The 1,153,433-nt window shown below is 45.8% G+C and overlaps 3 protein-coding genes, 2 long non-coding RNA genes and 1 other non-coding gene across 7 annotated transcripts; 4 read left to right on the top strand and 2 right to left on the bottom strand.

Moving 5' to 3' along the window:
- The first annotated feature begins 13,608 nt into the window (after nt 1-13,608).
- LOC146785248 (uncharacterized) lies at nt 13,609-14,460 on the top strand. The gene is made up of 3 exons (XR_014970347.1): nt 13,609-13,837; nt 14,126-14,213; nt 14,309-14,460. It is a non-coding gene; the product is annotated as an uncharacterized LOC146785248 (long non-coding RNA).
- Nucleotides 14,461-118,941: 104,481 nt separating this feature from the next.
- Nucleotides 118,942-195,339, bottom strand: SMCO1 (single-pass membrane protein with coiled-coil domains 1). Its single transcript, XM_085633011.1, has 3 exons — nt 195,182-195,339; nt 185,075-185,236; nt 118,942-119,434 (listed from the first exon to the last, which is right to left on the bottom strand). The coding sequence occupies exons 1-3, from the start codon at nt 195,337-195,339 to the stop codon at nt 118,942-118,944; spliced, it is 813 nt and encodes a 270-aa protein (XP_085489137.1).
- Nucleotides 195,340-380,263: 184,924 nt separating this feature from the next.
- D2HGDH (D-2-hydroxyglutarate dehydrogenase) lies at nt 380,264-975,294 on the bottom strand. The gene is made up of 10 exons (XM_085634178.1): nt 975,130-975,294; nt 875,575-875,981; nt 749,842-749,899; nt 704,002-704,141; nt 701,248-701,441; nt 645,693-645,861; nt 607,713-607,856; nt 511,794-511,936; nt 453,998-454,163; nt 380,264-380,826 (listed from the first exon to the last, which is right to left on the bottom strand). The coding sequence occupies exons 2-10, from the start codon at nt 875,972-875,974 to the stop codon at nt 380,564-380,566; spliced, it is 1,677 nt and encodes a 558-aa protein (XP_085490304.1). The 5' UTR covers nt 875,975-875,981; nt 975,130-975,294; the 3' UTR covers nt 380,264-380,563.
- LOC146785246 (uncharacterized) lies at nt 552,273-553,916 on the top strand. Of its 2 annotated transcripts, XR_014970944.1 has the most exons (5): nt 552,273-552,370; nt 552,481-552,614; nt 552,706-552,827; nt 553,232-553,300; nt 553,559-553,913. It is a non-coding gene; the product is annotated as an uncharacterized LOC146785246 (long non-coding RNA). The 2 variants fall into 2 exon arrangements; XR_014970943.1 differs by lacking the exon at nt 552,481-552,614 and having other exon boundaries at nt 552,310-552,370; nt 553,559-553,916.
- DTYMK (deoxythymidylate kinase) lies at nt 975,210-1,019,524 on the top strand. The gene is made up of 5 exons (XM_085634179.1): nt 975,210-975,511; nt 1,001,859-1,001,967; nt 1,017,101-1,017,191; nt 1,017,598-1,017,795; nt 1,018,502-1,019,524. The coding sequence occupies exons 1-5, from the start codon at nt 975,376-975,378 to the stop codon at nt 1,018,610-1,018,612; spliced, it is 645 nt and encodes a 214-aa protein (XP_085490305.1). The 5' UTR covers nt 975,210-975,375; the 3' UTR covers nt 1,018,613-1,019,524.
- On the top strand, nt 1,010,515-1,010,649 carry LOC146785244 (small nucleolar RNA SNORA57). The gene has a single exon (XR_014971324.1). It is a non-coding gene; the product is annotated as a small nucleolar RNA SNORA57 (small nucleolar RNA).
- Nucleotides 1,019,525-1,153,433: the final 133,909 nt, after the last annotated feature.

The following is a 1,153,433-nucleotide window of genomic DNA, read 5'->3' as shown; positions in this document are numbered from 1 at the left end:
CCCCGCCACCTGAAAATTACTTACCAGGGACCCATCTTTCCCCTGTTTTGATATTCCATTAGTTGTATCTTGCCTCCCAAGCCCTTCTACCCCCATCTTCGGTGGAAGGTCCGCTAGTAACTGAAACGTATTCATAGTTGAAACCACCTTCGAAATTTGGAAATGGTCAGTCTTTTCATCCATATTGTTGTCAGTGCCTACTTTAGACATACTGTCAACTGGTTTGAGAAACAATGTGGCGGGGACTGACTTGAAAAAATCTTTTAATGAAAGTGTTAAGTTTGTTGACTTTTTTTTTTCTTGCTTCAAGCCTTTAGTCTTGTTTTTTACCCTGGACTTGGATTTTACGACAGTATAATCAGCCAACTTTAGATCCTCTAAAGGCACCGAATAGGAGTCTCATTCTGAACTTCTTAAGGTATATCGTGGCGCTGTTTTACTAGTTAGTTCGCTCTTTTTCCCTACTAATCCCCTTTTAGCCCGAGCTCCCCCACCTTGTTCTGCCGATACCACACTTACTTTCGGTAGCTGATGTATATTAATGTCGGCATCAAGGCTCTCACCGGGGGATCCTCGCGTACCACTGCCACTGCCTCTTATGAAGTGGGGAATAGAGAGATCAGGCTTCCCTGCGATTCCACCTATGCCCCTGCCGCCATGAACAGGAAGCCTCGCAGTTGCCTTCCTACCACGATGAAGCTCCAGGGCAGCCCTAGACCAGAGACGAGTCTGCTCTGGAGACTCCCCTTCCTTCTCCAGTGATGAAGACACTGAATCCGGATCCCGGGCGATAACAGCACGCCCTGCCAACTCTGCCGCCTCTGCCACAATTCCGAAACTCGCGGACGGAAGGGGAGAAGGAACACTTCAAACAGATCTGCAGAGAACGCGCCCGTCAGCTCCCAGCTCAGTACGAACTACAAAGCGTTTCAGGCACAGTCACACCGCGACTAAGGTATTATACCATATTACAACAACTGTTTCGGATTTGAGATTTTCAGATACTTCACCATAGGCGAAAATCCATTACTTCTGCCTACATTAATCCGTTAGATAGCGCAGAAACCGCCCCGACCTTTGGAGCCTCCGCGACCCGCTAACTGCCGGCTGCCATGTTCTCCCCCTGAACGTAGGATTTTGTGGCCTCTTTCCTCTCATTATCCATGTAGTTTTACAAAAGTTCATAGCTGTAGCGCTGGGGGACCTCGTGGGGAAAGACCGCGGCAGCGCTTCAAATAAGTTACGCCATACACTTGGTTTTATATTGGCTAGAAGACCATGAGCGGACTTCAGCCGTTTATTTATCCCCGAGGGTCAAGTCTGCCCCGAGGGGTGTGTGGATGCATGTTGTGTGCAACATAGTAGGTAAGAGCCCGGGTGGCTCTCTACATCCCTCCTTTATTTTAGTGATGGAGCCTTAGGCACTTCAGGCTCAGGGAGAGATACACATAAAGTCCTTCAGTCTTCGGCTAGGTGCAGGGTTCGGCCGGAGACCATACCTCTGACTCCGGGAGCTGGAACTAACCACTGCGTCGGCCGCGGTGCTTTGTGTTGACTGAGTCGATCGGTCCCAGGGCTAGCCTCTTCCAGACCTACTTGCGAACTCCCCCTTGAAGAATTCAGCAAACCTGGCGAGCCAGGTGGGGTGAGACTTGGAGTGTCTTCGGGACCTTCAGTCTCTTCTTGCCCCGAACTTTGACTGTCGATCTTTTTGAAATTAGACACATTCCTCGTGACCGATTGCTGGCCACGTTGGGCAGTGACCATGGTTCCTTGGACGTTCACCACAGTCTACTCTTCCGGCTCATAGGGTGTCCTGAACTTCCAGCCGGGGTGCCTGTCTTTGACCACTACCCGATCTCCCACTCTCAGCTGCGGCTCTCTAGCTCGGCGGGCTTCGCTTGCCTTTTGGTTTGTCATGGCTCTTCTCACTTGGACAGCATCGTTGTCCCGTTCCGGGGGCACCCACGAGGGATCTGTCGGGATGCTATCCCGAGGTTGTCTCTTGAAGAGCAGATGCGAAGGAACGAGTGCGACTTCCGTATCTTCACCTTGGTCCACTGCGATGCGTAGGGCTCGATTAAGTGTCCGCATGAGGTGCTCCATTTCCCCATTGGCTTGAGGCCACAGCGGGGTGATGGATTGCTTTTTGGTCCAGGTACTCTTGGAATTCTCGACCATGGAATGGTGGCCCATTGTCCATCCGAACCTCGTCTGGTAATCCCATGAATGCAAATGTCTTGTTTAGGAATTTTTGGACATGTGCAAATGCCGTTGATGCCACTATTTCTACTATGGGAAACTTTGAGAAGGAGTCAACCATCACCAACATGGTGCGCCCATCTCGGAAGCTTCCAAAATCTAGACTGACCTTGGTCCACCGGGTGTTGCTGTGTTCTTCAGTGATCACCGGCGCCGGTGCCGGATCTCCTCCTGTGATGGTGCAGGCATGGCACTGACCTCACCATTTCCTCCACCATAGAATCCATTGCCGGAATCCAGACTTTGTTCCTCAACTGGGCCTTTGTCTTGGCCATTCCTTGCTGTCAAACATGCGCCAGCCAGAGTATCCGACTCTGCAGCTTTTCCGGGATCACGATCACAGGTCCTCTCAGGATGACTCCCTGTTCTCCTACACTGAGTTTATGACGCACTTGCCAGATTTGTTGACGAGCGTGGCTCACTTCCGTCCTGAGAGTTCGGGCTCCATCCATTAAATGCATCCAGCCTTTGTCCATCAGCGCCGTCTTTACTCGGGACAGTGTTTCATCTTCGGTGGTGGCACGGCTGATTTCTTCAAGAGTCATGGCGGTGAGGCATGCTCCTTGCGAGACCATCTTCACGAAAGCTTCAGACTGGGATGCATCCATTGACGATTCCTGAGCCAACATAGGTTCTGGGTGGCGGGAGAGGTAGTCTGCCGGGTTGTGGGCCCCAGGACGAAAAATGATTTTGAAGTTGTAGCGTTGCAGCTGCACCGCCCATCGCTCTATACACGGAAGTGCTAGCCTGGATGAACCGCAAAGATCGGAAGTAGTGGCTTATGGTCCGTTACCACTTGGAATTCCTGGCCACACAGATACAGTTGAAAATGTTGACACGCCCATTTTATCGCTAGGGCCTCCCTCTCGATTTGGGCATATCTTGTTTCCGTGTCTGTAAGGGCCTTACTGGCGTACGCTACCGGTCTCCAGGTTTCTGGGCTGTGCTCTTGAAGAAGGACCGCTCCAAGGCCGACTGGGCTGGCGTCAATGATCAGTTCAGTGCGCCGCCCCGGGTGGAAATAGGCCATTACCGTCTTGTCCAGCAGGGCCGCCTTGATGTTGTGAAATGCAGCATTGGCGGCTACGGTCCACTCCCACTTGTGGTCATTGCGTGTGAGAGCCAGGAGTGGTTCAGACAGGGCAGCGAGGTTCGGAATGAATCTTCCATAGTATGTGGCCATGCCAAGAAAACTTCTCACTTCCGTAGGGTTTTCCGGGATGCTGGCTCCCCGAATGGCTGCGACTTTCTTGGGGTCCACTTGTTGTCCTTCTCTTGTGAAAGTGTACCCGAAGAAATCAATTGATTCTTGGTAGAACAAACACTTCGCCTTGAGAAGAGTCAGCCCGCTGTCTTCCAGTCTCTTCAGGGTGGCCCGGAGGTGAGTGTGGTGATCTTCTAGGGTGTCTGAGAACACCAGGATGTCATCACTGAGGTTAATTACGCCCTGCAACCCCAACAGTGCTTCCCTGATGGCATTTTGGAAGACTTCGGCTGCTAATGACACCCCAAAGCTGAGTCTCTTGTACCTCCGGAGGACAAGATGTGTAGAGAATGTAGTGATGTATCTACTCTCAGGTTCAAGTTCCAGCTGGTGGTATCCTGCCTTTAGATCTAGTTTCGAGAACCACTTGGCTCCGTTCAGGTCTGCCACTATGTCGTCCATGGTGGGAGTAATGTGGCGCTCCATCTTGACTGCCGCATTTGGTAATCGCATATCCACACAGAGCCAGATGGCTCCAGGCTGCTTGAGTTTGGGAGCGATGACCAGCAGGGACACCCACAGGGTGGGGCCGGAGACTTTCTCAATCACGTCAATTTCCTCAAGCTTTCTCAGCTCCTCCTCCACCTGCGGGCAGAGATTGAACGGCACTCTCATATGCCTTAGGGCGACCGGTCTCACTGTGGGGTCAAAGTTTTCCCAGTCCAGTGAACAGTGCCGGGAACTCCTTCAGAATTGCTTCGGCATGGGAGTCATGGATTTGGTGGGCAAAGAAGACTAGCCCCAGGTCTTCAGCTGTGTGGCAGCTGAGCAGCGTGCCTTTCCTCCCTTCCGTGATGTGGAACCTGGTCTCTGTGGTGTGCTTTCCGCTGACAACTTTGGCGTGGATGACTCTTCGGAGGGGAAGTGGATCTGTCCCTCCGTACGTGTAGAACCGAGCCTTTGATGGTGTGAGCAGGGGCCGTGGTGACAGACGGTCATATTGCTCCCATTGACAGAGGCACCTATGTCGATGAGGGCCTGGACAGCCTTCCCTTCCACCGAAATAGAGCACATGGGTGGTGACCTTTGGCGATTGCCGGTCCTGCTGACGTACAACACAACAAACACCTCATAGTCGTCATCATCCTCGAGGGCAAGGCAGCGTTCCTGCTGTTGGGTCTCACTTGTCGATGGTGAGTCGTCGATGGAGACCTGGCGAAGGTGTTGCAACATGCCCCTCGGCCTTGACATGGCCTGCCTCGACCGACCACTGCGACACAACTTAGTAAAGTGATTGACCTTGCCGCAACGGGAGCACGTCTTCCCTTTTTCCCGGCAGACGGCCGTCACTGGGTGTTCCTCATCACAGTAGCCACATTGCCCTCCGAGCTGCATTATCGTTGCTTGGCGAGTCGTGTTGGGGCGCCGTTGGATTGCTTCGACCTTCTCTTCCTTGATGGACACGTGCCTGGGCGTATGCGGTGCAGCAACGGGTGTCTGTAGGGCAGTCTCCATTTCCGCAGCCTGAACATCTGACAATTCGTGTGACAGATTCCAGGTTGACGAAGAATCAGCTTCTGCAGGAGTTTGGAACGGCATCCCGGGATTATTTGGTCCTGTATCTCCTCCCTCGGATCCGGGAAGGTACACGTGCTGGCCAGCCGGCGCAGCCGTGCGTAAAACATGTCGACCGACTCCGTGTCTGACTGCGACGCCTGTCTGAACTTGAACTTTTTGAAGTCGGGGTTAAGTTGAGGGTCAAAATGCCTGTTGAGAGCGGTGACCGCCACTTCGTAGTCATCATCTTCACCCGTTTTGGGGAGCGTCTCGAAGAGGTCGTAGATTTCCGATCCCCTGTAGTAGATGAGAAGCGATCTCTTCACCGTGCCATCGGTCTCCCTGGTGCCCTTGAAATAATGATTAAGGTGACCGACCCATGCTTTCCATCTTGGGGCCGCTGTGGCGGGATCCGCTGTCTCACTGAACGGTGGCAGTGGGGCAACAGCCGTGTGGCTGTGTCCTGGGGGTGGTGCGTTAGCACCCCTGACTGGATTGTTCCCTCCAGCCTGCTGAGCTGCCGCGTGGTTTGGGGCCTGGTTGCTCATGGCGTCTGTACGCAGGAGTGGTTGCGCAGTCCTGGCTCAAGGGGGCTGTGAGGAGCATGCGCGCTGGTATGCGACCACGTGTAGTTAGCTGGTGCTGACTTGTAGGCCCGTCGATGTGTGGGCAAAGTGGCCTTGACTCCTTGTGCTGCTATGGGCGAGGTGGCTTTGTCCACGTGTGGAGCTATGACTATTGATGCCCCTTTGTGTGCTGATGGTGGAGGTCGAGATGATGGAGGTAGGGCCCGTGGCCTCTGCTATATTTGGCTGTCCTTCTTTTGTTGTTTTTTTTCTTCTACTTCCTCCCCCTTCATGCTAACTTGGCTAGTTTGTCTATTTTTTCTTTCAGGCAGCACGCAGGGCAGCCGTCGGTGCAGGGGGCCTGAGGCCAGACGTGTGTTTGGGCCTGTGCAGAGGCTCCAGGGCTTCTCGCGGGTGTAGTGCTGGCTGGTGGAGTCGGGCAGAGGCCTCGAGGGAGACGTCCAGGGCCAATCTCCGCTGATGCTCAGCTTTGCAGGGGGGAGGGGCCGCAGTACTGAGAGGCACCACAGCTGGGGGGGGCTTTGACAGGCCTTGCATTCACCATCAATGGCGTCAGTCGCAGCGCACACCGCCAGCTAAACACGCTCCCTTTTGCTCAGAGGAGACGTGTGGGCAGGTGCAGGTAACAATGGTCGGGACCGCAAGGCGTCTCTCGTCCCCTTCAGCAGGAGCAGTGGCAGGGCGTGGATGCATGCCCAGACCGTCCCCAGCGACGCAAGATGACCTGGGCAGAACCGCCGTTGGCAGCAGTGGAGCATCGCGGGTGGGCTCCGGTGGCGCTCTGCTGATTGGTGACCTGGAGGCGGGCACGCATGGAGCGCGGCTGGCCTCGTCGCCAATGTAGCGCAGCGGAACTTCGTGGGGGAAGGCCGCGGCAGCGCTTCGAATAAGTTACGCCACACACTTGATTATATATTGGCTAGAAGACCACGAGCAGTCTTTGGCCGTTTATTTATCCCCTCGGGTCGAGCCCGCCCGAGGGGTGTGTGGATGCATGTTGTGTGCAACATATTAGGGAAGAGCCCGGGTGGCTCTCTACAATAGCGTGCTTTCGAATTTGCATTTTTAAGTGCTGGCATGTTTCAATAAAAGAGCGTAGTTGTTTGCTTGCACAGTGACATGATGATACCCCATTCAGAATTTGGTTAGGGCCCGACAAATTCCATGCCTGACTGATTTTCCTAGGGCTTGGGGCTGGAGGTGGGAGGGGCCTGAAGGGTGGCTGCAGGGGCTGCAGGTGCCTTTGTTACTTCCCTGAGCCTCAAGGTGCTGAGATGTCTTTGACAGGTTACTTATGTTTTTTTACTTGTGTTTATGATTAAACTTCCCACTTTCACACCCTATGTTGATCAACTAGGCCCTCACAGCTGTGCCCTGCCTGTGGTCTATGCCCACAGAGCACGCTCTGATGCCAGCCTGGCAGGAATGGTCATCCTGCACTTGTGCTTGCTAGGTGAGAGCGTCTAGAGCGCATTCTGCTATTTGTTGCTTGCCATCCCGCGTACTACTGTTCTTTTAAAACGCCCGTTTTGTATTTTGGTTAAAAGTTGCTTTGCATTATGCCCTGCTTTTAATTGTGAGCCCTTCTATCTGCCCTCTTACCCGCACGATAAAAACGCTTATTCCACCGCTGTTGGGCGGGTCCCTTTCCCGGATCAGTTGGAGCCTGTCGGCCACATTGGGTGTACATTGGGACGCCTGGCGGCGCCATCTTGGACATCGGACGTTCTAGTCGTCACAAGGACGCTAGACGTCTTCATAAGGGGGGGAAATTAGGCGGAGAGCCTTGCTAGGTGAGAGCGTCTAGAGTGCATTCTGCTATTTGTTGCTTGCCATCCCGCGTACTACTGGTCTTTTAAAATGCCCGTTTTGTATTTTGGTTAAAAGTTGCTTTGCATTATCCCCTGCTTTTAATTGTGAGCCCTTCTATCTGCCCTCTTACCCGCACAATAAAAACGCTTATTCCACCGCTGTTGGGCGGGTCCCTTTCCCGGATCAGTTGGAGCCTGTCGGCCACATTGGGTGTACATTGGGACGCCTGGCGGCGCCATCTTGGACATCAGACGTTCTAGTCGTCACAAGGACGCTAGACGTCTTCATAAGGGGGGTAAATTAGGCGGAGAGCCTTGCTAGGTGAGAGCATCTAGAGCGCATTCTGCTATTTGTTGCTTGCTATCCCGCGTACTACTGGTCTTTTAAAACGCCCGTTTTGTATTTTGGTTCAAAGTTGCTTTGTATTATCCCCTGCTTTTAATTGTGAGCCCTTCTATCTGCCCTCTTACCCGCACGATAAAAACGCTTATTCCACCGCTGTTGGGCGGGTCCCTTTCCCGGATCAGTTGGAGCCTGTCGGCCACATTGGGTGTACATTGGGACGCCTGGCGGCGCCATCTTGGACATCGGATGTTCTAGTCGTCACAAGAACGCTAGACGTCTACATAAGGGGGTCATGCTGACGCGCAGCGGACTCGCGCAGTGGGGTCGCCGGATTTCCGCCGGAGTTACGCCTGAGTTCAGCCCGTCTGCGCCCGTCTGCGCCCGTCTGCGCCCGTCCGCGCTGAGGACGCGCTGCGGGACGGGCTGGGCATTGAGGATATGTATTCGTTGCCTCAGGTACTTTGTTCATATTCCTTTCAGGAGCTGATTGCTTTAAAGCCTTCCCCTTTAGTATGTCACCACAGGTTTTCGCCTGAGGGCCTCTTACGCTCTACTGTTTGTCATACTTGTAATGGCACTTTACTGCCCTCGCGCTCCAATAATGGGGTGATTCATGCTTCTATCATCCAAGGGAATGATATTCAACTCAGAAAGGGCTTCCTAGTCAATGCTAGGTCTCTTATCAAAAACAATGTTGCTTTTCATGAGTTTGTGACCGCGAGGAAACCTTCTTGGGTTTTTGTGACTGAAACCTGGGCATCGGACTCTGCTGGTCACGATTTACGGATGGCTATTCCTGATGGCTATGCGCTGCACAGACTTGATAGAACAAGATGTAGGGGAGGTGGGCTGGCAATTCTCTATGAAACTTCCCTTGTTTGTAGTATTAAAGCCTTGTCCGAGTCCTCAGACTCTTTTGAGGCCATGTATTTTTGTATCTCTTGCTCCCCCTCGGTATCTTTTACAGGTATTCTTATTTACAGACCACCTGGACCTAGATCTAATTTTAGCTGTGAGCTTCTTAGAATTTTGGAACCCTACTTTGGTAAGCCCCATTTGACCATTCTTGGAGATCTAAATTTTCATTTAGATGAATTGGGTTTCCAACGATACGCTCTCCCTGGTTGACTCGCTGGACGCGTGTGGCTTTAGCCAATTGGTAAACAGTCCAACCCATCGAGCGGGACATATCTTAGATGGGGTGTTTTCCAACGACGCGAGACTGTCAGTTGGTCCCCCCCTACGTTTGGTTTGGTCTGACCATCTGGCAGTGCCCTTAGAATTAGCATCTCCCCTTGTAGGGGCGCCTAAACTGAGTTCCATCAATAGAGTACCTAAAAGGAGCTACAAGAATATTACCAACGAATCTCTTGTTCCTTTCATAGGGGCTATCTCACATTCCTCTACCAAGGAAGCAGGTGAGGCTGCACAAGAGCTCGCTAATTCCATCTCTAGAGCGGTTGATGTGTTAGCCCCCACGTCCCTTCGGTATGCAGCAAGACGTAAACCTTCTGCTCCGTGGTTCTCTGAGCCATTAAGGCTTCTGAGGCAGGGTGTTAGGAGACAGGAAAGAAAATGGCGAAAATTCTGGGACCCCAGGGAAAGAGAGACATACAAACATCTGCTGCGAGACTATAAGGTCAGGGTGATAAAGGAAAAGCAGGAGTTTTTCTCTAATCTTACCTCATTCCTTTCGTCATCTAAGGAACTTTTTAAGATCGTGGACTCCCTCTGTTCCCTTCAAGTGCCTGATCCAGTGGTAGGGTCGCAGGAGCTGTGTAATAAAATCTCAGAGTTCTTCCACAATAAAATCGAGGACATCTATCTTGCTCTGGAATCACAGAGGAGTACCTTGGGAACTCATCCCTCCTCGGCCTTGGAAAAAATGGAGTCTTGGACTAGAGATCCTTCTAAGACCTTTACTCATTTCCCTCCGCTGTCCCTTGAGGAGCTTGATCTTTTGCTGAACAGGACAAAATCAGCCTCTCCTTTGGACCCTTGTCCCCTGAAAGTGTTGAAATCATGTCGGGACACGCTATTACCTCCTTTGTTGGAGGTGATGAATGGCGCCATGGCACAGGGGATCTTTCCAGTAGCCTGGAAAAAGGCGATAGTGAGGCCCTTGCTTAAGAAGCCCACCTTGGACCCAGAAATACTGAAAAACATCCGTCCGATATCTCTGCTGCCTGCTCCAGCCAAAATGCTCGAATCCCACCTGAATCTTCATCTGTCGGCCTTTCTGGACTCCTCTGGATACCTGGACAACTCCCAGCATGGTTTCAGAAAATTCCATAGTACGGAGTCGGCACTCACTATGGTGGTGAACAACATTCGATTGAAGGTGGACCAAGGTCAGACCACACTTCTGGTCCTATTGGATCTTACGGCAGCTTTCGATACCCTGTCTCCCTCAACTTTAACATCTCGCTTGAGGGAGTTAGGAGTAGCGGGCCCGGCCCTGAGCCTTCTGTCCTCTTTTTTAGAGCTAAGAGAGCAGAGGGTCAAGCTTGGAGAGTTCCTCTCCCCTGCCAAATCCATGCAATGTGGGGTTCCACAGGGGTCGGCCTTGAGTCCGACCCTGTTCAACATCTATGTGGCCCCGCTTGCTAGGCTTGTGAAATCTCAGGGGATGGAGGTTGTGTCATACGCCGATGACACCCAAATTATGGTGTCCCTAGCTCATTCGGCCTGTACCTCCGCGCTCAACTTTAGGAACTGCATGCAAGCAGACGCAGAATGGATGATTCAAAATTCCCTAAAGTTGAACGGCGATAAAACAGAGGTTCTGATTTTTGGTAATAATCAGGACATTTGGTCCAATGAGTGGTGGCCCCCATCTTTGGGAACCTGCCCTATGCCATCCCGCTCAGCCAGGAATCTCGGCGTTATATTTGACACCTCACTGAATATGACTCTCCAGGTAAACAGAACGGTGGCCACCTGTTGGGGGGTTATTAAGATTCTGAGGAGAATTGTTCACTATCTCTCCCCTCAGGCTCGTAAGCAGACGGTAGTTGCTCTAGTGGGCTCAAGATTGGACTACTGTAATGCATTGTATGCTGATATCAACAAGGGTCTCATCTCTCGCCTCCAGGCGGTACAGAATGCTGCAGCAAGATTTGTTATCGCTGCACCCATTTTGTCCTCGGCTACTTTAGCCAGAAAAAGTCTGCACTGGCTTCCAATCCAGCAGAGGATTTTGTTTAAACTTCTGTGCCTAGTGTTTGGAGCCCTATCTGCTGGATCCTCTAATGCATTAGGTTCTCTGCTAACCTACTATAGTCCTAGCAGGTGCCTTCGCTCCTCTGAGAAGAATCTTCTGGTAGTCCCCCATGTAAAGAAAGTTAGATGGGGCAGTAGAGCTTTCTCCAATGTGGCCCCCCGTTTATGGAATGCCCTTCCCACAGAGATTAAGGCCCAACCGTCACTAGTCCATTTTAAAAAAGCACTCAAAACATGGTGTTTTATTAAGGCCTACCAGTAAGCAAGTCTATTTTATCTATCTAGCTTTTTGGTTAGGCGCCTTGATGCCCATTGGGCTGAGTAGCGCTTTATAAATTTGATTTCATTCATTCATTCAATAATATAGGTGTGAGATACCTGGATGACAAGCGCTGCATTGGTACATTCTGCTTGCACAATCTGAGAAAGCAAAAGACACACAATTGATGGACGGAATGCCGAGCAAATCAAAACATTCACCCCCAGTCAAGAGATCTGGGTTAAATCCATCATTCTTTTGCTCACCATGCCATCCCCAGTTTGGACCTGGCCATATGCAAATCAGTCTTGACCCTGTGCCTCATGGGAACAGTCCAGCCCGAACTGCCAAGCCAGGTCCTCCCTGGACCAGAAACAAGCATCCTAGGACCGGTTTCGAGGTTTCACCCCTCTTCAGCCAGGATAGCTTGAATCCAGTGGCACAGTGAGCCCAGGACCCACGTCTGGGCATACCTGGCGCACTTAGCGCGAGAAAGCAAAAGACACACAATTGATGGACGGAATGCAGAGCAAATCAAAACATTCACACCCAGTCAAGAGATCTGGGTTAAATCCATCATTCTTTTGCTCACCATGCCACCCCAGTTTGGACCTGGCCATATGCAAATCAGTCTTGACCCTGTGCCTCATGGGAACAGTCCAGCCCGAACTGCCAAGCCAGGTCCTCCCTGGACCGGAAACAAGCATCCTAGGACCGGTTTCGGGGTTTCACCCCTCTTCAGCCAGGATAGCTTGAATCCAGTGGCACAGTGAGTCCAGGACCCACGTCTGGGCATACCTGGTGCACTTAGCGCGAGAAAGTAAAAGACAAGGCAAAAGTATTGATGTTTCTGGTGAAGGCGACAGATAGTCAGTCAAGAGTCTACCTAAGCTATTGCTCGACATCTTGTTTTAGAGGACAGTGGGGCCGCGATTTTTTTTTTTTAGCCGTGAGCCTGCCATTAGATTTAATTTTGGAATCTGGCCACCTCACCATAACTGGAAAGCTGTTCTTTTTAATTTGTCCATTTCTGAGGAAAGAGGACAAAAGCTCTGCAGCACGTCATATAAGGTGCGCTGCGTGACCCGCTCTCGGAGAAAGGAGGCCATTTCCTATCGTAAAAGCTGTTGTGTCGCCTCAGCCTGTGACAGAGTTGAGATAACGCATAGCACCTTTTAGGCTTCGGATGGACAGGATAGTTGAGAAAGGTAATACCATTTTCCATTACTGGTAGTGATTTTTATCAGTGAAAACTGGTTGGTTTCTAACGTGAAGGGGAGGGGGTGTGCTCGTAGCGCAGTGGATTTAATTAAATCATGTAAGACAGCAAAAGTACACCTGTGGGTCTATTTCTGAGGACACAGGAATGCATGCCCGTGGCATAGTCAGGGATTTACTAAAGTATTTCTTATAAAGGACATGGTGTTAACTCATCCTGCCTGGCTAGACACACAATATATTTCTATTCAACTTTAAGTGTCTTAAGCACGGGTGGAACTCCCCGGAATTCACAGAGTTTTTATGTAACTCCGCGGAATTCTACCACCCTTCTTGGCTTAATAAAAACCAGCATCTGCTAAATGATTGATTAAACATTGCAAATTAAAATAAAAAACAAAACATCAGAGAATTCTGAACTAAGTGAGCCAAACGCGATGGTACTAATAAATGATTGCGATATAGCTCAGGTAGATGCAAGACTCAGTATAAGTGGGTAAAAAACAGGGGAATGATTCAATTAAGGAGTTACAGAGGTGGGAATCCTAGTAAATACACAAACAACAGTTACCTCTGACACCATGAATCAACTTTTCTTTGTACCTCAGTTAGCTTTTTTAATTTGACAGCTGGCGAACAACTTCTAGCTCATACTTGTCACGTTGCAGAATTACAAAGGCACTGCCCTTATCTGCACTATTGACAACGGGCTCAATGAAATGAGTGAGATAAATCATTGGGTACGATAGTATATAAACTCAGTAAACAATGGATCCTCTTTCTTTCCCCCTTACTTCTGAGACTTGATGTGCAAGCATGTGGCTAAAATACCGAGATTGCTATGGAGGCTGGCAAATTAATTAACCTTAGATAGGCCATTCCTATTAAATCATAATTAAACTGAAAAAGAATCCCCCCCCCTTTTTTTCTAAAAATCCTGAACTATTTGAAAAAAATCGGCAGCATCACCGAGTCTCGAACCACAAGAGATAGAAAGATCTATATGGCCAGGCATGTTGCCATGACTACCGACAAGACCGGAAGTAAGTCAAGGCTAGGCAGAACCAGTAACGGAATGTAGAACGGAAGTCTGGCAACGTAAGCCCCCCACGGAGCTATATTCACGCTAGAACTATCGAATGCCGAGTTCCTAATGGTCGGAAAAGAATCAGATGCGACAAACTTGACCGGCAAAGTCAAAAAGAAGGTAGCTGTTTGACCTATCGAGCGGATTGAAGTAATTCCGATGCGGTACGGACTCTATTTGGAGAAACGCTGAAAAGGAAGGAAGCCTTGCGTAAGTCTGGTGCACTTTGGAAGCACGGACTGTCCAGGTTTATCGCCAAGCAGACAAAGATATAAAGACCTAAGGTACTTAAAACATGTCTAGTGGATCAAAATCAAGCACGAGAAATCACGGAGGTGCAAAGGGGTGTAAAAGTCTAACACAGAGCACAAAGTATACTTAATAACGGACACTTGACCAATAACACAACTAATGGGTACCACCAAGTAAGAAATGTTTTACCATACATATAGTTTTTTCCCCAGTCCTTTTAAAAAAAAGATAAATAAAAAAGATAAATAAAATTGACTGTATCACAAAGATTCAGTCTAATTTTGAGGCCATACAAATTTAGGATCTTGTATTTTTTCCAGCCAAAACAGCCCACAAAACGCCTATAAAAGTCCTTTTCCAGCCACATTGTGAGACTATATCTCCTCACAGTATGCGAATTTAAATACGGTATGGTATGCGTCAGATATAAATATTCACTTGATCATGTAAATAGTGCACTTTAAACCATCTTTTCACTAGTTTCTATTTTTTAATTCATACAGGCATTACAAGTCCTATTTGAAAAAGCCACACCCTGATGAAGACCTTCGTACGAAAACGTGCCCGATAGAAGGTCGAAACGCGTTGGTTCCAATTATTGAGAGGCTCTACTTAAAATCATTCACACGTTGGATCCTATAATATGGTCACAATAGAGCCCAATTTGTAGGGTTCCTTAATCGAGTTCTAAAAATTTGTTTGACCCCTCTGAGGCCAATAGATTATTGTACATTGAGGACAAACGACACAAAAGTCCCTGTACTCTTAACATTTTGAAAAATCGTAGGACTATTCTATGTTTGTGTAATTATTGTAATTTGTCTGCTATATAGATATATTTTTGCACAATATGTTTCGTGTCCACAATTTATACATTTGTATGTCCTGTTAATGCTGTATACACCTGGGTTTATAATTTTCACTAGTTTGATGAATAAAAATAACACGAAAGAGCTCAGTTCTAGCTTGCTTCGTGATAGGAATCTCTGTTTTGATAACTTAGTGTATAATGCAATATGTATATGATTACAATCCAGGGCTAATTAAAAAAGCTAACTGAGGTACAAAGAAAAGTTGATTCATGGTGTCAGAGGTAACTGTTGTTTGTGTGTAGACTCAGTATAAGTGAACATCACAAAGCAATATCAATGCAACATATAGATATCATGGAAACCTCCCATGCAGGTGCAGTCTGATGTTTAACATGTCTTAACATAGCCCTTCTCATTATGGTACTAACAGGTAGGAGTGTGTGGAAGGATGCATGTAAAATGCATACACTGCTGACCGACCTAATTACTTCAGAATAATTGCTGTTTTCTCCAATCAATCTCATAGATTATAGTCACATTTATGTCCTATATACCTGTAGCATATTTCAGTTGACCTAGGATCCTCACTTACAGTTACTGTAGATCATTTGTTACCCAATTTACCCATTGCTAAATAGCCCTGCCTGCCTATTGATTTTTTTTAAACTCGTTGAGACCATTGTTTACTCAAATTTTTTATCCTGATCACTGGGACAACAATACAATTTTAGATTACTAAGAGACAGTTTTAATCCAGTATCCTTCACCAGTTACCTCCTCTCTGTACTACTGATAGCTGTCACCCACACCACTTTCATAGGGACTTACCCTCGTGATACATCCTCCTAAGAGCTCCCCGTCTCGGAGAGTTTTAGCCCAGGCTGGCATTTTTCCAAATGCCAGTATGAAGAGTGGGGCCATATGATGAAGTGCACCACCTTTTTGTGGGTGAGGAGTTCCATACTACAAGATGGACTCCTTTCTTAGTGACTAAGTAATATGCATTGAATCTGCATACTTCATCCAGGAGGAGTATTCATCTTGTATATATGTCTAGAAGACATATTATGTGGCATAATTCTCCATTTTTGCTCTAGTGCCTATGGTAAAAAGACTTTGCACTTGCCGCTATATGCCCCATTGATATCACCTACGGGTCTATAAACAATCAATACATCTTCTGGCCTAATAGATTAGAGCCACCTGGACTAACCCAGACATAGCCACAGCAGGGAATTGCTTTCAAGGAGAAGAGCTGGTGTCCTAAGCCAATATGACAGAAGAATACAGCCTCATGGCTACCCAATTCCTGACTATGGACATGGGTAGGCAACCAATAATACTGAACTATATTATGTTAGAGCTGTTATTCATAATATGGAAAGGCTGCACACTGATGACCTGGTTTTATAAAACATTAATGGCTATGACCAAACAGGCTACTAAATGTAAAAGTGACATGAGAAGATAGGGAGGGAGTATAACAACAATGAATGTCACAGGGCCCTTAAGTATACACAGAACGTAGCTAGAAATGAAGTCTGAAATATAACCAATTTAACTAACTACATAAATCATAAATGACCCTCAAAAAGTTAAAAAATAAAATAATTGGAACAGACGCTCTAAAATGCAATAGGTGTGATCACTTGAACACAGGATTTTTCCATATGGTATGGAGGTGCTTGTGTCTTCTGGAGAGGGCTTACTGAGCATATAGACAGAATACTTTAAGGAGAAGACTTGCACACACCTGAATCCTTTTTACTGGGCCTAATTCCTGTAAGAAACTGGGTTCTTGTTGCAGTACGCACCCCCCACCCCCCCCCCCCACACTTTTTGCTGTTTTTTTATTCTACATTGACTGAGGTGAACTGGGTCCCTGCTAACCAGGTTCACAGTACCAGTGTTCTTTCCCTTAAACTGTACCACAATTGGCACCACTTCAGCCACCTCTGTAAGTCCCCAGTAAATGGTATCCCGGATACCTAGGGCATTGGTACTGGAGAGGGTCCACTGGGGCTGCATCACTAATTGTGCCACCCCAGAGACCCCTCACCAAGACCATGGAAACTGCCATTGTAGACAGCGTGTTTTGATGCAGAGAAAACTGAAAAGTCGACATGGCACACAGCCTGTGTGCCATACCCCCATACACTGCATGAGGTATAGGGAAGCCACTCCTCCTGCAGGCCTTACAGCCCTAAGGCAGGGTGCACTATATCCCATGTGTGGGTATATCTGCATGAGAAGATATGAATCTACAATATCAAGTCCATTCGTTGATATTGTAAGTGCACAGGGAAGCTGTAGGAAGCCAGCTCTGCATATGATATTACAACTAGGTGGTAGCACTGTGCACAGAGTCCAGGGGTTCCCCAAAAGTTTACAGGGCTGAAATGCAAAACCCAAAGTGCTCTATTAATGGTGGTGTGGGCAAGCAGCCTTAGGCCTAATGCAGAGGAGTGTAAGACATTTATTGCACACGCAGGATCCATAATAGACACACGACTCAAGAAGGAGATCCAGACCAATTTCATAAAATTATACTTTGTTGTATTTTTATTTTTAAGACCAAGACTTATTATTAAGGTAAGTACGTTTCAAGTCAAGCTTTTTTTCACATTCAAAAATCGACAGTGAAATATTTGAATAGTTCAAAACCCCTGAGAAGGGAATCAACTGAGGGGTGTACCAAGCGAGTATGTAACTTACAGTTCCAGTCCTCGGGTGGTCAGACCCACATGGGTGCGGGTCGGTCGTGGGGTCTAGGGTGCCAATACACTGCAGATTTCGATACATTCGCCGAGGCGGTCGATACTGGCAGTGTTCTTCTCCCTCACGGTCGGTGGAGGCAAGGTCCGGGATAGGTTTCAACAGGTGGCTAACACAGTTACTGTCGTAGTCGCTGGCAGTTGATGTAGTTCAGATGGGGGTCCGCCGTCCTCGGATCATCTTGGTGAGATTGCGGTCTGGTCAGCGGTGCAGGAGGTGACTGGCAGGGCCACTAGCATAATAGTACAGGCTTTTGGGCCCGAAGCTGTGGGCAACTCGGGTTGTGGGCATGAGGGGATTTCTCAAGGTTTTCCAATTACAGGGCGTTCTTTGGGCAGGGCAGAGTCGAATCAAGTGGCGGTCCTCTACCACAACGGTCTTTGGGAGATCTTTGGTCACAGTGAGTCGCGTCAACTCCAGTGTCGGTCCTCAACTGTGGCGGTTCTTGGAGTTCTTGTGCAGCAGAGAGTCGCGTTGACTAAGGTTGGTCCTCCCTATGGCGGTTCTTGGAGTTTGGTTCGTCTTGAATACGTCCACTGTCCTCGGGAGATTGGAGTCTTTATTGAAGGCAAAAGTCCTCCCAGGGGTTTTGGAGGTTGTGCTGCAAGACAGATCACAGGTTTAGTCGAAGTGGGAGACAGACCAGTAGGGCTGGAACCAAAGCAGTTGACTCCTAGCTTCGGCTGCAGGGTTTCTTCATGCGTCTTAGGTGGTCGCAGATCTAGGGTCCAGGTCTGGGGGAGCCACCTAAATACTACATTTAGGAGGCGTTTTAGGGGAGTAGCAGGTAGGGCCAATGAGTGCCTCACCTGGGGTGACTACACCCTCTATTATGCCACCCTCCTGTGGGAAGGGGAGTAGACCTAGGCCTGCTTGAAGGGGTCCCCCCATCCTCAAGATGGTGGGGACTGGAAAGTGTGTTTCACCTTGCTTCCCTTCGCCTTAGGGGTGGGGTTGGCAGAGGTGGGCACACCTCCTATCTTTTGTAATTTTCCGCCCAACGTGGGGGAGTAAACCAGGGGCTGCCATCTGCTGCTAGCAGCAGAGGCTAAAGGGTTGCATTGCAAAGGCAGCAGGCCTTTGAAGCTTCCCTCTTTGAGCACCGCCCCATCCAGGAGGAGGAGGCATGACTCCTCTGCCCAGGATGTGCATTGTTTTTGGTCCCAGAGAGCAGGGACTCTCTACTCAGGGGTCCAGAAACATGTCTGGTGGTTGCTGGTTGCCTACAGCCGGTCATAGACCACACCAGGGTTGGCAGGGATTCAGGGGGCACCTTTGAGGTGCCCTCTGGGTACATGGTAAAATAAATCCCACACTGGCATCAGTGTTAGTTTATTGAAAGGAGTAGTTTGGTACCAAACACTCCTGTATTCAGTGAAACCATCATGCTGCTGTGGAACTCGAGTTGTCGGGTTCTCAGCCCATGTACTCTCAATGGCTTCACTGGCACTTACAATATTAGGAAATGGTGCCCAATATTGTAGGGGCACATCTGTTCAAACAGATATGCCCTCAACTGTTGCATAGTGCACCCTGCCTTAGGGCTGTGAGGCTTACCAGAGGGGTGACTTACCTGTGCTGGCAGGCAGTGTTAGCTGGCATGGCACCTATATAGGGGTGCCATGTTGACTTTGTTGTTTTCTCCCTCACAGGGGCATGCGTGCCGCAAGGACAGAGACATGGTCCCCATGAGGGGGTTTCCAAGAGACCCTCTTTGGCTCTCAGGCCCTCTACTTCTAGGGTACCAGTTACTAGTGACTTACAGGGGGCAGAAGTACCAATTGGGAGTTTTGTTTTAGGGAAAGAGCACTGGCACAGGGCACCTGGTTGGCAGGGACCCCGCGCATTACATTCGAAATCACATCAAAACTAAGCAAAAAGTGTGGCTAACCATGCAAACGAGGCACTTTCCACATGACCCCCCCCCCCCCCATCAAATGAAAGAGGGTGAAACTAACATTCCTCTGGAGAGTCTTCATCTTTTAAGTGGAAGAATCTGGAAAGGCCATCTGCATTGGCATGGGCAGTCCCAGGTCTGTGTTCCACTGTGAAGGCCATTCCACCTTAGTAGTTTGGGAGTCTCACCGTTCATCTGTTGTAACCACTGTGGTAGGTCTAAACTAGGGAGTGAGTGCCAAACAGGTATGTCCTCAACCTCTTCAGGGCTCAGACCACAGCAAAGGCTTCCCTCTCTATGGGACTCCAACACTGTTCTTTAGGGAGTGGTCTTCTGCTTATAAAAGCAACAGGTTGGTCATGTCCTTCATCACTTATTTGAGCTAGGACTGCATTCTCAGAGGCACTTGTCTGCACAATGAACCGCTTTGTATAGTCTGGAGCTTTCAGGACTGGGGCAGGGCACATTGAATCCTTCAAAGTGTCCAAAGCCGTTTGACAGCCCATTGTCCAGTTTACTTTCTTGGGCATCCTTTTGGAGGTAGGTTCTGTGAGGAGTGTCACTATGGACCCATATTCCTTCACAAACCTCATATAGTACCCAGTCAAGCAAAGTAATGCCCTGACTTGAGTTTGGGTTGTTGGAGCTAACCAGTCCAATATTGTCTGGATCTTGGGTTGGAGTGGCTGAACTTGGCCCTCACCTACTAGGTGACCCAAGTACACAACCTTTCCCTGCCCTATCTGGCATTTGCTTGTCTTGATAGTGTGGCCTGCACTTCTCGGAGCCTCCAAGGACCTTGCCAAGGTAGATCAGGCGATCCTGCCAGGTGGAGCTGTAGAAGCAACATCGGCAAGATAAGCTGCACTAAAGGATTCCAACCCGGCAAGGACTTTGTTCACCAACCGTTGGAAGGTGGCAGCAGCATTTTTTAATCCAAAGGGCATCACATTAAACTGGAAGTGCCCATTTAGAGTGGAGAATGCTGATTTTTCATTTGCTCCAGGGGTCAGACCTATCTTTGAGATCAAAGGTACTGAGATATTTGGCTGCCCCAACTTGTCAATTAGCTCATCTGCCCTGGGAATCGGGTGAACATCCGTTTTTGTCACAGCATTGAGGCCCCTATAGTGCACACAAAATTTGATTTCTTTATTTTCCCCCTTGGAGTGAGGTTTGGCGACTAAGACAACTGGGCTCGCCCAGGGGCACTGTGAGGGTTCTATGACACCCAATTTCAGCATCTTGCTGAATTCAGCCTAGATGCTCTCTCTTACATTATCAGATTGCCTGTAAATTTAGGTTTTGACAGGTAGGCTGTCACTGGTGTCCACAACATGGGTACACCAGCTAGTCTAACCAGGGGGCAGAGAGAAGAACTCAGCCTACGGACTTAATACTAGCCTGCAGTCAGCTTGCTGTTGGTCAGTGAGGGTGTCTGAAAAGAACACTCCATCAACAGACCCATCTTGGGGATTGCTGGAGAGGAGATCAGGGAGAGGATCACTCTCCTTTTCCTGTACCTCATCTGTGACCATGAGCGTGGTCATGTCATCTCTGTCATAATAGGGCTTCAGGCGGTTAACATGTATTACCCTTTTGGGGAGTTTGCAACTGCCAAGGTAAACCAGATAGATGACCTCCCCTTTTCTTTCAAGAGCCGGTTATGATCCACTCCACTTGCCTTGGAGGGCCTGGGGGCCACAGGCTCCAATAAGCTACTCCAGAACGCATAAAGGATTAGTGGTGGATTAGTATAGTGATATATGAAATTAATTTGAGCGGCGGACATGTTAGTCTGTTATTTGGATTGAAAAGGATAGTGGAGGGATAGAAGAGGGAAGGATTTAGACATTTATGTTGGGTTTTTTTATTTGGAGAAGGAGGAGGCTTGGGATGAGTAAAAGGGATGTGGAGGTGAAGAGTCAGAGGGAAGGGTTTAGAAAGGCTTGTTTTGGGGGATCAGAATAGTAAAAGAGGTATGGGATGATGCAAGGAGGGGTTGAGTAGGGAAGAGTCTAGAAAAGGTTATTTTGGGGATCACAGTAGCGGTTTGGGGCTTGGGATGAATGAGAGAGTGGAGGTAGAGGATATATTGATAGAGGTATAGGATGAGAAATAGGGTAGTGCACTGGAAAGAGTAGTAGAAAGAGGTTTGAGATGAGTCGGAGTTGAGATGGAGGATATATTGAGAGAAGTATAGGGTGAGAAATAGAGTAGTGCATTGAATATGCTGAATTAAAAGAAAAGTAATACATATATAGATCCATAAGTACATGGAAGGTATATAGATGTATAAAGGAAGTAAGTATATGTAGGTTAGAGCTGCATTAAATAAACTCCAGCTTTCAGGTATTGTTGTACTTAAAATTAATTTTATTTATTTGGTTATATATATAATTTGTTTTTGTGGTAAGTTATAAGTGTTTATATAGTGTTTACAACGGCTGAAGTGCTGGTTCTATGAAATGGAGAAGGCCCTTGTAAAGGTGTTAGTGTGTCCAGATTCATAAGCATCTTAGCACCATACAAAAACAGTGAAAGTGTTCCATATAAATATGCTGAATGTAACATAAGTTGTCAGTAGACAGAAAAGTTCAGTAGGTAACAGCCTTTATTACAGTGATGCTTTAGGCTATGCCATGTGTTACTTTGGTTGCAATGGTTACAAAAGAACCAAAAAACCTCCTGATTGCTTGTTTAGTAGTAAAAAATAGCAATACATCTGTGGTCAGTGGGTTTCCTAGACATTTTGACCCATGTGCCACTCCCCCTGCTGCACTATTCAAATCATAGTCCTAGTGCCTGTAAAGAATTGCACTTGTGACTGCTTGGTTAGTAGTAATATATAGCAATAAAACTGTGTTCAGTGGGTTTCCTAGAGCTTTTGGCCCCTGAGCCACTGCACCTCCTGCACCATTCAAATCATGACCCTGGTGCCTGCATGGACAAATGAGGAAATCGTTTATTTCCAGTAATGTGTTCCGAAAAAGGCATAGCTGCAGACGGAATACATAATTATTGTGTAGCTACACATAAATACAAAAGCTTTCCTAAAAAGTGCCTTTAAACTTATCCAACTCTCCAAACCGAGTTGCTACAGTGACATAAATAAGGACGTGCTTTACACATCAAGGTGGAAACCAAGCATGTTAAATTGTGTTACAACATGGTTTGCTCTTTCCTTTGAAAAGATCATACCCTGTGCTTGACAGTGAATGGGCCATAAACAGTGTAAATGGTCCAGGATCACCATATGTTAGGCTGACGCTGAGAGTAAAATGCGGTTTTGTACCTTATTCCTAAAAGGGCAGTTTAACAAATTAAATGGACTCACTAAAGAACAGGAGTTTCGCACAAAATGTGCAAATGTTTTGTGCAGATGAAGAACGCGATACCTTCTGAGATGGCTATCTCTAAAATACAATTCTAAAAAAAGGCACAAGTAGGCTCCATGGAGAAAGCCCTCTTTTATATAAACACTTTCACTTTGAAGTCAGCCGAAAGCAGAATAAACACCAGGCGCCAACGAAAACACAGCTTGACATTTGGCCTCGGTCTTGAATGCTCAGCAAATGTGACAAGATAAAAACAAGATTTAAAGGCCTGTTTATTATTGGAAACAAGTTAGTGGAAAAATACTGTGACACAGCTTTAGCATGGGGAGGTACAAACTCAAGCTGCACAGCCTAAAGCAAATAAAGCCAGCAAATCGAAAGCCAGAAAACTTGAGGTACAAACCACAAAGCCAATAGCAAGCCACGAGCGGAATGCATTCCCAGGTCAACTTGCTGAAAGTCCCCAAAATGTCTTTCGCTTAGGCGGCTACCTAAAAAGAAGGGTTTAAAGGCGGTTGGACACCTGAAATGAGCTAAAGCACTATGGCCTGATGGCTTCTAGTCCCAATTTCAACTGGAATCTTTCAACTGGTTTAACACAACCCTGGGACTGACTCTGTCCATGGCGTAAGTGATGAATTTCTTAATCCTTTAGCTAAGCAAAGATCCCTTCCCCCGTGGCTCATTTCAGCCAATATTGCTTCTTAATTTTGACACAAATTTTTGTAAAGCCATTGTCAACAAGCAGGATGATGTGTTACCATCTGTGGTCCGCACAGACTTGACATATTTTACACGAGGGTACAATGTTAGCAACACCAAAAAGGCTCTTCAACTCACTGATATGGAGAGAAAGACATGTCCTCCTCTCACTTGCCGCTGAGAAGGCATTTGACCTGGTTGGTGTATAAAACTGTTTGTGTGATGCAGACATGACAACATGAGTGTCCACCCTGTGACAGTAGTGTGCATAATTTACATTGTGAAACAATGTGTGTAGGTGGTGTCTTACATAACATGCATTGCATGATCCTATTGTGGATACATTTGACCCATATGATTGTTCTCACAAACCTAAATCTAGGCGTATTTGTTTGTGAGTTGTGGAATATGTCATGCTTGCTTTACATGAACAATGATAGACACCAGTGAAGTTTACACTACTGCACTCTAATTGCTGTGACACCAAACCTTGGAAACATGTCTAACGAGGATATGAATGCTGTGATATGTAGCTGAGGTCAAGCTTATTCATTGTAACGTGTATATACACTGGCATGCACTTTTATGTGTGGTCTTTAATTCTTGGATGTTGGTATAAGTGCATGTTGCTTGGTACATTGTGAACTGACACCAACTATGTTTACACTTTACACTTAGGTATGGCAGACAGCCTCCTGTGTACAGGTCATTTCCAGACCTACAAACAATGGAAGAACGAGACATCATCAGGAAATACTGTTTCACAAGGGCAACAATTGATGAGTTGTGCCAGCAGTTGACACCTTATTTGTGGCCTGGTCGCACTTATCCAAAAGCACTAACCCCCAAGGTGAAGGTGATGGCAGCATTGCATTTCTTTGCCACAGGAACATTCCAATACACAGTGGCAACATTCGGTGGAATGTCTTAGCCCATGTTCAGCAATGTCCTTCAGGATGTGATGCAGGCACTGATCCGTTACCTGGACCACTACATAAAGTTTCCTAAACCAGGAGAGACACCAAGGGTGATTTCTATGCGTTAAGACGGATATCCCATGTAATTGGATCAATTGATGGCACACATGTTGCGTTGATCCCACCACAGGCCAATGAACAGGTCTATCGCAACCGCAAACATTACCACTCCATCAATGTCCAGGTGGGATGTTTGGCTGACATGTGCATCTCATGTGTCTGTGCCCGTTTCCCTGGCTCTGCACATGATGGATATATCGTGCGTAACAGTGTCATCACCCATTTGATGAGTCAACTGCAGCCTGACCGGGCCTGGCTTGTTGGTAGGTGATGTTGTGTGTGTATGTTTCAGTGTGTGTTGGTTGTATGTCAGATAGTGATATGTTGTCAGACAACTGAAGTATTTTCTGTGTTCAATGTGGGAGACTCTGGATACCCCAACCTGTCATGGTTACTGACACCACTGGGCAACTCAGTCACCCCAGCAGAAGTGTGCTTTAATGAGACCCATGGCAGGAGCACGCAGATAGTGGAGTGGACTTTTGGCCTCCTGAAGACAAGATTCCGCTGTCTAGATAAGACGGGAGGAGCCCTCCAACATGCCCCAGGAAAGGTGTGTCAGATCATCGTGGCTTGCTGCATGCTACACAGCGTAGCAATATGTAAGGGCATACCTCGGATAGTGGACGAAGGAGACCAGCAGGTGCCACCGATGGAGGATCCAGGACTGGGCCATGATGACAGTGGTGGTGATGATGATGATGGAGTTGATTTGAGACAACAGCTTATCCACAACATTTTCACATGACTGTAAGTATGCAATGAGAGGATGCGACTAACCCCAATTGTTTGTTGTTGTGTTGCTGGTGGACAATGTGTATGTATGCTTGTGAGTGTATGATAAGTGCCCAGAGGTTTTTTCTAAGAGTGGTCATTGACAAGGTCAGCTTTAAATATACAGTGTTTCAGTGAAGCCTAGCTAGTGTTAACAGTGACATTGTAGTGCTTTAGATGACATACTTCTCTGACTTGTGCTACCTTATTTCTGATTTCCAAACTCTGTTCTGTGTGTTTTTCTACTAGGGTACATTGCCATGTCATCTACAGAGTGGATTTGCAAGTTGTGATCTCACCAGACACATAATGCTGTGACAGACACCGACATGGAAATGTTGCAGAAGTTCCTGGCACACACTTCCTTTGGACTTGATGGTCTGGTGATTTTGTTTTTAGTGCCTTTCAGTACTGTGTGATGTGATTTGAGTTTGTGTTCAGGCATCAGGTTGTATCTGGAGAATAAACATGTATTCCACATTGAGGTGTGCCCTGTCTGATATCACACATCCAAAAAGATTTCTAATCAAAGTTTGACCATGATAAACTGGTTTACTAATAATAATTGTTGTTTGACAAATAGTGAGAGTTTTTTTGTTTTTTAGAGTTTTATACAGCGCGAACTAGACCCGAAGATACCAGGTATCAGAGCACTTTACATGAGCACCAGTTTCATTACACAAGGATACATTCATTTTTGTTAGGCACTGGGAGATTAAGTGATTGGCCCAGAATCACAGGACGTTGAGCGTCATTGCTGAGACTCGAACCTGGTTCCCCAGCTTCGAAGTTGGTCGCTCTAGCCGTAAGGCTACATCTTCTCCCCCATAGCTGTGTGGACAATTGATTTCCAGTGAATATGTACCGTTTACTATGGTGTGTGTGATATTTATCATGCTGTGCCAAAGTTAATTTACTCACAGGCACTTAGTTTACTACTTACAAGTAATTGGTTACCTATGTTGTCGACACTTTCGTCATTATGATCAGAGGGTGATTATATTTTGTGAATTTTGGATTCAAAGTCACAACATGAGCAAGCATTGCTGTGTAAAGTGGTTTATTTTGGTACAGACAGTGATAAAATGAAGCCACACAATGGTGGTGTGCTCACAACACAATAAATAAAGAACGTGCATATTGGAGTTGATAGTGTTTGTAGATGAAGTTCACAGATGACACACCAGTTATTTGAGCCCAAAGTCCAACTTTGATCCTCCATCCGATGTGGGATAGTTATTTATGACAGTCAACAAAGTGAACACTTGGCCCACACTGGATGATATATGGGGCACCTTTTCACTTCCTGGCGATGGTGCATTGCCATCCGACTCTCACTGATGCTTCCATGGACGCCCCTTTCCACGTTTGGGTGGACCCACAGCTGCAGGTTCATGGGGTACTGGGGACTCTCGCCAGAATACACGTCCCTCCCTGTGGCTTGCGCAGCTGTTGAGGCAACAGATGTTGTGGGCACATAGGGAGGTGTGGTCTGGTGGTTGGCAATCTGGTGGAAGCTGGTACCAATATCCCGCTGCACCCCAATCATGTAATCGATTTTGTTGTTGAATGTGTCCAGCCTTTGGTTTTGGCCTGCCTGCAGCTGCTCAATGTTTTGGGGGATTTCTATTACCTGGCCCATTTCTCCCTGGTAACTCTCATCGGCCTGCATCACCCGGGAGAGGTTTGGGTGATCATCATCGGCAGCACCAGCTGCTTGACGGCTTGGATCCATATGACCCCTGCCACCACCCCTACCCACACGAGCATGCACAGTTGGTGGTGGCACAGTCAATGCTGAACCTCCTTCCTCATTGACGGGGGTGTTGTTGTCAGTAAACTCCAGAGTGCTCTGTGTTGCTGTGCCGTTGGTGTGCCCGTCGTCAGGGTATGGGTCAGCTGGGTGTTGTGAGCTGAGGCGGGAGTGGTTGCAGTGGATCCTTCTGAAGCTGCTGGTGCTGGGTGCCGACCCAAACCTAATGGGCCAGGTTGATCCTCCTCAACCGAACATGTGTGAGAGTCTTCCAGGCCAGAAAACTCCTGTTCGGCTACAATCTGGGACTGGTTTTCACCAATTTGGCCGGCAGTTTTCCCAGCTTGCCCTTTGGGTATAGAAATGGCACAGTCATTAATGTGAATGTCCACTGCACCTCAAATGATACCCATTACGTATATGACTTGACCTAAAAATGAGTTTATGTAAACAGTTTTACCACCTTCATCCATGATGTTCACCTATGTTTTTGGAGAAAGATATTGATTGGTGATCATGTCCACCTATGTGCATAAATGGACATGTGTTTAGTTCTCATGACATGTCCAAAGACATTGACTGGTACCTGACACTCTGTAGATGACACTGGTGGCTTAGTGTGCTCCACATCTGTAGGATGACTGTGACCTACGTACTCTTTAGATCCTAATGTTAGAGTTTGTCAGGCCTGTGTACTGGTCTTAGTCCATGTCTCAGCAGTCACATAGGTGTGGCTGCCTACACACTCACAGTCTGTTGCTTTCCCAGGATTTTTGTTGTTATGGTGTGAGTGAGGTGCTTACTGTTCTCATCTCATGGTACTCAAGTGAATGCCTGTAGAGAGCCAAATGTGTGACTGCTTAGCTTTGTGCCTCGACAGATCATGTCTTTTGTAAATTGACTCCATATTTAGGTGAGATCTCACAGTCTTCTTTTTGCTAATGTGTGCCTAACTAATTTCATGAGCTGGGGTTTGGGTGTTGATGGTCTATTTGTGAAACTTAAACTACTCCCACTCAGCCCATAGAGCACCCCTGGAACTATGCTTTCCTGACAGTGAGTGGAAATGGACTAGCAAGATGGTTGTCACTGGTGCCTGGTGTTTGGAGCACAAGGGCCAAGTTGGTAGTTGTGATTTGGTCAGACAGCAGTCACCAGTGTCGGCAATCTTGCTAGTACACATCCACTCACTGCCAGGTAGCTATAGGTCCAGATGATCTTGTTGGGCAGTATGGAAGGAGGAGTGTTTGATATTACTGCAACTCACATCAGGCTCTGTCATACACACACTTTTACCACCCAGCCCAAACAGACCACCAGGAACTATGCTTACCTGACAGTGAGTGGGTAATGTACAGCCAAGATGGCTGACAATGTTGCCTGTTGTTTTAAGCAGAGGACCGGGATAGGAGTTGTGGTCAAGTCAGACACCAGGCACCAGTGACAGCCATCTTGCCAGTACACTTCACCTCATTGTCTAGACACCACTCCGCTCTTTCTGGCGGCCTGGTTGTGCTGGTTGGGAGGAGGAGTGTTTGCACCGACTTCATCTCCCATCAGGCCCTGTCATACACACACCTTCCCACCCAGCACCAAATGCCTACCTGGAACTCTGCTTTCCTGACAGTGGTTTTAATTGAGACACCAGCCCACAGTGTCAGCCATCTTTCCAGTACATTTCCACTCACTGTCAGGAAAGCAGAGTTCCTGGTGGATTGTTTGGGCTGGGTAGGAAGAGTGTATATAGGACAGAGCCTGATGGGAGTTGGAATAATAGCAAACACTCCACCTGCCGCCCATATCAACCAGGCCACCTGAAACTCTGCTTTCCTGAGAGTGAGTGGAAATGTACTGGCAAGATGGCTGACACTGGGGATTGGTGTGCGGAGCACAAGGCCATGATGAAAGTTGTGGCCAAGTGAGACACCAGTCCCTAGTGTCAGCCATCTTGTTAGTCCACTTCCCCTCACTGTCAGGTAGCCATAGGCCCAGTTGAGCTGGTTGTGCTGGGTGGCAGAAAGAGTGGTTGCAATTGCTACAACTCCCATCAGGCTCTCTCCTACACACACCTCTCCCCCAGAGAAACCTGACCACCTGGCTGAATGGTTTCCTGACAGTGAGTGGAAATGGATTAGCAGGATGGCTGACACTGGAGCCTGGTGTCTGATTTGACCACAAGCCTTGTGCTCCAAACACCAGTCCACAGTGTTAGTCATTTTGGCAGCACATTCCCACTCACCTCCAGGAAAGCAGAGTTCAAGGTGAGCTAGGTGTGATGGGTGGGAAGAGTGTGTGTATGGCAGAGTCTGATGGGAGTTGATATAAGGGCAACCACTCTGCCCCCCATCCAGCACAACCAGTTCAGATGGGCCTATGGCTACCTAGGAAGACGGCTGACACTGGGCCTGGTCTTTGGAGCACATGCCCATAATGGGAGTTGTGAGCGAGTCACACACCAGGCACCTGTGTCAGACATCTTGCCAGTTCACTTTCTCTCATTGCCAGGATACCACTGTTCCTGGTGGGCTGGTTGAGCTGGGTGGGAAGGTGTGTGTGGGCCCAGGCCCGATGGGAGTTGTGACAGCAAAGACTCCTCCTCCCACCCAGCCCAACCAGGCCACCAGGAAGAGTGGTGTTCAGACAATCAGGGGAAGTGTACTATCCAGATATCTGACTCTGGTGCCTGGTGTCTGAGTTGACCACAACTCCCATCATGGCCTTGTGCTTTGAACATCAGTCCCCAGTGTCAGCCATCTTGCCAGTGAACTTCCACTGGCTGTCAGGAAAGCATGGTTCTTGGTGGGCTTGTTGGGCTGGTCGGGAGGAGGAGTGTTTGTGCTGACAACATCTCCCATCAGGCTCTGTACTACACACACTCTTCCGACCCTGCTCAACAAGGTCACCAAGGAGAATGGTTTCCTGAATGTGACTGGAAATGTACTGGTAAGATGTCTGACACTGGTGCCTGGTGTCTGGTGTCTGAGTTGGCCGAAACTCCCATCATGGCCTTGTGATTTGAACAGCAGTTCCCAGTGTCAGCCATCCTGCCAGTACATTTTCACTCACTGTCAGGAAAGCATGGTTCGTGGTGGGCTTGTGGAGCTGGGTGGGAGGAGTGTTTGCACTGACTACATCTCCTACCAGCCCTGTCCGCCACACTCTTTCCCACCCATCCCAACCAGCCTACCTTGGACTTTGCTTTCCTGATAGTGAGTGAACATGTACTGGCAAGATGTCTGACACTGGGGACTGGTATTTTGGAGCACAAAGCCTTGGTGGGAGTCTGGAAGAAGTGTGTACATGGCAATAGTTTTAAGCCTTTTCATTTTCATTGCAGGTATGTGGTTTCTCTGTATTACATACACATCACATGCTCATTGACTATTGCATTTTTTTAATCCAAAAACAGTAATTTAGTTAACTGGGTCTATTACAGTGATGTCTGCAGAGGTGTAATTTCTAACTTTAGTGCAATGTGGCGTACCTACTTACCAGACTCAGTTCCTACTGTGAGTCCATACGCACTTTCTGGTAGAAGGATGGCATGCACCATCTCCTCCCAGGAAGTGAAGTGTACAGGTGGTGCAGGAGGGCCACCACCAGTCCGATGAGCATTCTGATGCTCTTCAGCACACAGTTTTTCCACCCTCCTTCTTACTTCATACCACCTTCTCCTGATACCGTCCAGTGAGCACAGCACAGGTGCTTCAGCGTTCACCTTGTTGACTATCCTGTTCCACATCATATTTTTCTGGGTGATGGGGGTCTGTTGGACTAGGCTCCCAAATAAATGTGGCTTTAATTTGATGATTTCATCTACAAGCACTATCAACTCCTTATCTTTAAAACGTGGCTGCTTCCTCTGGGGCATGGTGAGGGTGAAAAAAGGGATTTTTGACCAGTTCATAACAAGAGCAACGTCAGTGTTGGCGCATGAGATTGCATCAACCGAGCGCCGTCTCTCATTGGATCCGGTATTTTCCAAAAGGTCATCTTTGGGGGGACTAATGATGGCACATTCTCCGGGGCAGCCCACAACCACAGAAACTGACTTTGGGGATTTGGAGCAAAGTAGTAGCCTAATGCCTCGGGAACCTGTGAATACACCTACGGTTCAGGAGCTTGGCCCTTCTGTTTCATTTATGGATACACCCCCGTCATGCACTGATAGCGGCACTGCTACCCATACAACCAAAAGGCTCGCACCTAAAATTTTGCCCCAACCAACAGACCCCACATCGGGAACGGCCACTAAGAGGAAGCGAGTAGGGGGCGTACAGAGGGGAAAAAGCTCAAAGGCGCCTAAAAATATTAATAAGAACAGTGACCAGGCGACCATCGTCCCTATATGTTCTGAAGCGCTCCAGGGAACTTCTCTCGGACTAAACACTTCATCTCTGGCTTCTGTTGACTCTCTCTTGCCCTCATCTGAAGATGGATTTTGGTTAAAAGTAGGAGCCCTCATAACCTCATCCATGCAGCCTTTTTTCGATAAGTTGTTATCAATTGAAGATAAATTGTTAAAACTTGAACAGTCTACAGTAACTAATTTTGATTGTATCAAGAGTAGTCTGGGGAGGAGTGCCCAGGCTAACGAAGTGATGACGAATATAACTCGGGATTCTGTAGTCTCCAAACACCCATTGCCTACCTCAATTACATCTAACACAGCGGATGCTTTACTTAGTGGGAGGGTTGTAGCCGGATCTACCTCCTATAGCGGTGTAGTGGCCCAACGAAGAACAGATTGTCCCCGTGGTGAAAGAGCAGTACAGCAATCTTTGGGAGGGGGTCTGGCACAAACATCGCTTGGAGGACCAAAGGAAAGATCTAATCCTAGTGAGTTTAAGCATATTTTGCCATTTATTGATTTACCCCCTGATTCCTCACCATATGTCGTCGTACTGACCGGGGTGCCTGAACTAGACACAGATAGTGTAGAATCTTACAATGAACTAAAAAATAAATCTATTCATTAGCTGAATAACAATAGACCTCTCCCGCCGAATGTGCAAAGTCAAATCTTCTTTGCCCGTAGAGTAAGCTGAGTGGGTCAAAGAGTGAAGGACTTAGCGGGCGATTGTATTGTGGTCCAACATATATGCGAGTGGTCCTATCAAAGGACAAAAACTGGTATTCAGTCTTTTGACTTAAGTTATTTGTATCCTCCCCCAACCACCATGGTTAAATTTGGACATCCAGGCAAGAATTGGGAAGGGAGAGCCCAGTTAGATAATGCCTTCAATAGAGGAGTGAATGATGGTATTTGTTTTGCATCCAGTATCCCCCTCTGCAATAGATTTAGTGTCTTAGACCAGGTGGATTGACTGACCTCCACTGATTTTCGCCCACTTATCACGGATAAACAGCCGTGTAATAGTCCTTTGGGTAGGGGCGCTGAGGTAACAAACCAACAGGCCACCCTAAGCTATGAGAAGGTGAATGAAGAGACAAGCAAAACCACTAAAGTTAGCGACAGTGGGGAGGTGGGGAAATCCTTAGATGCACCCAAGAATAGTATTGCTACAACCAGTGAGGTGGCACTAAACTCCGAAACATTAGGGACTGCTGATAACAACTGTGAGCCCCCAGAAGTTATAAACAGGGGATCTTATGAGGCGACCTATGAGAGTGAGTTTGAAGCAAGATCACATGGCCCCAGGATCCTGTCGTGGAATATTGCGGGCCTAATGTCCAGATTGGATCTCCCCGACTGGGGCGATTTCATAGACTCCCACGAGATTTGCTTATTCCAAGAAACTTGGGCAGTAAGACCATTATATAGAGTAGGCTTTGTAGCATATTGTGAAGTGGCAGTAAAGGGCCCAAGGGGTAGACCGTTGGGGGGGGGTTTGTGTATTTGGGTAGGTACCCATTTGGGTTATATGGTGAAGAGAATAGAAACTCATTCACCTGACATTTTATGTATTCTTCTCACCCATAGAAACCTTCTAAAGCTGGCCATTATCAATGTCTATTATCGCCCAGTTAAGCATGGGCAAACTTCGCCAACGCTAGATTGTTTGGCTGTTCTTCTTAATTTACTGTCTGGGGAAGCGTATGTTTTAATTGGTGGGGATTTTAATTGTCACTTTGAACCCCTCAGCGGGTTGTTAACACCTATTACTAGTGACGAGGATTCATTATGGTCAATTCCTGCGTCTAATGTGTACCCGATAAAGGGGTGGACCCCACGATTTTGCAATTAACCTCTCTTACCCTCACCCATTCATTGAGGGCATGTAATGGTCGGTTCTCTGATGATAATCCTGGGCATCCCACCTTCGATAGAACTGGACAGGCAACAATAATTGATTAAATATTAATAAATGTTGAAATTTGGCATAAGGTTGTAAAGTTTTCTGTCCTGCCCCGTGATGGAAGCGACCACAATCCATTAGTCGATGTGAGAATTAGTAATACCCGCTCCCACTTGACAACTATTGTGACCCTAGTTTTGGCAAAAACCTAGCCTGTAAGCGTAGATACTTTATCAAACAACTGATATGAGGTCTATTAAGACCTGCTTTTAATTGGCTGCTATTGTGACCTAGGTTTTATATAAAAACATAGGCTGTGAATTTCCTTTTCACTTTTTTAGTTTAATTTATATTTTTAATGATTGGGTTGCACTGATTATATTTCCCATAGTGATGATTATCATTTTATTTCCCTGTTTCCCAATGAGTGATTATTACTGCTATCTATGCTTGTACTATTTTATAATAAGTGGTTCTTACGACATTGAATTCTTTCTCGATATTAATTTTAAGTGGTTGTGTATATATATGTACTTTTATGGCCGTAATAGCCGAAATAAAGTTTTATGAATGAATGAATGATAACCTTCCCAACCGACTTGGTCGGTTCAGACTTATTTCCAACCGACGCGGTCTGGTGGAATGGTTTCCCACCGACTCGGTCAGAGTTTTACCTGCTATGCATCATAATACGGCGGACGGAGAGCTCGCGTTCGAGTCAGTCGGAATGTTTCCGAGGACGAGTCGGTCAGACGGTCTTTCCGACCGTCATCGTAATGAGGCCCTTAGTTGTGCTGAGCACGCATGGGAAGATCTGCTTCAATTCTTGCGAGAGGCAAATATAAAAGTCATCGATCTAAAGACACCAGGAGAACTCTGCTCATTGGTCCCTGTAAATGTTTGCAGATATTTTAACCACTGATTTTAAGCCATGATGGCTTAAAACTAATACACCTCTTGGTAAAGTGACTGGTTTCTTTTGGCGTAAAGAATACCAAACCAGAGGGGATCCACATATTTACATGCTATTCTGGGTAAAAGATGCTCCAAAGTTTGGAACAGACACTGATGAGTCTGTGCTGCCTTTCATAGAGATGTATGTGACCTGCATCATCCCAAATGAGAGTGTTGACATAATGTTAAGACAAGTTCTACGTTTTCAAAATCAAAGGTTTAGGAAATACTGTTGTGGAAACTATAGATCGAAAGAAAACTTTTATATAAGATGTCGTTTTGGATTTCCATGACCTGTGATCTCAGAACGAAGAGTTAACAGCTTTTTGTCTGCGATCAGACACACTCTCACATGGAAATAACCAAAAAACACATGCAACTTCAGAAGAGCAGAAGCTTCCAAATACATCAATGACTACAATTCTGTCATTTTGAAGATGTGGAATATGAACATGGATCTACAGTTTGTTGCAGATAATTCAATTGCTGCTGCTCGGCAAGTCACCCCTTATATAACTAAGTCAGAGAACACCGAGATGAAGGAGATGTAAGAGGAGATTTCAGCAGTAAAAGAGTCTTACAAAGAAATTGTACAGTTTTAGTTTGAAAATGTTTGAGATAGGCTCTTATGAATGTGCAGACCGGTTAAGCTCAGCTAGTTTGTTTTCTAAATCTAGAGGAGTTCTATGGGTTAGTTTAGGGCTTGCTAATACTCATAACAGTGTACTGAAGTGTTTTCCTGAAATGCAATATCTTGTGGAATTTGAGCCACACAATACAGATATTTTGAAGACTAACATGGTGGATACGTACTATCCCGAATGAGTCCTCACCTAGTAAGGATGTGTCTGTATGAAATACTTCAACATTATACATACAGAAATAATGTCAGTGAAACCATAGAAGAGGCAAAATTAACTGTTGATGGTTGTGAAGGATGTTTAGTCAGACATAACAAAGGGAATTGAATCAACCATCGAAAGCTAAGTTGCCAAACTCCAGACAAAAGAGAGTTTTTCTATTTAGCCCTGTTGCAGTTGTTTAAGCCATGGCGAACTAAAAGTGAGCTACTTGGAGAATGTGACTGTTATGAAGACTCATTCAACACTGTGAAAGACACTATTGACTGCTCTGTGTTTCCAGTGTATCTTCAAATGTTGAGAGATGAGATTGAGCAAGAAGAAACAATTGTTGCTGAGATAGCAAGAGAGAGTTTTCAGAGAAGTCAATGTTCAGTACCAGGAAGCCAAGATCATCTTGGACAGCCAATCACTCAAAATAAAGCTGCAATAGCGATGAGTGAGGTGGAGAATGCAATGCAGCAAGCAAGACAGGAAACTGCGAACCTAGACCAACTAATACAGCATTTGAATACAGATCAGAAATACAATTTTGATTAAGCAAAAGGTAAAATAGAACATGGATTTCTGCATGAGAAAAAAGGGTGTGCATGTTCTACATATAAACCAGTTCTATTGTACATAAGTGGTCAAGCTGGTACTGGAAAAAGCTTCTTGATTAAACTACTGACAACAGATTCCAATTCGCGGTGTGTAGTTACTGCACCAACAGGCTTATCTGTACATAATATTCAAGGAGTTACTCTTCATCGATTATTAATGCTGCCTGTGGAACACGACTACAAATTAGAATACAACAAAGTTTCTAGTGATGCTTGTCATGAAGTGGCAAGAGAATTAAAGCTACCAATTATTCAGCATGGTATCTAACCTAATGCTAGCTTTTATACATTTAAGCATTTAAAAACTGTCTATGATGTGCTTTTTGGAGGGTCTTTGGAGACCTGCTACAACTAACTCCAGTCAAAGGACAACCTGTATTCAAGACACTACTAGATTCCCTGGTTCCATTACTTGAAATGCATGTTTTATGAGATTGGCCTATGTGACTATTTTGAAAATACCCAAAACATGACCACCAAAGCAAAAGACACTATTAAATCTGCGTTTTTCACTAGGGCCAATACACGCCATCTACCCCATCAGGGACATTCTTTCCCTCGCTTTAGGTAATCCATTGAGTACTTATTTACAATACTATTTAGTGTTTTGCTATAACTCAGAAAATATATTTTACCTAACAAGGTTTTGGCTCGGCACATTGCACTTTTTGTTAGCTTTCCCATGTCAATGAGGTTGGACAGCAAATCCCGCACATTGTCCCTGTGACAATAGGTCTAAACAAAGTACTCTGCACTTAGTATTATTTTGTGCACTTTATAAGTCATTGAGAGCAAGGTTTCTGTTTCCCTTACTGAGAAAGCAGCGTCCAGGTTCTTATAAAGAAGGTTTCAGTTATTTGCACTCATGTGCTTCCAGAGATACATGAATCGCGGCTCTGACTTTTAGCAAGGGTGCCGTTGCTATTAGAAAGCGTTATGGGTAAAAACATGCAATTTAGGGCCAGGCTTGGCAATTAGCAAGTTAAGTTACCTGAAATGTTTTATCACCTTCTGAATAAGGCATTTATTAAAATATATTTTTATGTGCTTACCTCCCCCATCCAAACTATGGAGTATTAAACCATGGGAGGTATAGTTGGGAGATATATAACAGCCCAATGATATTTATTTATGGTATTACAGTTTAAAATTTTGACATTTTTATAGGTTTATAAATATTAACTTTCTATTTATTCGAGTGAACTGATTGAGCTGCCCTTGTCTGTTAATTGCTACGCAAACAAATGATGGACAGAATGCTGAATAAATCATACATTCACCCCCAGTCAAGAGATCTGGGTTAAATCCATCTTTCTTTTGCTCACCATGCCACCCCAGTTTAGACCCAGCCATATGCAAATCAGTCTTGACCCTGTGCCTCATAGGAACAGTCCAGACCGAACTGCCAAGCCAGGTCCTCCCTGGACCGGAAACAAGCATCCTGGGACCGGTTTCTGGGTATTACCCTTCATCAGCCCGGCTAGCTTGAATCCAGTGGCACAGTGAGCAAGGGACTCACGTCTGGGCATACCCATTCTGCTTAGGGCGAAAAGTGCTATGCAAACAAATGATGGACGGAATTCTGAATAAATCATACATTCACCCCCAGTCAAGAGATCTGGCAGTTCGGGCTGGACTGTTCCCATTGGGCGCAGGGTCAAGACTGATTTGCAAATGACTGGGTCCAAACTGGAAGGGGATGGTGAGCAAAAAAACAATGGATTTAGGCCCAGATCTCTGTACTGGGGTGAATGTATGACATTGTTCTGCATTCTGTCCATCAATTGTTGTTTTTAGGTCTCGCCTGGCCCAGCGCATGCGCTGGTCTGGCGAGACTTATTGAGAGGGCTCCAAAAAAGTGCTACCAGGCCAGCCTAGAGCTACAGTGCATGTGCGCGGGCGCGCGCGCCGCACCGCTATTACTTTCACTTTCGCGGCCGTGCAGCTTTGATGTTAGATCGTGATCGCGATCACTTTCGCGGCCGCACGGCCGCTTTGCATAGCCAATAGGTCTCGCTTTTGGAACCTTAGAAGTATTTAGTTATGCAACTGTTGCTTGGCTAAACACTTATAAGGTCCCAAAGGCGAGACCTATTGGCTATGCCAATGCTTGTTTGCATTTGTCACCCCGAGTGGGACGGGTATGCCCAGACGTGGGTCCCGTGCTCTCCATGCCACTGGAGTCAAGCTATCCTGGCTGATGAGGGCTGAAAGCCTGAAACCGGTCCTAGGATGCTTGTTTCCAGTCCAGGGAGGACCTGGCATGGCAGTTCGGGTTGGACTGTTCCCATTGGGCGCAGGGTCAAGACTGATTTGCATATGGCTGGGTCCAAGCTGGAATGGCATGGTGAGCAAAAAAACGATGAATTTAGGCCCAGATCTCTGTACTGGGGTGAATGTATGACATTGTTCTGCATTCTGTCCATCAATTGTTGTTTTTGCACTTGTCTGTTAATTAACACAGACAACCCGGGTCACATGACGGTCCCTTAGGAGCTCACCCGCAAGGGGTCTCGCTTTGAGGTTTTTGTTTCCCTTGTATTTGACTGTAGGCATAGGGCCACATTTTATGAATTGATGTATTATGTTGGAAATTCATTATTATATGAACTCTCGTATGAAAGGTGATTGGATTGTTTAAGTTTTATGTATTTAAAAAATGTCTTTGCACTGTGCACTTTTATGGTTTCTTTATGAACCTAAAAAAGGTCAATCAAAGATGAAAGACAGTACTACATTATGAAACTAGGAATTCACTAGGAAGTATTGAAAATGTAAGCGTTTCGGGAAAACTTTGAAAATGAAGAGTTAATCAGAAATATGCACCAAGCATCAGATATGTAATACAGAGATATACTACAGGACATAAGAGTGGGAGTCCTCACAAAAGAAGGAAAGAGAATATAACAAACCCATCTCATCAAAAATCTGTTTCCAACTAATGTTTCAGCTGCAGAAGTAATGTATAATTTTGTTAAGGAAGAGAAGTCTAATGTTTGTTTTATGCCAACCCATGAGACGTCTAGTAAATTCAATAAACAAATACTGCAACTGGAAAAAGAGAGATCATTGAAATTAGAGCAAATTATAAAATAGAATATCAAGGAGTTACAGTTCTACTAACAGAAAAACTGCAATCTAAATTGGATAGTTTAGAAAAGTCTGCGTCGAAACTGCAGGATTAGAAAAACAGTTACGTATCTGTAAAAATTGTTGTGTAATCGTACGTCGCAATTTTAATTTTGAAGACGGGCTAGAGAATGGCATAATCGGTAACGTTATATAGTTTACTTGAAGAATTAAGAAGTGACAGAGCTATTTTAGATTCTGCTTCTGGAATAAGAAAATACTTAAAGGTGAGTGTACTGGATCAGTAGTGTTTTCTCAAAAACTTCAGCAGGATGCTGAAGAATGTTTAATGGTAATGCTAGACTATTAGAGGAAGAAGTTGTGAATATCAATGAATTATTTGGTTTAACTTATAAATGGAACCATCACTGTGAATATTGTGAATTCACTTTTAGTACTGAAAGATTCCTCTGCTTGACATTACCAGAATGTAAAGCGGTGCCCTTTGAAAATGGAACTAATAACGTCCATCAAGATATGATCTGTCCAAACTGCAGATCAGAACTTAGGTCTACGTTGTTACTACAAAGGTATGGAAAATATGTCATAGTCATGCTACAACATTGCAGAGTGGATGGTACTAAATTAGAAACTGGAATTACAAACTTTATAGCTGGACAAATTTCCATTTCAAAAATAACTTTCACAACTATAGCAATCATAGTTCATGAAAGAGTGAATATAACCTATGGACACTACACAATATATTTACGATGTCAAACAGGATGGGCAGCGTGCAATGACATACAAATGACATTCAAATCAAGACTACCTAAAAAATGACTAAACTCATGTCTGCTATTTCTACAACCGAAGCTTTAAGGACAATTTAGGATAACAAAATGTGGTATTGTGTTGACATGTATATGGATTATGTGTTTCTGGACTTTATTTCGGCCTATAAGGGGTATTGTCTACAGCAAGCTGTTAGAAATGAAAGACTCTTTTTAACTGCTGGAAAGTAATTTATAAAACATTACAGGACTATATTCTGTTACTACAGATAAATACTAAATGTAGGTACTATAATACCAGCAGCCTAAATTGCATTTAAGAAGTCTCTTCACCACTAAAAAAATGCCCCCTTTTGTTTCTGCTACAACAACTTCTACGTAGTACTGATTGTTATGTTTTTCGTACATGGACCAAGAACATTTTAGACATCATTTGGCCTAACAGGGATGATGTTTACAAACGGATATCCAAAAATGAAGACTGCTTCATAATTGTTGGACATTTTGTACCAGATATAAAAAAAATCAGAAACAGTTTTAACATATAGTTGCTTTCATTATGGTAGTAACCAATCAGCAAGCCACTAGTAACAAACATGTAGTGAGTGGAATGCGCAGTATCACATATTTGTAATGATGTACTGTGCAACTTTGTTTTTTTACAATCCATTGATGGTTCCCCCCCACTGTTTGTTTCATACAGACCACGGGTGAAAGTGAAGAAGTATGAAAGCTGAAAATAGCAAAAACCAGTAAAACATTTTACTATGTTGTATTAAAGTTTTGGAGAACAAATATTTTATCTTGTTTTGCTTACCTAATGTTGAAAATGAAATCCTAATACATTTTTTGTTGTATTTATTTTTCCACAGTGGTTGCAGATCAGGATATATTACGTGTGTCAAATCACTAAACTCATATACTCATCCTATCATTCAGAAACTACACTTGCACTCATGCATTGACCCAGATAGTACCCATATTCTAAACCAATCAACCACACACTACCTATGCACATATCCAATCACCCAGACGCTACAGATGTGTTCATACAATCACCCAGCACTACCCATGCCCTCATCCAGTCACCCAGGCACTACCAATGCACTCATCCAATCAGCTAGGCACTACACATGCACTCATCTAGACGCTACTCATGCACTCATCTTATCACATAGGCACTACCCATGCACTCATACAATCTCCCAGGCACTACCCATGGAGTCATACAATTACCCAAGCACTACCCATGCACTCATCCAAACACCCAGGTACTACCCATACATTAATACAATCACTTAGGCACTATCCATGCAGTAATACAATTACCCATACACACATCAAAGCACCCAGGTACTACTTTGACCCTCATCCAGTCATCCTGGAACTACCCATAGACTCATCCAATCACACAGGCACTATCCATGCACTCATCCAATCACCTAGGCACTGCCCAGACACTCATCCAATCAACCAGGCGCTACCCATGCAGTCATACAATTACCCAGGCTCTACCAATGCACACATCCAGTCACCCAGGTACTACTCAGGCACTACCAATGCACACATTCAGTCACCCAGGTACTACTCAGACAATCACCCTGGACCTACCCATAGACTCATTGAATCACCCAGGCACTACCCATGCACTAATTCAATACCGTGGCACTATCCATACATTCATCCAATCATCCAGGCACTACCTGGGCAATCAGGGTAACAACCAGGCACTACCAATCAGTCATACAATTTCCTAGGCTCTACCCATGCACTCATGCAATCACTTAGGCACTATTGATGTGCTCATGCAATCGCCCAGGCACTGTTCATACACACGTCCAATCACCCAGGCACTACCCATACCTTCATGAAATCATACAGGCACTACCCATACACTTATCCAATCAACTAGGCACTACCCATGCAGTTATACTATTACCCAGACACTACTAATGCACACATCCTATCACCCAGGCAAAACTCATGCACTCATACAATCACTCAAGCACTACCCATTAACTCATCCACTCACCCTGGCACTACTCATGCACTCATCCAGTCACCCAGGCACTACACATGCAGTCATGTTTCCACCCAGACACTACCCATGCTCTCATCTAATTACCCAGGCAGTTCCTATGCACTAATGCAATCATCATGGTATAACTCATGCTGTCATACAATTACTGAGGCACTACTCATGCATTCATAGAATCACCCAGGCACTACCTGTGCACTCATCCAATCACCCAGACACTACTCATGCAGTCATACAATTACCCAGACACTACCTATGCACACATCCAATCACCCAGATACTTCTCAGGCATTCATCTAATCACCCTGGCACTATCCATACATTGATGCAATCACCCAAGCACTACCCATGCACTCATTCAAATACCCAGGCACTACCAATGCACTCATCCAATCACCCAGTCGCTACTCATTCAATCACCCAGACACTACCCATGCACTCATCTAATTACCCTGGCAGTTCCTATGCAGTCATGCAATCATCCAGGTACAATCCATGCCGTCATACAATTACCCAATCACTACTGATTCATTCATAGAATCACCCAGACAGCACTCTTGCGCTCATTCTAACATTCACCCACAACTTATACATTCATTCAATCATCCGTCCATGCTCCGCTCATGTACTCATACTAATATCCATACGCCACTCATGCACTCATTCTTTCATTCAACGTGTTGTTTTCTTAACCAGAAAAGGCTGTTCGGAAATAACCTTTTTTTTTTTTTCTTCTTTCGGAACTGATTTTTTTTTGCTTTCATTTTTTACTTTTTTGTATGTTTAAAAAAATAAAATGGCAATGAAAACAACATAATTGTAAGCACTGACTAACAAATTGTGGTTGAAGTGCTGCAATAAAAAAGCAAAAAAATATTGACTATTATGGTTTTTCGCATTCTTCAAAATTACATCCAGTGACGGCTCCCCAGCTGCTACGATACAGTCCATGAAGAAGGTAGCAAAATGTTTTAGTTCTGGTGACATTTCATTGCATCTTCTCTCCTCTTCAGCTGGAACTTTGTCACCCGGGCTGGAGGTCTGGAGGCTGATGATCCCTCTCCTTCTCTCTTTCTCTCTCTGCAATTTTAAGTTGCTTCTTGTGGTATGTTTTTAAGTGGTAAAACATACTTGCTGTACCACATGATTTCTTTTTTGCTGTGCCTTGAGATAATGTCTTCTCACATATGCTGCACCTCATCAATTTAGCTGTGGGCTTCGATTCACCAGATGGAATAGTGAAAAAATCTCAAGCAAGCTCTGTTTCTTCAGTGGTGGTTCTTCATCAGAAGACTGTTCATGTGCAGCTGAGTCCTCCTGCTGTTCAACAACTTCAACCAGTTGTAGGTCTTCCTGTGGTTCTTCTGATGCCATTTTATTTTTGTAAAAAATAGCTACAAAAGCAACAAAAGAGCACTATATTGAAAATCGGTTTGGGACAGCTCCTATAATAAACTAACCAGTACCTGGAAAGTTTAGGATGGGAGAAATGGGTGTGTTCTTCCTTTCATAAAGGAAACTGTGTAAATCTATGACATTTCTTAATTTGGTAGTCACATGCTATTCGCGAGTACCAGCGTCGTCACAACTTCCGCATTGCCACGAAAACAGAAAATTATTTTGGGAAACTGCTCTTTTCGACAAATGAATAGAGAAAATAAGGTAAAACCAATATGTTACTAAACAGGTAGAGTCAAACTTTATGTAAATATGTCTATTCATGTGTTTTCATCATCATGTATAATTTTATTTAGATCACAAGGATCTTAAAAAGTACACATCACAAAACTAGATTAGAACAATTTAAAAGTAAGAGTATAAAAACCATATTAAAAAAGTGCAAGGCTGCCATAAAATACAGTGTAAAAATCAGAAACAGAGATAGACAATTCCTACAATACATTTATATCACTAAATCCATAGTGAATACCAATATTTGGCCAAGTTAAAAACTATTACCCTGCATGTGTCATTAAGAAAAGTTCTCATCACCTCGAGGTAGTGGCCAGGGCCAACCAATCTACACAATAGGATACCGGATGTCGCGACTACCAACGTCATCGCGACATCCGGTGTCACTGCAAACAAAGATAATGCATTTTGATGTTGCTTTTTCGACAAATTGAATAAAAAGGGAAAAGTTAAATGAATATCCTAATAAACAGCTAGAATCAAACTTTATGTAAAACACGTCTATATATGGATTTAACACTTTGTCAAACACGCGCTATTCGTAACTACCGACCTCCTCGTGACTTTCGATGTCACCACGAACAAGGAAAATGCATTTTAGATGTCGTTTTTTCGACAAATTAATACAAAGGGGAAGGTTAAATGAATATCTTACTAAACAGCTAGATTTAAACTTTATGTAAAACATGTCTATATATGTGTTTAACACTTTGTCAAAAAACACGTCATATTCGCGATTATCGACACCATTGCGAATTCCGGTGTCATCGCGATTAAGGGAAATGCATTTTGAATGTAATTCTTTCAACAAATGAATACGAAGGGGAAAGTTACATTAATATCTTACTAAACAGCTAGAGTCAAACTTTATGTAAAACATGTCTATATACGTGTTTAACACTTTGTCAAAAACACACAGTATTCCCAACTACCGACCTGATTGCAACTTCCGGTGTCGCCACGAAAAAAGGGAAATTTATTTTTTATGTAGTTTTTTTCGACAAATGAATACAAAGGGGAAAGTTAAATGAATATCTTACTAAACAGCTAGATTCATATTTTATGTAAAACATGGCTATATATATGTTTAACGTTTTGTCAAAAAACACACACCATCGCAAATTCCGGTGTACCGCAAACAACGGAAATACATTTCAAATGTAGTTTTTTCAACATATGAATACAAAGGGGAAAGTTAAATTCATATCTTACTAAACAACTAAACTCAAACTTTATGCAAAACATGTCTATATATGTGTTTAACACTTTGTAAAAAACACACAGTATTCGTGAAGAATGACATGATCGTGACCTCCGATGTTGCAGCGAATAAGGAAAATGCATTTATGATGTAGTTTTTTCGACAAATGAATACGAGGAGGAAAGTTAAATTAATATCTTACTAAACAGTTAAACTCAAACTTTATGTGAAATATGTGTTTAACACATGCAGTATTCGCTGTGTGTCCTCGGCAATCGCAATGTCGTCACGAAACCAAAAATATCTTGAAATGAGATGATTAATATATTTTTTAAATAAATAGATGACAAATACAACAATAAGTGGTGCACCATGCATATGTAATGTTCAATATCTAAATATAGAAAAAAAATACAAGGACGTTATAGTTATGAAATAACATTTTTAAAAACCGTAGGAATTCACTGAAAAAACCAAAGGTTACAGGGATGGTCTAGTAGGAAATAGGATTAAAAAAACCTTAGAAATTCACTGAGAAAAACAAGATTACAAACTATATCAATTGTGTACAATTATAGGTTTGGCCTTCATAAATACAATCAGTTTTCTGCAATTTCTCACTTAACATGCGCTAATCCATCTACGAGTAATACTTTTTTGTTTTTACCAGAGTTGCAATTTTATGGATACAGCTATGTTGAGTTTTGATATTCCAGCTCTGATGAAGTGGACAGAATATTCTCCCACCAGACGATACACATATTCGCTGGAATTCACAATTACTTCAGGACTAATGCAAACATGAAAAGGTTATAGTGGAGGACAAGCTTGAGAAAGTACACACTAGTGTGCACACTATCCTGACACAAAGTTACACTGGTTTGTCTGTTCTGTAGAATAATTAATATGTGGCATAATCTCCACCCCATGGCATGAGAACAACCAGTCTGGTAAACAAGACTTCGTAAAACAATAATGATTGAAAATCGTGTATTGTAACTACCATAATGGAGAAAAAACAAAAATGGTCAAAATAAATGCAGTGTGCCCACCTCAGAGATGTGTTTGCTGAGCAACGACTCCAAACGTTTGATGAGCTCCATCAGAACAGTGGCCTTCGTGAAGGACCGTTTTCGACCTATGATGCCATATCCTCAACAATATACGTTTTTTGGGAAATGAGGCAGTGCTGAAGAGGTAACGCATAAAATCACTTCAAATGGCGATGGCACATGTTAAAGGGCTAGAAGACTATTGCCATATTATACCAAACTATCACTGACCAAATGAAAATTAATCTTGCTATGCTAAGAGAGTAGAGGATAACAACATCAAACCGCAGTTATCTAATAAGGTATAGGTATCAATCCTCGAATCCCCCTCAAAAACCTCTTGAGATACAAGATTCAAGTTACTTCAATACAGTATATCTCACAGGGCACATCTAATGCCACCAGGGTTACACAGAATATACCCACAACTGAAATGTTCTGATGCTGTTGCAGCCATAATACACATGCTTTGAAGTTGTCGGGCACTGCATAAGTACTGTAAGGAAGTCAGAGACCTCATAACAGAACTTACCCGGAAAGTGAGTTTACTGAAGCCCAGAAATTTTCTTTTTTGGCTTCAGCAGAGATTGAAAATCAGAAAATTGGAATTCAGGTTTGTAGATCTAGTGATACTGATGTCCAAATGTCAAGTCACCATGGTCCCCACACACACCTCAATTAGGTTTATGGGTAAAAGAAATGACTAAATGGACAGAGGCCGAAAATGAAATGCAAATCACTACGCAAAAGCAAGTTCAGAAGCCATTTTCCACCACAGTGTGGGATGAGTTCTTGTCAAATTTGAAGAGCAAAAGCAACAAAAGACACCCTTAGTGAACAGGGAAACTGATGAATTACCACAAGCTTAATAGATACTATGCTGCATTTAGCAAGTCTGCTTCTTCAGTACACTCACAAAATCATAGTGCCAGGGCTTTAGGTGGGCCGGGTCTTGCTGGTGCTGAGCACCGGCAGTTTTTAAAAGGGGGCCTCGAAACGGGTCCCTATCGGGTTCTATTTTGTTCCCTGGCACATGCGGTCCATATTTTACCTGACTGCAGTGACAGCATGCACATCGACGTGCTCATTTTGCGGGGACGGAAAATCCTTTAAAGAGAGTCATTTTCTCTCTGGATTTCCCTTCTCTTTTTGCAAAGCAGGAGCAGCAACATCACTGTGGTGTCAGCCATTGAGGTGGCGGCGTAGTGAAAGGTCCTCATAATCCTTCTATGCTTTACAGGTCTTCAAACTGTGGGGCACACCCCCCTGGGGGTCCGATGGCTGCATTCCTAGGGGGGCGCAAATAGCTTTTGAAGTATTTGTAAATGAGGAAAGCTGGGAAGGGCCACTTTGTGCATTTGGCGCGTTTCCACGCCATCTTGATTTACATACAGCAGTTGAAGGGCTTCAAAACAGAGTATGAACTGTGATCCTGGATGCCCTGGGATGGAGATCAGTGAGTGGGGTCGCAGGGTCCAGGATGTGGCAAAAAAGAACAATGGGGCTTATTTATGAGCCCCTTGCGACACTTTTACGCCGCCAGGTTGTCACTTTGCTGATGCACTGGCGGTGTAAATAATGTGCCACGTTGCACCATATTGACAAAGTGATGCACCTAGATAGATGCTTCACATTGTAACCCCCAGCGCTACATTATGCCTGCGTCAGGTATAATGTATGCAGGGTGGGTGTTCCTTTGCTAGAAGCCTTGTAGAAGTGGCATCTATCAGATTTCACTGCGCCACTTCTAGGATGCCACTGCTTCAAACCCTTACGTCTGCCTCACAGCAGGCGTAAGTGTGACACAGACCCTTTCACATGGGGCTTGCCCCATGTGAAAGGACACATTGCTGGAGTTGTGTCTGTGTTCTGACATACCGAAGCAATGCGTCACTTTTGCGCCTACAGATACGTCAGGATTCCTGACGTATCTGTAAATCCTTGCGACATGGAACGCCGTACAGTATGCCGTTAAGTGGAAAGTTGACCTACTGAAATGGGCTGAGTGTGAGGGGGTGATTAGATTACAGATTGCAAATCGTACGGGGAGTGATAAGGCGATGGAAAGGGCTAGAGCTTGGGAACTGCTAGTAGTGGCGCTCAAAACCCCTGACAGCGCAGAAGATGAAGCGCCTGTGAACAGCCCGGAGGCAGCGGTAGATTAACCCGGGGTAGTCTGGGCGCCCACCGTGTTTGGCGCCTCGTGGTGGGTATTGGCGCCTGCCCCATGTATATCTGTTTCCTTTTAAATCACCCCTCATTTCAACGAGCTGCCCCTCTTGCGGTTATAGCTCCCTAGATCCTTGCGAAGCCAGTACTTAAGTGACACGCTTGGGAGGGTGGGGAGGGAGGGGGGGAGTTGGGGTTCACATTTCTCTATGACTGATCAAGGACATTTGTACAGGATTTACCCAGGGCTCTGCCCGGACTATAGGGGTAGGTAGCACATGGGTGTGCATTGTTTCTTCGATTAAGTATAAATGCCCAGGAATATTTTGGATTGCTAATAAGCCTGTTCGAAAGTTGGTATGAACCATCTTCTGATGCTATAAAGGTGCCTTAACTAATCTGCTTGATACTGGGTGGCCGACGAGTATCTGGGGCATGTAACCGAAACCCCTTGTTTCTTTACACGCTTCATGTTCTCTTTGAACGTACGGTAAATCAATAAAAATTTGTTTTTAAAAGAAAATGGATTGCCGTACAGTAAATACTACGCATCCAATGTGTCGCAAGGAGGGCACACTGAAAAGTGTTGCATCGCTGGTTTACCCCAGCGATGCAACACTTTTCATAAATGAGGCCCACTATATTCTGTAACAGGTTTGTTATTTTTTTAACTTTCAGGTAATTGCCTACAAAATGTGCACATGTTAAATGGAAAATAAATGCAAGTTAAACTAATCAATTTTACTATGAAACCTTAGTTACCTAATGCGAGGAAGGTAGATAACTGTGTGTAACCACAAAGCAGGACCACTAGAATTATGCTGCAGGAAAGGACCAAAGTTATGTGGCAGGGTTGAATAAATTCTGTTGCAAGAAAAGGCAGATAATACAGCTTAATTTGGCACATTTTATTATAGTATTTAATTATGTTTCCATTTTTACACGTGATTACTGTCTGAGCAAAGATTTCACTTCATCCAGGTTACCACCGAAACGCACCAACAAGGAATTGAAAGGTGACTATCACCCTTTGCAAAGGGCTGCCCACTGCACCCCAACACGTGTGACTAAATCTTTAATACCTTTTAATCCTTTTGAACTAGAAAATCATTCTTTTTTTAATCCACAGATTATGCAGCAGATGACTAAGTAGCAAATGCGGCAAATCTATAATTCTGCGGAAAGTGCTGCATAATCGCACAATTTTTGTTGTCCTGCCGGAAAATAACAAAACTGAATCTTGTTGGCGCAGTGGGGAATAGTGGCATGTGTAAATACTGTTAAACTCCACATCCTTACTGTGTGCATTGTTTATTACTGGCAGTGACATATTTTACCTTATTTGATTTGTTGTTATTTTAGTTGGTTGTAGTCGATGCAGAGATGAAAAAAGTCCTTCTGTTACCATGCGGTAAACAATACAGTGTTGAGGAAGGGAACCCGTAGCCTCCAGGACTAACCAAACTGTACGTCAACAATTGCACCATTATATTGAAGCGCACACAATGTTAGTTCTCATGATTTAGGCCACGCCCCTAATTGGATTGACCACGCTGCTTTAAGAGGTTTTCCATGCCCCTTTTAGCACACCCCCAGTTTTTTGTTTCCCACTTAAAGCCCTGTATAAGGTATACAAGGCCCAAGAGGAGCCCTAAAAACTCTGAGGCTTACATAGGTCTGCATTCGCTTGATGAATGTAAAATGACTAGGCCTTCATAATGCATCGTATAAATTAGCTTTCGCTGTGCCATTTTCTGTACAGGCGCCATTTTAGGCTGTTCGAAACTAATCTTGTGTAATTATGAGAAACCGTCCCTGCTAGGTTTCATTTCTTCAGATAGGTTTTGTTTTAGTAACAAGCACATTGTTCATGTCAGCACATAGCTTTCTCACAAGATAGAGGCCTTCTCCCACTTGTCTGATGGCAGGCTCCGAAGTGAAGGACCTTGAGTTGTGCAACTGTAGGCAAAGATATGAGCTCTGAATTGCTTTCCTTGTGTTCTATTAACTAACTGTACCTGCATGGAAAATTCCACTGTGGGCGTGCTTTTGCCCGGTTATGAAATATACATATACATAATGCTTGTGGATTTCAGTTCCCCTCTGTAGCACACCTGTAATTGGGCATACGGGGCTACGCTCTGAGTGTATTTGAATAAACAATTATTGGTTTGTATTCTCTATTGTCTGACCAATTCTTCATTTAGTACGGAAGGCTGAGAGGTGGTCTTAGTGACCCGGGTGGCCCGAATCGGGTCACTTCCTTCAGTTGGCACCTGTGATGAATTCGCCGAGTGCGGGGATTCCAAGATGGCGGCGGTCCTACGTCAACCAGGAATTGAGGGAGACATTCTAGCGTATCAGGGAGACAGTGATGGAGTATTGGCAATTGAGGAGGGTGGAAAATGAACGGTGGAGGAGAACACAGGTGTTTGGCGACCAGAGCACGAAGGTGATATAGAGCAACGGCATGAAAGGACCACGAGGAGTGACAGCGTACAGACCGGAGAAGGGGAGAAGAGGAACATTGACTTGCAGACGATGGCGGAGGAGCCACTGGGGCAGGAGGTGAACCGAGACCCCGACAGACGCTCTCAGAGCACTGTGCCCAAGACCGCTACTCCTGAGGGAAGTAAGAAGGCTGGTTCTCCCCTCACCATGGCCCAGGAGGGTCGTGGATACAGGCAAGTGTCAGCTGCATGTCCATTTTCAATAAAGGGTTTGTGGGCTGGGCTGCGAGGCACACCAAACTAGTCACTTGCTCCCCCCACTAAGAACTGCACTCTTAAGGCACTGGTGAAAGTGTGCACAAAACCCCAATCCCCTGTAATTTTCAAAAAGGCCAGTAGCCCGAACCTTGTTTTCTTGATTTTTTCCCCTATTTTTTTCCCTCGGCATCTCGTCTCTTTACTTGAGAACTGCAACCCCGGGTCAGACAAAAAGGAAACACTTGAGGAACTGGACAACACCAACTAACCACCTGTTATGTAGCTGACAAAAGCTTCTACCCTTAATTTTGGCATCATAAATAAAAATAAAGAGACAATGCGACCACATTAGTATACAGTTATCTATGCTTGAAGGGTTCAGGGAAACCTAGACGGGCTCAAACTAGGACAGCGCCCGAACAGGGACTCCTTCGGGTGTGACCAATCCCCTGTCCGTAATGAAGGGGAGGACAGGAGCATGTCAGGTCGGACTGAAGGCTCAGGGATCCCTGCACGAAGAGCTTAGTACTAACAGCTGCTGCCTCTGTCCCACCGGGGGTGCCCTGCCTAGTGGTCATCCCGACTGGAGTCCTGAACGGCGTAACCCTTGGATCTGACCTCTTGATCTGAAGAGTCTGCAGTGAGAACCAGTTTGTTTGTACTGATGATATCAGGTGAGTTTGTTAGTTTTTTGGGGGATATGGTACTGTTTGGATTTGAGTTTGGTATAGTCTGAGAACTACTTTGCTGAAAAATATTTGTAAATATTTTGTCAGGTAGAACTATTGATTGTGTTTCCCTTTTGCCAAGATGCCTGGCTTTAGTAGGTTCTTGAGTTTGTGTTGTCGCTGTTGCTTTGTGGATGCTCGATTGGAAGAAGCTCAGCCTGCGCCTCCGGAAGGCACTCCTAATTATGATATGTAGGTGAAGCACGGTCTTGGCCCTATTATGTTTAGTACGTTATGGCACAAATATACAAGGGACAACGCCGAACTGCAGTGGCATTTAACAGGCACTTTTGATGAACAGAAAATTGGGTTTTTACAGGAACAGTTATTTAAGAGGAGAAATAGGCAGTCTATGTTTGACTCCATCAGGACTTGGCAGAAGGAGGCCAGACAGAGGCGGTTGAAGATGGAGAGGGATGCATGAAAGGGGAAAATGCAGACATTAACACAGAAAGCTGTGGCATATGATAGAGAAAACCAGGAGACAGGAATTTAATATGAAGATGGGAGGTTTCGGTTGCACATTGATAAGTCTTATTTGGCCAAAGAAAAGAATGATACTTTTATTGAAGAATTGTTAAATGCTCGACCTTCGCCTCCTTATGCTCCACAAAGGATATATCCCCCTGTTCCCCGCAGTCACAACAGCCTGGTTTATCTGTGTCGGTTGTTCCTGTGACTACCATTTTTACACGTACAGCTTCGGACGCGGCGCCTCTGCTCCTTATTTGCCCTCACCATCTCTAACGACTGTGACTTTTAGTACCGCTTCTGTTTCAACACCTGTGCCCGCCACTCTTTCTCCGTCAGTACAACCATCAGCTACAGTTATACCTCTTGAGTCTGTTGTTTCTTCTTCTACAGTCCTTCATCCCCCGTTGTCTTTGGACGCTGCTACACCAGCTCGAGGGTTGGGGATAGAGATTAGGGGAAATTTAGGGAACGATTTGGTCCGTTGGTGCATTCCGGGGTAGGGGAGGAGGAGAAACGGGTAGTAGCTGAACAGGCTGTGCGGTGGGCTCATGAAGGGATTTATAGTGTTGAAGAGATTTGGGGGATCATGTGAGATTTTGAAACCTTTATACAGCAGCAAGCTCTTAAGCAAATGGCTGCTACTTTGATTAACCTTTGGCAAACACATATTAGGACAGACGCCCCCCAAATATTATTAGACATTAAAGATCAAGTATACGTTACTAATTTGGAGCCAGGTCAAGTATTTGGGAATATCACAACTCTAGTTGCTTATAGGGGTGGACTGCATGAGAATAGCCCTATCCCGATGACCCAATTCCCAATGCGAGATGTTCACCCTATTTATTATCCGGAGATACCTGAGATAACGGATCCGCGTGGTGTTGTTACTAGACCTGCTATGGCGGCCCGTTTTCAGGAGCAATGGGTCTATACTCCGTGGAAAGGAAGTGAGGTTCTGGCCCTTAAGGCTCATTAACCAGATCCTAGGAAAAATCCTACAGCTTATTACAAGGAGTTGACTGAGGCTACCTCTTCTACTGTGATGATTCTCGCTGATATTGAAATATTTTTTGGTCTTCTTGTTGCGGTCGATGTTTGGTGACAGGTTCATACTCAAGATCATGTCGCTGAGTTGGGTGGTACATGGGATGTAATAAAAGGATGGGATCGGGAAAGGAAGTCAAGTGATAAACCCTGGGCTGAGATACTTGCTTTGCGAGGGCGTATTATTACAGACATCCATTCATGTATTCTGCCTAAGAAGGTAGACTGGGACAAATTGCCAGCTTGTCGACAGAAAAAGGATGAGAGTGTGTCTGGTTTCTTCACTCGGTTTGAATACACGTTTTTGGATTATAGTGGGCAGGATATGTCTATTGAGGGGAGAGTTTGATTGTTCATTGGCAGGTTTGTTTCTGGTCTCCTTCCGGAAATAATGACTCGTTTGCAGGCAGCTGAGAGTACTTGGTCTACGTCATCTCCTTCCGTTATTTTGAACATGGCTTAATATTATGAGCATTGAGATCAGGAGGAAAAGACAGAATGGATAAGAAGCATAAGGATTGAAAAACGAAGGTGCTGTTGCAGCAAGCGTTCAGGGGTAATAGTAGGGACAAGGTGGTCCTTCGAGGCAGCTTCCAAGTACTAGTAGGCACCCTTCAACTACACCTTTAGGGCAGAACCAGTGTGCGTATTGTAAGGACGAGGTCCATTGGCGTAGTGAGTGTCCCGTACTTTTGCAAAAGGTTTCTTCCCCCGGGGCCGAGGTTCTGGTGGTGGAGGGCGTGGTACAGGCAGGGAGCAACACAATGCAGTTTCTGTGGGTCGTTCTGACAATTTCAAGGACGGGCAGTATTATCACCATGATTATGATTTGGATGATGTGACTGGGCTGTCTTACAGCTAGGATAGCCAAGGACAGGGTACGGGACCAGTACATATACCTATAGATCAGCGTGGCCCATATGTCAAGGTGGATTTGCAGGGTCGACTAAAGAATTTTTGGTGGCTACAGGTGCTACAAAGAGTTATGTGGCCCGTGAAATGGTCCCTGGGGTGGCTCTGTCAGGCCAGAATAATGTTTTGGTAGGCTTTTCAGGAATACTGGTTGTAAGCCCCATTTCAAGCATCCTTGCCCTGTTCTATTGGTCCTTTTACCGTGGATTCTCCATTTCTGCTTACTTTTGATTGTGATGAAAACTTGATGGGCTTGGATCTGTTGAAGAAATTGCATGTTATTATTTATTGTTCTCCTGCTGGTGTTTATCTTACTATGGGTCCGGGCGTGAGCGTTCGGCAGTGTTTGTCTCAGGATGAGCCCCTTCCCACTGAATTTGCATAGGTGCCACCCACATTGTGAGCTACAGGTGATACGGATGTGGGTCTGTTGCATATACCGCCAGTTTCTATTGTTGCGGGGATTCTGCTCATGCACAGAACTATGCGCAGGAAACCAGGACCTCAGTGAATTGTAGTGTACCAAAAAACTCACCTCAGTACCTAGAACCCCTATCCAACTAGCATCAGTGTCTCATTGGTTCTCCGTACTATATCGAAGCTACCAATGATTAGACAACCCAGAACAAGCAAATTAGAATACTCTCAGGAATAGTGGGAATCAAGAACACCTTTTCGTTGTTATTCTCATATCAGTCCACAACGTGAGTAATCAGAGACACGGAAAAGTTTAAAATGTTTATTTTTAACTACGTGCTCTAAGATGCAGTATTTTGGCTAACATAAGCAAACAAATGATCAGAAATAAAACCATCAGCATTGTTACAATTCCATAGAAAGCAAAGGGAGAAATCATATTATAATGATAGTGGAAACAGGTCCTATAATACCTTGTGTACCACCCTCCCCTGGCTAATAAGCTAGTTATATATAATAATAGAAGGTTTCTACGTTTGAATGGGGAACCCCATACCTCCAAGATCAGCTTAGGTGAATCACATCACAGGATCAGCACTGCTCTCTGTGTCTGGAAAGGTTTTCTCCAAGAGTGCCAGCATCATGCATGCAGTGCAATATTAAAGGCACCTGAGTTTCAGATATTTGCAGCTGTGTGCTTGTTGTGTCTAGAGCGTGGGCCGATCAACCTGAATTCAACAGCATACATTGTTATTTGACCTTGACGGTTTCTGCATACAGTGTTCAGACTAAGGTCGCGGTGCACGTCTAGGGATGTGAAAAATAGACCGTTCTCATGTGAAGAAAAAGCTAGCAAGCAGTTTTACTTATAATAACAGCTACCTGTAGTGTCGTGTGCAAAGGCAGCAAAGTGGCAAGATGGCGTTAACATCTAAACCGCTTATGCTAACATAGCAATGTGTGCAGGCAAAACCCTGTCTCCACTACACTATACAGGTTAAAGAGAATGCTGTTCTGCCTTGTATTCCTCAGTATAAGATACCACAGGCAAGGGAGAGGGCTCTTCTTCAGATTATTCAAGAGTTGATACAAAACGGGGTGGTTGAAGAGACATCTGCCAATATCTGTAATAGCCCTATTCTTCCTGTCCTTAAGAGGACACCTTCGGATTCTCCTGAAGTTCTAGATGATGTTTATCATTTTGTAATTGATTTGCGAGAAGTTAACTAGATTGTGGTTCCCCAGTTTCCAGTGGTTCCTGACATTACTACGCTCTTTACGATGATTCCCTCTGCTGCTAAGTTCTTTTCTGTTATTGATTTGAAGAATGCATTTTTTAGTATCCCTATTCATCCAGACAGTAGGTATTTGTTGTCGTTTACCCTGGCCGGCAGAAGCTTTAAATTTTGTTGAGCTCCTCAAGGCTATACGGAGAGTCCTAGTATTTATAGTCAAGCATTGGAAAGCCAATTGGATTCTTTATCGCTTCCTCCAGATAATATATTGGTTCAATATGTTGATGACCTGCTCATTGCTTCTGATACAGAGCAGGGTTGTTGGGATAGTACAGTTCTATTGTTGTTGCATCTGGCTCAGTATGGGCATAAAGTGTCTCTTCCTAAATTTCAGTATTGTCGACAGGAGGTTACCTATTTAGGTCACCTACTCTCAAAGGAGGGTAGGAGGTTGACCCCTGAGGGAAGTGGCACTATTGTAAAAATGCCCATTCCCCAAACTCAGAAAGATGAACAAGCTTTTATAGGTATTACTTCTTAATGTCGCCAGTGAATCTCAGGTTACTCGTTACTAATAAAACCTTTGCTTGCATTAACAATGAAAGCAGTGCATGAGCCTTTGTCCTGGATGTCCGAATGTCAGCAGTCTTTTGAGCAATTGAAAACGGCACTTTGTTTGGCTCCGGTGCTTGGCACACCCAATTATGTTAAACCGTTTGTGCTCTATGTCCATCAGATGGCTGGCTGCGCACTTTCTGGTTTAACACACAAATTTGGTGATAAACAGAGGCCTTGTGCTTATTTTTCTGCTGTGTTTGACCCCGTTGCTAGGGCCCTCCCAAGTTGCCTGAGAGCGGTCGCGGCTGTGCCCACTTCGATCAGACAATCAGCTGGACTCTTGCTTGAGACTGACCTCACAGTTATGGTACCCCATGCTGTGGATACACTTTTGGAAAAGACAAAGACACAGCACCTCACCAGTGCGCATCTTATCGGTTATGAATTGACATTGTTTGCTAAACAAATCACGATTAAGAGATGTGCCACTCTGAATCCAGCCACGTTACTACCCCTCCCTTCCAAGGATGATGCAAATGATAAACATGACTGCATCTTCCGGACGGAAGAGGAGACGAAGGGATGGGTAGAACTGACTGAGGTTCCCTTATCTGACACTCAAGGAGAACTATATGTCGATGGCTCTTGTTTCCAAGTTACCAGATGGCACAACCACTGCAGCTTATGCTATCACTACATTGTGAACATTGATAGAGACATAACTGGTTCCATATCAGTCGGCTCAAGCTGCTGAGCTTGTTGTCCTTATTTGAGCTTGTGAGTTGAGTGAAGGACTGGCTGTTAATATTTATACTGACAGCCGGTACGCGTTTGGTGTTGCCCATAACTTTGGGCGGCTGTGGGCGAAAAAAGGTTCCTTACTTCCCATGGTGCCAAGATTCAACATGGGCAATTTATATCACGACTGTTGTGTGCTTTTAACGCTCCCCAAGAAATTGGCCATTATCAAGTGTAGTACCTATAAGAGAGATACGGATGATGTGGGTAGGGAATATGCCTTTGTAGATCAACTAGCTAAGGAAATGGCAAGAAGCAAAATGAAACGCATGTTTGTTGCAGGCCCAGGCCGGCGAATGTTTGGGGCATCCCGTGACCTCATAGGTTCTCCGACATTAAATACCCTGTGTTGATCGATTATCTGGGCCAGTTAACTGAAAGTTTGCATTCTGTTCACCAACAGGTGCGGGAGTCTCTACCTGCCATACCAGAGGAACCCGGGCACAATATTCAGCCTGGGGATTATGCTCTTCTAAAGAACTTTCAACACAAAAAAAGTTTGGAGCCGCGCGGAAGGGACCGGAGCAGTTCCTGCTGGTGACACGAACGGCTGTGAAAGTTGCTGGTCGAAAGAACTGGGTGCACTCCACCCGTTGTAAGCGGATTCACCTGCCTCTTCCATATGATCAGTGGGTCAAAGACGAAGTTTCTGGCGAGGAAAGTGAATAGATCCCCAGGTTTGTCCCTTTTAGTGACGCCCAGCTAGTGTGGACCCGGACCGATGAGGAGAATAATAGGGTTTTGAATGAGGCTCGACCCCAGAATTTGTGCTATTCTGGAGCCCTTGTTCAGTGATCACACAGTGCCTGGGGCTGCCAGGTATAATTTGAACCCTTGACTGAGGGATACTGACTCCAAGGAGAAAAAAGATTAGGGATGGACTGCATAAGACAGGTAGTACTGAGTTCAGTACCAACGTGATTAGCAGAAATTAGCAGAGAGATTTGCATTTGTTTTGCCGTATTGATGGAACATTAGCTAGGGACAGTAGACGTATACCCTCCAGGTATACCACCTTTATTGACGTGGGATAGATCAAAAGAGCTTAGGACAGAGCAAGCTCCACCGGCGGTGCTCAAGAGCGACAACTTTGATGAATAATAGGAGCCTGTACTAGTGAGGCTCTGACGGACACTGAGAACTTGTGTGTTTTGTTTGCATTTTTGCCTATTTACAATTCATAATGCATCCTTTTGATAGGAAAATTACCAAGGAAGAGCAGCCAATGGTTCTTGTGGTCCAATATGATGTGATGTGGACCTGTAGACACACATTGATTTATGTTGTTTCTGCAGTTTTGCTGATGATAATATTATGTGGGGTATTGTGGGTCTTGGAAAATGCTTACAGTGTACCTTCACACAGTAAAGGTAAAGGCTTTTCCACAAAAATAAATATGAGAGTAGCTTGGAGTAATATATTCTCGGAAACACATAAGATATTCTTCGGTAATGGAACAGCATGCTACCCCATTCATTCTGTCACAAGTTTATGGACTGCATATCCATTGTTCTTGGTGAATTATACATACACCGAACCACCAGGTTTTGTAGAGATTAAATGAGTGTTTGGGTCTGGTTATTCAGGACCATGTCTATACCATCGAAACCCACTGGGGGAGGGTTATCCTGGTTGTGATAACCACACTTATTGTGATAATTTCTATATGGAGAAACAGAACGTAACATTAGGAGGTTGGCATCACAAACAATTGACGGTCCCCAGGCAAGCTGGTTATTATCCCGCTTGTTGTCTTATTATCAATAGTACTGACACCTCATTGTACATAAATTTTTCAGGATTGGTGATGTATAAAGAGACGATCCCTCTGGTAAGAGCAGACGATCCAAGTACAGCCGGAATAAATATTCGATATTCCGCAGTGGATTATGATAGGCCAATTTATGCACACCCAGGGTTTTTCTTTTTGTCTAATGGGACTTATTCCAAAGCTCATAACGGGACAAATGATGTGGCACTTGGGATGGTGTTGCCTCTGGGTGTGCCCTGTAAGCGTGCAAGCCCTAAAGTAAAATGGGTAAAAAGAACGTTGACGAAGGAGTTCTGTGAGGGGGTAACAGATATTGAGATAAACAATTATAGTAATGGAATTACCTTTGGATATGTTATGTCTTCAATTTTTACATTGGGTGGAACTGCCATGGTGAGAGGTGAAAAGGCTCAAGAGTATTTTGGATGTAAGTTGCAAATTTTATCCAACACGACTGTGGCAGCTCTGTGCGACATCACCACCCAGTTGGAAAGCATGCAGATTTATTCCGAACAGACTAGATATGCTGTGGACTTTTTCTTGGCTAAGAGTGGGGGTGTGTGCGCAGTAGTTGCCGATCAGTGTGTAGTCAGGATAACAAATATGGAAAAGATTATTACTAAGCATGTTCTAGATATTCTAGAAAATATCAAAGGCATGGAAAGCGGAAATTGGAGTTGGTCTGTCCTTGGTGGCTGGGGCTTGATCCTTGAGAAAGTGATTTACCTTATTGCTAAATTGGTGTTTTGTTGTGTTCTTGTTCAGTGCATGCCTGTGTGTTGTACTTATTGTACCAGTCTTCTTACTCCCAAAAGAAACATATCAATTCATGATAGTAATACTGCCATTATGTTGCAGAAGGATATAGACATATGATGGCCACCGATGAGGGGATTTTCGACAGTTCCTCTCTTCTCACTGTTTCACTTCCTGATGCTGATAATATGTAATGCCTATGGTTCTGTTTCTATGAGTTTAATATCTTCTATAGCTTTGCTTCTTAGTAAATGTCTTTAGCTCATGCTGAATGGAATGGAAAATGACTAGGCCTTCATAATGCATCGTATAAGTTAGCACTTGCTCTGCCATTTTCTGTACAGGCGCCACTTTAGGCTGTTCAAAACTAATCTTGTGTAGTTCTTAGAAACCGTCCCTGCTAGGTTTCATTCCTCCAGATAGGTTTTGTTTTAGTAACAAGCATATTATTCATATCAGCACATAGCCTTCTCACAAGATAGAGGCCTTCTCCCACTCAGGGAATGACCTTGAGTTGTGCAACTGTAGACAAAGATATGAGCTCTGAATTGCTTTCCTTTTGTTCTATTAACTAACTGTACCTGCCTGGAAAATTTCAATGGGGGCGTGCCTTCGCCCGGTTATGAAATGTACATAATGTATCTCTATGCTTGTTAATTTCAGTTCCCCTCTGTAGCACTCCTGTGACTGGGCAGATGGGGCTCCGCTCTGAGTGTATCTGAATAAACAATTATTGGTTTGTATTCTCTACTGTCTGACCGACTCTTCATTTAGTATGGAATGCTGAAATGTGGTCTTAGTGACCCGGTGGACCTAATTGGGTCCCTTCCTTCATGCTGAAAGCACATCTCGCACATCAAGAGAAGCTACTTTTGACACCACCTGCCTCACCTAGAGCAGCTTAGCACCACGGAAGAAAGAAATATCACCAGTGATGATCTCTTTGGACTGACAGTTGTCATGTTTGTTTCTTGTATGCATAAGTCATATTATCTAAATCTGTAACATTAGAAATATTAGAATGGGCATAAGTAAGAATGTATCGGAATAGTGACTATCATAAAGTCTATAAGAGAATGTAAAAAAAGAAATGTGATGTACAAACTGATAATGTTCTATTGATATACAAATAAATGAACATGTTTAAAAAAAGCAGTAATAATCATAATGTGGAGAAGTGAAGGGGTAAGCAGGACATACATTATTGTAATGGTGGAGGTGTGCTGTCATCGTCTTTTCTCAGGGTGTGTTGAATTTGTAGTGTACTGAAAGATGGTACCTAGAAAATTCATTCAGGGTATACGATAAGAAGCTTTAGTGGCTAAGGTAAAGACAAACGGAGACGTGTCCTAGGATGTACAATGAGGCCAGACCTTGCGAACGCTGGCAGACATAGGGTGTTTCTACCAAGGCAGGGAAATCTTGGAGAAACGTGTTTTGGGGGCTCCTGTTCGGAGCAGCTTTAAATGTATGATACAGTTTCAGCTCTTTCATGCCCTCTTTGGCCAGGTCACTGACAGTGCACAGGCACACTCATCCAAATTCTAAATATGTTTACATCTAATATTCATGGATAGTGACGTGTAGTTTCAATATTGTAACACAGCAGCAGCTCACTAATATTACTACGAATAATCTATATGACACCCTCCCATTTGTCATATAACCTCTTATTTTGATCTAAAAGAACCTTTTTTTAATGGACGTTGCATGAGACATAAACAACAACTCTTGGGCAAAATGTCTGTAATAAACACACACATCACCCACAGTCAAAATAAATTAAAGGAAAATGGTATTTTAAACTATCAGTTTAAGAAATATTCAAGGTCATCAGGGAAAGACTATCCAGAACAGAGCTGGCTCTGGCAGGAGCCCCCTGAAAAGCTGGGGCCCTGGGCCAGAGCCTACTTTGCTCATGCCTTAAAATGTCTCTGGGTTTTACCCCGTGGATGTCTGACCGGGAGGGATTCAGTGAAATGGGGCGGCAAGGCATTACTGTTTTAGTTTTTGGGATCACACAGCAAAACATAAAATCTTGTCCTAGCCTGTGTCGCACACTGTGGAAGTCTTCACGCTGTTCACGCTGTTAACCAGTGCACAGGATAGAGGAGCCGTGATCCCACCAGTATTTATCCAACCAATGGAATCAATCCATTGCACATGTGCCGATGGCGGTTCACACAGCAGGGCGAGCCTTACAGGTAGGGTGACCAACCGTCCGTAAATCTCACGGACCGTCCGTGATTTGGATCTCACGTCCGTTGTCCGCGATGATCTCTTTTACAGATGCCTTTTGTCTGTAATTTTGGGCATTTGGTGGGAGCAGCGCTGTTCCACTGCGAAAAGCCTTAACTCCCTGATGGGGCCACCTCGCACTCTTCCTTTGAGCACAAGAGCAGCCGCACCCCACCTATTGTCATTCAGAATACAGCTGATTGTCACATACAGAATGACAAAGGGCCAGTCTGGGCTGATAAAGCATGTGGTGGCCTCTTCCTGCCTCGGTCTAGGGCAGGGCATTCTGTTTTAACAGTACATAAAGAAAAATGTTGCACCTCAACGGATGAAAGGAATGTACAGAATCCAGTTCTTGAAAAGAAGCCAGCGAAAGAAGTTAAAAAGAAGGGGTTATAGTACTTTCAGTCTCATCATTTTAGAAATGAAGCATTTTCAATATTATATACTAGGAAGCCATAGTTGTTGCTTTTTTATTTTATCCAACTAACTACCATTGACAAAGCCAATAGTCCTGGCTTGTTGTAGGTGTAATGTATTATATATTTGTATGCAATAACAGAAATAGAATACCAGTCAGGCAGCACATTATGCTGAGCACAGATTTTTAGCTACCATGTTTCAAGCCATACCCTTAATTACATAGGACACGCCCTTTGGAGAGACCCCCAAGATTTTTCAACCCACTTAAAGCCCTGGAAACAACACCATGTCACAGTCACCTCAGGTTCTGGCACTGTGCATCATGCATGACTTATGACTTCCATGTTTTCAGATTGCTTATGTGCAGGAGCATAGTGAACCCTTCCCTGTCCCATCCCTTGCTTTACAAACTACAGCAGGGGTGAAGTTCTTGATGGGTTTCTTCTGTTTGCAACTCTGCAGACAAAGGCTCAGCTCATAATTAATGTGAAAAGGTGGGTGAGTAAGTAAGTGAAGGAATGGGTTGTTGTGTGTCACTTTAGATACCCGTATATAGGTCTATTGAATCATGTCCTTATAGAGGCACAATTCGTCTTGTCCTTATTTAGGCATAATATTCCAGTCCTTATTTAGACATTGGCCATGCCGATCCAAAGACAGGCATGGTCACCTACATCCGTCCATCCCACGTCACAACGAGTTCTTATAAACCAGACCCTTAAGCCGTTGGGATTTTCCCTGCTGGGATTATTGATTTCTCCAAGAACTCATCTATTATGCATGAACTACTATTGCTTAGGGGTTCATTCATGACATCTTCCTCTGCCCGACTTAACATCAATGCTAGCATTCCTACACACCTTCCAGGTATAAATATACCTTCACTTGCCCTAGCAATTCACGGCATGGCACAGCTCGGCTATACGGCTCACCATGGCAAGTCCTGAAGGAGTTCGAGTCCCCGCCTGATGCACTGAACAGACGCTGTCTTCCCTGCACGTAAGATTCTAGCTTCCAGTGTTCCAACTCCCATTGCGGGGTGTTAGAGTTCGCGGTTTATAAAGAGATTCCCACCTCTTTTATTCTAAGTTATGGAGCTGACTGGAACCTAAGGAAATTCTTGGCATCTCATATAAAATACTAAATTAAAGTCAGACCAACTATAGCTTAAATCAGCACCAACTTCCTACATCGCACTACATTCAAGTTAGGTACACTGGGATAGAATTATTTAGAAGCACCATATGAGTATTCACTTTTAGCCTGTGTATTTATGTGTATGTATATAGATATAGGTCATAGCTAAAAGACAATGCTGTTGCAGTTTTACTTCTTCTTACTGCTGACGCTGTGCATATTATATCTTGCTTACTGTCTAATGATCGTGACAGCTCATATCTCTTACACGAGAACTAAGACTGTCCAATAAATCCTTTTTTATTGAAAACGCCCGTCTTCCTATTTTCTGTGTAACTCTAAAGAAACTAAGCATACACGATTGACTGAGTGAAACTGTTAACTTTTGTATCCACGATTCTGAGACACGTTCCGATTCTGAAAGGAAACAAAGTTGTCATGTTTATGCGGTTGTCAGAAACTAATCCCTTCTTGTTCATTCGAGAAGTTTCTAGTGACCTCTGAGTTAGCAGGCACACAAGTAATTAAGTTTAATATACTCAATAGGAGCATACTGACCTCAGTCCTATGCACAGAACTATAGTGTATATTATTCCAATGCGCAGAGCCTATAAGGGAAATAGGAACTACACTACAGGGTGAATGGCTGGATGGATTAGTGAAGAGATGGATGGATGGGTGAAAGGGTGAATTGATGGATAATGAGAGAAAGGATGGATGGATGATTTAGTGAAAGGATGGATGAGAGAAAGGGTAAATAAATAGATGTATCGTTGGAATGGTGGATGTGTGGGTGAAATGGTGGATGTATGGGTAAAAGGGTGGATGAATGGGTAAAAGGGTAGCTGGATGGGTAAAAGGGTTAATGGATGAGTGAAAAGATGGATAGATGAGTAAAAGGATGGATGAAGGACGAGTGGATGGGTGAGTGAAATGATGGATGGATTGATGAATTGATAAGTGAAAAGGTGAATGGATGGAGGGATGAGTGAAAGGGTGGATGTAAGGATGGATGTGTGAGTGAAAGGGAGGGTAGATGGGCAAAAGGATGGATGGATGAGTAAAAGAGTAGATGGATGAATGAGAGAAAGGATGGATGGATGAGTGAAAGGATGGATAGATGAGCGAAAGGATAGATGATTGATAGGGTCAATGGATGGGTGGGTGGATGTGTGAATGGATGGCTAAGTGAAAGGAGGATGGAGAGAGAAAGGGAAGCTGGATGGATGAGTAAAAGTATGGATGGATGATTGACAGGACAGAGGGCAAATAGGTGTATGGGTGAGTGAAAAGAAGGATGTAAGGATGGATGAGTGAAAGAATGCATAGATGAGTAAAAGGGAGGGCGAAGAGCTGGAAGAAAGGATGGATGGATGAGCGAAATGGTGAATGGATGGACGAATGGACGGATAAGTGACGGTGAATGGATGGATGGATGGATGAGTAAGTGAAATTATGGCTGGATGGGTGAAAGGGTAAATGGTTGTATGAATGAGTGAATGGATGGATGGGTGGCAGTGTGAATGGATGAGTGAAAGGATGGATGGGGTGAAAAGGTGGATGGATGATGAATGGATGGATGAGTGAAGGGGTGGATGGAGAGATGGATGAGAGAAATAATGGATGGAAGGATAGATGATGGATAGGTTTGGAAATGGTTGAATAGGTTTTTGATATGGATGGGCACACAGATGAAAGGACAGAATGAATGATGAAAGACTGAATGATGGATGGAAGAATGAATGGATGCCACACCCCGGGTGACTCTACTCGCTATCCCAAACCGACATATGACGTCAGGCAGCAAGCGCGGAACTCAGGCTTGAAACGCTCCTTCTGCCTGCCAAAAACCAGAAACTAATTTCTTGTACGGCGCCATGGTACCACAAGAGACGTTCCGCTGTTGCTCTCATGCCACTGGTAAACAGCGCAAGCAGCCCTCCAACTGCCCCGAGGCCATGAGAGATGCATGAGGGCACTGCTCCGTGCAGCCCTTCTGCAGGGAAAGGCGTGCAAGACAACATAACCTGCACTTGCAGACAACAGCACCAATGTAACTCAAGCCCCTTCCACCAGATTTCTTTTTTCTTTTAAAATGTTGCACCCCTAAGAACATTGCGCCCGGGGCAACTGCCCAACTGGCTCCGCCCATGCTACAGCACTGCCTACCAATATCATGGATGACATCTGACTTTTACACCTTGTAGACCTCAATGTCTTAAGTAACATTTCCTATATATTGACTTTCATATTTATGAGTCATTGCTTCTATATAATATGTGTGTAATGTAACACACTCTGACACCCTGCCGTACATACTTTGGATGAGTAGCACTATGAAATAAATTAAATACACATGAGAGAGGATCTATTTGAAGATGAGGGGAGCCAGTGGAGGGTGGTAGCAAGGCCGGACTGGCCGTACCCGCATTGGGCGTTTTCCTGGGAGGCTGGAAGTGTGGATGGGGCGGTTTTGTTACTGGAGGCTGGCACTGCAAAGTTCCTTGTATATCCATCCGTTTTCAGGCAACAATAAAAGTGTCACAATAACTCTGGTGACTAATGTACCTGCTGGAGAGGGATGGGAGTTTTGTTTAGTGGCAGTTTTGAATCATCTAAGGTAGCACAGAGGGTTAATATGCAAAGAATGTGTACCATGCATATCAAAGAACACTATTTTATGTGCCGAGGTAAGTGGGTTACTGCTTTTGTCACTGAGATTCTTTTGATACTGTGCAGCTAATTTTTTTTTTTTAGTTCATAAGTTACATACGTAATCTAGCACAGTGAGCTATGAACTGCCTTCAAAGAGCTGTATTCAAGCTGCATGGTAAAGGTTACAAAGTTATATTTTCTTCCCAGTTTTTCATTATCCTGATGTTGCTAAAAAAAAGTTTGTTTGGGTAGGAATAAATTCTTATCATTAAAGTCAATGCTAACTACTGTGTTATGTTCTAAATTCTGAGTTTGAGCTTCTTAAGACCAAGCACTCTTACAAAATGCCTACCAGTATGAGTAACGTGCACCTTACACCTTGTAGTCCCCGTTACCTAATGTAACATTTTCCATAAACTGATTTACACACGTATGATTCATTGTCACTGTATGTGTGTGTGATGTAAAGTGCTCTGGCACCCTACAGTGGTATGAGAGGCGCTATAAAAAATGAAATACATGTGAGATAGAGGCATTGTTGGCAACAGTGAGGGAATCATTGAAGAGCCCCATCAAAGGTTGTCATATCCTGGTGCACAGTAAAGTCATCATTTACTATGCTTTAGAAGCTAATACAATTGATATGTAATGACAAATGTGTTGTAGAATGCACCATCTTTTCCCAAATTTTTTTGGGGGTGGGAAAACAAAGGCTGTAAGCTGTGAGTTTGCTTGTAACACACAACTTTTAAATATCTGCAAATGAACTGTGCAAATGTTTCAAAACATATCAGCAATCAGGAAACCACAAATGAACCACTTGTTTGTAATCCAGAAGTGTGCTGGAAACAGAGTTTTATTAGGATCTAAACAATCAAGACACTTTACTTGGTGATGTTCAAATGATACATATTTGCTTAACCCACATTTCCACACATTAGTATTTGTGCGCTATATAGTTTTATCAGTAAATCTGCATGATGGCATTTTGCTTCCATTCAATAGAAAATGTTCTGTATGTAAAAGACAGTGCCTCCTTCTGCCTTAACAGTGTAAATAGTTTTTAGTATGTATCATACTTCTGTGCAACAATGATAATCTGCAGTTTATAGCTCGCAGAAATGAAACAGCCCAAGCAGTATACTATTCCCAATATATAGGTAAAATAAGAAGGGCTGATATATGGCTAGCCACATCCAGGTCATTATATAGTAATGTCAACTCCTATCAAACCACTCTGACCCACAATAATATCATAACGTTCAGCAGTGTGCAGCCAATTACAGCTCATGCAGGCTGGTTAACAACTCCCTTTTCCTGCTTAAGGCTCATACCCTCACACAAGACCTGTCCGCTATGGGTCTTATTCATCACTCAGTACTGTACCAGGCCGTAAGCCAGTAATCACCAGCTGAACGGACATGGAATACCTGAAGCGATCTGACTCATAAAGCTGGCCACTCAGAGGACTGCACTCTAGTCCAGCACTGCAGGTTCCAATTAGCTACATCCTATGCGTGCCGCTTTACATCTCACAATGGCTCTGATGTGTCTGTAAAACGTACCTTTTATCCCAAGGTTTTGTCCTGAATTTTGACCCTTTGTCTTGAATTTTCACACTCACTGTCCTGAATTTGTACCCATGCCAGTTAGTCACCCTAACTTCAGAGCGCTCCCAAAATCAGTATGAAGTTAGCACCAATCTCAATAAAGACACTTTCATTTAATTTCAATGAATAAAATGTAGAAGAATCAGGAAAAGCAGTTAAATGGCGTACTTCAAACAAAGAAGGAATTTCAAGCATAGAATGTAAAGTACCTGAGGACTAAAAACAAATCGAAGTTGAAAAATCTTGTGCGCTTTCACATAGATGTGAGTAATTTATTAGTTGAAACACACAACAAGAAAGCACTAAGAAATCAAATGCATAATAGAAAGAACACTGAAAGAAAGAAAAACTAGAAACAACTCAATTTAGATTAATACTTGTACTGCAGCGCTTGAATATCAACAGACAATTACTTTCATAAAATAAAAAGAAATCACATATTCTATTTTTGTGAATTTCCAAAATGTTCTGAATTTGTGCAATGAGTGTGGATGCTTCTTGTTTATTTAAATTGAGTTAATAAGAAAATAAAAATATGATTCATGCTAAAATAGTCAACAGAGAACACAATGACACTGGAAACGATAAAATATGAGCACAATTCAATATGGTAAAAAAGAAAATAAGGAGTAGTCTATTATGTGGCTAGAACCGTTTGTCAACAGGTCATAACCAATTAACTACATTATAGCAACATAGGTCCAGTTAGAGAATGACCATATAAATAAGGAAGATTAAGAACCAGTCTTTTCCTAACTCGAATCACTACTCCTTTTCAGGGATCCATTCCCAATCCGCTCTTCAGCTACTGCAAAAAGATGAGAAACCTACGGTTTACGCATTTAAAGTTTGTGCGTTTTTTCATTCAGAACTTGGGGGCATATCAGCAAACTGGCGATGAAAAATGATCGCCGCTTTAGCATCCGTTTTCGGACGAAAAGCGGCGATAATTTTATCGCTTAATCAGCAAGGTCACGCTAACGCGTGATTCCTTGCTTTAGCTCCCTTTCCCAGAACGCCCACCTTTGCATCTCTAATGAGATGCAAAGTGGGCGTTCCATCCTAAAATAACTGGAGAAATGTCGCTAACCGACATTTCTCCAATTATCATGGGAATCGCTAACAGGCATAGCGATAAGAAAAGTAGCGCTAACCACAGTTAACGCTACTTTCCTTACGCCTGCTTTCACCCTGACTTAGCCATTATATCCAATGTAAGGTGGATTTAATGGCTAAGTATGCCCTGCCTTATCAGCAAGCTAACGCCAAAATGTATGAGATTATCGCTGGATTTCCAGCGATAATCTCACTTTTGGCTGTTAGCGTGAGGAATTTTATCGCTTTTGAGATAAGTGTTGCTGATAGCACGTTATCTCAGCGATAAAATTCCATGCTAGCCGGTGATAATTATCCTAGCGCTAAGTGCGCTTAGCGATAATTATCGCCGGCCCTTGCTGATATGCCCTATAGTAATACTTTTCCCATCTCACAATACACTTCATCACCGGGTTCCACTTGTCTAAGGTAGGGGGTCGGGTTCTTACCATTGTTTTGCAATTAATCTTTGAACTGTCACTGTCCCAACAATATTACATGATCAATCTTCGACTAATTCGTTTTGAGAGCTATTGGTAGCCCAATCAGAGTTCTTCTGGTGGGGATTAACTGGCCCAAATTGTGCCTATATCCCCTACGTTCTACTTGCCCAGAACACAGTATAGACATGGGTGGGTGCTTTATTTAAATTTGGAAAACACAACATTCCAGACCTTGACATACATATCATTGATTCGGATCAGGACCTCCTAGATTGTAATTTAACCAAAACGGATTCTGCTTTAATATAGCAAATTACTTTCTGGAAATCACTACCTATGTCCACAACTGGCTGAATTGCCCTAGCTAATGTGGTCAGTCTTCACTGAGGGCTTTACTATTTTTCAAATTTACCTATACCACTTCCTATAATATCTGGTGATTTGATTTGTAACAGGTGCAGAGTTGTTAGCTACAGACCATGGGGGGTTGGGTACCCTGATTTTGAACAATATTACTTGGCAATCCAGTTATAGTGAGATAGACGCAGGTAAGCGAGTCAATCTCTTTCAGGCTTTCATGATTGCTGCACTGTTCGGAACAAACTGCTCCACCACACCGAAAGATTATTTTAAAGAATATTCCTGGATTCAGAATGGGCCTCTGCAAGAAAGCTTTCAAATCCTGAGCAGCCCAGTACCTTTGTCACAGGAGAATTATTACAGAAAGGCACTTTAATCCCATTTAACATATTACTGGAACATTATTGACTGCACAAAGGTAATTTCTTGATTTATGGAAAACTAAGCCTCTTCGGGAAATAACAGTCAAGGTACCACAAACTCACTTACTGGTTCAAATGCTACATACTATTGTTAATGGTAAAAAGTTGACCTCATGGCTCTGAAAGGCGAACCAGGTTCACACCTATTTTACGTAGATCAGCCATAAGACAGGAGATAACTAGACATTGGCAGAGCACTCAGTGGAATGAAAAAAACAATTATCATATCCACCCAGTATTTCCTGTAACACTATATTCCAATGTATCCAATGTAATATCCTGCACCGGACATAAATTGACCCCCAAGCAACTAAATAGTCTTATTGAAGCAAGCTGGACTTCCCAAGATGCTGAGCAGCTGAGGCTAATTTCACACATGTTCTGGAACAGTCCACTCTTTGGCTATCTGCTAGAGGGAAGTCACTACAAAATTATCCATCACTTGTTGCAATGACCTGTCTTAGCCCCACTGAAAATCCATTTCAATCAATTGGAAAACATCTCCGCTCCCCAAGATATGCAATAGCACAGGGCAGTCTTAAGATGGGACAAACTTGAGGCTGTTGCTTTTTGTAAGGAAGATGCCAGGGATCTCAGGAAACATCTACAGCGAGCCAATGGGAGGATATCCTTTTTTCCAGTACAGAATATTCCACCTGCATTAATCACCAAAGTATACTGCACTGTATCCCTCCTCAATATTTTAGATCCCAGCATAGATGGTGTTTCCGTAGTCCAACTTGCTTGTGACAAGAGCATGCTTCTTGGTTTTTCAGATGCTGATTTGGAGCCATTGGAAAAACTTGATAAGCATCTCCAGAGTATGGATTCATAAGGGGTGCCACCTTTGACTCAGATTGTCATGTCAGGTTTGCTGTCGATTATTATCCCAAAGTTCTTGGCATGGGTGTCGGTGGCGGATGTCAGTCCTAGCTCTGTTGGTAACCAGTTCCACAGTGAAATGCACTTCCCAAAGATCACGATTTTGGTGTTCTTGGTATTCAGCTTTAGACAGTTGGTCTTCATCCAGTGGACGATTTCAATCATGCAGGTATTGAACTTGATCTGGTTATTGGGTGTCTTGTCAGTGAGGGAGAGAATGAATTACTCTCATTGTAGGAGAGGACATTGATATCATGAGAGCTAATGATGCTGGTTAGAGGGATTACGTACGCATTGAAGAGTGTCGGGATCAGTGAGGATCCTTGGGAAACTCCGCACATGAGCGCATGGGTGTCTGTGATGTCTGGTGCCAATCTGACTGACTGAGTCCTTCCAGTCGGAAGAAGCAGATCCATCAGAGTGTATCGTAATATTTAAAGTTCTCTACACTGGTTATTCGAGTTCATATCACATCAGTGTGCTCTGTGAGTTTTCACATAGCTTCCCAGTGTATAGGTCAGCGTAGCCATTCACTTCAATGAATGGTGCATGATGACGTGCTTATAGCCCTCCAGGATTAATGCATGGCATGCATTCACAAACACTCATGATGATCCATCTATTACTTTTTCAGGAATGTTTTTTCTGAGTCTTTCATCAGAGTCGCTTCAAGTCACAGTGAAGATCATTGATATTATGCATGCTGCACGCGCACTTCACATAGACCTCTACTAATTTAACGTTTGATGAGAGTAGTTTTTGTGCGATTAACCTACTAGAGATTCCTTTATTTATCACGGTACCCTTATGTTATTTGAACATTGTTGAGATAATTGGGGCAACACTGTCACTCAATGATGGATGCATTCTTACTATATAGGAAGCCTGTTTTTCACTCCATCTAATTTCTCTTTAGGATTTCCCCTGATGAAGGGCAACTCCAGCCAAAAATGCATTGGCATCATCCAAATTACAGGAGTTGTTTAATGAGCCAATTTATAGATCCCCATTAATATGGAATGCCGCAACTTCATTTTTGATCATAAAAGGAAATGAAGACATGCACAAATGAATACAATTTCAATCAGAATCAATTGGAGTTACATTGATTTTTAAAACAGGAATGTAAGAACTCAGTCCAGGACACTGGCCTGTGTAAGGGACTCTGGTAACGACTGGTGCCAGGGAAGACAACGTAGGCAGAATACTGGGTTCTGTCAGGGACTGTCTGGGACATAGTCAGGGACTTGGGCAAGGACTCGCAACTGGGTAGAAAACGTATGCAGAAAGAGGACTATAGCGCTGCCCAGGATCATACAGGAAGTCAGAGGAAAAAGGGATACAAAGGAGAAGCCTGCATGAAGGAACAAGATAGCTAAGACTCAGAAAGGACAGGCACTTGCTCCAGCGGAAAGGGTAAATTTACATGTCCTCCCAGCGTCACAGACCCGTCATCACACTCTCATTCACACACGCATCCATTGGTGGGACCCATAACACCAACACTCATACGCCTCACTCCGAATCTGCGCACAGGAGGAAAGAAGCGCTGGACATGTGGGGGTACCTTATTACCTATCGGAAGAAAATTCTTTACATTTTATATACACCATATACATCTGCACCTATAGAATCCTAACTTTAAACATCAAGGCACTCCACCACTTGGTCGATGAACCAATTAGTTGGACTGGTTGATGGTGATTTAGAACTAGCTAAAACACATTAAAGCTTCGGAACCTTTGAATAATCAATACCTTATTAAAAGAATCACAAACTCATTTTTTGTTAATCAATGTTTAGTTTATCTAATTAATTCTCTTTCGTTGGCATAATCAGCATTTAATCAAATCAGAGTTCAATGAATATTTTTTTTTTTGTAAAACATTTTTTATTAATGAAAACAAAGTAACAAGCATCAGTAATAGCATTACCATACTGTAGGAGCAGTACAATAGGCCTCGGTGGTACAGTAGGGAATATTATACTTGGTACATGTATATGTTGGAAGGTCTAGGGCGACGGGAGGTCATCACACACAGGGGCTAGGGGGGGCTGACATGACCCCGATAGGAATTCCACAATCCCCACACTCGAGACCATTTTTTGGGACATCAACGGGACATATACACCGATTTTTCCCTAAACATGGCCCAATCCATATCCTTCTCCCAGTCTTGTGCCGTGGGCGGACCCGCCGCCCCCCACTGCTGGGCAATGTTTCTCTTGGCTAGCATCAGTCCCAGTGTTACCCATTGCGTAAGGCAAACATTCAGGCCGGTCGGCTGCCATATGTTCAGGAGACACCTCCGGGCTTCCACCCTGAGTTGCACGGTCAACACTGCATTAATGATGTCATGTATTTCCCGCCAGTAGTGCTGGATAAGTGTGCATTCCCAAATTATGTGAAAGAAGGTCCCCAGCTGGCCACATCCCCGCCTGCAAGCACCCTCCTCTACACATCCCATTCGCACCAGCCGAGGCCCCGCCATGTATGTACGGTGGAGGATCTTTAACTGGACCAGGCGGAGACGCGCCGATATCGCTACCACTCTGGGAGAAGAGACCGCCTCCTGCCACTCCTCATCGTCCATTTCAATGCTGTCGCTGATCCATTTATCTCGGAGCACCCGAAGAGGATCCGAGATGTTATTGACCAGTTTTTTGTATATCAAGGAGATAGTGCTGTCTGGGAGATGGCCATCCAGCACCCTGTCCTCCAATGGGGAAGATTCCGGCAGCGTGATACCGGGTGGTAAGTACTTGCGCCGTGCATGCCGAACCTGCATATATCGGAAGCGCTCTGATTCGGCCAAGTTATACTGTTGCTGCAGCGCTGCGAAGGATTTGATATCTGATTTGTCCCACAGATCCCCAATACTTACAATACCTATGAGATCCCATTTGTCAAATCCCTTACATTTCCATAGTTCACCCAGTTGCTCAGAATCCCACAGCAGTGTTGCCAGCGTCAGCTTTCGGCTCCATCCCAGGCGGTTAGTGGCTGCATGCCAGATGTGCACTGCATGTTTAGTGGGGCCCGTTAGGGGATAACGTCGGATCTTAGAATAAAGGGCTCTTCCGTAAGTCCCTCAAGAGAGGAGCCACCTGTCCATATTATAGCCCGGATCGTAAGGCTGGGCATAAGTGCAATGGTTAATTGAGGATAGGTGAGCCGCCCAGTTGTACGTCAGGGAGGCTAATACCTCTGTCATACCAATTTAGGGTAAGCTTCCTGAAAGCGATACGGGGCCTACCGTTCCACAGGAGATCTCGCTGAAGACTCTCGACCTCCCGGAAATAGGACATCGGTATCGGGTCCATGGAATTCTGGAGGGCATAAAGGAAGCGGGGCAGAGACATCATCTTAAAAAGGGCGGCCTTACCCAGTAGGGAGAGAGGGAGCGACCTCCACCTGGCTATGTCCTTACGCAGCCGAATCAGAGGGGGCTGGAGGTTACGGGAATAACGAAGAGAGGGGTCTAGAGACAGAAAGACCCCCAAGTACTTGAACCCCTCCGTACATATTTGCAGTGGGCACCCGCGTGGTGTAATCGGGGGCTCACCCGCCACCACAAAAAGGAGGGACTTGCCCCAGTTTATAGAGGAGCCGGAATACCGACCGAAAACCGTGAAAATGTCCAGGCCCACTATCAGCGACCTCCTCGGGGAGGACAAGTATAAAAGGACATCATCTGCATAAAGAGAGATCTTGTCCCTCCCAGTCCGGGGACCAACGAATACCCCTGACCGTCCGGTCCTGGTGTATCCATGCCGCCAGCGGCTCCAGCGCCAGGGCAAACAGCAGAGGGGACATGGGGCATCCCTGACGGTTCCCTCTGCCCAACTCAAAGGCCGCCGACTTCTTATTATTGACCACCACTTGTGCCATAGGATGTGAATACAACAGCTGCACCCCTTGTATGTACTTAGGGCCAAATCCGAGTTTCTCCAATACCGCCCACAGGTATGGCCATTCGATGGTGTCGAAGGCCATAGCCGCATCTAAGGAGACTATAACCGCTGGTTCCTTAATCGAAGCCGCCCTACCCAGGACCCCGTGGACTCTACGCAGGTTCAGCGCCGTGTTACGGTGCGGTATGAACCCCGATTGGTCTGGGTGGATCAAAGTCCCGATCGCCTTCAATAGGCGAGTCGCAAGGAGCTTAGCCAAGATCTTGGGCTCAGCATTTAACAGGGATATCGGTCTGTAGGAGCCACAATCGGTCCTGGGCTTCCCTTCTTTGTGAATCGTAACTATTATGGCGGTACGTTGGTCTAGTGGCAAGAGTCCCACCCGCTTCGAATCCTTATACATGGTCCTCAAGTACGGGGCCAATTTATCTGGTTTGAGATTGTACAATTCGATCGGTAACCCGTTTGGACCAGTGGCTTTACCCGGCTTGAGCGATTGTATAGCAGCCGCTATTTCATCATCGGATATATCACTATCCATGAAGTCATGATCAGCCTCTGACAGAGTGGGCAGAGCAATATCGGCAAGCAATTGTCGAGAGTCTTCGGTAGAGTAGGGGGATACTGAGGTATATACTGCCTTGAAGTGGGCTGCAAAGCCATCCGCAATAGCTTGCGGGTCAGACATGGAGTTCCCCTCGCGTCCCGTGAGCTCAGGTACTAATCTGCTTGCCCATTCCTTCTTGTTCAATTAATATTTTGTCACAAATTTGCATAACAATTATATTTACCTAAATTCAGATACCAGTGACCATTTCCCGAAACCTGTCAGCCCTGCATAAATCAAATCCCTTCTGGTGAAATCGTCCAATCAAAGTGCAGGCCCAATAAGTCCGGGAAAAGTTCTTTCGCTCGGCACGACACAGTCCCAAAGGTATCAAAAGGACCAGGCAATCGTGCAAGCAAATCGACTCTCCTCACCAGCAATCACCAATGGAAACTCGGAACGCACTTCTACACTTCTACCCACCCTCTTCTAAAGTTCCCCATATATAGGAAATTCTAAGATAATCCGCAACATCTCTAGGAGTAGAAAACTCCTGATAGGCTAAACCCCTAAAATTTGAAATATTGAACTCGGTTCCCAGGTTTTCTTGGTTCTCATGGAATTGAATATGTCATCCTTTACTTTGCCCAGTTCTCATGCGAAAAGTTCCGAAGTAACAACATGTAGACCTCTGGATACAGGTCTCTATTGTCTTTTTCTATCATTCACATTAGCTGAGTTCTGGCCCACGTTCCTATCCTTGACAAGGAACACGGTGGCCACTTTGGAGGTCGCCTGGAGATCTTCAGAGCCATCCGAGTCTGCGCAGTAGGCATTGCTCAACGGTGGCCACTTCCGAACTCCATTTTCAATATCGCGGCCTAGTAGGCCCGAATGCAATCTTAAGCAAAACAAACATAAAGAAAAAATTAATATACGGAAATGTAGATTCTAATGTTTAAACCCACACTAATCCCAATATATATTAGTATTTTCCTAGCTTATAGCAACATTTAAAGCAATAATACTCACCATTCCGCAATACCAGGAGCACAAACCATCACAAAAGCAACATAAATCATGCAATTTTCTATACCACCACATTCTACAATTAATATGCGTACCACAATTAGTCATTAGAATTATTAGCCATGCAATTAGCATTTAGTCACCGTATATCTTGTGTTTATCAAGGTGTAAAGTTGATTAGTAGTAACACTCCAAACAATTAATACAGGCTAGTATTTAGAATGATTATGCAATTAGTATTTTCATGCAAAATAGAGAAGGTATACAACATTTCGTTTTATTTGCTCCACCACACTCATGAGGTGATTTAGCATTCAGAAAAACTACACCCAGGACGAATGTGCAAGACATATATGAAACAACATTAACAATAAAGGGGGAGTGTAGGGTAAACCACTTAGGAGCCCCACACGGTAAGACTGAAGCTCAGTAAATTCCTCACCCACAATTGCTGTTACAGATACTGACTGCAAATACCCACATATAGGATATGCATGCAAAGGCAGGGTCTGTGGAGCTTATACCTATGGTGATGTTATAAATGTAACTCAAAGACAATACTCACAGTGAACAAGAAACACCACTTAGGTAGTCAGCTGTGCCCACGGATCCTGGCGATCAAACAGTAACACGCAAGGCAGTAACAGCAAGGGACTAGAACTAAACACAAGCACAATAGATAAGGAGCTAGCAAGGAGGAGTGTTTACTAGGAAAGTAAGGAAATCACAGGGCAAACTTGGCTGAAAGCAAGTTGCAAACATACAAGGTGATAGAAGCAAGGCAGCAGGAAAGAAAGACAGCAAACTAGTAACTGGAACCAAGGAAATGGGAAGAAAGGCAGGGACTGGAAAAGGATATACAGAAGGGGAGGCTACAAGGGTATACTAGAATAGTGCAGGTTCAGGAATCAAGAAAACAAAGTAGCATTGAAGGCAGCACTGGGGCGGGAACAATAATTGAGCTAAGGCTCAGGAGTCAAGGTAGCACTGCAGACAGTGCTAGTTCAAGGAAACAGGAAATAGCTACAGCTCAGGAAACAAGGAGTCAAGAGAGCACTGGAATCAGGAACAAGAAATAGCTGCAGTCCGAAACAGGAACAAAGAATAAATATAGCACAGGAACTCAGGAAACAAGGTAGCACTGCAAGCAGTGCTAATTCAGGCCCAATGAATGACTATAGCTCAGGAATCAAGGAACAAGTATTAACTATAGCTCAGGAATCAATGAATATCAAAAGCTCAGGAAACAAGGACTGGTCTCCCTGGAATACAGCTACAATGACCAACACTGGACTAAAGGGAGCTGGGGCTTAAGAGTTCACAGTAATCACATGCATCAGGTGTGAGCAGACTAGCATCAGCCAGCCACAGGTGAGCTGAATTCCTACACACATCCTTGGCCTGCAGGGTGGGGACAAAGCAGTGAGCAGGGAATTCTAGGTAATGGAGTGTCAAGTATGAGCAGGCTGGCTTTCACAAAACCCGGCATGGATTGGGAATGGATGACAATTTGCAAGTAGAATCCAAATTACTGCAAGTCAGTATATGCATGAAGGGGAGGTCCTGGAAGCTTATTAGAACACTGGAGAGCCGCGCAATTCAGCTCCCTTGTGGTGGGCACGAGTATGCAGGGCGCGAATTGTGACAAGGATCAAGCATTTGAATACCTCCCTTGTGGGAATCCAGCAGTGCATTCAGGGGACGCTCCCCTAGGGGGAGAGCACTTCTGATTTTATGTTATTACTATCAGGCTGCAGGGCCTGATAATGAGCAGTGCTCAGTCAGATATATGACCCAGACTGGTGCATAGAGGTGAACAACTGAAGCACCATTGTATTTAATTCTTAAATAAAAGTCCTTGTCAACCCAATATAGGAGCAGTGAACAAAATTATGTTTCTGAATGTTTTTAATTGGGAGTAAATTAAAGTTAAAAGTTACCTTTATGCTTAAGTTAACTCTTCATTTCAATGTTCTCCCATTTCAAAGTGTCTCATTTACAAACAGAAAGCCCCTTACTCCCAGAGGCCAATCAACACTTTGCCATAAGTGTAACTGAAAACTACAGCCATTTTTTTTAAATGAGAGAAATTTGAAGTGCAGAAAAATGTTCCATATTATAAACATTTTTGCAGAACAACTTTCTGCACTTTAAATTTCTGCCATTTAAAAATAATTATTGTATGTTTGTGTTATACATGTGACAGTACCACAGAAAGGTATGTCCTGTGCTGCAAGTACATACGACACAGGTGCTCAGTCACCCATACAAATATATCCCATTCATACACACACATGTTCATACATCCCCAAAGATCACACTCTCACTAACACACAAGGCAGCTGTTTCATAGTGCCCTTAGTCAAAGTATTTTGTTCAAACCATAGCATCTGGCTCTATGGACACGAGGCTTAAAGTCAATGAAGCTGTGCGTGGGGGTGTCTGGTGACAAAGCGCAAGTTGTTTAGCCTTCAGTAGCTTACGATGATATTCACTGACCAGAAGTAGCTCTCACTACAGAAAAGGTTGGAAATCAATGGTCTGAACCCAAACAGACTTTCAAATGCATAACATGGAATATTAGAGGTCTTGCTAATCATTTCAAAACCAAACAGGTCCTGACCTGCCTGGACCGTCATAAGGCAGACATGGCTTTCCTCCAAGAAACACATTTTGCGTATAGAATCCCTTTACACAAATATACTCCACAGATGGACCGCATTAATGTGATAAAGAGGGTTTTGGACTCTCGACCAGCACCAATGTCTGTTCCTACAGAGTTCATTACAGACCTATTGAAAATTGCCATATCCATGAACTATTTTAGGTTTAATGCCAAATATTACCAACAGTGTTCAGGAACATCTGTGGGAGCTATTTTTGCGCCCAACCTAGCAAATCGATATGTAGGCGATCTGGAGAACAATTTTATTACCAATGTAACCAATCCCTTTTTCAATAATATCAAATGCTGGAAGCGCTACATTGACCATATCTGTCTAATATGAGCTGGTACTGAAAGTAGCCTGGAAATGTTCATCTCATACCTTCATGAGTGTCAGTCAGCACTGTCCTTTACCTACAGTGCAGACAGAGAAAAAGTACCATTCCTTGATTTACAAATACGATGTCGCAATAACCAACTGATTGTGAATCTTTATCGCAAACCAACGGAACGGAACACACTGCTGCAGTATAAAAGCTTTCACCCGAGAGCCCTGAAGGACGGTGTGAGGTTTTCACTAAAAATGGGACGCAGAGCATATAAGGATTCTTCGGATATGCTTTATTATTGTACTTAAACAATTCTTTAAATGCTTTGTCCTTGTGTTATCTCCATTCCCATAGGGTATTCTTTGGCAGTCCCTTCGAGGAGTCTTCCTGGCCACAGTCGTCACTCGGACAGAAGAAAGGCTCAGGTCAGTATTTTGTTTTACTATCTTATTTGTTTTTAGTTTGAGCAAGGGAGGGAGGGAGGGAGTGAGGATTCTATAAAAAAAAAATATAATTAGCACACCTGATACATTCGTACCAAAAATGTGAAGGGAGGGAGAGTCGAGAAAAAAAAGAAGAAAAATGGCAGTAGAATGAGCCCAGTAGTATATTACTCTTTCCGGTTTCTCCTTCTTTGGTTTTAGTTCCCTCCCAAACCTCCTTCCTCACCCCCCTCCGAATACTTTCTGTTTGTTTATCACTTAAGTATCCCCCATAATCGTTCATGCACCTGGGGGAGCCACATCCCTCTGGGGTCGTGGCGGGGTGCTTCTCATATGTTCAGCTGTACCGGGTCTCTGATTACTTCCGGTTTCTCGTACGGGGCAGGACCCACTGATCCTCTTCTGTTGAGGTTACTTCGCTCTCTGGGCTTATCTCAGTCTCCTCTTGCTGGCGTCGATGTCCGTCCACAGTCCTCCAGGGTCTTTCAACCCCGCTGCTGCTGCGCCGAACTCTTGTGGTCCCCTTCTAACATGCCGGCTGGTCTCCGTAAACTGCCCTCACAGACCACATGACATCTAACATCAGCGTCCTCAGTTTTATCTGCGCTCGTCTTAAAGGCGCCGCTCCTTTGTACCTCCTCCTCGGTCTCCAGCTGCGGTATGTTATGTCACATAACGGCGGGGGGCTGTGAATAGAGGAGGGGAGATGCATGAAGGGAATAGGTCAGCCCTCCCATCCTCTTCGACTCCCTCGGTTGGATCAAGCACATCCTGACACACCCCAACCCCAGTCTTTTGCCGTTCAGGGAAATGAGAAATGCCTGAAAGGAAATCTGCAGTTTTTGTTCTCAGAGCCTTTAAGGTGTTGTACATCAACACCTTAAAGGCAAGAACCATCGTAAGACACGGGGGTTGTTACTCCTATTGCGGCTCATCCACAATAGGGGAGCGTGATCTGTATAGAGAGTAAAGGGGGATCCTTCCACATAATATCGCAATTTGTCTATTGCCCACTTAATGGCAAGATATTCCTTTTCAACCACGGAATACTTTTTTTCTCTAAGAAACAGTTTACGGCTGATAAAGAGCACTGAAGCTCTACACCATCTTTTGTTCGTTAAGAGAGAACAGCTCACAGACCTGCTTCAGGAGCATCTGTTTGCAGAATGAATGGTTGCTTGAAGTTAGGTGAAATGAGTACAGGACTGATGGTTAAGGTTTGTTTAGGTTCGTAAAATTCCTTCTTGGCATCTTGTGATGGATTTAGTAGGGTTTTTATTTTTACCTCTTTCTTTAACAAATCAGTTAATGGAGATGCAATCTCAGAATAGTTAGGTACAAACCGGGAATAATAAGCCAGTAGGCCTAAGAAGGACCTAACACCCTTCTTGGTAGTGGGGAAGGGGGTGTCTAGGATCGCTTTGACGTTCTCCTATGGGTGCAATGACCCTATTCCCCAGAAGATAGCCCAGATATCTGACTTTATTGAACCCTACCTTGGACTTCTTAGCGTTGACATAGAGTCCTGCAGTTTTGAGGGCTTGAAACACCTCTCTACAATGGACTGGGTGTTGTTCCCAGCTAGACTGAATATTATGATATCATCTATATAGGCTGATGAATAGGCTTGATGGTGATAGAGTGCCTCATTCACAAGCCTCTGGAATATTGCTGGAGCTCCATGTAATGATCGGAAAGGAACTCAAGAGATCATGAATGGACGCTTTCTGTTCTTGTGTTAGTGTCTCATTTATGTTCAATTGACCTATAGAGGAAAGTGCAGGAAGTGATCCTGGAAGAGTTAAATGGGTATTTGTCACAATCCCACTCACCTGAACACCAGGAACCGCAGGAACGAAGAGAGCCACCCCTCTCACCTTCGGACCAATCCTCCACACTGGCTACCACAGTATGGGCGATTAATCCCAAGGGGAAAGGGACGTGAAATACACTACACCTAAGGTTCTAGGAATCGTGCACAAAGGAGGTAGGTGTGATGTTCAGAGGTAGCGTAGGCAGGATGAAGGGAACCACAGAGAGAGACTGTATGGGAGCAATGGAGAAGGACGGAGCAGCTCAAAGTCTGTAATACAGAAATGATAGAGAGATTTTAAAAACAAAAAGGAAACGGGGAGCACACTGAAATTAAAGTTGTTTCTTCAAGGGAGTGAGGAGACATGACTACATACAGTCACCATTGTTTTGATAGAGTAAATGTTTAAGTCCTTGAAACGATTCATCTTCTCCAGGGGGTAATTGCATTCCTAGTGGAGGAAGGCAACCAAAGTTACTGTTCCTTTTAATAACCTCAACACGAAGGGGTGCTGTAGGCTTCTGCCTTGTGGTAGAAACAAAACGATAACCAAGAGAAATTGTTTAATTGTTAAATAAATGCGAAGTAGATGGCTCCAACCGTGTGTGCAGCCCAGTAGAAATGCAAATAGATAACCACGCCCATGCTTATCAGAGGACCCAGAGCGAACGGCTCCTGCCGCGCGCTCACGATGGAAAAGAAACACAAGCGCTTCCAATGATAAGTAAAAGGCAATGGAGGCGATGCCGCCGGTTCCTGCCATGCGCCTGTGGGCAGGGTGGTCCTTAAATAGTGACCACCTTGACCACATGGTATGAAGCGTCCAGAAGAAAAGGGGAGGACAGTGACAGAGAGAGAAGGCAGGTGCATGGAAAAGCGAGTCCAGATAGACATAAAGTGGTAACAGTATTCTTGGGAGGGGCCCTAGCCATTTTTGTAAGCGATTTATGTGGTATATCTGAGGGTTTTTTAGGAAATCTGTAACCGATAAGTAGTAAGACCTATCTTGTTGATGATTTCATAGGGACCCTTCCATTCTGCTTGTTTGTGGGGTATGGAGGATGGTAGGAGAACGTGTGCCCAATCATGGACTTTTAAATGGCGCCACCTTTTCATTTTATCATAATACGTTTGTTGCTTCTGTTGAGCCTTTTACTAAATTAGCGTAAGCGAAGTCATACAACTTCTAGTTGTACGTTCTTAGTCCCTGTGTATATTCTAGAAGGCTCTGAGTGTCTTCTTGTTTTACTTGCTCCCATTCTTCCTTTGTCATTTCTAGTAAACTTCGGGGTTGTCTCTCATAAAGGAGTTCAAAGGGGGAACAACCCAAACTGCTCTGAACCTGCCTTCGGATGACAAAGAGAGCGAGGGGTAGTTTCAAGTCCCATTCCCTTCCTTCCGTTGACAACATTTTTTTTAGGGTAAGTTTGAGGGTGGCATTATACCTTTCACATAAGCCATCCATTTGAGGATGATACGCGGAAGTTCTTATTTGGGTGATGTTCAGGGTGTTACACACTTGCTCCATAAGGCGAGAGGCAAAGGGAGTTCCCTGATCTGTCAATATCTTTCGGGGAAAACCTACTCTAGAAAACAGCTCCAATAATTTCTCCCTAATATTCTAATTATTAGGTGTACGTAAAGGAAACGCTTCCAGGTATCTGGTTGCATAATCGACTATAACTGATATATATAAGTATCCCTTTTTTGACTTTGAGAGGGGTCCCACTAGGTCCATGATTATTCTCTCAAAGGGTTTGTGAATTTATTGCCAAAGGTTGTAGTGGTATGGGAGAAGGCTTGTAAGGGTTCTCTTTCTGACATATTTCACATTCCCCACAATACTTGTTTATATTGGCAAATATTCTGGGCCAATAAAAATATCTCAATACGTTCTGGGTTGTCTTTACAATACCACTATGGCCTGCCAAGAGGTGCGAATGAGCAAAGAATAGAATTTGTTCCCGAAACCTCTGAGAAACCACTAACTGTGGGGGATCGTCTTGTTTCCTCACTCGATATAACAGATTATCCTTGACTCGGAAGTAGGGATCAGAAAGCGGAGATGGGGGATCTTTTGCTTGTTGCCATGTGTTCTGCAGGGTGGGATCCTGACTCTGAGCATAACAAAATGACCTATCACTAGTGCACTTTGCACTGCGGATTGCCTACAACCTGAGTCTAATAAGGCCACAACCTCTTTCCCATTCAATCCAAGACTTACATAAAAGCAAGAGCCTAATTCTTCTGTATAAAGAATGAGTGTAGGTAGGCAGCTGATATTCATTGGTTCATCGTGGTTTTCTTTTGGGGGCAAAATCTGGCTATACGGCCCCACTCTCCGCACTCATAACATTGGGGTCCTTTGAAGGAGGTATGAACCCAGTAGTATATTACCCTTCCCGGTTTCTCCTTCTTTGGTTATAGTTCCCTCCCACACCTACTTCCTCCACCCCCGAATACTTTCTGTTCGTTTATCACTCAAGTATCCCCCGTAATCATCCACACACCTGAGAGAGCCACGTTCTTACGGGGTCATGGCGGGGTACTTCTTGTATGTTCTGCTGTACTGGGTCTCTGATTTCTTCCGGTTTCTTGTCCGGGGCAGGAACCGCTGTTCCTCTACTGTTGCGGTCCTTCACTCTCTGGGCTTGGCTCGATCTCCTCTTGCTGGCGTCAACTTCTGTCCCCAGTCCTCCAAAGGGTCTTCCAACCCTGCTGCCGCCGCCATCGAACTCTTGTGGTCCCCTTCTAATGCGCTGGCTGGTCTCCATAAACTGCCCTCACAGACCACGTGACGTCTGACATCAGTGTCCTCAGTTTTATCTGCGCTCGTCTTAAAGGGGCCGCTCCTTTGTACCTCCTCCTTGGTCTCCAGCTGCGGTATGTTATGCCACGTAACGGAGGGGGGCTATGAATAGAGGAGGGGAGTTATGCATGAAGGGAATAGATGATCCCTCCCATCCTCTTCTACTCCCTCGGTTTGATCAAGCACTTCCTAACAGACGGATTACCATATGGGCAGTTCCTAAGGCTTAGATGAAACTGTACAGAAAAAGAAGATTTCTTCAAAGAAACAAGCATCATAAGCAACAGACTACAGGAACAAAGAGACCCGAAGCGATTGGTGAAAACCTCTATTGAGAGGGCCTGGTTCAGCCCCGTGAAGAAATACTACAAAACAGACCCAAAACTCAAAACAACAGAAATGTATGTGTCACTGCTTTTTGCCCTTTGAGCACACAAGTAGTTAAATTCCTTAAGAAGCTTTGGCCTACACTCAACACCTGTCAAGAAGTACCCTTGTTCTCCTACAAAAAGGGTAAAAACATCAAGGACCATCTGGTGCATTCAAACACCAATATTTTGAAACCTGAGAATACCATCAATAAGATTTGGTCACTACCACCTGTTATAGGACACTTTAAATGTGGAGGCTGCATAGTTTGCGAACACACATTTAACACAAAAGAATTCACCCATGGTAACGTTAAATGAACACTACATGATCTGACGAACTGCTCAACCCCAGACGTCATCTACTGTATCTGAAGCCCATGTGATCTCATATACATAGGGCAAACCACCCGACCGGTAAAGACTAGGATTGGCCAGCACCGTAGCAGGATACGATGCCTGGTGGAGAATGCACCCCTAGTACAGCACTACTAAGATAAATCACACACTGCAGAAGAGTTACTCTAGCAAGTCATTGAGAAGCAAAAATACCTTCCTGGGGCAGTAACATCTCGCTCATTCTGCAGTCACTAGAGTGTAAATGGATTGAGAAATGTAACTCCATCAGAAAAGGATTGAATAGTCTTGAGGAGTGGCATAAATTCATTAGTTTACATTGAGGATATTACTAGGACTCTGCATGGTCACCCTTATTTGTAACACTTTGAAGAGTGTCTGACCGACCAGCTTCAAGAGAAGCAGGTCTCACATTTACTCCTACTCGGGGGCAGTTACCATCATCACACCCACTGGAGAGTAGGTCCCAAGGGAAGCACAGACCCGCATGGGTGGCCGTTCTTTTTCATATTTGGGCCTTATTCTATGGAATGCTCTTCCGCTGTCTCTTTGTACTCAGATGAACGTTAAACTCGCAAATCCTTAAAAACCTGTCTTTTTAATCAGTAAGCTCCACTCTCCTATTCTGCTGTTGCTTCCGCCGGGCGCCGGGAAACCCTTTTGGGTAGCTGTTGCGCCTAGACATAAATTTAAATAACATAACATAACATGTTATAGGGTCACAATAGACCACTGATACACGCACCAGGATGGAATTCAAATTGTTCTCACTGTATCTCATACGCCTGAATTCCATGTCATAATGTGTTATTGATAGCTACCAATGTTACCATTTATTGTCTTGTTATCACCTTTGCATGATGGTGCACGCCTGTATATATCCAAGACATACAGGTTGATGTATACAAGAAATACATGTATAGAAGAAATTACAGGGGCAATGCTCTTTTTGTTTTTTAATATCATATCATGCCTTAGAGAAGATTATCTGTTCAATTGTTATGGGACCAGAAAGTCTTAGAACTTGCCTTTATGCCTGCCACCATCTTTACATTATTGATATACAACAATCTAACAGAGGTTGAGATATACTATATATTATATGAGAATAATACAGTCCTTGTACTGACGACTTCATGTCCGAATTAGGATACCTGCTGGGGTGGAGAGGCACAACTTCGTACTAAGGTCTTCACCTATGAATAATGACACTCCACCGCAACTTATCATGTAATGATGGTCCAACAACAAATTATGTGCACAATGATATAATTAGGTTATGTTTCCAAAAATGTTTTAATAAATTACGATTTTAATCCCTCTTTTACGCAAAATACTACATATTAATTTTGGACAAGGAAGCTGACCTATTATCGTCTACACTCCTTACTATGTTCAGGCAAAAAAAGCTTTATCTGGGTGATTCCTAAAGGCCTTGCCATTGGAACCTTGTAGTGTTCCATATTCGGAAATGGATACTTAGCCCAGTCATTAAGGTTTTTAGCAATCGTCAGTAACTAATGGAATGGCCTCACAGTAATTAGCCACCCGTACCTCAGGACACAATTCATATGAACTGTACGGAAATAGCGAATAATTTTAGTCGTGCCTGGATTTTTGCTAAGTGTTGCCACACTGGACAGCACAAATTCCATTAATAACACCCGATTCATTCCACTAAAATAATGGCTACCGCCGGAGTTCCAAACAGTGCTTACACTGCGGCGATCGCACGGCGCATGCGCCGCTGGGCTGTGTTTCCTGCACACGCGTATCAGGAAGCAGATATAATGCCGCCCGCATCCCCGTTAAAGACTTGAATGAGAGTACCATGCCGTCAGAACTATAGGTAAGCCGCAGTTGCTGAGTGATTTAAATGATGATGTTACCATGATTGAGGGCCCAATTGTTATGTCGGAATGGGACGCGACCGGCCATGATACATAGAGGGGGTCAATTACTGGTAGGCCTCACGGTGCTTCTAATAATACTCGGGAGCCAAGTGGTGACTTTCCTGGCCTCGCCGTCGTAGCCCTTACTGGCGTACGTACGTGCGCGACCCCTTTATTAGGGTTAGGTCACATGACCTTGCGTGGTGCGCCTGTTGCGTCACAGGCGCAACATAACATTCCTCCCCAACAACAACAAAAACCCAACAGTAGGGAGGAGCCAAGATGGCGACCGGAGCAGACGCTTGAGCGCCCGGCTCCGTCGGTCCGTGGCCTCGGACTACTATCCTGATGCTCATCCTTGCCGATTCTCGAGGTGCACCGTGTGCGAAGACGCGCTGACCGCGCTGCTGCTTTCCCGGAGTCTCAACCCGCCCGGATGCCCGTGTTCTGGGTGCTTTTGTCCTCGGCACTGAACCCTGCGCCCTTACGGCCTTTGCCGGCCTCCTGGAAGCTCCGCAGTTACCGGACCAGCTAGCGCTAACCTGAGCCCCGCGGTCCCGATCTCGCCTTGCACCATGGATCGTTGCCGGATGAGCCCGAGGAGAGACGGCCGGACACCTTCTGCATCCTGTGCCTGACGGGCTGGAGCTGTGGGGTGGGCCCCGGTGCGGTGAGTCTCCTGCCCCGCTCTGAGGACCGAGCTGCGGGGGGCTGCTGCCCCCTTTGCCTATTGCCTAGCCAGCGGCGAGGGGGACCGGCGAGAAGATAAGCGACTGTCGGCCTTTCCTGTTGCGGCGTAGACCTGAGGGGAATTGACCCCTTGCCACGACCCCCCCCCCTGGCCAGTGCACCGTATAGCGGCAAAACATGGCGTTGAGTGCCTGCTCGCGGCTGGGGGGTGATACTCCGGTCTCGCCCGCTGCCCACTTCGCCCTCCCTCTTCCGGACACCAGCTCCACAGTGCCGTCCCGGATTGCTGCTGATGTTGGGGCCCAGCTTCCGCTGACATGCGGCTCCGTTCTGGCTGTCCTGCGGGACTTTCAACTACAGATGTGCGCTGGCCTGCAGGCGCTGAGTGAGAGGTTTGACCCCATACTGTCGGCTGCGGGCCGTGAGCGCACTGTCTGTCATCCACAGGGCGTAGGTCTCCCGGTGCTCTTGTCCTCTTGCGGGGACGCAGCGGCGGTGTATGATTGTGCTACACTGGTGCCTTCATCTAGCGCTCCCGGCGCCCAGGGTCCACCGCTCTCCACCTCAACTGCGGATACTTTGTCCCCCTGGTCATGGCAGCCTGCTTCATTGTTCCCTGCCTCACCGCGTCCGCGAGGCTATCCTGCTGAGCGATACCTAACGGCTTCGAGGGACCGTCCGCGGTGGCCCACTGCTGCCTTTTTCTGGAACTCCTGTACCTTACTTGCCAGGTTTGGATTTTATGTGGTGCAACGAGGGACCCCAATCGGTGGTCGGCGGCCATTTCGTGATCCTACTTCAGCATCCTCTCACAAGCGGCCATCTTGTCTTTGTCTGCTCGGGACATGGGGCCTTCACGCAGGAGCTGGTTTAATCCCAAGCCCGCGATCGGGCCAGGGCTAGACTGACTTCTATCGCTATGGTTATGGACGGGCTGGCCTGGGACTGGGACTGTATGTATGTTTTGCGCGCACTCGTCGCGACTTGTATCCCTTGCTTAAACTGTGGTGCCATGGTATCTTTGCATGCCGTTTTTTGGCGTAGAGGGCTTCCAGTGTGTGGGGGCCATAACTGGCTGATGGTTCGGGGCGCTCTGGTGTCCAGTGGGCTCCTCCCCACCTTCTTTTCTGCTTTCTTCCCTTCTTTACTCTGTTCCTACTTTCTCTCTTCTCTATATTTCGGGTTCATTGGGCGACAGGCACTATGCTGGGGGGGGGGTAGGCCGTAGCCTCCGCATTGGTGTAGGGTGGGGGGGTAATACTCTGTTCTCAATTAGTTCTATGGGCCTTTCTCTTTTATGTCTCTGTGCTCTACTTTCTTCGATTCGGGGTCCGGGTGTGGGGTGGATCGAGTGGGGGCGGCTCTGGAGGGGCGCGTACTTGCTTATGTGACTATCCTGATATATCTCTGCACCGCCTCACTGATTGAGATTTTACTCCCATTGTTGTTCTTACTGATGTTGCTGCTCGCCCGTGTGGTGAAGCTATCTTGCGGACTCGAATCTACTTTGCTCTTATCCTTCATTGACTTTTTTTTCTCTGATAAAATCATCAAAAAACTTAAAATTAACCTTCACCTCTCCTTCCCCGGGTTTCAAAGATATCTCCAGTATGTAACGTATAACCTGTTGTTAATCCTGACCGTTGATGCACGGGGGCTGTAATGTGGGTATCAGTGCTTTACTGTATCGTGGCCGGCCTGACGGTTGTAGGCCCGTATTTGTTCTTTTAAGATGCACGAATAAAGGTTTTAAAAAAAAAAACAAAAAAAAAAAAAAAAAAAACCCAACAGTAGCAGGTAACCTTCCTGCTTGGCTTATACTTTATCAAACTAATTCGTGCAAAGATTTAGTAAACACATATAGGAACAATCTTACGTGAAGTAGTCTTTTAATCGGCAGGAGGGCGTGGATTACCCCGCAGTTGATGTTGGGATGTTGGGTGCCCCGGGTTTCAATTTCAGGTGTGATGTCGCAGGACCGGGCCTCTGGATGATCGCATCGACTCTCCAGCGCTTCACTGGTGGGGACTCCTCGCTGCAACACAGGGCCTGGCGATACTCGACTATCTTCGGAGGCTGACGTGTCCGCCACCTCGCTTGGGTTGGCGTCTCCTGAGGGCGTACAGTCCAGACGGCTCTCGGACCAGGTGGACAAGGGTCCTATTCCTTCCGACTAGTATTTCTTGAAACGAGATGCATTTCGGGTTACCGTTTCCCGGCCTCGGATGGCCATAATCCGGGTCCCTTTAACACTGACCACAGTCCAAAGTCCCTTTTCGTATGGCAACCTAAACTTCCTACTGGTAATGCGATTCTTGAGCAATACCATGTCCCCTCGGACCAGCTGCGGACTTCTGGCTCTGCACCGGTGACTGACTTGGGCATAGGTTTTGCGACGTCGGGCATCAATGTGATTGTCATCAGGCGTCTCCGGCCGCCACTGAGGGTGGTGAGGAATCGAGTCTGTGACTACTCGTCCCATGAGAAGATGTACGGGGCTACACCCGTCGTGGTGTGGGGTGTTTGGCGGTAGCTCCGTAGGAACGTGAAGATAGCCAGCTCTGTTGGCTGTCCCTTGTCATGAGCAATTCTGATTACTTTATTTAAAGTCCGCATGAATCTCTCCACTTCGCTGTTCGCTTGCGGCCACCTGGGAGTGATTCTTCGATGACGGATACCAAGGGAGCTCAGGTAGTTGGCAAGGTCCTGCCCTTGGAAAGGAGGCCCATTGTCAGTCCTCAGTTCTTGTATCAGACCATGAGTGGCCATGATTGTCTCCTGTTTCGGGATCACTTCCGTAGCATTGGGAGCTGATATGATTTCCACTTCCGGGTATTTGGAATAGTCGTCAATGGCCACAAACGTGTGTCGACCATCAGGAAGACTCCCGAAGTCCAAGCTGACACAGGACCACGGAGTTTTCGGCCTTGGTTCCACCTGGATCGGTGCAGGCCGGGGTGTTTCCCCAGTCACTTGGCAGGCGAGGCATGACCTGACGGTGGCTTCCACGAGTTCGTCCATCAGTGGGAACCACACTTTGGTCCAGAGGCGTGTCTTAGTCTTGACCATGTCTTGATGGCTGATGTGTGCAAGCTGGATGACTTGGGCGGTCAACGATGTCGGAATCACCAGCCGGTTACCCCGTAGCAGACATCCCGTGGCATCCTCAGTGAGCTCATCTCTCAGATGATATAGACTGTCCATGATGCGCTGTGCATCCGTCGTTAAGATCTTCCATTCCTCCTTGGCCTTGTGCCAGTTGCCACTCAGTAGAGCCGCCATGGCCTGTTGGGTACAGTCGTCCCCGCTTGTGGCTTCTCTGAGCCTTTCCATGGAGAGGGGAAGGGGGCAGGAGCGAGCAGTGACGCACCGGACATACTCTTCGGTATCAGCTGCATCTTCCGGATCGTGGCTGCACAGGGATGTCAAGACAGGTAGTCAGCAGAGTTCCAGGATCCAGGCTGATACTCCACCTTGCAGTTGTAATTTTGGAGCTGCAGCATCCACTTCTCGATTCGAGGCGGTGGCTTGGTGGACGTTCCTGAGAACAAGGCTACAAGAGGTTTGTGATCGGTTGCAACAACGAAGGGCTTACCGTAGACGTACAGGTAAAAGTGGCGGCATCCTCAGTGAATGGCAATGGCTTATTTCTCGATTTGGGAGTACCATTGCTCCGTGTCCGTAAGAGATCGGCTGGCGAACGCCACCGGAGCCCAGTCTTCATCCTGGTGTCGCCTTTGCAATAGCACCGCTCCCAGACCCACGGGCCCGGCATCCACGGCCACTAGTGTTAGTTTCCTGGGGTCGAAGAAGGCAAGCGTAGTGGCTTCTGAAAGGGCTGCCTTGATTTCTTTGAATGCTTTGGCTTGATCGGGGCCCCATTTCCATGGGGTGGAGTCTTTGGTGAGCTCCCTCAGGGGTAAGGTCAGGTTGGCTAGATCTCGGATGAACCTCCCTCAATAGTTTACCATACCGAGGAAGCTGCGGACCTCGGTGACATTTGCAGGAGCAACGGCATCTTTTATGTCTTTGACCTTTTCCGGGTCTGGGTTTACTCCTTCTGTGGAGAAAGTGTAGCCGAAAAACTGTAGCTTCCTTTTTAGGAATTCACATTTCTTCCTGTGGAGGGTGAGTCCTGCATCCCGCAGCCGGCGGAGTACCTGAGTGAGGCGAGCGTTGTGTTCCGGGATGGTCTTTGCATGTATCATGATGTCGTCACTGACATTGATGACACCAGGGATATCGGTGATCAACTCCTGTATTACATTTTTGAAAGACTTCAGCCTTGCTGGACACCCCGAAACTCAGGCAGGTATATCTCCGGAGGCCGACGTGGGTTGAGAAGGTTGTGATGTTACGTGACTCTTCATCCAACACCAGCTGATGGTAGCCGGACCTCAGATCTTGCTTGGAAAACCAGCAGGCGCAGCCCATCTCCCCTATGAGGTCGTCTATGGTGTGTGTGATATGGCGCTCCCTCTTGATGGCGGCATTGGGTAGCCTCATATCTACACAGATCCTCACCGCGCCTGGCTATTTGGGCTTTCGGGTGACCACGATGGAAGAGACCCAGGGAGTGGGGGACCGGTCACTTTCTCGATTATGCCTGCGGATTCCAGCTTCTTGAGCTCTTCCTCTGCCAGGGGCCGCAGGTGAAACGCTATTCGTCGATGTCGCAGAGCCACCGGTTGGATTGTACGGTCGATGTGTAGGTGGACCTCTTTTCCTTTGAACCTTCCGATACCCTTGAAGACTTCTGCGAACTCGGTTAGGAGATGTTGGACTGACTCCTGGTGTACCCCGAAGGCAAACGTCACCACGCCTAAGTCTTCAGCCGCTCGGCCCCCAGCAACATACCTTGCCCGTCTTCCGTGACATAGACGGTGGTGGTTATGGACTGGGTCCCATGTGATATTGATGTTCGAAACCGGCCTTGTATTTTCAGGGGTGTGTCTTGGCCATAGGCGAACACGGTGATTGCCGAAGAGTGGAGAACCGGCATCGGATTCATGGTCCGGTGAAGTCAGAAGCCATGATGTTGATGGTGGCTCCGGTGTCAACTACTGCCATTACCTCTTGGGAGCCTACGCGAATGCTGCACTGTGGGAGACGTCGCGCTTTCCATTTCGTGGTGCGATCATGTGTACTTTGTGCTCTACCCGCTCTTCTTCCTCATCGTCATCCATGTCACTCGGTCCTCTCTCTCCTTCCGGCAGGGCATTCACTACTTGTCGGGGTTTTCGGTATCTCTTGGACCTGCAAACTTTCTCGAAGTGGTTAAAACATCCACAGCCTGAGCACCGCTTGCCTCTGGAGGGGCACTCAGTCGCCTGATGTGGTGGTCCTCCGCAGTAAATGTATCAAAAACGAAAGGGGGGGCGTAACGGGCTTTTTAAGGAGGTCCAGCTGAGTGTGCCCTAAAGTGTACAGAAAATTAATTACAAAGCTGTTCCTTTACAAAGGGGATGAGACAATCCATGTGCTGAACAAAGGATTTTAATTGTCGGATATTGTGGCCCTCACACAACCATCAGGATGTCGTGAATCACGTACCCTTCAGGATGTATCATGTCATCATCGGGCTGCTCCTGCGTCGAGTCGGCTGGTGCAATACCTGACGGGCTCTTTTTAGGGAGCTCTCTTTTGGAGATCTTTTTATCCGGTACAGCCGTTGGGCGAGGTGGGAGTGTGGGGCTAGTTTTTTGTATATATGATGTAGATAAAAGACAAAGATTAAAAATAGGGTTCGGAGTGCTTGTCTCAAACTATTTATTTAGGAAGCCTCCTTGCCTAATTAAAACTGTGAGGTGGAGTGTTGTTAACTTAGAATTATGAACTAGGTTATGTACACTGCCTCATTGGGGTCGACATGTTTCTCGCTCAAGTAGAGAAATTCTCTGGCGATTCTTCAGGACCAAGAATTGTTCTATCTACATGTGAATGTTAATCTTTGTCTTTTATCTACATCATATATACAAAAAACTAGCCCCACACTCCCACCTCACCCAACGGCTGTACCGGATAAAAAGATCTCCAAAAGAGAGCTCCCTAAAAAGAGCCCGTCGGGTATTGCACCAGCCGACTCGACGCAGGAGCAGCCCGATGATGACACGATATATCCTGAAGGGTACGTGATTCACGACATCCTGATGGTTGTGTGAGGGCCACAATATCCGACAATTAAAATCCTTTGTTCAGCACATGGATTGTCTCATCCCCTTTGTAAAGGAACAGCTTTGTAATTAATTTTCTGGTCCTCCGCAGTACCCACAAGTCTTGTTGGGTCCGGATGCCAATGTCCCTGGTCCTTTCTTGACCCACCTCGCCGCGGGTTTGGTCACCACCGCGTTCACTGGTTCCGACTTCACCGGTACCTGGAGGGCCGCTTCCATGTGCGCTGCCCGTGCCTTTGACAGCTCCTTCGTGCGCCCCAAGGTCAGAATGTCAGCAAGCGACTTTCCTGACTCCTCCAGTATCCGTTCCCGGAGCTTGGTGGACGCACAGCCCTGGATCATTTGCCCCCTAATTTCCTCTGTCTCGTCGGGGAATCCGCATGTGGACGCTAGGTTTTTGAGTCTGGCGTGATATGTGTCCAGTGATTCTTCAGGAAGTTGACGGGTTTGTCTAAATATAAACCTTTCGTAATCTCGATTGGCCATTGGCTCAAAATGTCCGTTGAGTGCGTTTATCAGGGTGTGGTGATTTTTTGGCGTGGCCTCTAAGAGCTTTTTGGCGATGTTGTGTATGTCCTTGCCCCCAAGGTTTAATAGCATGGCTCTTTTCTGGTCCTTGTGGACCTTGGTAACTTCAAAAAATATGAGTAGGCGGTCCACCCAATCTTTCCACTTGGGTGCCAGTGACGAGGGCGATCCCTCCACCACAAAGGGCTCTATGGAAGGTATGGTGGATGTGGTCGGTGCTTTGACTGGTGTGTGTGTGTGTGTGTCCTTCCGCCGGGTCCCCATGTGCTCACTGTCCGCCTTGGGTCGCAGCTGTGCTTTGGATGACTGTGTGCCTTTAGCAGTGCTTGTTGTCTTCACTTGCTGCTGAGAACTATGGCTTACAGACGGGCTGCTGAACAGAGCTGTACATTAGGTGAATGTGTGCCTTTTAGAAATGCTTGTTATTTCCACCCACGGCTGAAATCTGCAGCTTACCGACTGGCTGTTAACTAGGCCTTTCCCCTTTGTGTGTGAAGCAGTAGTCCTCCTCCTTTCAGGGGGATCCCCGTGTTGGTTTTCCTCCCCTAGGCCTGTAATGGGCCCTCTTATCCAGGCATTCAATGTGGGCCTTTCCACTACACCCCCCCAAGTGCTGTGCTGGAGCCTCTTCCGGCCTTGCAGGGGGCGCTCCCCGTCCGGGATTAGCCTTGTGGAGGGTGAACCACGATGGGGACGCTGCACAGAGGCCCCGCTGGCAGCCGAGGCATCAGAGCGCCTGCACGCGCTCAACGTAGGGTGGGGAACCACACGGCCGATGGGCCGAGGCTACACACGCACCCTGCAGCGTGCATGGGCGCCGCGTTGCACAGCCTCACCTGGCGGTCTTACGCCAACGTCGTCCAGCCGCATCTACAGACGCGCCGGGCTCCAGGCGAACCTCGCAGGTTGCCGAGCTCAGGGGCACGACCCTCCGCACACCGGAGCAAGAGCGCCGTGAGCCGATGACCGCACTCGCGGCCGCCTAACCGATGCACCGAGTGCAGCGAGGGCACGACCACCCTCGTCGCCAGATGTTATGTCGGAAGCTGGGCATGGGATGTGACCGGCGATGACACACAGAGGGGGTCAATTACTGGTAGGCCTCACGGTGCTGCAAATAATACTCGGGAGCCAAGTGGTGACTTTCCTGGCCTCGCCGTCGTAGCCCTTACCGGCGTACGTACGTGTGCGACCCCTTTATTAGGGTGAGGTCACATAACCTTGCGTGGTGCGCCTGTTGCGTCACAGGCACAATATAACACCAATAAGCCTTACAGTGACCCATTTTTGTCACCTTTAGAACTCCTGATGGCGATCAGTGATGCAATTAAATTACTCACTCACCACTGGTGAGTATGGTCTTTTACCCATGATTTCTTTACTGTAAGCCGTTACATCCAACTGGGTGGAATAATACCAATCCCCCCTCTTTCCCCTTAGAGAAATTGATGAAGGGCTGATCTTTATTGATTTACTCACCGCAACGACTTGGGACACCCTTGCAGAGCGGGCAGCATTGATGCTAAAGGGAGCACTCCTGTTACGGGGTGCATTGCTGCAGGCAGTTTCGGGGCCGTGAGGGAAACGGCTACACGGAACAGAAGAACATCGCCGCCGTGAGGGAAACGGCCAGGGGAAACTACATCCCCCAGAAGCACCGGGAGGTCGCCGAGGGTGACGCGCTACAAGCGCCAGCCGCTGCCTACTTCTGCCGCGGGGCCCCACGCACCGCGGGACACCCTTGCAGAGCGGGCAGCATTGATGCTAAAGGGAGCACTCCTGTTACGGGGTGCATTGCTGCAGGCAGTTTCGGGGCCGTGAGGGAAACGGCTACACGGAACAGAAGAACATCGCCGCCGTGAGGGAAACGGCCAGGGGAAACTACATCCCCCAGAAGCACCGGGAGGTCGCCGAGGGTGACGCGCTACAAGCGCCAGCCGCTGCCTACTTCTGCCGCGGGGCCCCACGCACCGCGGGACGCGCGCGGTCGGCGCCGGGAGAAGCCCGGGACAAGGGCGGGACAGTCTACGGCAGTCCACGGCAAGACTAGGCAGGGCTGGGCCACCTATCGTACATCTCCTGCAAATATGGGTAAGCGGAAAAGCGGTGCTACCATAGACGATGGTGGAAAAAAGGCTAAAGTGGCAAAACAATCTGACTCCATTTTGTCCTATCTTACTTCTGCGGTGGGGGCTTTAACTAAAGAAATTGCTACAGCACAGCAAGAACTGGGTTTAATAGCTAAGTCTCCCTCCTCAGTTATATCACCTGAAGCACAAGCCATCCCTTTAGAGCCTGACGTCATCATAACAAAACCCACAACTGCCACTGTTTCCACTCTACCTCAAGCTTGTGCATTCCAAACTTTGCTTCCCACTGTAAATCCGGACCCTTTGGGAACTTTAAAATCATCCTCGAAAAAACGTAATAAGAGGGAGGCCCCCCCTCGAGCTACTCATGGGATGGAGGAGTCTCTAAAGGACCTTATTGAGGCTCTTTTCGAGGAACGGATTGAACCCCTTTTAGTGGGAATTGCAAAGGACATAGTAGACACTATGAACACATGTCTCGATGGCTTGTTAAAAAAATGTGTCCTGATAGATGATATAGCAAAAAAAATTGATAGCTTGCATCTTGGTGATAAAAAGGTCGTAGATTGTCACAGAGCACAACACCTACCTCTACCACTACCTGAGGCCACCTCTGAGCCCATGGAATCAGATATAGTAGGTTTACAGGCTCCCCAACCACCCATACCTATTACCCAACAGGTGGTCCCCTTAACATCAGGGGAAACTAATTACTTGGGAAGCAAGATTCATTTAAATCTGCCCCCTGCGGTAGTACCCTACGTAGCTGTTTTCCTAGGGGTGACCCCGCTAAGGGAAGGCGAGGAGGAGTCAACTTCCGCACTTATTGGAAAAGCAAAAAAATGGTGTGATGATTTAAGCAGTGGTGACTCAAATACATCCTCTAGCATCATAGCCTCAAGAAGGGTAGGATGGGTGGGAAAACGGGCTAAAAATGTGAAAGGTGATTGTGTGGTGATAAACTTTAATAACGACCATTGCCCGAGTACTCTGTTCTGGGATGGATCAGATATTAAGGAAAGTGATAGCCTCAGGGCAGTCCCTTTAGGCTTCTTTTATCCCCCACAGCCCCATTTTAACTCACATAGGATGCCCCCCCCCAATTACGGTCCCACCAGTGAATGGGTGGCAAACTGTAATTAGGAAAGTGAGCCGAAACCCACCAACGTACGATAACACAGGTCCTATTATGGATTTGGTTAATCGTTTTAATCCTTTAAGTGATTTGAACACCAACGATTGACTACCTTTACGCCTAACATCACCTATAATAGCCATGCCTGAGAGGGTAAATTCCCTACCATGTACATTTATGACCTGGAACGTTGCAGGAATAAGAGCTAAAAGATCAGACCTTACTTGGACCCAATACATTTCTAAACATAAGGTCATAGCTCTGCAAGAAACGTGGGACACTTCACTTTCCTTTAACTTAGATGGTTTCCTAAGTTTTACAATACCCGCTAGTCCCAGTAACGCGGGGAGAGCAAAAGGGGGGCTTATTACATTTTTTTCCATTAGATCTAGTAGGAACTTTTAACCTACTGAATTCAGGTTCCCCAAACATTCTAGCTATAGAATGGACAGTCTCCCCAAGCTGTATCATACTAGTAATTAATTTTTACAATGCCTGGGGTGGACCAAATGAATTCGAACATGTGCATTGTTTGGCGAACTTGATAAATAAATACAGTCAAAATTCACATACTCCCTTCGAAATATTTTTAATGGGCGATTTTAACAGCCACAAATGTCAATTGCCTTGTCAATCATTAGATGCAGATTCTCCTGCCGGAGCCTGCATTCCTCACTTTGAACACACCAAAATGGGGGAGTCACTTGACTTATTGTGTGCCAATTTTAATTTATATGAATCATTTAAAACTGCTATTAATGAGAAGGTCCCCACGTACAAAGGTACAACTAAGGGGACGATAATTGATTACATATTTATGTCTGTAGGCTTAATTTCAAAGACAAGTGACTATAAAGTTACGGTCTCACACCATAGTGATCATAACCCTCTGTCAGCTGCAATACACTGGAGTGACTTATGGCGCAGGCAGGTGGATCAGCCCCGGGTTTGCGCCTTGACGGTGCCCAGTGATCAAGGCAGACGACTTAGATGGGGTATGGCCATGGAGGAACGGTTTATGGAAACCCTACTTCCCAAAATTGAGGGACCGATAGAAACTTGTCTAGATCACACTGCCTCGAACCTTCAGGTTGTCGCAGCTTTTAATTGTATCTGTGCACAAACCGTCAGGGATCTTACAAAACCTAAATCTAAGTACCCCCCAAAGCCCCACAAATGGTTTGATAGCAAATGCTCAAGGGCACATAGAGAACTGAAACTGGCTCTTAAGGCCAAGAAAAGGGATAAAGAACTAATCTCTCATCTAAGACGGGCCTATAAAGCCAATGCGAGGGCAAGGAAAAATGAAATTAAGAACAATGCTTGGACCGATCTTCTCAATGTAGATGTTTTAAAAAATAGTAAACAGTTCTGGGAAATCATTAACCACTCCTTTTTTACAGGGGAGAACAACCTGAATACAGATTGTGTAATTCCCGATGAGAGATGGGTACAGCATTTTAGCAAGATTTATGGGGGCGAACCATTAGTCTGCCCAAGTACCACTGAGGTGGCTTATGGTGCAGCCACAGTGGTATTTACGGAAGAGCAGGTCCTTAAAGCCATTAGGGATACCACAAAAAATAAGGCTCCAGGCCCGGACGGTGTCCCGGCAGATTTTTTTAAATATTGCCCAGTACTCTGGAGTAAAGTTTTGACCAGAGTATTCAGAGCAGCAGCCGAAGGATGCCTACCTCAAACTTGGGCAACATCCATAATAGTCCCCATTTTTAAGAAGGGAAATCGGGAGGACCCCGGGTGCTATCGCCCAATTTCCCTCATCGACTCTACTTTCAAAATCTTAGGTAGAGTCCTTTTGAATCAACTAAGGGAAAATATAGAACTGAATGGGGGACTCTCGAATATCCAATACGGCTTTCGTGAGAATAGGGGGACATTGGAACAATGTTCTAACCTCCACCTTCTAGTCTCCAGGTATACGGTGGCCGGGGAGGGGACAGTTTACCTGGCCTTCATGGACCTCTCCTCGGCCTTCGATCTGGTGAATAGAAGCAAGCTATGGACTATCCTACTAGAGCTAGGCATAGAGGAGCCCTTGGTGGCTTTTATGGCAAGGTTACATCAAGATCTCAAGGCAAAAATAAGAGTCACCAGGGACGGAAGGTGCACGGAAAGTTTTAAATCTGAAAAAGGGGTGCGCCAGGGTTGTATCCTGGCCCCCCCTTCTTTTTACTATTTATATAAATGGTCTGGGGAAACACCTAGAAACAGGATTGGCAGATGTTCCCCGTGTAGGCGGAGCTCAGATCCCAGCCCTCCTATACGCGGACGATGCCGTCCTGATAGCACGAACAGGGATTAGCCTACAGATTCTTCTGGACCGTTTTGGTTCCTTTATGGAGAATCTAGACTTGAAAATCAATGTCTCCAAGTCCCACACCATGATTATTGGTCGTAAAGTAAATATGTTGCAGAAAAAATCGTTTATTTGCAAAGGGGAGATCCTTTCTAGGGTCCCAGTCTTTCCATACCTGGGAGTCCTTTTTGACCAAAGAGGGTCCTGGGTCTCCCAGGTTAAAGCTAAAAGTCTTAGCCTAGCACGATCTTCATCAGCCTTGCTGGCCTTTACAAAAAGACTGGGAGCTAAACCAATGGAGGCTGTGATCAAAATATACAACAGTAAGTGCGTTCCAATCGCTATGTATGGATCTGCGATTTGGGGCTATGCAGAGACGGCAAAAATACAGAGGGTAGAAAACGGTATCATCAGGAATATTTTATCTGTCCCAGATTCCACACCCACCTTCTCTATCCATGAGGAAATAGGCTTAGCATACATCTCTGATAAATTAAAATTAGCTCCCCTCCTTTTTTGGGTCAAAACGTGGTTGAATCCCGAGCTGACGCTAAACCATGCCATCCTCAAGGACGTCATTGCAAGGGATAACGCCATGAGAATTCCCTGGCTAAAATGTATTAAATCTACTTTACTAATGCTAGGGAGACCGGAACTTTTTAATGACCCATCTAACATCAGGAGGGAGGATGTCAGATGGATTAAGCAGATGTTTCTGGAGAGGGTTCGTATGGATAGAGAAGATTTGGAATTGAGGAAACCCATGGTGAGGGCACATATCGTTTTAACTACTTCGCCCACCATGGAACTCTACCTAAAAACTGTGACTAACCCTCTTCATAGACTCCTACTGACTAAATTCAGGATGAATTTAATCCATTATTCTTTAGGAAATTTTCCGGTGTGGTCAAAACCTGATGATGGGCCGCCATGCGGATGTGATAATTTTTCAATTCAAGATACCCTCCATTTTATATTTTTTTGTGATTTTTACAGCAGTGAAAGGAGGAAATATCTATTCCCTGTCTTGAAAGCGGCGGGCTTTACTCAAATAAGGCCAGCCTTAATCTTCCTCCAAACGTTAGCAGATACTTACACCATGTTTAGTGTTGCTTGCTATCTAACCGCTGCATTTAGATCTAGGAAGAAAAGACTACCCCAGATTGACCTGTTTTAATTCAAACTGGTTTTTAAAGGAATACTTTTAATATTTGTAAATAGACTTGTACTTTCGCATGCAATAATCTGATGAAATGTAATCATTACGCAGAAAACCCTTTTTGTAATGAGATTAAGTGATGTTTTTAAATACTGTATTTGTGTTTGTTGTACGCCTTTTATGATTTTAACAAAAATCGAATAAAGAGTATTTTGACTGACTGACTGACTGACTTGGTGAGTAGACCTCATTATTAATATGCTGTTGGTATGAGTATAGTATCTGCCCTACATGTTTGGGCATACAAATTAAAATTCTATTATACCAATAGGACCTACGGTAACCGATTGGTTGCCGTGAACAACACCAGCAGCCTACTTGGCTAAGCGTGACACGGTAAGCCATTTCCCTAATTCCATATTCACTTCGCCTTACACAAATTGTATAGGCGTTAAATTCCCACTTACTATGGCCTTAATAGGACCTATCCTACCTGGACACCACCTGAAGACCCCTGATGTACTTAGGAAGATTGCTGCATTTCGGGCACTATTATGTGCTAATCGGTAAGCTAATTGTCCTCTCCTTCTAGGCCACAAATTGTACCCCTCCCTGCGCCAGCTAAAACTATATTATCCACTCAGTCCCCAGAATTCCTGTCCTGCAGAGACCCCGTATCACGAGAGGGTTGAAACGTCGTCGACTACTAGAAAACTAAGAATTTCTTGCAAAAATGTATTGTACTAAATTTTCAGAGAGCTCCTCTTCTAAAATACCAAAAACCACTGCTGCATCATCTTCTTTATTAGCACTACCTCTATCGCACTTTTTTTGGTTATGGTCACACCACTGGGGGTCACTAAAACACTGTGAAATGTGAAAATGTATATAGTGTAAATACTCAACTGAATATTCCCTTTATACTTTTCCTGTACTTTTGAATATCATAATGCAAAATAAATTACACTCACTTTGGCTGAAGTGAGTACAGTTGCAATAATTGACTTGTAGGCTTCTATAAAAATCGCTATATTAATAATAGACCTAATTGAATTGAGGTTCCATCCTATATGTTTTTCGGTCTCTGCTTCATTCATGCAAGGTATACTATTAATTGCAGAAATTGTAATAATTGAATTAATGAGTTCCTTGTGAACATTGTTCTTTGCTTATTATTTCCTCCAAGAAACACACTTGCCAAGACAAACCAGATAGAAATTTGCATTTAAATGAAGTGCATAAATATACTTTTCCACCTATTCCTCCTATGCCAGAGGCACAGCAATCCTCATCAGAAAAAAAGCTGCTCTTCTGCCTGCCTTACAACACCAAGGATGACTAGGTAGATATAATATTGTCCAAGGCAGATTGACATGTCACCTTTGTGAATGTTTATGCCCTAAACATAATGACTAGGTCTTCATGCAAAATGTCTGGAATTAGTTTATTGCCGTCTCTCCTCATTCCATGGTTTGAGGGGGGCTGAATAATTCACTTAATCGGCCCAACTTCCTGCCTGCATCATGCAGTGTTACAGCTACTGATGAACATAAATTTAGCTCTGAAACTATCAGCTACATGGCATAGCTGGCATGTGAAATGTGTAGCCACAGATCCTCTGGCATTCAGTTGAAAATGACATTGCAAGAAGGCAATGGTGACAAATAAAGCTCTTCACTTCTCTGCATCTGGAACTGCCTAGAGTCATTCTCCGATACAAACGCTGCATCTCTCTTATGTCTCATCTGCTGTGCATGTCCACAAATGTAGACACTTATTATGTCTATGGCCACATATTATGTGCCAGCCATCTAGTCCAGTAAAGCATGCAATTAATTGTCTGGTAACTTATATTGACAGTAATCTGCCACTTGAACCCCAGGTTGCAAAGTGTGTTAGCATTTATTTCTATCAACTGTAAACACCAAAATGAGTATTAACCTGTTTTTTACGCCCCACCTTCTTGTCACAGTTGTCAATGCCCTGGCCCAATTCAACAGGACTATGCAAACTCCTTCTATTGGGCGAGTACAGGGAAGCTACTTTATCACCTTCAACTGGTACAAAATGCTGCAACCGCTTGACTGCAGAACTATCAGGAAGAAATCATATCTCACCCGCACTGCGTATTTTATGTCATCCGCCCTTTGTATTTCTTCACATAGTTGCCCTGCTATGCCTATCCACTTGACTTGCTGCTTCTTGTCTCCACTTGGTCCTGCCACCCAACTGCTGAAGATGGTTGGCACATGCTTCCTGGTCATCTAGACTCTTGAGCGCAAAGGAGACCACTATACCTGCACCTGAAGCCACTGCTTGAAGTCGCAAGAGCGAAACTTCTGTCAACAGACTCATACGGAAGCGAATCATTAAGAGGACGAGATGCCAGCATCCTAGACTCCACAAACACCCAAATCTACAGAACATTTTCTCTTTGCCTAATTACACCTCACCGGCATGATAAGATTGGAATTAGAACTGTTAAAACAGTCGCTAGCCTGGCGGAGACCATACATAACATGTTGGGACAAGATTCGGAAGGCTGAACCAAACACCCTAAACCACATGCTATGGGAAGAACTACAATACTGTATGGGAAAACATCCTTTATTCCGCATGCGTTAAAACACATGCCATAACCCCAGATTTTTTACTCAGCAAAAACCTTTACAATGCAGGGCTTTACACCGCAAACCATTACAACGCATTCCCCATTACAACGACCCGTTGGAGTTATAATAGTAAATTGCGTTGTTATGGACAATGAGTTGTAATGGATTGTGTTGTAAAGCCCTGTGTTGTAAAAGTTTTTGCAGAGTAAAAAACTCTGGGTAATGGCACGCGTTGTAAATGCGTGTGGGGTAAAGTGTCCTATTCTACCGTAACATGTCACCGGCAAGAGTGTACTAATAATAGAGTCTCTCGACCTCCCAGGACCGACAGAACTTTGAGATACACCTACTAGAATCCAGATTTTCAAGCGTCTGGTTACAAAGTCACTCAAAATCCAGTCTCCCATGGAGGACAAGGCTACACTATCCAAAAGAGCACATGGATGGATGTAATTAGTAATTATACAACTCTTGCCCTCCAAAACTATTTTGTAACAGGCTACCCAGCCTTTATCAAGCTGCAGATTTTAAAATATAGGCTGGGGATACCACTAGTTAAAGATCATTTGGCACCCTGGTTGCGCAGAAATCTCCCCACCACTTGCCGCCTTTATGGGACTGGAAAGGAAGACCTGATTCATTTAGTCTGCTCCTGCAACACTAAAAGCAAAGAAAGATGCTATCTACTAACAAGGGTTTTCAATCAAAGGGGAATCCGACCAAGAAGGCAGGCAATCCTGGCCTGCTTTGACTAGGCCTGGGCTAAAATTCCGTTCCGCTCGCGGAAATTGCGATAATTTGAAACTTTCGCGTTCCGCGGAAAGCGCGAAAATGTCAAAATTTCCACAATCCGCATTTTACTGGAAATGTTTTGCTTGCTCGCGCTGTAAAATAATATATTCTCGCGTGCGCGTGATCGCCTTACCTGAATCCCCGCGTTCGCCGACAAGTTTTGCCGATCCGGTCGCGCTCTCCACGAGATGTTGGATTGTTGGTAGCCATTTGCGCTGTCTCGCGCCCGCAGTAACGTCATTTGTCGCGCGATCACGTCTTTCTTCACGCGATCATGCACCGCGAGACAAGTGAAAACAAGATGGCCGCGCCCGTGAGCAACCGCATGGGTAAGTTGGTGAGCTGCGACCACGCAGAAAATACCGCGAACGGGCGGGAAAAAAACTTCTGCATCTTCGCGATATTTCCGCGTGTTTGCAGAGATTTTTAGCTTTTCGCGATAATATGCGAAAGTGAATTTCGCAAATTCCGCCCACCCCTAGCCTTGACCCAGGGGATCCCCTGAATTGCTGCTTTGTTAAATATCTGTTAAAGGTTTAGCAAAGTCTGTACCACAACGCTGTTCGCCCAGCCCAACAGACTCAGACTGTAAAATAAAGGACACATGAATTCAAGAACAGTTTGATCCTCTACCTGATAACACTGCGGCGGTCCCTGGTCACTATACACCCTATTTCCCCTCTAGCAAACCGATAACTGTAAATATGCACGTGTGTAAAGACTCAAAATCTTAATTCTGGTATCCATTTTACATGAGCCTTCGAATTATTAAACTCAACAGACTATAGCGCGGCAGTCTCAGGTCATTAATACATTGGACTTTACTCTCTTCCTTTTTAAGCAATCATGTAATAAACCTAAACACAGTGACCACACTCCTGGAGAATCCTAATCATCTCCCCAAGCTAGTGCTTTCAGGCAGACAACATGACTCATTGCTCACATTAGAAGGAACCTGCCTGCCTGCTGGAGTCAAATTGGGTACATGTCTTCTTTGACATTGTCTGTCAAGTTCTTCCAGAGAGAGGACAGGGTTCAGGAAGAGGCCACGCACGCTGCCTAGGAGGGGCCCATCACACTTTCTAGCATAGGGGCGAGGAGTCAAAGGGCCTCAATCCGAGTTGCACAGTACTGGGGCACAATCAAATCGCTTGAGATTTCACCTTTACTCTGTGGTAAATCTGCCGCAATACCGTGCGATTAAATGTGTTTTAAACTTTATTTTCACATTTTCCAATTAATACAATATGCAGCTAGGCGAGAGAGAAATGATATTAAACTGCATGGTCACTGTGTGTCCATCACTCATCATCAAGTATTTATGTGCATGCCCCACGAAATCACCAACCTTAAACAAGGTTTCACTGCAGTTTGATTAATCAACGCTTTTGCTACCTTCTGCAAGTGAGGGCATGTCAGTGAAGGGGTGATCTAACTTTACTGGATAAAAAGGTGCGGAATGGATCCTGAGCACCCTTGGGCCTGGCAGGCGGGTGATGCAGGTTAGCATACAGCTCACTATTGGTGTTGCAGTAAATTAGGACCTTATCACAGTGAGTGGTGCGGGTGGAGAGCCTCTCCTCCATCTTAGGGTGACTCTGCATTTGGCCACCAAGTGTGCTGTTGCTGAGAACTTGCATGTTGAATAGGTATATCCAGTGCACAGCACAGCAGACCCATCAGAGAATTTGGTTACATGTCCATTTCTATCATGCTAGATGTGTGTCGGACACCTGTATCCAGTAGGAGGTGACTGTTGGGCAAAGCCATGCCTTAGGGGAGAGGAGTTGGCCTAATGGTTAGGGCGCTCGACCTCGGACCTGGGGAACTGGGTTTGAGTCTCGGTAACGACGCTGAACATCCTGTGATTCTGTCCTCATGTAACGTAACTGGTGCTATGTAAAGTGCTCTGATACCTGATTGGATTCGGGTCAAGTTCGCGCTATATAAAACTCTTTAAAAAAAAAAAAGCGTAGGCTTGAGTTGGAATAGTAATTCATACTATTCCTATAACCAGCGCAAGTCATTATAACAACTTGCGTTGTAATAACTGCGATATAACGTGCCGCGTTGTAACGTCACATATTTCATTAATACTGGTAGGCAGTATAGTTTAAGAGTGCTTGGTTTGGAGAAGCACAAACTCAGAGTCGAAAAAGAAACAGCATAGCTACGACTTTTCTTTAATAATAAGAAGATATTTCTAGTCAAATTTACCCTGTTTGCAACATTAATAAGTGTTCTAATGTATACTTTGTGTATATGCAGTTCTATGATGAAAGTTAATAGCTCACTGTTCTATATTTGGACTTAGTTATAAATTGCAAGAAAAGGATGTCTCTTTTAAAAGCAGAAACCTGCTGATCTGTTTACATTATATGCACTCTGTAATCTACTTGGTACACGTTCCTTGCAGGGTATATTAACCCTCTGCACTAACTTCACATAAGTCAAAACCTCGACTATACAAAACTCTGATCTCTCTCCAAGAAGAACATTAATCACAAAAGTTATCTTGACATTTTTGTGAGGCCTGGTAACTGCCGGTGGAAAGGAACGCTGCAGCAGGTGCTTTAAACACATAATAAACTTGCAAAAACGGCGCCCCCAGGAAGCCAGTACCCGATGCAGTGGCACCAGTCACACCGCCCTAGAGCCGGCCCTGCATGGAGGCTTTTTTTAACTATACTGAAAGACACTGTTTAAAAATAAATATTTCCAAAACAAAAATAGTACCATTCAGATGTAGGAAAAAAGCTATACCTTTTACCTGGAAACTAGGAGGAATAACAGTAGAAATAGCATCTACTTACATCTATTTAGTGAGAGTTTTCTCTCAGTCCACCAGTACTGCCTCGTACTTTCAGTGGGCTGAACTAAAGACAGTATCTCATGTACGTGCTATAAAAAAATGTGTCTCTCTACCGGGAGGCGGCATTTTTCAACTCTCCTTGAAGTTTATCGAACATAGATTACCCCGATTCTAATTTATGGTTTAGAATATATTCCAATCAACCATTGGGGTTTTCTAAATCTCAGGGAGGGAAAATTCTTGCGCATGCTTACGACTACAAGCCAAGCCACTCCCGTTCTGGCACTTCGACTGGAATTAGGGGTAGTGAGTGCGAGAGCTATGGCAAACCTTGTTTGATGGGCTTATAACATACTACATGCACCTGACGGTACATTAGGAGCAATTGTACGTCAGGAATCATTTAAGGCTAACCAAGGAGTAGTTCTTTTTGAAAAAATCAACCGCGAGGCTGAGCTTCGAAATGGATAAACTTTATTGTCAAGAGTTATCGCATTACAAGCTGGCAATAGCTAGTGTGGAGTATAACGAGTGCCCAAAATATTTGAATTTCACATTGGGCCACAAGGTTAGGTGTTGCATTTTGATGTTAAGGCTGAGGATACTCCCTCTAAAAGATGTAACAAAAAAGTGGGGCGGCAACGTTAATAAAACAGGCCAATGGGATTTGTGTTAAGGAGGAATCCAAGACTTGGCACATGTTTTATTTGTCTGTCCACATGGCAGTTTGATTGAGGCGCGTTCACGATTTTTAAAACCTATCTGTATAAAATATAATATTCTTAGTAATACCGATCTAATTGAGATCATAAGAACCCCTACTGATAAATTTGTATGCTACAACGTTTTTTACTTTTGAAAAGTGTTACTCCCGCTATTTTAGCGATATATAAGCTAAGGATAATAATCAATTTTGCTTATAATTAATTTTATGATATATTATAATACAATGGGGTTGGAAAATTGTATATATTATTTTAATATATTGTGGATCTCAGATGAGGTCTATATCTATCAATAAATTTCACTTCATTTCATAGTCTCAAGGCTGGCAAATGCATCCAGTATTAGGAAGGTTTTGTCTCTGAAGAGGTCTCCCAGATTGAGGAGGCCAGTGCATGGGGCTACCGCCCAGCCTTGGGCTCTTTCGTCATCTGGAGAGCCAGGTTGTCTAAAACTTGGACGCAAAGTGAGTGCAACTGCTCCAGGCCTGATTGTTTAGCTAAATGCTGCCAATCATGTACTAGGGTTATAACTGGGCTCAAGTTGATGGGTAAGTTAACAATGTGAATGTATACCGTCCAACCACAATATATGCTAGCGTTGTTGAAATTTGACACAATAATTTGGCAAAGTGGGCTTGTACGCTGTTCTAGTACATACAGTTCGAAATCTGGAACGTCCAAACCACCTCTCGGAATGGCCTAATCAGCATGGGCCACTTTATTTTGAGATGGTTCGTGGCCCCAATTAGTTTGAAGTGATGATTTCCGGGCATTAAAGTGGTCTGATGAGAAGATGGGTATATTTAGGAAACACATAGTAGATGGTAGTACCACCATCTTTATTAGACAAGCTTCTACCATTTGCACTTGTTATAGTACTATGTGTTTGGTCTCTTTAATTTTGCCTTTTAATTGGGCGGTTTTAGATATATCAATTGGCACAAAGGTGGACAACAGCACCCACCGAATTAGGTAAGACACACAATGTCACAAGAATATAGAAACCTTGCAATGCTACACATAGTGCCTGCGTATTTCTACCATTCATTTTATATGCACGACAACCAGTTATTAAGAAATGTGTATGAAATGTGACACCACTTATTTTTCCTGTTCGTCTATCATTATTTTCAGAAACGACGGTGGACCCCGAATTTACATGGGCCATCGCATGTCTGGCTATCCTGATTGGCCAGTATACAAATTAATTTGACCATATAGTTTTTTCATATATATACAGAGTGACTATGTAATAACAACTGTTTTGGTCCTAATGAATGCCAAGGATCCCAGTTTTGGAACCACTCAAGGCGGAAACATGTCGACCTTGGACCACTGAAAAGGGTTCTAGTTATTTTTTTCTACAACCCTGGTCCTTTTTTTAATCCTATCCCCAGTGGACCACAGAATAAAGTCTATCAGGTAACCTGGAGGTAGTTTTAATCCCTACTAAATGATTTTGGCAGTCTGTCCCCCAGTCACCTAAATATTATCACTCATCGTAAAACACCTCAGCTCCTCTCCGTTCGAAGAGTTGTAGCCCACACCATGTACCTTGCAGTCCGGGTGTGAGGAGAGAACCCATTGATGAAGCATGTCACCCTCGGGTGACTGAGGGTTCGCGTCCCAATAAGGATTCCTTTCTCAGTAGTTCTGTCACATTTCAATTTTTTTGATATACTTGTCCCCCTTTATGTAGAACATACCAGACTTATTTCTTTGTGAGTTTTTTCTGAATTAAGGGACTAGTACGTTTCTGGTTGGGCCCATCCCTCAAGATCCCCGGTGTGATACCTAGAAATAACTTTCCAAGCTGGTGTCGATACACATAAATCCAGCCGCCACAAGGAATTGTCCCCCGAATGGCAGAAAACATGCTGCTGCGAAGTCCACATGTGGGTTCCCCATTCAGAGGGCAGATATGCTTCCACTTACCACCTTCTCTGAGCAGGTGTGGGGTGAGTAGTGAGAAGCAGAGGGAGGGTGGGTGGACAGCTGGGACCCGCATAGTCTGTGGGCTGGCAATAGGAGTGTTCCATGCTTCTTCTGGTGCCATGGAAGTAAAGTGTGGGCCAGGGACCGAGTTGTGCTTGGAGCCCAGCCTGTGACTTTACTGCTTAGATTTTCCAGACAGAAAAAACAGACCTGATGTCCCCTCACCTGGGATATCCGGGTGTGGGATTACTAGACCAGTTATAATTGGGCAGAGCACTATCCCACCCAGAAATACCATTTTGCCCAACTTATAGCCGAGGCCTATGTAATACTGTATTGCAGGGTTGTCCACGATAAATAGATAAAGTAGTCTGTAACAAGACAACAGAAACAGCATGGCATAAACCATAAATGCAGATGCAGTAAGTGCAATATGGTATATACTACGATTATTGGGTGAGAGAAGGAGCATCCCAACCAACTCAAAGCTTCACTTCATATGAATCTGGCCCTTCCCACACTCAGCAGTGATAGTTACTCTCTATGCATCTGCATATTTGGATCTGGTGATGTAATCTTCACATTTTCTGCTTATGTACCCCTCCCCACTGGATTTCCTATATTCATTTATTTTGAGTGCACATTTCTCATTTATAAATGTTTATTGCATTGAGTGTTGTTTGCACATGTGTAACGTATAGCATTTGCTTTATTATAGTTTGATAGTGTATCAATTTTTCACATATATGTATTCACATGATTTGTAAAGTTTTATGGAATCAAGTGAAGGTGCAACAAATGCTCCTGAAACCACAGATTTCCTTCAAAAAGAGAACAAGTAACAGAGCCTTCTCGGGCATTGCCCCGCAGATTTGGAACTCTTCCTCCAGATGTCCGTCAAATCTCCTCCACCGCTTCTTTCAAAAAGGAAGTGAAAAAAATCCTATAGCTCAAGTTTTTGCCATAAAGGCCTCGGCCCTTAGGCTTCATTACTGCCCTCTATTCGGTTTTCTGGATTGACTTTTACATGGTTATATACCTGGCAATTAACATTGTTAGCATGCTTTGTACATATATGTGTCGAATGTTCTTCTCCCATTACTGGATCCGCCCAACCCTTATGTGAAGCGTTCTTATACCCACAAGGGTCATGCACGTGCCATGCATATATATGTAACAAATGTTTTCTTCCCAATATTGTATCCTACTTACCCAAAATTGTGACGCGCTCTGATACCCGCATGGGTCATGTTCTCGCTATACAAAACTTTAAAAATAAATAAATAAAACAAGATTAAGCTGTTACTTCATGCATTTGACATAATTCGCTGTGAGGCCTGTAGTTTTTTAAAAAATTGGAAAAGTGTATTTAAGTTGCAAATAGACAAGTACAAGGCAGAGATTAATCTTTGACTTCCTGGGAGACTGAGACTCTATACATCTTTTGTGACGGCCACAAGCGGACACCTCACAGCCAGCCTGGCCTTATCCGCTTGCTGAAATGTCATAGCTACTGAGAAAAGGGAAAGACAACAGCCTTTTTTTACAGAACAACATTTCTACTGTTCCACTAAGGTATGCAGGTGAGAGGCCACCTTATCAACTCACACAGTTTTGTTGATAAGAAAGCTCAGCTAGAGGCAAGAAAGGAGGAGTTGGAGAACAGAGACTGCTTCTATTGTTTTTGTGCAGGTTAATTATGAAAAAAAGATTAAAATGTTGTGATTTTTTATAATATTTTCTATTGTCAATTCAATTCAATAATAGCTTTATTTAAGCCAGTTTGACCATACAAGCACAGATAAAATAGTACACATTTCATTTACTTAAAAATAAATATAAAATAGCTAAATGCGTACAATTATAGAAAATTGAATAAAAACATGGCCAGTTAAGGCCTAAAACATTAAAATTACAGTACAGTTCATGGTAGCAGCTAAGTGGTGGGAGGTTCTCTTCATATGAGTCACTATAACGGTCGAAAATAGGGAATAATAAAAGAGATTATAAAGTGCATGTGCCAAATATACAAACAATTCACCAGGCAAGATTTAATAAATCAAAGTTTTAACTACTCTGGTATAAACGTTCAAATCTCAAAGGCATCAATCCTGTGTAGCGGTACATTCCCATTAATAACAAATAGATTAAGCCATAACAGTAATTCCAGATTAAACAGTTAATACCTTTGAAGTAGCAAAGGGTAGATCAACGACATTCAATTCATTTTTCTTCTTGTATTACTATTAATTTTACTGAGTTGGCTTTAGGAGTACTCTACGAGTACACCACATAGAGAATAGAAAGCCTGCTACTGAATACACTATGGGGAGGCTAGTGTCGTTTTTCAGTATCCAGTAGGCCTCAGAACAGCGCCTAGTTCCCAAGTTTCTGCAGATCTGGACCAGCCACCGTTTTCTTGCTTTAAGATACCCAGGGCAACAGAAAAACACATGATGGACTGATTCTGTGTTACAGTCACAAGCCGGACACCCCTGGGATTGAGAGCCCGCCCATTTATTTGTAAAGGAGCGGAGTGGCAGCACCCCATGTTTAAACTGGAGGTAAAGCTTCCTGGCTCATGCCGGCTTGATTTAGTTCAAAGCCGGCTCCAGGCTATACAGGTCCTTGGTTTCTAAAAAAGCTGCAGTTAACTTGCCTACCAGGGGATTACTCTGGAGTTGTGCCCGTTTGTGCTCCCAGTAACAGTCCTTTAGTTCTTTCCTAGACACTATGGCACATGCCTCTTCTGGGTTATCCCAGAGATTGCCCCGTCCCATAGTCATTAAGGTATGACGAACGTGGGCGAGCCAGGGTAGCCTCCTTGTCCCTGGTAAACTCATCACCTCTGTGAGTTTATCCCTGTAATCGGCAAGTTCTGGGGTAACCCATAGACGTCGCCAAAATAAAATCCGTCTAAGGTTGACTTCTTCAGCAATAGCCCTTACCCAAAGGTCCAAGTGGAGCGGCACAAGTGGGGAGCTCCTGGGGAGACCAAACAGTTGCCTGAGAAAGGGGTTTTCTATCTTCGTGAGGCTGTCAGGACAGCAATGACCCTACATCTCTGCACCATACAATGCCGCTTCCCTGGCTTGAACCTTCTATTGCTGGCCTCACAGGTTTGTGACTGGATTTACGAAAAACCTTTGCTAGGCCTCCTGCTGTTTGTGCTAATTTCAGAGTAGATTTTTTGATTTGGCCCCCCCCCCCCAATCCATTGTTTCTGTGATGGTTATGCCGAGATAGTCAAAAGCAGATACTCTCTCAAGGGGTTTGCCATTAAGGGATGGAATTGATCTGGAACTTTTGGCTGAGTTAAACACCATAAATGTAGTTTTTTGGAGGTTAATCTCAAGCCCTCTTTCTTTACAAAAGGCATCAAATCTATTAAGTACCCTCTGTATCCCCATGGGAGATTTTGATAGCAGTAAAGTGTCATTGGCGAACATCATAGCGGGAATTTTACGCGTTGCCAGCTTAGGGATGTCCAAATCTTTCTCAGTGAGTAAAAAATCAACTAACCCGTTGAACAAGCTAAAAAGGGTCAGGGCGAGGACACATTCCTGACGAACACCTCTTCCTATGTGAATGGGGGCAGTGAGTTTTCCTTCCTTGTCATACCTTATTTGGGCGTAATTACCTTCATGCAGCCGACTCAATATCTGGCATAGGTATACCGGAGCCCCCAACTCACAGAGAACCGCCCACAGCTTATCTCTTGGGACCAGATCGAATGCTGATTTTAGGTCTACAAATACTAGGTAGAGGCTGCCACCCTCCACGCACACGATCTTCCAATGTAGTACCTGTAGCCTGAGGGTCTGATCCAGTGTAGACATTTTTTCTCTGAACCCTGCCTGGAGGGTACTGAGTATCTTGTGCTCCTCCATCCAACTCTGCAGCCGAGACAACAACACTCATGCAAAAATCTTTTGGCTTATGGCTATGAGGCTTATGGGCCTATAGTTTGTAGGTAACAACGGACAACCCTTTTTATAGATTGGAATAATTCCAGCTACGGCCCAACTAGCGGGGATCTGCATACCTTGCATAATAGCATTAAATAAAACCCAAAGGTAGGGTGCCCAAATTGATGGTTCACTGCGGAATAGACTCCCAGGGATCTTATCCAGTCCTGGCGCCTTACCTGGTGCTATTTTGTCAAGGGCACTCATTATCTCTTTAAGTGTTATGGTCGGGACAACGTCGCTGGTCCTGGGGGTGGTCATGGGTGCAGTCTGGCAGTCAACCAGTACTGCGCCATCCACTGTCTCAGTCCTCGTGTAGAGGGACTCAAAGTGGACCCTCCACACTTCTGCCTCTAAGTTTGGTTCGATCAGTGATTTTACCTCAGAAATGCCTGAGTTGACCACCTTCCAAAAGGTCCTCATATCAAGGGAGCTCAGGGAACTTCTCAGAGTGTCCCACTTGTAATTTTCCCAGCCTTTTTTTGCTTCCCCAATGCTTAAATAATAGGCCGCTCTATTTGATTTAGTTAAAGGGTGGTCATTGGCCTTGATGGCTAAAATCAAGACTGATTTAGCCTTTCGGCATTGGGCATTGTACCAGGTGTGTGGCGTTTTCTTATTTGGCCTGATAGTTTTCAAGGGGAAGAAGTAATCGGCCAGAGTTGACGTTAGCCTACTATGGTTCAGGGCTACTATCTGTGGGTCAATTGTAATTCCATTAGCAGAGACATATTTGGTTGCAGTCAAGAGGGCAGGGATAATAGGTTCATACAGGGACCCTGGCCTTTCTTGTGTCTGGTATAAGTCAGCCCACCTGAAACTCCTCCTACAAGAGGTGAGAGATAGCCTAGCATCAGATGGGTCCTGTGACCCTGGGGCACTCAGTGGTTTTAGCTCGTGTAGCTCCAGTACAAGGGCATTATGGTCACTGTCAAGCCGCTTCTTGACCTTGAAATCAAGTACTCTATGCCAGGATTTTAAATCGACTAGGATGTAATCTAGTAGAGAGCCTCACCCGTTTCTGTTAAAGGTAAGATTGCTCGGGGAATCCGACTTTGTTCGTCCGTTACATGCCCTTAGTGAGTGATTTAGGACAAGGGAGTTCATCTGTATCACCAGAGGGGACCAGACATTAACTAAAGGGTTAGTGGACTCTGGGATGGCCCAATACTGATTTTCTTCACAGGGGCCATCCTTATAGATGCCTTCTAATGGCTCAAACTGACAGTTAAAATCCCCTCCTATAATCACCATATACTCTTCGGGCATGGTGGCTAGAAAGGAAGTTAATTCGTCAAGAGTTTTTGACTTCTGGCCACATCTAACTGGTCTTGAATACACATTGATGAGTGCAATAGTAATCTTTGGCAGAAAGTGGAGGAGGACACACAAGATGTCATTTGAAGGTGTTTCTGTCTTATTGGCTGTGCAGCTGAGGTGGACACCTACCCATGTGCATAATCCACCCGAGGGCCTCCCTTTGCCACATGATACTGCAGGAATGCCAAAAGTAGCAAAACCCAGTTTTGAGACTTCCTCTCTTGCCCACATCTCCTGGAACATACAGATTTCTAATTGGTCAATAAAGTGACCCCAATCTGGGATATCTATCTTAGAGTTTAGACCAGCTACGTTCCAGGATAGGACTTGCAGCTTTGGTGGCTCCGGGGTATTAATTTTAGCAACAACTTCAGTGGTGGGTGAAGGCGAAGTCCCGCAAAGCCGAAGAACAGCTTTCTTGACAGTTCCACTACAGACTAGCTGAGGGAGCTGAATGCTGATTTTGGCCGTGTTGCGTCCCTCTTTTTTTCCTGGGGAGCCGCTCATGCTCCCACTGGTTTTACCATCCCCTGTAGTCGCACATTTCCCTAGATCCACCTCGGATATAACAGTTCCCGCCTGGCTCTCGCCCTGTAGATCACCGGGTCCTGAGCCCTTGGGCTCGAGTCAATCGACTCCTAAGCAATAGAATCTGTTTGATGTAGGGATATTGTAAATTGGCTGCCTGGGTCGATAATGATCTAGGGAAGCTGTATGGTAACCTTGAATTTCTGGTCTCCAGCCCCAACCAATTTTCTTTCCTGCTCGGTGAGCTCTCTCTGGGGGATGAAAATAACCCAACGGCAAAACTCTAATCATACCCATCCGGCTCCCAACGTATCTTGGACAACACACGGATTTCTAAAGTTTAAAACTATACAATCACCCTGAATGTCCTTCAGTCTCCAACCAAGCCAGTCAACTCTACGTGTTGCTAAAATCTCTCCTCCATCATCATACATAAATTGCCTATGGTTAACTAGCCAGGACAAACTTTTGTTTTTTAATTCCGGTGTGATTCATGTTGGCCCCCTCTTTGTTCAGGGATACCTGCAAGAACAAGGACATAGGGAGTTGATGCGGGTGGTAAAGTTAAGACTGGGAGGGAAGGATTTTTGTTAGAGGCTTCAGTGCGCTTTTTGGATCCTACACCCTCCCACTGTTTCTTCGACTGACAATCCATGTTGGGTTGTTGATCTAAAGACGATGGATTAGGTCTGTTTAGGATTATGGTGTGTTGTCTCTCCAAAATGACTCTACTAGAGGTTGCGGGTTGCTGTCTCTCACGGTTTGGTGCAGCAAAAACCGAGGCGTCATTCTGTGAGAGGGACGGCGTTGCTCTTATAGTGTTGGTTTCAACTAATGCTATAGGTTAAATGCCAGTCCCGTCATTCCCATTTGCAACCCCTCTGTCAACTTCTCCCCTGTCACCTGTCAGTTCCTTGAGCAGGGTGGCCATCTTATCAACCCTATCTACAAGGAATTTGAGCTCATCCTGAACTATGGCCGTAACTTGTGTTTGCAAATCCACCACTAATTTGGTTACCCAGGCAGGTTGTTCAGTGACCGGCTCAGAGCTATTTACTAAACCTCCCAACCCAGTACCTCTATCATCTGGCTTCTCTCTCGTCACCTTCTTCCTTCTAGCCATTGGTTTAGCTTGTGGTTTAGATTTCCCTTTAGTAATGGGCAGTGTTTGTGGATCCTCCCTACTTTGCTCAATTATAATTGCTTCCACTGCAGGTGATTGGCCCCCAAGAATGTCGGTAAGGAGGGTTCCTGAAACTTGCAATGTATCTAAATCAACCAAAGGTAGTTCCAAGTTTGGGGTTAGAGATAGTCGTCTGTCTGTCTGCTCAATTTCTGTTGCTACCACTACTACAGCCTTCTCAAGCATCCTATCAATAGAGGTGGGTTGTACTTTAGTTTTTGACTTAGGGGGAGCCTGTTGTTTCTTTTCTACACAAACGTGCTTACCCATTGTCCCTCGTAATTATGGCTAGTTTTGCAAGAAGATGAAATGTTATTCGAGCACTGCTAATTCTCTCGGAGAATGGGGAACAAGGGAGGCAAAATAAAAAAGAGTACACAGGGCACAGAAAAAGACAAAAAAGTAAGTACAGGTATCGAAATGCAATTTGTAAAACTGGATTAGGATGTGGGTAGCAGTGTAACTATGACCATAAAGAGCATAATAGAAGACTCCAGACACTAACAGGTATCTGAACTCCTATAAAATCTTTAAAAGACCTATATAGCTAAGGTGAACAACAAACTAGGAGTGCAGGTAAACACTTGGCCGTTAGTTTTTAAAAGTAATTAGTAAAAAAACAACTTTTGACAGTTTCATTTGGGCTACCTCAAAACACCAACCACCACTTAACGGACAGTCTGTGGGGTTTTTTAACGGTAATGAGATGGTAGTAGTCACAATCCAGGTAAAAAGGAGGGATAGGGAAGTTTGATCACACTGCCAAGGCTTCCTGGTGCTTATCGATATTGTTCCAGGACCAGGAGTCATGTGTAGATATGCCCGCTGTACCAACCAAGGGGGCTGGCCCTGCCCTGCCTTGTACTGCCACTGATGGGCGCAGACGGGCCTGCCCAGGCGCGTCCCATGCTGCGGGAGGCAAGGGCTGCTAAAATCGCGCCTCTGGGCGCATGTCGCAGCATCACAGGTGGTGTCAGGTTGAGGGGATTCTGGGAGAGGTAGTTGACTGCGGCCGTTCCCCTCACGGCAGGCAGGTAAGGGCAGTTGCACACCGCGTTGGCCCTTTCCCTCATGGTGTGATGATATGCGCATCTCCACCACCCGCTCCATAGGTTCTTACATTGCCACTGCTTTGCTCATTTTTACAGTTATAACCATGCACATTGTATGCTCTAAGATAAGAAGTTGATTTTAATAAAATCATAAAACGTATTGTGTGTGAATTCTTGAGTATGTCTATTCTTGGTAAAAACAGATTTGGAACTCACTCACATCAAATAATACTGTGAGCCTCACAGGTCTGAATATTACCCAGAACGCACCACAGTGGTTCATGGCCTATAGTCCACCAGGTTTTTTGTCTCTATTTGGTAACAGTAGTGGCTGCTAACAATCGGGTGTGATGGTGGAATGAAGGAGGGAGGGGGTAATAATATAAAAATGACTTACCTTTTTACCGGCGACCACCGCCACTTCTTTCTCTGTCCTCCTCTCTGCACGGCAGGAAGCACACAGCCTCCCAGAATCCCCTAGCCAATCACAACGCTGCAACGTTGTGATTTGTCTGAGTGCTGTGGTTTGGCGCCCAGGCAGGGGCTGGCAGGCTGTGCAGCCTGCGTGGAGAACATGCAAAGTGCGCATGACTCTATGGCCAGCCCGAGACAGAGGACAAAGCGTCATGCATACTTTAGATGCTGCCACCACTCCTAGCCCTGTGACACGCGGGGAGCCCAGCCCCGCCAGCTTGGCTTCAGCTGCACGCTGAATGCAAAAAACAAAATGACAATAACAAATGTTATTATCATTTTATTTTTTGCATTCAGCTGGCAGCTGAAGCAGTGGGGCGACACTCCTCACCTCAGGGGAGGAGCCGCCGCTGGTTGGTAAATTGGCATCGAGCCTACACTTTCACCATAGGGTTTAGAAAACGTAGGGCCAGATTTATATTTCAGCAGACATAGGTTGTTCCACCAGGGGAATAGAGTAGATTTTTATGGAACTCTGTGATAAGGGAAAACCCAAATTTCACTCATTACACTATCCATATGTACCAAAGCCAGGTGAAGGGTATGGTGACCCATCCCCCAGCCCTTTGTCACTAACAACTGTGCTTACATAGGGACTGATTTATATTTCGGTGGACAGTATACTCCACCGCAAGCGCAACGGATATCCTGTCCATCAAATTACAAGTGGATTATATCCTATGGCACTTGTAAAATGGTGGACGGGATATCTGTCACGCTTGTGACGGAATATATTGTCCACCGAAGTATAAATGATGTCCTAAGTCTTCTCCTTTGAGACTCCGGATAGCATCTAGAGGTAATGCAACTGAATAACGATGCACAATACACTTATTTGCACCAGAACAAAACCTAAATACATATATCCATAAAGGCTCTTGATACTTTACTTTGTACAAGTGTGAGACTTTCTAGGTAGACGTGTCTCAGCTGGTAGCAGTTTAGGAAGTTAATGCGCATTACTGTTGAGAGAAATAGTGAGATATTGAGAGAGCCAGTGTATGTTTGTCTGTAGATGGATTATATGTTCACTTGTGTTCATGTGTGTGCTTAAGGAGTGAGATCTTTGCGAAGGCTTTGTCCAGTGCGTCAACTGTGTGCGTTAAAAGGACACCAGGTAGGGATTCGATGTCCCGTTCCGTTTTCCCGTTCTCCGCAATCTGGACAGCACACAGCAGGCTCTCTTGCAGCGCTCTGCTCTTTGTCGCCTCACGGATTACCATGTTCATTTCCTCGGAAAACTTTTCCCTCCTGCTGGGGTCCATGTACTTTGCCTCGTGGCAGTGCATCAGGAAGAAGCTGCAGAAAGCCTTGACATCTCTATCAAGCAGCTGCATTGCCTGCAACGTTGCCTGCCAGGCGAGCACGATGCGCCGGTCCGTGTTGCTCAGTCTCACGATGGACGCCAGGGTGGGAAGGTCACGTGAAAGGTCCGGCAGCTGCTCAACCACACATGCATGCAGGCTGGCAAGGGCTTCAATGACGTAGCTATAAATAAGGTTACGTTCAAGTGGGAGGAGCCTGCAGAGATGACAAAGGGGAGTAGAATTCATTTTTTTTTAAAACTTATTTATTTTACCAACATGAAAGAGAAAGGAAGATTAGTACATATTGCTCAATTAAATAGATTGTAAACACATAAATACAAGCATTGAAGCAGGCAAGTATATCAATTCCATAAATATCTTATTCTTCATATCTACATATATATGCCTATTAGCCCTCGTTGCAGAAATAGTAGAGTAAGTGGGCAGACAGCTCTGCTTTTTCCCTTTTTTTCCCCTTTTTTTCCCTTCCTCTCCTCCTCAGGAGAGAGAAGAAGAAAAAAAAAAAAACATTTATTTACATATTATACTTTGGACATTTCAGAATAGTACGCCCCATATCTTGTTTAGTTTACAGAGTGCCTTCGTCCCTCTCGTTTTTGCCAATGCTGATTCCATATCGTATGTTTCTTTAACCAATGCCCACCATTCTATGACCGATGGGGGTGTGGGTAAGATCCACGCACGAGCAATTGTTAATCGTGCACTAACCAATAATATTGAAATTAAATCCGCATAGCTGCTTGTAATACTCTGGCCGCCAACTAATACCTCTATTGCTGAGACCGTCACTACACTCCCTAATTTTTGAGAAATCAAGTCAGTTATCTTTGACCAGAAGCTCTCTAATAAAGGACATAAGAAAAACATATGTTTTAGATCAGCTGCCTGTAGCTTGCATTTTGGGCATTTTGTGCGCTCGCTAGAGTAACCATGGGAAGACCACTTTGATATCCTTTCCGGTGTATAATACAGTTGGCAGATTGTTCTAAATTGTTGTATCCCAAGGTTAGAAGAATATACAGAGTTGTTAAGCCTAGAGAAGGCACGTGATATAGTATTAGCTGTCACTAATACCCCTGCGCTATGTCCCAGGCGCTCGGCTAATCTATGACAGTCATCTGGCTTAAATGTGCATAAGATTTTATAGCCAGTGCTGATTATTGATTTTAAGTTATCCTTATACATATAATCCCATATGAGTGAGCCTGAGATATTCGTCAGTTGCATGCTACGGATAAAGTAGTCTCGAATTTGAAAATACTTAAATTGCATACCTGGCGTTATCTTATATATAGTCTTTATTTTCTCAAAGGTCATAAACCCGTTTTGATCATATATATCACCCAAGTATTTTATACCAAAACTAGCCCATCGTTTACCTTCCACATCCTGAAAAATTTCTGGCAAACCTGGATTGCCCCATATGGGTAATTTATCGTGATAAAATGATGTATTGCAGTTAGAAGTAATTGCAAGCCATATATTAGCAACATCTCGTGCAACCTTGAATCTAACCTGCTTGAAGTAGTTTGGATCGTTGATTCTATACAGGAACATTTCATGTTCCTTACCAAGCATAAACTTAAAGAAAAAATGTGCGTGGCATCCTGCGGGGTGTATTAAGCTTCGTAGCCGCCTAAAAAAAGCTGCCCAGAAGTATAATTTGAAATCCGGAAAATCCAGACCCCCTTGATTGTATGATAGCTTAAGCAGTCGAATAGCTCTACGAGCCTTTTTATAGCCCCATATGAAGCTGCCACAGATGCCATCTAATCGTTTGAAAAAGGACATATTTAATCTTAACGGAATAGAGCGAAATAAATAAATAAACTTAGGCAGTATTTTCATTTTAATTATGTTTATACGGCCCCCAATACCTATAGGAACCTTGTGCCATTTTTTGAGCAGTATTGCAGTCTCCTTAAAAAGAGTCTCATAATTTATTTCTATTATTTTATCTACTCTGGTAGTTAGCTTAACCCCTAGGTAAGTAGCCGTATTACATATCCCTGTTGTTATTTCATCATCTTTATAATTCATTAGTATTTGAGTTTTATTAATATTGAGTCTGTAGCCAGATACCAAGCCATATCTTTCTGCTTCATTGACCACCTCATATAATGCTGTTTTAACATCCGCTGCCGTAAGCCGTAATTTTTAATTCATTTAAGCTATGTACAAAAGGTATGATCCGAGGTTGCTTTTGTAGTGCTAATATAAATGGCTCTATTGATAATGCAAATAAAAGTGGTGAAAGAGGGCACCCCTGACGGGTACCCCGTGATATCGGAAACACGTCAGATTGTAGACCTGCATAGGCTAGTTTAGCTAAGGGATGGTGGTAAAGAGATTTAATCATGTGTAAAAATTTACCCTTGATGCCAAATGCAGATAATGCTCCCCAAAGGAAATCCCACCCCACTCGGTCAAATGCTTTCTCTGCATCTAGTAATATCATACCGAGTGGGGCAGTTTTTACCTTGGTGACATCAAACGCTGCTATAGCCGTGTTCACATGGGATGTATAATCCCGTCCTAAGATAAACCCATGTTGTTTTGATGAAACAATTTTCGGCATTATTGGTGCCAGGTGAGTTGATAAAATTTTAGCGTAGATTTTCGCATCCGTATTTATAAGTGATATTGGTCTATAAGACCCACATTCCTCTGGAGATTTTTTTTTTTTAGAAAAAAAATTATCCGAGTCATATTCCAAGAGTCCAGAGCATTCTCCCCTGCTTCGATATATTTAATGAGTTGAGTAAAAGTTGGAAGTAACTCATCTAAGCATATTTTATATAATTCTAGGGGGATTGAATCATCTCCAGATGCCTTTCCTGATGGCAAAGAAAAGATGGCTGCTCTAATCTCGTCATGCTGAATGTCATCCGACAATAAACCTGATATTTCATTAGCTACCGATGTTTTTTTAATATACATCTGAACATATTTTATAATGTCGAGCGTTTGTGGCTGAGCTTCTGGTGTATATAAATTTTGGTAGTATGTGGCAAACTGCGCTAGTATCTGGCTTGGTTGTTCATATATCTCGTTGTTTGAGCCTTTAATTTTTTTTATTTGTGTCTTGGCTTTTTCGTCGGCCACTTTAAAGGCTAGAAACTTCCCAATTTTTCCCCCACTTTCGTATTGAGTTAATTTATGTTTATTAATTTTAACCGCTATCTTCTCCCTAAATGTTTGTTTTAATGCTGATTTTAAATTTATTAGTTCGTATCCTATGATTTCTAAATTTTGAGAGCCGTTTAATAATGCTTCTGCATGTTGATTCTCTATAATCTTAATATCTTTAATGATCTCATCTATCTCTATCTTACGCTGCCTGGTCTGTCTCCAAATGTATTGCTGTGTGAATCCTCTGATGCTGGCCTTACATGAGTCCCAGACTATTATTGGTATTGCAGAGCCATTATTAATTTCTAGATATTCCCTCAAGTGTTGCTTAATGTTAGCTACATAGATTTCATCTGTTAAGAGGTATCTAGGGAATGAAAAACCCCTATTCTGTTTCCTCGCTAATGGTATCTTAACACTCAATAGAAAGATGACAAAGGGGAGTAGAATTCAGCATGAGAATCAGCCCTACTGCTCATTAACGCACACATTTAAGTAAATCATCCTTAGATCCAGTGACATGACTAAGTAGATATTACTAAACTACTGTTGCGAGACATTCTCAGAGTAGGCTTAGAGGCTCCAACTCTCACCCAGCCATCTCCCCTGCATAGATCGTCCCTGCTCAGGCCTAGACATTATGATGGAAGGCAGGGAGATCTGGGCCATGCACGCTCAATTGATTTTTATATCAATGTAAATGTTTTTGTGGCTGCAAACACGCCCACAAGGTTACCATAGAACTAGACATGTAAGACTTGGGGTCATTTACACATTCTCAGATGGCTTGTAGGCCTGCCAGGTCAGTGAATGCTATGGCCCCTGCTTCACTGGTGGAGTATTGCCCGTCATATTAAGAGATGCAACCAGGCAGGGGGGTGATGTTTGTATGTATCTTTAGCTAAGCTGTCACGAGGAATAGCACTCTTACCAATGCATGCGTTTACAACTCAAGTCGTTACAACGATGCGTGTGTTACATCACATGCCATTACAACACAAGTCGTTACAACAACTTGCTGTGGGGGGCGCTGGAGTTTGTAATAGTATAATTTACTATTCCTTTCCAGTGTGTGCAACAGTAGGGAAGGCGTTGGATTGAAAATCCAACAAATCCAACACCTTCTGCCCCCTACAGCAAGTTGTTGTAACGACTTGCGTTGTAATGGCATGAAATGTAACAACGGGTCGTTGTAATGACTTGCGTAGTAAAAGCATGCGTTGTAAACAATGCGTTGTAAATGCTGTTTACCGTCACGAGGCGGCTTCGCTGAATGCACTGTAGGTTTGCCAAGCAGGTGCCATGTTAGAGTACCAGCTTGGCAAATGTTTTTGTTTTCACAACACAAACTCTCAAAGCAGGAGCTTGTCTCTTGACAACAAGAAATGAATCCCCCCAAGGCGTGGGGAGTTTTTTCCCTGTGGATGGGAATCATGGATGAAGTTCCTTGCCTGGGAAAAATATTCTTGCGCATGGTGCTTTTAGCGATCGCAATCCCCTCTCGCTAGTGTTGAGTAAAATAGGGAGTGACCCTAGAAATGTGCATGTGACACAGCGTGTGTTTCCCACAAAGATCGGAGGAGGTGTTAGATGGTCCCAAGTTGAGCTCACTCAGTTTAAAAACCCACTTTTTTTCTCAGTGTAAACGTCACTTTCTCACTCGTCTGGATTTAACTGCCTCGAGTGGTTCAATCTTAAGTGCCTTTGAGGGCATCTACTAGAAGGTGTCCACATTACTGAGGGTCACCCTAAGGCACAACAGGCCCTGTGAGACCAAATGGTTTGATAGCAGTTGCACCAAGGCCTTATCGAAATTGAAGGAAGCTCTAAAGATGGTCCCTAGAGATAAGGACTTAGGGCCACATGTATCAATCAATCAGAGAATCGTAAAGTGCGCTACTCACCCGCGAGGGTCTCAAGGCGCTGAGGGGGGAGGCAGCTCCAGTCAGTCAAAGAGCCAGGTCTGATGGTCTGAGGGTCTTCCTGAAGATGTGCAGAGATGGGGCATGTCTGATGTCATGGCAAGGCCCGAGCTACCTCAACAGCCGGATCAACTTCTACGCTCCCAAACGCCACCTCCGATCAGCCAACCACGCCCTCGCCGCCGTCCCCCGCATCCGAAGAGCGACTACAGGAGGAAGGTCCTTCTCCTACCTGGCCGCCAAGACCTGGAACTCCCTCCCGACCGACCTGCGCCTGACCCAAGACCACCTCTCCTTCAGGAAGAAGCTGAAGACCTGGCTGTTCGAGCAGTAGCGGCTCCCCCCCCCCAGCGCCTTGAGACCCTACGGGTATGTAGCGCGCTTTATAAGTGTCACTGATTGATTGATTGATTGATGTCGATCGGGAGCTCATACCAGGTCCTGGCCGTGATGTAGGAGAAGGCTCTTCCGCCCGTTCTGGCTCTGCGGATGCCCAGGGTTTCAGCGAGGGCGAGGTCGGCGGATCGGAAGTTTCTATTGGGTACGTGGAAGGAATGTATCAACCCATTTTGCATTCCCTAAAATTCGCTATTTAGGGAATGTAAATTGGAACTTTGATACATGTGACCCATAGTTATACCTTGCTGCAGGGACTATAAAATGGAACTTGCCAACCGGAAAGGCGAGAGCCTGAGACAATTTAGCCGAAGTCTGTGAAGTGTGGAATAGCGCCCTGTTTTGGCAGGTAATAAAATGCCCTAGCCTGTCTAGTAATAATGATCCTGTTGTTTACCACCATATAACTGAGGGCCAGTGGGTGGGGCACTTTGAGGAGATCTATAATGGAGAGCTGGTTATGGGTGTGCTGCCCAGTGGAACACTGGAGTGACAGATGCAGCGATACAGTCAGCCAGAAAAAGCGAGGGAACTATTATGGCGAGAGAGGTAAAGTTCCTTAGTTGGAATGTTCGAGGGTTTGGTACCTGTACTACGAGACAGAGTGTTTTCATTTTTTAAACAACATACTGTAAAGATTGCATGCCTGCAGGAAACGCATTGGATGATGTGGGTGCCGCGAGATTGGCTAAGAAATGGAGGGGTCAAGTGCTTCATTCTTCATATTCCACATATGCTAGGGGAGCGCTGATCTGAGTGGCCCCGGGTATAACCTTCAAGCTCCAGTACATGGAAGTGGATGTTGGGGGTCGGTATGTGTTGCTACGGGGGAAACTTCACAGAAAAGAAATAACCATACTGAACACGTATGCCCCGAATATCGGCGATCTATCCGTCCTATTAACGATACAAGACTTGATCACTGAGGACCTGGATGCCCCACTTATTTGGTTGGGAGATTTTAATTGTGTGCTGGATCTAGACTTGGATAGGCATCCCCCTAGACGGGGCACCAAGCGGCGTATGACCAAGCAATTGCAAAAAGTTATGCAAGAACTGGGTCTGAGGGATATCTGGAGGATACAGCACCTGTCACAGAAGGTGTACACGTGCTATACACCAACACATAACACATACAGTAGATTAGATAGGGTGTTGGTGACTGAGTCACCTGCTCTACGGGCAGCAGACATAACCTACCTTGCGTGGTTTTTTTGGATCATGCACCGGTGTGCTGTGTGGTGCAATGGGGAATCAAAGATAAAGGCCCACGAGGATGGAGACTACCAACGGATCTCCTGGACGATCAGGTAGGCTGGGAGGCGATATCGGAGGCAATAACAGACTATATAACTCTTAATTGCAATACTACTGATAACAGGGCCACTGAGTGGGATGCCTTGAAGGCTGTGGTTCGAGGTGCAGGAATGGGATTAACATATGGGGTGAGGAGGCAATTTATTGGTGAGCTACGCGATAGGGAGGATTCACTGGCGGAAGTACAGACGGGCATACAGGGACAGGAGGAGAATCGGGAGCGTACACTGCAAGAACAAATCACAGATATATGGGGCAGGTTGGACAAATATACACTTACTAAATATAGGCAATTGCTGCACGCACAGGGAGACAAGTCTAGTCGGCTGTTAGCATGGATACTGCGTAGGGAGCAGGCGCCCCCTTTGATCACCTGTATAAGCATACAATCGGGTGAACTCGTACATTCTAGACTAGATATCCTGGAACAATTTCGGCAGCATATGCACAAGGTGTATATGGCTGACCCACTGGTCAAACCTGAATGCTAAGCACTGTTCCTGGAGGACCTCCATCTGACAAAGCTCATGGCGGAGAACAGTCAGGAACTGGAAGCGCAATTGACAGCCGATGAAATAGCGAAGGCCATTGCGAACATGCCTAGGGCTAAGGCGCCGGGGGGAGATGGATTCCCAAGTGAATTCTATCAGGCTTACTTTGCTACGTTAGTGCAACTCTTACTACAAACATTTAATGAGGTCTTCGAAAAAGGGGATCTTACCGACAACAATGCGAGAGGGAGAAATATGTATGTTTCCCAAGGCCAGGTGGAAATAGTCATGATCCCACTGCATACCTGCCGCTAACAATGATCAATACTGATGCGAAAATATTGTGTAAAGTGCTGGCTAAGAGGTTAGGACAGCACATGGCCCATTTGATCCATGAGAACCAGTGTGGCTTTATTCCGGGACGGAACAACGGCATGAACATTCAACGATTGGTCCACGTAATACATGAGATAAGCATAAGCGCTGAGGAATTGGCACTAGTATCAATTGATCTTGAAAAAGCTTTTGATACATTAGATTGTAGGTACCTACAAGAGGTATTGAAAGTGGCAGGATTCGGGCCCCGGTTCCGTAAGTGGGTTCAGATATTATACACTAAGCTGAGTGTCGGATAAGGCTGGGTCAGAATAGATCCACACAATGGTGCCTAGAACGAGGTACGTGACAGGGATTCCCCCATGTCCCCGTTACTATGTGCTTTGGCCATAGAGCCTATGGCGGTGTGGGCCAGGCACGATCTGGCAGGCTGGGGAATCCGACTGGGGAGCGTCGTACATCTGGTATCGCTATATGCTGATGATGCATTGTTCTATGTAAAATCCCCCCGGTCAGCGATACCGGTGCAATTGCAGTTGTTGGATCAATTTGTGGAATTTTCAGGCTTGCGACTTAACATGGCTAAGTCGTTGGTGTTCCCGATGACTGGGCTGCAGGGATATGGAGTTGAGGAGCTGTCAACCGTAGGTCTGCGGTGGGAAATAGGCCACTTCCGTTACCTGGGAATACAAGTTTCACATGAAGATGTGCAGATCCTTCTCTTAAAAATATATAAGGACATGGACTCTATGAGGGGCTCAGTAGCATTCTGGAATGCGGTACCGCTGTCCTTAATAGGAAGAATCGTGGTGGAAAAGATGGTGCTTTCGCCTCGATGCCTGTATACATTACACAACTCTATGTGTAATATACCCATGTCGGTATTTCGGCAATTGAGGTCGTTGTTGGTGTCTTTGTATTGGGTGGGTAAGCGTAGCAGGGTGTCATCGGTGGTCCTTTCCAGATGCAATGAGGAGGGGAGATTAGAGGCACCCGGATTAGATTTATTTTATTATGCAGTGCACCTTCAACATGCGCATGGTGGATGGACGAGGGAGACACCTGGGAGAAGTGCTTTCTGGATGGACTGATCCAGCCAGAGAGTCTTCCTGTCGTGCTGATGGAGGGAGCGGGTGTGGGCGTGGATCTCCCATATATAGTTAGGCAAACAGCATTTATATGGCAAAGGTTTGTGGAGCGCGTGGTGCGACATGCACCTTTTCATTGGGAGTTAAGCATCTGGCACCTGGCCTCTGTACGTCAAATGGCTGAGAATATGTCCTTCAGGGCGTGGAGGGAGGGCGGATGTCAGGTACTCGCTGATCTATATATCAATGATACCTTCCTTACGTTTGAACAGGCATGTGAGAGTTTTGAATTAGGATGTGGGCAGTATTTGCAGTACGCAGGGCTGATGAAGCTAGGCAGGGTCTCTTGGCCTTCTTACCAGACCATGCCCTGAGCAACCGACACGTTGGACGTGTTACTTTCTTGTGGTAGTGGACGTGGATGGGTCTCACTGCTATATAGGACTATGAGGTTGGATTTGGTGTCCTGGGTACACAGGGCAAGGGAAGCATGGAACGAGGACCTGCAAGCCCCGTTGACAGAAAATAATTGGGAAAACGCTTGTGCGTTGACACGAAAAGTATCCTGAAATGCGCGATTTAAATTAATACATTATAATTTCCTGCAAAGAGTATATATGACCCCAGTGAGACTTCACCCTATAGATTCAATCCGGCCACATGAATGCCCTAGATGACACGATGTGGGCGAGCAGGGTTCTTGCATTTGGCGTTGGAATGCCCGGGGGTGCTAAAATTCTGGCATGGTGTGGTGGCAAGGGTGTCGGGGGGTGGGTATCCGAGTGGAGGCTAGCCCTGTGCAGTGTCTTTTGGGACAGATACCAAAGCGTAGGAAAAGTAAGATGGTTTATAAACTGCTACAACTGGTATTGGTGCTTGCCAGACGGCGGGTAGCGATATACTGGATGAGCCCACAAGTGCCGACACTAGAAGGATGGATGAAGGATGCGGGTGAGTGGCCACTCGCTGAAGAGCTGCATATGAAAGCTTGTAGAAAGGATGAGAAATTGGAAGAGGACCTGGTACAGTGGAGAGAACTATGCAGGATATTGCTCCATATACCGATGCATAGAAGTGAGCAGGTAGACACGTCAGAAACTGATGGTGCAGAGTAATGTAATAATCTTATTGTTGTGTCGGAATGTGACATGTTGGTGGAGGTATCCGCCTTCGTTATCATGATTTGTATATAATTTATTTCCTCTTGCTATGTTTAATGTATCAGAACAATGTATCGCTGGAAATCTGCATGCTTCAAGTAAAAGATTATGGATGGGTGTATAGCAAACGTGTGTACAACTGACCAGTTGGGTAATAAAACCTAATAAATAAAGTTGTTAAAAAAACTAAAAAAAACTGTACACTCCATGGAACCATACCTACTTAGCTTGAGGAGTGATATGGACAGATTTTTAGTAACTAGATTCAGATTCAACAATGATACATAAACTTTTGGACTCGCCGAGGGGCTGGAGCCCGCCTGACGCCATGGGTCCCTGTGGCTGCAACCACGAGATACCCTTCACTTCGTCTTGTTCTGCAGTTACTTTACTGAACATAGAAAAGTGTTTATTAAGCCTTCACCGAAGTACCATGACTTTAGGCAAGCCTGACCGGCCTTGATGTTTCTCCATCTATTATCTGATGATCATAATATTTTTCAAGTGTGCTGCTTTTAAGAGCTACATTGAGAGTAGGAGATTCCGTCCTTGATTATTTGTTTTGCTGGCCTCGAGCTTTTTAAAAAAAAATCAAAAAAATCTGAGGGTTGTTTTTAGAGCATTTTATCTGAATATTTACTCATTAACTCTGTATTTTAACTTCTTTGTACGTGGTCTATTTATGAACTGTTTTATATTTGTATGTATGTGCTTTTATGGTTATAACACAAGCGAATACAGACTATTTGATTGATTGATTGTTATACCTTGCATGGCAGTCCCTAACGAGGTAGCCCTGCTCTAAAGTTGGTTGAGGCGTCCCTCGCTTAGTCCTGGTTATCCTAAGGTGCAAAGGCTGTCATGCCAATGGTTTACACTGCCAGTGCCACTGAAATCTCTGCCAGTAGAAACACAGCAGTTCGTATTTATGATTTATGAGGGTTCTCCCACTCTGTCAGCCTCTAAATGAGATCTTCAAATATTTTAGAAATGCTGTTGACTTGTATATCAACAGGTTTTAAGTATAAACTCAAGGATCCATTCTTTTTTTTTTTAAAGTGTTGGACTGCCTATGTCTCTCCTACATTCTCTTTTTCCAATCTGACTGTACAAAACAGAAAACATTTCTTAGCCAAGGGAAATGTTGGCTGTCCAATGTGTCTATATAATGTTCTCACTCCCATTGCAAGCAATAACAATGCTCCCTCGGGATTTGTTCAGATAGAGGCCAACAAGTCTCCCATGAGGGAAAAGTGGTCAACAAATTTTAAAAGAACTCAACTAACCTGTGATATATTATATTAGAACATTGGAATGTGGAGCACTCCATTGTAGACAATGGAGTGCTCCATGCTTCTACGGGCCGGTAAAGGCCCGCAGAGCAACATTCCAATGTTTTACAAAAGCCTCTCGAAGTTCGAGGGGATTTGAATCCCCTCGAGCTTCGAGAAGCCTTTGTTTAATTTTTTAGAACATTCTGCCCTCTAGTGGCAGAATGTTCTAATAGCCTTATAGCCCTTCGTAGCGGGCTATACCGCTATTAAAGTCCCGCTGCTTTTGTTAAAGTCCCTCACCTTCGGCTCGGGCCTTTAACGCTGCAGCGGGCCTTTAATAGCCGGTATAGCCCGCTACGGCGGGCTATAAGGCTATATTAAATATGGCACTGAGGTTTGGATTGTGCACTAATACGGTCTCTGTTTAATTTCCGTTTATATATTTATGCATTAAAGAGGCAGGAAAATAGACTATGTGCAATGTCCCACCTAGTAGGATACATTGAAAACCAGGTGTGTGAAAAATTAGAAAATATAATCAAACCCCCAATTTTGTGTCAGCACCGAGGACAAGGGTTACCGGCATACTTAGTGGAGTGGTGTAGCTTTGAGGTTTACCTGTGCCTCTATTTTAGGGCTTCAAATCCCACTACTTAGATTCTTCATCAGTGGATAATAGTAGAAGTAATCTTTACAATAAATTTCAAACATTTAGGGGATATTTGCAACAAAATGTCAGAGCGCTGTGTTACACCAAAATTGGTAATGCCGCGCTCTGATGTTTTTAAAATGCTGGGATGCGCCGTATTTACAAAAATACGATGCACCCACGTGTTTCCCCTAGCACTGGCACTAATAAAGCAGCCTAGCACCAGCGCAGGCACCCTTGAGCCATGTTGCAAGGGTGCTAGTGCTACAGGGGCAATTGTTTATGTGCAGGAAGGGACACCTTCCTGCACATAAACAATCCTCAAAGGCGATTTACTCTTTCTATGTGTCCTGCAGAATGCAGCTCACATGGAAAGAGCAAAAAATGAGAAATTAATAATTTCTCCTCGCATCGCCAGTCCAAGACCAGGTATTCCCTGGTCCTAGTTATTTGCACTGCCCCAGCCTTGTAAATATGGGGCAGCTTCAATAAGCAATGTGTGTTTCAGCGGAACGCCCACTACAACACCCATTGCATCGCTAAGTGAAGCATAAAAAGGACCCTTATTCACAAGGCGGTGTTAAGCCATGTAAAGTGGCTTAACGCCACTGTGCAAATAAGGAGAAGGGGATATTGCCACCAGAACATCGCTAAAAGTGACGTTCTGGTGGCGATAAACCCTCGTAATATTTCCCCTTTCATTTTTCTACCAATGCATCATTAAAAGTTGTCAGCACTGTTTTGACCTTAATTGTTTTCACTCCAATTGCAAAAAATGTATAGCGTCTTTCCCATGGACGTATTTACTTCCCAGTATGTCGCAGCCAATATTCTAAACATGAATTAAAACTAAAGGCCAACTTTGGTTAGCAAACATTTATCATTTTTCCAGGAAGAATACCTTGTAACTGACAACAGCAGGGGTGTTCAACCTTTTAAGTGGGGGAGGGGGGAAGGTTTTCGTCTGCAATCAGGCAGTCTAGAGCATCACGAAAATTGATGTCCCATCAGGAAGTAATGTGACATGACATTTCCTCTGCCCCTGAATGGGCCACGGTGCAGTGCAAATCATTTTTAATTGTAGTACAATTTTTTATGTTTCAATAATTTTCACTGAGGTTTTACATATGATGACACACACGTGGTACTTACAATAGCTCACAAAACACAAGGGAGTCACCCGAATTCAAAGAAAAGGGACAGGGTGTTCTATAAACAAATAACAAAAAAAGGAATTCCCTTTTCGCCTAAAGTATTAATTAACAATTGTTATCAAAAACCGGAAGTAAACAGGACCCACCTGTAAATCAAGGGCCACTAATCTGAAAGAACTTAAAGAAAAAAAAAATCCTCTCAATAGACATATATCATTTACAATCATGAATAAAAAACAAGTGAACATAAATTTAAAATCTTTCTCTTTCAAAACCCTGAAAAGCCATTAATCACAATGGACCACTTATGTTTATAAATATATATATATATGTGAATCTTTTATTTTTATTCACAGTTAAAAATAGGTAGCAACGTCTTACCGGCCCATCTCCCTTATTCATTTCGAGCCCAAATTGCTGGGGAAAGTCTTGGCTGACCGCCTCTGGACATGTGTTTCGGATTTAATACACCCAGACCAATCGGGCTTCATGCCCCATAGGGCCACTCGTCACAACATAAGGAGAGTGCATAATGCTATAGCGATGGCCCCTATATTGGGATGCCCTGCTGCCCTCCTCTTGGCAGATATAGATAAAGCGTTCGATTCTCTCAGCTGGATCTATAGGTTTCAATTACTGGAGGCAGTGAACTTCGGCCCTCGCTTTATAGCATATATTAAGCTACTCTACACTAATCTCACGCCCTCCGTTCGCATTGCCGGCCATCATTCTGATCCCTTTCGCATCCATAGAGGCACAAGACAGGAATGCCCGCTATACCCGCTGCTATTCGCCATAGCGGTGGAACCCCTAGCAGCATGGGTCCGTGGTGACCCAGTGCTCCTCGGGTTCGAATGGTCCCCATCGTACTCTGACTGCATCGCACTATATGCGGAGGATGTCCTCTTCTTCCTGACAGATCCGTGGTTCTCAGGACCACGTATCCTAGAAGTTCTCAGGGTATTCGGGGAAACTAGCGGTCTACACACTAACCCCTCCAAATCCGTGCTCTTCCCAGTTTGCGGTAATCAGTGCCGAGGTACCTGGGTGGCACAGCTGACACATGCGACAGAGGGTTTCAAATACTTGGGGATCTTCATATCGCTCTGCTCCAAGGTCTCATGGGCCAAAAATATTGTCCCGCTGATAACCAGTTTCACTAATGAAACGACCATATGGTCCTACCTCCCACTATCGCTGTATGGTAAGATTCCAAGATTCTGGTTCGGACAAGTGAATGCGATTCTTAATAAATTTCTTTGGAATGGGGGTGCAATCAGGGTAGCTCTCCGTACGTGCACTCAGTCCACTTATTGTGGCGGAATCGTGGCCGCGGACGTCTATGCCTATTATGTTGCCTCACACGTCCTAATAATTAATGAATGGTGGTACAATTATCCTGCGGACCCGACCTTTGCATTTGAACATGCCGCAATGGGTGGGACCCCTCTCCTTCAATTCCTTTATAGCTCTAATACTATGGATGCATTGTCCTCGGCGTGTAGGGTGGTGATTCAGCTCTGGCAGGCCACAGTCCGACAGATGGGATGGCACGGGACACTAACCCAAGCAACTCCCCTGTGGCATGGTACGTATCTCCGTCCTGTAGCGGCCTTGCAGGGTTTCCGCAGATGGGACTTGGTGGGGATCACGACCTTGGGTCCTGTTATGAGGAGCACCATATTAAAGTCGTTCCAGCAGCCTCAGGGTGACTTCCAACTGCACAAGGCCTAGTTCTACAAATATCTTCAACTTCGGCATGCTTTGACCCCTCTGATTCAGACTCTAGAATCCCTCCCTAAATTCCATCCCCTTGAGGTGCGCCTGTTGATGGGGGATTTCGGCCTACATAAAATTAGACAAATTTACCAAACACTGACAACCCATACCCAAACCACCCTTGACAAAACCAGGAGCGCATGGCAGGAGGACATTCCCGACCTGACGGACGATGACTGGGCGGAGGCCATCGCCAGCCCTCGAGGCGCGGCGATATCTACATGATTCCGAGGTAGCTGTTCGCGATCTACAAATGACAGTATTATTATTATTATACTATACCCGAACCAGACTCCGGGCAATGGGCGTTCTCAAATCCTCTAAATGCTTAAGATGCAATAGGGAGGAGGGAACTTTCTTTCATACGGTATGGGGGTGTTCCGCATTGCAGCCCTTCTGGCGGATAGCCTCCTCATGTCTTAGTAATATCCCATCATGGGAACTTCCATATGATCCACGACTCTTCCTCTTACACAGCTCTGATGAGATAGGGGGCAACAGATATAAGTAACATTTACTCTTTTTGGCCCTCACTATTGCTAAACGAGACATTGCAGAGCTCTGGAAGGGGACTTCCCCCCGACCCTGGGCAAATGGAAGTTGGAGCTGGATAGGTGTATGGGTGCGGAAATTGCAGTATTTATGGCACGGGGCTGTCCTCAAAAACACCGCAAGATATGGGCCCGCTTGGAGGTGTACCGTGGGATTGACCTTCCCCCGTTACCATCAATGGACCCCTAGTTGTGGTCGCTGTGTGGGTATTTCTCCTTGGTATATCACCTTTACGCATCGGGCTAGTCTGTATTTAAAGTTTGTATTTTGGGACTGGTAATTGGAATCTTGAAATGTTTTCATTTTGTTTTATTGTGTTTCCTGCATGTTGGCAGGATTGCGAAAAGGAAAATGTTTAAAACGCTGGTGTTCCTACGTATCCATGCTTTGTTACAGGTACATGTAGGGCCCGTGCCCAGACCTCATTGGAATAACCTAATAAAATCTGTTATTAAAAAAAAAATAGATAGCATAAAAAATGAATATACATCACAATTGCATTCAAAATAGGGAACAGATTACATAAAGTGCAGGTGCAAGTGAATTCAATTTTATACGCAGAATAAATATTAAAACTCCCCTAATCCACACATTATTCTACCATTCAGAACATAGTTAAAGCAAATAGCAGTCAGTAAACATAATTCACATATTAAAAAACAGAAAAAAGAAAGAAAAGAACTGTTATGTTTAAACAAGTTCCTTCGAGCTATCTATACCCAAAAGAATTTTTCGACGTGGCGTTTCAGTGCAAACACAAATTTTCATCACCTTCTTGAGGACAATTATTTAATCATTCAAACACAATCACTATAAAACAAAACAAAGAAAATATCGTTAATGATACAATGGCTTTTCATACTAAAAGATCATTTCTAAAACTAACTATATGTTCACTTGTTTACCTGAATAAAACCCAAATTTAAAAAGATTTTATTGGGAATAAAATTACTCATGGAGCCAGTACTACCAATTTATGAAAAGTATACTTTATCAATACCAGGACTACCTCCTGGGACCTACTTAAACTCTCTGTAATGTCACACCAAAAATGGAAGGTCTAACATTATTATGGTATCCCAAGTTACTAAGAAATATACCTTTGTTAGAACAAACTTACATGTCTTTAAGAGGGCAGGACTCTATATTTTATCAGTTTCTCTTCTGACAGATGGAGTGATATCTTATCCACCCCTGCCAAGAACTTCTTATCCAACTGATAAATCGCGGCTACGTAGTGGTCTAAAAAGAAAATTAAGTTCTATATATTTTTTTCTAGCCAATATGTACTAAGTATATTTACTTATATGTGTCAGACATCTTCCCTCTAGACTTACTTAAGAGATAAACGTCATAGGCCATTTAAATCGTCTGCAGGTCAGAGATATCCCAATATTATGGATAATAGCGTAATATTTAGTCGAGACGCTACCATACCGAAAGCCTCAAAATATATATTCCTGTCAAATAGAACAAAAGATCATGAGAACCCTATTAAATAACTCTAAGGTGCTTCATTATGTAATACACAGGCGGCTGCTTCTCACCTTATATAGAGGTGTTGTCTAGATAATACAGATTTGTTTCTTCTATTTTTCTTTTTGTTAAGTTGTCACCAATTTTTTTTAATAATTGGATTTGGATCTATTGTTGAGTGGTTACTCTGTAATTAAATAGGAGGGAAAGAGAACGTGCATCGGTATAAATTGCCTCTATAGACGTTCTTGATCAAATTTGTTAAAAGCAAGAATATTTACTAATAACTTGTTGGACAGTACGGTGGATCAAGAGCTCAAGTTCTCTACCTAAGTTTTCCGTTAAGGTGCTTAAAATGCATTCTATTGCTATTGCAATTAGTGTTTTAAATATTACTTAACTTCCCAGAATCCTGTTGAGCATATAGCATTACAAATTCAGAATACTCAAAATCTCTCTTTGCTTCTCCTTACCATGCATATTGCGCCCTTCCGCATACAGTCCGAGGACATTGAAAGCGCGTGTGTGAAAACAGCATCTGTTTATAGCGCAGTTAGATGACGACATTCTCTTGCGTCATCAAATGGCCCAAACTTTTACCAAGATGTGGCGGCCATCTTATACTACCTTGCACACTAGAACCACGCATATATAAAGCAGGCAACTGCAGATCTGTTGATCTTATTAAAATAAAACCCATATGTTTGCTGTGTCTTGTCTACAAGGACTAAGAACCAAGAGCTCATATTCATCTCACACATTTAATATTAAAGTAATCGAAACGCATATTATAACTGTAGCTATTTAAGTTTTTATTTTTTTAGGAATTCCGATTCTCATATTAGCATGACTAGAGAATCTGGATTTCATTAAAGACACTGAGGCTGACATTATGCATTATCCTTTAATGCAGTCTCCAGGCAGCCACATTACATCACAGTAATAAGTATCCCAAAATAGAATATAACAAATACATAAAGGGCATGAGCCAAGTATAATCTGCCTCTGTAAATGCGGATAAATAAGATAAAAAGAACATGAAATAAACATAAATATGAAATGTTCAAACAGCTTTAGAGTGATCTTCAGGTGTACTTCTGGAGAAGAGATAAAGAGAAGAAGAAGAATCCAAATGCTTCGAAGTTATGAAGAATTACCTGAAAGGAGAGAGAGAAGGTGAAAAGACTATTCCAAGAAAAAGGAAATACAAGAGATAATAAACAACATACATAGTGAATTAAAAATTAGCACATTAAAATATTATATGATAAATAAATATTTAACATATATCAAATCAGATTACTCATCCCAGGGAGGGATGGGAGGGATAATGTCAGCCTCCGTGTCTTTAATGAAATCCAGATTCTCTAGTCATGCTAATATGAGAATCGCAATTTAATTACAAGAACGGAGGCTACATTATGCATGTTGGTAACTTTGTAAGACTACATCAGACATATGCTCGATAGGCTTGCAGTAGTGTCGAGCAAAAGTGCTAGCGTTAGACCAGTCTGCTGCTTTGAGGATGTTGTCTAACTTACCACCAGACCAGAGAGATTTACTGGCCATAGCACCTCTAAGTGAATGAGCTTGATATTTTTTAAGATCTATACCAGCTAGACTCATGACGGTTTTAACCCATCTAGCAATGGAGGTCGAGGTTATAGCCTTATGGGGTTTGACAAACTAAATGAGTAGTTGCTTAACGTTAGGTGCACGAAGAGTAGACATTCTGTAATCATAATCTCTCATACAATCAACTACACAAAGTTTAGGACATGAATCGAAGCGTGGATAAAATATAGAATCAGACATGGTTTTAGTTCTTCTATAAATCTGAAAATTAACGCCAAACATGTTATAGGATTTATTAGAAATTTCTAATGCCTTGACATCAGAAACTCTTCTACAGGAAATTAGGCATAAGAGTGTAGCAAGTTTGATAGAGAGGTTTTTTCTGTTTAGGAAAGAATTCTCCGGCCAATTATTAAAAAGATCTAGTATTAAATTTACGTCCCATAGAGATTCGTATTTGGGTTTGGGGGGTCTTTTAAGATGGATGCTTTTCATTACCCTGCAGATAATAAAATTTTTACCAACTGTTTTGCCATTGATTAGTGTATGGCCAGCTGAGATAGCTGATCTATAGCAATTGATGGTTCTATAGCTGAGGCCTCTATCAAATTGTTGGGCGAGGAAGTTTACTATGTCTACAATAGGTGCTTCCAAGGAATCCAGGTTCCTTTCCATGCACCAACAACGATGTTGTTGTATCGATAGTGAGTCCCTGGCACCCATGAGTCTTTAAGGAGATTTGCAGCTGATGACGAAAGTCCTGAGATTTCGTTAGATCTCCTGACACTTTCCAAGCAAGAAGGTTCAAATTCCTTGTCTGAATTGGTGGGTGACTTCCACCATGTACGTCTGTTAGGAGATGGTCTTGAGAAGGGATTAGGAAGGGGATCCTGTGGAATAGTTCTAGAGCAGTGGGGAACCAAGCTTGAGATGTCCAAAATGGAGTTAACAGGACGATGGAGCATTGATCCTATCTCACTTTTTGTAAAACCCTTTGGATCATTGCGAAGGGAGGAAAGGCATAGGCTTTGAGTCCTTTCCAAGGTTGAAGGAAGGCGTTTACTGCTAGACCACCGGGATCGGGCATCCAGCTGAAATACTTGGGGAGTTGAAAAGTTAGTCTGCTCGCAAAAAGATCTATTTCCAAGTGTCCACAAATGTTGTTCAGCGAGTTGAAGACTAAGGGGTTGAGTTTCCAATCACTGCGGGCTAAGAGAAACCTTGAGTTCCAATCTGCGGAGATGTTTGACTTCCCGGGGAGGTATTCTGCTTTCAAAGAGATTTTGTGTTCTAGACAAAACAGCCAGAGTTTCTTGGCTAAATTGGATAGATCTGAGGATTTGGTACCGCCCATGCGGTTTATGAAGGCTACTGCGGAAATGTTGTCCATCTTTAAAATGACAGAGCTTCCCTGGAGAGAGTGTCTGAAACTCATCAGAGCGTAGAGACCTGCAGTCAGTTCCAAATAGTTTATATGATGAGAAGATTCATCTTGGGACCAAAGGCCGCCTGTGTTCTGACTGAGAAGGCAAGCTCCCCAGCCATGGAGACTCGCGTCTGATTCTAAGACAAATTCTGGTTCTGAACCAAGGATCGCTTTGCCATTCCAAGCGTCTAGGTTCTCGAGCCACCATTTCAGTTCCATTTGAGCTTCCTGATCTAAGCAAATTCGATCTTCGTACCATAGGCCAGATCTTAGGGCTTTTGCTTTTACCCTTTGGAGGGGTCGATAATTTAGAGGTCCCGGGAAAATTGCTTGAATCGAAGAAGAGAGGAGACCGAGTAATCTGGCTAGATCTCTTAGAGGAAGGTCTTTTTGTTTCAAGACATGACAAATTTCCTTACTGATTTTGGTAATCTTTTTGGAAGGGAGTAAGAGAAGACATTTGGAGGTATCTACTGTGAAACCTAGGAACTCCAGAGACCTGGAGGGAGTCAGGACCGATTTTTCTTTGTTGATGATGAAACCTAGACTTTCTAATAGGTCCAAATCCGTCTTGAGATCCTGATATATTTGAGAAAGCTCTCGAGACATTAAGAGGATATCGTCTAGGTAAATGATCATACGGATGCCTCTTTCTCTTAGAAAGGAAGTGATTGCCCTCATAACTTTTGTTGATGAAAGGCCAAAAGGAAGTACTTGGAATTGGTATAGTCGATTTTTCCAGAGGAACTGAAGGAAGGGTTGATGGATCTTGGCCATAGGAATTGTGAAATAGGCATCCTTTAGATCTAATTTTACCAACCAGTCTCCTTGTAAGAGAAGGTCTCTGAGAAGATGGATTCCTTCCATCTTGAAGTGTTTGTAAATAAAAAACTTGTTCAGTTTTCTTAGATTTATAACGAGTCTCCACCCCTTGTCATTTTTCTTTAAGATAAAGAGAGTGCTTATGAATCTGAGTTCTTCCAGGGGAACTTCTATTATTGCTCCTTTCTCTAGCATAGAGGAGATTTCTTCTTCTATTCCCTTTTGTTGTTCTAGAGAAAGTGGAATGACTGAGGGGGGAGAACTTTGTCTGGGTATCTCTGAGAAGTCTATTGTGAATCCCTTGACAGTATTTAAAACCCATGGATCTTGAGTGAATAGTTTCCAATTCTGAAAAAAGAATCTGAGAAGAAAGCCATTGGGGTTTTCAGAAGTCTCTTTGTCAGCCATATCGGAAAGTTTAGGGTTGATCTTGGTTAAGGCAACTCTCCGTCTTTCGGCATTGAGGCTGGCATTAGCATTGCCAAGAAGAATTACAGCCCTTTGGCTACAGCCTCTGATTAAGTCAAGGTCGAGGGGGGTGCCATTAACATGGCATTCCTCTGCTGCATCAATGATTCTAGATAGAGGGCCTAGAACGTCAAGAAGCTGGTCTTGGCAGCCTTTGAGGGATCTTTCCATTCCTTTTTTAGGATCCCGACCAAGCTTAAAGAGAAATGTTATGAGTTCTGGGTCTAGGTTTGGAGTTTGGCATGTTTTGTTTTCAATAGATGGCCTAGAGCACTCTGCTCTAAGGATATTGCGAGTATGAGGTTCAAGTGGGTACCTCAGCCATTTATTAATACATTTGGCCACGTGTTCTTGAGGGTACCATTCTGAACTTCTAGGGTGTTTAAGGTTTAGAGGTGAGAACATTTCTTCACCTAGTGGATTGATAATAGTATCCTTAGAAGATGATGTGGCATCTTCAGGGTTAAAAAGGTCTTAGTCATCTTCCTCATATAAGTCAAGAATGTATTCATCGGGGGTATCAGAGGCATTGTCATCATTTAAATCAGTAAATTCATTGTCTCCCATTAAGTCATGAGCACTCACATATGTTGTGCCGCTAGGGACACCCAGATATTTTGTGCCGCTTGGGACACCTGACTATGTTGTGCCGCGAGGGACACCTTGGGAGTTTGAGGTGCGTTGACCTCCGTTATAAAATGAGGTGCTAGGACCCCACAAATTAGTTGAGGTGCAAGGACCTCCCATTGTGCTCTTAGGGGTTAAGTTTTCTATGTTTTTGGCTTTCTTCAATCTTTTACCCCTGAAAGAATTAGTATCATCAGTAATGATCTCATGTATCTCTTGTGCCTCGGAGGGGAGAGACCTTTTTGAGGAGATGACCTTATTAATAGTGTCAAGCATACAGATTTTCATTTCTGAATGTAAAATCTGTTTGAAGGTTTCATGGTCAAAATTGGCAGTAGGGGCGGAGCCATCGTCTGAATCTGAATCCGACATGATTGAAAAAGGGGGGCAGTATTAATAAATGAAAGAGGAATCAAAGACTAGCCCCTTCTTATTTTTTTTTTTTTTTTGGTAAAGGTCTTATAAAATACCTTTAAGCTTGTAAAGTCTATATCCCCCTTTTTTTTTTATTGCTTTTTTTATGCTTTGCCTGACTTGCCTAAGAAGGAGCAGCCGATCGGAAGTCAAACGAGCAGTTAGCGTTGGAAAATAAACTCCCGATCAGCTGCTGCGAGGCGTTGCCATGAGAACGGCAACATGCGCTTCAAGTGCAGAGAACTGAATCTATTATGAGGAAAGTACCTTGGCAACGCGAGTGCGCGACGTCGCTGTTGCCAAGGATCTTTCCTCTAAGGCCTGAAAGCGCTTGTCGGCTCGAGTGAGGAGCCACAGAGCGAGCCTCGGCAACGGCAAGATTTTACGATTAAATTAGTGTATGCCTTAATGAAAGTAGATCACTTCCTTGAGTATTTCGCTTCTAGTGAGGCGAGGGGGACAAGAAAACCAGACAATGAAGTGAGTGGTGGTAAATAAAGTAGTCGAGTGACGCAAGCATACATTTCACAAAGGATCCTAAAATGAGGAATACTTACTGCCTGTTGAAAAAAGAGGTTAGCAAATATTTACATATAAATAGGAATCACAAGTAAATCGCTGATGAATTAAGGGGAGAAATTTCCATAAATTGGAAATCAGTGGAGGCATGAGGTAGAGAGGGGGGGGGGGGAATCGACCCATAGTAATATAACTATATCAAAATAAGTATATCTTATAATAGTTTCAGCATTAAAAGTAGACCACTTATCTGCTCAGAGCCGCATTTAAAAGAGGCAGATTATACTTGGCTCATGCCCTTTATGTATTTGTTATATTCTATTTTGGAATACTTGTTACTGTGATGTAATGCGGCTGCTTGGAGACTGCATTAAAGGATAATGCATAATGTAGCCTCCGTTCTTGTAATTAAATCTTCCAATACACAACTATCCTTATTAAGTGTGTTGCAAAACTGGTTCCAGAAATATTAAGGTAGTTTCTTGCTTATACTTACTATGTGTAATGGGCCCCTCTACATGCAGTCTCAGGATATTTAAAAAGAAATATTTTAAAATGGCGTCTCTTTATACCCCAATTAAATGACGAAATTCACTCTCATAACCAAGAGCCCCAACGTTTTTCCAAAGTCTAGTGGCCATCTTGTGCTTCCTCTTGTACTAAGTCCTGGTGTGTGTACAACAAGCAACTACAAATCCATAGCGAATAGTGGCAGTCTCAGTCTCTCACACATTATGATACTAATTATTAACAAACACCAGATCAATAAAGGGTTGCAGATGCTTGTGGCCCTTCGCCCTGGGCCACAGGAGGCAGGATTCAGAGGTGGGGGTGAGAGGGTGTGTGGATAATTCCGCTACTATCGCAGTGACCTCAGACCACCACTGCGCCAGTGGTGCACTCACCCACCCCATGTGGATGAAGTCAGCGTTTGGCAATTTCAGGGACATTCCAGTGATAGTGTTGGGATCATGTGCTGTATGCAAGCAGGGGAAAGATATGTGTAATGGATATGATTGAAATGGGTGAATTGAAACACCTCATGTTCTTTGATGTTCTGGGTGACAATTGTACCAAACATGCCACTTGTCTTCATGGTGTAAGGAGTGATGCTCCCTCACTACTGTGTCTCATGTGATGGTAATCCTATTAAATATGGCATGGGTATACAGAGCACTTTTTAGGTAGTCACTGGACAACACTTCCCATTGGTAAGTTGGAATTCTACAGTAACATGAGGAAACATTACTGGTGCCATCAGCATTAGTGCCTATATGTTGTCTAGTGTACCGTTCCCGGTTGTTATTTCATCTGCAATACAGTTTCAAGATTCATTCACTGACTGGTGACATGCATCAGGGAGTGAGATGCAGAAATGTGAAGATCATATGTCAGTGTGTACACTCAGTCTTACAAGGCAATTTGTGTTTACTATACCAAATAGATCAGTGATGTGCCATACCATTGGGACCATAGTGATCCCACCTCTGCATGTCATAGACATTCACTAACACGCAACAACCTTCAAAGGTGTATTGGCTTGTACGAATGCAATCTGAGAATGGTGTTGTCACTAGTATCAAGCAGGATTGGGGATGTCTATTGGACCATAAGGAATCTTATCCTGAGTTAATTTGGAGAATCCATCTCCGAAAATTTGGCCCTCAATGTCTCTAGGATACTTTTCTATGCTACATGTGATATGTAGCTAAACTACTTCAGTACAGCTTTGACCTTTCTGGTAGTGGAGATATGATGACGTTTCAAGTCAAAAGGGTCATCAGTGTTCATTGAGCATTTGCATGTGACATGATTTCTATTACAGCACATCTTGCTGGTTACATTGCTGTATAACTTGACCTTCATGACATCACGATGTTGTTTAAGGTAAATGAACATTTGGTGAATTCTGGGCCTCGTGTGAACAGTGTGAAAATGTATATTCAGTAGCCAAACTATTTGGTGCCATCAATTTACCATGGTATACTACAATGGCCAAACTATACAAGGTGAACAACTAGCCTAGTATGAACATTAGGATGGAGTGTAGACATATACATTGATTGCTTTGGAGCTGTCTTGGGTTGTGGCATCACTCTGATCAACTGTTTCCAAGTAATGTTGCATGCATGCACTCATGCTAATGTTGATGCCTATGTAGTGAACCATGCAACTGGTTTGTTCGGTGCACTTTGGAAATGTTTTGTGTTGATATCTGATGGTCAGGTGTGGTAAGGCAGTTGCAATAAACCAATTTTATATGTCATTTCAGATTCAGCCAGGGCAAGCGAAAGAGAAGGGGCCAACAGCTGGTCATGGTGGTTCCAGTCATGAGAGTACAGACATGTAGAGACTCCGTGATCTAGATGGTGTGGTGAGTGCCATGGAGGACAGAAGCTCGACTTCTTCATCATTGGAGTCATCCTCCAGTGGACACTCCCAAGTGGTGGCGACCCCACAAAAGTTGTTTCACCTTCATCCTTGTCCGCCACCCTCCCTGTTGTTCCCCAACCAATTGGCCGGGCTTCTACCCTAAGAGGGTTGCCATCTCCTTCACTCCAGGCACCTCAGGTCCTGCCCCTGTCCGCCCCGCTGCGCAGAGTGAGGAGGCTATTGACCTCCTGAGAAACATCTCCTTGGGTCAGAGTGCACTACTGAATGCCATCCAGGGGCAAGGCAGCCATCTGCAGCAGATGGTGGCCTACCTGGAAGGCATTCACAGTGCAATGTCTGACCTACAGAGATCTTTTCAGGCTCTGGTCGCCTCCCTCAGCTCAGCCTCCAATTCCCCTAACCTTGTGTCCCTTCCCCCGCTCTGTACCCATACCAATACCCTAATCCCAAACCTATCCAAAGCACATGCAAATGTTTGCACACACTCACTCATATAGACCCAAGGAGCATATCCAAACATAAGCAAAAATCTCACCAAAAAAACAAGGAAGCATCCAAACATTCAGACACCGCACCCACCACCACAAACACAGACAACCCACCCCATCTCATCAATAACCATCACACCCACATGCTCACACCACTCCGCCATCACAACTCCACACAGCACAGGAGACACCACACATGCATGCACACACCACACCCCAACACCACATCCCGACCCAGCACCGACACCTTCACAACCACATGGACCCCCAAAACCCATCACATCCATACAGACACCACAGACATCCACACCCACAGTCAATACCCACATCAGCAGTAACAACACACACCCCTAGCACTTCCACTGCACCAACATCAACAGACACACCGCTCACACTATGCACACCTAAGAAACTCGAACATACACCAGAGAAACAAGACACACCCATACTTGCAGCACCTAGACCTAACACACATGCACCTGCACTAGCAAAAGTCCCAACTACAGCAGACACTGACACTCCCTCTACCTCCAATACCTCACTTCCTCCCAAAGCCCCTCCCAAGTTCCCCACGGAGGATCCAAACTTTCACCTAGCCCTCTGCCCTCCCAAACCACCTACTGCCCTTTCCACAAAGGTTCCAACCCCTGCCACACCCAAGACCACCCTTTCCACCTCCAGAGCCACCCCTAGTGCAAACCCATCCACTCCTTTCACTTGCCAGGGTATCCATTCAAAATGTTGGTCCACCCCTTCCGACTTCCAAACCCCTTCCTATACATCAGCCCACGCCTTCTCTTCCAAACCCTCACCTTCCAAACCCAAGGACCCCCCTTCCGAAACCAAATGTCTTCCCCTCACAAGTAACATCTTCAAGATGCCTGCTATGCCCAATGGATGCCCCTTTGTGAGGAGGTTCCCTGGCAGTGTCATGAAGGGCAAGTTTAGTGGCACAGCAGTGTGTTGGACCACCCAATGTATAAATGGACTAGCCATTGGCTTACTAGATCTGCTCATTTTAGAATAATACAATAATTTGCTTGGTTTAGTACACATTACTACTGCCATTACTTGTCTAACTATTTGATGTTATTGGATACTTTGGAATGTGTGACTACAGTTGTGTTTACTTCACCCTTATTGATGAGCCATTTGAAGAGGTTAGTAAGATCTGACCTTGGAACCAGTGCTGGAGTAACACTGTACAAGGGGAAATGTTCAATAGATGGAAATGTAGGATGAATTCCTATTGGGGCTGTCATTGCATTGGGTGGTATTTCAGATGGTACATATTTCATCATTTCGCTTGCACGTCTCCCTATGATGTAGGTTGGATATGTGTTTGATGTGTGCAAGTCATGTTGGCCGGAAGGCACATCGTGATTGGGCCAGCAGTAACACTGGTGGTCCAATCTCCAACAGACGCATTGACTTATCCCACCACGGTCAAGATTTCCTGGCGGCGATACCTTGGCTGTCTTTTATCTATGAACTTGCATGCATCGTAATAGGGTGAGCTGACTACCAACTGGGCGGCAGTGAATCCAACACTGTTTCCACAGCAGTACCATGTCCACCAAACGTGTAAAGTTAGTTATTTGTTAATCCACACACAGAGAGTGTTAAATTGTCATACCTTTTTAGAAGGTTTTATGGCCATGCACCCATTTTTCGTGTGTGTACCTTACATCTACTTTACATAAATGTGAGACAAATGCTGTTACTGCTGTGTTTACTTTCATGACTTGCACTTACACATTTCCCACATATGTATGGCACTTGGTTATGCTATTTTTTTTTGTTTTTTTAGACTTTAATTTCACGCAAACACGAACCGAAGGAGCAGAGCGCTTTACATGAGCACCAGTTGCATTACAGACGGACATATTCATTTTGGTTATGCGCGGGGAGATTAAGTAATTTGCGTAGAATCGCAGGATTTTGATTGTCCCTGCCAAGACTTAAACCCGGTTCCCCAGCTTTGAGGTCGGCCACTCTAGCGGTTAGGCCACATCCTCACTTTGTCCCTGATATTCTTTAAGCCACAGGTCCTGCGCACATAGAGGTTTTGAGACATGTGCAAATTGGACTGTGGCCTGGGGCCCCAGCCTTTCAGGGGTCCCCCTGGTAGAGGTAAATCTATTCTAAGAGTCTTTACTTGTGACCTTTGTATGCTTCTCACACTGATTATTTGGAATTCCATTTACCTGAATTTACCTTTTAATGTGGGTGATGTGTAAGAGTCCATTACAGAGATTTAGCAGAGAAGGTGTGTTTCAGTTTCATGACACATCAATACAGATGTATCTTTGATATCCCAACAGGACCTAGCATGAGAGAAATGTGAGGGTGTCAGAGATTGATAGCTGTGATATTGAGGAGAGGGTGCTGTTGTCTTACACAATTTAATGCACACATCACTATCTATGAATATTAGATGTAAACACGTCAACTTTGGTACAGTGTGCCTGTGCATTGTCAGTGACCTGGCCAAAGAGGGCATCATAGTGTTGTAATTGGATCATACATTCAGAACTATTCCGAACATGGGCCCACAACATATGTTTGGCCCAGGGACCCCAAGCCCTTTGACAGGGCATCTTGTTGCTGAGGAGTCAATGGAAATGGGTAAGAGTGTGGCTTACCATTGGTTGCATCCACGACGGTGCCGGTTTTGGACGACATCAAGAAGGAACAGTAGCAGCAGGGCGTGTAGGAATGGCTCCATGGAGACAAAGGACGATTGAAGCTGATTACAGGTGACTTTCCCTCTAATATCCGTCCATTTCCGCCAGCTCAGGTGTGGCGATTGGACGGCCGCAGTCACATCAGCAAGAACGCACATCGTGTTTGGTCCAGCGGTAAGACTGGTGGTCCACTCTCCAACAGATGCATTGACCTATCCCACCATGGTCGATATTTCCTGGCGGCGGTACCTTGGCTGTCTTTCATCTATGAACACGCATGCATCGTAATAGGGTGAGCTGACTGCCAACTGGGCGGCAGTGAATCCAAAGCTGTTTCCACGGCGGTACCATGTCCGCCAAACGTGTAAAGTTAGTTATTTGTTAATCCACACACGGAGAGTGTTAAATTGTCATACCTTTTTAGAAGGTTTTATGGACATGTGCCCATTTTCCGTGTGTGTACCTTACACCTACTTTACCTAAATGTGAGACAAATGCTGTTACTGCTGTGTTTACTTTCATGACTTGCACTTACACATTTCCCACATATGCATGGCGCTTGGTTATACTACTGTTTTGTTTGTTTTTTGGGGAGTTTTATATAGCGCAAACTCGACCTGAAGGTATCAGAACACTTTACATGAGCACCAGTTGCATTACAGACAGACACATTCATTTTTATTATGCACAAGGAGATTAGCCCAGAATCACAGGATGTTGATCGTCCCTGCCAAGACTTGAACCCGGTTCCTCAGCTTTGAGGTCGACCGCTCTAGCCGTTTGGCCACATCCTCACCTTGTCCCTGATATACTTTAGCCACAGGTCCTGTGCACATAGAGGTTTTGAGGCATGTGCAAATTGGACTGTGGCCTGGGGCCCCAGCCTTTCAGGGGTCCCCCTGGAAGAGGAAAACCTATTCTGCAGTCTTTACTTGTGACGTTTGTATGCTTCTCACACAAATTATTTGGAATCCCATTTACCTAACATTATTTTTAATGTGGGTGATGTGTGAGAGTCCATTACAGAGATTTAGCAGAGAAGATGTGTTTCAGCTCCATGACGCTTCCATACACATACTTCTTTGATATCACAACAGGACCTAGCATGTGAGAAATGTGAGGGTGTCACAGAGATTAATAGCTGTGATATTGAGGAGGAGGTGCTGTTGTCTTACACAATTTAGTGCACACATTCACTATTCATGAATATTAGATGTAAACACATGTCGACTTTGGTACAGTGTGCCTGTGCACTGTCAGTGACCTGGCCAAAGAGGACATCATAGTGTTGTAATTGGATCATACATTCAAAACTATTCCAAACAGGGGCCCACAAAATATGTTTGGCCAAGGGACCCCAAGCCTCTTGACATGTCCATGGCAGGGCATCTTGTTGCTGAGGAGTCAATGGAAATGGGTAAAAGTGTGGCTTACCGTTGGTTACATCCACAACGGTGTCAGTTTTGGACGTCATCGAGCAGTAGCAGCAAGACGTGTAGGAATAGCTCCATGGCGGCACAGGAGACGTGTAGGAATAGCTCCATGGCGGCACAGGACGTGTGAAGCTGAGTACAGGTGAGTTTCACTCTTATATCCGTCCCTTTCAGCCAGCTCAGGTGCGGCGATTGGATGGCCACAGTCACATCAGCGAGAACGCACATTGAGATTGGTCTAGCGGTAACACTGGCGGTCCGTCTTCCAACAGACGTATTGGCCTAACCCACCGCAGTTGAGCTTTCCTGGTGGCGGCAGTGATACCGCGGCGGTCTTTTTATCCATGAAACCACATGCATCGTAATAGGACGGGTAGAGCGCCAACTGGATGACAGTGAATCTGACACTGCTTAGACAGCAGTACCATATCTGCCAAACTCGTAATCGGGCCCTTAGTGTCCAACACCTTTCTTGAAATGGTTTAGATTGGGGTGGAATAGTGAATGTAACCCCTTTAGACTCCAACACCTTTCTTGAAATGGTTTTGATTGGAGCTGACAGTGACGGAGTCACTGGTACAGTGGGTCAGGAGCATGCCCTGGAGGAGGAAGAAGCAACATCTTCATCTTCTGATTCAGCCTCCAGTGGCAGCACTGTGGTGGTGGCAAGCCCCCCCAGGACCTGTGTTCATATCAACCTTGTCCGCCACCTACCCTCTCTACACTCCCTGCTACTCTCCACAAATGTGGCCGGGTCCGCTCCTGTAGGTGTGGAACGTTTCCTTTGGCCCAGGCACCTCAAGCACCGCTTCCATCGCCCCAGCTGCCCTGAGTGAGGAGACTTTTGGCCTTCTGAGAAATATTTCTGTTGGGCAGAGTGCACTGCTGAGTACCATCTAGTGGCAGTCCAGCATAAAGGCACACACGCTGGAGTTCCTGGAGGGCATTCATAGTAGTATGTCTGCCTTACAGAGGTCGTTTCAGGCTCTGGCCTTCTCATTGACGGCAGCCTTCCCCCAGGCCAATCTTTCAACCCACCTCCTGCCTCTTCCCCATCCCAAATCCCTTTAACAATACCTGTCCTAAGCAGATGCAAACACACCCCAACATCCACATGCACCACAAGTCCCCCCCAAACAGAGCAATAAAAGCAAACAGGCACCCACCAAACTGACCCTCACCACTCTCACTAGCCCAAGCACACACATAACTACACAGAGCCTGCACCAATAGACACAGCCCAGACCCTCAGATACCAGCACCAACAAAAGTCACACCTATGCCAGAGACATACATTCCCTCTACCTCCCAAAGCCCACCCCTTGTCATCCAACCTGCCCAGGCTCCCATGGAAGTCCCTCAGGTCCCCTTTGACGTTCCCTCAGCCCCAACCAATGCCTCCCTTCCACTGTCCACCCAACGCTTCCCAATATTGAACCCAGCTCTCCCTAGTTTCTTTTTTGCGGGGCAAAGCCTGCCTAATAGATACCCCTTCCTGAGGAGGTTTCCCTGGCAGTGTCATGTTAGGCAAGTGTAGTGGTACAGCAATGTGGTTAGCCACATTTGGATTTTGGACTGCCCATTGGTCTTATTTCTTTACTTTGTGAATAAAATCTATTCTAATGTAATGGCACATTAGTCCATCCATTCATTTTCATGCTATTTGCTATATTGGCTTCCTTCAGTACGTGCTACTACATTTATGTAAGTTAGAGTCAGATTGTTTGTCCTTTTGAAGTGGTCATTGTGATCTGACCTTTGCACCTGTTCTGGAGGTCCAGTGGCTGAGGGAACATGTTCATTGATTTGATATGTGGGATGTAAACCAAATGTATGTGACATAGCATTGTATAGGTTAGCATGAGGTAAGTATTTGTTCTTGGCTGCTGTCTACCACATGCAGCTTGCCCTCCCAATGATGTATGTTGGATATGTGTAAGGTGAGTTGAAGTGTGATATTTGTGTATCCACACATGGAGGGAGTCAGCTTGTCATACCTTTGTGTGGTTCTGCATGGACATGTGTCCATTGAGCAGTGTGTACCTTTCAGCTACTTCCTGTAGATGTCTGCCAGATGCTGTGTGTCCTGTTTGCTTTCTAAGTTTCACCTAACCATTGCCTACACATTTGTGACACTTCTTTATACTATTGGTTATCCCTGACAACCATCAGTTCCCAGGTTCAGTGCTCATGTAGTTTGTCAGGCATGTGCTAGTTGTAGTGTGGCCCGCTGGCCCAGGCTTTCATAGTTGCCCCGATGGTGGCATTGGTATCCTGCAGGTGGTGTTTCGATTACTAACTTCAATATTCAGTAAAATGATATTTCTTACCTGCATGTCGATATTCATGTTGACAATATTCTTGCAGGTCGTATTCTGTCATATCGAGATTTAAACATTGATATTTTGGTATATCGATATTTAAAACTCGATATTATGACTGCATACCGTGTACATTGTGTCATATTGTCACATTGACTGAGGCATCTTGGGCTGAGTTAGAATGGCAAGGCCACATGGTAGTTGTAGTCATTTCAATGTGTCATTATCAAGACTTCGGAAATGGTGAGCTGCACGACTCGTGACGTTCAGTAGTGACCTGGCTGAGAAGTGAGTACGCTGAAAAATTGTGTGTATGTGACATTGATCAGTGTGGAGGAGGTGGTGTTGTAAATCACAGATTAATGCAGACATCACTTTCACTTTAAATGAAATACTGACACATGTCCATTTGTGTACAGTGTGCCTGTGTTATACCAATGGTTGAGGCTGGGAGACCACCCTTCGGCTTGGAATCAGAATACCGTTAATATACATTAACAAGCAAGGCCTTTGTATACGAATGACATACTTGGGGACCCCACCTCCTTGGCTGGTCCACGACGACGCATCGTTATGCAGGGGGTACAATAGGAGCATGAAGGTGTGTGACTTACCGGTGATGTCATCCACGATGGGGTCTGTTCTGGATGTGATGGAGAAGGTAAAGCAGCGGCATGACGAGTAGGATGGCCTCCATGGCAACACAGGACGTGTGGAGGTGAGTTACGTCCTTATATCCCTCCCTTCCCGCTGCAACTGGTGAGGTGGTTGGACCACCACACTTTCGCCAGCTGTGAAGCAACTCGTAATAGGGTGGGCAGTTTGACTGGCGGTCCAAGCCTCCCATAGCATCATTGGCCTGCTCTGCCACCACGGTGCTCTGAGACCACCAACAGTGTCAGTAGAGTGGAAGCAGTTCTCGCACAGCTAAAAAAACCAACTCGTAATAGGGTGCTAGGGACCACCAAGCTCACGCGGTCACCATGCCACCACTCAAACTCGTAATTTGGCCCACAGTATTATGGTCTTAGACTCCAAAGGGCTGTTAATGTTACTACTTTATATTGAAATTAGAACATGGCAAACATTTTGATTTTTGCAGACAGCCCATTAGTCTCCCAAGTCAGCAGAGACTCTGGCCACCATATCCACTAAAGAGGACTGCCTGCCATTGGTTGAGATGCCTTCGAAACAGATGCTGCTGTAGGCAGTTACTCTAAATGCAGATCAGTTATACTGAGTCGGTGTCATGTTGTATTGGCTCACCACTGTACGTCTCCTCTGCCTGCAGAGAAGAGCCTAACCAATGCAGGAGTGACGATCGGTACTACCAGTGCATTGCTGCTGGGGGAGCTACACTGGATGTCCTCTCCATAACATGTCGTCCAGTAAGTGCAATGATTGTGACTCTTGCCCACATACAAGGATAGACACGACCTGCCTCAAATAATGTAATTTGGACACATGGGCTGTACCATGCAATCTTCATTCTTCACTTCAATATTCGGTCAAAGTTGCATGTCAGCGTAAAGTGAGCCACCGCCTGCCCCATAGGCTGGGACTTAACTGTTGGACATTTTCTAGGCCTGTTCTGCTGTGCCACTACATTTACTTAGCCATACCTGCTAACTATTAAACACTTGATATCCTAGCACTGCACAATGGGCAAAACAGACGCTAAACAACAGCGCCTCTCATTTGAATCTCAGAGAGAATCAAGTCTAGCAGCACTGCCAGCTGATCAGTTGCCAGAGTGAGAAGGTGAGAGCGAGATGCTTCCTCTCCAGCTGGAAGACATTAAATTGATCCTACTTGAGATGCGAACCAGTCTCACCGCCATTGATTATAAGCTTGACTCCCTGATCAGACGCATGGCAACATGAAAGATTGCATGAATAGGCAAAACATGCGCTTAACAAATGCTGAACAGCGTATCTTGGATGTCGAGAATGTGCACATGCAACTGGCCAAAGTTTTGGAGGAGGTAAAAGCAAATTTCAACTAAAGACACGATGATTTGGAAGCCAGGTCTAGGAGAAACAACGTACGTATATTAGGTGGTCCTGTGACTCCCTGGCCACCTTCTTCCACCGCAAGATCACCGACATCCACGACAGCTTCAATTCCGACCCCCCCCGCACCCACCACCGAGTCCACCACCCCTGCGACTACCACTCGCACCAGTCGCCTGACCGTCTGGTCCAGCGTCAGCGACGAAGACACCATCAAAACCATGAACTCCATCCACTCCGGATCCCCATCGGACCCCTGCCCTCACCACGTCTTCAACAAAGCCAGCGCAACCATCGCGCCCCACCTCCGGAAAACAATCAACTGTTCCTTCGAGACAGCAACCTTCCCAGAAAGCTGGAAGCACGCCGAGATCAACGCCCTTCTGAAGAAGCCCAAGGCAGACCCCAAGGACCTCAATAACTTCCGGCCCATCTCCCTGCTCCCTTTCCCGGCAAAAGTGACCGAGAAGATTGTCAACAAACAGCTGACCCGCTACCTCGAAGTTAACAACATCCTGGACCCTTCCCAATCCGGTTTTCGCAGCAACCACAGCACCGAGACCGCCCTCATCGCCGCCACTGACGACATCCGGACCCTGATGGACAAAGGAGACACAGCCGCCCTCATCCTCCTGGACCTATCAGCAGCCTTTGACACGGTCTGCCACCGCACCCTATCAGCACGCCTCCATGACGCTGGTATCCAAGAGAAGGCCCTGGCCTGGACCACATCCTTCCTCTCCGGCAGAACCCAGAGCGTCCGCCTCCCACCCTTCCGCTCCAAAACCACCGAGATCATCTGCGGCATCCCACTGGGATCCTCCCTCAGCCCGACGCTGTTCAATATCTACATGGCCCCCCTCGCCCACGTCGCACGACAACACAACCTCAACATCATCTCCTACGCCGACAACACCCAGCTGATCATATCCCTCACCGAAGATCCCCACACCGCCAAAGCTAACCTCCACAGAGGAATGAAGGCCGTAGCCGACTGGCTGAAGGACAGCAGACTGAAGCTGAACTCAGACAAGACAGAGGTCCTCATTCTCGGACCCACCCCATCAGCCTGGGACGACTCTTGGTGGCCCACGTCACTAGGCACAGCCCCGGAACCCACGGACCACGCACGCAACCTGGGGGTTATCCTCGACTCCACTCTCTCCATGACCAGGCAAGTTAACGCCGTCTCCGTGTCCTGCTTCAACACCCTCCGTATGCTCCTCAGGATCTTCAAATGGATCCCAGGCACTCATCACCAACAGACTCGACTACGGGAACGCCCTCTACTCAGGAACTACAAACAAGCTCCTGAGACGACTCCAACGCATCCAGAACGCCTCGGCCCAACTCATCCTCGACGTCCCCCACCGCAGCCACATCACACTCCACCTGAGAGGCCTGCACTGGCTCCCCGTCAACAAAAGGATCACCTTCAAGCTCCTGATCCACGCACACAAACCACTGCACAACACCGGACCCACCTACCTCAACAACCGACTCAGCTTCCACACCCCCACCCGAAGCCTCCACTCAGCCAACCTCGCCCTCGCCACAGTCCCTTGCATCTGAAAAACCACCGCCGGCGGCAGATCCTTCTCCTACCTCGCCGGCAAGAACTGGAACACTCTCCCCACCATCCTACGACAGACCCAGGACCTGCTGGCCTTCAGAAGACTCCTCAAGACCTGGCTCTTTGACCAGTAGCACCCCCCCCCTCCCCAGCGCCTTGAGACCCTCTCGGTATGTAGCGCGCTTTACAAATGCAGTGATTGATTGATTGATTGAATCTACAGCGATGGGGCGCACTGAAGATTACATTGTAAATTACTTCTAAAGTTATTTTTAGCTGAGAAATTATCCCAATCATTTGTAATCGAGAGGGCACATAGATAGCTTGCACCTCGGCCGACTCCTGGCGGCCCTCCCAGTCCCATAACTGTATAGTTTCTCAATAATAGGGACAGAGACCAGGGGCTTTTTCTGGCCAGGAAGGCAAAGGAGGTTCATCATGAAGTGATGCACCTAACTTTCTTTCCTGACTTTACACAATCCGTGAAGGACGCACTTAGGAAGTTTCTTCTTGTCAGAAAGAACCTACAGGAGCGGGGCATAACAAACGCCATGCTCTATCTGGCATTACTGCATTTCTCCTGGAAGGGTAAACCGAAGATCTTTACAGATTCAGTTGCAGCACTCTCCTTAATGCAGAAGCACCCTCCTTCATAGTGCACCTCCCCAACTCATGGACATGCAAATGATACATCATCCCTAGATGAGGTAGAATGACTGCCCATCAGGTTTGTGTAAGTTCCTCAGGATATTTTAAGGCGGATGAGATGGTCACTTGAATAGCAATACTTACACTGTTGCAATATCATGTGTAATGGATCCCACTTGGGTTGTATGGTTCATATTTCAAGCTCTGCTGCATTGGCTCGCTCTCAATGTTAAATATTGTTACCCGCTGAGAGCCCTTTTTCAATACCTATGTTGTCATGACTCTTTTGCTGGTTGTTGCTACCTTCTCAGTATTCTGGCTGCCCCGGCCATGTTAACTAAAGAGTTATTTGATGCTCGAACTAGTTTGTTCTTATCTACCGATCAGTCTGTTTATATTGTTTTGGGGATTCGCAGGGAGATTGGGTCCTAGTGTGGGAGGGAAGGGTGGGGGTGGAAAACATGTTTTTACTTTTCATCAGTTGGTGAACTGCTGTGGCAAGTGGCTAGGAATTACTTTACATGATTACATAACATTGATATTTCCAGTTTTAGATGGTGCATATACCTGATCATGGCGGCCAAGCATAAACATTTATCACTTGGAATGTCAGAGGTCTGAACAACCCTTATAAATGTTGCCAGGTTCTCACCTATCTTTACCACCACAAAGTGGACAAACTTATTTGCAAGAAACACATATCATGCCAGGGAGAAGAACAAGATTGCCCACTTCATGGGTATCCTATCAATTCTTTGCTTCTTATTCCTCCTGCTCCAGGGCGGTAGATATCATTATCCGAAAGCAGGTGTCGTTCCAACATCTCCGCACAGTAGCAGATCCGGACGGACGGTATCTAATACTACAAGGCCTCATCAGATATACACAAGTTACACCACTTCAATCAAACACTTTATTTCGCATTTGAATAAAATGCATAAAAGTATATGGATAAAAACAATTCAGTGCATGCAGAAAGCAATCTTCAAAGCGATAGTTACAGAGCAAATACAAATTTAAAATAAGTGGAAGAATTCAACTTGAGATAGACATCGAATTATGCGAAAACATGAAAAGCCACCAAGATTATCAACATTTTGAGGAATAAGAGTTACAGATTTTAAAAAGCAGGATGCACCCTCATCATGCATGATAATGACCAATGTCACTGATTTACAAATACACAGAGATGAGCACTTCTGATTCTCCGCTTTTAAGATTAAAATAAAAAACAAATAAAAACAATTGTGTAACAAAATATGCTACATGAGATTAATGCTGAATACCATCGAACTAAGCGATGGTATACCAACCAACGTTAAGTACAAAAGCTGATTTGTTAGTGTAGGGATTTTAGTGTCGACAGGAAGATTGGCACTCAGGCTAGTTCACGTTGTGTCTATTATGATCAGAGTGTGCGCTTTTTTTTTTTGTATCCCTTGCGTAGTCACGATCTTCATACCACGTGACCTATCTCCATACTTAGTTGCTTTCTTTATTTGTCTGTTCACTGCTCTACATATGGTTTCCACGTATGGTTATTTTGACCTATTTCTTTTTTTCCCCCCTTCTTTTGTCGTGATCTGGGTTTGGCAACAACCTACTTTATGAATTTGCATTTGTTTATTTTATGTTTTGTATCCTCCCCAGCCCTGAAGAGTCACAGGTTACTGCCCTAGTGTGAAGAAACACGTGTCGGCTGGTTGTTTTTTCTTTGTTGCAATATTAAAGACTTGTGAATAACATTCTGGTGTGGACCATAGACATTCGTATAATACGAGACATTTCAACCAGTGTCATACCCTATTATGTGTGCCCAGGACTGTGCTTTAAGTACAAAAGCTGCTGGCTCAGTAGGGAGTAAGATGTGTTCATATAGTGGTTTCCCTAAGGTGGAACTAATGTCGCACCGACAGCCTTGCAGGTTTTTATGGCAGCTAGCAGAAAAGAGGCTAGTGCGTAACAAACAAATGAGGTTTCTAGTTGGTAAAATGTGGATAAAGCTAGTGCTGGAGAGGACAAGGTGAATTTTTTCAACAAAGGGATGATAAACTGTTTTCTCTCCTTTGTATAAAAAAGGAAGTAAAATAAGATGTGCGAGGTCGATTGGGTCGATTTATCGTCACAGGGACAGAAAGATAAGTGACATATTGAAAATAAGCTCATTGGATGCCCCAACATGAATGGAATATAACTTAAACAAAATCTGCTTAAGATGTATTGATGCTTTGTGTTCTCTACAATAGCGAGATAAGAGCAGGGGCCTTGGGGCAACTGAGGTATCCCTTGATACACTTTTACAGATATTTTCCCGCTGCATCTTCCCCATCTATATAAGGCCATTTTTTTGTTAAAAAGTTCTTTTAAGCTTGATTTGGGCAAATGTAAGCTGAAGGTCGGTGTGTCACATAAGTGTACTAACCCCAACAACATGAATGTTTGTCGAACATAGACTAACCATGGAATTTTGTGAACATGCTCTAAATTCATGACATCTTTTGAGATCTTTTGGGTCAGGTCAACAACACTTCGTTTCCACACTGACAACCACAGGAATAAAGGGGCCAGTTTAATAATGTCAGTAATAAAGGACAGGCATGCTTCCTTATGTACATTAAAATTGTTACATGCTGAGGGGATGGACAGTAGTCTTTTGATAAATTTGTCCTCTATGACTTGGAGTGCCTCCACGTCTGTTGTCCCACCGATTGCAGCCCCATTAGTAGCGATTGTTTACAATTTGGCCAGATAAAGTTCAATCATTTCCTGTATAGGCTTGCAGCCCAGTTTTGTTGAGAAAATAGAGCTTACAGCAAACTTTTGCCCATGTGATTCTCTCTAGTCTGTACCATCTCCTTCCAGTTTAGTTTAAAATAAAAAACCACACCTAAATAATAAAAAATATGGACTTGCACTATTTTTCCCCAGCTAGGTGGAATCTCCTCAAATTCTTTTTAACGCCACACATCACCATAATGAAAGGTTTCACTTTTGTTTACATAGAGGTCCAGTTCAGACATGAAGGCCGAATATTGATCAATGAGATTTTGGAGGGCCAGGGGGGGTCCTTGCCAATAAAACTGCATTGTCCGAATAAAGCAGGATTGGAATAGCAGTCGACTGTACCTTGGGAGTATCTTTCGAGTTGTGAATCAGTGCCTTGTTTAGTTTGTTGGTATAAAGGGCAAATAGGAACGGGGCAAGGACGCACCCTTGTCTGACGCCCCTCTCGATTTTAAATTATGTTGTACAATCGTCTTGCCCTCCCGTAACGGGCCATAGCTGTGGCGTTGGTATAAAGCTCTCTAATAATGTTGATAATCGATGCCTCCAATCTCATTTCCACCATAATGTTCCACAGTTTGCTGTGCACCACACAATCAAAGGCTTTGGACAAGTCCATGAAGGCCATATATAATTGGCCTTTTTTAACCAAAGAGTACTTTCCCTCTATTAGTGTCAGGTTGAGGCACTGTTCAATGGTACCCCTGCCCTGCCTGAACCCTTACTGTACTTCAGCAAGAATCTTCTTTACAGCTACCCAGGATTTAAGTTTGTTTAGGAGAAGCCTTCCCATTAGTTTAGCTGTGCTGTCAAGTAGTGAAATGGGATGATAATTAGCTGGATTAGAGGCGTCCCTTTTTTTGTAAATTGGGATGATCAGAGATTGTTTCCAATAGGGTAGGGGTCCTGATTTAGCTCTTGAGTTAAAAATAACCATCGGCATGGACGATCAGAGCGATTTGTTTGTGAGAAAAATATCCATGGGGATCCCATCTGGCACTACTGCTTTCAGAATTGGTGACTGTTAGACCTGGCACCTTGGCGTGAGTCTCCCTTCCACATTTTTTCGTTGTGCCTCATATGTTTTTGCTGGTGTTAGCTGCTCAGGGCACTGTGCCACTGTCGACCAGTGCCACAGTGCAAGTGCTCCCTATTTAAAATGTTATGTTGTTTGGATTCCATGATTGGTTCATTTGGTTTACTGTCAGCCCCTAGTAAAGTGCACCAGGAGTGCCAGGGCTTGTAAATACAAATGCTGCTGGTGGGCTTGCAGCACTGGTTGTGCCACCCACAGAAGCGGCCTAGTAAAATGTGTCTAGGGTCTGCCATTGCAGAACCTGCGTGCAGTCTGGTACTGTCATGCTGACGGGGTAAGTGCACCCACTTCCCAGTCCCTAAACCTTCCCTTAACTTCATATTAGTCACCCCTATGGTAGGCCCAAGGGCAGGGTGCATTGTAAGTATAAGGTAGGACAAGCCCTGATGTGTGTGGCATGTCCTAATAGTGAATTACTGCCATTTTCGTTTTTTCACTATTGTAAGGCTACCTGTTCTCCATAGGCCAGAATGGGCTGTCAGAATTGTTACATTCTATGATCCTAACAGACCCAGGGAACATGGTAGAAATTCGAGTTTAGTATGCCTGAACTCAGAATAATAAAATACATCTTGAACTAGACAGGGGTGCCCGTTGTCCCCGCTGCTCTTTGCTCTCGCCCTGGAGCCGCTCGCTGCCTGGCTCCGTTGGGAGCCCTCGATTGGAGGGCTCCGGTGGGCCCCGGGCTTCGAGGATCGGGTTTCATTGTACGCGGATGATATTCTCTTGTATCTCACCTCACCGCGGAAGTCGCTCAATGTTCTCTTTGATGTCCTTACTTCCTTCGGGAAAAACTCGGGTCTGATAATCAACTGGTCCAAATCTTGTGTGTATCCTATCTCTGGTGGTCTTCCTCTCTTGCCGCCTCGGCTTCCGCTCCAAATATCTCAGTCCGGCTTTCAATACCTGGGGGTGTACGTTTCGTTGGATCCGGCGGTCCGCTATGAGCAGAATCTCCTGTCTCCACTCCGGCGTTTGAGGGCAGACACGGCTCGGTGGTGTAAGCTGCCCTTGTCTCCGCTTGGTCGCGCGGCGCTGTTTAAAATGATGTCCCTTCCCAGATTCCTTTATGCACTCCAGAACTTCTTCGATGTCATTCCTGCGGCCTACTTTAGGGAGGTGGAGAGTTTGCAGAGGAGACTGGTTTGGGACGGGCGATCGCGTATCGCGTTGGCCAAGCTGACTCTTTCCTGGTATGACGGGGGCATCGCGCTTCCTGATATTAGACGGTACTATTGGGCCTCCCAGCTGTCTGCCATTAATCATAATCTACGTACGCTCCTGGTTCGATCCCGGCATATGAGATGGATAAATTCCTGCTCCCCGGCGGTAACTATAACAGAGCGCTTTACTCGCGGTCTGCTGGTGGGGCCCTTACGGGCCCTACCAGGATTGCGGTCCGTGTATGGAAGGCGGCTAACGTTGCGATGGGCTGGAGTGAGCGTTTAACGTGCGCCACTCCTCTATTCGACTCAGACCGCTGGGGAAGCCTCTGGACAACGAAAGGCTTCGAGCGCTGGGATACGATCGGCATCAGCAGAGTGGGGGACCTGTGGGTTAAAGGTGCGGTTAAATCCTTCGCGGCGCTTCAGCGCGAGTATGAGCTTAGTGACAGAGAGTTCTTCCGTTATGCACAGGTCCGGCACGCCCTGCTTTCGGTCTTTGGGGAGGGGACCACGGTCCCTTCTTCTTCGCCTCTCGAGGACCGCATACTCGACGGTCACGTCCCCGACAGTACTATCTCCCTGATTTACAAAAAACTGATAAACAATCGGGCTGACCTCTTGGTGCGTCTTCGGGAGGCATGGACGGGAGATGGGGTGGAGCTGGACGATGAGGACTGGCAGACTGCACTGTCATCCCCTAAGGAGGTGGCCATCCCGGCCCGTCTCCGCCTGGTCCAGCTTAAGATTCTCCATCGTGTATATGTGATGGGCCCCCGCCTGGTCTCGATGGGGTTTTCAGACGACGGACTCTGTAAGCGTGGCTGCGGGCTCAGTGCTACTTTTCTCCATATCCTATGGGAATGCCGCGAGGTGGCGGAATACTGGCGCCGGGTGCATGATATTATGAGACGAGTCACCGGGGTCGCTCTGCTGCCGGAGGTGCGTCGTTGTGTGCTGAATGTATGGGAGCCCAATGACTGCAATGCGGCTCAGGCTCGGTGGGCGGCCTTGGGGAACATGATTGCAAAGAGAGATATTGCGCAGCTTTGGGGTTCCCAGCGGCCTCCCACCGTGTCCGTCTGGAAGGAAAACATGGACTGGTGCATGTTCAGGGAGAAAACGGTGTATGTGGCCCGTGGTAAACCGGGGGCTTGGGGTAAAATTTGGGGGCAGTGGAACGCGTATCGTGGGTCTATCTGTGCTCCCCCTTTGGTAGATACGTCCGGGGTTGCCTCGTCCCCCTGATCCTTGAGGGTTCCTTGTGCATCTCGTACTTCGGAGTACAGATTTGGTTCTCTCGTTGCCCCCCCCTCCCTCTCAGGTCTTCTTTTATTGACCGCCCTCGGGTGGTTGGGTGTTGACTCCCCCGGCTGGTGTTCGCCGCCCTTCATAAGTCGTTTCGCCTTGTTTGTTGTATTTTTGTATTTTTCTTTTTTGTTGTTATTTATACTAAAAGTGTGTATTCTGATTTCCTTTATGTGCAGTCTGATTTACTGTGATAGTGCGGAGCCCCTGTGGGCCAGCCATTGTTTTCTGATATGCTGGAACACTTTGACTACTAGCGGCCGGCCCTGGTGGTTGTAGGCCCGTGTTTGTAACCCTTTTATGCACAATAAAATCTTTTCAAAAAAAAAAAAAATACATTTAGTAAAGTTTATTTTAATATTCTGTGTTTGCAAATACCACTTTTAGAAAGTTGGTATTTGCTTGCCTGACCATTTCAGCCCGCCTCTGCTATGATGTGTATCTGCCTGTCTGGTTGTATGAGTGACAGGGCTGGGGAAACCCAGAGGGGCAGGGCTAGGTAGCCTGGTGGTGAATAGGAAGATTGGCAGTCAGATGGGTGGGAGGAGTACACCTGGGCTCTGAATAGGGTTGTGCTCTGCTACCACAATGCTGGCGCCGCCTCCTGCGGAGCGGCTGATGTCTCTGCCCTGCACCCTGAATAGAAAGGCCGAGTCATGTCAACAGAGTGCTCAAGAACTGGTTTGGACTGGGCAAGGGCCCCTCTACCCCAGAGGAACAAAGAAATTAGGGGTATAAGTATTGGGACCCTGCTCCCAAGAAATTAGATCAGATCCTGCTGAAACAAGAAGAACCTCTGCCAGAAGAGAAGGAACTGGGAAAGCTGTAGGAGGAGTAACTGTCCCTGACCTGGGGGATTGGCCTGCAGTGGTTGCCTTGCTGCTGAAGGAGAGGAGAAAAGACTACAAAGACTTTTATTTCAACTTGTGCTTAAAGATCTCCAAGGGCTTGAACTGAGCTTGCCCCCTGAACGAAGTCCCAGGACCAGTGGACTTCATCCCCAGCTCCCCAAAGTCTTTTGGAAGTGCCTGCTGCTGTTGTTGGGCCTTCTGAGGGACTGCGTGTCGCAGGGAGCTGGAAGCGCGACGCAAGGGAGAGAAGCGTATCGCCGTCGGAGCTGTTGCCGTCGCATCTCGCAGAGAGTGTCGCCGCTGCAGCATCGCATCGAGCGGAAGCGTCTCGCATCGTCCAGAAGTGTCTCGCATCCACGGAGAAGCGTGCCGCCGTCGGAGCCGCGGTTGCCGCACCTCGCAGAAGGGGTGTCGCCGCTGCAGCATCGCATCGAGCGAAAGCGTCTCGCAACGTCGGAGAAGAGTGCCGCTGCCAAGGCCGCTGTCGTCGCATCTCGTCAAAGGTGACGCCGCGGTAGCTGACGCATCGAGTCGGGCCTTCTCGCAACCTCGGAGAAGCGTCACGCATCTGGAAGATCCCGTCTTTATTTCTTTTGCACCAAGAACTTCAACGCATCTGCATTGCTGCAACACTTTCGTTGCCCTGCGTGTCGCATCTAAGGTACATTGACTTAAAGTGTCGCATTTAAGAACTTAAGAGAAACTAAGCAACCTTTTACCAACTAAGCAACCATATTGTGTATTTTTAATCGTTTAATGGTCTTGTGATAATCCTATATAAAGAATCCTTATTTTTAATATACCTACCTGTGTGGTGTCCATTTGTAGTGTTGTCACTTGGTTACTGTATGTGTTCACAAATGCTTAACCTATAACGCTCTGAGATAAGCCTTGTCTGCTCGCGCCAAGCTACCTAGAGGGTGAGCAGGGGTTATTTTAGGAGTGTAACCCCTTACCCTGACTAGAGGAAAGGTTCCCTGCTTGTCACAAGTACCTACCTGTGCCAACCAGAGAACCCGGATTCTAACATTGGTGGTCAGCGGTGATGATTCTGTATTTGCATTGGTGACTCATGTACAGTGATTGGTGAACACTACTTAGTGAGTGCAGACCTTAAACGCAACCAATACTTGTTGGTAGTTTTCTTTTTTTTTTGGACTGTCTATTTTTGAGCACTGCCAAGCTTAACCATGGTGGACATCCATAGTCTCTGTGGATACTGAATTTAAATGGGAAGAAGAGAAACTAGACAGCTACACATTATCACAGCTGAAATTCTTTTGCAAAAAGTTTAATGTTGCTACAACTGGATGTAAAAACAAAACAGGGTTCTACACGGCGCTGAGGGCCTGGGTAGAAGCAAGGAATGCCAGTGATGATGAGAATGCAGAGGAGCCAGTGGGTTCAAGAGGAAGGAGAAGCCCTTCCCCTGCAGGTAGCAGTGTCTCTGACAAAAGTTTATCTCCAGAGGAGTTGGCAGACAGGAAAGACACCAGAGCTCATGAAATAGAGATGGCCAAACTAAATGGGCAGTTAGCCATGGAACAAAAAAGAATGGAAATGGAAGAGAGAAAAATGCTAATGGAAGAGAAAAAAATCCAAATGGAGCATGACAGAATAATGAGGGAGCTGGATTTGAAAGCCCAGGGCTTGGGAAGCACTCCCTCTGGTGGCAGCACACCCCCAGTGCAGGTAGAGTCTAGAGTGTACATATCCAAAGATGTAGTGAAGGAATTTTTTAAAAATGATGACATAGGGCAGTGGTTTAAGGCCTATGAGGTAGCCATGTCTTCCCACCGGATCCCTGAGAAAGATTGGGGAGCGGGGTTGTGGGGACGGTTCCTTAGTGAGGGGCGGGATACACTGCTGGATTTGCCTTCAGATGATTATAATTCCTATCCCCATATGAAGGCTGCTTTGATGTCTAGGTATGGGTTGACCCCTGAGTTGTATAGACAAAGGTTCAGGGGTTGCACTAAGATTCCAAACAGTACGTATGTTGAGTATGTGACTTTTTTTTGCAGAGCACTGGATGGTTGGGTGAAGGGTAGCAAAGTTAATGATTTTCAAGGGCTTCTTGATTTAATGGCATGGGAGCACTTGTCTAGTAATTGTTTTCCTGAGCTACGCCAGCACCTGATTGATAGTAGGCTGACTAACCCTAGGAAGCTTGCTGAGGAGGCGGACCGCTGGATCAGTACCAGTGTCCACAAGGGTCAAGTGGGAGATTCCGCCAAAGGTGGGCAGGGTCCCCAGCAGAAGAGTGGGGGGGACAAGGGTAAACAGAGGGAGTTCCAGAAAGGGCCCCAAAGTAATCCCCAAGGGAACCAAGGGAAAGGTTCTCAGCCTCCCCCACCCCAGAAGCAGACCGGGGCCCCGACAGCTACACCTGTTCAGAAGGGGCCCATCAGATGTTACAAGTGTGGTAACCTGGGGCATTTTGCCTCTGATGTGAAGTGTCCATTATTTGGTAAACCCGCACCCACTGGTGCTCCATCCCGGCAGGTGACTAGTGTAGCCCTGGGGGAGGAGGTGAATGTCCAAGGTGGGTGGGGTCCCTCAGAGATGTCCCTTGTCTCATTAGGAGACTGTGAAGTGGTCCCCCAAACCCAGCTGCCTGAGAACACTAAAAAATACAGGCAGTGGGTGACCATAAATGGCCATAGGATTGAAGCTCTCAGAGATACAGGAGCCAGTGTGACGGCTGTCAAGCGCCACCTGGTGTCTCAAGAGCAGGTTGTCCCAGGAGCATTCTATCCGGTTGTTGCCGCCGACAACACCGAGAGTCACTGCCCAGTGGCTCAGGTTCCCTTTCAGTGGGGGGGGGGGGTCTCTGGTACTCTTCAGGTAGCTGTGAGGCCCGCCATGCCTGTTGACTGTCTGTTAGGGAACGACTTGGAGAGCTCACCTTGGGCTAAGGTGGAGCGGAGTGCTCACCTGGAGATGTTGGGTATGCCGGATTGGGCGTGTGTCACCACACGGTCTATGGCAGCCAGTAGGGGTACTCAAGAGGTCCTGGAGCCTGAGAGGGAGGCCCAGGGACCGGCCTTAAAGAGAAGGAGCAGGGGGCGCGGGAAACCGGCTCCTGAAGTTCCCACGGTCCAGGAGGGAGCAGACCTTGAGGGGGATGCCCTGGAACCTACAGGGGAACAGATAGCTGAACTGGGGGACCTGCCTGAGCTGACCCATTGGCAGCAGGAAGAAGGACCCTCCAGGGAAGAATTCTGCAGGGAGCAGAAAGAATGCCCTTCTCTTGTGGGTATGCGGCAGCAGGCTGCAGACCAGGCCAACGGTGATCAGTCTGGAACACACTTCATTTACTGGGAGAACGACCTCCTGTATTCTGAGCCTAAGGTTGCTGAGCCTGGGTCAGCCCTTGTGCTGGTGGTACCCCAGCGCTTCAGAGCCTTCCTACTGGGGCTGGCTCACGATGTGCCATTAGCAGGACATTTGGGGCAGGACAAGACCTTTGAAAGGCTTGTCACCCACTTCTTTTGGCCCCAAATGCGCAAGAGTTCAGATACTCACTGCAGAACATGCCAAACTTGCCAGGCAAGTGGGAAGAGTGGAAGGAAGCAGAAGGCTCCACTCCAACCGTTCCCTGTGGTCGGTACCCCATTCCAGCGAGTGGGGATTGACATCGTAGGGCCACTGGACCCTAGGACAGCGATGGGCAATAGGTTCATCCTGGTCCTGGTGGACCATGCCACCCGGTACCCGGAAGCCATACCTCTGAGGACAGTGACGGCCCCCGTGGTGGGACGTGCGCTGATGGGAATTTTCTACCGAGTGGGATTCCCTCTAGAGGTGGTGTCTGACCGAGGTACCAACTTCATATCTAAATATATGAAGTCCCTTTGGCAAGAGTGTGGTGTAACCTACAAGTTCACCACACCTTACCACCCCCAAGGAAACGGGTTGGTTGAGAGATTCAACCGAACCCTAAAGGGCATGATAATGGGTCTTGAGGAACCCATGAGGCGTAAGTGGGACGTCCTCTTACCATGCCTTCTCTTTGCTTACAGAGAGGTGCCACAGAAGTCTCTGGGGTTCAGTCCCTTTGAGCTGCTGTACGGACACCCAGTGAGAGGACCTCTAAGTCTGGTAAAGGAAGGCTGGGAGCAATCTCCCAGGAAACCTCCCCAGAATGTATATAGTTACATGCTGGCCTTCAGAAACCAGACTAGGCGTTTCAGGGAACTTGCTGAGGCAAACCTGGAAGCCAGCCAGGAGGAGATGAAGCGGTGGTACGACCAGAATGCCACTCTGGTAGAGCTTCAGCCTGGACAGAAAGTATGGGTCTTGGCCCCCGTGGAGCCCTGTGCGCTCCAGGATAAGTGGACCGGTCCCTTTGAGGTTGTGGAGCGCAAGAGTCCTGTTACCTACTTGGTGGACCTGAAGTCTCCTAGGAACCCCTTAAGGGTCCTACATGTCAACCGCCTCAAGCCCCACTTGGAGAGGTCCCAAGTGGGCATGCTCTGAGCAACAGATGCTGGGATGGAGGAGGAGACCGAGCCTCTTCCTGACCTCCTGTCAGTCAAAGAGCAAGATGGGTCAGTGGATGGTGTCATCCTCTCTTCCACCCTGACCCCTGAGCAACAGAATGATTGTCGCCAGCTGCTGGGACAATTTTATGACCTGTTTTCCCTGGTTCCCGGTGTCACTGAGTGGTGCGTCCATGATGTGGACACTGGGGATAGTACACCTGTGAGGCACAAGGCCTACAGGGTGACTGACAGGGTAAGGGCCTGCATCAAGGAGGAGGTCTCCAAGATGTTTGCCCTTGGGGTAATTGAGTCTTCAAGCAGTCCTTGGGCCAGCCCAGTGGTCTTGGTCCCAAAGGCTGCCGCGCCGGGAGCCACACCCGAACTCCGGTTCTGTGTGGACTACAGAGGACTCAATTCGGTCACTAGGACTGACGCACACCCCATCCCCAGAGCTGATGAGCTCATAGATCGGCTAGGGGCTGCCAACTACCTCAGTACGTTTGATTTAACGTCTGGGTATTGGCAGATCGCCTTAACCGAGGGGGCCAAAGAGAGGTCAGCATTTTCCACCCCTGATGGGCATTACCAGTTCCGGGTTATGCCCTTTGGGATGAAAAATGCCCCTGCCACCTTCCAGAGGTTGGTCAACAGGGTGTTGGTTGGGCTGGATTCGTTCAGTGCAGCCTACCTGGATGACATCGCAGTGTTTAGCTCCACGTGGGAGGAACATCTGCACCACCTCTGGGAAGTGTTGATGGCGCTGCGGAAGGCAGGCCTCACGATCAAGGCGAGTAAGTGCCAGATCGGGCAGGGTTCAGTGGTGTACTTGGGACACCAAGTTGGGAGTGGCCAGGTGGCACCCCTTCAACCCAAGATAGAAACCATCCTGAATTGGGAGTCGCCCAAAACCCAGACAGAGGTGAGAGCCTTCCTAGGTCTCACCGGGTACTACAGGAGGTTTGTCAAGGGGTATGGCAACATCGTTGCCCCCTTGACAGCGCTGACTTCAAGGAAGCAGCCCAGGAAGGTGATCTGGACTGACACCTGTCAGAAATCTTTTGAGGCCCTGAAAGCTGCTATGTGCACGGCGCCCGTGCTTTTGGCTCCCAACTTCTCCAAAGAGTTTATCATCCAGACAGACGCTTCAGAGCATGGTGTGGGGGCTGTTCTTTCACAGATTAATGAGGAGGGCCTAGATCAACCTGTAGCCTTTATTAGCAGGAGGTTACTACCACGGGAACAGAGATGGAGTGCTATTGAGCGTGAGGCATTTGCTGTGGTCTGGGCGCTGAAGAAGCTAAGACCCTACCTGTTTGGGTCTCACTTCCGGGTTCAGACAGACCACAGGCCCCTCAGATGGTTGATGCATATGAGGGGTGAGAATCCAAAGCTGTTGAGGTGGTCCATTTCCCTACAGGGTATGGATTTCACGGTGGAACATCGCCCTGGTACAGATCACGCCAATACTGACGGTCTGTCCAGATTTTTCCGCCTTAGTGATGAGGAACTCCCTGGGGTAGGGTAGTTCTCCCCACTTTTCAGCTGGAGGGGACACGTGTTAGACCTGGCACCTTGGCGTGAGTCTCCCTTCCACATTTTTTCGTTGTGCCTCATATGTTTTTGCTGGTGTTAGCTGCTCAGGGCACTGTGCCACTGCCGACCAGTGCCACAGTGCAAGTGCTCCCTATTTAAAATGTTATGTTGTTTGGATTCCATGATTGGTTCATTTGGTTTACTGTCAGCCCCTAGTAAAGTGCACCAGGAGTGCCAGGGCTTGTAAATACAAATGCTGCTGGTGGGCTTGCAGCACTGGTTGTGCCACCCACAGAAGCGGCCTAGTAAAATGTGTCTAGGGTCTGCCATTGCAGAACCTGCGTGCAGTCTGGTACTGTCATGCTGACGGGGTAAGTGCACCCACTTCCCAGTCCCTAAACCTTCCCTTAACTTCATATTAGTCACCCCTATGGTAGGCCCAAGGGCAGGGTGCATTGTAAGTATAAGGTAGGACAAGCCCTGATGTGTGTGGCATGTCCTAATAGTGAATTACTGCCATTTTTGTTTTTTCACTATTGTAAGGCTACCTGTTCTCCATAGGCCAGAATGGGCTGTCAGAATTGTTACATTCTATGATCCTAACAGACCCAGGGAACATGGTAGAAATTCGAGTTTAGTATGCCTGAACTCAGAATAATAAAATACATCTTTTAGTAAAGTTTATTTTAATATTCTGTGTTTGCAAATACCACTTTTAGAAAGTTGGTATTTGCTTGCCTGACCATTTCAGCCCGCCTCTGCTATGATGTGTATCTGCCTGTCTGGTTGTGTGAGTGACAGGGCTGGGGAAACCCAGAGGGGCAGGGCTAGGTAGCCTGGTGGTGAATAGGAAGATTGGCAGTCAGATGGGTGGGAGGAGTACACCTGGGCTCTGAATAGGGTTGTGCTCTGCTACCACAATGCTGGCGCCGCCTCCTGTGGAGCGGCTGATGTCTCTGCCCTGCACCCTGAATAGAAAGGCCGAGTCATGTCAACAGAGTGCTCAAGAACTGGTTTGGACTGGGCAAGGGCCCCTCTACCCCAGAGGAACAAAGGAATTAGGGGTATAAGTATTGGGACCCTGCTCCCAAGAAATTAGATCAGATCCTGCTGAAACAAGAAGAACCTCTGCCAGAAGAGAAGGAACTGGGAAAGCTGTAGGAGGAGTAACTGTCCCTGACCTGGGGGATTGGCCTGCAGTGGTTGCCTTGCTGCTGAAGGAGAGGAGAAAAGACTACAAAGACTTTTATTTCAACTTGTGCTTAAAGATCTCCAAGGGCTTGAACTGAGCTTGCCCCCTGAACGAAGTCCCAGGACCAGTGGACTTCATCCCCAGCTCCCCAAAGTCTTTTGGAAGTGCCTGCTGCTGTTGTTGGGCCTTCTGAGGGACTGCGTGTCGCAGGGAGCTGGAAGCGCGACGCAAGGGAGAGAAGCGTATCGCCGTCGGAGCTGTTGCCGTCGCATCTCGCAGAGAGTGTCGCCGCTGCAGCATCGCATCGAGCGGAAGCGTCTCGCATCGTCCAGAAGTGTCTCGCATCCACGGAGAAGCGTGCCGCCGTCGGAGCCGCGGTTGCCGCACCTCGCAGAAGGGGTGTCGCCGCTGCAGCATCGCATCGAGCGGAAGCGTCTCGCAACGTCGGAGAAGAGTGCCGCTGCCAAGGCCGCTGTCGTCGCATCTCGTCAAAGGTGACGCCGCGGTAGCTGACGCATCGAGTCGGCCTTCTCGCAACCTCGGAGAAGCGTCACGCATCTGGAAGATCCCGTCTTTATTTCTTTTGCACCAAGAACTTCAACGCATCTGCATCGCTGCAACACTTTTGTTGCCCTGCGTGTCGCATCTAAGGTACATTGACTTAAAGTGTCGCATTTAAGAACTTAAGAGAAACTAAGCAACCTTTTACCAACTAAGCAACCATATTGTGTATTTTTAATTGTTTAATGGTCTTGTGATAATCCTATATAAAGAATCCTTATTTTTAATATACCTACCTGTGTGGTGTCCATTTGTAGTGTTGTCACTTGGTTACTGTATGTGTTCACAAATGCTTAACCTATAACGCTCTGAGATAAGCCTTGTCTGCTCGCGCCAAGCTACCTAGAGGGTGAGCAGGGGTTATTTTAGGAGTGTAACCCCTTACCCTGACTAGAGGAAAGGTTCCCTGCTTGTCACAAGTACCTACCTGTGCCAACCAGAGAACCCGGATTCTAACAGTGACTGAGACAAGACAAGCTTCATATCCACTAGATCAAAGGAAAGGTGGGTTTTATCCTTAATGTAAGGGCAGACTTCTAATATGTGTGGCTCTCCTGGTATGTGGAAAATATCCTAGAAGGGTCTTATCCAGGAGTCTTCATCAATGTAAACATCCAGCGAGGGCCCGCCATTATCTGTCAAAAAGGGCGAATTGATCACCAACCAAAAAGCTTTGCTGTCGTACTTGCTTTAAATGGTCCCATGCCATGGATTTAAGCTACCTCTGCCTATTTCCCCTTGCCAGTTTATAGAGGTGCCTCAGAGTGCGGATGTTGATGTTATTTTTTATCTCTAGGGCAAGTTTTTAAGGCTTTCCGTATATTCGATGATGCTAGCGAACAGTCCTTATCGAACCAGCGATGCTGTGGAGTGTCTCTTACAGGTATTGGGCGTGTTCACTGTAATATAATGTTAATTAAATTAAATGCGTCGAAACCTGCGTGTTGTTTAGCCGTGGGTCTAAACACAGTAGGATATCCTCGTATTTAGACATTATGAGATTTGTTAGGAGTTTGGTCTCATCTATTTTGTCCCATTTTAATACAAAGCCATTTTTCCTGGCTCGAATCGGCTTAGGCGCCACAGTGCCACTGCTTTTCCTATATATGTTCCAAAATAATGCGCACGATAGCATGGCATGATCGCTAAATTCGGTAAATGTAGTCTTTGTTTTAGTGATGCTAGCACCAGATGATTTGTACCGGGTTTTGGTGGTTCTCAACTAAGTCCTCTAAGTGTTACCTAAGTGCTCAACTGCTGCCTCAGGGTTGGAAAAGTTATTGTTATAATAGGTTATTAACAATACATCCCAGGTGTCGTAACCTCTGATTACAAGGATGTGAAAAAAGGATGAATCATTTACAAACTTTAGGATTTTAAGTGCAACTGTGTTAGATATCAATGTATGTAGCCCCCCTCCCCCTTAGCTCTACCCCCTTTAGGTGGTACTGCCGATGTTTGAAACAATCGATAACCGTTAACCAAAATTGGGGCGGCCTCCCAGGTTTCTTGGGCACAAATAATGTGGAATTCAGCCACGACTTTAAGCCACTCCTCATTACTTTGTTTGCTATTGTAGCCAGCTATATTCCAGGAGAGTAGGGAGTAGGTAGGGTTGTTTGCTCCGGTGGTGGGGACCCTATTGTCGTTATACAGGGATTCTAGAAATTGGATACCATTGCGCCTACCCAGTCCCGCCTCCCCCTGTGTCGTATTTGGGGGATTATTTTCCTCGCTTACAATAGCCTCTCGGCAAATTAACATCTGGGGGCCCTCACTGTTATTCTCCAGTCAATCACAAGAGTTTAAGTGTAATAATGGAGCAAATCAATTTAAGGAGAGGAGCCATGGTTTGGAACATCAGTGGCCTACTATTGCCTGTTGGGGGTTCTATGACGGTGTTTATTATCTTGTTACCTACGGGAGTGGATGGTTTGTAAAAGAACCCCAGCGGTGTCGGGAAGATCTGAGTCCCTGTCCTATGAGGAAGTGGGTGTTGAAATAGTAATTCTCCCACAAGACGTGGGCTATCGAAATTTATTACGATGCAATCACCCTTGTAAGCCTTTGTCGTTGGTCCTACCCATGGAATTCTCCTAGCCATAATGAGATGTTTCTGGGCTAGGTGCCCTGATCTAGTGTGATTAGTGAGCCAATGGGGTGATTTATCCATGAGCTGGATGGTAGATTCTTTTTGAGGTGGTCTAAGCATTGGGACATTTACCAGGATTATAACAAAAGGGCAGGGCCCAGGGGGGGTTTGAGGGTTAGATGGCTATATTCTTTATGATGCTGTATGGGATCACTCTGTGTTGAATTGGTGATAGTGTTGCAGGTGGACCCAGAAGGTCTGGATCTGGCCCTCTCATCCAGCGATCTGCTAAGAATTAGTCCGTCCTCCTTCAAACCCAGGGTAGAAGTACCTGTGGTTCTTACTACTGGTGGTCTTTCAGATTGATCGGAACCTCGCCTTTAAGTTGGGGCATGTTGGTAGTATGTAACTTTTGGAGGGCAGGCTCTGAGGTGTCGGTGTAGCTTCCCTTGCCAACCTGAAAATGTGGGAGTAGAGGCATAAGAGGGACATTTTGGAAGGGTATAGACTGAGTATTAGGAACGGTGATCTGTGTTAGAGAGGACCTAGTTTTTAACAGGTCTTGGATCTTGAGATCGATGGAGCCCAGCCGTGGAAAAATAGGTTGTAGCATGGAAGATATCTTATCTAAGACATTCTCCATGCTGGGGGAAGTCCGCGATAGTTCGGTAATGCCTTTTCCATGATCTGGCAAATTCTGTGATGGCATAAACTTTCTTGGTTTCTTAGATTTTGTAATGGCAAGGTTTTTGTAGTGCCTCGCTTCCTCGTGCCATTTGTGACTGAGGAAGGGGGAGACTTTGTTACGTTTGTTGAGTGTGGGGGACTGGGTGTATCAGCGGGGGGCGACTGAGTGGCTGATGACAGACTGATAGCTTCTGACAGACCCTGCGTCGATATAACATCAGTTACCCCGTTAGCGGGCAGAATCCCTCCACTGCAAGCAGGGCTGCCTTCCCCCAAAGAAAGTCTTCTTTCTGCCCGGACGATCTCCTTGGATTTGGCATTGGAGGCTTTAATTAGAAAGGTATCAAGCGTGGATATAGGTGCCCCTGTTGAATCTTAGGGTATTGTCATTTTCTTTCCCATGAGGAATTTGGATCAGCTAGGCCTGTAGAAGGGCAACCAAGAGCCAATTGTTAGAGGGGGGGGCCCAGCCCAGTCTCCTCTGGCCTCTGACGGGCGTGGACATGCCCACCCTTGGCCCGGGCGTGCCTACTCGCGTCCCGCACTGCGGGAAACCAACGTGGTTTTTGGCAGCGTGCAGGGCTCCACACTCTCGCAGAAGCACAGGTGACAGCTGGGGTACAGAATTCGACCCCAGCAGAAACAGCAAACAGTGGCCATAGCAGGCTCAGCAACGCCCGTGAGAGTCTCCCGCGCTGCAGGAAGTCGACGTGGTTTTTGGTAGCGAGCAGGGCTCCTCCCTCTCGCAGAAACACAGTGGCTGTAGCGGGCTCAGCAACGCCCGTGAGAGTCTCCCGCTTATACCTCTTAATACATATGGTCCTAACGTAAATTGTCCAGACTTTTTCCGCACTGTACTAAAAGAATGTCTTCCAGTTGACCCTGGCACCATCATCTGAGGGGAGAGCACAATCTAGTACTGGATATTGACTTGGAATGTTCAGATTGCGACGAGGGCCACCTGACAAGAGTTTGTGCTGCATTCTTGGACATAATGGCACAGTTTGATATGTTAGATGTTTGGCACGCATTGCATGGGTGGCCCGCGATCACACTTTTCACTCCTCGATGTGTTAGATGTTTGGCACGCATTGCACGGGTGGCCCGCGATTACACTTTTGACTCCTCGATGCATGATACCTTCTCATGGCTTGATTTCTGGGTGGGTACACAGGATGTGGTGGACTGGAAAGATGTGAAACACCCAGAACTCTGACCACTCCGCGGTGGTTTTACTGATCACCTTGCCTTCTACCTGGCTATAAGTACCGTTTTGGAGACTTCAACCTAGGGCACTGCTCGATGCGGTATTTAAGTAAGAAAAACGCTCTGCAATTACAGATTATATATCCTTAAATAAGAGCTCTGTCACCACGGTTGCCACTTTTTGTGAGGCTTTGAAGGCTGTTATCTGGGGTGAGTGTATTGCTATGGGGCATGGAATCATCAAATCAATTAAAGGGAGACTTACACAGCTGGAAATAGAGCTTTGTAACCTGGAACTCCACTATGAGGTCTCCAAAGACCAGAGCCTATTAGACCCAATGCAGGCACTACTGTTGGATTTTCAGGATGAAGCAAATAGAGAGGTGAGATTCCTAAGTAAATACTTGCAGGCAAGGAAATACGGAGAGGGAGACAGGTTGTGACACACACTGGCCATGCTCCCAATTTCCGGTGGACTGTCAATTTTGTCCATACTGTAGAAACTCCTGATGGACACCCACTGCATGACCCCGGGGAGATTCTGCTGGACTTTGTTGCCTTCTACCGAGGGCTATATACCTCTCACACACAGTCTACTCCTGTAGAAGTAGAAACTTATTTACAGTGGGTTGCCTTGGCATGGCTAGATCGGGAGCACCGTGAGATCCTTTGCTGACCCCTGACAGTCCTGGAGATTAAACAGGTTATTACACAACTAAATAATGGAAAGGCAACGATGGAAAACGTACGCTGAGGAGCTGGCTCCTATATTGCTCAATGAGTATGCTGAGGCATTTCAACAAGACACACTAACTCTGTCAATTAGGGAATGTATCATAATCACACTGAGAAAGGCCTGGTGCAACCCACCCCTCTTCTGGCGGTCCCTTACACTAAACTCCCCCAAGCCAACCCAGGAAATTCATACCGTTCACTGCATTGTTTGGACTTGGAATAGGCTGGCAACTCTGTGCCTTACCAAACTCCAAGCAAATACCCCTTAGGCATTATCATATGTTACAGCTACACAGCACTCCTGGGGTTTTGCAGTCTCTGCAGAAGAGACATTTCCTCACACTGGGAGATTTACTTGTCGCACACGAATTCAAAACATACAGGGAATATGTGGGAGACTCGAGGGCCATTATGGAAGATGTTCTTGCTTAACATAAATGTGCACACGAAGCACGATACCTTTTTTGTAAGTTCCCAAAGGAACCCCCGTAATGGTTATCTTGAACATCCTACTTGCTATGCCACAGCCCTATAAACTCATATCAAAATTGTATACCTCAGCAATGGAATACTCCTTAGGACTTGCCGGGCGTGGGAGGGTGACTTGGACAGGATATAACAGATGAGCAATGGGAATCCTGTTGTCAACAAACAAAGGAGTAGTCCTCCAATCGTAGGTATAGATTGATCCTTTGTAAGTATTTACATAGCATCTTATCTCTCCCCTGTAGATAGCGCACGCTATTGTTATGATGTTGATACTGAATGTAAATGTTGTGAAATGCCGGGTGCAGATTATTTTCATGTAGCATGGACCTGCGCAGTTGTGGCCTCATGTTGGTCCCAACTTATGACGGCATTACTTAACATGACAGATCATGTCTACCAACTGACCCCATAATGGTGCTGTTGGGATATGTTAAACAGATTCCAAAATCATTTAGTAAATTTACTGCCCATGCCTTGCTTCTGGGGAAGTGTAGAGTGGCGGTGAAATGGGGCAGTGGGCTTGCTCAGAAATTTCGGTACTGGTTGAAGGACATGTCTTTGTGTGAGGAATAGTCAGGGTTATATGCAGAAACTCTGACACCTGTGGCCCGTACGCAAGACTTCTGGGATCCACTGAGGTCCTACCTGATAAAATTGTATCCGGACTGAATGGACGGGTCACACCTGTAGTGGAGTATTGTTTTGATTCCTACAGCAGGTGCAGTACTGTTTAAATATTATATGCTAAAGTGGCGTCATGTACCTGTTTGCGAGATATGTTTTATTGTATGTTGGTAACTATTGCTGAATCTTTGTATTCACAATGTTACACTTGGTAAACTTGTTTACGGGAGATATCAGTTTCTTAGCTTATTTTTCCCAGTCGTTGTGCCACGCTTTGCCATATTGCCATGCTCATGGTCTTAATTTTGTTATCAAAATGTGAAAAAAATCTAAAATCTGTTTGCTTTATATAGAGCCGTTGATAATAAACATATAGAAATTTCATGCTATATATCCACCAGTTCTCAAAGGTTCTCACAGTAAGAGATATTCAGATGACATAGTGATATTTGTGAAGGCTGATACTGCAAACATCTCAGCAATCTATTCAAGGAATTATGACAATCAGTAGCTACAAAATGAATCCATTGGAAACAGAAGTATTTCAATTCAAATCTTCACTCATAATGTTGCCTGAATCTCTTGGGTCTGGCAAACATAGAAAACGAAAGAGATATTTAGGGATTTGGGTGGAAGATCCTGAAGCCATTTGCAAGGACAACTACATGCCTTTACTACATTACTAAATTGAAAAATCTGTTGTCAAAGTGGCTGCACTTACTACTTATTATTATGGGCAACATAGCAGTGATAAAGATGTGTGCTCTTCTTCTATATTTATATTAATTTACTAATATCACTTGTTATCTATAACCGAGATCAGTGTTTCCCAAACTGGGAGAAGCGGCCCAATTGTGGGTCGCAAGCCAATTTTTGGTGGGTTGTGAAAGTCCAAGCAATAAATAAAGATGTCTTTAAATTCTGAGTTTATCTTGTCACATTTGCCAGTACTTCAAAGACAGAGGTCAAAATTAGGCTATGACTCTTGACAAATTGCTGCTTATTCCTTTAACTTGGGGACTGGTGTTTACTTCTCTCTCTGACTGCAAAATAAGAGGAGTTTTTATAGAGAATTATATGACAATTTTGCTGGAGTCCCAAACTGTGGGCTGCACTTGCAAGCTGATTTTTGGTGGGTCGGGGAAAGTACAAACAATGAATAAAGATGTAGTTAAATTCTGTGTTTATTCTTTTAACATGGGGATTGGTGTTTTCTTTTCTTTCTCTTACATTAAAATGACAGGAGTTTTAAAAGTAAATTGTGTGACAACCTTGCTGGAGTACAGGAAGTGTGAAAGGAAAGGCTTTTGATGCACTTTTTTTGCAACACACAAAAAAATGTAAATACCTGTAAATAAATTGTATGCATTCAGCAGTTAGGAAAGCAAAAATTAAGCATGTGTTTTGTAATTTTGAAGTGTGCTGGAAACAGAGACTTTAATAGGATCAAAACAATTAAGACACTTTACTTGGTGATGCACAAATGATAAATATTCACAGACACCCGATTTCCACACATTATCATTTGTGTGCTATATAGGTTTAGCAGTAAAACTGTATCTCTGTGCAAATGTGGTTGCCATTTCAATAAAAAGTGTGCTCTTTGTAAATGACAATGCGCTACCACACGATACTGTAATTACATTCAAATATTGCCCCGCCTCATGTCACTTAAAGGTTGGTGGGTTGCAAATGTTTGTTGTTCTAAAACTTGGGCTGTGGTTCTAAACCACTTGGGAAGCACTGACCTACATTATTCCAAAAGCTCAAATATATGTTTCTCAGAGTATTTGGACAGGACCCCATACACAATTGAATCTTTCTTACAAATGCTCAAGGAAAGATGGTAGTATTACATTTTGATTTCTATGCATTCTCCACTCAATGACAAATTATTAATTGAACTTCTGGTTATATACGATAATATTTCCAAGCCCAGAACTTTATTCAAATGATTAGAAATAACTTAAATGATTACAGATGATTATTCATCCTTGATTTCGAACCAGAAAATTAGTCAAGCGGATGCATGATTCAATTGGTATTCCGAGTAATAAAACATTCATTATACAAAAATATCCCCACCAACACAATCATAATCCAGAAGCAGTTTAGTCCATACATTAGAAACAGGCCTCTTTTGTGTATCACATTCCCACAACTAAGGAGAGCTATAATCTTTACTCCTTAAATAGCCAACAAGAGTAGGCAGATTAAAAGCAACAACGGATGTGGCGGTGGGCCACCTTCATCAGGACCAACAGTTGCAAAGTATAAATATGATAATCTTCACTCAGAAACCCGAATCAAACAAAGATGGAGGAGGGGCTAACAAAAAAGAACAAATATGAATATATGGAAAATCTCAGAAGACACAGTATATCTGATTTTTTTGTCTAATTTACGATTACAAATATAAATCAGGGCAGATGTACATCTTAAAAATCTTTTTTTACACTTAATCAAAATACATTCCACCTACTAGAAGTTATCAATCATGATTGAATTTCAAACCCAGAAATCAGATATATACTTTCAGTCTCTGATATGAACACCTTACTCTCCTGACATGTACATTCATTCTAGAGCTTACTGACATGTGAACAATAGAATCAGCAGGTGTATATTCCATATGTAATGGCCCTTTCTAATAGACTAGGGAGTCGCTTAATAATGCTTGTAATGCATAAAAATATCAATGGAATCATGTTTCACTTTGACTAATTTTCTGGTTAAAAATCCATGATTTAATTTTGTTGAATAGATATGTTTTAATTGATTTAAGAATGTTTATTTAAAAAAAAATACTTGCAATCTTGAATTATTTGTAATCATTTGGATGAAGATGTGGACTTGGAAGAGTTCTTTGTTATGATGTATGGGTTTAGAAGGTATACTTAGGCCTTAAAAATTGATACACTCTTTTGTTGATTGTCTTGTCTACAGCAGATGCTATGCCAGACTTTCAGCAGCTTTTGCATAATACTAAAAGTTATTAAAGGATCATGTGAAAAGTCAGCAAGTTTTACCTTACAATTGGAGCACAGCAATTCAGCCGTAGGCACCAATAACATATTGTGAAATTCAGTTTTCTGATTTAACAGACAGCTCATCTGTTCAGATTGAAAAGAATGAGGATTTATTTTTGCTCTAGGATCTAGTAAGCAGCTGTTCACAACCTACAAGAAAGCACTTCTTTAGTTAACGAGTGCCAGGGTTAGGTATGTACAAAAGCACACTCTGGAATCCACTTAACCCATTGATATCTTTCAAAATTCTGACAAGATGGTCATTGTATTTATTTTCGGGTTATGCTAACATTAATCAATGGTATAATTCTAGGAGTGCGCTTTATCCTGAAATGATCTGTTCGGTCTTGAAAAAATGTAAAGACAAAGTAGACATAGAACCATCATCTAGTGAGAGGCAAGATCTGTGCCTGCCACGACAGAAAAGTGTCTGGGTACTAATTTGCATTGCAAGGCATATATCTGTAATGAATGTCCCGGATGCTTAGGTTCAGCTAAGAAGAGCTGAACATATTCATCAAAGACTGCCCACTTCTAGAGGATTGTTGGAGAGTGCTATTTTGATAAATGTCAATGTCCAATATCATCATCAGCTAAGATGGCTATTTTTGCTATATTATTGTAGATGAATTAAAATTTAGACTAATTTAGTACGTTTTTATTTTATTATGCCGTTTAAAAAATTAAATGTACATTTACTTTAAATTGAATAGGCAGACTACGAAGTAATGAATTTTGATCATAAAGTGCAAATTGGGGGCAAGATAATGCAGCATATTTTGTATTTCAACTGAGGAAACTTCACAATGATGCACTGGTATCACTCTTATTGACTGATAATAAATGTATCATGTCAATGGAATGCTTTACGTAACTGTATTTCATTACATTTTACATGTCTAGGTATATGAAAAGTAATATAAAATGGTGAACTGGTGAAGCTTGACACTGTTGTTAGTGAGGAGAACTCTAAGAGGTTTGACTCTGCTAATCAAATTTAGCCACTGAGATTCTGGGGTGCCTATAAGAATGAGGTAATACCAGCTAGCATGCTAAGATGATTACTAATGTAATACAGTGTTGTCTAATCCAAATCTTGCTGACTGGATGTTGAGTAGGAAATGTTGCCAGACAGCTTTGAGGGCTGCCAATACATATAGCAGGACCAGCAGGAGGAAATCACAATTGACTGTGATGTGCAGGAAATCATCCTTTACATCAATAGTCATCTCTATGCTACATTTAAATCTAAATTTGGTTTTCCTTCTGAAGTATGGTGGGTGATTGACGTGAAGGTTGTTACAAATGTATTTAAGGGTGAGGTTTGTTTTCTTCATTGGTGGACCCGTCTTGTTGTTAGTAAATCAGGGAAGATGCCTTATGCAAGTAAAGTAATGACTTGTTTGAGGGGGGTGAGGTATGAGTGTTTCTTCAGAGAAAGATTTCCTGATGGGGTGTGAAAGAATTTCATCTTCATATGTGGTGGCACTAAGGTAATAAAGGATCTTAGCAAGATCTGTGATTGAGGGTGGCTTGAATTTGATCAATTTGGGTATATTGTGTTGGAAGAATGGTGGCATCCTATCTGGTGCTCCAAGCACATCAGGGAGTGGCATTTGAGGTGCAGCACAGTGGTGAAGAACTGAGTCTCGGTGTTTAAATCTTTTGATTGAGGTTCAAGGTAACTTTAAGGTTAAAACACCTCCTTTCATTTCCAGTCAAAAACTCCTTTGGATTGATAGAATGCTCAGAGACAAATGCTGCCAATTGGAGTACTCTGTGTGTGTAGTGGTGATTAGGTCATTAATTAAACTCTTATTAGTTCCACATGGCAGAGGTTGAGTGTGTTTTTTTGAAGTTACGGAGTTTCAAGGTGTTGAGAGATGTGGATTCCTGGAGGATGTATAGACTGCCAGACCTCCTCAGGTGTTGTGTTGGTTGCTGTAGTGTGTGAGGATGGGAAATGTCTTTGTAATGAAGAGTATATTCAGATTGTGTTTTGAAATGTTGCCTGCGAAGTCTGCACATTGATGAACTGAGGCATGTCAATTAATAAGTATGACATGCAGTGTCTGCTGAATGAGTTGGTTTTGTTTGGTGATGAGTGGGAATGTATGAACATACTGGGAGTGGAGGTATGTAAATGCTGGCTTTGGATGGAGTGTACATGTGGGGCTATGGTGATCGTGCAGGGCTTGCACAAATGCTGGCACATAACGGCAATGTATTAGCAGTGCAGGAGCCAGGGAGTAAATCTGGGACCTTTGAAGCCCATGATTGCAAACCTTCCTACTCATCTGGTGCCACCGTGTGTCATACGCTATCAGCTCACTTCACATGGTCATCCAGTGGAGGAGCTGATGTCACAAGATGCACGCCCAATGAATTGGAAACCCCTACCGAGACAAGGTTTCCAGCTAATTGATTGGAGGCTCTGCACCATTGATGTGTGTTACATTGTGTGAAACCTCCCAGGACATCAGTGGCAACTTCAAAAGCTTTGTTGTTTTAGTGTTGGATGAGAAAGCAGTAAGTTAAAGTGCCTCAACTGGTGCGCGGTACAAAGTCCCAACCCCTCCAAACGCCCTTTCCCTTCTCACATGGTGAAAAGAATTCTAAGGTTGGCAGGTCTGCGGTTGAGTATGATAGTGTTGTAACTTCCCCTTAATGGGTGATGCATTGCTGAGAATGTTATGTACATCACAAGAGCGTTGGGGGACCTGGAAGGTCAGAATTACAGAGATCTAAACTGCTGTTGGTGGTGTCCTCTGGTGGGTGTAAATAAACATATACTTCAAGATGAAATACAAGGATTCTTCGTTTTATTACTGGCGATGAGGATTGGAGCATTAAAATGCCATTTGGTTTGGTGAACGCTGCTGATTGCTTCCAGAGGTTGATGAAAGAGGTTTTATCAGGTATAAATTCTGTCCTTTTCTTCTAAGACAATATACTTGTTTACGGAAAGGACAAAACTAACCATGATGAAGTACTGAATAAAGAACTATCCAGACTACAAGAACGTGGACTCACTTTAAAAAGTGAAAAATGTAGATTGAGGGTTCGATCTGTATCTTACCTGGGACATTCCATTTCTACCAAAGGCATCAGCCCAAAAATGGATCTTGCAGAAGCAATATTACAGGCACAAGCTCCATCAAACAAAGATCAAGTCAAATCTTATCTTGGTCTATCTGAATATTATTTAAAGTTTGTGTACAATTTCGCTAGTGTTGTTCAACCTTTAAAATTGATGTTGAAAAAGGGAGCTGATTTTGTGTGGTCAGAAGACTGTATTACCGCATTCAACAAAGTCAAAAATAAAATTACTCACATGCCGACCTTGGGTCACTTTGATGTGTCAAAAAAACCAATCTTGACTACTAATGCAAGTGTACGTGGTTTGGGTGCAGTACTATCCCAGATTGTTGATGGTAATGAAATAGTCATATGTTTTACCTCGCGATCACTAAAAGGGGCTGAAGAGCGTTACTCTGTAATAGAGTGTGAGGCGTTAGTCTGTTTATGGGCAATCAACCATTTCAGGTTCTATCTGTGGGGTTTACCTTTCCTGGTCAGAACAGATCATAAACCTCTGGTCTACATGTTTGCTTGCAGGAATGCTGAGAGTACCAATCCAAGGATTAAAAGATGAGTTGAGGGGCTCTAGGAAAATAATTTCACTGTGGAGTACCTACCTGGACTAAAACATGTTCCTGCTGATTACTTATCCAGAATGTTTTTAGACAAACCTGTTCCAACAAGTCCTGATTGGTCTGTATCTTGGGTTAAGGAGCCAGCACTTAACAAAGCTGAATGGGAGGTTAGTAGTTTTGAGAGTGGCAACTCTAGAAAATCAGTGATGGATTTTGTGGTCAGTGGTTGGCCCGCTCTTATTGATTGATGTTCCCCAGTGTGCAAAAGGGTTTTGGAATGTATGTGATGATTTGGACATTGTTGATGGGGAGCTTTTTGTGGTGAAAGATTAGTTCCTCCTTGCAGTATGTGTGAGAAAATTGTCAACCTGGCACACGAAGGCCACCTTGTGCGCAGTTTAACTAAAGCCAGAGTAAGAGAATCTCATTGGTGGCCTGAAGTTGATCAAGAAGTAGAAGAGGCAGTTAGAAAGTGTACTTTTTGTGCGAGTAATTATCAGTCTAGAAAAGTCAGTGCAGCACCGCTCACACCTGTTGCGTTACCTGAGCACCCTTGGTCCAAGCAGGTCCTGGATATTGTTGGACTGTTCGACATTTTGTCTCCCAATGAGAGATTTGTGGTTGTCCTTGTTGATTATACTTCCAAATGGGTCTCAGCTTGTTGCATGAACTCTGTGGTTACCAAGAACATCATTGAATTTCTGAAAGATGTATTTGCTTGTGAAGGTATACCAGGTGTCCTGGTCACTGATAATGGAGTCCAATTCACTTCACAGGAGACAGTGGATTTTTTAAAGGACCTTCCTGTTAACCATCACCGCACAGCTCTTTATGCACAGCAAGCCAATGGTTTAGTTGAAAGCATGAGTAGGCTTGTAAGGGCTTGTGTGCAGACTGCTATTGAAACTAGATATCCTTTGAAGTGCATTTTAGGGGTAAATTGTGGGCGCATAGGAACACACCTAATAGTGTCACTGGTTGCTCGCCATTTAAGAAACTCAAAGGCAGAGCAGCTGGATCAAAACTCAACCCAGTGTGGTTGAGTGTGAAAGATAGAAACAATAGGGTAGTTGATTGGAGATTGAGGAGATATCAAGAGAACTATAAACAAAGGTTTGATACCAAAATGGGTGTGCACAAATGTGAATGAAAGGTAGGTGATTTTGTGTTTGTTAAAAAAGCTGTGTGGTCTCCCAATGGTGAATTTTTTTTTGGGGGGCTAAACGCATTACCAAGGTCATGAGAAATGTTGTGATGCTGAGTGGTGGTGATGTCTGGAGCATGTCTCGCTTATCAAAATGTGACAAGGAGGATGGTAATGTTGGGCCTCAGCTGAAACATTTTCATCACAGTAATGTTGGGGGGTCAGACTGAACTGTTGTGTCATGATAAAAGAGTAAGGAGATCACCATTATATCCTCATGATTACATTTGAGAGTGATGTTTATTTTCATGATTATATTTTAAAGTTGTATTTAGTTTCTCTTATGGATGCATTGTTGTCACCAAATTTAAAATGTATTTCCTTACCTTTGTTCTTTTACCTCTTTCCTTTATCCTTTCTCTTTACACTTCTTTTTCTTCTTTGTGTCAATATTATGTGTTGTAACTTCCCCTTTAATGGGTATGACAAGAGCTGTTGTCCAAAAATCTTCATGTGTGAAAAGGCTACAGTCATTTTTTAAGGTTTATCTCAGAATGCCACAATCTTTTAGTAACCAGAAATCGAAAAGGTAGCAAGTGCTCACACCTTTGTTCAGCAGGACCTAGTCACATTTCTTGAGAAACCTAATTTAAAAGTTACACGAGTACTAGCATTATGGGTATTCTTCCACTTTCAGCCTAGGTGATTCATTTAGAATGAATACATAAATTCTGCTAGCAAGATCAATAAAGCAAGGTTGTGTGCCAGAAGTGTTGAATACATTATTACACATATAGAATCTTACGGTAATGTGTGCAGAACCCTATACCTGGGAGTTGCTGGAGTTCTGCGGTTCATTGCTTCGATGAAGCTTCATTGGTCAGCATTGCACTACCCACAGTGCACAGTAACACTTGGTAAAAAACACAACATCTCATTTATAAGAAACTGCGAATCCGTGGCCAACACTGTAGTTTTAATTGAGGTTGGTTGGCTATTTTCAAAATCTAATCCCTTCCAGTAACATATTTCCAAGTAACGGGATTTAACCCTTACTACTTACGTATCTTCCAGCACAGATGTCCAAACCACTTCCTGCCCTGCTTGCTTCACCACTGCATCTCCTTGTACTTCCAGTCGCCCATTCAGTTCGACTGCTGCAATCTGAAGCTCATCAAACTGTGACTGCAGGAGCTGCATTCGATTCTCCAACCTGTAAATACAACTGAGTTAGGAGGGTCGAATCTGACAGCTTCCTCTTCTTAGGCACAAGGATACATCCTGCATGTATGTGTGCGCACTATAATTGGCAATGTATCTGCAGTGGTTGTCAAAAGCGTATTCAATGGGAGTTCTAGATTATCAGGACTGTATTGGGGCAAAACCACTGGAGATACTGTAAAAAATTATTTGCATGTTTATTAATTTATTGTACAGTGAATTTTAGCAAGGATTTTGCAGTAAACTAACGAACATTGTTATGTAAGCTGCTATTTCGGTAACTGTGGGCCAATAGAAATTGGGCTGAGTCTAGAGAGGGCCTGTGACATCACAAAATCAAAGTACAGTACAGTGTAGGGACACAGCTACAAAAGAGTCCTGCCCCACTCATTCAGTTACAGAAGTGTACTGGCCAAAAAGACTCCCTACGGCAGCGGTTCTTAACCTTTTCAGTTCTGTGGACCCACACTGAATCATTTTTGGAAGCTAGGGACAACCTCCTAAGCAATGTCTATGATTTGAACCACAAAGCAATGCACAAAAAATACAGAAACAAGTATACATTAACAAATATACAAATTACACAATATTTTATTTCATTCACAAACAAAATATACACAAATCGAAATTTTAATTTAAATGGGAAGGTTGGTTAGACTCTAGAGCATTTTTGCTCCTCATGCATGCTCTCTGTTTCAATTGAGGTAATCAATAGTCCATACTAGATTCCATTTACTGTACTTGCACTCCTCCAAATGAATCAAGCTAAGTATACCAACTCAATTTTTATCCTCACATTTAAAATTCCTAAACATTACATTTACAGATCATTATACATTTTTTAATTTAATGTTTTGCTTTTTAGGTCTGAACTAAAGACAGCTTTAGCTGACTTGCCAGCCTCATGTTTTCAAACATTATGACGCAAAGATATATACATATAAAGGGCTCCCAATAAACACTCTTTCAAAATCGGATACTTTCTCTTTGAGTGACTGCATTTTGCCTTTGCAAAATACATTAAAAAAATAATTACACAAAAATAGAAATTGAAAACCTCTTGCACTTCCCAATGACAGATGGTCCCTATGTATAGTAGTGGTACATCAACTATTTGTATAACTCTCAAGACATGTATTGTACATTGCAATGTTCATTCCTCACTATGAACCAGCTTTGATATAATTGTTTCCTCCAGAAATTGAGCTCAAGTCATTAGAGTAGCTAGTGTGTATATGATGATGTTATGGTTGAAGCCACACACCCCACATGTTTACGATTGGCATTTCAACCACTTGACAGCCCTCTAGTAACTACTTGTGGAAATATTTCTCCCAAATTGGAATGTTGTACCTGTACTATCAGTTTGCAGAACACACTCCTCCCAACTCAAAAACAAAGCTTACACCTACCAAAACATAAACAGCCAAAATAAACACCTGTACTTTCCACTGAATAAACATTCCTATAAATAGTAGGGTATCATCACAATTTGTTTTTTAAATCAAAATTGTATTTAAATCTGTAATTGTGACTCATTATTATGAACCAGTTTTGGCAAATAATTAATCATTTGGAAAACAAGCAAACATTATTAAAATAGCAAAAGTGTGTATGCAAATGTATATATTCCACCCCCAACTTGGTGCAGATCATTTAAAGCAGTTGCTTCTAACTGGACCTGGAACTTCATGAAAATAATTCAGTACTTTGCATTTGACTTGTGAGTGACATCTAGTAATGTCTAGGGGAACTGCAGTTTCATATAGAAATTTCAATGCTTTCACATGTGACTTGATAGTAACACCTAGTAATGACTAGTGGAACTGCAACTTTATGAAAATATTTCAATGCTTTTGCAGTTGACTAGAAAGAAACACCTAGTAACGACTTGTGGAACTGCATCTTCACAAAAGACTATCAATGCGCTATCATTTGGCTTATAAAGTACACCAAGTAACTAAACGTGGAATTGGAGCTTCATGTTAGAATTTCAATACTGGATTTCCATGTGACATGTGAGGGACATACAGTAACGATGACTTGTGGAACTGCATTCTCATGAGGGAATATCAAAGCTTTTGCATTTTCCTTGAGAGGTATATCCAGGGGAACCACAGCTTTATGAAAGGGTTTCAATGCTCTGGATCTGACTCAAGAGTGAGCTCTAGTAACACCTTGAGGAACTGCAGCCCTAGGAATGACTCAAACCTGATATATATATATATTACCTACTGGCGGTAGGTAGTTATAGTTAGGACCTTGTTTCTATTCAAAAAGCATTTTTTCTTTTGCCAATATCTTTGGCGCCGTTTGACAAATCTTCGTGAAATTTTCCAAAAGAAGGTTCAGTCAGGTCAGGTCAGGTCCTGTCTTCAAAGTTTTGGGGGTGATTCGTCAAGCGGGGACCGAGAAAAAAGGGGGGGTCCCAAAACGCGTTTTCTCGATGTTAAGTTCCATAGGAATTTTGAAACAGGCTACAGACAGAACTGCTGAACGGAATTGCACCAAATTTGGCACAAAGGTAGGTATTGGTCCAGGAAGCGTGCTTTTTAAAAAATGGTGTAAATCCATGAAGTAGTTGCAGAGAAATTCAAAAAATAAAATTATCGATATCTGAGCACCAAGGAGGATTTGCGAACCCTCCCGAGCACTAGCTTCATTATGATTGGCTGCCAACACTCCAAATGTCAAGGTTTTATTCCAAACTCCCAGGATCGGTTTGTTGCTCAAATGGGTCCACCTCTCAATCTCTCCACTCTCTCTGATGCTATAATAGCGCAGAGGGTTGGAATGATTAAGAGAGGGAAGGAAAGGATGGGGACTGTAGGGAGGGTGACCTAAAACACAAGAATTAGATGACTGTTCTGTTTCCAATCTCACTATTCTAAAAGCTACAATCATAAAACAGATGCTGTAAAGGTAAATAACATGAAGCCTTGTGAATATTCTTTTTAGAGATGCCTTATCACCTGAAGGTTTACAATAATTTTAATTGATCTGGCGTCACAGGGGAGGTTGAGTACACAACACACACCACTATCCCCTGCTAAGAAGGAAAACAAAAGAACAAACATAAAACAATGTTGATGACATCTCTCCAAAGTTAAACGTCCATTATAGGTATTACTATTAAATGCCAGTTGCAATGCTGACCTTTCACTAATAGCCCAAGTATCCATGTGGTAATTCCACATGTAGAAATGTCCCGAAATCAAATTTCCAAAATACATAACAGTTCAAGTTGTACTATACACTCGGGGGCATATTCACAAGGAGCCATTGCTGAGTTAATGGCACATTATCGCAACCAAAGTTACGATAAATGTATCGCCCCAATCACAAGCTGGTGTTAACAGCCCTCAGCCCCAGTTTACCCGCGATAGCAGCCGCAAAAAACATCATCACAGACGACCCCCGCAACTATCGCAAATGAGATGCAAAGTAGGCGTTCCCGTGCCAAAAGCCACGACAACACCACACCTCAACATTCTCAATGACCAGCCAGATCGGCGATAGGAAAACAAAACAGGCGATAAGGCGCATTAGCACCAGGAAACTAACACCCGCTCCGACCTGGTGCCAAGTCAGACGGCAGCCTGCACCACAAAAAGGAGCACAGCCCACAGCCAAACCTAAAGAACAACAGATGCACCCGGGCAACTGAACATGCAGCCCGGAGGGCCCAAAGGGCAGCAACACCCGCCGCCGCCACCCACCCCCCTCCCCGGCACCCCCTGACGAAAGACATGCCACATCAGCTACACCTAAACATGTACAAAATATTCTGCATGATGTCGCACAATCACAACTGGTGACATGCATGTGTCGTCACAAAAATGAGCATCACACATTCACTTCCGAAGCAACAAATGAAACTTTATTAAAAGGAACACTGAACTGAAATGAAGACACATGGCGGCTCCCCTCGTGACAATCCGTAGGTCACAGCCTGCAAGACAAAAACCATGATGAGAAGGTGTGTCCTGCGCACATCAAATGACAGAGAGAGAGCGAAGGAGAGAGAGGGAGAGAGAGATAGAAGGACAGAGAGATGGAGAGAGAGAGAGATAAGCAGAGAGGGGGAGAGAGAGAGAAAGAAGAAGAAAGGGGGAGAGAGAGAGAAGAAGAGAGGGGGAGAGAGAGAGAGAAGAGAGGGGGAGAGAGAGAAAGAAGAAGAGAGGGAGAGAGAGAGAGAGTGCCGCCCCTGGGCACCCAGGCCACACTGCTCACCTGCTGCCACTGGTGTGTCTCCAACCACTTGCCGGTATGTATTGCAGTCCACCAGGTCACACATCTGATACAGACCCGTCATCTGAAACAGAGTCCAGATACATGATTGGCACAGTACACACAAGTGCACAAGACAACATCGCCTGCCCGCCCCAGCGCACCCAGGCAGATGCACCCCAGCCCCTCCCGCCGCCCAGCGGTGCATACCCACCCTTGCGCACCCAGACAGATGCACCCCAGCCCCTCCCGCCGCCCAGCGGTGCATGCCCACTCCTGCGCACCCAGGCAGATGCACCCAACCCCTCCCGCCGCCCATCGGAGCATGCCCACCCATCCACACCCAGGCCTCACTGCTCACCTTCTGCCACCGGCGTGCATAAAAGAGGTCCTACCATGTGCCGCTGCAAGCCACAATCCCAGGGCCTGCGGACATGACACCCTCCACATCATGCAGCCCGCTACGCAGGCCACCAGGTCTCACGTTTGGTGCTGAGTCTTGATTACTCCATGGCAGAGGACACACCAGTGCACAGGGCATCAACGCAGGCTGCACATCCAATAGGTGCCACTAACTCTGTGATCCCAGAAGCGACAGCACGTGGCGGTAGGCCCTCACTGCCCGCTGTCTCTGGCCCACACTGCGGTCTAGCAGAGCACACAAAACCTGAGCTGTCCGGACCGCCGGGATGGGGCATCATCGCAGGCTGCCCACCCACTCAGCACTTAAGGTACCCCTACCTCAGTGCACCCAAAGTCACCGTCCCGTGGCGGGGTGCCTGTGCCGGCAGCAAAGGTTTGGGTGCCACTAACCCTGTGCAACCCCAGTCAGCGCCACGTGGTGGTAGGCCCGGGCCGGCCGCAAGGCCTCGGGTACCACTAACCCTGTGCAACCCCAGTCAGCGCCACATGGTGGTAGGCCCGTGCCGGCCGCAAGGTCTCGGGTGCCACTAACCCTGTGCAACCCCAGTCAGCGCCATGTGGTGGTAGGCCCGTGCCAGTCGCAAGGCCACGGGTGCCACTAAACTAACCCTGTGGCAACAACTCATGGGCCCTTTATGATTGAGAACCGTGGAGCGTCCGTCATCCAGTCACCACCGGCAGAGGGGAATGGGACATCGTCGGCCCCTTATGTTGGCGAAGTCACATGGCCTGTGACGCCTGTGCCAGATGGGTATGGTGTATGTGCAAACCCTCAGGGAGTGGCTATGACATGCTGACAACTAGACCAGTGACCTGCACACCACCAGCAAGTACCCCTGCGACGGGTAGCAATGAGGGCCCCCCCTCGGAGCGTAAGCGAAGTGGTCTGACCTGCCGTACGCCGGACCAGCGCAGGGCTTGCAACAATCACTCGCAGGCTCTGGGAGTGGTTCAGTCCATGTCCGGACAAGGAAGTGACTGATGCGTGTGTCCCTGTTGTAGTATCCACGGCACCCGGATCACAATAGGCAATGTAGCACCCTCTGACTGGCATCCCACAGGATGAGCATTATTGACACAACGGAAATCACTGTCCCTACATTCATCCACACATTCATACATGGTTAATGAACGACATCACACAGCAGTGCGTTACTGGATGTTCATTGCACATCCAGTGCAGTTTTGCAGCTGGAGCGGTACAGGGCAATGCCAAGCACACTACACAATATGGGCACGTGGAAGGCCAGCCAGAGTCCATCCGGGGATGACAATTACTGCGGGAGAGGAAGGGTACAGTCCGCAGTCTGGTCGCCGTGTCATTGGTCATCAAACAGGATATGGCAGTCCATGTCGCTGTCCAAGGTGAGTGCATCGGAGTGTATGGGGGTCAGTGGAAGGTCATGGGGCCATGTGCGGCACCAAGCAGAAACAGGCCAGGTGGTGGAAATGAATGCTAGTGCCTCCTTCTGAACACAAACCCATCCACATCCTCGTCCCCGGATGTGTGCTCTGCCCCACCTGTGGGTGTTGCAGTACCGGCTGAGGCACTGTGTGCCACTGACACATCAGGTGCCGGAGTGGATATGCCTGCCGCACTGTGAGGGAATGGCACACCAGGGGGCAGCGATGTGGATAGTGTGGCGGCAGCAGCATTCATCATCGCCACGCCTTTTGGCAGCAATGCCATGTTGAGGATCTGCAGGGCATGGTAGATCCCAGCTACATTCCGCTGGTGTGCAGCAGTGGCTGCCATCCTTTCCGCCTCCATCCGCACCATGTCCTCCATGAGCCTGCGCATGTGTACCAGCTCACGACTGGTATCGCTGGAGCCCCTCTGAGCGGACAGGTGTTCTTCTAGCCGCGTCATGAGTCCAGCCATGTCAGCCAGGGCTCGTTGGAGACCATGGAGCGGCCCTAGACTCCCAAGGATGGCATCCATTATGGTAGCCATGAGGTCAAACCCCACCGCACCTGCTCAGCCGCCTCCCTCTGGCCCTCCAGCACACGGCATTGGAAGGCCGTGTGTTGTTCCTGGGGGTCTTGGGATACTGCCGGGGCCGTGGGTGCATCCTGCTGGGTGGTTTGGGTGGTGGGTGTGGTCTCCTCGTGGCAGCTGGGCTGCCCTGATCCTGGAGGTGAGTCGCAGATTATGTCAATGATATCTAGGAGGGCTTGTGCGTCGATGCTGGGGTTGTCCTCCTCGTCATCAGTGAAGAGTGGCTGGGATTGCTCTGCAGGGGGTGTTGACGGTAGTCTTGCAATATGAAGGGGAGATGGTGTATTACAATGTGTCCACATGTATGTAGCCGCATGGTACATGTTGACATTCAGACAGCATGGCATTGTACATTGTGACAGTCTGTAGATCTGGGTGATGACCCAGAGTCATTGAGGGTGTGCACTGTGCTCTGCTTGATTATGCATGTGTGCCATCGTGGCCATCTCCACCTGCCCCCCCAGTACCTGGTGGTCACTCACCCTGTTGCGGTTATGTTGTGTCCTGTCGAGCAGTGTCCGATCCCCGACTCCGGCCACAGTATCCACACTGATGACTGTTGACACCAGCTTCTCCATGTCATCCAGCACGAGCTGTGGTGCTGGGCCCCCACCTCCAGTCCGCATTGCTGCCTTCTGGTTGGATGCGAGTTTCTACTTGGTCTTTTGCTTGATGTCATTCCATTGCCTCTTGACCTCGTCCATTGTCCTCTTGTGCTCTCCGACGTCATTCACTTTGTCCACGATGTCCCACCATATTCCATTTTTGGTGCCCAATGACATCTTGGAGGTGGCGAACAGTTGTTGATGGTGTTCCATCACCTCCGTGACTATGAACCTGTTCGCCTGCGGACTGAACTTCGTCTTCCTTTTCTTCTTGTCCTTGCTCTTCCCTGTCCCCGAGGTCCCGGGCTGGTCGTCCGGGGTGCTTGTGAGGTTGCGCTCATCCTCTGTTCCAGCTCCAGCTGCCTCCATGATGCTTGGGTGTTGGTCAGTTTGTGTTTGGGTGTTTTTTCAATTTTTATGGTGATTTTTCCCACCTGCCTGGCGCTGCCTATCGCTGATTTCCTCATCGCGCTTTGGCCCATCGCAGGTTTTTTTGTGTTGTGGTTTGTGTTTTTATCTCCATCGAGGTGGTTGTATTGCGGACATTGTCCGTGATGTCGGCAGACAATTGCATGGTACCGCCTTGTTGTGAATTCCACGTTGACACTGGGTTATTTTCCCGCGATAGGCTACGATGTGTAAAGTGGTGTTAACATTTTTTGGTGTTGTTTATCGCACGTTCTTGTGAATATACCTTTAGAGTGTATCAATCTGGAAGTTTAGAGGTTGCCCATAGAACTCCAGATTTGCTTGCTACCTTATCAAGATAACTCCGATCAGGAATGGTGACTGAATCACCCTTACCGCCCTTGCCATGTAACATCAGACCAGTGTCTCCGCTTCTTTACTCGCTGCTGCTCCTGCTCCAGCTCAAAATCAGAATACGCGGCGAGGAACAAACTCAACAACCTGGTATTTGTACTTCCGGGTATTGCGTTTCGTCACCTGTGTGCGCGTGCCGGCTAACACAGCGGGAATGATGGGAGTTGTGGTCCAGGCGGGAGATGCTTCCCACCGTGCTATCGATCTCGCTCACTAATCCGGGTCCAAAGTTAGGGAAGTGTGACAGTACATCCCCTTCCCTGAGGATGCTGACAAATACCCGGTTTATCTGGAAACCTCTCATGAAACCTTTGTACCACCCTGGGTGCATTAACACTCCCTGCTGGTTCCCATGAATTTTCCTCTGCACTATACCCCTTCCATGAAATTAAGTACCACAAGGACGAACCCCTCCGTTTGGAATCCAAGATCTTAGATACTTTGTATTCCAGTTTACCGTCCACCCATAAGGGAGGAGGCCTTTTTTTCACTTGTGTGTAGGAGGGTTTTAGCAAGGATACGAGGAGCACTGGATGTATTCGCATGATTTTTGGCAGTGCAAGAAGTACAGAGAAAGGATTGATACATTTTTTCACCTTATATGGTCCAATATAGCGAGGGTTGGAGATGCTGTACCTGTGGAACCTGATATTCCTCGTGGATAACCACGCCACGTCGCCTGGTTTGTAGGGAGGATTTTCCCTATGATGTTCATCTGAGTGTCTTTTGCAACGTGCTTTGGCTTTCAATAATTCTGTTGTGTCTTTTTATGGTGAGCTGTATTATTTTCACCCTGTCACATATTTCGGGCAGTTTATGATCCATCCCTGGATATATCAAGGGCGGAAACCGAGGATGGAATCCATAGTTGCTGTAATGTGGGGTATGTTTCATGGATTGGTGTGTTGCACTATTATACGCTGTTTCTGCTATCCACAAGAGGTTCACCCAATCATCAGTATTGTCTTTCACATAGCCACGGAGATATTGCTTTAATGTCTGATTCAAATGCTCGGTCTGACCATCTGTCTGTGGGTGGAAACTTGTGGACTTTGCTGACCTTATCTGTAATGCAGCACACCACACCTTCCAAAAATGAGCAGTAAATTGTGAACTACGGTCGGAGACAATAGTGGATGGCACACAGTGTAATCTTACAATATAACAAAGAAGTAGTTTGGCTAATTGCCCAGAAGTAGGTATAGTTTTGCATGCAATAAAATGTCCCATCTTAGTGAGACTGTCAATCACAACCAAAATCACAGTGTGTCCCTGATCTTTAGGTAACTCTATGAAATCTAAGGATATAGTATTCCATGGAACAGTCGGTGTAGGTAAAGGTTGCAACAGACCTTGCGCCTTGCTATGATCAGATTTTGCTTTTGCACATGTTTCACATTTCTTTACGTTCTGTACCACATCTGTCCTGACAGAAGGCCACCAGAAATATCTAAGGACTTGGTCCAATGTTTTATCCACACCGTTATGGCCTGCACTAGGAATCGCATGACACCAGTGGAACACTCTCTCTTGTAACTCTTTCATAGGGATCAACATCTGCTTCTGTCTAATGGGCACCCCCTGTCTCATTTTCCATTGAGGATGTTCCTTGGGCCATTTTTTCCATGTAGGATTCGTACTCCCACGAGCCACCGATTTCAAGAATTATTCAGAGTGTATGACGCCTATGACTTGATCAGGCGATAAAATAGAAAGAGGTAGTTAATTTCCCAAACTACAAGCAGTTTCTTGTCTGCTGAGAGCGTCTGCCTTCTCATTCTCCGCACCTGGCCTGTAAGTGACTATGTAATCAAATTCGGAGAAGAAAAGCATCCAACGCAACTGTCTAGGAGACAACATGCGTGCAGACCTCATAAACTGCAGATTTCGATGGTCTGTATACACGGTGACGACATGTTTTGCACCCATTAGGTGATGCCTCCAAGTACTAACAGAGTCCTTGATTTCTAAAAGTTCTTTCTTTGCAATGCTGTACCGTATCTCTGCCTCATTCAATTTGCGAGACATGTAGGCTATGGGATGGAGTTGCCCTGTTGTCTCATTCCTCTGGGACAAGATTGCCCCCACTGCCATATCAGAAGCATCTGCTTCTACCACAAAAGGAGTCTCGGGGTTCGGATGGGCCAACACTGGAGCGGACGTAAAGGCTTCTTTCAGTAAAGAAAAAGAGGATTCAGTTTCTTCAGTCCATTCGAATGGAGTATTTTTCCGTAGTAACCTAGTTATAGGAGTTACCACCTTCAAGAACTGTGGTATAAATCTCCGATAAAAGTTAGCAAAGCCCAGGAAACATTGAACTTCCCTCACAGTGTCTGGATGCAGCTAATCCTTCACTGCTTGTATTTTACGTTCAGACATTTCTAATCCGTTAGGTGAGATGATTACACCTAAGAATTCCATCCTCTGGACATGGAATTCACACTTGCTCAGTTTACAATACAAACCATTGCTGCGCAAGACTTGTAAGACCAAACAAACATGTTGAAAATGCATGTGCACTAAATTGGAATATTTCAGAATATCGTCAATGTACACCACCGTGAACACATCCAGATTCTCCTGCAACACCTCATTAAAAAAGACTGAAATGCCGCGGGAGCATTGCGTAGCCCAAATGGCATCACCGTATACTCAAACAATCCAAAACGAGTGTGAAACGCTGTCTTCCACTCATCCCTATCTTTCACTCGGACCAGGTGATATGCCTCTTCCAAATCCAAACGTGTATAGATTTGAGCATTCTTCACCTGGTCCAGCAGGACGGGGATTAAGGGTAACGGATACCTGTTCTTGATGGTAATGTGATTCAGAGCTCTGAAGTCAATGCAAACACGTTTCTCCCCATTCGCTTTCGATATGAAAAATAAAGGGGAAGCTGCTGTAGATTTGGAAGGTCTTAATAACCCATTCACCAGGTACTGATCCAAATACGTTTTCAGATGCTCATTTTCCGTTTCAGTAAGAGCATAGATTCTACTACATGGTACAATGGCTCCTGGTGCTAGATCTATCTGGCAATCATACTATCTGTGCGGGGGCAACACATTGGCTTGTTTCTCATTGAACACATCTCAATATTACTCATACCTTTCAGGCAATTAAGTGTCTTTCTCTGCTGTGGTGGCCATGTGAAGTAGGGAGGCTAAGGCCTGTGCCAGAAGATCTCTGTGACCCTGGCAGCAGTGTTCTTTACACCACTGGCTGTAAAAAAAAACGGTCTAGGTAACCAAATCAATGGTGGGATTATGCTTTATCAACCAGGGTAATCCCAGAATAATCGCATACGGTGGTGCACGTATTATGTTGAAGAGCAAGGATTCATAAAGAAGAGGAGAGCTACAAATCTCTCGAGGTTCTGTGGAGAGACTGACTGGTCCCGTTGTCAATTCCCTACTATCAATGGGCAGAACAATCTCGGGGTATTTTTCTCAACTAAGGACAACTGCAAGGCAGCCTCTAACTCGTCATCCATAAATAAACCATTTGCCCCAGAATCTATCATGGCTTCCAGATCTTTCCACCCATCCTTTAACCGTATTTGAATGGGGATCCTAAAGTGTCTTAAACACACCTGTTTCCTGTGATGAAGGGATTACTAACCCACTCAAAAAGCCCCCTTCTTTCACCTTTGAGCATGCTAGTTTTCCGACTTTGAAAGCACGGAAGTAGCCCCATTACCAAACCCTGTCTTATTCTTGGGTTTAGCCATGCAATCTCTGACATAATGGCCCTTCTTGCCACAATACATACAAAGACCCCTGCTTTCGCCTTTGATCTCGTTCCTCTGGTATTAAGGTATCACTAACTGTTCCTATTTCCATAAGTTCTGGAACACTCCTTTTACTAGGTTTCAGAAACCGAGGTTTTTCATATCTAGGAAAAAACGTATCTATTCTTCTCCATTAGTTCCTACGCTCATTTATTCTACTGTCTAGTCTCAGAGCCAGATTAATAAGATCAGAACATGTGGTAGGCTGTGGATCAACTTGTGCGATCACATCCTTGAGATTCTCCCACAACCCTTGATGAAATAAGGAAGCTCTCTTCTCCTCAAGCCATTTAGTTTCTGAGATTAATCGTTGAAACGTATTTAGATATACTATTAAATCTTTGTTGCCTTGTTTCAACTCCAACAACTCTTTATCTGCTGAGAGGCTATTGGCTCGTCTATCAAATATGTTCTCAAACTCCTTTCTGAATTCATCCCAATCATACAAAAGAGGATCATCATAACGTACCAATGGAACAGCCCACAAGGCTGCATCCCCAGGCAAATACGAAATCAAAAAGGCTACCCTAGCTTGATTTGTAGGAACCGCCCGAGGCTTACAAGTAAAATGTAACAACACCTGCGTCATGAATACTTGCACCTTGCTCTCATCTCCTGAAAACCTTTCCAGGGCTGCCAATGATGCTATAATGGCACAGAGGGTTGGAATGATTAAGCGAGGGAAGGAAAGGATGGGGACTGCAGGGAGGGAGACCTAAAACACAAGAAACGCAATTAGATGACTGTTCTGTTTCCAATCTCACTATTCTAAAATATACAATCATAAAACAGATGCTATAACTACCTGTAAAGGAAAATAACATGAAGTCTTGTGAATTTTCTTTTTGGAGATGCCTTATCACCTGAAGCCTCACAATAATTAATTGATCTGGCGTCACAGGGGAGATTGAGTACACGACACACACCACTATCCCCTGCTAAGAAGGAAAACAAAAGAACAAACATAAAGCAATGTCGATGACATCTCGCCAAAGTTAAACGTCCATTCTAGGCATTACTATTTCATGACAATCGCAATGCTGACTGTTCACTAATAGCCCAAGTATCCATGTGGTAATTCCACGTGTAGAAATGTCATGAAATCAAATTTCCAAAACACATAACAGTTCAAGTTCTACTATACACTCAGAGTCTTCAGAGTGTATCAATCAGGAAGTTTAGAGGTTGCCCATAGAACTCCAGATTTGCTTGATACCTTATCAAGATTACTCAGATCAGGAATGGTGACTGAGTAATCCGTACCACCCTTGCAGTGTAACATCAGACCAGTGTCTCCGCTGCTTTACTCGCTTCTGCTCCTGCTCCAGCTCAAAATCAGAATACGCAGTGAGGAACGAACTCAACAGCCCGGTATTTGTAGTTCCGGGTATTGCGTTTCGTCACCTGTGCGTATGCGCCGGCTAACACAGTGGAAATGATGGGAGTTGTGGTCCGGGCGGGAGACGCTTCCCACCGCGCTATCGATCTTGCTCACTAATCCGGGTCCGAAGTTAGGTAATTGTGACAGCAAACCAGAATGTGTTGGCAGCCAAACAGTGGGAAAAAATATTAAAAAACAAGAAGAAGGGGCAGGGTAGAAACACCCTGACCCCTAGGCCTGCTCAGGGGGTCCCACAAGGACCCCCTGGGCCCAAAAAAGCATTTTTTTTTTAAATCGGGCGAATTTGCACTGGGTGCGTGAATCCGGATGAGAAAATTTCGAAAAAACAAAGCACGCTCCTCCGCTTTATTATCCTTAAGCCCCTGGGTGAGCCAGGTCCCAGGGGCAATATCTAATTATGTAGCGGGGACTCATGGGGGCCCCCGCAGCCCAGGGGACTGCCACCTCCCCGGGTTAGTTAATTATATGTGGGGGGCACGTGGCCCCCCTTCAGCCCTGGGGACCCCCACCTCACCGGGGCTTGAATAAAAAATGTGTGGGGTGCTCCAACCCTCCCCACACTGCCCCAGGGACCGCCACCTCCCCAGGGCTGCAATATATTTGAGGTGGGGCACTTTGCCCACTCCCAGGAAATTGCTGTTTGTTATGGTAGGGTGGGAGCATGGCTCCCGCCCTGCCATAGCAAACACTGCTTTGCTTTGTCGAAGCGAGAGCAGGAAACCTGCTCTTGCTTCAACTAAGCAACGCAGAATTTTATTGGCAAGGGGAGCTGCATGTTAGCAGCTCCCCTTGTCCAAAAGCTATGCCGGGTCCCACAGGAGGCGGGGAGCTGGCAGGGACCGTGGGGGCATTGGGCTCCCCCAACGGTCCCCAACTTGAGGGCAGGCCCCGGGGTATGGGGACCCCGGGGCCAGAAGCGGCCCAGGAGGGGGGCCACTTGGCCCCTCTCCCCTCGGCCCCTTTTCCCTTAACATTTTAAATGATTTTTTTTAAAAGGTAGGCCATCCCCAGGGGATGGGAGAAATCCAGGCTGGGCCGGCCCTGGGGGATGGGGTCCCCAGGGCCAGAAGTGGCCCAGGGGAGGCGGGCCATGCGGCCCCACTCCTGGAATCTTTTTTTAAAAAACACAAGGCCAGGCCCTGGGGATGGGGTCCCCAGGGCCAGAAGTGGCCACGCGGCTCCCCTCCCAGCAAAAAACAACAAAAAAAAAAAAACAAGGCCAGGCCCCAGGGGTTGTGGTCCCCGGGCGAATAGTGGCCTAGGGAAGGGGGGGCATGCAGCCCCCTTCCCGTTTTTTTTTATATAAGGAAATGTTCAGGCCTTGGGGGATGAGGTTCCCAGGGCCCAAAAAATGTTAAGAGAAGGGGGGCCACACAGCCCCCCTTCTAACAAAAGAAAAAAAAACAGTAGCCGCTCCCTGCACCACTTTGCAAATGTGCCTCCTGGCGCGTATTGAGTTGGGGGAGAAAGTCCCCTCGAATCTTATGGGTCCTTAGGGGCGAACTAGCCCACCAGGTCGGGCTGGATAGCCACAACAAAGTAAGGCATTTTTGTAGAATGGGGTTATTATAGTGCGTTCGGGTTTAACTCTCATAAGTGGGTGGTGGCTTAGGAGTGCCTATGGTTCACCGTGCGCTCCAATAATTGTTAATGTAACGCCCTGAACGTCTCAGGATCGTTTAACAGACACGATAATGAGAACGCAACCACTTGTGAAGGTTTAGTTATTTTAATGAAGGCAAAAATAATACAAGGAATAAACAAAGGTTATAGTCACTGGAATCCTCCAGGCTAAGTACGTTACCAGCCCACAGCACGGATGGTCCTAACCGTCCTCTGCATATACGCCGATCCCGGCGTATGCCAACAGAGGGCAGAAATGAAATGGCCGACAATGCCAATCGGTAGGCTGTGAGGGGCACGAAGAGTGTTGGGGAGAATCGAGGAGTCAGGGAAACACCCAGCCGGGGTCTCTACCTGAAGGGAGCAGCCGCTCAACCTCTTCCTCAGACTGCACCGGGACGCGGAGTCACCTCCTGGTGATACGTCACCGATACCCCAATCACAAGCAAAGAAGACTGAACCGAGAGCAGCCGCTCGATCGATCCCGTGGACTTCCGAGTCTGTAACGCGGCAAACACCTCCTGGTGTGCGTTACAGCTGGCAGTCCCTGTATCTCTGGTCGGGCTGGGAGTTACGACTCCAACCAGCAAAAGCGCCACTGCGCTTTGACTCAGCCGAGTCAAAAAGCGAAGCTCAATGGTTATCCGGTAGAGCTTCCGGGTCCTTCACAGGTGACGATGGGGCAAGACACGGCCCAGGGAGTAACGACTCGACCTACCTCCGTTCTTGCCTTACTGGAGCACCACTCCGGAACACTGCTCTTCACTAAGCAGGTACGTCGGTGTAAACACAATATCCGACAGCATTGTACCTCCCGGTTCCTCCCTTTATAGGGCGTGTTTTCCTTGAGTTATGTAACAGCTCTCCTGTTTACATAAGGGCGTGTTTTCCTTGAGTTATGTAACAGCTCTCCTGTTTACATAAGGGCGTGTTTTCCTTGAGTTATGTAACAGCTCTCCTGTTTACATAAGGGCGTGGTTTCCTTGAGTTATGTAACAGCTCTCCTGTTTACATAACCTCTCAACCGCTAAGCATCCTGGGAGATGTAGTCCGTTTTCGCTGGTTACCGTTTTCCTCCCCTCGCATGACAGGAATTCTTGACAGTACATCCTCCCTCTCAGCGGCTCCCCACGGGTCCAGCGCTGGCAGGAAAACGCCGATGGAACAAGGAGACCAAGCGCGGAGCATGAACCCCTTCAGCCGGTTCCCATGACTGCTCCTCCGGGCCATAGCCTTTCCACGCAACCAGGTACCACAGCTTCCCCCTGCGCCATTTGGACGCCCGTATGCCCGACACTTCATACTCCACCTCCGACTCCACGCATACCGGCCTAGGTGTCCCAGACGGCTTGGAGGGTGCTGGTTTGAGCAATGATACATGAAAGACAGGGTGTATCCGCAATGACTGGGGCAAGCACACCTTCACGTTCACGGGACCCATACACTTGGTAATTCGATAGGGGCCCATGTACTTGGGATGGAACACACTGTTCTTTCGAAACCTCATGTTTCTTGTGGATATCCAGACGTAGTCTCCAGTGCGGTACAGTGGCCCGGGCCTTCTCTTCCTGTCTGCCGCAGCCTTGTATCTTCTCTTGGCCTCTATTAGGACAGCCCTTGAGCGCATCAACGTGTCTTTTATGTGTGCCACCCTGTCCGCTGTGGCGGGAATCCTGTCCTCTCTGAACGGATGTAGAAATGGCAAGAACCTGGGATGTTGGCCATAGTAGCTATAGAACGGAGATGACTGTGTGGAGCTGTGAGTGGCGTTGTTATAGGCTATCTCTGCAACCCATAGCAAGTCGACCCATTCTTCCCTGCCCTGGTCCACAAAACATCGCAGATACTGTTTGAGCGTTTGGTTCAGGCGCTCGGTTTGGCTGTCCGTTTGAGGGTGGTAGCTGGTGGACAGGGCGGTCTTAACAAGCAGCGCAGTGCACCAAGTCTTCCAGAATTGCGCAGTAAACTGCGACCCCCGGTCCGACACGATCACCCCAGGTAATCCATGCAGTCGTACCACATTCTTTAGGAGTAGTGACGCCAATTCCCCGGCCGTAGGGACTCTCTTGCAGGGGATGAAGTAATCCACCACCACCAGTATTGCCGTCATCCCCTGGTCTACCGGTAGGCCCACCACGAAGTCCAGTGATATGCTATCCCATGGTCTATCCGGGGTCGGAAGTGGATGTAAGAGCCCTTGGGTTCGGCCATGGTCGGCCTTCATGGTAGCACACGTAGGACACTCCTGTCCCCACCTCCTGACATCCACTCTCATGGTTGGCCACCAGAAATGCCGTCCCATGCTAGCCACCGTTTTTTCAAAGCCCAAATGACCTGCGCATGGAGAGTCATGGCACCAGATGAATGCTTGTTTCCTTAGCCTAGGCGTGGGTATCAATAGGCACCTGCCCTTCAGGGGTATCCCGTCCTTCAGCTGCCATTCTCTGTGACTGAGGAGCCACCTCCGCCATGCGAATGACCTGATCCCTCTCTTTATTCCCCTCAGGAAAGTATCCGGTTGGATAACCCCCAATACCATCCTCGGGGAAATGATGGAATGCTCGGTCGCAGGCAATGGTTCCTTAACTGCAGATTGACGGGACAGGGCGTCCGCCTTCCGGTTTTCCGTCCCCGGCCGATATGTGATGCGGAAGTTGAACCCCGCAAAGAAGATCATCCACCGCAGCTGTCTGGGAGAAAGGTGTCTTGTGGCCGTCATGAACTGTAGGTTCCGATGGTCCGTGTACACCGATACCACATGTCTTGCCCCCATCAACCAATGCCTCCATTCGGTGAAGGCGTCCTTGATTGCGAGAAGCTCCTTCTCCGCAATATGGTAGTTGCGTTCGGCGTCGTTGAGTTTGCGGGACATGTACGCAACGGGATGAAGCACCCCTGTGTCGTGGTTGCGTTGGGACAAGATAGCCCCCAGCGCCACATCCGATGCGTCCGCTTCCACCACGTAGGGGAGATCCGGATCGGGGTGAGCCAACACCGGCGCTTTACCAAAGGCGCTTTTCAGGGCCTCAAAGGCTGTGTTCGCTTCAGGGGACCAGACAAACTCCTTGGACTTCCTCAGTAGCTGTGTGATTGGGGCCACCAATCCTGAAAATCCATCTATAAACCGCCTGTAAAAGTTGGCGAAGCCAATGAAACTTTGGATGTCCTTCACTCTTTGGGGCACCGGCCATTCTTTCACCGCCTTGATCTTTCGTTCTGCCATCTCCTGTCCCTCTGGACTCAGCATCACTCCGAGGAATTCCACGGATGTGACGTGGAAGTCACACTTGCTGAGTTTACAAAACAGCATGTTTTCCCTCAGCTTTTGGAGCACAGCTTTGACGTGGTGTACGTGCTCCTCCACACTGGACGAATAGATGAGGATGTCGTCGATATATACGACCACGTAGATATCCAACTCCTCTCTGAATACCTCATTCAAAAAGTACTGAAAGGCTGCCGGGGCGTTGCACAGACCGAACGGCATGACGAGGTACTCAAAAAGGCCGAACCTGGTCTTAAAGGCGGTCTTCCACTCGTCTCCGTCCCTCATGCGCACCAGATGGTATGCCCCTTTCAAATCCAACTTGGTGTAGATATGAGCTTTCTTGACCTGTTCCAGAAGTACACTGATGAGAGGCAAGGGGTACCGATTCTTTACGGTTATCGCATTCAATGCCCTAAAGTCCACACAGGCTCTCAGCTCCCCATTAGCCTTTGGGATGAAGAAGAGTGGCGAGGCGGCCGGAGACTTGGACGGGCGGATGAATCCTAGCTTGAGGACTTTATCCAGGTACCCCCGGAGATGCACGTTTTCAGGCTCCGTCAGGGCATACAGCCTGCCGCTGGGAACGCTGGCCCCTGGCACCAGGTCGATCTGGCAGTCAAACTGTCTATGTGGTGGTAGCACTTCCGCCTTCACCTCATCAAATACATCCTCAAAACTGTGATAAGCCTGGGGGAGAGCCACATCTTTTTCTGCCGCTGTAGCCACCGTCTGACTCCCGCTCTCATCTGCGTCAAGGGATTCCGTTCTTATTCCACAATGCAGGATGCAATACGGTGACGTCAGTTCGATGCGATGTGTTGGCCAATCCACAGAGGGGTTGTGTTTCTGTAGCCACGGCAATCCCAATATGACGCCATATTGGGGCGCTCGGATGATGTTAAAATCGATTTGTTCCAAATGGTTCCTCCCACATCTCATCGGAAGGACCCCCGTGTGCTGCCCGATGGGCCCCGTCACCAATCGCCTTCCGTCTACAGCATAGACGTCTTCGGGTACAGCTTTGGGAAGAAGCACTAGCCCTAGCCTGCATGCCTCGTTGTGGTCCATAAACATGCCAGTGGCCCCTGAATCCGCCATGGCCACAACGGGTATCCACTGGTCATGCACTCCCACGTGCACCGTGAGAAACAGGTGTCGTTGTCCCTTAGTGACCGAGTTGGAAAGTGAAGGGATGGATGAGTGACTCCGAGATGCCCCTTCTTTGGTCTGGGAGTCCTCTAGTTTTCCGCCGGTACGTCCACCACGGCTGTTACCGACCGGTTGGCCCGATAACGTGACGTCTTCGGTTTGGCAGGGCATTCACATACGTAGTGGCCTTTTTTGCCACAATATAGGCACAATCCTTGTTTACGGCGTGACTCTTTCTCCGTGGCTGTGAGGCTCGCTCGTATTGCGCCGATGTCCATGGGTTCTCCCTTGGATGCGGTGGCAGTTTCAGGACTTCCCACTGTCACATAGGATGGAAGGGATTTTCCTTTTCTCCCATGATCCCCCTTTCTTTCACTTAGCCTATGTTCCAGCCGTAATACCAGGTTGATAAGGCCCTCACATGTCTTGGGTTGTGGGTCAATATGAGCCACGGCGTCCTTGAGCTCATCGCACAGCCCATGATGGAAGAGCGCCGTCTGTTTAGCAACAGGCCACTTGGTTTCCGCAACCAGCCTTCGGAACGCGTTGAGATACTGCACCAGGTCGTTTGATCCCTGTCTCAACTCAAGCATTTCACGGTCCGCCGTGTACGAGTCAGCCCTTCTGTCGAAGACCTTCAGGAATTCCTCGCGAAAAGCACCCCAATCACATAAGATGGGGTCGTCCCTGCTCACCAGAGGTACGGCCCATTGTGCCGCGTTTCCAGCCAAATAGGATATAAGGAAAGCCACACGAGCCTGACTCGTGGGGAACGCCCTTAGTTTGCACGATAAATGTAGCGCCACTTGTGTGAGGAATACCTGCACTGTGTTAGGATCCCCACTGTACCTCTCTGGTGTTGCCAAGGGGACGGCTACCGGCATTTCCACTACTACCGCAGGGGTCTGGTTCGTGAGGGAGGTGCTGGGCGTGAGCGGGTCCAATTGGATAGCATCCAGTCTGGCTTTTACATCGGCTGTTTCTTGCCTGGAGGCAGCCAATTCAATTTGCACGGTCGCTAAAGCGGCCAGCACATCATCAAGTGTTGCCATGTCTGTTATCGACCGGGAGACAGTTAGTGTTATTAAGGTCGGATATTTTGTAACGCCCTGAACGTCTCAGGATCGTTTAACAGACACGATAATGAGAACGCAACCACTTGTGAAGGTTTAGTTATTTTAATGAAGGCAAAAATAATACAAGGAATAAACAAAGGTTATAGTCACTGGAATCCTCCAGGCTAAGTACGTTACCAGCCCACAGCACGGATGGTCCTAACCGTCCTCTGCATATACGCCGATCCCAGCGTATGCCAACAGAGGGCAGAAATGAAATGGCCGACAATGCCAATCGGTAGGCTGTGAGGGGCACGAAGAGTGTTGGGGAGAATCGAGGAGTCAGGGAAACACCCAGCCGGGGTCTCTACCTGAAGGGAGCAGCCGCTCAACCTCTTCCTCAGACAGCACCGGGACGCGGAGTCACCTCCTGGTGATACGTCACCGATACCCCAATCACAAGCAAAGAAGACTGAACCGAGAGCAGCCGCTCGATCGATCCCGTGGACTTCCGAGTCTGTAACGCGGCAAACACCTCCTGGTGTGCGTTACAGCTGGCAGTCCCTGTATCTCTGGTCGGGCTGGGAGTTACGACTCCAACCAGCAAAAGCGCCACTGCGCTTTGACTCAGCCGAGTCAAAAAGCGAAGCTCAATGGTTATCCGGTAGAGCTTCCGGGTCCTTCACAGGTGACGATGGGGCAAGACACGGCCCAGGGAGTAACGACTCGACCTACCTCCGTTCTTGCCTTACTGGAGCACCACTTCGGAACACTGCTCTTCACTAAGCAGGTACGTCGGTGTAAACACAATATCCGACAGCGTTGTACCTCCCGGTTCCTCCCTTTATAGGGCGTGTTTTCCTTGAGTTATGTAACAGCTCTCCTGTTTACATAAGGGCGTGTTTTCCTTGAGTTATGTAACAGCTCTCCTGTTTACATAAGGGCGTGTTTTCCTTGAGTTATGTAACAGCTCTCCTGTTTACATAAGGGCGTGGTTTCCTTGAGTTATGTAACAGCTCTCCTGTTTACATAACCTCTCAACCGCTAAGCATCCTGGGAGATGTAGTCCGTTTTCGCTGGTTACCGTTTTCCTCCCCTCGCATGACAGGAATTCTTGACAGTTAAGGTTCCGTTATTCCGTTATCTGCGATGAAACTCATTATAAATACACACTCAAGCTTTGGAACCATGCACAAACGTTCTTTTACTTGACACGTTCGCAGTGAGGATAGTTATTACCTTCTACACACCCCACCATAGTGAATGTTACTGCTCCATTTAGATTTTCAACATGACCTACCTGTTACAGATGTTTCTGTTGCAGTTTTAAATCAGGTCTTTTAGTTATCTACTGCAATTGTACAGTCATACATGAACTCGTTTTTATTAGTATTTTTGTGTTAATTTTAGGTGTAACATGTGCTGTTTCTAATATATCAGCACAGTACCCACATCGTCATGACTATCAAATCACGTCTTTAGACAGAAGTTACTATTATTCGACTTTCTATTACAATTTGATGGATTGGTGAAACGATGTGTAATATGGATGAACCCTCTTTAATATATGTATACCCATTCTGGATATGGTCCATCATTATCATTTTTACTATGTGGCTTTGATGGTATATGATATAGCTTTGCACTATACAGATTACTGTGAATATGTTATGGAGATACTTTCACAAGGCTACTACCAACCTCGTTTCGCTTATTGTGCATTTTGAACGGTATGTTTTTGCCTCCTTATCTTTAGATATTTGAATAGGGTAGCACATATCTTTACATTTGGGTCACTGGGCATATTTTGGGTTGGTTGCCACATTATGGTGTGAGGGTGCACCTTTGGTTCTCGCTGCTGTCGTGCCCAAAAGATGATATTTTTTTTTCCCCAGTATTTTTTTACACAATTTCTGCAAGTTAAAACGTCACCAGAAAGACCTTCAAAAACATCACCTTACAACAATGGCACTTTAGAAGGCATATTTTTACAATCCGTCTATAAGCAGGATATAAACTCTGAACAAAGAATTAAGAATTTAAATAAAGAACCGTTCAACAGTTTACTGTCAAATTTCTGACTGTACAAATACGTTTTACAGAGTAAAAGAGATCATGCTTGGAGAAAAATCTATTTTCTACTAAAAGATGGATTTTGAAAATTGAGAAAGTATAATTTTATGCAGAAAAAATGGCAGAGATTGACATTAACTATATTTTACATTGTGTTTCCACAACATGCTTGTGTCACTTTTAAAATGTACAAAGTCAAAGGGAATCTTCAATGCATCATGCTATTTACCCATGTCAGGTAATTATACTGATCTGAGAATAAGTTGACTTAAATTAGCAATACAAAAAAAGGAACATGGGTATGCAGCCAAATGTTGCCTTAATTACATTTTAAACAATTTTGTACAAATATATTTCTGCATACTGTATAACAAAAAAACTTCTGTTCTGGACTTGAATGCTATTAACATTGAACACAGCTGAGAACTAAATTGGAAGATCTAAGAACAAGAAATGAAAATTATACAACCAAGCACATGCTTAGGTACTTAAATAAAAGTAGTCTTTGAAAATAAAGTCTTTGTTCCAGTGTAAATAACAGTCAACATCTGTTTTGAATCGCTAGCGCTGGAAGATCTTGGTATTCCGCATTAAATGGCATATGTTGAAGTTCAAGATAAAGGTCTCAAAACATATGCTCTTCTTATTCGCAAGGATGAATAGTTGATACCGTCTGGAAAATCCACATCTCATTGGAAAATAAAATTCTAGCTTATTTTTTTTTACATGACGTAGAAATATTTACAGTTGTACTTCAACTAACTTTTCTCAGGAGTTTCTCCTCCACTTGACCAAACTGTACAATCACAGACATCTCAGCTATAAATTGTTTGCAGCTTTCCTTTGTTACCTGCTTTCAGTACCTGAAGTCAAGTGAACATATATTACCACAGCATTTAAAGTAAGTGAGTGTGGACTTGTGGGCAAGGCGGACCGGAATAACAGGCGGGGAGGCCGAATATAGTGAGCAATGTCTGTTCTTTAATCAACAGGGGAACAGATGTACAGAGTCAAACACAGGACGGGACGGTTGACTTGGCTCGTGACCCGGTTCGGTGTGGTGGGGTCGAGATCGAGTCCGGCTTCTCCCTTGCAGCTGGTGATCCCCTCGATATGGTACTGGGGCTCCACGGAGGCTTGAAACAAAGGAGAGAGGCGTAAGGGCTATTAGTCCGAGCGACACCGTCGGAATACTTCCACCGACACCCGAGAGTGAGGGCTTACGAAAGGGTGAAGTGAGGACGGGACGGACAGGGGAGGTGGAAAAGGCAAGTAAGAGAGGGGAGGGGATAGAGGTGCCAGGTGTTGGGGCAGTGATCGGTATTTATACAGTGCTCGTGAAAACGGGGGATAAGTATACTGTGTCTTAGTGCGCGTGTCTCCTATGTTATTTACAGTTCTATATTTACAACTCTAACTACAAAAGGGTCACGGAGAAAGGTGACGTGTACTCACGTGCCCCGCCGCAACTCTCGTCCGAGTTGCGGTCGCTCTCCAGCCTCCTCCTGAGGATGCCACCAGTCCTCCGTCCAGACGTCCTCGTCCTCTTCCTTGCTTCGGTCCAGCCGTGCTGCGCCGCTCTCTGTCGGGGGTTCGTCGCTCTCCGTTATCTCCTGCCACGAGTCGGTTGCTCCGAACGCCGCTCCGCCCTCCTCGGGGCTTTTTCTACCTTCCGGCTGGTTGTCTGGCTGGCCTCTTCCGGGGTCAGGGGCGGGTGCTTCCGGGTCGCTCGAGGTCGTCCAGTGTCTGCGTCCGGGAGAGCTGGCGAGTGTTTCCGGTTCACCAAGTCCAGGAGTCGGTACCTGCAGGGGACGAGAAAGAGAGGGTGTCCTGGGTGACCGGGACGTTAATCGGTCGAGCGCGGGGGACAGGATCCCCGCGCCCGGACACCGCTGTAGTGAGGTAGTTGTCGCCTCCGTTCCACATCGAGGCACTGATCTGTAATCTTATTGCAATCCGAAAGGTTTATGTTCGATAAGAAATCACGGGTAGAAGTCCCTGCAGCAGTGAGAAGGTTGATAGAATGATCAGTCAGATGGTACAGTAACTTAGGTCTAGTTTGGAAAGTAGAGGCATGTGTCGAATCACCAACAGAAGCGATGCATCTGTTATGTTCAGACCCGCCAAGCGCAGATCAACAATGTTGCGTAATTTACACCGGTTGTTAATTTGACCTGGTCGGTTGTCTGTAGGAGGGGACAAAAGGTCCCTCATCTGTGCATCTTTTAATCCTTCCACCCACTGCAGATCAAGAGTCCGGAGTAATGGACAGCTTGAGCTACAGAGTGCTGAAACAGCAACCCATGACCATCCAGATAACAGAAGGTTTCGAAGGCCTGGGAGTCTATTTATGAGCCAGCTTAGTTGCTTTTTTGATATATTAGTCCAGCTCAAGTCAAGCGTCACAGGCTGCCTCCTAATGTAACCGCTCAGCATAAGTGGAGTGATCGATTTGGAACGGTTTAGATTGAGTTTGGTCAACAATTGCTTATCACAGCACCATCAATTCCATGTTCTGCAAGCCCTCATACAAATGCACAAGTCCCTGGGCGAGAGGTAGCTAAAGACAGTCATCCAGACCTTCCGTTGCCTTACATGGGATACACCATTCATCAGCGGCAGAGAGTCTGGGGTCAGACTGATGGGCGGGGGCCGGATTACATGACGCTCCAGTGGAACCCAAAAGATGATGTTTGATGTGGATTTTATATCCTATAGTTTTTTTGCCCATTTTATATTAGGCTCTGTTATTGCAAAAGAGTGTGACATGTATTTATGAGATACAATCGAGACTAACATCGCTGTGATTGGATGAATTGGGAATATAGGACCCAGATCACGACGGACTCTGGGTTTAATTTAACTATTGACAACAGACCACTTTATTTTGGGTGTGTTCTGTCCACTTTGGTTACAATAACTCTGTTACGAAAACATCTTTTAAAATTTTTCTATTCCTTCTACCTCTCTGCTTTATTAATTGTGTTATATGTCCAGAAGGTCTTGATATCCAATCTCTGGTTGAGGTTGTGTCTTATCTTGATGGATTAATAGGAAATATTGTGTGTATGTGTCAGTCTTTGGAGTTTGGTCTTTATTGTAATTTTAAATGTACAGTTTACAGTGTTCTTGTTCACCACTTGTAGTGTTGTGCTGCAGATCAGAACATATAAATTCTCCCTACTTCCACGGACAGAGTAATTTCACAGTCATGCGCACATGCACTCATCATACGCTAGGGCCCATCACACTAACATTCATTCTATTACTCTATCCACACTGAATATATAGGAGAAATCCTAAACCATCTGCATCTAAGGCGAGGTCAATGCGACCTAAAAGATCTGTCTTGAGTCATCATTTAGAACACTGGTAATACGTTAAAAACTCAATAAATGACAAGGAAATAACCACCCGACACTGAAATTCAAACAAGGGTCATCTTTTATCTAAATTAGTTCAAAGGAAAATCAATCAATAACGAAATCATTATTCTCATAATTACCTATTCTAGCTAAGTGTCATTTGGGTCAGGACAGGTCTCTCAGTAAAGTCTCCCGAGTCGCCGTCCTCTCAATCAGCGTCGATCCTCTCGAGCATAGGTTCAAGAAGAAGTGGCCCTAGACCCTCTCTAGTCTAACATATTTATAGTGAAAATAACAAATTAAAAGTAACAAACAAACTCTAAACGTCCGCTGAGCCGCTGAGCAGAGCGAGCAGGAAAGGATGTTGACTCGCAACATTTAGAAAATCTCCGCTCTCGAAAATCACAAAAATAAAAACACGGCAGAAGGAAGCTCAAACTAAAAAATGAAACATCCATGAATGCTCTTCCTCGGAACCATAGTGAAGCCACTGCAAGTTTATCAGAGTTCAGTGTGGCTTTATTCTTCTCCAAGGGCAACTGGCAGCATGCCTGGAGCTGCTGTCCTCACGGAAACTTTTAATACAATCAGAGGCCGAAGTCAGCTGGTTTCTAACCATGTTCAGCCTCTCGTCGTATTTCAATCACTCAAGTGCAGGCTGTAAATATCGGCCATCTTGGATTAGGCCAAAACGGACCATCTTAATTAAAAGAAATACAAAACAACGTTACTACATCGTAATGATTAAACAGTGTTAATTCCCACTAATACCCTTATGTGTATGTAATTATCTAGCCGTCTGCAACATAAAGAAGCATTAAAAGCACGTTATTTAAAAGCGCAAACACGAAACAAATAACACTGTAGCCACACATATTTAATTAATTCGCTCACTGACTTAGTTCACGTATTAATAAAGCAACATATATGCATTCCCGCGTGTAATTCTTTCATTAGTAATGTTGGTTAGTCAGAAACTTGAACAAGATTAATATTTAACAATTAATTTATCAGTAATTTTAATTATGACATATAAACATAAACTGGAGTTTAAATCTCAATAAATTTTCAATAGAAAACCCTGCTCCAGCAATCCCCCCTTTGGTGATATATATCACCACAAAAAACCAACCCCAAAAAAAAATTTTGTCCCCATTTTTAGGAGAAATTGAAATGTCTTTTTTTCGACACTACACACCAGACTCTCTTTCATCATCCCTCTTCGACTCCAAGTAAACACTCTCCCTCAATTCTTCTAATTCTATTTCTTGTGGGTCTCTCTTTGACCTCTTTTGTTTCTTTTCAGTATTCTGTCTTCTCATTTTCTTTTTCCCTCCCCTGTTTTTACAACACAAACACCCCAATCTAAGCATCAATAAAGCAACAATTACACATCTCAAAGGAAATAATATTTTACCAATAATGGTACTACCTATCTTAGCAATAAAACTCTTAACAGCAAGTAGCTTATTAGCCATTTTAGTCCAGATACTTTCAGCTTCCAGTGGTACTAATTCTTCATGCAAATCAGTAATATTTTTGATATAGATCTTTAGATCTCTGCTTTCGTCAGGAATGTAAGTGCAACAATGTTGAACTTTCAGCATTCCACAGACTCCACCCTCCTTGGCCAATAGAATATCAAGGGCAATTCGATTTTGCATAGACATGGCACGTACGGCAATCATCACCGTATTTACCAAAAGAAACCCTCCAGCGGTACTTGTCGATAAGCGATCCACCACTGTTGACAGTTTCCGAATTCCATATGCATTTAATGAAATTCCCACTGCTGGAATTAAAGCTCCAAAGATAACACCTACAATTTCTGACCAAGTTTCTCTCTTAAAACGTGTTAATAAATTAATTGTTCTACATCTTCTATCTTAACTATATGAAAAATCTTTGGAAAGACCAGGCCAACATAACACGTGCCATACCAATGGTCAGGCAACCTGTAATAAGCCTTATTCCCACAAATATAATACACTCGCGGAAAAACTGGATCTTCTCCACCTTTAAAACCCCATCCTGTTGCAATAAAGTATGTATCATGACACTCACTAGTCCCAACAAAGTAATTATCATATTGGGATTTCCTTCTGGTATTGCATAGTTTACCCTTCTGTGGTGCATCTAAAGCCAAAGTTGGACTAACCCCATTCCTCAATTCCTCTCCCATCTCAATGTCCCAAATTGTTTCACTCACTTTATATTTCCCTGCCTTTTCATGCATGCTCATTCTCCTTTCCTCTACCATGTTTAGGAAAGACTTCTCCTCTTCTTTCAAACTACAAGTTAAATTGTTTCTAAAAATGTAATCTAATGTTAATTCTTCAGTTTCAATAAAAATCTCACCAAAAATGTTAGCTTCTTTAGATAGATTCAGCTCTCTATTCATAGGTAATTGCCCAAAAATGTTATCTTTGTTAGACATCTCATAATCTATTTTCCCTAACAAATAAAAAACACTACTTAGCACACTACATGAAATCCCATACGTAGCTGGTAAATGGTGATAAGTAACACCCTCTGAAACGGATGCAGGTAATTGCATACAGACGTAGCAATCCCTAACTTCCATCGTCTTTACGTATTCGTACAACAACTTTGAAAAAACATTGCTAGAAAAATCATTAATTGACCTATCTTTATGTATGTAAATGTTACTACTTCTAGTTGGTACTACCTTCTGTGAACTCTTCTCTATATTAGTCATATTCTCAGTATGTATTCCAAAAGTGTCTATTGTAACCCTAAAGGTAACTAGTAAAGCAAGTACACCCCATAACAGCATTAATAATCCCGTACAGCAGCAGCACATTCTACACCATTTTTTCAAGAAGGCACATCTACTTTGATTATTTTCTGTGTTAGCCATTTCACTACTTTGGCAGTGTCTTTTGACTTAGCCTCTACTACTCCACTACCGAATTTTAAAACTCTAGATTATTTCAAACAGCTAATTTCAGATTTTCTTCTTTTCACTTTTCTCCAAGTGACTCCTTACGTTCACTCAATTTGGATTTTCATCACTTTTTACTTCTTCTTCAGCAACATCAAATTGTATCACATCTTCAACATCCTGAGCATCTGACTCTTCTCCAATGTCAGTCAAAATAACTTTCAGGATTCCAACAGTTTTCTCCTCCTCAACCACTTCTCGTACGGTCCCCTCTGGATTTCCTTGACTTTCTGCCTCTTCACCTTCAGACAGTGCCACGTACGTCCATTCCGGTGACCTATACTTCTGGTTAGGTTTTCTGATTCTCTTGATCTCCTCTGGTTCTTTTGAGACCTTTTGTTTTTCACCTTTCGCTTGATTCTGACTGGACACCTCGTTCACCTGTTCAGCTTTTGATAAACTTGAACTTGCACTTGCTCGTGTCAGTCTGTACCTCAGCCTCTTTATCCTGTTAGGCCAAAGATCTCCTCTTACACTCCTTTTTGGTCTTACTTCTTTATTATTTCTCTCTCCGATCCAAGTTCTCTTTCTCAGAACTCGACCCTCTGATTTCTCATTCTCACTTTCATCTGATTCAGTTTCATTTGCCTCTTGTTCTTCAACAATTCTCTTTTGCTCCACAGACTTCTTTCCCACCAATTGAGATTTCCCTACTACTGTCCCTCCTCGGGTCTCCGACATGCAATCTTCTTGCTGTCTACTTGTCCCTTCACCTAGCTTATCAGGAATGTTCCCTACACCTCCTCGGGGGTCTTCCGCAATCTGTCCCTCTCTATCTTCTACTAACCCTGCTTCTTCAGAAGTAATCTCAGGTGGATTTTCAACCTCTTCATCTGATTCAGGTGTAGTCTCTGTGGAATTGCTCTTTTCTCCTCTTTCCTCTCCACTGCTTGTTGGAACTTCAGGCACTCTTACAGAATCCGATCTCTCCTCTGAGTCTCTCACTGTTTCTCTTGAAGTCTCTCTTGGAAAGAAAAAAGAATCACCTGACTCTGATTCTCTTTCTCCTTCCCCCCTTTCAGGATTCTTTTTTCTTCTCACTGGTTCAGTCTCTGCATCATCACTGGAATCTGATTCTTCAAAATACTCTTTACCAGTCCCATCCTTTGGATTCGGAACTCTCAGAATATGACTTGCATGAACCCAGTTTTTCACACAGCACACTTTACTGCAGTTGTCGTAGTCAGAATGACTTGTCTTGGCCTTCCCCACCTTGGAACCAAGCAATTTCTTCTTCTGTGCACTTTTATCCTCACCCAGTCCCCTGGACTCAGATCATGGGCTTGCTTCTTTTCAAGTGTGGTGGCGTCTTCTCCAACCTGGTGAAACACAGAATGAACTGCGTCAGCCAGGCCTTTACAGTAATCCAAAATCATGTCATCAGTTATTGTCATCAATTTGTTGACAGGCACGAAAGCATGTCTCATCGCACGTCCCATCAATATTTCATGTGGACTCAACCCTGTGGTTCTATCTGGAGTAGACCTAATAGTCATTAGCACTAGAGGCAAGACATCAGGCCATTTCATTCCAGTGGCTGCCCACATCTTACCAATTCGGTTTTTGATTGTGCCATTCATCTGTTCAACAACACCAGAAGCCTCTGGTCTGTATGCACAATGTAGCTTCTGCTGTATGCTCAATGCTTCACAAATTAAACCCATGAGCTCATTGTAGAAGTGTCCACCTCTGTCTGACTCAATTGTCACTGGAAACCCGTACCTAGGAATCAACTCTCTTAACAGTAACTTTGCAACTGTTATTCCATCATTCCTCCTAGTCGGATAGGCCTCCACCCATCTCGAGAACAAACAGACTACCACTAGAACATACCTCAATTTATTCACTTGGGGCATTTCAATGAAATCTATTTGCATTCTGGTAAAAGGACCTCCTTCTCTGCCTATTGTTCCTAGGCTCACCACTGTCTTTTTCCCAGTATTGAACTGCTGACAAATCAAACATCTTTGACAGAAGCTTTCTGCAATCAGCCTGAACTTTGCATTGTACCAGGTTTGCTTAAAGGACCTAATCATTGCGTCCCTTCCCAGATGTCCCTGACCATGATACATTCTTGCCATCGTTGATAGCATCGAATTAGGCATGACTGGTCTTCCATCTCTATAGATCCAAACATGATCTGTCTCTCTTGGGGCACAACCTGCCTTGATCCAATCTCTCATTTCCTCATCTCCTGCTTCATCCTGCAACTGTTTCACTTCATCCCATGTTTCTAGGACATTAGTAAACATCACAGAACAAAAAGACATCTCCCTTTCTCGTCCCTGATTAATCGAATGATTGTTCTTTGCACAATACTGTGCTATGTCATTGGCAAAACGATTACCAAGAGTAACAAAATCATCTCCTTGTCCATGAGCAGCACATTTTACAACCGCTAATTCTTTAGGCAGCTGTATCGCCTCAAGCAACTTCCCAATCACTTCAGCATTCTTTATTGGAGTCCCACTCGACGTCAAGAAACCTCTCTGAAGCCAAAGTTGGCCAAAATCATGAACCACTCCAAATCCATACTGACTATCAGTCATCACAGTCACTCTCAAATTTTTCCCAATCTTACAAGCTTTCGTCAATGCCACCAATTCAGCCACTTGAGCAGATCTTACTCCTTTCAAAGACGAAGCTTCCATAACTTCTGAAACCTTGCACACTGCATATGCTGCACTCAGCACACCATCATCAGTTCTCAGACATGATCCATCCACAAACAACACATGATCACTCTCAGGTAATGGCAAATCTCTTATGTCTGGTCTCGGTTTTGTGCAATAGTCAAGCACATCCAAACAATCATGATCAACATCATCTCCCACATTCACATTTTCAGCATCTGGCAACAGAGTTGCTGGATTCACATTCACACATCTCTCAAGAGTCACATTTGATGCTCCCAGAATAATTTTCTCATATTTAGTCAACCGACTGTGTGACATATATTGAGTCCTGCTTCTTGTCAAAAGAATTGCCACATCATGAGGTACGAATACCCTTACAGGATATCCCATTATTATACCCTCACTCTGTTCCAAGCTTCTGCATGTAGCAGCTACTGCTTTCAGGCAACCTGGCAAACCCACAGCTACGGGGTCAAGTGTTGATGAGAAGTACGCAATTGGCCTTCTCAGTTGTCCATGTTTCTGGATTAACACTGAAAGTGCACATCCATTTCTCTCACTGCAATACAACTCAAACTCCTTCTCATAGTCTGGCATTCCCGAAGCAGGAGCTTCACACATTCTGCTCTTTAATTCTTCAAATGCTGCCATTTGTTCTGCATTCAGTTCCAATGGGTCTTTCACTTCACTTTTGCTCAAATTAATCAATGGCTTTGCTATCAGGGAGAAATTACTTATCCACCGACGACAATAACCCACCATTCACAGAAACATCCTCACTTCTCTCTGGGTCATTGGGGCTCTCATTCCTCTGATAATTTTGATCCTGTCATCGGTCACCTTTCTCAGACCTCTTTCAATATTGTGTCCAAGATAATGCACCTCTTTCTTGCAAAATTGCAATTTGGCTGGAGATACCTTTAACCCTCCATCTGCCAGATGATTCAGTAAAGCTATGGTATCTACTTCACAAGCTTCTGGTGTCTTCGATGCCACAAGTAGGTCATCGATGTACTGCACTAGTACTGAGCTTTCAGGCATGATCAAACTCTCCAATGATTTCTTCAATAGCTGATTGAATATCGAAGGACTCTCTGTATACCCCTGTGGGATACGACACCATGCCAAAATACGCTGTCCAAACCGAAATGCAAAAATCGGCTGGCTGTCATGATGCAATGGAATTGAAAAGAAAGCATGACACAAATCAATCACCGTGTACCATTCAGCATCATGAGGAATCTGATACAAAATCACTGATGGATTTGGCACAATGGGACAACATGCCACCACAATTTTGTTAACTTTTCTCAAATCTTGTACAATCCTGAACTTTCCATTAGGTTTCTTTAGCCCCATTATCGGTGAATTACACGGGCTACTCAGTAACTCTCTCAGAACACCCTGTTGAATCATCTTATCAATTATAGGGGTTATTCCCTCAATTATCTCTGGTGTCAATCTGTACTGTGGGATATTAGGATAAACGATTCCCTCTTTCACCGAAATCTTGACTGGATCTACATTATTCATCAATCCCACATCTTCTCCAGTAAAATCCCAAGCTGCTGTTTTTACTGTGAGTCTCAACTCCTGAGCCAAATCATCTGGATTGAACACAGCATACGTACCAACAATCTCACTCTCTCTATTATCTAGAGTCATCCTGTACAGAACATCCTCATCTGGTGTCTCAAAAGCTATTCCATCCGGAGTACAAAAAATTGTGCAATTCATCTTACACAATAAGTCCCTACCTAACAAGTTCACTGGACTAGTGTCACAGACTACAAATCTGTGCATGTCTGAAAATTTCCCTATTCTTACCCTTACTGGTTCGGTAAGTCGAGTCTTAATCTGTGTATTAGCTACACCAACCACTTGGATTGCTTCGTCCGAGAGAGGAAGATTTCTTATATCTGCTGACCTGACAGTTGATCTTGTCGCTCCTGTGTCTACCAAAAAAGTAACACTCTCCCCATTTATTTTCCCATCTACAAATGGTCCTGCCTGGTCTATTTCTAGAGTTGCACCAAGTATGCACTCTTCCTCCTCTCTTCGGCACCGTCAATAGTCCCCTTCAGACTTACTCCCCTCATTCTTTAACCAGTACTGCTGTACCAGGTTTGAACGTCTCGGTTTGTTTACCTGCTCATCATTGTAGAATCCTGAGTCCTGGTTATACTTTTGGCACCCTCTATTCTGCGGCAAGGGCGGTTTTGGCTCCTGACTCTGCTGTCTGACAACCTTCTGCTGTTGTTGCTGATAATTACACCCCTCGTTCTGCACCTGTTGATTCAATGATTTATTCTCATTACTCACTAATGGTGGATTGGTACACTCGGATCTCCAATGCCCCAATTGTCCACAGTTGTGACATGGGAACTTTTTCTTGGCCTCCTCTAAATTCCCCTTTCCTTTTCCTGCACCATATCTGGGCCTATTTCCTGGATTATTTGCTTGTTCCACCATCTGTGCTTCTTGTCTTTCAGCCTTCACCTGTGCCCACATTGCTTTCTCTTTCAGCTTTCTCTGTTTTGCCTCAATCTCATCACTGAAGTACTTTGCATGTCTCAAGATTTCATCAATCTTTTTACTCTGCCAATTAACTGTATGCTCTCTAATCCTTTCACTGATTTCAGGTCTCAGGCCATATACAAACCTGTATACAAAATGACTCAAATCCTTATCACCCAGGTGTTCATCTCCACTAAACTGTTTAAAAGCCAGTATCAGCCTTTCATAAAAAGCATGAACTGATTCTTTTGCTTCCTGATGTGTTCGATCTATCTTAACCCAGTCTGTCTCTTTCGGGGGTACCTTATTTTTCAGGAACACGATAACCTGTTCATACTTCTTCATCACCTCTGGGTCTGGTGCTCCCGTTTTCGGGTCTCTTGGGTACTCATTAGCAGGCCAATCTACAACTATCTTACACTCTGCCCACAAGTCTGCTGGAACAATTATATCAAACAGACTATTCAGGTCAATCCACAGCACTTTTGACAATTTCACAAACCTGTCTACCTGCCTATACCACTCGACGGGCTTTTCTCTCAGTCGAGGAAAATCATTCGTAAATGACAAAATATCCTGTCTAGTCCATGGGACATGTACATATCCTCCTCCAGGAATCTCTCTCATAGGATAAGCATCCACTGTTTTCTCCTTTTCTCTCATGGGAAAAGCTGAGTAAGTCCTGTCTACTGAATCTTCCCTTTTCTTGTACCATCTATCCTTCCATTTTTCCACATCACCCCATTTTCGCAATAAGGCAATCATTTCCTTAATCTGCCCTGTTCTGCCAACACCATTTAGATTTTCAATGTCCTTGTCTGAGAAATCCACCCTGTAAGGCTTCTGCAAAGCTTTCACCTTATCCATGTCAACTCCTTGTTCACTCACTATTGCTTTTAACCTTTCATGTGTACTCTTAGCCCTCCAGGTGATACTCTTGCACATGAAAAACAACTCTCCATCATGATGGTTTTTCAATATTTCTGTAGGAATTGTTCCCGCAATACGTTCCTCCAATTCTATGCACAACCTGGCTACATCAATTGCCTGTGAATCTTTATCCTTCTTTTGAAGAACTTTCAACCAATCATTCAAATCTTCAGCTGTTATTTCAGTAAACTTTTTCACTGCACCCACTTGTTCTGCCATCCTCTGTGGTTCCAAAATCGTTCCTCCCAAACAACCAGTATTCAATCCTGACCTAGCCTGTACATCTGATCCTCCACTACATGTGTCATGTCTCCACTGTCTCAAATTATTTTCTCCTGTCCTCATTCCTGATTCCTCCAAAGAGCAAGAACCAACCAAACCATTTCCTACATAGGGAACTGTCAAACCATTTTCACCCATTCTTTGCTTATCAAAAATAGGCACAACCGGACCAATGGTTACAGGCACTGTAACAGCTTCTAGATTTTTCGCCAGCTCTCTAATTTTCTCAGTCAGCTCAGATGTCGTTCTGGCTAATTCTCTTGGTTTCTCATCACTGATTTGATTCTCTCTCTCTCGCTCTCTCTCTCTCTCTCTTTCCATGAAAGAGCTACCACTTTTCAAATCAGGTGTCACAATCTCAGTTTTAACAATTCGTAAAGTATCTCTTACGGGAGTAGCAACTGGCGTTCTCTCTTCTGGTTCTGGTCTATATGGAGGTGGTCTCTTATAAATCATGTCATCCAAGACCTCATCCTCATAATCATTAGCCCCATACCTTCTCACTTCTGTATCAGGCACCTTTTCTGCACCTTTCCTCCCTTCCGCTTCTTCAACAGTTCTCATAGGATATAATCCCTCTGACATACTAGCATCTCGCCATCTCCTCATTCGATCATGATGAGTTTCATGATCATATTTCCTCCCAAAAATATACCTATAATTGCCTCCACTCCTCTGCTTTTCTCGCTCATGCACCTCATCTTCCCATTCCACCAACGCCTCGAACTGTGTCGGCCTTGGTCTAGGCTCTAGACACATCATTTTTTCCCGTAAATTTCTCAACACGGCCAGATTAAATGAACCATGTTCCGGGAACGCTAAAACACCATCCTCCTTAGTGTACTTAGCCCAGTTTTCTAACCAAATACAGGTATGATACCCATATTTCGCAACCATGAAGGATGCAGGAGTTCTTGTCGGAGGTAGCAATTCACCTTCTCTAGTTATTATGTTCTTATCCTTGTCGAACCATCTTTTAATTTTACCGAACAAGGATTTCTTCTTCTTTTCCTCCGGTTGATAATACATTTTCGCGTTTACTACAACACTCTAGTCCTTTCCGCAACTGTACGATCTTTTGTCCAATAACAGCGCGACTCACACTAACGCACCAATCCTGGAGCGTCTACGTCACCCTGTACTCCTTCCAATCCCTGCGCGGCTCACACCAATGCACCAATCCCAGCGCGAGCACTGTTCTAATCCACTGCCCAATCACAGCGCGGTCTGTCTGACGTCAGTAGTCTCTGCAGTCGCTTCTACTCTGTCTCCTGTCACTCGTCTACCCCTCCTTTACAAAGCCTTCTCAGTAGACTTCGTTTCAGATTCTACAAAATCTATTAGTTACAACATATAAACATCTCCATTGTCTACTTCGCTAACCACAGAATAGTAAAGAAAATTCTTTTTCACAAGAATCCCGCTTCTCCCTAGAACAGCGCTTGCCTCTGCTCTACCATGGAATGATTACTTTCATTGACACAGTAGCACATCCCTCTACTCTGCCCTTCTAACATGCATCCATTAACTGTTTCCTCCAGGAATGCTCCAAAGAGTCTCACAATCAACTAAATGCTCATACATTCACGCACTTTCACACTAGAAAATGTAGTACATCCACACAAAATCCTGTCTTTCCCGAGAACAGCGAACAGTCTGTCCCACTACAGAATTATAACACACGTTAACCAAGCAGCGCTTACCTCTGCCCAGTCCTTCAAACAAGCTCAGAGTGTACCTATTACTTCTCCGGCGGTAAGCTTTAACGGCAAACCTTACGGATCCCTGGGACTTAAGACCAGAGTTTCACAGATAACCTTCGCTACCATACGCACTCCTTTTATACTGAAAATATGTCTCTAATAGTAACACACGACGATGTCACTGATTCCGAACCCAATTACTTAGTTATTATACAAGATTAATATTTAACAATTAATTTATCAGTAATTTTAATTATGACATATAAACATAAACTGGAGTTTAAATCTCAATAAATTTTCAATAGAAAACCCTGCTCCAGCATTGTGATTAGGGATTGTGGTGTCTTTGGAATTATATTTATATATGTATGTACATATTTATGTCATGTGTGTTATGTACAGTTTAATGTATTGTATATGTTAATTTTATATGTGTTTTTAAATTACAGCCCTGAAGAAGTCCTGCGTGACAGGACGAAACGCGTTGGCTGTGGCTTTTTAAGAACAAAATAATAAAGAAGAAATTATTCTGACTGAAGGCTTTTTTGATTATAACCATTTGTATTAATCTGCTCTCTTGGAAGTGGTGCAGCCCTGATTTAGTTTGTTTGTATGAATTCCCTAGGTGTAAAATAGGGGGGTGCTCCTGGACAGGGGGCACTTTCGGGAGCATGCCCACAGGATAGTCCATAAATCTCTGATTTCATTGGCATAATTGTATGTGATTGGTGCCATATTCTTTTGTTGTAGGACCCCGGTCCAAGTTGTGTTTTTCCATTGTTTGGGACCAAATTGGCACAATCAATGCCAGAGAATAGACTGCTTTCTTTAATTTAGTATGAATCATATTGTGATCAAACTCCTTTAGCTATGTCAAAATGTAATGACAAAAGGGAAGCATTGGCTCTCGACCTTTTCTCTAGTATGAATTTAGGTAGTTCAAACACAAGCAAGGAACAAACTGGAGAAGGACTACACATTAAGTTTCAGGAGTTAGAAAGGCTTAAAAAGCAGGAAATGTCCCACTGGTGCGACGGGATTACACTGCAGAAATACTTTGACAACAAGAAAATACAGTGGGGGTTGAGGATTCTGATCTTCCCAACATTTGAAGACCTCGATGAGAACTCACTCAGAGATTGGGAAGAAAATTTACAACAAGTATCTAATACAATGATACGAATCCTGATTAGACACGCGGACAAAAATGTTGCCTCTTTGAGGAAGAGATAGTCAATCTAGAGAGGGAGATTGATTGCTCTGACTTGAAGGACGCAATTAAGAAGAACTATGGGGCATATTATCAAGCACGGCGTTAAAATTATCGCCGCTTTAGCGGCAGAAAACTGCCACTAAAGCGGCGATAATGGGCTTGATAATATGCCGCAGAGAATTCCAATAGAAGCCCATGTTGACACCAGAACATGGGCTTCTATGGGAATTCTCAAGGGCATATTATCAAGCCCATTATCGCTGCTTTAGCGGCAGTTTTCTGCCGCTAAAGCGGCGATAATTTTAATGACGTTTCTTGATAATATGCCCCTAAGAGATCTATGACAGGGTTATCGAGACCCATTAGATTTATATGAGGTATAAAAAATTAAAGAAGAACAAACGTGACGACAATGATTATAAAAATGAGAGGATCTATACCTCCGCCCATAGGTTTGATAACATCAGACCAATGGGGGCGGGTAAAAGAGCCAGGGAAGCATCAACAGATTCAATTTCCATCAGCAGTAGTTCCATTTCCTCAATAGAGAGTAGTACCTCTCGGAATGAAGGTGCATGAACCTCTGCGGGACGGCAATTTTTTTTAGTAGAAATGGAAAGGCTCAGGCTGGGAAATAAGACCACCAAGAAAGATCAAAAACAAGGAGGAGAGGAAAAAGGTGGCAAGAAAAAACAAAAGAAAGAAAGATATGAATCAGGGAAGGGCAACCAGGTCAAAAACAACGTAAAATGTGATACACAGGGGACCAATGAATCTAATTTGTTAACGATTGTCAATTTATCCAATCGCGTTTTGTCTAGTGTTGAATGTGATGTTTTGAAAAACGGCTTGAGTTTTTGTCCTTCCCAATGGGGTGATCCCGTTGATATGATGTTTGATTTGTATAAGTTCACACGAATTTTGGAATTAAAAGACTTCTTCTGCACAAAACCCTCAAAAGTATGTTTCATGATAACATCGGCTCAAACTGTGACATACACTGTTTTGGATTTACAAAATTTACAAATGATGTTGTAAATCTCTGAGGGTGAACACTTTACCTTACAGGAGTTAAGGGAGGATTAGAGCATCAAGGAAGATACACGGGTCAGTAGGGGACTCAGACCTCAGTCCAAATTCTTTCAGGATCTTTATGCCCTTATGGATTCACGACGCATGTATGATCATTATAAACAGAATCTGACTAAAGCAGAAAGGTCAGCATTGGATAACCTTAGAGGTGACGATTCAATCATCATTAGAGAAGCTGACAAGGGAGGGAATGTGGTGATTATGAACGCCACGGATTACAGAAATAGACAGCTAGGGGATCCTAGTTGCTACCGGCAAATATCTAGTAATCCCATTCCCTCCCTTGTCACCCACATACAAACTAGACTGCATGATTGGTGTGAGGGTGGTTTCCTTTCGGATGAAGAACATAGGTATTTAATTGTAGAGAATCCACTCGCACCTTGTATCTATGTCCTCCCTAAAATTCATAAGGCGGGCATCTTCCCACCAGGTCGCCCGATTATATCGGGCATAGATTCACCTACAGAACGGTTGTCACAGTATGTTGATACATTTCTCCAGCCTTTTGTGATCAACCTCCCAGCATATATACAGGATACTGGTGATATTTTACAGAAATTTGATGGTTTAGCATGGTCTGATGACCTTATGTTCGTCACGATGGATGTGACTGGACTATATACGTGCATTCAGAAACATTTTGGTGTGATGGCGGTTCAGTCCTTTCTGATGACACGTACAGCTGATCCAGCTGATCCTGCTGAACACAACGAGATGCTGATGGAGATGATCGACATTATTCTATCTAAGAATTTCTTCTTACACGATGGTACCTGGTTCCACCAGACCCAGGGGACAGCCATGGTTCCAGGTTTGCTCCCTCTTACGCCGGCCTTTTTATGGGCTGGTGAGAGAGGGTGCATGCCTGGGGTAGCTATGCCTCCCCCTGGATGGACATGATTGTTTTCTGGGGGAGGTATATCGATGATATAATCTTGCTGTGGAAAGATTCCTCCAGTCAACTAGTTGAATACCATGGTTTTCTCAATAGCAACCCTCATAATGTACACTTAACGATGAAGTACAGTATGACAAGTTTGGAATTTTTAGATCTCTTGTTCAACATTGACAATAATTCCGTACAGAGTACCATTTTTCGTAAGTCCACGTCATGCAAAATAGCCCTCTGCACGCAACTAGCTCTCACCCCAAATCAGTGATTAGGAAAATTCCGTTTGGGGAAATGACACGACTCCGTCGAAACTGCAGTTCCGACGTGACCTTTAAAGATAACATCAGCGAAGTCAAAAATAGTTTCAGACAACAGGGTTACGATGACGAGACCTTGAAAAGAGCTGACCTATGAATTCAAAAAGTCAGCAGAACCAGCACATTGGTTAAGAAAGCTGACAGGTCACAAACAGGGTAAGAACTCGCATGTGGCCTTTGTCACACAGTTCACCAACAACAGTGCAGGACTATTTAATATTTTAAGAAAACATTGGGGTCTTCTCAATGATGTACCTAGCCTGAAGAAATACATTACTCTCACACCTAAAGGTACGTTTCATAGAGGCAAAACACTTCGAAACTTACTCTGCCCAAGTTACACCAGGAGTTCGGTCAATAAAACCTGGCTCCCTCCTGCTCCAAAAGGTTTTTTTTACGTGTATGAATTGCAATATGTGCCCCTTTGGGAGAAACAAGACTAAATTGTTTCGGTATAACACCAGCAAGGAATATGAAATTAGGCATTTCATAAATTGTAATACAGAATATGTAATTTACATTTTGGGCTGTGAATGTGAAAAGATATACGTGGGGAGTACAGTAAGACCGCTCAAGTTACGCATACAGGAACACGTACGAGCCATTAAAAACAATGGCATGAAGTACCCTATGACCTATCACATGAGGGAACATCATGGGGATAACTGCAGAGTGTGGTATCATGGAATTGACCGTATCCCAATTCACCCACGGGATGGGAATCAAGAATTGTCTTTATGGTGTAGAGAGGCTGTCTGGATATGTCGTTTGAAATGTACACAAATGAGACATAACACAGATGATGAAACGTACTATCACTTGTGAGATAGATTGTCAGTGCCTGATTAACCATTGTTCCGTTAATGTAATCCATCTCTATCATATGGTGTTGTAACTCATTATGAGGTGTGCAAAATAATTTACATTCCAATAAGAGGGTTGGAGACATATTAAGAATGTCAAACTATATACCTGAACATGCATTTATGATCTATGCACATAATAATCTTCTCTGTCACTTCCTGTCCTATCTTTCACTTTCGATTCGGGTCCTTATGATAACTACTTGGATGGATGATATGGATGTAATTTGGATGACGATCTAATCCTTAGGAATCTGATATTGATCTTGTATAAAATAGATTTTGCTCTATATGCATGTAGCATTCTATACCAATGGTGCTCTGTAAGAGGATGCAAGCCTGCACTACCAAGGGGCACTTGCTCGAGCCATGTCTCTGAAATTGCGATTATAAAGCTTCTATTTTATGATATACAGAATAATCACTTCTTAGATGATACTATAATTTTAAACCATTAAAATCACTGTCGGATGTAATTATGTTTTGACACTATCTGGAGGTAAAACAAAATGAGGGGGGACTGATATATCTCCCTTTTGGAATATGCCCAATATGACACAGTTAGAACTTTTATTAGGCCCGCTTTCAGTAGAAGATTCACATTTTCACTTTGAATTCGGGCTGAATCGGACCACCCTTGAAGATGGCGACCGTTGGTTTGGTTGGGATTAACTTTCTTGATTCATGTAGTCACATATGAGGTCCCGTATACGAATCTATGCAGGATTTGTCGCGTATCTTGTGAAAGACAAACACATATTTTGCATGGCCCGGCATACTAATATGTAGTCATTTGATATATACGACATATACAATTATGGTACTGCATATATATAAGAACTCAAAAGCATATATATAAGAACTCAATTTAATTTTACTTACATCTATACTCTATACAATTGTGGATCAATATGATGCGTGTGATTTTGTGGCCAATCGTGAGCTTTGTGACATATTTGTAGTGTTTACTCGCCATGTGTTTTAACAGTGGCCATAGGACAGAAGGTCTTCGAACTGCCGATGATTATATTACAATATGGCGGTCCAGTGTTTTCGCTGGTTTCATTCGCATGCCTCATTCTGGCTCACATGCTCGTGTTGATGACGCAGTTACTTTCATTATTAGGCATGCCGCTGCACTGCGTAGCGTGCAGACCGGAGGCGAGCGGAGGGTGATACACACCACGTCGGGCTGCATAGCCACCACAAAGTAAGGGATTTTTGTAGAACGGGGTTATTATAGTGCGTTCGGGTTTAACTGTCATAAGTGGGTGGTGGCTTAGGAGTGCCTATGGTTCACCGTGCGCTCCAACGAATTGTTAAGTTTCCGTTATCTGCGATGAAACTCATTATAAACACAAACTCGTGCTTTGGAATTCGAACCATGCACACGCGTTCTTTTACTTGATGCGTTCGCAGTAAAAGTACGGGGTAGCTGTGCCAGTGGGATAGTTATTACATTCTACACACCCCACCATAGTGAATGTTACTGCTCCATTAAGATTTTCAACATGACCTATCTGTTACAGATGTTTCTGGGTCAGTTTTAAATCAGGTTTTTTAGTTATTTACTGCAATTGTATAGTCATACACAAACTCGTTTTTATTTGCACTTTTGTGTTAATTTTAGTTATAACATGTGCTGTTTCTAATATATCAGCACTGTACCCACATTGTCGTGACTATCAAACCACATCTTTGGACATAAGTTACTATTATTCGACTTTCTATTACAACTTGATGGATTGGTGAAACGAATTGTAACATGGATGAACACTCTTTAATATAAATGAGGTAGGCTCAAGTTAATTTTTGGGATGTGTTTTGTGTATACCCATTCTGGATATGGTCCATCATTATCATTTTTTTTTTTTATAACTCTTTTTATTAACTTTGCTCACAGTCACCAACATAATACAGCCATCATTACAATGCATAGTGACTAATACCTGTGCATGGTATCCATACAAATCCACATAATAAACCAAGGACTACGCACATCATGTACCCCCTTCCGCCCCCCGAGCACCCCGAAACCTCTTCCATGGCATCATTATCATTTTTACTATGTGGGTTTGATGGTATATGATATCGCTTTGCCCTATACAGATTACTGTTAATATTTTGTGGAGATACTCTCACAAGGCTACTACCAACCTTCTTTCGCTTATCGCGCATTTTGAACGGTATGTTTTTGCCTCCTTATCTTTGGATATTTTGGATATGGTGGCACATAACTTTACATTTGGGTCACTGGGCATATGTTGGGTTGGTTGCCACATTATGGTGTGAGGGTGCACCTTTGGTTCTTGCTGCTGCCATGCCCAAAAGATGATGTTTGATGTGGATTTTATATCCTATCGTGTTTTTGCTCATTTTATATTAGGCTCTTTTATTGCAATAGAGTGTGACATGTATTTATGAGATCCAATCGAGACTAACATCGCTGTGATTGGTTGAATTGGGAATATAGGACCCAGATCACGACGGACTCTGGGTTTAATTTAATTATTGACAACAGACCACTTTATTTTGGGTGTGTTCTATCCACTTTGGTTACAATAACTCTCTCTGTTACGAAAACATCTTTTCAAATGTTTCTATTCCTTCTCCCTCTCTGCTTTATTAATTGTGTTATATGTCCAGAAGGTCTTGATATCCAATCTCTGGTTGAGGCTGTTTCTTATCTTGATGGGTTAGTAGGAAATATTGTGTGTAAGTGTCAGTCTTTGGAGTTTGGTCTTTATTGTAATTTTAAGTGTGAAGTTTACAGTGTTCTGGTTCACCACTTGTAGTGTTGTGATTAGGGATTGTAGTGACTTTGGAATTATATTTATTTAATGTATGTCATTTGTGTTATGTACAGTTTAATGTATTGTATATGTTATTTTTATATGTGTTTTTAAATTACAGCCCTGAAGAAGTCCTGCGTGACAGGTCGTAACGTGTTGGCTGTGGCTTTTTAAGAAAAAAATAATAAAGAAATTATTCTGACTGAAGGTTTATTTGATTATACCCACTTGTATTAATCTGTTCTCTTGGAAGTGGTGCAGCCCTGATTTAGTTTGTTAGCCCACCAGGTACCTCCAGTAAGCCCCACACAGTGGGATTGCTGAGAGGTGGTCTGAGGCCACGCACCTTTTGACACCACTCTGCAAACGTGCTTCTTAGTGCATTGCTGGTGGGGCAATGAGGTGCTCTTGTGTCCTGAGGACCTCAGGACTACAGTGGACTTCATCCCCCAAGCAGCAGTGCATCAGGAGTCATGTTTACAGAGTGGTGTAAAAAAGGGGCTTGGCCTCAGACCACTCCCAGCAATCCAGTGGTGTGGGGCTTACTGGAGGTACCTGGTGGGCTAGTTGCCCCCCAGGGACCCTCATGAGGAAAGGGGACTTCATCCGCCAACCAAGACCGTGCCAGGAGGCTCATTTGCAGAGCGGTGGAGAAAGGGGGGGCATGGCCAGTGTCCACCTCTCAGCAATCCCACTGTGTGGAGGTAAGAGGTAGGCTAGTTTGCCCCTAAGGACCCCCAGCAGCGAAGGGGACTTCAATCCCCATCCCAGAGCGCCAGGGAGCGCGTTTGCAGAGTGGTGGGCAAAGGGGGCCTGGCCTGTTATAAGAACTTAGCAATCCTGCTGTCTGGTACTTACTGAAGGTAAAAGGAGGGGTAGTTGGCCCCCAAGGATGTCCTTGGGGGCCAACTAACCCCTCTTGTTACCTCCAGTAAGTCCCACACAGAAGGATTGCTAAGACGTCTTTGGAGGCCACACCCCCTTTCTCCATTACTCTGTGAATATGCCTCCTGGCAGACTACGGGATGAATTTCACTTTACTCCTAAGGGACTTTGGGGGCCAAGAAGCCCTCCTGGCACCTCCTGTAAGTCCTATGCAGCGGAATTCCTGAGCGCTGGTCGGAGGCCCAGCACTTTTTCTCTACCACTCTGCAAACGCGACTACTAGTCAAAGAAGCATCTTTCTGCACCTCTGACTTAGTGGTAGTTTTAATCTCCCTTCCCTATTATGTACTAGGGCCTTACAGAGGAGGTCATGCCAAGCACAGGGGTACCCCAACCCATAGTGTACCCTAGTGTATGTAGGTGTTTTCACTGTATTCTAAGTGTCTTTTAGCATAGCACTGGCTCTAGGCCTGGTTAGTCAGAGTCAGTTACCATCAGTACCCGTCAGCAAAACATTGGGGGCACAGAATGACTTTGCAACAAGGCCTCTTTCTGCACCTGTGTTGGTTTTTTCTGCATATCTTTTGCTTCTTTCTGCACTTTTGTTCATCTTTTTGGACTTCTGTTGCCTCTTTCTGCATTTCTGTTGCTTCTTTCTGCGCCTTTTTCCCTCTTTCTGCATATGTCCTACCTCTGTAGACATAGTTAGAAATTAGCATTTAAAAAACCTTTGAAATTCACTGAAAAAAACATAGGTTTCAGGGATGTTATAGTTAGAAATTAGCCTTTAAAAAACCTTTGAAATTCACTAGAAAAAAACATAGTTTTCAGGGATGTTATAGTTAGAAATTAGCATTTAAAAAAATCCTTTGACATTCCCCGAAAAAAACATAGGTTTCAGGGATGTTATAGTTAGAAATTAGCATTTAAAAACCTCAGAAATTCACTGATAAAAACAAGTTTCAGGGAAGTTATACTTATTTGGACATTTCACTCGTACAAAACCAGAGAAATTCGGCCGTTATAGTTAGTTGAGGTAACATATTACATCACTCATGACATGGTCAGTGACATCACTGATGACATCTCAAATAACATCACTGATGACATCACTGGTGACATCATCCATGTGATAATCAGATGCACCCACTCACACCCTAATATAACCTTTGATACACCCACTCTAAAATGAAGACTACCATTTTCAAAACCAAAGACGCACCAATACCAGTTACTACATACCCACTCACTAATTCCTAGGTCTACACACACATCTACTCATTCACCCATAGTCACTCGTACATGCAGTCACTCATCAATACAGAACTATCATATGCACTCATACACCTATCAGGACACTCACACACCACCACTCACCATAGAGTTACTCACATACATAGTCAGTCATGCAAAGAATCAATCACACTCCCATTTACTCACCTAAACAATTATACACACACACACACACTTATTCATACAGATAATAATACATACTTACTCTGTTTTACAGTCACTGACACAAGCACACACTCATCCACACAGCCAGTCTCACAATCACTCACTCTCACATATAGTCATTTATATAGTCCAACACTCACATATACTTCCTTTCACATATGTAGTTACTCACACATGTACCAATCATTGCGGGAAAAATGGATAAGGGATGGGATTGAGCTGGATGATGAGGACTGGCGAGTCAGTGTCGTCTCCTAGAGAGGTCGCCATCCCGGCATGACTTAAATTAGTACAGCTCAAAATTCCCCACAGGGTGTATATTACGGGACCCCCTTCTGATACATATGGGGAGAGTGGATGGAGGGTAATGCAAGAGGCGATGTGGACACATGGGAACATTCATACACGTAATCTGGGAGTGTGCTTCCATAAGCTCCTTCTGGCGCAAGGTTCATGACATCATCAACACAGTGTTCTCAGTCTGTCTCCACCCAGAGGCGCGAAGGTGCCTCCTGAACATCTGGGAACCTACTGATCTGAACACTCCCCAGACACAATGGACCACACTAGGGTTCATGATCGCAAAAAGGAATATTGCACAGCTATGGGGCGCAGCTCAACCACCCACAATAGAAGCTTGGTAAAAAGACCTTGATTGGTGTATGTATAGGGAAAAGACAGTGTACTCGGCCAGGGGCTGCCCCAAAAAGTGGTCCCGTATTTGGAGACCTTGGAATACCTACTGTGGAAAAATATGTTTGCCGCCTCGTTGTATTGAACATGATGATCCCCTTTCCCTTTAACATTCCTTTTCCATGTAATGATGTACCATCATTCATTGTATGTCATTGCAGTGCACGGGTGTGTTGATTCCTCTGTAATGTTTATTTGAACAAATGTATGTTTAATAAAAGCATTTATAAAAAAAAAAAATGTGAAAATTGGTGCAGCCAAACAGTCACATAATTACAGTGGCCCTGCTGATACCTCCAACTAGGTCCAGAAGTGCTCCTCAGTGGTTCCTTCTATTTTTGTGTCTCATTGAGTTTATAGTTTAGCTTCTATGCAAATGAGGAAGACTAAACCTGAGGTTTCCACTCCACAACACAGACTACAATACCACATAATTACTCTCCAAAACACATAATCCCACTCCACATAATTCCTATACACTAAATACCACATACTTTCTATTCACATAATTTCACTGCACAACATACCACATAATTCCACTACACACAACGAACATCCACTCTACACCAAAAAACATTAGTAAAAAACTTTTACATTTACAACGCCAATAGCTCTAACTATCGCAAATGCGAAACCTATTACATTGCAAATGCTTTTTTAATTAGTAGTCGCGTTTGCAGAGTGGTGGAGAAAGGGTGCTGGGCTCCGACCAGTGCTTAGCAATTCCGCTGCATAGGACTTACTAGGCTTCTTGGCTCCCAAAGTCTCTCAGGAGTAAAGTGGACTTCATCCCCCATCCTGTAGTCTGCCAGGAGGCACGTTTGCAGAGTGGTGGAGAAAGGGGGCGTGGCCTCCGAAGACGTTTTAGCAATCCCACTGTGTGGGACTAACTGGAGGTAACAAGAGGGGTAGTTGGATATCCTTGGGAGCCAACTACCCATCCTATTACCTTCAGTAAGTCCAACACAGCTGGATTGCTAAGTTCTCATAGCAGGCCACGCCCCTTTTGCCCACTACTCTGCAAACGCACTCCCTGGCACGCTCTTGGATGGGCATTGAAGTCACCTTCACTGCAGCGGGGCCTTTGGGGGCAACTAGCCTACCTCTTACCTCCAGTAAGCCCCACACAGTGGGATTGCTGAGAGGTGGACACAGGCCATGCCCCCTTTCCCCATCACTTTGCAAACGCACCTCCTGGCGCACTCTTTGTTGGGGGAGAAATTCCCTTGCCTCCTGAGGGTCCCTGGGGGCCAACTAGCCCACCAGGTACCTCCAGTAAGCCCCACACAGCTGGATTGCTGAGAGTGGTACAAGGCCACGCCCCCTTTTTACACCACTCTGCAAACGCGCGGCCTGGCACACTGCTGCTCGAGGGATGAAGTCCACTTGTGTCCTGAGGTCCTCAGGACACAAGAGGACCTCATCGTCCCACCAGCAGTGATAGGATAGGTAACATACCCAGATACGAGGGTGAGTACGAACCCAGTCCCCTGCCTAGCGACAAGTGGCAGACCAGCCCCCCCCTCCCCTAGGGGAGCCCTAGAGCACACCACATATACCTACCACCAGCCCATACATACTCTGTCACAGGAGCTTCTCGTCTGCCGGCCCCGCGTCCCCTCCCCCCCTCCCATACTTCACTCACTGCCTCCTTCCTTCCCCTACATTACCCAGTTTCGGCCCCCCCCCCCCACCCCAGGGCCCTTTCCAAGCCGCCTCGTAGGCGACAATAGTCCCAGTTGGCAGTTTACATACCGTTGTTCTAGTTACACGACATGATAGGGAATCTGAGAAAGAAGGGAACGCTAAATAGACCGAGGTGGGGAGGTAAAGTTAACCCTGATCGAGACGGAAGGTGTAGGCATGACCAGGACGATATACATGGGGGCCAGACGGAACCGACATAGGGGAAGACAGGTCTCTCGGGACATCACAGGAGGTCTCCGCAGCTAATGGACTACAGTTTACACGCACTATAGCTTTTTCAAAGGCCCATGATGTTAGGATACAATGATTCAGGTTCATAATTGTGAATATTTCTTGTGATGCAATATATGCTAAACCCTAATAAAAACATGTCAATTAAAAAATAATCGTCCCACCAGCAGTGCGCCACGAGGCACGTTTACAGAGTGGTGTACAAAGGGGCATGGCCTCGGACCACCTCTCAGCAATCCCACTGTGTGGGGCTTACTGGAGGTACCTGGTGGGCTAGTTGGCCCCCAGGTACCCTTAGGAATGAAGGGGACTTAATCCCCCAATTTAGAGCGGGCCAGGAGGCGCGTTTGCAGAGTGGTGCAAGGAGGGGGCGGGTCCTCTGGCGGGATGCCGGCTTTAACAAAAATATATATATTTTTAATAGGGGGCAGTGTGGCCCTCCTTCTTTTAGTATTTTTTGAGCACTGGGGACCCTATCCCCCAGGGGCTGAGCATTTTTTAAAAGATAAAATAGTACAGGAGGGAGCTGCGTGGCCCCCCCTTCCCTTGGTCAATTATGGCCCCAGGGACCCCATCCCACGGGGCCGGCCTTACGTTAAAAAAAAATAATAATAATAATTAATTTAAAGGGAGGGGCTGGACCTCAAGTTGGGGACCGTGGGGGTAGCCCTAATGCCCCCATGGTCCCAGCCGGCTCCCCACCTCCTGCTGGAACCGGCATTACTTTTGGGAAAGGGAAGCTGCTAACATGCAGCTCCCCATGCCCGAAAGCAATTCTGCTTTGCTTGTTGGAAGTGGGAGCAGGTTTCCTGCTCTCGCTTCCAACAAGCAAAGCAGTGTTTGCAATGCAGCTCCCGCCCTGTTATTGCAAACGGCAATGTCCTGGGGGTGGGCACCCCCGGACATTGCAGGAGCCGGCCCTGGTGGGCGACAGTCCCCAGGGCCATCGAGGACTCCAGGAGGGGGCCACACGGTCCCCCCTCCCACCGAGTACAAAGGGAGGTGGTGGTCCCCGGGGCATGGGGGGGTCTGCAAGCCCCCCTCATTAAAGAAGAAAGCCCTAGGGAGGTGGTGGTCCCCGGGGCTTGGGAGGCACGCAAGGCCACACCCATTAATTAAAAATCCCTGGGGAGGTGGTGGTACCCAGGGCTTGGGGGGCCCGCGAGGTTCCCCAGCTCAAATATATTAAAGCCCCGGGCATTTTTTATTCAATCCCCTGGGAGGTGGTGGTCCATAACTGCATATTTCCCCCGGGACATGGCTCACCTGGCGGCTTAGGATAACGAAGCTGGAAAGCCCGCGCTTCATTTTTTTTTATTTTCTCAGCCGGATTCGCGCACCCAGCGCGAATTCAGATGATTTAAAAAAAATGCTTTAGTTGGGCCTTGGGGTCCCTGAGCAGCCCTAGGGGGTCAGGGTGTTTCTACCCTGCCCCCTATTCTTGTTTTTAATCTTTATTTATCCTTTTTTCTTCTGACTAGTACCGAGTCACAAGATGGCTGCCAACACATTCTGGTTTGGAGTTTTGGCAGCCAATAAGAATGATGCTCGTTCTCGGGAGGATTCACAGCTCGGTGCTCAGATATATATATTTTTATTTTTTAATTTCTCAGAAACTATTGAACAGATTTACATCATTAAAAAAAAAAGTACGATTTCTGAACCAAGTGCTACCTTTTTGCCAAATTTGGTGTAATTCCGTTCAGCAGCTCGGGCTGTAGCCTGTTCCAAAATGTCCTATGGAAATTAACATGGAGAAAATGCGTTTTGAGACCCCCTTTTTTCTCTGCCCCTGCTTGACAAATCACCCCCAAACTTTAAAAACAGGAGCTCACCTGAGCTGGTCATTACTTTGGAAAATTTCCCTGTAACCTTTGTTTTTTTTCAATGAATATATATATATATATATAACGTATAAGGAGCACTCAAACGGCAACATATTCATGAAGAGCGCAATGTTGCTCCCCAGATGGGCCTCGGTGTGCCGGTGGATATGCTATGAATGTTACAGCAACAACATTGCGCGCTCCATCTTGAGACAAAGGACACTACAAGGCCCATAATACTCTGCTAGTCGTGGCAGAGCGTCCCATCCAGAGCATGCATTGGAGCATTTAAATGATGAGGTGGGTGTCCTAAGCACCTTCAATTGCCAAAGCCTCTGAAGAGAAGTGGGGACACTTCGGAACGCGTCAGGCATCCATGGCGAATTGAACTGCTTAAAGTCATCGTTGTGCCGGCGGATTGTATACCATAAAGGCTCTTCATGAGCATGTTGCCGTTCGAGTGCTCCTTGTACGCTGGGTACTTTGGAGCTTAATATATATATATATATTTATATTCACTGAAAAAACCATAGGTTTCACACACGTTATAGTTAGGAATTAGCATTTAAAAAACCTTGCAAATTCACTGAAAAAAACATAGGTTTCACACATGTTATAGTTAGCTGGACATTTCACTCGTACAAAACCATTGAAATTCCCCCGTTATAGTTAGTTCAGCTAACTATAACTCGCGCGCCCGCAATCCACTGCTGATGACGTCACATATTACATCACTCATGACATGGTCAGTGACATCACTCATGACATCACTGATGACATCTCAAATGACATCACTGATGACATCACTGATGACATCATCCATTGAGTATGTATTTCTGAACAATTTTAATATGTTTAATATATATAGGGAAAGACCTGTTGAAGAATAAGTGGGTGTACAAGTGTGTAAATGGATGATTTTCTGTGGTGCGTAACTGACTCTATAAGTGAGTCATTAAATGTATCTTACTGCAGACTAGTGACTAAACTGTGTAAATGTCTGTATGTGTCTGTATGTTGGTGTATAAGTGGCTGCATGGTTTTGTGAATAGCTATATGAGTGTCTATATGAGTTATTGATTGCTTGTCTGAGTATCTGTATGGGTTCCTGAGTGTTTGTGTGGGTAGGGTGTGTGTTACTCTGTGACTAGATGTGTGAGTGGGTGATTCAGTGGGTGCATGGTTTTAAGAGTGCATCTGTGATTAACTGTATGATTGAGTGAGTGTATGTATGGGTGTATTAGGGATTGAATGTATATCTCAGTGGTACATTTGTGACTAACTACATATGTGAAAGGCAGTATATATGCGTGTAAGAGTATATAAGTGGGTAGATGTGAGAGTGTGTGATTGTGAGAGTGACTGTATGGATGAGTGTGTGCTTGTATCAATGATTCTATAAGAGCGTAAGAATGTGGTACTATTTTTATGAGTAAGTGAACTTGAGTGTGTATAACTGCATAGGTGAGTAAATGGGAGTGTGATTATTTGCATGACTGACTAGGTGTGAGAGTACCTCAATGGATGATTGGTGGTGTGTGAGTGTCTATATAGGTGTATAAATGCATATGATAGTCTTGTATGGAGTGACTGTAAGTATGAGTGACTGTACAGGTGAATGAGTGGAGGTGTATGTAGACCTAAGAGTTAATAAGTGGGTATGTAGTTATTGGTATTGGAGTATGTATGGTTTTGAGAATGGAACTCTGAAATTTTGAGTCGGTGTATCAAAGGTTATATTAGGGTGTGAGAAGATGTGGTAATTTATCACATGGATGACGTCATCAGTGATGTCATCAGTGATGTCATTTGAGATGTCATCAGTGATGTCATGAGTGATGTCACTGACAATGTCATGAGTGATGTAATATTTGACGTCATCAGCAGTGGATTGCGGGCACGAGAGTTAAAGTTAGCTGAACTAACTATAATGGGGGAATTTCAATGGTTTTGTATGAGTGAAATGTCCAGCTAACTATAACATGTGTGAAACCTATGGTTTTTTCAGTGAATTTGCAAGGTTTTTTAAATGCTAATTCCTAACTATAACGTGTGTGAAACTGTAATAAATAAGTCCAATTCCAAAATTAGAAGTAGGATCTTTACTGGTATCAATCTTCATGTCAACCTCCAGCATTACACTGATACTGGCTCAAATAAGAACATTGAATTACCATAGCTCCATTGCATCATAACCTGAACATTCTGTTCTAACATCATCACATATCTCCCCCCTATAGACAATTAAACAATGCAATCTACAAATAAGCATACATATTTTCCTTTGCTATTTTTGAAATATTATAACAAAACTAAGATTTCATAAATGAAATACTTTGCATAAATCCCCTTCATAACATTTCATAAATGGAATACTTCACATAAATCCCCTTCATAACATTTCATAAATGGAATACTTCACATAAATCCCCTTCATAACATTTCATAGATGGGATACTTTACATAAATCTCCCACACTCCTCTTCTTTCCATCCTCAAGAAGGGCTACAGAACCTTCCACCGATATAATTTTGCATGGTTGAGAAAATTTGCTTTCACCTTTCTTTATAAATCCACACTTCCTCACCACCACCCAGTCACCTTTGTTAAAGACCAATTCCTTAACTGCCTTCCTTTGATCATACTCCCTTTTATTTCGCTTTTGATTCTCTTGCACCCTTAACCTCCTTCCTTCTCTATCAATCTAAACCTGCTTTTTATCTTGCAACCACATTGGGGATTCTTTCGTTCCAGGCTCCCTTCCCCTTAATGCAACAAAAGGAGAAACTCCTGTCACTGTGTGAGGAGTAATCCTATGACCCCACATCATTCTCCGTAACTCATCTTTCCAGGACAATCCATTTGCTAATGAAAGTTGAATATTTTCCATAATCATGCGATTTACCCTCTCCACCAACCCATTAGCCTGAGGATGGAACAAAGCAACCTTTTCATGGCAGACTCCTATATTTTTCAAGTAGTTCTCCATTTCCACTGAAACTAACTGAACACCATTGTCAGTCAAAAGTGTCTTAGGCACCCCTTCTTCAAAAAAAACTTCCTTCAAAAATATTATCACATTCCTTGAAGTCACATCAGTCATAGATTTACACGTGAACCACTTACTATGGTAATCTACCAACACCACCAAGTATCGGTCATTACTCCCCAATTTATCAACCGGGCCTAAAATATCCAACCCTACTTTTTCCCATGGTTTCATTGGATGCTCCATGCACCTCAAAGGAGGATTCCTAGTAATCTTCATCTTGTCACTATTGCTACACGCATAGCACTCTTTCACCAAGCTTTCCACATCCTTGTCCATTCCTGGCCACCAAAACGACTCTCTCAATCTCCGCTTGGTTAAACTCCTTCTAAGATGTCCCTCATGTACAATTTTTAATATCTTAAGTCTCAACACATTTGGCGGAATAATCCTACTTCTACGCAAAATCCTATCACCTTGTAGACTCAATTCATCTTTGACTTGTAAATAATGTTTGAACTTATGCAACACATCAGACTCACCCCAGCAATTCATGATGACCTCTCTCAATCCTTTATATTCCTCATCTTTTTCCACCGCTTCCTTCCATTCATCTCGGCTTATGGCAAATTCACCATCAACTTCTACAACCAATTCCTCCACATCTACAACACCAGAATCTCCTTCCACTGGCATTCTGGACAAACAATCAGCCAACACATTCCTATTTCCCCGCACATACTCTACAATAAAATTGTAATCCAATACTGATGTCAACCACCTAGAAATTCGGGGAGTCACACTACCGTCTAAACCCCGACCACCCTTGAATAAGTGGATCAAAGGTTTGTGGTCTGTCTTAAGCGCAAAAGGTATACCCCACAGATAATACCTGTAATGTGCTATAGCCCAACAACAGGCAAGCGCTTCTTTCTCAATTGTGGAATAACTCCTCTCCGCACCTTGCAATCTCCTGGAAGCAAAACCTATAATCTTCTCTTCCCCATCAGACACCTGTAACAATACAGCTCCAATTCCCACATTACTCGCATCACTAACCAAAATAGTTCTTTTCTTATAATCAAAATGCCCCAACGCGGGTGCACCTGTGAGATAAGACTTCAAATTTCCAAATGCTCTTTCACAATCCAAGTTCCAATCAAAAACAACTCCTTTTTTCAACAAAAGTCTCATAGGTTCCACTATCTCACTGAAATTGGGAACAAACTTTGAACAATATTCTGCCAATCCAAGAAAAGATTTCAACTGCTCTTTATTGATCGGAGAAGGTGCATCTTTAACTGCTTTCACAATACTATTTTTAGGTTTTATACCTTCCGCCGATATCTGATGCCCCAGATAATTAACCATTCCCAATCTGACTTGACACTTCTCTTTCTTTATCGTCAATCCACACTTCTCAACCCTACATAAAACCTCCTCCATAATCTCATCATGCGCTTTGTGTGACCTCCCCACTATCAAGATGTCGTCCTGGAAACACATCACTCTCTCCAAACCCTTCAATATGTTCTGCATCACTCTCTGGAAAACTGCAGAAGCCGATGCCAAACCGAATGGCATCCTCCGATAACGAAATGCCCCTAGTGGTGTGACAAATGAGGTCAAATGTCGTGAATCTGGATGTAAATGTACCTGATGGTACGCCGATGACATATCCAGAACACTAAAAACACAACCCCCACCCATCATACTTAACATTTCTCCAATATTGGGCAAAGGTTGCCTGTCTACCCATATGTTTTTGTTTAAGTCTCGTAAGTCAATGCACAAACGAATATTATTTCCCTCCTTAGGGGCTACGACAATCGGAGATAACCACTCTGATGACTCAATCGGTTCAATAATCTTGGCTTGCAATAATTTTTCCAATTCTTTTTGCAAGGCTTCCTTCATCATGTAAGGTACAGACCTTACTTTATGTACCACGGGTTTCGCATTATTTTTCAACACAATCTTGTGTGTGAAACCCTTCAACATACCAAGATTTTCAGCAAACACTTTGGAGTACTTATTCATTATTTTTTCACCCCAATCATTTTTTGCATTTCCATCACGAGACTCGCTCCCAACATTGTTTTCCACTGTCATTACTGGTTCTGGCACATTAGGATTTAAAATTATTCCCAAATCTTTCTGGTGTCTCCATCCAAGCAAATTAGATCCCTCGTCCGTGATATAGACCCTTCCATATACCCCTCTATGTTCAAAAACAATGCTTGTCCATTGCATTCCTAAAATGTTGATTTTAGAACCCCCGTATCCCACTGCCTTTACATCAGGGGTTGTAAGTTCACACATTTCTCCACCTAAATTCCCTACAAAAACATCTTTTGAAATAAGAGTGAATAAACTCCCTGAATCCACCAATAATTTCACAACACCATTTCCCACGGTAATTTCACAATGTGGCTTTTCCAGTTTTTCTGTACTTTCCATTTTTAAGTTCATCGGCTTTTACTGACTTTCGAAACCACATCTACATTATCTTTCTCACCTGCCTCCATCAATTGGCGATCTCCCAGTTCAATTCCATCAACAGTTAAAAATATCTCTCCACAATTTTCTTCTTCATTTTCTATCTCTTTCACACTTGTTGTCGGAACACTCCCTTTGGACCTACATGCCTTAGCCAAGTGACCCCTTTTTCCACAAGACCTGCACGTAGCATTCCTAGCACCGCATGCAAAGCTTGAACTTATATGCCCAGGACATCCACACCTGTAGCAGATTATTGGCCTTCTCTCTACCGGTCTCATCGGTACATTTCCATACCCCTTATATATTGTTTTCTTAACCTCTTTTTTCATATCTTTTACTTCAGCTGCTATTTCTTTTCCCATCACTGTTGACGGACTTTCTGAAACTTTTTTTTCTTTATCTATCTCTTTAATCCAATGGTCTGTATCTTCCATGCTTCTAGCGATCTGAATAGCCTCTTCCAAAGTAGGATTCTTTGATAGTAATTTTTCTCTAACCCTCTTATTATTTGTGCATCTGACTATTTGATCTCTTATTAACGAATCACACAATGTTCCGAATTCACACGTGACAGCCAACCCTCGAAGAGTTGCTACATAAGACACAACACCCTCATCAGATTTTTGTCCTCTGGAAAAAAACTTATGCCTTTCAAACACAACATTAATTTTTGGCATGAAGTGTTTTTCCAGCATCTGCAATGACATTTCATAAATGTTTACTGGCTGCCCATCTCCCATCCCCAGAGAAATTTCTGGCAAATCATCATAAATGCGCCTCCCTTCTACGCCTAAATGATGCAATAATATGGCTTGTCCCCTGACAGGTCCATATTTATCTCCACCAATGGCTAATAAATAAGTGAAAAAAATATTTTTCCATCTTTTCCATGGGATAATGGGATCACCAGGCACCGGCAAAAATTTTGGTGGAGCTGACATAGAATCGTCAGACATTTTCTAAATTTGAATAGAAATAAAATATAACTAAAACAATTGACTGAAATAATTAACTAAAACAATTAATCAAAACAATTAATTAAAATAATTAACTAAAACAACCAATTATGATAGTCACTGTATCCACTCCAACTTGAATCTCTGTCCAACTATTTTCACTTTTCTTGAATAGCTTTCCTCTAGCTTCCTTTCCTCTTAGCACCTTGCACGCAAGTCCTTTTTCAGTTTCTCAACTATCTGGATTCTTCTTGTTAGTCCTTCTGCTGTTTCCACGGACCTACGTGGCTCTTCACGCTAGTCGTCTCGTTGTTTCCACAAGCCTTGCTGTTTCCACCAAGTTCTTCCGAAATTTCACCGATCTTGCACCCGTCCAAAATTAAGGTAATTATTCAATTCTTATTCAATTTCTTAACGCGCGCACTGTTGCCATGCGCCGTGCTTCTTCAATTGACAATATTGCCAAACACGCGCACCGTTATCACGCGCTGTGTTTACTTTGGAACACACGGTTTGACCCGCGCTACTCCGCTGCGTTTCTTCAATTGACAATATTGCCAAACACGCGCACTGTTATCACGCGCTGTGTTTACTTTCAAACACACGGCTTGCGCTACTCCGTAACTCCTTGCCGTGTTTACTTTTAAATACGGCCCGTATTACTGCTCCACAACTTCCCCGCACCGTCTTGTTTCAGGCCTGAGGCGCATTCAAAAGTTCACGAAGCACCAAACTTGCGTCCAAAGTTATATACGGACAACACGATCAACCGCCACATGAAACACTAGCTTCTATATATCTCTCCAACAACTGCTCAAATCAAGATATGCATCCTTCCAGTGACAATAAATTTGGCCAATAATTGCCGGACAGGTTAAAATCGTGCAATAACGTCAGTTTACCTCTTTCTTCTTCAATGTCAACAGCTCAACACAAGCCTCTTCTCATGGTCGTGTTAAAATCGTTTCAATAGCACTGATTCCCAAATCAGTGTCGTTCCAGGGATGAAGGTTGCTTACTTGTTCCCTGCACAAGATCGCTCGTCGCCAATATGTAATAAATAAGTCCAATTCCAAAATTAGAAGTAGGATCTTTACTGGTATCAATCTTCATGTCAACCTCCAGCATTACACTGATACTGGCTCAAATAAGAACATTGAATTACCATAGCTCCATTGCATCATAACCTGAACATTCTGTTCTAACATCATCACATAAACCTATGGTTTTTTCAGTGAATTTGCAAGGTTTTTTAAATGCTAATTCCTAACTATAACGTGCGTGAAACCTATGGTTTTTTCAGTGAATTTCAAAGGTTTTTGAAATGCTAATTCCTAACTATAACGTGTGTGAAACCTATGTTTTTTTTACTGAATTTACAAGTTTTTTAAATGCTAATTTATGTATGTATTATTATATTTTTTATATCTTTATTTTACAATAAACTACCTATATATATAGTTATAGATTGACTGTATCCTATAATATGGAATGGCTCAGCTCTTTTTTTTTTTATTTGGATAAAGTTGAACAGCATTTTTAATATCTTCCATAAACTTTTAAACATTTTTTTTTTCTTTAGGGTTTTTCACGGTGTGCGCATGCGTGCATGCTCCGTGCGCGCGTGCGTGCTCCGTGTGCGCATGCGTGCATGCTTAGTGCGCGCACGGTGCGCGCACGGCAAGTCATGTGATTACGAAACAACACTTTTCATTGGTTCATAGTAGTTTCAGTTCCAGAATCTTCAAACACCACACCCACTCCCCTCATTATTTCTTCTTATTTCCTGGGAGAAGGAGCTGACCAGCTTTTCCACTACGTGAAAATGGCAGAGCAGCAATCTTCTACAGAGAGTGAAGAGGAGACCTTTGTGCCACCAAGCCAGAGGAAACAAAAGGACTCATTCATATGGAAGTTCTTTACTTTTCCAGAGGGGCAGAAGAAGGTGAATGCCCCAAAAGTCACCTGCACTGTTTGTGGAGTTGTCCTTTCTAGAGGAGATCCCCCCAAAAAATACTCCTTTAGTATTTATTCTATGTTAAGGCATTTCCAAAAAGTGCATCCAGTGGCTTATGCTCGTGAATCTACAAGAGCCACAAGAGACAACCCTCCAGGAGCTCAGCCGAGCACATCATCTGCGGCCGCAGATTCACCTGCTTCAAGACCTCTGGATATCCACCCTCTGTTCCAGAAGGTTCATATACGGTGCATTGTGTGCAATGTTGTTCTCTGTTATGGTGTGACCAGCATCAACTTAATAGAGAACAAAATCCAGCAGCACACGTGCTCCACCCTATAATTTTTTCCATTTTTTTTTTGTTCCTGTTGAACAGTTTTTCAATCCCTGGTTTTTTTTGCTGCTCTAAAAAAAACAAAAAAAAAACAAAATTGTTAAACTAAGAAAAAAATACAAAACAAAAAAGAAAAAAAAAACAGTTCTTTTCAGAACTCACTTCACTTCTCCAAGAAGAGCTATATTCCTAATATACTGTGTTGTAATTTTATTGAATGCATCTGTAGTGTATACATGAATGATTGAAATGACTGAGTGAAGAGGAGGAAAGGACTGACAGAATGAGCGAGAAAAGGAAAGTATAATCAGTCATGAAAGGGAAGTGAAAGACTGACTGCAACAAAAGGACTAAGGGTAGAGGATACAGGTAAGAAGAGTGAATGAGTAAGGGAATGGCAGTGAGTAATGGAGAGAGAGGGAGGGGGGAGTGAGAAAAGGGGAGTAAGGGACGGAGATAGAAAAAGGGAGTAACAGAGAGAAGCGGATGAAGTACAGCAGGGTAAAGGGATTGAAAGTAAGAGAAGTGGAGTGATGGTGAGATAACAGGTATGAGGATTAAAAAAGGGGGTAAGAGAAAGTGAGAGATGGGGAGTGAGGGGATGGAGGGATATAGGAAACTGGAGTGAGAGAAAGGGAGTCAGGATTTCAATGAGCAAAGCAGAGTGAGGGAGAGTGAAGGAAAGAATGCGAAAAGGTGAAGGGGTGTGAGATACAGACAGGAGGAAGTGAAGTAGGAGAATAGGAGTGACTATGAGTAATGAATAGTGACAGTTAGGGAAGGTGAGGGAAGGAGAATGACGGAGAAGGTTAAAAAATTAACATAGATGGAAAATGAGTGATGGAGAGAGGAGGAGCGGTAGAAACAGAGGGGCAGATTTATAACAAACTAACGCAGCATGGTGCTGCAAGTAATTTTGCTGCGCCGTGCTGCGTTAGTTTCGAAAAACAGAGATGCGACATATTTACAAGAATATATCGCATCTCTATGCTTCCCCAGCACTGGCGCACAAACTGCAGCCATGCGCCGGCGCAGGCTCCCTTGCACCATGCTGCAAGGATGCCTGCGTGGTGGGGAGATTGTTCTTCTGCAGGAAGGGACACCTTCCTGCACAAAAACAATCACAAGAGGCTTTTTCCTCTTTCAATGCGTGCTGTAGCATGCAGCACGCACTGAAAGAGGAAAAAACAAGGAGAAATTAAAACATTTCTCCTCGTTGTGCCTCACTACGCTACCTCTAGGGTGGCGTAGCATTCACACGCATCTCCAGAGTTACGATTTTTCGTAAATCTGGAGATGTGTCTCGTTCTATGGGTGTTGCGTGGGAACACCCACAACAACACCCATTGAACGCCCCTTCAACGCACAGTGCTGCGTGTGAAGTGGCTGTATTTACGAGGAGAGGAAAAGTGACGTAGTGGTGGCGCAGGGGGCTTGTAAATCTGCCCCAGAGATGTTAAGGAAATTAAGGGTAAGACAGAGAAAGGGAGAGAGACAGAAACAGAGACAGAGAGCAAGGAACTGAGAAGGAGTAAGGCAGTTAGAATGACTGAGACATATGGAGACAGGGAGAGAAACATGGTTGAAAAAATAGTGATGGAGGCAGTAAACCTAGGGGAGTAGTAGAGAAGGAGTGAGGGAGTTACGAAAGAGCAGTAAAGGAAGAAGAGAGAGAGAAGGGGAATGAGAAAAGCAGAGTGAGGAGAAGTGAACAAAAGGGAGCATGAAAGTGAAGGGGTGAGAAATACAGATATTTTAAACTTACCTGACCAACAAAATAACTTAATTAGAAATAAATGTTTTTTTTTTAATTGCAAGAAAAAAGGATTCAATTTCTTAAATTTTCTTTCTCGATCTGAAAAAAAAGAAAAAAAGTAGTAATATTTAACAATACATTTTAGAATACAGTACACATATTTTCATATTTAACAAAGTAATTGTTTGCCCTTTTTTTTGCTGTTTCCAGAATATATTGAATTTCACTGAAAATAGTGATATCAATTGCATTCATCACTTAACAGCGGGCAAAAAAATAAACAATCTGAAAGATTGTTTAAAAAAGCCCTGAATCTATCCTCAGTAAAACATACCTTGATAGAAATGTAACATATATATTAAAAATATCTTCTACGAACAATAACTATTTGCAATAAATAACGTCTGTAAATCTTGTTGCTTAAGCACATACACCAAAATAATATCTGTCAAAGAAGTCCACAATAGAAATATTTACCTTTCCATGAGGCCAAAAGGTAATTTTTAAACCCTTTTTAGGTGAAATATCCAATGGTAATCCTATAAAATCGAAATAATGGTTTCTTCAGAAGCTGCAATTTGTATCTAAAATTTTGGTTTTAGAAAAACTAAGTAGGAATTTGGTAATTCTGCAGGCAAACGTTGCTTGAAAATCAATTGAGAATCATTACACAGTGTCCAGCCTTTTTCACATTTTAGATAAACTGTGTAATGACCAGAAGTTATAGAAGGTCCATCATGGAAAATTATTGCAACTGCAACAAAAGTCTTTCCTGATATTGATAATTGATTTCCTATAAACTTCTTTATTAATGTGTCCAATTTTGTTCCATCAGCTCTACATCGTTGCATCATTAAAATTATATACTGTCCATATTTCTTTAAAAATAACGTTGATAACATTTCTGATTTACATTGAGAACATTCCATGTTGTGATTTGCATCTTTAACTAATTTACTAAAAGTCACTGATTTACTCTCTGGTAATGTTAAATGTATGAACCTTTCAGAATCAACATTAGTGCTGCATGTGTTCATACAGTTTTCACAACAATGTTCCCATTTATAAGAGAGACCAAACATATTTTCTATTTCTACCCCTTCATCTTTCAGTACCATAAGCATATACATTAAGAATACCTGTGCATCTTGCTGGACATTTTCTGTAAACTGTGTACATCCAGAAGATACATCTAAAAGATTTCTAACATCAGAAGCACTTTCTATTTTAGTTTTATCATTACTCAGCTTCTCATAAAGGAAACTCAGCAGAGAACAAAATCTTTTTTCATGATTTAGTATTATCTGCTCTTGCAAACTTTCAAGATAAAATACAACATTCAGCACTACATTAGCGTAGCAGTTGACACCAGAGCTATTTTCAAAATGACAACCAACAACCTCTTCAACATTGTCCTTTTTCTTTTTGCTTGCAATCACATCACTCTCCTTTTGTTTTCTCTTCTGTACAGCCTCATTACAGATATTCTCCTTTTCCGACAAACAACACGTTTTTCAAACACAGGATACTGACCTAAATGAGGAGCATAGCTTCTTCTTAATCTATTATACTCCTTTACACAATTTGCATCAGCACTAACTTTTGAGTCATCAAAGTCTATCATGAATAAACCAGATAATTTTTTCACTCGTGACAAAGCAACATATGCCATACCTTCTTTAAACACACTAGATCCAATGTTTACAAAAGCACTATCTACAGTTAATCCTTGAGATTTGTGAATAGTTACAGCATATGCTAGAAAAAATGGAAACTGCTTCCTAAGTACATATAAGTCTTTCACAAGCAAAAAACGAACTGAACAACGACTAATGTCTTTAACCTCTTCAATCTGATCAAATTTTATTTTTAAAAATTCAATTCCATCTTTTTTCTGGTAATTCACAAAACCCACAACTTTACCCATAGCTCCATTCACTAAATTTTTTTCTACATTCAAATTACGTCTTAAAATTACTTGACAGTTCATACATACATAAAGATTCTTTTCTAAACCAGCTGTTTTCTATATGTTTTTCTCTAGAGAATCCAATTTAGTTTTCAATTTGCCTGTCAATGTAATAGTTATTCCTTCATGCTGTATTTTATCCACGGCTTCCATTTTCATAATCTCTTCATTTTCCAATTTCAAAAGTTCTTCATTGAATATAGAGCATTCATGTAGTGTTGGCATTAAGCAGATTACAGTATTTTTTTCTGCAATGTTCTTGTACATTTTCTCTGGAACTATTTGTTCTGTTGGAAACAAATTACATAGCAATCGACTCTGTAAAGCTTTTCTGCCCTTTTCTGTGAGTAGTCCAATTCTGATATCTTTGAGAATACTTGCATAATCATCATTTGCTTGCCTCATATTGGTAATGAGTTCTTTGTACTCAAAGTATGACCAAATATTCACATTACCTCTACTTCCTAACGACTTTTTCGTGTCTTCATGTGTAAGAGTATTAAATACTGGTTGTCCTTTAACTGGAGTGAGCTGCAGTAGATCCCCAAAAACTATAACATGTTTTCCTCCAAATAACACGTCATAGTCTGTCTTTAGAATTTGCTGCATTCTTAAATGCACAAAGGCAAGCATTAAGTTTGATACCATGCTTACCTCATCAATAATGAGAACTTTCATTTTCTTCAACACTCTTGAAACTTCAAAACATGCTTCTCCTGTTAGCTTGTGGTATTCTATTTTGTTCTCATGCTCTACTGGTAACATTAGCAAACGATGTAAGGTAATTCCTTTCATGTTATATGCTGCTAACCCAGTTGGAGCAGTAACAACACAAGACAAAGTTGAATCAGTTTTTTTCTGTAGGTAGCTTCTAATTAATTTAATTAAGAAACTTTTTCCAGTTCCAGCTTGTCCACTCACATACATTCTGATTAGTTCAAATGATGTGCATGAGCACTCTTTATTTTCATGTAGTAATCCATGATCAATTTGTTTTGTGACTTCTTCATAAATTTGTTGTTGTTCATCATTCAGTTGTTGTTCCAAATTTGGTAAGTCTATTAAATCTTCCTGAGCTTGATTCATAGCTGTTTCCACTTCAGTCATGGCTATTGCAGCTTCATTTTCTACGATTGGTTGTCCTAGGGGATCTTGACTGAGCGTACCAGAACTTTGACTGTCTTGAGAACTGTCTCTAGCTACTTCAGCTGCAATTGTAGCTTCTTGTTCAATTTCTTCATTTAACATTTGTACATAATTTGAGAAAGTACTGCATTCTATGTTATCTTTGCATGCATTAAAGGAATCTTCATAGTTCTGAAAATCTCCAAGTAATTCATCCTTTGAACGCCATGGTTTAAACAGCTGTAAAAGTGCTAAGTAGTAAAATTCTTTTTTGTCAGTAGTGTCGCAACTCAGCTTCCTGTGATTAATCAAACTTCCTTTTGTTTGTTTCACCAAACATCCTTCCTCACCAATGACTTTATATTTTCCATTGTTGATGTCTTCTGTGATATTCCGTTTATAAATGTAGTTCTGCAGCACTTCATAGAGACACATGTTCTCAAGATGATGACTTCTGTTTGGGTAATATGTTACCAACATATTTGTTTTCAAAATGTCTGTACTTTCTGGTTCGTTCTCTGCTAAACATTCAATTTCTCAAACAGATTTCAGTACCCAATTTCGCATTCCTGCAAGGCTTAAACTTTCCCAAATTATTCTTCTGGATTTGGAGTACAGACTTGCAGATGATAACCTATCTGAGCATTCGTATGACCCAATTTCTCGATGCGATAACATCTTTAAACTGAAACTGTATAGCTTTTTACTGACAGTCTTCTCGTGAGAAATCTCTTCCCACATTTCTTTCAATTCCGTTTTCTCAGATTTAGTGATGTAAAATGTGACATACCGAGCAACAGCAATAGAATTGTCAGCTACATACTGAATATCCATGTTAGCATTCCACATGGATAAAATGACTGGGTTGTAGTCATTTATATATTTTGACTCTTCTTTTCTTCTTAGGTTGCGGGTATTTTTTGGAGATTTTCTTGCACAGCTGACATAAAACTGTTTACTCTTTCTCTTGAAAGAACAGGTCGTGGAAATCCAAATCGACATTTTGTTTAGAATTTATCTTTACTCTTGTACTTTCGTCGACAGTATTTTCCACACCGATGACTTTGGAAACGTAAAACTTGCTCTTTTAAGTTCTTTTCTTCTGTGCTTTTAGGTATAGCACATGTTGCATATTCTTCAATGAAAGATAAAACTGCATCATCAGAATCTGTTCCAAATTTTGTGGCATCCTTGATCCACAACAGCATATGAATATGAGGAGCACCTCTTGCTTGGTACTCTTTTCTCCAAAAGAAATCCACAACTTCTCCAAGAGGTGCATTTTTTTTATTGCGAATGAAGGACATCATAGCCTCAAATCTATGATTGAAATATCTGCAAACATTAACCGGATCCAATGAGCACAATTCTCCTGCTGTCTTGTATTGGATGTTTTCAATATCTGAATTTGCCTCTCGAAGAAAATCCAGTAAATCATCCCAAGCGTACTCAGCACAGCTTAGGGTAAGGAACCATGTAGGAGTTCCTAAATTCCGTAACATACATTTCAATTCTCCATGGCGTCGGTACCAATATTCATTAGTTCTACGCTGACAAGCCATCAGATTAATCAATTGAGATTCCAAATGATCATCTCGCTGTTGCACTTTGTTCATAAAATCCTTTGCAGACACATTATGTAGATGTACTCCAGTTTTTAAAATGTGATTTACTGCATAAGATAGTGCAGACAAGTCACTTTCAAATAAAAGATGGAACAAATAAGGAATACTTTGATGAAATCATGGATCTTCTGCATATAATCTTGTAGTCCGATACTCAGAAGCAGGAATCTGTACTGGACGTTCATCATATCGTCCACCTTTTCCTGTAGGAAACAGCTGGGGAAAACAACGAGCTTCCAAGCTCTCCTCCCATACACTCACGGGAGTTCGTTTTGGTTTTTTCATCTGAAACAGATCAATAGTGTTTCCCATAACTCTTTAGAATGAAGAGGATGTATGCTGAAATGTTCATAAATTTCTTCTTCTTTTGACTTATCCACTTTTTCAATTTGCCCAGTTGGTATTCCTGTGTCTGCTAGTAAAGCTTCTTCATCTTCATCCATATAAATTGATTCATAGTACTTATTATTTCTTTTCAAATATAAATTTGCTCTTTGTACTTTTCGTACATCTACTAGCTCCTGCCAAATTTTCTTATTCTTCGTAGGTACACCATTAAGCAGAATAACTAATGGTTCAGTTTCCAAACTATCTGCATCAATTGTTTCAATATTTTTTTCCAAATCTAATGGCAAATAGACAACTCTTCCTTTTAAACCTCTTTGTAAATCTGAAGGAGGTAATTTACCTCTTTTGGGCTCCATACGAACTATAGTCTGAAACGGATGGACACATTGAATGAGTATAAACTCATACGTATTTAAATCACTAAGTTCTGCAGGAATATCAACCAATGCTAAATGATTATGTACAGCTCTAGCTGGCATTTTATTTTCTTCTAACTTGTTATAACAGTATTTACAAATACGCTGATCTTCACCCAAATCAAAACAATTTTCCAGAAATAAATATGTAGCAAAATCCTTCCACTCATAATAATTTTCTTTTTCACTTTTTTTATAGAGATCAACATTCCTTGTTTGAGTTTTATAATGGCTTCTCCGGCAACAAATACAAGTAATATTTGGTCTTTCATTAGAGATGATAGTAAATTTTGTCATTTGATCTTCAACATTTTTACTAACAGTGAGTTCTACATTCTCTTCCACATTTTCCTCAATAACTGTGTCAATTCCTGCACTTTCTTGCTCTGGACCAAAGTAACAAAACTGAATATCATCAATAACCTTCTCTACATCTGATAAAGATCCACGGAACAGAGCACAATTCAACTCATTTAACTTTAGTGCTGGACTTTTAGCAAAATACAATCTTCTCACAAACGTTCTCATTTCAGTATGATGTACTGCCAGCATCCTAAAATGGTGAAAAACACTTTGACAAACTTTCCTAGAAAGACAAGCCAGAGAATGTCCTTGCAAACCAGTATTCTTTCTCACTCTGCATGGATCTAGTCTTTGAAGCACCTTAATCTTCCGTTTAACACTTTTTTTACTATATTCTCTTAGAAAGTCACGTAATTTATCAATAGATTCTTGTCGTACAGTACAAATACTACTACAATTCCAAGTGTACACTGGGGCTTTAGGACGTTTCCCCATAACCTCATCAGCTAACACTTCTTCCTCATTTCTTGGAACCATTTTCTCCTTTTCCATTACACAACCATCTTTAACTTCATAAGCTCGACCACTGGTGTCAACTGCATGCAGTAAACTATTACTTTGAAGATAACTCTCTTCATTAAAAAAATGGTTCAGTACTTGAACTATGCTTCCATTCTCCTAAGAACACTTTACAAAAGTTATTTTTTTTCACTACTCATTTTCTTTTGCTTTTTGACTTCATTACATTGACTATTTTATCTAATGAACGGATCCTGTTCAAAATTAAAATGAATAGTTTTCTTTTTAATTCCAAAGCCTTTGCAACAATTGATTCAATATGTTTCTTTTTCTTATAAAATTTTGCTTTCTTCCTATATTTTTTCACATCCTTTAGCAAATTGAACATCACTCTTCTCTGAAACATTTTTCTACGAATGGTTTGAAATTCTGTTTTTCTTTTTAAGTCATTCTTTCTTGCTTCTGATTGTACATTAGCATTTAGTATTTCCTTTCTATTGTCTTGTTGTTTTCTACTTGAAACAATATTTGCAGTGGATATATTTTTTACATTTTTTCTATGTTTGAGGATATTTTTAAAAAAATCCTTAGTCTGCTTACCAGAAGACTTTTTCTTTTTTCCAACATGAGGTTCTTCAACTAATTTGTGTTGTCCAGTTGTCTTCAAATATAGATGTTTTTGCTGTTCTTTTCTCTTTCTTGATTTTATAGGCATGTTTAATTTATTTCAGTGTTGTTCACCAATACCTAAAAGAAACTAAAAAAAAAATACCTTTATGTAATTTAAATATATTACTATATTTTTTTTGAGCTTTTCAAATCCTATCATATGAGCTGCCCCTTTCCTACGAGTGCAAGTCTTACAGAACAAGAGCAACACAAATTAAATCTCTGACAACAATTCCTGTGTGCACACAGACTCATGGTGTGATTCTAGGCTGAAAACGATATTTGATTGGCAATTTCAAAGCACATTTACTACTGTGGTAGAGCAAGTGATAATTACTATAACAGCCTGACACATTTTCCTTATAGTTTAGAGAGGCAGAAAAGAGCACATGTCCTAACAGCTACTTGAGACCATGAGCATGTGGAACCTGGGTGAGTCATTAGACTAGAGCAAAGGAAATGAGCCTTGGTGACGTTGAATGTGTTAGCGTTACACACTGCTATCTGAAATACCACACAGTGCTGAATAGTAAGCATGGGAGTGCAGGAAAATCAGCTGCCTGTGTGCTAAGAGTGTGCTTCTGGAGACTGTGTATTGTCAGGTGCAAGAGAGATCTGCATGGACGCTTGCACAACTGCATGAAGACTGCAGAGATGTATGTAAGAGTACATGTGTGGTAAGGGTTAATTGGAGTTTTGAATATGTAGGATCTACCTCACCAATTGTAGGAGTGGAAGGAAAATCTACCATGTTGATTTCAAATGTGTTAGCATTTGCCTCTCATTTGTGAGATGGTGATTTGTGCTGAATGCTAACCATCACAGTTCAAGAAAACAAGCTGCCCCTTTCCTGCGAGTGCAAGTCTTACAGAACAAGAGCAACACAAATTAAATCTCTGACAACATTTCCTGTGTGCAGACAGACTCATGGTGTGATTCTAGGCAGAAAATGATATTTAATTGGCAATTTCAAAGCACATTTACTACTGTGGTAGAGCAAGTGATAATTACTGTAACAGCCTGACACATTTTCCTTATAGTTTAGAGAGGCAGAAAAGAGCACGTGTCCTAACAGCTACTTGAGACCATGAGCATGTAGAACCTGGGTGAGTGATTAGACTAGAGCAAAGGAAATGAGCCTTGGTGACGTTGAATGTGTTAGCATTACACACTGCTACCTGAAATACCACACAGTGCTGAATAGTAAGCATGGGAGTGCAGGAAAATCAGCTACCTGTGTGCTAAGAGTGTGCTTCTGGAGACTGTGTATTGTCAGGTGCAAGAGAGATCTGCATGGACGCTTGCACAACTGCATGAAGACTGCAGAGATGTATATAAGAGTACATGTGTGGTAAGGGTTAATTGGAGTTTTGAACATGTAGGATCTACCTCACCCATTGCAGGAGTGGATGAAAATCTACCATGTTGATTTCAAATGTGTTAGCATTTGCCTCTCATTTGTGAGATAGTGATTTGTGCTGAATGCTAACCATCACAGTTCAAGAAAACAAGCTGCCCCTTTGCTGCGAGTGCAAGTCTTACAGAACAAGAGCAAAACAAAGTAAATCTCTGACAACAATTCCTGTGTGCAGACAGACTCATGGTGTGATTCTAGGCAGAAAACTATATTTGATTGGCAATTTCAAAGCACATTTACAACTGTGGTAGAGCAAGTGATAATTACTGTAACAGCCTGACACATTTTCCTTATAGTTTAGAGAGGTAGAAAAGAGCACATGTCCTAACAGCTACTTGAGACCATGAGCATGTGGAACCTGGTGAGTGATTAGACTAGAGCAAAGGAAATGAGCCTTGGTGACATTGAATGTGTTAGCGTTACACACTGCTATCTGAAATACCACACAGTGCTGAATAGTAAGCATGGGAGTGCAGGAAAATCAGCTGCCTGTGTGCTAAGAGTGTGCTTCTGGAGACTGTGTATTGTCAGGTGCAAGAGAGATCTGCATGGATGCTTGCACAACTGCCTGAAGACTGCAGAGATGTATGTAAGAGTACATGTGTGATAAGGGTTAATTGGAGTTTTGAACATGTAGGATCTACCTCACCCATTGCAGGAGTGGAAGGAAAATCTACCATGTTGATTTCAAATGTGTTAGCATTTGCCTCTCATTTGTGAGATATTGATTTGTGCTGAATGCTAACCATCACAGTTCAAGAAAACAAGCTGCCCCTTTCCTGCTAGTGCAAGTCTTACAGAACAAGAGCAACACGAACTAAATCTCTGACAACAATTCCTGTGTGCACACAGACTCATGGTGTGATTCTAGGCAGAAAACAATATTTGATTTGCAATTTCAAAGCACATTTACTACTGTGGTAGAGCAAGTGATAATTACTGTAACAGCCTGACACATTTTCCTTATAGTTTAGAGAGGCAGAAAAGAGCACATGTCCTAACAGCTACTTGAGACCATGAGCATGTGGAACCTTGGTGAGTGATTAGACTAGAGCAAAGGAAATGAGCCTTGGTGACGTTGAATGTGTTAGGGTTACACACTGCTATCTGAAATACCACACAGTGCTGAATAGTAAGCATGGAGTGCAGGAAAATCTGCTGAATGTGTGCTATGAGTGTGCTTCTGGAGAATGTGTATTGTCACGTGCAAGAGAGATCTGCATGGACGCTTGCACAACTGCATGAAGACTGCAGAGATGTATGTAAGAGTACATGTGTGGTAAGGGTTAATTGGAGTTTTGAACATGTAGGATCTACCTCACCCATTGCAGGAGTGGAACGAATATCTACCATGTTGATTTCAAATGTGTTAACATTTGCCTCTCATTTGTGAGATAGTGATTTGTGCTGAATGCTAACCATCACTGTTCCAGAAAACAAGCTGCCCCTTTCCTGCGAGTGCAAGTCTTACAGAACAAGAGCAACACGAATTAAATCTCTGACAACAATTCCTGTGTGCAGACAGACTCATGGTGTGATTCTAGGCAGAAAACGATATTTGATTGGCAATTTCAAAGCACATTTACTACTGTGGTAGAGCAAGTGATAATTACTGTAACAGCCTGACACATTTTCCTTATAGTTTAGAGAGGCAGGAAAGAGCACATATCCTAACAGTTACTTGAGACCATGAGCATGTGGAACCTGGGTGAGTGATTAGACTAGAGCAAAGGAAATGAGCCTTGGTGACGTTGAATGTGTTAGCGTTACACACTGCTATCTGAAATACCACGCAGTGCTGAATAGTAAGCATGGGAGTGCAGGAAAATCAGCTGCCTGTGTGCTAAGAGTGTGCTTCTGGAGACTGTGTATTGTCAGGTGCAAGAGAGATCTGCATGGACGCTTGCACAACTGCATGAAGACTGCAGAGATGTATGTAAGAGTACATGTGTGGTAAGGGTTAATTGAAGTTTTGAACATGTAGGATCTACCTCACCCATTGCAGGAGTGGAACGAATATCTACCATGTTGATTTCAAATGTGTTAGCATTTGTCTCTCATTTGTGAGATATTGATTTGTGCTGAATGCTAACCATCACAGTTCAAGAAAACAAGCTGCCCCTTTCCTGCGAGTGCAAGTCTTACAGAACAAGAGCAACACAAATTAAATCTCTGACAACAATTCCTGTGTGCACACAGACTCATGATGTGATTCTAGGCACAAAACAGTATTCCTGAGTGATACCAGTACACCTTAACTTATGGTGAAGACATACTCCATAATATTTTACAAGTTCAAGGCAGTTAAATATCTTCCAAAACATAAAATGTAAAACACAACTTTAAAAGAAGAAACACATTTCTATTATTTATATCAAAATGCACCACATACATCCCCTCTCAAATTCATAACTCACCTTTAAAAGTAGTTAGTTGAGAAAGAAATGTGGCACTCACACAGCAGATTATCAGAGCCAGAATCTCTGAGCTGTACACCTCTCATCAGAACCAGTAAATGGCAAACTTTCCCTCTCTTTTTTCACACATATACATGTTAACTTCAAATCACATTGCTTCCCACATTTTTTTAAATGGAAACACACATTTCTATTGGTTGCAAATTTCAACCCTTTCCAAATGATTCCTACCCCCAACATGACTTCTGCCTGCTACCATAGCAACAGATCATGGAACACTGGTGTAGTGTAGAATGGTGTTAAACAGCCAATGAGTTCTTTTTATTAAAACAAAAGTATGTAAGCCTCCATTTTACAACTATCTTTCTTCTCATATTGCCATTCTACTGAAAGACATCTTCTGAGTGCATCCAGATCTCCTTGAAAGATGTTCACAGTGTGGATTGTAGGTCATAGCTATGTCTTCTGGAGTGAAAAGTATGCAGAAAAAAGAGGTATTGTGAAAGACCTTGCTTTGCCAAATGTAGACATTAAATGGATTGGTCAGAGAGGGCTAAAGTGGCACCAATTAATGCCTTTGGTGAAATCCTTTCTACATCTCCCACAGCCTAACCGTATAATTGTGCACTGTGGTGGAAATGACCTAGGCACTTTAACTGGGGTAGGTCTGGAAATGCTTGTTAAGGACACCTTTGTGCAATTGATGTCACTTTTTCCACAAACTACCTGTGTATATTCTAATATATGCCAAAGGCAAAAGTGGAACTGGTCCAACCAATATTGTCCGCAGATTGAGAAAGCAAGAAAGCACGTCAATAAGTCTGTTTCTGCTTTCCTCAGAGACTATGGTATGGGTTCTATATACCACAACAACTTGCGTTACAGCATGCAAGGCATTTATAGAGGAGACGGTGTACATTTCACAGATGAAGGGAACAGAGTCTTCCTCTTGAACATTAGACTGTGCATCAGTACTTACTTGTAGGTACCAAAAAACACTCAATGAACACAACGGCTCTTTTTAGAGCCAACCAACATCTAAACTCTTACACTTGATTTTTAATTCTATTTTTTTTACAAATTTTTTGCCGCTGTGCGCGCACCGGGCGCGCACCCCGCGAATTTTTGAAAAAAAGTAAAATGTTTTTTCACCCTTCGGGATCCTTCAGAGACCCCCTGACAAAGGCTAGAGGGTCAGGAACTCTCTACCCTGCCCCCTTTTCACGTTCTCCACCTTTCTTTTAAATGGAAACACACATTTCTATTGGTTGCAAATTTCAACCCATTCCAAATGATTCCTACCCCCAACATGACTTCTGCCTGCTAGCATAGCAACAGATCATGGAACACAGGTGTGAGCAGAGAGGTCAGAAGTTCAGCACACAATGTTTCTAATCGAAAGAGCAAGATTGCTTGACTTTTCAAACCTAACAGCAAATCCAAAGTAATGTTCTGTGGGAACACATTTTTCTGAACCAATACAAAACATGCTTTTAAAAATGTAAACATACAGTCTAGTTTTTAGTGTTGAATGGTCTGAAACAGCCAATGAGTTCTTTTTATTTAAAAAAAAGTATGAAAGCCTCCATTTTACAACTATCTTTCTTTTCATATTGCCATTCTACTGAAAGACACCTTCTGAGTGCATCCAGGTCTCCTCCTCACTCCCTGAAGTAGACTGCTGTTCTGCCATTTTCAAGTAAAATTGATAGCTGTTCAGCTCCTTGTTCCAGGAAATAAGAAGAAATAGTGAGGGGAGTGGGTGTGGTGTTTGAAGATTCTGGAACACAAACTACTATGAACCAATGCTTCTGAGTGCATCCAGATCTCCTCCTCACTCCCTGAAGTAGACTGCTGTTCTGGCATTTTCAAGTAAAATTGATACCTGTTCAGCTCCTTTTCCCAGGAAATAAGAAGAAATAGTGAGGGGAGTGGCAAGGCATTTATAGAGGAGACGGTGTACATTTCACAGATGAAGGGAACAGAGTGATGTCATTTGAGATGTCATCAGTGATGTCACTGACCGTGTCATGAATGATGTAATATGTGACATCATCAGCAGTGGATTGCGGGCGCGCGAGATGTAGTTAGTACAACTAACTATATCGGAGGAATTTCAATGGTTTCGTTCGAGTGAAATGTCCAGCTAACTATAACACCCCTAAAACCTATGGTTTTTTCAGTGAATTTCTAAGGTTTTTTAAATGCTAAATCCTAACTATATCAGGCCTGAAACCTATGGTTTTTTCAGTGAATTTCAAAGGTTTTTTAAATTCTAATTCCTAACTATATCAGGCCTGAAACCTATGGTTTTTTCAGTGAATTTCAAAGGTTTTTTAAATGCTAAATCCTAACTATATCAGGCCTGAAACCTATGGTTTTTTCAGTGAATTTCAAAGGTTTTGTAAATGACAATTTTTAATGTATTAATTGTTATACTGATTTTTTTAATACTGATTTACTACATTTTTTAAATTATTTATTTTTAGATATTATATTTTTTTAATTACATTATAATGACATTATACATTACAATACAAAATATACTTTCTCAGAATGAATTACTTTAGTTTAAATACTTTTCAAATAGGCAATAGACTTTTTTAAGTACAGTAGTTACAGTTGTTGCAATGGGCAACGCAATTTCAAACACAATGCAACACTGAGCTCAATGTGAATTTCTAGTCAAATGCAATTAGTTACTTTATGGATTACTTTTCTAACCACAGGACTGGATCCTAGATTCAGTCCTTGGACATCTCCTGTAAACAGGATTTTGGTTACAGTAGTGATTTTTAAGGAATATTATTGTATTTTAAAAGTTGACACTTAGAAATGTTTTCACATAGACTCACCAATGTTATCCTATGACAGAAAATTCACTTAGCAGGTAAGTAGTGTTATCGTTACTTTTTCTTACTCAGTGGTGGATCCTGGATCCAGCACTGGTGAATCTCCTGTAAACAGTTGAACGAATGTGCTTACGTCATACAGACGATTTTTTAGGAATATTTTTAGTTTGTGAAAATAGACACTTAGAAACTTTTCTGCTGAAAGCCACACAATGGATTCCTATGGAAGGAAATACTGGTAAGTACGCTTAGAATTACTTTTCAGGGTCAGTGCTGGACTAAAAGATGCAGCACTGGGTTCTCTCCTGATAACAGGTGAGTAAATCGGAATTCGTAGTTCGACTGATTTTAGAGGAATATTTGTAAATTCCAAAACTTCATACTTAGAAGAATTTCCAAGTGAAAGCAGTCAATGTTAGCCTATGGAAGGAAATTCAATTAACTGGTAAGTACAGTTAAAATTACTTTTCAGGATCAGTACTGGGCTCAAAGTTGCAGCACTGAGGTCACTCCTGGTAACAGGTGAGTAAATGGGAATTCGTAGTTCGGATGATTTTAGCGGAATATTTCTAAGTTTAAAAAATCGACACTTAGAAACTTTTTCAGCAAAAAGCAGGCAATGATATCCTATGGAAGGAAATTCAAGTTACTGGTAGGTACAGTTAGAATTACTTTTCAGGATCAGTACTGGGCTCAAAGATGCAGCACTGAGGTCTCTCGTGATAACAGGTGAGTAAATCAGGATTCGTACTTTGGCTGATTTTAGAGGAATATTTGCACAATGGTGAAGGAAGGGGGTGGGGCCTGAGGTGACATGTGTGCAAACACGCCCTGTGGCGCGTTTTAAGTTGGGGAATTAATTCCTCTTCAATCCTGAGGTCCCCTGGGGGCCAACTAGTCCACCAGGTACCTCCAGTATGCGCCAGGGAGCTGCGTTGCAGAGAGGTGCTCAGAGGCCACGCCCCTTTTTACATCACTCTGCAACGCAGCTCCGTGGCGCATACTGGAGGTACCTGGTGGACTAGTTGGTCCCCAGGGGACCTCAGGACTGAAGAGGAATTAATTTCCCAACTTAAAATGCACCACAGGGCATGTATGCACACATATCACCTCAGGCCCCGCACCCTACCTTCACCACTGTGCAAACGCACCCCGTGGCACGTTTTAAGTTGGTGGATTAAGTCCCTTTGAATCCCGAGGGTCCCTGGGGTCCAACTAGCCCACCAGGTACCTCCAGTAAGAGCCACAAGGCTGCGTTGCAGAGAGGTGTAAAAAGGGGCATGGCCTGGAGCACCTCTCTGCAACGCAGCCCTGTGGCACTTACTGGAGGTACCTGGTGGGCTAGTTGGCCCCCAGGGACCCCCACTATTGAAGGGGAATTAATTCCCCAATTTAAAACGTGCCACATGATGCATTTGCAGAGTGTGCTTGTGAGGGGGCGGGGCCTAGGGACGATTGCGTCTTTTTTTTTTTTAAAGGGGGCTGTGTGGCCCCCCTTCCTTTTACTTTTTTGTGGCCCTGGGGACCCCATCCCCCAGGGCCTCACCCCGAAATTAAAATAAAAAATAAAAATGTACGGCCTCTCTTTGGGACCGTGGGGGGTCCCCAATCCCCCCACGGTCTCAGCCGGCTCCCCGCCTCCTGCGGGAGCTGGCATTGCTTTTCCACATGGGGAGCAGCTAACATGCTGCTCCCCATATGGAAAAGCAATCTGCTTTGCTTAATTGAAACCTGCTCTCGCTTCAATGAAGCAAAGCAGTTTGCAATGGCAGGGTGGGAGCCGCAAGGCTCCCGCCCTGCCATTGCAAACAGCAGTGTCCCGGGGGTGGGCACCCCGGGACACTGCAGGAGCCGGCCCTGGGGGGTGGCGGTCCCCAGGGCCACAACAAGGCTCCAGGAGGGGGGCCCCCCCTCCCACATCTGTTAGCAGCCCCGGGGGTGTGATGGTTCCCGGGGCTGGGGGGCCCCCACCCAATATTAATAAGCCCCGGGGGTGACGGTCCCCGTGGCAGTGTGGGTGGGATTGGGACCCCCACACACTATTTTTTTTAAATGCCCCAAAGAAGCACGGTAGTCCGCGCTTCATTTTTTGTTTTTCGGCCCAAATTCGAGCTGGGTGCGCGAATCTCGCCGATTTTGTTTTTAAAAAAAAATGCTTTTTTTGGCCCTGGGGGTCCTTGTGGGACCCCCTGAGCAGGCCTAGGGGTCAGGGTGTTTCTACCCTGCCCCCTTTTCACGTTTTGCGCGTTTGTTTCTTAGGTTTCTTGTGCCTCGGTTCTACCGAGGCATAAGATGGCTGCCAACACTTCCTGATTTGGAGTGTTGACAGCCAATTAGAATACAGCTCGTGCTCGGCAGGGTGCGCGCTGGGTGCGCATAGGGTGCGCGGATCCTCCGAGGCCATAGATATATATGTACTTTTAAATGTCATTTTCTCAGGAACTACTGAACGGATTTACACCATTTAAGCAAAAGGCACAAGTCCGAACTAAGGACCACCTCTTTGCCAAATTTGGTGTAATTCCGTTCAGCAGTTCGGGCTGTAGCTTCGGCTAAAGGTCCTATGGGAAATTGCATGGGGAAAACGCGTTTTGGGACCCCCCTTTTTTCTCGGCTCCCTCTTGACGAATCACCGTGAAACTTTCAGGATAGGAGCGGACCAGAGCTGGCCAAAAGTTTTGACAATTTCGCGAAGATTCGTCAATCGGCGCCAAATTTATTCCAAATAGAATGTTGCGGATTTCCTATGGAAAATAGGTCCTAACTATATCTACCTATCAATCATCAATCACAGGGGTCCCATTATATTAGGGTTCTCTTCTCCCCCCCCTGTAACTCCTGTTTTCATGCAAACGGTATTAAATAATAATAGAAAGAATCTATAAGTGTAGGATGAAGGATTGTTGAAAGCAATATGGGAATTTCCTTTCTTACTTCCTTTTTCTTTTGGTTTATGACGTGTCACTACATCCCTGTTATTTTGTTTCTTAACCCCTTCCCTGCTCATGACGGAACCGTTCCGTCATGAGCCACGGTTGCCGTGTGCTCATGACGGAACGGTTCCGTCATGACAATCCTGTCGGCGGCCGCTCCGCCTGCGCGGCGCTGTTTCCCCGCCTGTGCGGGGCGACAACGCAAATGGGCGGAGTCATGACGGAACCGTTCCGTCATGAGCACAGCTCAACTGTGGCTCATGACGGAGCGGCTCCGTCATGAGCACAGGCCCGCCGCGCTGCCCCCCTGCCCCCCCCAGCGCTGCAGCGGAATGTCCGCAGCAGCGAAGGGGTTAAAGGAGGGATAAGTGCCCTTGATTAAAGAAGTTTTCCTCCACAATGAGAAAAAAGAAGGAACATTTTATCAAAAATAATAAGAGATGGCCTAAAATTAGAGAACAACAGCAGGATTAGATGGTTGAACTACGTGGAACTGGAGCTGACTGCTATCGGGCTGGAAGAACTATTTAAGGACCCAACTGCCTGTAGAAAGATGCCATGGCAGAGGCTGGTTTATACATTTATGCTGAGGGCTCAATATATCAAAAGGGAGAGAAATTATAACAAACAGTCTGTCCTCGCATATCAGTTAATTCCACCTATGTTAGAGGGAGGGTACTTTTATCTAGCGGACATCCCTATACCACAGCACAGATTTATATTACTGAGATTCCATTTGAACCTGATAACGTTGGTGTTAGGGTAGGTTAGGGAGAAGGTTTAAGCATTCAGAACTGATTCTGTGTCCCTGTGACACGCAATCCACACAAACTGATCTCCACCTATCATTTTTCTATGGGTCGTGCCAGAAGAAACGAAAGGAATATATTGCTCCGATTTTAATGCGTTATAAATTTAAACAATGTCAGGTTGCACTTTATTTCTTAAAATCACTGTCTGATCCTTTAGTCTGCTTTTCGGTGGCGACATTTTTGTGGGCATGCATAAAAAAAAAGGAAGCAGTTGGGCTCATAACTGGCCATGGTGCGTTTTACTATTTATCTTGCCACAACCTAACTCCAGACAATTTGTATTTTAACTTATATTTTAAGTGGTCACATGTATATGTGTATGGAATTTTATAATTAATTTTTTACTCCGGCCTTTCTTTTAACCAACATGAATTGGGACTGTAATTTGACTGCTGTAGTTTCCTGTCTTTATGTACTTTTATGATCTTAACTGAAAAGATCGAATAAGGTTTCTATTAATAATCAAAAGAAAGCAATATGGTAGTTTCCTTTCTTACTCCCTTTTTCTTTTGGTTTATAACGGGACCACTACATCACTGTTATTTCATTTCCGAAACTGGAGATAAGTGCCCTTGATTAAAGAAATGTCTCTCCTCAATGAGAAAAAAGAAGGACCGTCCAATAAACTATATTTTATCTCCTCCTTCCTGAGGAAAATATTGTGCACTGCTGGTGACAGCGAACGGGTTGACTTTAAACCTCTTCGTGACCCCCCTCCCTCTTCCTTTCACTCTCCAAGGTGTATATAGGTTTTCCTATATCTAAGTTGTAGCGGGCACCTGGCAATCCCCCAGTGGGCTGCATGGGTGGGGGCCAGTTTTGGGCCCCTGGGGGCTCTTTTTGTTACAGAGCCGTTTTTGCAGCATAGCTGCAAAATCGGCCCTACAACAAAATCAGCCGAAAACCGGCCCTGGCAAAGAGCTCGGCTGCACCCCCAACTCCTCGGGGGGGGGGGGCGGCCAAGCACTTTGCCAGGGCCGGTTTTGGTTCCTGTATCTAAGGCCACTGCACTTAAAAACCTATAAGTCTAGCTCCCAAAGGTACAGCGCAGAATCAACCTCAGATCTGTAATTTATGCAAGTAAGGCATTGTAATGACAGAAAGTCTGTGCCTAGGTACAACTAACAGTCATGCGTAGAACTTGTGGGGAAGCTGTGCATGGTCTTTAGCTAACTGATGATCTTGGCATGTGTACTGAGCTCGGTTGAGCTACAATTGTTATGTTTCTTTGTAAACCCAATAAAAAGATTTATAAGGATAAGAAGGCCTTTCAATCCTGAAGGCAGGGTGCTCCACTCTAAGTGTGAGGGTGCCCCTGCATGAGCAGGACACCCCTACAGCCTACGGAGTCGATTCTCCCGGGTTGTAAGTGAGCCAGCCATATAACATATAGAGGGGCACTGCGTCATTACGTGATGACCATCTCAAAACTGGCTGTAACGAATCCTATTATGTTTGGCATCAAACATGTTGGAACCATACCCCCACACCGTAAACGGTATTGAATGTATGATTCCATGCACTGTAAAGCTCCTCCGGGAGGCCCTCAGTGCTCCCGGTACCAGTCTTCTAGACGTGGACTGCACAACATGGCTGCAGCCAACCAGAGACACGATTCTGCTGCCCTTCTGCTGAGCCAAGCTCGAGCAGGGGAAGACAGAACAATAGGTATCCTGTCACAGGGAGGTGTGACCACCTCCCAGACAGGGTGTAGCGTATTGGGGCCGGGTGGGAGAGCTTGCTAGCACCACTCAGTCTGCTTGAAGGGCACACTTGGTGCCCTCCTTTCAAAGTCCAGTTCAAACCATGTCAGGGAGGCGTTGGCTCCTGCTCTGGCGCGAAATTGGACAAAGGACATGGGAGTATCCTCCCCACTGTCTGACCCCTCCCCTGGGAGGGAACCCTGAAACGTCCCAACCCTTTCCTAAGGGTACTTAAGAACTTACCTGAGGGTGGGTCACTAGATTTGTCGTGGGACAAGATTAATTTCAGACACCACTTCAATCGTCTGGGCACTCTAGACTTCACTGGACTTCGCTTTAGGCATCAAGGCTGCCACTGGGAAGACTCCTGCTGCTCCTGATCTTGTTGCCCTGCTCGTCTGCTGCAACATCCGAGCCTGTGCATCATACAGGAACATTTCAAGGACTGCGGGCAGCCAAGACACCTGAAGGAATCTCCCTTGAAGAGAAGGAGTCACTTCCCTGCATCTGCAGGCAGCGCAACTAAGTTGACCAGTCTGCTGTTCCTGGGATCCCACAGACTCTGAAAGGTTCAGCAACACAGGTGGTGGTTCTTTACATCCCTCGAGGCCTGCCCTGTCCTCTCACTAAGATTGAGGCTAGTATCCCTCATCGGAGCCACAGGAACCAAACCCCTGTGCACTGTGTTGACTTGCAGTTGCAAGGGCTTGTTGGCTTCCTTCCACCAAGATCTTCAGGCTCCAAGTATCCCCAACCTCAAACATCCCCATTGACTAAGATCTTCATCCTCACTGCATCACTTGCACTGTGAGCCTGTATCTTTGGTGAGCTGCTTGTGGTCCTCTTGTGACTTTAGTGCCTCCGGCCTGTGGATCCTCTTGAGGGTCTTCTTTGAATTCTTTGGGTTCCTCTGATTACTCGGGGCCTTTCCTGACTCCCCTGCTTGTGGTGAGTCACCTGGACCTTGCTGGTACCAACACTGCACCATCTTCACTTTCCACATTGTTTGCAGTTGCCAAGGCATGTTGGTGCTTCCTACAGACACCAACCCCTCAATTCTCGGCATCTGATGTGGGACAGCTCGAGAACGGCTCCTGGTCTTCCACAGCATTGCCTGGTCCTCACAGCTGCAGCTCCAAGGTCACCGTCATCTCTGATGCAGCACTCCCCATCAGCGGGCATTCGTCTTTCATGCGTCCTGGTCACTCCTGAGGGCCATAGACTATGTCCCCTCTGCTTGCAGGTACTTTCCAACTTGAATCCACCTTTGGGTTCCACCGGACACTTTCACCTTCCCCAGCAGCGCCATCTTCCGGAAGTCCTCCATTGGGTTCGACTGCGGTTTCCGACGCCACTTCACACCCTATGCACCCGGCATCCCTGGTGTAGGTATCCTGGTTTCTAGGGTATCCACAGGTGGAGTGGCTCTCCAACCTTCTGTCTTCCACAGGGTTTCTTCAGGGTCCAATGGTAAGGGTCCTTCTTCTTTAAAATTGCAACTGCGACTTACCAATTGACTTGCATTGATCCTGCGGTCTTGTTCCCACTCTGCAGACGGCCTCCATGGGGCTTCTGGTTACTTACCTTGGGTGGTTCCTTGGGTCCCCAGTACTTCTACATCCTCTGGGTATAGTTTTGACTCGTTTAGTGGTTCACATTCTGCTATTTTAGTATATGGTTTGGTCTCCCCTGGTGACCACTGTATATTAAGTGCTACTTACCCGTTTCTATTGAAAAATATTGTGTGTATTGTGTATATCTCTGGCTAGGAGATATCTGTATGCCTTAGTGAGTGTCTTATAAAAGGTACATACTTTTATAAATGCACTGTGTGGTTCTTTTTAACTTAATCTATGCCTATAAGATTATGTTCTGATAAAACAAGCTGTTATACACTCCTGAAGGCTGCACTCCACAGCTACCACTTAGTGAGCTTTCTAAGGTTGTCTAAGACCACTAAAATCACCATAAGGGTTGTCTGGATTGGTGCAAGGTGCCCACTTACATAAGAGTACACCATATACCAAGCCACCTTCTCACAAGGACTTACTGGAGGTACCAGGAGGGCTTCTTGGCCCCAAGTTCCCTCAGCATTCAAAAAGATTTCATCGTCCAACCAGAAACATGCCAGGAGGCGCGTTTGCAGAGTGGTGGAGAAATAGGGCACGGCCTCCGAAGACCTCTTAGCAATCCTGCTGTGTGGGACATACTGGAGGTAACAGGAGAGGTAATTGGCCCCCAAGGACCCTCAGCAGTAGTGTTGACTTAATTTCCTAACCAGTAGCATGCCAGGAGGTGCGTTTGCAGAGTAGTGGAGAAAGGGTGCGTGGCCTCTTGTGACTTTCTGCTCTTTTTGTTTTTTTATATTGTATTTATTAGGGTGGAGGGGCCCGTGGCCCCTCTCCCAGGGGACCTCATCCCTTGGGCCAGGCCTATTTTGAATGGGGGACGGGGGCACGTGGTCCCCCTCCGCGGGCCGATTTCAGCCCTTGAGACTGCATTCTCCGGGGCCTGGCCTTTAAAAAAAAAAAAAAAAATCTTAAAGGGAAGAGGGCCGAGCGGCCACTCTCTCAGGCCAACTTTGGCCCTGAGGAACCCCATCCCCTGGGGCCCAGCCTCATTTGTGGGTGTCCTGGTCCCACCCAGGGCACCCACTCTGTTGGGGACCGTGGGGGGAGCCTTAAGGCCCCTGTTGGGCCTGCCAGGTAACCTCCTCCTGCTGGAGCCAGCATTGCTTCGACAGAGAGAGAGCTACTAAATATGCAGTTCCCTCTCTGTCAAAGTAATTGTGCTCCGCTTCTAGCAAGCGAGAGCATTTTTGTGCTCTCGCTTGCTAGAACCAGAGCACAGTTTGCTATGGCTTGGCGGGAGCGGTAAAGCTCCCACCAAGCCATATGAAACAGCTTTGTCCTGGGGGTGAACACTCCGGGACATAGCAGGAGCCAGCCCTGGGGGTTGGTGGCACCCAGGGCCCTCTTTGGCTCCAGGCAGGTGTGCTGCGTAGCACCCCTCCAATCTTTACTCAAAACCCCGGAAGGTGGCGGACCCCGGGGCTGCAACGGACCCCCTCTATAATATTATTTGAGCTCCAGGGAGGTCCACGCACTTCTATAATTCATTGTCCCGAGTAGGTGGCGTTCCCTGGGGCTGCAGTGGGGCTGCGTGGGCCCCCACACTTCTATAATTCATTGCCCCGGGGAAGTGTCGATCTCTGGTGCTGCAGGCGGCCGCGTGCCCCCCCTTAACTTCACTAATTCATTGCCACGGGGAGTTGGCAGTCCCTGGGGCTGTGGGAGGGCCGCATGCCCCTCTGTATACTATTACATATGCCCCCGGGACTTGGCCCACCTAAGGGCTTTTTTCAAACACAAGCGCGGGAGACCGCACTTGTGTTTTTATAAAAAAAGTTTACCACAAATTTGTTGTGTCCTCGCAGTAAAAACATTTTTTAGAATGCTTTTTTTTTTACACGGTGGGGAGCCAGAGGGACCACAAGACCATGGCTTGGGGGTCTGGGTATTCCTACCCTGCCACCTTTTCTTTAGTTGCACTTTTGTTTGGGGACTCAGTGAAGCCGGGTCCCAAGATGGCTGCCAGCACTTCCTGGTTGAAGTGTTGGCAGCCAATTAGAGCTCTGCATTTCCCTGCACGAGCTCATATGTTTTTGGGGAAGGCTTTGTGACCAGAGATATCACTAACTTTTTCTTCTTAAATTTCTTAAACATTACTGAACAGATTTGCATCAAATAATTATAAACACAATCTGTGTAACAACATCTACCTTTATGCCAAATTTGGTGTAATTCCATCCAGCGGTTAGGGCTGTAGGTTTGACTAGGCTTCTTATAGGAATTAACATGGGAAACACACCTTTTTTTAAGCCCCCTTTTTCTCAGCTCCCACTTGCCAGATCACCCTGAAACTTGCCATGCACACCAAGATTCACTATGACACTGTTTGGGAAAATTTTGTGAAGAATCGTCAACCGGCGCCAAAGATATAAGCAAGTCAAAAAACACTTTTCCTATGGAAACTTGGTCCTAACTATAACTTCCTTTTGGCAACCACCATATATGTGACTGTGTGTGTGTGTTCTTTGTATTGCTCCCGGACAGCCCTAGCTAAATTGGTGCACACAGGACAGGGTGCAAGGAACCCTGTATAGTCTCATGAACATTCCGAAATATCCGAAGCACAGAAACAGGTGCTCTCTGGAGTTGCATTGTGAAAGTAATTTAATTAAGTTACGGCAAGAAAGCTCTGCTCGTTAAAGCCAGATGGCCTTACTCATAGGTAGTGGGCAATCATATACAGCATGTTCACTTATATTACAGTGGCAGAAAGTGCACAGGGTATAAAGGAGTAAATTATCTTAGCCGAGAGCGAGATGCCATCTTGTAGAGTTACACAATGCTCAATAACACACATCAATGTATACATTATTCAACGTTATTCAGTTCATAGAAATAACAATAAAGCTCTGGCATTGCTTTGCAAGGTATCACCAACAATTAATGTGGCAGTACAGTAAATCAAATAGATAGACATTTTTAATGCTTGTCCTGCAAACAAGTATGCCTTTTTACAAACATGGACCATAAAGTAACAATCAAAGCATTTCACATGATGATTACTCCAACTGTGCAGATAAAATTCAGTGAAATACAACGTGATTAAAAGAACCTAATGCTCAAGATCTGTGCTTATGGTCTCTAGTGCACATTCACCCCCATTTTGAATTGGAAAGAATATGGAAGAACATGTCATGTGCATTACATAATAACAGACTGATGATCGGAGACTAATTGAGAGGCACAAGGTAAAGGCTCACTCAGATGAGACGAATAGGGTGGGATGTTCTGTATATATGGGCATAATTAACGGAATCTCAATGTATTGGAAATAATCTTTTTTCTACAATCTAGAGATAAGTGGTGGGTGTCTTGGAAGGGGCGATGCTGAGCATGGAACCGTCTGAACTTTGGTAATGTTCATTCCTGTTGATGTGTTACAATTTGTAGGTTCTTCCATAATATGTTTGAAGCTGGTGACAATGGCATCCTGCATTTGCTCTCCTGTACAGAACTGCCATGCTTACTGAAGCGAACCTTGGACTCACCTAGGTACTCTTAGTGTATACATGTTTATAATTGTTATGTGATTGAGCTTACTAATGCAATTGCAAGTTTGGTGATTATAGAAGTGCAGTGGGTTTGTACAGAGGGATCGCTGCACGCATATATACTGCACAAATCGTAAATGCTGTGGAGGGCAGATAAGGAGATCCCCTGGGGTGACACTGGGATATATGCAATATTTATGTATGTAATGTACATGTGAAATGTGTTTTTTTCACTGCAAAAATCAATAAACAAATCAAGCAAAAAATAACAGAATAATGATGACAGTGGGCATGAGGCTGGAAACAGTACAGTACTTTTCGCTCAGTCACTCGTGCTCACTTTGTCTCAGAGAAATACACCGAATAAACGGTGGGGACGTTTTCAATAAGCATTTATTGAACCAGCGTCATTCTAGTGTAAAAAAGGGGTAGTGAAACAACCATAAGACAGAAACAGATATAAATGATTATAAGCACCAAAAGAGTAAATAGATGGTAGAGTTCTACCATAGTGCTAGGACAATGAATATATGCCAGCATATAAATACATGATAGTAATATTGCATACTCCTACGATAAAACCCTAGTTAGATGTACCTAAGTGTATCCAGCATGTATGTAGGTGTGGAGCCAAGAATCCCCGTAGGATGAAGCCAACCCCATTACCTGGTGTGAGAGAATGAAGGGCCCCGTCTTGGTCTTGAGATGGCCACCCCACGCGGAGGTCTAACCACTGCGTGCTGAAGTGTCTGCGTGCAGGAACCTCAGCGTCTCACATCAGTGTGTCAGCATGGAAGTCTTTCTGCTCTGCCTGCCCCAGCAAAGATGTGTGTATATATACCTGTGAGGATGTCTCCCTCCCACGGGTCCTGCCTCCCCTACTCACCCTGCCCCGAGTACCACTTTCCCACAGAACTCCTACCATCCAGGGCGCGCGATCCGGAGCGTCAGCCACAGCGTCCGTGACAACAGAAACCCCGCCCCTCTCTCTATTGCAGAAACCTATCCCGAACGCTGACATCCCGGAAGGACTGCCTCCTGATCCCGGAAGTCCCTCCTCCCAGATCCCCGCTGGAGACAGAAAAGACGGAGGACGTGAAACCGAAGGCGTCGGAGGATCGTGGCAGGAGATTTCGGCAGGAGCTGCAACGGACGGAGAAGACGGAAGCAGCGAACCCGAAGAGTGGTCGGAAGATTGGTGGAGTCCTCCGGAGGTGGCTGAAGAGCGGCCGTAACTCGGAGGAGAGTTACGGCGGAGCCCGTGAGTACCCGCTTCCTTTGGTAGATTACCCTAGGTATCCGCATGTATGATAGCTCCCCTGTATATCTGTACCCTTTCTCCTAGACACGCCAGTACACCCTGATAGGCCTCTTTGTAATTATTGTATAGCATCATCCACGTTGTATATAACTACCCGCACGATTCTTCCGCGCACCCCCTCTTTTCTTCAACCCGTCCCTACCTCCTCCTCCTCCTCCTCCCTCACGGTCTCCTCATCCTCCTCACTCCTGGTTACGGTGACAGCAACAGTCCGGATTTCCGCAGGACTAACGGCTCCTTTTTCGTTTTGTGTCTCTCTGCCCTCCGAGGTGCCCATCCATCCCTTGCGGCGGACGACGACGATTCAGATGTCAGGGGAGCCCCAGGAAGACAACCGCGACGGATAACCCCGAGTCCAGCTCTAATTTATCTTTCTGTTCGGACTGGTCTCCCTGTACTGTTCTATTTGCACGACGTGCTAAGACACAATAAACGAAGAATATTGCACGCTATATACGGCCTCCTTGCCTGCTTTACCAGCCCGCCGACTCCCCACGGTCACAGGTGGTGTCAGATGTGGGATCAGCTGGAAGCATGGAGGCCGTGATGAAGAAGATGGCTGACTCTCAGGAGCAGTTGGGAATACTAATGGAGCGCTTTTTGAAGACAGCCGAAGACGACCGAGGCCAACTCCACGACGTCTTGCGGGGACAGGGGAACACCCACGAGCAAGCTATGGGGAAACTGACCTCTGTGTTGGAACATCAGAGACCAACGGCCTCCCTACCATCAGTAGTTCTCCAAAAGTATGTGCCCGGAGAGGACCCTGATTATTTCTTCACTAATTTTGAAAGATTGGCCCAGGCTGCGTCGTGGCCGGCCGACCGTTGGGGTCACTACCTGGGACCCCTGCTTACCGGCGATTTACAGGCGGCCTATCAACAGGCTAACATACAGTGTGTCACTCCATATGCGGACATTAAGAAATGTATCCTTGAACGGTTGGGCATTGATGACGAGACCTATCGCATGAAGCTCCGCCAAATCAAGGAAGGGCCACAAGAAACACCCAGAGCCCTATCGTTCAGGATTAAGGACATGACCAATCGCTGGTTGAGACCAGACGCGTCCACCAAGGAGGACATCTTAGAAAAAATATACTTAGAACAGTTTCTAATGTCTTTACACCCCGGCACTCATAGATGGGTACGACAACATGCACATCTTACCTTGGATACAGCGGTGGAGATCGCGAGTGCCTACAGTCGTGCACAGGAGACCCAACGGAGCAAGGAGGAGCACTTCCACAAACCACATCCCTCCATAAGCCTCAGACCACCCCGTCCATCTCTCCAGAAACGACCCGAGCCCCTCCCTCTGGTTCCATACCGACTACCACCCCGACCTAATAACCCCAGACCCCAATGCTACAGTTGTGGGGGTTTTGGTCATATTGCTCGGATGTGCCCCCACAAAGAGGAACCCATGGAGGTGGGACTGGCAAAGAACTATGTGTGTTCGGTCCCAGGTATGGCACCTCCGTCGTTCCACTATCCGGTGACCATCGACGGACAATCCCTGATGGCCTTGGCTGACTCGGGGTGTCGACAGAGCGTTCTCCGGCCCCAGCTCTTGCAAAAACCCGTAGGACCTACGGATGGTACGGTCGCCATACAGTGCGTTCACGGAGATACGAAAAACTACCCCACCACACAAGTACAAGTTCAGCACCCCAGAGATCCCGGAACCTCTCTCACCGTGGGTCTTGTCCCTACTCTCCCGGAAGAGGCCATTCTGGGGAGTGACTATATGGGCCTACCCGGGCTTCTACAGGATACCACTGATTCCCTGACTCGTTGGTGGGGAGAAGCCCCGTTCCCTCAGGGGCCTTCCTCCCCTGGAACGGCATCCAAACCGCCGAAGACCAAGACACAAAAAAGGAAAGAGAAACGGGAGTACGTCGGTGCATTCCCAGTGGTCCCCGAGGAACACCCGTGGCAAACCGACAGAGAGTTCAGGGCAGCGCAGCAAGAGGACCCCGTGCTGCAGGAAGCATGGGCCAAGGCGTTAGACCACGAGGATCCCCTTATCGTAGGTCCTTACTTCTATAAGAAACATGAGTTGTTATATCGGAAGGGAGGGTCCCAGCAAAAACCACAACTTCTCATCCCTGAGCCCTTCCGAGACAAGGTCCTGTTCCTTGCCCACAGCCATCTCCTGGGTGGTCATTTTGGAGACAAGAAAACCAGCCAAGCGATTTTAGAAAGATTCTATTAGCCCGGAGTGTACCAACACATCAAAACATATTGCAGGGAGTGCCCAGTCTGCCAAAAACATAGTAGATATCGGCCCCCTCGGGTACCCCTACAACCCCTACCCGTTATTGACGTCCCGTTCAGTAGGGTAGGGATGGACATCATAGGGCCATTGATACCCTCTCGGAGTGGCTGTCGATACGCCCTCGTTATTGTGGACTATGCCACCCGTTTTCCCGAAGCCCTTCCACTACGACAACCCACCACCCAAAATATCGCCAAAGCCCTCATCTCGGTGTTTGCTAGGGTGGGGTGTCCCCGGGAAATCCTGACTGATCAGGGCACGCCTTTTGTTTCGGCCCTCATGAAACAAGTCTGCTCCCAACTAGGGATTAAACAAATACGTACCTCGGCGTATCATCCCCAAACCGACTGGTTAGTGGAACGATACAATGCCACATTGAAGCAAACCCTAAAAAAATTATTAGGTCTGGAAGCGAAGCGGTGGGAAGAAATGCTACCCCTTGCTGTATTCGCAATCCGTTATAAAACGCAGAGCAGCACAGGTTACTCCCCCTACGAATTATTGTATGGTCGACCCCCTCGTTCCCTATTGTATATGGCCCAAGAAGCCTGGGAAACAGAACCCGATCGCACTCGACTTCTTCCAGAATACATAGAAAACCTAAAAACACACTTGTCTCTCATAAGGGACATCGTACACCAGAACCTAGCACAAGCGCAAGAAAGACAGAAGGGTCAATACGACTGGGGTACAAAACACCGCGTCTTCTCCGTGGGGGATTTAGTTCTTTTGATGATGCCCTCATCCGACCAAAAACTCCTGGGACAGTGGCAGGGCCCCTATACCATCCTCCGACAAGTAACCCCTGTCTCCTATGAAGTAAGTCTAGACCCCGCACGGGGTACAACCCAGGTTTATCATGTCAACTTGCTAAAAAAATGGGAAGGCACTCGTCCCGTCCTAGCCAACTCTGTTACTCAGGTCTCCCTCTCTTTTTCCCCTTGTATTGATCCCGTCCTCCCCACCCCACAAAGGCTTGAGCTTAACCATCGCCTCTACCCATTACGACAGGTGTTTTCTTCTGCACCCGGTTGCACCACCATCACAGAGCACGCCATACACACGAGTCCTGGGAAGGTGGTCCGACAAAGACCTTATAGGGTCCCTGAAGCCCGCAGGGCTGTTATACGTCAGAAAATAGACCAAATGCTACAAATGGCCATTATAGAACCCTCAGTAAGCGACTGGAACTCGCCGATAGTGCTTGTACCCAAGCCCGACGGGTCTGTTAGATTTTGCATTGATATCCGGGAAGTCAATAAGATATCATCCTTTGACACGTATCCCTTGCCCCGAGTCGACGAGATGGTCGAACGCATAGGAAGAGCCCGATACATCTCCACACTGGACCTCTGTAAAGGGTATTGGCAGATACACCTTAGAAAAGAAGACCGAAAGAAAACAGCTTTTTCCACCCCTGAAGGGCTATATCAGTTCCTTGTCCTCCCGTTTGGCTTCCATGGCGCACCCGCCACTTTTCAACGGGCCATGAATCACCTCTTACGGCCTCACACTCAGTATGCAGGAGCATATCTAGATGATATAGTCATTTATAGCGATACCTGGTCACAACACTTGGAACATCTACACAACGTAGTCGCCTCCCTGGGCTCCTATGGTTTTACGATTAACCACGCCAAAACCACCCTAGCGGCTCAAACCGTGAAATATCTGGGATACCTCCTGGGAGAAGGCCTAATCCGACCCCAAAGAAGCAAAACCGAAGCGATACATTCCCTTCCATTTCCCCAGACCCGAAAGGACCTGCGTGCCTTTCTGGGTCTCCTTGGATACTATAGGAGATTCGTACCTAATTTCTCCCAAAGGGCGGCCCCGCTCGCCGACCTGTTAAAAAAATCCATAAAAACAGAGGCCATCCTAAAAACCCCGACGCCCTTACTCTGGCATGCATTTTTGGATCTGAAAAACGCCCTGACCTCCAGTCCCGTGTTAGTAAGCCCTGATTATTCCCAACCCTTCCTCCTCCAGACAGACGCCTCAGAACAGGGATTAGGAGCTGTGCTATCGCAAAAAGACCCTGAGGGGAACGAAAAACCCATCCTCTACCTCAGCCGGAAACTATTCCCCCAAGAAAAGAACTATGCCGTTGTGGAGAAAGAAGCCCTGGCAATTAAATGGGCTGTGGACAGCCTTCGCTATTACTTAGAAGGACGAGACTTTACTATCTACACCGATCATGCCCCGCTTGAGTGGATGGCTCGGAACAAAGGACACAATGACCGTGTTCTGCGGTGGTTTTTGGCTCTCCAACCATACCACTTCAAAACGGTGCATCGGAAGGGTATTGAACAAGGCAATGCGGACTTTCTCTCCCGCTATCCACTGTCCAATTCCCCTACAAGAAAGACAGCTAGGGGAAGGGAATGTGAGGATGTCTCCCTCCCATGGGTCCTGCCTCCCCTACTCACCCTACCCCGAGTACCACTTTCACACAGAACTCCTACCATCCAGGGTGCGCGATCCGGAGCGTCAGCCACAGCGTCCGTGACAACAGAAACCCCGCCCCTCTCTCTATTGCAGAAACCTATCCCGAACGCTGACATCCCGGAAGGACTGCCTCCTGATCCCGGAAGTCCCTCCTCCCAGATCCCCGCTGGAGACAGAAAAGACGGAGGACGTGAAACCGAAGGCGTCGGAGGATCGTGGCAGGAGATTTCGGCAGGAGCTGCAACGGACGGAGAAGACGGAAGCGGCGAACCCGAAGAGTGGTCGGAAGATTGGTGGAGTCCTCCGGAGGTGGCTGAAGAGCGGCCATAACTCGGAGGAGAGTTACGGCGGAGCCCGTGAGTACCCGCTTCCTTTGATAGATTACCCTAGGTATCCGCATGTATGATAGCTCCCCTGTATATCTGTACCCTTTCTCCTAGACACGCCAGTACACCCTGATAGGCCTCTTTGTAATTATTGTATAGCATCATCCACGTTGTATATAACTACCCGCACGATTCTTCCGCGCACCCCCTCTTTTCTTCAACCCGTCCCTACCTCCTCCTCCTCCTCCTCCCTCACGGTCTCCTCATCCTCCTCACTCCTGGTTACGGTGACAGCAACAGTCCGGATTTCCGCAGGACTAACGGCTCCTTTTTCGTTTTGTGTCTCTCTGCCCTCCGAGGTGCCCATCCATCCCTTGCGGCGGACGACGACGATCCAGACGTCAGGGGAGCCCCAGGAAGACAACCGCGACGGATAACCCCGAGTCCAGCTCTAATTTATCTTTCTGTTCGGACTGGTCTCCCTGTACTGTTCTATTTGCACGACGTGCTAAGACACAATAAACGAAGAATATTGCACGCTATATACGGCCTCCTTGCCTGCTTTTCCAGCCCGCCAACTCCCCACGGTCACAATACCAGAAAGGTACCCGCAGGGGTTCTACCTTGCTGTGTCATGTCGGCCAAGGATGACTGAAGGGACGACCATTATACATAGTTATTATGCAGAAGATGGTAATCCTGCTGTGATTCTGAGAATCCTCTTGCATAATAAATGAGGCTATTTTTCTGGGAAAATGACACAACGTTTATGCAGCGCCTTAACTAGGTAAAAGGTCAATACCAAAAACCGTTATGTAGTACAATAGCAGGGAAATGTAAGTGAAAGGTTAGGGGACTACCCGGGCCTATATTGGGGTATGTTACAAAACATAACAAACTGTTGTAAAAGGTAAGTAACCTTTCTTCTACGGCAATGACGAGTTCATAGATTTACATGCTTAAAGGAGAATAGTGAACAGTATAATCCAAAGATAAGCAAGGAATCAGATGACTGGTGGAAAACCTAAAGAGTATCATTTTAGTAAATTGAATTGATATCATATGACTGCTTGGCCCACTGCTGTTTCTTTCTGAGAGGTAGCTGGTTTGTGGACTGTTGATGTATTGCGATGTAGTGTTCTTTAAAGAGGTGTGTCTTCAACTCTTTCCTTAATTGGAGTAGTTTTGGGCAGTCCTGATAAATTCAGGGATGTTGGTCCAGATTCTAGGTGCATAGATAGAAAAGGCCTACCTTTTTTCTGTTTCAAACGTCTTAGTCTGCAGTCTTTTGTTGTCCTGGTTGCTGGTGCCCCGAGAATCATTAGAGATGGTAAGCCTATCTGCAAGCAGGGGTACTGGTTGTGATGGCTTTAGAAATTATGCAAACTTATTTTGAAGATGATGAGGGCTAGCACAGTAAGACAATGGAGTTCCATCAGGATTGGAGGATGTGATCATATTTCTTCAGGCACGGGATGAGATGTGCTGCAGCATGTAGGACAGCATTAAGAAATACCAGTGCAGAGTCTTGAAGGCCATGGTGTAAGGTGTTACCTCTATTCACATGTGAGAGAACGAGAGCATGAACAACAGTTCTGAAGTTGAAGAAATTATTTCACTTTTTGTTTTAAAAAAGAGAGTCGGTACCAGGTTGTCTTTATTTTTTTGGCAATGTGTTCTTTGAGGGTCAGGTTAGTATAAAGGGTAAATCCAAGTGACTTGGCATTCATTCAAAGTTGGAATTCAAAGCTGTCAAATTTCATGTCATTGAGCCAGGTTTGTACTGTTTCTTGTTTGCTTTTGGAAAATAACAGGAATTCTATCTTCATCCTCCTCTTGGCATATGAACCTCAGTTGCATCTGATTGTAGGCTGGCCCACAGGGTCCTTCAACCTTGTGATACTGTGTCAAATATTCTGAGTAGAGGTTAGGGAGAGATCTCGCTTTGTGATATGGGTTCTAGCCGCAGGACTGTGGTAATGCCCTTGGTCAAGATCAATGTGATTCTAATCATAGTAGATTTCCGTCAATGTGCATACGAAGATGAATATCATCAACAGAGTCATCGTCTGTGGAATGTTGACAAAGATGGTTCTGAAAAAGGAGTTCTGACAGTATTGCATATGAGGAAATGCTGACAATGGCCACAGGTTAATGGGTTGCTGACAAAGATAGCGCTGACTGGAGAATGCTCCACTGAAGAGGATGATGGTGCTGATGCCGGGTTCTGGATTATCGGACATATCAACACTTCAAAGGTCACCTACAGAGGCATGAAACAATGGTTTCTTTTTAGATGGCAAAAAAGTGGAGCAACCTAATAAAGACTTTGTCAAAGGGGCTGCCAATATAAGTGCAGAGACTGCCACGCTTCCCATGTCAACAAGCTCATCAAAGATAATCTTGGTGGGATCCTCTTAGTTTTTAAATTACCAAAGGAGAAGAACTGAGGTATGTGCCATATTTTTTTCTCTGCCTTTTTGTGAACTTTCAGAGGGGGTTTGTTAATGTAAATGGTACATTTTCAAGTAAAAATAAAAGGCATATTTTCAGAAGAGCCAGGTCGTTTGGCAGGTTTACAGCCTGAATGCTCCATTTCTGCCCTTTTGGTCTGCATTGGTGGGGTGTTATTTTTTATTTAATTTTTATTGAGAAAAAAAATTGGTATGTAAACAATCAAAGCACAGCATTGCTCAGATGAACGATAAAACACATTTTTGATTAAACATCAAAAGCTGGGGGCGCTAGGTGGCGCATGAGCGGAATGGCCGCCACCATGTGAGGCTCCCGCTGTCCGGCGTTAAGATCCTGCAATTATCATGTCCCAGCGAGGAATCAATTCTAAAATACTGGCGTACGGAGAAACGCAACACATGCGGAACGCACCTCCTCAGTTTCAGGGAGATCGGAGGCGGTGCGCGGCTGCTGCAGGCTCGAAGAGGATCCGACCGAACCGAGAGCGGACGTGCCCTGGAGCTGAAGTGGGGACAGGGCGCCTACGCAAGTACCGCGGCGCCCACGTGGTTTGAAGGCCGACCGCCCGCAATGGCAGAGGACGGGGAGCGGCGGGAACCGCAGTGAGGAGGCTGTCCATTGACGGGAGGCACCGCTCACGAGACAGAGGTAGTGGTTAACTGGAGCTGTGCTGGGTACGCCGGGAAGAGAAAATAGAGCAGGGGGCAAGTCTGCTGCATGAATGGCGGATCGGCTGTGAGGAAGATGTGGAGATCAGGCTGCCTTCATGAAAGAATGCTGTGATAGACGCCTAGAACGGGCGTGAGGCAGGTATAGTTGGGCTGTGCAGCACCTGGGAACTAACAAAACACTAAGGAGGAAAAACCTAAAATAAACAGGTGCCCCATAGACGTTGGGTACTGTATGGAGGGCAGTGAGCAGATGGTCCGGCACTGAGGCATCCTATGTATTTGGCGGGCCTGGGCTGGAGGAGAATTACAAACTGCCCCACAACTTGACATTGAATGGACATCGAGGCGGTAGGGGATGGGTGCTGCGTCCCACACTGCTGAAGAGGTGGGCACTTCCTGGTGACCTGCGGCGGTACACGAGTGGAGGCGCCACATAGCTGAGGGTGGTGCTTCTACACACGGTATGGGACGGCTTGCAGCTTTGGGCCGGGCGGTTGGCGACATTCTTGGTGGACTGCCACTCGTTTCTTCTTGCGCACTGTGGCTGGGGCCCCACTGTGCGCTACGCGATGGGTAAGCCTGATGCACACCAACCGCACCTTAACTTCGATGCAAAGAAGAATGCGCGGCAACAGCCGGCAGAGTTGGATAGTGGGGCGGGAGGGTCGCAGATGGAACACCAATCCTCCTCAGCTGATGATATGAAGTCAATTCTCTTGGAGGTGCGTCAGGGCTTTGCGACCATTGCAGATAAAATGTATACGTTGACCACGCGCATGGATTCAATAGTCCGCAAAATCGATGGGCACGAGGATCGTATAAAAGACGCAGAGCAGCGAATATCGGAGACGGAGGACACTACGGCCCACATTCAGGCTACGGTCACGCAGATGGATAAGGTACTCAAGATCATAGCTGCAAGGAGCGAGGACATGGAGGCGAGAAGTAGACGGAATAATATACGCGTACTAGGCATACCGGAGAGCGCCAACATGGGCAGAATGGAGGCGTACATAGAAAGATTGCTGAAAGAGGTGGTGGGGACGGAAATACTCTCTCCGCACTTCATTGTTGAAATAGTTCATCGCTCCCTAGGGCCAAAACCACCTCCAGGAAGCGCGCCCCAACCAATCATTGCGCGCTTATTGAACTATAGGGACAGAGACTTGCCTTTAAAGGTGGCAAGAGAGAAAAAACAGCTCCACTTCGAGAGGGTGCCCTTCACCATGTATCCCGATTTTACCGCCCATGTCCAGGAGGAACGGCGCAAATTTCTCCCTGTAAAGCAAAAGTTGAGGCAGGCATAAATTGATTACGCTTTGCTGTACCCAGCGTGCCTACGGATCACACATCAAGGGAAACAAACAATCTATACGCAGCCTCAGCAGGTTGAAGCATTCCTCAAACAGCTCAAGAGGCGCAAGAACACAGACCATGCGCCAGACGGCTCTCCGAGGGCACATTCGTCGTTCGAGGCATAGTATGTGTTGAAGGGGGTGATGAGGTGTTGCTCCTATGCGTCAAGTACTACAAGAACAATAGGGCCCTGGTAAGATGGGCGCTTACGAGACAATCTCCAAGAGACAAGGGACATGGATGATAGGGGAGAGACGTGCTCCTCGGATGGGACACAATGCCTGCCTACGCTTGGACACCCTTGACGCTTGCCCGGGGGCCTGAGTGGTACTGCGGGCATCTTGGCACAGCGAGAGGTACCCGTGTGCCACCGAGCGAACTATCCCCATGCGGGTGATCCCCAATGTTCATTTATGTGTGTTTTTGTTTAGTTATTAATCTGTTTTTTTCAGGTTTTAATTGTCATTCAAATGGAGAAGGTTGCTGTAAGGTATCGGTTACTGAGTATTGGGGAGGGCTACAGGCGACTGGCATGATTGGGATGCTGCAGTGGGAGGGGGTGGTGGGGACGGGGGTTATTGCTCACCATGGAAAGTGTGACAGGCGATACTTTGTCTGGAAATGTACCTCTTTAATTCAGCAAACACCATTTGTATAGCTGCGCAATGTCAGGGTAGGTATAGGGTGAGATGCTATGATGGCCCTGGAAGATAAGTCCCTGTTAAAGGTGATATCTTGGAACGTCAGAGGTCTGGGAAACCCGAGAAAGTGCAGACAGATATTAGCGTACCTAGACAGGCAACAGATAAACATAGCTTTGTTGCAGGAGACACACATTGGCCCACAATTCCAAACCACGTTTGCTAGTAGATGGGCGAGTAGCAGAATGTTTTCCTCTTACTCATATGCCAGAGGCACAGCTATAATAATAAAAAAACAGACACCTTTCGTGTTGGCGGGGTCGTTGGTGGATCCCTAGGGAAGATACGTGATAGCATGGGGGCGACTGGTCAGAGACTCGGTCACAATAGCCAATTGTTACGGGCCGAACATAGACACGCCAGAGTTTTTTATTAACATATGGGGGAAAATCATGAACGTAGGATTCACTCATATAATATGGGGAGGTGATTTTAATGTGGCCCTAAATCCAGCTATGGATAGATCTAATACTGCTGCGTCTCATTATAACAACTCTCAAGTGGCATTACAGGGAATAATAGAAGAAGGAGGGCTCCTAGACAGTTGGCGCTACACGCATTCCCAGGTTAAGGAAGGGACTCACTTCACATCGTACACAGGGACATGGGCTCGCATAGACTATGTCTTGCTTTCAAGGGGGTTGGGTTCGTCAATCCAGAATGTGGTACACCTTGCCAGAACGTTTTCTGACCATTGTCCGGTGAAGATTTTGCTCATGCCTCCAGGATACGACACACCACGGCCTACTTGGAGGTTGCAGCCTACTGCTTTGTTAGATACGGTGTTTCAACATGAACTTGGGGAGGAGATAAGGGACTTCTTCCTGAGGAATACGGTGTCTGTGGACAGCGTGGAAGTGATATGGGAGGCGTTTAAAGCTACTATTAGGGGGTTCTGTATCTCCAAGAGATTTGGAGTGTTGCGAGATATCCAGAGAACGCTCAGGAAGTTGGAACAGGAGCTGAAGGGACTTGAGATACGGATGAGTCGGGGGGACACGAGACAGGTGCACCGGGAATTCAGAGGGAAACTGACAGAGTATGAAGAAACAGCGGCGAGGGAGGTAAAGTTCAAATGACAGTATTGGATGGCCCGCAGGTACGGGGAGGGGGAGAGACCAGGTAGGGCCTTGGCTGAAGTAACTCGACGCCCTCGTTTTTCTACTCAGATACTAGAAATTAAGGGACCAGAAGGGACAGTGCAGCGAGATACGGCCACTATACTTGACACCTTTATAGCACATTATAAAACGCTATACACAACGCAGCGGTCGGGGCAAATGGATCTGGATAGTTTTCTGGAGGATGTGGTGCTCGGATGGCTTAGTGATACTCGGAGGGGATTTTTGTGCTTGCCGTTTGAATTGGATGAAATTAGAGAGGCAATAATGCAGCTGCAAAACGGAAAGGCACCGGGGCTGGACGGCCTTCCCGCTGAATTTTATAAGAGCTATATTGACATCACGGCACCTGTTCTTAAGGAAGTATATGAGGAGTCCTTGGAGGTTGGTGTACTTCCCCCCTCGATGAGGGAGGCGAAGGTCACGTCCCTGTTGAAGCCCGTCAAGGATGCTGGCTCCTGCGACTCCTACAGGTCGTTGTCACTTATAAACTGTGACACGAAAATATTGGCTAAAGTACTTGCTAATCGGCTTACCCTTTTAATGGATAAGCTGATCCTCCCGGATCAGTCGGGCTTTGTTCCTGGGCGAGCTACCACTCATAACCTCCGCACCCTGTTTTCATTGCTCGAGACTGTGGCACCTGAGTTCCCGCTGGCTGCAGTCTTCTTAGATGCCACCAAGGCATTTGATTCAGTGGAGTGGGATTACCTTTTTGGTGTGCTACGGCGAATGGGTTTTCCTCCGTTATTCATACCCTGGATTAGCTTAATGTACCAACAACCCACTGCAAGGGTGGTGATTAATGGTCATGTCTCCCCCGGTTTCTCCATCTCGAGGGGCATGCGGCAGGGCTGTCCGCTTTCCCCACTCCTCTTCGCTATAGCGATTGAGTCTTTAGCCTCTAGACTGCGTCAACATCATCAAGATAAGGCGTTTCGCTGTTGCTTACGGCAAATTCTGATTTCATTATACGCAGACAATGTGACCTTATATGTCCGGGACCCGCAGCGGAATATCAACCCATTGCTGCGGGAGTTCATAGTGTTTGGAAGATTATTCGGGGTCACTATCAATTGGGGGAAGTCTCAGGTGTTTCCTCTTACGCCTGCGGTCTCTAGGTTTGCGCTTGATTTTCCGCTTGAATGGTGTGACTCGGATCTGCGCTATCTGGGAATACAAGTGACCAGAGACAGGGAACACACCCTACGGCCTAATTATGGCGCGGCTATTACCCGGCTTACCGATAATATCACACGATGGATCTCCTTGCCTCTATCATTTGCTGGTCGGGCATTCTTCCGCAGTTTCTTTATCTTTTCTTAAATATCCCTTATAACCCTGGCTCTTTTTTTTCAAAACATTGCGCGCTGAGCTCACTAGGTTGTTATGGGGAGGAAAACAGCCGAGGCTCCGATGGTCAGTGCTGACAAGACCGTATGCTCAGGGCGGGTTTGATATCCCCGATTTCAAACTCTATTACCTCAGTGCGCAGGCACATTATGCCTACAATTGGATCAAACCGCCTAAATATATGCCACAGGTAGCTATAGAGGATTGGTTTGCTGATCCAATACCGTTGAATGGTATTATATATGGTCCAGTCAGATCTCGGGCGACTCCGCATACCACGGTCACATGCACGGTTGACGCTTGGAACAGGGTTTCAGGCCTACTTAATTCTTCCTTTTTATATGCTCCACTGCTTCCTCTATCATATCACCCATGCATGCCACTACTACAAGAGCGGGGCTTTCATGCGCTATGTCAACGTATTCAAGTTGTCACTTGGGGAGACCTCTTTCATGAAGGGTTATTTAGTTCCTCAGACCACCTCTTTCAGGGTACGCAAACTTCACCTCTAAATATTTTCCTGTATGTACGCTTGCGGCAAGGGCTCCGGACGAGTCTTCCTGACTTCCCGAGGGAACCCACAAAATTCGCCCCGTTACATCAGCAACTAGTTTCCAAAGATGGGAAGCACTAAGTATCAGGACTCTATCGCTGCATACGTGTGCAGTTGGCAGATGGTGGTAGTCCAGCTCGCATAAAATGGAGTGAAGACTTGGGGTGGGAGATAACTGATGAACAATGGACATATTGTTGCCTCCAAACTTCACAAATCTCTGCTAGTTGTAGATTAAGGGTTCTACACTATAAATTTCTTCATCGTCTGTATTACACACCTGTCAAAAAATATAGATTCAAATTAACTGACAATGATAGCTGCAAGAGATGTGGGAGGGCAGGAGCGGGATTCCCACATTTGGCATGGGACTGCCCAAAAGTACAGGAGTTTTGGGGACAAATATTTGGGGCGCTCGAGGCAATGACGAATAGCACGTTAGAAGGAACTCCCTTGGTGGCACTTCTGGGCTATACAGCGCAGGTACCCAAATCCTATCGGAAATTGGTTGCCATTTCACTACTACTGGCCAAGCGACGGGTGGCCTGCAGGTGGGGCAGGGGGCGAGCCCCGAAGTTCAAGGACTGGTTAACAGACTTACTTTACTGCCAGGAGCAACTGACTGCTTACGCTGAGACGCTTCCCCAGGCCTCTCGACCGAAGGAATATGGGGGCTGCTTCAGACCTATGTACTCAGTCGTGACCCAAATGAGCCAGCAACACCCCTCTTGAGACATGATACCTCATTGCTGTGTATGTATGGCTTGCTGTGTCACGAAGTTCTACCACTCGTATGCTGCAAAACTGCGCCATGCTAATTACTTTAGTGCCGGACTCCTGGAAGGTGATACCTATTGCCACTGCTGCTTATAAGAAACAGACCGAGAGGACAACGCGGCTGGGCTGTTGCCAGATATGTGCTGTACTGTACCGTCAATGTTCTACAGGTGCCATCACTACCTAAGATTTGATTATGTAATGTACTATGCCTACGTGTCTGCTAAGTCAATACAGTCAAGTGTATTAATATTGCGGAGTAGCATTGGAGTGTACAATGTCTGACAAATATAACTCTAATGTGCAAGGGTCGTAAGCTGTCATGATGTTATCCATGTGAAAACTACTAAATAAAAGTAAAAAACAAAACAAAAAAAAACATCAAAAGCTCATTGTACAGTACAATATAGGTGTCATCGGGAGTCACATACTATACAACTTCAGCAGCATCACCATCTATTCTCCCTGGTGGTTCACATATATCCCCCCGATATGTGTTCCAAGACCCCTATATGTGTGACCATTTCTTCGGACACCCCCTGGAGACATAGATAAGAACCTCCGTCACCATACACCAATCCATGTCCCTGGCCCAGTCGGCAATGCTAGATGGGTTCGGGGCCCTCCACAGTCGTGCGATATTCCGCTTGGCCACCATGAAGCCCAAGTAACCCAAATTCTCCCTTTTTTTGCTGCGGTCCGTGGGATCCCATATATTCAATAAAATCAATTTGATGTAGCATTGTATTTGCTGTCCCAATACCTCCTCCATCATAAGTGACACCCCCTCCCAATATTCCTGTATTGTAGCACATTCCCAAAGGGTATGAATAAAGGTGCCCTCTTGCCCACAGTGTCGTGCACAGCCACTATTTTGGGCATAGCCCATATGGACCAATGAGGGTCCAGACAAGTATGTTCTGTGAAGGATTTTCAGTTGGACCAATCTGAGTCTGGAGGAGATGGCAACTTCATGTGGAGATGCCACTGCAGCTCGCCACTCTTCATCGTCTAGCCCGGCCACATCGTGGTCCCATTTACTTCTCAGACGGATCAGGGGATCGGACATGTTGTTAATGAGCTTCTTGTATATGAGAGATATAGCCTTTTCAGGCAAATGCTCATCCAGTATCCTGTCCTCTAGTGGAGAGGACTCAGGGAGATCAGCCCCTTTTGGGAGAACTGCAAGCAAAGCGTGCCTGATTTGGAGATAACGGAACTGTTCAGAGTTCGCCATTTCATAATTTCAGAGCCCAATGCCACCATCAAACCACCCCAGTGTGAGTTTTTGCGTGGCGATGCGGGGGGGCTTACCCTCCCGTAGCAAATTCCGCACCGTAGACTCCAGATCCTTGAAGTACGACGCTAGGACCGGAAGAGGGGTATTCTGAAACGCATACAGAAGTCGGGGGAGGGACATCATCTTAAATAATGCCGTATGCCCCAGGAGGGTCAGGGGAAGCGACTTCCAGTGCTGGACATCAGATTTAAGATGTGCTAGCGGTGGCCGAAGGCTGGTGTCATAAAACCGAGACAGGTCTTTGGATACCCAAATTCCCAAATATTTAAACCCTTCCACTGCCTCAGTCAGCCGGCAACCCCGGGGAAATCGGGGCCGCCGTCCACTAAGGACGTAGAGCACCGATTTGGACCAGTTGATCTTATAGCCTGCGAACCCACCGAAGATGTGGAATATGTCCACTACTACAGTGAGAGACTTTGCTGGGGAGGCTAGATAAAGCAGGATGTCATCCGCATACAATGATATGCAGTCCTCCCAACCATGAGTCCATCTCAGGCCCCTTATAGCAGGGTCCTGACGGATACACGCCGCCAGGGGCTCCAACGCTAAGGTGAAGAGGAGCGGCGATAGGGGACAGCCCTGCCTGGTGCCCCTACCCAGAGAAAAGACAGGGGATTTCCGATTGTTGACGACCACCTGTGCCAATGGTTGGCAATATAGAAGGCGCACCCATTTAATAAATTCCGGGCCAAATCCTAGCTTGTGGAGCACAGCAAACATGTATGGCCATTCAATAGTGTCGAAGGCGGATGCGGCGTCTAGGGATACCACCACAGCGTCCTCACTAATCGTACCCGCCCTGCAGAGTACTCCGTGTAGTCGGCGGAGATTAAGAGACGTGTTTCTTGCCGGCATAAACCCGGACTGATCCGGGTGGATCAGGGTGGTGAGAACCTACAACAGACGAGTGGCAAGGACCTTCGCGAGGATCTTGGCCTCGCACTTGAGCAACGAAATGGGCCTATATGAAGAACACAGTTCTGCTGGCTTACCCGGTTTGTGGATGACAATGATGGTAGCCAGTCTGTGGTCCTCGGGAAGGATACCCATCTCTTTACTCTCTTGGTACATGTCTGTGAGAAAAGGGGCAAGAGTTCGCCGTCAGCTTAAATAATTCTACGCGGGGGAATGCTTCCCCCCCCCCCCCCCCGTGTAGGTCATGGATGGCTTTCTCCACTTCAGTTACCGTGAGGTCTTGCTCCAGGTCGGACCTTTCCTCTGCGGTAAGAGCCTGCATATGAATATCTCGTAGGAGAGATGAAGCCTCCTCCTCTGAGTAGGTCGTAAGGGAAGTATACAGGGAGTGGTAGTGTCTTCCAAACGCATCCGCAATGTCTTGCGGAGCGGTAATACGGGAATGCTGGTCAGTGGCAATTTCAACCACTACGCTCCTTGCCCCCTCTCTGCGGTCCAGCCATGCCAGCAACTTGCCTGCCTTGTCGCCTACATAATAGATCCTACTAAGTGTAGCCCTATATTGTGCTTTAGCCGCATCAGTGGCTAAGTCCGAGCATTCTTTCGTCTTAATACAGAGCTTTTGACGCATTTCCTCCGAGTCCCGTAATCGGACTGCACGTTCCAACACCAGGATCTCACCCTCTAAACGCATCAGATCCGCAGTCTTTTCCTGACACCCTATTGCACCCCTGAAATTGTTCTGTGCACATATGTTGCACACACACAAGCTCTAAGAGCATGTGTGTGCGCAACATGAAACTTTGAAAAATGCCCAAAAGTGCATTTTTCAAAGTTTCTGCAAATTACCATGAAGTTCAACTTCATGGTAATTTGCTCCCCCTATTAGCGAAAACGCTAATTTTTTAACTTTAATGCATTGCATTTAAGGAATCTCAATTTGGGATTCCTTAAATGCAATCGCAATTTAAGGAATCGCTATTTAGAGATTCCTTAAATTGCGATTTTTGCATTTGGGATGATGCATCCCAAATGCAAAAATACCGGTCGCAAAGGGGCAGATTCTGCTAATCTGCCCGTTTGCGACCAGTTTTCTCGTTGATGCATGTGGCCCATAGTCTATTCACAACATGCAGAGATGGGTGCCCAAGAGATGCGTGTATTGGAGCTCCCTAGGCCCATAGCCCCCAAAGAAATATGTATGCGTTTACGTGAGATCGGCAGGTCCTTTTGGGGCCAGCAATCCAGGGAGTCAGAAACGATGGAATTAAAATCCCCCCCAATCAATAATCTCCCGTCCGGCAGATTCAGGAGAAGATCACCAAGATCGATAAAGGCCTGTGTGTGTAGGCCTGGCGGAATGTACACTGACACCAGGTTGAGGGCAGCCCCCTCCCAGACCCCGGACACCGCCACAAATCTACCCAAGGGGTCTGTATGGACCACGTTGACAGTCAAGGGGAAGGACTTACGGACTAGAATGCCCATCCCCCGGGAACCAGAACCAAAAGCGGAGTGAGCAGCCATCTGGAAACCCCACAGAGACAGGGCCTTACCACCATTACCCAACAGGTGGGTCTCCTGTAGAAGAACGACATCAGGCGAATGCCTTTTCAGGAATTGGAGAACTACCCCTCTCTTAATTTTGTCTCCCAGCCCATTTACATTCCAGGATAACAGGTTGAGTTTTTGTCTATGCATGGTACCCATGCCTCGGTGTCAAAGGTATGGGGTACTCCAGTGAGGAGCACGTCAAGGGGGAAATGAGAAAGGATCTCATTGCTGTCCTAAGCACTGTAGCCAATGAGAGGGGAGGAGTTGGCCTAACGGTTAGGGCGCTGGACCTCGGACCTGGGAGAACTGGGTTCGAGTCTCGATAACAACGCTAACACATCCTGTGATTCTGGGCAAATCACTTAATCTCCCCGTGCCTAACAAAAAAAAAAAATTGAATGTGTGTCCTCATGTAACGTAACTGGTGCTATGTAAAGCGCCCTGATACCTGATTGGATTTGGGTCAAGCTTGCGCTATATAAAATTCTGCCAAAAAAAAAATCAAAAAATGAGAGCATAACAAACACCATATCTGTCGCAATTTGCTTCTGAGACCACTCGAAGATGACATGCCTGAACCAAAACAATACTAAAATCAAAACACAAATGCAAACCCCTCCCACCCACCCCCCAGCCCTAACGTAGATTCCCCCAACTCGCCCACCCTGCCTTCCTGCTCGGCGGTAACAAAACCTCCCACCCCCTAAACTAGCAGAGTGCCTTTCGCCCACCCTTCCAAGAACTTACGGGTTCATGCAGCCGAACCGAGCACCCGTCCCTGAGAAATTTTGTTATACCAATATTAACATTAATAACCTAATATGTTTATGCTAAGAGCATGAGCAAGGGCCCAATATACTCCCAACGTCGCCCACATGGTTGGCAGGGGAACAGGCAAATTTTGAGGAGATCAGTTCAACAAAGTCCCCTATGACATTCTAACTCAAGACAACAAATGTCTGACACATTTGTCGGGGACAGCTCTATCCCCACAGACCTCCGTCTACCTGGAATCATTCCACCACCCAAAGGGAAAACATACAGACCTGTTAGTCAGCACCACCCGTCGCCTCATTCAAGTCCTGCTGTGGCGAGCCACTACCAGAAGCTCGGGCGTCACCGTCCATCCTCACACCCCGAGCATGGTTGTTGCGGCGGCCTGCCGTATGCCATCCCTCCAGCCAGTCCCAGGTCTCCTCCAGGGTAGTGAAGAACCAGGATTTCCCCTCCGATTCCACACTCAACTTGGACGGGAACATCATTACATATTTCAAGTCCTTGTCGCGGAGCACCTTCTTCACTTCCAGGAAGCTTTGTCGTTGTTGTTGCACCTTAAGAGTGAAGTACGGGAAGAAAGTGATGCGACTGTTTTGGAATTCCACTGGCGGGGCGGATAGGACACACTGCAGGATGACATCCCTGTGGCGGAAATTGAAGATCCTGGCAAGAAGTGGTCGTGGGGTAGCTCCAGGCCACGGTCAGCCTCCTGGCACCCGGTGCGCTCGCTCCACTGAGAAGAAATTGGAGAGTCCTCGTGGCTTGAGGTAAGTAGTGATCAGATCTTCTAAGAAAAGGTTCGCAGATGGCCCTTCCGCACGCTCCGGCACCCCAATTATGCGGACGTTGTTGCGCCTGGAGCACCCTTTATAGTCATCTAACTGCGCTTCCAGCTTCACAGCGTGCATTTGCAGATCATCCACCTTTTTCTGCAACTGTGACGTGTCTTCAACCAGGGAGGTTGCCTTGATTTCGACATCTTTTAATCGCGAGTTCATCGAGCGCATATCTTCTCTGATAAGAGACACTTCAGTGGACACCGTGTCAATACGCGACTCCAAGGACGTGCGGACGGTGGTTATGGCTTCCAGAATATCCTGCAACGTTGGTTCCTTTTGTTTCCCACCGGGCTCAGATTTGTCGGATGTCGCTAACCCTCCTTTGGGGCTCGCGCCTGGACCTCCCTCCCATGCGTATTTCGTCAATTTGTCCTGGAGGGCTGCCTTTGAACTGCGGCCCCCGCCATGATGTATGCAGGTCTCTCTGCTATGGCTTACGTGCGGTTGGTACTGAGTACAATGAGTAGCGGCCAGCAGTAGGGGTCACCAATATCTGCCTTCCTGTGCAACACAATCCGTTAATGACCAGAGTGCGGCCTCTGTTTTCACATGTCTTGGACCCCCCATCACCAGGGTGTGATCAAATGTGTGCCAAAGCCGCCCCCAATCCACGCCTAGGCTGTGCACCTGAGTCGGCGTTAGGGGAGGGAGGGTCTACACCGCAGGAGCTTCTCAGCGGTAATCTGTACTCACTTGCGCGACGACTGTTGCGGTCAGCTGGGCAAGGCGAGAATGCGGTGTCTCCAGGCAGCCACGGGGGTCACCACATCATCCCGGCTAAGGAGACCTTTGCGTGGTATGCCATGAGTCACAAAGCAGTCCAAAACCCCGACTTACTTTGGTTATGGGTAGGTGTTTCAAACGTGCAGCTGTGTATTGGTTCTTTTAGTACATCGTCCTGCTGTCCTGGCCCCGCGCTGTCCCTGATGTGCGGAGCCGCGTGAAGTCCCTCTGGTAGTGCAATTGGCAGGCCAGTTCTGCACCTCTCTCTCAGCCGGCGCGGGGCCTCCACCCCAGTCACTCCACGAGATCTTTCAGCTGCAGTGGAGGCCAACGCCGGCGCCGATGCCGCTGCTGCAACAGCGTGCCTACCGGCCCCTCAGTTCCTCGCTCAGCTCTCGGCCCTCCTCTGCATCGGATCGTCTGCGGCGCGCTCTCAGCACATCACGTCCCACGGATGGTGGCAGCCTCGGTCCGAGTCCTCCCACCTGACTCGGTGGGGTGCCGCCCGCAATCGCCCAACAATTCAGCCGCCTGAGGCAGTGATACCGGAGGTAGTATGCTGCCGATGATACACCCGGCCGGCCGACCGCGCGGCTGCTCCTTCGTCCCAATCCAGCCCGAAGGCGCAGACCGCGCCGCTTACTCTCCATATCTCCTTTTTGGCCACAAGTGATATCAGTCTGTTCCGTTGCCCTTCTGATAGTAGATTCTGGTATTTAGGCACTTTTGACCGGATATCTGACGGATTTTGTGCTTGGTCGGCGGAGCTGACAAATTAGGCGGCCATCTTGTTGCTCGGCTTGGCCACGCACCTGGTGGGGTGCTATTAATGACTCATCGCAGTCTAGCAAATGACTGTAGAGATCCTCTCTTCCGCCCCCTTCGCTCTTTCGCCCACTTCCAGTGGGTGGCGATGGTGGAGCGAGGTGGACATTTTACCCCCATCCGATGGCCTTCCTCTGTGGTATGCTAATCGTCGGAGCGGTGAGTGAAGCTGTCACCCTATGTTGCTGTGCCATGACATCAACCCTCCTGTGGTTTTTTCAACCGACTCAGTTCTGGTCTGCCTCTGTTTTGGCCCCGTGGGGATGGACTGACCCTGGATGCAACCTTACTTGGTGCCGTTATTCCGGACTCAAACTCTTTTTTTTTTTCATACCATCTGCTTTATTTCCGATCCCTCTTGACCCTTTTACTATGTGTACCTGTATTTTCCCTTATTCTGTTGTAAATGTAAATGTATGTGTTTTTTGTAAATCGCACTGCTGCCGAGGCGTCGTGGCGCTGTAGACCGCTGGGGAACCCGTCCTGGCTATCCCTGTGAGATGATCCCTCCTGGGTATCTCCAAGGTGAAACCAGGCATCCCCGGCGAATGTGGGGGGCCGTTGTGGAGATGAGGCAAGCTAATGCCCAGAGTTGCCGAGTGTGATCCCTGGTTAGAGTAGGCACCAAGGCGAGAATTATCGGTCCGCTGGCCCTGGTCCACGACCCTGCCGCGTCGGGAATTGAACCCTGGTCCCGGGCCGTCCTCTGCTTCCGGGTCTGCCGCCTCTAACCAGTGAGCCACACTACTCCACGAATGTTGCACTTCTCAAATGTGTTGGACTGTGCTGTTTTTTTTCCCCCCTGATGTACTTTCTTCTATTGCCGGCCAGATCTGACTTGCTTCCAAGTTCTTTGACTCTTCCACCCTCTCCCATTACCTTCTATCCCCTATGGGGACTTTTGTCTTCCTTCGTTATACTATGCTTCAGTAACTAATGTTAACTATGCAAAATTGTTCTCATGTAAAGCGCTCTGATACTTCTGGGTCCAACCAGCCTCAACAACTTCCGAGGGATCTATGAACTTTCTATCGTCCGCAGAGACTTAGCAATATGGTCGATGCCCGGTGGAGCTACCTAGGTAGCTATAGAGGAGATTGGCTGTGGATTTCCCCCTCGGCTGTCACCTACCCAGCTGGACAGTGGACGGACTTTCCTTCGTCTCTCCGCCGTGTCTCCTTCCTCCACCGCCTTCAGATAAATCAGCCGGATTGTTTGACTTTCTCTTTGTCTTTTTGGTTCCCCTGAATTACTTTCCCCCTTGCCCAATCTAACCCAATCTTCATTCCAACCCCATTTTACTTTTCCCCTCTTCCTTCTATACCCCATAGGATGTGTGTATATGCTTAAGCTATGCTCTAGCAATCTCATGTTACCGTGTAAAACTGTTTTTTCCAATGTTATACCAGGCTCCTGTAACTGACGTAATTGTGTAACCAGATAATACTCATGTGAAGCGCTCTGATACCTCCGGGTCTAGCCAGCACTATATAAAAATCTTCAACAAAAAAAATAACAATAATAATTAAATAAAAATCCCCAGGGAAGGGCCTATACTCGGCTTTGGACTTTTGAAGCCATAGGAGAAGGCATCTTTCAGGGCCTTTCAGATACTTAGACGATTTTCCGACATAGTTTGTATTCTTTGTCCCTGTGGTTAGGGCAAACATAATAAATAAAATCCTTGTGAGGGTCCTCAACCTAAAGAGGCAGCTTTCCGAAAGACGCGAAAGACCTAAACAAGTTTTTTGAAGAGGCAGGTCTTTATGTCCTTGTCTACACTCCTGAGACAATCAACTGACTAAACAGGCTTCAAGCGAGGTTTGAACATCCAACAAAAGTAATAATTCAATTGCACTGCACTCATCTGTTGGGCAGAGGGACTCCCTTCACACAACAAGAGGTGGAAATCTGAGGGATGGTGTCCTCTGAGGGACTGGTGTTCAGTGCACTCCCATTTTGGTGTCCCCTGAGGGACTGGTGTTCAGTGCCCTCCCATGTTGGTGTCCTCTGAGGGACAGGTGCTCAGTGCACTCCCATTTTGGTGTCCTCTGAGGGACTGGTGTTCAGTGCCCTCCCATTTTGGTGTCCTCTGAGGGACAGGTGTTCAGTGCCCTCCCATTTTGGTGTCCTCTGAGGGACTGGTGTTCAGTGCCCTCCCATTTTGGTGTCCTCTGAGGGACTGGTGTTCAGTGCCCTCCCATTTTGGTGTCCTCTGAGGAACTGGTGTTCAGTGCCCTCCCATTTTGGTGTCCTCTGAGGGACTGGTGTTCAGTGCACTCCCATTTTGGTGTCCTCTGAGGGACTGGTGTTCAGTGCCCTCCCATTTTGGTGTCCTCTGAGGGACTGGTGTTCAGTGCCTTCCCATTTTGGTGTCCTCTGCGGGACTGGTGTTCAGTGCCCTCCCATTTTGGTGTCCTCTGAGGGACAGGTGTTCAGTGCACTCCCATTTTGGTGTCCTCTGAGGGACTGGTGTTCAATGCCCTCCCATTTTGGTGTCCTCTGAGGGACTGGTGTTCAGTGCCCTCCCAAGTTGGTGTCCTCTGAGGGACTGGTGTTCAGTGCCCTCCCATGTTGGTGTCCTCTGAAGGACTGGTGTTCAGTGCACTCCCATTTTGGTGTCCTCTGAGGGACTGGTGTTCAGTGCCCTCCCATTGTGGTGTCCTCTGAGGGACTGGTGTTCAGTGCCCTCCCATTTTGGTGTCCTCTGAGGGACTGGTGTTCAGTGCCTCCCATTTTGGTGTCCTCTGAGAGACTGATGTTCAGTGCCTCCCATTTTGGTGTCCTCTGAGGGACTGGTGTTCAGTGCACTCCCATTTTGGTGTCCTCTGAGGGACTGGTGTTCAGTGCCCTCCCATTTTGGTGTCCTCTGAGGGACTGGTGTTCAGTGCCCTCCCATTTTGGTGTCCTCTGAGGGACTGGTGTTCAGTGCCTCCCATTTTGTTGACTAACGTTGGAGTCCTTTCCTGTGAGGTGAATGCGCACCTGAAGCAGCACTGTTTACAGCATTTCAGGCTTAGATAAAGCTTACAATCCTATTTTTCAATTACAGTGAGACTTCCTACTCGACTAAATGTAGTATTTCAGGCATGAAATATCTAGTCCTGGAGCATGTTTATCATAGTTGCAACAGCCCTTAGATACGAATGCACTCCAATTTGCTCACCAAAAACTACCTTAGTATTTCTGACTTTCCAAGGGTACCTTGGGCAAGCAGTACTCCGGAAAATGTTAGTAAATCTGGAATTCAAGCACTGTCGAACCCCATAATCACACACAATGTAGTAAATGTCCAGTCAGGGCGATTACCTATAAAAAGAATAGGCAATTAGTTGTACAATTGAAAATAGTGTAGTTAGGTAGACACCACACAGGCAGCCCGAAGGTTCTAGAACCTTTTGGATGTTGACTCAGGATTCCAGACATTTTTCTGGCACCTCGAAGTTCTAACCTCGAGCACTGGAAATAATAGCAAAAGTGATATTATGTTTACAATGATTTCAGCCAGTAAGGGCGATTATCAGTTTGGTATGCCTGCCTTTCAGAACCTCAAGGTCTACTTTAGAGAAGTTGTTATCAAATCAGACAATGAGTTGTGAAAATCATCCCGAGATGTTATGACAGGTCTGCTACTAGATGAGAAAGAGAAACTGGATGAGTTGTAGGGTCTATGGAAAGCAGTGTAGCAAGCTCCAAGCTCAAAGTGCAGGTAATGTGAGGAAGAAGGGATGTTACCAGGTGCAGTTAAAGGGAGAATTGGAATACCTGAAATGGTGCAGTCAGTGATCGGGTGTCAAGTGGTAACAGAAGACAGATTGGTACCTTGGCGCTGGGACCCATCGGAAGTAGGAAACTTTAGTTATGGGGGGTAAAGGTCTTCAGGCTCTTGAAACGGTGGATTGGTTGGCACATATCAGCAATAAAGAGCCCCCAGTCAAAGGGTAGGCTGCCACTGAACCTTTCGAAAACAATATCAATCAGAACAATAAGCCAAACAACAAATATTCCAGTAAATCCAAGATCAGCTGACCCATTTGCAGCGAAAGAATCTTACACCAAGAAGAAAAACAGGCAACCCTCAAGTTTATTTTGGCCCGGGAACAAGTGTAAGAGGTTATCCAGAATTGTAAAACTGGTTGTAACACCTTTTTGGGCCACACACGTATTCTCTACCTTGTTCGGTGCACACTCACCAAGAGGTACAGCCGTTTGGAGACTGGCGTGTCATCAACCCTCTTGTAAAGATGCTTAACAGATTTGGCACAGACCAGCTGAGCTATGGATCCCACCATCCTCGACAGGCTTTCTTCCCGAGACACTCTCCATGAAGAACTTAGCCAGCCTCACCTTGATCTTCTCCAACGTTTCTCTTCTATATACAGCAGCAGTTCAGCAGCAAATCTCCCATGAAGAACACAACAAGACTTCCCTTCATGAAGTGGTTGTCACCCCACTTAAAGTAACTGTACAACACCATAGCTCTGGTTCATGTTCACAAGTGGGACCAGCATTCTATTTCACCCCGCAGAACGCGAACTGAACATTATATAACGCCGTGTGGCACAGGCTGCAGAAGGGGATTCCACTCTCTCATCATGCAGAACAAGTCGACCTGAGCCCTTTAACCGCGATATAAAAACAGCGCATGAAATGCCTAATTTATGACAAAAACTCGTTCAGAATACTAATGGAACATATGTAGTGCGTCCACTTTGTCTGTTAACTCATAGAGCGTTTGATAACTAATGATAGGCAAATACATAATCGCTTAAACGTATCGGTTACATAGCTGCCTGTAAATGAATCATTCTCCGCTTGAAAACTGCATGCTCGGCATTCCATTATGTTAACCGTCTCTCCTGAAGTGTCTGATTCTGTCTCTAGACGTTTAGGAATGCTTCTGCTTAGCAGCCTAGAGGTGGAGCGGGATGGATTACAGAAAAAACGGGTTGCCCAGAGATGTCACAAATGAAGTTCAAGGCTATGGAAGGCCGTCTGTGCTAAGGACTTACTCGCGTCACTGGGTCTCTTCAGAAAAGGGTGAGCTCGAAAGCGTCTATGCCTGTTTACAAGGCAGTAAACGGGTGGCCTCAGCGTGCTCTTAGCGCCCTGAAAAAGATCGCTCTAGAGAAGGCACTGGAATGCGGCCTCCTACCCATACGATCGTTTATAGACACTGGCGTTAAGATTAATGTATGCTTCTGACCAGGCGCGCAACAGCCTCGCGGGCTGGCGTCCGTCTAATTGCAGACGCACCAGAGTACTTCACGGGTCTTTAAAAGACCATTTACTCGTTAATGAGGCTTTTGTTGTGTTTTCACCCCTTCTTACAGCCATTCTGCCTATGGCTGGAAGACTAAGCCCCCCCCCCCGAAATCTTTTTCAGCCCCCCCCCCCCCCCCCCCCGAAATTTGGCTCTAGTTGCCTGCCTGCTTCTGACTGATAAACAAAGAGCTCATTCAGCGCAACGATTAACATGGAGCCCAAGCAGAAACCTTCCTGACATTTGTAGAGACACTAAAAATGCGTCACCTAAAGAGATTAATATGAACTTTTCGCACAGGCTTCCACTTCTCGAGACAGAAACGTCACGTAGAGAACCCTGAGGGTTCCTCTGAAATGGCCACTCACCTCCTGCCGAATCTGAATTGCTTTTCTTCCCTTTCATGAATTAAAGCTGCGAAAACAGAATGGAGCTCCTCCAGATTGTCATAGAGAGAATCCTTGCTCATGTTGTGGCTGGGCAATGTACTGGCTTGAACAAGAGGCTGATGGGTGGTATGAGCAGGCTTATGGGTGGTATGAGCAGGCTGTTGGGTGGTATGAGCAGGCTGATGGGTGTGTGAGAGCAGGCTGATGGGTGGTATGAGCAGGCTTATGGGGGTATGAGCATGTGACTTGGGTTTAGGGAATGACCTCACAGGGTCATTGTGAGCTGTAGCAAATCAGGCAGTGGTGAGGGTCACCAAAGGGGAGGTAAATGTAAATTGATACTTGTATAGCGCACTACTCACCCGCAAGGGTCTCAAGGCGCTTGTACGAATACCGCTGTGAAACCCATCTTGGCTTTCCCTGTGAGGCGTCCACTCCTGGGCACCCCCAGGGTGGAGGCCAGGCATCCTTAGCGTTGTGGGGGCCGTTGTGGAGATTAAGCAAGCCATTGCCCAGAGTTGCAGAGTGGGACTCCATGATTGGAATGGCACCGAGGCGAGAATTATCAGGTCCGTGGAATTTTTGAGCCCAAGACCCGCCGAGGCGGGGAATTGAACCCTGGTCCCGGGCTAGACCTCTGCATCAGGGTCTGCCGCTCTAATCATTGAGCCACACTTCGAGGAGGTGAGGGCCTATATATCCATCTCTTACTACCACACTGACGAAGCAGAAGTGTTGAGTCATCACAGAACCACCTCTCATTTCTCTCTGCCATGCAGGCCTGCCACTAGGACCAAATCGTTCTGGAGTGTCCAGAAAGGAGGTCATCCCAGATAGTTCAGGCCATCAAGGCCTACTACGAAGATCTAAATACCCAAGTAGCAGTCTAGCTGGAGTCATAGTGCCAGATCAATTGATAGAATAGAATCTCACAAGAACACACTACCTTCATGACTGAGAGCATGCAACCGGTAAAGCAAATTAGTAGAACAAAGCAAGGGCAAGACTTGAAAAGGTATTAAAGATGCTCAATCCATCATCATACAAGTATTCAGGTGGAGCTAAAACAACGTGGTAACCCAGAGGAAACATGAATCATTAATGTACAATAAGTGGTAATCTTAAAAAGACATGAGAAGAAAATGGCGGAAGCAATCATAACTAGGTCCAGTACAACCCTTCTATGATGGGTAAACATGTTTTAACCACACAATTAACATTCAAGGCCTCAGACATGATAAAAACACCTGCCACAAAAATAATACTACCAATGTTGGTAATCAAAAACTAAGAACATTTAAAAGCCAGTTTTGCACATGATTGCTAAGATTGTTCTGCATACACCTAAGATGAGTTGCTGATCACTTCCTCCTCTTTTTTTCAAGACCACAAATAAGGCACCACCTATTTTTTATGCTTTTTAAAATTAAATATTTGGGATCTTAAAGTCATAGTACACATTTCTCCTAGTCAAATGGAACATTGGTGCTGTACAAAATATAACAAAAGAAAAGATCCTTGTTGGGATGGAAAAGTACTTCCGTTGGTATAGAGACGCACCCCTACCCTGAGTTCCCCAACTGTACTGATCCCCACTGCAAATTTTTTGTTGTCATGGACGAACACAGATCATGAGTGTGCATCTTGACATAGGCCTGCCTCAAGGATTGTGACCTTTTTGGACTGGATGGGGTGCCAAAAGCGGTACCCTTATAGTGGTGAAAGACTACTTCCTTTGCCAGGAGTTAATCAGCATGAGCCGATTGTGGCAGCATACCATGTAATGATCAGTAGGATTGAACAGGTCCTTTTCCCCTATGTCAATGATCTAAGGCCTACAGGTTCACTGTAATGTGGTGATGTACTGAACATGCTTCTAACACACGTCTCGTCAGCCGTTCTGTGTAATGTGCAATTATGTTTTAACTTAGACATGCGCATGGAGCGGACACTGGCAAGTGTTTGAATGGCAAGTGTCAGTCGCGGTTCGACCTTCGAGCCAGAGGGATGCTTCATGCTGTGGGTGATGAAGAGCATAGATTAACCACTTGTGTGCTCATGACGAGCTGGGCTCGTCATGGCACACAGTCGCCGTGTGCTCATGACGACCCCAGCTCGTCATGACACCCACCCACGGGGGAAGCGCTGGCGCTCCTCCCGTGGGTGGTCGATCGGCGTGTTTGTTACGGGGAAGGCAGGGGAAGACCTTCCCCTGCATCCCCCCGCCCCCCCCCCGCGGCATCTATGACGTCATTGAGGGTTCCCTTTGTTTACCGACGTGCAGGAAACCGTTTGCTTCCTGCGCGTCGGTGAACAAAGAGGTACGTTTTGGGGCTGGGGAGGGGGGATTTGAACGAAAGAGGCATCGGGGAAAGGAAAGGCTTTTCCTTTCCCTCGATGCCTCCTTTGTGCACTCCTGCTGCACGATCGTGCGATCGTTCAGCAGGAATGCCCACTAGCGGCAGGGATTTTTTTTTTTCTATTTGGCTAGTGTTTGTTGGTTGGGGGAGCGGCCCCTTGGGCAAGGGTCGCTCCCCCTTTTGGGGGCATTAGTAATGGCTTGTCTGCCCCCGGGGGGGCAGAATAAAAAAAAAACAAAATTAAATCGGCCCACTGGGCCAATGTGCTGGGGAGTGGCCCCTTGGGCAAGGGTCGCTACCCTTTTGGGGGACTACATTTTTGCTTTGTTTGCCCCCCTGGGGGGGGGCAGATTTTAATTTTAAAAATGTATTCGGCCCACTGGGCCAATTGAATAAATCTAGTGGGGCGTGGCCCCTTGGGGAAGGGTCACTCCCCTTTTTAGGGCTTATATTTTGGCTTAGTCTGCCCCCTGGGGGGGGGGGCAGTTTTAATTTTATTAAAATAAATCGGCCCACTGGGCCAATGTAATAAATGTACTCGGGAGTGGCCCCTTGGGCAAGGGTCACTCCCCTTTGGGGGCCATTTTCGTATATGCCCATGATGTTAGGTTTTGTTTGGGGGATCGGCCCCTAAGGCAAGGGTCGCTCCCCTTATGGGGGCTACGTTTTAGGCTTTGTCTGCCCCCCTGGAGGGGCAGATTTTCTTTATAAAAAAAAAATGCCCACTGGACCACCAGGGATTGTTTAGTGGGGAGTGGCCCCTTGGGCAAGAGTCACTCCCCTTTGGGGGCTTATGATTTTGGTTGTCTACCCCCATGGGGGGGCAGATTTCGCCATTTTTAGGTTGAGCATTTGAGACCTCTTGTATATTCTTTAGTATTTACTTATATGTTTTTATGGTTTGTGTGCTTTGGAGATCAGCCCTAGGACTTGTCTTCTTCCGCTTAGGGACTTTTCTTTCTGATCAACTGACTCTAACTTTTTTGATAGAAAAAGACCAGCAGAGGTCAGTAAAATACCAGAATCACTTCAGCATTCTCTAGTTTTCAGTCCATAGAAATTGTCTTCCACGAGCACCCATAGACATTATTTTTTTTTAAAATCTTGTATTGTCAGTGATATGACCACTGAAGGCCCAGATTTTATATTAAAAACAGAGCATTGGACTATACCATTTCCCGCTGAAAGGCAATATTTCTCCCCGTGTGTTCCAATACTTGGCCTGTCACGCAGTTTGGTGCTTACTTTCCCTCCATGTCAAAAAACAGCAAATGTTTCAGGGCGCAGGCTAATGTGCTGCATAGCTAAGTACATATAAGGTCCCAAAGGCGAGACTGATTGCATTGCAAATGCTTGTCTAATGTAGGGCTCACTAGGCCACCAGGGAGTTATTTGTGGAGAGTGACCCCTTGGGCAAGGGTCACTCTCCTTTGGGGTCAATCTTTGTGGCTGTGTCTGCCCCGCAAGGGGCCAGATGGCCATGTTTTTTTTAATTGGGCCCACTAGACCACCAGGTATTTTTCTGTGTAGCGTGACCCCTTGGGCAAGGGTTGCTCCCATTTTGTGAGTATTCATTCGTCCGTTTCTGCCACCCTGAGGGGCAGATCGGCTGATTTGTTTATTTGTAGGGCCACTAGGCCACCCAGGTTTTTTTTTTATGTTGTTGAGCGGCCCCTGGGACAAGGGTCGCTTCCTTTTATGGGAGGATGATTGTGGTCATTTCTGCCCTCTTTGGGTGGCAGAATAGCAGTATGTTTTTAGGCCCATCTGTCCTCAAGGGGGGCAGAAGCCACTATTCACCTGCGTTTTTTATTTTTTATTTTAGTGTTTGGGAGTGGCCTCAAGGGCAAGGGTTGCTCAACTTTTATGGGGTGAATATTTTATTTATACTCTTAGGCTCACCTACCCCTTAGCTTGGCTGGTGGATTGTGTGTGGACTGGTGCATTATTTGCATATGTGATTGTAATGTTTTTTTCTCCTTTTTATTCTAGTGTAAAGCTTTTGATTCCTGTTCGCGATTTCGACAGTGGTGTTCTGCAGTTTTGCGTAGTTGCATTTTTTTGGTAAGAAATTTTTTTTTGTTGTATATACCCCAAATTAGCATTTGTGTCATGTATGAATGAATTTTTTGTAAGTGGTGTCATAATGGCAGCTTATTTACTTAGTATTTTGTGCATGGAATTCTTTGCGATGTGTTTTGCATTGTCTTATGTGTAATTTTCTATTCTCTTTCTTTTTAGTGGGATATTGTTGATCCATACTGTGTCTGTGCAGAGTAGGTGGTGGTGAATTTATCTGCTTCTGGCAAGTGAGTGGTATCGTTTTGAAGTATATAGGTATTTCTAATAAAGGTGCATTTTGTTTATTACTCATTTTACAAAGTGTTTGTTGTTGTTGACTTATTTGACAAGTTACTTTTATTAGTAAGCAGTATGGCTAGCTGTAGAATGACTGCTCAGCAGGTGGTTGGTATGCTTCTTGAATCTTCCTCTGAGCAGGATTATGAGACTGACAGTGCATCTGAGGGAAAGGAGGGAGGGGAAGATTCAGGCAGTGAGTTTTCTCTCCACATGGAATCATCGGATGATGAAGGTACTCTCAGTGCAGATGAAGCTACTCTCAGTGCGGATGAAGTGCCTGTTTTAGAGGAGGATACTGCTGTGCCGATAGTGAAAGAGGCATCTGGATTGCAGCCTGAGGCTGCTAGGCTTTCTACTGGAAGTGCTGGAGTCTGGGTTGATCCAAACATGGTGCAGTCGGTGTTGCCTGCCTTTAGTGGTGATGCAGTGTGTAGAGTGGATTGTGAACATTTTTTGCCTATACAGTTTTTTCAGTTGTTTACGGATGATGTATTTTTGGGTGAGATTGCTGAGCAGACTGATTTGTATGCTGAACGGTTTTTGAGGGACAACAGTGACAAACTTAGGCCCCACGCTAGAGCTACCCGGTGGACTCCCACAAATTTGGAAGAGATGAAGAAGTTTTTGGGTTTGACTTTATTGATGGGTTTGATAAGGAAGCCGTCCATGGCTTCATATTGGTCTACCAGTCCCTTGATGGCAACAGCCATATTTCCTGCAGTTATGACTCGTGATCGGTATTTGCTTTTGCTACGGATGCTGCATCTTGTTGATAATTCTTTGGCGTTGCCACGAGATCACCCTGACTGTGACCGTCTTTTTAAGATTCGGCCTGTTCTTGATCACTTTGTAGATCAATTTTCAGAGATCTATACTCCAGGGAAAGAAATATCTATTGATGAGTCTTTGGTCTTGTTCAAGGGCCGTTTGGTTTTTAGGCAGTACATCCCTAGCAAGAGGGCACGCTATGGAATTAAGCTGTATATGTTATCTGAGAGTAGGACAGGATATGTTTTTAATTTCCGTGTGTACACTAGTAGGGATTCCACTATTGACCCCCCTGGTTTTCCGTCCACTTTTGGAGAATCTGAGAAAATTGTGTGGGATCTTACTAGAGGACTGTTTAACAGAGGCCACCATTTGTACCTTGATAACTTCTACACTGCTGTGCAATTGTTTAAGGAATTGTTCAAAGTGGACCCTTTTGCTTGTGGCACAATCCGCTCTAACCGTAAAGGTTATCCAAAAGAGCTTGTTTGCAGAAACCTTCAGAGGGGACAGTGCAGTTCCTTGCATAGTGATGAACTACTAGCTGTGAAATTTGTGGACAGGAGGGATGTGTACATGCTGACTACCATCCATGATGAGAGTACTTCACCTATGGCTGTTTGGGGTCAGATTTCTGAAGTGAGCAAACCTGTGTGCATTTTAGACTACAATAAGCTCATGGGTGGTGTTGACAGAGTAGATCAGAGGTTGGAACCTTACACTGCTATTCGTAAGGCTTACGTTTGGTATCAGAAGTTGGCCATCCATCTCTTTAATTTAGCAACTTTCAATGCTTTTGTTGTGTTCAAGGAGTGTTCTCCTGCATCAAAGTTTCAGCAATCTGTGATAGGCAGCCTTGTTGTTGTGGAACAGGCAAGTGTTCCTAGTGTTGGAGTCGTGGAGGATGTGGCTCGATTGAAAGATCGCCACTTTCCTGATTTCATTTCTCCCACATCCTCAAAAGACTTTCCCACTAGGAGATGTAGAGTCTGTTGGCAAAGAGGTACGCGGAAGGAGACTCGTATGTACTGCCCCGAGTGTCCTTCTAACCCTGGGCTGTGTGTCCCTGCTTGTTTTAGAGCATACCACGCGCAAAAGAATTTTTGGGAGCATACATGAGTGGTAAAGGTTGGCATTAGTGCAATGTATTTAATTTCAGATTTTGTGTTAGTAGATTTGTATCTATTTTCAATTTGTTTGTGCTTTTAATTTTGTCTAAAAAATGTGATGGTGGTGTGTGTAGGCTGGCGCTTGGCTGGTGGTGTGCGTGGACTGGTGCTTGGCTGGCGGTGTGCGTGGACTGGCACTTGGCTGGCGGTGTGTGTGGACTGGTGCTTGGCTGGTGGTGTGCGTGCACTGGTGCTTGGCTGGTGGTGTGCCTGGACTGGCACTTGACTGGTGGTGTGTGTGGACTGGCGCTTGGCTGGTGGTGTGCGTGGACTGGCGCTTGGTTGGCGGTGTGCGTGGATTGGCTATTGGCTGGCGGCGTGCGTGGATTGGCGATTGGCTGGCGGTGTGCGTGACTGGTGTTGGGCTAGCGGTGTGCGTGGACTGGCGCTCGGGCTGGCGGTGTGTGAGTAGTGACTTGCTGCTGGTCACTACACACACTGCTAGCTGAGTGCCACTCCACGCAATCCATCAGCTTGTGTGGTTGCTGTGTCAGGAATGTGGGCGTGTGAAGTGATGGGCCCTTGAATGGCGCTGTCTGCTGGTGTGAGTGTTGTATTGTGATGGGCCCGCGGCTGGCGGAGTGAATGGTTTTGTATGTGTCATACATATGAAAGGTGTATGAATGGCCTGTAAAGAGGTTGGTGCCATGTCGTGGCTTTACAGCTCACGAGTTGTGAGTCAATGGTTCAGTTTCTGGCCCTTTCAATTATTAACAGTGCATTTCATTTTTGTGAAATCACTTGCTTATACAATTGTATATACTGAACCATCACTCACCCTCGTGCCAAATCCAACCAGTATGTGTGTGTGCTTGAGGATTAGATGGCTGCGCAGTAATATTTGTCTTTCTGAAGCAGGGTGTACTTTGTCCCTTTTTGTGAATGTTGTAATGTGTTGTTTTTGTGCCTGGTGGTGTGAATGGTCTTGTGTGTATCACATATGAAAGGTGTGTGAATGGCTTATAAAGCGGTTGGTGCCTTGCCGTGGCTTTACAGCTCACGAGCTGCGAGTCATTGGTTCAGTTTTTTGTCCATTTAATTATTGACAGTGCATTTCATTTTTGTGAAATCTCTTGTTAATAAAATTTAATATACTGAACCATCACTCGCCCTCGTACCAAATCCATCCAGTATGTGTGTGTTTGAGGAATAGATGGCTGTGCAGGAATCTTTGTCTTTTTAGTTTCTCTGCCAAGGTGTACGTTCCATGTAAGAACAACCCACCACCTGCAGATATTGTCATAAACCCATGGGAGTTCATGGTGATGTCTCTCTTGTGAATTCCAAAAAGTTATTTTATCCACAATGTCCTGCAAACCTCAAAATGTCTGTCACATTTTCCTTGCAATACTGTGCGGAAATTCTCACGCTGTAGAAACAAACAACTAATTATGTCAAAACGATCTGGTTTTGCAAGGGGGTCAACTGTGTTTTTGGCCCTGTGCTTGGCGGCCATCTAGGGAAACCTACCAAACCCACACATTTCTGAAAACTAGACACCCGGGGGCTTCCAGGGAGGTAAGGTTTGCGGGGATCCCCCAACGTTTCCGTACCCAGAATCTCCTGCAAACCTCAATTTTAGCTGAAAAAAATCACTTTTTTCACACATTTTCGTGTGGGAAAGTTGTGGCATCACCGGCTCACTCAAATTTCCCACCACCCAGCGTTCCGCTGGGTCTCCCGGTAAAAATTGTGCCTCACTTGTGTGGGAGGCCCAAGTACCCGCGACAGGCAAGGGCCCAAAACATAGTGAGGCGACATCAAAATTACCTATCTCAAAACCACCTGGTTTTGCAAGGGGGGTCACCTGGGTTTTTGGCCCTGTGCTCGGCGGCCATATAGGGAAACCTACCAAACCCACACATTTCTGAAAACTAGACACCCGGGGGAACTAGGGGATTCTGGGTAAGGAAACGTTGGAGGATCCACGCAAGCCATACCTCCCTGGAAGCCCCCGGGTGTCTAGTTTTCAGAAATGTATGGGTTTGGTAGGTTTTCCTGGATGGCCGCCAAGCACCGGACCAAAAACCCAAGTAAACCCCCTTGCAAAAACAAGTGGTTTTGAGATAGGCAATTTTGATGTCGCCTCACTACATTTTGGGCCCTTGCCTGTCGCGGGTACTTGGGCCTCCCACACAAGTGAGGCACCATTTTTACCGGGAGACCCGGGGGAACGCTGGGTGGTGGGAAATTTGAGTGAGCCCGGTGATGCCACAACTTTCCCACACAAAAATGTGTGAAAAAAGTGATTATTTCAGCTAAAATTGAGGTTTGCAGGGGATTCTGAGTAAGGAAACGTTGGGGGATCCACACAAGCCATACCTCCCTGGAAGCCCCCGGGTGTCTAGTTTTCAGAAATGTGTGGGTTTGGTAGGTTTCCCTATATGGCCGCCGAGCACAGGGCCAAAAACCCAGGTGACCCCCCTTGCAAAACCAGGTGGTTTTGAGATAGGGTAAGGAAACATTGGGGGATCCATGCAAGCCATACCTCCCAGGAAGCCCACGGGTGTCTAGTTTTCAGAAATGCATAAGTTTGCTAGGTTTCCCAAGGTGCCCGCAGAGCTAGGGTTAAAAAACGACAGCTAGGCACTTTGCCAAAAAAGGGTCATTTTTCACTGCGAAATTGAGGTGTGACTACGTTGCGTTTTGTGCCGTTTCCTGTCGCGGGCACTAGGCCGACCCGCACAAGTGAGGTACCATTTTTCTTGTAAGACTTTGGGGAATGCGGGGTGGGTGGAAATTTGTGAATCCACACAGATTCCGGAACTCTCCATCACAGAAATGTGGGGAAAATTTGGTTTTTTTTACAATTTTTTTAGGTTTGCAAGGGATTCTGGGTAACAGGCCCTGGTGGGATGCAGTCAAGTCACCCCATCCTGGATTCCCCTGGGTGTCTAGTTTTCAAAAATGTATAGGTTTGCTAGGTTTCCCAAGGTGCCCGCAGAGCTAGGGTTCAAAAACTAGAGCTAGGCACTTTGCCAAAAAAGGGTCATTTGTCACTGCGAAATTGAGGTGTGACTACGTTGCGTTTTGTGCCGTTTCCTGTCGCGGGCACTAGGCCGACCCGCACAAGTGAGGTACCATTTTTCTTGTAAGACTTTGGGGAATGCGGGGTGGGTGGAAATTTGTGAATCCACACAGATTCCGGAACTCTCCATCACAGAAATGTGGGGAAAATTTGGTTTTTTTACAATTTTTTTAGGTTTGCAAGGGATTCTGGGTAACAGGCCCTGGTGGGAGGCAGTCAAGTCACCCCATCCTGGATTCCCCTGGGTGTCTAGTTTTCAAAAATGTATAGGTTTGCTAGGTTTCCCAAGGTGCCCGCAGAGGTAGGGTTCAAAAACTAGAGCTAGGCACTTTGCCAAAAAAGGGTCATTTTTCACTGCGATATTGAGGTGTGACCACGTTGCGTTTTGCGCCGTTTCCTGTCGTGGGCACTAGGCCGACCCGCACAAGTGAGGCACTGTTTTCCTCGTAAGACGTTGGGGAATGCGGGGTGGGTGGAAATTTGTGGATCCACGCAGATTCCAGAACTTTCCACTACAGAAATGTGGGGAAAATGTATTTTTTTGACAATTGTTTAGGTTTGCAAGGGGTTCTGGGTAACAGACCCTGGTGGGAGGCAGTCAAGTTACCCCATCCTGGATTCCCCTGGGTGTCTAGTTTTCAAAAATGTATAGGTTTGCTAGGTTTCCCAAGGTGCCCGCAGAGCTAGGGTTCAAAACTACAGCTAGGCACTTTGCCAAAAAAGGGTCATTTTCCACTGCAAAATTGAGGTGTGACCACGTTGCGTTTTATGCCGTTTCCTGTCGCGGGCACTAGGCCGACCCACACAAGTGAGGTACCATTTTTCTCATAAGACTTTGGGGAACGCGGGGTAGGTGGAAATTTGTGGATCCATGCAGATTCCAGAACTTTCCACCACAGAAATGTGGGGAAAATGTGGATTTTTGGACAATTTTTTAGGTTTGCAAGGAATTCTGGGTAACAGACCCTGGTGGAAGGCAGTCAAGTCACCCCATCCTGAATTCCCCTGGGTGTCTAGTTTTCAAAAATGTATAGGTTTGCTAGGTTTCCCAAGGTGCTCGCAGAGCTAGGGTTCAAAAACTACAGCTAGGCACTTTGCCAAAAAAGGGTCATTTTTCACTGCGAAATTGAGGTGTGACCACGTTGTGTTTTGTGCCGTTTCCTGTCGTGGGCACTAGGCCGACTCACACAAGAGAGGTACCGTTTTTCTCGTAAGACTTTGGGGAACGCGGGGTGGGTGGAAATTTGTGGATCCACGCAGATTCCAGAACTTTCCACCACAGAAATGTGGGGAAAATGTGTTTTTTTGGACAATTTTTTAGGTTTGCAAGGGATTTTGGGTAACAGAACCTGGTAGGAGGCAGTCAAGTCACCCCATCCTGGATTTCCCTGGGTGTCTAGTTTTCAAAAATGTATAGGTTTGCAACATTTCACTAGGTGCCGGCAGAGCTAGTGTTAATAAACTACAGCTAGACACTTAGCAAAAAAAGGGTAAATTTTCATTGTGAAAATGTGGTGTGTTCACGTTGGGTTTTGAGCCATTTCCTGTCGTGGGCACTATGCCTACCCACACAAGTGAAGTACAATTTTTATTGGGAGACTTGGGGTAATTCAGATTTGTAAAGCAACTGTTATTACCTATTGATTTTTGATGCATTTCTGCCTTTCAAATAAAAGACTTTGTGTAAAAAAGAAGTCATTTTGAAAAATGACCGATAATTCTCATGCTAGTATGAGTATTCCCAATTTCGAAAATGTGCAAATATGTACTGTTTCTAAACTCTATAATTTGTTCCCATTTCAGAAATACATAGGTGTCTTTCATACAGATATTTCCATGTATACATTTTCCCACAATAATTGCTATATACTCGGAACATAATAAAAAAACATTGCAAATTGCTGCTCAGTTTTTGACTCTGGGTTCGTCGGGTTCTTGGTGAACCTACAAGTCCTATATATCCCCACAACCAGGACGGTCCAGCGGATGTAACGGTATATAGCTTTCAAAGAGCTGTCATAATTAGAAGAGGTTACAGGTAAAAATGTTGACACAAAAGGCTGTTGTTTTCAACTAATTTTCATTTTTTCCTATATTTAACTGTTAGTTTCTATAAAGAAACCTTGATGGATCTACACAAATGACCCCTTGCTGAATTCAGAATTCGGTCTACTTTTTAAAAATGTATAGCTTTCCACGATCCATTATTGCTTTCAGACCCATTTCTACCATTAACTGGAAGGAGGTTGAAAGCACAAAAAATAGCAAAAATAGGCGATGTCCCTGAAAAATGCCAAAAACTGTGTAAAAAATGTTCGTTTTCTGACAAAAGTCTGTCAGTCCCTAAAAGCTGTGAAACTGTTGATTTCAGCCCCACAAACCCTTTTTTGATACCATTTGCAGAGAAAAACCCAAACGCTTTCATTTACAGCCCGTTTTTCCCATTTTTCCAACAACAAAAAAAATAATTTGCTGTGTTTTGGCTAATTTCTGGGACCCCTCCAGGGGAATCCACAAACCCTGGGTACCTTTAGAATCCCAATGATGTTGGAAGAAAAGGACGCAAATTTGGCGTGGATTCCTTATGTGGTCAAAAAGTTACAGGGGCCTAAGCGCGCACTACCCCAAATAGCCCAAAAAAGGCTTAGCACAGGGGGGGGAAAGGCCTAGCAGCGAAGGGGTTAAACTACATGAGAAAAGAAACATACGTTGTACGACTCTTACTTCATTTGGTGACGAATGGGAGACTCATTACCCACCGGCACATCCCACGCAGTTTGACTGTCATTCAAGCGACAACTAGGAGAGCTGTACAGAGGCACAGGAGAGCAAGTGCCGCTGCGCAGTTTTGCTATCTGTAGGAAGGTGGAATCTGACTGCATGGTTACCCCCACTTTTTGCCTGGTGTTTTGCTGGTTTTTGACTTAGTTTGACTGGGATCCTGCTAATCAGGACCCCAGTCTATCTGCTTTCTCCCTTAAATGGATTGCATGTACTTTAGCTACACCAAAGATTGGATTCTGGGGTACCCTTATAAGTCCCTAGTATATGGTATCCTATATACCCAGGGCATAGGTATCCCAGAGGCCTCTCAGGGGCTGCAGCATGTATTATGCCACCCCTGGGAGACCATTCAAAATGACACAACAGGACTGCTACAGCAGCCTGTGTAAGGGGATGTATGCACCCCTTACTTAGATATAGGTTCCCTATATCTATCCATATCACTGCACATAAAAACCTATCAGTCACCCCTATGGCAGGCCTTATCAATCCTGAAGGCAGGATGTTGGGTTTTATGTGAGAGGGTGCCCATGCATGAGCAGAGCCCCTCTACAGCTTTCAGAACCTATATTCTGGGGTTGTTTGTGATGCAGCCAACCATATACTCTTAAGTGCATTATAACCTCGCGGTAAATGCTAACTTTAAAACGGCTGCATGGAAACATGTCGTGTTTGGTGTCAAACACCTTGGAATCATATCCCCACACCAGTAACTGGTGTGGGAGGTATGATTCCACCCTACTAGAGGGAGAAACATGACAGCACCGGTACACCCGGTACCAGCTTCACAGACCCTGGCATCACAAAATGGATACTGCCAGCCACAGACACGAGTCTGCCCTCCTGCTGCTGGATGAAACTCCGGCAGGGGACGGCTGGACAATAGGTTTCCTGTCACAGGGAGGTGTGACCACCTCCCAGACAGGCTTTAGTGTATTGGGGCTGGATGGGTGCACTCCAAGAGTGCTTTGATGTCTGCACTAGGGGCACATTTGGTGTCCCTGTGCATAGTCAAGCTCAAACCAGTTGCAGGGGCTACCAGCCCCTGCTCTGGTGCGAAACTGGACAAAGGATATGGGTGAGCCACCGCGCTTTCCTGACCCTCCCATAGGTGGGTCCCCAGAGTTTGTCCCACCCCTTCCTTGGGTATAAAGTAGGAACCCCTGGCTACAGGACTTAAGATTTACCTGGACGAAACTCTGCTATAGATTCCCAGAACTTCTAATATCTACACAACGTTGGATGACCGACGAATCTCTCTTAGAGTAAAGGAGTTACTACCCTGCAAGGCAGGCACCAAAGACGCATCTGTCCGGTTTGCAACTACGCAGCTCCTGAAGGACTCCAAAGACTTTGCAACACAGGAGGTGGGTTTCCAAGCTTCCTCGAGGCCAATCCGTGCTTTAAGCAATCCTGAGATCCAAAGCCCTCGTGGGAACCGTGCAACTCGAACCCCTGAACACCGTGCACATTTGCAGCAGCATATGCTTTTTGGCAATCGCTGAGGCTGTGCTTTGGGCTACTTGTAGTCCAGACCCCGAGCAGTGATTCCACTGAAGATTACTGGCCTACATTCCTCGAGTGTCCCGTGGGCTGGCATTTAGTGATTCCTCTCGATGTTCCTTCGCGATCCCTTGTCCGTCGACTTGTGGGTCCCTGAGAAGGGTACTTTAACTTTCAATGGGCTTACCTGGTTGCTCCAGATGTGCCCTGACTATCCATCACGTGGGGCGTCCACAGGACCTTGCTGGTCCACACCAAAGCTGTTTTACTCTCACCGCTTGGGTTGCCTTTGCCAAGGCTTGTTGGTCTCCAATCCGGACAGCGATCCCCCAGCACTCAACATCCTTCGTGGGACAGCTCGCCTGTGGACTGTGAAAATCGTCAACACCTCCTGGTCCCCGTGGCAGTGGAGTCAAGCTTCACCTCATCGCACCTGAAACACCCGACATCGGTGGGCTTTCGTCTACTGTACCCCTAGTCACTGGCAAGTGACCCAGACTCTGTCCCCTCTGCTTTCAGGTTTGTCTCATCTTCGATCCAGGCTTGGATCACACCAGACACTTTTCCTTTCCACGGCAACAGCACTTTGCAGCAACTCGCCATTGAAAACAGCGAAGATTCCCGACACCATTTGACACTTATGCACCCGGCTTCCGTGAGTGAGGTAACACGAGTACTCTGGTGCTCACATGGGTGCTGGCCGTAGAACCTTCTAAGTCTAAAAGGGTTTGCGCTAAGTCCTCTCCCAAGTGTCCTTAATCTTTAAAATTCCAACCGTGACTTTCCCATAGGATTGTACGGAGCTCGCGGCTGTGTTCTCCCACAGCACGCGTCCCCCGTGGGTCCCCTGTGTCACTACCTTGGGAGGTTCCTTCGGGTCCCAGCGATTCTACGTGCTCTAGGCACTGTGTCTAGTCACGTCCTGATTCTTAAACCACTTTCTTAATATATAGTTTGGTCTCCCCCTGGGGCCCATTGTATATTGTGCTATTTACTGCCGTTTTAGAACTGTAATATTGTGTGCCTTGCTCTCTAACCTCATAAAGAGGTTAGTAGAGAGTGTTTAGTAATAAATACATATATTTTATATATATACCTTGTGTGGTTCTCCTTTCATTTGGTCATTCAAGAGGTTATAATCTGGTAAACCAAGCTGCTTTACATTCCTTCGAGACAGCCTGAAGGCTGCTCCCCATAGCTACCACTAGGATAGCTTTCAATAAAGGTTGTTTTATAAACCTAATCATCAATAAGTGTTGTTTGGACTGGTGCAAGGTGCCCACTATAACTAGTGGACAGCATATACCAGGCCAACTTCTCACACTATAATTCGAGCGACATCTATAGGAGAGCTCCACAGAGACACAGGAGAGCAAGTTCAGCACGCACATTTCCGAAAGTGGTGAGCGGAACTATTTGGTTTGGTTGGGCGCTGAGAGGTGCCTCGAGCCTCGATACGCGCGAGCATCCACGCATCACCACATGCATAATTAACCTTGCCTGACAGGCATGTCCCAGGCGGGCGATGTCATCACGCTGAATGTGGTGGCCATATTGGTTATGGTCCAAAATACAGAAGAAATGGCAACAGGGAATGTTTTTATCTTTTTAGCTGTCATTTTGGTCAAGTTCCCTGCATGCAGATAACGTTGGTTAGCAGCAGCAGCTGATACACTGGAGGTAATTTAAGTAACTTTGCAGCAGTATTGATTTTAGTCTAATTTGCTTGTCATGGGTTGGGATTCCTAGTTTGTTGGACTTCCTTCCCAAATTCAGTACTTTATTGCTCCCAGGCATCTTTCTTTTGGCTCCTTTTAAAGTCCAAGATTGAGCATTTAATACAAAGTCATGGCAACTACACATCAGATCACTCAGCTGACACCATTTCTGAGTAAGCCAGGTAAACTGACTACCATATGGTTTGAATGTTTCAGACTGTTCGAGAACCATTTGGTAACCATTGATGCAATTGGATACAGTCCTGCTCACAAGTTTGCCAAGTTACTTGGGAGTCTGGGGTAAGCAGCTCAGCTGATTTTTGATAGTCTTTCCCTGATACCACCTCCTCAAGCGTAGTCTGGTGATAGGGAATTGTGGTCTATATTTTTAGTAAGGTTAGCGGAAATAACATGCCTGCCGGACTCATGAGATGTCTAAGCTGCAAGAATACAATTTTGAGATCAAGCACATGCCGGGGTGAAGGAATTTCTGGGCCAATTGTTTGTCCAAAAAGCTTATGGAAGATGATGATGAGGATGATTCGCATGTTGATGACATTGAGTGTGTAGCCGTGGTGGATGCCATAGTGGATTATGAGTCAGTAATAACTGAAAAAAGATTGGAGGGGGTCTTGCAAGAAAGATCAGACGCTGATGAAGGTGGTCAAGTATATTACTCACAAATTACCAGAATCAAGGTACCTAAGTGAGGATTTGATTTTTTTCACTGAGATAGCAGAGGAGTTATCTGTGGAAAATGACATGATGCTGTGGGGTGACTGGTTTGTCCCACATACTGTTTTACGTAATGCAATCACAAGTAAGGCAAACCTCCTGCAAACCATCAAAGCACAGCACAAAGACACATGTGCCAGCTTCGCTATGGAGGTGGAGGAGAATACACTCCATATTTCGACATCTGCTCGTGGGTACACCAGTGTTGTGTCCTTGCCCCGCTGCTATTCTTTCTCTTTTTGAATGACTACAAGGAATTTACAATCAAGGGGGGTGCAGATGCACCAAACCTGGGCAACAAAAAGATAATGTTACTCTCCTGTTTGCAGATGACACAGTAATACTATCCTGCACACAAAATGAGTTGAATAGGCAGATGGACAGCTTCAAAAGCTACTGAAGGCAAAAAGATCTTAATATACAAAAGTCATGCCGCTGGGACTATCCCCACCGCTGACAAAATCCCCAAGAATTGCTGACAAGGTACTTGAAATAGTAAAGGTCTACGACTATCTGGGGATTTCTTTCAACAACAAGTTGTCTTGGCGTGCTCATGTTGACCAAGCAGTCGCCACCCTACAGCGGTCTGACAACACAATTATAAGGCTCAAGAATAAAATTGGGTGCTGTTCACTGAGCGTCGTGCTCCACGTACCCCAGCAAAAAGCAGAGGCAGCAGAAAGTTACGGTGCAGAACTAAGGGGGCACAGTAGTAGTAAGCAGCTCGAAATGTTGGAAATAGCATTTCTGAGATCACCTGAACCCTGGCACACCACTGCTCCCCTTGAACCTGGAAATGGGCATGGTTCCTATCTCCGAACTCGTAGCTCTTGCTCCAGTACTGCATTGGCTACGCTTGAATTGCAACCGCCACTAAGAGTCCTTTCTGAGATCAGTGCTCAAAGTGTCTCCATAAGGGACATCCACCACAACCTTTGGGCAAGCTACGTAAGAAGCTATCTTCGAAATCTTGGTCTTGGGCACCTATGGTCAGAGCCAGCCAATATTAATACAACCACCGCTGTCATGGTAAAGGAAGTATTTCTGTACACCAACTCAAGACCCGCATTGGGATAGCATGCACGTCTGTTTTATCTACTACCTGCACACTAAGAACACCCTGGGCATGGGACAATATCAGTCAGTTCAGTTGATAACTTTATTGCGGTCAAAAGACCATAAAAGTGCAAATACAAAAACAGCACATATAAATAATACATTAAATAGACATAGAACATTAGAAGAAGATTAAGCTAAGAGTTATCAACCACGAAAGAATTTAAGATCAAAATAATTCCATAACACAAATATCAGGTTAAAAATGATTGTCTCCTACGCCACATACCTATAAGATAACGAGATACTGCAAATACAATAGGGGGGTGGGTATCATAGGTTAATGTTCTACAGGCTTGGGAAAAATTGAGAAATTTAAGGTTCTTGCAGAATGGAGTCAGCCAGCATTTTCTGATCACTGAATAAGCAGGACAAAAGAACAAGACATGAGATATGTTCTCAGTTTTATAGTCGCAGGCAGGGCAAATTTCATTATTAGACCTTGCCCATTTATTGGTAAATGACCTAATAGGCAAAGTGCCATGCCTTAACTGGAGATACAACTTCCTGGCCAACGGGGGTTCAATTGCGTCCATAAAATCCTCCATCCTAAAATCCAGTTTCACCAAGAGGAACTCAGTGTTCAACCTACCCAGGGTTGCAGAACTCAAAAGGGTTTGGAAATTCTGCCTACGTATCAACTCATGGAGTTCTCGCTTGGGTACCCTAGGACAAAAGGTGTCTGGCATTTCCCACAAGTCCGGGGTGCCCAGCCTAATGCTTTCGGCCCTAATGTACACCAGCCAAGGGATCTTCTTATGTTTGAGAGAGAGCCATATCTCGGCTAGTTCAGTTCTAAAAGGGGCCAGCTCTGGGACTGACCAGAGCCTCTTCCAGTACATAACTGGTCTTGCACTGACAGTTTCCTCAATTGAGTCCATACCAAGGTCCATTCTAAGTGGTATCAAAGGTGTACTAGCTGGCAAACCCACCAAGTTCCTCAGAAAAGCTTGTTCCACCCTAGAAAGGGACAATAATTGTTTGTGCCCCCAAAGCTCAGCCCCATAGATCACTGCAGGTCTGGCTTGGCGACAATAGATTTCCAGCGCCGGGGACACTGGTTTAAAAGTTGACCCCTTTAATACCTTACTGATCCCCCCCCACTAGCTGTGAGAGCTTTAATGCCGATTTGATAATCTGGGAATTCCACAAAAAATTTCAGTGAGGGTAACACCCAAATAGACAAATGTCTCAACCCTCTCTAGGGGAGTGCCATTTAGCACCGGATTAGGGCGTGTCTGCTTCGGGGGGTTAAATATCATAAATTTGTTTTTTCCCAAATTTATTTCCAGTCCCCGCTGCTCACAGAACTCCACAAAGCCATTAAGTACTTTCTGGATACCCGATGATGTTTTAGACAGCAACAATGTGTCGTCAGCAAACATCAGAGCGGGTACCTTTCCTGTGGCCAATTTGGGGGCGTCGATGTCTACCACGCCATTCAAATGGTCAGCAAGACCATTAATGTACAGATTGAATAGCGTGGGGGCCAATACGCACCCTTGGCGGACCCCTTTTTTAACAGGGAATTGATCTGTAAGATCGCCTTGCCTGCCACACCTAACCTGAGCGTAGTTGTTGGAGTGTAACCTAGTCAGGATAGACAACAAGTAAGAAGGGAGACCTAGAGCTGCCAGCACTTTCCATAGTTTCGCTCGAGGAACTAAGTCGAAGGCAGCCCGTAGATCCACAAATACAAGGTAGAGGCTCCCACCCTCCACCTTAGCTGCCTTCCAATAAAGTACCTGCAGGCGAAATATTTGGTCTATGGTGGAAATACCGGTTCTAAAGCCTGCCTGGAATGTAGATAAGATGTCGTTCTCCTCTACCCACCCAAGGATCCTATCAAGAATAATCCTCCCCATTAGCTTTTGTGAGGTGTCGATCAAGCTAATAGGTCTATAATTTGAGGGGGTGAGGGGGCAACCCTTTTTGAAAACTGGGACGATCTCAGCGCCTAACCAAGTAGGTGGCACATCTGCGCCCTGCAAGACACCATTAAACAGCACAACAAGATAAGGAGCCCAGATTTTAGGCTGGGTTCGATAAAGATCCCCTGGCAGTTTATCCAGCCCAGGGGCTTTATTAGGTAAGAGCTTAGCTATGGCTGCCTCTACCTCCTTAAGGGTAAAGGATTCAGCCAAGCCGCCGTGCCTAGAAAATCCAGACTTCCCCACTAAATCATTTATTTGGGATTGGTTCCAAATTTACACACCTTGTGGTATCAGTCTCTAGAATTCCATATAAACCACTAAAGTGATTTTTCCACAATTCCGGGGCAATATTCGGGCCAGGCTCAGAATTGGAACCATGCGGCCCAACAGCAACAATTGACCAAAATAATTTGAAATCCCTAGCTGAGAGTGCTGTACCCAGTTCCCCCCACATAAAGGCCTCCCGTTCCCTCTTAGCATTCCCAATTATATTCTTGTACAAGCTACATTGAACCCTAATGAAGCCCACATCTTTGGTTTTTAGAGCTAACAGCAACGCTTTCTTAGCTTTACGACATTGGGCATTGAACCACGGGTGCTTCTTTGTTCGCAACTGACTAGTCCTCATCACCGGGCACAGGACATCCTTCAGTGCGGCCACCAGCTGATTATGTATATCTAGAGCCCTGTCCCCAGACGCAGATCCCCCCATTTCCGCAATAAACGGAGACGCAATTTCATACAATTTTGCAAGTTTACATGGGGAGTCTTGCAAATTAGGCCATTTAACCCTACGCCTACAATTGGAAATTATTAAAGATGATACAGTTCTAACTTGAGCAGGTGGGGTCTTGTTTAACCCAAAACTCCCTGGTTTGAGGGATAAAATCAGCGCATTGTGGTCGCTGTCATGCCTGTCAACAACCCTGAATTCCAGCAACCTATCCCAATGCCTGGCTTCCATGAAGACATAGTCAATCACAAAAGACTGATTTTGACGATTAAAGGTATTTCTACCAGGCCTGTCAGGCTCCAGCCTCCCATTGCAAGCGCGCAATGAGGTGGTCAGTACCAACGACTGTAGTTGCAAAACGAGAGGGGTCCAAACCTTAACTAAGGGCATCATAGGATCCGGAATAGACCAAGACGAATCGACCTCATCAGAGTCACCCAAAGACGGGTCAATAAGAGGCTCAAAATGACAGTTGAAATCTCCACACAGGATTATAACAGTGGAGGAGTCAAACTTCAATAGCAAACCTAGCAAAGTTTTAATAGCCTCAGAATCCAAACCCCGCTTAACTGGCCTTGAATAAACATTAATCAAAGCTATTCTTTGCCTACTTAACGAGGTTAATAAAACACACTGGACATCGAGAGAGTTGGTGTCAATGAGCGTTGCCTGGACACCCAGGTGAGTACCAACCCAGATAGACAATCCACCTGATGGTCTTCCTTTACCACTTGAAGTCGCTAAGATTTCAAAAATAGCAAAACCAGGAAATGAGCTTTCATTTACCACCCAGGTTTCTTGCATCATGCATATATCATATGATGAAATAAATGAACCCCAATCTGGTATAGGCAACTTATTCTTCAGTCCTGCCACATTCCAGGAAAGAATTTTAATTTCGGAGCTGTCCGGATGATTCTCAGGAGGTGCCCCGTCTCCCAGACCAGGAGCTTCAGTAGTAACATTTAAGTTCAGGACCCCCTTGGAGCCGACCAAGCCTTGTTCGGGCGAATCACTGTCCCCCAAAACAGATGGTGTACCAATAGGATTCAGATTCGTAGCCTCCTTTTCCACTTTTCCGCTACCTAGCATAGATTCGTCAGCAAGTTGAATGTCACCTGGAATCTGGTTAAATGCCAGGGAATTAAGCCTAGTATCATAGTCAGTTGGTACCCCAATATCCATGAAACTAAGCATAAAGTTCCCAAGAGGCCCCGACTGTCAATCGCAGTCGTTCATGCCCGACAAAACATTAAATCTATTTGTCACCTCCAAAGGGGTCAGTGAGCCCATAGGATCAGTCCATCTAGGTCTAAAATGCCCAGGCGGAATAATGTCCCACCAACACTCTCTAATAGGGGCCGATAGATGAGATCTATAGTGAACAGACCAGTTGTCGGTAGGCATAGAATGGAAATTTGGTTGATAGTAGGCAGAGACCACTGAATTCAAAGGAGGACCCACCAAAGATCTTGGATAAAAGTAAATTAGATCATAGGGAATAATGGAGTTGTTTCCCTCACCCGGGGGCCAACTTAGAATAAATCTAACAGTTTCTTGATCTCTAAAATTAACAACAATAATGTCCCCCTGTAGATCCTTAGGTCTACTTCCTAGCCAAGGGAGACGCCGAACATACATAATCTCACCATTAAGATTACGAGGAAGTGGTCTATTCTGACCAAGCCAATGCATGACTTTATGTTTTAGTTGGAAGTATCCCTCCCTTTTGCCTTCCACTAGTGCCGGAACTCCAGTGAGGACCACCACATATGGTACTGCTTCCGGAGGGAGTTCGACTGGGCGCCCCCTATGACTACTCCTTCTTCCTTGGTCGTTACCTGAGTGGGAAGTACTATGTACCCTCTCGGCCGCTCTATCAGCATTCTGGACCAGTGGTTGTATGGGTTTTGGTATAGGTACCCTCTGCTTTATACTGGTAGTAGGTTCAATGATATTAGATGACTCCCTATTGAGATTAGTATTAGTAGAAACTGCCAAGGTCGAGGGAGGCAATACCGTTTTCCCTAAACCCTTTATTAATTCAATATTAATACCAATAGCCTGCTCAAGGGTCCCCAGTCTTTGCTCCAACCTAGTTAGTGTTTGTTCTAACGGGAGAATAAGAGATCTAATAAGTTTCTCCATACCACCTAACAAATCAGTAGGTGATACCTCGTTTGGGGGGGAGATTTGGGGAGGTGGACATAACTACCAATTTGTCTGTGGTTAGTGGTAATGATTTTAAAGTTTTACCAAAGTCAGCATGACTTAGTTTAGATTTGGGTGGCTCAACCCCCCTCTTCCTCCTTTTACTTTGTGGCAGACCCCACAACTTGGGTACCTCTTTCCTCCTAGTTCTATTTTTGTGAGTTGACTCTGCACCTTGTAAGCAAGGCTCGGGATGTATTTCCGCTTCATCTATGATTAGGTCATTAGCTGAATGCGATATGTAAATAAGGGGAATTGCAGGCAAAACAGATGTAGGAGATTTTTCGCCAAAGAGCATAGGGGTACTATCTAGGTGGGATATATCAGGGTCCTCAGTTATACTAACATTACTCGTGAGGGCTAGAGGAGCTATCTGCAGGGTATCTATAGGCAGAAAACTGCCTTTAATGGATTCAATCGAGCGCCGGCGCTCAGCTCGACGCTCAGCTAATATGCGCTCCTTGTCACAATCTACGGGAGCCTTTGCAAAATAACCGTCCAGAGTCCCTCTACTCAGCCCCCCTGCTGTCAATGTTGAGCCTGTTATTGGACTCAGAGCCATAATGCACCTTCGGAGCTATGATAGATAGAGAACAACCTAACCAACGTGTCAGAGACGGGGCCCGGCCCGACCTACTCTGGCCTCCGAGGGCCACAGAGGGCCCGCCCTTTGCCCGGGCTTTGCCCCGGGCGCTCCCGCGCGGCGGTGAGTAATCCAGCTAAAATAAGGAGGGAAAGGGGCGGGTCAGGCAGGGAGAGCGGCCCAGGTGGAACGGGTGAGGCACACAGGGACTCCTGGGAGTTGGAGTCCCTGATCCACCGCTCGCAGCCCTGCCTCAGCAACACACACCCCACAAGGATTCTCAGGAGCAAAGCAGCCCCTCCCCTAAGTCCAGCGCACTTTGCAAGCGCTACGAAGCGGGACCCGCGAAGCGGGTCCGGCGAGGAGTGGGGAGAAGCAGAACAAGCAGCAGGTCAGTGCGCAGGGTCCACGGCAGCAGCAGAGCGTCCCAGCATCAAAGGTCCAGGTGCAGCTTTTGATACCACTGTAAGGGGGCGGGTCAGGCAGGGAGAGCGGCCCAGGTGGAACGGGTGAGGCACACAGGGACTCCTGGGAGTTGGAGTCCCTGATCCACCGCTCGCAGCCCTGCCTCAGCAACACACACCCCACAAGGATTCTCAGGAGCAAAGCAGCCCCTCCCCTAAGTCCAGCGCACTTTGCAAGCGCTACAAAGCGGGACCCGCGAAGCGGGTCCGGCGAGGAGTGGGGAGAAGCAGAACAAGCAGCAGGTCAGTGCGCAGGGTCCACGGCAGCAGCAGAGCGTCCCAGCATCAAAGGTCCAGGTGCAGCTTTTGATACCACTGTAAGGGGGCGGGTCAGGCAGGGAGAGCGGCCCAGGTGGAACGGGTGAGGCACACAGGGACTCCTGGGAGTTGGAGTCCCTGATCCACCGCTTGCAGCCCTGCCTCAGCAACACACACCCCACAAGGATTCTCAGGAGCAAAGCAGCCCCTCCCCTAAGTCCAGCGCACTTTGCAAGCGCTACAAAGCGGGACCCGCGAAGCGGGTCCGGCGAGGAGTGGGGAGAAGCAGAACAAGCAGCAGGTCAGTGCGCAGGGTCCACGGCAGCAGCAGAGCGTCCCAGCATCAAAGGTCCAGGTGCAGCTTTTGATACCACTGTAAGGGGCGGGTCAGGCAGAGAGAGCGGCCCAGGTGAAACGGGTGAGGCACATAGGGACTCCTGGGAGTTGGAGTCCCTGATCCACCGCTCGCAGCCCTGCCTCAGCAACACACACCCCACAAGGATTCTCAGGAGCAAAGCAGCCCCTCCCCTAAGTCCAGCGCTCTTTGCAAGCGCTACGAAGCGGGACCCGCGAAGCGGGTCCGGCGAGGAGTGGGGAGAAGCAGAACAAGCAGCAGGTCAGTGCGCAGGGTCCACGGCAGCAGCAGAGCGTCGACAATATCTGAACGACATGTACCCTGATGCATGCTGCACTTTATACCTAAAATTTACCCATAAAAACGTATTTTGCCAAATTCTCTAACAGCTGCACTTTTTCTGAACTCTGGGATCGCACAGTGGGTGGCAGGTAGACCAGAACACACTTTATGCTATTTTAGAGCAAAACTAAGCACCTAAGCACTAAGTGATGCTCCTACTGTCAAAGATTTCTCAATTACACCTTTCACAGAAGCACTAGCACATTGCGCGAGATAAGATCTGCCAACTATTTACAAGCCTGTGTCTAGTTATATTATGGAAGCATGGCATAGAGATCCCTTACCACAGCCATCAATTGATCGCAGTCCCACTCAATTGGGACTGTTCTTAAAGTGTTCTATTCAATGTATCTTACATAACTGAAAAGTTTACTATTGTATTGATCCAGCGGTAATTTCACCGTCATTTCTAAATGCAAAACATCATTTACCTCTAGTTTACAGCTTTAAAGGTGATGGACCTTTGCAACTGTGTATCACCTTCAGGAGACTTTACATAAACATGAAAAATCAAAATGCAATTAATATTGAAGCCAATAAAGAGAGTTGTGAGTATTTTAAAGGGTTTTATTTTCTAGTCAAAAGTTAAGTTTCTCTGATTCTTTATTAATTAATCAAGTTACAGAATTGAAAAAATAGGAACAATAGAATTAATACAGAACATATTATAGATTGCATACAAAGCACTCCATAAAGAAAAGGGAAACCCCTAATTCTATGTCAGTCAGAACTCTTTAAAGAGTTTCAGGAAAAATATAATTCAAGAGTGAGTTTTGCAAGCCTAATCAATAATTAATAATTAGCAACAAATCTCCCATAAAGAGAAATAAATGCATAAGACAAAAACCTGTCCTGATCTCTCAGCTGTTCTCTCTTCACTGGTATGTTCATCTGTCTCTCTCCCTTTCTATGTCTAACAGAGAGGCTGCTCCTTGAAAATGCCCTCCCTTCACAAGACCACAGAAGAATGTGATCTGCCTTGCCAAAAATATGACATGCAAGGCTAGCCTACGCCTCCCTGAAAAAATATGAGCAAGGCCCCTCCTCCCTGTGCCTCCTCGGTCGCAATCTCCTCCCAGGCTGCACCCCCGACGTTCACGTACCTAACCCAAATGATGTCTGGTCAGATCTGCTCCTTCTCCTCTCCTCTAAGACTGACACGCCCCCTAAGAGGTCATTATTTATACTTTAATTCTTGGCTGATTATACTAATAATGTTGCAGTTTCAGTAGGAACTCGCACTGTGATTGGTTAGCACAGGTGACATAGGGGTCTCATCATCCTGTTCTCATTGCAAATCCAACCCATACCGGTTCTGACAAAGGAAGCGTTAAGGCTTAATACAGTCATATGTCTCACCATCAATATTTATACAATATTGCAACATTTAAGCGAAAAAAATGTATCAGTCTATTTCCGCCTTGCTTTCACATCGCACACAGTGATGACACTCTCCCACAAACACTGGTACATTGGCACGGTGACAAGAGTGTGCAGATCACTGTGGCCTTGACCCATGTGTCTTCACTTGAGGCACTTGGCAGTTCATTCAGCTGGCACAATCTTCTGCGCATGCGTCTCTCATTCAGCACAATGCTAAAAATTCTCAGCCATGCTGGATTCCTAAGCAGCCATTTTTATTGTGGGCCCAAAAGCAAAAAAAACCCACAAAAGAACATTAATGTATGAAATAAAACCAATTATGTTTACCGCCCCCATACTAGTACCCTGTATTAGTTATTAACTAGCAAAAGCTATTAGTTTAAAGCAGCTTTTCTATCATTTGTGCACAACATGCAAAAATGTGCAATGTACAACATAGCATAAACATGCACCAAGGCAAATTTTCAAAGCGCAAACAATTAATACATACTCATAGCAACATGCTCTAATGTTTTAAATAGCTTTTCATGCAAAATGTGTTTGCCCCACATGTGGTGTTGGTGCATGGTTGATTTATTTATACACATTATAAGAAGATGTGTTATGAACTGACTATGCATTGCCTAAATATGCAACAAAGCCAAAGTCTCTTGAGACGGGAACAGGGAGTGTAGATTACAAGGAAAGGGAGCTTGGAGGAGAGAACACACATTCCATTCTTATGTTCAAAGCTAAAGAGGCCACAGTGAGCATTCTAAAGGAAACTGAAATCACACGTTTTCTGCACTGCAAAAACACATGTTAATTCAGCCCAATTATGTGCTACTTTAAAAGTTCGAAAACACAATTCTCTAAATTAAATGTACATTCTATAGTGAGGTTAAATCTAAACTAAACACATTAAAGATCCATGATTAATTAATTAAGCATGGTTTTACATGATTTTACTTGCAGGCCTCTTTCGTGTTTTTCACTTGGCATGCACCAAAAGTGCCAATTAAAAATGTAGTGTGTCTGAAACACAAAAATAAAGCAATGCCTGAATCCAGATGAAATCTGAGCTATATCAGTATTCAATTATTCTCAGTAGTTTATGGCACAAATATGCTAAAAATAAAGTGATGATGATGGTACGTTTAACAAGCATTCTACACGGACTAAAGACTTCTGCTAATGTTCCCTTTTCCCACGTGTTCAGTGGATATGTGAAGGAGCAGATAGTGATTATCCTGCTTAACGAATCTCAGCACCACAAGGCTTCCGATTGCTATGACCGCCTCTTCTCCTTGGGTCTGCCAAGCCGAAGTAGCAGCCAAATTGGCAAGAAATTGCTCACCAGCGTTTCCACAAAGACAGTTAAGGCACGAGTATGAGGGAGGCACCAACTGGTATCAAATTACTAAGAAAATACATTTTTCTCTGTTTTGGCAGCTCTCCAAATGGCACAATTATGTTTTGTATGGAGCACTGAAAATCCTCATATCATTCCTGCCTGCCCATATCCAAAACTTCAAAGCAAGTCAAATGCAAGAGCTAATTTTTTTTTAAAGATTTTTATTTATTTCCCATTAGAGAAAGACATCAAGCCAAAGTATGGGGGATGGGTTACACTTTCACAATTTTGCAAAATGACTTATTAATATAAATTCACAAAAAACACAAAAATAAAGCAATGCCTGAATCCAGATGAAATCTGAGCTACATCAACCCTCCCTTTGATGATAACAAATCATGATACCTCAACGCTGAGCATATTACAATTTTACCTCTATTTCGAAGGCAACACAAGTTTTGTCTGTAATCAGATCATATATAGCCAAGCTCAAATGTTTAGTGCAGACTTCTGTAAGTAGCTTCTTGGAACTGTTAGTCTTCTATAAAATAAGTAACTAAAATAATAAAAGGAAAACTCAACAGGACAGTGTTTTCTTTCTTTTTTTGCTTTCATCATTCAAAGATTCTTTTCTCTTCAGCTCTTGACAATTCCCAGTTATTTGTTTCAGCATTTCTTTGCTCTTTGTCATCAGTTTGCCATGAGGGTGGCTCATACAGTGTGGCATTCTGTACTTTTTTCATGCAATTTGACCTCTCAGGTGCTGAGAAACTCTAACAGAGCACCATCAATTCTTTGCACTTTTTCAATCCAAGCCTTTCACTTTTATTTTCACTTTGATCAGATTCAGATGTTTCAGCAGCATGTCTCAGATAAAAGTTCTGGCACCATCCATTATGCAGATCTTGTGTAGCAGCTGCAATCTGGTGAGAAACTTCATGCTCCACATCAGCCAGACCTACACAGCAATGGCTAATCTTTTCATCTGTTGTTTTCACAGGTGCATTTGCATGTACATATTCAAGCCACTTCAGTGATGCTGAAACACAGTCTTTTGCAAAGTGTAACTGCGCTGTCTTTGTGTTGCTTCATTATGCTTGAAACTTCAGGCAGCTAGTTACAATCCAATCCTTGTCCAATCTGTGGTTCTGCACTCATCAACTTTGAAACCTCATTATGATCTGATTTCAGCGAAACTGGCAATCTATACATGGGCATCAGTTTTTGCAATAACACATTTGCTACTACGCAGTTGTCATTTTTCTCAAAATTTGTTCTGATACAACCTTGTTGTTCTGTTTCTGAAACATTTTCTTGAGCCTCTATTAATTCACCTGTGAAGATTCCATTGAATGTATATGCTAACAGAACACAATTTTGTGCAACTGGATTAACATTTCTCTCTCCCATGACAACAGTGACTCCCATTTGAGCAGATATACTGCATGTCATGGTAAGGGCAATCAATTTCGAATTTTGGGCCTAGGTAACTGCTGAAAGCCATGAGGCTTTGACAACATAATGTATAAGGAGCACAAAATGTGCTACTCTTAATGTGTCATTGTTACCTTTCAAATATTGGCCAACTACAAAATGGACATTGTTGGGCTGAATCAGACATTCATCCTTCAAGTCTGATCTTGGCTTCATGCATATATTCATGACATCTAGACACTCATATTCAGTTTCATCACAAACCAATTAGTTTGCTGGCATTTCTGTGACATTAGGATAAAAGGTCATTGGGAAATGCATCACAGACCTTTGAACACATTCATGTTTTGGAACACGCACTGAGAGAGCGAAGCCCTCCCTCTCACTGCAAATTGGTGTATTTTCTTTTAAATAAACTTGCATTCCTAGTGCCAGGGTGCGACACTTTTTCTCTTTCAGCTCTAGGAACGCTTTTGCGCAATTGTTGTCCAATGGAAGAGGATCAGACACATCCTTGTGTGTCAGCCTCAGTAAAGGCTTAGCCACTAGGGAAAGGTTTGGTAACCACTCATTACAGTAGCTAACCATTCCCAAAAACTTCCTGACTTCTTTCTGAATTTGAGGTGGATTCATCTGGTGAATTATTTCCACTCTCTCTGGTAACCCCTTTCTAGCTCCCTTTCCAATTATGTGTCCCAGACATTCATTTTCTTTTTGACAGTACACCTGACTATCTTCATGCAATGGCTCTGTGACATGTACTTGACAAAAATCAATAACAGTAAGCCATTCTGAATGTGAATGTGAAAAATATGTTGGCTTGATTCGGTACCATAGGACAGCATAGAAAAGTTGTGCTATTAATCTCCTGCACAATTCTGTTCTTTTCATTTAGTTTCTGTGAACCTGTGATCAGAAAGTTACATAAACTTCCAATCAATTCCATCAAAAATCCTTTACTCAGTTTATCTCCAATTATGGGTAAACGTTCTGCAACTGATGGTGTTCTTGAATACATGTCATCTGGTTCTCATTTGAATAAGACATGTTCTGCACATTTTATTAATCTGACATCCTTCTCTGTGAACTCTCTTATTTCTGTGTTTATTATTTCTTTCAAATCAGAAGGTCATTTTCAACTGTCCTTTCTGAAAACAATGCTACAGCTGTCTCTTGTTGGGCCATTTTAAAATGCACATCCTCATCGGGAATCTGATAATTAACATCATCTGGTGTACAGTAATTTGTGCTGTTTAGTTTGCATAACAATTGTTTTCCTTTCAGGCCTGTATCACAAACAGCAAATTGGTAACTTTCCTCAAATTGGCCTATTTTTGCTGCAAATTCTTCTAAAACTGCATTTGTAATTTCTCTTTTTAAAATTCCTACAACTAAGTCTGGACCTTCCACTGTTTTCACAATGGACTTGGTAAATTCAGAATTGTTAAGGATAAAACTCTCATATTCAAATACAGCAACCTGTTGAAATGGGTTCTGATTTTGTTTCTGAAAAGAATTCACATTCGCTCTGGACAACTTATTTAAAACAATTTTAGCATTTTCCATATTTTGTGGAAGCATCTGAGCTTGAAAATCTCCTGGCATTGGTACCTGTTTCTGAACTGACATATGCATTTGCTTCACTGGCATAGTTTGCGCCTGCATTTCTCTCTGTGTTTGTGCATTTCCACTTGCTGCATCACGTTTAAAATTACATTTCTTCTTCCAATGCTCAAATCTGTTACAAAGATGGCTAAAGGATACTTTTTCCAGCAGTGCAACATCTATACCTGAATTTGCACGAACCAAAACACCCTTACTTCCATCCTGTGATCTTTTAATCTGTACCCAATTAACATCCTTTGCTGGCACTCTTCCCTCAGGAAAATAATCACTGCTACGTTTTTCTCTATAACAACAGAAAATGATGGTGCATTCTCGCAAACCTTTTTCATGGTCTTCTCACCTGGCCTTTGCACAACAACTTTAGATTCAAACCACAATTCGGTTTGCATGGCAATGTCAAAGAACATTTCCAATTTAATACATAACTCTTTCAACATTTTAACAAATCCATCAACTTGTGGGTACCACAGCATAAGTTTGTCTCTCAATTTTGGGAATGTGTTCAGAAATGCTGCAAGCTCACTTTTGTTCCGTGGCACATGAACATGCACTTCTCCCACTTTTTCACTCAATGAGTAAGCAAAAGCTTCTCCCTCATCCTGTTTATTATTTTCCCTAACAAGGTCTGGTGGTTTCTTTTTCTTATCCAGTTTCCTTGCTAGGTCTGGGGGTTTCTTTTTCTTCACAATTTTTCGTGCCCATTTGTCTCCTAATTTCTCAAACCCATTGCATTTGAAAATATATTTAATTATTTCTACAATGTGCAATTGCATTCTTGAAGAACACATTTTCTCATTTGCTTCATCATCCATATGTACCCTGAAACTTTTCTGAAATGGAAAACTTCTGGAAACATCAATTTCGTATTTATTTTTTAGCCAAATCAGTCAGTCTATCATGTGTAGTTACTGCACATGTAGCCGTTTCCTTACTCAGGGAAATTAATTCTTTCTCCTGACACTGGTTCACAGTTTCATGATTTAAATAGCAGGGACTGTTAATTTCTTCATGTTCAAATGTTGAATTTAAAACACTAACTGGCACATGCATCAACCAAAAATCAACTCGCAAAAATACCGAATCGCAAAAATCCCCCGTTAGCGAGTGGCAAAAACCGATTCCCAATGCATCAACAGAAATCGGGAGAAAATAAAGAATCGCTAAATAATTCCCCACTAAACTAAAGAATCACTAAATAATTCCCCACAAAAATAAAGAATCGCAAAAAGAAGCCCCGTCAAAATAAAGAATCGCAAAACAATAAATCCCAAATACCGAAATCCCTAATAGCGCCCGGCATGTGCCAATCGCAAATGACGATTTGCTAATGAATGCATCAAAAATCGCAAATACCGAAAATCACAAAAATCGCAATTTTGCATGAGCAGATTAAGGGGAATCAGAACCAGGAGGTAAAGTTGCATAAAAAAAAAAAAAATACCTAAAAAAATTCTAAAAGTGCCACAGATGCTAACAATCAGTAAGCCATACAAATAGGGCCAGGAGACCCTGTTACCTTGCACAAAATGGCAGCCCTCTACGTGCTTGCAAGGAGGATGCGAATCAATGCAGCAGGACAGCGCAGGAGAAGGGTCCAGGAGAGAGTCTTCAGATTGCGCATCACATTGCTTGGCCAAAATGAGGATGAGGTTTACGACAAGTATCGTCTCAATCGTGCCATGATCATGCGCCTAACTGCAGACCTTGAACCACTACTGCAGCACCAGACACGTCGGACCAATGCTATTCCTGCGCACGTCCAGGTCCTATGCAGCCTGCACCTACTGGCCTCTGGAAGTTTTCAGGGGGTCATCGCCGTTGCGGGAGGTGTATCACAAAGCGCACTATCACGCTTCTTCCACAAATTCATTGATGCCATGCTGACAATGATACATAACCACATCAGCTTCCCCACAACCCCACAGCAGTTGGACCACACCAAACAGGCATTCTACCAGGTGGCCCAATTCCCCCATGTCATAGGATGCATTGACTGCACGCATGTCCCCATCTGTCCACCCTCAGCCAATGAGTACATTTTCCGTAACCGCAAGTCCTACCACTCCATCAACGTGCAGGTCGTGTGCGATGCAAAGCACATCATCACGGACCTAGTGGCACAATTTCCAGGGAGCACACACGACTCCTACATATTCCGACACAGTGGCATCCACAGGCGCCTACTCAATGGAGAATTTGGAGAGGGACTCCTGCTTGGTACGTACACATACCTCTTCATAAAATGAGCATCACACATGTATATTCATCACTGTCGCTAAGCCTTTGCTTCCATCCTGTAGGTGACAGTGCATCCGCCCTGCGTGAATACATCCTCACCCCCTACATCAATCCAGCAACACCACAGGAGCAACGCTACAACGCAAGCCACATAAGCACCAGAAATTTGATAGAGAGGACATTTGGGATTCTGAAGAGTCGCTTCCGAATCTTACACAAGACTGGTGGTGCCTTGCAATACAAACCAGACACCTGCTGCAGGATTGTAGCAGTATGTGCCATGCTGCACAACATCGCAACCAGAAGGGGGATACCCATAGAGGTGGACAGGAATGACGACTACCGGGATGACCAACCACCCGCACAACACCGACAGGCACACGTTCCTAACACAGCTGAGGGCCAAAGGAGGCGGACATACATCATGCAACATCATTTCTGACCCAGGTAAGAATGAGTCATGAAAATATCATTAGTGGTGCTACTGTTTAATGCACAGGAGCACTGATGTATGTGCGGTCACACATAAATGTGAATTACAGTTCCCCCACACAATGAGGACCAAAACATGCCCGTTGTAGTCACGGGTGTGCAATAGTACAATTGGACAGGGCCATGGTTACCCCACCATGGTCAGGGATGCCGTACTGTATGACTAGTGGCGCTTGCCACGAACGCCCAGCCTCCTATCACCTGTCTCCTCCACCGCACCACGGCCTGTCCCTGTGGCTGTGGAGCAGCGCGAACTGCGCCTCCTGGTGCTGGTCTCCACCACGGATACGCTGCTGACACTTGAGGCAGCCTCACTGCCGTCCTCCCCTCCCAAGGTGCTGCCACTGAAAGTTCCGCTCTGCAAGTGTTCCACTGCAGTGGTCACCTGGCCTAAGGCCTTTGCCACGTCACCATAATAATGGCCGAGGTCCACCTGCAGTGACACGGAGCATCGGGACAATACAGCAGTGCTGTTGCACAGCCTAGTGATGGCCTTGGTTGATGCAGTGGAACGGAGCAAGTTCTGTCTGTGCCTCCGTCGCTCACTGTGATGCCCTGCTCTGATGGCACGGGTGAGTTCCTGGAGGTCCTCACTCAGTTTTCCATTCCCCTTTGCCACAACTGTGGTCATGTCATGCATTGCGTCTGTCAGGGTACACATTTGCTTTGCAAGGCGCGACATGTGTAGGCTAATGGTCCCCATGTGTCTCCCCTGCAGGCGCTGGACACACAGCATCTGTGCCTCAATGCCACCATATGGGGAGCTTGCCTGGTCGGCTACATCAGAAGTACTGCGCAGGGACCTGCACCGCTGAGTGAGTCGGCCATGTGCTGGTGGTGGTGCTGGCGGTGTGACAACTGTCGGACTTGGCCCAGTTGGTGTTGCAGGACTCGGGCATGCATCCATCACCTGCATGGGGGGGACTTGTGCCCTGCGTCTTGGCGGTTTGGTTGCAGTTGGCGCAGCAGGTGGTGGTGGTGGTGGTATAGTTGCTGGTGGAGGTGGGGATTGACCCTCCTGCGGAGTGTCGCCATCAGAATCAGCTGGTGTCTCCGAGATGATGAGGCGGCCGCTGTCATTTGAATCGCCAGGAGATGCATCTGTGTGTGAAACAGTGCATGGTTAGTGTGATTATGACTACATCTGTTTGTAATTTTTCATACATGTCCTTCTATTAATTACATTATTTGGGTCTATGTTTTGCTTCTGCTGCTGATCGTAATTATATTTGCATTTATGACTATACTTGCACACCTGGCTGACATGACTACAACTCCCATGATGCACTACTGATATGAGGGAATATGTGTGGTGTACCTCTGCCTGCACACTGTGATCGAGCTGGGGGGATGGGAATGGGTATACGATATGTAGAGTATGGGCGCAGGCATGCATCTTACCTTGTTCAGTTGTTGCTGCGCCAGAGGTGTCCATCTGCGTGACTCCCACGACCGCCTCTGGCTCGATGGTCCCCTCGACTAGCTCAAGGGCAGTGTTTGCAGGCACTGTGGATGGCCCCCCTCCTGTGCCAGCTGCCTCCCTGACCCTTTCTGCGATCCTCTCCTTGGCCCTCTTCCTGAGGTCGCACCACCTCTTCTTTAGTTCATCGATGCTGCGGGGCGTCACTCCCACGGCATTGACCCTCTCCCTGATGCGCAGCCATATGCGTCTTTTCTCCGCCTCTGGCACCTTGAGAGACAGCTTTCCGAACAGCCTATCATGCTTGCTGCTCACCCCCTCGATCAGGTGCTCCAGTTCCCGGTCAGAGAACTTTCTCTTCCTCTTCCTGGCTGTTTCAGCGGTGCCTGGTGCATCCTTGTCCATCCTGGTGAGGTAGGGTGGAAGTGTTGTCAGTGAGGATTCGGTAGCCTCAGCCTGTGTCCTGTTCCTCCTCCTGTGAGCTCCTCAGGCGAGTGAATGAGGGTGGGGCAGCTGTACTTCCTGGTAGTGATGTCATAAGCCCGTTCCCAGAGCGGCCCGTTTTTTGCGAAATCTTTATTACCGATTTCGCTATTACCGATTTCGCTAATACCGAAATCGCTAATACCGATTTCGGTAATACCGAAATCGCTTTTTGCTAATCGGTGTTTGCTCTACTCGCTATTGTGGATTCGGTAAATAATAGCGATTTTTAAGAAATCGCTTTTTTTTTACCGAATCTGTTGATGCATTCAGAAATGCGATTCCTTAATAACGATTTCTTATTTCTCACTAATAAGGAATCGCTTTTCCAAATTTTGATGCATGTGCACCAGAGCTGTTTCTCTTTTTCAGGGTCTGAGTTAATTTGTTCCCCCATGCTCTCTATCTTTTTAATCACTGCAGCTTCTTCAAAGCAGGTTTGAAAAATCTCATCTTCAACTATATTCATTTTATCCTGGGCTGCAGATGTTGTAAAGACCCTTTTCCCCCACATTTCAGTGCTTGGACTGTCTGGGGTAATTTCTGTTCAATAATCTATGAATTCTTAGAATCTGAAATAAACCCTGACTTAATTACTTCTTCTGCAGCTCTTTGAACTTTTTGAATAGGGGCCATATTAATTGGGAAAGTCACAATTTTTCTAGGCGCTGCCTGTGCATCTGTTGTTTGTAATATTTGGACTGAATCAGTCACATTTGAAGCAGTAACACCTGGAGATATCACTGTCAGTGCTGAATCAACAGATAGTGCGTCAATCTGGAATGTCTTCACAGTTATCTCAATCTGTGTTTCTCTCTGTTTAACAAAAGCAGTAGCCACCGTAGTACTTATTGGTACACTATTTTCAGTATTTTTAATGGGAACCACATAAAGTGGCAGCCACTCAGTTAACAATGCATCCATTATTTCATCCCCAGAATCATTATTTATTTGAAGAGTTTTGTCATCATTAATTCCCTTCTCCTATATCTAGTGCTTTACCTTTTTATCCTCACTTGCTTTGTCTCTTGCTGCCTTTTCCCACATGCTTAAAACCTCAAATTGTGCAGCTCTAGATGGTGTCTTTATTTCACATAACATTTCCCTTAATTTGTCAATTATTTGCAATTCAGAAGAACCTTCTTTTGGAAACCTCGAAGGACGTTCTTTGTCAGTAATCTTGCACCATTGGTGAACCCACATACATGAATTTTGTCCCAAATTGGTAGACATAAAATGCACAGGTGTTCCTTCAGGAGGATCACCAATTAAAAATAATTTTTTCACTTTACCTCCCAACAGTTTTTTTAAACCTTCAAACATTTTCATTTCTGCAATAGTTCAATGCAATTTTCTTTTCTCCAATGCTGTCAAGTTTCAATTTCAGTCAGTTTAACTCCTACTACTCACCCTCCACCAAATCTTACTGAAATATTTTTCTGAGTTTTCTAAATCAAAATTCTGTTAGTAACAACATAAAAACATTCGCTACTCTGCCTGTTGCACTAAATAAAGGACAGATTTCTTTTCATTGCGAGTAACACATTCCGCTTACTCTTCACAAAGTAAGAATTTCCGTTAACTCTTCAAACACTGAGTAAATCCCTTCCGCTTACCCTTCACTCAAGCTCAGAAGAACCTGCTACTCCTTCGGTGTTACCCTTTCTAGGCTATGTAACACCAAAGTTTAGTTTCACCAGCGAACTCTTTGCTGTCACTCAAGCTCATAAGAACCTGCTACTCCCTCAGTGTTACCCTTTCTAGGTGATATAACACCAAAGTTTCACCAGCGAACTTTTTGCTATCAATCACTCTCACACAGAAAATAGTCCCTACTTTAACACCGCCAGCCCTGCATAGCTTCTCAGTGTTATTCCAATAGACGAGTAACCTCAGAGCAGTGTGGTTACTTCCACCACCCGCTATTCCTTTCCCAGGAATTTCCAGGTATCACTGTACCTGAGCTTCTAGACAACATAAAACGCAACACTAACTTTTCATGTTAAGAACATATAATCAATAATCAAAAATTCTGTCCTATGAAATAACCAAAATAATCAATAAAACCATCAATTCAAAATGAGCAAAATTTCACCAACAGTCAAAACCCTTACTATTTTTCCAACACTTTAAAAAAACAAAACATACCTTCTAGCGCATTAACAACATTTCACAACCCTATTGATACTCACACCATTCCAGCAATCGCCTTCTTGCATTACCTTCCAGTACTGCTTTGCCAGTCTTCAAGTTTTGAGCATTGCAATCAGGACTTTTGAGAATCTGGACATTTATCTAACTTGGATAATTATTTCTAGCGCTATTTAGGCTTTGACCTAAACTATGCTTCTTTTGGTGATGGTGTTAACCTTCCCTCTGCTACCAGAAATTGATCCAGCCGTAATTTCACGGTAATTTCTCAATGTAAAACATAATTTACCTCTAGTTTACCGCTTTAAAGGTGATGGACCTTTGCCACTGTGTATCACCTTCAGGAGACTTTACATAAACATGAAAAATCAAAATGCAATTAATATTTAAGCCAATAAAGAGAGTTGTGAGTATTTTAAAGGGTTTTATTTTCTAGTCAAAAGTTAAATTTCTCTGATTCTTTATTCATTAAACAATTTTCAATCAGTTTACAGAATTGAAATATAGGAAAAATAGAATTTAAAAAACATATTATAGAATACAAAGCACTCCATAATGAAAAGGGAAACCCCTAATTCTATGTCTGTCAGAACTCTTTAAAGAGTTTCAGGAAAAATATAATTCAAGTTTTGCAAGCCTAATCAATAATAAATAATTAGCAAAAATCTCCCATAAAGAGAAATACATGCATAAGACAAAAACCTGTCCTGATCTCTCAGCTGCTCTCTCTTCACTGGTCTGTTCATCTGTCTCTCTCCCTCTCTATGTCTAACAGAGAGGCTGCTCCTTGAAAATGCCCTCCCTTCACAAGACCACAGAAGAATGCGATTTGCCTTGCCAAAAATATGACGACGTTCATGTACCTAACCCAAATGATGTCTGGTCAGATCTGCTCCTGCTCCTTCTCCTCTAAGACTGACACGCCCCCTAAGAGGTCATTATTTATACTTTAATTCTTGGCTGACTATACTAATAATGTTGCAGTTTCAGTAGAAACTCGCACTGTGATTGGTTAGCACAGGTGACATAGGGGTCTCATCATCCTTTCTGATTGCAACCCATACCGGTTCTGACAAAGGAAGCGTTAAGGCTTAATACAGTCATATGTATCACCATCAATAATTATACAATATTGCAACATTTAAGCAAAAAAATGTATCAGTCTATTTCTGCTTTGCTTTCACATCGCACACAGGGATGACACTCTCCCAAAAACACTGCTACATTGGCACAGGGACAAGATCGTGCAGATCACTGTGGCCTTGACCCATGTGTCTTCAGTTGAGGCACTTGGCAGTTCATGCAGCTGGCACAATCTTCTGCGCATGCGTCTCTCATTCAGCACACTGCTAACAATTCTCAGCCATGCTGGATTCCTAGGCAGCCATTTTTATTGTGGGCCCAAAAGCAAAACAAACACAAATGAGTATTAATTTATTAAATAAAACCCAGTATGTTTACCTCCCCCATACCAGTACCCTGTATTAGTTATTAACTAGCAAAAGCTATTAGTTTAAAGCAGCTTTTCTATCATTTGTGCACAACATGCAAAAATGTGCAATGTACAACATAGCATAAACATGCACCAAGGCACATTTTCAAAGCGCAAACAATTTATACATACTCATAGCAACATGGCTCTAATGTTTTAAATAGCTTTTCATGCAAAATGTGTTTGCCCCACATGTGGTGTTGGTGCATGGTTGATTAATAAATACACATTATAAGAAGATGTGTTATGAACTGAATATGCATTGTCTAAATATGCAACAAAGCCAAAGTCTCTTGAGACGGGAACAGGGAGTGTAGATTACAAGGAAAAGGAGCTGGGAGGAGAGAACACACATTCCATTCTTATGTTCAAAGCTAAAGAGGCCACAGTGAGCCCTCTAAAGGAAACTGAAATCACAAGTTTTCTACACTGCAAAAACACATGTTAATTCAGCACAATTATGTGCTACTTTAAAAGTTCAAAAAATACATTCTCTAAATAAAATTTACATTCCCTAGTGAGGTTAAATCTAAACTAAACACATTAAAGATCTATGATTAATTAATTAAGCATGGTTTTACATGATTTCATTTGCAGGCCTCTTTCTTGTTTTTCACTTTGCATTCACCAATAGTGCCATTTTAAAATGCAGTCTGAAACACAAAAAATAAAGCAATGCCTGAATCCAGATGAAATCTGAGCTACATCAGTATTCATATTATTCTTAGTATTTTATGGCACCAATATGCTAATAATAAAGTGATGATGATGGTACGTTCAGCAAGCATTCTACTCGGATTAAGGACTTCTGCTAATGTTCCCTTATCCCACGTGTTCAGGGGATATGTGAAGGAGCAGATAGTGATTATCCTGCTTAACGAATCTCAGCACCACAAGGCTTCAGTTTGCTATGACCGCCTCTTCTCCTTGGGTCTGCCAAGCCGAAGTAGCAGCCAAATTGGCAATAAATTGCTCACTGGCCTTTCCACAAAGACAATTAGGGCACGAGTATGAGGGAAGCACCAACTGGTATCAAATTACTAAGAAAATACGTTTTTCTTTGTTTTGGCGGCTCTCCAAATGGCACAATTATGTTTTTTATGGAGCACTGAAAATCCTTATATCATTCCTGCCTGCCCATATCCAAAACTTCAAAGCAAGTCAAATGCCAGAGCTAATTTAAATAAAAAAAGATTTTTATTTATTTCCCATTAGAGAAAGACATCAAGCCAAAGTATGGGGGATGGGTTACACTTTCACAATTTTGCAAAATCACTTATTAAATCAATTCCATTATACTCCAGTATTGATAAACAAGAATTAATTGAAGTTATAAGAGTATCGTCGTTTATTTCCCCCTGCCTCCTCCTCCCTAACAGCAGTACACAGGGAATGCATTCTAATAGTAGCTTGGACAAAACCATTGACTTAGAACGCAGCTCAAGTTAATACCCATAACTACAACAGTAATGTTGTCTCAGTCACCTCTTTGCATGGTATTGTTTTCTCACAGTATTTGAACTTAAAGACTACCTTTTTAGAACCCCTACAGTGCCTTAAGTCTCAGAGGTAGTGCCCACATTGGAATACCCTCCATTAGGTGGTTCAAGCAAGGCTGGCAGGCTGCCTCACAATCTTTGGTACAGTGGGGTAGCACTTACGAAGTTTCGCTGGGTGCATATACCAGTTATAGAGCAGTTTGCACTGTGCTTCCTTTCCCAGCACACTGTGTGATGCTATATTCAAGTCTCTCCATGGAAGAGGTCACTGTTGATCTGTAGGAGCCTCCCCTAGTAGCAAGTCCATCCATTTGTGTGTGTATAGATATATATATATATATATATATATATATATAATCTTGAATCGTTTCTAAACTTGCACGCTGTCTCCAGACAAAAATCCTTAGAAAAGGAAGACGACGCCATGTGCAATTAAACTTGATTTATTGATCATGCTGCCACCAGCCTTGTTCACCAATATATATATATTACCTCCTGGCGGTCATAGATAGTTATAGTTAGGACCTATTTTCTATTCAAAAAGTATTTTTTGTTTTCCCAATAACTTTGGCGTCGTTTGACGAATCTTCGCGAAATATTCAAAACTAGTGGCCCGCTCCGGTCAGCTCCCGTCTTAAAAGTTTCGGGGTGACTCGTCAAACGGAGGCCGAGAAAAAAGGGGGGTCCCAAAACACGTTTTCCCCATGTTAATTTCCATAGGAAACTTTAGACAAAGCTACAGCCCGAACTGCTGAACGGAATTACACCAAATTTGGCAAAAAGGTAGCCCTTGGTTCAGAAAGAGTCCATTTTGTTAAATGGTGCAAATCCGTTCAGTAGTTGCTGAGAAATTAAAGAAAGAAAACATTTATATTTCTGACCCCCGAGGAGGGTTCCAAACCAGGAAGTGTTGGGAGCCATCTTGTGACTCAGTAGAACCGAGTCACAAGAAAACAGTGAAACAAAGTGAAAAATGAAGAAAATGGGGCAGGGTAGAAACACCCTGACCCCCTAGGCCTGCTCCGGGGGTCCCACAAGGACCCCCCGGGGCCCAAAAAAAGCATATAAAAAAATAAAAAAAACAGCAAAATTCGCGTTGGGGACGCGAATCCCGCTGAAATTCTTTTTTTTAAATGAAGCGCGGCCTCCCACGCTTCATTTTAATGAGGCCCCCGGATAGGCCAGGTCCCGGGGACATTGTCAAAAAATAATAGGTCCCGGGGACCGCCACCTCCCGGAGGCTTTTAAAAAAAAGCTTTGTGGGGGTCCCCCCCCCCCCACACGCTGCCCCCAGGGACCACCACCTCCCCGAGGCTTTTTCAATTGTATGCGGAGGGGCACACGGCTCCCCGCAGCACTGGGGACTGCCACCTCCCCGGGCTGTGTTAATTTAAAAAAATAAAAGAAGTGTGGGGGGGCAATAGCCCCCACACACGCCCATGGACCACCACCTCCCCGGGGCATATGATAGTGTTGTATTAATGAGTGACTTCATGTATGAGTGATTGTATGGGTGAATGAGGGGATGTGTGTGTAGACATGAATCAGTGAGTGCTTATGTAGTAACTGGTATTGGTGTGTCGATGGTTTCAAAAATGGTAGTCTGTATTTTAAAGTCGGTGTATCAAAGGTTATATTAGGGTGTGAGGAGGTGCATCAGATTTTCACGTGGATGATGTCATCAGTGATGCCATTTGAGATGTCATTAGTGATGTCACTGACCATGTCATGAATGATGTAATATGTAACGTTATCAGCAGTGCATTACAGGGGCGCAATTAACAGTGTATTCAACATGTTTGGATTTGAGGCATGCTGAATAAATATGCTTGAAAGGACACTGCTTGCAAGCCTTTCTTTCTGCCAACAAGATGGGAAATCGTTTTCACAACATGTGTGGCCCTCGAATGCAGAGTGGGTTTTTGGTTGATTTATGACGGTCTGACTCAGACCGGGAGGGTCCCACTGCGGAAGAGCAGGTCCCTGGCGCTAGAAATTTGAAGCGCTGATGGGAACGTTGTGCTTCCAGTTGGTGGAAATTGGATATTGTGAAGGTGAGCAGCAGCGGACTAACATGCTAACCCACTAAGGGATTAACAGTGTATTCATCTGGCAGCATGCACTATGCAATTTACATCGTGGATACTACATCTACAATAATGCAAAGCGAGCTAAAGCCAAGAGGGGCGTGTATTTAAGAAGGCGCAGGTGCGCTTTGAACTATTGCTGCTTCGTGAATTTGCCTACGCCAGTGACCAAGGGCAATGCTGCCCGAAACATGTTTGGATATGAGGCATGCTGATTAAATATGCTTGAAAGGACACTGCTTGCAAGCCTTTCTTTCTGCCAACAAGATGGGAAATCGTTTTCACAAAGTGTGTGGCCCTCGAATGCAGAGTGGGTTTTTGGTTGATATATATATATATGTGTGTGTATGCGCGGAAGTGTCTAATCTAGTATAATCTGACATACGGTAGAAAAGATCCCTTTTGTGCCCATAGCTCGTCTAATAAATGTCTCCTTTAGTATTGGGTCTCTGGAGACCACTCATTTAATAGCTGGGTTCAATATCCAATAGCTGAGCCTTGCATTGCTCAGCCGGTTTTTGCAAGGTTAAAGTCTTGTTTACAATTGTCAAACGATTTGTTATTTCTAATGCTATATAAGTTGGTTACCATAAGGCAGCCACCTTTCCACCGGGACTCAAAAGGCCCAGGAATGAGTGGCGGTGTGAAGGATGGGTTGTAATGTACAGGTGTATGTGTGAGGGGTATGTAGTTAAAGCTAGTTTATTATTGAACTCATCCCCTACCTGAAATGTGGTGTTTGTTGGAGTGTTCAGGCAGAGGTTGGGGGTCTTTCAGTTTTGGATCACCAAATAGGCCCAATACTGCTCTGTCCATACGAAGCAGTGGTTTTTCAGATTCCCGGACACTCCTGTATGCCAGGATTCATAGTTAGGATGCTACAAAGTAGGAGTGAATGTCTAGTATGGGTAAGCCTCCCCTTTCTGTCAGCCAGCAGACTACCTTGCACGCTACTCTCAGTCTCCCGCTTCCCCAGACTTTAAGAAGGCCTTTTTAGTGTTATTAACAATGTTTTTGGGATGATTAACTGTAGGGATTGAAATTGGAATAACAGTCTAGGTAATACAATCATTTTAAGTGCATTACTGATTCCAAACCATGAAACTGAGGGTCCCCTACCTCTTGAGATCTCATTTTATCTCCCCAAGTAGGTAGAGCATATTGCTTGCTTATAGGCCCAATACAGAGGTTGCATTTTTCACCCTAAGTATGTGATATGGTGAGTTGCCTATACAAAATGAGTATGCTCTTTCACTAGTGCTACTTTTGCCGTTGGAAGAGTTAGGGTAAGAATTTCAGATTTTGATGTGTGTATCTTAATGCTTTCCATGTTTCCCAATTTGCCCAGTTGCCGCTGTAATTGTGGAAGTGAGACTTTCTAGGTAGTAATGGTTAGTAGTACCTCTTCCACAAACAACATAACTTTGTGTTCTTCCTTCTCAGATTGTGGACCTGTCACCCTTCTGTCATCTCTAAGGTGTGTGGCAAAGAGATCAATGCTTAGGGCAAAAAGAAGGGGATAAAACCGACACCCCTGCCTGGTGCCAAGCTGTCATTGTATTAGCAGTGATAGTCCCCCATTTAGCAATAACCTGGATACCAAAATTTGGTAGCCTGCCACACGATGATTTGAAATTTGGGGCTTATTCCTACCTTTGCCAGAACTCTTGAAAGGAAGCTTCAGTCTACTTGGTCGAAGGCTTTTTCTGCATCTAGAGTAACTACTATTGCCAGGACTGCTTTCTTCTTTGACTTTTTGACCAGGTAGACCACCATTCTGATGTTATCAGTTGTTCTGTCTGTTTTTAATGAAGCCTGATTGGTTGGGTGGATGAGGTTTTGAAGAACCCCTTCACAGCACAGTGCCAGAATGTTTGCAAAGATTTTAGCATCAATATTCAAAAGTGCTAGGGGCCTATAGGATGTGCATCTTTCAGGGTCTTTCCCTTGTTTATGATTCAACGTAATATTAGCCTCATTCATGCAAGGCAGTAACATTTGGGTGGAAAGCAAGGAGTTCCATACTCCTCTGAGGATTGGGACCAGTTGTTTAGAAAAAGGTTTGTAAAAGTTTCCCATTCTGACCAGGCGCATTTGTTAACTTAACTTTTAGGGCCATGATTGCTCCCTAAGTCTCTTCTTCTGTTAGGTGGGCTTCTAATGTGGCTTTTTTTGCAGGTGTTATAAGAGGTAGACTACGTTTGCTTAGATATGTTTCTTGTATGTGACTAGAGTCAGTTCTGCTGAGTACAAGTGTCTATCGAAAGCATGGAAAGTATTTAGTTTGTCTTCTTCCCTAGTGACTCGTGCCATCTTCAATGGCCAGCTCTCTCACACATGCTTACTCTTGTTTTATAGTAAGCCTGCAAGTTAAGTGGGATCCCACCTTATTGCCATGTGCATAATATGCATGTTTTCATTTTAGAAGTAAAAGCTCTGCCTTTTTCATATCTAATGTTTGGATCTGGCCCTGTATCATGGAGAGATTCCTACGTTTTTGATGTGTGGGATGTGCCCTATAATCTTCTCCCACCTTCATTTCAGCTTCTAGTTGCTCCTTGTAATTTTGTTAACCTTTATTAACAATTTTTTGAGAACAAAGAGACACAGAGACGTTCAGTACCCAGGGATTACAGTGTAGCCAGAATGGCATCAAATAGATCATCACATTATATCATATAGTCTGATAGCCTGTGGTGTTTGCCCTCCAGTGCTACATCACTACATTCACAACCGTATTATCTACATGATTAGTCCATACTTTATCACGCGTTGCTCCGTTTAGGCTCCCATTTCTCCACCTGTGTGCAGCCGCAACACAAACCTATGTGCGGGGTGTCTGATCTCAATGTACTTCCTAATAGTACCCTACATATATAATTTCTCAATTACACCTTGCCCTTTGTCTCATGCGCAGGGGTGAGTTTGCCATCTGTCTCACTATCTTTAGTTCTCAAGTATGTCTGATACAGTGCCCAAACATATTTTGGCCTGCTACGTGGGGGAAAAAGCTCTCTGTAGTTTTTTGTTTGTGTACTACAATACATTATGTCCTTTGACCAGCTAGCAATAGTAGGTGTCGGGCCCCAGGACCAGCAGATTGCAACCCTTAGCCGGGCTAGCAGCAGGCCCATGTTTAACAGTCGCCTGACTGTTTATGATAAATGTTTGGAATAACCTACTAGGGCCAATGTGGGATCCGGTGCGAGTTTCGTATCTATAATATCTCCCAGCGTGTTGAAGACCAATACCCAGAAACTGTCAATATCCGGGCAGGTCCAGGCCAGGAGAATAAAATCCGCCTTGTCTTCACCACAGCACTCACATGCCGCCGAATCCCTAAGCCCATATCTACATAGCCTCTCTGGTGTATAACAGACCCTATTTCAAAATTTAAAATGAATCAATCTGTGCCTGCCATTAAGGGAGATACGTTTCGTGCTCTCGCAGCAATATCTCCAGTTATTATCGTCTAGATCTCTTCCCAGATCAACCTGCCAAGCTAGTCTAGCCTTTGTGTAATGATTTGCACGATTTCCCTGGGACAGTTTATAAATAGTTGATACGACACTGGATGGGGAGTCAGATTTTATTATATGGATGAGTAGAGTCAGTTCAGGGGGCTCGGCCAGGTCACTGCCCAAAATCTCCGTCAGAGCGTGTCGAGCTCTGTGAAATTGGAATCTGTTCAGAATTGTGTCATTTCGGTCGCCCGCTCCACCATCTTCCCATTTCTTAGGCATACCCCCTGTAAACATGTCCCCTATTGTTAAAATATTTAAGGAGCTGAGCGTCCAGTTCACTCCCTTATCGCTACACGGAGGTAACCAAAGACACCATTCCAATGGGGTCAACGGAGAGTATAAAATAGCTCCGGCTTGCAATTTCAGAAGGTAGTGCCAGGCGTGTGTGGTTGCATTAATAGAGTCCATAATCCCAGTTCTGCGATCAGGCGTGTTAAACAACATAGCCGGCAGGGGGAGTGGTGCAGCTACTACACCCTCTATCGAATATGAGGGGTGTCCATCGGGCCATGTATCCAATAATGAGTGTGAGCACTTTGTGCTGCCCTGTAGTATAAATCAAGGTTCCGGGCGCCCAATCCACCCATTCGGTAAGGAAGTGTGAGAATGTCCCAGCTGGCCCTCGCGTGCCTTCCGGCCCAGGCTAGTTTGAGTAGCAGTGAAGTGAGCAATCAAAAGAAAGAGCTAAGAAGGACCATAGGGATATTGATAAATAAGAATGAGAAGCAGGAAAGTATTACCATCTTCATGATTGAGACTCTGCCTACTAACGGTAGTGGCAGCCGAATCCACCGGTCTACCTCATTTTCCAACTTGCTAATTGCTACCCCATAATTTTCTCGGAACACCACCTCCGAGTCAGTGTGAATCTTAACCCCTAAATAGCGCACTGGCTCCGTTGTCCACTTCAGTGGGTAGTCAGGCGTGAAGGGCAACGTAGCAGGAGTAAGAGGGTAAATTATTGATTTTGTCCAATTAACCCTTAAACCTGACATCGTGCCACATTTAACAACTTCTCTCAGCGTTGGTGATAGGTTCTAGTCCGGGGCCCTTACATAAAGCAGCGTGTCATCTGCATGTGGAGATGATCAATTTGTACCTCGGGAAGCATATGCCTCTGTGTCTATGATATTCGCGAAGAGCGCAGGCCAATGGCTCCGCCACCAGGGCACAGAGCATAGGGGATAATGGGCACCCCTGACGCATACCCCTAGTAATATGGATTGGGGCTGTAACTAAGTTGCCGATTTTGATCCTGGCAGTGGGGGTGTTATATAAAACGCCAATCATTTGCAGGAAGACACCACCCAGCCCCATTCTCGTCAGGACATGCCTCATGAACGTCCATTCTACGGAATCGAACACCTTTTCCATGTACAGAAACACAGCCACTGCCTGGACGTCCTGCCTTGTATGTTGGATCGTCCCAAACACCGCCCTCAAATTGTATGTCAAGTTTCCACTAGGGACAAAACCAGCTTGCTCTGGTGCCACTAAATATGGGATCAGCGGAGCCAGACGGGTTGCTAAGATCTTGGCGTATATCTTAGTGTCTACATTTAGTAGCGACAGCGGCCGATACAATGAGCATTCAAGCGGGGGCTTGTCTGGCTTCAAGATAGCGACTATTAGCGCCTCTCTCATCAAGGGAGGCATGATGCCATTGCTACACATCTCCTCAAACAACGTGACTGAATGTGGGATAAGTGGATCTTTGAATTCCTTATAAAATGTGACTGAGTCCATCTACGCCTTGCGCACCACCTGATTTCATCCCTGCCAGGGCTGAGGATATTTCCTCTGTCTCCAATGGGCGCATGAGGTATTCGCGGAGTTCATTTGACAGCCAGAGTAGCTGATGTACGTCAAATAGCCAAGGACGTCTTCGTCAGTGGCCGTGCTCTGTAAGCCGTAAAGGTTCGAGTAATATTGCTCAAATCTGTCAGCAATAGCCGTCTCCTCAGTTAAAGTCTCCCCCTCAGCATTGCTTATCTCTGTGACTACCGTTGTCTCCCTACGCTTCTTCAGAAGCGATGCCAAGACCGCGCCTGGCCGCTCTCCTTCCCCATATATGCGGGCTGTCGCATACTTCCTTAGATGCTTAATTTTTGAGTCTGAGACTTCGTGGTATTCTTGCAACAAAGATTGGAATTCCTCACCAACGCTGGTATCTGAACCTGTTAGGCGTCTGTGTTCTCCAAGTCTAAGAGATGCTTACGGAGAGCGCGAAGCACTCCCGAGTGTTTAGCCATGGCTATCCCACGGATGTGAACCTTGAATGCCTCCCATACTATCGCAAAGGAGTCCACCAACCCTATATTGCATTCAAAGAAGGTATCAATGGCATTGGCTATTTCTGATTTAAAAACAATGTCAAGCAAGGAGTCTGGGGAAAATGCCAGGTGAAAGGTGGAATGTCTTTTTGCAAGCTATCTATCACCAACAGAACCAGGGAGTGGTCGAAAGAGTGCGAGGGAGCACCACGCAGTCGTGGATCTGATCATACATAGACCCTGAAGCTAGCCAATAGTCAATTCTAGTGTGTAGATCGTGGTAAGCGGAGTAGTGTGTGTACCCACCCTTCTCTGGGGCGCGACGGCACCAAACGTCACAAAGGTCTAATTGAGTCCTACTATCTCCCACAGTGCGCGCGCTAGCGGAGGTGTGCCGTTCCGGGCCTCCAGACCTGTCCCTGCTAGGGTCTAACACACAATTAAAGTCGCCTCCCCAAAGCTGATAACTCTCCCCAGCATTTCGCATTTTATCCAGCAACAATGTGAAAAATTTAGGATTATCAAAGTTAGGGCCATAAATATTGACTAGTCATGTTCAAACCCTTCCCACGGCATCTTGAAATAGCATATCTACCCTCCGGATCAGTGTTGAGGGGTTCCAGTTTGAAGTCAGACTTCGGATTCACCCAAGTGATCACCCCACGGACGTGCGAGGTAAATCCCGCTGCATGCGTATTTCCCAGTAGTCCTCTACTATGAAGCATTTTGCTAGTCAGAGGTAAGTGAGTTTCCTGCAACAGTGCAATAGTTATATTGTGTCTCGCCAGATAGGCCATAACCTTTCTCAATTTCCTATAGTCGTTGAGGCCACGCACATTCCAGGTTAAAACCTTAATCCTACTAGAGCACGCCTGTGCCATATATGTGCCATATATGCATATATGTCAATAGGAGTCATCATGCTAGCCGTGAATGTGCTACAGAGCAAAAGCGTGTCTCATAACAGTTGCAGAGATAATACATAACAAAAGCGTTGAATGTGTCGGTACCATGGAAGTTAGTAAGGTGTCGAGCGGTAATCTGTGTCGGTGCGTGTATACAACCCTGTGGGGGGCACAAGCAGATCCTGACCTGCCGTGAGGGGATCGGCACCAGGCATAAGGCGCTAAGTAAACCGGGACCACTTTTCGCGCCCGGAGGCGCACGCCAGCCAGTGCCAGCGGACTACCACTCCCAGCAGCCCCGGAGGGGGCGTGGCTCATCATCCCGCGCCCGGAGGCGCCATAAGATCACTGAGCGCCGAGCGCTCCTGGGGGCACAAGCAGATCCTGACCTGCCGTGAGGGGATCGGCACCAGGCATAAGGCGCTAAGTAAACCGGGACCACTTTTCGCGCCCGGAGGCGCACGCCAGCCAGTGCCAGCGGACTACCACTCCCAGCAGCCCCGGAGGGGGCGTGGCTCATCATCCCGCGCCCGGAGGCGCCATAAGATCACTGAGCGCCGAGCGCTCCTGGGGGCACAAGCAGATCCTGACCTGCCGTGAGGGGATCGGCACCAGGCATAAGGCGCTAAGTAAACCGGGACCACTTTTCGCGCCCGGAGGCGCACGCCAGCCAGTGCCAGCGGACTACCACTCCCAGCAGCCCCGGAGGGGGCGTGGCTCATCATCCCGCGCCCGGAGGCGCCATAAGATCACTGAGAGCCTCGCGGGACGCGCGCGGGCGGCGCCGGACGAAGCCCGGACTAAGGGCGGACAGTCTGTGACAGTCCGGGACTGTCTGAGGCTGGGCTGGGCCACACCCTTTGACACTTCGTATCGGATTACCAGGACTCTGAAGACTTCTCCTCTGGTAAATCGTTCCCCTGGCATATTGCTCCAGTAGTGCTACATACACCCTAGCCATTCTACTGCATTAGAAAAGAAAACAAATCGCTTGTTTCTACTATGCCTAACGGTCCAAGGGAATCATTCATATCGGGGTCAGGTCCTCTTGATAACTATTTAGTGAAAATGGTAAACAAAATAAATAGCGACCGAAGGGCTTCTCTGGGAAGGGATAGTCCCCCAAAAACTACTCAAGTTCCTCAGATAGCTGTAGAGAGTCCGCTGGAACATGGTACCTGCGAGCCGGCCTCTATGCCGTTTCTACGGTCACAGCTCAGGTCCATATGGATTTTTGTAGCACCAGACATACACATAGCGAGTGAAAATATCGACGAAGCCACCCCTGTTGCTAGACCAGTTAGAAACTGTAGGAAGCAGCAAAGTAAAAGGGGGGGAAGAATTCCAAAAAAAGGGTCGACATCACTGAACGAGTACAGGTCAATTTAGATGAGCCCCCAAACGTACGAGTTGACAGTGATGCTGTAAATAGCCTATTACATCCTGATCAATTTTCCCAACTACTTTGCTCCCTAGAGGTTATATTTGAAGCCAAATTAGAACAGTTTGTGCAACCTCTAGTTCGGAAACTTGATATTGTGGCCGCCGAGGTTAAGAGGTTAGGAGGATTGCTAACAAAACATCTACAATTGGTCGATAGCAACAAACAGAAGGTGACGGGCTTAGCTGGGCAAGAGAATGTAGTTAGAACAGAATACCAACAACAAATACCTCAGCCCCCAAATATTAATACTCCAGTTATATCAATCACACCAGCGCCCACTTTTGCACTAAGTGCAGCTATTCCAGTAACAACGGGGTCTGTTTCGGCATCCAAAAGCCATGTGGAAAGGAAAAGTAGACCTATAAAGTAGACCTATAAATTTACCATCTGCTTGTACCCCCTATGTTGTGATCCTAACAAATGTACCGCCTCAGGATAGTCACTCAGACCAAACGCATAAGGAATCGCATGATTCCCTTAAGCATAAAACTGTTTCCTGGTTAAACAGGAAGTGTGGATTCCCGACAACTTTTGCCAGTGATATTCTAAGCACTAGACGAGCGAACTGGATTGGGTCTTCTAAAAAATCCTGTAAAGGAGAATGCATAATAGTCAACTTTAGATACCCACAACAGGTGGCCACCGTCTTGTGGAAGGCAGCTTCTTTGGCACATGACGAAAACAGTATCCAGGCGCGTCCCCTTGGTTTCTTTTATAACCACCCCCCCAGAGAGCTCTCACATAGCACAAAATCGAGACCTTATACCCCAGTGACGGCACTGACGCCGTTTTTTCACCAGGGTTTAGGAGGGGAAAATCACTTTAATTATGGGCCTAATATCCCCACACGCAACATATTTGAGGTATTTTCTTCTCTGGATATGTGTGACTGACGAGAGGCTAGCGAGGGAACTGGGGGTGAGTCTTGCCTCGGTTTGGTACCTCAGGAAGTAGACCAATTGCCTACGATTCCCCTTGGTATTAATTGTAGTCACGCGACTCATGGTAACTCTAAGGGGGCAACGATTAAGATGTTAACTTGGAATGTGGCGGGTCTACGATCCAAGAGAGATAATACCCCTTGGTTAAGTTTCTTGAAACAATAGGACATTATGGCATTTCAAGAGACTTGGGAAATAGACTGTGATTTTTGGTTGGATGGTTTTACGTCTTATTTTGTCCCAGCTTTAAAATCAGTGTCCGGGAGGGATATAGGGGGCTTAGTGGTCTTGGTTTCGGTGAAATTAAGAGGGACAGTTAGCAGGATAATTTGTTCATCCAATAATTTACTTATCCTGGAATTTAATCTTACCAATAATACGAAACTAATTCTGGTGAATTGTTATAACTCCCAGCAAGGGGACTCGCCGAATGTGAATTTGCTATGGTTGTCGAATTTTTTAAACACTTACACTTTAAAGCAAACCACTTTTTGCCAATACATTCTATTAGGCGATTTTAATGTGCACTTATGTAGTCATAATTGTTTGTTAATTGATATTGATGGGCCAGACTTTACATCCCCGCAACACTTTGAGCACTCAAGCAAGGGGGAAGCATTGGAGAAATTCTTATCTAACAATGTGTTGTATGACCCAGGCTTCTTCGATCAAAGGTCACGTGTTCCAACATTTACAGGCAGGGATAGTGACACAATAATTGACTACATATTTCTTTCTTCTGGCCTTTTAAAATACGTAGTTTTTTATAATGCTATACCGTCAATTTTTAGCGACCATAATCCAGTGGCAATTGAATTGGTAGATGGTTTCTCCTTTTTAAACACATCCACCCTTCACATGGTAGATGCTGAAGTGAAGGAAAAAGATCAGGGGAGGAGGCTAAACTGGAGCAAGGTAATTCCAGAGGAGTTTCTTAACACCATTACATTAAAGGCGGCTTTGGATTTGGAAATATGTGGAGACCAACATTCTACGGGGAAGCAAGTAATATCCTCGTATGAAGCTATTTGCTCCAAAGTGGCAAAAGAACTCACTACTAAAAGCAGACCAGTCACTAATAGTTTAGTAACGGGCTGGTTTGACCACAAATGCACTAAATCTCATAATCTCCTCAAAAAAGCTCTCCAGGCGCGCCCGAGGAATAAAATTCTGGTGACACAGCTTAGACGAGATTATAAAAAAATGGTGCAGGATAGGAAAAAAGAAATCAAATATAATGGCTGGGTTGAACTTATGGACAAAGCTACATTAAAAGACAGTGCAAAATTTTGGTCAATCATTAACACGCCCTTTTTTTCTAATATTAAAAAGAACATGCTGGAAACTAATATCGCAGAGGAGGATTGGCTGAGCCATTTTGAAAATATATATGGCAGTCACCTCGAATTAGAAATTTTCGTGGGACAAGCCTTAAAATCCACCACCATGCCAGTGAAGTTTCATATAGGGGAGGTTATTAAAGCAATTGAAGATTCTGCAGGGAGGAAGGCCCCAGGACCAGATGGAGTCCCTACCGATATGTATAAGGCCAATCCATTGTATTGGGCCAACATATTGACAAATGTATTTAACACCTCGGCTTGTGTAGGATTCCCTAAATCGTGGTCCCGGTCGATTATTATCCCGGTGTTTAAGAAAGGCCAAAGGGCAGACCCTAGATGTTATAGGCCCATATCCCTGCTGGATTCCTCTATAAAAATTCTGGGGAAGGTTATCCTAGCAAGGATAACGGGGTGGGCCTCTGACAATAACATACTGTCAGATGCCCAATATGGCTTTAGAGCGGGGCGGAGTACGGAGGACCAATGTCTGAACCTCCACCTAATAATAGCCAAATACACCAAAGCGGCCAGAGGCTCCATTTATTTGGGTTTTATGGATTTGTCCACAGCTTTTGACCTAGTTAATAGGTCAAAGCTGTGGACAATGCTCCTGGAATTGGGACTTGATCGGTCCCTTGTGTATTTCCTGGCTGAGCTCCATAAAGTTTATAACAAAGAGAGAGGGACCCCTAAACCAAGGGAGAGGGGTACCAAGCAAGACCGTAGTCAAAAAAGAAAAACCTCCCTTGGGCCTGAGTATATTCGCCAATCATTCAAACATACAGCACTTAAAATAGCAGGGTGAGATTCGGCGTCAATGAAGCAAACAAGCTCTTTGATCATATATTTATTAAAATTAATCACACAGATCTCACAAAATGTAAGGAGTGATACACATATATTAAAAAACAGTTGGTCAAAAGGATATTTATCAAAAGCCTAAAAAGATACACAATCAATAAAACTTATATGTATAAATCAATAGCACATAATGTGGCAAAACACCAAAAAATATTAAGACAATAATCATAAAGAACAAAGGGGTTAAAACAGAAAAATTGGGAACAAAAGAAAAGAATAGGAGAATTATTCCTACTCAGAGACGGAAATCGGTATATCAAAGATTTATCAGTTTGTGAACATGGCAGATATCAATCACATTACACATGTCACAAAGCCTTTGTTAACACAAATTTCATCCGACTTCCTTCTATCAAAGCATCGACGCGTTTCGGTAGGCCACAGTTTCTAGCCAACACCTTCCTCAATTCGAATTGAAGGAATCCAACCCGCGGATAGTATCGAGCCCTTTTTAGGGACGCACTTGATCCCAGTCTTTTTGGGACTTTTTATCTTCACCTCGTCGGTAGAATTCAAAAGGACGGACTTAAGATAACTTATTGGAGAGCGAATTATAACCCGTCCATAATCTTAATACCTGCAGTCGAGGAAGAGTATATATATAGAATCTGTCTGCAGCAAAGACACATTTGGTAACAGAGCCTCATGATATCAATTTCCATGAGGTTACTGATGGAATAATACCTTTGTGATGCTACGACTTATGCGAGCTTAAGGATTTTAAGAGATTTTAACATAAGATAATTGGGATCAGCAAATAATCCTGAGGAAGGTGTTGGCTAGAAACTGTGGCCTACCGAAACGCGTCGATGCTTTGATAGAAGGAAGTCGGATGAAATTTGTGTTAACAAAGGCTTTGTGACATGTGTAATGTGATTGATATCTGCCATGTTCACAAACTGATAAATCTTTGATATACCGATTTCCGTCTCGGAGTAGGAATAATTCTCCTATTCTTTTCTTTTGTTCCCAATTTTTCTGTTTTAACCCCTTTGTTCTTTATGATTATTGTCTTAATATTTTTTGGTGTTTTGCCACATTATGTGCTATTGATTTATACATATAAGTTTTATTGATTGTGTATCTTTTTAGGCTTTTGATAAATATCCTTTTGACCAACTGTTTCTTAATATATGTGTATCACTCCTTACATTTTGTGAGATCTGTGTGATTAATTTTAATAAATATATGATCAAAGAGTTTGTTTGCTTCATTGATGCCGAATCTCACCCTGCTATTTTAAGTGCTGTATGTTTGAATGATTGGCGAATATACTCAGGCCCAAGGGAGGTTTTTCTTTTTTGACTGAGCTCCATAAAGACCTGAATGCCTCCATCAGGATGACGACCGAGGGGAAATGTACGTCCAGCTTTAAGTCTAGTAGAGGGGTACGACAGGGATGTATATTAGCCCCTATGCTGTTTACACTATATATAAACGCCCTGGAGCAAAATCTGTTGGCAGCGACGCCGGACATTCCGCGTATGGGAGGTACCCCGATTCCGGTCCTCCTATACGCGGATGACGCTGTCCTTTTGGCCAGGACCCCCCTGGCCTTGCAAAGATTGTTGGATTCGTTTGGGGACTTCATGAAAAGCCTGGACCTGGTAGTTAACAACGGCAAATCACATGTTATGTCATTGGGCCCTGCAAAAAATAAAGTTAAGACCTTCTTCTGTGGTAGTGAAGAAATCTCAAGAGTGAAGGTATTCACCTACTTGGGAGTAGTTTTCGATGATAAAAGTTCTTGGTCCCCCCAGCTCTTACTAAGGCAAATTCCGCAAGAAATTCTTCAGCGGCAGTACTAGGCTTTGCCAAAAGGCTGGGAGGAAAGCCGGTTGAGGCAATATTAACAATTTATAAAGCAAAGTCCATTTCTATCGTAAGGTACGGGGCGACAATTTGGGGTTACATTAAACATGATATGATCCAAACGGAAGAAAATAAATTCTTGCGCTCTCTTCTTGGCCTTCCACATTCAACCGCTTCCTATTCAGTACATCTGGAACTTGGGATTGGTTACATAGCAGATATAATTAAACTAGCCCCAATACTGCTATGGATCAAAATATGGTTAAATCCGAACCTCTCCCTCAATCATAAAATCCTAAAGGACTGCATTAGGTTAGACAATAGGAACAAATTCAGTGGTTGTCTAACAAAGAAATGTTAGCCGCATACACGGGGAGACCAGACATTTTTTCTAACCCAGAATCCCTATGTAAGGCTGACCTTGAGTGGGTAAAATCTAATTTCATTAAATTAAGGGAGGCCGAGCGGGAGGGAGTAGAACTCTGTAAATCTTCTGTCAGGGGGCATGTTCTGGTAACCCTGTCCCCAGGAATGTCATTCTGTCTGACAATAGTATCCAATCCTTTCCATAGATGGCTGTTGACCAAATTGCGGTTTAACCAAATACATATGGTCCTATGGGATGTGGAGGGTTGGAGTAGACCTGAAGATGTTGCCCCTTGTAAGTGCGACGACTTCTCTCCTCAAGACACCACGCACTTTATGTTTTTTTGTTCATTTTATAAACATGCCAGGAAAAGGTTTATTATCCCATTGTTAAAACGTATGAACTTTATTCAGTGCAAGCCAGCCCTAATGTTTTTACACTTGGTAGAGTCTCCATTAATTATGTTCTGTGTTGCCAGCTTTCTTGCAGCGTCTGTTAGAGAGAGGAGGGTCAGACAAAAAACTGTACAAGACACTGATCCCCTCAATTAACAGACAATGAATTTGTATTAACTGCTTAAGTTGGCTATGGTTGATTATGAATCTTCATTGTTATTGAATAGTTTTTACCTGTATAATAGCTATTTATAAGATTTCTGTATATGTATAGCATACTTTTATGATTTTAATTAATCAAATAAAGTGGTTTTTGACTTGACTTACAACCCTGTGTACATCTTTTGTCATGTACGCAACAAACCAAGAAATCAATTAGCACCTCAATCATATTAAAGCCTCAGTGAGGTCTCTGTGCTCCCTTCCCCCCACCGACGCCATACATGCCCCAACTTTGCAATGGCGAGTTTACCCTGTCATCCCCACAATAATCAAAAGAGAAAAAAAGAGGAAAAACCATTACAATACCAGACAACAAACAAAATTGAAAAGATTCCAGGTTGTGGGATTCATGCGTGGGCAGATGTTGCCCAAGCCCGCTACCTATATTTGCTCAACTAGCAAACCACCCCCTCCGTCCATCATCTAGCATATAGTGTGCATCAATCAGACAAATCAGTTAGGTCATATAACATCAGTACTCGGCATTAGCATGTAAATTGTAATCAAATTGTCCCCATTTAGATCGAACAAGAGCGGCACTTCTGCACAGCGTCCGTGATACTGCAACTAATACAAACTCTCCCCCGCCCCGTCAATAATAGCTATAATTCTAACCATAATAAACTTCAGTTCCCACAGTGTCCCATGCAAACAACAATTCTTATCTGCAGTATAGGGATCCTTAGGTATCAGTCCTGGTCGTCAAGGCTGCCGCCCGTCGCGCCTTCAACATACACGGTGCCTTTTCTTTAGACCATTCCTTCAGAGCATTCTGCAGAGTCTTTGGATCTGTAAAAACGCAGGATCTGCCCTGGCTTTTCACCCATAGTCGTGCCGGGTACAACATGGCGTAATCAAGATTTTATTCCCTCAGTTGTTTCTTCAAGGGAGAAAATGGTCTGCGTGCCTCCTGCACTCGAACTGTGAAGTCCGGGTAGAGATAAATATTCGACCCCTCATAGTTTGTTTCGCCCGGGCTGCCTTCAGTGCCGCATCTCTATGCCTATAGTTTAACAGTTTGGCGATGATAGGCCTAGGCGCAGGGGGTTTTGGGCCCAACGATCGATGTGCTCTCTTCACCACAAACATGGGGGAGAACGTATCTCGGCACAGCATCGTCATAAGAAGCAGCTCCACAAATAGCTCTATATTTCCAACACTTGTAGATTCCTGCAGACCGGTAATTCGGATAATACTTCTGCGGGACCTAGCTTCAAGGTCCTCCGCCTTTTCCTGTATTGTGAGCAAGAGTTTGCCCATCTGTTTGTGTTCCTAGTCCAGTTCCGTCTGCGCTTCCTCGACCTCCGTGATCCTGTGCTCCGTCATGTCCATCCTCTCCACTTGCTTGTCAATACGCTCGGTCATACGGTCCATTCGGTAGGATAGAGAGTCGATCTTGCTGTCGATAGACGTTAAGCTTTTTTGCATTGCAGCCAAAATAACAAGGATATCGTCCTCAACAGGATCCAGCTCTTCAGACTGAGTGTTCAGACCCTCTTCTGGTGTCTGATCGCGACACCTGGATTTTCTTTGCTCGAAGTGGAGCTTGGGTTGATTTTTGTCTACCTTCCCCATGATTCTGGCCTGATAGCGCACTCCTTTGTCCAACTGTGCTTGAGAACTGCAAACTACGCCTCACCATACAAGCAGCAAATCAAGGGAGCTCACAGCAGGTTTAGCGGGAGCGGAATGGGTCGTTAGCCAGGGCAGGCATGCAGGGAAGTTCACCCCATAGGAATAGCGCTATAGCTGACTGTCACACACCAAAAGGACACAGGGTCAGGAGTTCAGTGAAACTTATGTTTTTTTATTACCTAAGCACAACTCAGTGTCTCTGGATTTGCTTGTGTTCTTGGTCCTTTAAGGTAGGTCTTGGCTCAGGGATCCTGGTGTCGTAGCACGGGCCTTCCGGTGTCTCTCTCTCTCTCTGGGAAGGATGCCTTCTGTCGGGGTCTCCGCCTCGGGAAAATAAGAGGGGTACAGGCTATTAGGGACTCTATATGTCACAAGTTCTGGCTCCCACCCATCTGGTGAAAAGGTAAAGAGAAAAAAAAGGGAAAATTGACCTCCTATTGTGATTATCGGGTTACCTCACCTGGTTAATTGGTATGATGCAGATATGTGGGAGGTCTATATGTTCGCGGTAAAACTGGCCAAAAAAATAAATGAGAGGGTATCGTGAGGACCCCGCCCTTGCTTGGATGGGAAAAATAGGCCAAGACTTCAATCTCCTACTCGAGGCCTCCGTGCAGCCTTGTACAAGTGCCACTTAACCGCCTGAGTATAGCCACTCTTAACCTCCCCGGTTAGGAGATCGCCAGGGTCCCGCACCTCAATAACCCAGGAAGACCACCCGGTGAACCACCCAGCTTTACCAGACCCACCCTGTCCCTCTCGGCACGGGGTCACGGCTGTCTCGTCCTCCACGCCTTCCTGAGGGGTGTCTCCCTGGAACTCCTTGCCGGCGCCGGCCGCCGCTTCTTGTTCCGCTTCGTCGCCGCTCCTCTCGTCCGCCTTGGGATCTTCACGCCTTCCGGTGCTTTCCCTGTTTGCGCCGCGGTCGTTCTCCTCGGAGCAGAATGCTCCGTCTTTCTCCTCCACGCCGCAGTCGTTCACCTCGATACCCAGTGTTCCGTCCTTTTCCACCACGCCGCAGAACGCCACTGGTTCTGTCTCTTCCTCTTTTCCTCTTTTCTGCTTCCGTCCGGGCCGAGGGCTGGCCTTCCGGACGGCAGGAGTGTGTTCCTGGCGGTGCCACCGGGGCGTCGTGGATCCGCCCCGTGGCTGTCCTGTCACACGGCATTTCCACCAGACCTGGCCAATTGGGCCAGGCAGCCGCCTCCGCTCTGGTGAGGAAGCCCACGTTGGCCTGCTGCACCCCAGGTCGATGGGACACCTGAAATGAAAAGGGTGTAAGGCCTGGAACCACCGCAGCACTCGTACATTGGTGTCTGTTTTGTGCTAGCCAAACCAACGGGGCATGGTTGGTCAGCAGGAGGAAGGACCGGCCGAGTAGGTAGTATTGGAGAGCCTGAACAGCCCATTTGATGGCCAAGCATTCCTTTTCAATCGTTGAATAGCGGGCTTCTCGGGGTAACAGTTTGCGGCTAAGGTAGGCGATAGGATGCAAGTCACCAAGGGAATCAGGTTGGGACAGCACCGCCCCGAGACCCCGGTCCGAGGCATCAGTCTGTAGGGTAAAGGGTTTAGCAAAGTCAGGACATAAAAGTACGGGCACGTGACATAGGGCGTCCTTCAATAGGGCCAGACTCTTTTGTTGTTCATCGGTCCAGTCCCTAATGGTGTTGGGGTGGTGTTTTGACCGCATATCCGTCAGAGGGGCTGCTAGGTCTGAGAAGTGGGGAATGAACCTTCTATAATACCCTACGAGGCCCAGGAAGGCGTACACTCCCTTTTTGGTAGAGGGTAGGGGTAGGTCCCTGATAGCCTCTATTTTGTCTATTTGTGGTATAAGGCGTCCTTCTTCTATGTGATAGCCCAGAAACCGGGCGGAGCCGGTGGCGAGCATGCACTTTGCGGGATTGGCTGTAAGTCCTGCCTGCCGTAAGCTGTCCAGCACGGCTCGCAGGTGGTTTAGGTGGTGTTCCCAGGAGGGGCTGTAAATGACGATGTCGTCGAGGTATGCGGCCGCATACTGTTGGTGTGGGCGCAAGACGACATCCATCAATCTCTGGAATGTAGCTGGGGCACCATGTAGGCCGAATGGTAGGACTTTGAAATGAAAGAAGCCGGAGCGGGTTGCAAACGCTGTTTTCACCCTGGCCTCAGGGGCCAGGGCGATCTGCCAATACCCCTTTGTGAGATCAAGAGTGGTGAGGAAACTAGCTGTGCCTAGTCTCTCAATCATCTCATCTACCCTGGGCATGGGATAGGAGTCAAAACTGGAGATGGAGTTCAGTTGTCAAAAGTCTACACAGAATCTCACCGACCCATCGGGCTTTGGGACTAGGACAATTGGGGAACACCACGGGCTGTTTGAGGGTTCTATGATGCCGTCCCGTAGCATGGTCTCAACATCTTGTTTTACCACCTGTCTTCGGGCCTCTGGGATACGGTAGGGTCGAAGTCGGACGGGTTTAACCCCATTAGTATTTATATGGTGTTGGATCAGAGGGATTCTGCCGGGCGTTTAGAGAAGACGTCCCTGTATTCATTTGTAAGCGCAACAAGGATTTCTTTTTGGGAGTTGTTGATTCCAGTTCCCATCGGGACAGTCACTGGGGTATCGTTTTGTTCCAGGGGTGGAAAGGGGATGGTTAGGGGTTGTTGGTCTGTTATCAGCAGGGCATGGTGCTGTGGGGGATCAGGACGGGTTTCTTCCTCCCACTTTTTTAGAAGGTTTTCATGGTAGACCTGTCCTATTCTTCCGGCGTGTGGGACGGAAACTCGATAGGTGACGGGTGACTTGTTGGATGATACTAAAGGGACCCTTCCAATGTGCTAGGAGTTTATTTTTGGATGAAGGTAGCAGGAGGAGAACCTTATCCCCTACCTGAAATGTTCTTAGGCTGGCTTGCCGGTCGTAGGCTTTTTTTTGTCTGTTCTGTGTGGCCTCTAGATTTACCCGTACATGTTCCCATAAAGTGGCTAGCCTGTCTTTAAGACTAGTGGCTTATTTGAGCAGGCCTTGTCCCTCGTCTTCCTCCTCCTCCCACCTCTCTGCAGCCATCTCTAAAAGGGTCCTGGGTTTTCGCCCAAAGACGAGCTCAAAGGGGCTGTACCCGGTGGAGGACTGGGTATGGGTACGTATTGCGAACAGGGTGAGGGGTAGGTGCCTGTCCCAGTCCCTGCCGGAGCATTCTACAAGCCCGTCCGTCTGAGGGTGGTAAACAGTTGTTCGTATTTGTTGGATACCTAGGAGCTTGCAGATCTGCGCCATCAGTTTGGACATAAAGGGCGTGCCTTGATCTGTCAGGAGCTCCCTAGGAAAACCCACCCAGCTAAAGAAGCCCAACATCGCATGAGCCACATTATTCGTTGTCATGCTAGAGAGGGGTATGGCTTCAGGGTATCGGGTTGCATAATCCACCAATACCAATATGTATTGGTGTCCTTGTGCAGACGTGATCAAGGGACCCACAAGGTCCATACCAACCCTGGTAAATGGGGTATCGATGATTGGAAGAGGCATGAGGGGTGCTCGGGTACATGGGGGGATTGTTTTGTTTGCATAAAGGACAGACAGCACAGTGGCGTCTGATGTCTGAGAACACCCCTGGCTAATAGAACCGGCGGAGGTGGTATTTCTTAGTTTTTTCTCTCACGTAATGTCCCCCCCTTGATTATGGGCCAGGTGAAGGACTTGGAGGCGAAAGGGAGTGGGCACTAGAAACAGGGGCCTACCTGGTCGTCGTCTTCTGGGACTACCTGAGCCCAGGCGTTTCGTAAGGAGGGGTCCTCAGCTTATGCTGCTCTGAAGCTGCGGGGTCTTCCTATCTCACCGTCTGTAACAGAGGAAGAGGCAGAAAGAGGGTTAGCGAGCCCATTCAACACCACTTCTTGGTTGTGTTTTCTTTAGGCGCTGCGGGTTTTCTTCACCCGGTACCTACCCCCTTCTATCTCTGCAGCGTAAAAGGGCGCGGTTTTGAGCAGTGTGCGTTTTTCTTCCTGTTTGATGGCCTTATTAAGAAGGGCTGGGAAGTCGGGGCAGTCCGTCCCGATAATACATTCTTCCACTAGCTTAGGGATCACCCCCACCCTCAGGCCTCTTTCTACTCCATTGTCCGTAAGGACCACCTCGGCTACCGTGATGGACACCTTCTCTCTCGTTTTCCACTGTTGTGCTAGGACCCGGGTTTGAGTAAGAACCGAGTGTCGGCATCCAGAGTCTATGAGAGCGTTAACAGGTCTGCCATTGATGACAAGCTCAAGGTGATAGGCTTTGTTCCGGTCCCCAACCAGCAGAACCCTTCCTCTGGTATAACCCACCTCCATCGGTTCGGTCATGTTATACCGTTGGGGACAGAGGCGGGCGACATGCCCCCTCTCGGCACAGCGGAAACACTGGAGTCCTGTGGTCCCTTCTCTTGGGGCAGGACGGGGAAGAAAGGCGGGATCAATGAGGGGCCGGATCGGAGGGTTGTTAGGGCTTGATGTAGGGGCACTCCACCGGGGCGTATTGTTTGTGGACGGCCGGATTGCTGGGACCCTTATCTCTGGGGCTCTCTGGTGGGCGCATGCCAGCTCCATTGCGTCTGTAATCGACAGTTTGGGATGTTGTTTCACCCAAGCGCGTGTAGGAGCGGGAAGGGCGTCCAGATACTGCTCCAGAAGGACCTTCTCCATTACTTGCTCCATGGAGGAGCTATGGGGCTGTAGCCATCTGTTTCCTAAGTCCTGGACCCTGTAGAACAAGGCCCGGGGGTTGTCTTGGGGCAGCCATCTTACCTTACGAAACTTAATCCTCTTGGTCACAACCCAGTCTCTCAAGGATGACCTTTTTCACGACATCATACAGAGTGGTGCCGGCTGGGTTGGCGGCCTGATAAGCAGTCTGTAACTCCCCCGACAACAAAGGGGTCACGTATTGTCCCCAGTGCTCAGCCAGCCACTGGGCAGTGCTTGCAACCCTCTCGAAATTCGTAAAAAAGAAGTCCGGGTCCTCACCGGGCTGGAACTTTTGCAGGACCGAGCTGGGTATGTTGGGGTGTACCTTACTGCTAGCGATGGTCTCCGTCAGCCTCTGAATGGCGGTGTCTTGGACCGCCTGGTTCTGTACTATGAGTCCTACCTGAGCCTGGAGGGCTTCCTGCAGGTGCTCTCCGTCAGTTGCTTGTCCCTCCACGACCAGCTGGAGATGGCGCTGACCTTCTGCCAACTGCTTTAACATGTCCTCGAGGCCTAGGGGGTTGCTCATTTTACTGGCGTGTGATGGGATAGAAGGGAGATCCCAATTTTGACACCACTTGTCACACACCAGAAAGAACGCATGGTCAGGAGTTCAGTGAAACTTATGTTTTTTTATTAACTAAGCACAACTCAGTGTCTTGGGATTTGCTTGTGTTCTTGGTCCTTTAAGGTGGGTCTTGGCTCAGGGATCCTGGTGTCGTAGCACGGGCCTTCCGGTGTCTCTCTCTCTCTCTGGGAAGGGTGCCTTCTGTCGGGGTCTCCACCTCGGGAAAATAAGAGGGGTACAGGCTATTAGGGACTCTATATGTCACAAGTTCTGGCTCCCACCCATCTGGTAAAAAGGTAAAGAAAAAAAAGGGAAAATTGACCTCCTATTGTGATTATCGTGTTACCTCACCCGGTTAATTGGTATGATGCAGATATGCGGGAGGTCTATATGTTCGCTGTAAAATTGGCCACAAAAATAAATGAGAGGGTATCGTGAGGGAGCACGCCCTTGTTGGGATGGGAAAAATAGGCCAAGAGTTCCATCTCCTACTCGAGGCCTCCGTGCCGCCCTATACAAGTAAAACACACAAGATGATGGACGGAATGTTGCACATTGGCAAAACATTCACCCCCAGTCACAGATCTGGATTTTATCCATCGTTATTTTGCTCACCACGCCACCCCAGTTCAGACATGGCCATATGCAAATCAGTCTTGACCCTGTGCCTCATGGGGACAGTCCAGCCCGAACTGCCAAGCCATGTCTTCCCTGGACCGGAATCAAGCATACTAGGACCGGTTTCGGGGTTTCACCCCTCTTCAGCCAGGATAGCTTGACTCCAGTGGCGTAGTGAGCACGGGACCCACATCTGGGCATACCCTTCCCACATAGGGCGAACAGCAAAACACACAAGATGATGGACGGAATGTTGCACATTGGCAAAACAACGATGGATTTAGGCCCAGATCTCTGTACTGGGGTGAATGTATGACATTGTTCTGCATTCTGTCCATCAACTGTTGTTTATGCATTTGTCACCCGAGTGGTACGGGTATGCTCAGATGGGAGTCCCGTGCTCTCCATGCCGTCGTCACGCAGGACTCAGCACCGCAGCTCCGATGCGCCGAAGTTCACTCCCCCGCAGCATTCCGAGGGTCGCACGATGAACCGCTACCCCGCTGTTTCCCAGGTCCTCATTTTTGCCCCATTGCACCCATCTCGCGGGTGTGTGTGCCGTTGTGGGCTCGTGCAGAGAGCCTCCGGGGGCAACGTCACCAGCCCGGCCTCAGGGTTGCGACATCCGGCCTGAATTTTCTCCTCCAACGTTCGTCGTCATGTAGCACCGTGAAGCCTCAAAAAAAGTCTTAAAAAGGGATCCCGTAATAAGGATGGGTGGAATGTCCATCTCCCTCTTCCCCTGAGCATGTTTGTCCATTATAATGTATTGGAAACCGGAGCATAATCTGACACTGCAATGTGCCTATAGTGGCCTGGTATATAAGTTACACAAGAAGAGAGCTAGTGAATATGCAATAAGTTCTTGAGTATATCCTGTGAACTTGGGCGAAGAATGTGTTTTCTCGATCTAACTTATGGTGTCCTCACCATATATCATGCAGACCCAGTTCCCCAATTTAGATTACGTTTTTCAGAGAAAGCTCCACAATGTGGAGTACTAGCCTCAGTTCTATTCATTTGTAAATCCCAGACTGTGTTAAAGTTGCCTTGAAGGATTATCAGTCCCTATGGAGAATTTGCTGGGTCATCTATAATCTTTTGCATGAATTTGTCTAGCTTTGTATGGTGTGCGTAAAGCACCACTTTGGTCAGTAGTCAGGCTTCCAGAGAGCCTTTAACTAGTAGTACCTATACTCTTTGTCTCTATCATGGTCAGTTTCATAAACTTGAGATTTTTTGTGTATGAAGAAGGCCCCTCTCTTATGACTGAGTTTCTGGAGGAATAGAAGGCTACCAGATGGTATTTCTTATTTTAATTTTGTTTCATTGGAGTGCTTTAAGTGTGTGTCTTGTTCCATGCTATTCCCGAATTGACAAATCTTGGCGCGTTTAATCAGGGTACTTAACCCATTCGTTTTCAGGGTTAATATTTTAACCATAATTATATGTTGTTAAGTGTGTGGAATCTCCATTGGCCCTAAGTTGTAGCCTAGTGGTGTGTTTGTTGTGTACACTCCACCTACGCCTCCACGTTTTCTACTACCCACCCCGCTGATCCAACCAAAATAGTTATAAACAAAACTTCGAAACAGGGCAACACTCCTTCCTTTCACGGGGGGCAGGGGGGGTTACTCTTTAGAACAATCGAGGTAGTTTTGTTTTTCTTATCATCATCTTACGTCATCATATAACATTTTATGTTGCATCTTGGGCTAGGTTTAGATGTGCACGGTGTTGCCTTTAATAATAGTGAATGTCATTGATTAGTTTCTGTGCTGCATTAAGTTTCTTATGCGATCTGATTTACATCAGGTTTTATGTCACATATTGATCCTTGAGCTTGCTGGGGGCGCTGTGTCTGCCAGGTCATTGATAATCGGGTGGTGTCTTTGAATGGTGTAGGGTCTTCCAAGGTGATTCTCAGGGCTTGAGCTGTTGGGATGCGAGAATAGGAGCAATTTATTTCCCATTTCAAAACAGTGCCGAAGGGGAACAGCCAGTAATATCTAGTATTATTTTGCTCAAGTGTTGGCGGTGGAATAATGTAGGTGATATTTTGAAAAAGGGAGCATGGTTTGGTCAAGCTCCCCAGCCGCTCTGAGCACCGTTTCTTTGAATTAGTATATGAAATTTCACTAGTGTATCCCAGTGTCCGTTTAAGCTTTTAGTGCAGTGCTGCCCCACTAATTAACTTGATCTAGCTTGATTTGGTCCAGTGTGTGTCCTGAGATTTTGGAGAAGAGTCATCAAACAAAGGTCTCAATGTCTGTTCTATTTGCATCTTCACTTATGTCCTGTATGCATAGGTTCTGAAGGTCCTCCATCTTTCTCACTATGGGCATTGTTTTGCACATGAAGGAAAATACATTTCCCAAGAGGATGTCATTATTTTCTCCAGTGTCTCTATGTGGCTTTCTGCTTCCATCACCATAATTTTTTTTTAATACAGTTAGTTGGTGTGGGATCTATCTAGTTAATGACCTGTCTTGTGGGTCCGATTCAACCTTGGGGTGTTCAACGGGGTCCCTTTGAGGAAAGGGTGCCTGTGAGGCGGTGTCAGTCTGGGTATAAATATTCTTCCTGCTGCGGATTTGCATGTTAAGCGGCGCTCTGGAAAAAGAACAATTGTTACTTACCTGTAAACAGGTGGTTCTCCAGTATTGGTGTCTTTCATAGATTCACATGCTTGAATATTCCCCGTCGTCGGAGTGGGAGTCCCATGGTGAATAAAATAGCAATATATATAGTCATAATATACCTAAATAATCCCATAAATAGAGCTATGTAGGTGTAAAAACACCAAGAATGTACCTATATGAAATCTCCATAGGGAAACATGGAGAGAGAAAAAAAAGACATTTGCAGTCTATCTCTGTCATTATCTTGGTCCAAACTACAGCCAATCAGGTGTCAGCACCTCTCCAGAACCTTCTCCTCAGAGTTCCTGACCTCAGATTTTCATAGCACCAAAGTGTATGCATAGTTTATGAGGAGGAAAAAGCCTCTGAAGGGAGGAGGGAGGGTCGCATGTGAATCTATGAAAGACACCAATACTGGAGAACCACCTGTTTACAGGTAAGTAACAATTGTTCTTCTCCAGTATTGGGGTGTCTTTCATAGATTCACATGCTTGAATATGAATAGAAAGCAGTAACCATATTATTGTTTCCATAATGACATCAACATGAGATCGCAATGATCATAACCTTCTTATAAAACATCACATATATATATATATATTCACTGAAAAAACCATAGGTTTCAGACATGTTATAGTTAGCGGAAATTTTACTGATAAAAAACCAATGAAATTCCCCCGTTATAGTTAGTGCAGGCAACTATAACTCACGCGACCGCAATCCTCTGCTGATGCTAATACTGTATTTAGACACTTATTTGCCCATGTCTTCTTCCATAAATTTTTAGCTATACATATATTACAAATATTTTTTTTTCATAAAGACACATATGTCATCAGCAGAAGATTGCGGTCGCGTGAGTTATAGTTGCCTGCACTAACTATAACGGGGGAATTTCATTGGTTTTTTTATCAGTAAAATTTCCGCTAACTATAACATGTCTGAAACCTATGGTTTTTTCAGTGAATTTGCAAGGTTTTTTAAATGCTAATTCCTAACTATAACGTGTGTGAAACCTATGGTTTTTTCAGTGAATTTGTACGGTTTTTTAAATGCTAAGTTACTTTACGCCATTCGTGGCGTGCACGCCCACTTAACGCAGTTCGTTCCGTGCGCGCACCGTGCGCGCACAGTGAGCACGCGGTGCGCTTCGCGCACCGCGCGCCCACTTTACGCAGTTAGTGCCGTACACGCAAGGTGGGCACGCAGTGCGCTACGCGCACCGCGTGCCCACGTTACGCACCGTGCGCACATGGAGGACATATTATGCGCTTCCTTGTGATAGGTAATCTGTTAAATTTAATTTGTAAGTGATGACAATAATATGCCATGCACAGAGAGTGTTTTTTTTTTTATTAAAATTTTTAGCGTAAGCGCACCGTACGCGTACGGTAAGCGTAATCGGCGAAATTTTCAAAAAATAAAAATTTACCGTTTTTGGCCTTGGGGGATCTTTGAGGACTCAACTAACATGGCTATGTGCATGGGCGCTGTCTAAACAGCCCCTTTATATGTTTTTTGCCTTTGTTTACAGCCCCCCCCTCAGAGTGCGAGAGAGAAAATGGCGGCCGCCGCTTCCTGGTTTCGACCGATTCGAATGTTTACTTAGATGTAACAGCCAATCAGAATCGCGCTCGCGCACGCCACCGTACGCGTACGGTAAGCTTACGGTAAGCGTACCGTAAGCTGGCTCAGATATATATATTGATTTAAAGGCTATTTTCTCAGAATCTACTGAACAGATTTACACCAAACCTACAAAAGGCACTTCATTGACCTGAGGACTACCTCTCTGCCAAATTTCTAGTAATTCTGTTCAGCCGTTCGGGCTGTAGCCCTGTCTAAAGGTCCTATGGAAAAATGCATGGGAAAAACGGGTTTTGGGACCCCCCTTTTATCTCAGCCCCCGCTTGACGAATCCCCCCGAGACTTTCAGGGTAGGAGCGGAGCGTAGCGCCCCACCTATTTTGAGAAATTCGCGAGGATTCGTCGACCGGCGCCAAAGTTATTCAAAATAGAATGTTGCGGATTTCCTATGGAAACAGGGTCCTAACTATAACTACCTACTGGCGACCGCAAGTAGGTAATATATATATATATATATATATATATATATAGATACCTATATCTGTTGACATACAGCATGTATCTAAATGCAATGAATAATATTGAACAGTAAATTGAAACAATATGGAGGCGGGAGGAAGAGGCTCACCTTATTTAAAAAGATTGCGCAGCACTGCCTGTCCCACTGCAGCATCCTCCTCGCTTAAAGCCGCCAAGCAGTAGTGCTTAGTAAACATGTGTCTGGTCGACCACGTAGCTGCTCTGCAAATAAGGCGGTAGATGATGATACTGCCCTAGTGGAGTGTGCTCTCACTGAAGACTGCAGTGGTTTGTTTGCCTTTTGATGGCAGAAGACAATAGCTGTCGAAATCCAGCGTGCAATCGTCGGTTTAGTAACCTGACGTCCTTTATGACAGCGTCCATACGCTATAAAAAGCTGATCGGATTTTCAAAACTAAGCTGTCCTGCTGATGTAGAACTTCAAACATCGTTTCACATCCAAAGAATGCAACCTTTGCTCCGCAGGTGTCTGAGGATTAGCAAAGAAAGTCTTTAATGACTGGCTCGTTAATATGAAAATCAGAAGGCACCTTGGGTAGGAATGATGGATTGGTACGCAACACTACAGCATCCGGTTTGAACTGCAGGAAAGGAGGTTTGATGGTAAAAGCATGGATGTCACTGACACGACGTGAAGACGTTAGTGCCAGAAGTAGGGCCACTTTCCAAGTTAGATGTTTTAAGTCGGCCTTGTGAATGGGCTCGAACGGTGGTCTCATCAATTGCGCTAACACAACGTTAAGATGCCACAACGGAGGAGGACGCCGAATTGGCGGAAATTTTCGGAATAAGCCTTTAAAGAATTGGTGGATTATTCTTGAGGAACAAAGGGAATTTGAGCCATCCTGTCGGAAACGGGAAATCGCTGCTAGGAAAACCCGTAAAGTTGCATGGGATAGTCCGGAACTAGCCAAGTGCAAGAAGAAAGGTAGTAATTGGTGTGCCGTGGAATGTATTGGGTGGATTCCGTTAGATGCACACCAGTGGCAGAATCTTTTCCATTTCAACTTGTACGTCTTGACTGTAGAGGGTGCTCTTGCCTGGGCCAAAATGTCCCTACAATCCTGCGGGATGTCTAGATGGGCGAACTCATGGTGTTCAGGTTCCATGCCGATAAACTCAGTGAGGAAGGATTCGGATGACAAATTCTCCCTTCGCTCATCGTGAGCAGATCTGTCCGAGACTGCAGGAGGATTGGTTGGCATTGGGACAGCAGGAGCAGTTCTGAGAACCATGCCTGTCGGGGCCAACGTGGGGCTATTAGAATCAGGTGGCAAGGTTGTCTCTTCATCTTCCAAAGGACCCGAGGTATGAGGGGAATTGGAGGAAAAGCGTACGCAAATAGATTGCACCAGTTCATCAAAAGGGCATTTCCCTGTGACCCTTTGTGGGGATGCCAGCTTGCATAATCTCGGCATTTTCGGTTCTCCGGCGTAGCAAAGAGATCCAGCCGTGGACGACCCCATTGTTGGAATATCCTCTCTAGAGTTGGTTGGTGTAATTCCCATTCGTGGGTCGATGAGGAGGACCTGCTCAGGGAATCCGCTAGGACATTGGATATTCCTGGTAGATGAACTGCTGTAATCATGATGCGATGACTTAGAGACCAGTCCCAAATTGATTGAGCTAACCTGGACAGACTCGGGGATTTCGTTCCGCCCTGTTTGTTCACATAGTGCATACAGGTTGTGTTGTCTGTCTGTATTAGCACTGATTCTCCTTGGATTAAGGGTAGAAGAGCCAGAAATATCGCCATAAGCTCCAACCTGTTGATGTGCCAAGTTCTTTGATGTGTTGACCATCTTCCTTTTACAGAAAGATCTTCCAAATGAGCGCCCCATCCCTCTAATGAGGCGTCTGTCGTGATTGTCCTGTCCGGTGTCACCAACAGAAATGAAGTGCCTTCTGCTAAGTTGGCTGGTATTGTCCACCATTCGAGTGCTGACCTCATTTGATCTGTGACACATACCATGTCGTTGAAAGATCCCGACACTTGACGCCATTGAGCATCCAGTTCTTCCTGGATAGGACGTGTCCTTAGCCTGCAGTGAGGAATCAAGGCAATGGACGATGATGCCATCCCCAGAAATGACTTCAACAGTCTTACAGAAACTGACTTTTTTGACCTGATCAAAGTCACCAGCCGTAGTATCTTTTGTAGACGCTCCTGGGATAGAAACGCTTTTGCTGACACTGTTTCTAGAGTTGCTCCCAGAAAGTCCTTTTGTTGCGAAGGATGAAGCTGGGATTTCGCTGCATTTATGGAGAGACCTAATGAGCGAAATATCTCCTGGCATAGAAGCGTGTGTTGTCGCAGGCGAGCGCTTGACTGTGATTTTAGTAGACAATCGTCTAGGTATGGAAATATTTGCACACCTTGGAGTCGCAGAAACGCTATCACTGGAGCTAGTACCTTTATAAACACTCGAGGGGCCGAGCGCAGACCAAACGGTAACACTTTGAATTGGAAATCGTGTTGACCCACTCGAAAACGCAGGAACTTCCGATGACGTTGTAATATAGGGATATGAAAACAGGCATCCTGGAGATCTATCGTTGCCATGAAATCTTCCTGCGAGAGTAAACGCAAGATCTCTACTAACGTCATCATACGAAAGGATTGGCTCTTTATATATTTGTTGAGCGCCCTCAGATCGAGGATGGGCCTCCATTCTCCGTTCTTCTTTGTGATAAGAAAGAACCAGGAATAAAATCCTTTCCCCCTTTGAGATATTGGTACCAACTCTATAGCTCCTTTTTGACTTAGAAGACGAACTTGATGTAAAAGTTCCTTGAAGTGAGCTGGTGGTGGTCCGGTGGGTGGTGTGGACGGAGGGAATTTCGTGAACTCTAAAGCGTGCCCCTTTTGTACAATGTCCAAAACCCAACAGTCCTTTGTAATTGAGGAACATTGGGAAAAGAACAGAGAGATTCGACCTCCAACTTTGCTTGTCTGGTAAGAGTCATTGTCTTTTTGACGCGTTTCCTCTGTATGAGGATTTCCCTCTATACGACTTGGATGCCTGCTGTCGTGATGATTGTTGGTGCTGGCTATATGAATAGCGGTTGGATCCTTGATTATTGGGTCTATATTGATTATTTCCCTTCGAAAATTTGAGAAGGTGCCACGTCCGCGTGCACCACGAAAATTTTGTCTTTGAAAATGTAAATTTCTGAGAGATTTAGCCGTCTCAGTATCCTTCTTTATGGACTGTAGCGCTTCATCGACGCCTCTCCGTCATAAGCCATGTTTAAAATCATGGACTGCACCTCCTGGCGAAAGGATGTCGATCGTAACCACCCCTGCCTGCGCAGAACAGCCGCTCCAGCAAGCTGACGGAAACCCGTGCATGCGATGTCCACTGCACAATCAATAATTTCCGCCGACGTAGCTTCTCCCTCTTGGAGCAACTTCATTGCTTCGCCCTTAGATGGCTCCGGCAGTTCTTGAACCAAAGTCGAAATGTCAGCCCACACTTGTCGGTCATAACGACCCAAAATGGCCAAGGCATTAGCCGCTCTAACCACAGTAGAGGCCATTGAAGAAAACTTACGCCCTATGGCATCCATTCTACGTCCGTCACGATCCGGTGGTGCGGTGACAGTAGATGCAGGATTTTTCGCCCTACGTTGCGCTGCCTGCATAATGACGGACTCAGGTCTTGAATGACCCGTGAGGCATGCTGGGGTTCCTAGTGGCGCCTTATACTTCTTTTCTAATCGAGGCACCTGTGCTGGCAAGGTATTAGGTGTTTTCATCAACTTCTTGCCTTCTTCCCAAATGAAATCCACAATGGGAATAGTATGCGTTTGTTTAAAAGGTTGACTCTTGAAATCATAAAGGAAACAATCTTCCTCTCTGCGCTCCGTTGTCAGCCTAAAACGTTGTGCCACCCTTTCCATTAGTTGGTGAAAAGTCGCTATGTCCACTGGAGGTGAGTCACCAGATACCGCTTGAGAGGGGGATGGTGTTTGTGCTTGGTACTCGTCCCACTCCGCCATATCATCATCATCATTATCAACATCACCATCATCATCTGGGATTTCACCTTCTTCTCTTTCCTGAGGGACCTCCTCCACGAACTCATGATGAGGTAAAAACCTCGTTGAAGGCTGTCTTGGTGGTGCTGACGGCATCAGGGGTGAAGGATTTCCAATCGGCACCGGAGTTATATTTGTCGGAACCACAGGCGTTGACGGAACCCCAGGATTTTGCGGTGACAGAGGAAAACGTTGGTTATAATCATCCAACATGCGTTGGAGATTAGCTATGAGTGACAATGGCAGAGTCGCCGTTGAATGTTTCGCAGGAACCTGCTGCCTGTAAACTGGATCTTCATCCTCACTACTGTCATCCTGGCATTTAATTATTAAGTCGGATGGGCTTTGCGCCGTACCAAAAGAGTCAGGTAAACCTTCCTCGGACTCCTGTTCAGAATCTGTCACAAATAATGGTGACGGAAGCTGCGACTCCTCTACAGGAATAATCTCGTCTTGCCTATCTAGGCCAGTACTAGGTGGCAATGGCATCAAAGGGACCACAGCGAAAGATGAAACCGGCGCTGAAGTCGCGGGAGGCAGCTGCTCTCTCAACGACCTTTGAGCAGATGATAATCTGTTCACCTTTATCCTTACTGATGAAATTGCCGTCGACGGCTGCATGGTATTCACCGAGGACGTTTTCGGAGAGGGCCTGGTCGACGGAGCTACCGTCGGTGGAACGCTGGTCGACGGAACTATCATTGGCGAAATTTGCGTCGACAAACCCATCGTCGACGGAGCCGTCGTCGACGAAGCTGTCGTCGGAATCTTCTTCTTCTTCGTCGACGGAATAGCCGTCGACGAGTTCGACGACGAAGTCGATCTCACACCCTTCGTCGACGGAACTTTTTCTTTCCTCGTCGATGACGATGTAATGGGTAATATAGAAGTCACCGACCTTGTGGTACTGATGGTTACCGTCGATGAGGCTAACGTCGACGGGACAATCGTTGACGAAGACGCTGCTGATGTCGTCGTCAGAGTCACCGTCGACGAGCCGGTCACTGCAAATTTCGTCGGAAGCATCGTCGACGTGGCTGTCAGTATTTTTCCAGAAAACTTGGAAGTAGACGCCTCAATAGCCTGAGAACTAGGTCTCGAAGGTGACAAAATAGTAGGTGAAACAGCAGATGTGGCAGATGTAAGAGCCAAAGACAGTTTCTTTTTCTTCAGGAAAGGAGATGGCAACTCCTGCACACTACTGCGCTTTGAGGCTGTCTGGGAACGGCCAGAAATAAGGCTTTCCATATCAGAAACTGGATCCTCCTTATCTTTAAGTCTCTGTAGCCACAATAAGAGACGGCCTTCCCTGTCCTTCAAAGTTTTTGTAGAAAAGGTTCTACAAAATTTACATTTTGCCACCTCATGATCCGGGTACAAACAGTAAATGCACTTACTGTGTGGGTCCTCAGAGAATAAACGCAGTTTTCCACACGAAGAATAAGGTCTAAACAGAGATCTCTTACTTGAAGACATTCTGACAGACAAAAACTGAGCAGAGCTCAGGGAGACTCCCTGTCACACGACGTGCGGTAGAAAATCTAAGGTCAGGAACTCTGAGGAGAAGGTTCTGGAGAGGTGCTGACGCCTGATTGGCTGTAGTTTGGACCAAGATAATGACAGAGATAGACTGCAAATGTCTTTTTTTTCTCTCTCCATGTTTCCCTATGAAGATTTCATATAGGTACATTCTTGGTGTTTTTACACCTACATAGCTCTATTTATGGGATTATTTAGGTATATTATGACTATATATATTGCTATTTTATTTACCGTGGGACTCCCACTCCGACGACGGGGAATATTCAAGCATGTGAATCTATGAAAGACACCCCAATACTGGAGAAGAGGAGCTTTCCTTGTTGCTAGTCTACCTTATAGGCTTTAGTCTGGCCACCTGTGACCAGCATCACGCTGCTCGTCCTTCAGGCGACATGGCACTGCATGCAGGCTTCTCTTTATCAAGCCTTTGGCTCCACCCATGGTGACTCGAGGAGCATAGGCGCTTTGCTGCCTGGAATCCACAGGTGGGCTCCTATTGCTCACCTTGCTGCTAAAAGTTATAAGTTACTGGATGTTCCAGTGATTCAGCATTCAACTGTCCCGGTGGAGCCCCCCAGTCTCAGTTGATTGGTAAGTGTGGCACCATCTTAGATACAGGGTATTCAAGTCAGCAGTTCTCTGATCACCAATGGTCAGCATCACAGGGTCTCCCGGGTCTAACTAGCCACTGCAAATCGTTTCTATCTATTTATAGGGGTCGAGTGCAGCATTTAGTGGGCCCCACGGATTCAGATTGTGGCAAGTTAGAAAAAGCACAACCATTTTGGACTGTGTCGTAGCTCTGCCGCGGGGCTACTTTTTTTAAACAGAAAAAGCAGGGTTGTCTCAAGATTTTGTGGAGATGATACGAGACCTATTCTTTGGGTCCTGGTACATTGGTGTTTTCTGGGGAGTATACATGATGTCTGCAATCCTTTAGAATTTGAGTTCCTAGGCTTAAACGAAACAGTTGCTTACCTTGGTTATGATAATCCTGGTTGATACATATTCTTCCGAGATTCCTCACCTTATGCCTATCTTTTAGGAGTATATTACGTGCCAAGCGTTGTGCTGGCATCAATTCGAATTCGCTGTTTTTTGTTTGACTTTATTTGTAGAATATGTTTAATTGAGTGAAGATCTCCAGCAAATCAAGTTAAAGTGAATTTTAATTAAATGCAACACAATAAAAATGTTATGTGACGCATATTCTCATATGAGTCCAAACTGACTGAAACTGAGACGTTGTTTTCCTAATAAAGAGGTGTGCAAAGAAAACTCAGAAAACTATAGTCGAGCCCACCATGGACAGTGGAACACATCCCTCACTCTGACGCAGAAGCACCTGATTTCCGTTTTTTGGGGTTGCAGAAGGCAGGTCATTGCTGGGTAGGGCCCAATGAAAGAACCGGGACAGGGCAAACAGGAACTGTTCATCCCTTGACAGCAGTCAGGAAAAAAAGCATCGTAATCGGAAAGAGCAGATTATGATTCCTTCATTAACCGTTTTGAAAAGTGAATTGTTAAAACAGAAAACTATTATCTCGAAACCTGGCTATATGAACTCTGTAATCTCGCATCTAACTTAATATGTCAGGCACTGCCTAAAATCTTCAACGTAGGCATTAATGTCCCCAAACCTGGAGCTAATTACACTTTCAAGGGAGAGAGCTCACTTGGTGCAATTTAAACAGTGTAGCAGATCAAAGTAGCCAGGACAGACTGTAGGAAAGTGGGTTTCTGTTGCAGTAACCCCTCCCACTTTTTGACAGACTACTGAATTTTTCTTGGTGTGCCCTGGGTCCCTACCAATCAGGTTCCCAGGGCCTGTGTTCTTTCCCCAAAACTAACCCAATTGGCATCTTTAGCCACGGGTCAGTCCCTGGTAAATGGTACCATAGGGTACCCAGGGCACTGTTACCAGGGAAGACCTCCAAGGGATGCAGCACTTATTGTGCCATCCTTGGAGGCCCTGTACCTTTACACACACACCCACTGCCTTTGCAGGCTGCGTGTTTTGGTGCAGAACAAAGTGAAGAGTCAACATGGCACACATCCCTGTGTGCCAAGCCTACAACCCACTGCCCTGGCATAGATCAGTCACCCCTCTAGCTGGGTGCCCTATGCCAGTGGTGAGGGTACAGGTGCATGAGCCCTGTACCCCTACAGTGTCTAAGTCAATTGTTAGGCATTGTAAGTGCAGTGCTGCCATTAAGAGTCTATGGTGCTGGGAGCTTGTCATTACGAACTCCACAGCACCATAATGGCTACACTGAAAACTGGGAAGTTTGGTATCAAACTTCTCAACACATTAAACCCACACTGATGCCAGTGTAGGATTTCATGAAAAATGCACAAAGAGGGCATCTCAGAGAAGCCCCCTGAAAACTAACCCACCTCTAGTGTCCCGACTGAGTGGCTGCTTAGGCTGCCATCACAGACATGTTTCTGGACCCCTGGGGCGAGAGCCTGCTGCTCTTGTGGGCCTGAAACAATGCACATCCTGGGACGAGGTGCCAAGTCTCCTCCCCCAGGATGGGCAAGGTTCACGAAGGGGAAGCTTCAAAGGCATGCCGACTTTGTGAGCTTCCCCAGACCACTTGCTGCTTTCAGCAACTGGCCCCCACTGGTTCTACTCCCCACTTTGGGCGGGAGAACCGGCAGGAAAAACAAGTGAGGGAGAGAGGTGTGCCCACCTCTGCCAACTCCACCCCTCAGGTAGGGGAGGCGAGGTAAAGCACAACTTCAAGTCACCGCCATCTTGAGGATGGGGGGATCCAACCAACCAGGGACAGGATCCTGCCCCCCTCCCACCGGAGGGTGGCACAGTAGGGGTGTACCCACCCCAGGGAATGGACCCATTGGTCCCTGCCCTTTACCTACCTGTAATGCCCCTAAATCTAGTATTTAGGGGACACCCTGAACCGTGCTTCTCAGATCCAGCCTGACAACAAGAAGAAAAGAAGAAGAAGGACTGAACAGCCGTGATGCCAGCTAACAAGAGGACTACACCCACTGACTTGGCCCCAGCCCTACAGGCCGGTCTCCCCTCGAACCTGCTCCTGTGAAATCCCGGTGTGTCCTGCAACCAGCAACCTTGTAAACCCTGGAGGACCTGTCTGCCTGCCTTCACTTCTAAGACTGCTTCTCCCATGAACACCTGACTTGTTCAAACTGCAGCTTCTAGCACTGGCCGGATAACACGAATCCCACCCAATCTGCACCCGCCAAACCCGGTCCGAGCTTGGATCGAAAAACACCACGAGGAGGTCCCCCAGCGATCCTGACCCTAGATCCGGCGACTCCTGACCTGCCTCAAGCCTCCAGCCGACGCCTGCAGCCTCAATCCAGAAGATCCCCTCTACCGCGAGCAAGAGCGGGTAAGACTTTCCGACGTCCAAAAGAACCCCTGCACCCGACGCCCCACGGCCTTGTGTGCCCAAACCAATGGTGCCTAACCAACCCAAGACATCCCTACTTACCCCTCGAAGTGGTGGTCGCACCCAGAAGATCCTCGTCCCCAAGCCGGCAGTGTTTCTTTAAACCGGAGGTTTTCCATTGGAAACAACAGGGCACCCGACGGCTAAACAGCACCCTGCACCCGGCCGCCCTTGTGCCGCTGAGGGTGCACCCTTGGTGCTAATTTGTTTCCGCTTTTGCCCTGATCTAAAGTCCAGGAGCTTTGCTCCCACAGCCCAGTGGCCTGCTTGCCAGCAGCCACCAACCGGAGACCCCCTATTCTCTATAGGATAACTTGGGCCTCCCTAGTGCCGCTGAGGGTGCAACAATAGTGCATCACTGACCCTGGGGGACCCCTAAGTCTAACCCCAGAACCTTAACACCCACAGTCAATTACTTATCTGTGAACCGATAACCTGTTTTTCCTCCATAGGATAACATTGACAATTTTCTTCCAAAAAGATTTTAAGTGTGGAGTTTTGAAATCTAAAAATATTCTTTAAAAATCGCACAAATAACCAAAACTTATTTACTTACCTGTTTGCAGGAAATGTCCAAGTGCTGAATCCAGGTATCCAGCACTGAGTTAGAAAAGTAACGTAAAAAGTAACTTACCTGTAATTTACTGAAAAAGCCTATTCATTCCAATGTACTGTATTTGCTAAGTGTTGCAACCTACTGCATTCCCTGTAAATCAAACGAAGTACAATTTCTATTGCATTTTCAAACTGTTCTACAATCAGCAATGTATTACTGCAAAGTATTGTATGCTTACCTGTGCCAGGCTTGATTGGTTCTAAAATAAAACAACATTATATTTTTTATACAAAAACAATTGGCCTAGAGTTCAGTTCTTGAGTGTGTGAATTCAATTGCTGACTGAGCGTGTACATCAAATGCTTAACTGTGTCCCCTGATACTGTCTTACTGCTTGACCACTCTACCACAAATAGAGAGTAGGGTTCTATCTAACTTTAACCTCTGCCTACCTCGGGGGTCACCTGGGCTCTATACACACTATACCTCATTTTGGTGTAGTATATATAGAGGCAGTTTCCTACACAGACAAAATTGGCCAAAAAACCTTAGAGTGTAGAACATGTCAGAGAAAATTCTGTGTATTATGATTCACACAAAAGTCAAGAATATTCTGGCTTCTACAGAATATCATAGCATAAACAGAAGGCAAAAGTATGTTGCAGCACATAATGGTAGAGCGTATAGTCCACAATAGAAGTAAACAGTGAAAGATCTGAACGTGTCGCTGGAAGCAAGTGGCTTGGGTCTAACTACTCAGACATAGTGGCATCAGTTAGAGTTCATGGATTATTGTCCTGCACCTTCCCTATCTCTAGAGGGACACGACAAAGGTGCCCTCTGTCACCACTTCTTTTTGCTCTGTATATGGAGACCATAGCGGAGAGACTGATGTGACACCTCCTTATAGAGGAAGTTTATATGGGAGGCCAATCACACAAAGTGTCGTGTATGCCGACGACGTGCTCCTAGCGATAACAAAGCCCTGCTCCTCGTTGCCCCCGCTGTTGGAGGAACTTGAACAGTTTGGCGAAGCCTCTGGATTCAGGGTGAACCCATACAAATCCCAGGCCCTCAGCCTAAATATCTCACAGGTTGAGCAAGCCCAGTTAGCGGCCCTCTTTCCATTCTCTTGGGCGCAACAGGGATCTCCATATTTGAGTATTCAGCTCTTCACACCCAGGGCAGTATCATGACCAATAACTATGAGTTCCTGTTGCAGACAGCCTGCTTGATGATTCAACCTTGGCATTGGAGTCCTATTAAAATGTCTCTCCTTTCCAAGATCTTGTACCTTGTGCAAACACTGCAACTTCAGCCTACACATAGATCTTACAAAAACTGCAACACTTCATAGAGGCATTTGTCTGGAGAGGCAAGTGTCCCAGGATGGCCAAGGTGCGCTCCTATTTACCAGTGGCGAAGGAGGCATTGGGCATACCACACCTGCCGAGATATTATCAGGAAGCAAACCTGTGTTTTCTTGTGGAATGGCAGCGCTAGAACATGGAGAAACACTGGTGCTTTTTAGACCAGGAAGTGGAAGGTGTTAATCTTTGAAAAAATCCCATGATTACTATGGAGCCACCGCCTGCCAGGGGTGTATATTTCTCCCGTGATCTGAACGACAATCGTGTCGTGGGATAAACTTAGCTGGTCCAAGCAACTTTCAACCCCCTCTCCCCACTCACACCAATTGTGGGAAACGCGAGTTTCCCCGGGCACTCTACAGCACGTCCAACTGCCGTTAGCAAGAAGCCAACTGCAAGAGGATTGTAGATCTCTTTGATATTCAGGGCTTCCTAGACTTACCTCGGTTACAAGAGGCTTTTGAGCTACCCGAGACAGAATACTGGCACTACATTGAGATTTGCCATTGGGTGACCCACCCATTAGTACGCCCTCATGCGAGAAAACCTCTTACCCCCTTTGAAAGATGGCTCCTTTCTCGGAGCGATGGCAGATAGGTTCTTTCTGACATTTACGCCTTCCTTAACACAAGCCCTCCCCGGCATAAGCACGGTGTGAAACAGAATGTGAGCGTAAATTCTCCGACAAAGAATGGTCTGATATCTTGCAGCGGACCTACACAGCCACTTGAAGTGCTTCCGACATGCAAACTCTTCTTAAGATTACCCACTATTGGTATTATACGCCCCGTGCATCGCTAGGTGGAAAGGGGGATCAGACCATCACTGCTGGTGTCGCTGTGGTGCATCAGGCACTTTGACTCACTGGTTTTGCCACTGCCCCAAACTGCACCGCTACTGGGAGGATGTTTTTGTGGATATTGACCAGAAGTTTCATACTGAGGGCCACCACTTTCCTAGCAATATTCTTTTAGGCTCTACCTGCATTGATTGCATGGGGTACGTTAGGGTATTGCCCTAACGTACCCCATGCAATCAATGCAGGTAGAGCCATTACTCTGGCACTCTGTACAGCTAAGCAAGTCTTGCTATCAAGATGGGGCACAGACATCATACCCACCCACACTGATTGGCTACACAAGCTCTGGGATTTACTCAGCATGGAGAAGCTATCCTCCAATGTGGAACATACTATTCCCCCCTTTGAAAAGACTTGGGGCCCCTATAACCATTTTTTGTCTGCCACAGTTCAGGAACTTTCCTGTCTATTGTATCTACCCTTCCTCCGCCTCACGATAAACAACCCAGATACAACTTAACTCTCATGCGGGAGGAGCAGAGACTAGAGAAGAGCTTTGGATAGTGCTGTTTTAGCACATCCGCCCTTCTCCCCTCACTTTTCACCACTCTGTCACCCTCTCTTCCCTCTCCCTTATCTCCCTCTACAGAATGTGGAACAGCATATAGTACAAAATGTTACTACAGCATTATCCTTCATGCGGCATCAAAAGAAACAGACTGCCAAACATGGTAGATGGTGAAAAATCTGGCCACAGTGAACAGCCAGTAGATAACAAACATTCAATATAAAATTTCATATACCGCAGTATGAGTTGTATACACCGTAGAAATTTCAGAAAATGGTGCAAAACCATGTCAAAAGTGCACAATGCAGTAGTGGAACTGTAAGACTGTTACTGCAGAAAAGGGAAGATGGTGCACAATGTAGCAGAAGTGCATAAAATGCTATTTAGTGCAATGAGTGGCAGAAAAAGATGGACCAGCGTAAAATGCTTCAACAGACACAACAGTGTGGCAGCACAAAAAGTTCTATTTGTTCAGATTGTAGCAAACCTCAGCAGGCAAACGAAACAATGCCATCCAGACTTTTTATACCTTCTCTTTGCTGCCTGTAACAAGTGGCTGGCATTCCGACTAAGGCCAAAACCCTTTCTGATAGCGTCCAACCAGATTAGACTTTAAAAAAGGACACAACATCCGAAAGTGGAAGTGAGTACCAAAACTACTGCAGTTTAAATCTTGTTGTCTTGGTTTTCTTAAGGCTAGTTTTGAAATTGGAACGTTCTATATGATACATTTCATGAAATACATTGTGCAGAATAAAGTAATAAGTTGCAGAAAAGTTCTTTATTCTCAGAGCTACTATTGAGCACGTTCAAGTCAGTTATGTCAGTGAGCAGGCCAAACCTGCTTTACAATATTTTTTGATCTAGCAAGCTCGGCTCAACTTCAGTTACAGATCTGACATATCTCATGTGATATGGGATCCACCTCAACCGTCACTCGCTGACCACACCTACAATCCTAAGCTTCATCTCCACTAAGAGATGAAGATCATGTGAAGCGTATAGGCGTAGCTAGCTTCAATCGGCTACGCCAGCAGTAACAGGTGAGATCTGTGGTCACTGCTAGGCAGAGCGGTCTGCCAGGACCTTGTATGGATTCAGGATGCCTTTCGGGTCCAGCTGAACCTTGAGCTGGTGCATGAGGAGGATCGCCTCCTTTGTCTTGCTGTAGTGGATGTGCTGTTTCTTCTTCAACCCCAACCCGTGCTCAGCACTGATGCTTCCACGATGCCTTGCTGCCCACTCATACACAAATGGCTCAATAGAGGCAAGCAGAGAGTTGTCGAATGTCGAAGATGTCACATTTAAGTGCAGGTTTCCGTCCCCTGTGAAAAGAAAGAAGTATCAGGCAGCAGGGAGTATGGAGAAGAGAAGGTGCAGACCACTAGGCAAAATCCTATATGTCGTCTTACGTGAGAAATAAGTGTGCATAGAAAACAATATTTCACTGTTTGTATACTTTCTATTTCACTGGAATGTCACCTTTAAGCTACAATTACTATTTATTTTTGCTGTTTGTGGTTAGTCATTCATACATAAACGATTGATGGAATGGTTACATTTCTTAGTATGATATTCTTCTCATGTATATTCCTCCCCTTCAGTTCTTTAAGCACAGACCAGTCATAACGAAGGTGTGGAACTAATTATTATGGGGGGGAGAGGAATCTGTCGTTATTGGGAGTGGGTGGTTCAGCCGGTTGTAGAGAGCGGGCAGCTAGGTCATGCTCTAGATGCGTGGTGAGTCCTGTATGGCATTATTCTGTAGTTCCCAGCTATCCTGAGCCTGACTCGAGGGAAGGCCTTGTGATAACTAAGGTAAATACTTCAGTGGATATTTGATTGTCAGGTAGTTCATAAGGAGAGATAGTAAGGTGCGTCACTACCCATTGGCTGGGGTAAGCGATGTGATCAGTTTCACCAGTCTGCAATATACAAAGATTATTATAGCACTGCTGAGTTCAGATTGGAAGTGCCTTTGGTTGACCTCAATCTTTTTTCATCTGATATCAAGGTTTATCATATGTTCTACCAATCAAACCAGGCTCAATGCTCACTAACCTGCTCTTAAAACATCCTGCTAAAAATATTTCAGGATTTCTTTGGCATCATCTCTTCTCCCCAGAAGACACCAAAGCAGCTGCATGCTTTCAAAATGTTACAGTCTATCTCCAAATGCTGAGTGTTGTGATTCGCAAGCAATGCCAAAATGTGAGGAGCTCATTGTCATACTTTAGGTAAGACAAATGGCAATGGGGTGCTGGAAAATGTAGTCCAACTTAAGTTCTAACACCAGCAGCCCAATTCTTTATATTTTTCAACACTGATCTAGTGCCAGTGGTGTGCTACCGCAGCTGTGGTAGGAGCACTTCCATTAAGATGCAGAGTTTGCTTCACAAAGCACGTTCTACCCACTGAGCCATGAAATGGGCCCCTCAACTACTCTTCTGGTGTGGAAAGGTATTTGTCTCAATCTGACAACATGGAATCATCCTTAGAATAATGTACTCTGTTTTGAACCAGATAATAAGGCATAGGGCGGAAACAGTAGAGGGCTTCTGTGATCTATACCAAAGAACCCATCTACTGTCTCCGGAGTTGCCCGAAACAAAATCAAAATGAATATCTAGAGGGTCTACATTGGCAGAATGAAGCTGAGAGGTTGAGGCCTAAGATTGTACATCAATTTCCAGTTTTTGTGCTGACTGTGATGAAGCTTGAACAGAAACCCTAGTTGACATGTGGGTGAGAAACCAGTTCAATGGCCCAAGTTCCATTAATTCAAATCCATGTTCAGTAATTCCTGAATGATAATTATATTCAAGAAAATGGGTGAAGGGCAATGGACAGAAAGGGGTGTGGTGAAAAAAACACCCAGATGTTGGTAGAATTCACTGGTCCTGTCTAGACATGCCATGCAAAGATGCTCTCCCACTAACACAGGAAATCTGTGATGTTTTACAAGTGGGGCATCGCTCTGCTTATTGTGTTTGCATACAGCACAAGTGAAATATCCCCCGGCAGATATCGGCTAATGCAATCTCTTGCTGCAGGCAGATCTATCAGGATTTGACACTCAAAATACCTGATATGGCCTGGCTTCTACAGCTTTGAATGAGGGGGTTTAGTGTGGAGCTTATAAAAACACATCATCTGTGATTATGAATTTATTAAGCACCTCACATAAACGAAAAGAAAACACTATGACAGGTAGAGGCCTTGCATCTTTTATAAGATTCAGCACATTTAACTCAACCATGCATTCCTGAGCTCTAATGCCCCAATGCCACTCTTCTAGCTGCATAATAAGCGTCATCCAACAGCACAGGAAATAAATAAGAGAACATTTGCCCCAGACAATTGAGTAAGTAAAGTTTTGTGCTTTTGGGGAGGGATATCTGCTTGGGAATCCTTCATCTTTATACATCTTTTAATTTGCCCCACAAATACTCTATGTGCATTGGTTTATTAGAAGTAAACAGATGAGATCTAATACTAAGGCTACGTAAGAACATTGCCGCTTTATTCAGGGATGCTATCATAAAAAGACCCCCAATTTTTCTTCTACTGAGTGCAGCTTACATTCCACTTTTGTCTGGAGGTTGTCAAACAAAACGACATACACGTGAGGTACCCTACATTTCAAATGCTTTTTAATGTGTTTATTCTTTGAAATGCTTGAGCTCAGTAAGCTTTCTGGCATATTTTCATGGTCTCCGCCAGCACATCTTCCTGCAAAAAGATTTGCAATCTGTTAAACTAGAGAACAAAACCATTCCTAGATTATAGGACCAATCATACAAGGACGCCATATTTTAAAGCTTGAGTTTCTGCTCAATTCCTCCTATCACTGTGTCACTCCCAAACCAGTGGCAATGAAGAGGTTTGTGCCATAGAACAAGACAAGGCACTGATGTGTCACACTAGGCCTGAAGCTGAGGCAGAACCTCATCACTGAAAAGCTGCTTTGGCATACAGGCCTAAAAAAACAGTCAATCATATTCGATGATATCAAATATAAATCAAGGGAGCCAAAGCACAGGCAACTGCCATGCAATCAGGTTGAAGCCCAGCAATTACAATGAGCCAGGGTTACCTCAGCGGGCTGACCTCACCACAGGGAAAGCAAAAAGACAGATAAACCTGGTAGCTTAGAACTGGTCCCGTAGTCGGCACCAAACAACGAAAGCACTGTCAGCCTCACAGAGGTTTCTTTGTTGGAGAACTGTGATTCCCAAGCTCTGGTGCCAAAATGACATACTCACTCTTCTCCACACCAGTGCCCTGTGATGGCTGCTACAGAAGCTGTCTCCAGCCTGGTCAAGCCAACTTTATTTACAGAAAAGCCACTGACGTGTTAAAGAAGACTGCTCTGATTTAGTTATGCTTCTAACTGTTCACCCTGAACCAAGCTCTGTCTATTCGGAACTTGTCTGTTGCACCTTTACTCCTGTTTGATTTGAACTACCCCTGTATCAGGGATTTATCACTGTCTTGCCCACTGTCCATATTTTGTCTGGCTTTAGGTTCAAAGCCCAAAGTTCACATACACAGGCATGTGAGTATTACCTTTGGAGTGGAATGTTTAATATTACCCGTGTTACCCGAGTACTTGGCTAACTTAACCCTAGATCTTCCCTTCCCCCATAGCTCCTGTGATCCCTGCATGCTCAACATCATGGAAAAAGGATTCTTTTGATCACATCAATATCATAAAAACATTCTGAAATGAGCAAAACACATAAAATAACACGTAAAAAGATATGTACAAAACAAAGCCAATACAACCATTGCAAAAACTCTAGTTCAAATATCTCTTACAGTTCAACACAGCCAAGTGAAAGAATTAGATCCCAAAACATTTCAATGGACACCTTAACTTCTGAAAGGTCATTAATGCCGAGAGACCATTTCTGAAATCTAGTTTTTTCAAGATTGGACACAAATAATCCCTAGGTTATTTTACATACCGATTGGGGAGTTTGAAGGGGAATGGAACCAGGCACTTGAAGTTATACAAACATGTCGGCTTTGTGGAACTTTTGAGGAAACACTTGAATATTTAATATGTATCTGCCCTAAGCTGCTGCCCAATACGGAGGATATATTTACACCCCTTTTTTAACGATGCTAAAATAATAACTGCAGAGGCGGTTCGATACTGTTTTAGGATCAAAGAGGACAGTGCAATAACAAGGAAGATAACGTTTTTAGCTCATGCCTATAAGGCATTAATTGCTTAGACGGCTTTTATAACGGGAAATAATATCCATTTTTTAACGCTAGTGAATGGAAAATCGAAAATGTTATAATCCCGAGAAAAATGTGCATTGTACATCCCTGAACTTTAGCACATTAAAAAAACAAAAAAAATTGGTGGAAGAAATAATGTGAGATAAAAGATCACAATATATAGATAAAAGAGTGAAATAATTTATATATTAGGCATATTATCACTTTAGCATATCTTGAAATCAAAGATCGAGCCAAAAATGTTTAGAATATAGGTGAATGACTTAATAGCATGTGTAACTCTTTTAGGGGATGGATTATAAATTGCAAGTACAGAATCCTCTATGACAAAGCGGATGGATACATTTTATCAAAATAGCACATTGCACTTTAATTTGGTAAATTAAATAACTTGATTTAAAGAATACAGTTATAGACAATGAATGGAAACCACTGTGTGCTCTTATGTAAATGTATTACGAAGTGTGTACTGACCTTTATAGTAAGTTTTAATAATTGAAATCATCTCTTTGTTAAGCACGTGTATTTTTATTTGTAATCATATGATTAATACAATAAAGTATTTTTACTACTACTACTACTACTACTACTACTGGGGTCTGGTAATGCTTTCAAAGACAAAAGTCAAATAAGCAACTGTTTAGATACAGGGTCACAAGAGCAACCTAGTGCACATACCTCAATGGCTGGGCATTTAAGGAAACTCACAAAGTCCTTAAACAAACCCAGTCTCTTGTCAGAGGCACTCACTCTTGTCAGGAGTAGACACAGGCCAAATACTGCTGTACCCAGAGCATTAGTTATGGGGATGTAAGATCTCTTTGTAGGTTACATCATGGCTTCATCGTTGTGTTTACTCAAGAGACGCAACTTAAGTTGCTGAGTCAGCTAATAGGGATACAGCTCCTGCTGATCACGACTGGCCAGATGCTCCCACACCCAATTTTACCGGGTGCAGGAACACTTGACCATATTTTACCAAGAAGTAGTTCTGGCTAGTAAAATCACATGAGGTATTGGCACCGTGTGGCGATGGTGGTGGCGGCTCAGATCACATCACGTCCCGTGTTGCCATGATTGGGGCACAGCTAGCGTTGAGTGGTGGACTGTGGGCAGTCGACGCTCTAGCTGCTGGCACACCCCTGTGTGCATCTGCATTGTGTTAGACTTGGCATCTTTTGGCGTGTTTCCCCTGAGTTTTTGCTTTCTGCCCTCCCGGTTTGGACTGGCGCAGTGTTTCTGAACACATTTCTCACTGCTGATCAGTGGTAAAGTGCAAGTGCTCCCGTGGTAAACTGTGTTATGGATTGGTGTTTCCAGGATTGGGTATTTGATTTACTTGTTAGTCCCTAGTAAATTGCACTGAGTGTGCCATGGCCTGTAAATCAAATGCTACTATTGGGCCTGCAGCACTGATTGTGCCACCCGCGTGAGTAGCCCTAAAAAGGTAACTCAGACCTGCCATTGCAGAGTCTGCGCGCAGTTTGTAACTGCCATGTCGACTTGGCAAGTGCACCCACTTGCCAGGCCCTAAAACTTCCCTTTTCTACATGTCAGTCACCCCTAAGGTAGGCCCAAGGTACCTCTGTGGGCAGGGTGCAGTGTATGTGAAAGGTAGGACATGCCCTGGTGTGTGTGGCATGTCCTGATAGTGAATTACAGCCCATTTAGTTTTTCACTATTGCAAGGCTACCTGTTCCCCATAGGACAGAATGGGAAGTTTGTTTATAACATCTTATAAACATAACTGGCCCTGGGAACTAGGTGGGAAAATAGAGTTTAGTATGCCTGAACTCAGAATCTAAAGATGCATCTTTTAGTGAAGGTGATTTTTAGGTCTCGCCTAGCAGAGCGCATGCGCTGCTCCGCAAGACTTATTGTAAGGGCTTCAAAAAGCTCACCACACACAAGCTTGTGTGTGTGTGGCCTACTGCTTGTGGTTACCCGCATGGCGCCATATGTTTTGAATAATCATGCCCAGACACGGGTGCGATAATTCAAAACATATGGCCTGGTGCTCGCTCTCGCGCGCACCACTCGCAGAACGCTACATTCCTTGTATTCCTTGTTAGATCTTTGTGAACGTGATAGCCACATTTTACGTTTGCTTACGGCGAGCGGTTGCTTAATGTATTCGTTGGGTTTATTTTATATCGAAGGGCAGCGTTTTGCTGGTACTCTGTGTTCGACGTGCTTGCCTTGGGGAAGTTGGGTACTTTTAATCGCGGCGGGAAAACCCGAGCCACAGGCCCCCGATGACAAGGACTTCACCATGAACAGACTGTGGAGCGTGTGCGCCTTGTCAAGGAGGATTTGCCTTTTATTCCTTCGGTGGAATTAAGATAAAACGGCTGTACCTTTAAGCTAGGTTTCCCGACTCCTGCTGCGGATTACTTAACGCTCTTAAGTGTCTAATCAGAGGAAGAGTAACTTCGGTAAAGCACTAGTTTGGTATTTTAGTTTTTTATGCCACTCATGCCGCCTAGTGGTTAGATCTGGAATAGTTTTCACAGGTCTGATGAATAATCCTGTGGTCGGACACTTTTGTTTCTGGTCTCTAAGAATAGTAAGAATAGTAGCTCTGTAGATTGTGGTGACACAGCCCAAGTGTATACATAGTGTTTCTGACTTCATAAAATATTTTCGAACAATAGAGTTTAGCAAACCCTTGCGCCCCTGTAGTGAAGATCGTTATCTACCTATGTACAACGCTAAGTTAGCATAACCGCGTTAAATGTTAGAAAGCCATTTTGCCGCTTTTGCTGCTTTTGCACACAACACTGTAGTCACATGTCATTAAATTGAGAAATGCTTACTCGACTTTGCTTCACATGAGAACTGTCTGTTGTTAACATCCCAAACAGTGAGCTGCGACCTTGGTCTGTACACCGTGTAAAGAAACAGTCTGGGTCGCTAGACGGTGCATGTTGTTGAGTTCAGGTTGATCGGCCCACTAGTTTAGCCATAATACGCACGCAGCTGCAAATACCTGAAAGTCGAGTGCTTTTAATATTGCAGTGTTACATGTTTTCATTACATTCTGAAGAAGAGCGTTCCTAGGAGCAGAGCATAGCTGATCCTGCGATGTGAACTCTCTGAGCTGATCTTTACGGTATGGGGTTCCCCATTAAAGCCTAGAGACCTTCTATTAGTCTAATAATACTATTAGTGTGTTAGAGAAAGGAAGGTGGCTTAGATCCACTGTCATTTTAGTATGATTACTCCTTTCATTTTCTATGGTATTGTAACTATGCTGATGGTTTTGATCTTAATCGTTTGTCTGCTAACGTTAGCCCAACTGCTGCATCTTAGGACACAAGGTTTATAAAATAAACTCTTTAAACTTTTAACCGTGTCTCTGTTTACTCTGTTGTGGACTGGTACGAGAATAATTACGAAAAGGTATTTCTGATTCCCACCATTCCTGAGAAATATACTAAGTCGCTTGTTCTGGGTTGTCTATACATTGGGACCGCCGAGCTAAACCTTGGATAACGAATGGGACACTGATGCTGGCCGGATAAGGGGTTCTGGGTTCTGAGGTGGGTTTTTGGTACACCGCAATTCACTGAGGTCCTGGGTTCCTGCGCATAGTTCTGCGCATAAGCAGAATCCCTGCAACATGGCGCACCTTAAGTTTGGTCAACTGATTTGAGACGCCTTAGTAGTGCTTGTATTAGTCCACAACACCCTCACTCTGGTTTGCGGATAACGGGAGTGACGGTTTAACCTACCTGTGTTTCGACTAAATAGGTTCCTTCAAGCTTGATCATTAAAAAGGTTATTTAATCTGAACCCTAGTGCTACTAATATTCTGTAGATTTACTGTTTTGGTCCTAATGGCGGTCGATATTCCGGCTCATAGCCGGGCCACATGGCCGGTACTGGCCGGATTTACGCCTCATCCCCGCTATCTACAAGTATCGGTGGCTGAGTTGCGTGTGCTTCACACAGCCCTTATTACAGTACATAGGGTTTTAGTGCAGTACGTGTCACACAACGTGCAGGTGGTCGCTACTGCTGTTGCGGGACATCAGACGGACCACCACATGGTGGTGATTAGTCCTGTTATGGTTAATTCGGTTGTCGGCAAGCGACCTCAAAATAGGGATTATTTCCCTTATTGGCTTGCTGAGAAATGTGACCAATTAGAAGCGGTTTATCCGCATACGACTCCTGTGGAGAAACACAGGATCCTTACCATTACTTTGCCGAAAGACTTAGTCCCGGATATGGCCGATTGCGAAAACTGGAGTAAGGTCTTTGCAGCGACATACTCGAAGTGCTTTGGCACTCCGTCTCTGTCGGTACTGCCCTCCGTTATAAAACGTGTTCAGGAGAATTATGGTGCGGAGGCTGCTGTTGAATTGGGTATGCGGCTTGTCGGAGTCTTTGATGTGGTTGCTACCATGATACTGGGCAACCTCAAAGGAGATGCTATGCAGTTCCAGGTGCTTAATAAATGAGACCAAGTGAACGACGACGACAAGCCGAGGGAATTCGCGAAAATTATCGCGAACGCCTATAAACAAGTTGGTCGTAGCGCCTTAGGTGTTAAGCCAACTGTGAAGAATCCTGTTTTGGTACAGCAGGCAAAGGCAAATACGTCTGGTAAGGACGAACGCCCTAACTTTCCAAAACAAAGTTGGCGGGCGAAAAAACAGGAGAAACAGCAACAGAAACAGGGGTCTCGTCCTGCCTCTCTAGTCCAGTCAGGTAGTGAACGCACTTGTGATCTGCGCGATCGTGCTACTATTAAGTCACCTGATCGCTTTCAGGTTTCTGAACAACGCTCTCCTCATTCTTCACAGGAAACATCGACTTCACAGTCCGGTGGCGGAGGCAGTCGGGGTGCACCGCAAGCACGTGAGCAGTCCCGACAGACTGACGGCAAAGGCAAGCAAGACGACTCTGCACGTCAAAGACCCCCGTTTCAGAAGAAGAAAGTTGCTGCACTGACAGCGAGGTATGCCTCAGATGGTACGGATGCAGCTTCTGAACCTGACATGGGCGCTAATGCTGCTAGACAGCGCGGCGGAAGTTACAGTAGTGCGTCAAGCACTGCGTCCATATCTGGTGGCGACAGCAACTGATATATTCGTGAATATTGAAACTGCTGACACTCGGGTGTCTCCCCCTGATAGACTATATAATATTGTCCTTCAAATAGAAGGTGACATACAACGTACAAGGTGACATACAACGTACAATTCAAGGGGTGTTTTGGGATAATCTGACCACTACCTATGATATTCTATCGGCGGAGGCAGATTGGCCCCCGGCTTTCGTTTTAGATGCTCCTAGAGGGGAGGAGGTGATCCGCCCATCCTTTGCGTACACAGTGCCTAAGGTCCTAGCTAAAAAGTACGCCGGGGAATGGGCTCAGGTGCAAGCGCCTGCGTTATATCGAAATCAGGTTGGCTGGGATAAATTGTCTCCCGGCCATGAGATTCCGTTGCGGACAACGCCCCAACCACAACCCCAATACCCCATGCGTCGTGAAGCTAGACCTCACGTCGCGTCGATCCTTGAACAATCGGAATATCAGGGAGTAATCGAAACATGTGTGTCACCTATGAATAATCCCTTATTCACTGTGACGAAGCCTGACGGGTCGTACCGCCTAGTTTTGGATTACCGGCACTTAAACTCTCATTGCCGGACCTGTGCAGTACAGAACACCCATTGTTCGCTCTCGTCGATAGTCTCGTGAGAAAAAGGTTTAAAACCACACTTGACATTTCCAATGGCTTTTACAGCCATAACCTGTCCTCTCTTAGTAGTGAGTGGACGGCGTTCACCTCTGGTGGCAAACAAAAACAATTCAAAAGATTACTAATGGGCTATAAGAACAGCCCGGGAGTCTTTGCCGCTCGCGTGGTCTCCCTCTTGGAGGGTATAGACCCGGATGCGTACTCGTATGTGGAAGACATTTATCTCACAGATGACGAGTTGGACCCGCATCTCCGTCGCGTTGATCGCATTATTGTTTTGTTTGCAGACTTCGGTTACAAATTCAACTTTGCGAAGTCACACATTGCGGAATATACAGTGTTGTTCTTGGGGTACGAACTCAACAATGAAGGTTGAGGATTGGCTCCGCACTTTCTAGAGAAGTGCGCATGCCTCCGTGCTCCTAATTCACTGAAGAAATTACAGTCCCTGCTGGGTTTTCTGAATTTCGGTCGAAATTACATCCCGGATTATGCCCAGCGTATCAAGCCGCTTTACACCTTGGTACAACCTACTTTTTCCAAATCTTGTTGGCTGCCAGAGCATTTAGCTATATTGCAGTTATTGCAAGCTGATCTTCTTGCTTCTAAGTACTTACAGACACGTGATAACCACACTAACCTGGTCATAAGAATAGTGCCCGGCGCAGTTGGTTTCACATACTTATCGTTCAATGAGGGCGACACAGTCCCCATTGCTTACAAATCTCACTTGTACACTTCAGCTGAACTGCGTTTTTCCGCTGTCGAGAAGGTTGTTACAGCAGTGCAGATTGGCGATTCTGAAAGAACGAGCGCTGTCGCAGGGAAAACTCATGTTGGTGGTAACACCCTATCCTGCCCTTGAGGCGGTGACAAAAGCGAGTGTACCGAATTCTAAAGCTTTGCATCCAAGGTGGATACAATGGGCCACTTCCTTGACCTCGCCGGACGTCACTTTTATCTTTGACGCGGCACTCCAGACCCAGGAGTTTTTGCAGTATGAATTAGTTCATCCGGCTCCTCTGTCCTTGCGCCCGCTCGAGGATTACCATTGTGTCATATACACTGACGGTTCTGCGCAACCCGCAACTGGATCAAAGCACGCCTATTCAGTGGCTTGCGCAATTGTAGTCGGTACTTTCGTAAATGGTGAATTCCAGTCCGATGTCGTGCATACGCAGTCATTGGGTGATTGTACCGCTCAGTTGGCGGAGCTTCATGCTCTGGTGCTTGCACTGGAGTTTGCTGATCCCCGAGTCACTACACTTATAGTGAGTGACTCCTTTTATTGTGTTCAATTTTACAACGACAATCTACATTTTTGGTCTAAGAATGACTACCATGACTCCAAAGGTAGCACTATTAAGCATAAACTGCTTTGGGTTCGAGTGGCAGATCTTAAAGAACATCTGCCCCTCGTGAATGTAATTCACACTCTTGGTCACCAATGAGTTGGTGTCCATGCTGTCGGCAACAGCTTAGCTGACGAGGCAGCAAAAACAGCAGTGGCAACATATTTAGTAGCAGCAGTTACAAGATCCAGAAGTAAGATTGATGATGACATCTTGGCAGCTATTGCTGCTACAGAGCAGGGAACGAAGCCACCGAGAGGTTTCCCTGCTCGTTACCATTATCGTTTAAGTCCTGATAAAGTCCCATTAGTGAGGATTAAGGACGTTGGTGACAGATTGATTCCCAACGCGGACTGCAGACCTTCTTTGATATTAGCAGCTCACGAGGGCATGGCATCCGCGCATGCCGGCGTTGCGGCTACTGTATCTCTGCTACAACAACGTTACTGGTGGTGCGATTTGTACAAGCAGGCCAGAGCTTATGTTCTTAATTGCGACATTTGCCAGCAGATTAAACCTTCAACTGCGGCGCGCCCACCACAAACTCAGTTGTACATCTCTAATAAACCATTGAGTTGTGTTTATTTAGATCACTGTGGTCCTTTTACCTCTGATACTGCGTACAAATACATCTTGGTTGCAGTTGATTCGTGCACACGTTTTCTGTGGGTATGGCCACAAAGGAGTGCTGATTCTCGCACTGTCATAAAAGATTTGTGTGCCTTTGTTGGGAGTTTTGCATGTGGTACCTTTCATTCTGATCAGGGTCCGGCGTTCGCCTCTAAGGCGTACAAAGAGGCCATGAGAAATTTGTGGGTCCAAGTCAAATTTTCGTCTCCATACCAGCCTGAGGGTAATAGTGTAGTGGAGCGAATGAACCGTGACTTAAGGCAATCTTTGACAGACAGAGTTTTGGGTACTGGCCGGAACTGGCTAGCCCACTTATATGACTTGCAACGTGCACTTAATAATCTCCCTAGAGGGTCTCTGGGTGGGCGGACCCCATACATGATGCTCTTTGGTGTTCGAATGTTTGTTCCAGACCTTGATGGTCTAGACATGGCGGCGTCAGCCGCACCCTTTGACGTAGATGAACACTGTGCTGTCTTGCAGAATCTTCAAGAAGCCAGAGACAGTCTAGCGAAGGAACACGTACCCTCCTCATCTGATGCTGAACTTCAGATTCCGGTAGTCGGCTGGCTGCCTCGAGTTGGTGATCTGGTCCGTGAGAAGGTGGAGAACAAGAAGGAGTTCGGCCCCTCTTATCGTGCACCGGTTCCAGTGCTTGGTGTGCAGGGTACTAGAACAGTCATTTTACCTCCACTTCCTGGTCGAAAGGATAACAGGTACATTTCGATTGACAATGTCAAACTACAACGAGTGGCCGATTCTTCTTAGTATGACTCCGGCGGTTTCCTGCCCTTCGATGCTGAGAAATTCTGTTGTGGCCCAAGCCTCTGACGCAGTTCCTGATGTTGCCATCGAGATGCATACAGTTGGATGCAGCGTTGGGGAACCACGCCTCCACGCTGCTAGGCGCGTTCGTGGTCCCTCCCCCTCTCCTTGCTGGATGCCGCGCTGATGGCGGGAGCCTGATGAGAACGCTGCACGGATTTGAGTGAGAACAGAGCACTGATGTGGAGCGGGAAACCGGTGTCTTCTCTGCCGCTGTCTACAGAGAAAAAAAACTGAGAATTGAAACCGGGTGACGACGCTGTTTGGGAAAAATAAAGCAGCTACTCTTTTGGTCCTGTTCTCGAGCCCGAAGTAATAGCTCAAACTACCGGCTCAACTACCAGCTGCTGCTACAGAGGCGTACCCGGATGGATTTGCCTTGGGTTGAGGGGAGCTGCTGAGCACACCCTGGCCCCGTATAAAACGTAAGGAGAAACAAAAAAAGGGGTTGTTGGTTGGTGAGCTGGACTGTGCAGGCAGAGGAACATTTTTACAGGGGGGGTTTCCAGTCTGCTCGGTTTTGAGACTTTGCCAGGGGGAAAGTAAGCCTCCTTGACTCCTAGAAGAGAATGGTGAGACCTCAGAGAGAGGGTGCTGCAAATTTTAAAGCGGCCAGAACTGAAGCGCAAAAAGTGAAGAAAACCCGTCACGCTCTTACCAAGATAGCGCGTCAAGCAGTCCGCAAAAGCGACAGATGGACTGTGCTATCTTCACCGGACAGTCACAGTTCGCCTGTCAGCTCAGATGAGGATATATCCCTTACTAGGGCTGTCGATAGTGAGAAGGGTAGAACCGCGTGAAAGGAGATGCAAGGGGTACAATTGAACACCAGTCTGGAAGGGGCTATCCCTGTAGGTCAGAACAACCAAGACTTCAGCACTGGGGGGAATGTACAAAAGGAGGTGAAAGAATTCCCTTTATTTGCTAAAAAACAAATTTTATTACCTCCTCACTCCCCCACACTTTCACAGCCTATTGATCTCGGCGTGTTTTCAGCAGCTGGACTGGATCCCACTGGGCGAGATGTATTTGGCCTTGAGCACCCAAAACTGGTATCAAAATCCAAAAGTCTTGAACCTCGTCCCATAGGGGAAATTGGGACTGGTGGACAGGCGAATATTCCAGTGCCGGTCCACGACTTGCCAGACTTGCCAGAATTAAGACGAACTTTGGATAATCCACAGGCTTCTGTGCCGCTATCACTAGATCAGTCTCAGAAATCGCGAGAATCACTCCGTTACCGTTACTGAAATCTGGCATGGAGAATCCAGAAAATTTTCAAATTGATATCAGGGATATGCTGAATTTAATTTTAGGAGAGATAAGGGAAATGAAAAAGCTTCAGCAAATAGAGATTAAAACCCTTAATCTGAGGCTAGATAAAATCGAAGAGGCCATCGCGGGACTCCCCTCCAGATTTTCTGAAGTAGAGGCCAGAATTTCCACCATTGAAGATCAACTGGTGACGGTGATGGCTGAGTCAAAGGATGCGGCTAAGAAGAAAAGATATCTTGAGAATAAGGTTGAGGAACTGGAAAGTCACTCTAGGAGATCTAATCTACGCCTAGTGGGGGTGCCCGAAGGGATTGAGGGTTCCCGAACCCTCCTCTGGGTAAACAAGTTTATCAAGCAGCAAGTGTTGCCGGATTATGAAGGAGATTTGTCCATCACTAGGGCACATCGTATTCCAGCCCAGCCATTTCCAAACTCCCCTTACCCTCAACTTTGCTGACTTTAGAATAAAAGAGAAAGTTCTGGCAAAAGCTATTCAACAACGACAATTCCCCATTAACGAGACACAGAAATGTAGAATCTTTTCCGATATGACAGCTGTCGCAGCTCGAAGAAGAAAAGAGTTTGTTAAGATGCTACATCTCTTTAAAGCTCATGGGGCTCAGGCCTCCATCGTACAGCAATCGAAATTAAGGGTGTTGGCGAAGGGGAGATTTTTTATGTTCTCGGATATTGAGGAGGCCCAGCTTTGTTTGAAGGAGATATCTGGTCCCTCATGTGAAGCGTGACCCCTAGTTCTATTTAAGCTTGGGTTGGCCGCTCTCGACTAGTAATGTTTTTCACTTTTTTTTTTCTCTTTTTTCTTCTCTTATTCTCTTTTCTATCTTTTTTCTCTCTGCTCCGTAGAGTTCGGTTTGTTTTGATCAAGGGACAGGAGGGGTGAGGGGGGGGGGCGTGACCACGATCGCCCCATGGGGTGTTACAACATGACACCCAGGAACAATTGTGGGAGGTGGGAGATGTGGTCTGCGTGGTGTAGGGGGGGGGGGGTTCCACATTTCCAGGGAAGGGGTTTTTGTCAGGGTGGTGGGGGGTTGGGTGTTAGCAGGAAAAAGAGCAGTAGTAGTAAGAAGGCCGGGATTGATTTATAGAGCAAAGAAATATGGCAAATGGTAGTTGCAAGATTCTGTCGTTGAACACCAATGGGTTATTAAATAAAAAGAAATATGGTGCACTTATAAGATGGGCTTCCTTTCTGGACCCCCACGTTCTCTTCCTCCAGGAAACCCATCTTAAGTCTAATTCCCCTAACTTGTTTATCCCTAAAAAATTCTCAAAGGCCTTTTTTGCCTCTTCTGGGGCAGCAATGAGGGGGGTTGCAATTTATTTCTCTAGCAGAATGGATTGGGAATTTCTTCAGGTACACAGAGATATTTTGGGAAGATGGATCTGGGTAATAACTAAAATTAGGGGTCGGATAATAAACTTCATCAACTATTATGGCCCAATATCCGATAATGCCTTACCCTTGACCCAGATTCATGAAAGGTTGACTAGCTCTCCTGGACAAATTGTTCTAGGGGGGATTTTAACTATATTATGGATATTAGGAAGGATACCACTAATAAAAACAAAAGACCGTTGAAGCCCAACACCAAAAATATAATGGGGACAATTATGGAGCAGTTTGGGCTCGTAGATTCATGGCGGCATCTCCATCAAGAAATGGAATCTTTTACCTTCTACTCCCATCGCTTCTCTTCGGCCTCTCGACTAGATTATTTATTAACTTCAAGGTCTATACAGGTGACAAATGCATGGATCAGTAGTAATTATTTTTCTGACCATGCGCTTGTAGGGGTTTCCTTGGTTTTGGGGGGGAGAGACAAGGAACGATCAAGGTAGCAGATGGATCGCCTCCTCCTTCAAAACGTAGATTGGATTACTGGATTTAGGGAGTGAATTCTACAATATTTTGAGATCAACAATAATACCGCCATCCCCTTTGCTGTCTGGGGAGGTTTTAAGGCCGCGCCCGGGCCCAAATAATAGCTGTAATGGCCGGTCAGTCCAAAACTCGGAGGTTGCAAATTGAGAACCTTCAGAATAAGGTGGATCAAGAATATGCTTTAATGCTACAGCATTCCCCCAACTGCTTTAATAAAGCTAGTAGGGAACTAAGAGATTTTTTTATCCTGGAGGAAATGTGTAACTCTAAAATCTTTCAGCAAAAAATCTATGAAGAGAGTCAGTTGATGGGGAAGCTCTTAGCCAATTCCACCAGGAAAAAAATGGAATCCTCCCTAATCACCTCCATCAGGGACCTGGTTACAGGCTAGTTGTATCAGATAGGGATAATGTTTCACGGATTTTTCTCCATCACTACGGGCAGCTCTATTCAACAGAGTATCCGTTTAATAACGAACAAATTCAGGAGTATTTGATGGATGTAGATATTCCCAGGCTTTCAGAGGACAGAATCAGAGAATTAGACGATGAAATAATGGAGGAAGAAAGTATAAGTGCAATCAACTCCATGGCAGGGGGTAAGGCATGTGGCCAGGATGGATTTCCCATTGAATTTTATAAGGTTTGTATTAAAGAGTTGGTATTTCCCTTAAAGAGACTTTTTAATGACATCAGAAAGGGCGGAACTGTATCGAGTGAGTTCAAGGAATCTATAATAATATCGTTTGTGAAAAAAGATAAGAACCCATTAGATGTGAACTCTTTTAGGCCAATCAGCCTACTTAATTCTGATTACAAGATCTTGATGAAAGTATGGGCTCAGCGCTTCCTTCCTGCTGCGCAAGAAATAATCCTTAAAGATCAGACAGGTTTTATAGCAGGTCGATCTATGGCTACAAATACTCAATTTTTAAATCATGCCTTAGACTTTTTTAATATCAACGAAATCCCTGCTGCAATTATTATGGTTGATGCTGAAAAAGCCTTTGATCTTGTGAATTGGCAAACATTGTTTCTAACTTTAGGTCGTATTGGTCTCTCACAACAGATTATTAATATGTTATGGAATATTTATCAGAGTGCTAGTGCTAAGGTGGTTATTAATCAAGAACAAATAGGGGAAGTTACAATAAAACGGGGAACCAGGCAGGGTTGCCCGCTTTCCCCGCTACTTTTTACCTTTTTTATTGAACCCCTTGTTTTAAAAATTCGTAATAATGCTGCTATTCTTTCTCCTATACCAGGGATGTCAAAAGTTAAATTATTCACTGATGACATCATACTATATTTAGCCCCGACGAAAGAACGTAGAGTTAGCGTTTAAAGAGTTTTTCCTTTTTCAACAAATCGGTGGATACAAAATAAATGAAAAAAAGACCGAGATACTGGCTCTTAATATTGATCCCAACGTTTTTCCTAACAATTTGAGGGTCCAAGCCATGAAAACCGACCCGATAAGATATTTGGGTATCTATGTTACTAACCAGTATCAGAAATTATTTGAATTAAATTATCTTAGAACTAAGCAGAAGATAAAAAGCTCTCTCGAACAATGGTCTGCACTTTCCCTCACTATTATAGGGAGAGTTTATCTGGTTAAAATGTCCATTCTTCCCCTATTGATTTTTTTAATCTTAAACGTCCCTATTCGTCTCAATCAATCTTATTTTAATGAGCTAGATACATTGTTTAGGAAATTTATTTGGGCGAAAAAGGTCCCCAGAGTAAAATTAGCTACAGTTCAGCTGCCCATAAATCAAGGGGGTCTAGCATTTCCGCAGGTACGGACATATTATGAGGCAGCCCTATTGAATTTAATACATCATAAGTGCATCTATGACGGTTTTTTTTTTTGGGATAAAATGATAGTAGAAGGGGGAACGCAAACGCCCGTCTTTCTAAAAACTGCTAAATTACCAAAGAAAACCCGCTACAAGTCTCTACGAGAAGTCCAATTCAGGCTTCAAGCAGTTTTTTAAAAAAATAGCTCCTCCGGCTTTCAATATTTGGGTTTGGGTGAGTGTAATGGCATTGGCCTACATCTGCAATTAAGACACATTGAGATTTGGGGAGAGTGTGGGTTCTCTCAACTCAAACATTTCATTGCCCATAACAAAATAGTATCTTGGCAAGAAACTATGGCCAGGGCAGAAGGCTGTAGAAAGCCCACATTTCTCGAATATTTGCAGAGAGTCCATTTCATTTCCAATACCGAGGGCATTTTGAATACTCCACATCATACCATGGTAGAACTTTATGATTTCAAGCGTTCGGGACTTGGGAAATGGTATTCTGTATTGCGGAAGGACGAACAGGCAAAGGGTATAGTGTCCCACATTGAAAAAATAGCTAGGGACACTGGATGTAGATTCAATCTTAAGGAATGGGAAAACATGTGCCTTTTAGGGCATAGGTCCCTACGTGCTGCTAATTTTAAAAGAATGTCCTTTCTATCAAGGTGGCTCGCTTATTGGACCCTGGCTAAGATTCAGAAAAGATACCCCGACCATCTTAATAGGTGTTTTCGCTGCCAGCAGGAGGAGGAAGGAGGATGGCTGCATATTTTTTTTTCCTGCCCGCAACTTGAGCAGTTCTCGGGGGAAATTTTTAATGATATGGGAGTAGATACAGGTATGAGTGTTCTTCCCCAGGTTGAAACTACATTATTCGGGTTTTCAAGGGACGAGGCCAACTTATCTACCTCTGATAAGGTTTTTATAGCTATATCTTGTATGGTGGCTCGTTCCTTGATACTTCAAAATTGGAAATCTAAGGAGATCCCAAATCATTTAAATTGGTTTAATAAAATGAAAAGGATTTGGAAATTTGAAGAGGCTTATGTCAAGAGAGTAGGGGGTATAAGGAAATATGAGAAAAATTGGAAAAAATTTGAAGAACTGCTTCTACTTAAGGATAGGACGTAGAGTTGTCGCGGGTTTTTTAATTCTGGAAGAGTATTATATACTTTTTATTGGTGTTTAATCTGACAGGTTCAATCGTAAAACCACTATTGATCTCCAAGGGGACTGGGGCAATGATTTTGTACTTTCCCAAGTTGTATATGATTTATAACGCACAATTTCAGGGGTCCGATGAAGAAAAATGTTGTTTATTGAATGTGATTTTAATATGCTATTTATTGGCTGCTATTTGCATTTGCACTTTATCTTGTTAATCTTATATTCTGAATTTTATGACTCAAATACTGTGTTTTTCTTTTAAGTGAATTTTTGCTGCTATTATACTTCCACTTTATGTGGTGATAATATTTGCATGTGATGTTAATAGTACTGTTTTTTACTAAGGTAATTATTGGCTGCTATTGCATTTGCACTTTAAATGTAGGAATTAATTTGCGTTTTAAATGACCCAAGATGGATCTTATATCACAGTTGAGATACATGTGATTTTGTTGCTACATTTTGCATTTGCACTTTATTTGTTGGTTTGTTAATATCACGATAGAATGGCATGATATAGCATATATAAACACACAGCACCCTGAATGCTGGTTAATAAGCAGGTGTTTTTTATTTATTTATTTTTTTTAACCCCAGTTTGTGTTAATATACCAAGCATTAATGGTTTGTCCAATCGTGGTGGTCCATATGTTGTGTTTGTAAATGTGTATCTTGGCACCCTTCTGCTCTGCTCAGTAAAAAAAAAGTAAAAAAAAAAAAGAGAGGCATACAGTTACTGGTCCCTTGTTGCCACAAAGACCTGGTGGTGTGCTTGAAGAAGTTGAGAATGCTTATCCTGCGGATGTTACCTTGCCTGTTTTACAATCCACCACAGTTGCCCTCTCACAAGACTCTTTTGATTCTCGTTCAATGACTTCCATTGCCCCGTCCAAGGTTTCGATTTTTGTGGCTTAGTTCAAAAGACGTTTTTTAATACCCCCTTGGACTTACATTTGGCTGGTGCTCATATGTGTTTTTTTTGTTTATGTCCATTGGCTTTGTGGTAGTATTTTTTAGACTTATCAATGGACACTACCTGAATGAAAGGTCTACTATTCGACTAATTGACGGAACTTTGGCTCCCCACTCCTCATCTCACATTATGAAAAGGGACCAGACTTTTGTGAACATTACTGCCTGGCCTGTACGTGATGGGATCATTCACTCAGATGATTGGGATGTTCAAGCCATAGAGGCACTGTTTTCTGATTTGAAATATTATGCTGCATTTGATGCTGAGGATTTGTATTTAGATACTGCTAATTATGATGTGCAATTTTGTTATCAACATTATGGCACGCATTTCCTACACAAAGCAAATACGTTTAGAAATTTTGTAAATTATACACAATGGGAACACTGCCCCGCCCCTAGGATGGGCAGCTCTGCCACGTTAGTGGAAAAGTTCACTTATTTTTCTGATTTTAGTGTGTCCAATCCGGCCGCCTTTTATTTTAAGGTTGCGCCTGAGTCTGCTTCTAAAGTTAGACTGACACACACCAAATTGTTGTTTATGGACGAGTTGGCAATTGGCGGGTATGATTTGTGGAAAGCTACAGTCGATCTTAAGTCGGTTGGGGCTCCAAACAATGGCAAGTACAGGGAACAGAAGCTTTGCATCGTGCCTGTCTTATCCCGAATCACATGTTGTTTTTAAATTCATCAATTTTTCAGACCACCTGTTTTGGATTGGCTACTACTAAAAAATTAAATTCTCCCTCGACTCCGGATCTGGGTGCTTATCCTACTTGGGTTAATCATACAGATCTGTCCCTTGATACGTTGCAGACATACATTTCCAACACATCCTTCAATGTTTCTGAATTGGACCCCGAAGGGTGGTTGGTTTGGCAGACCAGTGCAGATTCCTGTCAACATCGGTTTCTTGGTTTAAGACCGGGGTATACACAAGTTCGTGTGGACCCCCGTTTTGAATCTTCTCACACTGTGACTACCTACTCAGTAGGGAAGTTGTGCCAGTCTTGGCTGCAACACTTGACCTTAGAGTCTGTTAAACTTCATTTAGCCAAATTAAACGATAAAATAGATTTGAATGATTTTGTTAAGGGTCCTGCAAAAGGCAGGTCCAAGAGATGGGTGTATGCTATTTACAACGAATTTTGGAAGTTGTCGCAAGTTGAGGCTGCTTCCCGATTACGCGCTATTGACCAAGCAAATATGGAAAAAGTATTGGCTGTAATCGATAACAGCATTAACACCCTGTCTTCCAGAATTTATACATTAGATAATATTGTATCCTCTGTATTGGACATTGTGCAGGATTATTTGTCTGTATTGTATCATGGTCAAAATCAAATGCGTTCTGTTATGCAGTTGGCATGGACGTTGCAAACGTTAAAGGCAGGGAAAGTCCCTTGGGATTACATGAATACTTCATCTTTGTTCCTCCCTTTTAATTTGACTGCAAAACAGCAGTTCATGTCCATGAAAGATGCTACATATTCATTGCTGCACATTGAAAAGTTAGAACCTTTGCCTTTCTCTGTTGCCGAATTGAATTCTGCTGTGTGGCTTGTACATGGGTTGATCACGTTACCGTTTCCCCTGCTCAAGTTTAGTTCATGCATGAAACATTATGCTCTAGGCAGGTATGAACAACTGGGTACTGCCTTTCTGCATGAAGTTTGGTCACTCCCTTTCACATACAGATGCGTGAGGAATGGCAAAGAGGTTTACTTGAAAGGTGAAGAATGCACATCCACTCCGGATCATTCTGTTGTGTGTAGGCACATTCAATTGCATGGTGCATGTAATGTGCACGCCCCTAATTTAGCTTGCGTCCTGAAAGGGATTCCTGTGCCAGTTATTACTCCATCTTTTACGCTGCTTGCTAACGGTAGTTATTTGCTGTTAAATAATGAAGCTTGCTGTGGGATGTTAGTGGGAATTCCCTACATTGTGACTGTATCGCAGAGAGTAGTTTGCTGTAATAACGTCCTGTTCCCACCCCCGCATAGCCGGCTCGATGTATCCATCTGGCCTTCCATTCCAACCTTGAAAGCAGAGTTCAACAAGATGAGCAGAATAAGGGCTCTATTGTCTCAAAAAGAAGTTGCGTTGACTTCATCCCAGGAAGCATTTGTCCTTCACGTAGCAAACACCCGCACTGAGGTGCAAGCGCTTTTAAATACTGATCTGCCTCTTCATTTTGGAACTCTGATTCAGACTATCTTTAATGCCTCGTCTACAAGTGGCATAGCTCATTTTTTTAAAATTGTGGGCTCCGGCCTCGTGACCTCTTTTCAATCTATTTTTGGTGTGATCCCGGCCATTTTTCATTCTATTTTTTCCAGCGTCTTCGGAGGTCTCCCATTACTTCTCGCCCTCATAGCTGGAATACTGTTGTTGATCTGCGCCCTGCGCTATGGATGCACAACTTGCGTCACACAACAACATGTCCCGCCTGCTGCATCTTCGTAACCGGATGCTTGAATTCTATGGCGCTTTACCGCTGGCAACTTTGAGCGTAGCCTATGGATTGTCCTTCCGGTTTGCCTACTTTACTTGTGTGCAGCCAGTCTTTCATTGCCTAGATTGTCCGTTCCAATGGGCTCTGGATTTGTGTCTGTCCAACTCGGCGTCTCCTGACCCGGATTATGATCGGCTAATGAGCCCCTTAGTGGCTCATGAGTTGGACTGTTCTGGTGTCGGGATTATGGCCTGTGCTGCAGCGCATGGAGTTCTTGGAAATTGGGACATCGGAACGGCCGCAATTGACTTCTTAGCAAGAAGTAATCTTGAAGAACCCGCAAGTTGTCCTCGTCTGGTGCTGGAAGCTCCGGTAGTTGAGGAGCATGTATGTTCCTTCCCCGTGCTGAACTGGATGGCAGATAATTTTGCGGAACGTTCCAATGATTTCCTCTTGGAAGCTGTTGCAACTTATTGTGCCTATACATTGATGGATTGACTTTTGTACTTTCACTTCGTCCTACGTCCTTCAATGATTTTTTTTATTTTATCCTCTACATGGTTTTTTTTAACCCGTTTTAACTTTTTTCTTAGTTTTTTTTTCTCTTCGAACCTTTTTCACTTCCCGTATATGGACTTATAGTTCATGCCCTTGGTTCCGTTCTATCAAACTTGAACTCTGCGTTCTTGCAAGTGCGCCCCTACTGGTTAGTGGTCCGATCAAGGGGGGGTGTAGTGAAGATCGTTATCTACCTATGTACAACGCTATGTTAGCATAACCGCGTTAAATGTTAGAAAGCCATTTTGCCGCTTTTGCTGCTTTTGCACACGACACTGTAGTCACATGTTATTAAATTGAGAAATGCTTACTCGACTTTGCTTCACATGAGAACTGTCTGTTGTTAACATCCCAAACAGTGAGCAGCGACCTTGGTCTGTACACCGTGTAAAGAAACAGTCTGGGTCGCTAGACGGTGCATGTTGTTGAGTTCAGGTTGATCGGCCCACTAGTTTAGCCCTAACACGCATGCAGCTGCAAATACCTGAAAGTCGAGTGCTTTTAATATTGCAGTGTTACATGTTTTCATTACATTCGGAAGAAGAGCGTTCCTAGGAGCAAAGCATAGCTGATCCTGCGATGTGAACTCTCTGAGCTGATCTTTACGGTATGGGGTTCCCCATTCAAGCCTAGAGACCTTCTATTAGTCTAATAATACTATTAGTGTGTTAGAGAAAGGAAGGTGGCTTAGATCCACTGTCATTTTAGTATGATTACTCCTTTCATTTTCTATGGTATTGTAACTATGCTGATGGTTTTGATTTTAATAGTTTGTCTGCTAATGTTAGCCAAACTGCTGCATCTTAGGACACAAGGTTTATAAAATAAACTCTTTAAACTTTTAACCGTGTCTCTGTTTACTCTGTTGTGGACTGGTACGAGAATAATTACGAAAAGGTATTTCTGATTCCCACCATTCCTGAGAAATATACTAAGTCGCTTGTTCTGGGTTGTCTATACATTGGGACCACCAAGCTAAACCTCGGATAACGAATGGGACACTGATGCTGGCCGGATAAGGGGTTCTGGGTTCTGAGGTGGGTTTTTGGTACACCAAAATTCCCTGAGGGCCTGGGTTCCTGCGCATAGTTCTGCGCATAAGCAGAATCCCTGCAACACCCCGACTTCAAATTGTAGAGGTGTGCTAAGCTTTTCTTACGTGCTCGTAGTTTTGTGAACTTCTCCATGCAGTTTTTAATGTTTCATACGCCTATCGATGTATGCACTATGCCGACGTATAAATTTGTCTTGATTATTAGGTGCCAGCCTGCAGGCATTTTGATGCGAATAGATATCTTGTTTTCACCTTTTGACCGCTATCCTTTCTCCTGTATTGACTATACTGCCTTTTCATGCCTGCTTTCTCCCACTTGCTTTTCTCCCACCAGACCACTGGGGGCATCAACATGATGAAGGAAGTGTTCAAGGACTACAAGGAGGTTGGCATCTGGGTGCTTCTAGCTCAGTGCAACGCTTCTGTCTTGGAGTCACTGCGCCGTGGAAAGTACTTCAGCAAAGGGGAGGACAATCGGTCCTTCCACAGTTTAAGGCAGGCAGTGAGTTTTGCCCTTAAGGAATTTTGATTACTTCATTTAACAAGGAGAATGCTAGCTCTGTCCATAATGTGCTGCATGGCTAAACACTTATGCGGTCCCAAAGGTGCGACCTATTGGCTATGCCAATGCTTGTTACATTCTGCGTTTGAAAATACTACTTTTAGAAAGTAGGTATTTTCTTGCTCAGTCATCCCGTGTGCCTCTGTTGGAATGCGGATTGCCTGTCTGGGTTTTGGATGACAGAAGGCTGGGAGCAGGAGTGGTTCCAGATACTCTAGGTAGTGTCAGGAAAGGGCTGAATAGACCTGGGCTGCAATGGGGGAGGGGAGGAGATTTCCTTGCACCTCAAAGGGCCTGGTCTGCCTCTGACAATGCTGTCCCCACCTCCTACCAGGAAATCACACCAGAGAAGGCAGAACTGGTTCAGGCTGGGCACAAACACTCTCTGCCTAAGGGATCCATGCATTTTGGGATATAAATATTGGGGCCCATACCCCTGAACTTTAGAACTCTTTTGGATCAAGAAGACTGCCAAGAAGAAGAGCTGGAGAAGCTGTGAGGAGGAACTACTGCTTTGCTGTGTGCTTTGCTGTGTTGACCTGCAATGGCTGCTTCTGTCTTGGGCAGTGAAAAGACGGGACTGAACTTTCTGCAATCTACTTTGTGAGTCTCTCCAAGGGCTGGAGGTAGAGCTGGCCCCCTGTTCACGAAGTCTCAGGAACAGCAAACACTTCAAGCTCTTCTACCCTCAGCACTGGGGACTGTGTGTTTTGTGCTGCAACAGAAGAAAAACAACTTGACGACGTCTACGACGCCGCTGCCAACTCCGTGCCCCGAAGGCACCTCAGAGGGCACTGCCGCAACGCGACCCTGGTCTCACCACTGACGCCACAACCAAGCCGCTGCTCGCACTGCAACCTGTGGGCACTGCACTCTGCACCACCTCACTGCATGACGATGCCTTGGCACCGCTGCAACACCGCACCTGGTCTCACCGACGACGCCTGCTGACACCGCCACTGAGCCGCTGCTCGCACTGCGACCTGTGGGCACCACACTCCGTACCGCCTCGCTTCACGACGATGCCTTGGCCTTCCCCGACGCCGCTGCTTGCACTGTGGTTCGAGGGCACCGGTTGTAAAGATACACAAAGCACCGCCCTCATCCCACATCGCAGCCTTGGCCTACTGATGCCATCGACTCCAGTTCGTCAGCCGCCGACAGCGCTTCAGCAACGACGACGCCGCTGCTTGCACGGCGACCTGCCAGCACCATGACGAGCACTGCCTTCATCTTGCACCGTGACGCCGCCTTCTGACGCCGCCACCAAGCCGCTGCTCGAACTGCGACCAGTGGGCACCGCACCCCGCACCGCCTGGCCTCACGACAATGCTTTGACCTCCCCGACTAGGCCGCTCCATGCCGAAATCGACGCCGCTGCTTGCACCGTGGTTCGAGGGCACCGCTTGTAAAGTTACATGATGCACTGCCCTCATCCCACACCGCAGCCTTGGCCTACCGATGCCGGTGCCATCGACTCCAGTTCGTCAGCCGACGACAGCATTTCAGCAATGATGACGCCACTGCTTGCACCGTGACCTGCCTGCACCGTGACCAGCACCGCCTTCATCTCGCACCGCGACCCTGGCCTCACCGACGACGCCATCTAATGCTGCCACCGAGCCGCTGCTCGCACCGTGACATGAGGGCACCGCACGCCGCTGCTGCACTTTGCACCGTAGCACACGACGCCTGCCGACGTCAGCGCTCCTGACTCCACAGAGAGGAGATCGACCTGCAATGCGTGTGACTTCGAGGGCCCCGACGACTCCTGCACCGACCTCTGGAACCAACGCCTGCGGACGCCGTGTTTTCGGAAGCTCAACGAGAGGTCACTGACACCCTGCATTTCTAAAAGGTACTGTTTGCGGGGCTCCCCGACACCGTAGCTGGCCCGCGATGCCGCAGTCAGCCAGAACTGTTTGGATTTGCCCCGGACATCAAGAAACTGTTTTCAAAGCGTATTTTCATAACTGTAGATTGTAAGGACTGTATTGTGGATTTTTATAGTTTTTGGTCTTGTCTTAAGTAAAGTATATAAAAAAATTGGATATGTTTCTAAACTGGTGTGGTATCCTTTTGTAGTGCTTACACTGTATTACTGTTGGTTATGTGCAAATGCTTTACACACTGCTTCTAAGATAAGCCTGACTGCTCGTGCCAAGCTACCAAGAGGGTGAGCAGGGGTTATTCCCTTATCCTGACTAGGAAGACGGGTCCCTATTTGGACAAAGGTGCAAGCCCTTGCCAACTAGAGAAACCCATTTCTAACACATGGGGAACTACTTTCGGAGACACACTGATACTCACTAAAATAGAAACTGTCTCTGTCTTGTGCCTTATGGACTAATGGGGAGAGTTTTACCCTCCCAGCTGTATGTGTCTTGCCTATCTCCACTCACTGAAGCTGAGTGAGATGCTGAAAAAGAAGCCCTCTATAAAAAAAAAAAGCAGAAGCCATACCAAGCTGGCTCCCTTTCCCAGGTAAAAACTAAGATCTTGTTGAAAATTAATCACTCGGAGCAACAGGCTACAGAGTTGAGAGAGGGTATGAAGCTGCAATGCCGTTGGGCGAAGGAGTCCGGTGACCGAAAGACAACTGGGGGTAGAGAAAATGTGAGGCAAGATCCTATAACTGAGAAGAGTGCCTTGCTACTGGACTTGACGAATTGGTGACGTCGCTGCCTCTTGCTGATCACACAAGGAGCACAGACATCAACTATCAGGGAACGGGAAAAGGGGACTCGCCTGAGGCACAAATTAATTTGAAGCAGGAGTAAGAGAACACTGGCCTTAACCTTGTAGCCCACCAGCGTCAGACCCACCTCGACCATCATGGCACTCCCCTGGGTTATTTTAATAGACCACCAATTCATCCACCCCTCCCAGAGCCAGGACCCAGGGTGGCCTCAATGCCTGGGAGTGGAGGACACGGCAGGTGACTGACTCTGGCATTAATGTATTCAATAGGTTTGCACCATTGTGATCAATTGACTTTGTGATTTACTGCCTGCTGGCATATCATCTGATCCCAAGACTCCTCTGATTTAGCTGACAACCGGGCCCTTGGGGCAAGCCATCGAGGCCTTTGCTGAATGCAAATTCATCTCCTGGAACATTGCCGGGCTGGCAAGCAAGTTCAACGATCCTAGCTGGATACTTTTTTATAAAGCACGACGTAATCTGTTTGCAGGACACGTGGGCCACTGCTAACAATTTCTTTTTGGAGGGCTTTTAAAATGTTTTCCATGCCAGCTAACCCCTCAAGTTTGGGTAGAGCTGAGGGGGGATTGGTCAGTTTTGACTCCTTGGCCGTTTGTAGTAGCTTGGTAGCAGTACCCACGGACCATTACACCTTGCAGGCTCTGAAGCTTTCTAAGGGGTCCATCGAGTTGCTGATTATGAGCATGTACAACGCTGTACCCTCACTCACCGAAGGCTGTAACATCTCTCGGTTGGGCTTCTTCCTGAGAAACTTGCGTTTAAAAATCAAAGCCACATTAATCTTGTGATTGCAGGAGATTTTAAGATTCACTTGTGTGGGGACATGAGGGGAGGAGGGATCAAACATTTGGGATGTGCACTGTTGTCCAGTCTGCATATAGAACACTAAGCTACAGGGTGACCTACTTAATGCCATTGTAAATGAGTATGAGCTAACGTCATCCATGAATAAATTGCCTCCAGAGCTTAATGATATTAATCCCACTTTTACTGGTAGAGGGTGCAAATCATTTATTGACTTTACATTTGCTTCTACCCCTTTTTTTGCACACATTTTGGACTTTTCCATTCAGGCGAGCGAGCACAATGATCATAACCCTGTGTGTAAAGCCTTGTGTAGCCCAAACTAATAGTGGGCAACCTAGGGGGTTGTTGTCAGCAACGGACAGCGGGAGGAGATTGAAGTGGGCACAGATTTCCCCAGATAAGTTTTATGAATCTCTGCTCACCCAGGGCCAAAATGAGTTTTCACCCTGTGCAGGAGCCGGTGCCGAGCCACCGATCATTTTAGAAGCCCTTGATGCTATCTCATGTGCAATTGCTAGCTTATTAAAGACCCCGGTGGTGCAGCAACCATCCGTAGTTCCGAGATGGTTTGATTCTGAATGCTCTCGAGCCTCTAGGAACTTGGGAGTAGCCCTCGGTACGAAACCAAGAGACCCCTCTGTTATTAAGGTTTGTCATAGATTCTATAAAGTAGCCTTGGCTACCTGCAAATCCGCATTGAAGGACGAATCCTGCGCAAACCTTATTGAAGCCAGTACCCTGACCAATAGTTCCAAGTTTTGGAGTATAATTAACAACCCCATTTGGGCTGGAGATGATACAACCCTCTTGGACCCGCACATTACTGAAGAGGAATGGGTACGGCATTTTGAGACCATGTTTCTGTCCCCTTCTACTGCAAAGGTAGCCCCTAGTCTTGGAGGAAGTCAGAGAGGGTTTAGCAGGGCTAACAAAAAAGAAGGCCTCAGGCCCTGATGGGATACCCACGGACCTTTACATCACTAAAATGGATATCTGGGTACCGACCGTTACTGCGGTTATCAATGCCGCAGCGGTGTCGGATGCCCGGCCTTTGGGCTTTATATATAATTGTACCGGTTTTTAAAAAGGTAGATAGGGATGGCACGAATTGTTATAGGCCTATCTCGCTACTTGATTCAGTGGTAAAGGTGGTAGGCCGCATTGTTCTCAACAGACTTTCCACATGGGCTGAGGAGAACAACATGCTGTCCGATGCCCAATATGGTTTTTGCCCGGGTTGATCCACAGTGGACCAAAGCTTAAATTTGTACTTGGTACTTAACAAGCACACTGTCGCGAGTGCCGGCACTGTTCATTTAGCCTGCATGGATCTGGCCTCTGCATTCGATCTTGTCAACTGATCGAAGCTTTGGCAGACCATGTTGCCCACAGGAGGTAGCCCAGACATCGTACACTTCTTGAGGGACTTGCATAGTGATACCAAGGCAGTAGTCCGATATACAAAGGATCTGAGAGTAACCCGCCTGCTCACTATTGAGAGAGGGGTCCGACAGAGGTGCATTGTTCTCCCTTTTCTTTTTTGTCAAAATACTTTTTATTGAGCGTCATAAGCCAATAAGACAACATGAATATAACAGGGCGTGTAGGGCCCGAGGTAAAAAATATTCACTTAATGAGAAGACAGCGTCATAGGTCCCAGAGTCCAACCCAACCTCTTCATTAAAAATATAGAGGACGCCATTTTTCGAACAACAAGCCCTGAGGGGAGTCCCTCAGGCACAAACATAAATCAACAGAAAAGGAAGATCAAGCTCAATGGGTAGGGTTTGGAATAAATATAGGAGTTTTGGAAGGACTGTCATCTTAACTGCATTGATCCGCACAAGCCAGGAAACATAGAGGGGCTTCCATCTCTAAAAGTCTTGTTGCAACTGAGCTACCAGGGGAGGGAAGTTGGCTCTATATAAGTCGCCAAGTCTGGCCGTGAGGTGAACCCCCAGGTAAAGGAGAGAGTGCATAGCCCATTGCAGTGACGTCTGACCTCGCAGTCTGGTGGCCTCGACGGTGGGGAGCATGAGGTTCAGTATGGAGGATTTGGACAGGTTTACCTTAAATCCCACCACCTGTTCAAAGAGTTTCAGCTCCTCCTGCACCGCCTTAAGTGAAGAGGTTGGCTCCGTAAGCGTGAGCAGGACGTCGGCGGCAAGAAGGGACACTTTGTGATCCGTACCACTAAAACGAATGCCCCGGATCTCCTCGTTGGCCCGAAATCGCACCGCAAGGGGTTCGATGCTGAGGACGAATAAGAGGGGGGAGAGTGGGCACCCCTGCCGAGTTCCTCTGCTAAGGACGAAGGGGAGTGATGAGCATCCATTGACTAGCACGCTTGAGCAAGGCCGGTGGTAATTGGCCTTGATCATGTTGAGGAATGTGTCCCAAAAGCCAAATCTCCGCATGGCGAGGAAAAGGAACCACTAGTCCACCCCGTTGAAGGCCTTTTCTGCATCAAGACCCACCAAGATTGCCGGAAATTTAAATTTAGACGCTTTCTCAACAAGATGTATGGTGCGGGGAATATTATCATGTGTTTGCCTTCCCTTAGTAAGCCTGATTGATCAGGGTGGACTAGTTCTGGCATTAAACCCTCCAGCCCAGCTGCTAAAATCGCGGAATAGAGTTTTGCGTCGATGTTGAGAAGCGCTATGGGTCTATATGAAGCACAAAGTTGGGGGTCCTTTCCTGGCTTAGGGATGACAGATATCACCGCTTCGGCCATTGACGTCGAGACAAGGGCGTCCGCTGCTATCGCCTGGAATAGCTCTGTGAGGTGAGGGATGATTTCGGACGCGTAGCATTTATAGAATTGTGCAGTGAGGCCGTCAGGTCCCGGGGCCTTATGAAGTTTAAGTCTTGAGATAGCTTGCCTCACCTCTTCTGAAGTGATGTGAGCATCTAAGGCGTTCGCCGTCGCAGGGGAGATATGGGGGAGAGACACTGACTCTAGATATTGCTGTTGTGGGTGCACATCTAGAGATGTGCCTCGGTAGAGCTGCCCATAGAAGTCACCAATAATGTTGGCCTTAGTGGCATCAGTATGGACCAGCTGACCACCCTGGCCCAGGATACCCCCAATAAATTCTCGTTCCCGTTTCTCTCGCAGTTGACATGCCAAATGTGAACCCACCTTGTCGCCTTGTGCGTAGGATGTCTGGCGCAGCTTCAGCAGTGTGTACTCAGCTCTATTGTTGTAAATGGACCGTAATTTGCCCCGTATTGCGGTGAGTTGCCACTGCAGTATGCACGTGGGTGTGACCTTATGTGCTTTATCCACTGTTTCTAACTCTCCTTCCAGGGCAACGCGTTCCTTCGCCCTTTGTTTATTTAGGACCGTGTTAAGTTGGATGCATTTACCCCTCAGCCCCACTTTTCTTTTTAACTGGTATATCAACAACCTAGACCAAACCCTAGTGGAGACAAACACCGACTGCCAATATGTGGGCAGGAGGAGTCTCCCAGTATTATTGTATGCTAACAACAACGTCCTCATGGCCAGAACAGCCCGGGGGTTGCAAACCCTTTTGAACTCATTTGTAAACTTTATGGAGGAGCTGGACTTACGAGTGAACAACAATAAATCCTTTTTAATGCAAGTAGGTGCACTCCCCAACAAACCCTATACGTTTGTGGCAGGAGCGTTGCCGGTTCCCAAGACTGATGTATTCTCATATTTGGGAATAGTCTTTGATGCCACTATGACTTGGCGTCCCCTTATTAAGAGGAAAAAAAGGGGACTTTTTCATGGCCAATTCTGCCCTTTTCAACGTCGCATTCAGGCTGGGAAATAGTCTCAGTGGGGCACTCTTAAAGATCTACAAGGCCAAGTGTATTACCAAGGTAACTTACGGCAGCAAGATTTGGGCTATATGGAGCATGACGAACTCCAAGTTGTTGAAAACTCCCTTTTTAACTGTCTTCTATGTCTCCTGCAGGGTATTCCCTCTTTTACAGTCCATGAAGAACTTGGGTTGGCTTTTCTCTCTGACCGGTTGTCTTACCACCCCCTAGCAGTGTGGATGAACCTGTGGCTCAGGGAGGAAATTGCTCTTAGCAAGGATATTTTAACTGATTGTCTCTCCCTGGATCATTACCATTGTGTTCCCTTGCTTATGTATGGACTGTTTTGCGGATCTGGGAAGGGTTGATTAATTCACTAATCCAGAGAATATGTGTAAAAAAGACATGTGTTGGGTGAAGGAGAACTTTTTTAGAAAACGGCTGCTGGATAGGGGAGCTGATGAAGCAAAGTGTGAGTGGATATTTCTCTCTGAAAATTGTGCCATCAACTGAGCCCTATCTCCTCTGGATTAAAAGTACCTGCGACCGATTTTTATTGACCAGGTTTCATTTGGACCTTTTCCATTATCTCCTGGCTCAACGGGGGGCAGCACTCAGGGGTCAAAGTCTTCCTCCCTGTGGCTGCCACAATAAGTTTCTAAAGAACATGATGCATTTTCTTATGTTTTGTAGCTCCTATGAGGTCCCTAGAAAATCCTATCTTATCCCCATTTTAAGGAAGTGCAATTTCAAACAGGTTAGACCTGCGTTTATTTTTCTGCAAATGCTAACTAGTGAATCTGTGTTTTTTGTCCTTAGATTTTTGAGGTCCACGATTAGGCTTAGAGCTAGCTGTGACTAATTAAATTATCCACCAGTGTCCTTAAAGATTGCCGACAACCGTTTTTATTCGATTGCCCCAGCCAGGGCCATAGCCTGTTCTTCAGTTTTTTAACCTAGCTGGCTGGCTGGTGTTTTGGAACAGTATTGTTAAATGTACATCATGTGGTTCTTAATTAATCATACTTCTATTTTATTGTTGTGCACTTTGCTTTTTAATGACGTGCAGAGTCTGTAGAGAAATCTGTGCGAATCGAAAATGCACACAAGATTGTAAATTGAGGCATTTTACCTTTCACCCATTTTCACGGATTTTATTAGGAAATGCACACATTTTAATCATCTTTTAAATGTATTGGAATTCACTTCTTTGTTTTGTACAGTATTGTATTGTTCTTTTCTTCCTGTTTGTACTTTTATGGTCTATCGCTATAGATCGAATAAAGTTTATTGAGATTGACATTTGATTTTAATTGGTGTGCATGTATGAAATGTATAAATCTGCATCTTTTATGTTTTTTTAAACCGAATAAATATTTAAAAGCACTGTTATATACCAGGATTAAGGCTTTTTTATGTAAATGGGCTGAGAAACAAGTGGAAAAAGCAAGCTATAGAAGCCTGGGTTCAAGGGTATTATCCACCTGTTGTTTTCACGCAGGAGACACACATCCCCTCCTCCAATAGGCTGAGTAAGTTTAGTATGTTTGAGGGTTGGGCCAAAGTGCTTCTCCTCTTCTAGCGCTGCCCATTGAGGGGTGGAGATATATATCAAGAAGAGGGCAAGAGTTAAAATCCATCTATGGCAGGCTTACTCTGAGGCTCGATGGTGCTGGTTCAATTGCTCAATAGATTCTTTTTTATTAACATTGATTTGTCTGTATGAGCCTGTGGAAGACAATCCTAGTCCATTAGGCAAACTCTTTCTATCTTTAGGGTCAATAGAAAGTGAGATTATTTTAGGGGGTGACTTCTATTTCCTTCAAACTCCAGGTCTCGACTCTTCAACTAGAAATAAGAAACAGCACAAACCTCAAACCGCAAGGCTTCTTAAAACGTATTCTAGCTTGTTTAAATTATCAGACCCATGGCGAATGGCCTTTCCGATAAAGTGTTCACTTTTCAAACCCATATAACTACACGTCACGCATTGATTTGTTCTTTGTCTCCGCTGCAGTTAAGTTCTAATGGCTGAACATGCTTCCAAATGGATCTTCAGATTATTCAGCACTAGAAATGGAACTATGGGGGAGGGATCCAAAATCCAAATCACAGAGGTGGGTTTTTAATAAGACTTACCTAGAGGATGAGAGCTGGTTGTGCTCCTACAGAGCCAAAACTGATTTTTTTTAGAGCTCAACATAGGCACTGCTACAATCACTATGGTCACTATGGTATGGATGTCATAAAAGCCTCTCTGCAGGCCCCCAGATCTCAAAAGGGCATATTTTGTTTGAATTAATTCAAAGCAGAAAAAGTCTGTTTGGAAGATCAAATTAATAAGGAGCATGAGAAATGTCTTTGGGTAGGGTCCAGGGAAAATAAAAAGTCTCTAGATGAAGCCAAATCCGCAGTCCAGGAGTATTATTATGCTAAACGTTGTGTGCAGAATTTTACATTTCTGCAGCAACTTTATGAAGAAAGTGATTATGCAGGGAGATTCTGGCTTGGCAAACTCGGAAGAGCTGAGATAATAATTTAATTTGGTAAGGTGCCCTAAGACAGGTGCCATAATTTCAGGGGAGGGGGAGATTAGGAAGCATTTTAAAGATACATATGGCTTCTCAAGGGACATTGAGCAGGTGGAGCTGGATGTCTTTTTACAGGATATTTCACTTCCAGTTTTATATGAGGATGACCGAGTTTTTATGGATAACTTATTGACTCTCAACGAACCAGAAGAAGTAGTTAAGAGCATGCCTGGGGAAAAGGTGGGGGTTATAATGGATTTCCCACCAAGTTCTAGAAGGCATTTCATTTGGGGATCTTTTAAACCCTTTGTTATTGGAGCTGACTAATTTTATATTGATGGGCGGATCACCCCCCCTTACAACAGGGTAATGTTGGGAGCTTTTTTTAAAAAAGGCAAAGACGCTCTAGATCTTAATTCTTATCTGCCTAATGCAGATTATAAAATTGTAATTAAATTATTTGTGAATAGGCTGAATAAACTGGCCTCAAATCTGATACACAAAGATCTGGGTTTGTTGCAGGGCAGAAACTTTACACCAACACAAATTATTTAATTGAATCCATTGATATGTTTGTTACCAAGCAGATCTTTTAGATGCTGAAAAGGTGTTCAACCTTGTGGTCTGAGAAACGCTCTTTTCGGATTCTTGAGCAATTTGATTTTTCTCCTCAGATCACAGGATTTATAAAAAGAATGTATTTTAAAGCTGAAGCTAGCCCAATTTTGAACGCATCCGTAAGTAGTATTTTTAAAGTGCTTCGAGCCCCACTTTCGACTGTTATTTTTGCCAATTTTATTGGGCCTCTAGCTCAGGCTATTAGACAAGATGCCGACATTTAGGCACCTTTGCCTTAAATGTCCAAAATTAAACTATATGCGGGTGACGTAATGTTAATACTGGCACCCGAGAGTTCAAGTTCAGAAAAGAAAGAGTGTTTGAGATCTTTAAAGCTTTCAATACCTTAGGGGGTGAACAATGAATAAAACCAAAACTGACATTATTCCTTGCAGCTTTTCGAGGGAGAAATTGCTGCCGGAGTTTAGAGCTGGAGCACATGCTTGACCAAAATACTATTTGGGTGTTCTAGAAGATTTAAGTAGGTTAAACAATATGAATTACCCGCTACTTCTGCAAAAGGTGAAAGCATTGCTAGATAGGTGGATGCTTTTACCTCTTACGCTGTTGGGTAGCGTGGCTCTTATAAAGATGACAGTGCTTCCCTTATTTAATTCTTGTTTGCCAATGCTCCCTGCACTCTTACTACCGATTTTTTAAGAAAGTGGATTCTCTTAATTTTTCTTATGCACTAGAGGTGATCCAAGAATATATCTTCAGAGATTTTATATAGGAGTACAGGGGAAGGGGGTAGCCTTCCTAATGTGAGATCTTATTATTTTGCTCACTTTACACAGTTTGCTTTTAGATTTAGAAAGCCTTGCTCGCCGGTTAACCACTTATATAACAAACTGACTGACAAAATGACTGCAGAGAACCCAATTGTTGATCCCTTGCAATTGTCCACATCTCCTAAAAAAAAGTAAGGTACCAGACTCTCCAATGGTTTTTAGAAGGAAAGTGCAATTTTTAAAAATAATATAGTCTTCCATTTAAAAACTCTGAGTCGATAATCAGGCACATCGATTGGAGGAATGGGAGAGTAATGGATGAAGAAACTTCCAAAAGCTGGCAAATGAGTGGGTTTGTAAGATTAGATGATTTCCTGGCCTGTGACAAATGGAAAACGCGAGGAAGTCAAAGCCTCTACCACCAGAAATAAAAGCTAGATCCAGTGGTCGAATAGAGTTCTTTAGGATCAACTGCAGTCTATAGACCCCAAAGCTACAGTCGGAAAAAGGGAGCTAGGTGGAAATTTAATTAGCATCACCCAGAGGAGGAAAGTTGTTGATTGATATAGATATTTGCTAATATGTGAAAAGACGGATAGTTTCTGCCATATCTCTGCTAAATGGCTCAAAGAGGAAGGCTTAACTGTGTCACGAGGTATCTTGCAGCAAGCTAATGGATTACATTTTATTTTAAAACTCTGAGGGGTGCTAACCGCCGCAAAATGAATTTATTTTAAAAAATGGCTTATTTACCGGACTCCCCAATTCGTTAAATAGAATTTGTAAAGAATACCCGAACAAATGCTATAAATGGCGATGCGAACAACATATTTAGGTTTTTGGAAGATGAATTGCAGCTTGAGATCCCGCACCACCCTTTACTTGGTCTTTGCCATATACCGTTGATAGCAAACATAAGTCAGAAGATAATAGTTAGCTCAATGCTGGTGGCCAGATTGTTACTTCGACAAAATTGGAGGCCTAAATCTGTCCCATCCTTCGAAGACTCGTTGGGGAAAATGCAGAGGGTCAGGGGCAGAGGCCGTATGTATGCAGAGAGGATTGGACGATCTAAATAATTTGATGAATTATGGGGTTGTTTTATGATCTCTGAAGAGAGTACCAGCACTGCTGGGCCTTAGTAGGAGCAGATTGCGATGTATTTATTAAGCCTTTGGTATGGAATTTTACTATTTATTTTGTATTCCTGCGATATGTCCTTGTATTTAATGGCTTGTATGTTTTACACTGCACCTACACAATAAAAAAAGAGAGAGAAAGGATTCTTAATTTTGTGTTGCCATAAAAAAGCATCCCCACTTGTATTGGTTACAACTCTTTAAATTCCCATGTGCTGCCACTATAAGTAAAATATGGGATGCTCTTCATATTGTACATCCATGGATGTAGATACTATTCCTCCCTGGGATTTAACAGAAACAAGGGTTGATATGTTTAAGGTCACAAATGTTAGACTGGCTTACCCAACACGGTGCATTCATTTAACTTGGTGCTATCCCATGGCAGAATTAAGTACTAACTCATTCTAATTTCAAATTGTTTATATACATATCTTGCTTCTTTGTACTGGGTTGCCCACTGTCAATAACTTTGATATTCCTACGCTGGTTTTAATCCCACACTGTCCAAGAAATTTCTTCAGTGTTTGAATGACATGGACGTTGGTGAAATTAGTACTGCATCATCAGCGTAAACCTGCAATGGAAGGCTTTTATTTCTAGTTTTAAGGGAATCAGACTGAATTTTAGCAAAGATTTTTTATAAACCATGTGTATTATTACACACTCAGCTAGGACACAGACAAAGCGCGACTAACGTGCTTGCTATGGAAAGAGCGACATCAGAACCGCCATGCGAACTCACCAGGGTGGTTTTGCTGTTCCTTCAACTGCACGAAGCATGGAATTACATGTAAAGGGAGGTATTCATGGGAATGAAGACTACAATTCCCATGATTCCGCTACTTCCTCTTGAACCAGGAAGAGGAACCTCTTTGAGGTTTGAAAGATCAACTAGGAAGTATTTAAAGGGATTCAGACATTGAGGCGGGGCAGTTTATTCCAGTTACGAGGCCCTTGGAAGCGCTGCAGAAATTCGTTGTGATCTTTTCCCAGCACCGTAAGGGTGCCCACACCGTTTTCTGATTCTTTTTTGGGGTTTTGCCATGTTAGTCATTTAAGTCACTCCTTGCAGTGTTGTGCTCTAGTCAATTGAGTGGGTGTCTGGAGTGTCGTTTTGTTTTTCCCGCGTGCCGAAAGTCCCAATCTATGAGTGAGCTTGAAGACAGCACGGTACAACGAGAATTTGCTGTTCTTGGGATTATTGGATCACATACTGACTTTTGCTGATGGGATACGATTTCCTCTATATATGGATATTTTCAGATTCTAAGGATACAATGAGCATTACCGAGTTTCAGTGCAAATAATTCTACGAGACATTTCTTTAGTCGCATTATTCAGACTAACATTACTTGGCATTCACAGACTATCCTAGGGGTATGACGAAATACACAATCATCTTATACTTCTACAAATATGGCTCCCAGGCCTAAGAGTTGGGAGTATGCTTTTTGTTAACCTGCATTTATTCTTTGCTGTCTTTTTTAACAGGATTCAACAAGAGTCCTGTCAAGTTAAGGTTCACACCCTGTGATGCAAGGCTTTAATAAATGCTAGGTGGGTACATCAAATAACATTTCAAAAGAGAGATTCATAAAAGAGGGAAGAGAGAGTTGTCTTTGGAGAATGGACGTGTTATCAATATTTTTTCTTTGTTGTTACAGTTAAGTGAGGTATCCTTTCCAGGTTATAAGCCACTCGTTATTGAAGAGTGAGCAGTGTTACAAAAAACCTATACTAATGTTTATTTACTTGAAGATGGACTCAGTTTCAAGTGTTGACACAAAGGCTTTCTTATTGTTTACAGGTACATTAAGGTGTTCCTGATATGTTTTGCACAGGTGAATAAAACTACACATATTGATAGTGTGTTGTTTATATTTCAGGTCTCCTTCCCTGCTGTTCCCTCCCTTTCCTTACCTCACTTGATTACCTTAACATACTCGTCTATTATGGCATGCAGAATTGAGGCTATGAAGAGGTGGACCTATTGAGCATCGGACCAACCCCGAGGACGAACCCACATCGTTACATGTATACAAGGAAAACAAAAGAATGCAAAATTACACCCTTATCCTACCGCTTTTCTGTAATAAAATAGTTCAGTGAGCGTATCCCTGGTTCCATTCTGAATTTATGGCCTGCCCTGCGATACACCTACTCATATAATGCCGACATTAACAGGGTTTTCAATCCTTTCTGATTCCCTAGAGTGTGTTTCCTATCACTACTCCCAAGTCATGGTGTATCAATTTAAAAGTGTCAAAATAACCATCATAGCACCACTTCTACCCAAAGTTGACTAGAAAAAAGGTGAAGGTGCGATATATGGGGGAATAGTTAATTGTTGAGCCGCTGGTGATCGGTGATGCCGTGAGTTTAAAGAGATCTGTTTGAGGTACAACAACAGAGCAAAAGCCAATGTAAGATCATTGTTTGGTACGACTTGAATACTGGTACATCCATGAATTAACATGGTTGTACGATTTACTGACGGGCAGTGGGCTTGATGCGATTTTTCCTACCTGTGTAAGGAGAAGCTATGTTTTCTAAGTGTTAGTATAATGCTTTGAATAGATTATGGGTTGTAAGAAAATTATAACAGCAAAAAAGATTAAACAAGGCTTTCTTGTTTTACACATTTATAGGGGACAAGACATTTGGTAGTCACCCCAGGGGCACGTGATCAGAGGACACGTGTTCCATCCTGAAGACGGTTGCTGGTATAAGAAGACTTTGCAACCTTCTGGTAAAGATGGAATTAAGCATACTTTCTCAGATTAAATTTGTTGAGCTCGTCTCGATAGTCAGACGGCCTTTTTAACTGGCATTCCTTGTGTCTTTTTATCATACCATCAGAGGTTTTAGGTGAACCATATGTGAAGTTGATTTGGAACCCCAATAGCCCTGAAGAAGTTGCGTGATGATTTGGCAACAAAACATGTTGGCACTACAGAATTGATTATGGTTTGATTGAAACCATTTTTAATCGTGGGAGTTTACAGCATTCAATAAAGTTACGGCAAGCTAGTAAGCACTACCTGTTTTTTAATGGTGAGAATTAGATTTTCATGTTCTCACTGGGGTCCATTTGGCACGTATAAAAGCACTCGGCACTGTTATTCTTTTCACCACTTCACTACACTGAGATTATATATCAGTACATTATAATTTTTGTTTTTCACATGGAGTAAGAGCAATCTATGATAATAAGTGGGTATGCCGGTGAGTACCAACCAGCAACCCCCCTTGGTGTTTCTACCGTGAGGTGCTCTTTCTCTCCCTTCACCTTTTTTCTAGTCAATTTTGGGTTGAAGTGGTGCTATGGTGGTTTTTTTGACACTTTTAAATTGATACACCATGACTTGGGAGTAGTGATAGGAAACACACTTTAGGGAATCAGAAAGGATTGAAAACCCTGTTAATGTCGGTATTATATGAGTAGGTGTATCGCAGGGCAGGCCATTGGTTGTTATAATGTATTGAGTGGGGGGCGGCCGTGCTCGTCTTCTTCCCCCTGTGGCTCCTATTGTGTTAGTCCATTCTGAATTAAGACTGAGAGATTAGTAACCCTATATTAAGCAAACCTTCCCACAAACTGGACAGCTCTACTAACAATGCAGTGGTTAAGTTCGTGAAGGTTAAGTTGCTCTTTTTGGCCATTCTATAGTTCAAAAGTTTTAAAAATTCGAGCCCAGGCCCTCTCAAAGATCCATCTGTACCTCACTCATTATTGCTTTTATTTTTCCAAAGCCAGCATTCTAATTAACAGGATCCTACCAAAGATCTCTATTGAAGAATCAGTTAGGGATATACGGCAATAAGAGATAGGATTAACTTTATTGTTCTTCTTAAAGACAGGTATAATAAGCAAGGAGTTCCAAGTTTTGGGAAAATTAAGTGTGACCTTTCCTACTTTAAGCACCTTTACTGAGAGTGGCATCCAAAAATTAGATTTTTTTTTTTTTTAATTTGTTTAAATGATTTGGGACCTCATCTGGTCCAGGGCTTTTATTCGAAGAACTGTTTTCAAGGGTGTTTATCACATCCTCATCCATAATTTGAGGGATTATGTCACTGGTAATATGCTCTACAGAGCAATATAAACTAAGATGTCTGTCAAAATAGTACAAAGAAGAAAAACAGGAGTGCAAGGTCTCAGCTCAAAGAACTGCATTCAAGGATGAAAGGAGTGGGTCTCCATTCAAACTACCCTTTCACTACTTTCCCAAAACAAGAGGCAAGCTTCCTTAAAACGATCCCAGTAGCTCCTATGGAGGTATTATTGTTGCCTTTTCTAGTTTCCCTTTCTAGTCTTTTCCTTATGGTATTAAGTAATGCCTGATTTCTCGGGACATATTTTATAGCCTTACAAAGCTCCTTTTTTAGCTTTTCATTAATGATTGTTAAACTATTCATGTGCACAGTACACTATCTCTATCCCTTTGATCTTCATACTAAGCAGCTCTCATTCTGTACTTTTAATTGATCATATTATTCAAAACAAATGCAACACTTTGCATCCAGTTCTAGGGAATTACCAAAGTCAGCTCTACAAAATGTTCTCAGCCTTTGAATGCACTCTTTAGAATCTTTTTGATTCCATCCTATCATTCTCTTGTTGCTTGCCAGGCATTTTCCAACATGATCTCATTTTCTAGATATCTGCTCTGCTAAGCTTTTTGTGGACTTTAATAACTGGAATAAGAGGTCTATGTTCATTCCCCTCCTTATATAATAGCAAAAAATTGGATTCTAATTTACCAAAGTCTTTGTTTCAATGTGTAGTAAATAGGGGACGGAACACCTCTTCACTTATAAGTGGACTTATGCACTGTGACATTAATACTGAAATTTGGCAAGGATGAACATCAAAAGTAGTCACAAACACAGAATTAAATGATCCGTGAGCATCAAAACTTTCACTTGAAAGTAAAAGAAAAACACTTTTTCCTCAGATATCTTTTTTCACTAAATATATATCAAATGGATGAAACTCCATTTTAGCATCAACACTGCCAGTGATCATACAGGGGTGAGTGACAGAGGATATTTTACAGCTGTTGTATAACATATATTCTAAAACAACATCCAGATGAATTTATTGAGGTGAAATTCGAATCTCAAAATTATTACTATAGTAATTTATGGGAACAAAGTGAGCGCAATCCAAATATGTAAAAACAAATGCATGTAAATTTCTGGAATCTGTATCTAATACCATAACAGTACTAACAGCATCAAGGGTCATCAATATGAGCAGATCCCTAGAAGAATATCCTACTCATCTACTCAGCCCATCTGCAATGCAGACTCGAAGACTCCAGTCTTCTTTTGCTAGCACTCTCAGTCATGCGGACTGGAGCATGCCAGCACCAATTATCAACCCAACTCCAGCTCCTAAGAAGGATTTGTGGTGGGGGCTGAGAGCTCTCCTATTTGTCAAGGTATCTGTCTGATACAATGGCACCCTAGGCAAGACTGAAATGAGTGTCCTAGGTAGCTAGTGTACATGCATGGAAGTGGTCTAAATTGGGACGGAGAACTGGAGGTGGAACTGCTGTTGCGGATCCGAGTACTGGTACTTGACGGTACAGGGAAATATGCCAGAAAACCAGACTGTATAAAATATTAGAGCTTGTCAAGAATGGAGGCATGCTCAGGGATGTGACATTCTATAAAGAGTATCTACTTGCTTCTGAAAGTTAAGTCCTGTAAAAAAAATCCACCTGTGTAATTTGGCGTCAGTCATGCAGTGAAGTAACACATTATCGCACTTTTCATATTATATCAGAGCTCTGGCAATATCCTATCTGATTTTTCCATGACTCTTATAATGTCAGAGTTTTGAATTCTAGCACGGTCTGATTATGACAACTATCTGCTTATACTGGACTCTGAATATATCAGGGCTCTATTCATGTCAAAACTTTAAATATTTACAAGCACTGCTTTTGCAGAAGGTCCAGTTATGTATGGGCTCTATTTAGGCAAGCTTTCTGATCATGGTAAAGCTCCCGACATGCCAGCACTTTATTAAAGTGGAGTTATGAATACATCACTGATCTAATCACTCCACTACTCTTTCTGACTTACGTTTCACAGGAAGTATCTTCTGATTTACTAAAGCATATTTAATGTAGAACATTAAGTTGATGTTAAAATTTTTTACTGTAAACATACCCAGATCATAGTTGTGCCAGAGTTGTCAACTGAGGGTTAATGAAACCACTGACAATCTTATAACTCCAGCTGATCACACTGTGTAATTCTTTTGGAAATCACTTCTTCTCACTAATCCTTCCCTTTTTGCCATAAATGTGAAAATATAAGAGGCGCTATATTAATAACTTGATGATATTGATAGCCAGGAAGGGTTCCCCAGCGGTCTACAGCGCCAGGACGCCTCAGGGCAGCAGTGCGCTTTACAAGACACATACATTTACATTTTACATTTACATATTTACACTTTACAAAAAAGTGAACTCTGCAAGGTCCTGTTAGAGTCAACATTTTATATGTCCTTATTTTATTTATTTATTTATTTTGAAGGTTTTATATAGCGTGAACAAGACCCTTGCGGGTATCAGAGCGCTTTACATTTCATATATTAGAAACAAGTATGAGCATAAGAACATACAATTAGAGTTACTTTAGATATATGTTGCTCAAAAGTACAAATAGTAATTACAATACGGTGCTCAATAATACAGACTAATAATTAGAATACAGTAATAAGTAAGTAATTTACGTGAATTTAGCCATGAGAATTGCTTTCACTTCTTTTTTGAAGGCGGCAGTGGAGGGGTTCAGTCTAGTTTCTGTGGGCAAAGCATTCCAGATCCTGGGAGCCATTCCAGAGAAGGATCGATTATACGTTTTTTTCTTGGTAAAACGTTGTGATTTCAGTAGAAGATTCTTGGAGCTTCTGGAGGCTCTATTTTCAGCAGAAAGTACCAGTTTCTGAGCTAGATAGCTCGGAGAATTGTAGTGTAAGGCCTTGTGCGTCATACATGGATTCTAGCTTCAAACAGGAGCCAATTGAGGGCTCTAAGGTCAGGAGAGATGTGAGAGGTTCTTTTTGAACCAGTGATGAGTCTTGCAGCTGAATTGATAGCAGCTCTTAGCAGGGTTGTCGTCGGCCTGGGGAGGCCGCCTAGGGTTACAGCCCCATATTCCACTCTTGGGATTACTAGGGCTTGAACTGCAAGTTTGAAGTCGTTTGCTGGCAGGAAGGGTATAGCATTACAAATTCAGTTTCTAAGCATTTGAAAACCCAAGATTTTGACAAAGAAGGTTGAGAATGTAATGTCCCTGTCCACATTGTTTGCAGACATTGCAATGGGCAAGGGGTCAAGTGCTTCAGAGCAAGCCGCAACCATTTTCTGAAATAAGATTTTAAAAAAATTACCTCTTTCTTAATTATGTCGAATATATCATTAAAACAGGTACTGTCAAGAAATTAGAGTGCACCAACCATTTACGATGCGCGAGGTGGGATAACGGGAGATATTATTAGAAAGATGTGAGGGCAATGCCAGTATGTGGACAGAGAGTAAAGAAAAAGAGAAGGCCTCGCAGGACAAAGACAAGAGACTGGAGAAGACTGACTGTATGCAGTACTGGGTGAACATCACACTAGCAACCCAACGACCTATAATACTGATTAAGGGTCTGCTGTGCTCAGAAAAGCTTCACATTCTTCACTGATATAACACAGTTGCATCTGTTCATCCCATTACCACTCGCATAGCACTGTCGATCGTTCTCTGGACCAGTTGTCTTCACACTTTGCTATGCCAAGTCACACCTAAGCAAAATGCTTGGAGTTAGGACCCCATCCACTTTAAAGGCCTGTACCGATTTAAAAAGCCTTATCTAGACCTAACATTCCAAGCACCATGCCTCTTGAACTACCTGCCCAGATGCCAAATGCTGTACTAATTCCTCTCTGCAAAAGTCAAAGCAAGTGCCCCATCTGCAAAGCCCCCCTCAGGCCTCCTGGATAAAACAGCATATACCCATTTCAAAATGTAAACCCCCTTCAAGCTCCATCAGGGGCTCCACCCTCCTTTCAAACCCCATCCATCCATGCTGGGAGTGAGGAATATGTGTACCCTGTGACACAAAGCCCCTTGGATCCATTAGGACGTGTGGAATCAGCGTACCCTGTGACACACAGTACTTGGACCCATAAGGACGTGTTGAAGGAAGGCCATGCCCACATCTGCAATGGTGTCATTGGTAAGACGTGAAGCACCCATGGTGGAACCAGCACAACATTAACTCCAGAGTTCGATCCACCAGTATGTTGGCCTGACAAGGTTTGTGAACTGGATAGTAGTGTTAATCTTGGAGGAGAGGAGGAGCTAGCTGTGAGCACAATAGCAAGAAGAAATATAGAAGTGCGAAGACTACCTAGACAGTGCGGACAATGAAGGTGGTGAACCTTAATTACGTGCTCATGCCAGGAGAGGCTTGTAGGGCGGGGGAGCTCGCCTGAGAGTTGCTGGTTGTTGTGTGGCTGCAAATGCCACTCTGCCTCAAAAGGGGCAAGACTTTCTCTCAACTCTGTGCTCTGTCTGATGCCATAAGAGGGCTTTGAGCAAGCTAAGTAACTACAACAGTAGTCATATTTGGTGACACTTAATGAATAGTTTGGACAGCACCAAATTTAAGGAGGTGGTGGCATCTTGCCTCTGTGGTCAAACCGCTTTGCTGGGATGAATCAAGGAAACTAACCAAAATGCTTGAATTAGTGTTATACTGCAACGTTTGATGATCGGCTACTGTGTTAGCTGGTTTATTACACTACCGCTCCTTGATTTAAGCCATTAAGTCTTCTTACCCTGATGCCCAGGAGTAAAATCTAAAGAAAATTTAGGTCTGTAAAACAGAGGTTTGAATGAAATCCAGCACCTCCGGAAAAAGGTTGCAGAGGCTGCCTAATTCATCTGTTTAATAACTGGCAAAGATTAAGAAAGCAACACTGTGTATTAGGGCAGAGAGGTAGACTACTAAACTGCCCAACAAAGATCCCTAAGATTCAAGAGAAATGTGGCGACACACTGTCTGAGACCACGGTAGTTTCCTTGAGAAATTCTTCAGAAACAGCTGTGTTATTAACCGCTTCTCATGGAGAGTGCAGAGCAATTGTGACTCATTGAGGATCACTTGTGACCTCTTCTCCGACTAAACCACCATCATCTTCGGGGAAGCCAAATATTGAAACCTTATCCAGTAAAATGCACATGAAACCAGTAGGAAAACATAACGATCATCGGTGTGAGCCACTCGCGGCGGCTCTAGGTAACAATTGTAAACAAGCAGTGGCAAAGCCAATAGGTCCCACCTGTGCAAGAGCTATTGTCTTTGTCAATGTCTTTTAGCCATGCTGTACAGCAACATGGCAGAAGGTTAGGGATGGAAGCTCTCTGACATGCTGACAGCTTTTTTTCTGGTGGGAGTGGTGGGGCAAGCAACACAATGCGTGAGGGATAGGGGACAAGCGAGACAGTGGGTGGGGCAAGCAAAACAGAAACCCAGAATATTCTGATTACAATTGTTCTATTATGCTTCATAAAAACACTAAAACCATTTACAAATAGAATTACAGTGACAAGGCAACGCCAGATTATCTGAGACAGGCCCGGTTCTTATCATCTGTCCTGGCAGATTTCACTAAATTCAGGACATTTGTGAAATGTTCTCCAGATACTAGTTTTCCAAACCCGGTCACCCGAACTGTAATGTCCCTGTCCTTAAGTCTCAAAGCTTTTTACACATATACATTTCGCTTACATACACAAAAGCGGGTTTTGCACTCGTAAAAGAATTTACTCACTTAAAGATTGTCATTGAGTAAATCTACTCACAGGAGTGGAAGTGGCAGCTAGGAAGTGGTTCTTCCAAGCCTGGGATGCCCTGTCAGATGTGCACACCCCAAGGCATGTTTATGGACATTCACAAATGGTCATCCAATCCTGTTTGATCCTGGAAAAGGTGGGAAATCTACTCCCATTAAAGGCAGGATTCAATCTTTTTTCAGGGTGGGAAGAGGACGCTCCCTAGAAAAGTGGATATGTAAGGGAAGATTTACCATAGGAAGAAAAAGTTTCATCATGGAGAAAAAGGAACAAAGGTTTGGCAGATTTTCGCAAAAGCACACCAACACACATATTTGATCATGAGAACCCTGGATTCACAATATTTAGCTTGAAGCCCTGCCTGGAAATCTGATTGTTGCACATTTCCTGCAAAAGTTTGTGAATGCCTGAAAGTCGTAAATCTGCATTTATGCAAGGTCATAGACTTGTGAGGTGTACCTTTGAGACATTCTTTAAGAATCGGCCTTCCTTTTGATATTCTTAAGCCTGTACAGACAAATAGGGCCAGATGTACAAACATTTCATTTTGCGAGTCGCTAATTGATATTTTTTGAGACTCTTATTTAGGGAATCGAAAAATGACGGGCACTAATGTTTCTCAGACACATTTAGCGATTCTCATTGGGGTCGCAAATGACGCCCATTTCATTATATTGTGGTACCGGGACCTTACTGTACGTGGAGCAGTTGCTGCCTGTTCTCCCGCTGCATCTGCCGGAGTCACTGGGGGCGAAGCGCTGGTCTCTCTGGTCTCGCGAAGAGGAGGGCAGAGACCAGAGACCACAACACCCACAATCCTAGGCGGCGCGCACACCACCCACGCGAGGAGTTCGCGCCAGGGAGGCGCTTAAAGGAGGATTAGGGCTCCCGTGGTGCGGGATGCCCATTTCATTATATTGTGGTACCGAGACCTTATTGTACGTGGAGCAGTTGCTGCCTGTTCTCCCGCCGCCACTGCGGAGACACTGGGGGCGAAGCGCTGGTCTATCTGGTCTCGCGAAGAGGACGGCAGAGACCACAACACCCACAATCCTAGGCGGCACGCACACCACCCACGCGAGGAGTCCGCGCCAGGGAGGCGCTTAAAGTAGGATTAGGGCTCCTGCAGCGCGGGACGCCCACTTCATTATATTGTGGTACCGAGACCTTATTGTACTTGGAGCAGTTGCTGCCTGTTCTCCCGCCGTCACCGCCAGAGTCACTGGGGGCGAAGCGCTGGTCTCTCTGGTCTCACGAAGAGGAGGGCAGAGACCAGAGACCACATCACCCACAATCCTAGGCAGCGCACACTCTACCCACGCGAGGTGTCAGCACCAGGGAGGCGCTTAAAGGAGGATTAGGACTCCCGCAGCGCAGGTCGCGCGCGGGCGAAGCCCGGGCCAAGGGCGGGCCCGTCTGAGCCCGTCCGAGGTAGGAGGAGGCAGGGCTGGGCCACCCCTCTTAGTTGCTGGAGTCATCACACATAAGGTTATAACTTACTATTTACTATCTTATCGTTATACGTATGTTTGCCTAGATTGCCCTGTGCCATATACATTTCAAGGAATAGACTATGAGCTGGAAACGTAAGGCAATAGGAGCACGGGTAGGGGTTGTGGGAACTTTGGATGCGTTTTTATCTAGGGCTGAGTCAGTTTTGTCACATGAAATCCTGCTTACAGAAAAACGACTCTCCATGGACACTTACGCAGGACAAAAAAGGAAATCTTTGGGAGGCTTAATTATGGATAAATCTCCAGTGGGTGTATCACAAAATTTGGATCATCAACGTACTGATACCCCAATTATAAGTTCTGATGGGAAACGAGCTGACTATGTAGTTGCTGTATCGGGGCCTCCGGACATGGGTCACTTAAATAATCTGGATTCTGCTCAAAATACAGTAATGGGTCACACCCAGGACTTGACAGTTAACCCAACTTTGGAGATAGTAGATCCCCCTGCGTCCTCGGTTCTATCCCCAGCCCATATTTCGAACATAATTTGCACAGCCCAAGGTGACCCTGCGACTAGACCTAAAAGAGGGCTAAGGGAAAGTACGGTACGCCCTGTTAAACTTTTGCTAAGAGGTAACGGTGAGCCGCCTGCGAAACGCACAAGGGCAAGTGTGGCGCAGAGGAACAAGCATAATCTTAAACCTACGCACCAAGAACCTGGGCCTCATGAGCATCAGACCTTAGAATCTGCTGGTGGTATGTCCCATTTGCCAAATATTGAACTCCGTTCTCGGGCAGACTTTGGGAGTGACCCTGATCATTGGAAACACCTAGAGACTTTAATAACTGTTCTTCTAGCCCCCCCTATTATGTAAATTAGGGGTAATTGAGGAAAAACTGTTGCACCTCCAAAAACTTAGCAATGTGTCATCTAACCGGGAGGCTTGTGGGTGTCAATGTGCAGTGCGGGGGACAGTTGAAGCTCCTATGGTTTCGGAAATGCCTGAAGCAAATAGGATTGTGGGGGGTAGCAACAGGGAACCGGGCCATTTAGTAGGTAAAGCTAGCATGGGTTCTAGGGCTCCGGTCACATCACGATTATTATTCATGGCATCTGGCTCCGGGGTAAATACACTCAACCAGGGGCCGGGAGGACAGGAGACAGGTGGGATGGTCAATTCTTTTAATTCGTCTGAACATACACTGTCCCAGCCTACGGGACCCTCGAGTCTTTTACCCATTACCCAGGCCAATACCAGTACTGGAGACAGCAATAATGGTAGGGGTGGCCCAAATGTGATGAATCGTTTCATTGTGTAGGGCTCTGGAGACATATTAGACCTACCCTTGGAACTACTGACTTTAATCAGGAGGCTCCACGAACCTAATTTTTCCAAAATACAGTGGGGAGGCCTGGGGGATACAACCCCCGAGTTTCCGGTTGAGCGTGGTGTGCGCCAAGGCTGTGCCATGGCACCCACGCTCTTCTCTTTCTATATTAATGGCGTAGTTGATTATATGCTCCAAACCAGCACTGATGCTCCAAAGTTGGCTTGAGTTCCTACCCCAATATTGATGTTTGCCGACGATACCCTTATAGTATCAAAAACTCCAAGTGGCATGCAAAGGGCCTTGAAAGTCTTTGAAGACTTTTGTAACAAATATGGCTTGGAGGTCAACGTGACCAAGACCAAGCTCATGACATTCAACCCGCACCCAAGCTACAGAACAGGTAAACTCACAATGAATGGCCAAGTCCTCGAGGAGGTAAATAACTTCGCCTACTTGGGCATTCACGTGACACACAATAACAAGTGGAATAGACACCTGGAGTTGTCTGCGTTGAAACCCACACAGATCACGGGAACACTGATTAATGAGCACAAAAAATCCCTCACCAAGCCGGTCAAACCCGTGCTCCAGGTATACGAGGCAAAGGCCCTTAGTTCAGTGTTGTACGGGGCAGACCTCTGGGGTTTCGACGTATTATCATCCCTAACAGTTGTTGAAAACAAATTCTTCCGCTGTATAACAGGCCTCCCACAAAGCACGCCTCTGGTCGCATTGCGCTATGACCTAGGAAGGAAGACCCTTAAGGACTTGGCCAAACTTCGCCCAGTCTTATACTGGAGGAGACTGTGGACTACACCGGAGCTTCGGTCATATGCAATGGGAATCATGGATGTAATGCAGGCCGACAAGTTTCACAAGATAGGGTGGCTTAGGAACCTCCGGGAAACTTTGATAGACTTGGGACTGGCAGGCTTATGGAGCGACCCTGCTACTGCTGGTTTTCCCGCCAAGAAGCTTTTGAAAACGCTCTATTGGGAGAGGGTAAATCATAGGGCGTGGAGTGACTCCGTCTCCCCCTCGATGACTAGTCGTTTCTTAGAGGTAAAGGCCACTCCATTCTTTGAACCTTACTGGGATTTGATCACCTCACCTAGAGACAGGAAACTCTATTTTCAACTCAGAGCAGGCTCCCTTCCACTCAGGACCTTAACTAGCGGGTGGTTTGGTATAGGTAAAGGCACTTGTCCTGGCTGTGGTGCCACGAAAGAATCCATTGCTCATTTTCTGTTTGTCTGCCCTGTATACGTGAACCCCAGACGAAAGTGGCTTACTCCTTTGTGCAAATTACTGGGCACAAGGAGTTCTGCTGTTGCCATTAGGATCCTAAGCACAAGCACTCTTCCAGTCCACTCAATCGCCTTAGCTAAATACTTGGGATGGGCATGGTCCTTAAGACGTAATGTTATACGGGGAATAGAGGTGCCACCTTCGTAGGGTCCCATCTTTGGATGTTATACTGTTTAACCATTTATTGATATTTCGCTTCATCTGAAGTCTGCTGATATGTTTAATTCTCTTCTTAAATCTGTTTTTTAGCTATTTATTGTAAGATTTTTTTTATATTCTTAGTGAATTGGATTTTATAACTTTGTCTTATGCATATGTTTGTGTCTCGTATGAATTACTTTTAATTCGAATAAAGACTATGATGATGATATTAGACCTACCTTCGGCAGCATGACCGTATGTCTTGGTCTTGGCTGGTGTGCCCCCTCTTAGGCCAGCTCAAACTGAATCTTGGACCCAATTGCGTAACAAATCTGTAGATTGGTTATCCAAACATAAAGGGTTCAGGGTACCTGTGAGGAATAACATCATTATGGTCCGTAGAGTCGGGTGGGTGGGACTATCTCCAAAGAACATCGATGGGGATTGTGTGGTAATTAACTTCCGTAACCCATCGGTTGTTAAATCAATACTAAGGGCCCAAGATTATTGTTTTAAGAATCCCACCTGTATCTGGGCCTTGCCACTGTTTTTTTTTTTATTAGCCTTCTGTAAGATTCCCGTTGTCAGTTGTGTCTCCCCTATTTCCATATCTAACAGGTTTCAGGCCCTTTCTGGTATGGATTCCCAAGACTGACTACCCCTTCCCGATGTAGCATCTGCCATTATGGATAGTTTTTCTGAAATAACGGCAGAAGAAAATCTTGTTCCCACGGTCAGTTTGTCAACGTCTACCACTTCTTGTTTCTTGACTCATCAATCTCAGGCCATTACAGCTGATATAGTAGAGTCCGGCTTAATGCCAGTAATAACTGACGATGACACAATGAAAGTTCTAACATGGAATATTGCTGGTTTAAGGGCGAAAAAGGGCGATGTTTCCTTGCTACTCACCACGTTATAGCTCTACAGGAAACTTGGGAGTCAAATAAGCATTTTCACCTGGATGGGTTTATATCCTTTTGTAAATTTGCTATACCGTCCAGTATGGGCAGAGCAAGGGGGGGCTATTATTATTGATCAACCTTAAGCTTTTTTATAAGGCGAGGCTGATTGACTCTTGTTCTCCTCATATGTTAGTGGTAGAGTTGACAGGGAAGAATCTTCCAACCCTTTTAGTGGTCAATTTCTATAATTCTTTAACAAGAAATCAAGAGACAGAGCATCTTATGGCTCTCATGGCCTTCTTGGAAAGCTATGGAGATAGTTCAGCAGCATACTATGAAATATTAGTCCTGGGAGATTTTAATGTTCATTTTTGCCCCATTAATTGTTTAGCTAGGCTGGAGGAGGAATGTGGCCCACAGAGGCTAAATCATTTTTAACACACCTCGTCTGGTATTTTTTTAGAAAGTCTTTTATCAGCTCATAATTTGATTTGCCTTGAACAATCGAACAGCGTTGTCCCCATACCTACTTATGTTGGTCACGGCCGTGAAAGCATAATTGACCATATCTTGGCTTCATCTCCGTTGTTGACGGTAATTGGTAGACTAAGCGTAATAACAATTTGTGTTAGTGATCATAATCCTATGATATTGGATCTTAACTTAAATGCTGTCAACAAGGGAATGCCCATGACCCAACTCACTATTAATAATATTGCCTCTAAAGATCAAGCCCGTAGAGTGAGGTGGGAAAGGATCACCCCCGAAAGTTTCACTGATAGTCTGCTTATTAAATGTGCCCAGGAGTTTAGGATCTGCACAGACCAGGACTCCCAACCAAGATCCGTGTTAAATGCTTTTGACCTAATTGGAAAGCAGGTCGTTTCAGATTTAACTATAGCCAGCAGACATAGGCCCCCAAAGTTTAAAAAATGGTTTGATGAGGCCTGCATGAACATCCACAAGGAACTAATGCAGGAGCTTAAGCAAAAGCCAAGGGTGGCATCACAGGTCAAGGATGTAAGGAAGGGGGAGGAGCCTAGCGCGCAACCAAGATGGCCGCGTAGGTGCGAGGCTCCCGAGGACCTCCGCAACCTCCTACGTTTATCCTGTCTTCATCCTGCATCGGTTGAGGGGACTGTGTCGGTGAGCCTGAGCCGAGGTGGTACCCGTTTCCCGTTTTCGAATCGGACCTCGGGTGCCGGAGTGAGCACCGATTGAAGTTTGCGGCCTACTTCTCTCCTGACCCCGGATTCGCGTTTGGGGGCGACCCAGTGGCAAAGTGAACAACAACGGCGGGCTGGGCCTGGCGAGTCGCATACCCCACACTTTCACTTTCACTTTCGCGCCCCCTTGCCGTTTTCGCAAGTGGGATCATGGCGCTCTTTGTGTTGGGGTGGCCTCGCTGGGAGACCCTGCCTGCCTGCCTGCTGTGGCCCGCTCTGCCGTCCTGGGGTGGCCCCCGGAGCTCGTGGCCTTGATTGCTTGCTCTCCACTGCGTGGCTGGTGCGGGTGTGAGACCCGCGACGATGGCCACGAAGCAGGATGGGGATCGGTTGAAGGCCAAGTCAACCCGGCGTGGCGCCGCACATCAGGCCAACATCATGGACCGCTACACCCTCCCGAAGGGGTCTCCCGGCGGATCGCACACGTCCTCTGAGTGCCCCCCGGATGCCCCGGATTTGCCCACGGATCTGTCTCTGCAAGACGTCATGAGCGCCATTGCTGAGATGAAGGCCTCGGTGGGCCAGCAGTTCGACACTTTAGCGCACAAAATCGACGCGGTCCTCATTGATGTCAACCTTGTGAGAGCTGATCTCTCTAAGACTAACGACCGGGTCGATTCTTTGGCCCACACCGCGTCGGGCCTCACGACTGAGGTGGCGGCCCTTCAAACGGAGGTGCACCGGCTCCGTCAGGCGAGTGCGCTCATGGATCGGCGCCTGGAGGACTCCGAGAGCCGGGCCCGGAGGAATAATATCCGCATCATCGGAGTGCCCGAGGGACGGGAGGAGTCGGCGGCGGATCTCTTTGTGGAGGACCTGATCACTACCCATCTCCAGCCTCGAGGACTGAGTAAATTCTTTGCCGTGGAGAGGGCCCATAGAGTTCCCGGGGGCAGACCGAAGGTTGGAGCCCCTCCGCGGCCTCTTATTGCCCGTATCTTTAACTTTCGGGACAGGGATGCGATTTTGCAAGCTTCCAGACTGCAAGGGCCGATTAAGCTAGAGAACATGGAGGTGAACTTTTATCCTGACTTCACCCAAGCGGTCCAGAAGCAGAGACTGAGTTTCCTGGGCGTCAAGCGGCGGCTTCGAGGCATGAACTTAAAATACGCCATGCTCTTCCCGGCCAGGCTGCGGGTGGAGGTGGATGGTCGCACTCACTTTTTTGACCGTCCTGAAACGGCCGGGGACTGGCTGGACACTTTGTCTGGGTGTCATGATCGGGATGGCGGGGGGGGGGGGGCTGCGGGAGGAGACAGCCCACCGGACCGGGTATGAGGTACTGATGCCGGGGCTCACTCCGGATGATGCTGCCACTTTCGACCAAGCTTAGGGTCTTTCGTTTGTTGTACTCATCTTCCCTCCTTTGGAGGAGGTGCGGGGTCTTGAGGGGGTACTCTTTCCTCCTCTAGGGGGTCTAACTAGTTCCAATTATATAGGGGCGACAGGCACACTGCAAGTTGGGGGGGCTGTCTGGGCTCATGCAGGGGTGCAGGGAGGGGGGAGTTTTGTTGGGGCGGTGGGGTTGGGGTGGGGTATTGTTCATTTGTACCACAAGGCAAAAGTATTGTTGTGCTATTCCTAAAGTGCTCTCGGGGGGACGATTGATCGCTTTCGGCTATGATGGGGGGTAGGGGACTGAGCCTTTTGTCCTGGAATGTTAATGGACTGGGGGACAGGATAAAACGGGGTGTGGTCCTGCAGTTCCTGAAACGAATTTCACCTGATATAGTTTTTCTGCAGGAGACACACCTCATTGGCAACTCCTTTCGTGCTATGAATCGACGGGGCTACCGCCTTCTGGCCCATTCGGGCTTCACGTCTGGTTCAAGGGGTGTGGGCATCATGGCTAAAACCTCGCTCCCGTTGGAAGTTGATGAGGTGCTCCATGATGACAGGGGACGTTACACGGTTCTGGTGGGTAGAATGGAGGGCAGAGTGATTGTTTTTGTTTCTGTCTATGTCCCGCCAGGGTTGCAAACGACTACTTTTGCGGATCTGGGGCGCCTCCTCCTTGGCCTTCCGGAGGGGATTCTAGTGGTTGGGGGGGATTTTAACGCTGTGGTTTCCGGAACTGAGGACCGTCACCCCCCCTAGGGATCTCCCCCGTGCCCAAGCGTGGTTGTCTGGCCTCTTGGATACCTTGGGGCTGGTGGATTGTTGGCGTTTGAAACACCCTACGCAGAAACAGTACACCTTTCATTCCGGGGCCCATGGCAGTCTCTCAAGGCTAGATTATGTCCTGGTGCCGGCGGCGCATGCGGGAAGGATCGGGGAGGTGCGCCATTTGGCGCGGGGTATTTCAGACCACTCCCCGCTCCTGTTGCACTTCGACATTCTCCCGAGGGGGGAGGGTAGGGTGGTCCCGATTAATCCCTGGTACCTGCGTGACCCCACCATTCGCGCAGAGTTGGTTAAATCCCTTAAGCGATATTTTGACGATAATGTGGGGTCCGTGTCATCGGCGGTCTCTCTGTGGGAGGCGTTCAAGACGGTACTCCGGGGGGAGGCCCTGTCCCTTATTTCCCATTCCCGGAAGCGCGAGCGGGAGGAGGTGACCCGTGTTGAAACTGAGATAACCGAGTTGGAGGGTGATCTAGAATGTGGGGTGACGGATGACAAATTACATGTCCTCCGACTCAAGCAGGAGGCCTATAAGGCCCTCGTCACGAAGACGGCCAGGGGCCTCAGTAGAGAGCAACAGGGGAGACTGTATGATGTGGGTGATAAGGCTGGGAAATTGATTGCGTGGCTGGATAAAAAGGAGAGAGCGAGTCGAGTTGTCCCGTCGATTGAGAAACTGGATGGGGTGTGTGTCACTGAACCGGAAGAAATTGTTGATTGCTTCGCAGAATATTTCCGTGGGGTGTATTCCCCGGTGTCCTCCCGCTCGGAAGAGGATTCCCATGCCCTGCTCAGGGATATCGCGCTGCCTTCCCTTTCGGAGGAGGACAGAGTGTCGTTGGACGCCGCCCCAACATCTGAGGAAATTGCCCTCGCCATACGTTCGGTCGCTTCCGGCAAGGCCATGGGTCCTAATGGTCTTCCTATCGAATTGTACAAGCTGCGACCGGATACGCTGGCGCCGCATCTCCGTGCTATGTTCCTCGCGGCCCGTTCGGCGGGTTCCCTCCCGCTAGACCAGCGTCTGGCTACTATCGTGGTTATTCATAAGGAGGGGAGGCCGCGGGACCGGGTCACGTCCTACAGGCCCATTTCGCTGCTGAATGCGGAACCCAAAATTCTCGCCAAGGTGTTGGCTAATCGGCTGGTTGGCGTGGTGTGCGATCTGATTCACCAGGATCAGTCCGGCTTTATCCCTCATCGCAACACTGCGCTCAACCTGCGGCGCTTGCATGGGGTGCTCGCGCGTGTCCCGTTCATACGGGAGCCGGCCATTTTGGCGTCCCTGGACGCCACTATGGCGTTTGACACACTTGAGTGGCCATATATTTGGGCGACGCTGGCGAAGTTTGGGTTTGGCCCGGGATTCATCGGTTGGGTGAAATTGTTGTATTCCGGACCGCTGGCGCAGGTGGCTGTGAATGGTAGAGTGTCGGCTCCGTTTGAGCTGGGCAGGGGCACGCGGCAGGGCTGCCCGTTATCGCCGCTCCTCTTCGCGCTTGCCTTGGAGCCCCTGGCGGAGTGGCTGCGGTTGCATCCTTCTATCCGTGGTCTCCGATGGACCCCCGAGTATGAGGACCGCGTATCTCTTTACGCTGATGATATTCTTTTGTACCTGGCTTCCCCGCGTAAATCGCTGATAGTACTGGTTGATGTATTGCACTAATTTGGCCTCAACTCCGGCCTAGTCATCAATTGCGCTCAATCTTGTGTGTATGTCCTCTCTGGGGAGGCTCCTATCCTTCCGCGGGGTTGTCCTATCCAGATTGCTCCGCGGGGATTTAGGGACCTGGGTATCTTCATTACCCTGGACGCGGAGGCCCGGTATAAACAGAACTTGCTTCCCCCCCCTCCAGCGCCTGAAGGATGATGTCGCGCGTTGGAGGCGCTTGCCGCTCTCGCCGCTCGGCCGGGCGGCATTGTTTAAGATGATGTCGCTGCCACGTTTCCTGTACGCCTTACAGAACACAATGGACGTTGTCCCGGCGCGCTACTTTCGCGAGGTGGAGAGTTTGCAGCGCCGCCTGTTCTGGGAGGGTAGACCGCGTATCGCCCTGGCGAAGCTGACGCTCCCGTGGTACGACGGGGGGGTTGCCCTCCCAGACATCAAGCGATATTACTGGGCCTCCCAGCTGGCTGCGATAAATCACGGCCTTTACGGGCCCGCTCTAAACCCGGCCTTTGAGATGGATAAAATGTTACTGCCGGGCGGCGACTATAATCGGGCGCTTTATTCTAGCTCGCTCGACGCACGTCTGACGGGCCCCACGCGGGTCATGGTGCGAGTGTGGCACGCGGCTAACTTGGCGATGGGGTGGAAGGATCGTTTGACCCGGGCGACGCCACTATACGCATCTGAGCGGCTGGGCTCCCTGTGGACCTCGAAGGGCTTTGAGAAGTGGGACATGATAGGCATCAGCAGGGTGGGCGATCTCTGGACGAGGGGGGGATTCAAAACGTTCGATGTGCTGCAGACGGAATTCCAGTTGCAGGACAGGGAGTACTTTCGATATATGCAGATCCGTCATGCGCTGTGCTCCGTATTCCCGGACGTTGCCTCCATCCCGGAGTACTCCCCTCTGGAAGACAGAGTGCTAGATGGGCATGTACCGGACGGCACGATTTCATTAATTTACAAAAAACTCATCAATGATCGCTCGGGACTGCTGACTGGCCTTCGTGAGGCGTGGGGGGCTGATGGATTGGAGCTGGATGACGAGGACTGGGTGTCTGCGGTGGCCTCCCCGAAAGAGGTGGCCATACCGGCTCGCCTTCGCTTCGTCCAGCTCAAGATACTCCATTGGGTCTATGTTACGGGGCCGAGTCTGATGCGTATGGGCTATGCTGTGGACGGGTTGTGTAAGCGTGGGTGTGGTTCTTTGGGGACCTTTCTCCATATTTTGTGGGAATGCCCAGAGGTGGCGCGATTCTGGCGTGGTGTGCATGAGGTTTTGCAGGCAGTTACGCATGTGCCGCTGCTGCCCGAGGCGAGGAGATGTCTCCTGAATGTGTGGGAGCCAACCGACTACTCAGTGCCGCAGACGTGGTGGGTGACTCTGGGATATATGGTGGCCAAGCGTGATATTGCGCAATTGTGGGGTTCCCAGAGGTCACCGACTGTCTCGGCGTGGAAGGACAACATGGATTGGTGTATGTTTCGGGAAAAGGTGGTGTATGTTGCGAGAGGTAAGCCTGGGAAATGGGTGAAAGTGTGGGGCCCCTGGAACGCCTACCGTGGGGGAATCTGTACCCCGCCGCTGATGCCTGATCCGTCACCGGCCCCGTCTCCTTAGCCTGCTTGTCTTCCTGGTTCTGGGCATTGAGTCCACTTTGTCTCCGTCCCGACCTATCCCCCCCCTTGATATTCCTGTGGATCGGTAGGGTCCCCCCCCAGGGGAGCACATGCTATTGTTTCCGATTGTGGGTTGCCTTGTGGACTTGTTTTTTCGTTATTTATATAAAAATGAAACCGTTGTGTGGGGTCCGGATGGTGTGGCTGCCAACGCTTCTTTCAACTCCTGTGATCTCTCTTCTGCCGCAGCGTGTGTTCCACTGTTTGTATTATATGCTCTTTCTGTTTGCTAGCGGCCGGCCTGAAGGTTGTAGGCCCATCTTTGTATATCTTTTGGATTCTGTAATAAACGGTTTCAAAAAAAAAAAAAGGATGTAAGGAAGGTTTATAAACTAGCAGTAGAAAGTAGGAAAAGGCAACTACGGGAGATGGCTTGGGAGGAGCTTCGCCAAGCCAGCGTCCTGGTGAATAGTTGTAGATTCTGGTCTGTTGTAAACAGTCCTCTGTTTGATGACACACCAAACTCTAGTAAAGATTGTCTATTCCCAGCGGAGACCTGGGTGCAACATTTTGGAAAAATGTACAGTGATATGAACTCAGGAGCTTCCACTGAGATTCCCGTTCTTGGCTTAGTAGGCTGCCCCCTCGTTTTTACAACTAATGAAGTCTACAAAGCGATCACCACAACTCTTGGGGGTAAAGCTCCAGGTCCTGATGGAGTACTGGCGGATCTTTACAAGGCAGATCTTAAGTTTTGGGGCGAGATTTTAACTCATGTTTTTAATGCAGCTTGCGTGTCTGGCTTTCCTGCATCTTGGGCAAAAGCGGTTATTGTACCAATCTTCAAAAAGGGGTCAAGGGGTGATCCGGCTTGTTACAGGCCTATTTCGCTCCTTGACTCCGCGGCCAAAATCATGGGGAAAGTTGTTTTGGAGCGTTTAACAGACTGGCTTGAACAAGCAAGTATAGTCTCCGATCTCCAATATGGCTTTAGGCAGGGGAGGGGTACTTTGGACCAATGCCTTAATCTCCATCTGGTGATAGGGAAGTAACAGTTGTAAAGCGCGGGGATCTTCATCTGGCCTTTATGGACTTAATCCCGGCGTTTGACCTAGTTAATAGGTCAAGCTGTGGCTGATCCTCCTAGACATGGGGCTAGATGTTGACCTGATTTCATTTTTGGCTGGCATTCATGAAAATACAACAGCGGCGGCACGCTTTAATGAAGAAGGCAGCCTTACCGACTCTTGGGCAGTAAAAAGAGGGGTCCGGCAGGGGTGCATATTGGCTTCCTTGCTGTTCACCCTCTATATCAACAAACTAGGGGATTTTCTGGTTTCTTGCTGCAAAGACATACCCAGCCGGCACTAAAATGATTCCCACGCTCCTGTATGCTGACGACGCGGTTTTAATGGCCAGAACTGTAAGGGGGCTGCAACTCCTTTTAAATTGTTTTATAGATTTTATGGAGTCATTGGACTTAATTATTAACCTAAAAAAATCACACGCTATGACTATAGGCTCGAAGAGGGCAGCGAAGGCTAAATTCTATTGCAAGGGAGTTGAGCTAGTAAAAGCCCCGCTTTCCCCTATTTAGGGGTCTTTTTTGATGACCAACGCACTTGGCACACTCAGCGTGTTCATAAAAAGAATGTACTAGCTAGAGCATCGGGGGCGACTCTAGACTTTGCTAAAAGAGTAGGTTCAAAACCACTCCCCGCCCTCATGAAGATTTATAATGCCAAGTGTATCCCCATGGCTACTTACGGTAGTGATATTTGGGGCTACACAGACGTGAAAGAAATCCAGGGGGCCGAGAACATCTTTATGCGTAAACTGCTCTCGGTCCCCGCATCAACCCCAATTTTTAATATACATGAGGAACTGGGAGCGGGTTTTATCTTGGATCAGATTGCGGTTGCGCCTTTATTACGCTGGCTGAGAATTTGGGCCCAACCGATTCCTAACCTAAACCAACTGATCATACGAGACTGTCTTACTCTAGAAAAGGTGTTAGAGATCCCTTGGTTGAAATACATTAAGGACCAAATGGAAATTCTTGTCTGCCCAGACTTATTTTTGAGTCCCATTGCTCTGGGTAAACTCGCCATCAGAGACATTAAGCAGCAGTTCCTGGATAGACGAAAGGGACTAAGGGAGGAAAACAAACTGAAAAAACCTATGGTGAGAACGTTTGTCACATTGAGCCTGGGCCAACATATGCGACCATATCCATCCTATATCAATAAACCGTATCATTTGTTAGTTCTAACGATTTAGATTGAATATGGTTCCCTGGCTACTAGCCTTCCCAAAAGGTTACTTTGGAGAGGGCACACTAAAACCCTGCCCCTGTGTCAACTGCTCGGAGCAAGATACCCTGCATATAATGTTTTTCTGCGAATATTACAATCCATTGCGCAGAAAGTTTATCCTCCCTTTGCTTCGAAGTTGCAATTTTGTGCAAGTTAGGCGGGTGTTGGTCTACCTTCAAACACTAGCGTCACCTATGGTCTGTTTTGGGGTAGCCAGCTTTTTATCAGGAGCGATTAGCTTTAGGAATAGGTTGCCCCTGAGTGTTTGTGGATGTAGTTTTTAATCATGTTATGTAATACATTTTTATTAATTGTAAATATGAGCAAGTGTACGTGGGGCAAATTTTATTCTGTACTTTCAAGTTAAACTATGTTATGATGATTGAGCTCTTATTCATGTTCTGTCATTGCTTTTATGAAATGTGTTAAAATTTCCTACGAATTGTCACATAATATGATGGTGTGCATTTTACTTTGCTGTTGCATAAGGGGGCCGCAGATTATGAACTTTGTCTTGAGTAGGATTTTATGATATATTTTTTACTGTTGCACTTTTATGACATTAAGTAGCCGAATAAAGTTAATTTTGACTGACTGACTGACCTGCCTCATCAATATTCATAAAGCAGGTCACAATTTGCGACCCACTGGGAATGGCCTGCACTCACAGGGATGTTGGCCTGCTAGGGCAGCAGACCACCATGTCTGCAACTGCTTTTTAACTAACTAAATTTTGTTTTTTAAATGCATCCCATGTTCCTTAAAGGAAAACAGGATGCATTAAAAAAAAAAAGTGCAAAGTTTGTGGGACCACTGCCTAAATTATGGACAGATGTAGCTCCACACAGTGCACCCATGTCTGCGCACTGGGGCATATGTGTACCTGTGAATGGCACAACACTGGGAAGTCAGCTTGTCTGTGTACACGCGCTGGAATGTATGTGTACCTGTGAGAGGTGCAATACATAGAAGAAAGCGCATGTCTGCTTTTACGCCCTGGGATGTATGCGTGTCTGTGATGTGGTAACATACATGGGAGCCAGCACATGTGTGTTTGTACGCAGGGATGTATGTGTGCTTGTGAAGGGCATACAAAATGGAAGTTTCTGGGTTCCATTTGGGAGACCCAGGGCTTGTGGAGAAGCATGTGAAGGTGGACGAGTCTCTCAGACAGATTTGTGTATTGCTGCATATCCAGAAGAGCTGGGTGGGACACACACTTGAGGAAGAAATTCTTCAGTACACATAAAAAGGGCTCTTTGATTCTGAAAGAGGTCATGGGCAAAGGGGCCTAGACACACCTTTGAAGGATATAGGGTTGATCATTACACCATAAAGAGTAGTGCTGGGAGTTTTTGTAACCTTTTGATTAACATGTATCAGTGAGGCAAACATCTAAATGTGATTCTCTAGTCACTCCCATGGCCTGTGTTTTGGGGCTATCAAGTCTGGAGACACTTCTCCTTTAATAGACTGCTCTCCACAGGAAGGAAAAGACAGAGGAGTGGGCATTTCAAAGTAGGCAATCCCCATAAAACAAACTTCAAAGACTCAGCAGACACTACATTTCATTTATGTCTGGAAACAGATTATAAAAGGGGAGCTTGAGCCTCCCAAGATCATCAAACTAAAGTTGTACATCAGCACGGAGATGCTTGGCACGAATTCTGCCTGTTGTGACTAGGACTAGGGGACTGCAGGTCTGCCAGTCTGCCTACTGGGTGAGGGTACATTACCAGGGATAATCAAGACTGCTCACCCTGGAGCCTGGGGCATCAGCTTCTGCCTGACCCGAGACCAGAGGACCCTTTGAAGAGAAGGAGACTGGCTGGAGGAAGCAAGGTCCAGAGAGGATCCTGCTGAGTGGATACTGGAACTGGGTGTGAGATTCTGGTCTGTCAGGTTCACAATATCAATCAATTTGTCCAAAAGTGTGCATTGTTTGCTATCCTGTATAATGGGGCTGCGGTGGATCTAAAGGACTGTCACCCTCGTGCAGCATTGTGAGGAAGATAGGGCCATCGCCCTGTGCAGTGTTATGACCTGAACAGGGCTCTCCCTTAAGTGCATGGCACTCGACCCCTGCATGTCAGGTGAGGGCTGCGGAGAAGATTATGGTTGGTTGCCTTGGAACACTGCTGTATGGACAATAGGGCAGTCGTCCTGTGCAGTGTGGTAACTTGAAGGGGCTGTCACAAATGTATGTCAACTTCACTCTCAAAATCAGAAGTGCTTTAATAAAGTGCTACTACTCTTCTTCAATTAACTTACCACTATAACAAATTCTACAGCTCATGGATATGTTCTTCTTATTGTTTTTAGAGAGTGGAGCTGACATACATTTGTCTCACAAGTTTAAACTACACACAGAACATATGTGTGCATGATTGCTTTCCTCTGTACCCCTTCAAATCTATGTTACAATATATTTATCACTCATGGCCAATTCAGGTTCAACTATAATCATTTCGTCAGATTGTACTTTTAAGAAAGTTTGAGGGAGTGCATATCTAAATCCTTCAGTTATTAAAATGAAGGCTTTTGCTAAGCATGACATTAAAATGAGAGGCTACTTTGAAGATAGCTTGAAATTTAAAAATATATATGCATATTTACCAGACTGTACATGACTGAAAACAGAAGGATATCATGGGGAGAATTGATCAAAGAAGTATAGGCATTATGTTAAAGCCACATAAACGTACATGGTGATGTTGGTGAAGATAATTGATTTGAGTGGGAGTGAGATTTTAGGCAGTTTCAGTGAAATATGTGAGAATAAAATTGGATGTGTGAAAAATCTGAACACAATATTGACCTGAAAAAAGGCTAGTCCTGTCGCACATGAAGCGAGGAGTGTACCACTAAGTATCAGGAGTCAGATGAGAGGGTACTGGATGGCATGTGTTACCAAAAGATTATTGAGATTGTTAATGCAGTGAAATGGGTTTTTTGACTGTGATGATTGCAAAAAGAATGAGGGGGCACAGGAAAATGTGTGCAATTTGCACTTTCTCAATAAGAACATTGTTAAGCATCATCCGCTGCCTAAATTACAGGAAATGTCCGCCTTCTTGGGGGATGCAAAATCAATCACACCAATAGATATAAAAGCAGCATACCTACAGGAAGCACTAGTACCAGAGTCTAAGGAGTTAACCACATTGGTCACAACTTTTGGCGCATTAAGTACTTAACGGATGACATCTGGACTGGCATCCGCGGCTACTGTCTTCCTAAAATGTATATACATTTTGTTTAAGGAAATCAAAGGGGATACATGATGACCAGATATATGCAATGACAGCTGATCAAAAGAACAACATTTTGGAGAGTGTTCTTAAAGTGTAATGCAACCTTAAGTAACTCAAATATAGCTTGCAAAAACTTCCTAGGATTAAATCCAGATAAAACCACATTTCTACCAATCTTTTCAAACAACAATAATCACAGCCACAAATGGGTCGCAGACTCAAAGTAAATAGGACTCACACAAATATTTGTTTCTGAACATTAAGTATCTCTACTAAGCCTCACTTGTAACCCAACTAAAAATTCTGAACGGCAACTGCTCACCATTCGTAATCTTAACCTCTTCTGTGCCCATGACGAGATAGTCTTGTCATGGAGCACGGTCGCGCTGTGCCCATGACGAGACTATCTCGTCATGAAACCCACCCGCGTGGGAAACCCCCGGCACAGGAGGGGGAAAGGGCGTGGCACCGAAGGGGCTAAACACCAGGTTTCAGAACAAGACCTGTAAAATCGAGTTCAATTCCTAGTTATCTCAATGTTTGACTATGAAATTGCCCTTCTCACAGGCTTCACAAAATCTAGCTTGATCCCACTGAGTTGTTCGACATGCAGCTGCAAGACTCATTGTGAATGCTAAAAAGACCAACAATATCTCCAAAATAACTGCCAGTGGAAAGCTAGAGGATTTTCAGGGCAGTGTGTGGCACTTATAAACTCTTACATTTTAACACCGCAACCTACCTTTTGCAGGAAATGAATATCAAATTTCAAAAAGTGAAATTGCAGCAGCACAGAAGATCTGGCACTAAAATTCCAAAATCTTCAAGGAAAACACCCTAACCAATTCCTCTAAGGGGGAGCACCAAGACTTGAAACAGACTTTTTCAGATTTCAGAAACAAGTCAATATACACTGCACTGAAGAGGGGTGTGAAAGGATTTGTAATCACTGGCAAATACATTTCCACTACATATTACCTCTCTGTTGGGTTAGAATGTTGGTATGGTTCCCTGCATGGAACTCTGGGGAGAAAGGTGGTGGTACGGGGTTCAAGTTACAGCAGTTACGGCTGGTGTAGCACAAATAAAGAAGTCTACCTTCCTGCGTTCTCTTCAGTGGCAACGATTGGCGGTCCAATCCTGCACGACAACCTCCTGGTGTTTTTACTCCGTCCCGCCTGTGACCAGTGCTCGCCGAACTCGTGGGTGGTGTGTGTTCCTGGGGCCGTATGGCGACTCCTAAAGCGGCGCAGCGACTCTTGAGGCGGCGCAGCGACTCCTGAGGCAGCACAGCACAAGTGTGCTCGTGGACTGCGGCGATTAGGTGATGTTTCGTTTGGTTTTGGCTGGGCGCACCGGTTGCCTCCTGTGAGTGGAGAAGTTGAATCTGAGCATTGCGCATGACGCGAGGATCACACGGCGAATGCTCAGCGGCCATCTTTGTTTGGGACGAATCTTCAGGGAAACAAGCTCCAATTTCCCTAGAAACATACACACGTGTGTTCAACGTAACGGCCATCTTGGGAGAGGATAAATCACCCATTTTGCCTGCATCATCGGTGACAGGCACACCAATAAGATTGCAATTTTGTATAAAACATTATTTTGTCAAGAACTTCCTATTAACTGTTTCTCACAACATCATTTCGAAAACTTTACCGTTGGAGATTGTAAGTGTTTTTTCATAGAATGAAGAGAACGGGGATTCTTCAATGGCCATTGTTAGAAATGGGGTTCTCTAGTTGGCAAGGGTTTGCACCTTTGTCCAAGTAGAGACCTGTCTTCCTAGTCAGGATAAGGGAGTTACACTCCTAAAATAACTCCTGCTCAACCCCTTGGTAGCTTGGCACGAGCAGTCAGGCTTATCTTAGAGGCAGTGTGCAAAGCATTTGCACATAACCAACAGTAATACAGTGTAAGCACTACACAAGGACACCACACCAGTTTAGAAAAATATCCAATATTTTTATATACTTAAGTCAAGACCAAAAATGATACAAATCCACCATACAGTAGGTAGAAATCTTCAGTTATCAAAATATGCTTAAAAAACAGTTCCTTGATGTCTATCCGGGGGCTATCACGGCACCGTGAGAAAACAAATCCAAACAGTTCTGGCTGACCAGAGTGTCGCGGGCCAGCTACGGTTTCAGGATGACCCGCAAACAGTACCTGTAAGAAATGCAGGGCGTCGGCGACCTCTCGTTGAGTTTCCGAAAGCATGGCGTCTGCAGGCGTGGGTTCCGGAGGTTGGTGCAGGAGTCGTCAGGACCCTCGAAGTCACACGCGTTGCAGATCGAACTCCTTTCTGTTGAAGTCCGGAGCGCTGGCATTGGCTGGCGTCAGGTGCTGCGGTGCGAAGTGCAGTGGCAGGGGTGAGGTGCCCTCAGGTAGCGGTGCGAGCAGCGGCTCGGTGGCGGCGTCAGATGGCGTCGTCGGTGAGACCAGAGTCGCGGTGCGAAGTGAATGCGGTGCTCGTTGCAGTGCTGCCAGGTTGCGGTGCAAGCAGCAGCATCGTCGTTGCTGAAGCGCTGTTGCCGGTCGACGAACTGGAGTCGATGGCGCCGGCAGGCCAAGGCTGCGGTGCGGGATGAAGGCGGAGCGTTGTGTAACTTTACGAGCGGGGCCCTAACCGTGATGCAGGCAGTGGCGTCGATTTCGGTGTGGAGCAGTGTAGTCGGGGATACCAAGGCGTTGTCGTGAAGCGAGGCGGTGCGGAGTGCGGTTACCACAGGTTGCGGTGCGAGCAGTGGCTCGTGGCTGCATCAGCAGGCATCGTCGGTGAGACCAGGGTCGCGGAGCGGCGTTGCGGTGGTGCCCTCTATGGTGCCTTCAGGACACGGAGTCGGCAGTTCCCAGTGCTAGGGGCAGAAGAGTTTGAAGTCTTTGCTGTTCCTGAGACTTTTTGAACAGGGGTCAAGCTCTACCTCAAGCCCTTGGAGAAACTCACAAAAGTAGATAGCAGAAAGTTCAGTCCAGTCCTTTCACTGCCCAAGACAGAAGCAGCCACTGCAGGCCAACACAGCAAAGCACACAGCAATGTGGTAGTTCCTCCTCACAGCTTCTCCAGCTCTTCTTCTTGGCAGTCTTCTTGGTCCAAAAGAGTTCTAAAGTTCAGGGGTCTGGGCCCCAATATTTATATCCCCAAATCCTTCGATCTCTTAGGTAGAGAGTTTCGGTGCCCAGCCAAAACCAGTTCTGCCTTCTCTGGTGTGGCTTCCTGGCAGGAGGTGGAGACTGCATTGTCCAGACCAGGCCCATTCAGGTGCAAGGAAATATCCCCCCACCTACTCTAAATGCAGTCCAGGTCTATTCAGCCCTTTCCTGGCCCACCTAGACTATCCGGAGCCACTCCTGCTCCCAGCCCCTGTCATCCAAAACCCAGACAGTCAATCCAAAAACCCAGCAGAGGCACACTGAATGGTTAGGCAAGGAAATAACTACTTTATAAAAGTGGTATTTTCAAATACAGAATGTAAAAATCGTCTTCACTAAAAGATGCATGTTTAGATTCTGAGTTCAGACATACTAAACTTAATTTTCCTACCTAGTTCCCAGGGCCAGTTATGTTTAAAAGATGTTATAAACAAACTCCCCATTCTGTCCTATGGAGAACAGGTAGCCTTGAAATAGTGAAAAACGAAATTGGTAGTAATTCACTATCAGGACATGCCACACACACCAGGGCATGTCCTACCTTTCACATACACTGCACCCTGCCCACAGGGGTACCTTGGGCCTACCTTAGAAGTGACTGACATGTAAGAAAAGGGAAGGATAGGGTCTGGCAAGTAAGTGCACTTGCCAAGTCGACATGGTAGTACCAAACTGCACACAGGCTCTGCAATGGCAGGCCGGAGTTACATTTACGGGCTGTTTGGGTGGGTGGCACAATCCAGTGCTGCAGCACACCAACAGCATTTGATTTACAGGCCCTGGCACACGCAGTGCACTTTACTAGGGATTGACACATAAATAAAACAAGCCAATCATGGAAACACCAATCCACAACACATTTTACATAGGAGCACTTACACTTTACCACTGATCAGAAGAAACACTATGCCAGCACAAACAGAGTCAAAACCAGGAGGTCAGAAAGCAAAAACTTGGGGGAAACACGCCAAAAGATGCCATGCCTAACAGCCATTGATGAGTATGCCTCCATCATTAGTACCCTAGATAAACATTTTAATCCTAAAAAGAATACCGTACTGGAACGCCACAAGTTTCTTCAGCGTTCTCAACTTCCGGGGGAAACTATTGACGACTTTGTGGCAAGTGTCAGAACACTAGCTGCAACATGCAACTATAGAGAGTTCAAGGATGAATCATCAGAGATCAATTGATAGAAAGAACTACCAATAGGAAAATCCAAGAGAAGATTTTATCAACAGAAGATTATGATCTTGGGTCTGCATTAAAAATAGTGCGTGGTATCGAACATTCACAAACGTGCATGAAGGAAATGAATGAAGGTACCAAAACTGGCGAGGTGAAACACCTTAGCACTAAGCACGGTGCTAAGCAATCCAACAAAGGAACCAATTTAAGTTATTTTGAAAACATTGAAAACCATTCTCCCAAACACAAGAGTGAGAAAACAGAGAGGAACGAAAACGCATGTTTCCGCTGTGGGAGCAGATCCCATCTGGGTAATGCCAGATATTGTTCACCATTGAACCAAGTGTGTTTCAAGTGTGGAAAGAGAGCTAATTTTGCGTGAGTGTGCAAAGCAAACATTACTCAACGATCTGCTTCACAGTCGATCAAGAACATTGGTGAAGATTTCGACACCTCTGACGACGAGATTAATACCCTTTTGATGCTATCCTCAACGGACCAAACTGAAAGCACAGTGGTAGAGATATCGTCCATCGCAGGTTTACGGAAAAGGAAACCCCTGTCTTGTGTTATTTCTGTCAACATGAAAGACATAAAATTCTTGGCAGATTTGGGTTCTCCTTTTACTTTGCTGAATGAAAAAGACTTTAGTTTAATTGATAATACTGCTGAACATGAAACTCGCACCAAAATATTTGTCTATGGGGGCAAAAGAGTAGAAGTTGTGGGAAGATTTGAAGCAAACTTGCATTTTGATGGTAAACATGCTATAGGATCTGTGTACATCGTTAAGCAGGGTAGTAACTTGTTGGGTTGGGATGAACAAGGTGAACTTGGAACCATTTTAGACCCTAATCATCCCGACATGGTAATGTCTAAACAGAATGTTGAAAACATGTCCAGAACTTGTCGTCTTGTTGGTATTTCCAACTCCATTGTGGTCAACCAAATTGGGGTCGAGAAATGGCCCAAGTGTTATACTGATGTCTTTTGTGAATGGTTAGGTAAGCTTGAGGGCTTCCAGCACAGCATAGTTTTAAAACACAATGCTAAGGCTGTAGCTCATAAGGTGCGCAAGGTATCCCTAAGTTTACGTGGGGAATTAAAAACGGAATTGGACAAGTTGTGCTCTGCCGGAATAATTAAACCCACTGAAGGTTCTGAATGGTTGGCACCCATTGTACTTGCATGCATGGCTGACAAGTCAATGAGACTTTGTGTGGAACTCAGGGACCTCAATTCTAATATCTGGGTGGATCGGCATCCCCTATCCAACATTAATGAAATGTTGTCTACCTTGGGCAATGCCAAATATTTTACCTCTCTTGATGTATCTTCAGCGACCCATCAAATCGAGTTGAGTAGGGATTCCAGGCATCTCACGTCATTTGTCACACCTGAGGGTGCATTTCGGATGCCATTCGGATTAGCTTCCGCATCCACTGTGTTCAAGCAGTTGATGAATAATCTGCTCAAGGACATCAAGGGAGTCACGTTCTTCCAAAATGACATCCTAATTTTTGGAGAATCTTTGGCACAACATGATAGTAGAGTGAGGACAGTTCTTGACATCATCAAGGGTAGCGGGATGACTCTTAAAAAAGAGAAACGCAAGTTTTCACAAGAAGGTGTCGACTATTTGGGTCATCATGTATCTAGGAAAGGAACTGAACCCAAAGTTAAAATTCTAGATGCGATTCAGTGTGCACCTAAACCCCTGAACAAGGATCAGCTCCGTTGATTTCTTGGGCTGCTGGAGTCCTACTCTAAATTTGTTAAGAATTGTTTCGACAGAACAGGAAGGTTATGCAACCTCCTTAAGAAGAATGTTAACTTTGTGTGGGATTATGATTGTGAGAGGGATTTGGAAATTATTAAGAAGGAAATTGTAAGTGCTGGTCCTCTAAAACTGTTTGATATCAATGACTCATGTATTATAACCACTGATGCCAGTAATGTGGGTCTCGGGGCAGTGGTTATGCATAGAAGAGCAGATGGCACTGAAGAAACTATTGCATTTGCATCTGGGTGGCTTCGTGGAGCAGAGTCATCTTACTCCACGATTGAAAAATAATCCTTTGCCATATGGTGGGGTGTTCAATTTTTCACGAATTTTGTGTTGGGGAAAGAATTTGTTTTAAGAACTGACCACAAACCCCTTTTAGATCTGTTCACCACCAAGGGCAAGGGTAGAGTGACCCCGCGCATAGCCAAGTGGCAGTATAGATTGCAGGGTTATCAATATAGATTGGAATATGAGCCTGGTGCCAAACACTTTGTTGCCAATTGCCTTTCCAGGTTGCCCTTAGTGGACGATAATATAGTTCATGAGGATATTGATAATTTGGAGATTGTGTGTATAGTGAGTTCCATCAGTGATACCACTAAAGGAGCGCTAGCTGAACAAGAATGGTTAGATGCAGCGTATAATGACCGAACCCTACAAGAGGTGGTGAAGTGTGTGGTGAATGGTTGGCCCACTCCTAAGGATACCCTTGAAGCATTGGTCCCTTTCAAGAGGGTTGAGGAAGAATTATCTATTGTGGTGGGCATTCTGCCTAGGAGTGGGCAGTTGGTTGTCCCAGAGTGTCTTCGGCAGAAAGTGTTGGTCCTGGCCCATAAAGGCCATCCTGGGATCCGAGCCATGAAAAGAAGGATAAGGGTGGATTTCTGGTGGCCTGGCATTGATTGGGCAATTGAACATTATGTGAGGAATTGTTGCATGTGTGTCCTTAATGACAAGTCCCAAGTGACTTACCCATCACCTGTTAATCCTATTGTGGTTAATAATACGCCTAGGAGTAAGGTGGCGTTTGATGTGGCTGGTCCTTTTGGTGTTAGTACTCCAAGTATGCGTTGGTCATTATAAACTATATGTCTAAGTGGTGTGAGGTGAAATTTGTGGACGGCATGAATTTGGACACCATCATGTTTTTCAAGGAAGTTTTCTCTAGGGAGGGATTTCCTGAAAAACTGGTAACTGACAATGGAACCCAGTTAACATCTAGGGAAATGAATAGTTTTCTTGTCTATTCTGGTGTAAAGCACGTTTTAACTTCTCTTTATCATCCTTGCAGCAATGGCCTTGTGGAGAGGGTTAATCGTTAGATCAAAGATCAATTGCAGCTTGCACTCATCAATGGGTTACATTGGAAAGATGCAGTGAATGACATGTTGTTGGCCATGAGAACTACTCCTCACATAAGCACAGGAATGTCTCCTTTCACCTTGCTGAGGGGGAGAGTTGCGGAGACTAAACTTAATAAGAGTGGATGGAAAGGAAAACTGTAGATGCGTCAAAAATACCCATGGTAGCGGATGTGAGGTCTGCTGTTCAGGAGAAGTATGATTCCATGAATGAACAACATTGTGTCCCTACCGTTCAGGTTGGCGACTGGGTTAGAATTAAGAGACCTGGTTATGTCATAAGAGTGGGTCAGGTTTTTCTGCACCTGTACGGGTGAAAGAGGTGAGGGATCATGATGTTGTTTTAGAAAATGGCAAGACATGGAACAAGTGTTTTATTTGTGTTGTCCCCAGATCAAAAGCAGAGCATGTGGGAAGGAAAATGGGAGTGCATGTTGGTTCCTCTCTGCCCAAGGTTGACTGTATTCAGTCCAATCGCTTTGCTACAAGAAGAGTATCTGGCAGAGTCATGGCACATCCTTCATGATCTGTTCAGCCCAGGGGTAGTGTTGATTTGAGAGCAACTGACAAATTGGGGTTTCTTCAGGACAAGGGTACGCCCCACAAAGTTTTGGGATTATGAAATGTCTTGATCTATTTCATTGTTTTTTTTTTGCCTATGTTCCACACAAATATGTCCACTGTTTAGTTTCCTTATTTTTTTGTTCATTTAGTTTATTGTATATATTTTGTCATTCTGCTTGTAGGAAGGGGGGGGTGTTGAGTTGGAATATTGGTATGGTTCCCTGCATGGAACTCGGCGGGAGAACGGTTGGGGTGCGGGGTTCGAGTTACGGCAGTTGCGGCTGGGGTAGCACGAATAAAGAAGTCTACCTATCTGCATCTTGACCTCGCTTCACTCTCTTTAAGAGAAATATGCCATCCATAATAGCATATTGCAAGAGGCCTCCATAAGGCTATGAACTGTAACTTATCATTTAGACTTAGTAAAATGCCCTTCAGAATCAAGAAAATATTTGTGACATTTCAGCTAAGAGCAATGATTGAGCCTGATTGATTGCTTGTACAGTATTCTATAGACCGGCCTAAACTATTCCTTAAGAGACAGGCACACAGTCAGGGCATTCTGCCTAAATAAAATATTAAAAATACAGACACAAATTAAAATCTGTACGGAATTATTATCTTTTTTTTCTGGTACTGGTGCCAATATGCTCTGAATTCGAATTGAAAAATAGTTGGTGATGCTACATGACTCCTGTTCAAATGTATTTATTGCCCATGCTTAATGAGAGGGTGGCATCAAACAGTCTATTACCTCTAGAATTAAAGCAATCTCTTAATGATTTGCAAAATAAATTACAATGGTAAGTAACTTGAAAGCTCTGTAGGCATGAGTACATAACTTAAGACGAAAGCCACGGCAAATGAGACAGTTTCCAGTGCTGAAAGAAGATATGTAACCTGCCTTTCTCTATCCACTGCTTGTGTATGTCAAGTGAGCCACTTTAATATTAAACATGAAGAAGAGTGCTGCACAAGAGGCAGTGGTCATATATGTTGCTGCCTTTCTATAGAGTAAGAATTGTATTTTAATACAAGTGGGAGAGGCAGTCAGCACCTTGATGAAAAAAGTCAAATGTAGGACATGGCTAGGAAAATTGCATTGGAAGAGTGTAGGCCTTTGAACAAATATAATGGGTAAGACAGTGAGACAGTGAGACCGATTTAATTGGTCCTTGGTGCCTCCTTGGAGATCTCACAATAATTAAATCATTAGTTGAAAAGACTGGTAAGATTCTCATCATCCAATCTTCTGCAACCACCTTCGTCCACTCGAACCTTTTCAAGTTTACCTTGCTGTGTGTACTACTGACAGATCCCTTAGTGCTACTCACCTAAGTGTCCGTAGCCAACCACATTCTTTGCACCCATTCCCAGCCTTGCCCGGACGTCCACAACCAACTGATAGAGCTGCTGCACAGGAAGCGATATATCATACTTATAGACATAGCCATCATGTGTAAGTGCTTCTGTGATGTGCTCTCTTAGAGCCCAAAGAGCCTGGAAGAGAGATTGGAATACATGAAGAATGCACGTCAAAATAGAATACATTTCCAATATATATTAAGAATAAAGAACAGTGACATTATATTGCACATATGGCACAGAAATAGTACATATTTGTACCAAACAAATGGTCTGCGTTTTGGAGCTTTAAGGTGTTATGACAGGGTGCAGGACATTAGCTGTGCTAGAATATACCCTTGTGTTGGTGAAATAGCTCTGAGAGTTGACAATGTGTTGAAGTAATCTGCAAGTCACCGTTTAGACTTCGACCAATGCTGACTCAGTCCTTCATCCTCACAATGAATAACACAAGCACCACCGAGAAAAAAGTATTATTTGTATTCATTTAGATATGTTTCTCTCATACCATCTTCACACTGCAAATATAGGCCCCAAATAGAAAAAAAAATACTTTATTTTAAGCTGCTCATGTTTTCAAAAACAATATGAACATCTTGATCCCGAATGTTTCATCAATAACCCTGTCTTTCTCACGGACAGTATTAAATCTGTCATCGGCAACAGATATACATGCAGTTTTCAAGTTTTTCATTATATAACTGTTCGATGAAGCTCATTCGTTATTAAAAAATAATCAAATATGTAGTTGTAGTACCAAGACGGAAGTCAAAGTGATTAACATAAAAAATATTAAAGTTCAACTTGACTTTCTAATTCTTCTCGATTATTTTATCCCCACCTTTAAGGAAAAAAATGAATGCTGTACGTGTATCATATGATTAAGAAATCCACTCACTAGAAGTAAGGTGACACACTAAATATTTAGATTTTCTGCTTCAAGCAGTCTGGACCTGGCTTACTCTAAATGTATTTAAAACAAACACCGACAAAGACAACAGGCCTGGTTATTGTAAAGGGCACACACAGACAAGCACACCGAAAGGTATACATAGAATAGATATTGATAGGCACCCACTCCAAATTTACAGGAACGCTCAGGAAATAAATAGTCAGGCACTCATGGTCAGCCAGACAATACAACAAGTGCATGTGCAAATAGACAACATCAAGAAATTGAATTAACCCCTTCGCCGTGGCAGGAATTCCGCCGCGGCGCTGGGGGGGTTTGGGGGCAGTTGCGGTGGCGCTGTGCTCGTGACGGAACCACTCCGTCACGAGTCACGGGTGAGCTGTGCTCATGACGGAGTGGTTCCGTCACGTCTCCGCCCACTGCGCTAATCGCCCGCACAGGCGGGGAATTAGCGCCGCGTGGGCGGAGCGGCCGCCAACGGCCGCAGCATGATGGAACCACTCCGTCATGAGCACAGCGCACCCGTGGCTCATGACGGAGTGGTTCCGTCATGAGCACGGAAAGGGTTAATTACTTACCTTGGGTAACGCTCTTTCTGGTGGAGACTGTATCTCGCTGCAGACTCTTCACCTTTTGAATACTGCCCAGGAGTCAGACTGCATCGGGAAACTTTTCAGCAGTAAATGTGCACACTGGTAGGTGGAGCTGTGTGGTTCTACACAGATGGCGTTCCGCTCCAGAAATGATGTGCGGAGCAGGTACAAGGGCCACTCCTGCGCATAGACGTGAGTTGCTTTTGAGACTGCCCAGAGCCCCAGATGCAGAGCCTCATAAGCAAATTGTTGTGACCGGTGTGCAGTTTCCTAGACTTGGGATCTTATCACTGGATAGAGTCTAACCACAGAACGAGGAGGATGGGAAGGTCGGTTAGGAATCTGCAGCTAGCTAGAGTCTCTACCAGAAAGAGCCTTACAGAAGGTAAGTAACTTATTATTCTGATAAAGACTTCTAGCCACACTTTCCTCATGTCTTAAGTAGATACCAAAGCAGTACCTATTTGGAGGTGGGTCTTTGGCAGGACTCAAACCAGAAATTCCTGCAGGACCAGGTGGGCAAAATGACCCTCTCAGCAAATCTGACTGTACAGACAATAGTGATTAATGAATGTATGGAGCACGCCTGCGTAGCCACCTGGCAAATGTCCAGGACAGAGATTCTGTGTGCCAACACCGTGGTACCAGCTTTGGCCCTGGTAGAATGGACATGCAGTCCTTCTAGAGGCTGCTTTATAGCCAATGCGTTAACAGAACTTATTGCTAAGAACGATCCATTGGGAGATGGTTCTCTTCTGCACTGCCCTGCCTTTTTAGCTCAAGAGAACTCCACAAAGAGCAGATCGTCCACCCAGTGTTCTTTAGTATGATCTGTATAAAATGTTCAGTGCTCTCTTGGGGTCCGAGCGATGGAGTCTCTCCTCCTACTTAATGGCGAGAGGTGGAGCATAGAACGCTGGCAGGGTGATGGTTTGACAGACGTACAACAACGTCACAACTTTTGGTAAGAAGGATGCTTACGTCTGCAGAACTGGCTTGTCTGGGAAGAAGGTGGTGTATGGTGGGCTGACAGAGAGCTTGAAGCTGTGGCGATGTAATGGCAACGAGGTACACTGTCTTGAGTGTCAGAAGTCATAAAGGGCAGCTGTAAAGCGGCTCTAATGGAGTGCACATGATAAATGTAAGGACCAAGTTAAGGTCCCACTGTTTCATGACAAAGTTAAGAAACAAGTGTTGCGACCCTTTTGAAAAAAACACGCACAACAAACATAATGCAAGTTCGACAGAAAAGTACTAGAAGCACATATAATAAAAATGCCATGAAGATCATCGTACAAGTTCCTTACATGGAATGTGCGAGGCATGGGCTTTATACATAAGCGGTATTGTATCCATGCACAGCTGAATAGGTGCAAGGCGCACATAGTATTCATACAGGAGAAGCATTTGAATGCAAGTGTGGCCGGTAAACTTCAGAAAAAGTGGAGGGGCCAATTGTACAGCACAATATATTCTGCGTTTGCAAGGGGTGCAGCGGTATGGATAAGGGCGGGAGTCCCTTTCAACCTCCTAGAACAGCGAGTAGATAGGGAGGACAGATATGTGCTAATGAAGGGGAAACTTGATGGCCAGGTGTTGGTGATGGGTAGCATATACGCCTCAAATACAGAGCAAGAGAGGTTCCTGAAAAGAGTGATTGCAGCCCTAGCGGATTGGGTACAATACCCATGGATACTGGGGGGGGGGGGGGGGGGGGGGGCTATAATGCAGTACTGAGCACACAACTAGATGGGTCACACCCACCACTTAGGGGCGCAATACCAACATGGCAGGGCAAGACACTGGAAACATGGGCACAGGGGTGGGAACTGGTAAGACGCATGGGGAAGCAAGAACATAGAAACGCGCTAATACTTTCATTACTCCCCGGTACACCCGGTGCAGACGACAACAGATCACATTTTATGCTCTCCCGCAGGTGCTAGATACAAGCGTATACGGGTACAAAGCTATCAGACCACAGCCCATTGGCGCTCACAATCGAATAGGGCCCTTTTCCCACTCCGGTGCGGAAATGTAATCCTCAACTACTTGAAGACGGCGCCTTTAAAGCGCAAATATCGAGCACCATAAATAATTACTTCTTTCAAAATACTGGCACGGCCTCCTTCCCACTAACAGAGTGGGAAGCATTTAAAGTGGTGGTGAGGGACAAACGATCGTGCGAAGCCTAACAGAGGTAGAATCGCGGTTGGGGCCTCTAGAGAAAGAAGCGGCCGAGTCCCCGGATAGCGCAGAAAAGTTACAAAAGGTGTGTATAGACTACATGGAGCTACTCGAGAGGCTGCGCGTAGTGGACCTTAGGACATATATTCAAAGTGCCCATAAGGAGGCGGATAAACCTGGTACATTGTTAGCAAGAATAATACAGGACCACTCCCCTGCAATCCCAGTCAGTAGGATCTGCTATCCCCTATGTGGTGTAGTAGACACTCAACTAGCAATAAATGAGGCATTCCAGAAGTACTAAATGCACCTGTATAGTGCCCCCGTGAAGACACACGCACAGGAAATTTGCGGTTTTCTACAAGGAGTGAATTTGCCCACGTTGGAGGAAACAGACAGGGTGGAGTTGCAATCACCTATTACATCGGAGGAGATCCAGGGAGCAATCAGGGACCTGCCGCAAAATAAAACTCCGGGACTGGATTGTCTCCCCACAACATTTTATGCTGCATATGCTAAGGAGTTAGCGCCCCAATTGGAAAAGCTGTATTCGGCGGCACTAGAAGAAGGTGCACTGCCCCCGACCACAACCAGGCATTGGTGGTCTCGCTGCCCAAACCTGGGAGGGACAGCACTGACATCACAGCATATCAGTGTTAAATACAGAGGATAAAATACTGAGTAAGATCTTAGCATCATGATTGTTTCCATATCTAAGCAAGTTGGTGCACGCAGGCCAATGTGGATTTGTACCACGCAGGAGCACCGTTCACAACGTGAGGAGATTATACCAGGCGATGGGGGCCCCATTAAACCATTTTCCAAATGCGGGATGTCTCTCAGTGGACCTTCAGCAAGCATGTGATACGCTGAGTTAGGAATATATGCTTATGGTGCTGGACAGGTACGGCATTCCCTTGGGATACCTGAACTGGGTCAGACTGTTGTACGCTGCACCGTCAGCTCGTGTAAGAACGGGTGAATATGTTTCCAGGCAGTATGCGATTTACAGGGGCTCTAGGCAGGGATGCCCACTCTTCCCCATGCTTTTTATATTAGCGCTTGAGCCACTATCCCAAAAACTACGCATATCGGCCCAGGAATGGGCATACCTGTTGGTCCGATGGTCGATGCTGGATCACTATACGCAGATTATATAATACTATTCACTCGAGATTGGCATAGTTGGATCCCGGCGGCAGCATCATTATTTGTTGAGTTTGGAGAGGTGTCGGGGCTATGTATGAATTTTGATGAATCAGTAGCATTTTCTTTTAAAGAAACCAATGCACCACACATGATCAGCTTTGGGGATAATATTGTGCAGATGGCCCCAACCACATTCAATATCTAGGAGTGAGGATATGCAGAACGCAACAGGATACACTGGACGGCAATGTTCAGCGCATAATTGCCGCATTGTGGTCACAAATAGCGTTCTGGACAACACTCCTGTTGTCTACCACGGGTTGCCTGGCCATAGCAAAAATGGTTATGCTACTGAGGGTACTGTACTTCTTCACAACACTCCCAATACTAATCCCCCCCACAGTGTCCAGAGTGCTAGATTCCCTGTTGACAGAGGTAATAAGGGGTATGGGTAGGCGCTGAGTAAGCCTGAAGAAGCTACAACTTTCGACAACAGCTGAAGGCATAGGAGCCCCAGACTTCAGAGCCTACTGCATGGCGAGTCAGCTACAATGGCTCTCGTACTGGCTAGCGGGCCGCAACTTGCTGGAAATTGCCTTTATGCCTAGGTTGATGGCACAGGGGAAAGAGCATTCCTTACTGCATCGCACACACCCAATTGATAGCACCGGATCACCACTACTGCAGGTGGCCCTGCGATACTGGAAACAAGCACTGAGGTACACACAGCCACGATTGTCATATGCGCCAAACACCCGCTTTTGGGACTCCCCATACCAACGGGAAAAATCAGGCAGGGCCAGCTGGCAGGGTAGGAAGACGGAGGGATAACATTACTGTTGATACTTGCCAAAAGACTCATCATAAGGAGGTGGAAAGCAGCTAGGCCACCAAAAATAGATGCATGGAACGAGGAGGTGGAGAAATGGAGCCTAGCAGAGAGCGCAGCAATACGTAGAGAGGAAAAGCGAGGGCAGCGTAGAATACCCACAGCCATAGCCTAGGATATGTTACGGCAGTCCTTCAAAGCATGGGACAGGACCTCACAAACAGCTGGAGATTCTGTAGATGCGACTGCATAGATAGCTGCGCAAGTTGCCTACGCAGCTAACACACCACTGCACTATCACTGCCCTGTCCTAAACCGCAGAAATCAAATAAAAAGATATAATAAGCAATGTGATCTAGAAAATAGAAGTGTAAAATAGGACAAATGTTTCTTGCAACTGTTTCCTGCCAATAAGTAATGCAATGGTTGCTCTCTGTTTAAAAAAACCAGAGTAGATATCTATTGAGATGCCCAGTTAGTTAACTGTGGGATGGGGTGGGGGTTACAGGAATGCTTAGTAGACGTTATTGACATATTGAACTCCTGTTACAACTATTGTATGAGGTAGACTAGCTGTGAATGAACACGTATTAAGAGAAAGGCAAATTATGAAAATGTATGATAACGCCAGGAGACGGCAATTGTATTACAGCACTGTAACTGTACCACTCGCACTGGGATAATTATACCTTTGTACTCTTACTGCGAGACAGATTCCAATTATATAAGCAAGTCTACTTACAAAACTATATAAAGTTTGTTTACAAAAAAAATAACTGAGTGGGTTAATGTAACTGCAACCTTTGTCTTTAACCCTATTCATCATCCTCTTTTCATTTTGATAGGTTGAGGCTCGCACGCTTTCCCAGCTCATCTACACCAACTTCTCCTGCAGTCAAGTTTTCTTGTCCTGGGTGGGCTGTTTTTCCAACCCACTCTAGTCCACCTGTTCCTATCTCACCTCCGATCTCACTTACTTTTTCATGTTGGCTTTCTTTTATTCATTCTCCTGCATTTGCCTTGTGGTGTCCTTCTCAGCTACCTACTTTTAAATCCTGCACCATTACTGATCTATCTTCTTTCACCTCTTCTTCATCCTCAGCTATGCTTCATAGTACTGTCAGCCGAACCCTCCAAAGCAGTTCTCTTTTTAATTTTGTTTCCATGCCATGTACAGCAGCCACATTCATTGTGATATGGACATCTGTTAAGCCCCGCTTTTACCCTATTCTGCCATCAGTCTCTACCTCAAAATCCTTGTTGGTCGCTCAGCTTTTGTCATACGTGCTGTTGATTTTAGAATCCCAAGGACCAGCCGCCACCCTGTTGGCTTGGCTATTGGCCTCAAACAGCTGTCAAGATGAATTCCAATGGCTGGTCAATCTAAGGGTAGGTAGAGTGCTGATTGATACAGGTTAAGACCATCCTCGATAGTTGTAATAAGTTCAGTATCTCTAACTCGGAACTTAGATATATCTCTCATCAATATACACTGACACTTCTGTTATATCAAATTCGAAAGCTACTCAAATCAGAAGACAAACCCAGAGAGAGAGAGCTGGGTTGTCTGTATGGCTCTATCGGGATTTGTGTCTAATGTATACTGTTGGTGTACTATGATATACATTATGGGAGTTCATTACTGATCAGGATCAGGGTGGACTGTTGTAAAGGAATCTGGTTAGACTGAATGTGCGGAGTTGGATGCAAAGGACTTTTTTAGTCTACTCTGATTTTTTGGCTGCTTTCAGCCTACTGAGTTTTCAGAGCCATCCACTGAGAACAACGTGTAAGTGGTATACTGTTGGCGCTTAGCCAATCATGAGGCTTTGTTGCCATGCTATGCATCAGTGGTATTGTGCAAGATATGATTAAATCTTGATGTATATTTGCTGTTGAAGTAGCAAGGTTCAACCAACTGTATGGCTAAGATGTCCTTCCATGTGCTTAATTGGGCAAGTGTCAGTCTAATGAGAACAGTTGGTGCAGGGAAAATTATAAAATGCAAGTGGATTTAAGGTGTAAGCTCTGGAAGCTCTCTTTAACTGGTGTATGCCACAGATGTATTTGCTTAGATGTATCTGTTCAACTTTGGATATGTGTGAGATATTCAGCCTAATATAATCTGTTGGGTGTTTTGGCTGAAAAACATATGGACAGACAATGTAAACTGCTCAGCTACAGATGCACAGATCTCATAGCAGTCCTTTAGTTAGGATCAGCCATTAATAGGTTAGTGGTCTGTTACCTGCTCGTTCAAATGAAGAGGGGGAAAATGCTGGTATTGTTGCATGTTCCATGGCTGTCTTACCCTTGGCTTCAAGATCTCATGGGCCTGATGCAAGTTGTGATATTTTGGGTCTTAGAAATCATTAAAGGGATGCAATAGAGTGTGAACTAGGCCATAGTGGCGTTTTTTTCACTATTGAAAGCGTGTCACTGGGGATACTTGAGGAGCAAAGAAATTAGAAGGTGCAAGGGGGATGAGTGGGAGACTCTTGCGGTCATCTTGCCCAACCCCCATTGACAGATACTGACCTAGCTACAAAATCTGTTAAACAAAAGAAAAAGAAAAATGCTACCTAGTTACAATCCATGAGTATGAGCCAAGGTAGTAGCAGCCCTTCTACCATGAAGTCTGACCTGCACACTGATATCTGCAGAAGGTGAATCATCACAGTTGCATGATGAATTAAGAGCTTAAGAAAAAGTGTAACACCAGCATAATGCAGTGAGTCTGTATGTGTATATATTCACACTGATTATTCTAACACATGAGCTGTCCCAACATCAACTGTTGTTTGAGCACTATATTAAAGTGAAAGAAATGTGTGCTATAGTGAAATTATCCGTTTCCTGCCAAATATTTTCCCTTCTACTTGCCTTTCCTGTCCTCTAATTATCCATCTCAATCCATATTTATCTGAATTATAGTTTTCATTTTGCTTTTTCAATGTTGTTGAATGTGAAGTGGAGAAGAATGAAACAGTGTGCATTTACTGCAAAACAAGCATATGATACGGCACCTAGATCCCTGAACCCACCCCCAAGACCCTCCTAAGTGATAGTTTGACTCTCTCTCAGTCAAACAAAGCATACATTTTTTTTAAGCAAATTCCAAAGATCCTGACCCAGCCATACGATCTTTATTTTATGGTAAATCATTCATGTTCTTCTTGTCTTTAGCTATCTGGGATGTGGGAGCTGTCCAGAGAGAGGATCAGAAATTACCCTTGGCTACACTTCCCTAGTGAATGTTTGAACCTCAAAAAGATGCAAAGCTAAGAGGGGTTAGACGAACAGCCCGGGCTCCATTTCTTGACTGACAGTATGTAGAAGCTAATGGATAACTCTGCTTCCTTTTTTGACATAATTCCTTAGTGGGTTTTAGGTTTAAAAGTTTTAAGAAAACTTTTTAAAGAAATAGCTTACAAATTTCTTGCCATAACACCATTCCATTCTTATTTAAGTAGTCAAATATTGATATATAGAATAGGGTATTTTACCCACTCCGTAATGGAGCAGGCCACCTTAAATATGAGACCTATGCAGCTTTCTTTTCTGTGTCCTCTTGTGGCAGACCCTGTCCATGGAGCCATGGGGCATGTAGGGACTACATAGGGGCTGGGGTCGTTTACCTCTAATGCCTTAGGGTCCACCCTATGGCTCTGCATACTTGGCAAAGTACAACACCTTCAGTACTTGAATCTCAGCAGTTGCGACGGCAAGCAGTCACAGGCTACTGAAGGAGGTTATAGTTGGGGTACAACAGGCTTCACACTAAAAAGACGCCCAGCAAAATACTATCATTATTGTCCAGACCAGTGCTGAACTTTACAAACAGAGAAGTACTTTACTTCACAGTAAAACTAAATACTACGCACTATACTAAAGTATCAGATACTCAAGTAGCCTCTGGAGCACAACTACTGTCTCCCGGGAGGACTGCCTCTTCTGACCCCTTCTGCCTCCTTTAGTCTACGGTATCCTGGTGTAGGTTTCAGCATAAGTGCAGCAGTGCTCCCCTCTTTGGTCTGGTAGGCACTAACAAGCACTCAAGCTCTCATTATTTGTCTAACCCCAATCCGGCCTCCTGCTCCTCAGTACTGGTCCTCCTGCAATCAGGGAAGATGTGCCGGCTGCAAGTGTGCATGTGGCTGCTCCACTCCATTCAAGCAGACATGCCCACGCAGTAGTGTCCTGAGGCAGCTCCACGTGTGCAGCTGTGTTCAGTCAGTAGCCCTCTTCCAAGCACTCAGAATCGGATGGGCCCATAGGTTGCAGCAGATCCTCCTTCCTCCTTGGGTGAGCAATGAATTCAGCTTGCTTAGTCCTCCCTGGTCGAGGTGGAGATAAGTTCTGCTTTTGGTCGCAGGCCTGGGCATGGCAGCTGAGGTTCTAAAATGCACTCTTTAAAAATGCTGTATATAACCTCCTAATCTAACACCCATTCATGAATGAGAGCTAGGTCTCAGCTGAAAGAGTATGTTGTGTCAGTACCTTTTCTAGACACATGCTGTAAAATTACGCATGACTTCTCATAATAAAAAAGGCAATTGGGTGAAAGGAAGAAATAACATCTTTTTCAGAATTGTGTAAAATGTATAACTTAAAGATGCCAAAGATAGAATTATGGAAAATTAAATAGAGCCTTGGAAGTTTTCTGAGACTACGATCTGTATAGGTACAAATACAAGATTGTAATAAGTAGAGTATTTGAGGGAGCAGTGTAATGATGCTCACTTTCTTTGTATGTTTTCCAAGAGAGACATTAAAGGAAGCATTTTTAAACTCTAGATTGGATTGGTCAAATGAGCTGAAAATGGATATCTTAAAGCAAGAATGTGTGACAGAGCATAATCTTCAGTCTCTAAAGTGCAAATCACATGTTCGGGAGGCAAGCACAACCAAACATTGCAGTAAACTGAATAGGATCAGACAAATTAAATTACTTGACTGAAACTTGTTGGGAATTTAAAAACGGGAATGATACAGTTTTAAACATATTGCATTATTGCATTAACCTCTCTCCACATTTTCGTCTTTCTGGAAGGTGGAATTGGAGAGGGTCAGCCTGATCTTAGGTGAAAAATACACATTTCTAAGAAGCTGTTTGTAGGAGAGTAGGGTCTGCAATCCTATGATCACCCAGATTTTTTTGCTTTTGCTTCATTGGTTTACGACTTTCCCCGGCTGTGGGCCTGCCAATCAGACCCACAGCCTAGCTGTTCTCTCTCGAAATTAACACACATGTACGTTAGGTGCATCCACTAATTGGAACTGGGCCGCCTTGTCAGTCCCTGTCTCAGCATACCACAGGTATCCAGGGCATCGGTGTACCCAGGGCCTACCAGGGGCTGAAGCATGTATTATGCCACCCCTGGAATGGCCGCCCAAATCTGACACAACTGGCTGCACGACAGCTGGGGCCACGTGGTGTAATCACCCGTTGCTGTAGGTGTAGTATTCCTACACCTAAACCCTAAAATGGACACATGGATTCCTATCAGTCACTCCTATAGCAGGCCTTATCAATCCTGAAGGCAGAGTGCAGGGAATCATGTGGGACGGTGCTCTGGCGCGAGCTGAGCCCGTCGACGGCTTGCGGAACCAAGTCCTAATAGCCGTTCCATGGTGACGCGGGCCAACTACTTTTAATGCATTAAAATCCTGGCGGTTATTTGCTAACTTTGGCCTCACATCACCTACACATGTCGAGTAAGGTGTCATACGAATGGGAATACAAACCCCTCGCCAGTCCTGGTGACGGGGTTAGCATTCCCCCCTTTTAGAGGGACACGACATGGAAGTAACCTTGAACCCCGGTTAAAGTTGACTCAAGCCTCAGCATCACAAAATGGATGCTGCCACCAGACACAAGTCTGACCTCCTGCTGCTGGGGGACCTTCCAGCAAGGGGAGCTTGGACAAAGGGTTTCCTGTCAAGGGCGGTGTTAGCACCGTCCCAGACAGGGTTTGTGTATCCCAGGTAGGCAGGGCTGAAAGGAAGGTGATTGCAAGTGGCACCCCGGTGCTCACTGTGCATAGCCCGGCTCAAACCAGTTTCGGGGGCACACCAGCCCCTGAGCTGGCGCGAAGCCGGACAAAGGATAGGGGTGTAACCACCCCCCTCCTGGCTCCACCCATAGGTAGAACCTAGTCACGGGCCAGCCCCTTTTCTTAGAATAAAGGTAGGAGCGAGTCCCCTTCCCAAATTGGATAATCAGATAATCGGATAACTCCGAATCACGAACCACTTTCCACGAAAGGAACTCTTGACTATTTCTGAAGACTCTCCCTTGTGGCTAAGGAGTAGCCACCCTGCACCAGCAGGCACCATCTAAGCGCTTGCGGGTTGCTGTAAGTCTCTCCTACGGATCAAGACTGCCCAGCTCGACGAGACCCGAGTCCCTGCCATCTCTGACCTTTTACCTACCTCATCAGCCCAGCTGAGAGTCGTAGGTGTGACGAGACCTGCGGGACCGGCCATCTTCAGAACCTGCACGACGCTTATCTAGCACGCCCACCGAGGGACCCTCGAGTGAGTGCACCTAGGGTTTGAGAAGCCCTAACCCTGAGCAGCTCCAGCATCGAAGTCTGCCTCCCCAGCATCCCCGAGATCTGCGTGGGGGCCCTTCCGCTCCTTGCTGTTCACCGCGTTGTTCGACCACTTGCCGATCGGCTTGTGGCCCTCTTCACGACGCACCACGATTGTTTCATCACTAGTCTGGTTGCTCCAGACTGGCTCTTGCTCCCCTTCAACAGAGGAGTACCACGGACCCTCCTGGTCCACTCCCGACGCCATCTTGACTCCCCCGCTTGGGTTGCCACTGCCAAGATCCGCTGCCCCTGCCTGGGCCCAGCATCATCGACAGCAGACACCTTCGTGGGACAGCTCGCCCTCCATCCTGGTCGCCGCCGCGCCTCCTGGCCCGAGGAACAGCCGAGTCCGACGTCACCCACTCACCTGGTCGAGGTGACTTCAGCCGGTACCCTCCTGGTACCACACGATCGCTGGCTAGCGGTTGAGAACTGAGTCCCCTCTGCTTTCAGGTTTCCTTCATCCCCGATCCAGGCTTGGATCGCTCTGAACATCGTCACTGGTCGCCTGCCAGCAACTTCTTCCTTCAGGCTCCTGAGACTACACGAGGACTCCCGACATCTTGCCGAACTTCACGCAGCCGCAGCCTCCGGGCTAGGTAACTCGAGCATCTCGGTGCTCCATCGCAGGTTCGCTCTACAAGTGTCCAGTTCCTTTTTCGTTTAGTCCCACTGATCGGATCACTCCGGAATCAGTACCTCCAGACTCTAACCATTCGCATTTCACTGTTAGTGTAGATGGTTTCTCGTGCCCCTCGGGCATTTGTGTAAATTGTGCAACTGAAGTATTTTCCTAAGAGTTTTGTAGTGTGCTTAGCTCCCTGACTCATAAAGAGCCAGGGTAGTCTTGTTATAAATAAATATCCTTTATTTTCATAACAACTTGTGTGGTGTCCTTTCGCTTGGTGTTCAAGGGGTATATGTGATGGTAAACAGCTGGCTTAACACGCCCTCTAGAGTTTAGCCTAAGACTGCTCGTATCCACGCTACTAGGATAGCTGGTCTAAAAGGTTGACTTACAACCAATCATCAATAAGGGTCGTTTGGAATGATACACAGTGATCACTAGAATAGTGAGCACTACATATCAGGCCAACTTCTCACATTGGTGAGCAGCGGTTGGGATTTGAGCTTGCTGTTGTTTTACCACACACGTATCCTAAGAATATCGCAGTGAAAGATCACATAAGTACCCAGGTACATATAACTTAACTTAGAATACTCCGAGTTCTACTGAACCGGCTGTTGTAGTGTAACAGGGCTTAGCACACCCTGACTACAACTCTTAGCAAGGGATCAGTAGGTAAACCCATAGTGTAGGTAGGTGCAACACTTACACCTCACTAGAAAAGCATGTCGATCCACGGAGAGTCTTCGCAGACTCCCTTAGTGGTCAGTGACCCTCCACAGGTCGTGTCACGATATGCAACTCTTAGCTTCAAGGAGATGCGACAACTGTGCGCCTCCAGGAAGCTAAACCAGGGTTCTAACCCTACCATCGCAATTCTGATAGGTCTCTTAGAGGCGTACGATGCTAGGAGGTCCTCTAACACAGGTCCCCCCAGTGCAGATGGGAACATGCCGCCCTTAGAGGGAACCCTCGGTGACCCAGACCTCGACCTCCACACAGAGGAGGAGGACGAGGACGAGTTATCGGGAGACGAGGCAGACAAAGGTCCAGTGGTAGTCGGCAGGCTTACTAGGACCAATTTAAGCAGGCATGAGAATGGAACTGGGGGAGCCCCGGGCCCACGCTCAAGCAGGCTTAACCTTGGGAACGGACGAGCTAGGTCTCTCTCCAGAGGCTCTGGCAGATCGGTTCATACACATGTCTCTCAGGCATCTTCTCAGAGAGGGATGACTTCCCCTCAGAGGAGGGAGCATGAAGCGAAGATGCGGGAGGTCAATCTGAGGATCGAGCGGGAAGAACTTGCCCTCGCCAAAGAAAGACTTGCCTTGGCCCGAGAGCAGAAATTAAGTGGGTTAGATCCCACTGGTGGCAGCATTCTCAATAGAGAGAAAGACAGGGGTATAGACACTAGACACCTGAGTAAAATAGTGCCCCCCTTTAAACAAGGGGACGACATCCACAAGTGGATAACTGCCTTGGAGAGGGCCTGCACTGTCCAGTGCGTCCCCCCAAGTCAGTGGGCAGCTATACTGTGGCTTTCCTTTGAAGGTAAAGGAAGGGACAAGCTCCTCACTACAAGAGCTGAGGATGCTAACAACTACCAAGTCCTGAAGAACACACTGATTGATGGGTTCGGCTTAACCACGGAACAGTACCGGGTGCTGTTCCGGGACACCCAGAAAATTCAGTCTCAGGATTGGGCTGACTTTGTCGATTGTGCCACTAAGGCTTTGGAAGGCTGGTTGCTGGGTAGCAAGGTTACTGATTACACAGGATTGTACAATCTTATCATGCGAGAACAGATTTTAAACAACTGTCAGAACCAATTGTTGCATCAGCACCTTGTCGACTCGGATCTGACCTCTCCCCAAGAATTGGGAAAGAAGGCGGACAGATGGGTCAGAACAAGGGTCAAGCAGAACCAGAATCAGAACCAGGGTGGTCAGAAGAAAGCAGACCAAAAGGGTAACAAGAACGAACAAAATGACCAGAAGTCTTCGACAGGTCCCCAACAAACCAAAGAGGGTGGGGGTCAGGCTTCACAGAAGAAGAAGACTCAAGAAGGCCAGTCAAAAAGGTGGTGCCAATACTGTAAAAGTAAGACTCACTGGTTTAGTGAGTGCACCAAGAAAGGAGGGCAAACTCCTACCACTGCAGCCCCTAAGGCACCTGCGCCCCCTAGTACGGTCAGCAGTGGTAGTGCGCCTCCCAAGGCATTAGTTGGGTTAACCTTGGGAACCGAGGGGAGTGACGACTTAGTCGGCACGCTCACTCAGGCCGTCCTTGTCTGTACAGGGGATATGGATATGTCCCCTGATGCCAGTCTCAATACTTTGGGCAAATACAGACAGACACCTTTGATAAATGGAAGAGTGGCTCAGGCCTACAGGGACACGTGTGCCAGTGTCACCATGGTGACGCCTAACTTCGTGGACCCTGGACAGATCATGCTAGGTACCAGTTACCTAGTGACCAATGCCAGCAACGTCACTACCAATCACAGTATGGCAGTTGTTGATTTCTCCTGGGGAGGGGTAAGTGGCCCGAAAAAGGTTGTGGTTAGTTCAGACCTCCCCGTAGAATGTCTGTTGGGCAATGATTTGGAAACGTCACAATGGTCAGAAGTGGAGCAGAGGACTCACATGGAGATGTTAGGCTTGCCAGCACATGTCCTTGCTGTGACCAGGTCACAGGCCAAAAGATGCCCCACTGAACAGGTGCTGGATCCTGGAAGAACGGACCAGACACCTTCCAAGAAAAGGAGCAGTAAGGGTAAGGCTTCGCCTTCCCCCTTGCCCCAGGTCGTGGATCAAGTCTCCGAGGAGGCTGACCTTAAAGAACTGAGGGAAACTGAGCCGCAAGAGCTTGAACCTGGTCAGGTTGAGTTTCTGGGCTCAGGGGGACCCTCCAGGGAAGACCTGGGGAAGGCACAGTTAGACTGCCCCTCACTTGAACCCCTCAGACAGCAGGCCGCTGCTGAGGCTGCAGGGAACGCCACAGGTACCCACAAAGTGTACTGGGACGATGGACTCCTGTACTCCGAGGCAAGAGACCCCAAACCTGGTGCGACCAGGAGGCTGGTCATCCCCTTGTCTCTGAGAGGTTTCCTTCTCACCTTGGCCCACGAGATTCCCCTTGCAGGTCACTTAGGCCAGAATAAGACTTGGGACAGAATTGTTCCACACTTTCACTGGCCTCACATGTCCGAAGATACGAAGGAGTTTTGCCGCTCCTGTGTCACTTGCCAAGCCAGTGGTAAGTCAGGTGGCACGACAAAGGCCCCCCTCATACCACTACCAGTGGTGGGGGTACCCTTTGAACGAGTGGGGATCGACATTGTCGGACCAATGGAACCCCAGACAGCATCAGGGCACAAGTTTATACTGGTGGTGGTGGACCACGCCACCAGGTATCCTGAAGCTATTCCCCTTAGGACCACTACAGCACCTGTGGTGGCACGGGCACTACTTGGAGTGTTCTCCAGAGTGGGCTTCCCTAAGGAGGTCGTCTCAGACAGAGGTGCAAACTTCATGTCGGGATATCTGACTGCTATGTGGAAGGAATGTGGTGTCAACTACAAGTTCACCACACCCTATCACCCACAATGCAATGGGCTTGTTGAGAGATTCAATAGGACCCTAAAAGGGATGATTCACGGACTACCTGAAAAGCTTCGGCGGAGATGGGATGTCCTGATACCCTGCCTCTTGTTCGCCTACAGAGAGGTCCCGCAGAAGGGGGTTGGCTACAGCCCTTTTGAGCTTCTGTTCGGACATCCTGTAAGGGGACCCCTTTGTTTGGTAAAGGAAGGATGGGAGAGACCTCTCAGAAAGCCGGCATCAAACATTGTGGACTATGTGCTCGGTCTCCGCTCGCGGATGGCGGAGTACATGGAAAAGGCGTCTAAAAACCTTGAGGCGAGCCAAGAATTACAGAAAGCTTGGCACGACCAAAAGGCTGTCCTAACTGTGTACCAGCCTGGACAGAAGGTGTGGGTGCTGGAGCCAGTGGCCCCAGCAGCACTCAAAGACAAATGGTCTGGGCCCCACACGATCATTGAGCAAAAGGGAGAGGTCACCTACCTGGTAGACCTGGGAACTCCCCGGAGCCCCCACAGGGTGCTCCATGTAAACAGGCTCAAGGCATATGTCGACAGGGAGGGCATGGGCTTGCTCATGGCCACAGATGAGGGACAGGAGGAGGAGAGTGACCCTCTCCCAGACCTGCTCTCTCAGAACCCTGACGATGGATCAGTAGATGGTGTTGTCTTTTGTGGCAGCCTCTCTGGACATCAACAAGAGGATTGTAAACAGGTTCTTCAATCCTTTCGACATATGTTCTCTCTGACACCCAGTCAGACCAAGTGGTGTACCCATGAGGTCGACACTGGGGACAGTCTGCCCGTAAAGAGTAAAATCTATCGGCAACCTGATCATGTCAGGGACTGCATCAAGACAGAGGTGCAGAAAATGTTGGAGCTGGGAGTCATTGAACCCTCGGACAGCCCCTGGGCTAGTCCCGTAGTGCTCGTGCCGAAACCTCACACCCAGGGCGGTAAGAAAGAGATGAGGTTTTGCGTGGACTACAGAGGTCTCAATGCGGTCACTAAGACCGACGCCCACCCGATACCAAGAGCAGACGAACTTATCGACCGGTTGGCCTCGGCCAACTACTTAAGTACGTTTGACCTGACAGCTGGGTATTGGCAAATCAGGTTAGCTGAGGAGGCCAAGCCCAAAACAGCATTTTCTACCCCGGGTGGGCATTATCAGTTCGTGGTAATGCCCTTTGGTTTGAAAAATGCACCTGCCACCTTCCAAAGGCTGGTGAATCGAGTTCTCACTGGGTTGGACGACTTCTGTGCGGCGTATCTGGACGATATCGCTGTCTTTAGCTCCACCTGGGAGGATCACCTGGTCCACCTGAGGAAAGTGTTAGAGGCCCTGCAGAAGGCAGGCCTCACTATCAAGGCCACCAAGTGCCAGATAGGGCAGACACAGGTTGTATACCTGGGCCACCTTGTAGGTGGAGGCCAGGTTCAACCATTGGAGAGCAAAATACAGGCCATCCAGGACTGGGCTCCTCCAACCACCCAGACTCAGGTTCGAGCTTTCTTGGGCCTGACTGGTTATTACCGGAAATTTGTCAGAAATTATGGATCCATTGTGACCCCGCTAAACGACCTGACAAGTAAAAAGATGCCAAAAAAAGTTCAGTGGACAGCAAGCTGTCAGAAGGCATTCGATGACCTAAAGCAGGCCATGTGCACAGCACCTATCCTAAAGAGTCCAGACTACTCCAAACCATTCATTGTCCAAACAGACGCTTCGGAGCTGGGTGTGGGAGCTGTTCTATCGCAACTGAATTTTGATGGTCATGACCAGCCCATAGCTTTTATTAGCAGGAGGCTGACCCCCAGAGAGAAGAATTGGTCAGCTATTGAGAGGGAGGCCTTTGCTGTGGTTTGGGCCCTGAAGAAGTTGAGGCCATACTTGTTTGGCACTCACTTCAAGATTCAGACCGACCATAAGCCCCTCTTGTGGCTAAATCAAATGAAGGGTGAAAACCCCAAACTACTTAGGTGGTCCATTTCCCTACAGGGGATGGACTTCACAGTGGAGCATAGACCTGGCACTGATCATGGCAATGCAGATGGGCTCTCCAGGTATTTCCACTTAGAGCAAGAAGACTCACCTGGTCAAGGTTAGCTTATTGTCCCAAAGTTTGGGGGGGGGTCATGTAGGAGAGTAGGGTCTGCAATCCTATGATCACCCAGATTTTTTTGCTTTTGCTTCATTGGTTTACGACTTTCCCCGGCTGTGGGCCTGCCAATCAGACCCACAGCCTAGCTGTTCTCTCTCGAAATTAACACACATGTACGTTAGGTGCATCCACTAATTGGAACTGGGCCGCCTTGTCAGTCCCTGTCTCAGCATACCACAGGTATCCAGGGCATCGGTGTACCCAGGGCCTACCAGGGGCTGAAGCATGTATTATGCCACCCCTGGAATGGCCGCCCAAATCTGACACAACTGGCTGCACGACAGCTGGGGCCACGTGGTGTAATCACCCGTTGCTGTAGGTGTAGTATTCCTACACCTAAACCCTAAAATGGACACATGGATTCCTATCAGTCACTCCTATAGCAGGCCTTATCAATCCTGAAGGCAGAGTGCAGGGAATCATGTGGGACGGTGCTCTGGCGCGAGCTGAGCCCGTCGACGGCTTGCGGAACCAAGTCCTAATAGCCGTTCCATGGTGACGCGGGCCAACTACTTTTAATGCATTAAAATCCTGGCGGTTATTTGCTAACTTTGGCCTCACATCACCTACACATGTCGAGTAAGGTGTCATACGAATGGGAATACAAACCCCTCGCCAGTCCTGGTGACGGGGTTAGCATTCCCCCCTTTTAGAGGGACACGACATGGAAGTAACCTTGAACCCCGGTTAAAGTTGACTCAAGCCTCAGCATCACAAAATGGATGCTGCCACCAGACACAAGTCTGACCTCCTGCTGCTGGGGGACCTTCCAGCAAGGGGAGCTTGGACAAAGGGTTTCCTGTCAAGGGCGGTGTTAGCACCGTCCCAGACAGGGTTTGTGTATCCCAGGTAGGCAGGGCTGAAAGGAAGGTGATTGCAAGTGGCACCCCGGTGCTCACTGTGCATAGCCCGGCTCAAACCAGTTTCGGGGGCACACCAGCCCCTGAGCTGGCGCGAAGCCGGACAAAGGATAGGGGTGTAACCACCCCCCTCCTGGCTCCACCCATAGGTAGAACCTAGTCACGGGCCAGCCCCTTTTCTTAGAATAAAGGTAGGAGCGAGTCCCCTTCCCAAATTGGATAATCAGATAATCGGATAACTCCGAATCACGAACCACTTTCCACGAAAGGAACTCTTGACTATTTCTGAAGACTCTCCCTTGTGGCTAAGGAGTAGCCACCCTGCACCAGCAGGCACCATCTAAGCGCTTGCGGGTTGCTGTAAGTCTCTCCTACGGATCAAGACTGCCCAGCTCGACGAGACCCGAGTCCCTGCCATCTCTGACCTTTTACCTACCTCATCAGCCCAGCTGAGAGTCGTAGGTGTGACGAGACCTGCGGGACCGGCCATCTTCAGAACCTGCACGACGCTTATCTAGCACGCCCACCGAGGGACCCTCGAGTGAGTGCACCTAGGGTTTGAGAAGCCCTAACCCTGAGCAGCTCCAGCATCGAAGTCTGCCTCCCCAGCATCCCCGAGATCTGCGTGGGGGCCCTTCCGCTCCTTGCTGTTCACCGCGTTGTTCGACCACTTGCCGATCGGCTTGTGGCCCTCTTCACGACGCACCACGATTGTTTCATCACTAGTCTGGTTGCTCCAGACTGGCTCTTGCTCCCCTTCAACAGAGGAGTACCACGGACCCTCCTGGTCCACTCCCGACGCCATCTTGACTCCCCCGCTTGGGTTGCCACTGCCAAGATCCGCTGCCCCTGCCTGGGCCCAGCATCATCGACAGCAGACACCTTCGTGGGACAGCTCGCCCTCCATCCTGGTCGCCGCCGCGCCTCCTGGCCCGAGGAACAGCCGAGTCCGACGTCACCCACTCACCTGGTCGAGGTGACTTCAGCCGGTACCCTCCTGGTACCACACGATCGCTGGCTAGCGGTTGAGAACTGAGTCCCCTCTGCTTTCAGGTTTCCTTCATCCCCGATCCAGGCTTGGATCGCTCTGAACATCGTCACTGGTCGCCTGCCAGCAACTTCTTCCTTCAGGCTCCTGAGACTACACGAGGACTCCCGACATCTTGCCGAACTTCACGCAGCCGCAGCCTCCGGGCTAGGTAACTCGAGCATCTCGGTGCTCCATCGCAGGTTCGCTCTACAAGTGTCCAGTTCCTTTTTCGTTTAGTCCCACTGATCGGATCACTCCGGAATCAGTACCTCCAGACTCTAACCATTCGCATTTCACTGTTAGTGTAGATGGTTTCTCGTGCCCCTCGGGCATTTGTGTAAATTGTGCAACTGAAGTATTTTCCTAAGAGTTTTGTAGTGTGCTTAGCTCCCTGACTCATAAAGAGCCAGGGTAGTCTTGTTATAAATAAATATCCTTTATTTTCATAACAACTTGTGTGGTGTCCTTTCGCTTGGTGTTCAAGGGGTATATGTGATGGTAAACAGCTGGCTTAACACGCCCTCTAGAGTTTAGCCTAAGACTGCTCGTATCCACGCTACTAGGATAGCTGGTCTAAAAGGTTGACTTACAACCAATCATCAATAAGGGTCGTTTGGAATGATACACAGTGATCACTAGAATAGTGAGCACTACATATCAGGCCAACTTCTCACACTGTTGATCTTTTTTTACAACATATTTTATTGATTTTGCATGATATATACCGGGACGTAACCTGAAGGATACAGTTTGACAGATGTATGTAATTCCGTATGCATTTAAACATAACTTATGGAAAACGTCCATACATAACAATAATAACATTGCACAGTTCCTTTCAGATCCGACCAAATTAAAATTGGGCAATTGAACATGCTGTCGGTAGGGTTTAAGTGATTTTCCTGGATGTATAATGACCCATCAAATCAAGGGAACACAGCCTATCAGGGGTCAGAAGTGGTAAGGGGGGTAAATCTATGCCTCTGTAATCCACCCATCGCAGCCATATTTTCTTATGTTTATGGGGCAACCCCTAGCTTTCAACAGAGCTATCTCAGCAGTCATGCATTCGTCAATGGCCTTTTTCCATTTGCCTATCGTCGGAGGAGACGTACTTTTACGCTGCTCGGCAATATCCCGCTTAGCAATGGTGTCTCCTAAAAATAATAGGTGCTGCTTGTATCGGTTCCCCAAATACTATTGGTACTGTGCAATAACAGTAACTTTGGTTCCAGTGGTACATCCCACGACAGAACCTTGCTTAGGCAAGCCACAACTCACTGCCAGAATAGTGCTGTACACCCCCATACCGTATGTAAGAAAGTCCCATACTCCACCCCACATCTCAAGCATAGAGGGGATTGGATGGCCCCCATCTTCCAGAGTCGGACTCGAGTATAATATACGCGGTGTAAGTATTTGAACTGTGTAAGTCGGTAGTGTGATGATATCGCTGCGCGGGCTAGCCAGGGCTTCTGTCCAGTCATTGTCAGTCATGTCTGGTATGCCCTCTATCCAAGCCATTCGTCTTATGTAGTGTGGTACGATTGTGTGTTGTCAAGGTTTGATGGATCTGGCGGATCTTGTGTGCCCCTATATCGCCCATCAGCAAGCACCCTTCCAGGGGGGTGGAATTCGGGCAAGGCATCTGTCGGGCGCAAGAGGGGAGTGAGGGCATGCTGAGTTTTATGTAATTGAAACTCCGTCTGGAGCTGTTGGAATGACTTCAGAGCGGTGCCCCATACTACGTCCCCCAAGGTGGAAATTCCTACAAGGTCCCACCCACGAAATCCCGTAAGCGCCGTCGCCGAGCACAACAGTGTACCGTGCCAAAGTGGGGTCGCTTGTGTCTGGCGGCCATGCCATCCCATCCATCTGACCGTAGCCCACCATAATCGGATTACCGTGCTGCTGGCAGGGGGTAGGAAGTCTAGGTTCTGTGAGCTATGTAGGTGGTGAAGGAGTGGGACACTTCCCATTGCCCCTTGATCTAGTGCTGATGCCGGGTCCGATGGTGAATTATACCACCACTCATTGATCACTAGTAAATGGGAGGCTGCATAATAGGCATAGATGTCCGCTGCCGCGATACCGCTACCGCCACAATAAGGTGACTGCATGCACGTGCTCAATGCAACCCGTATTGCCCGTCATGCCAGAGAAATTTGTTATGTACGGTGTGTACCTGTGTGAACCAAGCTTGCGGTATGGCATACAGGAAATTCTGTAGCCTATGGAGTATTCTGGGTAGTGGAACCATTTTGAAAATCGCTGAGCGCCCGTATAGTGAGAGCGGAAGAGAAGACCAAACTGTTGTCTCGTCCTTAAGGCTTTTGAGGAGGGGATTGCTGTTGTGAGCCCACGAGGTCTGAGGACATGGCGACATATAAATACCTAGGTACTTAAATCCCGTGGTGGCGCGCGACAGTTGTTCAACCCATCTTTCACGACCCTGATGCCCGCACACTTGGAAAAGTATCAATTTAGTGGGGTTAGTGTGAAGACCGATAGTTTGGCCAAAAACCCACAGAATCTGTAGGATGCGGGGTCCCGGAACTCGTGGGTCGGTCATAAAAAAAAAGGACATCGTCTACATACAGTGCGATGCGATCAGAATGGGATAGGGTCCATTCAAAACCCCTAAGCACCGGGTCGTTACGTACCCACACCACCAGAGGTTCCATAGCGAGGGCGAACAATAATGGCAACAGTGGGCAGCCCTGTCGCCTGCCACGGCATACGGAAAACGGGGCTGAGCAACGTTCAGCAACTCGAATCGAGGCGGTTAATCCTGGTAAAGTAGGCGTACATATGTTAAGAACCGGGGGCCAAAGTTAATGGGGACCAGGAGTCGGAAGAGGTACGACCAGCTGAGAGTGTCGAACGCCTTATCAAGTAAAATAGCAGCAGGATGTCCCAGCTCTGGCACTCTAGCCATGGCGTTATGCATCCATCTGATATTGTGACGTGTGGAGCGGTGGGGCATAAACCCGGATTGGTCCGGGTGGACCAAATACTGTATACATGATCTTAGGCAGTCAGCGAGGGCTTTGCCCAGAAGTTTGGGCTCAAAATTAATGAGAGAGATAGGTCGGTATGATGCGGGCGTCCAGGCTTTAAGAATAGGACTATCTACGCATGTCGCCACTCTTGAGGGAGTAGGGTTTGGTCAGCAGCTTCATTTATGGGCGCAAGCAGGCATGGACCCAGTGAGTTCATGTGTGGTCTCAGGAACTTCAAGGGAAAACCATTGGGCCCGGGAGCCTGGCCTGGGTGTATGGCCGCCAGTGCAGCACTAAGTTCGTCTATAGTTATAGCAGCGTTGAGTTGATCTCGCATGGCATCTGTAAGTCTACGGGGAGGAATATCACGTAAGAATTTGTCTATAGAGGCCTCCGATAATTGATCTTGGCTCGCATATAGGAGTGAGAAATAGCATGCAAACTCCGTAACCACCGTCTCGGGAGACGAGCATAAGGCTCCACTATCATTCCGAAGCATCGGAATACTGGCAGGGGACTTCTCCGCTTGGCATAGCCTATGGAGCATTTTGCTGGATTTATCTCCCCATTGGTAAATTCCATGTTGCGATGCTAGCCAGATTTCTTTAGCCTCCCCCACAATGTATGCTGTATGGAATGTTGTGCCTGAAGTATGGAGCGTTTGACAGCAGGGCTCGGGTCGGCTAGGTACTGGGCCTCCAGGGCCCTCTGGTGGTCCTCCACATCCAATAATTGTGCCTCTCGTTTGCATTTGGCCGTGGCACGGAAACTGATATCCACCTCACGTACTGTGGGCTTCATAGATTCCCATAAGATACATTTAGAGGAAGTCGAGGCACCATTAAATTCGATATATTCCGAGACCGCTAGTGACAGGGTCTCCATATACTCTGGGTCCCGTAGGTGCCATGGAGACACCCTCCACCTAAATGGGGGTTTGTAAGAGTGTTCCCTGAGCTTGCACTGGACTGGAGAATGATCCGAGAGACCCCTGGGAAGATGCGACGAGTAGGAGACCCCATACACGTATCTACGGGGAACAAACATATAGTTCACGCAGGACAGGGAGCCATGGGCTGCGGGCATGTATGTGTAACTATGCTCAGAGGGGTGGAACTCACGCCAAATGTCTGACCAGCCTAACGTGGGAGCCAGAAGGTGTAGTTTGTTTTTATCTGTTGGGGGGGTTTCTCCCTGGCACACGCATTCTGTCCATTACTGCCATGGTGTCGTTCCAATCCCCACCCAGGAGTGTCAGGTCGCCTGATAATTCACCCCATAAACCTGTTATCTTTACAACAAAGGTGGCTCCTAATGGCGGAGGAGCACAAATATTTCTTAGGCTCAGGCGTGAAGTGTGCCTGATAACAAGACATATCGTCGTCCCAGATCCCGCCAGTGTTTTGTGTGTACAAAGGGGACACGGTGATGTATAAGAATGGCAGTCCTACGGGAGCCACTGGCGAACCCCACGTGGTATATGGCGTGATATCCAAATCTGGAGAGACATGGGGCCTTAGTGCTCAGTAGGTGCATCTCTCAAAAGACGAGAATATCGGCCCCATAGCGTTTGGCTTGGCGAAGGATGGCACCCCTCTTCACTTTATTAGGTCTCGCCTGGTGTCAGACCACGCATGCGCTCCTCGCCTGCGAGAGCTATAGTAAACAAGTTACTTTTGAGAAGGGGACTCGAGCCCCGCCCCTCATTTCCATTGGGTAGTGTCAGCGTTTATGTTAAACGCTGGCTTGCCATTGGAAAGGAGGGTTTTTAGTTGCATACCTTTGGCTTTTTGTTGGACTGCCTCGCCTGTTTCACGGCTGTCGTTAAGACTTTTCTTATCTGCTTGTTTATTTTAACAAGCAGATAAGAAAAGTCTTCAGGGCGGCTCTCCGTCACGCTGCCTGCATGCGTCAGTCCGGCTCTGTGATTGGGCATGTATCACAAATCACGCTGCCTTCATGCCGCATTCTCTCCATAGAGACGTCACTGTCCCTCCTACCGGCTGCGCAGTTGTACTTGTTTTAGTTTGTTTTCTTAACCCAAATAATTTTTCCCAGTAAAACTTGGGAAAATTGTACCAATACATCCTGAGTCCGTGCATCTACGAACAAGGGAAGCCTCAGGCGGTTCTCGTGATGGCTTCCCACCCCGGTGTGCGACACGCACAACGGTGCCACAGAATCTGCACCCGATAAACAACGCAGCTCATGGTGCCACTGCTTATCATATACCCAATTTTACAAATATAGGAATAAAAGTGTGTGTTTCTTTCTGTCTCATTTTGAAATAAAGGGGTCTGTAAGAGTACGTGTTAACTACAGTCATGCATAAACAGGGGTGACAAACAGATACAAGGGGTAAAAATACATTGAAGACACACAAGGACAGAGACAGGGGGAAGGACAGAGAACGAAAGAAAGATCGACTACACAGGAAATTTACCACAAAACGACAAAAGATGCATGAATCTCGTTATGGCGGTGCTGGGTTTATGAAAAGTTGAACTACCGCTTCTATGCAAAAAAGAAATACAGTAGTTCCCTCCACCGCTAGGCCAAATAAAATAATTACAGTGCAATTACTTATAACATCGGCTAAAGACCACAAGAAGGCGAGATAACGAAACGCGTGATAATTAATTCAATCATAAAGTCAGGTGTTATTTGTCCGCATAAAGTATTGCCACCAATCAAGGATTATGAATAAAAAATTTACTTTAGGTCAAATAAAAAATAATAATAATGCATTCGTGTTTGTCGTTTCATATTTGCAGGATCATAACTGATGAGAACGAAACTGAATTTTAGTTCATATTGTGTGACTTTATGTGAATTAACAAGTCGAAAAACCCGGCCATGATTTCAATCCGTTGCTTTCACTGCACAAACTAGTGCCTTCTGGGATTTGGAGGTGGCCTGTGCTTGAAATGAACAGCTTGGACGAAGGAGCCTTCCGAGATAACTGGGCAAAACGAAAGCCCGGACTGGGAGCTTGCTGTGTTACCAGGTGGAGTGATCGGGGCTTTGAATATAAACTGCGTGTTTTACCTCTCATGTTGACTAGTCAGCCACTCATGTGTGAGAACACAGAAATGCATTTCTGTTTCAAATTTTGCTAGAGTGATAAAAGACCTACACCTGCTAAGAGAGGCCTTACACACTGCGGTGTGTCTGTGTGACCACGAAATAAAGTAAAAAGAAAAATGCGCAGAAACGTGGTTCAGCGAATTGCCATGTACAGGTTCCGGCCTACCCTCACTGTTGTTTACCTGGCGTCTTAGAATGTTGCGGGAGCGGGCGATTTGTGATACAAGTGTCATGCTTAGAAGCAGGAGCGACCGAATGAACTCACGCAAGGCAAGGGCTGCTGCCCCAATCGCGTCTTTTGCACTTACATTTTTTTTCCATCCATACATTCACATCTTTGTTTTAGTATTTTTTTAGACAGTTAAAGCGTTCTGTAGTTTGGAGTCAAGAATAACAGCTCTTTGTTTTTTTGTGGAACTCACAGTTGAAGATTTGTGGGAGTTCGCAGGCCCCAGGTCACAGACTTGTGCAGTGCAAGCATGTTTATGTCTCGGCCTCTGCCCAACAGGTACACAGTGAGCTCTGTGTTCAGCGGCACCTGGAGGAGGGGTGGCCCTCCCCGGGCCATGTGTTTATGTTATTTAAAAATGTGCAGCTTCAGCAAACAATCGCACGCATTCACAGAGACGCCAGGAGAGGTGCACAACGATTTCACCAGCTGCGTCGTGTTGTGCCTCGTACTGTGTATGCCCCGACAATACACTGTCTTTGTTAAGGTGCACCGTTAGGTTTTCTTTTGTACACAAGTCGGTCTCGTTTTGAAAAAGTAGGCATTTTATTTCATAAGAGTTGGTTTTCTTGGATTTGTGCTGTAGTTTAAATATGCCCCGGTTTATTTATATACGAAACACGTGATACGGGGACAGCTATAATGGTTCACGAACACCAGTAACACGCGCAACGCAAATACAAATATTGTTGTGTGGAGCCCTGGTGGAGTGGGCGGTGCCGAGCAGAGTTCATTTAACAAGACGGAGCATTCTTAAATGCACCCCGAACTGTATCGGGGGTGTCCGGGGGACGTAGGCGCATTTCAATGGGATTTCATCGGCCCTACTGAAAGTAAAGGCGCATATGGCCCATAATTAGCTGGATGGGCCGGGTAGTTAAATGATTTTTCTTTGCCCCCCTCGCATCAATAATGGGGGCAGACAGAGCCCCAATTGTTCCCCATTGCGGGACATTGTGCGCCTGAATAAGTGGATGTCGGCCGTGTCTGCGCGGATAGACCATATGGCTACACATGGATTGGGGGAAGGGAGGGAGAGGGCTGGGGGGTTCACGAAGGGAGGGAGGGCGTGTTAGGTACACCAGCTGGCTAGGGTTAGAGGTATTCACCCCGCAGAACCCACCTCGAGATGAGAAAGCTCGTCAGTGCATTGGGAGATTAAGGGGGGAGAGGGGGGCAAGCCGACACCAGACCATTTTCTTGTGTGTGAAAAAGGCCGCTTTATTGAAACAGGTGCATATCACAATTTAAATTCCTTGGCCACTGCCTTACAAAACTAAACCTCACTATACACGAATTTCCTGACCCCTTGTTTCTTCCCCCCACCCCTACGATCCCCACATCAGTTCCCCCATCCCCCAAAATACAACATAACATTCCATAACCAACATATAACCCAATCCTACACCATGTATCCTTTCTAACTCCTAAACTCCCCTGACCGTAACCCCTACCTGCCTTTGTGCAACTGTAACTAGCCAACCTCTAATCTAAACTTATCCAACCTGGTTACCCTTTCCCTGTTCCTGCTCCCAAACTACCAAACCTATAACAACAAACTCTATCCAATCCCGGCCAACTGTCAACCACCCCACCTGCACCTGTTCCAAGCGACAATACAGAAAACTGCCCCTATGTACCTGTTCCAACAAATGCTGCCCGAGAAATATTACCAACTTGAAAAACTCCCCCAGCAAAAACGCCCCTCCAAGACCCCCTAGCCATTAGGGAGGGTGGGCGGGCCAAAAATTCACTACTTCTACTTGCGCTCCCAGCCACCAGGTCACCAAACCTAAAATGGTGGCTGGGAAGGCGCGAAAAAGGAATTTATACCCCTTGGGCTACTTTTACAAAAATTGGGCTACATTTGGGCTATCCCCAAATGTAGCCCAAAAGCTCCAAAATGGCCGTTCCGGCCACTCCCCCCTCCCCCCTCCCAATCTGCCCGGGGGGCAGACCTCACTGCGCTCGGCTGCCCCCCAAGCTCCCATTGGGAGATTAAGGGGGGAGAGGGGGGCAAGCAGACACCAGACCACTCTCTTGTGTGTGAAAAAAGGCCGCTTTATTGAAACAGGTGCATATCACAATTTAAATTCCTTGGCCACTGCCTTACAAAACTAAACCTCACTATACACGAATTTCCTGACCCCTTGTTTCTTCCCCCCACCCCTACGATCCCCACATCAGTTCCCCCATCCCCAAAATACAACATAACATTCCATAACCAACATATAACCCAATCCTACACCATGTATCCATTCTAACTCCTAAACTCCCCTGCCCGTAACCCCTACCTGCCTTTGTGCAACTGTAACTAGCCAACCTCTAATCTAAACTTATCCAACCTGGTTACCCTTTCCCTGTTCCTGCTCCCAAACTACCAAACCTATAACAACAAACTCTATCCAATCCCGGCCAACTGTCAACCACCCCACCACCCAGAACAAAAAAGGGGGGGGAATGTAGGTGGGTACGCCACTTCCCCACTTTTGTTCTGCCCCCCCCCGACCCGAACTGACACCGTGTCGTCCTTAACGCCGAAAACCCCGAGCAGCCGCGCCAGCACCTCCCGCAATTCCAGAAGATACAAATCCATCCCCATCCGAGACAAATGTACCCCATCGTCCCTGAAAAGCTCCTGCGCATCGTAGCGAATGTCCCTATGCGCCAACCTGCCAATCCCTAAATGTCGACAAAACCTTACCATCTCCGTATTGAGCTTTCTCCTAGCCTTATCCACTGCCCCAGGGTTGACCGCCCCTCTCCAAACTCTCTGCGGAACAAATTCAGTCCAAACAATAGAACACCCTGACCAACGTTCGTTAATCAGCACCAGGACCTTTTTCATTGCCCGCATCAGTGCCAGACCTGTCTCCCTGACCATGTCATTCTCCCCCAAATGTAAAACCAAAACATCCGGGCACCTACCAGCCCTCAAAATCCCGTTCAATACTGACACCAGGTCCTTCCAGCGCATGCCGCCCCTACCCCTCCAGGCCACGGAGAATAACTCTTTATTAAACCCCAAACTGTCCCCAAAGTAACTCGTACGGGCCTGGACCTCCGCCCGTCTCACAAACGAATGACCCACGATCCAAATGGACATCTCTCTGGCGAGGGGACCCATAACCGAACCTGAAAAGAGAAACGAGAATGAAAACAAGGAACCCCAACTGCATGTTTTTATTTTTTTATTTTTATAACACCCCTCCCCCTGCGTCGCTGCGCACATATCGCTGATAACAGTTCGAAGACAACCTCCCCAACTTCATGATGTCCCCTCGCTCCCAACCCCTAGCATGTGCCTCCGACGCCGCCCCAATGCGGAAAGAATGCGTGCCAAAACCCTTCTCCGCAACCCCCAATCTCCTCAACGCCTTGCGCAGTACTGCCAGCAGTTGTGAAGCTTTAACACCTCGCCCTTGCCTGTGTGAAAACACCAAGTCTCCCAAGCCCCCGGACCATGACTTCCACCTCAAACCCCAACGAAAAGGACAAACTGGCGACGAACGCTCCTTCTTCAGAGGTACCCATTTTCCTCTGCTTTTTTGGTCAGTTTTCGCCTTTATGAGCCAAATACTGACCACCTCCGACCCGAACGAAACCTCACCCCAGGACAAGCCCCGATCCCCTTTGGACCCCAACAGCTCCGATACCCTGAAGGCCCCAAAAAACATCCAGGACATGAGTGTTGAAAAAAGAATATACTCCCCTTCGTCCAAACACACCCCTGGCAAGACCCCGATCACCCCCTCCAACAATTCCCAGGACAGCGGTCTCCGCACTCGAGCCGTGCTCCCACATTCTCGTGCCCACCCCTCCAAAATCCAGAACCCTAGCTCTCCAGCGGAAGGCGCGTAGTCCCACAATAGTTTCCCGACGAAAGCAATTCCCGCCAGCTTGCCCACAATCGTTACTTTTGTGAGATCTCTTTCCACCAGATCCAATATGAACTGAACCACGTCCTCCTGCCTGGCCACCTCGGAAGCCCGCCACCGTGCCCCCGAGCGTACAAAATCCTCCCAAGCCGCCCTGTATGCAGACCGCGCGGACTGTGCTAATGAACCTAAAACCAATTGTAGCATCCTGTGTTGCCTACTTCCCATAGTTGGTGCGGCATTCTGGTCGGAGTCACGTCCGCGTCCTTGGCGAGCCCACGGAATCTCCCCCACTGTGAACGAGAAAAGGCATCCGCAATGCCATTGTCCACACCTGGCACATGCACCGCTCGAAACGCCATATCATGCCTCAGACACCCCAACACAAAAACTCTCAGCAACTTGAGCACCTGCTCGTCACGCGCCGACTGCCGATTGACCACCTGCACCACCGCCATATTATCAATCCTGAACTTGACCTTCTTGTGGGCTAACAGAGCCCCCCACAGCGTGACCACCACCACCAAGGGAAAGAATTCCAAGAAGGCAATACTCCTGCCCCCCTCCAACCATTCTGCGGGCCAGGGTTCTGCGCACCACCTCCCCTGCCAATACAGTCCAAACCCCTTGCTCCCCGCTGCATCCGAGAAAATCTGCACCTCCCACACCATGTCCACTTCCCTCATCAAAGGTACCCCGTTGAACTGATGTAGGAAAAACTGCCACATCCACAAGTCTTCCCTCACGCCGGCTGACAGGCGAACATGATGGTGCGGGGGCTTCTGCCCCCTCCCCAAAGCACGCCCCAGTCGCCTACAGAACGTCCGCCCTACTCTGACCACCCTACAGGCAAAATTGAGGTGGCCCAACAGTACTTGGATGTCCCTGACCGTCACTTTCTATCTTGTCAACACATTTTCCAGCAGCCCCAACATTGTCTGCTGTTTATCCGCCGGAAGGCGTGCCTCCATCAAACCTGAATCCAGTTCGATGCCTAAAAAGGCCAGTACCGTGCTGGGCCCTCTTGTTTTTTCCGGGGCCAGCGGTACGCCCATTTCCCTCATGAACTCATTGAAACTGTCCAGAGCCTTCTGGCAGTCCGTGGAGTCTGAGGTGCCAACAAAGAAGAAGTCATCCAGGTAGTGCGTCACTCCTTGGTGACCCGTCCGTTCTGTAAACAACCATTGCAGGAACGTGCTGAAACATTCAAAAAGTGTGCAAGACATGGAGCAGCCCATCGGCAACGCTTTATCCACGTACCAGTGACCGCCGAATTGTATGCCCAACAGATCCCAGTCATCTGGATGAACTGGCAGGAGCCGGAAAGCTGACTTTACGTCGCACTTTGCCATCTGCGCCGTTGCGCCCACGGTCACCACCAGTGACATAGCCACGTCAACAGAAGAATAAGACACAGTGGCCGCACTTTCCTCAATGAAGTCATTGACCGACCCTCCTGGCCAAGACAAATGCTGTATGAGGCGAAACTGCCCCTGTTCTCTTTTCGGCATCACACCAATGGGTGACACAATCAAATTAGGCAACGGCCAATCCTGAAAGGGACCCGCCATGCGGCCCTCCTGAACCTCTTTGTCCAATTTTGCTTGCACCACCTGCGAGAGCTCCAGCGCTGATCTCAAATTGTCTGCCCATCGTCGCACTCGTGGGCCCTCATACCCCAACCTGAAACCCACCGTAAACCCCAACCGTAAACGCTCCGCTGCCTCCCTCTCCGGATACCCCTGCAATGCCCTCAACAAATTCCCTACGTTAACCGGAGTATGAGCCCTTTGGCCCAGGCCCCTTAGCCCCCCTCCCCCCTCCCGACTGCTGTGTCTGCTGCTGGCCCCCTGCCTTAAAGGCTCCTGACTGCCACTGCTGACCTCCTGGCGCCTGACCATGGGCCCCCCAACACTTGACCAAAGCATGGCGCTTACCGCATCCGGAGAACTCGTGCCGAAAACGGCAGTACTCCCTTGTGCAGAGTCCTTTGTTATAGTCCCAGCACGCCCCTTTCTCATTTGCCGCACCCCTGCCTGCTCCCCCCACCCCCCCTCGGGTGGGGCCCCCTCGAAAGGGCTGATACACGAGCGGTAGCCCGCTGGCCATGAAAATTGTCTTCCCCGACCCTGCTAGACCCATCGTATGCTGCCACAAGTCAGTATCCAGCTCCCCCACTTAGCCTCTGAATCCCACGCCATGCGCGCCCTGAATTCTTCGTCATATTGGGCCCACGCGTAGCCACCCACGGTAAGTTGCGCTTTCCGTATAACGTCCATGTACTTAAACATGGCCACGGACCTCTCCGGGAACTTCTCACAGTAAACACTGGCATATATGAGAAAAGCCGCCGTCCAATTTTCAATCGTTAACGGCACCTTCGGCCGCTTTGCCAACTCAAACTCCTCCTCTTTAGACTCCTCCTTTGCCCGCACCTCCCTGTGCAGGAGTTTTAGCATCTCCACATACTCCCCCTTCCATATCCTCTCTTTCGTTGCTAGCATTAAATGTGCCCCCAAGGGCTTTGTTACCCCCATATAAGGTAAACATTTTATCTTCAGCTCCTTGCTTTCCAACTTAGTCTCCCCGCCTTTGCGTCAACTGACCCCTTCGTGTCCGTTACCCCCTTCGTGTCCGTCAAACTCTCTCCCTCCTTGCCTGTTTCCCCTTTACCTGTACTGTCCGTACCCACGGCCACATCCATGACATACGCCCCCCTGCATAGCCTTCCCCCAATCCCCCCGTCTCCGTCCGACTCCCCCACTCCCACAGATACCATCACTGGGCGCCCGAGCAAATGCTTATTACCTGGCGCCAATGACTCCGTCCGACGCTCCTCTCTTCGCCCTGTCCGCGGGGCCGAGCTGGATTCCCACCTCGATATCCGACCCGTGGGCCTCGCCTGGCGTCGTGACACCTGCAAGAAACTAGCCACAGCATTACTTGGCCCCCCCGCCCTGTCGTCCTCCACATCACGCAACTCTCCTTCCTCCATGCTATCCTCCTCATAATCCAACTCCTCCTGCCCTACACCCCCAGCGCTCCCCGCTGGTGGCACCGCCTGTGTGCGTGTCAAAGAAACATCCTGCCCTGCGTTGCTCCTTCATCGTTGCCCCCCAGGGCGCTGGTACCCCGTGGGTGTTGGGGCCGGCGAGCCCGTACCGGGCCTACTTATGCCAGCCGCGCCGTGATCCCTCGCCGGTACAGGATACGCCGCCCAAGGCTCCACCCTCCCTTCTCCTTGGTGCCTTCGAGCCGCTCCCAGCCCTACCAAGTCTGGCACCCCGCGACGGTCAAGTTGTCGAGCCACCGCCTGAAAAGAAAAGGAATGGTCTGGTGTGCTGGGCCTACCTCCTTTCTGCTTGCCATCCCATCCCCTCTTGCCCGCCCCCAACGTATGCGCCACCCACGCCCTCCCCACCGCGCTCAAATCCGCCACCCCTCCCTCCTCACCGTCCCCATCCTCCCCGTCACTCCCATCCCCCGAGCCCGTCCCCCCCACCTCCTGAAAGCTCGGCCCGGCCCCTTCATCCTCCCCCGCCCGACCCCAGGACCTCCGCCCCTCCGCCGCCTCTCCACTCGCCGTGCCCACCCACCCCCGCGCCCGGTCCAACTCCGCACCCCCAGGCCCCTGCGCTGGATCTCCCGCCCCAGACGCCCCCCCTAGCCCCTCCGCCCAGGACGCGAATATGTCCAGGCCTTCCCAATCCCGCTCGCTCCCTTCGGAGTCAAACAGCACCGGCGATTCACCCCCTGCTGCCCCTCCGCCTCCTGTCCCTCCAGTAGTGCCCCCAACCCCCACACTCTCCCCACCGTCGATGGCCGGTAAATCCGTTCCACCCACTGCGTTTGCAAACCCCACCGCGCTAATCCCTTCCCCATCCGCCCTCTGATGCCCCCTCTGGGGTCGCTGGCCGCACTCACTAACAACAGAACGGACCCCGCCTCCTGTGCTCCGCTCCCGCGCCCTCTGTGCCCCTCCCCTCATTGCTGCCCCCATCCCTGCATCTGTGACCGCTCTACCCTGCATCTCCTCACATTCCCCTTGCTCACCTGCTGACAGGGCAGCTCTCCTCCACCCCGCGCTGCCCCGTAACATTACCGCCGCCGGCTCTCTGTGAGCCAATACACCCCCCTCCTCCCCGCCTTCCCCGGGTCGCTCGCGTCCCATTTCAAACGCCAGGGCCGCTCCCTTGACAGACGAGCGGCCCTGCCACGACTTTCCCCGCGCGCCCGCGCCCTCCCGCACCTTGGCCGCTCCCATGGCAGCGGAGCGGCCCGCCTCCAATTTTGCCTGCATCGAGGGGACACCCGACGCCCTCCCTCGCTGCGACGCTCTTCCCCGTCCCCCCTCCTGCGCCGAGCCCACCCCACTCGCGCCGACAATCCCCGCCTCCGCACACATGGGGGCCGCGCTCCTCGCATACGCTCGGCCCCCGCCACTCACCCGAACACCGCCATATCTCCCGGGGGGCGAACATGCCGTGACGGCGGCCGCCACCCCCGCGGACACGCGCCTCACGGGACGCGGGATCGCCGGAGCCTCTGCCACCAATAGGTCCATCCTCCCCGCTTTGCTCAGAAGCCGGATCGCCCCCAATACTCGATAATCTCCGCTCACCATCCTACTGCTAGACACCAATTCTACCTCGCTAACGGCACAAAATTCACTACTTCTCCCAAAAATTCACTACTTCTACTTGCGCTCCCAGCCACCAGGTCACCAAACCTAAAATGGTGGCTGGGAAGGCGCGAAAAAGGAATTTATACCCCTTGGGCTACTTTTACAAAAATTGGGCTACATTTGGGCTATACCCAAATGTAGCCCAAAAGCTCCAAAATGGCCGCTCCGGCCACTCCCCCCCCCTCCCAATCTGCCGGGGGGGCAGACCTCGCTGCGCTCGGCTGCCCCCCAAGCTCCCATTAGTGTGCCACTCGGAGGGCACGAGGGGCAGGAAGTGCACGCACAGGGAGAGCTCTCGTGAGACGTGCACATATCCTAGGGGCCAGGCACCGCGCTTTATTATACACACTCTGCGGCGACAAAGCCGTGAGAGCAGATATTAGCGCTTTATACACAGATTACGACGACAGAGCTCCAAGAGCAGACCCGGCTCTGTGTGCACTCCTTCTAACTGCTTTATACGCAGATAACAGCGGCATCGCTCCAAGACCAGACCCGGCTCTGTATGCACTTCGAACAAGCTTTATACACACACATTACAGCGACATAGCCCCTCACACCCTACATCGCGACAATCTTTTGGGGCCCTGTCCCCTCACTTCTACCCGTTATATTTCCTTCACTCCTCTCTGCCTCCTCTCCTCCACCTCTCAGAAGTATTGCCTCACTTGTAGCCCCCTGCACCCCTCAAGTACAGCCTCCAGCCCCCACTTGTCTGAGCCAGGCCTCCATCCCCTTCCCCTCTCCACGTCTCTGCCTGCCAAGCCTGGCCAGGAACCAGGGTTCGGAGGGGCGCACCATACAATCCCCTCAGCACCTGCAACATTGAAGGCAGAGAAAAGCCCATACACCCCGCAGGACCCAGCTGCTCCCCCGGCTCCATTGTGAGTCTTGCGGCTGAATAAATGGGCGTTCAGTGCTCCGAGAGGCCCTTTAAACGAGTGGCCAGGCACGCCTCAGGTGTTGGGGATCTGTGCGCCGTCCTGGTGAGCGCTCACTGAAGACACACTTCTGTAGCGTAGCGCAGGCCGCTGACATTCAGCCATTCATTCAGCCTTTAGGGGTTAGTCTGATAACAGATCAAGTGCGTGTCTGTTTACCTCACCTACCTAACGACCAAATCAATTGATTTATCAATATATTTCACCCTCACTTTGTCTTTCATTCGGTCTGACTCAGCCTGTCTCTCTCGAGCCCCCCAGTACTTCTGACTCATTTCTCCTCTTTCTATCTGTCTATTTAACTAGCGGTCACTGTCTGTCTCTCTTTCTCCACCTTTCTCTGTTTCCACATTTATAGACACACACAGAACAAACACAGCACTCACAGGCACACATACACAATAGACAGAACCACGCATCCACGCACGCCAAACATACAATGTACCCACTCACACACGGCTCCAGACTGTCATTCTTTGTGTATCCGCTCCGTTCCCAAGACCTCGCAGCTGACGTACCCAAGGGGTTTGCAGTCACAAAGCATTCAGTCCCCCAAATCACAGACTTTGCAGGGCTGCCCCGGGCCCACGCAGGGGGCCCTCCTAAGAGGGCGGCCCCCCTTAGTGCCACAGGATGGCACACGAGTCCACCTCCCAGTGTTTGGGACCCTCGCGGGTCCCCAATGCCCACGTCACTTCCGGGCAGGAGGGGGTGGGGGGAGAGGTACATATACCTCTCCCGCCCACTGGTCGCCCTCTTTTCCCGCTGCCCTGATGCCGTTTCTGGCGTGCTGCGGTAGAAGCCGACCTTCCTTGCACGAGGTTAGTCCATCACCCCAGCGCCCCGCCATGCGGGACCTTGCCCCATGTACAGATGCCCCGGTCCCCGCGAGGTCCGCTATCTGCCGGCACCAGTGTGGCAGGGGTCAGGGTTGCGACGGGGGTTTGGGTGATGGGGTGTTTGGCATAGGAGGCGGCAGCCGGGAAGGCCTGCTGGCATCCGCTGTTGCTTGGCCTCAGATGCGGGGGTAATACTTCCCGGCTACTAGGCACCAATTAGCTTCAGACATGATTCGAGGCGTATGGGAGCTCCCGGCGGGTAGCCCCTGGGGGAAGAGAGCAGCCGACTCCGGCATCAGCGCCGAGGGTCGGGAATTTTCATTATCGGAGCCAGGCCAGGGGGACTGTCGGTGAGATGTGGGGTGGGGGGGCGGAGAGTCGCGTTGCCCCCCCACTTTATGTAAAGACGAGCCCCCAGCATCTGCGTCGAGGGGCGGGGAGTGCAACTTTGCGGGGGAGGGGGCAAGATCGACGAGCCTCGCTTGTCCGCCTCCCCTTGAGACTGCCTATCCTTGATAGCGTTGGGCCAGGCCTCGCCATGCAGGGCCCTGTGAGCGGCTAGACCCGGGGCTCGATCCCAACTACTAGAAGCATGGAGCGCAATGGCAGGCAGAGTAAGAGAGGGATGCAAGAGTTGTGCACTGGCCTGGCAGGTTGTGGTCAGGGTATACACTCCCCCTCCCCGTCAGCCCAGGTGAAACAGCTTCCGGGCACACACACAGCCGCCGCCCCCCCCCCCCCCCCCCAGTACTTCACAGACCTTTCACTTGGTAATGAGGCTTTGTCGGTTTTTTCACCTCTTCCAGAGCCCCCGCATCGCCACTCTGACTTGCTGGGAGAATTAGCACGTTACACAATACCAAGCCCTGTTACCTGAAACCCCGAGGAATCGCTTCTAAGACAGGGGTTTGAATGCGAGGCTATGTCCCCGGAACAGTCTGCTTGCATTTTAGTTTTAACAATGTGATTGGTCTTCCAATCTCTGGACGTTTTGCAGTTAAGTCCACTGGGAGTTTCTAGAGGATGCAACAGCGAGGTGAAGAGGCCCACCTTGGTGGGGGGCCCTGGCTGTGACGGTGGCCACACCCAGAGCTGTGGCGGAGTTACAGGGCGATCCAGAGGCTGTAAGGTACAGAAGGGTACCCTCTGCACGAGCACAGTAAGGGTGCTAAAGCCAAATATCCCTAGGGAGGTCCTCGCGTTGGACCCTGGAGGAGCGACGGCGCCCCGTTAGTCCTACGGGCGGTTGTGGACCTGAGCAACCGGGGGTTGCCTCAACGCTCCGCCCCTCTTAGGGGGGGCGTGAGTATGGGGGTGGGCTGGTGGTCCACCGGTGGGAGGGGCTATCCCCTCCCCCAAATCTAACAAACACCGGTTGGCTAGGGCCATGGTGAATTTTGGCTCATCAGGTGGGCAGGCGGCGAGGGGCTGCCTGCCCTGGGATCGCCCGTAAGATAACCCACCATGTTGGCATATTTGTTATGCAAAACAACCTGCAGCAATTTTCTCCACTAAGAATGTGTCTTGTCTGATTATTTCTCTAAGATATTGCTGTGGGAGGGATGGGGAGTGTTGCCGATATTGGCACTATGCAGGGCTGCCCCGGGCCCACGCAGGGGGCCCTCCTAAGAGGGCGGCCCCCCTTAGTGCCACAGGATGGCACACGAGTCCACCTCCCAGTGTTTGGGACCCTCGCGGGTCCCCAATGCCCACGTCACTTCCGGGCAGGAGGGGGTGGGGGGAGAGGTACATATACCTCTCCCGCCCACTGGTCGCCCTCTTTTCCCGCTGCCCTGATGCCGTTTTCCTCCCTACCGCTTACCCGGCATTCAGGCAGGTGGTGGGGGGTGAGTTTGTCTAACTTATTATTTTGTGTTGCAGGCGGAGTTACAGGGCGATCCAGAGGCTGTAAGGTACAGAAGGGTACCCTCTGCACGAGCACAGTAAGGGTGCTAAAGCCAAATATCCCCAGGGAGGTCCTCGCATTGGACCCTGGAGGGCGCCCCGTTAGTCCTACGGGCGGTTGTGGACCTGAGCAACCGGGGGTTGCCTCAATGCTCCGCCCCTCTTAGGGGGGTGGGGGCGTGAGTAAGGGGGTGGGCTGGTGGTCCACCGGTGGGAGGGGCTATCCCCTCCCCCAAATCTAACAAACACCGGTTGGCTAGGGCCATGGTGAATTTTGGCTCATCAGGTGGGCAGGCGGCGAGGGGCTGCCTGCCCTGGGATCGCCCGTAAGATAACCCACCATGTTGGCATATTTGTTATGCAAATAAACCTGCAGCAATTTTCTCCACTAAGAATGTGTCTTGTCTGATTATTTCTCTAAGATATTGCTGTGGGAGGGATGGGGAGTGTTGCCGATATTGGCACTATGCCACTGTACAACACCACAGCAGCGTAAAGAAGAGTGCTAGATAGAAACAGTTCACCTCTTAAGGCAACCAGAGTATAGGTCACACTTCAGCAGCGAAAAGAAGAGAACACCTGGCGACAACATACTGTGCATGTTACATTACTTGCATGCATTTATTTATACGCTTTTAAGGCGTTAATGTTCGGAATGACAAAGGAAGGGCAAACAAGCGAGTGCTCCTCCACTGATGCAGACTTTACCCCTTGTGGCAGTCTGAGGACAACTTTCCAAACAGCTTTGATGTTTCAGTTGCATACCAGAGTTTGTTGGGCTTGTGACGTGTTACACGTAGTGCGCTCTGTCACGTCTCTCATTTTGTCGTTATTAGTCCTTATTAATTGGGCTGTGGGCGTTGGTAGGCACGCTCACTGTCTGGCATACGTAGATAATCCGAGGCTGTTGTTTCTGAGAATGAGACATGTCTGAGCCATGCTAGAGTTTTGTATGTTTTTTTTATTAAAGTAGTGGTGCGTTCTTTACTGCTCCAAACTGTTGTCTTCCTGTGTGCATTAGAGGCTGGAATCCCAGGTAGCTTTCCCTCTGTTTCTCCAAAGCTCCCCCTCTTGTAAAGCTGTAGTTATCTCCCGCATTCCGTTTGTGATAGATATCATGCCCTGTAGTTTTAACACTGATTTGCACAAAGCCTGCATTTAACAACACAGGGTTCACATTTTCAAAAGTGCTTGGGGGGTCCAGTTCTGTTGTCAGGGACTTTGAATTTGGCATTTTTGTTTTGCTCAGTGTATCAGTATTCTGACTTCAGTTGCACGAATGTCAACCATTCACTATCTCATATCATAAATCTTATACCATAATTGTTTTTTTCAGCAAAATAAACCCATAATAGATAAATATAAAGGAATGGGTTTCTGTCATTCCCTGTAATTAACAAGCATTAATAATGCAATAGGTTTTGCCTTTTATTAAGTTAAAGACATTTGCTTTGCTATACAATACCATTAGCAAAGCAAATGGCTTTAACTTAATCAAAGGCGAGACCTATTGCATTTTCAATGCTTGTTGAGAAGGCCCCTTACATTCCACAAGACTATGGTCAATTCCCACGGTGAGGGGGGCATTAAGATGTGTAGTCATCTACCCCAGGACTTGAATGTGTTATAACTGAGACGGTGGGATCGGGACTTGGTCTCTGCGCACTAGCTAAAAAACAAAGAATACTAACATAGTACCATAATAAACCCCCAAAACCCCTCCTACCCGATACTGCCTAGAACACGGAGCATCTGTCCCGGCGGAGGATGCTCTCAGGCCCCCAACAGAGGGACTCAAGGCCCCTCCTCCAAAAGTACCCAAAACACCCATGTAACTTAAAAAAGAAAACAGTAAAAGTGTCTAGGGCGGGAGGAAGTATGTGGCTGAACATCCACGCCATCTTTGTAGTTCGTACAGAGCTAAGTATACTTGTGGGTTATCTGTAATTGCGGCTCCTGTTCACTGAACGATAAATATCTACAACTGGTGTTAGGTTGCTTCTTCCGGATCTGAGGAGCGCCGGGCAGATCCCGAACTGTATCTTCTTTTGGATTTGTTTAGCTTTCGCCTGTTCCTGTGGGGGTCCTGGGATGAGTCGGATTCCATTGGTGGCAGGGTACGTACTTTCGGATGTGTTCGTTCATCCGTCCAGGCAAATACTGCCTCAGGCGAGTCAAAGAAGTAGGACTTAGAATTATAAATGACTCGCATGCGAGCCGCATATAAAAGCATGAATTGTACGTTTAATTCCCGCAGCCTGCTTTTCGCCTCCATAAAAGACTGGCGCTGTTGTTGTACCAGACGGGTATAGTCCGGGAATATCATTATAGTTTAAGAATCATGTTTAAGTTTGTCTTCCTGGCGAATTGCAGAAACTTTGCGATTACGGGTCTTGGGTTTTCCCCTGGAGGCGGCTTCTTTGTTAAAGCACGATATGCCTGCTCTACCACAAAACAGGCAGACAGTTTGTCCGTTGGCAGGAGGTCCATTATCCATTTGGTTAGGAAATGGTTCAATATGAGCCCTCGCAGTCCTCCGGGAAGCCGACGAAGCATAAATTATTGCGTTGTGTGCGTCCTTCTCCGTCTTCGACCCGGGAGGCCAATTCCTGTGTCATCACTGTGAGTTTATTTACTTTCTTCTGCAGGGTGGTTACTGTATTTTTGATTGTGGACACGCGCGTCTCCGTCTCGGTAATACAGTCCACAGCCTTACAGAGATGTTGACGTAAGAAGGAGACCTCTGACTCTACGGCGCCGATTTTGGCATCCAGTGTGTTCCTTGCTTCGGTGATGGCCGCAAGGAGTGTTGCATTGTTTGGCATTATGCTGCTCGTGTCCCCCCGGTAGCGCCACTAGGAGCTGTGGCATACTGATCCAGGGTGCTCTGCTAGGTGCCGACCGCGCCTGGCTTATCTTTGCCCATGGCGTTGAATGACTCGGCGGCTAGGTTAGAATCGTGAATCTGATTGCGAGAGGAGGGAGGGGATATGGCCCTCGACGTTGTTTCACGCCCCCAGACCACCAGACAATCGTTCGTTGTACTTCTCAGAGGGGGACGTGGCGGGCTGGGCCTCACGAAATCCAACATGTCTCGGGCCACAAGTCGCACCCGCCCTAGCCCGGCTGCCTCCATAGCCCTCGACCGCTGGACAAGTAGGTCCCCCTATAGGAACCAGACTCACCTGATCCCCAGCCCACCACGCGCAGTCAAATTGCTGTATGGCACCAGCATCCCCTCTCTGCAGGATCGCCGCGTATGGAGCTCACCTCTGGTTGTTGTCACCTGGTCACGTGTACCTGCCAGTGGCTTCACTCAGGACTTCGGAGAGGATTCTGCAAACGGTGCCCGTCGACTTCCCGGTCAATGGCGGATGTCCCCGGCCCACGTAACTTGTGGCGCCCTCTTTACTCCACGGTGCTCCGCTACCCCTTCCCCTCTATCGAGTGCCAGGATCATTTGCCGTGTGGGGGGGGGCAGACGTCAGGGCCTGTGAGCTCCACGGGCTTCGTGGTCAGTGAGGATTGGTGTTTGGCCTCGAGGCCAATAGGGGGGCGGCTCAGGCAAACCATCGGGTTTGGTTGGACACCCATGTAGGATTTTATCTTTCAAAGTTAAAAGATCAACATCCTTTTCGGAACACTCTTTCCACTCTTCCTTAGTTATGCCAGGAAGAGTTACCCGCAACACTGAATCTTCTGCACAGATCACATCTTCCTCCTTCTCCCCATTACAAGGTAACTGAGATAGGCAATCAGCCACAGAACATTTTTACCTGGTGCAAAATCAATCTTGAAATTATAGCCCTCCAGCCTTGGTGGAAAAAATGTAGATTAGTGGTTTATGATCAGACTTCAAGGTAAAAGGTAAAAGGTAAACCCCACAAGAAGAATCTAAAATGTGTTATTTGTCCAATAGCAAGCAAGAGCCTCTCATTCTATTGTGGAGTAGTTTACTTCAGCGCACTTAAACAATCTTGAAGCAAATGCGATGTCTTTCTTTACTATCCACAATTTGCATTAAAGATGTTCTTATCCGAGGAAGGAAGTGATGCCTTGCAAGTGATGTTATACAGAACGCTAAGCAGGTTGTAGATGTGCCCAGGCGAACTGCGAATATGTTGTATCTGTGATGAATGCAACTGCAGTGTTGCTTTGGAAATAAATGTAATTTATTTTTTAAAAAGATGCTCCTATCCCCCTTCCACTAGCATCCGTGGAAAGAATGGTTTTCCTTGACGTGTCAAAATTTCCCAGATATGGAGGACCCATTATGGCTTGTTTAACCAGGCTCAAAGGACTTCCCACAAGCTTCATCCCACTCAAAGTGAGTACCTTTTTTTTTTAAAGATGCCTCATGAGTGCAGTGTGGTCCGCAAAATTCTTCATGTATTTCACCAAGTACTCAACCAACCCCATAAAGGATTTGAGGTCCTCTTTGTTCGTAGGTGAAGGCGCCTCTTTGACTGCAACCAGTAAATCATCTTTTGGTTTAATTCCATATTTAGAAATATTGTGACCCAAGTAATTTACCGATTGGTGAGAACCGCATCCAGTGTGGAATTTTGACTACTAACAGAATCACCAAATATCAACATATTGTTTTGAAAATAAAGGACATTCTTGATGTCCTCAAACAATTGGTGCATTACTCTTTAAAAAACAGCTGCCAGTCTAAATGGCATCCTGCTGTACTGAAAAGCACCAAACGGCATGATGAAGGAAGTAAGAGATTTGGATTCTGGATGTAGTCCAATTTGATGATAGACTGAGGAAAGATCTAAAACACTAAAGTAACTTGAGTCAACTATCATACTTATCATATCATTAATCTTTGGAAGGGGGAACCTGTCCACCCGGATACTGTTGTTTATATCTCTGGGGTACAGACATAAACGGATGCCTCTCCCTCATGCCTTCTGAGCAACGACAATGGGGGCAAGCCACAGTGAACTCTCTATAGGCTCAATTACATCTTGTGATACTAATCTGTTCAATTTTTTTCTCCAAAGGCACCCGCATCAGATTAGGAATGTTTCTAACTTTGTGTAAAAAGTCTGTGCACCCTGCAAAAGAAAATAATTAATTCCTCCAACAATCTTAAAGCAAAGTTTGTACACCCTGTAAAATAAAAGTACATAACTCCTTGAATACTGCTGGAGAGGAAAAGGTTTACAATCTTAGACTGAATTAGCATCCTGGACAGGCGTGGTTCCCCCAATCAACTGACACCAAAGATGACTATGCCCAGAGGTGTTGCCGAAGGCTCCAGGGAAAGTCAGAGGACAAAATAGGACCGGGAAAGTCACTGAGCAACCACTAAGATATGCAATCACAAAATTGACCAATGAATGATCCGATTGTGGGATTAACACTTGAGAAGCAATGAAGAGTATCATGTTTCAAACAGCTCATCATGAAATGGAGATTCCCCCAGCTCTGCGTTGAGAGCCGTTCCAAGCTACCGACCATAAGATGGCGGTTCCACTATGATCCGCTCTCTTGCAGTATTTGGCAAGTCCAATACTTTAAAACTCTCTCATGTCGCGGACACGATAAGCAGAAAATAAGCAGCTTTTACTAAGTCAGTAAGTGAAAAACTTCTCGAGCACACGAATGCCGAGGCGTCTTATTGCTGTGTGTAGCAAGGGAGCAAATAACGGTCTGGTGCAAACTACGATTCCCCGCTGATCCGCTCTCTCAGAATATGTACTACACTACATTTCACTGCGCCACACAAATCCTGCTCCTGCAATGCAGGTAAAACGTTTTTACCAACACCGCCCTCTTCAAGTATGTACCACGCAGCTTAAGCACCAAGTCACAATAACTGCTGCTGCACACTTAAAGATGTAAAAATATTTTTTTAAGGAGCTCACAATCAGCGTTAGTCACTGTCAATCCATGACACAACTCAATTGCGCCAGGAATTTGAACACAACAGCTGCACTTTCGTATATAAAGTACCTCGGATATGTGGAACCTTGTTCTACGCATTGCTGGCAACCGCAAGCCAGCCCAATCCTGCGATTAGTGTCCCGACCTCCACAGCAGTATGTTAGGGGTGGCTAAAACGCAGACAGGGGTGAGGTTGAACTTGCGGTCCCCTGCACAGCTAGTTCAATCCCACCCTCGCCAGTGAAGAAAGCAGGAAACTGGTAGCCTAAGATAAGTGAGGTTTATTGCGACTCAGAAGAGATCAACCTCAAGCCACATCGGTACCTTCAGATAGTTCAACTGTTATCACATTCCGAACAGAACCTAGCGGAATGTGCAACTCCTGGGGAAGGGGACATCGAACAAATCACATGGTAAAATAAACATAGGCAAATAATACATGAGCTAATAGTTTGAGTCCAGGATATTTCTCGCCTTAAACTATAACCCTATGAACAGAGTGCTTTGCAAAGCCATCAATTTATATGGTCCTGCTGAAGCCTAAAGCCGCTTGAGACTTTCAATTTGCACTTACTGATGTGCCATTTAGCTTCCTCAATAGCGATAAGGGCTAAACTTCTGTAAGAGTACTCTAGGAAACAACCTACGGTCACTGTCATGGACAAAAGACAAATTATTTTAAACGTTGTGAAGCGTTACCTATTTGTCATTGTTAGCATTGATATCGTAACAGATTTATTTATGTAGCATCTTGTTGTGAGTAGAATAAAGTACTTATTCAAGCTAAAGAACTGGCTGGCCAATAAATCTGTTAAGCGTTACTGTGTGAGTTCATGAGTCCTGAGATTGTAACACTACAACATCTCCCCGAGTAAACCGTTGACCTCACTGTGATAAGAGTCAAGTGTTAAATGGGTGTACTTAGCTAGCCCAGGACCACCAGATGGAATTCCCACTGAGATCTCAGATGGACCAACCCTCAAATGACCCTGAGTGCAACACTCTGGACAGGGGATAATCCGCAGACTCTGCACAACTTATACCTGGGCCATTGGACCAGAGCTGCAAATCTTGACCCTCCTTCGGCCCTGCAGCACAGAGACAGCACTACACTACTCCTAAGAGCACTGAGGTCCCCGATTGAGAACCCCACGTGTTAGAGACAATATTGAGTTCTCAAGGAGAGCTGAACTTTTACTTGGTTTGTATTGAGCTGCCTAAATCCTGGCCCAAACCCAGGATCTATGTTCCATATGTCCCAGACCACAAAAGTGACCAGCAGCAATTCCATGCCCCAGGTCAACCTGGCCATCCACCCACAAAACATCTCATAGCGACGATCCACAACCCCGAGCCATAATGGTTAACTTCTCCATACTCTCCTGGAATGTCAATGATTTTCGAGACTGTATAAAAAGGTCAGTCATCCTCTAATACACAAAGAGGAAATTCCTGGTAGTCCTTATGCTCCAGGAGACTCCCTTACTGGGTGCTCAATGCCCCTTTTTATGCCACTTTGGCTATGACCTAGTGTTCCACTCAGGATTCTCTAGAGGCGTTAGATATGCGGCAATATTCCTTCACAGATCCTTTCCCATGAACACACGAAGATACAAGCTGACTCACTGAGATGATTCATGGGCATAGAAGGAACTCTGAAAGGTTCCCACTATAATCTCCTTAGTGTTTATATCTTGCCACAGTCACTTAAGGGGGTCTTAAATGATTGGCAGGTACTAGTCCTGAGGTTCCCCATCCGGGACGACCATCATAGGTGAAGTTCTCAACGCTGTCCCTAACCCTGAACGTGAATCCACGGCAGGCTTGACGATACACCGGATAGACAGCTGTTAGACTCCTGGATGAACTCCCTAGGTGTGGAGAGTATTGCACCCACGTGATAAAGAATTTACACATATGTTAGCAGTCCACAAAATTCTTTCCCATATTGACACCTCCACACTACAGCAGTCGAGATTCTCCTGCGAGGCATCTCCAATCACTCTCCAGTTCTTCTCCACATAGAGACCCCAGAAGTAGCCCATAGGCCAATCTGGCGGCTTAACGCCTGGTTCTTAGCTGTAACCAATCCTCAGACCGCCCAGGAAAGGAGATTAAAGTGTACTTCGAAACCAACCAGGGCTCCGTTTCTTCAACAAGCATTCTCTGGGCAGCGCGCCAAGCCATGGTACGCTTTGCAGAACAAGAACACGAAAAGCACCAACAAATGACTGCCCTAGAGACCCAGATTCTATAACTGGAAAAACAATGCACAGCAGTCCTCCTCCCTACCCAGCTGCCACAGTTGGAACTGGCTAAGTCCACCTTTGACAAAGCCTGCCAATGCTGGTGCTCTTCCCTTCACTGATTCTACCAATTCTGAGATAAATCCAGCAAGTTACTTTACTGGCTAGCCACCCAGTACATGTCCTCTAGGATAGTACCCGAAATCCTTGATGTTAGAGGGGAGAGACAATACACAGCTGCAGCTATTGTAGAAATGTTTGCTGAATACTAAAGGGCCTTATATACTGCTTCCTCGTAACCTCAGGGTACACACGCCACCTCTATACAGGCAGACAACACCCTCCCACGGATTTCTATGACCCAATGGAACTAGACTCTCCCCTTACACTAGAGGAAGTAGGTGAAGCCCTATCTGACATAAACTCAGGCAAAATCCCTGGCTTAGATGTCTTACCTGTTGAATTCTACTGTAAATACTGGGAGCTCCTCACACCCTGGTTGCTGGAGCTGTACCTAGACAAAGAGGCCACAGAGAGGTTCCCAACAGAACTGTAACTTGCCACCATAGTGGTCCTGCATAAACCAGGGCACTCCTCAGAACGCTGTGCATCTTACAAGCCAAGTTCATTAATCAACAATGAACTTAAAATATTTGCAAAGGCTCTAGCCCACCGACTCCTCTGAGCAGTTACCGACCTGGTTCACCCACATGGATGTGGCTTTATGCCATGCAGCAGCAGATGACACTATATAATAACATCTTGTTGGGTCTGCTTTTATATTATATATTAGAAGCTTACATATGGCAATGGCACCACATGCTGACACCCAAGAGCCGTATGCTCTCTTGCTTAGACTTCAAGAAAGCCTTTGATTCGGTTGACTCGGCATTCCTGAATCAGGTACTGACACGCATGGGCTTCAGACCGAGATTTTGCTGATATGTAAAATTATCATATTCTTTACCTTCTGTAGAGGTGGGCATCAATGGGGATGCGCATATACCATCTTAGTGGAGGGGCGCCAAGATAATGTTGCAGATGTCGAGAGGAAGGTCGAAAGCTGTCAACTGCCATCGCTCAACTTCCACGCAAGAAAGCAAGGAGTTTGCAGGTTCGGGGGAAGACCCTCCCCTGCTGCTGTGACAGAAGATCCTTCTGAAAAGGCATCCTGATTGGAGGCTTTATGGCCATGCTCAACAGCTCAGGATACCAGACTCTACGTGTAGTCCAGAGCCACAGGGATGACTTGGGCCCAGTCATTCCTGATCTTCTTGAAGACTCTGGGCAGGAGTGGTATGGGCAGAAAGGATAACAGGAGGCCTGAGCTCCACTCAAGATGGAAAGCGTCTCAAAGAGAGAGCTGCATATGAAACACGCAGAACTGCTGACATTGCACACTCTTGTCGATAGCGAATAGATCTAACTAAGGATCACCCCACTGATAAAATAGACCTTGCACCACCTCCAGAGAAGCCTGTCGTGAGCCGCTAGGTATCTTTGGCTGAGTTCGTCCACCCTGGGGTTCAGAGAGCCCACCAGGTGTTGAACAACCAGGGATAAGCCCTGATGTTCCAGCCATGTCCAGAGACACAGGGCCTCTTGACAAAGCACCCACGACTCCAGCCAGATCACACAAAGCTCCAACAGGTTGATGTGGAGTCTGTATTTCACCGGAGATCTGAGGCCTCTGATCTCCACTTCTCCCAGATGGCTGCGCCATTCCAGGAGTGACTCATCTGTCACAACTGTCAGGTCTGGTTGGAGAAGGGAGAGGAGTCTGCCGCTGACCTAATCACGGTTCGTTAGCCACCACTGCAGGTCCTTTGCAGCTTCCCCCGAGATCTGGACCATGGAGGAGAAATTTCCCTGATGCTGTGCCCACTGGAACGTCAGGTCTCACTGCACAGCCCGCATAAGCCAACGGCCATGTGTCACCAGCAGGATGCAAGAGACCATGAGTTCCAGCAGCCTCAGAGTCAGACTCACTGAAATCCAGGATAGAGGCTGAAACTTCGGTATCATTGCCTGAATATTCTGGACTCACTCTTCGGAAGGATAAGTCTCCAATTGCACTATTTCCAGAACAGTTTGGATGAAAGGGAGCGACTGAGAGGGAGTCAGGTGTGACTTCGACATGTTGATAGTGAACCCTAGCGGTTGCAGGAGGTGAGCTATTGGCGTTGCTAATAATAATGCAACGTCAATAGCTCAAACGTTTTGTAATGCTAGACCTAATGTATTGCAAATGCTTATTTTTCTAATTTTTTTTTACTTTTGAGGCAATCACTGCACCCGCGCTTTAGCGTAAGATGTTTAAAGCTAAAGCGTGGGTTCCGCGACTGTAACAAAAGTAAAGAAATAGAAAAATAATGCATGCGGACATGCTTTTATTTTCATATTTGTTTACTTCTGTAGCAATGGCGGGACCTGCGCATTAGCTTTAAACATCTTGCGCTAAAGCGCGGGTGCCGCGATTGCTTCCAAAGACAACAAATAGAAAAAAAAGCAGTTCAGCTGCATTTGTTTTCTATTTATGTACTTTGGAAGCAATTGCGGCGCCTGCACTTTTGTAAAGATGTTTAAAGCTTAAAGCATGGGTGCCACCATTGCTACAAAAGTAAACAAATGAGAAAAGAAAGGCGCGACCATCATTATTGCAGGTGAGGGGTTCCGGGTTGGCTAAAAAAAAAAAGCATTGGGGGAGAGAGTCCTGCCTGCAACAGCAGGCAGGTGAAAGTGATTTAAGAAAATAGTGCTGCGAGGCTGTAATTAAAACATCTAGAGTAACAAGACATAACAGGGGCAGTCCACATAGGAGGTTACAACACGAGAAAAGGCGGTACTAAGGAGTGACTACTAAGCCTATTGACCAATGAAAAGCCACCATTTGCAAAGGGCAGTAGCAGCGGCCAATTAAAAAGATGGGCGGAAAGTGGACGGAGCTTCATGCCCATATCCTGAATAAAGGGCTGAGGTGCAATGGAGGGCAGACTCCCATCTCAACCTGTAGAAATGGTTCATTAGAAAAGAATGGCATTAAATATACTTTATTCAAGAGCATAAGGATCTCAAGTGGTGCCATTGACTGTTCAACCTCTAGGCACTCACACTGATTCAGTCACACATTAACTCTGGGAGGAAATTTAATGCATCCTTTATCTTGCTTCCTTCTTGCTCTCTCTCTCTCTCTCTCTCTTTCTGTCAGAGCAGAGCAGGTATACCATTCAAGGAGCCATATTCTCTGTTGAGGGCATTATTGTCCACAGATGGACTTTTTGCAACATGACACGTTTCAGTGCTTAACTTGTAAAACAAACAGAGTGCAGTGCCAGAAGTGTTTCGTAGGAGCAAGCGGAACCATATGTGGGATTAAATACCAAGGCAGCCTTGATTTAATTCCAACTCATGCCTCGCCCTTGGCTCACTCTATACTTCCTGTCCCTTTACCACACTTGTGCAGTTTGTATTTTATACCTGTTTTCTCACTAAGCTGCAGCCATCCTTCTCCATTTCTCTTCCTTCCTCTATCTTCCTTTTCGCCCTTTCTCTTTCTTGCTCAGGAACAACGTCTGATGATAAAAAAACAAGCATTGGCATAGCCAAAAGGTCTCGCCTTTGGGACCTTATAAGTTTAGCCATGCAGCAGATTATCCCCTATTAGCATGCCCACACACTCAACATTTTGGCAATATTGCAGGGGAGAAGCAAAAGGGTGAGTGGGGAGATGATGTATTTAAGGGTGTGGCTTAAATACACGCAAGCTAAACATCAGTACTTTGCTGCTTCTGTCTTTTGCATACAGATATATAATACAGCTACAACAAGCAACATTACACGTACAACAAGCTAGGGCTATTGGCTTTGCCAATGGTTGTTGTTTGTGTAAGATAAATCAGAAACAACTATGGCTACGTTCTATACAATATTGAAAATGCTTCAGTTCTAAAATGATGAGACTGTGAAAGTATTATAGCGAGTCTCATTGAAGTTACATCAAAGGCAGTGAAGCGTGGTACTGCTGCAGAGGTAAGATTTTATTTTACTCTGAGGGAAAAAATGGAGAGCCATGATTCCATTACACTTCTAGTGCCCTGTAGAGGTTACAGTCAACAGAAATGCTAACCTTGGGAAATCTCAAACTTATGGGTCACGCTGATACATCCGCTCCATAAGGAGGTAAACTTTGTACTAGCCATCAACTTAAATGTCCACATCAGTTCACTCCAGTGAGTAGGGTGTAACCTTGGACAGTCCCTCTGACCTATGGAAGCTCTTACATGAAAAAATAGATACATTTGTTTGTGGGTATTCATTTTCAAGTCCAGGTGGTGGGGGTGCAAGGAAACCGCAGGCCAGAAGTGACCAGAGCAGACTAACAGTTCTCTCCCGAGCCGCCGATGTAATCCCAATTCAATTAGCTTTTATGGCTACACCAAAGTAACATGGAGTGGCGGCAGCACAAATAGTCCACTTCAGACAAATAGAACGCCAAAACGTAAAGCGTTTTGATACCCGCAAGGGTCTTGTTCCCGCTATATAAAACCTTCAAAATATATAAATAAATAAATGGACAGCAATAAAGACATAAGAGACAAACTTAACTACGACCATAGATCAGCCTTCTTCTTGGACGCGCAATAAACAAGGACGTCAAGAACATGCAGATCTCTTAACACCAAAAACAATACTGTTTGGTCTAATGCAAGGAGCAGATACACCAACGCTCACCCCGAGGCAGATTAGCTATCCAAGGCTCATGCGATCTACAATGAATGCTGTTTTGCCCACATTAGGACGTGATCACTCCACTCCTCCCACGCACTGCTCAAGAAGGTCGAGGGGGGAAAACGATAAAATAAAAGGAAAATAACGGATACTGTGATGTCAGAAACCAACAAAAAATTGTAGCTACGACAGAGCACAATGCAAGCAGAAACACAAGGAATTTAACTGCCTAGGAAACAAGAATGCGTAATCTCTAAGTTGCATTTAATGTGTGCAGTCACATTTCAGATCAACCTTCTTGGGGGTTTGGTTGCCCCGAGAAAAAAAAAACACAATCAATGAAACAAACCAAAAATTCAGTGGTATAGCAGGTCTACCCGACTATACCCATCTCCATTTAAATCCAGGGCGAAACGGGAGGTAAAGAAACACACACACGCTGGGTGCACACAGGGTAAGCGCTTTGTTTTACAGACCACAAATATCACCCATTAAAAAAAGCAGCAAATTCAGGTTTATGGGCAATAAAATGTTTGATTTCCCACCAAGAGTGTGTAGCAGTGAGCCATGAAAGGACTGCAGGAATGAAAGTCGGCGAGAGTAAGAGAACGTCTATGGAAAAAGCAGAGCTGGTCTTGGAAAAGGGGAGGGGAAAGCACACTGCTGCTACTACAGCTCAGACCCAAAGGAAGAGAGCGAGCTTTCAAAACAAGAGAAGGACGGCAGCGCAGCACGTAAGAGGGGAGGGCATACGCTGCTCACAGAAAGAATACAAAACAGCAGCTGGCGCAGATACAAGGGGATTTGTGGGGAGGAGGACAGCAATGCCACAAACTTAGATTAGAGTACAAAATAAGAAAACGGGAGGATGGGGCACGACGCTCTCAGCAAACTCAAAATCTCTGGAAATATAAACACGTATTCAGGGAGGGAAGCTAATGTATACAGAACTGAGGGAAGAGAGGTGGGGACACTGCACAGATTCAGGAAAGAGCCAGATAACAAGACAAGCGTGCCTGCGCGGCCGCGAAAGTAAAAGCAACCTTTGTAATATGACCCAGAGCAGATGGCACCCTGCGCGTCGCTGCTCGCTCCCGACAGCTGCAGGCCGTGGGAGGAAACATTTACTGGGAAAGGTGGGACATGCACCCGCCTTTGGCCAATTGCGTGCTTTCATTTTTTAAAGCCACACGTAATGGCCAATACAATGTGTGCAAAAAAAAAAGCCACGCGCACGAGTTTGCAGAAAAGCTGCAGTGGTTCCAAAAGGTCATCTACTAGAGCAGCGTGGGCGCTAGGCTCGACGTAACAAGTCCCGGTCCCCAAGAATAAGCGCCAATGCCAACCCCATGCAACCACTGCCCAAATGAAGCATTAGGGACATGGGTTTGTAGCATTGCAGTGACCCAGCCCAAATTGGAACACACAGACAGTTTGGGCCTCGCAAGCAAAAGGCGTTTTTGCTGAAATGATACCTTCCTGCAGCAGGGCTGTTTTGCAGACCTCAGCTTTAACCTGCTGCTCATAGCTGGACACACTTAACAGGCTGACATCGCCCAAAGGATGCACCGGAACCGCACACCACATCTTATGACTTGCCAAACAAAGCAACCAGGTCACATCCCACCTTCTTACTGTGCAAACAAATAGACGAAGGCCACAACACATATCCCCATTCCACGAAGAGATCAACCAAGAAACACAAGCCACAACATGACACCCCCACTATTTAAACAGGCCATAACAAGAGGCAGGACATCTCCCTGCTACACAAAATACAACAACAAAGAAGCCACATATCTTCATAATGCAGAAATAGACCAATCCAAGCCACGGCACAGCCCGTCACTGAACAAACAAATCAGCTAAAGTAACAGCACATTTCCCTGCTGAACAAACCCAGTTCATCACCGCTCAGACAAACCAATAAAGGGGAAAGCATTTTGCAGTACGGAACCAACCCACCAACAAAGGGCACTGCACATCTCCCTCCCGCAAAAACAAACACATGTAAGGCAAACATGTTTCATTGCTGCTCCTTACTGTAAAGACAGAGCGGCACAAGAACAAACTGCATAAGAGAAACAAAAAGCAGAGGTAACGTGCAAGATGAGAGAACAGAGGCTGCTCGGATGGAGAGAAGGATGGGTAAGGAAGGGTAAAGGAAATAAAGAGTGGGATCAGTAAAGAGAGCGGTAGTAGCGGGGAAGGGGACATTACATGCAAGAGCGAAAAACACAAAGGAAATAACTGGACAGGAGAGAGGGACGGCTCAGTATCAGGATGGGAGTGGGAGGGAAAAGGGAAGTCTGCGAGAGAGACAGAGCGATACGTATAATATGTGGGTGTATGGCACGAAGAATGAACAAGCTGAGGGTGAAAGACAGGGATGGTGTCTGCATTTTCTAGCGTTATCTAATTTTAGATGCTATGAAATCTCAGTTTTGCATGTTGTTAATTTTATAGGTTTGTAATAACTCTGGCAGCCCTTATATTCTGATAGAGCCAATAAACAACTAGAGCGGTCGATCTACAGTAGAAGCTTGGCAAGCAGATCCTGTTTATTGCAAAGTATTGTGAAGACGTGGGGACGACCAGGAAGAACTGTGAACCATACAGGAGGAGGGTCCATCACACGCTGTACAGTGTGATCGACAACCAAAATGTTATCTTAGCGAAATTGCTGGAAAGAGAGCTAAAAACACAAAGGAGGGCCATTTACAGAAATGCGCCAATAACAAGTCAGCATTTCAGAATGCTGCATGAAACAACCAATGGAAATCGGTGTTTGTGCCAGAGCCCATGGAAGAAGATACAACTGGTCTTTCCGACAGTGAGGCTCGATTTAAAAAGGATTGTGGCTAGGAAACTTCTCTCTTCCCTGGTGACTCTATATTCTCTAACGCGGGCATGTTGAATTTATTTCTCTGTACATAATGACTGAGTTGAGTGAGAGAAGACAGGCTAATGTTGGACTTTATATTCAGTCTACTTTTCGAGAAACAGAGTTTAAAGAAGCTCTCTGTTCACTGTCTGCTTGGGGTACATTCCTCTCCCACTTCTTCTATAGCTCCTCTGTAGCAGACCTTGAACGTCCTCCATGAGAAAGTGTATTTTGGTTTTGGCTACCTACAGTCAACAGTATAACTTAAGTATTCCCTAGACTTCCATCACCAATTAAGACGCCATATACAAGTCTAATCACTATTTGGTGAAGCCTCAATCCATGAAGGTGTAGCCACTTTCCTTTCTTAAAAGGAAAGTCTTGAAGTAATTTTGTGTTCTACTATGTGGTTAAAAGTCCCTGCCGATATGATAGTTCATTACCAATACCTGTTAAGGCTTGAACAGGTATGCATTCTATGAGATGGTGTGATACTGCTACAAAAAGTAAACCTCATTTAAAGCATCTCTTTGGGTTTAACTAAGTCTCTCCACATCTATTATGAGGTGCTGGAATACATCACCCACTTCTGTGTATTGTTGAAAGGCATAATAATGGCACGACCCAACACTTATGGTGTGAATTCTACAACTTGGAACCACTAATGTCCTCTCAATATTTGACCCATGTTCAACTGGCTGCTGTCTGTCTCCACATGTTTTTTTAATCAAATATATTTACCTCAGAGGAGTATCATCTTTCATACATAAAGGCAGAGTATTATTTGGGCACACAGTCAATATCAATCTACGATTTTGTTAGCAGTCAGTAAGAGACATACACTTTGAATTAAACTCTCATTACTGCCCTGTGATACCTTTTTACATTAAAAAAATTATATTTTCCTTTATTGTTCAATGTGACGAAACAAATGTTAATGTATTTATACTTTTCAGGCTTCAACTCGCACATTTTTACCTGGTGAGGTAAACCTTTGGGTTGTTCTATACAACAACTGGGATTCATGTGGTGAAGTCACAAACAACTGTGCATAGTTAAAGGGGAACAAACGACTTAAGTGACAAAATATACAAATTTAGGTTTGTAGGAGGATATAAAAAGACATATGTAATATTCATATTTAACGTCCACTTGGTGTGGCCTCAAGTTAGTATTAATTATTCCAATGAATCTAATCACTTGTTCTTCTTATCAAATGGTGGACCAAAAGCTGTGCTTGGGTTTCTGGATTTCTTTCATGCTCTGATGAGAGCAACAGCTTAGTTCAGTGATGGGGAAACTTACTTTTTTTTCTTTTTTTAAAATAATTTTTATTGAAATACATCAAATAGGGTAATAGATACATAAATGCATAAAATAAATCAGTATGAATAATAATCATCGGCTGGACAGTGAAATTAATCAGGAAAGAGATAGACAAATAAATAAGCGTTCGCCTTTTACCCCAGATAATCAGCATAATAACATAACAATTAAATCATTAATACATAAAGGCTAAAATAAGTTTCCTTATCTAATTAGTCTAGTATCGCCAAATCCATAGGACCCCAAATATTTTCATTTTTAACCATAGAACGGATACCCCTAGCCTTAGCCAAGGCAATTTCCAGCCCATATGTTTCCCTAATAATAGTCCACCAGTCACAAACAGATGGCGGTGACGGGGAAACCCAGGCCCAGGCAATAGCTAACCTAGCGGCAGCTATCATGATTGAAAAAAGTCGTGCCACAGCTGGTTTATTGCCTTATAGCCTAACATAATTTCTGAAGCCATTAATGAGGGACCGACTCCTAATTTAGAATAATGCACCTGGCCAATCTTCTGCCAATAAATCCGCAATTCCGGACATTTCATAAACATATGAATAAGATTAGCTGCTTGAGTCCCACATTTAGGACATTTAGTCTTTTCACCATAGTTGTTCCCTCCAGCCCATTTGGCTATCCTTTCTGGCGTGTAATATAGCATACAAATTGTGCGAAATTGCTGTAGCTGTAAACTCACAGAGTGGACTGAATCACCTATATTACCAAAAGCCTGTGTGATCGTGTCAGGTGTTATAACTATATTCAATACTTGACTCCAAAGTATTGCTAATTTTACACATCCATCCACCTTAAGACTGGACAAGTATTTGTACATATTACCAATTAAGGACTTGGTTTTTTCTCCATATAAACAGTCCCATATCATAGACTGAGTTATCATATTTAAATCCAAATTCTTCACCAGGTAATCCCTAATCTGTAAATATTTAAACAAAAAATGAACAGGTAATTTATAATAAAGTCGTAAAGCTTCGAGTGATTTAATTCCCCTCGCTTCATACAAGTCTCCCAAACAGATAATCCCATAATTAGACCAAGATCTACCCATATAATCATGAAACACTTCAGGAAACATTGGGTTTCGATGAGGAAACTTACAAAGTTATCTTTTCACATCTGTATGCAATCACAACCAAAACAATTTCAGGCAATTTCACATCAGTATGCTCTCGCTATTTTAGAATATACTTCTTTTATCTCTATATATAAGTAGCACCTCTGTCATCGCTCTGCAAGTGGTCCATTGCTAGCTTTCCTAATCGAAAACAGATGTACAGGGTATTTAAAAAAATAGATTTACGTTTCATCAAATAAACAAAAGAAATAGATGAGATTAAACACAGCATGTAAATCTAGAATATACTCATGCAGCAAAAATAGAATTTATTTCAGAAACAACTTATGCCTGCTGACATTTTTTTGTGAAGGAATGCACCTGTTATTCTGTGATAAGAACATTTCATTTGGAATTTTAAAGGTTAAATTAGAGGTGTGGAGAAGCAGGGAAAAGTGACTAAGCAAGGTACATCAGCTAGCTTACTTTTATCTTCATGTCGTCGGTGGCCACGGTCCCATCAGTAACGAAGCCCAATGCCATGACCTTTTCTAAAAAGTGATTCAATTTTTCTTCATCGTGAGAAACATTGGACCCGGATGTTTCTATTAACACGTAAAATGGACTTTCTGAAACAGGAGCAGAGATTAAACACGGATATAAAATGTGCCAACAGTGATGGGCAAACTTACAATGTTATCTTTTCACAACTGGATGCACTCACAACCAAAAATATTTAAATCAATTTCCTGACAGTATGCTCTCGCTATTTTAGAATATAATTTTTGTTATCTCTAAATATAAGTAGCACCTCTGTCATCGCTCTGTAAGTGGTCCACAGCTTTCCTTATCGAAAACAGATGTACAGGGTATTTAAAAAAATATATTTACGTTTCAAATAAACAAAAGAAATAGATGAGATTAATAAAATATTCAAAGCCTCTGTTACAGCAGAACAATCATCAACGTAAATCCATCGAATTCTATCAAACTGCATACGTTATATATAGCGTGGAAGCACAGAATGTGCACTGCACTTCTTAGTCAGTACTAATTGCTAAGACGCCTCCATTCTCATCGACTTAGCCTATCAGCTGCCTCATCACTGGTAAGACATAGTCTAAGTGGTTCCCATATGTCCCTAGGTCGCGATGTACTTTGCAGAGTGACACTGTATGTGTCTGATGTGTAGCGGCAATATATAAGCTATGTTAGCCAATCCTTTATTGAGGGTATGAGTCTTCACTCCATCCCATGGCTACCCTCCATTTACCAAGTAATAATGCCCGGCAGCATACCTTCTGACTCCCTTAGGCATCTCCTTTACATATCCTACCAATGCAAGGAGGTGGGAGGATTCATTGAATTCCCAGTGTCATGCAGTTAATATTTCAGATCTCTGTTTCTAATACCTTGCTATGTCCACGCCAAGTACATGTAGTCTGCCTTAGGGTAGCTGCGTGTTAACTCCTAGGATAAACGTCCAGTCCCATTCTTAACAGAGCTGCTGAACTACTGTTCACCTGCTATATTTCTGTCTGGGTCCTTTTTACGATTAATACTTTGCTAAAGAGGGAGGAACGTGCCTGCGAGGCCACCTAGCCTAATTGTTCCACGGTCATGAAGCTACCCTCTGGGTATAGACCACCTAGCCTGACACGATGCAAATGAGGAAATCTCTGGTAAGTATGTATTAACTATCCCAACAAGAGCGGCCATTTTATGCCAAGCCAACATCGTAAAAGCTACTGAGTTCATTATTTTGGCCTCAGGAGGATCCTGGTCAGTACAGTATTCAGCAGAATGGGGTCTGCCATATCAGGCTTGACCCCAGCATGTGGGGGCAGATGCCCACTTGAGACTAAATGAATGCATGCTTTGCCTCTGCTAACAAACAGTACTGCTCGAATCCAGGAATAGAGAAACCTCCCTTTGCATAGGGGAGAGTCATTGTATCAGCTCATATAAACCTGACAAATCTCGTTCTTAGTTTCACAAATATAGATATTTATTCAAGGGGATTGGTATTAGTAAACAGTTTCAGTAATTTGGGAAATAACATCATTTTAATAGCTGCTACTCTCCCTGATGGTGTCAACGGGAGGACCTGCCACTGACTCACAGCATCTTTCATTTTAGAGATGATAGGACCACAGCGCTCTCTGAGTATTATCTGCGTATCCCAGTTTCACGTGATGCCTAAATACTTTACTGCATGGTCACACCACTATAACAGTTAAACGGTCTGAAACAAAATACAATAAAAAACTCACTCCAATTTATAAAAAATCTGGAAAGTTTTAATAAGCAAACAACAAAAATCCAATACGGAGAACTGGAGGTATTACTTTTGAAGGTTTCATTGAAAATACTGCCAAAAAGACCGGGACCTAGGAGCGTTTGAGGCCGACCGAAATGCTGCACAGGTTGGATACACTAAGTAGCTTGGTCCTGCTACGGCCTGGAAGTAGGGAAATTCGAAAAAGTTTAAAAGTCTCAATCTATAAGGGACTGCCAGAACTTCTGGGGAGCACGTAGACACTCTCAGGGTGTCAGGCAAAGGACAATAGCAAAGTTCAGTTGCCACTGGTCAGTGGGAATTCTTCACAGGACTGTGCTTCTCTGCTTTTTATGCTCCTAGAGCAACTCGGGCACAGCCTTATGATCCTTGGAGATCTTTCTGTCCTTGGATTGCAGGTGGAAGGGGGTCCAACCTCCTCAGGTCCTTCTCACAGGTCACAGACACTAAGTGAAGCAGTTTCAGTCTGCCAGGTATCCTTTCACAAGTCCAGCAGTGTTCCGTGGGTTCCTTGTTGTGACACATTTATGCCTGGCACCAGCTAGTGGGTGGGGATGACTCATGATTCCTCCTAAACCAATGGGTTAAAACGTCCCTAGGGTAACCATACCCACTTTTGCAGCACTTCCTGTTTGCATTATTTCGAAAAATCTCACAGTGCCCCTCCCTCCTAAAATCCAAGATGGGGAAACCCATTTCCCCTTGTGTGCCCATCCAGAGGTGTGGCCAGGGTAATGAGCAGTTCTCTCCTTTGTGGTAACTTCAAACTAGTTCTGGGGGCAGCTTTCTCCCTACTGGGTGTTTTAGGTTTCCTGACTGGGAGGACACAAGTTGGGTCCTTTCCAGGAGTCCCCTAACATTTGTTTATGACATGGGAGGCCCCTTTGAAGTAAGTTAAGTTCCTGGGTACATCCCAACTGGTCCTCCTGCCAGGGGAAGAGAAAACACCTTACCACACCCAAAACATTGTCTCTGCTCTGGGTGCAGTTATCACATCTCTTCAGGGCTAATAACTCACTGGGCTACTGCTACAGAGCTAAAATTAGCCTTGAAGTTTCAGGAAGGAAAAAGGTAAAATTCTATATGTTTATTTTCCTTAATAATAATAAAAAATCCAACTTCACTATTGAGTTGGGTTTTAACTAACTATTTAAAAAGAGGTTTAATCACATCGCTAGCTGGTCCCAATCCAGAGATAGCAGAAATTAATATTTAATTCTGCTAACCATTCTTCTCTATTGCCCAGCTAGAGCTGTCTAACAGCAAATATAGCTTTTGGGTCCCAGTCACTGTAAAGACAAGTTAACTTTAAAGTTCTACATGTGCTACTTTTGAATACCATGTACCCTGCCTTGTGGGCTTTAAGGCCTAAATAGGAGTGGCTTATTAATATTTAAAAGGAAGGTTTTCTCTTAATAAAAATAGTTATTTTGACAGAATGGCTACAGTTTTTAGACTGCAGACGTCAGGCTACAAACGTAAGTATGAGGACAAAAACATCAATAGAATTTAGCAGAAAATGAGGGTGGCCACACAAAAAAGGGGAAAAGTCTCACATGTAGAAACTAGAGTTGTGGTTTGGTAGGTGTGGGATAAGCGGAAAGGAATACAGGGGAAAGGAATACAGGAAACCCAGTCCTCAACGCTGCCGAAGGCATCTCCAAGAGAAGACTGTCTTGGGGAATCTAATGGGCAAAACGCTTGACACTGTGCATTTTCTTCAATGCTGAACAAATTGAGTCAGGGTTCTCCCCATTCTTGGAAAATGCCCTGTGACACCTCCTGTTTATAGATCCTGTCAGGTGCAGGGCAATCATGAAGACAAGCTGAACAATCCGCAACTTCCAGGAGGTGCAGGGCCTGCTAGCACAGGACCTACGCCCTCTCCGCCCTGTTTGTTGCAGTACCACAAGGCAGTTGTGTTGTCCATGAGAACCTGCACCGATTTCCCCTGGATGGTTGGGAGGAATGCTTTCTCTACCAAGCAAAATGTGAATCGCTCACATCTCCAGCAGGTTGATGTGGAGGCAAGCCAAGCCTAGCCCAGCGACGATGCACCCTTTACAAGCATTATCTTTAGCCCTAGAGTGAGGTAGGGATAAGGATCTGCCACTGGTCCAATCATGGTTGAGTAGCCACAACTGCAGATTTGGTGCATTTTCCTTTGACACCAGGATGGACTCGGATAGGTTCCATTATTACTGAGCCTACTGAATCTCCAGATGTCACTGCAAAGCCAACATGTGCCACCCACCATGTCCCACGAGTAAGATGCAGTTGGTCAAGAGGCCCAGAAGCCTCAGAGCTGTTGTCAGTGAGACCCCGGTGAAGGGCTGAAATATCGAGATCTTAGCCTGAACGTACTGGACTCGTTGAGGCAGAAGAATGGCTCGATGAAGGGGAGCTGTGTGAAGGAGTCAGGTGTGACCTCCACACGCAGATGAATTAAACCCAGCAATGTCAACAGATTGGCCATTTTCTGGAAGTGGCTTATGAGTGCTGGAGACAAGCCTGCCTTCAATAACCAGTCGTCGAGATATGGGACGACTGGTATTTTCAACCTCCGCAGATGGCCTCTGACAACAACCATCACCACTGTGAACAACCTAGGTATGCTGGTAAGACAAGAGGGAACCACAGTGAACTGAAAATGTTCTAGGCATACCTGAAACTACAGGTAACGTCTGTGGGACTGCAGAACGGGGTTGTGAAAATATGCATCCTGCTAGTCCAGCGTTACTATCCAGTCAATTAATAAGCAGCTCTCTAACTACCTGGAAACTAATAAGCTGCTGTATCCTAGTCCGTCTGGATTTCACCTTAAGTAGAGCACTGACACTGATCTACTTGAGTTGTCTGAATTGATCAAACTGTCTCTGGACTAAGGTGGGAAGGTGCTTTTATTAGATCTCTCTGCGGCGTCTGACACTGGGCTGTACATGTTAATTCTTCAATGCCTGCATTCCTTGAGAGAGGGGGTGTTAGACCTGTCAGCCCTTTGGGTGGACCCTCCTCATCATTATTTATTTTGTCCCACTTTTGCCTCAAACCCTGTTTGAATTTTTCCTTTTTGGGAACCACCAGACTTTTTCGTGTTGCTACAGATTCAGGGAGCCATTTTAGCTACCCCTGAAACTTCTGTCTGAGGGCCTGAAGCACAAAATGGTGGCCACCTGTGACATCACCAGCATCCACTGGAACCTACCAGCACCTTCCAGAACATTCCAGGAGCTTCCAGAACCCTGTGACCGTTGGAGGCGGTTTAGAATGTTGGGAGGATAAGAGAGGCAGTTGGCAGTTGGAGCTGGCAGTTGGCACCTGACTGGTGAAGAGAGAGGAGCACAACAGTGAAGGAGGAAGGAGTGAAGCAGCAGGGGTGGAAACTTGTGCCTGGAGTGGGGTCCATAAACCCACCCTTGATACTTGTCCCTACTGATGGATCCCAGCCTATAGCCCTGTGTGGGAAGAAGACAGAAGAAAACCATCCTAAGGACCTGGACAGCAGGAACAGGCCTTAGAACCAAGAAAACAGCAAGATTCTGACCTGAGAACTGGTTTCCCTGGAGTCCGGCGTCGAGTAGCCTGAAGACCTGGAGCCCGAGGTGGAGAAGCGGCGCTGACTGAAGTAGCAGACGTCGTACCCGGAGCCGCCTGAGGTCGTGAGAGGGCGCCGACGGGGGTCGAGAGGAATACCAGAGGTCGAGGAGGAAGTGAACCGAGGTCGAGCGAGCGGCGTCATCGGAGGAGTGAAGTCCGCCCTCCGGAGTCGTCGGAGACCGAGGTAGAGGAGCACCGGAGGTCGGGAGTGAGGATCGCACTCCGGAGTCGCCCGGAGCCCGTGAGGAGGAGCACCGGAGGTCGGGGGTGAGGATCGCACCCCGGAGTCGCCGGAAGTCGACATCGAGGCCAGGCCGGCCGACGTCATCGGAGCCGAGAGCGCCATCGGACCGGAGCCGCCCGAAGTCGACATCGTGAAGAGACTGCCTGACGCCGTCGAATCGGAGGTCGAGATCGAACCGAGGCCACCGACATCGGACCGGAACCGCCTGCCGGCGTCGTCAAAGAACTGACATTGTGCCGAGGCCGCCGAGACCGAACCGGAACCGCCTCACGGCGTCGACACGACTCCAGCGGCGTCGGAACATCAGAAAAAGGGCAGTAAGTGGAGTAGAGGGCGCCTAAGGCCCTGTGGAGACCTGAGAGACTGCTCTAAGGGGCTAGGGAGGTGCTGAAACCCATCTGACTGTGTCTGGGGTGAACTGGGACTAACCTAGAGAGGTTGTGTGGAGAAGGAAAGCCAGGGCATTGGTATTTCCCCCCTTTGATCTACCTCAGTTTAGGCCTCAGCCTTGACCCAGCCAGGGAGTAGCCTCCCCCCTCAAGCCTTCCACCACCCTACAAGCTGTGCCTGGGCCATATCAGCCCTTAAGAAGTGAAGTGTCATCTGATTATATGAGGGGTGCTGTATACTTGTAATTATTTATTGGGGATACTGTATTTATTGAATTTTTATCTATTTATTGCTGCACTATATTTATAGGTCCACAGGACTTGTTGGTGTACAATATTTATTGGTACAGTATTTATTGCCTCAAAGTATTTAATTGTCTGTATATATTGCACTTGTATTTATGCCCTGTTATTTATGATCACCCCTATTTATTTCATCAAACAGCCAATATTTATTTGACCTGCACTAATTGAAACTTGTATATTGTGATTGACCTATTTATTTTTCCAATCAGCAACTAAGAGAAAAAGATAAAGAAAGAATATTTTCATAAATTTTACGGTGTAGAGTCGTTTTTGGAACGGATGCACGCATGGTTATTGTATGGGTATATTGTATGCTTAGCACTGCGCCTGTTTCCTGACCACTCGAGCCAAGCTACCACAGTGTGTTCGGGGAGTCCACCACCACCCTGCGGAGTGGGAGTGGGCTGTTTCCAACAGGGGGCTAATCAGACTTAGGCTGGATTAAATCTTTTCTTGAGAACGGAGGAGAATCTGTTTGGCTTTCCCCCTTCTCCTCCAGGTTGAAGTCCCTATCTGTGGAAGTGCCACAGGGCTCCTCCCTGAGTCCAACTCTTTTTAATGTGTATTTGGCTCTGCTTGCCTACTTAGTTGAATCATTTGGTGCTAAGGTGATTTCGTACGCTGATGACACTCCCCTTCAATTCGCCTTTCTGCTGTTTTTGAATGGCTGATTCTGAATCATCTTATGTGAAACATGGACTAGACAGAGGTCCTTTTATTTGAGATGTTTCAAGCTGACTGGTGGATTAACTGTTGGACTGATAGAGTTCTAGCTCCATCTTCGCTTCAACAGCAGGAATCCACAGTGGTAGGAGCCTGTTAAGGATTACTTTGCTCTATAAAGAAATTTTGTCTGCTTTCATCTCTGTCCTCCAGGAAAACGGTAGTCCATGCACTCATTACATTCAAGCTTAACTATGCTAATGTGGTGTATTTTAACCTTCTGGATTCTTTGATTAGGAGACTTTCAGATTGTTCAGAATGCTGTTGATCTGCTCAATCGCAAATTCTCTTATCGGACATCCATCTCGCCTTATCTGAGCTTCTTGCAGTGGCTGTCCATTAAGAAGCGCATTCACTACAAATCTCTGGTACAGGCCCACAGGACCTTTTTCTTGACTGGCCCACAATATATGGAAGCTAGATTGCAACATTACTTTCCTGCAAGAGCTTTATACTCTGCATAGGATTCCTCTGCTGTGGTGCAGAGGGTGAGCAGGTTAGAAGGGATCACCACTCCATCTGTTTTCTAGCTGCTCATGCAGGAATAAGCTCTTGTTTGAGCTTCAATCATTATCTTCAGAGTCTTCCTTTGGGAAAAAGGTTTAAACCTGGCTTTTTGCTCTGGCATATTTGTCCTCTCTGTACTATTAGTCTTCTAGTGCAGGAGCATTCCTAGAGCAGCTGAGCGCTTTACAAGACCCTGTCATTCATGCATTCAGTCCCCTGCATCCAGGGCAGTTAGAACGTGGTCCAAAGTGAGCATTTTCAACTTGTCTTCTGGAAGAGGATGTTCTGAGGGCGAAGGTCCAAGATGGGGTGGATGTAGGAGAGTAGGATCTGCGTCACATGGGTACCCCCACTTTTTGCTGCTGTTTCACTGTTTTTCGAATTTAGTCTGGCTGTGGCCCTGCTAATCAGGACCACAGCCTAGCTGCTTCCTCTCTAAAATGGTTTGCATGTACATTAGGTACATATCTAATTGGATTCTGGAGTGCCTTATAAGCCCCTAGTATATGGTATACTATGTACCTACGGCATAGGTACCTCAGAGGCCTACCAGGGGCTGAAGCATGTATTATGCCACCCCTGGGAAGCACTCCAAAATGGCACCACAGGTCTGCTACTGCAGCCTGGGTAAGGGTGTGCTTGCACCCCTTACAGTGGTATAGGCTACCTATATCCACATATATATACAGACACATATAAACCTATAAGTCACTACTATGGCAGGCCTTGACAATCCTGAAGGCAGAGTGCTTGGTTTTGTGTGAGAGGGTGCCCAAGCATGAGCTGAGCCCCTCTGCAGCTTTCAGAAATACTTCCTTATGGCTGTTATACAGCCATACCATATACTCTTAAGTGCATTATAACCTTGGGGTAAATGCTAACTTTTGAATGGCTGCATCAAAACATGTCGTGTTTGGTGTCAAACGCTTTGGAATACTAACCCCCCCCCCCCCCCCCCCCCGCCAGTTCTGGCGGCGGGTAGCATTCCACCCTTCTAGAGGGAGAGACATGTTCACACTGGTCAAACCCTTAGGACTTTCCTGAGCCTTGGCATCACAAAATGGATGCCACTGCCACAGACACGGGTCTGGCCTCCTGCTGCTGACCGAAACTCCGGCATGGGAGGCCTGGACAATAGGTTTCCTGTCAAAGGGAGGTGTAACCACCACCCCAGACAGGCAGATGTGTATTGGGGTTGGGCGGGAGCACTCTCTGGTGCTTTGAAGTCCTGCACTGGGGGCACATTTGGTGTCCCTGTGCATAGTCCAGTTCAAACCGGTTGCAGGGGCTACCTGCCCCTGCTCTGGCGCGAAACTGGACAAAGAAAAAGGGTGTAGCCACCCCTCTTTCCAAGCCCACCCATAGGTGGGGCCTTAGAGTTAGTCCACCCCCTAAACTTAGTATAGGTATGGGAATCCAGTACCTAGGACTTTAGATTACCCTGGACGAAACTCTGCAACATATATCCTGGACCTTCGACTTTCTATCCTGACTAGAAGACTGTAGAAATCTCCCTTGGGGTCAAGGAGTGACTCCCCTGCTTGGCAGGCACCAAAGAAGCAACTGACTGGTCTGCATCGCTGAAGCTCCCGCCGGACGCCGAAGTCCTTGCATCACCAGAGGTGGATTTCCAGACTTCCGAGGCTACCCTGAGTCCACAGCAAAGCTGAGGCCCGTGGCTATCGTGGGTGACGTGGAACCGTGACCCCTGGACGCCGTGATCTTTTGCAGCAACAGCATCTTCCTGGGCTTCCTCGAAGTTTTGCTTTGGGCTCCGTGTAGCCCCAGCCTTGAGCACCTCCTGCACCGAAGATTGCTGGCCTCCACTCCACGAGTGACCCGTGGGCCAGTTTCAAATGCGACCGCTCGAGGCTCCTTCGCGATCACTAGCCCGTTGGCTAGCAGGTCCCCACAAAGGCAACTTCTCTTCTGCTTGGGCTTTCCTGGTTGCTCCAGACGTTCCCTGACTTACCCTCGCTGGGTGAGTCCCTCAGACCTTGCTGGTCTGCACCGCAGTCCTTTCTCTGAATTCCAGTGACTTGCCGTTGCCAAGGCTTGTTGGGTCCATTCTGGTCGCCGACACCGCAGCACTCGACAGACTTTGTGGGACAGCTCGAATCCGGCTCGTGGACTTCGTTGTCGCCTCCTGGACCTCGTGGCTGAAGAGTCAAGACACCCATCAACTCAACTGAAGCACCCGACATCTGTGGGCATTGGTCCATCCTGCCCTCGGTCACTGGCTAGTGACCAAGACTCTGTCCCCCTGCTTTCAGGTTCCTTACATCCTAGATCCAGGCTTGGATCTCTTCGGACACTTCTCTTCACGGCAGCAGCATTTCTTAGCAGGCTTCCATTGCAATCGACGACGCAACCCGACACCAAAAGACACCTATGCACCCGGCTTCCCTGGGTGAGGTAACTCGAGTACTCTGGTGCTCCCGTGGGTGCTAGTCCTAGAACTTTTTAAGACCAAAAGGGTTTGGTCCTGACTCTATTCTAAGTGTCCCTAATCTTTAAAATTCCAACGCGACATTGCCCATAGAAGCTAACGGGAACCCGCGGTTGTGTTTACACACTGCATACAGTCCCCGTGGGTCCCCTGTGTCACTACCTTGGGTGGTTCCTTGGGGTCCCAGTGATTCTACAGGCTCTAGGCCTTGTGTCTATCCCAGTCGTGGTTCTTATACCACTTTTCTGGTATATGGTTTGGTACGTCCCTAGGGCCCAAACGTGTATTTGTGCTATTACTGATAATTGCTAACTTTTAAACAAAGTACTTCGAACTCCAGTCTCATAGAGACTAGAGGGGTGTGTTTTAACCTAAATACATATATTTTGAATATATACCTGGTGTGGTTGTCCTTTCATTTGATCATTCAAGAGATTATAGACTGGTAAAACAAGCTGCTTTACATTCCTTCAAAACTTAGCCTGAAGGCTGCTCTCCATAGCTACCACTAGGCTAGCTTTCAATAAAGGTTGTCTTTAACCTATCACCATAAGGGGTTGTTTGGGCTGATACAAGGTGCCAACTAGAACTAGTGGACAGCATATATAAGGCCACCTTCTCGCAGTGGAGCCCTCCATCCTTCGGCAACAGAAAGTAACAGGAGCAGCAGCCAGCCCCGATATCTGATGCTAGCACCTTCTGTATTGCTCGCTCAGCCAAGAGAGCTTGAAGTTCCCAGGAAGTATGCACAAGTGGTCCTCCGGGAGGTGTTGTGATTCAGGTAGTGTAGGACAGAAAGGGTAGGGAGTATCCGTTCTGCATGATCTGGAACACCCTTTGACCAGCCGAGAAGGTGGAAAGTGATATCACCTTGTACTGGCCGATCGCGTGCCGCCAAGGAGAAATTAAAGCAGGTTTCTGTAGCACATTGCCCCACAGGGCCTGGATGCCGTTAGCCTGAACCCTGGCCTCGTCCTGCAAAAGAGTGGGAAGCCTGTTGCTCATGAATATATGCTGTCTCTGCCGGTAGCCCCTACCAAAGCCTCAAAAGGGGTGCTGCTGTTAGAGGAACTGACAAACTGGCGAAGCTATGCATAGAGAGTGGGCAGTGCCCTTCCTCTCTTTGCACCTTTCCAGGGCCAAGTCCACTTCGCTCAAAACAGCCTAGAGCCATTGAAGGCATGTCCATAAGGAGCAGCTGGATTGCAGATGAGAAGCCCGTGAAACGAATCCATGTGTGGCGCCTAAGCACCATGTTCGTGTCAACTGCCCTACCCAGACCGGCAGACTGGATCTAACTGAGTATTTTGCAGCATCCTGCCTACCCAAAATAAGCCTCTGCAAGGTTGGACAGAGTTCCCACTTGACAGTTGGCAAGAAGTCCAACACTCTGTCCCGTAATGCATGCCCAGAGGGCAGGTTATGCCAAGAGAGTATTGGGTGAGGCTGGCAGAGAACATTTGTTTCACAAATTTCTCCAACCTTTTGATGCCATGTTAGGTGGGGAGGTTGGGAGAGAACTGGGGTTCAGTACTATCAAACTCTCTGGAGTGGGGTGGTGCAGAAGAAAGTCTGGTTCTGCAGCAGTAGGCATGTTCCTCCTCACCACTTGTCTACTGACTGATGGGCAAGATCCTGGTTTGGCCCAGGTGCCCAGCAGAATATCGATCAGGGGAGCAGAGGCTCCTAGCTGGACTGTGAAAGTTGAGGACTTCTGGTAGTATGTTGGTTTTGATCTCTTGAGTGGGTAAAATAAGGTCTAGCACCTCAGCCATTCTCTAAATCACTGTTGCAAAGGAAGTGGACTCCTCAGTAGCGATAGGATTAGGTGAAGACAGGCCAATGTATGTCGAAGTGCCACTGGCGTCATGAAGATCATTAAATGTTACCACCATCCTCATACTGGTTGTCCTTGACATAGTCAGTATCCCTAGAGTCATACTGTGGGGAATAAGTGTCTGGTTCAGCTTATTGCGGAGTTCTGGGCGATAGGCCATGGCTCACTATCAGCCTTATATACAGCTGTATCCGACGTTGGTTATGTCCGCATCGGAGTTGATACTTGACCCGGTGGTATTGGTTGTAATGTTGAGAGCTTTATCGAACCTGTGCCATGAGTGGAATCTAGAGCTGTGGTGCGGACACAAGGGAAGGGGTCCACCTTTGTATAAGGTCGACTGGCACAGTTGATGTCAAAGAAGGATTCGACGATGGTAACCAAACTGGGAGCCCCTTTGGGTCCATGGGTCCTGGAGGTGCTCCAAAGGGATCCAGAATGGCACCAAAAATGTCTTCCATGGCTACCTTTATTTGCTGCAGGATCCGTTAGAGAAGGGGCTGAAGCAGGACAAGCGTCAGAAGCGGGTCTGCGTGGGGGAATGACTCCGTGGCCCAGAAGTGTCTGGAGCTATTTGTGACTTCAAGCGGTGGGAGTGGCGGGATGAAGGAAGCCCATGCTTTGATTCTTTGTTTTTCTGTGAGTTTCTGGACTTACTTGAGCCCTGAGACCTTGATCACAGAAGCTGCTCCATAAGAGGGAGTGCATCTGCACCCTCAACTGTGATGGCTGGCTATGCCCTCAACTTCGGTCGTGAGTGCTACTTACCTTCGGTAACAGTCTTTCTAGTATAGACACTAACAGCAGATTCTTCACCTTTTGAACATTTCCCCAGGTGTCAGACTGGAGCCGGAAGCTTTGGAGTAGTACTGTTGTACGCTGCCACAGGGCACCGCGAGGGTCCAGAGTGTTGCTGTTCCACTCCAGAAATTATGTGTGAAACCAATATAGATGCCACTCCTGTGCGCTGACCTCAGTTACTTTCAAAGCTGTCCACGCCCCCAGATATAGACAGAGCCCCAATAGCAATTTGGCGCCGACCAGTGTGCAGATTCCTAGACTTGGAATCTTTTTAATGGACAGAGTCCAACTCTGAATGGGGAGGATAGGAGGGTTAGTAAGGAATCTGCAGTTAGAGTGTCTACTAGACAGAGCATAACCTATTTCTTCGGACAGAGAATTCTAACTGCAGAGGTGTGTCTGCGAATTGGCTCAAACCAAGCAAACCTGGCTGTCCAGACAACAGTGCTGTGTGAATGTATAGAGAGATGCCCACATAGCTGCCTGACAAATGTCCAAGACAGGAACTCTGCATGTCAACATGATGGTAGCAGCCTTGGTTCTGGGGGAATGGGCCGGTAACCCTTCCAGGGGATGCTTTTGGCATAGCAGAGCCTAAAGCGGAGTACATTTCAGAAAGAGATAGTCCTTTTCTGCACAGCTTTGCCCTTCTTTGCTACAGTGAATCCTACTAAGGACAGACCATCCACTCAGTGTTTCTGGTAAGATCGATGTAAAAGCTCAGGGTCTTTTGGGGTCTAGGAGACAGAATCTCTCCTACTCTTTAGAGGGGTGAGATGGAGCACAGAACACTGGTAAATTGATGGTTTGACAGACATGCAACAGTGTCACTACTTTTGGAAGGAAGGATGCCAAAGTTTCCAGACCTAGTTTTGTCGTGTAGTTCCTATATTACCCATACAGGACCTGTGCGTTCGGATAACATAAACTGTGGGTTTGGTGGCAGACTGACTCTGAGCACCCCCACCGAGAAATGTTAGCCTGTTTGCATTAGCTAGCTCACACAGTGCCACTAGTGTCTCCTTTTATTGAGGAGAGAATAGTTTCTGGCAACATTAGAACATGACAACCCTGATCCCTCAGGATCGTGGAAACAATGTACTACCTTTCGCTCAGTCACTCATGCTCAGTTCGTACTCAGGGAGTTACACAAAAGAAACAGTTGCGCATGTTACAATAAGTATTTATTGCACAGTTGTTCTTCTAGTGTACATAGATGTGCTGTATCAACCATTAGACAGCAGCAGAGATATATAGCTTTTCGCTATTTTAATTAACAACGAAGCCTTCGCTGCGATAAAGTTTCCTTTGCCATGGAGCATGTGTCGGACCCACTTCTTGTAATGGGATTGGTTTTTCATGTTTTAGACGGACTGCAAACAACCGTCTTACCCGGCACGCCTCTCGGTCTGGAGTGACGCGCAAGTTTGCGTTGTGGTGTGGTGTTTGGAAGGCACAGCGCGTCACCCCCTCCGATGGTTGGATATACTCACCGGAGTCTGAACTGTTGGAGGAGAGAGCAAGCAGCGGTCAGTAGCGGTCCACTGCTTGGAAGTGGCTAAAGAAGCAATTTCATCCTTGCACTCTGGTTGGTCTGCCGGGGTATAAGTGTTTTTCACAGCCAAACATTGGTTTGGGACATCACTTGGTGTTTTGAAGATACCGATCATTGTATCTGGACTTCACAGTGGAGGGCATGTAAACCCCGAGATGGACTACAATGGGATTATGGAGGCAGAAGGCAAGGAGGTTGGGCCAGTAAATTGCTCCAATCAACGAGAATCTACTTAGACTATGAACAACGAGCCTCCAGTTGGTAAACATCGAGATAGTGGAGCGGGCACTGAAGAAAGCCGTAAGGCTGAAACGCGTCTGCCCTAGCGTTTCGCTATTTTAATTAACAACGAAGCCTTCGCTGCAATAAAGTTTCCTTTGCCATGGAGCATGTGTCGGACCCACTTCTTGTAATGGGATTGGTTTTTCATATATATATGTATATATATATATATATATATATATATATATATATATATATATATATATATATATATATATATATAATCAGCAGTACAGTAAATATAAATGCATAGTACAGTTCTACCATTTGGCACTAATCATAAATGCATACATGAATATAAAATGCATGATAAAAGAAAGCACGTACTCATACAATGCCTATCTAGATGTACCTAAGTGTAACTAGCATGTGAGTAGGTGTGAAGCCAAGAATCCCTCTAGGATTTAGTCGAACCCCATTACCTGAAGTGTGAGAATGTAGGAGCCCGTCCTGGTCTCGAGTTGGACACCCCACGAGGGATGTTTAGACCACTTTCACGAACTCTTATGAAAATTCATTCATACTGTGTGAGTCTATTGATGAAGTTATAGGACTTGATTGTTTAGGCAAAACCCTCCTTCTGTACCCAGGACTAGAACTAGGGAAAGGTTCAATCCTAAAGGCTCGTTACTGTGTAGTATAAGGGTGGTAATGTAAGTTGGGGTGTATGATTTTACCTGAGCCTTTATTAGGGTACCTATATGAAACATAACACCCACTCCTCTTCCGAACAGTTAACAATGATAAAAATGCTAGTTAACCACTCGTGTTACTTGGTAGTAGCGCATAAAAATGTTGGTAATTTTCATAAAAACATAGTTTTTTAAAACCTCAGTTAAAATCAGTCTAATTGGGGGGAAAAATGAAAAATCATTTCAAAAGTTCAAAAAATTGGAAAAGTCACTCTAAGCCAAAGTCCTAATCGAGTTCGTTTATATAAGTCGAACCACTATAAGCGATAGAAGGCCATGCTTTCTCAGTGAAAGTGTCGATTTGAGGAAATGTTCCAAATTTAGACAACTTTTGAAGCAAAAAGGAAAATGCTGAATTCTTTCCCAGCACACGATGAGCCAATTATAGATTAAGTGTCCTGGCTGGGAGACGCAACATCGCTGTCACTCGCTGCAGAGGACGGTCCATGTAACACCTCGCAGAGTACGCCAATGGAGCACAGATGATATTCAGAGTTGCAAATAGCTGGTGTAGAGGCAGCCGGTGCTGTTGCCGAAACCTGAGTGCTAGGGGAAGAGCTGATGCTCAACCCAGTTGTAAAAGACACCTGTGGATTCTCGAGGAATGCAGCCATCAATATAGGAATACGCTGGGGACATTGCCGAGCATGGGCCCTCAGGGGTTCCAGCCTGGTATTCAAGTCCGCAGACGTATCTGATGCAAGTGTTAGACAGAGATCCAACATGCATTCTTCACCGCAAAACATGCATCGAAGAACAGGTAAGATGCAGTCCATCCAGACTGGTCTAAATGATAGGAACCAAGAGGCGCTCAGTTCCCGTAAGTGAGGTGTGCCCAGATGCTGTACCATGCGCTCACTGTATTTGCGCTCCAGGAGTGCTTTTGCCATCTCGTTGGTGATTGTAATTTTTCTGTTCCGCAATGGATGGCCCAATCAGGATACCTGGGATAGAAAGCAGGATCAGCGGAAGACCTCCAAAAACGCTTCCCAATACGGAGTGTATAAAATTAGGAATAACTTCGAGGATTGTCTGAAAGGTGTTTAGAAATCCTGACCCTATGACTATGGGTTTAAATAGGTGTACAATACCACTCGTATCAGAGATTTTCTTTTAACAAACTTTATTGAGCACCACAGAGTGACTCCGAGTTATCATAACCAGTACATTGGGGCATTTTCTATTTTCTTACCGTTTACAAATGTTATCTATGTGCATTTACAAGGATATGCTTACATAAACAAGAGTAAAAATAAGACAGTCTGTGTAGCTATAACAACATGGATATATACAAGATGAAAACATCATTTGATTCGATACGTAACATATTGCCAAACAAACCCGTTGGTAAAACACCCCCACCCTCCACTCACCTCCTGGCCTGTCGGTTCCCTTGTGCCTCTCAACCTTATGTGCTTGTGTATACCGCACTTGGTATGACCTACTGTTGATGTGCACGCGATAATGCTATTTAGTCATTCAACAGTTATTGAAACCTAGAACCGCATACCACGGGTTTCACTGCGGGGTAGAATTGGTTTGTTGTGGGAGGATATCTAGTGTTTTGAAACCTTCCAGCATGAGATCCCATTCCATAGAGATGGGGCATTTTCGTAATCCACGTGCCTCCTCGCGCCCAATTGCTGCGCTTTCGGCACCACACCAGCGTAACACCTCTTCTTGCCTCGTAGGTAAAGTATGGGATCTAGGGGATTTCCATCTCATGGTGATAGCGCGTATGGCCAATATGAGGGCAAGATCTAGGAAGCGCAGCTGAACTCTCAAAGTGCTTGTGCGTTTGCGGAGACCCAACAGACACTCCGTTATGTTGTCCTCTATCCGCAAATGTGTGATCTCCCCAAGTGCAATCCAGACCCCGCCCCAGTAATCACGAAGTTGAGGGCAAGTCCATAGCATGTGAATGAAGCCCGCCTCCTCCGATCTGCAACTTGGAAAGCAGTGTTGGGCGCCTGGGAACATGCAATGTAATCTTCTTGGGGTTAAATATGATCTGTGCAACACCATGCATTGTATGAATTTAAATTTGGCAATTCGGGACACTCACTTGGGGTGCTCCAGGATACTTGCCCATGCTTTATCAGATAGTGCAACATCGGTTGTCTCCATCCATTTTGTTCTGAGGTCAGTGAGTGGGATGAAGGAAGTTGCAAGTTCCCACAGCGATCCAGTCCAGACTTTGCAGGTGCTCGTGCTCGGTGTGAGAAGCGGGAAGCAAGAAGCGGCGGCAGCGGCAGTGAGGTGGTGCAGTGAGGTACGGAGCGAAGAAGGGGGCCGAGGGCTCCGTAGACTGCGATAAAACGTAACCGTAATGCCGCCACACCTCGCCTAGGAAAATTAAAATAAAAACCAAACGTGGTGATTGCGGAGGACGCTGGGTAACTGTGATACCTGTCTTGCCTGCATACCCGCCCCCACCCTCGCCTGTTCACGGAGCACACAGGGAGTGCTGCATATAGAGGCATATTGAGGCGAACAGAGGTGGCAGCGGAGGCTGAGGCTGCGAGAGTCTCTGAGATTCAGGGACTCCAGGTCGGCAGCCTTCAGGAACAAAGAAGGAACCGGAGAGCAACAGAGAGCTCCGGAAAAGCTCCAGTGAACCCCGGTGAGTCGCGCGTGTTGCCAAGATCAGTGAGCGGTGGGCACGGTGCGTGCAGTTGAGCTACCATAATTGAACTATAGATTATGGCAGATTGAGGGGGGTCTGGAGACGGTATAGACCCCAGAGACCCCAGAGACTACGGGGACAAGGCCCTTTTTCCCTCATCATTGCAAGTATCTCGACCAGAGCAGAGCCGCGCCGCTATCAACAATTTAGATAAGGATAACATCTAGCAGTATAATGAGGTCAGGTAGGACTAGAAAAAACCCACCACAACCCACAAAATTGAAAATTAAGGCCAAAACAGCCACCAAAGGGTTACCCTCCCCTCAAAGTAGTATAACCGAGCTCTCACGAAGTCAAGGAGACACGTTAATACCACCAATATATTCAATTTTCGGCTTAACGAAACCAACTGGCAAATTTACTTTTTTAAAAGATCCAGTGGCAGCTATCTATACAATGCCGGAAAAGGTAAACGGACTCCAAAAACCACTGACACCGAATAAACTAAAACCCATTCAGAAGGGAGACAAAACAGCGACTACTTCGCCTATTTTAACGGCACAACCGGCAAATGTTACACCATACGCCACTAAAGAAAAAGAAGTGCCAACCATGAGCAAGTTACCAGCACAAGAGGTCGAAAAGTCACTTAGTCGGGGCAATAGCAAGCAAATTATTCAAATACAAGCACAAGTACACACAAAATTGGGAGATAATGGTCCTGAACGTGTACCTTGTAAGAGTCCAGACAGTATTTCGCCCAGCATTCAGGACAACATGCTGGAGAATACAATCACAAATAAATGTCAAGTCATAACATTATTAACATCTATATCAACATCAATTTGTGAAATGAATATGACTCAACCAATGGACCAATCAGGGGTAGCAAATCATCACTCTTGTAATAATCAAGACTTAATGCGTGAGATAGGTACAAGAGCCTATAGCGCTATGGACGCCACTTGCAAAGAAAAACCCCAAAATCATTCCACACCAAGACAACAGATAAAGCAACTTAATAAAGAATTTTGTAATACAGATGATTTTTGCGACTCATGGATGGAGTCACAATCAATACTGAATAACAAAGAGATACTACAAGCAATTAGTACAACAACTAAACCTAATAAACAAAGAATGAACATATCAACTTCAATGCATCAATTAGGAACACAAAAAACAATAGAAGTCTCATCAGGCACCCCAGCACAAGTAACATCAAGTGGAAGAAACTCAGTAAGCAGTTCTGTTAATCAAAGGAATAACCCATTCAGTAATGAAGCAATGAAACTGAAGGGAGAAATAAATTCGCACAAATCAAAGCTACTCATAACACCTTAGTACCACCAAATGGTACATCGGATAAAAATCCAACAGAGTGTTACCAAAGGCAAAAATTGACATCTGTACTAAAAGACAAACAGCAGTCAATAATTGAGATATCAAGTTTTTCAGAACAGACGGAGCAAGAACACATTGAATCATCTGTCAAAACACATAATGAAAAGAAATCAAATCCAGAACAGAGGGCTCATATGGATACGGATAACGTCGTGGAAAATAAAAAAAGTACTGCAAACCCGGAAAATTATAACATCGAGTGGAGCCATCCGGTAACTTACAAAGCCACTCAACATCCAATAGAGGGAAAACAGAATTCCGACTACAATCTGGAATCCCTTACACAATTACATGTTGCCTTAGTTGAAACATTAAAAACATCAATAAAAACCCTGAATATGCAATCAGATAAACTTGATATCCAAATAGACTTAATGAACATAATAGCCGAATTCATTTCAGGTATAAATACTAAACTCGACAACATGACGAACTTATTAGTAAATACCCAGGACGGAAATGAAATGCGGGCACAATGCTTCAATTGTCCTTGTTGCCCCATATTGGAAAAATTAAGGGACTTACCAATCATACTTACAAGCATCTTAAGCGAATGCAAACGTGCGAATTGCTTACTCGATAATAAGGTACCAAACGGCAAAATTTGTACAAATGGAGGAAAAAATAACCAAAATATTGCCTCAAATAATAACATAAATATAACAGATAAAGATAATGAGAAAAAGACAAGAGAAAGAACCTCTCAAAACGTAGTACCGAGTAAAACAGAACAGATCAATCCACAGCAAATTGGAAAAAAGCCAAAATCAGGAGACGCAAATGTGGATTTAGGAGACCTCCTCATGTTAGAACCGACTCCTTTTACTGAAGCACACCAACAAAGCTATAAGCAGAGGAATACAATAAACAATCTTCCAGTTCCATTAACAAAACGACAAAAAAAACGAGCGAGGAAAGCAAGAAATCGTCTGCACAACAGTAAAACTTTAAATGAACACGCATTGGAAAATTACCCAATCTTTAATTTCCGCGACGGTAAACAGAGATCACCATTGTCAGCAGGGAAACATCGAAAACAAAATGAGGAAGCAGAAGAAACTCTATCAGACCAGTCAGGATCGGATGTATGTCGTTACAACGCACACTTTTACAACGCATGCACTTACAACGCATTTTTTACAACGCAAAATCCATTACAACGCATTGCATTACAACGCATGACACTACAACGCATTTCTAAAAACTACCTTTACAACGCATTCCATTACAACGCCTACTAACTTTACAACGCATACCATTACAACGCATAATATTAAATTGCATTTAAGGTAAGTATTAGATAGTATAGGGGTAAAAATTACTATTCTAACTCAAGGGGGTGCAACAGTAGGGTAAGTGTTGGATAGTATAGGGGTAAAAATTACTATTCTAACTCCAGGGGGTGCAACAGTAGGGTAAGTGTTGGATAGTATAGGGGTAAAAATTACTATTCTAACTCCAGGGGGTGCAACAGTAGGGTAAGTGTTGGATAGTATAGGGGTAAAAATTACTATTCTAACTCCAGGGGGTGCAACAGTAGGGTAAGTGTTGGATAGTATAGGGGTAAAAATTACTATTCTAACTCCAGGGGGTGCAACAGTAGGGTAAGTGTTGGATAGTGTAGTGTAATATTATGCGTTGTAATGGTATGCGTTGTAAAGGTAGTATGCGTTGTAATGGAATGCGTTGTAAAGGTAGTTTTAAAAAATGCGTTGTAGTGTCATGCGTTGTAATGGAATGCGTTGTAATGGATTTTGCGTTGTAAAAAATGCATTGTAAGTGTAGTGCGTTGTAAAAGTTGTGTTGTAAAGGTTGTTCCCCGTCAGGATCAACTGTAACATCAAACCGAACGATCTAAGTCTCGCCGATAGTAAATGGTCTAGCGGTGACAAATAGGAGTCTTGAGTGTAGTGATCTTGATTCAACTACAATACATACACTCAAGGGGATAAGTATAAATCGGAGCCTTGAGAGCAGTGACTTTAATTTAATTACAACAAATAAACCTAAGGGGACTACAAGGGAACCACATGAGGACATTGGAAATAAAATAAAACAACCCGTTAAGTCATCAAGGCTCCCCCAGAGTCAGATCCGGAACATCGAAGCACAAGGGGATCTTTTAAATAGAAAAATTTAAAAAGATATATGCAGACATGGATCCCCAAGGGAAACTATAAATAACTCCAATAATGCTAGAGGAATAATAAGCCTCGACCAGAAATTGATCACTCAATCACAAGAAAATGATTTTCCTTACACGAACTCCAGCTCCAATTCACAAGCTTACAATGGCAACACCAAACAGGATAGGCAAGTCATTTCGAAGAGCGATCAGAGTCTAGGAAACCTTAGGGAAGATCGGCTATTGATCAACATAAAAACGAAACGTGATGATGTAAATAGGAATACAATAACAGAAACCGAAAGAACCCTATGGCCCAGTCAGCCGACAACATCCTATTCGCAAGGCCAAAATAGCGCAAAGAGAAGCGTTAAGAGAGGAGACAGAAAAGTCAACGTGAAAATAGATCAGTCCTTAGATAATGGCAAGAAAGATCCGCGACTGATTACCACAAAAAGGCAGTGTAATGACGCAAATGGTGGGGACATCGAAGAACCAGGAAGAAATCAAATAAACGAGCAGACATTACCTTCGCAAAAAAAGGAGAATAAATTAACTCTAACAAATAGGATTCTATTTACGCCACAATATAAATCACAGGGCCCTCAAGATTTTTGGAATAGAGGAAACATCTTACGCCTAATGGCACAAATCCCAACATTACAACATCTAACGTCTTCTGACCTAATAGCAATAGAATTTGTTAATCCTGGAAATAATATAGGAAATGAAGGCACCTTAGTAATATGGAGGACTGAAGGAATAGTAACAGACATTTTACAAGAAATAACAAAATTTGAGGACTGGGGAATCGCGCTTTCCATTTCAACAATACAACGCTATCCGACTCCATTTTTGACGTCAAGTACTGCCCAGACCAAAAATGCAATAAAAAACATAGTCCCCTCGGTATTGTGCGGTGCCAAAGGTGCTGATGGCATAAACCTACAGAGAAAAATAAACTTTAGGTTGCCCACTCACGGGTGGAATGGACGATGAAGCTTTTGTACAACAGGCAAAACAGAGCTTTCCCCTATAAAAATTCTATCCTGGAACATCGCAGGAGCAAAAGGAGTCCTACAGGAAAAAGTAAAAACAGAGTCCTGGGATAGCTATGAAATAATTGTGCTCCAAGAAACCTGGTTGACAGCCCCAGTAGATGTCCCAGGTAGGATACGCCACCACGTGAATGCAACGAGAACGCAGCAATACGGTCGAGCTAAGGGGGGCCTCGCCGTTTACATCTCAACAGCATTAAAAATTAAGTCAATACAGCTGTCATTAACTACTTCAGCCATGCAAATAATAAAAATGGACCTGGGCACACACCCAGGGGTAAGCATTATTATCCTAATCAACATCTATGCACACCCGAAATTGGCAATAAAAAAAGATCTGTTTAAGAAAATTACCGACGTCGTCACGGAATTCCGTTTAACACAGCCAACCTGGGAGATAATCCTCACGGGAGATTTCAACGCAAATTTACTATATCCTCATGAAGATGAAGATAACATCATCGCAGCAAATGAGATCTGGGCTGTAGAAACGCAGTCGTTTTCCGTCCAAAACCGCAAAGATAAAGTAGGCCAGCGATTTATAAGGGACCTTGAGCATCTAGGCATGCGTACATTAAATGGGAGGATAAAACAGGACAAACCGGCCACTTGTACGTACATTAGCCCCCGCTCGAGTTCAATCCTGGACTACACAATAGTAACCCTTCCCCTTCTAGGGCAAATAAATAATTTTCAAATTAAATGCTCCATCGATAGTGATCACTCGGGTCAGCATATCGAACTTAAAATAACATCTTTTAAACTACCAGGAGCTCCAGTAATAGAGGGGGTCTTATCAACAATTAATTTGAAGCGTTTGAGGTGGACATGTACCACACTACCGCAACTAGCTTTAAAAGCTAAAAACTTAATGACAATCCTTGAGTCAGAAAACAAAACGACTATAGATACATGGATTACCTTTTTGAAAAGCTCACCCGATGCAGGACCATCCATTAAACATACAAGTAAAAAAACTTGCAGATAACAACAGTCATCTCAGCCATACATCACGAAGTTCAAGAAAACTCCTGAGAAAGGCACTTAGAAATGCTCAACAGCATAGCCCATGGTCCAAATTATGGAAGGAGGTACGTCTTTTAAAGATAAAATACAAAAAACAAATCTGGATCGATAAAAAAACTTAAGAAAATAACTTTTGGATCAAACTATTACATAATGCAAAGAAATCCGACACTAGAGCTTTCTGGGGGCAGGTGAATGTTATGAACAGAGCCACCAAAATCATAAACATAACCTGTGTCCCCGAGCAAGCATGGGTACAGCACTTAAAATCAACATTTTCAATAAACAATGCGGATCAGCCGCCCTCCGTTCCAACCATTACATATGAAAAGCATAAAGAAGATACTTTACAATCTACTCTCGTCTATTCTGAAGTAGAAATTTCACAAATCATTAAAAAAAGTCGGCTTGATAGTGCACCAGGCCCGAACGGTGTGCCACAGGCAATCTACAAACAAGATCCCTATTACTGGGCAAATAAGCTCTGCAGTCTGTTTCAGGTGATTAGCACTACCAGTCGCATCCCAGAAAGCTGGAGAGGCGCAATTATTAATCCGATATATAAGGGCGGGGAGCGCACGGATCCGGCAAACTATCGCCTGATTGCACTGATAGATGCAGAGGCCAAATATTATGCATCTCTGATCTTAACCGATTTGATTAATTGGTCCGACAAAAATAAAAAAATCCCGTTAAATCAGTCAGGCTTTCGACGGGGCACGGGCACAATCGCAAATGTACTAGCAATAGGGCTAATCGCTGACAAAAGCCTACGAAAGCGACAGCCATTACATCTATGCTTTGTGGACTTTAAAGCGGCCTTTGACCATGTTAGCCGACACATATTATGGGCTAAACTGAAGCACCAGGGATTACCAGACTCGATGTTAAACCCAGTTATGGATCTCTACACCAATACCTGGATGCAGGTCAAAATTGCCGATGGACAGAGGCTCACAAGGAAGATCCACACTAACGAAGGGATAAAAAAACGTTGTGTCTTGGCCCCGCATTTGTTTAATTTATTCATGGCCGACCTAACACCAAGGCTAGACGGGGTCAATTCACACCCACCTCGGCTGGGCACACTGCCTTTAACACATTTGTCCTACGCAGATGATGTTGTACTCCTAAGCCAGAGAAGAATCGGTCTGCAACGATCAATCAATGAGTTAGCTGACTATGCCAAAACTAATCGGATGGAAATAAACATAAAAAAACCAAGGTTATGATTATAACACATTGCCTGCCTAAACAGCCGAAATTTGTAATCAACAATACAACTTTGGAAGTAGTCGATAGCTACAAATACTTGGGGATATGTCTAGACCGAAGGTTTTCATTTGTCACGCATTATGAATCAATCCAAAAAAAGGGAACTGCCATGCTGTTTGCATTCGGCAGTATATCAAAACAGTTAAAAGGCCTACTGTTTACTCCACTGCTTGCAGTCATGAAAGCAAAATTATTACCAACTATTGCCTATGGAAGCGTGGTCCACCATGGAAATAGTGCACCAATCTTAGATAAAATCCAAACACGAGTGTACAAAAGAGTATTCTGCTTGCCATGCGATGCCTCACCAGCACAGGTACGCCTAGAGTTCGGATTACAACATCAAACACTCTGCAAAATGTATGAGACAATTACATTTTGGTACAAAATTTGGCTAAATCGTGACCTAGAAATAAACTTGGCACTCTGGGAAGCCCTGCAAAACGACCAAATGTCACAGTACGCAAAGTACCTAAATGCTTCTTTGAAAATAACCAAGATGGCTGATCTCTGGCAACGGAAACTACCTCTGAAATCATTCCAGATGATTATGAAAAAAGCAGCAAAATCGCATTCATTGATTGATGACAAAGCAGCCCTAAGTCGGCGCACGCACGCATGGATGGTTTTACAATCCTACATGAGGTTGGAGCCAGCGGCATACCTGGGCCTTGCTTTCCCCTCCCATTTAAAAACCATGGGGAAACTGCCATCCAATGCTGATCAACCTATTTGGAAGACCCCCGGCCCAAAACACTGTACCCTATGTGGAGCGTTAGCACAGGATTTTATACATATATTATGCATTTGCCCGGCGTTAGAATGCCACCGCCGGGATTTGCTCAAGAGGAAATTCAATGAAAATGGTATCCGCACCTGCAGATCAGCAATACTAAAAAGTCTGGACTCAAAGGACCCACAATTAATTTGCCAACTAATTAAATTTTTATCCTATTTCGGGAATTTAACAAAAGAATAATATACGCCAAAACCATAATTTAACAATTCCTCTTTAGTTTTTAAATTTTTTATGCATTGTTTATTGTGTATATTTATTCAACTATGGTATGTGAAGGAAATATATTTTTATGTCTTGGTATATTGTAAAGGTTTTAATTAACTATACAATAAAGAATTTCTCTCTGTGAGTGGGATGGATGCATGCGCCCGAATACCAAAGTACAACCATTTAATGAGATGGCGACCCTCCCCCATATAATATAGTGTTCGGACTAACTTGTGTAGTGGAGGCTCATTACGCTGAGGTGCTCACGTCTTCCTAACATAGTGAGATACTGTTGCATGAGTTAAGTAAAGTCGATACAGCAAGCCGGTGGTCTGTACAAAGGTGTCATGATCAAGTAGGGTTCTATCATCAAACAGTGACCCGGCCTCGTCCACGCCAGCTTCCGACCAGGCATGTAGCCGAGCCTTCCTGAGCCTGCCACTAGTGGTTGGTAGTCCCACTAATGGGATATTACCAGTGTACGGGAGCGCATCTGATGTGTAAAGCAGAGCCTTCTTCCAGCAGTGGAGTGCTGTCTTCAGTAGCGGTGGCGCATTAGGGGGGATTTTTACTTTCGGTAACAGTAGAGTGCGCAGTGATCCTCACTCTAAGTACTCGTATTAGACATATTAAAGATACGACCCACCATTTCTGCTAAATGAATGGGGCAGTTTGTACGTATAAACGCCAGTATCTCAGTCGAGGCCCTTGCGATTTGAAGATCAAAGGTCTCTCGCACTGATGTTAAGGGTATGGTTTGCTGTAGAAGCATGGCTTTCAGTCTGCTCAAAGTATCAAACTGTATAAAGGAAACATTCAACGATGGCCATAACGGCGCCTCCCTGACTGTACTTGTTGAGGGAAACAATACTTGCATACAGCAAGTAACCCTGGAGTTCATAGTGACCAGATAGGCAATGCCCGGAAGCATCCCACAGCAACCTTGATCGTTCAGCATCAAGTAACCCCATTCAAGAGCAGCTTGAATACCGGTGTGATCACAGCTGCTGGAGTCCCTCTCATGTGGCAGGACAAGTTTTCTATTGAACCATTGCAAGCTCCGTGCAGTGAAATGTCCTGGCACATGAGAGAACCGCTCAAAGCGTTCTTGCAATTTGTACTGCTTAGAAACACTTCTCGATCCCCACCCCAGCATCTAAATCTGTATGGTAACTCCCAAGATTCCTTAATGTAGTCCTTACCCATCTTTTCCTATTTGCCAGCCTGCCTTTGCTCAAGGCAATATTGAAACTGAAAAGTAGTGACCGGTTGAGTTATGTGGCCATGGATGAGCCATTCCGTAGACGGATTCCGCTACCGTAACGGTAGTCTGTCCACTTTGGCACATTGATAGTGAACTTCAAAAATGTCAGGAGGTTTGATGTAGTGTGAATGTGGGTGACAATTGTTTATGGTGAGTCCGCCTTCAGCAGCCAGTCATTAAGGTAGGGGAAGATTGGGACCCATTACATCAGAAGGTGTGCTGTCACCTCACTTTCATGAATACCTGATGGGCGTTGTGAGACCAATGGGGAGAAGAGTCAACTGAAAATACTCCTGTCCCACCATGAACTGCAATTAGCGCCTGTGGGCCCACGAGACAATTGTGAAAATAAGCATCCTGCAGCTCCAATGCTAGCATCCAGTCTCCAGGGTCGAGGGTAGAGAAGACCTGAGCCAGGGTGAGCATCTTGAATTTAAGTTATGTTTATGATTCTGGGAATAGGGTCTAGGCTATCAGAGCTAATGCCCCACAAATGAACGGACTTTCTGCCACATTAAAAACCACCCTGAACTCAATAGGAAACCTTAAAAATTCCCAAGAACATTATCAACTCCTCATAAGACCACCAATATTTCGATTAGAAATACATTTCAAGCAATTTAACAATGTCCAATGATTATCAATATTTTATCTCTTGTAATTTGATGGTTTGAATTTATGTCAGTTATGGTGTTACAAGTCGGATGAGTAAAATATTTGCTAATGTGGTAAAAAAAAAAAACTGTTGTGACATTTTTTGGTTGGAAGCTGCTCTTTGAATGGTGTTCCTCAGACACATATCTGACTACTTAGATCAAAGTGAAAGCACGCTAAGCACCAACTGAAACTGATGGGGAGGCACTATGCAGTAGCTCCACGTGACACAGAGTGTTAGAGTTGGGTGGCAAGACATAACGACTGCACTGGAGGGTATGAATTTCAGATTTTCTTCAATGGGCTGGACCTGCCTTTATTATGCAGAGCCGAAACTCAGCGTCTGGACTCGAGATGTAGTGTCAGATAGCTGGGTACTGGAAAGGGACCCCCACCAGGGACATCCCCTCTCACATCATCATCATGGGAACGATGACTAGACTGCAATAATTTCATGCAGACTGGTGCACTGAAATAAGACCTCACATCAACAGTGTCAATAAATGCAGATTAACTTTGTTACACCTTGGAGATCCATAACAATATGTCCTTCTCTATCTTGTGAGTAAGATATTTTCATTACATTCTCATGTTTATGCACTCATAAGAAAAAGTTTACACTTTCTCATTGGAGGCATGGTAGGACGAGTTATTCACACTACCTCCAACCTGGCCAAGACATGGAAGGCAGACTAGACTATGTTAGGTAACTGGGGATGCTATTTATACATGACATACCTAGTGTCATCTATTTTATGGCAAGAGTAGTTGGCATCGCCAGAAGTGAATGTGGTTGTTCGTATCTTGCAGAGCTCATCACTGGCTGCCACCAGGTATGGCTGAGAAATTCTGAGAACTGCCCCATAAGAATGCAGGTTGGATGTTTTGAAACCTAGAGAGCATTTTCATCTCACTGGTGTGAAATCCGGACAGAGTTGCCTTATGCAAGCTTCGACTCCCAACAAATGAAGAGGGGCAGGAGCTACCAGAACATGAACTCTGCTAGGTAGTGCCACAGTTACAGTGGGTGACTACGTAGCTTGCAGAAGTATCTTCACCTGAGGTTGACTATGGGCCTGAGTAGGCTTTGTCACATGGAGTAAAGGCTTTAAGTAATGCTTTCACTGCACTCAGCAAATTGAGAGAATGGACATCTCTACAATTGAAAGGAATAACAGTCATGGCGGTTCTTATCAATGTTTGCAAAAAAAAGCTTGACAGTAGGCACCATCAAACATGACGGCCACTGTCAAACGTTTCCAAATGCTTGTTTTTGAAAAATAAAAAAACAATGGTCCACACACCATGGGAGTTTTCTCCAACCCCATGGGAGTTTTCTCCAATAGTGTGGTGTGTGTGTGTATGGGGGGGCGGTCAATAATGTATTTTTCCTGTCCTTCACTGCCAGGTTTCCTGTGGCAGTAAGGGGCAGGAAAAGAAACACATAATGCTGTCCAAGGTGTTATGTGCTCCCTCTAATGGCCCGATGGAATGAGAGCCACCAGCACAAGGTTTATACAGAAGGAGTAAATCTTATTTTGTTGGCACAAACTTGTCAGTGTACTAGAGTTTGGCAGAGAGGGTACTCAATCTCTGTTTCCTAAACTCTGTCAGAAAGTTAAATCAACTGCTACAGACTGCCAGAAACTGTTGGCTAAGTTGTTTTATAAAAATCAAAGACTCTTTGACATAAGCACCTAATAAAACACTTGCCAGCCAAAGCGTAATTGACAGGAAAGGAAAACTTGCAGGCATGGAGGAAGTGGGCCTTAAATAGCTGCATGATTTATACACTGTGGAAACACTCTTAAATATCAACACCTGGTGACTATCTAAGATATAATGACAACTGACTTCTGGAACTATAGAAGCATTTCGGGAACACTGCTATAACTATATGAATTGACATCACAGATCCCCAACACAAACACAGTCTTACATAGAAGGTATTCTTGCCTGGGAATAGGAAAAAAGGTCATTACAATACTTTATTAGACACTTCTTGGGAAGTATAATGGTCACTTGGAAGAACTGAGCAAGAAATGGTTAGTAAACCTAGGTAAATATACATGGGTGTCCTATATCGAGGAACATGATGTATGTATGTTCCAAGAAACATTGGCTACTGAGAGAGTGTTTATAGACGAGTTTACCACTTTAGCGTGGAAGCAAAACCAGCTGAGCGCTTTGGGGGGGCAATTGGGGGTTTGATGATTTTAACTAGGAATGATTGTTTTAGCTCACATACTCTATTACAGACAGATTGTCGACAAGGAAGATGAAAATTGGGGTATTCCATCGATGACGGGGAAACTAGGAAAAAGATTCTCTACCTCTAAACTTAAATTAGCCTCTCTAAAAGTTGGTAGATGAATCAGGGCTTGCAACAGACATACTATTTCTGACTCTGATAGAGCACCTACTTTTAAAAGAGGAAGTTACACTAGCATCATTGACTTCGACCTTATAGATGTGAGGCTATGAACACTTTTGGCCAATTTGAAAGTGCATCCGCGCTCTGACAGTGACCATAATTCCTTGAACTTAACATTAACTGAGGAACTTTTGAATTGGAAACAAAATCCTTGCCATACAATAGTAACAGAACCAATCTTATCTAACAATCGTTGCTATGTCACATGGCCTAAAGTTTTGTCAAACCAAAAATTGTACTCGCAGATATATGGGTTGTTTGTTGCTTTTTTATCGGAATATGTAGTGTTAAGCGAAGTAGATGTTCCTATCCTAAGTGTGCACAGCCAGTTGTTCAAAGAGATGCAAAAGACAAAGATTTGTCCCATACAAAACCAAATCCGGCCAAAGAGGTAAAGTGGTCTGATCAGGCCTGTAAACAGTTCGTTGAGACTAGCCATCTTAGATGGCGATAGGACTTTAATTGCCGAAGCCAGAAGTACTTATGAGGCTTCATTGAGCTTAGTAAAAAGGAACTGGGACGAAAATATTTGGCAAGACATGCTAGTTGCTATTAAAACAAATGATAACCTGGCCTTCTGGCACATAGTAGCCAAATCTAGGCCAAAAAGAGTCAAAACTTACCACATTCCACCAGAAAAGTGGGTGTTGCACTTTACTGACCTCTACATTGTAAAAGATCCTTAATGAACCGATGCTGAACAGTTTTCAGGTATCCGCCACAGATATAGTCTCTATAGATGGCACAGAATGTCTTTAGTCCTGAAGACACAGCTAGAGCCATTGAATGTTTTAAATCTGCCAAGGCACCAGGCTTAGATAAAATTCCTCGAGATTTATACAAATCAGTGCCCGAAGTTTGGACAAGTTATTTAAACCTGCTATCAAATGTAACAGCAATAGGGGGCAAGATACCAGAATCTTGGAGAGGAGTAGAAATCATAACAATATATAAAAAGGGTGATGCATGTAATGCCTCAAATTAAAGACTGATTAGTTTAATTGATAATGCACAGAAGGTCTTTGCAAGACAAGTTTGAGAAAAACTGCTAGAATAAGTGGGCTGTAATAAAATTATGTCCTCTTTTCAAGTTGGCTTCCGACCTAAGGTCAGTACCTCTGACCAGATTTTTAGACTCTCCATATTATACTGGGAATATGTCTAATTACGGCACCAGAAGCTCTATGTGGTATTTGTAGATCTCAGAGCTGCATTTGACTGTATTCCACGTACCAACTTGTGTTGTGTTTTGTTAAACAAGGGAGTTCCTGGTAATTTGATACAGCTTATAATAAACTTCACGAAAAAAATTATGCCCAAGTTGGTCATAAGTGCAAATTGACTAAACATATCCCTATTGAGCGTAGTGTGCGCCAAGGGTGCGTTCCTTATACATGAACGATGCTGTGGACATACTGGTGATTTGCAGAAATGATTCCCCTGCTCTGAGCAACAGAAAGGTTCCCATTCTTTTGTTTGCCTTCAACTCTCTCCTTATTTCCCCATGGGGCTCCAGCTCCTAATCAACAAATTACTAGGTTTTTGTACATCTAGGGGCTTGGAGCGCAATGTAAATAAGACCAAATATATGGTGCTCGGAAAGGGAGTGACCAAAAACTCAGTTATCCATGTTCGAAGTGAAGCCCTGGAGAAGGTGCATAGCTTTGACTACCTAGGGGTTAAATTAATGGAGAACATCAAATGGTCAGGACAACTTAGCAAGATCACTTTGGTAATCGAACATAGACCAAATGTTATCATCAGAATGCACAAGCAAACGACCTCACGTATGGTGTCACCGGCACTAGAAGTCTATCATGCTAAGGCACAAGTTGCTGCACTTTATGGCGCTGAGATCTGGGGCTGCGCCGACGTTCATTCCCTATCTATAATTGAAAATACATTTGTCAGGATGTTAGCCTCTGTTCCAAATAGTTCTCCCCTTATTCCATTATACTTTGATCTGGGTTTAGAACAAATTGCAGATTTGGCTGTATTAGAACCACTAGCCTTTGGTCCACAGATGAGCTAAGAGATTATAGGGAATCCCTTATAGACTTATTAAAAGTCTCTGGTGTTCCGACAATACCATGGGTTAAATTTGTTTGGGATTGGTCGAGGAAGATGGAATTATAAAGGCTTTGGGCAGAGCCAATTGCAATTTGTAAAGACGACCTTAATGTTTTGAAAACACGCTATTGGGCTTACATCCATGAAGATTATACAAAAAAATAGTTCAAATGGCTCCCTGACCAACACGTTTTTGGATTTTAAGCCCTTTCCATTTTTTGAGCAATTTTTAGATTCAGTTTCATCACCCACAGCCAGGAGCTTCTACATACGTTTTCATTTTGGTATTCTTCCACTAGGATCATTTACCTTTAAATGGAACAAGAACTCAGCTTCTAATATCTGCCCAGCATGTGGTCTGAATAATGGAAACAAGATACACATGTTTTTTTGCCCAGAGTATCAAGCATCTTACCGTAAATGGATCCGCCCAATATGTGGAGACCTGGGACTAACCAGATATCTTGAAGCCTATAGAATTTTAAAAAGTGACACTTCCCTTGTAACTGTTTTTGCTGCGAGTAAATTCTTACAGGCTGTCTGGTACAACAGAACTAAAATTACACCAGCAGTAGTTAAGTGACTATATTTATCTTTTTAAATATTTTTCAATTTTTTAAAAAAAGTTATAATTTCACTTTTTAACCTTTTTTTAAATTCTAAGAAATCTATGAGAAAATTGCTGTTCTTTTGCTATTTTACACATAACCTAGGGTTGCGAATTGCACAGATTGTACATTGGAATGGAATTGTACTGGCACAGATTTTACTTATGATTGAGCCGATGTTTTTAAGTTAATTTTTATATTCGCTGCTTTATGTAAAATTTAAAAATTGTTTTAAACAAAAGAGAGAGGGGCTCAATATTCCTCAAAAAGAAAATAGAGCACCAGATTACTGTAAAGTAAAAAGTTTTTTTCCTTTTTGAGACAGACACTGTTCAAGTGACTCACTTATTCAATTAAATAAAAAAAAACCCAAGAAGGGTCTAGACTACTCACTCAAGCCGATGTAACACTTGCACGAAAAAAACACCAATTTTTATCACAACACCAATTTTTATCAAAACAAGCTATTTATTAGCCTCATAAAATATATTCATAGCAATATAATCAATAAAATTTTATTTTTCTAAGTGTCAAAAAACAGTTAAAATCATTTTTGCATATAGTTGCGCAGGAGAAAAAAGGAAAAGACAATACACTATGTCATAAAGTGGTTAATTCAGACACCTATGGGCAACATCGACTCGGGATTTATTTCCCAATTTCGAATAGTTTGTTAGCCCCTTCCGAATTTAACACAGACTCAATGCGTCGACGCGTTTCGGAGGCTTTCGCTGTTGGTAGCCTCCTTCTTCAGGACAATATCTATTAGGTTCTCCAAAACATTTTTAACCTAGTGCAGAAAAAAACATTTTTTTACTTTTTAGAATAAAGCATATTTTTTACCTACAATGATACTCTAATTCCTGTGACATCTGTTAAAAACAAACTTTGAGTGTCAAAAGTTTTGAGGAAACAATCAGTTTATCCGTAATGTACATATATAACTCCAAAACCATTTCAAAAGGACACTGATGCAATTAGTTTATCAAACCATCAAGTTTTTCTTTTACAATGTCTTTAAAAAATTGTTTTACAAAAAGACGTTTTTTTACGTTGCAAGTGTTTACATATCAACCATGCGTTCAGCTCATTCTTGTCACTCTCATGCTACCTCCATTGTCATAAAACACTTATACTCCATTCACGCAGTCATTGATAGTTGTCGAATAACTCACCTGTGCATTCGCACTAAGGTGACTTGTTTATTGGATTAAAATCTTGAGTATGATTGTCTCAATATTTCATGATTCTCCAAGCTATCAAAAAAATATAATCATATTTAAAGCAGTCGGTTATTTGTCAGGGGAATAAACTCCCTAACTAAAGATCCATTGTGTGATTTTTAATTTTTAAAGAAATATTTTTATTATTATTACAGATCTATGCCATTGGTAAGGATCTATGCAGTACCTTTAAGATCACGCAAAGGTATAGAGTTCTTCCTTGCTTAGTTCGTTTGTCGTAGACTTGAGAGATGATTTTCTGTAAATGTGAGGCTAGGTTCCTGGTGAAGAGTTTTCTACTTCACTGGGTTCATGATATACATCGGCACTTATTCATTACTATCGGTGCTATTTTGGTTTTTTAACAATTTTTATTCGCGCACTAACAATCTAGCCTTCTCTGGGTTCATTGTATAAATCAATACTTCTTAGTTACTGTCGGCGCTATCTTAGTTTGAGTTATGATTAGCGCACTGCATATCGAGCCTACACAGGGCTCAGAGTTTCTCTTCATTCGTTCGTTTCTATCGGCGCTATCTAACGCGCACTATAAGTAAAGCCTGTTTCAACGGCCCCCCACTCCTAGAGAGACATTTGGGTACAATAAGTAACAGACCCCTAAGTAATACTGTGCTATAAACCCAACATCGCCCCAAAGGCGAAACAAACTCGCTCACGGTTTTGTATGACGTACCTGAATTAATCCTACGGCTGGCGTCCCCGGGCTGCTACTTCCGCGTCTGTGAAATCGCGGGCAAAATCAACAAAGGACTATTTTTTGGGCCGAGTTTTTTTATATATAGTGCGTCCAAAGTGGGCGTCATCCAAACGCGACCGAAGTTTGTGAGGATCATTTTTTACCCTTTTTTTTTAATCATCGAAGCTTTATTGCTCTTAACCTATTTGAGCATCCACACCCATTTTGTAATGTTTTACAAAAGTAGTGTTGAAACGCCACTCGAGCTACTTAAACAGAAAGTTACCTCCCTATATTGACGAAATGGGACACTAGTCAAAAACGTACTTTAGGTATTCAGTAGGATAAAAGCATTATAGCGTTTCTCTAACATATGAATTTTTAGATCATTACAACTGTTTCATATATAGATATTTGATTTCTAAATAGTAATCTAATTGCTAGGGTAAATGCCCTCAAACGTTAAACTTAATTTCTTCTAACGTTTATCATGTTAGAGCTACATTTCGCAGTGTTTATTATAAAGGTTATGATTGTTACTGAGCCAAATTTCAAGATATAATCACCAGAAGATTGGTTTTTTATGTAACTATTCTCATCCAATCTTCTTTAGTATTGAGACCTTTATTGATCGTATCGAGCGTTGACAACCTATTGACAGCCTTGGGTAGAATAAATACTACGAACCTTTAAGGTTAAGCTAAGTGAACTTCTTTCCCAATAGGAATAAATCTAACGTGACAGAAAATCATCTCTCAAGTCTAAGACAAACGAACTAAACAAGGTAGAACTCTATACCTTTGCGTGATCTTAAAGGTACTGCATATATCCTTACCAATGGCATAGATCTGTAATAATAATAAAAATAATTCTTTAAAAATTAAAAATCACACAATGGATCTTTAGTTAGGGAGTTTATTCCCCTGACAAATAACCGACTGCTTTAAATATGATTATATTTTTTGACAGCTTGGAGAATCATGAAATATTGAGACAATCATACTCAAGATTTTAATCCAATAAACAAGTCACCTTAGTGCGAATGCACAGGTGAATTATTCGACAACTATCAATGACTGCGTGAATGGAGTATAAGTGTTTTATGACAATGGAGGTAGCATGAGAGTGACAAGAATGAGCTGAACGCATGGTTGATATGTAAACACTTGCAACGTAAAAAAACGTCTTTTTGTAAAACAATTTTTTAAAGACATTGTAAAAGAAAAACTTGATGGTTTGATAAACTAATTGCTCCTGTGACCTTTTGAAATGGTTTTGGAGTTATATATGTACATTACTGATAAACTGATTGTTTCCTCAAAACTTTTGACACTCAAAGTTTGGTTTTTAACAGATGTCACAGGAATTAGAGTATCATTGTAGGTAAAAAATATGCTTTATTCGAAAAAGTAAAAAAATGTTTTATTTCTGCACTAGGTTAAAAATGTTTTGGAGAACCTAATAGATATTGTCCTGAAGAAAGAGGCTACCAACAGCGAAAGCCTCCGAAACGCGTCGACCCATTGAGTCTGTGTTAAATTCGGAAGGGGCGAACAAACTATCCGAAATTGGGAAATAAATCCCGAGTCGATGTTGCCCATAGGTGTCTGAATTAACCACTTTATGACATAGTGTATTGTCTTTTCCTTTTTTCTCCTGCACAACTATATGCAAAAATGATTTTAACTGTTTTTTGATACTTAGAAAAATGAAATTTTATTGATTATATTGCTATGAATATATTTTATGAGGCTAATAAATAGCTTGTTTTGATAAAAATTGGTGTTGTGATAAAAATTGGTGTTTTTTTCGTGCAAGTGTTACATCGGCTTGAGTGAGTAGTCTAGACCCTTCTTGGGGTTTTTTTGATTGAATCAAATTAAAAAATTGTACATATTGGGACTGTACCATGTGTGTATACTTTGATGGTTCAGGGCAACCAAATAAAGTACTACTACTACTACGGAAGAGGGAGAATTGCAATTAACATGAAGGTACAGGGGCGTGGTCAAGCAACATGGAGATGCACATGGGCCCCTGGACACTTTGTCTGCCAGTTTGAATACCGGTGGATGTTGGGTGTGCTGTGTCAGAGCGGATTGTCCGGTCCTCTGAGAGTGCCGCAAGAAGAGAGCTGCGCCTTCTGTCCCTGCAGAAAAAAGGGGGCCTGCCCTCAGGCCCCAGCGCCAGAAGAAAAAGAAGCAGTGGCCTGGCTCTTCCGTGGGCTGGGGTAGGCGCGCATGGTCCCCTGGATGCCTCGTCTGCTCAAAACATAGTCCCTGCTCAGCAACCGGCCTCCTATGTGCTGATGAGGGGCCTCCTTTGCCTCGCCTGGCTCTCCCACCTCGCTCGGGACCATGACATTGGGCTGAGGCCAGCGCCAAACAAGTGTGGACCTTCTGGTGGACACAATGAGCTGCTGCGCCCCTTTGAGGGGCATAATGGAACTCGGGCTTCCGCCCTAAGGGGTCTATCGGAAATCCGTCAGGACCGAGAAGAGAGAACTTTCTTATTGTTTTACACTACTGCAAGGCTCGTGCTTTTGAATTTTACAGACTGATCAAGTTACCAGCCGTGCTGTGTCGCACAGGGTTTGGTTTCACCTTGTATCGTTGAGAGACCCCACAATTAGTAGGTCTAAAGCTGAGGGGAATGCTTTCAGAGCCCGTCGCTCATGCACGACTGAAAGGTGACGTGGTGAGTAGACCTTCATCTACCCCGGCTCTGTATCCTGACGAATTGCCAATAGACCCCATAGGGGCTGGATTAGGCAAGAAATATGTTGACCAAGTTTTATAGCACGCATGCTCTATAGGACCATTAATTCCGATGAGGGCTACAATGGTTTTACTTAGGTTAGAGACGCGCATGAATAAAAGTTTAGTAAACAGATCTTCCCTAAACCTATTTTAAAAAATTTTGACCACTTCATTACACTACTTACCACAGCCCACACACCCTCACTTACCTTACAGCTTTATCCACAAGAAGTCCGTCAAAGACCCCCTTTGCGGGTGCCTGTCAGGCATTGCAGCGCCGGTCCGACGAGAAGCACACCCATGTAATGAAGCCTGACACCTCTCAGGGTGTGTGAGGGCACTTCCTCCATTTGGAGGTTATTCCACAAACCTGACTACCACTATCTCTCTTAGGAACTGCACACCCTCTTATTTAAACTATTGTTATTAGGGAGCACGTGTGCTGGACCTATTCAAAAGTTCCCGGTTCCTCTTATTTTGTGGACATGACTGATGTCAGGTCCTAGGACCGCTCGGGGTCGGACCGCGGAGGACCCAGGCCCTCCAGGAATGGCAGGGGCTGTGGGTGGCAGGAGCGCCAGTAATGGCTGCCCTCTGGCAGGCTCCGGCAGGGAACCTGAACTTCGACCCAGGTCCATGTTTACTCCTTCCCTGGACCAGGTTGGGGCAGAGGTCGGTATTTTTAAAAAAATCGTTAACACTAAAATACAAAAACTCCTCACATTTGTACCTAAACCTGAATATAACCTAAACTACTCGGAATACCAAGCTCTGGAATTACTAGCGCAAGATCTTAATTTAACCATAAAACCTGCAGATAAAGGAGGTGGTATTGTAGTCCTTGACAGCACCACATATAAACAGCAAATCTTTGCAATGCTTATGGTACCTGAACATTACATCAAACGTAAGGCTTATCCTGAACAAAGGATTAAAACTGATATCCTGGAAATCACTCAGAAAGCATTGGATAGAGGGTCCCTCTGTGAACAAGAATTCAACTATCTCAAGGCTGAATTCCATCGGATACCCATACTATATGGGGTCCCCAAGATCCATAAGAACTCTACTTTGCCTCCCTTTAGACCCATTGTGTCTACCATTGGTTCTCTCACTGAGCCCCTGTCCAAGTACATTGCTGTATTTCTTCAACCCCTTGCATCTAATCTTCCGGGATACATTAAAGATACAGGACAGCTTATCAGCAAAATCGAGGGCATTTCTTTTAACCCCCATACTGATACTCTAGTTTCGATGGATACCGAAGCTCTCTACACTAATATCCCCCAAACAGGAGCACTAGAAGCTGTGAAGAGCACCTTGGAAAATAGTAATAGCCCATGTGACCGTCTATTTGTTTTGGAATGTCTTGCAATAGTCCTCAGGGAAAACTATTTTGAATTTGACGGAGAAATCTATAAACAAATACAAGGAGTCAGCATGAGTGCTACCTGTGCGCCCAATATGGCTAATATCTTTATGGGATATTTTGAAGCCAAATTTATCTTTAATGAAGTTGCCCCCTTCAGTAAGAATTTATTGCTCTGGCATAGATTTATCGATGACATCTTTTTGTTTGGAGGGGACCAGATGAACAACTTAGTGAATTTATACTTTGGATCAATTTGTGTGATCCTCACCTTAAATTCAGCCCCAATACCAGCAAAACTAAAATTGAATTTTTGGATATTTGGAACCAGAATATTGATCAAACCATAGAGGTTTCCCTTTTCACCAAGCCAACTGCTAGGAATACTCTCCTTCAATACTCTAGCTACCATCCTTGTAGCCAAAAAGACAACATCCCGTTTAGCCAATTCCTGCGGCTTCGCAGGAATTGTACTACTATACAGAACTTTGATGTTCATGCTGAACAACTTAAACTGAAGCTTCTGGACAGAGGCTATCCATTTAGACTTATCAAAGACTCGTATAAAAGGGCTAAATATTACGACAGAACTGTATTATTACAGAATAAGGAAACCAAAAATGACAATAAATTGGTATGTGTCACCACCCATTCCAACATGGACCACAAGGTTCGCCAAATAATTAACAGTGAATGGCACATACTTAATTCTGACAACTGTAAAAGCTCTCTTCCTAAGCCCACTTTTGCGTTCCGTCGCAACAAAAACTTGAGAAATTCATTGGTCAGAGCAAAATAGCCTTGGACTGACACCTTCATTCAGAAATCCATTACTGGCGCTAACCCTATTATGGGTACACATAAATGTGGACACTATCATGCCTGTGAATTTGCTATTGTGTCCCATGAACTCATATGGGGCAAAAATACCTTTTCCTTCAGAGATATGACCAATTGCCGCACCAGCAATGTGGTTTACCTAATTCTATGTCCATGTAATAAGGGCTATGTAGGAGAGACCAGCAGAGAGTTCAGAATACGGTTTAGTGAACATTAATCTGCTGTGACCAACAGACGCAATGGGGCGCCTTTGGTCAACCACTGGATGGATACTAAACATTCTGTGAAAGATCTTCGGTGGATTATTTTGGAACATATACACAGTTCCATTGATAATAATGTCAACGCTCTCAGACGTAAAAGAGAAGTGTTTCGGATTTATACCTTGCGAACACATGAAAGAGCACTTAATGAGTCTTTGCCCTGGGAGAATGCCATTATTTGAGGAGGGATGGCAATTGTCCTGCCTTCCCCGCCCGGGCCTTCCCTTGTCCTTCTGCATCTTCCGTATTTTCCCAAAAACATTTTTCACCACTCAAGTAGCCCCTGATGACTTTTTTTGATTACCTAGTTATTAGTTAGATTTCGTGCTTTTTATCTCTTCCCCCTTCTTTTCAGGGCTTTCTGTGTTTGTTAAATCATACTATGATGGTTTTATATATCGCCTTTCCTCAATTTAAAATGGCGATCGACACCACCTCATCACTGTTCACTTTGCTAGCAAGCTTTTTTAACCCTATCTCTATTGTTCCTCTTTCTGAAATTCAGATCAGTCCGTTTTCCGTTGTCATTAAATTTCCTTAGTCCTTCTTCCATTCTAATGAAATATGGAAGTTACATCCCATTGGATATGCCATATAAGGTGAACGCCGACCTGGCACCTTTAACGCGCCACGGCTTGCCGGCGATGCGGAACGCTTTCATTCGTCACAGAAACCTCTTGGGTAAGGATTTATTTGCCATTGGCCCCCATTTATTTTAGATTGTTTCATTACACCAAGTACTGGAGGATTCTTCTTCTAAAACATTTTTGGCTTGCTTAATTTCTTTTTAGTCTGCTGCCTCTTGCCGTTCCATTCATATCGGCGGACGTAGGTGCTACATTACAATGTTTTGAATTGACGAAAATTCCCTTTTATTCGGTTGTATTTACTACAGTACCAACAGTGGTCTTCTATCATACTGCAAGTGAGTTATCTAGTCCCTATCTCTCTTGCTTCACCCGTTTCCTTGTTCATTTTTGATTCATTAGTTGGTTTGTCCTATTATGTATCCCTAGGTGGACACCTGACCAAGTTGCTTGTTCCCATACACATGCCCCGCGATTTGCTCGGCTCTTCCATAAGGAACCCCTTGGCTCCTTCCATAAACGTTTTGCTGATTGAGCCTTCTAATCCCCATGTAAGTACTAGGGGGGTCGGGAATTGATTAAGATAGACACTCTTGAACCACAGGTGTGTTGGGAATCGATAAAGGTAGATACTTTTGGACTCCAGGTGGCAGTAGGAGTTTATTGTTCTGGCCGCCTTTGGTACTAAAATCATTTTACGTATTATGGTTCTTCACTTTTTCTTTCATTCTAATTCTCTCCATCCATTTTGGGCATTTCACTTATGTGCATGTCATTTTTTGCACTTTATATGTACTTTTGGCCCGGTTTCCATCCTTGTTGTAATTCCAATTGGTTTACACTAGATTCTGGGCCTCCCGGCATTCTATTTATGCATTTAGGCTCTAACTTGGTTAATTAACTTTTTTCTTTTTGAATATATGGTTGATATTATGTTTATTTTTTTTCATTTAAGCTGGGATTCATTTTATTGAAAGAACTGACAAGCCCGACCTTACCATTTATATGTCATCTATTCTTCCAAGTAAGGTTTATATTGTTTTTAAATTTTGATCTGGTGGCTGGCACTATTGACATCTATATTTCTTTCCCCATATTTTTCATACTCTCACTTTCTCGGGTCTTCTTTCAAGCTTAAATTCTGACCATCTAAATATATCTGGTGTTGGTGGCTTATCTTGACGCTTAACTCTGGTATCCTTTTTTCTTATTTTTCCTTTCTCCTCTGGCTGCAGCTCACTATGTAAATATTTATCAAAAAAATGTTTCTTCTCACCCACAGACCAATTGTTTTTAATGTTGGATATAGCCCGGCACAACAACTAGATGATGTTGGAAATGAAGATGTATTACTCATTTTCCACTGTATGATTTACTCTATGCGCCCTGAAGAAGGAGTGGTTATTACAAGATCTCCGAAACGCGCGTCGGCGCTTTCCCTTTGTCCTTTTTTAGTAATTGTCTTTTGTAATGTGTTGATCACCGTGTTGCTGTATTGTCTTGATTATTTCTTATTTGTGTAGAAAATACTTCTTCTTATTGTGTATCTATTTGTGTCATTATGTCTTGTGCTGGATAGGATATGTCCTATTTTATCATTGTCATTTGTGTATGTATGATGTTTTGTATTTTGATTATATATAAAAAATGAAAAAATTAAAAATGATTTAATAAATTAATCAATCATATTTTTTGTTAACTTTTGGTCTTGTGGGTCTAATCTATTATATGGACATATTGCCTACCTTGAAAATATGTATGTGTAGGAAGTCTAGGTTGTTTTATTGAATACTTTTTCCCTGAATATTTCCTCACACATTTAACCTCTTCAGGGTCCCTCTCACGTAGTTTTGTTTGTTGGGAACCTGAAAGCACGCAGAGGATCACTATTGGAGAGGACAGCACCATGCGCATGCAGAGTCCAGAAGACTGCACTCGGAACCGAGGGGGCAGTCACTAGGACTGACCACAGCCCAGCAGAGGGAGCAGTGGGCTCACAGATTGACTTATACCGGAACCTGTCATAGAAGCGGCTCCAAAATTGGAATGATCATGAGGTTATCGTCCAACCGTATCCTTGATGTTGCTCAAGTGCTGAGTAGTAGGCATAGGACAACTCTTGTATTAGGTGATCCTAGGGGGGCGGTTCTGATAAGCACCTTGTACCTAGGTATCAAAAGGGTGAGGCTGACCCTACACACTGAGGTGGGAGGGGCAGTGGCTGTAACCATGGGGTGGGCCAGGAGCCTACGACTGGGGGGGGTGGTTTACCCCTTCCTCGTTGGAGGATTCTGTACTCCGTCCCTGTTGGACGGTGATGGTCGATGTGCACATAGAGTGAGTGGATGCAAATAGATGACATGTTATGCTATTCGTGTCCGTGGGAGGGAGGGATTGTTTATGGCCAACGTTATGGTTACAGAGTTAACAAGCATTGGCATAGCCAATAGGTCTCGCCTTTGGGGCCTTAAAAGTGTTTAACCATGCAACAGTTAATTTTGTTGCACCAAGGATATTGTGCTGCATAACTAAATACTTATAAGGTCCCAAAAGCGAGACCTATTGGCTATGTCAATGCTTGTTATCTGAAGACTTTGGGGAATGCTCGGTAGGTTCAATTTTGGGAATCCACACAGATTCCAGAGCTTTCCACCACAGAAATTAGAGGTTTGTTCCTTATTTACAAAGTTTGAGGTTTGCAAGGGATTCTGGGTAACAGAACCTGGTGAGAGCCAGACAAGTCAACCCTCCTGGATTTCCTTGGGTGTCTAGTTTTCAAAAATGTATGGGCTTGCTAGGTTCCCATAGGTGTCTGTCAATTTTACAAAATACAGAGATCTTCACTTTTTAGACAGTATAATTTTAGACTATGTCGTATTGCCATGTTGTTTTTTTTTTTTTTTTTACAGAGTTTTATATAGCGCAAACTTTACCCGAATAGGGTATCAGAGCGCTTTACATAGCACCAGTTGCATTACATGAGGACACATTCAGTTTTGGTTAGGCACGGGGAGATTAAGTGATTTGCCAGAATCACAGGATATTCAGCGTCATTGCCGAGACTCGAACAAAGTTCCCCAGATTCGAAGTCGACCGCCCTAGTCGTTAGGCCAACTCTCTCCCCATGTTGTTCTTGAAGAAGCTCCAAGACCCCTATGTTTCTTTTTGCGCAGCCTCCTTTTTATGGGCCTGCCTGCGCAGGAGGCGGCTTTTATAAGGGAGAAACATGTGGAATTTAGCCTCTTGTTTATTGGTGCTTGAAAAGGTATTGGTGTAAATTCATTTGATTAAGTTTTATCATGCCAAATGTATTTAATTAGTCATCTTGTTTTATAAAGTAGACATGTTATGTTTATCTATGGGTGGTTGATTATTGCTGCTTGATGATTTTTTGCATTTCTAGTATTAAGATCAATTTCCGAATTGTTGGCTATAGTACAAATAGTAGGGTATTTTGCAAGGGCTGTTATGGTTCTTTTAAAATTGCTGATTTTTATCAACTTCTTTTTAAAGATTGATTATTTTGTATGTGTATACTTTTATGATCTATGTTTATTAATTAGATCAAATAAAGTTGATTGTATTGTATAGGTTTATAGGTTTCCCTAGGTGCCAGCAGAGGTAGGGTTCAAAATCTACAGCTTGGCACTTTCCACAAAAAAGGTCAGTTTTCAATGTAAAAATATGATGTGTACACGTTACGTTTTGGGCCGTTTCCTGCCGCTGGCACTACGCCTACCCACATAAGTGTTAAGATAATAAAGAATGTATGCCCTTTTACCTAAATTAAGAACAGATCTCTCAAAACCCATGGACTGGTATACGGTCTTCAATCTTCGTTTGATACTTAAAATTTTTAAAGCAGAAACCAAAACTACAGTCAATATCCTGCATCATAATGACAGGGTATCTAAATGGTCTCTATATTCAGACCTATAGTACTTAAACCAATATAAAGTACTTTTTTCATCTTTAGACACTAGTCCAAGTCATGATAAATACTCATATCTAACAAATCATGAGCATACAAACATGACATGTAATGCGCAGCATGGTCATGAAGAATATACTAATTGAATCCCCGCGGACTGTAACCTCAAAAGCACGCACTCAAAGTCTTGGGTAGTCTAACTGATATCGATTATCCTAAGCTGCATGATGAGCGAATATTTACAGGGTCGCACAAAGGCAGGGACGTGTGCACAGATTTCAGCCCGTCCCTCCTGTCAGCCTCGCTAATCAGGAAAGACGCAGTCACATCACAATTCTGTTTAGAAACACACCTTCACTGCAATTGGCGTTGGCTTCATTCAATTATATTATAAAAGCACCCGTCCATCTTGCGAGTTTTTTGCTCAGATTATGCCCCAAGAACGCATGCATGCAGAACTTTCACTAAATGGGCAGAAAGACAAAAAATTCAATTTCTGTTATCATTTAAACATTAAGTTCAGTACACTTTGCTTTACACCTTTTTGGCTAAAATATTCTACACGCCCCCCTGCATTTCGGGTATTCCTCTCCAACTATACCAACAGTACGTACGCGAAACAAAAGGTGTACAGTGAAAGGTTCACAGAAGAAAAGGGTGCTGCCAATAGCCCCAGAATCCCGTCATCTAAATTGTAACAAGCAACCCTCCACGTTGCAGGAATTGAGCCAAAACCAAATGCCATAAAATCACGTGTATATACCAAAAAATGACCTGCACTTTGTCTCAGAGAGCTAGTGCATATTGTCACAGGAGTCCGATAAATATTTCATGTCCATTGGCCCATTTAGATCTGTGTTGTGACAGCACAACAACGGGAAGAGTTTCAGAAGGAAACCAAAGATTTCATGCAATTTGCATCGAAGCTGCCATAGCAAAAAAACAAAACATACCCTTACCCGAGCTCAGGCTGTTATTGCCTAACAAAACATACACAGTCCGATTGGCGTGTAGTCTGATCCTTCGCAAAACCGCTTACTCGCGCCAGTATATTTCAAACACCAAAGGCCTATCCTCACTCACCACGTCACACAAATGGGCGTCAGGCATTGCATCACACTGCTTGTGTATTGAGACACCTAAAAGGTTGCGTGATTTGTCATGGAAACACGTGATGGCCATAGCCAATCCAATGCAGCATCACCCTGCGCATCAGGCAGAGTTCGCCTATTGTTTACAAAGACGGAATAACCTGTTAAAACAAACTTAACTTTATTGTTCCAACCCAACGCAACATCTTCTCAAGCATGCCAAAAGTGATTCCAGCAACCTTAAAACAAACCAATACTTGTAACAAGACGTGATGCCTAGTGCACGATCACTTCTGTTAGCTCTTAAGCCGAGCGTTACCACATCTTCAGCCTTAATCGTAATCATCCAATAATGGGAGTGTTATGCACCTCAAAACCTCCCTTGGCAAAAAGATGCAAAGCCGATTCAGAAAACGAAGATAGACCTTAAAAGACAGAGGATCAACAGTGTTTACACGGCAATGACAGTCACAGTAATTCATAAATTTACATACATACAAAACAAGCCTGGGATTTGTGTGCGCGCGCTAAAAGAAAATAAAAACAAGCGCGCACGCCTCGTGCAAGTAGGGGGGGGGAGTGCGGCCGAGAGCAGGCAGCGTTTCCCTTGCGGGAGCGAGCGGTGCCAGGCGAGATAATTTATAACACATGGCAAAAAAGCTCGCTCCCGCAAGGGAATCGCCAGACGTGCACGCATTGCCATTGGAAGCAATGCAACGCGTGCACGTTTTTGCCCGCAAAGCTGTGCCGAAGAATAAAGGTCTCTTTCCTATGCAGCACATGCGCGCTGCGTAGGCGAGACTCAAAAATGTTGGTGCAAGGCAAAAGAGACACATGACCATTTTCCTAGGAGGGGAGAATATGACAGAACAGTCACCAGTAGATCATGGGTAGCACCTAGAAATTGTTGACCCGGAATGTCAGGGGTCTGGGCACGTATAAAAAGCGTTACAGAGTGCTGTCATTTCTTAAGCAACACAGTATAAAGATTGCTCTCCTACAAGAAACCCACTTCGACGACGGAGGGGCAGCGCACCATAAGAGGAAATGGTGTGGCCAACTGTTTCACTCCTCATACTCCACCTACGCCAGAGGTACACTGATATGGGTGGCTCCTGGGGTTCCACTCTCAATGACTTATACAGCGGCAGACATAGCAGGCAGATATGTAGGACTCCCTTGATGGTAAATCAATCACCCTTATTAATACCTATGACCAAAATAATGATGACCCATTACTCTTTCAGATGATCCAAATCTTATTAATCCAGGAGACCGAGATCCCAGTTTTCTGGATGGGGGGTATAAATTGTATCCTGGATGGAGATTTAGACAGGTCTCCCCCTAAGCATAAAACTAAACCACTTATGACAGGCAAGCTCCAGGACGTAATGACTAATCAGGGTCTAACGGGCATATGGAGACAAAATTATCCGTCACAGAGGGGGAACACATGGCACTCTGCAACACACAATACATACAGTAGATTAGATAGAATACTGTGTTGAGATGGCATCAAACAAGACGGGGTGGTAGTAACACACTTGGGATGGTATCTATCCGACTACTCCCCAGTCAGTTACGAGTGGAGCCAGGGAGGGCCACCTCAGACCGGCAGATATTGGAGGCTACAACCGGAGGTTCTCACAGACCCCATGGGGCGGGACACACTAGCGCAAGCTATGATAACTTAATTCACAATAAATTGAGGTTCCACAACTCACATGGCCACAGACTGGGAAGCCTTCAAAGCAATCTTACAGGGAACGTGCATGGGACTCACACATGGGGGGCGCCAGCAGCTGTAAGCTGACCTGCACACACATGTAGTGCAACTAGCTACACTTCAAAGGGAGGACCTGTTGTCTCCTGTCTTACAGAGGGCAGAACAAGACCATCACAGACAGGTTGATGAACTATGGCTCAGACTAGACAAATACACATTACAACAATACATACAGAGAATACACCGGGAGGGGGATAAAACGGGCCATCTTCTGGCATGAATACTTCGAAGGGGAAACCCCCCCCCAAAATGATACCATATCTCATTACCCTGGAGGGCACACAGGTTGACACACAGCAAGGACTAGCAGATTAATTCATATCCTACCTGCAGGCTGTAAATTCCCCAGACCCTAATATCACCCAGGCCAGATATATCCCCTTTTTAGAGGGCCTAACCATCCCGCATTTAACAGCAGAAGGTAAAATGGAACTGGAAGCTCCCCTGTCGCTCGAGGAATTGCGATTAGCACTGACCATGCTTCCCCGCTCGAAGGCCTTGGGGAGAGACGGGTTCCTATCAAACCTTCCAGGTGGAGGTGCTCGCTCCCCTTTAGGAAGTTTTTAACAATCCAATGAAACAGGGATCCTTCCACCAACCATGCGGGAAGGTGAAATATGTATGCTTCTGAAGCTGATAGGAGATGGAATGAACCAGGCAGCATATCGCCTCATAACTATAAACTTCAACATTAAAATCTTAAGCAAAGCACTAGCTATCCAGCTGGCCCCTCATATACCTCAATTAGTCCATGAGGACCAATACAAATTTATCCAGGTAGACACACAGGGATGAATATCAGGAGACTAATGCACATACTGCATGAAACCACCAGTGATCCGACGGAGATGGCCCTGGTCTCGGTGGATCTGGCTAAAGCAATAAATACAGTGTATTGGGGATACCTAATGGAGGTCCTCAGGGTGGCAGGCTTTGGGCCACATTTCCATGCCTGGATCAAACTTCTTTACACAAACCCATTGCTAGAGTCTGGGTGAGTGGGACCATTTGGGCCTCTGGACATTGGGCTGTGGTACCAGACAGGGTTGCCCCCTGTCGCCATTACTATTTGCCCTTGCAATTATGCCATTAGCATTCCGAGCTCGCAGCCAGCTGAGACCGTACAGTATACACTTAGGCAACGTCCACCGTGTCATCTCGCTATATGCAGATGGAACCTTATTTTATGTCTCATTGCCCCGGGTCACCATTCCGGAGCTACTACACCTTATGGAGGATTTCAGGGATGTGTCGGGCTCCGTATTAATCACGCCAAATCGCTTATATTCTCTCTCGCTTCACTCATGGGGGCCCCACCCTCAGGCCTCCCATTCCTGGGCCTGCGCTGGGAGCTGGCCTCAGTCAGATTCCTGGGTATCCAAGTAACGTATGATAAAAAACAACAGTTGCAACTCAATATGGGTAGGGTAGTGGAAGGTCTCAAAAACTCTGTTTCTTTCTGGAACACGCTTCCTCTGTCCCTGATGGGTAGAATATCCATCTCAAAAATGGTTCTACTACCGAGAGGTTTGTATATAATGCAAAACACTAAATGCCCCATACCTACCACACTGTTCTGCCAGTTAAACTCGCTCCTCATCTCACTCCTATGGGCAGGCAATCGCAGCAGAGTGGCATTAACCACATTATATAGGCCATTAGGCTATGCGAGAGGGGGGCTGAAGGTCCCATGCCTCAATCTCTACTACTATGCGACACAACTCCAACACGCTGCCCGACAGCTAGAAGGGGCTCCCATTCGGGAAACCAGATTGCTGGAGAGTGGGACCCGTGGAGGCTCGACTCCCTGAGCTGCTAATGGAGGGTAGCCATGCCCAAGAGGATGCCCCCTATGTGGTGAGGCATACAGCCTCACCCTGGCACCGATTCATAGTGAAGGCTCATGACCGCGCTCTGTTTCATAGAGAACTTCCGGTGTGGATTCTTAAACCAGTAAGACAAATGACACGCAATATGTCCTTTCCGGAATGGCGTGAGGGTGGGTGCGACCAATGGGGCGACCGCTACCTAGATGAACATTTAATCTAATTTGAAGCAGCAAGAACAGACTGCAACTTGGGGTCAATTTCTACCACATGTGGGACTAGCGAAGGTGGTCAGGCATACATTGCTAACTTAGCCAGCGGCCCGCCGCCCTCCCACACTCTCAGGATTCTCCTCACATGTGGTACGAGCAGACACTTAATCATATTATATAAGGGTATGCGCTCAGACGCAAAAGATGCTCCACAGTGGGACCTGACAGCCTGGAATCGAGAACTAGAAGTCCCGATAGAAGGGAATGACTGGAAGCAAGCCTGTGAGTTAATGCACACTGTCTAATAATGCCAGTTTCAGACTCATACATTACAATTTTCTACCTAGAACATCTCTAACCACAGTACATCATCATAATACAGACCTGGCTCGACCGGACACATGTCCACTGTGTAACACCAGCGGAGCAAAGTTCCTACATATGGCTTGGGGTTGCAGCGCAATATACTCCTTCTGGCACTCAATAGTTGAGGTCCTGAGATGGGTGACTCAGTTGCATATTGAAATGACTCCCCAATGTTGTTTGCTAGGGCTGCTCAAACTACCACGAAAACGTGATACAACTTACAAATTTGGACAACTAGCAATGGTTCTAGCCCGACGCAGAGTAGCCATCGCGTGGCATTCCACACGTTCCCTGACACTAGATAGGTAGCATAAAGATGTAGCGGAGTGGTCACTGGCGGAGTAAACACATATGCTGTTGAGCAGGAGGGATGACAAATTAGATGAAGACATAAGCACCTGGCGAACACAAACAGACGATCTTCTGGCCCCCCCTCTGACGAAGTAAAAGACATGGATTCAGACCTTGAGGCGGGAGATGACACCCATAATGGCGCCAAAGGTGCTCAAGGGTTGAAAAATCCCAATAGCCTAGGTTAGAAATGGGCGAAAAAGACTGGATAAGTGGAAGCAACAAACAAAGGGTTGTAGGGGAATGGGAAGGCATCGAATAATTTGATATTTATTTATTTATTTATTTTATTTATTATTTAAACTTATAATGTGCAGCAGCTACCCAAAAAGGGTTTCCCGGCGCAGGGGCAGATCATAGACTGAGATGGAGAGCCTAGTAGGTTATTTGTTAAAAAGCCACGCCTTCAATGACTTGCGGAATTTGACGTATTCTGTTTCATTTCGAATTGCTGTAGGCAGGGCATTCCAGATCGAGGGGCCCAGATAAGTGAAAGACCTTCCACCCATCCTCGATAGTTTAATTTTGGGAACAATAAATTTCCTCTGAGTGGATGAGCGAAGATTGCGAGTAGGAACATAAGGACTAACCAGAGATTGAAGTTATTGGGGGGCAGCTCCAGCTTTTATTTTATGCATGTAGCTCAGAGCTTTGAACTTGATTCTGTTCTCTACCCTGAGCCAGTGTATATTATGTAAGTGTCCAGAGATGGAGGCGGTTCTCGGTACTCGGCATAAAAGCCTAGCAGCGGAGTTCTGGACCATCTGGAGCCTGCGAGTGACCTCCTTGTTTGAGCCCAAGTAAAGAACATTTCCGTAGTCCAGCCTTGAAGTGATCAAGGCGTGGACCACCGTGTTCTGAGTGGGCTTCGGTAGCATCCAGATGACATTCTTCAGCCATTTAAGAATGGTGAAACAAGTAGCTGCTACTTTGACCGCTTGGGCGTGCATACTGAGCGAGTCCTCAATGGTTACGCCCAGGTTGCGGACTTGGCGGGCGGGGGAGGGAAGGGGACCCAGCTCACACAGCCAATGTTGCGGGCCCCAGAGATCCTTATTTTTCCCAAATATAAGGACCTCAGTTTTCTCTCCGTTAAGTTTTAGGTATTTTGATTGCATCCACAATGCTATTCTGCTCAAACCTAATTAAAGGGCAGAGAGTCCAACTGCGTTCTTCATAGAGAGTGAAAGACCTTCGACCCATCCTGGATAGTTTAATTTTGGGAACAATAAATTTCCCCTGAGTGGATGAGCGGAGATTGCGAGTAGGAACATAAGGACTAACCAGAGATTGAAGGTATTGGGGGGCAGCTGCAGCTTTTATTTTATGCATGTAGCTCAGAGCTTTGAACTTGATTCTGTTCTCTAACCTGAGCCAGTGTATATTATGTAAGTGTCCAGAGATGGAGGCAGTTCTCGGTACTCGGCATAAAAGCCTAGCAGCGGAGTTCTGGACCATCTGGAGCCTGCGAGTGACCTCCTTGTTTGAGCCCAAGTAAAGAACATTTCCGTAGTCCAGCCTTGAAGTGATCAAGGCGTGGACCACCGTGTTCTGAGTGGGCTTCGGTAGCATCCAGATGACATTCTTAAGCCATTTAAGAATGGTGAAACAAGTAGCTGCTACTTTGACCGCTTGGGCGTGCATGCTGAGCGAGTCATCAATGGTTACGCCCAGGTTGCGGACTTTGCGGGCGGGGGAGGGAAGGAGACCCGGCTCACACAGCCAATGTTGCGGGCCCCAGAGATCCTTATTTTTCCCAAATATAAGGACCTCAGTTTCTCTCCGTTAAGTTTTAGGTATTTTGATTGCATCCACAATGCTATTCTGCTCAAACCTATTTGAAGGGGAGAGAGTCAAACTGCGTTCTTCATAGTGAGTGAAATTATTTAGGAATCATCCGCATAAGAAAACAGGGACAGCCTGGATTCTTCCGCCACATTGGCTAAGGGTCGCACATATAAATTAAAAAGTAGCGGACTAAGGATGGAGCCTTGAGGGACCCCATGGGTAATGGAAAGGGAGTCGGATCTGGCTGTAGGGGAAAAAACCTGAAAGTTTCGATTTGAGAGAAGAGAAGAGACCCAGTTCAGAGCAGAGCCGCAGATGCCTAGCGCACTTAGGGTTTTAATTAGCAAGGTGTGAGACACCGTGTCGAAAGCTGCGCTCAGATCCAGTAAAATGAGGGCCACGGTGTCTCCGGCATCCAAAAGACGACGCAGTCTTTCAGTTACCCCCAGTAGGGTAGTCTCTGTTAAAGCACTGTATGATGTAATGTACTTCCTACCACTACACTTGTATTTACCATTGTGAAATATGGCATGTGTAACTTGCCTTAAAACTGCCAGTTGACTAAGTTTATGAATAAAAGCAAAAATCACGTTTTTTTGTTGTTTTTTTTAAACATTAAGTTACACATCTAAAGTCTAAAGAAATGCTATGTTTGAATGTCTGCATTTTAATAAAGTACATGGAACCCAACTCACTTCTAAATGGATAAAAAAAATATCTGGCTGAATGAGCCAGCACCGGTCCCAGTTATGGTGAGGAAGGATTGATGTGGTAATACTCACCAATAGACAAATACTGGGAAGAAATTTCAACAGTACAAGGAGAAGCAATGAGATAATCTACACTGGTTTCATCAGAATATTGTCTATAAATCCAGTTCTCCAGGCCCAAAAAAAGGAAAATCTACCCAATACATATGGGCTTAGCATTGGTTTTTGCAAAAAGGAGAAGGACATACAAGTAAAGCCCCAATGCCGATGTTGACAGCAAATGGCAAAAGGTAGTACTATACTGGGCGGAACTAGAACGTGTGTTGTGGAACATGGACATAAAAATGGAAACACAGATAGAGAGGCGGCTAAGATATGGGAGGAACTAGTAGAAGCTCTGGTAGAGAGAGACAGAACGGTGAAAAGTCACCTTAGAATTTCATGATAAACACATTTAAAGAGATGAGATCACAACAGAATGATGATAGGGATTGCCAAATCTACCCCCATCTCGAAGTTCTTGATTCCTACCTTCAACTTCATGGTTAGAGATCACCATGGGAGATAACGACTCCCCTGGCATTGAAATACAACACTGGAATCAGGTGGTGCACATTGCTCCTAACACTGAACAAGGACAACCACACGGAGCTACAATATATATATATATATATATATATATATATACTGTTAGCTGCAAACTACTTAGAGAATGGAAGCCAAATTGGTGTGGCCCATTAAACTAGATATAACTACAAAACCGGAGAGTGATGGCTCTAGTGAAAAAGGTCCTGTTGCCCAGATGTTCATATGCCCTACAAGTTTTGACGTATCTACTCCCAAAAACGTCTTTTAAGAAACTGCTGATTAAATATGGATAGCATATATATTCACTCTAATTGAGAAAATTGTATCCGCATTTCAGGCAGCCATTTTGAAGGAGCGTCCTCTGGTAGAAGGAAAGGACATTACTGTAGTTTCCCCTAGGCCTACAATCCAGGCTGCTACTAAAGCAAGAATCTCTAATTTGTGTGCATTATACCAGCGCTAGGTGCTATGGCCTTCGATTCAAAGTTCAATTGACAAATTTGAACATAATCCAACATTTAGGATGCAGGAATTCCTACAGTATCACTAAGCAGTTTCACAAACTCCACATGCATTTCCCATACATGACTATAAGAACGTGATCAAAAAAGACAACTCTGCAGTGCCTGCAACTGGCACAAAGCAGAAATATTTTGTGGGTTGTGCTGCAGCGAAGGACGTTTTGGAAGTTGGTGACTTCAGAGTGCTACCCACTCACACTAAAGCTTTAGGTGATTCCAATGTAAAATAGACTAAGTCAATGCGCTCATACTTGCCCTACAGAAAGTTGATTCATCAGCTCCCACACTATTAGTGTTGGACTCTGCATTCTTTGTGCGAGATTAGAAGATAGAGTTACTAAATTGGCACCTGAACAGATTCAGAGATTCAGAGGGTAAATAAATAAAGGAAAAACAGATTTGGGAAAGATGGCTGCTCTACTGGACATGATACCATTGATCTACGTGTAAATATATAGCAGAGTTAAATTGGATATTTTAAAACATCTATATAAAAAGTTGGGTCTAGGTCTGCCTGATTTAGATATTATGTCTTTAAAGCTGCAACAGATAGTGGGCTGGTTAACAGATAGGTAACAAACACAGAAAGATCATTATTAGTGGAAGCTTGTTCCAGACAGTCTTAAAGAACTGCGGCAGAAGGGTAACAAGATGACAGCGGATGCCTCATACTTTGTACAACTTAGGAGGCACAAGTGGCACTGGGATATTAAAATGATTTTCTTAAAGGCACAGTATCCTTGAGTTACAAGATTGTGGGGCATGCTAACTAAAAAAAACAAATTATAGCAGCATAGTTGTGGCCAGATGGAGGGAAGACTGCTACCTTGCAACGCACTACCTCTTTTTTGGAGGCAAATTTATCTCATTTAAGTATGTACAGACACAATTTAAACACAGTTTAAAATGCAAGTTTGGCAATTCCTGAAATATCATATTCTTTACAGTCTAGCTATGGGATCTGGTAGTCATTCCCACAAGAGCCGAAAGATACTGTCAATTTACTCAGGTGCAAACACTAACAAAGGAGTAGACCAATTTATGTGCTTGCACTTATGGAGGGGGTAGATCAATCTTGATTCCTAAGAACAAGTTACTTACCTTTGGTAAAGCTCTTTCTGGTAAAGTCTCTATCTAGCCACATATGCCTCTCTTTTTTTGATTATTCTCCAGGCATCAGACTTGACCAGGAAACTTCTCAGCAGAACCTTTGTGCGTCGGTAGGTGCCACCATGCAAATTCGGACTGACTCTTCAACTTCGTGAATGACATGCAGAGTCTATATAGGCGCCACCCCTGCATACTGATGTCAGTTGCTTTCGAGACTGTCCATGCCCCAGACGCCGCACCACAAAAGCAAATTACTGTGACCAGTGAGCAGATTCCTAGACTTGGAATCTTATTAATGGATAGAGTCCAACCACAGAATGTGGAGGATGGGAGGGTCGGTGAGGAATGTGTCTAGATATGGCCTCTACCATAAACAGCCTTACCAAATGGCAGTAACTAATTTTTCTAATAAAGATTTCTAGCCACAGATTACTTACCTTCTGAATAGATACCAAAGCAATAATTATTTGGAGGTGGGTCCGTGGATGGACTCAAACCATAAAGTCCTGCATGATCAAGCGGGCAAAATGCTCCTCTCAACAAACCATACTATCCAGACAATAGTGCTTTATGAATGTATACAAAGATGTTTATTTAGCAGTCTGACAAATGTCTAGGATAGGGACTATGCATGCTAACACAGTAGTAGCAGCTCTGTCCCTGGTAGAATGAGCATACAGTCCTTCCAGAGACTGCTTTTTAGCCAATGCATAGCAGATCTTAATGAAAAGCATGATCCAGAGAGAGATAGTTATCTTCTGCATGACCTTGAGTTTCTTTGCCCCACAGAACCACACGAAGAGCTGATCGTCCCCCTGGTGTTCTTTAGTATGATCGATGTAGCTAAGTGCTCTATTGGGGTCCAAGCAACAGAGTCTCTCCTCCTCCTTATAGGGGAGAGGCAGAGCATATAATGCTCGCAAGGTGATGTTTTGACTGCCATGGAACGCGTCACAACTTTAGGCAAGACGAATGCCCTTGTCAGCAAAACCAGCTTGTCTGGGAAGATGGTGGTGTTCGGCATGTTGAAACAAAGAGCTTGAAGCTCACTTACACACCGTGATGACGTTAAGGCGATGAGGAACACTGTCTTGAGGGTGAGGTGCCACAAAGGTGAAGCAGCTAAAGTGGAATGCATGTCGGAAATGTGAGAACCAAGTTAAGGTCCCATTGTGGCATGACGAAGAGAGAGGGAGGAAAAAAATGTTGGGAACCTTTCAAAAAGCACACAACAACTGAAGGCTTATACAGACAAGAATTGGGAATGCAATAGGTCTCGCATTTGCTTGACTTAAAGCTATTGACGCTGTAAATGATAGTGTTTTACCCATTAGTTATGTAGTATATGTATGTGGTGTGTAGTGGAATTATGTAGATTAGATTGGAATTGTTTGTTGTGGAATTGTGTGGGGTGGAGTGCATTTTGTAGTGGAATTATGTGGCATGGTGCGCAGTGGAATTATGTGCATAGTAATTATGTGGTATTGAGTGTACTGGTAATATATGGAGTGGGATTGTGTTAAGTAGTGTAATTATGTGGAATGGTGTTTTGTGTTGTTGAGTGGTATGTACTGGAGTTTAATTATGTGATGTGCTGTTGAATTTTGTGGGATGACTTGGAATTTTATGGTTTGGATTTATGTGGTGTGGTGTGTAATTGCGTGTTGAAGAGAATTATGTGGTTTGGTGCAGAAATATGTGGTGTGGTTTGGAAATGTATCCAGAAAGCACTGCAGCAGCTTGCAGCTCCTCAGTGTAAAGTAATGTGCCCCATATATATGCATTTTAAAGACAGATCATGAAGGAGTAGAGACCAGTTCTCCTATTACCTGAAGCAGAGCTGATCTCCACGTATGCTTATGTTTTGTTTTAAATATGCAAATTGCGTTGGAAGCTAACACAGGGGGTCTCCTTGTTGCCTAATAACTGTCAGCAGCACTTGGACTGTTAATTTAAGGTTTAAGCACCTGGACTTTTTATAGTTGTTGAAAATAGAACACTTCCCTAATAAATGCCATTGAAAAAACAGATATAAATCTGAGCAGCGAGTAATTCCTTCTTTGCCCCAAAATTGAACATTGGTGCACATCCCCAGCTGGTGTACTGTATCATCAATATTTTAGTAAGTTGTTCATGGTCTGTTAGGTTAAATAAGCCAAGGTTGCCCACTCAAACAGGATGACCAACCAACTACAGGAGAGTTCTCAGTGGTTATTTGTAGGAGTAATGTGAACTATAAGAAAGCTTTTAGGCATTAGCCAATCCAACCGTTTTGGTTATTATTATTACCCCTGCCCTCCAGAGACAATTTACCTGTCATGAGTGGTGGTGGTGGTGGTGGTGGACGTGGTGGTGGACGTGGTGGTGGTGGACGTGGTGGTGGACGTGGTGGTAGTGGACGTGGTGGTGGTGGACGTGGTGGTGGCGGTGGACGTGGCGGTGGACGTGGTGGTGGCGGTGGACGTGGTGGTGGACGTGGACATGGTGGTGGACGTGGACATGGTGGTGGTGGTGGACGTGCTTGGGGGTGGTGGACGTGGTGGTGGTGGATGTGGTGGGGTGGACGTGGTGGGGTGGACGTGGTGGGGGTGGACGTGGTGGGGTGGACATGGTGGGGGTGGACGTGGTGGGGGTGGACGTGGTGGGGGTGGACATGGTGGTGGTGGACATGGTGGTGGTGGACGTGCTGGTGGTGGACGTGGTGGTGGTGGTGGACGTGGTGAACGTGGTGATGGTGGATGTGGCGGTGGTGGACGTGGTGGTGGACGTGGTGGTGGTGGACATGGTGGTGGTGGACATGGTGGTGGTGGACATGGTGGTGGTGGTGGACGTGGTGGTGCCCCAATTGAACAACTCTACCCCCTTGGTACCTCCTTGGTGGACCCCTCTGTGTACGGCTATGGTGTTGAGAAGAGATCCATGGATGATGGAGGTAACTTAATCATGCTTGTGTGCCTTGTCTCCACTAAAATTGAGTTTTTAAAACATGGAGGTTATAACTGAACTTCAGAAAAGTTTAACCAAACTTAACGTAGTAACTAGATTGAAACTGCCTAGTTTGTATCTGTACTTAAGTCAATCCAGTTGTGAAGATAATGAAAAATTCCCTGTCTACTTTTAAGTTAATTCACCATTGAGATTTGTTGCTTTCTAGGACACTTCTGAGCCTTCCTTGTTACTCCAAGGGTGGAGTGTCTCGCTCATGTACCTCAGATATGGGTCTGGCTGAAAATAACTTTGTTTTACGGAGGGGGCAGTCTCTCCTCTTAGCTGTCCATAAGCAAAGCCTTGCTGCACATAGGTGAATTATAAGGGGCAATGTGCGAGTACTGAAGCAGTGAAACAAAATATTTAAATACTTTTTGAGTAATGCAGAGGTCTGAAATCCGTGCTCTAGTACTTGGATTGAAGGTGTGTCCACAGCACGGTGTGTTGTCAAGACATTGTAGATGTCTCCAAGGAAACAATCCATCAAACCTGTTTCTATAAGCAACTTTAGTCTCCTTGTCTCGAAGCGATTTGTCTTTTTAATTTATAAGTGCAGGCCACTTGCATGTTTTGGAGCACCCGTCCTCAAGTAGTTCGGCAGGATCAGTGGCATTGGTCCGCAGTGCTGTGTAATCAATTTATTGAAAAACTGCTGAACCGCCGCATTGAAGGCAAGCCCGCTGACATGAGTCAGATCATGACTTCATGAGTAGTGTTAGTCAGTCAGTATACCAGCGCTTTCAGGTATAGGCTGTCTGGAGGGAAGTACGTGCTGGTTTGCAGAGGCTGACTAATTTTAAACATTGTGACACTGTTTTTGCATTGAGAAAGATAAAAGCGTAGCAATACGAAAAGGAAAAGGCACTTATGTGCAAATGAAATATCATGCTGCCCGTGCCCCTTGTGGGAATAAACACTGAATAAAAATGGACATCATTGGGCAATTCAATAAAGTTACAAGAGGAGCAAAAAAGAAAATGCGGCCACGCGCCCGTAAAAGTGAAAGCAACCGCAAATTGGAAACATGATCCTCCACAACCGATGACTGCTCGCTCCCGTAAAGTGGATGCCTGGCGTGCACGAGCTTCTGAAATGGAGCAGACCGATTCCTAAAGGTCTTTTCCTAGAGCAGCGCATGCGCGCTCCCTAGGTGAGACTTAAAAAACGGCGCCGTGGTGAAACAAAGCATTTGAACATTCACCAGATTATAAATTATGCCCACAAACAGCAAAACACAGACCTGCCGTTCACCATAAGCGATGGTGCTTGAAGCTCTGCTCTGAAACCTGCGGCTGGTGAACTAAAACAACCGGGGCTGTGAGAAGAGAGCAATAGAAGAAGGGATGGATGTTAGCCACATAAATAAAACAGAGGGTGGTTCTGGGCCGAATTTAACTCCTGGTGCTCTGGTTTCCCTAGTGGTGAAGCCTCCTCTAAACATGAAAACGGTTTCCGTGGTGAAATAAAGCACGTGCCCATCTATATAAAAACATATGCGTGTGGTGGCCCACGGTAAATAAATAGAAAAATATCTATTGTCGGCCGGCTGCGAGCGTAGTTGATCATAGAGCGTGACTGTAGAGCATGCGAGGAGCAGGAAGAAGGAAACACATTTTTAAAAACGAATGCAACCACAGAACAGATAAGGAAGGAAAGGCAATTAAACTGGACTTTACCAGTGCGCCTCAGCCTTGAGTGGAAGTGGTGTATCAGCAAAACAAACAAGTTAAGAGGCAGCAGGGAAGAGGGACACTAGAGTTAACCAATGCCAAGTAGGAGGAGGGGAAAAAAAAATTATTACTTTTTTAAATTACAACAGGTTTTGCAGACAGCGCAAGTGCGCTGAAGCTTGGCCTAAAAAGACTGATTTGACACACGCAAAAAGACCGAAAACGACAAAAGGTACTCTTTAACTGTGCCAAGAGAAAGGTCTTGCTGGGCTAGGGACGACACAAACAACAAAACGTAAGACAACTTTGCCTGAAGGGGGCCTATCAGCCACGTACTGCTCCAAGTGACAAACTTGTCCCAAGTACAGGCATATATGTTTTTTGTCTAGGGATGCCTTGCTGCCAACATGACATCAATCACCTATGGTGGAAAATCAAAGGTGTTCAGCTGTCTCCAAGCATGAATGTGGAGTTTGCGAAGGCCCGAATTGGTGCTTCTCAGAAGTTTTGGCTTTGGCGAAGCAACAGATATAATTGTACAGATCACGAAACACCTGTTGGCCAGTTGTGTTTGAGAAGAATAAACTAATTAAACAAGATATCAAAAGTCTAATGGATGTTTAATGATTCTTGATTATGAAATATTTACATAGACCACGAAACAACTTGTATTTTTGCAATCTCTTTCCTGTCGGAAAGGCATGAAACTGAACACTGTCCAGAATGACTCAGATGAAATGGAGCGTTTGAGAAGGAGTTAGCTACAAATTCGCCACATTGATAGTAAACCCCAAAGATGACAGGAAGTTCACCATAATCTGGAGGTCGTTGACAACTGCCTGGGCTGAGCCAGCCTTCAACAGCCAGTGACTGAGGTAAGGAAGATTGGCACGCCTGACCTGCGAAGATGTGCTGCCACCACCACCATCACGTTCGTGATGACAGTGAGGGGCACTGGTTAGACTAAAGGACAGCATAATAAAAATGCTCCTGTCCCACCCCGAAACGCAGGTAGCGCCAATGAGCTTGCAGCACACGTAAATGGGCATAGGCATCCTGCAGGGCCAAAGCCATCATTCAGTTTCCAGGGTTGAGGGCAGACAAGACCTGGGACAGTGTGAGCATTCTCAATTTTTTCTTCTGGGAATGGAACTGAGAGGGCACAGGTCCAAAACCTTCCTTCCTTGGCACCAAAAAGTAGTGGTAACAACAACCCCATCCTACGTCTGCCATGGGTACCCTTTCAATAGCCCTTTAGCCAAAACGCTTGCACATCCTGCTGCAGGAAGAAAAGATGGTCCTCCATAAGTCTCTCGGGTGGACGACGGAAGGTGCAGCACTGCAGAAAGGAATGGAAGGGAATGCCCCACCAGTCTGATGCCATGGCCTGGCAACTAGGAAAGAATCCTCAGATCCTGCCTTCTGCCAGTAACTGTGCTCCACTAAGGGCACACTACAGGGCCATGGCAGGTAGGACTGTGGCAGTGGACTGGGTGGCCTGTAGACGTTGACCACAAGGGCGCTAGGCACCACGTCGCAAAACTGGCTCAAAATATAGGGTACATCTGTCAAAGCCATGGAAGGAATGATAGGGCTGATGAGGCTCGAGATGAGGCTCGAGAGGTCGGAAGATAAACCCACCCTGTTCTCCTTCAATGGCTCAAGAAAAGAGTCTGCCTTGTCCCCAAACAGGTGAATCCCATCGAAAGGGATATCCATGAGGGACGACTGGATATCACCTGAAAAACCCCTTTAAGTACACTGGTCTTGATCTCCAAGGTGGGGAACTAGAGGTCAAGGATTTTGGCCGCCCTATGTATACCCATGGTGTAGGAAGAACTGTCTTCACTGGCAGGGCCAGAGGGTGAGAAGAGACCGGACTCAGGAGAAAGATCAAAGCGACTGGCCTTCTGCAGGGCTTAATACCAATTCACCTTGTGAGAAGGCTGACCAATCTCATCATCCGCAACGTAAGCATTATCGGAATTCATGCCCAACAGGAAATGTATGGCGTGCCTTTGTTGCTGTAGAGGCAAATGGAGCCTCCACAAAGGCCTGGCGCAAATTTGTTTGGGGTCGAACTGGCACAGACTCGACATCCGGGCAGACAATTGGGGCCTTATCTACCAGCGTCGATGGAGTCTGCATCAGTGACGATGTGCCAGAAAATGGGGTGTACCAACTGTTGTTTTTGTTTGCAAGAGGTGGAGATGAAAGCAGAGGCAACCCCGTGAAGGACTCAGAGGGTACAGCTGACGGCAAGGGTGAACTGGCCAGCAGTATCCCAGGTGGAGAACCTCTCAGCTACATGGGGGTTTGCAGGCATGCCAGAAGGAGTCGGCAAGGGTCCATAGAGTCAGAGCATGGCATCGTGGAATTCTTCAATCTGTGTAGGAGTGGCAGATGGCCCAGAAACTCAGGTTTTGCTGGGACAAGTTGGGGATCGGCTCTGAAGTCGAACTACTTCGGGAGTGAGATCGAGATGTATATCTCAGGGGAATGTGAGTGGCGGAAAGGGTCCAAGTCCAGCTTAGATTCTTGTGTTTTTTCTTCTACTTACCTGAAGACTGGGATCAATGGGAAGACCTACCCCTGGAACTACTCCAGTGACTTCTGGTTCTCGAACGGGACCAAACTTTCGAGTTGGACTGGTCTCGTCACAGAGTCTTCCAGTGCTTTGTGACGTAGAGTTTCGCCTCGCGGTCTCTTATGACCTTTAGGCCAATCCGTGCGCAGTCATACTTCTCATTCAAACAATGGCCCTACTTTTGCAGCTAAGGCATCAATGAATACTCTGTCTGCTCTGGGAATATGACTGCAATTCACGCATCCCTTCTGTCTTCAATCGAGAGGTGTGGTCGAGCAAGCCAACAGAATGTCAAAGCAAGCCCTGACTGCTTGGGTATAGGATTCAAGACTGCCCTTTTTTCATAGCATTCAGAGGGCGCAACAAGAACTTAATAACTTATCTACAGGATTTTTAGGTATCTCCCAGGCCTGAGAGCTTTCATTCGGCAACTCTGTGGTGCAGATGCAGCCCAACAACACACCAATGGAGTGCGATGACCGCGGTGCGTAACTGACCGGTGGCCATCCAGGCAAAGACCTGGCTTCGAATACTTGAAGGGCGGGAGCAGCCGCTGGGTCTTGACTGAGGTGTAGCGGAGCACTAGACTGACCGAGGAGGACCTGCACTGATGTTCAAATGTTGGAGTGGCGGAACAGGGGAGAGCCAACCCTGCCAGTCTTGGGGGCTAGATCTGAGTGGTGTGTACGGCGGAGATGGTCGTGGAAAGACTACATCCCCCTTTAACCTGCAGGCTTGAGGATACTTGCAGCCCTCCCCCCCCCCCTCAGGAGGGGCAGCAGGAGATAGCTGACAGCTGCAGGCCCCATAGACTTGAAAGGGGGACAGGTCTCTCTGCGGCAAGCACTGATCTCTGAAACATAAAGCAGGAGTGTTGAAAAGGTGCAAATTTATAGCCACGAGTGCTTGGCTCCAGGTTCCCCCCAATGTTAACATCTGGCCTGGTGTGGCTTGGCCCTGAGATGGCGTGTGGGTCTGGCGGAGTCACCTTATCTTGAGCAGTGCACATTACCCTGTTCAAAATTGCTGAGGGGGGGAGCACTGATATTTGCGTTACAGCAGTTGTACTGGGTCTCGCCTTGCCTTGATTGCTTAGAGCAGTGGAGTTTACTTGTGAGTTGGAGGGCTGGAGAGCAGCCCGGAGACCTGCATATGAAAAACACATCTTGAGTGCACAGCATCTCTCAGTGCTATCATGGTTTATTAAAAGGCGGTTGCAGAGGTGGGAGACAACGCTCAAGGAACCCTCTAGAGCAGAACTGTTGGCAGCGATTCATGTTTCACTGACAGCCCTTAAAGGAAAAATAGAGACTGTCTCTATAGGTGAGAATTTGCTGTGGTGGAGAGGTTCCATTCAGTTGAAGAAACTGTGGTGGAGTTCCAAACAGGAAAGTCAAAGTGCTGAAAGAGCAAATGGCTGAGCTGACTACAACAAAGATATTAGATGAGAGAGCAGAAGATGAGGAAAATCAATCCTGCTGCAATAATCTACATTTTTGGGGTTTCTTGAGCAGACAGAAGGCAGTAATTCAGAATCCTCTGTGGAAGGTTGGATCCGATAAGAGCTCATGCCTGAGGACCTATCAGACATGTTAAGCTGCTGGCATGGACCCCATGGGGAGCCGCCCCGGCCCAATAGGGTACATTCTCAATTGTAAATATCGAGACTGTAAACTGAAAGCTGCTAGAGTGGTGAAACAGCATAACATTGAAAAGCACATCATAGCAATTTACCCTTATTACACCAAGAAGTTCCAGAAACAGAGGAAATTCTATGCTGAAGTGAAGCAAAAACTCAGGAGTATGAGTCTCCAGTACAGGCCACTCTTTTCTGCATGCTTGAAAGGTATAGACCAGGGCAAGAGCCATTTCTTCAACAAACCTGCAAATGTGTTGGCATGGTTGGAAATGTGGCATAAAGCAGGACCACAACCTCTTGAAGCCTTTCGCTCCCAACATAAGGGGTCGCATTGCAGGGAGAAACAATAGAGAAGCAGGCGGAAGCTTGGTGCCTATGCGACTTGCCCCCGCCACACCCCACGGATAACTATCTAGGAGAAGAGCACAATGGAGAGAGTGGAAGAATCTTCATTTGAAGATCCTGAAGCCCTTGCTGACAGACCTAAAACAGCAGAGGGGCTAGATACTGGTAACATGGATATGGTACTCACCCCCACCTTGAGAGTGTTCTGGATCTGGTAGATACAGGGTCTGCCCTGACTGGCGATAAAATACTGCGAGACAACGCAGTGAGACTATATGTGCTAAGCAGGGAGACCTGCCTTTCTGGATGCCCGTACATCCGGAGGGATGGTTCTATGTGACTGGAGTCCTTGCTTGCAAAAGACTGGGTAGTCAAGAGCAACTTACTATAGCCCTTGAACCCCCGCCACTAGTGGAAGCAGAGACTATCTCATGCCCCGCTATACCTCCCCACTGGGGAATTAGTGCTGGCACATTGTACCGACTGAGAGTACCCTGACTGGATTGGCCCTTGGAAAGTCGATTGCTGCCCGCAAGTGTACTCTTCTTTCCTCTCATGTCCCTAATAGCTGAGGGGATTACGTTCAATTAAAGATTTAGACAATTGAGCGTGGAGGGTAGGGGGTTTAGTATACATTTATTCATTATTCAGGGTGAATTAGTGATGCACCTGGGCGGACCATTAGTTGAGGGGGGTTCAGAGTCTGGTCAGACGAGGAGAAGGGGATAGTTGTTATATTTGTTCTGAGGGAAAATATGTTTTGTTTGTATGTTCATAAGCAACCACATAGCCTATGGAGGAATACTGGGAGTGAGAGCTAAGCCTGCAGCCTGTGCTTGACAGCAGAGGTAAGGGCTGCCATGAAGGCCTGATCGGAAATGCAGCTATATGTCAACACCAACAGCAGCTAAGGTTAGGGTGTTGATAAACTTGAGCATTCAGGATCTTAACAGCTACCCCAGGCGACATAGCAAGTCTATTCCTGTCTTTGAAGATATAAGGTACAAATTGCAATGTTACAGGAAACCCACTTCCTCAAAGCTGAAGTAGTAAAACTGGGGAAGAAATTGAGAGGGAAAATGTTTGCAGCTACATACACTAATTTTAACGCAAGAGGAGTGGCGACATGGATAGCAGCTGGGGTGTCCTTTGCATAATGGATAGTAAATTCTGACAGTAAAGGTATCTGATCATTGTTGGAGTGCTAGATAGGTTTCACACTTGCCTTGTAAATACTACACACCGAATTTAGATGATGGACTCTTTTTTTCTGAAGTAATGGGGTTAATTGTCCCAAATGTGTTACCCATTGATTATATGGGGGGTGACTTTAATTGAGTATTGGACTGGCAAATGAGCACATTTCCCTCAAGGAAGGGCCTAAAGCCCAACATGGAGGTGACACTGAAGGGAGTGATAGATCACCTACAGTTGCTGGAGGTTTGGCAAAACCATCATCCGAAGGAAAACATTCCTATCACTCACAGGTGCATGAAGAGTATAGCCGACCTGATGTGTCTTGACAGCTCATTAAGATAAAACAGCAGATTAAGGATATGTGTTCCAGGCACGAAAAGTACATACACACACAATACAGGTTAAGACTATTTTGGGAGGGAGACAAATCTGGTACAATGCTGGACTGGTTCCTAAAAAGAGACAAACAAGATGCAGAAATACTGTCACTACGTGGAGCACGTAGGCCAGATATTATTGCCAGAGATCAAATCAATGAGGCCTGTATGGGATACCTGCAGAGGGGATCTGTCCATCCACATGCTATACCTGAGGAGGCCCTAGAACAGTACCTCCAAGTGACATATTTGCTGCGACTTAACCGTTCACTTGAGCTGGAGGTGCTGAAAGAGGCACTGGTGGAAACGATGTGCGGCATAATGCCAGGAGCGGATGTTCTCCAGGCTGAGTTATCCCAGGCCCTGCACTCCACAATATTGGAGAAATTGATGGGTGCCTTAATGAAAGCGAGAAGGGAGAGAGTCCTCCCACCATCAATAAGAGAAGTGGTGATGGTGCTGATATCTAAGAAGGTTAGGGATCCAACTTACCTCCCTTCATATAGTGAGTTCTCAATGTTGAATTCAGATGTTAACCTGTTATGTAAGGTACTGGCCACCTGACTGCTGTGGGTGATTCCCATGCTCGAACACCTAGATCAGAAAGGTTTTATCCCTGGGAGGAGCACAATGTATATCTTTAAATGGCTGAACCACATTATGCACACACTCTCATCCTCGGAGGAGTTAGTGCTGGCCGCCTTAGATCTAGAGTGAGCCTTCGACATGGTTGGATGGTAATATATGTGGGCGGTCCTCCACCATAAGCTTTATTAAGTGGGTCCAGATGTTGTACACAGACCCTGTGGCCAGAGTACGTACTGGGGCATTGTCTCGGATCCCTCGTGGCTGGGTAGAGGAATTCAACAGGGCTGTCCTCTTTCCCCAGTGCTATTCACATTGTGGTTCAGCTAATGGCCTGGCAACTCAGATCCGGGCTTGGGCCGTGTGGCCTCCAGTTTGGGGCATATGTCATGTGGTATCAATGTATGCAGATCACAATTTGGTTCATCTGTAACTCCCATAGAGGTCTGTTCCCTCTAGTTGTAAGAACTGAATAGGATCTCCGAGTTTTCTGGGCTACATAGAAACAGAGCTAAATCCAAATTATTCCCACAGAGTAGACTGGGATATGTTGATATGACTCTCCTGTCGGAGTTGGGACTACAATGGGAGATAGATAGATTTTGGTACCTGAGACTATGGGTAAAACGATACCCAGTGGGTCAATACGGTGTTAATATGGAGGGCTGCTGTTTGGATTGCACAATTCTGTGGATTTCTGGAAAACACTTCTGCTTTATGTAATGAGAAGGGTTTCCCTGGCCAAAATGGTGCTCCATCCGCACTATATGTATGTGTTGCAGAATGTGATGAGTCCGATCCCAGCCACTATGTTTACCAGTCTGGATAAGTTGTTATGTACTGTAGCCAGAACCAGAACCTTGAAGTTCCTGTAGTTGGAGAGATGATTGGGATCGCCTCACCTGTTTCTATTCTACGCTGCATCGCAACTGCAACATGTTCCAGTTGGTTTGATGTGGGCCCAAACTGGAAAAATCGGTATTGGCAGGCCTGCATTACCCTTTCACACTCCCCTAGGTGTTTGTTATGTGAAATGGAGTCCCAGAAGACTTCCCTTATTTGATATGGTTGATGGCAGACGTATAGCGTAGAGTGGTCTGACAAATACTACGCAGGTCTTCCTTCATGGAGAGTACACCCCTGTGGGTACTGAGCCCATTTTACAATAAGCAAGAAGACATATCCTATGCAGGATGGCACGTGCGGGGTTACAAGTGCACACACAACTTATTCCTTACTAACAGATTCATATAATTTACACAAGCTCAGGAGCAATTCAGCATTGGACCGGGACAGTTTCGGCACTATGCTAGATCAGATCACACTGCCAGGATGATTTGGACCACATTGACTGACAAACCACAAGAACATGTCACTGTGCAGCAGTTGATAGAACTATCAGGCTGCAGATGACTAATAATTCACCTGAATTTGACCATAGTGACTGAAAGAGGTGGCAAGACAGAGCGTGCTAGGAAACATTGGGGAGCTGATTGATCAGAGGAATGGACACCTGCGGAATGGAAAAAAGCTTGCGAGTGTGTGAAACAAGTATCCCCTAATGCACGCTTTAAACATATACAGTTTCATTATCTACACAGAACTTATATGACACCTAAAAACTCTCAAGAATTTATCCTGCTACGCCTACTGCATGAGGAATACGTGGGCAACCCTCTGTAGATTTTCTTCACGTGACATGGGTGTGTCTGTTGATTGTGGGCTTTTGGGAGAAGAGCTTCAAACCCAGTCTAATGCTGTAGCTCTGTAATTGGAGGGATCTAAAAGACTGTGCTTAGTAGGAATAGTACCATTGCAGAAATAGCTGAAAATAAAAACTAGATTGATAGGGCTGGGTATGGTATAGGTTAGAAGCTGGTTCGCCAAACATTGGGTCACATCTCAAACTCTTTATATTAACAAGCACTGGCATAGCAAATAGGTCTCGCCTTTGGAACCTTATAAGTGTTTAGCCATGCAACAGTTGATGTTGCTGCACCAAGGATATTGTGCTGCATAACTAAATACTTATAAGGTCCCAAAGGCGAGACCTATTGGCTATGCCAATGCTTGTTTTATATAGTGTTTTGGACAGGTGTGAAACAGGCAGGAGACAGACAGAATTCATCCCTTGAAAGCAAAAGTGTCTGAAACCCATTCTGTACAGTGAATCCTGCAGGTGTTAGCACTGCTGGAGCAGAGTTTTCATTTAGAAAATTCAGGGGCTTTTGAAGCTCTGGTATGTCTATGCGTTTTATTAATTATTAATAAATAACAATTAATTATTTGTCTTGTGCAAGTGTGTTTTTATTAATCAATCCGTTTGTCTTAACATAAGAGAAAGTTACACGAGGGTTAGCATGTGTGTGCTGTTTCTGTTTCCTAAAAAATAACGTGCAAGTTTTCATGTTTAAACGTTGCTGTGTGCTGTTTATTTTGAGCACAAAACGCTTTTGAATTAATGCTTTTTATGTTGTGAGAGCTAGATAAATGCATACACATAAGGGTATTAGTGGGGTTAACACTGTTTAATCATTATGCTGTAGTAACATTGTTTTTATTTCTTTTAATTGAGATGGTCTATTGTAGCCTATGGAGGCCTAGTCCATGATGGCTGATTTTGTGAGCCTGGCCTCGAGTGAATATGTGAAAGACGTGACGAGGGAGACCCCTGCTGGAAATGGTCTTGAAGTTGACTGACCATGGTCCTTGAATAAAACTTTCCATGAGGACAGCAGCAGTTTTTGGGAGTTCTCCAAGAGAAGTGAAAGTGTCCTTGGCAATCTTGAAAAACAAAGGAGCCTTAGAGGGAAACTCTGAACTGTGGCTCGATGGCCGAGGAGAAGCCGGATTAATGTGATACATGTTTTATTTTCTTAGTTCCTGTTCCGTAGTCTTCGCTATGTGTATTTTTCCTGAGCGGAGGTTCACAAATGTTGCAATGTTGCATCCTTTCCTTCTCGCTCTGCTCAGCAAGTCCGGCGGACATCATGATTTTTCCTATGTTCCAATGTATCTTTCTTTTGTTCAATTTATTATAAAAACTGTTAGCTTAGAGAGGGTTTTTGCCACCCTTTTGCCACTTGCCATTTTGCCTTTGCCGCGTGAATCTGCGTTGCTGAGGATTGATGCTGAGGACTTCGTCTTGAGAGACTTTACCGAGAGACTTGTCCTGACCCGTTCTGACACTTAGTTAGAATAGGTAACTATGAGAAATGATTTATTCTGATTGATTTACTTTGACTAATTTTAGATAAAGCAATATAATTTTAAACATGGTGTTGAATTTTCTTTCTTGTCAATTATTGGGTTTATATATCTGATCATTATTGTATGTGTTGTGTAGATTATGTTATTGATTAGGACAGTCACAAAACCAGATCTGATCGACCTGATATTGATGCAGGGTGTTTAGGTGTTTTCTTTTCACAGGTTTATTGCTGGTAGAGTATTTGAGCGTGTGTTAGTGAAATGGGCCCTAGCGTATGATGAATGTATGTGCATGTAACTGTGTGATTACTCTATCCGTGGTAGTGAGCATATTTTAGATACCCTGATCCCTATCAGCACCATCACTCAAACTTCAGCTGTCACTTCCTGGTCTTCGACAGAGCCGATCTATAAAAACAAACTCCTGCCTCCCAGCCACAATTAGGCCCCCCAAAATCAGAGCACTTCCCAAGACATGGGGCATTGCCGGTGACACATGAGAGGTGAAGTGGTTGGATATAAATAACCTGTCTTCCCACATGCCTGGAAAACACCAGGCCGCTGAGTCACAGTTAAAAAATATTTATCTTTTTCTAGCTCCTAAACACAGCACCGGACCAAAAAATAATTTGGGAAATACATACATGCACGTGAAACAGGTTCTGATTATTCACTAAGGGTTCGCTTCTGTGCTTGCCTCTAAACCCTTTTGTTTCAATTCCAATACCAGTTTCCGTTCCCCTATAAAATTTGGTCACAGAAGCACAACACCTACAACGAAGGGGACGAGTTTAAAGACAGGATGGAGAAATCAAACGAACACACCAACTGAATGAACAGCGTATTTGAAAATGAGGAGAGGAAGGAGAAAGTGCTGCGAGAGCACCGAGAACGAGCACCGAACGCATGGATAAAGAACCGACAGATTGCAGGACCAAGGAGAGCGGAGAGAGAAGAGACCAAAAGCAGTGCAACTGGAGACAGAGCAGAGCGAAAGTACAAGCCGTAGGGACAAAGAGCAGGAAACAGAATGAGAAGAAGCCAAAACGAAAGCGTGGCGCCATGTGTGTAACCTCACACACAAGGAGCACTGCGCGCCGCTGTTTTTTTTTTATGGGCCATGACGAGGGAGGATGATGAGGGAGTAAAGCCCATCTGTTTACAATTAACGCAACCGCGCGCAGCTGTTTTCAAGCACACTTGTGCTTGTGTTGGCCTCCACCTTGCGGGAGCGAGCAGCTGTGGCGCGAGAGCCATATGTTTCCAATTAGCATGTGCACTGTTGCTCACTCCCGCAAGGTTGATGCCACCACAAGTACGAGTGTGCTTGAAAAGGAGCATACCGATGGCTAAAGGCCCTCCTAGAGCAGCGCATGCGCACTGCCTAGGCGAGGCCTAAAATTTTTTTAAAAGACTTAGTGGAATGGGCATTGGCTGATAAACAACATATGAAGCTTACCTGACGGGATGACAGCGTTACAAATGACCTAGTAACTTGGGGGGGAATGCTTACTAAACTGTTGCATCCCCTCAATAATAGGCCTCCATGAGGGGCTTAAATCCCAAATTGTTCGGAGCACACAACAAGCTAAGATAAAGAATAGTATGCATGTAGTTAAAAAATATAAGATTTTAATTTAGAAACACATTGACACCAATAATGCCACATTAAGAGTAAATGACATCACATACAGCTTACATAGGGTAAACCAAGATAAAAAGTATAGTAACTAACAATTGTCTGAAACAGTTTTGTTATAAACAGACGAAAAAAGCCAAAATCAATAGTGCGTTATGAGAATCGTCCAAAAATACAGTACTTATGAGTAACATAAGAAGTAGAAAATGTTTTATAGACACAATGGGCATTGCCACTATAGCCAACACGTGTTTCGTCTGGATAACGTCTTCTGGGCTATCAAGATATATTACTACCATAAGCCTGGAGTAAAGCCTGGTATATTTTGATTTGATTTGTAATTTTGTAGAACGCTCAAATGCCCTAAGGCGTCTTGGCACTGCTTCTGACTGTAAGGAAAGAACTGCTTAAGTGCTTGACTAATTGCTGCATAGGCAGGTTTTAAGAGATTTCTTGGCGGACAAGAGGTTTGGACTGTCCTCCACTTACAGGGTGAAAGAGTTCCACAATTTGGCAGTTCCCCAAAAAAAACCTCTACCTCCCCAAGAAGCTCATCTGATCCAGGGGATCACCAACAACTTGGCTGTGGAAGATCTCATATTTCTGGGCGGGGAGTACCAAGTGAATATGTTCCTTAAAAAGACCAGGCCGACATAATGTAATGCCTTAAAGAACGTGCACATAGCCTTGAATCCGATTCTTTATTTAATAGGAATTCAATTAAGCTTAACCAAGGCTCAAGAGGCAAATTGATATTTGGGAATTCCCAAGAGAAGCTGTGCTGATGCATTTTGCAGCACCTGTAGTTTGTGGAAGAATCTGTGTTGGATATTCAGGAAAAGAGCATTGCCATAATCCAATTTGGATAAGGCCAGTGCAGTTACTACGGTTTTTTGAAGATCCAATGGGATGAAAGGTCATATCTTCCTGATGATTCACAAAATGAAGAATATAGGAGAAACTAGGACCTTGAGCGGATCTCCAAGGGTTAATTTATTGCCAAAAACAATCCCCAGGTTTCTAACTTTCTTCACAGGAGTGGGTAATAAGCCCAGTTCCTGAGGCTACCAACTAGGGGACCCAAAGGGTAGTGTCATTGCCCAAAAGTAGAACCTCCATTTTCCTACAGTTTAGTTTTAGACAATCGACTTTCATTCAATTGTCTCATACAGATGTTAAATCTAGTTGCTGTTTCCACAGGTTTGCTGGATACTGAGACCGCTATTTGCGCATCTACGGCGTATGAGACAACAGAAAAACCAAAAGACATGATGAGTTTTACCAGTGTGATGATAAAGAATAAAACGAGTAGGGCACAACACATGGCAAGTGAAACATATCGGAGTTGAATTCTCCCGTAGCAACACATTGTTCCCTCTCCGAAAGAAATGATTTCACCAAACTAAGGGCCTCTAATGCCAAGCCTAAAAAGCCGGTCAACCAGTAAGTCATTATTGACCGTATTGAACGCTGCAGAGAGTTCCAATAATATCAGAGTGGTCTTGCCATCTCTATCACGTATCAACCTTAGACGATTTGTTTTATTTTCTTTCAGCAGAGTTTTATATAGCGCAAACTTGACCCGAATCCAATCAGGTATCAGAGAGCTTTACATAGCACCAGTGACGTTACATGAGGACACGCATTCACTTTTTTTTTTTTGTGTTCGGCATGAGTAGATTAAGTGATTTGCCCAGAATCCCAGTTCCCCCAGGTCCGAGGTCGAGCGCCCTAACCGTTAGATCAGACCACCTCTAAATCCAAATTGTGCAAAACCTAGAAGGTTGTTAGCATCTATGAAAGATGCAAGTTCCAAATTCAGAGCCTTTTCTAAAATGTTTAATAGAAACGATAACCAGGAAATAGGCCTATAGCTAATAGCCTCTTGTGGATTGAAACTATTTTTTGGGGAGAGGAAGAATAGAAGCTTTCTTCCATTCTTGTGGAAAAATCCCGTATTTAATTATCTTTTCGAGGCAAGATTTACGATTTTTGGTGGACATGGGTCCGAGGGGAACCTGACTTGGTGGACTTAAGCGGGTTTAGAAGCAGCTCCGTACTATGTAAGAAAAAGGTATCACAAGATTTCAGGGCTGGTAGATACTTTGCTTTTCGGCCTGAGATCCTGGTGTATGGTGTTTACTTGTGACAAAGGTGTTAAAAATGTCCTCCAGGTTGGCCTCGCAAGAGTATTGCAGAAAGCTTGACTACAGTTATCAATGGTACTCTCCGGAGCTTGAATATTCTAGCCTTCCAATAATGCACTGGTATCACACCAAGTCCTCAAATTACAAATAAAAGATCCCAGTCTGCAATTAGTTACAGAGTCAATGACTCCTCCTCTAAAGAGTTTTCTGAGAAAGGAGATTGCTAATATAGTATGAACACCTAATGAACACTAGGTGCTCTGTCCCAGAACCGAAGTGTTAGATTCCGCAGGCCTATTAAGGTTAGAATGTGCCATAATCAAGGAAAAAATACATACATGCATAATGGGACAGGTTCCTGTGCCACCAGACCGAGTTAAATATTCTGACTGCAGTAACGGTTACGGCACTCGAAACATTGTGCTTGATCTGGGACAAAGCACCTAGTGTTCAGCACCCAAATTCGAGTTCTGATGTGACTCATAAGCACTGTATTTTTGGAAGATTCTCACGACACACTTATTGATTTTTGTCTTTTGTTCCCTGTTTATAACAAACGGTTTCAGTCAATTGTTACAGTTATTGTACTTTTTCATCTTGGTTTACTCTATGACTGTGATTACAAGTGAGACAATTAATTCCGACCTGTGTGTAAACTCTGTTTACACAGGGGTCAGAATTACGAGTTGAGTGTTATTTAACACATCCGATAATTGAATGTGTTAAATACCCCAACATTTGTTTCATTTCAGCAGGTCACACCTGCCAAAATTGAACAAGGGATAAGATTTTAAAAAACACATAACATGCACATTTGTAAAGCACACGGTCACCCAGAAGGGTATCTTGGGGGGAATAACAGATGTTAATTGTTACCCAACTCAATGTTACTCATTTTATTTACCTCAGAAGGATGAAAGGCTCAGTGTACCCGCTGGGATTTAAACCTGTGACCATGAGGTCGAACACAGGCCCCTAGAGAGAACACTTAATCCTCATGCTATTCCCTAGAAACCTGTAATAGGTTCTATTTATCCCACTGGGTAAATAACAAACCACGTGGTATCGCTATTTACCAGGTCCTATAAATAGCACCTAAATTTGTAATCAGGGTCTTTGTATATTGTATGTCATGTACTCTTGATCTGGCATTATTAATGCCAATGTGTTTCTACATTAAATCTTGTATTTTGTTTATGAACTACATACATACTACTCTTTACTTTTGGCTGTTCTGTGCTTCAGACAATTTGGGATTATGTGAGCGAATCACCTTAGTTGCAGATTGTGGTAGCAGGGGTGTAGTATGTTGTAGCACCATTCTTTATTTAAATGTGGTGTTTGATAAACAGGATTACTTAAACTGAGGATTGTGTGAGTTTGTCTCCACTGCTAGCTGTGTGATGGTCTCCTTGGGGTACTATCGAGGGAGACTCAAGGGATAAATCGAGAGAGGGAAGATGGTGGTGGGAATCGCAATGTATTAAGGTAAAGTGAGGGCAGCACTACACAACATTAAATATATATAGCGACTGAAATGTCTGGGACTGCAATTTTTCTTTGTTTACGTAAATTCAATATATATTGGGTTTATATGTTTGAACAAAATAATAGAAGCTATATGATTCGAACAAACAAATCTTGCTGTAGGGATTAGTTCCAGTTTACATGTATTTATTGACTGTTGAGAAAATAGTAAATGTAGCAGAACTGTATCCTCTCAAGTAAAAGCTTCTGAAAGTATTTAATGGCCCAAAATTAACACGATATAAAAGAACCTCGATAAATTAAATAAGCCTATAACAAGTCTAACAGCAGCAGAAACATTAGCTCTTCATATAGCCCTTTCTGCTCAGAGATTCAAAGGCTTCTTCACACTTTGTTTCCACTCATTTTGCTGACCGGCTTCACGTTGTGCTTTGTTTCGCTAGCACAGTGCACATTTTTTAAACTACTGGATGTGGCTTAAGGGTGCCTTTAAATAACAAGTTACTTACCTTCGGTAACACTTTAGCTGGTAGCGACTCCATCTAGTCACAGGTTCCTTACCTTAGAATATTCCCAGGCGTCAGAATGGATCAGGACATTTTGGAGCCATCCCCCGTGTGCACCGGTAGGGGGTGTCGCTCGGCTCTGTGTGGCGTCGTCGGCGCCAGAAATGACGTAGGCGGTGCCTATATAGGAACCACCCCAGTGCGCTGACCTCAGTTATTTCCACACCAGATGCACAGAGACAATCTGAGGAGGAATAGCTAGTGTCTGTGTGAGGTCCTGAAGGATCTCTTAATTGAGAGAAAATAGTTCACAGAACGGAGAGGATGGGGGTGGGGGTTTTGTCAGAAACCTGGGGATAGATAGACTCTCTACCACATAAAGCGTTTCCGAAGATAAGTGACTTGTTCATCTGATAGAAACTTCTAGCCACAGATTCCTTACCTTAGAATAGATACCAAATCATTCTCTCCCCAGAGGTGGGTCTGTGGACTATTTTAAACTAAGAAGTCCTGGAGGACCGAATGGGCAAAGAGGCAAGAGTCCATCCCTCCAGACCCTACTGTCGAGGCAATAGTGTTTAGCAAACAGCTGCAGTGATGCCCACTGAGCTGCTTGACAGATGTCCAGGGCTGGGACTCTTCTAGCTAATGCAGTGGTTGCAGTCGTAGCTCTGACGGAGTGTGCTCTTAAGCTCTCTGGGGCTATTTCTTGGCCTTTACAAAGCAGATATTAATGCAAAGCATTATCCATCGAGAGATGGTTCTCTTTTGAATTGCCTTCCCTTTCTTTGCCACTGCAATTCCAACAAAGAGTTGATCGCCCACCTGGAATTCTTTGGTATGACCAATAGAGTCAGATTACGCTAATTTTGGATCCAGATGGTGGAGTCTCTACTCTTCTTTCAAAGGATAAAACGCGGGGGGGGGGGTAGGAAGGGTGATGCGTTGCTTGACATGAAAAGGTGTGACCACCTTTGGCAAAAAGGAAGCCCGGGTTCTAAGAACAAGCATGTCTGGGAGAAGAGAAATGCATGGGGTAGTTTACATGCAGCGCTTGCAATTCGCTAACCCTCCTGGCAGATGGTATCCTCACAAGAAAGATAGTTTTGAGCGTTAGGAGCACTGGAAGGCAGCTGTGCATCGGCTCAAAAGACAAACACATGAGGAAGGTGAGAACTAGATTTAGGTCCCATTGAGTCATAATGATGGGCGTAGGAAGAAACATAGGCTGTAAACCTTTAAGGAATCTAGTCACAACAAGTGACGTAAACAGGAAAGGCTGATTCGGCAACTGTAGGCAAGCGGAAATGGCGGACAGATATCCTTTTATTGTGCTCAGAGCAAAGCTTTGTCAGGTAGGAGAAAGAATGAAAAGGAGAACTTCAGACAAGGGTGTAGTCAAAGGATCAACTGATCTGGATGTACACTGAGCCACAAACTCATCCCATCAACAGGCGTAGATGGCTTTAGTAGAAGAGCGCCTGGCTGCCAGAATGACATCACATACTTCGGGAGGTCAAACACCCTCAACTGTCACCACTTAAATTCACTTTATTCGGTTAATTAAAACCATAAATGCATACTACAAAAAACACAATAAAATTTTCATAAGAGTATTACAAAGACATCACAAAATACAGATAAAGCAAAATCTAGATCATCAATATACAGAGGAATAATTTATTGAATCTAAAATGTACTAATTAATAGCAGTCCTTCTCTTTTTCCTTACTCTGACCGCTGCAGTCAAAAAACTAGCTATGTTTAAAATTTCCCAAACATTGGTCAAGATTTGCAAATATATAAAAGCAGGTCTAGCCTGTATAAAACCTTTGCCTTTTAAAATGGGTAAAATGAACCAATTTCGGATGTGCAAAAAATGCTCACAAAATAAGACAAATGCGTTGAGTCCTGAGTAGAAAAATTATCACAAGTACAAACATTCAGGTCCTCCGGCTTTTTCCATCCCATTGGTTCAGCGAGGAGTAAATGTAATTGATTCAATCTGAATCTCACCAGAAGGAAACGATGATGCTGGCTAGTAACTATATTTAGATATGGTTCAATCGTTTGTGAGGTGCATAACAACTGATGTGCCCGTACAAGAGGCTTACTTAGTTCCCTAGCCTCTCTATCCATTTGTGATAACTGCAGGTATGTGCTTTTAGCCCAGAGCATGTCCACCTTTAGGAGTTTCTCTAGGGAGATAAATAGCTCTGGTCTTCCCAGATAAGATGCAGTCCTTTTTACGTAGCTTAGCCAGGGGATTCTATTTGCTAGGTCAAGAGCTAAGCAGTCGCAAATAATTTCACGGTTCATCCCAAGCTCCGGGTTCATCCAAATACCTATCCATTTAGGTAAAGGTGTCATTCCTATGATATCAGATATGAAGCCTGAACCTGTTTCTTTGTGGATAATATAGGTAGATGTCGATTGTGGCATGGATAGGAGATTTCTTAGGAATTTATTTTTCACTATTTGGATATCACCAGCTTCTCTGTATCCCCAGAGATCGGAACCATAGTTTGCTATAGCAAGGCATTTAGCCTTATATATGTTTAACATAGTAGGCATTGGCTTCGATCCCTATCTACGAGCAAAATCTAGGACAGCGATGGTAGATCTGGCCATTGCATTTTTTTGGGCTTTCATTTGTGGGACCCATGTGCCCTTTTCATCAAATAACACTCCTAGATATAAAAACGACACCACCCGTGTTATTACATTCCCTTTACAATACTGAGTTTTACATTTCTTGGGCTTTACCCCCATAATCATGGTGTGGGACTTACATCCAAGTCCAAAGACTTCATAAACTCGGCAAAGGTTGTTAAAAGATGCTGTAGGCCAATCGCCGTTCTAGCTAATAGAGCAGCATCGTCCGCATAGAAAAGAGCCGGAATTAACCGCTCGCCTACACGGGGAATGTCCAAGCTTGCACCCATTAAAACTGAATCAAGATTATTAATATATAGGGTAAATAAAAGTGGGCTAGGATACAACCCTGTCTCACTCCTTTAATAATACGGATACTACGTGTAAGGTTACCTTTTTGGTCAAATCTCACCGTGGCTGTAAGATCCTGATGCAAATCTGCCAAAAAGTTTACAATATTTTCATCCAGGCCTAACTTTAGTAACAGGTGCCATAATTTGGATCTATTAACACGGTCGAAGGCCGAAGAAAGATCCATAAATGCCAAATGAAGTGAACCCTTCTTCGCAATCGTGTATTTTCCAGATAATAGAAGCAAATTTAGGCACTGGTCAGTTGTTCCTCTCCCTTTCCTAAACCCATACTGTAAGTTTGAGAGGATATTAGTGTCATTGAGCCAATCAGTGAGTTTGCCTAAAACCACTCTGCCTAAAACCTTCATGGCTGAATCTATCAATGAGATTGGCCTATAACATCGCGGGTCACCTCTATTCCCCTTTTTAAAAACCGGAACTATGACGGATTGTGACCAAAATTGGGGTAAACCAAGTTCACAGGCTTTATTAAAAACGTTAGCTAGTAATTTAGACCATAAAGGTATGTCAGCTTTGAATAGGTCAGCTGGAACACCGTGCGGACCAGGGGCTTTATTCCTTGACATTTGATAAATAGCCACTGCTATTTCCTTATCCGTAAAAACTAAAGAATATTTCTAACCTACTTCGAGGTTCAAGTTCACCCCGGTCCCCATATATATCTTTAAAACGGTTGAACCAATCCTCTTCAGGGATATTACACTCCAGCAGACTGCCTTTATTATCAGAGAAGAATGGTCTATTTACAATATTCCAGAACTTGGCACTATTCCTTATTACATCAATTTACATTAATTCTTTCAGAGCATCATTTGTAATATCCGACTTACGTGTGTTTATTGCTAACATGTAATCTTTCCTAAGGGCAACTATCAAACTTTTGTTTTGTGGTCTGTTTTTTAAAGCGGCCATCAGCTTTTGATGCGCCACTGAACACCTGTGGTCAAACCACCTCTCTCCTCCATTGGGATAGTCCTTACAATTGTACATGAGGTTATTTGCCACCTGTATACAAATTTTACCGTAGGCGGTTAAAATCCCATTATCTCTTGCCCCACTATCGAGACATAACTCCATTTCCAATCCTACTTTGGTAGCTAAGTCATTACAGAAATCTTCCGGAATTACCTTACACCATCTTAATCTACGGCCCTGGTTTGTATTCATAATTGCTGCTGTGGGGGCCTATTTGTAGATTTCCGAACTGAGCCCAATACCCCCTCCCAATATCAAGTGTATGGGATTGTGGTCACTAAATTGTGACCACACAGCCGTATAATGTTTAACATATACTTCCAGGGCAGTATTTATGAAAATGTAGTCAATTGTCGTATGCATTCCTCTTCCTTTAAAAGATGGGATATCATCCACACCACATGAATCATTCGGTTATAAAAGACCCAAATCTGCTAGGGTTTGCTCCAAAAATTCCCCTTGCGGTGTGTGTTCAAAGTGTACGTCTGACTACATGCCAGGCCCTAAGCTATCAATAACATAACAGCTCTTGGAACACAAGTGTATATTAAAATCCCCTAAAATAACAACCGAATAAGATGTGATTTGTTTCTCCTTATAACCCTCCAAGTAGGTTTTAAGACTAGACAAATGTTCAATGACTGAGATTCTGTCAAATGAGTTACAGAAATTGACAATTAAAACTTTAGTTGAGTTGATGGGCATAGTTTCAACAGCTAAACAATTTGCTAGCCCGGTTTCCAATTTTCGATGACTACCTGTAACCTTTAGGCAAATCAATGTGGTTAAACCCCCTTTTGGTCTTCCCACTACAGATGGTCTAGCAGGTTCAAAATACATAGTGTAGCCGTCCAACCAGAGGGTATTCTCCACTTCCCAAGATTCTTGAAGCCCAATAACATTATATTCCTTTAGAAAGTTATTCCATATGACATCCTCCATTTTATCTCTTAGACCTACAATATTTCAGCTAAGTATTTTAACTGATCTTGCTTCATTTGACTTGTTTACTTCGGTCAAATTTCTTATGGGCTCCCTTTGTGTACCCTCCTCCTGCCCTTGAGTAAGGGGAACAATGGTTAATCAATCATTGCCATCCAGCTGGCTCAATGGTTCAAATCTATTTTCTATTCCCACCCCGCTGGTGACTGGGCTTCCTCCCACGACGCCCCCCCAAGGTTAAAGAAATTGCAGGAGTCCCACTCACCAGGGGTAGATTTTCACTAGGCTTGGGGCGGATACCCAGTCTTTGCCTATTGTCTCTCCATTGTAGCCCTAAGGGGGAGGTAAACGATTAGCCCTCTCAACCATTTTAGGTGGGTAGAAGACCCCCAGAGGAAATGCTTTAATCCCCTTTTATCACCATACTGGGTAGCCCCAAAAAGCCAACTTGCTACATCCCTGCTGTCAAAATTTACAACAACGCAATCTCCCTCAATGTTTTTGGGACAATGGCCAACCCAGTCAACCCGTCTGGCCATTATAATATGGGATGGCACATCCAAGCCTCCCTCAGAGTGTCCAGAACACCAAAATTTAACTTTACGTATTAACTCCCCAGTAGTTTCACTAACATTCGCCTTAAGATGGGGTACCCCAGTTAGTACTGCTACCAATGGTGTAGCCTCGGCTTGATCAACCCGAATGGAATGGTGAGCCATGTAAGGCTCCATCTGCCCCCAGAGGCTACACCATTTTCTCTCAAGATGTAACAGTTTCTTCATGATTCCATCAACCCCATATTTCATACAGTTAATTAATTCCACTCTCAATGTCTCAAACATAGTGTCAATATGGGTAAGAATTATATCCGTAGATGTAGCTCCAGAATGAGAGGGCTGGCTTTCCTCCATATTCAAGTGACTGCCAAGCCCCTCCTGGGAGGCCAAATCCTTTTTGTTAGATCCTCCCTTAGCTCCTTTCTTCCTCTTTTTCTTTAAAGGTGCTACAAACAGTTCCCTTGGAGAGTTCACAGGTGCGTTATCACCAATCCCCTGAAACATTTCCTGGCCTTAGTTCGGCATAGTGTCATTTCTTTGAGTAGAATCATAATCCCCCACTATAGTATCTGTAACAAGGTCAATTCCTGAGGTATGTGGGGCTACCAAAGGGGGGGGGGGGTATCACCAACCACATTCACATCACCCATACCCAACTGGGCTTCTACATTGTGGATCTCCGTGGTAATTGCCCCTACAGCACTAGTTAGATAAGATATTATGGAGGCACAGTTACGGGGGATCTTAGCTTTAGTCTTTGGCAAATAGTTTGAATAAGGCAATTTGCGCTTACCCATGTTAGCTTCCACACGTCAGTGGGGTTGCCCAGCCTCTGTCAGTCGCTGCGGGAGCCCTCCACAAGCTTTAACGCGCCTCCGGGCGCAGAAGGAGGCGTCAGTGGCCCCACGGGCTGAGCGACTCGAAGTCCCTGTTGGTGCTGCTGGCCGTTCCCATTACGGTGTTCGCGTTGGTCTTCCTGGGCTTCCCACGCTGCGGAAGCCCTCCACAAGCTTTAACGCACCTTCGGGCGCGGACAGAGGCAGCACTAGCCCCACGGGCTGCTGGGACTCGAAGTCCCTGTTGTGGTGCTGCTAGCTGTTTCCCTCACGACGTTCGCGTTGGTCTTCCCAGGCTTCCCGCGCTGCGGGAGCCCTCCACAAGCTTTAACGCGCCTCCGGGCGCAGAAAGAGGCGTCACTGGCCTCACGGGCTGCTGGGACTCGAAGTCCCTGTTGGTGCTGCTGGCCGTTCCCTTCACGGCGTTCGCGTTTGTCTTCCCGGGCTTCCACCAGGTTAAGGTTCAATACACTGCCCTATTGTTGTGACAGAAGATCCTCACACATGTGCAACCTGACTGGAGGCCAGATGGTCCTGCTCAAGAGTTTGGGGTACCATTCTCTCCATTCCCTGTCCAGAGCCACTAAGATGACCTGGGCCTAGTCGTTCTTAATCTTCCTGAGTACTCCGGACAGGAGTGGTATCAGCTGAAATATTTTTTAGGAGTCCTGAGCTCAACTTGAGACTAAATAAGTCTGCGAGCGAGAGCCACCTTGGAAACTCCAGTGCACAAACTGCTTACATTGCGCATTCTAAGCGGTGATGAACAGATCTATCCAAGGCTCTCCCCAATGTCAGAAGAGACCTTGCACTGCCTCCGGATGAGGACGCAATTCATGATCCTGAGTTCTTCTGTTCTGGCGTTCAGAGAGCCTGCCACGTGTTGAACCACCAGGGAAATACCCTGATGTTCCAGCCATGTCCAGAGGTGCAGGGTCTCTTGACAAAGGGTTCACAATCCCACCGCCTTGATTTTTTTATTTTTAATAAATTATTTTTATTGATAATACAAGACATTCGGCAGTAACCACATCAGAGCAATCAAGGGTAGCCGCATTATACCCAGTACACGGTCTCATAATACTACAGTTTGTCCACATTCCCACACTAGTGGTGGCATTTGAAAGCGACGAGGCATAAAATTATTGTTGTACTGCACTGCGGCGAGCGAGCGCGCCTAAACAACCTACTGGGGTTCAGAGTGGTTCTCTCCCCCCCCCCGAGAAAATTTTGAAAAAAAAGTGGACAGATGGTGCATTTTCAAGCAAATTTGAGGAAGCAGGAAGGTTAATAAAGCAATACAATTGAATTATTTATGATTTAAGAAATTGCAAATTTTTATTAGCCATAGAGGTGATGGAGATACGTCACTCCGATATTATCTAGGGTTACCATTTTACAAAGTATGCATGAAGATTACAATAAACAAATGTGAAACCCGTGCCCCAAAAAAAGATTATTGCTGTATGCCTTAAGGTATCAAGACGAAGGTATCAGAGCACTTTACATGAGCACTAGTTGCATTACAGGGACACTTCATTTGTTAGGCACAGGGAATTTGATTGATTTGCCCAGAATCACAGGAAGTTTGAGCCTCCGTCAGACTCTAACCCGGCTCTTCAGCGTCAAAGCCGGCCTCTCAGGCTTAGGGACAAATGGTGCCCTTTGGCCTAATTAGGAATCAAACTCCTAGTAATCTAGCTCTGCCTGCAGTAGTTATTTAACTCTCTTTTACCTACTACTTTCGAGCCACTTTGTAAGGGGGATGTAAAGAGTCCGGGAAGTCGAGAGAGAGAATATGATTAGATTTTACTTAAATTAAAAGCTTTTCCACATGACATTTCTGGGGATGAGTTGAGGGGTGTAAGAGACGCAAAGATCAGATTAAAACGTGTAAACAAGGCAGGGGCGTAAAAGAAAGCTTTAAAAAAGCAAATATTAAAACTGCATTGCGCAGACAGGCTTGTGTTCCAAGGTAACACACTCACTGTGCGCCGTCCTAAGTCTCCCCATGAAAGCATACAACTAGCTGGTGAACGAGAACCGCATGGCAGGAGCAGAGGGGGACTTAATTCTTATTTAGCAGCTCGGAAGGTAGAGCAGGGACCCGCTTGGCGCGCTCAGTGAAAAGCCAGCAGGATCTGCAATATATTACGGCTTTACAAACCGGTAGCCTCTGCTGACCCGTTATAAATGTCTCGCAGCCACACAAGATGTCCAGAAGAGAGTCCCTCGCCTCCACTCTTTTCTAGTGAATACATTTTTCAGACTCAGCTTGGCTGGGTAGAATTTCTCTTGCAGGCAGTCACATGTAAAGTCATTGTTCGGGATAGAGCTGCCAAGCACATGATACGGGTTTTCTTCCTACAAAGAAATGCATTTATTGTTTTTACACAGAAGCATGTTTCTGCAGTTGTGGTCCATCAGGGCTTAGTTCCATGGCCGTATTAATTGGAAAACACGAGCACTGGCACGCACCCAGGCTGGCCAGCGCTGTCCGAAGAAATGCTGGTCACATGTGACTCAGGCGCAGACACGTCTCCGGGTGAATACGTCTAAAAGGCTCCTCTCTCATGCGCTCGTGTTGGTGTGCTTATGTGAGTGAGACTGTAAATGTGTATGTGTGTAAAATAATTTGATGTGTGTAAGGTTCTGTGTTTGTGTGAGAATGTATGAGCCTGTTCACCCGAGGAAAAGTGTGGGTGAGAATGGTGTATACTTACTGACTGTGTGTGGAAGTGTAGGAGTGTGCGACTGAAGCAGTCTTTAAAATTGTTTGTGCACGTGTTTGCATACGTTTGATAGATGGTATAAGAAGGCAGAGTGTGTGCGCAGATGCGTGGATTTGCATGAATGTCTATAAGTGTGTGCATGCCGGTATAAGAGTCTGACAGAAATCGCCTGCATCGGACAGAGAATTTTATTTATTTTATTTTAATTTTATTTTCTTGAGTTTTATATAGCGCTGGCTAGACCCGGAGGTATCAGAGCGCTTTACATGAGGAGAGTTACATAGGTTACAAGCTACACATGGTTACGGAAGGTACGTCAATTACAAGTTACATCCGTTGGTTCAAGGCGTGTAGAGGGTAAGGGGGTAATGTAAAAGGGATGCATTTGCGTGACAGTGTGTTTGGGTATGAGTGAGAGAATTAATGAAAATGACAGTGTGTTTCATTGGGAGAATGAGTTTCAGATTGTGTGGGAGAAGATATATGTGTGCGGGTTTCGTATGCATGTAAGAATCTGCTTGTGCGTCTGTACAATTTATTAGTCGGAATGGACTCAGACAATAAAACAGAAGGGGAACAGCCATTACAACGTGTTTTTTACCACGCGTTGCCATTACATCGCATGCGTTACAACGTATGCGATGTTACAACGGGTGGTAAAAACCATGCATACCATTACAGCGCATGCGCTTTTACAACGCATGCGCTGTAATGGCAGCGGCGGCGGCTATCCAAGTCGTTGTGAGGAAACTGAGGCTGTTTCCTCACAACGACGCTCACCAAGCAGGAAGCAGGAACCGGGAGCAGAGATGGCGACGATGAAGAGGAGAGAGGTAAGGGGGTTTGCGCTTGGGGTGGGGGTTACTTTTGTAAGGTTTAGGGTAGTGTAAAAGTAGTGTTGTAATGTTTGTGTTGTGTGGGTTTTTTATAACGTTTTAGTGTGTTTTTTTTGTAATGTAGTGCAGTGTAGTTTTGTAGTGTTTGTTTAGTGTAGTATATTAGGGTTTAGGGTAGTGTCGTGGTGTTTATGTAGTGTAGTGTTTAAGGGATTAGGGTAGTGTTGTAGTGTTTGAGTAGTGTAGTATTTTAGGGGTTAGGGTAGTGTAGTGTTTTATGGTTTAGGGAAGTGTAGTAGTGTTTGTGTAGTGTAGTGATTTAGGGTTTATGGTAGTGTTTTAGAGTTTGTGTAGTGTAGTGTTTTAGGGTTTAGGGTAGTGTAGTCGTGTTTGTGTAGTGTAGTGTTTTAGGGTAGTGTTGTAGTGTTTGTGTAGTGTAGTGTTTTAGGAGTTAGGGTAGTGTAGTGTTTTATGGTTTAGGGAAGTGTAGTAGTGTTTGTGTAGTGTAGTGGATTAGGGTAGTGTTGTAGAGTTTGTGTAGTGTAGTGCTTTAGGGTGTAGGGTAGTGTAGTCGTGTTTGTGTAGTGTAGTGTTTTAGGGTAGTGTTGTAGTGTTTGTGTAGTGTAGTGTTTTAGGGGTTAGGGTAGTGTAGTGGTTTAGGGTTTAGGGTAGTGTAGTAGTGTTTGAGTAGTGTAGTGTTTTAGGGTTTAGGGTAGTGTTGTAGTGTAGTGTTTTAGGGTAGTGTTGTAGTGTTTGTGTAGTGTAGTGTTTTATGGTTTAGGGTAGTGTTGTAGTGTTTTAGGGTTTAGGGTAGTGTAGTAGTGTTTGTGTAGTGTACTGTTTTAGGGTTTAGGGTACTGCTGTAGTGTTTTAGGGTTTAGGATACTGTTGTAGAGTTTTAGAAGTGTAGTGCATTAGGGTTTAGGGTATTGTTGTAGTGTATAGTGTCGTGTTTTAGTGTAGTGTTGTGGGGTCGTGCAGGGTAGTGTAGTGTTATTATAGGGAGAGGACCGGGTGCGGGGGAGGGTTGTGTAGGGTAGTCACTTACCTTGCAAACTTTCACCTCGAGTATAGCTCTACCACGCATGCCTTTGCGTTGTAATGGCATGCGTGGTAAAGGCATAGTGGTGGTAAAAATTTGCATTGCAATGGCATGTAATTGACATTGCGTAGTAAAACCCGCGTTGTAGTGGCATGCGTGGTATTAGTATGTGTTATATCCTGACTTTAGTAAATGCAATGCTATTTACCACCAATGGAATGTTACTTTGAAGATGCTGTTTAGAATGTTATGATTCAGCCTGAGAAAACACAGTTGAGTGGGCTGAGCAGCTTGATGGCTGCTCCTGGTGGGGTTTCTTTATCATCTTGTAACTATCCTGAATAAAACTTCTCTGAACTACAACTACCTGCGTGACTTGATCACTACAATTTTTAGCGACGATCTTCATAAGAACCTGCGTATGTCACCCTTTAAAACTTCAAGCAACTTCATGTACGGACTCTTCAGTTCCTCAAACTAAGCATCCTTGACCCCACCAGTGACCTCCCATCGGTCGCCCGAGCAGCTTGATGGCTGCTCCTGGTGGGGTCTCTTTATCATCTTGTAACTATCCTGAATAAAACTTCTCTGAACTACAACTACCTGCGTGACTTGATCACTACAGTATGCGATGTAATGACATACATCCAAACAGAAACGTATCCAAGGCGGCACCTTTCACTGGGGAGATAAAGCATCTCTCCACCGACTTACAATTCACGTTTACATATCCTGGTTTACAGCAGATTTTATTTGCTGGTTAAAATCACGAATTACACTGTCCTGGACAGGATGTAGGAATCACGGAAAACGAACAGAGCAGCTGAGGGCATGCATGGGACCTTATAACACCTACACACATTTCGCACACAACCGAACGCACACACAACCGTGAACCAAGCCAGTGGACAGTGAAGCAAAAACTCACAGGTGTCTTAACTGGCACACGACCCCACTTCGAATTCAACCGAGAGTGCAGTCGCGGCTCGCAATACACGGAGGGGGGAGGGAGGGGAGAGGTTACGTGGGGGGTGTAAAACAAAACATAAATTAAACTTACATGACGGAATCCCGCGCCGCCTCTGCCTCCGACCTAGCCAGGAACAGGCATGCTTCCTCCCCTCCTGTAAGCCAATCACAACGCTGCAATGGCAGCGTTGTGATTGGTGGGGAGTCCCGGACGGCGCCCACCCGGGCACCAGTAGGGTCGCCATTTTCTCTATGTAGGCTGTATGCAGTCTACATAGAGAAAATGTAGAGTGCTCATGACTGCTTTGGTCGGCCCCATGGCCGACCAAACAGTCAGGGCACTCAGAGTGGTGCAAGCCACTCCCCCCCGACAAGCCCACCCACCCGCCCACAACCAGGCATTCCCTCCCACCCGCCCACAACCAGGCATACCCGTGCCTTCTCACTGCGCGAGAAGCAGAAAATAAAATGGTATTTAAATTACCATTTTATTTTCTTCTTTTTGAACTGCGAGAAACCAGTAGGGTGGTGCTCCGCCACCCTAATGGTGGAACCGCCACTGTCCCCCACCCGTCCCCAGTGGCACACTCTTCAAATATATCATATCTCAAATTTGTAGAGCCACTTGGCATTGTGGAGGGGGCGACACACAGACTTATCCGATAGACGTTCAACTTGCCACATATTAGTTCCCATTTCTTGGGAGAACCCCTGCTTTCATATACAACTTTCTTAGCCACCATGCACCAGTCCATAGCTTTCACTCAATCTCAGAGAGTTGGTGCGGTGGACGCTCCCCACAAGTGGGCAATGTTGCGTTTGGATATAGTCATCCCCAAGGTAACCCAGGCCTTCTCTTTTTTGGTTAGGTCAGTAGTTTAACATATGTTTAAAAGACACCACTTAGGCAATGGCACCAGCTCCAGCCCAGACACCTCATGCATGCAGTGCATTACTGTGAATTACTATTCACGATCAACGATAGCCCCACGTCTAGACAACAATTTCAGGACACTATGCTGTTCATCTGGGATTGGATGAACAGTAATCAGTTGAAGTTGAACTCTGACAAAACTGAGATAGTCATTACAAAAAGTAAAGTGGACCATTAGATTCAATCATTCTGGCCCAGCGAGATGGGTCTCCCTCCTTTGCCTAAAAAGATGGTAAAAAAGCCTTGGGGTCATCATTGACAAGGAGTTATCGTTTAAGCAGCAGGTAGGAGCTGGTACATCGGCCAGTTTCTGTCAATTGTGGCGCATAAAAGAGATAAGGAAATTCCTTACCGGCGGGGCTCTGACCCAAGTAATAATAGCCCTAGTTATGTCTATAGTTGACTACGCCAATTCTCTTAACTTGGGTCTTCCCAAATTCCTATTGCGCAGGCTTCAGTTAATCCAAAACCAGGCTGCTGACTTGATATATTATCTGCCTAAATACAGTCACATCACCAAAGTGACGAAGGACCTCCACTGGCTGCCAGTCGCACAGAGAACAATGTTCAATGTGTGCTGTACGGTCTTTAAGGCCTTGTATCTGAACTGTCCTGTCTTTGTCAAAGCACGGATCAGCAAGTATCATCCTAGCAGAGATCTGAGATCTAGCCATCTACCTTATTTGGTGGTGCCACCGTGCAAAAAACAGTGGACTAGAGGACGTTATGACCCCTCGATGTTGGAATACTCTGCTGTTGGTTTTTAAGTCCACTTCTAACTACACCAGTTTCAGACAACTTCTGAAGACATAGTTATTTAAGCAGGCTTATTAATAACCATGGATCAAGGCTGTATTAGCAACCCAGTGCCAAGAGACCATCTGGTGAACGTGTGCTTTAGAAATTGCCCATAACATATTGCCTCCAAGAACCCTCTCACCGCTGGGTATTCCCATAGTATGTGGTACTATGGCCACCCCCGCCCACCCTGCCTTGATTATTGCAGTACCACACGGCGTTGGTGTTGTCCAGAAACATTTTGCACTAGCCTTCCCTTGATCGAAGGAAGAAAGGCTTTCAATGCAAACCGGATCGCCCAAAACGCCAGCAGGTTGATGTGAAGTTGGACTCCGCCGGAGACCAGAGTCCTCTGATCTCCACCTCTCCCACATGGTCGCCCCAGCCCAGGAGTGACACATCTGTCACTATTGTGAGCTCTAAGTGTGGAAGGGAGAGAGAGGTCTGCGCTGACCCAATCTCAGTCCTTGAGCCACCAATACAGGTCTTTTGCAGTTCCCTCAGATACCTGGACCAGGTTGGAGAGATTCCCTGATACTGTGCCCACTGGGTCTTCAGGTGCCACTGCAGAGTCTGCATATACCAACGGGCATGTTTTACCAGCAGGATGCAAGAGGTGATGAGACCTAGTAGCCTCAGAGTCAGCCTCACTGAAACCTAGGACAGAGGCTGACACATTGGAATAATCGCCCGCATATCCTGGAATCACTGTTACGGACGATAAGCCCAAAATTATACTCTATACAAAACAGCTCAGATGAATAGGAGCCTCTAAGGGGGAGTCAGGTCTGACTTCATCACTTTGATAGTGAACACCAGCGAGTGCAGAAGGTCTGCCGTAGTCTAGAGGTAGGAGACGACTGCCTAGAATAAGCCCGCCTTCAACAGTCAATACTCAAAGTATGGTAAAGTGGAACCTCTGACCTCCACAGATGTGCTGCAACTACTGCCATCACCCTGGTGAACACCCAAGGGGCACTGGTAAGGTCAATGGGGAGCATGGTGAACTGAAAGTGCTTGTGACCTACCGTGAACCGTAGGTAATGCCCGTGGACAGGTAGGATGGGAATATAAAAGTAGACGTCTTGCAAGTCCAACACTACCATCCAGTCTCCCGGGTCCAGAGCAGACAGGACCTTAAAGAGCAGGAACACTTTGGATTTCTCCTTTTTTTAAAAAATTATTTTTATTGATTACAGGTGAAATTCAAAAACCATACGATCACATGTTGCTACTTTTTTGCACATTACATGCCTCTCGGCACAATAAACCATTAATCAAAGATTATACAGTTATTACTTTTCCAATAAACAACCTCAGCTGGTAGTGTTACTGTATTCATTCAACTCAGCTTGAGTCGGTGTCTGACTCAAGTGGGGGTGGGGTGCAGATATTTCCCGTGTAGGTGTTTCATGATCCCCACATTCGTTCCCACTTTTTGAGGCATCCGCAGTGAATATATACCACCCTTTCCACTACCATAGCCCCATCCATGTCTCTACTCCACTCTCGGTATATCGGGTAGATTTGTGCACCCCAGTGTCGAGCTATATTTCGTTTGGTGAACATCATGCCCAGTGTCACCCAGTCCTGTGCCGTATGGTTACGGTCAGTTGGCTCCCAGATATTTAAAAGACATTTCCTGGGTTCTGGTTGAACAGTTACTCCGCTAACTTGCGTGATGGTTCGCATAATAGTTTCCCAGTAGGTCATTATCACTGGGCACTCCCATAACATGTGGTAGAATGTGCCAACCGCCCCCCATTGCCTCAAGCAGAGTGTATTCTCTGCCTTTCCTATCATGTGTAATGTCACTCTCGTGTAATATATGCAGTGCAGGATCTTTAGCTGTACTAATCATAATTTGGAAGACACTGCTACTTCACGGGAAGAGGCGAGCGTTGCTTGCCAGCCGGTAACTTCTAAGTCCCCCACCTTTGTCCGCCACTTCTCGCGGAGAGATTCCGTGGGATCTGGCCAATTATTGATAATTTTCCAATATGTGAGGGAGACTGCCTTCTGAATTTCTACTTCTTGAGGAAGAAATTGAGAGGGCACAGGTCTAGAATAGGCCAAAGGCCTCCGTCCTTTTTCGGCACCAGGAAGTAGTGGGAATAGCAACCATGACCATTTCTGAAGCTGGCACCCTCTCAATGGCTCCTTTAGCTATAAGGTACCAGGATTTTCTGTCGCAAGAGCGCAAGGTGGTCTTCTGCCAGCCGATCTGGGGACGGAGGGAGGGGCCATAGAGTCTGTTGGAACGGGAGGGCCTAACCCCATTGGACAATCTGAAGCACCCATTTGTCTGTTGTAATCTCTCTCCATTGGTCCAGCTGGTATCAGACTCAGCCACCAACCGGATGCCTATGCTGGATTGAGGGCAAACTAAAAAGGCTTTGACTGTGCGGCTGCCGGAGGGAGGGGCACATTGGGCAGAATTTGGATTTGGGCCCCACAAAGCTTGTTGGAGCTGCGTCCACGGCAACAAAAGGACTGAGTCTGCTAGCCGTGGTGGATAGGGGTGAAAGGATGCATCTGATAGCCCCTACCGTAGCCACGGAAGGGGCTTAAGGTGGAATGCGGCTGTCGTAGGGCCACAGAAAGGCCCAATGACCTTGCAGTGACCCTTCTGGCCTAGAATCACTCCAAGACTAATCCACCTTGTCTCCAAAGAGACTGGTTCCATAGAAGGGCATGTCCATGAGCGAGGCTTTGCCAGCACCGAAATGTCAGTATTCCTCAACTGGGCATGACATTGAAGCGCCACCTAAGAAGCAATGGCACTGCCCAGTGAATCGGTCGTATCCCACTCGCCTCTGATTGTGAACTTTGCTGCGTCTTGCTGCTTGGGAAAATATGGCCCGGGCCTCATCCGGGTGTGGAATTGATGGCCCAATAATAATGCGATGTTCACGGTCCACAGTGCCAGGCTGGCAGAAGAAAATAATCCTCTTTCCAAAGGAACCCAGCCTCTTGGATTTCCTATCCAGTGGTGACGTAGAGAATGTGCAGGGACTGATTTAGAATTTGAGGCCTGGACTACCAAACTCTCTGGGGTAGGGTCATGGTAGAGGTGCTGGCCCCTGGGCTTGGGACGCTGGCAGCAAGCAATGTTCCTGTGCACAGGAGTGCCTGTGGAGGGCTTGGCCCAGGCCCCAAGCAGGACAGCAGTGAGGGCTTTGTTGAAGGGTAGTACCCTCAGTTGAGTCACCTCTGTCAAAACATTTTTTTGTACTTGAGCAGTGGGCAGCTGTGCATCCAGGGTCTCAGCTGCCCTCCGGACCACTATCGCAAAGGAAGCCCCTTACTCCATAGCCACCGAGGGAGGAGATAGAGGCAGCCAGTGTTTGGTGAGGTATCCAAACCACTGCTGTCAGACAGGTCCTCATACCAGTTGTCATTGGCCACAGACTCTGCTAGGGGATCGGTGTAGGAATAGGGATAGTCAGATCACCTCCATTCGTGTTCCTCAAAGTCCTTCAGTGAAAACAAGACTGTCTACAATTGAGGCTGTGTGGGCTTGGTCGGTGCTGGAACAAATGTCGCGCAACATTCTCCAGCTCCGTATCAAAGTAGGGAAACATAATGGATTTTGCGCTGCAGATTGGTATGAGCACTGCCGCAAATGGCGCCACCGGAACAGTCCCCGGAGGAGGTCGCAAAGTGACAGCCGATCCAGATCCACCAACAGATCCTAAGGGGTCGACTGTCACGGTGAGCACAAACCGGCCGACAGAGCCCCTGTTGATGACCCTCCTAAACCCGTAGGACCCTAAGGTGCTCCAGGGGTGTTCAAACGCCCAAATATGAGGATCATTGTCTTATAATACTCTCAAAGTTGGATGGGGGAATCACTCCAGCTCCAAGGAAAGTGTGGGTCAGACCCAGTGTTCAATGCCGGCTGCACAGGGACCAACTAAGAGGAAGGTTGGGACTTGTGGAGCTGTTGCCTCTCATTGTCCGAAGAATGGGAACGACACAGTGAAGTTGTAGACCACTTCGACTTCTTGTACTTCTTCTTCCAGGACTTACTAGAAGAAGTCCTGGAGTGGGATGATGACCAAAGTGAGCAACTCTGGGAGTGGTCCCGAGACCTCCCATGAGACAGGAACCTGGAACAAGTGCGGAGTTTAATGATGAGAGGGCAAGAACTTCATGGCCTGCTTGCGGATGACTTTCATGTTCATGGTCTTACATTCTAAACATGACGCAGAGTCAGAATTCCTCTCAAACCACCAAAGACATACCAAGTGGGGTCCGTCACCAATATGTGACATTGTTGCACGGATTATGCTAGTGAAGCAAAACTGGGTGTTGTGATGACAGAACTTTAAGAATGTAGGGACTGAGTATCTCTACAACGTCAGTAACTGTCAAGCCAAACCCTGGCTAGCTCACAGTGCCTCACCTGAAGTCCTAACCTTGCCAGAGTAGCAGGTGATTTTGGCAAATTCTAACATGACCCTCTAGTCCCAAAAACAACCATGGAAAAAGATCCTCCCCTTTTGTTACTCACTCACTAATCCATGCTTGTGGTAAATACAAGAAAGACACAAAGAAAGTTTACAATATATTTGTTGAAAATATCAGTCTATTATGAAGCAAATGTGCTGCGATCATTAGGCAGATGCAATCAAAAAAGGTAATTAGCATTACTAAGGACAAACATCCAAACTATGGCTAAGCCTACCCTTACTGTGTGAGAACAGGGATATATTTGTGATTTCTGGGATAGGCCTAAGATCCCATACTTGGTGTATGTAGTTAGGTGGTCCGCATCATGAGTATAAACTTAGTTCAAGGAGAGTTACATGTCAGGCACTGCTGTCGTTCGAGAACAGTCCTCTCTGCCAGAATCCTCCTCTCTAGGCCCCAAGGGAACGAGACACAGTTTATCTTCTAAAACTATTGTATTGACAGGATGTAGTAGTGCAACTGTGTTGTGTCTAACGTTAGGAGCTGTTGCTGATCGAACAGAGAAAAACATTACACTAGGTTGTTATGTATTCGTAGAAACCTTGTACAATATGTTCAGACTAAATCCCAGGAAAAGTCCCCAAATAACAAGCAACATGTACAGTGTATTACCAGAACAATGTCACGAAAACAAGTATATTATATGTGACCATGCAGAGGAGAGACAAGAAATGTAAACATAAGGGAGAACGAAAGAGGGCCCAGAAGGGAAATCACTACAACATATCCGATTAAAGTTGGAAAAAAGAAGACACAATAGATTTTGACAAAATGTTGAAAGAAGCCATTCAAAAAATTAATGAGGGGAGCTCGATTCAGATCCAGGCTGATGTAGCCGAAAAGGAGGAACTGAGGTCAGCGCGCTGGGGTGGTGCCTTTATAGGTACCGCACGTCATTTCTGGCACGGATGATAGCAACACCACCATGTGGAGCTGAATGACACCACTTACCTACACTCAAGGGGATTTGCTCATAAATTTCCCGATCATGTCTGACACCTGGGTATTTTCCTATGAAAGAAATCTGTGGCTAGAATTTCAGATTGCATTTTTTAAACTATCCTGCACTTTTTCAGTTCTTTGTTCTCAAGTATGTTGGGTAGAATATCACTGATTAGTCTCATAGTGTAGTGTGCTTTATTCATTTCTGTTTCATACTCTGTACTACATAAGGGCATTCATTTAAAAGAATTACCTTTTCAAACACAAAGTCTAGAATTCTTGTATGTATTCATCAAGGGGGAAAGGGGATATGGAACTCACTAATAAAATAATTCTGTAGTCTCCCAGGACTGATAGTTCCTCTACATGTGCCATCCTCATATAACTTGCAGAAGGTTTGTGGTTAACTGCCCGCATAGTTTCTTAGCTCAAAATGGGAAAATGGCTCCAACCAGAACTTTCCAGAGGCTTTTGGAATTCTAGGTTGTATTTGCTGTCAATATTGCAAACATATTTCAGAACCACTGACCTCTCAGAGCACCAGTAACTGCTAAATGGGATGATAGATTAGGTGGTAAGAGACTCTTTTCAACACCATAATAAAACCAATTCCTACAGTTATGTTATGCATTCGTGCAGTGCATTCCCAACATTTTCACGCATCACGAAGGTCTTTCGGAATCTGGGTGCCTTTTATGGTTTTAGTATTCTCGATGACTGAAGTCAAAGGCACCTGTTGATGTTATGTATTTGAGTTTTGCATTGTTTACAGGACAATCATACTGGATAGTGAAAGGCAAGGTTGGAATATAGTAATGTACTATTTAGTGACACTGATACCAATGACATTGCCTAAAAGACTTAATAATGCAACTGAAGAGAGGCAAAATGAGATGTACGTTTTCGCTACAGCATGTGCAACTAACAAAATAGAAGGTTAGTGATCCACTGGATGCATCTGCTTGTCGGGTTGGCTCAGGGATGTCCAGGAATGGGAATCTGTAGAATAACTACTGATGGTATGTACAAGGACAAACAACGGACTGGCAGATGAAGCTTTTCGATAGCATATGAGGGGAGTCCAAAAAAGGAGTAGAAGGGGATGTTGGAGTCCTTAGCTTTCTGATGATACTCCTCAAATAACTAAATGACAATTAATTACAAAGATGTACAGAAGGATAAGATGATATTTGAGTATATGCGGAGTACGCTACTGAGTAAAAATGGGAGGAAAGGGGCCTGGCCTTTTTTTATCAATCTGATTGCATGCTGTATTGCTGAACAATGTGTCCTCCTGTTCGATTACATTAAGCTTAAATAAAGCTTAACAAAATTACACATCATGGGAAGTTCAAGATTTGCATGAAGAAGGGGCCAAATCATTCAACCCAATATTAGGTGAATATGTTGGCATTGAAAAATGGTGAAAGTCTGGAATATGGTGTTTGCAATCTGATTTAAGCAGCACTTTGATTTTTGCAGCTGTAGCTTGGTCTCCACATTTTGTAAGTGCGGGAAATTGTGTTCATTCCATACTTCAAGAATATTCCATACTGTCAACATCTAGCTGTTGTGTGAGGGGACAAAGGGGTGTATTAGTTTTTCTCTGAAATAGCCCTGCATACAGCTGTTGGGACCGCATTAGTCAAACTTTGCTCCGGTCTCAGGCTCTGTAGAGTTATGCTCTATTCATATACTCACAGTTGTTACCTGTTATTGGGTTAGTATGATGCAAGTGCTTCTGCACGAGCTTCATGCAATCACTATCGAGGAACTCAAAAGCAGACAGGATCTCACCCAGCGAGCCCTTACAGAGGCTGAAGGTTTCAAGAACCTGTTGGAAGGTCTCACAACCTGTCAACAAAATAAAGAAATAATATTATAATCAACATGTAAACTGCCGAAGCACATCCTCATTCTTGAAGCCATCTTTTAGAAAGGCGCATGCCTATTTTGGAAACAATACAAAGATGCAACACAACCAAACAGAGGAAGGGGGAACAGATACAGAAAGAGGAAAGAACAGGAATGTGAAAAATTAGAAATGAAACGAGCAAAGGGGCAGAGAGAATAATGGTGATAGATGAAGAAAAGGAAAGTAGGCATATCATGGAAGGCCATTTACACAAAGACGCATTAATTTGCGTAGATGGACAGAGCAAGTAGGGCGATTATGTTAAGCTTACAAATGACAAGTCTTTAAACAACAGACCAGTATATTCAGGTTACTGCACTACGTCTCTGTTCAAGAAGCACGTACAGGAGATTTCATTGATTGTTTTCACTTTATCTGTCTCAGCACTCATATTCCCAGTCATTAGATGAGATAGGAATGCTGCTTATGCTAAAATCACAGCCAGAGGAAGTCCATGAGTGTATATGAGGATGACGTATCTAGTGCCTACATATAAATGGCTGTTCAGCAGAAGTGTTACTCATACACTAGGTGGTGATTCAGTTAAGTAGCTTAGGTTCCTGTCTCTGTATGACAGATGTTATATGTGTGCTTCTGTGCAAAATGTTGCATAGCCAGTGGGCGCTAAAGCACCTGGGGGTCTCGGTGGTTTGGTGGAATACTCCATTCACTACAAGGATTTACGTCTAACCCAACAGTCAGTTTCGAATCTCAGCAAGTCCCTCAGCTTTTCCTTCTTCCGAGGTTGATAAAATGAGTACCACTGAGTGGTGTAACAATGAATATCTGCTATCTGTCAACAGAGCCACAAGATCACCGCCTAGAGGTGTATGTGCACTCAATATATATGGCTATTGTGTTTGGTTATCATTGTAACGGTGCGACTGTTAAGGTGAGGGCAAGTCAATTGAGAACTGGAGGAACATGAGATAAGAGAGAAGTCATGAGAAGGGATGAGGTCTGAGTCTCAGTCTAACGTAGGTAACCCTTGATAGGCAACATGTTCTGAAAATATTAGCCTTCTTAGTAAGGAATGATAAAGTAGGGCAAAAACATTCTAAGATGGCAGGTACCTACAGGCAAACTGGCAACCATCTTGGAAAGGTTCTGGTTATACTTTAGGCAAAAAAAATCTAAGATGCCCGCCCTAGGTCAAAGTCAATCTTCGAGTTCAAAGTCGATCTTAGCTGGTCTACTCAATATTTGTTCTTCTGAGGTAAAAAAGATGAGTTAGACAGCAATAAATATTGGTGATTCAGAACAAGAAAGCCCCGAGCTGTGAACAAATACACATTATGTTAAAATAAAGATACAATGTGTGTGATGTAGATTCGCCATTATAGTTTTATGGTTTGTGAAATACCTCTGGAAAAGCCAATACAGCTAGCTTTAACATGCATTCCTGTTTTCACGTGTTAGCACATTAGAACCATACCTATTGGCTTTGCTAGTGGTACTTCATAAACCATTAAGAAGACAATAAAAATGGTGCACTACCCTGAATATCCTAAATGTATTCTTATACATTTCAAAAGTACTCTTTTTACTAACCTCAGAAGGATGAAAGACTATGTGTTTCCACAGGAAGTCGGACCAGTGACAATGAGGTCTAAGACACATTTCTGCAGTCAATATATTAGTCCACTGAGCCATCAGACCCTTTTTATTGTTTTTTTATTTTTTAAAGTTTTATTGAGAGTGAATGCATTAGATAAAAAAGCGGCATACAAATATTAAATACATCAAGACAACATAAATTCGTTATATAGATCAATATAAATACCATTAGCAAATGCATCGTCCGAGAATAAATTCATAACATAAATCTAGATGCCAGATACTCTCTCATAGTCCCCCAATATAAGATGGAATTTAGCAGTTGATCCTCTGAATTTAGCTATCTGGAGTTCCAATGTGTAAGCTGACATCATTTCCTTCCACCATTCCTCATACTTGGGCGAAGAGTCTGATTTCAATTCCTAGCAATCATCTGTCTAGCAAAGTTTAATGCGTGAAAGACCAGGTCTGTAACCCCTTAGCCTGGCAGCAGCATTTTTGGAGTAATTGTGGACCCAATGGGTTGCACAGCTGTTATCTGCATTAAGACAGAAAACAAAATGCTATCATTTTGAAGCATGTAACAAGCATAAGAATTGTATTTGCCACTGCCAGTAAGCAGCATGGGCAACTATAGAGTGCGTTATACCACTTGGAAAGTTTAGAAGGGCATTATCTCAAAAATCAAAAATAGTGCGGTAAACCTGACCACGCAGCCTAGTGAAAATAATAACCCTACAGAAAAGTGCAAGGATACCAGACAGCTCTTGCTCCTTAACCAGCTCGTCAACACTAACAGACCACCTGTCGGCCCATAGTCCTAAACGGCTTCGATAGTATCGAGTTAAGCATATATATCTATCAAAAATATTAGATGGGCGATTACCAAAAACCATTTGTGCGAATTCAGACTGAGTTAGTGGGGTTGTGACACTAATGGTTCTACTCTGTAAAGAGGCTCGTCTCCTTAAGTATTTGAAAAAATCATTGCGATGTAGGGGAAATTTTACCTGTAAATCTAAGAATGGATTAACCCCAAAATCATCTATCAAATCACCTAGTTACTTGACACTCGCCAGGCTCCAGGTGCCAAAATATGAAGAAGTGAAACATTGGGTACTTTGGGATTGTTCAAAAGAAGGGTATGCGCATGAAGTGGCAAAATTCCCAGAAACCTCCTAACACTGGACAATTCTTTACAAGGGCTACAGTAGTCTTTAATCTACCTTTCTCAAAAAATGTCTCCCTGTTAAATATACTCCTGCCGATGCAGAGATTTTTTGTAGCTGAGATCGCAAGAAGCCAATTATCTGGATAAAAATCATATAGCATTCAGATACGATTAACCATGCTAGCCCAATAACAGATGCGCCAATCCAGAAGAGCCCAACTGCCCTTAATTATTCAGAGTTTTAGAAATTGTTGGGATCCCTCCTCTTTCTTCCCCATTTAAGTTGAATTTAGCTACAATAGAATCTAGTTGCTTAAAGTATTTGTAGGGGATGTAGAAGGGTAGCGCATGGAAAAAAATACAGAGGTTTGGGCAGAATAATAATCTTAATTAGATTAATTTAGCCAATTAAGGGAATAGACAGATGCATCCAACTGTCCAATGGTGCCCTAAAGTGTCGTAATTGAGAAATATAATCATATTCATATCACAGTTTGGTAGTCGGAGAAAGAATAAGTACTTGGCTCTGGAGGTCACTCAGGGGTCGCAGCTAGTGGCTCCGTACACCAGAATAAATTGAGTTTTGTGAGCATTTAATTTGTAGCCCGAAATAGATTAAAAAAATCTATGGTTGTTTTGTTTGACAATCCCAATCGTAGGATCAGAACAATGTGAAAATATTGATACTTCATCTGCATAAACAGCCTGGGGTAAGTACGGATTACTAAGAATATTTGTCCGTAAAAGCATGATGTATTGAAGTATGGCTCCAGATATTAAGCATACAAAGCAGAAGAAAGCGGACAGCCCTGTCAATTATCTTGTGAGAAAGGAATAAAGGGAGTTGTATACTGCTGTATGCTAATCCAGGCCTTAGGAGCTTGATATATGTCTTGGACCAGTTTAATGAAATGTAGGCTAATGTTAACCTGCCCTAGAAATTACCACAGAAACTTCCAGGACACCCGGTCAAATGTGTTCCCTTTTACCCAATAAAATAATATTAGGAGATTCTTGGAGACTCTCGGCCCGATCTATCAATGTAGTGATTAGATTTGTGTGTGAGGTCGTATCTTTTCCAGGACTGAAGCCGTGTTGTGCAGATGATGTATTCTGAAAAATAATCCCAATCATTCAGTTGGCCAGGAGCTTAGTAAAAATCTTAGAATCAGTATTAAGAAGCGATAAAGGCCAATACGAGCTACACTCTAGTGGATCTTTGTCTTTTTTCAGAAACATTGTTATGATGACTTCATTTCAAGAGGATGGAATGGTCCCGACATTCCGGATTTCTTTAAACATTTCTTATATATTTCAGATGGAATACAGTTCAGTCCCGGGGATTTTCCTGGCGGAAGGTTAGCTATAATATCTTTAACTTCTTTTGCAGAAACCTCAGCTTCAAGCATATCATTATCCTTGGGGCCCAAGTTGGGCAAGTCTAGAGGACTCAAAAAATCATGAATATCAGTTAGGCTACACTCTGAATTCTCCTGATAAAGCACAGAATATTATGTAGTGAAACCGAATAGAATCTTGGAGCGTATAGTGCAAACCCTCCCTGCATCATCCTTGATTTGCTTTTTGGTATATTGACCCAGCTAAGACAGCCAGCAACTCTCTGACTTCTCGCCTATTTCACAAATAAGGGCCCGCGTTTGAAAGGTTTTCTGTTGATTCGAGCAGTTAATAGAACGATAATGCCGCCTCAAGTATGTTGCTTGTGCAGCAATGGAACGTATTGCAATCTGTGCCATATGAAGTTGGGTTAGTGTAAAGAATCATGAGCTTAAATCAATCAATCAATCAATCAAGAAATTTGTATAGCGTGCTACTCACCCGGGGGTCTCAAGGCGCTGGGGGGGGGTGGGGGGGGGGGTCTGCTACTGCTTGAACAGCCAGGTCTTGAGTTGCTTCCTGAAGGCGAGGTGGTCCTGGGTGATCCGGAGGTGGATGGGGAGGGAATTCCAGCTCTTGGCTGCCAGGTAGGAGAAGGATCTTCCTCCCATGGTGGCTCTTCGGATGCGTGGGACGGCAGCGAGGGCGTGGCTGGTCGATCGTAGTTGGCGGGTGGGAGTGTAGAAGGTCAGGCGGTTGTTGAGGTACCTGGGGCTCAGGTCGTGGAGGGCTTTGTGTGTGTGGGTGAGGAGGCGGAACGTGATTCTTTTGTTGACGGGGAGCCAGTGCAGTTTCAGGTGTCCGGAGATGTGGCTGTGGCGGGGGATGTCCAGGATGAGTCGTGCGGAGGCGTTCTGGATGCGTTGGAGTCTTTTCTGCAGTTTGGCTGTGGTTCTGGTGTAGAGGGTGTTTCCGTAGTCCAGTCGGCTGGTGACAAGTGCCTGGGTGACCGTCTTCCTGGTTTCAGTGGGGATCCATCGGAAGATCTTTCGGAGCATACGAAGGATGTTGAAATATGAAGACGAGACGGTGTTGACTTGTCTGGTCATTGACTGGGAGGAGTCCAGGATGAAGCCCAGGTTGCGTGCGTGGTCCGTTGGTTTGGGTGCGCTGCCTAGGGCCGGGGGCCACCAGGAGTCGTCCCAGGCAGAGGGTGATGATCCGAGGATGAGGACTTCCGTCTTGTCTGAGTTCAGTTTCAGGCGGCTGTTCTTCATCCACTCGGCTACTTCTCTCATCCCTTCGTGTAGGCTGGTTCGGGCGATGGCGGGGTCGCTGGTGAGGGAGAGGATCAGCTGGGTGTCGTCAGCGTAGGAGATGATGTTGAGGCTGTGTTGGCGTGCGATGGCTGCGAGGGGGCTCATGTACACGTTGAAGAGGGTGGGGCTGAGTGATGATCCTTGTGGTACGCCGCAGATGACTTCGGTGGCCTCAGATCTGAACGGGGGGAGGCGGACTCTCTGGGTTCTTCCGGCGAGGAACGAGATGATCCACTCCAGTGCCTTCTCTTGGATTCTGACGTTGCTGAGGCGTTGGACTAGGGTGCGGTGGCAGACAGTATCAAACGCTGTGGAGAGGTCCAGGAGGATGAGGGCCGCTGTTTACCCGTTGTCGAGCAGGGTTCGGATGTCGTCGGTGGCTGCGATGAGGGTGGTCTTGGTGCTGTGATTGGCTCGGAAGCCACACTGTGAGTGGTCGAGGGATCCGTTCGTCTCGAGGAAGGCGGCCAGCTGTCTGTTGACGGTCTTCTCGATGACTTTGGCAGGAAACGGGAGGAGCGAGATGGGGCGGTAGTTCTTGAGGTCGGTGGGGTCTGCTGATGGTTTCTTCAGGAGGGCGCTGAGTTCGGCGTGTTTCCAGCTCTCCGGGAAGGTGGCGGTGTTCAAGGAGCAGTTGATGATGTCCCGGAGATGGGGCGCGATGACGGAGTCGGACTTGTTGAAGACGTGGTGAGGGCATGGGTCGGTTGGCGATCCGGAGTGGATGGTGTTCATCGTGCGGATGGTGTCTTCGGTGTTGACTGGGGTCCAGTCGCGGAGGGTGGTGGTGGGGGGCGTTGGTTCAGTGGTGGGGTGCGTGATCTGTTCGCCGAAGCTGTTGTGTATGTCTGCGATCTTGCTGTGGAAGAACGTGGCAAGTGAGTCGCAGAGATCTTGTGAGGGAGTGATGTCGTTGTTTCCGGCGCTGGGGTTGGAGAGCTCTTTGACGCTACTGAAGAGCTCCTTGCTGTTGTGTGCGTTGTTGTCTAGACGTTCCTTGAATGTGGTCTTCTTGGTGGTGTGGATCAGCTGGTGGTGTTTGCGGGTGGCGTGCTTGAGGGCGATCATGTTGTCTGTGGTCGGGTTCTTTCGCCAGGCTTTCTCGAGGGTGCGGCAGTTCCTCTTGGAGTTCTTGAGGTCGCCGTTGAACCACGGGGCTTTCTTGCTTCCGTGCCTGCTGGGATGGGTTTTCAGGGGTGCGAGGTTGTCGGCGCAGTTGGTGATCCACTGTGCGAGGTTGTGGGCTGCTTGGTTGAGGTCCGTTGATCTGGTGGGTGGGTTGTGGTTCAGTGATGCGGTGAGCTGGTCGGTGGTGATCTTGTTCCAGTTCCTGTGGGGGACCAGTTGCGGGAGGTGGTGAGTGGTGGTCTTTCGGAAGCTGAAGTGGACGCAGCTGTGGTCTGTCCAGTGGAGTCCGGTGGAGTGGCTGAAGGAGATGTACTTGCTGGAGGAGAAGATTGGGTCGAGCGTGTGTCCGGCGTAGTGGTTGGGGGTGTTCACCAGTTGCTTGAGTCCGAGGTTGGAGAGGTTGTCCAGTAGGGTGGTGGTGTTGTTGTCGTTGTTGTTTTCCAGGTGTAAGTTGAGGTCCCCTAGGAGGATGTAGTCAGCGGAGGGGAGGGCGTGTGGGCTGATGAAGTCTGCGATGTCTTCGCTGAATTGTGTGCGGGGTCCTGGGGGTCTGTAGATGAGGGTGCCTCTGAGTGTGGTCTTGGGGTCGGTGTGTATCTGGAAGTGAAGGTGTTCAGCGGCTGTGAGGGTGTCTTCGGAGTTGGTCGTGATGCGGATGGTGTTCTTGTGGACGATGGCGATGCCTCCTCCAGTCCGGTTGACGCGGTCCCTCCGGGTGATCTTGTATCCGTTCGGGATGGCTATGGCGATGTCGGGTGCTGAGGAGGCGTTCATCCAGGTCTCCGTGAGGAAGGCGACGTCCAGAGATGTGGTGTTGAGCAGGTTCCATAGTTCCACGGCGTGTCTGTGGACGGAGCGGGTGTTGAGCAGGATGCACTTCAGGTGGTTGCTGTTGGTGCTTGGCTTGGCGGATGTGGGTGGGTTGCAGGTCAGGATGCAGGTGAACTTGCAGGATTGGCAGGTGAAGGGTCCGTGGGTGCGTCCTGGGGTGGCGTGGTGGCAGCCGGGGAGGCGTCCGGTGTTGAGTGCGCTGAGGGTGGCGGCGTCGTACGTCCGGCGGGTGGGATGGCATGTGCGGGGGCCAGGGGGTCTGGCGCTGGGCGCGGTCCAGGCGCAGACGGGCTTGCCTTTGGCGCGCCTTCGGCGCACCATTGGCGCATCCGCTGCGTGTGAACGCTGCGCGTACATGCGGACTCTGCCATAAATGGAGAGTGGAGGGGGCGGAGCGAGGGAGGAGCAGCTGGGAGGCGGGAGCGGGGTGGCGAGTGGGGAGGGGAGCGATGCGAGGTGAGGCTGAAGGAATGGGGGTGCGGCCGCGGGGGAGCAGCGGCAGGGAGCGGGGAGCGGGGTGGATCAGCGGGAGAATGGAGAGAACAGAAATGCAATCAGGGGCACGACAGTGACAAACAGGGGGAGGAAAACGGCGATAGCAGGCAAACAGTCAGGGGCACAACAGCGGGAGAAAAACGGCGATGGAGCGGACAAACCAGTCAGGGGCACAACAGCGGGAGAAACAGAGTACTGGCACAGTACAATAATAATAAAATACAATAACAATCCAAGAAACAGTTACTAGCAGTGGCGGCGGCAAACGGGGACTGGGCACACGCAGGTAGGCCACGCGGCGGGAGGAGCGACCGGCACTGACCAGGTCAGGTCAGGTCACAGCTCCCCGCCTCGCGGACACCACCTTAAGTACTCAGTGTGCGGGAGGAGGAGCTGGGAGGCGGGAGCGGGGTGGCGAGTGGGGAGGGGAGCAATGCGAGGTGAGGCTGAAGGAACGGGGGTGGGGCCGCGGGGGAGCAGCGGCAGGGAGCGGGGTGGATCAGCGGGAGAACGGAGAGAACAGAAATGCAATCAGGGGCACGACAGTGACAAATAGGGGGAGAAAAACGGCGATAGCAGGCAAACAGTCAGGGGCACAACAGCGGGAGAAGAACGGTGATGGAGCTTAAAGTGTGATTTAATTTGAGATTTTATTCTACATCAAGTACCTCCTGCTTTTCATTCCAGTTCCTCTCCTGCAACTCCCTTGACTTCATAAGATACATTTCACTCCCCAGTTCCATATTACATAGGAACATTCCACTACTCTACATATCTCCCTATTTTACATACATAAAAGCATTAATAATACAAAAAAGGAACATAAGAAAACATGAAAATCCAAATAACTTTACACATGGGTGAATAGCCCATGACATGAACAAAAAGCACAGGGTCACTATGTAACTTTAATCATAACTTTTTACATGGAGTTGCATTGGGTTTACCCAATTTGTCTGTGAATACCTCAGGGTACAACTTCATTATGGTTTTGGCATATTCTCCCTGGATCTCTTAACTCATATCCACATTCTGCACCTACACAGTCATAACAGGTATTTCTGCATTAGGATTCAGAACTATATTAAGGCCTCTTTGGTGAAGCCATCCTAGTAAATCTGAATCTTGCTTAGTTATATACACACGTCCTACTACTTCTTTTTACTTCAAAACCTATCACCATCCACTTTATACCCATGATCTCTATAGTTTTTTCACCATATCCTACAACCTTGATGTCAAACTTATTCCACACTGGATTTACTACCTCCCAATTTTTACCATACATGTCCTTAAGACAGCAGGGTATATAAGCTCCTAGAATCCACTAACAGTCTCACATGACAGCCATCCATACTCAAATTACAATGACCATCTGCTCACAACCCTCAATATTGTCCACAGCAAGTACCAGTTCTTGCATACTCTCACATGTGTCAGCTATCTTCTGATCTTTCCCTTCTTGGTTCTTCGTCCTGCAGACCTTAGCAAGATGGCCTCTTCTACTGCAATTTCTGCATGTACCATTCCTAGCTATACACTTAGTACTAGATAGAATGTGACCCAGAGTGCCACAACGGTAACACTTAATTACTCTAGAATTTATTCTTGGGTTTGCCAACTGGAATTTCTCATTAGGTTTGTCATCTGACTACGTTTTCTCGCTTTTTTGTAATTTTTTTTTTACCTCATCTATTGGTACCTGTACCTCCGTGACTTTGACGGACCACTCCTTTAGCGTCTCACCCTCACTACTCTTATCCATCTCCTTTATCCATAACTGCCTGTGTTCCAAACCTTTAGCAACTTGTATAGCCTCCTCAAGTGTTGGATCCTTAATTAAGAACTTTTCCTTCACCCTTTTGTTATCGGTGCATCTTACTATCTGATCCTGTATGAGGGAATCACTTAACCTCTCAAATTTGCATGTTATAGAGAAGCCTCATAATGCTGCCACATGAAACGCTGTGTCTTCATCTGCACCCTACACACGAGAGAAATATTTGTGACTCTAATATGGTGTTCACTTCCGCCACAAAACGGACATCCAACATATGCATGGTCATCTCATACACATTATTGGGTTGCTTATCTCCCATACCCAAAGAAATTTCTGGAAGATCCTCACACAGCCGTCGCCCTTCAACACCAAAATGATGGAGCAATTTTGCTTGCCTTCTCACAGGGCCATACTTGTCTATACCAACCGCCAACATGTAAGTGATAAACAGCTTCTGCCACTGTTTCCACGGTATTGAGGGCTCTCATCCAACTCCCCTGTCTTCATAAGATACAGTCTACTCCCCGGTTCCATGCTCCATATTACATAGGAACATTCCCCAACCATACAGTTAGGCTATTTAACTCTCCCCTAGCGGATCTCTCTTCTTCGCTATCAACTTTGAGATCTAAGTGATAAAAGATTGCGATATACCTCTATTAAACGCTTTCATAGTATCCCAGGTACCACAAGGATGAGCTGACCCTTCATGGGTCACCACAAATTCCTGCGTGAGTGTGCATAAGTATTGAATGTAATCAGAGAGATCTAAGATGTATTAAGGAAAGTAATAGCAACGCGGGTTACTATCAATAGGGCAATTGTCTTCCCATTTCAATACAGTGGATGAATGATCAGAGTGTAGAAGATGTAAAATTCCAGTTTGCCAAGCGGGTAGAATTGAAACACTGATCAGGTAGAAATCTATACGAGAGTATTGTTTTTGGGGTCTAGAGAAAAAAGTACAACTCCAAAGGTCTGGGTTTTGTTCTCTCCATAATATATCAATTAGATCCAAATTTGCATCATGTCCAATATACTGGCCCTAGCTGTAGTCATACATGCTGTATGGGAGGTATTAGTAGTGTCAAGAGCAGGGTTCAATGCAGTTGAAGTCCCCAGTTATAATAATAGGTAGATTAACATCGCTTGGTTCTAAAATTATGTTGGTGAAAAATTTGCAGTTTCTGATTTTTAGGTGCATTCAGACTGACCAAAACAAAAGGATTCTTACGTTGGTAGTCAGCTAGTTCCTCTATTACCCACCGCCTTCACAATCTGTCTTAGACCGAGAAACATGTAAGAATCTAGCAAAGACATTCAGAGATAGGTGGGTGTCTAGTCTACAAAAGAAACAAGAATTGGCGGGGCAATATGGCAGCGAGCAGCGTGAATGGCGCAACGGGAGCTCCGTATCTCCTGTGAGTTACATCTCCCGCTATCTTCTTTCCTGTCGCTTCAGCTACTCTGTCTCCGCTTCAGCCTCAAACGTTTGGATACACGACGCTGACCCAGATTTGCCTTGGCGTTGCGTCTTGCCTCCCACAGCATGGCGTGGATGCCACAAACTGCTGCAGACCTGCCACAGACGTGCTGAGGGAGAGCAACAGAGAGAGTCACAAGGACGTGAGAAGATGCGAGGTGACAAGGAAGCAGGCTGTGGCCAAGCCAGCCCGCAGTTTAGCACAGCCACTGTGCTCGCATTTTCCCTTTGTGAGCAACTCGTGGGAGCCTTTGAATAAGGCCGGATCAACATCGCACTGCGGGGAAAGGGGGCTTCTTTACCTGTCGTCTTCATGGAGTAGGAGTAGATTATCTGAAAACTCTATGCAACTTCGACCCCTTTGGCTTCCCTGTGACTTTGCTGTGGGACTGGGAGGATTTCTTCAAGTATGTACAGTATATCCTAAAAAAAATTCAGACTCGCATTTCTGATATATGGCGCTCTGCGATGACACAGACTCGCTTTTGACTCACTAGTGTGTCTGAACTGTTGGGTATCTATCTTGTTAGGGAGCGCAAAACCTTGCGTTAAATCTAGGACTAATAATCCTAGAAATCCAGGAATGCTTAAGATGGAGGCACATAAACTGCACAAACTGAATAATGGCAGAGGCAACATGAAAAATACAGGGTCAGCCCCAGTGGGCTGACATTGACACCGGCAGATAGACATGGCGCATCTCCTTACGCCCCATTGGCCCCAGCATGCCCCCGAGAAGTGTTATGATTTTGCTGAGAATGGAGGCAAGCAACCGGCGGAGGACACTTCCTCAGAACTGACAAACCCTGGGTCCCTGGTGAATTCACTTGATGCTACTAATCCTGTACCACTACGATGGGCGACAAAGACACTCTAACCCCATGTAGAAAATGGGAGAGAAAATGGAGACAATCAAAATAGGAGGGGGCAAACTAGCCTACAGAAGAGCGCACAGAGCATATCTAAACAAACTGTAACATAGCCAGAAGATCGCATCTAGGCACCAGAATTTCCGAAGCTAAAAGCTCTTTCAACGAGCTATTCAAGACCCTTAAGGAGTTCACCAACCGAAGAGCAAATAATCCTTCCCTTCCATCGACTCAAAAGTTATGCAATGAATCATTTTAAGCAAAAGATCGATAAAATCTATCACTCTTTTGGCACGGAAGAGGACTTTAGTGTGGTATCAAATAACACCGAAGACCCCATCCCCCCCATTTGGAGTCCTTCCTAGACATTACCTCTGAGCAAGTACAGTCCTTACTAGCGCATACCAAATCAGCCTACCCTTTAGACCTCGCTCCTCCTTTCATTATCTCAGCCCTCGCACCGGCTCTTGCAGATTTGATTACGGAAGTCTGCAATATATCATTAGCCATGGCCACCTTCCCGCAGAAATGGAAAATGGCACAAATAAAGCCTTTACTGAAAAAAGCCCTGGCCGATCCTTCGGATCTAAAAAACTATAGACCCATCTCTCTTCTCCCATTTTATTTTCTAAAGTCATGGAGGCCATGATTAATAAACAACTTACGGGCTACCTTGAACAGAACAAACTACTTGATCCTTCTCAGTCAGGCTTCCATGCGCTTTATAGCACCGAATCTGCACTGACTGAAGTAAGAGACACGATCAGGCTGGCTTTGGACAAAGGGACGCCCACGATGCTAGTTCTCCTTGACTTGTCAGCAGCTTTTGACACCATCTCTCATAGAATCCTATTGGATAAGCTACAAGAGATCGGTGTCAGAGGAATGGCTCTAAAATGGCTCGAAAGCTTCCTGGCTGATAGAACACGTGTCCAATTGGACACGTTTACATCACAGATCATGGCTGTAGACAGGGGTGTCTCCCAGGGCTCCATCTTAAGCCCCACTTTATTCAACATCTATGTGTCTTCTCTGGCCACAATCATTAGATCTTGTGGGCTCGATACCATCTCTTACGCGGACGATCCCCAAGTGATAGTCACTATAGAGACGGATCCCGCGTCGACCAGAGAAAGTTTTTAAAACTGCATGTTAAAAATAGCTACATGTATAACTGTGAATCTTCTACAGCTTAACACCAATAAAACTGAAATCTTGCTGTTCGGAAAAGCAAAGGCGTTTTGGGCCTCAGATTGGTGGCCATCGGAGCTCTCTCCAGAAAGGCCCTTATACACACACTGCTAGTGAGTAGACTAGATTACGGAAATTCCCTTTTGGTAGGGATCAGGGAAGATCTACTTTCTAGGCTGCAGGTTGTTCAGAACACACCAGTGCGTCTAACCCTCAATCAGCCTGTCCGAACCCCTTCGGAACCCCTTCTACGACAGCTGCACTGGCTGCCTGTTAGGAAAAGAGCAGAATTCAAGCTTTTGTGCCTGGAGTTTTAAATCACTCCAAGGGAAAGGTCCAGCTTACCTAAGGAAGAAGCTAAAGCCATATATGCCCTCTCGCCTTTGAGATCGAGCGACCGACAGCTGCTCTGCTCCCTGAGAATCAGCAGAATCAAAATGGGCGGCCACTGCTTCTCATATCTTGCATCCTTCCACTGGAACAGACTGCCAGATAACATCTGTGCCTGTCCCAACCTCAGGCAGTTCAAGAAACTTCTCAAAACCTGGTTGTTCTGTCATTAACCAGCAATCTCGGATCTGCTTTGTCTGCTATTCAGGTGCCGAGAAATCCCCCTGGGGATGATTCGTTTGCGCCCTATAAACCCAAATAATAATAATAATAATAATTACTCTCCTGCAACCTCAATTACTACCCCAGATCCTTCAGCTAAAGACTCCACTCTTTTTATGTTATCTTCTCTGCCACTCAGTGACGCAGCAATGTTAGGGCTGCCAAAGTTGAAGCTCCAGCTCACTCACAAACTACTCTACAAGGGATCCTAAGCCACTCTATTACTAATTCCCAGAGCAGTATTAAGATGGTAGAAATATCAGACACTTCAACAAAGGTTCCTGAAATAAATACTTCATGTAATAGCGAACCTCTATGTAGATCAGAAGCTTAGCATTACTGTCGGACATCAAGGCCCCTGGACCCGGAATCCGAGACACCTCCACCTAGTGGTCTCTTTTCTCCCTTACAGCTACCTGGTTCTGAGGATGCGGAGGAGCGTGTCCAAGCATCTAGCTGGCCCTTTAAGGATTCGGTGGCTGATGGTGGACACACCTCCCGGAGGCCGGACGATCCGTACTCGGAGGGCGATATCAACTGGAGAGGGTCGGATTGGTGTGTCCAAGTCCGGAAGGGAAATGGAGCAAGCAGCGGAACCCCTGAGGACGCCTGAGGATGACCGCTGTTGGAAAGGAGAACCGGAGAGCCTGATAACCGTTCGCCGAAGGAACCCCAGGACTTAAAGGCGGACGCACCGCCCCGCCATGGCCTAGGAGGGTCGTGGCTTCAACAGGTGCGTGATCGCATAAGGGGATCCGGGTGTCGGGTGAGAGCTTCTGTACCAATTCCCGCGGAGGCGAGCCGCACCGAGTCTGTGATATCTTGACTGGTCGGGCGTACACTCCGCTCTCCCCTGCCTCCTTGGTGACGGATATCCCTACCCACACACTTCGCCTTAGATGGTGTTGTGCTCCCTCACTCCTTCCCCATATTACTGGTCCCGACTCTCACACTAACGATAGTGCTTTATTTTCTCTTCTCTTGGTTGGTCTGGACGTCTCGAGTATTGGTATCCTAGGAGGTGGCGATGAGGACGTCTGAAGCAAGACGGATCCTGGCAAGAAATCCACACGGGACTCTGACTACAACCCCATTTGTTTATGTTGATTTAAATAAAACCCCTTTCAAGCATTGATACTGTCCTTCTCTCTTGGGCTTCTTTTGGCAAAATCGTTACAGGTGGTGTTTCTGCCCGGTTTCATTTTCCATTGTGAGCCCAAAATGGAGAACCTAATTCAGCATATGGTCAAAGGCCAGAAAAAACTAGAGTGGGTTGTGGAGAGGCAACTTACCTCCGCACAGGTGGATCGTGAAATGTTTAAGGACCTTATGAAGGGACAAATGGATGCCATCTTGCGGGTTGGGGAGGAAACAGCCCACTCCACCCCTGGTCTAAAAACAAGCAAAGCCGTGGCGTCTGTCCCCACCGTTGCCCTGCAAAAATATGTATCAGGAGAGGACCCCGACGCCTTCCTTCTGAACTTCGAGAGGGCTGCGAGGGCATTAGGGTGGCCTGTGGCCAAATGGGCGTTTTTTCTTACGCCTCTCCTGACTGGAGATGCTCAGGCGGCCTACCAGGTTGCCAACCCTGGTGGAGTCACCCCTTATGAAGAGGTCAAGGCGATAATCCTAGACCATCTTGGTCTAGATGCCGAGACCTATCGGATGCGATTCCGTAAAGAAAGGGAAGCCCCCCGTGGATACCGCAAAGACTCTGTACTTTAAATTGAAAATAGCTGCGGATAAGTGGCTCAAACCCGATGTTAACATGAAGGAACAGGTAATACATGCCATCTATCTGGAACAATTCATTGAAGCCTTACCCTACCTTACCCAGCGTTGGCTCAGACAACATACCAACTTGACCCCGGAACAAGCAGTCGAGATGGCTGCCTCTTTTTCACAGGCTCAGACCAGAGGCCCATCGTGGGAGGCTGAGAAACCCGCCAGGTCTTTACCCTCACCAAGGAAGCCTCTTCGCCCTATCAAAGAGCCAAAAAGAGTGAGACACCCCAGACCCAATATATCCGTGAACAGGGGCCCTCAGTGCTTCGAGTGCGGAGAATGGGGGCACATCTCCCGCACTTGCCCCAGAAAACGAACAGAAGAACCGATGGACGTGAATTGTGTGCCCCGTCACCTGCTGTACACCGAGGAAATGGGGGCATGTTTCTATGTAAGTCTTCGCCTAAATAACATCCCTGTTACTGCTCTCCTTGATTCCGGGTGTAGACAATCGGTAGTCAGAGGGGACTTGGTACAACTGGAACAACTGCTCCAGGGGAAGGTGTGTACATGGGAATGTTAAGCTCTATCCCACCGCCCTTTTACCTCTTGGGTGCCCAGGGGGATCAACAACCAGAGTAACCATTGGGGTTCTTTCCTCTCTTCCCGAGGAGCTCAACATTAGTGTGGACAACCCCCAGATCCTTTCTTTGTTTCTGACCAAAATAAAAGTCCCCATGGGTATTGTAAGGGAATCGAGAAAACACCCAGGGCCCTCTTGACCAGGAACCATGGCAGGATAAGGGGTTCCGGTTGGCCCAAAGCAACGATCCTACTCTGGACCCCGCCTGGCAGCATGCCCGCATATTACAGGATCCCAACAACCCCACATATCCTCACTTTCAGATAACCAACAGGTTATTGTATCAAGTAGGAGGAGCCCAAGAAGAACCCCAATTATTGGTACCCAAAGGGTTCCGGGAACAGATATGTTTCTTTGCGCATTCCCACCTCTTAGCAGGACACGTAGGGGCCCTTAAGACTACCCAAAACCTATTACAGTATTTTTACTGGCCAGGTATATACGCCCACATAAAGAAATACTGCCAGGAATGTCCAATATGTCAGAAAAGGAATCCCTACCGACCCCCTGGTGTCCCTCTCCAGCCCATGCCCATTGTGGGGAAACCTTTTGAGCGGGTGGGTATGGATCTGATCGGGCCCCTGCCAAAATCCAGAAAGGGATTTCAATATGGATTGGTACTAGTTGATTACTGTACCCGGTTCCCGGAAGTTTTCCCCCTAAAATCCCCCAACACAGCCTACATTGTCGATAAACTCCTGGAGTATTTCTCGCGCGTAGGGTTTCCCCGGCAGATATTGACAGACCAAGGGACCCCCTTTGTCTCCAGACTGATTGCCCAGGTTTGCAAGATGTTAGACGTACAACACTTACGCACCTCCGTCTATCATCCCCAAACCGATGGTCTTGTTGAAAGATATAATGGGACCCTGAAACTGACATTAAAGAAAATGTTGTTGGACGAGGGGAAACACTGGGATAGCCTCTTGCCCTTGGCCCTTTTTGTCATTCGTGGACAGGTTCAAAGCAGTCTGGGCTGCTCCTCCTTCGAGATGTTGTGCGGGAGACAGCCCAGAACACTGTTGGAAATGACAAGGGAAGCTTGGGAAAAGGAGACTAATGACACCAGTGAGCTCCTCGATTTCGCCCAACATTTCAAAACCCGACTGGGTAAGTTAAGAGAGCTAGCCATGACTAATTTGGAGAAAGCCCAACACCAACAAAAACAACAATATGATAAAGGGAAAAAATGGAGATCTCTAAGAGTGGGCGACTGGGCCCTTGTGCTGTTACCAGCAGCCCTTAGCAAAACCAAGAATGAATGGAAAGGACCCTATCAGGTCGTGGAGACAGTGGGGAATACTACCTACCGGTTACAGGTCACACCCACTCGTACTCAGACCTATCACATAAACCTCTTAAAGAAGTGGATAGGTCCTCCCCCCTCCGCTAATCACCTGACCCTTACTCGACAACCAGGCCCAACTACCCTAGAACATTTGGTGGTAAACAAGGCTTTAGCTACGGAACAACAGACTGCCCTGTTAGACGTACTAGAACCCTTTGCGTCGCTTTTTTCTGATCTCCAAGGGCGCACTACATTGGTCGAACACTGTATAGAAACTCCCCCCGGACAAACAATACAGCTACGGCCTTACCGGATACCCGCGGGGCGTATGGAGGCTGTGTCCACCGAAATTAAAAACATGTTGGAGATGGGAGTAATACAACCCTCCCATAGCAATTGGTCATCACCCATCGTACTGGTACCCAAGCCCGACGATAGCATTCAATTCTGTATTGACTTCTGCCAGGTCAATTCTATTTCCAAGCTTGATGCATACCCCCTGCCTCGGGTAGATGAGCTTATAGAGCGTCTAGGAGATGCCCAGTTTATATCTACTCTTGACCTGACAAAATGATATTGGCAGGTACCCTTACGGAAGTGTGACCAAGAGAAGACAGCCTTCATTACCCCGGATGGCCTTTTTGAATTTACCATCTTACCCTATGGTCTCCATGGTGCCCCTGCTACCTTCCAACGACTAATGAACTAGATGTTGCATCCTCATACCGCTTATTCTTCTGCCTATCTGAATGACATTATCATCTTTAGCTCTTCTTGGAAAGAACATTTACAACATTGTCATCAGATATGCCTAGCATTGGAGAAGGCGGGATTACACATCAACTCCCGAAAGTCCAGGTTGGGGTTTTCAAAGGTCCGGTATCTAGGCTATCTGTTAGGGGATGGGTGCATTGAACCCCCAAAAGAAAAGATCAAAGCCATCACTGAGATCCCCTTCCCCACCACTAAAAAAGAGGTCAGGGCGTTCTTGGGTCTCTTGGGCTACTACCGGAGATTCGTTCCCCACTACTCAGACATAGCTGCCCCCCTCACGGACCTACTTAAGAAGGGGACCCCCAATCACTCACTAAAAAACCCCACACCAGCCGTCCTAACGGCGTTCCGCAAACTGAAGGAAACCATCACCCAAGGACCAGTACTTATCTCCGCTGATCATAATCGTCATTACATATTACAGACGGATGCCTTGGACGTTGGTATCAGGGCTGTTCTGTCCCAGCTCACAGATGACGGTCTCGAGTGCCCCGTACTCTTCATGAGTCGGAGGCTCTTCCCTCGGGAAGAGCATTACCCCGTTATCGAAAAGGAATGCCTCGCCATCAAATGGGGTTTTAGGAGACAAGGGTACCCCGATATGTGAACCTGGGGTGATAATGAAGAGTTAAGAACAATGGTTCAAGGATGGCCCAAAAGGGTCCAATAGAAAAGGTGACCCAGGCAGGGTCACTTGTTTTTTAAGATAAGTGAAATCAATTCCGTAGGGAGCAGGAGACAAAGTACGTAAAGGGTCATGTAGGTCAAAAGATAGCAGGTATTTATTTAAACAAAGTCAATTTTAGAATGCTCACAAAATAAGAAAAGCGTGGTGTGAAATAGTGATAGTAGTTTTAAAAAGACATCGCATTGACAACAATATAGTAGTTGAATTCCATAATTGATCTTTACAAGTTATAAAGAATTCATGTTGTGGGGTGGTCGACGGCGTTTCGAACCCAATTATTGGGGTTCATCTTCAGGACAGTGGTGAGCATGTATTTTGAAGTTAAACTGCCCGTAAAGTTCCTAGAGTCTCCAAAGTGGGAGGCAGGGGCTTCAAAGGTTAATTATTTGAAAACAAGCAGCTTGGCAGTACATAGATCCTGGGAGCCTGAGGCCGAGCAGTCAGAGACGTCCTGACTGCTCGGCCTCAGGCTCCCATTCACTGCCCTGTCGCCCCTCTAAAGAAAATTACATTCTCCAGGCGGATCTATGTACTGCCAAGCTGCTTGTTTTCAAATAATTAACCTTTGAAGCCCCTGCCTCCCACTTTGGAGACTCTAGGAACTTTACGGGCAGTTTAACTTCAAAATACATGCTCACCACTGTCCTGAAGATGAACCCCAATAATTGGGTTCGAAACGCCGTCGACCACCCCACAACATGAATTCTTTATAACTTGTAAAGATCAATTATGGAATTCAACTACTATATTGTTGTCAATGCGATGTCTTTTTAAAACTACTATCACTATTTCACACCACGCTTTTCTTATTTTGTGAGCATTCTAAAATTGACTTTGTTTAAATAAATACCTGCTATCTTTTGACCTACATGACCCTTTACGTACTTTGTCTCCTGCTCCCTACGGAATTGATTTCACTTATCTTAAAAAACAAGTGACCCTGCCTGGGTCACCTTTTCTATTGGACCCTTTTGGGCCATCCTTGAACCATTGTTCTTAACTCTTCGCCATCAAATGGGCCATTGAAAAACTAAGGTACTATTTGGAGAGGCGTCGTTTCACTCTCTACACAGACCCTGCTCCCCTTGTCTGGATGCGTAGAAACAAGGGCAATAACCCCCGTGTCATGCGATGGTTCCTTTCTCTCCAGCCTTTTGCCTTTGACATCCTCCACCGCAAGGGGTCCCTGAACTCTAACGCTGACTTTTTGTCTAGGTGTCCCCTCATCCCCGATCGGGAAGACTCTGGGGGTGGGATGTGTCGGCCATCAAGGCCCCTGGACCCGGAATCCGAGACACCTCCACCTAATGGTCTTTTTTCTCCCTTACAGCTACCTGGTTCTGAGGATGCGGAGGAGCGTGTCCAAGCATGCAGCTGGCCCTTTAAGGATTCGGTGGATGATGGTAGACACACCTCCCGGAGGCCGGACGATCCATTCCCGGAGGGCGATATCAGCTGGAGAGGGTCGGAGGGGTGTGTCCAAGTCCGGAAGAGAAACAGAGCAAGCAGTGGAACCCCGGAGGACAGCCGCTGTTGGAAAGGAGAACCGGACAGCCAGATGACCGTTCGCCGAAGGAACCCCGGGACTTAAAGGAGGACGCACCGCCCCGCTACAGCTCAGGAGGGTCGTGGCTTCAACAGGTGCGTGATCGCATAAGGGGATCCGGGTGTCGGGTGGGAACTTCTGTACCAATTCCCGCGAAGGCGAGCCACACCGCACCGAGTCTGTGATATCTTGACTGGTCGGGCGGACACTCTGCTCTCCCCTGCCTCCTTGGTGACGGATATAGCTCCCCACACTCTTCACCTTAGGTGGTGTTGTGCTCCCTCACTCCTTCCCCATATTACTGGTCCCGATTCTCGCACTAACGATAGTGCTTTATTTTCTCTTCCCTTGGTTGGTCTGGACGTCTCGAGTATTGGAATCCTAGGAGGTGGTGACGAGGACGTCTAAAGCAAGATGGATCCTGGCGAGCAATCCACACGGGACTCTGACTACAACCTCATTTGTTTATGTTGATTTAAATAAAACCCCATTCAAGCATCGATACTGTCCTTCTCTCTTGGGCTTCTTTTGGCAAAACCGTCACAATTACATATTTATCTCTTTATTTTATTAACTTATTCTTTGACTGTTCACAATGAGAAGTAAAACTTAGATTTCCTCTCTCTAAGTGTTGATGACCCTCTGGGGTTCATGGATGTCACACAGCGGCGAGACGAGCTGGAGGCTGACGAATGTCGAGTTCTCTGGCGGCACGCAGGAGTTTGGGCTCGAAGTCCACCACAAGGTCTGCAGTTCTCGGTTCAACAGCATTTCTTCAGTCGTCTTCTTCTTGGGTCATTGAAATCTAAATTCAGTGTCTGGGGATGCCACCTAAATGCTATTAGGGGAATGTACAAGGAAGTGACAGGTAGTGGCAAAGGGCCCCTTACCTGGGGTGTCTACACCCTCTATTATGCCCACCTCCTGTGGGAGAGGGGACATAGCCCTAGCCTTGATTGGAGAAGTACCAACATCTGCAAGACGGTGGACACAGAAAAATGTGCTTCACCTCGCCTCCAACACCTGAGGGGTGCAGTTGGCAGAGGGGTCAGACTTACTACTCTAACTTGGTTTTCCCACCTGTCTTCCTGCCAAAAGGGGTGAGGACAGGAGAGGGGCCTAACCTTCTATCAGGAGAGGCTGGGGTTGGGCTTCAAAGGCGACAAGACCTTTTAAGCTTCCAGCCACAGATGGTTCTGCCTGACCTCCAACCAGGACAGACTTTGTTCTCGGTCTCTGAAGATGCTGGTGCTCACCCCATGAGGTCAGAACTCTGTCTGATGGTGACAGGCTGGCTTAGAGCAGTTGGCGACCACACTAAGGTTTGGTAGGTTTTCAGGAGACCTAACGGGTCCTCTGTGTGCAATTATTAATAAATCTGCCACTTGAGTCGGTGCAGGTTTATTAAGACAAGATGTTTGGTACCAAACATCCCATAGTACAATGAAGCCATCATGGAGCTGTGGAACTCGCAATGACGAGTTTCCAGCCCCTGTACCCCTTATGGCTTCCTTGTTCACTTAGAGCATCTAAGAATTTACATGGATATTGCAGGGACATATGTGCTCACAATCGATTGGAAGTGGACTGCGTCATGGCGGGATCCGCCATTGGTGTTTCTGGGATGGCTGATGGTGGAGCTGCGCTGGTGGAAGATGGGCCTGGAGTAGTTGACGGGAGTCTGCCCATGATGATGAAGAGCCAAGAGTGTCTCCTTGCCAAGGCAATCGAAAGGTACCAGGATGTGTCCTGTAACCCTACTCCTATGAAGGTGGTGAAGACCATCTAGGGTGGTCATCTGATGGAGTCGCTAGGGTATGTTTCTGATGCGCTGGGCTCTACTGTGATCCCCACGCACACCAATTGAGCACCAATGTGTGGGGGGTGTTTCTGTGGGGGTGACCAGGAAAAATACAGTACGTGTAACATCGGTTGTGTCTGGTGGGGGCAACAAAGAGTTGGTTGTTGCTGTGCATACATATGCATGCATAGATTACTTAGGCAGCAACCCGGCTATACTCAATGAGGATAACTTAGGCCCCATGTCGCTGTCTGAACAAGCTCCCCTTATGGTGTCTCTGTGACTGAACACTGTTCATCCTGTCTCTAACACCTGAAGACTGAGGGATTGCCTCATCCACAATGCATGCAACATCAACACTATTCGCTTCACAATCTCCACATACCTACAAAACATTGAAACTGCGGAGATTCCCGTATCCACCTTCTGGGAGGCAATGAAATCAGTGGTTCGGGGGGAGTTCACTGCGTTATCTGCTCGAGATAACTGCATGAGGAGGGACAAACAGCCACACTTGGAAAGCGCAGTGAGGGAATTGGAAGCTATACATAAACGCACTGGTGCACCCAGGGTATGGCACAAGCTAGATAAGGGATGTACACAGCTCAAACAGTTAGACCTGGACCGAGCAGAATACACCTTATTACACTTATAGCATAAATTCTATTCAAGAGGCAACAAATGTGACAGATTGCTGGCCCGTTGCCTGCGCTCCCAGATTCAGTGGAACAGCAGAACTTCTATAAAAAATGATAAAGGATAGGAGATCAAAGTGGACGGGCCATTTGCAGCCATCTTTCAGGATTATTATCAAACCCTGTACTCGCACCAGCATTTAGACGCAGATAGTATCCCTACATATTTAGAAAAAGCCCAATTTACACAGCTTTCTTAGCCCAGGCTGGTACCGTAGAGGAGCTGACTGGAATCGAGGAGGTGATAGCTGCTTTGGCCAGATTGAAGCCTTCTAAGTTTTAGGGCCAAGACATTTTTCACACCTCTCTTCTACAAAACTTTCTGCCACGAATTGGCACAAATCCTCCCAAAACTATTCAACACCTTTGCCAACTAGGGGTCAATTGCTGAGTCTATACTGGAGGCATCCATCACGGTACTCACTAAACCCGGTACAGATAAGTCACTATGCAGCTCCTACAAACCTATCTCCCTCCTCAACGTCAATGCCAAACTATTCACCATTATCCTAGCATTATGACTCAATCCCTTTATGCCCAGTCTGGTTGGCCCTGGATTAAGCAGGCTTAATTCCCAATAGACAATGCAGGGATAACACTAAGCAGATTCTGAACATCAACAATAAAGTCCAACGCTCTAATAGGGAGGCACTCCTACTGGCTATTGATGCAGAAAAAGCATTCAACTGGGTGCATTGGCCCTATTTGATTGTCACTTTAAAACATTTTGCCTTTGGGAACAAGTTCTGCCGCTGGATCCAAAGTATCTATAGCGCCCTCCCCCTAGGCCAGCATGAGTGAACGGGACACCCTCAGTCTTATTCACAATACATAGGGAAATGTGACAGAGCTGCCCCTGTCCCTGATATTGTATGCCCTCTATATTGAACCTCTAACACAAAGGATTTGGGCGAATCACAACATCAAAAGGGTCCCCTTCAGAGCTACAATTCATACCATTAGCCTCTACGCTGATGACCTGATTTTGGCATTTATTAACCCTATGTCCTCTCTTCCCGCCCTAGTGATAGAGCTGGGCCTCTTTGGAGCAGTCTGAGGGTTCAAAGTCAACCTCCCAAAATAGGTACCCCAACATCCCAAGTCACAGCTCACGACATTTCCGCCTCACTTGGCTGGGCAGAGTGGCACCGTCAAGATGATATGGTATCATCCCCTTTAAAAGCTTGAAAAAGGACCACGGTTTTAGTGAACAGGATTGAATACCCTATTTACAAATCAGACACTGGATAACCCACCACTCAATCAAACCACATGTGTGGAGGCCACTTTTGCCCTTTGAGAAGTGGTTCATTATCAAACGCAGCGACAGACGCCTGATCACTGAAATCTTTGCCCTCCAGGTGCTAACATGGCAGAAAGACAAGAATGCAGGTCAGAAACGATGTGAAGGGGAACTGTACTGCAGTTCATACACAAGGAGTGAGAGGACATATACTACTGGGCAAAACGCACCGAACATAACATGTCCAGCACAGAGACTGCCTTTAAAAAAATTACCTCTTAATGGTACCTGATGCCTACCCCAGTTCAGAAATTACTTCCTGAAACAAAGTCGAGAGTGCTGGAAGGGCTGCGGGAATACAGGCATCGCTTTGCATTTACTGTGGGATTGCTCTAAGCTGTCCAGGTTTTGGGGGGGGGGGGCATCCTCGATATAGCTTTTGATAAAGAAATCCTGTGATTCCCTGTGTACACGCTAGGCTTACCCAATTTGTTGACATTTCCTTTCAAATTTACATCATGGCCGGAAATGGGCCTGGCGCTGGGTGCAGCACAACAGGCTATTCTCTCCTTCTGTGAGGCAGACAAATTCCCAGAACACACAACTTGGCTTCACAAGCTTTGGCACATCCTGGGTATGGAGAAACTGTCACGTATTGCAGAGTTTTAGCTGGAGACGTATTGTGAACTTAGGGCTCTTTTCATAAATATACTCTCAAAGGACTAAATCCCCCCAAATATCTCGAACTGCTTCACTTGCTATCTGAACCCCCGAAGCACACGGGGGCACAGACCTGCTAACCTGGGAGTGGAGAACAGCATACCGGTTTCTGGAGCACAGGTGTGAGACTGAATGACATGTGGAGGAGACCAAAATGTCCCTATCTACAGCTCATGAGTGTTTAGAGTTGGGTTTGGACGGGGCAGTTTGGGATTTGTTTACAGTCACATCATCCTAAAACGCTGCCAGCCTCAGGATTGTTGGTGGCAAGCTGTGAAACCGCGATGTGACTTTTAGTTTTTCTTTTGTGTAGATAAAACATTAATAAAAAATAATTGATCTGTAAACTTAATGAAAATTAAATTAGAAAGAAATTAAAACTCTTTCAGCATTCAGAGTGGCGCTTTGTAAATAACATCCTCCTTCTGTCACTTACTCTGGCACCGAAATTGGTTTATTTTTGTGTGGTTGTGCATATGTGAACAGGCAAAATGTAGTTGTGCACAGGCAAAAAACAGTCCTGCACAGTGAGGAGAGCCAATGGATGAAGTAGGCTGACCCAGTGCCCCATTTGGCAAAACGTGAATGACATTACAGAAGACCAACGAAGAGGGCTGACTGAAAGCCCCTCTATGCATGTAAGTATGTATATTTGAATTCAGAAATGTTTGTGAAAACTAAAACATTTATCTAACGCCAGTACTAAAAAATGGGAAGAGGTATTCAAGGAGCTGCTAACATTCACAGCTGTAGCACCTACGTGTAGTGGCTCTAAAGGGTCGTGCATTCCCTCAAATAAATGTATGTTTTTGTTGAAACACGTCAACAACCTAATAGTTTACAGGAAAACAAGTGGACAGTTTTACTGAAGGCGGCATCCTAGGTGCAGAAGAAGGAAGCTATACTCTTATCACAGTCATTTAAAAAAAAATCATGCACAATTGTAGTCAGTCTCATCATCCAAGACAAGAACTGTGCTCAGACAATTGAGCGGCAAAGCACTAGTGTATGCACGGGAGCATCGGGTGATGTTTGTGAGGAGTGTCAGGAAGAGAATAGCGGTCCTAGTAATCGCACTCCTGTTGAAAAGACTTAGCAAAAAAAAACAAGCTTCTTTGGACAAAGAGAAAGAATGCAAATTAAATTTCAAATCAATAATGTTGTAGGGCAAATAGATTTCTCCCTAAGAAATGTCAATCTAATAAAATACATCCTCACTAGATCTTTTGCTTACTTGCAGGACACGTACGACCTGGCGCCCACTGAGTATTTCAGATACCTGCAGATTAGACACTCCCTCCAAGCTAACATTTCACGGGGGACTAGGCCCCCGCAGGCCTCCCCACTCGAAGATCGGCTGCTTGATGGCCACATGCCGGAGCATGCCATCTCGCTCACGTACAAAAAACTGATAAATAACCCCCCTGATCCACTCGAATCCCTAAAGGAGAAGTGGGTGGCTGATGGACTTGAGATTGACGACGAGGAGTGGGTTACCGCTCTGGCGTCCCCAAGGGAGGTGGCGATATCGACTAGACTCCGTCTCGTGCAGCTTAAAATATTGCACAGAGTATACGTTTCTTGCACAAGACTTCCGGCGATGGGGGGAGGGGGGGAGGGGCTCTGCCGGGGGGTTTGTGGGGAGACTGGCTCCTTTTTCCATATTTTGTGGGAATGCCCAGGGGTGCAGAGGTACTGGAGGCGAGTTGTGTCCTGCATGCGGGAGGTGTGGGAGGTTGACCTTCGCACAGAGGCTAAGAGATGTATACTGAACATCTGGGAACCCACGGACTTATCTACACGGGGGAGACTTTGGGTCACGCTTGGGCAAATGGTGGCGAAACGAAACATAGCCCGTCTATGGGGTACATCGACGCTGCCGAAATTGGTGGACTGGCAAAAAGACATGGATTGGTACATGTTGCGGAGAAGACCATATACACGGCACGGGGGTGCCCCAGAAAGTGAGGGGAGGTGTGGTCACGTTGGAACGAATACAGAGGTGGCATATGTGAGCCTCCGCAGGCCCGCCTGTCCGGTCTGGAGATTATGGACTGAATCTAGCCTAATTTCAGAACTATTGTGACTACATTTAGACCTGCACTGTCGCTGTATGTCGCCAGTGTTGCGGCAACTCTGCTGTTTTGGTGATATTTTTTGTGACCTTGTTTCTCTTGCAAACAATAAAAAGAGTTTTAAAAAAAAAATACATCCTCACTGCTGCGGAATGATGACTAAGGGAAGGGGAGTCCACACTTACAGCAACACAAGTCCAATAACACTCCGGTACATTGCTTAAGAGAAGCTTCGACAGAAAACATCTGCATTCAAAATAACAAAATATTACACTCATGACCACAGATCTAAGTAAAAGGGGTAACACCATAGAAAGAGGAAGTGGCACAAGAAAACAAGTTACTAACCTGTAACTTTAGTTCTCCAGTATTGGAAGCTTTCATAGATTCACATGCTTGAACCACTCCCCGTCGTCAAGATGGGAGTCCCCGGTACACAAAAATAGCAATGCAAAGCTATTACAAACTAAAAACCAGGCCTAGGCCCATTCCAGTTTTGTAACATATCCACATCTTTTTGTAAAAGGGACCAAATAAAATCAATAACCAATCAAATCAGCCTCACCCTCTAGAACACTCCTAAGAGAACCTCAGACCTTCAGATTTTCGTAGCCGTGGTGCCATAGGATACCCATAAAGATGTAGAAGGTTGAGCTTTCCCAGGGGAGGAGGGTGGGTCGCATGTGAATCTATGAAAGCTTACAATACTGGAGAACTAAAGTTCTAACTCTAAAGTTTAACTTGTTTTCTTACTCCAGTATTGGAACTTTCATAGATTCCCATGCTTGAATCAGAGTAGCTAGCAGTCACGAGCACATTTTTTGTTCTTATCATGTTGAACAACCGTAAATAATGCAAAGAAAAAGATTAGAGGAAAGAAAAACATTTCCCCAATTTAGAGTTCTTAAAATATCAAGACTATATTAAGCCTAATCCAATGGAAAATTCAAAGAAGTAGTAAGAAAAAGCAAAAGGCATTATCAAAGCTTATATACAGACAAAATAGATCAAGAAACAATACTTTTATCAAAGAATGTGCGAGGATCTTAGGAAAGAAAAAGGAAGGAGGGATGAGAGGGAAAACTCAAGGCTACTGAAACAGGTTCCTCTGGACTGCTTGGCCCACTACAGTATCACTGCGCGTAGAAGAATCCAAGCAATAATGTCTGGTAAAAGTATGGATGCTCTTCCAGGTAGCCGCTCTGCGTATATTCCGGCTAGGTACGCCCGCAAAGAGGGCCGTAGATGGAGACTGCCTTTGTAGAGTGAGCACGCACCCTTCCTTGGAGCGGTTTCACAGCCAATTGACGACAGTACTGGATAGAACTGGAAATCCAATGTGCAATGCCTTGCTTAGATAGGGGAAAACCCTTACGAGGAGCACTAAAAGCCACAAAGAGCTGAGGTGACTTTCTAAAGTGTTTAGTTCTTTGGAGGTAGAATTTTAAACAACGCTGAATGTCCAAAGAATGAAGTGATTTCCCAGCCGATGTAGTAGGTTGAGGGAAAAAAGTCTTAAGAACCAGAGGTTCATTCAGATGAAAGTCCAAAGGCATCTTAGGGATGAATTTGGGGTTAGTACGAAGAACCACTGTCATCATTTTTTAACTGAAGAAAAGGCTCCTGAATAGTGAGAACTTGCAATTCGCTAACCCTTCTTGCAGATGTTAGCGCCAAAAGAAGAGCCACCTTCCACAAAAGGAATTTTAACTCAGCTTTATGGATAGGTTCGAAAGGATGTTTCATGAGCTGAGCCAAAACCTCTTTAAGGTGCCAGAGTGGAGGAGGAGGTTTGATCGGAGGAAAAACCCAAAAGAGACCCTTCATGAATTGTGTTATTATCCTTGCTGACCATAGAGAAGGGCCTGAAGACATCTTTCTGAAACAAGAGATGGCTGCAAGGTGAACTTTGACGGATGAGTGAGCTAAACCAGCCTTGGCCAAGGAAAGGATGTAAGGAAGAATCTCTGAGCCGAGAAAGAGAAAGTGTGAACTCCTGACTTTTGGCACCAGAGACAGAACCTTTTCCACTTAATTCGGTATGTCTTGTTCATATTCTGAGCACAAGCCTGGGAAAGGATGTCTCTGCACTCGGTGGGCAGATTCAGGTTCGAGAAACTCTCTGTGCTCAAGAGCCATGCCGATAATTGAAGGGATTTGGGATCCAGATGCAGAACTTGGCCCTGGCATTGAAAAAAGGCACGTGACATAACGCACCAATCTGTCGCACTGCTGGGTGCAGGAATTTGTCCTCACAATAGGCCATTCCTTATGCAGTAATCCCATTATTATTCAAAAGTAAACCGATAATCTTAACCATGCTTCATTCCAAAGTTCATCCATGTTAAAGTTAATCACTACAGAGACAGCGTAGTTCCATAGTGATGATATATTAAACATTTTCAAATGCCACCTTCAATCCATCCAGATTTAAAAACGCAGCACGTGTACATAAGTCATTCAAATCGAGCAGGTTCATAGCATTCCACCCAATGCATTTAGAACCCGAAGGCTCTTCGTCAGAGGTTACTGAAACAGACAAAGAAGCGACTCAACAAAATGTGCCGAACTGATTATTGCTGTGTCCTATAAATATTTCATGATATAACCACCATCAACCACACCTCACTCACCATAATGACACAAATACACCCATGCTTGAAAAACCCAAATATAAAAACGAACAAATGTCAGAAACCCTCCCCACAATGCAATACCCCTCACTCCAAGTTCGAAATAATAAACTGCATCTCATTACAAAAACTCACGTGTAGCACTCCTCCAGGGTCAAGAGATATCCCTAGAGTTGCCTCTTATTTAAGCCCCCTGACTGTTACTATTGGCATTCCCAAGAGTCGAAATATATGGTCGTAAACAGATTACCTGAACAACCATGTCCGGCAGCCTCATCATTTCATGCGCGTACACTCAATTCTAACACGGCGTCTAATGGACCATTCTGATTGAAACTAGCCCAGGTGTTCACTATCTTTTAAAGATGGTTCAGACCCCGTGACCTCTCCCTTTAACTGAGCTCCAAATCTTAAAGTGGTAATACCTTTAACCCCTAGGATATCACTGTGCAATCCCCTGCTGAAAATCCCTGAAAAAACACCGATCTGACCCCCCCTCCCCCATATGAACATGTGCACAGAATAATGTAATTTACTTCCACCCCTGAAAAATTGGCCCTGGGACATCGTCAGCAATGATGGAATAGGATCCAAGGGAATCTGTTGTTCCACCGACAGAAGAAGAAGCTCCGTGTAACAGTCCCGGCAAGGCCAGGACGGTGCTATGAGGATCATTTTTCAGGGTTCCATTTTTATCTTCCTGAGAAGTCTCGGGAGAAGAGGGATCCCGGATGGTAATGCCAGCTTGCAAATTACCGGCATTTCTTGTTCTCAGGTGTGGCAAACAGATCTATGGACGGTGTGCCCATCGCCGGAAGATGTGGCCCAGTGTCCTCTGATCCATCTCCCACTCGTGGCAAACTGACTTTAGCCTGCTTAGTGTGTCTGCTGTCTCATTGATATTCCCTGGAAGATGCTCGGCTTTCAGTGAAACCCCATGTAGGATCACCCATTCCCAGATACTTTGAGCTTCCACAAACAACAGACGGGATATTGTGCCGCCCTGTTGTTGACGTAATTTCTGATTCTTGGGAGAAAAGCCTGTAGGGCTAGCCGAATCGCTCTTAGTTCCAGTAGATTGATGTGTAGAAGACGCTGACCACTGATTTGGAGGTCCTGCAAGATCGCTCCTCAACCCTCTAGAGATGCAACTGTAGTAATTATCTGAGGAGTTGGGTTGACCAGAAATGAGAGACCCTGTGAAATGTTCTCCTTGTGAATCCACCATGAAGCAGCTTGTCTCATCGGCGAAGTTACCGTGATCATGTCTTCGAAAGATCCTTCCACCTGACGCCATTGTAAGTCCAGTTGCTCCTGAAGAGGATGCATTCATAGCCTGCAGTGGGGTATCAAAGGAATGCAGGACAATATGGATCCCAGAAGGGACTTGTAGAGGTGAACTGAAAGTGACCTTCTTTTTAGAAGCAGACGAGCCATTGATATCAGCTTGGCTTGTCTTTCTAGTGATGGAAATGCTCTGTTTAGGGACATGTCCAATATGGCCCCTAGAAACACGGCGTTTTTGGAAGGATGCACGATTGACTTTTCCCTGTGAGGGTAAGACCTAGACCATTGAACAGCGTTGTACAGGCCGTCACCGAATTCCTGGCTTTTGCTTTAGAAAGGGCTTTTATCAACCAGTCATCTAGGTAGGGAAACACCTGGTGCTGTTATCTTCTCATGAAGGCCGCTACTGGAGCCAGAATTTTCGTAAAGATTCTTGGTGCCTATCTGAGGCTGAAATGGAGGACTTTGAACTGAAAATGGCTCTTGACTACTGTAAAGCAAAGGAACTTTTTGTGTGATGGATGAATGGGGACGTGAAAATAAGCATCCTGTAGGTCTAAAGTGGCCATGAAATCGCCCGAATTTAGGAGTCGAAGTATGTCCTGTAAGGAGACCATTCAAAACGACTGCTTGATGAGATAGGTATTGAGCTTCCTCGGATCTAGGATGGGGCGCCACTTTTCAACAGTCTATTGAACCAGAAAGAACTGGGAGTAGAATCCCCTTCCTCTTTGAGATAACGGGACTGGTTCTATTGCTCCCTTCTGTAACATTTTTTGGAGTTCTAGGGGCAGGAGACATAGATGTTTTGTCATGTGACTGCGAGGAGGTGTGTTTGAAGGAGGATGAACAAATTCCAATGTATAGCCAAATTGATCTATGTTGAGCACCCATCAATCTGTTATTAGTTGCCAATTTTGGAAGCACAAAAAAATCCTTCCCTCTACAGGTGTATGGTTTTGGGAAGGAACAGTAGTCAGAGCATGCAAGCCGCTTTTGAGGTCTTGAAGAATCCTTCCCATGACGTCTTGTTCAGCCTCTGGGCGCCGATTTAGAATAGGCTGCAGAATGACCTTGTCGCTGATGGTACTGCGAATGATAAGACTGAGCGGTAGGTGTATAAGAGGAGTATCTATATTGTTGGTATCCTCATCTGTACAACGGAAGCCCTGTACCCCTTGCACCTCGAAAAGGAACTTTGTGGTATTGAAGCATCCCCAACGACTTTGCAGTGTCTGTGTCCTTTTTTATGTCTTGGAGAGCGTCATCCACATGCTTTCCGAAGAGAGCTTCTCCATCGAATGGAAGATCCAGTATCTTGTTTTGGACCTCAGGTCTAAACGAGGTGGCTTGAAGCAAACCCTGGCGACGTAGGACCGCTGCTCCAGCCAGGGATGGAAAAGCTGTAGTAGCAATGTCCATTGCACAATCAATGACCTACGAAGAGGCCCTCTCCCCTTCTTGGAGGATCTTTTTTGCTTCGGTTTTACTGTCCTCGGGCAGTTAGTCTAGGTAAGGAGATAAATCACATCACATCTGCCGGTCGTAGCTGCCAAAAATAGCTAAAGCGTTAGCCACTTTGACCAGTAAACCTGACATAAAGGAAAATCTCTTGCCTGCATTGTCCAGGCGTTTGCCTCCTTTGTCCGGAGGCGTAGTGAGAGGAGCTGCTAAATTCTTCGACTTCCGTTACACTGCCTGAGATATAACGGAGTCCAGTTTAGGATGACTTACCAGGCAAGCCGGGCTATCCTCTGAGACTTTATATTTTTTGTCTAGTCATGGAAGCACCGGGAACACCGTGGCCGGGCTCTTCATGACTTTAAGACCCTCCTCCCATACATGATTGATAGATAGTGGGAATGGCCCACACCGTCTTCTTAAAGGGCTCCTTAAAGTCATATAAAAAACATTCTGTCTGTGAAGAAGGCATAGGCAGTTCAAACCTCTTGGTCGCCCTTTCCAGCAGATTGTGGAAGCCACCTATGTGCCCCGGCGGAGAATCCACCAGAACTGGTGAAGGGGAAGAAGGAGTGGGGATAATATAATCATTTTACTCCCTATGCAGGTCTGGAAGATCTGTTTCCCCCTGATCATCATTCGAGGTATCTTGGTGTTGGATAAAAGGCGGAGTTGGTGGAGGACCTTCTACTATTTGCAGCGGTGGTGGCAGCACCCAAGGGGTGGACGGCGCCGAGGATGGCCTTGTAGGAACTGACCCCTGTTCCAGAATCGAAGATGGAGTTGGAGACCTTCTCTTGTAATCGAACAGCAAATACTGCAAGTCCAAAATCAAAGAGGACGGCATACAGACTACCTCCTCTTGATATTCACTATGGTAGTCCTGGGGAGGATCATAGTCCTGCTCCCCTTCATATCCTTCTTCCAAATCGCCCTCCACGCACTTGACGTGCAGGTCTGAAGGGCTATGGGCAAAACCGAAAGGTCCTTCGTCGTCTGAATCTTCCTCTTCTAGGAGGTGAGAAGGAAGTAGGGGTGTCACATAGCTAGGAGAAGTGAGCTCAGGAGTTACCTGATGCTTCCTGACATTTTTTCTCCGGACATTTTCACTCCCGTCAAACGTCGTTGATACTGTCGTCATTACCGTCGACACCATAGCCATCGATGTCGTCGCTGCCATCACTGTCGCTGCCGTCGTAGTTCTTGTCTCCGCCCTCATCTTCGTCATAGACGGTATCGATGATGATAGCTTCGTCATCACTGCGGTCATAGCCTCTGTCGTCGGTGGAGGTGGAACCGTGGCCATCGATGCCAGAGAAGCTCTCGGCGTAAGCTGAGGAGACTGGGCCTTGTCACTCCTCGTCGCCATGGTTTCTTCGTCGACTGTGTCGTCGACTGCTTCGTCGACGATGGTAACTTCTTTGCCTGTTTTCCTCAAGAGGAACAGAGGAGGGTTTTTTGAACATTTTTCTTCCTTCAGAAGGGGAAGAAGGAGGAACTGAGCTTGACTTCCTCACTCCACTTTCTCCTGTTTCAAGTCCTTTCCTCTCCTTTTCACCTCGGTGAGGAGATTTAGTTGGACTGAGCCTGTCAGACCCATGGGAGGTCTTTTTAGAGGCTTTTTGAGGGTGCTCCTCTGACGAAGTAGGGTCGGATCCTCCCCTTTTTTCAGATCTTCTATAAGACGAAGCAGTTGAGGCCTCATCACTGTCATCACTAGAGACTGGTTCTCTTCTGGATTTTAGCTTCTGGAGCCAGGTAAGGAGACGTACCCCACAATCCCTCAAGGTTTTCATTGAACAACATTAAAAAGGCCTTTTTTCTCCTTGTCTACCATGATGAATAGAGAACGGACCAAGATTGTACAGCAATCTGGCAAATATAAAGTTGAAGAATTCTCTCAATAGTAGTAGAATAAAGAATAACTGAACAGAGCTCAGTGGAGACTCCCTAGCACAACATGCAGTAGAAAATCTGAAGCTCTGAGGTTCTCTCAGGAGGGTTTTAGAGGGTGAGGCTGACCTGATTGGTTGTTGATTTTATCTGGTCTCTTTTACAAAAAGAGGTGGATATGTTACAAAACTGGAAATGGCCTACACCTGGTTTCTAGTTTCTAGTTGCTTTGCTATTCTTGTGTACCGGGGACTCCTAGCTCAACTACGGGGAGTGGTTCAAGCATGTGACTCATAGCATTGGAATCCAAAGACAAAGCCCAACGCTCACAGTCATATAACTCTGGGAAGGAGGGGTACACTTGCAGCAATCTGAATACAACAAAGGGTTCCAACTTCGCCTCCATGCAAATCAAGGGAGTGGAGGTACATTTCCAGTTGTCCTGAGTCCAGCAATCGAAAGGTGGTTTTGCTCACAGTTAAAAAAGAGTTAATAATGTGGGGTGCCATACTACCGCTGCCACTGAATCCATTAGGATGTGTTTTTTGTTTTGCCCGCTGATAGACATGGCTTTTTCAGCAGGTGTACCCCCAGACTTTTTGGCCTCCTGTTTTTGAGCTGGTTTGTGTAGGTTTTAGGACAGTGAGCACTTTACCACTGCTATACCGTGCTAAAGTGCATATGCTCTCCAAGTAAATTGTGTATGGATTGGTGTTGCCATGACTGGCTTATTTGATTTACTACTGAGTCCCTAGTAATGTGCACATGTGTGCCCGGGCCTGTAAATCAAATGCTACTAGTGGGCCTGCAGCACTGATTGTGCCACCCACACCAATAACCTTTCAAAGGGGTTCTCAGGCCTGCCACTGCAGTGTATGGGTGCAGTTTTTAACAGCCATGTCAACCTAGCAGGTGCACCCACTTGCCAGACCCAAACTTTCCCTTTTCTTACATGTAAAGCACCCCTAAGGTAGGCCCAAGGTACCCCCATTGGCAGGGTGCAGTGTATGTGAAAGGTAGGACACGTACTGGGGAATGTGACATGTCCTCATAGTGAAATACTGTGTATTGCGTCTTTCACTATTGAAAGGCTGTCTGTCCCAAAGGCTTAACATGGGAGTTGCCTTGTAACATTTTACATGCATAACTCTCCAATGGGATAAGATGGAAAATTGGAGTTTAGTGTACCTGAACTCAGAACTCAAAAATATATCTTTTAGTGAAGATGATTTTTATGCTGTGTGCTTGAAAATGCCCCTTTTAGAAAGTGGCCATTTCCTGTGTGCCTCTGCCTTTTGTATATTCACTGTCTAGGTTCAGAGTGGCAGGAGCAGGGATGTGCATTCACACTAGACTGATACAAGGTGGGGTTGAGGTATGCCTCGCCTTCCTGAGTGACTCATAGCCAGGCTGAATAGACCTAGCTGCATTTAGATTAGTGGGAGAAGTTGTTGCATGCACCTGAATGGACTGTGGCTGCCTTTCACAAAGCTGTCTCCAATTCCTTTGGTGAACCTGGCCTGACCCAGGCTGAACTGGTTTATGAGTGCCAGAGGAACTTTGTTTGTACCACCTTCAAAAGGAAATGTGGTATAAATATTGGGGTCCTGATCAAGAACTTTAGATTACCGCTGGAAGAAGAGCTGTGAGGAGAGACTATCACTTTGCTGGGTGCTTTGCTGGGTTTGGCCCTCAGTTTCTGCTCCTGTCTTGGGCAGGGGAAGAACTGGAATGTTCTTTCTGCATTTTAAGTATCTCCAAGGACTTGATGTAGAGCTTGCCTCCTGTTGCAAGTCTCAGGGAAATCAAAGACTTCAACTTCTTCTGGACACCAGCTTCTGAAACTGGTTGTTTCAGTTGCCACAGGGGAAAAAGTTACACTGATGCAGTCGACAATGCTGCTGCCCGCTCCGTGCCCGAAGGCACCGCAGCGGGGACCGCCGCACTTCACACCGCAATGCTGGTCTCACCATCGCAGCCGCCACCACGAGCCGCTGCTTGCACTGTGACCTGTGGGCACCGCACTTTGCACTGCCTCACTTTACACCGCTGCCTGGTATCCCCGACGAAGCTGCTCCGTCGTCATGGACACCTCTGCTTGCACTGTGACCTGTGGATACCGCTCGCGGAGAACCGGAGCACCATCCCACTTTGCACCGTACCCCTGGTCTCACTGATGATGCTGCTCCAAGCTGACATCTAAGCCGCTGCTTGCACAGTGTTTGGGGGCACCCGTAAGTTGCACGAAGCACGGCCCAATCCCACACCGCAGCCTTGGCCCACCAATGCCAATGCCATCGACTCCAGTTCCTCAACCAACACCGCTGCCTACACTGCAACCTATGGGCACCACACGCTGCATTGCCCTGCCTCGCACCGCAGCCTTGGGTTTAACAACTACATCGCTTCAGCAACGATGACGACGCTGCCTGCACCATGACCGATAGGCACCGCAACGAGCACCGTCCCACTTCGCACCGCAGCCCGGGTCTCACCGACGCCGCTGGACAACCGTCACTGAGCCGCTGCCTGCATCATGGCCGGCGGGCACTGCACTTCACACTGATGCGCTTCACATCATAGCCCCAACGCCGGCGCTCCTGACTTCAACTTCAAGAAATTTGACCTACAACATGTTACTTCAAGGGTCTGACGACTCCTTCACCACCTTCCTGAACGGACGCCTTCCGGAGCTCACTACAAGGTCCGACACCCTGCATCTCCAAAGGTACTGTTTTATGGGTCTCCCCGACACCATAGCAGGCCTGCAATGCCGCGACTGGCCGGAACTGATGGATTTGTTTGTTCACAACGCTCTGATAGCCCGGGATGGAGCTATCAACTTCAAGGAACTGTTTATAAAGTATATTTTTGCTTTATTGGTATTGTGGATTACTGTATGTTGGATTTTTATTGTTTTGGTATTGTTTTACACAGAGAAATATTGAATATGTTTCTAAAACTGGTGTGGTGTACTTTTGTACTGTTTTCACTGTATTACTGTTTGTTATATGCATATGCTTTACACACTGCCCCTGAGATAAGCCTGACTGCTCGTGCCAAGCTACCAAGGGGGTGAGCAGGGGTTATTTTAGATGTGTAATCCCCTTATCTTGATTAGAGTGGTGGATTCTGCCTGGCTTAGGTGCATACCCTAGCGAGCCAGAAAACCCATTTTGAACATTCGAAAATGTAAGAAGCTAGATAGATGGGTTCCTGCTCTGAAACATGCGTTAGAAGGAAAGATTTTGCACTCAAAGCCATGGTAGCCTTTTGAGGGTCAAATGCTCACTGCCATGCAAATCTTTGGCTAAGAGAGAGTTGTAGCAGGGCTCTTACTGTGGGTCTCACACATACAGATACAACTACTTTCTGAAAGAAAGGATGGAGCAAAATAGTGTGCTTTCCATACGCATGCTTCTTTTATATCCATGCGAGTAAATAAACTTAAGATGATAGACAGGAAAACGTACAACTCACTCCCAGGTAATTTCCTAAAATAAAAATGGTGAAGCAGGAATGAAATTACCTAAAAATGCTACCTTCACAGAGGCAGGTTTTCGTGGGCACAATATCGACACAGCGGTGATGACTCCCAAGGTTCCTTCAGAACCTATGAACAGTTGTTTGAGGTCGTAGCCTGTGTTGTCTTTCCTTAGGGAGGTAAGGCAATTCAGCAATGTGCCATCAGCTAGGACCTAGGAATCAATAAAAGAGAAACAATTATGCACCAAGATGTTCACCTACAAGAGAAGGGGCGCACACTGTACACAAGCAAAGCTGACACATACTGGCTATAGCTAGATAAAAATAATATAAAGGCTGTCTGAAATCACACAATCTCAAAAGAAAGCAAGTTCTAGAATAGGATTCCCCACTTTAGTAATACAGTAAAATGGCTTATTTAAAAGCTGCAGCTTTTGCTTGAGAAGTGTTCTAATGAAACCACTCTGAAGACCATGTTTCAGTCTGATTAAAATAAATTAGCATGAAAATGTTCAAAGAAAGGGATAAGTTGAAGTAGATAAATCACATGACTAATAAATTGGATATATCAATAATGACATGCCCATTATATTTCGATTATGCATCACAATATCTATCTAAAACAGGGCTCTCACAACCAGTGAAACATAAATCGATACTCATCGGAAAACAACTGAAAAGTCCTCAATGAAGGAAAGCCTTCAGTTTTTACGACTGCCACCTTTGGAGTTCCCTAACTTATTAATGCCATACAACAGAAAATCTATTGTGTCTCAGAGAAATTCTGAAGACTTACCTATGCAGGTAATTATAAAGTGTTTAGGTGCCTACGGGTTTAACGCACAAAATAAGTGAGGATGATCACGGTCATGAAGTCTAGGAGCCATGTTTCTAGTCCTTCTGAAAACTTATTGTATGGCAAATATTGTGCTGATTTAAAAGAAAGTAACAAGCATGTACACAGAGTACACCATATTTGCTAATACTCGTCGAGGTGTAGGTTCACACATAAGACATGAAATCAGACTCTTTTTCATTTGTATCTGGTAGAATTCCAAAATAGTACCTCCAAGGCATTGTCTTTACAGGGGCAGCCCTTAGCTTTGAGTGTGACAGCCTCTCAAGTAGGACCATCAATGGAGATCGTTCAATAATTCTCCTCAGGATCTTTGTCAGGGTTGATAATATTGTTTCCCAGTAGTCTGCAATCACTGGACAGTCCCAGACAATGTGAAAGAAAGACCCACTAAGTAATCTGCATCTGAAACAACATGGCAAAGAATCATGCCAGCTCATCCTAGCCATTCGGGATGGAAGTAAATGATGTGTAAACATTAAATATTTGAGTTTAAGAAGTCGCGCGCACATTCCTTTTCATAGAAGTTAAGCACTCGCTGCAGAGATCCACCTGTAATCTACATCTCAGTCATGACTTAATGTATATTTTCTGTGAGTGATGAAAGCTTGTATTAGCCTACCCTGATGGATCTGATTTGTTGGGAATAAAAGATTGTACTTGCTGCCTTCTGTGTGAGTTGGACGCTGGCTTTTGTATCTGCCATGCTGCACCTGTGCTGTGAGGAAGCCAAGCTTGCACAGTTGCTGCCTGATTTGTGTCTTGTAACTAAAAAGCTTGTGCTGATTCTGCCTAAGCTGCATCTGTCCTCTAAAAGGCTGTTCTGCTCAAGGTGTTCTATAAAAAATGGATGTTTCCGCTTCCATTGTTGTATCTTATCCTATTAAATAAAAACAAGGGATATGTATATTGAATGTACTTTCATAAAATGCCATATGAACATGGGACTATTGTACAAAATTAGAAATGAGATACCCAAGTTCTAAGGGATGTACCTGACCACTTAGGGGCAATATTCAATTGTTGAATCATGACGTCTGAGAATACAAACAGGGTTTGTTGCTCAACTGTCCTATTTTTATTCTTGTGGTAGGTAAACACCAGGAAAAACTATTATTGGCTCAAATACACACAAATTTGATTTAGGCCCGATAGTTATAAAAAAGGAGAACATAAATGGTGACATAAGGAACATAACCTCACCTGAAATAGGGAACTCATATCTAAACGACTGTGCAAGAGAACATCAGTACTCTGTTATGCTTCCCAGCGTTAGATGTGGAACCCACTGATGAAGCATACAACACAAGTAGGCGATGGTTCATCATCCTATATGAGTAAATTAATATATGTTAATTCCATAAGAGGTTTGTTTGTTTTTCAAGGTGTTTGTATTTCTTAGATGTCTGTTCACAGGGAGAGCATACAACAGGTCTTTACCTCCCCTCAGTCCATCTCAAGTGTATTAGCTATCTGTGTTGTAGCTACCTTGTATTGGTGAGAAAATTATGTGATATTTCTCCTGTTACGGTCAGTTGTACTTCATTTATGCATTGCCATTTTCGCTGCATTTCCACCAGTTGCCACATCGCCTAAAGGACTACCTGTCCCAGACACCATCGATCCCTAGAGGGAGGGGACACCAGTGCGCATTTAAGCAGCCGGGGCAAGGGCGGGCCCGTCCTTGCCCGTCATTGCCAGGAAGAGGCAGGGAAGGGACGCCTCCTTATATCTGGCAATCACATAGTCTACAGAAAGCCGACTCCTGATATTTAAGGTACTGTGTTCTTCTGCCCCCTCTTTTGATCGAACAGTCGGTGGTGGCCAAGATCAGTATCCCTCTGACTATAAGCAAGAAGGGGATTGTTCGCTAACCTACCCAAGGAAACTGTCAGAGACTGCCGCTGTTGATGCTGTTTGTTTGTTTTCTATCTCTCTTATAAGCTGTGGGAGTTTGTTACCCTCCTTGTAAAATCAAAAAAACTCCCTCGATTCAGTGCCTACATTGTTTCTCTGATCTCAAACGGTTTTTGCAGCAGGGGGTGGTTATCTTAGACACTGTTTGCTCTGGAGACTGAATTTTCTTATTAACCATTCTGCCGTTATATTGGGAGGAGGTTAGGTTTTAGGCCATTGCTGGTTTCTGGCCGTCACAGCTTGAGGCAATGTGGGGCAAGGGAAAAAAGTTAGACAATAAATGGAAAACTCTGGTAGTAATTGTGTCTTAGAGCATATCGATCATATTGATAGCTTGATTAGTGAGTGTGAAGGAATTCTAGTCGCTGATCCAGCTATTTCCCACGTACCCTCCTTGACCGACCTCCTGTAAGTACCATTACCCCTAGTCGCCCTCCTGGCATCCCAGCGATGTTTAAAAACTCACTCCCAAAGGGGACTTTACAACATATCCTGGAGGATTCACTTCACACCGCGAGGGTCCACCCTCCCCCAACGAACCCCCAAGGTATCCATAGTGATATCATGCTAAAGTCAGAGATCATTGTTCCCCGACGTACCTGTTGTAATTACTTCGGCACCTCACCCGGAACCTCAGAATACGCATGAACTCATTAACACTCTTAGGGCAGAAATAGTGTCTATGAGATGTATGATTGAGGGGCTCACTACATTAGTTAAGTCATTATTGCAGAACAGTTTACCCCCTCAATCGCATACTACATCTGCGACGTTTATGTCTGAGGCTCATATACCATTCCGGGGTAATAAACATACATCTCAACTGGCAGCCATTCATTTAAAGGACCCTATTACCCAAGGGCGCATCCAGCCTAATCTCAGTTTCGCTCCCTATATTCATGCCCCCTTAGAATTTACTGCTAATCAAACCACCAATCTCTCTAGTTTAGCAGCCACGCTGGGGTCCTTGAGCCGCCCAGGACAGAATTACACCTCTACCCCTGGGTACATAACGCACAGACTCAACCAACCAACCCACCCTTGCCACTTACCCAGAAAATGTATACGGTTAATGTCCCTAAACTCGACAAAAGTAATGGGCATGAGGGGGAAGACTCCATGACCAACAAATTAATACACTGGATTCGTCACGTCAGGGGTCGTCTTTCCGTGATTCGTGATGATATTATAAGGGCGTGGAGGTGTAAGTCCTTTACTCAGCCACTTGATTGCATTGAACTCACTCTTAAAGGAGCAGACCTGGTTGAGAACCTCCTTGCCCTGGAATTCCAGACCTGCTCCCCTGACACTGCCTCAATCCAGTTTAAGCGCTTCACATCCTCTGATTATTGCAAGCCATCTGCTGCCCGTTGACTTAGTCAAATAGCTAATTGTTCTAGTTTAGATGCCAATTATTGACTCCCGGAACAAGGCCATCAGTCTTCTGGGCCACGTGCTTTTCCACCTACTCATATAGACAGCTGCCTAACAGGTGGAGATTGTCAGAAGGCGTCATATCCTAGGGATGTCAGACCCCCAGTAGAATCAGGTATGCATAATGCCTCCATAAACAACATTAGTGGGCGGGTTGGCGCGGATTGTTGTTTAAGTTATAGTCCACAGGTCCAATCCCAGGTCGTGACTAACCATTTGCCCCTTACCTCAAATGTTACATTGTCCTCTAGTGTAGACCCCTGCCCGCAGCTCAGGATGTTATAATGGAATGTGGCTGGGCTAAATAGGAAACTGTCACTTCCCCCACTGGGATGACTTAATTGGGAGCCACGATATTTGTATTTTCCAAGAGACCAGGAGTTTGGTTCCCCTATTTAAACCAGGTTATGTATGCTTTTGTTCACCAGCAACGACAATTGGGAGCAATTGGGAGAGGGCACCCGGCAGGGAGCCTGATAATTTGAGAAAGCATTGCTCTGGGATGTCGAATCACCCTTCACCCAAGTTCAAGTCCAGATATTTTGGAGCTATGCATCGGGGGTCCTAAGGGGGGAGACTACACAGATTTGTTTAATGTCTATGTGAGAGGGACCAAAGGGGATACACTCTCAACCATTATCACGTTGCTGGAAGAAAGCTTAGCTAGATGCTCAGCCCACTCAAGGATGATAGTAGCGGGTGACTTCAATCGTTCCTTTGAACCACTCGCCAAAGAAGACCTGTTAGGTACCGAGGATGACAATATTAAATGGGCTGTTACTGCCTTAAATGTACCCCCTGTTAAGAAATGGACACAGACAGCACTCCATCTCAACGCCCTTAATGTTGAGATTGGCCTAATGGCAGTAAATGGCAGATCCCCTTCGGATAGACAGGGTGACAACACATATAATAGAGCAAGCTGCCCGTCTCGCATTGATTATATATTACTCAATGTGAGGCTTTGGAGAGACCTAGTTGATATGTGTTTGGATAAAACCACAGAGAGTGACCACAATACCCTTTGCTTAAGTATGAAGCCTCTGTGGGTGGCCCTATATTACGCCGAGAGCAACCCACATCTGATACTCACTAGGGAAATTCTCCCCACAAATAACAATAGATCATTAAAATGGCGCAAGGTGACCCTGCAGGAGAATAAGATCTTTGGCATACAGAAAGATCTGGCCGAGGGCACACTTGAGCTTCAGTCTGTAATTGCCAGTAAAAGTGATCTGGTTCGGGAGGAGCCTAGCGCGCAACCAAGATGGCCGCGTAGGTGCGAGGCTCCCGAGGACCTCCGCGACCTCCTGAATTAATCCTGGCGATATCCTGTCCTTGTTGAGGGGACTGTGTCGGGGAACCCGAGCTGAGGCGCCACCCGTTTTTCGGGTTCGAATTGGACCCCGGACACCGGTGGGAGCACCGATCGAAGGTTGCGGCCTTCTCCTCGCCGGCCCCCCGGATTGGAGTAGTGGGGCGATCCGGGGACAAAGTGAACAACAGCGGCGGGCAAGGCTGGGCGACTCGCGTACCCCGCACTTTCACTTTCGCTTTTGCGCCCTCCTTGCCCTCAAGCGAGGTAGGGTTGCGGAGCGGGGTGCGGTGGTGTGGTCTTGTCTAAGTGCCCGGCTGACCCGCCGGCTGTGGGTTGACCTGCGGTTCGGTGGTCGCCCCCGCTTCCCCCCGGCGCCCGTGAATTGGTATAGCGGCCCGTTCGAGGAGATTGGCACGACGGTGGGAGAGCAAGCATGTCCACCAAACAAGATGGCGACCGGGCGAAGGTGAAGACGACCCGCCGTGGCACGGCGCACCAAGCTAACAGTATGGACCGCTACACTCTCCAGAAGGGTTCTCCGGAGACATCGCGCACATCCCCGGCGGGCCCGACGGAGGCATCTGCTCAGCCTGTGGATCTGACCCTCCGGGACGTCATGGGCGCCATCGCAGAGATGAAGGCCTCGGTGGACCAGCGTTTCGACACCCTAGCGCAAAAAATAGACTCGGTCCTGGTGGATGTGAGCCTTGTTAGGGCAGACTTGTCCAAAACGAACGACCGGGTTGATTCCCTGGCCCACACCGCAACGAGCCTCACGACGGATGTGGTGGCCCTCCAGAAGGAGGTGCGCCGGCTTGGCCAGGCGAGCGCCCTGATGGACCGGCGACTGGAGGATTCCGAGGGTCGGGCCCGGAGGAATAATGTCCGTATTGTGGGGGTGCCGGAGGGACAAGAGGCGGAGGCGGCGGATCTTTTTGTGGAAGAATTGATCCTTACCCATCTCCAGCCCCGGGGGCTGAGTAAGCTTTTTGCGGTGGAGCGCGCTCACCGGGTCCCTGGGGGCAGACCTAAGACCGGTGCCCCGCCGCGGCCTCTCATTGCCCGGATTTTTAACTTTCGGGACAGAGATGCTATCCTCCAGACCTCCAGACAACAGGGACCGGTCAAGCTTGGCAACATGGATGTGCATTTCTACCCAGACTTTACTCCGGCGGTTCAGAAGCAGAGACAGAGCTTTCTTGGTGTTAAACGTCGCCTACGGGACCTGAACCTTAAGTACTCAATGCTTTTTCCAGCTAAGCTGAGGGTGGAGGTGGATGGTCGCACGCACTTCTTTGACCGGCCCGAGGCGGCTGGGGACTGGTTGGACACTCTGCCTGGAGATCGGGGCCGGGGCGCGGCTGGCGAGGAGGGCCCGCCGGATCAGAATTGAGGGGTGACTGAATAGGCCTTGCTCTGGACGATGTTCCTTCCCCATTTATTGATTGCATATGTTCCCCTCCTATGGAGGTCGTGCGGGGTCTGTTGGGGGCTTCCCTCCTCCTCTGGGGGACTAGTTAGTTTTTAGCTATGGGGCGACAGGCACACTGCACTTTGGGGGGGCTGTCTGGGCTCATGCAGGGGTGCAGGGAGGGGGGAGTTCTGTTGGGATGGGGGGGTGGGGGGGGTGTGTTGTTTGTTTGCACCGCAAGGCAAGCCCGCTACTATATTGTTGTTTTTAAGATGCTCTGTGGGGGACGACCGATTGTTTCGACGTATGATGGGGGGTAGGGATTTGACTGTGTTGTCATGGAATGTTAACGGCCTGGGGGATAGGATTAAGCGTGGTGTGGTCCTGCAGTACTTGAAACGTATTTCACCAGATGTAGTCTTCCTGCAGGAGACACACCTTATAGGTAACTCCTTTCAGGCAATGAATCGGCGGGGCTATCGTTTGGCGGCCCATTCTGGCTTCACTTCGGGCTCGCGGGGGGTGGGTATTATGATCAAGAACTCGCTCCCGTTGGAGATCGATGAGGTGCGCCATGATGAGAGGGGACGCTACACTGTCCTGGTGGGAAGAATGGAGGGTAGAGTGTTTATTTTGATATCAGTGTACGTCCCGCCTGGGTTACAAGCCACCACATTTGCGGACCTGGGGCACCTCCTCCTGGACCTTCCGAGTGGCCTGCTGGTGGTTGGAGGGGACTTTAATGCGGTAGCTTCTGGGTCTATGGATCGCCATCCCCCCAGGGACCTCCCCCGGGCACAGGCGTGGCTGCCCGGCCTTTTAGACACGTTGGGCCTGGTGGATTGCTGGCGACTAAAGCATCCCGCACAGCGGCAATACACCTTCCACTCGGGTGCCCATGGTAGCCTCTCGCGGCTTGATTACATCCTTGTCCCGGCGGCCCATGCAGGGAGGGTGGGGGAGGTGCGCCATCTGGCGCGGGGTATCTCAGACCACGCCCCATTGCTGTTACATTTCGATGTCTTCCCGAGGGGGGATGGCAGGGTGGCTCCAATCAATGCATGGTATTTGCGCGACCCCACCATTCGTGCCGATTTGATCAAATCCTTACAGCGTTATTTCGACGAGAATGTGGGGTCGGTCCCTTCGGCCATCTCCCTGTGGGAGGCTTTTAAGGTAGTTCTTAGAGGGGAGGCCCTCTCCTTTATCTCCCATGCCCGGCGGCGCGAGCGGGAGGAGGTGACCCGGGTAGAGGCCGAGATTGCAGAACTGGAGGGTGACCTGGGGAGCGGGGTAACAGATGCCAAGCTGCATGTTCTACACCTAAAGCAGGCGGCCTATCGGGCCCTCGTCACGGAGGCGGCCAGGGGCCTCAGTCGAGAGCAGCAGGGGCGATTGTATGATGTGGGTGATAAGGCTGGCAAATTGATTGCGTGGTTGGACAAGAGGGAGAGAGCGAGTCGCGTGGTTCCTTTGATTGAGAGTGCGGATGGTGCGTGTGTCACCGAGCCGGAAGCCATTGTCTCCTGCTTTGCGGATTATTTCCGCGAAGTCTACTCCCCGGTTTCCCCCTGCTCGGAGGAAGATTCCCATGCCCTGCTTCGGGACATCGCACTGCCCTCCCTTACGGTGGAGGACAGGGATTCGCTGGACGCCCCTCCCACCTCGGACGAAATTGCCTTGGCTATTCGCTCGGTTGCATCCGGCAAGGCCATGGGCCCCAATGGTATCCCCATCGAACTATACAAGCTACGCCCGGATGTGTTGGCGCCCCACCTGCGTGCGATGTTCCTGGCGGCACACTCGCAGGGTTCCCTCCCGCCGGACCAGCGTCTGGCTACAATCGTGGTGATCCACAAGGAGGGGAAGCCCCGTGAACGGGTCGCATCCTATAGGCCGATCTCGCTCTTGAACGCGGAGCCCAAAATCCTCGCCAAGGTGTTGGCCAACCGGTTGGTTGGCGTGGTGGGCGACTTGGTCCACCAAGACCAATCTGGCTTTATACCACACCGCAACACGGCGCTCAATCTACGGCGCTTGCACGGTGTGCTCGCGCGCGTCCCATTTGTGCGGGAGCCGGCCATCTTGGCGTCCTTGGACGCCACCATGGCGTTTGACACGCTTGAGTGGCCATACATCTGGGCGATGCTGGCGAAATTTGGATTTGGACCGGGCTTTATTAGCTGGGTCAAATTGTTGTACTCGGGCCCCTTGGCGCAGGTGGCGGTGAATGGGCGAGTCTCGGCCCCGTTCGCGCTGGGGCGGGGCACGCGACAGGGTTGCCCCTTGTCACCTCTCCTGTTTGCACTGGCCCTGGAGCCCCTGGCGGAGTGGCTGCGGTGGCACCCTTCCATCCGTGGTCTCCGCTGGACCCCCGAGCATGAGGACCGTGTGTCCCTCTATGCTGATGATATCCTCCTCTATCTCGCCTCCCCGCGTAAATCACTGATCGTCCTGGTTGATGTTTTGCGCTCATTCGGTCGCAACTCAGGCCTTGTCATCAACTGGGCGAAATCCTGTGTATATGTGCTTTCCGGGGAGGCTCCGGTCCTACCACGGGACTGTCCGATCCAGATTGCATCCCAGGGGTTTCGGTACCTGGGGATATATATCACTCTTGACCCGGAGGCCCGTTATGTGCGGAATTTGCTGCCCCCCCTCCAGCGCTTGAAGGAGGACGTGGTGCGCTGGCGGCGTCTGCCGCTATCGCCGCTCGGCCGAGCGGCCTTGTTTAAAATGATGTCCTTGCCGCGCTTCCTCTACGCCCTCCAGAATACTATGGACTTGGTTCCGGCACGCTACTTCCGTGAGGTGGAGGGCCTCCAGCGGCGCCTGTTCTGGGACGGGAGGCCGCGCATTGCTCTGGCTAAATTGACGCTCCCGTGGTACGATGGGGGGGTCGCCCTCCCGGACATTAAACGGTATTACTGGGCCACCCAACTGGCTGCAATTAATCATGGCCTTTACGGGCCCGCCTTGAACCCGGCGTTTGAGATGGACAAGATGCTCCTGCCCGGTGGCGACTACAATCGAGCGCTTTACTCTGCCGCGCCCAGCCCCCGTCTGACGGGACCGACGCGTGTCATGGTGCGTGTCTGGCACGCGGCTAATGCAGCTATGGGGTGGAAGGACCGTTTGACCCGGGCGTCACCGCTATATGCGTCAGAGAGGTTGGGCTCCCTGTGGACATCGAGGGGCTTTGAGAAGTGGGACACGATCGGAATCAGCACTGTGGGAGATCTCTGGACGAGGGGTGGATTCAAGACTTTTGCGACGCTGCAGACGGAGTTTCAGCTGCAGGGCAGTGAGTACTTTCGGTACCTACAAGTCCGCCATGCACTGGGCTCCGTCTTCCCGGATGTCGCGTCCATTCCGGAGTCTTCCCCCCTGGAGGACAGAGTGCTGGATGGCCATGTCCCAGACAGCACGATCTCCCTCATATATAAAAAACTGATCAACTACAGATCGTGCCTGCTGACTAGTCTCCGCGAGGCCTGGGTTGCCGACGGGCTAGAGCTGGACGACGAGGATTGGATTTCCGCGGTGGCCTCTCCAAAAGAAGTGGCCATCCCGGCTCGCCTTCGTTTCGTCCAGCTTAAGATCCTTCACCGGGTTTACGTGACGGGGCCAAGGCTTCTACGTATGGGCTTTGCTGGTGACGGAATGTGTAAGCGTGGCTGTGGCGCGTTGGCAACTTTCATGCATATACTGTGGGAGTGCCCAAAGGTGGAGCGATTCTGGCGTGGTGTGCATGAGGTCCTGCGTGTGGTTACGCGTGTCGCGCTGTTGCCTGAAGCGAGGAGATGCTTGCTGAATGTGTGGGAACCAAATGACTATTCGGTCCCGCAGACGCGGTGGGTGACTCTGGGATACATGATAGCTAAGCGTGACATTGCTCAATTGTGGGGATCCCAGAGGCCCCCTGCGGTGTTGGCCTGGAAAGAACATATGGATTGGTGTATGTTTCGTGAAAAGGTGGTGTATGTGGCGAGGGGTAAGCCTGGGGCGTGGGTGAAACTCTGGGGCCCCTGGAACGCCTACCGCGGGGGTATTTGTGAGCCGCCACAGCTACCGGCTGCCTCGCCTGCTCCGTCTCCCTAGATGGCCCCCCTCCCTTGGCCTTGGGCACGCGGTCCCCCAGTCCCTGATCTATTCCCCTTCCCCTCTCCAGGGTTCTGCTGCTGGTTGGGATCCCCCACTTATGGAGCACGTGCTGTCACTTTGGATCGCGGGTTGCCTTGCGGGTGTGGTTTTTTGTGTTGTTTTGTTTTGATAAAAGGGAACCGTACTGTGGGCATGGAGCTATGCGGCCTGCAACATTGATTTCTCCTGTTTTGCTAATCTGCACTGCCAACAGACTCTTACTGTATGTATGCAATATGCTTTTGTCACTCTAGCGGCCGGCCGAGTGGTTGTAGGCCCATACCTGTAACTTTTTCAAACTGCAATAAACGGTTTCAAAAAAAAAAAAAAAAAAAAGTGATCTGGTTGACGCAACTATGGTCCACTCCCGCACTTTCGACCGAATTAATGTGCATTTTTTAGCTCCTAGATTAGACCGTAAGCCCACTGGGTCGCAAAGTGGTGCCCATTCATGGTACACTAAGGATTGTAAAATTGTGATATCGGTCGCGCTCCTTGTTAATCCTAGTAATTAGACTAATGTCCTTTAAAACTCTTCGGGTGCTGTGGGATCCTGTCTCCTGATCAAAGAGATGTCAATATAAATGAAAAAATTATCCTTCACCACGGGAAGGTATATTCCATATAGCACTCCACTCCACCTTCATTTCCTTCAATAAACGTAGTCAAATTTAAATGTTCAAGCATAGCTATTTAATCTTGCGGTATACAGTTTCATGAACAGATTCCTTGAAACACAATCTTCAATATTAACAATTCGTGATTGAAACCATTAGTGGTACGCTGTAATGGGGTCACAGGGTTATAAATCCCCAATGCATTTCTGGGCTTGCCCTTCTTCAGGGGATTCTCCCTGAAAACAGAAATGCGGGCTCTTAATATCGTCAGAGCTAGAATGCGACAACTCTAAAGTAAAAAAGATAGGGGAGATGTCCACACCATCAGCTTCTATATGCAGATGATGTTCTATTATCTCTCACGGATCCGGTCCAGTCCCTCAGAGCGCTATTTATCGAACTCCATAGTTTTGGGCAGGCATCCGGTTTTAAAATTAATATGGAAAAATCAACGGTACTTAATATCTCCGTTGCCTGGCACCCGATGGCCAGTCTCCAGGAGGAACACCCGATACAGTGGGCGACCTCGATGGTCTCCTACTTGGGAGTGCAATTAGGCCCAACCATTCACGCTACAGTCACCGCTAATTATGACCGGCTCCGCGCCCACATTCGCAGTGAATTGGGTCAGTGGAAACATCACACCCTCTCTTGGCTGGGTAGAATTGCGGCTACCAAAATGACTACCCTTCCACAAATCCTGTACCTTTTTCAGACGCTTCCTATCCGTCCACCTTTGGGCTGGATTCAGCAAACTCAAACGGAGCTGGCACAGTTTATTTGGCAGGGCCGCAAGCCCAGATTTAAGCACGCCATAGCAATCTTACCCCGAGCGTGTGGGGTTGGGGTTCCTGACCTGCAGCTTTACTTCTACGCTACACAACTCCGCTACCTTGTGGAGTGGAGTCTATTGGAGTCCGAGAAGCATTGGTTATTCCAAGACCAAGCGGTGGCGGCAACGACCCTGCAGGGTGTCCCCTTTCTGCGGAAGGCCCACAGGCCGCCGAATCTCTATGCTTCCTATATCACGGGTCCGACTTTGGAGGCGTGGGATCGTACTGCTATCACACACGCTCTGACGTCCTTCCCCTCTCCATTGAAGCCACTCTTTAACAATCCCGAATTCCAACCAGGCATGGTGTCTAGGGCTTTTGCGCTCTGGTGGCCCTCTCCGTGTAGATGCCTTGGACATCTATTCGACACAGATGGCATCATTCCCTTTCCACAGCTTCGCACAGATTATGGTCTTCCGGAGACAGAGAGGCTCCCATACGCGCAACTTAGACATTGGGTACTGCAGCATCAAGTGCAACCTGGTACTCAGCGCCCCCTCACTACATTTGAGAAATGGTTGATTACCAGATCCTCAGATAAAAAGCTCATTTCCGATCTTTACAAGCACCTACTTGACACAAACGCGCATGCGTACAACGCGGGCCGGATGCGCTGGGAGAGGGAGATCGGGAGGTCCCTCACTCATAAGGAATGGGATAACATCTACTACAGGGCCCGACACTCAGCATACCATGCAGGCCTGACCGAGACAATGACTAAGGTAGTCACCTACTGGTACTATACGCCTGAGCGTCTCCATTGCTTTGATCCCCGCCAGAGTGCTCTCTGCTGGAGGGGCTGTGGGGAGGTGGGCACCCTAGAACATCTACTATGGAGTTGTGAGCACGTTCAGCTTTACTGGTCCCAAATATTGGACGACATAGATACTCACCTAGACACGCAGCTCCCCCGCTTCCCTGCCTATGTACTTCTGGGCCTACCAAACCCGTTGATGTACCCTCTAAAATCCCGAAGGGGACGCCTGATCGCTATCGCTTTGGGAGCTGCCACACAGAATATACTGGCGCACTTGCGCTCCCCCTCCCCTCCACCTCATTCGGGATGGTTGCAGAGACTGTGGTCGGTGTTGGGGCTGGTGAAGCTCACTCTCACTCTGGCAGGTAGAGGGTCTGAATTCCCAGAGCTCTGGCGCCCCTTTCTCACCCTCCTCATGGTTGATTTCAGGGAACTAACATGCCCCCGCTATCTTAGATTACTGCGTCTAGCAGAAACACAGATCCCACAGAAGGCCCTCCCGCGCAGATCTGCCAAATTGAGATTATCTGCTGTGGGTCTCTGGTCCTCCTTCCCTATCCCGGGGACTTTTCTTCCCCCCCCCTTTTTTTTTCCCCCCTAGTTGATGGACGAGAGGAGGAGGGGAGAGGGGGGCAGAGGGTGGGCAGGTTTGGGGATCCTTTGGGTTTACATTTTTGGAGGTTCTTCCTCTGATGTTTTCGTCCTTTGTTCTCTCTCTTATCCTGCTTTCTCTGGTAGCATCGCTCCATGCTTCTTACCCTGGTAATGCTATTAGTCTCAACACTTGTGTTCGTCATAGATTGTATTAAGGAGTCGGGGTCTGGTTTCCTTTCCTCTGTTGTTATGAAAATCAATAAAAGATTTAAACCATAAAGTAAAAAAGACTGTAGTGTGTTAGACATGCAGTGAGTGAACTCGTGCATATTATATATATATTGCTATCGCATCAGATTTTGCTTATTGTGTGAAATGCGTAAGTCACAAAATTTGCGGCTGCGGTGTCATAAAGGTGGACTTCACTCGATTTTTTGCACTAAAGTAAAATGGAACAGTGGTTTGTGCTGAACCCAATTGCATGCGCGTGCTCAAGTGTCCAAAATAAAACGCGGAAGACCCAACGTAAAAAATCTGGTGCCAAATAATCAAACATCCGTGAATAACTGAGGTGCAATTCTTAAAGTATTCCCCAACGCATATTATCTTAAAGTGGTCAGAACGGCTCGACTTTCATCAGCAGGGGAAAGTTGGTATTAAAGGTAAACCCGAGCGTGTTGTGCAAAGATCTTCACAGTAGTGGTTAAATTGTGCCAGTGTTTCAAAGCTGAACTGCGGCTACAAAAAGCCTAAACAAAAAAAATGAGGATAGTCTAAGCAATCATACCTGATTCTGCCCGCCAAACGGCAATCTCTATCCCGCGTACCATGTTCGGTCTTCGGAAGTGAAGACTAGCCAAGCCGGAAGTGCATAAAAAAGCGTTTGTGAGCCCAAATCATAAACACAAAAGAAAGACCCTAAAGAGAGTGCTGGGTTTTTCACTACGAGTAAATCACCATACAGCGAAGCCAATATTGTAATAAACCTTCAAATGGCTGTCGTCTAGAGTTAATACTCTACACAAATACATATTACTGATGTGAATAAGACCTGCAAAAAAAAACGTTTGTTGCATGGATTCCATAATTTGTTTTGAACATGATAGTAAACATGATACTTACTAAATGAGACTACATGTCAATGCATTTCTCATGGTGTACATGATAGCACAGGGGTACGATATAGGGTAACTGCAAAGACAATATACTTAATTTAAGTTAACAATTCCACACGGTCATTCAGACCTTTTGGATGTAATGAATCCAATTTACAAATCCAAAATAGTTCTCTTTGTAGAAGGAATTTCCTGTTGCCTCGTCCTTCTTGCTGTTGAACTTGTTCCAAAATTAAGAATCGGAGCTGACTGATGTTATGTTTGAGTTTATTGAAATGTGTTGCTATGACCGATTTGGGATTATTTAGTCTTATGTTACTTTTGTGTTCTGTTATGCGAGTTTTCATTTTGCGTTCTGTTTTTCCCACATAAGTGAGTCCACAAGGGCATTTTAGTAGGTACACCACAAAGCTGGTATCACAAGTCACCGTAACATATAAATTAATAGGAATACCCTGTGATGGCTGTCTCAAAGTGGTACCTTTTATAATGTTATTGCAACTTCCGCAATTCAAACATGGGATAGTGCCCTTATATGTGTCTTTTAGTATTGCCTTTTTTCGTTTCAACAATTGTTGCAAGTTCACTGTACGTTGGTATGCAAATATTGGACTTTGATCTAAGATGCCGTTAAAATCTGTTTCAGCTTGTAGCATTGGCCAATATTTTTTGATTGTTTGTTTAATTTTTTGGCTTTTAGTTAAATATTTTGACACAAATACACTTTGTTCTTGTTGTGCATCTGGGTTTTTTTTTTTAACTTTTAACAATTCCTGTTTGCTTTTTTTGGTGGCTCTTTCGCTGGCTTGATGTAAAATAGCATCTGGATATGCACGTTGTCTGAATTTAGTCATCACTTTATCTTTGTTTTCCTGGTACAATTCATCTGTACAAGATATTCTTCTAATTCTGAGTAGTTGTGAATATGGTAGATGTTGCTTCAAACTCATTTGGTGGAAACTTGAAAAGTGAAGAAGATTGTTCCTGTCTGAGCTTTTAGTGTAAACTGAAGTAAACAACTTTTGTTCCACGATCTTAACTTCAACATCTAAAAAGGCAATCTTTTGTTTATCCATTGTGTGTGTAAATTGAATACGGTCATCAATATTATTCAACTTCAGAATTGCTTCCAGTAGTTCCTTTTCTGAGCCTTTCCAAATTAGGAATATATCATCTATATATCGTAAGAATGTGATGGTGTTGTCTGTCCAATTTTTTTGAGAGAGGATGTATGTTAATTCAAAGTGGTGCATGAACAAATTTGCATACGCAGGAGCTGCGCAATTGCCCATTGAAGTGCCGTTCAATTGAGTAAAGAATTGGTTATTCCTTGTAAAGTAACTATGATATAGGGTGAAGTGCATCAATTTCATTAAAAAAATGTTTAGATTGTGGTTTTTGTCACTTCTCAGAAGGAAATATTCCAGTGCCTGGAGGCCCAAATTGTGTGGAATTGAAGTATATAATGACTTCACGTCTATTGTACATAGGATGTATTCAATGTTTTCTTCCAATTTGAGATTGTCTAACTTTATCAAGAAATCAGTCGTATCCTGTAGATATGTAGTCATTAGTCGCACAATTGGTTGTAAGTGGCGATCGATGTATTTTCCTATTGGTTCATGTATAGAATTTCGAGTACTCACAATTGGTCTGAATGGTGGATTATGTAAGTTTTTGTGAATCTTTGGTATCATATACAGATAGGGTACACTGGGATTTTGTTTGATAAGAAATTTTTTGTCTCTCTCATTGATTGTTCCAGATTGTAAAGCTTTATCAACTATAGTAACTAGAACATCTTTGAAAGCTGTGGTTGGATTAGAAAGTAGTTGCATGTATACTTTTTCATCTGAAACATGCGAGTGGACGTTTTCTAGATAAAATGAGGTATCCAGAATTACAAGCGCTCCTCCTTTATCTGCCTTGCAGCATGTAATAGTCTTGTTATTAGCAAGATTTGAAATTGCGATATGTTCTTTTGTAGTCAAGTTGCTGGTTTTCGATGTCTTGAGTTTGAATATATTATGTAGTTCTCTTTGTACGATTGTCTCAAATGTATCTAAAATTTTATGGCTCACAGGTGCTTGGAATGTACTATCTGGTTTAAGGTCCATCAGTGTGCCTTGCTTTTCAGGTTCTGTAAATGTACTGACATTCTTAAAAAAATGTTTAAGACGCAAGGTCCTCATAAACCTGAACAAGCAAACTTGTGTCTCTAATTCATTGCTCTGATAGGTAGTTACATATGACAAGCCCTTCTGGAGTGTCTGAATTTGAAAGTCGGATAACTCTGTTTTGGAAATATTTATTACCAAGTTTTCTGACTCCTGGTTGATTTTGCGATCGGTATTGTGGGGTTGGTTATGTTTTGACCTCCTGGATCGCCGGGTGGGCCTTGGCTTCTTCCTAAATAAGAACCCGTGGCAGAAGATGTTACACTCCCATTTTTTGACGTTGTAGGTCGGCTGTCTTGTTCGGTATTCAGATTTCTAGATGTTGAGCCTTTAGGTTGTAAATTAGATTGTGATCTTTGCTGAGAATCCTCTGACGAGGATGTATGTTATATCCTACTTAATTGATTATCATTTTAGTCCAGCCCTGCTGCCACTAGCTGCTCAGCCAGAGCGTGAGATGGTCATAGAATGTTGGTGTGCCTGTGATGCATGGAATGCTTGGGTGTCTGAGTGGATGAGTGTTGGCAGTTGAAGATGGGCTGAGCAGCTAGGGAGGCTGCTCCTGGTGGGGCTGGTACCACACTAGGCTGGCTGGAGTAGAGACAGATGTAACCTGAACTGGAGACTGAATAAAGATGGCTTAAGAATACCTCCTGGCTCCAGGTGTCTTTCTACAGAGATCATAACATTTATTTTGGCGACGAGCGGACTTGAACCCTAGAGACTCTTGGTGAACCACTGAAACAAAGGAACTACAAAGGAAAAAAGGAGAAACTAAGAGATCTTAAAAGTAACTACTATCCACAAACAAAGAATTCCCAGGAAAGCCAGCGCCAGCCCCACCAGTGTCCTTTCCATTGGACAGCCCACAGAGATGTGTCATCATAAAAGGACACTGCAGCTTGGGAATACTACAAATATCTTAAAGGACTTCAGTGAGCTGGAGGAGTAGCTAAGCTACAGCCGCTTTTGGTGTTCCAGCCACAACGTTTGCCACAAAAGGATTATAGTGAGTTGGAGGAGTTGTCAAACTACAACTGAATATGGTGTTCCAGCCACAGAAAGAAGAAAAAGACATTTTAGGATCTGTCATCATAAAGACATAAGAACGTGAAGTGTGCAGTGGTTGCACAGATGAAAAACTTTGGTGTTTTGGTACAGTGGCAGGTTTTTTTTTTTTAGATTTAAAGCAACGTTTGGACCTTGGGCGTAAAGGTTCTATTTCACAACGATATCTGTGCAGCAGTACCAAAGATGGACAATGTTTGATTCCTGACAAGTATTTAATACCAAAGAGCTACGATGCAACTCTCTGCTAAAAAGAAACTACGGTCTTGCCCTGAATTTGCAAATCTTTGGATGTATACTCGAGGCGAGGTGCGTGATCGGTGTCTTGGGCACGACTTTGCAGGTTCGGTATTGCCAGCGTGTTGAAGTTGCCGCACAGTTGTGGCAGAATATGGAGTGTGCACACTGCCCAGCGGTGACATATCACGATAACCACAGTGAGCAGTGCAGGTGCGCTGCTCGTTGAGTTGTGTCCTGGAGTTATGGTGTCGATTGTGTGGATTCCTGTTTGCACTGCAGAAGATATTTTTGTGTCATGCGAGAGAAGGGCGATTTCGGTGAGTTCCAGGCACAGGGTGAAGTGGTGACATTTTCTACGTTCTTCATTTGGAGCAGTGTGGTAACGCAACGTTCTCTGGTCACCCCCTGTATATGTGTGAACATTGTGGTAAGCCAATTTTTATTGTTTTTAAGTTTTGGGCTGCCCCTTGGACACTTGGCAGTTCAACCGCAGCCCTCACTTTTGAATCTAGCCATGTCACGAGACAAGCTATGCACGCGCTTACCTTTGTCCCGCAACTGGGTCGCGTGCAGCCCTCTGGCGAAGTTCTCTTTGTTCCTCCACCTTCGGTGTGACGTACACGGCTGCCTCGACTCCGTCTTCGGTCTCTTGTGGATGTTTTGGTACACGGATGTGCCGCGAGCCACTCTGCAGCGACGTCGACAGCGTGCCGCCATCTTGTGGTTGGCGGCCGCTGTTGTCTTTTCCCCTTGTGGTGTTCCTGTTTGCGGCAGACTTGCAGACTTTGTGCCTTCGTTAGTGCCAACCACGACGTTAACGTTTCTTTTCAATAAAGTTTTCTGCAAGTCGGCATGAGGGTCAGGGTCTACGCGGTGTCTGCATGACTTTTACTTCTCCATCCTCCTTCATGGTGTCGAGTTTTTTGGGTAAATTGTACTCTGTAGACGCGTAAGGTTTGGAAAATTAACGAGACGTTTGGCGGCTTCCTGGCATCTTCAGAGTACAAAGGACAAGAGGTATGAGAAGCTATGCAAGACTGTATTCTGAGAAGACTATTTGGAGTTAGTGTGGAGTATTAATACTTACTCGTATTCAGGTATACAGTGATGTAACAAGTCATTATGTCGCCGTCTGGACAACCTCATAGTGTAATCTTTTGTTTCACTGGACGTAATGGCTGATGTGTGATCTCATCTTGCCTGAACCAAGGTTTTTGCTTGTGTACTGTTCATGATTTCTGGTGGTGTACATTGTTTTTGTGTCCCCACAGTGGTGTGATGATTTGTGTGATTTAAGTAGGGGACCAGACCTTTCACAAATCGGGTGAGATATCGCTCACCGGCGTGGGGCACAGTGCACTACTGTTCTAATAATGTAACATGAAAAAGTCGTGATGCCACAGGTGTATAGTTTGAGGATGGGTCTTCTATTTAACAGTGATTTTCCTGTGGGTGGTCGTCACGTTGTTCCCATACACGAGGGAAGGTTTTGGGTAATAGCTCCTTGACTAGTTATGTTTGGTATTCCCATATGGGGTATGCAACCTCCACGAGGCGGTCAAGAGCTCGTTTGTAACCTCTATAAGGGGTTTGTAGTACCTAGGTTAACCCTCACACTGGGGTGGGTTCTGGTTTAGTCTATAAATAGTTTGTACCTAGGTTAACCCTCACACTGGGTTGGGTTATGGTTTAGTCCATAAATAGTTGTGCACAGTACTAATGTACATCCCTTCACGGGAGTTGTTATGGGTGACGATCCATATACTTGTTTGTTTCCCTTTCTCTTGGGATTGTAGTTGTAGGGTATGCTATCTTTAGAGCTACTTTTAGTTATACATTGGGGCTTTGGGTGTGTGGGGTCTTTTACCCTTTGCGTTGTAGTGCATTACGTCATAGTGTTTAATGCAAAATGCTTCAAATGTATTTCTGGTAATGTTATTGTTGCTTCAAAATGTTTTATTCTTTTAGGGAGGGATGGGAGATATTGCTTATCAAATGTATTTATCTTATCCGTTCTTTCTGTGTATAATGGTTCTTTGTACTGCGATGTTTTAATTTTTATGTTTGCATCTGTGGGACTTGTACCATTATTCATTTTGCTTGTAGATAGTTCTTTCTTGATGTTTTATTACTTGCATGTTTTGTTTTCGTTGAAGAAAAAGGGATAATGTTATATCCTACTTAATTGATTATCATTTTAGTCCAGCCCTGCTGCCACTAGCTGCTCAGCCAGAGCGTGAGATGGTCATAGAATGTTGGTGTGCCTGTGATGCATGGAATGCTTGGGTGTCTGAGTGGATGAGTGTTGGCAGTTGAAGATGGGCTGAGCAGCTAGGGAGGCTGCTCCTGGTGGGGCTGGTACCACACTAGGCTGGCTGGAGTAGAGACAGATGTAACCTGAACTGGAGACTGAATAAAGATGGCTTAAGAATACCTCCTGGCTCCAGGTGTCTTTCTACAGAGATCATAACAATGTATCGTCGGTAGATCGATTACCAAATTGCGTCGTTGTCTGCTTGATGCATACTCCTCTGCCCAGCTTCAGACTTCGCCTAGTTTATAATCTACGGTGTCCCGTTTGAATTTGCGTAATTTTCTCTCATTTATTTCAGTTGTATGTTTCTCCAACTGGATGTTGATATCCTCTAATGTCTTTTGCCACTCGTCCGCTGGCATTTTATCACTAATCTCCTGTTTTAATTGTGCCACTTCTTTCTCAAGTTCTTCCAATGCTTTTGAGAGCTCCTCAATAATCAATAAAATTAGATCAAGAGAACATTTATTGAGAATCCCATACCATCATTCGGTAAAGCGCACATTGTTTTTGCATAGTGTCGATTTCAGTGGTATGCTTAGTCCTCTGGGTATGCTTTGGACTTTATGATAACGTATCAGTGTGCTAGCACGTAACCGCTGATTTATTTCTCTTTTTGCTGCAAATAAAAATTGTTTGATGTTTGATTGTATAGATCCTGTACTTGTGGAGACGCATTCAGGCTCCTGGATTAAAGAATATATCCGATTTGTGTCTTCATTGGTGAAACCAAATGTATCGGCTTTATTGCCAGTAATATTCGCGATGTCTTCATACGGCATTTTTTTGTTGGGTGCATTCACGATGTGATCAAACCAGTGATAATGTAAAATTGTGATATTGGTCGCACTCCTTGTTAATCCTAGTAATTGGACTAATGTCCTTTAAAACTCTTCGGGTGCTGTGGGATCCTGTCTCCTGATCAAAGAGATGTCAATATAAATGAAAAAATGATCCTTCACCACTGGAAGGTGTATCCCATATAGCACTCCACTCCACCTTCATTTCCTTCAATAAACGTAGTCAAATTTAAATGTTCAAGCATAGCTATTTGATCTTGCGGTATGCAGTTTCATGAACAGATTCCTTGAAACACAATCTTCAATTTTAACAATTTGTGATTGAAACCATTAGTGGTACGCTGTAATGGGGTCACAGGGTTATAAATCCCCAATGCATTTCGGGGATTGTCCTTCTTCTGGGGGTTCTGCCTGTAAACAGAAATGCAGGCTCTTAATATCGTCAGAGCTAGAATGCGACAACTCTAAAGTAAAAAAGACTGTAGTGTGTTAGACATGCAGTGAGTGAACTCGTGCATATTATATATATATTGCTATCGCATCAGATTTTGCTTATTGTGTGAAATGCGTAAGTCACAAAATTTGCGGCTGCTGTGTCATAAAGGTGGACTTCACTCAATTTTTTGCACTAAAGTAAAATGGAACAGTGGTTTGTGCTGAACCCTATTGCATGCGCGTGCTCAAGTGTCCAAAATAAAACGCGGAAGACCCAACGTAAAAAATCTGGTGCCAAATAATCAAACATCCGTGAATAACTGAGGTGCAATTCTTAAAGTATTCCCCAACGCATATTATCTTAAAGTGGTCAGAACGGCTCGACTTTCATCAGCAGGGGAAAGTTGGTATTAAAGGTAAACCCCTGCGTGTTGTGCAAAGATCGTTCACAGTAGTGGTTAAATCGTGCCAGTGTCTCAAAGCTGAACTGCGGCTACAAAAAGCCTAAACAAAAAAAATGAGGATAGTGTAACATGATTCTGCCCGCCAAACGGCAATCTCTATCCCGCGTACCATGTTCGGTCTTCGGAAGTGAAGACTAGCCAAGCCGGAAGTGCATAAAAAAGCGTTTGTGAGCCCATAAACACAAAAGAAAGACCCTAAAGAGAGTGCTGGGTTTTTCACTACGAGTAAATCACCGTACAGCGAAGCCAATATTGTAATAAACCTTCAAATGGCGGTCGTCTAGAGTTAATACTATACACAAATACATATTAGTGATGTGAATAAGACCTGCAAAAAAAAACGTTTGTTGCATGGATTCCATAATTTGTTTTGAACATGATAGTAAACATGATACTTACTAAATGAGACTACATGTCAATGCATTTCTCATGGTGTACATGATAGCACAGGGTACGATATAGGGTAACTGCAAAGACAATATACTTAATTAAAGGTAACAATTAAATTCCACACGGTCATTCAGACCTTTTGGATGTAACGAATCCAATTTATAAATCCAAAATAGTTCTCTTTGTAGAAGGAATTTCCTGTTGTCTCGTCCTTCTTGCTGTTCAACTTGTTCCAAAATTAAGAACCGGAGCTGACTGATGTTATGTTTGAGTTTATTGAAATGTGTTGCGATGACCGATTTGGGATTATTTAGTCTTATGTTACTTTTGTGTTCTGTTATGCGAGTTTTCATTTTGCGTTCTGTTTTTCCCACATAAGTGAGTCCACAAGGGCATTTTAGTAGGTACACCACAAAGCTGGTATCTTCAATACACATACGTCACTCCTATGGTAGGCCCTGAACAGCCCAGAGGGTAAGATGCAGTGTTTTGAAAAGTACATTTACTTTTAAGTTTTATATGTCCTGGTTGCAAAAGAATCCTAAATTCCTTTTTCACAACTGCAAGGCTTGCCTCTTCCATAGGATAACATTAGAGTTACCTTTTATTACATTTAATAAGCTATAACTTCCAATTGGGAGCAGGGAGCCAGGTCGAGTTTGGTGTTTAAAGACCTGCTTATATTAACCCTCTTTAATGGTAAAGTCAGATTTTTTTATTCACAATTTTGAAAATGCCACTTTTAGAAAGTTGCCATTTTCTTGTCCTATCCATTTGGTGCCTGCAAACGTATCCTGGGTCACATGACTAGTTGTCGCTGGCAGTTGGTCTTTGCCTTTGCGTACTGCTCCCAGACAGCGAGGCAAAGGGAAGATAAGTGTTAGCAAGATGGGCGTCTCTGAGTTAAGTGGAAGAGCTGTCACCTACCACCACCCTTGCACATCACAAAGACTCTACCTGACCACTCTCACAAAGGGTTTGCCACTCGTCTTTTGTGACCCCAGACAACCTGGGGCTAAGACAGGGAGGAATGCAATGCACAGGGGGTGTGGAAACCTCTAGAAGCGTCCTTCATTACAAAGTGAGCCACATGCATAAATATTGGACCCTTAGACCCCACTCTTCAGTACACTTCTGGACTTGTGAACCAGAAATAAGGACTACCATGCTGCTGAAAGGACTGCCGCTCTGAAGAAATGCTACCTGCAGGGCTGACCTGCTGCTCTGCTGCCCTCTTGCCTGGGTAAGAAGAACTGGACCTGCAACTGTAAATGTAGGACCCCAGAGTGACTCCAACGGCTAGTTGGCTGGCATCCTGATCTGAAGCCTCAGGGACATAACAGGCTTCCACCAACCTTGAACCCATAGATGGACTGAGGCCTACAGTAAAATTCTGTAATACCCTTCACTGCTCTCTGATGGGGAAGCTGGCATTGGTGAAGATGATAATACTACCCTGCTGCCTGTATATTTTCCAAGGGACCCTATTTGAAATCCGTAGGAAATTTGTTCTGGATTTAAATAAGCTGATATTGGAACTGGGAGAAAGGGAGTTAATTTGGCCACTTTCATATGTCCCTGGCGAAAGGGAGGTATTGGGTTACCCTACCTTGAGTTCTACAATCACGCGACACAGTTGCAACACGTGGTCCACTGGTTGGACGCCCATGAGAACTGGGAGTGCAGACTGCTGATGAGTACCTGCAATGGGGATCCTTTGCCTGAGTTATTGATAGTGGGGTGAGGAAGAGGTGTGGAGCAGCGGTCAGGGCGGCTGACTCCAGAACACGGGATCACGGTTCGATCTCCAGCGCCAGAGGCAGATCAGCTCAGCATCATGTGACTCTGGGTAATAGCTTGCTTAATCTTCCTGACGGCCCCCAGCGCCTTGATACCCCTAGGGGTGATTAGTTTGCACTCTACAAATACTGGGTTATTATTTGTTATTATTATGTGGGGCCTGGGAGAGGGCGGTCAAGATCGTGCTGAAGAGGGCTCCCTTTGCACCTGACATGAACATCTAGGCATTACGCCCGTTTAAACTTATTGAACAGACTATGACTGTAGATAGATGGTGGGCCGGCAGGTGTGAAACACTGCCGGATTTATAGCCAGACGATCCGTTTATTACCCTTGCTGACTCCATTAACACGTTCCCACCTGGAACAGGCAATTCTTACAGTTCGCAAAAACAGCACTGACTGCACGTGGGATTTAGCCGTCTTTTACAGAGGTCCCACAGGCATCCCATACCTTGGCAACACTGTTGGCTATGGCAGACGGTAAGAGATTGATCTCACATGTATACAGGGCTCTGAGGGAGAATGTTCCTCTGGCTGAGCTATCAGTGCAAGACAAACGGCAATAGATCTTGGAGGCGCCACTCTCTGCAAAAAACTGGGAGGGAATCCATCAGGGGGTGAAGTCCATGTACACCAATGCATGGTTTAAACTACTTCAATAATGTGGTGCACCAGGTGGATCTTATCCCTAGTAAGCTCCATGCTATATATCCTGCGCGCTCCTTCATGTGCTCAGGCTGCATGGGGCAGGGAGCCGATTTCCTGCACATGTTTTGGGGGTGCTCAAAACTGGACGAATTCTGGGAGGCATCTCTTGCCTCGTTGGGTACATCCATCTCAAGAGATGTAGAACAGTGTCTGCTGGGGCGCATTTCCATTAAGAAAAAGAAGAAATTAAGCAGGTGATTTCCTCTCCTGGGACTTGTGGTGTCCAAGTGCAGAATTGTCATACGGTGGTTGGCCCCGCTTGCACCAAAACTAACTGATTGGCTGAGAAATATGGCCGAATGCCGAAGTGTCAAATGTGCAGATCACTCCCCCCCTCATGGATGAGGTACAGGGTGGGAATTCCGCGTAGAACGGGCCCAGTCGCGATTAACCCCTAGTATCTTAAGGTACCGACAATCGGGAAGGGAATTACTGATGCCACTGAGCACTACTTCCAGGTAAATACTAAATCAGTCACATCAACCCAGGTACTCTGGGAGGCATACAAGGTAGTGGTCAGGGGCCAGACCCTTTCCTTGATCTCAGGACACAAGCAAGAAAAAAGAGCAAAGGTGACTGAGCTTGAGCAAAAAATTCTTGACCTCGAACTCAAAATAGGGGAAGAGGAATATGACAATTTGCAACACCTATTAAAAATTAAACAACAAGACTACACGGACTGAGTGACGGAGGAAGCCAGAAATAAAATTAAAGCGACACAGCACAGAATGTATGATAGCGGCGATAAAACAAGAAGGCTGCTGGCGTGGATTGATCAGCGAGAGAGAGCAAACTGGTGGGTGCCACTGATAACTCTAGACACTGGGGTGGTCCTCTGGGATCTTGGGGAGATTGCCGAGGGTTTTGCAGTTTATTACTCTTTAATTTACGCCTCAGGAACGAGGGCAAGGGAACACGACTCCCTGGAGTTCCTGGCAGATATTCCCCTTCGAGTCGTGATGATGGTAGAAAAGCAACTCCTGGAGGCCGAGATAACAGAGTAAGAGGAAATGCAAGCGCTCCGGGCCATACGCTCGGGCAAGGCGATGGGCCCAAATGGCATCCCAATAGAATTGTATAAGCTCACAGCATCTAAAACGGTACCAAATCTACTGACGATATTTGAGGAAAGCAGAACAAAAGGCAGGTTTCCGACTGACCAAAGGTTAGGCAGTATAGTAGTGATACACAAAGAAGGCAAGCCTAGAGATAAATGTGCCTCATACTGGGGCATCTCGCACCTCAACGAAGAGGCAAACATTTTAGAAAAATGATTAGCCTAAAGGCTGCTCCCAGTGCTCACCACCTTAGCCCATCTAGATCAGTCGGATTTTATGCCAGGACGTTGCACTGCTTTGAACCTCAGGCGCCTGCATGGCGTGGTGGGGCAGGCTCATAGGTTCCGGGAGGATGCAGGGGTTCTCTCCCTCGACGCACACATGGCTTTTGACACCATTGAGTGGCCCTACATGTTTGCGGTGCTTGGCCGTATTGGGTTTGGACCACGCATCATGTCATGGATCGGGTTCCTGTATGAGAGGCCCCTTACGTAAGTGGTGTTCAATGGGAAGACATCAAGAATGTTCCCGCTGCAGAGGGGAACGAGGCAGGATTGCCCCCTATCTCCTTTAATACTCGTACTGATGCTAGAGCTTGTGGCGACCTGGATAAGGGGGTCCCCACAATAAGAGGTCTCCGCTGGACGGAGGATTGGGAAGGCAAATAATTGCTATATGTCCTCTTGTACGTGGCCTCTCCCCGATCCTCTATCACCAGAATAATAAACATTTTTAACACTTTTAGCAAATACTCTGGGTATACAATTAACTGATCGAAATCAGTGGTGTTTGTTCTCTGCAGCCAAAGACCTTCTCTCCCCCCGTAATGTGAGGCCCAAGTAGGGTCGGAGGGATTTCGATATCTTGGTGTATATGTTACTACAGACCCAGCCCGGTTCTATGCCCAAAATCTACAAGGCCCCTTAGCTAGACTCCATAATGATGTTTAACACCATCTCTTGGGAGGGCAGCCTTATTTAATATGATGGCGCTGCTGAGATTTCTCTACATGTTGCACAATACTCCATTCCCAGTTCCAGAGACATATTGTAACTCGATAGATAGTGATGTCAGAACACTCCTGTGGAATGGGGGGGTCCCCAAGAATTGCACTTATCAAGCTGACCTGTAGCTGGTATGAGGGGGGGAATAGCCTTGTCCCACTTGCAGTCCTACTATAGGGCGGTTCAGTTAGCAACAAAAATCAGTGGGTCTATGAACCACACTCGGAACCAGCCTACAGAATGGCTCGATTAAACCTCCAGCCAAGAGGGTATCTGCGGGAGCTCTATACAGACCCTAGGCGACTTTCGTTGGAAGGACCCACGGCATTGGCAGTTAAGGTGTGGCAATCAACCCTGGCCAAACTGAGATGGAAGAATAAAATTACTAAAGCAACACCCCTATGGGATTCACAGCAATTGGGCACATTGGGGATGAAAGCAGGGTTTGATAAATGGGAACTGATTGGGATCTCGAGGGTGGGAAGTCTTCATACTGGGGTGGACATGATAAAGTTTGAGCAATTGCAACAATCGAACAAACTGGCACATACTGAGTGTGAGGGGGTGCAGTCGGAGACCCGTCTCTTACCTGCTCGTCCAGACAATTGTACCCGAGACGAGCCTCACACAGAGAAATGGACCCGGATGCGTACCTTCCACAGTACGCCATCCGAGAGGATGACCACACCCACCAGTCATGTATCCGTACAGGAGAGGCAAGTGCGGAATGACACGGCGGAAGTGGGAGGAGCTGATCCCGGAAGGACTTGCTCGTGGAGAGTGAAAAAGGAGCAGTTGGCAGAAGAAGGGGTGGCGATTACAGGAGACGGCGAGGATTCGGGAGGAGATCAGCGTGTAAAGAACCTAGAAGGCAGTATTGGGGAGGAAGATGGAGCTGCAGCCAGAGAAGAAGTCGAGCGGTGGAGTGAGGAGTGGTGGTGCCCACCGGAGGACGCTGGAGAGTGGCTGCAACTCAGGAGAGTCGCGGCGGAGCCAGTGAGTGGCTGCGAGAAAGGGGAAAAAAGGGAAGGGGCTGAGGGCAACGGGAGGGTTGCTGACACAACGAATGGAGCAGTAAGCGCATAGTATGTTGTAACGCTGACCTGGTAGAACACCCACATTGTTCTTGTTCCCTATTACCCTGTTGCCTGCCCATAGCCATAACTAAGGAACGCCGAAGCAGGATGTTCCAATTCAGGAGCCAATCACTCTGAGAGCGAGCACTCGAGGAATGCCTGTTGTGAAGTGTGTTCCCTGCTATCTGGAGTTGGCTAACCCATCCTTACTATACAACACCCCACATTTCTTTTTCCTTTGGTTTGGGGTCTTTTGTTTTTGTGTGACACTGGTCGGGTGTGGTGACGGGTACACAAACGGTAAACCCATTAAGGCCATACAGTGACTGACGGATCCCTTTTTTTTCTCCTTCTTTATGAGCCTCCTGGTGGAATATCACTGGACTCCGTAGACTGAGCCAGAGCGACGGTGACTACTAACCAAAGCGTCCGGAAAGAAGACATTCTGAAGGAAGGAGATGTTCCTTTTGTGTCCCCTACAACCCAAGGACCCGATAACTTTAATAAAATCATCATTATTGCTACTTACATATGGCCTTCGCGTCTGTTTATCCGGCCTGCGCTACCACACTGAGTTTTTCCGCTACCTGCAAATCCGACATGCCATAAGAGCGGTAGATACCTGGGGAGAATCCATACCTGAATACTCACCGCTGGAATGTCGGCTCCTGGAAGAACATTTAACTCGTAGGGCGATATCCCGGATGTACCAGAAACTCATTAATAACATGCCCGACACTTTGATGAGCTTGAGAGACCGCTGGGGACATGACATTAGTGACCAACAGGAAGAAGACTGGCCGGACGCCCTGGCATCCCCTACAGAAGTGGCCATTTGGTCCCGCTTCAGACTGATCCAACTCAAAATCCTTCACAGAGCGTACATTTCCTGAAACACACTACAAAAAAGGTGTTTAGTCAAAGAGGCAGTGGGGAGGAAAGGTCGTTCTTTCATATTCTGTGGGCATGCCAAAGAATCCAAAACTACTTTTAAGCCACTGTGTCCTGTATTTCCGTAATTGTGGGAATAGAACTAACACCCTCCCGCAAGTGGTGCATATTGAATGTTTGGGAGGGCTCTGATCTAGGACGAACAGACCAGATCTGGGTTACCCTGGGTCTGATGGTAGCAAAACGTAACATAGCGCGCAGATGGGGGTCATTAGACGTACCAACCCTACGAGACTGAAAGAGAGAGATGGACTGGTGTATGATGGCGGAGAATTAAGTCTATGTGAGCAGGGGGTGTCCAAAGAAATTAGGAAAAATATTGGGACAAATGGAATGCGTATTGAGGGTATCCCTGCACGCCCCCCTTGGGGGAGACAGCCAAACCCTGATCCATCCCAAGCATCACGGAATGAAGAAACTGGGACAATAAAGGTGAATCAGCCCTGCGATATATTGTGTAGGAAAAAGAGAGCGACCTGCCAGATTTTGTAAAGAAATTATGGTCATGTACTTCTATAACTGTACTGCTATGTTACTCATTTGCTTGAACTTAATAAAAAAGATATTTTTTAAAACTTGCGAAACGCGTAGAGACAATAAACTTGCGGATGACCTGTAGGCCTGGGCAGCGATGCTCACCAAACTGCTGGCTCCCCAGGACGAGTTACCCCCTTAGATACATGTGGCGTTGAGGATGCAGGGACTGCATGAACAAGAAGGGGATTGTAAGTTGACTTCTAAACTCCAGGAAATGGTTATACTCAAATTTCTATTTTTGACCTGTCTTGGGGAACCTTTAACATTATTTAGTACTCAGACATTGCAGTGTGATATTGTTAGTGCCAGAGGGTGTGGGTAGGTAGGATTACAAGTGATTTTATTTATTGAAAAATATTGTGTTTTCTCAATATGGAAGCACTGGTTTCAGGATTATGAAAATACTAATAATAACTATACATTAAAAAAACTTGCAACTTTAACCCAGCACCTAGTAATCTGTGGAAAAGGATTACTATATAAGTTTCTATTAGAAATTCAGCATCAGGTTTGTTATACGATTATTCTTAGAGGCTGCTAGAGGGTTCTATGGGGCATATAGGGGACTTTCGGCTATCTTATGTTGTGCAGCCAATTATAAACTGCCATAGTCAATACCGCCTAATCTGTCATATTGCCTGTAAAACCTTAAAAACGTATCCTATATTACAGTCTAAAATTACACACTGTAAGTATTAAAATCAGCAAACAGAAGTATACATGCAGTAAAGAACAAGTTACTTACCTTCGGTAACGAAAGAGACATTAGTTAGTGATAGATTCCTAACCTTAGAATTACCCCAGGCATCAGACTGGATCCGGTAAGTTTTCGTCAGCAGTACACTTGCGCGTCTGAAGGTGGCATCGTGCGGCTCCGCGTCCCTCGTAGGCCTTCGTGATCGGGGGGATGACGTTGCGGCAGCTACTTAGTTGCCGCCCTCACGCGCCAACGTCAGTTCTGTACACGAATTTCCACGCCAGGAACGCAGAGCCATGCAAGATACTGACCACTGGTGTATTGAAAACTAGGGCCCTGAAAGGGATGACCTTAACCCTAGAAATCAGTTCGTAGAAGGGGGTGGATGGGTGGGGCGGTAGGGAATCTATCGCTAACTAATGTCTCTTACAGATATATCGTTACTGAAGGTAAGTAACTTGTGCATCTGAAAGAGACTCAGTAGTGATAGATTCCTTACCTTAGAATAGATACCCCAGCAATACCAACCCCGGTGGTGGGTCTGCGAACCAAGATCACACCAGAAAGTCACAGAGAATAGAACGGACAAAGAAGCCTCTCTCTGGACTTGGCTGCCAAGGAAATAATGCTTAGTAAAAGTGTGTAGCGAGTCCCACGTGGATGCCTGACAGATGTCTTGCAGGGGGACACCATGTCCCAATGCAGTAGTAACTGCTGTCGCCCTGGTAGAATGGGCTTGCAGCCCCACCGGAGGTTCCTTTTTAGCCAAATAACAGGCTTTTATACACAAGACGACGCAGCGGGAGATAGTCCTCTTGTGTACAGCCCGGCCTTTCTTGGCGCCTATGTAGCCAACAAAGAGCTTGTCATCCACCTGGAACTGTTGTGTGCGATTCAGATAAAATGAGAGCGCACGTTTTGGGTCTAGACGGTGGAGCCTCTCTTCCTCTCTGAAAGGGTGTGGAGGCGGAAAGAAAGTGGGCAGTGTGATAGTCTGCCCGATGTGGAAGGGAGTAACAACCTTTGGCAGGAAGGAAGGATGAGTGTGGAGCACAACCGTGTCCGGATGAACAGCCAGAAAAGGAGGTTTACAGGAAAGAGCCTGGTGCTCACTCACGCGCCTAGCGGAGGTAATGGCAACAAGGAAAGCAGTCTTTAAAGTTAGTAAACGAAGAGGACAGTTGTGAAGCGGCTCAAAAGGAGCGCACATCAAATAAGTAAGAACCAGGTTCAAGTCCCACTGCGGCATTACAAAATGAATAGGAGGGAAAAGGTGAGTAATGCCTTTCAGGAATCTACTTACGAGAGGGGACTAGAAAAGAAAGGGCTGATCAGGGAGCCTGAGAAAGGCCGAAATTGCTGAAAGGTAGCCCTTAATAGTGCACAGAGCAGAGCCCTGCTGGGCCAAAAAAAAAAAGGAATAAAAGGACTTTTGATAGAAGGGCAGAAAGGGGATCTACAGCCTTTGCTGTGCACCAGGCCACAAATTTGTTCCACCTGCAGGCGTATACCGTTTTAGTGGAGGTACGCATGGCTGCCAGAATGATATCACAGACTTCAGGAGGCAAGTCAAATGGAATCAACTGTCGCTGCTCAATCTCCACGCAAGGAGGGGGAGGCTGAACAGGTTCGGTGGAGGACCGTCCCATGCTGCTGCGACAGAAGATCCTCCCGAAGAGGCAGTCAGATCGGGGGATCCATGCTCATACTGAGTAGCTCGGGATACCAAACTCGAGCCCATTCTGGAGCCACAAGAATGACTTGGGCCCGGTTGCGCCTGATCTTCTTCAGCACTCTGGGTAGAAGTGGTATAGGCGGAAAGGCGTACAATAGACCGCAACTCCACTCGTGACAAAAAGCGGCGCCGAGCGACTGCCACCTTGGAAATTCCAACGCGCAGAACTGCTGACATTACGCATTCTCTTCAGTGGCGAATAGATCTAACCAAGGCTCTCCCCACTGTTGAAAGAGACCTTGCGCCACCTCGAAGTGAAGACGCGATTCGTGATCCATCATGCACCTGCGGCTGAGTTCGTCCGCCCTGGCGTTCCAAGAACCTGCCAAGTGTTGAACCACCAAGGAAATGCTTTGATGTTCCAGCCATGTCCAGAGCCTCCTGACATACGGTCCACGACCCCACCCGCCTTGCTTGTTGTAGTACCACATGGCGGTGGTGTTGTCCGTGAACACCTGCACTACTCTCCCCTCGACAGAGGGAAGGAATGCCTTCAGTGCAAGTAGGATCGCCCGGAGCTCCAGAAGGTTGATTTGGAGCCTGACTCCACCGGAGACCAGAGGCCTCTGATCTCCGCCTCTCCCATGTGGCCACCCCATCCCAGGAGGGACGCATCCATCACCACTGTATGCTCCGGTTGGGGAAGGGAGTTATCTGCCGCTGACCCAATATTGGTTTGTGAGCCACCACTGCAACTGTCGTGCAGTGCCCTCCGAGATCTGGACGTACTTGGACAGGTCCCCTTGATGCTGCTTCCACTGGAACTTGAGGTCCCACTGCAGAGCCCGCATATGCCATCTGGCATGATTGGTCAGCAGGATGTAGGAGGCCATGAGGCCCAGAAGCCTCAAGGTCATCCTGACCGAAACCCAGGACAAGGGCCGAAAGATCAGAATCATAGTCTGAATGTCACAGACTCGCTGTTCAGGAGGATAAACCCGAAACTGCACCGTGTCCAGAACCGCTCCAATAAAGAGGAGCTTCTGAGAGGGAATCAGGGACGACTTCAGCACGTTGATGGAGAACCCCAGCAAATGCAGGAGGTCGGCCGTAGTCTGGAGGTGGGAGACGACTGCATGGGGCGAACCCGCCTTCAACAACCAGTCATCGAGATAGGGGAAAACCAAAACCCCTGATCTGCGCAGAGGAGTTGCGACCACCCCCATCACTTTCGTGAACACCCGAGGGGTGCTGGTAAGGCCAAAAGGGAGCACGGTGAACTGAAAGTGCTCGTGGCCTACCGTGAACCACAGGTAACGTCGGTGGGCTGGCAGGACGGGGATATGAAAATAAGCGTCCTGCAAGTCCAACACTACCATCCAGTCATTCGGATCTAGGGCAGACAAGTCCTGAGCAAGTGTGAGTATCTTGAACTTCTCGTTCTAGAGGAAGCGAATGACGTTCCAAAGGTCTAAGATAGGACGCAAGCCATTGTCCTTCTTTGGAACCAAGAAGTAGAGGGAGAAACAACCACGACCTACTTCTGGCGTCAGAACGCGCTGGATGGCCCCCTTGGCCAAGAGGTCAGCAACTTCCTGCTGGAGAGGTGCAAAGTGATCCCCCGACATGCGGTGGTACTGGGGTGGCATGGCTGGAGGGGTGGTCTCGAAGGGGAGGGAGTAGCCCCTTCAGACAATCTGTAAAACCCACCTGTCCGAAGTGATGTAGCGCCAGTGGAGGGGGTGATGGCGAATCCTGCCGCCCACCGGCGTTTGGCAGGTCTGAAACACCGGACTAGGAAGGTATGGAGGCAGTGGTGGCAGGGGAGGTGGTGGTCCCGTGTCCCACCTCCGCGGGTCCCACGTCCTCGGCTGCACTGAGACTGTTTCTGCGCAGGCCTGTGGCTTTAAAACAAACGTATTTGGGCGTCCTTTCCTTGGCCACGAAAGGAGCAAAAAGCAGAAGCTGAAGGAGTGCGCGTGGCCAAAAGGCTCAAGGACTTGGCCGCAGGCCGCGAGTTCTTGAAACGCTCCAACGCACTGTCTGCCTTGTCGCCAAAAAGGAGAGTGCCATCAAAAGGCATGTCCATCAGAGTGTTCTGGACATCCCCAGAAAAGCCAGTTGTCCTCAGCCAGGCGTGACAGCGTAGCGCCACTGTCGTGGAAATCGCTCTGCCCAGAGAGTCGGCGGTGTCGAGGCCACAGCGATTCGTGAACTTGGCTGCATCTCTCCTCTCAGCAATAGCTTGGGAGAGCACCATCCGGGCCTCCTCCGGACACTGAGGCAGCACCTGCGCCACCGTATCCCACACAGAGTGGGAATAACGGCCCAAGAGTTATGCAGTGTTTACAGACCACAACCCTGAACTGGCGGAAGAGAAAATCTTCTTCCCAAACTGCTCCAGTTTCTTGTATTCACTGTCCGGAGGTGCGGAAGGAAATGCGCTCTGAGACGCAGAGGCTTGGACAACCAAGCTCTCAGGGGTAGGGTGTTGGGAGAGGAAAATGGGGTCACCCAGGGCCGGGCGATGGCCTCGGGCCACGTTCCTATCCACAGGAGACCCTGTGTTGGGCCTGGACCAGGTGCCCAAAAGAACGTCTGAAAGTGCATCATTAAAGGGTAGCAGCGGCTCGGCAGAGGAAGCCGCCGGCCGAAGCACTTCTGTCAGGAGGTAAGTCCTGACAGCCACTGTAGGGAGCTCGAGGTGGAGAGCTTCTGCTGCCGTACGCAACACCACTGAATAAGTACCACCCTCCTCCGTAGCCACGGTAGTAGGAGACAGTGCACCAGGTTCTGGAGAGAAATCCAGATCACCTGCATCCTCCAAATCCTCTGCCCAGTCCGGGTCTAACTCGCATTGGGTTGCAAGAGGGTCTTCAGACCCCTCCCAGTCCTCCCCGTCTTCCATAACCTGCTGGGCAGGTGAAAAAGGAGGAGGATGGAGAAAGGGATAAAAATTCCCCGTCGGGATCGGCGTTGATTTACACCGTTTCGGCACCATCTCCATGTCGGGGTGGAAGCCAGGGATGATTTCGGCCGGGGAGCCAGCCGATGCCGGCGGCGGTGCCGTAGACGTCGACGTCGGTGGAGGTCGTACGAAGTCAACCGACATCGGCTGGGATCCAAGCATGGATCCATTGGGGTCTCGCGGCGCCGAAGCCGGAGAGGACGTGGGGGGCGGAGCCATCGATAAAAAAGGGCGAGGACCTCCAGCCGGACATGCGGGTCCCGGAGGCATGCTGGCGGGGCCCGACGGGCCAAAGAGGCGAGCCATGGCTGCCAGAAATTCCTGCAGCTGGGCCAGAGTCGCCAACGGACCCGGGAAAGGCGGGTAGGCTGTTGGCAACTGCTTAGGCTCTGCCGGAGCCACGGGGGTGGCACCCCCCCGCACCCTCAGCCATGTCGCGCGACAGGCTAAGGGAAGGCGAAGAGCGACGTCACTTCTTCGACTTTTTGTGCTTCGTCTTAATTGACCCTGAGTGTGAAGACTTCGTCGAACGATGGTGGCGGCTCCGCGACCGGTCTCTCGGCCTCCCACGGGACCGGGACCTTGAACGGCACTGTGCAGACTCACAGGCCTCAAGCAACTTTCGGGACCACTACCGCAAAGTTTTTGGCGCCATGGCCCGGCAGTCGGGGCACGACGTGGGGTCATGGTCGCGCCCCAGGCAGTAAGACACTCACGGAGCGGGTCTGTCAGTGACATCATATGGGAACAAACCTCGCAAAACTTGAAACCGGGCATCCCTATAACACCAGGAGTCAAAGACTCAAAAAAGACAGAGACAAAAGTCCCAAAAAACTCAGTGAAAAATTGACTGGGGGTACTGAGGGCGGGCAAGTTTACCATACCAGCATTACTTTATGCAGATGATGCCGCCCTTTTGGCACGTACCATGGTAGGTTTACAGCTGCTTTTAAACTCATTCTATGATTTTATGAAAGTTTTAGATTTAAGTGTTAACTATTCCAAATACCATGTAATGACAGTGGGACCAAAGGGCAAACAAATGAAGAATTTGTATTGTAATGGAAATGTCCTGTCTAAAGTCTCTAGATTTCCATATTTAGGGGTTATTTTTGATGATAGCTCCTCATGGCTCCCTCAAATGGCAGCCAAGCGTAATGTCTTCTCGAGGGCTATCCTGTCAGTATTAGGATTTGCGCGGAAATTAGGCGTGAAACCACTGAAGGCAGTTTTAAAGGTGTATGACGCTAAATGTGTCTCTTTGGCCCTGTATGGAGCAGACTTATGGGGTTTTAAAGATGCAAAATTGTTGCAGGGTGTGGAGGACAAGTTCCTAAAAAGTATCTTATCAGTACCCCAATCCACCCCGGGGTTTATCGCCCACCAAGAATGTGGGCTGGAATACCTGGTGGATCGAATTGCAGTTGCACCACTATTAAAATGGATTACAGTGTGGTTGAATGCAGACCTAGAATTAAATCACGAGGTTTTAAGGGACTGCATAGCACTTGAGCGATGTAACTCCATCCCGTGGCTGAACTACATTAAAAAGATGGCGGAATATTTAGGTCGTCCTGAATTGTATACCCAGCCATCTAAAATAGTTAAGGGGGATGAGAAATGGGTAAAACATACATATAGGCTCATTATGGGACTAGAAAGAGAAGGAAAAGAATTGTCCAAACCCACTGTAAGAGCGCATCAGTTGTTAATAAATTCTGGGGAGATGGAATTGTATTTGAGAGTGGTCAACAATTCCAATCATAGATTCTTGCTGACCAGATTTAGATTAAACAAAATGCATCTTCTTATCACAGGTCGTCCAGGGTGGACAAACGCGAAAGATTTAGAGATTTGTCCTTGTGACGGATTCTCCATCATGGACACCACGCACTTTTTGTTCTTTTGTACACACTTTATCCCAATAAGGAAAAAGTTTATATTACCCCTAATCAAGGATAAAGGCTTTAGACAGGTTAAACCGGCCCTTCTGTACCTGCAATTGTTGTCAAATATTTGGGAAATTTTTAATATTGCGAATTTTCTGACCATAGCTATGAGATTGAGCAAGAAGATAAATTGGAAGAGAGTAGCGTAGTGGGTTTTCTGGGTCGTTTTGCTGATCTGGTCAGATACATTTTTTTGAATGGTTTTTATAATGTTTGTATTTATATCCTTTTTTTAAAAAGAAAAATTATTGTTGTTTTAGGGGACCTGTTCTTGTTGTCTGTATACTTTTATGGTTTTTGTAAAATGAACCGAATAAAGTACTTCTTGACTTGACTGGGGGTACCGCTCTCCCCGGATCTGCGCTTGTTGGCGCGGAAAAAGAAAGAACTGACGTCAGCGCGCGAGGGCGGTATCTAAGTAGCTGCAGCGACGTCATCCCGGCGATCACAACGCCTACGACCGATGCGGAACCGCACGACAGCACCTTCCGACGCGCAGGGGTACTGCTGACGAAAACTTTCCGGATCCAGTCTGACGCCTAGGGGTAATTCTAAGGTAAGGAATCTAGCACTAACGTGTCTCTTTCAGATACAGTTCATTGCTGAAGAAATCATAAAAAAGACACATTAATATGACAGCAGTATATAATGTATAAAGTGCATTAGTGTCATGTTTAGGCGCAGATAGAGTGGGTACACACAGGCTGCACACTTCAGGCGTGGAACGGGGAGAGTGACGCATGTGTGATTGGGAAACCACAGCTACCATAACGCCAAGGGAGAGGAATAGTCCTACCTCGGCACGCTACTTAAGCACCGCCTTCTGACAGGCGGGTGCTTGTCAATTTTAAGCCGTAGCTTCTTCCGACAAGACTACGTGTGCCTTGAGTACTGCCAGCTGCGCTCCGGAGATCCGAGTCCGTGCTGCCTCAGAGCTGGCCTTCTCCACGCTTCCACTACCTCTCTGCAAGCTCCGTCAGCCGCGCTGGTGCAGAAGACTGACTCGTGGCTCAACAGAGCTATTTCCGGGTTTACCGCGCAGGAGCGTGGTCGCAAGCCCCGAGCAACATCCTACGGGGAGCGCGCTGGGACACTTTTGCCTCCATGCTGTAGGTGTAGATGAGTGCCCGGCTGCCTGCAGCTCTCTGTGTCACCCCGCGCAGGAGCGCCATTTGGGGAGCTGTCTAGGGGCAAGTAGCAGCCCCGTATTCGCATTCCGCCATGGCCTGGGGGCCGTATTTACTTTTCCGCAAACAGCCAACGGAGAGGCTCGAAGATTCAGGCGGTTATTTCCTTGACCGTGGAGCCAGGTGCTGAACACGCAGAACAAGCGCGTTCTCGCAGGAGAATCCCTACACGTTCCAGGGCTTTCGTCCCTTTAAGAGAAACGGGAGTATCATCGAACTGAATGCTCCAAGCTATGTACTGGCTCAGTTATAATTTGCTTATGAGGCTCAAGAGTACAGTGTGTCTAGCGCCTCAAACTCAGTACTGGAATGTTTATTGCTTTATTTTTTGTTTTTTTTCTTGCCAGTTTCTATACATAAGGATGAATGCAGTCTGATTAGCTGTAAGTGCACTCACATACTTCTTCAGTTATTGTAGTGTTTACTTATGATGATTATTACATGCCTGTTATGCTTGTGTATCAAAACAGGAAACGCAGGACTAGTCAGCAGGAGTGAAGCCTACAACTCCCGGGCCAGTGTTTTAGACGCCGCATCTTTTTTGTTTCCTTTATCCCTTTTTTCCTTTTCCCCCATTGTGGTGTTTCCTGTTTGAGTGTAAGTTACAAGCTTGCAGGTGATTCTATTACGGGGATAGGGTTACCTGGCATCTGTTCTCGCTCCCGCTGTATCCGGCTTCTAAGGCTAGTGAGTACCCAATCTGTGTTCTGACAATTGAATTCTAACAAAGAAAATGTTACAGCAAGGGGTATTAAGGGATCTAAACCAGCTCTGGTACATAACTTCTCAAAGACTGCAAAAAGGGACCAAAAAGTCTATAAAGAACTATGGGCTATCTTATACTGTGCTGAAAGATAATAAATAATGGTCACAATTCAGAATCCACTTTAATGTACTGGATCTATATATGATGTTCAGCTTTGCCCTTAACAGATTAGTTAATTTAATTGATATTATTATATTGTCGACTGTTCTGATCTTGTATTGACTAGTTCTAAAACAAATACCAAGTTTAAAACGAAATCTTACATTGTCACTTTTTAATATAAATAAAGCATTTTGTCTACTTTCCTGATCTTCAGTTGTCTAAAAACACGAAGTGAAAGCACCCTTCTTTCTAGTTTAAATGAGAATTGGCTGGACTTAAAACGGCCCACAGTGCAAGAAGAACTCTGAATGGCCAAATGACTTGGTGGACGATATACTTCTGGTACAGACAGCCAACTGGATTGGTCATAATCTGAAAACTTCAGGTAATGATTGTGCCATTGTTAATTTAAACATTTGTGGTTGGTGAGAACTTTGTTGCAGCGCTTAGGTAATCTTGCAAACCGCAAGGGTAGGGTTCGGCCCTACCACTGGTCTTTTTATAAGCCGCCTTACCAAACTTTACAAAACCATCAAGGGGTCATGAGTGCACCCACTAGAATGGCCCCTAACCTAACTGAACAGCTCCCTAATTTCCTGCCACTAAAGAATCGTTTTTACCCTTTATCTGGTTTATATGATATTGACTGACTCACTCACTCCGGACCTCCTAAAATGGACTCTATTCGATGTAATTCCCTACCAAACAGAAGTGATCACCATGATGTAGATTTAAATTCTGTGACTGAAAACACTGGTTGGAAGAAGTCTGAGGGTTTTAATTTTATATCAAGGAACATTGCAGGTAATCAGTCAAAACTGTCAAATGAAAACTGGATAAGAAACGCGTTACTTACCTGTAACAGCAGTTATCCAGTATTGGTGTCTTTCATAGATTCACATGCCTGAATCATTCCCCGTCGTCGAGACGGGAGCCTCCGGTACATAGAAAAGTAATGTCCTATAGACATACATAGAGAAAAATAGGCCTAAGGGCCTCCCCTTAGTAGCCTATCCTTGTCCTTATGTAAAAAGGACCAAACTCTTAGAGCCAGCCAATCAGCTGTCACCTCCCTCTAGAACCTTCCTGACAGGAGCCTCAGTCCCTCAGATTTTCGTACGCACCAAGCTAGGTAGGCGTAATATAGTTAGAGAGAGACGTGAGTCCTTCCAGGGGAGGCGGGAGGGTTGCATGTGATTCTATGAAAGACACCAATACTGGATAACTGCTGTTACAGGTAAGTAACGCGTTTCTTATCCAGTATGTGGGGTGTCTTTCATAGATTCACATGCCTGAATCAGAGTAGTCAGCAATACATTATGCACATTTCTGATGTAATCATGCCATATAGCCATTATAGATAATACACATATTACTATGCGAGTTTGAAACATTGGCATACATCAATACAATATATCAGCAAGAGATGTGCATACCAGGATGGCGGGATGTTGGAAGGCTCACCTCACTGGAATAGATGGCGAAGCACCGCCTGGCCCACTGCCGCATCCTTCGTAAGTTCAGCATCCAGGCAGTAGTGTCTGGAGAAGGTGTGCGGTGACTTCCACGTCGCCGCTCTACATATGTCCAAAATCGGTACTCCAGCGAACAGTGCTGCTGATGTGGACATCGCTCTGGTGGAATGCGCTTCCACCCTGTCTCTCAAAGGCCGTCCGGCCCCGTCATGGCAGAATGCTATCGTTGAGGAGATCCACTGTGAGATGCTCTGTTTCGTTAGAGGCATACCCATCCTTGGCATACTGTAGGCCACAAATAGCTGTGATGACTTCCTGAAGCTCTTTGTTTTGTCTATGTAAAACTTAAGACACCTTTTGAGGTCCAGAGAGTGGAGCGTCCTTTCTGCTGCCGTGGTAGGGTTTGCAAAGAAGGAACGTAGAACCACCGGTTCATTGAGGTGAAAGTCTGAAGGCACTTTCGGTATGAATTTGGGATTTGTCCTCAGCACCACCCTGTCCTGTTTGAACTGCATGAAGGGTTCCTGAATGGAGAGAGCTTGAAGCTCGCTGACTCTCCTGGCAGATGTTAGAGCGAGCAGCAGAGCCGTTTTCCATGAGATGTACTTTATGGAAGCTCGATGAATGGGCTCAAAAGGGTGCTTCATGAGTTGGTTAAGGACCAAATTGAGGTGCCACGTCGGTGGGACCCGTCTAGGTCTTGGGAAGGACCTATATAGTCCCTTTAGGAACTGTTTGATAAGCCTACTGGACCAGAGAGACGGGCCTTTGTAAGTCCTGGTGAAACGTGAAATGGCCGCCAGATGCACTTTTATGGATGCATGCGCCAATCCCGACTGTGCCAAGTGTAGTAGATATGGCAATATCTGTTCAGGTGTGATATGGAGTGGTCTCAGGCCTTTCTCTAAACACCATACGCAGAATCGTTTCCATTTGAGAGAGTAGGTTTTGTTGGTACTGTCCGCTCTCGCTTTTGCCAGCACGTCCCTGCATTCCTGCGGGATGTTTAAATGACAGAACTCTCTGTGCTCAGGAGCCAGGCCGATAACCTGAGCGATTGCAGGTTCGGGTATTGCACCTGCCCGTTGGACATTGTCAGCAGGTTCGGGTGCTGTTTCAGACGAATCGGTGTCCTGATGGAGAGGCGATGAAGATCCGAGAACCAGTGTTGCCTCGGCCAGAACGGGGCAATTAGGATCAGGGTACAGGGCTCCGCCTTCATCTTCCTGAGGACCCTGGAAATCATCGGAAACGGCGGAAAAGCGTACGCAAATACGCTGAACCAGCCTATGGAAAAGGCATTTCCGAGTGACCTTGGTTGGGGATGCCAGCTTGCGTAGTTTGGGCATTTGGCGTTCTCCTTGGTGGCAAACAGGTCGATTCGTGGGACCCCCCATTCCGAGAATATCTGAGCCAGCGTATTCTCGTCGAGCTCCCATTCGTGGGAGAGGGATTTCTGTCTGCTTAGGGCGTCTGCAATGGTGTTGTCCTTGCCCGGGACATAGTCCGCCCTGCGAGTGATCCCCTGGAGAACAAGTCAGTTCCAGAACCTTTGCGATTCGCGTGATAGAGTGAGCGAACGCGTTCCTCCCTGTTTGTTGAGATAGTGCATCGTCGTGGTGTTGTCCATTCTGATGAGCACCTGGGAGTTCTGGATGCGTGGTAAAAAGGCTTGTAGCGCCAGATACACAGCCCTCAATTCCAAAAGATTGATATGGAGATGCTGCTCCTGATCTGTCCATTTGCCGCTTACTCGGAGGTCCTGTAGGACGGCTCCCCAGCCTGCCAGAGATGCATCGGTGGTGATCACCAGCGGCGCTGCTGGAAGCAGGAATGGCAGTCCTATAGACAAATTCCTGTGATCTCTCCACCATTCCAGGCTCTTGGATATTTGCGGTGTTATCCTCACAATGTCCTCGAACGAACCTGTACTCTGAGTCCATTGGTTCGTGAGGGCTTCTTGCAATGGACGCATCCGAAGTCTGCAGTGAGGGATGAGGAGTATACAAGAAGACATCATTCCTAGGAGTGATTTGTAGGTTCGAACTCTTAGGGACTTCCTTGATGCCACAGCCGTGGCCAGAGATATTATCTTGTTTTTGCTTTCCTCTGAAGGAAATGCCCTTGCGCATTCCGTGTTCAAGGTCGCCCCGAGGAAGGTGATGCTTCTTGTTGGGGACATATAGGATTTCTGGTGATTGAGAGTCAATCCTAGATGTTGAAAAAGATTGGTGCAGGCGTTGGAGGATTTGGTTGCGCCTGCAGCTGACGGTGCCTTTACCAGCCAGTCGTCGAGGTAGGGGAAGACTTGGTGACCCATTTGATGCAGGAAAGCTGCCACAGGTGAAAGGCACTTGGTGAAAATCCGCGGAGCGGATTTGAGGCCAAACGGCAGGACCTTGAATTGGTAGTGCTGTCCTGCCACCTTGAAACGTAGAAACTTTCTGTGCCCCCTGAGTATCGGGATGTGATAGTAGGCATCCTGAAGATCCAAAGATGTCATGAAATCTCCTTTTTCTAGAATGCCTAGTATTTCTTGGATCGTCACCATCCTGAACGACTGTCTCTCTAGGAGAGAGTTGAGTGCCCTGAGGTCTAGAATGGGCCTCCACTTCTTCTCCTTCTTGCGTATAAGAAAGAAGCGGGAATAGAATCCTTTCTCCCTCTGAGACGATGGAACTCGCTCGATCGCTCCTTTCTTCAAGATCGCAGATATTTCTCGGAGTAGCAGTCGCAGATGTTTGTGTGGGAACCTGCGGGGAGGGGTTGCAGGTGGGATGGTGGTGAATTCCAGGGAATGGCCGAATCTTATTAATTGAAGTACCCATCGATCTGTGGTGATGAGATGCCAATTTTCCAGGAAAAGGGTCAATTTTCCTCCAATCTTTGATGAGGGAGATAGTCGCTGGACTGGCTGGAGTAACTGGTCACTGGCGTCCGCCGGTGCCCCTCTTCTGGTTTTTACCCCTGAAGTTTGATCTCCCATAAGAAGTCTGACGACCTTGTTGTTGTTTCTGCTGGTACTGGGATTTATTCTGGAAGGAATACGAGGACCTATTCTGATAGGATCCCCTGTAGGAGGACTGGCCTCTGGATTTGTTGCCTCGAAAGGACTGATTCCTTGCCTGCAAAGTACCAAGCGCTCTAGCCATATCAGTGTCTTTCTTGATTGCTTGGAGCGCCTCGTCAATTTTATCCCCGAAAAGGTGTTGGCCGTCGAAGGGCATGTCCAGCACCTTCGTCTGCACTTCCTGGCTGAACGATGTTGCCTTAAGCCATCCCCGACGGCGCAGGACTGCAGCCCCAGCCAGTTGACGAAAGCCTGTCATGGCCACATCTATGGCACAATCAATGATCTCGGCCGCCGAGGTTTGGCCCTCAGTAAGTAGTGCCTTGACCTCCTCCTGAACTGCGCTTGGCAGCTCCGCTATATATGGGGCTATATCTTCCCAAAGTTGGCGGTTATAACGCCCTAACAGGGCTATGGAGTTGGCCACCTTGATGGTCATTGCCGATGTGGTAGAAAACCTTTTACCAATCGTGTCCAACTTTCTGCCTTCCTTGTCTGGTGGGGCTGACAGAGGAGAGGAAGGGTTGCGAGAATTCTTCTGGACCGCCTGGGTTACGACCGAATCCGGTTTCGGGTGCCCATTAAGGCAAGCTGGCGCCGTGGATGGAGCCTTGTACTTTTTATCCAGGCGTGGAACAACCGCAGGTACGGAGGCCGGCGTCAGCATCAGTTTCTTTCCCTGGTCCCAGAGAAAGTCAATAATTGGGATTGACTTCGTCGTCTTCTTTGTCTGCTCCTTGAAGTCATGTAAGAAGCACTCAGTCTCCGTCGATTCCATCACCATATGAAACCGCGTTGCTGCTCTTTCTACTATCTTATGGAAACCGCCAATATCCACTGGCGGTGAATCTGCTTGGCGCGGTTGCGGGGAAGCTGGGGAGGATGCCACATACTCCTCCTCCTCATCCTGATCCGTCTGGTCTTCCTGGACTTCCCCCTCTTCCATCTCCTCAGCCTCCTCATCCGATGACTCTATCACCTGAGGTGGCACTTTCTCCTGGCGGACCTGAGTAGTTGGTCGTGTTTGTTTTGGGGCTGTCGTTGGTGGATTTGTAGTAGGCATCGGGCCCCCTGTCTCAAGTGCCGGCGATTCCGGGAAACGTTGCTTGTAGTCCCGGATAAGGTATTTGAGGTCATTAACGATTGACAGGGGAAGGCATACCATCGGGGTGACCTCCGTGCGAACCTGCTCCCGGACAGGGAGTTCCTGGCCGCTCATCTCCTCCTGTTCTTCATTCGTGCTCTGACATTTGACGTGCAGCTCAGAAGGGGAAGTAGCCTGATCCAGGAGTTCTTCTTCAGACTCCTCACTCTGAAGAATCTCCATAGGCAAATGGGTTTGCACCTTACTTAGAGACGTTGTTTCTGGTGTAATCTGTTTCCTGGTCAGTTTGCCAGATCCAGAACCCTGTACAGGATCCCCTGCCGTCGTCCGTGTTGTTGTCGACGGTGGTAGGGTCATAGACGACGTTCCTACTAGTTTGGATTTCTTCCATGGCTCAGAAATACCTATGGACGACGACGATTTCTCCGTCGACGATACCCTCGTCGACGGCATGGCCTTCGTCGACGGTGTCCCCGCCGACGATATTTTCCTCGCCGACGATGCCTTCGTCGACGATGCGCTCGTCGACGATTCATTTGTCGTCGACGCCTTCGTCGTCGACGCCTTCGACGTCGACGTCTTCGTCGTCGACGTCTGCGTCGTCGACTCTCCCGTCGACGGGGGGCTCCTCATCGACGATGTCGTCGTCGACAGGACAATCTTCGTCGTCGACGAGGTCTTAGACGTCGACGACGGGTTTAGCAGTATAATCGACGAAATAGGTGTACCTGCTGACGACGATGAAGGGGTGGTCGTCGTAGACGAGAAGACTGACGACGCTGTTGTCGTTGACACAGTTGTCGTCGCTGTGGAGACATAACCTGGTGCCCCAACTCTTTTTTGCGCTGAGGAGGTTGTCGCAATTTTGCTGGCCGACTGGGTAGGCTTCTTAAAAGTCTGAGAATCCTTGTCAGACACTGAAGATTTTGAAGATCTTGCCTCTGAAGACTTCTTGTGTGCCTTCATAGGAGGAGTGTCTGAGGGGCCAGGAGACGTCACTCTCGGCCTCTTCAGGGAGACTTCAGAGGTTCTTGAAAAGCTTCCCTCTGAGGATACCACACTCTCCCTGTCCTTAAGCCTGTCCAGCCAGATAAGCAGACGACCTTCTCTGTCCCTCAAGGTCTTGTGAGGGAAAGACCTACATATTTTACAGTCCTTAGGCACGTGGTCAGGATAAAGGCAATATAGGCAGAGGTCATGCTTGTCGTCCACATGTAGCCTCTTCTTCCTACATGAAGAGCAGGCCCTGAAAAGGGCTTTCTTCTGGGATTCAGACATGCCTGAAGTTTTAGAAGAAATAAATCACTCACTGCAGTTATAAGTGGCCTGAAGCAATCTCTGTTCAAGTCCTTGAAGAAGTGAGTCACTTTAAAAAGTGAACAATCTGGTTTTAAAGAAATCCTGAGGAGAACTCAGGCTGGAGACTCCCTAGCACAACGTGCGGTAGAAAATCTGAGGGACTGAGGCTCCTGTCAGGAAGGTTCTAGAGGGAGGTGACAGCTGATTGGCTGGCTCTAAGAGTTTGGTCCTTTTTACATAAGGACAAGGATAGGCTACTAAGGGGAGGCCCTTAGGCCTATTTTTCTCTATGTATGTCTATAGGACATTACTTTTCTATGTACCGGAGGCTCCCGTCTCGACGACGGGGAATAATTCAGGCATGTGAATCTATGAAAGACACCCCTAATACTGGATAAATAGGGTTAAAGACTTTGATGTTATCTGTTGCCAGGAGAAATGGGCAACTGAGAATTTTTATATAGATGGGGTTCAAATATTTTGTATCCCAGTTGTTCCTTCCTTCGCTGGTAGGCCAAAAGGGGGACTAGAGATCCTAGTCACACTTACAAATCCCAATATAAAAGTTGCATTGTTGTTGAATACTTCATGGTTTCAAATTTTGCACTTCACTTGTTTTCACTGAGTTTTTCGGATGTTTTAATATATAGATTATTATAATCTTTTTTCCACCCAAACTATTAATATTGTTGATGAATGATTTAAAAGATTTTCTTCAGTTTTGCCTGACTAATTTCCAAGGACATACGGCCCGATATAGTCAGGAGATTTTAAAATTAAAAAGTGCATATATAGTGGCAATCCTATTTGTGGTTTCCTGGATGGGCAGGGAGAAGATACTTCGCATTTCATGCATACGCCATTTGGGGAAGCATTAAATCGACTCATTAAAAACAATTTGTTCTTTTCTTCTGATTTCTCTCAAAATGGACGAACTTACTCTCCCAACATTTACAGGAATTGGGAAGGGCAGCACTATCAATTTTTTCTTATTTTCCCGTGAGATCGCACCATTCATTTCAAGTACTCAGGTTTTATACACATATATTCGCGATCACAATCCTTTGTCACTGTCCCTTGATTACTGTGTACATAGTGATAATAATCCTACGGAGACATTAATAAGCATGACAGATAGCCGAAACAAATGGAAAAAAAATGATCATGATACATTTCTTTAAAAGTGCTGTGCTATTGTAAAGTATTTCAGCATCATCGCTGCTTGTGATTTACATACTGACAGGTTCAAACGTCATACTTGTGCTACTCTACAAAGAGTTATTTTGTGATGACCTTGTGCAGCACTTGAAAGTGCTGGTAAGCAGTGAGTAGGAAAGTGCTCAGTGTGCTGCATTCCAAGGTGCTGTGAAACTTTCCTGTATTAGAGCTATGCAGCTCCTAGTAGGGACTGCAGACAAGGAAACAATGATGCATGAACGAGGCATGCAGCACCAAAGTGCATGCTGGCGTTGATAAGATCTCTGTGCAATTTGTGTGCTGGGGCACTGTGGGAGGGCAGGCCAGATAAACAGACGCGGAGGCTGAATGTATTTCTTAATGATGAAGGTTTACTGAATCTTTGGAAAAAGAAATTTAATATCGGTCTGTTAAGGTCTCCTTTTCTTCCCTCTCTTCTAGAATCATCTTCTCTCCACTAGCACCTCCCAGAGGCTCGAAGAAGGAGACATAAAGGAGTGTTATGTATATACAGTCTTCCTCTTTCTAGGGTTTTTTATCTATCCGTCACCACACCACCTGTGAAAACTGTGGTAGGGTCTTTGAGGGATTAAAATTTTAATAGAAAAAAAAAATAAACAAGTAAAACCTGGATCAGAATAGGAGTGGCTCAGGTAGTCAGACCTCCCCTTTTCCTTTATTCTTGAGAAGCCCACTGGATGATCACAATCACTTGTGAGTAAGATTTATAATTTCTTTCTTTTTCTTTCTTGTATCTCTCAGGTTTTTCTCACCTGACGGAGATTAAGTTAATCCTCAAAATAAAATATGAATAATCTCCACTTTCGGTGTATCCTCGCACCGGTTCTGCCTTTTCTCAAAAGTGGTATCTTCCATGAAATCAATGTGCTATTTTTTGCAAAGATTTGATATGGCAAGGGGGGGGTAGGAGGGGGCTTCTTTAAAACGGATCTGTGCTCCCATCCTCCACTGTGCCCTCCCTCCGCTCCACCCCTAGATACTTCCCACCCATCCCAAAATGACTTACCCGCTCTGCCGCAACTATCCTGAGTTTCAACCCACTTCAGCTTCCTCGGGCCGGCTCCACCATTCCTCGCTCCACTTTTCTGGAGCGTCCATGGTCTCAGCATCTTTGCTATGTCAGGATCGGTCTGTCCAGCAGGCGGGATCTGGGCTTCATCCTCCAACTGTTCCAGGCGAGTGGTGGGTGTGTCTTCTCTTCTCGTCTGGTCCTTCCTTTATTTCTCCTCCTTTTCTCTTCTGGTGTCCGGTCTATCTTCTTCCTGTTTTCTGTCTGGTTGAATCTATGTCCTCCTGCTTCAACACATGGCACGTGGGCGTTACAATCAGAAGAATAATGAGTGTGCCATTTATTTTCCTACAAGTGGAATCTGGGTTCTGGTCATCCGAAGGCGGACTCAACCTCAGAATTGAAAGGGGTCGAGCTCCTCTTTCTCACCGGCATAGCTATGAATAGGGCAGCAGATGCAGTGGCACAGGGGCCCAGAGGCCTGAATGGCCCATTGAAACCTGATTTTTGTCCTATTTTGATACTCTAAGAACAAAGATGGTTTATGGGCATGCAACAGATTGCATCTGAAGAATAAAGAGTTGGATTTTCCCCCACTTTAATGTATCTACATTTTTTTAAAACAACGGATGATTGAATGTTTTAGTTTAAGCTTCGGCTTCATTTATGCTATACTTATAGACCTCATGCTTTTCCACATGTCATCCTCGTCAAAGAAAGCAATAGTAATTTTGAGTGCATCTTCAAATTTCTCATTATCAAACAAAGTTTTGCAACGACTGGCCACGGCCACGAAAGCGGCAGATCAGTCGGTGGTAACGGTGGCCCAAGTCGCCCAATCCAAATCGGCATATCAAGAGGCATGCGTGGATCTTCGACGCCACAACTTTCGGTCTTATGCAACCCGAATGCACAGGGACCGCGATAAAACGGGCACGCTCTTGGCATGGCTCGCCAAGCAAGATGCCGAGGTCCGGCCCATCACTGCGATTATAAACTCCCGGTGCACCTTGGTACAATCCCAGGATGAGATCCTCCAGGCCTTTTATCACCATTATTCGGCGGTCTACACTGCCCCCTCCTCTCTTGATCCAGAGGCCATCGACCACTTCCTCGACCCTCTATCCCTCCCCCAGATTTCGGCTACAGACCGGAAAGGGTTGGATGCCACGATACAAGCCACTGAGATTACAAGCGCGATACGAGCTCTGGCCCGTGGTAAGGCCCCAGGCCTGGACGGGTTTCCACTTGAATACTATGCCACCTTTGCCCCTTTGCTGACTCCCCGCTTATCAGCAGTGCTGGACTCGGCACTCAAGCTCGGTAAACTGCCCCGTTCCATGAGAGCGTCGGTGATCGTGACATTCCCGAAACCCGACCGGGATCCCCAACTCCTAGCCTCCTATCGCCCCATCACACTACTTACGGCGAATTGCAAAATTTTGGGGAAAATTTTAGCAGACAGGTACTCGCAACTCATACGGCCACTGGTCCACCCTGATCAATGTGGTTTTGTCCCGGGAAGGAACACCTCTCACAATATCCGGCGCCTTTTTCATATCCAGGACCAACTGGGCGATCGCTACCCGCGGGCGGCGTGCCTAATTCTGGACCTTGAGAAGGCGTTTGACACCCTAACATGGCAGTTCCTCTTCGCCGTCCTCAGACGGGCGGGACTGGGTCCCACGCTCTTAGCCTACACTCGTCTCCTCTACACCGATCTCACATCTCGGGTCCGTCTCGGTCGCTACATCTCCCCGGAATTCGCTATACACAGAGGCACACGACAAGGGTGCCCCCTCTCACCCTTATTATTCGCGCTCGCGGTGGAGCCCTTGGCTATCCGGCTGCACCGGGACGGGCAAGCTTGGGGTATTCCACTAGCGGACGTTACACACTGTGTATCCCTATACGCGGACGACCTCCTCATATACCTGCGAGATGTGACGGCAGATCTCACCATACGCGAGACCGCTCTGACGGAGTTCACGGAGGCCTCGGGCCTGCAAGTGAACTGGGACAAGTCAATGGTATACCCCCTCCACCCGGAGGCCCCCTCTCAGGATGTCTGGATCGGGAACCGGAAACTACAGTGGGCAGCAGAGGGCCCCCTATACCTCGGGATTCGTCTCTATCACTCCCCAGTCGACCTATACGAGGGTAACCACTGCAGGGCGCTCGCGGGGATACGGTCCTCAATTGGATTCTGGCGGAACCTTCCGCTGGCCCCAATAGGCCGGGTGGCTTTGGCAAAGATGATTCTGGTCCCGCGGCTTTTATATTATTTCACTAACCTCCCAGTAATCCCACCTCGCTCCTTCTTCAGGGAATTGGATACACTCCTCAGTTCTTTAATATGGGGTAAGGGGCGGCATAGGATCGCGCTAGCAAAACTGAAGTTGCCCACGACACAAGGGGGGCTTGGTGCGCCGTCGTTTGAAGCCTACTTTCTAGCATCGCAGCTCCAGTGGCTTTCATATTGGACGGCAGACAGATATACACTTGAAACACATACAATCACGGGTCGTATACCCACGCCGGAGCTACGTCGTCTACTTCTGCCAGGATTCCGTTCTGCGCGTACCTACCCCCTACAAGTAGATATAGCCCGGGAAGTGCATTCAGCGTATACACCGCATGGCGACAGATCGCCCCCCCATACACACCATTACTGCCACTAGTCGGCTGGCCCAGACATAGGGGGTTCTTTAGTCCTACCATGCTTCGGGAATGGACGTCTAGAGACATTACCGAAGCGGAGGCACTGTTTGAAGGGGGACAGCTCCAGCCATACCGACAGCTTATGGGCGACTATGACCTACCCCCTGGACAGTTCCTGCTTCACCGACAACTCCTTGGCTGCTACCGACCATACTCCGATCTCGCACTAGGGGAACCTCCCACTCACCCTGTTCTACACTCAATCTTGCGAATGGGACTGGGTCGTCATCTCACCACATGGCTATACAAATCAATCAGGGAAATGGCACCCCCACTGCTGGGATCTCTCCGGGCCCTCTGGGAGGAGGAAGCGGGCGATCGTTTCATGATAACGAGTGGGACAGAGCGATAGAGTTCCCTTAAAAAGTTTCCAGGAACGCTGGGTTCAAGAACATACAATTTCACATCCTACATAGGGCATACCCAACGCCTGCGCGCCTTCAACACTTTTTCCCCGACACGACCTTCCTTTGCCCTCGCTGTCAGGCAGGAGACGCAGCCTTCTCCCACATGTTCTGGACCTGCCCGGGCATTCAGACCTACTGGTCATTTATCCATGCGACGCTCAGGGATCTCACCGGGCTGTCCCATCTGACTACTTGGGAGGGCTGTGCACTCGGCATTCTGGGACGGAGGAAACGACACAAAATACCAATGCGCTTTGTTTTCCTAGCCCACCTACTGGCCAAACGCTGTATAGCCATGCACTGGTGGGCCCCATCAGGTCCCCCAATCGCGGCATGGGTGGGGGCGGTACTCAAATGGGCGGCGGCCGAGGAAGACGCAATCAGGGAGGAAGAAGCCAAAGGTATACGTAAGGTTCCAATTTCCCTAGAATGGGCGCTCCTGCTGCACCAATTTAGGCAGTCCCAGACTCCAGAGACCCCAGTCATTGACTTACATACCCCCAGCACCACACAACCTCACACCGCACAGGCTCCCGGGATAGGAGACCCCCCCCTCCACAATCCTCCGCGGTCCCCTTGGATTCATCGGGTCTAGCTCCCCCCAGCGGGAACGCTCAACAGCAATCCATATCAGTCAGCATACACACTCCCTCCTAGGTGAATAGTAGCTGCATGATGGAGTAGGCAATAACGAACTCATAGTGTACGCCTCACCCCAACACTAAGAACCCAATGGCACTCCCCAGTTCAGTTCTCCCCCTAGTTCTTCTTTAACTGGCACAGACCTGCTACACCGCAGACCATACTCACACCAGCCACGATGTAAATGTAATCTCGAAATCAATGATGGTCTACCCCGCTACGTATATGTTGCAGCCATTTATGTGAAACGTGATAAATGTACGTTTATATAACTATAAAAAAAAATCAAAAAAAAATACATCAAACAAAGTTTTGCAACAGGGCTTCAAAAACTACAGAAGAAATAAAATGGACAAGAACAACAAGGGACACACCTTTATTCTGATGTCAATATTCTACAGTAAAATATCAGTGCAGTAACCCTTTTTAGTAGTCCAGCTACAGAGTTGTACAATGGTTCAACCCACCTTGGTACACCCATACTGTATCTCATGCGTTATATAGCATGAATATTATATTGCATCCATTTAAATGGACCTAACCACCATATTTCAAGGTTAGCAAGGCCAACTTGGAGAGACAAATTACATAGGTAACATGGAGAATTAGAGGATATGGAAGTAAACATATCAATAGTATACTTACCATAATGGTGTAATGTTAAGTGATGTACTGGATGTATAACAATATAATCAATCATATTACAGTGTCTTACATGAACATTTAGTCTTTAATCTGGAGGATTCTGTCACAGACCTACATACGGTTTCTGTTTGAGAAGGATCATCAACATAGTGGGTAGAGATATTTTTATATGCATGTGCTTTGTTATAAGTGTGTTACATTGGTTAATGTTTGCTGTATATTCCTAGAAATCTTTATCCATTAGGATAGGTCCCATCAGCAGGATAGGTATGTGCATTGCCAAGCTTGAGATATGTGTATTCGGTAACTAGGACAATGGTGTCTTCTGAGTGCATAGTATTATTTTAAGCCATTCTAGCTGTGGGGTGGTGAGTGGGTGTTTGTTTAGTATATTCAGTTTTGTCTTGTAGTACATTGTTTTGTGCTATAGTGAGGTTCAACTATATGGTGCCTCCAAGTTATGTTGGCTGTATTGGTGTTGTCCTGGCTAATATGTTCTTTTGGAGACTGTAATTGTTTTTATGATGGTTGGTACTACTGTCAGCACGGTGATCACCAACATATAAGAGACCACTTTGCAATGTGACAATTTAACCTATACATCTGAACTAAATGTGCTCCTTTAAACCATCTGAAAGCATGATGCAAATCAATACAGTGAAAGTCCTGTGTGCAAAATGTCTGTAAGCACTCAAATACCAAGATGTATGTGTAGTTTGCATGAAATGATAGATCACATCTTGCGGACTGGAAAATGAGTAATAGCTGCATTTGAAAGAAGAAGACGTACCCTCTGTAGAGATATGGTGTTTGAATTATGGGGCATAAAACCAACGGAAAGCTTCATTAGCCACTAAACAATTCCTGGCTATGTGGCACCCTCCACTGTTATGAACAACCACTTTTTAGGGACGAGGGTGACATCCTCAGATTTTTGTAGCTCCCAAAGGTGTTTTCTGCATCTGCAGAGAAAATGAATAAATAAAGAGGTATTTTGCATTCACTCCCCTGAGCTCTACTAACAGGAATGAAGGACTATTTAATATCTGCCACACCAGTCAGAGAATCTCTTACTCTTGAAGAGTATAGATAAGGACCCTACCTTGAGCCCTCAGAAATTGAATCAGTACACACTTGAACCTTGTCATTTATAATAATTAGTACATCTTATGTACTAATCCTCCTTTAATCAAGTAAATAAGAATTATTATAATAAATAATACCTCAGGAATCCTGCATATTTTTAGGGTGAATAACATATAGACCCCAACAACGGTTCATCACACAGCCCTAACAGTCTAAAAACTCTCTGTTTCCCTAGATGCATCAGACTATAGTTTTATTTGTTTCAGAGTCATAAAACTCCCAAATAACTGCAGAGCACAAGGTTCTCAATCGAGTGTCCCGAGAGAAAGCAGGTCTCCCGGTAACAGATGTCTCTTGCTGCACCTCCCTCATTAGGAAGACATTATAAACTTTCCATGTTCAAGAATTTCAGTGGAACAGCTGGGCTTTCACTTGCGTGGAGGTCCACGTGTGTGCCACACCAAACTGAGAACAATGTTTTGATTTGAAGCATGTCCTTGTTATTTGTTGCACTCCCTTACCACAGAACGGAAGTTTGTTACAAGGTAGCTTGTGGGGACGTTTTACTATACAACCGCAGCTACTGTTAGCATTCAGCAAGAACAATGAAAAGTTCCTCTTTAGCTGAAGCAATGAAGACCAGGAGCCTTGTGTGAAATGTACACACTCAGAACGTTCAGCTACTTTCCATTAAAAGGAGCAAGAAACGTCACGTCTCTTGAGGCCTGATTTTCAGGCCTAATACACTGATGTTTAGGGAGTACCCTTAAAATATAACTCACTGCACACGCACACACCATGATGATGCATGCACTAATACTAATGCTGTTAAACAAATACAAACTGTGTATTGCTGCTAGTGTATATTGGAATGGATTACAGAGAACTGTCATGCCATCCTAGATTATGGACCATGCATCCCAGAGTACACAGTGCAACCCGAGTGCAGAGAGAAAGGACTCGGGCATAGGCGTACCCGCCGACGCTGACTTCAGGGACCACAATTCTTTGCGGCAACACGCTGGTAGGTAGAGCAGTGTGCGACCAATTGGACTTTTGTTAATATTCAGGCTCCTTGAGCCGGTGGAGCTGACGAGCTCATGGTTTCGCACCTGCGCGCTACAAGAGGTACTTTACCTGAGAACACTTATTTTAGCAGCCTACACAGCAACCCTACACACTCACCTACTCCCTGCTGACAAGAGGCAACTACCTCGAAACACGTGTCCAGGGATGGCGAACGCTACACTTACTTGCACTCAAGACTCGGGCATAGGCGTACCCGCCGACGCTGACTTCAGGGACCACAATTCTTTGGGGCAACACGCTGGTAGGTAGAGCAGTGTGCGACCAATTGGACTTTTGGAGAGAGAAAGGTGTTGTGGTTAACAGTTTCAAAGGGCGGAAAGAAGATTAATAGGATAAATGCAGCCAAGTGGAACTGATCTCTGCTTTTTAGTTGTTCTTTTGGACGTTTCAACAGAGGCATCTATGGATTAAAGTAATCTAAAACTGGGTTAATGAGACGGAAAATCTTAATAGTAGCATCTTTTCTTACCACTTCCAGTCCCAGAACTGTGCCACGTAGAGAGCCGTACCTCAGTAGACGCACGCCACCTGCATTGGTTGCCACATTACCCCCAATGTGGCAGCTGCCTTTTGCTCCAAGGTCAAGTGGCATGATGAAATCTCTCTCCTCCAGGTACTGGTTTAGGTTTTCTAGGATGCAGCCTGCCTGGCAAACCAGAATGCCTGAAAAAATAAAGCCATACAATAACAAATCTAAAAGGTAGACATACTCCTTCTTTAGGCACTGTGACTTTGATATACCAGGGATACACAATTCACCAACATGACACACCATTAATCCTGCTACTACATGCCAAGAGCCCTGCTCCTGAATGCCAGGAATCTCGTATAGTTTATGCTATGAAATTCAGGCAAACAATGCCTCGTTACACAACATGACTTTATGGATGGACCGTTCTCCGCCTCCTATTCTTGGCTTCATCTGTTAAAAGAATGGTCACCACTAATTTCCGGTAACTGACTGTTCTAACCAGATATTAATCACCTGTAATTAATCATCAGCTAGGTACAATAAAAATGAAACCATGCAGAAGACGGAGTACAGCATAGTATGCTGTATAAATATTTTAAGGCTCAGGAGGTAAGATTCATTACGTAAATAAACCAAAGAAAGAAATTCAGTTAATTCTCCGATTAAAATATTTTCCTCAATTTCTTAAAACCTACACTACGAATGCCAACCAGCCCAGAACATTTCAATCTGTAGCAATAATCAAATATAAAAATACAAAGTATTAAAAACAAATCCCTCTAATACTGAAAGCCTGAACATTAAGTTGTCAAACCAAATGCATTTTAATGTGGTCTTGGGTTATTTATTTATTTATTTTATTTTTTCTGGTTTTAATATATATATATTTTTTAAAATCTTTTTATTGTTTACAAGAACATAACAAGGTCACATAAGAAAAGTTCGTTTCGCCAAGATTGCAGAGTTGCCGCAGCACCGGCTACATAAAGCGACAGTGTAAGACAGGACGTATGTACAGTAGTTCTGAAGGTAGGCTAGATTCAGTCCGTGATCTCCAGGCCGGATAGGCGGGCCTGCGGAGGCTCACATATGTCACCTCTGTAGGCGTTCCAAAGCGACCACACCTCCCCCCACTTTCTGGGGCACCCCCGTGCCGTGTATACGGTCTTCTGCAACATGCACCAATCCATGTCTTTTCGCCAGTCCACCAATTTCGGCAGCGTCGATGCACCCCAAAGATGGGCTATGTTTATTTTCGCCACCATTTGCCCAAGTGTGACCCAAAGTCTCCCCCGTGTAGATAAGTCCGTGGGTTCCCATATGTTCAGTATACATCTCTTAGCCTCTGTGGGAAGGTCAACCTCCCACACTTCCCGCATGCAGGACACAACTCGCCTCCAGTACCTCTGCACCCCCGGGCATTCCCACAAGATATGGAAAAAGGAGCCAGTCGCCCCGCACCACCGTCGGCAGAGCCCCTCCCCCCCCCCCCCCCCCCCCATCGCCTGAATTCTGGTGCAGGAAACGTATACTCTGTGCAATATTTTAAGCTGCACGAGCCGGAGTCTAGCCGATATCGCCACCTCCCTTGGGGACGCCAGAGCGGTAACCCACTACTCGTCGTCAATCTCAAGTCCATCAGCCACCCACTTCTCTTTTAGGGAGTCGAGTGGATCAGGGGGGTTATTTATCAGTTTTTTGTACGTGAGCGAGATGGCATGCTCCGGCATGTGTCCGTCAAGCAGCCGATCCTCGAGCGGGGAGGCCTGCAGGGGTCGAGCCCCGGGTGGAATGTTAGTTTGGAGGGAGTGTCTAATCTGCAGGTATCTGAAATACTCCGTAGGCGCCAAGTCGTACGTTTCCTGTAAGTAAGCAAAAGATCTGATCCCCTCGGACCCCCACAGGTCCTTCACCTGGGAGATCCCGATAAGGTCCCAGCTACGGAACCCCTTTGTGTGACCCAGGCTTCCCAGTCTCTCCGACGCCCACAGGGGGGTGGCCATGGTCAAAGTGTTGGACCAGCCCAACTTGCGATGTGCAGCGTGCCATATTTGCACCGAGTGCTTCGTCGGTCCGGTGAGTTGAAACTTGCCGGGTTTAGAGTGGTCTTGGGTTATTAATAAATACAAAAGTCAGATTCCACAGTGACTTGTCCTACACACAAGCAATGCAGATTTAAGGTACCTGTTTCTCATTTTACTTTGGAATCTCGATTAGGTTATCATCACAAGACTAAATTTGCAAAGGAGCATCATCCACCCTAACTTTAAAACAGATGATGACCAGGCCCGGAACCGATAGCGTAAATACCTCCTCAGTAATAAAACTTTATAGAACTCCCACCCATATACCGTGAGGTGAATTAAGGTGTCAGAACCATCATACCACTGACAGGGTTCTTAAAGCCAAGGGGCCGTTCTCTATAGATCGATTTTCTCTGCAAAAGAGACCGATGTCTACCACGAAACTGCTCAAACCAATGCATAGCCTTTTGAAAATGCTCAAAATAACAGACAGCCCGCAAAGCAAAAGGAGTGGACTACCCAATAATGGTCCCTTTCTTACACAATACTGCTCATACTAACAGACTGCAGTACAAGAAATAAATTTGCTATCCTCACAAGCTCTCGGTATAGTACCCTGTCTTCCAAAACTGCAGGGAAGCAGTGTCTCCAATCTAACAATCTCTCCCTCCATTAGCAGTGCTCCTCTGGGCGGAGTTATCCAGACATAAAAACAAATATTTCTCACCAGAGATGCTGTCCAAGCTGATGATCTGGTTCATTAGCGCTGTGGAGAGAATAATCTCATCGAAGACTGGCACACTCCCTCCAACCAGTCCAGTGTTACCTCCCTGAGGGTTTATTGCCAGGTTTCTCCGATTACAGTACCTGAAAGATATCAGTTGCAATAATGTTAATTTATGTGTACATATCGAACATGCCACCTCATGTAACCCGCTGAGCTTCCTACTACATTCTGTGAACTCGCATGTTCCTTGCAAAATTACTGTATCAGGAAAAGGTTTTCAATTGAGCAGCATTGAAAAAGCCCTGCCATGAGTACATTTGTGAGTGAAAAGGGTGTTTTTAAGGCGATTAGGCTGATATTGCGGGTTAGATTAAATCCCAGGACTTTATCAAAGCAGCCAGTCTTGTTACAGTGTTCTGGGTCACTTGGAAATGGCAGATTAGATATTACTGGTCAATCGTTGGGTGGGTGGGGTATATTGAGTGTGTAAGCAAAGGTACTGCAGAGATATGTTCCTTGTAGGGTGTTATGTAATTTCCTTAGCATGCAGACTCTTTTGTGAAGTATGCACATTATTGCACACATCACAAGAGGGACCTTTGTCAGCCGCTGATTTAAAAACATGAGCAGCATGAAAAATGGATGCTTTTCCTGCTGGTGGGAGCCACGGCAAGGTTGCGTGAGAGGCCCGAGTAGAGGAGAAGACCCCCATTGAGGAGGACAAGCAGGTTAGTGAACCTTGTCAACAGAGGGTTCAGAGCGAGCAATTCCTATACCTGCCGCCTTCTCCATTTGTGTATGTGGGATGGTTCATTGTCGCGATCACACTGTGTGATGTCTCCATGCACAGTGTTTCCCTCCCTTGTGTGCATGTAATCCGGTCTGCATGGATCAGGCGGCCTGTGCACTACACATCCCAGAAGCCTTTTGGATAAATCAGGGGGAAAAAGATCCGACGCCTTAGAGGAATCCACCCCAATAAAGCACCTACTCTTCCGGAAGGAGGTGCTTGACAATATTGCCTGTCTCCTGTTACATCGAAGAAAGCGGATGGTATTCCCCGCTGGAGTTCCTGATATTCTTGCGGCAGTTCAGTCTGTTTCCCGAGATTTATTTTCACCTGGATGAGCACAGCATTGGTCTCGGACTTGCCAGCACTTCCCAAGCCTTCCTCCTGATTCCCGGCACAGGGAGCCGTCCAGGTATCGTAGCAGGTGGCAGGGAAAAGCGCCGGAGCGCTCCTCCCTTAAACCGCGACTTTGGCTGTTACCTTTTTCTTCTGCGCTGGGTCTCCATTCGGCGCCTGCTCCAGAAAGCACTCCCGCTGTGAATATTAACAACGGGCGGGTGCGTCTGCCTTGCACTCATGCTGTGAAAGCAAACAGCGGCTGGGTGTGCTATTCAGCAGTTTCCACCATTGGCCGAACAGTCTTCCTGCACTATCGCTGTGATAATAACGGCTGCACTGCGCCCATTCCAGGAACCGTACCATACTTGTGCATCTGCATTACTAAACACAGCCAACAGTCGTCGTATTTGGTGGTCGTTGTTGGCCACAGTTTTTATTACTTATTACATACGTCACACTTCTACAACTCCCCTGGACACCCACTCGGGGGCCGGGGCCATAAATCATTGTCACACATTATTACAAATTGGATGTCACACGTTGTCAGCTGGACATCATAAATCATGGGTCATAAATCATTGTGTGTCATAAATCATTGTGCCACAATTGGTCTTTATTTTGTTGCCATAAATCACTCTGCCTGATCACCATAAATCAGCAGCCATAAATCATGGGTCATAAATCATCAGCATGTCATAAATCATTCTGTCACAAACTATCATAATTTCGTTGTCATAAATCCTTCTGCATGAGCATCATAAATCATCAGCCATAAATCATCGGCTGGCCATAAATCACAGGCTTGTCTTTTGCTCATTTGCAACTCCTAGAGTCGTAAATCACCCTGACAGCTCGTAGATTGTTCTTTGTTGTTTACCATGCCCCTTTGCGTGTGGGGGGTAGCCTTTCCCCGGAGTTAGGCCCCAATTCGCTACCTTGTTAATCTCTTTTGTGCCCCACCTTCTGGCGGGGGCTGGGCTGCGAGCGCCGTCTCCGTTTGCTACCCCGATTTTGTCAGGCGTGCTTACCTTGCCGTGCGGCATCCCAGAGTGAGTGGCCCTCCTTCTACACACCGCCCTGTCGGTGTGCTCCCATACCAAAACAATACACTTGTTGTTTCCGCCGTTGGATTTGCACTCTGTGGGCTCTCGTTGCGTGGGGGCAGCTTTCACCCGGAGTTAGGCCCCAACTCGCTACTTTGTTAAGACTGTGTTGTGCCCTGCCGTCTGACGGGGGCTCGGCTGCGAGCGCCGTCTCCATTACCTACCCCCTTTGTCGGCCAACTCACCCTGCCGTGCGGCATCCCAAAGTGAGCGGCCCTACTTCCGCACACCGTCCGTCGGTGTGTCTCCATATCCAACCCTTGTACCCTTAGTTCCTTTTGTTTTCGTCAGCACCACGACGCTGCTGCTCCCTAGGTGTGGGTGGGTGGGATTTGAAAATCGTTGGCGCTGCTCCCCCAGCTCCCATGATGTGCAAGTGGGCTGCCCCAGGGGGAGCGTCGTCGTATATCCCCCCTTCCTCTTCTCTTATTGTTCTTGGAAGGGGGGCGGGGGCCTCAGGGCGTTTCGCCCTGCGGCGCTTCTCGCTGGCGCGAACCAGTTCCGTTCCTTGTTGGGCTCTGGCGGCCATTATGGCGCCGGCCCTCGAGCCCCCTACGGTGGCGGCCTTTGCTATAACGGCCGCACTGCGCCCATTCCAGGAACCGTACCATACCTGTGCATCTGCATTACTAAACACAGCCAACAGTCGTCGTATTTGGTGGTCGTTGTTGGCCGCAGTTTTTATTACTTATTACATACGTCACACTTGTACAACTCCCCTGGACACCCACTCGGGGGCCGGGGTCATAAATCATTGTCACACATTATTACAAATTGGATGTCACACGTTGTCAGCTGGACATCTTAAATCATGGGTCATAAATCATTGTGTGTCATAAATCATTGTGCCACAATTGGTCCTTATTTTGTTGCCATAAATCACTCTGTCTGATCACCATAAATCAGCAGCCATAAATCATGGGTCATAAATCATCAGCATGTCATAAATCATTCTGTCACAAACTATCATAATTTCGTTGTCATAAATCCTTCTGCATGAGCATCATAAATCATCAGCCATAAATCATGGTTCATAAATCACCGATATGTCATTAACCATTCTGTCACAATCTGTCATCATTTCGCTGTCATAAATCATTCTGCATGAGCATCATAAATCATCAGCCATAAATCATCGACTGGCCATAAATCACTGGCTTGTCTTTTGCTCATTTGCAACTCCTAGGGTCGTGAGAACCCGAGTTAGTGCTACCGGGAGCGCAGGGCACATGCCCGTGTATATGTAACGATGATGGAATTGTTCCTGCCCTCTGAATGGGCACACTTCATGGGCCCTTGACCTGATTTTTTTTGATTTTTTTTAAATCCCTCAGAGCTGCCATCTTGTGCAAGCGTCTTGCACCCAAGAGAAACTTGGTGATGATTAACAGATGTTTAATGTTACCCGCATCCATGGTACTGTTATTTTCGGACTACCAGTTAGATTACTGTCCCAATATGGCAGGTGAGATAACCTCTGTCTTCTTACTCGTCAGTCATGCTCAGGAGCGTGTATTATTAGTCTTTTTTTGGGGGGGGAGGGGAGGGCAACCATGTTTAAATATTAGTCTCGTTTTTCTTTTTTTTTCTTTTTTTAAACGTGATCAGATGTTGCCAGACTGAGTTTAACTATCACTTTCTTGAAACCTTTTTTTTTTTTTTTAAACAGCTTTGTCATCCCAGAATCTGCTGCACCTTACAGGTAGGCAGTATAGTTGAAGCGTACTTATTCTGGACCAGCACAAACTCTGAATTTACCATGTCATTCAATGTGTCATTCAATGGATTGAGGTGCTCTTTGAATCAGGACTAATTTGACACCAATTGACCCCTTTTGCGACATTAAAAGAATGACAGACTGGCGACACTACATATGCTCTGATCTTATCCTTTGAAATCTGCACGCAGTTATTTCACAGTTAATCACTTAGTGCAGACTGCAACTTAATTATGGGAAGTCTCTGACAAAAGACGGTAACCCCGCTGACCTGCTGACACTGCCCTGCCCTCGTGATCTGCATGTTATATGGTCTTTGCAGCAGGCATGCTAACCCAAGGCGCTGCATGCCGTGACTCAAAAACATCCTTCCCCGAGTCAGAAAACAATCTAGACGAGGCTCCGATTTCCCCAGGAGCACGTAAATCACCGGAGTCTTCTAGCCACAGAGTTTTTCTAGACGATTCAATTCTTCCTGAAAATTGCTCGAGGACGTGAATGGCTGCAGGGCTTTTTATCACAACATAAGCTAAAACAAACAGGTGCCCCTAAGCTAAGTCAGCACTTGGTGTCCCCTGAACTGAGCAGCATGCATGCAGCCAGGGCCTGTTCGATCTCCATTGAGAAGAAAGGTTTTTCTTTTTCTTTTATGTAGTGTCCTGTAGCACGAACTTGGCCCGAAGGTACCGGAGAGCTTCGCCCTGGCCACATGTGTGTTACATGATGAGGGCATTCTTTGTTAGGCACGGGTAGCTAAAGTGATTTGCCCAGCATCAGAGGATGATCATCGACAATGCCGCTACCCTAAAGGCTTAAAGAAAGACTGCTGCTGCCCGAAGATCTACTCAGAAGCACACAGTCCCTGCAATTTTTTTCTTTTTTTTGCCGATTTATATAGTGTGAACTCGCCCCGACGGTATCAGAGCGATTTACCAGTTGCATTACAGAAAGCCACATTCTTTTTTTTGTTTTGTTTGGGATGTGATTTGGCAAGAATCACCGAATGTTTCAGCATCTCGCCAGACTCGAACCTGGTTCACCAGCTTCCAAGTTGGCCGCTCTAGCCGTCAACACACACGTCGGCAAAGTTTCGGGCAGCCTGGTCACCAATGCTAGCACACTCACCCACACGATGCAATCCTGCTAGAGGACACAGTTTCCAGTGCACTCGCACCTGGGCTGTGGACACTGCCTCTTCACAGTAGCCCACTACGCGCGTTCTTACCGGGGCACCAACTCTCGGGGATGGACACTCCAGCTTCCACTCGCAGGCAGCGCGGCTCTCAAGACACAGAGGTGGCCGCGCGCTGCCCGCCCATCTTTTTTCCTTTTTCTTGCATCTTTTATATAGCGCGAACTCGACCCGAAGGTATTGGAGCGCCGCACCTACATTACACATTCAGGCTCGGGGAGATTAAGTGACTTGCCCAGAATCGCAGGGTGTGGATACGACCTCGAGGCTCGAACCCTGGTTTCATGCACCAAAGTCGGCAGCGCAGCCGACGGACCACATCTCCTTGAACCAGGGTCTCGCGCCCCACACTTCAGCGCGCTGCCTTCACTTCGAACAAGGAATGCATCTACAGGTTCCGAGTTCAACGCCAAGGTACTGCGACTAAACTTTAGCTGGCCTTTTTTTTTTTTTAAATAGACCGGGCCTCACTGTCTTTCTTTTAAGACCGGATGTGAATCCGGCTTTGGGACTCGAACCTGGGTCCCCCGTTTCAAAGTCTACAGTTGTGCCCTTAAGGCCATACCAATGCCTGGTTCCCGCGCACCAACGCCGTGGGGAAAGCCTGGTTCCCGCGCACCTAAAGGCAGCTAAGACCCCCCAGGCCACCTTATCCCTTCATATCCGCCAGGTCTGCAGCAGACGAAGCACAGTCCCACTGGCCCCACCACGCTCGCCATGCACTGCCCAGTGACCCTACCAAAGGTGGCCCTAATTTAAAAAAAAAATGTTATATCCCCGTTAGGCCCGAGGGTATTACACGGTTTCCCCAGCTACAGGTTTTCATAACGGAGGGGTGGACGTTGCCTCACTCTGCGCTTGAAAACCAACCTGGGCTACCCATGTGTGGTGTGATGTGGTAGCCAAGTTGACGTATTCGCTTGACAAATCTCGGCTGCACCCACCGGCCGTCTATGATCCTGGGCACATCTCGTATATTCAATATCCCCAGTTTGCAAACATGTGGCAGTTATTGGGGGGCTTATGAAGTTTATAGTGGGTGCCACCCTGGGACATTAATTCCCTGTGCTCGTTCCTTAGCTACAAACAACTACAGGCAAAAACACCCATTTCCGATACGCCAATGTACTCATCCTCGCGTTCGGCACAGCACAGCGCCCGACTACCTCAAGCGCCTAGCTCGAGATTATACTGCTCCCCCATGACCTCTTGCACATGGCACCTGCCCATGCTCGCCTTGCCTGCAATCTTGCTAACTCACCGGCTATCTGTGGTTGGCCATGCGGGATTGCAGCACTGCAGACTCGGTTGGCCTTCTTAGGTCTACCGTCCAAGCACGAGGTCTTCGACCCGCTCTTCTCCGTCCATGGGGGTGTGCCCCGCAGTTCATCGGCTTCTGGCTGGGGGTGCGGCGCCCTCCATCTCCTGGTCACATCTCATGGTAGCTGGTTCCCTGATCTCTCCACTCGGCGCTGATCCCTGGCACGCGACGGTGGCTCTACCGGCAATTTGAAAATCGTTGGCGCTTCTCCCCCAGCTCCCATGTTGTGCAAGTGGGCTGCCCCAGGGGGAGCGTCGTCGTATATTCCCCCTTCCTCTTCTCTTTTTGTTCTTGGAAGGGGGGCGGGGGCCTCAGGGCGTTTCGTCCTGCGGCACTTCTCGCTGGCGCGAACCAGTTCCGTTCCTTGTTGGGTTCTGGCGGCCATTATGGCGCCGGCCCTCGAGCCCCCTTCGGGGGCGGCCTTTGCTAGAACAGCTGAAGATGCACAGCTTCCTGAGCTCTACGGGGGAAGAAACACTTAAGAGCTGCACGCTCTGCAAGTCCCCTATTGCAGTTGAGGGCACTGCATTTGTTGATGTATAATTACTCAAGAGTCCACTTATAGTGGATGTCTATTCTGCTGAACTGAGAACTCGTAACAATATTTTCTTTTGGTTTGGTTTCCTGTACTTGGAGCACACGTGATCCTGGTGCTTAACTAAGACTGACTGAAGTCTTGGTCTCTTCAGGATTAGTGTCTCTTCACGATTGAGTAAATCACTGCAGGGCCTTGAGTGAGTGCATGAACAGTTATACATTACGTTAAGTAAGTGTGTGTGGTTTTTTATGTATCTCCCCTCACGTCTCTTTTTCTTCTATTTGCATACAGTTGTCTTCTGAGGTGTGTTTCGTTGAAGACATCTATACCAGACTTAGGGAGACAAGGAGCCATCCCTGCAGCAGTGTTTATTGTTGTATCCACTTCCCTTTTCCCCGGGGTGCTCCCTTACATAGCGGTGTTGAGTCACGCTGTGGGGGGTTGCGCCCAGGGGAGTAGGGGGACTTCTCAACCCGCCGTCGTCCCTGCTGGCCGATATCTGAGGTTAGTGGCATTTTCTTTCTTGAGCTGCTGACACATCCTGATATTCATTGGGGGTTCACAGGTAGCAGCAATGGGGCTGTAAAGTCATGTTCCCTGGAGTCCTGGAGCTCCACGGGCCAATATTTTTATTAAATGCAATGCACCTGGGGCACTGGGACTACCCAGGGACAATGAGGCCTAGTCACAAGCTGTACTTTGGTGTACATTCAGCAGTACTACAGTAGCACTACTCATGCACTACAAAATGCTATTCACAAGCCAATGGGCAGAAACCTCTGCCTCTCCTATTTTTCCATGCAGAAGTCTGTGCTCCGGTTGCAGAGATCTTCACACATCTAAATATACATTTTAATAGTAAATGGGAGAGGAACCTAAGGAGTGGCTTTAAACGGGGGATACGTGCTACCAAATGGGAGGGGATTAGGGCGGGACTTTAGAAGGGGTACGGATAGGTTTAGGAAGTGATATGCAGATGTAAACACCCACCTACAAAAGACTAAGACAATTGCTATTCACAAACTGTACTTCTAAAGTTACTGCACCAAGAAAGGGCACACAAAAGTAGCAAATGTACTCCAACCAAGGCTTGGAGTAAGTCAAGCACCACACATGGCCACTCACAAGTACTGCAACACACTCCCAAGAAACCAACTTAGGCACCAAACACAGGAAATATACAGGAAATTAATGTGAATCATTTTTAACTTTTTATTATTTTAATCCCTTGTTTGATTTTTTTAAACAAGTGCTACAACAGTTGCTACACACCTGTTAATTCAAAGGGTGATTGCTCGGTGTGGCGTCTGGCTGCAGATTAAAATGGCCACCTTACTGTAATACTCCTGGCCAGCAGAGTCGGGGAAGGAATACGCTGGTGCGGATCAGTAGTCAAGATGGCTTAAGAGAGGCGACACCCAGTGGCAAGTGGACATCCCTCTTCACCCCAGATTCCCACAGAATGGTAACAGGCAGGGCCCACAACACCGAATAAATCACTGCCAGTAAACCACCATGCCGGAGGTTCCCAGCCTGGCACGGAGGAGAAGTGTGCAGCGACAAGGTGCAAAAACGTCTGCTGTGGTAGAGAGGGGTGACTCCCTAATGCACACCGGCCTTAGAGAGAGAGAGCGGATCGATGCAGCGGAGTTGAGAGGAGGGAGGAGAAGCGCCGCACACAGGCCCAGTAAGTCCTACTACTGCTAAGGGAGCTGACTGCAGCAGGGCTGTCACAAATGAGCTGGCTATGAGGCGCGGGTCTGCACAATAGGTCCTCCTTTCGTTCTAATTCACAAGGGGACTGCACTGCGTTATGTCATAGACTAGGAACTTTCAAGATCTTGGGCCAGCACCCGACTACACCATTAAGAACATGCCCCTAGCTGCCAAAGGAGACACATGGCCATCTGGATCCCAGGCAACATACCCCTTCTTCTGTATCAAAGCCACACATGGACCCAGACATGCGTTCTTTTACTTCAGGCACCCCTGTGGTCTAGGGGATACTGACTGCTACACCACAGAGGCTGTTTTCAATCATAACAACGAAGCGCTTGCACAAAACCACACGTCACAGGGACTGAGATAAAGGGGGTCCTAAAGGCCAAACCTTCAAGCACATACCTTTACCCAGGTCATCTGATCAATGCCGGATGCTGGCCCATTGACATGCAGGTCCCATTTTGCACCCAGGTGCAAAAAGGGATAGTGCACACCTGAATACACTTAACACACGCACTCCAGGCTGGATTGTGGGCCAGATACTGATCCTGACCATTCATAAAAAGGGTGACCAAGGGGCACCAGTTTATTTAAAACAGCTGCTGAGACGTAACTGGATTAGGGCATTGAGTCCGAAACCATAAGTAACACGGTTGCATTACAGTCCTGGACTAACCAGATTCGACCCATATTGGGATAGCTCTCCAGCCTCCTCTCCTCACGACCTGGCTGCTGGAAAACCTTTCTGACAACTCCTCTTTAAAGAGTTGTCTGCACACATTAAAACAGCCCCTGCAGCAACTGCCACTGGACCACAAGAAATCACAATGGACATGATCCTAAAATAAATCCATATGGGATGGCAAAGATTTGAGGCTATTGAAGTGGAAATTTACGACCATTCCACTGACATGAAATCTATCCAAACTGACGTAGGAACCTTTCTGGAAAATTTCGATAAATGAACATCCATACTTAAAATCGAACAAGACCACTTGGTATCATGGAATTTGGAAATATGGCACCTCTAGCAGAAAGTTACGGACCTGGAAGACAAAAGTCGTAGACATAACATAAGATTGTACAGTTTATCTGAAAAAGTAGAAAGGGATGAAACCAAGAAATTCTTGATCAACTTATTGCCACATCTCCTAGGTATTATTTTTTTCATGCCCCTGGAAATTCAACGAGCACACAGGATACACCCCTACAGAGTTTACAACAGTGAGAGGGACAGACCAATCATCGCCTGTTTTTATGGCATGAGCATGTCCAGCAAATAATCGTGGCGGTGCACAAACATTTCCCAATGACTATGCAGGGAATAAGATCCAAGTCTCAGCTGACTTTTCCAGGGAAACAAATGCAAAAAGTAAATCCTTCCTCTCCCTATGACCAGAACTTCGCATAGGGGATATCAAATTTGGCCTTCTGGAGCCAGCATGGATGTTGATCACGTTAGATCCGAAATCTAATGATTTACTGACATGAAAGAACTTAAGCCATTCCAGGACGGATTGCATGACGCCAGAACGGACACTACGGACCGCCTCTCATGACAGATAGAATCATACCCAGGGAGAATCAGAAATCACTACAATCAGCACGACAGTAGGATTTTCTATTTCAAAAGCAGCTAGAGAGAGATAAGGCAATCAGGGTTAAAGAAAAATTTCAGAAGGAAAAGGGTTGCAACAAATCTTGCTACCCACTGAAAGCTGAACAGACAATGGAAGGGGACAAACTAATATTTTTTACCTACTCTGGATCATCTCAGCAGCTGAGTGTTTGCGCAACAGACACAGAAGCAGATGCTGGAGGCCACTCTTTAGCAGGCCCATAACCTCTCAAGGACACAGTAAGGACACTCTCAACTGAACCACAGGTTCCTACCCACACCACACGGTATCTCATTATACCCAATTACACCCATCTGTACCTCATTGTAATCCTCACTACGGAACACACGGAGATGATCTGCGTTACTGGGCCACATTGTCATGCTATAGCAAGGATATGGCAAGTACACCTTTTCCAAGTCTTCTTTATTACTAATTATATAATCATAGATGTTTTGGCCTCAGCACGCCACATGGACATGCAGGTGGTAACACCGAGTCCCCTTCCTACGGACTCCGCAGGCACATGGGAAAGCAGAAGTCTAAAACCACTGACTAAAGCTACACACACACATTAACATCCTACCTTAGTATCACTGTAGGATACTAGTCAACCCCTAACCAGGACCTCGCTATCCACTGCAGATTATCCCCCATGTGAGCTATTCACCCATTAGGGCTCCGCCCCATGCAGATACAGCATCATTCCTTGTAGTTGTGACGGGACAGGAAAGCAAGAGGAGAGGGCACTGAGCCCACTGATCCACACTGGGCATCTCTCCCACGTTGCCTAATACTGTAATCTTACTTCTTAGCATATTCCAATGTTCATTCTACTCTATCTCCCTCACCTCAACCACCCCTCTGAACTGACATGTCCATACTTCCCCTCCACACCATTCCTTTTCCCTCCACCCAGTACAACTAGATGCAGAAACCTATACCGCACTTGCATCAAACAGTCAAATCCTCGCTCCCACCTCATACCACATAGCTAGCTAACACACATTCCAAAATACACACACCTACACCATTATCTTGTATATTTCCCATCCGCCCCATTGGAGTTATGATATCCAAAACCCTAAACATGATCTCCGGAAACGTTAATAGGCTGACCCATTACATAAAACACAAGAAGTCCCTTACTTGCCTCCAAACAAGTGGACATCGCGTTACTCCTGGAGACCCACTTCACACAGCTCGAATCAGTGAAACTCAAGAGGGACTGGGTGGGAAAGGTTATATACAGCTGCTCCACACCCCAATCAGAATTTGAGGGGAGTCCTACTCACAGGAAGAGAGGAGTAGCTATATTGGTGTAAAAATCAGTACCATGCACAATGATCCAGACATATGCAGAAACAGATGGAAGCAATGTCTTTGCCGAGATCCGCTTAGGTAACAGGATACTCAATGTGGGCTCCTTTTATGCGCCAACTGGGGCTAAAGTGACCTTCCTCCTTAGGCTCAAATGTATTATCACAGAAACAGGCGCCACACTTATTGTCATAGAGGGTGACTGGAGCTTGACTCTGCATGCTGTCCTGGTGCGCACTTGGCCAATAGACTTGAACAATATTGGAGATAGGGCAATCATGAGAGACATAATGGATAGACTCCAGACTTTCCTTTGAGACCCAGATCAAGAGAGTTGCAGGCAGGTGTTTCGGAATCCTTAGAATATTAAGGAAAACCCTAGATATTGTACCGCTGGCGGCGAGAAAAACCCTGACCCATGCACTCATTACATCAAGATTAGATTATGGAAATCCGATGTATCTAGGTGCTACCAAAAAAGGACTCCAGAAGCTACAATCCGTTCAGAACGCAGCGGCCTGGTTGGTTTTGAATCTGCCAAAATGAGCATCCTCGAAGAATGCACTGGAGACACTACATTGGTTGCCTATCCAGAAACAAATTACATTCAAGACACTATGTATTGGTCATCGTATCTTGCATGGCAGATGCCCAACGAACCTCAGCGATCTTATGACCCCCCTACAAAACAGAAAGGCAACTGAGATCCACCGGGACCCATCTGGTGAAAGTCCCGAGGATAAGTAAGGCACGAATGGGGGCTCACTCATTTGGATACTTAGCAGCAAAAAGTTGGAACTCCCTACCCTTGTCCCTCCGGGAAGAACTATCAGAGAGACTCTTCCAAAAAAAATTAAAAACGTGGCTCTTCTCCCAATAGTGGCAAATTGTTGCATGATTCTGAGGTACCAATTCCCAAAGTCGCAGTAATTTAAATAGGGTGGGGACACACCAGTGGGTGTAACCAGGCGCTCTACAAATGCATAAATAAATAAACTAATAAATAAATAAGTGGCTGAACAAGGCCTACTGGACATATGGCGGCTTCTTCATCTCTCTGACAAAGAAAACCCCCATCTCTCTAGTGCCCATGGCACCCATTCTACACTGGATTACTTCCACCAACTAACAGCACTGATTGTAGACAACACAATCCAGGAAAAGACATGTCTGGCTACTCACGGATATAGTTAACAGCGGACACTTGACTGACAAAACCTACCAGTAAACTTTAGAGCTTAAATACATCCGACTATAAGATGCACAAAGAAGAAAGCGCTTTTGAAGGACCATGTGAAGACGTACCTAGCTGACAATAAAGGCTCCGTATCATCGGCACAGACACACTGGGCAACAGTCAAGGTCACCATTAGAGGACAACTGATGAAGGATGCCACCCTCAAAATCTGTCAAAAAGTGACACAACAAACTGCTCTGGAAGTAGACATTAAACACAAACATACATACACTGCAAGACCCACGTACAAGAACAGATGCCATATGAAAAAGGCAAAAATGGAACTCAACAACCTCTATAATCAGAGTGGAATACATGCTCTGTAGGGTCAGAGCACGGTTTAATGAACAGGGTGAGAAGGTGGGTAGGGATGGACAAGTTTATCTCAGAACAGCTACACCAAAGGGAGGCATTGATGGCTATCCCAGCCATCAGAGACCGAACAGGCACACTGTCAGAAACCTACAAGAGATAGCTGCAACATTTGCCACATATTACAAAGACCTATACACGCTAGGGTTCGTGGCAGATAGCGACTGAATGGACCAGTTTTTTTATGCCACACAACTAATCTGTCTTGATGAGAAAGATATATCTCTACTAGGGGGAAAATATCGAAATAAGAAATAGTCCAGGTGATTACTAACCTTCCTTACAATAAAGCCCCCGGGAAGGTTTCCAGAATAATTTTATAAGTGGACCAAAACTGAAATAACAGTCTTTGTATACCACTAATAAAGAGGCTGAACAGACAGATGGCCTAATGGCAGTATCCAATAGGCCTTTGATAACCATACTCCCAATAGCAGGAAAAGACCCCCTATCATGCAGTAGTTATCACCCAATCTCCCTCCATAATGGAGACCTTAAAATCCTGGCAGAGATACCCGCCCGCCTAATACAGGCGAAACCCACGCTCATCCATCATACACAGGTGTGCCTTGTCCCTGGGAAATCATTCTGGAATCTCCTGCGTACCCTGACCCACCTATTCTGGATCTCTAAGGACTTACCGAAGGATTAGCCTTATCCCTCGATGCCAAAAAGGCATTTAATCGTATTGAATGGGGAATACCTTTTTCATACACTTCGCAAATTGGGACTGGGCGAGGATTATTTTGCCAAAGTCAAATGGCTGTACGAGTCTTCCACTGCCAAGGTTCACTGCGGAGGATTCCTTTAGGACATTTTTAACAAAGCAGGAGACACGACATAGGTATACACTGTCACCTCTTCTGTTCCTATTAGTACTAGAACCCTACGCAGCTCCTATACAGCAATCAAAGGGGACGTCAGGCATACCCACGCCAGGAGGCTCTTCATACACATTACCATATGCTGATGACATTAGTAACTAGGTCTCGAAAAATCTACTCGCCCAATCGCAATGGTGAGTTAAATTTTATCAAGTGGAGCTATTTTTAGCACTTACTGGTCCAGCGAGTGAACATAATCTGGAAAGGAACAGGTGTTCTGTTCATTCAGAAAGTGAATGAGCAAGAAAGATGCCTTTAAATCTTGTTTTTATCTTGACACATTTTCTGTTTGTTCAAGGAAAGAGGTCAAACGTCAATTTGTCTTTTCACTAATTGCTGCTTAGAAAATTGTGTTTATTTTTCTCTCTCTTACTACAGTTTGAGGTTTTTGTTCAGTTAGCTGTATGATAATCATTGTGAAACAAAAGGCTGTAAGCTATCAGTCTTTTTTTCTAACATAACATTTAAATAGCTTGCAAATGAATAGTACAAACATTTCAAAATATATCAGGAATTACAAAAGCACTTTTTTTGTAAATGAGAAGTGTGATGCAAACAAAGATTTACATAGGAGCAAAACAAATCAGAACATTTTACTTGGTGATGTGCAAATGACAAATATTTACAGAAACTCAATTTCAAAACATTTTTGTTTGTATACTATTTAGCTTTATCAGTAAAACCGCATGTCAGTAAGAAATGTTATGGCCATTTAAATCTGTTGATTGCAAATGACAGTGCGCTATCACTTTATGCTTTAGTTATGTATTAAATGAAAGGATGTGAACATGATTTGGGAAACTTGCCTGCCCCCAACCCTGATGACAATGTTGTTGATGAACTTGGTTGCAAGTCAGTGATCATGTGTATCCTATATGTGGCTAGATTTGCATTATGGACCAAAGGTGTAGCCTATTAAATCAACCAAAAGTGTTTTTTTGTACAACAGACATGTTTAACTTGCATATTTGAAGGTGCTCTCATATGTGATAATGAAGAAAATGGCGACTTAGTTAATTAAAATATTTGCCCAGGATCACATCATGTGAAACCTGTTTATGGGTTAAGAGCATTAGAATTAGGTCAAACAGACTATTTAAGTAACTAGACCTGCAGGTCTAGTAACATTTTTAGGATTTTTCGAGACCTGCTAACACTCACTGGCCTACAGAAATCACTCCAAACAAATATTAATGATTTTGCAACAATATCTGGGTACAAGTGAACTGGGAAAAAAGTGAGGCACTGTCCATGTCCGGTGGGTACTGCAAAGTTGTGCATATGAGGTTACCAGTTCCAATGAACATGGACCCCCCTCAAATTTTTAGGTATCTATATAGATAGGCTAGAAATGCTTGATTTCTGCAATTGTTGTTCCCTTGATGCCAAAGCTGAACACAGAAAATGGTCACAGCTGCGGACCCCTGGGTTAGGGCACAAGCAGTAAAAATGGTAGGGTTACATCCTGGGTTTGTCTTGAGATCAATAAAACAGAGACATCAAGATATTCATGTGGGACACTATGAGAGCGAGACTAATGTCTTCAAAACTGATAGTCCACAGGGAATTCAGAGGCCTTAGTCAACCATCAAGAGAACTCTGCCATACATCCTTGCACTTGCTGCAACTTGCCCACATGGGACTGGCACTCACAGAACAGACCCACCCCTTTGTGGGTTACCACTCAACAGAAACTTTCCATAATCAGCCCGGCTTGCAACTGCTTTATAAACACAGATCCCAGCTTCTCTGATGTCAAACCCCATCATTCAAGTGATGGCACAGAACTGGTTATGTGCCCACAAAATGCTCAAATCTGACACGAATATATATGTAAAAGTGCCTTAGTGGCATAATGCCAGCATCCACATAAGGGGAGTGATGATTGACTAGTAGACATGGCACAAGTGTGAGTTAAGATGATGGATCACCTACTAACACAAGACACTCTAAATCCTTCGAAGACCACAGAGACGAATTTCATCTCCCAACACACCAAAAATGAAATTATACACAACTCCACCTCTACCTTAGCAGTAACTTAGGAGCATCACTGGGGGTACTAGAGGCCTCCCATATTATAGTATATCTCCAATGCTGGGGAAATAATAAAAGGGTGAGGTCTGCTTCTACAACTTAGCGGTCTAACACTAACACTCCCACCCCAGACTGATAAGTTACACACAAAGCGGAAGGAACGGTAACACATAGATTACATAAAGGAATACTGGGCTGAGGTTCTCAGAACCTTAGACATGGGAGGTGCAGGAATTTAGAATGACATTTTTTCTATTTAAATCGTTCCAGGGATGGTACTGGACTCCCAAGAAGATAGAGACCAGACCACACAATAATGTGGCATAACTCTACGGACCTATCTTTCTTAACAAATCGTGAGCACCGTGTACTACTCACACAGCATTGACAACAGCAAAACTGTGCATAATATGGCATTGCCACTCGGCACACACAAGATGAGTGGTTTTCAGAGATGTATAAAAAAAGCTTCATATAACCGGCTCATATTCAAGGTACAAGATATGGTCTACCTTAAAATTTCATCTGTTATTTGACATTGAATCCTAATGTATATGGGGAATAAAGGGGTTCTTGCACTACACATGGCCCACTACGCGACCCACACCGTGGTACATAGTCACACCTAAGAAGGCAATCCATGTACAACATGCAGCTTGAATTGTGAAGTTGCCTCTCCCAATTCAAAAAGCCAGGTAAGCAACTATACAGCTTTTTCCTATTTGTTTGTTCAACAGCCTCCCAGGAACTAATACTCCTTTTTTTAGGTCTCTCCTGGCATTGGCAGCACGCATGCGCTGTTCTCGCCATGCGAGGGCCTTTTGGAATTGATACAATTTCAGAAGGGGGCTTTAAGCCACGCCCTTCTTTTCGATTGGCTCGCGTCCTCGTTTATGTTAAATGACGGCACGTGATTGGCAACCGGGGTTTTTGGTTTCCGCGTTGTCCACTTTTAGGATGGCCCGACGCCATCTTTGTTTCCATGACGTGGATGGGTCACGCGCATGCTTGTTTTTCTTTCTCTCATTGCCCTGCAAGCATCTGGCTTTCACCCAGCACCAAACCGATGGCTCGCTCTGCGGGGCAGTTGCTCTGGACAAAACAGATATGAAAGCTCTCTTATCAGGCTCATGCACGCTGAATATAATGCGGAATGATAGCTGGCAGCAGACGGTCTCATCCCCACCACACGTCAAAGTGTTCAGTGAAACAAGGCGATTTACACCACTCTCATGGTCGTAACGCTTAGAGCCCCTCGCTGCTTGTGTTTTATTCCCCTTCGTGTGAAAATTTGCTTCACAGAGAAGGCCCTTCTTTCTGTAACCTCGCCCACTTTATTCAGCCTTCGTTTCCTCCACGCAACCTTTCAACTTCGGCTCGTAGTGCCCAGACAAAGCGTTGCGCCACGCACCCTCCTCTGGCTCTCTGCCCCTCCTCACCCTCCTGTTGCCCTCCACGTTCGCACTGTTCTCTCGCTCTCTCAAATCCAGGCTAAAGCAGAGTTGCCTGGCCCAGACCCCCAGCCTTCTCGCTCTCCAGGTGTTTGTTTTCCAGTGTGGAATAAGATGGAGCATTGTCTGTAACGTCTGATGGTCTGAGAGGGAAAAGAAAGACGCTGACCATCCCGGCTGAACTATCATGCGCGTTCTTAAATCGGAAACTATTTAACGTGTTCCAGATTCTCTCTCCCAGCGACCCGATTTTCCTTCTTCATTTTTTTATTAATTTAGTTTAAGAACTGTACTCCTAATATCGGAGGCGTTAGTCTCTTCTTTCCCTCTTAAATCCTACAGATATTCCCTTCATTGTGTAAAATGTTTTTGCTTCTAGCCATTATTATTTATTTTTTCAGATTGAGAGCCCCCAGCTTCACCAACAATAATTTGTAAAAAACACAAAACAAACATTAACAAAGGCAAAAGGCTGATCGCCAATGCCAGACTTACTGGCTTTGTCAGTTGCCCTTTTGCTTTGCCAGTGTTTTCGTTTATTTCTGCCTGCTTCTTCTCACCTTGCTGCCTTACCCCCATCTCCCAGCCCCTTACACCCTGATCCCAGTTGTTCGCCCACAGGCGCCTTCCTCAGCTTCCTGCTCCACCTCATGTTTCCAATCTGGGTGCCTTGCTTTCCTCCCTGGTGCAGATCATTCTGCTGTTCCCCAACGCAGAGCCTATTACTCTCAGTATACCATGCACTCTCCCCACTATCTTTTTATTTCCTCGCACCTTTAGTCTCCACTTAGACTATGAACTACCCCTCCTAAATTGTATTCTCCTCCAAAATACATGCCTTGTGCTTTCTTCCCCTAATACGTTTGGGCCTCACCCACCTCTTGTCTCTTGTTCTTGTTTACCCCACGGACCCTAATGGCCCATGTGCTTAGTCCGTTATGCTATACAGACTAAGCCTTCAACTGCCCCGGTGCCTACCTTGCTTATTCCACTACCCACTCCTTTACCTCATGTGCTTAGGCCCCAAAGTCAAGTATTTGCGTGTCCTGCTTATGTACCCTCATCACCAATCACTACCATTGCATGGTGTACTTGAACACTCCCCCCTTACCCTTATTTGCCTGGGGTATTCCTAATGTTTCCCTTCACATGCGCCCTGTCAGTCATCCTAACTTAATTCATGTGCAAGTCACCCTTAACTTTTGCATTACTCCCTGTGTGAAAGCAACCGGTCGCATGACCTTCTTTGCTGCCACCATGAGCAATAGGCTTCAGGGTCTCCTGTTCCTCCAGGTGATCCTCTAAGCCAGACTGAAAATGCCCATAAACAGATGGCGATTGCGTGGCAGTGGGATGTTGAAAGTGTGCCTTCATGTCACAAACCATGTACCTGGACTTCTTTTAAGATGAATTCAGGAGTTGATCCTCTTCATGTGGAGCTGCTTTCTATTATGTCCTTATTTTAATTAATATATTTGCAAAGCACAAACCTTGCTTTAAGTACACAGCGTTGTACAGAACATGGTGTGCTGCATGACACAGAAATAACATTTCTAGAAAAAAAGCATTGACAAAGCCAATAGGTCTCACCTATACATGATCTATTGGCCTTGTTAATGTTTTTTAGCCATGTTGCACAGGAGAGCAGTAAAGAAACTACAAGTGCTATAACGCAGCCTGTGTTGACCGCATCATATTCTCTTTTTACTTTCAGCCATAATGCACAGCGGCAAGGCCAATACTGTACAGCAGGTCTTAACATTTGGGGAAAAAAATGCTTTATGACATGGCCAATGACAGGGGGAGTAACAAGGACACATGAAGGGGTGGGAGGTACAGGGGAAAGCAATAGGAAAGCAGAAGGGGTAGGTTCAACCAACAACTATGCGGGAGAGGGTGGGAATGACAGGGCAACCAATCACATTACCAGAGTGGGTGGGAGGGGCAGGGGCAAGCTGCAAACACATGCACTCTTTTGGAGTGCTAGCCTAATAATAACAAGCATTTCCAATGCAATAGGTCTCGCATTTACGCAAGTTTAAGCTATTGGCATTGTAATTGACAAAGCCTTTTATTTATGTTTTTAAAACGAAAACAAAAATAAAAGGCATTCTTATTTGCAATGCCAATAGCTCAAACTCGCGTAAATGCGAGACCTATTGCATTGCAAATGCTTGTTCTGATATAGTGTCCATCGGCCCCCGTACATCCATGGGTCACTCTGCCAGGTGGTCATCACCAACCTTTCACACAGGATCCATCTAAAACTCATTGGCTGTAGGGGACATGGTGCGGCCTGATGAGCTCTAGCTTTCTTACTTACTGCTGGGCAATCCCCCTGGAACCTCTTACCCTTTCTCAAACACCAGAAGTATGTAACTCATTCAACCGGATTGAACGGACTCAAAAAGCTTTGAAATGTCCTGGGTGAATCTACATTAAGTGGACAGTGCAGACTGAATCATCCAGCAGCGACCAATCACACTTTCACAATGAACTGATCTCTGTCATCAGGCTCGGGAAGGGGGGGGGCTCACAAGTTGATGTTTCATTTCCTCCTTCATCCTCCTCCCTCTCTGCTCCTTCGGCCCCCTCACCCTTTTTTACATCATTTATGCATCGTTCTTATGATGATATGCTGTTACAAGGTTATAGAGTTCTGCTCTCTGACATTCCTTCCTTATTATGTTTAATATCTCCTCCTAAATACTATGCAGCATGGCATGGTATTTCCAACAGTTGTACATGTTTGTTGATTATTCAGGAACGTAAATATAAATAAAGATATTTTAAAAAGGCTGATTGCTCTGGCTCTACCACTCAGATTGAGGCAAAAAATATGACATCAACCAATAATAGAAAGGGTGACCTCATAATTAACTCACACACCAAAACACTTTTTCATCCTTTGCTATGTTGTTGTATGCGTTTTCTGCTTTACACCTCAGTCTGAGGAAACATTATTTGAGGACAAGAGGGAGAAAAAAAATCAACATCTTTGGCAAGTAAAGGGAAGCAACCACTGCCAGATACCACTTCTCATCTGAAGTGATCCTTGACATGGCTGCAGACTGGGAGCAAGAGCTTGATTCAACTGTAGGCCCTGCCCAGGCTAACACAGCCTATGTAAAAATACTGTCTGCCCTCCACTTCATGCCCACTGCATCTTTCCAGAGGGTTGGCTCTGACACATCCAGCAAGCGAATCTAGGTGCTTCCATTAGGTACTGAGATGTATCAACAGAAGAGTGCACCAGTTTATTGCCAAGCCACACCTATTGGAGCAAAGGCTGGTAAGAAACTTTTATGCTTTACCCACTTCCCTCATGTAGTAGTGTAATGACTGAAGCCACGTGCCCCTTCAGACACATTACCACACAGTACACCTTTTTCATAACAGACACCGCTGGCACTGCATCAATGTTAAAGCTGTCTGTGAAGCCATGGCTACATCACTGATGTCTACGGTCCCTTTCCTAGAAGCACACAAAAACAATCACCTCTTGTGTGCTGATTTGTTCCTGGGATTTGGCGATATGTGGCTCATTGGTAAATACAAATATTTCATACTGAGGCTGGCTGTGCTTCTGGGGGTATGTCATCTCAAGCAAACCCACTACAATACAACAGGTATACATTACTCAGACAGTCAAAGGATGTATGTAGACATAATGTATTACATTAGAATAGAGCCCCATTTTTAGAAACATTATAAGCCTTTACTACCGATGATGACGGGTATGCTTTCTCTCCCCATACCCAACAGATATCAAACCACACAACCTCAAAAATGGTACAGTAGGGTGCACACAAGTAAACGAGCCATCACTGAGCGCACGTTTGGGATGCTTAAGTCGTGTTCAGATGTCCTGACTGTACGGGTTTATCCTGGTATACGCCCTAAAAGTTGTGCACAAGATTGTTTTAGCCTTCGCACAACATTGCCAAGTGACTCTGCATACATACAGACATTAACCCTGCACTACCGCCAAATCCACGTTAACTGCGGCGGAGTACAGAACAGAGGTCAGGTTATGCATTTGGGGGCTAAGGTAGTTAAAATTATTTTTTCACCTTACTATTTTTCCTGCAGTTCTCTCTTTGAAGACTCAATTACAATCACTCACATAGTACATTCATTTTTTCAACAGAAACAAGTCAAGTAAACAACCTCTCCCTGTAGCAGTATGTTAAGGTCTTCTTCCCCCACGTGGAGGTCTCTACTAACATATTTTATCGTCTACAAATATGGCAAAGTTACTATTTTAACTTTATGATCAAAAATTACATTGTAGTACGCTCCACCCCTTTGCTCAGTGGCAGAAGACATGCAAGTCTACACCTAAGAGTCTCTTTATACTTGTTATGGTGAACACCAAAAAGTAGTAAAGTTACTCCTAGGTGTGAGTCTAATTTACCAAACTTCTCTACAAAATTGTTGCAAATTCATAAGAAAATTAACAATTCATCCTTACACTTGGGCATGGTCTATACCATATTTTATTTTGACCCATACCATGCCACGAACAGTGTGCTCCAGCAACTAAATTTCCTTTTTTGGTATTAAGTTTATTGACAGAATAAAAATATACATTTCATTATCAAAGCATTAAACAAGCAGCGAAAATACATCATTGAAACCAATAGCAGTTAATCCAAATAAATAAATACAAGCCAATAATTGCAGCATTACATTAGTAAAACACTAAAAACTTGCTAAAAGACCTAGATAAGTGCTCAAAGGGCACATAAAAGCTTCAAGGTTGAGCTAACAGATTGCGCCTAATAAGCCAGGCCGCATAGAGGAATTTAGATAGAGCCACCACAATCACAGTCGAAGAATCGCTTTTGCAAATCCTACGGGCATGTATTCGATTAGTTAGGCCCAAAAGCCAACATAGGGGGACAATCCACCTGGCTCTGGGTTTGGCGTATTTGGAACAAAAAACAACAGATGTTCCTCAGTTTCGTCCAGCACCATACATAATTGACACAGAGTAGGCCCGGGCTTTACAGAATCCCACGATGAAGTGTAAGCAGCAACTTTTATTGTCCTATACCTAAACTGCAAAAACAATGAACGGGAATATACAAGTTGGATGTAAGTTAGAAATTCCTCTGCCGTAGGGACGGATTTGTGCACATTTACATTTGTTAAATCTACATTCATAACCACGTATTATAATACCTCAACACATTTTTTCAAAACTTCTCAAAGTCCCCAATTATGTTACTCCACATCATTATCATGTCTGGGATTGGAATTTCAAAATCTTCTTCAGCAAGCCCAATTTCACTCACTTGTATATAGGGTCTTCATTGAAATCCAACTTTAACACTAACAATCTAATCTATGGTGGAGTCAACAGAGAAGCTTCGCCTTTCATTGACCCACGCACCTTCTCTACTACAAACCTTACTCTAAAAGCTAAACATGGCTGAAAGTTACATCCCATAACTATGGGTTGCCCCTCATTGCCTATTGGTCTCAGGAACAAGTTTGTTTAGCTTCACTCTGTCCTTGCTAGAAATAATAGTCAGCTTTAAAATGAATAATCCAACATCATCACTTCTACGTCATCAACTCTCCATCTTCATCTACTTGCATAATCACTTTGCTACAATTTTCTTTTAATTCAGTCAAACCACTTCCACTTCATTTAATAAAACTCTTGCAAAACCTAGCCAAATATCCCTCTCTGTCACAATTTTTGCCGCACATTTTAATTTCTGGCCTGTCCTTATTACTATTAATAATGTGGCATGCTCAAATTGAGCTGGCTGCTGAGACGGATTTCTGCTCAGAGAGAGTCTCATTAGCTTTGACTCTGAGAGGCATTAGTTAGCACCAAATATAGAAGCTCCCTTTATACTGACAAATGCCAATAACTGCTCTAAAAAAAGATAATGAAGAAGATCTCAACAATTTGCATGTCTGTTGCTTGTATAGATGATAAAGCTGGTGAGATGTCACAGGAAATCAAGTCAATGTTCTCTGATATCATCACCTTCAACCAAAGGCTGGAGGCACAAGAGATAGAAACTGGATGACATTGAAGACTGCCTTAACAAAACACAGAATTAAGGCCATGATCTCTAGTTATTATACAGCAAGAACACTAAATGGGAAGACCGCTTGAGGTGTGACAATGTTTTATGCCATGCTTGTACAGCTGTAAACATCAAAAATGATGTCCATGATGGGGGTATCGCTCTCCCAGATGTACGCCTCTACTACTGGGCTTCACAGTTGGTGGTGGTGAATCACTGGATGTATCGCCCCCGACAGATCCAGCTTCTCTTCTGGATAAATACCAGATGGGGAGGGAGGGATATCTAGGGGCTCTGTATTCCAAAGCCAAGAAGGGGCCAATTCTTTGGCCTTACGGCTCAAACTATTGCTATCTAGAGGCAGGCCAACAAGAAACTTGGCTGGCTGGACACCCTAACTCTGGCCACCCCGCTGTGGTCGACCCAAAAACTTGGGAAACTATGTCATCAACCCGGGTTTGACAGATGGGACACTATCTGTATCTCTACCATCGGTCACCTTTGGAAAAAGGGGAAAATGGTACCATTTGCACAACTGTAAAAAAACTATCACCTGGCAGGGGGGAGCTTTTCCGTTACCTGCAAATCCGCCATGCCCTCACTGCTGCACTCTTCGAAAACTGGGGAGGAGCCGAAGTCCTCCCCCCTGGAGGATAGGTTACTCTCTGAGCCCCTGCGGAAACCAGCGCTATCACTGTAAGTTAAGCAACAATCTGCCAGATTCACTTTGGAGCCTTCGCGAACAATGGCAGGCTGAGATAGGCCAATTAGAGGACGAGGATTGGGAATCTGGACTTATGTCTCCGAGAGAGGTAGCCATTCCTCTTAAATTCCGACTTATCCAATTGAAGGTACTGCACAGATCGTATTTCACCGGGGCCACACTTATGAAGATCGGGCGCAGGGAATATGCACTTTTGCCAAGGTGCTGACCTCGGGGGATGAGCTAAGGAGTTGGACAAATGCATGACTGCCAAAAAATAAGTATTTAAATCCAGAGGTTGGCCCAAGAAGTGGGACAAAAAGTGGGGCAAATGAAACACCTACCAGGGGTATGGGCAAATGGAACACTTACCGGGGAGAGATATGCACCTCTCCCACTGTGGAGATGGAGTTGCGAGATCAACGACAGAACGGACATTTATGAGCAGGTGTATGGGGGTGCACCAATATACGAAAATTGTAATTTGATCCATATGCAACGCTGTTTTATATGATATTTATACTGTATTATGGGTGACCGCTTAGTTCCATAAAATAAGAAAAAAACTTTAAAAAAAAAATATGACATCCATCTTATCTAGTTTCCTTCCATACCTGCTTGAAACTGAGTTTTATCTCCACTTGAATTACAGCAGGTGCACAGAATCTGGCCATGAAACCCTGCCAAATCAAAACCCAATTTGCTGAGACCTATCATTGCATGCTTCTTGTGGCACTGGTAAACCCCAGCAAGAATTAATGCCAGCAAAGAAGATGAGTGGCCCCTTCTTGTTTGAAGGCCTCACAAACCTCTTGAATAGGAAAGTGTTACTAGTGCTTCGTCTGCTGCTCAGACAATAGACCATTACATTTGGTTCAAGACGAAATGCCGAGACCTCTCGGCACTTGAGGACATGAAAGATGTTGAACCTACTTGAACACAACCAAGAGCTCGTTATTGACTGTCTGAGTGCAGTGTTGTTTTTAATCTTGACACAGCCTCTCACCACAAATAAAGAGCCCAGTGGGAGTACCTGTTGCACTTTTAATCCACTCACATACCCAATCTATTTGTTATAAGCATCAAATCATTAGGGCAGTGACCTGAGCCTTGGCAAACACAAGAGCCTTGTGTCTGTTTGACTGCAGGAGTTACCATTAGAGAATACATCCGGAAATGCCTCTAGGCAGGGCCAGACAGACCTTTTATTCCATAAGGCAGTTTCCCAGTGGGACAGAGTCCCAGGATATCGGTTTTTACGGCAGGGGGCCACTTATGGTGCCTCTATTACTTTCCCCAGCTACCAATGGTTATTTACAGCAGGAAGGGGGAGGCTCCAAGAGAGACAGAAACAGAAGAAGGGATGGGATAGGAAGAGAGAAAGCAATCATAGAGGTAGAGAAAGAGTGTACAAGGAGAGAGAGGATGGATGGAAAAAGAGAGATTGTACAAGAAGATGAAGAGAGCGGGACTGGTTTGAGCATTTTTGTGAGGGCTGCTTTTGTTACCCAGTCTGGTCCTGCTTCTAGGTAGAGAATGTGGGGTTGCCTGTATGGGCTGAAGACAGAGCTTGCCTATAGAGGTGGATGCATCAGAAGCCTGAATGTACGGGAGAGGGAGAGAGAGGAGAGGCAGAGGGGAGGGTGGGTGTGTTTGTGTGTGTGCATGTGTGTATATATATATATATACATACACACACAAGTGTGTGTGTCTCCAAAACCCCCGTAACCTCCTCCAAGAGACGGGCACAGGCACAACTGTACATTTCTCTATTTATTTGCAGTTATGTCTGCATGACGCATTTTGGCCAGTCCTGGCCTTGATCACATATGCGCCGCAAGAGTAAAACATCCCCTTTATAGTAGTCACGTGGTGCATGGATGTAAAAAACATACTTGAAGCATCTGCTGAAGTCCAATTAAACAGTCACAATGAAAATATATATAGAGAACTCTATTAATACTAGATTATGCAATTCATATCTTGTATTGGGTAAGTAAAAAACTCCCATTGCTTGTAATCAAAGGCGTGATGTTCAATTGTAAAAACGTTCCACTGGATGAATCCATGACATCAATTGTGTATAAGAATATTCTCCACCAGATAATAGTCATAATATATTGCTGCATAAATGCCTAATCATATAAATATATAGATATAGAAATACATAAATATGTGAAATACATAAATAAATGCATATAAGGGGTGTGTGTCTAGAATATAGCTAGATGAGCAATAATAAAATTCATACCTAATGGTAATACAAGAGATTGGCCTTTCAATATAAATTTAAATGCATACCAGGATAAATCAATTTTTAGAAGACCAAAAGAAATGTCTTGAAATCAAACTAAAACGACTTCTATGCATAAAACCTCCAATATAAAAGTTTGAGGAGAGACATAATTATCAAAATAAAATATCTACCTGTCATCACTGTGTTACAGCCATATTCACTAAATCCCCACTGTTCATAAAGCCTCGATGTATTACCTGCAACTTGTATCCCCACCAGAAAGTGCATTATTAAAAAAACATATATAGTAAAGGGAAAATATCGAAAGAACAAACAATAACCCAAATGGGGATCTCATATACGGATACCCTGACCAATGAGGAAAGAACACTAAATATGTGTACCTATAAAAAATTATGGAAATCATAGTCTATATTGAGACCACTAGGAGCCTTAGAATCAAGATTCAATATATAGTGAGTCTCAAGTTGTCTGAGCAGCCTCTCTGGATTGCCACTACGAACCAGCTTCGGAACAGAATCAATTACAAAATATTTTATGTGATTCAAATTGTTGTTGTGCTGCTGTTCAAAGTGCTTTGCAACTGGGTATGTCTGGTCCCTATGAGGGATTGCTCTCAGGTGTTGTAACAAAAGACACACAATTGATGGACGGAATGCAGAACAAATCAAAACATTCTCTCCCAGTCAAGAGATCTGGGTTAAATCCATCATTCTTTTGCTCACCATGCCACCCCAGATTAGACATGGCCATATGCAAATCAGTCTTGACCCTGTGCCTCATGGGAATAGTCCAGCCCGAACTGCCAAGCCAGGTCCTCCCTGGTCACCCCGAGTGGGAAGGGTATGCCCAGACGTGGGTCCCGTGCTCTCCATGCCACTGGAATCAAGCTATCCTGGCTGAATAGGGGTGAAACCCCGAAACCGGTCCTAGGATGCTTGTTTCCAGTCCAGGGAGGACCTGGCTTGGCAGTTCGGGCTGGACTATTCCCATGAGGCACAGGGTAAGACTGATTTGCATATGGCTGGGTTCAAACAGGAACGGTATGGTGAGCAAAAAAACGATGGATTTAGGCCCAGATCTCTGTACTGGGGTGAATGTATGACATTGTTCTGCATTCTGTCCATCAACTGTTGTTTTTGCTTTTGACACCCTCTTATGAACCTGTAGCTTGGTGCTACCCACGTATTAAAATCTATAGTTACATTCCAGAACATAAACTTCATATTCAGTTTTACAGTTGTACACCCCAAATATGGGTTGTCGTTTGTTCACAAAACGGAGTGACATATTCACTAGTAATCATCCCAAATGTACATGCTCTATATGAGCTGCAATTATAAAATCCATGCCGAGGGTGTAGCCAATTGCTTCTAGTCACTATTTCAGGATTGATCTTCACCAAAGCATTCCTCATGCATGGTGCCTTCCGGAAAGTAAGGGATGGCTGTTTGGGGAGTGTGGGTCCTAGAATGGGATTCCCCTGCACTATTGACCAACATCTGTTACACATAAACCTTATTTCTTTCTCCTATGTGCTGAATGTGAGAATAAATCTATCTTGGACGTTCTAACCACAATCAAACAGGAGAATCTCCCTGCTTTTCTGATCAGCCTTGTTAATGGCAATATCCAACACTTTCTTAGTGTAACCCCTCTGTAGAAATCTAGTAGTGATTTTTTCCTGCATAAAAGTAACATCAGCAGGGTGACAGCAATGCCTCCTCAAACAGAGCATCTCCCCATATGGAATGGTGTTCTTCAAATGCTTAAGGTGAAAACTGTTGTCATGTAATGTAGAGTTCTCTGCAGTGGACTGCCTGTGTAAACATGCCTCTACTTTATTGTCCTGGAGGTAGACCCTCAAGTCCAAAAACTCAACCTCCTGACTACTGATGTGCGCCACAAAATGTAGGTTGACTGTATTGTTATCAACAAATGCCATAGCAGTTTCAGATGTACTCTTCCATATGACAAACAAATTGTCAATATAACAAAGCCAACATACTACGTGATCCTTCCACAGATAGCCATGGTCGGCGATGGGCACCCGCTCCTCCCACCAGCCCATGTGTAAACATGCGTAACTGAGGGCGAAGCACTGCCCATTGCCGTTCCGTGCCTCAGATGGAACACCTCTCGGTTCAAATAGAAGAAGTTGATCTCCAGGGACCATTTGAGCATAGACAATAACATGCAATTATGAGAAGACATGCACAGTAATCTACTCTTCAAAAAATGCTCATCGGCACATAACCCATCTTGGTGATTAATACTGGTATACAGGGATGAACCATTGAGAGTCATTAAAAGATAGTCAGAATGCCAGAGAATTTCATAAATGTGTTTGAGAAAATCCCCAGTGTCTAAAATGAATAAAGAAAGGCTTCTCACAAAATCCTGCAAAAAAAATAATCTATGTACCAGGAGGTATTTTCAAATGTGCTTTATCATGCAGAAATTATAGGTCTGCCAGGAGGTCGAGTTTTATTCTTATGCACTTTTAGCAGAAGTTATAAATTAGCCAATTTAGGAAAATCATTTTTTTAAAACTGCCATTCCTCAACACATAAGAGTCCTTCAACTCACCATTTCTGTAAGTGATCTCGATATGTCAAGTCTACTGACCGTACAACGTCCCAACTACTCCTTTCATAGAATGTCACATCATTGAGTTGGTTGTATGCCTCTTGCAAATAATCTTGTCTCGACCAGAGGACAATACTGCCACCCTTATCGGAGCTACAAACTACAACTTGGTTCTGGCTTAGCAATTTCTTCATGAAGTTATGATACTGGACCAGTTGCAAGAGGTACTTCCTCCGTTTGCGCTGTGTGATATTGTTCAATTTTTTCACATTTTCCACAAGCTTGTCATTGAATACTTTGATAGCATCACGAAGCATGACAGGAATAAAGGTCGAACATGGTTTGAAAGAGGTTGATATACTGTTGGCAGCATCACAAGAAAGCTTATTGATCAGACTTTGCGTTGACATCCTTTGTTCTTTCAAAGAACTTTCCGCTTGTAAATCCCGCATGTCAAGTAATGCCTGCAGATAACCTACTTGCAGCTCAGCATGACAAAGGAATTTGGAATCGCTACATCCAATTTTTGGTTTTCATGTTTTAGCAGAGGGAATTTGGCAAATTTTAATTTCTGAATAAATTTGTAGATATCGATCCTTGTCTGAGCATAATTAAACATGCTCTACGGACAAAACAAGAGGCCTGGAGAGAAGTTGATTTTCAGCATCATTCAATTCTATACTGGATAGATAATTCACTGTATTGATGTTCATATTAGAGTTTGCAGTGTAGGTTATTGATTCCTTGACCAGTTCTTTTTATATACCTGTTTCTTTGATGCATCTTCTGCGACTCCTCCTACATTCGTGCCGCCTTTTGTTTCGCCTTTGTTTCCTTTAGCCCTCGTCTCTCTCGCTCTCAGGGTTTGTCAGCGATTTCTTCGTAAAAAAATTGAGCTCTTCCACAAGAGATAACTTCTTGGACCCCAACGACTGATCTCTGTGGATCCTTCCATCTTTCTTCCGAATTAGTTTAGATTTCCACTGCTGAGCTGGATTCATTCGCTAAGGCAGAGGCCCCCAGACCATCGTCTTGTTTAGAAGTTTAGTAGTACAATTGCTGTTAATAGTACGCTGCCTTTACTTCATGATATACATTACATATATATATATCAGGGCTTTAAGTGGGATGAAAAAGTGTGGAGTCTCTAAAAGGAGAGTGGAGTATTGGAGGAAGCTGGCTCTTATATACTATACCAAAGTGAGGTATAGTGTGCACGGAGTCCAGGGAGTCCCCAGAGGTATAGCAGAGGCTAAGTTAGGTAAGTACTAACAGCTCTCTTTGTGGTAGTGTGGTCGAGAAGTTAGGCTTATCCACATGGTATGTTAAGCCTTTATTGTATTCACTCAATCAAGACTGATGACACTCAGAGACAGATTCCAGACCAATTTGGGAAGTATTAAAAAATAAACCTGTATCTCATTTCTATCCCTAGATACTACACCTTAAGATCTCGCAATACAAGGTAAGACTTTATACTTTGCAGTTTAGTTCTATTTTCTCCTTAAAAACATCAGTTCAATACTTAAAACATTTTAGGCCCAAAAATCTCTTAACATGGGTTCCTATGGGATAAAAAGTGTTAGCGTTTTCTCAGGTAAATACACAACTTAAGAGTGGGAGTTTTGGGGGTTAGGACCAAGGTTACCCAAGGTCTAGCTGGGCACTCGAGTTGCATCACCAGCAGCACTGGGGCGGTCGGGTGCAGAGTGCCCAATATTAGTCATTGGGGCTAAGGGGGGGCCTTCGGTTAGGGACTGCTTATGAGCAGGCCAGTCGGGTGTGGGAGCAAAGATCCTGAGGTTAAGGGTAGCACTGCAGGGGCCAACGACCAGTACAGGAGCTGCACCACCAGCTGCACTGGGGTGGCCGGGTGCAGTGTGCAAAACGGACGTCGGGGACCCTGTGCTTTTCAAAGGAGACCTTTGGTTCTGTGAATTTGTGGCAGACTCAGGCAGGAGAGGTAAGTTTGGATCTCGGGGGTTGCCTGGACACCATCGGTTGGGCCACCCAAAGCTGTGGGCGTCGGGTGCAGGGTTGTCTTCTGGCGTCTGGTTTTCTTACCAGCTCAGGGCACGGTCGGGGGGACCCTTCAGGATGAGGCTGCAGGCATCATCTTGAGTATTGAGGGAGGACGGGGATCACCATATCCCAGGTCAGGATTGCTGGGGAGATCCCCTCGTGGTGTTGGACAACTCAAACTCGGGCCGTGGGTGTCGGGTGCAGGATCGCGGAGCCACCTGAATCCAGATTCTGGTCTTGAAGTCTTTGCTTGAGCAAATCCGGTGCACACAGGAGACAGAGTCTGTAAGGTGAGTGCAGGCCAGGTCATGGGGGGCTTTGGGGGGGCTGCTGACTACTGGACACGCCGGATTCTTCGCTGTAGGCAGGTCGGATTTGGGATAGGCATGTAGGACTGGGGCCAAAGCAGTAGGTGTCCTCTTCTTCCTGGGTCAGCACAGCTCTTCGGTCCTTCTTTCATCCTCGAATCTAAGGAGGCAAGGTTAAGGGTTGCCCCTAAATACTAGATTTAGGGGCGTTAAAGGGGTGTGCAGGTCGGGACCAATGGGTCCCTTCATTGGGGTGGGTACACCCCCTATTATGCCACCCTCCAGTGGGAGGGAGCATGAGCCTCTTCCTAATTGGCTTGATTCCCCCCATTTTCAAGATGGAGGGGACTGAGATGTGTGCTTCACCTCGCCCCCACCACCTGAGGGGCGGGGTTGGCAAAGGTAGGCACACCTCTCTTACTAGCTTGGTTTTCCCACCGATCCTCCCGCCCAAAGGGGGGGGGGGGCAGAACCAGTGGGAGACAGTTGCTGGGGCAAGCAAATGGCAGGGACAGCTTCCAAAGGCGGCAGGCCTTTGAAGCTTCCCCTTCGGGGACCCAGGCCATCCTGGGGGAGGAGGTTTGATACACCTGCTTCTGGATCCAGAGAGCGGAGGCTCTCTACCCAGGGGTCCAGAAACCTGTCTGGTTGTGGAAAATGATGGGCAGCCATGCTGGAACCACACCAGGGCTATTCGATTTTCAGGGGGCATCACGAAGAAGCCCTTTGAGTGCAGTTTACATTAGATCCCACCCTGGTATCAGTGTGGGTTTCATGTACTGAGAACTTTGCTACCAAACTTCCCAGATTTTGGTAAAGCTGTTATGGAGCTGTGGAATTCATATTGACCAACTCCCAGACCATATACTCTTTATGGCTTTATTACACTTACAGTGTATAAGAATGGACTTAGACACTGTAGGGGCACAGGGCTCTTGCCACTGTGCCCTCACTTGTGGGCTAGTGCATCCCGCTAGAGGGGTGACTTACCTAGGCCTCAGGCAGTGTGTTGTAGGTATGACACACAGGGATGTGTGCCATATCGACTCTCCACTTTTCTCTGCACCAAAACATGCAGCCTGCAGTAACAGTGTGTGGGTGTTAAGGTGCAGGGTCTCTAAGGGTGGCACAATAGGTGCTGAAACCATTAGAATCATTCCCTGGTCACAGTGCCCTTGGTACCCATGGTACCTTTTACAAGGGGTTTACCTGTGGCCAGGGATGAGTGAATTGTGGGTACAAAGGAACAGTGTTGGGAAAGAACACAGGGTTTTGGAACCAGATTGGCAGTGACCCAGGGTGCATCGTCAGGTTGCATCAGATGTCAGGCAAAAGGTGGGGGGTAACCATGCAAAAAAGGGCACTTTCCAACACCCCCCCCCCCCCACCGCACAAACGAAAGAGGAAGTTACTAACCTTTCCCAAGAGAATCTTCATTGTCTACATGGAAAACACAGGAAAGGCCATCTAAATTGGCATGGGAAGTCCCAGGTGCATGTTCCACTGTAAAGTCCATTCCCTGTAGGGATATGGACCACCTCTAAAGTTTTGGGTTTTCTCCTTTCTTCTGCATTAGTAAACTGTGAGGTCTGTGGTCAGTTTGAAGTAGAAAGTGAGTACCAAACAGGTATGGTCTCAGCTTCTTCAGGGACGAAACCACAGCAAAGGCATCCCTCTCAATGGCACTCCAACGCTGCTCCCTAGGGAGTATCCTTCAGGTTATGAAAGCAACAGGTTGGTCTTGTCCATCATCATTTGTCTGGGATAGGACCGCGATCCACAGCCCAGATGCATCAGTCCACACTATAAACTGCTTGGAGTACTGGAGCCTTGAGAATAGGTGCTGAGCACATTGCCTCTTTTAGGGTGTCAAAATCCATTTGGCAGCCAACTGTCCAGCTCACTTTCTTGCACATCTTGTTGGAGGAGAGTTCTGTAAGGGGAGTCACAATGGACCCATATCCCTTCACAAACCTTCTATAATACTGAGTAAAGCCAAGGAATGCCCTAACTTGGGTCTGGGTTGTTGGAGCTTCCCAATCCAGAATGGTCTGGATTTTGGGTTGAAGGGTTTGGACTTGGCATCCACCTACCAGGTGGCCCAACTATACAACAGTTCCCTGTCCTATCTGGCACTTGGATGCCTTGATAATCAGGCCTGCAGCTTGCAGGGCCTGTAAAAACGTCCCCAGGTGAATCAGGTGATCCTGCCAAGAAGAGCTAAACACAGCAATATCATCAAGATAAGTTGCACTAAAGCCTTCCAACCCAGCAAGAATTTGATTCACCAACTTTTGGAAGGTGGATGGGGCAGTCTTTAAACCAAAGGGCATCACAGTGAACTGGAAGTGTCCGTCATGTGTAGAGAAGGCTCTTTTCTTTTGCTCTAGGGGCCATGCCAATCTGCCAGTACCCTGCAGTCAAGTCCAATGAACTTAAGTATTTGGCAGCCCGCACATTATCTATCAATTCATCAACCCTGGGGATGGGGTGTGCATCTGTCGTGGTGAAAGCATTGAGGCTTCTGTAGTCCACACAAAACCTCATTTCCCTCTTACCACCCTGTGGATGAGGTTTTGGGGGCTAGGACCACTGGGTTTCTCCCAGGGACTCTCAGAAGGCTCAACTCCAGCATCTTGCGGACTTCAGCTTGATGCTTTCCTTGACTTGGTCAGACTGGCGATAGATTGTAGTCTTGACAGGCAAGCTGTTTCCTGTGTCAACATTATGAGCACACCAGGGTGTCTGACCAGGGGTTAAGGGAAAGAGCTGTGCATACTGTTGCAGAACCTGGAATCAACTTGCTGTTGGGCAGAGAGGGTGTCTGAGTGGACAACTCCATCCACTGACCCATCTTGGGTCCAGAAGAGGTCAGGGAGATGTTCACTCTCTATCTCCTGCGCCTCATCAGTAACCATCAGCATAGTTACATCCGCCCTGTCACACTAGAGTTCAAGGCAGTTCATGTGTATCACCCTTTTGGGGGTCCAGCTTGTGCCCAGGTCTAGCAAGTAGGTGACCCCACTCTTTTTTTCTAGAATAGGGTAAGGGCCACTCCATTTGTCCTAGAGGGCCCTTGGCACTACTGGCTCCAAAACCCACATGTGTTGCCCTGGTTGGAATTCTACCAGTGCAGCTTTTTGGCCATACCAGAGCTTCTGGAGTTCCTGGCTGGCCTCAAGGTATTTGGATGCTTTCTGCACGTACTCTGCCATCCTGGAAGACATAGTACATTGTCCACCACATATTGCTTTGGGGTCTCTCCCATCCTTACCACACAAGAGAGAGTAGTCTCCTTACAGAGTGGCCAAACAGATGGTCAAAGGGTTATCTTTATCTTTAGTTTGGCAGGATACAGAAGTGCGTAGGGTATCTCTGCTTGTCTCAAGATCCGTTTAACAGGCACTAACTCCCTCCTGGCCGCCTGGATTGCTAGAGTAAAGTCTGGGAACATGGAGATATTGTTTCCTTTGTAATTAATGGTTCCTCTTTCTCTGGCCAGGTGCAGGATTGAGTCCCGATCACAATAGTTCAGTAGGCGTGCCAGAATTGGTCTTGGTGTGGCTCCAATCGGAGGTTTCGGTCCTAGTAGTCTGTGGGCCCTCTCTACTATGAACATTGTGGAGAGCTACGGGCCGAACAGTTCGCGTAGCAGATCTTCAACAAATGATTCCATCTTGGAGATTGCTGTCGTTTCTGGAATACCACACACAGGTATGCCCCACAGCACTTACCGGCCTCGAGGCTCAGCTTGCTGCAGTCCTCGGTAGGCTTCAACCTTTTTCCGATGTTCGGCAACGCGGCGCGGCCGCCCTCGCGGTTCACTGCAGCGATCTCCCCATTGGAAGGGCTAGGTCAATCGCTCGCCCGCCCCCCCCCCCCAGACGCCGATGGGATAGGCCTATTACTCGCAGCCCACCTCAATGTCCGATGCAGTTGTTTTCCGCTATTTCTTACTTATGGGCCACAAGTCTTCTTCCTGCAAGGGTATTTTGTACTCAGCAGCGGCACCGGGTTTGCGCGCAGGACAGCCAGCTCCCTCCTACCTCGCAGTCAGGCCTGGGCCGCCTCAGTGTCTCGTCGTGTTTGCCCGGCAAATCCAGACGCCGTTCAGCCTTACACGCCTCAGCCGGTCCCTGCTTTCGTGGCATGTAAAGTGGCATGCTTAGTGAGCAGGTTTGGGCTCTCCGCCAACAGGGTGTTGAAGGATAGTTTTGCGGCCGGCAGAGCCCTTTCAACGAGCTGCCATCTTGCTGCTCGGCAAGCCACACCCCCCGAAAAATTACTTTTAACAGTGGCCAATGCAAGACCTTGCTAGACCAGAGATACAACAAACAAGCTTTTCTTGTAAAGGGTCAGTCTTGCAAATGCCTCATGAGCCCCCAGAGTTTGGCATAAATGGATTTTATGGAAGGGAAACTGGGAGCAAGGATGACATCCACTACTTTAGGTGGCAGATCAAACACAGTAAGTTGCGAGGGAGGCGTGGCCAAGGCATGCATTGAGTTGGCTTCTTGTTAGCTTGGCTCCGGCGCCTGTGGCCTGTAGTTCGGTGGTCCTTGGGAGGGTCCATAAGGCAGGAGGAGGCCCAGTCAAAGTTTTTACCTAATGGCAGCCAGGCATTCAGCTGGAGCGCGCACCACAATCGCACCGGCGGTGATCCACAACCGTGCCCAAGATGGAGGCGCAGCCGTGAACCACTAGCCACACCCGAGACAAGATGGGCCAGCCCCGGGAGAATTTGGAGTTACCCAGCAAGTTCCCGTGAGCGGGCCGCTCCCATGTGCATCAGGGAAACGGGGATCGAAGCAAACCCCAGGCTAGATGCCAGCACCTGTGTCCGCGCAGAGGTGGCAGCAAGGTCCGAAAGCCCATTAAGTATCTCGCAATGGAGAAGGGTCGACCCTGGGGAAACCGGGGCTAACCTGATGGGAGCCAGAGACTGGGCTCATTCACTGAGTGTTGTTTTAACATATACCTTTTTCTCTGAATTAGGGTAACTTTCTTGTGTTTTTTTCAACTCATTCACGGAGTGACAGGCTGACGGGGGAAAAAGGAGGCCCCATCTCAGAAGCCCGAACAATGACTGCGCCCAGGAGGGTGGTCTGGTTGGACCAATTAACATAACAGAGGTGGGAGCGAGGCGGCCTGGCGGGAACTCTGGATTTACCAGGGAGAGCTTGTGAAAAGACCCCCTCTTCCCGGAGTAGGATCAGCTGGGGAGTGCAGGGTACTTCAGCAGCTGTTAACACTTACAAGCGTGCTGCATAGAGGTGACTGAGGGCTGCGAACAGCGGATGAGGCAGCCAGATTAGACATTTAGGGGGTTGGTGGTGTGACAGGAACCCTGGGGGAGTCACAAAGAGAGGACAGCAGATGGGGTACCACAACGTGTGGTCGGACAAGCGGTGCTGAATAGAGCAACACACCAGTCGTTTACCCCTGCCTCAATTTAACAGTGAGGAGAACCGGAGGCATACAAAAAGGAGTAGGGCGGTGGAAGCGATTGGTGACTTTCGCGATGTGCCCTTTAGACACACTGGGCCTTTGAGAGGTACCAAGTGGTGGAGAACGATAACACGAAGGTAAGGAGGTGTGTGGTGGGGTGCTTGTGCCTGGGGAGCCACGTTGTGAGTGGAGGTGAGCCAGGAGAGACCGAAGAATTGACTTGGTCTCCCTACTACCTTCCCTCTCCCCCCACAAGCTGAGGGTTACGCCATATATCATGGACACAGTGGTGGCTCCGGTCGGTGGCGGCCCCTCCCCGTCATTCTTAATTAAAGGATCACTCTCCGAAGGTACTATGGAGGGGTCCGAACTCCTCCCATGTATAGCCCGCCGCCGTATGCCCTATCAACACTAGTAGAGCCTAGATCTCCAAGCGACTCAGGCGAGAATGGCCTTATGAAACATTTGGAAGGGAGAAATTGTCCCTAGCAGCGGCTACAGACTGTGTCTGGTCGAGAGACAACTACTGCATGGAATTGGATGGAAGTGCTTGTGACCTGGTCCCACCAAAAAGGTCTATACTAGAGCTACATCTCAGGAAACAATAGACCAGTCTTGCATGAATCTACGCTCTTGTGCGGTGGAGTCTGTTGATGACAGCCTCAAATAAAGTTCTTGAGTGGTGGCCTAGGAGGAAGCTGGAGCACACAACAGGACAGTGTCTGAGGGAGTGACTATGGTGAGACAAAAGGTGATCAAGGGTCCACTGCGCCTCCTGGAAGCTGAATGGGGATCAATGTCGAACTCACCAGCTTGAGATCTGGTGTCCCACACAGCCAGCATTCTAGCGGCTGTAAAAGACACAAAGAAAGCCCTGGAATGTAAAATCAATGCAGTGACTCAGGAGGTATACCTGCTTTGGAATCATCAAGAAAATTGGTTGATCGCGTGGCCAAGATGGAATCTACGCTGGCCCTTACACGATCAACAGTGTCAGAACACACCACCCGACTATAAACGCTGGTGCGTGAAGAGATCTGTTTGGACGAGAGGGTGGAGGATGCTGAGAGCTGCTACCGCCGTAACAATATTCAACTGGTGGGAGTCCCAGAATGGGCGGTGGACCAGAGTATGGACCTCTTCCTGAAGGAATGACTAGCATCGGTGGTGCTGGGGGGAACTTTTAAATGGTTTAGTGTAGAACGTGCACACAGGGTACTGGGTCGGCACCAACCCCTGGAGGGCCTGGAAGAGTGATTGTAGCATGACTGTTCAACTTACGAGTTCGAGAGGTAATCCTCCAGATGGCACACACACATTGCCCATGCATGGTGGAAGGACAACAAGTTAACATTCATTCGGACTATACAGTGCTTGTTCAAAGACTGAGAGACTCCTTCTTGAGGGTCAAACAACATTTGAGAAGCCTCGATGTCCGATATGCAATGCGGTTTCTGGTGAAATTGCGGATAATTGATAAGGAAAGTAAACACTTTTTCGTCACTTCAACAGAGGTCTGGGAATGGCTTGAATAGAAGGAATACCAACTACTGACTGAGAAGGGTGAGACCATTCAGTCCCAATCTTGGCAAGAAAAGCGGCAGAGAAGGGAGACTCTGACGAATGTCCAGGCGTAGTCCTAAAAAGCCACAGTGGTTGCTGACCTACAATGGGCTCCATGGCCAGAGATTCAAAACAGAAGAGTTACAGCTGTGATATTGGATGAGATCATTTAAAATGTGCATTTTCGAACACCGCCGGGGTACACCGGAGTCCAGAAAATAGATGGACATCATTGGCTGACGTGGGTCCTGATTCCGCAGATGGGGGGGGGGTCCCAAGACAGTGGCTCGTGGGATGGGACACCGCCCTGAGTTACAGTTGTGATATTGGATGAGATCATTTAAAATGTACATTTTCTAACACGGCCGGGGTACACTGGAGTCCACATTGGCCTATCTCATGTCTGCCTAGGAGAGAAGGGATCTGCTCAAGGCCAAGCCCTACCCGAAATAGGGAACCTGTATCTAGAGATTCCTCATGTTTGTGTTTTATTCAGCCAATGTACAAGGGCAACGGACATACCGTGAATTGGTGTGGTGGCCGGTTCAGGGACCACAGCACAGTAAAGTAGGGGGGGTGGTTATTTGGGATAACGTTCATTGTTTAATGGTTTGCGGTGATGTGGGCTCCCAACCCTTTGGGAGGGTTATTTACACCATGACGGGACACACAAGGATGGGTTACAATCACATGTAAGATGAAGCTTAACTCATTTAATCTGCTGAGTTGGAACGGGAATGGCCTAGGGAACAAGATAAAAAGGGGATTTGTGTTGAAAGCTCTGGATAGGTATGCCACGGACATGGTTTTCTTGCAGGAGACCCATTTAAAGGGCAATAAGGGGACACTATTGACTCGGGGAAAATACACTAGTCTTAGACAGCCAGGCTATTCCTCTAGCTCGAGTGAAGTAACAAACTTAATAAAGAGCTATGTGACTTTTCACATGAAAAAGAAGTGGAGGGATGAGCTAGGGCACTGTACGGCAGTTCTGGGCGAATGACTAGGAGAACAACTTGCTTTAGTCATTAATTTATGTCCCTCGAAGACTCCAAGTAGACACACTGATGTTTTTAGGCAAACCGCTTACCAAGCTACCGCAGGCTACCACAGTGGTTGAGGGTGATTTTAACATGGTGGTCAATATCATCTGGACAGAGCCCAGCATAGACAGACTCATCGGACTGGCCCCTGGAATCTGGACCACCTACTCCAGGCCTCGGGTATGAGGGATATCCGGAGAGTACTTCTTGGGGCCCATAGGTGTTACTCTTTTTATTTCGGGACACGATACATGCATTGACTTCTCCACTGCTATGGGAACCATCCATAGATTCATAGAAGTTGATTATAAAGCTAGACGGATCTCTGACCACTCTCCGCTTGCAGTGACGATGGACTCGCCCCATAGGCTGGGTCAGAGAGTAAGTGGAGAATGGCGACATGGAAACTTATAAAAGCAAACAAAGTGGTCAGATTGGCGGCAGCGACGACCCACTATTTTGAGGAATGCGAAGTCAGTGCAGGAAGCGGCCATAGTATGGAAGTCATATAAGGCCACCATTTGGGGTGATTATTGTCAGGGAAGTGGGAGACAGACGTAAACAGAAGGAACGTTGAATAGAAATAGAGAGGGACCTATTACACTTGGAGGATGAACACACACTACGCCCCTTGACTAAGGTGAAGGCATGCCTCCTTAGCAAGATGGAGGAATACCAGATGCAGTCAAAGTAGAATATATAAGGCAGCCAAATCTCCTCTACGCAGTGGGGGACAAAGCAAGAAAGATAATGGCATCCTGCATAAGATCGGCAGAGAGCGTGCTTGTGGCCAGAGAGTGTCTTTCCTGCATACACTATGGGAGTGCGTGCATATATGTAACAAAAAGGGGTACCCCTGAATTAATTTCCTAAATCAGGGAGAATAACTATGTGTGAATAAACTATTTAGGAAATGGATGTCAGAGTGGACCTAAACACAAATAGACACACTAAGACCAGAAAGAAGAAAATCCTATATTTTCACAATTTTATAAAGAAGAATAAATGACACACAGTTTTTAGTAATAATAAGGATACATCTATAATCTCGTATGTGGCCTATACATGATAAAACCAATACTTTTGTAACTGTTTAAGAGGCTAATCATACACACCTATCCATTCACACATGGACTAGGTTTGTTTAACATATATCAGAACATGATGTTGTTGATATAGAACCTGAATGTGTGTGCCAACAATAGATGATCTTTAACAAAGGACCAAATTAAATTTATCACAAGTGAAATAAACAGACATGGTCATGGCTATCATAATTCACGTCTACGCGCGTTTCGGCTCAACGCCTTCATCAGGTAGCCATGATGGTCTAGGAAAGTAATCTGTAAAGACAATATAAATGTAAGAATTGATACTGGTCATAGAAAGTACAGGACCTACTCAAATTCAAATACATTATTAAGACGTTATACAAAAGTAAAAAAATGTGTCACCGACAAGATCCTAAAATTCTCCCTTTACAATGAACAGGGAGAAAGAAAGAAAAGAGAAAAGTTTAGTGTGAAGATAAAAAACTGGTAAAAATAATAATGATATTCTAATACTGGATAAACCACTCCCAAAGGTTTTAAAAAAAATATATAATACCATAACGTGTAGAACAAACCAATGGAAAGAGAAAAGAACAGGCCCTTAAGTTGAGACACCAATGTGGTATATAAGAGAAGCATCCTGAAAGATTAATACAACTAAAAAATCTATGGGAGTGCTCCAGAATCCCGATGTTTTGGGAGGGTGTGAAAGTTTGGTTGGAAACAGTGATTGAGCTGGCAAGTGCATTTCAGGCTCCGCTGATGATGTTGGGGGTGTGGGGTCTTCACATATCATCTGTTATCAGAAGATCCTGGGGAATTCAGGATTTCTCTTAGTGAAACGAGAGATTGCACAGAAATGGGGGAATGCTATGAGCCCACAATTACAAGCTTGGACCAGGATATGGATAGTTGTTGCGGCTGGCTGGGAAATAGCTGTTTATGAGGGCCAAGGCTGCCTGAGGATGTTCATGAAGGTGTGGGGGGATGGACCACAGGGGAATAGGAAGGAAGTTAGAAATGGGGGTCTCTAGTCGACAGTGGCTGGCGCCGATGTCGAATAGTGACCCTTCTTCCTAAGTCAGAGTAACGGGGCTACACCCTTTGATAACCCCTGCTCAACCCTGTGGTAACGTAGCACGAGCAGACAGGCCTATCTCGGAGGCCTATCTCGGAGGCAGTGTGTGAAGCATTTAGGACCATATACAATAATGAAGGACAGACGCTACAAAATAGACACCACAAGCAATTATAAAAAATTGTTATCTTTATATAGACTAAACACGAAACTGAGAAATGCTCAAAGAACCACAATGCACGTAATTACAGATTCGTCTCAAGAGCGGTGAAAGCACTTGTGCGTGCGGGTGGAACGAACTTAGTTCGGGGCCGGGGTCTATGCGACCCAGTGATGCACAATGTACAAGGTACTTAGGATATAAAGGGGCATGGTGCACAGCTTCTCAGGGAAGGTGCGGGATGGCAGGTGGACCCACAGCGGCCACAGTTCTTGGGCGGTGGCGATCCGCAGCGTGCACTCACGATAATCCTGGGACGGGCGTGGAAGCGGCATCCAGCGGCGCACGCGGAAGTTGACAAGGCTCCCGATGTGGGACTAGCGTGGGCACTCAGCGGCGCAGCTCTTCAGCTGCAGCAGCCCACGATAGTGATAGCGATGATTGTTGTGGCAAAGTAAGGATGGGAACTCAGCGGCACAGCTTCTCGATGGCGGCAGCCCAAAACAATGATAGTAGGGACTCTTGTAGCAAAACCAATGCAGGCCTGCAGCGACCCAGCTCCTCGGCTGCAGCGTCCCACAGTGGCGGTGGTTCTGATTCTCGCAGTAGGGCAAATGCGGCACCCAGCGGCACAGCTTCTCAGCGGCAGCGGCCCACAATATCGACAACAAGGTTTTTCGTAGCAAGGCCAAGATAGGCACTCAGCAGCACAGCTCCTCGGGTGCAGCGACCCACAATGGCGTCAACAATGGATCTCGTAGCAAGGCCTATGCGGGGAATCAGCGGCACAGCTCTTCAGCTGCAGCGGCCCACAATGGCGATAGCAATCGTTTCCGTAGGCAAGGAAAAAATGCGAGCACTCAGCGGCACAGCTCCTCAGCTGCAGCAGCCCACAACGGCGATAGCAGTAGTTTCCGTAGACAAGGCAAATGCGGGCACTCAGCGGCACAGCTTCTCAACTGCAGCGGCTTACAATGGCGATAGCAATAGTTTCCGTAGACAAGGCAAATGCGGGCACTCAGCGGCACAGCTTCTCAACTGCAGCGGCCCACAATGGCGATGGCAATAGGTTCAGTATATAAGGCAAATGTGGGCACTCAGCGGCACAGCTTCTCAGCTGCAGCAGCCCACAATGGCGATAGCAGTAGTTTCCGTAGACAAGCATAAGCGGCATTCCCCACAGTAGATCTAGAGGCCTTGGAGTGCTCGAAAGAGGCCTCACCTGTGAGTAGGATTTCTCTCAATAGGAATCCGGGCTGCTGAGGAATGAAGTCTAATGTCCCTGAGACTTCGGCAGGGGGCAAGCTCAATTCGGGCCCTTGGGTAGTTGCTTCAGTGGATGGATGACAATTTCAAAGTCCTCTCCCTCTCGTTTACACGGCCAGAGGTTCGTCTTGGCATCCCAAAGTTACACACCACGAAGAGGTTTCAGCTCAGATCTTTATACCCCAAAAGGCTTTGTTCTTGAGAAAGTCACAAATCACTCGACCCGGCCAGAACCAGTTTGGTGTCGACTTGGGTCACTTTATTTACGAGGCTGCATCCTCCCTTCCAGGGAGAGGGGCCCACCAGACACCCAGCGGGAGGTGGAGCCATCATTCACCTTGCCAGGCACAGCCCTGCTCAGATCAAAGGGGTCACCCCTCCCCATTCTTCAACAGCAGATTGCTCCCTTCGACCCAGGTCGGCCTCAGCCTGCCCTGGCCTGCCCTGGCCCTCTAAACCAGACAACCAATACACATACCAGTGAAACACACAGAAAGACTTAGACAAAAAGATACCTACTTTCCAAAAGCGGCAGTTGCACCTGCAGAACGTAAAGACAATTACTACTACCAGATGCACGTTAATATTTGGAGTGGAAGCATACCAAATTCGACCTCCCTAGCATGTTCATGTTCCTCGGTACTACTAGGACTACACTGGTTCATCAGTTATTTTATAATGAGGAGCATTCGCGCTGTGTCACTGAATGGCAGTGGCACAGCACCCAGAACGTCTAACGCCAGCAACCATGAAGGAGACATAAACGACAAAAATGGAAGGGAGACCTACGCCAATGGTGCCAGGTCTAACAGTAACCATGAGATTGAGCTTTGGACCACTAACGGACAGTTGTCCATTGTAGGTAATAATGAGGTTGGATTTCCTGACAGTGCAACTGAACTGCCTCAATCTGTTGTCCTGATGTACGACATTATCATTTGTTGCACCTACAGTAAAAAAAGAGAATTCCAGTCATGGAGATCGGGGCGGGGGGGGGGGAATCACTGCATGTTTTTGCATATTACTTTATTATATGATTCTCAAGATCAAATATATTTTTGAAAAAACCACAGTCAGTTGTCACCATTCAATCTCCACATATGTAAGCATTCATTGTACAGCTTCATGAGGCGGAACCTGCCTTGTTTCTGAGACAGGAGGTCCACACAAAGTATTAGAGTAATCAGAGGGCAAATGCTTATGTCCAGAGAGTCGGGGTACCATACTCTCCTGGCCTAATACGGAGCCACTGAGATAACCTGGGTCTAGTTGTTCCTGATCTTTTTCAGACCTCTAGCAAAGACAAAGGGCAGGAAGGGATACAGGAGCAATGTATTTCATTTCAGCCAGAATGCATCCCCTAACAAGTGTCTTTTCAGTAACATCAACATGCTAATCAATCAACCCTGTGAGTTCTTAACATTGACAAAGATCTAGCTAGGGTTCTCCTCACTGTTGGAAAAAGCCCTGCGCCACCCCAGGATGTAGCTGCAAATCCTGCACTGCCAAACACTTCCTGCTCAGTTTGTCCACTCTAACATTCAGGAACCCTGTCAGGTGGTTGGCAATCAAGAAAATGCCATGATGTTCTAATCACCTCCGTAGGCGCAGAGTCTACTGACACAGGACCGCACTTCACCCTCTCCTTGATGGACGACAGGAAGGCCTTCAGAGCCAGACGAATGGCCCACAACTCCAGCAGACTGATGTAGAGCCAGCCAGAGACAGAGTTCCCTGATCTACACTTCCCCCAGATAGTGTCCATTCAGGAGGACAAGAGGCCAAAACGCCTCAGAGCTGCTCTCCCTATAATCCAGGATCGAGTCTGAAACATCTGGATCATAGCCCAGATGTCCTGCACGTGTTGTGTCAGAGCGAAAGCCCTGAACTCCACTGTGCCCAAGATTGCTTCAATTAAGGGTAGCCTCTATGACGGAGTCAGGTGGGACATTAGCCTGTTAACAGTGAACTCCAACAATGTGGTAAGACATTGTCCGGAGGGGATACATGAATGACTATGGTAAGCCGGACTTTAATAGCAGGTCATCCAGGTGTGGGAGTACTGATATCCTCAAAATCTGAAGATCACTTCAAGTCTGGGTGTGGGCGACCGGAAACAAACTCGTGGATTAGGGGACAGAGCAGGCCAGTAGGTTACTCGCCCATCAGCAGGCCCAGGCAAAAAAGGCCTGTCCCACTCCTACCGATTACACACGGACACCTCTGTTAATCACCAGAAATCCAGCGACCAGAAGCAGAGGCCATGGATCTCATTGTCACTCAAATAAAACGAGCCCTCCGCGTACGTGCATAAATGCTCATGTGCACTGATGCCTAAAAAGATCGAAAATACACCAGAGCTTTGCCTAGGGGTAACTCAGGGGAAGGATGTATACTCCCAAATCATGGAGGGGTATGCCCCCTTACAACAGTGTTTGTCTGTGTACTGCCAAGCCATCGTCTTTTCTGCTACAATTGGTCTGCAGGGAAGACAAGGCTCCAAAAAAATGCAAGATGCAAATAAAGATAAGAGAGCTTGTATGTAATTTCTTTTTGTATACTTTACATGACTAGGTGAAAATAGTGTCTAAAAATTCAATATATTAAATACAGAGATTGAAATTCTTTAACTTTACAAAAAAAAAAAAAACAGGTTTACCTGAGGATCTCCGATACCTCGCCAGTCGTTCGTGGTCTTAATAATACCTTGCTACAGCCTGCAATAAAAATAGGGCATTTTACTTTCCATATTCTAGCACTAATGAGCCAACAGACTATTTTATTCATTTTTACAGTGAAACGCTCTCAATTATTTATAATAACATTGTTAAAATGTTTACAATTTTACTGATTACAAAACAGGATGGCATCAAAGTACTGGAAAAGCTGTTTTTTCAGGCAAGCTCCTGCTCTTCGCATTAAGGCAGTCAATGAATTGATTTGATCTTGGATACATTATTGCAACTGGATATTTCAAATGATCACTTTAGGACTGATTATACCATAAAGAAGGATACTCTCCCGGGTGATAGTGAGCCCATCAAATCTGTATATCACAATATAGCATAACATGTAAGCAAGCTTCCTCGATGAAGTGTCTCGGACTTGGTTCATAGACGCGCATTGCGAGTACTTAGCCAGGCCAATCTCTGTCGAGAGCATGGCCAACACAGTTCTGGACATGCCAGGGGATAAGGCCCAGGCACCGAGGATTCACGACTGAGGTTTTACCTTAACATACGTAACTATGCATCTGTCATTGCACTGCACTTGCATCGATCATTTCAAGAAACAGTGGAGACAGACCACAACCCCAATAATGCATGAAGCAGGGCCAATAACCCTCCTTAGTGTGGTGCATACAGACCTCTGTGACTTATCAATACTGACAATATAATACTAGTTAAAATTCAGACATACAAAATGCACCTATGTACGCTTAATAGTGTGCTCCTCCATTGAACAATCAAGTTTCATCACAGGAGGGCAAGGGCTTACAACTTGAGAACACAGTTCTCAGTGTTGAAGAAGGTCCAGCCTGAGACTGAGGCAGTGGCATTGTTCCTGGATGCAGCCAAAGCTTTTTAGTCTATTGAATGGGAATGCTTTATTCGAAGCGCTTAAACAAACGGGATTAAGTCTATTTATTATCAAATGAATAAAACTACAATAAATGCAACCTGCCGCAAATTTATAGTTTAATAACCAGATATCTGCCCCCATAAAAATCACACGCGAAAGCAGGTAATAAAGCAGCATCCTACCCCCGCTTCTCTTTGCTGTCCGGATAACCATCAGTATCACTTGCATAGAGGGTTAAAGTTGGCAACAAGGCTTATCACAGCCTTATATGCCGATAATATGATACTTTTTCTGAAAAATCCTACAGATAATCTGTCTTTTGTTATTCGCGCCTTCATGAAGTTTGGTACCATATCGGGCCTCATGATAACCGGGGCCAAACTATGCTTCATCCCCCAAACCCCTAACATAAGACTCTGTGATCTAGATTTACCTATGGTGTGACACAGTGAACTATCTAGGTATACAAATTGATCATGATAAAGACAAAGGGCCTCATTACGATGCGATTCACCTTGTCGGTTGCGGTCCGAACCGCATCTACTGCTGCGGTCCGACTGACGCATTACGATGCTTAGTGCCCTTGAGGGCGAGAATATCACTGGTGCCCCGCTGCTGTTCGCGCTGGTCGCGCGCCTTCTCTGCTTAGCTTATTTTTAAAATATCCCGTTTTCGGATTTCTGTTTGTGTTACTTTTTGCCTTCCCCCCTGTTTTTAAAAGCGCTCCTGGCCCCTACCTTGCACCGTAATTCAGGAATCACCACCGCTGTTTGGCGGGTCCGGGTTACCGGGAGGTTGTGGGTTTCTGTGGGTTTCAGCGCCATCTTGCTTTGGGAGGAAGCGCGAGCGCCATCTTTGAGCGTCCAGGTCACCTGGGACGCCGAGACGACGCTATTTAGGGCTAGCTGAGCGGAAGGTGAGCCTGCTTAGTGCCCTTGAGGGCGAGAATATCACTGGTGCCCCGCTGCTGTTCGCGCTGGTCGCGCGCCTCCTCTGCTTAGCTTACTTTTAAAATATCCCGTTTTCGGATTTCTGTTTGTGTTACTTTTTGCCTTCCCCCCTGTTTTTAAAAGCGCTCCTGGCCCCTACCTTGCACCGTAATTCAGGAATCACCACCGCTGTTTGGCGGGTCCGGGTTACCGGGAGGTTGTGGGTTTCTGTGGGTTTCAGCGCCATCTTGCTTTGGGAGGAAGCGCGAGCGCCATCTTTGAGCGTCCAGGTCACCTGGGACGCCGAGACGGCGCTATTTAATGCTCGCTGGTCTCGCGCAGCGGTAACGCGCAGCGGAGCGCCTTTCCCTGCGCCTGAGTCGTGCCAGAGTCCTGCCCGTCTGCGCTCGTCCGCGTCTCGGAGGCGGACGAGGTCGGACTCTGGTCCTCGGCTCCTGTTGTCTGCCGGGTTAGAGGTTGACTACCCGCATCTCTAGGATGATTACGTATAGCGCTGCTTCCTTGTTTGCTTTGCGCCCCCCTCGCTCGGCCTGTCTGTCTCTTTTCCCCGGCGGTCGCCGTTTAGGCAAGGGTTGCCCCGTGTGTAACTGGCTCCCCACATTATCATCTACTCATGGTCCATCTACCCCTCCTCAGTACTGTCACTGCGCGTTGCTTAACACTAGGTCCCTTCCTCGTCATACCTCGGATATATGGGATCTTCTCGCGCACTCCAAGATCTCTTGCTTATTTCTAACTGAGACTTGGCTGGGAGTGGGCTCTGAACCCGACATTGCCTGTGCTGTCCCGCCTAACTATTCCATCTTACGGAGGGATAGAACTGAGGGAAGAAGCGGTGGGGTGGCTCTGATAGTGGACAAGGTCTTTGATTGCTCCTCCTTTGCGGTGGACAACATTGCCGGATGTGAAGCCTTAGGTTTTACACTCCATCTATCGGCGTCCCAGACCTGTACCGGAATTCTCCTCTATAGACCCCCTGGACCCATCGGGTCCTTTTTCGAGGACCTACAGTCGGCCTTATCAGTACCTTGCATGCGTTCTGCGCACTGCTTGTTATTAGGCGACTTAAATTTGCACATGGACTGTCTAACCGATGCTGAAGCTACCAAACTCCGTGATATCACGGCGATGTTAGGGCTAGCCCCTTTTATCCACAGCCCCACTCACGTGAAAGGCCACACATTAGATGTGATCTTTTCCTCCAAGCCTATTGAGGTGTCCCCTCCACTCCCGGTCCTCTGGTCAGATCATTATCTGATAAACTTTGCCTTAGTGTTTGAATCTAAGCTTAGCCAAAGGGCTCGGAAGGAAGGGTCCCGGCAATCTAGAGCCTACCACCTAGTGACAGCAGATATGCTCTCCGATGCTCTCTGCCAATACCCGTGTCAACTGACAGGGGTTCTGGAAACCGACCTAATCCTGGTCCAGAACTGGATGCAGGCAAGATTCGAGGAGCTGGCCCCATTGAAGCCTGCTAGAACAGCACCTCATCTTAATTCTGCTCCTTGGTTCTCTTCCACTTTACGTACAATGCGACAAGACTGCAAAAAGTTGGAAAGGCGGTGGCGGCGCAAGTACGATCTTGTGGAGCTAACGAAATACCGCAACGCGATAAAGTCTTACTATAAACAGATTGCCGCAGCCAAAAAGAACTATCTTGAGCAGAGAATTGACAAAGCCGATAATACGAGCCGGGAACTCTTTAGGATTGTGAAGGAGTTTGTTAACCCTGTAGTAGGGACCCCGGTCCATTCACACACGGAAGAATGGATCAAACAGCTCGCCGACTTTTTTGTGACTAAAATCTTAAAGATTCAGGACACTTTTCCGTCTGTGGATTCCCGAACGGCTGACGCTGTGTTAGGGGATAAGTCGACCTATTTAGCTCCCTCACAGGCTGAATCTGGGCCTTTACTATCTGTCTTTCCCCAGCTGTCCTGTGAGACATTGCTTGAGCTGTTATCCCGGCTGCAATCTGGCTCGCCTCTGGATGCTTGTCCGGCGAAATGCTTGGGCAAGGTGGCCTCAGCGTTGAACAGCTTGCTGAACCCCCTGCTTAATCTATCATTGAGTTCAGGGGTGGTTCCATGACAATGGAAACACGCACTCATTCTGCCGCTGGTTAAGAAGCCTCTGCTCGACCCCCTGCAATGCGCTAACTATAGACCAATCTCCCTCCTCCCTGCTCTGGCGAAGGTGTTGGAGAAACATGTTCAGCATACTCTGACCACCTTTATTGAGAACAACAAACTGCTGCATGACTCCCAGTCCGGCTTTCGTGCGAATTACAGCACGGAGACGGCTCTGGTAGAGGTTACCGACGCCATCAGGGAGACGCTCGATCATGGGGGAAAGGCTATGCTAGTCATGTTGGACCTATCGGCGGCGTTCGACACCGTCTCACACGCAGGTCTCCTCTCAAGACTCAGGGAGATTGGTCTGCAAGGGACGGTGCTGGACTGGTTTCAATCCTTTCTTGCCGACCGCCGACAGGTGATCTGGGCTCCGCCGTTCTCGGCCGAAATGCTTTCGCTGGAGGTGGGGGTGCCTCAAGGTTCCATCCTGAGCCCCACCATCTTCAACATATACATGGCCCCTCTAGCGGAGGTAGCGGAGGCGTTTGGGGCCCGGGTCATCTCATACGCTGATGACACCCAGCTCTTGTTCACCTGCAGGAAGGGAGAGGCCTTTAACGGCGGCAGAATCAAGGACTGTCTGAGCGCAGTCTTTGCGTGGTTTCAGCGGCACAGCCTGAAATGCAACTCAGACAAATCTGAGCTGCTCTTTTTCGGCTGTGCCCCTGATCCGGGCTGGAAGACATGGTGGCCCCAGGACATGTTCCCCCCAGAGAAACCATCTTCTCAGGTAAAAAATCTCGGAGTGGTGTTTGACGATGATCTATCCTTCCGTCCACACATCCTGGGATTAGCAGGGAAATGTTTCAGCATCCTCAAGATGCTTAGGAAATTTCTTCCTCTGCTCTCACTGCAGTACCGTAGGAATGTAGTCCAGGCGCTTGTGGGCTCCCGCCTGGACTATGCTAATGCACTCTTTGCAGGCCTACCTAAGTATCTGTTATCCAGACTGCAGATTGTCCAGAATTCGGCGGCCAGAGCCATCTATGGGCTGCCTAGGAGAGCTAGCGCCTCTGCGCTCCTGGCTAGGCTGCACTGGCTGCCAATTTCGGGGAGAATCAGATTTAAGCTCCTCACTCTGGCATTTAAAGCCCTCCATGCGATTGGCCCTAACTATCTGAGGAAGCGTATTGCTTTCTATGTGCCGCGGAGGTTGCTGAGGTCGGCGGACCTGGCTAAAATGGAGGTGCCTGTGGTCAAACGTGTTCGGATGGGAGGTCGTTCCTTCCAATACGTGACAGCCTGCTTGTGGAACGAGCTCCCACTTTCCCTTCGGAAAGCGAACAACCTCCTGGCTTTCAGGAAGGAGTTGAAGACTCTGCTCTTTACCAAGTAATCCGCTGTGACTGTAGTAGGTTTGCCTTTGGTTTCCTGTTTCTCTGGGCCTCTTTGCTAAAGCGCCGGGACACCCTTTTGGGGTAGCCGTGCGCTCAAAAAGTTCGGCTTAACATAACATAACATAACATAACAAGATGCGTGCGGTTGAAGGCAGCAGTCAGAGGGACCGACCAACGCTTTCTGCCGGGCTCATGGAGCCCGTCGGTCGATGGAAAACCTACCATAATCCCTTAAGGAAGGCAATTCCGCCGTCAGGATTATTAGGTCGGTTTACGACAGCCTTTCCATATTGGGCTTTCCGACATGGAAAGGCTGTCGGAACGTGACATTCGGGACCCCTATCAAGGCCTCCTCGCCCCCTTCCCCCCCGGGCCCTCCAATTCTGTGCTTGGGGGGCACCTAACATCCCTGCGGTGGCAGCCACACAGTGCAGGGATGTTCACAAACTCCCATTTCTCAATTGGAGCTTGTGCTGCGGCGGTTGTACGGTACCGTATCCAAATAATGCTGTCGGGTCAGTTCCAAATCTGCAACGGTGTCGGTCGGAGGTACCTCAGACCGACATCATAATGAGGACCATAGTACTTAGAGTAAACTATGACAGGGCTGTTGCAAAACTAGAGCCGCATAATGAATTTTTATTAAATTACTGTAGGAAAGTGGCTCTGTATATACTGTTCCCAAATAGGTATAGTGTGTATAGAGTCCACAGTCCCCAGAGGTTTGGCAGAGGCTAAAGTTAGATATAACCTTACTCTGTAAAGTGGTAGCTTGGTCGAGCAGTAAGGCAGTATCAGAGGACAGTGTAAAGCATTTGTTGTACACACTCATTCCGCAAATGGTCTCACACACTCATGAACTGAACTCTAGGCCAATGGTGTGTATATGAAAATATATGGTTGTTTTATTTTAGAACCAACAATAGGTATCAAAATATACTTTCTCAGAATGAGATGCTTTAGTTAAATACTTTTCAATTGGCAATAGTCTTTTGAATGCAATAGTTACAGTTTGTTGCAATTGGCACCACAATTAAAACACAATTATACATTGAGCTCAATGGGAAATTCTAAGTAAATGCAATTGATTACTTTTAGGATTACTTTTCTAACTCCAGTATTGGATCCTAAATTCAGTCCTGGGACAGTTCCTCGAAACAGGTGAGTAAATACGGTTTAGTTACTGTTGTGATTTTTAAGCAATATTTTGGTATTTTAAAAGTTGACACTTAGAAACTTTTTCTAATAAAATAACCAATGTTATCCTATGGGAGGAAATTCACTGAGCAGGTAAGTGGGGTTAGTGTTACTTTTTCTATCTCAGTGTTGGATCCTGTATCCAGCACTAGTGTACCACCTGTAAGCAGTTGAGAGAATGCGTTTAGGTTATACAGGCGATTTTTAACGAATATTTGTAAGTTTGCAAGATCGACACTTAGAAACTTTTTCAGCAAAAACCAGGCAATGTTATCCTATGGAAGGAAATTCAAGTTGCAGGTAAAGTATGTTCTTGTTACTTTTGTAATCCAGTGCTGGGTTCCTAGGCTCAGTACTGGGACATCTATCTAACACAGGTAAGTAATTATGTTTTCAAGTTGGTAGGATTTTTAAAGAATATTTGTAGTTTGCAAAAATCGATAGAAGAAATTTCACAGAAAAACAGTCAATGGTTTCCTATGGAAGAAAAATGAGTAAGCGGTAAGTATGGTTGTAATTACTTTTCAGGGTCTGTGCTGGGCACCAAGATCCAGCACTGGGATTTCTCCTAATAGCAGGTGAGTATTTTCAATTTCGTTGCTCGGTTGATTTTAGTTGAATATTTTAAAGTTTAGAAACTCCACACTTAAAAGAATTTTCAAGTGAAACCAGTTAATGTTACCCTATGGAAGAAAAGTGAGTTATCGGCTTTTGGGTAAGTACTCGACTAGCAGAGTTAAGGTTCTGGGCATAGACTCAGGGGTCTCCCAGGGTCAGGTAAGTACAGTTGTTACACCCTCAGCGGCACAGGGGCAGCCAGGTGCAGAGTGAGGTAGGCCCATTGTTATCCTAATAGAGGCAGAGGGCCCGTGGTTGGTGGCTGCGGGCTAGCAGGCCACGCGGCTCTGGGAGCTGGGCTCCTGGTCACTTGCTCAGGGCAAATGGGGAAGTAGGTTAGAGTAGAAGTTGCACTGCCAGGGCCACTCGGACGGCTGGGTGCAGGGTGCTTTTGAGCCGTCGGGCGCTCAATGGATTGAAATGGAGAAGCTCAAGAACGAACAAAGGCTGCAAGCTCGGGGACGAAGATTCTTCAGGTGCCACCACCACTTTGAGAGGTAAGTTGGGTAGTTGGAGGATAGGTAGGTACCCAGGAGTTGGGCACAGCGGGCTGCAGGGCGCCGGGTGCAGGGGTGCCTTTTGGTGTCGGGAAATCTTACCCTCTGTTGATCGCGGGTGGGGGGGTCCCTGGTTCTGAGGCTGCAGGAGTCTTCAGGAGCGTCAAGGTGGGTCCTTGGGTGCTGGATTCGGGGTCACAGTCGCCGGGGGGACGTCCTCGTGGTCTTTGTCCACTCCAGCACAGGCCAGGCTTGCGGGTGCAGCGTGTGCAGGGTTTGCGGTTCCTTTCTGATGCCAGGGGTCACTTACTTGCTTTGAGCAGTACCACTGCTCGTGGGAATCCCAGATGCTTAGAGTCACAAGGTAGCCAGGTCCTCCGGGGTTTGTGAGGTTGCTGGCCACGGGAGATGACGGGATGTAGCAATAGCAGGTTTGAGGGCCGACAGGCCAGTAGGGCTGGGGCCAAAGCAGTTGGTGTCTTCCTCTTGTTAGCAGCTGCAGGACAGGTCTTCTTGCTTCTTGATATTCTTTGCTGTTTCAGAATCTGGATCTGAGGAAGGAAGGTTCAGGGTTCCTCTAAATACTAAATTTAGGGGCATTACAGGTAGGTAAAGGGCAGGGGTGGATACACCCCCTATCCTGCCACTCTCCTGTGGGAGGGGGGCAGTAGCCTAGTCCTGATTGGGGAGGGCTTCCCATCTTCAAGATGGCGAGAGCCCAGAGATGTGCTTCACCTCGCATCCCCCACCTGAGGGGTGGGGTTGGCAGAGGGTGGCACACCTCCTTTCCTTCTTTGGGGTTTCCGGCCAGTCTTCCCGCCAGAGTGGGGGGCAGAACCAGTAGGGACCAGTTGCTGAGTACAGCAAGTGGCCTAGAGAAGCTCACAAAGGCGGCATACCTTTGAAGCTTCCCCTGCCCATCCTGGGGGAGGATACCTAGCACCTCGCCCAGGATGTGCATTGTTGCAGGCCCAGGAGAGCGGATGGCTCTCTACCCAGGGGTCCAGCAACATGTCTGCTGTGTGGCAGCCTAGGCAGCCCATCAGACAAGACGTGAATTGTAGGTTATGTTCAGGGGGCATTTCTAAGATGCCCTCTGTCGTGCTTTGTACATTAAATCCCATACTGGCATCAGTGTGGGTTTAATGTGCTGAGAAGTTTGATACCAAACTTCTCAGACTACAGTGTTGCCATCATGGTGCTGTGGAGTTCCTGTTAACGACCTCCCAACACCATATACTCTTAATGGCAGCACTGCATTTACAGTGCCCAGGATTGGACCTGGGTACTGTAGGGGCACAGGGCTCATGCACCTGTACCCACACCACTGGCTTAGGGCACCCAGCTAGAGGAGTGACAGATGTATGCCAGGGCAGTGTGTGTTGTGGGCATGGCACACAGGGATGTCTGTGCCATGTCGACTCTCTGTTTTGTTCTGTACCCAGACACTCAGCCTGCAAGGGCAGTGTGTGTGTGTGTGTCAGGGTACAGGTCCTCTAAGGGTGGCACAATAAGTGCTGCAGCCCTTAGGGGCCTCTCTGGTCACAAGGCCCTGGGTACTTAGTGTACCATTTCCAGGGGCTGACATGTGGCCAGAGATGCCAATTGGGTTTAGGTTTCAACACAGTTTTAGGGCAGGAACATAGGCCCTGGGTACCTGATTGGCAGGAGCCCAGGACACACTCAGTCAAAGTACATCAGCAATTCAGCAAAAAGTGAGCGCATACCGTGCAAGAAAGATGGCACTTTCTCACAATTACCACTCACCATAATTTAACAGAACGCACAGGTAAACATGGGAGTCCTTCCTAAAATCTTATATCTATTTGACAAAAATTCAATACACTGACTGCCTACATTTTTCCCCATGCTACAAATCGTATTGTCTAATCTGAGTAGGCAATTTATGTGCCCAAGCCCACTTTGCCTATTTCTGGTAACACTCACCTCCAATATTTCCCCATAAAGGAAAAGAAACATATAACCGCCCAACATGCCTTCAAATCCTATTTTATAAACGAAAACTGTGAGACTAACATCAGACATTGATCCTGTGATGTTTACAGTTGGTGTCTGGATGAAGCCAATGAAACATCCAAATATGGCACACTTGCCACACATTCCACTCTGCGTGAACACAGTAATTTCCTCAACGGTGAAACCTAAGGCCTGCCAACAACTTGGAATACAAACATTGGGTAGATTATTTCATAAGAAGATGCTCCTCACACTGAACACATTAGCACCCCGAAACACTAGAACTCCTCTAGATGTGTTCTTATTTTACAGGTTAAAGGCAGCAGCTAGAGACAGGTATATCACCTCCACACATGGACCTGAGAGGCTGACAAAACTCGATTGTCTCATAACTACCCCTGCCCAAAACAACTAATCTTGAAACTATATAACATGTCCCCGACTATACAACATGTCCATAATGCTAAAATGAAGCTGGAAACAGATCTGTGAACACAACTTACCAGTGCACAAAGGGGATATTGCTGCTCCTAGACTCAAAAAGAGATCTCTCTTCTAAGAAGATAAAGAACAATTCATAATGAATCTTAGCATAGAATTTATCAGATGCCTAAGAATGTATATACTATGAGGGTAAGGGCAGACTCGATGTGGGCTAGATGTGGATAAACAGTGGCTGGCCTGGACCTGCCCTTGGGTAGCCAAATACTGGTCACTGATCTTTTGGGATCTATCAAAATGATGGCGATGGAAATACAACCAAATCCTCTATTGGCACTACTGGGTTACACTTTTACAATCCTTAAACTAAAATGTAAACACCTAGTGCTAGCCAAGAGGAGAGTCCCACTCTGCTGAGGTGGGTCCACTCTTCAAAGACATCCACATGGCACAAAGATTCAATAGATTGTAAATATAATAGTGAACTGTATGTAAATCTTCTGCCAGCTCCATCCAACCCCAAAGATATATGCGTTCCACTTCGTACATTTCTGATACTCTAAAATCTTCACTTGAATCTCTGTAGCGTGAAACTGCAGTACTGGAAAGCCCATTACTTAAAAAGTATACTGAGTAATGGCTGTAAATAAATTCTTATAATGTACTTAACTAAGAGATAGGAACAACAGTAATTGATCCAAGAAGGCTATATTGATGAAAACATGCTAAAACTGACTTTGTATTACTGTTAGTATTTTATGCCTATGTTACAATGTGAAAATTATAAAGTAAAAACAATTTTAGCAATCCCTATCATCCAAGTCAGAATAGCCCATCTTAACAACACCCAGGCCCTCTATTACATGGCTGGCTGGGAGGAATACCTAAATGCCAACTGAACCTAGTCAGTGATAAAGGAAATAGGCTGCAGGCACCAAATGGTTTGGACAAACAAATGCTCACCATGCCACTGGATTCAAGCTAGCATGGCTGATGAGGTGTATTAACACGAAACCATTACGAAGATGCGTGTTTCCAGTCCAGAGAAGACCTGGCTTGGCAGTTTGACTGGACTGTTCCCATGAGGAAGACTGATTCGCATATGGCTGGATCTAAACTGGGGTGGCATGGGGAGCAAAAGAATGATTGATATAACCCAGATCTCTTGACTGGGGTGAATGTATGATTTATTCAGCATTCTGTCCATCATTTGTTTGCGTAGCACTTTGTGCCCTAAGTGGGATGGGCATGCCCAGGCGTGGGTCCCTTGCTCACTGTAAAACTGGATTCAGGCTGGACCTGACTGATGAGGGGTAATACCCCGATCCCAGGATGCTTGTTTATGGTCTAGGAAGGACCTGGCTTGGCAGTTCGGGATGGACTGTTCCCACGAGGAACAAGGTCACGACTGATTTGCATATGGCTGGGTTTAAACTGGGGTGGCATAGTGCGCAAAAGAGCAATGGATCCAGCCCAGATCTCTTGACTTGGGATGAATGTATGATTTATTCAGCATTCCGTCCATCACTTGTTTGCGTAGCTCTTTTCACCTCAAGTGGGATGGGTATGCCCAGATGTGGGTCCCTGGCTCACTGTGCCACTGGATTCAAGGTAGCCTGGCAGATGAGGGGTAATACCCTAAAACCGGTCCCAGAATGCTTGCTTCAGGTCCAGGGAGGACCTGGCTTGGCAGTTCGGTCTAGACTGTTCCCATAGGGAGCAGGGTAAAGACTGATTTGCATATGGCTGAGTTCAAACTTGAATGGCATGGGAAGCAAAAAAATGATGGATTTAGGCCCAGATCTCTGTATGTGGGTGAATGTATGACATTGTTCTGCATTCTGTCCATCAATTGTTCATTTTGCATTTGCCACCCCGTGTGGGACGGGTATGCCCAGACGTGGGTCCCGTGCTCTTCATGCCACTGGAGTCAAGCTAGCCTGGCTGATGAGGGGTGAAATCCCAAAAACGGTCCTAGGATGCTTGTTTCCAGTCCAGGGAGGACCTGGCCTGGCAGTGCTGGCTGGAATGTTCCCACAAGCAGCAGGGTCAAGACTGATTTGCACATGGCTGGGTTCAAACTGGAATGGGATGGGGAGCAAAAAACAATGTATTTAGGCCCGGATCTCTATACTTAGGCAAATGTATGACATTGTTCTGCATTCTGTCCATCAATTGTTCTTTTTGCATTTGTTACCCCAAGTGGGACGGGTATGCCCAGAAGTGGGTCCCATGCTCTCCATGCCACTGAAGTCAAGCTATCCTGGCTGATGAGGGGTGAAACCCTGAAACCGGTCTTAGGGTACTTGTTTCCAGTCCAGGGAGGACCTGGCCTGGCAGTTCGGGCTGGACTGTTCACATTGGGTGCAGGGTCAAGACCGATATGCATATGGCTGGGGTCAAACTGGAATGGCATGGGGAGTAAGAAAACAATGGATTTCAGCCCAGATCTTTGTACTGGGGGCAATGCATCACATTGTTCTACATTCTGTCCATCAATTATTCTTTTTTTGAAAGAAACCTTTATTGGACTTCAAGGAGTTACAAACATGGGCCTACAACCCTTTGGGCCGGCCGCTAAGTAGCATGAGACGTATCATTCACCGTTATACAGATTGGTCAATCCGGGGAGCCCGTCAGTCCATCATCGCACCCAGTGAAGGCAGAAGCAATAGTTGAGTGAGAATATTAGATACGGTTTCAGTTTTCAATTTAAAACTAAGAAACATAACACACAAACAAGGCATTAGGCATTGTAAATGACAGGACGCGCTCCCCGGGGTAGGGAATCAATGATCAACGGCAGAGAAGGGAGGGGGGCACGGGAACAGAGGAAAAAGCAAACTGTAACACACTCGTAACTTAACAGACGAGGAATGCTCGGCTAGGGGGACGAAGAGGCATCCAATACAACAGCCAGTGGAGGGGCACAGATGTCTCCGCGATAAGCGTTCCACGGACCCCACACCCCAGTCCATTTCCGCGGCTTGCCTCTCGCTACATACACCGTCTTTTCTCTAAACATGCACCAATCCATATTCTCCTTCCACACCGAGACCGTGGGCGGCCTCTGGGAACCCCATAACTGGGCAATGTTACGTTTGGCCACCATATTACCCAAAGTCGCCCACCGCGTCTGTGCCACATTATAATCGTTTGGCTCCCACACGTTCAGCAGGCATCTCCTAGCTTCTGGAAGCAGCGCAACGTGAGTGACTTCCTCCATTACCGCATGCACCCGACGACAAAAGAGCGCCACCTCAGGGCATTCCCATATAACGTGAAGGAAAGTACCCAGCGAACCACAGCCACGCTTACACATCCCATCCACGGAGAAACCCATGCGCATCAGGCGGGGACCAGTGACGTACACTCTATGGAGTATCTTTAGTTGTACGAACCGAAGGCGGGCCGGAATTGCCACCTCCCGCGGGGAGGCTATTGCCGAGACCCAGTCCTCATCATCTAATTCCAAACCGTCAGCCACCCAGATCTCCCTCAAGCGGGTCAACAGATCCGCCCGATCGTTGATAAGCTTTTTATAGATCAAGGAGATTGTGCTGTCAGGCATGTAGCCATCGAGCACCCTATCCTCCAGCGGGGAATTTTCCGGGATAGCGGTAGCATCAGGGAAAACCGAGCACAACGCATGACAGACCTGGGCATACCGGAAAGACTCCCTATCGTTTAGCTTATATTCCGCTTTCAGCATTGCAAACGTTTTAAACTCCCCTTTCACCCAGAGGTCACTCACCTTACATATGCCAATCATATCCCATTTCTCAAACCCTTTGGTTTTCCACAAACAGCCCAGCCTTTCCGAAGCATACAGTGGAGTCGCTCGAGTCAGGCGGTCCTTCCAACCCATCGCAGCATTAGCAGCATGCCACACCCGTACCGCTATCTTTGTTGGGCCTGTCAACTGCACACCAGGAGACTTCGAATAGAGTGCTCTATTATAATCCCCCCCAGGCAATAGCATTTTATCCATCTCGAACGCCGGGTTCAGGGCCGGCCCGTACATCCCGTGGTTCACCGCCGCCAATTGGGACGCCCAATAATATCGCTTGATATCGGGGAGTGCAATACCTCCATCATACCAAGGGAGTGTCAATTTTGTGAGAGCGATTCGGGGTCGCCCGTCCCAGAACAACCGCCTCTGCAGGCTCTCCACCTCACGGAAATAGCGGGCCGGTATGACGTCGAGTGTATTTTGCAGTGCATACAGGAATCGTGGCAGCGACATCATTTTAAACAACGCCGCGCGCCCGAGCGGCGAAAGCAGAAGCCGTCGCCACCTCGAGACGTCGGCCCTCAGTCGTTGGAGTGGGGGGAGTAGGTTCCGCTCATAACGGGCCACAGGGTCCAAAGTTATGAACACTCCCAGGTATTTAAACCCTGACAGCGCAATCTGGATAGGGCAGCCACGCGGAAGGAGAGGAGCGTCCCCAGAGAGAACATAGACGCATGACTTGGCCCAGTTAATGACCATGCCGGAGTTGCGACCAAATGAGTTCAGAACATCGACCAGTACTATCAAAGACTGCCGGGGAGATGTGAGGTACAGGAGAATGTCGTCCGCATATAGAGAAATGCGGTCCTCAAATTCAGGCGTCCACCTAATGCCGCGCAATGAGGGTTCCCATCGTAACCAGGCAGCCAGAGGTTCCAAGGCAAGTGCAAAAAGGAGGGGTGACAGCGGACAACCCTGCCGCGTGCCTCTTCCCAACCCGAAGGGCGCCGACACTCTGCCATTCACAACTACCTGAGCCAACGGTTCCTCATACAGCAACCTCACCCAACCGATAAACCCGGGGCCAAAACCAAATTTCGCAAGCGCCGCCCAAAGATATGGCCCTTCTAGGGTATCGAACGCCATAGTGGCATCCAAGGACGCCAAAACGGCCGGTTCACGTATGTACTCCGCTCTGGCGAGCACTCCATGAAGACGCCTCAGGTTCAGGGCCGTATTACGGTGAGGTATGAAACCGGACTGGTCCGGATGGATCAAGTCGCCGACGACCCCAACCAGACGGTTAGCTAAAACCTTAGCAAGAATTTTAGGCTCAGCATTTAATAAGGAGATGGGCCTGTAAGCAATACACCGATCCCGCGGCTTCCCCTCCTTGTGAATCACGACTATGGTAGCGAGACGCTGATCATAGGGGAGGGAGCCCACGTCACGTGCCTCAAGAAACATGTCGCGGAGATGAGGCGCCATCTTGTCCGGGCGCAGTTTATACAGTTCAATGGGAAGGCCATTGGGACCCATGGCCTTGCCAGAAGCGATCGAGCGAATAGCCAAAGCAATCTCATCAGGCGACAACGTCGCATCCATCAGTACCCTATCCGCCTCTGACAAAGACGGCAACACTATATCTCTCAGCAACAGATGAGAGTCATCCTCAAGGCCATTCGAGACTGGAGAATATACGTCGCGGGAATAAGTCGCGAAACATTCAACAATTTCCACAGGGTCAGTCACACACACGCCATCCGCTCTCTCAATAACCGGCACCACTCGACTCGCTCTCTCCTTCTTGTCCAACCATGCAATCAATTTACCAGCCTTGTCCCCCACATCGTATAAGCGCCCCTGTTGCTCTCTACTCATCACTTTGGCAGCGTCAGTAACCAACGCTCTATAGTCAAGCTGCTTAAGACTGAGAACATGCAACGTATCTTTCGTAACACCCAGCTCCAGGTCCCCCTCCAACTTGGCTATGTCGTTTTCAAGGCGAACCACCTCATCAGTCTTGCTTTTCTTGGAGTGGGAAATGAGAGAAAGAGCCTGCCCACGGAGCACTGTGTTGAAGGCTTCCCATAACGAGACAGCAGAGGACACTGACCCCACGTTTTCAGTGAAATAGCGCTCAATAGACTTGACCAGGTCCGCCCGGATTTTAGGATCACGCAGGTACCAGGGGTTAATCGGTGCCACCCTCCCCTCAGCCCCGTGGGTCACCTCAATGCGCAACAGTAGTGGGGAGTGATCGGAAATACCCCGGGCCAGATGTCTTACTTCTCTAATCATCACAGCTTGGGCCGCCGGCATAAGGACATAATCAAGTCTCGACAAACTCCCATGAGCTCCTGAGTGAAAAGTGTATTGCGCCTGCCCCGGGTGCATTAGTCTCCAGCAGTCTATCAGTCCGAGGGTATCTATAAACTCACTCAGCCAGGCCTGTGCCCCCGGGAGATCCCTGGGAGGGTGACGATCCACCCCGCCAGATACGACAGAGTTAAAATCGCCCCCCACCACCAGAACCCCCCCCCCGGAGTCCCAGGACCATTCGCCCCAACATTCCACGAGAGTACTCTCAATCCCCCACCCCCATCCCATCCCCGCGCACAACCCCCCCCCCCCCCCAGAGAACACGATCCCGACCACCAGTCGTATGGCGTGACGTTGCCTTGTAGAACATTCAAACATTCCCCAACTCCCCCCCTCCCCACCAACCTTCCCGTTACAACTCCCCCACCCTGCACCCCTGCGTGAGCCCATGTAGCCCCCCAACTTACAGTGTGCCTGTCGCCCTAACATTAACTACGCTACAAAAAGAGACCCCAGGAGGAGGAAAGAGCCTCACTGAGCACCCCACAACCCCCGGGCATTGAATAGAAACACCAAACCAAAATATGGAAGTGTCATCACAATAGTCAGTCACCGGGAACCAAAAGTCTATTCCTGTCCATCCAAGCCCACTCCGTTCCCTTCGGTCTGTCCCTCTCGACGTCGTTGCTGAGGCAGGGTATCAAGCCAATCTCCAACCTCCTCCGGCCGATCAAAGAAGTGCGTCCGATCCTCAAACTCAACACACAACCTAGCCGGAAAGAGCATCGCATATTTCAGGTCCATGTCTCTCAGCCGCCGTTTGACACCCATGAACTCCTGTCGCTGCTTTTGGACCAATTGTGTGAAGTCCGGGTAGAAACTGATATGAGCGCCCGGTTTGGGCTTACCACCCGGAACTCTATGGGCCCGCTCAACCGCAAAGAATTTACTCAAGCCTTTGGGTGCGAGATGGTTGATCACAAGGTCTTCCACGAAGAGGTCAGCCGCAGGGACCTCCGATTTCTCCGGCACCCCGATTATGCGCACATTATTCCGCCGAGCCCTACTTTCAAAATCCTCCAGTCGACGGACAGACAAAGCAGTGGACGTCCGCAGATTACGGACCTCGGTTTGCAGGTCAGACACGTCAGTTACCAGACTCGACGTCGTCAGACCCAAGGATTTGACCTTTTCATTCGTTTGTGAAAGGTCCGCTCTGACTAATTTAACGTCGATCAAAACCGTGTCCAATTTATGGGCCAATGTATCGAATTGCTGGCCGACCGCCGCTTTCATCTCATCGATGGCACCCATGACGTCCTGCAATGTTAACTCCGTTGACGATCCCGGGCCATCCTTGGGTCTCTCCGGTGACCTATGCGGGCCACCAGGGGAACCTCTCAACTGGGTATAGCAGTCCATGTTGTTAGCTTGGGTATGAGCTCCCCGCCTAGTCGTCTTGGATTTTTGCTTATCTCCGTCCAATCTAGCCGCCATTGTCTGATGGTCGCCAAGGGTGTTGGCCACCAACACGATGAGCAATCCCCGGAGAACCAATCTAGGGAGCCTCGGCGATCCCGAAAGGTAGTCCAGGCTAGTGTCAAAGAGCAGGCAGGATACCCAATCGTCCCACTATAAATGTGTGCTGACAATCCAAGGCCCCTCAGTTTCAGCGAGGAGACCCGAAACCGAAAGTGAAAGTAGGGGGTGCGCACCGGCCCAATTCCCGCATGCCGTTGTTGTTCACTTTCTGCCCGGGCACCATGCCAACTCGAGTCCGGGGCAAGGTCCGGAGTAGGCCGCCAACTTGGAATCGATGCTATTCCGGTTCCCGATGTCCGATTTGAATTTGGACAACAGGTATCACCTCCACGTAGGTTCGCCCGTAGAAGCCCGTCGATAGAATCAGGATAAATTCAGGATAGACGTGGGAAGTTGTGGAGGCCCTCGGGAGCCCTGTGCCTACGCGGCCATCTTGGTTGCGCGCTAGGCTCCTCCCCATCAATTATTCTTTTTGCATTTGATATCCGAGTTAGCTGGGATAGTGTGGAAAGGATCTGTCTCAAACTTTTTTCTGTTCCCCAGAATGCAATGATACAAGTTTTATGTCTTGAAATAAGCTTGGCCTCATGAGATTTACTAGCAAAAACCTGTGCCCTGAGGTTCTTACATTCTTTAGGAAGAAACTAGCAACCCTAAATTCTCTGGTTTAATTGTGAGGGACACTCAGCTTCATTAAGACTATGTCTTCTGTCAATTTGTTAAGTTTGCTTCTAATTCCCAGCTCGAGCTAGATGTTTTCAATCCAGACAATCAAATTAAAATGAGAAGGTAAATGCTTTACTTAGTAAATCCTCGAGGGTGGTCAGCTTATCATAAGATCAAGCTATCTACAGACTGCAAATATGTTAACCAAACCATTGAACATTTGGGAGATAAAGGAACATTTTCTTACTTTACTTAAGTTTCAGAAAAGAGAATGAGAGACCAAGAGACCAAGTTTTACAGATTCACACTGGTACAAACACAAACTCTGAGTGTGCTCTGGTACCAATTATCATTCTATACAAATGGGAAGATATGTCAAGGAGTGTAGGAACATGAGGGAGACCACATTTGCAATGTTTTGTGGTGCATTTTATCCAGTTGCATATAACGGAGTCAGTCAGAGACTGCAATTTGTGATTGTTTTATGGTGCATTTTATTCAGTTGCATAAAATGGAGTAGGTCAGTATTGTCCCAGAATGTTAGTGTTTGATGGCGCTTGTGTGTTATAGGTGAGTACATCTTTATCTGCTGACATGGTCTGGTGTGTTGCTGGACAGCACTAATTTGTTATTATTTTGTTGTGCCAACAATCTTTCAGTATGCGTCTATTGGAGATTGCATCTTTGTGTCACAACCTTTTCAGGTTCAGTTTCCAGGGGGTGTTTTACTTGCTGCAGATTAAGTACTTTTTTTGGCCTGACTGCAAGGTTGCACCCTTTGTGAGTGAGTGTGTGGTGGCGTGTGTTGTGCTTCAGGTGTTTTGTGGGCTGCTTGTGGAAGACCAAGAAAGTATTGTGTCTGTCACCTTGTGATGTCGAAGTCTTGGAAGTGTTGTTAAGAGGACAGGTTTTGTGCTAGAATCTGATCAAGGGAGTTTTGAGTTAAGGTGATGTATAGTTAAACATTCAGTTTTTTGTTGTTTGTGCCCTTGAGTGTGTAGACTTAGGGATGATGGGAAGCCAGTGGGTTCCATGCCTTGACTGTCACACTGGTGTGGCCTCATGTCTGAAGAGGTCGCAAGACATGCACATCTGACCGTTTTGCAATTGTATTCACAACCTTTTTTTGAGATGAAGTGTGGAAAGACTCATGACTTGACCTGCCGAAGCGTTTCTGTGACCACTATTTATTTTCTTTGTAGGTACAGGAGAGTTTAACAGGTTGTTGTTTGGTGAATGCATAAACTTGATTTGTTGGTGGATAAGTGACTGAATGACTGTTCCTATACTTTATATGAAAGGGAATGGCTGTTATTTAGTTTGTTATTTGTAACAAAGGAAGGTGTGAAGTATCCTGTGTGTCCCTATTCCCTGTATTTCTGAGCTGGTGTATGGAATACTGAGAGTAAATAATGTAATATAATGTTAATGTCAGGTGTGGAGTGGAAGCTAGGAGACACGTACAGTTGCTGTGAGGATGAAGCCCTGACTGGAGCTACCTGCTGTAACCTAAGGGCCTAAAATGAAATTACCTTCTAAGTGAATGGTGTCAAACTTTTGTATGAAGACCCTGTTGGAGTTGTTTTTCTGCATGTTAAACGCATCACAAATTGGGCCTACAGTAACCTAGGATGTGCTTACACTGTCCTCCATCTTGCACCAACATCATTGACAGTCACATGTTAACTGTTGCTGTTCTTCATGTTCTAAATAAAGTATTACGATACTCATACCAATAAAAGGAAAATGCTACTTACCAGTATGCATCTGTTCTTGGCATGTAGAGCTGCAGATTCGTATACTTTTGCATAGATCGCCATCTGGTGTTGGGCTCGGATGTTTGCACTTTTTTTTTGTCTTGGAAGAAGTCTTTGTAGTCACGAGGTAGGTGACTCCTCCCTAGGACGATAGTGCACATGGGCATTGACTCCATCCTTAGATTGTCTTTGCCATGAAGGGTTACGATGGATTAGTAAGAAGTAGAAAGAGATGACCATGTGTAATATATCTAAGTAACATAATACTGGAACAGATAGCATTATCCGGGGAGGCGGGTGGGCGTATACAAATCTGCAGCTCTACATGCCAAGAACAGATGCATACTGGTAAGTAGCATTTTCCGTTTGAGGCATATGAGCTGCATATTCTATACTTTTGCATAGACTATACAGCAGTTACCGCCTTAGCGGTGGCTACCTGTATCTGTTGCAGTGGTTTGAAAAAGTGTTCTTAATACAGCCTGGCCAACACTAGCTTGTTGTTTTGCCTGCACATCTACACAATAGTGTTTTGTAAAGGTGTGTGGTGTAGCCCAAGTTGCTGCTTTGCAGATGTCATCTAGGGGAATGTTCCCTAAGAATGCCATAGAAGTCCCTAGTTTGCGTGTGGAATGAGCTCTAGGGGGAATGGTTAGTGTGCGTTTGGCTTTGATATAGCATATTTGGATGCATTTGACAATTCACCTTGCAATTCCTGCCTTTGAGATGGGATTGCCTTTATGAGGTGGGGAGAAAGCCACAAAGAGTTGTTTGGGCTTTCTAAAGGATTTTGTCATTTCAATGTGGTAGAGTATTGCTCTTTTAATGTCTAACGTGTGAAAAGCTCGTTCTGCCACGGAGTCTGGTTGAGGGAAAAACACTTGGAGTTCAACAGACTAGTTGAGATGGAAGGCAGATACAACTTTGGGTAAAAAATTAGGGTTAGTCCCAAGAACCACTTTGTTATGATGGATTTGTAAAACTGGTTCTTGTAAGGTTAATGCCTAGAGATCACTAACTCTCCTGAGAGATGTGATAGCAACCAAAAAAGCTACCTTCCAAGTGAGGAACTGTAGTTCGCATTTGTGGAGAAGTTCAAAAGGGGGACCTAGGAGTCTGGTAAGGACCACGTTAGGGTTCCACACTGGAGAGGGTGGGACTCTGGGTGGAATTATTCTCTTAAGTCCTTCCGTAAAAGCTTTGATAGCGGGCACTCAAAACAAAGACAAATGTCTGTTTTGGAGATAGGCTGCTACGGCAGCTAGATGTAGCCCACGGTTACTCATAGTACGGCCCGCGGGCCGCCAGTGGCCCGGCAAGCCTTCCTTGGCGGCCCGCGGACCTTGCAGACATCCTACCTGTGTTTAAAAAAAAAAAAAAAAATTTAAATAGTGTTAGCAAACACTGCCGGATGCAGCAGCCCGGACTCGGAGACTCTGCTCTGTGGGGGCCGGGGGATTCCAGTGATCGTGAAAGTGGAGATGCAGGGGCCTAAGAGGTGAAATACAACAAAGCTTTAATAACATGTAAATGGTCTTTTAAAGACCTGTGAAGTACTCAGTGCGGCTGTGTGTGCGCGCTGGGAAGCTGCCTCAGCCGGGCTGAGGGCTGACACACACACGGGGTGAGATGAGAGTGTGACGGAGGGAGAGGGAGACAGAGGTTGACAGAGTGTGACAGAGAGAGTGAGACTGAGGCGCAGTCTGGGGGAGACAGAGGGAGGGAGAGGGAGAGGAAGGGAGACAGACAGAGACAGAGGAAGGCAGAGAGGGAGGGAGATGGAGGGAGGGTGACAGAGGGAGGGAGAGGGAGGGAGAGGGAGAGAGAGAGACAGAGGGAGAGAGACAGAGACAGGGAGAGAGACAGGGAGAGAGACAGAGGGAGGGAGACAGAGGGAGACGGAGGGAGACGGAGGGAGGGGGAGGGAGGGAGACGGATGGAGGGAGGGAGATGGAGGGAGGGAGGGAAGGAGACGGAGGGAGGGAGGGAAACGGAGGGAGGGAGGGAAACGGAGGGAGACAATGGGAGGGAGACGGAGAGAGACGGAGGGAGAGGGAGGGAGACAGGGAGGGAGCGGGAGGGAGACAGGGAGGGAGACGGAGGGTGACAGAGGGAGGGAGGGAGGGTGACAGAGGGAGGGAGGGAGACAGAGAGGGAGGGAGACAGACAGGCAGGGAGGGAGACAGGGAGAGGTAGAGAGAGAGACGGACGGAGGGAGATGGAGAGAGACAGAGGGAGGGAGACAGAGGGAGGGAGACAGAGGGAGGGAGACAGAGGGAGGGAGACAGAGGGAGGGAGGGGGAGGGGGAGGGAGGGGGAGGGAGACGGAGGGAGGGAGGAAGGGAGGGAGTCGGAGGGAGACAATGGGAGGGAGACGGAGAGAGACGGAGGGAGAGGGAGGGAGACAGGGAGGGAGCGGGAGGGAGACAGGGAGGGAGCGGGAGGGAGACAGGGAGGGAGACGGAGGGTGACAGAGGGAGGGAGACCGACAGGGAGGGAGACAGACAGGGAGGGAGACAGGGAGAGATAGAGAGAGAGAGACGGACGGAAGGAGATGGAGGGAGATGGAGGGAGACGGAGGGAGGGAGACAGAGGGAGGAAGACAGAGGGTGACAGAGGGAGGGAGGGAGGGTGACAGAGGGAGGGTGACAGAGGGAGGGAGACAGAGGGAGGGAGACAGACAGGGAGGGAGACAGACAGGGAGGGAGACAGACAGGGAGGGAGACAGGGAGAGATAGAGAGAGAGACGGACGGAGGGAGATGGAGGGAGGGAGACAGAGGGAGGGAGACAGAGGAAGGGAGGGAGCGGGAGGGAGACGGAGAGAGACGGAGGGAGAGGGAGGGAGACAGGGAGGGAGCGGGAGGGAGACAGGGAGGGAGACGGAGGGTGACAGAGGGAGGGAGGGAGGGTGACAGAGGGAGGGAGACAGAGGGAGGGAGACAGACAGGGAGTGAGACAGACAGGGAGGGAGACAGGGAGAGATAGAGAGAGAGACGGACGGAGGGAGATGGAGGGAGATGGAGGGAGACGGACGGAGGGAGATGGAGGGAGACGGAGGGAGGGAGACAGAGGGAGGGAGAAAGTTGGAGGGAGACAGAGGGAGGGAGAAAGTTGGAGGGAGACAGAGGGAGACAGAGGGAGGGCGACAGAGGGGGGGCGACAGAGGGGGGGCGACAGAGGGGGGGCGACAGAGGGGGGGCGACAGAGGGGGGGCGACAGAGGGGGGGAGACAGAGGGAGGGAGACAGAGGGAGGGAGACAGAGGGAGGGAGGGGGAGGGAGAGGGAGGGGGAGGGAGACGGAGGGAGGGAGGGAGGGAGGGAGTCGGAGGGAGACAATGGGAGGGAGACGGAGAGAGACGGAGGGAGAGGGAGGGAGACAGGGAGGGAGCGGGAGGGAGACAGGGAGGGAGCGGGAGGGAGACAGGGAGGGAGACGGAGGGTGACAGAGGGAGGGAGACCGACAGGGAGGGAGACAGACAGGGAGGGAGACAGGGAGAGATAGAGAAAGAGAGACGGACGGAAGGAGATGGAGGGAGATGGAGGGAGACGGAGGGAGGGAGACAGAGGGAGGGAGACAGAGGGAGGAAGACAGAGGGTGACAGAGGGAGGGAGGGAGGGTGACAGAGGGAGGGTGACAGAGGGAGGGAGACAGAGGGAGGGAGACAGACAGGGAGGGAGACAGACAGGGAGGGAGACAGACAGGGAGGGAGACAGGGAGAGATAGAGAGAGAGACGGACGGAGGGAGATGGAGGGAGGGAGACAGAGGGAGGGAGACAGAGGAAGGGAGGGAGCGGGAGGGAGACAATGGGAGGGAGACGGAGAGAGACGGAGGGAGAGGGAGGGAGACAGGGAGGGAGCGGGAGGGAGACAGGGAGGGAGACGGAGGGTGACAGAGGGAGGGAGGGAGGGTGACAGAGGGAGGGAGACAGAGGGAGGGAGACAGACAGGGAGTGAGACAGACAGGGAGGGAGACAGGGAGAGATAGAGAGAGAGACGGACGGAGGGAGATGGAGGGAGATGGAGGGAGACGGACGGAGGGAGATGGAGGGAGACGGACGGAGGGAGATGGAGGGAGACGGACGGAGGGAGATGGAGGGAGATGGAGGGAGACGGACGGAGGGAGATGGAGGGAGATGGAGGGAGACGGACGGAGGGAGATGGAGGGAGACGGAGGGAGGGAGACAGAGGGAGGGAGAAAGTTGGAGGGAGACAGAGGGAGACAGAGGGAGGGAGTCAGAGGGGGGGCGACAGAGGGGGGGCGACAGAGGGGGGGCGACAGAGGGGGGGCGACAGAGGGGGGGCGACAGAGGGGGGGCGACAGAGGGGGGGCGACAGAGGGGGGGCGACAGAGGGGGGGCGACAGAGGGGGGGCGACAGAGGGGGGGAGACAGAGGGGGGGAGACAGAGGGGGGGAGACAGAGGGAGGGAGACAGAGGGAGGGAGACAGAGGGAGGGAGACAGGGAGGGAGACAGACAGGGAGGGAGACAGACAGGGAGGGAGACAGATGGAGGGAGACAGACAGGGAGGGAGACAGAGGGTGGGAGACAGAGAGAGAGAGACGGAGGGAGGGAGAAAGTTGGAGGGAGACAGAGGGAGACAGAGGGAGGGAGTCAGAGGGAGGGCGACAGACGGGGGCGACAGAGGGGGGGCGACAGAGGGGGGGCGACAGAGAGGGGGCGACAGAGAGGGGGGCGACAGAGGGGGGGCGACAGAGGGGGGGCGACAGAGGGGGGGTGACAGAGGGGGGGCGACAGAGGGGGGGTGACAGAGGGGGGGCGACAGAGGGGGGGTGACAGAGGGGGGCGACAGAGGGGGGCGACAGAGGGGGGCGACAGAGGGGGGCGACAGAGGGGGGCGACAGAAGGGGGGCGACAGAGGGGGGCGACAGAGGGGGGCGACAGAGGGGGGCGACAGAGGGGGGCGACAGAGGGGGGCGACAGAAGGAGGGAGACAGAGGGGGGCGACAGAAGGAGGGAGACAGAGGGGGAGACAGAGGGGGAGACAGAGAGGAGGGCGACAGAGGGAGGAGGGAGAGAGACAGGGGGAGAGAGACAGGGGGAGAGAGACGGGGGAGAGAGACAGGGGGAGAGAGACAGGGGGAGAGAGACAGGGGAGAGAGAGACAAAGAGAGACAGAGAGAGAGAGAGGGAGGGAGGGGGAGAGAGTGAGGGAGGGAGGGGGAGGGGGAGAGAGAGTGAGAGAGAGATGTGTGTATGCCGGGTCTGGTGGCTCAGTGGACGAAGGCGTCTGCTGCAGGGACCTGTGTTCAACCTCATGGTCACAATTTCTTTTTGCTTTACCCCGCCCCTCCCCCTCGGACCTCGCCCCCACCGGTGCAGCCCTCGGCCACAAACCACACTGTAAATTTGGCCCCCGGGAGAAAGTTTGTGAATACCCATGATGTAGCCTAATAGATGTATATGCTAGGTTACATTGTTGTAGATGCAAGAGGTAGAAGATAATGTTCTGAATAGAAGCATCTAGTGGATTGATTTTGTTGTTTGTGCAATAAATGAAAAATCGTTTCCATTTTGCTGCATAGCATGCTCTGGTGGTAGGGCGTCTAGCTTCTTTAATGATGTTCATACAGTCTGGCGGAAGATTTAGGTAACCAAACTCGAAGACCTCAGGTGCCAGATCGCAAGGTCCAGTTGATTGGGATCTGGATGTCTTATCTCTCCATGGTTCTGAGTGAGAAGCTTGGGTGAGAGACGTAGTTTTTGATGAGGAACTACTGATAGTTCCAATAGGGTTGTGAACCATGGTTGTCGGGCCCATGTTGGACCAACCAGGATCATTGTGAGGGAATGCTGTTTGAGTTTCCGAACCACTAACAGAATGAGTGGGAGAGGCGAAAAACCGTAAGCAAATTTGCCAACCCAGTTCATCCATGGAGCATTGCCTTTGGACAATGGGTGTGGATACCTGGATGCAAAGGTTGGGCATTTTGTGTGTTGGTGTGTGGCGAACAGACCTATTTCTCGGTGGCCCCACATGTGAAAGAATAGAAGAAGAACTTGAGGATGAAGTTCCCATTCGCGGATCTGCTGTGTTTGACGACTGAGAAGATCTGCAATGTGATTGTGTACCCCTGGGAGGTGTTCTGCAAGGAGATACATGTTTTGCGGAATGGCCCATCTCCTTATGCTCTGAGCTAGGTGTGAAAGCTGCAGGGAGTGTGTTCCCCCCTGTTTCTGTATGAAGTACATTGCTGTCATGTTGTCTGTACGGACCAGGACAGCATTGCTTACGAGGTGGAGTTGAAAAGATTTTAACGCTAGGAAGATTGCTAACAATTCCAGGTAGTTTATGTGGAATTGTCTTTTTGTGGGGTCCACATGCCCTGGATGGTATGGGTTTGAAGATGAGCACCCCAGCCGGTGAGCGATGCGTCTGCTGTTAGCACTGTCTGTGGAACCGGGTCGAGGAACGGCCGCCCTTTGGAAAGGTTTTGTGTGTTCCACCACTGCAGAGAGCGATGGGTGCGGGCGTTTATCAACACCAGTTCTGTCAGCTGACCTTGAGCCTGGTTCCACTGACGTGCCAAACATTCCTGTATGGGACGCATTTGGAGTCTTGCATAAGGGACGAGGAGAATGCAGGAGGCCATCATCCCAATTAACTGCATGAACACTCGCGCTGGTAGTGAGTGTTGAGGCTGAAATTTTTGGATTAAAGCCTGTTTGGCGCTTATCCTGACTGCATTGGGATATGCTGGAGCTTTTGAAGGGTCTATTGTAGCCCCTAGGTATTGTTGTATACTGGATGGTTGGAGTTGGGATTTGGCGAGGTTTACTGTGAATCCCAAGCTGTGAAGCAGTTGAATTGTGTTGTGTGTGTGTTGCACACAGCTGCTGTGTGATTTGGGTTTTATGAGCCAGTCATCCAGATAAGGGAAGACATGAATATGCGGTCTCCTTAAGTGGGCTGCAACTACTGCAAATCATTTGGTGAAGACTCTGGGTGCTGTAGTGACCCCGAATGGGAGGACTTTGAATTGGTAGTGTTGACCATCTCCCACAAACCTGAAATATTTCCTGTGAGCGTGGTGAATGGGAATATGGAAGTAGGTGTCCTTTAAACCCAGAGTGGAGAGAAAGTCGCCCTGTTGAAGTAGTGGGAGCACCTGTTGGAGAGTGACCATGTGAAAGTGTTCTGCTTGAATGTAGAGGTTTAGCGGCCTGAGGTCCAGTATGGGCCTGAGGGAGTCTTCCTCTTTTGGGATTAGGATATACAGGGAGAAAACCCCTTGGCCTTGATGAGGCAAGGGGACTGGTTCTATTGCATGTTTTTGTAATAGAGAGAGAACCTCTTCTTTGAGAAGTGTTAGATGTTCCGAGGACATGGGACGCTGACTGGGAGGAATGTTTGGGGGGGTAGAAGTGAGTTCCCGGCAATAACCATACTGGATAATTTGCCTTAACCACTTGTCTGTTGTGATGGTATTCCAGACAGGTTGGAACTGTAAGAGACGTTCCCGGAAAGGAGTGTGATGAACGGGGGAAGTGCAGGGAAGTCACTGTTTAGTAGTTGGGGGTGCGGCTATTGTTGCCACGACCTCTTCCTTTATTATTGTTGCCTTTGCAGCCTCCACGAAAGAATCCCTTCGGGGATATTTGAGGGGGCTCTTGTAGGAAGAGGAGGGATGTTCGGAACCCATGGTTTTAGAGCCGGCTCTGTAGAAGGAGCGGCGAAAAGAACCTCTAGGGGAACGGAACTGTAAGGCCCCCATAGACTTAGCAGTTTCGGTATCCTTCCTCATCTTTTCTAGGGATGTGTCAACTGCGGGTCCGAAAAGATGTTCCTGATCAAACGGCTGAATCAAAATAGCAGTTTGAACCTCCTGCTTGAATCCGGAAACCCGGAGCCAAGCGTGTCTATGCAACAAGACACTAGCGTTAATTGTGCGAGATGCAGTATCGGCCGCACCGAGCGCACATTTTATTGAGATATTGGTAATGAGTTTGCCCTCCTGGATAAGGTCGTTGGCTTTTTGTTTGTACTGTCAGGAAGGTGTTCCATGAGCTTTTCAAGCTCGTCGTAGTGAGCCCTGTCGTACCTGGCCAATAAAGATTGGGCGTTGGCGATCTGCCCATGGTTTGCAGCCTGCGACGCAATACGTTTCCCGGATGCGTCAATTCATTTGGATTCCTTATCTGTACTCTGAGTTTGCACGCTTGCGTGCATTCGTTACCACAAGGGAATCCAAGGGAATCTGATCTTTAATGTAAATTGGGTCAGTGGGAGCTGCCTTATACTTTTTATCCACCCTGGGACTGAGAACCCTGGCTCTGACTGGGTCCTTAAAAACTTCTGGGGCATGTTTTAGCAAGCCTTTCCCGACAGGGGCAGTGTTACGGGGGCGTCCGGCTGCGAGACGAGCTACATCACATATCGCTATATGCGGATGACCTCTTGCTGTACCTGGCCGATGCGGGGGGCTCTCTGCGGGGCGCCAGGACCCTACTTAGGGAGTTTGGTCGATTGTCGGGGTTGCAGGTGAATTGGGCTAAGACTTGCCTGTTCCCTCTGTCTCCTGGAGCTCGGCTGCCTTTAGAGCTCACAGACTTGAGGTGGGAGCCTACCTGCTTGCCGTACCTGGGCGTCCGTATTTTCCACACCCCAGCTGACCTTTTCGAGGGGAATGTGGGTGCTGCGCTGAGGGGGCTCAAGGGTAGCATGGCGTTCTGGTGCAGTCTTCCTCTTTCGGTGGCTGGGCGGGTCGCGCTGCTGAAGATGATAGCTCTGCCGAGATCATTATACTTTTTCCGTACTCTACCGGTTTGGATCCCGATCACCTTTAAGACGCTTCGGACTTTGCTGACAGGATTTATATGGGGAACTGGGAGGCGGCGGGTGGCCCTGTCCACTCTGATGAGGCAGAGGGAGGAGGGGGGACTGGCGGTCCCGGACTTCGAATGGTACTATTTGGCGGCGCAGCTGCAGTGGCTGACGCAGGCCGTGGCGCGTGAGTTTCGGGGCCCAGAGGGCCAGAGGGGTAGGGTCATTCCGCGGCATGTGCTGTCATTTATTGTGCTTCGGCAGAGCCTCCGGCTGGATCAGCTTACCCTCGAGGAGCGTACACTCCGCTTGTGCTGGATCCGGAGTCAGAAGCGAGTAGGCTTCGTAGCCCCGTATGCCCCGGAGATTCCACTGGGCATGTGTACGGCCCTCCCTCATGGCGGGGATTGGTCGGTATTGGCTGGTTGGGAAGAGCTGGGGGTCCACATGCTTGGGGATTTATACAGGGATGGCGAATTGTTGCCATTCCAGGAATTGCAAGGGGCGTATGATTTACCGAGGGGGGGATTATCTTCTGCACACCGCCTTGGTGACGGCGATCCAGAAACAGTGGAAGATGGGGCTTTCGGAGCCCCCGGTTTCTTTGGGGTGTCAGTATGTCACTATGGCGGCGGGTACGTTCAAGGCTATCACTTGTCTATACAGGCGGCTGTCTACGGAGAAGTTGTCGTCTATGGATAACCTGAGGGGTAAATGGGAAGGGGATCTGGGTAAGCCCATTCCTGAGACGACGTGGGCGCAGCTAGTGAGGCGGGCCTGGAACGGCACGCGCAATGCCAGATTCCAACTGGTCCAATTTTATACTCTACACAGGGCTTACTTAACTCCGGTCAAAATCCTGCAGTACTTCGGAGGCTCCAAATCGCCGTGTCCTCGGTGCAGAGTGGAAGGCGCTGATTTTGGTCATATGTTTTGATCTTGTGTGGGACTGGGCTCTTATTGGGCGGATGTGGTGGCGTGTCTGAATCAAGTGACGGAGCGAGAGCTGGAGGCGGAGATGGGGACTTGCCTGTTGTTGTGGTTTCCGCACACCCCCAATACCAACATTACAAGCAAGTTTTACGATCTAGGATTGATAATGGCAAAGAGGGAGCTCACTATGCATTGGAAGGCTAGATCTGGGCCGAGCTTTCGGAGATGGAAGGCGAGCTTCTTGACCTGGGCGGGAAGCGAAGGGACGCTGCGCCTGCAGTTGGCCAGACGCGCGTCTAATGATAAAGCGCTGGAGGCGGCACGGGTGTGGGGAGCTCTGGTGGAAGGGCTTAGATCCTTGGAGGAGTTGACTGAGGAGGATAGGGATCCTGTGGACAGGGATAGATCCTTGGAGGAGTTGACTGAGGAGGATAGGGATCCTGTGGACAGGGATAGGAGTGTGGAACCCGGGGTGGGGCCCTCTGAGACCCCTGGGGAGACCGCACTGAATAGGGCCACTTAGGTACACCTGTGGAGGACTCAGCGTTTGCACAATGTATTGGAAACTGACGAATAGTCATGGTTGGCGGCTGGGGTCTGGATGGGTGGCGGGGGGGGGGGGAGGATGGGGTCTCCTGTCTCTTGAGAACAGTGGACGTGCTCTTTTGATTGCCTTGGGCTCGGATTTCTCGGACCCCGGGTCCCTCCCAGCAGAAGTGAAGGAGGGGTTGACGCAGGCACACTGGCAGGGGGGGGGTGGGGGTAGAGAGGGTGGAGGGTTGGGGCATTAGGGAGGAAACGTGGGTAGTACGGATTTCTTCTGGCATGTACATTGAGGGATGAGTCTTTTATATGTTGTTGGTTTTGATGTGCTGACGGACAAATTTAATAAAAATATATATTTTTTTTAAATGTTTTAGCAAGCCTTTTAACATTGTCAGGGTGCTTGTTGACTTTTGCGAGGGTGCAAAGGATTCCAGGAAAAAATCTTCATCTAAGGGGTCGGAATGTAAGGGGACCCCGTGGTATTGGGCAGCCCTGTTGATTAGTCGCGCGAACCCAGTGTTGTCATCTGGTGGTGATGGCTTAGATGGATAGAGATCCGGATCATTATCTGAGTCTGGTTCGGTATTGTAGTCACCCCATGTGTCTACGTCATGTGGGATGTTATGTGAATCATCACCCCCATGTGGTTCTATATCTCTACCTGTGTCATCCTAACTATCTAATGGTTGAGGTGAAAATATAGGTTGTAGGGAGTATGGTGGAGAAATCAATAGATGTGGATTAACTGGAGGGGGAGAGGGAGGTGGGGACGTGTTAGTGCCCATGCCCATGTCCTGTTGTTTGAGAGGTATGTCAGGTGCTTCTGCAGTGTCCAGTTTCCTCTTTTTTGGAGGCTTGGTGACTAGTTTGCCCATGTTTGGATCAATAAACAGAGATTTTTTGCTTCGGATCTGCCAAATCAGGTGCAGGCTGCGTGGGCAAAATGTATTTTTTCGGTGTCGAAGATTTTGAGTCCGAACCTTCTATGGAGGGAATTTGTGAGGCTTTCCGTGGGGTCTTAGACTCTTACGATTTTCGCGGCTCCAACGATTTTTTGGAGTCGGACCCTTTTTCGACTCCGAAGATTTCTTCCGTTCCGAGTGTTTGTCCTTGCTATGCTTCGATACCAAGGTTTTTCGGCGACTAGGCTGTCTTCGGCGCAGACAAAGTCTTTGACTTGTAGCTACGGTGCTGAGGAGGACTTTCCGAGCCGGAAGGCTTATGTTTAGGTTTCATAGCCGGGCCCAAGGGCGGGGCATCTGAAACATGTTGCCGGTGTCAACCCAAGCCAGAGGGCGAGGGTGTTACCGGAGGCTTCGGTTTATTTTTCGGGAGAGGGGTTTCAGTACTCACGGACCGCTGAGCCGTGGTGACTGTTTCCTCTTCAACGTCGGAGTCGTTGGCCTCAGAGACGGAGACATGTACTTCATCACCTGATTGTTCTGGCTGAATATTGGGGTCTGCTTCGAAGATGTCCAGAATCGAACTGCTTCCGCAAGACATTTCGCGACGTCGAGCCCGACCATCAAGGATGGTTTTGTCCGGCCTGAACCATGCACAGGCCTTGCAGTTTTTATCTGCGTGCTCCGGGGAGAGGCAGAGAATGCAAACCTCGTGCAAGTCTATGTGTGGGAACTTAGCACCACACCCGGGGCATTTTTTGAAAGGAGTCCTTTCCATTGACTGAAGGCGTGGTCGGCGCGGAGAGGCCCAATGGCCCGCATCGAAGATCGAGGTTGAGGAGTTTGTTTTAAAGATGCGCGTCGAAAAGGGAAACGCGATCGAGCCAATACCGTCGAGTGGAGAGGGATTGCGCGTCGAAGGGGGATTCAAAACCGATATCGACCCGGAGCGCAGCACTTCACATCCGAACCCGATGCCGGAAAAAAAACAATCTAAGGATGGAGTCGATGCCCATGCTCACTATCGCCCTACGGAGGAGTCACCTACCTCGTGACTACAAAGACTTCCTCCAAGACAAAAACAAAGTACAAACATCCGAGGCCAAGACCAGATGACGATCTATGCAAAAGTATACAATCTGCAGCTCATATGCCTCAAACACAATGTTTCCAGAAACTTTCTACCACTGTACGTAACCAAGGACATTTCAAGTGTCCCTGTCTATAGCCAGAAAATGTATCAATTGTAATTCTCGAGTAAACTGTGATATTGTCTACAGATCAAATGCATTTCTACCATGAGAGAAACTTTGAATGTCATTTGTGGTACAATGTTTCTTCTTGCTCTTTCTCTATTGGTGTACCTCCTGAGAACAATGTACTCAAATACGAATGCATGAATGTCTTTGTTTTAAAGTCCTATAAAAGGATGTGTAGATTTGTATGTAGAGAAAGACGCCACCCCTCACTTGTAGAAGGCGAATCTATGCCAGATTAATTCAGAACTGTAACAGTTCTCTGTACTTATGATCTATATGTTCTGCTCCTAAATTTACTAAAGAACAGATGATGTACGGAATGCTGAACAATGTAAACATTCACCCCCAGTCAACAGATCTGGGTTTAATCCATGTTTTTTTGCCCAACACGCCACCCCAGTTTGGACCTAGCCATATACAAATCAGTATTGACCCTGCTCCTCATGGGAACAGTCCAGCCCGACCTGCCAAGCCAGGTCCTCGCTGGACTGAAAACAAGCATCATGAGACCGGTTTTGGGGCATCAACCCTCATTAGTCAAACTAGTTTGAATCCAGTGGAACAGTGAGCACGGCACCCACGTCTGGGCATCCCCTTACCATTACTGGGGACAAATGAAAAAAGAACAGATGATGGTTGGAATGCTGAGCAATGCAAACAATCACCCCCAATCAACAGATCTGGGTTTAATCCGTCGTTTTGTGCCCACCACGCCACCCCAGTTTAGACCCAGCCATATGCGAATCAGTCTTGACCCTCCTTCTCATGGGAACAGTCCAGTCCGAACTGCCAAGCCAGCTCCTCCCTGGACCGAACATAAGCATCCTGGGCCTGGGCCTGGTTTCGGGGCATCACCCAGGATGCTTGTTTCTGAGTCATCTGTGATCAGTCTCAGAAAGCAGTTTGCAAGAACCACAAACTATTCACAGAGAACATGTCTTCCCAAGGAATAATACAACACAAAGGCCCTAATTACAAGAATAGGTGCTAGTAATTGAGCTTGGTAAATAACGATACTACATGGTTAGTCAATTAACAGGAGTGAAAAAAAGCACCCATTACGAATCTCTGGGGAATAACATGCAGTTTTTGGTGTTTAAAGCATCAAAATCAGGACGATACGTTAAAAACCGTTTGCTTTTTCCCTGCTCAATTTTGGCAGGTTTGACCATGACCACATCCTTCACTTTGATTCAAACACACAAAGCCCACTTTGGTAACACTCTTTCTGGTGGATACTCTAACTGTAGATTCCTCACCTTGTGAATAACTTCAGAAGCCGGACTGGATCTGGAAAGCTTTCAGCAATAGCTTCTGTGCTTCATTTGCCTCCTTCAACTGCTCTATTCTGCCTCTAGACAGAACAACACTAAGTCGCATATAATTGCCAACACTATGGGCTGATGTCAGTTTATTCAATGACATTTTTGCACCCTCAGACATGGAGTGTGAATGACAAATTGCAGATATTGACAGTACGTATGACTTAACTTACTCAAAAGTGAGCTCCACAAAATGGGGAGGAGGTGGGCAGTGAGGGATCTACAGTTGAATAGAGTATCCACCATAAAGAGTTTTACAAATGGAAAGTAACTTGTTCAACAGAGAGATACTTTCAACTGCATATTCCTCATCTTTTGAATCAATACCACAGCAAGGTGGGTCTGAGAAGCAGGGTTATGTGGTGATGTGATGCTGATACTGGCAGAGACTTGTGAGAACATCATGATGTCATAAAGAATGCTTAAGTTGGTTCTGCTCTGAGGTTCTCTGGAGGGCAGTTGGACTCTGTGCTGTAGCTGTGTCGGCTGGGACGGCTCTCTGTACCCCTTAATAAATACTTTATGTGAAAATCATCTTGGAGCCATCGCCTCGTCTTTACAGTGGCGACAGAGGATGGGATACTGAGTTGCCACTGCTGCCGCATTCGCCACTGCTGCCACCTGCCTACATTCAGCATCAATGAGTACGTCTTGACTGCTGGCATTCCAGCCATTCAACTGGGAGTTTTTTTTTTATCTCACGTCAGTCGTTCGATGGTACAGAGAGCCGTGCCCATTTCGTATCCCCTTTATATTCCTGGGATTAGATTCTCAGCAGGTTGTGGATATTAGGAAGAATGCTGTTAAGTTGGCCAACGGAAATTGGTGGAATACCTCTCGAGTAGCTAGGGATCCTTGTTATTTTAACAAGAATGTAAAAAATGACACAGATATTCTAAGAAACTATAGTGGTATTAGAAGGAGCACCAGAATTCATACTAAATCAAGCGGACTACGAGATTACGTATAAATTATATTGTGTTATGTTTATGTTTCTCTCTTTCCTTCTTTATACATTTTATTGAATTATTATATTGTTATAAGTTTTTTTTGTTAAAAAGGGGGAGGTGTGGTGATTTGATGCTGATACTGGCAGAGACTTGTGAGAACATCATGATGTCATATAGAATGCTTAAGTTGGTTCTGCTCTGAGGTTCTCTGGAGGGCAGCTGGACTCTGTGCTGTAGCTGTGCCGGCTGGGACGGCTCTCTGTACCCCTTAATAAATACTTTATGTGAAAAGCATCTTGGAGCCATCGCCTCGTCTTTACAGTTTAACAGCAAGAAATCCAGCAGGAGCCTCCCTTTGGACCAGAGTGGTGATACAGTAGTGCCTAATGATGAAAGTATGAATGGACGCCCAAGTGGCGGCTGGAAAGATGTCTAAATCAGGAACACATTAGCCAGGGCCATAGAATTGACCTTTGCCATGGTGAATGAGGGCTTTAGGATGATGGTCTTTTTTAGTTAATGTGTAACACAGTTTGATGCAAAGAAAAATCCGCTGGATCTTCTACGAGAAACAGAGCTATTTTTTTCAGAAACTTGGCTGCTTATGAAAGAAGAAGATGGCAGCCTTCTCTCAAGGAAGATATGAGCAATGAAAGGCCTTAAGCAAGGATGCGTCCTGCAGCCCCTGTTTTTTAATCTGTTCTTTTCTAAGCTTATGGGGGAACGCAACACAGTTAATTCTCACTTTCGAAACTCAGAAATAAATGCCTGCCTAATCTACTTTAGGCGGACAATCTGGTGTTGCTAAGCTTCAGAAGGGTCGATTTACATATGCTTATAAGCACCCTCTTTGAATATACCACATCCAAAAAATTGGAGATGAACCTAGAAAAGACTAAAATAATCATCTTTGGGAGAAGAATGAATAAACCAGGTACATGGCATATGGGTAGATAGAGCACAAGGGATTCATCAAAAATAAGTCTACTCTCCAAACCCTGGGAAAGAAATTGCGGGGCCTAGCATGGATTCAGTGCTTCAAGTTATGGAGGCAAAAGTTTTACCTGTCCTTACTTATTGAAGTGATATGCTTGAAATGACGCCAGATTGTTAGATGTGTAGAAGTGAGATTCCTACTAGTCTTACTGGTGCAGGGACACCCTTTATCTATGGGTTCAGTAAATGAGGATCGACACTGGAGTGGAATAAAACACAAGTTTATTATATCTCATGAGATGGCTCCATCATACAGACACTACAAGTGCCTGAGGGGAAACGATCTAGAACAGTCTAAGACCTGCCTTTTATACATTTTGGGTACCATCGGATTTCACCAAAAACCCCTTTGTCATGGTTACATCACACTTTACATAACCCTTTCATGGCATTTTACATAACGCTTACACAACTCCTTTCACAACGCCTACATGCTGAACTGTAGAATCCTGATAAACCCCTACCCGCGTCATCTTTGTTGATAGGCAAGGGAGGTTACAGGCGTTGGTGGGCTAACAGATTAGACATCTGTGCATGTAGGCCCTTCGGCAGGGCAGGGCTGCTTACTCTGACAGACAAAAATTATCAGTATGACCAGCTTTCAGTGAACACGCAACTTCTAACTTAGAAAGTCCCCGTAGAAACACAAAATGGCTGAAAGCGGAGGCTAAGTTAAGAGAATACAATTTTTTACCGTTTAACAGTCCCTCCTTTTAGCCTCTGCTAAATACATTTTGTCCAATTGAGAATATACTTTAAATACACTTATATAAAAACTGTTTGAATACCGAATACATGAAGAGTAAAAAAAAAAAAAAACACGTTATACTGCAACAGTCGAAGGTGCTCTATCTACATCGTTCAAGCTTTCTGTATCTATTTTCATAAATTCATCTATTTGTTGCTGAAGCATAAGCTGCTTATTAACATCACAAATATCCACTTTCTTAGGGATGCAGGACACGCATAACGAAGTACAGAGGGGGCATATAATAGGCATACATTGAATACAAAGGCAACATCCTAGAATAGCGCCTACTATACAGGCTGCAATAACAAGTAATTTCCATCACCATGACATAACAATGCTCCAGAACCAACTAGACTAGGTCCATGTTCCAGTGTCTTGGTGTAACTCAGCCGCTATCTTATGTAATTTGGAAATAGCCTGATAAACAGAGGGTGCGTTGTCTGGTATATAAACACAGCAACTACCACCGATAATTCGGCATGCACCTTCTCGATCTGCAAGAATAACATCTAGAACCATACAGTTCTGCAAAACTACAAGTCTTGCCGACTGGAGTTCCTCAGTGATGTTACCTAGAGCGGTCGTAGTCTGACTAACTACTGCCTCAACTACTCTAGTAAGTCTTCGCATGTTCCTACTATTAAGAGGTGTACCAACGAAGAAAAACATACCCAAGTTCACGTTAACATATTCTTGCAATGAGGTGTCAGTCTGAACCACTGCCTTAATATCTATCATTCTCTTGGTCTGAGCTAATAAAGGATTGAGGGGAGATATTCCAGCCTTATGAGAAGAAGCTGGAGCTAAATAAACGGAGGGGAGGAGGAAAGATACATAACATATCCCTGACCACCCTGAAGGTTCATAAAAATAACCCTTATACCCACAAATAAAATAGGTATTATGGGATGCTAGAAAACTACGAAGAGGCGGACCTGTTATAGTCAATACAGTGTTACGATCACTATTACCTACAAAAATGGGACCAAAACTTTTTACACATAGGGGAGCTTGTGTGTCTGTTACTGTTATAATAGAGAATCCTTTCTCTAGTTTGGTCCGTGTCCTTGCAAAGACATTTCTCGTGGCAGATGTACCTCTAGCATATTCCTCAGTTTCCCATTCGGATCCCTTTGCTTGCGGAGTACCATCATCATCTGGGTAACATACTGTATTCAATTTCTTATTAAGACCCCCTACATCAGCACTAGAAACACCCCTAATTTCTGCAGCCCACAAAAGTGCAAACCAAGAACGATTGTGGGAGAATGGGAGCGGGATAAGAGGAGTTCCCCCTGCAACCTGGTGTGTAGGTAACAAACCGCAAATTCAACAATTAGAAATATTAGTAATGCTATGAGTATAATGTAACATTCGAATAAATGAATTATTCTTGTAGGAGAGTCTATGCCTATCATCTAACGGTGACAGTGTAACATGGTAATGTTCGGACGGTGTGGGTGTTGGAGGTACAAGCATATGCACAGGAAATTTCACATGTAAAAACCAAGCTGTAACACTAATTCCTAAAACACTAATTAAACTTGCTGCTAAACAAATGGACATCCGTTTTTGTTTCTTCTCTCTCGACGTGAGGTGTTCTTCCTCCATATATAGTGACCAAAAGTCAACAATGTTCTTAACTGTATTGTCTCTTAAAAACGCGGTACAAAAAAAATTATTTTTCGAAAAGGGTCTATAGTTTCTGTTCAATGCATGTATCAGTCAATGGGAAATTTCAAAGAAAAAGCAAATATTTGAATCAAGCAACACTTGTTCACCTCAGCAAAGTCCAAACTAAAAAAGAAAAAAGAAACAAAAATCGTTAAAGGCTTGCAGTTCAATGATAGCAATGAAAAAGGAATCAATATAACAAGTACACAAGAAAAATCATCCACAAGTTCATCCCCTATAGCCTCAAGGATCGTTAGATATACTGCCTCTTTGGGGGGCATGGCCGAGCCGCAAGATGGTCGCTTGGTAAAGGGGCTCTGCAGGCCGAGCACACTATCCTGCAGTTATCCTGCTGAATGCCGCCGCATCCTGGCTCCTGACCACGGGGCGTCTGTGCGGAGAGCAGAGCTGCACAAAAGGAAGTGATTCGAATGCCAGCTGCTGCCATCGCCGCGGAAACTTTGCGGCCCGGACTGCTGGAACAGCGGCCGCGACTAATGGATGGGCCGATGTTGCTTCCAAGGCGAACAACTCATTGAGACTGAGAGACGAAGATCTTTCGACCGGATATCGAGGTTGCAACGGTACAGAACACACAGGCAGAGAGGCGGGCGGCACTACAAGGTGAACCCCGGGGACCGATCTGGAGATAATCGCAAGGCGGATGTAGTGTGGAGGATGAGCGGGGCCTGCGGTGGAAGCGAGGCCAGATCGCGTAAGCCGAGCTGCGAGATCACCAGGGCCCAACGCACAAAGACGAGACGTCGCTGCGAAGTAGGCTGCTTTTGCGCTCCCCCCCCCACCGAGGAGACTGGCGACATAGCGGACACACCACACGGAAGCAAAAGGAGCAGGCCGCGACCCTGGTCACACGGAGATGATCGGGCCGGCTGAGGCCCGGGTAGACAACTAATGAGAGGTGGACAGAATCGACCCCGCGGCGCAAAGGTAGGAGGCCACATCAGTAGGGGGCAACGACAGAAGGGGCTGGTGTGAGGCCGTTAGACTGTCGCTACCGCTAGGCCCAAGGCGGCGGAACCCAAGGCCCGGGCGCACTACACCATAGACACTAGTCAAGACCAATGTTCCCTCTAATTATTTTCCTCTGTGTGCTGCAGCCAATGCTATGTGCGCCAAGAACCGGACCGCACATATGGGTGCAGCGACAAATATCAGTGCAAACATCACTCCAATCTTTTGCTTCAAAAATTAAAATATGGTGCATTCCACACATACAGTGCCACATGATGGCTCTTAAAGCAGGTTTGCTATTTACATACACACTTCATGACATGAATTAGTGACACAGGCAAGTGCACTTCGGCTTTAGAAAAGCACAGGACTCCCACAGTGGTACCAATATAAGATTTCACTAAAGATTCTCAACTAGAGCTCTGTTCATAGGGTGGGGAAATGTCGGGATCCTATACAAGATCGCATACCTGGGGATACATGCAGGGGGGCACGTTATCCCCCCCTGTATGCATGCACCCCAAGTTCCTGCAGGGCATGGACTTGGCAGTCCACACCCTGTAGGAATTTGCTGTAGCGTTACAATTTCGGTGCCTTTTTTATAGATACCGCCGTGGGACAGCCGAGCACTTTGAGATCTGCATGGTGCACATTCTTTGCAGCACGTATATTAACCCTCTGCGCTACCTTAAAACTTAAACTAGAGAAAACTCAGAGAGTTACCTTGACATATTTAGTGTTGCGTGAAAATTGCTGGAGTCAAGGAACATCGCAGCAGGTGCTATTAATGCAATAATATACCTGCAAACACGGCATTCCTCCCACCCACCTCCCGAAGCCCGCACCCGGTACAGTAGCACCGGTCACACCCCCCTAAAGCCAGCCTTAGTCCCGCAGCTGAGCCCTATTAACCACAGAAATGCAGCAAGTCTACCAGGGACATCTTAAGGATTTTGGGGGCCCTGGACAAAACCTATTTTGGGGGCCACTGTTCAGAACAGGTTTGAATTTATGATTTCATTTCAGCTCTTTCTTGCCCTCTTAGGCCAGGTCACTGACAGCATACAGGCGCAATGGTCCGAATTCTAAATGTGTTTACATCTAATGTTCAGGAATAGTGATGTGTGTTATCAATATTGTAACACATCAGCAGTTCACTAATATTACTGCAAATAATATCTGTGACACACTCCCATTTCTCATATGTTTGGTCCTATTGCGATCTAAAAGAAACCTTTTTATGGATGTTGCATGAAAAATAAACATTTCTCTGCAGAATGGCTATAATAGACTCTCATACATCACCCACCTTAAAAATAAATTAAGCGATAATGGTATTCAAAACAATCGGTCTAGTAATTATTTAAGGTAATCACGGCAAGACTATCGGGAGGCTTCCCTTAAAGGCTGGGGCCCTGCGTCTCAGCCCACTTTGCCCATGCCTTAAATCGTCTCTGAAGTCTCTGCCCTGCCAAGTACCACGCATCAGGCCTTAGACTAACATTTCAGTGTGGTGTTCCGCATCACTGCACTGAAATGCAAAGCCATGCATAATTGTGGATCCTCAGGAGCACTAGTAATCATGCACGAATACTGACTGATTAATTTTCACTGACTGACTTTAACTCCTGTGCTCTTATTTCAATTTTCTACGGACTGCTCCCTCCAAGCAAAACAAAGCTGAGTCAGAATCGTAACTTTCACTAGATGTGGGTAAGGCTAGGCAGTGGGTGTGTGTTCACGTGAGCGTGGCTAGAGGGGGCAGAGCCATAGTGGCTGAAGGCTGAGGTAGGCCCGTCGACGTCCTGACCAAGTGGTGCAGAAGCAGTGATAGCCCACACTATCCGTGTCACGAGGGGGCCCTCAAGGTAAAGAGGAATGAGAATCTGCACAGGCTGAGGCCTTGATAGGCCCTGCCCTGGTGAATGCGCCGGGCGGGTGAAGCCAAATGTGCCGCGGCCAGAACTGCCGGCCCCTGCTGTCACCCCGGAGACAAGCTACAGCCCACAACACGAAAAGAGGTGGGGGACCAGTGATCAGCTCCAGTCCTAAAGTAGCAGCATGTGCGACAAGAACACCACGCAGCGGCATTTGCTCAGCTCAGTATTGGTACTGGCATGGCAGCTGGGCACGTTGATCTCACCACCGCGGCGGCGCCTGTATTATATTGAGCACTATGTATCCTGGACTAAGTCGACCCCGGCCCCACCAGCGTCAACGGCCACTGACTCAGTCATGAGCCAGACCCACCCGGACCAGGAAGATGGCGTTGGTTACCCCGCCTAAGTCTAAATCGCTGTGGTCTGGCCACGCAGGGACCCACCTGTTGCCACTGACCCGACACGCCTGAGAACGTCAACCAACGAAGTAAGTGCCTAAGAGACTGAGCCGGTATATTAATCTTAAAGACGTGTTGTGCTGTCACCCATCAAACATAATAAAGAACTAAAGTAGCAGTTTGTATTTTAATTTCACAGAATGCTTTTTTCCTGGTTGCATATTTTTCTTGTGCTTTGCAACAGTTAAATTCAGGGAGTTTCTCATTACTCAAATGCATGTTGTTGTTTCTGATATTTGTATATTTCCCTCGTCTTCTTTGCTTGATTTAGCTCGCAAGAAAGTGTCACTCCTAGTCATTAAAATGTCACTCATAATTAGTCTGAAAATATGACAATGCCACACTTAGCAATCTGAAACCGTGGCAGCTATGTGTTATGTGCTAAGGTTGTAACGTTCCCTTTTGTTCTTCTCAAGAAGAAAACTCGGACGTGCCGGAGAGAAGACTCCAGACACTGCCCAGCGGAGCCCACAACACTATATGCCCCTCTCTATTCACAAATGAAAGGCAGCAAGTCTACAAGCACAACGTGCTTGTAGACTTGTTGCCTTTTATTTGTTAATAGGGCACAGCTGGGGGGCAGATTGTGTGCCTTTGTGAAAGTACTCATGTTAGTTGCAGCGCATGACGCTGCCATTCACATGAGTACTTTAACAAAGGCACACAATCGGACCGTTTTGACGCCGCACGCATTTTAAAAGCGGCGGCGCGAAGGTCCTCAGTTGCCTGTGTGCGCTTTATATTTTATAATGTGCGCTTCAGGAAACAGGTGCGCGCTGGCCCACGCGGGCACCTTATTGGGAACAGTGGTCAAGACCCGCCTCTAATGACCCCAAGGCAGCCGGGCTGCGAAACTGCATGTAGCGAATGGACATAGTGCGAATTGAAAGGAGGGGGCTGGTATAGAAGTCACCACAATAGCCAGAAGAGGGACAATACCTACTAACTACGTGCTAAATATCTAGACGGAAACCGGTACCCGTTAGGCGGCGCAAGAGAACACATCCCCGGCGCCGGAGTAAAGATTGATCATCTGGATGGGGAGTCCGCTATACAGCACATAAACATTGATAGAACCGACTGATGGGGGACGCAGAGTTAACTGACCACGAGATTGCCCGGACATAGGTGCAGAATACCAACGGAAGGGGCTACTGAGTCTAGCTGCTAGAAACGATACAAGTGTCTGTCGAGTAAAGTACAGAAAGAAAGACATAGCCAGGCTGCGGCGAATAGCTGGTGAACTCCAGCTAATAGTGTTGTGGTAGGACGCGGTCATATCCTCCGGGAGCAGTTTGGAAAGGGCCATTTCATTCACCTGGGACACAAGCGTGGGCACCGCGCAGAGTACGCGCCCTCCTCACTCAACCCGAGGAGGACACCAGCTGTAACCATACACAACCAGCGGAGTTAGCACTGGAAGAGTTATGGGGCCGCGGCTCCTTGATAGTATCTACGGGCACTAGATGGTACTGCCGCAGCACAGAACTACAATGGGAAAAGCAGATAATAAACAACCCAAAATAACATTTGACAAACATACCACCCGTCAAGTGAATGGTGAAATGGCATCACAAGCAGCCGTACTAGCCGTACTAGAGACGCAGTTGGAACCGGAGCAGGAAGAGAACATCAGGACTATGTTGAGAGAATTAAAGGTCTGCCTCAAGGAAATTGACTCCAAAATCGACTCCCTCGCAGGCCGCATGGATCAAGTGTCGCGCAGGGTGGACAAGCATGAAGCCAGACTGAACACGCTGGAAACAAGAGTCTCTGACGCAGATGACAGACAGGTTGAAGCACAAGATCATCTTCTCCGCATGGACAAAGTACTGGAGGTCATTAAGGCAAAGAACGAGGACCTGGAAGCCTACTCCAGAAGAAATAATGTCCACATTACAGGCGTTCCCGAGTTCACAAACATACCCAACATGGAGAAATACGTTGTTGGCCTTCTGCAAGATTTGTTCGGAACCGATTTGTCTGCCATGTTCCTGGTGGAGTGTGCACACTGCACTCTTGGACTTCGTCCACAGCCTGGCGCCCCGCCACGACCAATACTGGTGTGGCTGCTCAACTACAGAGACAGAAATACTGTACTGTGCCTGGCTCGGGAGCGGGGTGAGCTGCGATAGCAGAATAACTTTATTTTGCTGTACCCTGACTTCACCCAAGCGGAACAGGTGGCACGATGTGAGTTCCTCCCAGTAAAGAAACTGCTACAGAAAACCGGGACCAAATATGCAATGTTGTACCCAGCCAAACTCCGGGTCCATGCACATGGTAAACCCCTGGTCTTCACGGAGGCAAGTGCCGCGATAAAATTCGCCAAGCAACACGCACGGCAACAGCGTGAGAAGAGCCGAGACAAAGACAACTCGTCCCAGAGTCAGCTAAGTAACAATAACTAGTATATAGACCTTTCAATGTTGTCACACTAATTAACCTGGTTTTAGAAATGGTTAAGTGTATTACGGAAATACTGTCTCGTTCTCCACCTCATGTTTTTCACTCAGTTCAATGTATTTAGGTGGTTCCACTGATGCTCAGCCACCCTGTTGCGTTGTGACAGGCAGTATGCCGGCAACCTCACGCCCCTCTGGGATAATTCCCCACAGTATGAAAATGTTTGAGTTCCAGTTATTTCTCGGGTGGACGTGTATAGCTTCTCAACCTGATTGGGGGGGGGGGGGGTTGGAGTGGGTGGTGGGTGGGCTGGGTATGTTAACGTTTGTTGTTTGTTTACTGCAATGAATTATGATGACACTATAGAATGCCTTACAAAATGGACATGCTTGACACTGTTCGAACTTGGCAACCACAAAGTGGGAGGGACATTACAGTGGGACACAGAGGACGCACCAACATGCAGGGCCTGTAGCCGCCACAGGGCCAACTCTCGAATACTAGCGACGTGACTCACTTAACATGCATTACCTGGCATGTACGTGATTTAAATGACCACAGGAAAACCAGACTGGTGCAATCATATCTCACAAGACACTCAGTAGAGGTATGCCTGCTGCAGGAAACACATCTTAAGGGAAGAGCCTGTGATAAATTAAAGTCCAGTCGATGGAGTGCGGTGCATACTTCCTGTTATTCTAATTACTCTAGGGGGGTAGCAACATTAATCAAAAGGGGAGTTCCATGGAAGTCCACAAAGGTGGTAAGCGACCCAGAAGGACGTTACCTGCTAGTACTAAGAACACTACTCAATCAATGGATCATCCTTGCTAATGTCTATGGGCCCAATGTGGATGATCCCGCCTTTTTCTAGCAGGTGTGGCACCATATTTAATCAATAGGAGATGCCGAGTTAATCTGGGGTGGTGATTTTAATACAGTACTATCACTCGAGGAAGACAGGGTAGGCGCCTTGCGCACACATCACCCACAGGCAGCTGCTGTGTTGAGGGGATTGATGGCTGATTATAGATTGGTTGATACTTGGAGGGCCTTCCATCCAGACACTCGTGAGGGTACATGTATCACACAGCAACATAATGCATGGTCACGACTGGACTTATGGCTAATGTCCACGGTCCTGCACTCCTGGGTATCGGAGGTGTCGCATAACGCCCGTACACTTTCGGACCACTCACCAGCCACTCTGACCCTACAGATACCACAACCATACAGACAACCGTTCACGTGGTGGCTGCCACCCAACGCTCTCCTAGACGTGGTGTTCCGGGAAGAGTTTCATACACAAATTGAAGAATACTTTGAACACAACACGGGGTTGGTAAAATCTGAGTGCATGCTATGGGATACCTTTAAGGTGGTAATCCGGGGTCACTGTATAGCGGGACAAACTAAGGTGCTCCGTGACATTCGCGGTACCTTAAGCAGACTCGACGTGGAATTACAGGACTTGGAAAAACAATATTTCATGACAGCATCAGCCTCAACACTGGGGACAATCAGTAATAAATTAACTGAGTATCAGGAGGAAGCTGACAGGGAAGTAAAGTTTCTCCACAAACAGGCAACTGCGCGTAGGTATGGGGCAGGAGACAGGCCAGGCAAGACGCTCGCAAATCTTCTGCGACCACCCAGGGATCCACTTTCATTACAGCGCTTAGCACCCCAACCGACGGCTTGATACACTCACCACCCCACATCCTCGCCAACTTGCGGGACTTCAATGCACAACTATACACATCTCAAATATCTCCATCTAACTCAGTACTGGAAGATTACTTCGACTCTATAGAACGAATTTGGTTCAGAAGAGCTCACCGCGAATATCTAGACATACCATTCACTGTTGAGGATGTGCGGTGGGTTATTGGTGGCATGCGGGGAGATAGGGCGCCGGGGGCAGAGGGCCTCCCTGCGCAATTTTACAAAGAATACTCGGAGATACTTGCCCCTCGCCTCCTGGAGGTTTATCAGGAGGCATTACAGGAGGGGATTGTTCCTGGCTCAATGCGCGAGGCTATCATAATCACTCTTCTGAAACCAGATAAAGATCCGCAGCTCTGTAATTCATACCGCCCACTCTCATTGATTAATCTAGAGGCCAAAATGTTCGCCAAACTACTGGCCACCAGGCTCCAACCACTGTTGCCACTGATTGTCTGGCCGGACCAATCGGGTTTCGTGCCTGGCAGATCCACATCGCATAATCTTAGAACGCTCTTTGGACTGATGCACTACCTCGCCCCACATGTGTCCCCGATAGCGGCGCTCTTGGACGCCACCAAGGCATTTGATTCCCTTGAATGGGGATTCCGGTTTCCACTTCTCAGAAGGATGGGCCCGAGTCCAATCTTCATCCAACAAATACAGCTTTTATACACATCCCATGGCACGAATAAGGGTAAATGGGCTGATTTCGAAACCACTAGATATTACTCGAGGCACCAGACATGGTTGTCCTCTATCTCCGCTACTGTTCGCGATCGTTGGCAGCCCGCCTGCGGCAGCACCATACTGATAGTGCCACTGGTTTCACAACCAGGGCACTGACCGTGTCCATGTATGCGGACGCCGTAACGTTATATATGGTTAATCCCAAAGAAAACCTATCGCCCATGACACGTGAAGTTGTGCGCTACGGTGGACTGTCAGGAGTAAATATTAACTGGAGCAAATCTTTTCTCCTCCTGCTCACGCCTGGAACTCAGGCCTTTGCAACTGATTACCCGTTTGTCTGGGCATCGGGCCCGATTTGATATCTGGGAATATGGTTCAGTAGTAACATGCAGGAATTGTGGACGGAAAATTATAGTAAAGTAATAGCCTGGATTGAGGACAGGGTGAGAAGGTGGAAGTCCCTTCCCCTCTCTCTGGTGGGCCACATAGCAGTGGCAAAGATGATTATATTGCCGAAATTACTTTATCTATTTGTCAATATCCCCATGCCACTCCCGATGCACTTCTTTAACCGCCTTCGGTCGCTCATGATCGAACTCGTAAGGGCTGGAAGACAGCCAAGGATAGCTTGGGAAATCTTGACGCTGCCACAGGCGCAGGGGTGAATGGCTGCTCCTGACTTTGTCCTATAAGCGTACTGTGCACAGGCACACTTCTTGAATTTCTGGCAATCGAGGTGGATAAGGTGGCACCTCTACCACTGTCTACGGCACTATTCCAACCGTACAAGCATCCTCGCGATGAAATAGACACGGTACAAGCTATGAGATGGGCATGGGAGGGGCTCCGCAGCGGGCACAATTGGATATACTATACGCTTCCTCTATGCCACTCCTCCACAACCCACTGTACCCACCCCCCCTTATGGGCCGTAAGGCGCAAGAAAGCACATCAATCCACAACCTGACGGTTGGTGGTGACCTCTACCCAGCGGATACCTTTCTCACGCTACAGCAAATGTGTGACCCTGAAACACCCTCGGCACTAGACACATTAATATACTACCAGCATCGATGCATCCTGCAAGGGCAAATTCATCACATTCCCGGACCAGACGCTGCCAGCTTTAGAAAACCTGCTGGAGGTGGAATCAGGACGCAAACTCATCTCACGCATTTACAAAATTACACAAAAGACGTCTCCAATCGTTACCCAAACTTCACGCAGGGTCTGGGAGGAGGAGCTAGGTAGAACTCTCACAGATCAACAGTGGAACCCTGGTTGTAAACAGCTGGAACTCTTGTCGCCCAATTACCGTCCCCGGCTAATACATTTTAAGTACTTACATCGCCTGTACCGAACACACATTCAACTACACCAAATGGGGCTCCGCGGCAATGACTGTTGCTGGCGCTGCGGTGCCCCCCAGGCGACCTTCTTGCATTTGGCATGGCATGGCAGTGCAGACCAATAGCAAACTTCTGGCTGACCATAATGCGCCACATAAAAGATATCACTCGGCTGGTTCTCCCCTGCACACCACTGACGTCTGCTGGGGGTCCTTGAGACAATCCCACCTAAATCACATAAGCTGCCGGAAATATTTCTCTTAATGGCTAAAAGACAGGTAGCTATACAATGGGGGTGGCTAGGCCTCCAACGGCAAAGGACTGGGCAAGGAGTGTGACGCACTGTAGGGTGTAGTTGATTAACTATTGGGAGCTTATGCCGGCCAGATCATGTCCGAGAAATATATGGGAACCCTATGTGCTGTGGCTTAACTCTGCTACTGTAGATGAATAGATAACACAATAATGGTACTAGACATGGCCAGGGGGAATAACACAAAATCGTGATGTACAGTGCGGCCCCTGAACTGTGTAACATTTTGCTGTCTTTCTATGTAACTGCGAATTACCTGATTGTGTCCCCAGAAATGTGTTAGCGTTCCAGAACTGTGGCAAATGTAATGGTATTCTGATAAGTTAAGCAGATCCGATTAGGAGTAATGCACTGCACTTTCGTTTATTGTTGTACTTGTTACGAAAAATACAAATAAACAGAATTAAAAAAAAAAAAAAAAGATATACTGCCTCTTTCAAAGGATGCCATTTGGGTCCCCTATAAAATCCTGTCGTGAAAAAGTCAGGGAACTGAAGCTCTGGGCCAAGACAAACAATAGCTATCTTACTCTTGACCGGATTCCTTGGCCAAGAAGTGGAAAGTTCTAACTCTACTTCCAGTCATGGGCAAAGTAAATTGATAAGCACTCGAATAGTGTCACGGCTTCTCTGCACCAAAACCCCTCGAATTCTCTCCATTCAAATACTGTGAGACAGTTTTTAAGCACAGTGTAACGAACTCAGCGCCACCACAGCATCACTCAGCACCACCACATCATCACTCAGCACCACCACATCATCACTCAGCACCACCACATCATCACTCAGCACCACCACATCATCACACAGCACCACCACATCATCACACAGCACCACCACAGCATCACTCAGGGTTCCCACAGCCTCACTCAGGACCACCACAGCATCACTCAGGGTCACCACAGCATCACTCAGGGCCACCACAGCATCACATCAGTATCACTCAGTATCGCCTTTGCACTAGTACACCACCACATCATCATCATCTTCACTCAGCAAGACCGGAGTATCATTCAGCATCACCTCAGCATCGTCTCCGCACCAGTCACCACCACCACCACCACTACCACTACCACCTCAGCATCCCTCAGCACCACCTTAGCCTGCTCTCGGAATCTGGCATCTGTTGATTCTCCCCTAGCGTCTGGCTGCTGCTAGTGTTATAATACAGGTACTAGTTCCCAACCTTCACCCTCCGATTGTTTATGCCCCCTCAAAAAAAAGCTTTAACAAACAACCATTGGAATGGCAGAAACAAGTTGCCAGCATTGCAAGAACAAAAGAAAACTGAGGACATTTTTTTATTGTAAATACTTTTTTTAATATGGTCGTTCAGTTGTACATAATGCCTTCTTGGTCATATATCAGGTAACAACAAGCATTTGCAATGCAATAGGTCTCACATTTACTAGAGTTTGAGCTATTGGCATTCTAAATCACAAAGCCTTTTATTTACGTGTTTTGAAAACCTGCAAGCAGTGCGTAAACACCCACTTTGTACTTCTAGTCCTTGCTTACGAGAAGCAAGGCTGGCAGCAACTATGCCTCTTTTGCTGGCAGCATGGCTTCACGTAAGCAAGGACTAGAAGTACAAAATGGGTGTTCACACACCGCTTGAAGGTTTTTTAAAACACCTAAATAAAAGGCATTGTCATTTAGAATACCAATAGCTCAAACTCCCAGCAAATGCGAAAGTCTCGGAGCAAGAGGCTATACTTTACCAAGAAATGTTAATCAGGACGAGGTGAGAGAAACGTGGATGAATTGGGAAAGCACTAGATGGCCTTGCAGCGCTAGAGGAAGCTAGATGGTTGGAATGGTGTTGGTGATTTGAGCTACAAGGCTGAACCATCAGGTTAAACATTAATCCGAAAGTGTGAGAGACAGAGGCAGGGAGGTGTGAATTATTGGGCCCCTGAGCAGTAACTTGTCCCCGTTCCGCCACTTCAAGGCTTGCAGTAAGAGGAGAAGTGTCTTTCTACAGCTTTATCAAGAGACATGAACTAGATCATAAAAGATTAAAGGGTGTTGGAAAGCTTTTGAGGGCGGTGGAGAGAGCAACCCTCCGGCTGGGGAGACAGAGCGAAGGAAGAGAAGAAACGCAAGGACCTGGAACCTGGGGAAGAGAACCAAAGGGAAGAGAAAGTGAACAAGCATTTACAATGCAATGGTCTCGGCAATATTATAGGTAGAGCTATTGGTATTGCTCATTATTTTTTTTAATCATTTTTGTATCCCTAAATAAATGGCATTGTCATTTCTATTGGCATTAGCTTTTTTTTTGCATATGTGATACCTATTGCATTAGCAGAGAGAGAGTGAGGTAGTGAGATAGAGAGAGTGAGGTATTGAAATAGAGAGTGAGGTAGTGATAGAGAGTGAGGTAGTGAGATAGAGAGAGTGAGGTAGTGAAAGAGTGAGGTAGTGAGGGAGAGGGATGTTGTGAAGTAGTGATATATAAGCAGACAGTGATGTTGTGATGTAGTGAGATAGAGAGGTAGTGAAAGAGAGTGAAAGTGAGTTAGTGAGATAGAAAGAGTGAGGTAGTGAGTGAGAGAGAGTGAAGTTGTGAGGTTGTGAGCTAGAGAGTGAGGTAGTGCAACCAAAACTGGAATCATGCCTACTTGACAGGCAAAATACACAGGAGGGAAGGGCAATGTCAAGCACAGTGCAAGGTTGTGCACGTCTTAAAGGGATCATGCACGTCTTCGAGGGATTGGTTATTAAGGGGGAAAAGGGACGCCGCGGATGAGGTCCCTGTACATTCAAGAAGTACTGCAACCATGTTTGGGGTTCAGTGCACGCACTACTGTATGGGTGAGGCAATACTGCAGATTTGCGAGAAGGGACGGTGCATATTAATGGGGCTGTACATGTGAAGGGGGCGAAGTGGATTGCTGTAACGGGGGTGATAAATATTTGAGGCAATGGGGAATCCATACTGAAAACGACATGCCAAATAGAAGTAGTATAACGCAGAGCCTGCGCCTCCGCGGCGCAAACACTGAACTGGGCAGCCTGTCGCACACCCGAACCTCGTCCTGCAACATTGAGCCCGACATGGTATCCCTGTCCTTGCTCTCAGCCCTCTCTACAACGTAAATCGTGCCCCGGCCGTGCAGCCTACCTGCCCTCCAACCGCCCAGTCTTGGGGTCTAGGCTGTGCATCCCCTCTCTGCAAATCAACCGCCTGTGCACCCTCCCTCACCTCATTAATGTAAGGCGCCGAGCCGCGGCGCTGCATGGGCGGCTCCTCTGGGCCCGGCTGCGGCTCCTTCACTCCGCAGCGCCGCGGACATAGAGGCGCTCTGCGGGGCCGCCATTTTCTCCCTACTCAAGCCGTCCAGGAAGAGGATGCCGCGCGCCGCTACCAACTTCCGGTCAGCAGAAACCGAGCACGCGCATGAGACACCCTGTAGCGTGACTGTAGGGGATTCTGGACGCCAAGTTTACCAATGTAATCTGCCAAGAGACAACGGGGTTATTCTTATGGTATTACTTTTAACCTACATTATTGTTCAAAATATACATAAGGCACGTTATTCCACACTAGTTTCGTATTTCTTCCCAGCCATAGACGATGTAATTTTTTTACCCAGAAGACATAGTACACTGACATTTCTGTTGTTGATAAGCAATATCGATATTGATTATCAGGTAAGACTGATGTTGCGTGCAGCAGAAAAGGATCTGTTTTGAATAACGACTCGCGTTGTCTTAAACTTTGTCGGTACATATGAACCACGGGCGTTAGTAAAATTACAATAAAATGCTGAAGATGTGTATTAACTCTCCTTTGAGGACACGTGACTAATTGTGGCAGACTGTAATACAACGCTAGACGTGCGCCGTCGCCCTCGATGGGAGGAATGGTTCTGGTATTACAGTCAACGCACATGTGCACTATGTTTTGTTTGTATTTCCGCTTGGTTGGTTTTCATGGAAATGCACTCACTGTTGTTTTGTGTTTTTTAACGACCCAAAGGGGAACCACTCCTCGGGGACTCGTCCTATCAAAATAAAGAGGGCCGGGCACGCTCAGCCTCATACGTTAAGTGGGCCCAAAGTTAAAATACAGCATTTCCTGGAGATAAGAACACACACGAACGGTCGCCGTTCCCTGAGCCTCTCCGTCCAACATAACTTAAACTGGTAATGTGCTCAACCCAGATCCCTCCCCCGAAGCTCCCTCACACCGCTCTCCTCTGGACCTTAGCTCCCCGCCGTGCTCCATCTTCCTCCCACAGCTACGAACAACATTTGAGTACCGCAACTGACTACCACCTCAATAACAACCTAAAGCTGCTCTACAACACCCTCTCTCTCGGGATACCTGCTCATTGTCTCCTCCTGTATCTCCTTGAATTTACTGACAACGAAGGATCTGAAGATCTCTTCGAAGTTGGCCGCCATAACTCGGCCGCGATCTACTCAGCGGCCGCAGCAGATCCATCCCACAATGCAACGCTCCGGAAACGAGCAGCGGTCCAAAAGCGAGCGACAGCCAGTCCTGTCACGGGCGCCGACAACATAAAAGAGGGAACGTGTTCGTTCGTTGTCGAGTCAGTCTGCGGCTGCACCCCGTCGCTAGCCAAGCAGCCATCTTACAATTACAACTCAAAGAAAAATATATCGTCGATTTTGCGAAATGTTAATGTATTCCAACCTTTTTCATTTTTTAAGTAAAACACTAATTGAGCTCTCTGTTGACAAGTACACAGAAACCTGTATAGTATTTGGATAAAAAGTTCTGTTACTCTGTATTTTGTTTGGTGGCACTCTAACAGTGAAACTGTAATTTGAGACTTTTGTTACGAAACCGTTGCCTATCATGCGTTGATTCGATTAACTCTAACGGCTAAAAATAATAAAAACAGTTTTCGTGATTAGATAGATCTCCACCCAAATGACCGGGCAAACCCTTCTTGTGTTATTCAAATTTACGGCAGTCCACCTTTTGGCTCTTCAGGGGAATGTGTGCCCTCGAGTTCATTTACTATAAAGACAAGCACACCACCGCCTTTCTCAGAGGCAGAGCAGAAATTCCTCGGAGAAACGCAGCGTCCTTTTCGGATTCGGGGCGTGTTTTGCTGTTATCTCCTCCAGCCATTGGCTGGAGGAGATAATTAGACTTTCTGCAAAAAACACACCCCCCGATCCGAAAAGGACGGGGCATGATCGGAGTGACGGGACCTCTTCTCCAATGGCTGGCCAGCATTGAAGAGGCAAGCCAATGGAGAACAGGGGAGAAGAGGGGCGGGTTCAAGCCCCTCTTCTCCAAGTCATTAAATCTCGGATCGAGACTGCGCAAGCGCAGCCTTCGAGCCGAGACCTAAAAATGACAGAAAACATTCCCAGCAAAAGTGTGGGTTTTTTTGGGATCCATTTCACAAGGGAACAAATGAGGAAAGAGAGAGGGTAAGAACCGTGTCTTGAAGTCACGGTTTTCAGCAAGTTAGGAGGAGCGAGACAGAAGGAATAAGAGAAATAAAGAAAGAGGGAGGGGGGAGGCTGATAGAGGCAGAGCAGGAGAAGTAAACACTGTCCTTGTCTGTCTAGGCAAGAAGGAAGAGGCCGAGTCCTTTTGCTTCTCTGCCCTCTCCGCCGCCGAGCCTTTTCTATAGGCAGTGGCTATATCTGACACTCTGGGATGCACGTTTAAAAATAAAACAATTTGCAAACGCTATACTTTATCCGCGCTATATAAACGTGCTGGTTGCCATTATTAGAGTTAAAGGCATTACAGAAATGGAGCGCCGTTATAAATATAAAGCTTAACATGCAGTGCAGTTACGTGGTCGCGGTAGCCTATAAAGAAAGTAAACCAGGAGACTAAAAACTGTGAATGAAATGAAGGCAAACAACACCCAAAAGAGACTCTACATAATGTTTACAATGCGCGCCCGCTTAGCACCTAATTACATGGAGATCGCAGCAAACGCAGCAAGAAGAAAAGAAGGCACAGAACAGAATACTTAGAGGGCAGACAAAGGGTTTGTAATACGCAGTCGGTTCGCACCTAAGTAGACAGAAATGTTAGGAAGGCACTGTGAAGTGAATGCATAGAACACAACAAAGAGTATGCAGACAAGATGGCTATCAACATAGAGGCCATACGACTTAGTAATTCAGAGTGGGCTGTTAGATGTTAGTTGCCTCCACGTGATTCACTAATTTACAGTGTGTTGCCAGTAACTAGCCATGCAACCCAGCAGTAAAAAAGACTTAAAAAAACAAGCAATCCGTGTCTGTGAATTGAAAAGGATTGTTATCGCTGGAGCCTGGCAACATCTGTTGTTTTTGAGGTCTCTTTGCTTCCCCCTAAAAAAAATGCAAAGCATTTTTCATTTTGTTACACAAACCCATATGCTACTCTTGTAAACAACAAACACCGCAATAACGTGTGGCCAAAAACGACCCAAAATGCTTAGCAATCAGAGACAAAGCAAAGTCTAAAAAAATAAATAAATAACGGCGCGAAATTATAAATAGTACGAAAAAAATACGAGTGCTGCTCTTAATATAAACCTTGGCGTGCTGCGCAGTTATGTGCTCGCGGTAGCGTGTGCAGCAAATAGTAGCGCCTTGGGCGCTATACAAATGACAACAAAAGAACAACATCCTATCAGCGCATTATATGGAGAACGCTATTTTTACACCAAGCTAAATGCAGCTGTGGATCGAAAAGTGAGCATGAATCTGATCTAGTTTAAGTTCTATATCTAAGCATTTTGCGAACCTGTATGGTGAAATAGGCCACAAAAGTGAAGTGAGACTGCACAGGCCCTGAAAATTGAGAGGAACTGTAATTTCACACAAGGTGTTTGGTACTGTACTGCAGTAAGCGAATAGCGGGTCAGGGGAGCACTAGCGCTCAGAAGCCGAAGTCTTGGTTAGTGACAGTATCACTGCATACAGCAGCGAGAAGTGCACATGTACCAATGTTAGAATGCAGGTCGGTACGGGCCACCATAAATATAAAGCTTTGCACACAGCACTTTGTAAAAGCACATACACTTTAAAAGTAACTAATTTTTGCGGCGCACACGACAATAACGAAGCGTGCCAACTAAAAATGTAATAAAAACAATTCACCAAATATATACTGTAGCCGCGCTATATCAATGTGCTGCCTGCTATTATTAAACGTGAAGGCATTGGGGAAAGGCGCGCCGCAATCAATATGAAATGTTAGCGTGCAGTGCAGAAGAGAAATGCTTTGCCAAGGGCGGCGAAAGAAAACTTAAAAGCACTTTGTTCCGAAAAGCAAAAAAAAACACTTTCAACATGCAAGCTTTTGCAAACACACGATAACGCGGATGTTAAAAAGACGAAAAATGCTTTGCCATGGGTGGCGAAAGGAAGCCTAAAAAACAAGAAAAACAAGCCCGGCGGAGCGTGGCGCGCGCGCTTGGCGGGGGAGCGCATTCCAGGCGGGGGAGCGCATTCCAGGCGGGGGAGCCGACCCTTTGAAGTGCGATGCCAAAGCGGATTGCATGGCGGCACGATGCGAGTGATTGTGCGCGTGCTAGCCATGCAATCCGCTTTTGGGAGCACTTTGAAAGGCCCCTTACAATAGTCTCGCTTTGCGATCGCTTACGCGATAGCAAGTCGAGACCTAAAAATGCTTCTGACACTTTTTTATTAAAACTTTTCAGCAAGCTGCACAGCAGCCACACTTCTCTACAGCACAGCTTAAAGACATTGGCAAAGTCAATAGCTCTGGCTAAACACTTATAAGGCCCCAAAGGCGAGACCTATTGGCTATGCCAATGCTTGTTCTTTCGAAGGCTGATTGTGTCCTCTGAGGTGCATACCTATCTACTAGATTAATCATATCGACTTATCAGTTGGATATTTAAGAGCCCTGACGAAGTTCCATCTAGCAATTGGGAACGAAACATGTTGGCTGTGTGCCAGTTTTAAAGATTAATCAAATAAAATAAGTAATTTTGGAACGAATTTGGCTTACTTGATTGACTCTGCAACGAGTGCACCTTCCATTTCTCTTAAACATTTGGCCACTATTGGCACCTCCGGATGGCGGGTGCAGGAAGTGATTGCACCACTTACTAATAGAATGTACATAAGTATTTTTTTTTTTTTTTTTTTTGAAACCGTTTATTGCAGTTCGTAAAAGTTACAGGTATGGGCCTACAACCATCCGGCCGGCCGCTAGAATGACAAAAACATATTGCACACATACAGTGAAAGTCTCTAGGCAGTGCAGAGCAGTGAAACAGGAGTAATCAATGGTGCAGGCCACACAGCTCCAAGCCCACAGTACGGTTCCCTTTTCTTGAAACAAAACAACACCAAAAAACCACACCCGCAGGGCAACCCGCGATCCAAAATAACAGCACGTGCTCCATAAGTGGGGGATCCAAACCAGCAGCAGAACTCTGGAGAGGGGAATGGGAATAGATCAGGGACTGGGGGACCGCGCGCCCGCGGCTGAGGGAGGGGGGCCATCTAGGGAGACGGAGCAGGCGAGGCAGCCGGTAGCAGTGGTGGCTCACAAATACCCCCGCGGTAGGCGTTCCAGGGGCCCCAGAGTTTCACCCACGCCCCAGGCTTACCTCTCGCCACATACACCACCTTTTCACGAAACATACACCAATCCATATGCTCTTTCCAGGCCGACACCGCAGGGGGCCTCTGGGATCCCCACAATTGAGCAATGTCGCGCTTGGCTATCATGTATCCCAGAGTCACCCACCGCGTCTGCGGGACCGAATAGTCATTCGGTTCCCATACATTCAGCAAGCATCTCCTCGCTTCAGGCAGCAGCGCAACACGCGTCACCACACGCAGGACCTCATGCACACCACGCCAGAATCGCTCCACCTTCGGGCACTCCCACAGTATATGCATGAAAGTCGCCAACGCACCACAGCCACGCTTACACATTCCGTCACCAGCAAAACCCATACGCAAAAGCCTTGGCCCCGTCACGTAAACCCGGTGAAGGATCTTGAGCTGGACGAAACGAAGGCGAGCCGGGATGGCCACCTCTTTCGGAGAGGCCACCGCGGAAATCCAATCCTCATCGTCCAGCTCCAGCCCGTCGGCAACCCAAGCCTCGCGGAGACTAGTAAGCAGGCACGATCTATCGTTGATCAGTTTTTTGTATATGAGGGAGATCGTGCTGTCCGGGACATGGCCATCTAGGACTCTGTCCTCCAGGGGGGAAGACTCCGGAATGGATGCGACATCCGGGAAGACGGAGCCCAGCGCATGGCGGACCTGTAGGTACCGAAAGTACTCACTGCCCTGCAGCTGGAACTCCGCCTGCAGCGTCTCAAAAGTTTTGAATCCCCCCCTCGTCCAGAGATCTCCCACCGTGCTGATTCCGATCGTGTCCCACTTCTCGAAGCCCTTCGACGTCCACAGGGAGCCCAACCTCTCAGACGCATACAGCGGTGACGCCCGGGTCAAACGGTCCTTCCACCCCATAGCTGCATTAGCCGCGTGCCAGACACGCACCATGACACGCGTCGGTCCCGTCAAACGGGAGTCGGGCGCGCCAGCGTAGAGCGCTCGATTGTAATCGCCACCGGGCAGGAGCATCTTATCCATCTCAAATGCCGGGTTCAAGGCGGGCCCGTAAAGGCCATGATTAATTGCAGCTAGTTGGGAGGCCCAGTAATACCGTTTAATGTCAGGGAGGGCGACCCCCCCATCGTACCACGGGAGCGTCAATTTAGCCAGAGCAATGCGCGGCCTCCCGTCCCAGAACAGGCGCCGCTGGAGGCCCTCCACCTCACGGAAATAGCGTGCCGGGACCAAGTCCATAGTATTCTGGAGGGCGTAGAGGAAGCGTGGCAGGGACATCATTTTAAACAAGGCCGCTCGGCCGAGCGGCGAGAGCGGCAGACGCCGCCAGCGCACCACGTCCTCCCTCAAACGCCGGAGGGGGGGTAACAAATTCCGCTCATAGCGGGCCTCCGGGTCAAGAGTGATATAGATACCCAGGTACCGAAAACCTTGGGAGGCAATCTGGATCGGACAGTCCCGTGGTAGGGCCGGAGCCTCCCCGGAAAGCACATATACACAGGATTTCGCCCAGTTGATGACCAGGCCTGAGTTGCGACCGAATGAACGCAAAACATCAACCAGGACGATCAGTGATTTACGCGGGGAGGCGAGATACAGAAGGATATCGTCAGCATAGAGGGACACACGGTCCTCATGCTCGGGGGTCCAGCGGAGACCACGGATAGAAGGGTGCCACCGCAGCCACTCCGCCAGGGGCTCCAGGGCCAGGGCAAACAGGAGAGGCGACAGGGGGCAGCCCTGTCGCGTACCCCTCCCCAGCGCGAATGGGGCCGAGACTCGCCCATTCACTACCACCTGCGCCAATGGGCCCGAATATAGCAATTTGACCCAGCTAATGAAACCCGGGCCAAACCCGAATTTTGCCAGCATCGCCCAGATGTATGGCCATTCAAGCGTATCAAACGCCATGGTGGCGTCCAAGGACGCCAAGATGGCCGGCTCCCGCACAAATGGGACACGCGCGAGCACCCCGTGCAAGCGCCGCAGATTGAGCGCCGTGTTGCGGTGCGGTATAAAGCCAGATTGGTCTTGGTGGACCAAATCGCCCACCACGCCAACCAACCTGTTGGCCAACACCTTGGTGAGGATTTTGGGCTCCGCGTTCAAAAGCGAAATCGGCCTATAGGATGTGACCCGTTCACGGGGCCTCCCCTCCTTGTGGATCACCACAATTGTGGCTAGACGCTGGTCCGGCGGGAGGGAACCCCGCGAGTGGGCCGCCAGGAACATCGCGCGCAGGTGGGGCGCCAACACATCCGGGCGTAGCTTGTAGAGCTCGATGGGAATACCATTGGGGCCCATGGCCTTGCCGGATGCAACCGAGCGAATAGCCAAGGCAATTTCGTCCGAGGTGGGAGGGGCGTCCAGCGAATCCCTGTCCTCCACCGTTAGGGAGGGCAGTGCGATGTCCCGAAGCAGGGCATGGGAGTCTGCCTCCGAGCAGGGGGAAACCGGGGAGTAGACTTCGCGGAAATAATCCGCGAAGCAGGAGACAATGGCTTCCGGCTCAGTGACACACGCACCATCAACACTCTCAATCAAAGGCACCACACGGCTCGCTCTCTCCCTCTTATCCAACCACGCAATCAATTTGCCAGCCTTATCACCCACATCATACAATCGCCCCTGCTGCTCTCTACTGAGGCCCCTGGCCGCCTCCGTGACGAGGGCCCGATAGGCCGCCTGCTTTAGGTGTAGAACATGCAACTTGTCGTCTGTTACCCCGCTTCCCAGGTCACCCTCCAGTTCTGCAATCTCGGCCTCTACCCGGGTCACCTCCTCCCGCTCGCGCCGCCGGGCATGGGAGATAAAGGAGAGGGCCTCCCCTCTAAGGACTACCTTGAAAGCCTCCCACAGGGAGATGGCCGAAGAGACCGACCCCACATTCTCATCGAAATATCGCTGTAGGGATTTGATCAAATCAGCACGAATGGTGGGGTCGCGCAAATACCATGCATTGATTGGGGCCACCCTGCCATCCCCCTCGGGAAGACATCGAGATGCAACAACAATGGGGAGTGGTCTGAGATACCCCGCGCCAGATGGCGCACCTCCCCCACCCTCCCTGCGTGGGCCGCCGGGACAAGGATGTAATCAAGCCGCGAGAGGCTACCATGGGCACCCGAGTGGAAGGTGTACTGTCGCAATGCAGGATGCTTTAATCGCCAGCAATCCACCAGGCCCAGCGTGTCCAGAAGGCCGGGCAGCCACGCCTGTGCCCGGGGGAGGTCCCTAGGGGGATGGCGATCCATAGACCCAGAGGCTACCGCATTAAAATCCCCTCCAACCACCAGCAGGCCACTCGGAAGGTCCAGAAGGAGGCGCCCCAGGTCCGCAAATGTGGTGGCTTGTAACCCAGGCGGGACGTACACTGATATAAAGATAAACACTCTACCCTCCATTCTTCCCACCAGAACCGTGTAGCGTCCCCTCTCATCATGGCGCACCTCATCAATCTCCAACGGGAGCGAGTTCTTGATCATAATACCCACCCCCCGCGAGCCCGAGGTGAAGCCAGAATGGGCCGCCAAACGATATCCCCGCCGGTTCATTGCATGAAAGGAGTTACCTATAAGGTGCGTCTCCTGCAGGAAGACAACATCTGGTGAAATACGTTTTAAGTACTGCAGGACCACACCACGCTTAATCCTATCCCCCAGGCCGTTAACATTCCATGACAACACAGCCAAATCCCTACCCCCCATCATACGTCGAAACAATCGGTCGTCCCCCATCGAGCATCCTAGAAACAACAACATAGTAGCGGGTTTGCCCTGCGGTGCTAACAAACAACACACCCCCCCCACCCCCCGGTCCCAACAAAACTCCCCCCTCCCTGCACCCCTGCATGAGCCCAGACAGCCCCCCCAAAGTGCAGTGTGCCTGTCGCCCCATAGCTAAAATACTAACTAGTCCCCCAGAGGAGGAGGGAAGCCCCCAACAGACCCCGCACGACCTCCATAGGAGGGGAAAATACGCAATCAATAAATGGTGAAGGAACAACGTCCAGAGCAAGGCCTATGCAGTCACCCCTCAATTCTGCTCCGGCGGGCCCTCCTCGCCAGCCGCGCCCCCCCCGCCCCCCCGGCCCCGATCTCCAGGCAGAGTGTCCAGCCAGTCCCCAGCCGCCTCGGGCCGGTCAAAGAAGTGCGTGCGACCATCCACCTCTACCCTCAGCTTAGCTGGAAAGAGCATTGAGTACTTGAGGTTCAGGTCCCTTAGGCGACGTTTAACACCAAGAAAGCTCTGCCGCTGCTTCTGGACCGCCGGGGTAAAGTCTGGGTAGAAATGTACCTCCATGTTGTCAAGCTTGACCGGTCCCTGTTGTCTGGAGGTCTGGAGGATAGCATCTCTGTCCCGGAAATTAAAAATCCGGGCAATGAGAGGCCGCGGCGGGGCACCAGTCTTAGGTCTGCCCCCGGGGACCCGGTGAGCACGCTCCACCGCAAAAAGCTTACTCAGCCCCCGGGGCTGGAGGTGGGTCAGGATCAACTCTTCCACGAAAAGATCCGCCGCCTCTGCCTCTCGTCCCTCCGGCACCCCCACAATACGGACATTATTCCTCCGGGCCCGACCCTCGGAGTCCTCCAGTCGCCGGTCCATCAGGGCGCTCGCCTGGCCAAGCCGGCGCACCTCCTTCTGGAGGGCCACCACGTCCGTCGTGAGGCTCGTTGTGGTGTGGGCCAGGGAGTCGACTCGGTCGTTTGTTTTGGACAAGTCTGCCCTCACAAGGCTCACATCCACCAGGACCGAGTCTATTTTTTGCGCTAAGGTGTCGAAACGCTGGTCCACCGAGGCCTTCATCTCTGCGATGGCGCCCATGACGTCCCGGAGGGTCAGATCCACCGGATGAGCGGATGCCTCCGTCGGGCCCACCGGGGATGCACGCGATGTCTCCGGAGAACCCTTCTGGAGCGTGTAGCGGTCCATACTGTTGGCCTGGTGCGCCGTGCCACGGCGGGTCGTCTTCACCTTCGCCCGGTCGCCATCTTGTTTGGTGGACATGCTGGCTCTGCCACCGTCGTGCCAAGCACCCCAAACGGGCCGCTATACCAAGTCACGGGTGCCGGGGGGGGGGCAGGGGCGACCACCGAACCGCGGGTCAACCCACCGCCGGCGGGTCAGCCGGGCTCCTGGACAAGGCCACACCACCACACCCCGCTCCGCAGTCCGACCCCGCTTGAGAGCTAGGAGGGCGCAAAAGCGAAAGTGAAAGTGCGGGGTACGCCAGTCGCCCAGCCCCGTTCGCCGCTGTTATTCACTTTGTCCCCGGATCGCCCCACTACTCCAATCCGGGGGGCCGGCGAGGAGAAGGCCACAACCTTCGATCGATGCTCCCACCGGCGTCCGGGGTCCGATTCGAGCCCAAAAAACGGGTGGCGCCTCAGCTCCGGTTCCCCAACACAGTCCCCTCAACAAGGACAGGATATCGCCAGGATTAATTCAGGAGGTCGCGGAGGTCCTCGGGAGCCTCGCACCTACGCGGCCATCTTGGTTGCGCGCTAGGCTCCTCCCCTGTACATAAGTATTTGATGTGCTTAACCCTGGTCAGCTGTTTGTTCTTTTCCAGTAGACCATAGCTAGGCAAAGCTTATTTATCAAGCTGTGTCAGAAGATCAGATTTAGCAGCGCCTGAACACTTGACAGTATAATATGAAATGAATTAAGATCTGAGAGTGGCAAACTCACCCAAGCCCAATGAATAGATTCTTGCTTGACTGACTTACATGTCCAGGAGATATGGGCCTTGTAGGTAGGTCAACATGAGTTCAAAAAAGCAGTGAACATAAATGCTAAGGCTTTGAGTAGACACGCTGACCAAGAAGCTCTATCACAGAGATCCCACCCTTCGCTGGTGCAATCAACATATAATACCTAGGGAAAACAAGCTCAGCTATTGAAGAATTTCCATAGGTATACAAAAAATTAATTCCTGGCATTTCGTTTCAGGGTTTTGCCAAACATGACCACCAAATGAAAAATGCAGGTTCTGCAGTGAGAAACAAGAATTATTTTTACAGATTTTATGTCTGTGTCCCGCATTATTATGACCCCGCAGGCGCTTGCTACTCAACAATTTAGACTCCTGAAAGTACGGTCCTGCAGGCAGGTCGTCATAGTTGCCATGAATCCATTAAACACAGTTTTGAATGTCAAACTGGTCCGATTCATGACAGTATTTCGTCATATGCTGAAATAACAGGAAAATGATCAGTGAAGTCAATGCCATTCCTTATTTCCATATTATAATATAGGAAAAAGTTACCTTAATTGCTATAAAAATCTTGCGCTATTATTATTAGTTTTATCTGGCTTTGTGAATAGTAGATTATGCTTGTTCAGCCCTCCAGTCACCATTAGGTCCCCCCCTTCCAGCCACCTACTCCCGGCAGGCACATCAGAACTTTGTAGACAAAACTGTACCTTGGCATGTTTTAACATTAAATGATAATGCCTTTTTTTATCTGATTATATATTTTATGCTTTTTTATATATTGGCACATTGACACTTTATTGGATTTTATCACTTAAGCCAGGTATCATTTTGAATGTGTTAGGTTTGTTTTATTGCAAAGGCTTTTATTAAGTATGTTAAAAAAACACTTTGATTTGTTGTTGGAACCGCCTTGCCTTTCTTCTCACCAGTGCATCCGACAAAGACCTGATCATCCCCTTGGAACTCCTTAGCACTATCAATGTAAAAACTAAAGGCCTGCTTAGAACCCAAACGGTGAAGCCTCTCCTCCTCTTTAGAGGGATGTGGCAGAGAGGAGGATGCAGGGACCATGATGGACTGCCCTGAAAGAAAAGGTGACCACACTTATGGAAAAAAAGTTGCACATGCCAGAAGCACTAAATCATCAGGAAAAAAGATGCTATACTGTACAGAGACTTAAAGGGAGCATACATCACTAAACTACAGACCAAATTCAGATCCCACTGCGGTATAATGAAGGCTGAAAGGGGGATCAAGTGAAAGCCCTTTGAAAGATTAGCCTGTAAAGAGTTAACCTGCCTCTCCTCACACCAGCTGACAGATTTCAACCAGTGGCCAGAAAAATGGACCATGAGGATGGGTCATAAGCAGCTAAAATGACATCCATCACCTCCGATGGAAGATCAAAACCACTCAGTTGATGATGCTTAATGTTCATGCATGAAGGTGCAGATTGTGGAGTTTTGGATGCACGACTCAGCCCTGATGCCGGGACAGCAGGTGCTCCCAAAGAGGCAGTCAAAGCAGGTGGCATACAGTGAGAATCAGGAAGTATGACTCAGAACCTCCATCCTCAGTTCAGGGCTATTAGAATGAGCTGAGCTTGGTCCTGCCCGACCTTCTTCAGTACCCATGGGATCAGAGGCTAAGGAGGCAATAGGTAAATTAGGCCTGAGCGGAACACATCTCGTAGGGATCCTCTAGGAGGAAACACCAGGATGCAAAATGCTGGTCATTAAGCGTTCTAAGTGGCAGTGAATGGACCTGTCACTGGTGTTCCCCACAGGAGCGAAAATGCCTAGTGCTACATCCAGAAGTAGATACCACTTGTAATTAGCAAACCTACTGACTTTGTCTGCCCTGAAGTTGAGGGAACCTGCTGTGTGATTAACCAGCAGGGAGATTCCTTGAGGTTCCAGTCAGTGCCACAGCTTTATGCCCTACAGGTAGAGAGCATGAAAAACCACTTTGTGCTGCTCGTTGCAGTACCACATGGTGGTCATGTTGTCCTTTAGGACCAGGACCGACCTGCCACTGACAAAAGACATAAAAACCTTGAGGACCATCTGGATGGTGTGCACCTCTAAAGGTTAGTATAAACGACTGATATGATGACACTGATTCACCAGTGGTAAAAGACCCACGATTTTTGCATTGTCCAGATGTCCACCAAGACCAGAGATGGCAAAAAAACGTTACCAATGTAAGGTCTGGCATGGGAAGAACAGCCTATTTACTTCCAGCGGCTATCCACTATGGCAGGTCCTGGGCAGCCTCATCTGAAATGGTTCGACAAGCACTACCAGTTCTGGGCCCATTGAATGCAAAGGTTCCAGTGAGGAGTCTGCAAGTGCCAAAGGACATGACGCACCAGGATGATGCACACGGCCAACTCAAGAAGCTTCAGAACCATCAAGGCGGAACAAGTACCCGCCCCCTTATCATAATGATAATAACCATACTGTCCCAGACTCAGTGCATGGGTGGAAAGGCCTTCTAAGCTGCATGTCCTGGATGATGCCTAGAAGGTGAACCGTCTAAACGGGCTAGGGAAAGGATTTCAGCTTATTGAGTGGGGGTGGACAGCAACAAAACTGTAAATTTCAGGTGGCTTAAAACAAATGGTGCTGAGCCGGACATCAGCGAGAGAGACACAGATGAGAGGCCCTCTTGGATTGTTTATGTTTGCACTTGCACTTGTCCTTTGAATTTCTCCTGGATGTATCAGAGGATGGTGAATGGGACGTGGAAAGACCTTGAGAGTTGGAACAGCGCATTTGTGTGCAGGAATGTAAAGTTTGGCCTCCTGTACCCTGATGGACTGCGGATGTATCAATGAGAATTTGCTGGTGGAGAAAAAAAGCACAATGACATGGCCACGGGTGTCCGAGTCACAGTGATTTATGGTTAGGGTGGGGCAACATGGACAACACAGAGGGGAGCATATGAGTGGGAAGGGCAAGCTACACAGACAATGGAGGGTGGGTGGAAGAAAGCAACAGGGGAACAAAGGAAGGAGGGGCAAATACGGAGGGGGCAGGTGTGTGCAAGTAACAGAAACAGAAGGAGTGGAGAGGGAGGGTGTAAGCAACACAGAAACCAAGGGAGGGAGGAAGGAAGGGAGGGGCAAGCAGCAGACAAAAACTGAGAGAAGACATGTAGAGGCAAGCAACACTGACAACCACGGAGAGAAAGAGGAAGGGTGGGGGCAAGCAATACAGATCACAATGAAGGGAGGATGGGTGGCGGCAAGCAACACTGGTAAAAACTGAGAGAGAGGGCAGGTGGGGGCAAGAAACACTGACAACAAAGGGAGGGTGGAAGGGGGCCAAAAGCCAGTCAGCAGAGGGGGATAAGAAGATAAGGGAGTCAGCTGAAAAAGACGCATGCTGGTAAAAAGAACAAGCATTGGCGTAGCCAATAGGTCTTGCCTTTGGGACCTTAGAAGTGTTTAGCCATGCAACAGTTGCATAACTAAATACTTATAAGGTCCCAAAAGCGAGACCTATTGGCTATGCCAAGCGGCCCTGCGGCCGCGAAAGTGATCGCAATCGTGATCACGATCAAACATCAAAGCGGCCGAGAAAGTGAAAGTAATTGCGGTAAAGCGCGGCACGCGCGCCAGTGCACATGCACTGTAGCTCTAGGCTGGCCTGGTAGCACTTTTTGGAGCCCTCTCAATAAGTCTCGCCAGACCAGCGCATGCGCTGGGTCAGGCGAGACCTAAAAAGGTAGTATCAACAAAAATGAGCAATGGAAGAACACAAGTAATGCTTTAAGTGCTCCGGGGGGGGTGGAGAGACAAAGAGGAAGGAAGCCTACGGCAGTTGACCAATACAAAATAAGCAAATGAGAGTGACTATGAAATCAACCAATGGTAAGCAATGGGCAGTCTCTAAGCTCCCGATGAAAAAACAAAAGGTCTTTAAGAGAATGTACACATGCTGTCTAGGCAAGACCTGAAAACTGGCCCACACACTGAACTGTCAGACCAGTCCTTTAGGCACTGCCAGATTTCCCTATAGGCGAGTCCGACCCGCTCATATGCTGATGACACACAGATTTTGGAACATATTAATTTGTCACAGGAATTATGTGGACATCTCTGAGATGAGAGTTCATAAAGCACGGATAGGAAATTTAACAAGCATTGGCATAGCCAATAGGTCTCGCCATTGGGACCTTATAAGTGTTTAGCCATGCAGTTCACGTGCTCACTAGAGAGCCCGGCACATCCACCGTACGGGTAATACGCTTAACCTGTGCAGCTTTAAAAAGGAAGCAGTGTTACATCGGAGCCGTTTTATCGTTCCGTGGAGCAGCGGGTTCGCGATAATTTTTCAGGGAGCACAATTCGCAGCACCTGCTCGGTGTCAGTCCACGACGAGGAGGCCAATCTACTTTGGCAGCAGCTCATGTGAGGGAGCACTGTGTAGGGAGCCCAGTGGGCGGAGCAGCCCAGTGGGCGTGTTTAGTTTCCATTGGGACTCTGCTAGCATCTCTTGCCTACAGGAGCCTGAAAGTCAGGAAAGTATCACTTCCTGCAAGAGCAAAGAAAGGGCTTTCTGATGAATGGCGCTGCAAACAACCCCAAAGGACACACAGTAAACGCGGCTGCTTCCGAGAGGTGCGGCTCCCTAGGCCATGAAGCACTGGCAGGTCTGCGCCATCCGCGGAAATAATGTTAAATTAAAAGGGACACATCTCTGTCTGCCTAGCGAGGTTCACGGTGTTGCGAGGGTGGGCACGTTCCGGCAACAAACTGCTAATGAAGAGTTCTAATGAGAACGGTGATCGGCTGCACCTCAGGCCACTCTGGGCACTGCCTGAGGTCACCTTGTGGATCCTGTGGGGCTGAGCAAGGCCAGGAGGGTCTGAAACCCTTGGGCCTAGGATAAAAGGACTCAAACTCTGATGCAACACATTACTGTAGTGGGAAACAAATAGGCACTGGCACGAGAGAGACCTGCTGGTTGTGCCAATGCTTGTTATTCTAACATTTCTGTATCATGACATCGGATATTTACTGCTATACCAATGTGAGGGTTATATTAATTTTGTACCACATTCTTAAACATGGAGCAGATTAACTCCTGATTAATCAACAATTTCACCCTGATTCCAGAGAACTTCAAAATGTTGCGTCAAAGTGAGACATGAAACGAACATATACAAAGCTTAAACTAAGAGGCACTTGGAATATAATAAAATTATATCACAATGTATTTAACCAATGATTGCACAGCCCTCCCCAAACTGGTAAACGTTATAGAGGCCTGAAAGAGCTACTAAGAGCAAGACACTTGGTGGTCGCAAAAATGTATCCACGTTGGCCAATGCGAATTAGACAGCAACTGCACCCACGAGACAGGTAGATTCAAAGGCGATCTTGTAGGGCACCCGTTGCAGGCTGAGCTGCTATGGTGGGGTACAAGTCAAACACTTGGAAGGCCTCGCCAAACTGGCGGGGTACAGCCACAGCAGCCTGAGGTGACGCTTCTCACAGTGAATCCAAGAATGGAGGGAGCAGGCAGCTCTATGGACCAGTCATCACATGAATAGAACCCGTTTCTTGCCAGGAGCAAAGTCAGCTGCAGGTTGTGTGCATCAACGGAGGAATAACATTGCAAAACCAAAGACACAGAAATGAGGCTTGGAGACGCAATTATATCCGTCATGGCCGAGCCATATAAAGTGTACAGAAAAACTGGCCAAAATGTGCACTAATCAGTATTACCAGAATGGTCTTGGTAGTAGTGAAAAACCCAACTGACTTTTGTATTTTTAACACATTACAATAGTGTGATCATTTAGTAACTAATAAATACCACTCACAAATGTTACCCCCACAGTCTCCGCAGTATTCACAAACACTAGACAGCAAAGCTTAAGAAATAAAATGCCAGAAGCTGTCTTACAGAAGTCAAGACTGCGGATACACGCCTGCCTGCATTATGTGCCACGGCTCCGATCCGGTCGCTGGACTGGACTGACAGGCGTGCAAGCCCTTTCAGATCTGGCGCTTATATTTTCACGGTGGTCTAGGAGGATTTCTACTGTAATGTCTGGAAATAATATCACTAAACACACCAATGCCGACACAGGTGGGGCTTAATTTCTGCGGGTGCTTTCGGAACGATTGGAAAACTGTGCCACAGGGAGAAATCAGCGCTGAAAAGGAATGTGCGACGGACGCCGATGTAAGAAGAAGCGGACCTCGGAGCTGCTCCGTGACCTCCCTCCGTTACAATTGATCCTGATGGGCCGAGGGGGCCCCTGACTGCTCATCCTTCGTGGGAATGTCTGGTGCCCTGTAGGAGGTCCCTCGGCGACATAGGTGACTGGAGTGTTGTGAAGTACAGATCCAAGGAAATGAAGGCAAAAAGTAAGTAAAATGTCCACAATGGTAATCCTTGGTTTTCATGAAGTTTATTCTTCTTGCTCAAAGGAAGTCACTGGAGCACGTCTGTTGCGGCAGAAATCCAACCGAAGAATAACATTCTTCAGTTTGGAATTCTCTGTCCACAACAGAGGCAAGACACGAGCACACCTTGAAAGTAAACCTTCTTTCAAGAAGCGCACGCCACAGAACACAGAATGTACAGCAAGGAAATGATATCAAGGTAAAACAATGCAACACATCTACTTACGTACTCTACATCATCTCCCTTTTTTTAATAAAGGAAAAACATGCTATTAGAATAAGAAAAATTAAGACAAATAAAAATCCTTAAATTTTGCAGGAAATGAACAGTTCCTTGTAGGTCTGATTGATACAGATGTTGTGGGTGTGGGAGAAGCATAATTGATCTGTAAATCTGAGTCTTGAGAAGTAGATTGAGTAGGGCTGTAAGGAGCAGTTTGAGAAGATTGTGTGTGAGGATTGTCAGAAGGTGAGCCAATGGGGAAATGTGAACCAGAAGAGTGTTTAGTCATCCTAATTCTATCAGCTTGTTCAGGGGAAAGTTTAACTATAGCTCTTTTATTCCACCACCCCTTTTTATCCAAAAAAACTGAGCCCTTTGCAACTTTTATAATTTGAGTGGGTAAAGAAAATTTCGAAATACCTTTAGTGACTCTACATGGATTTTTGATCATAACCCAATCACCAACCTGGAATGTATGTACAACATGTTTAACAGCAGAATCAAAATTTCTCCTTTGTACTTCCTGTTGTATCAAGACATTTCTTCTAAGAATATGCTTATCTTTACAAGCTAAGCAATTACTGTCTTTACTTGAAAGACCTTTTATCCAAGATGGGCAAATGTTCCCATTTGGATTTCTCCTTTTCAGTAATCTAAAGGGAGAAATACCCGTAGTAGAATGAGGGGAAACAATGTATGACCAAATCTTTTTCCTTAGAAATTCTTCAACATCAACATTGGTGGAAATAGCAGACTGAATTCCCTCTTTAAAAAAATCTATTCATTCTTTCAATAAGACCATTCGAGGAAGGAGAGTACAATGCAACTCTTAGATGCTTGATGTCATGTGCATTAAAATACTCCTGCATTAAAGAAGAACAAAAATGTGACCCATTATCCGTTACCACTTCGCTTGGTGAACCCTCAGCTAGAAAAACTCTATTTAGAAATTTTATGACAGCATGAGAATTTGGAGTTTCACAAAAATCAAAATCAACCCATTTTGAATGATAATCAATGAGAGAAATAATAAACTGTTTATGTTGAGGTAAAACAACAAAAGGACCCGCAAAATCAATTGCAAGTTTAGACCAAGGCTCCTCAGGTAAAGGAACACAGTGTAAAGGAAGCTGAGAAGTCTTCCAATGTTTATCTGAAACCAAACATGTATTACAATTGTTAATCCAATTTGATATATCTCCATCTAGACCTGGCCACCAAAAGTGTTCTTTAAGCTTTCTAGAAGTGGCACCTATCCCTAAATGTCCTTCATGAGCTGCATGAAAAAGTTTGTTTCTAAAAATGGATGTAGGAACACACTGGTCTCCACGAAAAATCACATAATTAACAATAGATAAATCATTCGACACTTGTGCAAATGATTTTAAAGGACCAGGAAGGGAACGTTCTTTGTGCCATCCTGATATAATCATGTTCTAACAGCGAAAAGTGTGGCATCATCACAATAAGCTTTTACCCAATCCGATTGTGATATACTGAAAGGAGACAGAACTAAATCCTCAATTGAAGCAACAACACATTCTACATCATCAAAACTTGAATCAGATGAATTTCCTTTTAAAGATAATCTAGAAAGGCAATCTGCTCTCAAATGATGTCCTCCCGAAATGTGTTGTATGGTAAAGTTGAATTCATGTAACCTAGACAAAATTCTGACTAACCTGGCTGATGCCTTACCAGTGCCATTACCATTGAGGAGGTGCAACAAAGGTTTATGATCACTAAGAAGAATGAAGTGCGAACCCCAGATATACGTTTTACATTTTTCTACTGCCCAAGAGCAGGCTAAAGCTTCTCTCTCAATAGTGCTATAATTTCTTTCAGCACTAGTCAGAGATCTGGAGGCAAACCCTACAGTATGCTCTTTTTAACCTATCCATTGACAAAGTACTGCGCCCAATCCATGTTGACTTGCATCAACAGAGATTGTACATTTTGATCCTGGAGTAAAAGATGACAAAACAGGAGCCTCAATTATGACTTTCTTAACTAGGTTGAATGCATATTCAACCTCACTTGACCAATTACATTTCTCACTTTTCTAGAGAAGGGCACGCAAAGGCTGAACAATTTGGGAGTAACCCTGGATAAACCGAGAATAATACTCCGTCAATCCTAAAAAATATTTCAGGGAATCTTTATCAGAGGGAATTGGTACATTTGATATCGCCTGAGAAAGTGAAAATTTTGATTTAATTCCATTTTCTGAAAGTGAGTGTCCCAAATAATCTACTTCTTTTGCAAAAAATTTGCATTTATCTTTCCCTAAAGTTACACCAACCTACTTGAAGCGGGATAAGACTGCCCTCAAAGTGTGAATATGATCACACTTGTTTTTTGAAAAAATAAGGACGTCATCCTGGTACGCTTGTACAGATGGTATATCTCTAAGAAGGTCATCCATAAATTTCTGGAAAACACTGGCCGCAGAAGCCAAGCCAAAAGGAAGTCTTAAATATTTATATGCTCCGAAAGGAGTGATAAATGTAGTAAGCTCAGATGACAATGGTGACAAAGGAATTTGATGATAAGCACTCCGTAAATCAAGCAAAGTAAAGAATTTTGAACCAGATATACCAGTGAGTAAATCTTGAATTTTTGGGAGAGGATGAGAGTCAATAATTATATTCTGATTTAATGAGCGAAGGTCAGCACACAAACGAATGCTAGAATCCTTCTTTTTAACGATAACTATGGGACTGACCCATTGTGAAGAGATGGTTGACTCAATTATGCCTTCAGAGACCATTTTTTTTTGTTTTTTTTTTTTTTGTTTTTTTTTTAAAAGGTTTTTATTGAACAGAAAAAAGGATACAAGCATGGGCCTACAACCACCAGGGCCGGCCGCTAGAATCAAAAAGGATCACACAGTGTTAAAGTCATCAACCGACCCATGGTCCCCAGCCCATTACAGAAGCTCCGGATACTCCTAAGGGAATCAGGATACATACGTTTACCATAAATAACAACTAAAAACAAAAGGCGAGGCGTAGTGACATGAAGTGGGCGTCAGACTACAGCAGGGGGACCCTACATCCGACCACCAGATGGCGGTCAAGGGAAAGGAGGACTAAGAGGTCAGGCGGGGTCACGGGAGAGCCAGGTCTACACTCGGATATTCCAAATACGCAAGGAACCATCAAGGGTCAGGGGGACAAGGCAACCTCGGAAGTGTCCACCAGGGGGGGAGCACAGATATTTCCACGATACTGATTCCATTGCCCCCAGATTCTACCCCATGCCCCCGGTTTACCACGAGCCACATACACAGTCTTCTCCCTGAACATGCACCAGTCCATGTTCTCCTTCCATACAGACACGGTGGGCGGCCGCTGGGAACCCCAAAGCTGCGCTATATCTCTCTTGGCAATCATGTTCCCCAGGGCCGCCCACCGAGTCTGGGCCGCGTTATAATCATTGGGCTCCCACACATTCAGAACACAGCGACGCACCTCCGGCAACAGAGCGACCCCGGTGACTTGTCCCATTACCACATGCACCCGGCGCCAGTATTCCGCCACCTCGCGGCACTCCCAAAGGATGTGGAGAAAGGTGGCACTAAGCCCACAGCCCCGCTTACAGAGCCCGTCGTCAGAAAATCCCATCGAAACCAAACGGGGACCCGTCACGTAAACCCGGTGGAGAATCTTAAGCTGGACCAGACGGAGACGGGCCGGGATGGCCACCTCCTTAGGGGACGACAGTGCGGACTGCCAGTCCTCGTCGTCCAGCTCCACCCCATCTCCCGTCCATGCCTCCCGAAGACGCACCAAGAGGTCAGCCCGATTATTAATAAGTTTTTTATAAATTAGAGAGATAGTGCTGTCAGGCACGTGACCATCGAGTATGCGGTCCTCGAGGGGCGAAGAAGCCGGGACCTTGGTCCCTACCCCAAAGACCGAGAGCAGGGCATGCCGAACCTGGGCGTAACGGAAGAACTCCCTTTCAGTAAGCTCGTATTCACTCTGGAGCGCCGCGAAGGTTTTAACCGCGCCCTTAATCCATAGGTCACCCACTCTGCTAATACCGATCGTGTCCCAACGCTCAAAGCCTTTCGTTTTCCAGAGGCTTCCCAGTCGGTCGGAGGCAAATAAAGGAGTGGCACATGTTAAGCGCTCACTCCAGCCCATGGCTACATTAGCCGCCTTCCAGATCCTTACCGCAATCTTAGTAGGGCCCGTAAGGGTCCTTCCAGCCGAGCGGGAGTAAAGCGCCCTATTATAGTTACCGCCGGGAAGCAGGAATTTATCCATCTCATACGCCGGGTTCAAGCCAGGCGCATACGTGGCATGGTTAATGGCCGATAGCTGTGAGGCCCAATAGTACCTTCTAATGTCGGGAAGCGCGATGCCCCCGTCGTACCAGGGGAGAGTAAGCTTTGCCAGAGCGATACGCGCCCGCCCGTCCCATACCAGTCTCCTCTGCAGGCTCTCCACCTCCCGAAAGTAGGCCACCGGAATGACGTCGAAGGAGTTCTGAAGTGCATAAAGGAATCTGGGAAGGGACATCATTTTAAACAGCGCTGCGCGACCAAGCGGGGACAAGGGCAGCTTACACCACCGAGCCGTATCCTCCCTCAAACGCCGAAGTGGAAGCAGGAGGTTCTGCTCGTAGCGAACCGCCGGGTCCAACGAGACGTACACCCCCAGGTATTTAAAGCCGGACAGAGATAGTTGGATCGGAAGCCGAGGCGGCAAGCGAGGAGGGCCACCAGAGATAGGATAGACACAGGATTTAGACCAGTTAATCGTCAAACCCGAATTTCTCCCAAAGGATGTAAGAACATCAAAGAGAACATTAAGCGACTGTCGCGGCGAGGTGAGATACAAAAGAATATCATCCGCGTACAACGAGACCCGATCCTCGAAGCCCGGGGCCCACCGGATCCCTCTAATCGAGGGCTCCCAGCGGAGCCAGGCAGCGAGCGGTTCCATGGCGAGAGCAAAGAGCAGAGGGGACAACGGGCACCCCTGCCTCGTACCCCTACCGAGAGCGAAAGGCCGAGAGACCCGCCCATTGACAACCACCTGAGCCATTGGTCCAGTGTAAAGAAGCTTCACCCAACCAAGAAATCCCTCCCCAAAGCCGAATTTGGTCAAGACAGCCCAGAGGAATGGCCACTCGATGGTATCAAATGCCATCGTGGCATCCAGAGAAACCAGTACGGCTGGTTCGGAGAGGTACTCCGCCCTAGCGAGGGCGCCGTGGAGACGCCGCAGGTTAAGAGCGGTGTTACGATGAGGGATGAAGCCGCATTGATCAGGATGGATCAGATCACAGATAACGCTCAGCAAACGATTGGCGAGGACTTTAGCCAGTATCTTAGGCTCGGCGTTTAATAGAGAAATAGGCCTGTAGGAGGCACAGCGGTCTCGTGGCTTACCTTCCTTGGGGATCACGACTATAGTAGCCAGACGCTGGTCGGCGGGAAGGGAACCCGTCTCGAGGGACTCCTGGAACATACGACGGAGGAAAGGCGCAATTTTATCCGGGCGCAACTTATACAACTCAATAGGCAGGCCGTTGGGACCCATAGCCTTGCCAGAGCGAAGGGACCGAATCGCAGTGGCAATCTCGTCAACAGACAAGGGGGTGTCCAGCTGTTCACGGTCCTCGACGGACAGGCCGGGCAAAGCAATATCCCGCAGCAGAAGGCGAGAGTCTTCCTCCTCCCTATCCGTCACCGGGGAGTACACGGCCCGGAGGTGGTCAGCGAAACACTCCACAATCTCACCAGGCTCAGTCACACACGCTCCATCCGAGGCCCGAAGCTCCGGGACCACACGATTCACTCTCTCCTTCTTGTCCAGCCAAGCAATCAATTTACCCGCCTTGTCCCCGGCGTCATACAATCTACCCTGCTGCTCCCTATACATAGTCTTGGCAGCATCAGTAACAAGAGACCTGTATTCAAACTGCTTCAAGCTGAGGGCATGGAGCCCGTCCGGAGTGACACCCGCCTCCAAGGCCGACTCCAGCCCCGAGATGTCAGTCTCCAGCTTCACCACTGCCTCACTCTTGATCTTCTTAGCCACCACTATCTGGGCGAGGGCGTGTCCGCGGAGCACGGTTTTAAAGGCTTCCCACAGGGACATTGCGGACGACACCGACCCCTCGTTTTCAAGGAAGTATTGGTCAATCGACTTGACCAAGCTGTCGCGAGTCGTAGGGTCTCGCAGGTACCAAGGGTTAATGGGAGCGATCCGCCCTGCAGACCGCGACCCGGTGTCAAAGAGCAGCCACAGCGGGGAATGATCAGAGATACCCCGCGCCAGGTGCCTAACCTCTCGAATTCGAGCAGTCTGGGCCGCGGGCATAAGGAAATAGTCTAATCTGGAAAGACTCCCATGCGCCCCAGAGTGAAAGGTGTACTGACATTGTGTCGGATGCATCAATCTCCAACTATCTACCAGACCGAAGGTCTCCAATAGTCCGCCGAGCCATGCCTGGGCAGCGGGGAGGGCCCTGGGCGGGTGACGATCCAGGTCACCCGAAAGCACCGAATTGAAGTCCCCGCCCATAAGCAAAAGACTGTCGGGAAGTTCAAGCAGCATTCGACCCAAGTCCGAAAAGGTGGAGTTCTGGAGGCCCGGGGGGACGTAAACTGAGACCAAGGAAAGGGACTGCCCCTCCCACCTCCCAGTCAGACCCACATAGCGCCCTCTATCATCCGAGACTACCCTGGTGATCTCTAACGGAAGTGAGGATCGCAGGAGAATGCCCACCCCTCTAGAACCTGTGGTGAAACCAGAATGGGCCACGAGGCGGTATCCCCCCCTGTTCATTGCATGACAAACATTACCAACCAGATGCGTCTCCTGTAAAAACACCACATCAGGAGCCAGACGACGCAAATACTGCAGCACAACACCCCGCTTGATACGGTCACCCAACCCATTGACGTTCCATGACATCAACCTCAACCCGTCCCCCCCCATCCCCTCCAATAGATCAAAGGTCCCCCAGCCAGTAGCACAGCCCCCGAAACTGGACAAAAATCAATACCTCGCCCTGAAAATAAAAAACACACATCAAAACAACTCCTCCCACCCCCCAACCCCCCCCACATCCAACTCCCCCCCACCCTGCACCCCTGCGGTCCAAAAAACCCCCCCAACTTGCAGTGTGCCTGTCGCCCTACTAACCCCATTCTACGAAAAGACCCCGGAGGAGGAAAGGGACCCGTCCCCGCCCGCTCCCCACACAGGTCCTAGTGAGACAAAATGAACAAAAGAAGTAAAACCCAGCCGAACAGTGCAAAATGGCAAAGTCAAGGACCAAAAGTCACTCCAAAGGGGACCCGTCACCTTCGGTACCGGCAGAGGGCCCAGGCCGGTCACCCCTGTCCGGCAGCGAGTCCAGCCAGTCACTCACAGTCGTGGGAGAGTCAAAAAAGGCAGTCCGACCCTCGTGTTCCACTCGAAGTTTTGCGGGATAAAGCATAGAGTACTTAAGGCCCAGGTCACGGAGACGACGCTTCACCCCCTGGAAACCCATCCGCTGTTTCTGGACAAGTTGGGTGAAGTCCGGATAAAAGTTAATTGAAGAGTTCTCATGACGAACCGGGCCGTGGACCCGTGAGGCCTGCAGAATCGCATCTCGGTCTCTATAGTGGAAAAGTTTGGCTACAATAGGCCTCGGGGGGGCCCCCGGCCGCGGTCGACCGCCCGGAACTCGATGGGCCCGCTCCACGGCAAAGAACTTACTTAGGCCAGCGGGGGCCAGCTGTTGGAGGATGAGTTCCTCAACCAGGAGGTCAACCGGGCGGTTGTCGGAGGACTCCGGTACGCCTATGACACGGATGTTATTGCGTCGGGCTCGTCCCTCGAAGTCCTCCAGCCGCCAGGCTCAGAGACCATTTTATCTAATAATTTTCTAAGATCATCTTTAACATTTAAGGGTATTGTCCTTAATTTGTGCATAACAGGGATTGCACCTGGTTTAAGCCTGATTAAGTGCTCATAGTTTTTAATTTTCCCAACAACTTCTTTGAAGACTTCTGGAAACTCTGAAATAATACTACTAGCTAGATCATTTAAATCTTCTGACACTAATGAAACGGAGACCTCATTAACCTGTACTGGAGTATCAGAACCTGGAACTAGCTTAAGGCCCATTTTTGCAAGATCTTGCCAACCCACAATACATTTTCCCTCGATTGCAACATATATTTTCGTACAAGTGCACCTTCCCAAACATGTCACATCACCCATAAAATAACCCAACATGTCAATGTCTTTACCACCATAACCCTTTGGAACAATATCCAGAGGATGTAACTTCATGGAATGAGATGGCCAATGAAAATGAAATAAAACATCAGAAATGATGGTTACAGGTGCACCAGAGTCTGCCATCATGCTAAAGGAAATGTTATTAACCATAACTTCGCACGTAGGTTCTTTTGCACGACTAATCATTGATGACTCTCCGTCAGTATCAATTGCAAGAATAATCTTTTTCTCTAAAGACTGCGACAAAATATTAACAGTGTTAATATCCAGGTTTTGTAGAGCCGAATCCACAGAAGCAATATTTGTGTCTGGGTATTCCTCCATTGAAGAGACAGCACTGACTTGAACAAATCTCTTGCCCCTACATACTGTGTAAAAATGTCCAATCTTTTGACAATTTGAACATTTCTTTCCAAGTGCCTGGCAAAAAGGACTGTTCCCAAGATGTGTTCTTGAACCACATCTATAGCATGAAGAAGTCATTCTCCTTTGAAATGGTTTTACAAAGGGTTTAACAAACTTGCTTTTTGTGGAAATGGCATTGACTTGTGATTTATTCTGTGAATTTGCAGAAAAAGTCGCTTCTTGTGAAATACATTGTGATGAAATTGTAGATCGCTCAATGCTTTTAGCCATATCTATTACCTCTGATAATGTTGGATCACGGCAGCTTAAAATTCTTTCTTGTATTTTTTTATGATAACACTTGTAAACAAATTGATCCCTGATGACTATATCATGAAAAGCACCAAAATTGCATTCTGCTGCTAAATTTCTGAGAGCCGAAATAAACTCTTCCACTGTTTCGTTTGGCTCTTGTTTTCTTCTCATGAAATTATATCGTTCAAGCATTACATTTGGTTGTTTTTGAAATTTTTAATTTAGTCTCTGGACTGAATCAGAAAAAACATTCCATCCATCTCCATTACCAGGTGGGGGAATACCGGGAGGAAGATTATCAAATATTTCCCGTCCCGCTTTTCCCAAGTGACTATACAAAATTGCCAACTTTCTTTTAGCTGAATAATCATCAGCGTCAATTGCAACCAAATAACTCTGGAAACTGCGAAACCAGGTTTTCCATATTTCTTTTGGTTTTCCAGATAAAGGAAGAAATTGTTCAAGTAGCACAATTTGTTGATTTGCTGCCATTTTCTTGTGTATTCTGTATCTTATTTACTATTTTTACTGCTTTAAATAAACTTGTATTTCAAACCAGTGTTATTCACAATATGTAATTCATGTAACTTTGAATGTTATTTTTTTTTTTAAATGTTATTTTCTTCTCTCTTATATGCTTGAGAAAATAAAATTTAAAATACCTTTTTTTGTATTTTCCTCAAAATTTCTTCCTTCTTGTGACTGACACCTTTCTCTTACCAAATGTAGGCTTTATATCTCGAATTATTATAATTAGCGTGTATATCGCTGAAGAATATACACTCTTCGCAAGCTTGTGCGAAGTAATCTCTTTCCCGATCAAAATCTTTCACTCGTAAGCTCCGTTGCCACGGAAACAAACCTGTTGATTCCTTAAAATGGCCGCCGGTCCGGTCTGTGCGTGACGAAGCGCAACGTTGTGTTGTTTTGATCCGTTGCTATGATACGACGTTGGGGCGTGAGGTGTCAGAAGAGTGCGTTATGAAAAATTGCAAAGCACTCAAAATTCCGCCGATGGCTCCCCCGTGCAGATATTTGATCGCCGGAAAGCACAACAAATATTACGTAACGATGCCAACATCAATTTGCGCGTTTTTTTAATGAGGAGAGCGTGCAAGTTTGGTGAAATCTTCCTTCTTACGAAATCGTCGCCAAAATGTGGAGTACAGATCCAAGGAAATGAAGGCAAAAAGTAAGTAAAATGTCCACAATGGTAATCCTTCGTTTTCATGAAGTTTATTCTTCTTGCTCAAAGGAAGTCACTGGAGCACGTCTGTTGCGGCAGAAATCCAACCGAAGAATAAAATTCTTCAGTTTGGAATTCTCTGTCCACAACAGAGGCAAGACACGAGCACTCCTTGAAAGTAAACCTTCTTTCAAGAAGCGCACGCCACAGAACACAGAATGTACAGCAAGGAAATAACATCAAGGTAAAACAATGCAACACATCTACTTACGTACTCTACAAGTGTGGAGCGGGGAACGACTCTTTGCCCCGAATGCGCTCTGGCTGCGGCGACCTAAAATGGCGGCCGTGGCCTGACGGAGATACCGCGGTGGTTTGCAGAATCCCGAGCGCTGAGGGCTACACCTCAGGGGCAGTGAAGTGTCCCAGTTTTGCCACCGACACGGAGGTTTGAAGACGATCCGGCGTGGGGACAGTGTGCAGAGGGACAGTGCGCGGAGGAACCGGAGCGCCGCGTCCTGGCGCTGCATTACGACTCCAAGATGGCGGCCCCGAGACGGAGCGGAGGGGCATTCTGAGGAGGAGCGTGATAAGAGACCGCTGAGTGCTTGCGGGCGGCGGAGTGGGCCCGGTACCAGCACTGACGCACAATGCATGCTGGTAACCCGAAAGTGTGTGGAGCTCATGCAGGGGGGTGCTTACATGGCAGGCAGCCCCTGGGGGCTGTTTGTGGGCAGCTGGACATAGAGGCCTCACTTCTGCATTAGGGGTGAGCTGCGGCAGTGTCGGTGGGCTGAAGGGCATTGTTGTGGTGCATCCTGACCTGCTTACGACTGGGACGTCGCCCAGCCTCCTTCCTGAGTTGGCCAGCTTGGACAGCGCTTCTTCCTTGCAGCGCGGCCTGTGGTGAGCGTGGGGATTGTATGGGAGTGCTTCCCGTCCTGGTTGCTGTGGCGGTGGTGGAGCTTGGACAAGGTGCTAGAGTACCTGGACTACTTGCCCTCGTGGTTGCACCCGGCCCTGGCTGACTACCTGAAGGTATGTGGAGCTCTTGCGGAGCTGCGCTCGCATAGCAGACAGGCCCTGAAACTAACCCATGTCACTGGGTGCTGTCTGTGGGCAGCTGGACTTCCAAGACTCATTGCTGCATTGGGGGTGAGCCGTGGCGGTACAACCGGGAGAGGAGACCTGCATGACGCGGTGCCTGTGGTGAGGGCGCTGCTGGGGTTCGGCAGAGCGGGCCTGCTGCCTGCCTCCCGCTTTGATTTGCTCTGCTGTGCTGGTGGACCCTTCCAGGTGTGGGGGGCGCTGCGGGCTGGAGGTGACGAGAACCGGCCGGCGGCGAGTGGATCCCCTTTCTGGCAGCGGGCCTTGCTGTTGGTGGCGGAGCTGGGCCGTGAGCCCACCGGAACTGCTGGTGTCTGGGGTCTTGCTGTCCCCATAGACTTCCTCTACTCCTTGCCCCTGTGGAGCATTGGACTGCCTGGTGGTGCGTGTGCGGTCAATGTGAGGGTGCTAGTGGAGACTGCGGGCGCAGGAGGAGTGGCAGGGTACTTCGAGCCTACGGCCTGTGGATTGGAGGCACCTTCCTTGGGACGGCTGTGACCAGGAGGTCTACACGTGGGCCGTTTTGCTCCCCGTAGAGAGCACCGCTGCACAGCGGTGTCCGAGGAGGAGTGGAGGTCTGGGGAGCGCTGACGGACTATTGATTGCTACCTGTGAAGTGCGGACTGGGCGGAGTACACCTGTCCATCCTTATAGTGGTGACTGGGGGGTACGGGGCGCTACCCCTGGACGCTTCTGGTCTGCTGGTAGCTGGCCTCCATACTCGCGCTACACTGAAGTTGCCCCTGACTGTGACATTTGGGAGTTGCTAGAGTGGAGGAGGCCTGGAGGCTGGGGGCACTGGGTGTGCGATTGCGATGGGCCGAACGTCGCGGAGGACTGGGATTTGCTGTCCTACAGGATGAGGATGGGGGGCACCGTTCTGAAGGCGAGGACGTTGCGACGAACAACCCCAGGGTGGAGACTTCGAGCGGTCCTACCTTGGTGGATATAATGCAGGCCATCACAGCGTCTCGGGAGGCCCTCAAGACCAAGATAGACACTATAGGTGTGGAACTGGCTTTATTAAAGGATGACCACAAGAAGATGAAGGAGCGGGTGACGGCGAATGAAAGGACGATGGCGGAGGTACCGGACAGGGTGACCGCCTTGCAGCACTCCTTGGAACAGATGGTGAACAGGGTGCGAGTGCTGGAGCTGAGAGCGCAAGACAGCGAGGGGCGCTCCCGCAGGAATAACCTCCGCATCGTGGGTGTTCCAGAACGGGCGGAGGAGAATGATGCAGTCCGATACTTGGAAGACTGGTTCCGATCCGAGGTTGCGCCGGAGGGGCTATCCCCGTTTTTTGCCCCCCGAGAGAGCCCACAGGGTCCCGGCTAGGCCTCCTAGGCTGGGAGCACCCCCGCGGCCCATGGTGGCCAGATTACTGCCATACCGGGACAGGGACCACCTCCTGCAGCAGGCTCGAGAGAAATAACATCTGCAGATTGCTAACTCCAGGGTGATGCTCTTCCCGGATTACACCCGGGAGGTCTAGAAGCAGCGTGCCTCTTTCTTGGCTCTCAAGCGAAAGTTGCGCCAACTCCATATTTCCTATGAGATGCTCTTTCCGGCACGGCTGCGGGTGGTGGACGGCTCCAGTATCCTCTTTTTCACCACCCCGCAAGACGCGTGGCAATGGCTCGAGACGCGGCAGGCGGGATCGCTGCAGAGCCCGCCGGGGAGTGTTGCGGAGAGGCGATCCTCTGTTGCTGTGAGTCCGCCGGGGTCCTTGCCGCTGCCGGATCGTCGTCTTGAGCGCGACAGAGCTGTACAGGCGGTGGTGGCGATTAGTCAAAGTGGCTCCAGGCCGGCTTCTGCTGCTTCTAGCCGAGGGCTGGAGAGGTCTGGATCTTCTCCGGCTACCAGCACGAACGGGGACTCCGATGCTGAACTGCCGAAGGTCACTCCGCAAACAGTGGACTTGTTTAGCTGATTAGGGCCTGACTGGTGGGGTGGGACGTGCTTGAACTGCCACCCAGGTTTGATTATTAGAGGGGATGTGGCCTGGGAACGGAGGGGAGTTGCTTTCAATGGAATGGCATTGTGGGGCTCTTTGAGGGGCTCCTGCTGGTTTATTCACACTTGACGGGGGAGAGCCGGGAGGGCTTTGGGTCTCTTGTCTTGGCTCACGTCTCACTATCCATGATGGCAAGGTTGACTGTTCTTTTTGTTTGGATGGGGGCTAGTTTTAGGGTGCCTGTCCTGGGGTGTGGGAGTTCGGGGAGTTGGGATGCTGGGGTAGGGGGAGGGGAGGGTGGGGCCAAGCATGTCGCAGCAGGAGGTGGACTGAGCAGTGATTACAGTGCCGGGTCATTGCTGCCACCGTAGATATTAAGTGTATATCGTGGAACATTAGGGGGATGCACACCATGGCTCGCTGGCATACGATTCATGCTTATCTTCGACGGCGGGGTGCAGATAGCATTGTTGCAGGAAACGCACTTAACCAAGCAGGAGGGGCTAGTACTGCAACGGAGGTGGCGGGGGCAGATGTTCTGTACCACATACTCAGCATATGCACGGGTGTGTTGGTTTGGATCCGGGCGGGGTGCCGTTTCAGAGCACTGGACAGGTGATCGACCCGGATGGTCGCTATGCGGTGGTAGTGGGGCGGCTAGATGGTAGGGATATTGTTTTAGGTAGTATCTATGCTCCAAACACAGATCAGACCTCCTTTTTTGCACGCCTTTCTGGGAAACTGGCTTGGTGCTTCTGGGTGGCGACTTTAATTGTATTACTGATGTCTCGTTGGATCGCTTCCATCCTCCTCTCCCGGATTCTCCAGTCCATCGGTTGGCCAGGGTGCGGCAGGAGAGGCAGCAACAGTGGGGGCTGATTGATACCTGGAGAGTACATCACCCGGCTGACAGGGATTATTCTTACTTCTCACCATTACATGCCTTACATGTTCGATTGGACTCGATCCTTAGCTCCCCAGATGTCCACGGGGCAATGGTCCATAGTGAATATTTAGCTAGGACGGCGTCGAATCATAACCCCCTGTTGTCAGTCTTGCATTGGCTGCGGGATCGTCCCGCCATCCCCACGTGGCAACTTCGTCTGGATACATTAGAGGAACCAGTGTTCCGGGATACTATTGGGTCGGCTATTGATGACTATTTTCGACTTAACGTCGGAATGGCATCGTCTAGGGTGGTGGAATGGGATGCGTTCAAGGCAGTAGTTCGGGGGCGCTGTATTGGCGAGGTAGTGGGAGCATGCAGAGTGCTGCTGAATGACGTGCAGAAGGCGGAGCAGCGGCTGCACAAGGCAGAGAGGGAGCACCCGGAACGCCCGGACAGGCATGCATGGTTGCTTGAGGCGCGCGAGGATCTTGCAGTCCAACTGGAGAGGCTGCGTTGCTTTGACTTCAAGACATACACAGATAAGGCGCATGTGGAGCGGGACAAGGCGGGGGCATTGCTAGCTTGGTTGGCAAATCCGGCGCGTAGGGGTACCTATATACTGGAGCTGAGGGGACCAGAAGCGCATTAATGATTGTTTTTTGCATTATTACGCAGAGTTATATCGAAGTAGGTTGGGGCCTGGGACGCCGGGAGATTCTTGCCTAAGGCGGAGTTGCCACGTCTTGAGGATGCCGCCGCGGAGGTACTGGGCCGCGATATTGAAGTGGGAGAGGTACGCAGTGCCATAAAGCACATAGCCAGGAACAAAACGCCGGGGACCGACGGACTCCCCGTTGAATTTTATGCAGGTTACACGGATGCTCTTGCTCCCCATCTGGTGGCGCTCTATAACACGGCGCGTGAGGAAGGTGTCCTCCCTACTTCCACGCAAGAGGCTCTCATAGTCCCCCTTCTCAAGTCGGGCAAGCCTGCCTGGGATTGTTCATCCTATAGACCCTTAGCGATACTCAATCTCGATTACAAGATCTTAAGCAGCATCTTGGCCGGTCATTTGATGCCTTATATGACGGCATTGGTCCATGCGGACCAAGCTGGGTTTATTCCCTCCCGCAATACTGCGATGAATGCACGCAGACTCCTGCGGATTTTGGGGTCCAACTCTATATGACAAGGAAGAAGCTTGCATTTTTGTGGTCGATATCGAAAAAGCTTTCGATAGTCTGGAGTGGCCCTACCTTTTTAATGTATTGCGAGAGTTCGGACTGGGAGAAAGCTTCGTGCAGTGGACGGCACTGCTTTACAGTGCTTCCACTGCACGGGTACGGACGGGTTGCCTGATTTCTGAAGCCTGCATAGTCGCTCGAGGAACGAGGCAGGGATGCCCGCTATGCCCTTTGTTTGCCCTGGCAATAGAGCCCATGGCGGCGCACGCCAGGTCAGGGCGGTATTTCCCAGGGCTCGTATTAGAGGGAAGAGTACACCATATAGCATTGAATGCAGATGATCTCCTTATGTTTCTGCCGGATGCTGGGGGTGCGTTGCGAGGAGCGCAAGTCTTGCTGGATACCTTGGAGAGGGTGGCGGGCCTCAGGGTGAATTGGACCAAGTCCTGTCTGTTCCCTGTCAGGCAGGGCGAGATGGATCATTCGAGGATAGGGGATGTCCCGTGGGAGCCCCGATGTTTGCCATATTTAGGGACTCAAATTTATCATGATCCCGTTGACCTGCTGGAGGGTAATGTGGGGCGGGCAGTGCGGAGAGCGAAATCCTGCTTTGATTTTTGGGAGACTCTTCCGCTATCGTGGCTGGTAGGGTTGCTTTGGTGAAAATTATCATCTTGCCTAGGTTTCTCTACTATTTTGGGACCCTCCCCGTCTGGATTCCGAGTAGACTCTTCACACAGCTGATCACTTTGATTACGGGGTTTCTTTGGGGAACTGGCCGACGGAGGGTGGCGTTTACCTCCCTGCAGAGGCCCAGGGCAGAGGGGGGCCTTGTGTTGCCGGACTTTGAGGCTTACTGTCATGCTGCGCAACTTCAATGGTTCACGAAATGGGTGGCGGGTCACATTAGGTGGCCGGAGGAGCAGGATGGGTCGGTTCCGAGTTGGCACCTCCTGTCCTGCGTGTTGCTACGGGCGCCACTGAGAGGTGCTATACTGCCGCCGGAATTGGGGACGATCTGACAATGCTGGGCGTGACTGGTCAGGAGGGCGCATGGGGGGACCCCTTATGCTCCTGAGATCCCGCTGCGGATGTATGAAGTGTTGCCTCATGCGGGAGACTGGAGCCAGCTGCTGGCCTGGGAGGAAGCTGGAGTCACGGCCATAGGTGATCTCTATGAGGACGGTAGTCTTCTTCCCTTTCAGGACCTCTGTGAGTGCCATGATCTCCCGCGGGGGGATTTTTTCTTGCATGCTGCCCTGTCTGCAGCCATTAGGAAGCATTGGCGAAATGGGCTGGTGGAACCGGATACGTCTCTCGCTTGCCAATATGTAGTGATGGCGGCGGGTACTTTAAAAGCGATGACCTGCCTTTATCGTCAGATTACTAGTGACATGCGCAAACCGTTGACGGCGCTGCGCATCAAGTGGGAGGCGGATCTGGGGGAACCCATTGCAGAAAAGGCTTGGGAGGCGATTGTAGAGCGGCCGTGGAAATGTTCTCGAAACGCACGATTCCAACTCATTCAATTTTATATCTTCCATAGGGCCTACCTCACCCCCAGAAAAATTGCTGAGTACTTTGGGGGGGTCGGGCGATTGCCCCCGCTGTGCCCAGGGTTGGGCGAATTTTCTGCACATGCTCTGGGACTGCCCGCGGGTGGGAGACTTTTGGCGGGAGGTGATGACTGCCCTGCTGACTGTGACAAAGAGGGAGCTAGTGATGTCGCCCGGACTCAGCTTGTTGCATTGGTTCCCGCACACCACCAAGACTAAGGTTACCAGCCGGTTTATAGACCTGGGGTTGATCCTGGCTAAACGAGAACTTACTTCCCACTGGAAGGCGAGACAGGGTCCTAGTTTGGTGCGCTGGAATAGGGAGATGGTGAAGTGGGCAGAGAGCGAAGGGAACTATAGATTACAGTTGGCCCGGCGTAGTGGCAGCGAGAAATCTCAGGAAATAGCACAAGCATGGGTGGCACTCCTGGAGCTGTTCAAACATCCTCCAGTAGACGAGGAGGAGGTCCTTGAGGAGAGGGACATGGCAGATGGCACTTGAGCGATCCTTCACCACCGTTGGGAGTGTGGGGCGGGGGGAGGCCCATGGGATCATGGGATCATGTTAGGTGATTTCCTCTGATGTTCTTGACCAACTCGTTGCTGTACCTCGTGTGATGGGGAGCGTGGGAGGTGGTAAGAGAGGCACATCTGCTCTACTGTATAACTTAGTGGCTGGCGACATGCTTGGGAGGGTGGCTGGGGAGGGGCTTTGTTGGGGAAGTTTTTGAGCGGGAGGGGGGGGGGTGGTGGTCTGTTGCTCCACATTGTTGCATTGGATCGTACATGCATGACAGGCGGCAGAGAAAGGTGGATACTTTATGGGACATTGGATGTGGGTCTAGGCTGAGAGTGATGGGCTGTTGGTGGTACTTCCTTCTGGTCTTCGCTGTCGCCCAGTTAATGGGTGGCGGGGTTGTGTGTGTATTTACATGAAACTCAATAAAAGTCTGTTTTAAAAAGAAAAAAAAAGGAACGTGCGACTGCAAGAGTAAGTTGAGCTGAAGAGACAGGAAGTATAGGTTCGTGGAAAAAGGGGCATTGAGGGGATTCAAGACTGGACAGCCTGAGTGTTCAGCAACAGCCGCTTGACTTGCCCAGTGTTTGCGAAGCTCTGTTTACTTGGCCATCTGAGCGGCATCCCCATCCGGCGAACATTTTATTTCCTAGTTACAGATAAGGGAGCCGCAGCGACCTTCGCACGGACAGAGCTCGAGCCTCGCAGGCCCCACTGTACTTTTTCCCCAATTGAGCAGAGGAAAAATGGCACCATGGCAGACATATTAAAATACCTCCCGGTGCATAAATGCAGGCAAACAAGTGTAAAGCTTCAAGAAGATGTGCGAATCTTGCTAAAGGGTCGGGCAGGGACACATGTAAACTCAGTAAAAGCAAATGTTTCTTTTCTTTTCACAGGCACGGCGGTCAATAAGTGGCACTGCCTTCTTGAAGGGCTGACGGGCAGGGTGGTCCGAAGCAGTGTTTGATGTGCAGGGGTAGAGGAGATATCGCGAGGCGACTTCCTGGGGGCGATGCTGTGGGCTCAGTCCACGTACAGCGTTTAGCTTACGGGAGCGAGCGCGATAATTGGAAGCAGATGGCGCCGCTGCTTGCTCCCGCATGGTAAACGCCGTACATGCACGAGTGCCCATTGGAGACAGTGCAGAACATGCACGAGTTTCCACAAAAGCCCGGAGTGATTCCAAGAGGTCACTCCAAAGCAACGCTTGTGCGCTGCGTAGGCGAGACCTAAAAACTGAATAAGCAAAGACTGGGGTTCTGTGGCTAACCCTCCCAAATGCTTTACTCTCTTGCCTCCCTATTATCTGTCCCATTCTTCTTCCAACACTGAGTTAGCTTTCGTGAGTCCAGAAAAAGCATGAGGTTCTACCTTGTCAGGAGTGAAGTCTGCTATTGTTGCTGTCACCAAGAAAGCTATCTTAGGATCTGTTGGTTGAGTACAGTTTGACCATAAATTCCTTTTAACACCTATGCTTCACTAGTAGTTACATTTTTTTAATTTTTACATGTGTATCGGGACTTGTCAGGCTCAATATTAGGCCATCCGCAATATGGGTTGGGTTGGTATTAATACTTCTATGCTGTCATCCACACCCTGTCTGAATTTTAGGGCCAGATTTACAATTATTTAGCAAAGGCACTTGTGAGACACTAAGCAGTACTACATGATGCAAAGCATTAAAAACTTGATGTGATAGCAGAGCAAAACGACTGTGTTGTAGAACACTAATCCCCTTTTATCTATACAAGGTGGCCATAAGGGGTGGGAATGCCGGCAGGGATACCCACTATCCCTGTTGCTTTTTGAGCTCGCAGTAGAGCCTCTGGCCTGTAATGCAAGGTCCGGTGCTCACTACAGGACCTTGAAGGTACGTGGTTCTGTACATCACATTGCCTTATATGCTGAAGTTTTTGATGGATGCTTCCACAGGACAGATTACAGACGTCAGATTGTTGGACTGGTTTGGGGAGGTGTTGGGACTATGTATTAATTGGCAGAAGACTAGCTTGTCTCCAGTTTGTGAGAGGTTGATGCAGACCCCGGCCCCAAGGAGGCTGCTGTGGGAGGCCACTTGCTTGAAGTTTCTGGGAGTGAAGATCTACCATGACCTCAGGAACTTACTGGAGGGTAGTGTAGGGGTGGCGGTTCAAGCCCTGAGATCTAGCATAGAATTCTGGAAGACATTACCGATTTCGGTAGCCGGCCGTATTGCTATTGCTAAGATGGTAGCACTCCCCTGGCTGCTTTACTTTTTTTCGATCTTACCACTGATATTTGCTCAAGGCGTGTTTTGGGAGCTTGAGTCACTACTGGTTTATTTCATCTGGGTTTCTGAAAGGTGTTGGGTAGTGCTGGCTAAATTACCGCGCCCTGTGACAGAAGGTGGTTTGGCGGCCCAAGATTTTGAATCGCATTATCTGGCAGCGCAAATGCAATGATTCACCCACTCTGTGGTACTGAGGGAGTCCCCTGAGAGGGTGGTGGGCCCGTTTGTCCCCACATCTCCAGAGTTATTGCAGCTGCTTTTGACCCCGAAGCAAATTAACGGGGAGAGCCCTAGGGAGTAAGTAGTTATGAGGCACTGCTGGATGCCATGCTTGAAGAAAACATGCGCATGGTTCCCGCAGTCTCCTAATTAACCATTGGAGCAGCTGGTGGTGTTGCTGCACAGCGGCAACTGGAGAGGACTGGCGGAGAGGGCAGCCACTGGTATTACCCAGGTTGGCGACCTGCTTCGTACGGGACAGCTGATCGAGCTTGAAGACCTGCAGGTGGAGTTTGGGTTACAGGGAGGGCAGTTCTTATTACTATAAAGAAACACTGGGGAGCCGGGATGATGAAGCCCCCTACACACCAGGGCTGTCATTTTATTTGTACATCCACAGGTACTTGCAATGGTAGTCACGGGTTTCTACAGGGCTCTCAGAGCGGATATTTATACCCCCCTGTCTGGGTCACAGACGAAATGGGAGGAAGATTTGGGGACCCCGATTACTGAGGCAGACTGGTCAAAGATTCTGAAACAGGTTCCACAGGTGTCTAGACAAACACAGTTCAAATGAATTAACTTTTATTTCCTTCACAGGCCTGGTGTATTTAAAAGATTTTACCGAAATGCCGGATCAACATTCCCGAGATGTGGGGAGGTGAGGGCTGAGATGTATCACATGGTGTGGACCTGCCCTACCTGTTAATGCTTCTGAGCAGAGGTGACAGAGTGTGTCAATTAGGTTACTCATCGTAATGTTTCCTGCTCCCCCAACACGTGGTTGTTGGGTTGGTACCCGCGCCTGGCCAAGTATAAGGTCACTTTCAGATTTATTGATTTAGCCAGGGTCCTCACTAAGCAACAAATTGCACTACATTGGAAGGCCACACGGGGACCTACGGTGAATAAATGGTGCATGGAGCTTATCAGGTGGGCAGAATATGAGAGTGGTGTGTTGCTGAGGGAGGTGAAGCGCCAACCTTAATCCATTGATATGGCACGAGCGTGGGACAATTTGGTTGATAGCATGAAAGAGCCCGAACCGTCCTTGCCAGCAAGCTTCCTGTGGGGTGGTACAACTCCTGAAGAGGGCAGCGACTAAGATATGCTAGTTGGAGAGCTATGACTTGGAGGTATGGAAGCGGCTTCCTCACCTCGACAAAAACTATCCTTACCAACCTGTATGAACTGTCTACACTGGAACTCATTGGCAGTTGGTTTGTGTCATTGCTGTACTTCATGGTCCCTGGCCAAGCTCTCTTGCTGTTCATTCCCGTACAGCAGATCCTCCTTTTGTGCTTTCACTGCCTCGTTTTCTGCCTCTTACCCTTGTGACTTTTGTGCCCGTTTTTCTCCTTTTTTTCTTGCCTTTTTTAAAAATCTGAGCCTCGTTTTCCGTCCATTTTTCCACCTGTTTCTGCCGCAGTGTTCCTCCTGTTTTCCACCTCCCGCCAGACCCACCCACTACCACCCTCCACCTCTCCCTCCTCCCAGGACTTACTTAATGGAGGCCGCAGTACGGGCACACCAAAGGTGTGCGAAAGACAAGCCCATTTGTCCCTGTCCGCATCTGGGCCGCGCCCAGCAATAGGAACCCTTGTTCATCTACCAGCCACAGCTACATCACCGCCGAAATCCGAACCCTGGATCTCGGGCACCACAACAACAACTGATGTTGCCCCTCTCCACATCCATGGTAGGACCTTTCTCCTGCCTGCATTGCCCCTTCTCCTGCAACACCGGGGAACCCACCAACACCACAACCACCAACACGCCCACTAACACGCCCACTGACCAGCAAAGCGCACCTGCTGCGGAACCACTCACCTTCCTCAACACACGCTCACACTGCAGACATACCATCAAAACTTGGGACCTCATCACCACCCTCACCCCAACATCATATTTCTCACCGAGACCAGGCTGACCACAGAGTCCGATTCCGACATCACCTCAGCAACACCTGATGGATACAAGTTTTCACACCTGGACCGCATCAACAAACGCAGGAGGAGAGATCACTAGCATTCAAAAAGAACACATCCACTGCACCAACACTACAGATGACACCACCTCATCAATGAAGCACCTCAACTTTAAACTCCAAACTGAGGAAAATCAACCATCAGGGTCACACTCACTTAGAAACCACCGGGACCACACCCATAGCTTCTGCAATACCATTCCCAACTTCATCGCCCCACTCGCCATAGACTCCAGAGACTACATCAATCTCAGAGATATAAACTTTCCCCTTTACGACCTCAACTATGAGAACACCGCCAACCTCCTCAAGAGCATGAACAACATTGGAATCACTCAACTCATCACCAGCCCCACGCACATCACAGGGCACACTCTAGACCCTAACTTCACATTCAGTAACAGAATCAAGTACAACCATGTCACCAGACTTACCTGGATGGACAACGCCATCCTCCACTCATACATAACCAGCCCCCGGCTGACTCACCTAAGCTATCCAGTGCCCCTCCACCCCTACTGCTACTGGGGCAAAGTGTCATAAAACCAATGGGCAGATGCCCTCAACACATCCCACCCAGATACCGCATCCAACCTGGACCAGGCTGTCAAATTTCACCTCCTGGATTACCAACTGAGCCGACAACGTTGCCCTCATCAAGCCTAGCAGACTCAAGAGATACACCAAACAGTCCAGATGGTATACAAAAGAACTAATAGTAAAACGCAACTGTAAGCAACTTGAAAGGAAATGGCGCACAAGCAAGAATGCTGCAGACAGAACTACCTTCAAAACAGACCTAACCATTACCACAGGCTACTGAGAAAAACAAAAAAGAAAGCCCTCACCGACCGCATAAAGGCTAGCTCGAAACACAGCAAAGAGCTCTTCAACATCATCAGAGTTCTCCAACCCTGCAGCTACACAACATATCATTCCCTTCCAAGAACTGTGTGACACACTGGCCGACTTTTCCCATGAAAAGATCATCACCATCTACAAAAACTTGGAACCCCAGCCCAAACCTTTTGACTTCCTCCACCTCCACGCACTCGCCGAAGCTAACCCAGACCATCGACTTAGGACCTGCTCACTCCCCAAGACACCACCTCCATCAAGAAATCTGTCCACTCAAGAGCCACCACGGACGCTTGCCTGAACCACATTTTCAACCTCAGAAACACCAGGATCACCAGCAAGCTCACCACCCTCCTAAACTCCTCTCTCACCACAGCCACCTTCCCTGAAGTCTGGAAACACGCAGAAGTCAAGCCTCTACTCAAGAAACCTTCAGCCGATCCCAACAATTTCAAAAACTACCACTCCATCACTCTGCTCCATTTGCCCGCCAAGGTCCTGAAAAAAGCCAACAACTGCCAACACACGGAATGCCTGGAGAATAACCATCTCCTAGACACCTTCCAATCCCAATTTCACACCAACTACAGCACAGAAACTGCCCTAATCACTGCCCAGACGACATAAGAAACCTCCTAGACCAGGGAGAAACGGCCGCAGTGATCCTCCTCGACCTCTAAGCAGCTTTCAACACCATATCCCAGCACACCCTGATCAAGACACTGCATCACATCAGAATTCAAGGAGACAGCCTGAAGTGGACTGTTACCTTCCTCACCAGAGGAACGCAGAGGGTCTGACTGCAGCCATTCACCTCTAAACCCAAGGACATCATCTGCTTCATTCCTCAAGGATCTTCCTTCAGCCCCACACTGTTTAACATCTACATGACCCCCCTGGCCAACATCGTCAGAGCCCATGAACTAAACATCACCTCCTATGCAGATGACACCCAGCTCATCCTCTCAATCTCTGAAAACTCCACAACCACAAGAACCAACTACGGCAGGTGCATGACGAGTGCCGTCGACTGGATGAGGCACAACTGCATGAAACGCAACACGGACAAAATGGAAGGGCTGATTTTCGGCAACAACAGCACCCCTTAGAAACTTGGACCCTCACCCAAACCGACCAACTGTGCCAGAAACCTCAGCATAATCCTAGACCACACACTATCCATGAAATCCCAGATCAGCGCAGTCTCCTACACCTGCTTTCTCACTCGTCGCATGCTACAAAGAATCTTCAAATGGCTCATCAACACCAGAAGGACTGTCACTCAAGCGCTAGTCACCAGCCGACTGGAATACAGCAACGCCCTCTACGCAGGAATCACCACACACTCCCTGCAGAGATTCAAGATCATACAGAACTCCACTGCCAGACTCATCCTTGACCTTCCCAGTAAAACCCACATTACCCCTCACCTCAGGAAAATCCACTGGCTCCCCATACAGAAAAGATGCCAATTCAAGCTGCTGATCTACACCTACAAGGCCTTACAAAACCAAGGTCTAGCCTACATCAACCACCACAGGAACTTCCACCAACCATCCAGATTCCTGCAATCTGTATCTCTCTCTCACCCACACCCCCACATCCACTGATGCTACAGAGGACAATCCATCTCCTACCTCACAACGAAAACATGGAATTACCTCCCCCTAGCTACTCCGGATCTCCATTATTTTCCTAGAATTCTGGAAGGCACTCAAGACCTGGCTGTTCAACTGATTCCATCATGAACCAGCACAACCTTCTTGGGTGATTAGCCGCGCTCTACAAATCCACTGATTGATTGATGGCTTAGACCTAGGGGGAGCTGGGTTGTTTATTGTGGGCATTTCATTGTTTGTGAAAAAGAGGCGCTGGAGCAGATACAGCATAATGGTCATGTGCAGCTGGACTGGGATCTGCTCGGCCCTGGGTATGGTGATTAGTTAAGATGCAATGTTGTTGAAAAAAAGCACTGGTATGGTTTGCAAGAAATAGTTTCCAAACAGGCAGCTAAAAGCTGCCTATACGCAAGGCCTAATAATCATCACATCTACAGGATGCTTTATTAAGAGTTAATACAACCTCCCTCAAATGGTACCACAGTTATCAATCACTGTAGGATGAAAAGCAGTCAACTCACGGAGATGTGATTTTTTTCAGGTTACATATAACTCTCTGTAACTGGTGCTCAACCCACTTAAGGGCTGGGCACTGCTCAAAATAGAGCGTTCTGTTTTTTTCTTTTTTGAAACATATTAAAATCTTGTGCCTAATACATACAAAAGGTGGTTTTAGAGGCCGAAAATGTGAATTAATCTCCAGAGACTTCTTCTTTGATTGGGACACTGTTAGCTCTGCACTGTTTGAAGTACATTTCTTTTATTGTCTGTCTTCATGTCAGCCTTCACAACATATTGTTTGCTTAATATTAGAGCCCATTAAAGAGCTGGCCCTCTTTTGGCACCAGGGGCACAAGCTCAAACAAAGGCATCTAATTTAACTGAAAAACAACCTTCTTATGGATCCCAGTGCATTCCCTTAACAAAGGTTTGTATTGTGTATAGAGAATGATACAGATGGAGATCCAGCCACAAACAAAAAATAAAAGAGTGCTGGGAAGCAACGGCACATGAAGCTTGAGAGGCGGAAAGACACAGGGGACGAAGAACCGATCCCAAAAAGAGAGTGGCCAACATGGAGAGACAAATGAAGTGAAAATGAAGTTGGTACACATGCTCATCACATCGATAACTGAACGCAAAATGAAGAATGGGAAAGAAAGAAAAGAAGCCTAATAAACATAGAAAACAGAGTGGAAGCTATAGGATAATGGTGAAGCATGTGATATAGAGGAGAAAGAGAGGAAAAAGAGGAACTCCAGAAAGCAGACCCCATATGCGGTAAGAGAAGGAGCATGGGAAGACAACTAATTCCTGGGATGATGAATACACGTCATACCTCCCGTGCTAGTCCGTGTTTGATTCAGTCCTAACACTTAACAACAACCACTGGATAAAATATTAAATGAAAAAAAACTAACCCTGGCAGCAGAATGGTAGACAAATTCTTTGCTGTTATAGTGTTTTAGATCCAAATGAGTCTGGAGTTGGCACTGCTGTGTCAGGGCATCCTAGGAATGGGGACATGCCTTAGCATTTCTACTGCAACAGCAATGAGGGAAGTTAACATGTTTACAACAGAGAAGAGAAATCAAAGGATGCCTAGTTTCAACAAAGCCCCTGATCAATGCTTCCAATGAGAGCAGCATGCAAGGGAATTTATCTGTGCATTCAAGCGCTGCTGTCACATGAGCACTTCCTGTCCTCACAACACCACCTTCTTAAAAAAGACACTGTCTTTGCTGTGTAAATAATGTAGCGTTACAACATTTAAGAACACTTGGAAGCATGACAAGGACACTACAACTCATCCTGCACACATCAATTATTATAATTTTTTGTTAGTTTTATATAGCGCAAACTTGACCCAAAGGTATCAGAGCGTTTTATATGAGCACCAGTTACGCTACAGGTGGACACATTCATTTTGGTAGGCACTAGGAGATGAAGTGATTTTTCTAGAATCCTAGGATGTTGAGCGTCCCTGCCTAGACTCGAACCTGGTTCCCCAGCTTTGAGGTCGACTGCTCTAGCCATTAGGCCACATCCTCTCCTCTGCTTTGCCTTTTCTAGTACTGTATAATGGAGACAAAGCAATGTTGAGGCAACAGATGAATAGATGGGCATCTATAAACCTCCTTTCACATCTTTTGCGTTTTAGAATCCACACTGATCAGGTTTCTTGGCTAACAAATGGGCTAGAAATTGCATCTTTGGTTAATATACTACATGTAGTGCACCCAACAGACTGGCGTAAGCACAATCTCAATGTGACACATGAACCACGCTAAGTGAGGTATTCTGCAATATCTGACAAACAATTTCAGAGGTGTACACTTAACTTATTCTCTTACGTAAATTTGCTTTAAAAATGGTTCTTCAGGCTGGTATTACAATGGCGGAGACAGAGCAAAAATCAGGGCTAAAAAGCACCAAAGTTGACCAGCGAAATAATGACTCGCCTATGAAAATAAAATCGGATATCAACGCCACTATACTATGGACATTTTTCTGGAAAAGCTCCCTGAAGTGTTAGAACTAGCTCAAAGCACCAAGATTAATAACAACATCATGCAACAGGACATTGCCGGCCTACAATCAGAATTCAAACAAATGTCTGAGAGAATAACAAAACTGAGAGCAGAAGAGAAAACCCCTCCTAAATGGGCAAGAAAGCCTTAAGCAACACAAAATCAAAGTCTTAAATTATGCACAAAACAGTAGCTGAAATGGAAGATAACAAGAGAAGAGGAAATTTACGTATTGTTGGGATTCCTGAAGGTGCAGAGGATCAAGAAGACTTGTACGTCTTTTCTTAGAAAAATGGATTTTGAAACAAACAGGCATTGTATTCTTCATAACATAACATGTGTATTTGTAAGGGTATCTTGGCACTGAATAACAGATATTTATTGTTATCTAACTCTATGTCACTCATTTTATCGACCTCAGAAGGATGAAAGGCTAAGTGGACCCGCTGGGATTTAAACTTGTGATCATGAGGTCCAACACAGGCCCCTACAGTGGACAAATTAGTCCACTAAGCCACCAGACCCAGTTAGTCTTCAAGGATTTTGAATTATTGGATAGAGCACACCTTGTCCCGGATTGCTCTCATCAAAGACCATCAATGAGTGCGCCTACGAGATGCAAGCCACTAAGACACCGACATGTGGATTATGTAAGGAAGCAGAAATTCATCTCCTATGAGGGTAAAGGAATCAGCATTACTCAAGATTACTCCAAAGACACTGCCCAAACCCAGAAAGGATTTGTGGCACTAACAACCAAGTTATGTCTTTTAAATATACACTTCTCCTTGCACGCCTGGCTTGCTTTAAAATAATATACAAAGGCAAACAAGAAATTTCTAGTGACTACAAAGAACTAATGTTGTTTCTTGAGAACATACAGGAATCAGAAATGGGCACATCTAGTTCGAAAGCTGATGGATAAGGTGGTAGATGATAGCTTTCAAGCTTTTCCAAGGTGTCTAAGAACTCTGGTTGGTTAGGTTAAAGTTGTTTTGACTTCTATTGGAAAAATATCTACAAATGCAATGTATGAGTATACTAATGTAGGGCCTACTACTTCAATCCTGTGAACTGCCAGCATACATAGTTTGACTGATTATCTTAGAATACATTACTAACTTTAACTTCTGATAAGGTCCTTATAAGACAGAAGGAAATGAAATATTTTAGCTAACACATAAGAGCCCACTGTGACTTATTTCCTTAGTTGGTTCGACAATATGCTGCTCGGTCTGAGAGGCTAACAAGAAATATTGCTTAATGCATTAATATTTCTGCAGATGTTATTGTTTGCCAGTCTAATTCCATTAAAATCCAAACATCAAGGTTTGTTAAGAAGTTGAATTAATAATGCTGTTGTATGTTGTATCATTAAATACAAGTTATGATACAAATGAGGTAGGGTGGGATGGGGGACGGAGTGCATATACATTTTCTTGGTTGCCGACATGCAGTTCCCATCAAATGGGTGGGTAAGAGGAATGTGGGAGGGATGTGGAGGGAGTGAGGGTAATGGGGTTTTCGGATTTCTGCGTTTAGTTAATTGCCTTCTAAGTATCCATGTTTGTTTTAACCATCCATTTATGGCAACAAATAACATGTATGATTGGTGAACTCATATGATAAGATATATTTGTAACCTCAGAGCATAACATATCAAACTTTCTATCAACCCATACTATCTGCCAATATTGAAATAGACATTAACTAGTCAGAAAAGTTGTGTAGTCAAGTTGGTGTCACTAAATGGTAAAAGGTATTAACAATTCAGTTAAAAGACGTAAGATTTCAGAATAACTATAGAAACTCAAAGGGGACATTATGTTTCTTCAAGAAACAAAAAAACGGAGAAGGAATCAGCCCCCTTATATGTTGGTTGGGCAAGTAACATATTTTGTTTCCCAGAAAATAAAACAAAATTGCCTGATCTATCATAGAAGCTCACGTGGCCAAGGAAGGAAGATGTATATTCAACAAATTACAGAAAGATGGTAAGGAATTTTACACGCTCAATATATGTGCACCCAATGTTAGTGATGTGGAATTTTGGAATACCATAAACTACCTATTAGCAAAGACACCCAATAATGCAATTACCATGCTTGGAGGTGACTTTAATTTTGTGTTAGACTTAACATTGGAGTGTTCATCTAGGATCAAATCTCACCCACCTTTGGCACACAAAGTTATACAGAATTTTTGTGACAAATACACCTATAAAGATGCATGGAGGTTGCAACATCTAAATAATTGAGACTACACCTTATTTTTCTATCCACATCAAACTATTTCTGGAATAGATTACTTTTTAATCTTCACTAATACATACATCATGAAGCAATAAAAGAAACCATGGAGAAGCTTTTCAGAGAAAAACTCAAAGAAGATTTTAACCCACAATTACGTTGGGATACTTTTAAGGCAATGATTAGAAGGCCCCTGATAAGCATTTAAGCTCAAATGAATAAGGTGGAGAAAGAAAAACTGAACCTACAAGAGGGAGAGATTAAAAAATAGGAATTACAATACAGATCAAAGAAAGGTGAAAGACTTATAGATCTTCTAATAGTAAAAAGTATGAATACAACAAGATTCTGAGTAAAAGAGCAGGACAGAGGACAACCAAACACAAAAGAAATCAGATGAGTAAAGTCTTAACCCTTTTGCAGCTAGAACTTTGCAATTTTTGGATGTGTGGTGTAGCCCAGCGGTGGCTCTCCTCTCCCTCTTCAATTGGGAGGACAGATTGAGGGGGCGGAGGTGGACGCGGCTGCGGTGTAGTGTTTCCTGGTGATGTCACCACATCATCCTCTGGATGGGACGAATCAGCTGCCGAGGAGGCCCTACAAGGAGAGTTGCCAGAGCTTGTTGAGTGTGTGGAAAAGGAGGAACCGGGAACAAGCACGGAAGCAACATGTACAGAGGAGCTGCAAACTGAAAGCAGCACCGGGAGCAAAGGAACTATGGGGACATCGGGAGGCGGAGGCGAACCACCGAGAGTGTCGGACAGACGAACCCTGGACACCGCGTACAAGTTCAGTCGTTCAGAGAAGCAGACGGACGCGGCGGCTCCCGCTGCTACAACCCGGGGTCGCAGCCACAGGCAAGTCTCATGGGCCAGGGCTTCTGACAAATGGAGGTGGTGGGAGGGGATTCATGGTTCACAAAAGTAGGGGAGAGTGTTGGCCGCACTGAAACAGGGCACAACCGACATGGGGATACACATGTAAGCACACAGTCTCGAGAAATTAAGGGCCGGGATTGTGTCAGAAGCACTGAATGTTTTTGCACAAGTAGTTAAATTCATGGGCACGGGGTGTGAGAAAGTTGTGGGATCAACAGGCCGGCACAAATGTCCAACCACCCAGTGTCCCCCCAGGTCTTCCGATTAAAATGGTACCTCACTTGTGTGAGTGAGCCAAGTGAGGTAGTATTTTTATCGGGAGACCTGGGTGAACACTGGGTGCTAGGAAATTTGTGCCGGCCCTGTCATCCCACAAGTTTCCCACACAAATATGTAGGAATAAAATGGTCAATAGCATTCCATTCACACACCTTTCTTGGGTCAGACACAGAAAACCATTCACACTGCCAGCTGCAGGCCCAACATAACACAACACTTACATTTACAAACCGTTCCATTCAAGGGACCATCACTCTCATAAGCCAACAGGACTAACACACCAATCACACCACCACACATCCAAACCTCAGACAACTTACGAACACACCGCAAGCAAGTCAGTACACATACTGGCTACCAGCCACCAACACATCGCCAGCCCACAATCTCCATCAGGCAGATGCCAGTTCAGATACAACTATCACACCGCCTGGAAGCTGGTGGAATGTGTCGACTGACGTTTTCATGGTGGGGTGTGTGTGTAGTGACTTGCTGCTGGTCACAACACACACATACACTGGTATCTAGCAGTATTCTTCCCCCCCCTTGGGGGCAGATGGTCCTACAAATATGGCTGATCTGTCAGCGAGGAATGGAGGCAGAAAATGGCAAAAACACTTCCTCATTAGTGGGGAGTGGCCCTTGCCCAAGGGGCCACTCCCTGACATCTAAATAAAATAATCGCTTGTGTCTAGTGTTTTTCTGTCCGGGCCTAAAAATATGGCCAATCTGCACCCCGGAGGGGCAGAAAATGGCCATAAATAATTCCCTAATAATAGGGAGCGACTCTTGCCCAAGGGGCCACTCCCTGACATGTATTCTGTGTAAATCCCTGGTGTCTAGTGGTTTTCTACTCCCACTTGGAGGCTGTGAGAAAATGCCAATTTTTTCATGGTTAGCCCACACTTTTTGCCTGGCTTTGAATGTAGTGCACAGGGTAAATGCCAACGAGGTTCTCTGTGCCAGTGCTCCTTCCCTAAAAATAAATCCCTAATTAGCACTTCTGCCCTCTGTATGTCCCAGAAAATGGCACTCTGAGTACCTAGGGCGTAGGAGCTGAACAGGGTCCCCTGGGACCCCCCCTCACTGTAACCATGACACTGCCCTTGCAACTTGCATGCCCCTGTAAGGGAGAAAAGAAGAAATGGCACCCTACCTGGGTGCTATACCAACAAGCACTGTCTAAAAGCATAGGTTAGTCACACCTCTGGCAGGCCTCACAGGCCTTAGGCAGTGTGCACTATACCACAGGTGATGGCATATCTGCATGAGCAGATATACCCCTATGATATTCGGATCCATTTCCTAATATTATAAGGGCCAGTGAAGCCATAGAGAGTACCTGGGCGGGAAACTCGACACCTTGAGTTCCACAGCCCCATGATGGTTTCACTGAACACCAGAGTGTTTGGTACCAAACTACTCCTTTCAATAAAACCACACTGATGCCAGTGTGGGATTGATTGTACCATGTACCCAGAGGGCACCTCAGACATGCCCCCTGCAAGCCTGCCAACCCTAGTGTGGTCTCTGACCGGCTGTAGGCAGCCAGCCACCACTAGACATGGTTCTGGACCCCTGGTTAGAGAGTTCTTACTCTCTGGGACCAGAAACAATGCACATCCTGGGCAGAGGTGTCATGTCTTCTCCCCCAGTATGGGCCGGTGCTCGAAGAGGGGAGCTTTAAAGGCCTGCCGTCTTTGTAATGCGACCCTCAGACTCTGATGCTTGCAGCAGATGGCAGCCCCCTGTTCACACCCCTACACTGGACAGGAAAACTGATAGGAACACTCAAGAAAAATAGGAGGTGTACCAACCTCTGCTAACTACACCCCTAAGGTACGAGAGGCCAGGTAAAGCACATCTTTCAGTCCCCGCCATCTTGAAGGTGGGGGACCCCACCAATCTGGGCTAGGTCTATGCCCCCCTTCCACTGGCCTGATAGAGGGTGTAGTCACCCCCAGATAAGGTGCCCATTGGCCCTACCTGCTACTCCCCTAAAACGCCCCTAAATCTAGTATTTGGGTGGCTCCCCCAGACCTGAAAACTAGATCTGCAATGACCTAAGAAGAAAGAAGACGACCCTGCAGAGAAAACTGAAGACGACAACTCCCTTAGCCCCAGCTCTACCTGCCTGTCTCCAGCTTCTGCGAACCTGAGACCTGTCTTGCAGCCAGGGACTTCTAAAATCCTGGGAGGACAGCTGCCTTTGGAAAAGACTCAAATCTCCAGTGGACAGCAGACCTGTTGTGGTAAATAAAAATACCGGACTGAATTTCATACGGGATCTTAAATAAAGTAAAATAGCTCAAAATAACAAGAGGCAGAATCCGTGGTATAAGAGGTTTTCTAATGGGCTTTATTCCATTCAAAATGGCCGACTCGAGTCGCGGCCTTCAGGTTCCGTCACCACGAGGGTTCAGGAAGTGAAGTACAATAATTTATTAACAGACATGTATTTTTATAATAAGTACATTACAATGAAATGAATGTAGAAGGCGTAACATTTGATAAGAAAAGTGACGAAACAGGTACGTAATCGAAACTAGGCGTAATAAGGAATAAAAGAAACATGATTGGTTTGCATTATCAGACATAGGTGGATCTATAAGATAATACTTGGCATAGATGCGCGCGCAGCAGCATGACGTGTAACTGACGTGCAACTAGGGGGTGAAGGGGACTTGACATTTAGCTCTACATGTGGAGACGAGAAGTCTGGGGGTCAAGTCAACCTAATCCCAAATCATATCTAACATCCTATGTTTAAAGAACTATGTTATCCACAAGGAAGAGACTCTCGGACAGAATCTATTCTATACTGACTGTGTGCGTGTACAAGCGTCTAAGTGTCTATATGAGATGCGAGGGATAGAAAACTTTCCATGGCAACAGGACTATGAATCACTTGCAGGAGGACGGAAAGGCTGAGTCCTTTGCTTGTGAGCTAAAGGAAATGTTTACCTAAATCACTAGACAGGAATGCATCGGCTGAAGAGCAAAATAGATAATTCGAAGGTGAAATACAACTTCTTGGCAGACAGGCGAAAACTGGCCGAGGCAGGCACCGTTAGCTGCACAGGGAGTAGGACAAAGTTCATGGATACAGATGCGAGCTCAAGCTGAAGCTGTCAGAGACAGAGAGCAGGGAAAGGCTTGAGGACAGAATCGGGCCTACTTGCCTGAACTGTAAAAATGAAGTAACTTAGCCATATAAAGTCGGTGGCCTTTCATACTTAGGAATCGAATATCCAGCCCTGTGATGGCGGATCTGACAGAGAACATGTTGACGGTAGACACACATATGTTTGCGTCTTAGAAACTGGAACTGGAGGGAACATACATGTACTTGTAACATGCATATAGAACCGTTGGGGTCCAAGATAGGGGACATAACTGATCAGGAAAATCCACATTTCCACATTCCCTCCTTGTCCCCTTCTTGCCCTTCACGAGACATCAATCTTCATCATTCCATTGATTTGCTCATGGAGCATCATTTCTTCTTCCTTCCGGCATTCTGAACGAGACCTGTGATATGGAATGCATGATGTGGCACACAGACCACAAATCGCTGGTCCACTTTGCAGGCATAAACAACAACTGAAGAGCATAAGAAGGCCAATACCTAGGAAGGATAGAACTCTCCATCCCCAGGCTGATATCACACTCCAAAACCACCCGGACCACGTCCAAGTGCCTGGATTTTCGTGTATCTGGCTTACAATCTTATGAAGGCGTGTTATAGCTTTATATACAGATGGCGAATTTTCTGGTATGAATATGCAGCAGCTGGATCCGATGACCCTGCAAGCTCCGCCCCTATCGGCCAGGATGACGTCAAGGACAAGACGATTCTGGAGAACAACAATTCTCATCACTGATTGTTCCTCTGTCAGATTGCCTAGGGCGGCTATAGTCTCGTTTACTACAGCTTCAAGAGTCTTGGTGAGTCTGCGTATCAGCTTACTATTTGATATTGTACCTATATAGGGAAAGATACCTTTATTGAAATCTACATACTTGTCCCATGCCGTCTCAGTATAATCGACAACTGGGAGATCTCTCCGCTCTCTTTTATGTACTAAATGAACATTTCGATAATAATCAGGGGGAGCTAGGAAAACAGGTGGCAAAAGGAATGCTATGTAACAGGTACCATCCCAATCCAGAGGCAGACGCATATATGCCGTCTGGCCACATATAAAGTAAGAATGGCGAGAAGCTCTAAATGAAGATTTACCTTGATCGCTATATTCTACTGTAGTAACACATTTACTATGGCCCATATGTATGGAACCAACTTTCTCACACATAATTCACCCTTAACTGGAAATACTGACATAGTGGGCAGAATTAGTTCAACTTCGGATTTGACATTCAAAATCATAAGATTAGGCGTAAAATTACCTAATTTATACACTTCATTCTCTAAATCAGTTCCTGTTCTACTGGGGTGACCCTCCTTATTAGGGTGACAGACTTTGAATAAAACTATATTCAGATTTCCCCATATCCAGTGTTGTTGATAAACTGCTGTGTCTGGGTCTATGGAATTTAATAAACTAAACCATGCTCCACAGGAGCCATTGTGTGTGAATGGATGTGGAAAGAAAGGCAGAACTCCTTTGTTATTCTGATAGGGAGGGAGTCGGCCACACACCCAACAATTGGTCGCATTACTAGTCTGATGGGAATGATGTAACATACTAATGAATGTGTTATTGCGCAGCGCAAGTCTATAGGACAACTCATGTGGCGATAGGTCACTAAAAGAATGTTCATCAGTTATATTGAAAGCACGTTTAGAAACAGGATAATACATATGCAACAATATACTTGCAGTAACTATTAAAAAACTCAAGGAAAACAAAATTAATAAAGTCACAATACAGTGGCTACGCAGTGATTTACAATACGCCTGTCGTTTCAACATTTCTCGGGTATTTTCTCTACTCAGGTCCAAGGGATACATGTCGGAGACAATTCAACCGCTTCACCTTGGAGAGGACTTAAACAATCAAATTGCTCGACTGTTTGGGCCTAAGCTTTAATTTATAGCACTGAGAGTCATTCTGTTCAACAAAAGGAAGTTTTGAATCAGTCTGTGAGGGAGTGCAGGGCACAGTGTCTATATCTGAAGGTAGTCCATGAAATTTTTTTATGTGATTGGAATGAATCCACCCTTTGCGTCCCTCGATCTTCACGGCTGTTCTTGTGGTCAACAGGACCAACTTGGGTGCTTTCCACCTGGGCTCCAGTTGACTTTTCCTGTCGAAATTTCTCACAAAGACAAGATTACCCGGAACAACGTCATGGGGTTTCGCCTCAGTGTTGTCGGGAAAGGCTGCAGCTACCTGTGAACGAGAAGATTGTAGTGCAGACATCAAGGAAGCCAAGTAATCTGTCAGCATATTACAGTCAACATCAGTTATTTTACGTGGTATAGGCGTCCCCCACATATTCGGCGGTCTACCGAAGATCACCTCATACGGGGATAGCCCTGTTCTAGAGTGTGCTACCATTCTCATGTAAAAGAGTGCAACTGGTAATGCTATTATCCAGTCGACACCTTTCTCTCTACATATTTTGGACAATCTGATTTTCAGTGTCTGGTTATGTCTTTCTACGAGACCTGCTGCCTCGGGGTGTCGGACACAGTGGAATTTCCACTGATATCCCAACAAGAGTGAGACATGTTTCATTAATTCGGATGAGAAAGGCTGACCGTTATCTGAATATACAACACGTGGTAAACCGTACCGTGGGAAGAATTCTCGAACTAGCTGCTTGGCAGTAGTCGGGGCAGTGTAATCTGATACGGGATACGCCTCTGTCCAACGGGAGAGAGCGCAGACAACTACGAGAACATATTTGAATCCTCGACAACGTTCCATCTGAATATAATCCATCTGGAGGACTTCAAAAGGATGGTCAGGAGGCTGAAATCCACCCTGCTCTACGGGAACACTCTTTCCTGGATTAAACTGACAACATATCATACAGGTACGAACTTTTTGTTTAGCTGCTGCTCGTAAATGTTTGTTGAACCAAATGTGCTGAATGCTGTCTAGCATAGCCTTCTCTCCTAAATGTGCTGGACTGTGAACTGTAGCTATAATGGCTTGAACCATGGAATCAGGGAGAAACCATACAGATTTCTCCTTCGTCATCCATCCTTGATCTGTCTGGATCCCTCCTAGTTCAGTCCACTTCTTTATTTCTTCTGCTGTGGCATGTGTCTGTATGTCAATTACGTCAAGTGTGGGATCCTTAATTGTCATACACTGTGTTGGTGTCTGAACTATTGGCTTTGTCATGTCTAATGTGCGATTCTGAGCAGTCTGTTTAGCTGTTCTGTCAGCTAAATCATTGCCTTGAGAAATGGTATCAGTAACCTTCGTGTGTGCTTTACATTTCATAATCGATATAGCAGTGGGTAGATGTATTGCGTCTAACAAAGCATGAATGAGGGGTCCGTGCTGAATGTGGGCACCATGGGAGGTTAAATAACCTCTCTCTCGCCACAGCACGCCGAAGTCGTGTACAACTCCGAATGCATAACGTGAGTCAGTGTATACATTAACTTTCTTATTTGTGGCTTGAATACAGGCTTGCGTTAGAGCAATAAGTTCTGCTGCTTGGGCTGACAAAGTATCTATACAATTTGTCTCAATAACTTCAGTGTCTGTTGTGACTGCATACGCGGCCACTAAATCTCCTGTACTTGCTCTCATGCATGATCCGTCTACATACAACGTCAGGTCTGGATCTAACAATGGAACGTCTGTCAAGTCTTGTCTAGGTTTCGTCTTTATTTCAATGATTTCAACACAATCATGAGCTAGTGGGTCTGTTCCAATTACAGGTAATAGTGTAGCAGGATTCAATGTATTACACCGTCGGATCTCTATGTGTGGTTGAAACAATGTCAGTTCATAACCGGTAAGTCTTGCTATGGTCAAGTGTTGTGTTTGTGTTCGGTTCACAAGAACCTCTACTGCATGTGGTACTTGAACTGTCAATGGGTGTCCTAATACTATGGCATCGCTTTGTCTGATTGCTAAAGCTGTCGCTGCCACTGATTTCAGGCATGCAGGCAAAGCCTGAGCTACGGGATCTAATGTACTGGAAAAATAAGCACATGGCTTGCGTGATCCTGCTTGATCCTGAGTGAGTACTGACAAGGCAGTACCTTCGCGTTCTGTAACAAAGAGTGTAAAAGGTTTGCTATAACATGGTGTTGCTAAAACAGGTGCTTGACATAAAGCTTCCTTTAGGCTTTCAAAAGCTTGTGTATGTTCCTGAGTCCAAGGGAGAACAGTCGATGTGGCTGCCTCCTGTGTGGTTAACTGAATGAGTGGTTTTGCTAGAAATGCGTACTGAGGGATCCACTGCCTACAATATGAAGTGAGGCCTATGAAAGCTCGCACCTCCTTTTGTGTCTGGGGTATTGACATGTTAGCAATTAACTGGATGCGATCTGGTGTAAGCTGCCTTCCCTCCTTGGACAGCGAGTGACCAAGATAAATAACTCGCTGAACACAGAATTGCAGCTTAGAAGGGGACACCTTGTGCCCCTTGTCGGCTAGGAAATGTAAAACTGTCAGAGAAGCCTTTTCACATTCTGACTCGCTTCTCGCGGTGATCAGCAGATCATCGACATATTGAAGCAGTGCAGTATTGACTGGCATGTGGATACTGTCAAGTTCTCGTTTCAATGCTTGGCTGTAGATGCTGGGGCTTTCTGTGAATCCTTGGGGAGCGCGTGAGAATTTAAAACTGCGCCCATTTAAACTGAATCCGAACAAGTATTGGCTTTCCGGATCTATTGGGACGCTGAAAAAGGCATTCTTGAGATCAATTACAGTAAAGAATGTTGCTTCGGAATCAATTGCTGTCAACAATGATGATATATCAGGGACCACAGGGAATTGTGGTACAATACACTTGTTTAGTTCACGCAAATCAATAACCAATCGGTACACTGGTGGAGCAGTAGGATCAGTTCGTTTAAGAATCGGAATTATCGGTGAATTACATACATTGGAGTCTGTTTCTACAACTACTCCCTGGGCAATCAGCTCATCAATGATTTTCAGCAAAGCCACTACAGCATCATGCGGTAACTTGTATTGTCGCATTCGTGGTAATACCACTCCTGCCTTGAGTGTAACTCGGTATGGTGTAATGTTCATGCAGCCAACATCCGTAGGGCCTTGTGCCCATAGATGTACTGGTAAAGTCTGTAGTCGGGGATCCATGTCTCTAGACACATAGTGACCTTTAAAATCACGCAAAAACAACCTTACTCCTTCCGGAGAACAACATATTATGGCTCCTAGTGCTTTCAGAGTCTTAATTCCTAACAGATTTTCTGGGCATGATTTAGTAAGCAATAAATCTGTAGTTCGTGTCAAAGGTCCTATCGTAAGTGGTAGAGGCTGTGATACTTCATTAACAATAGGTTTTCCCGAAAAACCAAGGGAAACATTTTGAGAGCCTGAGAGGGGTGCCCCTGGAACTTCACTACGTTTTATGGTTGTTCGACTTGCCCCTGTATCGAGTAAGAATTTTCTATCTTGACCTAATAATTCACTATGTACATAAGGTCCTTCTTGATCTACAGGAATCTCGATAAGCGGTAAGTCAACTTCCCTCTCTAGGCTGGTTCATGCGTAGCGCTGATATTCAGGGTATTCATACTGTGCAGTCTGATACATTTGTCGTGTTGTGGTTTGTGTGGCAGTAGCAGGCAACGGTGGTGCAGCTGGCACAAACTGTATGGGTTGCTGTGAGGCTGGCATGGACTGTTGCTGAACTGGCATGGACTGTCCATGCTGCATAGCTCCTTGTTCATTCTGATCTTGTCTAACTAATCGTGGTCTCTCTTTTGCAATACCTGTAGCTATATTACGTTTCAGGACTGGACAATCATGTACATAATGGCCTAGTTGTTTACAGTAATTGCAGGTTCCTTTTACAGGAACTGCAGAATCACCAGAATGTGTCACACCCTTTTTGTGACCATCTGCTGGTACTGTCTGAGAAACTAGCATTTTCATTTTTGTATCCTTCATGCGTCTATGCTCGTGTTCTTGTTCATCCCTAATTCTATTGTGATGATACTGTAACATTTGTAGCATTTGCGACGGAGTGTTACTTTGCCAGGTACTCTCGAATTTCAATATTCTATTCTTTACTGGAGGCAATGCATTTTCCACTAATTTTGTCACAAATAAATGTGGATATGAGTCACTACTTGCTTTTATACCACTATTTATACCAAAACATTTTTCAAATCGAGCATAATAATCGCTTGTGTCTTCATCTTGCTTTTGTTTACAGGCTGTGATTGCACCCCAATCTTCCTTTTTTGTAGTTAATAAACGTGGCAGTACCTGTACTAGTAAACCTGGTAACAGTTTAACTTTATCCCCGAGCCCTGAACCTGCAGCTCGGCCCCTTTCTTCCTCTGCTAATGCTGTCCAGTCTATCTTTTGGTCTCCCACTTCCCACTCTTTTTCTTTCAGTTTTTCATAAATGCCAGCAGGCAAAAGCACCTTTAATATCGTCATAATATCAGGAAAGGTGTACTCTCCCATCAGTAACATGTCTTTAATTTCTCGGTGGAAACCCGCTGGGTCTTTGTCATGACTAGGTACTACTTTTTTCATTTCTAATAATTCCATTTTTGATATGGGTGTGTAAACAAATACACGGTGAAACTCATTGTCTTCGCCTTTTATTGGGTGCACTTCTCGTAGGGGATTTTGTCTATCCATATAGTACGGCGCTCTTTCTCTGCGGGGCAGCGAGAGAGGATCCGGACTTACAAAAAGGACATACTGCTTACGTGACACTAATATCTCTTTAATTAGCTTGTTACTAGAACCTCTCCATCTGTTCGTGAGTAGTTCCGTTAATATATCAGGTAAGGGACCAGGGTCAGCATGTTGGCTCTTATATAATATGAGGAGTTGCTGAATCATATATATTCCAGCTAAACGTTGTTCATCTGTACTGAGATTAAAAAACGTGTGTGCTACGGTCTCATCACCGTATTTTTCAGGACTGTCAATCCAGTGAACGGCTGATCTGGCTAATTCTTGCTCATCAATGGAATCGAGGAGGTGGTAACCTCTTCGTTCTCGTAGTATTTTATCTGCGGCTTGAAACGAATGTTCAGGAGATTTCAGATTTATTACAGGCGTCGGATACGTTCTGCTATTATTTGGACATACAGAGTGTATGGGATCAGAAAAACATCTGGTATTTTCACAGGATCTTCCTCTGCCTACATAGGCTATGGTCTCTGACTGTCTTGCGGAATTCCCTGATTCGGACACTTCATCTTGCTCAAACTCGTCTGTTCCCAATCTCTCTTCATGAATACGCTCTATTTCTTTACGTATTTTTCGGCACATGGCTATTATACAATTTTGCTTATCGTGTCTCCCTTCTGATATATTCTGACTCCATCTTGTAAGAATAAGCATTGCATTCGGGTCTACCCCCGGACGATCTTGATTTCTGATTACACAGTTTATGAGGAAACGTAACAGTTCCCCCTGTATCTCTACTTTCTGGAATTCCATAGCTCTGTTAATACATCCTGGATCTCGTCCTGTTTGAACAAAATGATATATGTTATCTAGATGCGTAGTCATTCCTGGTAACCTTGCTAAATACTCTGCGGCTCGCCTGATACGTAATGATGCCAGGACCATTTCGTCCTCTTTACCAACCACTGGGTCATATCTACAATTTACAAGGAGTTCCTTAAGCGTACGTTCACTTACGAATTTAGGCGTACGTGAATGCGCTGACTCTTGAAAAACAAGTTTATTTATTCTGGGTGGTGTAAAGGTACTGCTAGCACCTCCCGTGGCCCCATCTGGGGCGTCGGGTGTGAATGGATTCGTTGAACGTGACACAGCAACTATGGGTGTCGATACCCCTATAGGATCGACTGCGGAGACAGATGCGGAAACAGATGTGCTTGCCGAAGCTTGTATCGGGACTTGCTGTTGCACGGGGACAGATACCTGATCCTGACGTTGAACCCCTCCGCCAGACGGTCTATGTGGTGTGGCGTTAGCATACTCGGGAGCTGCGTCGTCTAGATATGAGGAAAGAAAAACATCTTCTGCGGTTCTGGGATGCCCTTTTGGATGTACCTTAATTGGAAATAATGGGGGTGGCAAGTCTTTTGGCATCTCTGGAGCAGCCTTAGGTAGTCCTTCGGCTAGAAGGGGATACATACCATTCATAAGAGCATTTCTTTGTCTATTCACTTGTTCTGATTTCACTCGGATACCTTCCTCAATTAATAGATTTTCTTGAACTTTATTTGAACTTTCTTTACTCCTCTCTTCTTGTCTACGTGCTTTTTCTGTTCGTCTATGAGATTCTTTACGCCATAACTCAACAGCGTCTTTCTGTGACTGTCTGACCTTTCTTTTCCATAACTCTTCCTCCACTTTCATGATGCATTCTGCATCCCAGGTTCCCGCTACGGGCCACCTTTGACTTTCCGGCAATCCCTTGGTATAATCTACCCATAGATCAAGAAACAATATGGCATCTAAGCCATGTTTATGGTACATAAAATGTCCTGGAGTGTCCCTAGGAGGAATAGGAACTGCTTCTTCAAGCACCCCTTTTCTAGTAGTAATCTGTCTTAACTTCGAGAAGAGCGGCATATTTACAACTGATCTGATACTTACTCTTGAATTTTCTTAATACGAAAAACACAATAAATGAACAGTGTACAATGAACAGTCATTCATACCACAATATGCAAGACATTTTCTGAATACTTTAAACATTAAACATTAAACATTATAACAATGATCGACAATGATGACAGTCTGCTTAACTAATCACCACGCTGAATTCTTGACAATAACTGAATACTTCGGAATACTTGATATACTGCTAAACAGTACATATACACTGCTAAACAGTGCAGACCGGATTTGTGTACCCAAATCCGTCTTGACCGGCACAACCTATGTGCGCGTCAACACGCCTCCCCGGCGATGGTACTCACCGAGTAGCTCCTTGAAACGGAAGGCCTCAGAGAATGGACAGGACTCGATAACTGCGGACAGCGGACCCTCTGGACGTCGGGATTTCGGAAAACCTGGTGGGCCTCTGTATACCTCGGATCTTGCTCTCTCAGCTAGGCTCTGGTCGGGATACTTCGCACTTCTCACCGCCTCGTCTGGGTTGATCGCAGCCTCAGTCGCCCCCGCTCGACCGGAGGGAGCTTACAGGAAATCCTGCTGGTACGCGTTTATGGTCCGTCCAGCTGTGGCAGGAGACCGGGCCTGCAACGCACCGCCGGCGCGTGAGATGAGAAAGTGTCCCTGTTCGGGCGCCATTATGTGGTAAATAAAAATACCGGACTGAATTTCATACGGGATCTTAAATAAAGTAAAATAGCTCAAAATAACAAGAGGCAGAATCCGTGGTATAAGAGGTTTTCTAATGGGCTTTATTCCATTCAAAATGGCCGACTCGAGTCGCGGCCTTCAGGTTCCGTCACCACGAGGGTTCAGGAAGTGAAGTACAATAATTTATTAACAGACATGTATTTTTATAATAAGTACATTACAATGAAATGAATGTAGAAGGCGTAACATTTGATAAGAAAAGTGACGAAACAGGTACGTAATCGAAACTAGGCGTAATAAGGAATAAAAGAAACATGATTGGTTTGCATTATCAGACATAGGTGGATCTATAAGATAATACTTGGCATAGATGCGCGCGCAGCAGCATGACGTGTAACTGACGTGCAACTAGGGGGTGAAGGGGACTTGACATTTGGCTCTACATGTGGAGACGAGAAGTCTGGGGGTCAAGTCAACCTAATCCCAAATCATATCTAACATCCTATGTTTAAAGAACTATGTTATCCACAAGGAAGAGACTCTCGGACAGAATCTATTCTATACTGACTGTGTGCGTGTACAAGCGTCTAAGTGTCTATATGAGATGCGAGGGATAGAAAACTTTCCATGGCAACAGGACTATGAATCACTTGCAGGAGGACGGAAAGGCTGAGTCCTTTGCTTGTGAGCTAAAGGAAATGTTTACCTAAATCACTAGACAGGAATGCATCGGCTGAAGAGCAAAATAGATAATTCGAAGGTGAAATACAACTTCTTGGCAGACAGGCGAAAACTGGCCGAGGCAGGCACCGTTAGCTGCACAGGGAGTAGGACAAAGTTCATGGATACAGATGCGAGCTCAAGCTGAAGCTGTCAGAGACAGAGAGCAGGGAAAGGCTTGAGGACAGAATCGGGCCTACTTGCCTGAACTGTAAAAATGAAGTAACTTAGCCATATAAAGTCGGTGGCCTTTCATACTTAGGAATCGAATATCCAGCCCTGTGATGGCGGATCTGACAGAGAACATGTTGACGGTAGACACACATATGTTTGCGTCTTAGAAACTGGAACTGGAGGGAACATACATGTACTTGTAACATGCATATAGAACCGTTGGGGTCCAAGATAGGGGACATAACTGATCAGGAAAATCCACATTTCCACACTGTCCAGAAGAAACCTTCTCTAATGACTCCGGATCCAGGCAGATCCACGTCTCCTACCCACTCTGCACCAGACGCCCATGGGCAGAGTCTGAGTGGCTTACCTATGCAGTGAAGTCTCCCCAGCGTTCCTGAACACGTGTGCAGCGTTGGCAGACCGCTCCTGACCCCTACGACAGCAGCTGCAGTGTGAATCCAGAGGCTCCACCCACCGCGACCGGCAAGAAGATGGCAACGTTGAAAGGCCCCCGCTGCACCCAAAGCCCTTGGTGAGCTGAACTGAGGGTGCCCCTACAACCCCCTACCTCTCTACTTACCTCTGCTGTCGGTGGTCTCCCTTCTGAAACCTACGGTGCCACACCTGCAGCCTCTGTGCCGAAAAGAGAATCCCTGGTGAAAAGCATTGGGCACCCAATATTGAAATTGCACCCTGCACCAGTCCGTCTCTGTGCTGCTGGTGGAGTATGTTTGGTGCTGCTTTGTGGATCCCGTGCTTAACGTAACCCCCCAAGGATTGGCCCCTGCAACCGATCTACTTACCTGCAAGCAGTGTGGCTCAAGATACCCCCTGTCTCCATTGGAAAGCATTGGGCTGAACTCCGATTTTGACCTCCGCACCCATCTGCCCCCGAGTCGTTGGTGATGCAATTTTGGTACTCACCTGAACCCTGGCCCTTGCTGACCTTTGGCTCAGAAGACTGGGATTGTAAGTGCAGTACTTACCTGTTTAACCGCAATATTGTTTTCCCCATAGGATGACATTGGGCAGTGTTGAGAAGTTTCTAAGCACCGATTTTTCAAAGTGGAAAGTATTTTTAATTAAAAACAACTTACACCTAGGGAGACAAGGACATGGCACACCGGTTGGGGGGGGGGGTGGGGCGGGGCGGTTCTGGGGTGAGGAATAATTTTGTTCTGTATGGGCAGTTTGGGGGGGATACGCGACCAAGTAGCGGGAGCCCTGGACCAACCTGCACCCATGGACATTCGCTACCCCGACGAACTTTTGCTAAATTGCGTCGCTACAACGGGGACGGGGGAGAAGTCTGGGGTTACTTTTCCACATACCTACAGGGGTATATATGTTGCATTGTAATGTATTTGTCTCAATGCCAAAATCAATAGAACAAAGTTAAACAAAAACAACATACCTTATTACGAAGATCTTGGTCTTAAAATACAAAGTACATTTTTCTGAAATTGGTCTGGATCTCCTTCTTGAATCGTGTGTCCATTATTGATCACTGCTGTGAAACAAATGTCTTACACTCCTCTGTGTTAGGCCTAAGGCTGCTCGCTCACACTACCACTACTAGAGCACTTTGGGTTTTACAATGAGCCCTGTGCACTTTTGGGGAACCCCTGCACAGTATTACCACCTAGTGGCTTCCTACAGAGGCAGACTGACCTAAAAATATGCCATATATTCAGTGGAGTCTGGTGGTTGTATGTCCTCTTGTGGTCAGATGGTCCTAAAAATATGGTCAATCTGCCCCCAGGGGAGCAAAAAAAAAGCCCAATAATGGGGATCAACCCTGCCAAAGAGGCCGCTCCCCGACATGTATTATGTATACATCCCTGGTGTCTAGTCGTTTTCTGCCCCCTTGGAGGAAGATCGACTGGAAAAATATGGCCGATCTGCCTATCCCCAGCATGTATTAGGAGAGGTGGTGGCACAGCAGTCAGAGCTGCCGACCAGAAGCTGGGGATCCGGGTTCGAGTCTTGACATCGGCTCAACATCCTGTGATTCTGGGCAAATCATTTAATCTTCCCATGCCCATGGACAGAGCCTGGATACCCTTATTTTCAATTGCGTGTAAATGCCTGGTGTCTTGTGGTTTTCTGAGATCTTGGGGACATATCGGCCTAAAAAATGGCAGATCTTCGACCAGGAGGGGCAGAAAACAGCCAAAATATTTCCCAAATAATGGGGACCAACCCTGGCCCAGGAGGCTGCTCCCCAACATGTATTTTGTCCCTTGTGTCTAGTGGTTTTCTGACCCCTTGGAGGCATATCAACACATGACCGATCTTCCTCCTGGGGCAGGGGGGATGGGTGAAGAAAATGGCTAAAATATTGCCCCAATTATGAGGAGATACCCTTGCCCAAGGGACAACTCCCCACAAATAAATAAAAATGCACGGTGGCTAGTGGAGTGGATCCTGCATGGGGATCGCCCTCCTGAGTTGATTCTCCCCTTTTAAGTGATACCTCTCCCATGTGCTTCGGTGCTTGGGGGAATGAGATTTGCCCCCGAGCACCGAAGCAGTGAAAGTGAAATAAGCCGATCGGCTCATTTGACTTTCAAAGAAACGACAGCAGTGTGCCATCAACCGATCGTCATTTCAGAGAAAAAAAAATCAAATAGCCGCGGGAACTACGGAAGTTCTTTCCCAGCTCCCAAGGCTATTTTAAATGAAAGGAAATCCCTTTGGTGCCCGTACCAGAGGGAATCCCTGCCTCAGGTGAAAGGATGGCCTGAAGCCATCCTCACCACATGAGGAGCAGTGTGGAGGAGGGCTTGGAGCTGTCCTCCGCAACAAAGGGGTTAACAAGGTATCTTAAATATAAGCAAATTAATAATCAAGCTCTAACAATTTAGGACAAGAAACTTAAAATACATTCAGATCCTGAGGAAATCTCGAAAAGTTTCTTTGAGTTTAACCAAAAACTATATGACAAAAATAAATGAATAAAGCCAGAAAATGGAATAGAATTTCCAAACAACTTAAACCTATCTAGTCTTAACCGCTTCAGTGCCCATGACGAGATGGTCTCGTCATGGAGCGCGGTTGCGCTGTGCCAATGACGAGACTATCTCGTCATGAACCCCGTCCGCTAATGCAATGCCCGGCACAGGGCGGGGAAAGGGCGTGGCACTGAAGGGGTTAAAGAAGATCAAAAAACTTTTAAACAGGGAGACTACAGTGGATTCAATTCTACCCATAATAAAATAACTAGAAGAGAGAAATGTACCAGGGCCCAACGGCTAATAGCACAATTTTTTTTTATTTATTTTGGGAGGAACTGAAAGAACCTATGATAGAAATTTTTCAGCAATTTATAGAAACTAAGTAATTGCAGCAACGACAGCTGAAGCATTAATAATGTTTAACCCTAAGGAAGGGAAGGATATAAGCCTACCAAAAAACCTACAGCCCTGTACACCTTAGAAATCTGGATTGCAAAATATACACAAAGATTTTAGCACAAAGACTTGGGAGAATCTTACCACCATTATTTGGTACATATCAAGTAAGATTAATGAATGGCAAGTTGGCGACTGATAATATCAGAATTCTATGCCATACCATAAACATAGAAAGAAAAAACAAAATCTCCTGTTGTGGGTTTACCTCTTGATGCCAAAAAAAGCATTTACCAAGGTGTCGTGGTTATTTTTTTTAATGTCTTTGTAACATTTGGTCTAGGAGACACATTTATAAAGATGACTATGGCTCTTTATGGCTCTTTATTTTAACCCAGGTGAATGAATCACAGTTGACGGCTGTGAGAAGTTGGCCTGGTATATGCTGTCCACTAATTAAAGTGGGCACCCTGTACCAGTCCAAACAACCCTTATGGTGATTTAAGAGGTCAAAGATAACCTTAGAAAGCTATCCAAGTGGTAGCTGTGGAGAGCAGCCTTCAGGCTTAGTCTTGAAGGAATGTTAAGCAGCTTGCTTTACCAGAATGCAACCCTATAGTATTAGTTAAATGAAATGAGAACCACACAGTAGTTATAAAAATATGTATGCATTGTTATAGCACACTCTAAGTACGACACAGTATCTTCTACACCAAGATACTCACAAAGCACACAATACTGTAGCACAGAAACAATTGTAACTAATACACAGTAGTGGGCTCCAGGTGGAGACCAAACCATATACTAATATAGTGGTATAAGAACCACGACTCAAGTCAAGACAGTGTCTAGAGGATGTAGAATCGCTGGGACCCCAAGGAACCACCCAAGGTGAGTAAGTAGGGACCCCACGGAGAACGGGTGCAGTGTGGGAACACAAACGTGTGCTACATACAATTTTATGAGAGAGTCGTGGTTGAAGCTTTAAAGTTTAAGGACCCTTCCGAGTGGACTTCGAAGAAACCCTGTGGAAGTTAGGAGGTTGGAGAGCAACCTCACCCGTGGATACTGTAGTACCAGAGTTACCTATCCCAGGGAAGCCGGGTGCATAGGTCTTAAGTGGCGTCGGAAACCGCCGTCGATCTCTATGGAGGACTTTGAAGAAGAGGCACTGCTGAGAAGAAGAAAAGTGTCCGTCAGAATCCAAAGGTGGATTCTTGGTGAAGACGAGTACCTGGAAGCAGAGGGGACAGAGTCTGGGACATTCAGGAGTGACCAGGGGCTCGGTAGACGAAAGCCCACTTATGTTGGGTGCTTCAGGTGCATTGAGGGGGTACTTGACTCTGCAGCCACCGGGACCAGGAGACGCCGAGGATGACCAGGAGCCGGATACAAGCTGTCCCATAAAGGATGTTGAGTGCTGAGGGGTCGGTGTCCGGCTGGAGTACCAACAAGCCTTGGCAGCAGCAACCCACGTAGATGGTCAAGAAAGGTTACGATTTGGACCAGCAAGGTCCAGGAGACCCACCAAACACAGGGGAGGCAGGGCAAGCCTGGAGGAGCCTACGAAAAGCAAAGATGACCCTCAAGAGGACCCACAGTCCGGATGCACAAAAGTCGCGAGGGGACCTCGAGCAGTTTCACAAAGCAACAGCCCACAGAGCCCTCAGTGCGGGGAGGCTGAAGTTCTTTGGTGGAAATAATGCCAGAGGTTGTGGCAACAAAGTATGCGGTGCACATGGGTATGGGTATTGCAGCCCCCATGAGGGAATCTGATCTCAAACTTGGCGGGAGGGCAGCTCGAACTTTGGGACATGGAACCCACCTCCTGTGTTGCTGGAGCCTTCGGAGTCTGTAGGAGCTCAGGAGCAGCAGACCGGTCAATCCTGATGTGGTGCCTGCAGTTGCAGGGGAGTGACTCCTCTCCAAGGGAGATGTCTTCGGTTGTCCTTGATGCTCCACAGGTTCTGCACGGAGCCTGCATGGGGCACAGGCACAGACAATGCTTTGGAAAGAGTGCCAGAGCAGGAGCCAACGGCTTCCAGGACTGGTTTGAACTGGACTATGCACAGGGACACCAAATGTGCCCCTCATGCAGACTTTCGGTCGCTAGCAAGTGCACCCACCCAGGCCTAATACACTAAATCCTGTCTGGGAGGTGGTCACACCTCTCAGTGACAGGATGCCTATTGTCTGCCTTCCTCTGCTGGAGTTTGGCTCAGCAGCACGAGGGCAGAAACATGTCTCTGGTCAGAAGCAACCATTTTGGGCTGCCGGGACTAGAAGGCTGGTACCGGGAACACCAGAGACCTCACAAAGCTTGTTTATGAGGGGTGGAATCATACCTCCCACACCAGTTACCGGTGTGGGGGTATGATTCCACAATGTTTGACACCAAACACAATAGGGTTACTTTCAGCCGTTTCAGGGTTGGTCATCACGCTGTTGCGTAATATCACTCAATATGTCATAAATGGCTGTAGCACTAACAACCCGGAAGAATGGACTCTGTAGGCTGCGGGGGTGTCCTGCTCATGCAGTGGCACCCTCTCACTAAGAACCAAGCACCCTACCTTTGGGATTGTCAAGGCCTGCTATAGGGGTGACATAGGTTTTGTCAGTTGGCGGCGTATCTGACGGGGACGGTGGTGTTGGGAGGGGATTTTAATTCAGTGACTGATGTTGAGCTGGACAGGTCCCACCCGCCCCTTGCGCAGACGGTGGTCCGTCGGGTGGCCAATAGTAGACGGGCCTGGCAGGATACTTGGGGCCTGGTGGACACTTGGCGTACTCATCATCCGATAGATAGGGATTACTCCTTCTACTCGACCCCTCATGAGTTGTATGTCCGATTGGATGGTATACTGTGTTCCCCGGATGTCCAGACTTTGATGCGGCATAGTGAATATCTAGCTAAAACCATCTTGGACCATAATCCCTGTGTGGGGATGCTGCAATGGTCCAGGCAGCGGCAAGCAATTCCTACTTGGCGCCTTAACCCCTTGCTGCTGGAGGACTCAGTCTTCCGGGCTGAGGTTAGTGGCTGCATAGCACAATATTTTGAGCATAACGGGTACGGCGGCAAGCCGGGCGACGGAATGGGATGCGTTTAAGGCGGTTGTTCGGGGGGTTTGTATATCGTCCACGGCTGGAGTGCGGAAGACTTTATTGAAGGAGGTTGAGGGGGCAGAGGCCCAGCTGCGGACGGTTGAACGTGCGCATCAGGCGGGAGACGGTGAGTTGGCGGCAGTTGTCGAGGCGCGTGAGGGCGTGGCGGTGCGAGTGGAGAAGCTCCGCTGTTTTGACCATAAAAGCTATCTTATGCGAGCGCACGCGGAAAGAGATAAGGTGGGATCCCTTCTGGCGTGGTTGGCGAATCCGACGGCCCGGGGTGAGCCGATACTTTCCCTGGTTGAAGCAGGGGGGGTCCCGGTTTATTCCCAGGTGGGGATAAATAAGCGGTTTGCCAGTTATTATGCTGGGCTGTATGATAGCACTATGGAGGGGGAGCCTGAGGGCCTGGCTGACTTCTTATTGGAGGCCCGTCTGCCTCGACTGGACCTGGAGACTGGGAGAGACCTAGGGGGTGCTATATCGCTGGGCGAGATCCGCGCGCCGATTAGGCACATGGCCCGTCGGAAGACCCCGGGGGCGGATGCGTTGCCCATCGAGTTCTTTGCGGCTTACCCGGATTTGTTGGCACCGCAGCTGCAGGCCCTGTACAGTGAGGCCTGGTGGCTTGGGCGCTTGCCCGCCTCTGCTCGGGAGGCGATTGTGGTACACTTACTGAAGCCCGGAGGAGAGGCCGGTGCGCGCACGGCGTACCGTCCGCTCTCTATGCTGACGGTGGACTATAAAATTTTGAGCAAAATACTGGCGTCGCGCCTCTTGACCCATATGACCGCCTTAATCCACCCGGATCAGGCGGGCTTTATCCCTCGGCGCAGCACGGCCACTTCCGTTCGACGGTTGTTGCGGGTGATGGAGATGGACCGGGACGTATACCCGGAGGCCTGCACACTGTCGGTCGACATAGAAAAGGCCTTTGATAGTGTGGAATGGCCCTACTTATACCGAGTGCTGCGGGAGTTTGGATTGGGGGAGGACTTCGTACGCTGGACCGCCTTGCTCTATAGCGATGCCACGGCCCGAGTGAAGACGGGGGCTACCATATCGGCCCCCTACCGCGTACGGAGGGGGACGAGGCAGGGCTGCTCCCTCTCCCCCCTGTTGTTCGCCCTGGCCGTTGAACCGCTGGCGGCTCATGCCCGACGGGGGTGCGCCTATGCTGGAGTTTCCCTGCGGGGGGATGCCCACTATATCTCCCTATATGCAGATGATCTGCTGATGTTTTTGGCGGATGCGGGGAGCACGCTGGGCGGAGCGATTGCCCTTTTGGAGGAGTTTGGTCGTCTGTCCGGGCTTAAGGTCAACTGGGGCAAGACATGCTTGTTCCCGCTGTCGCAGGGAGGTCAGACCCCGCGGGCGTTGGGACAGATCCGGTGGGAAGGCAGCTGCCTACGATATTTGGGGGTTAACATTTATCATACCCAGACTGATTTGTTGGAGGGGAATGTTGGCAGGGCCCTTCGCGGCTTGCGGGGTAGCATGGGGTTTTGGAGCACGCTCCCACTCTCGTGTGCCGGGAGGGTGGCGCTGTTGAAAATGGTGGCGTTGCCACGCCTTCTTTACTTTTTTCTCACCCTTCCTATATGGATCCCGGCGTCGTTTTTCGCGCGGCTACGAGCACTGTCTACGGGCTTCATTTGGGGCTCGGGAAGGCGGCGGGTGGCGCTGACCACGTTGCGGCGGCCGAGAGCAGAGGGGGGCCTGGCAGCCCCGGATTTTGAGTGGTACTACTTGGCGGCCCAGCTCCAATGGCTTACGCAGGCGGTGGCCAGGGAGTATAGAGGCCCGGAGGGCCCACAGGACAGGCTGATTCCGCGGCATGTGCTGGCCTTTATAGTCCTCCACCAGCGGTTAGACCTGACCCAGCTTACCTTGGAGGAACGTACCCTCCGGCTGTGCTGGAACAGGTGTCAGAGGAGGGCCGCCATAGTCCACCCCTATGCCCCGGAGATCCCCCTGGGGATGTGTACGGCGCTCCCGCATGGGGGAGATTGGTCTGGGCTAGCGGTTTGGGAGGAGCTGGGCGTGCAGATGGTAGGGGACTTATTCAGAGAGGGAGTGCTGTTGCCTTTCCAGGACTTGCAGGACTCTTATGGGCTCCCGCGGGGGGACTTCCTGCTCCATGCGGCCCTTGTGGTGAGCCTCCAGAAACATTGGAATATGGGGCTTTCGGAGCCGCAGACCGCCGCGGGTTGCCAATATGTAGTGATGGCGGCGGGGACGACTAAGGCCATTACTTGCCTCTATCGTCGACTGTCGATGGAGGGCTTGCACCCTCTGGGCGCCCTGAGGGAGAAGTGGGAAGCGGACCTTGAGAAGGCGATCCCCGAGTCCACGTGGTCCACGCTGGTGCGGAGGGCCTGGAAGGGAACGAGGAATGCCCGGTTTCAGTTAGTCCAGTTTTTTACGTTACACAGGGCGTATCTGACGCCGGCCAAGATCTTGCGATATTTCGGGGGGGTACACTCTCAGTGTCCGTGGTGTGGGGGAGAGGGGGCGGACTTTCGGCACATGTTTTGGTCCTGTACGCAGTTGGGTGACTACTGGGGTGATGTTGTGGATTGTTTGAACCAGGTGACGGACCGCTCCATTGCCCTGGAAATGGGGGCTTGTTTGTTGCTTTGGTTTCCCCACACTCGCCGTACGAAGGTCACTAGCAAGTTTTATGATCTGGGGTTGATAATGGCCAAGAGGGAACTGACTATGCACTGGAAATCCCGGGGGGGGCCTAGCTTCCTGCGGTGGAGGGCGGCGTTGGCGCGATGGGCGGGGACTGAGGGTACGCTCCGGGTGCAATTGGCCCTTCGGAGGGACGATGAGAAGGCACTTGCAACGGCCCGGGCGTGGGAAGCGTTGGTGGTGGAACTTCAGGGGTTGATGTCTGATGCTGGGGAAAGGGAGAGCACATCTGATAGGCAGGAGGTAGCGGGGAGTGGGGAGTAGAAGGGGAATGGCGGTAGGCCCTGGACGCATACACCTTGGCTCGGCATGAGGGAAGGCTCTGTTTGCTTAGGGAGAGGTTGGGCTCCCGTACCTTATTTATTAGGGAGGAGGGGCACATCGGAAGAGGGGTAGGGGACGGGGGCACACTGACATGGGGTGGGGAGGGGGGGGACGGGGACTGTGTGGGAAGGATGTTCCTTCTCCTGAATCATTGGTATTGATGATAAATGTGCGGTATTTCCTGGATGGGTGGAGGTAGTGGGATGTTTGTTGAGTTGTTGATTTGGAAAACAATAAAAAACGTGTCAACAAAAAAAAAGGGGTGACATAGGTTTTAAGTGTAGTGACCCTTCGATATAGTAAATCTATATTTTAAGTAAGTGGTGTATGCACCAACTTACACAGGCTGCAAAGGCAGGCCTTTAGTTCCATTTTGCATGGCCTCTCATGGGTGGCATAATACATGCTTCGGCCCATGGGAGGCCTCTGGGGTACCTATGCCCTGGGTACATGGGTACCATATACTAGGGACTGACAAGGGTACCTCATTATCCAATCTGGAGTGTACCTTAAGTACAGGACATAACAGATTAGCGAGAAAGCAGATCAACTGGGGTCCTGATTAGCAGGATCCCAGTCAGACTAGTCAAAAACAGTGTAACATGAAGCAAAAAAGTGGGGGTAACCATAAGAAGCAGATTCCTACAGGGGCACTACATCAGACTCTATCTTGTTAGAACAAGGGACTAGACTATGATGCGGACTCTTGCCTGCCTTGTTCTTGTTAGCCTTTCAGCCATTATTAGTTTTCATAAATAATAGGAGGATCGCTGGCATCAAAATTAAACATAAGTGTTTCAAAACAGCAGCTTATGCAAATGACATTTTAGTCATCACAGAACAAGCAGGAACAGCCTAAGCGGGCTATTTTAAATCCACTTCAACTTACCTCAGAATAGCTTGTTTGACCTCAACATGGATAAATCTTATGTCTACCCTCTCAATATTGTTTGCGACAAAAACGTACTGGAAAACTCTGGTTTATCCTGGCACAAAGATTTCCTAAAATATTTAGGACTCAAATTTAAAGATGATTTAAAGGACTCTATATCACACAATGAGAACTTAGTCCTAAAAATAATAACCAAATTATTGAAACATGGTCCCCAAACTTTTTGACCTAGTGGGGCAGAGTTGAATCAATCAATATGATTCTGACGCAGATATTCAACTCTTTACTAAGCACGCTCCTCATCACTTTTTGGAAGAATTTTTCACTACCATGGATAAATACATTGAGAAATTCCTCATTTGGAATACATTTGAGGAATACTTAGAAAAGATTCAACCACAATGAGCTCCAGGCATGCTGCTTTCAATGCTTTTCCCCTAGTTACATCTTCTTTTGGATTTGTTACCTGTCATACAACTATAACATCAAACCTATGGTGATGGCTTTACTTTTTCTTTTACTTGCTTATCTTTTTCTATTAATTTTCGACTTTTTTTTTTGTATTGCACCCACTGGAGCCAAGTCTCTTACGACAGACGAACTCATCGTTTCTGTATACATACTTATAACTGATTGACTTACAATGATATAGGTTTAAATTCTGCAAATATGTTTAATCACGTAGAATTCGACAACCAATGTATTCTCTCACTTACGTATAACTCAATCACCAGACAATGAGTGCTGTAACCTGACTGAAATTTTACTTTTTTATACATTTTTCTGTAAAACTGAATACACCATTTTGAATTTAAAAAAAAGAAAGGTTTGGCTAACCCACCTTCTGAAGATGAAATACTGTAACCTGAAGAGCAACTTCCTCAAATTCCTTTACCCTACTTTTTACACGTTTCTTAAACCAATCTGTGCAAGCTTCAAGCCCCTTGGCATTGAATACAACATTTGAAGTAGAAAGGGGGCAGGGAGGGTATGAATCAACCTAGAGGGCAGGGAGAACCACACAGACATACATAGAAGACAGCTGGAAAACACATGCACTCTCATGCAGTACTTTATGAAAATAATGACCTCTGAAAAAGCGAGCACTGGTGGTAGAATAGGAGGACCCAATCAAAGAGAAAGTAAGCAAATGCGAGCACAAAAAAACAAAGCCAATGGTAAGCAACAGCAGGTTGTCCCTAATAGGCCTTAGCAACCAGAGAGATAAGCTGCCTGGTTAACTTCAACATAAGAAGTCATACTGGGCCATTTGCATTACTTACTTGCACTGTGTTTTTCAGTGGGTTTTGTGTGATTCATGTAAGGAGGTGGGGATTGCTTTCTAGTATCTGCACAGGGATATTTTGTAAATCAAGTCTTTAATATTTTGTCATGTGGGAAGATCCCTGTGGATTCAAGCGAAAGTGAAGTTTATTTACAACAGAACTTTATTTGCCCTTTGTGTTTTTCTGTAACTAGACCCTTTTGTTGACTGGTGAGAACTACTCAAACTCCAGTGACACCCAGTGTAGGCATGTTCAGACTTAGTAAAAGGCTTGAATATGTCTAAATCAAAACAAGAAGACCTCCCCAATTCATTGGTATGATTGGTGACAGTGAACCTCATCTCTGGCTCCGTTCAGACAGTTGCAAATCTCTCACGTCAGCTGCCGCCTAACCATCGTACCAAAGCTTTTTCAAATCAGTCAGGTATCCAAAGCGCCTTTTCACACTGCACCAGAGGATGATCTCTTACACATTCGCTCTGTCAACATCAAGCACTAATACCAATCAAGACTCCTGCTGCCGCATGGATAGGATGCAATAAAAAAAATGCTAACTAGTCATACAGTTATACACTCCAACATGTCTAATGTTCATTCACTCCTCATCTCGCGCATCACAACCAATTGGATGTTGAATCACCTCAACACTAACCAGATCCGCTCAGTATATTTGGTCCTGTTTGCTAGTTCATTGTCATTTGCATAGGTTTTCAATATGCTGATTTGGAAACTTGCCATTGTCCTCAAGAATTAATGTACCCAGTTGCCCTGCGTCCAGTGAGGTCTGCCCAGGTGTTCGATTATTGGGCACTGGCCCACGTCTACTCAAAAGTTCACTTTTGTCAAAGAACACAAATAAACACCTACAGATCCTGAGAGCAAAACGTCTAATAAAACTGCAAATTACATTGGGGAATTGGGGTCTATTCACATCAGAAAGCAAGTACACACTAGTACTCTAGCTGCCGAACTCATTGGCTTTATAAATATAGGAGAATCTTGATTTGCTGTGTTTGAATTAATGTTAGATTTGCTCTGCAAGTTGTCAAGCTCCATTTTCATGATCTTGCTTCAATTTGTAAGACTATCCCAGGCTATTTCTTGAATGGGAACGCTATAAACATTTTTTAATCAGGCATCCCCTCTTCCACCAGTCCACAGTCTCTGCATGGACTACTCAATGTATTTGGCAAAGTGAAGATTATGAGATAAATCATCTGTCAGGAGATTCCACAGCCACTGGTAGAAAGTAGCAAGCTCCCCACAGACTGCCAACTTCTCTCTAAAGGTTTATACTCAGAATTTTCACACCAGAAGCATACCTCAACCATATGAATAATTTTTTTTTTTAAAACAAGCTTGGCAATTAACTAGCGCTTGCACAATGCATGGGGGTTGGTGGAAGGTGGTGATCACAACTTAGGGCTGACCTATTGACCCATTCATGACAATATTCAGTAATGTAACGATTTCCCTTTAACCAAATGCCCATGTAAAACACAGGCTAGGTTTCAATTGAGCAGGTGTTACTTTTAGATGGAGCAGTCAAGAACACAAATGTTTAGATCAAAGGAGGAAATCTGGACGCTGCTGAACAGTAGAAGAGGCATGCCATTGTAGGGGATATGCTACCTACCTTGTACTGATTTTAACCAGTCCACATTGAAGGGTTTCAGGAGATCAGGGTCGGTGACAACTCTCCCTGGCAAAAGTTGACTGAAAAACTCCAGGTCCTGATCTGTCACGTCGGAGAACGGCAGTCTCTGCACCCCATAATGTTTGGCAGTAAGTGACAGCTCCGGGGAAGGTAGGGGTGGTGTAGAGCAGAAACCTTGCCCTCTGGGTGAACTGAGGGACAAGAGTTTGTTCCATCTACGACTGGAGGCCACTGTCCACTCTAATCGTGTCTTCTGGCTGAGGATGTTCATGAATCCTGTTTTAACACAAAATGTTCTAAAACCACAGCTTGTCATTGCCCTTTTTGATGAATGCCAGGTGTTCCAAACTGAACGATGTAAAAGAGTGAAGCTGGCCATAGCTGACCTGAAATGCAAAAATAAACATCAATAACATATCAACATTTTTGGACTAAATGCTTGTGAATTTAGGGTGTCAAATGCTGTACTGGACAGTTAAGACCTACATAGCCACTAAGACGTTATAGCATGGGCAACAGTAGTAGATATGCATCTCAGGAGTAGAAAAAGCATGGGTTACAGCAGTACCCCTAGTCTTGTATTGTGGGACCAATGTGTCTTGAGCCTACGCTTGAGGGTAAGAAGACATGTCCACTCTCTGTGAATATCAAATACATTTATTATAATTTTAAAATCTTATAAAACATTTAAGAAAGATTGCAGTCTGAGGCCCATCGAGACAATAAGCCAAATACCCAAGACAAACTAAAATCTAATCTCAGATCAATTTAGACATCAACACCTTAATGACCTCTATGTCCTACAAACCAAGAGGCAAATCCAGAATAAGATTACCTATTTTCCAGCTATAACCCGCACTAAAGACTTAACAGCCATATCCACCTCAAGACCTTTAAGTTTACCTTCTAATATCTGCCCAGCAGACATAATGAAAACTATTAGGCTCTTTATTAATTTCTGATATTGACATTCTATTCAACCATTTGTTAACTAATGGCATTACACTCTATCAATGTAGGTCTTCAAAGACTATATTGTTTAGCTTTCCACAATAACAAAACCTACTTAAATCTGAATTTGGGGGGAAACTTTTAAATTCAACACAAAGGAAGCCACACTAGAAACAGTTTCAGAATATTGTTATGTAGTAATGTGTTCCCCTCCCTTGTTAGATTGTGATAAGCAACTACAAATATTAAAATCAAAAAATTAATACAATCTGTAACAGATTACATTTGTTCAATAAGTCTTGTGGCAGCCTTTCTTCAGAACCTGTTCTATAAGTATTTCAGGTTAAGTCAAAATTGCTTGGCTATATTCTGTCTCTGTATATAATGGTACTTTGAGTAAGAAACTGGTTATCAGATGGTGTGCTGCATTATGTTTGTTGATAAATCATCTCAATATTAATTCTTAATCTATTTTGCATTTGGAGCTAGGCCGCACTGCAGTTAGTGTCTATGTGGGAAATCCACTTTACAATATGCTCAAAAACTAAAAATACCAGGCCAAATTGTGGGATCTAGGAAAATATATGTTAGATACAGTAAAAGAAAATGTTGTGCAAACTTTTGTAGTACATCAATTTATATCCTTAACCATAGAGCTAAAATGTCAGTGTAAAGTTTGCTTAAACGTGAAATACCTTGAAAAAACAAGAGACAGTAGGCGTTTGGCAAAACAGGAACAGTTTAATTAAGCAGTGCAGCCGGGAGCAAACTCACAGGCATAGTGTCTGCGGGCTGTCTCAACTTTACAATCATTCTGGAGCACGCTTTAGGCAATTCATTGAATATCTTAAACAGTTCAGTTGGTCCTTTTTTGGTAAGGAATGTGACCCGCCATTGGTGGAGTCATAAATTAATGCATCGGATACAAAATCCAGGTGAGCCTCGACCTTGCACGGATACAATGCGACCAGTAAGTAATGTGTGCAGATGTCTGGCATGGGGAGCACGTGATCACGCATGTATTGTGTGTGCTGTGTCCTGATTGACTATGTGTTCCTAACTTTATGTGACATCTGACTTTGTCTTTTTTTGGGGAGCGCACACACCCCTCCTGCCATGTGTGCTTAACTGGGGCCAATCTACTTGGACCATTGTGGTGTCGCTACACCTATCTGTGGGATTGATCTGGGGTTTCCTGTTCGCGTGTTTGTCTGTTGGCTACATGCCACTCCATCTATGGCCTGTCATATTTGAGTTCGGGCCTGGGTCTCGGCACCTGCCAATGTATTCATGAGTCGGGGTTGACATCAACTTCATAACAGGCAATTCTGTTAATAAAAATGCAATCTCGTTTGTATACCTGAATGTATCGTTATTCATTTTGACATCAACTTTCTCCATATTAACATTCCCAACTCTAGTTTCATTTTCAACTACACTATCTAACCCATACTACATGACAGTTATTTTATTAGGGGCCTGTTTTTCGTTGGTTTTGGAAATTACTACTTTCCTAGTTATTTGCGTTCTACCCAATGTGAGGACTGCGTTTTTTCAGCAGAAAATCCCCAATTGCATGGAACCACACAAAAACAAGAACACAATGAAAACTGGCAACAACAATGTGCACAGACCATAAAGTAACCGGGGAGACAGGAGAACCAATTCAAGAACTACTTCTGCTCAGGGACACCCCCCTCCTCACACCTCTCTTTGTAAAAGGTACAGTGATTGGATGTCAAGTGGCAATGTCCAAATACGGTGGCTTATTTTAGAGAAAATCAGAAACAACTCCACCAACACGGGTACCAGTATACGTAAAAACAGAGAAGTATTTTGGATTTTCCATCTCAACACATACCTTAAAGGTACGAACAGTGAAATACCGTGGGAACAAGTCATCAAATACAATAGCAACTAAGTTGTAGATCGTAATCCATGCTTGTAGTATACGCAACTCTCTTTACTCCAATTGTGTCTCCCCCTTTTCTTCGATCCGTATAGGCCATCTTTTTTGCACGACAACTGGTATGGCCATATATTTGTATTATTATCAGGTCGACTCCTAATTTATCCCCATTTACTATTTGGCAATTTCCAATATAACTTTGGTTATTATCTCCCCTCCAAGATGGCCGCTACATTTACCATCATGTATCACCCCTATGAGCGGCAGTCCTCTCTCTATCTCTGCAACACCACACCGTCTTCCAATCACATGAAACAAGCATTATATGAGAGTCCTTAGGCTTCGCATCAATACCCCTCCGACCGGCGAAGCGAGAGCAGCAAGGCAACGTACCGGCGACACCTGTGTGCACCATGACGATTCTCTGGGTCGCGTAGTAACATATCCCTAAGTAAGTACATTGTGACTCGCTACTAAAACACACCACATTAGAGAAGACATTTACACTCATACATTGCCTTGCGCTATTTTCTCTCGTTAGATTTTCACGAATTAGATGCGGGTCCACCTACCGATGCTACTAGAGAACATTACCTGGTTCGCGCCTAGTATATTTTCAAGTAAGTGTATTTGGATTCGTTGTTTGGAAAAATATTACCAATAGAGGAGACACGTACATTTACAAATTGATTTGCGCTATCGTTTCTCATTAGATTTTTACGAACTAGACGTATGCTCGTCCACTGAAGCTACTGGAGAAACGTTATATCTACCGGATTGTACCAATTACACGAAGACCCTCTAGATACAATTCGGACACATTTATAAGTAAGTCGACCCACACTCGTCACATATAAATCTGACGCTCAGCACAGCCTGATTTATTAGCTACAACCACCGACCTACGTTTTTTCATTTTTTCCAACTACTAGACCTCCGTATGCAACTTCTTTCTCCTCTTTACATGAAACTCTAAGAACCGGATTCGCCCGATTGTAAGTTATATCATTATGCTCAGGTTACATTATACTTAAACATCCTGAAGACGAGTTCTCTATTATTGATTTCATTCTTCTCCATCTAGACTATCGTATGGGTCGTAGTCTACCCAGACTGCATGTTTATGAAACACCACGTTCATCGTACCCTTTCTATATTTTAAAATAAACCTCCTAGCGAGACCGCATACTCCATCCATTTGGACGCAGGTTAGCTTCATATTTCCCAGAATTTGATATACTTAGCACGCCGGTCTCCATATATTCTCATCATACACATCTCTCTCTTTTTCCTTTATTCCAGACACATTTAAGTCGTATACTTACCAAGGAACCTAGAATCTCTGTAATACACGAGTAAGACGCACAAGTCCGGTCTCCTTATTCTACTCACTATTCGTAAGTCTTCATTGCTTCCATGTCACTTGACCCAGTTTCAGGGCATAGCCATATCTTATTTATTTATTTGTTTCCTTCCTTTTACCTATCTATCTCTTAGCCTTATCTTTAGACACTTTTTAACCAATGGGTTACTCAATCAAAAGTCACATTTGGTGATGGGTTTGTATAAGGTGTACAGCATTTTTTAGTTCACTACTAAAAGATGTCCAATAAGATACAGTTGACTAGTGATTTTAATTGTTATTTCATAGAGAATGTCACTACAGGACATTTATGAGAATCTCTGTTTGTTATCAACTTTAATATTCAGCACACTCTTGACAGTTGTTTATATTTCACCTAGGTACTGGTGAAAATATTGTATGGCCCCCTGATGAAGGCACATGCCGAAACGCGCGTAGGATTGTGGATACATCCTAAGGCCATAGTAACGCTCAACCCTTTTGCTCAGCAGTCCTTGAATATTGTCTTGTCAAATGTGTAACCTATATACTGATGTTTACATTGAGGAGACTTCCCATGTTATCTATGTCTGACAATTTTACACATGTATAATTAATTAAAGAATTGTGATCAATCTTTACATGAACAGTAAATCTAAATATGCAATTGTAAATATATATATTTTTCTCTATAAAATCAAAAAAAAAAAAATGTTGAATAAAAAGTATTTAAGCTCTTACTAATTCTGGGCTCAAGAGTAACGCTGATTTTGTTTTTGAATCTGTTTCCTAAATCTATGTTTCTTTGCATTCAGTTCTTTCTTACCCTGATTTAGGAAAAATAATTAGGGGTAACCCTCTGTTCTTCACACATATATTTACTCCACAGCCTGTCTGTGCGAGGGTTTCGTCAAAGAGGTATTATTATTCTTTAATACACCCTCTTTTTTTATCTTTCTCACTAGTCCAACGTTTGAGTGAAGGGTCAATAACATCCATTTCCCTTCCTTTTATTCCCTTGTATATAACCCCACTTTTCTTTCTTGTCTTGAATTTTGCACTGATACATATAGCACATACCTAAAGTCAATTCCAACGACTTGATACCACTCCATTTATCAATATGGATAAACTACCCACCTTTGGATTCACTGACGAAGACTTTGCTTCCCTAGTTGGGCAATCGACGTCTAATATGACCACTGCCGCTGCATCATCTTGGCAAAGCAATACAGACACCCAAAAACTTTTAGCACTTATGAAAAAGACCAAAAGAATTGAACTCCATGGACGATTTATGCTAGAGTATTTGAAAGCAGGGGTCATACCCCAAGGCCTTAGAGTACGCAACATCCCAGGCTTATTTGTACAGATACGCAAATTTCTAGAACGTTGGTCTCTCATCTCTAATAGATGTTCACGGGACTATATGATCTTAATCGTTGAAACAGCTAAGGAACTAGTTCAAACACTACTCACGGAAATTGCTGAACTGGAAGCTAAACTTAAAGATAGTTGCGCGGTAGAAGAAGCCAAGATCAAACTAACGGAAGTAGAAAAGGAAATGAATTCCTATAATGATTATCTACTCAAAAGAAAGACAGATAAACTCAATAGAGACATCAAATTCTTTAGTCAAGAAAAAGTATACCCCTATCTAGCGGAGCACTATTACCAACCAGAGCCAAGTGGAGATTCCTTTGATTCATATACCACCAATTGGTCCCACAAGAAAGTAGTTACTTTCTCGGACACAACTGATTCAGATAGTGAGGCACCATATCAACATCAATCAAGTGGCCCAAGTAGAGCACAAAATAGCAGAGAAACATATACCCCGCCTTTTTTATCCAGGCGCAGGAATTCTCAACCACGTTGGAGAACACGATACCAACCCAGGTACAGGGGCAATTTTCAACAACTACAAAATCAACAATACCCCCCGCCCCAGAATTACCAACAAACTCCCCCACCACCGAACCAACAATACACCCCGCCCCAGAATTACCAACAAGCTCCCGCCACGTATACCAACCAGAATCAATATTTGGTGACCAGGAATGCACAGTACTGGCGCGACTAAAAGAAATCCCCATTTTCAATCTAAGCAGTCATCCTCTAGATTACACCACGGAAACACTTCTCTCTAAAGGTCTTTCTTTTGTTCCACATCGCAACATGAACCAATTTGAACTATTCAAAGACATGATGGCCTTTTTCCGTAAAATAAGACTACAGAATTTCTTCGAAGATAATCAAGAAGAATCTTCAGTAGTAAACAGATCAGGCCTTAAGCCTATTTCTACCTTTCTTCCATCCCTAGAACAGGTGGCACCTGAAATTTCAGTATTTGAACATGTAGTGTTCAACAAACTTTCTGCGATTACCAAATATATTCTACCGCCTCAATATAACATCACGTACGAAGAACATCTAGCGTTAGAATCACTAAAACTCAATAAAGACCTCATTATCAAGAGTTGTGACAAAGGCGGAGGGATAGTCATTCTAGATAAATCCCAATATATCCAGAAAATGGATCAAATGCTGAATGACCAATGTCATTACTCCAAGATCACTAAAGACCCTACTAAAAGGGTACAAAACACCATACTTCAGCTCACCACACAAGCTCTCGAACAGGAACAGATCTGTCAAAAACGAATGGGAATTTCTCAACATCAGAGAACCCAAAATGGCAGCCATTTATGGCATCCCTAAAATACACAAAGATAGTACTAATCCACCGTACAGACCAATAGTAACCACCATAGGATCTGTTAAAGAACCACTATCGAAATATGTAGATACTATTTTAAGACCATTTGTATCACAGATTCCATCCTACATACGGGATACCAGTGATATCATCACTAAAATTGAAAATCTACCCTTCAATGAAAATACACAACTCATGGTTACCATGGATATCACAGCTCTATACTCTAATATTCCACAATCGGGAGCCTTAGAAGCAGTAGCCTGGTTCATGGAGACGTTTAGTATTGATTGCCCAAGACTATTTATCTTGGAGTGCCTAAAGTTGATACTCACGGAGAACACCTTTGAATTTAATGGCTCCTTATATAAACAAACGAAGGGAGTCAGTATGGGAGCATCATGTGCTCCCACAGTGGCCAACATTTACATGGCCCTATATGAAACACGATTCATATATAATGAAATTGCCCCTTTCAGTGAATCTATAACATCATGGTCCAGATATATAGATGATGTCTTCTTCATCTGGACAGCAGACCCTGAGGACCTATCACAATTTGTTTCCTGGTTGAACTTATGTGACGACAATATTTTCTTTACAGCTAATTCCAACAATGTCAAGGTGGAATTTCTAGACATACAAATCCAAAACAATAGAGACCACCTTGAGGTAGATCTATACGTGAAACCCACAGCACGTAACACACTTCTTCACTTTGACAGCTTCCATCCCCTCACACAAAAAACCAACATACCTTTCAGTCAGTTCTTGCGTCTCCGCCGAAACTGCACAAATTTGCGAGACTTTGATCTGAGATCTGAGGAAATGAAGCAGAAATTTCTAACTAGAGGCTACCCCAAACGCCTCATACGAGACTCGTACAAGAGAGCAAGATTCTACGACAGGCAACACTTGTTAACACCCCGCCAAAGAACCCCCAACTCTAGATTGGTCTTCATATCAAGACATTCGACTATGAATGCAAAAGTACGCCATGTTATCAATTCGAATTGGCATATTCTTAATGCCACCAAACCCAAAAATCAAGCCTTACCAAAACCCTTGTATGCATACAGAAAAAATAAAAACCTTAAAGACTTGGTAGTAAGATCACGCTTACCAAACAAAACTGCAGTCATCCAAACACAACTATGCAGTACTGGCCTCACTAAACTGGTTGGCAATTTTAAATGCATGTCTTGCACAGCATGTGATTTGGCGATAGAAACGAAACAATTCACCTTTAACAACAAAAGCATACCACTCATGAGTTTCACCAATTGCAAGACCACCAACGTTGTATACTTGCTATTATGTCCCTGCAATCAAGGCTATGTTGGAGAGACAGCTCGAATGCTATCCACTAGACTGACAGAACATAGGTCAGCAATACGTACTCAGAAAATTCAAGCCCCCTTGGTTCGCCACTACATGGAAGCGAACCATACACCAGACCAAATACGGTGGCTTATTTTAGAGAAAGTCAGAAACAACTCCACCAACACGGGTACCAGTATACGTAAAAAAAGAGAAGTATTTTGGATTTTCCATCTCAACACATTCCTTAAAGGTATGAACAGTGAAATACCGTGGGAACAAGTCATCAAATACAATAGCAACTAAGTTGTAGATCGTAATCCATGCTTGTAGTATACGCAACTCTCTTTACTCCAATTGTGTCTCCCCCTTTTCTTCGATCTTTATAGGCCATCTTTTTTGCACGACAACTGGTATGGCCATATATTTGTATTATTATCAGGTCGACTCCTAATTTATCCCCATTTACTATTTGGCAATTTCCAATATAACTTTGGTTATTATCTCCCCTCCAAGATGGCCGCTACATTTACCATCATGTATCACCCCTATGAGCGGCAGTCCTCTCTCTATCTCTGCAACACCACACCGTCTTCCAATCACATGAAACAAGCATTATATGAGAGTCCTTAGGCTTCGCATCAATACCCCTCCGACCGGCGAAGCGAGAGCAGCAAGGCAACGTACCGGCGACACCTGTGTGCACCATGACGATTCTCTGGGTCGCGTAGTAACATATCCCTAAGTAAGTACATTGTGACTCGCTACTAAAACACACCACATTAGAGAAGACATTTACACTCATACATTGCCTTGCGCTATTTTCTCTCGTTAGATTTTCACGAATTAGATGCGGGTCCACCTACCGATGCTACTAGAGAACATTACCTGGTTCGCGCCTAGTATATTTTCAAGTAAGTGTATTTGGATTCGTTTTTTGGAAAAATATTACCAATAGAGGAGACACGTACATTTACAAATTGATTTGCGCTATCGTTTCTCATTAGATTTTTACGAACTAGATGTATGCTCGTCCACTGAAGCTACTGGAGAAACGTTATATCTACCGGATTGTACCAATTACACGAAGACCCTCTAGATACAATTCGGACACATTTATAAGTAAGTCGACCCACACTCGTCACATATAAATCTGACGCTCAGCACAGCCTGATTTATTAGCTACAACCACCGACCTACGTTTTTTCATTTTTTCCAACTACTAGACCTCCGTATGCAACTTCTTTCTCCTCTTTACATGAAACTCTAAGAACCGGATTCGCCCGATTGTAAGTTATATCATTATGCTCAGGTTACATTATACTTAAACATCCTGAAGACGAGTTCTCTATTATTGATTTCATTCTTCTCCATCTAGACTATCGTATGGGTCGTAGTCTACCCAGACTGCATGTTTATGAAACACCACGTTCATCGTACCCTTTCTATATTTTAAAATAAACCTCCTAGCGAGACCGCATACTCCATCCATTTGGACGCAGGTTAGCTTCATATTTCCCAGAATTTGATATACTTAGCACGCCGGTCTCCATATATTCTCATCATACACATCTCTCTCTTTTTCCTTTATTCCAGACACATTTAAGTCGTATACTTACCAAGGAACCTAGAATCTCTGTAATACACGAGTAAGACGCACAAGTCCGGTCTCCTTATTCTACTCACTATTCGTAAGTCTTCATTGCTTCCATGTCACTTGACCCAGTTTCAGGGCATAGCCATATCTTCTTTATTTATTTGTTTCCTTCCTTTTACCTATCTATCTCTTAGCCTTATCTTTAGACACTTTTTAACCAATGGGTTACTCAATCAAAAGTCACATTTGGTGATGGGTTTGTATAAGGTGTACAGCATTTTTTAGTTCACTACTAAAAGATGTCCAATAAGATACAGTTGACTAGTGATTTTAATTGTTATTTCATAGAGAATGTCACTACAGGACATTTATGAGAATCTCTGTTTGTTATCAACTTTAATATTCAGCACACTCTTGACAGTTGTTTATATTTCACCTAGGTACTGGTGAAAATATTGTATGGCCCCCTGATGAAGGCACATGCCGAAACGCGCGTAGGATTGTGGATACATCCTAAGGCCATAGTAACGCTCAACCCTTTTGCTCAGCAGTCCTTGAATATTGTCTTGTCAAATGTGTAACCTATATACTGATGTTTACATTGAGGAGACTTCCCATGTTATCTATGTCTGACAATTTTACACATGTATAATTAATTAAAGAATTGTGATCAATCTTTACATGAACAGTAAATCTAAACATGCAATTGTAAATATATATATTTTTCTCTATAAAATCATAAAAATAAAATGTTGAATAAAAAGTATTTAAGCTCTTACTAATTCTGGGCTCAAGAGTAACGCTGATTTTGTTTTTGAATCTGTTTCCTAAATCTATGTTTCTTTGCATTCAAGTGGCAATGTCCCATCATCTAGGTCATTCCTTGGAATAAAAGTGCAGGAGGACGCACCAATCTTGGCACACAGCCCTCCCTTCATCGCAGTCATTAAGTCTAAGACATACCGATGCTGCATCACCATGAGGCGGATTGCACTCAGTTTTTCCTTGATTGAATTTAGGCCGAGCTCAGTGCTGTTCATCATTAAGCATTTCCCATCTGGTTATCTGAAGCCAGCGGGCATTAGCTTTTGTCTGCACTGTGAAGAAGTGCATTGACCCTCCCGCCGACACTTGTGTGTTCGAGAACAGTCTGAATTGTTTTGGAATGTTCTTGTATTGAGTTCAGCCAAAATAATCGACAGTTATTTTTTCAAGAGCCTGATGCAGTAAGGTCGTCTTCCTTCTTAGCGGATGATGGTACAAGTCTCATAATTCTTCTACGTGAATTACAAAGGTAGGTTTGTGTATGGTGAACAGGGAGCAGAGTCCGAGGGCAAGCTGAGTGTAGGCAAACTCGCCACACTGCCAGTAGATATCCATCAGTGTGGAGATGCCCCACTGCATATCTATACTGTGCACGATCGTGCTGCAGTTCTCATCCGTGCCCAGTTTAAGTGTTCCTTTACATCTCAAACACAATGAATACAGTGTAAGTTTCCATACAGTTAGGAGTTGCCACTTCCCTTCTAGCCAAGTGTATCCACCCACCTCGGCATTCCAGATTTCCTGACATGTGGTGTCAATGCTTTGGTTCAACCCTCCCTTATGAGACTCATTTCCCTTCGTATCATCAAGCTGGATAGCCCTACACAGGAACTGCATGTCTGGGGTCTACTTGTTGTAAAAGAAGACTACCTTAGACATGCTATGGGCCACCCTTGGACCGCAATGGAGGATGGAGCCGATGTGTGTTTGTGTATTGGGTTGGGGATTTTGCTACCTCCAAAAATCTCTTCTCTGAGGAGTCCCAGGGCCACACAATATCCTCCCCTATGGTGTGCATCCTAAGTAGCTCAATTTGGATATCGCTAGGCTCGGTGAAAAGGTATAGAGCCATTGAGTTGGTCTTGTATCGGGTTAGACTCACTACCACCCTGTAGGGCTCTACCTTGTTGGGCTGTATTTTGTCCCCGATTCTGAATAGGTATCAGTGGAGTAGGCATTTTGCTTTTTAAGGGGCTACCTCTTGGGACAAGTAAAGTCTGCCTGTGCCTACTGTGTGCGTTTTCAGCGAACAGACGTAGCAAAACCTGGCTGATGTCTTGAAGCCCACAGCCGTCATGTGCGGTTAACACATGTTGGTTAAAAGGGCACTGTGTAATGCATGTGGAATGCTAGTTTTGGGGTTAGTGATAGTTTCTGATCAGACTCCATTTGGCCGGGTGGTTCTTTAACAGTGTATAGGTGCGGAAGCACCAAACATATACAGAGGGTATATAGAAGTGCAAAAATACATATTCAATATATTGCAGGTCTTCGTATGGATCGAGGGGAGGTGTCTGCAGTCCTCTTGTGATTGGGGATTTTTTTTCTTTAACAGTCCACAAAAGTTCACGCTGCAGTTGATTCGCACACTTTAGATGGGGTTTTGATGTGGCAGCTGAAAGGTGGTGCACTTGGAGGTTCGATTATAGACCTGTTGGATAAGAACTTGGTTCATTTGGTTAATTCAGAAAACTTTGTAGGTGCGCCATCTTAAATTTTGTATTTTTCCTTCAGGGTTCCTGTACTTCCCTTTACACACTTAATTTCCACAATTATTTTGTGGGGTACAGGAAGGTGCTCCCGGTCATAGTATCTTTTTGATAGTTAAAACTTAAAGGTGGCTTATTGGTAATCAGGTGAATTAATCTATTTTATGAGCTGTTGAGCCCCCTCCACCCACACCTTCTCTTTATCCTAAGTGGTTGCTTGGGTTAGTGTGAAAAATGTTTTGATTATATGAATGGGTCACATCCGTTTTTAGCTACGGTTTTATGGGCGCCCCAAGTTTTCCAAGAACTTGTCTCTCCTGGTGTATGCATCGAGGGGCCATCGGTGTGGGCTGCGTCTCCCAACTTACATGTGCGCTGGACTGTGTGAGGAAGGGGCATGTCGCTATTAAGTGTGTTGGGGGTGGGAACATGACCCAAGATCAGGTATCTCTCAGCTCCCAGAATGTGGTGTGCAACGTGACTCTCCCTTGTGGCGCCAGGTACCTCGACTCCACCCTTTCTCTAGAGACTTCTTTAGGGCTAACTTTGAGCTTTTTCGGTTGGGTTTTTGTGTATTTCCCTAGGTCTTGAGTAATATGATTTTTTGCTATCATGAGGCAGAGGGGGTCGGAAAGCTGTTCTGTGGCCCCTCATGTACCCCTGACCGTGCTGTCTTGTGGTGTCAGAGGTCGGGGCCTACGGCTTATTGCAGATGATACATATGAGGGTTGGTGTGTTGGTTAGCTGCTAGGCCTGATTCTGGGATGAGCTGAGATGGATACGGGGATCCCTATTTTCCCAGCCACATTAAGGAATAATATGTAGATTTGGCATTGAACTGAAGAGAAACAAGCTGAATAGCAGTTTATTTGTTCCAGATTGTTGGTTGACAGCCTATTGATTTGCAAACAGGAGGCAATACTGCGATGATCAGTTTCAGGTGTGAGCTGTCTGCATCGGATCCTATCTGAACGAACCATGTATACGTTGTGGCACCTAGTGGATTAGCAGCTCGTCCACTGTATCAGGATTATTTACCGTGCCATCGAGCAGCATTCCAATCGCCTCATCGTTATAGCCATCTTTACTATAAGTGTGTAATAAAAACTCTAATTCAGAAGGAATCATATATGACCCCTGGCCTGTGGGTCCTTCAATACTTTGGTGCATCCCTCTTTTTCTTGCGCAACTGAAGTTTTCTAACCTGGAATTGCTGGCTGCGTTTGAGTCTGTGACTTCTATTAATTATTCCACAGCTTCATCATCATCTTGAAATACTTACCAGTTCAGCATATTATTTGGAGGTGGAACTCCTGAGGAAACGCGCATTAAGACAACTTGGAAACCACCCGAAAATTATGTGTTCCAACAGATTCTCTGTTATGCCTTACATGGCCTATTAATAAATTGTATTGAGCATTGAAACAAATATCAGATTGTGGTGTGTATGTGTGATGGATGGATACAGGGAGTATGTTGCACAAATGACTGTCTCTGTAAATTTATATTTAATAAACTGCCAGTCACATTTTTGGACTCACGCGTCATACCTATATCAAAGCTTACAATTGATTTTTGTGTGCTTCAATATCGTCTTGTGTGATTGCTTATCAGCAGAAGCTTTAGGTGTATTCTATGTTCACACCTGTTGGTAGCAGGGCGTCTGATATTGTGGCACACTTATTTCTGGACTGCCACTTTGTGTTTATAAAATGTATTTGCATATAATACTTATCTACTTTTTTCATATTGGGGATGTGTGACAATTGGTAAAACTACTGCTACCATTGTAATAGGTTACAGAATGCTCAGGTCATTATGTGGGGTTAACTATTATGTTCTGAACAATGCAAGTGGTTACCAGGCTGTGGCTGAGGTGTCTTTAGAATCAACCTACCTGTAAATCCATACCAGGCATGGACAGCATTCATTTCACCTGGATCTTACACTGGTGATGACTGTGAATACAGGAGACAGCTCAACATGCTGAGGATGCAACCACAATGAAGCTTAAGGGGGTTGCATGACCATTTGATGAGAGGAAGCAGCTTTCTTAAGATGCTGAATAAATGTGGTGGCAAGCATAAACCTTACAATAGAGTCAGACATGAGGCAAATCCCCATTTTTAAGGCAGCAGTGAAAAGATTGCACATCACTGGAACGCAAACTCTTGTCTTTCAACTGAAGCATAACCCCAATGGAAGCTTGCATGTTCCTGGTTTCAAACTCAACTCTCCACATATCTCCGCAGTTGAATGCATAAACTTCTGCACTGTATTCTCCGGAGGGTTGGTCGCCAATAAGAGATAGTGGATGTGTAATGTGTCTTCAATGTCAGCGATCGGCACAATGTGGTATTTCCAGCACTGGATCAGAAGCACTGAATCAGACAGAAAGTGCACTGACAGAATGAAGGTACTGAAGATGGTAAGTGGAAGGCAAAACCTAGATGTCAAATATATAGGGTTGGGCTTGCAAGGCAGTATTACCTCACATGAGTGGGGAAAATATAATTTGACTTTTTGTAAAGCAGGGCGAGGGCATGGTAACAGGTACACCATGAATCAGTGACTTGCAAAAGTGTGTGCTTTGAGACCAACACGGATATGTACATCATGACATTTTGGTGTTTATGTGTATTATGTATTATGTTTATGGGATTTATAGCACGCACAGCTATTCAAAGAGTGTCCTGGCGGAAACCTGGTGGAAGGAAAGGCAGGTAGACACTGCTAGATGAAAAGAAAAGTCTTGAGCCTTTTCCTGAAGAGCTTTGGGTCCTGAATGCTGTGGAGGTCCAAGGGAAGAAGGTTCTAGGCCGAGGCTGCCCTGAAAGCAAGAGAGCTCACTCCAACTCTCTATCAGAATGTGGGCAAGAAGCTGCGTAGCTGAACGCAGCTGCCTGTTGGAAACATAAAACCTGAAGCGCTTTCTCAGGTAAACAGGACCCTGTCCATAGAGAGCTGAATGTTCCGTAGAACTGTCTAGCCGAAGAGCCAGGTCTTGAGGGCCTTCCTGAAAGTGTTCATGCAGGGGGCTCGTCTGATGTCTGCCGGTAGGTTGTTCCATATCTTGGCTGCAACGTGGGAGAAGGATCTCCCACCTGCTCTGGCTCTGTGGCTGCGCGGGGTTTCGGCCAGTGTGACGTTGGAAGATCGGAGGTTTCTTTTGGGTATGTGGAAGTTGATTCTGTCGTTGCGGTATTTGAGTCCGTTATTGTGTAGGCGTGAGTGAGGATTTTGAAGGTGACTCTCTTCTCTACCGGGAGCCAGAGCAGTCTACGTAGGTGCTGGGTGATGTGTTCATGCCGGGGGATGCCGAGGACGAGTCTGGTGGCGGTGTTCTGAATAGTCTTGAGTTTGCCTAGTAGGGACTTGTTGATGCCGGCGTACAGTGCGTTTCCGTAGTCCAGTCTGCTGGAAATTAGTCCGTGGGTGACCGTCTTCCTTGACTAGGGGGAGGGGGGGGGGATCCACTTGAAGGTCTTGCGGGTGATGCAGAGGGTGTTGAAGCAGCTGGAGGTGACGGCTTTTACCTGGTGGTTCATGGTGAGTGATGAGTCGAGTATGATGCCGAGGTTCTTGGCGTGGTCTGAGGGGGTAGGTAGGTTTCCAAGGGCAGTCGGCCACCATGTGTTGTCCCATGCTGAAGGGGTGGTGACGAGGACTTCTGTCTTTTCGGCGTTGAGCTTCAGGCAGCTGTTGGTCATCCAGACTGCGAAGTCTTGCATTCCTTCCTGAAAGTTGAGTTTGGCAGTGGTGGGGTCTTTGGTGAGGAGAGGATGAGGTGGGTGTCGTCAGCGTAGGATACGATGCTGAGGCCGTGTTGTCGGACGATAGCTGCGAGGGGAGCCATGTAGATGTTAAAGAGTGTCGGGCTCAGTGATGATCCCGGTGTGAATCTACAGGTGATTGTCGTGGGGGTCGGAGAGGAAGGGTGGTAGTCTGATCCTTTGGCTTCTTCCGGTGAGGAATGATCTGATCCAGTCCAGGGCTGTTTCTTGTATGCCTGTGTCGTGTAGTCTGCTGACTAGTGTGCGGTGGGAGACCGTGTCAAAGGCAGCTGCTAGGTCGAGTAGGATGAGGGCTGCGGAGTGGCCTTGTTCCAGGAGGGTGCAGATGTCATCTGTGGAGGCTAGTAGGGCGGTCTCTGTGCTGTGGTTGCTTCAGAATCCGGATTGGGACAGGTCGAGGACGGCGTTCTCTTCGATGAAACGCGTCATTTCCCTGTTGACTGTTTTCTCTTCGACTTTGGTTGCGAAGGGGAGGAGCGAGATGGGCCGATAGTTCTTGAGGTCAGCTGTGGGCTTCTTGAGCAGGGGTCTGCCTTCTGCACGCTTCCAGTCATCTGGGAAGGTTCCCGTTTTGAAGGTGGTGTTGATGGTGCATTGTAGTTCGGGTGTGATGGCGGCTGTGGCTCTGTGGTAGATGTCAGGGGACAGGGGTCGGTGGGGCTCCAGAGTGGATGCCTTTTATGGCCGAGGGGGTGTCTTCGGCCGTGATCGGTGTCCAGTTGGGCCCGCTGGAGTCTCTGGGGGGGCGGAGGGCCGTCTGTGGTGCCTGGTGGGTGGTCGACAAAGTTGTTGTAGTGGTTTTTGATTTTGAGGTGGAGGTAGGTTCCAAGCTTGTCGCAGAGGACTTGGGATGGGGTGATGTCTGTGGCTTCGCTGCGTGGGTTGGTGAATTCTTGAATGACGCTGAAAAGTTCCTTGGAGTTGGTGGAGTTGGCGAGGTTTTTGCTGTGGATGAAATTCCTCTTGGTGGCCACGATTTGGTTGTGGTAGTCCGTCATGGCGTCCTTGTAGGTGGAGTGGTTTTCGGGTGTCTTGGTGTTTCTCCAGTTCTTCTCCAGGCATATGCAGGTGCGCCTGGTTTCTTGGAGAGCGGTGGTCAACCAGGCGGCTTTCCTGGAGCGCTGTATGTCGGGGTTGCGCAGCGGGGCGAGCTCGTCTGCGCAGTCAGAGATCCAGGTGTGTAGTTCTCTGGCAGCTTTGTTTGCGTCGGATGCCCAGGTGCGGTTGTGTCGGGTGAGGGTGGAGTTGAGTTGTTCGTCGGTAACCTTGCTCCAGTTCCTTCGTGGTGGGCGTGGGGCTGTTTTGGGTGCCTTGGGTTTGTCGACAGCTTAGTGTATGCAGGGATGGTCGGTCCATGGTAGTTGCGTTGTGTGGCTGAAATGGACGCTGTTTCCTGCCGCGAAGATGGGGTCGAGGGTGTGTTCTGCTCTGTGGGTTGGTGTATTGACGAGTTATTTTAGTCCGATGCTGGTGAGGTTGTCACGAAGGATGGTGGCGTTGGGGGTCGCTGGGATTGTCGAGGTGGAAGTTCAGGTCTCCAATGAGTATCTAGCTGGTGGAGGCGATGGCGTGGGGTGCAATGAAGTCAGTGACGGTGGTGGCGAAGAGTGTCCGGGGGGAGTGGGGTCTGTAGATGAGGGTTCCTCGGAGTGTGGCTTTGGGGTGTTCTGGATCCAGAAGTGCAGGTGTTCGGCAGAAGGCAAGGTTTCGCTGGAGGTGGTGAGGCGGAGGGTGCTCCTGTGGGCGATGGCTAGGCCCCCTCCAGGGTGGTTGGGGTGGTCTTTCCTCTGAATCTTGTATCCATCCGGGATGGCGGTGTTGATGTTGGGGGTGGAGGATGCGTTGGTCCAGGTCTCTGTGAAGAAGACGATTTCAGGCGAGAGGGAGTCGAATAGGTTCCAGAAACAGCAGAGGGGAGGGGCCGCAGGGGCAGCAGCAGCAGGGGGGAGAAGGAAGCGGGAAAAACGGGCGAAACGGCACAATAGGCAAGCAGGGCACAGTCAGTTAGAAACAACCAGGCACAACAGGCAAAGACAAAAACGAAAGCAAATTAAGGCCCAATAATGGAGAAGAGAGGTACCACAAGGGAAGCAGCGGGCAACAGGGAGGAGCCGAGGCTCGAATCCCTACTGTCTCAGTGGGGTACGTGGTTCTGAAGCCCGATTGTGCTTGGTGAAGCAAGCCGTGAAGTTCTACATAATTTGATAGTTGCCTGTTAACCAATTTTTCCCATACTTTTGCCACTGCAGGAAGGAGAAAGATAGGGTGATAGCTGGAAGGGATGGTGGGAACAAGAGAAGGTTTTTTCAGCAATGGATCAATTTTGGCATGTTTCCAGGCTGTAGACACCGTGGCTTTGGAAAGAGAAATATTGATCATTCGATTTAACACAGTATTGACCTTCTATGCAGACATAGACAGCAGCCTAGCAGAACAGGGGTCAGTTGGTGATCCAGATTTAAGAGACTTGAGGACAGCCAAAGAGTCTGACTGAGCAATGGCTGTGAAGGCCACCAATGTAGATGGCGAATCCGGAGGCAGACAGTTAAGGGAAGTGTTCCCTGCTGAGAGACTATTGCCGACATCGAAATCAGCTTGAAGAGATTGGATCTTGTTGATGAAAAAACTAGAAGGTTCTTCACACCATGCAGATGAGGCAGGATGGATAATAGCCTCCGCTCTGGGAGAGAGGGGGAGATAACCTATTGTTTGAGCTGAGCAAGACTCAGAGTAAAATAACTCATGAGAAATATGGGGAGATGATAACGCAGAAGTCAAGGGCTTCACCCTCCCCAATCTCCTAAGATTCGCCATGGTGAAAAATCCACTTTTCTTTAAACACGACAGCTGCACGGGGATTAAGACTTTGCTACCACCAGAGCAGGTACAGGCACACCATGACATTGTCTATCTAACCTAAAAAAGTGTGCTTGCACTGAAACATTGATGAGCACACCATAACTTGAATATATTTTGGAATAATCATTAATATTTTTGTTATAGTGTTATCTACAGCTGCTGACAGCTTTTAACCAAGCAAGACATATTATTGCAGCACTTCCCAGTGCAGTTGATGTGTTTTTAGGTGTGACATTTACTTTAAGGATTTTTATTGATTTATAAACTTTCCTTTCTGAATATTAATGTGACAAAGTCAGCCAGTCCCAAAAATGTATTTTGGTTATACAATTAACCATAAAAGTGCATCGAAATCACAACATTAATATGCCCGCAACAGTCTATTGTGCAAAATACAAGTAAGAGCACAGCGACAAAAGATGAAGTATGGGCTCGATTCCAGACAAATTATAAAGAACCTTTTAAGTCCAACATCATATCTGGCTGAAGCCAGGCCAATCCTTATTGGAACCTTACTTCTTCCAGTTCCAATGATAATAAGTAACGTGCAAATACAAAGTAGCAATGAGTTTCACAAGGCCCAATGAACCCTTATAAATATATGTAAAACAGAGACATAAAAATCTAAACAGAATCATTTCATAGCTAAAAGAGTAGCCGCTTGTCTGCTTACTGTCGGAGAGCCTGTCAGCCTGCAAGAAGCCTGCAAGGAGAAGCCGTCGGGAAGAACTACACATCCCGCCCACCCCTGCTCACAGCCGCGCTCAAAAGCGCGCCGCTTCTCCCATGGCAGTGTAGCCGCTTGCCTGTTTACGAGCCTGTCAGCCTGCAAGGAGCCTACAAGGTGAGGCCGTCGGGGAAGACTACACATCCTAACCACCCCTGCTCAAGGCTGCGCTCAAAAGCGCATCGTGTCTCCTGAGGCACAGAACGCGTGCGGGCTAAGAGCGGGCCTGTCGACGCCCGTCATCGCCCAGAGGAGGCTGGGCTGGGCAACCCCCCTTGCACTTTGGCTCTGAAGTGGATAATCTAAAATCACTGCCATGGCCAAGAGGAAAACAAGGCCCGGTGATTGGGGAGGGGAGATTATCCACCTTGGACTCTTTGATGAGAGCGGCCGGCATCCTCTCGAAGGAGATAGAGGTCACAGAATAGCGCCTCTTGCTGGAGGAGGTAAGACTTCCTACGATTACTCATGAGGACCTGAGAAAGGGTACTTCATCCTCTAGGAGTATTCCAGACAGTACAAGCCCCGCAACCTTGATGGCCTCGAGGGAGCTTCCCAATGAGACTAACTGTATTGGAAATGAGTCCAGCCCGGTAATTGAACCCCCTAGCAAACGGAAGAGGGGGAGGGCTAAAACAAACACTAACAGTTGTTGTAACACTAATCTAAAGGCCCCCAAGACGTGCAAAAATAGGGTGACGAGCCCAGTGTGAAGGACACTACAACTATATCTGTAATACCAGCAACATCCCATCTCCCCTAGAGGACGTCATGACTCAAAAACAGGACCAAATTTTGCACTCTGTGCTACAGCCAATTACAGACAGGCTAGCAAAGATAGGGGAAGCCCTCCAGATCTTACCGAGAGACGATCAAAGGCATCCCCAATTGGTCTCTCAACGGATATCGGTTGGGGGGGATCTTCCCCTCACGACCCTGTAAGTACCACACATGGGGTCGCTGAGGTTAGAGTTCCCACTCCGACGTTGCCACCTAGAGAGCAAGACAGACCTTGCTCAAGCAACCCTACTTTGAATTTCCAACATAATGGTGCCCTCTATCAGCACATTGCACATTTGTCCCCCATTCCAGGTGGGGGGAGCCGGGGACGGAATAGGCCTGGATTCAACTGTGAGGAGAGAAGTAGAACAAATAGAGACAATATTGTGTATACAAGAACGGATGGTTCCATGGCTACAGAAAGAACAAAGCCCTTATTGCAGGCAAAATACTTGGACTTACCCCCACTAGCATGCTCATATGTCATTATTTTGGCCAACACACCAGAACTCAAACAGTACCAGTAGTGTCAACATCGCAGCTGATGGACAAGGTTTTGCACTGGCTCACTAAATTTAGTAGGGGGGACCTTAGGAGGTACAATCACATCATAATAGCCAGACAGGTAAAATGGGTGGGCCACAGCATAAATCTATTGGGAGGGACTGTGTTGTGATGCATTTTAACAACCATAGGTTGGTGGAGCATCTTTTACATGAACTTCCAAATGCTCCTGGCTCTGAAACACAGATCTTTGTACTACTTCACTTTTTTTTTTTTTTACAAACCTCTAGGACATTTTAATATCCCACAAGCTAGGACGCCCCCCTTACAAAATCAAAACCAACATTTCTCTGAAGACTGGTTAGCAGTACCAACAACAAATAGATACGAGGTACTAACTGACCTTGAGGCGTGCAACTGACTTTCCAGCCAGTCTGAACTGCAGGCCCCTATTACTGCCCCCATTAGTAATTCAACATCAATTCCGGGTCTTGAACTGCATAATCTGACATTTATTTCTTGGAATATAGCATGATATAGGCAGAAAACTGAGGATCAAGAATGGTTACAACTCGTTTCAAATTATGATATTTGTGTTCACAAGAAACATGGGAGTTACAAACGCTTAGTATAGACGGTTTCGATCTTATCAGATGCCTACAATACCAACTAGAGCAGGCCGTGCAAGAGAGGTGCTTGTCAGGTTAATAACTTGTAAAGGTGGGGAGTTTAGAAATACATCACCATGTTACCACATCCTCCTATGTGAAGGCCGACATGAAAGGGATTGGCTCCTAATTAACCTACCTGTATAACAATTTTGCAGGAGACATGGCGATTAACCTAATTGAGAAAAACATAGAACATCTACAGGAATTTCATTATACTCCTCTAGATGGTCTATGGATGGGAGATGTTAATATTCATACATGTAACTATTCATACATGTAACAAGACACAGTTTCCTGTTTGCGGTGTGACAGACAACCAAGGGGAAACAAATTGTCATTTCAGCCATAATAATTATGGTGCCGCCTTAATGGGTTATTGTTTTTTTTTCTAAACTCTTTTTATTAACAAACTGTAGGGCACCAATTTCTATTGCTTTATATACATGATCAAACCGGACAGGTAGGTATCAGTACAATGTAATTACATTTCCACATCAACATTTACCATCCTTCACATGAGCATACTCACTAGCAACAACCTTCCTGTGTGCGTCACCCTATGTCTGCCCTGTATGCCTCTCACGGGCACCAGATCTTTTCCCATTTCCCTGGGCATCCTCTGCTCTGATATACTGCTTTCTCCGCTAGCTGACTTGTCTAAATCCTCCCCCCAATCTTTAATCCTTGGAGGTTCAGCACTTCCCCAGATTCTGGCAATATTCCTGTTGGCAACACCAGCTGCTAACATCGACCACTTCTTGGCGTGACTGAGCCAACTAATGTCTCCTGTGATGCCCAGTATGTGCCATCTGGCATCTATTGGCACCTGTTGTCCCACAACTCTTGCCAGGATACAAACTATCCCTTTCCAAAACTGTTGGAGTCTTGGGAACTCCCAGAGTATATGCAAGAATGAGCCCCTCTCCCCACACCCCCTGATACAGGGATCTGATTTGCTCCAGCCCAGCCTATGATGAAGCGTATTAGGGGTGTATGACCTATGAAGGATACGTAGTTGGACTACACTAAACCTTTACCTTATAGCTATCTCCCTAGGGCTTTGAACTGCTTCCCGCCAATCCTCCTCTTCTAAAAGCCCTACATCAGATTCAAACACCTCCCTCAGAGAGGTCAAGGGATCCAGAGAATTATTCATAATTTTGCGGTAGGTGAGAGACACCACTTTTTCTGTCATTGGGTCTAGTAACAACCTATCTTCCAATGGAGAATAGTCCGGCAGCACGTCTCCTTCTTTTATATGACTCTGCAAGGCATGTCTGAGTTGCAAGTAGTGATTTTTTCCATACATCCCCAGTCGTTTTATGCCTATGAGGGTCCACTTGCGAAAGCCTTTCAGTTGCCTCACTTCCTTCAGTGTGTCACTTTCCCAGAGCGGGGTCTGCTCCGTCACCCTTCCAGCACGCCCCAGTCTTTTTGTTGTTTCCCACCATGCTCGTCTCACTTTCTGGGTGTGTATTGGAAAGGATTCCCCCACTCCCTTACAGTAGAGGGCTGATAACCAGCCACGTGGCCTCATTGCCCCTCTGTCCACCCGATAGGCTGGTTCCAATACTGTGGAGAAGACCCAGTCATTTATATTGACAAGTTGTGACGCCAGGTAATATCCCCTAACATCTGGGGTCGCCAACTCCCCTTCATAAACTCCTAATTGCAACTTTAAGCGCAATGCGCGGGTCCCCCCCATTCCATAGTGGACTCCTAAGCTGACTGTCAACTGTTGCAAAGAAAGTATTGGGGATCTGATATGCGGCGTTTTGTAGCGTGTACAACAGGCAAGGGAGCGCCATCATTTTGAATACCGCTCTACCATCAATGAAACTGGAAGGCGTCTCCAAAGGACCACATCCTCTCACAGTCTCGCTACTTGCGAATTCAAGTTAAAAGCTATGAAGTCCTTTTCTGACATAGAAAATATGTATTCCCAGATATTTAAATTCCTGCCTTGCTCCAACGCAGCACAAGCGGATGAAAGGGGCTGGAGGTCCGCTGTGAGTGGGAACACTAGCGATTTCTCCCAATTTAAATCGATATCCAGAATAGCTGCCAAAGAGCTGAAACACGTGTATAAGCCTGTGTATCGTCTGGCTCGGTCTACCAGTATATAACAGAAAAATAGATTACTGTTGATCTATAATCTGGAGATAATAAATCCAGTAGATGTCAACGCAGGTCTACTAGCACATACACTTTTTTGCTCGATCTTATAGGACAATGATTGGTTTTATCTTGGCCTCTGAATTTATAAGATCCCAGGTTTCCATGACTAAGACAATAATCTATTGTTTTAGTCATCATGCGGCAGTTATCAGTAAAATACCTTGGGGTACGAAGACTTCCACCTCGAGTGAACGAGTCCCCAAACCCTCAATTTGCAAGGAAAAATTACATTATTTTAAAGTTGGACAAGGTGGATGTACCAAATTTTACCCACAACATGGTCTCAACTACGTACCAGGAAATTTTAACCTGGCTAGACCCACTCTCGCTGCCTGAGAAATCTTCGGCAGCCTTTGAGCGAATTCTAACCAACATTAATGCAAATCTCCTATGCTGTCCTAGTAGAATAGCTGGGGGTTCAGTGCGTTGGTTCAATGAATGCTGCACCAAAGCACTTAAAAAGCTCAGTATTGTCCTACGTACAAACCCAAGAGACATCTTACTGGTAAATTCCTTACACCACAGTTATAAAACTGAAAGAGAGAATACATTATGGGCTTTAAAAGAAGAGGTATGGGATAAATTAATAAATAAAGCAGCTACTTTAAAAAATAGTAGGGATTTCTGGCAAATAATCAATGCACCGTTCCTCAGAGAAAAGTCAGACCCCTCTTTAGAGCAGCATGTGACAGAGGACGATTGGGTAAGCTACTTTCAGGGGTCTTTGGTATAGAAGAGGAGGGGGGCCAGTTGGGGTGATATCTCGGCACACTTGCCCATAAGGACTTAATCTAGTCTTTACCCTGGATGAGATTAAAGTAGCGCTGAACCAATGTAGCAGTTTGAGGGCGGCGGGACCTGACAGGGTTCCAATTGACTTCTTTCTAACAAACCAGGAGCAGTGGGCACCACTACTTACTAAAGTTTTTAACGCTGTGTCCAACTCAAACACCCTTCCTTCTTGGAAAAAGTCGGTAACTGTACCGATCTATAAAAAGGGGGACGAAGTGCTAGCAAAAAACTATCACACAATTTCGCTACTAGATAGTACAGCAAAATTAATGGGCCGCCTCCTGTTAAACAGGTTAGAGGCATGGGCTGAAGTGAAGAAGATACTAATACAATCCCAGTACGGTTTTAGAAAGACTAAAGGGACAGTGGATCAGTGTCTCAATCTAAATTTGATGATTGCTAAATACACAGCAGCTAAAGCAGGCCATTTGTATATGGCTTTTATGGACTTATCAGGTGTCTTTGATTGAGTGGCCCATACGAAGCTTTGGTCCATAATGGCTGACATGGGTATAGATAAGTCAATAATAAACTTTATCCAGGAGTCTTACTCCTCAGCCATGGCTTGCGTGCGCATGGGGAGACAGGGGCGCTGTTATTAACCCTTCCCCCCCTTGCTCATGGAGTCAGGCAGGGGAGCGTACTTGCGCCCTTTTTATTCTCCCTCTACACGAATGGTGTAGAAGCCGCATTGGTTGGGACTACTTGGGATGTTCCGGTTATTAATGTTGCCCCTGTACCATACTCCTTTATGCAGACTATGCGGTTCTGCTGGCTAGGAACAGCAATGCACTGCAGACATTAATAGACACCTATGTAAGCTTCATGAATAATTTAGATTTGAAATTGAATTAAACTAAATCATTTGTGCTTGTGGCAGGAGCTAGATTGAGAAAACAAACTAGATGGAATATAGAAGGAAGGAATTTGGAAGTAATTGAATCATTTCCCTATTCAGGGGTATTGTTTGATTAGAAAAACACATGGCTCAACATGGTGGCAAATACGGGCCTTATGATGGAAAGAAGCATAGGGGCAATTTTTAGCTTCCTCATAGAAACCATACAAAAGACTGAGCGAAAACAATGTCAGTGGCAACTTATGGAGCAGCAGTGTAGGGAGTGGTATCTGCTGATAGTCTTGAATCAATAGACGATAAATTTTCTAAACGTCTGCTAGGCGTTCCCCAATCCTGCTCCTCCTATATTTGCCATACTGAATTGGATGCCCCTTTTATTTCAGACCACATTTATACTGCCCCCTCCCTTTTGTGGCACTCAATATGGAGGAGGGAAACTCTAAAGTTACTGCAAGATATATTAGATTGTTTAAAGCTGGATGAGTTATGCAGAATAAAATGGTTGCAATGTGTTAAGAATAGCATGTATACCAATGGCTTCCTCAAGTTATTTGGTGGCCCACTGACCTGTATTACCATCTCTAGGTCTGAACTGAAAAATTCCTTCATAGAAAATCAGAGAGAAGTGAGATGGGAAGTCAACTGCAGGAAATCAAGGGTGAGACAATATCATTTAGACCCCATAATAAATTCTTAAATTCTTCTGGCCTTGAATTATCTAACTTTTGTGACATACCATCACTACAGATTTCCGCTAACAAGGTTTGGTATGAATTACATACCCCTGATGCTCGGACCCCCTGGTGAAATATATACCTTGAATGCTCTGCCCCCTTGCTGATGTGATTTTTCAATCTAAGAGATGTGATGTCCACTTGTTGTTTTTTTGTAAATTCTATAGAGCAGAGATAAAGAGATTTGCCCAATCTTGCACACATGCAGTCTGAGGCAATGTCGATTAGCCCTTTATTTTTTTAAACAGTTGTCTGACTCGCTTACTTGTTACTGCTTGTCTCTGTTTTTTCAACATACTTTAAAGTGACGTAGCTATATCTGTAACATCGAACAGAAAATTCAGTCATGATGTATTATGTTTTAACTGTTTTATACATTTTACCGTAACTTTTATTTTTGTATAATTCAAAATGTATATCTTGATTTTATTGTTTTATAGAATACTTTTTATGCTGTTTTTAGTAACTGGCGAAATAAAGTGATTTGACTGACTAAGGTCTGAGGTAAAAGAACAGAAACGGGATGTCCCTAAAGTCTTGATTCAAGCCCAACAGTAAATTCCCCACTAACTAAAACAACATTGTTTTTCTTCTATTAATAGCACATTTTAAAAAGGAACAAATATTTACACTCTTGGATAGGAAGTTAAGTTGTTGCAAATAAACCAGGGCAGAACCACAACGTCTCTAATTCCCCATTCCCTAACGACTGGAATTAAAAAACTTTTAGTACAAACAGAATAGAATTGACAACAAAGGTATAAGGAAGCAGACTCTGTTGGCGAGATTCATCACACAGGCATATTAATATTTTGGTTGGGTCAAATTGGCCAATTGGGAAACCAAGCTGCCATCTCACAAAACCTAACCTGAATCAGGTTAATAGCATTCTATCCCAGGTACGGTCTACCCACTCTAAATATGGTCAAAGACTGTTGTAGTTTGAAGCACAGCATAATCTCTTACAGTGATGTTTGAGATTTCAATTTCCTCCCTTTGACAACACCTTATCGCCTTAAACATGTTTTTCACCGAAAACGTATCAGTTTTTGTCCAGGCAGGAGGATTGGAAAAGAGGACAGGCCTCCCTAGGTTTGTCAGTTCCGTCTTTATATATTTGAGCCAAGGGATTTTCAGTCCATTGGTGATGATCTCCCTATTAAATCAGGCATGTGGGTTCTCCAAAATTGAGCACCACAAAACCAAGGGAGCCATTTTAATAATTTCATCCACGTATTCAACCCCAAGCTCCTGGTGCGTGATAAAGGTTGATTTGTCACAACATATTAAGTTTGTCACCTTTGGGTTATAGTCGAGTTAAAAGTTTTGATTCGGGGGGGAAATGATGGATGCACACTAGAGAGGCTCCAAAACTCTCTCGCCCCTACCACCGATTAATCCGACTAAAAATCCACCACATGCATAGGCGCAACACATTGATGATCCAGGTACACTATGGTGCGATCCCTGTACCTGCACGCCTAACCGCTGAGCAGACCGCACGGATGAGACGTACAGCTGCCTGTTACGGCCCAGAAACTGCGGGCTCGATTTGTGGGCAGGTGCGCAACACAGAGGCAGAGTGGAGCCCAGGAGCGGAGGTGAGAGGCAGGACCACCTACATACACCGATCGCAGCGATCAAACCGTGGCCCTAAGACTGCAGGGGCCGAGGAGAGGCCGTAGCGAGCTGAGAGAAGAGCAGGTGGAGAAAATGGAGATCGAGGTGGGTGTCGGCGAGGTGCCATCTTGACTGAGAGGCCGAGCGGCAATAAAGGAGAGGGACATAGAGAGCGCACACTAGAAGCAACTCCTGCGGACGAAGCCTACACCGTGTGCTCTCGCAAACCAAGTGATTGACCCGACGAGGAAAAAAAACAACAACAAAAACGAGCACGACGCAGAGCAAGAGCACTGATGCGATTTGGGGCGGGAGGCTTTGCCCCTGCCTCTGGGACCCCCTCCTACCCAGTGACAAAGGGCACAAAGCCAGTAGAAGTCAGGCATCGGGGAAGGCCCCAGTGCACATCCAATACTCCACACACAGGAGCAATCCCAGAAGCACAAGACCGCCGCACAAATACACCCATCGATAAAGCCTGCATACAATATGTGGCATTCCGGACTGGGCAACCGGAAAGACATGACAAAACGGTGATGAGGCGGGATGGGACCTACTAAAAACTCCACAATAAACCCCCCCCCCCCCCCCCCCCAGGCCGGGTAGTGAGACCAGTTATCGCACTCCATGGGCAGGTGGCGGGCAGTACCCTGGTGGGCTTAGACGATACCTAGCGGGTAGGTTCCTCCCATCCACTACAGATCACATCAACGCCCAGAGGGATGTCAGGGGGCAGGGGTGCTAAAGGCACCCACCAAACGAAGCTTGAAAGATATGCAACACTAAAGACTTTGACACAGGAGCAGCAGTCAAGGCAGAGATCGCGTCCGGAATGAGATCGGAAATGGAAGACCCCCACATTAAAAGATATCATGGAAGCTATCATTGGTGTGCGTATCTAGCTCGAAAACAGAATGGATTCGATCACGACAGAGGTAATGCTCATCAGAGCGGATCTCCAGAAGATGAGCGATGAAGTCAAAACTATCAACGCGACTACAACCAACTTCTGCCAAGACTCCAAAACGATGCAAAAACAAATCAAGGACTTACCGGCCGCAAGCATGATAATGGAAAGTAAACTAGATGACTATGAAGAAAGGTCACGCTGTAACAATGTTAGAATACTTGGAGTCCCTGAGCGGGCGGAGGAAGTCACACCTGACCATTTCGACGAAGGCCTAATAATCGATCACCTACAACCGAAGGGTCTATCCAATTTCTTCTCGGTTGAAAGACCTCATTGAATCTTGGGAGGAAGACCAAAACCAGGGGCACCCCAGAGACCACAGTTGGCAAGACTCTTTAATTTTAGAGACCGAGATATTGTTTTACAGACAGCCCGCACTGCCCCAATAGTTAAATTCGAAAATAGTGAGATAACTTCCTTTCCCGACTTCACAGTAAACGTCCAGAGGCAGAAGCGCTCCTTTCTGGGAATCAAAAAATTGCTCCGAGAAAGGGTGCTGAAATACTCAATGTTGTTCCCAGCCAAACTACACATTGAGGCAGAGGGAAAGGCCTGGTTTTTCGACATCACAGAAACGGCGCAAGAATGGATGGATGGGTGGAGGTCAATCAAGGGGAATAACTCTCAGCGACAAAAGGAGAAACCCACCAAAAGACAAACGGTACCAGACAAGAGGAAAAAGACAGGTAACCAATGGCAATAATCCTGAGGAATAGAGAAGAGGCGGCGGCCACAGATGTAACAGAGTAACAGAGTCGGCAGTGGAGAGACTTGAAGACAGAACAGAACAGTACCGCCACCAGAGTTAATGGCTGAAGCCCGGCTAAGTGACTTTAAGCATTATACCCAAAGTAACATCGATGAAAAGCATGTACTAAAATGTGTAATAGTGGTAGGCAAAGGAGAAGAGAGTCCATCCCCTCACAACCTTTAGTATAGTTTGGGGATGGGGCGACAGGCCCTCTGCATAGTTGGGGAAAAGGGACAGTTTTAAGCCCAGATATTGGGAATCAGGGAGCGGGGAGGTTGGTCACTGTTGGGTTTAGAACATAGTTTAGATGACAGAAACATGACACGCAAGTGGAGAATACACAGTTGTACAGTGTTAGATGCAGATTCACACGCCCTAATCCAATTCATAGTATTGCTTGTGCAAAAGAGGGGACACCCTGACCCCATGGAAGAAGTTAGGACAAAGAGGAAAGCAAGTTTGAACAAGAACGGGTCCTCCAGTAAGATAAGGACTTGGACTACTGTCCTGGAATGTGAATGGCCTCGCGGACAAGCTTAAAAGAGGGATTGTACTCCAATACATAAAACAACACTCCCCAATGTGGTGTTGATGCAAGAAACACATTTAATTGGTAATACTTGTAGAGCCCTAACTAGATGAGGATACAATTTTGTAGTACATTCTGGATTTACCACCGGATCCAAGGGAGTTGGAATTATGATTAGAAAAAAACTTTCCAGTAGCGATTGAACACACCTGGACGGATGTACAGGGTAGATGCGCGGTAGCATCAGGGAGGTGGGAGGGCAGCACACTCACAATACTGTCAATGTATGTCCCCCCCGGGCTTCCACACATTACTTTTTATGGATTTGGGAAACTTACTACTATCTCTCCTTGAGGGAAGGCTTCTAATAGGAAGAGACTTCAACTCAGTCCTGTCTGGACAGCTCGACCGATATCCCCTGTGAGACACACATCCCTCACTAACACACCTCCTAGACTTTATGGGAGCGGTTGGACTGGTGGATGCGTGGCGTAGCCACCACCCCAACGAGACACAGTTCACATTTCACTCCGGAGCCCATATTAGCCTCTCTAGGATTATATATTTACCCCACCAGATCGGGTCAGACAGATTAGAGAGGTACGTCACCTAGTGAGGGGTATCTCTGACCACTCCCGATATGGGTTCTGGTGGAGGTGGGAGAACAGCAGGTGGGAAGAGTAGCACCTATAAATCCATGGCACCTTAGGATCCCTTCAGTAATGGAAAAAGTCACACAGAAGATTGAAATTTATTTCCGTGAGAATGAAGGCTCGGTGGGATCCGCCCAGACGCTCTGGGAAGCTTTAAAAAACGGTGGTGAGGGGCCACAGCATCTCCCGAGTAGCAGGGGCCCGTAAAGAAAAAGAAATGCTGAACTTGTGAGGCTTGAGGATGAAACGCCTCACAAATTAGGATTAAAAAAAGAAGGAATACACCGGCCTGACCACAGATGGGGCGAGAGCACTCCACAGGGCCACGCTCTGCAGAGTGTATGAAGCGGGAGACAAGGCAGGGAAATTGCTTGCATTGCTTGGCAGACGAGAATAAGCGAACCGACTGGTCGCAGAACTTACCGCAGAAACAGGGGAAACGATAAGCGATCAACAAGGAATAACGGACGTGTTCCCCAAATACTTCTGGCAAATATACAAGCCCCATACAGACACCCTGCAAGAGGATTCCTAGGCTCTGCTGTCAGACATGATCCTCCCAGCCCTTTTAGCTGACAACGTCATCACTGAGAAAGTAAACTCACAAACGAAGAAGTACTGCAAGCCATCAGGGGTCTACTGTGCAGAAAAGCGATGGGACCCAATGGCCTCCACATCGAACTATACACATTAGCACCAAGTAAAATAGCCCCATACCTCATAGCTATGTACTCAGAAAGTCGTGAATGGGGAAAATTCCCGTTGACCAGAGACTAGCCACTATAGTGGTCATTCATAAAGAAGGTAAGCCTAAAAATAAATGCTCTTTGTACAGGCCAATCTCACTGCTCAATGCAGAGGTCATCATTTTAGAGAAATTACTGGCCACACCTCTGGTACAGGTTATTTCGAAACTGGTTCACCAAGATCAGTCAGGATTCATGCTAGCAAGAAATACTTCATCGAATCTCCGTCGATTACATGGGGTAATGGGGAGAGTAGATACATTTAGGGAGGACGCAGTGGTCATGTCTCTGGATGCCACCATGGCTTTTGACACAATTGAATGGCCCCATGTATTCGCAGTACTGATGAAAATGGGATTTGGCCCTGGCTTCATGAGTTGGATCAAACTCCTATATACTGACCCGTTAGCGCAGGTGGTAGTGAACAATAAAAAGTCGCTAATATTTGCTCTTAGAAGAGGGACGAGGCAGGGTTGTCCCCGGTCTCCGTTGCTCTTTGCATTGACACTAGAACCATTGATGTCATGGATCCTGAAAGACCTAATGATAAGGGGATTGAGATGGTCAGGGGGTTGGGAAGACCGTATCTCAGATGACATTCTGCTGTATCTGGCGTCACCTAAAGCCTCAATGCAGAGTTTTTAATATATTTACAAACTTCGGGAAATACTCTGGATACACAATAAATTGGACTAAGTCAGTAATCTTTGCATTGAGGGGCGAGTTCCCCCATCTGCCTAAGGGAAGTGAGGTGGCAAGAGCCCCAGAGGGATTCAAATACCTCGGAATATATATCACTAATGATCCGGCACTGGAAGACCCTCCCTCTGTCACTATTAGGCTGTGCCGCGTTATTTAAAATGATGTCCCTCCCATCTTTTTTATATGTTTTGCACAATTCACCAGGCCCAGTCCTTACCACTTATTTTAAAGATACTGAAAGTGAGCAAGGAGAGCTCCTTTGGGTAGGAAAGCCACCCCAAATAGCGGCCTAAAAGTTAATAAGGGGGTGGGGCGATGGATGCATAGGACTCCCCAACATCAGAAAATACTACTGGGCAACACAGTTAGTAGCCATTAATCAGTGTACATATAGGCCTCAAGATGACCAGGGATATAGAATGGAGAAGTGACTCCTGCCTGAGGGGAGCTATACCAGGGCATTGAATTCCAAACCAGCAAAACTATGATTAACAGGCCCAACCGAGCACTCGGTCCAGGTGTGGCATACGGTCAACAAAAGCCTGTGATGGCCAGGAAAGGTCACGCAGGCCACCCCCTATGGGATATGGAGCAACTTGGAACATTGAGAAATACCAAGGGTTTTGAACGCTGGTATGTGATAGGAATCTCTCAGGTTGGGGACATGGGGAAAGGGAGATAAGTAATTCCCTTCGAACAGCTACAGCAGGAACATAAGCTACCAGAAATTGAGAGGTTTAGGCATCTACATGTAAGACATGCTCTCCAGACCATCATCCCCAAAGGTGAAATGACCCTGGAGTCCTCCCTACTTGAGGATAGAATTCTTGAAGATTATATGCCTAAAAAAGAGATCTCCCTGACCCATCAGAAACTTGTCAATAGCGCACCAGACCCCCTCCTGCAGCTCCATAGGAACTGGGAAAATGATATAGTAGACTTGGGGAATGATGGCTGGCAGGAGGCCCTTGCCTCCCCTAGGGAGGTTGCCATCTCTTCAAGGCTTAGTCTGGTACAACTTAAAGTATTGCATAGAATATATCTATCAGTCCCGGCACTAGTGAAAATGGGTTATAGGGAGGACTCCGGGTGCGGTAGGCAATGTGGCCAGAGGGTAAGTTCATTCATATAATCTGGGAATGTGTACACATTAGAAGATACTGTCCGGAAGTGCTCCCAATGTGTGGAGGAAGTGCTCAGAACAAATATGGAGCCAGAGATTGGTAGATGTCTCTTAAAGAGAAAACCTGGGTAAGGTTGACAATGGTGGTAGCTAAGCGCAACGTTGCGAGAGCATGGGGACAAAAGAGGCACCTACGACCAAGGCGTGGAAAAAGGATATGGACTGCTGCATATTAATGGAAAAGACAGTGTACAAATCCCAGGGCTCTCCCAAGAAATGGACACAAATATGTGACAAAAGGAATGTTTATAGAGGGAATATTTGTGCACCTCCCTCTCCCCACAGATCCCTCCGTAGTTAGTGAGTAACTCCGGCAAGGTAAGAGTAGTGAAAAGGGTGTAAGGCACAAGTAGGGAAGTGATAAAGCATGGTTCAATACAAATGTGTAAATCTCTGTATTATGCAATGGAATAATGTTGATATCAATCCACTGTCATCAATAAAAAGAATGGTTAAAGAAAAAGTTTTGTTTCTGAAAGGAAGCATGCACATTGTGATTCCAACACCTTTTTTTTAACCATCCAAGAGATCTTCCAATGTACTGGAACAAGCATAAGAAGGTTTTCCAGAATTCTGCAACTGTTTGTGAACCTACTTTGGGTGCACAGAGAAAGTTGTCACTTTTATTACTTTGTTTAGGAGTAGAGCAATAAGAGGTGGTAGAGCACAATACGTGACATGTGGTCCAAATAAACGTGATGTATCTACAAAAAATGCAGATATTCATAATCTAGCAAGGTTTAGTACCATCTTAGACAAGTTGCATTTTGTGGTTCAAATTTATTTATGGAAGACTAACTATCGCCCATCGTACTGGGCAGGTTCGGTGTTGTGGAGGAGGGCTTTGCAGGCATGCGGGAGGAGCTTAAAAGGTAATTCTTTTGTTGACAGGTAGCCAGTGAAGGTCTATCAGGTGGCTGTTGATGTGGTTGCGGTGTGGGATGTTCAGGATGAGTCTGATGGAGGTGTGCTGGATGTTCTGCAGTTTCTTTAGGAGTTTCTGGGTGGTGACGGCGTAGAGTGCATTGCCGTAGTGGAGTTTGCTGCTGACAAGCACATTGGTGACAGTTTTCCTAGACTCAGAGGGGATCCACTTGAACATCTTATGAAGCAGGCAGAGCGTGTGGAAGCAGGAGGACGAAACAGTGTTGTTTTGGCAGTTCATTGAGAGCAAGATGATGCTGAGGTTTTGTGAGTGGTCCGTGAGTGGGGGAGGGGAAGGGGGGGTTCCAGCTCTGCAGGCCACCAGGAGTCGTCCCAGGTCGAGGGGGTGGAGCCCAGGATGAGGACTTTGGTCATGTCGGAGTTACAATTGAGGCAGTTGTCCTTTATCCAGGTGCAGACTGCCTTCATCTCGTTGTTGAAGTTGCTCTTGGCAGCTGTGGGTTTGTCTATGAGGGAGGAATCAGCTGGGTGTAGGAGACAATGTTAAGTCCGTGGCTTCTGATGATGGCTGCAAGAAGGGCCAAGTAGTTGCTGAAGAGGATGGGGCGCAGGGAGCAGGTGATCCCTGTGGGTTCTGAGTTGAAAGGTGGAAGGCTGACTCTCTGTGTTCGGCAAGTGAAGAAGGAGCAGATCCATTCTAGCGCTTTGTCACGGATGCCGGCGTAGTGGAGTCTTGCGCAAAGGGCGTGGTGCCAAACGGTGTCGAAGGCGACTGAGAGGTTGAGAAGGATGAGAGCAGCAGTTACGCCTCGGTCGAGGAGGGTGCGGATGTCGACTGCAGCAGCGAAGAGAGAGGTTTCGGTACTGTGGTTGCTTCTGAAGCCCGATTGGGAGAGGTCCAGGATGTGGTTTGTTTCGATGAACTCGGAGAATGGGGCGTTGATGGCTTTCTCAATGACTTTGGCTTGGAAGGGGCACAAAGAGATGGGTCTGTAGTTCTTGAGGTCCGTCGGGTCGGCAGAGGGTTTCTTCAGTAGGGGGTTAATCTCTGCATGCTTCCAGTCTTCCAGGAAGGTGGCGGACTTGATGGAGCAAATTATGGTGTGGCAGACTTTGGGTGTGATAGAGGTGCCGGCTCTGTTGAAGATGTGGTGAGGGCAGGGATCCGAGGAGGCTCTGGAGTGGATGCTCTTCATGATCCTGAGGGTGTCGTCAGGGTGAGGGTGGTCGAGTTCGGCAATGTCTGCTTGGGTTGCGAAGCTGTCATAGATCTCCTTGATCTTGCGGTCGAAGAAGGTGGCAAGGATGTTGCAGAGGTCTTGAGAAGGGGGAATGTCTGCTCTCTCTGTGCTGGGTTTGGCGAATTCTTTGACCATAGCAAAGAGTTGTTGCTGTTGTGTGTGTTGGCGTTGATAGGTTCCTGTATGGCTGCTTTCTTTGTTGTTTTGATGAAGTGGTGGTGTGCAGTGATGGCGGTTTTGAAGGCTGCGTGTCTTTATTAGGTTTCACAGGTGTTACATGTGGGTATTAAACCGTCACAATGATGAGCAGTATCATAATCATTAGACAGTGCAGTTTGCAATTAACACCACAAATGTTCCATATATCAATGACAGTTCGTTCTATTCTAGGAGCTCAGTGGTGACACACATTGCTATTCCCCTTCAGGCATGCAGTGCCAGCTAAAATAAGAAAAGGAAAAAAAATCTTTTCCACAACCACCCTCCCTCCCTCGCATGGCCTGTCATGATCTTGCTGCTCCTCCATCTTTTCTCGAGACGTTTGCAGGTGTGCTTGGCCTCTTGGAGGGTGGGGAGAACCAGCTGGCTTTCTTGGAGGGTTGCTTGACTGAGGGTTTCCTGAAGGAAGCTAGTGTGTTGGCACAGTTGGAGATCCAGCGGTTGAGGTTTCGTGTTGAGGTGTTGGCGTCCTTCGATGTCGGTGGTGGGGTTTTACTGAGGGAGGTGGTGAGCTGGTCTTCGTTGACCTTGTTCCAGCTTCTGTGAGGATCGCAGTGGGCATGGTTGTGTACGGTGGGTTTGGTGAAGGAGAAGTGGACGCAATGGAAGGTGGTCCAGTGTGGTTTGGAGATGTGGCTGACGGATATGTTGTTGCTTGCAGAGAAGAAGGGGTCGAGTGTGTGTCCTGCTAAGTAGGTTGGAATTGTGACCAGTTGTTTGAGTTCGATGGTGGCAACGTTCTCCAGTAGAGATTAGGTGTTGTAGTTGAGATTGTACATGTAGAAATTGAGGTTTCTGAGTAGGATATAGTCCATTGTGGAGAGAGCGTAGTGAGCGATGTAGTTGGCTATGGCTTTGCTGAAGGTCCCTGATCTCCACGCAGGGCTGGACTGGCCATAGCGGGCACAGGGCAATCCCCCGGTGGGCCGCACGGGTGGGGGACGGTTTTGGTCCCCTGGGGGGCGTTTTTGTTACAGGGCCTGCAAAATCGGCCCTGTAACAAAATCGGCTGAAAACCTGTCCTGGCAAAGAGGTCGGCGGCACCACAACCCCCCCCGTTTGGCGGGCGAGCACTTTGCCAGGGCCGGTTGTGGTTCCCAGTCCGACCCTGTCTCCATGCGTGTCTTCCGATGGAGCAGGTGTTGAGTAGAATGCATCTGAGGTGGTCGGTCTGGTTCTTGTGGTTTGTGCGGTAAACTGGACATGGGTGTTCTTCAGTGATGCAAGGTGGCAGGCGGTGGACCGTCTGGAGTGGAGTACATGGAGGGTGCTGTAGTCGTATCGGTGGATGGTCTGAGGACCGGGGTCTGTGGCGAAGGGTGCGATCCAGGCGTGGGCGGGCGCAGACAGGTTTGCCTTTGGTGCGCCAGCAACGCGGCCGTCCAGAGGCTGCCATTAAGTAGTGATTGGGAACAGCTAGGAGGTGAGAAGCGGGAAACAGCACTGAGCCAGTCGGGGGGGGGGCGGGCTGTGGGGGACGAGCAGTGGCAAGGCACGGAAGGGAATAAACGGCACAAAAAAAAAATTTGATATTTTAGAGAAAGTGGGAAAAAAAGCAATAGGTGAAAACAGAGCAGAGGAGCAGAAAGGCAGAAAGCAGAAAAACATAGGGCAGAGAGCACCAGCAGAGCAGAGATGCTCCCCACTGGACCACTAGGGATGAGGCACAGGCGGGTGCCTGCAGGTGGAAGAGGGCCTCGAACTAAGGACCTGAAACGGTCAGGGGGCAACAGCTACCAGGCGGAGCTGTGTGGCGAGGGATGCAATTTACTGACAAGCATGAAATTATTATCCTGGTTATTTCTAGATGACTGTCTTATTCATCAAAATTCTTAAAGTTTCTCAATGCTTCCTAGTTAATGCAAGTCTTCTGTGATATGGGGGCCTAGTTTACTCGCAAAGGGAGATCAAAGACCAATTCCTGGACTATTACTTTCTGCTGTATCAGAGTAGAATGTGGGCCCTGCCCGACGGGCTGGACGCTTACTTAGAAGCTGCTGAGTTGCCACAATTGGATCCGGAGCAGGGTTCTGAACTGGGGGCGGAGATCTCTATAGGAGAAATCAGAGCGGCAGTTAAGCACATGGCTCGGAAAAAGACCCCAGGGGTGGATGGGCTCCCAGTGGAGTTCTATGCCGCATATTTGGATACCTTGGCTCCGCGTCTGCAGGCGGTGTATAGGGAGGTGTGGGACGTGGGTAAGCTACCGGGTACTTTAAGGGAGGCGATCATTGTACCGTTGCTGAAGAAGGATGGGGTCCCATCCTCCAGGTCGGCGTACCGGCCGCTCTCCATGCTCTCGGTGGATTATAAGATCCTTAGTAAGATCTTGGCCACGCGACTCATGGGCCACATGGGCGCATTGGTACATCCGGATCAATCGGGTTTCATTCCCAAGAGGAATACCGCAGCATGCATTTGAAGGTTAGTGCGGATCATGGGGGACCGGGAGGAGGGCCCATCGGAGGCCGTGGTACTGTCGGTGGATATCGAAAAGGCATTCGATAGCGTGGAGTGGCCGTATCTGTTTCGGGTGCTGAAGGGGTTCGGCCTGGGGGACCACTTCGTGCGCTGGACCAGATTGTTATATCGTTCTGCCACAGCTAGAGTCCGCACAGAACGTACTATCTCAGTGGCTTGTCGGGTAGAGAGAGGCACTCGTCAGGGTTGTTAGTTGTCCCCACTTTTGTTTGCCTTGGCGATCGAGCCCTTAGCGGCGCATGCTCCTAAGGGACGTTTCTATGAGGGGGTTCCGCTGCGTGGAGAGCTACACCACATATCCCTGTACGCGGATGACCTCTTGTTGTATCTCGCAGATGCGCGGGATTCTTTGCGGGGCGCTAGACTCCTGCTCCGGGAGTTCGGCTACTTCTCGGGGTTGCAAGTTAACTGGGCTAAGACTTGCCTGTTTCCTCTGTCCCCTGGGACCCAGGCGCCCTTGGCGCTTGCCGACCTACGTTGGGAACCTGTCTGCCTGTCATACCTGGGCGTCCGCATATTTCACGCTCCTGACGATCTCTTCGAGGGCAATGTGGGTGGCGCGCTGAGGGGGCTTAAGGGGAGTATGGCGTTCTGGCGCACCCTCCCGCTGTCGGTGGCCGGGCGAGTGGCGCTGCTGAAAATGGTAGCGCTGCCGCGATTGCTTTATTTCTTTCGCACCTTGCCGATATGGATTCCGGCTTCCTTTTTTAAGACGCTCCGGGCACTGCTGACAGGGTTCATTTGGCGAACAGGCAGACGTCGGGTGGCGTTGGCCACTCTGAGACCGAGGGTGGAGGGGGGGCTGGCAGCTCCAGACTTTGAATGGTATTATTTGGCAGCGCAGCTGCAATGGCTTACACAGGCCGTGGCGCGCGAGTTCAGAGGCCCGGGGGGGCCTGCAGGGTAGGATCATCCCTAGACATGTGCTGTCATTTATTGTGCTTCAGCAAAAACTCCGGTTGGACCAGCTTACGCTCGAGGAGCGCACGCTTCGGCTCTGCTGGATCCGCAGTCAGAAACGAACGGGTTTCGTGGTCCCATATGCCCCAGAAATTCCTTTGGGCATGTGTACGGCTCTCCCACATGGCGGAGGCTGGTCAGCGTTGGCGGGCTGGGAGGAATGTGGGGTTCACATGCTTGGGGACCTATATAGAGATGGGGTTTTGTTGCCGTTCCAATAATTGCAGAGGGATTTTGACTTGCCGAGGGGGGATTATCTCCTTCACTCTGCCTTGGTGTCCGGGATTCGGAAACATTGGAGGGTGGGGCTGTCGGAACCCCCAACGTTCTTGGGATGTCAGTACGTCGTTATGGCGGCAGGCACCGTTAAGGCCATTACCTGTCTCTATGGGCGGCTGTCCACGGAGGGGCTTGCGCCCCTGGCGACCCTGCGGGAGAAATGGGAGGGGGACCTTAGTAGGCCTATCCCGGAGACGGCATGGTCGCAGCTGTTGCGGCGAACCTGGAAGGGCACACGCAACGCTAGGTTTCAACTGGTCCAATTCTACACTCTCCACAGAGCCTACTTAACTCCGGCAAAGATTTTGCGGTATTTCGGAGGCTCTTCATCGGGATGCCCTCGGTGCAATGCGGAGGGGGCTGACTTCAGACATATGTTCTGGTCCTGTTTGGGTCTGGGCTCTTACTGGGCAGATGTGGTGGCGTGTGTGAATCAAGTGACTGAGCGTGAGCTGGCAGTAGACATGGGAACGTGCCTTCTACTTTGGTTTGCGCACACCCCCCGTACAAAAATTACAAGCAAATTTATTGATCTGGGGCTGATAATGGCAAAAAGGGAACTTACCATGCATTGGAAGGCAAGGGCAGGGCCGATCTTTAGGAGGTGGAAGGCGAGTTTCCTGGTTTGGGCGGGGAATGGAGGGACGCTTCGTCTACAGTTGGCCAGGCGTGCTTCTAATGACAAGATGCTAGACGCTGCTAGGGTGTGGGGAGCTTTGGTGGAGGAGCTACGTTGCCCGGGGGAGCAGGATGAGGAGGGTGGGGATCAGGCGCGCATGGCCCGGAATATGGGGAGTGAGGAGGGGCCCACTGGGACCGCCGGGGAGTCTGCTCAGGAGGAGGCCACTTGAATACTTTCCAAGAGAAATCGGTATTCGTACAATTTCTTAAGACGTGCAGAGTGGTCGAGCTGCAGGAGTAGTATGCATGTGGGTGGCAGCATGCAGCCTTTGTCCTTTTGAGAACACTGATGGGGCTTATCCCATAATTTTGAGTTTGGCTCCCTGGCTGCGTGGGGCACTATATGTCTCACCGGGAGGGGTCCGCCGCGGGCACACTGACAAGGGGTGGGGGTAGAGAGGGGGCGGGGTGGGGGTGTTAGGGAAGAAAATGCTGCAGAACTACCTTCTCCTGCACTGTCCTAAGTTACCTAGCTCTCTTGCACGAGACTACTGTATGTAACATTGATTTCATGCTGCAATAGTTGGAGAAAAATCTATAAAAATTCTTTAAACAAGTCTTCTGTGATATGCAAACATAATGAGAGAGGTCTGCCACTTTAGCTGTTTCGGTGATGTACAGCCATGCTTATTGACTTAGTTAGTCGATCATAGTTTGCAGTTTTCCTGCATTAATTACATGTTCCTTATTGTGTTTCTAATGCTAATTTCAAAGTGTTATTCTATTTTACCATTGAACTGATTTAGACATTTTTTTAGTCCTACGGTGGCAATTTTTTGTTACTGGCTGTGATTCCCCGTTTCCACCTCTAAGGAATGGGGGGTAGCTCCCTGACCTACAAGGAAGCGGAGGCCTGAAATTCCCTTCCCCAGGAATTGCGTGGTATCCAAGATCCTAAACTGTTTAGGAAACGGTTAAAAACTCTGCTTTTCATCTAATTCACATTTTTTTCAGTTATGCTTCATTTTGACTTCCGCGCCGGGACACTCGAGTAGCCGTGCGCCATAGAAATGTCTTTAACATAACATAACATACCAATTTAATCAGGGTATTTTATAACTTCTAGTCATAATGCCGCTTAACCCTCCTGAAAAACTTCCTCCAATAGAAAGGTGATGGAACAGGTGGAAAGAGGTTGATGTACTTAACTGCTATTGAAGCTGAAAGGATACCAGTCAACAGGAAAAAGTACACTTTCATTATGTTGGCTCCAAGAGACAAGAACATTTTAGAGCATTACCTCCTATTGTACCAGCAAAGAGAGCTGTTGATCCTTTTGAATGTGACTAGACTTTGCAAAGGAAAGAAATAAAGATTTAAACCCAGCAGTATATGTATGATTTCTACATCCAGGGGAAAAAAGTAAGGAACAGTTTGATGAGTTTCTCACTGCTTTGAGTAGTAAGCCAAAGCATGTAAATTTTGCGCTACAGAAAATGAAGTGATTAGAGACCAGGCAAGGGTCAATAGTAATTCTAAAAGAATTCAGGAAGAGTTATGGATTTCGAGTGATCCCGAGTAAGATGAGATCATTAAAACAACTAAAGTAATTGAACAATCCATGTCATGGGTTAACAGAGTAAATGATAACAAAAGTGAAAAGGAAAAGTATTGAGATATGCAGAGTTTCCCATAAAGGTTTTAAAAAAATAAAAAAAATACATGAAGGGTGTAGGAAATTCTATGTCGGGTCCGGAGGCGGGGCTTATGCTCAACTTTTTTCACTTTATTAATGTACCGCAGCCTTAATATAACCGTAAGAACTAACTTTCCCCAGACACCATAGGGAAAGGAAGAAATCACAGTCCTTTATATTCCTTCTTGAACTCCTATGCCCTCCTTTCATTGTTGCTCCAGCAGCCTTGAGTTAAGTATCTCCTGTTCTCCTCTGTAAAAGTATGCTATTAGTGTGTTTAAATGTTTTTATTGCACTGAACCGATATAATTAAATTTTTGCCTTTCAAAGGCACTTCAGGAACATGTTTCAGCGCTCTTTACTCAGCGCAGAGCTTATCTCAATTGTTTTCAATAGCAGGACTGTGTTGCTGCGTAAGTTCATCCGACCACCAGATGGTACCAGTTTCACGGGAGCACAGTAACACAAGACACACTCTTCTTTGCTCCCTGGACGGTTCGCACAGGCTTTACATTTGAAAGCTTCAAATGGCAGACTGACTTCCCACAGAGCCTTGACCTCCCCCCGTACCTGGAGGCAAATTCCCAGCAAGCGGGTTCGTAAATAAAGGAACACTGACTCGGTATCAATGCCCCCCCTGGGGTCTGCATTACACAGGGATAACCTATTACCACAACCACCACAGGGGCAGAAATCAGGTTGCTTACCCCATAGATAAAGTGGGTGAATACTGTCCCAGAACCATAAATGCGCCCACTGGGCTCCTATTCACCACTGGGTTTGTACCAGTACCACACATAGCCTTCCATGCTACTTCAATACAGTTGGCAGCTAAATAACTGCACCACAATGCAGAAATCTGTGGCAGCTTACACGAAGGAGGAGTCCCTCTTCTTTCGAAGATGAATTCTGTCAGGAGGTGGACACCTCAATCCACCATGCGGTCACCTCAGCCGTTGTGCGCCTGGAAACGTGACTACTACAAATTTCCTATTGTTACCATGAATCCAACCTCCCGGGAGACACATGTCCGGGTTCCTGGGGTGCTCTCTGACTCAAGGGCAGCATGATAAACCCCCTGCCAGAGAGCGGGGCAAAAGGAGGCTTGATCAGGGTGTGAATCTAAATTCTTTTATTTCGTTAAGTTGAAAATGGCTTTTTGGTCTCAATCTCTCTCTGTGCCCGATGGCCACAATAGCCTAGATCCTTCCCTGGAGAACAGAGGTACGGAGGATGATTTTCTTCCGGCTAAAGCCCCTGATATGCCAGACCCTTTGGGTGTGGACAACTCCCATAGAGACTTGGATGGTGATCTGGGCCCTTCCAAGCCCTGTTGCCGGTCTCCTGATGCCTAAGCCTAATGCCTTGGAGAATGGCACATCCGACATGCTCAACCCGGATGACCTCTTGCATCTGCTCTTCAGAGTGGTCTCAGGCCGATGAAATAGTGGTATATGTGGGGGCCTGCCTCAAGTAAGCTTTGTAGAAGGAGGAGAAAAGGTGTATCTCCAGGAAGCCGCTTCAAAACAATCCTGGACCCAAGGAAGATCTGAACATGACTGAACCTCCAGTATGTGACCTGAGAGGAGACCTGAAAGAAATGGAACTGCTCTTTCTTGTGCCCAGGACTGAGTAGTGAGCTCCATGGGCCAAAAGGCCGACCTTGTGTTAAAGCTATATGGACACATCCATGACATTTGGGACAGGCTCGACAAATACACCCTCACACAATACAGACAATGCCTCCATAGGGAAGGGGAGAGATCGAGTAGTTAGTGGGTTCTCCGACGAGAACAAGCCCCTGCCGCAATTGTGGCTCTGCGGGAGCCCACTGGTGGCCTGATCCACTCAGAGGTAGGGCTACTGCGAGTCCTGAAATCCCACTTGCAGATAGTATATGCCGCGGACCCAGAAGTCAGTGAGACAGCTCATCTCCCTTACCTAAATCGGCACAGAAAGAACTCAAAGAGCCCCTAACACTGGGGGAGGTCCACTCCGCGCTGCAGCAGTTACCAAGAGCTAAATCTCCGGGGAGTGACGGGTATCCTCCTGAGTTATCAGGCATTTGTGGGCATGCTTCCCTGCCTCCTATTGCAGGTGCATCTTGAGGCCTTTGAACGCGGTGATCTCCCACCCAGCATGAAGCAGGGGGAGATATGTATGATTAGGCTGTGGGGCTTTAGGTTTAAACCTATAATAATTGATAAAACCCCACCATAAGGCAAATAGCCCTCACCAGTGTAAACATATAAACACTGAAAAAAAACCTACACAACCTCAAACTAAATGCCATTCTAAGAAAGGAAATATAGAGTGAAAGAGTAATTTTTATTTCTTTCTGAAGGGGCCAATACAATATAACTTTGTTATTTAAGGTAGCAGAAAGAACGAGTGGGCTAACATTATTCTGCTTGAATTTTATTGTTTAGGGATGTCACTAAAATATTGTTTCTTCTTCCTTTTTTCAGTTTTTTGTTGTCTTTGGTCTGAATATACAGGGGTTAGAAGCACTATTCCCAATAAGCTGCGCGCACGCACAGAAGTCACCCTAAGCGCGCAGTGTGCTGTATTTAGCGCGCACTCCCGCGACACCGTTCTCGCCGCCGCTTTTAAAATACGAGCGGCGCGAAAAACTGCCATTTCCTCATTGCCAGAGATGAGGATTCTTACAGTGCACAGCTGCGGGGCTGATTGTGGTCCTTTGAATTCGTTTTTGTGTTAATTGCAGCACACACGGGCGCTGCAATTAACATGAATACTAACTCAAAGGGTCCCAATAAACCCGCAGCTGTGCACTGTAAGAAAAGTAATGCAGAGTGTCGTACACTGCGTGTGCTAAAGCACACGTCATGTTTGAGACTTTACTTTTGTTTTTTTAATTATGCACAACTGCGGGGATACTTGTGATCCTTTGTGTTGCCTTCCTCCAGCTCTCCTGTAAGGAAGAGATGAACGGTCATCATTACCGAACAGTACCTGCATAAACGCAACACTGTCCGTATAGTCTTATTTCCGACGACTGTAGCTCACACGGACAGAAAAAGTAAAAACCATTCATACGTACAGTAAGAAAAGGTTCGGCATCATCAACTCCAACAAAAACATATGGCTGTGTAACACCACAAAATAATGATCTAAAGATGCACAGGCAGATGCATTCTTCGCAATAAAGCATGCTCAGTAGATCCTGGGTGACTCACTGCTTTAAAAATCAGCATAATCGAAATCAGCAACCAATCACATTCAGCCTGCCTTTTCCTAACACACGCGGATTCCCTGCTCTCTGCTCCCGAAACAGACAGAGGACTACAGTGTGAAAGTTAAAGTTCAATAAGGTAAACAGAGCGTAGCCATAGTTTTGTTTCATGCTTTGGCTCCCAGCAACAAACACATTTTTACTTATTGAAAAATTAAGAGAACCAGTTGGTAAACTCACAGCAAAGACAATCTAGCGTTACTTTCACAGTTTTCTGCGCTGCACTAAATGAGCACTATTACAGTTTCAAGATGGCTATGCATAGTCAGACTGCGCGAAGAGTGTGTTTTACTACAGATCAGACTGAATCACCAGAGCACTTACTCTGTCGAAGCAAAGCCGCACCCGTGCTCTAATTTCACATCATACTGTGCCAAAACTGTGTATTCGTGTTCACTGCCTTGATTTTGAAGCTCGAGCCAAGACGGATTTTTCTGGAAGTTTCATCCTAAAATATCTTTGCGAGATGTTCCACTTCCTATCTGAAAGTGATTTACATGTTCAGAGGCAAAGTGCTATTTGCAATCATTTTGATTACTGCAGTGCTTTACAAGAGGGAAAATTGGGAAAACTCGTCACAAAACTGCAGGTTCCACAAGACTGTGCAGGAAGACAGTTTTCAATCAGAATATTTGGTCCAGATTCTGAACTGTCAATCTGCCAAAAGAGTCACACTGATTGCTGGTGCATGAGAAGCGACCAGGCAAGATTGCAAGCGTGGAAACAAAAGGAGCAGCAACCAGCTACCTTTAAATTTTTAAATGTTGGACCACAGACCATATGTATGACAATGTCTTTAGTCTCCCTGAACAAAGGAACTCTTCCCCAGTTCACATCTACGAGCCTAACAAGACGATGGCATTCGACCAGGGGTCACGCGCTGTGAAAGACCTCCCGCAAAAACTATCAATAAGTATTTGTAGAGCGCGCTAATCACCCCACTGGGTATCCATTTGCTACGGAATATAACGGAAAGTTTCACTTTGAGATGAACCCTTAATGCCTGGCGATCCAAGAAAGCGTTGACATGAACAACACCTCGTCTTACCACCCGGTTTCAACGTATGCAGCTTTTCCAGGCCCTACAAACCTTTAGGCATCTCTGCACTATCGAAGTATCCAAAATACGGTTTATGTTTCCTGTACAGATGATTTCGTTCACTAGGGAATCAATACTTGTCGGGACAGTTTTGATCCTAATATTCATCAGAATAGGAGCGGAAACTTTCAGTATTTGTTTCCGTCTTCCAGCCCTTCCTCAAATGAAGAAAGGAGCATCCATTTATAGCAGTTAGCTGTTCCACAAACGCAACTCTGTCCGTTCCCTTCCTGTACAGATCAGGAATTTTCTGCAACAACTTTGTGACACCTACAAACACTATTTTCAACTTCTTCTTTCATTAAATATCAAGACTAAACTTTTTATAACGCTATGCCAATCTGTCCCAATGGCACAGGAGGACATCACAGCAGCATTCTTTACCGCCACCTGGCTAAGCGCACAGCAGATAAGATATAGTCTTAAAACCTGCCGCTATGGTCTAAGCCGCTTACTAAAGCCTTGCTTCGCCATGCTAGGTTTAATTTGAAGGCAAGAGCAAAAATTAAGGAAGGGGACCAGAAACGGTCCACATGGCCTCTTGCGGCAGGTTAGAAGGCTACCACAATTTAGGGTCACTTTCTTTTGTCTTCTTTTAATAATGCGATCCATGGCTGGAACGGCTATAATGATATCTCAACGTTCCGGTCAATGATGTAGTAATGCTCTAAATTAAACAGGGGAACGCCACAATAAAGACATTCGCTAGAATGTTGGAGCAGGTGGCTTATTCCAACCATTATTTGATCGTTGCAACTTCACTCTTCCAAGTAATTCTTGCAAAATTCCAATAGTCTAAGACATCAAGCCCTTGATACACTAACGGGTGTGCTGACGCTCGTGGGGAGCTGCATGGTTTTGCGATGCCATGAAGGGCCTTTGTGATGAAAAGTAAACAGACGCAATCCTTTGCGCTTATGCAAATTTGTGCCACGGGAGTGTCTGCACAAAAACTTAGCAAATGCCCAAGAAGGCGTCCTTCATCCGCACCAGTCTAAGATCCGCTGGCGCCGTATCCGTTTTTGGACCCGCAACTTATAATACAAATATATATATATATATATATATATATATATATATGTACTGCAATGCGGCTTAGATTCGGATCGCTCAGCAGCGGGTGCGAGTGTTGGGCCAAGCCAGCGGCCAGAAGTCAATTTTACAACAAATGACGCTCGCACTCAGGAACCTTGCAGATATTTTATTCTTTAACAGAGTACCCTTCTGTTACACCGACGCGTTTCAGCCATGTCGGCCTTGTTCACGGTAGGTGACACCATATCCTGTTGCAATTTAAAGCATTTCCTATGCAACATAATACACCCCATAGGCTTCTGGGAGCTGTAGTTTTTACTTTTAGTGAGTTTTTTTAACATAAATAAAGTTTTGTGGTGAACACCTTGTAACAGAAAAAAACAATTAATTCAATTTCCCAAGGCACCAATAAAGCGTTTGGACAGTTGTCAATTGTTACATCACTTAATTGAATGAGAGTAGATTCCCCAATGTGGGTTTGAGTAAGTGGTACTACTCGAGGAATGGTATTTTCAATGTATACAACCTGAATGTTCCAGTTCTATAGTAGCCCAAATCTAAAACATACACAATGGCAACATTTTAACAATTTAACCACAGATTTCTCAATGAACCGGCATTAGTGGCCAGTTACGGTTCCCTGAGTATACCAAAGATTTTTTATGATTTTTTAAGTTATGCAGAAATCAACTTGATCAATGAATGTTTGCACAAAAATAGGGAAAGGAAATTGCAGAGATGGGTACGTAAGCAACAGACCCTAGTGGTACAGTCCTACTAGAGGTGTACATAAAGTTCCTCGTCCAAGTTCATCCCTCTCGGGTGTTTAGTTCGAAGTCGAATAATGTATTTTGATTCGAGTTGTCTCAATTTTTTCTGACGGTCGCCCAATCTCTCATTGGTTTCGATGGAATCAATTGCAAAGAATGACATGTTCATCCAGTTGCCCTGCTGGCATGCTAGCATATGTTTTGCGGTAGCATAGGAAAGATCTTTGTTTTTGACCGCTCTGACATGTTCCAAGATGCGTTTTTTTAGCATGCAGATAGTGCTACCTATGTAGAGAATACCACAATCGCATTGAATTGCATAAATGACAAATTTGGTGGTACAGGTTATTTTATGTTTGATGTGAATAATTTTGCCTTCTGGGTCAGTAAGTGTCTTCATGTTTTTCCCAATTTTGCAGGCTTTGCAACTGTTGCATTTTCTAAACCCTACTTGTTGCTGCGTGAGCCAGTTGGATTGCGTGGGTTTGATGCCTTGAAAGTGACTCTTGGTAGTAAGGTCTCGAATGGATTGGACCTTTTTATATGCAATTGACGGTTGTTTTCCGATAATCGGCATCAAATCTTGATCCTGTTGTAAAATCGACCAGTACTTTTGGATGATTTGTCGAATTTTATACGATTCTTTGCTGTATGTGAGTATCAACCGGGGAGCAGATTGATGTTCAGTGATTGATTGATCCGATTCTAAGTGTTTCTTGACCAGAATGTCTGTTCTACTTTTGGTTTGAACTCGTTTCATACATTGATCCAAGTCTCTTCTCCTGTAGCCACGCTTTTGAAGTCTCTTGGTACATTCAAAAATTTGATCCCTCGCATCTGCATCTTTTGAACAGTTTCTTTTCATGCGGATAAACTCACCATACGGAATGCTTCTGAGTAGAGCTTTAGGATGAAAGCTATCTGCATGTAGGATACTATTAGTGGCTGTTTGCTTCCTGAATAAAGTTGTCTCAATTTGATCATTTTCAATGTAAACAGATATATCAAGGAAGTCTATTCTATGGCGGCTGGTATTGCACGTAAAGGAGAGACCAATGTTGTTATTGTTGAGACTATTGAAGTATGACATGAAATCTTTTTTATCTCCGTTCCAAATTAAAAACAGATCGTCAATATATCTTGTCCATAGAATAATTTTCTCAAGTGCTGTGTTGTTCTGTGGTCCCCATGCTATTTCCTTCTCCCACCATCCCATTGTGAGGTTAGCGTAATTGGGCGAGAAGGAAATGCCCATGGCACAGCCACATAGTTGGTGATACAGTTGATGATTGAACAAGAATATATTGTTTTTCAGACATATTTCAATCATGGTCAATAGCACAGGCATTCAGGCCAATCGAATGTTCTATAGAAGTATACAGTGATACTAGTATCACTGTATACTTCTATAGAACATTCGATTGGCCTGAATGCCTGTGCCTACTTTTTACGCCAAAAAAGCATACATGAACTAGAACATTCAGCCATGCTATTGACCATGATTGAAATATGTCTGAAAAACAATATATTCTTGTTCAATCATCAACTGTATCACCAACTATGTGGCTGTGCCATGGGCATTTCCTTCTCGCCCAATTACGCTAACCTCACAATGGGATGGTGGGAGAAGGAAATAGCATGGGGACCACAGAACAACACAGCACTTGAGAAAATTATTCTATGGACAAGATATATTGACGATCTGTTTTTAATTTGGAACGGAGATAAAAAAGATTTCATGTCATACTTCAATAGTCTCAACAATAACAACATTGGTCTCTCCTTTACGTGCAATACCAGCCGCCATAGAATAGACTTCCTTGATATATCTGTTTACATTGAAAATGATCAAATTGAGACAACTTTATTCAGGAAGCAAACAGCCACTAATAGTATCCTACATGCAGATAGCTTTCATCCTAAAGCTCTACTCAGAAGCATTCCGTATGGTGAGTTTATCCGCATGAAAAGAAACTGTTCAAAAGATGCAGATGCGAGGGATCAAATTTTTGAATGTACCAAGAGACTTCAAAAGCGTGGCTACAGGAGAAGAGACTTGGATCAATGTATGAAACGAGTTCAAACCAAAAGTAGAACAGACATTCTGGTCAAGAAACACTTAGAATCGGATCAATCAATCACTGAACATCAATCTGCTCCCCGGTTGATACTCACATACAGCAAAGAATCGTATAAAATTCGACAAATCATCCAAAAGTACTGGTCGATTTTACAACAGGATCAAGATTTGATGCCGATTATCGGAAAACAACCGTCAATTGCATATAAAAAGGTCCAATCCATTCGAGACCTTACTACCAAGAGTCACTTTCAAGGCATCAAACCCACGCAATCCAACTGGCTCACGCAGCAACAAGTAGGGTTTAGAAAATGCAACAGTTGCAAAGCCTGCAAAATTGGGAAAAACATGAAGACACTTACTGACCCAGAAGGCAAAATTATTCACATCAAACATAAAATAACCTGTACCACCAAATTTGTCATTTATGCAATTCAATGCGATTGTGGTATTCTCTACATAGGTAGCACTATCTGCATGCTAAAAAAACGCATCTTGGAACATGTCAGAGCGGTCAAAAACAAAGATCTTTCCTATGCTACCGCAAAACATATGCTAGCATGCCAGCAGGGCAACTGGATGAACATGTCATTCTTTGCAATTGATTCCATCGAAACCAATGAGAGATTGGGCGACCGTCAGAAAAAATTGAGACAACTCGAATCAAAATACATTATTCGACTTCGAACTAAACACCCGAGAGGGATGAACTTGGACGAGGAACTTTATGTACACCTCTAGTAGGACTGTACCACTAGGGTCTGTTGCTTACGTACCCATCTCTGCAATTTCCTTTCCCTATTTTTGTGCAAAACATTCATTGATCAAGTTGATTTCTGCATAACTTAAAAAATCATAAAAAATCTTTGGTATACTCAGGGAACCGTAACTGGCCACTAATGCCGGTTCATTGAGAAATCTGTGGTTAAATTGTTAAAATGTTGCCATTGTGTATGTTTTAGATTTGGGCTACTATAGAACTGGAACATTCAGGTTGTATACATTGAAAATACCATTCCTCGAGTAGTACCACTTACTCAAACCCACATTGGGGAATCTACTCTCATTCAATTAAGTGATGTAACAATTGACAACTGTCGAAACGCTTTATTGGTGCCTTGGGAAATTGAATTAATTGTTTTTTTCTGTTACAAGGTGTTCACCACAAAACTTTATTTATGTTAAAAAAACTCACTAAAAGTAAAAACTACAGCTCCCAGAAGCCTATGGGGTGTATTATGTTGCATAGGAAATGCTTTAAATTGCAACAGGATATGGTGTCACCTACCGTGAACAAGGCCGACATGGCTGAAACGCGTCGGTGTAACAGAAGGGTACTCTGTTAAAGAATAAAATATCTGCAAGGTTCCTGAGTGCGAGCGTCATTTGTTGTAAAAAAAATATATATATATATATATATATATATATATTATCTACTGGCAGTCGCCAGTAGATAGTTATAGTTAGGACCGTGTTTCCATAGGAAATCTCAAAATTCTATTTTGAATAACTTTGGCGCCGGTGGACGAATCCTCGCAAAATTTTCAAAACTAATGGGGCGCTCCGTTCAGCTCCTACCCTGAAAGTCTCGGGGTGATTCGTCAAGCGGGGGCCGAGAAAAAAGGGGGGTCCCAAAATGCGTTTTCCCCATGCATTTTTCCATAGGACCTTTAGTCGAAGGTACAGCCCGAACGGCTGAACAGAATTACTTGAAATTTGGCAGAGAGGTAGTCCTCAGGTCAGGGAAGTGCCTTTTGCAGGTCTGGTGTCAATCTGTTCAGTAGTTCCTGAGAAAATAGCATTTAAAAGCATATAAATATCTATAAGCGCGCACCGTGCGAGCACCCTAACGTGCACGAGCGTAATTCTGATTGGTGGTTACATGTTAGTCAACGTTCGAATCAGTCGAAATCAGGAAGTGTCGGCCGCCATTTTGTTTCATTTCAGTGCGAGAGTGAAAAAGGAAGGTGGCGAACGTGAAAAGGGGGCAGGGTAGAGAGTTCCTGACCCCCTAGCCGTTGTCAGGGGGTCCCTGAAGGACCCCGAAGGCAGAAAAAAAAAAAGTAAATTTTTTTTTAAGTGCGCGCACGGTGAAAAACCAAAAAAAAAAAACATTTTTAATACGTAGTTTATTGTAAAATAAATATATAAAAAACATAATAATACATAAATAAATTAGCATTTAAAAAACCTTGCAAATTCACTTAAAAAACCATAGGTTTCACACATGTTATAGTTAGGTGGATATTTCACTCGTAAAAAACCAATGAAATTCCCCCGTTATAGTTAGTTCAGATAACTATAACTCGCGCGACCGCCACTCTATCACAAGGATGATGTCATCTGTGATGCCACTGACCATGTTGTGAGTGATGTAATATGTGACGTCATGAGCAGTGGATTACGGGCGCGCGAGTTATAGTTATCTGAACTAACTATAATGGGGGAATTTCATTGGTTTTTTACGAGTGAAATATCCACCTAACTATAACATGTGTGAAACCTATGGTTTTTTAAGTGAATTTGCAAGGTTTTTTAAATGCTAATTCCTAACTATAACGTGTGTGAAACCTATGGTTTTTCAGTGAATATATATATATATTACCTACTGGCGGTCGCCAGTAGGTAGTTATAGTTAGGACCACGTTTCCATAGGAAAACCTCAACATTCTATTTTGAATAACTTTGGCGCCGGTCGACGAATCCTCGCGAATTTCTCAAAATAGGTGGGGCGCTACGCTCCGCTCCTACCCTGAAAGTCTCGGGGGGATCCGTCAAGCGGGGGCTGAGATAAAAGGGGGGTCCCAAAACGCGTTTTTCCCATGCATTTTTCCATAGGACCTTTAGAACGAGCTACAGCCCGAACGGCTGAACAGAATTACTCAAAATTTGGCAGAGAGGTAGTCCCTAGGTCAAGGAAGTGCCTTTTGTAGGTTTGGTGTAAATCTGTTCAGTAGATTCTGAGAAAATAGCCTTTAAATCAATATATATATCTGAGCCCGCTTACGGTACGCTTACCGTACGCTTACGGTAAGCTTACGGTACGCGTACGGTGGCGTGCGCGAGCGCGATTCTGATTGGCTCTTAGATCTTAGTAAACATTCGAATCGGCCGAAACCAGGAAGCGGCGGCCGCCATTTTCTGTGTTTCACTCTGAAAAAAAAAGAGTGAAAACAAGAAAAGGGGGCAATGAGGAGAGTTACAGACCCCCTTACATTTGTGAGGGGGTCAAAGAAGGACTGTAAAGTACAAAACAAACATTTATTGATTTTTAAAAAAAATCACGGGGTACGCGTACGGTAAGCTTACGGTAAGCGTACGGAAGAAACATGGCGTGCGCGAAGGAGATTCTGATTGGCCCATAGATCTTAGTAAACATTCGAATCGGCCGAAACCAGGAAGCGGCGGCCGCCATTTTGTGTGTTTCACTCAGAAAAAAAACAGAGAAAACAAGGAAAGGGGGCAATGAGGAGAGTTACAGACCCCCTAACATTTGTAAGGGGGTCAAAGAAGGACAGAAAAGTACAAAAAAAACATTTATTGATTTTAAAAAAAATCACGGGGTACGCGTACCGTAAGCTTACGGTAAGCGTACGGTAAAAAAAATAAAAAAAAATAAATGAAAAGCAGATTTAAGAGTTTAGAAATTAGGGAGCTCTAAAAAGAGCTGTTGTGTTTATGAAGTCATTTTTTTAGTGGTACCTACAAGTAAGTACCGATGCAGAGTCTAAGGTTCAAGAGGAAGACTCTGTTCCCTTCATCATTGGGACCCATGCTCACTACGCCACTGGAGTCAAGCTATCCTGGCTGATGAAGGCTGATAGCCAGAAACCGGTCCTAGGATGCTTGATTCCGGTCCAGGGAAGACATGGCTTGGCAGTTCGGGCTGGACTGTTCCCATGAGGCACAGGGTCAAGACTGATTTGCATATGGCCATGTCTGAACTGGGGTGGCGTAGTGGGCAAAAGAACGATGGATTTAACCCAGATCTCTTGACTGGGGGAGAATGTCTGCATTGTCAGCATTCCGTCCATCATTTGTTTGTTGAAACACCTTGCGTGTACGGCACTAACTGCGTAAAGTGGGTGCGCGGTGCGCGAAGCGCACCGCGTGCTCACTGTGCGCGCACGGTGCGCGAAGCGCACCGTGCGCGCACGGAACGAACTGCGTTAAGTGGGCGTGCACGCCACGAATGGCGTAAAGTAACTTAGCATTTAAAAAACCGTACAAATTCACTGAAAAAACCATAGGTTTCACACACGTTATAGTTAGGAATTAGCATTTAAAAAACCTTGCAAATTCACTGAAAAAACCATAGGTTTCAGACATGTTATAGTTAGCGGAAATTTTACTGATAAAAAACCAATGAAATTCCCCCGTTATAGTTAGTGCAGGCAACTATAACTCACGCGACCGCAATCTTCTGCTGATGACATATGTGTCTTTATGAAAAAAAAATATTTGTAATATATGTATAGCTAAAAATTTATGGAAGAAGACATGGGCAAATAAGTGTCTAAATACAGTATTAGCATCAGCAGAGGATTGCGGTCGCGTGAGTTATAGTTGCCTGCACTAACTATAACGGGGGAATTTCATTGGTTTTTTATCAGTAAAATTTCCGCTAACTATAACATGTCTGAAACCTATGGTTTTTTCAGTGAATATATATATACACATATACACACACATACATATACACATGAGAAAAGATAAATGCGAAAAAGGTTTCGACTTGCATGTTTCTTAATATGTAAAGAGTATATCTATCTTAAATACTCCGCTACGTAAGCAGGTGGGATAGCTCTCCTTCCAGACCTTCTAAGGGACAACTCTGGGGCACCAGAGTCCACTGAACCTTTGCGGATTCCATCATTACCGCACCCTGAGGACCATTACATATTTTTCCTCGACAAACTTTCATCCAGGGCCACAGACAGAAATAAATGCACATCTGAGCTAAGCTTTGAGCCCCGGCACTTATTGTTTTACAAATTAAGCAATGTATCCCGCAGTATTGGCAATAGTTGAAATTGCTAAATGAAGATGAACGTTGCAGGCTACAGCAAAAAGATTCCATTCCACAATTTATTGTGTATATGTAATCTTGTGTATGCTCTCAAAATTTACCCACCAAATGAACAGTGCTCCAGTTAAGAATCTTTAGTAAAATCTTATGATGGCACCACAGTTGGAGTCTTGTGCTTTTGTAAACCTGAAGTGTACTTGCCTGTGTAACCAATTAATGTCATGGCGGGTGTATCCAAATTGCAAATCTGCCTTAAGACCCTTAACGTGGCACTGTATGTGTGGAAATGCACCATCTTCTCAGATTTTTAAGCAAAAGTTTGGAGTGATATTTGGCGCTGCACACACGCACGGTCTGGTTCCTGGCGCACATAGCCATGACTGCAGCGCCCAGAGACCCTACACTGCCGCACACAGAGGAAAACAATTAGAGGGAACATTGGTTAAAAGCATGTTTTAGGTGTTGTTTAATTATTTTTTAAACTGAGCAGAATCAGGAAATATCAAAATCATATTTGATTTTTTGGCTACGTTTGAGTCTTTCACTGATAGGAAAAATGTAGATTTCATAAAAATCTTTCCCTATATGTACCATCACATTTACCTACAGAGAATGGTTAAAAATCTTTGATACATCAGCCGCCTTTTCTAGTGAGTTAGTATTGATAGTAGGTGAACTGCCAAATACCCCAGGCTTTAAACATTCAATGCAAGGTATAGTAACAGGTATATGTGAAACGAGTGTAGTCACCAAGCATCTGGGATACTGGTGTAAACATTACACCAGACTTTTGGAAAACATGGAAAGCAGTGTCACTTGGAATGGTGCTGCAAAAACTTATTACAAAGTTCAACAAAGAAAGGAATGTTATTGTTTGTATTTGCAGTGATTCAGGTACGTATATGAAAAAGTTGGGTGATAACCTGTCAAAATCGATACCTGAGCTGAAGTGCTTCCCTGTAAGAGATCCTTGCCACTTGTTAGATGGTATGCTGAAACTTTACAATCTTCTGAGTTAATGACGAATGCTATTGACTTTTTAGTCCATTCTGGTGCACTGTTTTGTTTTGCGCGGAAACTAAAACGCAAATATTTCTCATTTTGGGCCATATGTAGGTAGCCTCACATTTACCGATTCATAAATACCGAATTTTACCGATTCGGTATTTATGAATCGGTAAATGTGATGTAGGTAATAATTCGGTAAATTTTACCGAATCGGAATAATTCGGTAATTATGAATCGGTATTTACCGATTCGGTAATGAGGCATACCTTACCATTGATTCCTATGGGCCTGGAGGCCCATAGGAATCAATGGGAAGGTATGCCTCATTACTGAATCGGTAAATACCGATTCGGTAATGGGGGGAGCATATTCAAGGGTGGCAGGGTGTCACATTGACACCCTGTTGCACCCCTGAATCTTGCATGTGTGCACATGTGGCGCACATACATGCCCTAAGGGCATGTATGTCTGCCACATGGCACCCTTAAATCTGCAAAATATTACTTTTTGCAAGGTATTTGTTATTTATCACCAACCTGTATTTGGTGGTAAATAACGAATTCTTAATACTAATTTTCACTCTTTAGAGTGCTCCCTACATTCAGGATTCGGTATTTACCGAATCGGTATTTTACCGATTCGGTAATTTACCGAATCCTGAAATATGCCTCCTACATCTCAAATAGCTAAATACCGCTCGGTAACGGGATATTTACCGAATTTCGGCCGTTTCCGACCGGTATTTAGCTACCTACATGAGGCCCTTTGTGCTTTGTGTGGCATCAAAGAAAGAGTCATCCCAACTGTGTCACTCAGCTGGTGGTTCTCAGTCCTAGAGGCCATGAATGCTATATGATCCAGTTGGCAACCGTTTACAGAACTTTTCCTGCGGGATGATGCCAAAGGCAAGAAATGTGAGGATCTTTGGTCACACATTGATAGTGATTTGAAATAAAGTCTACTCTACTGCATTCTTAGATTTTTACAGGAAAGCATGACTGCTGTAGTGGACATAATAAAAAACTAGAGTCTGAAAACACCCTGGTCTACCAAGTGTTTAGCATAAACAGTGTAGATGAGAAACATCTCCTTGAGAGTAGGCTGGGCGACACTTTTAGTTACTTTGGCCCTGCAACATGTACCATGTTAGAGTGCTTGCCACTTGGTAAGCAAAGAAATGTTAAGGAGCAATTCTGGAACTTTTATTTTACAATGTATGAGAAATAGCCCTTCACCAACCATGGCATTTGAAGTTAATGAAACCTCACTGTAGTACTCTGCACAAGTTATAGATCCCTTCGGTAAAGGGAAATTTTCTCCAGAGTTTCAAAAATGCCGCTTCATTTTTGACCGCTTCAATAACTCTGAGGGCATATATCCCAGTTCAACGCATATGTTGCCGAACCTATTGCAGAGAATCGCAATCTTCAGGTGCACCAGTATTGGCATGGAAAGCTATTTCAGTGGCCAGAGTTAGCAAATTGTGTACTGGCTATTTTGGCGTTGCCCGTCTCAAGTGCCAATGTTGAGAGGGCCTTTTCACGGATAAAAGTTTACATGGGAAGGAAAGAGTGAGTGTGCTTGACCAAAGACTTATTGAAGAAATATTGTATGGTGTACTACGATAAGTTTGATTTGTAAAAATGTTTTTGGACCTCATATACACTGTAAGTACACTGTCTATATACCATGAACTATCAGTGCAGAAAGCAAGCAATAATAGATGCAAAAAGGTCCATAAACACTGGAAAAACACGGTTTCTGTTGTTTTTAATGGTGCGGAAATGTGTAACCACTGATAACCACTGTTTTTTAAGGTATTGAAATCATTTGAAAACACTGAAAAAACCCCACCAGAATTTACCAAAAATAGAAACTGAAAACAGGAAAGCCTATGTATGATTCTGAAGCCGGGAGGAGATGCGCATGAGCCCTCATCGTACCGACCAATTACAATGATTAACACGGATGCTAAAATTCTGTGTAAACTCTTGGCCTCTCGCTTAGGGCCATATATGCCACATTTGGTACACAAGGACCAATGTGGTTTTATACCAGGCCGAAACACGGCTATGAATCTGCGCCGGCTTAATAATGTAATGCATGAAGTACGTGATCAGGAGGAACAGATGGTACTGGTTTCCATCGACCTCGCTAAGGCATTTGATACGGTAGATTGGGGGGGGGGCGCTCAGAAGAATGGCAGCTGTGTAGGGGCACCCGCCAGGGGTGTCCCCTACTGTTCGCCCTGGTCATAGAACCATTTGCTGTCCGGGTCAGAGCGGAAATGGATCAGTGGGGAATTAGAGTGGGCCACGCGAGCCGCGTTGTCTCCCTGTACGCCGATGATGCCCTGTTTTATTTGGCCTCTCCCTGAGACGCACTACCTGAACTGCTGCGTCAATTGGATAGATTTGGAGAGATATCTGGATTGCGGCTCAATCGAAACAAGTCACTGATCTTTCCATTGGCAGGCCTAGCCTCGGTGCTCCTGGAGGATCTTCCGGACCTGGGGCTGCATTGGGAGCGGGCGGGTTTATGATACCTGGCGATACAGGTTGCACAGACGGACACACAGGCGCTGGCCAGGAACATAGACCGGGTAATCATGTCTCTACAGCGTTCGGTGACGTTTTGGAACACCCTTCCACTGTCATTGATGGGTAGGCTGGCCATCTCTAAGATGGTGATGCTTCCCAGGACCTTATATGTCCTCCAGAATTCACTCTGCCCATTACCGACGCGTATCTTCAAGACCCTGAATAGAATTCTCACGTCCCTGCTCTGGGCAGGACGGCAAAGTAGGGTAGCCCTAAACACGGTCATATGCAGCTATGAGGAGGGTGGCTTGGAAGCCCCACGTTTTGATTTATATTATTACGCCGCTCAATTACAATCTGTGGCACATTGGCTGACTGATGCTGACAATTGAGAGAAATGCCTTCTGTCAGGCTGGGTGGATACCCTCGGACTTCAGCAGGCGCTGATGCAGGGAAGGGGAGCGGAGGCAACTCTCCCCTACGTGGTGAGACATACGGCTGACATGTGGCACTGGTTTGTCGAAAAGGTCCTAAGGAAAGCGCCATTTCAAAGGGAGCTGCAGATCTGGATACTGGCGCCCTTTACTGACATGGGAAGGCATATGTAATTTCAACCTTGGAGAGAGGGCGGCTGCGAGGTCCTTGTCGACCTTTTTCCCAGCGATACATTATTATTATGAACAGGCGGAGGAGAGCTTTGGCCACGGGCAGGGCCAATTCCTACACTATAGAGGTATTCAGTAGGTGGTAAAGGTCACCTGGCCACAATACCCGGACATTCTACATCCGACACACAATTTAGATATCCTGCTCACGTGCGGTGCTGGTCGCAAACTGATTTCTCTCCTCTATAAAGCTATGAAATAGGACTCCACACCCCCAGCGCCGCCGTCCAGGGCTGCCTGGAAGAGGGATCTAAGCCTCCAGTTGGAAGAGAAACAGTTGGCATACATAGGCACCCTCACACGCACCGTCTCCTTCAATGCCAGATTTAAACTGACACACTTCAATTTCTTGCATCGCACCTACCTAACCCCGGTATCATTAAAACGCATTTCATGTGACAGGGATGATGGATGCCCGAGGTGCGCTATAGAGAAAGCGGGCTTTCTCCACTTGGCCTGGGAGTGCTCGGCAGTCAGGCAGTTTTGGGCGGGGGTGGTCGGCAGGATTAGTGCAACCACGGGCCTTCAGGCGAGACCGGAACCCTTGAGTTGCCTACTTGTGTCCGTCAGGAGGCCCAAGAAAAGGAAACTTCCATATAAATTGCTACAATTAACACTTGTGCTAGCTAGGCGTAGGGTGGCCATAACATGGATGGGAACGAGGGGCCCGGAAGTGCCGGTCTGGCTCAAGGATGTAAGAGAGTGGTCTCTAGCCGAAAAAGCACATATGAAACTTACCCATAGGGACGAGAAGCAACAAGCGGACCTGATGATCTGGCGAGAAATGTGTACTTCGGGGTTGGCGGAGGGAGAGCCCTCCGCTCACAATACACTAGAAAGTGGGGAAAGCGATTGGGTGGGGAAGACCAACCTGATCATGATTGGGGGGGGGGCGAGAGAATTGATTCCAGCAGCAAGCGGCCTGGGTGTTATTGGTGTGTCCCATGCCTATACCTCACTGTGTTATACTCATGCATGAATATGTACCCCTATTGTGCCTTTTTACCTCTGATGCTACCACCTGTACCAAGTATTGCCAATTACATCAAAGGTATGCTCCTATATGCTGTATCATTGACAATGTGTTTTTGTTATTGCAAAATGAAAAATCAAGTTTAAAATTTTTAAAAAAGCTATATGGACACAACAAGGTATAATAGGCCATTTCCAGCTTTAGCCCATCTGATCAGTGGCAAATGGATCTACATTGGACCCAGATGTTTGGCCTCTACCTGACACTCTGTGAGTTTGTAAGTGCCTCAACCAGAGATCCTGGAGGCTTTATAACTGTACCACTGTGGTGAATTTGGACTTAAAGGACTAAAGTCAGAAGGTAAAATCTTTGACCAGGACAAACCTGGTTGGTGCTCCATGGCGGTCAACATTGACATGGTGCCAAGGTCCCAGTCTACTGTGGCCATTTATTATCATTGGCACTTTGTGCTTCTTGGCGCTATTCCTACTTACAGTTTTAAAAATCCTCATCTCCAGTTCCCCATTTTGGATTTTTCGAATTTTGGTGTAGTTTTGTTTATTAAAGTTTACTTCATTTTTCTCACGTGGGTTTGGGATGTTTATTGAAATGTATTTAGACTTTATGAATGTCTGCTCTTGAAAAATATATTTTTTAACATTCTCAAAGGGGAATGAGTCCCGAGAGGACCCCTCCTTAATTGCAAATAAGTCATCACCACTTTAAAACTGTTGTTAAAGTATTACCGTTTTGCGAGCAAAATTATGTAACAAAACAGTAATTCATACCATACCGATTTGTTATTTGGAAGGGACGCCCTAAACATGGCTCTTCCAAATATCGAATCACAATTTGCATTTGCGATTTGGTAACGAGTTGCTGAATTGCATTTTGTACATTTGAAAAAATATTTTTGCGGTGGCAAATGCCTAGATTCTGCGAATTGGGCTATTTGCACCCGCAAAAATTCTTTGTGCGTCTGGTCCAAAATTACGAGTCAACCCTGCCGTGATTAACTTGCAAAGTACAGATAAATGTATACAACTGGGGCAAAATGCACCGAGATATCGTTCTTAAAAACACCTCAAAACTCTGAGGACAATGTTATATTTTATATGAGCCCTAATTCTGTCAGGACCGAATATTTATGCTTAAACTCTCTTTACTTTTCTCATAGCATCCATTACATAAAACTACAACTCCCATTAACACCATGTAAAGCCACAAACATGTGACCAAACTAAACAATAATATCGTCCATAATAGTATATAACATGTCATCAGCATCTGTTATTCCTCTTTCTTTACTGCTCATGTCAGCTGCAGTTAAGTGATTTTTCCCCACATTGATTAAGCTAATAATTTACGTAGTTTTGATTGTTGTAAATTTATATTGTATTGCACATTTCCCTCCCCACTGCACACTCCAGTCATTGAATTTTGAAGTCAGTGCTTGGGGAGGTCTGTTAGCATGGTATGTGCCTTCCCATCTGAAAGGGACTGAAAGGGATCTGCTCTGTCTCCTGTACCGCCGCAGCATTGCGCACTATCAGCAACTGTGATCTGCAGTCGGAAGACCAACTGTACTGTTGTTGCACCTCACCCGTAAAGGATTTTAGGGAGCGGGCACACTTTTTCACCCTCAGAACAGAAATCAGGATCAATTGCTTTTTAGAGCCTTTTCAGCCATTTTAGCTTTTGCGCTCACATCTAAATGGATTCTCCCATAGACAGAGGCACACAGTTTTTCCACTGTCATGTTAGAGTTTCTCTCCTCGAATCTTTTGGAGTGTAGTGTTTTAGGTTGTCCTAACTTTAGGATGGCAGATGACCACATGTATGGAAGACAGGTTGAGATGGGGCAGCAATGTGACATTGATCCTGAAGTAGTTGGGAGGATTGGTCTTGCAGTCTTAAGCTAATAGAAAATGCAATGGCCATCATACAGCACAAATTACAGAGTGCCTCCACCAAGAACCCCAAACGTCCTATGGGCACTCTGCCACAGACACGGTTCTGGTGTATGTGACGTCTCCCAGCGGGGCCTCAGGTTACAAACCCTTTAAGGCTTTGGCAGACTCATTTGATAGATTATATCACTTATTTCAAACTACCCAGTGGAACCTTCCCCAGGTAGGGGCGGGTGCCAGAGGGCTTTTTCATCTGAAGTCAGGAACCTTGGAGTGATCTTTGACGATCAGCTCAACTTTTCGGCCCAGGTCAATCGTCTGACCTCCTCTTGCTTCTTCTTACTACAACGTTTACGTAAAATATTCCCTTTATTCCACAGGAGCTTCAAAAAACTGTTGTAGTAGCGTTTTTTCTTTCGAAATTAGACTACTGCAACGCGCTGTTTATGGGTATTGACAAGTCTCAGAGTATGAAACTACAGTCACTACAAAACGCGGCGGCTCGATTGTTGTTAAACATACCTAAAGGCCACTCCACTTCGGCAGGCATAAGGTCACTTCATTGGCTTCCTGTCCAGTAACGAGTGGAATTTAAGGATCTCTGTATGGTGCATAAGGATCTATATGGAGGTAGGTCGGTGGAAATCCAGAATTTGTTTTCCTGGTACTCTCCCACTAGAACCCTCAGATCCACAAACCGGGTCTCGTCCACACACCCAAAATTCGTAGCGCAAGGTGGGGGGGGGGGGGTGGAGGAGCTTATCACACTGTTCAGCTAAGCTATGGAATCAATTGCCTCCCACCATGCGACTTCAAGCCAATCCAATGATCTTTAGGAAATCGCTGAAGACCTAGCTGTTCCCTTCAAGTTAAACCTCTGGTTCTACAGCCCAGTCTCCCCACACACACAGACACAGCGCCAAGACGGCACAGTATTAGAGCGCTTTAAAAATAACTATCCTATCCTACCGCTTAATGTGTCCCATGGTCTAACCATGATCAAGGCCAAGAGCATAACAACATGGACTCCCACTTCTCCTAAGACTCAGACAAGGCATCCAAACGTTTGAGGGATCTGCATCCCTCGGGTAATTAAAATTGAAGACTGATCTGTTCACAAACCTTGATGACCGGGATCAAGGCAAAGACCTTTGTTATCCCAATGATATCCAGTACACCCCACTTCTCAGAGTGGCAGTGATCCTCCAAGGTGGCATTTTACCTCAACAACCAACGACCGAGGAATCCCTTGGACAAGGAAGAGAGTAATAAATAACGGGCAGAATGCCCGAGGCTCTCCAGTGAGGGCAAGGTCACTGCCACTCCTAAATTGGATGCCACCATGGTCACTTTCACAGGAAGGCTCATTAAAGACCCCAAGAGGGGTATAGAGAGGTCCTGGCAATTATGTCAGGACACACTTATTGCTGCTCCAAACACGAACATAATGGAATTGGCAGAAGACGCCAAGTGAACAGGAGAACCGATTGATCCAGAGATTTTCTCAGAATGGACCCAGAGGGCGCTTTGCCTTTTAGAAAATGCCAACAACACCTTTTCCACTGAACTGTGGTTCTCTCTCCTCCTTCGCTTGGAACCCCTAGCTTGATGAGCTTGTTCCACTAAGGCAGGTCCACAGGACAAACGGTCAATTTCTTGCCAATGCCTTCGTAAAAGATTTGGACACATTTGTTTATACCTTCATAGCCCTTGAGAAGGTGCACTCCTCACTCAAAAAGGTGTTCAATGATGGGGGACATGGTTCAGATTATTACATGCAACGTGAATGGCCTAAGAAGGAGGAATAGGTTTAATCTGATCTTAAGAGTTCCTAAAGTTGATAGCTGCCCAGTTCGTCATTTTACAGGAAACTCACCTGGAAGCACAGGAATGCAGGGTGACCTTCAAGTTACTCATGGCTACAAGAAGCAGTTTGTACAGAACAAACAAGTAGTACAAAAAGGTAGCCATACTTATATGGAAGAACAGGGGGAAGGATCGGTTAACTACAAAACAGATAACTCAGGAAGGTGGCTGGTTGCAGTTTTACAGCTCGGAGATTGGGAAATATCCTGAGCAGGATACTACGGTTCAAACTGTGATTATTCTACTTGCCTGGGGCATGTACAACTAGCCCTGTCTGACTGTCCACCACCCTTTTTAGCTGGAGGAGATTTTTATGTGGTGTTAAACAGGGAAAGTGATAGGACATCGAGCACCCTAAACACAGCCATGTGTAAATCTACAGCATCTTTAGGAGATATGATGAAAGAAGACTTAGCCCTAGTTGATACATGGAGAATGATTAAGGGAAATGAGAGAGGCTATACTTTTTATAACAAGAAATACAGACACTTTTAACGTATTGATTACTTCCTTTTGGATCATGCATTGTAAATGTAAATTGATACTTGTATAGCGCACTACTCACCCGCAAGGGTCTCAAGGCGCTTGTACGAATACCGCTGTGGAACCCATCCTGGCTTTCCCTGTGAGGCGTCCCCTCCTGGGCACCCCCAAGGTGGAGGCCAGGCATCCTTAGCGTTGTGGAGATTAAGCAAGCTATTGCCCAGAGTTGCAGAGTGGGACTCCATGATTGGAATGGCACCGAGGCGAGAATTATCAGGTCCGTGGAATTTTTGAGCCCAAGACCCGCTGAGGCGGGGAATTGAACCCTGGTCCCGGGCTAGACCTCTGCATCAGGGTCTGCCGCTCTAATCATTGAGCCACACTTCTCCATTCTGCATTAGTACACAAAGTGCAAACAATTAAGCATGTCCCCATAAGTTTACCTGACCACTCAGCAGTACAGTTGGTTTTGGATCTGCCAACCAGGAGAGCTACCCCAAGATGGTCCCTGAAAATAGATCTTCTATTAGATGAGGAAATCATTGAAGCCTTGATTATTCACACAATAGATTATTTTAGACATAATGAAGGCACAGCTAGTGCGGTAATGATATGGGAAGTATATAAGGCCTATGTTAGAGGAATAATATCAAAGATTACGTGTATCCACGCTAGGAAAGAGCATGATTTTCAGAAAAACACACTGGGGGGAAAGAGCTCGAAAGGATGCTATATTGCAAGAAGTACAGGTGAGCTCTCAATCAAACTCTGTCATGAGGAAATAATTAAAGCAGCTGCAGCAGGAATTCAAAATTTACCTAGAAGATAGGTTGAAAGTCAAATGGGAAGCCAGTAGGCTTCAGCATTATAAGTATGGGAAGAATTGCGTAGATCAGAATAAAGAAGGAATAATATAGAGGGATTCATACAGCTAGAGACAAATAAGATCTGTAACTCAGCTAAAGAGATTAAGACATAAATGTTATGATGCCTGAGTGAAGGCTACAGAGAAAATCCAGACCCGGATTCATTACACATAGGAGACTGGCTTGACAGTAAGAACCTCACACGGCTCACAGAACAGCTGATAGAGGATCCTGCAGCTGGATTCACAAATGAGGAGATATTAGCCCAAGTAAAACGTTTAGCGAATGGAAAGGTGGCAGACTCAAGCGGGATACCTGCTGAATTTTATAAGAGGTTGATAACAGTCTTGATGCCTTTTTGGAAGCAGATATTTATTGAGATCTTTACGGCAGGCAAGGCAAACCCGCCCTTATGGTATGAAGTCACTGTGGTAATGATTCTTAAACCTGGCAAGGGCCCCAAGTTGGCAGACTCCTACAGGCCGATATCCCTCCTCAATTGTGATTATGAAATATTCACTGGGATTTTAGCTAAAAGGCTTTCGTTATTCCAGATCTGATCCAATTAGGACAGAAAGGGTTTGTCCCTGGGAGAAAACTCCACGAATTGACACATCACTTAATAACCACAATCGATATGGCAGAAACTTTTAATCTCTCCTTATTATTCTCCAAAATCAATGTGGCTAAAGCATTTGATAAGAGTCAAGTGGCAGTATCTGTGGGAGGTATTATGTCATTATGGGTTTAGTAGTAATATGATTAGTATCATACACATTCTATAAAAGGCACCAACAGCTAGGATTTTGGTAAATGGGGAATTTACCCCTCCTTTTCTAATATTATGGGGTACAAGGCAGGGGTGCCCCCTTTCCCCAATTCTTATTCAGTTACATATCGAGCCCTTTGCCTAACTGATACGCCAGGACGACAGTATTATCCCCTTCGAAGCTGCAGACTTAACAACTAAACTAGCATTATATGCAGATGATATAATCTTATATACTGTAAACCCAGAAACAGCAGTTCCCATACTGGAGGAACCTGCCAAAAACTTTGGGAAACTGTCAAGATACCTAGTTAATATGGGAAAGGTTGAAGTGATGTGAAGGGCCACAAAGGAAGAAGGCACACTTCCACGATATCAGTCTAAAACCCAGATTAGATTATTAGGCTCAAAGATAACGAAATCTCTTGAGGAATTAGCATCAATAAATCTAGCTAGGGCGTGTAGCGAGATAGGTTTACTTGTTAGGAAATGGGGGAATCTCCTGATGGGCATATGTGGGAGGGTCAATGTGGTTAAAATGCTGGTTGAACACAATACCGCTATCTTTCGCTCTAAACACACTACAAAAACTGCAGCAGGGAATGGTCAGTACTTTTATTTGGGCTTCCAAGGGGTCGAGAATAGTCTGGAAGAAACTGAGGCAAAAGGTAGAACATCGAGGACTGGCTCTCCGAGACTTTATTCTTTATTATGTCTTCCAGTTTAAGACTTTTCAGGGCACTGGCTGGTGAATTGGATAACTCCTACATGGAAGACCTGTTTAGAGCCATCTTGCAACAGCTGGCGCTGCTTAACTTCTTGTTTAAATTATGAGACCCCACATTTTTCAAACAGATTAGGCTGAAAGTACTTCTGTCTGCTTTAAAAGTTTGGGTATATATCAGGAAAGTCTTGGGCATTCACTATTATGCAGACCCCTCACTAATCTGGGATTTCCCTGGTATACCCGAGTGGCTCAAGGACAAATTGAGCTGCCCATTGCAAGGAGGGAATTAGCGCACTTGGGGAGATTTCAGAAGGGGAGAGGCCTTGACATCCTGGCATGAGTTTGCCGATTTAGCAAATGGCATAGTTTCTAAATTTAAATGTATTCATTTGACTTACTGGTGGTCTTAACAACTTGCAGAGTCAGGGCGACCAGACCTAGAGGCCTTCTTTGTACGTATGGGGACCAAGGCACAACTTAAAAAGCATTTGCAATGCAATAGGTCTCGCATTACTGAAAGTTTGAACTATTGGCGTTGCAAATGGTAATGTTTGTTTGTGTGTTTTTTTGTTAAAAAAATACCCTAGCAGTAGCACAAATAATTTATTTTAAATCCACAAAGCAAGAAAAGGGGCTGTTACTAGGTATCCTGTGGAGTTGTAAAATGACCTTTATTAGCTACATTAGGTACTGACCGCTTACTTATGCTACTGCTGGGATATTTGTTAACAAAAAAACTTTTTAATAAAGATTATTATATGCAACACCAATAGCTCAAACATCCAGTAATGCGAGACATATTGCATCACAAATACTTGTTCTCTTTCTTATGGGGTTATTATAGACCACATATAAAGGAGGGCTGTGGATCTTGCAAGGGCTAAGTCACACCACTAGAAAAGCCAATAGAAAGCAAATGTAATTACCGTTACTGCCTACTGGAAATGTACCATGCAGGGAATAGCCTGCTCCCCCGTGCCCAACTCATGGGCCGCTTCAGAACTCTAGATCAAAAGAAGGCAAAACACATCATAGGGAGCACAGCATGGGTTGCCACACAGCATATTGCTCAACACCAGTGTGAGCTAAGCAGCCCAGATATATGTCTTATCCTTAAAAGTGCACACTGCTCACCTCCTGGTAGAGCCACCCAGCACAGGCGACCTGCATATCCACTGCACGACGTTGATATGGACACCACACAGTACAGAGTACAGAATTCCACTGATGCGATATGAGAAGGGGATACTTTTCTATGAACATACTTTGGACATATGAGTCCCGTGTGTGGCACGTATATGAGATTATGGGAACAAAGAACCTTCACAAATTGTAATAGCCAAAATGTGGTTTACATTATGATCTGTAAATGTCAACAGACATATATAGACATGACCACACGGAAAGCTAAGACGAGAATCAATGAACATCGAAGCACGTTTCGATGCGGGAAAACAACAACGAAGATGATGCGTCATTTTCAAATAACAGGACATACTGAAAACGATTTTACATGGTCCATCATTGAGAAAATACCTAGTAATTGCAGTGAAAAACAACTCTTAAAACTAGAACAACAGTGGATCTATCGGATTTCTAGCGCCACACTGGGGTTAAATGAAGATATCCCTTGGTCAATGCTTACATGAGGAACCCCCCCATCTAAACAATGAAACCAGTACAGACTACGTGATTACAGTAGTAGAAGTGATATATGGGAATTTACATAAAAGATCTTTGATATATATATCAGTAAGAGACCCGGTTGAATATTACCGATGGAGTAGTGAAAAAATCTGGGTATGAATCAAACAAAGTTTTCCATGTATACAGAATCACATAACATTAGACCGCGGGATCAAAAGAGTTGCAGCCAATCTAACATCAAATGATGATCCTCACAATGGTAGTGGTCATAATAGTGTTTGGGTGGGAGATTTAAGATAGAACTAATCCATAATCTCAACGTCCATTGGCTTGTGTGAGATTATAAATACAGAGAAGAATGCCACATGCAATAGGGATATGTAGCTCTCACAAGAATATATATGACACGAAGTAAACATAACGAGGGTTACGCAAAAAATGTATAGACGCAGTCATTATACCGCGCGTTAATTAACGAGCAAACCATTGGTCCTAGCGGTAGATTGTAATGATAATAGGGCCATTGATAAGAACTTTGGGGCCCCCCCTTGCTTTATAATAATTTGGATAGATGTGTTAAAATACACGCAGAGCGAAGAATACACTACAACCCCCAGAAGTCTGCACAACCAGCGCATAGCGTGATGAGCGTTCACGTTTGCTGGGGTCACGCAACCAATCAGGAAGCGGGCGCTGGGAAATGATGAACGATACGGAAGTAAATAGGCATTTAATGCCAGATCAGTAAGACGGCGGGCGGTGACTTCCGTAGGTGGATACATGGTGTCGGTTCTTTGACAAAGTAAGCCGGGCAGGGGCAACATGTATGGGGTGGCGAATGAGCAAGTATCTGAGTGAAAGTTCGAACTCGGTGTGCGTTACTATGACAATATATAAGAATACGCACATCAATGTTGGAGCTTAAATTTGAAACCGCACATCTTGGTAAGAATATAAAAAGAAGGGGTCTTGATAACATCGAGAATACCTGTGGGGAATCATAAAGCATGATTGATGAGCGATTGGTCGTGTGTTTTTGAATATATAAATACCCGGAAACCACAGCCAATGTTATTACGGGCTTCAAATATGTGAAAGGTATGAACAAATGAATTTAGAGTATCACACAAACGAAGCAAAACAAAATAAACACAAACAAGAGAGTGGGCTATAAGGGTTGAAGGGGTTAGTATATCACATGAATGAAATAGTAGGATGTGAAGTGCCAATGACCACCTGTAACACATTCAGAGAGAAGAGATTTGAGAGTACTGAAAATTGAAGCGTTGTCCTTTCACTCTATAGTGTGTGACTACAAGACGACACCCTAAGTCACGAGACCCGCATGGTGCAAAAATTGCACCTACCAGTAGGTGAGAGAAACGTATCCCAGAGAGCTTGTCTGTGTTTAAAAACATATTTAAACTATAATATCAAAAGTCGCGGGTGAGGTGTAATCTAGTGATCTAGTATGTGCTCATAATTGCACACATATGAAACAAAAAACCCACTATGTAAGAGGTGATGGATGTAGTTTTGTGAGAATTAATCATCACCAACATAAAATGGATTTTAATTTGTTTAGGACGTGTTGTGATGCTTGGAAACAACATGGAGAGATTAACCCCTTCGGTGCTCATGACGGAACGGTTCCGTCATGAGCCACGGTTGAGCTGTGCTCATGACGGAACCGTTCCGTCATGACCACGCCCGCGCAAGAAACCGTCAGCACAGCGGCGGAATTTGCGCAGCATGGAAGGGGTTAAGTAATAGCTTAGTAAACACGGGTAAATAAACACAGAATACACCAGGGTGAGGTTTATCAATTAAGCATAATTAACCTTGGAGAGATTGTTACTAATTAGAACACACTTAAGGCGCATGATTGTCACAAACTAGGTGGAACCCCTCGTAAATAATACGTATAATTTCTCTGTCCTTTCTTTCATAAATTTTACTGGAAGCACAATGGATAGGTGAGTGCAAGAAGCCTCAGTCCAACTAAAGTTTAGATGTAGCACTACAGTCAGGGAAACCATTGAACAGATAGTACAGCCCTGAAGAAGGTCCCAGATCCGTTTAGGACTCGTAGTGTGGACCGAAACATGTTGGCAATTACAAGAGGGTATATTTGAAACAAACAAACTCAAAATAACCCGATTAATCACGATTTTATCTGATACCCCAGGCACCCCACGAATAAAATCAAAGATTGGGGACACCTGTAGGTATTTTTAAATCTCTTTCGAACTGGTTCCCTGCATAACCAGAAAAAATGTATATAAGAACTCCCATAAACATCTTGTGGTTGAGTCCGCCCAGGTAGTACTATCTTACCTGGGTGTGGAAAGACGCCCATGTTGAAGCATGTCACTATCTAGTGAGTGAGGCGTCTTCTCCAATATCTTTGGATACCCCTAGCATGCGCATTGGTTATGAAGCAGGACAACACCTGTTAAATAGAATAGATGGGGAACAAATTCTGGAATTGTTCCTAATAATCGATTTGACAACCGGTGAAAGTCAAGGATAACAGTTGCTTTTGTGGTAATACGTATATGAGATGGTCACAAATTAAATAATGCTCATATGATGTACACTGAAAACATTTTCAGTACACAAACTTTTGCTTTTCTTATTTTGGGCATTAGATTAGATGCGTATAATTTTCACAGCGCCTCTCATTTTAATAGATATTCACAGCCACACTGAATAAGTAAGCGACCTGAGAGGGCGCGGTGTAACGTACAGAGCTGCAGACTTAGGGACGTTTGAACCGAGTTCGAGTCTCGGCATAGGATCTCCCGCGCTACAAACATTTTTTATTCAGAAACAATAAGATTAAATAAACAATGGGTGCCTATAAATAAATGCAAATTGGAATGAATACAATGAAATAAACAAAGGCAAATTGAAATGGAATCATAATGACAAATACAGATGTTAGGAAGTAATGCCCTAGGCTCGACCTAAAAAGTGAGACTTGGGCAGAGCTGTGAAATTCCTACCGCCAGCACATTCTGGTTTGAAGTCAAGGACAAGTCTGAATATAAAGCACATGACAAGAAGACTCTGACCTGTGTGCGATTTCAGGCTCTGTTTTGAAACCCCGGACAAAAGGACTCTCGCTGCGCGAGCAGTCATGCGCACTGCATCGCTAGGCGCGAGACCTAAAAAAACTCCAGACAGCAGTATGCTAATAAATAGTGATTTGTGACAGACATAACCTGCTGCTAGAGCTAGCAACGAAATAAAATAAAAAGAAAACGTAGAGTTGCGTTAGTGAAGTCATTGGTTAAACGTGGCTGCCAAGAGGCCCCGAATCATTTGTGAATCCTTCACCAAGCCCGGGGTTTTTACCTGAAAGTACTCTTCTTGCTGTTTTTTTTCTCATAATGCTTATAAAGGTAAATTGAAACCCCTAGCCCACAGATTGCTACTCTCTGCACAACCAGGAGAGACTGGGATGTCACATGTGATGTAACAAGACCATTCACAGCTATTGGCTAATTAGTGCTTGCGCTGTGGACAGCCGCTGCCCCGTCCCTCCGTCTATTTTGCTTTGCAGAAGTGTACTGAGGGTAAAATGGAGTTGCGGCTAGGGGTTCTCTAGCCTCCGTGCACAGCGTGAGGGTAAAATGGAGCTGTGGCTAGGGGTTCTCTAGCCTCCGTGCACAGCGTGTCCCTAGGTGTAACCAAAGGAGCTTAAGAATGTTTTGTTTGCCCCCAGAGCCCCCTTTCCTGATGCAAGTTGAACTCCATGCAACCAATTCACATGGCAAAGCGCCTTAAACATTCAAAGCGCTTCGCATGATAACCAGGGCCCCTTCATTAAGGGGACAATGGGCTGCAGAGGTGGGCTCGCCACCAGAGTCCCTCTGCATTTCAAAGGGGCACATTCATGTGAAAATGAACCCCAAAAAGCTGAATGACTGAGTCCACACGACACAGACACAAACGTGTGTAGCTCGGGGCTCACAGGTCAAGTTTACAGTAGAAAGTATCATTTTAAACACTTCACTTGCCAGAGTTTTATATAGGGCGAACTTGACCCGAAACAAATCGGGTATCAGAGCGCTTTACATAGCACCAGTTACCTTACAAGGGGACACAGATTCATTTTTTTTTGTTAGGCACGGGGAGATTAAGTGATTTGCCCAGAATCACAGGATATTCAGGGTCATTACCGAGACTCAAACCCAGGTCCGAGGTCGAGCGCCCTAGCCGTTAGGCCAACTCCTCTCAACCAAAAAGTTTGAGCAGCTTGTAGGCTGTATCCATTGCAAATTTGTTACTACTCCCGGGAGCCCAAATGTGGAAGCCTCTAGGAGGGACATTTTAATATCAGAAGCCTTGAGGGCTTTATTTATCCCTTGACGTAATTCACGTGATATGGACGAAAGGAGGACGTAAAGCGGCGAAAGACACAAGCATTTTAGCTATAACAGAGGGTCTCCCTCTAAATCAGGGAGGGGTGGCAAAGTAATTTTGCTGCAAACGATTTCGGTTTCCTGGCACACAAATCCTGTAGCGTTGATCTGAAGTGGAGTTTAAGTTCTGCCTATACGCATTCATGTTTTTATTTGTGTGCGCGAATCTGCAGAAGATGTATCTGCTAAAAGAACTGCTCAGCATCCCCCCCCCCCCACAATCCTTCCCGCGACCCCCCTCGTTGTCATTGGCCTCCAGTGAACCTTTGACCATCGTGCCTTCTAGGGCAGTAAAGCCATATACTTCTGTTTCTAAACCCTGCCATTTGTTCCTGCCCCCCTTGGCAAGGATGTTGAGGGGGTGGGGTTGAAGAGGGGGGTGGGGCACATTTCCCATTGGAGGGTAAGCTAGAAGTTTCCACACACATGGGGTCTTTGATAGCCACAGGGCGGGAGGGGGAGGGTTTAAGAAGTGCAACTCTTTTGGGTGAACATGAATATGACTTTGAAGTCTCGTACGTTTTTTTAAATTATTTATTTTTATTGGGCTAGCACTTTACGATCTTATCTGATAAAAACTGTAGCTTTCCATCTATTAAGCGCCTTGTGTCAAGCACCAGGGAGGGGATGTGGTCCGTCCGCTAGACTGCCGACTTTGGTGCTGGAAACCAGGGTTCGAGCCTCGGGGTCGCGTCCACATCCTGTGATCCTGGGCAAATCACTTAATCTCCCCGCGCCCGAATGTGTAATGTAAATACGGTGCGCGTGTAAAGCGCTCCAATACCTTCGGGTCGAGTTTGCGCTATATAGATATGCAAAAAAAAAAAACTCACCACTATTCACTGAGCTACACATTAAGATAATTTCAAAAGTTACAAAAGAAACGAAGGTTAATTAAAGATAATCGGGGATATCGCTGCAAATGACGTGGCATCTCTGCCGAAAGAGTGCACCCCCAACTCCACACCCTTCGTCAGCACCACTGGCTGCATGGCTACTGATATAATAGAAAGACTACGATGCAATAACATTTGTACACTAAAAGAAATTGACAGGTCTATCTTAAACTGTGACCAGTTACCATTTGTCCATGAGCAGGTATTTAGAATTAAAAATGAAAATATTATTAAATAGATTCAGGCAATGGTAAAGAGGGAGAGATGTGGTCTGACGGCTAAAGCTGCCAACTTTGGTGCTGGAAACCAAAGTTCGAGCCTCGGGGTCGCGTCCAAATCCTGTGATTCTGGGCAATTCACTTAATCTCTCCTGCCTACCAAAAAAAGACAAGCCAGGGCTCAAGCCGCACAACAGGCTTGTCTCTGGCAACGGCAACGGCTTCTTTGGGCGACTTTGCAAAGTGAGAATTTTGAGCCCATGGTAAAACTGAAGCTACAAGTACCAGAATGCAACAGTTGGTTAAGAAGCTTGGACTCTCTTATGGTGTCAAGCATAGCTTTTGTCTGTTCGTGAGATCTATTTTCTACTTATGGGCGGTCTGCCAAGGCGGGCTTCTCCTTTCGCTTATAAGGTAAAGGGAAATGAGTTCAACAGAAGTCCATTTACAGAGTATTACAGACTGTTCCCAAAGCGTCTTTTCCCCACTGGGTCTCTAGTTAAGCAGTCGAGGCAGGACGTGTTTGTTTAGGTCTTAGAAGTATTTTTCATCCGTGCACACAGCTCTGCGTGCAGCAATAATCAATGCAGAAAACAAGCCAGATATCCAGAAAGGGCAGCTGCCGAGAGAAAATGCTGGCTTTAGAATTAGCATAAGAAGGAGCATGGGGATTTGCTGAATTCTGTCAAATGGTGTGATCCTGAGCAAATGTCTCGAGATCGTTCCTCGTGTCTTTCTAAAATTTAGAATGCTTAGAGTTTGAGAGGAGGATAAGTGTTTCATAAAAAGCTGATCATTTGATCAAAAAAACACTTTTTGGAAAGTGTCAAAGTGGCGAAAGATGCGAAATTGATGGCCCGGTATTAAGAGAATTCGCAGAACTCTCATGTTTCCCATGTCAATGCATGAGTACCTCACGCAAGCCTGGTATGTTACTTTGTATTCTGGGAGTCGTCCTGCTTTTACAATGGAATAACAGGACTACCCCCCCAGAATGCAGATCTCTCGGGGAGAGGATGTGGCGTTAGGACCGGAGCTGCCGACTTTTGAAATGTGGAACCATGTTCGAGGATTCTGGGCAAATCATTTAATCTCCCAGTGCCTATAAAAATGTGAATTCGTGTCATGCAAATGGTGCTTGTGTAAAGCGTTCCAATACCTCTGGGTCGAGTTTGCGCTTTATAAAAAATTTAAAAAATGCAAAGCAAAATCCTGGCCTTGCTGTGCTTCTCACACATGGGCCAGGGAAATTTGAGAGCTGTGTTTGTCAATGGAATTAAGTAGTTAAATTAAACAAGCCTGGTGGAGCGTGGCGCGCGCGCTTGGCGGGGGCGGGGGAGCGCATTCCAGGCGGGGGAGCGGACCCTTTGAAGTGCGATGCCAAATGGTTGGATGGTGGCACGATGCGCGTGATTGTGCGCGTGCTCGCCATGCAATCCGCTTTTCGGAGCACTTTTGGGAGCCCCTTACAATAGTCGCGCTTTGCGATCGCTTACGCGATAGCAAGGCGAGACCTAAAAAAGAAGTATCCCAGTGGTACTGGACATTTATCACTGCATTGGATAGAAGGGTAGCCCCCCTCTTCCCAACACTGGGAGTAGGATCTACCAGGGGTAATCAATGATCAAGTTTGGAGTACATCTTTGTCTCTGCTTTATTCAACAGTTAAGGCCACACCATTAAAGAAAAATCATTTGTTTACCATTCACAGGGCTTAACCAAAATTGCTGGGTAGCAGGCGTGCAAGAAGTGTGGCGGGAAGGAGGCAGACGATAGGCACATGATTATGAACTGCCCAGCCCCAAGTTCTTATTGAGAGAAAGTAAGCAAGGTCTAACCGAAATTCTTGGTCATGAAATCAAGGTAAGCCGCTCCTTGATAGTACTTGGATTGGATAAAGATATTTATGCTCAGCTACGCAAGGAACACGCCTCATTGCTATTTTCTTTGATTTTACTGACCAGAAGGGAAATCTGTAAAAAGGGGGCCGGTACGGTTCCCCCATCAGTAGAGGACTAGCTTAGTTCGGTTAAATACTACTGTGGTCTAAAAATGTCCTGTAAAAGGGCCTCAGTAAGTAAGTAGCTAATTTTATGGTACAGTTAATTAAAAGATTACAATTAGGAGTGAGAAAGTAGAATTAAAAACATGTAAAAAACACATCCGGCTATGTGCTTTTTGTGCCATATACAATGCGCTAAAGATAATCAGTATGCAAACAAGGAGTTAGAGTAGTAGGTGCTTAGCTCATTCCTGTTGTGATGTTCTCAGGAGACTTGTGTCGAGAGTATCGATCCTAACTTGAATTAATTGGAAGCAAGGGAGTTCGCCAAGTTGCTGGTGCGTCAAGATGTAAAACCGGACAGTGCAAATTCACCAAATACATTAGTCCTTAAAAAACTTGCTTTCTTAAATTGCTTCATGCGTAGACATGATTGGTGCAAACTGGCCAATTTTTTTATACACTGAGTCTTTTTTATGTTAAAGTGATTGGTGCATAAACAGATAACAAGGTGGAGAAGTGTGGCTCAATGGTTAGAGCGGCAGACCCTGATGCAGAGATCTGGCCCGGGACCAGGGTTCAATTCCCCGCCTCGGCGGGTCTTGGGCTCAAAATTCCACGGACCTGACAATTCTCACCTCGGTGCCTATTCCAATCATGGAGTCCCACTCTGCAACTCTGGGCAATAGCTTGCTTAATCTCCACAACGGCCCCCACAACGCTAAGGATGCCTGGCCTCCACCTTGGGGGTGCCCAGGAGTGGACACCTCACAGGGAAAGCCAGGATGGGTTCCACAGCGGTATTCGTACAAGCGCCTTGAGACCCTTGCGGGTGAGTAGTGCGCTATACAAGTATCAATTTACATTTACAAATTTACATTTATATGTTAACAAGCTGAGGGTACAAGATCCAAGACTCTGGCAAAGATCGCCAAAGACTTTTGGCATTACTGCCTGGAGAAGGTAATTTGAGTGTCAGCGATCCACCTCCCGGGTAGTTCCATCACAGTGGTGGACTGGAACTTACGCGTCTTGATGGATTCCAGCGACTGGATGCAGCCTCCACAGGTCTTTATTCTTCTATGGCACAGATAGAACAGCCCCGTCAGGGATCTATTTGCCTTGATATTGAATGTGCAGGTATCCCAGATCTTCACCTGGAGACCGGATCCCGAAGCCACCGAGGTGGACACATTCCTTCAGGATTGGAGCAAGGGGTTGAATTACGCCTTTTCCTCTTTCATAATGATCACTAGGATAGTGACTCAGACCAGATGTCAAGGAGCGGAAATGATCCATGTGATGCCGCTCTCGGAGTCTCAAGCTTGGTTCCCACTTTTATTCGCGATTTCGAACGACTGTCCTCTGATCCTTTCAACATTTCAGGGAATCTTACAGGAAGCAGGAGGAGAAATCCACTTGATTATCAAGGACAATCTGCTGACCCTGATGGCATGGAGAATCTCTGGCAAAAATGGGCCATACCAGGCTTTTTGGGATCAGTTTCCTCTGTTATGGTGCAAAAAGGCTACAAATTGGCATGCTCTGCCTGGAGCAGTTGGTGTCTGGAACAAGTCTTAGATCCTGCGGACTCTGAGATTGTACACGTTCTACATTTTCTGGCAGCATTGGAGAAGGAAGGTAGGGTATATTCCACTATCAATTCCTTCCAATCTGAAATCTTGGCTGGACACATTCCAGTTACCAGTAAGCCAGTTAGTTCACGTTCTTTAATACGTAAACTAATGAAAAGTATAACTGTCTATCCCCCCCAAAACCTACATTTACCCAGATATGGGGTGTGAACAAAGTGCTCCGCTTGTTTATGAGCTAGCCAAACAATTCTGATCTTTATAGGAAGCAGCTATTTACTAAACTAACCATGCTGCTGTGCCTTTTATCATGCAAAAGTGTATCAGATGTCTGTGCTTCGGACCTAACTGGTAGGTGGTTTTCTCTGGATTAAGTGATGTTTAGTATTTACAATGCACAAAAACCAACATGCTGTACCCAGTTTTTCTGGATTCGCCCAAACTACGCGTGTTGTGCTGTTTGAAAAAGTTTGAGTGTATCTCCATGAATTGCGGCACAGAGGGGTGAAACAGTTGTTAATTGCCATTACAAAACCGCATCAAGTGGTCTCCTCGCCCATTATGACTAGATGGGTGAGATTGGTAATGCAAGAGGCAGGTATTGACATTTCGATGTTTTGTGCTCATTCAGCCAGGAGTGTGATGCCCTTTAAGGCTTACACCTTAGGTGTTAAACTGGAAGATATCTTACAAACTGGAGACTGGTGTTCCGAATCCATGTTTAAGAAATGTTATTTCAAGCCAGTCTCTCAATTGGCTTCTGTGGTGGTAAGTAGGTTTTAAACACGCATAATCGAACCTCCGGTCCTGACATAGAATTACAAATTACCTACCTAACATAAAGGAAAAATTAAATTTCATTAACGACACGGAAGCAAAGGTTATCCCTTACCCTTCTCTCTGCAGAGCCCTACCAGTGTTGGGAAGGAGGTCAGGATCTATGTCAGCATACTTATTTTTGTTCGTGCTTATCAGTCTAATATTAATTGTGTTACAATTTGAGTCCAAACAGTTAGTTTTAAGATTATGACTACTGTATACAATATGTTGCCACCTGCGGACGGTAGGTTAACCTGTCTTCTGGTTTTTGTAAGCTATGAGGAGAAACAATCAGGTTTGGAAAGATCCTGTGGAAGAGATCCTGATGCTACCATTCTCACAAAGAAAAAGGTCTAATGGAGGATGATGACGTTATGTACTCTTATGAACGAAATTGTTGGTTGGATTGGTCATGTTTGTGGCTTTACATTATGTTCATAGGAGATGTCAATTTTTATTAAGACTGCTGTAAGAAAAGTAAAGAGTGGTTAAGCATAATCTTCATCTCCATATCCTCATTAGAATTGAAATTTGCCTTTACGGTAGCTAGGAAATTTCTCATTCCCTTTAGCAAAGCCACCAGCCACCCCACAATATAATCTTCACTGCTGCCCCCCATTTCATATAGCACCATCAGAACATCGCTGTCCACTGTGGCATATCATGGAGAAACATTTTCAAACACAGTTACTTGTTGTCCTAATGTCGCACCCATAGATAGAAACTTGCAGTCTGTCTAATTTGATACGTTACATAGTCTTACCCAGTCTCAGCATTACCAGGTCTGTCACGCAGCTCTAAATATCCTACCTGAATAGAAGGACTTTATTTATATTATATTTCTTTTTGTTGCTCTCTGTCTTTCCATATAACACTTGACAATGGGAGCTACCTTACTGTCTCTTGTTCTGGAGGGCGCAGGTTGAGCAACCTGTGCTGCACTTTTTAAATATTGCCATTTTCTGACAACCTCTTCAGGGTCAGCCCTTGGCAGGATCCTGCACCTCACCCAGCCTGGTTTGTGTTTGGCACAAATGAGTGAGCTTAGATGTTTGAGGTAAGCCCTCTGCTGTAACACAAATGTTGGCCTGGTCTTGCCCTCAATTTCTGGACCAGAGCCCTAACTGACCCTGTGCAGTTAGTGATGGTCAGAATTGTGTACTTCTGTGGTGGTGGTGTTTTCTGCATAACTATGGAGTTGCTAGATTTACCAATTAATCCGTCATCAACTGCATAATCGTCAGATTTTTTTTAAACCTCTACTGATGCCCAATAAAGAGTAAGGGAATTAAAACACAAACAAGGGAGTATGGTTAAGTGGTGGGGTTGAGGTTGGGGCGGAATGCAGGGTGATCACTGCACCAGGGAATAAAGGAAAAGGACATTAACCAGAAGGGCGACATCATCACATTATCAGACAAGGCAATACATTATATGAAAAAAACCATTAAGCGAGTAGATTGTCGTTACACAGGGACAGCAGTGCCAGACCCTGTCGCAACAGCCAATCACCTTCCCCCTCGACTTCGCTGTCAGGTGACGAAAGTCCCCCCATATGAGCTCACTGTACAATAGTAGGCATAGTGGTGGTTGGGTTCACACTTGCCCTATCACTCTTAACATAAAGGGCAGCCAAGTAATTTCAGACTTATACATTGTGTCTGTAAGTACTGCAGTCAATCGTTCCATAGCATAGATAGTCCACCACAGAGCAAGACAAGGCAGCAGAGCATCCTTCCAGGTGTGAGCTATGGTTAGCCTTGTTGCGGGTGAGGAAAGGTGAGCAACTTGCTCGAGGGGTGTATGGGTAGACAGGATCCTCCCAAACCTCCCCGGATAGAAGTACTAAGGGGTCCAGAGGCAGGGCAATCAGCAGATTTTAACAAAATAAATTCTAGCTCGATCGGATCAAAAGATGGTAAAAACGCGGTGACACGTGGTCGTGGGCAACAGAAGGCCCTTCATAAATGTTATTCTGTCATCTTTCAGTTGTATGTTACAGTACTTCATTGCTAAACTGGTACTAATGATGTCAGATTTTTGCCAAGATTGTGTACCATGTGCAAAAAAAAAAGAGGTAAATAATGAAGCAGTTCCATCTCAAAATAAGTTGCATTACACTACATAATTTGCCTTTTTAATTGCTGCATAATTTAGTCAACCCTGCCGCATAATATGGTCCTCCCCTGCCGCATAATTCCAATGGCCCTAGTGAGAGTGCACTTTACTGCAGTTGGTGGTGCACTGTACTGAGGGTGGCTGTGCAGTGGGCCTCAGGATGTAATTGAATGTCCTGAGGGTAGTGGTGCACTGTGTTGTGTGGTGGTGGTGCTCTGTGTAGTTGGTGGGGCAACAACACACAGTAGATAACAATGCACTATGCAGCACATAGTGTTTACCTATTTGGCAAATTTACGGTATGATGACCACGGATTACCTGCGAGGGATTTTTCATATTGTTGTACATGCTCCTGTCCTATCTCTCTTTATCGTTTTTGTGTTTGACACCTAACAGTGGGCACGGGGAACACAATGTTTTTGTTTAACTTGCCTTAACTAGCAGGTGAAAAATCCCTTACTTCAATGTCGCCAAAGTTTTTTGATACGAGTTTTAAAATATTCAAAAACATCATCAAAATGTCGCTATTTGAGTAGATTCTGGTTTGTGGGTGGATCTCTTGATTTTGTGCCAAGGGCACCAATATATCATTTAACAAGCACACAATGGACCACCTGATTAAGATATTCCTATAGGTAATCACATACAGAGCACGGTGAATAAATAGTGCTATTTAAAATATAGTAAATACAAGTTCTTGTAACGTAGATCGATTATAGACTCCTTCTAAGAGGTGCCTATAAATTGGCTTCTTAGCTTTAATTTTAATATTTTGACCCTATATTCTTAATTTTTACCTTTACTGTCCAGAATTTGTTTCCATTTCCGGTGGTCGCCCTAGAGGTGCTACTACAGGCAGGCAGGTGTAAAACGCCCAGTGGGCCAAAAGGGCTTTAGCCCCCTCCATCGTGTGTCCATGGCCAGGTTGCAGCAGCTTGAGGTGCTGTGGGCTCAGCTGGGCAGTGTCTGGAGTCTTATCTCCACCACACCCACGTTTTTCACAGGTCTTTAAAAGGCCGTTTACATGCCTTTGTAAACTGGTTAGTGATGCTTTGTGTTTTTTTACTGGTTCTAGAACCCCTGGGTCCCCACTCTGCCTATTCCTTACAATTGTAATTGTTTTTTTGCCACAGTGGGAGAGACATTTCATGAAAAGGCATCTCACGAGTATGAATGTCACCTTTCCTAGAGAAAAATACTGACCATTTGTTGTTGTTTAAGGAGTTTGCAAAGGCCTCTCCTTGACACTAAATAGGACTTTAAATAAAATGGTATGTATTCATTTGTAACACGACTTTTCTGCTTTTGTTCCCTTTAATTATTAGTCATGGATCATTAATGGAGCCCTAGAACACATTTAAAAGTGGTATTTATGTTTGCTGTTTGCATTATGCACAAATAAGTGCTAAAATTACTGCCTTCAGGTGATTTTGCATATTTTCGTACAGGCTGGGACACTGAAATACCTGTGGTGCCGGTATAAATCCGATCAGTTGGCAACTCTAATCGAGAAACTGAAAGTTTGTTGGAGAAACTGAAAGTTTGTTGCAAGATCAGCACATTATTTATTTCCTCCATCCCTGATTAATACAATAATAGCAATAGTATAACCTGTATCTGAAACCCTATGCCAGCCGTCAATACAATGCTGAGTTACTCCAGGTTTCCGGGAATACAACCTGCATTCAGACAACTCCCGCCTCATTTTCACAGCTCACCCTTCACTTTCATGTTCCCCCCACTGCACTCACAGTGATCGCACTGCACTCACAATGCTCACCAAGCACTCACGCCATTTACCCTCCTCTTACCCCACTCATAAGCACACTGCTCACCCTGCACGCACAACACACCACTTACTTGTCACTTTCACTGTCACTTTCACCGCTCACCCTACACTCAAGAGAGCTCACACTGCACTCACAGTGGTCACACTGACCTCATACCACTCACGCTTTTCACCCTGCACTTACACGAGCACACTTCTCACCCTGCACTCATGTGTCACTCTCACTGCTCTCTCTGCAGTCTCACTCAAAAAAGCACATCACTCACCATGCATTCATTCCTCCCACTCTGCACTTTCACTAGCACCCAAACTCATATGCAGACACAATGGACTCGTACTTAAAACAGAAACAAAGCACCAGCACTAACTCTAGTACTAAACAAGAATCCAAGAATACTCTAACCCAGCCTCTACGTTTCTTCCAACACATCACACACGAAGAATTTATGGACCTGGTCAAAGCAAGCAGGCCTGCCGGCAGCCCTTCTGACCCCTGTCCACCACAAACTTTCAAGACAATTCTTTTAACAACTTCTGCTGTCACTCCAGTAAGAAGAATCATCAACGAATCCTTAACTACCGGAATATTTCCAGAAGAACTCAAGAAGTCCCACATACGCCCTTTACTGAAGAAAACAAACTTGGACCCGCTGAACCCTGACAACTACAGACCCATTACAAATGGACCTTTCCTGGGCAAACTGATAGAAAGAGCAGCGTTCGCCCAGATGTCACAATTCATTGAAGAGAATGATATACTTTCAGACTTCCAAACAGGATTCCGTCCGGGAAGAGGCACTGAATCTTCCCTCCTTGCCATCTGGGATGACCTGAAGAATACAGTAGACCGCAACAGGGTTGCTGCGCTACTCCTCTTGGACCTCTCTGCTGCCTTTGACACGGTTGACCATGACACTCTGAAACAAAGACTATATGAAGCCGGCATAGAGGGAACTGCTCTAGACTGGATTGCGTCCTACCTTCGAAACAGAACTAATGTCATCCATACCCCACCTTTCTCGTCCAAACCATACTCCACAAAAGCAGGGGTCCCTCAAGGATCTATTCATCTCGCTCATGCTTTTCAACATCTACATGAAGTCATTACCAGAACTGATCAATCAATTTCACCTCACGTGCCATAACTATGCAGATGACACGCAAATACTCCTTCAAATGGAACGCCCCAAAGACACTGGAAAATCCCCAATTTTCAGTTGTCTCAGCGCCGTGGATCAGTGGATGACTTGGAGGCATCTCAAATTGAATGCTTCCAAAACGGAAATACTCACGTGTGCGATTGGAAACATTATGACCCGCTTGCCGCCTGGCCTATTGAATTGGGATCACTGCCTTAAGTATCGAAGAAAGTAAGAAACCTCGGAATGACCATGGACTCCAAGCTGTTGATGAATGCCCAAGTGGACAAACTGTACGTAGGAACAGTGGTCCCAGAATGCGATAATACAATGCACAAAATTCATATGGTTCAAAACATAAGTTCAAACGCAAAACTAAGACAAAAGATATTTGTTGCACACAGTGTTTTATTCACACTGGGCATCGATCTCTTAGTGAAAGTGTTTACACATTATTACATATAAAAAATTGCCCCTAGTGGACAAACTAGCAAGATCAAGCTTTGTCACTATAAAAACGCTGCAACGGATTTTCTCTCATTTAGGATTTCCACAAAAAGTCCAAGCTATCATCTCCCTTGTTCTGTCCAAACTCGATTACGCAATAGCCTTTACCACGGATCACCTTTAATAACCACGAAAAGACTACAACTGATTCAGAACTCGGCTGCCAGACTACTCTTGCATATCAAACCGCAAGACCACTTCTCACCTGGCTTGAAAGTCCTGCATTGGTTACCGGTTGCCAGGAGATCCACGTTCAAGCTACTTTGTATCACCCACAAAGCAATACATGGAATGGGACCACTCTTCATCAGGAATAAAATCAGCAAACACATTCAACAAAAGAACCTCCGCTCTAAAGGGGCATCTCGCCTCAAAATCCCAAGATACAAGAAAAAAAACATGGGTGGCACATCCTTCTCTGTCCAAGCAGCCAAACTATGGAACTCTTTACCCCCCCAACATAACATCCACCGACAACCACCTTATCTTCAGAATACTACCCAAGAATTGGCTCTTACCCACATAAGCACCATACGCAAACAGAAATTTACAGTATATCCCTCTGTATATAAGCATTTATTTACACTATAGATATGTACCTATCTTTGTGTATTGCTTTGTATAAACATGTACAATAATTATGTTGAAAAAATAAATCATCTTTGGTCTACATGCACTTGCTTACATTGTGCATCTATGTACCTCCATGTACTTGGATCTGTGTGTCGGTTACTTTTCTCCTGAAAAAGCATATCCAATTCACTACCCTATTTCTCATCCTGTACCTCTATCAATATCTTTAATCTACATATAGTCACCTCCTTTATGCATCTATATACTTTCAATGTACTTATGGATCTATATATGTATCACTTTCTTCTAATTTGGTATTTCCAATGCACTACCCTATTTCTCAGCCTATACTTCTCTCAATATATCTTCTAGCCCAACTTTCTGACTCCTCTCAAACTACTTTCTACTACTCTTTCCAATGCACTTTCCTATCTCTCACCCTATACATTTACTCTCTCATTTATCCCAAACCCCATACCACAACTATGATCCCTAAAATAACCATTTCTAGACTCTCTACTACTCTACCCCTCCTTGCATCATCTGACACCTCTTTTACTATACCGAACCCCCAAAACAAACCTTTCTAAACTCTTCCCTCTGGCTCTTGCCCTCCAAAATCCCTTTTTACTCAGCCAAAAGCCTCCTCCTACTGCAATGACCTAAAAAAGAAAAAAAAAAGAAAACATCCTTCACTCTTCTATCCCTCCACCATCCTTTTCAATCAAAATAACAGACTAACATGTTCACTTATCAAATTCCATATTCCACTATACTAACACCACATATCCTTTATGGGTTCCAGAATAGCGTGCTACTCGCCAATAAAGCGTTTCAACACTGAAAAGAAGATACGGCGTTGTGAGTAGAGCTTCTTTATTCAGGTCCAGACACTCTGATTCCCCGGCAGCAACTGCCAACCCCGACCGCTCCACATTCCCTGCACGGAACCTTCATTCCAGGTTCCGTGCAAAGAACCCGAACGCGGTAAGAACCCCAACACACCCCCCTTCCTTCACAAAAAAACACAAACCACAATTACCTATAAACGAACACACCCACATGTAAACACATCAATCACAAAATACAGAAAGTCAAAATCTAACATAATCCTGTAACTTAACAGGAGATGACCTGGTTCTGGCAGGAAGAAACTTAGTTCTCAAAGGACCCTGCTGAGGAGCAAGATTGCTTTCTGAAGTGCAACCACCATGCGTATCAGTGCTGGAAGGTAGAATTGTACCCTGAGTATCAACACCAAATTTGGTTTTCACGAACTCCACCTTGGACTTAGGCACCACAGAAACAGCAGACTTATTCCAGACCTTGCCATTCTCCAGAACAACCACATGATCTCTCACCTTACTGACCTTAACAGGAGCAGAAAACCGAGAGAAACCCTTACGAACAAAAACAGGTTTCTTAATCCTTACCCAATCCCCTTCACACACAGAAGACTGCTTAGGACAATCTGAACCATACCTGGCTTGAGTGGCAGCTCTAACATCCACCACCGCACCCAACCTTAGAGGATCCACTGCCTTCCTTAGCATCCAATCCTTGTTAAGCTTTGAACCCGCAACTCTCCCCCTTAACAAGGAAAATGGAGACATTCCAGTACTACAGTGTGGAGTTGTCCTCATAGCCCACAACACATCCGAAATCACAACCTTCCAATCAAAACCATTAACAGAGGCCAACTGTAATTGTTCCTTGATGACACGATTAAAACGCTCAACCAACCCATTACTACGTGGATGGTAAAGGGAGGTAAGTGTGTGTCTGATGCCATGCTTGCTCAGAAAACTTTGCATCTCAGTAGACACCAACTGCGTACCATTGTCTGTCACCAATTCTTCCGGAAATCCCTCCCGAAGGAAAACCTCCATCAGAAATTTAATAATCACACTTGAGTTGATACCATCCACAAATTTAACTTCCGGCCACTTGGACATATAGTCAATCAAAACTAACACGTATTTAGGAGAAACCCCTAAGCCACTGAATGGACCAGCCACATCAAAAGCCAGTTTAAACCACGGTATCTCCTTGACTGCAACGGGACTGACGGAGGACGGACAGGTTACCTGAGATTTGTCACTCAGCACACACGCACCACAATCCCTGACACAATGCTCGATGGACCTATCAACACCTGGCCACCAAAAATCTTCTCTCACCCTCCGCTTCATAGCTCGAATACCCAAATGACCTTCATGGGCTAGGTCTAAAACTTTCTTGCGTAATGACAAGGGAACAACCAGCAACCCACCCCTGCGCAAAATCCCATCAACCAGGGACAACTCGTCACTAATTCTCGAATAGGGAATCAATTCCTCAGGAATAGCAGTACTGTTGGGCCAACCCTGAATTACCAAATCAACTACCCTGCAAAGCTCCACATCTTCAGAAATGGCCAGTTTCCAATCCCCTTCAGATAAGGCAGCTCCCGTATCAGCAACAGTACTGACCGCACACACCATTTCCACAAAGTCAATAGCAGGTTCAGTAACACTTCCAGAAAGAGGCAGCCTGGACAAACAGTCAGCCACACAGTTCTTCACACCAGCAACATACTCAAGGCAATAATTGAACTCATTTAGTCTGTACTGCCATTTAGCAATGCGAGGTGTAGCTCTACCACCACCTTTGGTGGTAAACAGGTCTACCAAAGGTTTATGATCAGTTCTGAGAATAAAATTGTTACCCCACAGAAAATTACGGAAATACTGTACACCCCACCATAGCGCCAACGCTTCCTTTTCGATGGTAGAATAGGTTCCTTCAGCACCACGAAGTGTTCTGGATGCAAAAGCAATAATTTCTTCCCTATTGTCCGATCTCCTCTGCATTAAAACAGCACCTAGACCCACATTGCTGGCGTCGGTTGTGACAATGCACTTGTCATTGATGTCAAAAAGTTTAAGTGGCTGTGCCTGTACTATTGCCTCCTTGAGTAACCTAAAATCAGACGCACATTGCTCAGACCAGGTATACTTCACATTTTTCTTAAGAAGACTACGCAAACATACAGTTCTGTCTGAAAAGTTGGGTACAAATTTAGCGTAATATTCAACTAGCCCCAGAAAAGAGCGTAACTGGTCTTTGTTTATAGGTTCAGGTGCATCCTTAATGGCATCCAGTAACTTCATCTTTGGTTCTACACCCTTAGCAGAGATATGGTGACCAAGGTAATCTACCCCATCTTGCAGAAACTTACATTTATCCCTTCTTAACGTCAGACCACTAGATTTGACTATGTCCAAAACGTGTTTAACTCTGACATCGTGCTCCTGTATGGTCTTCCCGTGAATAAGAATGTCATCCTGGAAAAACACCACTCCCACAGTGTTCCTGAACAAGTTTCCCATGAGACGCTGGAACACTGCGGAAGCTGATGCCAACCCAAACGGCATGCGTAAATATCGGAAAGCTCCATCAGGAGTCACAAATGACGTAAGATGTCTGGAGTCCTTGCACAGTTCGACCTGGTGGTATGCAGAAGATATGTCAAGAGAAGTAAAATATTTGGCACCCTCCAAAGTCGACAACATCTCATTAATGTTGGGTAGAGGTTGTCGATCCACCCAGATGCACGCATTCAGATCGCGCAAGTCCACACACATCCTAAGGGACTTATCGGCCTTACGCGCTAAAACAATGGGTGACAACCACTCAGACCCTTCAATAGCTTCGATCACCCCCAATGCGCATAACCGTTCTAACTCAAGCCTCAATTCACCACGCATACTGAGTGGTACTTTCCGTGCCTTGTGCGCCACAGCCGTTACACCATCTCTGAGGACAATGCGGTGCTGAAAACCCTTAAGTTTGCCCAACTTCCCACTAAAAACCTCAGGATAACTTTTAATCCAATCATTCTCAACACACACATCCGTCGTGATAGTATGTACAGGAGGAGCTTCTGAAAGACTAGCATAGTATTGTATAGCCTCCCGTTTGGACAGCACCATGTCGGCGTGATTAGGATCAAGGATGATCCCAAGTTCGCCTTGTTCATGCCATCCTAACAAATTCGCCCCTTCTTCCACTATGAATATAGTACCGAAAATACACTCACCCTTGAATTCTAACTTTCCTTTGAATTTGCCTAGTACCTTCACTCTTTTGCCACCATACGCAAAAATTCTTATACAGGAGTTGACTACCGGAATACTGCCCAAACCTTTAAAATCCTTGACATTAACCAGAGTAAAAGGGGAACCGGAATCAGCAAGAAACTTCATGCCATTCCCGTTCACATTTATAATACACACAGGACTTTTCCTTCTTTGACCCTCTCCGATAGAAGCTATCTCTACAACCCCTTCTTCTTGTATAGATGATGAAGACAACATTAATAATTCGTAGCGCTCATCATCCTCATACACGCAGTCCTCTTCTATGGCCCTCACAGTACGAGGAGGTACCCTCTGCGGTACAGTTGCCTTGCACATCCGTGCTAAGTGTCCTTTCTTCCCGCACTTGAAACAAGTCTGATTTATGGCATAACAAAACTTGAAGTTTCCCAGATGAGAGGTGCTACCACAACGATAACACGAAGGATGTTGTTCAACTCTCGCCTTGGGGAAATTGGACACAGATGGTGTCCGGGAAGCATTGACGTTACTACTCTTGGCTGGTTTAACAGAAGCTTTTGTGGTGACCAGCTTGACCTGAGATGCAGAAATGGTTTCAGATGACGATAAAGGTGTATTTAACTCTTTCATGCAGAGTTGAGAATGCTCAACACTCTTTGCTAAGATAAGAGCAGTCTCAAGATCAGGATCATCAGAGGATAAAAGCTTCTGTTGGACTTTCTTGTCACAAGTACGCTCAATTAGCTGATCACGAATTATTTCATCACGAAATTCTCTATAATTACATTTGAGAGCCAAAATTCTGAGAGCAGCAACAAAGTCATCAATGGATTCACCAGGCATCTGCGCACGCTGTAAAAATTTGTGCCGTTCCAGAACTACATTGCGCTTGGGATTAAATCTTTTATCAAGAGTTTTTACCAGAGAAGCATAGTCATCGACAATTAGTGCATCCCCATCTTCACCACCACTGGTGCACGTCCACACCGACTCCAGAGGTAAAGTTTGCAAAATTGACCTTGCCTCAGCACCTACATTGTACATTAGTAAGGCCTTCTTTTTCTTGGATGTGAAAGTGTCACCATCGATTGCCTCCAAATAAGCCTCAAAGGTGGCCTTCCATTGTGGCCATAGCATAGGAGGAGGACCAGGTAACTGTAAAAATGGAGGTGGAGCAGTAATATTATCCATTGTCAATCTTGCGTGGGTGAGTTGCTGCCACTAAGATTAACACTATGCTGCAAATGCCACTTAGGAATCCTTCAACTGCTACAAAAAAGTGTCTTTTAGCGAGAGAAAAGAAAAAGAAAAAATATATAATACACTAGTTAAACTTCAGAGATGCTCTCTTGAGCTTAAGGATGATTAAATGTGCATATAACTGTATATAGTCATTCCTGCACAAGCAAAAGTGCTTTCCCGTGAACAAGACTGTATATTTCCCCAAGATTAAAGAATTGTGGGTAAAACTATTCCTCCATAATATTGCTCCATATGCAAAATATTGCTCCATATGCCATCTCAACAACAAAAAAAACTGCAAGAATAACGCTGAACTCCAAGCACAGCCTTTATCTAAAGCGCATGCTTCAGAACATCCAGTTGCCAAGGTTACTGTACACAACCAGGCGAGGGACGTCAGAGCGTGACGCTCGCGCTTACGCCGCGCGCCGATCTACGCGCCGAGCAACACCAAAAGGGGAAGGAAACAAACACTCTCACCGCCGACGATGAAATCAAATCTGGAGGAAGAGCAGCAGAGAAAGCAGCGGAGGGAGACTTCAAATCCGGCAATCCAAAGCTCGACGACGCTCAATTTTCTCGAATTCCCGCCGTTACAACAGCAGTGCAGGCAGAAACGGAACCACAGGACCGATGAAGGGGGGAACCGAGAGCCGGACCAGCCCGTCGCCAATGAAAAGAAGATACGGCGTTGTGAGTAGAGCTTCTTTATTCAGGTCCAGACACTCTGATTCCCCGGCAGCAACTGCCAACCCCGACCGCTCCACATTCCCTGCACGGAACCTTCATTCCAGGTTCCGTGCAAAGAACCCGAACGCGGTAAGAACCCCAACAAACACCTCATCAGGGTTACAAGCGCTATACAAATGCAAACCTTTTTTCCCCTTTTCTACCCCTCCCCAACCCTTCTCAATCCAAATAACTGACTAACATACCCACCACTCAAATTAATTCCATGTTTCACCATACTAATTCAACACTAATCCTTATGGGTTCCAGAGTAGCATGCTACTTGTCAAAAAAGCGCTTCAAAACCCCATCAGGGGTAGCAAGCGCTATATAAATACAAACCTCTTTCCCTCTTCAATCCCGCCACCTACCCTTCTCTATCCAGATAACTCAATAACATATCCACCACTCAAATTACTTCATATTTCACAACACTAATTTTCAACACAAATCCTTTATGAGTTCTGGAGTAGCGTGCTACTTGCCAGAAAAGCGCTTCAAAACCCATCAAGGGTAACAGGTGCTATATGAATGCAAACCTTTCTTCCCCTTCTATCACTCCGCTATCCTTCTCACTCCAAATAACGGACTAATATTCACCATTCAAATTGCTTTCATATTCCACCATACTAATTCACAACTAATTCTTTATGGGTTTCCGGAGCAGCGTGCTTCAACATCCCATCAGGGGTAACAAGCGCTATATAAATACAAACCTTTTTTCCTCTTCTATCTTTCTGCTATCCTTCCGAATCCAAATAACTGACTAACCTATCCACCACTTAAAATTTACTTGCATGTTTCACTATACTAATTCAACACTAATCCTCTATGGGTCCCGGAGTAGCGTGCTATTCGCCGAAAAAAGCGATTTGACTCCTCATCAGGGGTAGTAAGCGCTATACAAATGCAATTACAATACAATACGTCACATCATTCACCCGGCAGTCACTCCTCTCACCCTACTCTCACACTGTCACATCGCCACCAGTGCACTCACATAGGCACTCCTGTCACTCACACAGCTCACCCTTCACTCACATGTGCACAGCACTGCCCCTGTACTCACACCACGCAAACAAACACAGCACTCACCCTGGAGTCACAGCTCTCATCCTGCACTTCCTCCTCTCACCCTGCACTCACACAGACAAACCTCTCAGCCTGGATTCATACAGACACTCTGTTCATCCTGCCTGTACATTGGGACAATCACTGCCGGACCTCATAGGGACACACCACCCACTCTGCACTAACTCCTCTCACAATGCACTCACCAGTCACTCTCACAGATCACACTTCACTCTTGCCGCTCACCCGTCACCATACACAAGCACACCACTCACCCTGCATTACCACCACTCACACCACCCTGCACTCACTCCTCTTGTATGCATTCCTCTCACCCGACACTCACTCGGGCCCTCATCTCACATTGCATTTATTCAGCTCACCCGACAATCACATCAGCACATTTTTCACCCTGCACTTGCACCGCTCACTCTGCACTCACCCACACTATTCACCAACACTTACATGAGCACACCTCTTACTCTGCACATATAAAAATTACACAACTCTCGTGAGTATACACATATTTCTACAATGGCACACACAGAATACCTGCTCCTTCCATGATTCTAGATGCCTACTTAATTCCATCAGCAACAATGGCACTGAGAATGTGGGATGGCACAAAGGGAGACCAGAGCTGAGGCTTTGGGGTATGGTGATGGATTGAGGATCGTGTGAAACCTTCAGCTATTCCTGGCTTTCCATTGACCACAATGCTTCATTCCAGGACCTGTAGGTTTTTTTTTACATTATAAGTTGGGTCTCAAAAACCCCAAAATGCAAAGTGTTACTGGATAAAATCCATGGTTGCAGGAGTCGTCAAGCATTTCATAAGCTCAGTTGGATGCTGTGATAATACCTGTTAGAAGGTGGATAAGTTCATTTCCAACACTGTAACTGCTTGATCCACTCATGAAACTAAATATAAGCCTGGTACAGCTATTTTAAGAAAGTGTACTTTTCATTCACATCATACTTGTAGCAAACATTGACAAGGCTATATATTATTATTTTTGAATAGCTTATAGAGAATATGTTTTTATTAAGCGTCACTAAAAGGCAATGCATGTATGCAGAAGCAGTAAGGCAAGCTTTTCTAACACAATAAAAGCAGATTGACTAATGGTAGTATGAGTGGGAGAGTGTCTGTGTGTGAGTGTGACAGAGTACAAACGTACTAAACGGTGCAAGAGATATAGTGAAAATGTGCATGTCAGTGAATGTGTGTTATTCATGCAAGTGTGCTGCTGGTCCAGAATACTGGAGGTTATTCTTGCCTTCTGGGCAAGGGCACTAAAAGAATCCGGATAGGAGGTGCTGCCTATGGCAAACTGCAGGCCCTAACAAGCTTTCATTAAGGCACCATCATTGGCTGTGGGGACTTAAACTGTCTGAGAAAGCAGCTAGCCTAGTCATACCCAGCGGCAGAGACACAGAACACACGCCATCACGCCTGGCCAAAGGCCCTGACATGATGCACTTAATTCTTAGCCTATGGGGTAAATCCCTCGGAAAATGTTGGAACTGATATTTGAGGTAACTATTGTCATAAGATTACCTTACTCATTTTATAGGGGGTGTCAATGGCAAAATTCTGACCCTTGTCTAAACGAGGGAATTTAGTAAGGTACCCATTGCTATGGCTAAAGTATCCATGGTACATTTCTGACACTATCATATTGAATGTACTCCTAGGCTCACCCATGAAAAAATGATTACCTTGGTATAGTGGAAGTAATACTGACTTAATACATTTGAAAACAAGCATTGGCATAGCCAATAGGTCTCGCTTTTGAGACCTTATAAGTGTTTAGCCATGCAACGATTGATGTTGTTGCACCAAGGATAGTGTGCTGCATAACTAAACACTTATAAGGTCACAAAAGCGAGACCTATTGGCTATGCCAATGCATAAGGATTCTGTTGCTGGGTGCCCGACTGCTCTTGCCAGTATAGGAGGGCCATGACAACACTACGAATAATACCTTTTTTCAGATTTTCATCATGCTCCCACCTCCGCCCCCCCCCCCCCCCAAAAAAAATTATGGTAGTTTGCTTCATTCTGCCACACACAAACTTCTCAATGTCAATGCTTGCTCTAAGTCTCTCCTCCCTGCGTTCTTAAGATGGTCTTTCGGTGTTTTTTTACACACCAGCACCGCCTGCGTGGGCTGTCAGAATAAGCGTGGAAGTGAAACCTGCAGCGCGAAACCGAAACAAAGGCCCTGGTAGCAGCGGCAGCGCCTTACAATGCCCGAATCCCATCCACGGGGCAGAGGCGCGTCACCCTTTCTTTTCGGAAAAGACTAGTATTCTAATATTTATTTTATTTATTGCTTATTCTTGGTTGGTAACCACCGTACAATCATTAAAAGATTCAAGCGTTGCAAGATAAAATGTTAAGAGAACAGAATATACAATATTCCACAGCATCTGTCGCAAGAAATAGGATGATCAAAGTATATTATCAATTGAACCATTCAAATACATCTGACCCCCCCCCCCCACCACCTCAAACTAAAGTGTCCCTACAAGGCCAACTGTATGTTGTGAGTCCCAATGTTACCCTCCTGAGAACACCCAGTATACACAGAAACGCGCATGCGGACCCGCAACCATACAAACGCATAACTGAGACACAAACTGGAGGATAAATACACGCCCACGGATGTATTGTAATTGCATTCATATACGAGGCGTCGAAGCACATTTGGTGAGTAGCATGCTACTCCCGAACCCATAAATGATTAGTCGTACATTAGTATAGTGAAATATGAAAGTAATGTGAGTGGTGGATATGTTAGTCAGTTATTTGGATTATGAAGGACAGTGCAGGGATAGAAGAGGGAAAAAGCTTTGCATTTATATAGTGCTTGCAACCCCTGATAAGGAGTTGAAGCGCTTTTTCGGCAAATAGCACGCTATGTAGACACACAGAGATACAGAGACTCAGAAACAAAAGTCCAGATACCTGCAAACATGCGCAGATTTTTGTGCACATAGTGTGTGCCCATACATGAGCAGTGTAAAAGCTGCTTTCTATTCAATGAACACTCTGGGCGCAATATTTGAGCCTAATATAGGGGTCGTGACTCAAATGCAACGCTAACACCCCCTAAGAACACAGGCTGGCTCCCGCTGCAAAAGACAGGCCGGAGAAGCACTGATAGTACTCTGTTCCTTCTCCCAGAGACCGTGCACCTTGAGAAGGAACAGGGCTCTACTTATAACAACAGGGAACTACATAGAGGTTCCTGAAATTGTGCATAATTTATGCGGCAAGCTAACCGAGCGAGCTGCGTTTAAAAAATAAAACATTCCTGTAGCTGTGGGTGTTGTTACTCTTTCAAGTATTAGCGTAATGTATGCGCACGCAAAGCGTGAGAGCTGCGGCTTTAAAAATTGAACAATCTTGTAGCTGTGGAAGTCAGTCATTCAAGTATTTGCATAATTTACGCGACACTCTGCTTGTGAACCAATATAACAAACTTGTAAAGCAGCACCCCTACCTTACGAGCAGTGGATTTAAAAAATAGCCCTGTTATGCAGCACTCTAAGCTTGTGAGCTATGGTTTTAAAAATATAACAAACCTGTAAGACAGCACTGTAAACCTGCGAGCGCTGGTTTTAAAAGTTAATCAGCACTCTAAGCCTGCGAGCTGTGGTTTTCAAAATAAAACAACCCTTTTATGATTTGCCATAATGGGGTGTATAAATCTTGCAGCTGCAGACGTTACTCTTTCAAAGTTTGCACAATGTATGCGGCACCTAATGTTTGTTTTAAAAAATAGAAGACTCTCATAGCTGTAAACATCACACTTTCGACGGTCTGCATAAGGTATGCGGCATTTGACCTTGTGCCCTGTGTTTTTAAACTAGTAGAGTCCCGTAGCTGGACATGTTACGCCTTTGAAGTTTTGCATAATTTGCGAATCCTAATTTTGAGGTCTTTGCACAATTTAGAAAAACTATTTTTTTGGGCCCTTTAAACGGACGCTAGGTGTTTTAAAAACAGAAGGCTCCTGTAGCTGGACATGATATTCCGTTCAAGACTTGCATAACTTAGAGCACTCTGGGATTGCCACCTTGTGGTTGTAAAAATGGAAGTATCCTGTAGCTGCAGACGTTCATCCTTCACGATATTCATAATTTAATGGCATCTTAAGTTTGTGGGGTGTGGTGTAAAAAACAGAAGAGTATTGTAGCTGGAGATGTGACACTTTCTAAAGTTTGCGCACTGAATGCCGCACTCTGGGCTTTGCCAGCACGTGGTTTCAAAAGCGGAGCTTTTACTCTTATTAAAAATAGAAATTGACAGCCTCCCACCAGAAGTGAAGACTGGCTTCTAACAGTCTACAAATTTTGCTTTTTGGTGGATGCACAAGAATTTGTTTTTAATACTGTGGCATAAGAAGGACTACTAAGTGCGCCATGCAAAATCGGGTGCCAGCTACCATAGCTAGAGGAAAGACAGATGACGGCGCCGCAAAAGTGAAAGTAATCGCGGCGCCGCAAAAGTGAAAGAAATCGCGGCTGTAAGGGTGCCTGCGAGATGGCGCATGTGCTCGTAAGCGCACGCCCGCTCGCGTGAACGCAAGCTCTAGGCCACCAAACGCGTGTGGTAGCATTTTTTTGCAGCCCTTACTAAAAGTCTCGCCAGAGCAGTACATGCGCTGGCTCAGGCGAGACCTAAAAAACTAGTTCTACTCCTAGGAAAGGCCAGGCTTCCCTGGTGCACCATGAAAGTACTGGAATAATTCATGAATGCCCATAAGGGTCTGAGGTGTTATAGCAAATTTGATTCAAAAATGTTCAAAAAATTCTCAGGGGAGAAGTCTATTCTGACTTAAATCCTCTACAAGAAATCTGTTAACTTGTTTTACTTGCTGGAATGTGGGGGGATTTATCACGCCAAACCACTTGCTCATTTGATGGGTATGAGATCAGTTTGCACCCCATTTCTGGCAATGCTTTTCCTGCCTCACTGCTGGGGAGCAGGACAGGCTTTAGGGCGGTGTGACTGGAGCAGCTGCTCCTAACGTTGATTTTGGTAGGGGGCGCTGTGTTTACAAATAATTTTTGGTTTAAAAGCCTATGAACTTTCTTGTGCATCAGGTAGTTTTCAAGCAACAATAAAAATATCAAGATAACTCTGGAGATTAATGTTCCCACTAGTGTAATTTCAGAAGTCTGTCTACTAGCCATTTGACTCATCGTAAAGTAGCACGGTGGGTTAATGTGCCTGCTTCAAAAAACGGGTACCATGCAGATCACATAACTGTGTGAGTGAACTATGATACTATTTTTAAAACAAGCATTGGCAAAGCCAATAGGTCTCGCTTTTGGGACCTTATAAGTGTTTAGTTATACAACTGTTGCATAGCTAAACACTTATAAGGTCCCAAAGGCGAGACCTATTGGCTATGCCAATGCTTGTTAACCTTGTTGAGAGCTTCCATCGGTTGCAAAAGCCTCAGTTCTTCTGGCGGATAAATAAGCCAGGAGCAGGAAGAAAAAAAAAGTGCAATAGGGGTACATGTAGCTTTCAACAGTGTTTATCTCACAGTGAGGAGATTCCAAGAAACGCCCTAGAGACAAAGGTGTGATGGTTTGTATCAGCATTTCTTACTAGCCTGCATTTTTTTTACTACGGATGTTGTGGTTTAAATAGTTTAGCTATTAATCTTTAATTTTACTGATATTGTGGTCTGCACTCATTATTAAATACTGGTATTATTAGTACTTTTCGTTCGTACATTCTTTTTAATCTGATGTTAATCGGCAATGGGCACGAAACACTGCTTGGATTTACCTACATACTAAAATCGCTGGTGAAAGCTGAATTAGAAAAGGATTTATTATTTCAGATGCATTACTTACCGGTATTTTTTGTGCAACATATGTGATGTTGATTTTTAGTTTCTAATTTAACTCACATATCCTTGCAACGGAAGGATTTGAAATGATTCTCAGCAATCACATCCTTAGAACTTTACAGGGATCGCTAGCATGATGATGCCTCCGTAAAGCAGTTTCTCAATCACGAACTGGAATTCACTTATTTATTTTTTTTGACTCTTGAGAAAAAACAGATGACAGACAGCAGGAGGGGGCAGTACAACAACAACAACGCTGCAAGTGAGAAAACAAGCTGGGAGGGTGAGAAACAGCCTGCAAATGCAAGCGCTTTTGTGGAGTGCCACAAGTATAATTAAAAAAAAGAAAAGTGGCGGCACCGATTGCATGGTTTGTTCCTCAAAGGCGCCGCCCGTTCGTGTCAGCTAGTCTGTGAGACAAACTCTTCAGAAGCTATCAGGCACAGAAAATCATGGAAAGTAAAATTATTTAAATAAAGTCAGTATTAACCTGACACACTCCTGTTCCATTGGGTTTTTGTACTGCCTCAGGTATCCTGAGCCACCTATCCCCCACACGAACAAACCCCAGAAAAACTCACAGAAAAAACAGAACTCACCCATGCAGCACGCCAAGCCCACTGCCCATAGGACCCGCGCCGGGCTCATGGTGGTGCGGGGAAGTCGCAGTCCGACGCACCACAACAGCAGCCTCGCTCAAATGCTTCTCGTTCTCGGAGTTGCCCGGTCTTGTGAAATCACCCGACTGGTCGAGATCATGTGGTGCTTGATTCAGAGCAGCCAATAACCGAGAACAAAACGTGTTGTTATTGGGAGTTAAAATACTTCTGCTTTGTTGCCGTCCGCGCTCAGCATTGACAACAAATGAAGAACGCGCTGACGTTCCGAGTAACACTACAAAGCACGCAGTGATAGAAGAGCTGAGGGAGGAGGCCATCGCTGTTCAGGAGTGAATTAAGGGTGAGTCCCGAGAGCTTTACTTTCAGTATGAGGAAGTGAAGCGCCACCGACCGCAGCCTGGAACTGAGGCAATGTAACGATGACACACATCATCAAAGTGTGGCGGTGTGGACTTCTATGGACATAAGTGGAATTATGTGTTTGTTTACGAGCTGATTTTAATCGAAAAGCGCTCACAGTTAAGAATGAGGACGCAGCGTGTACAATCAAAAAAGCAACCTGTTTCCGTGGGTGGCTCAAACTCCGTACTAGTTAAATAAACAAGACTGAGGCGCAAAAGTGAAAGCAGGCTGGCTGGCGAGTGGTGTGCGATGTGCGCGCACCATGACGAGAGAGGAAAGCCATATGGCACCTCTGCTCGTCATTGTGCGCGTAACCGCATGCCCGTCGCCAGTGCACGCGCCAGTGGGCTGAAGCGCTTCCCCAAAAGTGGATTACATGGCGGCACGATACACGTGATTGTGCTCGCCATGCAATCCACTTTTGGGAGCACTTTTGGGAGCCCCTTACTAGAGTCTCGTATAGCGATTGCTACGCAATAGTTGGCGAGACCTAAAAAAGTACATCATAGAGAGGCTAGGGAGAGATGAGGTGCACTGTTGGAGAGTGGTAATGATGGAATTCATGAAGAAGGAGGATATGGGGGGAGGAGAGCGCCAAAAAAAGACTCGTAAAACCCGCCACCAGCGCTTGAGCCGGCCATGGCTGGGAGTCTTAGCCCGCACCCAAGTTCGGGTTTAGTTGCGCCACTGGAGCACATTTTAACGTGCAATGCTTGAAGCAGGACGATTATACCAAAGACGACAATCTTCATGGAACTATGACCGTAGCAAAACTGTAATGCATGTTAGGGGTGGAAGTCTGGAAGCAAACCTAGAGTTACAGATCTGCCTTATCACGCACATTTTTTGGGGCAATGTTCATCAGCCGTTTTGCTTACCTCGTTCAGAACGTGATGGTAGGTCCGCCCTAAAGGGGTGGAGTCTAGGAGGTTGAGCGCACGCCCATGGAAAGAGGTGCGGTCTCACGGAGGAGGGAAGTCGCACAAGTTGGTCGTTTCGTATAGCAGCGACCACTACGTTCCACCCCTTACCCCGCGTTCTGTGCGTGAAACCTCTTCCGGTACGCTGACGTCGCGTGTTGGCGTCACTGTTTTTATATCTGTGGCGGGACGCTCAGGGTTGTAATGGCGGGGGTATGTGGCCGAGGTGCACTTATTGTGCTGGAAGGCGTGGATCGTGCTGGCAAGAGCACCCAGTGCCGCCGGCTGGTAGAGGCGCTGGTTTCTGCGGGAGGGAGCGCTGAGTTAGTGCGATTTCCAGGTGAGGAGGAGCCTCCCGCCGATATTGCTGCTCCCCAAATAGACAGAACACTTAATGAGTTAAAGGAGTCAAAGCCAGAATACGATTTTTTTCGGAAATAATGTGAACCAACCTTCAATTCAAGATTGATTTTATTTGATTTGGACCTCTTCTGAGGTCAACAAAAGAATAAAAATACACCTGAGATTTTCTATATAAAATCAATTACAACGTATGTTTAAATAAAAAATAAAATTGTTAATAAATTATGGCAGGTATAGTCATTGGGTCGCGATGTAAATAAGTTAATAAACCTTGTTCAGTAGATATATCTCAGACAAATAGGTAATAGGGACGTCTGCCCTCTACCAAGGTTATGTTTGGGCAAGTAAACAATACATGAAATATATCTTGCACACCTCTATACAGAGATCACATAAACCTGTAGTATTGTTGGAATTGTTCTAGTTTTTTGTAAGCGCTTTTAGTGGTAAAATCCCTAACTGCGTTAGAATGATCGTGTTGTACCCTGTGTACTAATGTGAATCCTAAGTATCCTTGCTGAGTCTTCTATTCTGTAGTATCTTCATAATGTGTGTACTGTGATAAATCGAAACAGTGCTTGACGTCGAGATCATGGCTTATTCCACGGTCAGGGTTTTTAAAAATAACCTCAGAAGTGCGGGTGTCCAAGACTTTAAAAATGCTACTGTGCAGTGTGAAAAATCTAACGCTATGCTGGGATCCTTGTAAAAGATTATTGGATCAACTCATTTTAAATGTCTTGAGTTTTAGTAAGCTCCCTTAAGGATTCTGGTTCGGCATATAATAAATCGTATGCCCATTTTACGTTTGATTATAGCTCTAGCCAGTTGCGAGCCGCTAAGGTGGAGGAGCGTCGCCCTACTGCTTTTAAGCAGTCTCACTAAAGGAAGAATAAAATTATAATAACTAAGTTAGTATCATTTTTTTTTCCTTGTTGATGCAGGAACGGGACTGCTCTGCTGACAGGGGAGGGGAGGAGGGGTGGTTTGCACTCCATAAAGTGCGCAATAATGTTTGACCGACCCTCTGGGGCCGGCCAAACATTCTTGTGTACTTTGCATGTTCGCCATGAAGGCTACATTACAGCCTGCATGGAGAATATGCCCAGCCTAGATCTCTGACTGAGTGCTGATCCATGTTGTTCAGGCCAATCGTAATGCTGCATTGCAGCGTTGTGATTGGCTATCGGGAGGCTGGGTGCATCCTGCTTCCTGTCCTGGAAGCAGGGAAGAGGACCAAGAGAAGGCGATGGCGGGGGCAGCTGCTGAAAAGTAAGTGTAATTTAAAAAAGAGAAACATTTGTTAATTCACTGACCCCCTCTCCCACCCCCAGCCTTCAAATAGCAGCCGCCACTGTCTGTAGCAAAGGAGCTAACTATAGACTACTCGAAGCATAGAGCTTGGGCAAGGACTGCTTGATTATCTTTTATCATTTTACAAAGCAGATTCCCTTCTCTCGTATGTACAGCTTGCCTTTTATCAGCTGGAATGTATTCAAGACTATAAGATAAAATAGGAGGTATTTTCATGTGGTAGACCTCTAATAAAGGGTAAAACCCCCTTGTTTACACCGGCAGAGGTGGAGCTGTTGATGCAGCGGAGTTTACCAGCTCTACACATTCATACACACAACACTCATTTGGGCCCATATACATTTATACACACAATTAGCTGGCAAATATCCACTGGTCATCAATTTATTTTACCCTAGGAAACCTTTATACCAGTATTCTTACCATTCCTGTCTCCTGAGTAAATGGACGTTCGATAAGATCTAGTAGTAGATTAGAATAGGGAGTAAAGACAATAATGCATTTCTTTTTATTCTAAAGAACCACAGACTCTGGGAGTTTTAAAAGTTTATCTGAATTAATAATTTTGTGAGTCAAATCAAAATAGACCTGAATAAACCTGATGTCTCCATCAGGAACATAGTACAGATGGCTTATAATTCAGTTTGCATTAATAAATTCTTGAAATGACAGCACCTGAGAAGAGAAAGGACAGAGCAAGTACGGCGCATTTACCCTACAGATATATTTACCTAGAATGGTGTCAGGACCCCGACATCAGAGAGTCTAGGATTCAGGACAGGGAAAGGTGACCTTCTAGTGCAACGCCAGCGTTACACCCCTCTCTGGTGCTACTCTCTCCGGCTCGGGCGCGTCCGGACCCTTCCCTAGATGTGCCTCCTCGGTTGTTCCGCAAATTTTCCCCAGTGTTGGATTCTTCAGTCAGATTTCCGCAAAATCTGGCAGCATCTCAGCATAGCATCAGCATCAAGTGTCAAACTATCTATACCTACTTCTTGTTATACCAAATTCAAGTGTATGATCCACCCCCAAATGTCTCAATTCCATGTTCACCCGTAGTTTGATTGGGCCAAGCAGTGGGGAGAGAACATCACACCATACCAAGTGCAATATTTTTCTTAAGTTTATTGTCTAATTCCCCGCCCTTTAATTTTAATACCCACAAGCTTTATTCCCACAAACATTTCGTATTATGATCGATAATTTTAAGGTACAATGTTGCTGGGTCTTCCTCTCGTAGGGTCAGGAGTTTACTTTCTCATGTCCTTGCTGGGTTTGGGCAGTCCGTCAAATGACTTCATTGACTTGAGAGCAGAGATGTAGGGCACAAGCGTGTTTGCCACAAAGGATGAGGACCTCAGTCACCCTCCAAGGCCCAAATGCGAACTATTAATAAAGTCAGAGAGAAACATGTTGGAATACAAAATTCATTGAATTCACTGTATACCACTTACTTCTACTCTAACCCTAATTACTTAATAAATCTTTTGCGTTAATAGCTTAGTAGTACGTGCATAGGTTAGTTTCGGCTCATCATGCGCATTAGTGTGCTGCTTTTGTAGCGGCCATATTAGATGTTACTGCGCAGCTGCAAAGTTCCCCCCCGCCCCCCAAGCGACAGAAGAACGTCACACCACATGATGTGGGAGACGCCTGCGCAAAAGAATTCCCGCGTTTAAGCGGCCAATTTAATACACTCTTATTATTCATTAGGAGAAGCACATAGGAAAGCGTCCCCTAGATGCAATTAAATTGAATGTGATGCACTTTCAGTACTTACGGACAGGTTGGTTATAGTATTACAGGTTATTTAAGAGGATTGCATACAAGCAAGTTTCTTTTGATGTGAATCCTTGCTCCATCACTGTTCAGAAATAGACGAGAAAGAAACCGTTCTGTGAGTGGCTGACACTTATTCTGCACGAAAATAAATAGAAGCAATTGTTACTTTGTGGGAATTCTAAACGTATACGTTTTTTTAAATGCCTTTTAGCTCTATCCTTGTTGGTTGTAGATACCTCCCATCTTTAGGGAGGTGCAAGTTTCTCAATAGCTTAAAGCTATGTATTGGGAGCAGAACTACAGAAAGAAGAGTCCATGTTGGAGTAGCTAACAGACCTTTCTGAGGGATAGTCCCACACATCTAGCTACTACCAATGTCCTGCTTTTGTGTGAAGATGGTTTCCAGTGAATTGTGACCGTCTATGAGAATACAGGTTAATTTCTTTCTAATGGCTCATCGGCCAGTGGGCGAAAGATGAGCAGACGGATAGGACAGTGCAGTGTGCCACGCATGCTATCCCAGCCCTTACAGTGAATAAGAGGTTTTCTATTGTGTCTCACTCTCTTATGTATTGCCATAAGAACTGGAAGGCAATAGCTTCAGTTTTAGGAACAGGGTTTCACCATTGGAGGTGCCGACAAGGAGTAATGTGACCGTGTTAGATTAAATGCAATAAACCACAAAGAGATGGAAAGCATGCTTGACTTAATCTCAGCCACAGGTGATTATTCTGCACATTGGATGGCATGTATTTGCAGTGCTTTTTGGAAGTGTTTTCCCGGCATATGTATAGCGCTCTTCTGCCATTTATTATGGTATCATGGCACTTTCTGAGTCTAGTCAGTCTTTACAGTTGTGGGTCTTTCGTCGACTGCAACTCTCTAAATTCTTATGGACATCTGACATTTGGAAGATAATAGGTGTGAAGGCTGGGACAGCAGTGTTTGCTCAAGGTGAGAATGTTTAGAAGCAGGGCCTGTGCCTTTTCAGTCCAAGATTACTGCTTCATGAAGGCTGATGACTGCGAGATGCAGAGATCTTGCGCTACCTTTGATGTGCCCTTGTTTTGGATAATTCTGCTTGGAGCCAGCATCATTGCTGCCTGCAGTGATAGCACCGTCCTCCGCAAAGGCTCTCGGGAACAGCCAGAAAATGGCCTTTGAAAGGAAACCAACTCTAAATTGTTATGAAAACTTTCCAGTGGTTCCAACCCCTCCTGTCTAGGAAATGCATATAAAAGTGGCATCCAAATTACCATACTATATTCCAAGTCCTTCATGACGTTCTTTTGGAGGTTAGGAGCATCATTTGTAGTTTGCACTTTCTGCAGGATGAACTGAAGGTCTGCACAGCTCTAGAGCCTTGAAGTCTGCATGCTTGCTTGCTTGCTGACAGGGAAGTACTGTGCCTGGCCATACAGGGGAATTGTTTAGTAGGAGAAGGCCAGCTTGTTCCCAGGGTTGGTGAATAGCCAGAGAGCACGAGAGACTTCAAGAGTGTAACAAGGAGCGACCCATGAGTTCAAGTGGTTTCCCTAAAGGTTTTTGATTATGCACCACACCAAGAATTCGGCAGAAATAAAGTATTGTGTGAAATCGATCGCCTGTTGTGATTAAGGTGCTGCCGAATTTGGAGCCAACCTCTGTCCACGCTAAGGCGAACGCCCTGATTGGCCTGTAGGCCGCAACTACTGAATCCCTCCTGATCTACATGCAGGCTGCACCATCCTGTTGTGTGCACCCTTCCTAGTGAGGCTGCGGCTGCTTTAGACTAGACCTGTTGGGAGCTGCCACACTGCAGTCTTTAATCTTCAAGATTTCAGTGAGACCATGAAAATGGCACCGCTGCACAAGTCTGCCTTGCACCTGCCTGAACTCCAAAACGCAGGTAACCGTGGGGCTTGAGAACTGTGAGAGAACAAGAGAATGAGTAACAGAGGTCCCAGCACGGGCTAAGAAGTTTTGTGACTAAGCACAAAATGTGAAAAGTGCACTGAATTGTTGGGTACATGTAGTCCTTAGGAATGGCTGAGAGCTGCACTAATGCCTGATAAGCAGCATCTTGGATTAATAAACGGGGATTATAGACCTGTGGTATCTCGATTAGTGATGTGAGGGTATAGGGCCTCAAGGTTGCAAACAGGATTTCCGTCTGTCACATTACCATAATTGTAGTGTAGTATTATGGTATGCTGTGTGATTAAAGTACCTTATTTTATTCAAAACCGAATCACAGGGCTAGACGTTGTGTTCTTTTCTTCTGGTTGACTGTTTAGTTCTGAGCTCTTGACCCCCACATTATCTGACTGAGAATCACTTGACTGCTTGCCCAAGGTACCATGCGAATTTAGTGAAGCATAAGGGGCCGATTTACAAAGGGCCTCCGCACTAGTGGTGGGGGCCCGGCACTTGTGCAGCACTGCCATGACTGCAGGCCCCTGCCACAACTGCGAGTGCAGAGGCCCTTTGTGAATCGGCCTGTGAGTGTCTGTGGTCAAGTTCGCATATCCATAGGTGGATGTTCTTCTGAACACCAATTGCATGTGGCTTCACCACCATGGTTGAGGCCCAGTAATGCCCTTTGTGTGCCTTGGGCCCCCTCCCAAAAGATTGGGTCTGTCTAGGTGCAATTTGTGTGTTAGTGAGCAGTGCTTGATACCAAGATTAATTAATCAGATATATCCTCTAATCAGTGTAGCTACAACATATAAGGGTTCATTTCGGAGCTCCCTACCCTTCTAATGGTATTATGATGGTAAATAATTTGTGACATGAGTGGTCACTTTTTTAGATTTTTTGCCCAGTACTTGCATGACATATAGAACAGCTGTACTTTTGTTATGTTATGTTATAACCACTTATAAAGCACAATGGTTACTCCATCACGGAGTGTCCCCACGTTAAATTCCAAATCTAGGCTGAAAGCATAGTCTTTAGATCGAGCCTGGGCAACGCATGCGCTGCTGCAAGGTATGGAGTAGTGGAGCTTTGAAACCCCGTCCACTCTCGCCCATATTTTTAACTGGCTTGTGTCATTGTCCTTAATAAATGCTGGCTTCCCAGTCGTTATTCGGCTTGTTGGTCCTTCCTTAATACCGCCTGGTCTGCATTTGTTACCTCCCTTAATTACTGGACCTTTTACTGGTGGCGTTACATGGTCTGCTTTATAAGTCGGTGAGCACTATTTTATTTAATGCGCTTCCCCCCCTATTCCACCCACTACCTTGCAGCACGCTGCCCGCTGTTTTCATTTTTAGTAATGGTGGTCCGCTTTAACTATAGCGACTGTTTATTTATTTTAGCAGCGCGGTCCGCATTTAGCGGCCTCGCTTACTTATTTATTTTGTTTACTAGTGCCCATGCATCGATTTTTACATTCATAGAGGCCACTCCCCTTTGTTGAAACAAACCACCTGTAAAGAAAGGCACGCGGCTGACAAAGTGAAAGTGTGGCATGGGTGCTTTTACCCCCCCCCCCCCAAACAAGTTCTGTCAACTTGACAAACAGATGCTTTTTTTTTTTTTGTCAAAGCCCCCATGCCGCGGTTTCACGTTAATGTCGGACCCGCCCCTTTCTTTGCATGGGTGCTAGTTAAAAAAAAATTGCAATAGGTCTTGCATTTGCAAGATGTTAAGCTATTGCATTGCCAATAGCTTAAACTCTTTAATGCGATACCTATTGCATTGCAAATGCTTGATTGGTGTTTGGACGCTAGATAATTTTTCTTGTTTTAATAATTTTGCCTTGGCCATTTTTGATGGCACTCTTGTCAAGTTTCATGGCCAGCCTTCCAGGGATGCACACATACACATGCGTCTTTGTGAATCTATCTTACTCATGGAAAGGCATTTCAATAGCCTACATAATAAAACAAGCACCTGATGTAGGCATTCATTTTGTATGTAAGCATCCTAACCTACTTGCAATCTGTATTTTTCAGTATACTTTTGCATTTTAATTGCCAATTTCTTTCAACAATGGAAAATATTGAAATATTTAGACCGACAAAAACTATGATGCGTTTACATAATTATTTACAGCGTACTTTAAATAAGCATTTGTTTACCACGTTGAATGTGTTGCTTTCCAATATGGCTTTTTTTAATCCAACGAAAACTCTAAAAACAGTGCAATGAAATCTTGTCATGGGAGGCAGAATGATGCACCAAACAGCGAGCAGCATCAGGGAAAAGAGTCTTAGTCTTGGAAGCCTGCTGGTGTGTGTATATGCCTCTGTATACGAGTGTATGCATGTATGTGTACATGTCTACATATTCTATATAGTTTTAAGATAAGTGGTAAAGCTCTGGCATCCCACTGCTCACCTGCAAGATGAGTGGATTGGAGGTTCTCTACCATGATTTTAGGACCATATCCTGCTTTCTACCCACCCACTTTCCCTCCTGTATTCTTTATGCCTCATGTGGTTTTAGAACCCCTCCTTTAGTCTGTGGCACTTGGGGGCATCAGTGTGGTTCATGTATGCACCTTCCTTGTAGAAAGGGGTGCCAGAATGACCAGGAGACCCAAGTTCCATCTATTTGCCTGGGAACGTGGACTAAATTGAATGACTTCCCTCTGAGCAAGATTATGCTGTTCATTGTTCATCGTATATGCCTTGGGCACTGGATTTCTGTATTGCTCAACATTTTGTGCTTTCTGACACCATAAGTGTAATAAAAACAACCCATGGAAAAGCGAACTGATCTTGCCTTCATAATGCAAAAGCTGGGTCTGTCTGCTTATCAAAACTGTAAACAAGTTCAATGCTTTACAATCTTTCTAAATGGCATGATTTATTCTGTAGAATTTAGAAAAGAACAAGGAAACGTCAATGTAAATAAACGCTTGCCAAGGTATAATTTAGATTCCACAGGATTCAGTCATTTGGTCTTTTAGTAGCCTAGGGAGAAGAATTATGGACGCCCAGGAGAAGGTTCATGCAGAGTACACCTTCTCACAGAGGTTAGCTGAGTGCAGCAGGTTTTCCTTCTCAATCTGCTCTTGAACAATTTATGGCCCCTTTACACTAATGAACAAAATTCAAAGTAACCAGCCCCTGTAATTATAAATTACCAATAAATTGTGGACAAGGAAGGCACAGTAAGAAATAATTATCGGGTACAGCACCAGTCGCAGGTTATGTATGCTCTAAACGAAATGTGCCCCTATTGCGGCATGCAAGGACAGAAAACAGTAAGGTAAGTCCCTTCTACAGTAGAAAATGCCCCCCAAATATTATGCCTCTGAAGTGGTTTGTGAACTGCTTAGCACCTCTTGCAGTATAGCTGCATGAATAAACCTAAGAGGAGACTAAGAAATACCATTCTGTTTTACGAAATAGCTGGGTTTCACTATTAACCAGACGTCGGTTAAAAAAAAAAAAAAAGTTGTGTAAAAGCCTCCAAGTACAAAGCGTTGAAAGAATTTAAATTTCATACATCAAACATGGTAGCTCTGAAGGCCAAAACCTCCTCAGGCAGGGCACCTACAATGGCAGTGTCTTTTGAAAAGTAGGAAACTTTGATTTTGAGCCAGGCAGTAGTCCAGCCCAATTAATAAATGGAACCTGTATACAGAAAAACAAATATTGGACCAGCTGAGGGAACAGCTACAGTTGATGTTTATGCAGCATTTGAGTAACACAAAAACGGTACTTTGGCAACAGAAAAACTACGTTAAATAACGAAATTTACCCAGAGCTCAGCAGAGTTACTCTGAACCCCACAATTAAAGTGCTTCCAGTATTGAGGCTTATTTTATTTTTTCAAAAACATCAAAAGGCACAGTTCTAATTAAAAAGGTAGAACTTTGAAGTTAAATTGCTCTGAGGCACTGCTGATCCATTACGTCAAAAAGAAAATTAGAGCACATTCGAGCAGAGAGTAAACATTCGGAGTGCACACAATGCTGGTTATTTGAGTATATCTCGTGAAAATGAGAAGGATTGCTTTTTATTTAATCATGACATTTTTTGTAACCCAAAACATTTTGAGCAGACTGTTTCTGCAGGGGCATTCGATCTTGAATCCTTTACTTGCAGACTGTGAGATCTGTTGCACCACAAGTTACTGTAAACAACTTTCCGAAACAACAATTATTTAAGTTGTTTAGATGAGATTTGTACCCCAAAAGAAAGTCGCTGACCATACCAAAGCACCTCCTTTTCACTAGCAAAGTGATTACCTCAATTAATGGACTTGTAAAGCATAATGACAATGTAGGTGGCAGAAATAATGAGAGAAAAGGTATTGGTCTGGTCTTTGCAGGGACATCAAATGAAAATGTAGACCGTGTTATGCAGCTGATAGTACAAGCACATTATCTTTAGTGTGATAAATCCTCAAACAAATGTTTAACGTGGCCCTCTGCAACAAAGGGGAGCTCGAGACTAATACAGTGCTGTGTTGCACTAGCAAAAAGTTGCAAACTGTATAAGAGGGCTCCAGGTAAATACAAAAGGTTAGACAAACCCAAACATAAGCCAATATGCAGAGTTCTAAAGAATAGATAGTAGATGCTACAGTGTCAACTTTGCTAAACAAATTATTTGAACCTTCTAACATCCACTGTAAAATAAGCAAGTGAGTGAGGAAGAATACTCCTAATTAATACCATGGGTGACATGTAACCGGGCCTTACTTTCCAATGGAGATATACTGTAGAGCAAGATGGTGGATGGTCTTCAGAAAATAACACTGGTATTCTGGCACCCATCCTGTTAGTACCTGAATAAGTGTACCATAGTGCATCAACGAGAAGCAAACTATAAACTTTGAGATTCTAAGTGCAGTTTGTTGGCCTCCTCCTCCCCAACTCCTTTCTTCCGCCTTAATTTCCTCCTCCTGTGCTTTCTCCTTCTTCCTCCCCTCCTTTCCTGCTCCCTACTTGGTATTGGTAAGTATGTGTAGGACCTTCTTTCAAGAAAGAGAATAAGAAGATATAAGCTGCCAGGCAATAAAGCCAGAAAGCAGCAAGGTCTGAAAGAGTGCAACACATGCAGTGAAAGACTGATTCAGTCTAGACCAGTAGCAGCTAGTGATCTTTGTTCTTTGCAGCTTCTGCTGCTGCCGCGAGGAAGTCTGCAGAATCCCTAATTTACCGGCCGTGAGGTAAACGGCCCAACGAGACACCAGACTACAACTCCCAGAGGGCTTGGCAACTGGCATCCACGTTACCGCGTCACCGCGCTGTGGGGTGCGATAACACGGCCCTCCCGCAGCGCGGGATGCATTGGGAAGCCAAACCTGTTGTGACCGGCATCCGCGTCACCGCGCCGTGGGGTGCGATAACGATACAGCGGCCCTCCCGCAGTGCGGGATGCGCGCGGGCGTGCCCGGGCCAAGGGCTTGCCCGTCATTGCCAGGAAGAGGCAGGGCCAACCCCCTTCTCACCAGTATTAAGGTTCTCTATACAGGTACTGTTGTTCTTTTCTATGTGGTATCACTCATTTTACCTGACCGGTAGGTAGGGTGACGTTTTGACTCCTGTATATCCCCCATGCACCTTTTTTGATGGACAAGGCGTGATTACTCCGTTACCCACTTAACCTGTCCTTGCAAGATTGATTGTGCCTGGATTTTGCACTGCACCTTGCACTTTAGTGCCGTTTATTGCTTAACCATTTTAATTGTTGCTGCTAAAACGCACCTTGCACTTTGCGAGGAGTACAACTAAGGCCCTGAGGTGTTTCGTTTTTGTCACTTTAGTAATCTGTGCTTTAACTTTGAACTGTACCTGCACATTGTACTTTGCACATCGTACTTTGTATTTTGTAGTCTATGTATTGCACTTAGTAATTAGGCCAATACTACCAAATTTTGCTTTTTTTAATGTCTGGTGTATCTCTCCTCTTGAGGGCTGAATCTGCCCTCATTCATGAAATCCAAATGACAGGACAAAGGTTATCCCTAGATCCACACTCCCCGATAGGTAGACTTTCCCTAACCCCTGCATTCTCCGACTCTCTGCCGGCACTAAACCAGGATGCCTCTTTAGTTAGGCTTAGCCCGCCCCCATCCCCACCTACAGCCATAATGTTAAATCCTGGCTCTTGCTCTTCTCAGGAGCCTGAACCTACTCCTATGAAAATTAAAGTAACTACTAGAGGGCAGAAGGCTAAGCCTAAACCAGATTGTATTAATGAATCCCCCCTACCAAAAAAAGGGACGTGGGTACATACAATCTAAAAAACAACCAGCACAGGGCACCCCTGGAGGGAAAGCACTATCTGTCCTCTTCACTAATGTTGTTAATGAGGGTAATTCCACCTCTATGAATCAGTTTACGCCAGAGCAACTATTTTGATAACACCAAGGAGGGGTATTTCTGGAGTAGGCTAGAAACTATGCTATCCACTTTACTAGACCCTATGTTTCAAAAAATAAGTGTGATAGAAGCTAGGTTGGCCAAGCTGGAGGGGACTTTAGGATGTAATCCTCCAGTTATGCCCCCAGTTAGTCCTCCCACACGCATAGATGACCTAGTCATAAGGGACAAAAGAGTTGTGGGGGAAGGAGCAGGGGGTGGGTCTACTGTAAGGTTTGTAGCAACTGATAAGAATAGCCTTATAAGCACCAGGTCCAGAAGTTCAGATATTCCGGCCACCTTATGACATTCCACGAGCAGAGTAGGATCTCCCGTGACGCATAGGGAGAGGGGGCCAGTGGTTAGGGAAAACCAGCTACTTAATCTTCCGACTATAGATCTTCCACCTGAATCTACCCCATATGTAGTAGTATTGGGGAATGTACCCCCTCTCCCTATTGGGGCAACGGAAGATTACGCGCAGCTGAGAAACAAATTAAATCACTGATTTACCCACAATACCACCATGGGTCATTGTGTATACAAAAATATTCTTATGGCACGTAGGGTTAGTTGGATGGGGACCTCACGTAAATTGGACCCTGGTGATTGTGTTATCGTAAATTTTGACAACCCCTTTACTGCAGGGCGCATTTTATCCAAGGACATTAGCCTCACTCCGCTCACCAGATCTGTTATTAAGGCTTTACCCTTGGGTTATTTTTACAAGTCTGCCCCCCACAGGGAAATGCTAGATAATGCCCATAGGGTACGCCATCGAGGAGGTTGGATAAATAATCCAGCTCCCAGGCAACAGCCTTTCGCCTTAACCCATTTAGCTCCTGCTTTGGATGGGCAGTTGTGTGGCACCCACATATTGTTGACAGATAAGATTCGCAGCCTTATCCGGCTTGGAGAACTGCGATTGACTGAAGGCCCTTGTGTCCCCTGGATCATTATCAGTTACTCCTCTTCAGTCTTTAGGGGCAGTAGATGTGAGCCATACAGCAGTGAGGTTTAATATCTTTTTATCCTGGAACATTGCTGGGCTGGCTAATAAGTTCCTAGATCCTCGGTGGGTATGTTACGTGAAGCAATACACTATAATTTGCTTACAAGAAACGTGGTCGGTGGACTGTAACCTTTTTTTGGAAGGCTACAAGGCATTTTTTGTCCCGGCCATTCCATCGGCAAGTGGTAGACCTAGGGGGGGGGCTTAGTTACTTACATTTTGGTGGCCGTTGACTGCAAGTTGCAGGTGACCCCATCTACATATTTAGGAATTCTGGCTTTGTCAGTAAGTAGGGGGGACACTAGATGGGGAATCTTTAACTTTTATAACAACGGTTTGTCCGCATGAGGTGTGTAATATCACCAATCTGGGTGCAATGATAAAACAAACCATGGGCTACAGATTTTGTAACTTTTTGATTTCTGGTGATTTCAATATACACCCTTGCGGTGACCCCTCATCATCTTGCATCTCAGAGTTGGGTTGTCCCCGTATGAGGGGCTTTCATTTTGAACACCATCTTCAAGGGGAACTGTTGAACAATGTTAAATGAACTAGATCTAGTAGTCACGATGTCCTTAACTGACCCTCATACCAAGTTCCCTGTACCAATGTTCAAAAGAACTGGAAGAGGATCATTCATTGACTTTATTTTAATTTCTTCGTCACTACAATCTTTTTGTAGTGGTTTTAACATTGTAGTTAGTGAATTCAGTGACCATAACCCTGTATCAGTCTATATGTCGGGCCCACTATTGATAAAAACTGGGGAGGTTTTGAATAGGGGTACCCTGAAATCAACTGATGGAAAGTGCAGACTAAAATGGTCCCCGGTGTCTCCCGTTATTTTTTTTTTAATAAGGTGGAAAAAACTTCTTGTGCCCAGGAACTAAAATTATGCACATCTGAGAGGTCCACTCCCAACGAGATCCTTGGCGCCTACGGGGTAATAGCGCAAACAGTGGGGGAATTGTTAAGTGCTCCGGCTAGAGGCACTGTGTCACAGGGCCCCAGATGGTTTGATGCCAGCTGCTCCAAATCAGCTAAACGGTTGGGGGAAGCTCTGGCAGCAAGACCGAGAATCCAATCAGAGATTCGTGATTGTAGGGAACATAAGCTAACCCTGGCCAAACGTAAGGGAGCCCTGCAGGAAGATGCCTGGAAAGAGGTAATCAACTCTAGTACTCTGAGGAACAGTGTCAGGTTTTGGAGTGTTGTGAATGGACCCCTGTTTGATAAGGAAGGAAGTGTGGGCCTTGTGGCTCACATCACAGAGGAGTGGGTATGTCACTTTGAAACTATGATTGAATGCCCGCTTGAGCCTACTTAGAGAGCCCGAAAATAGGAAAGATGCTGTGATAAGTTTTGACATGAATGAGATCCTGGAAGCGATCCAAGGGCTAACCATAAATAAAGCTCCAGGCCCAGACGGGATCGCCCCGGATTTATTCAAATCGGAGACTCTGTTCTGGGCTCCGATTCTTGAGTTCCTATTTAATGGCACAGCTAAGAATGGGTGCCCCCAGTCATGGGCTTCTTCAACCATAGTCCCAGTTTTTAAAAAGGGCAATAGAAACAGTACTCACTGTTTCAGACCAATTTCGCTTATCGATTCAGTGGTCAAAGTGATGGGTCGTGTCCTTTTACAAAAACTAACAAGCTGGGCGGATGAGAACAAGATATTGTCGGACGTCCAGTATGGCTTCCGACCGGGCAGCTCCACTGTTGCTCAGTGTATTAATCTTTTTATGATACTGAATAAATACACTGTAGCACATTCTGGAACCATCCACCTTGCCTTCATGGATTTGTCATCTGCTTTTGACTGTGTAAACGGGGCTATGCTATGGCAGGCCATGAGGGCAATGGAGGTGGAAAACAGCATTTTCAACTTTCTTGAGGACCTGCATTCATCGACCACAGCTAACGTTGGGTACTCAAGATCTGCAGGTAACAAGGGACTTTGAGATTAAGAAGGGTGTCTGTCAGGGTTGTATTTTGGTGCCTTTTTTATTTAATTTTTATATTAACAATTTAGAAAATGTGTTGAGGGCAACTCAAACTGATTTCCCCTATGTAGGACAGCGGGGCGTCCCAGTCTTGCTTTACGTGGACGACGCTGTCCTATCCAGAACTGAACTGGGTCTCCAAGCTCTTTTGGCTGCATTCTCGGGTTTTATGTCAGACCGGGACTTGTCCATTAATACCTCGAAGTCCTATGTCATGAGGGTGGGGAGGCATATGAAGAGGAGCTTACAGTTCAGAACTGGTAATAAGATTCCCCGCACTAATATCTTTTCTTATTTAGGGGTCTTATTTGATGATCAACTTAAGTGGGACCCATTAATCAGAAAAAAGGGGATCTGGTTCGGGCAAATGCAGCAATTTTTAATTTTGCCTCAAAAGTGGGGAAGAAACCAACTGGAGCAATGTTGCTAATGTATCAAGCAGAAAGTCTAGCGATAGCATCCTATGGCAGTGAGATTTGGGGATACACGGCAACAGAACCCCTCCAGGTAGTGGAAAATTGTTTTTTAAAAAGATTGTGTCCCGCGAGAAACCTCGAATATGGCGGTACACGAGGAATTGGGTGTCCCCTACCTAAGCGACACTCTTGCCTTACGCCCTTTGATTTTCTTGGTAAAGTGTTGGTTAAATAAAGACCTAATCCTCACTCATTTGATCTTAAAAATGTGCCTGGCCCTAGATAATATGGTTCGTATTCCCTGGCTTAACTATATTAAAAAAGGGTTCGAATGGATTGGGCGGGGCATCCAATTTCTTAACCCAGAAAGGATGTGGAATTAACTAAGTCTGCCTTTCTGAGCCGAAGGCAAACAGATGTGGAAAACAGTAGAGGTCCAGAAACCATGAGTTCGAGCATACCTACCGCTTAAATCAACACCTTTGTCAGAACCATATCTTATGGGTTCCTTGACGACACATGAAAAATTTCTTTTAACTAGGTTCCTGTTCAACCTTTTTCACCTCCTGTTAGCAAGACCTAAGGGGGCTTCCAGAGGTCAAGTGCTAGCGTCCTGTGGCTGCGACAGAAAGTCTCCTCAGCATTTGCTGCACTTTATGTTTTTTTGTAACTTATATGACGTCCCCAGGAGGCATTTGTTAGTTCCTATTTGAAAGAAATTAAATTTTAACCAAGTCAGACCAGCTCTTATGTACCTTCAATTGTTGAAGGATGATTGTATCATTTTTATAGTAGGGTTTTTAAAAGCATCTTTGAAATCTAGGCACTTTATGGACACGTAGAAGTCTCTCTTTTAGACATGTTTTTAGATTATTTATAGTGAAGTCTGTGTTTTTTTTTCTTGTTTTTTTTTTTTTTAAGTAGTGTTAATATTTTATTGTCTTTATGTATTGTATCTGTGTAACTTTTATGGTTCTGCAAACAAAAACCGAATATAGTTTATTGACTGATCTTTGAAAGTGGTGGTTTATAATTCCAGGTACACATTTCAACAACATCCAGCAGAGGGGAGAGGTGCAAGAGTGCTTATCTCCTGAATTTCCTTTTCAACTTAAGTGAAATAATTCATTTTCCAGTGCAATTTTCCTGGAAAAGCTAAAGGGAAGCTCTGCAAGAGCACTTGAGGAGCAAGCTGGAATCTAGTTAAAACTTCTATAATTCTGCCATTGGGCAGCTTTGACTGGGAGCACACAAGTTAATGTTGATCCAGAATGTGGCCTCTTTCCTTCAGTTGGAGTTTAAAGTGTCTATTTCCAAGAAGGAAAAGATTCCACAACTTAAGTATCGGTTATTAAGTATAATCTTGGAGACACTAACTGGGTGTCAGAGCAAGACCTCTGATCTCTGGTCTGAGACCTGCTCTCTCCCCAGCAGCTCCGCTATGTGTGCTCCGCCGCTGCCCCTGCTGACCTCCACTTGGTAGGTGTTTGAGGCCGCTGTTATCCGCTCTGTGCTGTGCCCTGTTTTCACCTGGCCGTCGCCCTGTATCACTGTCTGTGCCAGTACTGTCTTTTCTGAGATATCACTGTTGTACCTGTACTGTTTGTTTATTAGGTCTCGGCTAGCGAAGGCTGCGCTTGCGCAGTCTCGCTTGGCGAGATTTAATGTTTTCTAGTATGGGGCTTGAGCCCGCCCCTCTTCTCCATTGGCTGGCTTCCTAAATGGAGGCCAGCCATTGGAGGAGAGGGGCATCTGTCCATTTAAGCCCAGTCTTTTTTGGATTCGGGGGCGTGTTTTTTACTTTCTTTCTCTTCTCTGGAATCTAAACATTCCAGCCAATGGGAAGAGGAGAGAAAGAAAAACACGCCCCCGAATCCGAAAATGACGCTGCGTTTCTCAGAGGCATTTCTGCTTGACCTCGGAGAAGGACGGTGGTGTTCATGGCGTCATCCCCGTCCACGGCCCGGCTGGTGCTCGTCCCCTCCCTCTGCTCTCTGCTCCCTCGGTGCTCCAGCGTCCGGCTGGCGCTGTTCGCTCTCCTCCCCCTGGCGCTCGGGGTCCATATGTCATTCTTGCTGGTTAGGGTTAAAAAAAGAAATCTACTCGGCGTGGGTGTCAGGCCGAGACGTACCGAGCAGAAGCAGCCCGGCTGGTGCTCGTCCCCTCCCCCTGCTATCGGCTCCCTCGGTGCTCCTGCGTCCGACTGGCGCTGTTCGCTCTCCTCCCCCTGGCGCTCGGGGTCCATGTCATTCTTGTTTTACATTTCTAATGCGTGATTTATTTGATGATTATTTTAATGACAAATCCACCTCTCCCAGCAAATTTGGCGTTTGCTCAACTTTGTCACACTTGGAATGACGACACCAGCTGGGAGGGGGTGGTGTGTTGAAGGCTCCTCCCCATTTGGGGCGGGCTGAAAGAAGTTCTACTCCTCCTTTGCCTCGTGACGCTAGCTTTTACCTGCATACGTAGAGCAAGGCTCCTCCCCATTTGGGGCGGGCTGAAAGCAGCTCTACTCCTACTTTGCCTTGTGACTCAAGCTTTTATTTGCATACAGAGCTGCAAACATGGTGGAAGCGTGGTACATGGACGAGTCCTCGGAGGACCAGAGGCAGCCACATCAGTTGCAGCTCAACCGGTCTGTGAGCATCGCTGAACTGGAGCGGCTAGGTGTCTTCTACTGGAAGGTAAGGGCCCCGGTAGGACGCGCTGGGGGCTGTTGGAGGTGGAAGGTGCCTGTGGTCACCGGAGTCAATATACGGGACAGCAACTTAAGAAGAACCTGTGGCCGCTTTCGGATGCCAGTTTTAAAGCAAACCATATAGAAGCTCCTCCGTGGCAGTTCCATTGCAGCGGTAGCCAGTATAAAAACTTCCTCCTGTAAATCCTTTCTTTGCAACTGCTTGCGCTCGTTCCCATAACTTGACACTGGATTAAGTGACGGCAAAATTCACGCATTTAGAGTCCTTTCTTTCTTTTTCTTGTTGGTTCATCAGCTGGCTCTTCATTTGGCAGAGCGTAGGCACTTCACTCCCAGATCCTGTCTCGGAGTTTTACTGAACACAAACCTTTTGACTTGTTACAGAAAGACTTTCGAAGTCTAATCGCGAATGTGACTTTACAGAAAACCGGTCTCTTCTCCACACACTGAGGATGTGGATTGACGGCTAGAGCGGCCGACATTGAAGCTGGGGAACCAGGATCGAGGCTAGTGGGAGGCTCAAACACCCTGTGATTCTGGGCAAAGCACTTAATCTCCCATGACTGTGTCCGTGTGTAATGAAACTGACGCTCACGTAAAGCGCTCGGATACCCTCGGGTTGAGTTCGCGCTGTATAAAACTGCAACCAAAAAAGAAGAAAAATTCCCTCGCTCTGGCATACGCGTACACACGTAGTTCATGCCCTATGCTGTTCATGGCATAGGGCATGAACAGCACCTGTCCAGCAACGAAGAACACACAGGTAACGGGACATTGTAAATAACAATGCCGTTTCTTTAAATGTTTGAAAAACAAAAACATAAACAAAAATGTCATGAGCAATGCCAATAGCTCTAACTTTAACAATGCCGAGACCATTGCATTGTAAATGCTTGTTCCTTATACAGTATAGACTACATACTCATCGGTGACCTTAACTTCCACCTTAACAACCCCAGCGACCCCCAACTCCATCACCCTACGAGACAACCTCGCCAACTTCGGACTGAAACAACTCGTCATCACACCGACCCACAAAGGACACACCCTCAACCCCATTTTCGTAAGAGAAAACAGCGTCTACTTCAGTCAGACCATGCAACCCCCGTGGACCGACCACCACTGTGTACACTTCTCGTCGACAAACCCAAGCTCCCCAAACCCACCCGTGAAGGAACTGAAGCAGAGTCACGAGGAGCAGCTCAACTCCAACCACAACACCCCCACCACTGCAACCAATGCCAACCTCGCAGCTAGGGAATTCCACACATGGATCTCCAACTGCGCTGACAAACTCACCCCCTATGCAACTCTGACAGGCAACACCCCAGCAAAGCCGCCTGGTTCACCACAGACCTCCAAAAAGCCAGGCGCACATTCAGGCGCCTGGAGAAACAAGAAGACACCTGAAAACCACACCACCTACAAGAACGCCATGACGGAATACCACCAACACATTAGAACCACCAAAAGGACCTTCATCCACAACAAAATCCTTGCCAACTCCAGCAACCCCAAGGAACTCTTCAGCATCATCCAGGATTTCACCAAACCCCCCCGCGAAGCCGCGGACATCACCCCCTCCTAGGACCTCCTGCAACAAGCTTGGATCCTACTCCCACCTGAAGATCAAAAACCTCTACAACAACTTCAACAACCATACGCCTGACTCCGCAACCACCGCACCTACCACAGAGCCTCCACCGCCATAGCACCAGAATTACGACGCACCATCAACGCCACCTTCGAGACTTGCACTTTCTCCGACGTCCGAAAACACACAGAAGTCAGGCCCCTGCTCAAGAAGCCCTCAGCAGATCCAACATACCTCAAGAACTACCGCCCCATATCACTCCTCCTTCGCAGCGAAAGTTGCGTAGAAGACTGTGAACGCAGAACTGACAAGGTTCCTCAAGGACAACGCCATTCTCGACCCTTCTCAAACCAGATTCCACAGTAACCATAGCACCGAGACCTCCCTACTTGCTGCCAGACTACATTCGCACCCTCCTCAACCAAGGCCACACCGCAGCCCTGATTCTACTTGATTTATCTGCAGCATTCAGCACTGTCTCCCACCGCACACTCGCCGCCAGACTACAGGACACCGGCATACAAGGAACTGCCCTCAACTGGATCCGACCGTTCCTCACCGTCAGAAGCCAAATAATCAGACTGCCACCCTTCCTATCTGAACCCACTGAAATCAACTGCAGAGATCCCCAGGGATCAGCGCTCAGCCCAACCCTCTCCAACATCTACATGGCCCCCCTATCCACCATCGTCCGACAGCACGGCCTCAGCTTAGTATCCCAAGCCTATGACACCCACCTCATCCTCACTCACCAAGGACCCCACCACCACCAGACTCAACTTCCAGGAAGGAATGCAGGATGTTGCAACCTAGATGAGCAACAGCTGCCTGAAGCTCAACTCGGTGAAGACCGAAGTCCACATCCTCGTACCCACCCGAACGGCATGTAACACCTGGTGGCCCACTGCCCTCGGCACCCTGACCCCCACGGACCACGCCAGAAAACTCTGCATCGTACTTGACACCTCCCTCTCCATGAACCGACCGGTCAATGCCATCGCCCCCAGCTGCTTCAACACTCTCCGCATCCTACGTAAGACTTGCAAATGGATTCCCCACGAGTCAAGGAAGACAGTCACTCATGCATTCATTACCAGCAGATTGGACTATGGAAACGCCCTCTGCCCCGGCATAAACAAGTCTCTACTCCGCAAGCTCTAGACGATACAGAACACCGCCGCCAAACTCGTCCTCTGTATCCTTTGACACGAGCACATCAGCCAATACCTATGGAATCTCCACTGGCTCCCCGTCCAGAAGAGAATCACTTTCAAGATACTCACCAACACCTACAAATGCCTACACAACACCGGACCTCAATACATCAACGGCAGAATTACCTTCCACATACCCAAAAGGACCCTCTGATCCGCCAACCTCGCCAATATACCACGCATCCGCAGTGTCAAAACGGGGATAATGGCCTTCTCCCACATCGTGGCCAAGGCCTGGCACGAACTCCCAGTCGATATCACACACCCCCTCCCTGAACACCTTCAGGAAGGCCCTCAAGACCTGGCACTTTAAATTGTTATATTACTACAGCTTAGGTTACTCGTCAAATTGAACTATAATGCTGTGTACCGTACACTATTTTTGTGCAGATAAATTGTAATTAAAAGGTTTGCTGTCAAATTTACCCACAAAACAAACCACTTTTTCATGTGCCGCACAAGCATTTTTTTTTTTTTTTTTTTTTTACACATAGCCTTTTCTACATGTCGTTTGGCCTTTGTCATGCCCCAAAGCTTTACTAAGTCTCTCCTGCCCTTTAGTTATTTATTTTTTTGGAAAACAGGTTTGTGCTGTCTGGGAAGAACTTGAAAAGTGCTACTGGAAGAGCTGAGTAGAATCTGCATTACCCCCATGTTGCTTTGTGAATTTAGGGCTTATGACTTTAGAGGGGGATAGATATGTATATATTATACTCTCACTCTCTTACACAGATTCAAGCACCTCAACCTGAAATTCTTCTCTCCCCTTTGTGTGCATGGAGTTCTCATTGTTATCACTAGAAAACAGCCTAAGACCTTTCTGTTTCATCAATACCTGGAGGGAGCGTTAACATTTTCTCAATCAATTCTACTTCATAAGATCTTCCTCCCCCCTTCTTTATGCCCTTTCTGTGTACTTGACGACCCCCTTCCCTATGATAACTATCCCCACAGTTGTATGTTCAGTTAAATTATTTTGAGGATCCATTCACCCTAATTTCACCGTTACAATACATAGAGCTCTGGTGTTGTATCGCAGAAACTCTGCACTGGTTCACAGACGTACAGATTTTCAGTTTATGCATTAAGTGAAAGCACGGCATGGGGCGCTTTTACCAACCAATCTTCATATTGTGCCATACGGGTGTTGTGTTTGAGGGAAGCATGCTCTGTTGAAACTGTTACCTGTTGTGAGTATGAGAATAGTGTCCCTCCTGCTAACTCTGCTGCGTTTCTTCTGTATGAGTGGAAGTTGCATTGTTGTGGCCAATGCAGCACCTGTTCTGGCTTTCAGTGAATGCCACCCTGATACTATCAGTGTTTGAGGGAAGCCTGCTCAGCTGCTGTCTATGTGAAAGCAAAGCTTGCTGCACTGCCGCCAATGTTTTGCCTGGTGCATATGCGCATAGATTCCCATCTTTATTCACTTCTTGCTCTTCACTTTCGTTAGACTTGGCATCTTTTGGCGTGTTTCCCATGAGTTTTTGCTTTCTGACCTCTGTGTTTTGAGACTGTTTTTGCTGGCGTAGTGTTTCTGCACACTTTTCTCACTGCTGATCAGCGGTAAAGTGCAAGTGTTCCTGTGGTAAATTGTGTTATGGATTGGTTTTTCCATGATTGGATATTTGATTTACTTGTTAGTCCATAGTAAAGTGCACTGAGTGTGCCAGGGCCTGTAAATCAAATGCTACTAGTGGACCTGCAGCACTGATTGTGCCACCCACGTGAGTAGCCCGGAAAAGGTACCTCAGACCCGCCATTGCGGAGTCTGCACGCAGCTTGTAACTGCCATGTCGACTAGGCCAGTGCACACTTGCCAGTCCCTCACCCGCCCTTTTCTTACATGTCAGCCACAACTAAGGTAGGCCCAAGGTACCCCTGTGGGCAGGGTGCAGTTTATGTGAAAGGTAGGACATGCCCTGGTGTGTGTGGCATGTCCAGATAGTTAATTACGGCAAATTTTGTTTTTCACTATTGTAAGGCTACCTGTTCCCCATAGGACAGAACGGGGAGTTTGTTTATGTCCTCTTATAAACCTAACTGACCGGGGGAATTAGGTAGGAAAATAAAGTTTAGTATGCCTGAACTCCGAATCTAAAGAGGCATCTTTTTAGTGAAGCTGATTTTTACATTCTGTGTTTGAAAATACCACTTTTAGAAAGTAGGTATTTTCTTGCTCAATCATCCCGTGTGCCTCTGCTGGAATGTGAATTGCCGGTCTGGGTTTTGGATGACAGAAGGCTGGGGAGCAAGAGTGGCTCCAGATAGTCTAGGTGGGTCAGGAAAGGGCTGAATAGACCTGTGCTGCAATTAAGGACGGGGGAGATTTCCTGCCACCTCAAAGAGCCTGGTCTTCCTCTGACCATGCCGTCTCCACCTCCTGCGAGGAAGTCACACCAGAGAAGGCAGAACTGGTTCTGGCTGGGCACAGATACACTCTGCTTAAGAGATCAAAGGATTTTGGGATATAAATATTGGGGCCCAGACCCCTGAACTTTTGAACTATTTTGGATCAAGAAGACTGCCAAGAAGAAGAGCTGGAGAAGCTGTGAGGAGGGACTACCACTTTTGCTGTGTGCTTTGCTGTGTTGGCCTGCAGTGGCTGCTTCTGTCTTGGGCAGTGAACGGAGTGGACTGAACTTTCTGCAATCTACTTTTGAGTTTCTCTAAGGGCTAGAGGTAGAGCTTGCCCCATGTTCAAGAAGTCTCAGGAACAGCAAAGACTTCTAGCTCACCTGCCCTCAGCACTGGGGACTGTGTGTTTTGTGCTGCAACAGAGGAAAAAGCAACCAGACACCGTCTACGATGCTGCTGCTGACTCCATATCCTGAAGGCACCGCGGAGGGCACAGCCGCAATCCGACCCTGGTCTCACCGATGACGCCTGCTGACGCTGCCACCGAGCTGCTGCTCGCACCGCGACCTGTGGGCTCCGCACTGCCTCGCTTCACAAAGATGCCTTGGTATCCCCGAAGATGCCGCTCCACACCGAAATATACGCCGCAGCTTGCACCGTGGTTCGAGGGCGCCGCTCGTAAAGTTACACGACTCACCGCCCTCATCCTGCACCGCAGCCATGGCCTACTGATACCAGCACCATCGACTCCAGTTCGTCACCTGACAACTGTGCTTCAGCTGCGACGACGCCATGGCTTGCACCGTGACCTGCCAGCACTGCAACGGGAACCGCCTTCACCTTGCACCGCGAGCGACCCTGGTCTCTCTGACACCACAGCCGAGCCGCTGATCGCACCGCAACCTGAGGGCATCGCACCGCATCACCTGACGCCTGCCAGCACTCCTGACTTCAACAGAGGGGAGTTCGACCTGCAACCGTGTGACTTCAAGGGCCCCGACGACTCCTTCACTGACCTCCGGAACGGGCGCCTGTGGACACCGTGCGTTTGGAAGCTCAACGAGAGGTTGCAGACGCCCTGCATTTCTAACAGGTACTGTTTGTGGGTCTTCCCAACACCGTAGCTGGCCCGTGATAGCTCAGTCTGGGGCTATCGACATCAGGTAACTATTTTTTAATCATATTTTGATAATTGAAGATTTTTTAGTACTGTATTGTGGATTTTAATCGTTTTGGTCTTGTCATAAATATATAAAAATATTGGATATTTTTCTAAACTGGTGTGGTGTCCTTTTGTAGTGCTTACACTGTATTATTGTTATGTGCAAATGCTTTACACACTGCCTTTAAGATCAGCCTGGCTGATCGTGCAAAGCTACCAAGGGGGTGAACAGGGGTTATTTTAAGAGTGTAACTCCCTTATCCTGACTAGAGTGGTGGCTTCTGCCTGACTTTGGCCCATGCCCTAGCCGACCAAAAATCCCATTTCTAACAACTTCTCATTGACAGCTACTGCCCCTGTCCCTTATCGCTGCTCCTCTTCTTTCCTTCACTGCCCCTATTTCCAGCTGTCATTTTTTCCTACTGCCGCCACACCTAACACTGTCCCTTCCCACCAACAGCCCTTTCTCTCCTCACTGTATTCCAGCTGGTGCCTCTGTAAGGTTGGTGCTTTATGCAGAGCCAGCCTGCCAAGTAATTGATTCCTCTACAACACTACCATACATTCAGAGGCCTGGAGAGGGATACACCTTTATGTGATGCTCTCTTGATGTGTGGTGCTCCCTATTTTTTCTATCAAAAACATTGGCTATTTCTTATCTCGTACTACTTGGCCTACCCCCTCTCCTCCACTTTATCAACAGCAATCCCCTTTAAGAGCAAGGGACCCTTCTCTTAGAACAAGCCCAACTACCATACGGAAGAAGACCAAAAACAGGCTAAACCCACACAATGACTTTGAATTATGTATTCTCGTCCCTGTGTAGGGTTAAGCCTGCTTTTGGAATTTTATACTGGTAGTTTGATCTACGGTGAAGAGAAAACCAAGCCTCTGAGTTTTGTTGTCAGGCTGTTGCTCTACACCCACTCCTGCCCCACTACAATCTCCAGAATGAGGCCATGCTTAGACTTGACATACCACTGTGATAAGGTATGTATATGCACTTGGCCTAAACAGCTGTTTCGATACAATAAATATTTTGTACCCAAATAGTCATGTAAGACCTAAACGCAAACAACCTGCTACAGTTCATCACTGGGCCCTTCCACACAGGTTATACGTTGCATGTTATGTTTTCCACCCCAGAAGCAGTCTCAACTCAACATTCACTAGTCACATGGACTAATCCGCACCTTCTCAGTCAGGATGGCAAATAAAAGATCAACTAACCCCCAACCCCCCACAAAAATAACAGCTGACAGTAAAACAATTTAACCATACAGGATTTGGAAACTTGCCCACACATATTCAACTGGAGACCAACTCAGTAGAAAAACTGATGCGAAGTCTTACCACTGCCAATCGCTCAGTAACTTTCCATCCCGTTGACCCAGACTGATTTGCATTGGTCTCAGTCTAAGCTCAAGTGACCTAGGGGGCAAGAGAATGGGGTTGTATGCTATCCTGAGTGATTGCTAGTGGTTAGACAAATTACAAGCCTAACTTCCATCACCTTTTCTGTCCATTGATATTGTCCAACAGAAGGTATAAGAGTGAGTGATAGAAATTGTTGTATGTTGTGATGAGTACAACAACTTATTGTAATTTTATGTTCCTGCAGTGTTTTTAGAGCATCTGTAAGGCAAAATGTTTAAGAGGTTTAAACATCTTCGTATAGATGAAATTATATATATTTTTATCTAAAAAAAACTGGTTGTTTCTGTGCATACAGTGTAAATAGGAGGTTTGAAACATAGCAGCATTGAGTAAGTTGCGATCTATTGTTTGGTCGTGTTACCTTATACCCTTAACCTAAAGCGATGTGGCTCTTTTTGTGCCCTGGTAATTCCATTATCAGTGATGGCATATTACCATTACAAATCAGTTTATGTTCTTGCATTTGAGACCATTATTTTAGTAATTATTTCCTATGTAGGATTTTATATTTAAAACTTCTGCTCTTGTTCTCTGCAATCTGGCTCCTGGCTTACCCCCTTTCCTTGTGAGCACTACACTGTTCCCTCCTGATAACCAGCACCATTACCTCCTTCAGCATCATTACCTCCACCAGCATCATTACATTAACCTCCTCATTATCTCAATCACAAATACTACCATCTCTTCCAGTACCACGATTATCACCACCATTACTATATTCACCAGAACCATCATTACCAACAGCATTACCACCACATCGCTACCATCCTAACCACTAACTGCTACCACTACTTTCACCAACATCACCACCACCACTTATGGTGTGATGTGGATCAGTGTGTGCGGGTCATTGGGAAGGAGAAAAGAGGGGTTGCGGATGTGTGGAAGAGTGTAAATAGCAGAAGACTGGCAGGCAGGCACATCCTCCTGTTCACCTTTACGTTCCATTGTACATCTCTCCTACATTTGGAACAGTGTTCTCAGTCTTTGTCTAAGTTTAAATGGTCTTTCTTTTGACAGAGCGAACAACTGAGATTGGCCGGCTGATCAGCTCCTATCTGGAGAAGAAGAGCGATTTGGACGATCACACTGTGCACCTACTTTTTTCTGCCAATCGATGGGAGCAAGTGTAAGGAGTGAAAGTTTGATTTCTCTTGGTGCATTTTCTTTCGTCTGTACATGAGCATCTGAGATTAGAATTTATCCTGCACATTTTTGTATCCTGTACCAGGGCATTCATAATTCTAATCTGAGGTGCATACCCTTAGTGTTCGCACAAAAACATGGAATCGTATAACCTGGTGTGTAGCTAGCAATTTTGACTATGCAGGAACCATTCACTGTCAGAGTGCTTCATTTCTGTCTACCCCCTACTGTTGTTCATACCACAAAAAGGAGGGGGAGAGAAGCAGAGATTAATTCAGCTTCTATTATTGGTAGATTTGTTAACCAAAAAGGATTCACTTGTCGGTTTTAACAGTCTCTATGTATTTTTCAGTGAGACGTTCATTCACGCTAACATATGGTGCAGTATATATTGATTCTCCGCTCCTACGGTTGGGTGGTAAAGACGCAATGTTATGCTTTTCACCCGAGTGTTCCCTTCTCCAGGTGGTCTGTCCTCCACCAGCAGGTAGACTTTCTGGTTTGCAACAGTCATGAGTGATGGGTGGTTCTTGAAGAAGAGGTGTGACTTAAAATTACCTCCATTCACATAGACTTTTTTAATAGTCAGGAAAGGGATAATATTAAAGACATTTAAGAGTGGTGCTGTTGTGGATGTGTTATTGATCCTCAGCCCATTGTGATTGGTCTTGGTAGGTCGACATGTTTCGGCTCTATGTCTTACCAGTATTGTAACTTGAGATGTCCCGTTAAAACCAGGATCGCTATAACAAAAGGATGAAATCTGTAAATTATCTTCCCCAAAATAAATGTTGGTGACTTAACTGCCTGACCTGTAAAATGCACAAATACCTCAGGAGAGTTTCACCCGGCCCTTATGCTTTATAGCAGGAAGATTATCTTTCTGAGGTACCTTGTGATGCTTGAAACCTGTAACCAGAGCTTACAGGCGTCTTTACAGGAAATGCATTACTTACATATTATTCTACCACTGTTACAACTTGAAACTGCCTGGATATACAGTACTTTGAAACCGGCGTATTAACACTTCTAGCTAGCTTTTTGCCGTCTGTGACAAATTAAGTTCTATAGTAGGGGATCTCTTTGTATAGTCATAATCATGTGAATAGTCCCGCCCATGTGCGTTGACCTGGAGCAATCGAAATAGTCTCTTAAGTTGTCCTCTTCTGCAATCCTGCATAGACACTTAAGAGAAAATAAAGACAAATAATGCAGCCTGACATAAACAAGGCTACTCTGGCCAGCACTTCATCCAGAAGTGAAAAAGGATAGCCAGATAACACTGAAATTTAGACATTTTGCTAAGTTTCACACATGGAGAAACTCCCATTCACAAAATTCCTTTGTCATGATAGAGAGGAAGGGTTGGACAGACAAGCCCCCATAGACTGCCATTATGTGTCTGTAAAAGGATACCGTGCCTTTAAGGAACCCTCCAGAGACCCTAAGTATCTCATGCTGCACAGCCACAGGCTAGTTACTTTCAATTCTGTTTTTCCGGCTCCTGCTAGCAGGACCCTGGAGCATTGAGCTCTACCTTTAGTGGTATATCTTCAAATATTTTAGCTTTTTTGAGAATTTGAGTGTTTCACTCGACGTCTGAGGCCTTTATCTTCCTTTTGCTGTCTTTTTGGGGCAGTTTAGCAACCTTTTTCTTGTCAAAATGCCATCTTTATTTGACAAGTGCCCAGAATGTGGCAGGAAGAAGGCCAAATTGGACTCTCACAGGGTTTGTATACTCTGTCTTCCTTCAACTCATGTTCCTGAAACCTGTGTCATCTGCAAGTCATTCTCCAGGAGTGCCCTGCGTGACAGGGAGAAGATTCGTCTTCAAGGCATGGAGCAGAGAAGACAACAGGCTGCAGGTAGGACATCTGGGCATGGAGAGAGCCTTTCCTCCTCCACAACCCATGCGTCGGCCTCTGGGGGGCTCCCCAATCGTAAGAAGGCTCAGAAACCATGCAGGTCCCGGTCGAAGGCAACAACGTCGAGGCCAGGTATGACTACCATACGCTCCCTGTCGACCCAGGGCTCTGGGTCCAAACGACATCTAAGATCAACGTCGAGGGGAAGGATGTCGAGACCTCAGACGAGGTCGCTGTCGGACGTCACAGACGACGGCGACACATCGTCGCCGTCAATATGAGTCCCGGAGACATCGTCGCTCGCCGTCGAGGCGACACCGTCGACGCGCATGTGTCCTTCGGAGGAGCGATGCTTATTGATCCTTCGGAAAGGCTCAATCTCATGACTGTTCCTTCTGTGACTGTGAGGACGGTGTCCTCTCTCCTGGGTTCGATGGCCTCTTGCATCTTTCTCACTCCACATGCACGCCTCCACATGCGGCCTCTGCAGGAATGTCTGGAGGATCAGTGGGACCAGAAACGAGGGAACTGGGAGGACAGGATCCAACTGTCGCAACACGCCTCCCAGTCACTGAACTGGTGGTGTTCACCTCACAATCTCCTCAGAGGAATCCCGTTCCACAAAGAGATACTGACTCAAACCATTGTGACGGATACGTCTCTCCACGGCTGGGGAGCGCATTTGGAACACCTTCAAATACAAGGGACGTGGTCCCAGACGGAGGCCACGTATCACATCAATTTTCTGGAACTCCGAGCAGTTCACTTGGCGCTGAAAGCCTTCCAGCCATCGTTCCACACCAGCTCCCTGCTTGTACAGACGGACAACACAACAATGTATTACCTCAACAAGCACTGTCTCGGGAGGCGCAGACGATCTGGCACTGGCTGCTGGCCAGGGGACTGACAATCACGGTGACTCATCTGCCAGGTGTACAGAATGCGCAGGCAGACGCGGTCAGCAGGCTCGTTCAAGAAAACCACGAATGGGTCTTTAGCGACAAGGTGTTGAGGGGCATCTTCGCAAGGTGGGGCACTCCAGACATCAATCTGTTTGCCACCGCAGAAAACAGCAAATGCCGAGACTTCGCATCAAGGTTTTACCAACTGGGGACGCTGGGGAATACACTGTGGATCAACTGGTCGAACTGCCTTCTCTACGCTTTTTCACCCATTCCCCTGATCCCGGCAGTGTTGATCAAACTGTCCCAGTCCAGGGCCACCATGATCCTCATTGCTCCGGAATGGCCTCGAGTCGACAGTGGTGGTTCACAGACCTTCTACACCGGTCTCTCCTGCTGCATCTTCGACTTCCGTGTCGGCAGGACCTTCTCACGAAGGTCGGAGGGCAGATGGTGCATCCCAACCTCTCGTCGTTGAGTTTGGCAGCATGGCTCCTGAGCTAGTGCAGTATGGACATTTAAATCTGCCTCAGAACTGCATAGAGATCAAAAGAGGCAAAAAGACCGTCTACAAGGACTTCCTATGCATACAAATGGAAGAGATTCTGCATTTGGTGCATGTTTAAGGGTTCAGACCCTACATCCTGCAAGGAGGATGTCATCCTCCCATACTTACTGCATTTGGCTCAATCTGGCCTTAACTTTCATTCCATTAAGGTTCACCTAGCAGCTTTAACTGCGTATAGGAAATGCCCTTCACAAACTTCCTTTTTCCAAATCCCAGTCATCAAAGATTTTCTGGAAGGTTTGAAGAAGGCGTTTCCTCCCACTAGGCGTCATTCGCCTCCGTGGGAGCTTAATGTGGTGCTGCCTAGACTAATGAAGGAGCCTTTTGAGCCTATTCATAAGGCTTCTCTACAGCATCTATCCTGGAAGGCAGCTTTCCTTGTAGCTATAACATCGGCTCGCAGGGTGAGTTAGATCCAAGCTCTTTGTTGCCAAGAGCCCTATACTGTGCTTCATGCATCTAAAGTTGTCATGAGAACTCACCCAAAGTTTCTTCCTAAGGTGGTGTCCGATTTACATGTGAATCAGACGTTCACGTTGCCCACGTTTTTTCAGCATCCTTCCTCTCCGGCAGAGAGGTCCCTTCATTCCCTCGATGTGAGCAGGTTGTTGAAATTCTACTTAGATAAGACTAAGAAGATTCGTAGATCAAATCAACTATTTGTTAATTATGGAATGGTCAGGACTGGTCTTGCTACCTCTAAACAGTCCATCTCTAGGTGGATTGTGTCCTGTATTCAACTATGTTACCAGAAAGCTAACAAGACTCTAGGGGGTAAGCCTAAGGCTCACTCTACCAGGGGTAAAGCTGCTACAGCGGCTTTGCTGCGCAATGTCCCCATTGCAGACATCTGTAGGGCTGCCACTTGGTAGTCAGTTCATACCTTTGCTAAGCACTTCTGCCTGGACTCTGATGCCAGGGCAGATGCTCAGGTTGGGCAGGCTTCGCTGAAAAATTTATTTGCACAGTAGTGGTTCTGTCTGTTTCTTCCACCGCTGGGTGGGGTTTGTGGGGATGAACTTGCCATTCTATTTGCATGATTATGACCATACACAGAGATCCCCTACTACAGAAGGAGTAGTTTCTTACCTGTAAATCCAGTTCTGTAGTAGGGGTATCTGTTAGTCATAAGCAACCCGCCCTCCTCCCTGGTGGATGAAAAGATGATATCCTGAATGCTACAGGCCTGGCTTTATACACCTCCAAAAAAAACTGAAAGTAACTAGCCTGTGGCTGTGCATCATGGGATACCGAGGGTCTCTGGAGGGTTCCTTAAAGGCACAGTATCCTTTTACAGACACATAATGGCAGCCTATTGGGGCTTGTCTGTCCAACCCTTCCTCTCTATCATGACAAAGGATTTTTGTGAAGGGGAGTTTCTCTATGTGTGAAACTTAGCAAAATGTCTAAATTTCAGTGTTATCTGGCTATCCTTTTTCACTTCAGGATGAAGTACTGGCCAGAGTAGCCTTGTTTATTTCAGGCTGCATTATTTGTCTTTATTTTCTCTTAAGTGTCTATGCAGGGTTGCAGAAGAGGACAACTTAAAAGACTATTTCGATTACTCCGGGGTCCACACACATAGGCGGGACTATTCACATGATTATGACTATAACAGAGATACCCCTACTACAGAACTGGATTTACAGGTAAGGAACTACTCCTAAACCAGAATAACCTTTCCAGAGGAGCCTAGTTTAAATATATATTTAAAAAAAGGTACATAGCTCAAGTGTCTTGAGCTATGTTCATTCCTACTTCTAACACAGGCTAATCTGTTCTGGGGGAAAGCAACAACTTCCTCCCTGGAGCTCACACCCTAGGCTAACTTCCCTGCTGTGAAACGGTATCTATTAAAGGCGGCACAGCAGGCAAAACATGGTCACCCTACCTAGTAGAGCCCAGCAAGTGACAGAAGGCAGACTTGAATGTGTAACTGGTCTTTTTCTTATTCTGTAGCACCCAAAGCCTTAAAACAATTTTCCCTGCCTGTGATAGCTCATGGTCCAGTTCGGGCGTAAAGCTAATCGGAGTTCAAGGTTTTCCTACCACTGCGATCACTTTCTACCCCTTTCATTGACAGTGAATACAAGGAAAAACCAATTCTAGATCCCCTGACTGTAATTTCTCGAATTATAGATGTAAAATAAATTGGTTAGAAGTATTTAAGAATGGCATATTCAAATAACTGGTGCATTGGTAATTGTATTATGGGAAAGAACACATCCACTTCTCCAACAGACAAAATATATATTAAAATGTATTGTCAAATGTCCGTGCATAGTTTCTTGGCGCAGAGCGATGATTGGCACATGTGCAAAGTTACCAAGAAAATGTTTCTGCTGATGTGTATATTACAGATTTATTTAAGGCATTTATGTTAAGTTGCCTTCTATACAAAGTATTTCTATTACCGATCTAGAAGAGTAGCATATTCCATTCTAGTAGAATAGCCTTGGTCTTTATTCATACGAGAATGGTGAAACAACAAAAAAGGACCACCCACCAATGAGAAAAATCCCATCTCTTTTCTCAAACTAAATATTCTCTAGGGCATTGGTTCTTAACCTTTTGACTTCTGTGACCCCCCAGCCACCCCCCCTCTCAATATTTACTGGATTCCAGCCTAAGCAACTTATGCGATTTGAACCTCAACAGTGCACCATAAATACAGAAACCAGTATTAATCAAAAAAGCACAAATATATATTTTTAATAGCCAAATATACAACTGTTATTATTCTAAAGGATGCAGAAATATGCTAGACTATAGCATATAACTTTCTTTTTTGCACCTAAAGCATGCTGTTTTTGCTGGCACAAACAAGTGCTTCAGTTGAGCCCACCAATCCATACTAGATTCAGTTTGCTGTACTTGTGCTGCTCCCACAAATCAAGCTAAGGATGCCAACTTAATTTTTATCTTCAAGTATCAAAATCCTGTACACTTAATGAGTTTTAAAATTTTCAGTTGTACATTTTGCTTTGTGCATGCACTTTATTAGTCTGCTAGTATTTTCTTTTCTAAACGGCCAGGGGCCCCCTTAGTAGGCATTGTGGACTGCAATTTAAAGCACTATTGCTCTAGAGCAGTGTTTTGGGGAAAAAAACTGTATATCGCAAGCCTATTTTTGGTGGGTTGGGAAAGTTCAAGCAATAAAGAAAGATGCCTTTACATTCTGTTTTTTATCGTCTAACTTTTGTGCTGGGGCATCAAAGACAGAGGTCTAACGTCCGGCTATGTCTTCAAACAGCAGCTTATTTTTAACACCTTGAATGGTTTTTAGGTTTTGCCTGCATAGCGCTTGTGTTGTGCTTGCGAAAACTCTTGTAAACAAAATCTTAAAACTGGCTTCCCGTTACTTACCATTGGTTGGATCAGACAACACTCCAGGTTCCTTTCTTTTTAGGTCTTGCATGGCGTAGACTGCGCAGGCATGCGCAGTCTCGCTGGCGAGATTTAATGATTTAGAGGAGATTTCTCTAGTGGGCTTTAAGCCCCGCCCCTCTTTTCCATTGGCTGGCGTCACCGTTTATGCTAAACGGTGGCCAGCCATTGGAAAAGGGCGTCTGGTGACGTACACTTTTCTCTTTTAGAGCCGTCCCAGTTGGACTGTCTCGGTTCCTTAAGTTTGTGGTAAAAGCTTTTCTTATCTTTATGGGGCCATGTGTTTCACACATATGGCCCCATAAAGACTAGAAAGCTTTTGTAAAGGACGAAAGTGAAAGCGGACTGGGGAGCATTGGGGGCTCTGCAGGCGTCTGTGCGGGAGGGAGGGCGGGCGGGCGGGTCATCGGAGGGACAGATCACTTGTTTTCGTCAGTGGGTGGTCTTTCTTCTTGTTAGGACCTGTCAGATTTGTTAATTTTACGCCCAGGAGCCATCTTTGACCACGTGAAAAGCTTCTCCCTCGCCTGCGCCTCTGTGTGTTTCAAGTCTCGCTCTCAGCTCACCACAACACGCCTCCTTTTCCATATAGCCTTCACAGTTTGTAATTGTACCCCTATGTGCGGATTGGGGCTAGAAAGCTGCCCGCCCACTTCAAAAATTCTCAACGGTTGTGCTCACATTCCCCACCCTCACAGATTACATCACACGACTTGCCCCGCAGCTATCGGTCCAGGGTGAAAAACTGTGTGCACATGCGCAGATTCAGTCTTCGCCCTATATAAATGCTGTTAATGTCGCACATCTTTCTTTCGCTCTACCTTGGTGTGATGAGAGACGGTGAGTAGGAGTTGTTCTGTTGATAAGTTCTCAGAAGAATAATAGTTTTTAGCATGGCGTTTATCGAACGTCGCTAATTTACCTGAGTAATTCTGTCTAAAATATTGTGCGGTTACCGGTATTAAAGTCGTGGCTGGTAGGTGTGTATTTTACGTGTGTGTGTGTGGGTGAACTGTGATTGAAATGATAGTCCTGATATTGTGTGCCTATAGTTTTCCCCTTTAGACACGTGGGGCATTTTACGTCTTGCGCAAAGATGGGGCTGGGCTTTGCTTGGTAAAGAAGCACTGTTTGTAGGGGCCTTTACGAATAGTAGATCATGCGTACTACGTTCATCGCCCGCAGTTTGGCTTGCCACTCTTTTCCCTCCTATTCACGCGCCTGCAAAAACCCATCCATAGCCTTCAAAGCGTAGACCTGCTTTGCCTTAAAGTGCGCAGAGGGTCTGTCGCTAACGTTAGAACCATCTGGACGCGAGCGGGTTATTACCACGTGGATTATAAAATGCATCCTCGTTGAGTATTGCCCTTCGCCTCAAATTCCTATTTTCAAAACGGCGGTCCGTTTCTCAATGGCCTGCGCTTTTGCATCTAGCATAACACCTTTTATTGTCTTTATGAACATGTAGTATTTGAGCTCTAAAGCAGATCATGAACCCGATATTTGTTGGTATACCGCTCTATAATCTTTAGTCACATTTTTTTTGTTACGTAATCTGATTGCTTCTGTTTAGTTGAATGTACGAATCTGATTGGTGTCTGGTGGACGCAGGGATAATAGCTTCTCAGTCATTAAGCGCAATGCACTAGGGGGCTTATTTACAAGCCCCTTGTGTCACTTTGGCGTCATTTTTAACTTTGGGGGAGGTAAAAGTGATGTACCGGTATCGCAAGGGGCTTGTAAATAAGCCCCAAGGTCTTTAGTCTTATTAATCTGTAACTCGTGTTACACGGTGTTGTGTGCGTATGCCTCCATTTCTTGGCATGTCCTGGTTATCCCGTACCGTGATGTGTAATGTTCGGAGGTAGAGAAATCCCCAGTGCTATGTCTTCGGTGCCAGCTGCTCTCATCGGCTGGTTCTATCCTCAATCGCTGGGACACTATTTATACCTTATATCGTGCACAAGTACAGTAGGATGAAGATGCTAATGCTAGCCATTTCAATCTTCGTGCTCTGTGTGAGAATACTACTTTTGCTTCAAACCTTTTCCTGGCTAAATCCTAATATGATTGATTTCTTTGTTTCAGCTGATGCACACGAGCGGACCAGAAGGTGAACAATCCATACTGTGTAAACGCTATGGATTGCATTTCTTTTTTTCTCTAAATAGTAACCATGAGCAACAAAATAGGCAAATATAGTCTTGGATCACTAACCTTTTCCACCAAAGCTTTAGAGTGGACGATAATAAAAGTAAAATTCGATTAATCTATGTACTTGTACACATACCTAAACATTAGGAATTTTGTAAAACTTGTCACAATTGAACAAAGATAGCATTTCCTTGCACTTTACCGTATAGTCTCATTCTTCCGGCCCCGCGCCAGTTCATATTTTACCACCGAGTGAACCACAACATTCTTGTACACCTGGATCTCTAGTTGCAGGCTCCGAGTTTCGCTTGGTACTGCTGTTCCTTGGTTGATAACTTTCACTTAACAGTCAGGCTAACTGGGGTGTACTTTCATATTGCAATACCCTTTGCTATGAAATGGTTAGGGAATTAGACTGGACCAGTGCAGATATCTTCCCAAAAGTATTTTACCTTTAAAATGTTAGAACACTGAAGAGTACATTAGGCTTTACCACATCCACTAGGTAGGTCTGAACTGAAAGGCTATTTTTTAGGCTTATAATGTCCTTTAGGTCAATCTAGGGTAAACGCATTATGCAACTTTAAGATCTATTGTGACACCTTGCCTATATCTTAAATAGACATACTTTATTAATCATAAATACCATTTTTAATAACTCCTTTTTAGCTGCTGCTACTATTGCATCACGTTTCCAGTCGTGCATTATCAGTAGTAGATCCTATGTTTGTGTCAGTTACTAACCATTTAAGCTGCAGCGGGGCACGTAACTATGGTATGGTCCCCAGATAACTATCAAGATAATTTGAATATTTAATGCCGGTTAGTAAATAACTTGTAATTTTGCTGTCTGCCTCAACCTTGACTGTAAATTGGTCTTGCTCTAAGAGATTATACTGTGTACTTATCAACAATAAATATTTTTTATCCTGAACTTACTGTGTTTTTTTTTTTAATTGCCTGACAATTGTGCCTGATTGTGAAGTCTTTGTGCGTTATGAAAGCTAACCAGGCCCATTGAGATTTGCACGGGCTAAATATCGGCGTTACGGTTTTAAAAAGGTGTCTGTCCACACCCCCAAATGTAATCGTGGCCGAGGCAGGCATGTGCTGTCTGCACCCACCTCCGATTTGGAGTACTGGTCTCGAAGAAGTGCTCTGTTTCCGGTGGAGTCAATTACAATGTTGTAGAGCATCAGTTTGTACCACTGCATCTGTGTAGAAAAAAAAATTGAGAAAAAAATTCTATTGCTCCCTGTGCGAATTTGCCAAATTTCTCACTTTGCTGGGTCTTGTGGTGTTAGTTGCTGGACTGTTTCATTATCTGTTAAGGTTGATAATTTCAGTACATATACAGCAGGAAAAATACCACTAACTAGGTTATTTATCAAATTGGATTCACTTCCCCGAACCATTACCAAGCCATCATAGGGGGTATCGTAGCGATCATTTAGACCAATATATGAATTGGCCTGAGCATTCACAAGATGCCCCTTCTGGAATACTGCGTTTTCGGTGACTGATCTTTTCATAGTTTATCAATGTTTTTAGGTGACAGGCGTATCGTGCTCTGTGTGGGGAAATGTAGCGCCTCGACTGAGCTCAGCTTTATTTTTCTTTGCTCCTCGGATTTAGCTGCAGTGTACCCGGGGCTAACTGCAGTTCACACAGGTATTGAATACAGCGGCAGCTGAGAATATGCTCCCCCCCCCCCCCCCCCTCTGATCCACCCATATAACCAAAAGAAGTGACTACATTTCTCAGGCCTAATATTCTGACCCAGGTCTGCCAAAATAAAATTTGCTGAATTTCTGGCGATTAATGCCTGGTTAGGCCACAAAGATTTAGAAGTGGTGAATCACATGATCCTCTTATGCGAGTTGAGGTCGCCCAGGCATGTCACGGGAGGTATTTTAAGTTTGCTTGGAACTAACTTGGGGAGGGCCTGGTTTGTACCAAACAGGTCGAAGTTGCTTTCTTTGTCTGCCCTTACCACAGAATGGCTAGGCTGGATTATGTTTTACTTGTGTTCGTTTTTTATGCAAGGTTAGGGGCATCTTACTTCCAAAAGTGATCCTGTGGGGATTCACAGAAACCAAAAGATTAAGAACCGCAGTGCTACAGCACTGTCAAACGGTTCTCTTCAATTATTTAAATTGGGTTTGCGTTACATTTCCCTGCACTTTCGTATGATGGCAAGAAAGTGAGCGTACCACTACCATTCTACGCTCGCTCTTTCAGATCCCCTGGTCCGCTCCCATCTGCCTTAGATTCTGGTCCATCTGTATGGCAAGACTTGCTTGATGGCTTGTCATGAACATATCTCAGTTAGTCTGGTGACTGCTGCGTGCATAATGTGGTACCCTACCGGTACTTTGGAGTCTTAAGCTTCGTTAATGCATCCAGATACAACACCACTTCCATGCACCCAAAACCCGCCTGAACAGTGCTTTGCAAATGGGTGTCTGTATTTTGTAAAGAAGCCGAGAATTGGGTGTCCCTGTATTCTGCACACCTTTTTGACCAACTTACGGACGCTGCACGAAACTCGCACTGCCTCGAGTCTGAACACCAGAGCGCGCTCTCGCAGCCATTCTAAACACCCTGAGACTCGTTTCAAGAGTAATGGCAGAGGAAAGGAAAATACAACAAGCATTTGCAATGCAATAGGTCTCGCATTAATTAAGTTTGAACAATTGGCATTGCTAATTGCAACAAAAGTCTATAAATTGTAGGCCCAAAAAATGTGTATTTTTGTAGCAATGGTGGCATGCTGCGCTTAAGATGAATATGTTTAAAAGTAAAGTGCGCCATACTGCAATTGCTACAATAGTTAATTGTGGATGCGTTAACAATTGATGTGTGCTCTGATGGCTGGTGTGTGTGCCTGTAGAAATTGTGCACTGATGGCTGGTGTGTGCCTGGTGGAAGCGTGCACTGACGGCTGGAGGTGTGTGTGTACCTGGTGAAAGCATGCACTGACGTCCGGTGGTGTGTGCCTGGTGGAAGCGTGCGCTGACGGCTGGTGGTGTGTGTGTGTGCGCGCGCCTTTAGAAATTGTGCACTGATGGCTGGTGGTGTTTGTACCTGGTGAAAGCGTGCACTGACTGCTGGTGGTGTTTGTGCCAGGTGAAAGCGTGCACTGACGACTGATGGTGTCTGTGCCTGGTGAAAGTGTGTGGTTTTGTGTGTGTGTGTGTGGTTTTGTGTGTGTGTGTGTGTGGTTTTGTGTGTGTGTGTGTGGTTTTGTGTGTGTGTGGTTTTGTGTGTGGTTTTGTGTGTGTGGTTTTGTGTGTGTGGTTTTGTGTGTGTGGTTTTGTGTGTGTGGTTTTGTGTGTGTGGTTTTGTGTGTGTGGTTTTGTGTGTGTGGTTTTGTGTGTGTGTGGTTTTGTGTGTGTGTGGTTTTGTGTGTGTGTGGTTTTGTGTGTGTGTGGTTTTTTGGGTGTGGTTTTTTGGTTTTTTGGGTGTGGTTTTTTTGTGTGGTTTTTTGGGTGTGGTTTTTGTGTGTGGTTTTTTGGGTGTGGTTTTTGTGTGTGGTTTTTTGTGTGTGGTTTTTGTGTGTGGTTTTTGTGTGTGGTTTTGTGTGTGGTTTTGTGTGTGGTTTTGTGTGTGGTTTTGTGTGTGGTTTTGTGTGTGTTTGTGTGTGGTTTTGTGTGGTTTTGTGTGGTTTTGTGTGTTTGTGTGGTTTTGTGTGTGGTTGTGTGTTTGTGTGGTTTTTTGTGTGTTTGTGTGTGGTTTTTTGTGTGTGTGTGTGTGGTTTTTTGTGTGTGGTTTTTTGTGTGTGGTTTTTTGTGTGTTTGTGTGTGGTTTTTTGTGTGTTTGTGTGTGGTTTTTTGTGTTTGTGTGTGGTTTTTTGTGTGGTTTTGTGTTTGTGTGTGTTTGTGTGGTTTTTTGTGTGTGGTTTTGTGTGTGTGGTTTTGTGTGGGTGTGGTTTTGTGTGGGTGTGGTTTTGTGTGGGTGTGGTTTTGTGTGGGTGTGGTTTTGTGTGGGTGTGGTTTTGTGTGGGTGTGGTTTTGTGTGGGTGTGGTTTTGTGTGGGTGTGGTTTTGTGTGGGTGTGGTTTTGTGTGGGTGTGGTTTTGTGTGGGTGTGGGTTTTTGTGTGGGTGTGGGTTTTTGTGTGGGTGTGGGTTTTTGTGTGGGTGTGTCTGTGTGTGGTTTTTTGTGTGTGTGGTTTTTTGTGTGTGTGTGGTTGGGTGTGTGGTTGGGTGTGTCACGGGGCAGCCAAGGGGACAGGAGGAGAAAACCAGCATTGAAAATGCAATAGGTCTCGCCTTTGATTAAGTATAGCAAAGCAAATAGCTTTAACTTAATAAAAGGCGAGGCCTATTGCATTTTCAATGCTTGTTTTTATTGGTCAGCCTCGTCCTCGTCTCTGCTTCCTCCTGGCTTTTGTGACCCTGCTGTGGAGCATAGATAAAGTACAGCTTCCTGTATGTGGCCAGCGTCCTTCCACTGGCTGCAGGGTCTGGGGCAGGGTTTTATTTTGTAACACTTTTGTTTGGAGTGCATGCGTCTGCATTCCTTCACCCCCACCCTCCTCCGCTGTCCATTTCACCTCCTCCCATGTGTTGCTCCTGCTGATGTGCAACATGTTAAAAAAGAAAAATAATAATGAACAAAGCCAATAGATCTCACATAGGTGAAAGTGCTAGTTATTTTTCTTAGCGGCCTGCAAAGTGAAATGAGTTTTTAATGTAAATTATGGAACAGATTTGCAGGAATATTGGGAGTGTGAAAGGAAAGGCTGTAGGATGTCGTTTTTAGCAACACACAACAAAATGTAAATATCTGTAAATTAATTGTATGCATTCAACTGTTAGAAATGCAAAAATGCAGCTCTTTGTTTACTTTTTTGTAATTATGAAAAGTGGTAGAAACTGCCTTTAATAGGATCAAGACACTTTACTTGGTGATGCACAAATGAGAAATACATAAATCAGATTTTAACACATCATTTGTGTGCTATATAGTCATATCAATAAATATCGGTCTGTAAAAAAGTAGTGGCCATTTCAATAGAAAATTACAATGCATTACCGTGTGATTCCATAGTTAGGGTCAAATCTTGCCCCACTTCATAGATGCATTCAGCAGTCGGGAAAGCCAAAATGAAGCACTTTTGTGTAGTTTTGAAGTGTGCTGGATCAAAACAATCAAGACACTTTGCTTGGTGGTGCACAAATGCGAAATCTTCACAAATGTGATTTCCACGCTACCATTTGTATTCTATATAGTTTTATCAGTAAAACTGTGTCTGCAAATTTTAGTGGCAATTTCAATGGAGAATGTGATGTCTGCAAATGACCGTTCTACCACACAATGCTTTAGTTACATAAAAAAATCGCCCTGCCTCGTCAATTAAAGATAGGTGGGTTGTGAAAGTTTTTCGTTCTGAAAACTGAGTTTTGGTTCTAAAGTTTAGAAATCACTGCTCTAGAGAATATCAGTTCTTGATACTAGTGTATTGAAATTGAACAAAAAATTGTGGGTTAGTACCTGTAGAACAATTGAAGCAAAGTGATGAAGAAATTGGATTTGACGTCAGAGCTCTTGTGTTTTGTTTTTCGAAGGTTTGCAACTTGACATAGTTCTATATGGGTGAAAACAAACTAAAGTGTAAAATATATATTTATATACAGCTGTAACTTGCACTTCTCCTGTGCTCACCATACCAGTCTATAGAGATCGATCCCAGCAATCGTTGGTATTTCAGTGTCCCCTTATTTAACACTTTGAGATCCTCAGTTGGAAAGCAGTAATATGTGTTTGTGGTTTAAGTAATCCTACTTTATCTCTCACCTTCTCCACTAGTAAGAAGTTTGCTTTAAGTGTCCTGCAAGGGAAAGTCTCATTGGATCTGAAGTTCTAGGATAAATCCTTGAACTGTCACTTTAATCTAGTTATCAAACCTGTGATCATGGACCATTATTTATTTGTGCAGTCACAAACATTCAAGCCACCCTTGGGGTTTATGTGAGTGCAGCCTCCTTTGGTGGTGTCCATATAGAAAGCTATGTCCTATTAAACTAGATGGCACAGTGCCCTGAAATTCAAATACAATAGGGCAGTGTTCACCAGCCTACCAGGTGCAATCTTGTTAGAGTAGTTCACTGCACCTGCAGCATAGAAAAGGCTACTTTACAAACCTCTATTTCCAGTTTGTTTGGGGTGCTTTTTTGCTATGCAGCTTTTTTTTGACTGACAGCTTCCATCTCTTATCCATTCCTTTTTTTTCGTTAGAGCATGGATGAAGCAGAAGCTACACAGTGGTATCACCTTGGTGGTGGACAGATATGCCTTCTCGGGAGTGGCCTTCACCAGCGCCAAAGAGGTAAGTTGCAAACGTACAAATCAGAGGGGTGGTGATATGTGCCGTTTACCATAGGTGGTATGGTGAGGTTGTCGGATGCTTGGCCAAAGCACAGACAGATGTGAATAGGTTCCAGGTGATAACGTTGGTAGTCGTAGCAAAACTACTTATCCACGAGGGAATTCCTTTGTTTTCCTTTCCAGTACATTTCCTTCTGATATTTCCTGGTTCTTCCTTTACTTGCTGCAACTTTGGTCTACTAAAATGTGGCGAATGCATAGGTAAGACTTCTGTAGATCAGTTTAGATCATGTTCTAGGTCCTCTTTGTCAGAGGCAACCCTCTTTGTGACTATTGTTTATGCTCTTTGGTGCTAGAAAAAACTAGTGTGTTGTGTGTACAGTGTTGAGCCTCATTTCTCTGTTTAGAACTTTTCGCTGGACTGGTGTAAACAGCCTGATGTGGGACTTCCGAAGCCAGATCTGATCCTGTTCCTTGAGCTGAGCACAGCTGAAGCGGAGCAGAGGGGTGGTTTTGGAGTTGAGCGCTATGAGACCACTGCCTTCCAGAAAAAAGTCTTGCAGAGATTTCAGGAGCTCAGAAACGACAAGTCCTTAAACTGGAAGGTAAGTCTTACATTTGCAGAAATATTGCGCATGAACAACTAAGCAAAATGGGATGGAAAAGAAGATAAATTGACCCAGGGTCAAAAATAGAATTCCTGTGTTTTTTTATTTTATGTATTTTTTTAATAATTTGCTACATGTGAATCCATTGTGCTTGTGTTCTAGCTTGTTAAAATATAAAGTTTATATTATGAGATGTACAAACAAAATTTCTCGTCTTTGGCAAATACAGCTGACTTGTAACTCCTGATTGGCTTCAGTGGCACAGATGTTTTTAGGTTAGCATTCCCATGGCAAGATGACCCCAGAGGGGAAGGGGACTGTCAGTGAGTGGAGGAGTTGGATAAACAAGGTGAGTCCGGTCACACTTAGGCAAACCAGGTGAGGTGGGTTTAGAATTAGAACTTCTCTGTGGTGGACTATCCTAATAGTAGCAATGGGCTGTATTATCTTCCCTTGGATAGATTTGAGTACCTTGACTGCACCCTTGATCTAGACATGATAAGTTGTCTATCTTTGCTGTATGCTTTCTGAAGTGATGCGTATGGGTGACCACATTTAGATCAACCTATGTAGTTCAGAGGGTGAAACAATGTCTGTCTTATCCCGCACTGAGCATCTGCTTGCATACCTTTGTGGTGTTTACTGTGTGTACATATCCCTACAGGATACTACTTATGATTCTTTTCTTTTGGGGATAATTTAGGTGATTGATGCTTCCAAGACCATTGAAGACTTGCACAGTGACATCCGATCTCTTGCTGAGGAAGCTATGAAAGAAGCCCATCATCAGCCTATTGGAGAGCTTTGGAAATAAAGATGTTACTCCACTTTGTGCGTAGAGCCCACAATATCTGACCTGTTGTGTATTTTGCATGTAACCCATCCATTTTACTGCAACACTGTCCCTCCTCAGCTTGAGTAGCAGAGTAAGCTGGACTGCTGCTGGAACAGGTTAGGGATTCTGACTTTTTTGTCAAGGGCTTTAAATATCTATGCTGCCATGGATGAATGCTGTTGCGTTTTGTAGGTGTCTCGCTTCATACACTGCCCTGCCTCGCTGCTGTATTGTGTATAAGCAGAATCCAGTTCCCAACTGAACGGTTTTGGGCTTCAGTTCCTACCCAGTGGTCGCCATCTTGGTATTGAAGCAGCACCAGACTGGTTCACTGCCTCCTGACTTCAAATGTATTACCAGATTGTTGGGGTAACTCTAACTATTTTTCAATCTGAGCACAGGTGCCTTTTTTTTTTTAAACTTCATTGAAGTTAACTGCCTGCGATCCCTTTAAGAAAACTCCACCAGATAATGAAGTCTTCAATATTGCTGGTTTCGTCCTCCTTGGTGGTGGTCATTCTTATGCTTTTTATAGACCGCTTTTGTGTGGCATGCCAAGTTGATTATTATTTTTCTTTGTTAATAATTAACAGGACATGCAGCACTGCCTCTGTTGTGGGATTGCCTGACTATGTATTTGTGAGCTGCCCTTGCTGCAGCAAGGAGCAGTAACCTTTGCCTTATCTTAATTTTGTTGCTGCTGAGTGAGTTGACTCACTGTTATAAACTCTTCTTTGATTGGTTTTCGGTTACCAGTTGGTGTTAAATAGGTCGTGTATATATAGGAATGTGAATTAGAACGGACCAAAGATTGTAAACTGCCGTGGGTAGATTTTAGGCTGCTTGTGTTTTTTTAATGACCTAATTATGACATTAAATTGTTTAAAAATATGTGCAGCGACTTTTTTTTTCTTTCTAGGATAATCAACGAAACTCTCATAATACTGCAAATAAATGGGCACATTGCACTGTGGCAATTCTATTTTGACTACATTTTAACATTGGAAGTGAAGCCATAAGTTCGAGTATTCAACCGTTGTTTCTTGGCTGTTGAATGTCTCATCCCACTTGGTACATGGATTCCATTTTTATGAGGTTTCGTCTTTTATTTTTGAGAACCTAGAATGTTTATAAAAAGCCATTTTTGAGAACTCTGTTTAAGTACATTGCTCTGATAGACCAGCAAAATGCATTGAAGTGTCAATGTGTTGCAGTGTAATACTGCTTTCGTTCTATGACGAGATCTGCAAGCATGTTGAACTGTCAATGCAATATTAGTAAACCTTTTATTGCGCATACTGTCAAGGTAATCATTGGGAAGCACTTTTTTTTGCATGAGGATTAGCAAACTAGTTGCATTAAACATTCAACTTTCTTAATTTAAAATTAATTACTAAAGTTCCAATGGTACGCATGTGTGAAAGTGGGGAAAGCAGCAATGGTGCATTAAAAAAGCTCCATACCTTAAACGTTTGTGCTGTTAGTAGTGAGAGCATATGATTCCAATAGCTTAACAGTGCATTTTTATCCTAACACTGAAAATAAGGGAATAGGCAATGAATTCCATTTTAGTCCAGTTATAGAACATGGACCAGGCATAGACATATAAACAAATCTTTAAATAGTATAACTATATGGTGAACCCAAGAAATATTATATGCGGATCTTATGAAATGTCAGAATATCGTAAAGTTTTTAAACTTAAAATGGAATTCCAAAAAAACGTATACTCCGACTCATTTCTAATATGTCACCAATCTCCAATAATATTTTGGCACCTAAAACGAGGGATACTATTTAGGTGCGTAATAAATCAACCATCTAACATTAACATTACCCACGAAAAATTGCAGAGATTTGTAATCGGTTTCTTCCCATTTTATTAAATGATCCCTCCTACCTTTAGACTGAAATATTGGCCTACTCCAAGGATTATAATTTGTGCAGTTCTGAAATGAGTCTAAAAAGCTTCCTTTTTACAATGGTAAATAATTTGAAGAAATGTATACCTAGTTTCCGTAGTACATTTTGGGTACTTCATAAAAAGACAATCTATGACCACTCACTCATGAATCTGAATTCTACTATAAGATCTAGTTTTTATGTTGCTATTCGTAATGGCTTAAAAAAAAGTGTCTAAGGCAACAAAATAATGTATCTTAAGGTAAGACATTGCTAAACCTCCATATTCTTTGTTTATTGTAATTCAGCACTTTTCATCTGAGTTGATGTCTTCACCATATGAAGTTAGAAGCCAGTTTTTCTAATGCTGAAAACATGACAGAATCGACAATGTAAATCATGCTACATGTCCGTCCCTTAATTGAGAGGGGCATAGCTTTCAACCTGTAAAATTAATTTTCAGTTTAGTTTATCATAGGAAGATAGGTGAGTTTGGAATTATTCAGGATAGTGAGTAGTAATAAATGTACCTAAATAGTTTACTACCTGAACAGGCATGTAATTTACCCAGAGGCCTTGTGCGACATATTCAGCCATTGTTTTAAATAAGTGTATCAGTTTTTGTTTATACTATATTCACCAATATAAAATTCCTGCATCGCATCTACAATGTTTTGATTAGTGCCATCAGCCATTAAATATGAAATCAAATCGTATGCATACAGTTTCAATGTTGATATGTAGGAAGAGGGACATATTCTATCTCAACGAATCTCCATAAATAGTTTGAGGAGCACTGGGGCATCTGTTATGGTGGTGAAAGCTTTTGAAAATGCTATTTGAGATTTGGGTAAGTTGAGACAGGATGCCTTCTTCTTGTAAAATGACCAGCAGTGTATTCCAATTAACCAAACTCAGCTTTTTATGTGTCACATATGAGGGTGTCTCCATAAACATTTAGTGAAAGAATTTATGAATTTTATTAAACTTCGCCACCAATCGTCTAAAAGGAATTAAGCCATCATGGTCTGGATGGCCTAGAGCCTGTACTACGATGCCAGAATTTTCGTGAGCAACTCATGATCTGCACTTAGCAGACTGATGGGTGTATACGACCCGCCTCCTCTGGTTTCATGTGTGTGTATGTGTGTATATATATATATATATATATATATATATATATATATATATATATATATATATATATATATATATATAGTCGTGTGAGGAACCCAATAAACTTTGGGAAACCCGTTCCTGAGAGTGCTTGGTCCATTAACTTGTGCCGTGAGCTGTGGATTTTGTAGATCCGTGCGGTTTCCGTCACTGCACTATCGAGCACCCGATCGAGAGTGAAAGGGAGGAGAGGCGGGGATTGAGCATTATATATATATATATATATATATATATATATATATATATATATATATATATATTTCTCCATTATAAGATTACACTAAGTTTAACATCTACGCGTTTCAGCAGACTCGCGCTGCTTTGTTCACGATGCCTGAGCGCCATTTTTTTGTCAATAAAATACACAAAGTGGTGAACAACATGGACAAGGGACTCAACTATATATACACATACATACACACTAAAAAAAAAATATAGGTTTCAGGGGCATTCTAGTTAGTTGGACATTTCACTCGTTCAAAACCAGCAAAATTCCCCCGTTATCGTTAGTTCTGCTAACTATAACTCGCGCACCCACAATGCACTGCTGATTACGTCACATATTACATCACTCATGACCTGGTCAGTGACATCACTGACATCTCAAATGACATCACTGATGACATCATCGAGTGATTGTGTTTCTGTAAAGTTTAAATGTTTAAAATATATAGAGAAAGGCGTATTGAAGAATGAGTGGGTGTATAAGTGTTTGAATGGATGATTTAGTAGGTGCGTGACTGACTAGAAGTGAGTGATTAAACGTATCTTACTGAATGCATGGGTTAGTGACTAAACTGTGTGAATGTCTGTATCCGTCTGTTGGTGTGTAAGCAGCTGCATTGATTGGTTGTCTGAGTATCTGTATGGGTGCTTGAGTGTGTGTGGGGGTGTGACTGCATAGATGTGTGAGTGGGTGATTTCACTGGGTGCATTGTTTCAGGAGTGCATCTGTGATGGACTGTGTGGGTGGGTGTGTGTATGGGTGTGTTAGTGAGTGAATGTATATCTCAGTGGTACATGTGTGAGTAACTACATTTGTGAAAGGCAGTATATATGTGTGTTGGAGTATATAAATGGCTATAAGTGAGTGTGTTGTTGTGAGTGGCTTTATGGATGTGTGCGCTTGTATCCGATTGTATAAGAGCGTAAGAATGTGCTAGTATTTGTATGAGTAAGTGAGGTGGTGTGTGTATAACTGTATAGGTGAGTAAATGGCAGTGTGATTAATTATTTGCATGACTGGCTAGGTGTGTGAGTACCTCTATGGATGAGTGGTGGTGTGAGTGTCTATATAGGTGTGAGTGCATATGATAGTCCTGTACTGAGTGACCATAAGTATGAGGGACTGTATGGATGAGTGAGTGGATGTGTATGTAAACCTAATAATCAGTGAGTGTGTATGTAGTTATTGGTTTTGGAGTGTCTATTGTTTTGAGAATGGCAGTCTGTAATTTAGAGTGGGTGTATCAAAGGTTATATTAGGGTGTGAGAAGATGCATCAAATTATCACATGGATGATGTCATCAGTGATGTAATTTGAGATGTCATCAGTGATGTCCCTGACCATGTCATGAGTGATGTAATATGTGACGTCATCAGCAGTGCATTGCGGGGGCGTGAGTTCTAGTTAGCTGAACTAACTATAACGGAATTTCTCTGGTTTTGTACGAGTGAAATGTCCAACTAACTATAACTTCCCCTGAAACCTATGGTTTTTTCAGTGCATTACAAAGGTTTTTAAATGCTAGTTTCTAACTATGCCTACAGAGGGTAGGACATGTGAAGAAAGAAGAAACCACGCACAAATGAAATGCAGAAAGAAGCAACAGAAGTCCACAAAGACGAAGAAAAGTGCAGGAAGAAGCGAGACATGTGCAGAAAGAACCAACAGAGGAGCAGAAAGACCTTGTTGCAAAATCATCCTGTACCCACAACTTCTTTAGACGGGTACTGGTGGTAACTGAATCTGACTAACCAGGCCTAGAGCTAGTGCTATGCAAAAAGACACTTAGAATACAGTGAAAACACCTACATAAACTAGGGAACACTATGTGTTTGGGTACCCCTGTGATTAGCATGACTTCCGTAAGGCCCTAATACATAATAGGGCAGGGGGATTAAACCTACCTCTTAGTCAGAGGTGCAGAAATATGCTACTTTAACTAGTAGTCGCGTTTGCAGAGTGGTGGAGAAAGAGTGCTGGGTGTCCAACCAACGCTCAGGAATTCCGCTGCGTAGGACTTAATAGGAGGTACCAGGAGGGATTCTTGGCCCCCAAACTCCCTCAGGACTAAATTAGACTTCAGCCCCCATCCCGTAGTCTGCCACGAGGCACGTTTGCAGAGTGGTAGAGAAAGGGGGCCATAGCCTCCAAAGACGTCTTAGCAATTCCACTGTGTGGGACTTACTGGAGGTAACAAGAGGGGTAGTTGGCCCCCAAGGACATCCTTGGGGACCAACTTCCCAAACTATTACCTCAAGTCAGTCCCACACAGCAGCATTGGTAAGTACTCGTACCAGGCCACGCCCACTGTGCCCACCACTCTATAAACGTGCTCCCTGGCTCTCTTGGATGGGGATTGAAGTCCCCTTCACTGCTGGGGGTCGTTTAGGGGCCAACTAGCCTACCTTTAACCTCCAGTAAGCCCCACACAGTGGGATTGGTGAGAGGTAGACAAAGGCCTTGCCCCCTTTCTCCACCACTCTGCAAACGCGCCCCTTGGCATGTTGTAAGTTGGGGATTAAGTCCCCTTGAATCCTCCAGTAAGCGCCACAGAGCTGCGTTGCAGAGGTGTAAAAACGGGCATGGCCTGGACCACCTCTCTGCAACGCAGCGCAATGGTGCTTACTGGAGGTACCTGGTGGGCTAGTTTGCCCCCAGTGACCCTCAGGATTGAAGAGGAATTAATTCCCCACCTTAAAACGCACCGCAGGGCGTGTTTGCACACATGCCACCTCAGGCCCCGCCCCCTTCCTTCACCACTGTGCAATCACGCCCCGTGGTGCGTTTTAAGTTGGGTGGATTAAGTCCCCTTGAATTCTGAGGGTCCTTGGAGTCCAACTAGCCCACTAGGTACCTCCAGTAAGCGCCACAGAGCTGCGTTGCAGAGAGGTGTATAAAGGGGCGGGGCCTCTGAACACCTCTCTGCAACGCAGCTCCCTGGTGCATACTGGAGGTTCCTGGTGGGCTAGTTGGCCCCAGGGACCCTCAGTGTTCAAGGGAAATTAACTCCCCAACTTTAAACGTGCCAGGGGGTGCGTTTGCTGAGTGTTGCAGGGGGGGCGGGGCCTAGCCACGATGCCGGCTTTGAAAAAAAATAAAATAGTAATAATAATTTAAAGAAGGGGGGCTGTGTGGCCCCCCCATCTCTTGCCTTTTTTTGTGCCGTGGGGACCCCATCCCCCCCCCAGGGCCTGGCCCCCTTTCTTTTTTTTGTTTTGTAATTTAAATGGGAGGGGGGGCTGCATGCACCACCCCCCCCCCCCCCTCCCGTGGCCAATTCCGGCCCCGGGGACCCCATCCCCCCCCCCCCAGGGCATGGCCACACATTGTTTTTGATAGGAAGCTGACATGCAGCTCCCCATGTGGAAAAGCAATGTGGTTTGATTTTTGAAAGCGAGAGCAGGTTTCCAGCTCTCGCTTTCATAACCCAAACCACAGTTTGCTGTGACAGGACGGGAGCTGCACGGCTCCCGCCCTGCCATAACAAACAGCAGTGTCCCGGGGGTGGGCACCCTGGGACACTGCAAGAGCCGGCCCTGGGGGGTGGCGGTCCCCAGGGCCATCAGCGCTCCAGCAGGGGGGCCGCGTGGCCCCCTTCCCAACGTTTGCACAACCCTGGAGAGGTGGAGGTCCCCGGGGCATGTGGGGGGTGGCTCGAGCTCCCCCACACAGGTGTATTTAAAAAAAAAAAAAGGAAACCCCTGGGGTGGTGGTCCCTGGGGCAGTGGGGGGCCGTGTGCACCCTGCAAAATAATCAATAAAAGCCCCGGGGGTGGCGGTCCCTGGGGTTTGGGGTAGCCTTGGAGGCCCCCCCCACCCATTAAAAAAGAAGCCCTGGGGGTGGTGGTCCCCGGGGCTGCGTGCATTCCCGCAACTCTATAATCAAGCTCCGGGGAGGTGGCGGGATTGGGGTCCCCCCACACATTCTTTTCACTGGCCCACCCGGGGGCTTCAATACAACGAAGCGCGGGAGCCCGCGCTTCGTTTTTTAACGTTTTCTCGGACGGATTCGCGCACCTAGCGCGAATTCGGCCGTTATTTTTCTTTATATTAAATCAAATGCTGTTATGGGCCCCGGGGGTCCTTGCGGGACCCCCTGAGCAGGCCTAGGGGGTCAGGGTGTTTCTACCCTGCCCCCTTCTTGTATTTCGTGTTTCTTTTACTCTTTTCTTGTAACTAGGTTCTACAGAGTCACAAGATGGCTGCCAACACTTCCTGGTTTGGAGTGTTGACAGCCAATTAGAATAAAGCTCGTGGTTGGGAGGGTCCACGGATCCACCGCGCTTCTATATATCAAAACTTTTATTTTTTGGTTTTCTCAGCAACTACTGAACGGATTTACACCATTTCTTTAAAAAGAAAAGGGTGCTTTCTGAAGCAAGCACTACCTTTTTACCAAATTTGGTGTAATTCCGTTCAGCAGTTCCAGCTGTAGCCGTGTGTAAAGTTTCCTATGGGAAATTGATTTTCTTACTTTTTTTTTTTTTTAATGTCTCAGGAACTACTGAACGGATTTACACCATTTAACAAGAAGGGCTCTATCTGAACCAAGGGCTACCTTTTTTGCCAAATTTGGTGCAATTCCGTTCAGCAGTTCGGGCTGTAGCCGTGTCTAAAGTTTCCTATGGAAAATAACATGGAGAACACGTTTTGGGACCCCCCTTTTTTCTTGGGTCCCGCTTGTCGAATCACACCATAATTTTCAGGATAGGAGCGGGCAACAAGTTTTGAAAATTTCACAAAGATTCGTCAACCGGCGCCAAAGTTATTGGGAAAAGAAAAAACGCTTTTCCTATGGAAACTAGGTCCTAACTATAACTATCTACTGGCAACTGCCAGTAGATTTTTTATATATATATATATATATATATATATATATATATATATATATATACACACACACACACAAATGGCATCGTAAAGAGAGGTGCAGGCCGGACGTTGAGAAATTTCATTATAGAATTTCCATGATAGATCCTAAATATGGAAAAACAATTCATATAATTTGTGTGGGTATCTGCGGTCCCCTCAAGCCTTCCCGAACTCTAAATCAGAGATACTTCCTGAGCAGATATCAGTCTCTGTAGTTCCCATATGTGTTATGAAGTTGATCTCCGAATCTATCTTGGGTATTTGATGGTGTAATGCGCTGCCATATTTTTAAGAGTTTGATGTGGTGATTTAAAATGATGCAAGAAAATCTTCCTTCTACCAATTTTATCTTCTTCACATATTCACTTTCCTTGTACGTTTGTTGGCCTTCTGTTTTATCATTGACCATTTGTTCCTTCAAATAAAAATCTTGAAGCGTAACTTAAAAATCCCTCCAAAGCAAGGCTAATTCCACTGAACCTAGATTTCTTTAGAAAAATGATTCTGTAAAAAATGTTTTCCACGAATTCACCTTTCATTTTGTAATATTTTATTAAAGGGCCACCTGACAGTGGGGGTTGACTAGAACTCAGCAAATATTGTATTCCTATCACTCAGTGATCTGAGAATGGATTACTGATCATTTTGGTTGTGTCCTTCTAATATGTCAAGATATAAAAAAAAAAGAAAATCGAGGGGTGCTGCAGTATTAAAATGTTTAAGAAAATATGCAAACTGTTGGATTATCCATCAACTAAGGATCTGTCGGGAGGAGGAGCCTAGCGCGCAACCAAGATGGCCGCGTAGGTGCGAGGCTCCCGAGGACCTCCGCGTCCTCCTGAATTAATCCTGGCGATATCCTGTCCTTGTTGAGGGGACTGTGTCGGGGAACCCGAGCTGAGGCGCCACCCGTTTTTCGGGCTCGAATTGGACCCCGGACACCGGTGGGAGCACCGATCGAAGGTTGCGGCCTTCTCCTCGCCGGCCCCCCGGATTGGAGTAGTGGGGCGATCCGGGGACAAAGTGAACAACAGCGGCGGGCAAGGCTGGGCGACTCGCGTACCCCGCACTTTCACTTTCGCTTTTGCGCCCTCCTTGCCCTCAAGCGAGGTAGGGTTGCGGAGCGGGGTGCGGTGGTGTGGTCTTGTCTAAGTGCCCGGCTGACCCGCCGGCTGTGGGTTGACCTGCGGTTCGGTGGTCGCCCCCGCCTCCCCCCGGCGCCCGTGAATTGGTATAGCGGCCCGTTCGAGGAGATTGGCACGACGGTGGGAGAGCAAGCATGTCCACCAAACAAGATGGCGACCGGGCGAAGGTGAAGACGACCCGCCGTGGCACGGCGCACCAAGCTAACAGTATGGACCGCTACACTCTCCAGAAGGGTTCTCCGGAGACATCGCGCACATCCCCGGCGGGCCCGACGGAGGCATCTGCTCAGCCTGTGGATCTGACCCTCCGGGACGTCATGGGCGCCATCGCAGAGATGAAGGCCTCGGTGGACCAGCGTTTCGACACCCTAGCGCAAAAAATAGACTCGGTCCTGGTGGATGTGAGCCTTGTGAGGGCAGACTTGTCCAAAACGAACGACCGGGTTGATTCCCTGGCCCACACCGCAACGAGCCTCACGACGGATGTGGTGGCCCTCCAAAAGGAGGTGCGCCGGCTTGGCCAGGCGAGCGCCCTGATGGACCGGCGACTGGAGGATTCCGAGGGTCGGGCCCGGAGGAATAATGTCCGTATTGTGGGGGTGCCGGAGGGACGAGAGGCGGGGCCGGCGGATCTTTTTGTGGAAGAATTGATCCTTACCCATCTCCAGCCCCGGGGGCTGAGTAAGCTTTTTGCGGTGGAGCGTGCTCACCGGGTCCCTGGGGGCAGACCTAAGACCGGTGCCCCGCCGCGGCCTCTCATTGCCCGGATTTTTAACTTTCGGGACAGAGATGCTATTCTCCAGACCTCCAGGCAACAGGGACCGGTCAAGCTTGACAACATGGATGTGCATTTCTACCCAGACTTTACTCCGGCGGTTCAGAAGCAGAGACAGAGCTTTCTTGGTGTTAAACGTCGCCTACGGGACCTGAACCTTAAGTACTCAATGCTTTTTCCGGCTAAGCTGAGGGTGGAGGTGGATGGTCGCACGCACTTCTTTGACCGGCCCGAGGCGGCTGGGGACTGGTTGGACACTCTGCCTGGAGATCGGGGCCGGGGGGGCGGGGGGGGCGCGGCTGGCGAGGAGGGCCCGCCGGATCAGAATTGAGGGGTGACTGAATAGGCCTTGCTCTGGACGATGTTCCTTCCCCATTTATTGATTGCATATGTTCCCCTCCTATGGAGGTCGTGCGGGGTCTGTTGGGGGCTTCCCTCCTCCTCTGGGGGACTAGTTAGTTTTTAGCTATGGGGCGACGGGCACACTGCACTTTGGGGGGGGCTGTCTGGGCTCATGCAGGGGTGCAGGGAGGGGGGAGTTCTGTTGGGATGGGGGGGTGGGGGGGGTGTGTTTGTTTGCACCGCAAGGCAAACCCGCTACTATATTGTTGTTTTTAAGATGCTCTGTGGGGGACGACCGATTGTTTCGACGTATGATGGGGGGTAGGGATTTGACTGTGTTGTCATGGAATGTTAACGGCCTGGGGGATAGGATTAAGCGTGGTGTGGTCCTGCAGTACTTGAAACGTATTTCACCAGATGTTGTCTTCCTGCAGGAGACACACCTTATAGGTAACTCCTTTCAGGCAATGAATCGGCGGGGCTATCGTTTGGCGGCCCATTCTGGCTTCACTTCGGGCTCGCGGGGGGTGGGTATTATGATCAAGAACTCGCTCCCGTTGGAGATCGATGAGGTGCGCCATGATGAGAGGGGACGCTACACTGTCCTGGTGGGAAGAATGGAGGGTAGAGTGTTTATCTTTATATCAGTGTACGTCCCGCCTGGGTTACAAGCCACCATATTTGCGGACCTGGGGCACCTCCTCCTGGACCTTCCGAGTGGCCTGCTGGTGGTTGGAGGGGACTTTAATGCGGTAGCTTCTGGGTCTATGGATCGCCATCCCCCCAGGGACCTCCCCCGGGCACAGGCGTGGCTGCCCGGCCTTCTAGACACGTTGGGCCTGGTGGATTGCTGGCGACTAAAGCATCCCGCACAGCGGCAATACACCTTCCACTCGGGTGCCCATGGTAGCCTCTCGCGGCTTGATTACATCCTTGTCCCGGCGGCCCATGCAGGGAGGGTGGGGGAGGTGCGCCATCTGGCGCGGGGTATCTCAGACCACTCCCCATTGCTGTTACATTTCGATGTCTTCCCGAGGGGGGATGGCAGGGTGGCTCCAATCAATGCATGGTATTTGCGCGACCCCACCATTCGTGCCGATTTGATCAAATCCTTACAGCGTTATTTCGACGAGAATGTGGGGTCGGTCCCTTCGGCCATCTCCCTGTGGGAGGCTTTTAAGGTAGTTCTTAGAGGGGAGGCCCTCTCCTTTATCTCCCATGCCCGGCGGCGCGAGCGGGAGGAGGTGACCCGGGTAGAGGCCGAGATTGCAGAACTGGAGGGTGACCTGGGGAGCGGGGTTACAGATGCCAAGCTGCATGTTCTACACCTAAAGCAGGCGGCCTATCGGGCCCTCGTCACGGAGGCGGCCAGGGGCCTCAGTCGAGAGCAGCAGGGGCGATTGTATGATGTGGGTGATAAGGCTGGCAAATTGATTGCGTGGTTGGACAAGAGGGAGAGAGCGAGTCGCGTGGTTCCTTTGATTGAGAGTGCGGATGGTGCGTGTGCCACCGAGCCGGAAGCCATTGTCTCCTGCTTTGCGGATTATTTCCGCGAAGTCTACTCCCCGGTTTCCCCCTGCTCGGAGGAAGATTCCCATGCCCTGCTTCGGGACATCGCACTGCCCTCCCTTACGGTGGAGGGATTCGCTGGACGCTCCTCCCACCTCGGACGAAATTGCCTTGGCTATTCGCTCGGTTGCATCTGGCAAGGCCATGGGCCCCAATGGTATCCCTATCGAACTATACAAGCTACGCCCGGATGTGTTGGTGCCCCACCTGCGTGCGATGTTCCTGGCGGCACACTCGCAGGGTTCCCTCCCCGCCGGACCAGCATCTGGCTACAATCGTGGTGATCCACAAGGAGGGGAAGCCCCGTGAACGGGTCGCATCCTATAGGCCGATCTCGCTCTTGAACGCGGAGCCCAAAATCCTCGCCAAGGTGTTGGCCAACCGGTTGGTTGGCGTGGTGGGCGACTTGGTCCACCAAGACCAATCTGGCTTTATACCACACCGCAACACGGCGCTCAATCTACGGCGCTTGCACGGTGTGCTCGCGCGTGTCCCATTTGTGCGGGAGCCGGCCATCTTGGCGTCCTTGGACGCCACCATGGCGTTTGACACGCTTGAGTGGCCATACATCTGGGCGATGCTGGCGAAATTTGGATTTGGACCGGGCTTTATTAGCTGGGTCAAACTGTTGTACTCGGGCCCCTTGGCGCAGGTGGTGGTGAATGGGCGAGTCTCGGCCCCGTTCGCGCTGGGGCGGGGCACGCGACAGGGTTGCCCCTTGTCACCTCTCCTGTTTGCACTGGCCCTGGAGCCCCTGGCGGAGTGGCTACGGTGGCACCCTTCCATCCGTGGTCTCCGCTGGACCCCCGAGCATGAGGACCGTGTGTCCCTCTATGCTGATGATATCCTCCTCTATCTCGCCTCCCCGCGTAAATCACTGATCGTCCTGGTTGATGTCTTGCGCTCATTCGGTCGCAACTCAGGCCTTGTCATCAACTGGGCGAAATCCTGTGTATATGTGCTTTCCGGGGAGGCTCCGGTCCTACCACGGGACTGTCCGATCCAGATTGCCTCCCAGGGGTTTCGGTACCTGGGGATATATATCACTCTTGACCCGGAGGCCCGTTACGAGCGGAATTTGCTGCCCCCCCTCCAGCGCTTGAGGGAGGACGTGGTGCGCTGGCGGCGTCTGCCGCTTTCGCCGCTCGGCCGAGCGGCCTTGTTTAAAATGATGTCCTTGCCGCGCTTCCTCTACGCCCTCCAGAATACTATGGACTTGGTTCCGGCACGCTACTTCCGTGAGGTGGAGGGCCTCCAGCGGCGCCTGTTCTGGGACGGGAGGCCGCGCATTGCTCTGGCTAAATTGACGCTCCCGTGGTACGATGGGGGGGTCGCCCTCCCGGACATTAAACGGTATTACTGGGCCACCCAACTGGCTGCAATTAATCATGGCCTTTACGGGCCCGCCTTGAACCCGGCGTTTGAGATGGACAAGATGCTCCTGCCCGGTGGCGACTACAATCGAGCGCTTTACTCTGCCGCGCCCAGCCCCCGTCTGACGGGACCGACGCGTGTCATGGTGCGTGTCTGGCACGCAGCTAATGCAGCTATGGGGTGGAAGGACCGTTTGACCCGGGCGTCACCGCTATATGCGTCAGAGAGGTTGGGCTCCCTGTGGACATCGAAGGGCTTTGAGAAGTGGGACACGATCGGAATCAGCACTGTGGGAGATCTCTGGACGAGGGGGGGATTCAAGACTTTTGCGACGCTGCAGACGGAGTTTCAGCTGCAGGGCAGTGAGTACTTTCGGTACCTACAAGTCCGCCATGCGCTGGGCTCCGTCTTCCCGGATGTCGCGTCCATTCCGGAGTCTTCCCCCCTGGAGGACAGAGTGCTGGATGGCCATGTCCCAGACAGCACGATCTCCCTCATATATAAAAAACTGATCAACGACAGATCGTGCCTGCTGACTAGTCTCCGCGAGGCCTGGGTTGCCGACGGGCTAGAGCTGGACGACGAGGATTGGATTTCCGCGGTGGCCTCTCCAAAAGAGGTGGCCATCCCGGCTCGCCTTCGTTTCGTCCAGCTTAAGATCCTTCACCGGGTTTACGTGACGGGGCCAAGGCTTCTACGTATGGGCTTTGCTGGTGACGGAATGTGTAAGCGTGGCTGTGGCGCGTTGGCAACTTTCATGCATATACTGTGGGAGTGCCCAAAGGTGGAGCGATTCTGGCGTGGTGTGCATGAGGTCCTGCGTGTGGTTACGCGTGTCGCGCTGTTGCCTGAAGCGAGGAGATGCTTGCTGAATGTGTGGGAACCAAATGACTATTCGGTCCCGCAGACGCGGTGGGTGACTCTGGGATACATGATAGCTAAGCGTGACATTGCTCAATTGTGGGGATCCCAGAGGCCCCCTGCGGTGTTGGCCTGGAAAGAACATATGGATTGGTGTATGTTTCGTGAAAAGGTGGTGTATGTGGCGAGGGGTAAGCCTGGGGCGTGGGTGAAAATCTGGGGCCCCTGGAACGCCTACCGCGGGGGTATTTGTGAGCCGCCACAGCTACCGGCTGCCTCGCCTGCTCCGTCTCCCTAGATGGCCCCCCTCCCTCGGCCTTGGGCACGCGGTCCCCCAGTCCCTGATCTATTCCCATTCCCCTCTCCAGAGTTCTGCTGCTGGTTGGGATCCCCCACTTATGGAGCACGTGCTGTCACTTTGGATCGCGGGTTGCCTTGCGGGTGTGGTTTTTGTGTTGTTTTGTTTTGATAAAAGGGAACCGTACGGTGGGCATGGAGCTATGCGGCCTGCAACATTGATTTCTCCTGTTTTGCTAATCTGCACTGCCAAGAGACTCTTACTGTATGTATGCAATATGCTTTTGTCACTCTAGCGGCCGGCCGAGTGGTTGTAGGCCCATACCTGTAACTTTTTTCAAATTGTAATAAACGGTTTCAAAAAAAAAAAAAAAAAAAAAAACTAAGGATCTGTCAATGTGGTTTTTTTTTTTGTTGCTTTTAAGATCCGATTACTTAAATAGGTTTGGGTTTAAGTTGGTGTGTGTGTGTGTGTGTGTGTGTGTGTGTGTGTGTGTGTGTGTGTGTGTATATATATATATATATATATATATATATATATATATATATATATATATATATATATATTACCTACTGGCGGTCGCCAGTAGGTAGTTATAGTTAGGACCACGTTTCCATAGGAAATCCGCAACATTCTATTTTGAATAACTTTGGCGCCGGTCGACGAATCCTCGCGAATTTTTCAAAATAGGTGGGGCACTACGCTCCGCTCCTACCCTGAAAGTCTCGGGGGGATTCGTCAAGCGGGGGCTGAGATAAAAGGGGGGTCCCAAAACGCGTTTTTCCCATGCATTTTTCCATAGGACCTTTAGACAGGGCTACAGCCCGAACGGCTGAACAGAATTACTTGAAATTTGGCAGAGAGGTAGTCCTCAGGTCAAGGAAGTGCCTTTTGTAGGTTTGGTGTAAATCTGTTCAGTAGATTCTGAGAAAATAGCCTTTAAATCAATATATATATCTGAGCCAGCTTACGGTGCGCTTACGGTACGCTTACCGTACGCGTACGGTGGCGTGCGCGAGCGCGATTCTGATTGGCTCTTAGATCTTAGTAAACATTCTAATCGGCCGAAACCAGGAAGCGGCGGCCGCCATTTTCTCTCTCGCACTGAGAGTGATGATGAAAATACAAAGCACAAAAACATGTAAAGGGGCTGTTTAGACAGCTCCCACACATATAGCCATGTTGAGGGAGTCCCCAAAGATCCCCCAAGGCCAAAAACAGAATTTATTTTTTTTCGCTAATTTCGCCGATTACGCTTACCGTACGCGTACGGTAAAAAATTATATAAAAAAAAAGAATTATCCACACTCTCCCCACCCCGTGTGCAATCGGTGGCCGAAGGCCAACAATTGTGCATGGCTTATAACATATGAGATAAACTATAATATTTAAAAAAAATAAAATGAAAAAAAAAATTATCCACACTCTGTCCACCCCGTGTGCAAATGGTGCCCGAAGGGCACCATTTGTGCATGGCTTATAAAAATTACGAAAAATTAAAATATTACCTTTCAAAACGAAGTGCATCATATGTCCTCCATGTGCGCACGGTGCGCGAAGCGCATCGTGCGTACATGGCCCATCTAGCGTAACGTGGGCACGCGGTGCGCGTAGCGCACCGCGTGCCCACCGTGCGTGCACGGCACTAACTGCGTAAAGTGGGCGCGCGGTGCGCAAAGCGCACCGCGTGCTTACTGTGCGCGCACGGTGCGCGAAGCGCACCGTGCGCGCACGGAACGAACTGCGTTAAGTGGGCGCGCACGCCACGAATGGCGTAAAGTAACTTAGCATTTAAAAAAACGTACAAATTCACTGAAAAAACCATAGGTTTCACACACGTTATAGTTAGGAATTAGCATTTAAAAAACCTTGCAAATTCACTGAAAAAACCATAGGTTTCACACATGTTATAGTTAGCGGAAATTTTACTGATAAAAAACCAATGAAATTCCCCCGTTATAGTTAGTGCAGGCAACTATAACTCACGCGACCGCAATCTTCTGCTGATGACATATGTGTCTTTATGAAAAAAAAATATTTGTAATATATGTATAGCTAAAAATGTATGGAAGAAGACATGGGCAAATAAGTGTCTAAATACAGTATTAGCATCAGCAGAGGATTGCGGTCGCGTGAGTTATAGTTGCCTGCACTAACTATAACGGGGGAATTTCATTGGTTTTTTTTTTTTTTTTTTTTTTTTTTTTTAAAAACCTTTATTTCGATAGATGCACAATACACAGCGTCTGCCTACAACCCCCTCGGGGCCGGCCGCTATGACATTGGAGAACATAGAACAATAATGTCAGGATAAGAAAAGGTTTAATTTTATGGTTTTGTCGAGTACAACGTAGTGTACTTCGAACAGAGTCGAAGCTAATCACTGACCAGGAGAGACATCACCGTTCACGGAGCACCCAGAAGGAAGCGTTATATAGGAAGGCATTGGTAAGGAGACAGGAGGCCACCATCCAGGGACGAAGAGCATACACTATACCACAGAATGATAAAACACAATAAGCTCCTTACTAACACTGAACCCCGACCCCGAAGAAACAAAGAAACATAAAAGAAAAGGAAACCAAAGAGGAAGGGAGAAAGAAAGAGAGAGAGGGCCATAGAGACGAAGAAGACATAGAACACATCCCATCCCCCCACCCTGCATACCAGCGGAAGGCCATGGCCCACCCCCCCCCAATAGGCATGCCTGTCGCCCCAAATGAACCCCAAGTAGGAAAGAGAGTCCGGAGAGTGGGAAATAACCTCCCAGTCTCCGACTCCCAGAGAAGGCAGGAGGAGGAAATGTTACATACTCCCGGTCACCACAGCCCATTAAGCATCCCCCACCCTGAAAATCATCAGCACAACTGAAGAAGCAAGCAAAGCGGCAGGTGGGGAGACTCCATTTCAAATGTGCGAGCAAAGCAGATAATTAGCAGCCTCATCCTAGTCCCCGCCCGCCAATACGTACAGCAAACTAAAGAAAATCGCCCAGCCCCGGCCCGATCCTGAGCGGCCCCACAGATCCACCCCCGCGGTAAACAGTAGCAATTTACACACATGCGGCACAACCGATACATAAGCAAATATTCTAGTCCGGGTCATGCCAGGCGGTCAAGCAGGATCATCAAGGGAGGCAACATCAACCCTGGCCTGAACGCGGAGACCCCACCAAACATGGCCGCCGCTGGGAGTGTACCTCAGGCAGAACAAAGGAGCAAGATGGCCGCTCACGGCAAAGAAGACGCAGAGGGAGAAGAAGCGAGAGTTCCCAGTCATAGACCATCACCACATCGATAGTGACAAACACAGTTTTCCCCACCGAACGGCACACACTCCGGCGATGTTGAGGCAGACACGGCAACACCCGCAGAGGCAGAGTCTCAGCTTGTAAAGTGGAAGGGAGCTTTGTATCTGCAACTTGATCATTAGACAAACCCTCGACACTGTAACCAGGGAGAGGACGATCCATAGTACCCCCCTGTCGCCAATTTGTATCCGCCTCAAAGGGAATGAGAGGCATTGGGGGGTCAGACAACCGCAGTAGTTCCCTGGATGGCATAGCAGCATCGATCTTCCACTCCAGTTCTCGAGTGCGTTGGCACCATGTCGCCCGCAAGTCCCCCAGGGCTAGAAGGATATCACCATAGGTCAGGTCTGCTCCCTGCTGCAGCATGCCGACTGTATGTAAAGGCGCCACCGGGACACCCTCCAGCTCGACAGCAGGCAGTGAAGCCTGCGTCAGGGACATGGCGGCCTCCGCCTCTCCGGCGAAGCAGACCGGCGCCGACACCATTTCCGCCGCCAGCCCACCTCGGAGGGGTGAGGGCGACTCCATAGGACGGAGGAACAATAGTGAGGGCAAGAGGAGTTGCTGCTCGCTATACGGGGCTCACACGATGGGAGAGCCCTCGGCTGTGTTGCAATGCGGGTGGTGGGCGCTCTCAAACGGTCACCGCTCTGACCGCTGGTAGGAGGACAAAGGAAGATTCGCCAGCCCGGACCCAATCGTACAGGAATTCTCTCCGTCGCGAAGAAGGCTCCGCCAGGCCGCCCACTCCACGTCCGGTCACATTTCCCCCGGCGCCGGTCCAGCCCCAGGTCGTCTCACCGTACGTGATAAGCGGTGTCCGGCGGTGGTGGTCGGGCCAGAATGCGTGGGCAAAGTCCAAAGTCGGCAAACTCTATGAATCCTCGACCAAAAAAGCCGGCGGGAACATCGGAGGAATGCGGGAAGTATCAGCGCATTCGTGGTTACATTTGCTCGCGCCGTAGGCAGGATTAAAGATCAGGATGTCATGTAAACAGCAGACGGGCTGCGGAGCCGGGAGCTCAGACGTCCTGTCCGTCCGCCATCTTGGCTCCTCCTCCCTTCATTGGTTTTTTATCAGTAAAATTTCCGCTAACTATAACATGTGTGAAACCTATGGTTTTTTCAGTGAATATATATATATATATATATATTTCGTTCAACGCTTGCCGAACATTAAAATCACACCTAATATCAGATTGCCCGAGCATTTATCTACTGAAAACACAATTTCTGTAAAGCTTTGGGGTTATCTTAAATCAGGCCAAAATGATTAATCAAAGAAAGATGAGTTACATATTTTAACATTTACCATGATCCTCTGTTTCCCTTGCTGACGGCCTTCGGATCATTCTTTTGCCTGTTCATTGCCTTACTCCGCTGCATGTTCTGACTTTGTGCTGTATGTAAGTTAGTCACTTGTGCGGTCTGTAAATACTAAATAGCCTGATTTGTTTTTCAGTCTTCTCTGTCCAATTACCTGTGCTACTTTATAAATGAGTTACTTGTGCTGTTCAGTAAACCTTAATTATCCTGATTTGAATGGTCTGTGAAATGTTATTCTTTCACTGCATCATACGTACACAAGTCTGCGCCAATCGTAGCTTGCTCCTTTTTATTTCAAAATCTTTTTATTTAATTTTATATCCATACAAGATAAACATGGCTGACATATCCAGTACTAAAACCAGGTCAAGTTTTACAGATGGCTACCAGGTATACACAGCTTGTCAACAAGGACTTGGCCCAATTGGTGACTTCGCCTTTAGGGCCCAATCTAAACCTTCGGTATCGTCTAGAGTTTCCCTTGGTCAAGTGCCCTGTTACGGGACCTCTGCTCAGGTGTACGGAAGTGTCATGCTCAAACTGTGAGCCCTAAGCTGGGCTTTAACAGAAGACCAGATAGAAAACCAAAAATAGAAAATCGAAAAAGAAAACAAACAGAAAACCTGTCTATAAACCAAACAAGTATACATGGTGGGTGTATGCCTGTGCGGGAGTCTTTGTAGGGCGGACTCAAGGGTCGCCGGGCACCCCCCTATCTGTGTCCATATTGGGCTCACTCTTTGGTTAAATATTGAATAGGTGGAGTGCTCGCAGTCTGGGGCTACATGCAAAAAGGGTAACCCCTCTGACATATATTCTACCAACGGTGACCAGATGTAGTCAAAACCCTTCCTTGTACCCTCTGTAATGTCCGTCAAGTGTTCCAGTGCTAATGCGTGCCACTGTGTAGGGGGCGGAGCTTCTGTCTTTTTCCAGGCCGCGGCTATCGCCATCTTGGCAGCACCTAGGCAAAGCCACATGATGGCTCGATCGCTAGACGTTTCTTTTCAGTTGCGGGTCTCGAAGCCCTAGGAGGGTGTGTTCCATGGTCTCCGGGATGGGGTACCCTAATATCTGCTTAATCTGTAAGAGAATTTCTTTCCAGAATGGTTTGATCGAGGGGCAGTCCCGCCAGATGTGACGGAAGTCACCCAACAGTCCGCATCCCCTCCAGCATCTGTCCGAAGTATTCGGGAATATTTTATGGAGCTTCTGTGGGTACAAGTACCAATCGTACATTATTTAATAGCAAGCCTCTCTCGTGCATAGAATGGTTGTGTTTGGCAAAGTCTTGGTATAGACAGCTCTGTTGCTTCTCCTCCGCTGGTCTAGCTAGGATGGAGTCCCCAAAAATCCCTGTGCCTCGGCAGCGCCTGTGGGCTCCTTGCCCTAATGAGGGCGTAGAGAAAGGAGACGGATCCTTTGGAGGAAGCCCCCGATTGGGTGAATTTCTCAATGGGGAGCAGGTCCCTGGTAGCGCCAACCACACCAGGGGTTGCTGCACCCAGTGTTTGAGCTGTGTAGTCGAAGCCCTCCAAGGGCTGTAGGTGGAAGGCCTCCACGCATTTATTCTGCGAATGTCATGAGCTCCCCCTTCTCATATAGGTGGGAGATCATGACCCCCCCCCCCCCCCCCCCCCCCCCATCTCCATTGCGTAAAGGATCTGTCCGGCAATGCAAGGGAGAAATCTGGATTAAAGTGTATGGTGAGGGGAAAGAAGTCGGGGAAAGTGTTTTAGTAAGAAGGTCCCACACTCGCAGGGTAGTAGCCGTGGGGGTACTGATGTCTGAATTTAGAGGCCTATGATGTTTCTTTAACCAAAAGAGGTCCCATATGGTCCTGCCCGTGATCTGGTGATCCATATGGAGCCAGTGTTAATCTCTCAGACCATTCCGTTATTACGCTGCTTGGTGGTATACCCTGATGTCCGGGAGAGCTACTCTTTCCCCCCCCCCCCTTCTTTTTGCAGCCTAGTTAAAACCCGGTAGGAGAGTCGGGCCCTTTGATCCTGCCAAATGAATTTTGTGATCACCTTTTTCAGGTCAGTAAATAGTTCCCTGTCTACAGGGATCGGGAGGCCCTGGAATAAGTAGAGCAATCTAGGGAGGATATTCATTTTCACCGCATTTATTCTCCCTATCCAGGAGGTGTAGGTCGTTTTCCAGCGAGTCAAATCCGCCTTAATCTGTCATCCAGGGTGGATAGTTGGCCTTATAAAGGCCTGATATTTTTGGAGTAAGCTTAACCCGTGTAACAATAGGGAGAGGTCTCCTTAACCTGCTCCAACACTTCCTGTGAGAGGGTCAGGTTGACCAAGAAAGACTGCGCAATTCACCCTGAAGCCTGAGACGCACTCAAAACGCTCAAGTTCGTCTTGTATGAAGGGTAACTAGAGCAGTGGGTCGGTGACCGGGAGAAGCACTTCGTCCGCAAAGAGGGAGATTTTGTGGGCGTCTGTGCCAAAGGCCACTCCTTTGTCAGGGTTCGCTCTGATCCTCTGTGCAAAAGGCTCAATGCTGAGAGCGAATAGCATGGGGGGCAGGACGCAATGCTGCCTTGTCCCCCGCAAGAGCGTAAAGACATCTAAAGCTGCCCCGTTCACCAGGACTCTCGACCTGGGGAAGTGATAATTGGCCCGAACCATACCAATAAAAGTTTAGTTGAAGCCGAACCGTCTCAGGGTGCGCACTAGGAAGGCCCAGTCGACCCGATCAAAGGCCTTCTCCGCGTCCAATGAGAGCAGGGCCGCGGGGATACCTTTCTTCTGCACTTTCTCTGTGAGGTGCACTATTCTGTGCAAGTTGTCGTGGGTCTGCCTACCCTTGATGATGAACCCTGACTGATCCGGATTGATCAGTGCAAGGAGAAGACTTTCTAGGCGGGAGGCCAGAATCTTAGAGTACTATTTGGCATCCAGGTTCAAGAGGGCAATAGGCCTGTATGAGGCTCATGCCTTTGGGTCTTTTCCAGGTCTGGGAATCAGAGATTAGTGCCTCTCCCATAGTCGGTCACTCTTTGGGCAGTTGCTATTTCGTTAAAAAGGCTCACCAGGTGGGGAAGGTCGTTCCGAAGCAAACGTACAATAGAAGTGGGTGTTAAGCCCATCGGGGCCCGGGGCTTTCTGCAACTTCAATGCATCTATCGCTCTCTGGACCTCTTCCCTCATAAAGGGCTGGCTGAATTCCTCGTTGGAGTGGGCCTATATCTGGGGTAATTTCAGAGATCCCAGGTAGCCTTCCTGGGCTTGGGTGTAAACTGGCGCCGCAGAATAGAGATTGTTCTAAAACTGCCCAAAGGCATTCACCTTGATCTCTTCATTGAGATGGACGACACCTGCTTTATCCACTATCTGCTTGATATATTCTTTTTCTTGCTTTACCCTTAGTTGTCGCGCCAATAAGGTGCCTATCTTGTTGCCACTTTCATATCCACGGGCCTGCAGCCATAAGGTAGACTTCTCTGCTCTATTTGTGTATATGGCCTTTAGCTTACACTTTAGCGAGGTGACTGCTTGGTGTGTGGGGGACGAAGGGTATTCCTGGTGGATTTTTTCCGCTAATTGTAATTCTTTTTCTAAGAGGAGCCTCTCTCCTTCCTGCTGTTTGCGAAGTGTGCTGGCTAATTCTATACATTTTCCCCTAATAACCGCTTTAAAGGCATTCCAATTTGTGGCAGAAGAGGTGAGGGTGGGATCATTGTCTTCAAAGTAGTCTGTGATGGCCTTTCGTAAGTCATCCCTAAGGAGTCGATCCCTGGTGAGGAAGTTGGGGTAAATACCATCTCCTGTGTTTTGGGCGTGGAGCTGGCCAGTTTAATAGCTCCAGGGGGGCGTGATCCGAGAGGCAGATTGGGTGGAACCTGGTGTCGGCCACTGTGAAGAGAAGGGATTAACTGATGAAAATATGATCTATTCTAGAGTGGGTTCTATGGGAGTGTGGAAAAAAAGGAGTAATCCCTTGTCGTGGGGCGAGCCTCCCTCCAGGCATCCTATAAGCACCGGTGCTGGAGGGAGGCTTTGAGAGTCTTACTGAGTCGTGTCCAGTGTGGGGTCCCATATGAGGTTGAAGTCCTCCATCAGTAAAATGTTCCCTGAAGAAAACCCCTCCAGGGCAGAGAGAAAGGAATCCACAAATTCTGATTGCTCTGTGTTAGGCGCATATTTTGTGGCAATGGTGCAGGCTCGCCCCTTGATCTCTCCACGTACTATTAAGAAACCTCCTGCTGCATCACTTTTTGTGGCTTGGTGGCTAAAGGGGATAAAGGAGTGGAAGAGTAGGGCCACACCATTTTGTTTCGTACGGGCAGAGGATCGGAAGACCTGGGGTAATTGCTTGTGTTTCAACCTGCCCTCATCACATTTGTTTAGGTGGGTCTCTTGCAGAGCAGCTATCAGAATCTGGTGATCAGTTAGATATTTCCATAGGGCTTGCCTCTTGTTGGGGGGAGTTAAGCCCCCAGATATTCCAGGAAAGACAGTTAACTGCCATGTTTCAGTACATGGGCTTCCCTCCTGCTCTCCACGGACCTCCGCCTCTCCGTTCCTTAGGCTGTTCCCCCTTCGCCGTGCTTTGAAGTGTTCCCTCTTGTAGGGGGCAGGGGATTAAGTCCCTGCAGGGCCGCCGCTTCCTCCATCACTGTCTAGTGAAATTGCTTGTTATCCATTTGGAAGGCAATAGCAAAGGGATAAGTCCAACGGTACCTGATTTGTCGCTCAAGCAGGGCTTCTGTGATCGGCTAAAACTGCTGTCGTCGTACTGGGGTGTCCTGGGCCACGTCTTGGAACACAGAGCTCGTGGCGCTTTGGAAGGTGATTTTGTCAGAACCTCTAGCTTTTTGGCGCACCATTTCTTTTATTTTGAAGGAGCTGAATTTCACTAGGACGTCCCTTGGTCTCATGTTGGATCCGGGCCCCTTGGACTCACTCTGTGCGCCTGCTCCAGTCACACCTCCGGGCCTCCCTCCCCGAGAACTGTGGAGAACCAGAAAACGCCTCCAGGTCATGTCCCTCGCAGCCTTCCTCCAGGCCCCTGACTCTTACGTAGTAGTGTCGGGCGCCGTTCTCCAAATCTTTGCACTTTAAGGCAGATGCTCGTAACTGGTCTCGAAGTTCCGTTGCGCACTCCTCCATAGGTCCCAGGTGCTCTTCAAGGTCTTGGCATTTTGCTTCCAAATCCAGTGTGCACGAGCCCACTGAGTCCACGTCTGCATGGCCACCATCTTCCCCCTCATCTCCGCTCTGAAGGCTTCAAAGGAGGAATCCATGTCGGTTTTGATATCCTCTCTCAACTCCTTTCGGAAGTCCCTGAGAGATGCCAGCAGGTCCTCCCTGGTGGGCACCATGCTGGGACCCGGCTGCCACTCCCCTTCCCTGGCTGATTTGTCACCTGGTGGGGAAAAGTAATTGGAGACTTTGTTGGGGATGGCTTTTTTGGGTGGCATATGGATGTAGAGGAGATGGCCAGCTCGGGCCACCTCACCGATGGCAAGCATGTGGGTCCAGTGGTTGCTCTTCTTGGGGCGCTTTGCCGCGGGCCACTTGCTCTCCCAGTCTCAGTATCCCACTGACCGTTGGGGGAGGTCGAGCATGGTCACTACGTTCGCCTCGCTTCCTCCCCCGACTTCATGACACACACTGTAGTGCTGGGACCTCCAAGGGAGGAGACTGCGATTATTGCTCTGGCAGTCTAATAAAGGTCGGGATTGGGCTCTCGGGTCAAAACTCACCTCTGCGCCAAGCTTGATGCGCCCCGTGTGCGATCAGTGCCATGTTGTGGCCAGGTGTCACCCCTGCGCCTCACAGGAGCTCCTAGGGTGTGGGGACCGCTGTGGTGGAGACTGCACCTGTGCCCGAAGTCCAGCGTCCTGGGGGAGTACTTGCTCATGTCACTGTTATCCCCTGCACCGTGCTGGCGACTCAAGGCAGGAGGACTGCGCCATTTTGGGGTCAGGCAGCATACACAGGGGGTCAAGCGGCTGATTCGGAACCCCCGGCTCACTCCACATCCATGCAGGGGCTCCCCCACAGCCTAGGCGGACCTCCCTAGCCTCTGCCTCCTGCAAGACAGCTGAGAGGCCCCCCGGCGCGGCCGTTTCTAAGGCGGGCGTGCGGCAAAAATCCTACTCCCGGGAGAATTCACTTGTCCTAAGGGCTCCACCGGAGGCAATCTTCAGCGGGAGGCGAAGGGGCCTCAGGTTTGATCATTGGCAGCCGCTCTTCTACCTCTACCGCCAGACCCTCGCTGCTGCCATTTTGCGAGGCGCTGTGGTGATCTAAAGGTTGTTGTTCCCCTCCTCTGTTGCGGAGATGCCAAGGCACCCTAGAGCACGGTGCTACACTCTGGACTCCACTAGCTCTCGCGCTGCTGGTGCCCGGGTCAGAGGGGCAGTTAGTACCCTCTACTATTCACAATTCACGAGGCTTGGGACAGATCCGATCGGAGTCACGTCCGAGTCGCCATGATGGCTGGCCATGCCCCCTCCGCCTCCGCTTGCTCCTTTTAATGTCACCCCTGCTTCCTGCCACCCAGCGCCCTGCTCTCCTGAGACCTACTTACTTGGCTAGTCTGCCCAGCCGTCCACAGATACTCTGCCCCAGAGCTCAGATCCATAGACGCTGCAACAACTGCTGAATCATCTCCCGATCAACTGTAGGACCTTTCACCTGCCATCACTGCCTCTTCACCAGCAACCCAGGACTTCCCGCTGTCATGAAAAGCCTCACCACACGACCCTTACCAATCACGACTGCCACAGAGCCACTCCACTGACTGCTGCTCAACACCGGATCACTCTGCAGATATGCCACTAAAATCTGGGACACCATCGCCACCCTCACCCCTGACGTTAGCTTAATCAATGAGACCTGACTCAACCACCTCCTCCGTCCCCTACATTGCAAGTGCGACAATGGCAACCAGATGATACACTGGTACTGCACCAACAAACACTGAGGTGGCTCCGCCATCATCTACAAAGAAACCATTTGCAGTACCACCATCGAGGACTACACCTCACACATAATGGAACACCTCACCTTCCAACTCCATGCCAAAGGCAGAGGCACCCTTGCCTACAGACCCCCAGACCTCGCCCATGCTTCTCCAATGCCATCCCCAAATTCATCGCCCCACTTGCCATCGAGACTAGGTACTACAGACCTTGAAAAATTCACTCGCAATTGCGAGTGAGATTCTATCAGGTTGAGCTATTTCATTTACTCATCTGTGCTGGCAAGTTAATTTAAGCTGAAAGAAACTGGTGTTCTGTTCATTCAAAAAGTGAATAAGCAATAAACACGCCTTTAAATCTTGGATTTTTTCTTGAAACATTTGCTGTGTGTTCAAGGACAGAGGTCAAATGTCAGTTTGTCTTTTTACTAATTGTTGCTCATCTGTTCCTGGAAAATGGTGTTTAATTTTCTTTCTCTTATTATAGTTAGTGATTTTTGTCAAGTGAGTTATCTGACAATTATGAAACAAAAGGCTGAAAAATGTTTTCTAACAACATTTGAACAGCTTGTAAATAAATAGTACAAGTATTGAAAAATAGTTCAGGAATAATAAACTTTTTTTTTGTAATTCATAAGTGTGATGAACTCGATTTCCAGACATTTTCCACTGTATGGTTTTAAAACCACGTCAGTGGGGAAATTCTGTGGTCATTTCAATGTTAAATCTGCTGATTGCAAATGACAGTGTGCTGCTACTTTATGCTTTAGATATGCATTTATTAAAAGTGATCGTTTTTAAACATGATTTGAGAAACGTTCCTGCCCCGCAATGATGACCATGTGGCTAATGAACTGAGGCAAGTCACAGGTCATGTGTCTCCTATATGTGGCTAGATTTGTATTGTATATGGAGCAAAAGTTTAGTCTATTAAATCAAATAATAGTTTTCTGTACAATAGACATGCTAAACTCGCGTATTTGAAGGTGTTCTCATATGTGATAAAGAAGACAACAACTTCTTGCAATTAAAACACTTGCCCAGGATCACATAATTTGAAACCAGTTTATGGGTCAAATGCATTATAATTAGGTTGATTAGATTATTTAAGTCACTAGACCTGCAGGTCTAGGAAACTTTTTTGGATTTTTCGAGGCCTGCATCTTCCTCAGTGATCTCAATTTCCACCTCAGCGACCCCAAAGATGAAAACCCTGCCAACCTCCTGGAAAACATGAGCAACATCAGCCTCACCCAAATGGTTGACAACCCTACACACCGCGCAGGATACACGCTCAACCCACTATTCACTGCAAGCGACAGTCCACTACAGTCATGTCACTGAACTCACATGGACCAACCCCGTCATCTTCCACTCCGCAGGGACCCCATGCACCACAACCAAGCCTCCAGCTCCTCTTACCACAGCTGGAACAGAAAGACTGATCAAACACCACCCATCTTGACCCCGCAACCAACCTTGTACAAGCTGTCAGATTTTCTGCCTGGATCACCAACTGCACAGATAAGGTCATCCTCATCGAGCCTGCCAAGACCACTAGATCCACCAAACAAGAAAGCTGGTAAACACCAGATTTCAGGACCATGAAACGCAACTGCAAATGGCTAGAAAGAAGACATACCAGCCAAGAGCCCACAGACCGAGCCATCTTCAATCCAGCCCTCCACAAAAACCACCTACCCCTAAAAGACAAAGTGCCCTGGCAGACCGCATCGAAACCAGCTCCAATCATGGCAGGGAACTTTTCAACACAGTCAGACTTTTCTTGCCTGTCAGCCACCGAGAACAGGAACCCCCCCTTCCAGGAACTCTGCGACACCCTGGCAGACTACTTCCAGGGCAAGATATCCACCATCTACAGAAACTTGGAACCCCCAACTCACTGACATTTGTAACCTAGAGACACCAATGCACGCCACCCACAACCATCTGCTCACCAAATGGGAACAGCTCACCACCGCCATCATGAACTCCATCCACTTGGGAGCACCCACTGACCCATGCCCCCACCATTTCTTCAACCTCTTGAGCAAAGAAATCGGCCACAAACTCACCTCTATTCTCAACGCATCCATCACCACTGCACCTTCCCCAACTGATGGAAAAATGCAGAAGATAGACCCCCTCCTCACATGACCAGCGTTGCTGACTGGATGAAAAACAACTGCCTGAAGCTCAATACGGACAAGACAGCAGTGCTGATTTCTGGGTACAGCTCCCCGTGGAATGACACTCGGTGGCCCTCTGAACTCTTACCCACACCGACAGACTACACCTGCAATCTCTGCGTAATCCTGGACAACATACTCCCCATGAAAAGTTTGCTACGCCGGCCTCCACACTTTGCATGCTCTGAAAGATCTTCAGATGGTTCCCCATCAACACCAGGAAACCATCACTCAAGCCCTAATCACCAGCTGTCTGGACTATGGCAGTGCACTCTGCAGGAATCACCACCCAACTCCTGATGATGCAGAACTCAGCTACCAAACTCATCCTTAACCTCCCTAAACGGACCCCCATCACCCTCACCTCAGGAACCTCCACAGGCTCCCCAATCTGAAAAACTGCCAATTCAAGATACTGACAAGAGCCTACAAGGCCCTCCACGACCTTGGACTGGCATACATCAGCCACCACCTGAACGTCCACTGGCCCTCCAGACACCTGTGCCCTGACTCGCCCACATTCCCCCGCATCTGCCAAAGCCACAGTGCGGGACGCATCTCCTTCCTTGCCCCATATCCTGGAACAAACTTCCCCTTCACCTCCGAAAGAGACATGACTCTTCGGCTAATCCCAGCACAGACCTAGCGCCTGGATACCTTCACGGGTCATTAGCCGTACTTCACAAATCAGACTTGATTATGACCCCTCTAACTTTATTGGACAGTGAATTTCTAAACTCGCAATGAAGAGTGCATTAAAAGTAAATTGCTACGGGTCTGAATGCTGCAAAGGTGAAGAAAAATGATTGGCACCCTGAAAGGCAGCCTGCCACCCCATGGCGTTTCCCAATTCTGTTCCTAGAGGGTTTCCGGCAAATGCACAGACTACAGAGCAGTCCCTCCTGATGTTCCATTTAGCACCAGGGAGTGGTGCCAGTAGCTTAACACCTGTTACCAGAAGCTCTGTCTCCAACCCACCCACTATGGGCAGAAAACATGGTTTGAGGCAAGCAAAATACCCTTATGATTTCTAAATGTGCAATTGCTCTTTAAAAATGAAAAATGTTGATCTTCCCTAAAACTATTAAATTACCTAAGATTATTAAAGACCTTTAAATGTCAGTTATGCAAAACTTGTCAATTCTAGTCTGTTGAATGCTAGACTTTTGTGTGCATGCAGAGCAAAATGGAGACCTAATGCCTTTAAACTCCTTGCGTCTGCGCGGTGTCCACTATCTGCTGAAGAGATATGAAATTCGTAATCTTTATTTGCACTAAAAAACTTGTTGACGATAACCTTTGACAAAATGTGTCCCCTAATCTTGTAGTCTAAAGAAATGATTAGATTTTTCCTTGGATATTTAAGATGGGGAGAAGGTTCTGAGCGAAGTCTATGTGCTCTTAATAGTAAGTTCTTGATTCTGGTCTAGCAAAACATATTTTTAAATACCTCCTGTGCGTACACTATCTTTTTTATCTTCAGGGATGCCTGTGAAGCGTAGAATTGACAGATGTGAGCTGTTTTCAGCTCTTCCTGTTAATTTTTTCAGTTACACCATCTTTCTCTAAGTGCATGGAATGATCTCTAACTTTAATCCACTTATACCCACAGTCCTGGGCACTCTGTTTAATCACATTTATTTTGTCTATAAAATTGTGCTAGTTTGTCTTCTGTCAAGTTGATTGTATCTTTTAGCTGAGCAGTTGTCTATCTGCAGTTTTCATTTCCCTGATCTCTTTAAAGATTTCTCTAAAATCACTACTTTTGGCTCCTGAATCTTAGGATGTGATAGACTTGCATAACTTTCTCCTTTAAACTTCCTTCAGCAGTATTTGACGAGTGAATCTCCCACAGCACTGGGGTGAGCATGCGATGAGGATGCTAGGTGCGTCCGTTGAACCCTTTCTACCGGTCTTTGGCTTCGATTGGAAGCAAGAAGTTCTGCTATGATAAATTTCCAGCTTGAAATAGTGAAAACAAATCACCTGCCGTATGTTTTAGCTTAAGAGTCTTGGTCATTGTTTTCTTAAGGGACTGAAGGCCCTGCCTATTATGGCAGGTTAAAAGGTTCTCCAGTCTTACTAGGCTCTAGCACCTCAAGAGAGGAATGCGAGTTCTACAGTGTAGGATCTTTGATTGGCTCTGTTGTTACTGAGCTGCTTGTGTAGTGCTGCTAGCTTCCACATTTACCCATTAGCTCATATCGCCACAGATAACTTCTGATGGGTCAGGTGCAGTCTCTTGCATGGAATTTAGTGCATTATTGTGTTTTCAAACGGCTTTAGTCCCGGACTTCACATTTTGCAGCTAGAAGGTGCAGTGTTTATATAAACTGTCAAAATGTACTGATTAATTGCTGTATTTTTTTTGTCAAGTGCTTTATCTTGGTGACATCCTCTGAAAGTTAGTGTTCTGAACAATTACCTTGATTTGGTAGCAGAGTAGATGAAACCGTACCACCACAATTTCCCCCTCGATATTACTTTAAGATGGCATTTTAATCTCCATTGAAGCTGTGTGGTGGTCATGGTTACAGAATGATCAAATAGATGCCACACTAATCTTCAGATCAGTAAGCAAAACCTGCCCAGGTCGCCTCTGGGAAACCCCAGCCCCGCACCCAGTCCGTTCCGGCACTCACTGCTGGGGTTCGACGCCGGTTACCCCTGAGCAGGTGTCCTCTGCACTCTCCCTCCTTTCAAAATATCCTAGGACTGCCATGAATCTCAGCCAGCCCTGAAGTACAGTGATAGAGCTTCTTAACGTTGTTGCTTGACCAGCGCACAGAATAGCGATGATGCCAAATGGAGTGTTCTAAAGGCCTGAAGGTCCCGTGGGCAAAAACTCTTTGGCCCTGGCTTTTGTGGCAAGCTTCAACTTAGCTGAGTGGCGTTCGAATAAAAGGAACTCCATGTCAGATGTAGTGGAAGATGTACCCAACTGGAAAGCTAAATCTCCGAGATGCATGACCCCCTAACAGAAAGTGATTCGAAATGTATTGTATGTCAATATCAACAGAAAGGGCTTTGTTATTATGCTCCCTATGGTACTAAAGGTGTCCTAGCTAGAGTCCCAGTAATGTACTGGTGATACTGTAGAGTGATGTCTTTTTGTTCATTATGGATGCTAAAAGGAGGATAGATAAAAGCATGAATGGTGAACATTTAGTTTAGTATTATTAGAGGAACCCCTTCCACATTGTGTGTGTAATTGCTTTATTTATTTTTTTAACTCTTTGTAAAGTATTATATTACAAATCTGTAGTGGTCTCTTCGGGTGTCCAGTGGGCACAGGAGAGACATGTTGAGCAAGAGACTGGCCTCTATCCCTTTACTTTTGGGTTGATCTGCATGGACCAACCTGTGTACTGATAAAGAGTAATTACTTGGTGTCCACCTCCTAGAGGTAGAAGGGCTCTCCCCGAGTTCGAATTCATGTCTTTGGCTTCACCAGGCAGAGTTAGTGTAATGGACACTGACAACTTGTACATGAATAAGTGGTTTTCATGCATTCAGCTATACATGACTGCATGGATCTTTGACCCAAGCGGTCTCACCACACTAACCTCCGAGTTTGTCTGGCTAGGATCTAGAATACTGGTACAGGGCATCTTTACAGACTTTGCCAGTAGAATCGAAGTGAAACTTTGCCCTTATTCATCAATCTTTAAATTGCTTGATGTAGTGAAAACCTTGGAGTTGGGCCGGTGGTGCCTAAATACTAGTATTTCCATATTTGATCATCAAGGTCCTTTGCAGCAAACCGTGTGGGATCCAATGAGCTCAACCTCTGCTTCTTGTTTAGCTGGGTTAGAGCGGAGTGGTTACGCCTGTTGCATTTTCTGACCGCTGAAGACCAAGTGTGACCAGGAGACCTATTTGCCTGGAGTACAAGTAAAAGAACCCTTTTCTCCACAGGCTGTTCAAGGCAACAATGATTCACCTGGAACTGAGGAGGCGAACCTTGCGTATTGCTCTCGCAGACAAGACCAATACAAAAAGACGCAAGGTGCGTCATTGGGGGCCGCGTCATGATGGTGTAAAACACAGAGTATTCTCAGCGGGGACTGGAGACTTGATCGAGACCCTTGAAGTGCTACGGGAGTAGCAAGGGACCCATACAGCAGCTGCGACTTCTGAAGACCGCGTAGGGGAGACATGGCAGCCTGATGACCCCCCTGAAGGAGCTGACCGCGATATACGGATGGACCGTGTGAGTCCTCTCAACCAAGAACCCGGCCAGCGAGCCAGCTGTCCCAACCGCACTCCAAGAGGGGCTTGTCTCATACAGGTGCGTGACCGGGTCAGGGTGTTGAGGGGGAAACGGGCAGGTGGTATGAGGGAAACCAAGACCTCAGGTCACTCGTAATTGCGGTCTTAAACAGGATTTCTTTTTTTTGTGTTTACTTTTGATTTTGTTTTGCCATTCTACCTCTCATCACCTGATACCTACAAATTATTATACACATGCTTGAAGGGTATTCTATAAAGGTTCTATCCCTATATATCTTAGAACTCTAAGAGGCTTCCTTGACACCCTTTGATCACGCTCTTATTACTGAGCCCTACATTAAAGGGGCTACCACACACTAGAGCACGGTGAAGGTGATGATTTTCGACTACTAAAGAAATGGAGATCTTACCTGCTTTTGATTTACTTCTCTCCTGAGGGACTGGTGGAGGACGCTCCAGAATCCGAACCTGCAAGGAAGAGGGAGGAATAACTTAACTTAGTGGACTTCATCTCCTGAAATGATGGTCTATTCGTAAATAAAAGGACCATCTTTGGATAAACAGTACTGTACCCTAAGCCTCTTATTTTGTGCCTAAAAGGTGACATTATCATAATCGGTGGAGAATGGGGGCATATCGTTGACTTCTGATACAAGATCAAGCATTTAATAAATCAGCCTACAGAGGCCCAGGAAATCTCGACGCACATGGCTCAGGCTGAAATAGATTGTACAGTCTTTAGCAATGCCATACGGGCACATGGTGAGAATATGACTAAAATGTCAAAAGGACAGATACAAGCCGTCTCAGGGATAGCTCAAGGAAGAGGATTAACAGCACTATAACCGGGTCCCATAACAAAAATGTTGCAGGAGAAGATCCAATCGCATTTTGTTTTTTGGGGAACGTGCTAGTTCATGGTCAATCAAAGTGGCTTTTTTGTTTAGCACCGCTGTCGTCTACTGAAGCCCAAGCTGCTTATCAAGTTGACAATGCAGATGGTACTGCTACATTTACTGACATAAAGAAGGCCATTTTGGATCTTCGTGGGGTTGAAGACGTGACCTATAGAATCAAATTCTGTAAAGAAAGGGGACTACCATCAGACGCTCCAAAAACCCTATCTTATAAGTTGAAAGACTTGCAGACAGATTGCTAAAGCTTCAAACCTCAACTAAACAACAAGTCGTGAATAAGATCTATATTGAGCAATATTTTAAAGCATTGCCTTCTCAAACTCAAAGATGGGTGAGACAACATACGAACCTCTCGATAGAACAGGCAGTTTAGATGGCCACAACATTTTCCTGAACACAGTCACTCAATATACCACTAGAATGGGAAAAGACGGCCAAAGCCACCCCACCTCCTTGAGTCAGGACTGGTAAGCCATATAAAGCGGTCCCTAAGCCCTCTAAAAGCTAAATGGTCTGCCAGGAGTCCAATACTAACATTGGACCACAATATTTTGAATGGGGCCCTATTGCCGATTTTGTAAAACAAAAACTGGAAGAAGAACCTATGGACATTAGTTATGCTCCTCAGTCTATTCTATATGCTCAAGAGACGGGCACCATCTATTATGTCAGTCTATGTATTAATGATCAGTGCGTAACTGCCCACTTTGACTTGGGGTGCAGGCAGTCTGTTGGGGATTAACTAGTTTATTTGTCTTAATTTGTCCCAGGGAAAACTGTATGCATCAGTTGTGTACATGTGGAAACAAAAACGTAACCAGTAGCCTGGCTGGTTTTAATCACGAAAACAAGTTGTGTAGAAGCTTGGGTACTCCCCACACTTACTGAATTGATAAACCACTATTTGTTTTTATTTAGACCTCTTACAAGATAATCTGAATAGGAGAAGAGGAATGAATGTTCCGGTGAAGGAGTCCCAGGAAGCAGTCTTTATTAAGTCAGAGCCATGGATCTTAGCTAGGCAATTTAGAATTGATCAGTTAAATGATGCCTCCCTACAAAATGTGTGGCAAACAGCAAAAGAGTAAGGATGAGCCCAACTCATCATTCCTGCATTTTAGTATGAGGAAAGGGTTGTTGTATCATGTTGGTAATTTGAATGAGGATCCTCAGCTTCTTGTTCCCATGGAGTTTAGAGAACAGGTACTATTCTTTGCGCAGTCTCACCTGCAAGCGAGTCACAGTGGCTTAGCTAAAAAGTTAAGACATCTTAAAATACTTTTATTGGCCTGGCAAAATTTTGTATACCCACCCCATTTTGCATGTCATCTTATTAATTAGATTAATTAATTATAATCGTACTAATGGTTTGGAGTGATGTGAAAATAACTAACCAACCTTATTAATGACTGAAATACACGTGGGATTTGCATCTGCATGGCCTAATTAATGACGTGAACTAAATTTCGTACGCATATTAATGATAGATAATTAGAACATTGCATGATACATGTCGCTTTGGCGATGTAATTGTGATTCGTGCTTTATTTTGTAAGTATAAACCGCATTGAGTGTTGCTTTTGGCTAGATAAATACACACACATATGGGTATTAGCGAGGGAATAACATTTTATTAGTCATTTTTATGTATTAATTACGTTTTTGTGTTTCTTTGCTTAAGTTGACCATTTTGACCTGCTGAAAGATGGCTGACTTTGGTGCCTAACCCGACTGCCAACGCTGAACAAGGCTTGGGTGAAGTGCGCATGCGTCACCATCAGCAGCAGTGGCCTTCCTGTGACCCTAATGCGACTGTGCCTACCAAGGTCTTTCTGGGCTGCAAGCCAGATGCCCTGAAAGAAACAATAAAAAGATACTTTGGACTGGAAAAATTATGAACTACATCTAAAGAGACATTTACTGCATGGGAACCCTGGTGAACAAATTTGACTGACCAATCAGAGACATTCTAAAATAATATTCAATACTTTTGGAATGTGATTTTACTATAAATTATGGTAGAATAGAGAGGTAATGAGATTCGTCAGATCGCGCATTTCGATTTCCTGATGATATGCTGACGGTGACACTGCAGGACAGGTGTTAGCCTGAATCTTTGACGGACTGAATTAATGCCCAAAATCTTGATGAACTTAACCTGCTAAATTGATGGGCATAGATTTGCGAGACTGCCAGATTTTACATAGAGGACAACTTTAGCCAGAATAGGTAAATATGAATGGCAACTTGATCAAATGGATGATTTAATATAAAATTGAATTTGAATATCTACAGAAATTAGTTGGGTTGTTTATTCATTGAAATGTATTAATGTAAAGGTTAATTAGAGTATTAGTATTTCACTTAAACCGCAACTAGCAGATCCGTCCCGGTTATGAGGGTAATACCAAATGTGGAATCTAGGGCCTAATGAGTATAAGAAGGGTTTGTAGGTTTGTTGCTCATTAGGGTAAAGTGGTATCTTCCTCCCTCATTATTCAGCGCTTAGGAGGATAATCGCCTCTTGCACGGATTAATGGTAAGTGTGTGTTGGTGTTATGGGCCCCACCAGCGAATGTATGGATAGTGTGCGTGTGTGAGATCATTTAGTCCGTGGCAGTAGACAGGGGTTTTGCACTCCGCGCTGCATCAGTTTTTCTGGTAGCAGAATGATGGTTTGTTATTGTTTGGTTTAGTGATTATTGCTTGTACATTGCTTATTGATTTTGGTAAATTGATTGGTATTGATTTATTTACTAACACTTTATGTTGAGTTACGTTGAGTTATAAGTGTAAGCACGGCTTCTGGGATGTAGGAAGTCGGAAGGTTGTAACGGTTCCGTAGTAGGGCAGAGGTAAGCACTGCTCTCGGGAAAGACGGAATTGTTGTTGCCCTGTAGGTACACAGGGGAAACGTGTGACAATTGAAGTTGCACGGCGCATTGTCTGGGTTTGATTCGGTGACATCGCCGTGTGTTGCCATTAGAGGCGTTTTCTGTGTGAGAGAAGTGTGTATGATAGCGAAGGTTACCTGTGAAGTTCTGGTCTTAGGTACCAGGGATCCAACTGGCATTCCGATAACGCTTATCACTGGAAAGGTAATAGGTACTCTCTGAGCTTGTTAGAAGGACAAAGGAGAGGTAAGCGCTGCTTTGTTAACGTATGTCATAATTCTGTAGCAGGACAGACTGTTCGCTGTTCTCGGGAAAGACCGGATTCTGCGTGAATGCAAAGGCATTTGGGTTGATTGCGAAACTCTGGGTTTATTTCTCAGGAGCATTGGGTCTCCAACTATGTGTCTTAAATACTAGAGAAACAATTAGCTAATGCTTGTTAGAAGGGTGAAGTAGAGGGATGTGCTACTTTATCAACGGAAGTAATGATTCTGTAGTAGGGCAGAGGTAAGCGCTGCTCTCGGGAAAGACGGCATTCTCGTGAGAAAGGTCTTTTTGCTGTTCTTTGGTTAGCGAAGCGGACAATGGAGATGTTTCTATGTTGTTACTAACAGAAGTGTAGAAATTGAAACAAAAACTTACTGAGCGGATTTGTAAAGGAGGGGTAGGCAGGAGCTGCCGCAGCGGCTGCTGACGTCAGAACGACCGCGCTGGGATTGGACAGTCGGTCAGAACTGTGAAACGCCCCGGATTGGTGCGTTAGTGTACGCCGCGCTAGGATTGGAGAAGAAACAGGGTGACGTAGACGCTCCTTATTGGTGCGTTAGTGTGAGTCGCGCTAGGATTCGAGGACTGTGACAGTGACATGGACGCTCTGAATAGGTGCGTTAGTGTGAAGACGCGCTGTGATTGGATAGATTAGCGGTACAGTTATAAAGAGGAACTAGCGTTGCGCGAAAGACAAGAAAATGTATTACGACCCGCCAGAGAAGGAGAAGAAGACCTGGTTAGGGAGAATTAAGAAGTGGTTTAAGAAAGACAAACCAGTTAAGACTAGGAAAGGACAGTTACTTCCACCACCGAAAACCCCTGCATCCTTTATGATTACGAAATATGGGTATCATACTTGTATTTGGTTGGATAACTGGGTGAGATACACCAAGGATGATGGAGTATTAGCTTTTCCAGAGCATGGTTAATTTAATTTGGCTGTTTTAAGAAACTTAAGGGAAAGAATGATGAATTTGGAACCAAGACCTAGACCGACACATTTTGAGGCTTTGACAGAATGGGAAGACGAAATGCATGAACGAGAGACAAAGAAGTGGTAGAGGATATAGGTACTGGTTTGGAAGGCCATACGGACACGAAACGCATAGTGATCGAATGAAAAGATGGTGAGATGCGAGCATGACTGAGGGTGTGTTCCCTGTAAGAACTGTAGGAGAGAATGAGGGTCGAAAGTGTGCAGAAAAGAGGCATAATTTGGAGTCGAGAGGGTATGGAGCGAATGAGTCTGAGGATAATGTTCTTGATGATCTGTTTTATAAAAATTCACCACCGTATAGATCAGAACCAGAAATGTTAACTCCAAGTGCCCCAATGAGAGAAACAGTGCGAATTATAAAAACGGAACCGGAATCCCTAAGTTTGAGTTAAGACAGTGGTACCAGAGAGGTAGAAAAGAGATCAGAAGGAAGAACAGATGGCGAAAATTCCGTAGAATTGGCAAAAACAACCCTGGAATTAACTGAGAAAATAAGAGAATTGACCAAGAATCTAGAAGCAGTAACTGTTCTAGTAACGATAGGTCCAGTAATGCCTATTTTTGAAAAACAGAAGGACAGTGAGCATTGTTTGACAGTCCCTTACAGAAATAGTAACCCTGTAGAACAACCAAGAGTGAGTCAGAATGAGAATCCATCGAGGCAAACTATGAGTGTAATGGAACCAAATTTTACAAATAATCCATTTGTAGATCAGAATTGCGCAGAGACGTATGACAATGATAGAGACAGTGTCAGAAACACAAAATGATTTTGGACATGGAAGTGTAGAGAAACCAGTAGGACCATCAACAGATGAGCTAAGTGAATGGTTGAGAAGCTTGCAGAGGAAAGACAAAGAGTCCCAATCAATTGATGTGGCCAAGTTACGAATGGTATTGGAAGAATTAATCGTAGGGACTATCCCGACAGAAAAATTGAAAACCTATCAGGATGAAGAATTATTATTTTTGTGCAAAAGTGCAACCTGGAGAGCGAAAAACTTGCATGAAAGGTTAGAAGAAGTAGCAAATGAAATGGGTATTGATATGGAAAAGGTAAAAGCTTTACAGAAACTTATCGAGTAGAATTCACTGACAAGGCATTGAGAACATGAACACCACAGGACGAATAGGTCAAATTAAGGACATAATCATTTTGTTGAGAAAATGGGGAGACGTGGATAAATGGAGAAGCAGGTGGTATAGAAAACGCGATGATGCCTCAGATAAGACATTTTCAGCCTTCCCTGTGAGAGAAAAGGAGAAGGTAGTGACAGAGTGCCCTATGAGAGAGATTCCAGGAGGAGGATATGTACATGTTCCATGGACAAGACAGGATATTTTGTCATTTACGAATGATTTCCCTCGACTACGCGAAAAGCCTGTCGAGTGGTACAGACAGGTAGACAGATTTGTAAAATTGTCTAAAGTACTATGGATTGATTTGAATAAACTGTTTGACATAATAGTACCAGCAGACCTATGGTCAGAGTGTAAGCTGATGATAAATTGGCCAACCAAGGAATATCCAAGGGAACCTAAAACAGGAGCACCAGACCCCGAGGTAATGAAGAAGTATGAGCAGGTTATGGTATTTTTAAAAAATAAAGTGCCCCCTAAAGAAACAGACTGGGTAAAAATTGATCGAACACACCAGGAAAGTAAAGAGTCAGTACATGCATACTATGAGAGGCTAATACAAGCTTTTAAGCAGTTTAGTGGAGATGAGAATCTGAGTGAAAAGGATTTGGGCCATTTTGTATACAGATTTGTATATGGACTACGACCAGAAATTGGTGATATGATTAAACAGCATACGGTAGATTGGCAAAACAGGAAAATAGATGAAGTATTGAGACATGCTAAATACTTCAGTGATGAAATTGAAGCAAAACAGCGAAAGTTAAAGGAGAAGGCAATGTGGGCACAGGTAAAGGTAGCGGAGAGACAGGAAGCACAATTGGTGGAACAAGCAGGGACCAAGCCAAAATGTAATAATGGGAAGTACAAAGGGAACATTGAAGAAGCTAAAAAGAAATTTCCGTGTCATAATTGCGGCAGGATAGGGCATTGGAAATCCGAGTGTAAATTTCCCCCGAGTACTAACAATGAAAATCCATCATTGAACCCGCAGGTGCAGCATGAGGTGAGTGGTCAACTGCAGCAACAGCAGCAAGTTGTTCCCCCACAGAATGAGGTGCCAAAGCCGCCCTTTCCACAGAGCAGAAACACACAGAAGTATAGTAGTGAATCGGGATTCTACAATGAAGAACAGGTAAATAAACTGCCGCGCGCCAGCGCTGTTTCGCAGTATTGGCTGCAACGCGATGAGAGTGACTCAGAAGAGAGCTATTGATGGTGCCGAAGGGAGGAAGAAGAGTGCGTACTTGGCGCAACTCTAGAAGTAGACCAGACAGGACCTTTCGTAGATGGGAGGGTTAATGATGAAAATATTACTTTCCTAGTAGATACTGGTGCTACTCGATCAACTGTTAGATCAGCTGATGTTAAGAATCTTCCTCTCTCGGATGAAACGATCCAAGTAGTTGGTGTGTCCAACAGGCAGATTAAGACCTATCTTACAGAACCAGTGAAAGTCAGCATAGGGAAATTTTCAGAAATGCACCGATTTGTGGTGTGGTACTTTAAATTTTGGGACCACGTAGGAGGCATGGCCCTACCCTGCCTATTTCGGTATCAGCGAATGGCCAATGCGGTATGTACAAGTGTTTTGCATAACGTTTCATCGATAAATTCACTTTGTATACGATATTACACATTGACTTCGTGGGTTCCATTTTAGAGCGGTAGCCATCTTATGGTTGCCCTCACATAGGCTGCACATTAAGGACAAGCACAGGCCTTCAGAACACATGTACCTTCTATTGACTTCTCTGTGACCTGTGCGAACTGGCTCCACTGCCCGAGGTCAGTCCGGTCTCACGAGCTCCCCTTCCTACGGCCACCTGTGATTAGCATCAGGGTTTGACACACCATAAAGCCTTTCATCCCACACAAGCCCTCGACTAATCTCTTTCACACCTGACTCTGCTTCCTGCTTTATCGCCTGTTTTACGAGGAGGAGGTGCCCGTGTTTATTGGGGTCTGCTGATATCTGATGAAGGATCTGAGCCTCGCTGGGTAAATAATTGTGGGCTGGCTGAACTGAAATGTGGGATGGTCATCGTGACTCTGCCTTTTCGTTTGTAATGAATACATATGAATGACCATATCGTAAAACGAGGAATGTGTGCCTGAAGCATGATATTTTGTATATAAGGAGAAGACTGTTTTTTGTAAGGTCGAGCAGTCTCCTGAGAACATACCCGTGTGTACTTCTAGGATTGATGCTACTGGCTGCAGTCAATAATAAAACGATCCTTGACGCCACCGCAAGACTCTGTGTTTCTGTGGTCCAAGACAGGAAGAACTCGAAGTCATAGGGTGCTACCCCTGGCACCGCTGTGTTCCTAAATAACCCAGTACTTCAGTTGGCGCCCAACTCGGGGCGATTTCAGCGGTACTGGTCCAAGCCAGAGGTTCGTGAGGAGCTTCGTGTGGAAATTCTGGAGGAAGGCCGCCACTTCATCGACCCCTGCATGTCGGCGTGGTCCGAAAGTCTTTGCTGCGAGGTTCCCCGCTTGCTGACGGCTACGAAGGACTGCTGCCCTGACTATTGCCCTGTTTTGGACCCTTGATAATTTGGTAGAGCGAAACGATTAACCGAGTCTTCTGGTGACGTCATCGATACCTCAGTTAAGTATAAGTGGAGCGTCTCCTAATTCTTAGTTTGGTTCTTAGTTTTGGTATACCTTCGGGATCGCTTTGATTTGGAGCTTGCAAGCGCCAAAGCCGAAGGACTCGTGTATTCACGAGACTATCGCGTTTTGATAATCCTTTGAAGTTTGAAACTAGACTAGTGAGCAAAGATGCCTGGTTCTAGTATATTTGGAAACTTGTTTTGTTTGGGTTGTAAAAGGGATTCCCAATTAGAGGATTCGTGTCCGGTTCCTCCAATTGGAACTCCAACTTATGAGCTTTATGTAAAACATGGCGTGGGCCCCATTGCATATAATGAAGTATGGATCCGATACACGAGGAAGGACGGCGTTTTAAAATGGCCCCAAAATGGTAGTTTCGATACAGATATCTTAGACAATTTGGAAGTTAAATTATTTAAAAAGAAAGCCCGGCCGGCGATGTTTGATTCTTTCCGCCTATGGCGAAAGGAAGCCAAACAGAAGGAAATTAAATTAGCAAAAAGAAATAAGAGAGAAAAAGGTATGTCGATAATGCAAGCAGCTGTACAATTTAAAGATAATGAGGAGGAACAAATGAATGAGCAGTTACATAGACAGCGTAAACTAGGGATCGATAAATGTTACCCAGTTTTACCGCACCTTCAACAAAATGTGTTAAAAGAAAAGGAGAAAGATCCCCTAATGTCACATTTGCTGAGTTCGCCACCTCCGTATGCGCAGAGTGCTACAGCACCTCCGCAACCCTTGAATGCACAGCCTCCAGTTAATGTGCCGCAAGCTTTCCTGCAGCCGCCAGCTCCTCCTCAGCCGGCGCCTGCTCTTGTAGTGCAGCCCCCTCAAGGGCCACTGACTTTGCTGCCAGCATCCCCTTTGCCTTCTGCGACTTTGCCTGCCCCACCAACTGCCTCCCTTGGCGCTCTTCCCGATACTGTCCTTGCATCTGCATCTACACCTACTGTGCTTCCCTCTGTTTTCTCCCTTGTTCTTATGTCATATTCTCCTTCTGCACGACAACGCATAACTAGTGCGGTTACTAGTTTTGTGTCGCCTCTCCTTGGGTTATCTAGTGTGATCCCTGGCTCACAACGAAAGCAGTTGCGTAGTCAGTTGCCTGGTTCTGAAGAGAGAAAAGTATTAGACCGCATGGCACATAGATGAATTGTTTACCCTTCGAGATATGATGTGGAATCTGTTCTAAGTGTTTTTCATCAATGGGAAGCACCAAAACAGAGATACGTTTTTGAACAGATGTGTGCTTTCCTTTGTCAGGAATTAGAGGATAATGGCTTAGAAGCAATTCCACAGGAGTTGTGTCATTTACGGTTTGAATTCGAAAAAGGCACGATTGTGGGTTCTGATGTCGAAAAAGCAGTTGTGGCGTTGTTGTCTTTTAGGATTGAGGATCCTTCCCAGCAACTGTTTGAGCATGACCCCTATGGTAAAAAAGTGCGACAATACCCTATGAGAGAAGTCCCTCCGGTATGGAAAGAAGCCGTTTCGGCTGATCCCAATAACGGTATTCTTGCTGCTCCAGCTCATTTCCAGCGTGTTTGGGTGCATGTCCCTTGGAAACGATCTGAAGTAATAGCGCTTAAACAGACATTGCCTGATCCCCGTAAAAACCCTGCAGGATATTATAAGGAGTTGTCACAGACGGCAGAATCATGTATCATGAATCTAGCTGACATAGATATGTTGTTTGGAAATGTTGTTCCACAGCCTTTGTGGGGATTGATTCGTAATGCAGATCATGCTGCAGAGTTAGGTGACACATGGGCTAATATTATTATTGCTAATGATGGACAAAATGGTGGTGCCAAGCCTGACCCTTTGATAGCAGAACTCCCTGCTAGAATCATTGCTTACATGAAGACTTTAATGCCCGCGATGCGTGTGAATTGGGATAAATTGTCTCCGTGTAAGCAGAAGAAAGATGAAACAGTGTCTGATTTCTTCACCAGGTTTGAGGAAACGTTTATTGACCACAGTGGTCAAGATATGAGTACGGAAGGTGGTCAACGATTATTTGTTGATAAATTTGTGCATAATTTGCTTCCCGAGTTGTGTAAGAAGTTAAAAGATTCAGAGAGTTCTTGGGCTGTTTCCTCATCAGCGCAAATACTGGCTACCGCACAGTATTACGAAAATAGAGATAAGGATGAGAAAGATAAAGCAGACAAGAAAACGAAAGAATTAAAAACGAAAATTCTTTTACAGCAAGCTTACCCGCCACATGGTGGCCAGAGTAATTATCAGCAACAGCCACAGTTTCAGAGAAATGTGCAAAGGTACGAGTATTCTCAACCACGTGTTCCTGTGGGCCCTAATCAATGTTCATATTGCAAGGAAGAGGGTCATTTCAAGTATAGTTGTCCTATTCTGTTACAGCGCGCTAATGGCGCTTTTAGCACCAGAGGTAGAGGTGGTCAACAAGCTGCTAGGGGTAGGGGACGCGGGAGTCGTCCCCAGAACACGCGTCCTCTTCCATCTCAAAATACGATTAATAGTTTTGATCAGCAAGCCAATGCAACTGGTAGGACAGCTCAGTACTATAACAATGACTATTATGCAGAGGATGAAAATGTAGAAAGTAATGATTACTAGGATAGCCGTAGACAAAGAGAGTGAGTTGTTTCAGTACCAGTGGATCAGAGTGGACCGTATGTCAAGGTGACTACAGCGGGTGTGTCAGAACCTTTTCTGTTGGATACTGGTGCTGCAAAAAGTTCAATTATGCATTCAAAACTCCCTGGCGCACCTTTGTCTGGCAACACGAATGTTTCAGTAGGTTTTTCTGGCACCCCGGTTAGGAACCCGATCTCTAGTCCTATGCCCCTTTCTGTTGGACCTTGTGAGCTGAAAGCACCCCTTATCCTAACGACAGGTTGTGGTGAAAACCTGTTAGGATTAGATTTGTTGAAGAGATTACATGCGACATTATATTGTCCCCCCTCGGGAGTACAACTTACACTTGGTAGGGAAGTGATTTCTCCAATGTATTTGTCAAGGAATGAACTGCCAGCTGAATTGTCATTTTTTCCGGACGCTCTTTGGGCTTCTGGTCTTAATGATGTGGGTCTCTTGGAAATACCGCCGTACGTGGTAACTTTGAAAGCCAATGTTAAATTGCCACGCATTCCCCAGTACAAGATCTCTAATGAAGGTGAAAAAGCGTTGCTAACGATTATCTATGATCTGACTGAAAAGGATGTAATTGAAGAGACAAGAGGTAACGTTTGCAATAGCCCTGTTTTGCCGGTTTTAAAACGTACTGACCCTTCACAGCCACCTGTTTACAGATTTGTGATCGATCTTAGAGAGGTAAATAAGATTGTTGTGCCACAGTTTCCAGTTGTCCCTGATATAACTGCTTTGTTAACTATGATTCCAGCTTCCGCTGCTTGGTTCTCAGTGATTGATTTAAAGAATGCTTTCTTTAGCATCCCGATTGCAGAGGAAAGTAGGGACATTTTTGGTTTTAGCCTAGGAGGTCGTAGCTTCCGTTTTAAACGCGCTCCTCAAGGCTACTGTGAAAGCCCATCAATATACAGCCATGCTTTAAAAGCACAGCTTGATGCAATTGTTTTACCTAGTGGTGCCACCCTTATCCAGTATGTTGACGATTTACTAATCGCCGCGGATACTGAGGAGATTTGTAAAGAAGCTACGGTGTCATTGTTGCGTCATTTGTCTGCCTTCCATCACAAAGTGTCTCTCTCAAAACTGCAATATTGTCGACAAGAAGTGACCTACTTAGGTCATCTCTTTTCGAAGGAGGGAAGGAAACTGACCCCAGAAAGAATTCAGGCCATTGCAAAATTGAGCGTGCCAAGAACACAGAGAGAAGTGCGTGCTTTCTTGGGTATTACTTCCTACTGTTGGCAGTGGATCCCGAGTTTTTCTTTGCTGGCAAAACCTTTAATAGCATTGACATACAAAGATACACCGAATCTCGTCCCATGGTCTGAAGAGTGTCAGAAAAGTTTTTCCGAATTGCGTGAGGCATTCTGTTCAGCTCCTGTGTTGGGCACTCCCGACTACAGCAAGCCTTTTACATTGTATGTTCACGAGAAAGCAGGTTGCGCATTGTCAGTGCTGACACAGTCTTTTGGAGACAAGCAGCGCCCATGCGCGTATTTTTCATCAACTTTGGATCCGGTAGCCAAAGCATTGCCAAGTTGTTTGAGAGCCACAGCGGCAGCAGCTGTCTCTATTCGACAGTCTGCTGGGTTAGTAATGAATAACACGTTAATTGTGATGGTTCCGCACGCAGTGGACACGTTGTTGAACAGGACCAAGACACAGCACTTAACTAGTGCTCGATTGTCAGGTTATGAGTTGACACTATTAGCGAATCATGTACACATAAAAAGATGCAACACATTGAATCCAGCTACCTTATTGCCAATTGCAGCATACACAGATGAGATTGAACAGCATGATTGTCTGTTTAGAACAGAAGAAGAAGCAAAAGGGAGAGTGGATCTTAAAGATACTGCCTTGGTTGAATGTGATGGTACCTTATGGGTGGATGGTTCATGCTTCAAGCTTCCGAATGGTGATACAACTGCTGCATATGCTGTCACGACTTTGCACACGGTTGTTGAAACCGCACGTATACCACATAACTCGGCTCAAGCAGCAGAGCTAATTGCACTTACGAGAGCATGTGTGTTGTCGAAAGGTATGAGGGTGAACATATACACAGATAGTCAGTATGCTTTTGACGTGGCCCATAGTTTTGGGCGCTTGTGGAAAGAACGTGGATTCCTGACTTCGCATGGAACCAAAATTCAGAATGGTCAGTTGGTGAATGATCTCCTTGAGTCACTGACCTTGCCGCTACAAGTTGCGATTGTGAAATGCAGTACGCACAAGAAAGTTACCGATGATGTTGGTCGTGGTAATGCATTTGCTGATGAAATCGCAAAAGAAACAGCAAAGAATGTAAATAATCGAATGTATGTTGCAGGCCCTGCAAGGTGGGTTGGTGATGTTGGAATGTGTGAAGACACGATAGAGAGCGTGAAGTCCCTTCAAGCTGAAGCCACAGAGAAAGAATTGAGAAAGTACGAGTAGATTGGATGAAAAAGGTTGTTGGGTCGATTTGTCAGAACATCAGCGTTGGTTGTTACCCGATGCGTATGTGCTTGCAGTGGTGACAATGGCCCATGGAATGGCCCATATTAGTGTAAAAGGGATTTGTAAGCTGTTGGCTCCAGTATGGCAAAACGCTGGAATTCCTAAATGTGCAGAGAATGTGGTCAAGAATTGCATGGTATGTTTGAAATACAATCCTGGTAGGGGAACCCCAACTCCAGCTGGTCATTTTGCACCTCCAACGTATCCGTTCGAGGTTTTGCAGCTAGATTTCATCCACATGGAAAGGTGCAACAATTTAAAATATGTACTCGTTGTCTGTGCCTTCTCAAAGTGGATAGAAGCATACCCCTTAAAAGACAACACTGCCTTGTCCACAGCTAAAGCCCTAGTCAAAGAATTTTTCCCTAGGTTTGGAATGCCGAGAATGGTCTGGAGTGATAATGGGAGTGAATTTGTGGGTCAAGTGATGAAAGAAGTATGTGAGGGGCTAGGGATTTAGCAGAAATTTCACGCTGCAAATCACCCCCAATCAGCTGGATTAGTAGAGTGCTATAACGGCACCTTAAAACTTAAATTGGCTAAGATTCAAGCAAGCTCTGGTCTTAAATGGCCTGACGCGCTGCCTTTAGCACTCCTGTCAACAAGAATGACTGTGCACTCACGAGTGGGACTTAGTCCGTATGAAATAGTGTTTGGCCGCCCGGCCAATATATGGGGAGTGCCAAGGCCTACAAAATTCAGTGAAATCGAACATCCAATACTGCTTGATTATCTGCATGAATTTACGGCTAAATTGCGTGTTTTACACCAACAGGTGCACGATACTCTGCCTCAAGCCTCTGAAGCTCCAGGACACCCTTTCAATCCTGGAACGTGGGTGCTGGTGAAGAATTTTCAACGGGCAAAGAATGATGAGCCCCGTTGGACCGGCCCCCATCTCGTCCTTCTTTCTACAAGATGGGCTGTCCGAGTGAAAGGAAAGAAGAACTGGATCCACGGCGTCCACTGTGAAAGAGTCCCTTTGCCTTTGCCATATGACCGGTGGGTCCAGGAGGGGATCTCTGATTCTGAAACTGAGACCGTGCCTCGTTTTCTGCCTTTTAGCGATGCGCGTGTGAAAGGAACAAGCTCTGAGCAAGAAAGTGACAATATTCTGCAACAAGCTGTGCCACCGTCAATCCGATTGGATACTACAGAGCCTGAACTTTTGTTTCAAGATCAGACAGTACCCGGACGAGAACGCTATAACTTGAGGCCTAGAACTATGGACAAATAAAAATTCTTTTTCTTTGATATTTTTGACAGTACAGCTCTCTCTCATCTGAGAAACTTTATTATTTTTGGTTTTTCTTTTTCGAACCACCATCCGGGTTCAGCTGTAGGGTCGCGGTGCCAAGACTTTGGGGTACAAGCCGGAGACGTTAGGTCAACGGTTCTGGTTAGTCTGGGGCGTTCCCTGGACTGACAGGTGTATTCCTAAGCAGAAGAAACTCACCCGCCGCGAACAGCACGATTAGAGGATGGAGTTTTTCAAGCTGGAGAGACCCGCTGAGGAAATGAACTTTAAGCAAAAAATATGTAAAATAATGAAGAGCAAACGTTTTGTATTATTATGTCTGTTTGTACTATTTAGTATGATGATGTTTACTGTAGGTTATGTATTCTTGTCCTCTCAAGTGCCATTTGCACCCACTGTACAGCCTCCTACTGTCTCCTTGCACTCTTTCCACCCTCTGCCTGAACACAAACAAGCTAGACGGTCTGAGTTCGTAAACAACTTGTTTATTCAACTGCTGCACCAGCACCAACTAGTTATGAATACCATCAATTCCTGGGAGTGTGGTTTAATGCCACATACAATTAATAAGGGTATCCCATATCTAGTGCTGCCGTTTAGCTATAATGGATCATCATGGGCATTCCAGACTATGTTTCTTTTTGCATTAGATGCCTACTCCCTGCGACAACCGCATTCCATCAGACCTAGCACGAACAATAAGGCCTTAATGAAAGGAGTTGCTGATATGAGCAGAGATATCGACGCATACTCATCTATTCCTAAGGATGAATTACGAGCTTATGTAGGTTGGAACGCGACGGGGTATAGCATTAGTCTGGGTGAAAAGCAGCGAAAAATTTCATCCCCAATTTGGGTCGTACCCCACATAGGTCGGTTCTGTTTACAAGGCAATGGTCAGAATCCAAGAGCTCAACTGGGGAAAAGTGACTGTACTGAAACGTACACTTTTCCATCACAGTTTTCCCCTGCGTTTTTGGCTGCCAAGGGTACATATTTTGTTTGCAATGACCGAGCATATACATGGTTGCCCCCTGATTTCTCGGGCACATGTTATATTGCAAATTTGCTACCGCCAACATTTACTGCTGCCTCTGATTATCACAAGACCAGAGTTGTGAGAGGCGTTGTTAGTCAGGAGGATACTGCCGGTCAGGAAGCGGGAGACTTCTTTATGGGTTTCCTGCCATTTTGGGGACCGATGGTCAATAGTAGGAACGTGAGACAACTGACTCGTGTAGTTGAATCCACTGTTAATGTAACGGCTGGTTCCCTTGGTAATTTGACAGCTGAGCTCCAAGCGGATCGCCTCATGACTTTGCAGAACCGTATGGTTCTAGACGTCATACTTGCAGACTGTGGTGGGGTATGTAAGGTCATCCAATCTAGCTGTTGCATTTTCATACCAGATACCGCTCCAACAGTCTATCAAGCGATCTCCAAACTGCATAAAATATCCGAATCTATCCACGTGGATAAAGGAGATTGGTCATTGATGGGGTGGTTCTGGGAACTGATATCTGCCTGGGGATGGAAGATTCTGATGGTCATTGGAATGATCTTAGCCATTCTTTTCCTGTTCTGTCTGTGTGTACAGTGTGCTCCTACAGTATGTGGCCTCTGTGCTACATCGTGTATAAGGAAACCTGTAACGAGGGACGAGCTAAGCAATAGGATGATGCTACAGCAACAACTCCATGACCTTATGAATATAGACCTGGACTCGGATTAATATGAGTATAGTTATTGCCTATGTAAGGGCAAAAGGAGGGTCTGTGGTACTTTAAATTTTGGGACCACGTAGGAGGCATGGCCCTACCCTGCCTATTTCGGTATCAGCGGACAGCGAATGGCCAATGCGGTATGTACAAGTGTTTTGCATAACGTTTCATCGATAAATTCACTTTGTATACGATATTACACATTGACTTTGTGGGTTCCATTTTAGAGCGGTAGTCATCTTATGGTTGCCCTCACATAGGCTGCACATTAAGGACAAGCACAGGCCTTCAGAACACATGTACCTTCTATTGACTTCTCTGTGACCTGTGCGAACTGGCTCCACTGCCCGAGGTCAGTCCGGTCTCACGAGCTCCCCTTCCTACGGCCACCTGTGATTAGCATCAGGGTTTGACACACCATAAAGCCTTTCATCCCACACAAGCCCCCGACTAATCTCTTTCACACCTGACTCTGCTTCCTGCTTTATCGCCTGTTCTACGAGGAGGAGGTGCCCGTGTTTATTGGGGTCTGCTGATATCTGATGAGGGATCTGAGCCTCGCTGGGTAAATAATTGTGGGCTGGCTGAACTGAAATGTGGGATGGTCATCGTGACTCTGCCTTTTCGTTTGTAATGAATACATATGAATGACCATATCGTAAAACGAGGAATGTGTGCCTGAAGCATGATATTTTGTATATAAAGAGAAGACTGGTTTTTGTAAGGTCGAGCAGTCTCCTGAGAACATACCCGTGTGTACTTCTAGGATTGCTGCTACTGGCTGCAGTCAATAATAAAATGATCCTTGACGCCACGGCAAGACTCTGTGTTTCTGTGGTCCAAGACGGGAAGAACTCGAAGTCATAGGGTGCTACCCCTGGCACCGCTGGGTTCCTAAATGACCCAGTACTTCAGTGGTGTGTGACACCAGTCCTGTGAATTTATTAGGTAGGGGCCTGTTGTGCAAAATGAATTGCACTATATTTTGTACTCCGGATGGGATAGCTTTTGAAACACCAGATATTGATGTATTGTATAAGATGACCCTAGCTAACAGAGAAAGTGAAGTTACTGAAACGTATGCTGTATTCAACCCTGATGAATTACCAAAAGAACTGAGAAACTCTGTAAAAGCAGAGGTTTGGGATTTCACTGGAGAAGATGTAGGATTAATGAGAAATGTAGATCCAGTCAAAATAACTGTAAAAGAAGGAGTAACGTATCCAAATGTTCCACAGTACAGATTGACACCTGAAATAATTGAAGGTGTAACTCCTATAATAGAGAAAATGATCAGACAAGGAATCTTGAGAGAAATAATGAGTAGTCCATGTAATTCACCAATAATGGGACTGAAAAAGCCTAATGGGAAATTCAGGATAGTGCAAGATTTGAGAAAGGCGAATAAAATTGTGGTATCATGTTGTCCCATTGTACCAAATCCATCAGTGAATTTATATCAGATTCCCCATGATGCAGAATGGTACACAGTAATTGATCTGTGTCATGCTTTCTTTTCCATCCCATTGCACCATGACAGTCAGCAAATTTTTGCATTACGTTATGGTGAGTGTATTTTGGCATGGTGCCGAATCCCACAGGGGTATACAGAGAGCCCCTCAATATTCAATCAGTTGTTAAAGAGATCTTTGGAGAATCTAGAAATGCCAGAAAATTCTGTACTGGTACAATATATTGACGACCTTTTGGTGGTGTCAAAAACATGTGAAGCCTGTGAGGTAGATACAATAGCCTTACTGAATCATTTGGCAGATGGAGGACTTAAAGTGTCACCTGCAAAACTACAGTTTTGTAAAAAGGAAGTGCAGTATCTGGGACACAACATTGAGAAAGGACTAAGGAAAATAACAATAGACAGAATCAGAATAATAAAAGGAATGAGAGCTCCCATGACTCAAAGAGAAGTAAGAATGTTTTTGGGAATGGTAGGGTACTGCCGTCAGTGGATAGGGAACTTTTGCTTGATCGCAAAGCCTTTGGTGCGATTAGCTAGAAGTGATGTAAAAGACCCCCTTGAATTAAGCAGAGAAGAATTCACAGCATTTAGACAATTGAGAGATGGTTTGTGTGAAGCACCTGCATTAGGTATGCCTGACTATGAGAAAGAATTTGAGTTGTATTGCAGTGAGAGAAATGGATGTGCACTTTCTGTGTTGACCCAGAAACATGGAAAATTGAGAAGACCAATTGCATATTTTTCATCAATGCTAGATCCAGTAGCTGTAGGTTTACCTGGATGTCTGAAAGCAGTGGCTGCAACATGTCGAAGTTTGGAGCAGAGTGAAGGAATTGTGATGGGTTATCCTTTGAAAGTGTTTGTACCTCATGATGTAGCGATTCTGTTGACAAGGAGTCGTACTCAGTATATGACACACAGTCGGCTGACTAAGTATGAAAAGGTCATATTAGGTGCAACTAATGTGAGTCTTGCAAGATGTGTGAATGTGAATCCAGCAACATTGTTGCCTGATAATGAGTTTGTGGAGGTAAGAGATGAAGTTGATCATGATTGTCTGGATGTACTTGATTTTTGTACCAAACCACGACCAGACATAAAAGATGTACCTTTGCCAGAAAGTGATTTTGTGATGTTCGTTGATGGGTCATGTTTCAGAACAGATGAAGGAGCGCTGAGTGCAGTGTATGCAGTATGCACAGTTGCAGCAGTAATTGAAGCATCATATTTGAAAGGAGTGAAATCAGCCCTAGTAGCTGAACTTGTGGCTTTGACTAGAGCATGCAAGATTGGAAAGAGTGTGAGAGTGACTGTGATAACTGACAGCCAGTATGGCTTTGGAGTCGTCCACGATTTCGGCCAACTATGGCTATAAAGAGGTTTCCTGACCTCGAGTGGAACTCCCATTAAGAATGCAGAAGTGGTTGGAAAGTTGCTTGAGGCGATACAGCTGCCTAAACAATTGGCTGTTGTAAAATGTGCTGCACATAGTCAAGGTGGTGATTATATTGCCACTGGGAACAGTATTGTGCACGGAATCAGAATTCGGTCAATCGGACTAAGGAAAGAGAAATGTCTTCTTGCTCATTGATGTTCACTAACATTGTGGGAACTTGGGAAGAGGTAAAACAAGTGCAGGATGAGGCAGGAAATGAGGAAATGAGAGTGGGTAAAAGCAGGATGTGCCCCAAGGGAAAAGGATCATGTGTGGGTCTATAGAGATGGAAGACCAGTTATGCCTGATAGCATGATGTCTACCATGGCACGGATGTATCATGGCCAGGGACATATTGGATGAGATGCTATGATCAGGTCATTTAAGCAGACCTGGTACAATGCAAAATTCAGACTTGTGGCAGAGAGTCTTTGTCAGAGATGCTTAATATGTCAGCAGTACAATCCTGGCAGGAAGACAGTAGTGAGTCTGGGAACAATAGGTCGAGAAGGAGGGCTTTTCACCAGAATGCAAGTAGATTTCATTGAGATGCCTCCCTGTAATAGATTGAGGTATGTTTTGGTAGTGGTCTGCCTATTCTCCAGGTGGGTGGAAGCATTCCCAACAAGAAGAAATGATGGGTTGACAGTAGCCAAGCTACTGTTGAGAGAATTCATCCCTAGGTTCGGGTTCCCAGTGACAATTGAGTCAGACCGAGGAGGACATTTCCATAATGAGATTGTAGGATTAATTTGTGAAGCATTGAATGTACAACAAAAACTACATTGTGCCTACCGACCAGAGGCTTCTGGTGTGGTTGAACAGATGAATGGTACTATCAAAAATAGAATAGGGAAAATGTGTTTGGCCACAGGTATGAAATGGCCTGATGTCTTGCCTCTAGTACTCATGACAATCAGGGCCATTCCAGACAGAACCACAGGATTGAGTCCTCATGAAATAATCATGGGACGTGCAATGAGACATGTGTTTATACCAGTCAACCAGCTGATGACAATTTCTGATGACATGGTGTTGGAATACTGTAAAGGCCTGACTGACGCAGTTCATTCTGTGTTTCATCAGGTTGGACCAGATGCCACCATACTTGAAAAGAAGCAAGCCCATGATCTGAGCCCAGGTGATTGGGTAAGGATAAAAGTCCACAGAAGAAGAAATTGTCTGGTTCCAAGGTGGGGAAAACCACGACAAGTCATTTTGACCACGACCACAGCTGTGAAGTGTGCTGGACTGAAAAACTGGATCCATGCCAGTCATACATTGAGAATTCCAAATCCGGTGGACAGCACAGAAAAAGAATACTTTGATGAATCAGAATCGAGCACTGAATCAGATGACGAAGGGTCAAAGACTCAAGGAAACTCTGAAAGGGGGGGAAACAGAACAAAGATCAGCTTTAGTCCCCAGAAGTGTCGCTCTGAGAAGATGATTGCAGATTTCCGAATCTAGCGATTCTGGAAACGAGCAAGAAGCGCAGGGTTCCAAGAAGGAACACAGGAAGAAAAGAGGAAAGAGTACTGAAGATGCAACAAAAGAAATTCGTGAAAAGGAAGTACCAGATGAGAGACTGAGAGAAATTCCACCTGAAGTAACAAATCTAAGTGAACAAGGGACAGGTACAGAGAGAGAGGGACAGATTTCTGCGGAAGACCCCCGAGGAGGTGTAGGGAACTGCAACATCGAGTTAGGTGAAGGGACAAGTAGCCAGCAGGAAGATGGCGTGCCGGAGACCCGAGGAGGGACAGAAGTAGGGAAAACAAAACTAGTGGTGGAAGAAGTCGCTGAAAAGACAAAGCAAGTTGAGACAGAGTCTGAAGAGAGTGAAAATGAAATACCTGAGAGTCGAGTTCTAAGAAAGAGAGCTTGGAGGAATGAAAAGAATGACAAAGGAAGTAAAGTAAAAAGAGTTGCAAGAGATGATGTTTGGCCCAATAAAATAAGGAAACTGAGATACAGACTGACACGAGTGAATTCACCGAGAGCTGAACAGGTGAATGAAGTGACAAGTCAAGAAAAATCAAAAGAAGACGAATTAACTGAAGACGAAGAGAGTATAAGAACAAGGAAACCTAGCCAGAAGTATAAGTCACCAGAATGGACGTACGTGGCTCTGCCTGAACAGGGAGAAGAGGCAGATAGTCAAAGAAATCCAGAGGAGACTGTACTGAAAGTGGTTGAGGATGAAATAGAATCGGAAATCCTGAGAGTTCTCTTGTCCGACATTGGAGAAGAAGAAACGGAAGTTCAGGAAAATCCATATTTGGAAGACGAGAGGAGAGTGAAGAACGATGAGATGCCAAACTGAATAAGTTAAGAAAACTATTGATGAAAGAAAACAAGATATTGAATTAAAAATAGTGACTGGTAGAACCAAATAGGTGTTAGAACCTTAGGTTAGAAAAACTAGTTGTGAAGTAAAAGAGGCTAAGTCAAAAGACACGGTCCATTTTAACAAGATGGCTAACATAGAAAGTAGTAAAGGTAGATGTACATTCATGAAAAGATGGTGTAAAATGTGTTGTTGTACAGGATTATTAATGCTTTTATGGAGCATCCTTGCTCTTGTCATTTCCTTTAAGGCTACTATAGACACATTAGAAGGACATAGTGAGAATAAAACTAATATAGGGAAAATTCCAAAAGTAGTTCCAACTAGAATAGATAAAAATTATTTGCATAAAGACAGGTCAATAACAGATTTTTCTAACAATGTGTTTTCAAAATTATTGTATGAATATGTAAAGACAATGGACGTACGGGACTGCTACGTATGTATGCAGTTACCTGCATCTGTTTCTGAAGGAGTGACATATCATCACCTTCCGGCAACGTATGGTATAACATGTAGTGTAATAGCTAGTTTGTTTTATGAGACAGAGAAATTAGAATATTATTTTTCAGATGTAGATAACATTTTTGCGCAAGTGCCTTCTTATAATAAATTGAACAAAGTGAAGCCTGCTAAGGTATTAGGTGAATTCTTTTTGGAAACTAATGAACTAACATTAGAGTATATTTTTATAAACAATTTAACATGTAGTTTGAAGAAGGAGGTAAAGACATTCCTAGACATGGTTGAGGAAAGGAGATTGAAAATGCAAAGAAAAGCAGCAGAAGGGAAAGTGGAGAAAACAATCTGGGATATAGAGAAAGAAAAACATTTGAAAGGAGAAGCTAGTCCAACTATAGCTTTAGATTGGCCTCAAAGGGAAATTTTGCATTCAAAGGAATCAAACTGTGTATGATAATTATTTTCTAGGTAATAGTGAGTGCCATGATACATATCGAATCATGGTTGGATGGGGATTCAAAGGTGGAAGAGATCCAGTCTTTCCTGGATTATATTTTATTTGTGGGAACAGGGCATATTATCGTTTGCCAGACCATTGGTATGGCACATGTTACGTAGGCCTGGTCTTTCCAAAAATCTTTCATATGGATAGAGGAGAAAATGGCGTACATAGCTTAAGTAATCATTTAGCTAGGACCAAGAGAGAATCTTGGGCAGAAATTGTAGGTGATATTTTTCAGGCATTGATACCAGCAGTGGGAATAACTCTGAATGCAAACAAAATTAGAAAATTGTCAACAGTAGTGGATCGCTTGTCAACAAGCACCGCTGGAGGATTTTTATTGGTTAATACTGAGATGGTTGCCATGCGTGCTATGGTAATGCAAAATCGACTTGCCCGTGATATTTTATTGGCAAAAGAGGGTGGAGTCTGTGGAATGCTGAAAGTCCAACATTGTTGTACTTACATTCCTGATGAAAGCAAAGATCTGAAAACTTTTATTAAGAATATTACTGAATTGCATGATGAACTTGCACCACTGGATGTTGAAAGTGTTTGGGACAGAATTGGAAAGAAAATAGCTGCTGTTAAGAGTTTCTTAGTGAAAATAGGTAGTACTTTTATAGGTAAAATACTGTTTCCATTAACATGTGTAATCTGCATAGTTTTAATGATAAGATTATGTTGTATGTGCTGTAGAAACAAGAAAAATAAGAAAAGAATAAAAAGAGAAAATTCAAAAAGAAAAGATAAGAAATAAGAAAGAGAAATTGAAGAAATAGAATTGGAGGAGTGGAATGAGAGTATGTATGAATCAGTAAAAAGAGAAGACGTAGGTGAAACTGAATTATGATTAAGAGCAAGAAAACATTTTAAAGGTTCCGTAAAGACAGATTTTTTTTTTGGGTGGTGTGGTGATCAAATCACCAAAGGGGGGATTGCTGGAGCGGGTTATGCAAAATTTTGTATACCCACCCCATTTTGCATGTCATCTTATTAATTAGATTAATTAATTAATTATAATCGTACTAATGGTTTGGAGTGATGTGAAAATAACTAACCAACCTTATTAATGACCGAAATGCACGTGGGATTTGCATCTGCATGGCCTAATTAATGACGTGAACTAAATTTCGTACGCATATTAATGATAGATAATTAGAACATTGCATGATACATGTCGCTTTGGTGATATAATTGTAATTCGTGCTTTATTTTGTAAGTATAAACCGCATTGAGTGTTGCTTTTGGCTATATAAATACACACACATATGGGTATTAGCGAGGGAATAACATTTTATTAGTCATTTTTATGTATTAATTACGTTTTTGTGTTTCTTTGCTTAAGTTGACCATTTTGACCTGCCGAAAGATGGCTGACTTTGGTGCCTAACCCGACTGCCAATGCTGAACAAGGCTTGGGTGAAGTGCACATGCGTCACCATCAGCAGCAGTGGTCTTCCTGTGACCCTAATGCGACTGTGCCTACCAAGGCCGTTCTGGGCTGCAAGCCAGATGCCCTGAAAGAAACAATAAAAAGATACTTTGGACCGGAAAAATTATGAACTACATCTAAAGAGACATTTACCGCATGGGAACCCTGGTGAACAAATTTGACTGACCAATCAGAGACATTCTAAAATAATATTCGATACTTTTGGAATGTGATTTTACTATAAATTATGGTAGAATAGAGAGGTAATGAGATTCGTCGGATCGCGCTTTTCGATTTCCTGATGATATGCTGACGGAGAGGACGGTGACACTGCAGGACAGCTGTTAGCCTGAATCTTTGACGGACTGAATTAATGCCCAAAATCCTGATGAACTTAACCTGCTAAATTGATGGGCATAGATTTGCGAGACTGCCAGATTTGACATAGAGGACAACTTTAGCCAGAATAGGTAAATATGAATGGCAACTTGATCAAATGGATGATTTAATATAAAATTGAATTTGAATATCTACAGAAATGAGTTGGGTTGTTTATTCATTGAAATGTATTAATGTAAAGGTTAATTAGAGTATTAGTATTTCACTTAAACCACAACTAGCAGATCCGTCCCGGTTATGAGGGTAATACCAAATGTGGAATCTAGGGCCTAATGAGTATAAGAAGGGTTTGTAGGTTTGTTGCTCATTAGGGTAAAGTGGTATCTTCCTCCCTCATTATTCAGCGCTTAGGAGGATAATCGCCATTTGCACGAATTAATGGTAAGTGTGTGTTGGTGTTATGGGCCCCACCAGCGAATGTATGGATAGTGTGCGTGTGTGAGATCATTTAGTCTGTGGCAGTAGAGAGGGGTTTTGCACTCCGCGCTGCATCACAGTCTCACCTGCAAGCGAGTCACAGTGGCTTAGCTAAAAAGTTAAGACATCTTAAAATACTTTTATTGGCCTGGCATCTGTGCACAAATTAAACAGTATTGTCAGGAGTGACGTGTATGCCAGAAGAAAAATCCTTATCAACCTCCCGGAGTGCCATTACAAACCATGCCTATTATAGGGAAGGCATTTGAAAGAATCAGCATGGAATTTATTGGACCTCTGCTTCTGCATGGCCAGAGAATAACAACACGTGTTGGTATTAGTAGACTATGCAACATGTTACCCTGAAGCTGTACCATTATGAAATATTCCCACCAAATCCATTGCCTGTCACCTAAGAGAAGTGTTCTCCCGCATGGGTTTTCCCCGTGAAATTCTCACGAATTTCTTATGAAACCGGTGTGTAGGCAATTGAATATTAAACACTGAAGGACATCTGTGTTCCATCCTCAGACAGATGGTTTGGTCAAGAGGTACAATAGTAGTCTTGAGCTAATCCTTAAAAATATGTTGTCTGGAGATGGTAAACAGTGGGACAAACCCATGGCCCTATTTGTCCTCCATAGCCAAGTACAAAGTAGCTTGGGGTTCTCCCTTTTGAACTATTTTTGACCGACAATTTTGTAGTTTTAGAGATTGCTAAGGAAGTATGGGAAATGGATAAAAACTAAGAAACCGACGGCCTCCTAGACTATACCACTCAATAAAAGCCAGTCTGTGGAAGCTACGAACACTGGCTCTTGAGAACCTAGAAAAGTGTCAACAAAAACATTTCTATAATAAGAGAAAGAAGTGAAGAGAGTACAACGTAGATGATTGGGTCCTAGTCCTGTTACCATCTTCCAGCACCAAAATGAAAGCTGAATGGCAAAGTCCTTATAAGATATTAAAGAAAATCGGACAGTTTACTTATCAATCACAGTTATCACACAACAAGAAACAAATATACAATATTAATGTCTTGAAAAGTGGTTAGGTTTACCACCCACGGACATATACATTCTAGAGAGGTCATATCCTTGGGGAAACCAATATCAATGACACCTTCACGGATTTAGAAAAAACGACCCTGAACAGACCACTTCTCTGACACCTTTTCAGATGTGCCTGGTAGGACTCGCCTTGCTGTGCATTCTATCCATACCCCAGAGGGAGTAGTAATTAAACAACAACACCCTTCTCGAGTGCTGGAAGCTCGGTGCAAAGCACTCCAAACAGAAATTGAACAAATGTTGAAAATTGGAGTCAGTGTTACCTCCACCAGTAAATGGTGTTCTCCAATCATGTTGGTACCGAAACCAGACAGGAGCTTGCACTTCTGTATTGATTTCAGGGCTATCCACTAAGCTAGATGGAAATCCCTTGCTGAGATCCCAGTGATCAGGAGAAAACCGAGACCATCAGGGGTAGCAAAGGCTATCACTTTACCGTACTCCCCTTTGGCCTACATGGTGCCCTTGCCACCTTCCAGAGGCTCCTGAATTCCCTAATACAAATACATCAGGGTATTCATCAGCTTACCTAGACATCATTGTTGTATATAGTAAAACATGGAAAGAGCAATTGTCATTTTCATTCGATACTCACAGAATTAACAAGCATTTGCAATGCAATAGGTCTCGCATTTATAAGAGTTTGAGCTATTGGCATTGTAAAATTACAATGCCTTTTATTTATGTTTTGGTTTTAAAACAAATAAAAGGCATTGTCATTTACAATATCAGTAGCATAAACTTGCATAAAAGCAGTGTGCGGCGTGCAGCAGTGTGCGGCGTGCAGCAGTGTGCGGCATTCAGCAGTGTGTGGCGTGCAGCAGTGTGTGGCGTGCAGCAGTGTGTGGCGTGCAACAGTGTGCGGCGTGCAGCAGTGTGCGGTGTGCAGCACGCAGCGTCCTGCGTGCAGCAGTGTCGTGCAGCATGTAGCAGTGAGTAGTGCAGCAGTGTGCGGCGTGCAGCAGTGTGCGGCGTGCAGCAGTGTGCAGTGAGTGAATATAATCGCAGCGTGAGGCACAAGGAAGGGGAGTGAGGAGAAGAGCAGCGTGAGGCCCAAGGAAGGAAAGTGAGGATAATCGCAGCGCTAGGCAGAAGGAAGGAGAGTGAGGAGAAGAGCAGCTCAAGGGCGGAGAGAGATTACAAGAGCAGTGTGAGGCACAAGGATGGAGAGTGAGGAGAAGAGCAGTGTGAGGCAGAAGGAAGGAGAGTGAGAAGAGCAGCGTGAGGTAGAAGGACGGAGAGTGAGGAGAAGAGCATTGTGAGGCACAAGGATGGAGCGTGTGGAGGAGAAGAGCAACATGAGGCACAAGGGCGGAGAGTGATGAGAAGAGCAGCGTGAGGCACAAGGACGGAGAGTGAGGAGGAGAGAAGTGTGAGGCAGAAGGAAGGAGAGTGAGGGGAAAAGCAAGGCAGTGCATATATACTCCAGCAAAGGACCTCAGGTAAAAGAAGCTTCACCTTGAAATGCATACAAATACAAAATAGCATAAAATGTATAAGTAAGTAAAGCAACTATCTGCAGACATATACAATAAAGAAAAAACTCCATATTTGTTCTCTTTAAAAAAGTAAGAAAAAGAAAACAATATTCAACAGTCATTGAAGAAGGCAGCCCCTCACGTTTCCCTGTTTGTTTGTTTTTTATTTAAATTACGACCCCCCTGTTTCTTTAAAAGACAAAGGTAGGACCGGAAAACGACTTTGTAACTGAAACTTTTAACAGCAGCATAAGAAGCAAGTACCAGACAGCTTTGAGTATTTCTGTTCAGTGTTCTGGCAGATCTGAAAGGAATGCTGTCAAACAGAAATCACGTTATCTCTTCAGTTACGGCAGCAATAAAGATGCTAACATCGAGCCAAAATGACAGCTCTGCTTGAGCTTGCAAAAAAAGAGTTTTACATTATGCCAGCAGTATAAGGTACTTGCAACATAAAGATGTCCATACAAAATGCACATGTACAGGATGGCTCCTCTCGGCATCTGAATGGCGATCACTCAACACGCAAAAGCCATAGCTGACAGTTATTGAGTGGGACACTGGACAATTATGGAGTGGTTCACTTCTAGAAAACGCATTTATTGATACTAGTTGTACAGATTACAGTTGTACATATTTAGTTGTACAGTGGGTTTTTTGTTTTAAATGATGTTGTGTCCTTTATTCACAGTCTGGTGTTTGCATTCGAGGGATACTAACATACCACACAGCACTGCGTTGAAGAAAAAAAAACAAGCAGGAAATGTGGGTAGCCCGTCCCCCAGTAAATGCGAGACCTATTGCATTGCAAATGCTTCTTTTTCTTTACTGAAGATTAGGTGGAGGGAAGAAACCAGTTGTGGAAAGCAAAAGAGGGGTGGAATCTGAGAGAGCGGGTAAGCAACACAAAGGGCAGGCAGAAAGAAGCACCACTGGGGTGTGCCGGGGGAAACAGCCTGGAAGGCACAGGTGGCAGACGCAAACTGACAGAGCAACATGGGGAGCTGGAAGTGAACGAACAAGAGTGCAACGTGGAGAGTAAGGGCACATTATAGAGGCTTAAAGTGCAAATCTCCATCAAAGTGACCGCTTAAGACAAAGTGGTGGAAAATATTTTGTTTATAATTCTAGGGAGCGAAATGTGCTGTGAGAAGTGGGAAAACGCAAAGCATGTGGGAAACACATGCACTCTCATGGAGGGCTTTTAGAAAAAGAAGAAAGTCCCCGAAAATCCGACACTTGCAGAATATTTAAATGAGTCGGAGAGATAACTAGGCTAGGAGCAAGGACAGGCTAACACAAATAAAAACCATCGAAGATGGGGCCAAAAATAAGAGTGTCAAACAAAAAGCTAGTGGAAAGCAATGTGTTGCTATCGGCAAGGCGGGAGGGGGATGGGAGGAGACAGGCAGGACAGAGAGATAGAGGGTTACGGGCAGGCGGGTTTGGGTGGACAGGGAGGGCGAAGGAACGGGGCGGGCAGGGCTGGGGCAGGGATGAAAGCACAGCTGAAGGCAGGGCCGGGGACTATCAGGTCTATATGGACAGGCAGAGATGAAATCACAGAACTGGGTGAAGGCAGAGGCAGGATGGCGAGGCACGCGGGGCAGGCAGGGCTGGGGCCAAGCAGGTCGACTTAGACAGGCGGGACTGTTTGGACGGACAGGGATGTAGGCGCGGCCGAGCCCGGCGATGAAGGACTGGCTCTGAAATGGTTTTGCAGTGTGGGGTCTCTGTGGGTTAATGAGCTGACATCATGATTAAAGCTGACCATTTGTAATGTGTCTGGACCCCTGTGCACTGCCCGGAAAAGGTTAATGTGCTAAAGACGACTGCCCCTGACTCCCACCCCTGCACCTGCCCTCTCAGGGGAGAGCGAGGGAAGAGGGTGGAGAGGGAGAGACCGAGGGTGGAGAGGGAGAGGGCGAGGGGAGAATGAAGGGGCGAGAAATGACTGGGAAGAAGCGACGAGCAGAAGGAAGGGGAGGGAAAGGTTCGACAGAAAGGGAGCGAAGCGGCGACGGCAGAAGAGTGCAGGAGGGCAAAGCGTGGTGGAGCGGGGAAGGAAAGAAAACGACAAAACGAAAACAGAGGCGGATGGGAGGGGAGACGCCGGTGAGGCAGAGACCACAACGGAGAGTAAGATCGAGACAGGGAGAGTAAGAGGCAGAAGGTGTACAGACAGGAAGAGTAAAGAGAGAGAATGGTAAAGAAAGAGGGGGCGAGAGGCTGTTAGACGGAGGGGTGCGTAAGGACGGCGTGAGGGGGCAGAGGTTGATAAAATCACGACCCTCCGTCATTAAACTGGACACCATAATTAAAACCGAGATTAGTGCGTGGAGAGTCATGAAACTGTAGATAAAATCGGAACTGACTAATGATGAATCCAAACAAAGTTACGAACTGTTCTTACAGAATCATGAATTGCAGAGCTCAAGAGGTTGCCTTGGTATCGGTCTGGCCTCGACTACATAGAACCTCCCTGGTGGGATGTTAATTGTTTACTCGAAGATCGTTCACGCTGTAAGAAATCCCTGAATGTGGCCTTAATACATACACAAGCTTTGGCAATGACGCGGCCGCGAAAGTGAAAGTGATCGAGATTACGATCACGTGCTACGGAGGAAAGACACATGGCGCTGCGCGCGTGCATGTTCACGTGCACTGAAGCTTTAGGCCACGGCAGAACTTTGAAAAGCCTGTATACAAAATGTCTCGGCCAGATCAGCGCAAGCGCTGAATCAGGCGAGACCGAAAAAGGGCTAACCTTCACATCAACGCAAAGTAATCAAAACCTGCGCATAGCAAAGTCAAATACATACCTGGGAAATCTTCTAGAAAAGCGAGTCATTGAAACCCAATTGATAAAGTCAAGGCTATAATGGATACCCCTTTTACAAAAACCAGAAGAGAATGGGTTTGCTAGGACTCTTTATCCCACAATATTTTGAATTGTTACCACCCCTAATAGACCTCGTTAAGTTTGTCTACCCAAAAACTTTTGAGCACCCCCCCGCCCCTATCCACAGCTTTCGAAGCTTTTCATAAGCTAAGGACTGCTCTTACAACCAGTACAGTATTAATATCACTTGACTTTGATAAACCCTTCATTTTACAAATAAATGCATCCAATGTGGGTATTGGGGCTGCTTTATCACAAACCGATCAGGAAGGCAATGAAAGACCAACTGTTTATATTAGTAGGAAAGTATTTCACGGGGACAGAAATATCCTACCATCGAGCAGAAGCTTCTTGCCCATAGCTGGGCCATTGCAAAACTTTGATACTACTTAGAAGGGTGATCCATTCTTTCTTATATAGACCATGGCCCTCTTACGTGGTTGTACAGAAATAAGGGGATTAACGACTGAGTTCTATGTTGGTTCCTGTCTCTACAACCCTGGCACTTTGAAGTGAGGCACAGGAAAGACGAGCACGGCAACGCCGACTATCCTCCCGTTTCCACCAAGCAGGAAAATTACAGGAAGGGGATGTGGGATCAGGAGACCTATTTGCCTAGAGTTCAAGCAAAAGAAAGCTTTCCTCCACAGGCCATTCCAGGTGCTTTTTAATGATGATTCACCTGGAACGGAGGAGGCGGCCCTTGTGTATTGGTCTTGCAGACCAGACCAATACAAAAAGACACATCATTGAGGGTGGAGTCACCAGCGTGAAACGCCAATAGGATTCGCAGCGGAGACCGGAGGAGACGAGATCAAGATCCCTGAAGCGTTACGGGAACAGCGAAGGATGGCTACAGCAGCTGCGACTTACGAAGACTGCATGGAGGAGGCAGGGCAGCCCAACCACGCCGAAGGGGCTGATGGCAATACACGGAAGGACCATATGAGTCTTCTAAACCAAAAACTTCGCCAGTGGGACAGCTGTCCCAGCATGTTAATGCAGGTGTGTAACTGGGTTAGGGCCTGGAGGGGTAGATGAGTGGGTTGTATGAAGGACACCGAGACCGCGGGTCACTTGTAATTTGGAAGGAGGATATGGCCTAACAGCTAAAGGGGTCGACCTTGAAGCTGGGAAACTGGGTTCGAGTCTCGTCAGGGACGATCAACATCCTGTCAATCAATCAGGGGGTTTGTATAGTGCGCTACTCACCCGTTAGGGTCTCAAGGCGCTAAGGAGGGGGGGCGGCTCCGGATCAGTCGAAGAGCCAGGTCTTGAGGTCCTTTCTGAAAGTGTGCAGGGTAGGGGAGCATCTGATGTTCACAGGGAGCTTGTTCCAGGTCTTGGCTGCGATGTAGAAGGCTATCCCGCCCGATCTGCTTCTGCAGATGCGGGGGACCTCTGCCAGGGCGAGGTCGGCAGAGCGGAGGTTCCTCATGTGTATGTGGAAAGATACTCTCTCGTGGAGGTATTTGGGTCTGATGTTGTAGAGGGATGCGTGGGTGAAGAGCTTGAAGGTGACCCTCTTCTCGACGGGGAGCCAGTGGAGGCTTCGTAGGTGTAGGGTCATCTGTTCGTGACGCGGGGTCCCGAAGATGAGTCTGGCTGCGGTGTTCTGGATGGTTTGGAGTTTGTGTAGAAGAGTCTTGTTGATTCTGGCCAAATCACTTCTCCCCCGTACCTAAAAAACTGAATGTGTCCGTCTGTAACGCAACTGGTGCTCATGTAAAGCGCTCTGATACCTTCGGGTCGAGTTTGTGCCGTATAAAACAAAAAACAGTTGGGGTCTTAAACAGGAACTGTTTGATTTTTTTGTGGCTACTTTTGATCTTTTGATATTTTTTTTTAGGCTTCGCTATTCTGCTTCTCATCACCCTATAACTACAAATTATTATACACCTTCTTAAAGAGTATTCTATAAAGGTCCTATACCTATACATTTTAGAACTCCAAGAGGCTTTACACCCTTTCATCACACTATTATTTCTGAGCCCAACATTAAAGTGGCCACCACACTAAAGCACGGTGAGGGTGATGGTTTTCGACTACTAAAGAAATGGAGAACTTACCTGCTTTCGATATACTTCTCTCCTGAAGGACCAGAAAGGAAGCTTCGGAATATGGACCTGCACCGAAGAGGAAGAAAGAACTTAACTTGATGGACTTTATCTCCTGAAATGACTGTCTATTCATAAATAAAGGGACCTTGTATGATAAACAGTACCGTACCCTAAGCCTCTTATTTTGGGCCTAAATGGCGACATTATCACACCAAGCGACTTCATGCAAGATAGCTAACTGGAGTGGATTCTATGTCGGTCTCCATCTTAACTAATGCAGGTGGATATGTGTTGGGGGGCGGGTTTAAACAAATTATACTATTGTGAGTTACAGATGATAGGAAATGAATATCCAGAGAAGCAGCTGGTTAACGGGGACATCAGCCATGCACATGGCCTTTGCCCTCAAAACGTTGTGCTTTGAATGAAGAGAACGGGCTGATATTGCAGCAAGTTGTTCAACTTTGAATGTAATGAAACATGATTATTTGTAGGCTCAGCTAAATCAAGAGCGGAGTGTTCATTTGGCAATAAAAATGAACATTAAGAGGTGTGAGAGGCTGGGGGCGTGGCTAGCGCCCGCGGACGATGGCGGCTTCCTTGTAGCTCTCCCGGACGGCGCGGAGGATGAGGACCCCGACGGGACTCCCTGTGGTCTGTTAACCCGTAGAAGTCATGGTCTCCGACTTCGGAACGGGTGGAGAACTGATGGGGTGATTTTGGCTGCCCGACTTGACCTGTGGGTATACTTTTTTATTCAGCAACTGCGTGAGGTACTGAAACTTAATGCAGCGGCCGCCATTTTGTATTCATGCTGCCGGAGATTCGCTTTTAACGTCTTCTGACGAACTCAGCTGCTGGCGGATTTACACGTTAATTCTCCCTACTGACAGCCTGCTGATTACCTCACAATGCCCTCTTAACTTCTTTGGATCGATTTGGCTTATGTTGAAGCGCTTTTTGGGTGATTTATGTTTCCTGTCACCTTTGGCTCTTGTTATCGAGTCACAGTGTTGCTGCAGTCTGACTTGTCATTAGTTGGACAATACTCCCTTCTGCGCTGGATCATCTGTTGTCTCCACACCTCGGTGACACGTTTCCTTTTATTCTGTGATCGTGTGAGGTGTTTACTTTTGCACTCCGGCCGCCATCTTGTTGAAGTTGGCCTTTGAGGTCTTATCCCACTGAGCTCTACAGTGTAAGAAAGATACAGCATAACTGGCCTGGCTCTTTGAATTGTAGTGTTAGAGTGTTGATTTATCTACGCTTGTGGATGCCACTAACATTTTTCCTTGCAGCCTATTTTCCTCCAAATGTTACAATAACATTTTTGATTTTGGTCAGATTCAATATGTTTATGTATCTTATTTTCGTTTCATGCTCTCTATATTGTGCTATTTACCTCTCAATGCATTTACCTGTACGCAATTCAGTTTTCTAGCACTATTATGACGATTCATTAAATACTTCATAACTGCTATTATATGTGGACATATTTGACTCTTCAGATTTCACCCATGTTGTAAATCTTATATTGCTCATGTACTAGCTGTGGTATATTTTAGTCGCACTTGTCACCTCCTCTATGGGTAGAGTATATAAGGAACTACGCAAGCCTCCTTCAACTCCTCGCAAATTTCTCCTTCACACGAGCTCTAGATATCAGTGCCTAGAGATGGTTGACTACTCTGATCCTGCTAAAAGTTCTTCATCTGCTTCAGCTCCACAAACCAGTGGCCTCACCAAAGGTTCAACCAAACGACTAAAAAATGATCCTCCTTCTCCTCCCAAACAAACCTCCTCAGTAACAATGGATGTCCTTTTGGAAGAAATTAGGGCATTACGCCCTTTTATTGAGGAAACTAAATCTACTCTTGAGGAAACCAAGACTACTCTTCAGTTGCTCTCTGACAAATGGTCTACTATTGATGGTCGTGTGACCCTTCTAGAACAATCTGTGGATACTCTTACTTCCTCTATTGCCAAAGTTGATCCATTATCTCTCCAAGTTTCGGCACTCCACAAGCAGATTGAGAATTTGGAGAACAGAAGTAGAAGGAATAATCTTCGCATTTATGGCCTGGCGGAAAATTCAGAGGGGTCTGATGCCCTTGCTTTTTTCAAGTCCTTTTTGCCGAAGCTTCTCCAGTTGCCGGAGTCCACTAGTCTCAACATACAGAGGGCTCACCGTTTAGGTCCTCCTCCTACTGGATTCTCCACTACTCATGTCAAAAGGCCGAGAGGTGTTATACTCTTTTTTCTGGAATATACAGATCTACTTACCGTTTTGTCTGCTGCCAAGGCTCTTCCTCGCCTTACATGGTCTGGCAATCAGCTTTTCTTTGCACAAGATTATGCTAAATCCACTGCAGACCGGCGCAAAGAATTCCTTTCACTTAGACCACAGCTTCGTTCTTTGGGAGCGAGATATGGGCTTTTCCATCCCTGCCTTTTCAAGGTGACTTTCAACAACAAGACTACTACTTATGATGATCCACTGCAACTAAAGAGTTTTCTGTATTCTCAATCTGCTATCAAAATGGACATTGCGGCTTCCTCTAGTTCTTCTTAATTGGTGACCACTCACCTGTTTCATATTAATGCTTTTAGGCCGGGTTCCTTGTTGGTTTTCATGATTGTTATGACTATACTATTTTCTTGATTGCTTGTTTATACGTTAAATCTATATGTTCTTAACATTTAACTTTTCTCCTCTCTCCCCCCTTTCACAGATTTCTCCCCTCACATCATCATCCTCCTTCATGTCCTTGGAGTCCGTCGCGGTTATCCTTCTTCCCTGCCTTCCCTTTGGAGCTCATGACCCGTCATTGTCTTATGTGGCCTTCACCCTCCTCTCCTTTTGTTTGTTCTCAACAATATGTAAGTTTTTTATTCTCCTTCCTTTATTCTGTTGTTCTTACATCTCTTTCTTTCTCTTCTTTATGTTCCTTAGCACATTACTTCTCTTTTAGCTATGCTTTTCCTCAGCTCACTTTCTGTTCTTTTTTCTTGATTCAGTCTTTTCATCTTTCCTCTCTATTCCTCTTCTTTCTTATTTTCCCTTTTTCTCTTCATCATGTAACTGGCTTTCACTTTGTTGTTTCATATGAATTTCTCTTCCTTTGTTTCTGCTGTCTCTTCTTAATATGCATATATGCTTTTAGTATTTTTCTTTCTCATGCTTTTTCCTCAATTGGTACCTTGATATGCTTTTTTAACAATGTTTTATGCCATTGAAAATATTTTCTTGGAATGTTAGAGGTTTACATTCGCCAATTAAAAGACAGAGAGTATTATCACATTTGACCAAACTCAATGCAGATATAGCCTGTTTGCAGGAATCCCACCTATCGGCAGATGAGTCTGCCAAATTGAAGAGAGGTTGGGTGGGTGAAGTGTACTTTTCCCCAGGGGATGGTAAACGTAATGGCGTTGTGATTTTATTTAAGAAATCTCTTCCAGTTAAGTCAGTGACGCATTTTGCTGATATTTCAGGCAGATGGGTGTTAGTTAATTTTATTTTAGACAATGTTCTCATTTCCATTTTAAATGTATATGCTCCAACATGTGGGGACGCCTCTTTTTGGGCCTCTTTAGCTCCATTGATCACTCAACATTATGTTGATAACTTCATTTTAGTGGGTGATTGTAATGAAGTTTTTGATCCCTTCTTGGATAGATGTTCAGCTAGCGCTTACATTCCACATAAATCACAAAAGTCTTTCACTCACCTCATTGCACAATACAAACTCACTGATGCCTGGAGACTCTGCAACCCCACCTCGCGAGAATACTCGTTTTTCTCACCCCCTCACCAAACGCAATCTCGGCTAGATTATTTTTTTATCTCACATCACCTTACCCAGTCCCTTATCTCTTCTGACATATGTTCCATTTTAATTTCGGACCATGCTCCAGTTTCTATTACTTTGGATGTATTACGGAAACCTCTTTCCATTAAAAAAATGGCGTTTTAATAACGCTCTCCTTCTTGATGCACAATTTGTCTCTTCTTTTACATCTTTTTTTCACGATTATTTTTTGCTTAATCATACAGGTGAAGTTCCATTTCCTGTAGTTTGGGATGCTTTCAAAGCCTCAGCCAGGGATTTCATCATTACCTATGTTTCACGTAAGCGAAAGAAAGCCCAACAAGATACTAATGTTCTACTCTCCCAAATTAAACAATTAGAGCACCTATATTATACTTCTAAATCAAAGGATTGCTTAAACAATCTCATCTCTGCCAAACTTCAATTTAATAAAGACTCCACATTTAATGCCTTAATTTTCTCTTAAAGACTAGCGCTAAATTTTATGGTGGGCAGAATAAGGCTGGTAAATTGTTGGCCAATTATTTAAAGGTGAGACAAAACAAAGTCACCATTGAATCTGTTTATGGTCATGATGGGTTATTGAAACACAAAAGCGAGGACATCTTACAAGAATTTTTACATTTTTATGAAACATTATATTCTTCAGAAACACCCTCGTCTGAGCAGTCCATTTCCCAATTTTTGTCAACCATTGCTCCTCCTTTCGATATTCCTCCAGACCTCTCTTCTTTAGAATCCGATCTTTCTCACAGCGATCTCCTCCATGCTCTCCATACTCTCAAACATGGGAAAGCTCCGGGGCCGGACGGCTTTACTGTTGAGTTTTTTTCCTGCTTTGCAAATTTGCTAATCCCCAAATTACATCTGCTTCTCTCTACCTTTCTTCAAACTGGCTCCGCTTCTGTATCCTTCTCTGATGCCCTTATTTGTATTATCCCGAAACCGGGTAAGGATCCACAGCACTGTAAAAATTATCGCCCTATTTCTCTGGTAAACATTGACTATAAAATTTTTTCCAAAGCATTAGCTTTACGTTTGGAGTCTTTCCTACCTGAGCTTTTAGGGAAAGAACAGTCTGGCTTTGTTAAGGGCAGATTGCTGTCGGACAACACTAGATTATTTTTTGATATTATTTCTAAGACTTCACACTATCCCCACTCTCTCGCAGCAATAGCTTTGGATGCAGAAAAAGCTTTTGATCGGGTTGAATGGCCTTATCTGTTTAAAACTCTGAAGTGGTTTGGTTTTGGATCAAAAATTTCTACCCTGATTTCCTTCCTTTATTCTTGTCCTAGAGCAGCAATTTCGGCTAATGGGGGCTTATCCTCTTATTTTTTACTAGGGAGAGGGGTTAGACAGGGTTGCCCACTTTCACCCTTTTTGTTTAATCTTGCTTTAGAACCCTTTCTTTTACGAATACGTCAGAATGATAGCATCCATGGTTTTACCTTTCATAATTCCAACATTAAAATGGCAGCTTACGCGGACGATGTCTTATTATTCGTATCCCAACCAGATACCTCCCTTCCAGCATTTTTAGATGAAGTTCATTCTTTTGCTCAGGTATCTGGTTATAAACTAAATAAAGATAAGTGCGAAATATTACCACTTACTAAAATGACTTTCAAAGATGACTTCTCTTCTTCAGGATTTACTTGGAGTCCTAATTCTATTAAATATTTGGGCCTTAATTTTCATTCCTCTCTTTCGGGTACTGTCACTAAGTGTATGGACGACTGTATACAAAAATTATCTACTCTTACTAATAAATGGCATCCTCTCTATCTATCGTGGTGGGGAAGATTAGACACAATTAAGATGATGCTCTCTCCCATTGTTTTGTTCACTATATCCAACATTCCTCTTGCTATTCCCTTGAAATATTTCAAGAAAATTAACTCTATTCTGTCTTCCTTTTTGTGGGGACATAAAAAATCTCGTATGTCTTTATATAAGCTAATGCGCTTTAAAAGAGAGGGTGGGGTGAATTTCCCAAACTTTTCTTTATATCATAAATCCTTCCTATTACATCAAGTCTCTCATTGGATTGAAGACTCCTCATCATCCTCCCCTCTCTGGTTGACCTTAGAACAGTCTTTCATTTCTCCTTTTTCCTTCAAAGAATACCTTATGTTTTCACGTAGACCTCAGTCTATCTCAACTCCCATTCTTAAACACACTTTTAAACTTCTTTCCTGTTCACCAGATTCATCTTTTTTTAATCAACCTATTTGGCACAACACAGCTATTTTGATCAACAATAAGCCAATTTTTTGGAAAACCTGGAGAACTCGTGGCCTTATTTGGGTACGGCAATTGTTTCAACATACTCAGATTATTTCCTTTGATTTAGCTGCCACTTCTTTCAATTTGCCTCTTTCTTTTCGAGCCAAATATCTGTTACTGACTCGCGCTGTACAGCAGGCTTACGAGGTTCACCTTGCTGTACCTTCTTCATCAATCCACGCACCTTCTGATGTGTCCTCGTTGAATTCTTTATTATTTAAACATTCTAAAGCTTCAAATATATATGCCCTTCTCCACACTCAGTCCTTCCCCCGCATTAAAACCGTGACAGAGGAAGAGTGGGAAAAAGATTTTACTTCTTCTTGGTCCATTCAGTTATGGGACAAGCTGTGGTTAAAGATTCGTAGATCTTCTAGAGCTGCCAACACTACTCAAACATTATTTTTTATTTATAATCGTTTATTGTTTTCACCACTCACTCTTAGCAAACACTTCCCAGATGCCTCTGACAAATGTTGGTCCTGCTCCTCACCATGTGCAGGCCTTTTCCATATGCTTTTTGGTTGTCACCATGTTCTTAGTTTCTGGAAGCAGGTTTGGTCTCAAATTAATAGAATTTTTTCCTCCACTCATTCCTTTTCCGTATGTCACATTTTTTTAGGAAGTCTTTCTCCTATTTGGGATCATTGTTCTTGTAGGGTTAGGATAATTGATTTACTATTAGCTGTAGCATTTCAACAAATAACTAAAAATTGGAAAGATTATACCAAATTATCTTATAAGGCTTGGTGGTACGCTGTTTGCTACAATCACAGATTGGACACGACTTTTGTTTATCCCTTAACCTTAGCCAGCAAGCGAAGAGAATTGTGGAGCCCAGTCACAGTATGTTTTGACTTAAGTGCTTGTACCTCTCTGTCCTTATCTCCGTTACAACAAGAAGTTTCTAAACCTCCATGACTTCCTGTTATTGTTAAACAAGGTTTTCTTTTTCCGTTCTTTCTTTTTTAACTTTCCTTTGCTTATATTGTATATCTCATATCCCTTTTTATTACCTTATCTCATATCAAGTACCAGTTTTTTTGCTTCTAATTATTTTGAATCTTTGATGTTTCATATTACAGCCTATATTATCGCCATTACTTATCCTGATATTTGTTTTTATTGTTATACTTTTCTTATTTTTATGTCATATTTTGTAACATTTGAACATTTTCTTTCAATAAAAACTTTCTGAACTTAAAAAAAAAAAAGAGGTGTGAGAGGCTAAACCATTATGCAACCTGCCATATATTCTCCCAATTAAAGTATCAAAACACGCATATTGCATGTTTATAGGTAATTAGAACAGTTGGATTCCTATAGTGATCCAAATGGCCACAATGGTACGGACATGCCTAAGGCAAGCCCGTCGGCGTCCGGTGCCAGCCATGCTGCTAGTAAACCCTGCCACAATGCCCCATTTCAAGCATATTCAAGGGATGAACTGCTGACATTCCAGACTGCTTCCTGCAGTCATTTCTGTGAGCTGGTCCCAGTTTGAGGGGGGGGGGGGGCAATGAGATAAAATGCACTGTCTGCGGTTTTCCCCCACTCCAGTGCTTTTTTAAAGTCCAGTTTGTCCTCTGGCAGGGATGGGGACATAATACCTTCTAATGGATCATATGCTAAGGCTTCTGCCACTCTGGGTCGATTTTACTCTGCCTGTCTCATTAACTGTCAATCTCTATCCAGACATGCTCTAGATATCTTTAATTTACTCGCCGAGAACCATTGTGACCTGATGTTTCTAACAGAAACTTGGCTTAAGGATTGGCCATCAGCTGACATAGCCCTGGCTATCTCTTCTGATTTTTCAATCCAACACACTGACTGATAGTAGAAAAAATGGTGAGCATCAATAATATTGAAGGTTTGGCCTTTATTTTTATTTTAGCCCTCTGCTTTGCGCTGTCTGCAGTGCTTACTTAGTCCCCCCCATGCTTCTGTTGACTCCTTACATTTACTATATGAGGTGATAGCCGGTTATCATGCCGTTACACGAGAATACTATGGTGTACAGGCCGCACATCAGGAACCTTTAATTAATAAGTCCCTTGAAGTTCCAGCGGTTCCTTGGACCATTGTGTATTTCAAATTAATTCTGGATATTTGGATCCCCCTATTTCTTGGGTGCGAGATCCTTCAACACATGTCTACTTCTCATTCGAGGTTGATTGTGTCTTTTGAGGTTCACACTTACCTACCATACAATTTATATCGACTACTCAGTTGGACATTCAAGAGCCCTGACGAAGTTCCCTCTAGCAATTGGGAATGAAACGCGTTGGCTGTGTGCCAATGTTAAGATTAACTAAATAAAGAAGTATTTTTGGAACAAACTTGGCCGGATTGATTGACTCCGCAACAAGTGCACCTTCCATTTTTCTTGAACATAAGGTGCTAGACCAACTGCCTGCAAATTGTGTGGTATTAGGAATTTCAATCTGCATGTCGATGACCAGAATAACAGACTCCCGCAGCAGTTCCTGACCTCGTTGGAAGGTTTCAATTTGGAACAACTTGTAATGGAACCTTCTCAAAATGAGATCAAGAGTGTGACCTGCTTTATATCAAACCCTACTACAGTTCAGATTAGGCCTACGTTAAAGCTCTCTTGGTCTGACCATTTTCTGGTTCCTATCAGCGTACTTTCCCCAGCTCCTTTTTTGGCGCAAGGGCTGTTTAGGAAAACATCCAGACCCTGGCATAAAATCTCTGAAACTCGGCTTGTGGAGACGATCCAGTCCACCCCCTTTGTAGCGGAGATTTGGAATCTGACGTGACCAGCTTTATTAATTGGCTGGTCAATGCTTTGGATAATATTGCCCCTCTAAAAATCTGCACTTCTAAAAGATTAAAGCCTTCTGCACCATGGTTTTTGGATGCACTTAAGGTGGAAAAAAGTCTATGCAAAAGGCTTGAGCAGAGATGGAGTGTTGCTCATGATAAAGAGTCAAAAGCAACCTGTCAGGCCGCGTTGAAAAGCTATCCTACAGCCATCCGGGGAGCTCAAAAAATCTACATTGCTTCCTCCATTTCTGAGGCACCTAATGAGCCCCGTGAGCCGTTTAGAATTGTGGATTCCTTGTTTCTCCCAAAGCAAAAGAAAATGTTCTCTCTCCCTCGGAGTTATGTCCAGATCTTTTTGATTTATTTATTAAGAAGATCAAAAACATTTGTGAGCAGTTCACTATGCAAGTTCCTCCCGTTTTTTTTTTTACTCAGTCAGGCCCTCTTCTTACTAGGTTTGGCTTTATTTCCCTAGAGAACTCGGCAGCGGAACTTATAACATGTAAATCTGGTTCCCCCCATGCCCTCTGGCCATTCTAATTCTTGACACTTCTGTGGTGAACCCTGTCCATAATAAGTTGATTAATAATTCTCTGAGATTGGTTCCTTAAAGTTGGAAGCAAGCAGTGTTGCTCCCTCTGCTGAAATGTCTGCTGACTCCCAAAAAAACGGAGATCCTCTTCTTTGGCACCAGGACCTCTGTGGAGTCCATTATCTGGTGGCCAACTGAACTGGGTGCCCTCCCTCAACCCCCAGCCAGCTCTTGTGGCTTGGAACCTAGGGGTAATATTCGATTTGAATCCCACTTTTGAGCCCCAAATCAAGTCTATATCCCTCACTTGCTTTACTACCATTAGGTCTCTCAGAAGCATGCTTCACCTTATTCTGGAGGACTTACGGAAAACGATTGTCCATGTTTTGGTCACGGCCAAGTTGGATTACGCCAATAGTCTGTATTGGGGTCTGCAAGCTTTTCTAACTCGATGGCAACAAACAATCAAGAACTCTGCCGCACACCCAATCTTAAAGATTCCTCCGCGTACTCCAGTGTCTCATCATATTCGTAATTTTGACTGGTTTCCTGTCATCAAGAGAATCCAATTTAAGACATTCCCCTTTGTCTTTAGGGCCTTACTCACAAAGGTCCTATTTACCTCCAAAGAAGATTTAAGACCTGCTTCCAACCTATATCTCTGAGATCTAATAATCTCAAACTGTTCCAAGTTCATCGCATTCACAAAACTAAAAGAGATGGTAGATCTGTAATTTACCTGGCTTTTAAATTGTACTATGCACTGCTGCTCAGCTTGCAGTGCAGTCCCTCTGAATTTGTTTTCAGAAAGACTCTCAAAACTTTGCTTTCCGACTCCTGTCTAGTGGGCCTGTAGGCCAATGCTCTTTTGGCTTATTTCTCCAGAGCTTTCCGCTAGCTTCAGAGGCAGCTGTGCGCTCTACAAGTGCCGTGAATTGAATACTGTAGTTGCATAATCTGAGATCATGGTATCGGTAATGATGGCTGAGATGTCTTATTTAAAAGAATGCTGGGTCCTCATTGACCTAGGTAGCATGCTTCATCATTTGGCCTCCTCCTCGCTTGGTTTAAGACAATAGTTGAATAAACTGGGCTCCCCAGGGAATTCTCACAAAGGAAACCTGCACAGGTGGTGAAATGTCTCTAGTGTGGCTTTACTAGCCTTTTTCTAAAGTTTAATGCACTGTCCTTATATCTTCCTAACAAAAGGAGGCAAGGGACCAACATTAGTGCTACAAGAAACCACAGCCAAACTACACAAAAGACTCCAGCGCATCCAGAACGCCTCAGCACGCCTCATCCTGGACATTCCCCGACACAGCCACATCTCCGAACACCTGAGACACCTGCACTGGCTCCCCGTCAGCAAGAGAATCACGTTCCGACTCCTCACCCACGCACACAAAGCTCTCCACAACCAAGGCCCAAGATACCTCAACGACCGCCTGACCTTCTACACTCCCACCCGCCAGCTACGATCAACCAGCCACGCCCTCGCCGCCGTCCCCCGCATCCGAAGAGCCACAACGGGAGGAAGAGCCTTCTCCTACCTGGCGGCCAAGGCGTGGAACTCCCTCCCCATCCACCTCCGCCTGACCCAAGACCACCTCTCCTTCAGGAAGCAACTCAAGACCTGGCTGTTCGAGCAGTAGCGGACCCCCCTCCCCCAAGCGCCTTGAGACCCTCTGGGTGAGTAGCGCGCTATACAAATGCTCTGATTGATTGATTGATTGATTGATTGATTGATTGACACCAAGTGAAAACAGCAGTATTTTATTCAGGGTATCCGATGCGATTACAATGGGGAATCGTCCTCCCAAGAGCCTGTTTCTGCAAATGTTGCTCACAAGTGCTCCATGACTTTCGTCCCGACTTGGGCCCTCTGGTTACACTAACCAACAATTATGTGTGTGGTGCCTATATAAAGTGTTTGTGTTAAAAAAAAAAAAGTGTTTTTTTTTTAGTTGACAATCGGGCATGCAGTAAATTCTGAGTTTTTCTGTGTCACTGGGTTATTACCTGCATATGAAAAAATAGTATAGAAAAACACATTTCATTAATTGTAACAGATCGCATACTTTGTCCATGTAGACAGAATTAGTTGAAGACCAGAAGGCATAAACATTGCATGTGGTAATCACCTGCTGTTCATTGTATCATAAATCCTAAAGCCACAGGTTAGGGGGGGTGAGACAGGAGATACTTAACAGGTAACCATTTCCAAATCAGTGTATATGTGCCATGCATTAAATTGACAGCACAAATGGCGTTGTGTGTTCAGTCTATTTTGGGAGCCTCTTATTGTTTATTCTGGTGCCCATTTGGAATGCCTCAATTGCCTTATGGGTGAGACAGCACATTTCTAGGAGCTTTGTAGTGTATTTTTGCTGTAATATCAGTATTGTATGCATGATGTAGCCAAAGTATTGCATTAGAGTCTAGAAGTATTAGCCCACCTTTACTTGAAGGTGAACCTGGCTTTTTAGCCTATGACCGTCTTTCTTGTCCCAGAATGTGAATACCTCAGGTGGGCTTCTCTTCTTTAAATATTGTTGATTTTAGCTGGGCCACTTAGTCAGAATTTTGTTTATTGTATGGTTAATTAAAACCTTGACAGTATAGAACATTTAAAAGGCATCTTATACAAAGAACAATAAAAGAAAAGAAAAGTGGATAAGTCCTTGTAGTACCCTCTGACGTAATTGACACATAATATCAATGGATAAAAAGCAGGATCCTGGGCCTCCTCAGATATGTGAAAGAGGTGCTTCCCGTAAGACGTAAACTGGTGGCAACCAACTGTCTCCTTATTGGGACATGATGCCGCCTAAATCTTGCCCTAAAGACATCTGGGAACCCTTGTGTGAATATTTCAAGTCTATAGGAGACCCAAATGAATCAACCCATCCAGCCAAGACAGCAACGATAATTAAGATTAAGTTCCTCTCGCTAGTCTACCAATCAATCAATACCCTGCCCGGTACAAGTCAGGCATAGCTGACAAGTTTGAGCCAACAGTGAAGGGTGAAGTGGTTTTAAACTCCTCCCATATATACGTTCGTTCATAAACTTTATTTCGGCCACAAGGGCCATAAAAGCAACAATACATTTCATCAAATTTTATGTCAAAAAGCAGAACACATTTTAACCACCAAAACAATATAAAATAGTCAGATTGAATTTAAAATATTCAAATGATTAACAATTGGTGGAGAATTTCCTACGCTGCAACCATACAGCATTTAAAAAGCGTGAAACTGCGAAGACAATTGGGGGGTGGGTGTCGTATTTTAAAACTCGCAGCGCGTTAGCACAGTCTCTAAAACCAAGATTCCTGCAAATTAATTTCACCCAACGCTTCCTATGGGTATGGTACGTTGGGCAGAAAAAGAACACGTGTTTTTCATCCTCCAGTTTGTAGCCACATGCAGGGCATGAGATACTCCTATTAGTGTCCCATCTAGAAGTAAAAGACCTGAGTGGTAAAGTGCCCATTCTAAATTGAACATATAGCTTCCTAGCAACAATGGGAAAAATCAGATCCAAAAATAGTTCCCTCCCATAGTTCGGTTTGATCAGGAGAAACTGCTCAGTCAACCTACCTACTTTTGGGTTCATATGTAAACGTATTAAATGAAAATGTCTGAGTTCTTCAGCCAGATTGGTTTTAGAAACAGCTAAACAAGAACTTCCTGGAGTATCCCAAAGGTCCTGACGACCAATCTTGGAGCAAATGTCCCTAACATGAATTAACCAAGGGATATTCATGTGTTTAATTATGGGCCAGAGCTCCAAGAATTCGTCTCTATAGGTTCCCAGGTCCGGATTGGACCATAGTCTCTTCCAATAGTGGACGGGCCGAGCCGCCACCACCTCTTCAATTGGAAGCAATCCCAGGTCGAGTCTAATGGGGACCAAGGGAGAACTAGAGGGTAGACTTAATAATTTCCTTATAAAGGAATTTTCAACCCTCGATAGGCTATCTATTTTGGAATGACCCCATAATTCCGCTCCATAGGTTGAAGCAGGTCTTGCCTGGGTTTTAAGAATTTCTACCACTGGTGTAACTGGTTTGAAAACCGAACCATTAAATAATCTAGCCATGCCTCCTGTGGTTTGGGTCAGCTTAAGAGTGGAATTAAGAACCTGACCTCCCCACCCCAAGTCTTCTTGGAGTGTAATCCCCAGATAGGTAAACGTTTTCACCCGTTCAAGGGGGATGCCATTCAAGACTGGATTGGGGCGGGTGCGTTTGGGAGGATTAAGAATCATAAATTTAGTTTTGGCTAGGTTGATCTCGAGGCCCCTATCACTACAAAAGTCTACAAAGCCATCTAAAATGCGCTGAATACCCATAGGAGTGCGTGACAACAACAGAGTGTCGTCGGCAAACATTAGGGCCGGTACCTTGCCCGAGGCAAGCCTAGGGACATCGATGTCTTTAAGGGCTAAGAGATGGTTTACAAGCCCATTGATGTATAGGCAAAACAGCGTGGGCGCTAACACGCATCCTTGTCGGACTCCTCGGGAAACAGGGAAGGGTTCAGAGAGTTCGCCATACTTTCCGCATCTGACCTGAGCAAAGTTGGCCTTATGTAAGCTTTTCAGAACATCTAAGAGATAGGGGGGAACATTAAGCAATTGCAGAACGGCCCACAGTTTTTCCCTCGGAACCAGGTCAAATGCTGATCTTAGATCAACAAAAATGAGGTAGAGGCTGCCACCCTCTATACTCACAGACTTCCAGAATATAACCTGGAGACGAAAGATCTGGTCGAGGGTTGAAGTACCCTTCCTGAAGCCGGCCTGCAAAGTGCTTAGAATATTGTATTCTTCTTCCCAGGCCTGTAGTCTATTCAGACTTATATACATAAAAGGAGCTGTCACAAAGTTCAAGACGGACCCAACCTGCTAGAGCCCCTGAAAGGAAGTAGGATGAGATCCGCTTATGAACATCTAGACTAGAGACTATCTGCCATTGTTCAGTGCCATGTGTCTTTTCTTTGTTTCTTTTTTCCTTTTCTTTTTCTTTTTTCTAATTTTACAATTTGTAGTTAGAGGCCTTATACGAAGATACAACCTCATATTGTAACCTGATCTCATTTGGCCTTTTGTTTGTATATGTTAATGAATGCAAATAAGTAAAATAATTTTTAAAAAAGGGATCAAACGCGGGGTCTGGATCTGCATTAGTTAGCTTTGAGGCAGATTAAGTTAGATAGCGGCTGAGGTGGGGCTTTGTAGGGCAGAGTGCAGCCGGCAGAGTCTGGTGGTAATTAGTGCAGCCGTATCCTTTAGGTGACGCAAATGTGTTTTAGGTGCACCGTAACATTTTTAAAAAAGAGTGGACAAATGGTGCAGTTTCAAGCAAATTTGAGAAAGCAGGAAGGTTAATAAAGCAATTGTGAAAGTGCAGTTATTACATTAATAAAGAGATGTCATATAACATAGGTAGCTGCTTATTCAGTATAATCACAGAGCTTCATAACAGAGTTCGAGATACAATGCATTGCTGAGTACCTCACGTGTCATACCATATTACAAAGCATAAGATTGCATAGCTAATATGCCAAAACAAACACAACGTACCTTGCCATAACGTGATATAAGTGTAGCAGAGCATAATGCGTAATACCGGGCGTGCAATGGTTAAACGTATAGGATATCAGAGCATACATACTACATAGCATAACACAAGAAACATGATATCACACAACAATATAAGACGCCGGGTGCCTGAGTCCACCTGGAGAGCGGAGACAGGCACTTTACTCCCATCAGAGCCCCTTCCACACCCTGACACACGGAGTCAAAGTTGACTGAAGAACTCCCTGCCTCCCACGCCTGCCACCCCGCTTGTGATGAGTCTTACACGCCAAACATGGCACCGCGTGATTTAAAAAAAATATATATAACATACATCGCGTGATATGAATAATTACTTCACAGCTGACAGTGTGTGATAAGATTCACAACCCAATGCCATTATGTGATTGACCACCAGATGACACCACTTGAGCTATCAAGAATGACGTGACGGTGACAGAGCACTTTATGTGATTCACTGATATCGCGAACCTATCTATCACAGAGGCAGCAGGAAATACATCCTAAATGCGCATAGAAGCACGGGAAGCATAGCCTATACAATGGAATCCAATGACGCACACTCGTGTCCACAATTGTGTACTCCACTGCGCGCACTGTGCTGAGCGTGCTACGGGTGCGACTCGCCCTGTAACGGATGCTGTTGAGAGCGGCATGTTTCACGTGTATCCCCCCTCCGCACCCCCCCCCCCCCCCCCCACGCACACACCAACCCTGATTTCTCATCTATTCTATACTCTAAACCCTCGTAACCTGTTCCAAAGCAAGACATAAATTACTCGGAGACTTACATGTCAATTAAAGGTTGGTTCTGCTGGGACGGCCTCAAGATGCCTGCCCTCTGAGCACCAGGCATTACCGAGGCAGAGCCACCGTTCCCCGTCCACCGACATGCAGCCGAACAACCGAGGGGGCACTAGAGGGCGAGGGCAAAAGAGAGGGGGCGAGAACAGACGCGGAGAGTCTAAAGAACCCTGACTAGTTGCGTAGCAGGCTGCAGGGTCGCAATTTCCACCAATGCAGCAGGTGCAGTGGCACTGGGATACAGAGACCTGAAGGCCCCACAGATTCCGGATAATTGCTGTATTCCACAGTTAAACCAGCGGACATAAGAGCCCATTAAATTTACTTATTTGCAGTACGGCACATGACACGCTGGCTGTAGGAAGGTGGAATCTGACTATATGGTTGCCCCCAACTTTTTGCCTGATATTTGGATGGTTTTTTACTAGTCTGGCTGGGATCCTGCTATCCAGGACCCCAGACTATCTGCTTCCTCCCTAAAACTGATGTGAGTACCCTAGGTACATTCCAATTGGATACTGAGGACACCCTACCAGACCCTTGTAGATGGTACCCTAAGTACCCAGGGCATGGGTCCCTCAGAGGCCTACCAGGGGCTGCAGCACTTATTGTGCCACCCCTGGGACAGCCATACCAAATGACACCACCAGACCACTACTGTAGTCTGGGTAAGGTGGTGCTTGCACTCCTTACAGGGATATAGGTATCCTGTATCCCACTTAATACAACACATATATCCTCATAGGTCACCCCTAGAGCAGGCCTTGCTAATCCTACAAGGCAGGGTGCTGAGATATGTGTGAGGGGGACCTCTACCTGAGTAGGGCCCCTCTGCAACCTTCGTAAAATCATTACTGGGTTGTTTGTAGTGTAGCCATACCATATACTCTCAACCGCATTATAAGTATATCGCGATCGCGTGATAACTTGAGAATGGCTACACAGAACCATATCGTGTTTGGTGTCAAACATGTAGGAATCATACCCCCAATCCAGCCATGGGACTGAAGGCATGATTCCCCCCTGCTAGAGGGGCGATATGGGAAAAGCGGCATAATTTAGACACCAATTTAAAAGTGCACGCGAAGTACAAAATGGATGCTACCCGCCACCCACACGACTCTGGCTGCCTGTTGCTGGGCAGAACTCCAGCCACGGCAGCTGGACAAAAGGGATCCTGTTGCCAGGAGGTGTTCCCACCTCCCCAGACAACTATGTGGATTGGAACTGGGTGGGTGCACCATAGGATACCTTTCAGAGTTGCACGTAGGCTTCTCCAGTGCCTACATTCTGCATACACCGCCTGGAACCGGTTCAGGGGCATCCTGTCCCCTGCCCTGGCGGGAAACACACAAAGGGGAGAGGGTGTAGCCACCCTTCCCCGCCTGACCTCTCATTGGTGGGCTCTGATCTGGACACTCCCCTAATCTTTGGATAACGGTGAGTACTGGGTCCCCAGAGCCTCAGATTATTCTTGAACTTCCCAGTCTTGACCTTCGACTTGCTGCCGCACAGCTACCTGAAGAAATCTCCCTTGGGGTAAAGGAGTTACCCCCCTGCTTGGCAGGCACCTGAAACACTGCAAGTGACCCGGTTGGAACCTCACTGCTCCTTCGGACATCGACGACTCTTTCCTACCTTGAGGTGAGTTTCCAAGCAGCCCAGAATTTAGACACCAATTTAAAAGTGCACACGAAGTACAAAATGGATGCTACCCGCCACCCACACGACTCTGGCTGCCTGTTGCTGGGCAGAACTCCAGCCACGGCAGCTGGACAATAGGGATCCTGTTGCAGGGAGTTGTTCCCACCTCCCCAGACAGACTATGTGGATTGGAACTGGGTGGGTGCACCATAGGATACCTTTCAGAGTTGCACGTAGGCTTCTCCAGTGCCTACATTCTGCATACACCGCCTGGAAACGGTTCAGGGGCATCCGGTCCCCTGCCCTGGCGGGAAACACACAAAGGGGAGAGGGTGTAGCCAGCCATCCCCGCCTGACCTCTCATTGGTGGGCTCTGATCTGGACACTCCCCTAATCTTCAGATAAAGGTGAATACTGAGTCCCCAGAGCCTCAGATTATTCTTGAACTTCACAGTCTTTTTTTTTTTCCCACAGTCTTGACCTTCGACTTGCTGCCGCACAGCTACCTGAAGAAATCTCCCTTGGGGTAAAGGAGTTACCCCCCTGCTTGGCAGGCACCTGAAACACTGCAAGTGACCCGGTTGGAACCTCGCTGCTCCTTCGGACATCGATGACTCTTTCCAACCTTGAGGTAGGTTTCCAAGCATCCCAGAGGCCAGTGAGTGTGCACAGCAAAGCTCTGCACCGTGGACCCCGTGGGTACCGAGATCCCCAATACCCCAGGACACCGGCCACCTCTTGCATAGCACCCGACCCCGACAAGTGGGGAAGTCGTGCTTTGGCCCATTATTGAGCCAACCTCTCTGCAGCAACTGTGCCAAAGATCGACGCCCTAGCCCGCTCCGGCGACCCGTGGGCGCACCTTTACGCACGCCAAATTGCTGCCTTCCGCAGTCCCTTGTCTCTCGACTTGTGGGCCCTAGCGGAGGACAATCTTCGATTCCAAGAGTTCCCCTGGTTGCTCCAGGCCTGCTCGTCAGTCTCCTTGCTGGAAACCTCGCTCAGAGCTCGTGGGTCTGCACCAGTAGCTGCTTTGTGTTTCTTGCGTGGGTTGCGGTTGCCAAGGCTTAGTGGATCCAATCCGGACACTAACACTGCAGCGACCCTCATCCTTCGTGGGACAGTCGCCCTCCAGAAGTTGGCCTTCCTTGAAGCCTCGTGGACCCCGTGGCTGATGATCCAAGCTACACCTCTTCGACCTGGAAGCAACCGACATTGAAGGGCTCCTTCTCTTGAGCCCCCTGGTCACTGTGCCGTGACCCAGACTCTGTCCCCTCTGCTTTCAGGTTCCTCTCTACAAGATCTACATTTTCATTCTTCAAGACAACGACGACGCTTGTGGCTAGCAGCAGTTCTACCCGTTTTGCCATTGAAAATCAGCCCGCGACCTGACATTGAAAATGACCTATGCACCCGGCTTTCCTGGGGCAGGTAACAGTGGTACCTCGGTACTCTCGTGGGTGTGGGCCCTTCAAAAGCTTAACTCTAAAGTATTGAACTTGAACTCCTGCTAGAAGTGTTTTTAAACTTGTAAAATGAAACCGCGACATTCTCCATAGGCTATAATAGAGATCCCGACAGTAACTTCAGTCACTGCACGCGTCTCCCGTGGGTCCCCTTCCTCACTACCTTGGGTGGTTTCACAAGGGGCCAGCGACCCTAAATGTCCTAGGCATTGTCTGTAGAATTGTTGTGGTTCTTATGCCACTTTTTGATATATGGTTTGGCCCCCCCCCCCCCCCGGGCCTTGTGATTCCAGTGCTATTTATTGTAACTATCAATGCTTGTTTGAATTGTATCTTCACCTCTAGCCTCATAAAGAGACTAGTGGGGTTATTACTAGAATAAATACATATAGTTTATATATATATATACCTGTGTGGACTACTCTTTCATTTGGTTATTCAAGAGGTTATCTATGGTAAAACAATAAGCTTAACACTCCTTCAAGACTTAGCCTGAAGGCTGCTCTCCACAGCTACCACTAGGATAGCTTTCTTTAAAGGTTGTCTTTAACCTATCACCTTAAGAGTCGAATTGGATTGGTGCAAGGTGGCCACTATAACTAGTGACCAGCATATGCCAGGCGAACTTCTCACACTGGCTAACCATGGCGGACCATAAGGCAAGTCCCATATTCACGTACTGAGAGTGAAAAAAAGCACACCCATAGCTGTGGGACCAACGAGCCCACACGGCCGGCTCCTGGTGCGACTGCACCCAGTGCACCATTGACACAGGCCGGGGACGCGAGGGAGAGAGATAGGAGAAGGGTCACGGGCGCGCACAAGGCAGGGCGGGAGAATGGTCGCAAGAGTATGGCGGGAAGGGGCAGGGGAGGTGATTGACGCAATGTGTAATTTTATATTTCATAGGTGTCTGTACTGTATATCTGGAGCCTCGATGAAGTGTCGCTGCCCAGATGCTTAAAGTTTCACTTATCCCAACCATAAACACGTGGCTGTTGCTTCCTGCTACCTTGTGCTTCGAGGGACGTGATGCCTCTGTGAACACATCCATGCAAAGACATTAAAAAATAATAACTAATCATTATAACACCGCATCACGGGCACCTGAATACAAACACCCCGCCAGTCAATATTTCACAGTGACCGATGGAAAATGCACACTTACGTCTAAATCACAACGACGATAATCAGGATTTTTTCATTTGGTGATGAAAATCTAACCAACCAAGGAGAACCTAAGGTGACCCGAGTAGTAGGCACTGAACACGAGGTGTGTGTGTCGCGTGTCGTGCTGCGCGGTGCCTGTCAGCCAATCCAGTCGCTGCTCCAGCAGCGCCATGATTGGCTTGAGCAGGGATACTCCCCGCCCGTTAGGAGACCGGGGGCTTCGGCATGAAGCAACCCTCGCTCTCCTAAGGGGAAGGCTAGTGCGCATGTTCGGGCTGGTAGTAAAAATGACCAGCCCAAAACCGAACATGCGCACTATTGCTGCTGCGCTTAGTGCGCTGTCACTGACTGTCTGTCAGTCAACCCAGAGTGCTGCCGCAGCCCCACCCCCTTCAGCGTCCTGATTGCCTCGGGCACCGTGTTAGCGTCAGTGTCAGTGGTGAGCGACTAGCGAGTTTTATAGACAACAACTTAGACAGTAGTAGAATGAATTTGGGGCCATGTGGCATTAGTGGGGCAACGCCCCAGCGCCCCAATGGATCCACAGCCACTGGCTGTGTATAGATTAAACACCATTGGAGTTAGGACGCTCCCTTGCTTTAGCCCTTGGTTAGTGTTGATCTTCCTGGTTAACGCTGTGTCTGACAGCTTGACCCTCACCCAAGTTGATATCAATGATACAATGATATCATGGCATTAAGCAGGTTGCTTGGGATGCCCCACACATGGAGTTTGCTCCATAGAATGCCCCTGTCCACAGGTCGAACGCTGACAAATAATCCACAAAGCACGCATAAAGAGCTGAAGACTTCTGGCTGTTCGCCTGGTGGACGAGGTAGGATGGAGTAACTATGTTATCCAGTGTGGAGGAGTTAGTCCTAAAGCCTGTTTGGCAAATGGAATTATTGTGTTTGTTGTTGCCCACTTCTGTTCAAATTCCAAATCCTACCATCTTTCAGTTTCACATCTCCCTTAAAAACTTTGACCACACTGCAAAGCATACCAAAACGAGAGGAACTGCTCGTTCCCTTTTGGTAATTTCACTTTCACTATGTGTCCAACCTTTACATTTAAAGGATAATTGCATTTCTAATGTCAAATTGTCTTTTCCTTTCCCCTTTCACTCAAAGTTCCCTTTATCTTTCTTTTCTGCCAATTTCTCTACATTGGTGGTGTTCATGCTTTAGGTAGTAACCCAAGGAGGCGACACCATTGTACATGGATTACGCTTCCTATCCCATTCGAAAGAGCTGACACCTGTTGTGGTGCGAGAAGTACAACAATATTTCTCCACCAAAATCTTCACCCTTTTGATATAATAATTCCCTCCGAACCGTGCAATTTGTATTGTCTTCTTCAATGTCCTATTGAACATCTCAACCATCCTGTGGGTTTCTGTTTGATACAAAGAACATTGTTTGTGCATAATACCTCTCTCACTCAAATCTTTCCATTTATTTTGAAATTGGCTACTCCATTATCAGTTAGGATACACTGAGTATTTCCTTCTCAAGAAAACACCTTAGTCAAAAACTTGATAACAGACAATATTGTAATTTCATGTACCACTCCTACTTCAGGTCACCTTGATTGCATCTCCATAACATCAGCAAATACTTAAACAAATCACCAGAACTCAAAGGACTACAATATCCACGGCTATTTCCTGCCATACCTCTGCAGGAATTTCCCGACAAATCATAGAAGATGACCTTAGTGTCTGAGTCTTATCATTTTTTTTTAAAATTGCTCTTTATTGACATTGTACCATATGAAGACAATATTCTGCATCACTTATTAGTCTGATACAACACCCAAGCATTTAATTTTTCGACATTAAGTATATAGTGTGTTGGGTATGCTGAAGCTGCGGTTATCAATGTTTGTGAATGTGAGGTATGAGTGAGCTGCCCAAATAGCATGCAAGACAGCTGCCCGTGCCATCATAACTCCCCACAAGTGTTGCCCTGGGATGGTCGAGTGGAAGGACCGCTGTAGATCCGGGCATAATCTGTGTATCCCTGTGAGACACCGGAAGGCCAGATTCCCCCCCTCCCCCTTTACTGTGTGTGCTGTCCACTTAGGCGATCCTGGGGGCAGTTCCCAACCGCCAGCCTCTCAGGGAGTCTGCCAGTCCGGGTCAGGCTCCAGCGCTAGCAGTAGCATATCCCATCCTGTGATCGGATTGCCTCGCCTGTCAGTGGTGCCTCAGAACGAAGTCTACTACTGGCAAGAACAAAGGACGCCGTGATTCAGTCAGGTGTTCCTGAGTTTTGCAGATACCCAAATGACCCTAATGTGTGAACTGCACCAACAGATTCTACACTCCATGCAGAGACAATCAATCATAGGTGTGTAAATCAGTGTACATGAAATGTTATGTAAGACAGCGGACCACAAGGTGGAGTCACGTCATCCATACTGGTAGACATGATAGTTTGAGAGTGCTTAGTCTGGAGAAGCACAAACTTAGGGGCTTATTTATGAGCCCTTGTGTCACTTTTACGCCATCCGTGCGTCACCTTTTGTGACTCACCGGCAGCATAAAAAATGCGCCATGTTGTGCTCTATTTACAAAGTGATGCATCTAAGCAGATTCGTCACTTTGTAAAACCCTGCACCACATTATACCGGTGCCAGGTATAATGTATGCAGGGTGGTATTTCCCCTGCAAAAAACCCTCGTAGAAGTGGCGCATTGAAACCTATGTGATTTCAGTGGGCCACTTCTAGGACGCCATTACGTCCTCCCCTTAATAGCAAGTTGTTGCTAACTGGCAAATCATTCCACTCACACTCAAAACTCCTCAGGTCCACATCACCTTCAAAATATTTAGAACCATTAACAATGGCTTCACTGACTCTCTAGACATCATTCTCTATTTCCTCCAACCATTCATCCTCAGATGCACAACGATCAAAAAGTGCACACACCTTGACCTCATCTTCTTTCCTCCATGCATCTTTATCCTCTCAATCTACAAGTAATCTGTAACCAATCTTGATAAACAATCGGGTATCTTATTGTCAACTAATGAAATGTATGACTCTACAAAAAGATGATCCTGCAAAGCAACCAGATGCAGGAAGAAATGCTTGCTAACTCCTTTTTGCCAAAATCTTCTTTGAGTGGTTTGTGATCAGTTTGAATGACGAACCTTACACCCCTCAAGAATTGTTTGCAATTTTTTATGGGCCCATAAACAGCCAAAGCTTCTTTATCAATCGTGGAATGACGAATCTCTGCTCCCTTCAATGACTTTGAAGCAAATGCAATGGTTGCCTCTTCATTGTTTTGCCTTTGCTTCAAGATAACCCCCAAACCTTTATCGACAGCTTCTGTAACCACAAAGAAAGGCATCCCCAGAACAAAACTTTACAAACACTATGCTGTGACTAGACTTGACTGAGTATTAGAAAATTCCTTTCGATGTTCCCTTATTCCAGTTAAACTGAACCCCCCTTCCTGAGTAAACTGCGAATGACACGTTTAAGTGGCAAAATTAGGAATAAGCCTACTATAGAACTCAGCCACTCCTAAAAATACTTGGATAGCTCTTTTTTGGGAGGGGTGAGGCAAATCAACCTGATAAGGTCATCCATGGATTAAACTCTCTCTGCTGTAATTACATGGCCTAGGTAGGTAATTTCTGGTTGACCAAACTTGCACACCTTCAAAGTAATACCCTTGAGACTTAAAATCCTTAATCCCGCCCTGACTTTGCCTAGTTGCAATTCCAAATAGGTGGTGAATATCAACAAATTATGCTGAAAAAATGGGAAACGTTACACCTGAAACCTTCCCCAAAATGTCTGCTCTGCAGCATCTGTTTTTCAAAGACTCATGACCGTGGTCAAAAGCTGTTCTGTCAAAATTAAAAAAAAAAATTAAAAAAACACTGTAAGGTGTTATAAAAGTGGTTACATTTTTAGACTTGTTTCACAGTCGATCCTGGGGATAAGCCAAAGTCAAGTCCAAGGTGGTGCAGAACTTGGCATCTCCTAACAAGCTAACCATATCAGTGACGTTGGGCAGGGGGTGTTTATCCTCAATCACATTCCCGTCGTGATTTCTAAGGACTTCACAAAGTCTGATCTCACCTTAGTATTTTTTGGGGAGGTAACTACCACAGGTGCCACACTTTGTGAAGGCTCAACGGTTGCAATTATGCCATCTGCACACAGACACTCCAATTCGTTTTTGACAACCTCCTGCAGGCTGAAGGGTATATTTCTAACATTACTAGCTATTGAGATGGATCCAGTTGTCACCAGTATGAAAATGAGACCACAGGAGCTGCTGTAGCAAATCCAGAGTTCAACTTTTATTCTGGTGAGGAGAAACTCCAGCCACCACATAGCAGATGAGCAAGATCCCCCAGTAACAGCTTCTCATGCAAGCATAAACATTTCAAAAGTGCAAACCGCACCAAAGATCAGAGGGAGGGAGGGACGTGGCTAGCAGCTGACGAGAATGGCCGCTAGCTAGGTGAGCTCCCGCATCCCCGCCGGCTATCCTGTCGAAGCCTGTGCTAATTTGAGATATAAACCCATGTCGAGAGGGAGACACGGCCTGAGAGACCTGTGGTGGATGATTGGGGGTCAGTGGAGCCTCCGCTGCCGTGTCCGGGTGAGCTGCACAGACAAAGACGGAGAAATCAGCATGGCGGCGCCTGGGCACCTGAGAGTGGCGCTCTGCCCTCAGTAACGCCCACACACTGCAGCCCCATTGAGGAGAGCTCCGGATCAAACTACGGGCCTTAGGGAGTGGCGGACCTGGTGACGGAGGCGTGTGGGGCCCGGATCGTTAAAGCGGCGGCCCGGCAGTAATGAGGTGGATGTCCTGGGGCTGAGGCTGCAAATAGAGGCCCCGGCTTGGGAGGCCGGCTAGGCCCTGACCGGACCCTGCCGGAAAAGAGATCCTTGTGAGGGAGTAGGCAGCGGAGGGGGTGCATTGAGTGGCCCCGGGGCACAACTATAATCTGGCAGACACTGTCGAGGCCGCCCAAGGATAGCGGCTCGCCTCCCCTCCCCTCCTCGCATCCTCGTACTGACTGTTAAGGAGACCTGACCCACACACCGCAAGAGGCGAATAACTCATGCAACTGGGGCAGCGTGCTACTAATGGCCTGATCGAGTGTACCCTATCCCATGGATAATTGAGCATGATATGGGAGCTCAGAAGAGATGAGGGGTAAATCCTACTGAACCCTGGCCCGCGCGAGGGCATCGGAGACAGAGGAGCTAGAGTCGACTTAGCAGACAGAAGGGTCTTCATGACCGAGGAGGTCCCAGAAGCAGCATAAGTACACTGAGAGGGAGCAGTCCACGAGCGGGTAAGAGGGTGCGAGCAACCACCACCACCTGCAGGGACGCACTGATCGGGCAGTTTGCGTCGTTCTCTCCCCCACTCCCCACGTTCTAACCAGGAGTGCCAGTACCTCCACCAACCCAGAGACGAACACTCAGAGACACTTCGGGTTCACGTACAGCTAACGATGTAGTGGAGATACTCAACAACACTACCCAGCCAGACGGACGATTGGTGGTGGGAGTGGGCGAGTAAGGAGGGATCTGCTGAGCCCCCCATTGGCGCGGAGTGCCCATATGCAGTAAGTGCCCTCGAAAGGTGGAGAGGCCTGAACTAGGAGAGCTGGTGAGAGGTGTCCCTGGGGAAACCCGACTGGCCAACGGTGAAATCACCGATCTTGCTGTGTAGGCGGCGGGTAGGCCTAGGGCTGTTCCACTATCTACTTGAGAGACCTCAAAGTGCACACATGGCAACGGGCAGGGGTCCAAAAGCCAACGTGCAAAACAAACTTGCCAAATTCGCCTGGAATAAAACAGGAGACGAAAGAGAAGTGCATCAAATGGACAAAACGGAGGCGCAGACTAACCCTAAGCCAGGGCCGGAGCCAACACTCCACGATGTCATGGCGGCTATCAACGGTGTGCGCACTTCAATGGACTCAGTTACTGTAGAGGTATCTCTCATCAGAGCAGACTTTCGTAAAATGGACGAGAGGGTTAAGGAACTCAAAATTACCACGACAGCGCTGCAGGCAGACACTTCCCAGCTCCAAACGCAGGTGGCGGGATTACAGAATAGACCGGGGCGAATGGCGCAACAACTGGATGACTACGAAGGTTGGGCCCGTCGCAATAACATAAGCATTTTAGGGTTTCCGGAACGGGCCGAGGGGCCGGCGGCTGACCTGTATGTGGAGGAATTGATAACCACACACCTACAACCCAAGACCCTGTCACGATATTTCTCGATAGAGAGGGCACATAGAGTGCCAGGAGGTAGGCCGAAACCTGGGGCCCCCTGAGACCCCCTCATCGCCTGTATCTTTAATTACCGGGACAGAGATATCATAGTGCAAACGGCATGATCCAGCCCGCCCCTGCGGATTGATAACAGCGAAGTCATCTTTTTTCCTGATTTCACTGCCAAAGTCCAAGCCCAGCGCTGAAGCTTTCAGGCAGTGAAAAAAGAGCTTCGAGACCGTGAAGTGAAATACCACATGCTCTTTCCGGCTAAACTCAGAGTGGAATCTGACGGCAGGACGTGGTTCTTCTCATCCCCGGAGGAGACGTGGGACTGGTTGGACGGGTGGCGAAGGGTTGGGGGCCAGAGAAGCGATCGCAATGGAGGACCCAGACAGCAGAGGGGGAACCTGGACGAGACATCGATTGGTGGCTCCGCTGACAGGAACAAGAAGGAGAGTGAGCCTGCATAGACACTGGAGATATGTATTACGGAATTGGTGAGACTGTTCCTAAGACCAGTATACACTTGTGGGTGCCGGGGGAATTGATTTATACATGTTTAGTTTGAACGCGCCGCATAGAGGGAGATATTCCCAGGACACTTAAAAAGTACAGGAAATGTATAAACCGAAACAGGCAAGATGTAACGTGCAACTTGCGGGGATGGGGACTGATTAAGCCCGCTTTTTTTCAGGCTCTCGGAGGGTGGGGGGGGGGGAAGAGGCACTCTGCCTAGTTGGGGAGTGGGTAGTTTTACATCCACGGGCAGGGGGGCAGGGAGGGGGGGTGGAGGAGGGGAGGAGGGAGGGTTGTTCATGTTTTCAATGTTTGGTTGACTTGCAACGTGACTATCGTATATTGCTATGTACTGATGCTCAAGCTGGTTTTAGTAGCGGGGGAAATACGCAGAGGGGAGACACATGGGCTCAGCCAGTACCACAAGACACTTGTCCTTTATCATTAATCTACTGTATTGCGAATTTCAATATGATATATGATGAGGGATAAAAGGGACCGATCACTCTTTGTTCTTACCTGGAATGTAAACGGGATGGGGGATAAAATTAAAAGGGGAATTGTTTAACAGTACTTAAAGAGGCACTCTCCAGACCTTGTACTATTGCAGGAGATGCACTTGGTTGGGGAAAAACGCAAAGCCCTTACTAGATGGGGATACAAGCTCCTAGTGCATGCAGACTACACCACTGGTTCAAGGGGAACAGGTATCCTGGTAAAACGAACTACAACTCTTATTGTTCACCATACGTGGACAGACCCGGGGGGACAGTTTGCGGTTCTGGAGGCCCAGTGGGAGGGGAGAGCGCTTAACGTGGTTTCGCTATACCTGCCACCAGCTTTGGGTAAGACAGCCTTGGTGGACCTTGGTAACATGCTGACTGGTCTTCCAGTGGGCACCTTAATTATAGGGGTGACTATAACATGACGATGGACGACACAACTGATAGACACCCACAGCGGCCAGAAGCGAGATCAAACGGGCCCATGGCAGATTTCACCACAGCAATGGGGTTGATAGACGTGGGGCGAGTGCTAAAACTGATGGACACACCTTACACGTATTTCTCTAACACACACAAAAGTCTATCCTGTATTGATTATTTTTTAACGCATACAGCCTCATTGGGTGATTTTAGGCACCCCCAAGTCCTGCCAAGAGGTATATCGGATCACTCCCCAGTTAAGATTGAACTCACACACTGGGAGCGACAGCCACACATCACAGTCGCCCTCAACCCGTGGCTGCTGAAAATTCCTGACATAAAAGAGGAACTGTGCACACAAACAGGTGACTACTTCAAAGAAAATATGGGCTCAGTTGACTTGGCGCAAACCATATGGGAGGCCTATAAAGTGGTCCTGAAGGGGCAAGCCTTGTCCTTAAAGACTAGGTATATTCAAAAGAAGCGCCGAGCATTGGTTCAGATGGAAGAACTCCAACAACTGGAGTCTGCCCACACGAGTAGCCCTTCAGATGACACTCAACATCGACTGGCGCCTAAACAGGGTGAGTATAGAATAAAGAATAGAGAACATATGGTGGACAAACACCGCAGTACCCAACATAGACTGTACGAATTGAGGGATAGGGCCGGTAGGATCCTAGCGTGGTTGGAGAAGAGAGAACAAGGCACAAGATGGGTGCCTAGATTGACGCTCCCAAGTGGTGAGACACGTACTCACCCCAGGGACATAGCAGAGGCATTCGCGGACCACTTAGAAAAGATATACTCTCCCTCTACCACATACACGGCAGAAGACTCGCGTCAACTCCTCTCAGACAGTGACTTGCCGACCCTCTCAAAATCGGATAGAGGCAGCCTCGATAAAGACCTGACGGATGAGGAGATCCAAAATGCCATCGGTCAAATCAACTCGGGAAAAGCGATGGGGCCGAATGGTACTCCCATTGAGCTTCTAAAAGTCACGGCCTCTCAAGTAGCACCGCATTTACGAGCCATGTACAATGAAAGCTATGAAAAGGGGCAACAGCCTGCAGACCAGCGTCTAGCTACCATAGCAGTTATCCATAAACCGGGAAAGCCAGAGGACAGTTGTGGCTCGTACAGGCCTATCTCGTTGATCAACGTAGAGGCTAAAATCCTAGCGAAAGTCCTGGCCATACGACTCGTTGCAGTTATTTCCTCCCTAGTGCACCCTGATCAATCGGGATTTATGCCTGGGAGAAATACAGCACTTAACATCTATCGTCTTCACAATGTATTAGCGCGCAGAGAATTACTGGAGGAAGATGCAGTAGTGCTGTTGTTGGATGCCTCTATGGCATTCGACTCGATAGAATGGCCATACTTATTTGGGGTTCTAGAAAGGATGGGACTGGGTCCCAAATTTCTGGGATGGGTTAAACTGCTATACACTGATATCCAGGGGCAAGTGAGAGTCAACAATTACACATCCCGTGCGTTCACGCTACAGAGGGACACCAGACAGGGATGTCCTCTGTCTCCGCTAATATTCTCCCTTATATTAGAATCCCTGGCCGCGTGGATACCTCGTGACGTAATGGTACGGGGGCTGAAAGGGCAGAGGGTCAGGAAGACCGAATATCCCTATATGCAGATGACATACTATTATATCTTGCCTCCCCTATAAATCTATACACGCGGTTCTAAACATATTCACGAACTTTGGGAAATATTCCGGGTATGCAATCAGTTGGAGCAAGTCGGTATTGTTTGTGCTTCGGGGACAGATCCCTCGTCTTCCAGTGAATTGTACGATAGACGTGGCCAGAGAAGGGTTCCGGTATTTGGGAATATTCGTCACGTCAGATCCGGTTCTTTTTCACAATTATAACTTAGCGCCCCCGCTAGCTAGGCTACGAATAGATGTGATGCACTGGAGGTCCCTGCTTCTATCCCTAGTGGGCTGTGCCGCCATCTTCAAGATGCTGGCCCTTCCGCGCTTTTTATATATTCTTCAGAATTGCCCAAACCGTGTCCCGGATGCATATTTCGCTGCAGTGGAGGGTGAGGTCCGTACGCTGCTGTGGGATGGGAAGGCCCCTAGGGTGACAATGAAAAAGCTGACACAAAATTGGTATGACGGGGCCATAGCATTGCCGGACCTTAAGCTCTACTATTGGGCCTCACAACTGGTAGCAGTAAACCACTGGATATATCACCCCCCCACTGATCCGGCCTAAGCTTTGGACAGATACCAAACTGACCGTTCGGGTTATTTAGGTGCCCTATACTCATGCACCAGGAAAGGTAGATTTTTTGGACCCACCGCACGGACAATAGGGGTTTGGCACCAAGTGAATTCTAGACTGGGCTGGGCTAACACCCTTACCAAGGCAACGCCACTCTGGTATGCACAGAAACTAGGCATGCTGTGTTACCAACCAGGGTTCGACAAATGGGACATGATTGGTATTTCAGTGGTAGGGGATTTGGTTAAAAAGGGCTCTATCCTCCGATTTGAGGAACACAGGGGACAATACCAAATGGCCCAAGGGTAACTATTTCGATACCTGCACATACGCCACGCCCTACAGACGGCCTTTCCAAGCTTCAAAGACATACCAGACCCATCGCCATTAGAAGATTGCTTGCTAGATGGAGCACTATACTCTAAAGCCATAACTTTAACGTATAAAAAACGTTGTAATAACCTGCCCGATACCTTCAGTAAACTTAGAGAGCAGTGGCAAGGTGACCGGGGACCAATTGATGATGAGGATTGGCAATCAGCCCTTATGTCCCCTAGGGAAGCAGCCATCACACTTCGCTTTAGATTGATACAGCTCAGGATTCTACACCGGTCATATATGACAGGGATTACCTTGGCCAAAATAGGCGCAAGACCAGATGACCTCTGCCTGAGGGGCTGCCTACAACCAGCCACCTTCTATCATACTATCTGGATTTGCCCTGCTATGCATCATATATGGGAAGAAGCAACAAATCACTTACAGACCGCACTGGGAAAAGTGGTAGCACTCACACCACAGCTGGGACTGTTAAATGTCTGAGCAGCAACTGACCTTACTGACATCGAACAACAACTGGTGACGTTAAGATACACTCTGGTCAGGCGGGAACTGCAAGAGGGTGGGGAGGGGCAACTCCGCCGTCCACTACTACATGGACGAAGGAATTGGACAAGTGCATGATAGCAGAGAAGGAAGTATTTATAAACCGGGGGTGACCCAAAAAGTGGGACAGGAAATGGTCCAAATGGAATGTCCATCGTGGAGACATATGTATATCCCCAATGGTGGAGCTTGAAATGCGCAGAACTGCAGACAGAGATGTGATTAATTAACAAATATGCTTTGCTGATCCCTGTATATTGTACGAATGTATAAGTAACAATGATATCTGCTAATTGGTACTGTATATATGATGGTCATCAAACTCAATAAAAAATTTTTTTTTAAAGATTAGAGGGAGGTCTACAGGAAAAAACATCTTAATAAGAAACCTCATCCTAACTATACCACTGTCTCCATGTGATTGCTTTGTGCAATCCTAGATATGCGTTTGATCCACTATCCAACTTTCTGGACTGGGGGGGGGGGGCGCAGGGTGGCATCATGGGCAGATATGACAACTACATATGAAACGCGTTTAAAGCCCACTGGATAACAAAATCTGGGCAGAAAGCATTGGAACAGCCATCTGAAAACTCAGTGGCTTAAGACATCTCCTTCTCAGACACTGACATGAAGCAGGGCCTTTCCACAATTGACAGTCAAGTAGACACTCCCACAACAAGACTCGATCCCATGAAAGGAGTGCTATACAAGCCTACTGAACGCATTCATACAATGGAAAGATAGATCTCAGGTGTTGATGCAACTGCCAGAAACATCAAAACGAAAGAAAATACTACACATTGTAAAAGCAACAAATGAGGATTTAAAAGTGTACTCTTGGCCCAGCAATCTGAACATCATGGGCATACCGGAATCTACAGATGAGTGTCTTAAAGACAATGTTGAAAGGCTTGTAAAGTCTATTTTTGATCACACCTAGCTTTCCCTAGTCTTTATTGTAGAGCATGCTGAAGGCAAGATCCCCTCCTAGGGGCCCGTCACACTCTACTATCACTTGCATTTTGAATTTAGGACAATGATTAGATAGTCAAAATGGCCAGGAGAAAAAGACAACAGCAGATCAAAGGAATGCTCATCTCCTTTTTCCCCTGACTTGACTTCAGCATTACAGGATGCAAGCTGGGCTTTTACCCCAGCACAACAAATACTGCAGCAATAGAACATAAAATAAACAATGCTGTACTCTGCTAAGCTATGATCCAAAAGACAACACTTTTATACAAACCATCAGGAAGCATCACACAGATTGTATTACTCTATAACCCCAATGCGTGGGAGGGAGTTGCTTTCTTTTTGTTTGAGTGAGGTATGTAGTTCAGACATACACATAATACCTCATATCCTGATGGTTGGTTCGTTATAGTGCAAGGTATACCATATGATGCTCGTGTCACACTCATCAACATTTATGTCTTATATGTGGATGTTTTATCTTTCTATGAGATCATGAATGTATGTGAAAGATTGATTCAAAAACCTTAATCTGCTACCCCCTGCTCACATTACATGTCCCAGGACATGGACAGCAGTCTCATGTCAGCTTAAGGGTATGTTTGGGGTGCCCTGTCAGACCACAGAGGCACGCCCTAGGTCTTAAAACTCACAGGATCGTGTGCATATATGATAGGCTAGGCCAAAAGAAAATTGTAAGGATACCAGATTTACAGCTGGGTTATCATGGTAGGGTGTACATGTCCTGTTACCGTGCAGGAGACATTCCTACCCCAACAGAAATACTTCACCCTTCGAAGCCAGTAAAAGCAGGGTGCAGGTGAGAGCTTCGAGTAATCAGGATCCAGAAAGGTTAGTTCGGGAACCTGCCCTGAAGCGGTAGAGGGTGCTTTAATGTTTTGCCTTAATGTACCTCTAGGGCCCCAAGGCCAGAGTTCTTGGCTGAAGTCATCATTCATAGAGGATCCTTTTGAAGCTGTCTACAAAAGGAAACAACACCTATTGTCTACTATTGTTTTGGATCAAATGCTACTTGCTGGAGCTGACGCAGAGTTAATTGTAGGAGGGTGGGAAAGGACAAGGCAGAAAATATCAAATTAAAAATTAACTTGGAAAGGCATATACAAAAGCTGTTTTTCTCATGGCTCACTAGTCACAGACTCTTTGCAAGTCTGGTCACAAAACCAAAATCTAAAAAGACCTAGATGCCAAGTAGAACAGATGTTTTTAACAGTTTCACGCGCCAAGATGTTATTGAAAGGGAGTCTACGTCTGTCAAGTCCAATCAGATGTGAGTTCGGAGAAGGTTGTGAAGATCAGATCCGTTGCTTAGGTAGAGTGCGATCTCAAAGCTTACATCCTGTCACGGCCAAAGCACAAAATGAAATGATAAGGACCTATAAAGAGAGAGTAAGTGGGTGGTGTGGGTGTAACAGTGTATATATAAATAAGACGCTTTGCATTTCTTTTTTATTCCCACACGAAAAGTCGTTATAAGCTGGCCTTGCTGCAAGTAAAAGGTTTATCATTTTGGCTTCTGGAAAAGCAGCTAGTGATACTCTTTGAAATTTGCATTGGTTTTCCCCTCATGTCAGTGAACCTCATAGCCCGTGTCTGAGAAGGGCCACTGTTGCTTGGTTGATGGATACAAAGCCCTAAGCGACCCCTCCACCTCCCCTTTACTTTCTAGAATAAAGAACAAGCATTTGCATCTGGCCCACATCTCTATTCTGCAAAGCCTCAAGGAGTCAGGGCAGTCGTGGTGGACATTGGGCTGTTCTTCATAGGAGTCCTGCTTGTCAGTTTTGTAAATAACAGCCACAAGCTCTCTTCTCCTACGTCCAGTGTACTGTGGTCAGCTGAGAAGACAGTGCAGTGTGTTCATGTACCTGCTGCAATGTTACCATACCTGCAGGTCTAGTGACTTGAATAATTTACCCCACCGAATGAGCTTGACAAATAAACGTTGTCTTTAATTGTGTGATCCTAGGCAAATATTTTATTTCAACAAGTCTAATTTTTTAGGTCTCGCCTACGCAGCGAGCATGCGCTGCGTAAGAGACCTTTAGCCATCGTTCAGCTCTTTTTCGAAGCACATACTCGTGCTTGTGGCGGCATACACCTTGCGGGAGCGCGCCAGGGCGCGCCACAAGCACGAGTATGTGCTTTGAAAAAGAGCAGACTGCTCTCCCCAGCGCAGGCGCACCACTCGCGGGTGCACCCCTCCACCTCTCTCTTCCGCTGCAGCCTGCAAGTATAAGCAAATTGCTCATAGTGTCAATCAAGTTACCTGCCTTTCCCACGCCACATCATGGCACCCAATGAAACAACCGTTCGTTCCCTTAGCCCGCCTACCCATCGGCCAAAAGCCTCTGCTGAAAGACTACGCGTGGTGCCCTTCAACAGCAGAGTCATGGCGTCATTCGTTTTCAGGATGGGACTTGCAAGTCGCAGGAGCTTCTCGTGAGTTTTCATATTTGACTTACAATTGTGGGCGGAAGTGATGTTTTACTTTGCCCCTGATATTGGCCTCGCCTCTCATACTGTTAAATCCGCAAAATACTGTTGAAGCGCGCAGGGTCGCAGTGTAAAATGCAGTTTACGACAATCTGTTTACACTGTACAGTGCTTTAAGGGGCATGGTTCTAGTTAGCGCTCCTCTACCCTACAGGTCGGGCTACGGCTCACGCAGGCTTCGTCAAAAGACCAATAGAATAACCTTTAATGTAGATGACGTGAAGTTGGTGTAATTTGCAGCCATTGGCTGCTTTCATGATGAATCACAGCTGTTTGGCCCCCCTCCCCGCAGGAAGCGTGAAACACTGTACTTCTTTAAGCATGTGACGAAGTTATGTTATGTTTTCTGTCACGGGTTGCATGGTTCATGGGTTAATTTCCTTTGCCCATGGTATCAAGAGTGAACAAGCATTGGCATCGCCAATAGGTCTCGCCTTTGGGACATTATAAGTGTTTAGCCATGCAACAGTTGATGTTGCACCAAGGATATTGTGCTGCATAATTAAATACTTATAAGGTACCAAAGGCGAGACCTACTGGCTATGCCAATGCTTGCCTGCATTGTGACAAAGAAGAGCACTTGGTAAAATATGTGAGTTCAGCATGCCTGCCACAAACTTTCCTACTGACATGCAGTTTTACTGATTCTACTACATAGCGTACAAACGATAATGTGTGGACATCAGGTTTCAGCAAATATTTAAAAGTAAAGTATTCCGATTTGGGTTATATCCTATGGAAATTAGTTTCCATCTCACTTAAGACTTTTAAAAAAAGTGCTTTCCTAATTACTGAAATATATGTTGAAATATTTGTACATTGAAGATAAGTTAGTGTTTGTAACTAGACACTCTCTTATGAATGAAAAAATACGGCAAATCATTTGCTCGAACTGGCATTTGCTTAATGTAAACACACTAAAACAAGATCAAATACCTAAACCACTTTTTGCGTATCGCAAAAATAACAATCTAAAAGACTTAGTGGTTCGATCCCGCATGCCCCAACAAAAAGAGCCAATGCAGCGAAGCATTGATGGCACAAGTCGGATAGAAGGTAACTTTAAATGTGGCATGTGTAAAGTCTGTCCTTTAACGATAGAAACGAAGGAACTGCAGTTCAATGGACAAATAATTATACCAAAGAATATGAATAATTGTAAGACCAAGAATATTGTGTACCTGCTCATCTGTCCCTGTAACAAAGGGTATGTAGGCGAAACATCGCGCACACTCTATACCAGACTCACGGAACATAAGTCAGCAATTAGAACTAAAAAATTGGCTGCACCTATGGCTTCCCATTTTCTAGAAAATAACCACACTCCTGAAGATATTCGGTGGTTTATCCTAGAAAGAGTCACAATAAGAGATGGACAATGCTTGGAAAAGATTAGGAAAAAACGTGCAGTTTTTTGTATCTTTACTTTGGACACTATGAACAAGGGCCTAAATTTAGAGATACCGTGGGAACAGGCTATTGTGTAATATAATATTTTGTCTACTACAAGACACACAAGGAAAATTAGAAGACAAGTTAGTGATTACAACAAGACATTCTCTCATGAATGATAAAATCCATGAATATAATCACTGTAATATCAGAAATTAGCTCTTTTGATTTCATGGTTAAATTTGGAAGCAACCGTGTTTTCTAACGTATGATGAAATTATAGATATCGACTATACAGAGACAGTCTTTTTTCTATTTCTATCTCTATTAGTGCGTTTGCCTGTTTCAAGATGGCGCTCAATATCTATGATTCAATTGAATTAAAGTTTGCGCGCTTTACTAATAGCCAATACTAATAAGCGATGTTATTTCATGAATAAAAATATAAACATCTTTTTATGCATACTCTTTATCTGACTACACGGAAGAAAGTTTCCCACAATAATTACTCCCTTACAAGATGGCGCTCGACTCTACTTAAAAAGCATAGATGTTTATCACATGTATAAACTATTCAAAATGCGATATATATGAGACCATGAATATATTCACTGCAATATTGGAATATAGCTTTGTCGATTTCAAGGTCATATTTAGATGCAATTATGTCTTCTAATTTATGATGATATTTTAGACACCGACTATATAGAGATAGTCTCTTTTTCATCTCTATCTCCATTAGCATGCCTGCCTGATCCAAGATGGCGTCCAATATTCACGACCCAATTTAACTAAAGTTCGCGCGTTTTACTAATAGCCAATACAAATAAAAAGCCTCCGGAAACGGAGCTCCTCAATCATGGCGGTTCTCGTTTTTACTCTCCAGAAGCTTCGCTCGGAGGTTATAATACTATAAACAAGGTGAGGTTGTTGACCTTAGCTAAACATCGGTAGCTTCGTAAATGTTACTTTTTTTTGATGCAGAGTAGAAAATATTAAAATAAAATAAATAGCTTGTGAGACGATTTACGCCAGCCACATAACCTTTTATCTTTTCCAACTTTAAAATATAGTGCACGCATTGCGATACCAAAGACAATTATGTTGAGCCACGTCTAAAGACGGTTGTGTCCACATCATTCAGCGGCCCCGTTCGTTGGTTATATCACTCTTTATTCAGGTATGGCTACTTAATGGAGGCTATATGTCGTTGGTTGTGTGACAGTTTGTTTTGTCAATTAGAAATTAGGTTGTCAACACCTAGATTGCGAGGTCATACAAGCTTTACTTTTCTTAATTTTTCTCATTGTAGAGCCAAGGATACGCACTTCGATACCATTATTGATTATGTTGAGCCAAACCAACAAATGATTTAAGTAAGTGTTTCATTCTGGCATTAAGATATAAATAGCTCACGATGCCAATCATATAATCTGTAGTTTGGATATAAATAGATACGAATTATAAAAGAAACCATGGCAAAATATGCTTTGTCATTTTCTGCCCCCCCTTTTTAGAGGTTAAGAACTAACTTTGGTTTACAGACATTCACAGTCTGAATTCGTTCTTTATATTTAGATATATGGCTTGTTCATTCGAGAAAATCTATTTTCTACCTGGTATCCATTCATTGAGATCTACTATAATACGTTTTGATAGTGGACGACCACAGCAGTCTCCAGTAAGTTGTTTCTCCATCATTTCACATTCTTATACGTCTAGATAGCAACCATTTCTAAATGTAGTTGATATATTTATCTATATTGTCTGTTTACAGAAAGGATAATAACAGTATCCAACAGTAGTCAGTCAGACCCTCCAGGATTTCGCGATTTCGCGATATCGCGGTTTGCCGCGAAATCGCCACTTTTGTAAAAATGCCGCGATTTTTACAAAAGTGCCCGCGAAATCGGCACTTTTGTAAAAATATCGCAATTTTTACAAAAGTGCCCGCGAAATCGGTAATGCACACAGACAGCAACTGCTGGTGACTAAGTTTCATGGGGAGACACTTATAGTTATAGTGCAAACAAACAGGATTTGTGCAAGGTCTTTATCTTGTGACATTAGTGACTACTTTCTTTAATTCAATTTGTTTTGTTGGGATGAGAGGGTGACATCAGTGACTACCTTCTCTATTTATTCCTATTGAAGCCATGGAGGGCATAGTGGCTCACATTCAGTTTCTCAGAACACCTGGTGAACCTGTGGTGTTGTGGGATGAATGCAAAGAAGGACTTCAAGCGTATGTGGAGGCTATTGTTAGTGACATTTATACAACTTTGAGCAAGCTAGCCATGTTGAAACATTGCTTAGGTGCTGAGGGTCGTAGGATTTTAAAGCATTTACCCCTTTTACCAGAGGAGGAGGAGTTTTCAGATACTGATGACTACGAGATAGGCCGAAAACAACTGGATATAAATGATGGCAAGAAAGTTCATGTTGTAGTAGAGAGATTTACACTTTTGCAGGGGGGTCAAATGCTTAGGGAGTCTATTGACAATTTTTTGACTGATTTATATAGATTGGTATCAACCTGTGATTACAAAGGATTTAAAGATGAAGTGCTGCGTGATCAACTTGTACAAAATATTTCAGACAAGCGAACTCCGGAAAAACGATTGAGCACTGAAAACTTTACTCTGTCCAAAGCTATAGATATGGCTAAAAGGTCAGAGAATACAGAAGAAGGGATTAAGGAATTGACGTCCAACAAAGCTGGAAAGGTGGAGACGGTTCAAGTTAAGTCATCCAACATTGTTAAGAACAGAGGGGCTTATTTACAAGCCCCTTGCACAGCCGGTGCATCACTTTGTGTAATGTACCGGAGAAGCATTTTGCTGCCCGATATTACCAAGGACAGGTAAAGCCACCCTGCACTGCTTTTCCTCTCCTTGTAAATACAGCCTCTTTTACATGCAGCACTCCCCGCCTCTTGATTCTACCTCATGCCTCTTCTTTCATCCACCACCAGATGCTCCCTGCCTCTTGATTCTACCTCATGCCTCTTCTTTCATCCACCACCAGAAGCTTCCTGCCTCTTGATTCCACCTCATGCCTTTTTTATCCACCGTTGCATACTCCCAGCCTCTTGATTCCACCTCATGCCTCTTCTTACATCCACCACCAGATGCTCCCTGCCTCTTGATTTCACCTCATGCCTCTTTCTTTCATCCACCATCGGACACCTCCTGCCTCTTGATTCCACCTCATGCCTCTTCTTTCATCGACCACCAGACACTCCCTGCCTGGCAATACTACCTCATGCCTCTTCTTTCATCCACCACCACACGCTCGCTGCCTCTCGATACTACCTCATGCCTCTTTCATCCACCACTAGACACTCTCTGCCTCTTGATACTACCTCATGCCTCTCCTTTCATCCAGCACTGGACGCCCTCTGCCTCTTGATTCCACCTCACGCCTCTTCTATTATCCACCTCTGGGCACTCCCTGCCTCTTGATACTACCTCAAGCATCTTCTTTCATCCACCACCGGACACCCCCTGCCACCTGATTCCACCTCATAAAAATTCTTCCATCCATCACTGGACACTAGCTGCCTCTTGATTTCACATCATGCCTCTTTCATCCACCACTGAAAGCTACCTGCCTCTTATTTCCGCCTCATGCCTCTTCTTTCATACACCACCGGATGCTCCCTGCCTTTTGATACTGCGTCATGCATCTTCCTGTATCCACCACCTGACACTCCCTGTCTCTTGATACTACTTCTTGCCTCTTTCATCCACCATCAGACACTCCCTGTCTCTTGATACTACCTCATACATCTTTTGTCATCCACCACCAGAGACTCCCTTCCTCTTGATTTCACCTCATGCCTCTTTCATCCACCACCGAGTGCTCCCTGCCTCTTGATTCCACCTCATGCCTCTTCTTTCATCCAAAACAGGACACTCCCTGCCTCTAGATAATACCTCATGCTCCCTTCCTCTTGATTCCACCTTATGCCTCATTCATCCACCACCGGATGCTCCCTGCCTGGTGATTCCACCTCATGCCTCTTCGTTCATCCACCACCGGATGCTCCCTGCCATTTGATACTACCGCATGCCTCTTCTTTCATCCACCACCGGACACTCTCTGTCTCTTGATACTACCTTATGCCTCTTTTATCCACCACCAGATGCTCCCTGCCTCCTGATAATACCTCATGCCTCTTCTTTCATCCACCACCGAACACTCCCAGCCTCTTGATTCCACCTCATGCATTATCTTTCATCTACCACCGTTCACCCCCTGCCTCGTGATTCCACCTCATGACTCTTCTTTCATCCACCACCCGATGCTCCCTGCCACTTGATACTACCTCATGCCTCTTCTTTCACCCACCACCGGATGCTCCCTCGCTCTTGATGCCACCTCATGCCTCTTCTTTCATCCACCACTAGACGCTCCCTTATATGGGCTTCTCAGAACCTATACTAAAGCAAATGGAGGAATGCATTTCCAAGGGATAACAGCCTTCACCTATGGGCTGCTTCCTCTCTTCCATATCCCAGGTTGCCTATTTCAAAGAAAATACTCTGCTAAAACAGTTTCCATTGATTTAAGGCTGAGAATGAATGATTATGAGTAAAATAAAGTGCCGCAAAAATGCCGCTAAATTTCCATATTTGTGCCGCTAAATTTCCATATTTGTGCCGCTAAATTTGCTAATCCATGCCGCTATATCCTGGGGGGTCTGGTCAGTACCCTAACATATCAGATGCTATTAAAGATATCGGCTGACACACTAAAGGAACCTTTAGATTTCATAATTATAAAGTAAGTACAGTGAGTTACATTAATAATTTTAGCTAGATATTCTTTTTAACATCAACTCGCGATAAGGTTTTTTATTAAAAAATGATTAGCATTTTTTTCATATATATTTTTCACAGTTGTTCTAATATTCTCCGAATAACCCTGAGAATCACTTTCAAGCTATGTGAAGCTGTATATGCTATAGTAAGTTGTTGATTATATGAATGTTGGCTAGAAACTCTTAAATAACAAACATTTATCACAGAATAAAAACCAGTGAACACAGATTCAATAATAAAAAATGAGACCAAATATGCATATAGTTAAAATAAAAATATGCATATAACATCCTTAGTATTGGGCTGTTGTTTGATCATCTGCTTTTGAACCCTTTCTTTTCACTATTTCTTATTCTTTAATTTTTGTTTCATGTTTTTACTTTATTCACTTTAGATGGTATGGATACTGAATTGTATAATAGTATTGGCATTTATGTGATGTTTCTTGATGGATTATAAAAGTGGTTATTTATGGTCCCTCTTTTTGCAAATTTTATGTATTGTATATATTGTAAATATAACTTTTTGTTAAAAAAAAGGACCTCACTGTCTTTCTCTCTCCTAGAAAAATATGTATGAAATGTGCTATAGTCAATAGAATTGTACCTTCTTTATAAAAGATTAGAATTGCCGCTGCTATGTAAAAATGTATATATAAAAAATATGGAACTTAATAATTGACCACTTTCACGGTACATACATCTTTATATTGTATAGTAATAACTATGTATTTATGTTATGTCATTTTTTGTTTCATCTAGCTGTATTGCAATAGACGGTCTCCTGATGAAGGCAGTTTTGCCGAAACGCGCGTAGTCTCCATCTTCCGCATTGCTTTGATCTACTATATATTGACTGCAAAACCATTCTCTGTAAAACAGATCATGTGATTCAATTCTTTGTATATATTTAAGTGATATAATTGTGTATTATGGAAAAAAAATGTAGTACTGTATATTTTTGTCACACCCTTGAAGAAATAGATGAATGAACAGTTAAAAAAATGACTTGAAAAATTTAAATATAACAATAAATATTTTGACTAATTCTTTTTTGTCTTGCTTTTGATTTATAATTAAATCAAAGCTATTGATATACCTAGTTTTTGTTGGCATAGTTTTAAATGATAGCTTGTTATACAGTTCTTACCTATAGCAATTTTGTCCCTACGTTAGCAAGCTTATTGGTTTTGTAGGGGTCCCCTTTTTTCAAATGAAATATTTGTACATATCATTCACGAGCTATTTAAATGTTGTGTGCCTGCCCGGCTGTCAAACTGTCCACTTTACAAAACTAACTTTGCTGCCCAAGAAAGAAAAGTAAACACCAATCTATAAGACATTAGATGTGTGTCTTTGAATGAAGAGCAAATGTGACAAGATAAACCACGTTTAAAGGCTGTCTTTATTGCTCATACAGAACACCTGTTTTTCCCCAGCTGAAGCTCTCTCGCCAGATTGGGACTGGCCCTAAAAAGAGCTTGCCCTGATAAAATATCACTCGCCATAGCGAGAGGGTGAATAGATTTCTTGAGGCCTGCCTGCTCTAAACTCATCCCCGCTAAAACTGCTCTCTATTTTCAAATGCTATGTATCCTTTTGAAAGCGCCCTCGCTACGAGAGCCTCAAGGATGTGGGTAGGTGGCACTGTCCAGGCCATGAATGTGATGCCCCAATCAAGCTCTATGTGACTTCTAAAAAAATAACGAACAGCCCATCACCTTGACCTTCCCCTGTGCCAATGCTATGGTACCACTTGGAGTTAAAACCAAGGAAGGAGAGTCCTAAATTGACATACTGATGTCCACACAGCTTACAGTGTATTTAATACATGCACTGCCCTTCCCCTAACCTTGTGGCCAACAATGTTGCAAAAGCACGGTCCCCTTGAAATCATGCCATGCCCCCAAAATGGAACATAACTCTCTAAGAATAATGGCTAAACAAAATGATATGGGGGAGGAAGAGCCAGATATGTGCTTACAGCCCAAAAGAGAGTGCTAGCGAGGGATAGTTAGTTTGTGCACGAAGTGGTGAGTGAACTCCAGATAGAGCAGAAAGAGTGTGTGAGAAAACGAGAAAGAAGAGAAGAGAAGGCCACAGACACTTAAAGCGTCGGTTTGAGGGACATAAATGTTGAAAAGGCATGGGAAAGAAACTGCTTAAAGGCATGAAGTGAACCAATATGAGAGAGGCGGGAAGAGTGGTGAGAGAGCGAGAGGGGTGTGTGAGAGAGTACGAGAGAGAGAGACGAGTTGGAGGAGCAACAAGAGGGGGGACGAGAGGTGACCTACTGCACAGCGCAAAGAGGTACAGGAAGGTAGCATGTGTGAGCAGGGAGTATAAAGAGGAGAGAGGGAGTGTGAGGGAGGGATGAGAGGTAGAAGTGTAACTGAAAGATGAGATGGAGTAGTGGGAGTGTGAGGGAAAGATGATCTGTTTGGTGGCAGTGTGAGGTAGCGATGGGTTGTATTGGGATTGTTTGCTGTGGAATTGTGTGATGTGGAGTTGGATAGTGGACATATGTGGTATGGTGTGTTTTTCGAATTACGTGGATAGTAGTTAAATGGTATTAACTTGTTAAAAATATGTAGAGGGATTGTATGTCATGGAGGTTATAATGTGTAATGGTATTGTGTGTTGTGGAGTGGCATGTTGTGGATTTGAATTATGCGGTGTGCTGTTAAATTATGTGGCATATTGTGGAACTTTGTGTTGTACATTGGAGGCGTATTAGGTATTCTGAATGATGCAGAAGGCATGAGTCGACCTGCATTCCGAGTACCTTTTTAGGTCTCGCTGAGCCAGCGCATGCGCTGCTCTGTGAGAAATTTAGTAAACAGGCTTTTAAAAGTGCTGCCAGAGGCTTTTCCTGGCCTCAAGCTTGAGTGCACGTGCACGCGCGCAGCCGCCGTGTCAATTCCCTCTCCCTCCACAGATCGCGTCACTCTGCTGACCGTGGGTTTCTTTCCAGGCTCATGCTGGCCTCCACTCCCCACGCCTCTCTATACTGCAGCAGGCCGTAGCGTGCTTTTAAAAAAAAAAGGTATAATTGTAACATTTCATTTTGGCATTCCAAATAGATATTCTCGCTTCACATATTTCCGTATAATTGTTCCTCAGAGCTTCCCGTGTAGAGCTTTGACTCAGTTCTAGGTGCTAGATGTGACTCGTGTCCAGTGATGATCCTTTTGTATTGCCCTCTGCGGCCCGATACGAACTGTATTCTTACTAGATGTGAGTAAGAGTACTTCCAGCTTTCTTTAGTGCAGCGACTCATGTCTCTAGAAACTGATTAAGCACTAGAATTCCTTCGCCTAATGCAGGATGGTCCAGTGAGTTGAACGCCAAATTGATTATTTGAATCCTGTTGAGGCCTCCTCCGTTACACAGTCAGCACAATGAATATAATTAAATTGGCTAATAACTCACCGTGCTTGTTTACTATAACGTTTTTTACCAGCACGCGCGCTTGTCTTTCATTCTTGTGTCTTTTCCCCTGTTCCTCCACCCCACTCTCCCTGCTCTCCCTCCCCCTCCCTTCCAACACAGTCACAGGTCTCCAGCTTGATTTTCTTTTTTTTTACCAGATCGATGCACGTCCTGTTGTCATTATAACGTCATTGTTTTCTTATGTGCCGAATGCAACTGCTTTCACACGCAATAAGCTCCCTGCATTTCAACCCTTACCACTGGCCTAGCCCCCCTTTCTACTCCCCAGAACAGACCTAACGAAAGAACAAGGAGCTTCCAACGTGATGCCCCTGAGGCTCGTCCGCGTCAAGCTCCTCCCCGGCCCGCCCTGCTTCAGTCTCTGGAACAAAGAAGTTAAGATAGTGAAGTGGTGGGCTGGGCCTCCTATCTAATGCTCCTCGGTCCTCGCCAGTTCCCGCCCTGGAAGCTGCTTTTTAGGTCTCACCTGACCCAGCGCATGCGCTGGTCTGGCGAGACTTATTGGGAGGGCTCCAAAAAGTGCTACCAGGCCAGCCTAGAGCTACAGTGCATGTGCGCGGGCGCCGCGCTTGACCACGATTACTTTCACTTTCGCTGCCGCACGGCCGCTTTGATGTTTGATCGCGATCACTTTCGCTTGTTTACTCTCTTTCTTGTGAGTTGCTCTCCCCTTACACCTACTCTCCGAGTTGCTTCCCCCAAATTATTTTAAAAAACATGCCAAATGGGAAGGGGATTAGTCCCCTTCCCATTTGGCGTGTTTTTTAAAATAATTTATTTAAACTATCCCTACGTTCTATCCCTTGCTGGTGCCACTGAATGGCTGACTCTCCCCGTCCCGTCCACTGTTTTTCCCGGGATATCGCAGGCCCCTCATCTCGCTTTAAAAAATAATTCACAATCCCCCTTCACCCAGCTCCTTTATTGCTCCACACTTCAACCACAATTACGGCAACCTGGCCCTACTTCACTTAAATGGAACCCGCTTCCATCTCTTAAATTGCCCCCCCACCCCCCATCACCACTTGCAAATCTGTCATCGTGCTCATAAGCTTAAAAACAAGCATTGGCACAGCCAATTGGTCTCGCTTTTGGGACCTTATAAGTGTTTAGCCATGCAACAGTTGCATAACTGAATACTTATAAGGTCCCAAAAGCGAGACCTATTGGCTATGCCAATGCTTGTTTCACCCTCCCAGCCCATCTACCTGAGGGAAAGCAGACAAACTGCATGTTCACAGCAGCTGTGAAACAAACTGTTCTTGTAGGGAAAACACCGACCTACAAAAAGTAACACCTGCCAATGCCACAGCTGAAGAGGTAATCCCGACGTTCATGCAAAATCGCATTACCAATGGTTGGGAGGAAAATTGTGGTTATTAATTTTACAATACTACACACACAGCGATTTTCATCATTATTGCTACATACATGAGTACAAATATTTTAAATGCTGCTCGATAACTTGTCATCGGCAAAAGCAAGTATTTGAAATCCTTCACAAGAACGAAAGCAGCTCATACTTCCATAGAACAGCAACCACATGAAAGAGTGAAAAGTAAGGAGATCACTACTAAATTAATTAAAGTAAAGTGCTACCAGTGAAAGAAGACTCCAAATATTATTTTAGCAAAACTACTTACTTGGCACCTTTACAGGATGACATACAAATGCAGAGTCACTCAGAGAAATGGATATATAAATCACTGCATAAGTGGCACACTCGCGAATTCCAAGTAGCACTAGAGACCGGAACAAATATTGTTTTTGGCCAATTGCAAATCTGCCAAAGGGCTATGAATAAATATGTTTTGGGGACTTGTGAAATACACTGAAACACATACTGCAGACTTTCAGAAAAAAAAGGCCCCTTTTTTTATTTATGTATGATAGCGCTTTAAATCACTGGGCATTTTTCAATCCAAGAGACGGATCAGCTTGACACTAATAACACATTTGCAAAGGACACATCATCATTTAACAACATTAAGTGCTCGGGAACAAATGTTTTTTTTTCTAGGATACAAAACGAGTTCTAAGCTGAGAGTTGACATATCATTACATTTAATACTAGAAAGATAATCCACCCAGTCACTCAAGGGAGGCAAATTAGCTTTTCAAACAAGCACAACTCAGCTTCCAGTCAGGCACGAGAAGGATGCATTAAAGTGAATAAGTTTCTTTTATGCTGCAAGAGTGCTTGAAGTTTAAACAGAAGGTGTATCGTGAGATTATGTCAATATTTACGAACTAAGAAGAAATAAAATCTTGTTGAAGATTAAACCTATTTAAAGATTTGATGTGCCATTCTAGTTTATCCAGAATGTTTTTTTTTCCATTAGATCCCATATTCTCTACACAAAAATAATGTAACAATACTATTATTTCCCTGTTTCTTTGGCCTATTCCTCCCAAAGCATTTTCTGTTATGCAATGGCCTCCATTGCCTTCCTTTATGTAAGCTTCTGGCACTAGGAGCAGCAGTCACCAGGGACATAAGGCTGATGAACTCTGAGAAACAATTCAGAGTGCCCAGGATTAGACCAGCCGCGGTGCGTCCATTGGGGCGTAGGGGCGTAGCCCCACCAGCCCTGGACCCGCGTTAAAGAATTCAATTAAAATAAATGTTTTAAACTCGAAATAATTATACTTACCATTTACACGGCGCCGGGCAGCACCCGACTTTATCGGGAGTGTGCAGGGGAGGGGGGGGGGCGGGCCGGGCTGGCTGGTGTGTTTAAAAAAACGTTTTTATCCCCGCATGTATGCTTCGGGCAGCAACTTGCCCGAGCATGCGCACCCAGGCCGGCCCCATTAGCTAGTAGGGGGGGGGGGGGGTGCAGGACCTGCTGGCGGCAGCGCTGGCAGCAAAAGGGCAACAGGGCGAGGAGTCACTGTGCCCTCCAAGCCAATCCTGGTGCTGCATGCAGCGCCACTGCGCCAGGATTTGCCGGTCACCGCAGGGGCGGGCAATCCATATTGGATGCCGAGCGCGTGACGTAAGTAACGGTCGGGTTCACTTCACTCTGTCTCGACTGACTCGTGCGCGTCGCTGCCTGAGCCCAGCCTCGTGGTCGTGAGGGACGGTGTGTGTGTGGCTACTGCTTGCGCAGGACCTTCATTAGTTCCCCTATAGGTAAGGTAAGCTTATGATACAAGTATTTATGGGAGAGAGTGAAAATGAGCCGTGAGGGGTGCTGTCTGGATGATAAGTATGAGGCGGTGAAGGCAGGTTGGTTATAGGCCTGTGAAGGGACGGTGGCATGGGTGAGAGCCTGAGGTCTGCCAAGGGGGTGAAGCCGGGATGAGAGGCCTAACGGGGGGTGAAAGCAGGGTGGGCTCCGGCCGCGAGGGCTGGGTGAGAGTCGTGTGAGGTGGAGATCTGGTAAATCACAGAGCCCATATTACACTATGAATCCTAAATCTAATCCCACTGGAGGCCGCAGAGAGGTACGGCCCTCTCCAACTGTCCCTCCACAGTCCTGCGGCACCTGTCCCTCCACAGTCCTGCTGCACCTGTCCTTCCACAAGCCTCCCGCAAGGTTTGCTCCACAGTTCTCCTGCAACTGTCCCGCCCCAGCCCCTCTGTCACTGTCCCTCCGATGTCCTGTTGTGACTGTCCGCTTCTGCGGACCGTCCCTCCTCAGTCAGCTCTCTTTCACTGCCGTTCCTCAGTGGTCCCGTAACGGGGACTCGTGTGCCCTCCTGCGACTATCCCTTCTTGGCCCTTCCATGAGTGTCACTTCTCACCCTGCGTATGACTTGATGTGGATGTCACTCACTCTTCAGTGCAGATGTCAGTGGTACATTACCGAGTCTCCTGCGCCCGAATCTACTCACAGTTCAGACATCGATCTCAGCCCCCCCCCCCCCCCCCCCGCCCCCTCCATTCTTAGCAGGCCACAGGTTTACGGGCATCTCTGCGACCCCAAAGCCCTGTGACCTCGACCACATGCCGCCACTCGTGTGATCTTCGGTACGTATATCTGGGCCAGTATTTACAGTAGGCGCTGTGTACATCAGGCACACCTGAGCACAGGTTTCTCGCAGCCCTGCCAAGTCTTCTAGGTCCATCCATGATGTGCTGTTCCAGTCCACTTTTTTTCCTTGATTTCCGGGACTTGTGGTCTTGTTTATTTCTTTATATAGCAGGACTACATGTCCCATAATTCAGAGGAAAAAACTGGACTGTAACAGCACATCACACAATGACCTCGAGAAATTGGCAGCTATGGCTAAAGCTCATAGGAAAAGTAGAAGCATCCCAGAGCGACACACAGTAAAGATTGTTCTAAAAACTCTTAGCAGTGAGCCCCGTTACGAGCCTGGTGATGAATTAGACCTCCTACTGTGAATGGGTACCCTTCCCGAGGCGAGACCCACCTATAAGCAGAGACTCAACAACTGCTCCTGGGTGTGATTGGTTGAAGAGCGGCACAAATAAAGCGGCACAAATTCAGCTATATTGTTAAAGTTAATAAATACTAGCGTATGACACCCCTGTGTGAGTATCATCGCACGTGCTTGTACGAATGTGAGTGTGCAAGCGAGTTGTGACAATCAGCCTTAGCTCGGCTCCGCGCCTTCCCAGCAGCACCTCCAGAATCCTGTGAATGGAACACCTGTGATGTGCCAGGCCCTCCACTGTGATGTCACAAAGTCCAGGCTAGCACCCGCAGCAGAATCCTGTGGCTGGAGCACCTGTGACTGCCAGGCCCTCCACTGTGAAGTCACGAGGACCACGCTAAGTGCAGAGGGGAGGGCTCCGCAGCAGCAGAGACAAAGAGAGGCCACTGAGGGGGGAGAAGGTCGGGTAGGATGGGATCGTCTTTGAGGTTCATCGCAGAATCATTCTGTGAATAAATACGTTTTTTTTTTTTTTTTTTTTTTAGGAAACTGAATTAAAACCGTGTCTCGACCACCCCCCCTACACTGCAACACCTGTCATCACCCATACACCGGTGATGCATGATGACACGTTGAAAAGTCTCTATTGTGACGTGCCCGTGGTATACAAGGCTGGTAACCAGGCAACCCCAGCATTGCACTCATGAGCACCAGAGGGAGAGGTCACGTAGACAGCATTAAAGAATACAGGTGGGACGGGGAATATTTTATCATAGCAAGCACAGGCCTCCAGTGTCCGTGAAGGATTGGGGTTCAAGCAGACATGCCAACTCTCCCGATTCAGGCGGGAGCCTACCGATTTCAAGGCTAGTCTCCCGCCTCCCGATTCCTGCAAGCAAAAACCCGATTCCTCGGGGGTTTCAGCTGACAGGGCTTGGTATTGTGTAACGTGCTAATTCCTCCAGCAATAGTCAGTGGCGATGCAGGGGCTCCAGAAGGGGTGAAAACCCAACAAAGCCCCATTAACAGGCGAATGGTCTTTTAAAAACCTGTGAAATACGGGGTGGGGGGGCGGCTGCGTGTGTGTGTGTGCGCCCTGGAAGCTATTTCAGCCCGGGCTGCCACACAGGGGAGGGGGGGCGGGGGTGGTGTATGCACTGCCAGCAACCTGGCAGGCCAGTGCACAACACTTGCATCACCCTCTCTCTGCCTGCCATTGCGCTCCATGCTTCTGAAAGGTAAGAAAAAAACGTGAATTTGCGTTTCAAATTTCTGATCCTGCAGCAGCACACCTCCAAAGCACATACATGACATAATGTTGCCGCAGGCATGACTGCATTGTGGTTCGCGTTGCAGTGTTTGATGGAATTGAAGCTGACATCCACGGGATCAATATGGTGTCCACTGAGATGCAAAGCAGTTGTCAAGAGGACGAGAGCAGGCTGTATCTCTGCTCTAAGTGCCTGCAGGTGTCAGGGAAGTTGAACCGTCTCCATTTGGAAGAGGTGTGAATTGAAATGCAGCATATAGATAAATCATTAGTTGGAGAGGTTAGTTGTGCTAAGTGTCTGGTAGAAGGGAGGTGAATATGGGGCCGAGAAGGGAAGGTGGACTTTGAAATGGATTAAAAAAGGCCTGCACAAACGCCTTTATAAAAGTCTTCATTTGATTTTCACCCTAAATGATAGCCTATTTTTCTCATTCCCATGTTACAGAAAGTCCCATTTGAGTCATTAGGGGCCACATGCATCAAACTTAGTATGCCCCGTATAGAGACTGCGGCTTTTAGAAAGTGTCCAACAATTCGAGGACAAATTCATAGAGCAGGAGATGAAATGCGCAAGCACGACTTTTACACGGCACAAAGTGCCTTTTACCAGCTCTTTCATTAATAATTCAGGAGCCGCTCTCAAAACTTCAAACAAGCAGATCGTAGGCAGGGAAATGTCAAGGCTCATTAATTCACCACCGTGTGCTGACGTCCAAAAACATGCGGATAGCTAAATAAAAGTTTTAACTTTTGAATATACACTGGTGAATATTTAATCTGATTCAAATGAAATCTGTGAATTTCCCAGTGCGTTGCGAGCCTGCCTTTATTGTTTTGTGAATTGTAATGGGTATTGTTAATATTAATGCTTATTGGAGCGTTATGTTTTTTCCCCACAGTCTTTGTTTCATTACCCTACTGTTTCAAAAATAAATTGTTATCTTTTCATTTTCAGCACCTGACAACCTGAAACATTACCGCATTTTGGGGCAATTTTCCAGCAAACAACAAGAGGACCCCAACCTCCTTTGCTGCTCTCTCACCCGACCCCGGCTACAACCCAGCAAACACCAGTGTTAAAGGTAAGGCAACTGATGCTATATATTTTTTTACATCGTAGTTAGAGCATGTATGTCATGTGGTCACTCTCAAGGCCCTCAAGCAGTGTCTTTCAGTGCCTCCAGCAACCACTATGGCACAGAGAGGCAGGAGGCAGTACGGCTCTATTTTTAGCAGTCATTTGAGATGTATTAGGATAATGCACAAGATATATGTATAATGTATTTATACTGAAATTTGATATTATTGCACTGCACCTTATACGTTGTACTTTGATTATTGACAGGTTTCTTTAATATATATATATATATATATTGGTAAGGCCAGCAACACCCGACACCCCATCATGAATACAGTACAAGAGCTGATTACAAAGTCATTCCAGTCACGGCCACTTGAACAAAAACTGAAGTTAAAAGAATTGGGACCTCATCAGCCTGAAATAAACCTACAGCAAACTACCCAGGACAGAGGAAAAATGTCAAAACGTACATTCTCAAATGCCTGGTACACAAAAGCTGATTGGCTTACAGGCTGCCCTATACGCAATTCTCTGTTCTGCTTCCCCTGCTTGCTGTTTGGCGGTGACTTTTCTTGGACACGGCAAGGAATGGTCGACCTGAAGCACATCGCTGAAAAAATAAAGAAGCATGCGCTCACAAGAAATCATCTGGAAAACCTGACAAGACTGGGAATGTTGGGGGAAGACGCACCAATTGAGCAGCAGATAAATGATGCGTATCGCAAATCCATTCAAAAACACAATGAAGCTGTGGATAAGAACAGACAAAATCTATCCAAGATCATTGATTGCATTCGTTTCTGTGGTGCTTTCGAACTGGCATTGCGAGGCCATGATGAATCGGAAACTTCCTCAAAACCTGGGATCTTCCGAGGCCTAGTGGATTTAATGTCAACCATAGACCAGGATTTGGAAAGACATTTAGCACATGCTACAGTCTTTAAGGGCACCTCTAATACAATACAAAATGAACTCCTTGACTGTATGCTCGAAATTATAAGAAGCCATATTGTGCAAGAGTTGCGAAACACAGACTTTGTGGCTATTCAGGCTGATGACACCACTGATGTGTCCACTCAAACACAGTCCGTGTTAGTGTTTCGGTACCTTGACAGTGACAGAAACATTGTGGAAAGATTTTATGGCTTCACGCATTTAAGTGACTCTAGTGCAGCAACCATCACTGAAGCAATACTGTGTCAACTGGACTTAATTTTCCCGGACCTGCCTCAAAAACAAAAGCTTATCGCACAAAGCTATGACGGTGCATCCGTAATGAGTGGGAGCCTTAGTGGAGTTCAGAAGAGAATTCGAGATGTGTACCCTAATGCTCATTTTGTGCACTGTTACGCCCACCAACTCAATCTTATTATGCAACAGGCGGTATCAAAGATCAGAGAGACACGAGTCTTCTTTCAGGATATCGGAGGCATAGCAGCATTCTTCACACGTTCGCCCAAAAGAACAGAAGCCCTTCATGAGATTGTGGACAAAAGCGTACCAAGGGGATCCTCAACTCGTTGGAACTTTCACATTCGTACAGTCAACTTAATCTTTGAACAGAGGGAGGGCCTTGAGAAATGTTTTGTCGCCATAGCATCCAGAGCAGACTTTGATCACACAAGTCAGAATGAAGCCCATGGCTTTATTAGAACACTACAAGACAAAGAGTTTCAGTTCTTACTGTTTTTATTTCATGACATAATGATTCCTGTTGATGTGTTATACGATCAGTTGCAAAGAAAAGACCTAGATACTGTCTCTGTGAAAGCCAATACATCTGCATTTGTACAACAGATTATGAAAGTGAGAGATGGGGTTGAAGATTTAGAGAGCAAACTGCCGCAGCATTCTGTTTTTGCAAACCGCAGACAAAACATCACCTCTCTGGTTCGAATTGGAAAGGAGATATGTGACATTGTAATTGTGCAGGCGAAAGAACGCTTTTCGTTCACAAAACATTTGGTGAGTGCGACTTTATTGCAAGGTAAAGAGTTTGCACAATATGATGAATCCTTCCCTGAGCGTGCTCTGAATCAGGCTGTGGAAGCGTATCCTATGCTCAAAAAAGAGCAGCTGAGAACTGAGTTAACTGTACTCTACGGAATGCCTGTGTACCGGAAGGCCACAAGCGCCTTGACTTTGCTGAGTTTAATTCATAAACTGCATATGGAAAACTCACTTACAGAGACAGTGACTTTACTAAAAATTGTGATTACGACTCCAATGACAACAGTAGAAGCTGAACGATGTTTTTCAGCCTTAAAGCGCATAAAGACATTCCTCAGGAACACCATGCTAGAGGAAAGACTAAATGCTTTGGCGATGCTATCTGTAGAGAGCAAGCTAGTCCAAAAGATACCGGACTTCAACATGAAAGTAATTGACAAGTTTGCTACACTGAAAGAGAGACGTGCGGATTTCATCTACAAAAAGTGAATGCTGCTACTTGTTTGAATACAAAAAATTCTGATTGAGGTAAGAAATGCATTGTTATCTCTGTTTTTAAAAGTTTTGTAGTGTTTGTTCTATTTGGAGACTACACAGATTTGCTCACCTTTGTTCACTGGCCGGACCTGTCTCCCGCAGGGTGAACGATTCGTTGCTTGTGTTGCCTATCAAACCTTTCCCCTTGGCAAATTGCGAAAACCTTTATACCAGTGGTTCCCAAACTGTTTACTCCTGAGGACCCCAATTGAGTCACCACTGGAAGCCGGGGACCCCCAAGCAATTTGTATGACTTAAATTTCAAACATTAAAACAGTAATTCGAAAACAATAAACACACGTGTGCACACAAAACGGATACTCGAATTACTAAGGATTTTAGTATTTTATATTGAAAGAATTTGCAAAAAACAGGAGGGTTAGCGCTGCATCTCCATGACTAACTTTTAAATGGTTGGTTTTATTTCGCAGTATGAGACTCCTGCCAGGGCCAGACTGGAAACCCAAAGCAGCCCAGGCAAATGTTTTCAGACCAGTCCCCATACAGTGCACACCTAGTGCAGTGAGTGCGCCTGACCACTACAAAGGGGGCTTTGGGAGGCTCTCCCCCCAAGACAATTTAGGAAACAATGGTGCAGTCTACAACAAATGTATCATTATATATTGAATTGTAATGCAGCACACTTAGAAGTTGAAAAACGCCATTTCTGATTGTTTACATGCAGGAAGGGTTACTTCCTGCACATAAACAATCTCCCCACGACACAGGCATCCTTGCACCATGGTGCAAATGTGCCTGTGCAGGCGTATGGCAGCAGTTTGTGCGCCAGCACAGGGGGAAGCACAGAGATGCAACATATTGTTGTAAATATGTCGCATCCCTGTGCTTCGAAAGTGACTCAGTGCGGCGCAGCCAAATGGCTTGCGACACACACAGTCAATTTTCTTGCAAATCTGCCCCATGGAGACAATGATTCATACGTGTAAATCAGTGTATAGAAAATGTTACATAAGGCAAATGCGACTACAGGGTGTAGGATTCACATGTTATTCATACTGGTAGGCATTTTTAAAGAGTGCTTGGTCTGGAGAAGCACAAACTCAGGATTCAGAACATAACAGTGGTTAGCATTGACTTTAACAATAAAAATGTATTTCCACCCAAATAAACCTTTTTAGCAGGATTAGGATAATGAAAGACTTGAAACAAACATATGTTTCTAACTTGTATCATGCAGCTTGCAAGCAGCTCTTTGATGACAGTTTATAGGTCACTGTGCTAGATTACTATTGTCACTTATGAACTGCACAGTAACAAAAGAATCTGTGACTAAAGCAGTAACCCACTAACCTAGGCACATAAAAAATGTTTTTCAAAATGCATGGTACACGTTCTTTGCAGTAGGCATATTAACCCTCTGTGCTACATTAGATAAGTCAAAGCTGCCACTTGACACAACTCTCATCTCTCTCCAGCAGGTACATTAATCACCGACGTAATCTTGACACTTTTATTGTTGCTGGAAAACTGCTGATTCTACAAGGAACTTTTTTGTGCTTTTAAAATTACTGCCTGAGGACCCCCCTGGGAATGTGACCACAGTTTGGGAAACACTGCTTTATACCATTTATATTTGGGGTACTTGCGTGGACCTATGTGAAGTGTGTGTACAAAGTTCAGCTCAACCAGAATCACGGTAACAGCGCATTGCGCTGCCTCTTTTATATTCAGTATATTGTAAGACTGTTTTTCTTCCCCCGCCTTTCCTTGTTTTGTTTCCCTGTTTTCCCCTTGCTTGCCATTCGTTACTCTAGAGTCTAATATTCAGTATGTTGTAAGACTGTTTTTCTTCCCCCGCCTTTCCTTGTTTTGTTTCCCTGTTTTCCCCTTGCGTGCCATTCGTTACTCTAGAGTCTATTCTAATAGAGTCGGAAGGCCGTAGGGGAAGACTGTGGACTTTTCTTCAAGTTCCTGACGCTCCTGCGGAACGAGCCTGGCAACCATTACACTGCTGTGCAACTTCTTCTACTCTTAGAGCTGAGATTTCCATGAGTCTTATAGTCTGAATTCAGCACCTGAGCATAATAGGACAGAATGTATGAAGCTCTGTGGTAATACTGAATAAGCAGCTACCTATGTTATGCCATCTATTAATGTAATAACTGCACTTTCACAATTGCTTTATTAACCTTCCTGCTTTCTCAAATTTGCTTGAAAATGCACGATTTTTCTTCTTTTTTTCCAAAATTTTCTTGGGGGGGGTTAGCCCCCCCAAACCCCCCTTTTGGGGTTCGGGCTCGCTCGCTGCGCTCGCTCGCTACGGTGCTGTATGCAAATTCGGTTGCGCCCCACCACTTTCAAATCTCACCCACCGCCCCTGGATTAGACAAGTGGACAGTGTGCCTTTTTATGCCTGGAACAAGACGATTATTATTAATGTCTGTTTTTATTATGTGCAGAAGGCCAACGATCTTAGTCTAGCACCCATCCGCAAACAATCAAAACAAGTAGGTGTTCTGCTACTTTAGACACAATCATGCAGATTCTTTGTCTTGTTCTTATGGCGTTCAGATTGTCTCTCTACCCCTCTCTCTACCCACCTCTCTCTACCTACCTCTCTACACACCTCTTTCTCTCTCTCTACATACCTCTCTCTCTCTCTCTCTCTCTCTCTCTCTCTCTACACACCTCTCTCTAATTCTAAGTGGCAGCCGGAGCCTGATAGCACTACTTGTCCTTTAAAAAAACAAAACAAGCATTGGCATAGCCAATAGGTCTCGCCTTTGGGGCCTTATAAGTGTTTAACCATGCAACAGTTAATGTTGTTGCACCAAGGATATTTAGCTGCATAACTAAATACTTATAAGGTCCCAGAAGCGGGACCTATTGACCATGCCAATGCTTGTTGAATTTAGGAGGCAACAAAAAAGGCAACTAGGCAGCTCAGAAACTGACAGATGTTTTAATGACAAAACTCACCCAACCAGACATTGAGGTAGGTCACTGTTAATGCATTAGGACAGAGCGTAATGGATTCCCCTGCAGCCCCAACAGTGAGAGGGTGCCCTGCGCTTCCTATTCTCGAGGGGGCCCAGGGCCGGCTTTAGGGCGGTGCGACCGGTGCCACCGCACTGGGTGCTGGCTACCTGGGGGCGCCGTGTTTGAAAGTTTATTATGCTTTTGAAGCACCTGCTGCATCGTTTCTTTCCCCCGGCAATTACCAGGCCTCACAAAAATGTCAAGATAATTTGTGTGATTAATTATCTTCCTGGAGAGAGTTCAGTGTTTTGTATAGTTGAGGTTTTGACTTAGGTGAAGTTAGTGCAGAGGGTTAATATGCCTGCTGCAAAGAAAGTGTACCAAGTAGATAACAGAGTGTGTATGATGTAAACAGATCAGCAGGTTACTGCTTTCAAAAGAGGCATCCTTTTGTTACTTGCAATTTATAACTTAAAGTCCAAATATGTATGTAAAAAACGTTATTTCGGCCGTTCAGGCCATAAAAGTGCAAAAAAAAAAAAATTCCAAAGTTTATACAACAATTACATTTTCATAGTGTATGCACAATTAAAAACACATACTACCAAGTTCAGTTTTTTTTTAAAAAAGGAGCCGGACAATCATTAAATACACTTTAAAAATAGACAAGGGGTGCCTCCAGTTGATCCTCCCCTATAGATGCTTTAGAAGTCCTCTCCTAATATGCCACATGGCATTTAAAAACCGAGATACCGAGAATACAATTGGAGGATCAGTATCATATTTTAAAACTCTAAAAGCTTCGGCACAACGAATAAATCCTAAGTTTTTACATAATTGGGTTACCCAGCGTTTGCGGGGTAGCACATATGCCGGGCAGAAAAACAGCACATGCAGATCAGTTTCAGCCGTTAGTTTACAACTAGGGCACTCACTCGAATTCTCCGGAGCCCATGAACTAGTGTACTCTGCCAAAGGTAAATTCCCCCATCTAAATTGCGCGTACAGTTTCCTCGCCATAGGTGGCTGGATTGCATCCAGAAAGGGTTCCTTCATGTACACCTCCTTTACTTGCAAAAACTCCCTTGTCAACCTGCCCTCTTCAGCGTTCTCCTGTAAAGACAGCAGGTTGGATTGCCTAAAATGTTTTATAAGGTCCACCCTAGAAATTATGGGACAGGATAGCTCAGGTGATGACCAAAGCTCTGGTCCTCCAAGCCTATTCGAAAGGCTTCTCATATGGGCCAACCAAGGTGTTTTAATAGGATTGAGTCTGGAGAGGAGCTCCTTCAGCTCTTCTTTAAACGCATTCAGCTCGGGAGTTACCCATAGTCTCCGCCAAAATGTCAGGGGCCTGAGGGCAATCTCTTGATCGATTGGCCTCATACCCAAGAGGGGAAACAGTGGGGTGCTGCGTGGTAGACCTAAGAGCTGTCTCATGAAGTTATTTTCTAGCTTCACAAAATCCATAGTAGAACTATGCCCCCAAAGCTCCGCCCCATATAATGTGGCCCCTCTTGCTTGAGCCTTGTATATCTCCACCACAGAGGCTGCTGGCTTGAAAGCAGATGTTCTGAGCATTTTCATTATCCCCCCTGCTGACTGGGTGAGCCTAAGCCGTGCTTTGGTCATCTGAAGGCCCCACCCGAATTGCTCGGACAATGTTAGGCCCAGATAATCAAATGTCCTTACTTTGTCAAGGTGGATGCCATTAAGAGAAGTCCAAATATAGAATAGTGAGCTATTAACTTTCATCCTAGAACTGCATGCACACTGCAAAGTATACACTATTAGAACATTGATTAATGTTGCAAAAAGGGTTAATTTGGCTAGAAAAACTCCCGACTATGCTGTTTCTGCTTCTCCACACCAAGCACTCTTAAACTATACTGCCTACCAGTATGGAGGACATGTAACTCCTACACTTTTAGTCCTTTGGCTTATGTAACATTTTCTATACACTGATTTACACACTTAAGATTGATTGTCTCTGTGTAATGTGCGTGTGATGCAAAGTGCTCGGACACCCTACACTGGTATGAGTGGCGCTATATAACTAATTCAATGCATCTGAGAGAGTGTGGTTATGGAGACGTGGTCACTGTTAAAGGGTGCTAGTGAGAGAATCCGTGGTGGAGGTGGTCATTGGGGGGGCGCCAACAAACATTGTCGCACAGGGCGCCACCAGAGGGGGCCCTTTCGTCCTCAGCTTGTGTTTGCTGTATGCAGTGTGACGAACAGACACTGTTCCTTAAACAATCTGATATTTAGTGTGCAGAGCGCTGACTTGCAGAACTTTTCAATGCTTGAACCGTTAATAAAACAAGTACACATGATTTCTAGAGAGCATAAAAAATGAGTGCGAGAAGCAAAGGAAAACAGGAACAAAATGTGAATTTATAGGAAGAAGTCTTGAGTGCAAGTCTCCGGTTGCGATTTAAGTTCACTGCGTTTACTGCTTTAGACAGTTAGCAGACCTAAAGACCCACAGCAAGAACCACAAAGGCGAGTTTAATACAAATGTACCAGGTAGACTTTTGATGTGAAATAGAGTATGTAATGTTAAGACCATATCCGTAACCCCACATTGTGTGGTATGAAGGCACAGGGAAAAGAATTACGGACAGATTTAAGAGAGGAACCCACACTAAATTTAAATATTTAAATTGTGTAAGATAAGGCCCATAGAGAGGATTAACAGTGTTGTGGAAATAATTATTAAAGGCACACAGACTCCCAAAGTGGCCAAAATGCTGAGAGATAAATCGCAGCATCCGTAAAGCGGTGCCACTCTAATTAAGTCAACCAAAACTGACCCTCTAACCCTTGTCTGAAACTGGCGCCAGAATGTAGTCACATATTGGGTAGTACAGTAGAGATTGTGGCGGCTTTCTTTTGAAAAGAGCCATTTTGAATAGATGACCCAAAAGATTAGTATGGGAGTTAAGATTTCTGTGCTAGGGTTGGGCGTGAAATGCATGGACCTGGGGGTGCAGAGTTTGGAGACCTGACCCTGGAGGTGGGCACAGCACTGGAAGCAGGGGCTCTGGACCACGCGTTGACTGTTCTCACAGGGGCTTGCAGCTCGGGGTGCAGAGTGTGCAGAACTGCCTCTGGAGGTGGGCATGGCACCAAAAGTAGGGGCTCCCGGTCCACGCCTTGACTCCTCCGACAGGAGCTTGCAGCGAATCATGGTGGGAGTAGGCTCCGGGTGGCCATGGATCCGGGGTCTGGAAAGAAGCAGCAGAGCTGTGTGTAGAGTGTGTTTGCGAGCAAGAGCGAGATGTAAGGGAGAGAGTGCTTTCAAAATATGAGATTTTGCATGATTAACCTGGGAAGATAAGACCTGAATTGAAACACAAACTACTAAATAAAAGTTTAAAGAAAGAACTTACTTTCCGTCACCCCTGTTCACGTCTTTTTTTAGAGTTGTCTGCCAGCCATACCTTCACTCTATGCACAGAAGTGGGCGCCTGCTTTGGTCCGAGGTGGGGGGGGGGGGGACGACTACTTAGTGCACGATGAACGGGAATCACTTAAGTCAGTGCCTGATTGTGCCCAGGGGTACTTCTGAGTACACACTCAATCAGAGCATACAAATGATTTTTTGAAGTACGCCAAAAATTGCAATCAGAATTAAGTCTAAATCTCTTTTCCAAGCCAATAATGATTTAAACGTCACCTTTAAAAAATGAAAAAAAACTCTACCTTTTCCAGCCACAAAACAAAATAACCCCACAAATCCTGTTGTACATGAAGGGTGTGTCTGCAAGTGGCCGTTGTGAAAACAAGGGGGTTTAGCATTGCGGTTTGGGAAGGCGGCATACGGCAGTGCTGCATGACATGAGCAGCGCTCGTGAAAAGCGTTCGTGAAGGAATAATGAAAAAAAAAGAAGCAGCAACAGGCGGAAAGTGACGGACAGAAAAACAACGGGTGGAAAGCAACGTTAAAAAAACAAGCTGTGCGCTTGTAAAGGAATAATTTTTAAAAAGAAGCAGCAACAGGCGGAAAGTGACGGACAGAAAAGGCTAAATAACGTTTACCACGTAACGTTTTCCCAGCAGGGAATCACAACGCGGTCGTTACAACGACCGCATTGTGATTCCGCATACCATTACTCCGCAAGTCAGAACAACGACTTGCGGAGGGGGGGGGAAGGTGTTGGATTTAAAATCCAACACCTTCCCTAGTGTCCGCACAGACTGGTGTTGGAATAGTAAATTATACTATTCCAACATCCAGCGCCCCCCCTCCGCAAGTTGTTGTTCCGACTTGCGGAGTAATGGTATGCGGAATCACAATGCGGTCGTTGAAACGACCGCATAGTGATTCCCTGCGGGGAAAAAGACTGCAGGATGACAACATAGATTCATTCCCAACCTGAATCTTGTTAGTAAAAATCTATCGTAGCCTCCAAGTACAAATGTTAAGTATGGTTGAATGGTAAAAACACTTAAAATAAGTTATCTTGTACAGTGTGTTTCACAATTTCTACAGTCAACCGTGACAATTCCAACATCATTAAGCCTTCCTTTTTTAGATCTTTCCTACATACTTCCCGCAAGGTAGATGGTTCAGTAAAATACTGCGGGTGGCCTAAATTCTGCATAAAATCACGGACATATCTGAGCCAGGGAATCACTAAAGCCTTTTCCATCTTTAAAATATCAGTTAAAATGTCCCTATTTAATTTGGTCTCATCCTTGGTACATACCCGATGCCATAAAAGACCCGGCTCCAGTTTTATGAGGTCTGACAGATGTGTTAGGCCCAGTTCTGCATGGCAAACAAATGACGAGGTGCATTTAGGTACTGATAAAATATATCTCAAGAAATTGTTTTCCACGATCTGAAGTGGTTGAGTATTAGCCAGACCCCACACCCCCGCACCATACATTGCGGTCGGAATACTTTTAGCTTGATAAATCCACAGTAGCTCCACAGGTGGTTTTCTCCCTAGTTTTTCGAGAACTGGGCAAGTGGGGTGGTAGTTCTTAGGAAGGCTAACTTTTTTGACATGACGGCATGGGTCCACAGGTCATCCTTATGGAATAGTATTCCTAGATACGAAAAAGTCTTAGTTGCCTCTATTTTTTTGACATCCATGAACATATCCCGACATTTTCGGCTGCCTTTGCCACATCTCATTATGAAGGTCTTGGAGGTATTCACCATTAGTCCTAAATTACTCATAAAGTCTGTAAAACCATTTAAAACCTTTTGTAGACCTATTTGCGTCCGTGACATAAGGACCGCGTCATCGGCATAGAGAAGGGCAGGTATCGGGCGCCCATTTACCCATGGGTAATCATTCTGTTCCTTAACCAATGTCATTTCCAAATCATTTATATAAAGATTAAAAAGAAAGGGGGCCAAGACACAGCCTTGCCTGACCCCCCTTCGAATTGGAATTGGCGCGGTACACCCACCACTGATACTAAATTGTACTCTTGTCCTAGCGTTAAAATAGAAATGTCTCAGAAAGTGGATATGTGGATCTACACAGATCTTATCTAAAATCGCCCAGAGTTTAGCGTGTTTAACTGAGTCAAATGCAGCAGTGAGGTCCACAAATGCTAAAAACAATCTTCCTTCTTTTACCCGTGTGTATTTACCCACTAATAGGGCTATGTTTAAGCCCTGCTCAGTGGTTCCCACACCTTCTCGGGACCCAATTTAAGATCAGAAAGAACGTTGTTGTCCTGTGCCCATACATTTAAACGTGCTAGAATAATGCGACCCACTACTTTAGTCAGTGAGTCCAACATTGAAATAGGTCTATAGCATCCAGGATCCTGGCGGTTACCCTTTTTAAAAATGGGGACGATAATTGACTCTACCCAGGTAGACAGAAAAGGTGCAGAACAACTTGCATTAGCTACCTGCGTAACCACTGGTCCCCATAGATCCATGTTTGATTTAAATAGATCTGCTGGGACACTGTCGGGTCCTGGGGCTTTTCCTCCTACAGTAGCAGAAATGGCCCTTTTCACCTCCTCCAATGTAAATTGGAGGTCAAAATGTTGATTACTATAGGCTAAAAAAGTTTCATCTAAGTTATTATTAGAATTTCCCTCCCCGTTGAAGACCATGTTAAAATGTTGGTTCCACTGTTATTCAGTAATAGCAATCTCTATTCTTGGACCCCCTTCCGACTTTAGAAAAGGAGCTCTGACCGCTTTCCAAAAGGCGCTACTATCACGGTTTAAAGCAGCCATATGGAGCGACTTCCAAGCTTCATTTCTCAGGGTTATTTTTCTTTCTTTGATTGCTAATTTATACATCCCTCTAGCATGTCTTATGGCATCCTGATTTTTAGGGATAATATGGAGAGCATTTTTTAAGTTTGAATAAGCCTTCCTTAGTACACTTTGTGTTAAACCAACCAGATGTTTCAGGTTTACTTGATTTCTGTACATGTAATATCTCCCTCACCAAGCTGGATATGGCTGAAAAAGATCCCAGGATATTCGTGAGAGTTGATGCCTCACTCAAACAGACTTCAAGTGCATTTTTACAGTTATCTACCACCTGTTTGATAACACATTCTGGATCGACCATAGACCATTTCAACGTGTAACCATTCTGCTTATCAAGGACAATTGGATCTAAAATCTGATCAGATCTGTTACTATTAGTTAAGTGGTTCAACCATAAGGTGACTGTCAAACATAATGGAAAGTGGTCACTCAAGGAAATGTTGTCAATATGGAAAGTACAAATTCTCGAAGCATAGTTATTTGACATAAGTAAAAAATCTATTGTGGAGCACAAACCCCTACCATTAAAAGTATGGCCCATAGTAACAGGATCCGGGCACATGTCGTTTACAAAGCCTAAATCTAAACAATATAACATCTCATTAAATATCTCCCCTGGTTAGAATGACAGAAATGGGTAGTAGTAAACCCCCCTCCTCTGCTTCACGGCCACAGATGTTGCTATTCAAATGCGAACATAAGGCACAATTAAAATCCCCACCCAAAATAACAACTGTTTCTTTGGTATAATTTCCCTATAGGGATTGTACATCACTACATAGCTGTTTAATAACATGATTGATGCTAAGTACTGGGACACTGTTATAAATGTTAATCAAAATCAAACATTGCTTACTGTCTAGTTCAATCCTGATTAACTGATAATAAGTATCCTCGCTATAAAGATCCACCATAACATTTAAATTATTAGATATATAAGTGCAAAGCCCCCCTTTAGGTCTTCCTCTGTGTCCTCCGATTGCCCTGGTATGTAGTGTTTTAAACCCATTGATGTGGATCGCATCTCTAACCCATGTTTCCTGGAGACAGAGGAGGTCTTGATTTAATATGAACTCACACCAAGTGGGCTCACTTAGCTTTGAGCGCAGGCCAGCAACATTCCAAGATACCAGGTTACAGGGGGCTTTCTTGTTAATAACATGTAGACACTTGCACATTGTGAGTGTATTTACCGGGCTATCGTCATTGTCCGTTACTAGTGCTGTAATTGTGTTGGGAGTTCTCCCTCTGAAGTCTTCCTTATTCTCAATAATCAATCTAGTGCAATCTATCTGTGGTGATGACTCGCTATTAGGGATATCTTAGGTAAGGTAGACTGGGATAACGTTATCAGATAAGGACAGCTTTGGGTCAGGAAGTCAGTCATTATCTTCCAGGGAGTTAAGGATTTCATAGCGGTTGTTTGTTGGTACTGCGTAGGGATTTCTCCTTTTCTTTAAAGCTGACCTTCCTCCCTGGTCCCAATCTAAAACAAAGGCAGGTTGATAAGAGAACCCCACGGGTAAGATGTTAATACCATTTGAATCAACCTGCCAGTTCCCTGCCCTGTCAAAAATAAGCTGGACCAGTCTAGGAGACCCAAAGGTTAGGATCACACAATCACCTTGTAAGCGCTTTGTGGACCTACCTATCCATGATATCCTACGGACCCTTTTAAATTCTGAAAAGAGAATATTCTTTAGCCCAGTTCTAGAGCTTACTAAATTACCTGCTTTGTTACGTAGTGTAGACCAATGTTCAGGGTCATTTGAGACTATGGGGGGGGACATTTGCCAAAACAACAGTATATGGTGTAGCATCCGGGGGGAGATCCAAGCTCAAATTATTAGAAAGATCATTAGCTCCTCTTTGTTTCACACCCTGCATGTGTGGCACTCCAGAGTCCCTTATCGCTACCCCGTCCCTAGGGCTTAGCCTATGATTTACTAAAGATGAGTGCTGAGTGTGTAATATGGGATAATGTCTCCCTTCTAAATGTAGGGAGCTAATATGCGCTGGGTCAGTTACAGTGGAGAGGACAGGTTGAATGTTTGGGCTGGGCTCATTAATTATAGGGTAATTCCTTGCGTTACTCGATACCCTCATTGGTTGAGGCATAGGCCGAGTAGTAGATACGGCCCCACAATTACAAATATCGTAATTCACTGCCCATCCTTTAGAGCCAATTTACTCTAACTTATTCATCCTATCTTCTATTTGACATCATTTCTGCAGTAGTGGATCTAGTAAAGTAGATATCATGAACTCAAATTTTTTACATATATCGTCCTCGTCTGTCCATAACATGTTCGTGTTAGTATTAGCGGAAGTAGCCGCGGGCACTAACATACTGCTAGGTATTTCGCTATCAGAGGTACCAATGTGCCCTTCATGTTTACGATTTATCCGTTTTGGTTTCTGAGCCAGGTTTTTTTTCTTCCTGGTGGCAGGGTCCTGCCCTTTTGTTAAGCTTGCCTTCTGCCCTCTCGTGCTGACTCCATGTTTACATGCTATAGATGGGTGATCTTCAGTGGGCTTTACAATGAGGTTGGTTTCGTCATTTTGCATTTCATTGGGCGTTGCACCTGAAGAAATTGAGGGGCCCTTTTCTAAATCAATAACTATGCCGGGATGCTGACCGAGCTGGGATCAGGGCTCCAGAGACAGTCAGCACTCCGTGAGCTGTATTTCATGCATAAGAGCAGATTTAACTGTCCGATATCAGACCACCGGTGTCCACAGATGTCAATAACTTGGCCCAGCCTGGCCTCCTTCAGGCTCTGACGGGCGCAGACGGGCCCGCCCGCGTCCCGCGCTGTGGAAGCCCTGTTCCTCTTTCCTGCGCCTCCCAGCGCTGTCTGCTGGCGTGAGCGGCGTGCGCGCCGCTTGGGGTGCTGGGCGTTGTAGTCTCTGGTCTCTTCCCTCCTCACTCGAGACCACAGAGACCAGCGCTTATCCCCAAATGACTTCGGCGGCGGGAAAACCAACAGGCAACAACCTCTATCGCAGTGAGCACAATTAGCATGATGAAATGAGCATCAAGAATGTCTGTAATGCCATGTATTTGCAACGGTTTTTATTAATTATGTATAATAAACATTTCTCTGACACCAACAATGGGTTGTTTGTGCAGAACTCATGTAATTTTTATGCAAGATTGTACATTATGGCTTTGGTTGGCTGTGCGGGTGGCTTTTGACTCAGTCTGAGCAGTGTGGGGAAGCAATGTATTTTAAGAAATAAAAGCACGAGCGAAAATTATGTTGCCCTCTAATTGGTGCCAAATGAGGGTTACAAGAACTGCAGTCATTAAAGCTTTGGCACAGCTAATACCTCCACCCGAAACACTCCTATGTTTTTAATTTGTGATGAAAATTAGGGACAGCAGTACTGTAAGATTAACTCACATCGTTTCTGTAAAAGTAACTGTGTGCCAATAGCTAATTTACTTCATTTGATATTGGGGCTATGGAAGAAGAGCGTAATGTGAGGCGTGTTTGAGACTGCTGCAGGACTGCGTAGCAGCAGCCAGAAGGGCGGGGGAGGGAGCTGCAGGTCTCCTTTCCGGGGGACATGTGCACAACGTGTGAACATGGAAGAACCTATTGTGCCGCTTGTCTCGCCCCGTCAGGTGGCTTCAATTAAGTACTTATTTTACACCTGCGGAAAACGCAAGCATTTGAAGTGCTGTGACTAGGGCAGTGGGTGGGTCGAAGCAGCCGCGATGTGGGAGCCGGCTGCAAGCAAGGACGGGGGAGGAGGGGAAGATGGCCTGCCAGAACATGCGCTCTCATGGAGTGCAACAATAGTAATGAATAAAAATGTAAATCAGCTGAGAGTCTGCAGAGACGTAACGTCCATTTTTCCCCATGCTGTCATGTGTTTTGTATGAGCTCCAAACTCACATTAGAGAGTGCTACACAGTTGTGTGGTTGGTTAAGGCAGGGTCAGGGGAGAAGGGACTAGCAGCGACAGGCGGGCAGGGAGATTAAGTGAATTGGGACACTTGAGCGGGAGCCCTGCACGGTGTAGAGGTGCCATGTGCGGTGGGAGGAAAGAGGCTGCAGAGGACACTGGGATGGGAGGATCAGGGGAGGTAAGAACAGCCTAGCAAACATGCACTCTCAATCTCCCCAAGTGACGAGCAGGCAAGAAAAAACAAAGTTGTCCCCAGAGGAGCACACTGAAAGCACAAGGAGACAGTACTTGGCTGGTGCTGAATGGCAGGAAAGCAGAAAAACAAAGGATGGAAAAGAGGAAGGATTGCCAAGTAGCAAGCTAGGATTTGTAAAGGACACTGGCATAGACAAATAAGAAGAAATGGCAAGCAATGGGCGGAGTTTAACTCCACAAACCATATACAACAGGTCACTAAAGCTTGACCTAAAAAATGCTTCAATTTGTTAATAATTACAGTGCTTGGACTTGTCCTGAGACTATGACTTGATGTATATTTCTTCCATTAAGCCAAGTGCTGATGTTACTAAGTGGACAGAGGCTCATGAAGGGTAGTCTTTCTTCAGTTCAAAATTATACTGTTCAGCCCTTCCTAAAAATACTTGAGAAATGTATAACTTTCCCCAAAATATTCCAGGCCTGCTGTTACAATTACATATAAGCTTCCTGTAATATTTGGGGGAAGGTTGCTCTTTCCCCAAATATTCTAGGACTAGTTAGAAAAGTAACTATGACCTACCTGTGCCCGCCATGCCCACTGCTGCCCTGAGTGAGCAGTTCAAGGCACGAAACACAAACGAGTTTGATGTGGAGTATGATTTGCCCAGGATCAAACAGTTTATTTAACTGTAGATCTGAGATGACAGCACACTGCTGCTTGCTACAAAGGTTATATATTTACCACCATATTGTGTTTGGGTAAATATACCATGAGTCTGGGGACTTCTCTCCTCCAAATAATATCCAGTTCATTTTTTTTTTATCGTAGGCTTACTAACAGCTTTTGTAGTGATGCTAAATACTCTCAATCTTGACAAAAAGGGAGCAGATGAATAAGATCAACAGTGATTGCCCAAGAACAGATCACACAATTTGGCAAAATTGAATGCCAGTATTAAAAAATCATGTTTCTTGGTTCTGCATTTCCAACTGGTCCAATATAATACATTTGGGGTGGCATATTATGATGGCAAGGGACTGCCCATGCCAGTGAAATTTTACTGTGCTGTGGCCCTACCCAGGTTTAGAACAGTGTTTATTAACAGCACATTTAGGGGGAAGTGGTATGGCTTAGATTGGACGTCAAGTATCCTAGTTCAGTGGATAAAACATACCCACTAGGTTCAGTGGTAGTATATAGTTATTGGGCATTATGCCTGGTACATACTGATATTTGCAACTGGTGTTTCAGACGATTTTATTCCATTTTGATACAAATATTGTTCATTTTTTAGACTTATTGCTAAACGTTGAAATAGCAAGTGATGAAAGCTTACTCCAGGAGGTGGTAACGAAATTATAACTCAGAAACAGTATTTTTTTCTCAAATGAACTTTATTGCATTTTCCCAAAAATCAACAACATACACGTGCATGACACCATCCCACCCAAAGCTCGGGTGACTATGCATTCAAATACATCCTAAATAAATTACCTCCATTCTAAAGAAATGTTCACCTTTATATTCACAAATTCTCAAAATAAGTCGGCATTCCCTACTGTGAATTTTGTCCCCGTATGCCCATCGTTATTCGTTTTCAGGTTCAGAGTGTCTGCATACATACCAATAGACCCGATTCAGGCAGGAGACTCGCTATTTTTCTAGCCAAAAATGGTTTTTATTTTGGCTGTCGATCCTGCCTGAAATTGCTTCTGTTTCAACAGCGGAAACATCTCTATTTTCTTCAAATGTCCTACTTTCCTCTTCTAAAATGCTGCCATGCATGTGTCTGTAATTTGAAGGGTCTATCAATTGTGTGTGTTTTATTAATTGTGTTAGCACAGCCGTATGAATATGTTGATGCCAGTCCAGATCGTTGGTACATATAAGCCTCCAGTCCGGGGTCTGTAGAGGATGATCTCTCATTTATCCCAAACCCATACTATGATCCCCAAAATAACCCTTTCTAGACTCTCCCCTACTCTACCCTTCCTTGCATCATCTGACACCTCTTTTACTATACCGATCCCCCAAAGCAAGCCTTTTTCAACTCTTCCCTCTGACTCTTCCCCTTCACATCCCTTTTTTTTCCTCTCATCCCAAGCCTCCTCCTACTGCTATGACCTCCAAAACAAAAAAAGTCTAAATCCTTCACTCTTCTATCCCTCCACTATCTTTTTAATCAAAATAACAGACTAACATGTCCACTTCTCATATTTCACTATAGTAATTCACCACTAATCCTTTTATGGGTTCCAGAGTAGCGTGCTACTCGCCAAAAAAGCGCTTCAACATCTCATCAGGGGTAGCAAGCACTATATAAATGCAAATCTTTTCCCCCTCTTCTATCCCTCCGCTACCCTTCTCTATCCAAATAACTGAATAACATATCCACCTCTAAAATTACTTTCATATTTCACTATAATAATTTTCAACACTAATCCTTTATAGGTTCCAGAGTAGCGTGCTACTCGCCCAAAAAAGCGCTTCAACACCCCACCAGGGGTAACAAGAGCTACACAAATACAAACCTTTTTTCCCTCTCCTATCCTTCCGCATCCAAATAACTGACTAACCTATCCACCACTGTAAGTACTTTCATATTTCACTATACTAATTCAACACTAATCCTTTATGGACAAAAGTCCAATTG

Source organism: Triturus cristatus, chromosome 11 (genome assembly GCF_964204655.1).
Source record: "Triturus cristatus chromosome 11, aTriCri1.1, whole genome shotgun sequence".
Classification (NCBI taxonomy): domain Eukaryota; kingdom Metazoa; phylum Chordata; class Amphibia; order Caudata; family Salamandridae; genus Triturus; species Triturus cristatus.
Note: the sequence above shows the minus strand (reverse complement) of the source record. Positions and strands in the feature narration are given on the sequence as shown.

Excerpts from the sequence above, each read along its gene's own strand:
- D2HGDH (XM_085634178.1), bottom strand. The coding sequence starts at position 875,974 with ATGGCCAGCTTCACTCTTTTACATCGTTCAGTTTGGAACACCTGGCAT. Across the intron at positions 701,442-704,001 it reads CAGCTTGGACAGCATCTCTG|GCATTCTGGTTTGCCAGGCA; the intron begins GTGAGAAATATT and ends TTATTTTTTCAG. Across the intron at positions 380,827-453,997 it reads GGTTGGCTACGGACACTTAG|GGGACGGAAACCTGCACTTA; the intron begins GTGAGTAGCACT and ends TTCTTTTCACAG.
- DTYMK (XM_085634179.1), top strand. The coding sequence starts at position 975,376 with ATGGCGGGGGTATGTGGCCGAGGTGCACTTATTGTGCTGGAAGGCGTG. Across the intron at positions 975,512-1,001,858 it reads TGAGTTAGTGCGATTTCCAG|AGCGAACAACTGAGATTGGC; the intron begins GTGAGGAGGAGC and ends TTCTTTTGACAG. Across the intron at positions 1,017,796-1,018,501 it reads ACAAGTCCTTAAACTGGAAG|GTGATTGATGCTTCCAAGAC; the intron begins GTAAGTCTTACA and ends GGGATAATTTAG.
- SMCO1 (XM_085633011.1), bottom strand. The coding sequence starts at position 195,339 with ATGTCTCGCAAATTGAATGAGGCAGAGATACGGTACAGCATTGCAAAG. Across the intron at positions 185,237-195,181 it reads CGAAATCTGCAGTTTATGAG|TTGTATTTACAGGTTGGAGA; the intron begins GTCTGCACGCAT and ends CTCCTAACTCAG. Across the intron at positions 119,435-185,074 it reads ACATCTGTGCTGGAAGATAC|GCTCCTCCCACTTGAACGTA; the intron begins GTAAGTAGTAAG and ends TCATCTCTGCAG.